At 41.7% G+C, this 1,153,433-nt stretch overlaps 3 protein-coding genes, 1 long non-coding RNA gene and 1 other non-coding gene across 13 annotated transcripts; 2 read left to right on the forward strand and 3 right to left on the reverse strand.

Moving 5' to 3' along the window:
- Positions 1-23,647: 23,647 nt before the first annotated feature.
- Prickle2 (prickle planar cell polarity protein 2) lies at positions 23,648-132,930 on the reverse strand. The gene is made up of 8 exons (XM_052174351.1): positions 132,423-132,930; positions 109,879-110,062; positions 77,162-77,275; positions 73,997-74,134; positions 71,427-71,630; positions 68,037-68,223; positions 61,773-62,648; positions 23,648-29,457 (listed from the first exon to the last, which is right to left on the reverse strand). Exons 2-8 carry the CDS (start codon positions 110,020-110,022, stop codon positions 28,583-28,585), a joined length of 2,538 nt encoding a protein of 845 aa, XP_052030311.1. The 5' UTR covers positions 110,023-110,062; positions 132,423-132,930; the 3' UTR covers positions 23,648-28,582.
- Positions 132,931-217,297: 84,367 nt separating this feature from the next.
- On the forward strand, positions 217,298-217,819 carry LOC127678066 (glyceraldehyde-3-phosphate dehydrogenase-like). The gene has a single exon (XM_052172886.1). It carries the CDS (start codon positions 217,298-217,300, stop codon positions 217,817-217,819), a length of 522 nt encoding a protein of 173 aa, XP_052028846.1.
- A 208,665-nt stretch (positions 217,820-426,484) lies between these two features.
- On the reverse strand, positions 426,485-597,874 carry Adamts9 (ADAM metallopeptidase with thrombospondin type 1 motif 9). Of its 3 annotated transcripts, XM_052174352.1 has the most exons (40): positions 597,266-597,874; positions 596,277-596,680; positions 591,629-591,791; positions 567,765-568,054; positions 565,034-565,117; positions 564,817-564,932; positions 563,731-563,771; positions 563,510-563,615; positions 560,295-560,441; positions 558,580-558,721; positions 556,449-556,553; positions 548,003-548,148; positions 544,326-544,507; positions 544,099-544,235; positions 542,032-542,149; positions 541,672-541,767; positions 535,249-535,415; positions 535,033-535,162; positions 534,264-534,390; positions 527,493-527,703; positions 526,732-526,896; positions 524,362-524,526; positions 517,862-517,981; positions 514,461-514,565; positions 514,129-514,296; positions 512,233-512,496; positions 508,380-508,541; positions 501,792-501,968; positions 477,386-477,553; positions 470,407-470,580; positions 461,215-461,385; positions 452,096-452,290; positions 451,063-451,195; positions 450,353-450,447; positions 450,158-450,252; positions 449,932-450,065; positions 447,595-447,686; positions 441,716-441,820; positions 431,427-431,521; positions 426,485-428,351 (listed from the first exon to the last, which is right to left on the reverse strand). In XM_052174352.1, exons 1-39 carry the CDS (start codon positions 597,378-597,380, stop codon positions 431,432-431,434), a joined length of 5,805 nt encoding a protein of 1,934 aa, XP_052030312.1. In that variant the 5' UTR covers positions 597,381-597,874; the 3' UTR covers positions 426,485-428,351; positions 431,427-431,431. The 3 variants fall into 3 exon arrangements, with proteins under 3 accessions (XP_052030312.1, XP_052030313.1, XP_052030316.1); XM_052174353.1 differs by lacking the exon at positions 470,407-470,580; XM_052174356.1 differs by lacking the exons at positions 470,407-470,580; positions 477,386-477,553.
- On the forward strand, positions 594,627-940,425 carry LOC127678969 (uncharacterized). 7 transcript variants are annotated; one of them, XR_007976661.1, is made up of 7 exons: positions 594,627-595,067; positions 767,071-767,118; positions 769,592-769,633; positions 774,858-774,959; positions 775,674-775,834; positions 860,838-860,932; positions 906,673-913,024. It is a non-coding gene; the product is annotated as an uncharacterized LOC127678969 (long non-coding RNA). The 7 variants fall into 7 exon arrangements; XR_007976660.1 differs by lacking the exons at positions 767,071-767,118; positions 769,592-769,633 and adding an exon at positions 904,726-904,932 and having other exon boundaries at positions 906,673-906,744; positions 906,870-913,024; XR_007976658.1 differs by lacking the exons at positions 767,071-767,118; positions 769,592-769,633 and adding an exon at positions 938,848-940,425 and having other exon boundaries at positions 906,673-907,044.
- Positions 940,426-1,005,429: 65,004 nt separating this feature from the next.
- Positions 1,005,430-1,005,562, reverse strand: LOC127679551 (small nucleolar RNA SNORA17). Its single transcript, XR_007976850.1, has one exon. It is a non-coding gene; the product is annotated as a small nucleolar RNA SNORA17 (small nucleolar RNA).
- Between the last annotated feature and the right edge of the window lie 147,871 nt (positions 1,005,563-1,153,433).

The following is a 1,153,433-nucleotide window of genomic DNA, read 5'->3' on the forward strand; positions in this document are numbered from 1 at the left end:
CAGTCATCCAGCCTAGCCTTCTTCATGACTCCATTCCAGTGAGAGAAGTCTGTTCCAAAACTAAGATGGATGGTACCTGAGGAATAACACTCCAAGCTGTCCTCTAGCGTCCACAAGCATGAATAAACATATGCTCCTGCATACATATGAGCGTGCACACACAAAATAAATAAAGTTATTTGAAAAAGATCCCATGATCCCGTGCAGGAGGCTGTGTGCATATCAGGTTCCTCATATTCATCCAAGCAGGAGGCAGCAGCAGGAAGATGGAAGGAACAGCCTGGAAAGCCATGCCAGGATACAAAGCCAGCCTACAAATAGTAAAAAGGGAGGAAGCGCTTCTTCAAAGGCCAGGGCTGCTGGCAATTCCACAGTAAGAGGGCTGTGTGGATATAAATGGATATTCCCTTATAATAGGGATGTAGATATTGACTGTGGTTGTATCCTGTCTTAACAATGACTAATCTCACCAGGTCTAACTCTGCGGAGAGTGAATCTTGCATCACAAGGTTTAGGCAGTCTCAGGAAGTTCCCACAGCTTTTTATGAACTAAAGTCCAAAGGGCTCTCTGACAGGCTGGAGCATCAGCAAACACAGTGCTGACAGGCTTTGCCCTTTTCCCCCCTTCCCTCTCCTTTGCTAAAAACCATTAGAGTACATTCTTAAAGCTGCCTCATGGTCTATTCTCTTATTTAGCTACTGACTCACTCCTGAAACAAAATATAAAGGTCCAACAATCGAAATTCATTATTTGGGTAACATGTCCAATCAGAATTTAACAACTCACCCTTCCACAGACTCTCCCTGTGGCGGATTGAATATGCTTGGCCCATGGGAGGTAGCACTATTAGGAGGTGTGCCCTTATTGGCATAGGTGTGGCCTTGTTGGAGGAAGTGCATCACTGTGGGGGTGGGCTTTGTAGCTCTGCCCAGTGTAGAAGAGCCAGTCTTCTCCTCTTTGCCTTCAGATCAAGATGTAGAACTCTCAGCTCCTCCAGTTCCTGGATGCTGCCATGCTTCCTGCCATGATGACAATGGACTGAACTTCAGAACCAGTAAGCTAGGCCCAGTTAAATGTTGTTCTTTATAATAGAGTTGCCTTGGTCATGGTGTCTCTTCACAGCAATGGAAACCTTAACCAAGAAAAACCCTTATCTTTCTTAAAAACCCACTCCTGCCAAAAACACCTGCTTGCTGCTGCTGCTGCTGCTGCTGCTGCTGCTTGCTATCTGCCTGATCCAGAGGCAGCCCTACCCCACTATCCCCCATTGCCCTTCTTTGGTAATAAATCTCCCTGTGCTGAGAATCTGGTGTCTGGGTGTGCCCTGTACTGACTCTGAGGGGTCACCTTCCCTTACAAAGTCTTCCTCTAAATCCACACCTATGTTGAAGATTCTACAATGCTGATTGGTTAGAACATCATGATTGGGATCCTGCAGATCAAAAAATGAATTGTTTCAGACTACCTTTAACTTCCTAATATCCATGCATCGCATACATCTATGTCTGACCTACATTCCTTTCAGCTGTCACATAAAACCTTTGGAATATACAGCCCCAAAGTTAATGATGTCATCAGGGAGTCAAAAAGATGGCTCACTGGCTGCTCTTACAAAGGTTTAATTCTCAGCACCCATATAGCAGGTCACCATTGCCTGTAACTCCAGCTCCAGGAGATCTGACACCTTCACACAGACATGCATACAGAAAAAAGTCACTTTAAAAAAAAAAAGACCGTCATCATCTGAACAAGTAGATTTCCCCACTTAGCTGGAACCCATCTACCTGTTACCTCTGGCAATGTATTTGCTAAGTGCTTTGATTTAGACCGTCTCTCTCTTTTTTTTCTGTGAATACAAAGGAGAACATAACCATGTCCACAGTAGGGCAACTCAGGAAACTCTGACTCTGTTCCCAGGCTGTAGTCACTCAGATCTGGCTCAGAATAGATTATCTCTTCTATCAGAGCTGTGTTTTCTGTGGACATATTTTGAGTCAGGATTTTTGAGGATCCCATGTATCCACAAGTGATAAAATTTATTGTGTGACATGGAAAAGTCAGTCCAACCTTGGGTTGTCATGATGGCAAGCCTTTATCTTCCGTGCTTTTTAAGTATGTCTGTGAAATGGAACAGTCCATAGGAATAATGCAAAGATGAACATGCTTGTCCTCAGGAACAGTGAACACAGACTTGGAGAGTTGGGGGAGGGGGAGAGAAAAATGGGCCAAAGAATTGGAGACCTAAAGAAAACCGGGACCCAGACAGCAAGACATATAAACATCACTGGCAGTAAGAGAAGCTACTATAAAGCAGAGTCACCACAGTGAGGAACTGTCTTAGGATACTGACTGTCTTAGGTTAGGTTTCCATTGCTGTGAAGAGACACCATGACCAAGGCAACTCTTATAATGGCAAACATTTAATTTTGCTGGCTTATAGTTTTCAGAGGTTTAGTCCATTATCATAGTAGCAAACAATGCAGTGTGCATTCACAGTGCTGGAGGAGTGGAGAGTTCAACAGCTTGATCAGAAGGCAGCCAGGAGGAGACTCTCTTCCATACTAGGCAGAGCTTGAAAATAGGAGATCTCAAAGTCCACCTCCACAGTGATACACTTCTTCCAACAAGCCCACACCTACTCCAATAAAGCCACACATCCTAATAGTGCCATTCCCCATGGGCCAACCATTCAAATACAGGAGTCTATGGGAGGAGCCATACCCATTCAAACCACCTCACTGACATCATTCTTGATACTCTGTAATTGACTACTTGACTACTTGTAATTGATCTTGAAATCCTGGGCCAAACTAATAGGTTGATTACACTTATTACAATCCCTGAGCACATGGAAATCATATTACAGAATCTATGACTAAAAATTCCAATGTCAGTTTCACTTCCTGTCCAAGGAAGAACATCCCCACACAAGCACCCTTTACCACTATAACTATCAAGACTTCTGTCCAGGCCTTTTCTTAGTTCCTTCAACTGCTGCCTAGCACCATGTCTTATTGGGAACTGTGAGTATCAAACTCTTTTTTTTTTTTCCAAAGGCAGTTGTCTCTATGCCTGCCATTTTACCAGATCTGACTAAAATAAACCTCAAGTACATTTTAAAACAGCTACATAAAATCTTTCTGGATCCTCAGCAGTGTGGGCACTGCTTAATTGTGTTTGCAAGAGCAATGGTCTATGAGAAACATTAATCATCCCATATGATCTTAACTTCTAAAAAGATATTCTATTTTTATGTGCATGATGTTTTCCTGCATGTATGTCTTTGTACCACTTGCACCTCATGATTTTAAATTCATCACCAGCCAATTAGGATAACAGATAATGTGGTTTGATCACTTGCAAAGAGGAAGAAGCCCACATGACCCAACACATTTTATCTTTACTTCAGCTCTATGCGTCAGGTACAGTCATTATTCCCAAGGCTCTGAGATTGATTAGAAGCTTAAGATGACTCAGCTGGTAAGCAAAGGACCTCAGAGGCAGTGTCACCAAAGAGGCTAAGTGAATGTAACACTTACACTTAATTTTGCTGCATGGCCACTTGCTACAATTTTGGCTCATTATGATTGTGACCATTATAGAATCAGAAACATCAGCCAACATTCACCCAGAGGCATATGCACAGATGCATCTTAGGCACAAAGGACTCCTTCCAAGAGAGAAAGGAGCTCCATTTTTTAATGAAAGGTCATAGAAATAGAACAGATGCATGGCCAATACAACAAATGATTGTAAAGATGATAGTGGAATCGTCATAGGCTTTTGGACAGTTGGGATAACATGAGGCTGGGTTGGGGAGGAAGCTGATGAACCTTAAAGGAAAGAGAGGGAAGAATACAGACAGCTAAAATGATACCATCTGTACAAGATTTAAAGGAGGAGAAGAAAGGCAGAAGAAGATGGGAGAGGGCACACATGCAGCTTGGCTGTAGTGAGACTTCTTTGGTTTGAGGAAGGTATGCCATTCAGATGGAAGAGATGATGGAAGATCAATGTGCGGGCTTTGTGTTGTGGGAAATGTAAACATCATGGGAATCGAAGGCAGCAGCAGAGATGGGAGGTCAGAGCAGGATGATGGGGCACTCCTGAGTTTTGCAATGGTGGCTGATTAAGTTACACAAGACTCAAGAGAGAAGAGGGCAATGAGGCGAGACAAGTATTCTTAAGCAAATGACAGGGCCCATATGGCTATGTTACATTCTATAACATCACATTTCTACATCAATTTATAAATCTGCACATACATGTAACTATCTGGGCAAGTAGATAACTGATAGCCATTTGTTCTGAGTTGACCTAAATGTAGCTCAGATAGAAACTGAGAAGGAAGAGGGACTTGGCAGGCACAGATATACGAAGACAATAGCAAAGGTAAATGCTGGAGACAATATCAAGAGATGAACAAACACAATGATTCTCAGAAACAAAGATGATAATTTGACCAGATCCAGGACAACTGTAAACTTTGGAATCACTAATTGTTTGTTCTGATTCCCCATAAAATAAACTAGCTGAAACTATCCCAAGGGAAGGCAGATTTTGAAAGGATCGTCCTCCGGTTTCCTGGATAACCATTTAGAAGGTTCAATTCCTGTCTCACTTAATTAGTTTATACAGTGATGGTCCACACAAATCATCATTTCCCAGCCATCCAAGGGAACCTATGGTAGGTGGGTTTAATATGACTGGTCCTCATGGGCTCACATATTTGAATACTTAGTAGTGATAGAACTGTTTGAGAAGATGTGACTTGGCTGAAGGAGGTATGTCTTGAAGGCAGACTTTTTTTTGAGGCTTCAAAAGCTTCCTTCCATCCCCAGTGTCTATCTGTCTGTCTGTTTGCACCATAGTATGGATGACGATGTGGACTCTCAGCTGCCATGCCTTTGTTTAGCCATCAACTCTAACTCTCTGAAACTATAAGCTCACTTAAATGCTTTCTTTTATATAGGTTGCCTTGGCCATAGTATTTTGTTACAGCAATTGAAAAGTAACTAACACAGAAACTGGTACCAAGAAATAGGTATGACAGACCTGACTATGTTTTTCGGATGAATGTGGAAGACTTTGGATGACAAGATCCATTGAGCCCTGTAAAGAAGCTGAGATCAAGGAGCCATCCTAAAAGGGCTTGGAAGACAGTACGCTGAGAGCAAAGTAGGCTGTAGAGGAACTCATGAGGTTTCAGAGTGGTGCAACTTTGGTAGATACTGGGGAAGAGACAATGCTTGTGATATTGGTGAAGAATGTGGCTGCCTTCTGTGCTTGCCTTGGGAATTTACCTGTGGTTACATTGAAAAGAAATGGGTTGATTTCTTTGGTGGAGGAGATCTGAAGACAGGCTAATATTGACTCTATTACTTGGTTATTAGAAATTAATTTTATGCAGGTCTAAAAAGAAAAAAAGAGCAAGTAGGGCAAAAAGAAATACAGAATGTATGGTTTGAAGAGAAAAGAAAGCATCAGGAAGCTTAACGTTGAAGTGAGGCTTGTACTGAAAGATATAAGAAGATTTGATTACCTGAGATAAAGGGAGGGGTACACCCAGGACAAGGGTGTAATCAACCCAGCTAATCCTGCAAACCATGAACAAAAAAGGCCTAGGGGACTTTCTGTCCCTAGAAAGCAACAACAAACAAAAGCTGCTGCAATGTAAGTCAAGGGCTAGGCTCTGTCCCAAAGCAGGCAGCTGAGCCCAGCAATGCTGTTTGAATGTGGCTCTGGCTTGACAGTCATGGTCATGAGGGCTACTCCATGGGTGGTAGAGTTTTACTCCATGGTTAAAGAGAGCTACTTAGGCGAGGCAATGTGTGGCAGAGCAGGCTCTACATGAAGGCCCTGAGAAGACAAGTAGCCCAGAGAGGCCATTGCATGAACTTGTGAAAGTGAAACCTGCATTGTTGTGGTGACCCCAGGATTTGAGCTGTGCCAGGGCCATAGGTGACTTTCCTGGGGCGGGGGACCAGAAAAGGGGAAATCATTTGAAATGTAAATAAAAAATATATCGAATTAAAAAAAAAGAATAAAAAAAAGCAAAAAAAAAAAAAAAAAAAAGAACTAAAACTACAAAAAAAAAAAAAAAGAAGAAGAAGAAGAAGAGTTGCACACAGGGAGTGGAACTAGCTCAGGAGACTGTATTGTAGGTTGCAAAGCTTGGCACCTACAGCTTTGTCCTTCTGGGTTTTGATCTTGCCTTGGTCAAGTTTTCTCACTACACATGTATCCCTCCATTCTGGAATGGTAATGTATATTCTGGGCCATTTTATGTTGGGAATATGTAGTTTCCTTTTGATTTTATAGGAGGTTGTAGTTAAGAGATTGTCTTGAGTCTCAGAAGAGACTCTGGAGTTTATAATGGTATTGAGGGGCTGGAGATATAGCTCAGTGGTTAAGAGAACTGGCTGCTTTTCCAGAGGTCCTGAGTTTGATTCCCAGCAACCACATGGTGGCTCATAATGGTCTATAATGTGATATGATGCTGTCTTCTGGCATGCAGGTGTGTACATGCAGATAGAGTACTCATAGACATAAAAATAAGTCTTTCAAATGGTGTCAAGATTGTAAAAGTTTGTAATCAGTTGAAAATTTTATTTTCGTGGCCATTAGCAGAAGGTCTCAGTTCCTTCTTGACTGTTGGCCGAAGTTCCTTCCCACACAGAAATTTCCACAAAATTGATCAGGTGTCTTTACAACAGGGAAACTGGCTTTTTTGAGGTGGATTTATTCAAGAGAAAGCAAGGAGGAAGCCCCAGTACCTCTGATGACTTTATACCACAATCTCTAACCATCAATTCTGTCATTAAATTAAACTTTGGCCATGGAAACAGGAATCACCATACATAATAATGCAAAGGGAATGTCAGAGCATGTGGACATAATTAAAACCCGTGCTGCAAAGAGTGTCTTGGACCTCTTAGCACTCTAGGTGAGCCCATCTCATGGGGGAATGGGGTAAAGTTGTTCACAATGTACAGGTTCACCGCTCTGCTGTTCTTGGTTCTCACACAGTTTGGAGACAAGCTGAAAAGCACCAGAAAAATCCTGTCTGTGTTGGCCGGGAATCAAACCCGGGTCAGCTGCTTGGAAGGCAGCTATGCTCACCACTATACCACCAACGTGACATTTGTTCTTGGTTCTCACAAACACTTGGAGAGTCCTGATTCTGTTCTCCAGAGAAGAGGGGATAAGAAAAAGACAAAGAGGGATAGAGACAAGACAGAAGGAAGGAATATTAATATGGGGGCACACCAGTTATTCCTAGCTTGTGGCATCCCTAAATATATCAAAAACAGAGATTAATTGCCCAGTTAATATCCTCTTCCCCTTCCCCCACTCTAATTGTTTCTCTCCAAAACTCTTCTCCTTAGCTATGGGTGAGATAAAAAACCACACAAGCTCCCCCTCCATTCTTCTTTAGTACTAAGGTCCCCTTAAAACAGGACTGATGTTTCTAGGAATCAAATAATCATTTTCTCCTCTGGACTAGAGAGAGAATGGTAACATTTAACTCTGCTTTTAAAGGCTAAGGCAGAAGAGCTAACACACACATGATATAAATAGTTTCTAATCGATACACAGCTATTATTAGAACTGATATTTATCTAGACAGTTTGTATGAGATTGCATTTGCTGTATTTTGCTTTCTATTTCCTCCCATGTCCTCTCTGGCATTTGTGTTTCTTTTTTCTCTTGTTCCTTTGTTTCTTTCTTTGCATCTTCATTTCCTCCCTCCTTCCCTCCTTTCCTCATTCCCTCTTCTCTCTTCCTTCCTTCCTTCCTTCCTTCCTTCCTTCCTTCCTTCCTTCCTTCCTCCCTCCCTCCCTTCCTTCCTTCCTTCCTTCCTTCCTTCCTTCCTTCCTTCCTTCCTTCCTTCCTTCCTTCCTTCCTTCCTTCAAGATAGGGTTTCTTTGTGTAGACCTTGTTGCCCTGGAACTAGCTCTGTAGACCAGGCTTTAACTCACAGAAATTTACCTGACTGCCTATTGGAATTAAAGACATGCACCATCACCACTGCTGTTTTGGTTTTTATACTTTTTATTGGTTCTTTGTGAATTTCATATCATGACCTGCAGTTCCACTCTTCTTCCTTCCCCTCATATCTGCCCTCCACCCTTGCAACCTCATTATAGAAGCTATAGTGCGTCACAGTGTATTCCACAGTATTCCCTTTTGCCCTCACTTCTTTGCTTTCAAATGTTTATTGCAACAAACATTGGTCTGGTAAGAGGTTTCCGGCATCTGCTATGCTATCAATACTGGATCCTCACGGGGCTCCTCTCAGATATCCTGTTGTTGCCTGTGTCATGGAGATCCTGTAGTTTTGGATCTGCAGAACCAGCCCTTTCATGGGCTCCAGCAGTTTATGGACGGGGTAGATATTGGGGTGGGCCAACTCAAAGTCCTGGATCTGAGCCCAAGAAGTGTCTGAGCTAGTCAGCTCACCAACTCTCCTGCACTCACACCACCAGGGCAAGCGATCTTGTCCTGCTCCAGCAGACCCACCCAATGCCACTGTCAGCAAGGGACAGAGCCAGATTCCCCATTCTCATACCCTGGGGGCTGGATCATCTGCACCCCTGCCTCCAGGGTCAGCTCTACTGTGCTGGTGCAGGGTCCACTCTCCTGAGTGCTGTAACTGGTAAAGATCAGAGCTGGGCTCTCCTGCTCTCATGAACCCAAGGACAGGTCTTCTGCCTGCTGCAGGTAGCAAGGAAGAGGGCATCTCTTTCCCTTGTCCATGTCACCACTTGGGAGCTAAGTAGCAGGACAAGCTCTCCCAAGCTCATACCCTTGGGACTGTTTCACTTGCCACACACACAACCAGGGACAGCTCTACTGTACTTCCTGGATGATGTTTGGGGCCCATTCTCCTAAGTGCTGCAGCAGGCTAAAGGTGGGATCAGCTCTCCTGCTGGCATGCCCCCAGGACCAGTTCTCCCACAATTCCTGGGGGAGGGTTGAGGTCAGTTCTGCACAGCCCTCAGACAATAATATGTCTCCAGGCAGCATCCCAGACCAGGGACATCCACCTGGCCCTTGACTGTAACAGATCCCCCACTCCTGCAGGGCCTTGGGCCCCACCATGGTCCCAGGAGGCATCACGGGCTACTCATATCAGGCTGTTCCTTGATACCCTCAAGTATCCAGTTCTGCCTCTGTTGCACCCATGTTCTTCTGTTTCTGTTTCTCTTCCATTTCTCTACCACCCACTTGCTCCTTCAGTGGCACCTGGAGTTTCTGGGGTCATCTCAGAAAGGGTTTCAGGGTGCTATGGCACCAGGCAGTAGTCATCTTGGGCGTGGTCTGTCTCCCCAGGCTTGTACAATGCAGGACTAGGTCCTTGTACAACAGGCTAGCTCCTTGTCCCTGCCCTCATGGTGCCAGACTGGTGGTTATCTTGGGGCTTAGTCCTCACCTGGGTTGCCCTTGTGGCCTCACGAGGCGGGTGGTCTGCCTCAGTCTCACTTCAGCACAGGGCCTGGTGGGGTTTGTTTCAGCTTCTGTTCACTCCTTGCTGGACTGGTGGTCACCTCAGGCTAGCTCCCTGTCCAACCCCACTGGATCAGGTCTGGTGGTCACCTCAGTCTAGCTCCCTGTCCAACCCCACTGGCTCAGGTCTGGTGGTCACCTCAGGCTAGCTCACTGCCCACCCCGCTGGCTCAGGTTTGGTGGTCACCTCAGGCTAGCTCCCTGTCCAACGCCACTGGCTCAGGTCTGGTGGTCACCTCAGGCTAGCTTACTGTCCATCCCCGCTGGCTCAGGTCTGGTGGTCACCTCAGGCTAGCTCCCTGTCCAACCCCACTGGCTCAGGTCTGGTGGTCACCTCAGGCTAGCTCCCTGTCCAACCCCACTGGCTCAGGTCTGGTGGTCACCTCAGGCTAGCTCACTGTCCACCCCTGCTGGCTCAGGTCTGGTGGTCACCTCAGGCTAGCTCACTCTCCACCTCCGCTGGCTCAGGTCTGGTGGTCACCTCACACTCCCTTTTTTTCAGGGAGCATCAGGCTATATTACTCATTCAGATGTTCACAGGTCAGGTCTCCTCTCTACTAACACACAAATAACACAGCAGTCACACGGCAATGCCCTAGGGGCAGGGTTTTTTTTTAAACTTCTTCCTTAATGGTAGCCATTTTGACTGGGTGAAATCAAGTCATCTGATAGGTAAGATGTTGAACTTTTCATTTGTTTACTTGTCACTAGTATTTTATTCTTTGAGAATCATCTGGCCATTTTGTTAGCTTATTTATTGATGTTTTGGTTTTGAAAGTTGTTTATATATTCTATATATCAATCCTCTGCTAGATACACAGCAAGGAAAGATTTTTATCCCTCAGGCTTTTTCTTCATTTCAAGTTTTCCTTTGCTATGTGGAAGCTTTTTAATTTCATGTTATACCATTTGTCACTCTGGTCCTATTTCCTGAGCCACCAGAGACATTTCAGGAATTCATTGAGTATGCCTACATGCTGAAATGTTTTCTCATAAGTGTCCATGTTTCAGGTTTTACATTAGGGTTAAGGATCCAACCTGGACCTGGGATCCATGTGGAACTGATTTGTGGACAGGATGAGAGATAGGAATCTAGTTTCATTTTTCTGTATGTGGATAGTACAGTTTACTCAATACCATTTGTTTTAGGGCCTGTCTATTCTGCAGTGTATGTTTTTGGCATTTTTGTAAAACAACACCACCAGGAGACAGTTGCTATATAACTTTCATTCTGGGTCCTCTATCCTGTTCCCTTGACCTACATGTCTGTTTCTGCTCTGCCACTTGGTAGTGTAGTTTGAATTACAACATTGATCTTTTTGCTCCAGATTGCATTGTCTACCTAGAGTCTAGGTAGGTAGGTAGGTCTTAGAGTCTTTGTGATTTTGTATAAATTTTATATAATTTTATAAAGATATATAAATTGTAATATATAATATATTGTGAATATATTTATAATTGTTTTCCATTTTAATGAATGGTAGCATTGCAAATTTGACTGATAGTGTATGAGATTCTTGTGAACACTTGGAGCAGACACTGGTTTTTATTAACTGTGATAGAAGAAGCTAGCCAGACACTGCTCCTTTTAAGCTTGCCACACTAACAGTGTTTTACTTGGGCTGATTAGTAGCCACTATCTTTTGTTGTCTGAATGGCTTTCAGTGAGGAAATAATGTTTAGAAGTGAAGACACTGCATCTTAATTAATGTGCTAGAGACGTGTTTGGTATCTTCTTGACCTCATGGACTTCCCCAAAGGTGTGGCCAGCCAGCTCCATGTTTATGCCCAACTGCAGTAATTGTGAGCACCGAGAACCATGACTGGCCTCCTAGGTCTTTTAATTTGCACTGAAAAGCTCAGTTTAGACTTTGCATTTCAGAAAAGAAACCAAATGTTATTGCCAGGGGGAGCAGAGCTGATGTCAGTAGTCTTCTCCAGGCAAGGAGAACATTATATTTTCTCTGCCTCTTCTCTTTTCATGCAGATGATTCTTGTATATAATCCTACATGATGGATTTCCACTGTGCAAGGTCAACTTTATGGTTTCATAGGTCAGATAACACTGCTCATAAAGGAAGGTCAGGTCTAATGATAACCTGGTGGACCATTGTCAAAGGTTTGATTTCCACTAATGCCCAACAATAGGCCAAGAGCTATCTCTCAAAATTAAAATAATTGTCTACAGATGGGAAAGTTTTGCTTCTAACCCTAAGGGTCTCTGCTGTGACCTACCTATGCAGACCTACCAGAGCTCCAAACAGCATCCCTGTCTGCCACTGGCACTTCAAGGACCATCAACTCGGCGGGATCATATGGTCCAATTGCAAAGCAGCCTGCACAGCAGCCTGGACCTGTTGAAGAGCCTTCTTTTCCAGACAACATTCACAGTTAGTAGATTTCTGAGTCACTTAGAATATGGCTGGAGTAACACACTCATGTGAGGAATGTGCTGTCTCCAAAATCCAAATAGATTCACTAAACATTGTGCTTCTGTTTTGATGAAGTGAGAGGTCAGGGGCAGTAACTTATCCTTTACCTTGGAAGGATACATCTGCATGTCCCACATGACTGGATTACCAAGAATTTCACGGAGGTAGAAGGCCTTTGGATTTTGGTTGGATTTATTTCCCATCAACATAGTGGGTTGGTGTAATACCTGGTGGAGGAGACAAGTGATTAAAATCCCTTCAAACTAAGTTATAATGTAGGGCTAAAGATTTAATACACCCTTGAGGTAAGATCGTAAGTTATACTGCTGGCATTGCCAGCTGCAAGAAAATTGTTTCTGATAATCCCTAGGGAAAAGTATACGGAAGAAAGCATTTGCCAGAACAATAACTGCATATGAATACCAGAAGATGTATTAATCTGCTTAAGCAAGGACACATTTGGCACAGCTGCTGAAACTGGAGTCACTTCTTGGTTAATTTTGTAGAGAGTCAATTGTCTCTTTCCTTGATCCATCTGTCTTCTACACAGGGCAAACAGTTATAGGGAAATGCGGTGGGACACCCGGTCCCAGACCTTAATGATGGTGCTAATTTCTCCAATTCCTCTAGGGATAAGATACTGGGTTTGGTTCACTCTCTTTCCAATTAAAGGTAACACTCAAAGCATCTATTTGGCGTTTTTAAGAATAATAAACCTTCATTCCACAGCTCAGGGAACCATGTGGGGATTCTGTCAACTTCTAAGTTTATCTATCACAATTACATATTCTAGAATTGGTGAAATAACCACGTGTTCAAGGTTCCATTGGCCCCATTGTGGGTCAGATGCTAGGCTAGCCAATTCCATCAATGTCTTGAACTCCATAAGCCCTCCATTACCTAGAAGAGCTATAGTGCTTTCTGGGGTCTCTTTAGAATCACTGCCAGTTTAGAACCAGTATTCAATGGTTCTAATACTCTTGAATGTTTACCCTGCAATGTAATACCATGTGCAGTTTCCCTAGTAAAAGGCCATAGATCCTTCCTGGGGAGAATAGGAGAAAGGCTGATGGTAAAACTTTTTTTTATATTGTACTTTCCTCAGGAGAACTTGTTTTTCCCTTCATTCAAAGGGTTCTGAATCTGGGAATTGGCTAAATGTGGAAATTGGTTGATGGGCTGTGATTTCCTATTCATTCAACACAGGTTTAAAAAATTGTTCTAGTTGTTTCCTGTATATGTAGATCAAACAGAAAGCAAGTAGGCTTCTTATCCATTTTGTTCCAGGAAACGCCATAATTGATCAGCCAGTCCCAAAGGTTCATATGAGTCACACTGTTTCAAACATCTCTGCCTGTGCAATTGCATCCCATGCTCCTCTCAGTCCTCCTCAAGTTGATAGCCCATTTTTATTATTGTTACACACATATAAATATAATCTGCTGAGTCCATTTAGGTTGCTGTATGTGTTTGTGTCAGTACATTCTTTGTACTGGATGACCAATAAGGAGTTTCATCCCCACGAGAGGCTACCTCACCCTTTCCCAGTCAGTAGTCATTAGTTCTTTGTCTGGGGGTGGGCTCCTTTGTGTTAGCCTGTCTGTTGATATTATCATTGTTCAGGTATTGTTTAGGCAGCCAAATTGTTACAGAATTATGGGCAAATATTTTCTGTTGTTTCTAGGAAGCACAATCTCACAGCAGACTTCCTGGTTTTCTGGTTATTACATTCTCTCCACTCTTTCATCCACAATACTCCCTGAGGCTTAGGACAGGCATTGCTTTGTAGATGTGTTTGTTGGGGTTGGGTTCCACATGATCCATGGGCCTCTGCATTATGATATGGTATAGGCTTCCATAATGGTCTCCATTTGCTGTAAAGAACAGCCTTTCCCCCCCTCAGGGGTAAGAGCTACACTTACTAGTGGGTATGAGTTTTAGAATGCAGTTAATTATTTATTGTGGTCTAGTAAAGGGACTATAGTAGGTTCTCTTTTAAAATCATGACCTCACTTGCCCCATGTAATAGCCTGGAATTATAATACCAGGTACGATTTTCCTCCCATTGAGTGGGCCTTATGTCTAATTGGACACCTATCTGTTGGTTACCAATGAGATATGAATGCCACTGTTGCACATTTAGGGATGCCCTGTCATTCTGGCCATTTTGGTTATAGTGACGTCACAGCTGGCTAGGACTGTTTATTGCTTCTTTCCCTTGGCAGCTTATAAGCACTTTCTGGTACTGTGAGCTACACTGCAGGGATAAGGCTTTTAGGTTAGATCCAATTTGAATCTTCTGATTACTGTGTCTAAAGTGTGCTGTGTCGTCACACATAGGGGCTTCTTTCAACCTCTGGAAGGAAATCAAGGGCAAAAGTAAAAAAGCTTATATTGTTTTGGAAGCCACTTGGACTGCTCTGGGTAACAACTCTTGGTTGGTTTATCATGCCTGGTACTAGGTTTTTGTTAGTCTCTTTTTTCTTGTGCGGAGTCATAGACACTGTTAGTACAAGTGGCATAACTTCAGTATATATATTGAAGAATTGATATACCCTTGAGGTAACACTGTAAGGCATACTGCTGGACTGTAACTTCATGTAGGTTTGGAACCCAGGGTAGAATATGATGGGACAAAGGAGGATGCCTCTGAGTGCCAGCCTTCTGTCTTGGTTTTCTGTGCACAGTGGAGTCAGTAGCCTTTGCCAGATGCCATCATGATGTTCAGCTTCAACAGAGGCCAAGAAGCCATGAAGCCAAGGACTGTGGACTGAAATAAGGTGCCAAAATAAGTGCCTTCCCCATTAACTTTATTTATCATAGGGACACAACATCTGTCTAATATACATATTTTCTGACATAGTTTCTGCTTTGTCTATTATTGCTTATAATTCATTCCCTAAAAAAAAAAAAATCACTGTTTCTAAATTAGAGTACACTACACTCTCCAATTTAAATATCTGTAATGGCTTTCTTGCCATAGGAAAAGACTCCAAATCCTAAAAAATGTTCAAGCTGTTGAAGTGACTTGACCATTCTCCTGTGCTTCTACAAGTCCTCTGCCCCTATGTTCTTAACTGCTACCGACACTGGGATTCTGATCTTCACTGTAACCACACTGGTGCTCCCATCTTCACTGTATCCACACTGGTGCTCCCATCATTACTAGTCCCTTGTCTCATTCTACCATACTACAGTGCTCCACCTTGCTCATACTGGAGTGCTCCTCTTTGTGGCATACTGGTGCTCTTCTCAGCTCCCCCAACATCACCCTCCTTATTCTAGTCACCTAATGTTCTCTTCTGGCTCTGTTCACATTGGTGCTGTCCTCCTGGGCATTCCCTACCTGGTGGGCTCCTAGACTCTCCCCACACTATGCTATCCACATGGGCATCATTTCCCCTATTTGGATGCTGTGAGTGCTCCTCCACGAACAGCTGATTAACTTTGAACTCTCTGTCCCTAACAGATTGATTTCTCTGTGTGTCAGCTGTCATATTACATACCCAGAGAGGCCTCACTTGACATCTCAACCTGAACCTTCCCAATTCCATCTCATTTGGGCTCTCCATTCTTATTTCTGAGTTCCCATAGGATAGAACACTATGCTCTTGTGTGTGTCCCAGAATTCCTGGTGGCCAGTATTCCCATATATACTTATACACCCTTTTTCTGTGCTGGACAATCATCTTAATTCCCAAGAGATGGCAGACACTCTAAGTTGTTATTGGCTGAGTCTGTAAATGGAATGCTTTTCTTTGTCCCTAAGGGACTTGAACTTGGACAAGTCTAAGGGATGTGAGAATCACTCAATGTGTATAATTCTCTCTCTCCAAACCTAGCACAAAGTCATGAACCTACAATTATATTATGTCATACTCAGCAGTCATTTAGTTATGCACAATGGCACACACTTCCCTTCTTAGAATGGTTTCTCCAAGTCTTTCAAGCTCAGCTGTTCTGTGCTGGGAGATAAATGTCAAGTGGCTGTTCCCTCATCATTCAGTGAGTTAGGTTCATAAATCAAACATGAATAATGAAGCATTTATTGGCACAGGGGGAGTATATGAGAAGCTAGCTCTTGTGTTGTAAAACAAAACCAAAGACAATCATAAAACATTGTCTTTTAACTTTCTGCCTCAAAAAAAAAAAAATGAAAATAGAAAGCTCCAGTTCTTCCTTGCTGGGAAGAACTTAAATTTCAAGATGAGAAAGTCAGTCTCAGGGTTGTCCTGTGCAATCCTGAAGGTGCACACCAAAGGTGAGTGTGGTTACATGCTTACTGAAGGGCTGGAGCTGCAGACAGAGGACACAGCAGAGCAGAGGTTTATCAGTTCCTCCGCGTTTCCTTCCTGAGCTGTGTGTAGGGCACTTTTCACACTGGCTCTGATGTGAGTAGAGGGACGGAGAAGCCTGGAGGATCCTTTCACTGCCTGACATTGGCTTTCTTTCTTTTAATCAGAGTGGGATCCTAGAGTTTAAGGGAACACTGTCCTGATGAACTCTAGCAAAGTGCTAGAGAATGGGAAGGCCAGATGCAAGGACCTGATGGCAGATATCAACCCTAGGATGAACCAAGCATGGACATCATGCCTTTCCTTCTTGGTATACTCTGGGATACAGCATTCTGTAGCCTCACATCAGGGGCTAATCAATTTATATCCAGATGCACTGTGAACATGTGCCATCAGTTGAAAGCCCTATCCTAGTTAGAACAAAGCTACTTTCCCCAGTGCCCAAGCACAGGGATGGGTCTGCTATTGTTTGAATAAAATACTGTCATTTTCTTCTCAAGCACAAAATCCAGGCTGAGCAACTATTGTGTGTGCTTGTAAGAAGTGGGGAATAGAAAAGCAGAGGATGGGATCAGCCTCGTCTCTGCGGCATGTGCCACGAATGCTCTTTATTCTCTCTCTCTCTCTCTCTCTCTCTCTCTCTCTCTCTCTCTCTCTCACCTCCCTTCCTCCCTCCTTCTCCTCCCTCCTTTCCTGCCTCCCTTCCTTTTCTACCTTCCTCTCTCCCTCCTTCCTTCCTTTCCTTCTTTGCCCTCTCCTTTGGTTTTCCAAGACAGGATTTCTCTGTGTAACAGCCTTGCCTGTCTTGGAACTCACTTTGTAGACCAGGCTGACTTCAAAGTCACAGAGATCTGCTTGCCTCTGCCTCCCAAGTGCCAGGATTAAAGGTGATACCACTACCACCACCACCCAGCCAGATGCTGTTTCTTAATGCTTTAAAAGTCACTTGTTGTAAAGATCTCTAGATTCAGGTGAGTTTGCTTTCATTCCTGCTCATTGAGCACTTCTAGACATAACAACTCTAATTATCACGTGTTGAAGAATGCCTCAAATACTTTCTTATGCTCTCAGCACAGAACTTACTGTTTGCAACAAATACCCCAAACGCTGAAGGTCTTGTCATCAGTCACCACTGCTATTGGGATGTGGTGGAAACTTGGGTCACAGGTGGCTTGTGAGAAGCAGTTAGATCACTGGAATAGGGGACACTGGAACTCTAGCCTCAACCTGTCTATCTTTGCTTCCCAGCCACCATGAGGTACACAGACCTTCACCATTTGTTTCTGCCATCATCGTCTGTGGTATTGCTGACTCAAAACAGCAGGCTGGAGCAATGACAGACAGAAATGTCAACCACAGGCTAAAATAAATATTTCCTCATTATATAACAAACTGTTTGTTTCAGGCATTCTGTCACAATGATAGAATGCTGACTAACACCCATGTTGTGAAGCTCAGAAGCGCCTGTAAACCCAGTGGCCTCTTCTGGCCTCTGAGAGCATCTGCTCATCTGTATTCTCATGTACCCCTTCCGCCCTCCACACACTAAAAAACAAAAAAACAAACAAACAAAAAAAACGATATCCTGAGATAGCATCAGTCAGCATACACAAAATATAGATGATTCACTGAATTTTACTTTAACAGAATCCATAGACAAATTAGCAATGCTTACTTCTTTAAAGTTTAATCATTAATCACCTGAGGTTATCAAATATTCTCCATTTATTCCTGAGATGAGATTTTTCTCTGCTGCTGTCATCACTGTGGTCAAAAACCCATCAGGGAGAAGCAGAGAGGTGTGTCCTGCTCTGATTTCAGACTTGGAGAACCAGAAAGCTAGAAAGCTAGCCTGTGTGCCCCTTGATTTCTCCCTGCAGCACAGGTCCAGGGTTACAAGTTCCGTGCCCAGGCCTCAGCAGGGGAACCCTCTGGTCTTGGCAAAGCACCACAAAGGCCCCTTCTCTACCAGTTAACATTTTGGATGCATTATTATGCTTGTTCTTTACCTGAAGCAAGAAGCTTCCAATAGCCACCGTGGGTCACAGGCACATGTTTAAAGGGGTGGGGGGGGGGGTGGGAGCAGGAAACAGAAGCAGGACCAGCCTCCATGAAGGCAGCAGCTTAAGGCCTGGTGATCCCCGATGAACTGGCTCCCCAGGGTCCTATTCCTTTCCATACCTCCTGTGTAGTTTGTGCTGTTCAAAGCAGCCTAATGCCCACTCTAAGGGCTTTATGTACAGATGTCAGCCTGCGAGGTTGGAACCTGTTCCCGCTCTGAACTATTGTGTCCCACACTTGGCCTCAATATTAAAAACAAGTCATTTATAAAATACTTTGCATGGCATCAGTTTTTTAAGACTTAAAGAAAAGGAAGGAGAAGGCTGCTCTGGTGAAGTCTGCTGTTACAAAAACATTGGTTTGGAGGCATCTCTGTCCTGGGAAAGGCTGAGTATTCTCAAAAAACGCTCAGTGGCTGCTGGGAAGTCACCCTCCATCCCAGCTCTTGAAGGCTGCCAGCTTGTATTCACAGCTGTGTGGTGACCTTTGCAGTGAGGAGAAGAGAAGTTTCATTTATGTATGACAGCTCTGAGGAGCTTTGCCGCTCTGAGTCATCTCAGACGGCACTATGAGGGGTGGGGGGGGGGCGGGGATAGGAGTCTTTCATTTTCTGGAGTCTTTTGGCAAGTGCCGTGAAACATTCAGTTAGGTTGACTGAAGCATTTCTCTGGGGACAGAGACCCTCTTGCAAATACTCATTCTTTGAACTGGCTGAAGGGGTGATTACAGAAGCAACAGGAAACAGACCCAGACATTGGTTAAACAACCGTGGAAGGAAGCATCCTTCTTTAGCATGAGGTTGGAGGTTCTCAAGATAAGGGTGGAGGCTGGGAGCCACCGACTCAATTCAAAGGGAACTTAGGGAGGAGAGGACTGTCAAGGAGATTCAAACAAGGGGGAAGTGAGACATGTTGGTTAGGAGTCAGGGCTCCAGACATGTGTGGTTTCCTACGTGGGCTCATTGCTCTTCCATAGGTTAATTTATTTTAATAACTTCGATGATCAGATAAAGCAAATTCTAGATTTGGAAAAAGTTATGAAAAAGTAGAGCAGCCCCCAGCGAGACTGGTGATTCATTGGACTTGCTGTTTTGTCCTATCTATCACCTTAGAACAATATCCTCTGTGGGGACTTGATAATTGTCTGATCAGTGAGTATGCCACCTAATGAGCTCATCTCCGAGATTTTCTTCCATAGCCTCTGCTATTCTACGGAGGAGGAAGTCTTCCTTCACCTTTCAAGAGGCACCTAATGGGTGACTTACAAACTCAATTTTTATACAAATGCAATTTTTGTAATCTTTTGCATGGTACCTTCAATTGTTTGATTAGTTCTTTTAAACCCTGGATCCATCAAGCACTTACTTGTAAATTTCCTGGTGAGTAGCAGAAGTGAGACCATCTTGCTGCTTCTAGTCCATAGGTTGTAGTTCTACAGGGCCGAACACACAGCTGGAGGCTCTAATTAAGGGGTAGTTTTTATCCCAATCAAAGCAACTAAGCTAACCAATCAACCCATGTCTCCAAAGCATTGGTCCCATCAGCCTTCAGAACTCCTGATCATCTGATGACATCCTCAGCTGTATCTTCTCATTTCAAAAGGAACTTGAAAGATCAGTTGGTATTGATCTCCACATATTAGTCAAGCAGGATGGGTATATGGCAGTACAAAGTTTCATCTCTATTGTCTTTTTTTTCAGTTTAACATGACAAAAGATTCTTTTTAAAAGTGATTCTTTCTATGTGAAAACACAGTGACTCAGGGATCCATCTGCTTCTAGGCAATGGTTGGAATTTCAATTCATTGGCTTTGGAGGAGAGACAGAGACAGACAGGTAGGCTGAACACTGCCTCACTTTACCAGTCACAGAATACTGCAAGGGGGCGACACCTGGGTACTAGAGTTATGACGCATGGGTGTTTGGTGGGCAAATGTGCTCAGTAGACAAAATCTTCAAATCCCCATTCTATAAGAATGGAGAAACAACAGAGAAAAGCTGATAGGTTGGATTTATAAATAAATGGACCAATTCATTTTCTTAGCCTTTGTCTGATAATTTTGAAATGAAAGGACAATTGCTCCTTTTCTTTTTGCACTGGGGAATTTACTATTGACTTTGATGTGTCTCCATATTTCTTTGACCCCTCTCGACCCCCGCCCAGGTCAATCTTATGGTGCTTATTTTTGGGTAACAAGATCTGTTTTCCATTTGAAAAAGTAATAAAAGATTCTAGATGGCAGGGCAAATGGACAGTTTTACTGTCTACAGAACTTTGGGTGGCAGCATTTTCCAGAGTAACATTTACTCTTTCTAGATCTTTTTGTTATCAATAGAAAGCATCATTATTACTCCCCCAACCCCCAGTGCATGTTTCTGCCATTGGGCTTTATTAAACCATGTGTAGCACACAGCTCATTTCTAATTCAGTACAGAGTCCTATTTCCCACTAAGTGTGCCCTGATTCTGTCCTTGCTTGCTTAGGCACATTTTCCAATAAACAATGACACTGTAATTAGTGCTAGGCCCATGAAGGAAGGATGGTAAAATATGATAATTTATTCCATTTGCTAATATAAATTTATTTCTCAGTAACATTTTCCCAATCCATATGGATTTGATTATTCTTAAATCTTCACTTCTTTAATGATGGCTCTTTCATTATATTATAAATCATCTGATTATAATTCAGGGCCATGAACTCTTGATTTTTGCTTTCTGCATTTGCAGTTGATAGCTCTTGAAACGCCAATGACTTCATTATGGAGTCTAAGGCACTATTACTCCTTTAAATTGGAAAACACTTTTATCTAGCTAGACTTCCTACATACCAATAACAGATTGAAAAAGAAATCCGGAGAACAATACCATTCACAATTAACACACACACACACACACACAGGCACACATACACAAAATAAAAGAAAAGAAAACAATCAACTGTCCTATCAAACAAATACAAACAGAAGTCCAACTTACTTCTAATTCAGTACAGAGTCCTATTACCCACTAAGTGCGGCCTGTTTCTGTCCTTGCTTGCTTAGGCACACTTTCCAGTAAACAATGGCACTGTAATTAGCACCAGGCTCTCCACCCTCACCCCCCAAATGAATGAACTTAACCAAGGAAAAGTAAGATACGTGCAATGAAAAATTTAAGATACTGAAGAAAGAAATTAAAGAGACCAGAAGATGGAAAGACTTCCCATGTTCATTGACTGGAAGGGTGTAGGAACAGTGAGTCAGCACTTTCTGACTAGTGCTATGCAGTGGCCCAAGCATGTGAAGCAGTCACATTTGCTAACCTCAGAACCTGCCTGACTCCCAGAAGCAATTGATTATGGAGCATTTGACTTGTGCTAACCATGTAGAATGAGCAATTATGAACCAACAGGGTATGGACAGGGGGTATAAAGGCTCTCCCAAATTCTGTAATAAACTAATAAACTAATCTATTTTTACTTCTTCTTTATTGATTCTGCTGTGCCTTCTTACTCCCTACCCCCAAGGATCATCCCAAGGGGCTGAGGGTTAGGGCAATGGAAGGGTTAATACTGTGATGACCATCCTTTCAAAAGCAATATATAGACTGCTGGACAGGAAATTACTTGTCTTGTTTATTTTTCAATATAGTTTCTTTTCTACTATTATTTCCATATTCAAGTTCCAGTGTGTACGTAGCAAGCTTACTCTTCTGCTTTCCCCTTCTTGGCTACTGGGACTGCAGGTTTGCTTTGTTTTGTTTATAGACATAGGAAAAATAGTCTAAAAAATTACATGGAGTCACCAAAAAGCAAGGACAGTTCCAAAGAAAGAGAACATTATGGGTGGCAGCACCATAACTGATTTCAGATTATACTACAGAGCCATAGCTATAAAACCAGCATGGCACCAGTACAGAAACAGACATGGTCAATGTCAGAGTTGAGGACATAGTTATAAGTTCACACAACTACAGTTTCCTGATTTTTGAGAAAGGCACACAAAAGTTTATACTAGAAAACGTGCATATTTAAAAAATAGTATGTTAAAATCATAAAATCAGCAAAACTAGATTTTAACATTCAGAAAAATAAAGCTAGATCCTTATCTCTTACCACGGCACAAAACTCAACTCTAAATAGACCAGGGACTCCAAAATAAAACCCCGAAACTTCTAGAGCTACAAACAGGTAGCATGGTTCATCTTAGAGGCAGAGGAAAGTATTTCCCAAATAAGACTCCAGTAGCACAGGAAATAAGACCACAATCAGCAATGGGACCTCATGAACCCAAACAGCTGCTGCACAGCCAAGGGAACTGTGAACAGGCAGCCAGCCCATACAACGGGAGGCAATCTTTATCAGCTGTTCATTGGAATTAGTTTCAACAATATACAAAGAACATGAGAAGGTAAACATTAAAGAATAAAAAAATATTAAAAATGGGCTAAAGTACTGAACAGAAAAATTTCAAAAGATGAAAGTGGCTAGGAAACCTTTTAAAACGTGCCCAACATCCTTAGCCATCAGGCAAATAAAAATTAAAATTACTTTAAGATTCCATCTCAACCGCAGTCAGAATGGCCATCACCAGGAATACAAATGACAACAGATGTTGGTGTGGATGTGGTAAAGGGGAACTCCTATATACTCTCAAGTGGGAGCTCAAGATAGAACTAGGCATCTAGCTTGTAAGTTCACCACATTTGAACCACAGAAATATCTGCTAATAGCTACTAGTGTAGTTACTTTGGGTATCAGTCTGGAGGTTTTCAAAAAGACTAGAAATAGGCCTGCTATGACATATACCACTATACCACCTGTATTATCCAAGGGCATAGACCCAACAACTTTATCTCTTACTGTAGAAATATGTGCACACCCATATTCACTGCCTATTTATAATAGCCAGAGAATGGAATCAATCCAGATGTGCACCATGGATGAACAGATATGAAAAATGTGGTATTATATGCATAGTGGAATAATACTCAGCTAAAGAAAAATGAAACCATGACATTTGAAGGTAAATAGGTAGAACTGGACAAATTATACTGAGTGTTGTGACTCAGGTTCCAAACATCATATGTCTTCTCTAACCAATTTCTAATTGGATTTGAATCTCATGGGAAGGAATTTTATGCCTGGTACTGTATCCTGGCCAAAAGCCCATGACTGGAGAAGTCCCAGTCCCTAGGGTAGGGCCTGCTATAGTTATTTTGATGGATGATCATTTTGTGAAATCAGGCTCAAGCTCTGCTGTAAATATCTCTGCCACATGCTTTTTCTTAGTCTTTTCCCAAAGGCCAAGTCCACTCCCCAAATCTGGAACATGAGCGAGGATTGAGAAGAATGACAACATTCCTTTTATTCAAATTTTATTGGAAGTTTACAAATGTATTACAGAATCAGTAAAACATCATATCCACTTTACAGGGCACGGATCTCAAGCAAAGTGTTCAGAACAGTCTCTGGCAGAACCCACGCCAAAAGCCCATGACAGGCCTTCCTAACAAACAGCTTGACACTTGACAGATAACACAGACTCCAGCCTGCTTCACCTTCTTGGGCTCTCTGAAGTTTGTTTATGCATGTGGAATTAAATAGGATCTGAGCAAAGCAACTCTGCAGGAACAAACGAGTTTAGGGAGAATAGATGCTGGCCTACTTTGCTGAAGACTATAGAAGAGTCATTGGTCTTATGTTGTTATCTCAGGGTCAGGATTAAACCAGAATACTTTATTGAAAACTATGGAAATCAACTAGCTAAACATGAGAAGATCATATTGGTAAGTAACCTTCCAAAATTTAGAAATGTTTGGTTGGTGACCTATTGAATACCCATGGCCAAATGCCTAGACCATGAAGGTTTTCTTAGAAAATGCTCAAGATAGAACTAGACATCTATCTTGTGAGTTTATCACATCTGAACCACAGAAATGTCTGTTAATAGCACATGACCTTTCCAGCCTCCATTTTATTCCTCTGAGGGAGGCTAGTTCTGGAAGCAGGAAATGAATTTATATAACAGCAATAGCTTCCAGTAGTCATGCTCTATAGGGGTCTTGTGTTGACTGGGTTTCTAATATGAGAAAACAGAAAAAGAAATCAATTCTTCCTCCATCCTGACCTTCATGGCTTCTGGATGGTTATAATACATACTCTGGGGTAAACCACTGACAAGAAGGCAAAGGTTTCATTCCTATTTCCCGTTTGTTCAAAGAAATAAAAGGTGTTAATGTGCAACTGTCTTCAAAATCAGTAATGGAAGCCTGTGGAACAGGATCTGCAGAGCCTGAAGGTGCCAGGAACAACTCTATTTGCGTGTGACATTCAGGTCACTGGCTTAATTTTCTACTTTCCTTGGTCATAGGTGGATCTTTGTGAAGCACAGCGTCTGGTCTCTGTTAGGAGTATGAAAGAACACTCTGCTTTGGAATTTAAGTGTCCTACGTCCCTATAATATAGGCTGGGATGATAAAACAGATAGACTCTTAGCTGACCTCTGTAAAGTGAGCAGGAGCTGCCCACATAACTGGCAAAGACCCTGAGCATGAAAAAGTAGGCCAAAGAGAGCCTTGTTTGGCCTAAGAGGTCAGCTTCCTGTAGCTTCCACAGTGTGGGAGGGAGAGGAAATGGAGTCTCCCGATCCTTTGTGATGGATGCTTCCTAAATGTCTAGTGTACTGCTCCTTTCCCAGGGACCCAGGAAAGATCAGCTTATGAATAAGATCTGTCATGAGACAGAGGAGACGGGCCCTAGTCCATTAGCCCTGGTTTGTATTGTAAGGATACCTGGATGAGAATCCACTCTCCTTGCAAAGTGTAGTAATCCACTGTTTATCATCCACTGAGGTGGCAGGTCGAGCATACATAGGAAGTGTTGCACTCATGCCACCATGGGTCATAAGCAGTAGGAACTCCTAGAAGATGTGCAGAGAACACCATCTTCCTACAGCTCTGTAGGAGGAGCATTCTATAGGAAAAGATTGTGACTTTTCCTATTAGAAAACCCAAATCTGTTTAGACAGCTGCTTGGACAGTAAATGAAAGATTGCAGGATGTAGAAAGAGGGTTTCAAACAACCGACACCAGGAATCCTGCTTCAAGCATGCTAAAAACCAGGAAATGAGGTCTGATTTTCCTCACCCCATTTACCTTTGCACAGGGTAGAGAATCTACAACTATACAGGACAGAAGGGCTGGCCTCTGAATGCCATGCTGAATGCTCAAAGCTACCGATCATCAGCATGAACCCTTTCTGCAGGACCAAAGGTGGAATGCACTAGCAAGAGCACTCAGGAAAATGACTTAGACACTCCTTGGCCTGGAGAAGAGAGCTGGCTTGGCTGGTGCTGGATCCAGCAGCAGTATGATATGAACTGAACTCATTAGAGCTGAAGTTCTAAACAAAGTCAGCCCAATAATAGGAGAGATGGAAAAAGTCAGTCAAATCAGCATCAAAGAGAAAAGGGGGGAAAGATGGCTCTTCTGAAAGCTAGTCTACAGAAGATAAAACAATGACCTATGGGGACTGAGTACAGCCCCCCCCTCCCCTCCCCAACTTGGCCAATGGGAGGTAAGAGATACACTGGAGGAATCAGGGAGGACCTTAAATTCTCACCTCAGAAAAGAATGTGCTTGAATTTGGGGAATGAGATTCTGGTTGTTCTATCTCTTAGTTATTACTTCAAGGTAGAGAAATTCTAGTTTACTGTCATGCTGCCCACTACTGGGCAGGATAAGGACCTACCACCATTGCAAGGAACTGGCCTTCCTTCTCTGTAGGGCATCTGGCTGCTTTTAGAAAGAGAAGAAATCTTCAGTGGTTCAATAGAAGGGGATTATCTTGCTGGTGGACAGTTTGACCCTGAAGCCTTTGTCTCATTATATTTTAAGTTTTGGTTAGAGAGATCTTGAATGTTCTCTGGACACCTAGACTTGATGTTACTTAAGCAGCTTCTATATTGCCTTCTTCTTTGGGTTGAGGGTGAGTCAACCTGTATCTGGGAAATGTAATAGGTTCCCTGCTAAGGACAGAGTAAGAAAACAACTTTCATGGGGAAAATTTCATTCATTGGATTTGGGGCCAGAGAGAGGATACGTGGTTTCAACCATTTGCTAAGTGATCTTCTTTCCATCTCTTTTCTTTTCCCAACAATGCCTTTTAATTCTCACCAATCAACAAACTCAAAGCTCCAAATTGGACTCACCCAATGTCTACCAGAAACCTGCCACTCGAGTGGTACGGTACTGCATATTTATCTCTTAAACAGTTTGCCAAGCAGTTTATTAACTTACTATACAAACGTAATAGAGTTAATTCTCCAGAGGCTTGGATAATTAATGAAACATTTAGATATGAAGATAGCATGCGGAAAACAGCCACAATCAACATTTGCATTGCTTCTTTAAAAAAATCAGTGACAATGACAAATGTCGTATTAATACCTATAAAGCAAATTGTTTTAATACACTCTGGATGGAGTGTCATCATCACATCCGTTACAGTCCCCCTCGACCCCAGACCCATTTAGGATGGTGCCTGAGAAGCCACGCTTCACATTCTCTCCATTAAAAAAAAAAACCCTAGAAAATGTTAAGTACTATACTGAAAAGAGACCATGCTCGACGTATCATGGCAAATGGCCACTGAGACACACTGTGCATCCGGGACAGCACATCTCATAAAAGGTGGGTCCCTCCGATGGATTTTTGCCACAATCCACTGAGGAGAGGGAGAAAAATGGACCAAGAGCAAGCGCTTCATTTTTTTTTTTTTTAAAGAAAAACTGAAGCGAGGCAAGAAGTTTTATTTCACTATGTATTTATCTCACCTGCAGTGAAACATCTTCTTTAAGCAAACTCACTCTTGAGCCTTTCAGTCTGACCAACAGTCCTCAAAATTCAAAATGGGAATCTCTCTTGCCACAAGGTCTGGTTTTCCATGCTGTTACCTGTCTCTCAGCAGCTTGACCCTCCAGGGTAAGAAGTCAGCCCCTGTGGTGACTAAACTTGTCAAACTGGATTCTCTCTAAAGCACTGGGGACTAGTCCAGGTGGCTGACACCTCTCTTTCTTTCTACAAAGTTCTCTCTCCCCAACTTTCTTTCATATTCCCCTCTTTCAACACCTATCTGCGTTTTGTCTTCCAGTCTCCCGTGCACCACACCAGTGCACCCAGTGCTCCTCCCTGCGGCATCTTCTGGTCCCTCAGTGCTAAATGCTGAAGCTCACTTGCTATGAGGACAAACAGTTGTCAGGCTAAGGCAGCGGCTCTGTCTGCCTTGGAAGAAAGCAGAAAATACAATCCAGGAAACATGAGCACCAAACAATTCCACACTCAGAACAATGCCATGCTGACACATACACCGCTCACAGTCACTGTGACTCCCCACCCCCCAAGGGACAGATCGACATGAAGCAACTTCAAGGTTCCAAACAAGGATGGCATTTCTCACAGAACTGGACTGACACTAGTTGTTATCTCTAATCAGCAAAAGCGACATTTGCAATTTAAAAAAAAGGAAGCAAACCTACTTACTTTGTAGAGAATAAATTCTACTGAGGGTGGGAGTGGACTCAAAGATGGACCTTTAGATGTTACAGAGCATAGAATGCCTTGGGTAGAATAGTTAAAATTTTCTTTTTCAGCCACAAAAAGCCAAATTGAATATACTCCTTTGAAAACAGTCTCACTGACATGTAACAGATTTGTATAGAAAGAAAACCAAACCAAATCAAAACAAACAACAAAACCCAGGTGGTCCTGGGCCACCATTTACTACCACTCAGAGATATTGGTGGACATGCATGCGAGTCCCCACTGAATCCTACGATATAGAAATTCTGTTGTTATTACAAAATACAAAAATATTTTATCAGAACTCTCATTTACATTGCATTTACAATGAACATGTAAATAACTTAGTCTGGGGTCCTGGCTAATAAAGTATTTACTGGAAAAGGGGTCCTAAAAGGGAGAGAACCAGAAAGAATATAAGTGAGCGGGTTACAGTGTGTCATCTGGTTAATGACTGCTCCACCTTGGAAGGACATGACCTACCCTGGCCTCCACAGCCTGTGTTTCCAAAGTGAAATGTGCAAATTGTATTTAACATGTCCCAAACTGTGACACCAAGTGTATCTACCAAGTCAACCTGCAGCCTTGCCTCCCTCGCCTGAGAGCATTCTCCATCTCCTCCATGAACCATCATCCCCAAGAGCACTTGAGAATTCACAACAGTGCACGCTTCTGAGTTTACATTCTTAGCTCCCATCTCCCCGATTCCCCGACCACGATCATGTTACGAAATGATACAGTTTTTGCTCTTCTGTCTTTTCCTGCTGTGCAACTGTCCTCTGCCACCTAAGGTGGAGGATTTGGGGACACCGTAAGAGCTGTACTTGTGCAGGAGCTCATCACTTGTGACATATCGTAGGCGGGCTGGCTGGGGGATGGGTTCTCCTAGGAAGTAGCCCTCGTTGTCGGACTCTGAAGAGGAGGAGCAGGTGGAGCACCAATCATACTCCGTGAAGTAGGGTCCCCATCGTTCCCCAAAGGCATTCTGCAAAGCCAGGTCCGACACAGTCCTGGGACACTGGCTGTACAGATCTCGCCGGGAACCCTGCCCCAGGCTCTCCTGGAAGCTGCGTTGGCGCATGAACTGGTCATAGTCCTCCCTAGCTCTCAGAGGGGGCCTTTCCTTCAACCGAGCGATGACCTCCCGCTCACTGGCTAGGTGCAGGGCGTTGTCTGAGCGGGAGCGTCTGGACCTCCTGGACCGGTGTGGGCGGAAGCGGCGGTTGTCATCCCTGGAAGTAGTTCTCCTCCGGGTGCGTTCACTCATGGGCTGGATGTGCACACCTTCCTGCCCTGGCAGCTTGCTGCTCGCTATACCGCCATCAAAATCAAAGCTCTGGTGCATCCTTCCATGGGACTGCAGGTCCCTGTACCCCAGGGGGTTGCCGAGCTGGTGAAGGTTCCCCTCCATCTCCTGGTACTGTTGTGCAGACAGCAGGCTGCGGACAGATTCTGCGCTCCTGAATTGCATCGAGGAGTTGAGAGTGCCCATGTTGCTCAGCTTTTCCGAGACATTCATTCCAGAATCTTTGCTGAGGTCAGGCATGGAAAACCGGGATAGGTGCTCCTGGCGCTTGGCACCACCTTCAGCAGACAGACCTGTGGGACAGGGGATAGGAAACAAGAGAGAAGAATACCACTGTAGTTAATACAAATGTACAGGAATTGGGGGAGGTGTCACTACTACTTTCAGTCCGGGGTCTCTTTGGGTGAAATATGGCTGTGAAATATTTCACAAAGGCGCTCATGATGTCTACTTGGTATGGGACTCTCCACACTGAGAAGCTATAAGCTTCACACAGTCAACAGACATGTGCCTTCCTAGCTGCTAATTTCTCCAAAGGCTTGCTAAGGGTTCATTGAGCATCCTATGTACATTTCCTCTGTTTAGAACTTCATATCACCAAATACTTCTGTTGGATGTCCAATTCTAACCATGCTCTATAAGGGACAGATGATAGCTGACTGGCCAGGCCTAAGCTGTTTCTTACTAAAGCCTAGACTCTCGTTCTAAAGTACTGCACTAGATTGCTTCATTGCTGGCCTGATGCAGTTTCCTGCTTGGCTTGTTTCCCTAAATGTCAGGTAGCTGTCATCTCAAATGGCTTGGACACTTAGCGACTCCCTAGATGGAAAAAAAGAGATACTTATTCTCTTGGCTTGGTCAGTGATTGGCTGCTCTAGGATTATAAAGAATTCTCTAGCAGCCAGAAGATGTGAACTGTGCCTGAGACATTCCTTTATCTCCCAAGGAGGCATCTTTGAAAATAAAGCACTGACTTTAATCACTACTTAAGAGCTGGTACCCAAGAAAGGGGTCTCCATTCTGGAAGTGCTTTCACATTGTAAGGGCTGAGACAGAAACCATTCTGAAGATGGTGGGAGATGTGCACTCTGGGAGTTTGCTGTTGCATATAGTACTCTATGGAGATGTTCCTCATCACAAAGGAAAAGTCTGGCCACGTTGTCATTTCTGGACACTGACTGCAATAAGCCACTATTACCATGCCGCCGATTATCTGGGCCTCCCAGTGGGATTCAATATATCCTTCTCCTGACAGACCTATATCAATGTTACAAGCCCTTAACAATATGTGGCAAAATCTAAAGCTAAGTACACATATGTAAACATACATGAATGATTAATAAAACCATTTTGTGGGGGCTTCTGGTATCATACCTCCTGTGCATAATAACCCCAAGTGGAAAGGCCTCAATTTTCCACTGTCATTTCAATTCCATTCCTGGTTATATACCCAATAAAATATACAGGCACATTCAGACAGTGGACCTTTCTTTCTTTCTTTTCTTTCTTTCTTTCTTTCTTTCTTTCTTTCTTTCTTTCTTTCTTTCTTTCTTTCTTTCTTTCTTTCTTTCTTTTTCCTTCTTTCTTTTTTCCTTTCCCTCCCTCCCTCTCTCTCCCTCCCTCTCTCTCTCTCTCTCTCTCTCTCTTTCTTTCTTTCTTTCTTTCTTTCTTTCTTTCTTTCTTTCTTTCTTTCATAGAATGGAGATTTGCTTAAAATCCCATGTTACCAATCTCTCTCCATTACACTTTATTTTGGTGCCTTAAAATCTGCTGACAGGGTTGGTTCCAGATGTTTTTAAATTTTTATTCATTCATTCATTCATTCATTCATTCATTCATTTTTAATTTATTTACATTTCAAGTGTTAGCCCCTTACCCAGTTTCCCCTCCTCCTGGAAACCCCCTATCCCATCCCCCACTTCCCCTGCTTCTATGAGGGTGTTCCTCCACCCACCTACCTACCTGCCCACTTGGAAATAAATTAAGTATCAACCAATGCAAATATGGATAAATATGATTCCGGTTGCCATTACTCACTAAAATTTACCTGGGCTTGTTGGAGAAATGGGTTCAGGATAGAGTAGGAAAGCAAAAAGAGGAGCCCAGAACATCTTGCATAAAAAAGTAAATGTTAAGGATAAAATGTGATGAGAGTCAGTTGGAAGGCCATGGTCCCATTTGGCCCCACAGCACATTCTGGACGGTTTGAACATTAAAATAGTTATGGAAAGAAGTTGCATACAAACCATTGAAACAAATAGGAGTTTGTAACTTCAAACTGATAACAGAAAAAAGACATCAATATGTCGGTAAACTGGGGACTGAGTGGGGTCCTTGTGCCCAGTAGGGCGTTGCTTACTGTCAAGGGCATGGGCGCCGGGAGGGAAGGCTGGCCAGAAGGGTACTGAAAGGTTAACACAGAGCCCCAATTGCCCACCTTTAGGGAATAAACACCCGATGAGAGGGTATGGTAACACAGGAGCCTTTGGCAAACATTTCACTGAGCCATGTAGAATGTTTTAGCCCATTTTTGGTTTTGTCTTCCATACTGTATTTTCCCTTCAAGACGGTACCCTTCATCTTATGGTTCCTTCTGAATGCACCAAAGGCTTGCATCTTCTTTTTTAATTGAAAAATTTTCATATAATATGTTCTGATCAGACTTTCCTCTCCCCCAACTCCTTTCAGATCCTCTCTCTGTCTCCATCCACCCAACTCTATGCTCTTTCTCTTGAAAAAACAGGCAAAGAAAAAACAAAACAAACCAACAACTAACAAGCTCCCCAAAATCTCAAACTTTCTTCCCTTCCCTCCTCTTCCTCTTCCTCTCTTCCTCTTCTCTCTCTCTCTCTCTCTCTCTCTCTCTCTCTCTCTCTCTCTCTCTCTCTTTCTCTCTCTCTCTCTCTCTCTCACTCACACACACACACACACACACACACACACACAAGTGAAACCCAAATATACAAGCAAAAGGCCAGTAAGAAAAAAAATGCAGAAACAAAAAATGTAAAAAGTACGTTTAGCTTGTTTTGTTTAGCTTGTTTTGTGTCAGCACCTACGGCTGGGCAGGAAGGGAGGCTGAGCTGAACGTGCTTCCCTACCTGGTGTGTATGGTACCTGTATAGCAGAATTAGCAACTCTACAATACTGAACTCCAGTGGCACTGACTTGAGATCACCAGTGAAGGATAACTGGACAGTATGCACCTCCAGAGTCTTAAGGGCACACTATATGCAGTATTTTAGCCAAGAAGAAAATGCAGGTCCTTGGTGCATTCAAGAGGAACCATGAGATGAAGGATTCCATTTTAAGAGGACAAGGACAAGAACAGTATAGTACAGAAGACAGAACTAAACACAGGCCGAGAGATTATTCTCTATGGCTCACTTAAATGCTTGCTAAAGGCTCCTGTGTCAAAGGCATAGTTCCCAGCTTGATGCTATTAGAAGGCCACACTGTAAGAGGTGGGGACAGGAGAAGTGAGTCAAATCACGGAGGACACACTCTAGTAGGAGATGCTGGGCCCCAGGGCTCTTCTCTGGCCCCTTCCTTCTCTGCCTCTATGAGAAAGTCACTTGTTTTACCACATGCCTGCTATGGTTGCTACACGGGACTAAGTGAAAGCGAAAGGGCACCTCAGAAACTGTGAACCAAATACACAGTTCTTCCTCATAACTAACTATCGTGGGCATTTCGCCACACTGGTGGAAAGCTGATTAATACAGAGATGAAAGAAACATGGGAATTATATGCAATACTTGATCCTGATCTGAACTTGTCTCTTTGGTGGCGGTGGTGGGGGAATCCAAAATGCTTAAGGAAAGGTATTGGTCTCTTACAATGTTTAAACACGAACAAGAGAAAAAATGTATTTTGGCCATATTTAATGTGGTTATTTGATAGTTGCGATAATGTTGGCAAAGGTCCTTAGTTTTAGAAACCACACAGAAGAAAACGCACATAAAGAGCTAAGGCTGAAGTTATGCTCTGATGGTTCTGAATCCCCCTCCCCCTAAATGAAATCAAAAGAAGGTAGCAAATATTAGCAACAGGTGAGTTCAGTTAAAAAGTATATTACAGGTAGTATTTCTTCTCTTTTGTAACGCAGTATGTGTTGCATGACCACCCCCCCCCCCCACACACACACACATTCACGTCAAGTTTAAGGATAAGCTAAGGCTGCTTATGGCAAAGGAACCAAGGGAAGGAAGCAGGAAAACACTGAGGTTGTTAACTAGACCTGGATGGAGTTTAGAAGAACATCTACAGGGCAAAAATTCAGATGGCATAGTTTGAAAATATGCTTGCTTCATATTACCTAAAAGGTAAAACATACCTCAATAAAGCAGTATAAAAAAAAATCAAGGAACCTTCATGAAAAGCCAAATTTTAATCTTGGAAAATACCTACAGAGAAACATCAGAGGTCTCTCTATCTCCATGAGAGACTGGTCCTTAGATACCAAGGCTGCCCAAGTCTCTATGTAACAGGATGTAGGATATACTTTAAGATACCTCTCTGTTATGCACAATCCCAAATACAATGCCAATTCAAGGTGAGTAGCCGTGATACTGTCCTGGGTAGGAACAAGATAAAAGGCTGTCTGTCCCTGGTTTCATGCAGATGCAGCCATGAGGCCTAGCTGGATTTCCCACGGGTGCTGGCTGGACACACGGTATGGGCCCATATGGAGCCCCAACAGTGTTCTGTACCATACTCTCCCGTAATCTTTAAAACAATTTAATTACTGACAACTGTCAGTACAAGAGGAGCTGGGCTCCAGTGCCTGCTTTTCTCACAGCTTCTGCCTGGTATATAAATCACAAAAACTGACCTACAACCATTTAGTCACTTTCAGAGTCTTGTCTAGCTGAAGATGGAGAGAAGAATCTGACATGCTAAGATGATGGATGGTCTATCTGAACATGAATTCTCCCAAGGAAGAAAAGAGAATCTTCTAAAAGTTACCCAGCAGGCACCATTATCTTTATGGGATTCCCTTTGTAAGTTATTTAGTGGAATGAAGGTCAGCCCCAACAACCTAGGAAATACCACAAATTCTCATGAAGGCTTTTCCCTAACCAGTCAGGCAGTAAAACATTTCTATGATACACAAGGACTGGTTCTTAGTTCCACGTTGAGGTAAAAGTGAGAAAGGTGGTTTCTATTCTATTCTAGAAAGAAATGGGAAAGGGGAGCCTCTTGGGTTGTAGTTCTTTAAGCTCCCAGTCCAAGGTGATCCGTGAGTGAACGTGTGTCATCCTCTCTGCCTCCCACCATTCCCATGAGAAGTACTCTGCCAAGAGATGTTATCCATGTTCAGGCCCAGTGTCCATTAGTAATCCTGTCAGACCAAAGTTACCGTGCTGAGGGACATGACGTGAGATCGCTAGCTTAGCCTGCTGCTCTTGAGAGAAACTGCTCTTGTGACTCACCAACTCATATTTTCCTCTTGGGTCTTCTTGCATGCAAGGGCAGCTCAGAGATGAGCAATGCATGTGTACTTGTTTCCAAAGAGGGCGGTTCTGTGGTTAATTTCTTTATTGGCAAACCCAGAGTTTTAATGCAAACTTCAAGGCCTAGCTCTACTTGGCTCCTAACCTCTCTGTACACATCTTCATCAGGTCAAAGCCTCTCGCTTACTCTACCTCGGCCGTGACTGCACACTGCTTCCTCCTTCCATGAGCATCCCAGCGTGCTCCTGCATTCCCTGGAGAGTCTTCCTCCTTTGCATGGCTGACTTCTTGTTCAAGTCTACACACAGATGGCAGGCAATTCCCCAGCACTGGAGGATCACTCCTTAAAAGGTAGTTTTGCTTCATGACCAGCCAACGACTTTTCCACTTGATTTTTATTTAAGCTGCCCACTCTATGGCAATCTTTTAAGAATCTGTGTATAAAGTTAGAGCTGAAATGGCTCTGTGAGCCAAGTAGCAATCCTGTTCTCTGTATTCTCACAGAACCAGCTGAATCAAGACCACCCGTGGGTGCTCAATGCATATGTTCAGAATAAAGGCAAATGAACCCCTATGCAGCCCACAACTTGGGTAAAGTGGTCGGCTTTGACCTGGTGTGGGCCAGGGATGCAATTCCAATGTATAAGATTGTAAACACCAGGGACAAAACACTGTAATCAAACTTATCGATCTTGTGGTCTCTGGCAAACCACTGTGCAGCTCGGCACTGGGCGTTCCTGATTTGAAGCAGATATGATTTATAATTAGCTCCCTGAACTGTGAAAATGTTTTTGTCTTATTGATCACAGCTCCGAAGGTTGGTTTAAGTTAGTAGTTCTCATCTCCCCAATATGGAATAATATCCCCAGAGCTCATATTCTCATTGAGAAACATTTCCCCCCTTTCAAACAATGCACAGTAAGATAGCTACCTCCTGGCTGGGTAATGTTTAAAACCCTGTGGGCTGTATAATTAAAATGGGCACAATGATAATACCTGGGTACCAAAGTGGCAGTAATGCTCAGAGGGGCAAGAAGGAGCTTTCTATTTAAAATATATTGCAGACTATGAGTTTTTGTATTGTCAATCCTTCTGGTGATGCTAAGCCCCAAAGGGTGGGATACAAGAGAGAAAGCAAGGCCTTAAGAGTCTCCAAGGAAAGAAATCATGCCCCCGAAATTTTATACCCATTAAAACAAACAAACAAATAAAAATAAACACTGGCTAACTGTGGTTTTGTGTAAATGAATGAATCTATGAACCTCAACCTGTGTTCTGACTGACACATTGTAATGTTCACTAGACTATCAGAATAATTTGACTCCCCAGTGATATCCGGGATTTTTTTCCTGATACTATTGACATTCAATTATTTATTTTGTGTAGAAAGACTCATTACTAAAATTTGGAAATTCAGTATGACTGGATCAAACAATAGGGTTCCTCAAATGTCCCTCCACTTTCTTGAAAGACATGCACTTTTCTTGCCACTAGAGCATTGGTCTAATGTGTAAGTATGTATGTATGTGTATGCACAAGTCTGTGTGTGTGTGTATGTGTATGTTTGCATATGTGTATATATGTGTTGCTATATATGCATACATATGTACCTATGTCCAAGTACATATATGGATGAGTGATACATTCTGTAGAAAGTGCTGGCTACGGAGAAGTCTGGCCCCAAATTTAAAGCTAGCATGATGGAGTGTCCTTGTGCTAGAGGACCTGGCTAGAGAATCCACTCATCACCAAGACAAAGCTGTGAGGCCTTTTCCTTTCAAGTAAAACTGTTTTATCAGTAGACAGGGTTTCTTCTTCAAATCATACAGGCTTTGTGAGAGGCATCTGATGGGAATGGATGGGTGAACTGCTTTGCTATATCTTTTCTGCAGGGCTGTGGCTGTAGCTACCCACTGTGCCACACAGGGCCAAAAGTGGGATCCTTTCAGCACCCCCAGGCTTTGCTCCAGCAAAAGGGGGTCAGGATGGAATTTAGCCTGTACAGCCAATATTCTGTAAGCGACATCAGCATTTTCACGTGGGCAACGTCCTCACCCGATACAGAGAGGAGGCGTTCACAGAAACAGGCAGTGGTGAGAAAAATCAATGCTTCAAGGAACGGCCACGGTTGGATGGCAGAGAAATGCAGTCTTTGCTGTGTTCCCCTCCCCCACATGTCTTAGGGGCAGAAGATGCATGCCTAAGAAGAAAACAGACTTAAATTTAAAGGCAGCCTGTGGGCACAACGTTCTGTTCCTTATTTATCACCCTGTCTTGTCCCACTCCCTGAAAAAAAAACCTAGCACAAGACAGAGAATTATGATTGTGCCAGCTTAGAAGACACGCTCACATTTCACATTGCTATGTGGTAGAAGAAACGGGATCTGCTCTGCTTTGTCCTTTAGACATTCACCTCTCAAAATGATGATTTAGCTCCCTTTCAACAAGATTTTCCCTACGTTATTTTTGTCTCTGCTGCTGAAGAAATAGGAATTATTTTAGATAAAAATTCAGACTACATGCAAGAATCAGTGATATGAAAAAAATTAAAATACTTAGAATAAGAATTTGCAAACTTCGTCTGGGTCCCAATTCATCTTCCTGCTTGTTTTTGTAAATAAAATTTTATTAGAATACAATCCTGCTTACTCATTTGTGTATTACCTATGACTATTTCCCAGAATCCAATTGTTCATTACAGTTGGTGAAGACTATATGACCCGTGAAGCCAAAAATATTTACATTTTGGTACTCTGAGAAATGACTGTTATAGAAATTTGCTTGCATCAGTATGTCTCAAACCATGTGAGAAAGGTCTTGAAGTTCAAGATTGATTGGTGTGTGTGTGTGTGTGTGTGTGTGTGTGTGTATGTGCAAGTGCAGTTTGGTCAGGTGTGTGTGTGTGTGTGTGTATGTATGTATGTGTGTGTTAGTGTCTGTATGTGTGTCTGTCTGTCTGTGTGTGTCTGTGTGTGTGTGCCCGAGTGCACTTTGATCAGGTCCCTTAGGGTTCTTTTTCCTACTGAGTCCATTGATTTCATCAATACCCTGAACTTCAAACAGGCAACAGCTGCCGAGGAACTGTCATCTAGGCAGTGGAGTTTAAATACCACCATATGTTTCTTGATGACAGGCCCTGGAATGGTTCAAAATGAGTGTGACAGGGCAGGCTGGGGGAGGGGATGGCGATAACGGGAAATTGGCGGGGTTTTCACACACACACACAGTCCCTGATCCTCAAGATGGGATCTGTAAGACCCCAGCCAGAATTGCAGAATCCCAATCTATGTTCGAACAAGATCCCCTGGTGACTCTCAAGCTCACCCTAGAAAAGAACGATTCAAGAGAATTTCTTTGCAAAGAATATATTTCTACCTTAGGAAGCCAGTCTTCATGCCCTCAGATACTCTAATCAGGGTCTTATAGGCTGAATGCTGTCCACATCTCAGACTGCATAGGCATTATGGGGTAGCCCTGTGAATTTTAGGATGTTTAGCTATATTACTGGCCAGGACTAGCTACTAGCAGTCTTTCCTTCTGAGTATGACAGCTCACAATGGATGCTGAAAGAGGGCAAAATCATCATGAAAACAACTATGGCTCTAAGGGATGCAGTTTGGAAGCCGCCACCTGACCAGAGACTGCAGGAAGTCTCTCCAGTCCACCTATGGTGGCCGCAGGCTATATCCATACAGAAAACGTGATTTCTACTAGGCATAGACACACCGGCCTCCATGTTCCACTAGCTTAGTTTGGAAAGGCTTCAGTATCTGGGAACTGCTACCTTGTTTTCTGTGTAACCCCTGACAAATTCACATATCTCTGCAGAGGGATTCAAGAGTTCCTTATTCTGGGTCCCCAGTTCTTGCGGAATCTTTTTCAGTTCCTAACTGTGGTGACCAGGGCTCATGTTCCAGGTTCCCAGGGCCCAGCGGATCTTGGCAGGTAATGACATGCCCAGCCACCTGCTCCTGTGGCACAGAGAGCTGCAACATCTGGGAGCATTTTCCTTTGTCGGCTCTGCCAAGGCAGCATGGTGGGAGGAAGTGGGTAGGAACCCAGCTTCACAGCTCATGCTTTCTCCAGTCTTTCCTTGTCTCCCTCACCTGGGAGAGGCCATCTGACCATCTTTGGCACACTCTGGAAGACTAAAATGAATTAGCTGGCTTCCTCGCAGCCAGCTGGCACCAACAGCAGGTATGAGGTTTGAGCTGCCATTTAGGAAGCCACCAGAAAAGGAACAGAACCAGTACATTACCAGTACTATCCTAGTCAAAACTGGATTAGACTGGAGGTCTCCTATCTTTTAACCCCTGATGTGTTGTTCATTCCTTTAACTTTCCAATAAAACAGTTGTCTGTTTCAATAAAGATAGTTTTGTATCAACCACACTCCAGGGCAGTCCTCACGCCCAGGAGCAGCTCGCTAACATAAAAGGGGATCCATGGTTTTTATGAGCTTTTTGTTTTGCTTAAGAGAAAAATCACAAGAGCTAGCATGAAATTGGGTAAGTAGGGAGGAAGGGAGAATCTGGGAGAAGATAGGGCAGGGGAAAGAATATGATCAAAAATATTATATGAAAAAATTAAATATAAATAAAACATTTATGAAAAAATATTCAACAAAAAAGATAGTCTTATAAGAACAGAGGTAGAGTTGGGCATGGTGGCATACATGCCTTTAATCCCAGCACGCAGGAGGCAGAGGCAGTCGGATCTCTGAGTTCAAGGCCAGCCTGAGTTCCAGGATAGTCAGGGCTAAAAAACGGAGAAACCCTGTCTTGAAAAGACAACCAACCAACCAACAATAAGATATAAAATAAAAAATGGAGGTGGAGCTTAGAAGTAAACATCTTTTGCAAATAAGTACTGCTAATTTTAATCACACAAAGACATTTTTTGGCAGGACTACTTGGAGGATTCTGGCTGTGTTGTTACAGTGCCTATTGCTAATCGAAAGGGTGGACAAAACTTCCCAGTCAACTGAAGATCTTCTAAGAATCTGCTCTGGGTTTACAGTGACACCTCAGTGCTCTCCAGACATGGTTAACAAGCAGGCCATACTGAAGGTTTGACTCAGGCAACAGCAGACACCGGGAGACGTGAGCTCAGTGGCTTACAGTGATGGAGAGTGGGCGCCGAGGGCTTGGAGATCCATGTAGTTTCCTCCAAGATGTTAACCTAACCCTGATATTGCCAGGCACAGAATATACACAGGTGTGAACAGGAGGCTTTGAGGTGACACCCTACTGGCAAATTACACTGTGAGCAGGAGGCTTTGGGGTAACACCCTGCCAACATATTACATTGCAGGGGACAGGATGTAACCATGACACCAGAGCAATGTAAACAGGACAGGAGACAACCCCCCCCCCCCAAAGGAAACAGCAGGATCCTAAGATAGATGACAACATGCTGTATTAATCCTGACAGTGTGGGCCAAGAACTCCGTGTCAGTGATAATTAGGGCGAGACCTGAAGGATGAGGAGACAGCCAAGTCAAGGGTGAGGAAAGGGTTCCAGGCAGAGGGAACAAGAACACTTTGTGACAGAGAAAGTTTTCTGTGTTTTAAGAAGTGGCAGAAGGAAAATGTACCTGGAGGATTCTGTGTGAGGAAGAGAGAGGCAAGTCGAGGTGGAAGACCTAAACAGGAGCCCAAGGAAGTGCCCTCTGTGTGACTGCAGGTGGGGAGAATAAAGACCTCCGAGGGAGAGAGCAGTGGAGGGCACTGACTTTGGATTTTATCTTTCAGCTCCCTGCCTCCTCAGTTAAGATTTGGGGGTAGTCAGATGGCTCATCAGGTTAAGTGCAATCATAGCTGAGCCTGATCCTTGAGACCAACATGGCGGTAGGAGAGAACCAGCTCCCACAAGCCATCTTCTGACCTCCACACATGTGCTAAGGCACAGACACACCATCAAATGCATGTATGCACACACATGCTCTCTCATAGACACAGTAAGTGTAAAGAAAAACAGTACAGGTGTGTTTTGTGAAATGGTTATAACTATATTCTGGGGGTAAAGTCACCAACTGGGTGAATGCAGATAACTCCAAATACCACTGGTCCATATGCATGCTAAATCTTCTTACTGGTCCTCACCTCGTATTGTTTCTTTGATTACACATGTTATGATATCTCCACATGGGATTTATTTCTCAAGTGGGTAACGAAGAACTGGGATAGCCTGCTCAAGGTCACACAGCAGCTACTCCACAGGTTTCCACCTGCCTGCCTTTTAATTCTGGAACTACGAAAGAGAATGTGACCTAGACACCAGCATTCAGCAAGGGGATGGATAGAGAAGTTGACCTGTGCTAATACCCCATTAGCTCAGAGGCAGCAATCATGAAGTTTATCCTTTGTACTAATGTACAGTTTCATGTGCAAATATTAATCATTAATATCCATGGCAGGGGGGACTCTCATAAATACAATAAAGTCAGTGTGGCCAGATATAAAAGAATACACAGTACGATTCCATTTCTGTATAATTAATCCTAACGTTGACTGTATCTGTGCTGTTAGGTGTTGGAAGGGGTACAGTGGGGTGAGGCACAACACAATTTTTGGGAACTGGGCTACTCTTGACTGTGGACATGTGGACATGGCGGCATGAGTATAATAATTCACTGAGTTTCAATATATCTGCTTGTATAATATCTATGATTATTAAATATCCCTCTTCTCCCAGAAGGTAGGGACTTAATTATAACTATTTTAAATGTGAACTGGAGAACTCTCCCCTCCCAACACATACTCTTTCAGTGGCATCTTTCTGCCACGTGATTTAAATTGGAAGCAGTGCTGGGGATGAAAGCCAGGGTTTCATTAAAGCTAAGAACTTCGCATCCTCTGAACTACAACCCCATTCTCTTTTTGCTCTAAGTTGGCATGTTCCGGGGCCTTTGCCATCAATGGTCGGCTGTCTGGCCAAACTCATATTTATTATACTTGCCTGACTACCCGAATGCCTTCCCCTTTAGGCATATGAATTTCTTGCTTATGTACTGCCATCTAGAAAAGGAGGAAAGATGTCTGGATGAAAGCCATTTACAGACTTAAGAGACAGTGCACAATGTTCCCTTGTTAGCTTTGGATCTTTGGTAACATGACCCTATTTCTCCAGAGCTAGAGACTGCCAGAGCATCACTCATGACTGTATCTATGATGAAGCCATTTTTCTAGACTGGCTAAAAGATGGACTCAGGGATATACTAGACGTGCCTGGGTGGTATATTTTAGAAGAGATTGGTTGATTGAAGGAAGGAGATGGGCCAATTGAAAAAAAGTTTGGATGAGTTAGTGAATGGGATACAGAAGGGAGACAGGAACAGGGGAGTCATGTCTCTGAGTTAGAAAATACAAGCAGTAGAATATAAAAATAAAAATTAAGCAGAGCTCATCCTTTCGAGGGCACATAGCAGATTGTTATGCAGGAGATGCCAGCAATGGTACTACCCCTTGACAGAGTAAGGAACTGAAGAGAGAAGACAATGACCACACTACCCAAGGTGAGGGTGGGGGTCAGTGGTGGGGGTGGGGACTAAACTGGTCTCCCAATCTTCTAAGACAGTCCATTTTATAGCTTCAGCAGGCACACCAATCATCCAGGCACCTTCTTAAAAACATGTCTAGCTCCACTAAGTCTTAGGTGGGATCCAGCATTCTGAATTTCTAACAATCTCCTGGAAGATGCTAACAGAGTTGTTATTAGCCACATAGTTGAAGATGCCACAGTGGGTTTTAATTATTTTTACATTCATGTATATACATATAAATGTGTGTGCACATGCATGTGGGTGCATGCCTGCATGTGTGTGTGCATGTGCCTGTGTGTGTGTGCATGTGTTTGTATTAGAATGTGGAGGTCAGAGGTCAACTTACAAGAGTCGATCTCTCCTTCCACCATGTGGGTTCTAGAGATTAAACTCAGGTTATCAGCAGTTTCCTTTGCCAGCGGAGGCACCTTGATAGCCCCATAGACTGTACTGGAAAATGCAAGAGTATGAGACCAAAGTCAAGGACCACATCTAAGAAGCTGTGTGTTCCGGTGAGCAACCGAGACGCTTTTTTCTGGGTGTATAAAATCCCCAAGGTTCTGGTTAGGGAGCCAGGGAGCCATACAGGGGCAGGCTCTAGAGCAGGGCCTTGCTTTGCCCCATCTCCCTCTTCTCGTTGATGGCTATGAAGCTGTCCCCCACTGAGCCCCCACTTCTGCTGAGTTGAGTGAAGCTAGGACTGGGTTCCTAGAACAACATAAGGATGTCAAACTGGGCCACAGGAACATCTTCCTCTGCTCACATTCTCCAGTTCCCAGCAGCCTGCACCTGTGCTGTTTGCCTGGCTTCCTGGAGTGACTTGGCCTTGGTGGGGTTCAGCTGCTGCACGAGCAGAATAAACAGCTGTTTCCTGGTAGGGGCTACATCTCCAGAGTTCCCTGGGCTCTCAAATCTTTCTTCTCCCCTCTTGAAAACTTTCCCATGGATACAGCTTGTGAGTTAAGGAGGCCTTTGATGGCATCCCCTTTCAGGATTATGTTTGAAAAGAGTTTTTGTGAAAGCAAGAAACACGTGGAACTTTACCAGGCCTCTCAGATACAGGTGCACTTTTTACTTTTCTCGTTTGTGGCATAACACCTGACAAGAATCAGCTTAAAAGAGAAAAGGTTCATTTCAGTTCACAGTTCAAGGGAATACAATCCACCATGGATGTGAAGACATGGCGGTGGGAGAGGGAGGAGTGTGCAGAGGCGCAAGGGGATGGCTGGTTGTACAGTGTACTGGCTGGTTTTGTGTGTCAACTTGACACAGGCTGGAGTTATACAGAGAAAGGAGCTTCAGTTGGGGAAGTGCCTCCATGAGATCCAGCTGTGGGGCATTTTCTCAATTAGTGATCAAGTGGTGAGGGCCCCTTGTGGGTGGTTCCACCTTTGGGCTGGTGCTCTTGGGTTCTATAAGAGAGCAGGCTGAGCAAGCCAGGGGAAGCAAGCCAGTAAGAAACATGGCCTCTGCATCAGCTCCTGCTTCCAACCCTGCTTGAGTTCCAGTCCTGACTTCCTTTAGTGATGAACTGCAACGTGGAAGTATAAGCTCAATAAACCCTTTCCTCCCCAACTTGTTTCTTGGTCATGATGTTTGTGCAGGAATAGAAACCCTGACTAAGACAGTACAGCATCTGCAGTCTGCACATGGGGAGAAAACCTCCTCATCTATTTTGTTAAATGGTGGATCTTGGTTTTGGTCACAAATTGTGTTTCTTAAATCGATGTTCCTTTATGGGAACGCTGAGGGTTTTGCCTGTCTCTGTCATGTGGCCTCCCTGCAGTCCCACCCAGTTACTTGGCTTCCCTTAGATCTTTGCATTTAGACAATTCCACGTGTTGTCTGTTTATTGTTTGCTAGGCTTCCCAGGGTAGTGGAAAAGCAGCTGGCTTGGAAAACAAGTCACTCTACTGCCAAACACCTATGGATGAGTCCCCAAATAAATTCCTCCCCTGCCAAACCTGGCTTGCTCCCCTGAATTTTATTTTATTTTTTAAGTCAGAGTATCTCATGGCTTTTCCTCACTGATAGACAGCAAGTGATTTCTCATGGCTTCTCCTCACTGATAGACAGCAAGTCATTTCTATTAGATGATGTTTCTAGGCTGGGAACCCTACCCTCCTTCAGACCAGTGTGGATTCCTACTGATGGAGCTTTGTAAGGTACAGGATCCCAGTCAAAGGCACTTGGAAGAATCTGTCTTGACAAGAAAGGTGAGTATGGTAGCCACTAGGGAGGGAAGACACAAAAGCATGTAGCAGGTGCCCTGACAGCTGGGAAATGTTTGGGTGAGTCGTTTGTAAGTGGAGGGGGGAACGGATGAGAAAATTTCATCATTTTTCTGTCAGTTCAAACCTATCACTGCATCTCATGTGGGTGTGGTGCCCACCCTTTGCTCCTCCAATGTGTCAATGTATAGCCCGGTGGTCAGCGTCAGCAGTACAGGGGTGCACATCATATGAGGTCCAGGGCCCAGTCCCAAATCTACAATCAGAATTTCTGGGAGTGCCACTTAAGCATATGCAGCTTCCATAAGTTCTCCAGTTGACTCTTATGCCCCTAGCCATTCAAACTACCATTCCTGTACACTATAGGTATGGAAAATCCAGGGTCTCTGAACCAGGTTCTGTACTTTGGGCAACCAAGGATGTCAGAGCTGGGAACACTGCCTGTTAGGTCACTTGGCCTTGCTGGCACCAAGCAAGGTAGGGAGATTCTATAACTGGCAAACCCAAGGGCTGCTGTCCGAGGCAGGATTTCCAGGACAATTCATGCCACCTCTCCTGCCAGATCCTGGCTGGTGAGGACTGATGACTTAATTTCCCTGCTCCTGTAACTAAATGTGGTCCCTGCATCAACCTACCAAGAATGGATTCAGCAGAGTAAGTGGCAACCCGGCTCCCTGGAAACCATTCAGATGGCTGGTACCCGACTAGGGTTTTAGAGACCTGGCAGTGAGAGGGACTTGAGTTGATCTGCCTCCAGCCTGGGCTGTCTGAGCTCTTCTCTGCTGAGTGCAGAGAGTCTGAAAAATACTAGCCCTCTCTGCTAGTGCAGTTCCTTCCCTGAAGCAAGTATTGGTTCCATGTAGCATCCAACTCTGAGCTCCTACTTTTTCAATGATGAACAACTGATACAGTAGCTAGAAGGGTGGCTGGCTTATTATATTCATATGAATTTATAATGCACACGTGTCTTAGCTCAGCAATCCCACTCCTAGGAATTTATAGCAAGGAAACATTTTTGTAAGCATGCAAATACAAGTCAGAAGTATATTTCAACACAAACTGAGGCAGTAAAAACTGGGATTAGGGGTGAAGATCTCAGAGTCCAGCAATATGGGATGGGTTAAACAAATTAGGGACAGGACCTGGAGAGATGGCTCAGAGTCTAAGAGCACTGGCTGCTCTTGTAGAGGACCTGGGTTCTATTCCTAGCATCCACATGGTGGCTAACAACCTTCTATGACTCCATTTCCAGGGGATCTGATGCCCTCTTCTAGAATTTTTGCATATTGCATGCACATTGTACATAAATATACATGCCAGCAAAACATTCATAGGCATAAAAATAGAAATATTTTTTTATTATTTTCTATATTCTTTGTTTACATTCCAAATGATTTTCCCTTTCCTGGCTCCCCCCTTCTCCATAAGTCCCATAAGCCCTCTTCCCTCCGCCTGTTCCCCAATCAACCCCCTCCCACTTCTCTGTCCTGGCAAAAATAAATTTTAAAGAAAAGAACTAGGGGAAATGAAATACTGAACAGCTTCAGATGACTCAGACTCTGTGCATTAATGAAAAAAGATTTAAAAAAATAGAGAGTACTTTGAAGAAACCCACAAATGATGAAATGTTAAGACTGTTTTATTGTTTCTAGTTGTGTACCTGTCAGCAAATGCCTAGAAACAAATGCCAATGGAATAGTAGGCTGGGGAGATTATGGGGCCATTTCAATTTATAAAATGTATATATTTATTAACAGCATTTTTCGTTATTAGGGAAATTAATAAAATTGTAAGTAAAACAGTTGGAGGCCTATCTCTTTCACCTTGACCTACCTCCTAAGAGAACAGGAAGCTCTTTCTCTGGTGTTGACTCTGAATAGAGGACAAGCCTATTTGTTTGGGACTAGGTCTGTCACTTCCAAGATAGCTGCAAACAAGGTTCAGCAAAAGTAAGTCCCCCTTCCTACTCACTCATTCTCCCAACCTTGGGGGGATGCTATTTGGGATTGTTTTTTTACTACTAAACATATCTGGATGCTTCGGGAGGTTTGAGATGTCAGGTAGTTTAGATCTTGCAGGAATCTCAAACCATTCTAATTCCCCCTAGACTTCAACCTCATTGTTCTGAACGATGCTTGAACTAGTTTGCAGAGCTGTGGGATCAATGCCATTGGTGAACCAGTGCATGATGAGGTTCACTGTAGCTGCTAAAGGCTCCTCCTTTTAGTCATGTGCCATGTGATCATGGGCAGATCCCTCAGCCTCTCTAAGTCTCTTTATGTCTCTGTAAAAGAGAGGCTATTCATTTAACAAATAGTTTATGAATGCCAGCAAGGGCCAATTTCATTAACTGCCCACTGTGTGTCTGCTGGGACAGCAGAAGAAAACAACCAACCAAAAAAAACCCCTCAAAACCCAAAAACTCCAAAACAAAAACAAACAAGCAAGCAAGCAAACAAACCCCCAAACAAACTAAACAACAACAACAACAAAAACCCCCGTGTAATTTCTGTTCTCTTAGTCACTTTGTTATTGCTATGACAAAGTACAGACACACTTAAGGGAAGAAGGGTGTGTTTTTCCTCACAGCTTCAGGATGATACAGTCCATCATAGTGGGGAAGACATAGCAGAAGGCCAGGAAGGACATGGTGGCAGGGGCAGGAGGCTGGTATCCACACTCATGAAGCCGAGTGTGAATGGGAGCTGGCTACAAAGCTCTCTAGGAAGTCTCTGCCTCTTAAAAGTTCACCACAATTTTCTACTCCTAACCTCATCTGAATTCAAGAATAGTAGATAAGGTTATTCTTACTTTCCAAAAGAGCAATTAGAGTCTAAGAGAGGCTGAGAAGACCCAGGCGGAGCAACCAGGGTATACTCAAGTCCAGCTAAGCTGAATGAAGGCTTCAGTAACTAGCTGCCTCCTAGGCATGATGGTACCAAGGAGCCATCTTGGAGCTACTCACGCTCTTCCTGAGACCTCAGCGGTCAGCCCGTGGTACCCTCTGTCACTATTCTCTCTGCTTGGTAAGCTGCTCTAGACCACCATTCAGGACAACTTGTTATCTCTCATGTCTTAGTTTCTCTCTGCTTGGTAAGCTGCTCTAGACCACCATTCAGGACAACTTGTTATCTCTCATGTCTTAGTTTATGATTTTAGCTCTACATATCAAACACCCTCAATTGTTCCTCCTCCTCTTCCTTCTTTTAAATCAAGACAGGGGCTCACCATATAGCCCAGGATAGCCCCAAATACAATCTTCCTGTTGCAGTCCTGAGAGCTAGGACTGCAGGCTGTGCCCTCACATTCTGCTCATCCTAGCCAAGTTCCCCTTCAGGCAGTAGGCAGGGATTAAACTGGAAAGAGCGTGGGGGTTGGCAGAGATGATCCTCGTGGTTTAGAGGATTATAAAAGTTCATTTTTCTCCTTTTCTCAGCAACAGGTCTGATGCCATAGGGAGACGAGCTCAGTCCGCTGACAGGGAGGTGGTGGCGGAAGAGAAAAGTAGCAGCACTCGAGGTGCAGAAAGGGTCAGCCTGGTCTGAGACCACCTATGACAGATTTAACAGGGGCATGAGCACACATTTGCCTGACCCACACCCACAATTGCTGTTGATGCGCAACAGACCTGGAATATCTGTGCTGGCATCGAGACACTTCTGAAGGCAGGGTCTACCTGCTGCTATGACAATGCCAAATGTTTGGATTCACAAAGAGAGACGTGAATGACCAAGCTGTCTCCCACCAAAGGTGGGTATACGACATTATGTCAGCAAACTGTCCTGGGCTGTTTAAGTTCACTGAGAGGTAGGAATGACACATTTCAGACCCAAACTTGTCTAGAGTGTCCTCCAAGACCCCTTGTCCAGGGTATGCTGCCCCCCAGCCTATGAGAGGGAAAAGACCAGCAAAACAGTCCAGGAGTGAACATACTGTAAGGAGTGAACAAAGGCGTAAGAACAGGAGAGTGAACAGTTAACAGGAAAGTCTCCTGTTCTTGAACACAGCTGGGAGGCACCTTCCCAAAGCAAAAGACTCAGCTACTGTTTATCCCACAGTGTACAAATGCCTGTGGTGGGGACAGGGCATCAGAAACCTCACCTAGGAGAAGACATCCTGCTCCAGCTGGTACCTTTGGTCCCCAGTGGGTGTCCCCACTTACTTCTGTGACTGAGTAAATAAGTGTCTTATTGGAATAAGTGTTTATCTCAATAAGCATGGCCTTCAGGACTCAAAGCATTGCTACTGTGGATCATTCTCCATGTGAAACAAGAGAACTGCAGGGGTGGGAAAGCCAGAGCTACTTAAAAAAGCCTACTCGGTATTATGATGCCATATTACCTTTTAAAGGAAAATTGACCACTTTTTTTCACAATACAACCGCCCCACAAGAGATAGTTCTGTGAGAATATTGTTATATAGCCCTTGCTAGCCTGGAGCATGCCAGGTAAACCAAGCTGGCATTACACACAGAAATCCACCTACCTCTGCCCCCTGAATGCTGGGATTAAAGGTATGCACTACCTCATCCAGCCTGAGGCAGGGTTTTGAACCTCATCTCTATTGACATTTGGGGCTGGACAGTTCTGGTGGGACTGTTCTGTGTACATATACTGCCTGGCATTGCTACAAAAAATAACTGGGATAATTATACAGTAGGAGTTAACACGGTGTCCCACTTAGAAGCCTTGCCAGCTGTTAGCTCTACTTATGACAGTAGATCTTGGTTGCCTTGGGGATGTACAGAAGCTGTGGACAAGGGAGTGGGAGTGGAAAGAGTCAGAAACTTGGGATGGGGATGTGAGAATCTCATGCTAAGTCGTTAAAAGAGAGACTGTAAAGGCAGAGAAAGCAAGCTGAGTGCTCGCATGCATGCGCACTGCTGCTCTCAAGTCCTTGTCATGGATACAATGTAATCAGTGCCTCAAACTCTTGCTGGTCTGACCTCTCCAATATGACAGGCTATACCTTGAGCCAAAATAAAGACTTCCTCCTTTAAGTCACTTTTATAAGGCTATTCTTTTTTTAAAAAATCATAGAAAGAAGAAACTAAGACAAGCAGAAGGATGCAGAACTTTAAGAGATGGATGAAAGCCTTGTAACTATGGCAACCCTCATATACAGGGAAAATGTCAACTACTGAATCTTTCTTTTTAGAGACAAATAGATAGGTCCAAAGTGCTTGGAGCTGGCTGTCCATAGCCAATACTGGCTTGTTTGTGCAAGAGAAAAAGATAAATAGTGGGACTGTGTGAATCACACTTCTGTTTAGCTTGCTTTTAAAGCTTACTGTTCATCTAAAGGGAAGCTTTTGTTCTAGTTTGATTTATAAATCAGTTGTTTGACTAAGGTGGTATCTGGGATAAAATGAGAATAAAGTGTGTATGAAATCCAGATCTAAGCAGGGCAGAAGGCAGTCCTAAAAAAGGTAAACGTTATCAATACAAATACCCACAGAAGGAGTTCATAGATAGTTTCTTTTTCTTATTCTTGTTTCCACTTTAAATAGAAACTTCTCCCTCACCCAGCATAAGTGCTATTTTTGATCACTGCTTCCGTATGGTCTTAAATATGCTTTCTCAGCCTTCCCTGCAAGTCCTCTGACTTTCCACTTTAATGCACCTGACTAGAGAAAACAGGAGCAGGGCAGAGCTGTCAGAAGAGTAGCGGGAGGCTAAGTCTGAGGTAAGCTTCACAATTCCAAGGTTCCCTCAACCCTGGGCTCCCTTGAGCTCCCAGGACTAGGCAAGCATTCTCCTTGCACATGTTATCTGTAACCATGGGCTCCTTTCCCTCCTCCCTTGCATTTCACAATGCTTGCCTGACCATTCTCTAGGTAGCCGAACCTTAACCATTTCTTCTCTAACCTGGCTCATTTCTTTCTTTGCACTTACACAATCTGCTTCTCTCTGTGTTTGCACATCCCTTAGATAACAAACCAATTCTTTGCTGCACTCTGCCCCAGAGCCACTCTGGTGGATCCCCTTCTCTCTGACTCCCAGGTAAATCTCATCAGTGGGAGAGGATGAGAGAGAAGATCAGAGACCAAGGTTTTAGTGGTCTGGCTCCTTCCTACTAGGCTTCAGGTAATTTTCTTCTTGAGACTAGATTTGCAGTCCAGAGGCTGTATCTAGCTTTTCCTTAATTACCTCCTGAGTGCAGCAGCTGTTTCCTGCTGGGGCCCTGACCCGTACAGAGTGTATATCAGACTTATTCATCAATGTGTAGTTGGCAACTAGCAGGGTGCCTGGCACATGGTAGGCACTCAATAAATATTTGTTGAATAAATGAAAATAGAACAATTCAACACCACACAATTCCATAAGATGCCCTTTCAGTCTAATTTTTTCTCCTTCCAAAAGCATCTTGGGCCAGATTTTGTTTTGGAAAACAGATAGAGCAGAGTTGACAAGGCTGTAGGCTAGTGAGCAGACCCACCAGCAAGGCACACCAGAAAGCTGGTGCCTTAGCATAGATGTGAGGTGCGAGGGAAGATGCTGTGTTGGAGAATGTGGCATCTTAGGCCATTTCTGCAAATGAGATACACAATATTACAGATGGGATTGAGAGCAAATACTGTCTACAAATGAATGTTCCTGAATGGCCCCTAAGCTTAACCGTGGAAGACAATGGTGGTGGGTAGAGCTGAGATTCTTTGAGACCACAAAAGGGGTTAAAATTCTTTTCCAGAAATTCTAGGGTTCAGAAAACAGCTGGAATAAAATGTTCCTTTATGCACTCCATCTGAGACAGCCCGATGGAGGAAGTGTGTCTCTCAGATGCTTAGCTACCAACTTCTGTGAAGAGAAAGAGCATCAGGCTCAGTGAAGTCCTGCTTTTCTCGGGTGCTGAGTGTCTCAGGGATGATGGGGGTGGTGTTACAGGGAGCTGGAGGGCAGGGGCAGCAGGACACGATGCCCTTGTCTCCCTACAGACGGTGCAGCTATTGAAACAGACCCATTCATTGCCTAGGGCCATGATAGGTTCACTTCTAGAGCTGAAAATGATCTCCAAGGAAAAGTCTATTGCTGTGATGTCTCCATTGTTTTCCTGGTTTCCTACCTGTAAGCCAGGCCAGTTTTTCATTCATGGACTCAAAGAACTAATTTCGCTGAGCTGTATCAAATGAGAATTCGATACAAAGTTTAGTAATACTGGTGGGATGATGGTGGTGATGATGGTGGTGGTGGTGGTGGTGGTGGTGGTGGTGGTGGTGGTGGTGGTGGTGGTGGCAGTTGTGATGGGGTGGCGGTGGCTGTGGGGTCATCATTAGGCCTGGGTTCTGGTAGCCTCTTCTAGCTCAGGAAAGACAGGAAAGCAGATCCAGTGGGAAAAGGCTCATCTCTTGAGCTAAAGAGAATTCCAAAACCACCAAACAGTGGGCTGCCTGGTGTGAGAATTCACACAGATCTGGGCCACTGACATCTCCAGATGGGTGAACCTCACACGCACTCACTAATTTTGGCACTTGCCTTCCAGCCTTTCCTGTTACTGTAGTTCCTAAGTTGCATTCAACTTCCCTTCTCTTGTTAAACATACTGAAGCAAGGTGGCAGGAGGTGGGCACCTGGAGTACCTACCAATGAATGTAATAACAGCTCTTCAATATCAACATCGCCAGGTGCCACATGAGCAAGGACAGGCTTCAGATGTGTCACCTCATGCACCCCAGCAGCCTCAGGTGGCAGAGTTTACATTTGGCCAGAAGGCTTGAGGGTATAGAGCATAGAGCTGGAGAGGAGGAGATGTGAAGGAGATGCCTTCTAAGCTCAAGCCAAGTGGAGCAGATGAGGAAGGAAACAGGGCTCTGGCCAGTGGCCATCTGGGAGGCTCCTTCATATAATATCAGGCCGTCTTCCGAGTTAGTCCAGAATGACTTAGAGGAAGGATGAGGATTTTCAGTGCAGTTCCCTAGAGCTAGTCTAGTCTTTTTGTCTTGGCATTTCTTATGGTGCCAGGAAATGCTTTGGGGCAGCAGATGCGGAGCTGGCTGTTGTTCTGCGCATGATACAGTGTCTGGAAGCCTCTCTTGCCTGCACTTACTAAAAGCCAGTAGCACCCAGTAGTGATACTCAAGGTGTCTGCAAGCTTACCCTCTCACCGACAGCCTCTGATCTAGGCTACATTGCTCCTATCAGGTCAGTGCTTGTGGAAGATGGTGCATCTCCAGAAAAGAGAATTTACCCCTCCATCTGGTGAGTAGTGAACAACTTTGTTTCAAAACATGAGGTAGAGAGATGGAAGAAGTCCTGATGTCCGATGTCAGTCTCCAGCGCACACCCACATAAATACATACACAGACACCCCTCCACACACACAGAAATAGAAACAGACTCCTTAAAGCTGGATCTAGGTTTGAATTACATCATAATTCCATTGTTCTGGGAGAAACTTCCTGTAAGGTGAAGGAGAGGAGGACAGACAGGCGAGGCTTGCAACACGCCTACTGGAAGGTCGTGTGCTAATACTGGAATGGGTGCAAGGGATGCTGTGACCATGCTCAGGTCAGGGAACCAGGGAACGGGACAACATTTGAAATGTAAATAAAGAATATATCCAAAAAAAAAAAAAAGGGATGTGCTCAGTCAGATCCCTGCTCCTGCTATGCTTTCTCGGATTGTTAGTTCACCTTCTCACGTGATGTGTTCTATCGCTCTGGAAATGTAAGTCAAAACAAACCCTTCCTTCCATAAGATGCTCTTGGTCATGGTGTTATATCACCTCAGCAGAAAAATAAGCATAACCCCTCATCTCCCCCAGCAATAAAGGGTTAACTTCACTGGGCTGTGATTTGTTCCTTCTGCCCATGGAGGTCAATTTAAGAATTGTTAAGTGATCCAAGTCAGGCCAATGAGATTTTACTCTGGACTTTGGGGCTGGACTACTGAAAAAAAAAAAAAAGCAAGCTCTTATGAGATACTAAGGGATAGGACTGCTGACAGCTACCTTCACCATCTTATTACATAACTTAGCAACCTGGCTTGGGCTATGCACACATCCCTCTCCAAACAGAACACCTAGCAACTTGTTGGCAACTTGGGCTCCCACCTGCATAGAGTCTCATACCTGCTTCAAACACTGGGGACAAGTTACTTCCATAGTGAATGCCTTGATCACATCCCGTTTCTATTTAGACACTTCCGAGAACACAAACTGTGTCCTATGGGCAAGAGACCCATCCAGTCTGATCAAGTTTGGGTGCATGACAGAAAGGGCAATGGGGCCCTCAAGTCAAGGGTCCCCTAACTACCATTTTAGGTTTAGGCATAATGAGCATGCATATGATTAAAATCAGATGCACTTATGGAAAAGGATATGAGGAGTGAGAGAAAATTATAAAATGCAATGCCTTGATCACATCCCGTTTCTATTTAAATACATCCTAGAACACAAACTTGGAACTATGGGCAAGGAACCCATCCAGTCTGTTACTCAAAGTTGAGAACCACCCAAATTATGCCCCTAGAACCCTATAAAGGGAAGCCACAAACAATAATCAGGTACCTTGAGTCCCCTCCCTCATGGGGCCCACTGTCAATCCTGACAAAGTATTTAGTTCTTTTTCTTCTTTTCTCTTCCCCTCCCTTTCCCCTCCCCTTCCTTCTCCCCTACTTTCCCTTCTCTTCTTTCTAGATAACAGCCCCACCTATTCTGGAACTTGCTGTGTAGACCTCACAGAGATCCACCTGCTTCTGCCTCTGCCTCCTGAGTGCTGAGAGCTGGGATTAAAGGTGTGTGCTACACACCTGGGATATTTATTCCTTTCTAATCCATACTGTGGCTTTGCTTTTGAATAGTTACCTTGCCACCTTTTAGTCTGTGTGGACTTTTATTTCACTCTAGAGTAAGGGGCCAAGAACTTGAAAACATATGGTGCAGACTCTGACCACTGCAATACAAACAAGAGTCTATATTCCAGTACACTGACAACCCTAAAGTATTCCCAAGAACATCCCAGACTGGCCCTGGGGTCAATGGACAGTGCTCAAGTGGGTTCTAGGTTTTTAAATGCACAACTCTAAACACCATTTCCTGGGCTTGGGTCCTAGACTGAATAGAAAGGAGAAAGCAAGCTGAGCCCTAATACTCATCTGCTTCTGCTTCCTGACTATAGGTACAATGTGGTCAGCTGTCATGAGGCAGGCCTCAGGTATCATGAGGCCCAGCTGTCATGATGTCCCTGCCGTGCTGGACTAGACTCTGGAACTGTGAGCCAAGATAAAGCCTTCCTCCTTTAAGTTGCTTTTGCCACAATAAGACTGGAAATTAAGAAAAAGAAAGGAGCAGACATTTCCTGAGCATGTCTGAGGTGTGGCCCCTCAAATGGTGCCAACCGGTTAAGGAGCTTTTGCTGAACTATTTAAATAAAGAAACTGAGCTAGAGAACAGACGGCCCAGTTATCCAGACCAGAGGAAACGGTCCACCTCAAGTGCGCTGTGGAACCGGTCTGCATTATAAGGATTAAAAAGCATTTCAGACATTCCTGGGAGAGTGAGCTGTGACCGTGGTGACTTCAGACTCTGACACTGTCGTTGGCAACTTCTCCAGTTTATCAGCAACACTGAAAAAATTATCCTCACCCCCCCCCCCCGCCCCCACCCTGGCTTTCACACTGAACAACTGAACTGCCCATTCTCTGAGTGGGGAGATGAGCCTGTCTAAGGGTACAAATGACACAATGTGCCACAAATGTGCAAAGAAGCCCTTCTGGTCTCTCCCTGGAGCCAGGCCAACCACACAAGCACTCTCTGCTGATGCGGGCACAAGTCAGCAGTTGGGAAGCTGCGAATCTCACTGGGTACTAGTACTTCACAAGTCAACCTTCCTCTGGCTCTAGGACCCATTCCCTGCACCACTACAAACCTCTGCCCATATTTTCTCCTAGCACACTGCCCTGGCCTTCCTCTTATTTTGAACTTTACCCTGCTTATATCATGGACACTAGTCTGGACTGCCTCCTAGACTTCCTCTGAGGTCACACTGGCTCTTTGCTAGTTACATGCTCATTAAACTGCTATGGCCATGTTGCCAAAGTGTAGATCAGATAATGTCACCTTGCTTCCTTCTTGGCATGACATTTTAAGGACTATCCATACCCCTTGGAGGTCTATGCCCTTAAATTAGCCCCAAATGGCTCAGACCAATTCTGTTCTTGCCCTCCTTACCAGGCTTATTACTGTGCTCCATCCAGCCACAAAGCCTTCCTTTAGCTCATACTTTCCATATCCTTCTACCACAGGGCCTTTGCACATGCTGTTCTTCACACTGCTTTCATCCCTTCCCTTATTGTGTCTTTTTTTTTCAGGATGTCCTCCCCGATTGCCCACCCGCACTAATATTCCTCCTCTGTACACCTCTTCAGCCCCGTGCTTACCACCTGCAGCTTTATACTGCTCATTTGAATGGTTACTTTCAACTTTACTAGATTACGGATACAGGCAGAGAAAGTCCAGGATTACTTTAGCTTAGTAGTACATCCTAAGCAGTATGCATAGGCTGTTGTCCCTACTAATGCCAGCGGCCACTGATGTCCCATGGACAGTTGCAGGGTGCTGGGCACTGTTCTAGATCCTTTACAGGAATTAATTCAATTGCCATAGCAATCTGACATTACAACTTAAAGATGAGGACGCTGAAGCAAGACTTGGTGAGCCAGCCTATGACTTCAGCGGACTGTTCATAGCCTGTGCTCTCATTCGGCCATGCTGGATGCATGAGAGGGTCAATGAAGAAGCCACTTTCTCTTTGCCCAGCTCCATGCACCTGGCTGCTCCTCTAGTCTGGCCTCTTGCTCCTCTAATCAGCAGAAGGCCCATTCTCAGCCATATTCTCCTTCATCAGGATCCTTCAACAGGGACCATCTCGTAGCCTATAGATGTCCAGTAGCAATGGCTTCTGACAGAGGTCCCCAGACCCAACTCCATCTCTGCCACACACTTGGGCCCAGTGTAGAACTTAACCCTTGACCCCTAACCTGTAGCTCCGACCTTATTCCATTATCTCCTTTGAGGTTCTTGCCTGGGCGCCAACTCCCTGGACCATTTGTCCTGGTCTCCCTTGTTTTCCTAAGGCTGGCCGATCTTGGCGCGACATCGCTGACCCCTCTCCTTTGGCTTTATCACATGCCTGTGTTCTTATGCTTCATTACCAGAGTCAGACTGACACACACAAAACAGCTTCAGCGGGGAAGGGAGCCTTCAGATAAAACCACTGTGCAAATCTTCTGGCTGAGATCACGGCTCTTCTTGTGAGGACACGTATCCACAGCCTGCCACGCCTGGGTTCAAGTCTTTGCCACTTGTTAGAACTTCGACGAAAGAAACGGAAACTTCTATTTGTCTATGCCTTGAGTGTCAGCAATTGACAACCTCTATGAATATCAGTGTTCTCATCTGTTAAATGGCTGTATGGTGACTTATTTCTGAGGGCTGTGAGCTTTTGGAAATATGATGCATGTAAAGGTGTCATGATCCGCGGTCTGCTCCGACCGCCATTATCACGGTGAGCAGCTTCGGATGCTATTCGGGCAGAGCAGGGTTAAGGAGCTTCACAACGCTCTCACAGTGCTGTTTACACGGTGGTAACTGTGCTTTCCTGAGTCAGTCTGCGGCAGCAGACAGCAGGGACTGTGTTTTCCATGGAGAAGGGCGTGCACACTCCCAGCTCTAAACAATCTGGGCAGTGCCAGGGCCCGGATCAGACGCTGGCAAGTGGCTGAGTTGAGCTTTTATAAAGATCTGTTCTAAAGAACAATGTTGTCCACAAAGGATCATGCTGTCTGCCAGATTAAGCACTGAGCTTGCTCAATAGTGTGAGTTACCGTCCTCAGAAAGAAAAATAAATCCATTATCGTGAACCAAGCTTCAGAGGCATAACCAAAGGGGTTAGTGAATTATACCTGTAACTCAGTCTGTGACTCTAAGGCTTAAAAATACATGGATGGTTTAGATCATTGTCTCCTCAAAAGACTACTAAGTGTTCTGGCAGACTTCAAATGCATGACTGAGCATCAGCAAAGAGAAGACCAGCTCTTTTCATCCTTCAAAGCTAGATCTTCAGTGTGGGACTGTGTAGGGTAGGATCCACGTAAGCTGTGCTACAAGGAAGGCCAGAAGGTGCACATGTAATAAGAGCTACAGTTTTATACCTTGCTGTCATGTCTGATAGTCCCATGGAAAAGTCAAGGGCACAAAACTATGTTCTTTAATGCGCTGTTTTACACATTGCCTCCTGTTCCTTGGGGACATTTCTACACACAGCAAACCCACACACTGGTGGGCAGCAGGAGAGGGGCACAGCTGTGTCATTGTACAATGTGTTTTGGAGGAAAAGGAATAATACAAAATTTCCAGTGACCATTACAGAGGGTCATATGTGTTTCTTGAATGTAATTGCACCTATAATTCAATTTTCACAAAATGCCATAAAGGAAGTATTAATAGTTATTAAATTCCAATTTCTAGGAAAAAATAAGAGTCTTAGAGAGTCTAGGGACTTGTCTTAAAGCCGCAGGACTCCTCAGTAATGAAATGGAGTTAGGCATGGTAGCAGAAGCCTACAATCCCAGCTGCGCAGGAGGAGGCTAAGGCAGGAGGATTATGAACCAAGCCCTGCCTGGGTAATCGGGTGAGACCTTGCCTCAAATAATCAGTGACAAGAAAGAGTGGGTGGGTGGGGGCACGGCTCAGTGGTAAAGTACTTGTGCAGGCCTGAGGCCCTGGGCTCCATTCCCTAGTCACACAGTTAAAAATAAGCGAAAAGAAGATCTGAACCTAGAGACCATCAGAGATGCAGCTCAGTGGGTAGAGCGTGTTCCCAAAGGCCTCCGTTCAGTGCCCAGCACCTCATAAACTGGATGTGAGAGGAAACTCCTGGGATTCCAGCACCAGGAGGAAGGAGAATCATAAGATGGAGTCATTCGCTGCTATATAATGAGCTTAAAGTCAGCCTTGGACACGAGACCTTGTCTAAAATGAATGAATGAATGAATGAATAAAATATTTTAAGGAAATTAATATCGGCACCATAAGTTCCCAACCTACTAATTTAAACTAGTAGTTGAAAATCCATGAAACCAAGGCCTAAGAGCTCCCAGAGACTGGCAGTGAGATTACCTCCCTCCCTGTCCCATCCCCCTTCCACCCCCCCAACCCCCATACCACATTCCTTTCTTCCTGCAGCTAAGGCAATTTAAATTAAAGAAAAAGAAATTTAAATGGCAGCCCCGCTGCTACTGCCCTTGTGAGGGCATCTTGGCTTGACTGAGCTTGGAATTAACTGGAACTCCAGCTGCTGGGCACTCCTGAGAGAGATTTCTTGATCAGATTATCTGAAGAAGGAAGACTCGCTCTCAATCTGGGTAGCACGTTCTGGCGGGAGCTCAGAGGAGAGGACAGGGAAGAAGAAAGCTTGCTTTGTGCCTCCTTGCCTCACTTTCAGTTCAGTTCATCGGTGCTGTCACTGTGACATTCCTCTGCAAGTGTTATGACCAGTTTCTTTGGGAATGTGACATAGACTGAAGACCAGCAGCTGTGCAGGAATCCTCCAGGCCTTCAGCACCAGATCTGGGACTGCTCAGACATCCAGCCTTATGGACTGAACACCTCCTGGATTCTCAGCCTTTCCAGTGTGAGACAGTCATGTTTGGACAACCTGAACTGCATCCTTTAAGCTAGCCTAGAAACTCCCTACATCCTGCCATGTATGTATGTATGTATGTATGTATGTATGTATGTATGTATGTATGTATATCAGTTCTATTCCTGAAGGGAACCGTGACTAATACAGCACTTATATCTTACTTGTAGACCAATGGCCTGTGATGTTACTAATTAACCTTAATCTAATTTTAATAGTTAGACATGGCTACTTGCTACAGTATTAGACAGTGCTGATATCTGGAAACTTTGTTTTCCACCTCCTCACACATAGCTGGATCAGAGTTTCCTTTCCGAAATCAGAGGCAGAGGTATACTCTCCACCACCGATCCTCTGAGAATCACGGGGGTAAACACCCCATCACCTCTCTCTTAGGAGTGGAGACTGCATTCTTTCCTTCTCCACCTCTCCCAGATTCATATTTTTTGATCCCGGATTTCCTCATAATGTCCCCTAATGTGAAACCGGTTTTTGTCACAACAGATAATCCCAGAACGTTTGTTCTAAGACAAACAGCACATATCATAACAGCAAGGAGCTGGGAAAAGACAGGTTCCTGGGCTCCACCTCCGCTGAGCTGTGCTACAGAGGGCCTGGGGAGGAGGCTGAGGAGCACACATGGTTATCACATGTCCCCAGTCCCAGAGGGGGAAGGACACATTCACCTATCGTCCTCTGGAATAATTACAGCACATGGATGCTCGCAGGCAGTCCTCACTGCACTGTTTGCTTATTTCTACAACGTCAGGGAAGATGCTTATTCACCAAAGTCCATTTTTATTCTAGCCAAAACACGGGGGTTAGGGGAACAAGAATAGCTGATCTCTGTCTTTTGGGATAAGTGGGAACACAGTAAAAGAATTTGAGGAGAGATAAAAGGTAAAACTCATTGTATAGATAACCTATCAGGCTTTGGTTTGCCTAGAATAGAGTTTAAAAGGATCCTGCATATTTAAAAAGCTGTTTTTAACTGCTATGAAAGATCTGATTAAGTGGGGCTCGTATAGTGGCAGCAGCAGCTGGATTAAGAAAAAGCATGGCTCTGAAGTCAAGGGTACCTTCTTGTCCCATGTCTAAAACATTTGGGTCAACAGCCAGTCTTGGATGGGAGGGGGCATGCAGACCCTACTCCTCTCTGATTAATCATTGTCTGCTGATGGATTTAGATGGACGGAGAGTTATATCTAGATATGTATCCTGTTATCTAGACGTGTACCTATTAGGTGTGCACCCACCAGGCTCCACCGGATAATTCCATGCTCAGGGCCACTCAGACGATCCTGGTTAATACTCGGTGGGTCTCAAAACAAAACAAAAAGATGCAGACATGGAAAAGGGACTTATAGGGAGGAGAAGCTAGCAGGACTGGGAGGGAGTGAGAAATTGGGGCATGAGAGTCATCAGAATATACTACATCCATGTTTGAAATTGTCAAAGGGAAAATTTAATTAATTTTAAAAAGCTGGATAATTCTCAAACCTTCAGGTTCTGATGTTCCGACTCAGAAATAAGAAGAATAATGCTTCCCTTGTAGTGTTGTGACAAATTAATAGCTAATATTTGTGTTGTGCTCAGAACAATGGCTGACCTGTGGTATGGTTGGCATGTGGTAAGAACTGTGTGTGCTAGCCAAAATATTCATGCTTATGACAACTGGTAGCTGGGGCTGAGCCCATCAGGTGGCACTGGCAGAATATACCACCTATATCCACATCCAAGTATGCCTAACCCATGGCCTAGAAGGCTTCATGAACCCCAGGATAGCTATGAATGTGGTTTGATACATTGGTAGATGTCATTATGTTGCAAGGTCAAAATGTTGCAGACCCCACACACATTTTGGAGGGGGCCCCTCTGGCTCTTTGCTATTAGAGGGGCAGACATTCAGTACATCCTCCAGCATTCTTATCAAGCTGCAGACTAACACGTGCCTCTGCTGCGCTTGACTGAAATACTCCCGACAAGTGACTCACTAGCTGAGTCTTCACAGCACTCTGGCTGCTTTACACACCCCGATTAATGAGACAAGCATAGGGAACATGCAGTTGGCTAGTAAAACCATGGTCATCTTACGCAACTGTCTTATCTCTACAGCCCTGGAAAACTGCTGGAGACAGTATCCTGAGATGGTCTACCTCCCTCCTGTCCATGTTAATCAGTCCGCTTCCTCATCTGTTTATATTTGTCTTACATATTTATTTGTATATTTTTGAGATACTGGGGTTCAAAAAACTCATGGAAACTGGGTTCCTCAAGCAACACCAGGCTGGGGCACTTTCATTCCCAGGTGTGTGGTGAATGTCATCACCACTTTACAATTATTCTTTCCCATGAATGCTGCTGGCCAGCATGATTCCTTACCCATGGCCACACCTTCAATTTATATATCCTTTACCCCCATACACACGTATTACTTCTCTCTAGTAGGCATGGTAGGATGATTCATCTGTCTGAATGTCACCAGAAGAAAATGACTTGCCACATAATCTCCAGAGTCCCAGAGAAGATACCATTCCTCACTCAGCTCCTCCCCTTCTACTGGTAGTCTCTGCCCACCCTTAAACCTCGTCGTATATCACAGGCATCCAGACTTTGGACTCAGGCTTTCTCTATATTCCATCAAAGACAGAAGCTATCTGACACTTGGGTTGACCTTCCTCAGCAGCTAGCTGGAGGAGCCCATTGTATAGAAAAATTCCAAATTATTCAAGACCAGCCTACCTGTTGCATTTGACAGGGCCAGTGATTCCATAGAGCCACGAGGAGTCTGTTCTGTGGGTGTCATGTCCTCTGTGTATTTCAGGGAACTGAGTGGGCGACGGGGCCGGCACTGCTGAGTAGATATGCCACCTTCTTCCTCCTCCTCCTCCTCTTCATACTTGGGAACTGGGATGCTGCCTCTAGTTTCACTAAAGCTTTGGCTGGACATATCGCTGTAGCTCTCCTGGGACATCAGCCTCCCTGGGTAATAGTCCTCACGGCATTCCTGGATAAAGCTGCCGCCATGTCCCTTCACGGCCATTGATGAGCTTCTCTTGGGGTTGCTGAAGTGCTTGGCCCACATGTCAGGCTGGGCTCCTGCTCCCTGCCCTCCTGGACTGTAGGACGTTCTGATGTTGCACTGGCTGAGAAGCTGCAAAGGACTCTGGGATTGGTTCTGCTCCATCTTGTTCCCATAGTGGAAGGGCTCATCCCGGCTCCTCCAAATGGGGTCCCGGTTGAGGCTGGGCGTCTGGCTGGACAGACTAAGGAGATCCATCTGCACTGACAGGGGGTCCACATCAGCTGAGAGCCGGTTAGAACTCACCTGCAGCTGGCTGTGCTGGTTCAGCATGGCTTCCTCTGTCTTGCCCTTGTTCTTGCCGATTTTGGCACTGCGGCGAGACTCCTTGGCTCTGGCATTCTGGAAGGCTGAATCAGATGAGTCAGAGCCATTGGGGTCCTCCCCAGCACTACAGGCCCGTGAGCAGAATATCTGGCCTTGCTTTGGGAGGAATGGCCGCCCCAGAAGAGACTTCTTACAATGAGCACAGCAGAAACAGGTCTCTGTGGCATGCCAGTGTTGACCGTCATAGGTCATTTGACCTTGGTCAATTCCTGAGAAACAAGAGACAGAAAGGAGGCTGAGGAGCTGGCTGAGCACTGCTATACCACATGAAACATCACACCACAAAAGACACTATATGCCAGTCGTTCTTCCACCAGGGCCAGTATAATCAGTGTTCACACCCTATTGCAACATAGTCTACTAGTCAGCAGACTTCCCAATTTCCCTTGCTAGCAGCATGGAGAATCTAGATCAGAACAGCTTAGCCCTGAATTTTGCCAGAGATATATTTTCCCCAAATAGCAACAGAAGTTGAACATCCCTAATCGAAAAATCCAAACTCAAAATGCTTCAAAAGCCAAAACTTTGGTGTCAACAAGATGCTGCAAGCAGAAAATTCTGTATAATAAAACTGCTTTGTACATAAAAAGTATTTAAGATGGCAATAAAAATATCTTGAGATTATATGCATAAGCTCTATAGGAAATATAAATGAGTTTCATGTTGAGACTTAGATCCTATCCCTGGATGTACCTCATTATAGAATGCATGGTTCTAAAAGCTGAACTAATTCTGCTCCCACACATGTTAGCTAAGGGATATTCCATTTATGAGAATACTAATCTGATAAAGCTCTTGGTTGTATGAGGTGAGTTCCTACCATTATTTCTGTTTTCCATTTGAGGAAATGAAGACACAGAAGGTTAATGACTTACCTAAGGTAATATAATTAGGCATCAGAGACCAGATCTGTCCTCAGAAGTCTTACTCTGAACAACTACAACAGTCTTCTCTTTCTTTACTCTACTTGGTATCTGATGAGCTGTCTCAAGAGCCTTCTTGGCCACAGCTGATGGAGCCTTGGCTGCTTCTCTACTTTTTCTAATAGTATTTATATTTCCTTACATGTGCCATCATATGCACATATAGGCCTATTACCTCTTTCATAGAAAGTGGTGTTCCATGGAGACAGGGTCAGAAGTTTTCATGGTATCCCCAGGATCTGTGTAATAGGAGGTTTTCCTACTAATAGTAGGTAGATAGGTGAACTATATCACCACTCACTGTCAATCAAAGGGCAGTTACTGCAGAAGGTTGTTGGATGCTGTAGTGTGAGTATCTGTTTCTCCCTGAAACTATGCTCAGTTCCTAACACCCACCATGCTTGTAAGAAGTAGGATCATTGGAGAGCTACTTAGATTATGAAGGTTCTGCCCATATGAGTGAATTAATATTCTTATGAAAGAGACCCATGGGAGCTTGTTCGTCCCCTCTGCCATTTGGGGACACAGCAAGAGGTCAGCTCTGAGCCTGAAAGTGGATCTTCTTAGACACCCAATATGCCAGGTCCTTTATGGTGGCCTTCACATCCTCTAGAACTGTAAGAAATGTTTCTACTGTTTAGAAAATGTCCAGTCTTTGGTCCTGAATAGACAAAATCAGTGGAAAGGAAAAGTAGTGGGCTTCAACTCTCAGTGGAGAAAATCCTGCTGACTCTCAGTAAGGAAAGACCATGGGTGCATTTGTTAAAGATGCCATCCCATTGGTGAACACCCTTCGCCAAATGTCATCAGGAAAGGAAGAGACACAGTTCCTCCAGAGCAGGACTCTGCTGCACAGAATCCCCATGGTCCTATGTGCTGGGGGATGCCCCCCCCCCCATTTCTTTAGTCTGCTCTTGTTTCTCACTATTTCCTCTGCCCTTTTTTGATGGAAAGAGAATCCTGTCCTGGGGATGCCATCCCTATGCCAAGCATTAGCTTGGGGAATTGAAACCACCTTTGGGACAAAACCTTGGCTAGTAGTCAATAGTATCTCCTAGTTCTGGTGTCTGATCTAGGGATGGCTCATGACCAGCATCAGGGCAATGGGTCACCTAGGGCTTCTGAGAGCAATACAATAGGCCACAGGCAGGCAGTCCCTGCTCCAGGGACAGCCTATTAGACTAAAGACCCATAGGATACCATGGGCAGGAACAGAGCTCATAAGACTGTCAATGCATGATGATAAAGGACTCTTCAGGAAGACAGCACATAAATAAGCATTCACTTTTAGTGGCCAGAATTCTACAGCCTAGATTTCCAAGGTGTGACTTCCAGATACCTGTCTAAGGAAGGGTAAGCGAGAATTTCTGGACCCAAAGTGCTGTAAGAAGCAGCTTATCTTTAGCTGGCTCTGGCTCTGCCCAAGTACAGTCAAGAAAGAGGCAAATTCTTCTCTAATTAGATGTTCTCCAAAGTGGGGAAGGAAGTCTCTCCCCTTAGGCACCAATCCCTAGGGCAGCAAGAGGAGGACTTTGTGAGGACAAGAGCTGTCTCAGGACAACCCCAATTGAGAAGGCCACTGTAAGACTCAACTCTACCCTCATGACCACCAGCATTCCCAAATATATTGAGGACGGAAAGCTGGGGTGGGGGATGGAAATAGACATCTCTAAGACTGGAGCTCCAGCTAATGCTTCTGCCTAGGCCTATGGGAGAAGTAGTGGGCTGTACGGGGATGCAGAAATATGTATAGTGGGGCCAATCCAGCTCCACCACTTCCAGGGTGGGGGTGGGGCTGTAAAACTACTGAAGTCCACCTGTTGCGGTTGAGTCTGAGTTCGGTGCTGTGTGTTCAGTGCGGTGCCAGGCAAGTGGCTTCACTTCTAGACCTTGCTTTCCTCGGGAGAGGCACAGAGATGAACCCATGTTGTTGTGAGTGACTATGTAGAGGGCTTAGTCCCAGGCTATTGAAACTGTCTTTCCTTCAGTTTGATTAGGTCTAAAAGCCTAGTTCCCTCTTTGCAGAAGGCCACTGTCTAGATGCTGTCCAAAGGCAACCCGAGATTGTACAGCCTTCTCTTCCCTCCTCTGCAGTTTTTCTTCTGTATGTCAAGAGTCTGGAGAGATCATTTTGGTATCTTCAGCTGCCTGGGATCATTGACTACAGGCAGTTACTTAGCGTGGTATCCCACAGCTGCATCCTTGGCCGCTCAACACCAGACAATTTGGAAGGGTGAGTCCTCTGCCCTGTCCACCACTATGCTGCAAGGGAATGTGCTCAGAGGTAGCAGAGGAAGGCCACGCTTTCTGGGATAGGGCCTCACAGGACAGGGTATGGAGAGGTGGGAGTGAGGGGGAGGCAAATTACAAAGCAGACCAGCAGGCAGATGAACATTGCCTCTGATAAACATCATCAATGTCAGATGGCGCTCTGAACTGCTCCTGAACTCCAAACATCTGGAAAAGGGCTCTGTGCTCAACATCTAAGCATGCCTTCTTAAAAAATCTCTCCTCTAAGCCCTTTAAGCACTTCTCTAAAGGAGCATGCATCTGCAGCTACCACAGCCTCATCTGTTTATAAGACTGTTTACTCTGCTATGCACAAGCAAGAGTCCTGTTGCCTTGGTAACGACTGCCTGATGTAGGATCGGCTCTGAGCAGCTGCATAAATATGGAATATTTGTATAGTATGGTCAAAAGTGCGGCATAGAAGACTGGGGTACACATGACACACACACACAACAGGATCTGGCTGCCCTAGAGAAATTATGTTTTGCAGAAAAGTAGCCTTTAAAAACTCAGGGACAGCAACTTAACTTTAGCAGCAGACAGACTGCAGGCAGGGAAATATGGATGGATGCCTTTTATGGATTCAAGAGGAAAGGGGGGATGCCAATAAAAGCTGTGGACAGCTGAACGAAGACAGAAGACAGCGAGAGGGGCCATGTGAGGCACACATGAGCTAGTCATAAACTAATTTTTCTCTCTTAAACTTCTAGGAGAAAACTGCAAGTAGCTATTTGTGGCAAGGCTCAGGGCCTCTGTGGAAGGGAAAGGAGGCAGAAAAGCAATCAAGAAAGTGGCGTCGATGCTGTGGGTCAAGCAGCACTGTGGGTAAATCCTGACTAGCAGACTTAAGCCTATGCATTAACAACCTGGGCTCGATACACGGCACTGCTGTTCCTGCTGTGGTCCCACCCACTTCCCTGCCTTACGTGTTCAGTCACAATTCCTAATTCAAAGCACCAAAGAACATCAGCATGTCTGACTGTCACAATCCTGTAAACAGAAAGGTTTCTGGGTCAAGGGACCGTACAGTGAGATGAAGGGAACGTGGAAAAAAGGCTCTTGGCATCACTTAAGTCCAGAAGGCAATGTTAAGTCTACCATTTCTGGGAAATCCTAGGGAGAAGGCTGTTTTTGTTGTTGTTGGTTTTGCTTTTTTGTTTTTTGAGTTTTTTTTTTTTTTTTTTTTTGGATCCTTACAAAAGCCGATTGGAATGAAATGGAGTCATACATGGAGGGTCTCCACGTCTCCTCACGGCAGGTATGCTATTGGCAGCTTTTAAATAGGCTTCTTGGAGTTTTATGACCAGAGAAAGGTCACATTATGACTACAGACATTTGTCCACAGACATTACTTCTTAAACAGTATTACATTCCCAAGATGACAGAAAAGGTACGACAAAGGCCTGTCTGATGAAAGACTGAAGAAATTGGGATGATTCTCATCATCTCCTGTCTGTCACAAACTGGGAGCACACAGCTTGTGAACTGTTCGTGTTTCTTCTCTGCCTTTGGCATAGTTTACTGTTGTTGAGTTTCTAGAAGGCACACTTGCTGGAAGCTAGTGACCACCCTTTTCCCTCCTTCCATTTTCCCTTTTGCCTCTGCCCCCACCCCCTGCGATCCAGCCCTGATCACTCTCCCACCCCCCTTCCCCTTCTCATCCCCACTCCAGCCCTACTTGTTCTGGCCCAAAGGTTTTTTTAATTTGTTTCTCATTACGGGTGGTTGTGAGTCACCATGTGGTTGCTGGGATTTGAACTCATGACCTCAGGAAGAGCAGTCGGTGCTCTTAACTGCTGAGCCAGACCTGCCCTTCTTTACCAAAGGACCCCATACCCCATTCTACCCTCTGCCCATTCCTGGTTTTGTCTAAAAGGTCACTGAGGGATGTGTTTTCTCCCCTAGTTTCCTTTGGGGGCTTCATACTTTTCTCAGAGCACGGAAAAGCATACCACAGAGCCCCACTTGAAGGTAGATCCAGGGCCAAGCCAGGACCGATAAGATTCCATCCAGAGGAACTGACTTGGAAATTGGTATGGCCAATTCCTTCCTCTTTTGCGAATGCAAGTGTTAAGGTATGTAATATGCAAGATGTAATGCATAACTAGAGAACATCTCGATCACCACGTGAAGATTGCTTGCTCCCAAAAGATGCCAATAGAAGGCAAACTAAGCTGACACAGGAGATAAACAAAACAACGGGCTTTGTTTAACCCTTCATCCACCTCCACCTGAAGCAAATACTCTGGCTTTTCTAGTAAAATAAGTAAAGAAATTTCTTTTCACTTACGCTGGGTTTTTATTAATTGTAACCAAAGGGATTCAAACTCTGGCATGTTGAGGCTACCTGAGAAAGATCAAGCTAAGGCCCAAGCACGGCCTTACCTATGTGTTGGGCACAGGTATCACAATATTCCGCATACAGGGACTCAAAGCAGTGGCAGCAGTAGGGTCTTCCCTCCTTCATGATGTAGCGCTGGCCCCCCAGCACCGTCTCACACTCAAAGCAGCAGAAGTGTCTCATGTGCCAGTGTCGTCCCTCAGCCTCTGTGCACTCGTCTGCGAAGATGATCTGGAGACGGGAAGCCATCAGGTCAGTGTGTAAGATACCACGAGCCCACAGTGGAGGAAGTTAAAAAGTCCCAAACTAAAGAGGCAGAAGGCTGGGTGACCCACAAATTGTCAAACGACATTGCATCTATGTAAGCTTATTCCTTATGCATACAAACTCCACGACTTCATCTTCTTGAAGCACAATTAATTTGGTTCTACACGTCAGTGGAGAGCTAATGGTCTACCATAGGGAACATAAAGCAAAATAAAAAATAGCTCATATATACTAGCTTCATTTGGCTGATGCAAAGTGTTTTCTAAAGTGGAAAATGTTGTATGAATCTTTGGAACTCTTCTTTTTCTTCTTGAAACAATAAAATTGGGCAATGCTTGGAATGCATTTTTTATGACAGTAATCCTTGGCTAAGGAAAGTGACTGTTTATTCCAGTGGCCAGTTGGCCAGCTGGTTATGGCCTTCAACATGCCCTAGTGCCTTCATATCTAATATTCTTCCCACCCTGAGACGTATTTTAGGTTTTGACACATCAGAGTTGTTTTCAACTTCAAAGCATGTATTTCAAAAGTTATAATAATCCTATAATAATCAGTTTAGTGTGGTATTGCCCTAAAAACTAACAAACAGATAAACCCTCTGAATTGAGAGATCCAAGAATTGTGTGTGTTGCGTGTGTGTGTGTGTGTGTGTGTGTGTACATGTGTGCACACGAGTTCACATGCATATGTGTATGTGTGTGTATGCATGGTACTTGGTTGTCAAAAGTTGTGCTCAGACTATACTATGGTAGAATAGTCTTCAACAAATACGGGTGGGGTAATTGGAAGTCTTACATAAAAGACTTATCAGTTGAATTCCTACCTCTCAACATTAACAAAAATTAACTGAAAGGGGATCAATGACCTAACAGGAAAAAAAGGAATAAAATTATTTTAAAAAGCTATAGTTATAAATCTTCTTGATCTTGGACAAGGCAACTGTTTCATAGATATGGAAACAACTGCACATAGCATATGTAAATAATAGATCAGATGGAATTCATCAAAATTAAAAATTTCTATGCTTCGAAAGATATCAATAAGAAAGTAAAAATACAGACAGAGCACAAGGAGACCATATTTGTGAACCATGTGCCTAATTAAAAAACTTGTATCCAGATCCTATAAACACCCTCACAAGTAGTAAAAAAAAAATTAATCTAATTGCAAAAAATGAGCAAAGGCTTCCAGATTCATAGTTTCCCTCCCAAAATTAATAAATGAATAGATGAAAATATTTAAAAGGTACCAATATTATTAATAGTTAGAAAATTATGAATTCAGATAGCATTGTGGTATCATTTTATACCTAGTAGGATGGCTATAATAAAAAAGAACACAATTACAGGACTTAAAGAGAACATGTGGGAACTGGAATTGTCTTCTGACAGTGAGAGAGAAAGCAGGCAGCTATTTTAGAAGATAGTTTGAACTTCTCTCAAAAGCAAGGCTTAGAGTTGTCATGAAAAGCATTCAAAATGTAAAATTCCTGTGTACCTAGAAACTTACACATGAATGTTCCTAAGTAGCTTCATCACAGTTAAAAGTAAAAACAAATAACCCTCAGTTACTAATGGCTAAGCCAAATGTTATTACATATTCATAAAACTGTTCACGTAGATTCGTTTAATTGCTCAGCCATGAGAAGGAATGAAGTGCTAATATTTGCTATAACATAAATTAACTATCAAAACATTGTGCTAGGTGGAAGCAGCCAGATACGAAAGGAAATGTTATCTAATACTATTCATATGAGATGGCTAGCACTCTTGAATCCAGAGACAGGGACAAGGCTGGGAGAAAGGGTTGAGAGAAAGAGAATGGTGTCTAGTGGATGTAGGTTACCGACTTTTTGGTTGCGGGACATGACTTGGGATCAGGTAGTTGAGATGCTTGTTTAGCTTCATGAATGTGCCCTTGTGTATGCGAGCCAGAAGGCAAAAAGACTGCCTCGAGTCCCCAGAGTTTGGCCCATATCGTTTTCCAGCAATGGCTGGATTGCTGAGCACTTCAACCTTACCACTGGAATCTACATTAGTAAAGGCTTGCCAGTCTCTAGAAGAGTGGACCCCCCACCCCCCACCCTCCCGCAAGACAGTTTATAAGAGACAAATATCCTTGTCCTGGTGGATCTGACAGACAGATCCACCTGCTGCTTCCAGACCGCTGGCCATAGCTCAGGCAGAAGCACAGAGTGGCTCTGTGAATTGGAGCCCCTTGTCTAAGACTTTCCTCTAAATGGGTCCTATGAGGGGTCAGGGTTAGAACACTCCGCTTTCTCCTCCCAGTTTCTACAGAGAAGGCAGGCAGCTTTCAGCTCCACGGTGCAATGGCTACTTGCTACTTGGGTATGCTTCTAGTGGGGAAAAACTGCCAAGCAGGGGCCTTGCATGCCATTGTGATTTCTTAGGACAAGGCTTTCAAACACCTGTAGCAGCAGGGGTGGAAGGATCCAGATAGAGATCCATTGATGTCTAAAGCTTTTGTGGGAGAAAACCCAAACATTACCACCCACCCTAGCCATTTTTTCCAGAGAATCTTCTAGAAGTGAAGATCTACTTCTGATGTGGACTTTCCAGATTTTCAGCTGAAATCTCGAGTTGCTCAATGTCCTATCTATCTATCTATCTATCTATCTATCTATCTATCTATCTATCTACCTACCTATTTATTGTGTGTATGAATGTGTGTATATGACTATATGTTTAACTGTAAGAGGTCTTGTACCAGTTACCATTTGAGAATTTCAGTGGCTGTCCCATGGGTCCCCCCTTACCCTATTCCTACACAAGAGTCTCTGAATCCATCATGATGAGTATGGTAGGCCGTGATGTCAGATGCCAGATCCACTGTGACTGGGACATGGGTGATGTTTCTTTCTGAAAAGGGTTAACATAAGTGAATAGAGTCACCTATGGTCGCCTCCCTGTGTAGGAAGCTAAAGGCCGTGTGCATACGTATGCTGTGGTGCAGCATAGGGATGGTGGGGAGCGGGGGACACACAGGGACTAGTCTATGGGAGATGTAAGTGTGTGTGTGTGTGTGTGTGTGCATGAGAGAGAGAGAGAGACAGACAGACAGACAGAGACGACACTGAAGGTGTCACCCCCACCTTCCATGAATATACCAGAACAGTTACAATATTCACACATGAGCAGGACTCTAACCTCATCACAGGCTGCACAGCGTGGCTTCAGGCACTCAGCATGGTGCCTGCCACAGTAGATCTTCCCATCTTGGTAAAAGTAGATCAGGTCAACCAGAAGCTCATTGCAGACGGTGCATATAAAGCAGGGTGGATGCCAGCAGATGCCATGGCCAGCACGTGATGCAAACACAGCGATGTCGCCGCCCTTAATCTGCCCTCCGCACTGTGAGGGAAAGCAACAGCAGCAACATCAGCGGTCGCTCTCAGAATCGTGAAAGGGTGGTCTGGCTATTAGCAACAGCTCGCTACGAGGGAGTTAGCTGTGTACTCAAGTCCCTGGCTTTACTTACCTGGCAGGACAGATTCCTCTTGCTCTTTCCAGGAGCCCCTACCCCAGGGCCTACGTAGGACAACTTGAGTAACAGAGACCGGGAAGCATAAGGTGTGAGAGATGAATTCTCAGTATGGTAGTATACAAGGGGATCTGCAGACTTCAAACCAGCTTACAGAGCATGGAAAGAGAAGCCTACGCATCTCCTCCATATCCCAAAGCACATGCGGAGACATGGCCAAGTTAACACCATCAGGGGAGGCTTCAGAGAGGGAGCTTGGCTGGGGCAGGGGCCTGCGTTGCTGGATGGGAGGGAGCTGGGCACATAAAACCCATTTACTTTTAAATAGCTTCTTCCTTTTTCCTATGCCTTTCGGGCTTGCTTTTTAGCTCTCTACTAGCATCTCTTCACATAATCTTGATTTAACGGTGCTATTCTTCAAGCCCAGAGTATACAAAGCAGAAATGACGGATGACTTATGCTTATAGCTGGGGTTAGAGTATGGTTATGTTCTGAGGGTCTTGAAGGAGGAGGAGGAGGAGGAGGAGGAGGAGGAGGAGGAGGAGGAGGAGGATTGGGCTTATAAAGATGCTCTCTGTTCATCATGTTATTAGCCACGAGGTCATGACATGTGTCTAGCAGAATGGCTCACACAGGTGGATGGCTCTACAGATAATGACTGGGGAGTAAAAATGGTGCCTCCAAGCCCTTCTGCCAATGTGGATCTTGTATGACTTGATATGACCCACAGAATAAGGACGCAGACCTGAGGAATGGCTTCCAGTAGCCTGCGTATGTGATACTACAACACAGAAGGCAACAACCCTCTCTTCCATGATTATGAAAGAATATATATACGATTATGTATTCACACACATAATCGTATATAATCCCCTCCCCCAGTCATTTCAAAGGTTAGGTGTGGAAGGCCTTTCTGCTTCAGCACTCCTGACATTATTCTGCAGTCATGAGGAGCCTGATCTGAGAGCGGATGAGGCACTGACTGAGCACAGGGAATCTCGTATCACGAGCATCAACCCCTTACGTCTCAGGAATTAGTCTCAAGGACTCTTCAAGGATGACGACCCACTGACCCCCCACTGGTCAAGCAGTTTCGAGATCCACTACCAGATTCTTTCATTTGCTCCTGTGAAATCTCAAGACGGGGTTCTAAAGACGACCCTGCTCCCCTCAGATAGTCTCCAGCTTCTTCCCCCGAGGCAGCTGGCCTGTCACCCAGAGCCTGAGTTAGAAGGAGCTGCACGAAAACTGGGAAGACTGAGAGAAGGGTAGGAAATGGTGGGCTTCCCTGGAAAGCAGGAATGGGGGGAGGAGGGGTGTGGTTAGCCCGGCAGGTGATGTGCCTGTCACTCTCCTCTACCACACCCTAAGCTTGCTACAGAAGGGTAGGCGAAAGGTGCATCTAGATCCTTCAACTCAGTGATGTCCTGCAGAGATGGCATGCAGTTTCTTAGACCCTCAAACTCAGACTAAGGTTAGGTGCCGTCCCACATATGGTCCCTTTAAAGGTCATCCATGCTGGGATGTTCCTGGACGGGAAACTGACTCATGGTCCGGATAACTCTATTTTAAACGGGCGAAGCCATCACTCTGTGTGGTCCTTCCAATCGTTTATATGACTCTCCATGAACTCTGCCTCCATCTGCCATCCCTGCCCTTTATTCCTCTGGATCCAGCCACAGGCCACGTTACTGTTTCTTGTACACAGGAGCTATCCTCCTGCCTCAAGGCAAGGTATGCACGCTTCTTCCTCTGTATATCTCTGCACAAGACACACCTTTGCTCAAGACACCACCTTCTTAGTGTGGTTTTTGCTGACCATCTTGCTCAAGACTGCATCCACCCTGCCTTCCCACCCGCTTCCCGCCCCTTCCCGCCCCCTTCCTGCCCCTTCCCCTCTTCCCTCCCCCCTTCCCGCCCTCTTCCCTCCCCCCTTCCCGTCCTCTTACCTCCCCCTTTCCACCCCCTCCCCCCTTCCTGCCCCTTCCCTCCCCCTTCCCTCCCCCTTCCCTCCCCCTTCCCGCCCCCTTCCCTGCTGCAGTTTTCCTATTTCACTGATTTGATTTTTGTCTGATATCTTCCCCTGGTGCATCCCTCTTTACACGAGGAAAACTAAGCTTTCATGTCTTATGCTCACTGCTGCATCTTCAAGGCCTAAAAGAGGGCCGAGCACAGAACAGGTATTTAGCGCTGTAACTGTAGAATGAACCTCTTCCCTGCCCCGGTCCATCCTCACCTGCTCACAAATAGCTCCTGTCATGGTGACCGGGAAGGGCCTGACATTGCCTCGGCCCAGGTTCTCACGTTTCCGCTGGTTGCTGAACAGCTTCAGTTCCCTCTTCTCTTCCTCGTCCAGGGAGTTGCAGTATCGCACCTGAACCACAGGGGACAGCACAGAGCAGGCTTCATTGCTCCAGGGAAGTACTGAAATCCCCACCCAGGGCTCACAGAAACTCTGTACTTGTTTTGACCCTTGCTGAGCACTGTGGGGAGTTCGGGCTTGGAGCTAGCCAAGCAGAGCCAGCACCAAGAAGCGTGATAAGCAGGCAGGCTAGGTGTTCGAGAACACAGGCAAGAGTGGCTCAGAGGTGAAGACTTCTGGGAACATCCTCCTTTCCAAACTGTAAGGAGCTGAAGGTTTTGTGTATCTGTGTCTATGAGCATGACCCCTACACCAAAAAATGGCTGCAACCTGGCTGATGACACGCATATATCAACTGGCCTCCGGTCCCCTTTGGGAAGCAAGAATAGACTTTTGCCTGGATTTTTACTAGTGTGACAATATGAGAAAGATACTTTCTTCTTTTTAAAACACAGTGTCAAAGAATTAAGGGAGGGGCAGTGAGGGCATCGCATCCAGAATCTGTCACTCTGTACCATTGTTTATGCCCTTTGGTGATTGTGTCATTGTCCTGAGCTATTGTTTATAGATGCTACTTTTAACTATGACTCACTTTAAGAAACTTGGATGCATTTATTTAAAAGGAAAGCAGACTATGGTTACATACAGGAAAATCAGTCACCCGCAAAGACGGGAAGGCAATGCTAAAAGCAGAGAACAAAACCACATGGTTTCCCCCAGCTGACCACTGCATCTTCAGCAGATGCTAAAACTGACACATTTACTTAAAATGGGAGACCAGAACGGCCTGCAGTGGCATTACATGCTAGGACCAGGCTGAACATTCTGTCTTATCTGATTATAGCATCACAAAGATGAAATATGAGTTAAAAGGAAATAAAACTCTCATTACGGATTTAATGTCATATACTGCCATGCTCAAATCCCACCCCAAGCCATGCTTATGCCTTTCTTTGGGATATGTGGCCCTAAAGCACTTCATGATTTCTTCTGGAGTAATCTAGGTATTAGAAATGGTGGCTGAATTGCTCAATCTTTCATAAAGATTGACAGGAATAGCTTTCAATGAGGACTGTTGTGTGCAAATCTGAAAGTCAGAGCAACTATGTCTGTTCATGTTGTCTACATGAAAAGAGAACCATTAAGTCTTTGCTTTAGAGCCGAACTCTTTCTTCAGAAGAAGCCATGCCACCATGCCAAATGAATCGATTCCATCCATTGGCTTTCATCAGTCACATTCTCCCAACATGGAGTTGTGATCCAAGTGATGTCTATTTCAGGAATGTACAGTTAAGTATAAACAGAACGAACCACTGCAAGTGTGGGGCAGATCATTGTCTTCACTCAAGTGATAGTTAAAAGAAAAAAATCTTCAGAGGAATGTTCCAGAAACCTAACAGCCCAGAAAACATAGTTTCACCAATGATATTTTATGGGCTTGCCTTTAAAAACAGGCACACCCCTCCTGCTTGTAAAAACTTGCATTTTCACCTCCAGATTAGTTAACTGGGCTTCCGGTTACAATGCTTGCTTTCATCTTTAAAGGAGCCAACTTTTGTATTTGTTTTATGAACTATGAAATAAGCAGTAGGAGAGAGAGAGAGATGCAGCTTTCTAGGGAGTCGCCTGAGTTTTTGAGATGTCCTCTCAATTATTCAGATTCATATATTTATTTTTACAGTGTGGAGGATTAAGCCCAGGGCTTTGCACATGTTAGGCAAGGGCTGTGCCATGATCTGCATTCTCAGTTCCTCAGCAGTAGCAGCTCAGACTGTCTCCTTTGGGGACAGCAAGATGGCTCAGTGGGTGGAGGTGCTTGCTGCAAAACATGATGTTCTGAACCTGAGTTTGATCCTTCCACATGGTGGAAGGAGCGAGCCAATTCCCACAGATTGTTTTCTGACTTTTACACACATGCTGTGGTATATGTGTTACACACACACACACACACACACACACACTATAAAAATATAAAAACAAATTATCTCCTTTATGCAAATATGTCACCTGGGACTCAGGCCATGTATGTGATGAGTTGATAGAAACTTGTGTCCAGCTCTCTACAGGGGTAATTTTTTTTCAGTTTAAAATTAATTATACTTTTGTTTTAAATATAGAGCTCACTAGTGCAAATCTGTAAGATTCTTGATTCTTGAAGCCAGATACCTACAAATTAATTTCTAGCTTAGAAGCCTAACTTCCTCCTACACAATCTTCTAGAAGCTTGCTTAGAGACTTCCTCCCTTGGATCAATGTCATTTCGATATTGAGTGCCGCTGGCCACACGGTAGGTTATCTGTAGCCAGCTCTCAGAGAGGGGATATCCGAGAGGTCACTGAGCTGCTGACAGCGTTCTGGGGTATCCTGACTGAAGTGAAAGCCAACCTCAAAAAAAAAAAAAATCAAAAAATAATCAAAATCAAATAAATAAATGGCTGCTTACAGAGATGTGCTTCTGGGATTAGGAAAAAGGAATGCCCATAACACTTTCAAGATAAAGATGGATGACTCTGACGAGGTCAACTTCGGCTTGGTAAAAATCCTAGTGAGAGCTGCCGATCTAGACCTGTGACTTCAGCTGCCCTTGACGTGGAGAACCCGCACGTTCACCTCTTAGGACACAATCCTGAGAATCTGAGAGGCTCACAGTGTTTCATCTGGGCACGAAGTGGCCCTTGGTCATCTTCCCAACTCCCACAGTGGCTGGCAGGACACAGTCAAGTCAGAGAGCACTGGCCTGAACTTTCAAATGTTAGTGCTTCCTGTTTTCCGTACTAGTCAGTCATGCCAGGCTTGGAGTCTAACCCAGTCCAGGATGAGACTGCTTTTTTTGGGGGGGGAGGGGTACGGGAGGGAGGAAGGGAGGGAGGGTGAGGAGCGTTCCCTCAACCAGTTTCTTTAAATTCTAAGGAAGCCTAACTTTAATATCAATTGCTGGAAGTTTTTAGCTGCAATCTTACTGATCACAATGATGAGGAAGAGGGACAATTCACAGAAGCTTCTGGAAACCAACAAAAGCCCCCCCTCCAAGCACCTTACCTCATTGTCGTGGGGCGGCAGCTGGTGCAATAGCTGCTTGATTCGCAATTTCTCTCCGGGGCTGTTGACATAGGGGACTTTCTCTTCTGGGAGGCAGCTATAATACTGGTGCACCTGGGGGACAGAACACACAGAGCGCTTGCCCATTACTCATCCCACGTGCTGCCACCCCTCACCACCCCGAGGAAGGCTCACAGTGAAAAGCCAGCTGCCTCTGTTGCTCCCACCACCTCTCAAGAGAGTCAACTACCGTCTCTCCTATCTCACGCACAGAAGAGTATCCTAAAAGACAGCGCCAAGTGACTTGCCCCTCACTTAGGGCTAGCCCTCTCTGGAGGGGGAAAAGAAAAATCAAAGAAATTCCTTATCAAAGGAGGATTCACAAATGCACCGGTGAAGCCAGAGGGCAAGGCTCTCCCAGCCGACTCCCTGTTTGCTTTACCATTTTCTGTGCCGCTGTCCCATGGGAGGCACCTCTCTAGCCAAGGGATGTGTCAGTGCCTGCCTAAATACTGCTCTCAGACCTTTCTCTGGCACTCTGTGGGTTCCTGGGTGTCTCAGCCTCCACCTACGTCAAAAGCCCTCCAGGTCTGAGCTGTTTTCAATGCAGGCAGCACTGAAAAGAGAGACTCAATGTCAGCTGGAACTCAACTTCAGCAGCACAAGGACCTTTGGTTTCCTAAATGCTGCTTGTTAGAGCTGATGCACTCCTGCAGCCTCTGACGTTCGTTCACTCATTCTTAAACACTGGAGAAAGTACCAAGCATCCAGTGTTGCCTAAGAAAAGAAGGCAGATACTCTACTGAGGCTTTGGACCCCTAGGATGTTGAAGGAGAACCAAAGCAGGCCCAGTTTAATTTTTTTTCTCCTAACAACAGGTAGTAAGCTTCCTTTTTTACTTCTTTGTGAATTAATATATTTATGTATATATGTATATATATATATTACATATTGAAGGAAAAGGGAAGAAGACAAATGGTATAGTTCTATTTTTAATTTAAATATTTGTTACATGTTTCTGTATATGTATGTGTGCTCCTGTGAGCTTATGTGTATCACGGCTTCCAGAGGGTAGAGGGCAGTCGTGTTGGTGAGGTTTTATGGGTTTAACTTCTGCCATCCTGAGAAGCTCAGTCTCACAGCAAACCTTCTGATCCTCTGGTTCTTAGATATTGCTGTGCTCATGGACAGAGACAAAGACCTTCCTACCGAAGTGACACACAGACACCTTTAGAGTGGTAGAAACAGGTACCTCTAGGTAGGATACCCTGAATCCTTGTTGACCTGAGAAGTCTATAATGCTTGCTTGCCTATACACAGTTATGCACCTGTGATGCCTTTCTGTATTTTAACTGATGAAGGAAAAGAACCCATTCTCTAGCAGGTATCATCACTATCAGGTCACATGAAAAATAAACAGGACTAAACACTGACAGGAAAGGGCCTGGGGTGTGGCACTGGCCATTAGTAAGTTCCAGGCTCAGTGAGAGACCCTGTCTTCAAAAGCAAGTTGGAGTTTGACCAAAAAAAGATACCCACAGCTGGCCTCAAGCTTCCATATGCACATATATGTACACACCAACATAAATAGATGTATCCCCTCCCCCACAGAGAGCCACACAGTTGCCAGCCACACAGCCAGACAGGGTGCTAATAATTCAACGTGTGCTATTTTATAGAAGAGGAAAGAAATCCTTATAGGTTTAGACACCATGGAGGATGCTTCCAAGATCTCCCACAGAGCAGCCCTTGTGAAACAACACCGTTATCCACTGAGCTGGAGGCAGAGACTGGGCTCGAATGCTACCACAGGCTCACACTCCATATTGCCCTCTGCGTGCTCCTCGCAGTCCTTTGCATTAGGAGTGGTGGCTATGAACCAACGTCCCAGGAATGCCCGGGTGAAGCCTATAAAAGCCCTGCCTACTTGGATCTCTAGGAGCCTAGTTATGAATGTCAGAGGGACAAGCAGATGACAAGGTTTGAGAGGACAAGGCTTTAAGAAACGTGAAAGCCATCTTTATTTGTAAAATAAGGGGAACCATTCATCACGATGTGCCTATAATCCTCTGAATCTAGTTCTGAAGGTAACCACAGACTTCATGTTGCTGACTAGCTGGTTTTTGGAAGGAAGTCTGAGTTGCTGTAATCCCTCCTTAGAGGTGGCTGGCAGGAAGCCATGTCCTGAATGAATGGAACGGCTCTGAGTTTTATAGGCAGGTCACAGATGGCTAGCACTCCTGAGAAGTGACAGCTCATATCACAAATTAGCTTGAGATTAGTGGCTGGCTATCTGGCCATCTGACAACCACACTATTCTGGGAATGTCTTCTGAGAGTCCTTGTACCATATGCCTCACTGGACTTCAGCTAGATGGAAGGAAGAGGAACCCTGTGTCTGTAGTTCAGCACTTGAGCTTTGCCCCTGGGGAAGAACATGGCTTGAAGATCTTCTAAGTCACAATGCTGCACACCTGTAACCGGTGAACTTGTGAGGCTGAGGAAGGAAGATTGGAAGCTTGAGGTTAGTTTCAGCTGTATAGCGAAACCCTGTCTCAACAGTAAAAGAACAACAAAGAGGAAGGGTGGGAGAGAGAGAGGGTGGGAGAGAGAGGGAGAGAGGGAGGGAGAGAGGGAGGGAGAAGGGAGAGAGACAGAGAGAGGGAGGGAGGGAGAGAGAAGGGAGAGAGGGAGGGAGAGAGGGAAGGAGAGAGACAGAGGGAGGGAGGGAGAGAGAAGGGAGAGAGGGAGGGAGAGAGAGAGGGAGGGAGAGAGAAGGGAGAGAGGGAGGGAGAGAGGGAGGGAGAGAGTAGGGAGAGAGGGAGGGAGAGAGAGGGAGAGAAGGAGGGAGAGGGAGAGAGGGAGGGAGCGGGAGAGAGGGAGGGAGAGAGGGAAGGAGAGAGACGGAGGGAGGGAGAGAGAAGGGAGAAAGAGAGAGGGAGGGAGAGAGAGGGAGGGGAGAGAAAGAGGGAGAGGGAGGGAAAGAGGGAGAGGGAGAGAGAGAGGGAGAGAGAGAGAGAGAGAAAGAGAGAGAGAGAGAGAGAGAGAGAGAGAAGGGAGAGAGAGAGAGAAAAATAAAGAAAAAAGGCAGCTTGTGATTCTTAAGATTCTCACAACCATAATGCACCAGCTAACATGAGATAAATCCCCTGCCATGGTCTGTAACATAGACAGCTGGAGCTCCCTTGACCTTCCTGTCAATCACTGCTCATTATCTTCACGGCAGCCATTCCCAAGAGCCCTTCTTTAGTGGTACATCGAACCAAGCCTGCTGTGATGTTGCTCATATTTGTTCCAGGGCTCTGTACCCTCCACAGCATGGATAGGTATGAGCCGCTAGCTGTGGCTCTGTCATTCCCCTTCTATAAGGTTCAGAAGCAAGTTACCTAAGTGTTCAGGTTCACTGTAAGATCATGAGGACTAAATGAGAGTGGATACATATGACATAAATGCATAATGATGAACTACCCAGTCTGACCTAATCAAGATGGAATATTCTGGATGGTTCACAGTCATAATGGCTGCCAGTTTGACTATATCTGAAATCAACTAAAACTCAAGCAGTTGAGAATGCCCTTGGGAGATTTTCCTGACTGGTCATTTGAGGTAGGAAGGCCTATCCTAAATCTGGGTCATGGCTTCCGATAGCACATCCCATAAAAGGACATGGAAATTCCTTTTATTCCAGCTTTTGATGGGCGCTGGTATTAGAATCTAGTTCTTTGGGATCCCAATGTGGACTGGAAACCAGCAGCTCTCTAAGACTTCCCTGGGACTCCAGCACCAGATGGTGACTGCGGAGACATCCCATCTCATGGACTGCACAACTACTGGATTCTTGGTCTATCAGGAAACAACCACAGCCTATAATTCTAATAAATCTCATCTACACACACACACACACACACACACACACACAATGTGCACAATTCATTCTATCATTTCTGTTCATTTTGAGAACCCTGACTAACACAATGGCCTTTCTTTCATGTTAGGACTTATAGCGATGCTGGTATTGTAAAGACTGAGACAGAATCTGGAAACCACCTGTTTAAGCCTCAGCAAGATAAATAGGCTTCAAGGAATATAGTCCTATTAGAATGAATTGAATCTCTAGGGAGAGACTGTCAAATTATAAAGGCATGTGTTTTCTCCTCAGCTTCTCGATCTCTCTCATCCCGGAATCCTCTGACCTCTGCTCTCTTTGCAAAACCTTCACAGAGCTGAAGGTTCCCCCACAGCACTGCTTCAGTTCAACAGTCTGTCCCAGACTGACTAGCTTTTCTTAACTATAACTTCCTTCAGAGAAGGGTCCTGGGTACCTGTCTTGGGTTGGGTCTACACTGGGAGATGGGATGCAAGGAGTTCCACACAGCCAAAGACTAGAGGTCAAAGGAATTCTAAGGTGAGGTGGGCACTGACAGAGAACTCTGGAGATATTTATTGAGTCTACTTCTACTGGAGGCAGTGATGGCTTTCTGGTAACATAGCTCTTTTCTTTTTCTGGACAATCAACATTACCTGTAGTTCATACCTCATGATCACCACTGAAATGCATCCTTCTCGCCCAGTATCTCAATACGTCTTCACATACAGAATCTACTAAAATACTTTCTTTCAAGATCACCAACACTTTGATGGAGGACTGAATACTTTACCTAGCAAGTTGACTCTTTTCAAAACAAATCAGTTCATCTTAATTAACAATCTACCAAGTTACTGCCTATCTATCTCAAGGCAGGTGACCTGGTGGGCTCTGAGGAGAAAGATGACTTGGCTCTTCATGACTTCTAGTCCTTTCTAAAAGCTTGTTGAGGGCCTATCATATTGGTTTCTCTGTCTCAGGAGGGTTGGGTGCTAGAAGTTCTATTGGGGAAAGGGTGAATGGTGGACATTAGCTAGGGGAAGGGACAGTTCTCGTGAGTCCCCAGTCAATAAAGGCTGCGTATACTCTCCCCTGGTATCCCTGCCATAAAGGCAGAGGACAGCCCCAAACGAGCCTCAGCCAAACCAATGGAAATGAGAAACCATGGAGTCTACTTTTCAAAACTACAAAAATTCAATTTGTCACTACCTCGAGAAAAACCCAAACAAGGTTTGTTTTAGCCCAAACATGTTCACATATTCATTTTATAAGAGAATACACAAACCTAATAGTTTTATCAGTAACGATCATTACCAGGCTATTAATCAATTGGCAGGTCGATAGCATTGCTAATTGTGTTGTGCTTCAAAAGCAACTCTGCTGAATGTGCTAAGGGCTTTGCTCTACTGTGTTCCCAGGGAAGGGTGTCCCATGATTCTGCCTGGGTAAAGTCATACTGGGTTCACTTTGCCTGCACAAAAAACGATGGAAACACAGTAAAGTGGCTTGGAAATTAAGCTGCTAGAGACTTTTATCTAAGACATTACTCGAGGTCTAGGCAGTTTGGCAGCAGCTTTGGTTTGCATTGGATGGATGGTGAGAGTTCACCCAATGTGCAAACTCATTCTACAAAGCAAGGCCTCACCCAGTTGTTGTGAAGACTGGAATTATTTGATGGACTTGTACGTTTGACAACATTTCTGTCTGGGTGGAGATGGGAGCTAGCTAGTGTTGATGACCGCATTTGGGAGAAAACAATCCACTGTAAAAAAGAGTGCTTTAAAAAAAAAAGAAGCAGCTGCTGCCACTGCAGCTGTAAAAAACTGCTTTAGTGCAGCAGGCCGCATTCTGTAGTTGTAGTTTGCACTGGGCTCACCTTGGAGGCTTGTGGAGATACTGATTTCTAACTTGGCAGGTACAGGCCCTGCAATGTGCATTTCTAACCATCCAGGTCATCCTATCGGCCCACTATCCACAACCTCAGAGTTTCACAGCTGTCCCACTGCTTCCTCTCAACAGCCACAACAGGCTTCCTAGTTTCTCCAAGACACCCAGAAACGTCTAAAGAAGGAAGAATTTGTTGAACTCCATCCAGTTATTCAGGTGTCTTCTCCACCTGGGCATATGACTGGGCAGGGAGAGTCCACAGCCCTGGCAGGAACTCAAAGTGCTAATGTTTTGAGGTGGGAAAACTTTTATATCTAGATCTGCTTATGACAGGAACTCGACAAAAGCAAGGCACATGCACTTGCCTGGTCCCAGAATCCCATAGCTCTTCAATGCCTACTCAAAGAAAGGAATCCATGACCTCCTTACTGACTGAGTGGCTCACGGGTCCGAAGTGTTTGTATGTGTAGTAATCCATGAGCACTCTAAGCACCAAGATATGAGAGCTTCATACTCACCAGAGCATGTCATTAAAAAGAAAATTCTGGGACTAGCACGAAAGCTTAGTTGGTCAGGGCTTGTAATCCAAGTATAAGGACCTGCATTTGACCCTCAGAACTCACAGAAAAAGCTGGGTATTGTTTAGTAATCATAGGATGGGGAGTCTGAGATGGGATGGTCCCTGGGGCTCACTGCTGAGCCAGTCTGACAAGCCAGCAAATTCCAGGTAAACTGAGGAGAACTCGTTTTTGAAAAGAAAGTAGATAGAACCTGAAAATGACAGTCAAGGTTGACCTCTAGCCATCTATAAGGACTGCACACATGTGCATGTATACCTGCATATAAACCTGCATACACACACACACATACATACACATGTGCATGTATATCTGCATATAAACCTACACACATATGTTTATACATACCTGTGTGGACACACACACACACACACACACCACATGTGCACTGCACATGCAGGCATGCATGCACAGAACATTGCTTGTGAACACTTGCTTCTTCATCCCCTGATTCTGGTCTTTAGGGATTCACCCATTGCAAAGATGGATGGGAAAAGAACCAAAAGTCCTTCATGTAGCGCATTCTCATTATGTCTGCATTGCTGACTATAGAAATGAAGGAAGGAGAGGCCCCTGGTCCTGGAAAGACTCGATGCAGCAGTGTAGGGGAATACCAGGACAGGGAAGCAGAAGAAGGGGGTTGGTTGGGGAACAGGGGGAGGGAAGAAGGCTTATGGGACTTTTGGGGAGGGGGGAACCAAGAAAGGGGAAATCATTTGAAATGTAAATAAAGAATACATCTAATGAAAAAAGAAATAAAAGAAATGAAGAATATGTTTACTTTTGGTGTTCTCTGTAATACAGCAGCATAGGACTTCCCAATAAATTCAAAATGAACTGTGGTAGGTACAAATGTACTAAACTGTCCTACACAACACCATGGCTTGATGATGTCAGGACGCTGTAGCAGTCACAGCTGCCACACTTGCTTATTTCCCTTTTTCTGAGAGACAATTTTCTGAGAGACAATTTTACTGAGCATACCAGCGCACCTGCCCAGGAACACTATTTCTGTATGCCCTTCCCCTCTGAACTCCACACACCTGTTTGACTGTGGTCCAGCCAACAGAGGGCATGGGTATGACTTCTGTGGCTCTTTCCAGAATGCCACTTGTTCTTTTCATCTTGCTTTCTACATGAAAGATAAGTACACAGAATGGCTGGAGTTCCAGCAGCCACAGTGTACAATAAAGTAAAATTAAGAATGGAATTTGTGGCCTAAAAGTAGTATAGAGAGCTAGGAACCAGAGGCTGAGGCAGGGACAGGTGCGTCTCTGAGCTTGAGACCAGCTTGGTCTATGTAGCAAGCTCCAGGACAGCTAGGACTATGTATCAAGCTCCAGGACCCCATCGAAAAAAACCTAATAATAATAATAATTATAATGATGATAATGATGATGATGATGATGATGATGATGATGATAATAATAATAATAATAATAATAACAATACAATACTGACCATGAACCTGTGAGAAAAATAGCTACCTCATTTATGGTATCTATTAATAGGAGCAACTACAATCCTTTCCTGAGATAGAGGTATTTTTCAACATTAGCATACTTCAGAATCATTGGACACCTTTATTGACCATCATGGCCATTATCACTACTCTGTCTTAGAAAAGGAGCCTGTAAGTCTGACCAAAATCTCACATACTGGGAGACAGACAGGTTTAAGAAGAAAGTAAAAATGACTCTGCAAGCACAGGCAGAAACTCTTAAACTGTAATCTCTGAAATCGCCGATGTGAGCCAGCGCTGTGGAGGCTTAGGGAAATCTAATGCTAGCTCAGGACTCACCAGAACACAGGCCTCTTGCTTCTCATTCCCCAAGAAGCATAGAGCCTTGGCTCATCCTCAGCGTGGGGCAGTGAAATTTGCAGCCCATGAGAGCCCTCGATAGGCAGGCTGTGCAGACACTGGGAAGACAGGGCCAGACTTTGGGGGGATATGGTGAGATTTATGGAAAGAACACATTGGTTCTCAGAAGAGGACCTACAAGACGATTGAGTTCCATTAGAGCTATGGGAACACAGTGCTTCTGAAGGTCCAACAGCTTGTTTTGCTCCTATTTGCCAGAACTTCATCAACCAAGAAGTAGGAGAAAGTGTCATGAAGCGGTGTCTAGGAGAAACTCCCCTCCCCTCCATGTCTCTTCTCCCCTGGAGATGCATATTAGAACTTTAATTGGTTTGCTCAGAACACAACTGGGGAAACAGCGGTGGAAACCCCCATCTCCATCATGCTCAGACTCCCGCAGGACAGGAGTCAAACTTAGCAGAGTGAGCTCATTTGAGATGTTTTCAAAGATGAATATATATCACTCATGCCAGTGTTAAAGTTCAACCTCAAACCCTAACATGTAGGCTCTGGAAACTGAGAACATGCGTGCTGGATATTTACTCCATCATGACTAGTCACCCCTCCCAGACCAGCTTGGCTCCACTACTCTGGCTCCAACTGCTTCTGGACTCACTCTGCTCTGACCTCTGAGCTTCTGTCTGTAATTCCTATACAATGGGAAAACCATCTTGCCTGCATATAACTGGGGTAGATTTCCATGTTCCTGAGACTTTCAGAAACTCTCTCCCTGCAAGTATGAGGGCACAGTTCTCACTGTAACACTATAGCCCTTTCTCCAACACCACTACTGGACTCTTCAGGTCCAAGTCTGTTCAAGATGCCACCTTTACTTCCACCCTGGGGCCTTCCCTCTCCATGGGACACAGCCTTACTTCTACTTTGTGCTCTGGGGTCATGCTAAGAGTCACTTACATTCACTATGTTCTTGGTCAGAATCAGGCTTTCTTATACATTTAGTCTACTACTTCTAAACTGGGTGTCAGTGACTACCCCTGAGAAATGTCTAGATATCTATAAACATTTTTTTTGGCTGTCAAGGGTGGGGGAGGTGCTGGTGGTGGCATCCAGGGGGTGGAGACCAAGGATGCTGCTAAATTTCCTACAATGCTGAGATCATACCTGCAGCAAGGACACTTGTATCACAACGTCAATCCTGGGGGTTAGAGAGATACCTCAGTGGTTAAGAGCACCTGCTGGTCTGGCTTCAGTTCCCAGAACTGTCTGATGTCTTAGAACCACTTATAAACCCAGTTCAAGGAAGTCCAGTATCCTCTTTCTGGCCTCTATGAGTGTTGCAAGCAAGTGGTGCACAGACATGCATGCACACAAAACATCCTCATGTACAATTAAAAAAATAAATCTAAGAAAAAAATCAACAATGGGGCTGAGGAGAGGACTCCATTGGTGAATTACTTGCTGCCCAAGTATAAGAACTTGAGTCTGGATCTCTAGTACTCATGTAAAAACCTGAGCATGGTTGTGTATGTCTATACTCTGTACTGGGAGGCAGAGATAGGAGGATTCGCATGACTCATTGGCTACCCAGACAAGCCAACTGGTAAGCTCCAGTTCAGTGAGAGATCTTGTCTCACAAAACAAAACATAGATGAATAGAAGAAAACATTTGAGTTTGATCTCTGGCCTGCACGCATATACAAAATGTACACTCATCCAGATGCACACACTTTCATAAGCAGGTGTACACACGTACATATACCACATTACAACAGTGATAATAAAAATACCAATAATGACAAAACTACTAAGCCTGTGGCTTTCAAGACTTTTCTGCTGACTGTGAAGCTAACCCCTTGCCCACTGTTTTTCTAGCATCTGAGCTGGAGCCTCTAAGACTCTGTTTCCTCCACAGCCCTGGAAGAAGATCTGGCTGCCTTATGTTGTTGAGTAAATGCATACTCTGTTCAAACCTCATGTGCCTAGCTGTCTGATAAATGGTGAGAGGGGGTTTCAGGAGCACTGGGAGAAGAGCAGCAAGAGTCCCTTCTGTTCATTCAAGTAGTTGTGTTTTTCTCCAGAGATTAATGGCTAAGGTGTGTAGATCCTAGATTAATGATGTTTAGGGTAACTGCCAACACTTCAAGAGAATGAGACAAAAATGTTTATCTTTGAAGCCAGATTTTTTTATGTTAGCCTAATTTTTTCATTTTATGTATACATGAATATTTTACCTGCATGAAGGACTGTGCACCAAGTATGTAACAATGCCCACAGAGACTAGAAAGAAGGTACTTGATTCCCTGAAACTAGAGTTATAGATTATGACCTACCACATGGGTTCAGGGATTAGGACCTAAGTGCACTGGAAGAGAAACTCTGAGCCATCTCTACAGCCCCTAAGTTAGGTTTTGAAGAATAGTAAAGATTTATTTTTATTTAGGTGTATATTTATAAGCTTATGCACACTGTGTGTGTATATAGATACAAACAGGCCAGAAGGAGTCAGAATCCCTGGAGTCAGAGTTATAGGCAGTTTTAAGCTGCCAGACATGGGTGCTGGGAACCAGACTCTGGTCTTCTGCAGGAGGAGTAAGCATTCTTAACTGCTGAGCCCTAGTATTTGAAGAAATTAAAGAAAATAACTGGGCTCCTCCTGGGCAGGTATATGACTGCTGTCCTGCTCCTGTTACCTCTTATATGCTCCTTCTCACCGCAACTCTTGCTATTTTAAAATGTATAATATTAGACTAAATGTTTAGTTAGAAAATACTTTCCAGTTCACTAAGGACATTATCTACCAGTTATTTATTGTCCCAGTGGAAAGGTCATGGTCAAGTCAGTGAAACAGACCCATAATCTAAGTATGTCAGAGCCTTAGGCCAGAAGATGTCAGGTTTGAAGTTTGCCTGGACTAACGAGTGAGTGTAAGACTAACTTGGATAACTCAGTAAAATCCTATCATGAAAATATAAAACAGAAGGGTGAGGCTGGGGGTGTGGGCCAATAGTTGCTGGCCTGGCTAGTACGGCTAAGGCCTTAGTTCAAGTCCCAGGATGGAAAAGAAGAGAAATGAAGTGGCTAAAGGATGGGAAAAACAGTTGAACTACTTTCCAGATAAGCCACATCTTATCGTGACAGTCTTCATCGCAAATTAAATAAAACACTGTCTAGTGAATGTTTACATGGTTGTGTACATGGCCCCCCTTTGACAAATACTTCAATACTGACAAAATTCACATATATGTACACAGAAGAATCCATATGGTGGCTCCCTACAATGGTTAAGTTTCCGGGCTCAAGTTTGTTTGTTTGTTTGTATGCAAATGATGTTTAACTTACCACCATCTGTATATAGCTAGGGGTGTTACTTTATCTCATGGTTCAGAGATCAGAAGCTTCTCTGTGGACTGTTTGTTTTATTATTTTTAGTTGTTGTGTAATTGATTTTTCTCTGTTTTAGTTTGTTTCTATTCTTGTTTTTTTTTCCTTCCTTTGGGTCTTTGTGATAGGGAAGGTGGGGTCTGTGAGTGAACATGAAGTAGGGTGGAAAGGGAGGTGGAGAAGATCGGGGAGAAATCGCTGGAGAGGAGAGAATATGACAGGAATATGTTGTACAAAAAGTTTTAAAATAAAAATTAAAAAGGAACTTCCAATGGCTAGTTTCCTTGGCAAATATTTGGAAACAAAATTTTTAAAAATGGGTAAGCTGAAGAATGAAGGGTTTGCACTGCTAAAGAGTCCTTCAAAGGCTATGACAACAAGTGGCCTGTTATCTAACTGAAACCTGTGGTCCCCACAGATCACATAGACAGACAAGTTCATGCACTGAGCCCCATGTGACCTCTGGACTACAGGCTCATCTTTAGTTCTAAGTCTGTTTCTCAGGACCTACGCCCACCTCCCCAGAAGTCTCCCTCCCTTTCTCTCTGTGGTCTTTTCCTTTCTCCTCTCCAGCTTCCTTCCTAAATCCCCTGATGAAATTTAGAGCAGAAGAACATTTAAAATTATTGTGTATCGCCAGCTGTTTGGTTTCCTAAAGTTAAGGAGGAAGTTGAACATTATATGCCTTCATGAACAAGAACAAGTCCCCAAGCCTTAATGTAACTTCTGTTTCTGAGCCTCACATGATTATCAATCTGTGTTAGGGTAGTCAGTGACTCTCCCTTAAAAGGGAAAAAGTCTCTACTTTGCAGATAGCTACTCAAGAATAATCAAAGTTGATGCTTGCCTAGTGCTTGAGAGAAGGAAATTGCATTGATGTTTAATGTTGATTCTTGATTACGGTAGAGGCTAAGCCTTTAGCTTCAAGGTCATCGGCCCATGTTTCAGAATTTCAGTGCACTCCTCTAAATCCACAGTAAGTGAATGTGATGACTAAAGGTTATCAGAGAATGAAAATACACCGGGAACTACCATGCTGCATACATGTCAAATCAGCTCTCATTATTATTAAACGTGACAACCGTGGAGCTGGGAATTATGCTGGGCGGTTACTGATGGCCTGAGGAGAGTGGTTTATGGTGACTCAGTACCTTGAAGAAGGGATCAAGACACTGAGTTCATCCTTTCTTTTCTGCAGTTACTGTGATAATGACATTTATTCTCAAAACTGCAAAATGGCCGCTGGAGGACCAGCCATAGTCATTTTCATAGTCTAGGTAAGACTTCTAGGAACAGAAAGACACAAACATATGCATTCATTTTACCCACATATTCACCTGCTGAAGGAACGTGGGCTTTTTTTTTTTTTTAACACTTTAATTGCTCTAAATAATGCTTCAGTGTATTTTGCTGTGTAGCTGTTTGACTGTGTGCTTCCAGCTGCTTGGCTATATACCTTGTAGTGGACTTGCTAAATTATGTGGCGTTTCTTTAAATTTTCTAAGGAACAACCAAATTCTGTTAAATTTTCTAAGGAACTGTTCCATGGTGGCTACACTATTTTCCTTTCCACAAAGGTTCCACTTCTTCCTGTGCCAACACTTGTTATGTTCCACTTTCAAAAAAAAAAAAAAGATAGCCATTTTAGTGTCTGCATAAAGTGGAATCACGCTGAGGTTTTGACTTGTGTCACCCTCTCATGGTTGATAATCTTTTCAGTTGTTTATGTGAAGTCTGAATGTCTTTTTCTGGACAAAGTATCTATTTTAATCTTTTCCCTACACTTCCTTCAACATTCTTTTTGTTTGGGGGCTGAAGAGGCTCTTCATATATTCTGAATATTAAAATACTATACACACCCCAGTTTCATTCTCCACTCACAAAGCATCTTTTATGTGGGCAGGCAGAAGCTAGGTGAGGGAGGAGCTATATTGACCCGTGCCTACCTGGTGCTGGTAGTAGAGAGGAGGAAGGTTTGAGATAGATGCTTACAGAGAAATGCTTGCTTCTGCCTGTCTGATTTGCATGGCTTCTTCCACATTTCACTAGTTGTATAATGTCACATGTGCATGTCTAGCTTTAATGGGACCATAATAAAATGCATTCCTCTCCTGTCTATGAAAAATAGGGGGCCGATCTTCAAACATCCACGCACCCTGCCACAGCAAAGACAGACAAGTGGGCTTGTAAGTATAAGGGTATTTTTGGCAAAGTACAGTGGATTCTCTTCGTTCATAGAAGCTGAGCTCTAGAACACTGCAGTAAATGCTGAATGAATGAGTTCCACTCCACCGTTCCCAGGGAGAAAAGGCTGGGAGCGTCTGATCACATCTCATCATTGATCATTCTATTACCTTGGTTCATGGGATTTCTGTTTAAGAACATTTCTTAAAATGTATCATGGATTCACTGACCCACTGCATAAAGTTCACTGAGCCAAAGGCACACATGACTAAAGCATATCTAACATATATATTTTCTCCAAAAAAACAAACAGCAGCCTTCTTGCCCCTGGGAAAATTGGATATATCACAATTCTTCACAGCACTATGAACAACAAAAGCACCAGCAAAAAACACCCAACCAACTAACCAACCAACCAACCAAGCAAAATAACCTACCAAATGTGAAAACGTAGTACCAATTAGGTCATTTGGTTTGATCTCAAGTATAAAGGCCAAATATTACCTTGGTTTTATCTGTTAATGACCATCAAAACACTATGCATGTCGATTTAGGGTTTGCAAAGAAATGTTGATAGGAAGCAAATTTGTGAATATGGGATCACAAACAATGGGGATCAACTAAATTATAAGCTATCCGCCATGCCCTTGAATAAAGGTGGATCCAAGATTTAAATTTATATCTTATTTCAAAGCTCATTCTTATCATCTCTAAGAACACACCTGGATTATACTCTGCTCTGTGTATTTGATGGATTATAAGCAATGTGATCACCTTTCATTCTCTGAGCTTGCAAGTCCATGAATAGGAAACAGTGCGGCTAGAGTTCTAATTATGAAAACTTTGTAGATCATTTTGAATTCTAGAGGTAGTTATCAAGCGTGTGGTTTGGCTATGCATATACTTTGGAAGTATACAGATACATCTTGCTATGAATACCACATAAATCAACTTGGACTTGATAAACCTTTTCCCCTGGAGTCGCTGGGTGAGAAGTTGGAGTGCTTTGGTTCATACCCGACAGAGATCCTGGGGTCTTTGAGGTGACTGATGCAATTCTTCACAGTGATTTTATCCCTTGTGTTATTTCACTTCAATTTTGCATTTATTTATTTTGTGGTAAAATGCACAGAAAAAAGTTACCACTTTCTCTGTTAAAATGAGGTTTGAAGCACTCCATCCTAATACTGTTGTACAACCATCCGCCACCAACACCCATCCCAGAATCGCTCAACTCTCCCCCCACCCCTCCCCTGCCACCGAATAACTCTCCATTTCTCCCTCCCCCTGACAACCACTGTTCTCCACTGCATCTCAACAAATTGGACAATTTGAGAGTGATTTTCATTACATATTGGGACCAAATGTTGTCCTTTGGTAACACTTTTTTTTCGAATTATGGTGAAAAATTAGTAGGGGAAACTACTAATCCACACTGACAGTTAAGCTCTATAAGCAACTTCCCTTCTGTTTTCACTAAGACAAGGAAAGATCATAGGCGCAAGGGCCTATAGCAATAGAAAGGATCTGAGGACTCAGTTGTTCCTGCTGTGTCTCCATGGAAACAAACCACTGGGGACAATGCAATGGGCCAGTTATCTCTTTTGAATATTCTAGTCTTATCTAGGCCATCAACTCTACACTGTGCTGCTCACAGAATTCCCATTACAGCTCAGGAGCTCCTTTTTCTTGCTCAAGAAGTGCAGGAGAGGCAACCTGATGTGAAGTCAACAATCGTACAGAAGGCGCTCTGGATGAACAAGGGCCTCTCAATAGAGAGGCAGCTCTTGGGGAGAGGTCCTCTTCCCAGCAGGCCCCACTTCTCATCTCAAACCTTGCTCCTTCTGTGACAAACTAGGCCCTTGGTGGGACAAACTGCAGCAGCGCCCTCTAGTGGTCATCTTACCGTGGCCACTCCCCTCTCCTTTTCCTGCCTGCAGCACTTGCCTTGACAGCTACTTCATTGCATTGAAAGCTCTCCTAAACCCTGCTTGGACCTGGGTAGGAAATACTAAGAAAGAAAAACAAAGAACTTTAATCATACTTTTTCTTTTACTCTCCTCCTCCTCTTCCTCCGCGTCCTCCTCCTCGTCATCATCATTAAAGGGACCATGAATGGAAAGCCTGAGAACCAGTTCTTATCTGTATCCATTGAAGGGAGCAAAGGATTGGAAAGATGGCTCAGTGGTCAAGAGCACTTGCTATTCTTTCTTTCAGAGGGCCTGACTTTGGTTGCCAGTGTCCACAGTGGGAGGCTCAACACTACCTATAGTTCTAGCTCCAAGGAATCCCACACCCTCTTCTGGCCTCTGTATGCACCCATACATATATGGGGTATATCTACATTCACAGTCTCTCTTTCTGTGTCTGTCTGTCCGTCTGTCTGCCTGAACACAATACACATGTTAAGAAAATCTAGCACTGGGTTTGGTGGTGCACACCTATTATTTTAACACTGGAGAAGCAAAGGCAGAAGAATTGTTAAGATCGAATTCAGCCTGGGCTGCATACTGAAACTGTGACTCAAAGACAGAGGGGAGAGCAGAGAAGAACTTTTCAAAATGGCATTAGGCACAGACTTGGCCAAACATAAACTCACAACCCAGTGAGGCTGTTGAGAAGATTCAGGGTAATTAAGCTGGGAGGAAGCCTCCTCCATGGGACTGCTTTGCAACTGCAGTCAAACATGTGTCTCATAAGGTCGCCATCACTCTGGAAATAAATATTCTGAGTAAGAGGATAATTGGTAAAATAAGTAAGGAAACAAAAGTCATCAGTGAGTATCCCAAGTAAAGATGCTGGGGCCGAAGGGGATTTGGAGTACTTCAAAAGTGACACCTCAGTATGAGTGGTCCCCAAACTGAGGCACCAGAAATGATACCCAAGGCAACAATGATGGTTGGTAGCACTGCTGGGAGATGTTTAGCATTCTGAATGAATAAATTAATGCTGATGTTCAAGGGGCCCAGAAGAGTGAGACCACTCTCTTCTGTTCTCCTGCCATTGGGACCACTGTGTTCATCCCTGTCTTGTCCTTCTGTCATGTTAGGAGGCAGCAAATATATGTACACACACACACACACACACACACACACACACACACCCCTATATATATCCCAGCTGCCAATCAGTGTCAAAATCCTGAAGTTGCCAGACTCTGTGAAAATATAAAAAAGTGTATGTGTCCATAAGTATTTTTTTAAAATTATGAAAATTATTTTTATGTTAAAATAAGTTAAGTGCCCCCCCCAAAAATGAAAAAAGAGAGGCCATTGCTCAGTGGAAGAGAGTTTGCTTCGCATGCCTGAGGCCCTATGTTCCATCTTTGCTACTGCCAAAAAAGAAGAAAAAAAATAAAGTTGTTCCAAAATAAAAGTAACAATCTGTTTAATATCTAATGTAATCATGAACTTTAAAGCATCTCAAAATAGTTTCAAGGGGAGAAAAAGCTGAAATATAAAGAGAAACAAATCTATAACCACCATAAGATGATTCTTCGTGGCCTTGAGAGATCAAAAAGATGAACGTCACAGAGGCTATGAAACAGGCCATGACAGTGGTAATTATTTTTCATGATCTCTTACCACCGTTCTGCTCCGAACAGCAAACACTGCCTTGTTGATTCTTGTTTTACAATGAATAGGAAAAACCTATTCCATATCCTCGCTGTGCAAGCGGCCATTGGAAACTGAAGACTTTCCCTTGACATCACAGGAAGAGTGGCAGTGTGAGCCATCTGCTCCTTACCTCTGACAATCTGACAACGGGGCCTGCTTTGTGCTTTCTTGGAGACTGTCCTGACTGTCGGATGTAAGGCTGGGCTCTGTGGTTTCTGTTCTGTACCACGCTGCTTATGCCCTTGGATTCTACTGTTCCTGCTCTGCCACCTCTGCATGAGAATTTGAGACTTTAATTTTGTTTCCTCAGTTAGGCCTTGTCTAGAAAAACATTTTCACAACTGCTGACCATCTCCCAGCAATAATAATTCTAGAGGTCCCTGAAATGCCAGATATCAGGTTGTTATTTCATTAGGCAAGATTCCTTGTTTCATTTTATAGATTAGAAAGGAAAAGCTAACTTCCTCTGATCATAATGTTCTACAATCAGAGAATATTCTGAGCACAAGAGCAGCAGAACTGGGTGAGGTTTCCAGTGCGGCTAACCCAGAGTCATGCTTTATAGCTGATTTGTTTCAGAAGGACTGCCCAATGACTGTATCTCAGCAGAGCAGTTACTTAGAGCCCATCCATCATCCAGATGAACTACTGACTGGTTACACTCAGTAATGGCATCCAACAAGAGATGGAAATTTCAAAGCCTAGGCTCAAATTTATCTACATTGTTTTACCTCTCCTTAAAACACACCCACACTCACACCAAGAGACAGAGTGGGAGAGAGAGAGATACAGAGAGAGAGATACAGAGAGAGATACAGATGGAGAGAGAGAGAGAGAGAGAGAGAGAGAGAGAGAGAGAGAGAGAGAGAGAGAGAGAGAACGAACTGTGGAAATTAGCTGGTAGACATTGAGGTCCTTCCTCTCACACCTCTCTGTTCAGAGTGTGTAGTACCTACAACAACTTGCAGAAAGAAGGAACATGCAACAGAGACTCTATGTGTTCCAACTGGGTCACTGATTCTGAAAGAAATAATACCCCCCTTGAGAGATACCAGTAAGGATGGAGATGTCTTCTCTTTTTTGTAGGATTCTTTGAAAGTGCTAGAAATGAGTTTTCCAGGGACCCTGAGGTGGTAGGAAAGTCCAAGCTACTACTAGGTTTTCATGTAAGTTTGAGATATAGGGCATCCCAACTACAGCAAGAAAACAGGAACTGCAGTGAAGGCAAATGGAGCCCTGCATCAGTCAGGGAAGCTGAGAAGTGTCATATGTCAAATAATGTACTTCTTCCTGACGTCACCACAGTCCAAGTGAGAATCAGTTCCCCATAGTGCCTTCACCCAGGCACCTTTGTGCAATGCACAGGACTGTGTACCTGTTAGATTGTGTACTTGTTAGCACTGTGTACCCGTTAGAACTGTGTACCTGTTAGACTGTGTACCTGTTAGACTGTGTACCTGTGTGTTAGACTGTGTACCTGTTAGAACTGTGTACCTGTTAGACTGTGTACCTGTTAGAACTGTGTACCTGTTAGACTGTGTACCTGTTAGAACTGTGTACCTGTTAGACTAGACTGTGTACCTATTAGACTAGACTGTGTACCTGTTAGACTGTGTACCTGTTAGACTAGACTGTGTACCTGTTAGAACTGTGTACCTGTTAGAACTGTGTACCTGTTAGACTGTGTACCTGTTAGACTGTGTACCTGTTAGACAGTGTACCTGTTAGACTGTGTACCTGTTAGACTAGACTGTGTACCTGTTAGACTAGACTGTGTACCTGTTAGACTGTGTACCTGTTAGACTAGACTGTGTACCTGTTAGACTGTGTACCTGTTAGAACTGTGTACCTGTTAGACTGTGTACCTGTTAGACTGTGTACCTGTTAGACTGTGTACCTGTTAGAACTGTGTACCTGTTAGACTGTGTACCTGTTAGACTGTGTACCTGTTAGAACTGTGTACCTGTTAGACTGTGTACCTGTTAGACTGTGTACCTGTTAGACTGTGTACCTGTTAGAACTGTGTACCTGTTAGAACTGTGTACCTGTTAGACTGTGTACCTGTTAGAACTGTGTACCTGTTAGACTGTGTACCTGTTAGAACTGGCTCCTTTCAAGCTCCCAGCCTATGGATTTATTCTTTTGCACGTGAAAATTCTGGAATACTCAGCTTTTCTGACCAAGATCTGACTGCTGAGTCTTAATCAATCTTCCTAACTTCCATCCCAAAACAGCTAGAATCATTAGTTACCGAGTGCCAACTACATATTACACATCTCTCTCAGGAATTTAAAGATGATGAAATGAGCAAGTTTGTGGGGCTGAGGTTTTAGTACTGTCCATTTGGATGTTGTTGAGTCCCTGCCTTCATTTCCTCTTTTTATTGTGCATAATTAATATTGAGCAGGTCTTTCTGACAGTAATTGGCTAGAAGTAATTGGCTCAATTACTTCCTGAGGCAAGTCATAGAAACTTAGGAAGGTTTCACTGGTAGGCCTTCCTGTTTGCTGAAGAGCAATTTCACCTCACCTCACCAGGGTATTTGACACATACCAAATTACTCATATTTAAAATATATATATATAGAATTGATTGACATATGTATACCTTCATGTTTGTATTAACATATCCAAGACAGTGAACCTACCTATCACCTCCTGAAGTTTGGTCTTTTTTTCCCTATCTACTTCCCATACCACCCAATCTCCAAGTGGCCATTGGCCTGCTGTCACTGCGTATTTGCATTTTCCAGAGTTTTATGTGAATGGAATCATAATGTTTATACCTTTTTGTCTCAGTCTTTCATTTGACATAATAATATGAAATCCATCCACGTTGTTGTATATATCAAAGTTTTGCTCCCTTTTATTGCAGATAGTAGCATCTCACACAAATTGAACCCATTTGTTAATCCATTCACTTGCTGACAAACATCTGAGTGATTTCCTACTGTTGTAAACAGTAGTCATTTTGAAAGCATCAGTCCCTACAACACTGTCCCTCTGAATCCTTATAACTATGCTAGTTAGGTGATGACAATCTTACTTGCTGAGGATGAGTTAAAAGTCTATGAAGGTAAATTCACATGGCCAACATCAGACAGTAGCACTGCCAGGATCTGAACACAGCACAGACAAGGCAAAGCTATGAGCCTAGGGGGATTCCAGTCCAGCCTGGAAGGGCAGACACTTAATGCTAGAAACCAAACATGATAAGCCCAGAAACTGAAGTCAGTGTGGGTCTTCCTCTATATCTCCTGAGAGGTAGAAATTCACTATGGTACATAAAGCAAAATCATAAGACTGGGAGTGTCCTATTGCACCTGGAAAGGAGCCACCTAGACTAATGATATGTATATAATGTGTAATTAATAAATAACCATGGAAGGAATAAATGGTTAAATGCTTGAGTGGATGAATAAGTGAATAGGGAGAGAGGTAGAAAGATGAGGAAGGAAGGTAGTTATCTGATGATTTGATGGCGGATTCATCTAGCCGTCTCATAGTTACTAAAAATACCTCTTGAGTCCTAAGACCAAGCAGATCACCTTTGAGAATAAGTCAGCTCTCATCCCAGCTCAGTTAGCAGAGAGTGTGAGCACTGTGAAATTACATAGGGAAGTCCAAGTCCTGAGGCCCACACCCACTCCTTAGCATCTATTTGTATTGAGAGCTGCGAACTCCAAGAGCAGGCTCCATCCTGCCCTTTCAAATGCTCTTTGGCTTCCCCTGGCCTCACATTCTGTCCATGAGCTTTGACAAGTCCCTGCTGGTGGAAGCCACGTTGTTGCTGACTTCATCTGGCAGAGGCCCTGAAGCCTGGAAACCCAGGTTCTAGCCTCATCTCTGAAAACTCTGTTGAAGACAAATTCATTAACAGGCTGTTGTGTTAAGTGCTGCACATCCCTGCATATTTCCCATCTTCATCCAATGACATCAGGGCCTCTCTGGAGCCAAGATAAACACACACTGCTCACATGACTAATTTCCTGAGAACTATGGAGGAGATTGTTTGGCAATCCTGTCTCCTTCTTGCCTCCCTTACCCCATACATCTCTGGAACTGCACTGAGAACATTGGGGTGAATGACAGTGAAGCTTAAGCAGGAGCTACAGCTTTGGGGTGGGGACAGAATCTACCAGTTAAGTTGCAGAATCACACAGCTCACTACAGCCATGGAATTTCATCTGGAGCTCAGCGTGTACTGTTGGAGTAATGAAATGAAAACACCATTCTAGAGATGGCTGTCAAGTCTAATGATAGTTTTTACAGAGGTCTAACCCATAGTATTCTTGAGTAGGCTTTCCCCTGCACAAGGGTAGAGACACTGTCTTTATCCATGCCTTCTTTTAGTGAATAGGATAGCGCTAGGAAGATGGTTGTCACTAAGCATGTATGTCCCAGATGACTTGTAGCATACAAATACCCATTTTATTGTCTGCTCTGCTTTCTAAAGTATGAACATATTATATAAGGTTCTACATTTTCTTTGTCACCACTGTAAGCTCAATGCCCAATACCAGGTGCACATTTACAATCAATAACCAGCTGTTGGATGAATAAACAGCTATATTTAATGCTCCCTCATCAATGTTGAGATTCAAAGTCCCTGCTGATGCCCAGATATATGACACTGTACCAGGAACAGGAGAGCCTGGAGTAAGGATGGGATGAGAGATGGCGGAGAGCCAAAGAAAACAAGACATTGACAATGGGGACAAGTCTTGGAAGGGTGGACCGTGCTGCTTCCTGTAATGATGGGAGAACTGTGCTGCTTCCTGTAGTGATGGGAACTCTTCTTAGTCACCAAGGCCAACCCGAGCTTAGGGGAAATTTTCAGCCCACAGAGAGAAAGCTGGTGGATGGTACACTGTTCTGCCCTTTCACTACACCTGATCTCCTGGGTGGAGCACCCAGGGAGAGGCAGAGTGGAGAACGAAAGCCTGGTGGCTTCTGGGATGAGACAGATAAGATTGTAGATCTGGCTCTTGGCTTACTGGCGTCTTATTCTATTTGCTGATTGCCTTTGAATCTCAGCATTTATGAGGTGGCATTAAATACAGTTGTTTGTTCATACAACAGCTGGTTACTGATGGTGAACATGCTCCTGATGTTGGGCTTGGAGCTTATAGTGGTGAAGAAGAAAATGTAGAACCACGTATAATAGGTTCATACTTTAGAAGGCAGAGCAGACAATGAAAGGGGTATTTGTCTGCTACAAGTCCAGCAAGTGGCAGTTACTGTTTAGGGCTCCCATAGCCCACTCTGAGTGTTCTTAGCTGTTCTACTTCCATATGCCACAAAAACATCATGGCACTAGAGGCTGGACATGCAAGGCCGTGAGGCCTCCTAGCCCTTGTGCCTAAGGATACCTTGGCCTCCTTTCCCAAAATTATCCATCAATGTTCTCCTCAACGTTCTCTGCCTTTGTATAAAGTAAGTGCCGATTTCATTTCATTTCTAGGCTTCACTCAAAGGAACACACAAACTAGGTTGGTGTTGCAAAGCAGATAGATGTCTGTGTCGTTCTGCAGCATCTCAACCGCCACTTCCGCAGAGATCAGGCCAAATGATCCAACTTTTCAACACTCAGGACCATATTCATGGCACTGAAATCAGTTCCTAGTCTTACATAGATAGTTTGAATAAGGCACAAGTGAAATGTGGAACACTGTCTGACACTATTATTTACTATTATGGATATTATCACACTTTCTTAAAGACTAACAATCTGGAGTTTTAGTCATGTGTTTGTTTCTTAACTTTCCATTATCATCCTTACAATTACAGTATAGTAGAAATATAATTATCTTTTTACTTGTTTTATCCCCAGAGCCCAAAGGCTGGGGCATGCTCAGTATATAATAAATATCTGCTAAAGAAGTAAATTAATAAATAAAATGCCTGATAGACATTTCTTTTCTACATTATTTTCTAGGATATGCTTCCATTTATCTTTTACACATTCATCATGGAGGAAAGTTGAGTAAAATGGTTCCAATGAGTGCACTGGCCAGTCATTTAAGACAATTGCTACACAGGGTAAAATTAGGGGCCAGACAGATGCCTCCAGCTGACCTGTTGATTTTCCTTTCACCCAGAAAGGTATGTAAAATATTCTTAGTGGGCAGATACCCTGGTAGCCTACTGAGAATGTTCTAGGGACTGGTTCCGGAAGACTTCAAGGGTATGAAGACAAGACTGCAAGATCACAAGCACCAAGAAAGATGCACGGCACCTTTCATTTCTTAAGTGGTTGGTCCTGAAGCTTGAAGTACTGGATGATCCAGAATCAGGTGGCTTGGCCTGGGCCTTTGTCAAGCAGCCCAGGCACAGTGGGGTCAGGAAAAATGATGAGCATTAAGTTGTACAGTCATAGGGGTCAGACATATCACCAGAAAGTAGACAATCCAGGAAAAGAGGCTTTAGGAAGATTAATATATGAAAACATTTAATTTCATTAGTTTCAAATGTTTCTTAAATTTAAACATTTAAGATGACCAGTTTTCTGCTTCTTTTCTTCCAAAACAAAGACTTGATGGGCTTCCCATTCTGAAAGAAGAAGAGAATTCATCCAATTCTCAAACATTAAAAAAAAAAAAAATCCTGACCCTCTAAGCAGATGCAGACACCAGCTCTGTCTCTTTACCTTGGAATGTCTGTCTCGGGGTGTGTGTGTGTGTGTGTGTGTGTGTGTGTGTGTGTATGTGTGTGTGTGGTATGTATGTGTGTGGTGTGTATGTGTATGGTGTGTGTGTGGTGTGTGTGTGTGTGTGGTGTTTATGTGTGCGGTGTAGTATGTGTGTGTGTGTGTGGTGTAGTATGTGTGTGTGGTGTGTGTATGGTGTGGTGTGTGTGTATGTGTTTGCTTTTGCTTTTGTTTTCAGTAAAATTTGGCTAAGTTCTGAGACCTTGCTTTTCTTGCCTTATCATTGCCTTAAATGAGTAGAGGGAAAGAATCCATTCTTGCAGCCCTAGGTGACCTCACCCTGATGGCTTCAACATTCCTCAGACACAGCAGCTGAAGAGCACAGTCTTGTACTGGTAAGACTCGGTAAGACTTGAAGTTTTTCCATTTAAGCTCTTCTGCATCAAGCTAGTGGCACACTCCAGCCTTGGAGAAAGCTGAGAAGAAACTGAAACCCAGGATTCCCATAAAATGCTATGCTCGTTCCCTCTCCTACATCCCCACCTACCCTTGCTCTTTCCTGGACAGTCAAACATTACTTTTGCCCCTGTGAGTCAACTCTGAGCAGTAGTAGTCATTGAGTAGATAGCATCTTTCAGGAAGGGTGGCAAAACTATTTCGTTGAGCAATGTCTATGAGCTTCATAGGTCTTCATTCAGAGCCAGTCCAGTCCTGGAACTGTCAAGTCTGAACATGTTGGTTCCAGGGTCTGGCTATCTTTAAGTTATTTAACTTCTCTAAGCCTTGGCTTACTCACTTCTACAATGGAGACAAAATAAGGTTGTTAAAAATGGTGGAGCTGTGCAAAGGGCTCTAAGTCAGCACACAACAGAGATCTTTACCATGGCACTGCTTATACTTGCTAAGTTATGGGGCCAACCTATTTATCCTACAGCAGAGGAAAAGATAAAGAAAAGAGAGTGTATTTTATATACCCAGTGGATTTCTTTAGCCATAAAAAAGAACAGTTATGTCATTTGCAGGAAAATGGTCGGAACTGGAGATAATAAAATTAAACCAGTCTCCAAAAGAAAACTATTTTATATTTTCTCTCATTTACGGATCCTAGGTTTTATATGGCTACATAAAATCATATGACATAAAGGTAGAAGAAAATAGGTCCAGAAGAGGAAGAACTATCAAGACAAGGGAAGGGCAAGAAGAGAGGGTGGCCGGGACTGCGCTCAACAGTTAATACATACCTGCACAAAAACTTGAAAGATAATAATTTTTTAAATGGTGGTGAGGCTGGAGTGGCAGCTCCATCAGCATAGTGCTTGTTTTGCAAGTGTGAGGACCTGAGTTTGAGCCCCAGAACGTACATGGAAAGGCCTATGATGGTAAGTATAGTGGCAAATGCTTAGAATTGAGCAATGAGAAAGCAGGGGCGGGAGGGGGGGAATCCCTAGGGGTTGCTTCCCAGACAGTCTGGCCTACTTACCAAACTCCAAGCTAGTGAGGGACTGTGTAAAACAAACTAAACCAACCAACTAAACAAACAAACAATACAGTGGCTTACATTTGAGGACATCCAAGGTTATCCTCTGAGCTCCGTTCACATGTACCCACATACATGAACATGCATATATGCACACAGGCACACACACACACACACAAAATGGTGCCAAGCACACAAATCTATACTGAAATCTAGATAACACTGCCATCACCATCATTCTCCTCCTCCTTCTCCTCCTTCTCCTCCTCCTGCTGCTGCTGCTGCTGCTGCTGGAACCTGAGCTCCTGAGAGCTGAACAACTTTCCTGAGGTCAGAAAGTGACAAGTCAGGCATCCAGATGTGTCTGACTGCAGAAGCTAGGATCCCCCACTGGGATGGGCTGCTGCTTTTTCCAGGCCATGGCTTTATAGTGCCAGAGACTGAGACTCAGACACAGATGATGCCTTGGTTGGGAAACAGTGATCTGCTGCCAGCCCTCAGCTTCTCCCCCACTGCTCCAGAACTTGGTCTTGGAGCCAACAATGCTGATTCAGGTCTACACTAGAGCAAAGGCCTTACAGAATGCTACCCTCTCCCGCCCTTGTGCAGCCTAACAAAGTCTAGTGTGACTAAGATGGCTAGAGAATCTGCCGAGAGTGCATATATTCAGAGGAAGCACAGGGGATGAAAACGAGAGATAAATAACAATCTCTCAGAAAAAAAAATGCAACAAGAGTCATCTTTTTGATGTTATGTATCCACGAACACTTTTCCTTTCTGCACAGAACTCCAGTCTGCCTGACTCTTCATAACGTCTTGTTTGGTGCCTACAGGCACTGTGCACTATAGCCTGGGGCTGGGGTCATTTTCTAAAGAGAAAAGCAGGCAAGATCTCTGCCTACACAAGTACTAAAGCCAAGTGAGGCGAGAGAAATATTAAGCAAATCACAATACTAATAAATACCCAACTGTGAGTTCGAGACACATTAAGGGAAACTGCAAGACTTCGTTACAAAGCTTATATCTGGGGACCAGACCTTGAAATCATAGCTGATCAAAAGTGTCTCTGAGGACATTTAATCTGATGATTAATGCATAAGCAAAGATCATGAAAAAGGAAACAAGAGGATTTATAATATCTCAATAGAGGTAATTTCATAAAGGCCAAACCAATCTAACTCACTTCATCTCTGGGAGGTATTGGGTGTTTTATTTTTCATTGGAAGAATGCTTCAAAAGTCAAAAGTAGGCAATTACCTCTGGCATCTGTTTTTCATTCTTGCTTGGATAGTCTGAAGAGAATGTGGAATGATCTGGAAAAAATAACTGACTTTCCACTTTATGCACTGGGACAAAGTTAAGGTCAAGGGAAGATTACTTACTAACGTTGGAGATTAAGGATTTGGCATATTTATATGTAAGACTCTGTTGTGGATACTTGGGCTATCCAAAATGTCAATAAAAAGGACATTCAGGAGATAGCAGGAAGCTATTCAGATTTTCAAGGGGCAGCCAAAGGAAGAAATAATACAAGCAACATTGCCTTGTATACCTAAGGAAGACTACCTGAGAATGTGCAGTTAACAACCTCACAGTATGGTAGTTTGTCAAAATGAACAAAAGCCTTTGAAGATCTCCCATGGGACGCCTCTCTTCCAGGACTGTTCTTATGGGGAAGAGCAGGGACCTTGACGGGACCCACAGAGTTAGCTGCTGCATTCAGTATGGCATTCAGATGAAAATTAACAACCAAGCCATGGTCAAGTCAAGTTGTGAGCTCCTTACATCAATAGTGGCCATTCTCCTGTGTCCTGGGTCATCTGGTTATTTTCAGACTGTTTAATATCAAAAAGTTCTACTCATACATTGTTAGAATCTGTCAGTCCTTTAGAGAATTGACTCCTTCCAAATCCCCAACATATACTTCCAAATGTTTCAGTCTTCTGGTGGTGGTTGACAATTAAGGTTAGACAATGGAAAACCCAATTTACTACAGAAGAGAATTTGCTCTGAAGTAAATGGATACTGAAAAATGTTCACAATATAAGAAAAGAAAGAGCCACGTCAGGGTGTTTTCATCCAAACTCATACAAAACACACTGGCTCTCTCTATACAGACATTTGAACATACCAAAACGTTTGGGATACAATTTTCTCTCTTTGGTGGAAAAGATTTTCATTTGCTGGTTTAGATGTTTCCTGTTTTTTTTTTTTTAAGAAAATATTTGTTTTATTTAGTTTGTGTGTGTGTGTGTGTGTGTGTGTGTGCTGCACATGGCTGTGTGAGTACAGGCATACATGTGTGTGGAAATGGTCACAGAGGACAGAAGGTCACTTTGGACCCCTTGGGGCTGCAGTTATAGGTGCTTGTGAGCAACCAGACACGGGTGCTGGCATCCAAGCTCTGGTCCTTGTAACTGAGAAGCAAGTGTTCCTAACCACGGTGCCATCTTCCCAGCTCCCACTATCTTTCTTTTTTGCCATAACTCCCCCCTATATAAAAGAGGAAGAAAGCTATTTCCAAACTGGCGAAACATAGCACAACAGGCTCCTTGTTTTGACTTAGTGGAGGACAGTCTGAAAAACAGTAAGTGGGTCAGAACTCTAGTACTCTACTAAGCACGTGGGCATATTACAAGATAGCAATTGGTATGTAGGAGCCAAAGCATGATGAGTGTTGAGTGAGCATGTGCTAGGCTAAGGAGAGCTGTCCTCTTTTGTCTTAATTGGAGCAGCTTCCTGGTAAGACACACTCCAAGTATCTCTCTGTCTAGGAATATATGTTCATCTTATTTTGGATGTATGAGTATTTTGCTTACATGTATGTATGTGTACCACATGTGTGCCTGGAGCCTGTAGTGGTCACAAGAGGGGATCGAATCCCCTGGAACTGGGGTTAAGGATGATTGTGAATTGCTATCAGATGCTGGGAATAGAATCTGGGTCCTCTGCAAGAGCAACAGATGCTGTCAGTCATTGCTTTAGTACCCACACTCCAGATTTTAACATGACTTTCATCCAATTGCTATTTAATTCTTCAAAAACGTGTAGCAATGTTGAAGATGTAGCTGGCTGTCACGACTGAGAGATGCTCCTGGTGTCTGTTAAGTGGACATGAGGGGTGCTGCTAGCCATAATACATTGAACTTCTAAAATAAGAATTATCCATCTAAAATGCCGACAGTGAGAAATTTTATTAGCTATTCACTTTATTTGACCTGTTTACGATTTTCTATTATAACACTGTCAAAAAGAATTTAAAGAAGATGTTTACAATTATTTTAACTGAGTTTGAATGAAAACTGGAGCCTTGAAACTTAACTTTCAGTGGCCTCCTAAGGATAGACTGCAGCTCTCTGGTTGGCTACATCAGGATTCTCCAAATGATATCAAACTCCTTAATACTGAGTGAGCTGAAGCAGAGGATTTGAATAATCACCACCAATGAGTTCTGAGTCATTTGGAATCATGAGGTGACAGCCTTTCCAACTTCATCTGTGCCATTTACCACTTCCACACTAGTGTAAGAAGGCTCTGTTTTGAAGCTCACAGATTTTTATGAAACTAAATTTCCATAGTCAAGAATACTTCCCTGGATGTGAGATGAATTTCACATGCGTTCCATTAAATTGAAGGAGTTACTCAAGGGAGAGACTAATAAAGAGCATCACCTGGAGGCATCTGTACCACCAGTTCTACAACTGTGGACAGGAAAGATTCCAAACCAAAATTAAAGAACGGTATTCTCCACCCTAATTAGTCTTTAATATTTTGCCTCTAGCCCTTGGTCCTGCGAAGGGTCGATGCCCCAGGGTAGGGAACTCAAGGGTGGGGAGGTGGGAGTGGATGAGCACCCTCATAGAAGCAGGGGGAGGGGGAAGGGATATGGGGTTTCCAGGGGGGACCTGGAAAGGGGATAACATTTGAAATGTAAATAAAGAAAATATCCAATAAAAATATTTTGTCTCTAGCCAAAAGCATTTTTCATAGTCACCATAATTTCTTTTGATAGAAAAATGGTTTCTCTCAATTCACAGACAACTAAGATGATATTAACAACAGAAATATCATTAAGGGAAGGCATTTCGGGATCACTTTTTTTTTTCTAATTTAAGTGCATACCAGACAGCTCTTCAAAAAGTTTTAAACCCACAGATATCTTTGTAAATATTAGACTCTAAAAAAAAAAAAACAACTCAAAATTTTAAACCTGAAGCCCATTTCTACCATACAACATGGCCTCTTCAAAGACTTTTAAACAGTAGAACTCACATTTTATTGGGCACATATGGAATCCTCCCAATACCCTGATATTCTGTCTCTGGAGGGTGATTTCCCTTTTTAGTTATGCGCATCATAGAGGTCCCAAGAGTACTGGGAATAAAGATGACCTCCGGAGGAGCAACCACCAGCAAGGGGCGCACCCTCTCACTTGGCACGATTCTCATCATTTGTTTAACAATGTTCATCATTTTCTTCCAAAATAACTTTAAAACTTCAGTTTTACATTTCCCCAACACAGCTGAATGAGTCAAGTGGCCAACAGTCATCCACAATTAGAACTGGAGGGTTCGATCAAGATCCTAACTTCTTGGGATGGAGAGATGGCTCAGTGGTTAAGAGCACTGACTGCTCTTATGAAGGTCTTGAGTTCAAATCCCAGCAACCACAAGGTGGCTCACAACCACCCGTAATGAGATCTGATGCCCTCTTCTGGGGCATCTAAAGACAGCTACAGTGTACTTAGATATAATAAAATCTTTAAAAGATCCTAACATGTATAACTGCCTGCTTTCTTCAATCAACATGTGTAGAACGTTTTCCTGCAATCTGAGCATCGCTGAAGACTTTAGTAGCCTTAGAGAATAAATCTACTTAAGCACGAACGTTGGAAGATTCAGGGCCTAATTCGGCAGGAAGCGATGCCGTCTAGGTGAAGAATAATGATGGCAACGATGGACTAAAATGAAGTTGCTGGAAATGAGGTCAGCAGGAAAATGACACACGCTCCCAGATCTACCCAGGCGCACAGACTCATCGCTCAGGGCAGCAGCTTTGTCAATGACATTCCGTCAGCAGCACCCTCTGAACACCTCGATAAATCCAAGACCCCCCTCCTTTAAATATTAATTCTTCAAGAATGCAATCTTTAGAGAGAGTAAAAGAAAGAAACAATTTTAACCCACAAGCTATGAGAAAGCACTTGTTGTTTTGCTACTCTCCCAAGAAGGCACTGCCTTTGAGTCTCACAGAAAGGCTCTTTGTGATTGTTTCTCATCCAAGATATTTTTCTGTGGGTGAAAAGAAAAGAGATGACAAGGCTGAAGTGCGCAGAGTGAAACAACGTGAGGAGATTTGCAGAAACAGGATGCCGGCATCAGATAGTGTCTGAAGAAAACGGCTACTGCTCAACCCCATGCAACTGTATCTTTGCAGGAATAAATTTCTAGATCCTCAAATGTTTCAGCTGGCAATCTAAACTTGTGAGATTGTAGCTCAGTGGTATAATGATTACCCAGAGCACACAAGGCTCTTAGTTCAACCTCTAGCACTACAAAGAAAAAGAAATAGAAATTTACATATGAAAATTCCTACATTTATATGATATTTCTCTGGCTAGACAAACCATACCTATAGGACAGATTTCATATGACAATTTGGTCCAGAAAAATGGATGGGATGGCATTAACCGATTGTCAAGTGAACACAATTTAGAATCACCCGTGAAGAGTCATTATGAGGAACTGTCTGCATTGGCTTGACCAGTGGGCATGCCCCAATTAAGTTAATTGGTGTAGAAGCACCCAGCCCACTGAGGGAGGTACCATTTGCTAGGCAGAGTCCTGGAGAGCATAAGGGCAGAGAAACTAAGATAAGCACACACATATTCATCCATCCATCCATTCATTCATTCATTCTCTCTCTCTCTCTCTCTCTCTCTCTCTCTCTCTCTCTCTCTCTCTCTCTCTCTCTCTCCTCTCTCCCTCCCTCCCTCCTGTCTCTCTCCTCCCTTGACTGTATATGTGATATGACTAGCTGTCTCAAGCTTCTGCTGCAAAGTCTTCTCTGCAATGTGAGCTGGAATTGTGAGCTAAAATAAACCTTTTCTCTCCAGCGCTGCACCCCCACCCCCTGCAGAGTATTTTATCACTGAAACTTGAAATGAAAGTAGGACAATAGACAGAGAAAATGGAAAATGGCTAATCAGGGACTCCATAGAAGAACCACTTCTCTAGTTATTAGTGGATTCTTGGGTCTTAATTACAAAGTACTTTTTCCTGAAAGTGTTATCACACTTAAAGTTTCTGACACATAAAGCCATGCCGTTTGAGCTTCTAAATACTTCAGCCAGACACAGAAGTCTCACGAATTTAATGGTTCAGGGGAAGACAATAGTAGTTAACACTTTTACGATCCGATCCTAGCTGTCTCTTAAAGCCATTGTCAGGGAGATGGGAAGAGGCTCCAGCTTACAGATGTGCTGCTAGGCTGACTTCAGATATGGGGAAAGAGAAAAGACCAAGTACCAAGAATGAAAGACAATGCCTGGTATTCACTGGGGGGAAATGCAAAACAGACAGAAGCAAAGAGGAAAAGATATTCTGATCAGGCCAGTAATATTTACAGCCTGTGAGGAGTGCCAGGAATATCTTAGGGAAAGGCAATGCCTTTATAAAGGAAGGTCAAACTTAATATTTAAACACTGTTGAGAGAAAGGCAAGAACTCATTTGCCTTTATAACAACAATTCTCAACTTTCCTAATGCTCCAACCTTTTAATATAGTTCCTCATGTTGTGGTGCCCCCCAACCATAAAATTATTTTGTGACTACTTCAGAACTGTAATTTTGCTACTGTTATAAATCATTATGCAAATATCTGATATGTGACCCCTGAAGGGGTCGTGACCCACAGGTTGAGAAGCACTGCTTTATAAAGACTAACTGTGATGATTCCTGTTGGTGCCATGATGCTTTTTCTCCCTGCACTCCAAATCATAATGTTTAACACTCATCATTTCTAAGATGTTTCCAGACAATCTACAAACAGTTGACATTGATAATACAGAATGAATTAGTGATGGATTATTCCAGGCTTGGCTCCATTTCCCATCGGGGCCTGGGATATCTTTAACTCATTTATTGCCATGCAACCCTGAGTCAGCAGAGCAACCTTTCCCTTATAAGCTAGGATGCGCAGACACAGGAAAGTCACCATTTAAAGTTAAAGACAGGGGAAGGTTCCCAGGAAGATGGCTACCTGCTCAGGCTTCAGCCCTGGGGGAACCCAGGCATACTCTTCCAAAGCACAGCCCGAGTCGTCATCTGAGGTTGAATTCCTCTGGAAGTCAAACATGAGCTTGCTGATGGTCTTCTCCATCTCCAGCGGCATCACTGTCACCATGTGCTCCTCCTGGGGACACTTGCAGTGCAGGCAGATCTTCCTGTAGACAGCAAACACAGCAGGTCAGAAGGAAGGAAAAAGCCATTTGTTGGTCAAGAGGCTGCCTGCTGGTCACAAGCCTTTGGAGTCTAACCCATAAACACAGTCACCAGCTACAATCTAAAGAACACTGGTTTACAAAAGACACAATATACATGTCATGTGAAAGCCACTTGGGTGACAATCAGTAACTACCAGGTGAGCATGCTGACTCACAAACCCAGCCTTCTTCCAAACACCACACACACACACACACACACACACACACACACACACACACACACAATGTAGACCAACATATATGAACCATGACCACAATTCCCTTCGCTGTAATATCCATTGAGATGTTTCTCTTCTTCACCATTAAAGGTCCATGATTTAGAGTCTTAATTAGAAACTCAAAATGTAACATTGTTTGTAGTTATTTTATATAAGTTCACACGTCTGATTTTTTTTTCTGAGACAGAGAGGGAGTAGGAGAGTGGGGAGAGGGAGTAGTTTCTTTGGTGCTATCTACTTTATTTTGTGAGATAGGGTCTCTAGTCAGCCTAGAGTTCACCAAAAAGCCTAGACTGGTTGCTGGCAAGCCCCAGGGATTGACCTGTTTCAGCCTTCCTCTACCTCACCAGTGCTGAAATGAGAAGCCTGTGCTTCCAGGCCTGGCCTTGTTCCTCCTGACTGAGCTCTCCTTCCAACCGTGAATTATTCCATAGCACCAGTCAAGAATGCAAATTCTTCAACCTGAGCCTCTCCCTCAAGGTTTCCAGCTACTTCCTTATCCTTGTCCCTATCTAAATATTGTAGCAGTGAAAACGGTAAGGTCAAGCAACAGACACATCTTTCTCTCTCTTAACAATAAAATAAACATAATGGAATGGAGGCAGCAAACTTTAACGAGCTATTCTGAGTGTGTGCTGATCTTTTTGTAGCACACTACAAAGGCAATGAAAAAGCCCAGGATTCTAAGCTCCATGTGTGTCTGAATTTTGTGACAACAGCTTTGTTAAGATAATTCACATAGCACAGAACCCACCCTTCCAAAGCATATAATTCACTAGCTCTTAATATAGTCAGAATTTTACAATCACCACTAATTTTAGACACCTCCCCCACCTAAACCCATGAGCATGAACAGTGACTTCTCATGGCCTAAGCTCATATACCCTGACAACCACTAATCTTTCTGTCTCTGTTGGTTTTGGCTATTTTGAACATTTCACATAAAGGAACTGTGTAAAATATAATCTTTTGAAGCTAGCTTCTTTCACATGAAATAATGGTATTGTTTACTCAAGCTGCAGCATGCATCAGTCTCTTGAGTATTTATATTTATTGCTAAGGAATATCCATTGTAGGGATGTATCATATTTGTGCATTTGTCACCTGGTGGATATTTAGACTGTATATTCTCTTGAACAATTCTAATTTCAATGTATAGATTCCAGATTTTATATAGATCTATGCTATCATTCCTCTTAGGCATACACCCAGCAAAGACGCCATGGCTTCACAAGAAAACTTTATCATCTTGAAGAACTGGCAAGCTATATTCAAAATTATCTGAACAAATTTAAGTTCCTACCTTCAGTGAAGGCACATTACACTTTCTCTAATTCTTGCTACAAGTGTTATGGTCTACCTTGTCAACAGTGGCCACCCTAGTGGATGTGGCATGGTATCTGATTGTAGTTGTGATTTGCATTTCCCTAAGTGCCAGGCCAGGAAAGGTGATCATCTTCTTAAGTGATTATTATATTCCTTCTTTAGAACTTGTTGGAAGGAATCTCTAAAGGGAGGGCAGGTTGGGGATCCAAAGGAAGGCCTGGCAAGCCCCAAACACAGTATTCCAGAGGGCACGCTGGATTTCACATGCATAGCTGTTCACTCCAACAACAACAGCAGCAGCAGCAGCAGCAGCAGCAGCAGCAGCAGCAGCAACAACAACAACAACAACAAATCACTCAGGGGAAAAAAAAGCAAAGTCAAGGAGAAAAAGAAGAAAGAAAATAAGCCCAGTAAATCAAATCCACAAGGGCGTTCTGACTTCCCTGCTAGCTGCCAGCCTTCCACTCCTCATTTATAATTAACTGGAGCTCCCCCAGCAAGGCATTTTTATTTGCAAAGAATCTGCAACCTTTGAGTGATTCCCTGACAACTGGAGAAGCTAATTTAATAATCTCCATTTACAAGTTGGAAACCCAAGTCTGAGGTGCTTTGAAAGGCGCAGTGAGACAGAGGTAAAGCCAGGAGGGCTCTCTGGTTCCTCAGTCTTTCACTTCCCTTCTGAAAAATACAGTGGCAGCAAACAGCATTCTCTTTTAACACATCAATTAAATAATTTCATCCAAATGAAGCATAATCAGGGTGTGTGTGTGTGTGTGTGTGTGTGTGTGTGTGAAAATAAGAATATATACATTTGTGAACATAGAACCTGATAGTAAAGCAGGATTCCATTAAACACACACACACACACAGAGAAGAGAGAGAGAGAGAGAGAGAGAGAGAGAGAGAGAGAGAGAGAGAGAGAGAGAGAGAGCGCGAGCATTGGTTTCATTCTGTCAGAGTTGACATTCTACCTGTACATAATTGGATTTGACAATGACAGGTTTCCAAGAAATCATTCCTGATTCAGAGAGTAGAAATGCCATGTTCACCTCCCTTCCCAGCCTTTACCTCCAAATAACCTCTGCAAACGCCTCACCATAGCTGCAGTGATCAATTTGTTTGGCTCTGCAGCATGGAGTCCACAATCCCTCCTTCTTCTATAGGTTGTACAATATTGCCAGGTAAAGGGCATTTCCTGAACAATCTCAGCATAGCCCAGTCATTTCCACCAGTGCATGCATTTGCATGAAGACTGGTGATTTATGCCAATGAACTGACTTGCATGATGTGAAAGAATTCATTATAAATGGGTGACTTGTGAGCACAAAGATTCCACCTCACTTGATAACATGTCTGACCAGTGCAGAATGAGTATAAGCAGCATTAAGTCCTCCTTTCCTCCTTTTCTCCCTCCTTTAGCCATTTTCTTTTTGAAAATTTTTTTTGTTGGTAAAAGAAATTATATGTGGGAAGGCTCATAAATAAAATTGAGCTGTCTACATTGATGCTACAAGAAGAGATGGCAAGCTCAACCTCTCTCATGTTCAACCTCTCCAAACTTCAGGCAAGTCTGTGGTTCTCTCATGTTTGGGGTTTCAAAGACACATATTTCCTGGATCCAGTAAGTATTTCTTAAGATCTGCCAAAACAGGAACTATGGGCTTTATAATCTGAAAGATGAAAAGAAATAAAGCAAAGGTTTCTGATAGAGAACTCACACACACTCACACACACACACACACACACACACACACACACACACACACACACGTTAACTCTGAATCATGAAAGTCTTTATAAATGATGAATCTGGTCATGGGAAACTATTCATTTGGTTGCTAAGACATTGTAACAAGAGAGACTCCTGGAGTGGAAGCCATTTCCCTGTGATGGATTAGACACATCTTAATCAAGTCACCTGACTAGCTAGGCATGTTCCTAAGGATGTTAGTGGATCACCATGAGGTAGTCTTCTGAGTGTACTTGGAGGATGCTCTTTTAGGTAGTCTCTTAGATGGAAAGAAGACTTTTAGATCTGTCTGAAAACGAGTGTGAATTCTAACAACCAACACGATGGTCCAAGAAATACAGGCAACAATCATTTTTGAACTTTTCAAGAGGATTTATGTTAACTCAAAATAATTGCCACGTTGACAGCTCTTACAGCACTCAGCCTGCCTGCCACTCTGCTGGGTATCTCCTGTATAGAAGCATCCCACTGAGAGGCTGGACTATACCATCTACAAGAGCAACATCTCTGCTTGCAACTCTGCCAGCTATTCTCCTGCCATCCCTGAGGTTATGGGTTCCATGCTCTCAAATCCAAGGCCAGATCAGGCCCAGGCTGCCTGCATATGTTTAGGGTCAGGCAGGCTGTTTAAGGCACCTTAGGTCCATTGCAAACCAGATGACACAGGAGGCTCCAACAAGGCCACGTCTCAGGCAGCCAAGGGAAGGAGGGCAAGTAGACCTCTGTTAAAGTCATAACATTACCCAGAGGTATCCACAGCTTTTCCCCAACTGACAGATGTGTCCCTAGGCATTTGAATTTTTCCATGACTATCATACCAAAGGCAAAAGAATCATCCCTTCTCTTCACAGTAATAAAGAGGAAGGCATTTTTCTGCTTCTTATAATTTAAAGCTTCGGCATTCTTCTCCTTAACATACAATTAATGTAGAAAGAAGTCACAAATTACAGATAAATAAAAAGAAGAAAAAATTCTAAATACTCACAATCCCAAAGATAATCACTGCTGAACAGAAACAGCTGCTGGACCATTTTTTCCTTAATACTAAGAAGCTGGAAACCAGACTTCAATCTATATGTTCCCCATGAGCCAAGGGATAAGACTCTGACCTGGACAAGAAGACATGAGACACAGACACAGAAACACACACACACACACACACACACACTACACCCAATTCTTAGCAAATAGACGTACATTATTCAGCGCAGATACCAAAGTTTGTTCTAATCTAGTATCCTGATCCAGGATTCAGACTTTACTTAGAATGGAAGGAAACTGCTAGTGTGGGAACTGCAAGTATAACTATGGGTACCACAGACTAAAGGCTTGGGTGTCTCAGATAAAACACATCCGAAAAACAGATTTCATTAATTGTCAGCTTTCCATTTTCTGGGCAAGAAGAGACAGCTAAAACACGAACAATTTAAGACCTCTGAGATTTGCTCTGAATTGCCTATTTGTGTATCAGTCACACACTCACCAGGGCTGTTGTAACTTAATCATTTCAAACCACTAGTGGAGCTGCTTGGTGGAAAGGAGCCTCGCTTCCTTCAACAGCTCCACCGCCCACCTCTGCATTCGCAGCCACAGCATCAACCTCCACGTGACCCCTCCTATCCGTCTTCAGTGAGTCAGACATTCATTCAGGTTTTCTGACCTTTGGCAATACCCGGTTCCAGGAGGCGATTCATTTGGGGTATTTGGGTAAAAAGATGTTTCTGAGCTATAGGCTGCCCAGAGGAAGTAAACAGATAAATGATGTTGTGCAGACACACTCTGTTGTGCTCGACCGAGTCAATAAGAACGGAAGCAAACCTGCTGCTCCTGAGACAGTCACATGATTTGGAAGTTAGATTCAAAAGTGTAGGCATAAACTCATTAAGTAACCTGGTTAAAGCTTATATACATTAGAACCTGTGTTATCCAGTTCTGAGACCAACGTTTCCCATAATTCAGTTCTCAGTAAAGGCCCACACTTGCCGTCCTCCTCCTTCATCGCTCCTCCTTCATCTCTTCTACTCATTAATCCATCCATATATATCCATCAACTCACCTCCTCACCATCGATCTAACCATGCAGAGTAATAATTGACTGTGTGCTAGGTATTGTTTTAAGTTTCTGGGCATTAGATAAAAGTCTGCCTTCATTATAAGGCAGAGATTCTCTTTACCCTTGTGGAGCTTCAAGCTAAGGGAAGATAGATAACAGGGAAGTAAACGGGGAGAAACTTTCCTTTGTTAGATTGTGATAAATCTAACAAATCATAGCAGAGAGGGGCTGGGGTAGGTGGGGAAAGCCCTCTCCACAGAAGGGACATCTGAGCTGCCCTTAAAAGCCTACTGACGGCCATCAGTTAGAAGGCAACAACTGGGTGGAGTTTTCCCAGCACAGAAAAAGCAGGCGCCTGAAGGCACTGAGGTGGAGGGTGGCTCCTGGAGTTGTTCATAGGAGCCTCCCTCCTCCCTCAGCAGCAACTACATTGACAGCAGTGGCCAAACTGGTTGGACCAACAGCCTGTCCTAAAGCCCAGGCACAGATGTCAGCTTTGAGAGGCATGCTGCTTTGGTGGGCATCTGGAAGTCCTTTCTTCTAATGCACTTCTCCCTGGAATTCCTGGGTTGCTGTCCTGATACCCAGGCGTCAGCACATCCGGCTGTATGCAGCCTTTCTGGCTCCTTCGGCTCCCCCTCCAGTCACAATACTTTGTTTATCTCTTGTTTGGCAAACGTTCAGACTGAATGAAGGACATGAACCCTGACACTTGCCATGTCTGGAAGAAAGATTTCTATCTCTGTGAGAAAGGAAAAAAAGATTTCCTAACGAATACAGAGCTGAAGGGTGGAGACCGTGACAAGGCCAGCTGGGTACTTGGCTGATGCGCGCTGAGTGCCAGAACCCCGCTGCCTGGTTCTGTTCCACTTCCCTTCCTTGCCTGGCTGGTGACTCCTGCCATCTGCACAGAGGTGCCCCTCTCTCCCAGTATAGCCGATGGCAGCACAGAGAAGTTCCCAGTGCCAGGTGTGCCCTCTTAATATGCCAATTCATAACAGAGTCCTGCTGCAGATTACTTTGTAATTCGGGAGGCATGGAAGCACACCACTGCCTCTGAAAAATGGCCCATCCCAGTGACTTTGCTTAGAACTCACTCGTAAAGAGATTTCTTACTGCATCTAGATGCAATGTCTCGGTGATAGATGAGCCATAGTTTAGAATGAGAGCCTCATAAGATCATCCCAAGATGGACCAATAATAAAATAAGAAGACAATGTGGGAAAGGGTCCCATGACACAGAGGAGGGAAGAATAATGACAAGGTAGATTGTTGCACCAGACAACCAAGGTCCTCTGTATTGAACCTTGGCATGAGGGTCTATTTTACATCTTCCTTAGATAAGGCTGCTTGAAGGAGAGACAGGGTTGCTATCTCCCAATTCCTAGCAGTCTTTGGCAGAAGACCACATCTGGGCCCTTAGCATAGGAAAAGATAAGCAGGCAGGGGCAGAACAATGCATCTCCTGTAGCAGTGGGAACCACAGGCTAGAATCTACTGGAGTGGGAGGGTCGATGAATTCAGGCAGTGATAAAATGTTTGTGGCAAGGCAGTTCCATTATGTGAAAGGTCACCCACTGAGCATCTCCTTTGTCCTCTGGGTCATAATGCTGCAAGGTGCAGCAGCAAAGGAATCCCTGTTGGTATACAAAAGAAGATTACATAGAGCCAGTCCAAAACTTCCAGGAAGGCAGCACTTCTGCTATTTAAGAAATTGTTCTTACTCTTAAGAGATATAGGCATATAAAGGATGATGTCTGTAGATGGTTCAGTAGAATTAAGATGTGTGAGATAGGAAGGAGACAGGGAGGAGCAAGGGAGGAGGAAAAGGAGAGGGGGTTAGAGAAGGAGGGAGGAAGCAGGGCCTGTGGACAGGGCTAAAAGAGAGAGGCAAGGGAAAGAGGGGGTGAGGAGGAAATAGAGAGGGGAGGATATGAGACAGGGAGAAGGAAGGAGGGGGAGAGAGAGAAAACGGAGAGGGAGAGCGAGGGAGGAAGAAGCGTGTCTAGACAATATGTAGCACAGATGTGACAAAATGTTAACCGGAAAAATCTAGAACTGCATCTGCAAGCTACCTATCCCATCCCAGTGACTTCCATATGTGGGGTTTTAAAGAAGAAATATCCCTGTTGGCTCAGGTATTTGACTGCTTTGGTCCCTACTGGGTGCTCCTGCTTGGGGACTGTTTCAGAACCTTAGGAGGTGGAGCCTTGCTGGAGTAACTAAGGCACTGCGGTTGGGCTTTGGATCATGGCATCCGGGCATCCCTATGTGAGGCTGCCCTGCTTCCAGTTTGCTCTCTCCACTTTGTGTCTGCTGTTGAAGATGTGAGCTCTCAGCTCCCTGCTCTGGCTGCCTGCTGCCACGCCTCCGCCACCGTATGGACTCTCACTCTGGAGTCATGAGCCAGAATAAACCTTCTATAAGCTGCCTTGGCCATGGTGTTTTATCAGAGCAACAGACAAGTGTTTGATATACCATAACATACTATAGTTTTTAAAAATGGAAAAATCTGAAACCAAGTGGAGAGTTTTCTATCTTTGGTCATGGGTCTTGTGCATCAGGCTTTAAGGGGTTCTGGATTAATGAGATGTCACAGAGGGTTCCCTTGAGGAAGCAGAGTAGAAAGTTTTAGGCAGAAGGAAAAGGAAAGAACATTCCTAACAGTTGGATAAAGGTGGAGGTGGGAGAGAACATGGTGCCACTAAGATACGGAGATGACAAGATGGCAGGTGGTGAGTGACACATACAATCTGTTAGGAATTTTGGCTTTGTTAAAAAAGCATCCACAAGCCATTGTGGAATCTGCCTACCAAGCTCACAGATAGCTAATTCAGCACCATTATGAGTAGACAGAGTGAGCTCTCAGAGGACAAGAGCTTGGCCACGGATGGTGTCTCCATGGCAACACTGCTACTTGCATCACTGCATCCCTATGCAAGGCTGTGGATATCCAGAGACGCTCTGATTTTGTTAGCTGTCAGACTTGCTGCTCTGCTAAGAATAAACTAGGACAGACAGTATCAGTTAGTCCTTTGGACAAACGCCTCCATTCTCTTTGTATGTGTGCTAACTAGAATTTTATAGTATATTTGTTTTGCTTCACTGGATATTTGATATACTTAGGTGTGGACTATGCAAGATATTGATCATGATCCTTGTTAGGGGATTACACATCTTTACTATATTTTTTGTTGTTTCCAATATTATATAAATGATGTTTCTCATGTCTTAATACATAATAAAGAAAATAAATTAGATATTACTAATCTCTTGGGCTGATCAAGTACTCTCAAGCTCTAGACCAAGCTCTATGTATTCAGTTTAGGTAATGTGTAATTTCTCATACCCCTTTTAAGGCCAGTCAGAAGATCAATGCTGTTGTAGTTGAGGACAATATGACCCAGACACCCAATGCTGTGTTTATTGGCCTTTAGGGTTAGAGGTGTCTGGAGTGCTACAATCCTTTTTTTCCCCTGAGCCAAAGGAGAGTCAGTTTGGTTTCATGTCTGGGGACTTCATCTTGACTTTGCTTTTTAAGGAAACATTTAGTGGGTATGTGTTAAAAGTCTCTGCTAAGACCTCTCCTATACTCATTGCTTAATCCTCAAACCACACTAAGAGATGGGAATTATCTTCACTTTATATACGGGACAACCAAGGCTGAAAGTTTCTGGAACTTATCCAAGCCTTCACCCAAGACCTCAAGGGTTCTGCGGGGCCCCTGCAGACAGACTATTGTCGATTCCTTAATCCATGTAAAACAAGCAATGTTTTTCTCTCGGCTCACACAGAGGCCCCCAAATCACTGGCAAGTCATAGGAAATTCTTAAGTGGCTGCTTATTAATAACATTTTCAGTTTATATTAGGCCGCCTTTCATCCAAGGGAACTTGGCCAGCTCCATACACAGAGAACCGCAGAAAGCCAACCATCTCTGGTGGGAATGGGGGCCAGCTGGCAGCCACAGCCTTCAGGGGCTTGGCTTGCAGGGATTCTGGCACCAGTAACACCCTTCAGAACCTGACAGGGGCCCTTTAATATCTATACTGAAGAGCTCAAGGCACAAACTTCCCAGAAATCCATGTTTCTTGGTGACTGAGGCCAAGGGCTCAAGATGACCCCAGTGGATTTGCAAAACAAAAGCATCAAGAAATTGTGAGCTTATAAAAAATACCGATGCTGGATGGAAAGTCTGTCATTCATATTGAATTAGACACAACAGGGAAAGATGATTTTTTTTTTTCCCCAAGGGAGGCCTTAAACACAAACAAAACAACTCTCAGGGTTTCCCACTGGAGGGATAGGAGAAAAGGAAGATAAGACGCTAACTTCCCTGCACCAAGCTGGGCTTTGTGGTTTTGTTCTTGGCCAGAACTCATTTCCTCTTTCTGCAGGAGAGAAAGGAAGGAGTGAAGTCCATAGGATGAAAATAACATTTCCTGGTTTCATGTTTTATTGGAAAGAAGCCTTTGGTGGATTGGATTCACATGGTCTGCAGAAGGAGAGTTTTGAAAATGTGTTCTATTCAGATGTGATGAGGCGCTTAGAGGAGAGATGGATGCTCCTGATTCCTCCTCCTTCAAGGACGGGGGTTGGGGTTGGGGATGAGGTGATGCCCACACTCTTGGAGCACAGCAGATGAGATGAACAGCTCGCTGGGGGTGGGAGATGAATCTCAGTACTTATCCTCCCCTCCCCCGCCCCAGGCCTGGGCTGCCCCAGCAGCCTGCTCTACTCTTTCCCACTTCCTCCCCTTCTGAACTCTGGTTTCCACCGCTGTTCTTACAACGATGCCAGTGACACTCAGCTCTCTAGCTTGAATGGTCCCAGGAGTAATAAAACAAAGGACACGTCCCCTAACTGTGGTTGTCATCGCTGTCATTGTCGTCGTCGTCTTCATTGTCATCGTCATCCCCGCGGACTCTGTCTCAGTCCTCTCTGTCCAGCTGTACTGCACTCCACACAGCCATGGTTGATGCTGCAGCCACATTGGTCTGTATTTGCCCCTTGACCTTGCTGAGGCCAGCTCACCCTTGGACCTTTGCAGCTGCTGGTCTGCCTAGAACATCTTTCCTCGAGTGCCTGGTCACCTGTCTGCTCATCATCACTTGTGACATCATTCAAATATACAGATTCTCCTTTACTTAAAAATGTTCACCTCCTCATTCCCCAGTCTCTTGTTTTTAATTTTTCCTTAGCAGTTGCCACTAGTTGAAATTATTATCATTGATGGTATGTCTCTCAGGTTTTTCTTATGGAATGTAAATTCTGTAAGGTCAAAGATCTTGTAACCAAAACAATCAGCATCTAGTCCCTCCCCTCTCTCTCCTTGTGCTCATGGCCAGCCTCTACTCCTCTACACACACTCTCTCTCTTTCACTCTCTGCCTTTATCTGTCTCTATTACCCCCTCAACTCCCTTCCCCATGCCCTGAATAAACTCTATTCTACCATCATGTGGCTGGTCCCTCAGGAGGAAGGGTGCATCAACATAGGCCCTCAAAGGCACCCCCTTCTCCCACACCTGACTATACACCCACCAAACATATTCCTTCTCTCCTTTTTATAAACACAGCAACTGGAATATAAATAAATAAAATAATCTAAATAAAAAATGGTATATAGTTATGATTTGCAGTAACTTAAAATGTGTACTGTTACGGGGCCACAGTTGTAGTGTGACTCAAGTAGGTAATAAGAAGTAGTATATCACAAAGATCACATCAAAGAAAACTACCTTTGGCCTCTGCTATGAAGTACACAAAAGAATAATGACAGAGAGGACGATCATTACTGTTGGGACAGTATGTCAGCACCCTTTGATCATGCTATGTGCACTATTGAATATTCAATATTTAAAAGTTGAGAGATTATGATGTCCAGAGAGCAGACAGACTAAAAACTTCTGGCCTACCCACTGTAAATGTCCAGGAGCATCGGGAAGTTGTGAAGGAGCCAAATGTATCTGGAAAGGAAAAAGCAAGGGCTGCCTTGGGTGTAGCACCGAGGCTACAGCGCTTAACTAGCCCACCTATAACATGGAAGGAAGTCATGGGTCTCCTTCTAGTCCAAGACAATGGAGCTTTAGATTCCATGTAGTCACGGGCACAGGAGGCGTGTTCTTAATGGGCTGAACACTACCTGGCTTTTAGTCCTCCATTAATCAAGGAGAGTTCCCTGAACTAGACTTTAGCCATGTACCCCTTGGTTGAGTAGTTCTTAAGTGGGAGTGACCTGATGCCTTCAGGAATATGGAGAGAGCTGAGGCTCTTTGCATTTCTTAGAAATGAACACAGACACATTCAATTTTGTACTTAACTTCAAAAAGGTCATCAGTCCTCTCAGTATTGTGGTTTACCTAAGAAAGCTTGGTTTCTTGAATTGCTTAAGTGTGAAAATACCTTCTCTGAAAGAACATAAAGTTGGGTAAGTAAAGAGGTGGGGATCTGGGAGGAGTTGGGGGATGGGAAAGAATATGATAAAATGTCCTACATAAAATTCTCAAATAACACACTTTTTTTTAAATGTATTTCTTTTTGAAATACCATATATCATACATTCCTAATAATATTGCATATTCATTCCTGAATATCCCAATGAAAAAGTATTATATTTGCAGCACTTTAATGGGTATGCTTAAGTCATCTTCTAATTATTGTTTTATATAATTATAAATCAATTTTAAAAAATGGAATTCAGTAATAAAAGGTATTTTTCCATTCAAACTTGGCAATATGGTATAGAACAGAGACAAGTACATATTTATTATTTGATACATACTACTTTCCATTGTATTTTCATGAATTTTTAAATAGAAAAACACAGGCATATATTTTATAAACATTTGTGCACCTTATTTTATTTTTTCAATTGTGGTAAAACATTTTAAAGACTTAGCCTCACAGCCATTTATCAGGGTAAAGCCCAATATGTTCCATGTATTCCCATTGTTGTATAGTCAATCAGTAGTCCTTGCTTTGTGTTACAAAGCAAAACTTTAAATTCCTTAAATTAGAAAAAAGAAAGAAAATACCTTCTCTACTAGTTTAGACTTCCCACAAGGCCTCCAACCTTGCCTTGCATCCTGAAAAGCTATGTCTCACTCTCTGTAACGCTCTTCCAAAAATTTGAATTAACACATGATATGGCAATGACCACTTCATGAGTAAAAGTTGTGAAACAGTTTTAAAGTGCTATAAGGGCATTGTAGGGGCAGGCTAGGCAACCAGCTGATAGACGGAAAGGAAGACAGTGTGGGGCTCCCTGACTGGCTTGACAACCAGCTTTCCACCTCCTAACCTCCCAGAAGGCATTGGTTCCAACAAATGAAGAACCTGATGTCTAGACAGGAGAAACACCTGAGTTGTTTGGGTGGTATTTTCTTTTATTGTGCGTATATTTAGTGTGTGTGTGTCTATGTTCATGTGTGTGCCTACACATATTCTTATGAGCTGTGAAAGTGGAAACACACACTTATTTCACAAGTGAGTGAAGGACAGAGATCAATGCTGGATGTCTTTTTCTATTATTTTTCCACTTTGTTTTTTTGATACAGGATCTCCCAGGGAAATCTGAAATTCATCTATTTAGGGATATAGTTATGTGCCATGATTTCTGGTTGTTACACAGATCTCAGGCTCCAAACTCAGGTCCTCATGTTTATGTGGCAGGAACTATACTGACTAAGCCATCTCCCTATCTCCCCGGATCTGACTGAGCAGTGTTTCCACCCTGCTTCCCAGTGAGACAGGTATTTCACGGGACCCAGCCTGAATAAGACACAGGATGGTGGTCATTCCAACACGTGACAAGTTTCGTGCACCTTCTGAGATAATGGGATGGAGTAAGCATGGAACCCTTCGCTGCTTTTACTACTCAAGTGAGGTTTAAACTAAGTCCTGAAGCAGCTAATTCAAATAAAGAATAAAAGCTGGAGCCTTCTGAATTGAGTGCTTTTCCTTCCTGCAGAGCCCTGGGTATCTATGACAAAGGCAATTTAGCAGCAGCACTGGGGAGCTTTACAGAACTGCAGAACCTGCATTCCCACAATGCCTCAGGCACGTGCAGGTAAATATGGAAGCCTGGTCTCCAGCATATTATAGTCTCCAACATAGGGCTTTTAAAATTCTTGTCATGATTCAAGGCCCATACCTAAACATAGTAAAAGCAATATACAGCAAACCGGTAGCCAGCATCAAACTAAATGGAGAGAAACTTGAAGCAATCCCACTGAAATCAGGGACTAGACAGGGCAGCTTATCTTTTCTCCTTATCTTTTCAATATTGTACTTGAGGTACTACCTCAGGCAATTAGACAATATAAGGAGGTCAAAGGGAAACAAATTGGAAAGGAAGAAGTCAAACTATCATTATTTGCAGATGATATGATAGTCTACCTAAGTGACTCAAAAAACTCCACTAGAGAACTCCTACAGCTGATAAACAACTTCAGCAAAGTGGCAGGTTATAAAATCAACTCAAACAAATCAGTAGCCTTTCTATACTCAAAGGATAAGCAGGCTGAGAAAGAAATTAGGGAAATGACACCCTTCACAATAGCCACAAACAGTATAAAGTACCTTGGGGTGACTCTTACCAAACATGTGAAAGATCTGTATGACAAGAACTTCAAGACTCTGAAGAAGGAAATGGAAGAAGACCTCAAAAAAATAGAAAAATCCCCCATGCTCATGAATCGGCAGGATTAATATAGTTAAAATGGCCATTTTGCCAAAAGCAATATACAGATTCAACGCAATACTCATCAAAATCCCAACTCAGTTCTTCATAGAGTTAGAAAGAGCAATTCTCAAATTCATCTGGAATAAAACCCAGGATAGCTAAAACTATTCTCAACAACAAAAGAAATTCTGGGGGAATCAGTATCCCTGACCTCAAGCAAGACTACTGAGCAATAGTGTTAAAAACTGCATGGTATTGGTACAGTGACAGGCAGGCAGATCAATGGAACAGGATTGAAGATCCAGAAATGAACCCACACACCTATGGCCACTTGATCCTTGACAAAGGAGCTGAAAACATCCAATGGAAAAAAGATAGCCTTTTCAACAAATGGTGCTGGTTCAATTGGAGGTCAGCATGCAGAAGAATGCGAATTGATCCATTCTTATCTCCTTGTACTAAGCTCAACTCCAAATGGATCAAGGACCTCCACATAAAGCCAGACACTCTGAAGCTAATAGAAAAGAAACTGGGGAAGACCCTTGAGGACATCAGTACAGGGGGAAAGTTCCTGAACAGAACACCAATAGCTTATGCTGTAAGATCAAGAATTGACGAATGGGACCTCATAAAATTACAAAGTTTCTGTAAGGCAAAGGACACCATCAAAGGACAAATCGGCCACCAACAAATTAGGAAAAGATCTTCACCAACCCTGCATCAGATAGAGGGCTAATATCCAATATATACAAAGAACTCAAGAAGTTAGACCCCAGAAAACTAAATAACCCTATTAAAAATGGGGTACAGAGCTAAACAAAGGATTTTCACCTGAAGAACTATGGATGGGGAAGAAACATCTTAAAAAATGTTCAACTTCATTAGCCATTAGGGAAATGCAAATCAAAACAACCCTGAGATTTCACCTTACACCAGTCAGAATGGCTAAGATTAAAAATTCAAGAGACAGCAGGTGTTGGAGAGGATGTGGAGAAAGAGGAACACTCCTTCACTGCTGGTGGTGTTGCAAACTGGTACAACCGCTCTGGAAATCAGTCTGGTGGTTCCTCAGAAATCTGGGCACATCACTTCCAAAAAATCCTGCTATACCACTCCTGGGCATATACCCAGAGGATTCCCCAGCATGTAATAAGGATACATGCTCCACTATGTTCATAGCAGCCCTATTTATAATAGCCAGAAGCTGGAAAGAACCCAGGTATCCCTCAACAGAAGAATGGATGCAAAAAATGTGGTATATATAATACAATAGAGTACTATTCAGCCATTAGAAACAATGAATTCATGAAATTCTTAGACAAATGGATGGAGTTGGAAAACATCATACTAAGTGAGGTAAACCAGTCTCAAAAGATCAATCATGGTATGCACTCACTAATAAGTGGATATTAGCCTAGAAAATTGGAATACCCAAAACATAATCCACACATCAAATGAGGTACAAGAAGAACGGAGGAGTGGCCCCTGGTTCTGGAAAGACTCAGTGTAGCAGTATAAGGCAAACCAGAACAGGGAATTAGGAAGGGGTGGGTGGGAGAACAGGGGGAGGGAAGGGGACTTATGTGACTTTCGGGGAGTGGGGGGCCTGAAAAGGGGAAATCATTTGAAATGTAAATAAAAAATATATTGAATAAAAGAAATTCTTGTCATGAACATCCAGTAGAGGAAATGACAGCACAGCCCTTCACTGACACAATCAAATTTACTTAGAGAGTTCACATTCAGGAAGGCCAGGGCTGGGAATGAGTTTACTGATCAGCTGACTCAGAATCCCTTGTTTCAAGAGAGAAGAATGAAAGGAAACCCAGCCCTTGACATCAGACAAAAGGTCTTGAGCAACATCCCCAGACCCTCTCCCCAGAAGCCAAGGAGCATGCACATAGGCAAAGTGCGGCTTGGCAGAATTTCCCAGTCCCTCTCATCTGGCCACCTCCTCCCTTGGCCTTCCTATTCTCCTACCCATTCTCACACTCACATCCTCTAAGCCAATTAAAAACAGTAGGTGTCAAATGAACTACTATATTTAATCTCTTGAATGCTTCTAATCCAATAGTTATGAAACAAGATTATTTTTAACTAAGGGGTCCATAGAGAACATCTAGAAGGAAAGAAATATCTATCAGTCATAGTACCATATAGGTACAAGGAAGCCTTTTAAAAAGGTGGACACACTTCAGCATTGGGATTATGGTTATGTTGAATTCCTCACTGCTTATGAAACCTAGAGAAAGTTCCTTAGCCTCTCAAAGTCTTGTTTGCCCAATTGTTTAACATTCCTTTGTCTCACTTTCTCTGACTTCCCTTCATTTTCAGGCTAACAAGTCTCATGATGGCTCTGTTCTGAGCACAAGATATAGTCAATGGAAAGGATTCTGTTCTTCCAGTTAAGGAGGAAGAATGGATCTAACACATTGTTCAAATTTGCAAAGCCAAGACTGAAAACAAATTCATATTTCCAAAGACCTCCAAATTTAGTAAACCAGAATGATGACTCCTATGAGCCATCTCAGACAACCAAGCCAACATATATGTTCATCACATAAGTAATTAATAAATTAGAGACATGAGAGCTGTCTGAATCAAGTAAATTATGTGAATCATAATTATGTTGAGTAGCAAGTAGGTCCTCATGTCATGATAGTTATTGCTTCTATATACCCTAATACTAGAATACAGACAAGCAAAAGCATGTGCTTCAATGTATACTATAACTATTCTGAAACTGAAAATACATGTTTCTCAGTTGAGTAGTGGAACTTTCATGAATCCGATATCTCCAAGGACTCATAACTGATGAACAGAGGCCCAGAAAATAGTTAGGAAAATGGTACACTGCCTAGGTGAAATGAAATGCTAAGAATTTTTTGTCTTAGTTACTCTTAATCCTGAATGGGGCTGGGCAATATTTATAAGGCTTGATTTTTAAGGAGGAAAACCAAGGAGGAGTTGAGGCCAAAGAAGTTCCTAGTGCAAGAAGAGAGACAAGCCAGGCATCTGTCATCTGAGGCAGGCAGGCTGGGCGATGGCCTGCTAAAGGTCCAACAGAGTTCAGCTCTCACCACATCCTAAGACAGAGGGGACTCCACTTGTCTGTGCATTGGTTACATACTGGTGTGGGAAAGAAGGGGAGGAATAGAAATCTCTGGTGCACCCTTAGCATGTGTGCCACTACTGCGCCAGCGAGCACATCTTGCAGATGGCTTGCTATTTGTAGCTTGTAGCGTTTATAGCCGCATTCCAGAACAGGCCTCTTTCTCAGGAGTAGTTGGCCAATACAAATCAGACTTCAGAGCTTTCTTTTTTCTTTCTTTTTTTCTTTCTTTTTTTCTTTCTTTCTTCCTTCCTTTCTTTTTTCTTTTTTTTTCTTTTTTTTTTTTGAGAGAGAAAAAAATTAAATGGCTAGGGAAATACAGGAGAATCTAGAAAGAACTGGAGGAAAGGAACGATTATGATGAAAATATATTGCATGAAATTCTCAAATAATAAAACATAAAAAAATAAAAGAGAAAAACAGTAACTGTCTAATAGACCTCCTTGCTATATATAGGTCCTCATTATGACTTGGAGCAAGTGTGACTCCAATGACACATCCCCAAGTAGGTCATCCCTCACTTTGCTCATGTCCACACTGACAACCACAACGTCTTTATGTTCTTTCTATACCTCCTTACAGAGTTACATTTCATTTTCCGACTTGGCCTTCATACTTGTTTTTCTCATCCAAATTATCTTATTTTTGCAATATTTTTAAATTTAAATATAAATACATCATTCCTCTCCTCTTCTATCTCTCCTTGGGTTCCTCTCAAATTCATGGTCTCTTTTCCTTAATTATTATAGGGGTGTATGTATGTGTGCATGCATAAATATATAAATACAATCTGATAAGCCACTTTGTGTTGATTGTGTGTGTGTGTGTGCGCACACGTGTGTATGATTTTAGGGTGGTTCACTAGGAATTTGGGTAACCAATTAGGAGGCACCCCCCTGAGAACACCAATTCTCCCTCTCATCGGCTGCTTGAACACTTTGCCTTGGGGCTGGGCCAGGTCAATTCCTCCCTTCCACATTAGCATGTCCTTTGGTGCTACTGATCGGGTGTTATCCAGGCAGCCATGTTGTAGAGGCAGCATGAGTGTCAGCTCTCCATCTGAAAGGAAGCATTGAGCCAACTTGATTCTCACAGACTTGTGCTAGAAGCGCACCCGTTTCCTACCACACAAAGATAGGCTCAAAGCATTCTTGCCAACAAGTTCCTTCAAAAGGTCGATGGTGCTTTAGTGTAAAATATGTGCTGGGCCAAAGAGTCAAGATCTCAGAAGGCTTCCCTCTGGTTTAGGGGCATGGACGAAAAGAGAACCTTTTTTCCTATCCTTCCCCCACTTTTGCTTTCCCCCCTTCCCCACTGCAGTTGCCTTTGGTTTTACATCCTTTTTGGCATTGGTGGTAGTGATGAAACCAGGGCCTCATGAGTGCTGGACAAGAATGCTACCCCTGAGCCACATCCCTGTTCTAGTAGTCTGAAGAGACAGGCAAGAGCCTTTCTTACTCCTGGGGCACTTGGGTTTCTTCCATCTGAAATAACAGAACAAGCAAATGCTTGGTTTTTAGACTCTAATTAATCACGCACTTAAATAATACACCAAGAGAACAGAAAACTTGGCCTCCAAACCCAAGCGACCAAAATGCTGTGGGGTTTTTGTTGTTGTTGTTGCTTTTGTTTTATGAGACAGGGTTTCTCTGTGTAGCCCTGGCTGTTCTCGAACTCAGTTTGTAGACTACCGGCCTTGAGTTCACAGATATTTGTCTGCCTCTGCTTCTGTGCTGGGGTTAAGGCAGTGTGTCATCACTGGCTCAAAAGTTGTATTTAAAAGTTGGGATAAGGACAAAGTATCAAGTGCTTGTCAACTGCATCAATCAAAAACAAAAGCAAGCAAGCAAGCAAGCATACAAACAAAAAACAAACATAAGATTTTGCCAAAGTCTTATGTAAGCCGTTTCTTGGGCTATCATAGTTCATAGGCCCATTGGTTTATGAAGTAACAACATCACAGAGAAACTCAGGGAGGAAAGGCATCAGTGGCCACTACACACAAAAGAAAGCCATCGACCACATGCCATTCAGAATCCTATCTGAGAGACAGCAGGTTTGACTCTGTGTATTTGATGACAGCAGTAAACAGGAAGCACCGGCTTAGAGGACGTCAGAATGAAGCGGCTGGCCTAGGACAGACAAGTGAGCGGATAGGCAAGAGCCTCCCTCACTCCTGGGGCACGTGGGTTTAGAAACCAGAGGTTGTCACTCTCTCTGTCACCTCTGCTAAGCTGTTTTACCTCCTAACATTTCAGTATTTCAGATGAACAAATCTTAAATCTACTGCCCCCTACTGTTCACAGTTTGAGATTGAATGAGAACTAATAAAGTCATGGTCACCAGGAGGAGGGCAAGGCCAGGCCAGGCCAGGGCAGAGGTTATGACCACAGCGTCTCAACACTTGGAGGGATTACCAAGGTTCCCAGAACAAAAGCTAAATTTCACAGGGGTGTCAAGTGATTCTCCCAAGATCATATATGCTTTCAGAAGGCAATGGAGGCAGGCTACTATACATTATACTAATATTATGTTCCATGAAAAGTATACTTTTTTCATGCTTATAGTAAAGAGCACGTCACCCAGGAGGTACAAACTCTCAGTTCTGAGTTTCTGGAAAACAGATTTTATAGCAGACATCTCTCTGGATCTGCTGATTCCTACCCTACTCCACCACCATGTTTTCGTGGTGACAGGGACCAACCAAACACCTGCTAGGCAAGTGCTCTGTCACTGACCAAATCACTAGCCCTAATTTAATAGTTGTCTCACAAAAGCTGACAGTGGGGTTATATTTCTGGAAGGAAGTAAAGGAAGAAGAATGGGAAGGAGAGAAGAAACATAGACCCTGAGAGGGCAGGGAGAAACAACAGGCCAACTATATGTGTCTGCATCAAATCACTGGGAAAGAGGTATCAGGGCAATGGATGAATGGGAACACACACACACACACACACACACACAGAGAGAGAGAGAGAGAGAGAGAGAGAGAGAGAGAGAGAGCATCTAAACAGGCAAGCAGACCTATTATTTTCTGTTTCCCATAGCCCAGAGGCAGAAACCACCCAGATGGTGGCACCAGTTCTGCCCTGAACTTCAGAGGAGTCATCCAGCAGGTGAAACACATATCAGAGGCCTAGCCTGGGCAGAGAAGAGAAACATCAGTGCAGGAAAAGAAGGGAGAGGCCTGCCTTTCACAGACACTGCTGGAGAAGAACAGAGACCCTAAAGGGCCTTGGCTCTAATTTGGACTCCACAGCTCCCTCAGCGTCACCCATCCAGCTTCCCAGATGGGGGGCCTTTTTAAGGGGGCCTAGTCCAACTAGCACTGACTGATTTTCCTTAAACCATCTTTTAGGTGCATACATCACAGTAGTCCTAAGCAATATACTTTACTGTATCGACTCCATCAGTGGGGTGTGCAGTCCCTTTGAAGGGAAGAGTTTGGCTTCAGCACTGAGCAGGGCCACATCTTTTCTGCAGTCTCACCTCCCAACAGTGAACACCTGACCTTTTCAATGGTTTGATTTGTTTTCTGCAACAATGTTCATAATGCTCATGTCAGTGAAGGAACAGGACTAACAGCTAGCATTTGTTGGGCATTTACAGTGTGGCTGACACAGCTCTGGGGGCTTTTTATATGTCACCTCACTAAAGCCCTACGCTATCACCCTACCCACAGATCTCACACCTCTCCCTATTCACAGAAATGGGTACTCCAAGAGATGCCCAAGCCTCTCCAGCTCTCAGGGTCCAGGCCCTGCATGAGCGTCATCTCATTATTTAACCTCTGAGTCCTCTTCCCTCTCCTTCCACTTCTACAAAGCATTGTCTTTCCTGCATTGTCAACTCTCCCCACTACACCCCAACCCACACATAATGCATGGGGGAAGACTTTACAAAAATAACTGCACTGTTCAAAAATGCTCTCTTTGGCCGATTGCTCTGTAACATGTTAAGGAACACAATGTCTGAGGAAGCCAGTTGTGTTTAGATTCTCACATTAGAAAAGAAAAGTCCCAGGGGGGAATGAGCGCTTGATAGGAAGGAAAAAAAAAACCTCTACAAATACCCCAAGAGGCACTAAAACCCCAATTTTCAGAACATGGTGATTTTTATGGAAGTTGTAACTTACTCTTGAGCTCCATCTTGATCATCTGTGGAAATCATCAGCTGTCTCCTAGGGGGCAGAATAGGCCTCTAGCAAGAAAACGAGGCTGCTTCCTATATTAAAGCCTTATTGCGATCAGTTAAAACTGCCTTCAGGAAGAGACACATAGCAAAGTATACTGCAGGCCTCTTATATGTGGTACCCATGTCTCTATATTCAAGTCATACTAAAGCCCTCCCTTACCCATGACTCCACACATGCTCGTAGTGGAGGTAGACCTCTATCATTGGGGAAGTAATCTATAAGTCTAGGTAATTCCCCAGCCACTCTGGAGGATGTCGACACATCTGGCATATATATTTCTAGTCCTACACATCTGGCATATATATTTCTAGATCACAGCACAGTACCAGAGCACACAGCAAACAACAGGGAGATTAAAAATCAGAACTTCATCCCCAAACCTCCATGGCGAATCAACAGTGCTATGATTGGTTCTGTGGAAATCAAAAGCTAGTGAGAGGAACTAACTGTGAAGACAGGCCAGTAGGGAACAAACACAGTCATGTGTCACAGAAGGCTATGCAGTCAGATTCTGAAGCTCTGTCACCATTTGGAAGCCAAAAGGACTAGCTAAAATTAAACCTCACTAATTTGAGAGCCATTTCTTTATCTGGAAGAGTTAGTGAAGTGTCCATGCCTGCCTCAGCATCTCTGATGTTTCAGATACGTGCTGAAATGGGAGCATCTGTGCATGAATGAATGCTACCAGTATTTGCTTTTTAACACCCCTCCTGCTGTTGTTGTTATTTAAGAAGTGGTCACTGCTAGAGAGAAATACTGTTTCTTAAGCACTAAGCTTTGAGGATACCTAATGTATACCTGTGCCATATCACTTTGCATTTGAACTTTCTGAAATGCAAAGGAAAGACAAAAGTGCCAGACCACCAAGCCACCTCCTGGCCTTAGAGATAATATCTTCCTCAATCCAGAGACTACTAAACACATTCCTGCTTGCTTTGGGAATTAACAAAATTTCTTACCCACCTCCTAGAGGATGAGCGGCGAAGCTTTAGAGGAAGACTGACGCCACGGAGTCTTGATCTGGTCAGTTGCCCCAGTTCACTTTGGAGCTGGTATCAGAAAATGCAAGCAGGTCCTCAGGCAGCCCAAACATCTCCTTTACTGAGTCTCTGCAAATCTGAGCCCTTCCGGAGGCAGGCAGCAGGCTCAAACCCAAACCAGTCTGCTTTTGCATTCCCTTGGAGAGAACGCCCTCCCTAGAAGCGGACCCAGCTGGAGATCCACCAAGCCGGAGAGTGTGACTTGTGCCCTTGTTCTAGGCCTGCCTGAGTCCTGGAATTGTCTTCTCAAGAACCCTTAAACTCGCCGACTTCACGATTATCTGAAGGAAGTCACAGACCCCAGTCTCTGCGTCATCAGCTGATCCTGAGCCAGACCTGGGAGACCAGTCAGCTGCTCACAAAGCCCGGGCCACTGAACCAGGAAATGTGCAGCTCATCCAAAAAATAATAATAACTGTCACGGAGCGCCTGGCAGAGCTGGAGAAGTCGCTGTTCGCAGTTCCAATGCCTGCATCCTCCGCATGCTAATGAGGCTGTGATGTCAGCAAGTCAGTCACAGCATCTGGACGTCCCAGTCTGGCCGCCCAGGGTTGAGATTTATTTACATGTAAATTAGCCTCGCCTTCCAAATCAATAATCCCTAAACCAAAGTGTGTGTGTGTGTGTGTGTGTGTGTGTGTGTGTTGGGGGGGGGGGGGCTTTGCTAATGTAAAGGCTCAGCTCTGTAGCTTCCAAAGGAGCAGAGAAGAAAAAAAAATCACATCTCAGAGAGGCTTGAAAGACACATGGCTGTTCGCCCCCACCTTCTTTTTAAAAGCAACATACCAGAGATCTTAGCTGGGCACAGTTATAGTCTGGGTGCCTGGTTCAGATCATAAACTACCAGCCCTACAGCCAGAACTAGATCAATCTCCCTCCTCACTCCCCTTCTCCCCTCTCCCTCCCACCTCTCTGTCTGTCTCTTTCCCCCTCACTCCCCTTCTCCTCCCTCTTTCTCTCCTCTCCTTCTCTTTCTCCCTTCCTCCCTCCTTCCCTCCTACCTTCCCCACTCTCTCCTCTCTCTCTTTGCTGTGCTCTTTTTATCTCTTCAACTGCTGAACTGGGTTTTTTTTCCCTCCTTCAATGTTCATTTCAGGGTGTCAGCTGTTTGCTGTTCTGGATCAAGTCACCTTTGGGATGATCTGAACCCCAGAATAAAATGCATTCAGCTTCCCCTACTAGCTTGGGTTATGTGACTCCTTAACTCTAATTTCAAGTGAGCACAGGAGACAACATTGTCACAAACCTGGCAGGAGAGTCTGAGGACCCTCAGGCACTTAGACAGTACTGTCCTCTTGGGACTTTAGCAAGGGTGGGCCAGAATTTCCACTGCTGGGCCTTAGAAGGAACATCTTTAAATACCTTGAGCTCTCTATCTTCCTGCACCACAAGAAGCTGTTCAATTAATCAGAAGGAAAGCAGGAAAACCAAAACAAAAAACAAACAACAACAACAACAATAACAAAAACTCAGAGTTGAAACACTAGGGTTTAGAAACACTAGGGTTTAGATTCTACCTTTAGTTCCTGGTAGCTAAGTAATCTTAGACAAATAATTTAACCTGTGAGGTCTTCAGACCTAGTGAGTACCATTCTCCCATCAGATTAACATTTATTATGTGTGATCGTGAGGGGGTGAGTGCACATGGGTATGCATGTGGAGATCAGAGAATAGCCTTCCGAGCTGTTCCTCAGGTGTTTTTTGGCCTGACATCAAGTAGACTAGCCTGGCTTGTTGGGGAGTCTTATGGTCCATCTGTCCCTGCCTTCCCAGTGCTTCCAGGATTGCAAGCTGGAGCCTCCAGGCCTGACTTCTCCCATCGGTTCTGGAGCTGGGGTTTAGGTACTCATGCCTGAGGGTAAGCACTTCACCATCTGAGCCATCTCCCAAGCCCCATAGATAAAGGTTTAATAGACATATACTTTATGCCACACAGGCTACAAGGGCTGGGCATTTCCATAGCGTCTGTCTGCACTCACTGAGCTTATGCACCAACGTGCAATAATAATACAAGCACAAACGCAGACTAGTCAACTATATCGACAGTGAACAAAATGCCATTCAATCTAATAAATAATGATAATTTCTGGGCTTTTCAATGAAACAAGAAAAATGTTTAATCCTAGATGTTTAATCCACCAGGGTTGTCATGTTTTTCTGAGTATTGTTCCTCCATTGTCATCTCCTTTTGCTTTAAAGTAATTTTCTTTTCATGTTCCCTGTTAGTCCAGGGAAACAGAAGGTACGAATCATCAGTCTGGACCCTGAGCCTCTGACAATGAAAAACTATGGACAAGTGCTGTATGTGTGTATGTGTGTGTGTGTGTGTGTGTGTGTGTACATGTGAGAGTGAGGGGGCTGTCAGGTGCAGGGGCTGAGGGAGGCCCAGTCCATCATGCACAGAGGTCCCCCGAGGACAAAGCTGCCAGCGCAGCTCCTCGCCTCCACCCCACCTCTGCCAGAGAGCCCACTGTGATGAGACCTGCCCTTTCAGCTGGAGCTTCTGAAGCTTCAAATGAATTTCTTTGTTGGATGTTGAGAAGGTAAATTATGTCTTTTGTTATACATAATTGTATTAATAATGCTTAATCATTTCTTCCAGAAGGTTTTTTTTTTTTTTCTGGTTCACAGAAGACCTTTATGATTAACAATATGGGACCTGGAAAAACTTTTTTACCCAGAGAAATGGAATATGAGACACATTCTGTTTTAGGTCCCCACTGCACAGAATTCAAATGATGTGGAGAGTCTTATGGCCATACCCACCCTCATTATTTTTCAAGAGGGCACTTATTAAAAATAATTTGGAGCCACCAAAGGCCCAGTAGAAGTGGTGACATCCAACTTCAGGGTGGCCATGGACAAGACTTTTCAACTTGCTTATGGCCCAGTTTTGTCAGATGAAGATGAGCTCATCACACTCTGACCATCTCCACATTACTATGTAAGGATCATGTGATTGACAAGTGATTGACATGAGGAAGAAAATTGGAAGGGAGAGACTTGGGACTCATCTTCAGCTGGAACAGATCTGACATAAGGCTATAGCTTTCAGAAGAACTGGCATCGTAGCATGGAATTTGTAATGTGGTATGGAACTGGTAGCATGCTATGGCACCTGGAATGGATGATCTGGTGTCCACTGCTCTGATTTGGAGCCTAAGGCTCTCTTGCTGCTACTGATAAAAATCTGGGTGGGCCTTGCACCTGCTAGGTAAGCCCTGCATCACTGAATAATACTGATGGTCCCTAAGCCCAGGGCTAGGGACTGTAAAATAGAATGCTAACAATACCTAGCTTTATAGAGCTGTTGGGGGAATATCCATCCAACTGGTTGATTTCAATGGTTGAAAGGAAGACTTTAAAAATCAGTCCCACTCCCAAAGGTATACCCTCAAATTTCCACCTAATATAGATAAGCTTCTGACATGCCTAGTTCTATAAACTCTAATTCAAAAACCCTTGACTCCTAAAAATCTAGGTAAGATAGCATAAAACAAAACAAACAAACAAATAAAACCAAACAAACCAAAGCAAAACAACAACAAAAATCTGCAAAACTGATCAATACCAAGAGGGAGACATTTCTGTTTCTGAAACTGTATATTGGGACAAACCAATCAAGACTATCCTTCACACACAGTGAGGTGGATTCTAACCAGCCAGAGTTGAAATGTAAGTTTAAATGCGTCTGAAATACACGACCTGCCAAGCATTGTAGCTACCCAAATGTGTCCCACTCCCAGTGGCAGTGTTTCTTTTTGTGACCATGAGGCTGCCCCAGAACTGGAGCTCACTGCCACAGCCAGCAACACAAGAAAGTACCAAACCACCCATTACTGTCTTTGGAAAAGATTGACTTTCAAAATTCAAAATTAAGTCTTTTGTGTTATTAGGAATTTGAACAATCATCAAATCTCTCCTATGCCAGTATCTACCTGTATATTTCTGGAATGTGTGCTTTTTTTTTTTTTTAGTTAGCCAATTAGATTTATGTATATTATAAACACAATTACAAGATGCCAATACAGTAATTCCAAAGCCAATTAAAAGCGATAAAGCTTTATCCCAATATTTCTAACCTTATAGAAACTTAGCTATTTGTGGCTAGTAAATACCACGCAGGCCCACATCCGAAGCCATCTCTGTTCACCCTCCTTTTCTTCCTGTGACCTGTCTGTCTCCCCAACTCCTAGCCAGAATGTGTGCCTTATCTACTCATTATCTTGTGGTGCTGGGAATCAAACATTACACAAGCCCCTTCCGCTTGTCAGCCGCTGGGGATGCTGTGGTCACCAAGACAGAAAGGGTCCAGCCTTCAGGAGCTTTGTAATGAAGAGTGAAGACAATGAAATAAGCCATTAGAGTGGGATATGATGTGTGTTATAAGAAGACCTACATGGCCCTTAGGAAATCTAGTTACTGTTCAAGGGGCATTCCAAAGCTCAGTGTATGGAGGAAGCAGGATATCTATGAATCAGGAATGCACAGACTGTTAAAGTAATGGTCTATACATAGATTAATTCCTTATGATGTTGTTCTTCATTCCAGAGACAATTCTATTGAGGAGTTTTTGAAAGTTATTTTTTTTTTTTAACATACTCAACAAGACCATGCAAAAACTACTTGGAAAAGTTCAGAGGCCTGGCATACTGATGAGCTGGTACTGTGTGGATTGTGTTCATAAAAACAGAGGACAACTCTACACTGATGAGTAGATTCATGGGCAGAGTAGAGAAGAGCAGGCAATGTGTGTACAAGGCATGCAAACCCATCAAGAATCCATTAAAGGCCAATAAAAAGGATGCAGATGCTGACAAGCATTTAGCCAGGAAGATGGAAAACTGCATATGTGACAATACCATATAGGAAAGGGGAAAGGACAGTGAGACTGTGACTTGAGTTATTCTTCAGGTCAAAGCAATTCTTGCTTTTTTTGGAAATAACTTTTTTATGTCCTAACATTTCCTAAACATGATATGATATTTAGAAGCTATAAATAGAAAAATAATCCTGGTGAAATTGCCAAGGTCAGATTTTAGTAGCTAGGAAGGGTATCTAGGCAGGAGGGAAAGCAATAGCAGGACAGATCGGCATTAATAACAAATAGAGAATTAGAAACCTTGGCAACATGGGTGTGGGATACAGAACAGTACCAGGATAACAATGGCAGGTAATGAAGAGACTGCTCCACACACCAGGAAAGCAAATCATCACTGGACTCCAGTGGGCACTGGTTAGAACCATGTTAGAGAATTACAAAGGAAGGCTATGTGAGCCTTTCTGGTTAGCTGGTTAGCACAGAGAAAAGAAGGTTAGTGGTGACAAAGACCATGACAGCCTAGAAGGTCTGATGAGCAAGGATGTAATGAGCAAGTTTTAATCTCCATCCCCATAGGTATTGAATACCTATGGGATGAATGGAATGAAGGATGAATTTGAACCTATGTAAGGCTTTTGAGCACTGAGATAAGAACTGGTATGGATTACTTACATGCTGGCATTTTCATTTTTTGGAGAAATTAAAAAATATAAAGATGATAGTAGCTGGTTAAGGTCAGGACCTTCCATGAAATCCTAGTTGCTACTAGAGATATTGCAAAGGCTTCAAACCACTCACTAATAAGAATCATTTAACTTTTTTTTAACAAGTATGCACTGTGTGTGTGTGTGTGTGTTTGTGTGTGTGTGTGTGTGTGTGCACATGCACATACACACTCATGTGGATATGTATTTTAAAATAGCCTGTTCTGGAGGTTTTCTGATATTCAGACATCAATGAGGGTGGGGAGGTTAATAAGGAACTGTCATATTAATAGGAACAGACCAGATGATAGCATAATAGACAATGTCAGATTTCTGCAGTTTAACACAGGAAGCATTGATTTCTCAGTCAGGCAAGGCTGATGGGGGAAGAGCGGGGGTGGGGGTAGTGCAGGGAGCATAGGCTTTGTAGATACCTCCCCATCCAAGCTGTGACTCAAAGATTTATCCCAGTTCCCTGTTGTGTCTCTGATTTCAACCTGTAATTTCCAAGTTCCAACAACAGAAGAAATGAGGCATGAATAGGTTTTCATGTGATTCATCTTGAAGATGAATAATATCACTTTGATTGATCAAACTAGTTCTATGACGTCATCTAACTACAAGGAGGCTGAGAAGCTTATGTACTAGAAGAAGAGGAAACACAGACAATAAAAACATCTGTAAGGCATGTCACAGATCAACTTTAACTTTTGCTGTATAAAGACATTTAAAGAACACAATCTATTAAAGCTAGGATGCCATAAGACAGTGGATGTTTAGCATTTGAAAACAACCTGTATTCATTAGATAGTTCCAAATCTATACTTGGGATCAAAGCAGCATGTGCTACAGGCCAGCAGGGAGACAATGAAAATATATATTCTGACTTTTTATTATTACTCAAGCAACAGTCTCCACACCAAGTTACCTTTCAAGAAATACATGTTTGAAGTGTGTAGCATTTCTGTTGTGAAGGCAGAGACAGAAGGCACCCACAGTGACGGAGCTAGCTTCTCAGAAGGAAGTGTTCAGGAGAGGTGTCTTCAATGGCTTCTGATCACTTTTCCAATTGAGATTCATAATGTCTTATGCAAGAGTCTAAAAACATGATTTAGACATAATCTAGCTCTTTTGCCTCCCAGGAACAGGTTTGTGTGCCAACAGCCTATCCTATCCTCAGTTTCTCCACCTACAATACAGAGCAGTCTATCATTCAAGCTTAAGCATAAAGGAGATGGTACACACCTTTGACCCCAGCACTTGGAGGCAGAGGCAGGAAGATCTCTTGAGTTTGAGACCAGCCTCGTCTACAAAGGGAGTTCTAGGACAGCCAGGGCTATACAAGAGAAACACTATCTCAAAAAGCATCCCATATCCCCCCCAAAAAAGAAAGAAAGAAAAAAGGTTATATAAATGTTTTGTAGAGTAGTTTATGTGTCAAACTACATAGTTTTCACTTGGTTTTTCAAAGAAACAAAAGGATTGTTGCTACAACACATGACATTGTTCATGATAGACATAAGGATAAGCTCCTACCTTCACAGGCCTTTACTTTGTCCATGTATGAAAAACTCCTATTATGAATACTCCACAGATCACTGACATTTCTAGATCTTATGAAAAACCATCTGCCACATTTTAAATTTAGAAAAACAATATCCTGTATTTTTCTTATCATCTTAGGAATTGCCACATTTCATATACTTTAATTAGCCTTGGTTCCGATAATGAAATGCATACATTTTTAACATCAGCTTTTATCCAAATTTAATTATAATAATTAAAATATAAGATATAGACAGTGCATACTATACATATCAAAATAAAAGGCTACTAAATCCTATGCTTACTCACACCAAAAAGTTAAAAAGTCAATGGCTTAAACAGGCTTACTGCTTCATGCTTTCATTAACATATCATTAAATTGACATGACGTGCTAATAATTAAATAGGTTTTTAATTAAGGAAAAAAATGTGGCTGCATTTATTCTGGCAGCTTTTTGAATTACTGGTTCCATCAACCAGCTGAGTAGAAATCCAAGCTTCTACTCTGTGTAGAGAATAAGCCACTCACTGTAGAGGATGCTTCCTAACCCCTTCCAAAGGCAGCCACACTCTGGGTGCCAGCTGTGGTATTCCTGCTGGGGTCCAGCTGTGGTTCCACATCCTCAGCTTTCTCTCCCTCAGGGTGTCCAGATGTCTCTGGAGCAACAGGCTGGAAGGATGAAGCAGAGCCCAGAACGGGTGAAGGTCTGCATGATTTCGGTCCAGCTGGGAGTTAGTGCCAAGGAGGTGGGGGTGGGGCAAGAGAGAAAAAGCCTTCTGACCTTAGTGTTAAAGCTCTGTTAGACAAAGGCCTTCTCTGATGATCTTCAATGACACAGCTCTCTCAGCCTCTACACATACCTTTATTCAGAGTGGGCTTGCATACATACTTTGTTCTGGGTGAATCGGGGTTATATATGACCTTAGAGAAGGGGAAGGAGTTTTCAGGGTAAATTAGAATCATTGGTTAGAGTTTAAAATTCTGTGAATACCTTATCTGTATGGAGAGGTATTCCAGGAATCCCAGGTACTTGCTGGGTGGATTCTTATTGGGAAAAGAGGAAGTTTGTAGGTTTGACAAGGACTACTCAACCTTCACCAGATAGAGGGTGTGGGGATTCGGGATCCTCAGACAACATCAGAGGTGGGAAGCCCTGCTGGTAAAGGGAGTCTTCCATTTTGTGCAGAGCCTAGAGAAGCTATCTCATCATGGTAGACTTAGACCTTAATTAGCAGGGTTTCCCCACAGAGACACTTCTCTTGAGAGAACTGTGGTAAAATATAATGTATTCTAGAAGAAAGACTGGAAAAACTATCTGCCTCACAAAGTAGTGAACAGGCAGCAAAGATTTTCCCTGGAAAAATTGTCCTGGGAGAGAAAACATCATAGATGGACAACCTGACATGGTTTTGTACAGGGAACAAGAAGGACCCAGGTGCCAGGTGTTCTATGCACAAGTTGTCACTTAGTCCTCATGTACTAACGTAACTTTTATCATTATGGACCATACAGAGATGCTGAGGTTCTATACTCAAACACAGAATATAGAACAAAGATCCACAACTGAGATCTATTCCTAGGTCATTACAGCGTCCACGGTCCTTCCTTCAATTCAAGCTTCACAGCTTGAATGCAAAGCCCAGGTGTTATTATCATACTCGGAGTAAAATATGTTGAAAATAATTTCTTAAGAAAGCATAGAGCACAGAATGTTCTCTGTCCTTCTAAATGATGGATTGCTTTATTCAAAGAAAGAACACACAGGGTTTACCCCAGAGGCTCTTCCCATTAGAGTTCTTATTCTATGGCATGGTCTTTCATTCTTAGTGGTGGAATACTCCCTTAATAACAATGATCTTGGCTTGAAGGAGAATGGCTTCGTAAGCTTTGATATCTGAATACTTAGTCCCCAGCTGGTGCAATTGTTGGGGAGGATCAGGAGGAGTGCCACTGAGGGCAGGCTTTGAGTTTTCAAAAGCCCATGCTATTCCCAGTTAGCTCTCTCTTTCTGATCCTACTTGTGAATACATAGCTCGCTCTGCTACTGTTCCAGTACTGTGCCTGCTGCCTTGCTCCCTGTCAGACTCCAAACCTCTGGAGCTGTAAGCTTCAATAAACTCTTTGTTCTGTAAGATGCCTTGGTTTTGGTGTTTCCTTACAACAAAAGAAAAGTAACTAAGGCAGCAACAATGATTTAACTAATGTTACTCTAACAACATTCATGTTATTTGGAGCACGTACTATATATATTTTGGGTTTTTTGTTTTTTGTTTTTGTTTTTGTTTTTTTTTTGATTTGGTTTTTTTTTCGAGACAGGGTTTCTCTGTGTAGCCCTGGCTGTCCTGGAACTCATTCTGTAGACCAGGCTGGCCTTGAACTCAGAAATCCGTTTGCCTCTGCCTCCCAAAGTGCTGGGATTACAGGTGTGCGCCACCACCGCCCAGCTGTAGGTGCTATATCTTTGTTGCTGTTTAGTATTCTATCTCAAACACCAGGCACCCTGTGGCCTGACAACTGATGATTACTTGCTGAGAAGTAAGTGTCTGGCAATTTTTCCTGTCTAGAAATTGTAGGGCATTTGGGGTTACTTCTGCAATTACAGCTCCCTGATTACTACACTCTGACAAGTTTTGGGGAGTGAGAAAGGAAAGAGTGGATGCCACAGTCTCCTGTGGCTCGAACTTTTGGTTTCTTTCCCAAGCTCACCCTCAGCTCACTGAGGGCTCCATGCAGGAGAACTCCTGGCTGGCCGCAGTGTGGGGTTTCTACTTGTTCTATTCTCGTTCACTACTTAGATCTGGTCTAAGGTTATAACTTGTGTCTTGATGCTAGTGAATTAAGCCCAAACTGTTCCTATCAACTCTGGACTTACCTATCTACTGCTACATCATATCTTAATGTGGATGCCAGAGGCTTCTCAACTACCATGTTTGTACCGTATCCCCCATAAACATGCTTTAGCTTCTGACACTGAAATATTAGCTAATGGAAACTCCATCATTACAATGGAAAAAGAACAATTCCTTTGAGATTGCATTTAAATATTTCTTCCTCTTACCTTTCAACTTGTAAGTTGCATAAGGGAAAATCTCTATCTTGTAGGCCAAATACAGTTTGATTCATGTCTTCTCACAAATGCTAGAGTACAATCATACCATCCATTTATCTACGTATCCTTTATGTATCTACATTAGATATCTATATCTATATTCATGCTACGATAGACTTGAATAATTCCCAACAAATAGTTTCCAACAAATTCTTGGTGGCTTGCCAAAATTAAGACATTTACTAATCTTGTTTTGAACACTAAATATTTTCCAGCCCTTACCTAATCCCATGGAGGTAGATGTTGGCTCTCCCCAATGTCTTTCTTTTGTGTCTATTGTTATCGCTGTAGTCCGAGCCACTACCGTGTATCTCCTGTATGAAGATCTGGGTTGTCATCAACTCAGCCTTCCTTGTGGATTGCTGTCTCTTTGGTGTATCCACACAATGGCACCTCTGTGTGGGTCTCTTTGGGAGTTTGGACTGTGTCAGACTTCTGCACAAAATCTACCAGCTCGCTCTTGTCTGATGGTGCCCTGCAGATCTAGGCCACACACTTCCCTAATACCCTCTCCTGTAGATCTCAGCCTTTTTATAACCCAAATACTGGGTCTTGAACATGCCAGGCTCATGCCTCCCTCTGAGCTTTTGCATTTGTTCTACCTCTGAAATGCTCTGTCCTGTGAACAGTAGCATGGCTCATTGTCCACTTTTCAAAGCCAGCATCAGCCTGTGAGGCTTTTGCACCCTATGTGAGAATAACCCCCTCCCCTCTGCAGTGTTAGCATTTTGTCTAAGCTCCGCCCACAGTTGCCTGGCAACAGCCAGGTGTGCCTGACTCACTATAAAAGGGGCTTCTTGCCCCTTTCTTCTTGCCTTCTTTCCCCACCCCACTCTGTCCTCTCCTCCCTCTCCCTCTCTAGCCCTCCCCTTTCTTTCTCTCCACTTCTCTCCCCCTCTCTCCACGTGCTCAAGGCCTGGCCTCTACTCCTCTACTCCTCTACTTCTCTACTTTCTCTCTGTCTCTACTACCCCCTCAACTCCCCTCCCCATGCCCTGAATAAACTATTCTATACTACATCTTCATGTGGCTGGTCCCTCAGGGGGAAGGGATGCCTCAGCACTAGCCTGTGGAGGCACCCTCTCCCTCATACCTGACTACACATCCACCAAACATATTCCCTCTCTCCTCTATCTTTTTAAAACACAACACTCATTTCTAATACTTCTAAAACTTTTCTAACTTTTCCCCTTTGACATTTTCTTAAAACCATTTTGTTAGGACATACTTTACACAGAATGCATTTATAGTGAACTAATACATAGTTCTAGTATATTCATAACCTTTATTATGGGTTAATTTTAGAATTTTAACTGACCTACAAAGAAACTCTCTAATAAGTTGCTCCCTCGTGGCCTCTCCATCCTGGATTTAGGCAAACATTAATCTATTTTGTATATGCAAATATTCCTATTCAGCATATTTCATACAAATAAAATTTATCATATGCAAACTTTGTGAATGATTATTCCTTTAGTATAATATTTTTTTAAAAATTAATCTATGTTGTAGCTTATATAGGAACTTTATTCTTATTGTCAAATTCAATGCTGTATGGTATTAAGTTATGGTTTGGAGATGAAGTAGCCCCCTCCCCCAAAAGACATTGTTCCCCATCTGGTGGCACTACTGAGAGGATCATAAGAATTGAGAGGACACTAACCTCAACATGGATGCCATTAATTAAATATAATTCACCCATATTAATTATATATAATTGTTTAATGGTGGGTTTTATTATGACTATATACAATGTTTTGCTTTTATCTATTACGTGGTATAAACTGTATGTGTTCTTGTGTATGGATGTGTGAGTGAGGAACATGTGCATGCACATACATGATGTTATATGTCTTTCTCAATTGCTCTCTATCTAATACTCTGTGAACTCAGACCTCACCATGTCATTTGGCTGGCATGGTTCGCCTAAGGGTCCTGTCTGCGCCTCCCACCAGCAAGGATTGCCACTGGCTGTCCTGCCCACTCATCTTTCACACGTCTTCTGGGGATCTGATTCTAGTCAGAATCACACTCGCACACTAAGTGCATCACCCCAAGGTATCCCAGAGACCTTCTATGACATTTTCCTATTTGTACACAACACGTTTTGCTCATTTGCTTTCACCCTCCCGGTAGTCTCTCTTGTTCCTCTCACTGCTGCTGGTCCCCTCCCCTTCTCACTTGTCCTCTTCTATTTTTAGGGGTTTCTGTTTGTCTGTGACCTAATGATTTTCACTATGGTTATTTTCAGAATCATAGACTCTTACTGAAAACTACACCACTGGGGAAAAAAAAATTGCTTCCTTCCCCAGAAATCATCCGCTGCCTCTACATCTGCAGGGCAAGGAGGTGTTTATGAACCCCAACAGTACTCCATGGCATGATATTCACAGGCCCACTCTCATGCAGGTCTTGTTGAGGTAGCTACAGCTACTATGAGTGTCAGAGGGCCACAGCCATGTCATGCCCGGAAGATGGCATTCAACAACATTCTGCCCCTTCTATTCTTTCTGCCCCCCACCTCACCGCCAGGTTCCCTGGGTCTTTAAGGGGGTGATTCAGTGTCCCACTTGTGGTTGAGCATTGAACAGTTATTTGCAGCACTTTGACCAGTTATAAGCTTCTTAGAATTAAGTGATGTAACAGATCGACCCAACAGACTCCTAACGAGTATTCCACCCAAACAAATCCCAAGAACGTATGTTCTGCTCCTCACATGACACCCTTGGACACAAAACAAATGTTAAGAAATTCAGAAAATTTAAATAAATCCACACATCTTCTGGGGATCTGAATTCTAGTCCTTGGCTATAATGTAATCAAACTTAAAATCAACAGTAAACAAATCTTTAGAAAGTATACAACTCATTGAGATTAAATGCCACATTACTGAATGAGATTCTTTGTCAGCTATGCATTAGAGAGAAGTTAATATCCAGAATATTATCATAAATAACAGAACAAGATCACAAACAATGACAACCACCAAACAATCAAGAAACAATCTAATTTAAAAATGAGCTATTTTTCTAAACAGAGATATCTCAAAAGGAAAAATAATAATGGCTAAGAAATACCTTTTAAAGTGATCAGCATCATTAGAAATCAGGGAAATAAAAATTAAAATGACGTTGAGATTTCATCTTACCGTGGTTAGAATGGGCAAGATCAGAAAATAGCTAATAACAAGTACTGATAAGGATGTGCGGAAGGGGAACCTTCAGATACTGTCAGTGGGACTGCAAACTAGTGCAGTCACTCTAGAAATCAGTGTGGAAAATTCTCAAAAAGCTAAAAGTAGATAAACCACATGAGCTAGCTGTACCACTCATTAGCATATGTCTCTCAAACTCAAGAGCCTACTTGCTCAGCCATATTTATTATGGCTCAACTCACAGTAGCTACACAATATAAACAACTGAAATGTCCTTCAGCTGATGGAATGAATAATGGAGATGCGGCGTGTACACACACACACACACACACACACACACACACACAGGAATTAAACTCATCAGTGAGAAAAATAAGATCAAGAAATTTTCAGGTAAATGGGTGGAACTAGAAAATCTCATACTGAATAAGGCAATCCAGGCCCAGAGAGACAAATGCCACATGTTCTGCCTTCTTTGCAGACCCTAGTGCTTTAGATATGTATGTGCAACCAAACTGAGGTCAAATCAGAAAAATAAAAAGGGACTGTGTGTGTGTATGTTGTTTGTGTGTGTGTGCATGCGTGTATGTGTGCATGTCTGTGTCTATGTGTGTCTGTGTATGTTTGAAGGGGTTCTAGATTTGGGGTTAGTAAGACATAGGTGCTATGAAGGCAGAAATAGAAAAATGGGAGGACTTTAACTGAAGAGAGGCAAACGAAGTCAATACAGAGAGAAAGCAAGGGAGGAGCATAAAGAACCCTATGGATGACTCAAAGAACTCTAGGGAATCATAATAGTTTTTGTTTACTTAGAAATACATGTAATATGTGTTATATATATATATATATATATATATATATATATATAGTACACCACTTGGGATAATAATGCTTTCAGTGGAGGGAAGATGGTTAGAAGATGCTAAGGAAGTTTGGAATTACATTATCTCATGTCTGCTTAAATTTGCACACAAATAAAATATATATGTGTACATATGGCAATAGTTAGATGAATAGATAGTTTAAATAAAATTACAGTACAGGGTGAGTGTACTGTACAATATTCATCCAAGAGCCATAGACTATCAACAAAAACCCCAGTGCCAGTCAGGGGAAACCACCCTTTGAGTGGTTTGTCAGGGAAGTTCAAGAAACCCCCAAAACAATATAGACTGTCATTAGAGCCTTTGGTTGCCTTCCAGTAGGGTAAGACACTACTGTACACAATTTGGACACAGGATTTGGAGGAATCAAGCTAGAACTGACCTCTATTCCCTGTGGATTAGCTCTTATAGTATCCAAAGGTGGTATGCCAGCTTCCATGGGAAGAAATCAATCAATAATCTCAGCTAGCAGTGAAGCTTACAAAGTACAGTGATGACCAGCAGGGCAAGATATCCCCAAGGGTGCAATAGTGGTACTTATATTTTGGGGGAGTAACAAATACAGTTGCCAAACAGACTTACACAATGACAATACCAGTTGACCTGCCAGTGTGAATGAGGGAAATCTCAAAAGATATCATCCCTGGAAGAAAAGCTTTCTTCATAATTCCCTAGGGAATTAATGGTTGCTGAGTGATGGTAACTCAGTCCTCTCCAACAGATTATCCCATCCAAAGTGGTAAGCATGATCCACACTTACATACGAGCAATAATAAATGAATGTATCTGTGTTCAGGGTGTAAAACAATAATAATTAAAGAAGTCATAAATTTGAGAGGGAGTGAGGGACATGATAGGAGTTTTTGGGAGGAAACAGGTGGTGGGAATAATGTAAAAACAGTACTTGTTGGGATTCTGTCTAAGCTCCGCCCCACAGTTACCTGGCAACAGCCCGGTAGGCCTAGCCCACTATAAGAGGGGCTGCTTGCCTCCCCTCTTACTCTCTTACTCTTGCCTCTCTCTCTTTTACCTCTTGCCCTCTTGGACTCTTTTCTCTACCCATTACCATGTGGTCAACACTGGTCTCTACTTCTCTACTCTCCCTCTCTCTGCCATTCTCTGCCACCCTCTTAACTCCCCTCCCCACACCCTAAATAAACTCTATTCTATGTTGTACCATTGTGTGGCTGGTCCCTCACAAGGAAGGGATGCCTTGGCATGGGTCCACCGAGACATCCCCTCACCCCACACCTCACCACACCCCCATAGAACATGTTCTTACACCACTTTATCTTTTTATAATCACAACAGTACTTATGTTGATAATTCTCAAAATTAAACATAGAAACTATTTAGTTGAAATGAATGAACATTTTACACAGTGATGGTTGTGACTGCCACCCCTCCTTCCTTTTATCCTTTGTTAGCTTATTTTTTCAGTGACTGGTTAGGGAGGTTAAATGGAGTTGTTTCTCCTGCAGTGGTAGTTGGCATGAGCACAGTCAGCTTGAGCAACTGCTCTGGTCTGTATTTATTAGTATCACAGTTAGCTGTTAGCTAGTACTCATGGCTAGCTGATTGTTCTATTGTTCTTGACAATACATTTTGCAATAAATTGCCTAAAACTTTGCTCTGATGAAAGAGAAGCTTCTTTGCAAGGGCAGGGTGTTGTCCATCTTTAAAGCTGCCCTGCCCCAAATAAAACAATCGCTCTAGACTTCTGGTTCTTGACTGTATACCTGCAGAGTAAGAGTTCCCATTTCACGAATCTGTGTTAGAACAGAAGAGGAAGGTGAGCGAGTCACAGTTCAAATGCCACAGACTATATCATCTTGCACGATTTAGTAGGTTTTCTTGATTAGACGTTCTACTATCAGACTTCATGCCTTTAGGAAATGTCCCAGAAGCCTTAAATGGTTGCTTTTAAAATATGTATTAATATGCTTTTTCAGCAAGTTGTTTTGTCAATCAAAGGGTCTACCATGTTTTTCACACTGCCACTCTGAAAGCTAAACAATGTTCATGTTAAACTCATGTAACATGTTTTACTCACACAGGATGCTTTATGATCTCACTGTGGAATTAGACTGCTTGTCAGTTCCATTCGGCCTTCTAGTCTAAAAGGCAGGACATGCAGTAGTCCTGGGGCAGGAGAACAGCACAGGCGGATGCTCCAAAGATGAACATGAGAAAGGAGGGTGGGACTGGCAGCCAAGGGGACATGCTTGGAAAATCCTACATTATACAAACTGCGGAGAGGCGAGTACTTTGTTAATGCATAAAAGGCCCCATCTCAGCCTTTCTTCTCTTGGAGCTAGGCCACAGGGGAGACATAGCACACCTCCAGACCACTCTGTTTCTTCCCCTTAATGAACTATCTCCTTTCCTGTAACTACCGATGAGTTTCTGTGAGAACACATACATTCCAGGGCCTGCTCTCTAGGCTCACATCTGCTCCTTTCACAGTCCTTTGATAATAATTGGATAAATGAATGGATGACTAAATGCTCGTGACCTGCTGCCTGGTTTATGGCTGGCCATAAGATCTAATAGCTGATGATGTCTTCATGTGACAAAGTAGCGAAAGAAAAAGGAATATATCAAGAAGAACAGATGAGGAAAGGCAGTTTGCAGCTGAAGCTTGGGAATCTTCCATATCCCAGCATCATCCAAGGAATACGCAGGATAAGAAGCCCCAGATATCCAAGTGGGAAGTAAAAAAAGGTGCCTTAGGGGCCTTTCCTCAGCTCAGGAACCCACTTCTAGTCTTGGGGGTGCTTTTTCCTTTCTTAACAAGATGCTTCTATTTCTCCTCCATCCCTAACTTGAAGACATAATTTTTTTCCCAGATCTCTTCCTGGCAGGGATTTTTACCTACCTGTAAGAGAAACAAGTTGCTTTTCTTTTACACTCTAATAAGATTGTCCTGGAGTTCTGAATCTATTACTAAATCCTTTATTTAATGAGACTAAGAACTTCAAAGGGGAACCTCTGGTTTCCCAGTAACACTCACAATGATGAAAATGGCCAACAACCACATCCCTATTTCCACATAACTTAAAAACAAAACAAAGCAAAACAGCTTCAGGTTTTTTTTTTTGTTATTGTTGTTGAACATATTAACAAAGAGGCTTAGTCAAAACCACCAAACCCACGTCACCAGACCCTTCAGATGCTTCCTTCCTTCCCACTTCCACTTTCTTCTCCCCCAGAGGGGGCAGAACTGCCTGTAGGTGAGGCTCCAGTGGCTGGACCAGGCTTATGTCCTCCACCCCAGTTGCAGATGAGGCCTCCAGTTTGACACTGGTGAGAGCTCTGTCAACAAGTCAGGCCACAGAGCTTCCATGCTGACATCTGCTGCTTGAATGAGGGCACTGATCTTAGCCTCTGCAGCCAGCACCTTGCATAGTCTGAGGGTGGAGGATGCAGGGAGCTCAGAGGCTGAGGCTGAGGCCGTGGTGCAGACTGTCAGGATAGTGCCAGTCACTGAGGAGGTGACCACCTTGCACCACTGAGGCTTTAGCTCCCTTGAAGGAGGGAACACCTTGGCAGAAGCTGAGGCTAGGGACCACATAACTTATTTGTGTTTTGATTATAGCACAGTGAGACTGTCACACCTGTGATTGGTGACTGACGGAGACAAAGAAAAACAAGTAAATCTGTGGCGTCTGTATCTTCTAACCTCCTGCTCTGGAGTCTGCTTTCTCTTTTTTAACCTTAAATATTCCTTTACACCTATTAATAACTTGCTGCAGAAGATAAATAATTTATTTTTGTTTGAAACAAAGTTTTTCGGTATGGAACCAGCTTTTTTTTTTTTTTATTTAATTAGAATCAACAAGTATATGTCTATTCCTGGCCTAGTCTACTGCTTGCTTGCCCCCATCTCCCATTTGTGTATATGTATATGCGTGTGTATGTGTGTGTGTGTGTGTGTGTGTGTGTGTGTGTGTGTGTGTGTGAGAGAGAGAGAGAGAGAGAGAGAGAGAGAGAAGCTAGACAAGTTGATTACTATTTTGCTCTGAAGATTCCTTTTATTTAAACATATAAACAATGGTTGATAACCATAGTATGTTTACAAAGCATCCTGTACAGTATCAGATAGCTACACCAGAAGCTCACAGTGGATATTAGCTACTATAATTACCTGTGAAATGGGTTTTGTATAGACCTATCCACCAACTATAATAGGCCAGGTGCATCTAATAGGAGCAGCTGGAAGGTAGACTTCTCATGATATATTATGTAGATGCCTTAGTTAGAATTTCCATTGCCATGAAGAGACACTATGACCAAAGCAACTCTTATAAAATAAAACATTTAATTGGGGCTAGCTTACAGTCTCAGAGGTTCAGTCCATTATCATCGTGGCAGCAAACATGACAGTGTGCAGGCAGACATGGTGCTGGAGGGACCTAGAGTTCTACATCTTGATCCGAAGGCAGCCAGGAGAAGACTGGCTTAAGGCAGGCAGCCAGAAGAGGCTCTCTCTCTTCTGAACTGAGAAGAGCTTTAGTATAGGAGAAGACCACCCCACAGCGACACAGTTCTTCTAATAAGCCTACACCTTCTCCAATAAGGCCACACCTCCCATGCCACTTGCCATGGGCCAAGGATATTCAAACCATCACATTCAAACCACCACAGCATGCAAACGTTTTCTTCTTAAAATTAAGAAACTAAGACTCCCAGCCTATCTCTTATTTGAACATCATTCCTGGTATATCTATCTCCTACTCTGAGTCTGTGTTCAACACTGTTCTATGCCATGCTAAACTGAGCACTGCAGGAGATTCCTGAAATTCCATCTAATAACATATCTTCCCTCCACACAGGAAGTTGGCGGTATAGGACATTATTTTGAAAAAGATCTTCTAGTTACCACTTTGATCAGTAAATGACCAGGTCAAAACAAAACATAAAAGAGTAATGATAAAATGAAAGCAGCTGCCTGAAACAGTTGAGATAAGCCCTAGGAGGGCTTGGTAACATGTACCACAAATAGACTTCCACCTAGAGAAGCATTAGGACTAATGTATAGCATATAATGTATAAATCGCCAAGATAGCCACAGTCTGTAAGTCCTAAAAGTGTCCCCAGCTGCCAGGGATCTCTGTCACAGGCACTGTGTCAGATGGCAGGTGGTCTGGGGCCAGTTCTGGTTCTGCTCCTTATCCATAGTGTGGAGTGGGAAGCATCCTGTTTTTTCTGTGAGCCCGTTCAATAGTTTCTGCCTTGTGGACCTGACAGGTTATAAGATACGTAAATTGTCAAGCATGCAGTAGCTGCTTAATAAATGTTTATACTGTCTGAGTATAACCACAGCATCTTGTGCCCTTAGATTCAAGAAGCCATCAGTACATACCAATCTTACTATCTACTACGGCATCTGGAGAGTTCCAGACAACAGTGCAAGCTCCACACTGCCTGTTCATCTTTCCAAACCCCACCCCAACCCCTGACACCAAAATACTGCTAAAAGAGCCTACTTATACATCCTGGAGGTCATCAGGGGACAGACTAGGACAGATGTAAGAGCAAGCTGTTTTGGTGAATTATTTAGCACCTTCTCTGAAGGTCCCTGGAGCGAACTTCACAGACAGCTCCACACACAGCAAGGCCTGTGACTCATCACCAAGAGCCATGTCTGTCTTCCCTTACAGGGTACACACAACAAACCCCTGGGGGGGAGGGGCTGGGCTGATTTTTCTCCACTCAAGTCATCACAACGGGGAGACTGCAGTGGGAAGAGCTGTTAAGAGTCTGGCCAAAAAAGGCTACAGAGAGGGAGCTCAGCTAGCTGGGGTAAGAGAAGACATGAAGTAGCAATGGAATATATGAGGGATAAAGTTTACCCCAGGGAAAACAGAAGAGTATCCTGGACAGAACCACTGAGAATCTCAATCTTAGCCACCAGATATTATCCACAGACATCCGCAAGTCCACAGTTCTTTGGGAATCTCCATGTAACTAAGATGATTGCTAGCAATTCAGGCCACATGGAGAAGAGTTATAAGCCTGATTTGTAGGTGACATTTACTGCATATAAAACATTTACCTTAACCCTTCAGGGTTATACCTACAGTCTCATTTATCATAGATAAATAAAAGTCATTATCATAGATAAATAAAAGTCATGACCATCTAAGTAGTTAGTGTGAGCATCTATCTAAATTTTAAATCCATTTCCTCTTACTTCTATTCATTCTTGTTCTTAAAATATCCACTTAGTCTGTTAAATCTGAACTTTTCTTTCCTTATTAGGTTTGGGTTGATCTTGATGCAAGGGACACCTGGTATGGACCACCAAGACACACTCTTGAAGAACAAGTCCCAAAGAACTAATAATGGTCAAGTTCATCGTGCTTTTCATGAATGAAGGATTAACAGCTATAACTCACACTCATAGCTACAATAATGGGAAACACTGAATACAGACAGCCATTTTGCAAGCCAAATGAAGTTGGGTTTGGAAGGAGCCCATGGAATACAATTAAAATTGAGGGAATAAAGGAACTTTGTGGAACACTGGGGACCCATGAATTCTTTGTCTAAAGTCCCTATGTGCACTGAAATGTCTCAATAAGTTTGTCCCAAGAGTTCTGCCGAATTAATTCTTCTTCTCTGGCCAAGCCATCTGCTGTAATGGCCAGGTGCTGGGAGTTCTCCCCAACAGCATAGGACACCTGATCCTGCTCAGCACCACCACCAGGCCCCCCGGCTGAAAATTCCCCTCCTTTGAGACCTTCTGAATCTGCCCTGTAGGTATGGAACTAAGCCACTGAAGTCTGTGCACGTCCTACAGGGATTCTGCACATAGCCACCATTGGCCAAAACGAAGATGGAGAAAGAGTAACCTAAGGCAGAAGGGTAGAGAAGCCTCTAAGGGGCTCAGCATGGCCAGTTGATGCCTTCCACATGAAATCTGACCCACACTTGAGTTTGCTGGGTTTACACTAGAGGTCAGGAAACGGATGCAAGAGTTAAGAAGAAGAAGGTGTGTGTGAGGTTTTGAAGGCCATATGGCCTGGGCCATTCAGGTTGTCACAACGGCTCATCTCTGCTGCTATGGAGTGAGTTATCCTAGCCAAGAATGGTATCTTGGTCACTTTTGTCATTGCTATGATAAACTGTCTCACGGAAGCAACTTAAGGAAAGGTTTATCTTGGCTTACAGTCTGAGGGGATATAGTCCAGCATGGTGGGGAAGAAGCAGCGGTAAGCACACGAGGCAGTTGTTCATGTTACTGCTGTACTCAGGAAGCAGAGAGAGATAAATGCTTATACTCAGCCGTGCCTCTCCTCCTATTCAGGCTAGGGCCCAAACCCATGAAAGGGTTCTAATCACATCTAGGTAAAATGTAAACCTTCCTAATAATATCCTCACACAGAGAGATATTCCTATAGTAATTTTAAATCCAGTCAAAGGGATAATGAAGACCCGCCTACACAAATAGCATGGTAACTATATCCAGATAATATTTTATCAAAGCAGGCTATGGTGGGAGTGAATTTGGCCTGGAACTATAGAGTGTAGAATTCATAGCCAAATAATTATATTTTAATTTTTATATCTAACTTTAAGGAGAGGCATGCTATAGCTGGTGGTGGTGGTGGTGGTGGTGGTGGTGGTGGTGTGTGTCAGAACACAACTTTCAGGAAGACATCTCTCTCCTAAACATGTGGGCTGCAGAGACCAAATTCGGGTCATTAGGCTTGGTGGCAAGAGCCTTTACCCATTAAGCCATCTTGCCATTAAGCCCCTAAACAATGGCTTCTCTTAAATAGTTTTAAAGAGCAATAAATAGAATGACATCATAGTTTCTGGCCCAGGGGAGCTGAGGCCCAAGGGGCAGCTATCATCTGGATTACATGGTCTTCTTTCAGCTGATGATACAGTTCCTGGTTTTCTATAGTTTCAATCTGTTTGTCCCCAAACACCAGAGAAGACAGGAGTTTCATGTGATTCTTCTTGCCCTTCTGTGCTTACTTCAGCGACATGGATGTGTCCACATACAGAAGTGGTTCTGTGCATGTATACACTATATATTCACATCTGTGTATTTTAGATCTTCACCAGCTCTCATGACAGAAACTCCATCATCTAACTTATAACAACTTAATTTCAGGAAGGACTCTGGGAAATCTTCTCCCCAGGACAGCTGCTTTGGTATGATGTTGGCTTCACACTGAGGGCATCTGACAACTTACAGATGCATTAAGGGCTGCCTCTGGGCTTCCCTTGACTAAGCCAGGATCTCCATAGGAAATGACTTGCCATAAAAACCATCCAGGGCAATGTTTTTAGAAATCCATCCTCACAATAGGAACATTAACCCACCATAGGAGAGGAGACCAGAAGTTGACTCCTCAATCAGATTGATTATCTACCTTTCTGAGGACTCATTCATTCGTTTTACTTGAATTATTTACTTGTTCACCTACAGCTTCCCTATGGAGAAAGTAAATAAACTTCCTGGGTACTCACTTTTCTTTTCTGTGTGCCCCTGAGTATGTGATAAATGTATCTAGCTCATCCGCTAATCTATCTGCGGCACAATTATTTCTTAGACTAAAACACCAAGCCTGCAAATTGGCAAGTGAGGAGGGCCTGGTTTGAAATTCAGGGATGCAGCCTCCACATGCTGATCTGTCCTTGTTGTTACTTGACCAAGACAAGAAACTGCTGCCTCTTGTATTCAACTGCAAAAACTTTTCATCTCTCTTTTTATGTCTTTTGTGGGATTCTGATAGGATCAGGGTAATAGCGATATCCTGGAAAAGGAGGTTTGCAGTATTGGCAAAGGCAGGGAGAAAGCCTTGTTTTTGTTTTACCCTGTAGTAGGTGTTTAAGTGTAAATCTACGCAGCCTACAAAAGAGAGGCCGTGGAGAGAAATCCCAGTGTGCATGTGCCTTGGGTCAGGATAGCTGAAGGTTCTTTGGAAAGCCTGAGGATCAGCTATTCTTTCCACAGTAGCTTAGTTTCTGTTTCTAGAATAAGTACCATGTCTAATACTCACTCCAGGATGAAAGGATTTGTCCTACACATCCTGATCCCAGTCCATCACTGGGGGGGCCAAGCCAGGAACCTGAGCAGAGTGGGAACCTGGAGGAGGCAGTGAAGCAGATCTGAGAACACTGCTTACTCGCTTGCTCTCCAGGGTCACTCTCATCTGCCTTTCTTCTATGTCCCAGGAGCACCTGCTCAAGGTGGCATGGCCCACAGTGGGATAGGTCCTTCCTCACTAATCATCAATCAAGAAAGGGTCCCACAGACTACTTAGAGAACAATCTGATTGATAGAGGTACGTTCTTAGTTGAGAGTCCCTCTTCCTAGATGACTCTAGTATGTGGCAATTTGACATACAAAACAACTAACCAACATACCTTCAAATTATCTTTTCTTATTTCTGCAAGCAGTGGCTATGATCAGGGGTCTTTCTTGTAGCTTTCCACCTTGATTCTGCTTGCTTTCCTTCTCTCTCCATTTCTAGATGCCCCAGACAGATAAATAATGTACACCCAATGATAATAACCTTGTCCTTAAGAAGGAAAAGGGTATAGCTTATGTCATGTGTGTGTGTATGTGTGTGTGTGTGTGTATGTGTTGTATATGTGTTGTTTAGGCAGGGTCTCTCTATGTGGCTTAGAACTACTATGCCTAGCTCTGCTTCCAAAGTGCTGGGATTAAAGATGTGTACCACAACAGGCATCTGATGTTCTTAGCAGTCTAGCTGCTTTTCAACTGAAGTTGCAGAAATTAATGAAGGAATATCCAATATTACCCTGCACTCAGGATCCTTTGCATAATGCAAGTCCTCCACCTGACTTCCCCCTTCTCCCTTCCTTCAAAGTGCACTCCTTTTCCCATCCTGTCTATCCCAGAAATGTTCTTTTAAAAGAAAATGTACAATTCTTCAGCTTATCTGTGTGGTATGTTTCAGAAAGACTCATCAAGATTCTTTGATTGGTTACACAAGTTAATTTTCCATTTACATCACAGAGTAACAATTTATTCTACAATAAAACTACCCAACTCTGAGAGTCCCACTTCAGCAGAGGCCTTGGCTAGGGGCCAAGATCCCTGAACTTGTTTACTCTCTTCCTATACTTACAGTCATTACTTTCTAGCAGCCTCTGCCTGCCCCTCTCTCTCTCTCTCTCTCTCTCTCCCCCCCATTTACTTATTTTCTTTCTATTTTTTCTTTTTTCTTTGTGTGTGTGTGTGTGTGTGTGTGTGTGTGTGTGTGTGTGTGTATGTACCTTGGCTGTCATTTCTCATGATATTATCCTCTTTGGTCTTTGAGGCAGGGTCTCTCCCTAACCTGGAACTTGTCCATTCATCTAGGCTGTCTTGGCAGTGAGCCACTAAGGATTTGCCTGTGTCTGCCTCCCCTGTCTCTTCCCAGTGCTGGGATTCCAGTTGTGTGCCACTGACTTCTGGGAGTTGAACTCAGGTTCCATTCAGGTATTGCAAGTGCGTTAGCAACTGAGCTATTTCCCTAGCCCTACAGAGGTTTCACTAAGGAAAGTTTTACCAACTCTGACTTCTGCATTTTAAGCCAGTAAGTAGAAAGTCATACAAGACAATCTGCTGTCCAACAGCACTGATAACAGGGGCATACCAACCTTGTGGAAAAGAAGCATAGTTGGACTGATAGACTTACAAAAGGAAAAAGAGAGACTAAGGAACAGGCTGTAATGCAGAAGTGAGCATTTAGGACAGCTTCACTATCCCAAGCTCAGTAATGAGCATCTCCATTGATACATAAGGCTTAGAAGTGTAAAGAATATTCCAAAAGAAAATATAAAGTGATATAGAATTGTGATGCTTAAATGTCATAATATATGGAAATCAGGCTTGAGCTTTAATGCAAAAATTCAGAAGCAGGGAGCCATTCCTAAGGGTGTCTTTATTATCTGTGATTCATGGTGATATTGAGTTTCAATGAGTGGCTAGATAGGGCCTAGAACCTCCCTACTTTGACATAAATTTGTGTGAGATTTTTTGTTTTTGTTTTTGTTATTGGCACCTATGTTAAATACAGTCAAATATGGCACAATGATGCTTTAGTCAATGATAGATCACATATATGACAGTGATCCCATAATGTTTTACCATCTAGAGACACAAGACCATCTCAGTTTGAATAACTATGCTCTGATATTTTCATAATAACAAAATTACCTAATGATGTGATAATTACTGAGCAGCATGTGTCAGAGTTGCATGGTGTCCAGTATCATTTCTGGCCTCTATTTAACAGGGGCTACTAGTGAATCTTTCCCCAAGCCCCAAACCAATGTCATCTCTAGAAACAGACAATGTCCTTTCAGGAACACAATTGTGCATGTTAATAACCACTGGTCTAGAATCAGTTCAGAGTCCTACTTTAAGGCCTACATAAGACTCTTGGAGGGCCTCAGGGGAGAAAAGCAGAGCAGCGATTTTGGTGTGACATGTATCAGAGTAGAAGTCTCAGCTCAATCCCTTATGGGTCTTTGGAAAAAGAGTTATTTGGCCTTTTGAATCCTTCAGTATAAAATGTGGTCAAATCTGAAAGAACAGAGGAGATACTTAGATGATGCTCTGAACAAAGTATCTGACACACAGTAAGTGGAGTAACAATAGTTCTCACCATGCTGAGTGTGAAAAGGAAATTTAATCATCTCACCTCACCCACAAGTAAACTGAGGCTCATAAGTAGAGTTATTGATCATGAACACAACTGTTTTAGCTAGGGTGTCTATTGCTGTGATAAAATACCATGACCAAAAGCAACTTGGAGAGGAAAGACAGCTTATGAGATAAGGAGTTTACATGGGCTTACACTTTCAGAGGGTTAGAGTTGACAATGACAAAATAAAAGCCTGGTAGCAGGAGCAGCATGGGGTTCACACTGGGAATGGCACCAGTCTTTTGAGGCCTTGGAGCCCATCTCCAGTCACACACTTTCTCCAGCAAGGCCACACCTCTAAATCCTTCCCAAACAGTTCCACCAAGTGGGGGACCAAGCATTCAGATATGAGCCCGTGGGACCTTTCTCATTCAAACCATCACACTTCTCACACTCCACTCCTCCCATATCAAACATCAATCAGGAAAATGCACCCGAGGCTTGCACACAGGACAATCTGGTGTGAGCATTTTTTTTTTTTCAAATTCCCTCTTCCCAAATATCTCTAGCTCTTGTCATGTTGACATAAAATTAGGCAGCACAATGGCACATGCCATTCCTCTAAGAATTATGCATTATTTGCCTTTGCATTCTGTTTTGAATGACTTTCATTCTTTTACCTAAAAGTGTTTTAGAGTGTTCTAAAGTGTTATTTCTACATCATCTATGTTCTTTCCCATCACAATCGGAATATTCCAACCTGTGCAGGCCACATTATGGAAAATGGCATCTTAAATGGAAGCCCTCCCACCTATCTAGTGGGAACAAAACCATAGACAAAGGGGACAGAGAATCCTGTAGCCTTAGCTTGCACAGCATCACACAAGCAACTCTCAGCAGTGCTCTTAGCATTTCGAAAGTTGAACCACTTTGGCCTTGATAGTTGACCTTCATCAACTAGAGCCCTGCAGCACCATGTATTTGATGGAAATAAAAGGCCTGCAGGCAAGAGGAAAATGCAGAATTCTGAACTAATTCAGTGAAAATATTTGTGCCATCACTAGTAATCAAAGCTAGAAATCATGGGATCTCAGTCCCAGTGGGAAAATCCCATACCTAGAGGCTCTGATCTGTATTCCTTTTGCTTTATCATTTTTTTCTGGGAACAGATGAGATGCCCTGGCTGGCAGAACAGAGTCATGTAGTCACTGCTACAGTAATTAGTTTTCCACTTGAAAATGTCAGGATTAATTATCAAGTCACACGTAGAAGCAAGCGAACTCTCCCTAACTAGGGTTGACATTTAATCATGCTGGATTTAGTAGATGCGTGCTGGACGTTCTGAGGTCTACTAATGTGCCTACTAGGTAGTAACAATAAAAGGAAAAATAATGATAAACCTAGGGGAGAAAGGGTGACTGGTATATCGAGCGGGAAGGCAATGGTTAGATCTGATCGATTTCTTGTCTTCAGCAAAGTAAAATTTAGCATAATCTAGGCTTTACTTGATTTTCAGGATATGGGAGAAACATGATCAAGTCCTTGGATCAAGTGGGTCATGGTTTAAAAAAGAAAGAGATAATTGTGTAGATAATCCTCATGGGTGATGGTACAGAGGTTGTGTGTAGACTGAGGACTAAGCCAACTCTGCTGCAGTACTTAAAGAGCATATGTGAATCCTTTAAACCTAAGCTGTTACATTTTGCACTGATTGCTTAATATATACTCTAACACTGCCATCTATCCTGGGTGAGGTGGCGCTAGGTTATTTGGTCTTGTCATTTCAATGGGGTGATTTATAGTACTAAGAGGCTTGAAGCACAATCTAATTTCAAGCCAATTTTCTAAGAGAAAAGTTCCTCACCCAGTAGATAATGTTCTATCTCCCCCTTCATGCACTAAAGCATGCTTTTAAAGAGAAGTTCAACTCTGCTTCCTTAAAATATCCCATCTAGCCAGGCGATGGTGGCACATGCCTTTAATCCCAGCACTTGGGAGGCAGAGGCGGGTAGATTTCTTAGTTCGAGGCCAGCCTGGTCTACAGAGCAAGTTCCAGGATAGCCAGGGCTAGACAGAGAAACCCTGTCTCAAAAAAACAAAAACAAACAAACAAAATCCCATCCAAATGTCTAGTGTGTGACTGGGATCCACAAACAAAATGTTGGATGCCAGGTGAGTACAGACAGAAAACCACCTCTCCTGGTCTCCTGGGTTTCTCAAACTTGGACAAATAGACACTGGGTTCAAAGACATTTTGAATCAGGGCAATGGGAGTGGGCTTCATGCCCTACTACCTTCCTTTTTTATTTTTCATTGTCTCGGAGACTACATCCAGGACCACATATACCAGGCCAGTTCTACCACTTATCCGCACCCCCTGCCCTCTCTGTACTCATTTTTATTTTGAGATGGACTCTAGTAGGTTATCCAGGGTGGCCACGTGCTTGTGATCTTCCTGCATCAACACCTTCATGCAGTTGGGATAGTGAGCCTGAGCCCTCAAGCTCTGCTTCCCCCTTCTTCAAGAGAGAATGTTCAAAACTCATATTCTAGCTGTAGATTGCTTCTGTTAGGAGTCTACTCCCCCAATCACAGGTTTAAAGGAAAAGATCCTGGGAGAGGTAGTGTGTGTTCACACACACTGAGCAACAAGGCTGTGGGTTAGATGATAGCACTAACACTATCCTGACCAATCATCCTCTTACAGAGAGACCTAGGAGTTTCCTTTTCTTATTAATGGATCATTCCCAAGAAAGATTTAAATTCAGGATAAGCAGTGGCTAAGCATTCTTTAGTTTTATTCTTTTATTTAGTTTGAAATTTATACTTGTTCTCAGAGCATCCAGTTGCTAGGAAGGCAGGAATGAGAGGACCAGCGATCAGTAAAAGTTTAAGTTTTCAACTGCTGACAACCCAGTTATTTCTGCAAATAGAGGACTCAGGGTTCTCTCGTTATAACCGATAATTCATTAAAACAATTCTCATTGGTTGGGTTTTTTTTCTGAACATCACAGAACAAAACCTTTTTGGTGTCTACTCTTGTTCTCTAGCAAACATCATTGTCAAGTTGTCATTTCTAAACAGTGCTTCAGAGATCTCGGTTCCTCTACCAAGTCAGCTTTAGGACTGGAAAATACTCCAGGGACCTACTCAGATAACCCTGACCCAACTGACAGCTCTCCTCATGCCTCTCATCCTACCATTAAAATAAGAATAAAAATCTCTTCGCTTCCCCCCTCTTTTTTTTTTTTTTTTTTTTTGATCTTATAGTTTCTCTGACAGATGACGTCTGTGATCTGGTTTCATTAGATTGGTGGTTCTAAAAATTTAAAGAGCAAGGGCTGGAGAGGTGACTCATTAGATAAAGTGCTCGCCTTGGGGGCACAAAGAGTTGAATCCAGTCTCCAGAACACTTGCCAAGTAAGGCGGGCACGGCGGCACATATGCTTATAGCCTTGGTGCAGGTGGAGACAGGCCGATGGATGCATCCAGCTCCCTGGCTGCCAGCCTAGGCTACTGGTAACCTCTAGGCCAATGGCGGAGGACCGCACTGGGGAAACATCTGAAGTTGTCCTCTGGCTTTCACGTGAACACACATATATATGCACACATGCATAAACATGCACACTTTAATGTGTAACAGAGTCATGTGGACAGCTTATCAAACACAGAAGGCTGGGCCTTGGCTGAGTGGTTTGCAGGTAGGTGGAGCCTGAGAAGTTTTATCTCTACCTAGTATGATGGTCTACTCTGAGGGTGCCTGAGTTAGATGTTTAAGCCTGAGTGATGGAGGCATTTCTTCAGTGTTTGATTCATTTCATAGCCAAGTGTTTAGCTTTCCTGTGCTACTCTGGCTAGCTTACTCCTGCCCCCTTCCCAGCTCTCCCCCACCCCGCCTTAATCACATTCGCGTTTCTGGTAGAAAGTTCCTTCATATATTCTCTGACTCCCCAAAGTTCCTGCTGACCAGTACAGCAAAGAATCCTGAAGGAAGAGGGCACATGATCTACTCACTGGATACAGTCAAAGGCTCAGTACTGTGTATATATAGGAAGCTTGAAACCACAGGCCCCATGATTCAAGTTGAAGTGGCTTTGTAAAAATTACATATTTGGGGGCTGAGGAGATATCACAGCTGGTGAAGTGCTTGCCTTGTAAGCATTAGGCTCGGAGTTAGAACCCCAGAACTTACATTTCGAAAGCTAGATGTGATGCATTGCTTGTAATTTCATCAGGGGGAAGGGAGAGAGAGGCAGCTCCTAAAGCGCCCTGGTCAGCCAGCTTACCCTGCTTGGCAAATTCCAGAAAAAGGAGAAACAAAATAAAAAACAAAACAACAACAACAAAAAGGTGGGTGGTGCCTGAGTTAAAGCTTCCATTCCAAGATTGTCCTCTGACCTCCACACACAGGTATGCACATGGACACATATAGCACCTGCAGAGACTTCATGCATATCTAAAAATCACATATTAAATGTCTTGTTACGCAGATGAGCATCCAGAAACCAAAACAAGACATGTGACACATGCAAAGCCACAATGCTAGCAGCTACTAGCAGGGTGTCATCCAGAATCTGTGACTCCTGACTGTTTAGCTTCTGCTGCAGACCCTTCCCTCTGTAAGGCTGGGCTCTGATCACAGTTGGTAATTGTGCCTCTCACTGTGCACACATTTAATGTACACAGAAGATACAAGTGCATTGTCTTCAAGTGACAGTGACGCTGCTCTATTTTTATGTCCCTTCCATGTATTTATAGGCTGCAGATCACCTTTAAGCATTCTGATCTGAAAGGAGTAAGTGACACTCTGAAGTGACTATTATTCCCAGAGGCTCTGGATTTTGCAATCCTTTTGTCTTACATCACATATAACCTCCTGTATCATCCTGAATCAGGCTTTAATTGTAGGTGGATTTTTTTAAAATCCATTGTTTAACTATGCAAAATTTTGCAGCAATTAAGAGCAAGGCAGGAAGTTCTTTTGGTAATCAGATACCCTTTCTAAAGAAGTGAAAGGGTATGAGCAGTAGATTAGAGGTCAGAACTTAACCTGGGCTGTGATCAAGATGAAAAAATAAAATAACCTTCTTCCTTCTAGTTTTTTCAGCAGTAGTTTGAGTTTTAAATGACTTTGTGCATAAAAACCTTCTCTGATGTAGAATGCCATAGGGCTGACAACTTAAAAATGATCCTTACTGGACAAAAGACATGTAAATAAAAATTGGAGTAAGGAGTGTTACTCTTTACAGGTCCTCCCAACACAAGGGGTTGTAAGTCACCCAAAGATCAAAGTGACTGTGGGTCTGGACTCATTTGCACCAGCTTGTCACCAAGTAGGAAATCAGTCACTCCTCATCTAGATGTCTCAAGAAAATGCAGTCTTACCAAGCTCACTCTGTGACAGTCTGAAAAACTAAAAGCCAACTAACTAAAAGTCAGACTTTTGCAGCTAGCATTGCCCTTGCTGAGTCTTCTGCAATAGAAGCTGAACACACATACTCTTCCCCAAGAAGGCAGTTTGTCTCAGCAGAAGAGAACTTACATATACACACATTAATTCACTTAACAGTTAATTTTTGTAGGCCAATCCCATTAACTTCCTGCTAATGATCTACCTTAACAGATTAACTTTCATCTAATCCTCTTTATCATCTTTATGCATTTCAAGGAAAATATGTAATGGTGGCAGTTGATTGGGAAAAAACAATATATGTATATCTATACATACATATAGCATATAAATAAAGCTAGGTATAGATAGAGATACATATATACACACATATAGAACAAATAAATATATACACACACATATATATTATTTGTTAGTCAACTCTAAAGGAAAATTGCTTCCTTTCCCTGGTAAGTTTCCAATCAGAAAGAATCAGGGATTTAATTAACATGCAAACAGCCTATGTACATAAGACACCATTCAGCCCTTTATGAAACTGTAGGCTAATAATTAAAGTCCACCACAAACAGAAAAAGGCTAACCTCCTGAGCTGTCAAGAAAGAACCATAGATCAATCACCATTCACATCAAAGGAGTAAAAGATGAAACTAGCAAGCCAAACACAGCTGGGAAGCCTGGTCCCTTCATGAGCTGAGGCAGCACCTCTTTTGGAGAAGCATGACCACCCCTCTCTGATACCCACCCACGAAGTGTGGCAAGCCTTTCATCCTAATAGACTGTACACAAGTCAGGGTAATGTAGTACCTTGACCATCAGGATAACTTAATTCTTATGGGAAATTACTTTTATTCCACATCAAAGCCATAATTTAAAACTGTGATTTAATGTAAGCCCCTACAGTTTTTAAGCCTTTTCCACCATGATTTACTGTCTCCAACATACTATCTTTGCCCTTTCCAGCAAATAAAATGAATATACTAATAATCCATGGGGGGAAAAAACATCAATTCTGTTAAGTAGTAGATCTTCAAAATAGGAGTCTTCAGTTCATGGATTTTCCAAGAGAAGTTCACTGTACAGCAGCAGTTCTCAACCGTGGGTTAGGACCCCATGGGGAGTCCCATATCATATATTTACATTGTGATTCATGGAACAGTAGCAAAATTAAAGCATAGCAACAAAATAATTTTATGGTTGGGGTTATCACAACATGATGAACTATATATTAAAGGGTCGCAGCTTTAGGAAAGTTGAGAATCACTGTTGTAAAATATTATTACACACACACACACACACACACACACACACACACATACACCACAGTTCCTCCTCAATGCATGCCTCAGTCCCCAACAGTGGACAATTATGTGGTAAATACATAATTGTTACAAGGTTCTATCAGGAAACCTGCATCTGCTCTATCACACACCCAGAGTGTTCTGTGGCCTATGTCTGAGTCTCTTGCATCATTTTTTCTTTTTCTTCTTTTCATGTGGATATGTGTACACACACACATATTCTGTGTTCACCCAAAGAGGATCTCATAAATCTTCCTCCATTTTTTTCTACCTTCATTGAGAGGCGAGGTCTCTTAATGAAATCCAAAAATGGATCATCTATCTAGAGCCACTAGCCAGCTTACTCTGCCTTTCAAGGGTAGAATTATGACTGAGTCATCACATTTACTCAACATTTATATAGATTCTGGAGATTTTAAATCTGGCCCACTTCTTGCAGAAATGCTTAAACTTAGCCACTGGGAACCCTTCTTTTAACTTTCAGGATACTTTCCTACTTGTCTCCAGTCTTGGCATCCCATTTTGCAGGAGACCCTCCAGGCTAGAGACAGTCCTACAGAAAACATGGTGCCTCACCTAACACATCAGTTCCTTCAACACACCATACTGTTCACTAGAAGGCATTACTTGTGTCATATGCCAATGTATATATGGCTTCCACATGGAGCTTCTAGTCAACTCTGGTGGTAACTTGGTAAAAGGGTTCTAGGAGGAGGTTAAAATTTTGCTCAAGAGCTCAAAATTCTTGAGCATTAGAAGTAACTGAACCTAGGATGTTCAACACCCTATTGCTTTCTTTGGCTTACCAAGGCCTGATTTGGCTTTCTACCATAGTGTCACTGGTTGGCAAATGTTACGGAAATTAGGAGCAGAAGCTTCTCATACTGGGTTGGATCAATGGTGCTTCTACCAGAGCTATCGCTATCCCTGTGGAGTGGTATTTGAGTTTCTTAGCCTCGGCATCACTGACAAAGTAGGGGAGTACTGCTCAGGAGAAGGGCTTGGGCATCATAGGACATTCAGCAACACCATTGATTTTACCCACTTGATTCAGGGAGACCACTTCCTTCCTCAAGCTGTAATAATCAAAAACATTTTTAGATATTCCAAGTTTTCCTGGGGACAGGGGAGAGCTATCAAATCACACAGAGGCCAAGTCTACCTTGCCTCAGATGGGCACACAGCAGAAACTAAAAACCCAGAGCTTTCCATACTGCTCCCTCCTCCTTTATTAGTCTACTACCTTGAGCGATATCAACGTAAAGTTGGATAGTATAATTGGAAGAAAGGGGCCTAATATCGAACATTGGAAAAATCAGAGATCGTTGCACTCAGCCTATCAGAGGTGCTGAGGGTCACTTAAGGGTAGGTGGTGAGAACTGGCCTAAAAAAAAGAGTATTGCTGTTAAGACAGGTGGCCCCTTTAAATGCTGTGTAAGAATGCTTATCCAATAGTGTCAGAAACCAGATCCACTACACAGAATTGCTACTCGCATGTCCATACAGTATATTCAGGCTAATCCTGGTCTCACTTGCAATCTAGAGACACCAAAGTGCTATGCCCACAGCATCCCTGCAGCACAGTTAGGAAAGCCCACAAACTCCTAGCACAGAGTGAAGCCAAGTGCCTCTTGAAGCAGCCAGCCCTCACCCCCACTCACCCCCAAGATAGAGTCTCCCTCTTCCCCCACTTCCCTTTTTCTAGGTCCCAGGGTCTTTCATTCTATTCTTGACATACTTGGACACTTGTTACACATGCTGGCCTCCAGGTAAGACACGCCATCCTTACCAACATGCTGTGCTTCCTCCAGATCTATATACGGCATGGTCATCGTGATTGCCCTATTCTTAACAGCACTGAAGAAGTCATCATCTGACATGCCATGCTTACTTTCTGTGATCTGTTAAGCATATCACTTTCTAGGAGTAGGAACCTCATCTTCACTGTTCATATTCATCAGAAACACAATAAAGATCTTCCCATATGCCTGGAAAGATAGTTCAGCCAGCAAAGTGATTGCCATACAAACAGGAGTAGCTAAATCTGTTCTCTACAACCCATGGGGGAGGGGGAAGGATGGGGAAGAAAGCCAGATATGGTGGTCCATGTTTGAAATCCTAGGGGAGACAGACACAGGCAGATCCCTGGGGATTCAGCAAGACTAACCTAATCTGCAAATTCCAGATTAAAGAAACATCTTGTCTTAAAAACAAACAACAGCTACCAAAACAGCTGACCAAACAACCAAATAAAAACAAGATGGAGGTCTCCTGAGGAATAGTACCTAAGGTTCTCTGAACTCACACATACACATACACACACACACACACACACACACACACACACACACACACACACACACACACACACACAAACTTTTGATGAAGGAATAAACAAAACATTCCTGATATGGAACCCAATCTGAAAGTAGCTGGCCATCTCCATGTCCTTAACTCTAAGACTTGCAGGTGATGGCAATTTCAAACATTTAAGATGAATTTAAATTAACTCTGCTAATAGAGTCCTGTCAGTTCCTGCTCTGCCACCATTTCCATAATCTTCCAACCAATTCATTGAGCTCTGAACTGGTTTTTTCATCAGCAGGGGGCAAGTTTTCTGAGCTCCCACCACCCCTGTCACACTGAACCAGTGTGCACAAATGGTGAAGCCTGATGCAAGGGGGCCAGACAGGAATGGGAAGATTTTCATGTGCTAGGAAAGAAGTTGCTGTGATACTTCCCTTGATGCTGCTGATAGGAAGCAGACCGTTTACTATATATTCAAGATAGGAGGGAAGTGTGGATTGACACATCAGGGACAGGGACTTGCTTTTTCACCTGGGGGCAGGGAATCTTTTATGGTGAGCATTCATCCTGTTGTGAAAGTCTCAAGTTTCCTATTTCTGATCTGCTTCAGGGATCTTTCTTTCCTTGGCTGCATAGTAATCCAGTTACATCTGAATACACACTCAAGCCAAATCCGATTCACTTCGTAAATTCTAGGTCATCAAATACTCAACAAATACTATGCTCCGATAATGTGTCATGGTCTGTTCTAGGCACTGGAGACATGTTAGCGTGAGATCCATAGGCCTCGGCCCTGGCTCACCATCTAAGGGCTGGGGTCTCTTGCCACTTTGCACACAGATGTGATTTACAATTTGTCTCATGAGTTTTTTTTTTTTTTTTTTTTTTATGGATGAATTCACAGTTTAATAAAACACAATGGTTGTTTAATAGCAATATGTTTAAGGATGCATTTCAATCAACCCAAAATAGTCCAAAACAATTAACAAGCTGAAATAACCCACACCCTTAGTTTTCCACCTCACATAAGGCTGCCGGGGGAATTAAATGAAGTGTTTCAAATAGGAAACAACAAAATGAAAACGTTGAGACAATCAGCTTGACTACTTGCTCTTCAGCAAATAAAGCCCGTTGCAAACCACTTCCTAACATAACCTGTCTTAGGAAAATTTAAACTCAGTCTCTATCCAATACACCCATCACATGTCCAAGAAGCATACAGCCTCCACATGTATTGGAGGCTAGGCTTGAAAACCAGCAAGCATGAGGATAGAACTTCAGTTGATGCAGTAACAGGGATGGATGCTGCTTACTCCAGTATTGACCCTTCACATCTGTTGACTTGAGAACACTGTTGCTATGGTTTCTTATACACCAGTGACTTGGGCTTTCCCCTCCACTCCATGAAATACTTCCTAGGAGAACCAAGACACAGCAGGTACAACAGTGGAAGTCATTCCAGGACAAGAGCATTCATGAAGGACTCTCTGGGTTTCTTGGCAAGTCATTTCCTTCTTCCACAGTCTTGCTTTGTTCAAGGGTATCTTACTGGATGACATCAAGGACCAATCGACTTTTTCTATATGGGCCAGTAGTGAAAATACTAGGCTTGGTGGGCCATGTGGTTTATTGTGATTATTCTGTTCAGCTCTTGTGGAACAACAATTAAAGACAGCACAAATGTTCACGGAATATGCTTCAACAAAACTTTATCTTTCAAGAAACCAGACATTTTCAGATAGTGTCACTGTCAACAACCTTCTGAATTAGTGGGGCCCCTGGTTCTGAACACCCGTGACTTGATCATTTAACAGGTTACCTTATATCTAGTCATATGGAAACTCCACTGGTTTAAAACTTAAAGTTTATAAAATAGTAGTAAGAGTGATCATTAGATTGTAACTGTATACTAAATAGTACACTGATGGCTTTATGTATAGTCTCTCATTTAATCCTTAGAGCATTAGGATAAATGATGCCATAATTAATGTAGCTCGTAGGTAGTGAGGCCAAGATACCAGCAGTCTAAGTGATCCACTGAACGTTATAGGTCGGTATTGCTGGGAGCAACTGTTGGGTGAGCTCTTGTTGGGAGCCCTTGTTTAAACTGTTAGAGTTGTTCAGACACTTTACCCCACCTCCCACAACCTTCCTCCTCCTCTCTTGCTTCTCTCCCATGAACCTTCCAGAAGTTCACATGAAAAACCTGGTTCTGTGTACCATATAAATTAAAGGTCGGCTTAAAAATAACACAGGAGTTCATGACTCCAGATGAAGAATTACTTTTTAGTACACAATAATTGATTTCTTGACCAGCTTGAGACTTCACAGCAGCTGGAATATGTATGGCATGCCTTATTTGGAGGTGACCATGGGACAACTGTTAGATCTGCTGATGCACTCAGCAGTCTCTGGGGAGGGCAAACACAGCTATTTGAAGAATTCTTTAAACTAAGAGAGGGAGAAAAATCAAGGACTTGTATATCACCAGAGTTTGTCACCATTAATCAAATCATAAGCAAACTTCTCAAGACACAGTGGCCCTAGGAAGAATCAGAGTTGCTTAGAATGTGCAGAGGATCCCTTGGTCTAGCTTACCAGAGTTGTCTTAAGGTAAGAGGCCTATGGGGTCTATCGGTGACTGTGAAGAGTCACACACAAACATCAACACACTCTCCTATGTGATGGGTGATTATTCATACACATTCAGAAAGTGCTTTGGTTGGATGTTCATGATCACACAAATATATGCTTTGTCTCAAAAATGACTCCCTCCCTCACTTGGTACTGGATAGCTACATTCTCTAGAGAGCTCCAGTGTCTGCAGGGAGCACGGCAGAAATGGTAATGCAACAGTTTGATAAATATTTTATGGCTCTTTCCTTGTTCTGCTAGTGTGATTAAGCAAGAGACTCATTACCCCAACCTACTTTGCCTCCTCTTTTATTTACGAGCTTTATTCTTTCACACAAACACATAGCCAGGCTTAGACAAACTGGAGTCATGAATGTGGTGGGAAGAAGCCCAGAAAATTCCACGGAAGGCCTTTAAAACTCCGTGAAAGTCATCTTCTGGCCAGAACTTTGCTTCTGCAACTTGGCATGACATATAAGATAGTGCAGAGCTGAATGAGGAGAGGCCTCTAGACTGTGAACAGCAGTATTGATAGTGATACAGAGAAAAGGGAGAAATAACAAGGTCCTGGGAGCCATTTCACATCTCCTAACTGCCATGCCCACTTCCTGATGATTGTGGTATATTAGAGGAAATATGTGACTAGCCACAATTTATCTCAATGGACTTTTATTCTTCCCTTCCACACAGCCCTTATCATTTTTTTGAGTTGAGCTCAAAATGAGACTAAAATGAGGGTTTCAGCTCAAATGTCACTACCTCTTAGAAGCTTCCCCCATCCTTCTTACCAAGCCAAAAATTAATCACCATAAATCCCATGTTTCTCTATAACACTATTATAGTTTTTATCTCACAGGGTGACTTAAGTATTATAGCCACAAACTGTACAGTTGAAAATGAAGACTTGATTCCAACTGCCTAAGCCTGAGTCCAATTATGAGCTGTGTGGTCTTGAGCAAGTTTCGTAAGTTCTCAACAGAGTATATACTTATCCTCTGATGGAATGATGATGGTACCCCACAGGACTGCTGTGAGATGGTGCAAGATGAACCCAGTGCGACCTGCAAGCACCTAATGCTCTCCCTAAGGGCCAGAAATACATGCATATGCGTATATGTAGAAAGAACACGGGCAGTCCTATCAGCTCTCCTCCAGCTTTCCATTTTAGATAAGATGTGCATTTTCCCAGACAAATTCTACAACACAGTAGTAAGTGGGGTCACTGGGAAAGGTCACATGTCTGGTCACTGTTTCCTTACTCTCAAGTCCCTTCCTTCCATGAAGTTTGGTCTCTGGGTGTCTGCCAGCTTTCTCAGCTTGCATGTCCCAGCATGCTGATATCTGCACTTATCTCCTGATCCCTATGAGTAGCGAAAAGGTCTGGTATGACCCAAGCGCTTTTGTGTTTAGGTAAACTGGGAGGGCCCATTTCAGCATTACCCCTAGCCAGCTCTAGCCGAACTCAGCTCTAGCTTTCCCAGGGCTCTCCATAGAAGGGTGATGGTTCTCAAGCTCCCTCACAGGTTTCTTGGGAAATGTCTTGGAGAGCAGGGCATGCACAAATCAAGCCAACACCTCATTTCTAATAATATGCATGGGTACCTGCCCATTCTCCTTGAGGGCAGGAGAGGGAGAAAGGAGAGAAGACTGAGCTAAAGAGACTTTCATTAAGCATAAGACCTTGGGGAAGATGGTTATCTGGGGTTCATGTTCTAACTGAATTATACATGGCTGAAAACTAGTTTCAGTATTTCCTGCTTACATGCTGGGCCAAAGCTCCAGGACCACCAATGAATGTCTGAAACCATGGATGGTTTTGGTGCTGGTTAGTTGTTGTTTTTGGGTTTTTACCCCCTTATTGTCAACTTGACCCAAATTAAAGCTACTTGGAGACAGGACTCTCAATTGAAAAGATGCCTCTATAAGATTGACCTGTGGGCAAGTCTGTCATGCATTTTCTAGACTGGTGATTGATGTAAGAAGGTCCAGCCCATTGTGGGTTGTGCCACCCCTGGGTTGTGGTTCTGGGGTGCATAAAAAAAAACAAGCTGAGCAAGCCAAGAGAATCAAGCCAGTAAACAACATTCCTCTGTAGCCTCTTCATCAGTTCCTGCCTCTAGGCTTCTCTGCCTTGAGTTCTTGTCCTAACTTCCCTGGATGATGGACTACAAGCTGTAAGATGAAAGAAACCCTTTCCTCTCTAAATTGATTCTTGTCACAGTGTTTTATGACAGCAATAGAAAACCTAAGACAGTACTGATTATGGTTTATTTGGGGTGTGTGTGTGTGTGTGTGTGTGTAACAACCTTGGGAGTCTTTCCTCAAACACTATTTACCTTTCTCGAAGACAGGTTCTCCCAGTTGCCTGGAACACACCAAATAGGATAGGTGACTGGCTGTGGAGCCCAAAGGTTATATCCATCTTTCCCTCCCCAGCACTGGGATTACAAGGATGTGCCATCAGGCCTAGATGCTCTTTTAGTTTTGTTTATTTTTTAAAGGCGATTCTGGAGACAAGCTCAGTTTTCATGCTAGCAAGGCAAGCACTTTACTGACTGGGCTATTTCCCTGTCTTTGAAGCTCATATATTTTTTGAATACAAATGCAGCAACATGCAATCAGGTAACAAAATGGTGACTAAGTGAGCATCGGGCAGGTGTCACATATGGAATGGGCACACAGGACAAAGGAACAAGTCTCCTGCCTGGTAAGATGAAGTAGGTCATGAGTCAGCATAAGAGCTGTCAGAGCAGTCACAGTCTGAAACATATAAACTGTTTAGTTCTGGATTTACCCTTGAATATTTTTAGATCACAGTTGGCCAAGGTAACTTAAACCATGGAAACTGAGACTACAGAGAGGAGGGGGCTGCTGTCATTACCCCAGCATGTCCTCTTGTACTTCAGGACAGGAGCGTTATCCAAGCATAGTAACAGCTGTAACAAACAACTGTATCCTCAGCCTCTTTTAAAATGGTCCTATGTCTGTGTTCCAGCAAAGCAACCGTATCACCATTAGATGGAACTCTGGGAAATTTCCTTCCAAGATGTGGATTCATCTCCCTCGATTTTTCTTCTTGTTGCCTGGACTGCAGATGTGGAGGCAGTGGATGGTCAGACTGTGACTGTGGAGTGACTTTGAAGAAAGAGGCCATATGCTAAGTTGGCAGCCTAGGACAAAACAAATCTGGGTCTCCAGGACAGTGAAGCAGTGTGACCAGACTTTTACAGCTGCTCTCAGGCAATAATGTAAATAAAACTAAGGTCTGTGGGACGAAGCCAGCCCGCCACCTGCTTTTGTGGTTCTTGAGCTTCGAGAGACTTTTATAGATGAACATTTGCCATCCATGACAGGGGACAGTAACTCTATGCCCATTACTCCTTCCTCCTCGACTTCCCAAAAGAATAACACTTACCTCTTTGTATTTTCAATTTAATCAACCAAATTCTGTGGGAATTTGTTTTCTCTTTAAATAAGTACACCCTTGATTTTACCTTTTGATTTAAAAAAAAAAAAAAAACAAGTCTTTTTTTTTTTTTTTATTTGGATCTTAACAAAGCATCCACTGACCCATGGTGTAGAAAAGTCCCTACCACAAGCTGGTTATAAAGAAAATGCTTACTAAGTGACAACTGCTACTATCATCTTACTTCCAGAAGGCAGACTAGCTTCACCATTGATTCTCTTTTGTGAGCTATTATATTCCCACAGAAAAGCATAGCATAATTGTTTATTGATTTGAAGAGAAAACAAATTTCCCAATGTCTCTTCCTTACCTGTCCTAACTGTTTCTCTTCCCCTCTCCCACCTCACTTCTTGGTTATTATGCAAGAAAATCTGACACAAGAACCTACCAGAGATATTTAAAATACATTTTTCCCAATGCCCCCTTCCTCACTCATCTATCACAGATGTGTTTTAAAGGCCACCTAATAAGAAAGTGAGACATCAGTGAGGAGCGTGGGGCACTGAGCCTGGTATTATTTATATCTCTTTGGAGTGTTTTGGTAACTGAGCCCAACATGTAGCATTTTTCCAACTAACTCAACGATTGCCAAACTGACACAAATTAATGGAATGCGGGGCCGAGTCACTCACATATGCTATTAACCAGTTGGTACATCATACCCATGCCTCATTTGTTATTCGATGACCAAGATCAGCTTGAGGATCCAGGAAGTATCTCGATCCCACAATACTAGCCAAGGAATCATAGGTTTCGGTTTGCTGGGCAAAAGAAAAATCCTATGGCTGCGCGTGACTGGCAGCTCCTAAGGCTTTTGGAAAGTGGCACCAGGTTTCTGGCTCATGTCCACAGCATTCTGGCAGCCTGTGCCAACTCCTCCCACAAACTTCTGCCTCTGCCCCAACCTTCAGCTATCGTCTGCACGACAGTCTGGGTTGCTCCAAATCCAGTCTTTGGAATTTGAAATGGGAAGGTAGGAGCTGTTCGTGATGACCATCTTCTTTCTCCTCAAAACAGGCAGAGAAGAAGGGGGTGGCAAATGAAAAGCACCAAATGGGATTCCAGGAGGCAGAGCAGGATCACGCGGCCTGCCCCCATTCTACTTCAAGGTTGTAGAGGGTGCATTTTGAAAAGAGTGGCTGTTTAAAACATTTTTGCACATCAAGAGCACGCAGAGGATAGTAATAATAGGTTAGGAGGGTGGTAGACAGGAAATCCATAGAAAGAGAACAGTCCCTTTCAGTCACCTGGGTGTGTACAGGCCTCAATTCATTATGCTGAAATTTAACCTGAGGTGACAGGACTAGGAGGTGGAAGTGTTTAGATGGTAACTAGGTCCTAAGGACAGCGCTCTCTAGACTGAATGGGTACCCTATGTGAGGGGATCCCCGGTGCCAAGCATGGTGGTTCACATCTGTAATCTCAGCACACCAGAGGCTGAAGCTGTAGGATCTGTTGTGTTCAAGGATAGCTCGGGCTACACTGTCAACTCCAGGCAAGCAAGTGTGCACTACAAAGAGAGAGCCTGACTCACAAAGGAGAGGAAGAAGAAGGGGAACAGAGAAGAAGAAAGAGGGGAGAGGACAAGGTAGGAACAAAGGATGAGAGGGAGGGAGGGAAAGAGAAAGAGTAAATGCTTTCTCAAAAAGCTCTCTATCCATCCTTTAGACAGAGGTAGACAGAAGGTATCATGACAGGGCCAGTGAATTTGCTAGATTCCCCCCAGCTTCCAGAACGCTGAAGGTTCTGTTTTTCTTTCATAAACTATTCAGCTAAGATACTTTTGTTTTTAAAGTTCTCCGGGTGATGCAGTAGCTGGAACAATTGATTATGGGGAAAGTTAACGGTTAAAAGAGCAGAGGGTTGTGCTCTGACATTATACATTCTCTTGAAAGCTAAGTGGCTAAAATGCCCACTTTAGAATGCTCAGTCTAGATAAAACACCAAGACAAAAAGTGATTTTGGGTAGGTTTACTTGGCTTACAATTTCAGGTCACAGACCATCCTCTCAGTAAAGCAAGTCAAGCACTTAAAGCATCACACCTACAGCCCGTGTAGAGAGAGACTGAGCGTGTCCCTGATCCAAGGCTGCAGAACGAGCCCTCTTTACTCTTACATAGCTCAGGGCATGGCTGTGAACTGGAGCTGCCTACTTTGAGGTGGTCTTTACCTCAATTAACAAGTAAGACAAAGCCAACTTGATCTAGATAATTCCTCTCTTTCCAGATGATTCTATGTTGTATCAAATTGGCAGTTAAAATTAACTGGCACCAGCACTGTCTGTAGTGGTATCTAACTAGAAACCAACCAAATTCTTATGCACAAGCAAACATAAAATTGTGGTATATTTTCTTTTCTTTTTTTTTTTACCAGTTTTTATTTTGAGAATTCATATATATTTAATTAATTTATTTATATATTTATTAATATATTTAATGATATACTTAGTACATATATGATAAATTTAAATTATTTTCCCTATCCTATCTCAAATTCCCTCTCAAATTCATAACCTCTTCATTCATTATTATTGTTACATAAACACAGAGATTTATAAATACAATCTGCTGATTCCCTTTAGTGGTGTGTGTGTTTGTGTGTGTTTGTGTGTGGGGATGGGTGGGGGTGGGTGTGTATTTTAGGGATGACCACTTGGGAATGGATGGATAACCTGGGGGAAGCCTGACCACCCCTGTCTTAGCTCAGTTCCTCCAAGTGTGTGGTCAAAAGTGTGTCATGATTTCAGCAATAGATACTACATTCATCAACCTCGCACAACAGCAATAACCTGTATTGTTTTGAGAATCTCTAGGACTCCCCCGACCAATGACTCAAAAGGAAGTTCCCTATGCCTGGTATTGGGGATTTTGTTAGATAGGCTATATGTTTATTTTGGTGGTGGTGGTGAAATAGCATTATCATTTCAAGCGGTATAATTATCTCTATCTTCTATTTATTTATCTATCTATCTATCTGGATAGATGCAGATAAATCATGATATATTTTATAATAGCAATACATGCCAATTAAAATTAATAATTTACAAGTATATACAACAATATGTTTATTTTCTTATAGGTACAACAATAATGAAAACTCACAAACAAAATATTGATCAAAATTGGTAAAGAAGAGTACTTTTATAAAGTACAAAACAGACAAAATCTATGCTAGAAATAATAAATAATATGAAGGACATGGAGGAAGGTCAAAAGTGGACATCTGAGGCACTGAAACATTTTATTTCTTGACTTGTATATGGGTCAAGAAAAAGCACATCTAGGAACATTTGGTGAGCTAAGCAACTATGATATATATGCTGCTTAATATTGACTGTCAACAGGATCTAAAAATCACTCAGACCACCAGCCTCCAGCTACATCTGTGAGGTATTACCTAGATTAGGTTAGCCTGTAGTCCTATCTGGAAAGGGTTATCTAGATTAGGAGGGGTGGGTAGACACACCCTCAATGTGGGTGGTTCCACCTCATGGGTGGGGTTCTAGAATTCATCATAAGAACAAATCTTGGTAAACACTAGCCTTCATCATCCTCTTTCTCCTGACAGAAGATGCAAAGTGACCAGCTTTTTCCAGAACTTGCTGTCATCGTTTCCCCACCAGGATGGACCAAGACCCTGGAACTCTCAAACCAAAATGAACCCCTTTTCTTTCAAGATGCATTTGTACCAGCAACAAGAAGAGTAACTAAGACAATATGTTTATTCTCCTATAGGGACATGCTGTGTATCAGTGCAATGATTTTAAAAATATAATGTGGCCTTCCAGAGATCTAGAATCACAATATATTAGTTCTGAAAAGGCCCTTTGACATTCTTGGGCTAGAGAAGCCCACATGACCTCACCTCATAATAAGGTGAAGAGGAGGAATGCAAAGGGGGCAGCAATGAACAGCCATAGTAAAAACATAGTGTTTGCTGTTGGTGTTGTTTTTGAGATAAGTTCTTACTTGGTAGTCCATGTTACACTTAAGCTTGTAGTGATTATACATCCTCTGCCCCCTAAATGTTGATATTACAGGTTTGGGTCACCATATCCCACTGAATGCATACTTATAACACAGCAGTATTTACTCAACTACCTGTCCTACATTAGTATTTTAGCTCAGACAATACTTTCCTCAAAAGCATGAGGACCTGACTTCAAGCTCCAAAACACATGTGAAAAATCTAGACATGGTAGTATTGGGGAGTCAGAGATAGGTGAGTTCCCCTGCATGACTGACCAGTCAACCTAGACTGGGGAGCTCAAGTCCGGTAAGAAACCTTGTCTCATTAAAACACAAAACAAAACAAAAAAAGAACAGAAACTGAATGGTGCCTAAGGAACCCCACTGGAGGTTGTCCTCTGGCTCCCACACAGGCAGGCACTCACGCATGCATGCGTGTGTATGCACCCTCCACCACACACATCTATGAACTACTGAAGCTTCTGTAGTTAGATCTCAGTTTTTAAATTTGAGAATACTGAGATTCCAGGGGGATACTGGAAAGGGGCCTGACTTGTGATATACGTACTCTATCTGTGACCAGAGGAGTTCATGGCAAAGTGGGACCGTGGTCCAGGTCTCCTGACTTGAATCACTGTGGGAGACTGAAAAATTATCTTTCAAAGATCTGTCTATGTCTTAACCCCTAGAACCTGTAAACATCACCTTATTTGGGAAAAAGTCTTTGGATATAATTAAATAAAGGAATTCCGATAAAGACATGGCTGCAAATTATCCAAATGGCTCCTAAGTGTCATCACAAGTACTTTACATGAGGAAGGCAGAGGGAAGTCTGTCACATGACAGAGAAGTCAGTGTGTGTATTGAATCAGTTATGGGAGTGGTCTGAGCACAAGCCAAGGACTGCCTGAAGTTATAGAGACAAGGGAAAAAAAATCTCTCCCAAAGCCTCTGAAGGGATGTGCATCCCTGCTAGCACCTTGACTTTCAAAGTCCTGTCCCCCCAAACCATGAGAGAATATGTATCTGTAATTTTTCCTGATTGGCCACTGGTAGAACAGCCCTTGGAAAATAATTTTCTCCCCAGTTAACTGCACCTCACCCAGCCCCATCTAAAAACACCCAGGGATCCCAGAAGCTAGAGAAGACAGACACGCAAAGGTGCGCTTTTATGGTGCGCTTCTCAAGGCCTCTCTTCTTCCTTAAAAATGGGATTTAACAATGTCTCTGCCTTCAGTGTTGAGTGACTCAGGACTGCTTTGTGAGGGTCCATGAGCCCTGTGAAGAAGTACTGCAGTAGACCATGCTAAGTGTGCCACAAGGTGGAATGACCCCCATTGGCCTGCGTAATACCCAAGAGGAACAATGGCCTGAGATTGAGGGCCTGGGGTTGGAGCTCATTAATAAAGCATGGGATTAGCATGAGCAAAGCCTCGGGTTTAATCCCCAGCAATCAAAAGAAAAAGATTGAGTTACCATCTGTCAAGTTTGTATTTTTCTATAGCCTTCTTACTGCACAGCAGTTACACAGCAAGAGTCTGACTGGATGATGTCCACACACCCTTCCAATTCTCACATTCCCTCTCTTTAAATTTTTTTATTATATTATTTTATATGTATATTTTGCCTGCATGTGTGTTTATGTACCGTGTGTGTGTGTGTGTGTGTGTGTGTGTGTGTGTGTGTGATGCTCATGAAGGTCATAAGAGTGCTTTGGATCCCTGGTACTAGAATTATAGAGGGTTGGGATGTGGGTGCTGGGAATCAAAGCTGGCCTTCAGCAAGTGCTCTTCACTGCTGAGCCAACTCTCCAGCCCTTTCACATCTCTTATATGTACAATAGTGGTTTCCACTATTTCAGGCATTGCCAACTTTACAACATTATGAAGGGGACCCCTCCTTTCCAAACCACAGCTCTAAACAAGCAAAGCCTCTGGGCCATTCCCATCCCAGTAACATGAGGAGCAGTATAAACAAGTAAAGCTAGCTAGAGGGTTTCCAGAAACGCTGCTGCGTTATTTTCCTCTTTCTCGGTGAAGGGTATACACACTAGTATCTGCTGGCTCTGATGTTTTTCAGTTTTCAGACCTGCAATCCTTTGCAAAGCACTCTAACAGTAGTACTGGCTAAGAGGTGGGAGCAAAGTCTGGGGTCAATACAAACAGGAAGTCTGCACCCCATGCACACAGTTCAACTTTTGTTCTTGGGGAAACTCTTTGTCTAACAGACCCAAACATAGATATATGTTTACTGCAATTTTAGGTTCCCTAGGCATTTGGGAGGGTTGTAGTTGATGTTAAGAACTTTGGAATTCTGAGTAAATTCCCTAAACAGCTGCATCTGACGAAACCTCCTAGACAAGAAAGCTCAAAGGCCCAGGCTTCAAAGAAAGCCATTAGCCAGAGTGCACTTTTTCAAAGGTGATGAAACATACACCCACTGCAAGGACACCTTCCTCCAGGGGTTACAGACCTCCATCCAAGGTGATGATCGCTGACCTCATTTTTCAATTAAAAAAAAAAATTAAAGCTCAGCAATGTTAAGTATGGAAACTTAGCAGGGTCAGGAGACACATTAATTTTTCCATACCTCAGGAAGTGGAGAAAAGACACGAGAAAGAGAAGGGAGTAAATAATAAAAATTTTAATCAGCCAACAATTTTCTTGCAGTTCCTATGTCAGGCAAGGGAACAGTCAAAATCTAGTTGGGGAGTTACTAGAAAGCGGCATGTACTGTCAATGGTCATGGAACACACAGGCTATGACTACTGGATTTAAAGGACTAGTGTTTCAGGCCCTGAGAAGTGCTTTGGAGAAAGGTTAATAAAAGAAAGCAGACAACAAACAGGTGAGCTATGAGAGGTGGAAATCAACCAGCAGCAAGAAAGGGGCTCTCCTGACAGAATGAAATTTGAGGTCTCGGGGGTGATAAACTACAAACTAGGCAACATCATAAGATCTTTCCAAGCCCAGAAGAGCCAGTGTGGGAAGAAAGTGAGTGCTCCCAAGCCCATGAAGCTAGGACCTAGTGTCTTGAGAGAAGTCCTCTAGGAGAGATCATGACAGAGTCTCAGAGAAAGAGCCATGGAAGAGGTTTTGGATTTTTGTCCTCATTGCAATGGGGAGCTGACTGAGGTGTAAACGGGAGTGTTATGGTCTGAGTCAAACCTTGACATCAGTCAGTGTGAAGGAATAAATAATCAGAGTGGGATATTATGAATAAGTGTCTGAAGGCTGGACATACAGATAAATTCTGCTTCCTGGCCTTGCAGCTATGATCAGGTGTGGAGGTGGTGAGCAGTGTTCATTGGGACAAAAATCCTTTCTATCCTCATGGGATTTGTATGCAGCAAAATACATGGCTCATATGTGTAGCATTTGATATATTTTGACAAATGCCCAAATCCATGCAACTCAGACATTAAGACATAATATATCCTCAGCACCCAGGAAGGAATTTCAAACTCCTTTCTATCCAGTTTTCACCCTCTTCCTCTCATCCAGTCTGCCCCAGTTTGGAGTTCTTAGGATAAGAAGTCTTCAGCTGAGGCACCTGGGCTCAGGTACAGGTACCACAGGCTGACATGAAGAACCCCCGGTGATAGGAATAGATCCAGGCTCACAGAGCACTAAGTTTGAGAATCCTAGTGAGTACTTCAAAAACCATCAAAACAGACAGGAAGGTGTATCATCAGCCTTCTGAATTTTTGAGTTCAGTATCTATAAATTTAACAAAGAAACAGATTCAAAGGATTTTTTTTTTAGTTATTACAAATAGGTACATAGAATAGGTACATCCCCAGTTTCCATTATTATCAAAACAGGACAGCAATATAGCCAATTATTTAGTATTTCCACTGCTTTCGATGTTTCAGGTCATCTAGAGATGAGCTAAAGCATCTCCTACAACAGTTCTCAACTAAGGTCACTAGTCCTTTGGGCGTCACATATCAGATATCCTGTCTATTGAATATTCATACTATAATTTGTAACAGTAGCAAAATTACAGTTATGAAGTATTAATGAATATACTCTTATGGTTGGGGGATCTTCCCAACATGAGGAACTGTATTAAAGGTCTGAAGCATCAGGAAGGTTGAGAACCACTTCTCTAGGTGGATGCATGTAGGTTTTATGCAAACACATCACTTTAAGAGATTGAATACTCTCTGATTCTGGCATCCATAGCAGTGTCAGAATGAGTCCCCTACTGATATTAAGAGGCCATGGCACACATCTGTAGCTCAGGAGAGAGAGATCCAGGCTGGAGATATATGAACCTGCTGGATATTACTGTATGACAACATGAAGCCACAGAGGAAATGACATTAGTGAAGGGGCATTCGAAGCAGAGGAGTCACCTCCAGCGCCTGAAGGACTTGAAGAGGGGCAAGAGGAGCAGGTACCCTGGATTCAAAGGAGGTAAAGCAAGTGTGGGCGCTGACATCTACAGAGAAGCAGGAGGGAGAGCTGCATTTGCTCAGATGCTGCTCTCAGGCAGAGGCCCATCCCTCTGTCCCTCAACTAATTTTGGCCTCTCCAAAGTCACTATTATTTCCCACTACAGACAAGCAAGGTGAGGCTCAACGACATGGCCTGTCACGATGCCACTTAGCTTGGTGGGTGGGTTCCCCTTCAGTGAGCTCTGCAGCACACCCGGAAGAGGAGACTGCAAGTGGGGCCAGGGCCATCCTAGCCTGCAAGGTGCAGAGCCAAGGTTAAAGAGATTTCACTACTCCACGGCTTCTCAGGTTTCTGCTGTTGGTATAAACAGTGAGGCCCCAAGAGAGACACAGGGGAGGCCACGCGTGTCAAGAACCCACGAAGCCTTCTCTGTTTTCTGTTGTAGAAGCAATTCATCAAGCAGATGTCCTCTAGATCACAGGAAGAAGACCACAGCCACAAGGCAGCACAGGCACCCCTAAAACTGTGTTGGAACGTACACTCTGTCACTCCTACCCCCAGGACAGAGGGCAATGTGGGCTTTCGATTTCACAGAGGGTTTTTCATGTATCAAAATCTTACAGTGATGAAGCCCTTTGTGTGTCTGCAGGATTCTCCCCCAGAATAGAAGAACATACAGAGATAGAGGAAGAGCAAAGCCTACTCTGGGACCCCACCATGTCATGTTAGCCAAGCAGGAGAGCTCTATACCGCTGGGCGGATAAGAGACCTTCAAGCAGTTGTTATGTCCCGATGGAGAGGAGGTGACATTTGTGTAAAGGCCTGCAGAAGGACAGGGAATGCTAAGATTTCTAAAGTCGGAAGACTAAAAACACACACATGGCCATCCATTCTATCTGAGCTGTCTCCATTCAGCACTTGAAGACTCCAGGAAAGATAGCTATGCATTGAAATATTACCAACTTCACTCTGTATGGTCTCCCTAATTTCTATGTCTCAGAGCAGACTGCAAGATATGGGGCCCCCAAGGACTGCTGTCTACAAAATGTGGTCATCTTAGAGAGGATCCCTCAGCAAAGGGAGGTGGGTATTAGATAGTATCTGAGAATTAAACATCTGAGGCTGTATGAGTGAGTCTGGAGACTCATAGGGCTGAGTGCTTAGAGAGGCAATTTAGTAGACTGGTAACCTAGGGAAGTGATTGGACCTCCCTGAGAAATGCGATTTTAACAGCATGGACCTCTTGGAATTCTTGTTCTTGCAATTGTTTTAAAAATGGTAATGAACAAAGTGATACAGTTTAAGGCTCCACCCTGGACGTGTCTTAAAGAGCAGACTTCCAGGCCATACCATAGACTCGTGGAGGCAGAGAAATCAAAGGACATTCTCATACTCAGGACAGTCAGATGGCACACTAGGGTATTTGGTTTGTGCTTGGAAAGTACACAGCTATCATCCTGTGGATCACTAGTATCATTTATAACAGGCCAGGAGGAGGTCTGTTATAATCCCAGACAGGATTTCCTAGTCTTCAAAATTAGAACTTATCTGAAACCCAACACAACAAATATTTGCTCATGCCTGGAAACTTGAACATAGCCTCAGTTCTTAATAAATAAAGCAGTAGAGATAGGAGGAATAAGAGTTCGAAGTTACCCTGTGGACATAGCAACATTCCATTTCAAAACATAAAGTTAAAAAAAAAAACTAAGAGACTAAGGACAATAACCCAGGTAAATGCAGAATACTCTTGCACCAAGACTACTACTACACCTGCTGGGGAGATGGCTCAGCAGTTCAGAGCACTGAGTGCTCATCCAGAGGTCCTGAGTTCAATTCCCAGAAACTACATGGTGGTTCACAACCATCTATAATAGGATCTGATGTCCTCTTCTGTCATGCAGGTATAAATGCAAATAGAGTACTCATGTGCATAAATAAATAAATCTTTTTTTTAAGTAAAGAAAATAAGCTTCACGGTTATGACGAATGGTGTCCTGTTTACCCTTGGATGGACTGGCAATGCAGGCTCGAAGGTGCTTTGTCAACAGGATGGGCTGGTGAGGGGCACATCGATTTCCACACACAGATCTTACTGCTTAAGGTCAAATGTAAACTGCTTCTCTAAGGCTTTTTCAGCCTCAACTCACAGACTCATAGACACTGATGTATCTGTCCCTTTTGCTGCCCCTGCATCTTTTAAGACAAAAGTGTTTTTTGCCTATCCCACAGCAAGATATAAAACAGCAGTTCTCAACCCTCCTAATGCCATGACCCCTTAATACTGCTCCTCATGTAGTGGTGACCCCAACCATAAAAGTATTTCATTGCTACTTCAAAACTGCAATTTTTCTATTGTTATAAATTGTAATGTAAATTTCTGATGACTGGGGGGGGCACTGAGAAGAGCTGTTATAAAAGAACACAAATCCACTCCAAAATCTTGCATCTTAACCAAATATTAAATATCCTATAAAAATATTCTATCTGCATTTTGAAAATGGAAAATATATCAAAGAAACCCTTTGGAACATTACATTGAAATATGAGTTTCCACAAAATATTATCATATTTAACTAGGATTACCAGTCTGTGATTTAGAAGCAAAAATCACTGTTCCCTCAGCTTCTGCCCATTGGCATAAGAATACCACGCTGTGTTTATGTTCTCCCAGCGTGTCCCATTTTATGATAGAGATAGGAGGGGCTTAATGTGCCTGGGTATTTTTCAAGCATGATTAAGAAAGATGTTTTGGGGAATACAGAAACTCTGAGATTTGTTTTTCCAAATTAGAAAGCACAGATCTCCGCACACATAACCACACAGCCGAGCTGTGCTTCACAGGTGTGCCTGGGGGTCTTTGAATTGCCAGTTCTACTCATGGTTGACGCTCTTCTGGGTAAACCCAACACAGAAGCACTTCACTGCTTTGTAAATAGCCCTACAAAGGCTGTAAACACCACAACCAAGTTGCTGAGCACTGGGTCAAGCCTTTGCACTGCTCTCATTCCTGAAGACGCCTGTGTCCCCGTGGATAACAAACACTGTGTAAAGGAAATATGGCCAAAGGAAGGCAAGAGTCCTTCCTGCTGAAGATGGTGAGAGGCCAGTGGGAAGCAGTCTAGATATTATGGTTTCAGAATAAATTCTGCCTTACAAGACCAGGAAGGAGCCATACAAGACAGCAAGACATGGAATCCCATCATTAGAGAGGCTAGGGGTTAGGGATTGTGAGTTCAAAGTCAGCTTGAGCTAATAGGGGAGGCTGTGGAAGGGGGAGGACTCAGAAAGAAAATGTGAGAGGTGAGAGGTATTTCAGTTTCTTTAATGAAAGTACAATTACAAAAATAAAATAATAAAATAAAATAATTTCTTTAATGAAAGTACAATTACAAAAATAAAATAATAAAATAAAATAAAATAAAAGGCTTATTGATGGAGAAGCTGGAAAGACTTCATGAGGCTAAAGAGATCAAGGAAGAAAGATTGCCTAGTAACAGGGTTTTCTTGTATTACATGCAAAGATGTGTACCATCTGAGGCTGACTCAGGAAAATGCTCAAATCTCCTGGCAATTTCCTGCAGACAGGATGCCTATCATCTCCAGATACATACACACACACACACACACACACACACACACACACACACACACACACACACATACCACATATATAGCGTACAACAAATGGTTTACACTCTAAAAATCTATCTGTCTTCAGAACAAGATTTTATTTTTTCCTCTTGAAAAGCAGCCATGATTTGTTATTCTAACAAAGTGTTCTTTCCTTCAAACAGAAATAAGTCACTCATGAAGGCTGTCCTGATTTCTGCTCTGCATTTCTTGAAACTTTTGTCCAGTTAACAGTTTCTCCTGGCAGATACTGAGAAATCCGTTGAGAGCTGGACAGTCACCAACTAAGCACACAAGCTTGTTTTTATATCCCAGAATCTCCTTCTAGGCCCTGTAGGAAGATGTTTTATGGAGGGATGAGCAGAATTAGCTACACAAATTCTTCACTACTCGGGTCATTGACACCTTTATCTGAATTGCTTAGTGGCTGGGATGATTTGCCAATTGATGATTTGAAAGAAGAAAGGTACAAATCCTCCCCAAGTAGAATTTTTTTCCTGTCTCTATAGACTGGACCAGGTCTATCTCTCTAATTACTCAACTAGCTGCTCAGATAAAAGCACGTGTGTGCAAAGACCGATTCACGCCACCTAAACAATTTCAAATGCAAGCTAGCCTACCAAAGGCTGCTGAAGCCAGAAATAATTTAATATGGGAGGAAATGAAATTTGGCAATCCACGCATCAGACGTTACTACAATTTTGGAAGGCATGCCTTCCAGCTGCTTCCTCTTTAAAAAATAAAAAACATATAAATAAACTCCGACCCTTTGTATTACCTTTGGACGTATTCCTCAGGTACAAGCAAGAAAACAGATCAGAAGTGAGGAGCTGCCTGAATGCATTTTTTAAATCTAACCTACCCAGAGAACCACCAGCTCTCTCCATTAACTTGGCTTCAAATTTCCAGGGTGCAGTTGCCCAAGCCCCGGAGGCTGGAAGCACTGCAGGCTTTATTATTCCCTGACTGAGTCAGCTAACAGGGTGGATGAGATGCTCTGGGAAAACAGGACTAAGCTCCCCATTCTTGCCAGCTGCCTCCAAAACAGAATGAACACACACACACACACACACACACACACCCCTTGCAGACAGCTAGGAAGGACAGGAGGAAGGGGGGCTCTTCCTACCTCCGTTCAGAGAGAATACATGTACAAATCTACAGTTGATTAATGCTGTACAGCCACACCAAGGAGCCAAGAAAAGAATTTTTAAGGTCCTAGCTATACTTTCACTTTTAGGGACTGTAAGCTCCAGACATAAAGGTATGTGGAAAGGCATAAATAATACTGTACAGGTGATTTAAGAATACGTCTGCCTGTTTAACAGAGCAAGTAGTAAGTCGTTAACAGTACATATATTTGAAATTATTTAAAAGAAAAGGAATTGTTAGCAAATAAAATACCATTTAAAAATCAAATACCAAGATTAAGCCCCCTCCCCCAACACACACTAAGTCATGAACGCAGTAATGTTAACCCTTTCTGGGGATCTTATTAATCCCAGTGTTGGTTAATAAAGTGACTATAGGAATATTGGCTGAAGCTCAGTGGTTCCCAGGGTCCCCTGGGCAGAGCACACTACCCAGATTTTGGGTGGAGGACACTTCTTCTCTCCCCTCCCCTCTACTCCTTCTCCAAGTCACTTTCCTATTGCTAGGGTTCTCCTTGTCCAGAGGACCCTGGGGCTAGAGCCTCTGCTCATGCATCCTGTCTTACTCCCCCGTGCTGGGTAGGGTCCACTTACCAGACAGGCTTGCTTAGTCCTCTTGCTGGTCACCACTTCGAATCCACCCCCTGGGAAACTGCAGATAGGCAGAAGAACCACTGGGGACCAGCGTCAGGGGCAGAGGCTAAGGGTCCCCACGGGATGTTGGCTGCCAAGGGTACAGAGCCTGAGAGCGCTCTACAGGGACTGCTGGTGAGAGTGAGGACATTCCCGGGGAAGCAGCTGCTCCAGGAGCAGCCCTGGCTCCTGAAAATTTCCAGCTCCTTGGAGAGAAGGTCTCCAGACTGCTTGTGGGCAGCTTAAAGGGACTGTGGCCCCACCTCCTACAGACGCTCATTGGTGAAACTTCCCAGCTACGGGCCAATCGTAAGCCTGCTCCCAAATTGAGATTTAAATCAAAGGAAACTACTGCTTTAAAATTAGAAAGAACCTAAGAGCACTCAAACACTGTAGTGGAGCCGGACAGGGGCATCAAGGGCCCAGTGTGCTTAGGTGCTGTTGGTAGCAGCAGAGGCCAGCTGGCAGGCAGAGCAAGCGAGATGGAAAGAGGTTCCCCACTCCTCCTGACTCTACAATGTACATGCCTTCCTTTGTGGAAGCAGTGGGGAAGAGTGCTCCCCAGTCTCTGCTCAGTCTGCTTTCTGATCCTCTATACAATTTCACTTTTTTTTTCGTGGCATTGCACTAAGGATAAAAGTTTTATATCCATCGATCAGATGACTCACTCCTTCCCTGTAACACAGTGAGCTTCCAGACAATATTTGTTGATTGAATAAGGAATACATGCCTGCAGTTGGCATGCTGAAACAACTTGGAATTAAGGAGCAAACATCAAAAAACCAGGATTCACATCTGACTCCAGTCCCCCATAGATAACTTGGGCTCGGTTTCCCCTCAGCCATGCACAGTCACTTCCTGTTCCTTGAGAAGTGCAAAGTAGTTCACAACACAGGTATGGAGGGCACCAGTGGGTGCACAGAGAGCTGACTCAAACTGCTGGAGCTGTCCTGACCACAGGGTTTAACTAGAGAATCTAGGGGAGGAGACTAGGTCTGAATGCTGGTTTTACTTCCTAGAAAATGGACACTTGTAAGGTAAAAGGAAATAAGGATCAACTGCTGGCAGGACAGCTATGCTAGATCATGGGATGATCAATGAAAGATGGAGTCCTTGACCACGAGGAACTCACAGTAGAGTAGAATGATGCGGAATGGGGTGGAAAACAGAGAGATAAATAAGAAATCACATTAAAAGATGCACAAGTCAAAGCAGAGAGCCAGGTGGGTTTGCTGTAAAATGAAAGTAACTGAAAACAAGTTATTCCACAATAGGGAACTTGGTGCATAAATCATGCTATATCCATATAATGGGATACTATACAGCTGTGAGAAAAAAAGAAGCAGAGCTAAAAACAACAATGCTAAGGGAACTTCAAATGAACTGTGTCATATATATATATATATGTATATATATATATATACACATATATATATATATACACACAAACATCTATGTGTATATATACATATTTCAGAGAATAAAATGTATACTTGTTGGCATAAACAAACCTTCAAGTTTTATGCATGTAGATGCATATTACATATGCACAAAATTATTCTGGAAATACACATAAGAAAATGGCAAAATTTCTAACAAAGTGTTTCAAAGGCTGAACAGATTCCAGATGGAAAGAAGATTAATATTTTAATACATATTCCTGTGTAAAATGCCATGAACAACAGCTAGAAAAATCCAACTTTTCAACTATTTAGGCATGTTACAGGTATGCCCAGCCTTTTGATATTGCAACAGAACACTGTCACCTACAAAACCCAAACCCTAACCCTAACCTTTGAGCTCTTGTGATGCTCAAGAACCTAATTACAAAGAAAGCGCCCCCACCCCACCCAAATTCGCATCTCTTGGATATGTTTATTCATGACTTTGGGTTGGGTCCAATCATAGTTTTCCTGGGATACATGCCATGGGTCAGATGCTCCTGTCAATTAGATAACAAAAGTTCTTTTAAATTCTTAGCTAATATATAATAAGAACAGGGAAGCACTCATGTAGCAAAATAACCTTGAAGAAGCATGTGAGAAACATCCCAACATGGGCTGTGGATGTGTGGTAGATGGAGGGTGGCTGCCTGCTGGGATGAGGTTTGTCTTGGCTCATTGGGAGCTGTGATGATCAATACTATTAATTTTATAGCATCTAGAACTGATTAGGAAACTAGAAGACCATCTCCTGGGTATCTCTGCGAAGGGCTCTCTAGACTATGTTAGAGTTTGTCCTCGTCTGTGAGGGGCTGCTTGATTAGGTTAGCAGCGGTGAGAAGACAGGTGGGTCTATCCCTGGGCGTAGGTCCTGGACTCCGTTAAGAGGAGAAAGCAGGCTAAGCAGCAGTATTCTCCAGTCCCTGCTTTCTCACTGCAGAGGTGATATGGCCGGGCTCCTGACCCCACCCCTGACCCCACTCCAGGTTCTCCTCTCACTATGAACTGGATCCTCAAACTATAAAGCTAAAACAAACCCTTTCCCTTGAAGTTGCCTTTTTTCAGAGTACCTTATCACAGAAACAGTCAAAACAACTAAGACAGGCCTGGATTTTAATGGCCATGCAGGAAACCCACAAGGTCTTCCAGGGAGGCTAAGGGTTCCACATGCAATGAACATAAAGATGAGAAGACTATTAGCCAGGCTAGTGAAATCCCTGTCTCCAAATAGGTTCTTGGTGAAAGGAGAAATTTTCTAAAATTTCTCTAAAATTAGGAGCCTAAGGCCCATGGCATTTAGGAATTCTGAGTGTGAAAACTGAAAAGGCTGAATCAGGGATTTTTGAAGGAAAACTAACATCAAATCTAGTTTTGCTCATGAAATGCCAAGAAAACCCCACACAAGCAATTTATTTTAAAGTGCCTTTAGGGATCTAATTCTCAAATCCGGGCTATGTGCAGATAAGGGAAGCTTTAGTTCCTACTGGAAAACCCCATAGCATCCAAAGGGCTAACAAAGCCATATGTCAGCTCAGAGTATCAGAGACTCAAGAACCAGGTCATGAAACAATGTGGAAAAGCCTGTAAGAAACTGGGGGAAAAATCACTGAAGACAGAATAGCTCCAAGAATTTTTATAAAAGGCATTTATAAAACTAACAAATCATCACAGCTCAAGAAGCAGGATGTATCTCAGACAAGATAAATAAACAAAGAAAATATTCACATGTATTAATCATTCATATAACTATAGTACATTAATAAACGAGAAGTAGGGAAAAATGAAACTGTTTTATAAGGAAGTGTCAGCGCTGAGCGAAGGGGCTCCGCGGTTGGGAGCCGGGCAATGGCTGCTCTTCCACATGTGGAGCTAGAAGACATTTTCCTGCTCTTTCATCTGCAAACAGATGAAAATGAGCACCAAGTGACAGCAGGTTCTTATACCCGTACTTCAGCTAAGGTATCCAGACACCAGGGCATAGTGGCAGAGATATTCTAGGTAAGATGAATATATTCAGTTACTAAATCAAAACAACAAAGGGACACAGAGAGCAGAGAGCTATGAAACCAGAGCTCCCCACCATTGGAAATAAAAGACATGCAGAAGAAGGTCATCTTGCAAACCTTGCAAGAAAGGCAGCTTAGTGAAGGCTCCTTAAAGAAACCACCAAGCTGGTATCTTAGGGAACACTTCATTGTTAGGCCTGGCTTGGGACTTCAATATGGGCATTTAGTATTTTCTGAGTTTTGCTGAGTCACATGACCTCTCTAAGTTCTACTTACCTTAAAATGGAATCCATAGCACTACTCTTTGAGGTTGTTTGAAACATATATAAAGGAATGAGCAGAGTATCTGGCCTGGACAACCTTCTTTTATTAAATGGACATCTAATATTATTATTATTACATAAACCCCACTGACTGGATAGGAACATAAATTTTCTGTTTGCAAAGATGTATGTATTTTTTCTAACAGCCTGAGAGGACAGCGGCTTCAGCGTATTTTCACGAAACTACTCTGAGAAATGGAAAATGCTTACTGACTAGCAATCTTCTAGAAGCGAGGTTATCATGGCATCAACACCCAAAGTCCTTCCCATAAAACAAACATAAACTAACCTTCAAAGTAAGGGTCAAGGGCAGCATACGTTTGACTTCAAGGAAGTGATTTCCTGCTCTCCCTAAAGCTGAGTGAAAAATATAACTCTATGTCATTCAATCTTCTAATTTCCAACTACTGCCCACAGAGGTAGTGTTCAGAATCAAGACAGGAAAGGATTCGATGCATCCTCCACAGCACTGCCCTGGGAAGTTCTTGAATGGCAAGGACAAAGAGTGGAAAGGAAACTCAGGTGCAGCCAACAGTGCCATGTTGTTTGCCAGGTAAGATCATAAGGCTCTCTGGCCAGTCTGGAGGAATGAACTGAACTAATAATGTTGGTGACATTCAAAGTAGAAAATGTTGGGCCTTTGAAAGATGCACTGAAGGCTGAAGTCATACAAAGAGGGGACAGATTGGCAACAGGCATGGTCTTCCATTTCTTCTTTCATGCAGGATCTAATGGATGTGCACACAACATTATAAAGAGAAAGGATTTGCAGGAAAGGATAGGTAAAAGCAAACGTGAATAAAGTGCAGTGCCTGCCCTCAGAGAGCACGGCACGATGAAATCTAAGATCGTCCTTTTACCTTACCCACTGCCTCCTACACTCTCTGTGCCATCCCATGGCTCGACAACATGTGTAAACCATTCCAATTATATTTCAGGATTTAAACAATACTTGTTTCAAAATGGTAATCATATTTCATCTCTTAGGTAACAATGCCAATCAGCAATGGCTTCCTGAACATTAACAATAAGTTGGAGGGTATATTCTGGTAGAAAAGTGTGCTATGATTGATTAGTGATGCCTGTCATGTTATTGGACAAGGAGTCACAACAACCCCTCTAAAAACTCCCAAATAATCCAGTCATCTCACCCCTCAGATGTGAAAACAGAACTGACCTTTCTTTTTGTAGCATTTTCAATCCAGCAATACTAGCAGAGGTAATCAAGAACATTCACATCTAAAATATGTGATATATATCACACATATACATATATGTGTGGAGATAGAGTGAGCTTGAGATTTTCTGATGGATTTTTAAGACATGAACTCACATCTTTCACAAGTCTATATTCTGTGACAAACACACTAAAAGTAAAACTACCAATTCTGAACCTTCCAGGAACTATGTAATATATCTCCAGTTCCTACACACACACATACACACATACACACACACACACACACACACACACACACACACACGCAATACATACTATATTAATAATCTGAGAATGTCTGAGGATTTAAAGTACATGAAGGAGACGGAATTAAGTGAATATACTTCAGAAACAAAATGAGTATACAACACATCAATTGACATGGTATTTAAGAAAGGACAAAGGTTTTCATCCTGTTATTCCATTAAATGCTATAGATATTATCAGTCAAACAAGGAAAAGAAAAGCTATTGTTTCTTTTCATACAGACACTTTATATCTTCGGAGCTCTGTAACACAATCTACAGTGATAGGGCCTGTCCCTGTCAAGCCATTCCACTCTCAGTCAACACTCATAACCATCACCCACGCAGCCACAAAGAAGCCAGGTTCACTGCTACAAGGGACAGAGTGATACAAATGGCAACCGACCGATAAGCCGTGAGCCTGCCCCCTGCCCCCATCCTGGTCTGGTTCAGATCCAAAGGACAAATTTTAGCATTTGATTAATATGGCAGCTCTTCTGTCATGCCAACTGCAAAATGAACTTTATGGAAAACTAGCTCCTTGAGAAACAGGTTTAATTAATTCAGTTACATAAATGCTAATGGAATATGGGGTGGGGGTGAGGGTGGGGGAGTGGAGAGAGCTGGGGAGCAAAAGCATATACACAGAAAGGTAAGGGTGAAGGGGAACAGAGAGGGATGGTTTAAAGGGAATAAGAGGATGTGGAAAAGAGGCTTTGGAAACTATGGCGTTCAACTTGACACTTCAAAAGCTGTGTTATGGCTTAAGATGACAGGAGTGGACCATGTATATATTTTGATAGGATCCACTGCTGGTGGTATAAACAAATTAAGAGATGACCTATGGGGCCAATGAGATGGCTCAGTAGTTAAAGTCACTTTCCTGACAACCTGAGTTTGATGCCCAGGATCTTCTACAAGTTGTCTCATGACTTCAACATGTACCTGTGTCAAACATGCCACAGTTTATGTGCATATGCACATAGACAGACAGACAGATACACAGAAAGACACACAGATACACACAGAGAGACACACATGCACAGGCAAATGGTATTTTAAGATGGTCTATGGCAAACAACTCTGCAGTCCCTATATTGGTAAAGACTAGACCCACCCTAACCATTTGCATAATGCTGAAAAGATTTCTATAAAATATGATTTTACTATGTATCATGTTCATGATATATATGCTATTCCAACCTTAAATCATTCACAATAAATGGTGACATATCTAGATATTAGACTACTTACTACCCAGTATTTCAGATGTAACCAAAAGGAGAATGTCAAGTGCATCACGCAAAGGTAAAGCAGGCAGACTCAGAAAGCTACCTTCCAGATGTTTCTAATGTATGTATGATAGCCCAGCAAGGACAAAATCACTAGGTCAACCACAAAGCAGATCAGTAGTTCCCAAGAGCTGAGCAAGAAAGGTGATATTAACATGAGGGAAGAAGTAGAACTGATTTATATGTTGATGTAGTGATAGTTACATTTGTCAAAGCTAATGAAATTGTAAAATCTGTGAGTGAATTTCGCTGTATAAAATAAAAGTAAATCAAAAGCTTCCCCCCAAATACAGGACCATTTCCATGTGCCATTTTGGTTTTCATCTTTCTTGTATTGAGTATTTTTGTGTTATCTTACTCATTTTTAAAAGATCTTTGAAAATGACAAAGATGTTATATATATATATATTTTTCTTTATTTACATTTCTAATGTTTTCCCCTTTCCCAATCCACCCTCCCCGCCCCACGCCTTGGAAACCCTCTATCCCATCCCTCCCTGCCTCTATAAAGTCTGCATTTGTAAGGCTCTGGCAGGGCCTCTCAAGAGACAGCTATATGAGGCGCCTCTTTCAGCAAGCATTTCTTGGCATCCACAATAGTGTCAGGGTTTGATAACTGTTTATGGGATGAATCCCCAAGTGGGACAGTCTCTGGATGGCCTTTCCTTCAATCTCTGCTCTAGACGTTGCCCCCATATTTGCTCCTGTGAGTATTTTGTTCCCCTTTCTAAGGACCAAAGCACCCACACTTTGGTCTTCCTTCTTCTTGAGCTTTATGTGGTCCATGAATTGTATCTTGTTTATTCTGCGCTTTTTGGCTAATATCCACTTACCAGTGAGTGCATACCATGTGTGTTCTTTTGTGATTGGGTTACTTCACTCAGGATGACATTTTCTAGTTCCATCCATTTGTCTAAGAATTTCATGAATTCATGATTTTTAATAGCTGAGTTGTACTTCACCGTGTAAGTGTACCACATTTTCTGTATCCACCCCTCTGTTGATATGGATTCTTTCCAGCTTTCGGCTATTATAAATAAGGCTTCTATAAACATAGTGGAGCATGTATCCTTGTTATATGTTGGAGAATCATTTGGGTATATGCCCAGGAGTGGTATAGCTGGGTCCTCAGGTAATACTATGTTCAATTTTCTGAGGAACCATCAGACTGATTTCCAGAGTGGTTATGCCAGCTTGCAATCCCACCAACAATGGAGGAGTGTTACTTTCTCCACATCCTGGCCAGCATCTACTGTCACCTCAGTTTTTGATCTTAGCCATTCTGACTGGTGTGAAGTGGAATCTCAGGTTGTTTTGATTTGCATTTCTCTGATAATTAAAGATTTTGAACATTTTTTTTTAGGTGCTTCTTGGCCATTTGATATTCCTCAGTTGAGAATTCTGTTTAGCTCTATACCCCATTTTTAATAGGGTTATTTGATTCTCTGGTGTCTAACTTCTTGAGTTCTTTGTATATATTGGATATTAGCCCTCTATCAGATGTAGGATTGGTAAAGATCTTTGCCCAATCTGTTGGTTGCCATTTTGTCCTATTGACAGTGTCCTTTGCCTTACAGAAGCTTTGCAATTTTATAAGATTCCATTTGTCAATTCTTGATCTTAGAGCATAAGCCATTGGTGTTCTGTTCAGGTAATTTTCCCCTGGGCCCATGTGCTCAAGGCTCTTCCCCACTTTCTCCTCTATAAGTTTCAGTGTATCTGGTTTCATGTGGAGGTCCTTGATTCACTTGGACTTGAGCTTTGTACAAGGAGATAAGAATGGATCAATTTGTATTTTTCTACATGCTGACTGCCAGTTGGACCAGCATCATTTGATAAAAATGCTGTCTTTTTTTTTCCCTCACTGGATGTTTTTAGTTGCTTTGTCAAGTATCAAATGAGCATAGTTGTGTGGGTTCATTTCTGGGTCTTCAATTCTATTCCATTGATCTTCCTTCCTGTCTCTGTACCAATACCATACAGTTTTTATCACTACTGCTCTGTAATACTGCTTGATCTGAGGGATGGTGATTCCCCCAGAAATTCTTTTATTGTTGAGAATAGTTTTAGATATCCTGGGTTTTTATTATTCCAAATGAATTTGCAAATTGCTCTTTCTAACTCTATGAAGAATTGATTTGGTATTTTGATGGGGATTGAATTGAATCTGTAGATTACTTTAACAGGTGTTTAAGAAATAACACAGTTAATTAGGAATCATGGACGGACAAAGGCTGAGATGGTGCTCCCTCTGCATTCAAAGAGAGATGAAGTTTTAGAATTCTAGCCTCCAGTGAAGTTTACTCTTTGAGATAACTACAAGATTTGAAAGTCCAAAAGAAAGTTCCTTGAGCACTGTATAATGATGTCAGCTAATGAATGGATTAGTATTGTGACACCTATCTCTACTTCTTCACAGCGTGGGAAATCATACTATATAGAGAACCTTCTAGAGGGGAGAAATGGCACTCACTGCATTCTTTGTACTTCACCAAAGCATCCATAAGATGAACACAAACGTTCTATAATGGACTCACACTTCATACTCTAGACCAAAAGTTCCTCAGGGAGCTCACTCAGTTCATCCCACCACAGCAGGGTCCTTCATTTAGCTCTTCTGTGCTGGGAACCGGCAGACACTCCTCTCTCAGATATAGATCCTAGTGTGCAAGTTCATCCCTTCTCTATTCAGCCCTGTTCACAACCCGAGTCTTGTTTTCTATCAATCTATGCCTAGTGACTACTACTTATGGGACATAGGTTCAGAACTTCTGACCAACCCAGGTGCTGCTAGGTGGGATGTAATTATGTTGGAAAGCATCCAAGTATTTCAAAGAAACATACATAGCTATATAAGGCTAAAATAACATGATACGTGAGACTTGCTTTGGCATCCTTAGGAAGGAGGACAAGGACAAGTAGAGGAGAGCATGGTTATATAACAGAACAGGGCCAGAGATGAAGCAAACAGAATTCTGATAATTATTTATCCTGGAATTAGAAACACAGAGCACATTTTAAAAAGCCACCATTTCTAGTATGAAGCTTTTTCCTTTATGTTTTTCTCTAGGACTAAGTCTAGAATTAGTGCTCCTGAATTTACTAGCCTGTCTATGTGCAGCCATTATCATGTGTCAATTAATATGACTCAGGTAATTATAATGTTGAGGGTTATGTCTCAAATACTTAAGTCAAAGAAAAAGGTGATTGTGGGCAATACTGATAGCCTAAATCGTATAAGCTATGGAGGAACAACATTCTTAGGCAGCATGAAAATTATTAGGCTGTAAAAAGGCCATCTTCATTCCTGTGTGATTTATCTCCTTAGCAAATCGTGCCAAGGACACCAGCAGGAGAACCACAAGTTGCCCAGCAGAAGACCAGAGACTCCAGGAAGCAGAATTTACATTAAGAGAATATACTCTGTGTGTGTGTGTGTGTGTGTGTGTGTGTGTGTGTGTGACTCCAGGAAGCAGAATTTACATTAAGAGAATATACTCTGTGTGTGTGTGTGTGTGTGTCTGTCTGTCTGTCTGTCTGTCTGGAGAATTATGACTCAGACTAATTGATTCCCTTGAAAAGGGAAACTTGAAAGTGGTGACTGCCTGTCAGCTATGACACAGTCCATGCCTAGGTCCATAGCAGACACTAAAGATCACAGCACTCTCTTGCAGGCCCTGGAACAAGCCCCTGAACATTTCCTAGTGCACGGTTCTCTGGAAGGAAGCCCTGACCGATCCAATGGCCTGAAAGGAAAATCTTTTTGTTTCTTGTACAACTCAAAGGTCTGAGCCATCTTTCTTCACCTTTGCTTACTGCCAACTTGCCTTTGCCTATAAAGAGTATTTTTAAATGCAGAACATGAAAAAAGAACAAAGAAGAGAGGGAAGAAGTAAAAGAGGAAGCAGGGAGGAGGGGAGGGGAACGGAGGGGAGGGGAATGGAAGGGAGGGAAGGAGAGGGGAGGGAGACAAGAAGTACATACTCTAGTCTCCTCTGCCTATCATTTTCAGAAGCCATCCCATCTTCAGGACTCTTCTTCTTGCATTCTTGGGAGTTCTAAATGCTAAATGCTCTGCCATTCATGCACATGGTAGTCTCCCCACCCCCCACGATTCCCTCAGAGCAGAGAGGAGAGGCACCAGGGTCAGTTTTCTCTTCAGACTCCCAGGTCTCTTCTTTCTCAAGTCTATCTGGGGCCCCTTCTCTTCTTAACACCCCTACTTTGCAAAGTCAACTGCATTTTCCCTCCTCTCCAAGACACAGCTCTACACCACCACCACCCCTGCCCCCTAGTTCTCTCTGTCTGTCTTTAAAAAGAAAGGAAAAGAAAAAAAAGACAAGATTTCTTTGTGTAACCCTGGATGTCCTGGAACTTGCTCTGTAGACCAGGCTTACCTCAAACTCATTGACCCTTCTTCCTCTGCCTCCCCAGTGCTGCGATTAAACATAAGCTCCACCACGCACGCACCACGGCATCTCTTACCCTCTTTACTAGGCACTGTTCTAGGTGTTAGGTGCAGGTCTTTTCTATAAACTAAACATATGGGTTCTCAGCCATACTGACCTCAGTTTCCACAATGGTACAGAAGGACAAGAAGCAAAATGAGTGGCTGAGGAGGGAAAAAGGATGGCGAGGACATGGCTGACCTCAGAGCCTGGCTCCAGCCTAGATCGCTGCCCTATGTTTCATTATCACGTGAACAGAAGATCTGCTGGGTATGCCCACCCTCAAATCTTACAGGCCCAATCTTGTTCTTCCCACTCAAAGCTGGTATTCCATCGTCTTCCCTTAAGTTTCCTTCCTCCATGGAGTAATTTATCCAGAATCCCCAGGCATGCAGACAGACACCAGACACTACTTTTAATTCCTTTTACTTATCTCCACAACAGAATAGTTTCACAATGCCCTGAACACTGTTTATTTCTCCATTCCTGATGTTGTGCCTTGTGCTAAGCACAATCACCTCTTTAGTAGTCTTTGGTACACCAGCCAGTCTAACAGGATTTCCTCAGAAGTCTTGTCTCTTCTCTCTTCAGCCAACCCCAATCCATCTGTTCAGATTGTGGTTTTCATGATCACATTAAGTGGCCCACGTGAATACATCTACTCAAAACTTTTTCTGGTTCCTCAGTGTCACCAGTTCCTAACCTTCATGCTTGTGCTAAGCTGTTCTCTGTGCAGGTCTTCTGGCTTGCTTCTCTTCTCACTATGACTGCCCAAAACACAAAGCAGCCCCCCTAAGTAATACCTGCATACATTCCAACTCTCACCCAGACTGCCTAGAGAATCTCCCTTCACTGTAGAAAGCCCATTAAGCCCTATCTATGGAATAACAGAATTGCCAGCATGCTGCTGGGCACTCAGGCAGTATCCAATAAATATTTCTTGCATAAAGGAATGTCAATTTACAAAGACAATAAAAATATCTAATGAATGGAATCTATGCAACCAAATCAACTTATGATACTGTGGTCAATTTCTTCTTTGAAGTCTCTGAATCCTGCTTCCATGCCTTTAGTGAGCTGAGGCTTTGAAGGAAGAACTTCTATGCCTGGGGCAGATAGCTTCTCTCTAAGCCTCAGTTTCCTCACTGATAAAAAGGAAAATGATAAGTTCTGCTTCATGGTGTTGTTATGACATGAAACCAAGAGAGAATTGGAAGAAGCTGGCAGAGTAAAATATGCAAAGTGTCAGCTCTGCAAATGGTGACTTTGCAAGTTAGGGTGGGAAATGCTGAGAATGAGTGCCATTGTACAGAGGGCGTGGCTCTGGGAGAAAATGGAGGAGCCAGAGCAATGTGAAGCTCCATGCCCAGCATCCTCCCTTCCGGGGGAGATCAAGCACCGTGGACTTGACATCCCGTTTTTATTCTGGGTTCATTTAGCTTTAAGATCACAGTCTTTATTTTAATACACACTGCATTTTAACAAGTAGGTCAAAGCCATTTCATACTTGCAATATGATTACCATAGTAATCGCTGTATTTTATAGCCGGCAAAATGCTCCCAGGGAGACCAACAGGGACAGCTACAGTTTGTAACAAAAATAATAATTTCAGCTCTGCAGAATAAGCTCCTCTTAAAAACTCTCTTGTTGCAAGTATTAATTTTTGAGGCTCCCACAATATTTGGAAACAGCAACACTAATGACTAACTAAAGGCATATGCAACAGCAGTTAATTTCAAGGGCTTTATGTTTAGAACGATGATAACAGTAATACTGACAATAACAATAGTAGCTATGCTTATGTAGTGCTTGAAGGAGAAGGGCTGCAAAATGCTTCGCCCAGGTCCCCTTCTTGCACTTAAGTTCCTCAGTGGTCCCTTCTCATGGTGACTAAATTTGACTCTATGACTTGCTCTGACCAATGGAGCATTGGTAAATGTGCCAGCAAGAGAGGATTGTAAAGACATTCTGCATTTGAGCATTGTTGTCTTGGTACTGAGGCTAAGGTTGTGACTACAGCTATATGTTTGAACTGCCATCACATAACGCAAACCAGCAAAGCCACCCTCAACTATTAATCTCCAGCCAAAGTAGCCCAGGACAGTCTAATCAAAATCATCAACTAACTGTCAGGGTGTTTTGTTATGCAGCACTAGTTAACTGATCCAGTATTAATATTGTGTCTGACATCCTTCAAAGAATTTTACATAAATTAACTTATTTATTCTTGTATAACATTTCTTTGGTAATAATGTTGTCATTTAGCACATAAATGGAGGAATTTAAAAATCACAGAGATCTGGTATTTTTTTGCCCAAAGTCAAATGGCTACATTGTAACAGAACCAGACTTTGAGCCCAGGCAGCCCCTGTTCCAGAGTGCTGATTTTACACTAGATAGCACTGACTCTCTGCTGCATTCTTTTTGTCTTAGGAACATTTACTTTGAAGAGTGGGGTGATGGCTCAGTGGGTAAAATGCTTGTCATGCCTATCTAAGAACCTTAGGTGGGATCCCTGAAACATGTAGAGAGCTGGGCAAAGTAGTGCGCGTGTCCAGTGCTCCCATGGCCAGGTGGGAGGATGGATGAGAGAATCCCTGGAAGCTCATAGGCCAGCTAGCCTGGTACCCACAGTGACGGAGAACAAAGGGATCGTGCCTTAAACAAGGCAGAAAGTAAGGAACTGATACCCAAGGCTGCCCTATTACCTCTACATCCACACCACAGCACATTACTACCTGCACACTCCCCACACCCTTCATTTTCCATAAAGTTATGAAGATATTACATAATATGAACAATTGTTTCAATTGTCAAGTCCACAAAATACTATTTCCCAAAAGAAATCTCATAAAAATACCACTCCAAAAGCACAACAAAATATTCCTAATCATCCATACACCAAATTTCATTTAAAGATTCTATTATAGATCACTTTTAGAATGAGCTTTGAAAAAATAAGATGAAAAATAATCTTCAGCTGTATTTCATTAAGTTAAAAAGTTTATGAAATTCCTTTATTTATCATATATTTCATTTTAATTAACTCACAGAAGCAATTCAAGCTTTCAAAATTCCAAGTATATTATATATAATGTAGAAATCCTTCTCTCCTCCTGTCACCTTTACTTCATGACTGTAACAAACTATCAACAGCCTAAAGTGTATCTTTTTATGATTGCCCTTTAATTATGCAAACATTATTAAAGGCCTATTTAAATACCCTGCTTAAGAAATGAATGTCAGAAAAATATCAGTTGACTAAACTGAACAGCATAGTTCAATATCCTTGTTATTAAAAAGAAAACACTGTAGAAAAGCCTTTAAGTTCATTATAGTCAAATACCTATACTAATTGTATCATAATTCTCAAAAATGACAATTATTCCTTCATTTGTTCCCAATGAACAAAAATTTTAAGTTATGCAACACATTTACGGAAGCTAGTTTTATGGCTCTTTGGGGCCTCAAATAGAATCCTCATTATTCTTTATTTATGTAATTCTTATCTATGGTAAGAGTTTTACAGTATCTTTAAAACCAAGCCCAAATGTTTAAAATGGCCATGCTAGATATAAGTAAATTTTTTAAAACCATGAACAAACAAAACAAGAGCAGAAAGGTCAGCATTTGAGTACAACTGGGGGGACGCCAGGCAGTGTGGCTGCATGGGACAAACTCTCTAAGAAGGATGGATGTTAACAATCATACTACATACACACCATGCGATACCAGCTTCTAATCAAAGGGCAAGATCACAGCACAACCACATATCTCTCACAAAAAGCAAAGATGTCCAATTCTTGATTTTTCCCATTTCAAGTATCCCTACTGGAATCAAAAGATTCCTCCCCTACACTTAAAATTTGTACATACTAGAGAAAAGGTAAACACCAGTACAAGAAACATTAGTTTTCCATTTGCTGTCCTATCTTCCCCCTTCTTTTATGCTATTTTAGATTCAGATTAAGGAATTTGATTAATGTTAATGCCAACACTGGAAGGGCAGGTGACCCTCCCTGACCATTATGTGGATAAGATGGACATAAAGATGGCACAGTAAACTTTCCATTATAGATAACTCTCTATATTTCCTAAAGGGCATTGAAGCCCTATCACAACACAGAGTATTGCCAGTAAGCTATATGTGAACATGCACATATATATTTATACATATATACATATATGATAGTCATACAGATACATGTCACAATACATTATGAGTGTTCTTAAAATTACCAGCCACAGTCTCTAATTTGAATAAGTAAAGGATGATGGCAAAAAGAACCATTGTCATAGGAGCCAGCCCTCACCTTTGGCTGTTACAGGCCATCCAGTTAATGCATACTTACTGTATTGCATGCTGCATACCAGACCAAGGAACAGGTCTTACAGATACGTAAACGAAAGATACAACAGAATGAAGTCCAGAGACTAGACAAGTTAGAAAACATTGCATGGTTGCCAAGGCTTCCTCCTTCTGTCAAGTCTAATAAGAACCCATGTGATGAGATCTTACTGCTTTCGTTCATTCATTAAATGCTCCTGTGTCATAGTGCTAGAAGTCAGGAGGTATTCTATGTCTGATAGGACATGCCTCTTTCTCCATGGGCTTGCCAATCAATAGGCACCCATGAGCAGTGACGCAGTAGAATGATGTCTTAGGGAAAGAGGCTATCCACAGACATTTTTCTTTTCTAACAATGAACTGGGTGTGGTACATACCTATAATTCTAAGACTCAGGGAGGAGGCAAGCTAGGACGGTCATGAGGTTAAAGTCTATCCAGGGCTATATAACAAAAAAAAAAAAAAAAAATCTGTATCAATGACAACAAAAGCAAACAAATACCTGCTACACAAAATGAAAAAATTTTCTACCAATGATTCAAACATTTCCTTTGTATAAAAAGTGATTATTCAAAATTTTGTCAAAATGTTTTAGGAAAGATGGGGTGAGACCTGGGAATCTGAGTTCCTACCTAGACCTTAAATGATACTGAGGTTGCTGCTCTGGGGACTTTTGGAACAGACTGGTCTAAGCCCATGAAATCCTTCTGGTTAACACATAAGCTGCTTGGCTCATCTTCTGTTCTCCAGAAATCTCTACCGGTTGCCAATTTAAAAAGAACAGGACAACACACACACACACACACACACACACACAGAGAGAGAGAGAGAGAGAGAGAGAGAGAGAGAGAGAGAGAGAGAGAGAGAGAGAGAGAGAGACTGACTTAGAGGTCTGTTGAGAAATTTAAAATCAGCCACTCTAGGCCCTAACTAAATTCTATGTAGGTCCAGTCAGGCAGAGGCCCGTGATCTTCACTTGTAACCACTGATCCTTCAAGCAGTTCTTTTCCCTCTTCTACACCCTCCTCCATTTCAGGCACATGTCTGTTACTCTGGACCAGAGACCTTGAAAGAGTCAAGAACCCACTACCACCCAACATTTTCTCTAAGGGATCCTGCTAGCCTGACAGCCATTGATGTCATTTGTTTGCACCAAGAAAGAACCTATAGCCTCACAGGTAAACAGCTTTGGTCTCTGCTACCAAATTCACTTGGTTAGCAAATACCTAAACAGTCAAGAGGGCATTCTGGTCTACCACAGTGAAGAGAGGACAGGACACTCATGCAAAGACGTGAGATGCAGCAAGAGCATGTTTGCGCTTTCACAGGACATTCAATGCCAGTCTCAGTGCAGTTCAGGAAGCACTTTCCCCCCGACAGACGTCAGCACCTGAGAGCATCTGGAATCAGTTCTCACATGAGGATCTTGGCCAGAAGTGGGGGAGGGCTCCACCTGGACAAAATGTGTTCGTCAGCAAATGTCTGCGTGGGCACAAGCAGACAGAACACGTCTTTTCATCGTGCAATATTACTGTGTGCACTGGCACACAGCTATTTTTACATTTGGATGATGTCTTTCTGTGTGGATGACATAGAAATGTTCAACTTCACAGTTCAGGTTTCTAGAATTGCCAAAAGCCCTCACAATATATTCCTGCCATTGGCAGATCAACACACAACAAAACAGATTGATAAATATTTTAGTATCAATTGACCAAAAAAAAAATTACTTCTGTTTCTGATGCCCAATTTGTCTGTCACTTCCTATGGTGAGAAAGGCCTATTATGACTTTTGAGAATGACTGTCTGTAACCAGGTAATGACCCAGTATAACTAGAGTTATAGATCCTGAAGAAAAGAACAACTATTTATGACATCTCTTTGGTCATTTTTTTAATATGGTCATTTTTCTCAGCCTTTCTTAAATTTACATCTATCTTTACCTGCCACTAGTGAATTACGAGACTAGAACTTGGTACTCCTGGACATTAGTCTGAGATAGAGTAAAAAATTAAATACACACATGAAGCGGGGGTTGGTGAATAAACACCTAAGAGCCTTGAGAAGAATGATGGAGCTTAGAAGATATGTGTGCTAATTGCAAACATATGATCATATCAGAGAAAGACACGATAAATTTGGCAGTAATAGAGGAAAACCAACATCCCTACACCCCTGACAGAAAGTTGAAAAGCACTAGACTATCATGCAGTTGTTGTTTGTTGACTTAGGAGTATTTAAAATCTCTAGTTTTGTAATTGTCCACTTTAATCAAAACTGAAATACTGATTAAATGCATTTCAAGTGTAGATAAGGGGATAAGATAGACCACAGCCATTTTAACCCTAGCGTGAACAGAGGTCAAGGCTCTCTCTCTTAATTTCTTTGGAGGATGGCAATCACAGTATCTATAATACCACTAACAGTCTTTATTTCTGGAAGCCCAAAGCATAAATGGCTAAAAACGTTCTTTTATCATAAACTACAAAATAAAAAAGAAAGCCCTGTTGGTATGGGGTTCCTCACTCTGAATTCTACACAAAACACTGATGTCTTGGTGGTAATAGAGTAGAAGTAAACAATGAGATGTTATCCTCTTGAAAATATTTAGCTCACAAAACTATGTATCAACCAAATGAGTTTATATATTAATCAAACAAGTACAGCTAGTGTTCACATAGACTTTAGTCCAACCCCAGACAGCATCTAAAACAGATACTCAAGAGATGCATTTATCAAACAGTCCAAACTGAAGCAATACTATTTATATAAAAAAGTCTGTTAAACTAATTACAGCAATAGAGTCCAAGACATGCTTATATAATTTTCAGGCAAAAACCTAAGTACCCAGCACCCTTCTTTCACAGTCATTATGAGAAGCATCTATGAACAAGTTGGGTCTGAAAGATGAGGACTAGGGGAGCACTGAACAAACAAGAAGCGGTCAGCCACCAAGTCTGGTTCACAGTAAGGTGTGTCTTGAGGGTTTCTCACTGAACCCAAACCGAGGCCATTTATTCTTTTTCTTCCAAATGAAAGCATTGGACTCTGATTTAGACAGTCTCAATCAACTGCAACTGTACTGTTTCCCTCTGTGACTGAGCTGGCCAAAGACTCTACATACATGACATTTAACTGTCATGGTAGCCTTTAGTTAGTTGTAAAGCAGTTAATGACTTGGGCTAACCTTATTGTCACAAAGTCTAAGCTAAAAATGCATATCAATCAAGATACCTAAAATTAACCTGACATCATTCTAACACTGTAAGAGTCATTGTCCAAGGGATAGGAGCCTACCTTCCCTTCTTCCTCCCGCTTCCCCAATCTCGCTTCTTCCTTCCTTAACTCCCTTCTTTCCTGCCCTGCTCTCTCCTCCCCCTCACAGACATGCTGCTTTCCAATAACTGCAAAAGATAAGTTACCAGAAAAGACATTTAGATATCATAAGAAATTAACAAATGCAACTCCCATGTAGCAAGTGGGAGAATTGTTGCAGGTTAACGTCTATGAAACTTTAAGTGATAGGCTACCCACTTTTTAGATTTATGTTGTCAATGGCATACAAATTGTGAAAGTGGTTAGGACAACCCAAAAGCATGAAAGGAAACAATTTGGTCTGTGCCTCACATAGAGATTCCGAAAACACAAACGTTCAACCGGTTTCCAAGGCACCTTCTGAAGGCATTGGAATGGCAAGCACTTCCTTACCAAGTCAGCACATTTCAACTTTGGTTAAGATTTGCAATGAAATATAGAGATATTTAGAAGAAACAAACCCGCAAAAAAAAACCCTTTTATTGTTTGTGCTTTGAAATGTGTAAATATTGGGTAAATTGTTTTAATGTTTAGGAAAATCCATCCTGTTCGAATAACACATTGTTCCCATAATTCTAATTGAAACCATTTAGCTAGTAGTTGCTATAGACTTTTTTTTTTAAATGAAACCAACACATACAGTATTAGGATGCTTTAAATCAACAATGCTTACTTTAGTTATATACTTAATTCATTAAAAATACAAGAATTATTAAAGGGGTTTGGTGGTTTGAGTCCACTTGGCCCAGTGGAAGTGGCACTATAAGGAGGTGTGACCTTGTTACTGTGTGGGTGGGCTTTCAAGTCCTATGCTCAGGTTCTTCCCAGTGTGAAAGAGACTCTCTTTCTGGCTGCTTTTGGATCAAGATGTAGAACTCTCAGCTCCTTCAATACCACGTCTGCAATCTGCCATGCTTCCTACCATGATAATGGCCTGAAACCCTGAAACTGTAAGCCAGCCCCAATTTAATGTGTTATGTATAAGAGCTGTCTTTGTCATGGTGTCTCTTCACAGCAATAAAACCCAAACTAAGACGAAGAAGAAGGAAAAGCTAATTTCTTGGGAAAGGGGGAGGAGGCCAAGTGTGGTCTTAGTTCTATCAGAGCATTGGAAACCTAACTATGGTCAAAACCAGTGTGGGGTGACATTGTCACCTTAAAGTTTAGTCCACCATGAAGAAAAGTCAGGGGAGGAACTCAAAGCAAGAATTGCAGGCAGGACTTGAAGCAGAGACAATGATGAAATACTGCTTACTGGTTTGCTCCTTCTAGAGCTTGCTCAGCCTGCTCTCTTAATCAGCCCAGGATCACCTGTCCAAGGGTGGGACCACCCACAGTGGGCTGGGCCCACCTACATCAATAATTAATCAAGAAAATTCCCAGAAGACTTACCTATATGCCAATCTTACGAGGCATTTTTTTTTTTTCAATTGAGAGTCCTCTTACCAGAAAGCTCTAGCTTGTGCCATCATTGATAAACCAACCTGGAGAAAGGACCTTAAAAATACTTTGAACTCATAAATGCATCTTAAAATATAAGCTGTTTAGTAATTTCCATTTCTAAGTGAGAATCAGAGATTTATAAACATGCCAGAATAGTAAGAACTTGGTGCTGAACTTGAAGTTCTTGGTGAACTTGGTGACAGCCTCTAATGTCTGCTGGTCTATGGAATCCCACGGTCCACAACTCACCAATTTCAGGTACTGGGGGGTTTATATGCTAGTATATGGTGTTTGGTTGGGGTACCCTGTTGTAGGGTAAATCCATTAAAACTCTTTTTTTTACATATTTACATGTTGTAGGGAGCTTCTAAGGCAGTAGGTTTCCTTGTAACTTTCTCAATAGAATTTTAGTTTCCACCATCCCTCCCATTCTCTTCCCTCAGCCTGCCCCTACCCCACTTCAGTTCATTCCTTTTTGTCCCCTTATTTTCCTTCAGCTCTGTACCACGGTGTTCTGTCTCCCTTCCTTGACTCTACCCCTCTCCAGGCCCTTACTAATATCCTGGGCTCTATGGGTATAGGTTATATATCCATATACAGGCTATATAGGCAGTTCAAAGTGGCAGGATACAAATTTAACATAGAAAAGTCATAAGCCTTCCTATATATATCAATATAGTGTATATATTGTTCTATATATTGGACACACTGAGAAAGAAATCAGGAAACAAACACCATTAACACTTAATACAAAATTAGCCAAAATAACCCTACGTTGGAACGAACTGAATCAAGCAGGTCAAAGGCCACTACAGTGATAACTTTAAAATACTCAAGAATCTGAAAAAGATCTGAAAAGATGGGACCCCATACTCATGGATTAAAAGAATTGATACTGTGAATTGACCATCCTACCAAAAGCAGTCTATAGATACAATGCAATCTTCATCAGAACTCCAATGTATCTCATCATAGAAATAGGAAAAAAAAAACCTCCTAAAATTCAGATGGAAACACAAAAGGCTCCAGATAGCCAAAGCAATGCACTAGAGGCATCACCATACTTGACTGTAAGTTCTACTGCAGAGCCACAGCGACAGTGTGATACTGGCATAGAAACAAACACGCACACTGACAGGACAGAACAGAGAACAGACATAAGCCACCTCAGCTAAGGCTGGTGATTCACTTTTAGCAAAGATGCCAAAAACAAACATTGGAGAAAAGGCAGCCTCTCCACCAAATGGTGCTGGGAAAAATAGACATTTACATACGTGTAAGGAATGAAACTAGATCTGTGTCCCTTACCCCATATACAAGTCAACTGAAAAGAGGAATGCTACTTCATGTGTGTGTGTGTGTGTGTGTGTGTGTGTATGTGTGTGTGTGTCTATGTGTGTGTAATATTAGTATATATAATATATATAATACTATATATAATATATAATGTACACTCTAGTATATTAATAAATCAGGATGGCTCAAAAGCTGAAGAATCCCTAGGCCTATTCCTCCACAGTGATTAAACATGTTGGAAAGAAGCTCTGGGAGGGGATGGCTTCTCCTCAGATGAGCCCAGGCTTGCCTCGGAAGCACCTCATTTATTGCCCAACTGTGAGGAAAGGCTGATTTCAAAATCTCTCTTTCCACCAGACATTACCACACAAATCTGAATACTATGTTTAGAATAAACAGTTACTGTATTGTTTCCTCCTAGCTTCCTTTCCTGCAGCAAGGAGGGAAGAGGCCACCGAAACTTGGTGTGCTGACTTATGAAAGGAGGTGGAGGACCTGATTCTGAGAAGGTGCAAGAAGGAAGGAACTCGAGAAAACATGGATGAAGTGAAGAATGAAGGTATTCAGGCCCCACATGGAGCATGTATGGAGTGGTTCTCAACCTTCCTCATGCTTGGTGACCTCACCATAAAGTTATTTTTGTTGCTATAATTACTTATAGGTAAAACTTTATTACTGTTATATAAATATCTGATATGCAGGATATCTGATATGCAACCCCTGTTGGGGTTGGGAACCAGAGGTTGAGAACCTCTGGATTAGCATAATGCATAAGATGCTGTGCAGTCAAGCCTTCACAGGAATTCCCTCCCCCTTAATTTTGTCACAGGGTTGTGAAGAAAAGTACCAAAATAGTATGAGGAACTTAAGGAACAGCAAGTTCAAAGAACTGGAACTTGGATTTTAACTGGACCTTTGGACACGTGAGTCTGGCACACTGTACCGCTCAGTAGTTCATCAGTGATAGTCCCTAGTTCTCCCGGAACTGTCTGCACTACCCACTGCCACTGCCCCATTCCACAGCAATTTGAGACAGCATCTGAACTGGGGGAGGAATCGAACAATGTCCTTTCAAACTACTTGCTGAGGACACCAAAGAGACCTTTTCAAAATGAGGTGTATTCACCTCAATTTTTTGTTGTTTACAGCCCCTCAACAGATTTGTGCTCTTCGTAAAATGGGTCTTCTGTGATCTAAAGAGTCCTTTGCGCTTTGCCCAGCCCAAACTCTGGAGTCTCACCCCATTACTTGTGCCACTGTATGGAAAGTCCATGGTCCCGCCTGCCTCTGGTTTTAGCATACGCTCCTCTACTGCATGGGATGCCACACGTCTCTCACCTTGCCTGCCTTCATTGTGGACCTAAGCCTATGTATTGTTTCTCCCTGGTCTGAAGCCGGTTCCTACATGAAAGGTCACAATGGAGCCATGCTTAATTTCTCTCCTAACCCTCATGAACATGGCCACGAATAACACCAAGAGGGAAGCCATATCATCCACTTGTGATCACTATAGTTCCAAGTCTGGCCCATGCTGGGTGTTCCATAAATGCTTGATTAATACAGTTGAATCATCACTTGTCCAAGAATGGCTGCTTCAAAGATAGGCAGGCTCTATGGATAGCATACACTGAGGGAAGGTGATCACACACACACAAGTTTTGCATATGTACATGCATATTTTTATGTGTACTGATGCACTTGTGTGTGCAGACGCATGTGCCTGTGACAGAGGACAACTGTGGGTAACTTTTCTTAAGTGCTCTCCACCTTGTTTTCTGAGACAGGGTCTTTCACTAGCCCGGAGCTCACCACATCGGTTATACTGGCTAGCCAGTAAGCACCAAAGATCCATTTGTCTCTGTCTTTCTGGCACTGAGATTATGAGCACTTGCTATCACACTTTGATATTATCACATTTAGTGTATTGTTTTTGATTCCATGCACGAGTACTGAGTTTATATAATTTATATACCATCCTTTACCCCTACCAATTCTCCTGTGTATCATTCATTCTTTCTCAAATCTATGACCTGTTTCTTTGTAGTTACTATTGTTACACACACACACACACACACAAACTTGCCGAGTCTATTTAGTGTTGTCCATATGTACATGTGTTTAGGAATGAACTCTTGGTTTTGAATAACCTATGGGGGGGGGCTTATCCCTAACCAGGACTGATTTTTCCCTCTTAGCAGCCATTGATTGCCTGTAGCTCTTCATTTAGGGGTGTGGCCTTGTGAGAGTTCCCTTAATCACATTGGAAAGTTAGGGTGTTAACTGTTACTGTCGCTGTGCCAGCCTTGCTTAGGCAACCATGTTGTTAAGCTTTTACAAGTGCAACTCTCCCAGTCATATACAGAAGACGGCTACCTCCCAGCAGGTAGCTCATAATCTCTCTGATGTTCTCTGAGCCTGAGGTGTGGGTGTTGTGCTATGTGGGGTTGGACACTCACAATCAGTTATCCTCTGTCTTTTGGCTACTTGTGCATTTTTGTAGTGATCTCTGCCTGCTGCAAAAAGAAGCTTCTTTGATGAAGGTAAGAGATGCACTTATCTGTGGCTATCATAGGTATCTGGAGTGTAGTTGGGAATTAGACTAGTTTAGGACAGTGGCTGTAGCAGAGTTTCCTTTAGGGTCCTTGACCTTCCCAGACACTGATAGTGGGCTCAGTACTATTATAATAGTACTAGGTTTACAGAAGAAGGCATAAATTCCTTTAGCTTGAGTGGGCCTTAAGTCAAATTAGACAGCTGTCCATTTTTCCTGAAATCTAAGTGCCACCACTATAGGCTTGGAGATGTCTTGCCATGTCTGGTCATTATTGAGGTTTGCAGGCCTTACTGCTGGATAGGATTACTGGTTGTTTTCCTCCCTTGGCAGCTTTCACAACCCCTTCAGAGAGTATGAGGGCTAGTCCTCAGGGAGGCGGCATCCACATCACTTCCAGCTTGCTTCTCCAAGTCTGGTATTAAACTGTGTGGTGTCTTTCACAATAGCTTCAAGTTCTGGATGGCATCCAAGGGTGACCTCAACAGCCTGCATTGAATCGGGAGTCTCTTGGACTCTTCTGACCAACAGTTCAAAGGGAGGTTTCTCATGCCTGGCACTGGGATATGTGTGGGAAAGTCTATGGTTTGTGGGGAAGGAATACCACTCCAAGTGGTATAATGTTACTTAAACTATTTATATATGTATACACATATACTTTATATATTACATATGCATTTTAGGTAGACATAATGTTTATGAGTTTTCCAATCATCTTTTGTGTTCTTTATCCTTCCTCTGCACTTCCCAGATAAAGTCCCCCTTCCTCGTGTGTTTCCTTTTCCTGCCTTCTGCCTATCCAGATCTCTTTCTACCCCCTCCCTGCCCCCAGCATGACCCCTCTCACTTTTCTTGTTTCTACAAGTACTCAAGGTTATAGGCTCACACCTAAAAAGTCAGAACCTTCCAGAGTCTATGGAAATTAGTGCAGAGGAATTCTCAAAAGCTAAAATAGATCTACCATATAACCTGGCTATGCCTCTGCTGGTATTTGTCCAAGGAATCTAACATCCTACTCAATGGATACTTACTCATCCATATTTATTGCCAATCTAGCCACAACAACTATGAAATGGAAACAACCTAAACGTGGCATACAAGGGAATCTACTCAGCCATAAGGAAAAATGAAAGTATAAATTTTGCATATAAATGGATGAAACTTGAACATATTATACAGACTGATATAATCAAGACCCAGAAAGACAAGTGCCACGACACTCTTTTATTTGTGAATCCTTGATGTCTTGTTTTTACATGGGTTCTGGTGACTAAAATCAGGTCTTTATGCTTGGAAGGCAGCATTGTACTGAATGAGCCCATTCCAGATGCATGATTTATGGAGTTCAATTGACTCAGTTCAAATTCTAACAGTGAAACTTAATAGCTATGAGATTTTTAGATGAAATACCTGAACTCTCTTTAATTTTCTCACTTGCAAAGTAAAAAAAAAAAGCATCTACTCTCAGGGAATCTTTATCTATAAAGAATATAAAATATGACTTACAGATCTAATTTGTTGCTAGGGCCACATTATAAAGGCTTGTCTTTCCCATCACATGCTATATTTGCTGCCAGTGACCCTTAAGGATTTTCTGCTATCTATATCATCATCATCACCATCATTATTATTTTGTTATTGGTTGTGATGGTATTTTTATGCTTAAATAATAGCTGAGGGCCAGGTGTTAGCTCCCCACAAAACTCATCAGAGAGGACTACGACAGCCACATTAGTAGTTGGAAGATACGATTCTTCATTCTATAGATTCTTCCGTAATCTCCAAGGCCTCTTTCAGGACACTTCAGTTAAGTCTTACAAGATCATCGTTTTTTGAAGTTCCTGGTGATAACACAGCTTCCTTCATCAACTATTCACCTCTAGAGCCAAAGGGAAACAAACCTACTACAGTCACCAGAACCCTGGCCAGCAGACTCACAAAAGACTGGACTCCTTTGCACCTCGGTAATAAAAAGCCTCCTCTCTGGAAAGTCAAATTCACCGTGTGGATCTTTGCCATCCACAGTCTTAGGAAATATAAGTTGAAGTTTCATTTAATCTGTTCTTCACTCAGCAGACAGTTCCTAAAAGCATCTCAGGTGCCAGCGACAGAGATTAGCGGCCGCCGTTTGTTCTACGAGCTCCAGTGGCTGCTCATATTTCAATGAACAGCTTTTATTAATCTCTTGGATGTGTACAAGAATTCATCATGTTATTAGAGGGCTGCTCTGGTTCGCTGATAGCATATTTCAGAGAAACACAAATGAGGCTTTTCCCTCTCCATTCATGAGCAGAATCATTCCTAAAGCTCCATTCTGTTTCCAAGCATGACTGCAGGTCAAATTCCATTATGAAAACATCCTAATACTCATGTAGCCCCGGGATTGGCTTGTGATGAGCAGGCCATTGTCTGTTTGAGATCTGGAAGTCCTATTTTTACTCAAAGGTTTTGTTGTGTTGCTATTTGTTGTTGAAATGGGAGTTGACCTATAAGATAGTTAACTGAGAACTACCAAAGGGTCAGTTTTCTTTCCTGAATCCTATTGCCAGAGGATACTGGCCCAGGAAGAGGCTTTCTCCTAATGAGATAATTAGAGCCTCAACATGGTCTGCCTAAGACACACTTTATGCGCTCCTTGTCAGAAGGCAGGGTGAATAAAAAACTATCAAAAGACAGACAGATAAACATTGAGGTAACAGAGAGAATGGCTGTCAAAAAAGGACAATTTTTGTCAACTTTTATGCAAGGAAAAACCTAAAACTTTTGTGTCTGTGTGTAAGTATGAAGATGTGCAGGTGTGTGCATAAAGGTGTGCTTGTGTGGGCCCGAACTTTATGTCTGACATCTCATCACCCTATATCTGGTCTTTTCAGACAGGTCCTCTCCTTGAATCTGATGCTCACCAATTTGGCAAGAATAAGTGGTCAGCAAGGCCGAGGGGCCCTCCTGTCTCTAGCTCCCAATACTGGGATTATAGCAACACTATGCAATGCCACACTCTCGATATGTGTTGTGGATCTGAACTAGGGTCCTCACACTTGTACAGCAAGCACTCTATTGTTAGGCCAACCTGATCCTATATATTCTTTTTTAAACTGTTTATTTTTGGGAGGGGCAGTCATTAGGAACTGAAACCAAGCCTCATGTTAAACATATACTATAAATGTATGTAAATCCATGATTGACTGAGTTTTACCTCTAGCCCTATTGAGGGTGGCAGCTGTTGTAAAGGGCTAGGTATAATGGTCTAATAACACCAGTAATTTTAGTACTTGAAAACAGAAGCAGGAGATTATGAATTCCAGGCCAACCATGGCCACACAAAAGAAAGCAAGAAACTTATCTTTTAAAAATGTCTTATATATTACAGCTTTCACAATGAGATTTTTTTTGGAAGGGGAGGTTGTAAGGGTAGAGAGTAGGTATGAAGAGATGAGGAGAATGAGTGGGATGATGTAAAATTCACAAAGAATCAATAAAAAGTTAAATAACAACAACAATAAGTAAAATGTGTTATAAACACCCAGTTCTACAACTAACTTTCATTGAATAGCCAGAAGAATATGAGTGATAGAAGTCCTTTATGTAACACTTCTTTATAGAGTCTAGTATCCTTATAAAGCTTATTTTAAGAAAGACCATAGTCACAAGAAATAGCTGAAACTCCAGGCTTTCAGTTCAAAGAATGTTTTGGCCATTTAGACTGTTAACTGGTACAGATATCTTATGTTTAAATAAAATAAAACATCTAGTCACTAATGTGCAACATGTCCAGAAGCCATGCATGCCTTACAATTAGCCTCCAATACTTTAAACATAAAGGTTTTTCAACTAAAAGGATATCAAGAGAGGTGGAGAGATGGCTCAGTACTCAGTTTAGAGTACTTTCTGTTCTTCCAAAGGAACGAAGTTCAGTTCCCAGCCCCTAGTAGTGTAGTTTGTAACTCCAGTTCTAAGGGATCTGATGCCCTCTTCTGGCCTCCTCTGGCATCTGCACATAGATGGCATAGTCATTCACACAGACACACAGACACAAATAAATCTAAAATGTATTTTAAAAGATGTTAAAAAGGTAGAGAAATGTTTGTTTTAAAATTATGCTGTTTCTATTTTTCAGACTCTCTATAAATGTTTTTGAAAATAAAGAAGGACCAAGAATAAATTATAAAGGAAATTATCCCCAACACTCACATTACAAAGACAAACAAAAAACTGTTACCTTAATTGTCCAGATGTCTTAGCTATCGAGTTTACTGAAAGGATTGATTTGATCACCTGACTTAGATATATGTCTAATAAACTATCTGGACCACAGTCAGTAGCCATAAATGACAGATGAACTCAATATTCCCCAGGAATAAATCACAAAGTATTGCTACAAAGGGAACTAGAAGAAAAATGGTTCTCTGTTCATGATGTGTGGAGAATTGGTTACAAATGTCCTCAAATGATCTCTATTAAGTAGGAAAGAATAAATCAATCCTTGAGTTATTGTGCACATATATAACTTCCATCCTTGTAACCCTCTCCTCTCATTCTTAACTTGCTCTTCAGAGGACTCATGATGAACTTACTAACATGCAGATTCAGAAATTAACTTTGCCTGGAGAAACATTTTCAGAATGACAGAGCCAATATCTCCAAACACATCCACAACAACAAGGGCACTGACAAAAAACATCAATATACACTTCTTTAGAAATACAGAAACCAGATCAGAGCTGAGGATCACTTATTTCAGAAAAGCAGTGGGATCTCTGCAGGCATCGCAAGCATTGCAAGCAACACGTTTTGAGACAGGTGGACTAGGACTGTTCTTTCCACCTCCTCAGCTCTGTGCAGCCTTGAAAACCTATAGTCTTGCAATAAGGATAACTGGAGTTGGAAGTGGGAGTTGTTGACAAGGTCTAGAAAGAGACAGAACAGGATAGAAAATTAAGAGAAATGCCCCTCTGTAGCTAGGCTGAGGGTTCCCTGGAACACCACCATTAATGGGTCTTGTCAGTTGTCCTGGATCGGAGCTAATTAATGGGAAAAAGTTATAGCCATATGCCTGTTTAAAAGCCATTATCAACCATTGTTTAACAAGGCAGCTATTTGAAACAACAACAAAAAATCATCCAGAGGGAAGCAGGGCTGAGAGGGGAAAAGAGGCTGCAACAAAAGGAGAAAAAAAAATCACTTCAAGTTCTAACAATTTCCTGCTGACCTAGGAATTTACAAGCATGAAGAAAGCTGTGCATGAGTCTGTGAAAAAGCCCAGAATAATGCCCATTTCTCACCAGTAGCTGATGCCAAGTCTCCTGACACGTGACAAACTTTGTGTGTGTTATAAACTCCCTGACTATTTATTAAAGGCTTGCATCCCTCTAGTACACTGACGGGGGGGGGGGGGAAACTCTAACCCCACATATTAATTAACCCCCTGCCTAATATTAGATAAACGGTAGGGTAATGGGACAGACATATCTTTATTTGATGTATATGACAAAGAAATTAGAAATATCATGAGACAACAACTAAGGAAGTCACACCACCAAACTTTAGGGTGGGACACATAGAATTTCCATATATAAACATCATATCATTTCAAATATCCAGAGTACACTCCATATTTTAAGACATGAAAAGTCTAGGAAACTGCCCAAGAGGGAGGGGGGAGGAACATTCCACATAACCTGTATCCAAGAAGCTTGACTTTGGGGATGATGAGACAAAGATTTTAACCTAACACTATATTAAAAGAATGAAAGAAAAGCTCTGCTCATTCCGGTTGCCGAGAGAGACACATCTTCTTGCAGTGCCAGCCCTGCACCTTAGCCACAATGGTGAAGGTCAGAGTGGATGGATATGGCTGTGTTGAGAGCTTGGTTACCAAGAATTCCTTCTTATCTGGCAAAGTGAATATTGTTGCCATCAATGACCCCTCATTGACATCAACTGCGTAGTCTACATATTCTGGTATGATTCTACCTATGCAAGTTCAACAGTACATTCAATGCTGAGAACAGGAAGCTTGTCATCAATGGGAAGCCCATCACCATCTTCCAGAAGCAAGATCCTGCTGACATCAAATGAGGTGATGCTGCTGCTAAGTATGTTGTAGAATCTACTGACATCTACACCACCATGGAAAAGGCTAGTGGGGTTCACTTGAAGGATGGGGCCAAAAGGGTCATCATCTCCACCCCTTCTGCTGATGCCCCTATGATTGTGATGGGAGTGAACCACAAGAAGTATGACAACTCACTCAACATTGTCAGAAATGCTTCCTGCACCACCAACTGCTTACTCTCCCTGGCCAAGGTCATCCATGACAACTTGGGCATCAAAAAAGGTCTCATGGCCATATTCCATGCCATCACTGTGGGTGGCTCCTTTGGAAAGCTGTGGTGCAAAGGCCATAGGGCTGCCCAGAACATCCCTGCATCCACTGGTACTGCCAGGGCTATAAGCAAGGTCATTCCAAGAGCTGAATGGGAAACTCACTGGCATGGCCTTCCATGTTCCTACCGACAAGGTGTCCATCATGGATCTAACCATCTGGAGAAAGTTGCCAAGTGTGATGACATCAACAAGGTGGTGAACCAGGCATCTGAGGGCCCACTAAAGGACATCCTGGGTTACACAAAGGACAAGGTTGTCTCCTGAGACTTTAAAAGTGACTTCTACTCTTCCACTTTTGATGCTGGGGCTGGTATTGCTCTCAATGACAGCTTTGTAAAGTTCATCTCCTGGTATGATGATGAATATGGCTATAGCAACAGGACACTGGACCTCATGGCCTACACGGCCTCCAAGGAGTAAGGATCCCTGGACCACCTACCCCAGCAAGAACATGAGAGTGAGAGAGAGGACCTCAGCTTCTAAGAGTTCCTATCCCAACTCAGCCCCTGACAGAGTGCCTCCTTCACAGTTTCTATTGCAGAACCTCAGAATAATGGGAGGGGCCTAGAGAGACCCTCTTTAATACCATCAAGAAAGTTCACTGTATACACACACACACACACACAGAGAGAGAGAGAGAGAGAGAGAGAGAGAGAGAGAAAGAGAGAGAGAGAGAGAGAGAGAGAGAGAGAGAGAGAGAGAGAGAGAGAATGAAAGAAAATCACATGTAAACAACTGGAGCAAAGGATGAGAGCAATAACAAGAAACAGGATAGCACTAAGAAGATGCACATATAAAAATTCAACATGAAAATGCTTGAATTGCAAAATATAGTAAGAAAGATTAAAAAAATCCTGTCATCAGGTTAAAGAAAACATTTGAGCTGGCAGGAAAATGGATCATAACACTGAGATGTAAACCAGTTCCCCAGACTTACATCTAGCCCAAAAGAAGAAGAAAATTAAGATAAAACGTTGAGAAAAACAAACCACCTTAGAGACCCGTGAGACCTCCTCATGTGTACTATGTTCCTTAATCACAACAGGAATCCCAGAAGAAACCAGGAAGGGGCAGAAAGCCCCCAATGTAAAGAGTGACATTAATTAGTCTATGTATCCAATATTCCCAATAAGATCCAAGTATGATGGGTTAAAAGATATGTGCACCTTGGCACAGCAGAATCCTGGTAAGGGTGCAGAGAAGATGAAAGCAGCAAGAACACAGCTGTGCCTCGATGCAGATGTTCTCAAGACACCGCCAGAGAGACAAACAGTGAAACGCTTTGTTGCCAACCAAGCTTCAGTGTAAGCTGTGCAAAGGGGAATTCCTGAGGGAATACACACACACACACACACACACCACACACACACACACACACACACACACACACACACACACACACACAGAGAGAGAGAGAGAGAGAGAGAGAGAGAGAGAGAGAGAGAGAGAGAGAGAGAGAATGAACGAACAAACTGGTGTGGCCTTCTTACAAAACATGAAAATCAACTAAAGACTAAGCACAGACAACAAAAGAAAACAAGGAATTAAGAGTTCATAGAAATAAAAGCAAAATTCTGTGTGCTTCAAAAGATGCTATCAGGAAAGAGAACAGATAACCCGTAAAATGAGACAAAATATTTATGTCATCTATATAGTAAGAGACCTGCATTCTGAAGACATAAGAACTCTTATAAAAACAAGATAGAATTTAAAATGGCAAAGGATATCAATATGTATTTCTGTAAAGAAGACATACAAATGGCCAACAACACACGAAACAATTCTGACTATCCAGAAAGGTAGTGAGGTGGCTGGGGGAGAGATACATGCAAGCTACAATGATATCTATGTATGAAAAGGTCATAAGGTGACCTATTATTTTGTGGGAAAAGAAGTTGAATATCATTTGTCAGTAGAGAAATAACAACAATGAAGTATCACTGTATGGGATAGCTATGCTTAATAAGGCAAATGTTATTGAGGCTGTAGAAGCAACTGGATCATTATACATCCATGATGAAATTCAAAATTCTATCATCTTTGCAAAGTGCTGGTCAGTTCTTCAAAATATTAAACATACGCACTCACTATGTGACTCAACAAAGCTACATGAAAATGTACAACTAAGAGAAACTAAAGCATATGCTCATTATACTTTTTGTGAACAGACAACAGTATGTACAAAAGAAAAATAGAAGAAATCTAATTGCCACCAGCTAACTTTTTTATATTGATCCAGGTTATAGTATAAATGAACTCTGGTAACATGTGAAAGAAGCCAGTTTTCAAGAAAATGCCACATTTTGTATTATCCATTTACATTCAATATCTAGAACAGAAGAATCCAGACTCAGAGATCAGTGGTTAGGAGAAGCTGGGGACAGAGAGGCACTGGGATGACAATTAAAAGGAACAAGTCTTTTTTTTTTATGATGAAAATATTTTGAAATTAAATTCTAGTATTGGTTTTACAACCTTTTGAACACACTAAAACCATCAAAATATACATATTAAATGGCAATTTTGTAAAATGTGACTTATAGTTCAACTTTTAATAACATTGAAAGGAACCCTGGAGGATAGGGATTACCCGGATTTGGGAAGCAGACTACAGAGAGTAAATTTACCTCAGTTGTGAAACTTACAACTCTCTGTCACAGTACCTAAGAGAAAGAAGAGAACAAAATTCAGCTCCAGTAAAGGAAGGCAAGGACTATGACTCCTTAGCCAAAGAGAGAGATAAATCAATGAGGACATGTGCTAATAAACATGCTGTTATTTGATTTCATTTATTTCAACATTTTCTCCCTAAACTCTTTTTATTTTTCTTCTCCAACTTTAGTCCTATTTTTCTTGGAAAATCCTTTATAATAGGATTCAGAACTGGAGGCCTAGGAACCATCATTCTATGTAAAGGCAGACTTATCCATAACAGACAACTAGAAGCCAAAAAAGGGATGGCAGCTTTTCACAGTAGAGTAAGGGCAAGATCTCCATGGAGACTCTCACTTTTGCTCCTTTGCATTCTGCCAGATAAGTGGTTTTCTCCCATCAGCTCATGTGAACCTTTCTTTTCCACACAACCACTAGACAAAAGCCTAGCTCTTTATGATATCAAAGCAAGCATATGTTGTACAGAGCCATATTGGGGCAGTCTTGCACTTGGTCAGAGTTTGACTTTGGTCAAGGTTAACTTCTCCCAGGATAGCCAGGATCCTGCTCCACCTAGGGTGGAGTGCTCGAAGTAAAGGTTAAGTTCATTGTTCCTCCAGGTCTAGGAATTCCTGAATTAAACAGGTGACCCACCCAGCTGCCGGAGCAGTCAAGACGAGGACCTCCAAGAGAAGCTAGACAACTTCCACCGGAACTCAGCCTGGAGTCTGGGGGGAAGGGTTGCCCAAACTGTTAAAAGGTCTGGCGCCATTAAAGTTTCGGGCTTTGATCAGTGAACATTGTCTTAGCCGCACTTCTTTTCGCCCCTCTTCCCTATTTATTCCTCAGCTTCTGTTCCAGAAACCCACTTCGTAATAGCTGCAGGCAGCTATGGAACCCTACATAATTGGCGCCAGAACGTGGGGCAACCTGGTACGGGAGAATTTCCTGAGGTAACCCTATCCAGCGAAGCTTCGCAGAAAAGGTGATAAGAAATGGTATCCGCACGGTAAGCAACATAGAGGTCAAAGCTAGTGCTAGTGAATATCGTGTCTATCGTTGTGAGTGCAGAAGGGATACGGTTTTTCAAGCAAACTGTGTAGGCCCGGCACAGTGGCTGCTTGGGTTGAAAAGATAGGGAAATATGGGGAAGGAATTTGGTAGGCATTTGCCCAAAGCTCGTAAGAGCTGATTTCGGCGAAAAGAAGGGGGTTTTAAAAAATAGGCATATGTCCACAGCCTCTAAGAGCTGTTTAAAGAGGAAAATGGATGCAATTGCTTAACAAGCACGCTTAACTTTCTGTGTATTTTTCCGTGTTTGTCCCGGTGCACCGACTGTTTGTCTATGTGTATGTTTATGTCCTCTCTGTGTCTTTGTGTGAATGACTGTTTCATGTTAAAAAGAAAAATTGGTAAAGATTTCATCTGCTGGTAACCTCTTGAGCCAGCCACAGTTTGTGTGGGGATTGATTCAAAGCCACGCCGCGACAGCGCAGCTCACTCAAGAGGCAAGCATGGCTGGGGAAAAAGCCGCTCTTAAAAGCCCAGAAACCTCAAGATTTGGGAAGACTTTGGTTTGGCTTGTGAAATTCATGTAGTCGCTTTATACTTGTTTCTAATTGGTTTTAATGGTATAAGGCTTTACATTTCTTGACTAAAGAGTTATAAATTAATTGGTTATTATGTAAAAGGTATAATGTTGTTAACAAAAGTTAGGTTAAAGCTGGTAGTTTAGGGTAGTCGCCATTTTTAAACAACACGTGGCATGACGGTTAAAGCTGGTAGTTTAGGGTAGTCGCCATTTTTAAACAACACGTGGCATGACGGTTAAAGCTGGTAGTTTAGGGTAGTCGCCATTTTTAAACAACACGTGGCATGACGGTTAAAGCTGGTAGTTTAGGGTAGTCGCCATTTTAAACAACACGTGGCATGACGCAATCCAGGAAATACAGGCCTTTAAGATGCTCCTAAATTGGCATGGTGTTTCATGTGAATCTTGGCCTGGAGATTGGACTTAATGAAGATTAAGATTTAAAATAATGTCTCTTTAATAAGTTACACTGTCATACACTTGAACATAAGAACTGGCAGACAAACCTTGTGTTGTAAATATGTGTTTGCCATTGATTTTAAAGAAAATAGATTGTTTTAAAATTGGGATTTGCTTCCAAAATTACAATTGTGCTCTAATATTACAAGAAAACATTGAGTTACAATAAAAATCAGTGTGTCATTGGCTACAGTTTTCAGTTTGCAGGCTCATAATTCTTAACATTTTGTAATTAAGATAATTTTGAGAGTGATAGAGCTATGGGTTTTAGAGGCCCATTGCCACTTTTCCACAAGTTTATAGGCTACAATGGTAGGAGCAAATTTAACCCTCCAAGATTAAAAAGGATATCTCTGTGGAAATGTATTTGATATCAAGTAGGTTTCTTTGACCATGGAATTACAGGTTTCTTTTGTTTAATCCTCAAAACACAGGTTTGGGTCTGGTCTTAGATAAAAGGCTCAGATCTAGTCCTTGCCAAGGACTAAAGGTGGATCCTAGGGCAGATAAATAATAAAAAAAAAATGTGTTTTGTCTCTGTTTCAATACTAGAAGTTAAGATCTTAAAATTTTCAGTGTATAATGTTCATAGAATGTTTGTTACAGGCCCTTGCTCCTATGGACTTTTAGAATTTTTAGGTAAATGGCTTTCAAAGGTTGTTAGGATATATTAATTGGCTTTATCTTATTTACCTCATTTTAAGCTTGCCACAGGAGGTCTTAAACCTCTGTTTTCAAGGTAGGAAACGTTTGTTCCTTGCTTCAAGCAGCAATCAAATTTATTACTAATGGTTGATCTATTACATGGCAAGCATTTTTAGGCAAAATTAATAATTGTTATCCAAAAGATAATTTGTACTATCAGATCACATGTTTATTCCTTTGTTTCTCCCTGCTTCAACACAGATACCTGAATTGGGTGCTATAGCAGCTATTTTTAAGATGTTAAAAGTCAAGCTTTTAATAATAGTAGATATATATAGCTCATGGTTTATAATTGCTTAAAATTGGTCCATTTTTAATACTGCTAATTCTTAATTTCTACAGTTTATGCAAATGTGATTCAAAATTAAGAACAAAGGATATGTTCTCTAAATGACTGTCCTTTAGGTATTTGAAATAATTTTATATTTTGTGCACATCAAATTATAAAGATTTGTTCTTGATGTCCTCAATTTCTACCTCTACCACGTAATGGTGTTAATCCTAGAGGACTTAGTTATTACAGATAAATGATACTCATTTCTAATTTAGAAGATTAAAAAATATGTGCATGTGACTAATGATTCATTTTTAGGCTGTCTAGTTGCAACTGCTCTAACAGAAAAAGCAACTAAAAATGCTACGTTTATTTTATATAATTACATAGTTATTGCCTATGTTATGGTGTATACTTTGTGTTCCAACTTAAATTAATAAAACAATATCTTCTTGGAAGAGAGAAGAGAGGGGAAATCGTGTCCCTGTACATATCATTTATATTATGCTTGCATGTTTTTAAGAAAATTTTAAAATTTGGATGCCAAGAAACTCCTTGCTAAATGTATATGACATCTTGTAATTAGGCATATTGATGTCTAGATGAAATGAAGGAATTCACTTATTAACATATGCCATGATCCTGATTTAATATTGGGGGAGAAGGCATGTCCTCTTTTTTCCACAGAATGCTGCAGAAGATATGCTGACTGTGCTTGCTGAATGCCCAGACCATGGTAACATAAGAGCTATATTGGGTATATGTTCTTGACTTACCTCAATTGTCTAATGTCCCAGGTTAGATAAATTGCCTAGCTTCAAGCTTTTAGACTTTGTGGGACAGAACATGGAGACTGTTAAACTAGCTTAAGAAAAATTAATCTAAAGAAGAGTTAAAATGACTCTTCTCCTTACTGTGTTCAGCTGACTCAACCATAGACTGGTCTAGAAATAATTCCAATATTGAAGATTCCAATTTTGAAGATGGCTAACAATCTTCAGCCAGCTGTGTTAATTTAACATATAGTCTCCACTTTTCCTGAGAAGTAACAGCTTATTTCTTGATACACAAGGCTACCTCTCCCACCTCAGAGGCCAAGCCTTGGGTCCTTAAAGTTGTTAATTTGCAACTGAATTGGATACTTCAGGGACAAGTTAATCCTATTCCACCTTTAACTCTTGACCTTGTTTGTTAAGCAGACTGGCTGTCTACACCCAGGCTCACCTGGATGGAGAGATTGCATGTCTGTTAAAGACACTTGCAGACCCCCCTGGCTTCAAAACTTACACAAGTGGATCTCCAAAGAGGGAGCCACATAGAACTCAGATCTATGTGTGTTTGTTTAAGAACAAACATGGGTACCAGCGAGACGTGCGAGGCAAAGCACTGCATGGGGAGGTGAATTTCTGCTTCTGAGTCCCCAGGAAGTACACCTAATTGCATAGGGGTTAACGTCGAGAGGCTGTCCTTAAAATAATAAGGGAGCCTATTACCCCTCCTCTGAAAAAGACGTTATACAATATTTAAGAGGAATTACGGTCAATGCTTCCCCTCCTGGTTAAGGCCCGCCTTCTTATGAAGGATATTTATCCACTTGTTTTCTACCTCCTCGTGTTCTAATTAATAAAAAAAGGGAGGACATGTACAGAGCCATATTGGGGCAGTCTTGCACTTGGTCAGAGTTTGACTTTGGTCAAGGTTAACTTCTCCCAGGATAGCCAGGATCCTGCTCCACCTAGGGTGGAGTGCTCGAAGTAAAGGTTAAGTTCATTGTTCCTCCAGGTCTAGGAATTCCTGAATTAAACAGGTGACCCACCCAGCTGCCGGAGCAGTCAAGACGAGGACCTCCAAGAGAAGCTAGACAACTTCCACCGGAACTCAGCCTGGAGTCTGGGGGGAAGGTCTGGCGCCATTAAAGTTTCGGGCTTTGATCAGTGAACATTGTCTTAGCCGCACTTCTTTTTGCCCCTCTTCCCTATTTATTCCTCAGCTTCTGTTCCAGAAACCCACTTCGTAATAGCTGCAGGCAGCTATGGAACCCTACAATATGTAACATATGTGGGGACACTGAGGACACATAAACATGAAATGGAATAAATTTTGCTAGATTCAGGATTTCACCAACTGTGTCAAACTCCCTTTTCCTGTTGGGTAGATGGTTCTCTAAGTAAATATCTTAATCCAACTCTAAAATAACCTTGAACTATAGGAAGTATCCCAACCTTGAACTGTAGGAAGCATCCCAATCTTGAGCTATAGGGAGCTTCCCAACCTTGTTTTCCATTATTACCCTCCAGACTTTGCTAAACTTCAGTTTTGTGTTTGCATCAAGTCTTTCTGATCCCTTTATTACATGTAGTTCAAAAGCTTGAGGTAGAATGGTTTCCTTTACATAAACATCCTCTGTTACCTTAGCTTACTACTACTGTGCACTTGGATAAGGACAAGATAAGAAATATTCCTATTCCCAAAGAAGATAACTTCTAAAAAATATTCCTTCTCTCATATAATATACCTCCTCAAGAGGAGCATCTGATGCCTCATTGGTGTTGGGGTTGGTCATGTGACTTTCCCTTGCCTTTAGGATTTTAGCAGATATGGCATATCAGTCTTAAGAGCATGTATAAATACCATGGCTTGCTCTCTTCATTCAATGTCCTGTGGATGTATTCTCTGAAGTAGTTGCTGCCCTTTCATTTTGGGTATAAGATTAAACATTGCAATCTGGGAACCAGAAATGATCAACCAGATTTTGCCTTGGATTCACAGTACAATCTATGACTAGCAACTGAGATGTATCCAGCCTTTGCAGCTCATTCTTAAAGCAAGAATAACCATCTCTTTTGCTTTAGGGAAATGAAATATTACTATTACTACCATGTACTTTAACATATGTAAACATATTCATGATCTCATAAATGTGCCAGTAGATTAGCCTTTAAGGGTTGTGATATACTAACATACTAACAATACACAGACTCAGTGAGGTCAGCCAATAACACATTGGAAAGCACCATCATCTAGGGTGGATAATATATGCACAAATCTCTTAACATACCTTGGTCAACAACCAGCAGTTGTTAATTAGCATCAAGAAGGCTGTCTAGACAATTTTCTATTGCCATAGTTGAATAGTATAGATGGGCTATTTAAAAAGAAAGGTTGATTTGTCTCACGGCTCTGACGGCTGGAAAGAATCTGAAGACTGGAGAAGGCCATAACTATGGATGTTCTTACTGTTAGTGGAGTTCTTTGCAGAATCTCAAGTAGGCCTAGAACACTCAAAGCTGGTATTCTATCATCTTCCCTTAAGTTTCCTTCCTCCATGGAGTAATTTACCCAGAATCCCCAGGCATGCAGATAGACACCAGACACTACTTTTAATTCCTTTTACTTATCTCCACATCAGAATGCCCCGAATACTGTTTATTTCTCCATTCCTGATCTTGTGCCTTGTTCCAAGGCACACGACTCTTTAGTAGTCTTTGGTACCAGCCAGTCTAACAGGATTCCCTCAGAAGTCTTGTCTCTTCTCTCTTTGGCCAGTCTAGCCCAGACCATCAAGCTCAGACCCTCCTCTTCTTATATGGCCATAGTTCTATTGGATTAGGGTCTCATTTAATCCCATTCCTAAATGTACTGTAGAATTCTCTACACTCTTAATACCTCACAATGAGGAGTAAGTTCAGAATACTCACATCCCAGAAAACTCAAAATGAGTTTGTTTGTTTGTTGTTTTTCGAGACAGGGTTTCTCTGTATAGCCCTGGCTGTCCTGAAACTCACTCTGTAGACTAGGCTGGCCTTGAACTCAGAAATCCACTGGCCTCGAACTCAGAAATCCGCCTGCCTCTGCCTCCCAAGTGCTGGGATTAAAGACATGTGCTGCCACCTCCACCGCCGCTGCCACCATGCGGCCTCAAAATGAGTTTCTAATGTTAAAAGCACTGCTGTGTTAAGCACTAACAATGTGGCAGTTAGAAATATGTTCTTGTGGTGAAACTCAAGTTATTTAGGAAGGGTGTAAGTCACGTCAGAAGTCTGAAGACATTTCACACTCTTCCAAGAGTGAAATGTAAGAACCTATCTAGCCTGGTACTCCATACCCTGTATGATGATGCCTATCACTTAATCCCAAACACAAGGCCCAGGCACTGATTTTGGAGCTTTTCAGACTAAAGAGATGTGAACTGGGAAAACCGAGCTATCCCTCTGTGATACTTGTGGGTTGGCCTTAAGTGAACCTTTTACAGGGGGTGTGGTTGGAGCACCTTAAAGTCTAGTTTTTAAACTTGGCTCAACATAGTGTGGCAGGCAGAGCTTTTACATAACTAGCAGGTTTCATCCAGATGAAAACCATGTAGAAATGTCTGGAGGTAGGACAAGCACTAATCTTTTCTGAAGGCTCCCTGATGGCTACAGCACACGGGCAAGGAAGAGCTCTACCACCTGACAGACAGCAAGCCAGGACTGCGCCGGGCACGCAGGGTGGATTTATGAGCTGTTCTGAGCTTGCTCTACTAATGCATATTCATTTAGTAAATGTCTGTATGTGTGGGTGAACTTGGTCTGAGGCCTGCTTTTATTAAAATAAAAGTGAGATTATAGAAGAATGGCTAACACTCCCCAACTCTAACTTCATTAGCAGCTTTACCATGAATCTAAGAGGAATCAAATTGGCCTTGATCTGCTCACAACCAAGGAAGTCTCTCAGATGCTTTATAGGAGGAAAGTGGGGACTAATAGCTCTCCCTAATAAGAGCCTTTGTTTCTCCATGAACCGTTTTTTATATCAGCTTGGATTTGGGGTAATGCTGGTAAGACACAACTCTTTTTCAGTAGGACTCTGTGGCCATCCTTGAATGAAGGTGACTTCTGAATGTAGAACTGGAGGGCATCTGTACCTTCTGTCTCTACTTTTAGGCTGAGTCAAAATTTGGAATAATAATGAGTAACCTGCAGCAGGGGTCCTACTCTCCAACCATCACACAAGCATATGAACCAGGGGAGCAGAGAGAAGAACTGAGGCTGAAGGAAGTTACAAGGGAAATGCCTTGATGCACTCACACTCCATGTGAAAGTAGGAAGAAAGTCTGGAGTCCCAGCCCTGGTCTCTCCTCCCCAGTGTCTGCATAAAGGCTTGATTGCTGAACACAATGCTAATCTTCGCACTAAGCAAACCTCAGAACCCTGGGAAATCGCCTCTGTCATTATCACTTCAGGGCCTGATCCACATTAATAACAGGCATCCATCAGAAAAGGGCCAAGGAGTAAGCAGGCAGTTACAAATAGGACAGGCTGCGTTCACAGCATGGGAGAGGGAGAAGGAGAGATAAGATTAACATTTTCAGTGCTTTTCATCTCGCTTGCCATTCTCACTGGCTGAAGTGGTTTACTGTGTCTTTTCTACACCCCCAGCCTGCTAGCTGCATTCTCCTGAAGAAACTATGGTAGACAAAGGCACTAGGTGAATAGGAAGCACAGAAAAGACTTCCATCTTAGCTTTCTTGAGGGAAGGGAAAAAAAAAACCTTCTGATTATTATTGCACCATGTTCCCTTCTAATTCATATGTCAAAACCCTAAGCTGTAGTGTGACTATATTTGGAGATGGAGATGGTGTATATAAGAAAGTAATAAAGATCAAATTAGGTCGTAAGGGTAGAAGCTTAACCAGACCTCTGTCTTTATAAGAGGAGACAGCAGCTATTTCTCTTTCTGGATGCACAGACCCACAAGGCCATGCAGACTGGGGATAGTAACATGCTTTCCCCTGTAAACATGACAACCTAAGTTAGGTCATCATAGCCCACATAAAATGCCAACTGTGACAGTACATATGTGTAATCCCAGCAGTGGGGAGGCAGAGGCAGGAAAATCCTCGGGGATCAATGGGCAACTAGCCTAGCCTACTGAGTCTCTCCCTGGCTAGGGAGAGACCCTGTTTCAAAAACCAAGATGACTGCATTCTGACAGGTGACACCAGAGGTTGTCTTCTGACTTCTTCTCTCTCTCTCTCTCTCTCTCTCTCTCTCTCTCTCTCACACACACACACACACACACACACACACACACACACACACACACACGGCCACGTGATGACTTAGAGAAGTAGCTGTAATCAAGCCAAGCCAAGGGGCCTAAACCGACAATGTATCTGCTAGTATCTTGACCTTATCAGCAATGTCACAAAATAAATGTCTACTGCTGAAGCCACCATAGCTATAGCACCTTGTCATGGCAGCACACAGTGACTAACACTAAATACTGGGAGTTGATTTCTGCGTAACAGAGACAAACAAGTCTTCATTTTACCAAGTGGTATTCTTTAACCGCGGTGGGGAGATTTTGTTTTGGTTTTTTCTTTAACAGGATTGGAGTGTGTGAAGTATAGAAGCTTTTTACAAAAAGTATTTAGAATTGGTACCAAAAGGTGAATTGTAAATAAAAAGTCCACATTGATTAGTCGGTTAATTCTTTTTGAAGACCACTCAGGACTCCAAGTGAAAACGGAACGCGAGCCAGTGCACGTAAGGCAGTTTCCAGCATGGAATGCAAAAACCTGGAGATAAAAGCTTCCAACTGGTTGTAGAAGAGCCAGTTCCCTCTGGTTTTTGCACTGGAGCAAGTGAACATTAACAGTGTCTGACCAAGAAATTGATCTGTGAGTGTTTGGGTTGGAAAAGGGAGCCTTAAAGGAAACAATTCCCTAGCAAGTCAAAGGGAAATCTTCAAGGAAAGAATAATTCAGAATGAGCTGTTTTTGACTCTTGAAACAAATGGAAAAAAATATCTGAATTCCCAAGGCTTGGGGAACAACTAAGCAGGTTTCACTAAGTATAAGCTACATTTCCCCTATTCTCTTTAAACAAATGCTTCACAGCAGTTAATAATACCAGGTCACAACACAGGAAATGCCTGAAAGATCCTTTGAAAAACCCTTGAAACAGAGACCCTGTGCTGATAATAGCATCTTGGTTAAATCCTGGGGTTTGGGTTTGTTTTCTAAACATTGCCTTTCTTGCACTTTAGGTGCATCAATTACAAACTACAGCATGCAGCCGCTTGGCAGTGTGGGTATCACTGAGTTCTCAGATTCTGACACCTATCAGCCATACAATTCTTTGATATGGTCATCCTTCCAGTTAAAGCCATGGCTGCAGCTGCCACTACTGCCACCATTGCCATTGCTGCTGCCACCACCACCGCCACCACCCATTTGTTTCTCATTCATCAGGGTGGAGCATCTGCTAGTGCCCCGGACAGCAGCTGTGTGTCTGAAGGCAATCCTGAATGAAAGAGCTGGGGTGCCTAAGAACCATCTGGACAGGGAAACATTGACTACAGGGTATCTACAGGGTGGGGTAAGGAGAAGGAAGGGATCCAGCGTGGCATGACTCAACCTCAGCATAGCATTCCCTGGAAAGAATGAAAACTTCTCCGTGCCGTTGTGCAGAGGGTGGGCCAAGGCATACTGGTTACTGTGCATTTAGGTCTCAGGTTCTTAGCAGGGATGAAACACTCACTCAGCAGGATATCACTTGCCTAGAATTTGTGTGGCCCTGGGTTCAGATACTCAGCCAAACATGTGCACATGCATACAGATACATGCACACAGGCACACACATGCACATATGCATACATGCACACAAGTGTACATACACAAAGAGCTGGGGGAGAAGAAAAAAACCCAAGGTTCTTAACTACAAAATGGATATAAAGATAGTTTCTTTTGGGCCACTCATGTCACTTAAGGAAAAACCAGCAGATGAAATTCGACTGCTGACTTTAGTGCTTTCTCTGGCACTCTCTTGGAGAAATTGCTCTACCCTTGTTTTTTTTCCTTGCTCTGATCTCATCAAAAATTCTTGTCAGAAAAGGAATAAGTGGATTGTGCAGAGTAAAGACCCCTGTAGGTCCTCAAGATACCTCCCACAGTGCCATTTCCCAGACCAGTATCATAATAAACTAAACTCAAACACACAGGATTACTCCTCTGCCTTCCACTAAGACATTAAGGTCTCCTGAAACGATGCCACCCCTCACACTGACTGTTGTGCTGGAAAATATGATATGGAGAGTTTGTATACTCTCATATACAAAATATATCAAACATTTTGCAACAGTGTAAATTATACTAACTGTGGGTAGCTAAAACTTAAATCTCTTTCTAGTGAAGTAAGAGACACTGAGAACACAAACTCTGAGATTCTACAAAGTCTACAGGCCCTGGAGAGGAATGATAGCTTTAGATCTGGGTTCTGCTTCTTTCTAAGAGAACTGACCCAACTCTTTATCTCTACTCTGTTCCCTTTCCATAGACTGGGCATTGGGCTGACACCTACTCCTCCTCAGGAGATTGTCAGGATTAGATGACCTAATACATGTAAAAATTTAAAAAAAAAAGTACTCAGAAGGAAAAAATCAAAAACAAAACCCAGTGCCTAACACATAAATCAAGTTGCTGAAACTGTTATAAGCGAAAGCACAGCACGGCAACACTATGCGGATGTATGGTGCTCCCGCTGCTTATTCCCTTATCCTTTTCCTTTTTTTAAAAAATTAGGTATATTCTTTATTTACATTTCAAATGTTGTCCCCTCTCCTAGTTCCCCTCTCCCCTGAAAATCCCATAAGCCATCTCCCCTTCCCCAATCAACCCTCTACCCACCACTTCCCTGTCCGGTATTCCTCTACACTACATCATCAAGTCTTTCCAGGACAAGGGCCTCTCCTCCCTTTGGTGTCTAACAAGACCGCCCTCTGCTGCCTATGTGTCTGGAGCCATGGGTAACTCCATATGTACTCATTGGTTGATGGTTTTGTCCCTGGGAGCTCTGAGAATACTGGGTGACTCATATTGTTGTTCCTCCTGTGGTGCTGCAAACCCCTTCAGTTCCTTGGGTCCTTTCTCTAGCTCCCCCATGGGGGACACTGTGCTCAGTTCAATGGCTGGCTGAGAGTGTCCCCCTTTGTATTTGTCATGCACTAGGAGAGCCCACATGATAGCTATATCCGGCTCTGGCCAGCTAGCACTTGTGAGCATCCACAATAATGTCTGGGTTTTGTAACTGTATATAGGATGCATCCCTGGGTGGGGTCGTCTCTGGATGGTCTTTCCCTCAGACTTTGCTCAACCTCTTGTCTTTGTATCTCCTTCTGTGGGTATTTTTCTTCCCTTTCTACAAAGGACCCAAGGATATCCATACTTTGTTCTTCCTCCTTCTTGGGCATCATTTGATATGTGAATCATGTCTTGGATATTCTCCAGCTCCATCCATTTGTCTATGAATTTCATGAATTCATTGTTTTTAATGGCTGAAGAGTACTCCATTGTGTATATATATACCACATTTTCTGTATTCACTCCTCCGTTGAGGAATTCTTTCTTTGGGTTCTTTCCAGCTTTTGGCTATTACAAAGATTTTTCACCTGAGGAATATTGAATGGCTGAGGAGCACCTAAAAAGATGTTCAACATCCTTAGTCATCAGGGAAATGCAAATCAAAACAACCCTGAGATTTCACCTCATACCGGTCAGAATGGCTAAGATCAAAAACTCAGGAGACAGCAGGTGCTGGAGAGGTTGTAGAGAAAAAGGAACACTCATCCACTGCTGATAGGATTGTAAGCTGGTACAACCACTCTGGAAATCAGTTTGGCAGTTCCTCAGAAAACTGGGCATAATACTACCTGAGGACCCTGCTATACCACTCCTGGGCATATACCCAGAGGATTCCCCAGCATGTAATAAGGACACGTGGTCCACTATGTTCATAGCAGCCCTATTTATAATAGCCATTGCTTATTTTCAAGCATTTCCCTTCAGCAGCTCAGTTCTGAGTACTTACTAACTGTAGCAGATATCTTTCACATCACTGAACAAAAGACCTGGCATAGACAACCTAGGAGAGGGGAGATTTATTTTGGGTCACAGTTTTGTAGATGCTAGTGCACCCTGTTGGAGAGGGCAAGCAGATCACTTCATATTATAGCAGCCAAGAAGCAGGGCAAGGGAGAGAGAAAAGGCTAGCCCAAAATACAACCCCCTCATGGACATTTCCCTCTGTACTACTTCCTCTGAGCAGGCACCAGCATCCTAGTTTTCATTACCTCTCAATAATGTCATCATGTTATAAATCCATCAAGGAATTATCCTGCTCATTATTAACTTAGGGTCCTCCTCAGGATCCAATTTTGTATGGGGATGCTCTCGCAGACACACCCAGAGGTGTGTTTCACTAATTCCCTAGGTGGTTCTCAATCTAATCAAGTTGAAAATTAAGATTCGACATCACATTCTCAGGAAACTCTGTGCATTCACACATGAAAAGAATCTGGCTATGCCCGAAGGGAGCTCTTAATAAGAAGAGACAGTCTTTGTACCAGGCGATGTTGCTTCACTTTCAACTCAGCCTACTGAGCGCTACTCCACTGAACTGTGCATTCTGAAACCATAGTAACTTAAGCAAATGTTTAATAATTTGATCAAGGTCATACAGTTATTTAGAGCATTTCCATCTGTAAGCCCAATATGTGGAACCATGACCTTCTTGGTGTTTATTAGTACTCTGAAGAATTTCCCTGTGTATTTCTACTTGCAGTGACCAAATACCTAGCAAGAAGCAATTTAAGGGGGAAGAGGGTTTAGTCTGGCTTGCAGTTTGAGGAAATACTTCCACAGTGGCCCGGAGAGGTATGTCAGGCATCAAGAGCAGGAAGCATTCATTTATAGTCCGGAAGCAGAGGGAGATGAAATCTAATGCAGAGCTTACATTCCCCTTTTGATTTAGTCCAGACTCCAGCCCGCCTCAATTGACTTAACTTATGTAACCCTTCACAGACAGACCCACAGGGCAATCTGATCTAGACAATCCCTGGTAGACATTCCCTAGGCTTTTTCAAGTTGAAAATCAATATTGATGGCCATTCTGTGACAATGGTTAAGTTCTGAAAACAAAAATTTGAGTCAAAGATGACCTTCAAAAGAACGTGTGCTTAGTCCTCATTCTCTGGAGCCTGAATACACCCATGCAGATGTGCATTTGTGCTTCCCCTCCCTGTACTGAATGCTGGAGGAATAGGAGGGATACAGCCATTCCTGTTATAGTCTAGGGTACAGAACAGTTCTGAAAAGGCAGGTTAAATTTTTTCTTTAAAATCATAGAAATAACCCACATTGTTCATCTTTACAGTGGAACTCTTGTTTGGGGGTTACTGCCTGCTTTCAAACAAAGCCTATGAAATGGCAAATGGTCTTCTTAGGCAATAATAGAGATAACCACTAAATAAGATACAGAAATGTCACACACAATTTGTAGCCTAAATTATAAGTTATTCCCCTTACACAGCCTTGCCGAGAAAATGAAATGTGCCCCAGGGGGATGAATAATCACCAGAGCTAGCCAAAAATATGGCCTTTAGGAACAGAGGCAATAAAGCTTCAATTATTTTTAGCTATTTCTCATTGTTTTGTCTTGGAAGGGTACTGTATTCTCTGTTTTTATCCCTTCTTTTTCTTAAAAGATACATTTTCAGATTAGTCATAGAGGGCTGGCAGGATGCTGGGAAGTTGGAGGTATTTCAGAGTCAGCTTCTAGGGTGAAACTGCAAGGCTTTTCAGGGAAAAAGAGGCCACGTGAGCCTACAAATCCGAATGAGTGGTGGTACTTAAGCAAAGCACAGAGCAGACCTTGAGTAGTGACCTTGCTGCCTGGCAGACTTTCGCTGTGCCATAGGGTGGAATTTCCCTGGGAATGAAGAAAAGTCTAACAAGTGTTCTCTAGACCATACACACACACACGTGGGGACAGAAAGGAAGAATGTGTCTTAAAGGAAAGAGATTTAGTATCTTCATATGTTTTAGCAGAAAATACTATTAAAATGTTTCTTATAAAAGGTAGTCAGTGTAATCTCTTCTATGGTGTTCTGCACGGGCACAAAGAGCTTTCATTCTTTAACACAGACCAGCTAGCATGGGACTAGCTATTAATAGTCCCTCAAAATATTAAAAACAGAATTAAGCTGATCTAAAAGCTCCATTTCTGGGTCAATATCTAGAAGAACTGAAAGCTGGGATTTGACACCTATGGTCACAGATGCATGATTCACAATAGCCCAAAGGTAGAAGTAATCCCTCTGCACAGTGAGGGATGAATAGAGACTGAGATACATACATACTCTTCATCTTTAAAAAAGAAGGCATGCTACATCACAAATGACTGAAAAATATCATGCTAGGTCTAGGCCACTCACAAATGTAAACCAATGGGGCTGGGGAGATAGCTCAGTCTGGAAAATGGTTAATGCATAAGCAAGGACGCCCAAGTTCTAGTCCTAGCCCCTATGTGAAGAAGCAGCAGGAGTCTGTGCACCCAGTGGGCGGAGATAAGAGCATCCCTAGGGCTTGCCAGCCAGTCAGTCTAGCTGACTCAGCAAACTCTCAGTTCAAGAGGGAATCAATCACTCTCAAAAAAAAAAAAAAAGATGGAGAGGAATTGAAGATTCCAGGTATCAATTTCTTATTTCTACACTCACTCAAACACAGGTACAAGAGCCAATGTCTGTTTCTCTGGTTATCTCATCTAAGTCGGTTTATTGGGTGGCTTTGACCCATAGTGTGTTCTGGAAGGAAAGACTTTGGAATTCAGAAGCTGGAGTTCTGAGAGGCCTTGGAGCCTCCACTTTCACTCTGAAAACTGAGCCACCAGGTGAAGAAGTCCAGACTATGTGGCTGACCGGAGAGAGCACAAGATGGATAGACCATGACAGGATGAGAGGCTGCCAAAGACCAGCCTTGGCTTAGACAGGGGTTCTGAGGAAGGGGTGTCTTGGAGCAGTGAAACAAACAACTTGAAGTCAAATTGTGGGTTCAAGATGAAGGCCTACGTTGTATTCAAGAAGGCTTTTTAGATCTCTCCCCCAACCTCACTCTGTGTGTGTGTGTGTGTGTGTGTGTGTGTGTGTGTCTATGTGTGTCTATGTGTGTTCTGCTCAAGACAGCTGTCTTCTGCTATACTAAAAACTCTCTGGATAACTCACCTCTTGCAGATCAAAAGCTCAGTTTTTAATTTACATATCAATTCAGTCATTACCCCAGGTTCCCTTTTGATTATCCCATGAACCAGCATCCCACAACCCTAGCCCCTTTATTATTAGAAAGAGTCCGCAAGTCTAAGCACAGACAATAAGATAGCTGGATGGGACCCCACCCTGAAATTGTCTTTCATAACAAGTTTGGGCCAGGACCTAAACTTAGTCTGTTTCAGGCCGACCTTAAACTCAGAAACCTGCCTTTTTAAATATAAATAATAAAAAAATATCAGCTGGACAGGATCTTGCTCTGTGATCACCACTCCCTAAATCTCTTTAATCCCCTTCCTTAGTATCTTTCTGACAAGCTGGTTCATAGTGCAGCTGTCTCTGTTCCTTTAAATCTTTGAAGCTACTAATACAATTCATACTGCATACTTATATTTTGCATAGTTGAGAAATTATATATTTTTGAATTCGTGTTTACAGCATTCTTCCTTACAGCCTTAAGGGCTGTCCTGAAGGTCACAGCATTCTGCCATTTTGCTGAAACATTAGCCATACCCCACACCTCCAGGACTCCTGCTGTCTCTGATTATCATGGAATCATTAACATGAACCTTGGTAGAGAGGACATTCCTCTGAAGGAGGAACATAAACACACACACACACACATATAGACACACACATTTATATATATGTGTGTGTATATATATATATATATATATATATATATATATATTTATAAATAAAACACAACACACTTTATGCAGCTTTATGCCCTTAACTACCAACACTTATGGAGGTCCATGACCTGCTGGTTCTGTTCCAGGGGCAAGAATCCATGTCATACTGTCCCTTACATGGCTAAGCCAGACTTGGCAAGAGGCCACTGTAGACAGTTCATATGTGGTTAGACCAAAATACTCCAACCAATAGCTGCTTTTATTCTCCAGAACTAACTTAGCCATCTCAACTAATGGTCCTTTATCATGGGAAAGAAAGGTACTTTATTCATCTAAGAAGAGGACCAAATCCATGACTCACTGAACAGGAAGAAAGGAAAACCTGAAAGGAGGGGGAGAGGGAGGGAGGAAGGAAGACAAACATTTGTGGTTCTAAGTCACTCGACTTTGAACAGTGTTTCATAATGCAGATTTCTGAAACATTTGTGCAAATATATGGCCTGGGCTTAGACAATTATCTCCCATCTCATTCTATATCTGCCTAAAACATTAATGAATAAATCCATAAATGTCTATCACTCCCTATTATGTATCTCTCATCGCTTATCATTTGAGAATTACCAAAGCCTGAAAGAAAAAATCAGCCTTTTTTGGGGGGATCTGAGTTTGAATTTTCAAAACTATATAAATCTGGGTAGGGTGGAGAGCTTCTATACACCCCAGCACTCCCATAGCCAGTGAGGCACAGACACAAGAGACTGGATGCTTGTGGAAAGGGCTAGCCTGGAACACATTGGTGAAAACAAGAATAAGACAATGTCTCAAACATAGCAGAAGGCAAGTACTGACATCCTATGTTCTTTGAGGTCTTCACATGTGCCACAGAATGAACACATGTATACGCAAACATATCACGCACATGTGTATCACAAACAGAAAGGGTTAAAAAAAAAGCAAACAAAAACCAAAGGGCTAACTTCAAAGGAGCTCATGTTTTAAAGGATCAGATGAAGAAAAGTGAATGCAGTGAATAATGGGCTGGTCTAGAGTGTCGGTGACACTATTACAGAGGAGTCAGTGTCAGTACACTATATTACACAGGAGAAGGTAAGCTGACCCCTGGGGCTCAGCAGTGCTGGGCGGGAACACATGAGTTCTTCTTGGTAGGTCCCAGACTCTATTCTGTGAAAAGAGAATTCCTCTTTTCTATCCTGTTTGTGTTATCTGACCTTTTCTGATGATGTCTTAGTTTTAATTATATGTAATCACTATGTTAATGGGAATAAATAGAGGGAACTCAGTTTCATTATCTTGATTACGAGGAAAAATGGTATGTTCTCTCACATTGCTATTGATACTTTAAAGAAACCTCATCTGCAAGGAAAACCTTGACCAAAGACTCCAAGATCCACAGTATTCCAGAAATTGCACACCAAATTAAAAAGGAAGGTGTGTGGATATGTGTGTGTGTGTGTGTGTGTATCTATATATATCTATATATCTATATCTATCTATCTATCTCTCTCTCTCTCTATATATATATATATCTGTATCTCAAGGGGTCATTAAGCATTTCAAGAGGATATATATATACACATATATATATGTATATATATGCTTAATGACAAAGAGCTTGTATAAGAAAGAAAAGAAAAGAAAGATAAATAAATAAATAGAAATAGAAATAGAAGCTGTAACTGCTCACATTCTATCAGCTTTTTTTTAAATTTTTTTTATTCGATATAATTTATTTACATTTCAAATGACTTCCCCTTTTCTAGCCCCCCACTCCCCGTCTATCAGCTTTATATTGACCACATTTCTGGTGTGAGGGTCAAGTTTCACCACCTGCAACCTGGTGACCTGCTTCCCAAGTCTATGTCTTCTGATTTATTAATTGGGGATAATTATACTATGCTTGAGTTAAAGAATAAATAGGTGGTATACAAGAAAAGCTTTTAGCCAGTGGCCACAAAATGATAAACATTAGATAAATGTTGCTTATTACTATATGATCTTTTTTTTTAACGACACAAAACCACAAATAACTATTGGCAACATTCACCTGTATAGCTCTAGATCTGTCTATTACTGTTGATTACATTTTATGGGGATCTGCAAATCTTATTAGGAGATTGAAGACCATTTGGGAATCACATTAAAGCTCAGGCCTACAGGTAGATTCCTGGTCCAATCAAATTTTGCTGGTAGATATATAACATTAAAATCATATACAACCCCATGTATAGGATTCATCAAAAGGAATCAGTCTGAAAGTCCAGATCTGATATAGGACAAGATCCCTTCCAGTCTCTCTGAGTACTTAAGGTGCAATGGATCTGCTTTCCTACTTGAATCATTCTGAGACAATCCCACAGCCTCCTTTACTCTCCTCAATCAGAGTACTGCTGATGCTGAGTTAACAATAAGGGTGAACACAAGCAATTTTATGCTTTTAGGGGAAGGACAGGCAAATTGACATTTAAACTCATTCTTATATATGAAGAATATGGAGGTGGAAGATGGAGCTGGACTTGTATCAGAGAAGCATCAAGGCAACATGTTGGTCACCAGACCTTCAGGAAAAAGTAGCATGGGTATGAACAAGGACATGGATTTGTCCAACATCTTGAGGACAGCTCTAATGATACCTAATAAGCAGCAAGGGACAATGGCATCAACCTTTCAAATGGACATAGCACAAGTTTCCCAGGTAACACTACAGGGTGGTGTATTAGGTAGGTACATGAATTAAAGCCCTTATCAAGGCCCTACATGGACCAGTCCTGGAACTTCTGTAAGAGTCAAGACAGCTGTTGAATTATAATCCCCCTGTTGTACCGTCTCAAGTTCATGACTGCCTTACTTCTTATAATTTAGAATCCAGACTGACATAAAAATTTGAAAAAAGAGACTGGAGAGATGACTAAGTAGTTCAGGGCACATCCTACACTTACAAAGGACTCCCAGTTCCCAATACCTATGCCATACAGCTTACAACAATTTGTAACTTCAGGGGCTCTGTAGCCCTCTTCTGATTTCTGTGGGTACACACACGCGGGCACACACACACACACCTACACATAAATCAAACTTAAAAGCCATTCTTACTAGGTGAATGCTGGTCAGAGCATCACTGGACTCTCTCATTTTGTATTAACTGCTTTTGCACTGCTGTGTAAAATGCCCAGCAGAAGCAACTTAAAGGAAAAGCAGTTTCTTTTGACTCACTGTTTCAGAGCACTATAGCTCACGAGTGTGGGGAATGCATGACAGAGCAACTCAGTTTATGGTAGGAGGAGGAAATGTAGAGGCCAGTGCTCTCCAGGAAGTGGAGAGTAAGGTCCAGTGGCAGGAGCCAAGCTCCTACCTTCAAAGCTTTGCTGCTAAAGGTTCCTAAAAAATAGCATCACTAATCAGAGAAAAAGCATTCAGATGATTCAAACCATGGTATAGGCATCCTACAATTAATTCTCACAACCATGTTGTCAAAATGTGTTCTTGCCTCTGTAACTGAGATGAAGAGACGGTTAGGCGAAAGAACAAAATCGACTTCAGGACTTTTTATTTATTATGATAATATATTTCCTTAACTAGTAGGCTATTCTATGCCAATCTCCAGCTCAAGAGGGTCCATCAAGCATCTGCTCTATAATAGGCCAAACACTTTTAGAGGCATTGAGAAGAAGTACAAACTGAAACAAGCAGAATTCATGCCTTACCAGGATCCATATTCTGGTGTTAGATTTGAATTGTGCTTTTTTCTGACTGATTTTCTTTAGTGATTAGTAATTTTATGTGTGTGTATGAGAGAGAAGGAGAGAGAGAGAGAGAGAGACAAGGAGACAGAGAGACTGTGTAAGAGAAAGACAGAGAGATAGATAGAGACAAAGAGTCAGAGAGACTCGTGTGTGTGTGTGTGTGTGTGTGTGTGTGTGTGTGTGTGTGTGTGTTTAGGAATGAATCTCTTTAGAATTACTCCCTATTTTAATCTACTAGAAAAGGGAGTGTTGTGATTGCACAGTGGGCAAACATGTTTGGCAATTGTCATACAAACCTAATGACCATGGCCTGATTTTCAGTTATATAACAGCAGAAAAAGTCTCAAAGAGCACAAGCCTATCTCATAGGGCAAACATGGAGTTACTTCTACAGGCTGCCTTCCCATTATGTAGCCTGCATGCTCGGAACTTTCTCTACAGTGCTGCAGACAGGCATTCCTGAATGGCCAGATTGGCCCTGAGAGATCAATTCTATTTGCCTTCTGTACTGGGTTTCCATTCTTCTATAACAAATGGCCACATATTTATTCCCTGTAACATCACTCATTCATTATCTCATAGCTCAACAAGCCAGAATCCACAGGGCCTGTTCAGGCTCTGTTCAGGGTCTCATAAGACTAAGAGCTAGCTTTGGCAGGCTGGCTGCTTACCAGAAAGCCTCAAGGAACAATATGCCTTTAACCTTCAGTGTATTGTTGGTAAAATTAACTTCTTTGGGGTTTTAGAGACAAGTTTGCATTCACTCAAGAATCAGGAGTCAAGTCTCAGCTCCTTTGGCCTTTGGAGGTGATAGGCAGCTTCCAAATTAGTAATAGTGGGTCAGTTTCTCCTGGGTAACCATGTTGTTAACTCTATCATAGGATTGGCTCAGTACAATCTAGATACTCTTTCTACACTCTACCACATATTTAACAAATCTTGCAACTATCATTAGAGTCTAAAGTCAAAGAAAACCAGTTTATAACTCATATCAAGCTTTGCCTAGACCTGCTGCAAAATATTGACATTACCAGTTTAGATGGGCCAGTCTCACTGAGAGGGTTTTTTCTAAATTTGCATCAGAGGAGGGCTACTCTTAAGGTGACATAAAAGAAATGACCAGAACAAGAATAAAGGATAACTGGAGGAAAGCGATTGTAGGTAAAGGGCCCTGAAATAACTGAGTCCTGGGGAGAGAGCCTCTGCTAACAGCACAGAGGTCAGACAGATGCAGATAGGTAATGTGCAGGAGAACATGAAGTCTCTGTAGGTACAACTGGAGCTCGGGATCTTCCAGGCCCTGCACTGCACGCTAGAGTTGGGACTCTGGCTTTAAGTCAGAATCACGAGAGCCCTAGCAAGACCGTGCTCTGGGTCCACTTGACAGCATCATTCTGGCTCCCATGGTAAACAGACTGTAGACAGGAAGCTAAGGGTGGCAACAGAGACGCATGGGTGGAGTGGTCACAGTAACCCAAACAGAAAACCGCAATGGCTCTGGCAAAGACAAGTGACAGAAAAGCTGCCTTACAGATGGTGCTCAGAGGCTGAATATACTTTGGAAGGGGAACTGAGGATGAAACCTGAGTCTAGAGTCAGTAAGGCCCCATTGTTAATCCTGGCACTGGAGTCAGCAAGCTAGTGTCCTCAGGAAAACCATGGAACATATCCATGCTTTGTCTGCTAAGGAGTAACATGAAAAGGTGTCTTCACCTACACTTGCAATGACACTTACCTACAATTATCATTAAGGAGGAAGGAGAAATGTTCTGGAGTCCTGTAGTACTAAAAACCAGTATTTCCTTCCTAGCTCTTCTGTTGTGTACTCTTGCTGCTCAATCCCAGACCTGCCCCTCCCCCAACTGCCTCCCCCAGCTCCTTCTGGAATCTCTTCTCTCCTGTCTCCTTACCCCTAGTCCCAGTTAGATGTGTAAAACACAGCCCAGATTGGTGTCTCAATGATAAAAGTCTTAGGGACAGAACAGAGTCACATGTTAGATTATAGTCAAGGGTTAAATAAATAAGGGTGCAATAAACTCAACTAAATCCCCAAATAGAAACATTTTGTCTAATGTATATAGAAATAAAAACTAAAACGTTTTCTTAGTGGGCTACCCATTCAGTTGTCAGGGTAGATATGTTTTTGAGAGACAACTCAATAAATAACTGTTCAATGAAATTTTGGGAAGAAGAGGGTCTGTACTGGGGACCCAAACCAGAGCCTTGTGCATACTTAAAAATGCTTGATACCTCTGAATCCAATTCCTAGGCCATTAAATGAATACTAAAACATACTCAAGCCCCTGCTGTGGGGCTTTCACATGGGCTCTTCATCACAGCTTGCCTTGTTCCAACAGAAGCACTGTGTTCAGATAGCAGAAGGCATTGAGACCGGACACCTGCCATGTAAGATGGATGCACTAATGTCAACATTACCATTACCCATCATTTCTTAGTTCGTGCAGTGTAGCCCCTTGGCAGATACGTCTGAACCAGATTTCTCAGGTATATTCTTTCAGGAAGCAATTGAGCACACAGACAATGAAAAACACTGAACATGAAAAGAATGAGTGCAGGGTCCAGTATTCAAGTCATTAATGAATGGTTAACTGTTCTCATTCACGTTTCTGTTAATAAACACGGCTTCTGAGGACTAGAGCCAGAACTTGCCTTCTGAGTTGTGCTTAGACACACAGGGCTGTTCACTCCTCTCTCTCACCCATCCATTCCCTTCTCTCTCATCTAACTCCCCCGTTCTTATTTCTTCCCAGTCCCATAATCTTCCTCCTCCTTCCTCATCAATTTTCCTACACAGATCCAATAGAGAACTTGAGACAGTTCTGCGCTGCTGCCTGAGGTCTGACTTCCCTCCTTCTGGCTAAACGTGCTTATTCCTCCCCCCATACGACCTAAAGAGCAGACTCTCTGCTGACCCCTCCGAGTGACTCACAGCTTTTCAGACGTCTGCCTTCTCCAAAGCCAATGAAGATGTGTGTCATCAGCAAATTCCACCGGCCTGCCAGGGGAGCACTGACATTTACATGCCCACAGCTCCAGGCAGCAGTGACCAAGCTGATGAATTCCTAATGAGGAAGATATTGGCCTTTGGAGATAAATATTTGATGACTGAAAATTTCCAGAATATAGTTAATCGTTTTAGCCAATATTCAGCCATTTTTGTCTTTGTTTGCTCTTTCTTTTTAATTAAATTTTTATACAATATACTTTGATCATGTTTCCCCTGTCCAGCTCCTCCAAGATCCACCCTACCTCCCTACCCATGTGATTTTATGAGCCCTTTTCCTTAGAATACAAGAAACAACAAATAAAACAGGAAGCAAACAGACAAAAATCATAAATACACAGAATAAAAATCAAGACCAATAAGACAAAACCAAAGGACATGAAACAATACCTATGTATTCTTTTTGTGTTATTCAACTACTCCTAAGCATGGGGCGAGCCCTGGAGTGTGGTTGATATACACAGTGTGACTTCATTGGAGGAAACAAATTTTCCCTTTGCCAGTGGGTGTGTCAGTCACAGTTAGCTGCTTGTAAGGGTTGGGTCCAGTGTCCACTTCCCAGCCTCACTGCTGGGACCCCATCTGGTTTGAATCTGTGTAGGCCCTGTGCACATTGCCACAGTCTCTGTGAGTTCATAGATGCATCAGTTCTGTTGTCTCTGGAAGACACTGTTTCTGCGAAGTCATTCATCACCTCCAAGTCTTATGATCTTTCTGTCTCCTCTTCCACACAGATATTTAAGCCCTGAGGGGAAGGCTTTGATGAAGACATCGCATTTAGGACTGAATGTTTCAGAGTTTCTCATTTTCTACACACTGCCCAATGGTTGTTCTGTTATTCCTTATATATGACAAGAAGTTCCTCTGATGTGGATTGAGAAAGGCACTGATCTATGGGCATAGTGGTGTGTCATTAGGGGTCATCTTATTGCTATGTTCCTTTAGCAGAATAATAGTAATAAGGGTTTCCCCCAGGCCCATTCTCAAAAAAACAAAAACAATCTTATGGAAAACACAAACATATTCTCTCTCTCTCTCTCTCTCTCTCTCACACACACACACACACACACACACACACACACAGAGAGAGAGAGAGAGAACTCAGGATAGCTTAAACAATTATGAATAATAAAAGAAGTCCTGGAGGTATTGCTAACCTAGATTTCAAATTTTATTACAGAGCTTTAGTAATAAGAACAGTATGGCACTGGCATAAAAAGACATTTGATTCAGACATAGTTCTATATACCAATGGATACTTAATTTTTTTACCAAGAACCCAAAAATACACACTGGAGAAAAAAACAGCATCTTCAGCAAGAGTGCTGATCAAACTGGATAGATGCATGTAGAAGAATGAAAATATATCCATATCTATCTTCCCTGCACAAAACCCAACTCCCAAAGAAACAAAGGCTTCAACGTAATACCAACAGCAAGTCGGAGATAGGCTTGAACTTCTTGGCCAGGAGAGGACTTTGTAAACAGGACACCAATAGCACAGACACTAAGTCCAATAATTAACAAATGAGACCTCACAAAACTGAACATCTGAATGATGCAAAGGACAGCATCATTTGTGTAAAGCAGCAAGCTAAAAATAGGAAAAGAACTTTTCCAATTATGCATCTGATAGTGGGTAATACCTGTGGCATGAAGTAGAAGCGGGGCTGTTGTTAGAAGGAAAGGGACCAAGAGAAGGTAGGCAAGGAGAATGGGGATCACGAAAAACAAGGTAGCTATGGAAATGCCATAATGAAACCAATTATTTTGCATGAATATTAATTAATAAATCAATATCCAAGATCTCTCAAATTACCAATAAAACTAATGATCCCGTAGAGTGAGGCACTAATATGAGAGTGCCACATAAACTGAAGATCATAGTGCATAAAAGGAGTACAAACACAAAATTTATTTCCTACTGTTAATTACAAAAGAGAAAACCAGGAACCCATGATAGCAGCATGTGTGAGCACCAATGGTGCTAGAGACTCATGGATTCCCTGAGTGCAGTTGCATGCACCTGACGCATTCGTTACCTGGGCACATGCTTCATGAATGGAATGGCCAGAGTTGCTTATTGTCTCTTATAAATCAATTTTATTTGTGGAAGCGGGTTGCTAAGGTATTAATTAATAATATAAGGTGAAAGGGTCTGCTGTATTACCTATGACCTTAGAAAGCCCTGGCTCTATCACAAGGACTTAGTTGTAGATAAGACATCACAAGTTTGGACAGCACTTGGAAACAACACAAAATGTTTACAGTTAGATTTTCTCCAGGTCTTAAACACCAAATATGCAGCTTTTGCCTTCACTGACAAAAACAAATACAACTGAGTTCCTCACCTCCACCTGTGTTCATACACAGGAACAGGCAGTAAAGCAAACGTGAGAGAGTCTAATGGAAGGCTGCTCTAGGAACTTTACTGTTGCTGTGATAAGACATTATGACCAAGGCAAGAAAGAAGGGTGTATTTGGCTTAGGGTTCCAGAAGAGTGAGTCCACAGTGGATGAGCTGGGGTAGCAGACAGCAGGTGGCAGGAGCAACAGCTGAGAGCTCACATCTCAAACTATATCAAACAAAAAGCACAGAGATCTGGGGCTGACTGGAGGCTTTGAAACCTCAAAGCCACACCAAGTAATGCACTTCCTCCAGCAAGGCCATACCTCCTAACCCTCCCAAAACAATGCCAATACACTTAGACCAAGCAATCAAATGCCCCCAAATATGAGCATCACATTCAAACCACCACAAATGTTGTAGGGTATTTCTGGTGTCATTACCTCACTTAAATAATTCAGGTATTTCTTTATAATTATAAAGTCAAGGGGATGCGGCTGTTTTAGCCAGGATTTCTATTGCTGTGATGAAACACCACAAGCAAAAAGCAAGTTGGAAAGGAAAAGGGTTTATTTGGCTTACACTTACAGAGCTCTACTCCATCAATAGAGGAAGTCTGGACAGTAACTCAAGCAGGGTTGGACCCTGGAGGAAGGAACTGATGCAGAGGCCATGAAAAACCAGGTATTGTTTACTGGTTTGCTTCCCCTGGCTTGCTCAGTCTGCTTTCTTATAGAACCCAGGACCATCAGCCAAGGGATGGGATCACCCACAAGGGGCTGGACCCTCCCCCATTTATCATTAGTTAGAAAATGCCCTACAGTTGGATCCCATGGAGGCTTCTTCCTCTCTGATGACTCTATTTTGTGTCAAGTTGACACACAAGCCATCCAATACAGTGGCTCAATCTGTACAATGCTTCCTTAACATACATAAAGTCTTGATCCACAGCATGGTATAAACCAGGTATAATGGTGCACACAATCTCAGCACTTAGGAGGTAGAAGCGAAAGGATCAGAAGTTTGAGTTTATCCGTACCTATAGAAAATGTTTGAGGTCAGCCTGAGCTGCATGAGACCCTTCTTCAAATTTTAAAATAGAGGAAAACTGCTTGGGGAGAACAAAGTATAGACCTACCTTTCTTTACATGGCACCCAATTCATTGGCATCATTTCCACTTGGTAGCCATTTGCTTCCTGTCTTAGGGTTTTACTGTTGTCAATAGACACCATGACCAAGGTGACACTTATAAGGATAACATTTAATTAGGGCTGGCTTACAGTTTCAGAGATTCAGTCCATTATGATCAAGGCAGGAGCATGGCAGCATCCAGACAGGCATGGCTCAGGAAGAGCTGAGAGCTCTACATCTTCATCTGAAGGCCACTAGAAGACTGTCTTCCAGGCAGCTGAGAGACAGGTCTCAAGGCCCACCCCCAAAGGGTCACACGACTCCAACAAAGCCACATGTACTCCAACAAGACTATATCTCCTAATAGTGCCACTCCCTGGGCTAAACGTATTCAAACCACCATACTTCCCCTTAGGCTTGAAGTATAGTTTCCTTAGCTTAGAAGTTGTTCTAAGTCACAACCTTACAGAACTCCAAGTACATAAGTCAAGAAGCATTTGTTATCAGAACACGTAAAGCCCATGTACAACTCAGTAATAAAAGTAGCCTAATTTAAAAATTGACAAAGGTGTTTCTCCTTTGGAGAAACAATAATAGCGAACAAGTATGTGAAAGCCTTCGGTATGATTAGCCACCAGGGGAATGTCAATCAAAACCACAAGCAATGCCACTTTCCATCAGTTGGACTAGCTCTAATCAAAGGACAGAAAGTAATAAGAGCTGATGAAAAATATAGGAAAATCAGACCCTTCCCATGGCAACCAGAGAATGTGAAATGGTGCAGCTGCCCTGGCAAGCTGCTGGGCAGTCCTGCAAAGTTACCAAAGAGTTATCATAGCACCCACTGATTCCACCCCAACCAAGTACTGGGGAGAAGTGAAAATCCACAACCACAGAAGGCCCTGTAGGCCCATGTTCACGGCAGTGTTTATACCAAATGGCAAAAGGTGCCCTACCTATCCCTATGCTGCATGCGTACAGGGGGGATTATTTAATTTCAACCACAAAAATGATGCATTTATTAATCTGTGAAGTCACACAGGGGAAACTGAACATGCTGAGGGAAAGTAGCCAATTATGAAAGTTATGAGCTGTTCATGAACAACCTATGGAGACAGAAGTGAAGCAGTGGTCACGGGGCTTTAAGGGAAGAGAAAAGTGGGTAGCAGCAGCCAACAGGTGTGTAGCATCTCTGTAAGATGAGGAGAATGTTCCCAAATTAGACTTGGGGTTTCACAACCTTGTAAATATGTTTAAAACATAGGACTTATACTGCATGGGTAGATTTTAAGCTATGTGAATTAAAACTTAATAAAAGCATCTTAAATACACACACATATGTGCATTTTTACATACAACAAAACCATTTGCTTATAATGTTTGCTCTGGTTGTTGCTTTTTTTCAGCATGAAATTTCTTCCTATCTGCCATAAAATAGAAATAAGTTGCAATTTTTCAAATCACTACTGTTGATCTCTGGCTTATAGGCATACACACAGACATACAGAGACCACCACTGATACTCATGTAGACACAGGTAGACAGACAGACAGACAGACAGACAGACACACACACACACACACACAGAGAGAGAGAGAGAGAGAGAGAGAGAGAGAGAGAGAGAGAGAACAATTTGCCTTCCCCCAGCATCAGTCAGCACCAAGACACTGAGTTCCTTCCTCCCACACAGGGAACATAAGTGTAAGGTTCTGACTAATCATCCAGTACCACATTGTCTCTGGGCAATGATCACACTTACAGGAGCAGGCTAGAAGCTGCTCTCTGAGGAAGCTGGTTTCAGGCGCATCTGTTTCCTTAGATGAATTGGGAATTGTAAAACGAAGAGAGCATCCATGTGTTCAAAGGGACATACAATGCTTTGTGCACTGTAGAGGAGAAAGAGGGGGAAAGAAATGGGGAAGGTGGAGGCAGCAGGCAGGGAGGAGCAGAGGCCTGGAGGAGCAAAAGGCATATGCATGTTACGTACCCCAGCTCGTCCAGCATCCTGCTACACCCTGAAAGCATCATAACTTTCTGATTCCCCCGCCAAAAATACTCATTCTCTGGGCTTCTGTCCAATTGGTTTGGGCAGAGCTGACCTCTGCTCTAACAGAGCAGGCTTTGAGCCAAATTCTTTGCCTTCCTCAGTGGGTGCGCCTTGTCTCAGTATTTGAATTGTTTGCTAGAAGAAGGGTCTACCCACAAAGAAGAGATGGCTCGGCCACCTGACAAACTGTAGATTTAGACTTACCAGCCTTCACAGCTGTGTCAGGTGTTTCCTTAAAATACATCTCTTGCCAAAAATGGCTGTGGATCTCCTCTTGGCAGTTTTCTGGGAGCCCTAATTCACAATGGGGTGGTGATCCCATGGTAACTACTGGCCTTTAGAGCTTCAAGTGGGAGAAGTACATGTGTTTGCATTCCTTCACTCAACCCTTCCTACTGCAAGCCAGATTCTATGTGAATCCTGTCTTCATCAGCTTAATCCACGTCTAATACACCCTTTCCAATAAGTGACTTGCCCAAAGCCAAACATGTTGGTCAGTGGGAAGTGAACCTATCCTTCTCCCAAACTACAAATGTCCCACCTTCTGGAACACAATGGCTGGGGATGGTCTACCTTTCTCAATGTGAAGGCAGTAAATTTAAAGTTAGTCACCTAAAGACTTAGTTAGGGTTTCTATTCCTGCAGAAAACATCATGACCAAGAAACAAGTTGGGGAGGAATGGATTTATTCAGCTTATACTTCCACATTGCTGTTCACCACCATAGGAAGTCAGGACTGGAACTGAAGCAGGTCAGGAAGCAGGAGCTGATCCAGAGGCCATGGAGGGATGTTACTTACTGGCTTGCTCAGCTTGCCTTCTTATAGAACCCAGGACTACCGGCCCAGAGATGGCACCACCCACAATGGGCTGGGTCCTCCCACTCTTGATCACTAATTGAGAAAATGCCCTATAGCTGGATTTCATGGAGGCATTTCTTCAAAGAAAGTTCCTTTCTTTGTGATAACTCCAGCTTGTATCAAGTTGACACACAAAACCAGCCAGTATAGACTCAAAAGTCACCACCTCCCCTTTCACAGTACTGCCTCTGATTAGGATCTGTCCATAGTTTAGATACCTACTGGGAGGTGGTGCCTGCTACTGCATCATGGGTTCACATTCATTTCATCACCTGCAGAACAAAGTCTCAGCTCAGTGCTCCAAAGCTGGCCTAGCTGATGGTTCACAAGCCTCTAAACTATTTCTCAACTGGTCTTCAACCAGGCCTCTGCTGGCCAGTCTAGACCTAAGCCATCAGCCACCACTCCCCTTAGAGAGGTAAACAGAACCCTCAGGGGATCGCCTGAGCAGAAAAGCAACCACCAATGTCCTTCCTTTTTAGGGCAGTAGGACCTGTTCTAATGTCTATCATTCAAATTTTTCCTTTATCACCTGTTATATTGGGACTTCATGGTAGAGCATGATGTTCTGCTGTGATAACTCTAATCTGAAAACCTTTGGAAAGTTCTCTTCTCTAATTAAAGATTCATGTTCCAGGAGGAATTCAGTCTATCAAAATCCCTTCAGCATCAAGGACTGAATCCTAGCCAAGGAAGAGAGACTAAAGGGTAGCACCTTGTCCAGACTTGGTACCATGCTTGTCACCTGCTCATCTAAGGGTTGAGACTGGGGGGTTTTGTATAAATTTTAATAGATACTTGACTGTATATACTTTGGGGTTACAGCATAACACACACACACACACACACACACACACACGTACAATATATAAGGATATCATATATCCTCAGTACTTACTGATTGTATCCAGAACACTCAAAAATTACGATTTGCTGTGGCCAAGCATGTAGTCCCACTAAGCTATTGAGCATTTGTATGCATAGCAAGAAACCCACAGATTTTCTTCCATTGCCTTCCTTTAACTTGTTCCTCCACTGAGACGCTCTAACCCCCAATGTCTTTCTACAGTCAAGACAGTATATAAGCTTCAATCATCCATCCTTTCTTTTCCTGTAGTTTGAGACTCTCATGCATATACATGTCCTCCATTTGCATGCCTTTTCTTGTGTTCATCTATTTTCAGTTTATTCTAGACTCAACTTGTCAGACCTTAAAAGAACAGTGAGAGTCTGTTGCCTCCCCCAGATCAACAGATCACCTTGAAGATCACAAATTGATCATAGGTTTAACTTGCTTCTTGTTTTATGAAAATATTCCACCTGAACAAAAGTTTTATAGAGTGACTAAACATGAAAATCACTTTTACTCGTTTTAAGTAGAAAGTTAATACATTTAAATGTTATTCAGTTTTACTTGACAGCATCTTAAATATTACCACACTGGAGTTCTTTCCTTTAAGAGACCTGTTAGGGGTTGGGAAGACAATTCAGTGGTTAAGTGCTTGCTGCGTAAGCATACAGACTTTATTTTTGATCAGCTATGTAAAAGGTAGGCTCAGCAGCGCACATTTATAACCCTGGTGCTGGGAGTAAGGGTAGGGTTGGAATGGATGTAGATAAACCCTGAAAATTCACCGGTCGGCCATGTTGACCAGTGTTAAGCTTCAGGATCAGCGAGAAACTGTGTCTCAAAACAATAAGGTGAGACATGATGAAGAAATCAAATGTCAAGCTCTGAACTTCACATGCACACATTTACATACAACCCCTGCACACGCCCACACACATACCACAGACACACATAAATAAGTGAATAAATAAATACATTAACAAATAACCAGTTAGCACAAGCATGGACTTTCCTTTCGAGTTTGCCAGAGACCCAAAATTTATTATTGGGCTTATTATGTACTTTAATCTTTTGCAGAATTTTATAACAGCTAAAACCACCTTCCTTTCCACCTAAAACATTCTCAATACCGCATGAAATATTTTACAAACTACTAAGGTAAATGCTCCACGTGTTGAGAACACAGATGAGCAGGAAACTCTAAAATTTAATACCCGTGTTTGTTTTCTTTTCTGTTGTTACCAGATGTATAGATTAAGACAAATTACCCTTTCTGAATCTCTAGTTTTTTCATCTATAAAGTGAGCATAGTGATATTACTGTTGCTCAGATTCTTACTTCTGAATATGAAAAGAGCCCTTGAACTCATTGGTTGAAGGCTGGGCCCTGAAGCAATGGCCAGAGCTGTGGCTGAGGAAATGGATTGTGTTGTATGAGTGCCAATCTTCAGAGGAGTGGTTATCAACCTTCCTAATGCTGGGGCCCTTTAATACAGTTCCTCATGTTGTTGGGACCCCCAACCACAACATTACTTTTTGTTGCTACCTCATAACTGTAATTTTGCTACTGTTATGAATTGTCATGTAAATACTTTTGCAGATAGAGGTTTCCCTAAGGGGTTATGACCTGAGGCTGAGAAGTTCTGCTTTAAACTAATGGACTGATGTGCTGATGGATCCATAACTTGATGGCATTTTTGAAAGGTGAGAGAAGGTAGGAGATGGGAACCCATTAGAAGAAGTAGGGAGGTGAGGGTGTGCCTTTCACAGTTACTCTTGTGAATGGTTGGCTTCTGCCCCTCCCTCCCATTCTCCTCTCTGGTTGCCATGAGCTGAGAAGCTATCCTCCTCTATATATCTGCCTTGCTACAAGGCCAAAAGTAAGGAAGCCAAATGATTGTGGCCTCTCAAACCATGAGTCCAGTTAGACCTCCATCCCAAGTTGAGTTCTGTCACATTGACAATAAAGATATCCTGGCAACTAAAAGAGGAAAAGGTGTGTTCTGGGCCCAGCTTATCACCTGCTTTGTAGCTGGCACGTCAATGCTGTCACTCTTTAATGTGGAAACAGGTACTGATGCTGGTTCTGTGGATTCGCCTGAGGGATGACAGTCCTGTAGAGGAGGGAAGAGTATAACATCCAAATAGCGACCTAGTGTGGCTTCCATCTCCTGGAGGCAGTGCTGGTTCTGAGAACTGCAACTGTATCAGAAGCTCACGCCCTCTGCTTGGCTTGCTCCTCTGTACAGCATCTCTCATCTGAGCCTCACCATCTCACAAGGAAGTCCTATGGTTCCTTGTCTATGAAAGAGCAGATGGAACCACTGTGAAATGGTGCACATTGTGTGGTAAGGAACTGTGACAAAGCTGAAAGTATGACCCAGGGTCTGCTGTCACAGAAGATTGAGCCTCTGCAAGCAATCAGGGTAGGAAGCAGATGTCACACTTTAGGGAGCACTACATTTATTTGAAAGTGTTCTTAAAACTTGGTTGACGAGACCAAGAGTTTGCATTCTTTCTACTTGAGAATGCTCTAGTCACCTATCCTCATTCTGGTCCAGTGTGGAGAGTTTTTGACTAAACAACAAGAAGCCAGAAGCATGGTCCTTTGTATGATGTGCTCTAGACTCACGGGCTGGCTACTAACTCACGATCTTTATACTGTGATACTTTGGTGCAACTCAAACAAAGAGGAAGAAGTTAACGAGCTCAAATTATCCCCTGGGCATTCAGTTTGTGTTTTTTGCTTTATGGATCCAGGACATTTTTAACACATTTATGTAACTATGTTTATTGAGCACGCTATGGTCAGACTCTATTCTGGGATCTGGGCATACAAAATGAGTTCAAGACATACAAGAAGGACTCTCATCATGGGTGCTGAGAGAGATTCATCGTTGCAGTGAGAGAATGGACAGGTGAAAAGGCTCTGTGCTATACTAAACTCTCAAAAGGAGGCAATAGAGGAGAAGGTTTGATGGTAGTGGGGTATCAACCACCCTGTAGGGGCAAGACCTCGCTCTTAGAGGAGAAGCATATACCACAAAAGCAGAGTAGGGGACAGAGTGCTGCAGAGATGGACCAGCTGGTAAAATACTTCCTATATGTCTTAGGGTTTTACTACTGTAAACAGACAACATGACCAATGCAACTCTTCTAAGGACAACATTTCATTGGGGCTGGCTTACAGGTTCAGAGGTTCAGTCCATTATCATCAAGGTGGGAACATGGCAGCATCTAGGCAGGCACGGTGCAGAAGAAACTGAGAGCTCTACATCTTCCTCTGGAGGCTGCTAGCAGAATCCTGGCCTCTGGGCAACTTGGATGAGGGTCTTAAAGCCGACACCCACAGTGCCATGGCTACTCCAAAAAGACTGCACCTACCCCATCAGGGCCACATCTTCTAATAGTGCCATTCCCTGGGCCAAGCATATACAAATCATCATACCATACACGCATGAAGATCCATATTCAGATCCCAGCACCCTCATAGAAGTCAGGTAATCTAACACCATAGCAGAGAGTAAGGTGAAAGAAAGATGGGCAGATACCCAGAGCTCCCTGGCCAGCTAGTCCAGCTGAATCAGTGGTAAGTTTTATGTTCAGTGAGAGATCCTGTCTTAAAATGACTGGGAGAATGATTGAGGGTGACCCCTGAAATTGACCTTTAGTTTCCACATGCTTGCATGCATACACATGTATACACATTTGAACACATACAAAGACATGCAAAAGGGATAGGGAGTTCAGCTGAGTGCTGCATCTAACACCCCTCAGGCCATGCAGGGCAGAAGGACAGCACTGGATTCCATGACATCATTCTACTTCCCGTGGACTAGTTACTTCATCCCAAGTGTGGAAGGCCAAACCGCCAGTATTCTTCAGTCTGCCTCTGTGGGTGGAAAGCTAGCTTTAATTGTCTAATTGCTACTCTGGCAACGGCTGCCACGGATTCATTTTAGAACGGCACAGGTGTGCTCCGTGCCTGATGTTCTATTTTCAAGGACGAAAGGAAGGAATTAGAGAGCCCGATGTCTTCTGCTTCAAGAGTTAAGATGAAGTTATTTTCTCCCCCCAATCAACTCATGTTATCGCATTTCAATTTTCCAGAGCTTCTTATCATAAATTAAACTGGGTTGCCAAATCCCACAGCAACCAAAATGAAAAGGTAGTTGAGAAAAGGAAAAGGAAAAGGGCTGGGGTTTATTAAAGAAAACTGTTTCCATGTCCTTGAAATAGCCATCACATTTAAAAAAAAAAGCTGGATGACAATAATAAAGAAAAATGATGAGGATAAAAATAAATGCTTTTTGGGTTGGTTTTTCAAGAAAGGGATTCTCTGTGTAGCCTTGGCTGTCCTGGAACTTGTTCTGTAGCGTGGGCTGGCTTCAAACTCATTGAAAAATGTTTTTTGACAATGACAAGAAAAACAAAACTGAAGCTGGGTGTGGTCCTAGCATTTGGAAGACTGAGGCAAGAGGATTGTCACAAGTTCAATACCACCCTAAACTACAGAGTGAGACTCCTTTTGCCAAAATATAAGTGATAATGAAGGAGGAGGAGGAGGAGAATGAGGAGGAGGTGGTGGTGGCCATGACTGTACTTACAAATATCCACTTTAGTCTAAGGTTGGCAAGCAGCCTTGGACCTGTTTTATGTTTTAAAAAACAGATCTAAAACAAAACAAAACAACAACAACAACAAAAAAAAAACCCTGTGCATTTTCTAAAATAGTTACTGATTTGAGCAGCTAATTAATTCAATTTCAATAAGAGACTTTTTTTCTTTTTAAATACTTAAGAAGAAGATGGCTATGCTGACTTTAAATGCATTTGAATTATGTTCATGTCAACACTAAAGAGTTGAGCCGTAGCCAGTGGTAGGTGCTTCTGTAAACTTGGCATGTCGTACAGTGAAAAGGCAAGGCAGGGAGTGCTCACTCACAGAGTGCTAATGAGGCAACTCCATTGCACTTCCTACAGCGTGGTCTATTTCAGACCTCAGCGCACATGCCAAACCTGCTCCTTGGAAACAGCACGAAAGGGGCTGAGCATCTAGAAGCCAGCCGTCATGGCTCCAAGGTGTGCCTCTGGACTTGCATTCCGTTTCCTGGGTGGGAAGGGCAGCACTCCAAGAATTCTGGGTTTAAATACCAGTTGTAGTGGTCAAGCCGAACACTCTCCAAATGGAGACTAGAGGTGAAGATGGGAACCAGCGTGGCTGCCTTCCCCCTGATGCTGAGAAGATGAATAAGAGCCCCCGCCCCCAGGGAAACTGAAGGTCATGATCTAGCAGAGCAGAGTCCTTAGATGTTAGAATCCTCTCCCCCCACCCCACCAGGATGCATGTGACCTACTTGTGCAAAATAAATAAAGGACAATACCATCTCACATCTCCTCTTATCTATTTCTATAAGGATTTTTTTCCTTTGTGAGTTGTTAATTTTCAAAAACTTTGCTCTTTTTTGAAAAAGTGTGTGTAAAAGATTCTTTAGCCAACTCATATCACATATTATGACATGATGTGCTCATTCAAGAAATAGAAAAATAAGACTTAACCCACGGAAAAGAAACAGTGTTCTCCTTGGCACTCTGGCAGTATTGTCTACAAGAAGGATTCACAATTAGTTAAATGGAAGTAGATTTTATTTTCTTTATTTTTGGATGAAGGAACTAAAACTGAAAACAGCATGCTCAAGTTTGAACAAATAATAAGCAGGAGAGGAAAAGTGAGGCTCTGATTCTGTGTCTGATCCCCAAGTTCACCCACTTCCCCAGGGCCATGGAGCTACCTGGCTCACAAGAGTTTTAGAATCTACTGTTTCTAAATACCACCTTGTTTGTATTGTAAAAACATAGTGCTTTTTATAAACAATGTATTCTTTTCTGTTTTGTTTCAAAAGGAGTGTCTTACTATGTTGCTCTGGCTGTCCCAGAACTCATTCTGTAGACCAAGTCCACCTTGAACTCACAGAGAGAGATGTGCCTGCTTCTGCCTTCCAGGTGCTTGGATTAGAGGTGTGTGCCATCACACCTGGCTACAAAAGTATTCTTATCAAAGACACTCAAAAAATGTTTTGGATCTGCATTCATTCTTCAAATTCTAGGTCGTCCTGCATAAGCTCGCCTTACAGAGCAGACACCAGGAGCTTTAAGATGCAGCCTTTCTACCACTTCCATGACGCTCTAAAGCTGCCCAGAAACACGAGTTTTAATTGCTTCTCTCATTATTCTGCTACAGGTGGAGCTCAAGAAAAATGCTACACTTAACAGGTCCTAGAAAATGGTTAAGTAATGGAAAACCAAGAATCTGGTACTTTGGCATACATGTCATGAGCCAGAGTCAATTCCTCCAACTCTGCTGGATTTCCATGTATGGAAAGAAACTGTCTTTCTTGGGTATCTCACTCCCGCTCCATTTGAGACCTACTGCACCTCCTTTATATTCAGAACATCTAGATGAAGGAGACTATTGTGAGCTGTGTGGATACTGTGGCAGCTATCATACACCAAGATTGCCTTGGCAAGGCAGTAACTGTTGCACACTACCAGATAAACACCGCAAGGAGCTGTAGGCCTATTATAGGATTTAGAGGATCCAACTGATATCACAAACCATCCCTGAAGGATAGAGTCACTAGGAATGGCCAGAGAAAGTTTAGTTCTCTCTCTCTCTCTCTCTCTCTCTCTCTCTCTCTCTCTCTCTCTCTCTCTCACACACACACACACACACACACACACAATTTATAAATAAAAGTCCCCTGAAACTGGTGACCTGATTTGCCTTTTTTCCTTTGAGGCTACAGTTGCTAACATCATCTGTGTATTGGAACCAACTATATATAGACTTTAACAGACATATGCTGTATCTTGGATTCTATACCTATTTAAAGGGACAAGGGTGGGACTCCCAGCATGAATCCTTTTCAGAAGTTCCCTCAGGCAAATTCATGACAGAAGTGCAATGACTGCTGTATTTGTTTCTTTTCTTACTGCCTGTGACAAAATACCCAATAAAAGAATGGAAGGAAGGAAGGAAGGACAGTTTTAGAATGGATACAGTCCATTACAGGTGAGAGCATAATGCAGCTGGTCACTTTACTTTCATATCCACAAAACAGAATGTAGAAATCTCAAAAGGCCAGTGCCAGTGGGACTTCCTCTAGCAAGGTTCCATATCCTAAAGATTCTGTCATCCTCTAAGAATGCCAACACCTGAGGACAGGTGGAAAGCGCATGAGCCTGCAGGGGACATGCACATTCAAACCCGAACAGCTGTCCCCGAGCATGAAGCTCACCATACTGGCATTAGGAGGGTCACAGTCTTCCCATTTCTGCAGCCCCAGGACAACTTATGTATAATCCAATGTTTAGTCCTGTAGTAGCCAGAGAAAGTGACAATATTACAGTTTACCTCAAACATTTACACAAAGTGTAAGAAATGAAACTTTGAAGCTACTTAATATTGGGGTTCTCATGGGATATTGATGTCAGGTGGTCATGGCCACATGTCCTTGGTAGCACTAATAGCCCCCAAAGAGAACACAAAATTGTCACAGTTTGGGACATGTGGCAATGGTGACATCCAAGATTAGGTTTTAATGCACTGTGACTTAATATTACTGAATGTATCAGGTTAAGGAGACTTATGGATTTGTAGATAATATCGCTGAATTTTTACAAATGACCTATATAGATTGCTACAAAAATCCATGGAGTAAACTGTAATTATGCAAGCTACAGAATCAAGGAAAGGACTGGGTTGTTGCATGCCCTACTTCTGAGACAGGTTCTGGACAACAATACTATAAAGAAAAAACAGTATCAAGAAATAGTAATGATAATTTGACTTTAAAAATAAAAATTAATCAAGGTAACTGTTTAAAATATGGATTTTACATAGCTTGTTTTAGTGTAAAGGCCAGCAGTTTCCACTTGTCAGTTCAGGTCTGAACACATTTCAGTTTCCATAACATTAACTGTAAACCATTAGCATAAAGGACAAACCTCACTACTTTAGATCTCAAATCAGTACTCTTATAACCAATGCACATGATAATCAATGCTAACATGTTCATTTTCAAAGTCTGCCAGTGAATGGTCCCTGCATATCTATTGCTCAGTTCACTCCAGGATAGCAAAACTGTGTAGGCTGTGCTGCTGCCTCCTTGGCCATGATACAATATTCGACCTTTCCCAAGATTAAGTGACGTGGCCACCAAAACTGGAAATGTAGTAGTCCCCAAACAGAAAGGCAGTTAACTGTGGGAGTGAAATTCAAATAGAATGTAAACAAAATTATACAAGAAAGAGCTGACCACAGAGTCAAGAAAACCCAGTTACACTGTCAGAGGAATTTAATACAGGCTACCTTGTCCAGATAGAAGACAAAATTGGTTTTGACAGAAAGGATGAATTTGTCCCAGCAGAAGTGACTTTTCATAAAGCTCCACATCAAACAATCCTCAGAGGTATTTCAAGGCACTGAAACCACAAGTGCAATGTATTAGAAGCTGATTCCCTAACTCAAGTGGAGTATAACAAATGGCCAAATTATGGAAAACATGCTTACTCTGCACTGCAGTCATATGACAGGAGGAGGAAGATTAGCTCAAACCAATCTTCATAAAATTCTGTAAGAAAATACTATTTTAATTTTCTATGTTTATTTCAATTTGAAGTGCACTAAACAAATATTAACTTTTCCATTTCTCTTATTTCTCTATAAAAGTATAACCAACAATAAGATAAGTTTTTAATGGCTTGTATAATATTTTAAAGGTCACATTACAGTTGAAATTTTTCTCACTGCTTATTAAGAGTGCTTTGCAAACTTCTGACTTTTGTAGTTATGTTCATGGTCTCACCCTGCTGTGCAAAGCAAGTTCTACTTGATTTAAATAATTATACTATATGTGCATAATTTATTGATAAGTTACTATGCACTGATTGGCAGTCTGTGTTCAAATATTTTCTCTTGAGAGGGCACAATTACAAAGGTATTGGTTTAGTGGTTAAGGGCATGCATTACTCTTGTAGAGCTCCTGGGTTCAGTTCACAGCACCCGCACAGTGGTTCACAACCACCTATAACTCCAGTTTGAGGGATCTGATACTCTCTTCTGATCTCTGTGGGTACCAGGCATTCATGTGGAGCACACACACACATGTATGCAGAACACTCACAAACATAAAATAAGTAAATCTTTGGCTGAACATACCAGAGAGCCAGGATCGAACCAAACATGAGTGGGAAAAAAATTAATGAATTGATTCCTCAAGATACTCTGTAATACTCATAGATCAGTACCAAGCCCAGATGTCAGCAGAGAGGTGTCATCCTATCTACATCCTTAGAGTTGTTTGCTAGGTGTTCTCATGGGATTCCCAACAGTGGGAGTGGAGGGTGTCTCTGACTCTTTTGCCTGCTCTTGGGACCCTTCCCTCCTACTGGGTTGCCTCATCTATTCTTGATATGAGGGTTTGTGCCTAGTCTTAGTGTAACGTGTTATGCCATGTTTGGCTCATATTCCTGAGAGGCCTGCTATTTTTTTGAACAGAAAAGGAGGAGGAGTGGATCTTGGAGAAGGTTGGGGGAGGATTAGGGGGTAGGAGGAGTAAGGGAAGGAGGAGGTAGAGGGGAGGGGAAGGGATAGCTGTAGTTGGAAGGAGTGGAGGGAGGAAAGTGTGGTTAGAATATAAACGTGTAAAAGAAAAACAAAAAGAAAAAAGAAAAATGTATAGCTGGACTGGGGAGATGACTCGGGGGCAAAGTACTTACCAGGGGAAACATCAGAGGCTGACTTTAGCCAGATCCCTTGCCACATAAATCCAGACACAGTAGCATGAATCTGTAATCCTAATGTTCCTGTGGCAAGACGGGAAGCAGAGGACAAACTCCAGCAGCTTCTGAGCCTGCTAGCCTGGTATATACAATATTGAACATCAAGAAACCTTGTAAGGATGCCTTCTGAGTGTGTGTGTGTGTGTGTGTGTGTGTGTGTCCCTCTGGGCAGTTGGTCTTCTATTATATAAGAAAGCAAACACATCAATCATTAGTCAAGAACATACCCTCATAGACATGCCTTCAGGCAAAGCTGAGGAAGGCAAGTCCACAGTCGAGGCTACTCTTCCAAGGGAATTCTAGTTTGTCTCAAACTTACAAAAGATAACTAGCACACATACAAACGAACCCTGAAAATTATGCTACGGTTTGAAAGAAGCTAGTGGAAACTGAGTACGTATGATTCAGTTTGTACAAAATATCCAAAACAGTCAAGTCTGTAAAGGTGGCAGGCAGACCAGGGGCTGGAAGGAAGGGCTGGAAAGCAGCAGAGGAGGTGACTATGGATGGATGAAGAATCTCATTCCACCTTTCCACAGATCAAAAAATAAATAAAAAACAAAGCCCCCCTCCCCCAGAGAGTGAGGAAGGTTGAATGATTCTGCTAAAGATCACAGAACTGTCCACAGCGGTGATTTTTAAAGTGTGTTAATTCCTTCTCAAAGGTGTTGGTAAAAACGTAGGTGGGTGTTGAGCACAGCTCCCACAATCTTCCCACTTTGAGGGCATTTATGATGATGATTCAAGCCAAAGTTTAGGGCTCCTTTTTGGCCCAGTCCTACCTCTCTCGTGTCTGCTGCTACAGAGTAAGATATGGCTTCTGCTTTGTTTTGGAGGAATGAATGTGGCAAAAGTCAGCAAGGCAGGGAAGTCACCCCAGGAAGTGTGTGTGTAACAGAGCCGCCATTTCAAGGGTTTGCTTCCATTTCAAAATTCTCCATGGAGTAGTCTCTGCTTTGAGATCCCTCTCTCAGGGAGATGGGAATACTCACAAGAGGTACTATTTTGTGTCTTGGTCTTTAATTTAGTCAAAGGAAGATGGCAGGGAAGAAACTGGCTGTGGGTGTGGGACAACGGCATCTCTGAATTGTTCTCCTTCTCTACAACTAATTAGAGTTTTCATTTTAACTAGCCTGCCTCCATCTGCTGTTCCTTCTTAGATTCACACACTAACAGAACACAAGATTGCATCAGAATCCCAACTTACTGGTTGGGTTCAAACGGCAAAGTACTCAGGGAACTTTGACAGTGAGAGGGGCTTGTCCAATTAAAAATTCAATTAGCTGAGGTGCTATGGGTAATTTACATCTTATTTATTATATCCCTCCTGCATGAGTTAACCCAGGAGTCAAGTGCTTTAGCAAGTGCTAAAAATAACATTTCTATGTACCCTGGGAATTCTGAGGACATCACAATTCACTAGGGAAAGCCAGGCAGAAAGCTACATGTAGGACCCATGTAGCTCTGGAGTGTGAATCAGAGTTCTCAGGGGTAAACATACACACCTGTATTAAGTATTCCAAATGAATTACTGAACTGCATATCTGTAGAGAGTTCAAATGTTAGAGACCAGAACCAAATTTGCCTTTAACGCTTTTTAACTCTGTTAAAAGCTACTCATTGCTCACCCTAATATCCTTGTGACTATTAAACCTTTTAAAATGTATTCTTTTTTAAAAAAATATATATGGGTGTCTGCATATGCATGCACCACATTGGTGTCTAATGCCCATGGAGGCCAGAAGGAGTGCATTATAGCCCCTGAAACTAAAGCTATAGATGGTTATGAACTGCCGTTTGGGTGCTAGGAACTGAACCCAGGTTCTCTGGAAGAGTAGCAAGTGCTCTTAATCACTGAGCCATCTTTCTAGCCATAAACTGCATTAATTCCAAAGCTACGAATGTCAACATACAGCATGCAGTCTCCACGAATTTAACTGGTGAATGCCTTGATTTATGACTTTCTTTGTTCTATAATTAATAATGTCTCATGTAAACACTTCCATAGTGAACATGGAATTTGGGGTCATCTGAATCTCTGTTTCAGGGGCATGGCCACTCACATTTGGCTCCAGAATAAATTCTCTTAGTCCCTTTTAGGTGAGAGCTGTGTTTGTATTGAGAAGGGGGAAAGAAAGCTTTCAAATAGCCAGTTTAACATAAATACATCTGTTCCCTGTGCACTCTCTAAACTTTAAATGTTGCAAGTTCTTTCCAAACTTCTAGTTAAAAGAAAAACATAAGTTTAATAGCTCTGACACTCACCACCTCCCTCAGGCAAAAGACCCAGGCAGACTAGTAAACTCATACACACGTAAACAGACATACAGAGCACCTTGCTCTAATTTCAGTTGTATATAGACTTCTCCTCAAGTAACTACAAATACATTGCTTTGTTCTGTAGCCACTTCAGACCTGCAGCCAGCCCTTCATAGTTACAGTTGGTTTGTGTTTGAGACTTACAAAGATCTCAACGACAGCTGACAATGTGTAAACAGCACAGGATCTGGAGGAGGTCATTCGTTTGAACACCAGAGACACTGTCCATAAACTAGGAAATAAAAGGCCGTAAAATTTTCATCATGCTAAGGTTTCATGGCTCTTGTGAGTTAAATGAAAATATTAGTGAAGGCTTTATAATGAGGCCTACTCGTGTGCGGGTGGGGTGGGGTGGGATGGGGTTGGGTGGGGTGGGGTGGGGGTGTAATTCTTCCTCTCACTTGGTGTTCCAGATGACTTCCTAATTCCTCTGCTTCTGGGTTAACCACCCCCACCCTGCTCTTTCTTCCTAAGAACCAAATGCATCTCAGCCTGTTTCCGGGGCTGTGGCAGAAGGGAGTCCTCCTGTGAGCCTGGGACCACCCACAAACAGTTGGCTCCCTGTGGACAGGAAAACCCATAGGGAACATGCTGCCTGTTTCTGAAAACAGGCAGGTCACTTGAGTTTAGGCAGTCAGCTCTCCCAGCAGCAGTACACAGCCTCTCTTCCAATGGCCACCTTACATGGCCAGAGTTCATGCTACCTAGAATAGCTGTTCCCATGCTTGGCTGAACAGAGTACAACTGCTTATATATATTAATAAACTAAACAGACACCCTGGATATACTCCACAGAAGTCTGAACACAGCAGGACCTAGCCAGGCAGGTCACTGCAAATTTGCATTCAGAAGTTTCCCAAGTGATGTGGATGAAGCCCTGCCAGGACTGAGGACCACTGGTAAAAGAAGGGATTTCTAGAAGGGAGGTGAGGGGGCCATGTGAGGAGCGACACGTTGTTCAACACCAGCAGCCTAGGATTCTTTCTGGGTACCTTTGGAAAGAGGATCTGCATTCTAGGGACCATGAAGTTGGCCAGAATAGAATTTTTTTAAAGTCAAGTCTTAGAAGTGAATAATCTTGGTTTCTGAAACTGGCAGACCCAAATTCTAGTTCTTCCTCTGCTACTTGGGAAGCTGAGGAAGCTCAAACACATCCGAGCTTCAGTTTCCTCCAGTGGCAGGTAAGGATGGTAAAGATGGAACAGGATGGTACCAAGGATAACCACTCTTGCACCAGCTGCTGTTCTAACAATAAAGACATCGATTTTCTGGGATGCTGTATGAAGTCATACTTCATACACTTAGAACACTACTTTATGTCTTTTCTTTGGTCAAAAAGACAATTGTTCCTATTACCTCTTAAGCAGAATTGATAAGTTCTAAGTGGCTTCAACCAACAGCATCCTGGCTACACAGCCTCGCCCACCTTGTCCCAACTTTTATTTGATGGTACCCTGGTAATACAAACCTTTAGGTTTAGGCATAGACAGACTGGTTCAAATAAAACTGTGTGTGTGGAACAAAACACTTTTGTGACAGACCTGAGATATAGTGCTTTAGATTTAATTCATTTTTCCAAATAATTTCTTAACAGGATGATATTAAAAATGTTTAGGGTAAAGAAAGGAGGCAAGGAAAAGCTCAAGGCAGGAGTGTAAATGGTAGTAAAGTCGACACATCCTTCTAAGGGAAGCATCTTCACCTTAGGATCGCAGACATACTGTGAGGACTGCTATAGTCCATGATCTCTAGAAAATCTCACAAATGCATACACATCTACACACATGAATATTCTACTCGTAACTCCAGGGAACTCATGTCACTAAAGGCCATCAGTGAATGCTCCTAGAAATCAGTGGCAAGTTGACCACTATTCCTCTGGACCAGTGGTTCTCAACCTTCCTAATGCTGTAACCCTTTAATAAAGCTCCTCATGTTGTGGCGATTCCTAACCATATAATTATTTTTGTTGCTACTTCATAACTATAATTTTACTACTGATATGAAATGCAATGTAACTGTTTTTTGGAGCAAGATGGTTGCCAAAGGGTTCATGACCCATAGCTTGAATACCACTGCTTTAGATCAAGGGTTGGGAAGTCTACAAAAGGCCAGACAGTAAATTTTATTTTTGGCTTTGTAAGTCATATAGTGTTTGTCATAACTACTCAACTGCTGCAACATATAAGCATAAACAAACCATATGGGATATTTCAATAAAGCTTTATTTAGAAAAAGTAACAGACAGCAGTGAGGGACTTGGTAGACAGCTCAATCAATGAAGTGTTTGCATCATCATATACACAGGAACTGACATTTGAGTACCAGAACCCACGTGAAAACATTCAGGTTTAGTAGTCCACACTTTTAATCCCAGAGCTGGGGAGATAGAAACAGGTACTAACTGGCCAACCAACATAGTCTAAAAACAGGGCAGATGGTTTCTGAGAAACAACATCTGAAATTGACCTTTGACCTCTACACACAAGTGCATGTATGTCTGTTACACACACACACACACACACACACACACACTAGTTTGTTGGATTTGACTCAACACTCATGGGTTGAGGAGTCTTCCTTTGTTTTAGAATGATATCATAGTCTGTAGGACCTGAGTCCCTGAAAGTCCTCTAAGTTCTGGTTTAGCATCTTTATAGAACTAAGACACCCCAGGAAAGGCTTACCTACATCACATCCAACTCTGATTCCTAGATCCTTAGGGTATGATACCCTGTAGACTATTATATGAAGACATGGAGACTACCTCTATGCAAACAAGTCTAACTACTGAACTAACATTTTTATCCTCAGAAGATATGGTGTTAAATTTATTCACACATCTACAAAACTACACTGGAAGGGATAGCTTGGTGTCATAGTTCATTCCTAGTAGGCTTGTTGGTTGTAGGGATACATTGTCTTGCTATGTAGCCTAGGCTGTCCTCAAATTCAAAGCATCCCTCCTGCCCTAGCTTTTTGAATTCTGAGATCACAGGTATATTATGATAGCACCAAGTAGGACTTGAAGTCATTGGAGAAAGAAATCATGAAAACCCAGAGTCAACCTGAGTTGCCCCTAGTGATTACATGAATTCCCTAAGGGAAGAAGTTGTTACAGGTTTAAAATTGCCTTATTAGTTTTGACAAATTTTCTCAGAAAACATCACATCTTTCCATGTAACATGATTAAAACATAATCTGTAGACAGCAGGAGAACCGCCACTCCATTTCCTCCTGAGCTCATGTTTTTTTTAAAGCTTCTTTTAAAAGAACATACACTGCTGTAATCAAATGCTAGCCAGAGAGCTGTGACACAAACCATGGTGAAGAGTTTGCCTCTCATCTCTCACCTGCTAGAACTGCATCGCCAATTGCCCAGGATGTACACCTGGGTTGATAATGAATCACATTTCATGCTCATGATGGCTTTTCTGCTGCCCTTGTTGCTGCTGGCTGCCTTACATGTCCTCAGCGTGGACTTCCTCTCAGCTTGTGTGGGGCTGTGGGGGAGGTCACCTTGCCAACCAAACAGAAAGGCAAAAATCGCTTGACTCAAAAACCATTTGGAATTTTTCAACCAAACTCCACATTCTCTTCATTTCCTGAGGAATCTCTTTTTAATGTAAAATCTCTTCCTGTCGACATGACTGGGGGTGGGGAGGGGAGAAGGCTGCTTTCCCATCTAGAGAAAGCTGTTAGCTAAGACATAATGTAGAGCAGAAGCGTCTGAAGCCAGCAGCCTAGTGTGTGACAGGACAAGCTCTTCAGTTACCATCGTCTCTGTGAGTCTGATATCTTAGTTCCCAGACAGGTATCCTCAAAGCCACAACTGTCAAACTATAAAACTGCCATGATCTCCCAACTGTAAATTCTTGAGTTTATTCAATTAGAAACATTCCAAGGAGCTGAGTGTGGGGTTATTTCTGTGGTACAACAAAAGAATGCAGCACATTGCAAGATACATTAGCCAGGACAACATGAATTGCAATTGTCAGAAACCTTCTCTCCTAAGCAGAACCCATGTCTGTCCTATAAACACTTTCATTGACTTACTGACATTGTCCAAGGAATAGTAGGTAAAGCAAGCCTTTAACTGGATCACTATTTGGTTTTACTAATGAGAAACTGGCCTTTTAATGAAAACAAACCAAAGTGCTGCTCACTATTCTTGGTTTTAGTAGTGAGTATAAGAGGCATTCCCATGTCACTGACCACCTTGGTACCATGGGCTTCATTCAGCATTGAACTCAAGGACAATAGTTCTGCCTTGTGTTCGGTGTACACAGTACAGCTCCTCCTGTACTGTGCAGTCGTGTTTGGTTTGTTCTTTGAGATCTGCCAGAGTTTCCTAATTAGGAAACTGTCTGGAGTACATCAAGAAGTCAGATGTTCCTTTGCTGCAGAGAAAGGGCCAGGCTTACAAACCCACTCTCCCCAGGGGCTGCCAGGATGGTCAGCTGCTGAGTGCACAAGCCGACAACCTCAGGACTCAGAATCTTCCTTGCCAAGCACCAGCACCTCTGACTCCACAGCCCATCTGGGGCTTCAGTGGGCATGAGAATTGCTTGCTCGAGCCATGACCTTGGAAAGTTCAAGGATGCTTCTCTTCTATAGAGCTGATACAGACCACCAGTGTGGGCTTGCACAGGTTATCTCCTGGAAGGACGCTGGGGATGAACAAGATGCACCATCAGCACCTGTGATCTGGACCCTGGTTCCTTGGTCCCAGCATTTCATTGTACTGCCTTCAATCTACTTATTTTCTATTCTCTTCCCAATGCCTCTCCTTTCTTCCCACCCCAGCCTTGTGTTTTTATATGAACTTCTAAGTGCCTTTAAATAAAGCTATGCACGCTTTCTTGATCCTTAATCTTTCACTAAGCAGCATCAGTATTTTCCAGTTACAAACAGTATGCCTGTGCAGTTCTAGAACATATGCTGACAAGTCATTTGGCAAACACTTTCTTTTGTTGCAACAAGCAGCACTGTGGAGGACTGTAGCATTGGCAACCAAATATGTGCACATTCTTAACGAAGAAACAGAGATAAGGAATCCATCTCAGCGCTGGCTATGGGCTCTGGGGATCCAGAGTCCTATTAAAAAGGGGAAACAGTGATCTATTATATAGAAGAGATGTTTGTTAGAATGATTTCCAGATGGCTTGGGGAGGCTCAAGGACAGAGGTTACTGAAGAGCTGTGTAAGGTTCACATGGAGAAAGCTGTTCAGTCACAAACAATTGACTTTGGAAGAACCAGCTCCAGTTTTATCAATGTAATTAACACCTTAAAGAATATTATTACAGAATATAATAATACAGAATATTATAAAACCAGCCAGGACTGCAGGATAAATGACAATAAGAAATGAAGGCTGTTATCAGTTGAGAAAACAGACTGCTTCATTCATTAATTCAACAAAGATAACAGAGAATTTGTATGTGCTAGACACAGTTCTGGGCCCTGGGGATACATCACTGCCTAAGACAAAGATTCTTCTACTTCCATTTAATGCAGGGGATGAAGGCTTACATTTAGAATATATATGTATATGTCAGACAGCAGAATGGGTGACTACTGATTATTTTGAAAATTATATGGTACTTCTAAAGGAAAAAGATAATGGGAAAACCCAGCGTGACGTCTAGAGCCCAGTATGCAGCCCAAACAAGCAAAATAACCAGTTACCAAAATTAAGTTCTTCTTAAATAATCTCAGCTGAAGGCATATTTCCTGTGCCTACAGGAGTCTGAGTATTGCTGGAGCTGTCTCTTACCTCTCTCCACTGACTCCCTGGGGCTTCCAAAGCTCTCCAGGGAGCTGCTCCCTCTGTGAGGTAGGAGGCACTCGCTTGCTTTATACTTCAGGGGTTTCTCTGCACACTTCCACATATTGACTGATTGACACTTGTTCTTGCTTTAGAGGGAACTTAAGGCAGCTATGAGGACATATGAAATATAAGATGGCATAAATTTAAAATAGGAACAAAAGGAGAAGAAAAATGAGGACAGGGACATGAAACAGATCCAAGAACGAGGTTTCATTGCCTACCCAAAAGACGTATGGGCCACGAATTTGGCTCTAATTTTATAGCAGTCAATGTGGAAAAGAGAAAAAAAAGTTATACAATTACAGAACTGTCTCTAAAATGTAAAATCAGTCCAGCATTTCTGGAAAAATTAAAATACTTCTATGTATGCCACTTATCACTCTGCTCCTGCTCCTCTTTGGGGACTCTGTGCTAGGCCCTATCCACAGGAGCTATTTACCAAGTATCTCTGGAAAAGTGAGAAACAAACCCATCTACCCATTCATGTCTCGTTCAAACCATGAGAATTCCTGAACATAAAAGATCCAAAGAGCTCTGAAGCAGGAGTTATGGGTAAGCTGGTGAATGAACCCAAAATGGTTTGTCACGTGATGGTCAGAGAATGTGACAAATCACAAGGAAAAAAGAAATAAAGCAGTCATAAAATGTATCATGTTAGGAATAAACATGACAACGAATCAGAAAGATGCTTCATATGGGTATCTACAGCTAAGGCCTCCTTGAAGAAGTGAGAACAGTTGAAGCCCAAAGTGAGAAGAACTAGATTCCAGCAGAGTCTGAAATTGGCAGAAGTCTTTTGCAAAGTTTCTAAGGAATTAAAAATGTCTATTCCAGTGTGACCAGAGATCGCTGCAACTCAACACAGTTGGCAAGCAGAAGTGGCTTTGGGCAATGGCTGTCGTTTCAGACAGAGCAGGTCTGTGCACACTGATCCCAAGTGGAGAAAGGATTTTAAATAAGGAAATGGCACAGCATGCACATTTGAAGGTAACTCCAGCTACACCTTAGAAGGACAAAGAGTAGGGAAACAGTGATCAGTGAAGATGCTGTGTCTGGAATGAACTAGAAGGCCCAAAGCAGAACACAGCAGGAAGCTGTTAGAAATAAGTTTAAAAAATATTTGGAGTTATCCAGAATTATTAAGTAGTTTAAAAACAGACTAAAGGGAAGAGCCCAGAGTTTTTAGGTCAGGTGGCAGAGAGGACAGTGGTTACAGTAGCAACGACAACAATAAAACAGGTTGTATTTTTGCTAAGCACTGTGTAAAGCACAAGGTTGGAAGGACGTCAGGCTATGTCACTGCCCTTGCCTACCAGGAGAGAACACAGGGCTGGTTTCTGTGCATTCATATTTGTTCATTTTCTCAATGTCTATCTCTGTCTGTCTGTCTGTCTCTCCCTCTGTGTGTGTGTGTGTGTGTGTGTGTGTGTGTGTGTGTGTGTAATAATGCTTATTGGGCACCTCTCAGACTTCCAAGATCCTGGGTCAGCATTCACTATTTCTAGGAACTCCCAGTCTCCTCCTCCACACAAAGGTTTTGCAGTGTGGCCCAGAAACAGAAGACCCATGACCTTGGCTTGCTTTTTCTCTCCAGTAATGAAGTCACAGGGAAGCATACAATGTAAAAGCTGGCAAACTTGGCCTACTACTTTCTGTTATTTTTGCTTTTGCCAAGGTCTTGCTGGTCAAAATTCCACAACTGCCCTTCAGATTCTTTCTTCAGGATATGAGGAGGAAGAGAAAGAGCCTCAGGAAGAGCCAGAGAAGACAAAGGATAAGACTCTCTGAATGTCCCAGGATCATTCCTAGAAATGCAGGTCCGGAGTGAGGCTGGCAGATTATTCAAGGGTGAGAGCACAAGGTTTGGAACGCTTCCCAAAGAAGTCTTGCTCCAGACTGTTCCAGATCAGTGACTTTCTAGGCCTTGACTTCCCCAAGAAAGGCCTTCTATCCCTGGCCTGGCAGCAAACTCCCACTGTTTGCTAGTTTTGCCTGAAAGGTCCTCCTTTTATCTAACTGAAGTCCAAAGAGCTGTTGTGTAAGACCATTTCCTCCTCAACTGTTAGTAGGTTTTCAAAAGAGTTGGGCTTGTTGACAATGAAGTAATCCTTTACACTGAATAGGAGCATCAAAGACTTGCCTATAGCCTTTGAAAAAGAAAGGAATATATCACCTCAGAGAGAGGAGAGAGGGAGACAACAAAGAAAATCTCAACATTCTCATCCCAAAGAGTTACCTCCCATAAAAATATAAATTACTTCATTACAACCTATATGGACCAAAACTAAGAATTCTAATTATGATTAGATTTGTGGAATTTGGGAGTTATGATAAAGGAAAAGAATGGTTAAAAAATATACAAAACTCATAATATTGTCAGAGCTTACTTTTGGTGAGGAAAAGATTTGCTTTATAGATGACAGTCGACCACGGAGGGAAGCCAAAGTGGGTACTGAAGCAGAGGCCATGCAAGAACCCTGCCTTGCTCCTCATGGCTTTCTCAGTCTGCTTTATTATACAACCCTGCCCAGAGACAGCAACACTCATGGAGGGTTTGGCCCTCCATGTCCATCACTAATCAAGAACACGGTCTACACGCTTGACCAATGTGATGGTGGTGATTCTTTAGCCGAGGTTCCTTCTTAGGCAACTCTAGTTCTTGACAAACACTAAGCCAGGACAAGTTTATCAAGCCCTGACAATTAAACACTAAGTCAGGACAAGTATATCAAGCCCTGACAATTATGTCCTTTGCTTTCCTCACCCCATTCACTGAGCCACCACCTGGATTCACTTTCCCTCTTAAACGCAGAGGAGAAGACTAAAGCCGAGACACCATGCCTATAACAATAGCAGTGGCAGCCCAAGACATCACAGCAACACAGTGGTAGTGGTGGTTTTCAGCCAGGAGTGCCCCTCATCCCAGGGGACATTTGGGAACTGCAGAGATAGTTTTGGTCATTGCCCCAGGAAAAGTATGGCTAGAGTCAACTAAAGTCCAAATGATGTTAGACAGCATTCTGTATCACTCAGGACAGGCCTCCAAGTGTCCAAAGCACCCAAGAGGAGAAGTCTCGCCTTAGAAAACTGTCCAATGAATGCTTTCATTTTACCACAGAGAAATAGAAGTAAAAAGGCTTAAGTGAAGGAATGTATTCACAGTTCAATATCCTGTCTAATTATTATCTTCAACCACCTGCAGAGTTTACATTTCCACAAGATACAGCTGATTCTTTTTGATCTGGCATTTCACAGATTTAGTGAGATCTCAAACTAAAAAATGTCAAAGTATAGGTGATTCATTTCTTCTGAGGCCAGACTGAGAATCTCTCCTTCCCTCTAGTCCTTATGGGAGCAGTGCCAGATGGCAGAAGGGACATAGGACTGTGATCCCAGGACTTAGAGACTGGGACAGGGAGCATCCTGAGTTGGAGGTAAGCCTAGGCTACAGCGTGAGACCTGATCTGAAAGGAACAAACCAGTAAACCAAAAAGGAGCAAGTTGGGTCCAACCATGAAAATGTCTACAGAATTACCCCTGGACAGGTCATTCCACGCTGATAAGGCAGAGGTCTACAGTCCAGCTCTACCATGATAGCCTTGAGCAACTTAACCTCACTAGGGCTTCTTTTTACTTCATCTATAAAATGGGCATAGGATGTTTAAATTCTATAGCGCTACCAAGATCAAATAAATAAAATGGCCCAGTTGGAATTAAGAAATTGCTGCTCCTCTTTGCTGTTACTGTTTACTCTTGGTTGATGTCTCTTTGCCTCTGTCTTCTTCACCCTGGGAACAAAAGCCCAGTGTAAATTCATGATGAACAATGGTGAACTGTTTTCCCTCAGATGGGGCACACACTGTTCTTTAATGTCTCTTGTTTGTGGGGACTTGTATTTTCCATCTAGTCTTTCCACCAAGTGCTATAGCTTGAGGAAACCTAAATAAAGAACGTATTTCTAAAGTCACCTGTTGAGATAGATGCCTTCTGGAGAACATTTGGTGTGCTCAGTCTTGGAGAACAAAGGGGGGTTGTGTTAACCTCCACAATCTTAGAATCTCCACAACAGTAGTGTCATGTAAAGGGCGGCTCCTGATGGCAGGGTGCTACTGGTACATGGGTGCCAAGTCTGAGGCTGAACAAAGAGGCTGATATCTGGCATCCTGTGTCCTAAACACCAACTCTGTCTCCTTGAACTTCCTTCTTTGATAACTCCACGTATTCAGCTTAGTCTGCAAATCATCCAAGGACAGGCGTTTGAAGATCCACAGCAAAGGTGGCTGGGAGGGAGCAGCCTGCCTTCAAGTCCCAGATGTGTGTTCTTAAAAACTCGAACAGGCCATGAGCAATGTGACCAGGGAGACTTGTAAGTCAGCTGCTCCCTGGGATGTGCAGCTCTCACAGCTGAAAACCCCAGTTCTGTGGGGGTTTTCCCAAGCCACAAATCCTATCTGTAATCTCCAGAGTGCCCAGGTGATGCCAGGTTTCACGGTCAAGCCAAGAACAGTGTGGAAAGGACAGATTGTTCCTGTATTTCCAGGTGGTACCTAAAGCAGTGGGAGAGGTTGCCCGAGCCACTGGTATGTAAACTTCTTTCTTTTTAGCACAACATTGGCCCTCAACATGGTTACATTGGGTTGTTTCTGCTCCTGTAATTCTTATTGATGCTCTTAATATTTTATAGTTTAAAGTACCTTGTAAAACATGTGCTCAGTGTATAAAACTAAATATAAAAATATAAAAAAACCCTAAAGGCACAGATTTATAACATAAAAAAATCATTTATAATTCTACTACCTAGCATCATCTTTAAGATGTTTAAACATGTGCGAGTATGTATACACATGGTGTAAATATAAATTTCTGTATATATGTTAGTAGAGGTATACTATTTTTTTACTGGAAACACATATGCATATATACATTCATACCACCATATATATTTCTCTATATATATTCTTATTTTTTTCATATGTGGGTGTCTTTGTGTGTACACACAGAATTTTTCCAGAAACATGGCAAAATGGTTTCAAACAGCAGCTTCTACCATAGAGGGCATATTTATTCTTTTCCACATACAGCCATACACACAGTTTCTTTTGGTCCTTAAAATAATTCTGTGACAATTATAGATGAGAAAATTGAGGTCAAGGGGTAAAGCAACCCAGGTAAGGAATAAGCTAGTTCGGTGGTAAAGGATGACCAGACGCATGCTACTGTACCAAAAACTGTCTTTAATTTACTGAGAATCAGAGTCAGCAAGCTTTTCCAGGGAAGAGCCAGCAGGAAAGTATTTTAGGGTCTGTGGGCCTGACTATTTCTGTCTCTGGCTATCCAGCTCCACTGCTGTAGCAGGAGAAAAACAAAGAGGAATGGATGCAGGCATGGATGGATGGATGGGTGTGAGCGAAACCTGAACCGTGGATTTGCTGACAGTGAAGTCTGAGTGTCACATTATTGCTTGTGCCACACTGTACCAGACTGGCTTATTCTAACCATCACAAGTATAAAACACACAAAGTTGGCAGGATTTGGCCTTGGGCCAATGGGTCCTGAACACTGACCCAGAAAGCCGGCATATCTATCATTTTCTAAAATGTATCTTTTGTTTGTTTAATTCTTGAACTTCAGGAACAAATCAGCTAATGTCAGTGGCATTTGCAGGTCCTAGTACACTCACAGTCAAAGACTACAGAGTCTTAAAGGATATGAGAGAGGCTGTGACTGTCAATTTTCACATCAACGTAATCTCTGAAGACAAATCCTTTCCTCCATTTACAGTTGTAAAAATGGAGGACTAAAGAGGTAGGAAACTTGCTGAGGGTGTGCAGTTAATTGTATCTATATCTATATGTCTATATATCTATGTATGTCTATATATCTAGATCCATGTAATGATGTGACTAAAGACAGTCTACCTTCAGAATTTTGGCTCAAATCCCCCTAGTTTCCTTTTTCTGTCCACACAAGACAGATACACAGAATTGAAAGGCAAACATGGAGAGGTTCATGCTGATCAAATCATCAGACCTGATGACAAAATCTGCACCCACTTGCAAGATATTGAGGAATATACTGGAAGATAGGCTCCTTCCTGAAAGTGCAAGTATTTAACCAGTCCAAACAAATGTGTGGAACAAGTAAGATAAATATCAAATGTTTGAGCTGACTTTGCTCCCAGATCATCCCATCTTAAGTTCCAGTACAAAAAAAGATATAACTGTCTCCTGAGAAGCTCTGCCAGTGCCTGACAAATACAGAGGGGGACACTCTAAGCCAACCACTGGACTGAGCACAGGGTCCCCAAGGGAGAAGCTAGAGAAAAAACCCAAGGAGCTGAAAGGTTTTGCAGCCCCATAGGAAGAACAACAGTATTAACAACCAGAGTTCCCAGAGATCCCAGGACTAAACTACCAACCAAAGAGTACACATGAACTGACCCATGGTTCCAGAGGCATATGCAGCAGAGAATGGCTTTGTTGGACATCAAAAGGTGGAAAGACCCTTGGTCCTGAGAAGGCTCGATGCGCCAATATAGGGGAATGCCAGAACAGGGAAGCAGGAGTGGGTGGGTTGGAGAGCAGGGGGAGGGGGATGGGTTTGGGGGTTTTCAGAGGGGAAACCAGGAAAGAGGATAACATTTGAAATGTAAATAAAGAAAATATCTAATAAAAAAAGGAAGACTTTTGACACCATCCAAGGAATCATGTGACACAATTCGAAACTCCATATGTAGGATAGGAAGCTGATGCTGGACCATGGAAGGAGGAAGAGCAGAGGAGAGGAAAGACCACTTGAGGAGGCCCTAGTGATTCCTTACCTGATTGGTTTAGCTTCTGTCACTTCAGTAAAAAAACAAACAAACAAACAAACAAACAAAATATTTTGACCAAACCAGACTTTCCAATACCTGTTGATTTGCTTTGGCCCCAAAGAAACCAACCCCTCATTTGATGGTATAGTCTCAAGGAATGGCTTAAATGGTTTGTGGAAATACTCCTTGAGGGAGGCATTAGGATCTCAAGGCTCAAAGAGGTTAGTTTACTTAAGACACATAGCTAATGAGTAGCAGAGCCAAACCTCAGCCAGATTTTTCTAAGTTCAGATTCTGTCTCTTAAGTATCTTAAGAAGCAAGCCATATGCATGAGTGTGTGTGTGTGTGTGAGTGTGTTTGCACATGGAGCCAAACATCCTAGTTCAGGGCAGCAGTGCTTCTACAGAGAACATTCCCTTTGGTCTGTGTAACAACCTGAGTTTGGTCTGTGTAACAACCTGAGTTTGTGCAGTGCTGATGTGGTGACCGCACAGTACCAAGGGCTCAGGCTTCTTCCCAGTGTCACCCCCTTCTGTTCAGCATCATCACAGGTGAGAGACAGCTTGCTATGTCCACATACACTATCTTAGTTACTTTTCTGTTGCTGTAAAAAAGCATCATGACCAAGGTAATTTACAAAAGAAAGAGTTTATTTTGGCTTACTGGTTCCAGAGATTTGGCATCCATGATAGGAGAATGAAGGCATGGCGGCAGACAGCTGAGAACTTACATATTGGTGTACAGAAGGCAGAGAAAAGCACACTTGAAATGACTCAAGTTTTCTAAAGCCTCAAAGTCCACCCTCAGTAGCACACCTCCTCCAACAAGCTACATCCTCCAATCCTTTCCAACTATGAGCCTATGAGGGGCATTCTCATTCAAATCACCACAGACACATTCCACCTACTGGGGGGGTGGGGAGAGAAGTGATGTGCGGAACCTTGAGTTCCACATAAGGCCTGGCCCCAAAGGAGGGGCCTGATCCACCCAGCTGCAAAGGGCACTGGTCTGTGCAATGGTACCACTTCATCCTCAGTTTCTGAATAGGAGATGGGCAGAAGGGATAGTGGAGGAAAATGGAGCAGGTTGTGTGTACCCAAGAGACTGGGGAGTAAGTCTTCAAGTCCTGCTATGAGAAATCAGAAGAGCACTGGCATTGCTTCCCAGCCCTGTGAGCACTCTTCCATCAGCAGCCAGACTCTTCTCTCAGGGCAGCAAAAGGGAAAGCAGAACAGAAAGGGGAAAAGCCAACACAGAACTGTGGTGGTTTAAATATGCTTGCCCCAGGAAGTGGCACTACTAGGAGGTATGGCCTTGTTGGAGGAAGTATGTCACTGTAGGGGCGGTCTTTGAAACCCTCCTCCTAGCCACCTGGAAGACAGTCAGCTTGTGGCTTCCTTTAAATGGCAATGTACAACTCTCAGCTCCTCCTGCACCATGCCTGCCTGGATGGTGCCAGGCTTCCTGCCTTGATGGTAATGGACTGAACCTCTGAACTTGTAAGATAGCCCCAAATTAAATGTTCTTTATAGGAGTTGCCTTGGTCATGGTGTCTCTTGGCAGCAATGGAAACCTAATTAAGACAAGCATGAAGCCCCAGTGCCTTGCTGGTAATATCACTTGGCATCTACCCTGGCCTGACACAGAAGTGGGGTACAGAGTTCTGGGGTAACCATTCAAAGTAGGTGCTCACTTCTGGATAATCTTAGAGCAGCCAATGCCCAGGCAATCCAACACCCATCCCCAAATGCAGGCTTCACATTCAAACCACTCCCAGAGCTGTATGATTTCCAAATACAATCACGAGGAAATGACTCGTAAACGATGTCTTTTACTAAACATAGTGACCTTCTGTTCTTTCTTCCATCAGAAAGAAAATGCTATCCAAAGCGGGGCACTGGCCTCTCAGACGAAATGAAAATTTCCAAGAAACATTGGAAAGCAGTGAGGTCAGGAATGAGAGGAATTTCAACAAAAGTTTTTGGGGGATTACCATGCAGGGAAAAAGTATAGCTCTAATAAGGGAGGTCATTCATCCCAACATGTCTGGCACTGAGTTTAAGTTCTATATACAGCAATGGAATATTTGCTTGGTTTAAGTTCTATATACAGTAATGAGTTTGTGTAAGCACACAGGCATGTTAATCCTCAAATAACTATTTTACAAAAAGTGAAACAGTTCCAGAGCATGAAAATATGTAAACATGCATAAGTAGCCACCTAAGAGCCAATATCTGAGAGTCAGCCGCCCCATTAAGCGATACTAGCATGTATATAAACACTGCTAAGGCAGGCCAGGCACCTCGAATAGCAAATGCGGAACACAGGGGGACCACTCATTCTGTTATGCATGTCTAAGAAGCTGCACTATATACCCTTTAGGAAAGGGCTGTAACTTGAGTGAGCTCATCATTTTAGGGAATGTTCTGATAAAGCCTCCTGTAAACACAAGGCTTCTCTTGCACAGTGTGTACCTGAGAATGTTTTGTACATTTTCAGACATGGCATTCAGTGGCTCTGGGAGGGAGAGAAGGGTGGAGGAGGGTATTTACATTTGTTGTTTTTGCAAGTTTATTGTCTCTGTGCTCACAGCACAATCAGTCAGAAACTGACTGTCCCATTTTTACAACACCGGAAAGATTAAATTCTTCCTTCTACCCAAGAACTAACAGGAGGAGGCCTGTGAGATTGCAAAGCATACACAACAATTCCTTGTAAAAGGGAAGCAGACGTTAAGCATCACCAGTCTCTAAGTATTATATGCCTAACCTGCCATTGTCCATTTAAAAACACATTTGATTAGTACATTAATTGTACAAATCAATAGGCTTCATGGTATTTCTATACATGCACATAATGTACTTTGACCACAGCCACTCTCTATTGCACTTAACTTATTTTCTCCCCTTCCTTTTATATTCCTAAAAATTACCCTTTCTGATTTCATTTTTTCTCAGTTACATTCAGCACATGAGACAAAGCACACTTGTCTTTGTGATGAGTGCTTTTTTACTTAATATGTTAATCTCTTGTACCATCCATTTTCCTGTATAGGGCATACTTTATTCTTTTAAATAGCTGAATAAAAATTTTCATGTGTTTCTTAAGTACACACACACACACACACACACACACTAACCCTAAAGCAATTCTTTAATTTGGGTATTGTGGTAGCACTACTGTAAACATAGCTGAGCAGGTACCTATGCCTGCAGTGATTCTTGGGAGCATATACCAAGAGTGGTAGTTCTATTTTTAATGCCTTGAAAAGCCTCTAAAATCATTTCCATATAAGATAGACTGATTTACACACCCACCATGAATACAGAAAGGTTCATTTACCCACTCCTTGACATCCTGGCCAACAGTTGTTTTTTACTTTTCCTGCTGACTGAAGTAATGGAAACTCAATGTATTTTGAATTTTTTAATGCATGTGTGTGAGGCATGTGTGAGTGTGGGCCATGAGTGGCACGTCCAAGCCTGGAGGCCGGACAACAACTTTCAGGAGTCAGTTCTCTCCTTTCAGCCATTTTGTTTAATCCAAGCAAGCTGGCTCAGGGGTGATTTGGGTGATCCTCCTGCCTCTGCTTCCTATCTTCCGTAAGGAGTGATAGGATTACAAATGTGTACCACTGGAGTTGGAGAGGTGGCTTAGTGGTTAATATCACTGGCTGGTCTTCCAGAAGACTCAGATTCGATTCAAACACACACATGATGGCTCACAACCATCTGCAACTCCAGTCCTAGAGAATCCAATACCCTCTTTAGCCTTCAAGGGCACTGCATGGGCCTGGTTCACAGACATACATGTAGGCATAACAACCATAAATAAAATAAGTGCACACCATTGCATCTGTCTTTCTCTCTTACCACACTGAAGGCAATGCACTCTTGGGAACAAAAGGATTAGCTAAACCAGATCATCCTAGCCTAGTGTTTTGAATGAAGCCTGCTTCAACACACTTACAGTTCTCTCAGATGCATTCACATTGCCCTCACCTCATGTCATTTCAACAATTTTTTTTTCACACCTACCATCTACTTTTCTACACAGTTATTGGCTCCTTCTTTCAGTCCCAAAGATGCTTGTGGTACCTTCTGATGTGAGGGGTGGGGTATATCTGAATCTCAGTACCTGCTGGTTTGGGCTTTGTTTCCTTGGGGACGTGTTGTGAGCATTTTCTTACAAATTCTGCATTTTCAGCATCTATTACATATGGATTTTGTTGACATTTTCGTAGTACCTGTAGCACCACTTCTGCTTCCAAAGAGCTTTAAAGGTGTTCATAGTTATATCTGTGGGGGAGTAGGGTATGAGTGCAGTGCAGGAACCCCCCTTAGGCCAGATGCCTCACATCACCTGGTTGCCAGAATCACAGGCAATTGTGAGCCTGGTGATGTGGGTGCTTGGGTCTTTTTGAAGAGATCTGGACCACTAGACCATTTCTCTAACCTCTCTTCTGCACCATTTCTTAGTGCCACATGTCAGTTATCAAGTTAGCATTTATAAGACTGTGAAACACTAGCAAAGGAACATGGATGAGAGAAGCTGATAGCACCTTCACCATGAGGACAATGAAGGAGGCCACCCTATCAAGGAGGGCTTAATCACCTGACAGTCATAAGAAAGCTGCTTTCAGAGTTGTCACCCACTTACAGATACACAGAAACAAAATTACCTCTACAACAAACACAGCTCTAATAAATCAGAGCTGATACGTAATCAGCACGTGATCAATATTTATTATTTAAAATAAATGCTGGAAAGAATTTAATGAAATAAGCAGGCATAGAAACTTTATTAACGGGGGAGGACCATTGATAGGAAAATGTTTTACCCTGAAGCAAATACCATTAACATTTTGGCACATTTCTTTCTACATTAAGAAAAATATGTGGAAGAAAACTGTACAACATTCATCTTTAATACAGAATTAGCTTTCCTGGGGTAGAAAAATGGTTCATCAGGCAAAGGCACTTTTCCTCCCACCCAAGCCTGAAGGCCCAAGTTCTATTCCTGAAACTCACAGGATGGAAGGGGAGAACCAACTCTGCAAGTTGTCCTTTGACTTCCACACATTGACTGTGGCACACACATGCAGACACACACACACCACCACCACCACCACCACCACCACCACCACCACCACCACCACCAACAACAACAACAACAACAACTAAATGAAATTGAATAAGCTTTCCCTACATTGCAAACGTTTCTGGGAGCATCACTCTAAAAGCTACATTATTTCAGCATTATGCCCTGCCTATTACAAGAATGTCTCATACCTTAAGGCTACATAGTTATATTGTTTCTAATTTGCAATTATAAAAAATAATATTGGCATAAACACTTTTCTTCCCTTTTCTGATTATTTCCTAAACAAGACTCCTGCAAATGACATTATTTGTTGAATCACAACATGCATGTTTCTTGGCCTGCTGATAACACTGGGTCAGATTTTGAACTAATGTGTGTCCCTAACACTACGGGAGTCAACCACCCAGCCTTTTATCAGAGCACCCTAAGCATCAGAGACATGCAACCAATCTCCTCCATACTCCCAAAACTCTTTTCCTATGGAACAGGCACAATGACTTCCCCCCTCTCTTATGTGAATTTGCACTGCTTGTGTTCTGATGCACTGAACTTTTTGAAATTCCCACTTGCCTTGTGACTTCTCCGCAACTCCCCACTTCCTGGGCTTTGCCCATTTGGAAGGCACTTTCAAAGCAGTTATCATTTATGAAAGCCAATAATGGGTCCTGCTTCTGCGCTCTACTCTTTCTTGTTTTAAATTGTCTTCTCCCTACTGGTCTAGAGCTGGCAAAGGTCATAAATGTCAGCTAATCCTTTCCGATAAGAGACTGTCCTATATGTCCCCGGGGCAGAGCAATGATTGTTGGCACCCTCATCCTACACATGTCACTCCCTGTATCATTTTAACCAGACTTCATAAGCAACACTCAGAGACAAAAGCTGCCTGAGCTCACAAGCGGAGGGCTTGAGCTCAGAGGGGGAGGGCATGTACTCAGATGGGGGAGGGGCACTAGTCCCCACCAGAGAGCCCTCATGAGCACTACCTCCAACAATAGCTTGCAATTAGAAGGGAAATGAGAGATCTGTCAAAGCTGCCACACTCGCCTTCATCTCCCTGAGATACATGGAGACTAGGCCACAGGATGCTGGCTCCTCCATGCTGACAGGCCCACCATGCAGGATACCCAGGGAACTGTCATAGGACAGGGGGCACACCCAGTTCAGAAGAACTTGGTAGCTAAGGGAATGGCTCAGTAAAGGGCCCCTGTCACAGAGTTGGGTATTCAAATCCTTCTGTACTTGGGAATTGAGGGCAGTGCGCACAGAGTACCTGGGATCTACCAAGCTGCAGAAAGGGGGGTGTTCCAGAGACAAAGCAAAAAAGGCTCCAGTGTTTTAAACACAGCAGTTCAATGAGAGACCTGGAGAAGCATTTACAAGAGCTGTCTAGTTACATCTCCTTGCAAGAAAAGTGGTTTCATTATAAATGACAGTCACTGAACATTTCCCACAGGATGGCCCATGTGGCCTACAGGAGCTCTGGGACAACTATGTCAAAGTCACCTTGACTAGAAGGGGCTACTGTGACCAACCTCAGAGACAGCTAACAGTAAACAAACAGGGGATGCTTGTTTGGCCTTTTTATTCATAAGCCCAGCTTCCTGAACAGTGAACGTGCTGTATTTTTCAGCAGTACATCCTAAAGGGACAGACAACTACCAGATCAGGGCCACCAGTATCACCAGTGTCTCTATTGTCCCTCTCTACTGAGGTACTGCTGTGCCTAACAACATACTAAGCACATTTTCTCTTTCCCTTCCTTTCCCTTCCATTCCCTCCCCTCCCCTCCATTCCCTTCCTTCCCTTCCCCTTCCCTCCCTTCCATTCCCTTCCATTCCCTTCCTTTCCCTCCCCTAGTTTCTCCTCCCCCCCTCTCTCCCTTCTTCCCTCCCTCCCTCCTTCCCTCCTTCTTCCTTCCTTCCTTTCTTTTCCTTCCTCTTTCTCTCTCTTTCTCTTCCTTCCTTCCTAATTTTTATTCTTCTCTCATATATTATACCCTGATAGCAGTTTCCTCTCCTCCACCCTCACATCTCTTCTCAGAAAAGAGCAGGCCTCCCAGACTTCAACCAAACATGGTATGACAAAGAACATCAAATCAAGGCTGGACAAGGCAACCCAGTAGGAGGAAAGGTTCCTTAAGCAGGCAAGAGTCCGACCCAGGTCCTCTTCCACTGTTGGGAATTTCATAAGGACACTAGGCTACTCAGCCATAAAATATATGCAGAGGGCCGAGGTCAGAGCCCTACAGGCTCCTGGTCTCTGTGAGCCTACATGAGTTCCAATCCATTGATTCTGTGGGCAGTGCTTTCATGGTGAGTCCCTGATACTTCGGGTTCCTGATCCTTCCCAACCCTCCTCTGCAGGACTCCCCAATCTCCAGCTAATGTTTGCCTGTGGGACTCTGCATCTGCTCCCATCAGTTGCTGGAAGAAGTCTTTCTGGTCTCTCTGATGGCGATTATGCTAGGCTCTGCTTCCAGAACACTCTGCAGACAGGACCAACTGTAGGTTGAAGGCTGTGTGGCTGGGCTGGTGTCCAAATCTCTCCATGTGAGACTTGCCTGGTTTCAGAAGATAGCTGGTTCAGGCCTACTAGGCACATATCTATTGGAGCCTAACATGGGACAAAACCTTCACCTGGCTCCTACACATGGAAGCAGAGCTGACCAAACACAATCTTTCAGCCAAAACAATTAAATGAAGCCTGGGCATGTGGCCTTTACTTCCAACTGGCTTAAGTTTAATGCCCAGTTTTGTGTTTACAAGTTGTATGACAGTGGGTGGATAATAATACTTTCTCTGAGCAAATATATTAACAGAAAATGAGTTCAAATAAGATTATTTTGACAGTACCTAGAGCATGGTAAGAATTGAATAAATTGCTATTACCACCACATCTCTTCATCTCTGAAATCAGTATTTATTTCAACCCAGGCTATCATTCAAAGACTTAATTGTGAGAATTAAATAAAACATGTAAAAATTTTAATAGAATACTTGGCAAATAGTAACTATTCAATAAGAACAACCATTGTTTGTAGTTAATGAAGATTTGGAATTTATAAAGATGTGCATACACTATTCAAATAACTCAGGTCTATTTCTGGCTTTATCATTAACTCTGGGATGTAACCTCATTCTAACTTCCACTAAAGACTGTGGCATTTGTGAGCATATACTTATGCTGTCATATATAATTCAAACATGGCTTCACATGCCTAAAGCAAAGTCCAGGACAGATGTTAGTAAGAGAACAAAAAGCAACAGAAGTACTGATGTCTGAGCCTACAGTATGCTAAGAGAGTCACAGCAGAAGAGGCCAGCTCCCAGTGAAGAGACAAGGTTCAATTCCTTCCATGTTTTCTACCAAGCCCAGCATTACAGAACCATCCCTACAATGGCTCCACAGCTTCTAGAAGCCAGCCCTAGAGGGAGTTACCACAGTGGCTTCTCAGCCTGAGATATCTTCTGTTAAACCTCCAAAAATGGTTACAAAACAAAGTTATGTGGAAAGAACATTTTCAAGATTTTTATTATTATGTCCATCCTCTTATTTCTTTGTTTATGCAGACACAGTTGCAGACATGAGGAAGTCAGAGGACAGTCAGAAAGACCCAGTTGTCTCCTTCCACTGTGTGCATTTGGGGGATTGAATTCAGGTTGTCAGGCCTGGCAGCCAGTGCCTGTTCCTGCTGGGCCATCTCACTGGCCTCATTTCAATTTTTTAATCATGCATGAAGATGGGAGGGGGAAGCTCATCTATGTCTACACTTCATAGATAAAGGCCTGGGAGTAAAACATTCTTGTGCATCCTTCCGTGCAAAGTGTGGTAAAATGGGTTGAATAGCTCATAGCCAAGATAAGTGGGACTGGACGTATTCTGGCTTTCCAATTTTAGAATTGTGATATATACATGGAGATTTCCTTGTGGTGATCCAAGGAAGAAATATATCCAGACTTTATATATCCTGTAAGCATATGGGTTAAAAGGTAATTTTATGTGATTTTATTGTGATAACTTTACTAATTTTGTATATGAAACAAAGTACTACATTGTGGAATCCTCTACTTGTAGAATCTTATTAGTGCCCACAATGTTCTTGGTTTAGAGTATTCTGGATTTTAGATTTTCAGTCAAGGCTGTTCATCTAGTACTATAAAGCAATTGCAAGATGTGACCATGTTGTGACCAACTCTGCGTGGGACTGCTTGTCTGATTAGCTTTATATTCTAGAGTCTACATGACAGAAATTGACAGGAGTTCCCATGGATACTAGGAAATAACAAGGCCGTGGAGTTATAAGGTGAGAGCAGTTGCTGTGCAAGGATGAAGACTGGAATTCAAAGCCTTAGCACACAAGAAACTGAATGTGGCTACACACGTGCCTAGAACCTGGGGCTGTGGGAGGCCCACATAAGAGAATCCCAGAGGCCTGCTGTGGCCAACAGCCTGGTGTCACATTCAGTGAGACGTTCTACTCAAAGAAATAAGGTAGAGCTTATGAAAACACACGGCTGGTTTCAATTGCTATCTTGACACAATTTAGAATTGTACCTAGCAATCTAAATAAACAATGCAAGCTTACGTCTCCAACAATAAGCTCCAGGTATATCCCATACCCTGGTCATTGCTCTGAGGTCACAATGTAGCTTCTCTGCCTTGTATTAGCTATTGAATCCTTCAGAGTTTGATCATTATCAGAAAAACGCAGATCACAGGCAACCCTGCATAATCACTGAGCAGCGTCCTGGCTTGTTTAATCACGAGAGAGACTAAGGAAGTGTCAGTGATGGAGGAGGAGACGGAAAGTAGCTGGGACAAGCATCTCATGGCAGGAGATCCTGGATGGAACCCAGAACCAGAAAAGGGGGCTTCGCTGGAAAAGCTGTGAACATGCGCACAGGGTCTGTCCCTGCAGTACTGCAGAACTATGAAATTCCTAATTTTGCTTGTTGCACAATGATTTCCTAAGATAATTAACAAAAGAAAGAAAGGAGAAGGGGGACAAGAGATCTCAGCTCCTACAATGTCCTATAAATCTAAGTTATTTCAAAAGTTTTTAAGATTAATAAATGTGAAGGAAAGCTTTACTATTTTCTCCACTCCCGCATCGGGCTAATGTGCAGTATGCTTCAGAGATGAAAGAATGGGGTCATGGGTCTCTAAGTAGGGGCTTGGTACCTCCCAGGAGATATAGGTGGGCTGACCCTGCTGTCGACAGGTTACTTTTTAAGGCCCACACTGACGGTCTTTGAGAAAGTTCAATGATTCACCAACAGCCTATAAGTCAATCCATACATCCTGGTAGAGATATCACTGGATTTTGAGTCAAAAAGGCATGTACCAATGCTGAAGTGTTGGTTCTAATAAAATTCAGCTATTCGGTCTTGACTCAAAGTTTGTACAAATTGAGTTGAGCATAGTTTATTCAGTGTGTGTGTGTGTGTGTGTGTGTGAACACACGCACGTTCATTGGTATATGAACCTGTGCACACCAATTCAGAGGCCAGAGAAGGACACCAGGTTGTCAGTTCTATAGCTCTCTCTGCCTTATCCCCTTGTGACATAGTCTTTCACTGAACATAACACCTGTCACATCAGTTGAGCTGGCTGAGCAGTGAGCTCCTGGAATCTGCTCATCTCTCCACCCTACACTGGAGTGAGAGGTGTCTGAAGCCAGGACGGACTTTTACATGATGCTAGTGAGCTAAACTTAAACCTCTAGCAAGCTCTTACCCACTGACTCATACCTCAAGTTGAAATACATGGGTTTTATTTTTTTTTTTGAGGATAACAACCAATAGATGTACAGAAGCCTACTATGAAATAGTTTACATAGTTTACACAGCCTACTATGAAAACTTGCCAGATTTATCAAGAGTCACTATAATATCAACTGGGTCAAGATAACTTTTGTGTCTCAGTTTCAAGTTAGAGCATCCTAGAATCTCATACTACCAGACCTATATGTAATCAAGTATGTGTTTGCCTGAACCTGAACCTGGGGACTGCTTATTTTCAGGTATGGCCAGGATTAGGAGCTATCAGTCCCAAGTTAGCAACCTTTTAAGTTTCAGTCTCACTGCTAAATCCTAAATAAATGCAAACTGGCAATCTACCCCTTTAGTTTCTGACTCTGGGTGACTGGCACTCACCTTTTAGGTATTTACACTTCTCTACGGTGACATAAATACAGTCTCAACATTTTTATAGGCAATTAGATGTGATCAATTCTCTCTTTTTCTTAAGATTTCTAAAAATATAGGAAGAGGGAGGGAACAGTAAGACTGGGCCTTGCTGAAAATCTGTCTTCCTGCTGTAAAGCTATTCTCTACTCCCTCTGCAAAAGGCTTTAACAGTCACTCTGATGCTGATCTAGTGTAGATCATCTTGCTCATTCTGATCCATGTGATTATATCACATTGAAAGAGAACTATGTCTTCCAGCATATTCTTATCCTTCAGTTGCTTCAAGATGCATTCCCAGGTGCAATTTCAGCTCAGTTTCTTGAAGGACCCACCTTTAGTCTTTGAGCTAGGCCAACTGGCATATCTCACTCTAATACAAAGAAGCCATGTCTGGTCAGAGAACTCAGGAGACATGGCATGGTGCCTACAGGAAGGACCTGGAAGGAAGACTCTTTCACTGGGTACGATTTGAATAGAATATTATCCCGGGATATTGAGAGCCTCCTTCAATCACAAGGAAAGGCCTGTCATTCAAGATCACACCAAGGAGCAAAAGAACCAAAAGGGGAAAGAGATGGCAGGAACAAAAGAAAGCAAAGAGACAGAGAGACAGTCTGGGGCAGGTGGACCACTGAACAAACCATTACACTTGGGGATCCATATCTGTAGCCACTGGCTATTTAAGCACATGGCCCAATTTATTTTGATTTTGGTTTGCAACTCACAACCCAAAGGTGACCAGACAGAAACGGGAAATGAACACTAGGCTACCCTTTTGAACAGAAGATGCTGCCAGTATAAATATGAAGACGTTCTGGTGGTAGGAACTGTTTCAGGTTTCCCAGAGAGGTCCAGAGATCTCACACCTCTGTCCTTGAGGTCAAGATGTGCCATCTGCAAAGGTCGCAGCAGGTCTGAGGAGGCATCTGCATGCCAGAGGAGAGGTTTTTCCTTGTGGAACAGCTCATACCACAAGCAGCCCCAGACTGCATCTTGGGGCTGTCTGCCCTTACCTTCCCTATTATGCCCCCTGGGCCTCCTGGCATTTCTTAATCCATCCATAGCAGGTGCTTCATGCTGCCACATTCCAAACTACTTTATAACCACTTAAGTTTCAACTCTGAGATCTCCTCTGTGGGTTTTCCAAGACATCTTCTAATCCAGTTGGTAGCCTTCCCTGTGGCTTTCCAGCACACTGTGTGTGGGTACTATAGGACTAGGGCTAAGGAAAGGAGACCCCAAAGTGTGTTTCTTTGGCATGCTAACTGGAGGAAAATTATCACCTTGGCAATGGGGACTTAGCTTCACCAATCTGCAACTGAGGTGAAAATCAAGCCATCTGTACACCAATGAGGCAAAAAGACAGAAGCCACGAGTCCCACTTTGCTCAGCAGATCTGCATAAAGTTCTGCTTACCACCCCCATGCTATTTTATTAAAGTATAATAAGCCTCAGATGAAAACTGTTGCCATAGGTGAAGCTTGCTGTAACATATGGTTGATCTGACCAAAGGATAACACGTTAAACATATTTTTAAAATCCCACTTCACTGGTAGAATGTTTTTAAAAGAAATCATTTAGCATGTTTCTGGTTTGCTGATGCTTTCCAAATGTTGAGGTATGGATGTGTACACATGCCTTCGGGTCACTTTGTAAGCCCATAAGGAACCGCTCTGCCCACCACAGAATGTGGCTTGCAAGATTTGATTGGATACAATTTGCAAAAACATAAAGAGGTAACCTGTGGTTTTGTCAACATGGTTAAGGGCAGAGTGTTTGAAACTTGAAAGCTGGCTTGGACGTTTGAGCAGGAAAACACAGCTACTCAAATACCCTTAGCTGAGCAACGTTTCCCTTTGCTTAGAAGTGAGTATTCTTATACTCAAGGAATTGTGAGGTGAGCACAAGGCCTGGAAGGAGGGGCTGAGGGATGGAGCTAGCAGCGCAGTGCAGTTGGCAGTGTGCTTAGATAGCAAGCTTGAAGCATGGATTCAATCAATCACAGTACACTACTCTGCATCCAGGAGGAATACTAGCATTTGGTAGATTGAGCCTAGAGCACGAGAAGAAGCTCAAGGTCATCCTCAGCTACCTAGTGAGTTCAAGGCCAGCCTGGAGTACATTAGACTTTGTCTCAAGAAAAACAAAACACGAGGAGGATAGAGGATGGAGGATGGGGCAGATCGGAGCTTCCTCGTGGCTGTGGTCGAAACTGGCCGGGAGTTTGGGTTATGCTTTCCCTGTCAATGACTTGTCCTTGCTGAGATCAGGACAATGTGAAGCTCTCAAGACCTGTTAGCAAATTGGAGTGCTGGTGTACAATGTCACTCAGTCCTCTAGAGGCAGGTGCTCTTGGGGGATGTGGACACCTGTAAGTTCTACTCCAAAGATGGTGTATTCTTCTGGACCATTCTAGTCAAAGGACAAGTATCAGCCACCATTCCTAAAGCAATGGCTCTTTCCATTCAGTGAGGTAGGTGTTTCCCGTTGGGTGGATACCACAATACTATGGTAATCTCAACCTTGTCTGCCCACATCACTGTTACCATTGCTATGTAATGTTGAAGTTAACCAGTATTCTTATTTCTATTAAAAGAAAACTTTAAATTCCTGAGAAAAACCAATAAATTCCGAAGTAAGTGGAAAGTAGCCACTGTTTAAAAAATACAGGAAATGATCTAATTAGGTAAACCACTAGAGATAGAACATATGTATATTAGTGTTTGCTTATGGATGGATAAGGAAGAGGTGCCTACATGATGCTGGCTTAGGATTACAAGATTTCCTCTTGAAGTAATAAAAGTATTTAAAAAATTTCATGACAAATGCACAATTCTCTGAGTATTATCAAAAGTCACCAAATTATACTATCTAAAGGGTGAATTGTGTGGGATGTAAATTACATTTCAGTAAAGCTGTTTTTAAAAAAATCAATCTAATTACTTGACTACTAAAGATAAATAAAAGGAAGTTTGTTTTTTTTTTTAAAAAAAAAAATTAACAAAACCACAATCAAAGTACTTAGACTTTTTCATTTCCCAGATGACAGCTCCCAGGGTTTACCTTCTGTACAAACAAAAAGTCAACAATGAATTCCCATTTGTATGTACCAAGAGATCATTTTTAGGAGTCTGTAATCAAAAAATAAAAAGAGACAATAATAGGAGTGAAGAAATGTTGACCTTCAATGTGGTTGGTGGGAATGTGCAGACACTTTGGAAAATCATTTGGTGGATCTTCAAAAGCCTTAACCTCTGCCCCCAGTGCCTGATCACACAAAAACAAGCATAAATACTACCGCGTGACTCATCATAGCCAGAAAATAAAAGCAACCCAAATGTCCGTCAAAAGTTGAATCAATATGCAAAATCTGGTATATTGAGACAAGGACTAGAGCATTGAAACCTGTTGCAACAACAAGACCATCTTAATAATATAATAATGGTGTAACAGGGATCAGATTCAAAAGGCCATATATGTTATGGTTCCATCTGTAAAACTGATCAGAAAAATCAAGTTTACAAGATCAACTTGATTAGGAGGTATCTAGGCCAGACTAGGGTAGAAGATGTTGGGGCTATGGAAAGTGACCCCTAGTGTGTTTACATTATGGGGATGGTGTAGCTGCAACCTCTGAAGTCTACTGTTGACTCAGTTGAGCAGCTGTGGGATACATTTAAACATGGGGTTTATACCACTGAAGTGGGTCAATTATATATAAATATTTCTGAAACAATCTATAACAGCATTGCTAAAATTTGAAAACAGTAAATCCACACAGTGACGTAGACCTAATTGTTATGGTTTAACGCCCACCCCCCAAAAACCCTTCACATTTTGAAAGGTCTATCTTCAGTGCTAAAGAGTTGGGTCAGGTGACTGTGGAGGTGTGAGGTTCTGAAGATGGAGAGAAAAACTGTCATCATCTCAGCTGTGTGTCTGTTATAAAATACAGAGTTTAGGTTCCTTTTGTTCTCATTTTTATAATTTTTTTCTTTTATCTTCTGTTACAGATGATAAAGGATGTAGATATCAGACATCATCCCCCCTACCCAGGACTGGACACCAGCCACCCCAGTATTGGACTTCCTGACCTCCAGAACTATGAGCCAGCAAAGTTTTGTTCACTAGATTCAGTCTCAGGTATTACGATAAAGAGTTACAAACAGACTAAGACAGTTTTCTTATAAATAAAACATCTCAAATACAGTCAATAAGGTTTGTGTAACTGAGAAAATATATTAGGCATGGCAGGGCTGGACTGTTGAATAATTTAAGGAATTATCAATTCAAGAATCACAGAGTTTCTTAGGAAAGTCAACTACTTGTCTTTTCTCTGGAAAGCACAGGACACCATAATTGTTTATACAAAGTTAAGCCCAATTTCTTCATCTGTATATTAAGAAGACACTATAACTCTTAGGATTCACTTTACTATACCAGCCTCTCACTGGTTAGTGCTCTCAACACATATTTATGGATTCTTAGCATGATGCAGACAATATTCTAAACTGTAAGTACATAGAAGCTAATAACTTAGAAGATATTCCGGTCGGTTTGTGTCTACATTCTAGAAATCTAAGCTTTCTTACCACATAGATTATTAGACTTCATAATAGGATATTATGTTATAACATTCTGGAAGAAAATTCAACATGTAAACAGGATAGCTCAGCGTATGAAGGATAATGGAGAGCTGGTGCTATTAAAGCCAAGAGAGCCGAGAAAGTAGAGTTTTCTCCAAGGAACTCAAGTTTGAAGAGAGACCAATATGCAACAAAGAACATCCCACAGTAAGATCTGAGAGACTGAGGCTGAAGTGTGGTGGCTGTTCTTCCAGAGGACCTAGATTCCCTTCCCAGCACCCACATGGCAGCTCACAACCCCTTTTAACTCCAGTCCTAGGGTATCTGACACCCTCTTTTGGCCTCTGTGGGTACCAAGCAAATATGTGGAACACAGGTAAAACTTCATAAACATTAAAAAAAAAAACCCTGAGTGGCAGTAGATATCAGAAAGAAATAAAACAGGGAAATAATAGTTTATAATAGCATCAAAGCAACAGTAAATCAAAATCAAAACAAAATCTTATGCATACATTTAAACATGGAGGTTAGATAGCTGTACATTAAAAACCACCCACAGCAACTGGGAAAAAAAGATACATAAGGCATCCAAATTGGACTAGAAGGAGTAAATTGCCTCTGTAGGCACTATGACCTTATATGTAGAAAACTTCAACTCTATTAAAATGGAATAAGAATTAAGTAAAGTTGCATTTCTATATATTAAAGCAAACTATCTAAAAAAGAAACCAATAAAATTTCATCTAAAGAATAAACAAAAGTAACCAATTTCATAAAGAACCATGAAAGACCATGAATAGCCAAAAATCATCTGAAACAAAAACAGTAAGGCTGTGGGGAGGGCCACACTACTGGAAATCAAGATATATTACAAAACACAATACTACCTGTAAAAACATACTGATCAATAAAATAACTGACAGTCTAGAAATAAACCCATAAAAATGGTGGTCAATTGATTCTTGATAGAGCTGCCACACACAGGCACATGGGACTCTAACTGCACGTAGAGGGTTATTTTTTCTAGAGATATGTGGTTAGGAGGGATGCATTTGAGAAGGCTTGGGTAGAGTTGGGGAGGTAACTAGGGGGACACAGTGATATTTAATCGAACTCATATATAAAATTCCCAAAACTAAAGAAAAACTGTAAGATTCAAACATAAGACTAGAAAGTGAAATACTTCTAGGGGAAAGCAACATGATATTAATCTAGGGAGTAATTTCTTGACTGTGACTCTTAAATCACAGGCAATAAAAGCAAAAATAGATAAAAAGCATCTGCAAATGAAAAGACACTGCAGGAAAGAACATAGTGAAAAGAATAGAGACAGCTGACAGGGAAAAGCAAACAGTTTGAAAATCACACATCCCACAAGGGGCTAACACCTAGAATGAAGAAGAAACTCAAATTTTCCAACAACTGAAAAATAATCTCATTACAAATACAAAAGGGCCTGACTAGACATTTCCCCAAAGAACAGCAGAATAGACTAGTGGTTATAAATGACCAAGACACACTCAGAAAAGATATTCATCATTAAAGCCACTATATGAGATCAACTTACACTTATTAGGTGATATACAAGATAAGTGTTGAAAGGATGTAGAGAGAAAGGAATTCTTGTGCACTCCTAGTAAAACTGTAAATTAGCACCATTTTGGAAAATAGTGTTGAACATCCTTGGAGGACTCAAATAAATAGAATTACCACATAACCCAGTGATCCTGCAACTGGGTACAGACCTAAAGGAATGGAAACACTTTCCTCAAGAGGTGTCTGCACTCCATGTGTTATGCACCGTTATTCACAACTGCAGTGAAGAGAATGCAGCTAGGTCACTTAAAATGGATTTTAAATGTGACATAAACATGCTTAACCTTTAAAAAGGGCAGAAAAGTCTGTCATTTGTAACAATATGGATAAGCCTACAGTACATTATCCTAAGTGAAACATGGCAGATGCAGAGACACTAATGTCAGACTCATAGGATGACACCTATATGTGCATAATCTGAGCTCTAGGAAGAAGAGAATCGAATAGGGGAAGGGGAAGGGGTGGGGGAGGGGAGCATGGATCAGGAAGGAGGGAATAGAATGAGGGAAAGCAGAGACTGGAGGGAGCGTGTATGAGAAGAGAGATGCTGCCCACAGGGGAGTGTCGGTTATATAGGTACATGTTCTGGTGTTCTACAGCCAAGTAGGCTGACTGTGTGTGGCTAATAACAACATATATTGTGTTTCCAAATAATTAAAAAGAAAAAAGAGCATCTTAAATATCCTCATGGGCACAGGGCACAGCTGTGGGGGCTTATAAATGCAGCATTGAGATGGGCAGATCCCTGGAGGCTTCCAGTCAGCCTGGCTGGGAAGGTAAACTTCCAGTTTGGAAATCGACTGATGAAGACACTTGATGTCCTACTCTGACTTCCATATACTTCTGCACACTCCTATACATGTGTGCCCCCTAAACACAAAGTGGGGAAGGGAGGGCAGGGGAGGGGAAGAGGAGCAAGAGGAAGAAGAGGAAGAGAAAGAGGGAGAATGATGGGCAGGAAGAACAGAGAAAAAGCACACAAGGGTTAACTCCTATACATTTGTGCCCCACTACACAGTTAGGGGAGGAAGAGGGAAGAGAGGAGAAGAGTGAGGAGGAGAGAGAGGGAGAGAGGGAGGAGAGAAGGAGAAGAGGGAGGAGGAGAAGGAGGATGGGCAGGAAGAACAGAGAAAAACCACATAAGGGTGTAAGGAACTCCATCACAAAACAAGCATCTCCCATCATGAGATGTTACATAAATTGTGAAAACTACTTCATTTCTAACATACTCTTTGCCAACATCCTCCAACATACTTATATGTTTATTGTAGTGTTTTCAGTCTCCACAAAGACCTGTCTTTACAGATATTTGTCTGTCCTATAAAGTATAACCCATCCTCCAATCACAAATAGCCTAAAGCATCTCTCAGAAAGTCTGGAATGCATGAAACATTCACAGCTCAACCGAGCATTTTAGGTCAACAAAATGTAAGCAATGTGCCTAACACTAGCATTAGCTTACAGCTGCTATGTTCTATAAATGGAATCCCCTCAAAATATGCTAACTGGAGATGCAAATCTCTAATCTCCAAGGGATCTTACATTCAAAATACATCCATAATGCTTGTTCCTCAATTCTGTTAATTTTCTATCTGCTGACTGTTGAAGATTATCTATTTGGGATCAGGCCAGAAAAATCCATGTAGACTTAGATGAAAATGATAACCATTAAACAGGTAGACAGAAAGTTCAAAGACAGGTGCCACGTCTAGAAGAAGGTGCCACGTTCCCTGAGTCAACCCTAGATTAGTGGTTCTCCTTTCTAATGCTGTGATCCTTTAGTATAGTTCCTCATGATGTGGTGACCCCAACCATAAAATTATTTTCATTGCTACTTCATTACTTCAATTTTGCTACTGACCATTGGAAATACATGTTTTCTGATGTTTGAGACCCATGTATTGAGAACTGCTGCCCTAGATGGTGAGTATGTCTATTTAACTCCGCATGTGCTCTAATCAACCTGTCCATTCTTGGGTATAGGTACCACTCATTCTCCAAACTGCATTGTTATATAATATGACTGATTATACAAATGTTAATAAGATTCCAAACCAGGAAGACCCCAAAGCTAGACTTAGAATAGAAATCATTCTTCTGTTCTTAGATAAGAATGAGAATGTCTACCCAGTGTTGGGGGAAGGAGAGAGGAAGACTTGAAAAATCAGCTCCTTTGGATTTTTAGAGACTAATTGCTCTTGGTAGCTGCTTGTGAGCTTTATTTAGCTTTTTTCTTTTCTTTCCTTCTCTCCTTCAAAGTAGAACACCGTTGTAGATGTGAATGCTATTTCTCCAAGTTTCTTGGTTTTCTTTCCTGGATTAGCTGTCAATACATTCTAATCATCTTGAAAGGGGAGTAAATCCCTTCATCCAAGACCAAATCCATGGCAATATTTTGGAGATCTGGGTGTGCATGGGAAGGGAAGAGAAATGATGACTTTTATCCACTGAACAAAACTCCTTATAATTAGGTTGGTGGTTTCTATGGTAACGAATAGCTGACTCTTTTATTTGAAATAAAAAATAGCAACACTCCAGCTGTCCTTGCTGTCCAGACCCTCCAAAGCAAACGAGAGGTTTGATTTCACATTCGCTCTGACTGCTGACAACTTTAAACCAAGGATTTTACTTGTTGCCAAGTTTTGTTGAGACAGAGTTCCATTCCTTTGAGAAAGCAGGTGTGAAAAACAAAAGCAAAAAACAACCAAAACAAAATACCTTTCCCTCTCCGCAAACAATATGGTGTTTGCTTCTCTCTTCCTAATTATCATTGTTTTTAAAAATCAGCTCCTCCTTGAAGAAAACTATTGGTGGTGGTTCATCTTAGAAACAACACTGGAGGTCTCTGGAACATTCTTCTACACTTACATAACAATGTCTATTGTCACCACAAGCTTTCCCTGCATCATCTCGCAAATTTACAGCAACCTTGGGACAAGTTCTATTATCATGTCCATTTGGCCATAAGGAGAACTATGAGGTGACAGGGACAGTAGACCACACTAATCTATTTGTGTTGTCTTTGCATAAGCTATACTAGAAAATGTCATTTACATATGGAAATCATGCTAGAAATTCTCCCCAGTTAGGACTGTTAAACTTAAATGTTCTGAGTCATTTATAAGAAGGGTCACCTTCCTCCTCCCATCCGTCCATCCCACAAGGCACCAGGATGCCAATAAATTCTTGAAGTCCTATATCCTCTGAGGAAGACCAACCTATCACCAACATATTTGACAGTCAGGAAGGCAGAGCAGTTGTTAATGGTTACATCATCAAAGAGTTAAAGAGCTCAGGGCAGCCTTCCCTGGATGCTGAGGAAACTCAGAAGAGTGACATCTTTCAAGAAGACCATCATAGAAGATGACAAGTAAGCCAAGCCCAGAACCAAATCCAGGTATAACCTGAGTAACAGCAATGAAGGCAGACTTGGAACAGAGTAAAGGCCATATGGAGAACTCAAGGCAAGAGAGTAACAGCACCTCCAGGGAATCTTGGCAATAGGACATGGTGGACGTTGGCCAGCAAGGTCTAGAGAATTCTGTGACATGTAGTGACTTACACGTCTCAATGAAAGAAAGGAAGAAACAGTCAATTCTGGAGCAGTTTTTACAGCTCTTCCACAGCTCTTCTAGAGGTCTAAATTAGGCTTCACTGGTGGAGAACTTTTCTAGAAGTCTGAATTAGTACAAAATGCTATTTGTATGCACACTGCACACAATTTTGAGTATGAGTCACATGAGCCATGGATTATAAGCATAGCCTTGGGTTATCTGCTTACAAGGTACTTCCACCAAGAAGCAAGGAAGCCCTTTAGATTGAACATGAAGCAAAGTATTTTACCGACGGAGCAAAGGAACACATTCTTGTTTATAATCGTTAGTTACTTCATTCAGCTTATTAACCCACTGCTGTGCTGATCATGCTATATACAGCATCTCATTGAATCCTAACATTTGCTTAATATGGGAGGTCCCACAGGACTCATTTTATAAATGAGAAAAGTGAGACTTAGAGTGCCTGGAAACTTCCTAGAATTGACAGGACCAGTAAAGAAGAGAGACAGATTTGAATTTCCATTTTCACTGTCTCAAGGCCCAGCATGCAGTGTACATGATGACATATTAATTAGAATAATTATTTTTAAATGTTGTGTTGATATCAGAGAGGTAGCACAGTCAATAAAGTGCTTGCCATGCAAATATAAGAACACAAATTTGATCCCAGAACCCAAGTAAAATGATGGATGTGGTGCCATGAGCTTAAAATCATAGTGCTAAGAGACAGAAAGATCCCTGGGACTACTGGTCAACCAACAGAGCCAAATTGGTGAGTTCCAAAAAAAAGTGAGAGACTGTCTCAAACAAAGTATGTAGCATCCTGAGGAAATATACCCCAGGCAGACCTCTGGTCTCTGTGCACACACATGTTCAACAACAAGAAAACAGCAACATAAACCTGGTATTGGTTATGAACTAGTTTATATCCACGAGTTAATATAACTTGCTAACTGCTTCTTGACAGCAGAGACTCACAGAGATATAGCTTTGGAAGTGGAGAGGACAGGACCTAGTCAGAAGTAAACTATACCCTACCATGTGCAAAAGAAGGATAAGGGGAAACTGATTAGATTCCTGGCAAATGTTTCCTAGAAACAAACAAACAAACCGATATTCCCAAGACAGTTAAGAAAAGTCTAACATAGCAGCAATGCTATTCCTTTCTATGGAGTTTCCCTTCACTGGATGGTTACCGCTGCTGTTTGGAACACCTTTAATTTCATAAAAACCCATTTGCCAGTTGTTGGCATTAGTTATTGAGCAATTGGAGTCCTTTACAGAAAGCTCTTACCTGTGCTTATATCTACAGCTATAGCCATAGATATTAACCTATCTATACTTACTTATACCTTGGTTTGAAGTTGCAAGCCTGTTATCTTAGCACTTGGAGATAGAAGTGTCAAGGAGTTCAAAGTTAGCCTCAGCTATACAGCAAGATCAAAGCTACCTGGGGGCACATGAGACCCTATCTAAAACAAACCAAACAAAAACCAAAACAAACAAAAAATAGAAAGGAAGAGAGGAAAGGGAGAGAAGGAAGAAAAAACCCACAGGTGAGAGGAAGTGGTAGAAGGGGTCTACCAGTTATATATAATACAGGGGATATGTTTGACTCAGAGAAGCTAAGCCAGGTGCTCCATGCAAAGCCCTGAGAAATCTGTACCTTCATTGTGTGCCCCCAAAAGTCTTCTACCAACAAGTTTGGGAGCTACCAAGTCTTAAGAATTGATCCTCTCAAAATCCATGTTAGATACTATGTGAAAGTCCTAAGAGGTAAGCTCTATGAAGAAGTGACCAAGTCATGAGGATTCTTCCCTCATAAATGGGACAATTGCCTTTATAGAAAACGAGAACTGAAGAGGGACTGACTGCCCTTTCAGACATGTAAACTGCAGCAAGGCAGAGCCCCCTCTGAAGCAGAGAGCAAATCCTCACCAGACAAGGACTCGGTTGGATTCTGCTTCACTTAGATTTTACAGCTTGGAGAAATTTTCAATATAATTTTTTCCTTAAGAAGATTTCATATATTATTTTGGATAGAAAATTAACTACCAATAGATACATTATCAGTTGGAAAAAATACAACTATTAACACAGGGAAACACAGGAGTCATACACAGAGATGGGCATAGGACACTCGAAAGAAGGCTAAACTATTAGAATTTAAACTCCATTAATATGTACAAAAAAGAAAAAAGCTAGGCAATGGACTGGCAACATAAATTATGGCAAAGTAGGAGGAAATACATGGATAAAGAGTTCCTGGTTTATAGATAAAATCTCCTTGAATGATGGTCATTAAAATCCACCCATCTGGGCCATCTGTCTGAACCACCACTCCAATGTCTTTTCCTATGAAAAGTCCTCTCCTAAGCAGATAGGGAAATGACAGACATAAAGGCTAATATCTGCACATACTGTTGACCTGTGAAGGTGGATATAAATTTCTTTTTACAAAAAGAGTCAGCTTTTGAGACACATTCCTGGGTGTGTAGTTTCAGTGAATAACCCACTCAAAATATTCCAAACATCCTAAAGGAAAAAGAAAAAGGAATGGTACATCATCTCAAGTTATACTACAGAGCCATAGTAACAAAGTCAGCCTGGCACTGGAACAAAAACAGATGCATACCGCTGTAGAACAGAGGCCTCAGATATAAACCTACATAGCTATTGCTCTTTGATCTTTAACATAGACAGACAGAAAGGAGTGATGGATAGATGGATGGATGGATGGATGGATGGATGGATGGATGGATGGATACATAGACAGAGACATGGCAGCTTCTTCAACAAATAATGCTGAAAAGAATTGGCTATCCAAATGGAAAGAAAACTATTTAAACAAATCGACCAACAGCCTTAATGGTAGACCTCAAACTGTTAGAGGAAAACATATATAGAACATATAAACATTGGAAAGAGTTTTCTTTAAAAAATCTCCAGTTGATCAGGAAATATAGCCAGTAATTGATAGATGGGATCTTACTGAATTTAAAGTCTTCTGGACAGCAAAGGAAATAGTCAAATGAAGAGAACCTACAGAATACAGAGATCTTTGTAGATGTACACAGCTGATCGGGGAGTAATATTTGAACTACACAATCAATTAAGTGGGCAAACAAAGCAAACACACACTTCTCAAAAGATGAGGCCCAAATATCTGATAAATGCAGAAAAAAAAGTTCAGCACCCCTAACATCAGGGAAATGCAAACTAAGATTTTTTGTTTGGTCTTTTGTATATTTTTCTGTACTTCCTAAGCAGTTCAAAGTAAAAATTCTAACATTTTCTCCTGCTGACTTCAGCTACCTACCTAGCTCTTCTGAAAACTAAGATATTGTGTAGGTGCCATATTACCAGATAACCTTGCTTATGTTTGGGGTTAGAAAACATCCTGAGAACTAAGCTGCTTCTGAAATGAAAAAGGTCCAGCTATGAACTGGGGAGCTAGGACTGGGGTTCTAGGAACATTATAAAGTCTTATAGCTGCATGCTCTGAGCAGTCACCCAGATGTTCTCAACCTTCCTAATGATCTGACCCTTCAGTACAGATCCTTGTGTCCTGGAAATCCCCAACCATAGAATTCTTTCATTGCTACTTCATGACTATAATTTTGCTACTGTTCTGAATTGTAATATAAATATCAGATATGTAGGATATCTGATATTCAACCCCAATATCAGAATGGGGCCCAAAAGGGGCTGTAGCCCACAGGTTGAGAACCACTGCTAGGACACACTGCACCTCAGAGAGCCACATAGATGCCCCTGCTACATCGGTGCCACACACTCATTTTCTAAAAGGAGGCTCAACCTTGCCATAGTGTCTAGTCATCATTCTACAATTTTTTGAGTAAGCTAATACCAAACAGTGTAGCTTATTGTAGGATTATTGAGTCCTAACATTGAATTAAACATAAGGTGATCTATCAGACATTATAGAAGCAAAACAAAAAAATCACTCATTGAAGCATGTGAAATAAAAGTTCCATAAAAGAAACAAAAACCTATAATGAGGCTCTAGGGAGATGGCTCTGGGCTAAGCACAGACATAACAAAATGGATATGAGTGTGAACTCACAGAGACTGTGACAAGACCTGCACAGGTTCAACCAGATAAGATCCCAGCACTGAGAAGGCAAGCAGATACAGTCTCACCCCTCTCCCAGAAGCTGTTTGTAATTGATACCTGCTGCGGAAGGGTTTCTCTACAGTTTTCTCTACAGAAGTATTACTGGGGGGTGTCAACCACACTTCAGTACAGGTACTATGCCCAGGAGTAGGTGACCAACACAGAATAGATTCTATGTTTTTATGTGTATGCTTCTTGGGTTTTTTTGGGGGGGGGTGTCTTACAATAATTTTCATTTTTTAAATTATTTTGTTGGGATTTTTTTTCCCCGTTTTTGTTTTTGTGAGTGAGAAAGAAAGAACATGAAGTTGGGTGGATAGAGTGGTAGGGAGGAGGTTGGCATCTAGGGTACTTGAGGTTTAAGTTCTAGTAAATTAATACAAAAAAATAAGTTGACCATGAAGAAAATGGTAAAAATCTTAAGAAGAAATGGGGTTAATCTGCCAGTCTTGTTTTCCTTTTTTTTCCCTGAAGTCCTAGCTCTGCTCATGTCTGCCATTACTTAAGATTAATTTATCCAAGCACCTGATTTTTATTCTTCTGCAGGAGTTGGGAGTAGGGGGAGAGAAAGAAAGAGATTCCCAACTCCAGATCTTCACACTCTTGGAAAACAGGCAGCTCTTGGTCACTCAGCAGCTGATATCACCCTGAGGGGTGACAAAAGAGGCAAGAGTCCAAGAAAAGTACAGAAACAATTGAATGGAAGGCCAATGGGGAGGGAAACAATGATGTTGTGTATTTCACATGATTACAACAATCCTGAAGGCTCATCTATCATCAGTCAGTCCAAGGACCAGGGAGAGACACCAACTAAGACAAAGCCTCTCTCCAACAACAGCCAACCAGCTCTTGGTCATGCTAAATTTCATATTGTCTCCCTTTCCCATGGGATGCTTACACACAATAGACTGCTCTGAGGGGACCTGCCTCCCCTTCCCTTTTCCTTCATTAACAACAGCAGGGGTCAGATGCTGCAGACAAGGAATCTGCTCCAGACAAAGATGATTTAAATAGCAAATAAATACAGTATGCGGGTGCAATCAAAATCAGCACCACGAAGGCCTCACTCTGGGCCCAGAGCATTTTAAAGCATGAGTAGAATTGTCAACAAAGTATAAAAGAGAAAAGTAAAAATAAAACCTACCACCATCGGGGCACTGCTGAGAAGGAAAATGTTTTATATTCTCCCTAACTGGAACCACACCCTGGACCATCAGTGAGGCAGAAGCTGCTACAGTGGCCTTCTGCACTATCTGAAGTTTCAACAGAGGAATTGGGTTCGTCTGGTACTTTGGGGATTCAGCATGGTCAAAGAGCTGCAGCATATGGGTCCTCAGAGAGAAGATCATGTTCCCCACAGAGCTGTTCCTTCTAATGGTCCACCTCCTACAATTTAGCTGTATTCTCCCACTTGGTGTTCCGAAATACATTCTTTCTACTGGTTCAATTTCTGATGCAACAAAGGAAAAGGAAAAGACAGATGAGGAAGGAGTAAGAAAGGAAGGGAGGGAGGGAAGGAAGGAAGAAAATATTGATAGGGGGGAAAGGAGGGATAAAGAAAGCATCAGAGGAAAAAGAAAGAAAGCATCAGAGGGAGGACAAACCCATACAACCTTAGAGAATGGGTTTCTGCCATATCCTGCCTCGTTCTGTTGGAGGCCTTATTTAGTGCATGATTTATTGGTCCAGGGAATTTTAGGAGGTGGTGTCTGTTCTTCTTTAACTATACAAACAAGAGATTGGACTGATCTAGTGACTTGCCTTCTAGTTGTATCTCACCACAAACACTAAATCAGAAGAGTAATAGCACATATCTTGGAAGGACTACATTCTGAAAAGGGATCTCTCTCTCTCTCTCTCTCTCTCTCTCTCTCTCTCTCTCTCTCTCTCTCTCTCTCTGTGTGTGTGTGTGTGTGTGTGTGTGTGTGTGTGTGTGTGTGTGTGTAGGCCAGAGGAATATGTCAGTTGTTCTACTCTAACATCCTCCTGAGACAGGGCCTCTCATCGAACCTGGAGCTAGGATGACTGACAGCCAACAAGCACCAGGGATCTTCCTGGCTGCCTCTCCCGTCCCTGTGTTGGAGTTATAGGTGCTGTGTGCATGCCTGGTTTTTATGTAGGTTCTGTCTGGGGTTTCAGGGTTAAGTCCTCATGCTATTTCACAAGCATCTATCTACTGAGCCATCTCCCAGCTCTCACAAATTTAGGATCTTTATCCCAGCTGATTAAGAACATTCCAGCCAATGATGGTGACACATCCACTACTCTGTCCCAGGAGTCAACCAACTCTATCAATTCTTTTAAAACTGTTTGTGGTGATTTGAATATGCTTGGCCCAGGGAGTGGCACTATTAGGCAATGTGGCCTTGTTGGAGTAGGTGTGGACTTCTTGGATGAGGTGTGGCCTTGTTGGAAAAAGTGTATCACTGTGGGCATGGGATTTGAGACCCTCTTCCCAGCTCCTGGAAGCCAGTCTTCTCCTGTTTGCCTTCAGAACAAGATGTAGAACTCCTAGCTCTTTCTCCAGCACAATGCCTGCCTGGATGCTGCCATGCTTCCTGCCTTGTTGATAATAGACTGAATCTCTGAACCTATAAGCCAGCCCCAATGAAATGCTGTTCCTTACAAGAGTTGCCTTGGTTTTGGTATATCTTCACAGCAATAGAAACCCTCCCCAGAACAATGTTCTTTGCTGATTTCCAAGCACAAAGAAAAACAACTCAGTTTCTTTTTTTTTTTAAGAGAGAGGGTCTCTGACTATGTGGATCTTGTTGGCCTCAAACACATGGAGATCTACCTGCCTCAGCTTGAGGCAAGGAAGTACATTCTTCCAACATGAGAACCTAAAGTCTATCCCCAAACCCATATTTAAAAAACAGACATGGGAGTATTATTGTAATCCCAGTGCTTGGGGATGGGGTGGGGTGGGGTGGTGGAGTGGTATTTTTGTGGCAGGATTTTCCCTGTCCAATTACATTAAGATATTAATGCAGCAGGGGGCCTGTGATTGGACATGGAAAAGGGAGGCGGAGTGAAGAGTTGCAGGGAGAGAGAATGACTCAGAGGAAGGAAGAGAATAAGCCAAGATGGAGGCAGACGGACAGGAAGATGATCCTGATCCCATGTGGTTTTAAACAGCCATAGGTAGTTATGAATATCATATAGGAATAGAATAATTGGGATAACTTGTCTGATCTAGGTGGGCAGCTTGTATTATTACCAATTGGATCTGAAATTATTGTGTGGGCATCTTGTGAATTGAGAATTTATTGATACATAAATCTGACTTGTTAATTATAAGTATCGAGAGTTTTCTTTCTACAGGGTGTTGTGGCAGCTGACCACTATGTGGATAGTCATTGCTTGGGGCTGGCATGGCAATGAAGGGAATTAAGGATCTCTGGCCTTGCCAGAGAGTTGGTGGGCCAAGAGTAGCTGGATGCAGTGTGGGAACTTGGTGGTTCTTTTTTTAATATTTCCTGCAACAGTATTTACATATAAATAATAAGAAATTTGGGTGATGATATCCTCTAAATATGTAATCATTATGTATAATTCTCAGAGGTCATATACATAGACAGAAAGTCACTTTCTATAATATTGTCATTGTGCCTACATTTTGACTCAACAAGAAGTCAGATATTAGAATTTTCCATCTATAGCATCATGCTGGTGCTGAAGATAATTGAGATACTAGAATATTGTGAATGCCAGATATTTGGATTACCAGTCTTCCTTTTACAATGTAATCATTGAGTTCTCCCACAAGAAAATAAAGATCATAAATTTCAGCCTCCTGAAGCCATTGAGGCAATTGAATCAAAGCACTTAGCATGTTAAACAGTAGGGAGTCACACCAATAAGAGTAAGTACCATTTCTACTGTTTCTGGTTTGTAAATTTCTACCACATTTCATCATAATGTAGAAGTGTGTGTTGGGCTCCTTGTACACTGAACTTGGAGAGGTCTCCAGAGCTTTAGCCAGTCCATTTCCAACTTTCTTTCCCATCTTCTCACTCAGTCCTTTCTTCTTTTCCATCCAGTATCATTGCCCTTGCACAAAGCCTCTGGTTGCCTGTACCTGCTGTCCACACAATCATCCTCATGGGGGAGAGGGGTTTTCATCAGAGGGTTTGGAAACAGAAAGCAAGGAGAAAAAAGTGGAAACACAGGCTCTTCTGGTTCTTCAAGACAAACAGACTAAGCCACATTAAGCATCACAGTGATTGTTCCCTATTTTGCTCAGTGACAGCTTACATAGGGTGCTGATTTGTGGCTAAACAATTATCTGCTTAAAACTTATCCCTTGTTTTGACTAGATTTAAGGCCATATCCATGGGAAAGAATGATACTGAAAATCTGACAAAGAAACCACAGTTGTATAAGCCTCAATGTTGAACCTACTACTATTATTTTGCTAAATGGACACAGCACCAAGCATCCCTTTAAATATGTATTTCTCTACCCATGGAGTAATATGGTTCTCAGCTCTCATTAGAGAATGCTCTTTGTGTCATGGATGACAGCTAACAGGGAAAGTCACATGGTCAGCCACGTAAGTACATCTATATCGCATGCCTTCATCCCAAGCTTGGGGACAATCAGAGGGGCAGAAAGGTTGTAAGAATCAGAGGTCAGGGAAATGATAGTGAAACAGTGTCTTCTGTACAGGACAGGACCACTGCACTCATGAGCTCCCTGTGGCTGTGGATGCCTTCACAGGACTATGCGAGATCAAATCAACTAACCTTCCCAGCATGGAACAGTAAGGGCTCACAAGTCCTGACCCCTAGGTGAGAAGTTATTGACAACCAACTGATGGCTTCTGGGAGAGGGAGAATCAGTTTTCTTAAAGAATATGGCCCTTAACAGTTATCAACCATGCTTCTGTGGATGACCCAATATCCATGAATATGTAAGCCATACAAACTGGAGTGGACAAATGCTCTAGTCTACTTTTATTTCCATGGTGAACACCATGACCACAAGCAATTTGGGGATGAAAGGGTTTATGTGAACTCTTACAAATTAGAGTTCATCATGGAGGAAAGTCAGGGTAGGAACTCAAGGTAGGAAATGATGCAGAGGCTGAGCAGAAATGCTGTTTACTGGCTTTCTTTTCAGGCTAATGTTTAGCTAACATTTCTATACCTCCCAGGACTGCTTGCTCAAGAATGGCATTGCTCACAATGGGCTGTGTCATCTCACATTAATCATTAATCAAGAAAATGTTTCCATGGATGCTCCCAAGGCCAATCTGGAATAGGCATTTTCCGAATTGATGTTCCCTATTCCCTGATCACCCTAGTTTATGGCAAGCCGACAAACAAAGCAAACAAAAACCCTAGCAATCATACTAAGTTATAGATTTATTTTTTTTAAAGTACATGAATTTTAGAAAGGGTAGGGAGTGAGGAGTAGATTTGGGTGATATGACCAAAGGACATTTTATAAATGTATGACATTCTCAAAGAAATAATTAAAATCTAATATTTTTTAAAAGTTTGGACTTTCGAGATGGTTCAGTGTTTTAGAGCATGTATTGTTCTTCCAGAGGACTCAGGTGTGACTGCCAAGCATCCTCATGTTGGTCTTTAACATAAGCTCCCTCCTCCTCTGGACCCTGTGAGCACACATAGGGAACACAGACTCGCATTCAGGCAAAATATCCGTGCACATAAAATAAAATTTAAAAAATTAACCCTGGGCAAAGTTTTAATAGTCCAAGACAATATAGAAATGATTTCCTAAAATTTCTAAGTCCTCTCTTTCTGGAGACACAGATTTCTCTTTGAACTGACTTACACCTCCATAAGAATTTTGCTAAACAATTTGATGTGAAATTCTACCACCTCATACACATTTTTCTTTCAAATGCTAACTCATGTTTCTGGGTTATAATGAGAATAAGTATTCCCTTTTCATGTTCTTGTTTAGGATGTTGGTGATTATCAACTAGATTCAATAGCACCCATTCTGCCCTGATATCCTAAAGCGCCTATTTTAGTATGCTAATAAACAGAAATCAAATACACATATAGATTTACAGTAGTCTGTGTATACACAGAAGGTAAGAACATTCCCACCAAGTTGGAAATAAAAATGGTTATCAAACCAAAACCAGTGGTTCTTAACCTTCTTAACCCTTTAATACAATTCCTCATATTGTAGTGGTCCCCCCATCATACAATTATTTTATTGCTACCTCATAACTTTACTTTTGCTACTGTTATGAATCGTAATATAAATATTTTTGTATATAGAGCTTTGCCAAAGGGGTCACAAGCTACAGTTTGAGAGCCACTGAAGTATGACATTAAACACACAAAAGCAAAACGGACATCTGATGCTGCCAAGATTCTCAGGACAGAGACTGGGATTGCCAAAGAAAACCAATCTCCAAAGGTAGCAATTTGTAAAATAATGTCAGTTAACTTCAGAAAATTCTGTCCAAGCCATGTATGTTACCACAAAATGTTACTCTGGACAAAAACCACTGAACTATCTGTTACAACACTAAACTCAGATGCTGGGTGTAGATCCCCAGAGAGAAGACTACACCATAAGGGTTTGAAGCAGAGTTGGGCCACGTGTAGGAAGACAACCATCCAAGCTGATACGGAACGAAGGCTGGAGAGATGGCTAAGAGATTACAAGCCTTTACTACTCTTCCATAGGACTCAAGTTCAGCCTCCAGCACCCATGTAAAGAAGAGACTCATAAATACCTGTAATTTCAGGATATCTGGCATTATCCTCTGCTCTCTGCAGGCACCCATTAATGCATAGCATTCATACACAGACATATACATAATTTAAAAAAAATATTTAAAAATATTGACCTGGAAGCAAGAGGAATAGCTCTCATAGTATCAGAAGGCATTATGCAAGCTTCCAAGGGATAAAAGCAAGCCATAGTCCTATCCTAATCATGCCCAAAACCCATACCAATGACCAACATGGTATGATATCCTCTAAAGGTACGACAGTGGCACTTACATCTTGTGGACAACAGAAGCTGTCTAATTGGACTTACAGTCAATTACATGGGAGGGAAATCATACTTGGTACTGTAAACTTTAACATCCAAACCATTCATGGCTAGTAAGGACATGGACCCTAGAGGAGGACCTACTACTATTTCCTAAATCAGTATCATTTCTAATTGCATTCTAAATACATACTTATTCTTATACTTTTGGATATATATAGTTTTTACTTCTCATCAAAGAAGCTTCTTCTCTTTTGTGCAGATGGTGACTGCTACAGAGATTCACAACTGGTCAAAATGCAAAGAATATATTTCTGTGGGATATCCAACAACTCCAATTGATATGCATACAATGCTACTCCTCCAAGGCTCAGGGAATATTATAAAAGAGGTAGAGGAAAGAGTATTAAGAGCTAGAGGACCACTGTGTTTGCTGTAAATAGCATCTTCTCTAAAAGTTTAACAGCATGGTCACCTAGCTAGCACAATGACACCAGTTGGCATGGTAACATTGATGGGGAAAATCTTGCAAGTCACTACCTCTAAATAAAGAGATAATAGGCATTCAATGGCTGCCCAGAGAGGGAGAATCAATCTTCTTTAGGGATAAGCTCCCAGATAGATTATCCAATCCTTAGTAGTCAACTCTAAATATATATACATATGAGCAACACTAAATGGGCTTATCAGGTTTTATATATATATATATATATATATATATATATATATATATATACATACACACACACATACATACATACACATATATACATATATATGTGTGTGTGTATGTATGTGTGTATGTATGTATGTATAACAATAATAAATCACAAAGTTGAGAAAAAGAAGGGAGGTGGAAGGTGTTAGAGTTGGGAGAAGGAGGGGTTGAAATGATGTAAACATAGTCCTCATTATGAAATTCCCCAAAAAATAAAAAGGTGAGCAGAACTGTTTTACAATAGGAGAAACATCACTGGCTTCAGAACGTATTGCATTCTTGTTCATTGCCTGTGATGTTTGCCCTGAATAACTGGACACATTCATTACCAAGGCAGGTCTAATGAATTTGAGTGTCACTCAATAAGGGAACCTGGCTGCAGAGTGAAATGGCAAGCCACCCAAAGGCAAGAAAGATTTAGCACAGGACTTAGCACTTAGAGGTCTGGGAACCTTCCCCATGTGTGAGGAAGGTGGGTCACCAGGCTTGACCTGCAAGGGTGACTTTTTGGTAGTCAGCATTAACATCCATACCTGTTGCAACACAGAGATAGGACTTGGTGGCCAATAGCCACCCGTGTCTACCTTCTATAAGATATCCTCACCACACAAAAGGTTTAACTTTGGATCAGAAGGGGTCTCCAAGACTCACTCTCAGGGCTATTGCTAACCCAGGGTGTCAGCACTGGGCATCTGTGCCAGCATTTATTAAACATTTTGAACATTTATACAACCATGAAATGACTACAAATAATTCCCTTTGTTTCTTATCATACACCAATGTAAATTGATCATCAGAACCACCTTGGAGACAAATCTCAGGGCATCACTGTGAGAGAGTTTCTACATTGGATTAATTCTGTCAGTGGCACTAAACCTTGGACTGGGCCCTGGGCTGGATTAGGAGAAAGCATGCTGAAAACAGCATTGACCTCTCTGTTCTTGACTTTGGGTGCAATGCCACCGCAATCTCAACTTCAGTTGTCATAATGTCCCAGCTACAGAGGACTGCACCTTCAGACTGTAAGCCAAAGTGACCTTTTCCTTCCTTATACTTATGTATTTTCTGACACCAACAAGAGAACTAACTACTAAAAAAGGTAATCAGAAGTTCTCTTCCAAGGTTTCTGCTGCCTAACACTCTACAGCAAAAGCAATACATATTGAAGGCCCTATGAATGTGAGCCCCTGAAAGGGAAGAATACATATTTATTTATCCATTCACTTTACAACCCAATATTAGCCTTTTCTCTCCTCCCAGGACCTCTCACACAAGTCCTTCCCCCATTCCACCTTCTCTTTCTGAGAATGGGAAGCACCCCTCTGGGTGTTACTCTCCAACTAACTACCCCCCCCAAACACACACACACACACACACACACACACTGCACATCAAGTCACTATGGGACTAGGTACATCCTCTCCCACTGAGGCAGGGCTCGAGATCCACAGACAGGCAGGCTACAAACTCAGGGACAGCCCCTGCTCCAGTTGTTGGGGAACTTGAATGAAGACCAAGCTGCTCATCTGCTACATATGTGCAGCGGGGGCTAGGTCCAGCCAGTGATCACTCTGGTTGGTGATTCAGTCTCTGGGATCCCCCAAGGGTCCAGGTTAGTTGACTGTTGGTATGAAGTCCCTGTCCTCTTCAGGTCCCTCAATCCTTCTCCCAACTCTTCTGTAAGACTCCCCAAGCTCCATCTAATGTTTGGGTGTGAGTTCCTGCATCTCTTTCCATTGGCTGCTGAATCAACCCTCTCAGAGGGTGATTATGCCAGGTTCCTACCTACAAGCATAACAGAATAGGGGAACACTCCTATACTACAAGTGCAAACTTGTACAACCATTCTGGAAATAGATTTAGTGGTTTTTCAGAAGATTGAGAATAGTTCTACCTCAAGACCCCGCTATACTCAAAAGATGTTCCACCACCCCACAAGGATACTTGCTGAACTATATTCATAGCAGTTTTATTTGTAATAGTTAGAAACTGGAAAAATCTAGATGTCCCCCAACTGAAGAATGGAAAAGTAAAATGTGGTTCATTTACACAATGGAATACTACTCAGCCATGAAAAACAAGGGCATCATAAATTTTGCAGGCAAATGAAAGGAACTAGAAAATATCATGCTGAGTGAGGTAACCCAGACCCCAAAAGACATGCATGGTATGTCCTCACTTCTAAGTGGATATTAGCTATAAGGTAAGATAACCATGCCATAATCAACAGACCCAAAGAAGTAACAAGGAGGGCCCAAGGAAAGATGGTTGAATCTTTCTCAGAAGGGGAAACAAAATAGATATTGGCAGTTGATAAAAGGAGGGAACTGTGTGGAAGAGGGGATAGGGAGGGGAGCAGGGCAGGGGCAGAAGATCATATGTTGGGAGAGAAAGGGAAAGAGAAGGGTGATTGGCCTGTGGTGGTTGGGGGCATCTCTAGGACATGACAGAGACCTGGGATGTGGGGGAGACCCCATAGGATATATGGGGGTGACTCTAGCTGAGACTCTTTGTAGTGGGGGATATGGATCCTGAAGTGGTCACTTCCTGTAGCCAGTCAGGACTCCCAGTGGAGGAGAATAAGGACACCAACTCACCTACAAAAGCTTCAACCCCCAAATCTGTCCTGTCTACAAGATACACAGGGACAAAGATAGAACAAAGACTGAGGAGATGGCCAGCCATGACCGACCCAAATTGAGACTCATCACACTGACAAGAACCAGTCCCTAACACTACCAACAATACTCTGTTATGTTTGTAGACAGGAACCTAGTATAACTGTCCTCTGAGAGGAAGAATACATCTTAATCCCAAACATGCTCCCAGTACCCGGCCCAATCCCTAGTATAGTAGGATTGTTGTGGGGAACTCACAAAACAGCTAAGACCTGCTACCTATGAATTTTAAGAACTGAGTGGCCTCAGTTGTTGTTTTTCTTAAGTAGTCCTGTCCTTTGTAGTACATCACACACATACATACACACACACACACACACACACCACAAACACACATGAAGAGAGAGGAAGAGAGAGAAGAAAGGGGGAGATTGATCAATAGTTCCTTTGTTAATCACATGATTCTCTAAGAAGGACATATCTAGAAATGTTTAGAGGACTTTTTTCTTATTTCTCCATATAGCCAAGTCATATCCCAGAGGAAACCTACACAGCTAAAGAGAGAAAGTGCTCTCTTCCAGAGGACGGTGAGGCTACTTAGAACTTTTTGGGTCTAAACTGGTTGTCAAAGGGGCCTCTTGTAGGATGAAAAGACTCTCCTTCACCGAGATTGTGGAAGGAATAAAAACAGAAGGGATAATTGTTCCCATCAAATAAGAACCCAGCCCTGATTTAATATTACCTTTTGTTATCTTCCTGAGAACTTCCTCAAGTAGAAGGAAGTAGTAGTAGCATTTTTCCATTTCACAGATAAAAAAGTTCTGTTTTTTATTTTTTTTTTTTAAGCAGAAGTAGCTTTAGAATAAATGAGCAGAGCTGGAGAACATCATACTAAGTGAGGTAACCCAGTCTCAAAAGATCAATCATGATATGCACTCACTAATAAGTGGATATTAGCCTGGAAAACTGGAATACCCAAAACATAATCCACACATCAAATGAGGTACAAGAAGAATGGAGGAGTGGCCCCTTGTTCTGGAAAGACTCAGTGAAGCAGTATAGAACAAAATCAGAACAGGGAAGTGGGAAGGGTTGGGTGGGAAAACGGGGAAGGAAGGGGACTGATGGGACTTTCGGGGAGTGGGGGGTCCAGAAAAGGGGAAATCATTTGAAATGTAAATAAATATATCAATAAAAAAAAAGAAAGTAAAAAAAAAAAAAGAATAAATGAGCAGGCAAACAAACAAAGAAGCAAGCAGCAGCATCTAAACCTAGACCTCAGCCCTCTCTAAACTCAGTCAGGATGTTTGATGGACTGATGGAAGATAAAGGAAGATATGGATAAAGGAAGAGGAAGGACAAACAGAAGAAATGAGCACTGGTGCTTGTGAGCCACACACTGTCTATCCAGATCTGGGAGTAGAATCACCAGTGTTCAAGAAGCAAGACTAGACTTTCCCTAGATACCCCCAAGGCGAGGTGTACTTTCCTTACCAAGCTCTTCCAGGTCCCCTCCTGCTGGACCCGAACCTCCCCAGAATTCCATAAAGACCTAAAGCCTATACCACCTAAGCTTCCTTCAATTGTCACCCACCTTAGGTCCTTCTCTGCCCAATCCGTGCTCCTGTGGCCATCTCAGCCTGTCCTGAATGCAGTAGGCTGCTCCAGACAGCTGAGTCCTCACCATGATTCCTGTTGGGACTGGTTTTCTCATGAGTTGTTTCTATCAAAATATTTCCAAGTGGATTCTCTTTGGGAGGAGCATGTGTCTTTAAGTATAATGTTTATTATCAAGTTACCCATTCCATTGGCATCAGCAGACCCACCAACAATTTAGTGTCAGCTCTGTATATACTACTCCAGCTATTATACTAAATGCCTTGGGGCTGATTAAATGATCCTCATTCCAATCCTATGAAACAGGGACTACACATATTGCTTCTTATGGAAAAACAAGATTGAAGAGATTATATAACATGTCTAGCATTACACACACCTCTTTTTCTTTTGATAGTCTTCAAAGTACACACATACACGTAAGACAAAGCAGCAACTTGTCAATATTTAATGACCTTTTTCTTTACTTTCCTCCCTCCCTCCCTCCCTCCCTCCCTCCCTCCCTCCCTCCCTCCCTCTCTCCCTCTCTCCTGTGAGTTTTAAGTATATTCTAAATGCTTCACAAGTAAAAGAAAAAGTCCTATGTGCTGCCCATGGAGGAATCATAATCAAGTGGAAGATGCCCACACATCAGACAGATATTAAGTAGAGAATGAAGTGTTCAATACATAACTATGGGCTCATGCATCCAGAAGACGGCAGACCCGGGGGTTCTCCAGTAGCTTCCCTCTCAATGTCCCCATCACTGAAGCCTCTCAGAAACAAGCCTTTACAACACTCAAAGCAAAGGTGACTGATTTATCCCTCCTCACAATCCTGTACCCCTAGCAACAAAGTGCACTGTGAGTCTGCATCAGTACCAGAGAGATTCTGAATGCATCCAAGAAATTGTGCTTGGCAGCAATGTGAGGACCTAGGCTCTTACTGTCCTGAGCAGTTATCAGTGGGACTCTGCACAGAAATCCAATATCCTTCCTTATTTTCACAGATGATTGTTCATGACGTTTACAAGCAGCTTCAAATGAGTACACAGGTTTTATTTCCCTACAGACTTTAAATAACGATGTCCTGCCACAGGCTGAAAATCTGGTTGGCACGACCGAGGACATGTCAGCTTGAAGCTACAATACCTTTGAGGTATCGAACATATTTGGGAAATAAAAATCTTAAAAGGAAAAAAAAGATGTTTTCCCTGTGGAAATTTTGACTACTAGAATATACACTTCCTCCCAAGCCTGAGTGTATCAGTTACCTATTACAACGAAAATACTGGATATAAGATCTGTGAGTTATTCCTCTGAGTCTGTCTACAGGGCTTTCCTTAGCAGCTAGGTTGGCAGACCTAAAGCACTGGGATCTATCCTGCTCCCCTCCATGTCTGCGAGCAGACAGCTAACAGCCAGATACTTTCTTCTCATGGCAATGGTGAAGTGGAAGATGGCAGCAGATCACGTCTACAACCCCAGTCTTTGTCTGCCTTAGGTTGACATCTTACTGGTCTAGCATGTCCGTGGCCTGCCACCATGTTCCCTGACATGATAGCCATAGGCTCACCCTCTGAAACCATAAGCAAGCCGGCAATTGAATGTCCTCATAAAACAGTACAAGAGTTGGGTTGGGCATGGAGTCTTTTCACAGCAATAGAAAAGTAACTAAAACATTAGTTGGAACCAAAAGGTGGTGGCCAATGGGGGCCATTTTATTCAAGCCACAGCAAGCTCCAAGGAGTAATGTAGAAAGAAAAACAGCCCAGCACTTGGTGCCAGACAGCCTTCTTTGCTTTTCCACAAAATGGAACAATTATCAGTTATATTTAAAGTAATAAACGTAATGCACACTGATCTAAAAACATATGCCTATAAGTTGAAGTGCATTTTCTTTTTGTTCTCCATAGAACACTTTTCTATGCAGAAACCAGGCTGTTGCTTGGTAATATCCACTGTACCGCATATTGTGGATCAAACCATTTCCCAAGTCATTTGTTGATTTGGGGATCCGCTGGTATAATCTTTGGTTTGGTGAAGTTCTCATTAGCAAATTATGCTCCTGTCTAAATGATGGCTGACAAGGGAAACACATTCTGCTCTTCATCCCTAGTCGCCCAGCCCCGGCCCCAGCCCCAGCCCCGGCCACAGCCCCAGGCACTTTGTTGTACTGAGAACAAATCCAGATGTCAGCGTGCATCTTGGCCAGTAAGCAGGTGTCTGCTCCTTCCATATGACCTAGAAGTAGAGACCCAACCTTGGCCTCAGCTGACAGTGTCACCTCCGACCCTTCCTGTTTCCCTGAAGTCCACCTGGCACTGTAGACTAGCCAATGCTATGCCTTATCTGTGTCCATATGGCTGTCACCTCACCTCTCAGACCCTTGTCACCACCTCACTGTTTCAGTGTTGTAGGTCAGCACCTTAAACACAGCACAGCTATGCTTGGGTCTTGTGACCAAACTCCAACCCCAAGAAATACTTATTTTTATACCTTCCAGGGATTCCTGAGCTATTTAAATTAATTAATTCATGAGAAGCTGTCTTTCAAAACAAACAGTAAATACTTCTTAAAATAGGTTTTGGGGACACCTTTTAAAACTACTGAATTATACTTGGTAAAGCAAAGAAAGTGGAAACATCGTTCCTTCATTCTCTCCTGCTTTCTGCTCACTTATTTCAGACAAACAAACAAACAAACAAACACCCCCAACAACCTGCAAATCATACTTGAAAAAGGAAAATTAATTTTAAAAAGGGTAGCTGTCAATCATACAACTATGATTAGGCAGAACCCAAGTAGTTATCAGGAGAGGGTCCAAAACAGTGTTCCATGGCTACCACAGGCCTTATAAACATTTAGGAAGGGCAGCAACCCCAATGGGAAGGGCTATGCTATAAAGATATGACAGTACCAAGGCAACCACTCTGTTGAGCATGTTTCAACAGAACAAATAGTCTAACAGTCAGATCCTACCAGAGCCAGCCTCCCTGCTTCACAAGCTTGTGTAACAAAGAGACCCTAAAGTACTCCGTTGGTCAGGGTTGTCTTTGAAAGACAAGCCTGACAAGAGATAAATATACAAGACAGACATAAGCAGACAGAGGAAGGAAGGCATAGGGACTAATGATAAGAGAGAGATCAGCTCCCACAGCCACATAGGCTGAGACCCTACAGTGTATGCTAATGTGCAAAACACCCGAGGGAGTGCATTGTCCCCACTGTAAGGCCACCAAGCCCAAAGGGCCAGTGCTGAGCATGAAGCAGGGAGGCTGGCTAACTCCCTCACACTGTGGGGAGGGTCAGTTCAGCTTGCTGGGTGAAACTCACCTCTATTTTGAAGAACAATCTACTTTACTGAAGCCCAGTGACTTAAATGTTCATCTCACCCTAGAACGCCATCACAGAAAAAGCTAGAATACTGTAAGATCAACTATCAGTGCGCCTTGTGGCTGGCACAGCCAAGTTGTCACACAAAATGATCCATCACAAACAGCCCAGTGGATTTTAAAATTCTGGAGACGTTTACTCAGACGGAATTTCTAGATAGTATGTGACAAGTTCACTGAGAGCAGGTGTGTGCTAGGAGGAATAGGGAAACCAAGGGGAGAACCATTAACAGACAATGAGTCATCGGATCAGCAGCCCCTGGTACTGCTCCATCTGCAGCCTCCCCAAGTGAGGTTAGCCAGCAGGGAGGAGGGTTATGTGGGAAAGCAATCAAGACAACAGGACTAATAGCTTGTGCACACCTAGTACGTGTATACCTATGCAAAATTGTGACTAGGGTGGATGTCTGTCTCGGACATTTTCCCTCGTTTATAATTCCTTTGGGGGTTTTTCTTCTGTGAATCCTCTGAAGGCTGCAGAGCCTCAGGCTGTAGCAGCAGGCTCTCAGTCCCAGCCCTACCTCCATTTTCTCCTTAAGTGATCTCATTCACAGATTTAAATACCATCAATATGCCTGTGCTTCCCAAATTTATGTTTCCCAGCCCAGATCTCCCCTAGCAAACAGCGATTTCATATGGTACAGCTTAATATAGCAACCAGCAGGAAAAAAAAATTCTCACTCCTACCATCAGCTAGCTAACTCTCTCCTCCCTCCCTTTCTCTCTCTCTCTCTCTCTCTCTCTCTCTCTCTCTCTCTCTCTCTCTCTCTCTCTCTCTCTGATGCCTTCTGGTCACATGATTTGTAAGCCCAGAAAACTCATTAACTGCACCCACTGCCATTTATAACCTCTGTGAACTAGCTGCAAGGTGACTGCTCTCTTTTTTTCTGTTGCTGTGTCAAAAAGACATTGTGATGCAAAGCCACCTAGGGCAAGGGAAGATGCATCTGACTCAAGCTTACAGGTCCCAGCCCATCATTAAGAGAAGCCAGTATAGAAACTCAAGCACTAGCTGGAGACAGACACCATGGAGGGACAGACACACCTTGCTGCTCTGCTGCGCTGTACCTAGCTGTCCTTCCTGTACAGCCCAAGCCACTGTCTAGGGATGGTTCTGCCCACAGTGGTCCGGTCCTTCCCACATAAATCAATAATCAAGACAATCTCTACAGACAGTCTATGGGCCAGCCTGATGTAGACAATTCCTTGACTGCAGCTTTCCTCTCAGGTGACTTCAGAGGCTAACCAGGATAGTGACCAGGTGTGCCTGCATTTACTTCAGAGGCCTTTAGATGGCCTTTTCACTCCAGCATCTGTTCAACTTTCGTCAGGTAGCGCCTGGGACCTAGTGCTGGATTAGAGACCTATGATCCAATCTGAGACACTAGCTAGAAACACTCAGAATAATTCTGTTGGCTGACTGATGCCTCAGAGAATAAAACTTCCATTTGGTAAAAAATGTCCACCTAGGTTGGCATAACTGGCTGTTGCCAGGTAACTGTGGGGTGGAGTTTAGACAGAAATCTAACAAAGGTTGCTGTGCAAGCATGAAGACAAGAGTTTGATCCCCCAAACCCATAGAATAAAATACAAAAGCTGAGTGTGTAACACGTACTTGTGATCCCAGGGACAGAGACAGGCAGATCCTTGGGCTCACTGCCAGGCAGCCGGTCCTTATCCGTAAGCTCCAGGTTCCAAAGAGACACACTCCAAGGAAACCGAGGTACACCACTCCTGAGTTTGTTTTCTGTATTCTGGGGATAAGCAGAAGCATACAGGAGCAGGCCAGGCTTGCAGAACCAGGACTGTAGCTCCTATTGCAACATTCCTAAGGAGCAGAAGGAGGTTACTGCTAAAACTGAACCAGGCTCTCAGCACAGTACTAATGGATAAGCTGACCCAGCTTCAGCCTTCTAAGGAGGCATTGGCTCAGCTGGGGTGTGGGGAGGAAAGTGTGGGGGGGGGGCTAGAAAAGAGTAACAAAGCTCTTTGTCAACAGCAGCATCTCCACCCCCACCCAGGCACACCCATTTTCCTGGGAAATCTGTCTTCCAAGCTTCTGTCTTCAATGGAGAGGAAATAAGGGTTCCAGGAGCAATTTATCTGATGCTCCCTGTTTTAAAACACATGTGCGACATAAAGCCGGGAGAACCACACAGCAAACCTGCCAGCTTCAGGGTCTCCATCTCCCCATGTGTGAGTGGCAATAGTAAGCAGATATGCTTGATGAGGGATCTGCGCTCACTTAAAGAATGCATGAAACAGCTCGGGAGAACGCCTGGCAGGCAGGAGAGAGCCAACACACACGTTTGGGATTCATACCCTTCTCCCAGGCTTGCCTTCTCATGAGGGGACCGAGAAAATCTGACAGACCTGAACTGGCGGTGCCATGTGCCAATGTCCTTCCTATTCTGCATACAGAACAAAGCAAATGGGGGTTGCTTCTCTAAAATTAACCCTTTTCTATCTCTGAGCTAGGGAAATTAGACCTAACAGTTACAGCAGGGAACAAGAAGTGAACGAGGGGACAGATCTTCACTTCAAGAACAAATGGCCTTCTTTAAACAAAAGATGGGCTGAGGGGCAGCCAGGGATTTGCCTCTCTTATGAAGCCAGGCTAATTACTTTTCTGTAGGTTTTTCAATTAAATAAGCTCAAGGGCCAAGGACACCTTGCCATGTGTGGGAGACTGCCCTCTGCTGTAGATTTTTGTTACTGCAGTAGGGCTGGGTGTTGGAATTTTCAGGTCCAGGAATCCTAGAACTTTTGCCAGTAGAGGATGCTGACCTATTGAACTCTGCCCTCTGCCCTCCAAACAGAAAAAGAACCACATAGTGTTTGTAACCAAAGGAAAAAGTGTTTGGGGAGGATCCCAGACCAGAGGATGTTGTTGAGAACAGAAGTACTCACACCCCTGATGACTCAGCCTTAAGGTCAGGGAAAGGCTCTCAGGAACAAGGGCAAGGCAACTGTGGAAGCATCCCTAAGACTCATGTTCATAGCAAGTTGTTACACAATACCAGGTGGTGACCCTGAGGAATCAGCAAAAGGAAGAAAGCTCACATGGTCAGAGTAGACTCATGGTGCACAGCCACTATCTCTGGACAGAAGTCTGGATAAGGCCTGACAGAGAGAAAGTTCATGACGCTGGCTTGTTGAATATGCCAGATGGGGGCACACACATAGCATGGCATTGTGTGGAGATCAGAGGACAGCTTTGTAGGGTAAGTTCTTGCCTATGCTTCCATGGGTTCTAATGACCCAACTCAGGTTTCCAAGCAAGCACCTTTACCTGATGAGCCATCTTCCCTTGCTGTATTGCTTATTACTTCTTCTAACTAATTTTCTGTAATATTGTAATTTTCACTGGCAATTATTACAAATGTTCTATGGATATTCTCACATGAGCGAAAAGCCCAGATAGTCTATAGTTGCAAGAAACGTGGAGCTGCCAACTTCTGCTGGAAGCAGCCTAAGCTGATCAAATGAACCTTACCTCTACAACTTAATAACTTTCTTTTATTTGGAGATGATGGTTGCAAGACAGGGTTTCTCCATGTAGCCCTGGCTGTCCTAGTACTCTCTCTTTCTCTGTAGATCAGGTTGGCTTTGAACTCAGAGATCTGTCTACCTCTGCCTCTCATGTGTGGCACCATGCCTGGCTAACAAATTAAAAACTTTAAAATTAGTGCAAGGCATAACTTCATGAGCCTGTTTTCTTATCTACAAAATGGGATTCCAACATACCTTGGGGGAGGTGTATAGACTAGAACTCACATCTGTATCAGTTAGTTATGGAAGATGTTCATATTGGCCTGTGTTGACTTGTTGGCTAGTATTCAGCCTAAGGGGTTTTTCATGAGGGTAGGAAGCTTAATGTTCTATGAGCTTTACTTGAGGAATGGGGATGCCTCATGGGGCAGAGACAGGGGCTCAAGTTTCACCTGGCTCTGTTATATCACAGCTCTGTTAGACAAACCCTTTCACGTCCACAAAATAGTAATTGTAAAATAACAACAACAAAACACTCTTAGATAATAGTAATAGGCAAAACATTTTTTAAAACATGCAAATAAAGTGCACACCACAGTGATAAATATATTCAAAGGGCACTCCTGTCTAATGGTAACAAAGGAAATTGAGCTATTCTATAGGTTAAAAAAATATGAGATTCAATGGGATCCATTTATTAGGAACTAATAATCAAAATGAAATTTCAATTTAAAGGGGCTGTTTCAAGAGAATGGGAAGCTTAATGTCCTATTATCACTAATATTATGATTAATATTATGATTAATCTTTTAGTCTAGTGAGGTCATGTTCATGAAATCGTAGCCTGAAATCATGAAAGCAAGACCTGAGTGAATGCAAGATTCAAAAGTATCCTCAAATTATGTTAGGAAAGAATGGGTAAACAGAGGCAGAAGAAATCTAGCTTCCAGAGAGAGAACACAGCTCAAAAAATAAATAAAAAACCAAAACAATAAAAAAAAAAACCCACTCTCTAAAAATGAAGAGCACAGTCTCACTGAAGTTATTAAATGGCTTATAATCAAGCCTGACTTCATTCTTGTGCTGAAATGTATTAAACATAAGGGTCAGCTTTCAAACAATGGCTCAGCTTTATTATTCTTGCATAGCTCTGGGCTGATGTTGCAGGCTCTCCAACTGGGCATCAGCAGAGGTGGGATTCCAATAATCTCTACAGCATAGCTCTGGGATCTGTATGCAGGAACGGCTCCAGGATGTCACAATTAGTTCCATGTGTGAGAAAATGTGAGATATAATACATTCATGCATTGCCCTGAAAGATATCTTGTTTTTTTTTTCCTATTGTTATGTAGTTTTAAATAGAACCTTTATATCCCAGCTGTGGGACTCAGATTCCCAAGGATAAACAAAAGGGTTAGAAACAAAATATGTAGATAAAATGTGTCTATCAGGACTCTGGTCATGAATAGCCCAAAATCAGAGGATACATCTGAATATGGATATAGGAAACTTTTGAAAGGAAATCAGTTAACATTCATTAAACAAATACCATCTTTTCTTACTTACTGTTATTTGGTCAGGCTAAGGGAAATAGCAAAAAGGAAGCAATCGGCTGTTAGGAAAACTTCTTCATATTACACGAAGGTTGGTAAGGCCTCTTTGTTGAGATGGACTCAAGTTCAAGAAATTAAGTACCAATCATAGCATCTAATAGCAGCTTTTAGCCAATGTTAGGATCTATGCTAAAGCCTTCATATGCAGTTAGCTTTCCATGTCTGGGAGTTCTGTTTGAGATAGTTATTTCACAAGGCTACTATAGAGATTAACTGATGAGTACCACAGTCTATGGTTGATATTCACAGGCTGCTGGTTCAAAGACCATGTGGACTGAAAATTCTGAGGATATGTAAGTCCTTAATGTAAATTAGCATAGTATTTGCATATAACCTGTACAGATGCTCCTGTATACTTTGAGGCATGTCCAGCTACAGCTTGAAGGGCTACATGTGCTTCAGGATAGCTAACCATATGGCTTGACACAAAATTGTAAAATTAACATTATGAATTTTTATGATTTTATTTTGTAACTTAATTATGCAGTTCTCATCATGAACTTTGTAGACTGTCATGCCACAATGTCAAAAGATTAAGCACACACACATCTTACTCACTTGTTTTTTTTTTTATTTGATATAATTTATTTACATTTCAAATGATTTCCCCCTTTCTAGCCCCCCCCCATTCCCCGAAAGTCCCGTAAGCCCCCTTCTCTTCCCCTGTCCTCCCTCCCACCCCTTCCCAGTTCCCCGTTCTGGTTTTGCCAAATACTGTTTCACTGAGTCTTTCCAGAACCAGGGACCACTCCTGCTTTCTTCTTGTATCTCATTTGATGTGTGGATTATGTTTTGGGTATTCCAGTTTTCTAGGTTAATAACCACTTATTAGTGAGTGCATACCATGATTCACCTTTTGAGTCTGGGTTACCTCACTTAGTATGATGTTCTCTAGCTCCATCTATTTGCCTAAGAATTTCATGAATTCATTGTTTCTAATGGCTGAATAGTACTCCATTGTGTAGATATACCACATTTTTTGTATCCACTCTTCTGTTGAGGGATACCTGGGTTCTTTCCAGCATCTGGCAATTATAAATAGGGCTGCTATGAACATAGTAGAGCATGTATCCTTATTACATGGTGGGGAATCCTCTGGGTATATGCCCAGGAGTGGTATAGCAGGATCTTCTGGAAGTGAGGTGCCCATCTTACTCACTTGTAAATCACTTTTACCAGTTGAATACAAGAGGTATGCCACATGGTGTCTTTAGCCTAAGATACTTTATGAAAGAGAAGAGAAGAGAAGAGAAGAGAAGAGAAGAGAAGAGAAGAGAAGAGAAGAGGAGTTTATGTTAAGTAACATTTTGAGTAAAATCTTCTATTTTTCAAGCATTGACCAACAGGGTATGTGAGGGCAGAAAGCCTTCCAGGAAGGAATTTTTCAAACTATCAAGGGCAGATACACACTGAAAAAAATTAATGAGCCCAATTACACTGTAAAGGTGCAGAGGTGGCTGTTATTTAAATGTTAATGACTTAAGAGGAAAAACATTTTTCTCAAGGCCAACTTAAAGAATCTCCAAGTATATGGTGCCAGCGTGGGGGCTGTAAGCAACCAAGTGTGGGGGTGGGACTGAAGTGGGCCTCAGAGTGGCTATGGCATAACAGCAAGTTAAGATGCCCCATGCCACACTATTGGGGATGGCTTTTGGAGAAAGAATTACTTTCCAGCTAATTGTTTTCATGGAGAGCAGAAACTAAAACAGTTCCTGTCTCTCCATCTGACCATGAACCGTGGGCCTCCTGGAGAAGCGCTGGGGGAGACCTCTCACCACAGCCACACCAAGGATGGTTCTCCCAGTCAGACCCCACTGTCTTCCCTCAAATTAACTTCACAAAAATGTAATGAGATCCAGGAGCTGACTGGATTTTGGACTGGATATTATGCTAGGTTGTTGGACCACAGGTCATCTTACTTTACTTTGATAAGCACACTCCCACCAAACACACAGATGTCAATCAGATTTTTAAAAAACAAAACAAAAACAAAAACACCTGGAAGGTGAAACCCAACTATTCAGTACAAATCTCTATCAGCAAGAAGATTTTGACTGATTGCCAGGTCCCAGAGGACCTTGTTTGAGAATATAAACCCAAACAAACAATGACAGAAGATAAGTCCAGCTCAACAATAGTTGCTCATTATTTTTATAAGGGAGTTCTGGAGGTGACAGGGTACCACCATGTTGGCAGGAGGCTGCTCTGTACAGAAAGTCTTCCTCATTCTCTAGCACACACAGAGATGATGGGGATGTAACCTGGCTATCTGGTAACCCAGAGAAGAGCTGAATATAAAAAGTGCCCTCAGCTGGTTGAACTCAGGCAGTGCATACACAATGTATTTTTCAAACATTGGAAATGAGAAAGCTTCAGCTTCTTTTGAAATTCCTATCTCCAGCTTTCCTCCCAAGTCTCTCCAAAGGCAAACACTACTCCCCTGCCTCCCTGCCTATTAACTTCTACAGTGGCTTCTGATTCAGTCACGGCTGGGTTTCATTAGAGTCATCACAAGAAACCCTGGCCAGCTCAGCTTGGCCCTGGACCTATCCTCAGTTGGAGTACTGGGCTAGAAACTGCACCCAAAGCCCTGATCTTAATGACAGAATTTCCTAGTGGGGAATTATATGTTCCTGGAAATATTTTGAGAATCTCTTTAATTATACCTGATTCCAACCTGTGAATCATGGTCCACATGCATCTTAGACACCTATGACTGTAGCCCAGAACATATCTGTGGATGACAGTATCGTGGCACACTGTCAAAAGAATAGGCATGTCTATAAATCACCAAGAGATGTCTTATCACCCAGAGCATGTGAGAATGAAGTAGAAGAGAAACTAATGAAAAGCTACTTTTAATGTCCCATTAAAAAAAAATCAATCTTCACATACTTCAAAGATGTATGCTGTTCTTGAGTTGTCACACACCTTGATAAGTGACAAAGGTTTGGAAAAGAAACCTGAGATTGTATCCTCTCCATAGCTCTCCTCTTGAGTTTAACTGTGTACAGAGGAAGGTGTGTGAGCAGTCCTTTTTCTTCTCCCCAAATAATTTTGGGATAAAGGCAGAAGTCAAAGGCACACGCTCAGCTCCATGTGCTCTGATGAAAAGAGTTGACCAGGAACCCTTGTTTCTCATTAACTGACAGAGCTAACGGGGCACTGTGGAGTACAGGGGTGGGAGTTAGTCTGAAGGTTTCCCATGGTTACAGCTACCATGGAAATCATTTTCTTCTCTGGGGCTTTCAAAGATCTGGAGCCTGGCTTCAATCACAGTTTAAAGGAGAACAAAGGTAGAACATGGACAGGGATTGCTTTTTTGTTGTTTTTTTTATTTGAAGATTTAAAAGATTCCCAACTGGGGTGCTTGGAGGATGGGCACAGGCACCAAAGGCAGCAGCAATGTCAAAAGACTTCATATCTAAGTGGCCCAGCAGGGAGCAAGATGAACTCTCATGGCCTTGAGGGAAGCTCACCCTCTCTGGACCCGGGAAGGAATAGATTGATCTTTTCAAAGTGCCAATCGAATCTTGTCACGTCACTCCTGTATAAAATTGTTCAGTGGCTCCCCACTGTTCTTAGGATAAAATCATTAATCTCCATGACAGTGTGGCCTGGACACTTCTGTTCTGGCTCATCTGTCTGAGTTTGCCTTGTTTCCTACATATTAAGTAGACTGGCCTGAAGTCCATTAAATGTGTGAAGCTGCTTTCTGTTTAGGGGACTTGACATAAGGACCAGAGACACTCTTTCACTTGTCCTCTATGGATACATCCTCTGCTTCTCAAATTTGATGGCATCTTCTCTGGGAATGCCAAGGTGTGTCTTCCCCACAGGGCACCTTCTATTTGGTGTTTCATACTTTGTGAGCACAAAGAAGCAACATCTAACCTTCGTGACAGCCTGTGCTTCATCCTGCAGTTCTGAGGCCTTCTGGCACATGTGTTCAGTAAAAGTTCAGTCAATAATGATTTAAGGGTGTGCCGTGAGGAGATCCACCCATCTGTACCTGCCTAGGATATCATATCCATGTCCAGTTTTCAGTAGTCTCATAATAAAAGCCTCATGATAGGTAAGACTCAGGTTTTAGAGTCTGTATACAAGGTCAGATTAAGGACGGAAGTAATTCTTGACATGGGGAAATTTTCCCTACAGGTGACATATAGCAATATCTACATATCATATACTATTGATTGTCATGCGGGATGTCTAACAACAGAAACCCATGCTGTTACTAACTGTTCTATAATGTCCAGAAAAGCCCCCAGAGCTCAAAATATTAGTAGTGCTGAAGTTCAGAAACCCTGCTGCCCAGGATCATGGTCCATTAGAAAAGAGTTTTGTGAAGATGCATGCCCTCTTAGAGAATAACCTCCTATAGTTTACACTAGCCATTTTCTTCCAGTGATAACACAGACATTGATGCTTCTACTAAACACTACAGAGAGTCACTGGCTTGAACTGAAGGATTACAGTGCATCAAAAGGTGTGTGTTCTTAGGTGCTCTATGCCTCCATAGAGTCCTGAGTAGTCTGCACTACCAGAGGCTTTCAAAAACTAAGTCCAACAAGAGTCAGGAAATCCTTTTCTCTCTACTATGATGAAGATTCTAGGTGTTCCTAAGGCTCATGCGTTTATGGATTAGTTTGCAATGCAGCCATATTCAAAGGTGAGGTTTTGGGAAGGTGACTGGATCATGAATGTTCTGACCTCATCAATGGGCTAAGTTTTTAGGGGTAGTAAAAACTTTACGAAGTAGGGCCTTAAGGAAAGCCTATGAGGAATCAAGTCATTGGAGGGATGCTCTTGAAGGGTACAGTTTGTCCCCTCCCCAGCCTTTGCTTTTTCTTTTTGCTTCCAGTCACCATGAAGTGAGACTCTGGTTCCACCACACACACCCTGCCGTGATGCTCCTCTACCTTGGCAATGCAGCCAGCCAATCATGAGCCTAAATCTCTGAACATACATGAGTCAAAGTAAATCTTTCCTCCTTCATATCAATTTTCTCATGGACTTGTCATGAGTGATAGAAGCTCTGGGCTTGATCCCCAGTAGCACATGAAACAGGTGTGATGGTGCATGTTGTTGATCCCAGCATGTAGGAGATAGAAGAAGGATAAGAAGACAAAGGTAACCTTTGGCTGAGGCTAGTATGAGTAACATGGGACCTTGCCTCAAAATTAAATGCAAAAAACAAGCAAACTCACTCACTGAGTAAGAAATCCCTGTTATGTTCACACTGGGGACAGACAACCAAAGTAGAGGAGCTGGTAATGCCTGTATTTATATTACTACAGCCTCTTGTCTTTCCAGAGAACCTCACCATGACACCATCAACAAGACCAACTTTTCACAATGAAATTCTCTTCCTTCCAGTTTCCCACTTTCATTTATTAGAAATGTACAAATTTGGATATGTCATTTCCCATATAAAATGAACCTGTTCATTCGTGAAGCAAGAAGCCACTGGGGAGAGAAGAAAGCAGTATCTGAGAAAGTTTGGAGGGAGGAGAGGGAAGGGAGAAATGCTATAACTAAATTATAATCTCAAAACTTTGAAAAAGAGAAAAGAAGAAAATGAACCTGTTAAAATCCAAATCCTGTGGCTGGGGCTAGGTGTGTGTGTGTGTGTGTGTGTGTGTGTGTGTGCACTTTACCACAAATGGGGAAGAACTAATATCAACTTGGAAAATGAAGTGGTATAAGAGAATGATGTAACAAAATATTGGGAACTACATATAAGCCTGTGTTTGAATGGTCAGATAATAAGAATATGTTCCCATTAGCATTTGTAGCACCTGGTAAGTATCTTCATCTCCCCGAGCCTCAACTTTCCTGTATAATGGCTATGACAGTGCCAGCCTGGAGTGGTGGCAGGGGAAGAGCAAATGCAACACTGGAAGTTAAGTACTTATATCAGGTTAGGGGGTGCCCAGGTTCTGGCAAAGATGTTTCCCATGCTCCATGTTCCACCAAGAGCTCTGAGATCATCACTCTCTGGATGATCAGACAGGACTTTCACACAGTAAAACATGGCTGCCATGTTTCTCAACACAAGATTTCCACAGTCCGACAGAGAACGCGGTTAGTCCAATTACCCAGGTCATTGAGGCTGATATATTTATCCTTTCTGCTGTATGTTTCCATTGTGGGCTCCTTAGGTACTTGATGGTAGTTTTGACAGTATATTTGTGTCAGGGGCAGCATTTGGAGGCCACCTGATATTCCCTCCCTAATGGAAGCATTCAGCAAACTATTGTTTAGGGATACAGATTTTCTATCTCCTAATTGTTGCTCACAGGCCACTAGGATGAAGTCAAAATTCCAAATGTTTCCTGAAGGTCCAGTGGGGTTGACCACGCAGAGGACCATGAATAGTGCAGCTTCCAACAAGGCAATGACAAACGGCTTTCCACGACACGGTTAATGTTGCTCCCACGGCCACCTCTGGAAATACCAGCCAGCTCTTGGTACTAGATGTGCACTTGGGAATTACACCAATCCATCTCTGCTGATCTCCTCTGTGATAACTTCATAACTATTTATGGGCAGCTTCAAAAGCTAAGAAATGCTAAACAAACACGGAGACAATTTGGCAAAATGTTAAACATTTGTCCTGACTGACCTTACATGAGTTTGCTTGGGCAATTCTGTGGCCATGTAAATTATCAGTGGAAACCAGATTCTGTGATAACATCTATTTAAAAAAAAAATCATCCTGGGCTAGACTGAGGAAGCACATGAACCAACACAAGGCTATTTTTAGAAGGCTGGCACTTGAGAAGAGATAAAGATTTAAAAGAAGAAGAAGAATATGATTACAAGATGAGAAAAATAAAACCTGTATCACCTTTCTTCACAAACTATTCTAACCTTTTCTACCCTAGCCTGAGAAATCTGGACAGCCTGGGAATCAAGAACAAAAATCAAATTACAAATATCAGCTGATATTTCAGAGCCAGTGAGGGTGCTGTGCCTTTAAATTTCTCAAGCAGACCCATTTCATTTTCCAGAGGCAATCTTCCATAATAGTTGAAAGTAGATAGACTACCACAAAAATTTCCCCAGATGAGGTTGAAATGGTTTCCTAAGAGATCACATTCTTTTTTTCTTTTAATTGTTAATAGTGAGGACTGGTGTGAACACCAAGACAAGAAAAAATAATCCACACCCTTTAAGGAAGAAGAAAAGCAGACCTCTTCACAGAACCTGTGTCCACTGTGGCAGAAAACGAAAATTGAAATTGAATGCTTCGTTAGAGGAAAGAGTCAATGGATAAAAGAGGCTCCAGTCCCATCAGGTACCACCATTAAGCAGAATCTCTGTGTGATTAGATGCTCTAGCCCCAAGGACTAGCCATTACTGGCTAACATTAAAGACACATGTTCAATAATGAGATTGAACAAACACTGCCGAGCAAGCAGGCCTGACAATAGCAGAAGATAACATTAATTAAATACCTCTATTGGGTCACTATAGTAATTCATAGTCCAGAAAGAATTTAATACATGCCAGGCACTTGTATAAACATTAATATATTAGTTCATTTAATCCTCACAAAACCATGAACTTCACAAAACTCCTCCCTCCGGGCTAAACCTTTTTAAAGTTATTTTGAGAATGGTTTCATCATTTTCAAGTAGGAACCTAGCCAAACAGTTTTCATCTTCATCTTCATCTTCCTCCCTCCTTCCTCCTTCCTCCTACTATTTAGATGACCATGTTAATTGTTTTTGTGGGTAAATGTGGGGCATGTGTCATTGTTTCTATAAACAGCTGAGCGCAGAAAAAGATGTGCACCCAAACCCGAGTCCAGCTAAAGTACCAAGAAAGTCATGACACAAATGTGTGCTCCCAAGAGCCTCCAAAAGATTCACACACATGCCAGGGACGAAAGCTCCACTTGTAGATGAAGCCACATTGTTTCCTCTGCACGGGTCCAAGTATGCACAGGTGTGCATGCGTATGTGGTGGACAGAGGACAATCTCCCCTGTCACTCTGCAAGAGTGTTCTGTTTTTTGAGAGAGGATCCCTCAAAAGACCTAGAGTTTCACCATGGAGGTTGGGTTAGCTGGCCCATGAGCTCAGCATACATACCTGGTTTTGCCTCCTACCTCACCATTGCTGGTATTACAAGCAAGCACTACTGTACCCTTTTCTTATGTGGGTTCTGGGTTGGGGGAGCAGCCCTCCACACTTGGGAGGCAAGCACTTTACCAGCAGACCAGCTCTCCAATCCCCTCATGCTGTTTAATATAGACACCTACTGCTCAGTTTGGGGGGAGAGTTCAAATTGTCTCCTTTATGATTTGTATAAATCTATGTGTCCTGTTTCAATGTGGTGACACAAATGTATGGATATGTATAAATCTATGTGTCCTGTTTCAATGTGGTGACACAGCATTTGGATACCCACACTCCAATCCAAATACCATTTCTTATTCTGCAGGCCCCCTCGGTTTCAGCCCTTACCCCCTTCAGCCTCCCATTGCTGTGCCCTCATTTGTGAGGTTCCCTTTGTACTCCATACTGCCCCTCCTTTGCCCTGCCATAGGCTCACATTTCCTACAATCCTTCACCCTAGCAATAGGCATGCACCATTTCAGATGCCAAACCACCCAGCTCAGCCCCTTGCCCTTCTTATCTCAAATCCAACTTGACACAAACTCAGATGGATAGTCAGATGCCCCAGGTCTGCACTGCCAGCCTTCTGCTGTGCCACTACCAGTCTTGCTATTCCATGTCTTTGCTGTACTGTACCCACCACCCTCTTGTTCCCGAAAGCCTGCGCTATACCCATACCTTTCTCCCTGGCTCATGCTGTGTCCAGTACCCCATTGCTTCCCCAGACCCATGCTGTGCCACCATCCCATTGCCCCCCCCCAGGCATGCCCATGCTACTGCCACTCACCCTTGCTCCCCCAAGCCCATGCTGCCTTCCTAAAATTTCTACCTTTCCTCCCCTGCCCCTGCCAAATTTTTCCCTCCATTACATACATTATCTTCTCCACTCATTTCCTGTCCAAGTTATGCCATGTTGGCTTTTATAAGCCAATTTTAAGGAGAACATTAAGTTATAGATCACTAATATTGATAGTCAGTGCTTAAGTGACTGTTCTGTGTCGAATGCTGTTCTCAGCACTATGGGTGTGACTCACTTTACCTTCACAGCAACCCCTAAGTAATCACAGTTCCAGTCCAGATTTACAGACAAGGAAATGGCCATCTATGATGCTTAACACAGGGTGGATAAGTCAGGTGCATGCCCACATACGAGGGCTCCCAAAAAGAACCACGGCACAGAAGTATCTCTCAGCAACAAGGAAGGTTCTTAGATGACGAAAGTCATGACAGACTTTTCATGAAGACAGGAAAATTTGGTCCCAGTACCCTGGAGGGAAAGCCAGGGCTGCCAGGTCTTGTCTCTTTGGCAGTGGACTTCAGCAAATCTAGCTCTGTCCTCACTTTCCAAGCTTGGGTTGGGAGGAAGGGAGGGAAAGGGTCCAATGCCCATTGGAAAAGGGAGGAAGGCAGAGCAATGCGATGCTTGCTCCGTGAGATGTCAGGGACTATAAAGAGCAGACGCAGGAAAAGCAGGGCTGCCAAGGTCCTGCAAAAAGTTCTTGTTCTTCTCTGAACATTCCTGTTCTGTCGGGATGCCTGATGCAACAGCTGCGTGCTGATGTTCTTCCTAGGACAAACTCTTCCTTCCTTCCTCTCATCTAAGCGGCCGTAACTCTGGGTTTCATGCCCCGCCAGTCTGGGAACATTAATGCACTCCATATCAACGAAAAATGAGCAAAACAAAATGTTCAAAGTATAAAGAAATGAAATTACATTAAAACTGTGATTAAAATGTTTTTAAGCTTTAATGGCATAATTTACATTTCTATCCTAGATTAATATATAGTATACACACACACACAATTTATATATATACTTTGTAACAGTTTAAAGTATTTATTAGGTAGACAGCACATATATCTGCCATACAGATGTATACATGGAATGGAATACACACACACACACACACACACACACACACTTTATACAACACCATACATACACAATACATTATGTGTGTCTCATATAATTTAGTGTATATGGTATTAATGTTTTTATTGAAATGATACACAAAGGCCTAGCAACAAGTCAAATGGTTATAGTCATTTCCAAGCAGTGATTAGGTAATTCAAAAACATCTGCAATTTTATTGGCAACAAAGCCACAGGTATTCCTAATGCAATGACCATGATTCATTATTAATTGAGGAAAATGCCAAAGTTCAAATAGAGGTTACTAAGAACAAAGACAAATTTCTCCTACCCAAGTCTAGGGGGAATTCTGAACCCTATGAGTAGGCTTGAAGTTGAAGTATTCTGGAAAAATACGTCAAGAAATCTCAGGGCTGAAAAAGGACTAGAGGCTTCTGGTGGGTGCCACCCTGAAGGGCACATCGCAGCAGCCCGCCAGCTCTCCTCACACTGACAAACAGAGGTACTGCCTCTCAGCTGCAGTCTTGGAAGAGGTCTGCACACAATGCGAGCAAAGGCCAAATAGCGTCCCCCAGGCCTCACCCCTTCCTGCTCAGAGACAGCTGAGGGTCTGGAGTTCCTCACAACATCCTCTCACTTCCTGCTTCATTTTTAACAAATCACCAAAGTCGTTCATACTCTCATTATATCCTCAATTGTGCAGTTTTAATTCTTCCATTTTTACTTTTTACTTTTTAGTAACTAAGAATGTATTGAAACAAAGAGGTCTGTAAGATTGTCAAACTTAATATCATATTATATATATGATATATATCATATATATCATATATATATATGATAGACACACAATAGTCTAAATAATAGTACCTTTTACACACCTTATGCAATTTACTCTGTATTTTAAATGGCATTGATGCTTTCCACATTAATATTGTATCCTTTTCATTTTGGAAACATCTGGCCATCATAGGGCAATGTCTTAGTACACATAAATATTTCTTCACTACAAAATTTTATGTTTACATCCTTTTGACATTTCTCTCTCCTCAATAATTTCTTATTTCATTTTTAATACCATGAGGCACTATATCATGAGCAAATAAAAGTAGCATCTTATTAAAAGATAGCTGAGTCCAAACCACACACATAGCATAATAATGTAATAAAATAACACGACCTGCATATATACTGTAAAATCATTAGACTTTTAAGTTTCCAGGAAAATCCTAGTGAAAACATAAGACAATCAAACATTTTGTTTATGTTCTGTAAAATCAGAATGCTCAGCCATAGCTATGCTTTTGAATCAATAGAAGATAGAACAATACTGAAGACAAATAGCAAAATATCATCAATTGATGTTGTTTACAACATCCAGCAGAGATCATCTAAGGCAGCTCTGTTAAAACTGTGAAGCTGGAATTACTGATTAAGAATTTCTGGGCACAATCTCCTCCATGGATTCCATTAGTTGTACCTACTATGGGTATCTTTATAATAGTGACCTACCTCTGTTAGAAATAGCATACCCTTTAGCCTATCCTCTTTTTAAAAGTAATTTTTATTGTTTAAAACAATTTTTAAATTTAAATATATTTTGATTATATTCTTCCTTTCCCCCAAATCCTTCCAGATTCCTATAACTTGAAGGTTTTTCTATCCCAGTACAACAGCAAAGCCAAGAAAACAAAATAAAACCACAACCATGCCCAAATAAACTCCATACTGTAACCAAATAAAAGCACACACAAAATTGTGTTCATTATAGGTTGGTCAACTTCTCCTGAACACAGGGCCTATGTAAAGATACACTGCTTGCTCTTTTAGGCTGTTCTGCTGTTCTCCTTTCTCTCTGTCCAGAGTCAAGGAGCCAGACCAACTCGGGACAGGTGATTTTGAAGACTATGTTGAGAAAAACATGCTTGCATCTGAAGTAGGAAGGCCAAATCCCATCCTCAGAGTGAGCTTCTTTCTCAGGGAGCTCAAACAGCACAGGACAGGTTGTCAATTTAAGTAGACACAAAAGATAAGTGGTTCTCTGTAACACTGAGGAAGGTTGCAAATTATCTATATATGATATTAAATTTTCAGAGGTCAAAGTTCAAGACACCAATGCTGCTGCCGGGATGAATACTCTCATCAGGCACAACTTGAGGCATTAGGAGTCTATTTACTTCCACATCACTGAGGGAAGCCCAGGCAGGAGCTCAAGGCAGGAACCTGCAGGAAAGAAGTGAGGTAGAAGCCATGGAGGAATGCTGCTAACTGGCTTGCTCTCCATTCCTCACTCAGCCTGGTTTTTGTTGTTGCTGTTTTTTTTGTTTTTGTTTTTATACAAGCCAAGACTACCTGCCCAGTGGTGGCACCATGCACAGTGGTCTGATTCTCCCTTATTGATTCATTGATCAAAGAAAAAAAAATGCACCACAGACTTGCCCATATGTCAATCTGAAGGAGACATTTTCTCAAATTGAGGGTCTCCCTTTTCAGATGACTCTAGTTTGTGTCAAGTTGACAAAAAATAAACCACCAACTAACCAGTGCAAATGACCTTGATCCCTTGTCAACTTGACACAGAAACACATCGTAAACTATAAGTCTTCCTTTCTGGTTATCCATATCTCATATTAATATCACAACATAAAATACAATTCAACTTTTAAAAGTCTAAGTCTTTTAAGATTTTTGATAACTTATAAATCAAAATTATTTTAACTATAGGTTCCTGGAAATTTTTTTTTTTAAAAATCACATAGTTCCTATTTCAAAGAAAAGACCCTAGACACAGTTATAGTCAGATCAAAGCCCAAGAATATAAATAGCTCAGCACTCAACATCTGGAGACTCTCTCTCAAACTTCTGGGCTTCACGTGGGGCGTCCCGTTTCTCTGGCCCTGCCATCAGCTGCATACACAGCTTGTCTCATAGCTGCAGGTCAGCTCAACCGCACACTGGCCACTCTCTTTGGTGGTCCTTCCCCAGTACTGGTGACTCCAATCTGCTAGGGTCTCCAATGCAACTAAGGCTTCATTTTCATCAACAGCTTCTCACGGTGCCAGGCTGCAGCTGCTCTCTATCACACCACCTTTCATGCCTTCAAAACCAGTCCCATGAGGGAAGACTTTGACACATTACCAAGCTCAAGTACCAGCTTGAGCTGCAATCTTACTCCCTTCTGGAGCATGGTGTTATATGCTGATCCTAAGGAAATACTTCCCACAAGATTTTGCCTCAAGGACTTTTGGACTCTTAGTAATCACTGATGATTTTTGAGCTCCAGGTAACCAGTATCAATTGTCCAAGTAAGACAAAGGTTTCCTCTCAGTGGTGCTGGCCTCTTGTTAATCACACTTAGGAAATGGGCTGAAACTGGGTAATAGACATAACCCATTTTTACCATGAAAATCTAGAGACCCAATTTTAAAACTAAAGGAATTGTCTGAAGATCAGTCTTCATTTTGGAGAAGGTATTAAACCAGGAGTCCCTCTGGCATTCCTGGCAGAACCAAGGGAAGTTCTGGAACTGCCACTTTGGGGGCTCCTGCTCTCAGAGGCCTGCCTAGTTTCTGTCTCCTGTTCTTATCATCCTCAACTACTACAGAAACTTCCATTTAGGGATAGGAGTGTTGAACTGTCAATGTTGAGATGAGGGGAGTTGTCAGGTGCAGCAGCTATGGTACCCCTCTCTCCAATGTTATTTATCTAGGGACGCCCAAAAGTATATCAAGAGTTTAATTTGTATAACAGCCAGTTAGGAAAGTCCCTGTCTGGAGCATGAAAACAGATTTGAGAGTAAAAGCAACACTTTCTAGCATTACAAGCCCTAGGCAACATACATGGAGCAGGTAGAACAAGGGAGAAATTTTAAAAGGCTGAGTTAAAGTCCATGAGATCTCTTCGTAGGCCCATAAAAGCATCTATGTGTTGGTATCTTTTTCTGGTTTTGTTGTTTATTTTTGTTTAAGGCTTGACTCACAGTTTACTTTCAGAGACTTTGATAGTTTTTAAAAGAGCTAGAATCACAGTCCAAGGTTCTTCTTGGATAGCTTCTAGAGAGAGAAAGAGAAGAAATTTAATTATTGTATGATTTTCAAGTTAGAACAATATTGGGCTTCTGCCTTTGTACTGTAGGTACAACAGTAGTGGTAAAATTGAATCAAGATCAATTTCTTATAACTTGGCAGTATTTTTCTTAGTAAGAAAATAAAGAAATTTATTAAGATAAATAGTTGTCTTAATAAAATTTCATATGAATTTCAGTCTAAGTCTGGAGAGTGTGGTACGCTGGAGTGCTTTCTAGAAAGCATACCGATATTAATTAGCCTCCAGTGGGTATACTTTCCTGTTGAGTGCTTAAGGCCACCCATGTAGCCAAATTCACAATCTTTCCTTTTTATTGTCAGGAGCAGTTGAAATTCTGCTTCTTTGGAGTTGTGGGGGCAGGAGAGGTCTTCCCGGTGGACCTTCATGGTGATTTCACATTTACTGATCCACAGCTGGACAAAGAAGAGGTTGTAGTTGCTTTGTCTTTCTGCCTGTCTGAAACCAGACATTTTCTTAATGATCCTGAGTGCTAAAAAGACAATCCTTTTCCTTATCGCTTAGCTCTAACTCTGACTTTTATTGTTTGTAAATGTAAGAGTCGAACTAAATTATATGTAAGAAAAAAAAGTTAACGCACCTTTTCACACAGTTTAATTGAGAGAGGCTTGACATGGTCAAGTTTTCTCAGTATAAATTTATAGATGATTATTAGAGAATCCCTGGGCTCTGGGCACAGTTTCAACTCTACAACTCCAATCTGCCAGCCTCTTCAGCAACACCCCCCTACTTCTCCATATATGGCATATGGATTACAATCCTAAAACAGAAAAAGGATCTGAGAACTTTGCACATGCTGAGGACGATGTACCGTGGTTACCTTTCCTATATCCCTGTTCCCTGATGGGAAGCTGTCCAGGTTTCACATTCCCATATCACAGATGAAGAAACCAGAGTGCATGCTAAGTGACTTGCCTGAGATTACAAGGCCAGACAATAAGCAAATTGAGCCTGCTATGAGAGAGCCTCTTATAGACCTCATGGGCTCTACCCCTTCTGCTAGGAATATTAAACACCCATCACTTTCCCCACATCTTCAATTTGATGAAATGATGTATGGAGAAGACTCTTCTAATTGTAAGGGATTTTTAAAAATAGGGCCTACACCTTGTAGGTAGCACCTTGCCTCTATTTTCCTTGAGTGTGTGTCATCTCAATCCTGGACGCCTGGCACTTGGCTGCACTATACAGCTCGGCACACATAGCTCTTAGGCAATGTGCAGCTGTGAGTCTGAAAGAGTATAATCCCCAGAAGCACACACACAGAACAAAAGTGCCCATAAACTAATCTGAATGGACACCAGCACAGCCTTGACTCTGACAAAACCCTTCCAGGCTGCCCATCTGGACTCACTTAACTTTATTTGTATTTTCAATGTATCGCTGGTCAGATCATAGGTTAACTTACACCCAAAGTCTCCCCACTGACCTCATTTATCTTTAGAGACAAATATGTATGTAACTCTTGCATATTTACCATCTATGTGTTTATTTGCTTCATCTGGACATCCTTTGTGGTGGCCCATGTTAGAATGCTCTATTCCACCAGTCTAGCTTAGCTTCTATGGCTCTTTGAAGACGGTTTCAAATATCATCATCATGAGATGACACTGAAGCCAGAGGCCCCATGAAGCAAGTCTCCATCCATTTTTCCACATCTTTATCCAACTCAGTGAAGCAGAATTCACTGGTTCTGGTAACCAGAGAGAGGACTTCACTCAGAGCCACTTATTTATTTTGCCAGCTAGATTCTAAGCATCTACTATGTCTAGATGTGGTCTTATACTTGGGGAATAGAGTAAGGAATCCAAGGGTCGTGGGTGTAGCCCTCCCTTCAGCTTAGTCTTAGGGCAAGGAGAATAAAGCACAAGAAGGGTTCTCAGAAGGTGAAATTTAACTCCAAACCTGGAAGGTAAATATGAGAAACTCTTAGTTAGGGTTTTATTTCTGTGAAGAGACACCATGACCACAGAAACTCTTATAAAGGAAAACATCTAATTGGTGCTAGCATACAGTTTCAGAGGTTTAGTCCCTTCTTGTCATGATGCAAAACATGTCAGAGTGCAGACAAACATGGTGCTGGAGACAGAGCTGAGAGTTCTACATTTTAATCTGAAGACAGCAGAAGAAGACTTTCCCACTAGCTGTGGCTTGAGCACATAGGAGACCTCAAAGCCTGCCTCCATAGAGAAATACTTCCTCCAACAAGGACCCACCCACTCCAATAAGGACACACCCACTCCAACAAGGCCACACCCACTCCAACAAGGCCATACCTCCTAGTAGCACCACTTCCTATGGGCAAAGTATACAAACACATGAGTTTATGGCAGCTATTCCTATTCAAACTACCACACATGCGCACATAAAAAAGGTAGGGAAAGACAATCCAGAAGGAGGAAACCATATGTAAAAAGAGACCAAAAAGATGTGACAAGATTAAATACAGAGAAAGATAAGGAGCAAATAGAATCTTATCTGCTAATGGGAGCACAAATGGATAATTGTCTTTGGAAAAGAATGTATCTTTATCTAGCAAAGCTGCAGGCTCATATTCCATGACATCACAGACTTACTGCAGGCTACACATGATGCTCCTGTGTATGTGTCCCCAAAGAACACATAAAGAAACAAACTATCAGAGAAACAAATTTTCGACAAATGCATTCATCAAAGCAAAAATCATGAAAACATAATTGAAGATAGTAGTACCTTGATGGCAGATGATAATATAAACAGACAATATAATGAGATGGCTCATTTCCCTAACGCTGAGGGGGAGACTCACATGGATCTGCTGTCTATTGTCTGTGTGCTATACATATTTTATCAATAGTTTGCATCTGTTCAATATTTCATGGAACTACTTCTTTGTATTTGACTATCATGTGGAGAAAGGATTAAGGGGAGAAGGGGAGAAGGCAGATTCGAGAACAAAGGTTCCCAGGCAATAATCTATGCTTGTAGGGGCTGGAAAGGAAGCACCTCCAGGCTTGAGAACCTATGACTTGTTTTCTGTTTGGGATGGTTTTTGCTTTGTTTTGTTTTGTTTTGTTTGTTGTTTGCTGTTTGGGAATGTTGTGTTTGTTTATGTGTTTGAGATAGGTCCCACTATATAGCCCTGGCTGGCCTGCAAGTCACAACGCAGACCAGGTTGGACTCAAACCTTTCTCTACTGACTGGCAGAATTAAAGGTATGCGATACCCAGACCTGGTCTTAAACTTGTGACTTTCAAACTAGGTTCAAACTTTATTGTGAAGTAGCAGCTCTGGAAGGGTTAATGGAAAAGATGAAGGACAGAGGTCTTATTTCTAATCCATCTAACCCTCTGACTTCCACAAATGTGTAAATCCAAATCCAGTGATGGAAGGGATAAAAGGGGGAGAGGCAGAATAGACCAGTACCCAAATCCTAGTTGCTTGACTCCTCCCACCAAATGTTATGACCAAACAACTCATTCTCTGATCCACCTAAATTCTATAAGCATGCGTATTATCTACAGACAACTGTCCACACATTGGTCCATGTCTTAATTCAAACTGTAAGTTGCGTTCTCACAGATACTATTAGGATAATATTCAACAGAAGTTATTTGTAGTTAGTTTTTTTAATGGAATTTTAAAGTTTACTGAAGTAAGGTTCTTTTCAGACATCTAGAATTAGATAGCATTCTTCCTCATACAACTTGACAGTTTTATCCATGTTTGAAATAACAGGTTTTTTCCCCTTTTAGTAATAGCCATTAAGTGAAAATGTATATGCTCCTTAAACCAATCACTTACTTGTAGGAATTGGTCCTACTGACATTTTTCACTCATTGCAGCAGTGGTAATCAAAATGAATGTAGTATCATTTGAAATTTGTAGATGCTTAAAACCTCCACAATGACCATTGCCAGAGAACTGGCAAAAATGTAATATTGCTGTAATGATATATAATACAGTCTGGAAATTTTAATTAAATATTATTTATGTTTATAGATGTGAAAACAGTTACCTACTGTTAAATAGTTTAAGGTTTCACATTTTTTGGATCAAAAAACAAAGCATATATACATACATAGACATAGAAACACACGTCACATTGACCTTAGTACAGCTATATATGTATAACTTATGTACATTATGAAAAATATGTAATTACATTCAAACTTATCTGCAATTTTTTGTCATATTCTATGGCATATAAGGCTAGGGTAAGCACACAAAAATGTCTTTAATCAATTCTATGTCTCTTATAAGCTAATAGTCTAGCTTAAATTTTTCATTTTCTTATTTTATGTGTATGGGTGTTTTGACTGCATGTATGTCTGTGCACTGTGTATGTGCCTGGTGCTGCTGGTGGTCAGAAGAAAACCTCCTGGAACTTGAGTTGCAAACAGTTTGAGCAGCCATGTGGGTGATAGGAATTGAACCCTCTTAGAGAGGGTTTTTACCCGGAGTCATCTCTCCAGTCCTGTTTTCTCAAGCTTTTACTACAAATTTGACACCCTTCTTGAAGAAAGCTGGCTTATAATAACCACCAGGAAGAGAAACCTTAAAGATTTTCAAACAAAAAAATTATCTTGGGTCACAAGCAATAAGGCTGACTTCCCAGCAAGGAGATTTTCTGGGTGATGATTATTGAATTAAGAGGTTAAAAGGCGCATGCCCTGTCGCACGCACACAAGGCGACGGAGTTTTGCCCCTCACATATGCTCATACGGTAGCTCTCAGGCATTCTTCTCTGCATACGTGTAACACGAAGTTGATCCTTCTGCTTAGCTGGCTAGTAACTCAATAGGGGCTATCAGAGGAATCCATAGTGTTCCTTCATTCTATACCCTTTAATCCTAAAATAAGCAGTCCTAAATACATTCTAAGACGCCATATGCACTTCCTCAGATGATGGAAGTCCGTGATACAAGATGACATTCCGAAGGTGGTTCAGGTTATTCTTGATAGATAAGGACCCATATTCATGGAAAAACTGAATATGAAAGAAAATAAGTCATCTTCTAATACTCACTATATCCAAATTTATTAAATTTCTTCTAGCAACTTATGAAAGCCAAGGTTTCTGATGATATAATTCCGACACAAGAATTATCTGCAAGAGCACATTTGTCCTCAGCCAAGGTTAGGTTTCCAAATTATGTATTTGTGTGTGTGCCTGTGAGTGTGTGTGTGTGCATGTGCGCACGCGTGCATGTGTGTGTGTATGTGTGTGTACACGTGTGCGCGCGTGCGCACACACACACACATGCACACATGTGCCTGTTATAATAATAACCAAAAGAAAATGTGCTATCAATTTGAGGGGTGGCGTGGGAGGCTAAAGCGATTGTCTCTGGGGGGGGGGCTAAAGGAGGGTAAAAAAAGGAGTGTAATTCTATCTCAGTTAAAATATATTTTTGAATGTATAAAAAAATAAAATAAGAAAAAAATGGTTGATTTTAAATTTCCAAATACTACAGACACATAGCAGATACAGCTAGAAAAGACAGTTCCGGGCTGCAGAGACAGATCAGTGGATAAGAGTTTTCAACTGTTTTTCCTGTAGATCTGGGTTCAACTCCCAACTAGCACATGGCAGCTCACAACTCTCAGTAACACCAGTTTCTGGAAGATCTGACACCTTCTTCTGACCTCTGTGGGCACTGCATACATGTAGTACAGAAACATGCATGCAGGCAAAACATACGCAGAAAGTAAAAGTAAATAAAAATGTTCTTAAAAAGAAAAGTCAGTTATGGCCACTCTGTTGAAGCAATGGAATTTAATTCTTAACCCTCAGGCAGTATCTGCTATGAGGGAGTCTTTGTCTAACATAATCAGCATCTGCAGTTAGTTTGTTAATTTTTAAGAATCCAGCTGGAATGAAATTTAGCTATAAACAAGTAAAACCAAAAATCATAGTGACTTCAACAAAATGGAAATTCATTTCTCCCCCAAGTAAATATAGGCTAGAGATATGCAGTCTAAGGTTAATATGGCGTCTTTCTGGCCCTCCAAAACAGGCTGCACACTTTTCTGCTCTCCAGCACTGGGCTTCCACTTAAGCTTCAACTATCTCACCCAAGTTTTGGTGGGCAGGAGGAACCAAGGAGAGAAGAGGGTCGCTTGCTTTCCCTGGAGCCCAAGGAAGCCTTAACTGTAGCGTTCACGTCTACCTCTCCGGCTAGAACCTAACTAAAGCAAGTCCTAGGAGAAATAAATGAGGGCTAGGAAATGCTCTCAGGTCGCTCGGCAGGCAGCAACTGGAGGTCAGGTTTCTTTCTTGGCTTGATTTTTTTGTTTGTTTTTCTCTTGAAAAACAAACAAGGATATAAATGAAGGATATAATCCTAGAATAGAATTATGAAAGCAGGGATAACTAGCAATGATTGTCACATTAAGGAACAACAATAACACACACATACAACACACACACACACACACACACACACAAAAGCACATGTCTTCAACCTTTACCTTTTTGTTGAAATACATATCTATAGGCTCATTTTAATCAGGGATCTTACACATGGCTTTTACAGATTAGAAATATAGATAGCTTCTTGGATAAAACATACCTAAAATGCAAATTCTTTAAAATTTCTGTTCAGGGTTTGTTTTGTTCTTTTTAAAGGGTAGTGTCTGAATTTAAAGTCTTCCTTGCTAATCTTTTATGTTTCCAAAATGTTAATTTCACTCTTTTTTAACATTCTTTTTTAGTTATTCCCAAGTTCTCAGTTTCACAGGAAGAGCCAGTTTCGTTCTCCTCATGCCCCCTGGGTTTCCAGGGGTGCCTGGGGGCACGGCAGCAGGCAGCTGGAGGACACTTGGCTTTGGAACGAGACATGACACAGTCCTACAATATTCAGTGGGGGCTTTCAAAGAGATCGCTGGAAAGAGACTTCTGAACGTGGTGCTTGTATGGTATGTTCATAACTATAGGACCCTTTCTAATTCTAAAATCTCTTTCCAGTTATAGATTTGGAAGACCATGGCCCAGAGAAATTAGGTTTGCAAATCTCAGAAGTATAGTATGCATCCTTGCATAAGCATTTGCTTCTTTCAACTCTTTCCCACACTTCATCCTGAATAGAGACTGCCATCATCATTTAGAAAGTACTTTCCATTGTGGCGGTACTTTCTCACCCACTCCTTGATGCTTAATGTTCCTGGCCCCAGCCTACTAAATGCCAGGCGCCCCATTCCCAAACAGCATAGGGGCACAAGCTATGAAAACATTCAAGAGAAGAGGGGGGTTAGGGGCTGAAATTTTCTTCTAGATCAGTGGGAAAACTGTTCTCCAGAAAGAACAAGCAGGCAGGCCTGTGGGTAGGAGAGGGCCAAGCTACACAAACAAACCCAGGCAGTGCAGATATGTGCAAACATCTGAGGCAGAAGGTACCTAGTGCCTTGGCAGTGCGGCTCCAAGGCAGGGAAGTAAAGAAGGAAGATACAATGTCTACATTAGATATACCTTTTACTTACAAGTTTGTAAGAGTTGATTCCCAATAAAGGTGTGGCTTTTAAAGCTTTAGATTCATCTCTTTTTACGCTGAGCCAGAGGGAAAGCTGGGTGTTTTCCCTAGTAATGTTGATCAAATCAATTGGATCATTTCTCCACTGTCTGGAAAAGCCACTGACTTCTCCAATGGCTTGGGTCTAGTTTTCAAGATGCTATGCTCTGTCACAGGGCTCTCTCTGCTCCTGTCCAGGTCCATACTATTTAGATTTCTAAGACTGTCCATTTTACTACCCATTTATGTTTGGTCATTGTCATAGAGATACCATACTTTGGTTTGCTCAAGTCTGCATCTGACCCAAGATCCTAACCAAGACCATGCTATGCTCCATAAATTGTGGTTGTAGCAGAATTTTCCCTGCCTAATCCCTTTAAATAGTACTACAACAAGAAACTTGTGATTGGACAGGGAAAAGGGAGGCAGAGTGAAGAATTTCAGAGATGGGGACGGGGGAGAAGGAGAGGAGAAGAAAGGAAGATGGAAGAAAAATAAGATGGTCCAGATTCCACGCATTGGGCAGTGGTGGCACACGCCTTTAATCCCAGCACTTGGGAGGCAGAGGCAGGTATATTTCTGAGTTTGAGGCCAGCCTGGCCTACAGAGTGAATTCCAGGGCAGCCAGGGCTATACAGAGAAACCCTGTCTCAAAAAACAAAAACAACAAACAAACAAACAAACCAGATCCCACATGACTTTAAATAGCCACAGGTAGCTATGATATCATATAGGGATGGAATGATTGGGATAACTTGTCTAATCAAGGTAAGCAGTTGTAATATTATCAATTGGCTCTGAAATTATTGTGTGGGAATCTTATAAATTAAGAATTTATTAAATCTGACTGATTAATTATAAGCTTCTAGAGTTTTGATTTTACTGGGTTACTGGGAATTGTGACAGCTAACTGCGAGGAGGGTGGTCATTGCATGGGACTGGTGTGGCAAGGACCTGCCAAGGGAACTTGGTGAGTTGGGTGGAGAAATCTTGGGAGCTCCAGGCCAGAGAGTCTGCTGAGATGAGACCACCGTGCTGGAGGTGGCCCACCAGTGCCCAGCACAGCACTGGCCGTTATTAACATAGCTGTTCTTTTTTTAATATTTCCTTCAACAAGTGATAGGAAAGGAAATGGTGAAAAAAACCTCCTGCTCAAGAAAAACTTAAGGCCAAGTATGAAACAGTGTACAGAGCCATATTGGGGCAGTCATGCACTTGGTCAGAGTTTGACTTTGGTCAAGGTTAACTTCTCCCAGATAGCCAGGATCCTGCTCCACCTAGGACCCAGTGCTCGAAGTAAAGGTTAAGTTCATTGTTCCTCCAGATCTAGGAATTCCTGAATTAAGCAGGTGACCCACCCAGCTGCCGGAGCAGTCAAGACGAGGACCTCCAAGAGAAGCTAGACAACTTCCACCGGAACTCAGCCCAGAGTCTGGGGGGAAGGGTTTGCCCAAACTGTTAAAAGGTCTGGCGCCATTAAAGTTTCTGGCTTTGATCAGTGAATATTGTCTTAGCCATACTTCTTTTCGCCCCTCTTCCCTATTTATTCCTCAGCTTCTGTTCCAGAAACCCACTTCGTAATAGCTGCAGGCAGCTATGGAACCCTACAAAACAGGTCTGTCATCCCTGAACTCAGGAGGCCAGATAACCACATAAAGAGACTCTGGGGAGAGGGGTGGTGATGAGAAGGGATGGAGGAAGGGAGGGGAAACTACTTCTAGTTTAATTACCTTGCCATCCCCGATACCTTTAACAGGCAGTTGAAATCTATGAAAAAAACCAAAAACAAGCTATTGTGTAGCTGGAGAGAACTGATGTTTAAATTATTTAAGCAGTGTGTGTGTGTGTGTGTGTGCGCGCGCGCACGTGCGTGTGCGTGTGCGTGTGCGTGTGCGTGTGTGTGTGTGTGTGTGTGTGTGTGTGTGTGTGTGTGTTATGTTCTTCTGGTGTCCTTGGCATGGCTATCAAATCCTGGGAGGCTGACCTAGATTTGAGATGCATGACATTTCCAACCACAATCTCAGACCAACAGCTCCTGAGAACTTGCCTATTCTAAGTCTTAAGTAAAACTAAGTAAATGAACAGCATGGGATTGATGGGCAGCCCCCAGGATATCCTAGTGGGTTAAAGACTACATATATACATCCAGAGCCTAGGGGGAACACAGATTAAGGGTTCAGACTGTACTCAGAACCAAAAGACATACATCAGAGTGGGTATCAACTTGCTCTATACCCAAGGCCTGCAGCATTTCAGTTTCTGCAGGAAATAATAGTATCTGGCCTGTAAGTGGTTTCAAGGATTACTTAAGAGCTTTAGTGGTGCATACCTGTGAGCTCGCATTTGGGAAGCAATTTGGAGGACTGTGAGTTCAAGGCCAGCCTAGGCTACATTTATCACTATGTAAGACTTCAAGGAATGTGATTTCTATAATACTCCTGGTGCACTGTAAATGATCAATTAATGATAACCATATGATAATGATCACAACAAAGAAGAAACAACCATTCATTTTTAGTTTACTTTAGATGAGCTATTCTAGTAAGTCTAGATGCATTCACAGGGTTGAAATGGAACAACTGGGAAAGAGCATTAATCATCATCATCACCTTCTCTTCCTCCTCCTCTTCTTCCTCTTCCTCCTCCCTCCTCTTACTCCTTCCTCTTCCTCCTCCTCCTTTTGCTTCTCTTTATGAAGTGGGGTTTGTAGGGACTGATCTGGCTCCAGCAGGATTTGTAAGAATGTTATTCATTTCTAGAATTTCTAAAAAGTCTTCCTTTTCTGAGACAAGACTATTTTCTCCTGCCTTTGAATGTGATTCCATTATACAACCTCAATTAAGAGGCCAAAAGGTCAAATGTTCCTTCCACAAATAACTCTCTGCCCACTACTAGTTCATTTCCTATGCATTTCCCTGGCAAGGCTATAAAAAACATTAAAAGAAGATGGATGGATTCTAGGGTGACACAGGGTAGGTCAAACGATCCAGGCCTCATCAATATGGGCTGCAAATTCCATCGCAGAAGTCCATCTACTAGTAGCAGCTTCAACAATCCTTCCCTGTCCCAAGCCCCCAATTGTGCCTTAAAAAAGGTCAAGTGGTTTCCTCACAAAATTATCCTAAAGTCAGGGCCCAGATTTTCTATTTGCAACCACATGATTTTGCAAATGACACATTTAGAAAGCCATTTACTGGAGGCTGGAGGGATGGCTCAGCAGTTAAGAGCACTGGCTACTATTACCAAGGACCTGAGTTTGGTACACAGCACCCACATGGTGGCTAATAACTCTCTTTAACTACAGTTCCATGGATCCAATGCCATGGTTTGATTTCATTGTACTAGACACAAACATGTGTGCATATATATATATAGGCAAAAGATCCATATACTGAAATCATCTTTTTTTTTAAGAAAGCCATTATTGGACAGGATACTTAAGAAAGGGAATCACATAGTTTTTTTCATGGCTTACTAATTGTGGCATCAATACAGAGGCCCCTAAAAGATAGGTGAACTTGATTGGGGGAACGGGGTGGTATGCCCTTATTTAAAATACATAATACCATATATATATGGTATTTGTAGGTGTAATTATGAATCTTGAGATGAGATCATTCTGGATTAATCCAAAATAAATCCTTAGATGACACATCAGGCAAGAAGAAAACCATGTGATGATGGAGTGGTAAATCCACAAGCCAGGAACACTAAGAGTGATTAGTGACCAGAAGCTAGGAGAGGCAGCAACCAGATTTTCCCATGAATCTTCAGGGAGATCACACTCCACTCATACCTGATTCTGGACTTTTTCTAACTTCAGAAGTCTCAGGAGTTTCTGCTGCTTTAAGGCAGTCATTTCAGAATTCGTTTCCTTCAGCTCTAGGGAAGTCATACGACTATGTGAAACTAAACACAAAGGAAATAGATGAGCTATTCTAGGAAGTCTAGATGCATTCTCGGGGTTGAAATGGGACTAGAAGAAAATCATACTTTACTACTAGGTCTACACATTTCTGGCTGATGGAGTTACACTATTTCTTTTCTTATTTATAAATCACCTTTTCTAAATCTTCAAAATTGCCCAAACTACACACTCCATACATAAAGTAAGAGATGACTCTACCTTAAAATGTTATTATCTACTATATTTTAAAAAAACATTTAAATACCATATTGGTTACTTTCCTTGTCACTGTGACAACATCTGACAGAAGCCATTTAAAGAGTTTGCTTTGCTCAGTTTACAGGGGGTGGTCCCTGGTGGCAGAGAAGGGTCTGTTCTATTTGTAGCAGTAGGGGCTTGTGGTGGTGCTTGTTCATATCTTGATAGATCAAGAATAAGAGAGAACCAAACCTAGGGCCAAGTTTTCTCAAGCCTCATACCTAGACCCTACATCTAAGGGTTCTAAACATCCTCAAATAGCCCAGTAGGGAGGCTCATTTAAACACCTGAGTCTATGGGAAATATTTTCTCATCTAAACCATAAATATAACCCCAAATCACAGGAAACATCAATTTTGTTCCTCCACCCCCAGAACCCACAAATCATCACCATGTCTTTTTCTAGGTCTACTAGTATTACAAGCCCAAGAGAAGTTCATTCACAGCCTCCCATGTTCAGATTCATAAAGATTAAAAGGAGCCTAGCATGGAGATTTCTAAACAACTCTACAAGTTGTTGGAGGAGCTTCAAAAGCCAAGTAATCCAAGATACAAATGAGAAAGAAAAGCTCTGGGTATCTGATTCTAAAGCAAAAGGCTTTGAAAATTATGTCATCAAGGCAATGTTACAGAGCCATTGAAAAAGAGAAAACACTTGCATTATTTTAATAAACTTCCCTGAGGCCTAACTCCTCAACATTTGAAGTTGGAACATGCAATCCTACGCCATATGTACACACAAAGAGTCATTTCCTAAGCATAGGCAAGCCAGTTCTGTACCATCTCATACTCTAATAACACAAAATCCCATAATGGCCACATTAAAGGCTTTCACTGTCCACATGTTATTGCATTGGTTTTGCCAGTGAGATACCTAGACTTCCAAAGTGTCAGGATACACATTCAAGATCCAGAATCCAAAGACTTAAAATGGTTACATGACACATTGATATGCTTGCTTCAATCTGGTCACAGAAGACTGTGAACTCTCTCCCTTGACTGGTCTCTTTTGTGGGGATTTCCTTCAGGAAACATGCAAATAGTTATGACCTTTCTTGATGTTTATGCATATGGTTTAGGGAGGGAGGGAGGGAGAAAAAGGGGAGAGGAGAAGGAGAGGGAAGGAGAAGAGAGGGAGAGGGAGGGAGAGGAGAGGGAGAAGGAGGGAGAAGAGAGGGAGAAGGAAAGCCAAAGAACAACCCACAGTGCTGGTCCTTGTCTTCCACCTGGTTTGGGGCAGGGTCTCTTGTTCACAGCTCTGTGAAAACTCACCCAAAAACTCTCCTGTCTCTACCTCTCATCTCACCATAGGTATGCTGGGATTACAGGTCCTAGCTACTACCTCCATCTTTTACCTGGGTTCTGGGGAATCTTCATATTTGTATTGCCAGCCCTTTATGCACTGAGCCATCATCTCCTTAGACCAGGATGATCTTCCTAAAGACTTCCTTCTCAGACTTCCAGTCTGCGCAGCTAAACCTCAAGCTATTAACAAGCTGGATGAAGCCCCACCTTTAACACACACAGATCTGGTCAAGCTACAATTCCTCTTCTACGGAGCTTGGAATCCTGAAGGCATCTTTCAGAGGCCTGAACACACACAATCACCATCTCCTCCAGTTTGATAGGAGTTTCATGTGAGCAGCCCCAGCCTCAACTACACCAGCTAGTCCAGGGTTTTTCAGACAGGTTCATTTACAGACAGAAAGCAGATTCCATTCCAGGATACTGAAAACAGAAGACTACATACTTCACAGTACAGTTTCATATTTAGACCCCGAAAACCAAAACATTATAACTAAACAAGTCTTGGTTGAACAACTTAGTATCTTGAGCCTGAAAGACCTGTGACCTAGAGTGAATTAGACTTTGCTATCTGTTGCTGCCTCCCTCCCATTACCTTATGTTTGAAAAATGGAGGGTCAAAGATCCATCTCAGAAAACTGCTTCAAGTACAATATGAAGTGATGCATGTAAGACACCAGGCACACAAATTTTCCATAACATTGGTCCCTTCCCCATGTCAGCTCCCAGGCATTGAGGACTTTGTTGCCTAGATGTCTTGGTTTGCACGGCTGCCCCTGCCAAGGAGTGACTTAATGTTCCTAGCATCCTTCTAGCCATCCGTGGTCATGGCTCTCTATTAAATCTGTAGCCACAAAATCAGCTGTGTTCTGACAGCAGCCATCGGTGTGTACAAGCAAGGCAGAGTACGTATGAGAGTAGAGGGGACAGTGGGGACTGTGCCCGCCAGACACACAGGTTCCATCTAAAAGGAAAGAACTGTAGGAAACGAGTTGTCATATATTTTTGGTTATCCCAAGAAAGCAAAAATTTGTATTTTTGCCCATATCAAATGTCAACTAATTCAAGATTTAAATCCTGTATAATGCTAACAAGACATAAATACAGATCTTGCTTTAAAAGGTTTCAGGACCTGATCTCAGGTTCAGACACTGAATCAACATTCTCCCTCTTTATGCCACATAACAGGGATCTTTGGATTAAGGACTAGTGCTCACATAAATGGAAGTGCTTAGAAAGGCCAGAGAGCCACCCCCCTCATTGAGCAGGCCAGGGAGAAACAGACTGTGTGTTCTACAATGTGTAGTTCTCATCTTGAACCCGAGTTTCCATAGTACAGCTGTCGAGACAGGATAATCCCAAGAGGCCCCTAGAGGATGAGTTTGAAAGTTACTTTCCTCTTAGCCTTTGCAAACTGTTTTTATGAACACCATGTGCACACTTCACTTGGGTGGAGGTTACACGTGTATAGGGTCCAGTTCTACCAAGGCCATTTCATGTAATGTGTATATGCCCCTGCCCCCACCTCAGGGCGAGTCCACAGGCAACAAGGATCAAAATCCACCCTTCCACGAGATCTCATTCTGTTAATATCACTTCAGCTCCCTCTTGGGAACTCTACACTGTCTCTCTCATTATAAGAGGAGAGTCATCATCATCCCACTGAGACTGATAGATAGGCTTCACCTCTCTAGGAAGTGGCTTTTTAAAATCTACCTGATATTCTGCTATTTCTGGGGCCTTGAACCCAGAACGTCTCTCTCTTCATACAGCTCTGTTTCCACGGAACATTCTTGCAACACATACGCCATCAGAGGCATGTGTGTTTCAACCCATAAATCCTACAACCATCTCACCAGACGAACCGTATTACCTCCATTTCACTCAGCTCAAAACCGTGCTCAGAAAGGCTATATCCCTTGCTCGGTGCGGCTGTTCAGACTCGGAAGCAGGACCAGGGCAGTTTTTCAGGGGATTGTTGGTCCTTGCTACAAAAGCATGAGAACCTGGGTTACATCCACAGAATCCAAGTAAAAAGATGGGTGTGGTGGTACACACTTCGGCAGTCTATGCTGGGGAGACTGAAGAAGGGGATGCCCTGGGATTCACTACACACCCAGCCTGGTGAAATCAGCAAGCCCCAGGTCCCAGTGAAAAACCTAAAGTGATGCCTCCTGTGGAATGACATCCAAGTTAAGCCCTGGCCTACACACACACACACACACACACACACACACAATTCAGACAGCATTCAGACAGACAGCATTCCAACAGGCATGCTTCCCCTTTAACTACTCCTCCATAGTGCTCCAAGGTAAATCTTTATGAGCCTCAAAGAAACAGTCGTGACACTGACTGGAAAGAGTCTTCAGCTGCCCCCAGAGACTGTACCTATTGCTGTCCTATATGTAGGTAGATAGAAAACCTTTGATCTCAAGAAGCTAGGGGATCTGGGAATGATTCCCAGTAGGCAATGCTCCCTCTCTCCGCAGGGAAATCTCTCTGGGGTACTCATTAACAGCAAGGTGAAAGGGTAACCTTTGAGCCTGCAGAACCAAAAGACAATAAAATAGCAAATTTATTCAGATCCCCTCCCTCCTGCTGATGGAAACCCTGGAAATATCGGGGTGAGTGACGCTGCTCAACAGAGTGTGAGCATCACATGCAGGATTAAAGGCAAATTAAAATATATGGCGGAAAGTGGGTGACTGACACCGATGTTCTGTTTTCTCACTACTCGTCAGACACAAACTGTCACTTGGGGCAATTAAGCAAGGATTAATTACCAGGTTGCCATACAAGCTGAGATGTCTCAACATCACAGCCCAAGAAGCATACATTCTTGGGTTCTTAAGGAGTTGGAGTGGAAATTGGCAGGACAATTTGACAAGTGTTTTTTTGTCTGTTTTTAAATTTTTCACATCCATATCCTCTAACCTAGCAGTTCCAGTTATGTGACAGAAATATAGAACTGGGCAAACACATGGGCATAGAACGGTGACAGTGTAAGAGTATTCAGTAAGAAACAGCAAAAAATAACCGACAACAACAAAAACCAACAAAAAAACAAAACAAAAAAAAAAAAACCCAACAATGCATGATGAAAGTTAAGAAATGTATTAGATTTTTATGTCCTATATAAACTAATGTGGAAAAGATCTACAGATTACTTCAAAGTATGGAAAAATGCAAGCTCTAAATGACAATATGAAGAATATATCTTTTCTATATAAATGTTAATAAAAATGACATGACTGAATCTGAGAAATAGATACTAAGCCATAATTAATATGAATCTCTCTATTTCCAAATAAGAGATGGCAAATATATTGAGATGGACTACAGTTGTTTTTATGGGAAACCCCTATTAAAGGACTCAATTTCTATCATATATCTAACCAAATCACATTATACAACCAGCACCCTTCTTAGTACTGTCTGGAAGAAGATCCTGCATATAAGTGTCTAAGCCTTTCTCTGTTTCTGTCTCTGTCTCTTTGTCATTCACACACACACACACACACACACACACACACACACACTTGCATGTACACACACTTTTCCTTTTCTTATCAAATATATTGATTGAGACAGCACAATGGGTGGGAAACTATTTCATAGCCAAATAACAATTCACTAAAAACCGAGCCAGCATCACCCCAAATTATGGCTGTAGTTAGCAGCCCAGAGTCGCCAAGGCAACTAAGAAAGGATGCTTTTCAAGGCACAGGCCTGGCTGCCCTCTGAGGGCAATGCCTTTGGAGCAACCATGGTCCAGCCAAAGCATGTGCCTGGAAAAACCTCCCTTATCCAGAGACTAACTGTTCTACATAATTATAATACCCTCACCAGGTCTAGCCCTGCTGTGGGCTGCCCCTGTCAGCTGCTCATGAAAATGGGACTCCAGGAGGCTGTTGTAAAAGTCTACCTCTTCCTGCTCCAATTGAACCTACATGTATACATAAAGTTGCAATGTTAAAGAGATTACAAGGGGGCTTAGAAGCCCCTGGAGGGTCATTGATCTGGTCTTGCAAACACTGTTGACAGCCTTTAGAAAGAGCTTTGGTCTGTGCCCTGCTTCTCTGGCTGCTTTTATTTTTACCTCTGTTCTCAACTAGGTTGGCAGGAAATGTTTCCTTATGGCTGTGACTCTAGAGGTTTTCAGACTCCTTGTTTCTAAACTAAGCATGCATATACTCTAAATAGTAAGTAATCCAGTCTAGAGGCCAGCACCCATTTTCTAGAGCATCAGATACTAAATAGTTTAGGCTATGCAATCTATGATCTCACCAACTACTCGACCCCACTGCTATCACAATAAACTAAACAAACAAATATGATAAAATGTCAACAAATGAGACAGGCTTTGTTCAGTAATTTCATACATAAACACAGAAATTTGAACTTCAGATTACTTCTCTAAATCGTGAATTATCATTCTTTAAATTTTCTCTGTGCTCTTTAAAATTATAAAATCCATTTTGATTTGCCACCATATAAAAGACCTGAAGCTTCGATTTGGCCAAGAGGTCAGAATTTGTGAGTCACAGTCTTGATATTTTCAGTGCACAGTGTGATTCCTGGAGCTGCTCAAGCAGCATTTTGGAACCTCTCAGGAGGACAGACTCTGGGGTTCTATCTAAAACAAAGGAAACCAGAACCTGAGTTTGAACAAAAATCTCCAAGCAATTTATAAGCAGGTAAATTCTGAGAGGCCCAACTCCATAAGAAGAATGCTTATAGTCAGATTTGGATGAGTATTGACTGGCTGGCTGTGAAAAGCCAGGCATTCTGCTTGAGTTCTCTGGCACTCCCACTAAAAAAAGGGGAACATTCACATCCAAGAGTTGGCCACATCTGACAGACAGGAAACAAAGCACTTGTCTGGTTGTCACTGTTTTCCACAGTATTCGAGCAGCTTAGTGTTTCAAAAACTTGAGTGGCAGAGAAAGAACACTCACTTGGGATTTCTAGTACTGGACAGGTAACTTGAATACTCAAATAGCAACTAACCAGAATTTGGGGAACTGAGGTAGGTCAGACCCAGTCCCATGTAAAGGGAAACTACTCTCAAGCACCAGTCACTGTCAAGGAAGGACACTGGCCTGACAGCATCAAATAGTTGGATTTGTTTTTTCTAGAAAAGCCAGAAAGTTGAATTTAACATAGGGGGAGGCTTGCTTGTTTAATGTGCCATGTAGAGGAAACAGATCCCACTAACTGTTGGATGACTTGAGCCTTTGGTTGAGGCTACTGCTCTATACTAAGTCACAAGAGACAAGTCTCTGGTGATAAGCATAACTCTCAGTGGCCCAATGGCCTTAGTTAAGTGATAAACAACTGGGAGCTTTGATTTCCTTATCAATAAAACAACCATATCTAGCTCACAAGGTTTGGTAAGTTTATATGTTATTATATTCAGGAGCCTGACACTGATCAGTCAGTCTGCCCTGTTACTGTATATGTTCCATTTTCTTACTGGTGTTCCATGATGGGCATCTGATACTCTTGTCATTAGTAACCGAACATTCAGAGACCAAACCACTGTGCAAATCTCCCTGCCCCCACCACAGACTAGATGCAAACATGAAAGCTTGATTGGCCCCCAGTAGCCCTCTTATAGCAGATGCACTAAGTACCAAGTCATAGTCCATGAAGCTGCCTTCATCTTCCTCCTTGGCATCAACCTCTCTATAGCCTGAAAACTCTGGAGTTTCCAGTGGCTTCACACAAAGTGAAAAAATTGTGGGTCCTGTTTTCCAAGACACATAACCCCTCCTTTTTATTAGAAATCCTAAAAGTATCCACATTTGCTGCCTAAAGGAAAACAGAACAATAAAATGGGAGTGTGCCAACACTCAGCAAAGTCCTTGTGATAAATAAAATACAGTCATTTTAAGAAGACCCACACTTTTACAAAAGCCTTTTATCCCTCATGGCAAGATCCAAAGTGAGGAGAATAATTTTGCCATTCATTCCGCAAGGTATATTAACTCAGTGCCTCTCGATGAGAATGTACATGATGCAAGTCAGCCAGGTGCCTTGCTCCAGTTCAAGACAGCCTTAGAGGGTCAAGGGATTCAGACTACTTCCCTAACAAGCTTCCAGGAGCTGGAAAGTTGGTTTCCTTACCAGCTCCAATCAGCAAGATCCTCCTCCCTTTCTTCATTTAGATCTCCACCCAAACGGGTCATCTCCTCAGAGACTCCGAATGAACCACCTTATCTAGGATTTAATTATTTGTGGAATGGGGCCTGGAATCCTGATCGTCTGTCTCTTGCTGAGTTGCCACCAACAACAAAACACCTGGCATACAACAGCCATTCAAATATTTGTGCTGTAGAGTCTTCCAATTAGACAGGAAAGGGAGCCTAAGTCCTTTTTCCAAGGTCATAGAGCTAGTCAAAGAGCAGATGCCAGCTACATTTTGGGTGTACTTCAAAGCTCCGGGTCTGAGTACTGTGCCAGAAGAAAGCAGTTTTCTTTCTCTGGGCTTCCTTCCTAGAACTTACAGCCCTGTGTGCTAGGAGGCATACCTTACTTCTGTCTTACTCTGAAGAGATGCCTGTGTGGACATTGGGATGGAGGAAGATCAGTCTGGATACACACAGACCAGTTTAGTGGCTGGGTCCCAAGGGAAGCTCTTAGGGGTTTTTGCTGTAATGGTTAATCATCATTGTCAGGTTGCTCGGACTTGGAATCATCAAGGAAATGTATCTCTAGGTTTGTCTATGAGACTATTTCCAGAAAAGTATAACTGTGAAGGAAAGATCTATGCTAAATATGGAAGACACCCTCCCAGAGGCCAGAGGCCAAGCATTCATCTCTCTCTGCATCCTGACTATGGCTACAATGTGGATTGGAGATTCTGCCCTCACATATATCCCATCGTGATAGACTACTATTGTTGGAATTAATGCTCTAAGAAGCCCACATAAAAGACACACAATCCAGATGTTTATTCCAAAAACAAATACCTAGATTGGGAAGATCTAGGGCTATTATAACTTCTTCCCCAGCTATAAAATCTCTTGTTGTTGTTTCTCCTAGACACATGGTCCTGGTCTACAGTGGCTTCGTCTATTCCACCGTCTTCTTCTCTTCCCCCACACCTGCAACCTCCTCTTGACCCTCCAGTCCCACCTTCCTCCCTCCATTGTCCAGTCACAGGCGCTAGCCTTTTATTGGCCAGTTAAATTGGGAAGAAGGTCTACATGGCAACACTTGAGTGTGTGAGCATCTGCTCATTAGGAACAACCACACCTTGAGGAACCAGTTTTAGCATTAGGACACAGGCAGCATCAGCCTGAACCGCTGCAGACTACCCCCAAACTACAATCAACATAAACTGTTCCTTCCTTAACTTACTTTGGTCATACAGCTTGCCACAGCAGTGTGACTTGGAATCTTGGAAAAGATGTGTGTTCTCCTTGAGTCAGAACAAAAGCAAGCTTCTGGTGCCTGACACTCCAGCCTTTCCTCATCCCCAGGCACTGGTGTCAACCAAAGGGCTTAAGGCTCCCCAGCAAAAGAAGGTAACAGGACCATTTAAAAGGAGACCACAAAGATTACTAGAACCCCACAAATGATCAGGCAGAAGGTCACCCAAGCTGCTTCCTGTCCAGTGATGGGAGGAAACACCATAAAAACCCTATTCATGACACAAAGGGAAGCCTTTTTGCTGGTGCTCGTGGGGAAATTACTTCCATGTGAAAAATCCCTCAGTTTGATGAAAAAGTCTCTTTTCCTTCATGGGCTGAAAATAAAACCCTTGTTTTCCCATCAAAAAATCAGCTGGGTTAAAATGATGTAAAGTTCTAAGAAGCTATGATCATGAAGGTCAAAGCAACCCTGGTCACCCGGCATCCTCAAATAAGTGAGCTGAATTTCCTCATGAGCAGCCCTTGGAAGGAAGCTGGGACCAACAAAATTAGTGCACATATACTCTGGGCCTGGAAATAAACAATACTTTCAACACCACACTTAAACCTAGGTAAGTGTCCTTGTCACTCCCGACTAACAGCAGAGAAATTGGGGCTCTTGGGGACTGGGCATTCAGAGGTCACAGGGTTATATACCCTCACTGGGCCACTTGCCAACTGGCCTCTCTGGGCAGAAGGAGATCCATAGGCAAAGGAAGACAGAGAGACTGCAAACCACGCACCCTGCTCATCATGTCCATGACACTGTCAGGGGGACCAAGCGAAGCCATGGGCTATTCTGTCACACTGAATTTAGTGTACAGAAACGTTTCAATATCCACACCCGTGTGTAAGCCACCTTCAAACCTGAGACACCCGAGGGTCTGCTCAGAGCATCTCACCTTGACGACAGCACTGACACTATTGACAGCCGCCCACATCTCCAATCACATATTTATAATGTCGCTGCCTGGACTCTGCCACACTAGTCATTAAATGCTTGAAAGCCCCCAAGTCTGTGCTCATTGCCCTGAGACAAAAGCAGAGAGCCTGCCAGGCTCCTCTGAGGTGGGAACAAAAGCACTTCATCTCTGAAGAAACCAGCTGGGGGTTTCCTTAACATGAAATGCCCAGCATGTGTTATTGTTGTAGAAACTAGAGATGTGCAAAGGTGGTAGGGGTGGGGGTTATGGGGTAGGGGGTCACAGATAACTTTTCTCTGTTGTATCCAAAACAGTCTTCTTCAAAGGACCCTGTTGAGTAGTCGGAAAGATGCTTTAATCCAAGAATGATACTGGACAACTGTCCATTGTACCCACTTTTTCCTTTTCAGAAAGATGACTGGGAGAGAACTCACCTTTATATTGCCAAGTGGAGTCTGTAAACCCACACCCCAACTTTCCTCAATCACTGCCCTACCAGTCAGATGCAGTGGGAGGGTACCCGGATCCCTCCACACCCAAACGAAATCATTGCAAGCCAGCTGAGGCTGCCTGAAAATCAACATTCAAGGCACATTAATAAGAAACATCTGGCCCCGGGAAGAGGGTTGACACAGCACAGGCAGGCAGTGGTGGATTTGTGGTTGGGACCCAGAGTTACAAGGACTGAAATGAAAGCACAATTGGAAAACACCAGTTAGTCTAGGCAATCCTCCACCCACTGCACCATGGTGCCTGGCAACACCGCTGTGCTCCAGGTTTGAATTGTTTGGGGCTGAGTTACCTAGAGACTTCCCACTTAAAGCTCTGGCATCAGGAAAACGCATCTCCTGCATCCTCCAGTGTCTGGCCACCACTTCCACCTTCAATATTTGTAGCAGATGTAGCTGGGCTCTTAAAGGAACAGTGTTTGCATTCTTTCCATGTGACTTACAGGATAGACTTAAAGGGGGGGGGGGAGTGTATTTATTTTCTTCCCTAGTGTTGTGTGTTTGAGACCATCCTACCTCCATTTATGCAAGGCGAACCCTGGACACTGGTCACCACAGGCGTTACATGGTTGGCCTCTCTCAATCCGACCCAGTCCGGTCAACTTCAAAACAAAAAGACAACACAAGCGTGTCTGCCACCAGGGCTCCCCTCAAAGCCCCACTTGTATCCTAAGCAGGAAGGCCTGCCCCTCCCACCCCGCCTCTGTGATTGGACTCAACTGTTTTCTGAGGCTGGGGACTTGGGGCCAGATTCTCCCACCTGGAGTAGGACATGCGATCCCAGGTGGGCTGTCTATATAGAGAGCATGGGCACCAAATCACCAAGAAATGGCTTGGTTGGGGCTTTGTCTCCCCCAGACACCTTGGTCACCGGTTTCTAAGAAACAAAAGCAAGACCTTTTCCTTTCCTGGAGTTGCGGGACCACCTGGTGGCTGCCCTGAACTAAGCCAGGGCTCCTAGGAAGAGGGTAGCTGGGACGCCCAAAAGCCAGTCCCAGGTCCTGTCTCAGTGCTGGGGTTCCCATATTCCTTAAGAGAAGGGGAAAAGAAAAAGATTCACCCCCGGTGCCCTGAACTATGGCATTTAGGGTCCAGGTCCCTGGTGGCACTGTCGCCTGGCCTGGGGTAGGGCCCAGCCCCTCGCGCGCCCGCGGGGCCAGCTTACCTGGGGCCACAGGTGCGCGGCCGCGGGGCGGAGAGGGGCTGGGCCCGGGCGCTGGCTGCCGGCGGTGGGGACCGGGCAGGCGGCTCCGCTCGGGTGGAGGACACTCACCGAGCGGCGGGACAGTCTTTTCCGCGAGCTCCGGCTGAACATGGCCGGGCGCTTCCCGCACACAGCGCAGTCAGTTCAATGTGTCCGCTGCGCTGCAGCCGCCGGGAGGGCGGGTGGCCTGGGCCGGCGCGGTCGTCAGCCTGGCGGTCTCCGCCTAGCTGTCCCGCCTGGTTCGGGAGAGCACGTTTCCCCTCCTCCCTTCCCTCTGCAGCTCGCTCCCCGCCTGCTGGTCCCTCCCCTCTCGGCGAGCTCCCCGCCCTCCCCCAGCCAGTCCCATCCTCTCTAGAACCAGCTGAGGCCACTTTCTCTTTTCTCCTGCTTCCTTGCCCTCTGGGGAGAACTCTTTGGCTGGCCCAACCCCTAAAAGCTCTTCTGCTCACTCTGGTCCCTGAAGTTAGGGGGCAGGGGACACTTCACAGATGTCGGGTGGAGATGCAAAGATGAGAGATTTTTCACGTTACATTTAAACATTTAAACTCTTCTTCCACTGTGTATTAATGATTTCTCAAAATCTGTTAAACTTGTATGTCTTATCAATATATGTGTCTAATATAAATGTATGCATATAAATGTATGCATATACACATCTCTATATAAATGCATATATATGTAGATAGATAGATAGATAGATAGATAGTTAGATAGATGTTAGATAGATAGATAGACAGACAGACAGATAGATACCGGTTGGAGTGTCTCACTCTGTAGCCCTGGCTGGTCTTTGTAGAACACACTGGCCTTTAGCTCACAAATATTGGCCTGCCTCTGGCATCCGAGTACTGGGATTAATGCCATGTACCACCATTACCTGCCTTTTTATCAATCCTTTTTAAAACGGTGTAACAGAAGCCTGTATCTTATAGCATGGTTGAAGGATGAGTCAGGAAATGCAGTGGTTGTGATGGACACAAACTCAGGGCTGATGGAAGATTAGGGATCGAAAACAAACAAGGATCCCGTTCTAAGAGACAAGGCTATGGTGCCCACTAGTCATTGATACTTCCGCTCAAATAGCACTTCCCCTGAACTCTCTCCACCACCCACTATGCCATCTCTTACACATTCGTGACATACAAAGCATGTGTTGACATCTGTTCTCAACCAAACCTAAACGACAGAAGGGCCTTGCACTTGTGTGGGCTAACACACTCTGTATACTCCTGTAAGTCAAAAGAAGGCAATTTTTGTCATCACTGAAAAGAAGACGGTCATCTTCTGGCTTAGCATTTTATATATGGAACATTGAAGCTGGATGAAGAGAAGCCATCTCCAACTGAGATAACCCAGTGGGGGGGGAGGGGACAAGATACCTATCTATCAAAGTCAAAAGAATACCCAGATGCAACTCAGGCACCCCCTTCTTCATCAGAACAAGCTGTTCACCTTCACCATGAAGACAACAAAGTTTAGTTTGGTTCTAAGGAGAGGCATGTAAGTCCTCTCAATAGCAAAATTTACAGACAATAAATTCAGTAATTAAGACAAGTATTTATGTACCACGATCAAAGAATCAAAATCAGTATCAGATATGTACGCCGAATCTTGCCTGGCCTCACTTACCTCACCCTCCTCCTGGCCCTTATTAAAAATGCCCTGAGCCCCAGAGGTCTATGGTGAGAATTCAGTTGGTGCTTGCTCTGCAAGTGTGAAGCCTGCCTTTGAGTCTCAGAGCCCACATTCCAAAACAGAAGGAAAACAAACAGTGAGGAATGGTGGAATACCCTTGGAAACTCAGAGGGGGTGCGGAGGGAGGGGTGGGGGGAGGGGGGACAGGGTGAGCTTTGGGGCTCACTGCTTCGGGGCTCACTGTTCGGCTAGCCTACTCGGTGAGCTTCAGACCAATGAAAGGCCCCCATCTCAAAACCAAACCAAACCAAACCCTAACAACAACAACGTGGATAACCCCTGAGAGAGCCGAGCACCTGTGCACACTTGAACATGCACACGGTGTACACGCAAAATGTTCTGCAATTCAGACACTAAAGACTGATTATCTTCTATTTCATTGACGTAAGTGGTTAACCATCCACTATGGTCTACGACTGGTGGTCGTAGAGAATGAGCCTTGGCGTATGGAGTGATGCTGTCTTCTGAATATAACAGAACCACTGCACTCATGAATGCATAGTAGCTGAAACTGTCTGTGTAAGGTCAAACCATCAACATTCCAACCAATGTGCAGAAGGGAGGCTGCCTGATCTCTCCACCCCTAACTGGGGAGCTACTGACATTTGGTGGCATCCAGGGGAGAGAGAAAATCAATTTTCTTTAAGATCTACCATGATCCAGTGAATGGCCACATACCTATGAATGGTATATGGGGAACACAGCGGAGGAGGAGGTTGGAGCATGACATGAGCAGGATTGAAATACAAGCATGCACATATTAAATTCTCAAAGAATTCATAAAAATACATTTTATCGACTAATTATAAGACAGTAGCTTCAGCTTTTTTTGGCGGGGGTGTGGGGGTCAGAATAGGATAGTAATAGAAACTTCTCAGGGCAGGATGCTCACTGGACCCTCTCAGAGGAGTTACTGCACACTCATGCCTGCCCTGTAGGAAAAGGTCATGAAGAACAGCATTGATGCTATAATTACGAATGGTGTCTACGGCTATTTTAATTGTAAAACTTTTAGGGCAACACAGTAAGAGCATCGGTGCTGTGTAAGTTTCCAGGAGATGGACGGCAGATGTGCAGAGGAAATGAAACCTGCTATTTATTCCCCCAAAAGGAGCTACAGGAGCTACTGGCAGGTGCCCTGTCCCAGGTCTTGCTCCAAGATAGATGTGTCTGGTAAAGAATGAGCAGTAATGGCATCCTTGAGAATATGAGTCTATGAAACACTAGTTGTTTAGACAAAGAGGAGGTGCAAGAATGATGCGAGTGAACTTTAATGAGTTATCTGAATAAGCCACATTGTTACCTAGTAGTTTTCTTGAGATTAAAACCTTCCATTGCACTCCGGATGTGCTGACCCCTGCGATTTCCCCAAATGCAGGAAACTCACTGCATAATTTGTGGTAGTGAGGGACTGCGTTTGCGCTCTCTCCTGAAAAAAAAGAAAAAAAGAAAAGAAAAAAAAACTTTCCATCTTGGACAGAATTAACATTAAGACGTTAAAAAGGAGGTAAAACACAGGCTGGTCTAAATGGAGGTAATGCACGGTAACTTTCAGGGACAATAAGGAAGTAAACAGCTCAAAGACTTTAGGAAGTCCCTGAAACTTACCAAATTCACTAGGATCCTCCTCACCAGGTATATATAAACAGCAAAGACTGCTGGGAAATGTCCTTAGACAAGCTGAGCTGCCTGAAAACTAATCTCATCAAGAAAGGACACTCTCTAGCCTGTTGAAATGCCTGCAGGCTATGCACTGTGGTCTAGGTTTCCAAAACTTATGAGTTGTCACCCACGGAGAGGTGGGCTTCTGATGATGGAGCTTTCTTTGGGTCATTTCTGTTTCTGGAAGTAACCCCTCACCTATATTCCTCTAACTATCTCCAATAGAACTCACTTGTTCACCAAATTGGACTTTGGTGGTATCTATCCTTTGGTCTGTCATTAGCTTCCAATGACTCTGGGGAGTAGACAATTATTTACGACTCCCCAGGGATAGTATCACACAATGCAGGAGTGCTTTCTCAGTGCATATTTTTATGAGAGCACCTTATCATGGACCTGGTCCCTACTGATACATTCCGGCCAGACAGGTGTAAATATCCTGCAGCTTATAAGACCTTCCCTATATACTCATTGGTTACTTTCTCTTGATTAGGAAAATGAAGTTTAGGAAGGAAGGAAGGAAGGAAGGAAGGAAGGAAAGAAGGAAGGAAGGCAAACCCTTGCCATCAGCTGGATGCGAACAGCAGGCAACTTTGTCCTGGTATACCTTTGCATTTGTGGTATCTGATCTATGTTCCCTCCTAGTCTCTCCAGGCAATGTGATTACTAACAGAGCATGAAGAAATCTTCATACACACTCAGCAGCATGGGGGTCTTTGCTGAAACATGAAGTGGAAAGCCAAAACCAAGGCAGAGTAGCTTTGATTAGGAAAGGCACATACCACACCTTAGGATGAACTGATGTGAGATTTTAAAGTGTTTTGTTTTTTGCCTTTCTGCTTCTGAAATATAGTTCCTGTAATGAACATATGTTCATTCTATAAGCAGAAACATAAAAGGATCTAAAATTGAGAAATATGTCCTTGTTGCTTGAGAGGATTTTTTTTTTTTTTTTTTTTAACATCAGACCTGCACCAGGTATAGCAAACACTGTGTGTCTCCCCTCACCTTAGCCTATATAAGTCCCTAAATTATTTAGTTTGGCTTTTCTATTTTTTCTCTTATATAAATCTGTGGCTTTTTAAGTCAAGTGAAGCTTCTCTCCTGCTGTTCTGGCATACCTGCAGAAGACCTCAAAGATGTGTCCATAAAGAGAGAGCTTCCTATAACAAGAACGAAGAAGAGCATGTGTGAGTGAGGCCTCACCAGGGGGACATTTATTTGTGGAATGTACTAGTGTCAAATGTGGATTCTGTAAAAGGGGTAAAATCACCTGAACAGCAGTCAGCATTTACAAGTACCATCAGGATGTCCTTGGAATCAGGAGTCTACAAGTGCTATTTTGCAAAAGAGGTTTTCAGGCTTAGAGTGCTGGGGAAATTGAGGAGGGTGACCAGGGATACTTAGAGAGGAAATTTCTCATAGTGATAGAATGTACAGATTTTTCTCTTTTTTCCCAAACAGCTTTTTTTCTGTACTGTGCAAATTTTCCCATCTGAGCCTAGACCACACACACACAAAGACACACAAACACACACACACAAACACACACACCATTATATACATATGGATATATATATTTATATATGTAAGTATGTGTATATATGTGTATACACACACATATACATTTTTATTATGGACACACACATATATACACCATTATATATATATATATATATATATATATATATATATATATATATATATATATATACACACACACATTTGTGTGTGTGTGTATATACATCATTTATATATGTAGAACTATATATACATATATGTATATAATTAGAAAACAAATTAAATAGGAAAGAAAAGAACAGAGTACTTAGGCTAAGTACTTCACATATCATTAAATAATCTGGAATTTACAAATATACTCTAATGCATTGAGAAAAAGTAAGAACCCGGGCGGTGGTGGCACACAACTGTAATCCCAGCACTTGGGAGGCAGAGGCAGGCAGATTTCTGAGTTCGAGGCCAGCCTGGTCTACAAAGTGAATTCAGGACAACCAGAGCTACACAGAGAAACCCTGTCTCAAAAACAAAACAAAAGAAAACAACAACAACAACAAAAAAAAAAAACAAAAAAAAAGCAAAGAAAGAAAGAAAGAAAGAAAAAAGTAAGAAGAACTAACCAATATATATATATTTCTCGTTGAGAAACCTTAGCACTTTTAGAGACACAGCCCCAATCCAACCTAAATGCTAAATGTTAAAAAAAAAAAAAAAGTATAAAAATGTGGCTAAAGGAATAGGGAATAGTCCAGAGTTGTCTCTGAGACAAAAAAGTCACCATTTATCTGAATGTCTAATCACAGAAGATTTACAAAACAACAGGAAATACTAAAGAACTAAGAATAGGGTATCTTATTCTTTGAATGACATTTTTCTTACATTGCAAATGTAGAATCTAAAACACTTTTCCTGAATATTATTTTATTTGAAAAACAGTTTACAAAATAGTAATTAAAACACATATGGAAGATATGGAGTACCCACTATTCTAGAAAGTAACATGCATGCATTTGTAAATAAAAAATAGATGATAGATAGATAGATTGGTCAATAGATAGATAACAGAAAGAAAAGACCAGAAATGACAATAAACAGTATTCCTAGTTTAAGTAGTTTGGCTTTCAAGTTTACTGTGTGACTATTACTCTTTACTGTCTACTTGACTAGATTTAGAATCTATGTAGATGGCTGGAGTGATAGCTCAGGTGTTAAGAGCTAGGTTCAGAATAAAAAATATAGTCACTGTAGAAACACACCTGTGAGGGCTTCTTTGAGTGTTTCCAGAAAGGCTTACAGAGAAGAGAGGACCCACCCTGAATGTGAACAGAATCCCATGGGCTGGAGCCCTGGACTATAGAATGGGGGTATGAGCTGGGCACCAGCACTCCTCTCTCTCTGCTTCCTGCCTGCAGATCATGTGAGCAGCTGCCTGGTGCTCCTACCACTGTGTCTTCCCCACCGTGATGGACTGTACCCAGCATAAATCCTTCTGCCATAAGTTGCTTTGCTCCTGTATTTTCTCACAGTCATCAGAAACTTAATTAACACAACTTATAATTTTTCTACAATTAGTTTACATTTCTTTTTATAATGAGTAAAGTTGAAAATATTAAATTAATTCTTAGTTTCTTTGATTTTTGAATGCTGTAGTGGCCAAGGTATCTTTGGGTATAAAATAGTGGAAGTTTTTTTTTTGTTTGTTTTGTTTTTTGTTTTTTGTTTTTTTTTTTTTACTTATATGTGTATTTTCAACCAAAATGATTTTATACCAAAGTTTTATTTTATACCAAATTATATTTTATACCAGAAATATATTTTACACCAAAATTAAGGTTCCCTTTTAACTTGAAAGCACACATTTTAAATACACATATATAATTGTCTTATGAGACAAACTTTTGATGAAGATATTTGAGATATTTACTTTGCAATTTGCTATACTTTTGGGTTACCATTCTTATTAATATTAAAGAATTTTTGTAATAACAGAAAACTATGTCTTTTGTTCTCTTCTGGCTTTATAATGTATGTGCATTTGCTAAAATCTCTCTAAAAAGCACATTGGTTCAAAGTTAACCTTTTAATCATATCTTCTTACTTATGTCAGCCTACTGAAGTAGAGCAGATTCCTCAGCATCTGTATCAGAACTGGGAGCCTCAGGTAAGGTCAGAGGGGAATGCAAGAAAGATCGTGACTTGCTTAGTACCAGTTGTGGTGAGCTGCAGTGTTTCGATCCTTTAGTATCTCAAGGAATAAATTCATATGAAAGTCTCCCAAGGATTGTTCAGCCCCCACATATCATCTGATATGAGGTCTGGATGCATCCAGAAAAGGATAGTGCCTTCTAATTCACCCAGAAGTGTGCTTAAGGAACGAGCATGCATTAGGGAGGACAGCAGGCCAGGGCAGGATGGAGAGTAGACATTCACGGTCTCCCCATGACTACTTTTGCTTCCTGATAAGCCCTAACCTTATTCCAGCTCTTCACCCATGTTGTGCTGTTTCTCGCAATGCCCAAGTTGTCATAACTGGATTGCTCACATAACTGGGAAGGAGGAGCTGTGAAAAGGAAGAAGAAAACTTCCATGCACAGCCTTGCCATGATCTTTCTAATCCATCCCTTCCTGAGAGGCATAAAGAAATAAAGGCCAGTTTCCTTTCCAGGACCAGGGTCCTCTCCTTCCTTCTTCTTGGGCATCATTTGAAAAGCAAGATTTGGATTTAAAAATCACAGCTCATGATGCTGGTATGTCTTCTCAATCCTAGTTAAAAAGTAAATCTCCTCATCTCACATCCCACCTCCCAGAATTCTGTCGAAACAAAGTTCACAAAGTTCAGGACTGGAGAAATGGTTCAACGGGTAAGAACACTTGCTGCTCTTTCATGGACCCAGGTTTGGTTCACAGTACCCATGAGGCAACCAACAATCATCCATATGTGTATGTGTGTGTGTGTGTGTGTGTGTGTGTGCTTGCATATATATTTATATATGTATATATGTGTATTCTATGCAAGCAAAAACAGTCACTACATAAAATAAAAGCAATAAATCTTTAAAAAAGAACTCAGAATTAGAGAGTGGTTCTCTAGCTTTCTGTGCTTCTGATGGTAAAATTGAAGGTTTAATTGAATTTAATCCCAGTTAATGGATCAAAAGCTTCCAAACAAACCCCAAAGTAGGTCAGCTGCAGGGACGTGACCATTACAACATAAACATCAACTGTTATTCTCCATTCCCTTTGACAAGTATACCCAAGCAGCTTAGAAAGTGTCTCCTAGGAAGATCTTGGAGAAGTTATAAAGAACTCATAAGCCCAGCGCATATCCAAGGTCAATTAATCCTGGATTTTGGGTGAGAGTCATGACCCAGCTGTCAACACTTTAAGAATTTCCCAGGTAAGGGTTGGAAGGAGGAAAGGGAAGGGGAAAATAACAGGATTGTATTATAATAGAAAAAATAATTATTTAAAAAAAACTCTCCAGCTGATTCCCTCAAACAAGCGTTACAAGAGAGCTTTGCCCATGGTTTAACAAATCTTCCCCTGGCCAGTTACTTTAGCTGAAGTATCTGCCAGGGTCGTTTTTCTTTCCAGAAGCTGTATCCAGCTCTACTGTCATCAGAATGACCTGGTCAACACCCAGTGACGGTTACCATGGTATCTAAGGAGGCAGAGTCTGGTCTCTATAAGACTTTGTATTTAACATACTTGGATACACTCCTGGAACCAAGTAGCTGAAAGGAACAACTTGAGGGACTTGGTTCACAGTTCTTGGACATGGAGGGTCTTGGTCCATCATAGTGAGAAAAACTTGGTCCATCAGTCTATGGCTGCAGGAACGTGTGGAAGAGGCTGGGCACTGGGAAGCAGGCCAAGGAGCAGAGGAAGCAAGGCATGTGGATCTGTGATCTGGGTTGGCCAGCCAGGTCCCACTTTCCAAAGACCTGTAACCTCCTAAAATATCATCGGTGCCTGAGAAATAAACATTCAAAGCATGAGACTATGGGGGACATTTCAAGTTTAAACTGGAAAGAGACAGGCAAGTGTGCAATGCTTAGAAGAGATGATGCTCTTAAAGGAACAGAGGGAGGGGTGAGCGCTTTGGGAACCAGGAGAAAGAAGACTCAGTTAATTGGCTGTCTGAATTAGGGTTACTACAGATGCAATGAAACATTATGACCAAGGCAACCTGGGGAGGAAAAGGTTTATTTCACTTAGTTTATCATCAAAAGCAGTGAGGTCAGGTCAGAAACCTGAAGGCAGGAGCTGATGCAAAGGTCATGAAGGAAAGGCTTGCTTCCCATGGCTTACTCGGCCTGCTTTCTTATAGAGCCCAGAACTACCAGTCCTCCCACAATGGGCTGGGCCCACCCATCAATCACTAATTAAGAAAATGCCTTACAGCTGAGGCATATGGGGCATTTTCTTAATTGGGGAGCCCTCCTCACTGTTATCTCTAGCTTATGTCAAGTTGACATAAAATCAGACAGCACACTAGCTATGTGATTCAAGGGGAGATGTATCTATTGGGAATTGTTCGAGTAAGTGTTGTTTGGTTCCTCGGTCAGCCTCATTCTGGTATATGGCTATAACATTTGCAGATGCTTGCCATGGCCTGAGCTTAGAGCATCCTAGAAGGTGAGCTGTGTATCTGGGCTGGGAAGGTCACTGTTGAACTGTCGTCTGCCAACAAGGAGGCAGTCTGTCCTTGAACTTCCAGACCATAAACCCAACTTGTGACAAAATCCGTGACATTCCTCAGTTGCAATTTGTTGGAACACCTGTGCTGAACTGTCTGCCACTCTGAAGCAGAGATCTAGTCTCTTGATTCACTAGGCTTGGAAGAACGTGACTCAAACCCTCAGTTCCTAAGGTATGGACTCTAAAAATAATCCTGCTTGAAGTGTCCCTGAATCCTTGTTGCCTGTTTTTGTGACATAGGTTTGTCGTTATTCCCCATCAGAGGAAGAAAAGCAGAGAAGAATGAAACGCTTTCTTCCATGTAGTGGACATGTGGCAGATTCAGGATTTTGATGGAGAGATGTTTGATTCCAATGTTGATTTTCTTCCTGAGAAATCAGACGTTGGATCACTTTAACCAGAAGCGGGTCGGTACACACAGTAGGTAAGCAGTTAGTATGATACCAACTCGTCTTGCTTTGGACTGAGACTTGAAGAACTCTTTCTGAGTTACTGTGAGAGGGAGAGAGAAAGCAGAGCCCCCAGAGGTCTTGCACAGTGACAAGCTAATGCCTGTCTTTGGAAGTGACTGAGAGAAATGTTATGCTAATGTTCACTACCCCTATGGGAACTGCCCCCAAAGATTCCCAGAATAGAGCAGCTTATATATCCTAATTAAAATCATTCCCCAGTCTCAACAAGGACGGAGTATGACTAAATCCACAACCTAATGAAATAAGCAAGTCCAATTTTAATAAATATTATAAATTTCATCTCTCCTATTCAAGCTTGACTTCTCAACAGACAAGTCAGTTTAAAGGTCCAGGGCTAGGCATCTGTAATTTCAGTTGAATTGGGGATTCAGTGGTTTTTTGTTTTACACTAACAATCTTATCAAATTAATCTGATTGTTTAAGATAGCAATCAATTGGCTTCTCGGACCTGTAATTAACTAGCAGCTCCCCCACCCCACCCCTCAAAAAACCTACTTCGACATGGTATCTGGATCTGACCTTTCCCTGATTCTTTCCAGCTGGGGAAGTCGCCTCTTCAGCCCAGCAGTTCTCAGACCTGACTGCACACTAGAATCAGCTGGGGAGCTGTTTTATTTAATATGTCACAGCTGGCCCCATCCAAATGAATTAAACCAGTACCCTGAGCTGAGACCAGACAATGATAGTTTTTAAAGTTCTCCAGGTGACTTCGAGCCCAACCAAGGTTGAAAATCTTTCTTTTCCTGTGCTTGTTTGACTCATCAGCCCAGACACTGCTTCTCTGCACTATCCCACATTATCCTCTTACAATGCTTCCCACCCCTACTCCCCAGGGTAGACTGTGCTCCCCCCTTTATGTAGCTGAACAGAAGAGAGAAACAGATCAGAGTGAGGCTTTTAATTCCTTGCCCCTCAACTGTGATATCAGAGACCTGGCAGCCTTAAAGTCACCCATGTGCTCCCTGGTCTCATTTAGTCTAATCACCCAGAATCTATGTTTAACAGAAGCTCTGCAGTTTAAGAAGCACTGTTCTAATGAAGGTTTAAATCTCATCTTCAACACAGGGACACACAGAAGCACTTCCTTGAGTCACAAGGATTGGAACTATATGGTATAAACCCTGTTTCCCCACAGTATATATAGATTCTACAAAATACTGCTTTAAATGTTTCTCTTCATTATTATCATTCCCTCTCTCTTCCCCCCCCCTCTTTCTTTCTTTCTCTCTCCATAACACACACACACACACACACACACACACACACACCTGTATTTGGATGTTTGAGACAGGGTCTCACTGTGTATCATCAACTCCTGAAATGTGCTACATAGCCCAGGCTGGTCTCAAACTCACAGATATCAGCCTGCATCTGTCTCCCATGTGCTGAGATTAAAGGTATGAACCTCCACTATCAGCCTGCTTAAGTGTTTCTGCATGCTTGATAGCAATTTTGTGAGGCAGGTTTATTATTATTCTCTGTTGAAAGAAAGTAAGGCTGAGAAAAGCGAAGTGACTTGTCTGTGCTAGTTTACTTCAGGATTTGAGGGAGATCTGATGCACACAGTAGGCGTGCAGCTGGCGTGATATCAACTCTTCTTGCTTTGGACTGAAACTTCAAGGACTTTTCTGAGTTACTGTGAGAGGGGATGGGAGGGTGAGGGAAATGAGAGGGGGTCCCCAGAGGTCTCGCTCCAGTGGCAAGCTAAACATCTCACTTTGGAAATGACCAAGAAAAATATCATGCTAAATGCTCATGGCCCCTGCGGGAACGGCCCCAGGAGTGCTGTCTGGCTGCTCAGTGGTTTCTGGACATGAACTCACTTCCTCTCCAGCATAGACGCTCATCTCCTGAGTATGAAACTTCTGGTTTTGTTTTCATGTGCTCTTCTTCCACACCATAGATAAATCATCAAACCAGATGCCCCCTCTCTGTCATGTATGGGGTTGTTTAAAAAAAAAAATTATAGAACTTGATTTTGAAAAATCCGAACCTTCATTGGTCCCTCACAGTTGGGGTCAGTAGGCCAACTGCTCAGTGTCCATTTTGCCATTTAACTGAGATAATCAGTGTCATGAACTAAGTTGGAAATGAGACCCAAATGGTGGCTCCTGGCATTCCTTGGGCTTGTAAAATGGATGAGTAGACTGGATTGTTATTTTTTCATAAAAGTGGTTGTAAGGATTTAGGCCTGTATAGTTAGGGCAGGCTTTTCCAGGATAACTAAATTCTACAGAACTACCAAAAGAATGGGGTGGTTTTATGTCTGTAACAATGAAACAGGTGGAGAAGGGGCAGGAGGTGGTGGAGTGAGGGTGGGAGGAAATGAGGAGATGGGAGGCCACGCTCAGCTCTACCCAGACATTTGGGTCTGTGACTTACTCGTGGCTGTGTCTGCATTAACCAGGACCTCAGTGTCCAATATGATAGCCACTGGTCACACGTGACTATTCAGTTACATGAACTAAAAGTAAAAGTTTGCTTTCTCAATCATATTAGCCACATGTAACTAAATGATACTAGACAATGCAGAATAGAGGCTTTCCATTATTCCAGAAAATTCTGTTAGAGTGCTTGCTCTGAACACTACTCTCCATGGGATAATATGAACCTGACAAGAAAGAGGCAAGAAAGAGGAGACAGTGGAAGGTTATTGAAGAATATCAAACTTAGTTCACTGCTAATGCTATTTTCAAAAACTTGAGCCATAGCTTGTGTTACTAGAGGAGAAGTATGCAATTTGTGTTTAGGAAATATAGGCATGGGCTTGGCATCACTACCACAGTGGCCTGAGCAGAAGTGTGATGATGTTTCAGACTCCCCCTCCCATCCCCCACCACATTCCTAATAGTACTAGCCAAGCTTCTAAGGGACAGTAACTCATCCTAGTCTGTGGTGTTGCATGTATTGCTGGGAACTGACCACAATGCTTTGGGTCTGTTATGCAAGAACTGTACCACTGACCGACATCCAAAATCCTCTTACCTCATTTTTAATTGAGCATCCTGGATGTCACCTTTTGCTAGAAAAACAAAGAATCCAAATATTAATAAAGGTTAGCCATCAGGTACAGAGGAATGCCTAATAAATGGTTGACAACTTTACTTGATGAAAAAAACCAGATTAGACTTTTCATCACTTGTGCTGGGGGTGGGGGCCGTCGTGTAGAAAAGCTATTTTGCTTGTATGTTCAAGCCAAGCGATGACAAGACATCTTTGTAAAGGGTCAGATTAGGAAATATTTTAGGTTGTGTGGGTCATACAGCTCAATATCAGGACTCCGCCATCACTGTAAAGTGTGCCTACACTTCATTGAAGCTTTATAGAACAGGTGGAGGTTGAATTTGCTCCTGGGCACAACTGCTCTAAGCTGTTCCCCAGATCTCTTCCCTGATTCATCTTGGTAATCAAATTGACTGGAGTAAGAGCTGTCTAGGGGATTGGTAAAGATCGCTCCTGCCTGTGTCTGAGGGCTGTTCTGCAGAGGACAGACATATGGAATAACCACTGAGGGGATGAGACCTTCCTGGAATGTGGACAGCACCGTCCATTACAGAGGTGACCTGAATGGAGTAAAATGGATGGAGAGAACCCCGGCCTGCTGGATGCATTCTTCTAGGAACATCTAGAGCTGCTGCCATAGCATTTGTTTTCCTGCATCCTTTCCATGGGGATGCATTCTGGAAAGTCTCCATGGAGCATTCAGACCGTCAGCCTTGAGTAAGGACTCTATCACTGGCCCTCTTTTTCTGAGACTTTTATCCTGGACTAAGAAACTGCTGGGCTCTCTGTCTCACTGGTGTGCACATCCCTTTATCACAGGACTCTCTAATCGTCAGTCTTGTAGTCCAATCCAGTAAATCCCCGATACACATGTGTAAATACATATTTACACACATATTATTGGTTGTGTTCCTCTAGAGAACCCTAACAATACACCTCCCTGGCAAAAATTACACACCTCTTCTTATTCCCTACAGAAAAGAGTGGTAAGTGTAGAAATGGAAATATTGGAGGTACATATAGAATTAGATTTTTCACTGGGCAAAAACACTCTACTTGAGTTAATTAAATTTAATTCTCATGACACTTTGAGTTTGATTTTATGGTTCTTGCCTTCCAGAAGGGGAAACTGAGGTGATGTGGAGTGATGAGGTGTCACACAGCAGACGGAGCTGGGATCAAAGGCCAGCTTTAGTTTATGAGCAGAACCGGATCCAGAGTGCAGTGGTATATATTTCATTCTGAGTCAGTGGCGCACAAAACGCCACTGTTTAATATTCCCTAACATGGTAATCAGGGAGGAACTCAGCCGAAGCTATTCCCAGAGGGTGGAAACAAGAGCAGGGGCTGAAAGAGAAGTTACACAGACAGTAGCTCGAAGTAGATGGGTTTCATCTGAAACACCTGTGTGCCAAAATGACTCAAGGAGGACGTGCGCTGTGTAGCAGCCAGTGGGCTCTAGGAGCAGACAGAGAAGTCAATATTAGGATGAGCAGGAAGGCTTATTAATTTGCCCTGCAGTCACTTTTAGCCCTCTCTTGTCTTATTCAATAAAGGGAAATCTGTCTTGGACATCAACTTCACTTCTCGTTAGTTTCTGTCTCTTAAAACACACACACACACACACACACACACACAAGATCAGGATGCCACATATAAAAAAACAGGCCCCACTGGAATAGAAGAACAGGGCCCAGGTTTTGTTTGTTAAGTATTTTGTGGATTTTCTTTTGTTGTAGGAAGTGTGGGTGTTAGGAATGAGAGAGAAGGAGCCTGGATGAAGAAGCAGCAGTGGGGGAAAGATTGATCCCTGTGTTGCTGAGAGCGCATGCAGGAGAGAGAGAATGACACAAACAGGCCTGTGGGGTACTCTTAGAGCCAGCTGGGGTGAGGGCAGTGGCTGAGATGCTCTGGGAGTCTCAGGAAGGAAAGGTAAATGACCTTGAGAAATTCTATAAAGGTTACAAGTTGGATGCTGCACATTCTTCTGAAGCTGGATGTCAAGTTTCCATCGCAATTATTTCTGTTCCTGAAGAGATGACTCAACACAGACATTAGGTCATACTGGGGATATAGCAGCAATGTGACGCCATGTATTCAAGCCTAAGGTCTAATGCCTTCTTCTGATTCCATGAGCTTCTACATATATACATTATGGCACCTTCCAATACACATTGGTAGTTGGTAAACTAAATAAATAAAACTTTAGGGTGTCTCTGAGAACAGAGAGAGGAAGCCAACAGGCACCATTCTTCCATGGTCTGAGCTTCAGTTTCAATTCCAGGTTCCTTCCTTGAGTTCCAACCTTAGCTTCCCTCCATAATGGAGTGTAAGCTATAAGATGCTGTACACTCTTTCCACCAAAAATTGCTCTTGGTCACAGGAACATGACCCCAAATTAGGACAACACATACTCAGTAACTGCCTATTGGGATGTTAAGGGGAGAAAGCACAGGATTCCAACCCAGGTCCCTTCTAGTTCTGTAAAGTCGTGGAGCTCTGACCTTTACAATAGCTCTGCAGGGGACGCTGAGGTTTTATGAACTCAAGATGCCTAGCACCGGAGACTGGAGCCCTGACGGCACACTCCTCATGAGCCTCTCCTTTGTAGAATAATACATTGTCGAGTCATTTAACCAATCAAAGCCTTCTCTAAAAAGAGTGTGTGCCTAAAGGACACCTCAAAAAAAGAGAAAGAAAAAATAAACTCACCATGGAGCAACATCTTGCCTCTTTTTGGGTCACCTTGGATGATATTTTGGACACACTAAACTAGTCCATTTGTTTATTTTTATCCCTCTTTTTCCAGCTCTATTCAATAATACCTGTTCTCCAAGTTCACTCTCTAACCCTTTTAATGGGAACTGAGAGCCATAGAAAAAGAAAAAAGAGAAGAGGGTGTTAGACCCTGCCACCACGGACACACATACACATTTTGAAAATTGTATATTTGTGTGTGTGTGTGTGTGTGTGTTTGCAAATGTAAAAGTGTGGGTGGTCAATCTATTGTGTTGGTTTTGGTCTTTCACCTTGCTTAAGACAGGGTCTTGCCAATGTATACACCAGGCTAATTGCACAGGGATTGTCTGTGTTGGTGTTCTATCTCACTATAAAAGCACTGACAGTACCAGCATGTCCTATTGTGTCTGGCTTTATGTGATGTGGTGGTTTGAATGAGAATGCCCCCCCCCATAAACTCATATATTTGAATGTTTGGTTCCCAGTCGGTGGACTCTAAGGAAAGGCGTTGGGATGTGGCCTTGCTAGAAGAGATGTGTCATTGTGGGTGGGCTTTGAGGTTTCAAAAGTCCATGCCAGGCCCAGTCTTGCTTTCTCTGCTTCCAAATTGCAGACCTCAGCTACTGCTCTGGTATCATGCTTGCCTGCCTGCCATAATTATTATGGACTAAGCCTCTAAAATTATAAGCAAGTCCCTAATTAAATGCTTTCTTTTATAAGTTGCCTTGGTGGTGGTGTCTCTTCACAGCAATCAGACAGTCAGACACATGGGTTTCAGTGGACTTGAAGTCAGGTCTTCAAGCTTTGGCATCTAGTTTTCCCATGGAGGCCTCTCTCTAGCCCACTGCCATCCCAACGAGAGTAAAGCAGTTCTTGTGACAGACACTAAAGTAAAGGATTCTATACAGATTTTTATTTCAATTTTCCCTTTATTGCAAGAGTTTAAAACAAAGAAAAAACAGAAGAAAAAATTTAAAGTATGTAACTTCACCGAGAAATCAGTAATTTAAAATATTTTGGAGTATATTATTTAGATGAATACCTAAGTATGAAGATAAACATACACATAATAAGCTTCCTAAAAGCTTAGAACAAAACAATGTATGTTTCCTTGTAAAATGCTTTTTTTCTTCATCTATCGTGCATATTTTCTCATACCATCAATATTTTTCTACAGCAATTTCCAAAATGCATAAAATCCTATTATACCCAAACCCTTGAGATTACTTTCAGTGTCTGATGTGATGGATAATGCCACTTGTTTACATGTGTGTTATTTTAAGTCAAAGCAGGTGGATAGAAGCAAGGATCCTAAATAAAACAGGTCCTTGCTAAACGTAAGCCCCCATTTCATGTGTTCTAACGTGTGAGTGCCGAGTGGGAAACCACTGCATTCCTCAGCACATGCTGTGGTTGCTGAGGGCTGGCTCAGCCTTTATGGGTATCAGGAGATAAATACATACCCTCAGGTTCTCTGGCATCCTGTCCCATACTCTGTCTCCAGGATGCCAGAGCCCTCTCTCAGCCACCCCAATACTAACAATGATAGTACAGTGAAATCAATGAAAAAGAAAATGGAGGGCTTTTGTTGTGGATTGAATTGTGTCTTCCAATTCATATCTTAAAGTCCTAGTCCACAGTATCTCAGGATGTCATGGCTTGAGTGTGAAATGTCCCACCTGGGCTCATGTGCCTGAACATTCGGTCCCCACTTGTTTGCGCTGTTTTTGAGAAGCCGTGGAACCTGCGGGAAGTGGGGCCTTACTAGAGGACGTGGGGTGATGGATGGTCATATGACTTTATTGGCTGGTGCTCTTTCCCGATGGACCCTTCTCTGTTTCCTGATGCACAGTTTTAGGCAACCACATGCTCCTGTCACCAAAGCTATCAGCAGATCCAGCTGCCTGCCATGCCTTGCCCACCATGGCAGGCTGTACCCTCAAATCATTTCGCTTTACCTTGCCCCTGTTGAGTATTTTGTCATGACTGCATAATAAAGTAATACGTCTTTATTTGATAATATGATCTTTGAAGAGGTAAGCTAAACTGAAGTCTTGGGGTGACCCTAAACTACTAGGATTGGTATCCTTCTATGAAGAAGAGAGACGCAGACACAGGGTATATAAAACCTCAGTCAGCATCCCCTGCAGAAAGGTCAGGGCGCCCCAGCATCACGGAACTAAAAGGGTTGGGAAGAACCCTTTCTACACATCTCATGCTTTCTTGCCTTAACATTGTCCTAATAGGCGGCTACTTACCATGTGTTGTCTGAGTTTGGTTTCCTATTCCTGTGGTAAACATTGGTAATCAAAATCAACTTTTGGTGAAAAGGATCTAATCTTACAGCTTTTACACTCCATCATTGTGGGAAGCTACGGCAGCAACTCAAAGTAGGAACCTGGAGCAGAGGCTGGAGCACAGACCATGGAGGGCTGCTACTAGAGGCTCACGTTCTCGTTTGCTCAAATGCCTTTAAATTATTTTATTTTTATTTGTAAAGAAACTAGGTATTCCTGTTAGCCAGCAGCCTATACAAGCTTATGTCTATTTCTCATGAATTGTCATCAACTATATAACTTCTTCTCAAAATAGTTGCACATACACACACACACACACATACACACACATGCATGCACACGCACATGTGCACTGTATGCATGTGTTTCTTTCTTTTTGTTTATTTTTATGTGCATTGGTGTTTTGACTGCATGTGTATGAGGGTGTGAGATCTTGGAGTTACAGATAGTTATAAGTCACCATGTGGGTCCTGGGAATTGAACCTGGATCCTCTGGAAAAGCAGTCACTGCTCTTAAACTCTGAACCATCTCTCCAGACCTATGTGTGTGTTTCTTGAGTTACCTGTGGCATCATGATTTCAACACTGTTGCTTTTACAAAATTAACCTTAACCTTGGACACATGCCTTTGGTGTCTTGTTCAACAAAACCGATATAAGCATCCTGGGGTCCCATAAAGCCTAGAAAGGAGGATAAAACTACAATCCTCTTATTGTGACTTCTAATTTTACATATTAGGTCATACAACCAATTTATGGTCCCAAACTCTAGCTTGGGAAAGTAACTCAGAAACCACCTAGTGTAGGCCAGAAAGGTCAACATGCTTTTAACCCCAACCCTTGGGAGAGAGAAGCAGCTGGATCTCTGAGACTTCAAACCCGGCATGGTCTACATAGTGAATTCCCAGCCAGCCACAGCTACATAGTGGCACCCTGTCTCACTCCCCTCAAAACACCACACACACACACACACACACACACCTAGTCAGTCTTCATAAAAACCTTCACTATTGTTAGACATGTGAGATAAAACATTTTCATTATTGTATTTACTTTTGCTAAAAAATAACACAACAAAAACAACAACAACAAGAACCTTGAACATCTAACTATCAAGTTGGTTTTCTTTCTTTCCCTTTTTGCAGTCTCCAAGTATTATTAGACCACCCCGAGGCATTCCTGAAACAGGTTTACCTCCACCCAGCCCAGTGAACCTCAGCCTTGTCTTAGATCAGTTGCTAGGTAACTGAGGAAGATTTATGCACATCTATTGTTAATTTTGAAGACAGTTTTCAGCTCTGCCATAAACAGCACTGGAAGCAGACACCACACTTTCACTGAGACACTTCTCTATATTTCCCTGAGGTGGGGTATTCCAGGGCACCTCTCCAAAGGTCCAAAATATGCTGGTAACAAAAGATTATGTGGGTGAATTTACAGCTGTCTGCAAAACAGTTCAGCACACTTGAGACTATCCCTTGTGCTTGACCTGTATGAAATTTAATATTGTGTTTTCTCTCCCTTGTTCTTCCACCAGAATAGAAATAAAATTCAGTCCTTTTTTATTATTCCAGAAGCATTTTCAAAATTATTTCTTAAGTCAGTGGCTTCATTACCATCTTAAAAGCATTTTTAAGGATAAACACCCTTAATATTATTGTAGACCACATGTGTGCTTTTTATTGTCATTCCCTAGGTAAAGTAATAAGAAGGCCACGTACAATCATTTTCTCCCTTTGCTTTCCTGCCTTCAGTCCTTGTCATCTATCCATCTGCCCTTATTCTCTCTCAAATTAATCATGTCACCTATTTCTTGAATTACACACACACACACACACCTGCTCAGTCTGAATAACATTACTTGTATGTATGATTTCAGCACTGACTGCTCTATTTTATAATCAGTTGGTGTGATGTTTCTTGGGGAGGACTTTTTTTCCTACACTAGTATCCCTTAGCTACCTATAGATCTTTGTGTAGGGTCAGGGTCCCTTGAGATTTCCCTTCCACATTAGCAGTGGAAGTCCATTGGTGTCATCCTTGTTCCGGTCTTCTTTAGGCAGCCATGTTGGTGAGACTTCAAGAGTGTAACTTCTCTGACATTTCTAGGAGATAAAATCTCATAGCAAACTTACTATTCCTCAGGCACTCACATTCTTTCTGCCCTCTCTTCCACTGCAACCCCTGCATCTTAGGTGCAAGGATTATGTTGTAGATGTATCAGTTAGGCCTAGGCACCATGTGGTCACTTCTTTCTGTATTTGGATTGGTCTATGCTTATTTCAAGGAGATGTTTACATGATTTTGTAGTAAGAGCTATCCTTATCTATGAGTATAACTATTTAGAATGTAGTTAGGAATTATGCTTGTTCAAGAAAGTGATGAGAGTAGGTTCATCAACACCCATGACTCCATGAGCCCCGGGGCTTTGGCTGGGTTTCTAGTACCAGGTATGACTTCCGTCGTGTTGACTAAACCTTACATTCACCCGAAGAGCTGTTGGTTACCACAAAGGTATGTGTGTCCCTTTTGCATCCTTAGGATAGCATGTCACTCTGGCACTAGTTTAGTTCACAGGTGTTGTAGCTGGGGATGACTACTGGCTGCTTCAGTCACTTGGAAGCTAACATGGCACCCTCTGATATCAGGAAAACTAATCTTCAAGGAAGCAGCTTTTAGGCCAAATCTAGCTTAGATAGGCGGCACAGTTTTGTTTTGTTTCTTTTTTTATAATGGGCTCCCAAATTCAACTTTTACAGGGTGACCATAATTATACTGACCCTATAAATACAAAGAGTAAGCCCTGCTGCTCTGGGCTCCCAGGAGCATCGGGGTAACTAGATTGTCACTGTGATTCTGCACAAAGCCTTGTTCCTGGCATCTTTCCTTCTAGCTTAGATGGCTTCCTGACTTCAGTAGTCTGACAGCTGGTAGCCTGGCTTGGCCTCTTCCTAGTTCATCTTCCACAGTGACCTCTCTCCAGATAGGTCATTCTGAACTGGAAAACTGCACCTGCCATTCCAATGCTTCAGCTCAGCCACTGGTGACAGTGATGTGCTGCATCCAGGTTCTCATTCTGAGGCCTCTGCTGCTTCTCCAGCTCCATCCCAGGTCAGTCTTGCCTCCTACCTTGCAACCCCGTGGAACTGTCTTCCCCATAATGTCTTGCCTTCTCTGTTTTGTCTAATATCTAGGTATTTATTCACAGCCTCTTCTGCTTCAGATGCTTCTACTGCGCAGTTAGTTCAGCAATGACTGTCCAATAGCAAAGCCTTCTTTGACTCCTTTCCTATGTCACCTCTATCACATCAGGTGCCTCTTCTCTGTGCTCCCAGAACAGCCAATGGCTGTCTCTAGGCATGCCTGCAAATTTGCTTTGTAATTATCTGTTTATTTTTCTGTCTCCTTCACTAAATGCTTGCACTTTTGCCAAATCAATGTCTATGCATCTCTCCATTCCCATTAGTGTTCCAGTTCCTAGCACACTGCCTACCACCTCATGGGCACTCATTTGCTGAAGGAAGTAATAGACAAAGGGGGCATGATCGCAAGAGGGGGATCAATAGCTCCATCAGTTTAATTCACAAATGAAGCAACCCAGACCCCAAGAGAGTCGATAATCCTAGAAATCCTTTTTAGTAAGAAGAAGAGGCAGAACTTTTAGCAGGGTAAGTATCCTTTCAGGTGACTGAGCTCATCCTTCCTGGAGTGGAGAGTTGCAGCTTGCTTGTACGCCTGCTGAGAAGGTGTTGAGATTGTCTGTTTAGGCATTCCCCCCCCCCCCCCCCCCCCCCCCGCTTGTTCAGTCATCCTGAGAGACTGCTCATTCCTTCTTGGGTGATTCTGAAACCAGTTTTCTGTGATTTACTTTTGTCTTCTGTTGTTAGACATTTCCTCTTGTTGGAGAAGAAACCTTAGACATCCTACTCCCTGGATAAATCACCCTCAAATTGCTCCTGCCTCCTTCAATCACTAGTAAAAATGCAAAACTAACCAGATTCTTGGCTAGAATATCATACTTTCCGTGCACTATCTAATCCAAACCTCCCAAGGCACAAGTTAAGAAACACATCCACGATTACACATGGAGGAATCCACAGATCGGCCTTAGATATCAAGGAGTCTAATTCCAAGTTCACGGCCTTAACCACCTCACAGTCTTCCTGCCTGTCTGAATCTGTCTGTTATTCAAGCTCATTAAAGACTCAACGATTCTGCGCCCACCTCCCCCCCACCCCCCATCTCTTCCTCCTGCAATGCCAGCTTCGTAGAGACCTAGCAGATAGCATCCTCTGAGGATTATTTTTAAAAATGAATTCCTTTCTCAGCTCTCCTCCCTCCCAAGCCCCATATGATGAACAAAAGTTGCCAGGTTGCGGGCTCCACACATGGTATGTTATTCACGGGCTGCTCTGCTGAGATGAGCCAACTCATTAGTTTCAAAGCTTCAGATTAATCTTACATTTCTGTTCCTGAAGGTGAAAGGTCATTTTTTATCTCCTTAGCTTTATCCACCACCCAGGAGGAAATTGGATCTTTAAGCATGAGGGACCTTTCTCCCCACGAAACAGCTGTTGGTGCTTCTCTTCTATGTTTTGAGTAAGAAACCGATACAGAGAACTGAAATTGTGTTTTGAAAAACCAGAAGAGCATCTTTTAATTAAGTAGGAGAAATCTTGTAAATTGTGGGGCAGAAAAATGAGTAAGAGGCTAGTGTAAGTAGTGTTGAGAGCGCTAGAAACAAAACAAATGCTCTTGGCAGGATGAAGTTGGTAAGATTTAGAAGGCGAAAGCCTCCCTCCCCTCCCCCAGTTCAGAGCTTTGCACTCGCCCTCTGATGCCGCCTAGTGGTGAAATCTAATATGGCACCAGCCCGAGAGAAGAAATGATTATTCAAGCACTACTTCCCAAAACACGGGTAGATTTGGGCCTTAGAGACAGCAGCTGGATGGTTAGCACTAGAAATCATACATACGATTGCTAGCAGAAGGTAGACTCTTGTAAGGGGCTCTGCTGCTGTGGAAATGGTTCATGTCTCAGTGGCTTTCTAGACCATGTGAGAAGACAGCCTTAGAGAACAGCCCATGATTCCCAGGTTGCGCTGCCCCAGTTAGATCGCCATTTCTCCTGGGAAGCCATGGCTGAGTCAGAGTCGCATTGAGGAGGGAAGAAAGCTGCATTGAACTCTGCTTGCTTGGGCTCACAGCAGCTATTGTCTGGCACTTAAGGCTGTAATCAGAGTGAACACACTGGCCACTGTTTATTTTCCCCACCGGGCTTTCTCCCAACATTTTCTCCCATCTCCACAGGGAGATTTGGCATTTAAAGAGAGCATGGGGGAGGGGAGAGTATGGCAAAAGGGTTGGGTGAGTCCAAAGAATAAAGAAAGCAAAGCCTCTTTATAGCTGTAGAAGTTTATACGTGGCCAATGCCCTAGAGGAAGTACACGTTGCATTGGAGCATTGAGATAGATACTGTCAGATGAGGCATAAAGTAACCTTCTCGAAACACAGTGTCCACCAAAAATGCCCCATGATGGGGCTGAGATGTCTCAGTCGGTAAATGGCTTCCTGCACAAGCATGAGGACCTGAGTTCAGATCCCCAACACCCATGTCAAAAGCCAGATATGATAGCACGTGCTTATAATTCCAGTGCTAGGGGACAGAGATAGGAGGACCCTGGGGCTTGCTGGCCAGTCAGGCTGGCTGAACTGATAAGCTCTAGATTCAGTGTGAGACCCTGTCTCAGAAAATAAGATAAAGATGGAGGAGGATACCAGAAGTCAACCCCCAGCCTCCAGAAGTGCACCCCACCCCGCCCATGCCACACATAAATAAAATAATAATAATGCCCACCACTATCTTAGAACTGAGTAGCACTCCTTAAAGATACCAACTACGAAATAAAGCAAGGACAAAGATGGGGATAGGAAAGTGGAATTTGGAGGAAGAAAGCAAACACGGCTACAGCAGCTTTACCACTGTATTCAGAAGGGGGCTTCATGACCCCAGGAAGCAGGGCAGGAGTCATGTTCATCACTTGTCATGCTACCAATTCAGGTCTGTTCTCCTTAAAGGACAAACATAGAGGGATATCAGTATACCACAGACTTGAGACCCCTGTGTCCACTCAAATCTTGGGACTGGCAAAGCAAGGATTGGGCTAATTGAGAGCCAACCATGGACTCAGCAGCTGGTCATTACTTTTCTCCTCTGGGTTCAAGGAAGGATGTTGCATTGCCAAGCAGAGGCCATTAGGAGCCAAATCCACCTTGGGAGGGAGAGCAGTCAAGGCATAGACTTCCTGATTTTGATTACTGCGAATCTGTACTGTAGTCACTTCATGGCCTTGCGGTGATTCGCTCCTAGCTCTTATTCATACCCTCTCTAGCTACATGGAGATGAGAAACATCTGAGTCCTACCCCCTACTATAGACTTACTATAGACATCTATTCTGGGATGGTGAAGGAGAATAAGTCACTTTGTCTTCTCAGTATCCTTTGTTTCTTTCATTGCCAACACCATGATTTCTTCTTCACATTCAGCCCTATGGCTTTGTACAGGATCCTTTTACTTCTTTACTATCTGGGCAATAGCAGGGGGTTCATATCTGCCCAACTGAAACTGGACTATCCACAGGAAAGTCTCTTTTGACCATAGTTGATAGCAGATGGTGTGTTTATCAACTGTGATCTAATAATGACACATAACATATCTTCTCATACACCAATAGCGTATGCTCTAAGATCAAAAATTGACAAATGGGACCTCATAAAATTACAAAGTTTCTGTATGGCAAAGGACACCATCAAAAGGACAAATCAGCAACCAACAAATTGGGAAAAGATCTTCACCAATCCTACATCAGATAGAGGATTAATATCCAATATATATATAAAGAACTCAAGAAGTTAGACTCCAGGTCCCTGGTTCTGGAAAGACTCAGTGAAACAGTATTTGGCAAAACCAGAACGGGGAACTGGGAAGGGGTGGGAGGGAGGACAGGGGAAGAGAAGGGGGCTTACGGGACTTTTGGGGAGGGGGGGCTAGAAAAGGGGAAATCATTTGAAATGTAAATAAATTATATCGAATAAAAAAAAAAAGAAAAAGAAAAAAAAAAAAAAAGAAGTTAGACTCCAGGAAACCAAACAACTCTATTAAAAAATGGGGTACAGAGTTAAACAAAGAATTCTCACCTGAAGAACTTTGGATGGTGGAGAAGCATCTTAAAAAATGCTCAACTTCATTAGTCATTAGGGAAATGCAAATCAAAACAACCCTGAGATTTCACCTTACACCAGTCAGAATGGCTAAGATTAAAAATTCAGGAGACAGCAGGTGTTGGCGAGGATGTGGAGAAAGAGGAACACTCCTCCACTGCTGGTGGGGTTGCAAATTGGTACAACCACTCTGGAAATCAGTCTGGCGGTTCCTCCGAAAACTGGGCACCTCACTTCCAGAAGATCCTGCTATACCACTCCTGGGCATATACCCAGAGGATTCCCCACCATGTAATAAGGATACATGCTCTACTATGTTCATAGCAGCCCTATTTATAATTGCCTGATGCTGGAAAGAACCCAGGTATCCCTCAACAGAAGAGTGGATGCAAAAAATGTGGTATATCTACACAATGGAGTACTATTCAGCCATTAGAAACAATGAATTCATGAAATTCTTAGGCAAATGGATGGAGCTAGAGAACATCATACTAAGTGAGGTAACTCAGACTCAAAAGGTGAATCATGGTATGCACTCACTAATAAGTGGATATTAACCTAGAAAATTGGAATACCCAAAACATAATCCACACATCAAATGAGGTACAAGAAGAACGGAGGAGTGGCCCCTGGTTCTGGAAAGACTCAGTGAAGCAGTATTCATCAAAACCAGAACTGGGAAGTGGGAAGGGGTGGGTGGGAGGACAGGGGGAGAGAAGGGGGCTTACGGGACTTTCAGTTAGTGGGGGGCTAGAAAAGGGGAAATCATTTGAAATGTAAATAAAAAATATATCAAATAAAAGAAAAAAGAAAAAAAAAGAAAAAAACAAAAAAATATCTTCTCATAATTCAATGTCATAGGACAGTATTTGCTATCACATTTACACATCTCCACGTATTCAGAGCTTCTGGATGTATACTTGTGGTTATGTGGGGTAGCTCTCTTCTCACAGTCTTTGCTTTCTCTGCACTATTAGGCAAGCTGTGATGTATGCTCATGACAATTGCAAGCATACAAGCAAGCAACAAGAAGAAGCATAAGATTTCTCTTAAGACCTAGGCTAAGAACGAGTACCTTGTGATTTAGAACTACATTCCTTCAGCTTACCTAGATCATCAAGCTCCCCACAACACGGGTAAGATGCCAAATGTCCTCTACCTCTGGTGAAAAGAAATGGCAAGGTCATAGGGAGAAAGCAAGCATTCAGGAAGGGTGACAGCTGAATTCAGTCATGCAGTCAACCAGGTTTATCTGGTTAGCTCCTTTGCCACCTGGTTAGGAAAGGATGCAAATAAATCCAACAGGAAAAACAAACAAACGACAACAACAAACAAACAAACAAACAAACAGCAGAGGTGAGCAATATAGACAGAGACCAGCCAATATTGTATGGGCCTTTAAATTCTACTGTCTTGACTTTGCAATTATAGTTGTCAAGGTGACCTCAATTGGATTTCTGTCATTAGCTACAAAGAGAAACCAGATCCACTTGTATCAGTCAGGAAGCAAGGTAAGTCTACAGTGTCAAGTTCACAGAATCCTGGCAGTGTCCAAAGAGAAGGCAGGGCAGAAAGTGGGTTCTGAGGTTGAGCCCTGCAAGTTGCCAGGAGAACGGGCCAAGAGTAATGGAGTATAGGGTTTGAACAGGCTGCCCTTAGAAGACCAAGCAGTGTGAAGGGAATAATGCTTGACAGTGTGTCATCAGTGTACTCCTGACAGAAGAGAGTGAACAAATGCTGGAGTGGTCCACGTGGACGGCAGCAGCATTGTCAAGCCCCAATTCAAACCATACGTTCTGGGAAAATGCCAAGGGAGTTCTAGGATCATAGATATTGAGAGAAGCCCTTGATCTTGTGATCCTGCAAAAAGAACAAAGGAATTAAGAGAGGCCCATGAGGAAGAGTGCCCAGGATGCTGCTATTTGAATAGCTTCAGCAGCAACATTCCTGACATGCATTATCACGGACTAAGAATACACTGTCTTAGGCATAGGCCAAGCACCAGGCCAAGGCTTTGCCTTGTATTAAAACATCTAAATTTCTATCAATACACTGGATATTTTAATTTTCATTTTGCAAATAAATAAATGGAGCTGAAGAGGACCTATCCCTTTATTGTTTGTTCTTGGAATGAACTGCTAGCTGTCCTGCTTCCAATTCCCAGTAGTAAGCTATAGACTGTGATTCTCTCTAATGTACAATGCTATGGTTTTTCTTACCATGGAATCCAGTAGGGACCTTTTAATTACCACTTCCTTCCTCTGAACTTTTTATAAATAGCACCCTGTCTTTTGAAATCAGGGTCCAGCTTCAGATTGCATAGGAAAAAATACCCTCCGTGTTAAAAAACAGAAAATCAAAACAATAACAACAACAAAACCACCCTTTCTATAGTCTCATCATGGAAGGCACTTGTATGGCACCCACACCCACTTCTCCAGACAGGAACACTGTATTTCCCATAGGAAAACCCCTCCCATACCATCAGTTTCTGTGACTGAAGTGCTACTAAATTGCACAGAGCAGATTCTTTGTACTGCTCCTCATCCCAGACATAGTCTTGGCTACCAACCAGTACATTCCAAGCCCCGAGAGAGGCACAGGACTTACCTAGAGTCTACTAGCTCTCTGTCCTGCGATCACTTCTCTGATCATTCTCTGCCTTAGTATCTTCTCTGTTTTTGTAAAATGGGGTGATGATGATAGCCCTTAATTTTTAGAGCTGTTGAGAAGAAGAACAATAAACGTCAAAAACTTTTGGCCATAATGCAATAAAGCATAACCAACAGCAAAATAATCTCTAGTAAGAACATAACTCATGGAGATTAAACATGCTATTAAATAATGAATGGGTCAAAAAAGAAATCAAGAATGAAACAAAAGACTTCCTGGAAGTAAATAAAGTGAAAATTCATTACAATAAAATCTTTGGGGGTACTTCAAAAATAGTTCTACAAGGGAAACTTAGAGCTCTAAGTGCTTACACAGAAAACTCAGAAGGAGCACAAATGAACAGCTTATGATGTCACTCTAGGATCTGGAAAAACAAGAACAAACCAAACCCAAATTCAGTAAATGGCAAGAAATATTTAAAAAGTCAGAGCAGAAATTAACAAAACAGAATCAAAGAAAACAGCACAAATAATCAATGAATCTCAAAGATGACATTTTGAGAAGATAAACTAGATAACCAAAGAGAGAAAGAGAGGATACAAATTAACAGAATCAACTAGGCAAAAAAGTCAGAATATTATAGGGCAAAACTTTAAAAACCTATACTTCATTAGGTCAGAAAGTCTAAAAGGAATACATTTTTAGATTCATCCAAACCACTAAAGTTAAGCCAAGAAGAGACTGACAACCTAAACAGTTGTCAGATTGTTTGGATCTCCTATAACAATAAGGAGATCCAAACAATGATAAAGCAAAGCAAAGCAAAGCAAAACAAAACAAAACAAAACAAAATAAAAACTTCCAACTAAGAAAAGACTGGGCCCAGGTGGATTCACAGCAGACTTCTACAAGATTTTCAAAGAATATCTAGTGACCAATACTTTTTAAAATAGTCAAAAGAACAGATATGGGATGATTCCTCTAAAACTCCTGAGAGAGGATTAATATCCATAACATATAAAGCTCAAAACACAAAGAGTCACCAAAGCAAGCAATCCAAATAAAATGTGGGCTATAGATCTGAACAGAGATTTCTCCAACTAAAGACAAAAATGATTAAGAAATATCTCAAAATCTTTAGTAACTAGAGAAATGCAAATTAAAGCAAAGACGAGACTTCATCTTACTGCAGAAAAAAACAACTGACAACAAATGCTAATATAATGTGGAAGGGGGAGGGTTCTAACTCTGTTGGGGGGGGGATGGTGAGCAACCACTATGGAAATTAGTGTGTAGAATTCCCAAAAGGCTAACAAAGTTTTTCTTTTCTTTCTTTCTTCTTTTTTTTCCCAGCAGTCATTAAAAAACAAACAAACAAACAAACAAAAAAACAGTAGTCAAAATACAGAAATCAACTGACCATAAGATGATTGCCCCAATAAATACATAAATATACTTGGAACACAGCTCATACACTTATGGCTTGGGGGGGCACCACTGAAAGGGGTGTGAAAAGATTGTAAGAGCCTGAGGACCAGGAAAGCCTCTCTCTCTCTCTCTCTCTCTCTCTCTCTCTCTCTCTCTCTCTCTCTTTCTCTCCCTCTCTCACTTTCTTCTTTCCTTAAAAAAAAAAAAAAACCCAAAAAGGACAGTGAGTGGGGGTTGGGGTGTGGAGAGGGTGGTTCTAGGAGTTGAGGGGATTGTGTGTGTTAAATCTGATTAAAATACGATGTATAAAATCATCAAAGAATTAATTTTAAAAAAAGAATGCAATTTATCACCACGGTGCCAAGGAACAGCCTTGGCTTGGAGAGGGGTTCTGAGGAAGGGGTGTTTGAGAGGGGTTCTGAGGAAGGGGCATTTGAGAGGGGTTCTGAGGAAGGGGCATTTGAGAGGGGTTCTGAGGAAGGGGCATTTGAGAGGGGTTCTGAGGAAGGGGCGTTTGAGAGGGGCAAAACAAACAACTCAAAGTCAAACCATGGATTACAAGCTGAAGGCCTATGTTCTGCTCATACAGCTTTCCAGCCTCTCTCTCTCAAAGGCGAAAAGCCCAGTCTTTTATTTACCTATCAATTCAGTCATTACCCCCAGGCTCCCTCCCTTTTGATTAGCCCATGAATCAGCATCCCTTTACCCCAGCCCTAGATTCTTAGAAGAGGCAGCAAGCACTTTTCTTTTTAATGTTGCAAAAGAATTCAGAGATATGTCTGCCTTTGTTAAACACAGACTATAAGATAATTGGGCGGGACCTCACTCTGAAATTATCATTCCTACCTTTCCCAGGCTGACCTTGAACTCAGGACTCTGCCTTTGTAAGCACAAACAATAAATGTAGCTAGATGGGATCTTACCTTGATCACAATTTCCTAAATCTCTCCGTCCTTAGTATTTTTCTGTCAAGTTTTCATAGTACAGTTGCCTCTGTTCTTTTATGCAATTCATATTGCATCCTTATATTTTGCATAGTTGAGAAATTATGTATTTTTTTAAAGATTTATTTATTTATTATATGTAACTACACTATAGCTGTCTTCAGACATTCCAGGAGAGGGCGTCAGATCTTGTTACAGATGGTTGTGGCCACTATGTGGTTGCTGGGATTTGAACTCAGGACCTTCGGAAAAGCAGGCCGTGCTCTTAACCACTGAGCCATCTCTCCAGCATCCAAAATTATGTAATTTTGAACTCATGTTTTCAGCGTTCTTTCCCACAGTCTTAAGAGCAGTCCTGAAGGTTTCAGCATTTACCATATACTCTTGACTCCTGGACCCATGCTGTTTTTAATTATTATGGAGTCATTAACCTTGGCGGGGGAGAACATTTCCTGAGGGAAGAACATGAAAGAATATATATATATATATATATATATATATATGTATATATATATTTTTTTATACAAACAAGCCTTATGTCCATGGCAACCATTGATACCCTTGGAGACCCTGCTTATTCTGTTCCTGGAGCAGGAATCATATTATACCATCGCTGTCACAGGCAAGCCAGACTCGGCAACCATGATCTATCTTTTTAGCTGTAGGTTTGGAGGAATATCAAGATGGAGAAATTCTCTGTCTTTATTCTTCTAATTTTTAATACAATTGTCAACTGAAAAATAGGGAGAACATTTGATATATCCTCAGGGAGAGAGGGAAGGGAGGGTCCATCATTGCTCAGGCCTTGATACATGGTATGGTAGGCCAAAGGGACTGCTTTGGAAACACTTCATATTCTCTCCTACCCTCCCTTCCCAGCAGTGTGAGTGGCCATGGGGTGTGGACCTACCTGTATCAATAGGTGGAAAGAAGATCTGATACATCTACACAAAGATTTTTGTCTCAGTTGTTGAAGGGTCTGCCTGGATGAATCTAGACTTTCCAGGACTGAACCAATGAGTCTCTGGTTGGCAAGATGGGTTTCAGGTGGGGCTAGGGTGGGAACAGCATAAGAAGGAACACAGAAGTTTTTCAGACCTTGTCTATTCTCACAGTTCTCTCATCTCTGAACCCACAAGTCATACAGACTGGTGGACAAGGACAGGAGAAAGAAAAAAAGAACCTTCATGCCTCCCTCCTTTCCTCTCTTTCTTTCCTCATCCTTTAGAAGAACAAGACTTCAGTCCTCCATGGAAATAGGTAGGAATCTCAGTTCAGCATCTCCCTAATCACAGACTGGGACCAGTTTTGTAAGTCCTACATCCCCTAGAGAAAAAAAAATCTACTTTATGTAATGAATATTCTGTATAAACCTGTCAAATATTGGCAGTTTCACATCACTCTGTCTAACAGTGCTCATCCTATGGACTTCTGCAGAGATTCAGTGAGAAGGCATAGGTGGAGCCCTTGGTGCCCTGTCTGACAGGGAGGTAACACCTCATGTACTTGAGCTTGACTTCAGTGTTGAGGAAGACAATGGGCAAGAAACAGAAGCACAAATGAAAGATAATAAGACCTTGTGTTTCCAATGACAGTCTTCGGAGTGGACATCCAGATCTGCTTATTCCTTTGAAGCTTGCCCTTCTCTCCTTTAGGTGTTAGTGCCTCCACCAACAAGGCGAAGCCTGAAGCAGACCAGGGAACGTCAGGACTCCCTGGTTCTCACCTCTCGTGAGGTCCCTGAAGGTCTGAAGTTCTGATCACTGGAGAAGGAACAGATCCGGGAAAAGCAGGAAGGGGCTATTTTAAACTTGCCACTCATATTTTTAAACATCTTGACGTCAATAAAATGCTTTCCAATTCAGTGACAACTGGGGCATTTGTTTTGATCGTGGGTTTCTCACCCACCAGCCAGTTATTTTGGTTCCAACAGAGGAGCATTTGTTTTTTTGAAAAGCAGCAGTTTGGTGCATGATTTATTCTCCTGTTTTCCTAAGCCTCCAGGATGTGTCCTCTGGGTTATCAGGTTCTTCCTCCTGGCCAAGGCCCTGTGAGACACTACCCTCTGGCCCATCTTCCCTTTTCTCCACACGGTGGACTCATACAGAGTACTTAACTTCAGTGTGACTGTCCCATTCCTGATACTCTGAACTCCCTGACCCTTTGTTAACATGTCCTCATTGGCACTGGTGATTTTTCTCATAGTACAGATCACACGCAGTCTTACTATTCTCTGTCCACCTCTGTAGAACATCTGTCATCTCCATGGGCCTCTAGGCTCCAAGATGATATACACTGTCAGCTATATTTTCTAGTGTCCTCCAGACCCAGTCTGATGCATGATATGTGGAGGTCAGTGCTAAAAAAATATAATTCATCACTGTATAAGTCATACAATTAACTTTATAAACATTAGTTGGTAACAGAAGCTTAGCTACATAGAATGTGACCTGTAAAATATCCATTAATAAGAAATAAATGTTTGTCAAATGTCTATAATATACAATTATCTCATTAGCACCTTTGAATTTGGTGCTGAGGACAAGGAAAGGTTTGTCTTCTGAGGATCTGAAATGCTGACATAATTGGCCCTGAAAATTAATAATGTCTACTCCTCGTTTAGATTTCAGGAAGTGCCAAATACTATTGCAGGTGTCTTGCTCAGGTCACTTTTTCAGTTAATCATTAGCAGACACAGAGCTCCTGCTGCCCGAAGGGTGGTTTGCCAGCCCACCCAGTGTGTCTAATCTGCCTCTTCCCTTCCTAATTTCTTCTTGCTTGTTCTGAAAAGCTACTGAATACATGGTAGCACAAGGTAAGCCTTGGATAATAGTGGTGCTAATAGCCTACTGTGTCCTGTGACGGTGGATGGGTGAAAGCACCCTGTAATCCTTCTCAGTACAATCTCCATCAGTATTAAGCAGTCAGGTTGGGATGCTAAGATATTCAAAGCAGGAAGTCCATGAATAGGGGTGAGCAGATGAGTTTGCCAAGAAGAATACAAGTACAAGAATCCGACTAGGGAAGGGCAGAGTTAAATAAAACAGCCATTGAACACCCCCAGCCCCAAAAGTTTCATTATACCTGCAAGAAGTAATAAAATGATAGGCTTTTAAGGTGAGTTTTTAGAACTGTAATGATTACATACACCTATAACCCAAGCACTGTAGGTTCAGGCAGAGGATGAGTAGCTAATCTTCTGGGCTACACAGTAATACCTTTCTTCAATAAACCAAACACAAGCAGAAATATAAAGATGCTAATCATCAGTGCTATTCTAGGTCTTCCCCTTCTCCAGCCATGGAGTGCTGTATCTCACAGTAACCACCAATGTTGCTATGGCCACAGAATTTGCTTTAGATACTGAAAAGTCCACAGAAGAGGAACATGGTGCTAAGGCCTGGTACACCAGCAGAGGACTAGCCCATTGGTGCAGCAAAGTAGTCATGTAAGAAACAGGAGGAAACTTCTAGTCAGGCAGCTTGACACTTCCTGAGGAGGAGGTTTAACCTAAAGACCTTGAAGCAGCCCAGGACTCCCCAGCTCCTGCCACACCCACATATATTAGGCAAGTAGTAAGTGAACAGGAAACAAACTTTGCTGAATTAGTGGATGGAAGAAAGAAAGGGTGTACAGTAGGAGGGGAGGAGGGACAAGGGAAGAAGGGAGGAGTGAGATAGGGATGCTGCTACTGTTTGTTTAAATGAAGGAGGTCCTGTCCTCTGGCCCTCTTAGCTGCTTCATTTCCTCCTATGAGTGTGTTTCTTGATATGTAAAATGTATGCTCTATGAAATCTTTCCAGTTTAAATTGTATTTCTATATTCTTAGTGGGAAATTTCTTCTTAACGTTTTTTATTAAGCAACACTAGAATGGAAATAAAACTAAAATATATATATATTTTAGCCACATTACATTGTTTCCCTTTTTGGTGTATATGTAGTATATGTGTATTTACATGTTCATGCATGTGTACATATGTTCATGTGTGTGGGACCACAGGTTGACACTGAGTGTCTTTTTCAATCATTCTCCTCCATTCATTTTTTGAGGCAGAGTATCTCACTCAACTTAGAGGTTACTCACTTGGCTACCTAACTAGCTAGCCTGTAAGCTCTGGGTTCCTCCTGTCTCTGCCTCTGCTGTTCTGGGATTATAAAGTCCATTCAGTTTCTTGGCACTGGGAATCCAAGATCAGTTTCCCATGCTTGCATAGAGACACTTCGCTAAGCTATCTTATAGTTCCCACTTTATGTAATTTTTCAATTGTATGTCATATGAAGAACTGGCTCTGGCAATTTCCTACTCCCAGGGGAAAATAAACAATATACTTAGCAGGTCTTTGGTCTTAGGGATCTTCCAGAACATGAAGCCAGAGAAAACAAGACCATAGGAAACAGCCAGAAAATCAGACTTGAAGAGAAACACATGTGATTTATTTTTTACATGTACATATATGTGTAGAATTGCAAATTAAAATGTCTAGAAAACTACGGCATGCTTCTCCAGAGAGCTCCAAGGAGGAAGAGGAGGAAGAGAAGGAGAAAGAGAAGAAGGAGAGGGAAGAGGAGAAGAAGGAAGAGGAGAGATTAGCTAGATGACTTTGTTGAGGGTTAGATCTAGGTTTAGATCCTAACAGTGATGTCACAGAATTTAAGAGATAAGGGCGTGAACTTCATTATCAGCTGAACTGAAGAGTGGCTTTCTGGAGCCAGAGGATTCATTTTTACATTGATATCAACATGAAGATGTCAACATGATATCTTTTTTTGTTAAAGAAAGCATCTGGCTGTGTTTTCCCAACTGCTATTAAAGCAAAATTAGATGAGAAGACAAATGTGCACAGATTACTATTTTAAGAAACTGTTGAGAAAATAAAAATATGAAAAAATATGAAATCAATGGAACATAGGGAAAATGTGCTCAGCTGTGGGTGTTATTGTAACTGCATCTTTAACCCTTTGTCAGTGGTTTGTGTGAACACACACACACACACACATACACACACACACACTCCTTCCTGATAGCTTTCTTAAAATTATCAGGTGCTTAGAAATAGCAAATTGTATTACCAACTCTTCATAAATCCATCACAGGTCACAAACCTTCCCAAATGTCCAAGGTAACTTGTTGTAACTGATGATGAAATCCAATACAAAGCCACAAGCACTCAGTGTTCACTTGTGCTGTTTCCTCCCTCCTGCATCTGCTAGAATTTGGTGTCGAATCTCCCTCTTGCTATGCCTAGTTGTGGTAAGAAGAGAGCTTTGTGTCTCTTGATGCTTCCTTCTGTGGCACTGCAAATAGCTAGTACTTGACAGGAGATCCTAAAAATAATAATGCAATTTAAAACTCCCTTCTGTTGCCCTCCACCGGTAAGAATGGGTGAAAGGGCAAACTGACGTATAAGCAGCGGGTAAGAGTTTGCTCTCTGGTTATATTGGGAATGGAAGGATTTCTTTAATGATCAGAACTCACAAGCTTGCTTCAGAACCATGGGTAATGTGGATGGACGGGAGGACAGAGACCACGTAGAAAGGCAAAAATGTGAGTCCTTGGCAACCTAGTTAAGACACTGGAAGGAGAAAATAGCATCTTGAGATGTTGCTTAATTGTTGTGACACCCCGAATCACTAGCTCTATCTGCCAGATGTGAAAATTTAAAGTACACAAGGCTAGATCACAACACCGGTAGGTAGATGACCTGTGACTTAAGCCAAGGCAGTCCAGCTCCGGAGTTTATATGTGTAACTGGTCAGGAGAAAGGACAGCGGGGAAGACAGAAGGGAGGGCAAGGACATGAGAAGAGAGCAGGAGGATGAGTAGCTGTTTTATGTAAAAAGACAAGAACTGAGACATTCGGATGGGAGATTTAGCAACCTCTCAACCCCAAATGCAAAAGGAAAAATAGCAGTAGGAAGGTTCACAGAACTACCAAAACCAGCAAGAAAGCAAAGGCTGAGTCTATCAACACGCCAGAGCAAGGTGTACCAGAGAGGGGCCTGAGAAGGCTGGGTGAGCCACTCAAGCTAAGCTAACTAGAGGTAGATAAAATACGCATTTAGAAGAGTCACGTGCCAGGAAAACTTAGATACTGAGAGAAGCAAGAATTCAAGGGTAGAGGCAGCAAAGAGCCCTGCATGCTCAAAGGATGAGGTAAGAGAAGAGAGTTGCGGTCAGCACCTGTGAGACAAGTATGATGACAGTTGCAGTCTGAAGCAGCAAAGACCTTAGTCTGGGGACACTGCCTGACTAAGTGGGATCTCAAAAGTGAGGGTCAAGGAATTCTTATCCGCTTGCTGTTCTTCCCTGAGTCCCCTCACACTGCATTGGCTGAGCATCACCATAGGCCAAGGAGGGGTCTGAAGTGGAATATTTTAAGATGCCAAGGCCAGAATATAAGAGTAGAACCATTCTCCCATCCTTGAGACAAGGTTGAAGTAGTTCATAAGGGCTGGAGAAGGGAGGGGGGGGGAGAGGCTGCAGGATGGTCCTGATGTTCATAAGCTACGTGACTGTTATATTATATAGCCAGCCAGCCACTAGGTCATTTTAAGAAGGAGCCAACTAAGCCTGGCAGAAGGTTCCTGTGCCCTGCAAAACCTCAAACTGTGTCTTAGTGTTCTATGCTGTGAAGCGACACTGCGATCGTGGTGACTCTTATAAAAGAAAGCATTTAGCTGATGCTGACTTACAGGTTCAGAGGTTTACTTCATTATCGCCACGGCAAGAAGCATGGTGACATGCAGTCAGACATGGTTCTGGAGAAATAGTTGAGAGTTCCACATCTGGATCAGCAGGCAGCAGGAAGAGAGAGACTCTGAGCCTGGCTTGAGCATTTGAAACCTCATAGTCTATCCCAAGTGACATTCTTCCTCTAATGAAACCACACCCACTCAAACAAGGCCACCCCTCCTAATAGTGCCACTCCCTGTGAGCCTCATGGTGGTTTTCATTCAAACCACCACAGACTTTGATGCTCATCTCACTCCATGGCTGCTTGGTTGCTGGAATTCTAGGGAAAAAGAACCCAACAATTTGGCGATGATGAGGACATTAAGGTGAGGGGACTTCTTACTAGTCAGTCTGTAGATGTTTTTGCTTCTAGCACAGGGTGGCGTCATAGAGGCTAAGGGCTCTAGTTTCATCTGGACCCTATGTAGCCCAAAGGGACCTTTGTGGCACTGTTGGCAAAGTGCTGTGTCAAGGCAAAGAGTCTTAAAAGACGGAAGGACATTTGGGCAGAGAGTTCTCTACCTTTCTGTAATGAGGGAAAGCAAAGCAACTAAAAGAAACCAAACACAGGAAGCAAATCCAACTCCTTTGCTTGAGCCGTTCACCATCAGCCATCACTCTTTCTCCAATTACTGTGATCAGGGCTACATGAGGTCAGTAGCCAGGGCACCCACAGAGAATGTAAGTACTGGGGAGGTGAGAAATGGCACAAGGGTCGAACTGGCCACCCAGAGAAGCAGGATGTGGCGAGCCAGCAGCACGAGTGTCTCTGGAAGACTGTGGCTGTGTAGTAATTGGGCCAGGGTCAGATGAGGGGCAAGCTAGCAGCTCAGGGTATCTGTCTGCAAGGAACGCTGCTCATGGTTTAGAATAGTCTGAGAATAATGTGCCTGCTAATTCAGGTTTCCTTATACAACTGGAGGCAAACTGAACCTGAGAGTGTCAGAGAACTGCCCCTCAGGGAGACATGAATAACAATGGCCCCGGTGCAACCTGACCTTTGCAGGGTGGTTTTCTGCCTGTGGACTCTAGATCCCACCAATGGCCACCAATTAAAGGCAAAGTCCAAATACCTATAAGGGGCAACTCTGAAACTGAGACCGACACAGTGGAACACTGAGGGGCCAATTATTTTATTATTCATACTTGGAACCTTTAAGAATTTTCTGTGACACCGTCTTATCTATAAAATTGTAAACACAAAATGAAGTGTGACAGGTAAATGGTAGGCTTTCTTTAGGCAAAAAATGGGTGAGGGGGAATTTGTATGGAATACACACACACACACACACACACACACACACACACACACACACACATTGTGGCTTTGTTTTGCCTTACCATTACAAGGTGAAGAAATATTTAAAGAACTCTGCTTGAAGCAGTGGGGGTGGGGATGGGGACAAATAAGACTGCCCGTCACATCTAGTCCCCTCCATGTGCTGAGCTCTGTTGGGGGGCGGTGTCCCTTAGGAAAGTCTAGCCCTGACCCCCCTTCACAAAACCTGCCAAGCACAAAACCTATAATGCTTATAGATTTTCCTTTCTCTTATGTTTATTTCTTCCAAACTCAAATGCACCAAACCCTTGCTATAAATCAGGCTATAAATGGTGAGCACAGTCTATTTTATTTTACACCCAAAGGGTTCCCAGGAATATGTAGATTTTTGAACTTAGATACATCATAGAGCTTCACTGTTAACAGTGTGACCACTAGCCAAATGTGGTTATTTAGATTTAAACTCATTGTAACTGAAATTTTAAATTCAGTTCTTCAGTTTCACAACCTAGGTACCAAGTGCTCTAAAGCCACCGGTGCCCAGGGCTTGTCTAGTGAACAGCGCACAGAGAACACTCGACGTTATGGAAGGTGCTTACAGAAAACACAGCATCAGGGTCCACAAATGGTATCTGCCTACTGTGAAATCATTTATCTCAGAAAGGTGGCTTTTCAGTGAGGTTGTCTCCTGAGCCAGGCAAGGTTCCCCATTAATTCCATAGGATCATCTCACCACAGGCTCAACACCTCGTACGTGACCTCATTTGAGACGTGTGGAAACTTCAGAGAGGCTAAGTAACTCACCTTCATGTAGCAAATGTGTGATGTAAAGCTAAGGGAGCCAGACTCCACAGCCTTTCCTTATATAAGCTGGTGATGCTACCTTTCACGGTAATCTCCCCAAGAGAAAGAAAACACTACCATGGACAAGGAACTACTAGGGAGCTGGCATTTGTGGCTGACACACGTTTAGAGTCAGATAGGCTGGAGCACAAATCAGTTTGTCTCTGCCTGGGTGACACAGGCAGTGTCACTTCTAACTCTGAGTGTGTGTAACACGGGGGCACCTAATGAGGAGTAAATGAGAAAACATCCAATGCACTTATGCAGAATCTAACATGCAGAAACTGCTCAGTAAAGCGCAAGTGATTCTGATTTCCCTTTTCTACCTGGTAAACCCCAAACTGCAAGATCTGCCTTGCACCAGGCAAAGCACATTTCTGAGACTTGCTCGCCGCCTGCTGGTCATTTCCCCACCTGAGTCCTTTCACAGAGGCGCTGTGAAAGAGTCAGGTGGAGGAAGCAGGAGAGACTGGGACCTTGAAGCCTCGGGAGGAACTTAGATGGTCTAACCTTGGAACAGTAGTCACAGCCATTACTGACAGGTAGGGGAAGAAAGGGAACTAGTTTGGTCTCTATTTTCTGTATGGTCCTAACAGCCATGGTCCCAAGGTGTCTAGGGGCTGGCTTGTCCACAAACATGAGATAGCATTACTTAATCTCCCATCTGATGCTGTTCCTAAGTGCCACTTCCTGCCCCCATCAACATAAAAGGCATGTTGAATTTTCCACTAAAATATGTTTACAGTGGTCCATGCACTTTCTGTTGTCTGACACCATCTTAGTACAAGCTCCCATCACTGCTCCCCGGGCTGGGGCGTTGCACACTTCCCTGGCCTGTTGTCTTCAGAAGGCAGTAGAGCAATGGTTCCAGCTTCTGTGGGATCACCGTGGGAATTTTCCAAGAATTAACAGAACTAATCCTCAAAGATGTCTTGAAGAGGTCAAGCAGAGGGAAGAGTCCTAATATTCATGGTTCCTTACGCTTCTAAGATGATTCTTCTGTATAGATGGCTAGATAATTGCTCAACTTCTAGACCAGACCAGAAGCTCTGGAAGCCCCACAGACTACTGAGGCTCACCTATAGTTTCTGATTTAGTGATCATGAGAGTTCCCGTTCCCCACAAACTCCCAAGTGCTGCTGTTGTTGGCCTGAGGACCACACTAAAAACCTGCAGTAGTAGCTAAACCTGTGGTTCAGTGGTATAGTACTTGCTTAGGACACACAAAGCCCTGGGTCCTATCCCCAACACCACAATAAGTAAAAGTAAAATCAAAATCTTTAAAATTCACATTTTGTGCCTCATGGTCTACCAGGCAGTATATGGCCCAGCTGGTCTGATGGTTTTTCACCTCCTCTGCTCCAGCCCCACCCTGGTCTCCTGCCTGCCCCTGTCCACCTAGAGATCTTGACACTAGTTACTCTCTTGGCCGGATGAATCCATCTATAGTTTTGCTGACTGGATACCCCTGGGTTTGTGAGATTCATCAAAGGCCACATCCTCTGGGACACCTTCCCTGACTGCCCTATTCAATGTGTGTCGTCCCTTTCTCTTTCCCATTATTTCTTTTCTCACTAGCCTTATTTCCTTTACTGAAATTATTTTACAAGTCTGTTCACATAGAACACATTCTCCGATTGCTAGATTTCTAGGCTTCTGAGTACAGGGATTTCATCTTGATAACCCCATCGGTGCCCAATAAATGACTGCAGGGTGAAATCATTAATAGAGCCACTGACCAGAAAGTGGGACATTTAGGCACAAGGGCTTATTACTGTGCTCTCATCTTTTAACATTGTGTCACACTGTGTCCACAGGAGGACCTGGAAAGAGAAGTGATGGTATCTTCAACAGTCGTCAAGACAGGCAAAGAAGCTTGGCTGAGGCCACACTCCTGGAGAGGCAGAACTGGTCATGGATGCTGGCTAGATGCTTCCACGCTTGCCACCACACAGAGAAAGAAAGAAGAAAAACCAAAAAAGATGAGACCTCTTCCTGGGGAGATTTTAAACTCTACATTCTTAACCAAAACAAAAATGGCAAAAGGAGCCAAAATCAAAGGCCTCTTGCCTTTCTCTCTGGCTCTCTGGCTCTCCCAGAATCAGAAGAGAACGATGACTTGGTGACAGGTGTGCCTGAACACTTCGCATTTTTACAAAGCTTGCTCAGAGCCTTTAGTAGCACAGCACAGACAGGAAGTGGTGGAGGCAGAACCAGAACACTTCCTGCCCAGTCTGTACTGGAGTGATAGCCCAGCATCAGCACACAGCACTCTTTCTCAGCAAGCTCCTGACATCCACAGGGGGATTAATCTAGAGCCTTCTATAAAAATTAAAATCCAAGTGTGGACTGTTTGCACATATTTTCTGTATTTGCTCCCAGATAGTTTGACTTATCTCTGGATTACCCAGAGTTCCTAATTGAAAATCAATGCTGTGCAAACAGCTCCTGTCTTGTGCTCCTTAGAAAATGATGTCATTAATAGGAAGTGTAATGTTCAGCACTAACACAACCATAAGCCTAACTCTGCTTTTGATTGACGGTTGATTGAATCCACAGGTAGGGAACCTCTAGATACAGAAGACTCACTGTATTTCATTCAGCTTTCTTTTGTGGAGCCACCTCATTGGTGTAAGAGCTGAGGTAACACTGGATATGATATCAATGGTGAATATCTACCTCCCCAAACTCAAATCCTTAACCAAAAAAAATTACGTCCCACTTCAATAAATGATCTTCACGCTAGATTGTCTCTTTTGAGTATCATTTCAAAGACACAATCACCTTCTCTCTTGAGATTTCTCTCTCTGGAACAGGTGGCCTCTGGTAAGGGAAGGGGAAAAGGAAAGATAAGAAAGTTGTAATGGACCAAACCTAGAATCAGGGTACAGCGTCTCTCCAACATGTTGTGTCAGAGATACAACACCTGGCTACACTTAGCTGCAAGGGAACCTGGGAAATGTAGTCTTATGGTCAAGGTTACTGAACTGTCAGCAGTTTCTACCTTATTTCCTGAGACTTCCACCCTGGTTCAGGTCCTCTTGCACTGCAGTTTCCAAAATTATAGAGATGACTTCAAAGGCAACTGACCATAGGAGAGGTGTCCTTGATCTCCTGTTCCTATTACAGAACAATTCACTTGTCTGGGGTCCTCTGAGAGGAGGCTAGAGGAGGGAGAAAAGACAGGAAGGAAGATGAGAATGAAAATTTGTTTTCCTAAGTCCAATTCTAGCTAAAAAGACAAGTGTGGAGAGGTCCTCAAATTTTGACCCTGAGTTCAGTTCCAGATCTTTCAAAATTTCATTGCTCAAGTGAAGCCTTATTGAACATTCATTGTTTTATAGGAAGTGTCCTAGCTTCCAGGAATGCTAGATAAATGAATCAATCAATGAATGGATATAACATCAGCTTGACTCTTCCTTTGATTGAGACTTTGGAAACAATTGTAATAAAAGGTCACACAATTATATAGATAACAGAATACTCAATATTATAAATTATAAATATATAATATTCAGACTGTCTTCCAACACATAAATTCTCATTTAATCTTCACAATAATCATATGACATAACTCGGGGCTCCATTTTACAGAGTCAGAAACTGAGACCTTAAAAAAATGAAATGATTATCTCCAAATTGCTGTTTCTGAGATACAGGCAGGATTCTTGATTGCATAATACTGTTCCTGTTGTTAAGCTGCAGGGTCTTTTGTTTGTCAGTTGGCTGGTTTTTGTTGTTCATGGTGGTGTTTTATTGTTGTTGTTGTTGTTGTTTTATTTTATAAAGTATCTGTTTATTTGAGGCAGGGTAGCATGTATCCTGTGAGCTCACCACCTTGCCAAGGATGACCTTCCTGCCGCTACATCTTAGGTGCTGGAATGATAGGGGTGGAACAAGCTAGGACTGAATCCGGGTCTTGTGTATACTCGACATCTAAGCTCATCCCCAAATTCTTTGAAGATTATATTCAGAAAAGGGGAAGGAGAAATTCAGTGACCTTCAGGGTCACCACTCTACAGTCCTCCATGGTCCCCACTCCACAGTCCTCCATGGTCCCCCTCCAAAGTCCTCCATAGTTCCCACTTTACAGTCCTCCATGGTTCCCATTCCACAGTCCTCTGTCGTTCCCACTCCACAGTCCTCCATGGTCCCCACTCCACAGTCCTCCATGGTCCCACTCCAAAGTCCTCCATGGTTCCCACTTTACAGTCCTCCGTGGTTCCCACTCCACAGTCCTCCATGGTTCCCACCTCACAGTCCGCCATGGTTTCCACTCCACAATCCTCCATGCTTCCCACCTCACAGTCCTTTGTGGTCCCCACTGCACAAGGAAAAGCCTGAATGTCTCATAGGGCCTAGATTATTGTCTCACGCCCTCACTTCCTTCTGGGGCATCGGCTTCCTTTGTGTTCTTCAAATGCCACCTGAGGTGTTTTGTCCATCTGTCCCCTTGATGAGACATCTTGGCCTCCAGTCTGTGATAACTGTCACCTGCTCCTTCAGGTCTCAAGTTACATATTTCCAAGTTAAAATAATTCCCCACCTCACACCGATCAACTCCCTCTTCTTCCTTATTTCTTGAGTCTCTTGTTTGCTTGCTTCATTATAGCATAAATGACATCTTGGGAGTTTCATTCAATGATCTGAGAGAACAAATGCACTACAGGAGTGGACTCTGGTACCTGATGGCCTCCTTGCTTTGTGTCTTTCACTGGAAAAGAAACTCCATGGGGGAAGATTTATGTTTTTGTCAAGACTGTCTCACCAGATATTTGTGAGATATCCCAGTAAGAACACTTGTCTTAAAAGCCTGGAAATCTGAGTTCAATTCCTGGAACCCACTTAAAGGTGAAAGAAGAGAGTTGATTCCTAAAAGTTGTCCTCTGACTTCCACATGTGCATTGCACACATACACCAATATACATTGATCACACACACACACACACACACACACACACACACCACCACCACCACCACCACCACCATATCCAACAACATTAAAAGACTTCTCACCAGACTGTCTCTTCACAAATACTTACCATTCCTCCACTGTGTGTAGGAGGCTTAGTTAAACACATTCAGTAAAAAGAAAGTCTGTTTCCTTTGAGGGTGCAGATGAATATTGAGGTTCAAGTGCTAAGAACTCTTTAGCTGTGTGTGTGTGTGTGTGTGTGTGTGTGTGACTGTGTTCATGAGTGTATGTGACTTGGTATTGATGTGTGCTCATGAGTGTGTGTGTGTATGATTATGTTCATGAGTGTGTGTGTGTGTGTGTGTGTGTACATATGTATACTCACATGTGGAGGCTAGAGGACAACCTTGGGTGGTGTTCCTCAGGAGCACCTTTTTAAGACAGGCTTTCACTAAGACTAGCCTAGGCTAGTTTGGCTGCCTAGTGAACCTCTGCCTCCCCAGCACCTGGGTTGCAAGCTTCTACCACCATGCCTGGCTTTGGTGCCAGTGTTGGGGATCAAACTCAGTTGCTTGAGCTTAAGTGGTAAGTGCAGCACTGACTCACTGAGCTACCTCTCCACTTGGGGAAACTGACACACACCTAGTGCCTTTTTACTTTTCCTTGTTAGCAGCTTTATAGCCTGTCTAGAAGAGGGTGAGGTATAAGTGACTAAAGGAAGCCAAGATGACATATGACCCACTTGCCAGGGATAGAAACCCACTCCAAGCAGTGCCACACATGTCTGAGCTGGAGCCAGGCAGTTTCCAACAGCCTGCAGCCTGAAGCCCTATCCTCTTGGGATATCTTAACTCTAGACCTGTCCCATGACGTAGGTGACTAGGAGATACTTACTAGTATCTCTGCCCTCCACCCATGATGTACCTGTGGAGAAGTGCCCTAGCCCTAGCTGCTCAGACCCAAATGTCTCCAAACATTGTCAACTGTCCCCAGGAGCTGAACTGTCTCATCTGTAGCTGAAGATCTGTGAAATAGAGCAAGGATTTACTCCCCTGATTCTGTGGTTCGAATCTTACCTCTGCTATATAACACTCTGCTATATAACACAGTCCAAGTTTCTCATTTCCTTTGATTGGGCTTACGGTTCAATCAGCAAAGTAGAGAAAGCCATGGTCACTTCACTACACAGAGCAAACTAACAAATGTTATTTTGTGCTCATCACAGTGTTGGTTTCAGCCATAGGATGGATCTTTTTCTCCATTCCTCCAAGACACCAGTCTCTTTCCTACCCCTAAGATCCTCTGTATGCAACCTCCAACAAAGCTACTTCAGGGGCCTTTTCAAAAGAAAGACAAGCCACATCCTTGACACAGTGGCAACTTAAATGGTTGAGACAGACAGACTTGCTCTGTCTAGTGGGATAGAATATGTTCATTGCCAAGGGACTAGTAAGTACTGTAAGTCATCCCTAGCTCTATTGTCCAGTCACAGCCTACCTCAGAGCCTCTGTCTCCTGGGCTGTTTTCAGAGTGGTGGTTCCTGAATGGGTATCAGGTATGCTAGTTTGCAAGACATATACATAATCTAAGGGCAACTGTGTAGTAAGAGCAGATAGTAGGGGGATAATAGTAGGGATACTTTTTTGTGATGTACATTTCTTACCCATGGCAGAGGTGCAGAATTGACAGACAAGAGACCCATAATGCTGCATGAGAGTGCTCCTGAAATTGTCTCCTTTGTACACTTAGGAAATGGATTAGCCCTTTCCCCAGGTAGTGCAGTAGAACTGACTTTCAAGAAATGGTCCTTCACTTAGTGCATTCAATAAGTGGACACATTTTAAATTCTGGAGCGACACAATTATCACTCCCCATAAATTAGTTTATAATAAAATGCTCAGTTTCAATATCTTTTCAAGTGAACTATTCTTATTAACCTCATGCATCCATTTCATTAAAAAAAAAAAGTGAACCATGCCTAACCATTAGAACACATCCTAGACAATGGAATTAGCAATGAGTGGTTATAACATTTCAGAGTCAGCAGGGGCCAGTGACTGTGGAAATATTTACATTTGCAACAGGAATCTAAGGCTAAGGTTGGAACAACCCTCACAACCCATGTCACCCAGGGTTCAAGAACTGCATCTTTAAGAGGACTCCAGGGCTCTTGGGATCAGGCCAGAACTTTGCAAGCAACATTGGGGGGGGGGATGTTTTGTCTACTTTCTTATTTCTTACTGGGTTATGAAGATAAACAAAGGTAACCTTTCCAAACCCTGTTCTGCATACAGACATGCTTCTCCAGGTGGGCACTCGCCATTAACTCTAATTCTAATCAGTATAAGCAGTATTGGGTTTTGGATGTAATAGACTTTGAGGATATCACTTTCAGATACAATTCTGGTCCTCAGCTGCTGCAGCAAAGATATCTTTCTATCATTATTGAGTTATTTAATAGGATCGAGGCCTCTGAAGCTTCACAACGTAAGCTAACCCAAGACCTATATGTTTTCAGAATATAAAAATAAACATAACTATTTTGCCTGTCAATATTTTACTGTTTAGTTACATAGAAATTAACTTTAAAATTCTTTCCTACCAATTTGAGCCACAGAAGTCAGCTGGGCCTGACAAGAACACAGACTGTCTTAGGGGACAGCAGAGCTAACGGGCCCCGAGCAGGCTGTGCTGTGGCCGAGACAACCTGAGTCCCAACCCTGACCATATCACTTACTGATCACCACTTTGTGCAAGTTGCTTTACGTTGCTGAATGGGAGCCTGCATAGTTAGCGCCCAGAACTGAGGGGATTAAATAGAATAATAGACATGGAAAACCATGAGCGCTTAACAGGGCCCTGTCTTTTTATATGCTACTCCCTAAAGCTGGGAGACATGGTAAACTTTCACCAACGATCTTTGACTCAGTCAGTAGTAGTCAATATGGAGTCACCAGTAACGTGTATGCCTAAGCAATGGCTCTTTAAATACTTCCCAGCTAAGGGAATATGGAAACGGCAGTATCTTTTCTTCTGTGTAAGCACTGACTGGAGGATAGTGGAGCATCCCCAAGAAGATCATACATTCTGTCTCCCAGGACTTGTTAATATGACTTTACTTGGAAAAGGGGTCCGTGGAGATACAATTAATTTACAGATCCAGAGATGGCAACCATCCTGTGCCACTCAGGTGGGAAATCCAATGAGAAGTGTCCCCATGAGAGACAGAGAAGAATGCAGGGAGAGAAAAAGTCTTGTGCACTTGGAGGTCAAAACTGAGATGCTGAAGCAGCAGAAATGCTGTCAGCCACTGTAATCCCTTTGAACCTCGCCAGACATGGGGCCCTGCTTGCATCTTGATTCTGGCTTGTGGCCTCTGGGTCTAGGAGAGAGAGTGTTGGCACTTACTAAGACTCCCTGGAAAAGAATATAGCAGCATGTGAGAAGCACCCCCATGAAGCCAGAAGTTGGCAGGTAGAAGAACTCACATCAGGACTCCATACTGAGTCCTTAGCCTGTCTCATGCTCAAAGCATGGGATCCAACAGGCTTAGACTGAGCTGGACATGTTAACCTTTGAAATCTCACCTCAGACGTAGTTAAACATTCTAGAAACCCACTCAGAAGGCACCGTCTATTTGTCTTAGTAGAATGGACCATCCCAGCTCCAGCTTCATGTGTCTGAGAGTGCCATGGTGTCTCCACTGAGTGCCTCCTACCCAACAAGTCTCCAGCTCAGAAACGAGCCACGTCATGCATCCAGGTGTGGTGGTTCTCTCTGTTCCCTCCACTCGCTAATCACTGTGTTGCTATGAAAACATTGCACGGTTTCCATGGCAATCACAGACCACCCGCTTTCTGAACTGGCTTTTTCTAGGAAGTTCATCCAACCTGTTTTCTACATCTATCTTGGCCCTGGCCTCCTGTTCTTTAACAGGCAGAGAAGGTTTCTACAGCTGAAGTCAAATAAATGTCTTCTTGCTTACTTCGAAAAGACCTGATTGCTTAAGCAATGGACAAATGGCCCTGTTCTAACGTCGCCCCTCCTACTCTCCCCTCTCGTAAGAGTATGTTCCTTCCAAAATGCCAAGCACAGACTGCTGCCTTGAACTCTACTCTCTCAGGCAAGGATGTCCATGTGCCCGTGTCCATCTATCTCAGCCTGTGGTCCCATGGCTACCCTTGGTCACCTATAAAATGGCAGCCTTCTCATTACCCACAACCCCCTTGTTCTTATTTATCTTCAGTTCACAATGAACATCTTATCAAGAGGATTATCTTGGGCATCAAGCTTTAAGATTGCACATCTTCCAGGAAGACAGTCACAATTTAGTCATACATCTGTAGCTATCCTGGGACTGTGAACTTATTTTTAAAATTCCAGATTCTGGTTAAGTGCATGCACCTTTTAGGCACATAGGACGGGATGAACTTAATTGTGAATAAAAAAAGAACCAATGCATGCCTATCAGAGTAAGAAGACACAATGAAGGTGCTTACTTTCAAAACCCAGAAGATTTTTTTTCCTGTTTCTCAATCATGGGTTTAATTCACGGATCACCACATCATGAAACTCATTCTCAAAACCTGGTGATTTTGTGGGACAGCAGAACTGAGGCTGTCCCCAACCCATCATTCTAGCTTTTGAAAGCTAGAGAGTTAGAGGCACAAAGACACAGACATGAAGCTCAGCAGACTTGAAGTGGCCTCTCACACTGGAAGGGGTTGCTACCACCGTGCCACCATTTCAACCCTGGGGAAATCTATGAGGTATATATACATATGCGTGTGTGTGTGTGCGCGCGTGTGTGTGTGTGTTTGTATGTGTGCATACATATATATCTCAAGATAATCAAATTCTTGCAATACAGGTTAAATATATTTTATGCAAGAATACATTTTATATGCTCATATTTAATAATTCTATTAGAATGTATGGGTGGGCCCAATAGAACCCACTCAATTTGTATAATTGAGCAATAACTGATCTTGACTCAAGATTTTTAATTTGAAATCTAATTAAGCTGATATGTTAGAGTATTCAAGACACTTTAAGGATCACTGTATCAATTAGCTTAATTTAGTAGATTTATAAAGATTAAACCCAGGAAGGTTTATCAATAACACAAGCAAGCTACTGAAAATGAAACCGAATAGAGGGTTTTAAAATGTGGCTTTAAAATGTCGGCAGGTTCTTCCAATTTTCCTAAATGGTGAGAAATTTCCCCAAATCACAGTAATTAGCTTTTCAAAAGTAAAGCCCAGATCCCAGCACCCCCTACACACACACACACACACACACACACACCCCACATCACGTCTGGCCATAATAGATGAAGTCTAACTTCCAGGCCCTGCCCCTGTGCATCTCTAAAGATGCTGCCCAGGAGAGATGTTCACCGTCTCCTGGCACTTGCCCACTGTTCTCTACTCCATTAATTTCCATCTGCCCCACAAGGCCTCTACCTTGTGAGCAGGTGACAGGGGACAGCTCTGATTCTTTCAAGATCCTCTCGAGACTGCACCCCTCCTCCAGTAGAGGCCTGCCTTGTTCTTTGAACCTGTTTGCCAGTGTTAGAATTAAGAATTAGAATTAAGGTTCAAAATGAAACCAAACATGATTTTGAAGAGTTTGAAAGACAGTAAGACTTACAGATAGACACATGAGTTGAATTCAAACCTTCTTGCTTCTCTTTTCATTTCTTTTCTTTTTCTTTTAGGATTTTCAAGACAGGATTTCTCTGTGTAGAACTCACTTTGTAGATCAGGCTGGCCTCAGTCCACCCACCTCTACTGGGATTAAAGATGCCACACCTAAACATAACCTTGTGTTTCTTAACAAGAAGACATTAATCAGCAATTAGTTTTAAAACAAAACAAAACAAAAAACCCACACTTCAGTGTTGTCTTTTCTGTGCACCAAATCTGCTGAGGACTTCACACACTTTATCTCGTTTATTCTAGACTCTAAGCTCTACAAGACTGGCTCTCCCCAGCTCCTGACTCTGTGTGTGTGTTCTAACACACACATAAAGGCATTTGGTAGCTGCTCAGGAAAATTCTGCTGAGTGAAGGCAGAAGGTTTGCCCTGGCCCTCTCTGATTCTCTGTCTCAGCGCTTCCCAAGCAGCATCTCAGCACTTCCCAAGCAGACTAAAGCAGACTAGCAAGAGGGAAGATATGGAGTCCTACATAAAGAAGGGTTTGGGGATATGTTAGGACCTCTTCCACAAAAGCAGCAGCCATGGCGGTCTGTCTTAAACACATACCCGAGGAACACAGCAAATCCTTTATGCTTTGAAAGTAAACAGGGAGATCAACCTGCTTGCCTGACAAGATGACAGGAGAAACAGCACATCCTCTAAGTGGAAACAAATCTGTTTGTTTACGTGTCCCCAGAGAACAGAAGAGGAAGGGGGCAGACCTGCCAGGAAACACCGGCCTCTGCAGGAGCTCCAGCATTGTTTACATGCCAATTTCAATGTTTATAAGCAGTTCAAATCTGGAGGGAAGGAAGCAAGCCAGCAGATACGCCTTAGGTAAATACTTCGAACCGAAGCTGCTTCCTGGGTTGGGCCCTGAAGCTTAACAAAGGCAGAGGCTCGATCCAGGCTCACTCAAGGGTGGAGGGGAAGAAGAGACAGAAGGGTTCAGATAATCTCGTCTCTGACTTTAAGAAGCATGTAAAGGAAATGAAATCATGCTAGATGTCCATCAGCAGGTTGACGGATAATGAAAATGTGGCACATATACACAATAAAATTTTATTCAGCTATAAAAACAAAATTATTAAACATCTGGGAAAATGGACAGAACTGGGGGCAGGGAACCTTGAGGTAACCTAGATTCAAAAAGACAAATGATGCATGTCCTCTCTCTTAGCTTTTATTTAAATATGTGTATCTTCAGGGCCAATCAAATGTGGGCAAGGCCAGGAAGCCAGAATGGGGCCTGGGAATTGGGAAAAAAGAGGGTTAAAGGGGGGGAGGAGGATTGGGCAATGAAACACAGGACAAAATTAAAAATGGAGTAATGAGGTTGAAGGGATACAGTGGCAGAGCTGAGTGGGGGTGAGGGTGAGTGGGGGAGAGGTGAGAGTGTGGACCACAGGGAGATGTTGAAGTGCAAGGGGCATAATTGACTGACCAAAGCTAATTATGTATGAAAATGCATAAAGAAATTCATTACTTTTTACACTAATTTAAAACTAAGGAAAAAATTAAATAAGTAGAAAGACCATAATAAGCTTCAGTACAAAAAAAATGCATGTGAACCCCCTGGAGGTTGGTAAATGCAGCTCCTGTTTGGTAAGTCTGGCCAGGTGCCTCAGATTCTAGGAGTCTCACAAGTGCCCACTGGACACTGAGAAGACAAGACGCCTTCTCTGGTGTGAAACCATTACTGAGCCCTTCCAAAGAGAAGGAGAAGGAGAATTCAATTAAAAATTCCCCAGAAGCATCTGCCAGTGCTTCATTTTCGTTCTACAGTAGATGTCTTCTGATCTGCATCTTGTGAACTAAAATATTCACGGAAAAAAAAAATCACGTTAAGGATTCTAACGGGTATTGATTATAACCAGTGATGGAGAGAGCTGCATGCTCCGGTCTCTGCTCTCCTTCACAGCCTTTTATTTCCCATCGCTGTGTCTCACCCAACATCCTGTGGCTATCAGGTGAAATTCTCTTGGGACTGTGCAAACAAACCCCCAGAGTCCACCAACCCAAAGGCTAAGAGTAGGGCCAATGGTGGGGACACCTTTGCTTAGCTTTAGTCCACCTACCTGATGTTCCCACCAAATTTTTTTTCTAGGGGCAGGCCTTGATATTTTACTTTCTTTGTTGTGTTCCTGGGCCATAGTCAAGCATATCTGGCTTCAGAATAAACTACGTTTTATTCCCTTTGAGGAGAGAGTTCTGCGTGAGACTTTGCACCAATAGTTTCAGTGTAAGCCATCTAGGAAAATGATACTGCTTGGACTCATTTCCGTGCTCAACAAACCCGGATAGAGGCTCTAATAAGTTGTTGAGCTTTGTTACAAATTTTGGAGTGTGGAGATGAGGAATCGTGGTAATGGCCTTCTTTTGAATGGTTCATATGTCCATGTGGAAAGACAGACAATAAACTCAGACAGACAGACACACATGCAGTGCTTGCGCGCGCACAAACACTCACACAAACACACAATGAAACTTCTTCATCTTGACTGTGATAAATCTCAAAGAAATATAAAACAATGTAATGGGTTTGGGAAGGAAAGTCCTTGGGAAGAGGTGAAAAGCAGCGAGACACATAAGATCTAGCTCCATTTGCAGCATGAGGTGTACTGTACTCAGAGCTCATCAAAGAGCCACAGAGGAGAAGGAGGTCCGGGATCCCATCTCCCATGGCTGGCGACCGCTGCCTGCATCTCTGAACTCTGAGAGGTCGGAAGTTGCTGGCAGTTTGACCCCCATCAGAAAAGCCCCAGAACATTCATTAGAGTTTTCCAGGCTGTGGTGTCTTAATACTTGATAGTGTTCTATGCTACTGATCTCTGGGAGTTGGAAGCCCAGCCTTGTTTATATAGTGAGTTCCAAGACAATCAGGGTTACCCAGAGAAACCCCTTGTCAAAAAAAAAAAAAGTTTATATCCTGAGCCAATAGGATAGGGAACCTGGGGAAGGCGCTATGCTAGAAGATTGTAATTCTCTGGAGTACCAGACTATGGGAAAAAGAAGGTGGGACTTAATCACAATCGAGGACTTTATAGACCACTGTCTTGCACCAAATCCTCATGCCTGCCATTTTCCTTTTTCTCTATGCTGGGGTCCCTTGTGTACCGAAGGGTTCATAGAGAACTATTTTGCTTTCATGAGAGACTCCTCAACTTAGTACAGATGGGTGCCCTGTTCACACAGTACAACAAGCCGTCAGTGCAAAGGTACTAAGCTGAGAAAGAGCTTGACAGGTTCAAAGGACAATAACTGAGCATACTTGAGGCTTAGTGACACATGGCTAAAGAATTAGCCAGAGGCTGGATTGTAGTGAGGGGCTTTAAATGTGGCCTAGGGATGTGTGTGTGTGTGTGTGTGTGTGTGTGTGTGTGTGTGTGTTGGAAGAGAACATGTGTATGTTAGGAGTGCATATGTGTGTATTAGGGATGCACATATGTGTGGGATACAGGTACCTCTGTATGTGGAGGCCAGAGGACAGCTTCTGATGTTTTCCTCAGGTGTTATCCACCTTGTTTTGTGATACAGGGTCTCTCACTGGCCTGGCACTCACCAGGTAGGCTGGCTTAGCCGGCCAGGGAGACCCAGGGATCCACCTCCTGAGGCTACAATTACAAGCCCTACAAGAGTCAGGAGGATTTATAGGAATTACACAGTTTCTGTGGGATTAAACTTAGGTCTTCATTACCCTCCCCCCCCCACACACACACCCCAGCTTCATACTTTCAAGGCAAGGACTTTAATAATTGAGCTATCAACCCAGTCTGATCCATTTTAAAGCTTCCAGCAGTAATGCAAACAGTCATTCTGCATCTCCTAGACCTGGAGGGAAATGATAGCACTTAGGAAATAGCTTTGCTGAATGCTGAGATTCAGTATCTATATAATAAATACAGGAAGGAGTTAGAGGAACAAGTTTAAGAGTGTCCATGGAAGTACTCAGACAATCCATAAGATGTTGGGGACCACAGTCTTCTTTCCAGTAAGTCAATAAATAGTGTGCATGTATAAAGGCAGTTGGTGGTTTTGGTTGAAAGAGTTAAGAGACACAGGAGACAACTTTATCCAATATGTGGACTTCAGTTGGATCATGGATGTGACAAAACATCTCTAAGAGATGTTGAATTAATTAATTCTTAAAATCCTGAATGAAAATCACACACTCAGACTTTCTATTTTAATTTGCCTTATGTAGCACAATAGCTGGGCCACTTCCTAACCTCCATGAGGTTAATCCACCTCCCTGAGTCACTCCAAATATGGAGTTTAATAAGTAATCCTGAGTCATTACTTAGTAAACTTCATATTCTATCTAGGCTGCTCTGGGCTGCGCTCTCCCTGCTCCTTCACATGGCAGCCGAGCCTCTCTGCTCTGCACTCTGCTCTGGAGTGGAACTCCTTCTCCTTCTCCTCCCCATCCTGAGCCCAGGAATCCTAAAAGTCCCACCTCTGTCTGTCCTCCCCAGCTATTGGCCGTTGGCTTCTTTATTTACCAGTCAGAACCCACTGGGGGCAGGTTCCCAGAAGCTACATTCAGACACTCTCTGTAAGCAGTTTTGGGGACACGAATTAACATCAGAATACAAGCAGCATTAGGTCAAATTCACTACAAAGAGATGTTTAGGGGACAACTGGAAATGCCTTAAGATGAAAACAGGGTCTAAGGTGGCAATGAGGGATTGCTTTAATTACATTAGATGTCATGATTGTATTAATTACACCAGATGTCATGATTGCTTTGTGGTTGATGAGGTCAAGGTTCTTACTCTTCAAAGATGAATGCTGAACAGTTTGGGATTGAAAGCTCATGATGCTAGAAATTTCTAATGAGCTGCTTCTAATGTCTAGAATTCAGCAAGGAGCTAGGAGGTCACCTCCAAGATTAATTTATTTTAAACACACACACATAGACACACACACACACAGAAAGAGAGAGAGAGAGAGAGAGAGAGGGAGAGGGGGAGGGGAGGGGGAGGGGAAGAGGAGGGGAAGGAGAGGGGAAGGGGGAAGGGGAGAGGGGAGAGGAGGGGAAGGAGAGGGGAAGGGGGAAGGGGAGAGGGGAGGGGAGGGGGAAGGGGAGAGGGAAGGGGAGGGGGAGGGGAAGGGGAAGGGGAGAGGGAAGGGGAGGGGGAGGGGAAGAGGAGGGGAAGGGGAGAGGGAAGGGGAGAGGAGGGGAAGGGAAGAGGGGAGGGGAGGGGGAAGGGGAAGGGGAGAGGGGAGGGGAGGGGGAGAGGAGGGGGAGAGGAGCATCCAGGTAGCCAACTGTCCACAAGGAAACAAATCATACCCAAGCACTGTGGACGAGTGCTTGGAAGTGGCCCCTCTGCAGCCAGCCGAGACATTACTGCAAGTCCCATCACCACCTACCTTCGGCTCAGCTGAGCCACACATGGTTGCCAATCCAGATACTGCTAGAAAATAAATGCGTGTTGTTTGGGTTTCTTATGATTGCTTTAAATTAAACTGGTACATAACTGGGCAGATGGCAGCTGCTATGTCTTGGCCTAACTTGTTAAGCATCCATAAGCAATGGGTACACCATTTTGTAGTTTACAGCATTTTATATAACTAATCCTCTGTTAAGGAACATCCAAGTTATTGTTCTGCATCAACAATGATGCTCTGTATCCCTGTTTTAAGGGGGTGTTTTTAAATCGTACTTAAACCTTTGGGGTTATAAGATTTCCCAAACTAACTCCAGACGATTCACCAGTTTATACCTCTGTCAATGCTGCTTTCTTGAAAGTGTAATCAGCTATGAAAAGTAAAAATAAAGGTGTTGGGGAGAACACTCTATCAACTACTGAGCAGTAACAGATGTTCCTCTTTTGATTACTGATACTTTATCATATGAGAGATATGAGTTCATGGGAGCAACATCTTGGCCATGTCCAGAGGACACCATTTCAAACAGTCAGCCATACAGGCACTAACCATAAAGGCTATTAATGCAATGCTAGAATCCAGCTTCTGCTCAGATCACCCCTTACAGATACCAACAGGCAGCCTATTACAACACTCTCTGTGAACGCCTAGCTAGCAGACTTACTGGCACTGTAGCATCTCACCTGGGTAGGCCGTATCCCCCTCCCCTTTCCCTATTTTCTGTCAGGGAACCAGAGGGCCTGGCTGCAGGTTCTCGATATGAAACTTCCCTTGTCTGTTCAATGGGCTTGGATTCTCTTCAGGGACACACACCGCACCATGTCTTCTGAGATCCAAACTCTCCTTGAAGCCTTTGCCATACCATTGTCCCTTGTCTATCTGTCTGTCCATGGTGCGAATCACTGTCCTAATAAACACTATCTCAGCATCCTCTGGAATAGCCCATCCCATCCAAAACCTAACATAGTGAGATTAGCTCCAGTGAACCCCAGGGAATCTCCTGACTCCATCTCCCCAGCATTGAGCTGACAAGGATGTACTCACTGCATCTTATTTCTTCTCTCCCCCCCCCCCCCCACTCCCAGTGTTCTAGAGGTGGAACTCATCCTCGGGCTTGTAAGACAAACACTTCAGTGAATGAACTTTCTTTCCAGATTAAACAACAAACAAAAAGATAAAACTAGGCAGCCCTTCTCTGTCAATAAGAGTAATGCCTTGGATCTTGCAAATGTGAGCAGAGCTTGTTTTTTTGTTTTTTTCCCCCTCCCTATCATCTATCTTTGGATCTTTGGCCTCAGTTCTGAATGTTTTCTTTCATTTGTATGGGATTTTAGGCTTTTTTCATGTTCTTAAACTGATTGTGTTTTCCACCATTTCTAAAAAGAGGCCTCTCCTCAAAGATGAGGATGAAGATGATGGCAAATGGAAGTAATAAAAGCGAAGTTAAGAGGATTTATTTCCTGTCCTGTGTGCCATCTCTATTCTAAGGAAGAGTATATTATTCTATTAATCCTTGGCTCACTCTGGTCTGCACTGGACTCTTCTGACAGATAAGGAAACTGAGGCCTAAAGGGAAAAGACTTGCTCTGCTGTTCAAGGCTTGCACCCTTGATTGCTACCTCTGTCTATACACACCCATACTTCTTCCTAAATACCCACCATACCCACATCCACGCACATCTCCTCCCACACACCCATTCACACACATCCAACCCCTCCCACCCATCCATGCACACCCACACCCCCTCACGCACCCCACATCTCCTTACTCCCCTCCCCACTGACAAATACTGTTCTTGACCATAAACTCTCTAAGGTTTTATGGCAACACAGAGCACCTTCGTCTTGTGGCAACAAAGCCAATTCCATTTCTTGGGCACCAAGGGTGAGTATAATGTGTTTTCATTACCAAGGAAACTGTTGAGTCCACAGAAAAATGGAGCCTCGAAATGATTAGCACATACAAAAAGGCAGAAATGGAAATGCTTACCAGGAACTAGCTCCTCTTGGAGCCATGATTGAGTCAAGCCCAGAAGTGTGTCTTTTAGAACGGCTTACATCCTGTACCAATTAAGTGTTTGGGGAAGCTGACAATGGCTTCCTGGTGTGGGAAATCTCTTTGAAAGTGTTGGGTGGTAGTTAAAGCCATTAGTCCCACTTGGGCTTCAAGGACAACTACAAAGAAAATATTTTGTAAATTGTACAAGAAGCATGGATTTGCTAACCCCTGGGTTAGCCTAAACCAGCCAAGCAATTGCTTTAACACTGTACTTCCTAAGTTGAATAATACCTATGGGGAGCCAGAAAACAACCCTCACCTCAGAAAGACAAGTGAGGCTAGTTAACAGCCACAGGGGTCTTCACAGCAGCCGGCTGCTGAGGGAAGAGCTGGACTCTTTCCTTGGACAAGAAGTGTTCATTTCCCTCCCATCACTGAAGGGCGCAAATGAGCCTGCACTTTTGCTGGACCTTTCTGTTCCAAAAGGCAGTCTGGAAGGACACCAGGAAGGCGTTTCTAATGACTTCTAAACTGCATTAAAAGTGGAGCCAGAAAGAGCAAGTTGGGCAGCAGATCTAGCTAACTAACTAGAAAATTATTTGATCTTTAATCTCGGAGGAGCCTGGAGTTTTTAACTGTTTGTTTCTACTGCAGAACAGTCTGGAGGTACAAGGAATGTTCTTGGAGGACCAATTGTGTCTTCTTCCATGGGATCACATGAAGCACAGGTTGTTTTATTCACTCTGTTTCCTGTGAGGAGGCTGCTGGTGTGCAGGCCAGCATGCCAGGACTCAGGGTCTGGCTCCAGCCTCCTCCTGACTTTGGAGCTCTCTCTTACACTGACCAAATTGGATAGCAAGTTTGAGTCAGCTCAACTCTCCCATCTTTAAAATGGGAATAAAAATAGCAGATCTAGCTGAGAAGTACGAAAAGGATTTCATAAGCATATAATCGGTGTTTAGCATAGCTTTTAGAATTTGAGATTTGGAGTTCATGGCATCCTCTGGAAACAGAATCAACCCTGGTCTTTCATATGCTGTGTGGGTCACTGCCAGGATCTCCACAGGGGGAGAAGCAGCAATGTTCAGATACACAAACAATGTCATACGTACCTAGAGCCATGTCTCTCTCTCTCCTGGAAAGGAGCTGTATCTGCAAATGCCAAAGAAGTCATTAGATGAATGTTCAGGTCCAGAGCCTAAGTACAATTTACCTTGAGCTATCTTTAGGCCCTTAAATAGCCATCCCTTGCCCACCTTGGTGTCATGCCTGACATCCTAGGACTAACAAATAAAAACCTCTTGGAATGCCTTAATAAAACCAGAGTTTATAGTTACTATAAACCAGAATACTAAGACTTATTGGGCAGCATCTGAGGCCAACGGGTGAGATATCTTAGATTTGTTGTAGCTGCCTAAGGTGTCCATAAATGCATTTGAGAAGCGCATTGATTTGTGACTTTCTTTGTTCTGTTTCTATAAAAAGTTCACTAAACGGCTCCCAACTTGTAACATGAAATTTGGGGTAACCTAAATCTGTGTTCCTAGGCTGTGGTCACTAATAATCAACTCCAAATAAACTATCTCTTCTTTTTTATTTTTTATTCGATATATTCTTATTTACATTTCAAGTGATTTTCCCTTTCCTGGATCCCCCCTCCCCAAAAGTCCCATAAGCCCTCTTCCCTCCCTCTATTCCCCAATCCGCCCCTTCCTGCTTCCCTGTCCTGGTATTCCCCTACACTGCTGCACTGAACCTTTCCAGGACCAGGAGCCACTCCTTCCTTCTTCTTGGGCATCATTTAGTATGTGAGTTGTGTCTTGGGTATTCCAAGCTTTTAGGCTAATATCCACTTATCAGTGAGTGCATACCATGAGTGTTCTTTTGAGACTGGTTACCTAGGTTAGGATGATGTTCTCCAGTTCCATCCATTTGTCTAAGAATTTCATGAATTCATTGTTTCTAGTGGCTGAATAGTACTCCATTGTGTAAATATACCACAATATTTGTATCCATTCCTCCATTGAGGGACAGCTGGGTTCTTTCCAGCTTCTGGCTATTATAAATGGGGCTGCTATGCACATAGTGGAGCATGTATCCTTATTACATGCTGGGGAATCTTCTGGGTATATGCCCAGGAGTGGTATAGCAGGGTCCTCTGGAAGTATCATTCCCAGTTTTCTGAGGAACCGCCAGACTGACTCTCAGAATGGTAGTACCAGCTTGCAACCCCACCAGCAGTGGAGGAGTGTTCCTCTTTCTCCACATCCATGCCAGCACCTGTTTTCTCCTGAGTTTTTGATCTTTGCCATTCTGACTAGTGTAAGGTGAAATCTCAGGGTTGTTTTGATTTGCATTTCCCTGATGACTAAGGATGGTGAACATTTCTTTAGGTGCTTCTTAGCCATTTGATATTTTCAGGTGAAAATTCTTTGTTTAGTTCTGTACCCCATTTTTTAAGGGGGATATTTGGCTCTCTGGAGTCTACCTCAGAATAAACTATCTCTTATCTCCCTTTGAAGTGACAGTTGTATTTTTGTTGTTGTTGTTGATTATATGTACACACACACACACACACACACACACCATATACATTTCTCCATTGCTCTGTATAGCAGTGACCGACGGAAGGGGGAGGGATCAACTGTCAGCTGGACCTGGCATTTGGGAATCTGAGTGTCAAGAGGATGGTCAGCTGGAGCAACAGTGTGAAGGCGATGTCTCTAAGAGTTGCATCTCTGAAGAGAAAGGCTTCCCCTGCAGAAGTTATGCTGCAGCTGCTAGGAAAGTTTCCCCAGTGCAAGTGTAACAGCTCTGCTCTGGGGGGCGGTGGTGGAGGGATGGAAGGGAATTTTCCCCAGCAAAACTTTTACTGCTCTGCCCTGGCAGGGTGAGGTTTCCCCAGGGAAAGTCTTACAGCTCTGTTTGGAGAGGAATTGAGGCAATCAGGAGCCAAGTAATACCACAAAATCACACCACACAACAAACCTCAACCAAGAGTTTTATTGGGAGGGAAAACCTAGGAGGGTGGCTGTCTCTTCTAGAGGAGAAACAGTGGGAAAATTGGGCGGAATGCAGGGTTTGCACAGTGTTTCTTGCTGGTGTGGGGATGGGGGTGGGGCTTTCCAGGTGGCCTGGGATTGAAGGAGTTACATGGCCTGATCTTTGGAGGAAGCTCATGTATTGGTAGGATTTATTTTTCTTGTAGGGTGGGACTTGGCCACTCTCCAGCCTTGTTAGAAAATATTAGAAAAGGACCTTTGGCACTGTTAGGGAAGTCTGAGGGCACAGCCAGGCCACTGACACTCCTGAGGCGGCTGCTGACCTCTTTGTAAACCTTGCCTTTTCAATGCCTACAAAGTTGACAAAGGGAGCCCAGGGCAGGGAAAGCCTTCCCTGCTGCTCCAGTTGGTGTGAATAGCCAACCATGGTGAGCCTTGATTATGAAAGCCGACTTTGATCTTTTTCTCTAAATGTCTTCAGCTGATTAGATAAAACCCAATGGAGGGTCTCCTGCTTTACTCTGTTTTGTTTTAAATGTTAATCCATATATTCAAAAGTACTTTCATAGCAAAATGGAGACTGCTGTTTGACCCCCAAACTGGATTCTATAGCCTATTCAAAATTAACCCCAAAATTAACCACCACAAACTCTACTGTCATGTTGGATTTGTTGGCTTGACACAAGCCAGAGTCACCTGGGATGGGGGAGTTTTACTTTTGGAAATTACCTCCATCAACCAGACTAGCATTTTGGACTTGTCTGTGGGCCATTTTCTTTATCAATGTTGTGTGAGGAGCTGTAACTCCTGGGCAGGTGGTCCTGGGTACTCTAAAAATGAGAGCTGAGCGAGCCAGTAAACAACATACTTTCATGGTCTCTATTTCAGGCCCTGACATGACTTCCTGCCTTGGCTCCCCTTCATGATGCAATGTAACCTACAAGCCAAGTAAGTGCTCTCCTCCTCAGGTTGGTTTTGGTCAGTGTCTTGCACAGCAACAGGGGACAAACAAAGGATGGCTCCTGCTCTTCTTTCTTTCTGTTCTGATGACAAATACCACAATCAAAAGCTACTCAAGAGAAGAAAGGTTTCACTGCATCCTGCACTTTGGGTCATAGTCCATGTCTGAGGAAACTCACGGCAGGAACCATGAAGTAACACTACCTCTGGCTTTCCTCCCTGGCTCTCTCCCTAGATCATACTTTGCTAATTTTTTATACAACCCAGGACCAGCTGCCTAAGGAATGGTGTCACTCACAGAGGGTGGCCTTCTATACCAATTAATAACCAAGATAATTACTACAGACATGTCCACACAGCAACCTGATCTAGACAATCCCTAAAATGAGGCTTCTTCTCTCAGGCAGCAGAGAACATCATACTAAGTGAGGTAACCCAGACTCAAAAGATCAATCATGCTATGCACTCACTAATAAGTGGATATTAACCTAGAAAACTGGAATACCCAAAACATAATCCACACATCAAATGAGGTACAAGAAGAAAGGAGGAGTGGCCCCTTGTTCTGGAAAGACTCAGTGAAGCAGTATAAGGCAAAACCAGAACGGGGAAGTGGGAAGGGGTGGGTGGGAGGACAGGGGGAGAGAAGGGGACTTATGGGACTTTCAGGGAGTGGGGGGCTAGAAAAGGGGAAATCATTTGAAATGTAAATAAAAAATATATCGAATAAAAAAAAAAAGATCAACCGGGAAGCTGTAGTTGGAATGTTTGCGCTGCTGCTGCTGCTGCTGCTACTACTACTGTCAAGTTCATGTATAGAGATCTTTACCTCCAAAGAGATGCTACTAGCAGTTGGGATTCTTGGGAAGTGATTAGATCATGGGGGCAGAGCCCCTATGAATAGTATTAATGACCCTGTAAAAGGAAGAGAGGCCCCACACCATTCTGTTGTCTGGGATTAGAATGAAGAGAATCTTCTGTCATCTTAATCTCCAACTTTCTAGTCTCCAGAACTAATGAATATATTTCTGTAATTTTATAGCCACCAAGTCTATGGTGTTTGTTTTGCTACATTTCACACAGGGTGATACATAATCCATAAACATAATTTTAGTTATTCCTAAGGTACAGTTACTATATTCCTTGCTTTATATGCCATTTTTAGGATCTTTCTGGTCCTAAGGTCCTCTGATTTATAACCTTCATTCATATTCTTGGAAAACATCCAGGAGAACTCTACTATATTGTGTACAAAGAATATCCTAAGAGGGATATATTCAGGAAAATTCAGCTTTTTTGTTTGTTTGTTTTTTGTTTTTGTTTTAACTCTTGGCCCCTGTGGTGAAGTTAAAATCGGAGTCAAGAGTGTCCACATGATAATCTTCTCATGATCAAATAAGGGATGACATATAGACATCATTTGTTAATTCATACCTTTTCTAATAATCAAGGAGTTAAAGTCATACTGAGAATTTACTACATGCCATGCTATCTTCTAAATGCTTTAAATGTATTCGTATATTGACCCTGTGTAAGAGTCATATTCTAGGCTCCACAGGTAAAGATTAGAAGAAATATCACAAGTTATATCATCTGCACATTCCATTGTAAACAAAGACACAAGATCAGAGTGACAGGATGAAAGATCTCACACTGCACAGTTCACTGTGCACTGCACAGTGTGTAAATACAGACGCCTTGAGAAGTGGTTCTCTGGAGTGTGCGTAAGGCTTCTGGGGGAGTCTGTCAGTTAGGACTATTCTTAAGCCCTGTCTTAGTCAGGGTTTCTATTCCTGCACAAACATCATGACCAAGAAGCAAGTTAGGGAGGAAAGGGTTTATTGAGCTTACACTTCCACGTTGCAGTTCACCACTAAAGGAAGTCAGGATTGGAACTCAAGCAGGTCAAGAAGCAGGACCTGATGCAGAGGCCATGGAGGGATGTTTCTTACTGGCTTGCTTCCCCTGGCTTGCTCAGCCTGCTCTCTTATAGAACCCAAGGGCACCAGCCCAAAGGTGGTGCCACCCACAAGGCGCCCTCCCCACTTGATCACTAATTGAGAAAATGCCCCGCAGCTGGATCTCATGGAGGCACTTCCCTAACTGAAGCTCCTTTCTCTGATAACTCCAGCCTGTGTCAAGTTGACACACAAAACTAGCCAGTACACGCCCCTTCGCAAGTAACCCTGGGTGTGTTCAGGAAACCCCAAAGATCCTTTTGAGATCTTGTGGTTTGCTTTGCTTATGATGGGGCCCAGGAGATTCCAAGATGTGCAGCTGCTGTTATGAGGCCAAGAAGTGAGTGATGTTTGTCTTGCAGGTCACCCAGAATGATGAGAGCTCTGCTGCTACATGTTCCCATGGGAGTTTCCATACTTAATAACTGCCCCTGTCATAAAGGCTCTCCAAGCCTTGATATTAGGACAGATAAAAAACAAATGACATCTAACATATACTGGATTACCCCTTAAGGGGTTCATGGTAGGTTGGCTATGTTGTAATAGAAGGCCCCATACTTATGCATATATGACAGAACACATTTGGCACACTTCAGGATATAGATTTTCTAAGTAAGATGCTAGTCACGCAGGAAATATGACAACAATCATTAAGCAGAACTTCATAAAATTAAAAATCCTTCTTTACTGCAAGGGAGATTTCTAATTAACTGAAAATGCGAACTGAAGAATGGGAAAAATCTACCATGTACACATCTGGCAAAGGATTAGTGTCTCTAATATTCAAGAATCTAAAAATGGAAACAACCCAACAAAAGAGTGGGCTACGGGGCTAGGTGTGGGGCACATGCCCTAACCTTAGCACTCAGCTGGCAGAGGCAGGGGTATCTACATGAGTTTGAGGTCAGCCTGAGCTACAAATTGAGTTCCTGGACTGTCAGGGGTAGGTACATAATGAGACCCATTTAAAAAGGTAGATATATATAACTGGACAGAAAATTCTCAAAAGAAATAAAAATGGCTAAGAAATATTTTTAAGGGTATTCACCATCTTTAGTTATTAGGGAAATGCAAATTAAAATGACTTTGAGATTTCATCTTGCCCTCTTCCCCTGTCAGAATGGCTCAGTCAAGAAAACAAAAGGCAACCACAAGTACTGAAGAGGATGGGTCATTATGGAGACCCCTCATGAACTGTTGGTAGGAGTGCAAATTGGTACAGTTACCAACAGGTGGAAATCAGTGTGGTGGTTCCTCAGAAAACTAAAACTAGATCTACCACCATTTGACACAATTCTACCTTTCCTGGGAACATACCTAAAGGATTGCTTATCATGAAAACACACGGTCATCCATGTTCATAGCTGCTCTATTCACAATAGGTAGGACATACAGATGCCCATTCCCTGATGAAAATGTGGTACAATGGCATTTTATTCAGCTGTAAAGAAAAATGAAAATATAAATGGAGGTAGACACCATTATAATGAGTGAAGCAACCCAGACCTAGAAGACAATTGTCATGTATTCTTCTTTATGTGCAGATCCTAGCATCGAATCTTTAGAATCATGCAATTACCTCATTTAATTTGAGGTACTGATAGAATCAAGGAAACTCGAAAGGGACAGTTATCAGGGAGGTAGGAGAAAGCTCTCAAGGGAGCTGAGAGAGAAGGGAGATGTGGAATGATGAGGAGGGGAGCTTACTGAGAAAAGGGATTACAGGGTAGAGCAGAGAAGTGGGCTGGGGTCGGTGTGGCTAACTCTAAGGGTATTTGAAAAGCCTCATGGAAATCTAATAGTTTATAAGTCTCACAAACATATATTCATATACAAAAATTTAATTGGGGTTACACTACATAAGGAATTATGTTCAACCTAGAAGCATAATTGTTAAATAAAAAGCCTAGTACTAGGTGTAGGATACTGCCACTTTCTTGTTTTTCAGAGGTGTCACAGAGACCCCTAAAACAACACAGGCATTTTAGAGTTTATGATTGCCCACCAGAACTTGATCTTAGGGGGCTATTGCTGAAGACATCATAACACACTGGTCACAGGTTATGGAAGAAATACTTAACTGGGTGAAGAGGAATCTCACAGAATGGAAGAGAACCTGCCAGATATATATTTGACAAAGGATTAATATCCAGAATATATAAAGAACCCTCCCAAAATAATCAAAAAACAACCAAAAAAAAAAAAAACCCACAAAACAAAACAAAAACCTCAAACCAATGATGATCTATTTAAAACAATGGGCATAGAACCTGAACAGAGTTCTCAAAAAGAACAACAAAAGTTCTTTGTTTTTAGCAATTAGGAAAATGAAAATTAAAACAGCTTTGAGGTTTTATATTATCCCCATCAGCATGGCAACTAGCAACAAACACTGGTGTGGCTGTGGGGAAAGGGGAGCCCTCATTCACTGTTTTTGGGATTGCAAACTGGTACAAACACTATGGAAATCGGTGTGGAGAATTCTGGAGGAAAAAACCCTAAGTATAAATTTACAATATGACCCCGCCTATTCCACGTCTTGGCATATGCCCAGGGACTCAGCCTTCGGACACTCGCTGCGCCCTGCTCACTGCTGTTCTAGTCACAGTAGTGAGGAAATGGAAACTACCTACATGTCCTCAACCAACAGGCAGACGAATGGAAGGCAGTGCACATGTAGTAGGGAAGATCATTCAGCTGTAAAGAGAAGAGAAATGAAAAACTTTGCAGGTAAATGGAAGGAACTAGACAATATCTTGTTGAATGAGGTGACCCAGAGAAATATCACTCTATCTTCAGAGGCTTCTAGTTCCAAAAGCTCAGATGGAGGATAGATCCTGTGGTAACAGCAGAAACCAGGAAAGTTAGAGAGAGAGAGAGAGAGAGAGAGAGAGAGAGAGAGAGAGAGAGAGAGAGAGGATAGGGGAGCAACAGAAAGGGGAATAGCAGGTAACAATTGATCAGGGAAATGAAAAAAATGGGGGATCTAGTTGGGGGAGGAGAGGGAGATAACCACAGGAGAAGGAGGGCAGACAGTAAGTCTGTCTGAAAGGCCATGGGACCTTTATTAACCATCTACCTAAATTATCTACCTAAATAAGTACTATACTACACAAATGCTTATGCATAAACATGTATATATATATATACATATATATATTTTTTACATGAGAAGCCCTCTTTTGAATCATTGATAAGGGTTGTTCAAGAGACTCCCCAAACATTACAAACTATTACAGGCTATTGCCCATGGTTGCCCCATAGAAGTGGAAGGTGATTCCCTAAAGGTGAAGACACCATGCTCAGGGGTCTTCAGACACAAGGTTCAGAGGCTCCTGGGCTGGAGCTGACCTGAACCTCCTTTCTGAGGACTAGCTTGGTACCAGAAGGCACTGCACAAGCTTCCAAAGGATGGAAGCAATCAGCGGTGCTAACCAGCTACGATGCCTGTAAACCATAACAACTGGCCTGGTGCAATGACCCTAAGGATGCAGTAGTGGTGTGCATACCTTGGTGTTTAGCAAGAGCTCTCTAAGTGATCTTGAGACCTGCTTAACAAGGGAGAACCATGCCTAGAACCCAGGGCTAGGGAAGCCATGAATTTTGGAGGAGAACCTACAGCTATCACTTCACTAATTCAACATAATCCTTATTATATTCTAGATATTTGTCCTTATATCCAAACATAAATGTAGTCCTCATTCATCGAGGAAACTCCTCTTGGCAACATATCGATGCCTTTGCAGATAATCACAAACAACCCAAATGCACAGTTGTGGAGTCCTGCCCCAGCAGATACTTCTACAAAACAATTCCCACACATAAGATTCAGGGGAAGTTATAGAAGAGAGATGGAAAGACTGTAAGAGTCAGTGGGTCAGAGAGCTGATATTGTCTCCTAGGAGTGTCAAAAGCTACACCCATAAAAGTCTCATTAGCACGATGACCTAGACATGAGCTAAATAAGGACAAGACAGACAAGGCAAAGTGGATGGGGAAAGGCCACAGAACCTCAGCCTTAGTTGGTTATCCAGTGCCAAAGGATCAGCCCTGAAAACACACATACAAGTGACATTATACAGACTGAGCAAGTTATATTTAAATATGTAACAACAATTAATAATTTAAAAAAGAGGCCGTGAACTTGAGAGACAGCAAGGAGGGATATATGGGAGGGCTTGGAGGCTGGAAAGAGATGGGGAATATGATGTAATTATATTATAACCTCAATACACATATATCATATACATTGAAGTTATAATTATGTGTATATAATATTTTATGTACATGTATACATATATAATATGTAATGTGAGGTATATTAATATATATATGTGTGTGTGTGTGTGTGTATGTCTTAATCAGGGTTTCTTTGCCTGCACAAAGCATCATGACCAAGATGCAAGTTGGGGGAGGAAAGGGCTTATTCGGCTTAAACTTTCCACATTGCTGTTGATCACCAAAGGAAGTCAGGACTGGAACTCAAGTAGGTCAGGAAGCAGGAGCTGACACAGAGGCCATGAAGGGATGTTTCTTACTGGCTTGCTTCCTCTGGCTTGCTCAGCTTGCTTTCTTATAAAACTCAAGACTATTAGCCCGGGGATGGCACCACCCACAAGGAGCCCTCCCACCTTGATCACTAATTGAGAAAATGCCTTATAGCTGGATCTCATGGAGGCACTTCCTCAACTGAAGCTCCTTTCTCTGTGATAACTCCAGCTTGTGTCAAGATGACATACGAAACCTGCCAGTCCAATATGTATATATGCATATTGTGGTTATAACATACAATATTACATACATATATACAATATTATATGTAAACATATATATGTATGTCGATATATATATAATTCCTAGAGACATTCATATTTAAACTTTAATCAAGAGTCCAGAAGCCAAGAGAAGCATCTACGGTTTGGATGTGGTCACAATATTTATTTATAATATGTTTCACATGTATTAACAATAGAAAATGACACTTGTTCATACACCAAGTGCTCTGGTGTTTCTGTGGAGTTGGAGAATACTGTCAGGGTTTTCCTAATCTCTTTGGTCTTGGAAAAGTTGGGCAGGCTTTCTCAAGTAAAATGTCTTGTGACCACTGCCTCAGCATGCTCATTCCTGAAAGAAGTAACAAAGGTGGAGTCATCGAAGACCAGAAAGACCTGGGAATCTTAGACACCAGTTTTTTTTCACACAAATGCTGAAGACCACAGGAAACCCGGCAGGGTATTAGGCTCCCAGCCTCAAGGGAAGTCATATCATTGGCCAAAGTTTTCAGGTAGAGAGTGGTCGATCTGTCGTTCTCCGAGTATGCCGAGGGGTGCTGAAGGCCATGAATATGCTGAGGGGTTAAGGCCATGCTCTTGTGGTAGATCCTTTGTCTTGCTGCTCATAAACTTTGAGGATATCGTGACAAAACAGCAGGAGAGCCCCCCTTTCCCAGTGTCACTCTGTAATGAAGCTATTGGTGGAACCTCCCAATGACTGGAAGGAGTCCAAGGCACCATGGAGCAGAGTAGAGCGTATTACCAACAATAACGGTAAGATAAGAGTCTAGCTACTATAAAAAAGACAGGTCTAAAAAGACGTGTAAATAGTGGGTCTTACTCTAGCAGGTGATTTTATCCATTGGGGATTATCTATCTCTTGCTCCCTTTTGTTAAATGTTTACAGTTTTGACTCTGACAATTACTTTAAAAACATATAATATTAGCACCAAGGCAGCACAATTCTTCCCAGAGATCACATGAAACGGAATAGTGACTGTGATGAACAGTTGGTACAACCTGTGATGTTTCTAACTTACTTATTGGCTAATGAAATGTTCCCACAATTGCCAAAAATACCCTTGTTCAACTCACGTAGCACCTTGATGTCAGCTAGGTTGTTAAAAAAATAATTACAAAAATTTTTCAAAATGTAACAGTAAAACACATTTCCAGGTAAAAAGTAAACAACAGTGTACCGTGATAACGAAGAGTCACTTTGTCATATACTACATATAACGTAGAGTACGTAAAATGCAGCGGTCTGACTGCGACGGGGAGCATCATGCAAGGCAGTCACAATAAAATCATTTTACGTACAAAAATATTACATCACAATAAATAATTTCAAACATAAATATTAAACTTTACATCATTAGGGTGTTCCGCAGGTTGAGTATCCCTCATTGAAATGCTTGGTGACCATCAGGGTGTATTTCAGACATTTCGAAGACTTCGTGATATTTTCATACTTAAAGTGAGATCTCTTTGGGATGGGGCTCATCTAAACTTGGTATTAATTTATACTTCTTTCTTTTAAACAGAGTTGTAGTTTACTTGGAGATTTTAGTATAGGTTTTAAGCAGTAGGGTACTCAGGAAGAGAACAACATGTGCCCAAGAATGTGGGTTGTGTGTCTTGTTTGTGTTTCCTATGTACCTTTACATGCATGGCAGAAATATAATTTTGTATGGTACTTATAAAGATTTGTGTATGAAGCAAAGTTTCATGGCATGAAATTTCCCATTTGAGATCTTGTGCTGGCACTCAAAAGGTTTCAGAATTTGGAGCATTTCAAAGTTTAAATTTTTAAATAAGGGATGCTCAACCTGTATATATATATAAAATATATATATTTATATATATGCATATATACACACATATACACACACATTCACACACACATACACACACGCAGACAGATCCATACACATGCACACAGATGCACCCAAATTTAAGGTGGAGGTATTGAATTACTATCCTTCATCCATCTCACATGGCTTCCTCTTCAGAGCCCCTGAAATAAACAAACCAGAAATTATAAATCTTCCATATCAAAAGTTGAGAGTCAAGAGTAGGTAAACTAGGCTCTACCATGTGCAGAATTATGAAGTGTCACTTAGGATATTCTCTAGGTTAGAAAGTGAACTCTTTTATCTATCTATCTATCTATCTATCTATCTATCTATCTATCTATCTATCGATTGTCTGTCTGTCTGTCTGTCTGTCTGTCTATCTTCTACCTACTATAAACAACACAGCAGTGGGCTGGGCTGGGGAGGTAGCGCAGTGGCAGAGTGCCTGTCTAGCAGGGTGAAGTCCTGGGTTTGAACTCCAGTACCAGAGGGGAAAAAGAGAACAGGCATGTGAGCTCCAGAAGAGAGCCCTCTAGAAGGCAAGAACCAACTGCAGTGAGTTGGTCTCGGATCCACGCCCCAGCACACACACACAAAAACACATGGACCTGATTTAAAAAGAATAATTACAAAAGAATGAAAGAGGAAAGAGTCCTGTGTCTAGAAATTTCATCTGGGATAACATTCGAATATTAGTACATTTCCTTCTAGTCTTCTTACATACTTGTAAATTTCATATGTATGTACTCATGTGTGTTTTATGACACATAACAGACACAAGAAAAGAAGACATAGAATGCATATGAAAATGGGGTCTCTGAAGTCTATCTGCTGAGTTTTGCTTACAGCCACCCCATCTTCTCTTTTTGGATCTCAAGTCTTTCTTCAACCTCCATGATTGTGATTATGATTGTGATTGTGACTGTGAGTATGTGTGTTTGGCGAATGAGGTGTGTATGTGTATGGTGTGTGGTGTGGTGTTTTATGTGTATGTATGTGGTATGTGTATATGGTACATGTGAGTATATGGTGTGTGGTGTGTATGTGTGTGGTGTGTATGTGTGTGGTGTGTATGTATGTGGTGTATATGTGTGTGGTATATATGATATGGTGTGTATGTGGTATGTATGAGCATGATGTGGTGTGTGTATGTATGATATGGTGTGTATATGTGTGTATGTATGATGTGGTGTGTATGTGGTATATGTATGTGTGTGGTATGTATGTATGTGGTGTATGTGTATGATGTGGTGTGTATGTGGTGTGTGTGTGTGTATGATGTGGTGGGTGTGTGGTGTATGAGTGTGTGGTATGTATGTGTGTGTGTATGTGTGTGTGTCTGTGTGTGGTGTATGTTTTATTCCCTAGCCCAGGCTGTTTTGCAACTCACTCACAATTGCTTTGTTCATTGCTCTGGTTCTAAGGGGCAAACCCAGCCTTGTTCATGTTGGGAAAGTGCCTTACTTCTGAGCTATTGTCCCAAGTCAAGCCTCTCCTTGCTCTTTTAGAAGTGACCCTCTTCCAAAGGCAGCTGTCAGTCATCTGACTCTGTAGGCCCAAGATCTCAGGCCATAAGACACTGACTGCTTCAGAACTGACCATGTGATCCAATCAGCGGTGAGGAGAGGTTTTTTGCTTTATTTTGTGTATGGGTGCTTTGCCTGACTGTATATTTGTGTGTCATATGTCTGCCTGGTACCCGGGTGGCCAGAAGGAAGTATCAAATCCTTGGAAGTGGAGTTACAGATGGTTCTGATCTGCCATATGGGAGGTGGGAATTGAACCTAGATCCTCTAGAAAAACAGCCAGTGGTACTCTTATATACTGAGCCATTGTACTTTCCAGCACGGATGCAGAAGGCATTTAGTTGATTCAGGAGTTATAATGATGATGTCATCGCAGTGAGGCCTATGTATGGGAAAGATGTCACGTTAAGTGAGAAGCACCATGAGGGCTCATTGCTGATCAGTGGAGCACACTACTGTGGGCGGTGCCTGAACACAGCACAGCGTGTGCAGGTCCCAGTTCTTTAACACATTGTCTTTGCCTTTTGCAACACAAATAATACTAATTTAAGATGGCGGTTTCACCTACATGTGGTAGCATGCAACTGTGTGTAAGTGAAATCCCAGCACTTGGGAGACAGAGGCATCAGAGTCGCACGTGTGACGTTAGCTTGGGCTAATAAGCAAGAGCCTGTTCAAAAAAATATTAAAAGAATACTTTTCAATACCAATGTTTACTTAAGCAGTTGTTAAATAGTAACTTCTGTGTCAGATCATGAATGAGCTATCGGGGGAACTGACTGGGCCACTGGACAGTATAGGGAAGGCATTAGAAGGTCACACAGGTCGATTGAACTTCTGTGCTTTGCAGCTGAAGGCACCAGGATAATCAAAAGTGACCGGTTTAATCTTTTCTCCAGCAGAGGGAGCACTTGCTGGTATGCTAATGAGTCTCCTATGGATTTTGATAGAATTAAAGATTTTGGTTTCTTCTGTGCAGAGAGGGTCTAAGCTCTGCATTTATAATAAGATCTCAGATGACACTGAGCTGCTGGCCCCGCTGTGAGTGGCACATCAGTGACACTATAGTGATTGAGAGTATAGTTCTTGGTGTAAGGTATCACTAGGGTCTGAGAAAGCTTCTCAATGGTTGTGGCCTCAGCTTCCTCTATGGCAAAATACTACTTCATGACCTCCTTGTGAGGAGACAGAGAAAAGGATTCCCATAAGTTGCTCAGTGCAGCGGAAGCTCACCACCACCAGCACTACTGTAATTATTATATCCCTGGTATTATTATATATAACATACTATATATTTTATTTTCATGAAAGTAAAAATTATTATATATATGTGTGCCAGGATATATTTTATATCCTGAGGTATTGTATGCCTCAGTCCCTTACTTCACAGTTTACAATATTCAAAGCATAGATTTCTGGATCTACCAGAGACCTTAGGAAGTAAAAGTCTCAGAGGAGAAACACGGAAAGCAGCATTTTCAGCAGGCAGTGAAAAGAAACTTAATGTATGCAGTGAGGACCTTGGGTTGAGGGGTGAGGGAGAGATGACTCTTCAGACACCGAGAGACAAACAAGAATGTAAAGGACAGAATATTATCGGGGCAGCTTCACGATGCTTGGCGATAGCTCTGTCAGGGGAGGGGCCGTTTACCCACATCTGTTTATCATTAGGCTATAGATTAAAATGAAAGAGGTGAGCAGGGAACTTACCTTAGTTATGAAACTCGCACCTCCAGGCCAGTGCCTGAGGACGGAGTACACTTCCCACAGTAACCGCCGCATTTCCCTACGACCCGGGTACCATCCTGCGAAAACAGGTATCATCTTAGATGACTTGTGAAGTTACTGTTTCGGGGCTTGCAATGGTTTTTAGGGAGAGTAATTCTTGTACTATAGTGTATTGAAATGAAACTCAAAACACTCATAATGTTCTAATTGCATAGGTCAGGCTCACAGGGTCAAATACAGACCACCATCTGTTTCCGGATGACCTAAAAGCAAGAGTAGCATTTGCAATGTAGTTTGTCTGAGACGAAGCAAGGGGCTTGCTATATATCCAGGCTCGTTCAACCTCCTGGGTATGGGATTATAGGTATACATCTCCATGGCTGGTTAGTTTATTATAAGTATATATCTCCAGGCTTGGTTAGTTTATTATAGGTATAAATCTCCATACCTGGTTTGTTTTGCCTTTCTACAGAGTTGAGAAAAGCTATGAGGAGTGTATCTTGACACCTAAAAATTGTATAAGATTCAAATTTTGGCATAACCAGCATCACTCATGTACCTCAAGCTTATAGCTGCTTTCGTGGTGTCCTAAGAGGGATGAGCAGTTTCTAGCTTCAAGCTACTGCTCAGTACACTGTGGCTCCCAGTAACACACCTCCAGCTCAGCTGGGTTGTGAGGTGCATTGCTAGGTCATACCATCTTCATTATTTTCTTACTCCAATTGTGATGGTAAATCTTCATCGTCACCTTGTCTGGATTTAGAATCATCTAGAAATGTACTTCTGTTTATGTCTCAGAGGAGGGAACACCCACTCCAACTACAGGCTCAGAGCTCAGGCTGAGTCAGAGCGGGGAAGAGTCAGGGAAACGTGAGCTCCCCATTCATCTTTGTTTTCTGGCTGTGGATATAATGTGACTGCCGCCTTGCCTCTTGCTCCCGTCACCACGATGGACGCTGCACCTTCAGACAGCCAGAATAAGCCCTTCTTTTTTTCAGTTGGCTTTATTGGGCATTTCGTGACAGCATGGGACAGAGTTACTAATGCAGGAGTCCATTGGACTGTGATACATCAAGAAAAAGATGAGGGCAGGGGGCTTTAAATGTCCTGCTTTTTAAGATACTGGGGCATGTGGGGTGTTCTGTGACCAAGTTTAGACAACAAATTATTGTGTTTATCACTCAACAGCATTATGAGTGTGCTTAAGTAAAAAATAAATAAACAGACACCTACATCCCCACAGTAAGCACTTGTCACAATATTTCCAACTTAGGAGAAAGCCTCCATCAAAATGTAGAAAATTTAAGATAGAACATCAACACAGCGTAGTTTGCTCACAAAATCAAAAAGTAGGAATAGGTATATTCCATGTGCCCCAATTCTTATCAAAATAAGAAAAATAATTTACCCGCTGAGTTAACTATATTTATTTTAACAGCAAGAATGGAAGAAGCATGTGCAGGGGAAACAAACCAGCGTAAGGAAATCAGCTCTTGAAGGGAAGAAGGGGCTCTTGAAAGTGACTGAGAATGGGAGTCAGGCCGTTAGCCAGTGAGGAGCAAGGCAGATTATTTTGTGTAGTTTTTCTTTGGCTTCTGATGAGTCAAAAGATTCTGCTGTTTATTCAAGGAGACACTACTCACTAGGATAAATGTGTGTGTACTGTCTCTGAGGAGCAGACTTGGATAGACAGATCTCCAAGATGTGGAGAATGAACCACAGCAGAGGGATAGAGAGACTCCCCGGAGTTGACACCACAAAGTACCCAACAGAAGCAACTCAAAAGAGGAGGCAGAGTTTATTTAGAGCCCCAGTTTGATAGGACAGCCTGTCATGTGGGGATACACGTGGCAGCAGGGAAGTAAGGCCTGGGGCCAGGGGGCCCTGGGACCAGGAAAAGGCCTGGAGCAAGAGTCAGGCTGAAGCGTGTACAAACCCCTGAAATCATCCCGAGATCTGCAGTAGTAGGATTGCTTCCCCACCCCCACCCCTGTACCACCTCTTCGCCCCTGCCTTGGACCAGCATGTCCTGATGCACACAGCCCTGTGTCTCCTGCCCTTGCCTCAGCAGAGGTCACATAGCCAGGAAGGGGAGGGGTGGTGGGTGGTGGTGAAGCTCCCTTTCCCCTTATAAGGTTGTGTCCACCAGCACCTGGAATTCTTTCCTATGTAAATGAGGCATTCCCAGCCTCCTGGCCCCAGCCCATTCATCCTGATAGCCCAGACCCACCCCTCAAAAGTTTAAGTAGTCTTTGTTTCCCCCCCCCCCATAAACTGAACCAGTTCTTGGAAGCTGTCCCTGGGTGTGTGTGTGTGTGTGTGTGTGTGTGTGTGTGTGCTTTACCTGTGCACTCACACCCAGCCATGTCAGCCAAGCTTCCCTCCCTCCAGGCCAGCCTAGTGTGAGTGTAGAGGGGTGAGGCAGTACGGCATTCACAGTCAGGAAGCAGGGGTGGGGGGGAGAAGGGGGTAGGAGGAGAGAGGGAGGGAGGGAGAACGAGCACTGGTCCCCAGCTCACGGTCTTCCTTTCCTCCAGTTTTAGGACTAGTTTTGGTGAGACCTAGAGTCCAAACACTTGACTTATTCTATTGTAATGGTCAAGAGTTGAACAGCAGCCAATATTTTGAATAAGCTTTTTGAGGTCAGAGATGAGAATAAAATCTGTTCCCGGTCACTACAAGTGAACCCTCAGTGGCTTTGAACATTAGCTTTGCTACCAATAAGAAACTTAGCCTATGACGGAGGGAGGCGATCCTAATGGGTAACACTTGTCCTATGTTTAAGTAATACGGTTTAAATACCAAGCAGTGTTAAGCCTTTTAAACCCTCTTCCCGGGCCATCACAAGTTAAGACAAGTAGATAAATCTCTATTCCATGCACACAGTGATTGTGTTTCCTAAGCACAAACTGCAGACCCAAAAGTGTGACCTGGACTTTGCTGTGTGGAGGACATAACTTTCATATTTCAAAATCTATTTAACCAGGCCGTTTAACAAGATGCTTCTGTCTAACTTTCAGTTGTAAATGATGAATGGAAGATCAGGTATCGGGGTGCAGGAGAGATGGCTTAGCAGTTACAGGTGCTCCCTGTGCTCCATCGCCCACAGCAGCAGCCCACACTGGCCTGTAACTGCAGCTTCACGGAATCCGAGATGGTCTAGCCTCCTTGAGCTCCTGCACACATCTGGCAAGTAAAGTCCATGCAGGCGGGTGCACACTCATAAACAAAACTCTAAGCTCTGCAGACAAGCAAGCACCAGAAGAAAACTCCAGTAGTCTTACAAATGCCTGACAGACACGAGCATGCGTAATTAAAATTGTAGAGTTGTGAAGAGGTAACTGCTTGGCAATGACTGTCTACGTAAAAAGGCATTCAGCAACACAAAAGGTAAGATCTCCTTCCCATCAGCATTAATAGACAAATGTTTATCATAAATTTTGATACTAGAAAACACTAGTGAAACAAAATATTTTCCTTCTCCAATATTCCATTAATCCCTTGGTAGATTTGTGTTAAAAATGTTACTCAGTCATTTCTATCTTTAGGATTCAACTAGTAACATTTAAGAAAAAAATTTAGTTCTCTCTCTCTCTCTCTCTCTCTCTCTCTCTCTGTGTGTGTGTGTGTGTGTGTGTATGCACACTCAAGTGCACAGGCCAGTAGAGGCATCAGATCATCCTGGGACTGGAATTAGAGATGGTGGCACACCATCATGTGGATTCTAGGAATGAACCTGGAATAGCTGCTTTTAACCACTGAGCCATCTCTCCAGCCCAGGTAATAATATTTTTTGTGGATATCTGTACTCTCTCGATATGTACATACATATATTACATGTATATATAACTAATCCTGCCATTTGGCAAGCAAAAAAAAAATCCAAAAAACATAAAACAAACAAACAAACAAAAAAACCAAAAAAACCAAAACGAAACAAAAACCCCACACCAAATCTTTTCTATCTGTCCCTTTCCCTGAAAAGGGTTGCTGATTCCTGGCCCCAGTCGATGCTGGGCTGCCCTGGTCTAAGACCCACACAGTCCATGCCGGGCCGCCCTGGCACAGTTGTCTTCTGCCAGTCTTTTCCACACCTGCATTTCTTTGGTCTCTGGGAACTGGACTCGGCACAGTTGTAATGATAACTCTCTGTCCTTACAAAGCCATCCCATCAGGACGTCCATAATAGCCTCTCTTCATCAAATGAGAAAAGGCCTCAGCAGCCATAAGTTGAAAACAAAATAAAGTTGATACTGGCTTTACAGTAGTTGCACTATTTCTAAAAAGCTCTGCTAATTTAGGCAAAACAGATCAAGTGGGGCTACCCTTTAACTACCTGTGATGGCACTGTCCTCAGAGGATGTTGAAGATGGTCCTAGCATGTCAGCATCCTGTCAGCTGCTAGACTGCGAAACAAAACAAGACTGACCAGAAGAGAAGCACGGCTGCTGTGGAGACAGCCAGAAGCCCTCGCCGGTGTGTAACGAAACTCTGGCTTTTATTTCCTTATTACAGTTGAATTCTCTTTTAAATAGTTTGTTAACATTAGCTCCAGCTATTGCATGCAAATGAAGTGAATGACTTGCTGCCCTGTTAGGCATAGTGCGTATTCCTGGTGTTCACTAAGCCTTTAGTTTTTCTCAGTGGATAGGATTCAGGGAGCCTGGTGCCTGTGATTTAGGGAGGGACCTATCTTTGGTGGAAGCACGCTCATTTGCCTGTCTTTTGTGGAAAGGGAAAGAGGCAAGAATGTGTTAAGAAAATCCATAGAGATAGTAATAGTTAGAGACACAGTTTTAGGACCAAACCTAAAGTGAAATGTTAGGGTTAAGATGGCATGCAAAACTGACTTTTTCTGAAACTTCATACAAAACATGTAACATATAATTTTCCCCAATACAATCCTCAGACAACTATATACATATATAATGCATGTATAAGCATACATAGATGTATAAACACTGTCCAGTTTCCATAGAAACGGTCCATAGGGTTAAGATGACAAGCAGAATTGACTTTTTCTGAAACTTCATACAAACATGTAACATATAACCTTCCCCAGTACAGTCCTCAGACAACTATGCATATGCATAAATGTATGTATAAGCATACATAGATGTGTAAACACTGTCCGCTTTCCATAGAAATGTGCAGACTAAAGTGTACATGCATAGAAAATATGAACCTATGGAATTCCACGTTGTAGGTCTGGGTACTTACTGGGTTTTCACAAGTTGGAGAGCAGTCCATGCACACATATGAGATCCCACTGTAGTGTGTGCACACACGTGCAAACACCGGATTCTACTCTACTGTGTACACACATGCACACACATGAGATCCCACTGTAGTGTGTAACTCATGTGCAGACATGAGATTCTACTGTATTGTGTACACATGAGACTCTACTGTAGTGTATACACACATGTGCAAACATGTATGTTCATTTCTTAACTCAGTTGTAAAATCGGAGGTAGGAAAGGCCTGTTTGTTCCACATAACATTCATTGTTTTATAAAGTAATTAATTTATTTACAATCCTTTGCATAGCACAAGGAATCCCTGGTAGAGAGCAGGCTCTCTGTGCCTTAAAATTCCCCAGGCACATACAGAAGACAGGACAGAAGACCCCTTGAGCACCAACCCCAACCAGCCAGAAGTGGGCTTTCTTTGAGCTGCCTGGCCCTGGAGACCTATTCAAGATCTTTCCACTGAAAAAGCACCAGGCAGGCAGCTCTGAGGATGGTGAGCAGGGCCACAGCAGAACTCTGAACAGGCCTGGAGAGTCCTTTCATACCACAAGCACAGTTGGCACTGAAGGGACCAGAATGCTCCTGGTAACTGAGCTCAGAACTTGGAATTTTCCCTCACACCTCAGCTCCTAGGCACAGTCTCGCCTCTGTCCACTTAGTGCTTATGCAGAGCGCTAAGCTGAGACAGTAAGAACTCATCAGACCCTCCAATCAATCACTGATCTGCAGCAGCGCCCCCAGGTTTTTGCCTCCAGCCTGCAGTTCCCTTTACCCGCAGCAGGCAGCCTCAGCTTGCTTCTGCAAGTTCACAGTAAGGCTGCAAAGATGTCACAACATCACCAGCTGTTGCTTATGCACCTGTCTGCCCTGGTTTCACAAGCTCCCAAGGTGACAACGTTGATGACCACCCGCACTGTGTGGGTAGAGGAGGCCTCTTCTCTCAGCAGCTATGGAGGGCCAATGGTGGGCTACTGCAGGACGCCCATCCTGGAGCCCATCCTGGAGGAATATCAGGCATGTAGTGTCAGCCTACATCTTCAATCTGACTCCCTCAGATTGGTCCTCATTCTCACTTGCTGTCCTGCTAAGCTAGGATGGACCCTGAGTCAGTGTGTAAGTTTCCCAGCAAAAGAACAGCTTGGGAAGGCCTGCACATATCAGGGTTTCTTGTTGCACTGTTTGTTTATTCATGATACATAGAAATTTCCAGAAAAAAATGCTAAGTTTTAAAACACATGCCGCTCTGAATCTGATGAAGCCGCTCACTATCTCGCGCAACGCCCCTCCCTCACCCTGGCACGTGTCCATCTCGTCTATGACATACAGGCACCTGCTCCTTAGTAACTCAGAGCATCTCTGCTATCGTACCAATTGCTATCGTACCCAACACTGCTTCATAGCGCTTGCCCTCTTTGTCACATAGGCACCGCGTGTAACACCATCATGAGAGGAGGCGAGTACAAGGCGTTTTTATAGCACATACTCACACTTCCTTGTTTATAGTATATTGCTATAATTCCTTTGATTTTTTTTTAAAATCAGAAGTGGCTGTCAATCTCTTATTGTGACTTATTCATAAATCGAGTCATCACAGGAATGAGCAGACAGAGGAAAGGCAGTATAGTTAGAGTTTGGTATCACCTGAGATCTCAGGCATCTCCTGAGGGCCTTCAAAACACAAGAGGGAACCTCTGCGTTTGAATGACAATCATAATTTGTCTTAGGGAAAGACGGGTGTCAGGGTTCTTTGTACTGCATCCTAGGGAGTGCGTGGAAACTGTCCCCTGGAGTGAGGTGGCATCTCTGGCTTCTGGTCGGTCGCACCACATACAGATCCAGATTGAGCCTACGATATCTTCTTATAGTTTTGTTCAGGGAGGATGTGTAATTCCCAAGCAGGTTTGGAGAAGTGAGGTTTTCAGTGAGGGGCGACATCGCCTGGGAGTGGAATAGCCCATAATCCCCAGAGCGCCCCACGTAGAACTGCTTATGTGGATATATTATAGGCGTGAGTGTGAAAAGCAAGTTGCTTAACTTAGGAAAACGATTTTCAAACCATAGTGACTGATTAGGAGTAGGACATCAGCCTGGAAAACATTAGAGATGAACATTTCTGGCTTCTTATAGAGACTATGGACACTTGAGGGCTCTGCATGTATCTCAGTGACAGAGCGAGTACCAAGCCCTGCGTTTGTGCCCAGTGCCAAGAATGGAAGTGTGTGGGGAGGACCAAGAGGCCGGGACATGGTTTATTAAGCCCTGCAGGTGACACTGCAACGTGCCCCTCTTCTGGAGGATTCTGCTTCAAACCAAGTCACATGGCTTTCTTTCCAGTGGCTTTTACTGTAGTCACTAATGAAGTAATGTTTCAATGATTTTAAATTTTTGTTTTGAGTTTTAACCGTATCCCATTTAATATTCATACCTACATAATGAGTTCTGATCACATCTACCCCGGTCCCTCCCTCCGGTTCCTGCCTTACCCCCCCACCCCCCCAACCACATATTCCCTCCTCTACTTTCTAAAACCCACTGAGTCCATGGGCAGCCGTCTGTGTGTGTGAGGATATGGGGTGATGCATTGGAACATAGGTGGTCTCAGGCTGTATCCCTGCAGGAAACTGACCCCCGATCCCCAGCGGCCATCAGCTGCCATAGCACCTCGGGTGGCTCCCGGGAGCCCCTCCTCTCTCCATGCTACACCTGGGGATGGTCTGACTTTGTGCAGTCTTGTGCGTGTAGCCACAGCCATTGCGAGTTCAGAGTGCAACTCTGACACTTTTGCTGCCGCTGCTCTGTGACTCTTACAATGTTCCCACCTCCTCCTCTGAGATGATCCCTGAGTCTCAGAGGTAGGAGGCGTTCTTCACGGAGAGAACACCATCTGTATTTCCTCCCAACCATAACAGTCCTGGAGCTCCATTTTCGTAGGGGAGGCTGCTCTGAAGCTCTGACTCTGGTCCGCCAGAGCTGGGAAGGCTCGAGTCCTCGCTTCTACCTACCTACACGTGTGTGCTTGTACCACACACACAGAGAGACACAGAGACACACAGAGACACATACACACAAAGACACATACACACATGTGCACACAGACACACACACACACACACACACACACACACACACACACACACACACACACGGAGATTGGGTGGGGGCAATCCATGCTTCTCTGGCAGCTCAGGCAGAATTCTCAGAGGGTGGGGAACGGCACTGCAGTGCTAAACATGTCCATAAGATGGCACTCCAGCCTTTAGTTATTTTTAGCCTCTGGTTGAAATTTCATTTATGATTGACATAGTCTAGCAAAATTGTAACATATGTGTGTATGTATGTATGTATGTATGTATGCATGTATGTATGTATTTGTGTATCAACACAATATATATAGCTTACAAAGATGATTTCATTCAACCGCATCTAAAACAGTTAAAATTTTCAAATCTGGTCATTGAGACGCAATGCACCTATCAAAACATGAACACAATAAAAATACACTAATTTTATTTCCTATAAAAAACCTATAGGACTGGGGTTAGGGTGGGGAGTAGTAGGGGAAGATATCTCGATGTCAGGGCTCAGCCAAAGATTACAGCTGTCTCTATTCCATTTGGTAGGAGGACAATACTTATGATTAAGTCATAGCAATCAGGTAGCCATTGAATCAGATTTATGATCCCTGGTTAGCTTTGTGGCAAGATACCTGAGATACAAGCAGGACTCCGGAAGTTTAAAACGGAGCCAGGAAACGCACTGTCCTGAGATGCCGTGTGGTGTGGGTCCTCCCCTATGCGGGGGGGGGGGGGGGGGGCTTCGGGTCAGTGCAGGCTGAACTGCTGCTTCATCTTCTGCCTCTAACCGAGGCACCCCATGTGGGGGTGTTGCCAAACTCAGCAAGTGAACGCCCAATTGCTCATCAGATATGGATTTCAGATAAGCAACCTATTACCATTCGTGTCATTATCTGTAGTACTGGTCAACAGGAAACAGGGTCTAGCTATGTAGTCCAAGTTTGCCTTAAACTGAAGGCTATCCTACTCTGCTTCCCCAGTGCTGAAGTTACAGCGGTGCACCCCATACTTGGGAACAGACTGTTTAGAAATACGTAAATATCCTATATGAGTGTAAAGAAATAGTAAAAAATCATTTCGCAGTTGGCCTGACATTCTAGCCTGCACTTCTAACCAGGCAGCTGCACCCATCCGCCACACTGCCTGGATTGCCTTTCTTCCCCTCTGTCTTCTCAGCTCGCGTGCGCACGTCCTGAACAGGAACTGGGAAACTCGCTGTATCTCCAGGAGACTAGATGCTGCACTAGCCTGAGAACTCAGTGGAAGGGCTTTAAGGAGGAGTTTCTGTCCTGTCGTCCTTCAGAATCACCACGGAGACACAGCCCCAGAGCAAACCACGTGGGGCTTGCTTAACTACACAACTGGACCCAGAAGACCCAGGTCCAAGTGCCTGCCTCCCAGCATGCTCCGGGGTGGCAGACATGCTAAATGCTCTGGGTTCAGGGTGGCCCCCAAAAAAGTGGATCACCATATTCCTAACTTCCCAGAAAATATTACCCTATACCTCTTCCTATTGGAATTGCAATTGTTTCTGGGCAGAACAAACCAAACCAAAACATCATCTTTCGAGGTTCACATAGGTGAGTTGCATTTGATTAGTTAAGATATTTGAGCTGTGTGTATCCTAGAGCCCTGCCCCCACCCACCCCCTTTTGATTCAGTAGTCTTTTGATTCAGTAGTCTTTTGATTCAGTAGTCTTTCTAGGTACTTGGGTGGCTTTGCATTTTATTAGGTGGGACAAGCTTCAACCAGGTGAAGTGAATCTCCTGCTTCACCCACTTTTAAATTTCTTCCCATATTTGTGTCCTAAATTTTCTCTTTGTCACTTTGGAAAAAAAAAAGTTTGGTGAACGGAAAGCACACTGGCTCTGCTCTGTCAGTACACAGCCACCATATTCATTAGAGGAAAACAAGAACTATCCCCCAAGTAACACGCAGCCTTACCGGAGACTTCTTGATGTCCGAAACGGCATAATTCCCTTGTGATGTCCATCTGGCAGACTCGGTTAAAGACAGCCCGGTCCCATAAAGGTTGATGCTAAACCGCCCCTGGAACACAGAGCCAACACAAAAGACGTTCAGCCCATGTGACATACCAACCAAGGCAGAGCTGACACAGTCAAAGGCACTTTGGTAAGCCAAAGGGTGTTAATTAATTTTGATGGCCGCTAATCGTTGAAGGTATTTTGTTGTTCCATTGTCAGAGCGAGGCGCTTTACATTCATGATTTCTAGGGAGGGATTTTGTTTACAGACGGTGAAACCCAGGATCACAGGCGATTAACTCCCTCCTGAACACAGAAAGCACTCAGGTCATCTTTACTGACTTCTAAATCCTCTCTCAAAGCTTCCTCCAGCCGGCCTCCGTAGCACAGTAACCCTGATGTTGCTCACAATTATCAGATTCCTTCACGACTAAAATGCCACGGTGTAATTTTTCTAACAAGATCTAGCTGCCAAAGTTTCCCCCCCTTCGTCCAGTTCCCTGGGGGGAAGAGCAAGCACACTTTGTACCGAGCACCGCTGGGTGTGAGTTCAAAGCAGAGGCGCGTTTTCAAACGCAGCCAGAAGAGGGCGCGCTTGGCTCGCTTAATGATAAGAGTCCACGCCCAGCCCATCTAGGCCCATTAGCCACTAGGGCCCCTCCAGCCTTAGCTCAGGAACAGAATTCCCAAAGGCCGCAGGGGTGTGTGGTCTGGGCCTTTGATATTGATATTTATCTCTAAGGAGTCAGTGCAGTAGAGACGTCCTGAACCAGTCTCTCCTCTCTTTCAAAACCAGATCCTACACTGGTGGTTTCTGAGCTGAGAATGTTCTGTGACCCTGAATGTGCTCTCAGGATTACTTTCTCCCAGAACCAGAACTGAGAACCCACAACTTTGACAAAAGTGAAAACAAAGAGATAATGGAGAACTGCCACTCAGAGCCAAACCCTAGTATGAGAGTTGACTCCTTCCGTAGTGATTAGGTGAGAGAGAGAGAGAGAGAGAGAGAGAGAGAGAGAGAGAGTTTTCAGCCTTTCAGAACCTCAGTTGGTTCAATTTTAAAATGGAAGGTAAAGTACAAACTTCCCTCATTTACTGTAGGAATGAAGAATAAATAAAATTAGACACTGTATAAACTGGGTGTGGTAGCCCCTGCTATGATATCAGTGCTCAGGAGACTGAGACAGGAGGATGGCAATCAGATCCAGGCCACCTGCATTACCTAGGGAAACAATGCCTTAAACAACACTTAGGAGAAATAAATAAGTAAATAAAATCTCATGTTGTTGATACTTAGTAGAAATATTGGTGTCTGTAACAAAAAAACAAGTATCATTTCTGTGTTTTCTAAATATCTGGTCCTGCATTTTCTAATTGCTTCATAATAAATCCTTGCTTTCTTTGTCTGGGGTTTAATGGTAATTATTTAGGGGAGGGGCTCAGTATTACTTACGCTATGTACATTAGCTATTAGTAGTAACCTGTCCCGGACAGTTGATAGGTTTTTCCATTACATAGCACACCTTAGGTTTTCAGATGAAACTTCTGAGAAGAGATGTGCCCTGAGGTTTCTTCTCCCTGCCAGTTTCCTAAACAGGAAACAGTAAGACTTCCAAATCCTTCAGGAGCTAAGGCACTACAAATATGACATGGGAAAGAGGGTTTCTGCTCACAGAGTGACGAGTCAGTGGTCCCAGTAGGGGTAGTGAGTCTTCCAAAGAAATGTGGCAGTGTCTACAGACAGTTTGAGGCACCCCAGCCAGTGGCAGGGGTATATGCAACAGGTAGGCACCGAGAACTCCATGGGACAGCTCCCCTTCTCCCTCAGAGCTATCCAGGCCTGGTCCTCCAGGTCCAAACTGCTGCAAGTGTTAATGTTGGGAGAGGTGCGGGGGTTGTGTAAAAGATGGATCCACTCCACAGCAGCCTCTCCTGCATCTGCTTCAGGGACATGAGACAGGTGGCTTACTTCCCCAGCTCCCCCCCCCCCCCCAAAATGGGTAAGACCAAACTTTTGAAAAGGAGGCTATGGGATGGATGTTCTCCCTATACTGTACCTAGCTCTTTACCTGGCAGAGAATAATTTAAGTGACCATACTGTATAGGTGTTAGTGGTCCTTATGTCGAGTGGCCTCAATACAAGGTGTTTGAGAATGACTGGATTGGGATTTCCAGACCAGCCTCCTCTCAGAGTTTTTTGTTACTGGCCTTTCCTTTCTTACTAGTTTTTTTTCTATTAATTTATTTATTCATTCATTTTACATCCGGATTGCTGCTCCCCCTTCTGGTCTTCCTCTGACACAGTCCCGACTCCCCACGTCCGTCCCCTCCTCCCTCCTATCAAAACAGTTTGGAGAGAAAATCTCATTCTGTGGCCCAGGCTTTCTGGAATTCAGTGTCTTCCTGCTTTAGCCTCTGGAGTGCAAGAGTGCAGTGAGCACCCGACCACGCCCAGATCCCACTGGCCACGCCTCTAGCTCTTGGTCACTGTTACTCAGAGGAGCAGGAGCCACACACAGTGTTCCACATCACAGGGCGACCCAGAGCTGCTTGCTTGCTTTCTCTCTCCCACCTGTGGTCACTCCACCTCGCTGCATGGCAGAGGACACACCTGGTCTGCCTTGGCACTGAAGTTCCCGGAAGGTAGATGTTGTGAACAGGCTGGCATGGAAGTTCCAATCCAGTCACTCTAAAAACTAAGTATCTGAGAGGAAAAAACAACAAAAACAAAAACCAAAACCCTGACACTCCTTCTCTCTCTCCTGTGGGACATATTTGCACCCATAGTCTTGTCTTTGGTGTTTAAGAAGCATACAGTTTGTAACTACTGCCTCTTGGTTTTGGGGTAGAGATGGGGAATGAAGGTATACACTGAGGGTCTGCAGAAAAAGGTACTTAGACCAACAGGGATCCTATTCCTGTTCAATAGGAGTGAGTGTGCCAGAACTCAGCCTGTTAACAGAGTGAGAAAGACATCTACCGTAGTGGAGACAGAGTCAGACATCTTGCAATCAAATCTATCCTGTCCTGAGACAGCGTTGTTTGGAAAAGTTAGAATTTCATCTCAAGGGGAAGGAAAAGTCAGATTCAGTCCTAATGTCTTAAGGGTATTAAGCACAATGTCTGAAATGCAGAAAAATCCCAATAAAGGTGAGTAATTAATTTCAGGGTCAATGGAAGAAATTCTGAGTTTACCGCAATCGAAATAAAAAAAAACCATATTCTAGCCATCTGTTGGGGTGATGGTTCAGGGAATTTGCTCTTACTGAAAAATGTTTTTAAAGCAAAGACAGAGGATGAAGAGGAAGAAACAGAGGTTCAAATGTGGCATCCTTCTGCTTCCATTTCAAGGCAGCCATGAAGCTATAGACTACTGCACACACATCAGGCTACCCATAAACCATTCCTAGGAAAATTGAGCTGGAAAAAAAAAACAAACCTCATGTTTTTCATAAGTACAGTCAGTGCTCAATAAATTTTTAAGGAGCCCAACAGAGTCTGAAGTATTATCTGAGGGAAAAATATAAACCCTCTCTCCCTGGCATAGATGTTTCCTACTTAGCAATTGCTTCTTATCAGAATTTAGTAAATGAGTTCATGTCTCTGAGTTATTAAAATAAATGAAAACAAATTACCCTTCATTTACTGAAGAATTAACTTCCCAAAGGATATGCACATAGAAATGAGGAAATCCTGAGACAGTTGAAAAAGGCAGGGCAGGGTCAGCCTCTCAGGCTCTGAAATACAAGCCATGCTGACAGGATGCTTGGGACTAGCCACACTCTGAAGAACCTGCACAGCAAACATTTGGAGTTCCTTGGTGATGGGGAAAAACCCTTCAACCCTGTGTCTTTGCTGCTTTTCTCTCTCCCAGGGGGCGCCTCTGCATGCCTCTAAAATGCTCACCCATGCAGGCCTAAAGCTTGAGGTCACAAAACACTTTGAGAACACTTCTTCCTTAGAAGAAAGTTCACATGAGTTTGTATGAATCTGTGGTTGGTATCAAATCCATCCACCCTTCAGAGACAAGGCCTGGGAGTTTGAATGTACTCTCCCATCCCAATGCCCAGGCTTCTGAATGCTCATACATGGAGAATTTCCAGCCCAGCCTAACAACAGTTTGGCAAAGAAGACCTCATAGGAACCAGTAGAAGCAGTGGGCAGGGTTTTCTGTCTGTAGAAGATTCTTCAGGTTTATCCTTTGCTCCAAGTGCTGAAGCTTCTTGCAAAGACCACTGGTCATTTTGCAAGATTAGTCCAGGCTCACTAACACCGCACTCTCCCGAAGGCTGAACCTTGGAAGAGGCAAGAAAGTCAATGGCTGTAGAATGGGCAGAAGGGGCTGAAGATGCCAAACTTGCATTTCTGATATGCACATCACAAATTTTATACATCTGCAGTAGAGCTAGCAGTTGGAATCAAGACACTGATAGAGCCCCAAGCCTCAGTGTAAGGAGCTTCTAGAATATCATGACTGTTTATGTTTCGTTCTCCTCATGGGTGATGGGTTCCTTGGGCTTGAACATTGTGAATCTCCGGCAACAGAGCTGTGACTTGGCTCAGAGTAAGTGTAAACTTGCTGAAATTGTTCTAGAAGCACAACATTAACAGAGTCAAAGGAAACCCACGAACACTTTACAAAACTCGAGATGGACTAGTTCCAATATTTATTTAAAACCATAAAACACACACTGAATTTTTTTCTTTAAAAAAAAAAAAAGAAAAACTCTTTCTGGACTTTTTCTCTCCCAATACACATTTTTCAAAGCGCACCAGAAAGGGAGGGGTTGGAATAATGTAAATGCACTACTCATATGAAATTCTCAAAAAATTAAATTAAGAAAAATAGGTAGGTGGTATAGCTTAGCTATACAACAGGAATTTAGCATGTATGAGGTCTTGGGTTCAATTCTAAACACTACAACATCTCTCTCTCTCTCTCTCTCTCTCTCTCTCTCTCTCTCTCTCTCTCTCTCTCTCTCTCACACACACACACACAAACACAACCTGAAAAATAACCTAAAATACATAGATAGTATCATGCTACATGCTATACTTCTGATATTGATTTCTCAATCATAACCCCATGTGTTTTTCTATATTTTATAATATTCAGAATTTGTAATGAAAAACTGTTAGCCCAAGGCTCATTTGTAATATTTTTCTCCTGTTTGTTTGTTTGGGTAGGTGTTGGGGTTGAATCTATGGTCTTGTGTATGTAAGCTCTTTTGAGGTAGGGTCTAACTCAGTAGGCAGTTTGGAATTCATTTTAGCTGAGGTAGGCTCCAAACTTCCAATCCTTTTACTTCATCCTCTCAAATACCTGAGATTTCCAGCCTATATCACCAGTCTTGGTTCTATATTGATTTTTTTAACAGTCAGTTCTATCAATTTCTTCTCATTTAGTGCCATACGTTTGGTGACAGTTTAAATCAGTTATGGGGAGAATATGTCATAGAAATGAGAAAAGGCTACAATGCCTGAATTTTGCTAATGAAGAGTCCATCATTAAGCATTATCCAACATTCTACTAACTGCAGTATTCATTTATTGGGCCATAATTTATTGAATCAAGTCACTGCCTCCAACATCTGATTTGTTCTTAAGTCTTGACCATTATATGTGATGCATCTTGTTGAATGCAGGGTTATGCCTACAACTACGAACATTTCTTAGGTGTCAAATTTCTGGGCCACACTCCAAAAGTATTAGCGAGGCCCTGGATACAGTGCAGCTAAACTGTCCCGTGATCAACTGTTCTAATTCTATCTACAGGAACAATGGGCAGAGTGGCCTCGGAAGCAGGGTGTGTAAAGAGGGGTACAGCTTGAGGACATACCTGTGGACATTTGGCAGCACTGTAGCAGTCCCCAGCGGTGGCAAAAGGAACGGGATGTCCTTCACTTGTCCTTGCAAACTCTAAGTCAGTGGCTGTGGGATGGGGAGAGGGTTAAAGGGAGAGGAAGAAAGGAAGCAGGAGAGAAGTAGGAGGGGCCGGGTATTAATAAAGAGATGGACGAGGAAAGAAGGAGATGAAGAAGAAGAAAGAGAAGAAGGAAAAGGAGAAGGAAAAGAAGAAAGAGAAGGAAAAGAAGAAAGAGAAGAAGAGAAGAAGAAAGAAGGAGGAAGGAGGTAGAGAAAGAAATAACTTGAATTATTAGCAAGCAAATGGATCCAGATGTGCTCTGGTGTTTTCCCTATTACAATTGTGATTCTGAGAGCTTTCCCTGGGCTTTATCAGCACTGACTGTCTGTCTCCGCAGAGTATGGGAGCCAAAAAGAGGTTTAACGTGACCTTAGAATTGATTCCTACATAAATAGGAATCACTTAAGCGCAGTGTAATTGAGCACGGGTGAACCTCCTGTTACCCTCCATCCCCAGCTTAAGGACAGGGCAAGAAGCCAGGGAAGTATTTCCAGCCACTTAGCGGCCATACCCAAAGTTTCTCCTGTCCTCCTGTGGCCTAGGGATTGTCCTTGCCAGAATGTAGAACAATTAGAACGCGCATCTTGAAATTATTAATGGCAATTTCTCAAGTTTGGAACTAGCATATAGTTTAAAAGGAAAAAAGAAGCCACAAAACCAATGGCGACCCGCAGCTGTTTTTAACCCTGTTACTGCTCCTCCCAGCTCCGCAGGCACGGAAGGATCAACCACAAGCTGTAGAAGGCTTCAGACAGTGCCTCTGGGGATGGGAAGGGCTTTGCTTTGTTAGGTTTTTTTTGTTTTGTTTTTATTGTTCTGCTCCGTCAGAAACAGCTCCAGTCCTAACACTTTCTGCAGCAAGTCCTGCTTCTGTTGGAAAAAGATCTGGGATGACATTCTCAAGCAAAGACACCTTGGGCTCCTTCAGGAGCTCTTCACTGGGGTCTTTCTCTTTGTAAAGTTGTCATTAGTAAATATTAATTATAGATAATGGTGGGTTATGGCATCTTTGTCCACATGTATGCACACACATGATATCTTTTGAACATATTCACCCCATTACCTTCTCCCCTCCCCCTCCTATGACTACTCAACTTCTTTCCTTCCCAAGCATGCCACCATCACCTTCTAAGTGTGGGACCCAATAAGTTTCATTACAGTCACTTACAAGAACATAGGTGAGGGGTTATTTAAGGGCAACTTATCCGTGGCTACACCACTAAAGAAAATGTGTCTCCCTCCCTTAGCGACTTAACTACCTATAGGTCCTCAGTTGGGTAGGATTAAAGGCAATGGGGGCAGAGTCATAAGCCCCCATCCCCCAATGATCTACAAGTGGTGGGACATTTTTCTTAACAAAGAAACTGCAGATCTACACTGCATCTAGCCCTAATCTGTATAACTGACAGCAAATTAAAAAAAAAAAAAAAACCTTGGTATAAATCACATTTAGTCTAACTCAAGAGGGAGCCAGAGTAATATTATGGGTGCAGTGTTAATGAGAAAAAAAATTAATTCTTCATTATTTCTGTTCTTCCAATATTCAAGAGAATGTGTTTAGATATTTTAGCTATCTTTACAAGCAGCAATGATTAATGTGGCCAGCAGAACCAGAATTCTGGCCAGAGTATGAAATCAGACCGTGCACAGTTTTGTTAGGAAAGGAAATTCTGGATCCATTTTTCTTCCATGAATCAACAATCAGATAAAATTAGTTTTCTGCCTCTCTCTCTCTCTGTGTGTGTGTGTGTGTGTGTGTGTGTGTGTGCTTTGTGTTGGGAAGAGCCATCTGGAGGCAAACGTGTCTTACAAATGACTTTGCTATAGGGTTTCCTAGCTACTGTTTCTTCTGCTCTAGAAACTTCTTTCTGCTCTCTTGCTCTCTCTGTGTAGATACCCAGTGTCTAACCCCTTCAGAACCTTAAGGTCTTGATCTCAAGGCCATGCTTACTAGGATGCCTCCCTAGTTGCTGAAATGTCCATGAGCAAATAAATATGTATCTATTTCCTTTCACCATTCAATGCAAACCTGATGAAGACCTGACCTATGGCAGCCATACTATAAGCCCTGGAATTCCTTGCTGAACACGAAGGACAAAGGCTTGGCCTGTTAAGCAAATGGTGGGATTGTCACTGCTGGACTGTGATCACCCTATGTGACTTCCCTTCTGTACCTACCTACTCAAGGGACCTGTGCCCCATGAGTGGCGAGGAGGTGTTCACAGCTGTGGGATACCTCCCTGAACTTACTTATAATCTGCATGCTGGTCAGGTCGATTCGGATTTTCTGGAAACTGGAAAAGCCAGCAGCTGTGTAATCCTTCCGGCAATGACAGTCCTCTCTCCGGCTCCCATTATAGGGACATTCTGTTGGGTTGTGCAATCTAAGCCATGGAGACAGCATTCTGGTAAGGATGGGATGGGTTTCTCCAGAAACCTCCAGGCATGTAAGCTCTCTTGGGACAGAGCCTCCTACCTGTGTCCGTAAACTTCGGAGAAGTTCTCTGAGTCACCATGGGCCAGTGTCACATACTCCTTGGGATATTCAGAATGCATCCCTGCACAGAATACCTACAAGATACACAAGGAAGCATCCAGCAGAGGTGCTCAGAAGGAGTGATGAGATTACCGTGGAAACATTCTGCAAACAATGACTGACTTCAACACTCACCTTTAGTGGCTTCCCTCTGACAGCCAGGAAATATTCCCCATCCATGCTGGCGCTGTTGAGTTTCTTTACCTCCTTGCAGTTCTGGGGTAACTCACCTAGGAAACACAAGTCATAAAAATGGACGGAATGATATCGGATGTTCGGTATCTACTAACAGAATACATCACACTGTCTGCACTAACTACCCAAGAGGTAGATGTGTGTGTGTGTGTGTGTGAGAGAGAGAGAGAGAGAGAGAGAGAGAGAGAGAGAGAGAGAGGGAGAAAGCTTGGTTGTAAGAAGAAGGTCAAGGAGAGAGAGACAGCTCAGTCATTAACTTTGCCAGGCAAACATGAAGACTTGGGTTTGGTACCCCAGGAACCACACAGAGAAGTCCGGGGTGTGGATGTGCTTTGTGTAATTTCAGGGCTTGGGAGTGGAGACAGAAGGGCATGAAGGTCCACTGGCAAGTCAGTTTGGTGAATCAGTGAGTTCCAGGTGCAGTGAGCAACTTTGTCTCCATAGGAAGGTGAAGAGTGATTAAGGAAGACATTCCAGATCAACCTTTGTCTTCTAACAACTTGAGCACACAAGTGCGGGCTTCCTCCCTCCCCCACAAACACATCCCATAGACACAGAACATGAGCATTGCTATGTCTCTAAAAAGGATGGGCTGACAGAGACGTTTGTCCTTCGTGACCGACAAAGAAGGCTCGAGTTGAGTGACTTACAGTTATAGACATTGCGGCAGGTTTTTCTTTCTTCTGGCTTTGTATCCGCGGGGCATAAGTGGCTGGGTTGGTCTTCGTTAGTTAAACACTGCACGGATCTATGCATGACTCCAATGCCGCAGGACACCGAGCACTGGAGGGAAGAGGAGAGTCAGTGGGTGGCTCTGGAACCTGAGAGGTATGAGCATCTGGTGACAGGAAGCTCTAGTCCTGGGCTGTGTAACAAGCAACCCGCATGTACTGATTTCTTACTAAGACTGGCTGTTGTGTCAAGCATCAAATATATGTTCTTAAGCATTATATATCCATATAGATTTACATATATATGAAACATACATATAATACATCTCTCTATATAATAAACATTTCTATATAAAACATTGATACACATACTATAGTTATACATATACTCTCCCCCATTTAAACTGCATAGTAACCTCATGAGATAATACCCATTACTTGTTTTACAGTCAGAAGACTTGGGCTCAGATTAAGGAATGTGTTCAAGGTCCTCATGAACTTGGGATTCAAATCCTTATGATTTTTGTCAGTCACACTTTTGTCTGAGAGCTTCATAGCCCAAAGCCAGAAGACTGTGGCAATGGGGTTTCCAAATATACTCAATTTAGACTTCTGCTTTGTGTCCTGAGTAAACAAAGTTCTCTCTATAGAAACAGACTAGAGCATAGCATCTTCAACAGTGGAAGCAACAGAAATTTTCTCTTGTAAGATGTCAGATAGTAAAAATGTAGAAAAAAAATAGGAAAATGTAACATAAAACCAGTCACAATAATCTAAATTCTTTTGATATATTAGCTCATTTCATCTTCATCGCTGTCCAGTATATAATTGAAAAACTGGACAACAAACCTTGGTGACTTGCAGTTTCCTTGGATGAAGCAAGGTGAACTTTTAGCTATTTGGATTTAGATAACCAGTTCTCTTTTTATCAGCCATGCCAAATTGTAAGCAGGCAGGAGGGTTCAGAGAAGGTTTGATATTTCAGAGTTGACAACCCAAGCCCCCTACTTACACTGCCCCAGTTACCAACTCTCCAGGTGGCCGAGACAGGACAGTCCCTCAGGTAGCAGGGATGGACGCTGGGCGGCTGTGTGCCTGGACAGTTCACTGTTGATTGGTAGCTGTATTCATAATTCTCCTTGCCAGTATAAATCTCACTGCAGGAGACCAGCCTTTGCCTGTAGCCCTTTCCACATGTCACTGAGCACTGAGAAGAGAGGGATCGAGAGGGAATGTTCCAGAGATTTCCTCCACAGTCCAGAAGGCCTCCATTCTCCATACCAAGTTTGCCCTTCTGTGGAAGCTGCAGAATTCTGCTCTCTCTTACCTATCTGCTCATCCCAGGCTACAGCAAACTCCACAGGACACTTCTCAAACTAGGGCTTCACTGGGCAGGCATTTCAAAACTCTTCTTTCTATGGGTCTCTCAGAGAAGGAAAAGATACCTATCTGCCACCAAACGTCCCCTTTCTAGCCCTCTAAGACCACATCTGAAACCCACCGAGGGAAAAGGAGCCTGCAGTGGGCCTGTGTGTGCGTCACACTCTCAGAGGCTCTCCATTCAGTCCCCTGCTCTCTGTGGGGCTCTGGACTGCACATCCATCTCCGCCTCCCCCAGTTTCTCTTTCCTCCTTAGCCACCAAATAGTGTTTGGCCACCAACCACCTATCTCTCTGCTTTCTCTTCTTCTAAATCATGTCATCACATGACTCTTATTTTAAGTATATGGCAAAAGACGCAACAAGAAGATAATGACAAGCCAGTATCCCAGATGAAAACAGACACAAAAATTATCAGTAAAATACTTGCAAACCAAGTTCTTGAACATATCAAAAAATACCACTTATCAGGATCAAGTTTGGCTTTAGTCCAGAGACACAGAGATGGTTTAACATATGCAAACCTGTAAATGCAATATGTCACATAAATGGACTCAAAGACAGAAACCAGGTGATTCTCTCAGTAGATATAGAAAAGGCCATCAACATGAGTTCATTCATAATAAAAGCCACAAAGAGTCTACGAGTTGAGGGAACACACCACAACTCAATTGACCTTCGGCCAAACTCATTCATCAGAGAAACTCAAAGTGTTTCTTCTAAGATGAGGAACAAGAGAAGGCTGTCCAGTCTCTCCACATGGTAGAATGCTTGAAGCTGGAGTTAAGAGTAATAATATAAAAGAGAGAGATAGAAAAAGAAGTAAAGACATCCCTATCTAGAGACAAGATGGTTCTACACATTAAATACTCCAAAGACTCTACCAGAAAATGCTGTAGGCTGGTAAGATCATATAGCAAAATGGCAGGATACAAGATAAACATATAAAAATCGGTAGCCTTCTTGTGTATCAGTGACAAACATGAAAATGAAGACCAGGAAAACAATCCCATTTACATCATCCTCAAGAAATAAACCAACCCCCCCAAAAAAGCTAAAGAAGGCACTAGAATATCTCCACTGTGGAACTTAAAATGACTGAAGAAACAAACAGAAGAGGTTGTCAGAAGATGGAAAGACTCTCGTGGATTGGATTAATATTATGAAAATAGCCATCCTACCCAAAGCAATCTACAGATGCAGTATAGTCCCCATCCAAACTCTAATGTTATTCCTTGAGGAAATAAAGATAAAAGCTCATGAGCCAAAGAAATCCTTGGAGAAAAGAATAATGCTGGAGGAGCCATCATGTCTGACTTCACGTCATAGTAGAGAGTCACAACAATAAAGTCAAGATGGCGCTGCCATAACAACAGACAGGTAGACCAATGGCTAGAGCAGAGCAGTGGTTCTCAATCTTCCTGATGCTGTGAGATTTTAACACAGTTCCTCATGCTGTGGTGACACCCTACTATAAAATGATTTTGTTGCTACTACATAACTGTAATTTTGCTGCTGTTATGAATCTGATATGCAGGTTATCTGATATGTGACCCCTAATGGGTCGAAACCCACAGATACCACTGGGATAGAGTATCTATGTATAAAGCACACAGCTATAGCCTCAAGATCTTTGACATAGATGCCAAAGTACACATAAGCAAGATAGCAACCTGTACAGAAGACAGTTCTGAGAAAACTGGATTTCTATAGGTTAGGTGAGTGAAACTAGACCCCTATTACTCCCTTTGCACAAAATCAAATCCAAGTATCTCAATGACCTTAATATAAGACTCTAAACTCTGCAACCAATATATGAAAAATTAGGAAAAAACATTCCCAAGTATAGACATAGGTAAAGACTTTCTGACCAGGAGTCTAATCACTAAATAAGTCCAATAATCAGACCTCATAGAATTAAAACATTGTACAGAAAAGGAAACAGTTAATTGAGGGACAGCCTATAAGGTGGGAGAAATGTTCATCAGCTATACATTGACAAAAGATTACTATAAAGACTAAAAAATTAAAAAGACTCAAACCACCCAATTAAAATGGCCTCTGGATCTGAAGATATAATTTTCAAAATAAAGAGTATTGTCAGGGCAGTGGTGCCACACACTCTTAATCCCAGCAATCAAGAGGCAGAGGTAGGTGGATCTCTGAGTTCAAGGCCAGCCTAATCTACAAAGTAAATTGTAGGACAACCACTTTGCAGAGAAACCCTGTCTTGAAAAACCAACTAACCAACCAAGAAACCAAGCAAGCTAGCAAGCAAGCAACCAACCAACCAAGTAAGCAAACAAATAAATAAACAAACAAACAAACAAGATAATAGCCAGTAAATGTTTGTTCAGCATCATTTGCTACCAGGGAAATGCATATTAAAAGTTTCTGAGATTCCATCTCTCCCTGTCAGAATTCTTACTATTATGTAAACAAATACTGGCAAGGGTAAATGGAAACAACTTTCTCATTGTGGGAGGTAAATTGATGTACCTACTATAGAAATCAATACAAAAGTTTCCCTAAAACCAAAATCTAGAACAACCAGATATGCTGTTCTGGAAATAGACCCAAAGAACTCTGTATCCTACTACTCAGCTATTTGCATAATTATTGCAGCTCTATGTACAATAGGTAGGAATGGGGTCAACTTAGACGTTCATCAACTGAAGAATGGATAAGGAAGATGTGGAGCAGGAGCAAGGGCTGGAGATATAGCTTCTTCTTCTTCTTCTTTTTTTTTTTTTTAAAGATTTGTTTATTTATTTTATGTATGTGAGTACACTGTAGTAGTCTTCAGGCACACCAGAAAAGAACATCAGATCCCATTACAAATGGTTGTGAGTCACCATGTGGTTGCTAGGAATTGACTGAGGACCTTTAGAAGAGCAGTCTGTGCTCTTAACCATTGAGCCATCTTTCCAGCTCTGAGAGATGGTTTCTTGATTAGACTCATGCTCTCACAGAGGACCTGAATTTGATTCCCTCACAATCATCTCTGTAACTCCAGTTTTGTCATAGCTGACATCCTCTTTTGGCCTCATTGAGAACTACACTCAATGTAGTTGAGTATTAAAATATAGGACACATATACAATGAAACTTAATCCAGCCATTCATAAACATGAAATTATTAAATCTGCAGGAACTTGGATGAAGTTGGAAACTGTTAAGTAAGATAGCCCAGACTCAAAAAGACAACATTGTGTCTTCTCTTTCATTAGCAGGTCCCAGCTGCTAATTTTTAGATATGTATGCTTATGTGGGAGTCAGTATGTGTAGAGCCGGGGAAACTAGAAAGAGACCACGGTGGGGGGTGGGGTAGGGTGGTTGAGAGTGGAGCAGGGGAGGGTACTAGAACTCTTGAAAGCAGCAGGAGGGATACTGGGGGGGGGTGGCTTTAAGGGGAAAGGGTGGGCAGGGTAGGGTTTTGGGAGAGAGGATGGTGAAGGATCAGTGAAAGCCACATATATATGAAGAATGTGCAAGCAAGCACTTGGTAAGCCAACTAAAAAGTAACACTAAAAATACGGTCTAAAAACAGTATCCTGAATAGGTGGGTAAAGCTGACCTTGCAAACCACAGAAGACAAATGAAAATGAAATCTCAGTGATGGGGTGGGCTACTTCCCTGTGAGTTTTTGGTTAGGGAGATTTCCAAGACCCACCCTGCCAAAAATAAAACAATACAGGCAATTGTGGCTGAGGTTGGTTACCACATAGCTATTGACTAAAGACACCATACACTTTGACTGCAGGCTCCAGGGGAAGCAAGCTTGGGCTTGAGGTGGAAGCTTCCTTCCCATTTCCACCCTGATGGAATGTGCTCTGCAGGTGAGGAACATTGTCAGTAACAGTTTTACTCAGACACTGCCAGCTTGCCACTTGGGCATTGGTAGATGTGATCCACTGTCAAGTGCCTTCTAAATAATTACATTTAGGTCCCTGGTTTAGTGCTGCTGTCAGCTCTGGTGAGAGATGCTTCTTCTTGCAGTAATTACAGAGACTCACGACTGGGCAAAGCTAGAGATAAGACTGTTGGGTGCTCAGCCACAAATAAGACGTCCTCTGACCTCTTCCACGGCTCAGGGAAGACTGTGGAGGAAAGGACAGAGTGGAAGGAAGGTGAGGGCCAGAGGATGAGGAGAGTTTCTTGGAACCTGCTGGCCATGGTATGGCTGTGGCACTCTTGAGTGCACAGAAGCTGTGATGATTGTCTTAGAGGTGCATGGGATTGAGCCAATCAGCCTCTGGTGATGGAGGGGAGGAGGAGCTCACAAGTCCCACCCCTCTCTGAGGAGCTGTACAAAATTAATGGCTGGTGGGACAGAGAAACATTTTCTTCAGTGGTGGAGCCCACCATTTACTTCTGCAAATAACTTCTCACCCACGTTCCTATAAGCAACACTAATGAAACTCTAAACACACACACACACACACACACACACACACACACTCTCAGTAGAAGAGGGACTAACAGAGGAGGGATGGAGATCAGTGGAGATAGGAGAGGGCAAGAGAGGGTCATTGGATGAAATGTTCATAGTGATGCCCATTATAATATATAATTAACATATGCTAATAGAAATAATAAAATAAAACTAAGTTACAGCCCATGACATTCAGATGACACTTCTAGGCAGTGGCATTGAACAAGTGCCATCCTTTGTAATGGTGCTACACAAATGCAGAGTGGGGTCAATCTTCTCTATACCTTGTCCACAGACCTTGGTATCTGTAGGACATGAGAGGAGCTCCTGGAAATAGCATGTTACATGCATGTTATGTTTTTCAGGGGGGAGGGACCAATTTTCATTAATCCTTAAGGATATTTAAAAGTCATCATGTCTGCCTGGCATCTCTTGCCCTGTTGCTTTAAGCCACTCCATGTTCTTTTCCTTTAACCTTTCTGGGTGGGCCTTGAAGAAATCCTAGCAACAAGCTAGTAGAAAGTCAGCCAGAGGCATGCTGAGCATTCCGGAGCCCTCCCTCCCAGCGGGCTGGAGACCTGGAAATGGGCCATCCTTATTTCTTCCTTCTTTGGCTGCTGCTGCTTACATGCTGGAAGACCCAGCTGACTCCTGGCCAGGACACTTCAGGCTACCCCAGTGTCTCAGTGTAGAGCAATGTCGACAAGCTCTGCCTAGCCGAGCTGTGGGTGTTCTAGAGGGTTTGACCTCATGCTTTCATGGTCTGGGTCTGTATGCACTTCCCTGAGGCTGGATACCAGAGAATGCAGATGCTGGGACCCCAACCCCTATAAAGCTAAAGCAAAAGCAAAAGCAGCATGCCCAATAGTTAGACATTGTAAGGAGATACACTGATGAACTTGATCCACAAACATGGTCCGAGGCCTCCAGACCCCTGAAAAGCATCCAGAACAACTCGACACTCTGGGCCAGTTGACAGCAGTGATAGGAAACCGTTGATGGCTTCCAGATCCTCCTGCACTGCTAGGCCAGGGTTTTGAAGCTGTGTGGTAAGTAGACTCCACATGCTGTGGCCTTATGTGTGAAGCTCATCATGGGTAACTTTTCATTGTCTAACTTGACTGCAGCAACAGTTCGCCAGGACTGTCTTTCAGGCCTTACACGTTCCTTACAGCTTCCCTTCATATGTCTGTTATAGGCCTGGCACACTCAGGTGGGATGAATGCTAATCAAAACACAGAGAATTCTCCCAAAGCAAAGGTCCTAGAGTTGGGAGAATGGCTTGCAGTGGCTCTAGCACCTTTTAGAAGTTCTAGCACCTTCTTGCAGTTTCTAGAAGGTGTTCTGGGCCCAGCTTCTCCCTGCCCTTGCAGCCCCTGGTCCTGTCCTGTGCTTGTCCCCAAATCTGTTTCCAATCATTGGCTATAAAAATATTTAGGTTTATTTTCAATCCATAGCATACTTGAAACTTCCTATGGAAGTGTGGAAAGTTATATTCCAAAAGATGTTCTTCAGAGCCTGAGGAGACATCCCAGTGAGTCATGTGCTTGCTGTGTAACTAAAAGGAGTTAAGGTTAGTCCCCAGAACCCAGGCAGAAGAAGCCAGAAGTGGTGGCATGCACTGTGGAGGCAGAGATCCAAGGGCCCTTGAGGCTTCCTGGCCAGCCAGCCTAACCTACTGGGTAACTTCTAGTGTAATAAGAGACCCAGTATCCAAAACTGGTGGCAGAGAGGAATAACCTTTGAGGCTGTCCTCTGGTCTCCACATATGCTTAGACCCACACACATACATGATCATGTGCACCCAGTACATGCACACAAAGCCATGCTCTCTCTCGTCTGAAGATGACCGAGGTTGCATCAAAGCTACAGACAGGTAGACCAAAAGTCTCTCAGCATAATAAAACCAAGAGGAATATGCCAATCTTGACTGAGTGGGAAGGGATAACAGCTACATCCAAAAGGAACCAGAGCCAAGAAGAGGCATCTGAGAGGAGGCAGAAGGCTGGAAAGGCACAGAGACAAAGAGACCTGTGGTTGGGCAGAAGGAAGGTGTGAGGGAGAGCTCTCCCCATCCTGAGAGCCAGGGGAGGTGAGTCTTTTGAAATAGCCAGAAGTTAGAGCCCATGTCTGACGAGGAGCCTAAGAACAAAGGGACAGGAAGAGAGGAGGTGTATCCAGAGAGCATTTCCAAACTTCCCTTGCTGGGATCTGAATGGTTGGAAGCTTTGCTTCAAGCCAGTCAACAAATTTTTTGAACACTCATCTGGATTCAACTGTTTCTGGCCAGCAATTGTATAAATGCATATCCTAATGCTCTATCTTCTCTCTCTCTCTCTCTCTCTCTCTCTCTCTCTCTCTGTGTGTGTGTGTGTGTGCGTGTGTGTATATATGTGTGTGCAGGTATGTGCATACTGATCATGGGTACAAATGATAGTTCCATGCTAGATTCTATCACTGCCCCATAGTTTTTTTTTTGTTGTTTTTTGTTTTTTTTTTTGCCCCATAGTTTTTGAAAGGTTTCTCACTGAACCTTGACCTCACTGATTGTCCAGTCTGGATGGCCAGTAGGATCCAGGAAGAGCTCTCTGTTGCTGCCTGCAAGTTCCGGAATTGCAGATATGTGTTGGCATGCCTGGTTTTTTACATGGGTCTTGGGCATTTAAACTTAGGTTCTCATGCTTGCACAGCAAGCACTGTATCCATGAAGACATCTCCCTTCACTGTTTAAGGCCCTTCTTGCTATCTGGAGACACCTGAAATATGGCACAGCAGGGCTGTTCACTATGGAACTCTAGACCTCAGATACATAAGTATGTGTTTTGGTCAGGTCAAGTGCACTGTCCATCACTTTGTAAAGATCATGGCCTCCACCTACCAGGTACCAGAAATATCCCTCTGTCACAGCTGTGACAACCAGACACGTCTCCTAACGCTGATAAATAAATGTCTTCCAAGAGGACAAAAATCAGCACCATAGAGTACAGGATGGGGGCACATGGTTGGAAAAGACTCTTTGGACCAATTTGAGCACAGACGCAGTTCCACACACAGCAATTCTATCATCTAGAGACAAATACTCATGTCATTTTGGGGAGAACTTTCTGGTCTATATGGAGAGACCCTATGTGAACATGTATGTTACCTACTATCGCTGTCCCTTCTACTGAGAATCAGGGTGCTTCCACTTTAAATCTGTCTTCTTTTGGGCAATTGTAATGCATTTGAAGTTTAGATCTTTCAGTACTTTGAAAATACCATGAAGTTTGAAGATTAGATAATCGTACTGTTATTGGTATCACTTTATTAATAACTAAATGTGTCTACGTAGGCATTGCTCTCAGGAGCCCATAGGGAAAAAGAAGGCTTGAGAGTCATTAGATATCACAGACCCTTCTTTGGTTTTGCTGGAACCAAGTTGCGTAAATGGACAACCCCCACCTGGCTTGCAGGAAACATTTGGTTTTGCCTATACAATATCTTCAAATAAAAATGTTCAGGCCTCCTTTCCAAGGTAAGAGACTACATATAAAAATCCAGACTTCTGTCCTATTTTTGAGAATTCCAGTTGGGGAATGGTGGATGCATGTTTGTATATAACTATTACCATCACCAAAGAAGAGTGTCTGGTCATAAGGGCCAGCCTACCACAGTCCCTACCTCTTCTTAGCATCTCCCTGACCCTCAATTATTATTTTTACTTTTTTTTTAGTATGTATATATGTCTGTTTGTATATGATCTATGTTTGTTTAGGTGTGCATTGAAGTTCCTTTGTGTGAATGTGGTGTGCACATGCCACAGGGTGTGTGTTGGTCAGGGGACAACTTTAGGTGTTGGTTCTTACCTTCTGCCTTGCTTAGAGACAGGGTCTCTATCTTGTTCTTCCTTTGTATACAACAGGCTATATGGACCATAGATTTCTAAGCATTCTCCTTTGTCCACTTCCCATCTCCTAGGTGCTGAGGTTACATATGCTCAAGTCATGATGCCCAGCTTCTATTCGGGCTCTGGGGATTTGAACTCAGGTCCTCATGCTTGCACTGCAAAGACTTTCATTCACTTAGCTTTCTCCCTAGCCCCGAGATACAACCTTCTGCTGGCACCTAAAGGTATCCTATGAATTATCAGCCCCCATCACAATTCCCTGTTTATCTCTATTAAAAGAAAATCAAGGCGACTCACAGAATGCAGAACTCAAAGAACTTGGGATTGGGTGAGAACCCATGATTTTCAGAAGTAGACCTGGAAGGTAGGTTTCCTGTCCCAATACTCTGCTGCTCCTACACTGAAGGCATCACAGATTCCCCAGGACAGTACCTCAGACCATTCTCCTGTGATCCACACGTACTCGCAGGGCTGTAGGCTGCAGCTCTCACGGTCTGGAGGCCGCTGGTCTGAGTCACAGTGTGCACTGTGCACCTCACTTTGGTCCTCTGCTACACATACCACATGCCGGTACCGGGAGCCTTCACCACACGTCTTGGTACACTGCAAGAGACAAATGGGGTGGGCTGAGACGGAGCCTCACACATCTTCGAGTCCTTATTCTTGCAGTTATTTGATGACTTAGCTGGACAGCTGTTAAAGTGAGATCTCCAGGTGTTGACTGTTTCTATCTAGGCACCTGACAACTTTGTCTCTGGCATAGGAATGATTTTCCCACACATGTCTGTCTGAATGAGGAAATGAAAGGGTGAATGAACACCAAGTTGGATGAGACCCTCAAGGCCCTTTTTAAAAAAAAAAAATTCAACACTCACTCAAACACTGAATCCACAGACAGGGATGCAGCACAGCTGTGGAGCACTTGCTTAGCCTGTGTAAGACTCTGGGAGCACTTGTTATTACTGAAGAAAAAAAATAGGAAGTAAATGAGGAGGGGGAGAGAGAAATCGAGAAAGGATGAAGAGAAAGATATGAAGAACGGAAGGAGAAAGAGACTTAGAGAAGGAAGTAAGTTGGAGGGGGAGTCAGAGGGAAGAAAACACCAGACATGCGGCATATGCCTTTAGCTCCAGTGCTTAGGAGGCAAAGGTAGGCAGATTGCTGAGTTTGAAGCTAGTCTGGTTTATATAGCAAGTTCCAGACAGCCAAAGCTACACAGAGAAACCCTGTCTTAAAAAGAAGGAGGAGGAGGAGGAAGTGGGGGAGGAGGAAAAGAAAGGAAGGAAAAGAGAAGGAGAGGAGAGGGAAGGGGAGGAGAAGGGAGAGGAGAGGAGAGAAGAGGGGAGGGGAGGGGACTGAAGCCTGACTTCTGGCAGGTGGCCAGCTCTCAGCTTTAATTTCCCAGCAAATAATCACCCAGTTCCAATTGAAAGTAGGTCCTGATGGACAGGGGTGGAACAGTTCCAGCCTAAGTCACTTGCCCTGCCACACCTGATTACTTCCATGACCCAGCAAAGGAAAACAGAACATGTGCAATGTTTCCTTCCAACAGAAAACTCCAATTGGAAGGTAGACTTCTGTCATCTTCTTGGTCACCAAAGCCTGTGCAAAGCTTTGCTGTCATTTGGCATTCTAAGCCGGGACTACTTCAGAAAGCTGCAGGGGAGAGGCTGATGTCTCTGCGGGGAGAGTTGCTGAGTCTTTTGCCTGGAGATTGGGTATCTGTTAAAGGCTTACAGAACATCAGCAAGCTTTGGGTGTGTTACCAGCATTCTTCCCTTCAGAAATCCTCATTTAAGCTCTGCTGGGAGAACACAGAATCCTCTTTTTATGCATGATGGTAGTGTCTTATTTACTCTTTCTATTGCTGTGATGAAACACCATCTCCTAAAGCATTTCCTTTCTTGCAGAGGAAAGGGTATCTTTTGCTAACACTTCCACATCACTATTCATCAGGACAGGAACTCATTCAGGGCAGGAACCTGGAGGCAGGAGCTGATGCAGTAGACCATGGAGGGGTGCTGTGTACTAGCTGACATCCCATGGCTTGCTCAGTCTGTTTTCTTACAGAACTCAGGACCACCAGCTCACAATTGGCTGAGCCCTCTCTCATCAATCACTAATTAAGAAAATGCCCACAGCCTAATATAAAGGGTGCATTTTCTCAACTGAGGTTCCTTCCTCTCAAATGACTCTAGCCATGTCAAGTTGACAGAAAATAGCCAGCACAGGCAGGAATTCTCTTTTATCTGCTTTGCCTCAAAGGCATTTGAGTTTGAGAAACAGCTTCACTCTGAAATGTCTTCCCCAATGTACCTTATATCTATTATATGTGTGCATGATTTAAAAGGGGGGGGCACAATACAGAGCTAGGAGGTTTCTCAGTGGTAAGCACACTCGGTATGCAAGCACGAAGACCTGAACTTGCATTCTCAGAACCTAGGTAATCCCAGCACCCCTGTGAAGGAAGTGGGGTATGGGACAGGAAGATCTGGGAGCTGGAGGGTCATCTAACTGAGCATACACAGCAGAGGACAACTCAGGGTTCTCTCACAAAAGATAATGTTTGTCTTCTGACCACCTCAAATGTGTGTGACTCCCAAATACTCTCATTCATACACAGGCACACACGTATGCACACACATACACATACATCAGTAATGGAAAAAGAAAGAACCACTTCTTAAACCTGCCATTTAACCACCTTATAACGTCAGTTTGATGACCCTGAATGCAAGGCTGTGCAACCCTTGCTGCAATCCAGTTGACAGAACATTTTCCTCACTCCAATCTGTCTTCCTGAAGCAGTCATTCATCTCTCCTCCCTCTCCCAGAGCCTAGCAACTATAGCTACGCCTGCTGTCTCTATGGATTTGTTTATTCTGGGGGCTTCACATTCAGAGGCCCACCTGGTATGTGTCCTTTTCTGTGAGGCTTCTCTCGCTTAGCACAGTGTCTCCTACAGTCTTCCGAGATGGAGTATGTCCTCAGTACTTCATCGCTCTTCAGTCCATTGTGTGGATATGCTACACTTCATTCATTCCCTCATCTGCTAATGAGCATGTGGTGATTTCCCTTCAAACTACTGTGATTCTAATATGGACATTCAGACAACAGTTTGAACACCTAATTTCAATTCAAGAGAGTCTGTTTCTAGCAGTGCCGTTGTAGAGCATATGACAGCAACCTCTGTCTCACGAGTCATTGTCCTCTTAGGAAGCAAAGCATACATATCGGTCATCTCAGTAGCTTTATTATTATTGCATCCTTAGAAGTCTAGATGCTTGGAAGCAAACTTTCATAGCTGGCATGTCACCAATTTGTTTCTAGAGGCACAAATATGACCTGAAGTCACAGTATGATGAGAAGACTCTAAAGCTAGTAGGAAGCAGTCAAACCTGGTTCCCTGGTTCAAACTTTAGGACTTTGGAGGTTTTGGTTTTCCTTGAAGTAAGCTGGCAACTTTTAGGGAGTTATAATGTTTTGCTGAACATTAAGAACTGCACAGTCCTCTGAAGAAGGAACCTTTACCCACAAGAAAAAATTTTTTCTCAGAAAAGTAGGACTTAGGAACATCAAAATCACAGCTAAACCTGAACTAAATCTGGCCATGTCCAAGTACATTCTCACTAATCCGTGAGGCTTGAATCAGTGTCAATAAGTAACAGCTCCCAGCAGAAACATCAGGTTCCCCAACAGTTTCTGCTCATTATCTTCCCATCCAGAAGCATAGTTAGCTCTTATAAAAACTGCTTAAACAGGGGCAGGGAAATGCACTGGGAAAACTTACCCAGAACAAAACTTTCTGGGAAATTAAAAATTAAACCAGGTAAATAATTGACTTCTTTCATGCTCTGAAAACCAGGTGACACAGTTCCCCCACCCCCTGGAAACTTAAGACTAAGCAAAGTAAGTGGGGAAGGTCAATCTAGCCCATGCTGCTGGGTGCTTTAGCTTTGGTAAATGCTATGGCCCCTGTCCTCAGTAATCTACAGCACAGTATGATGTAAATCTGATGTAAATCTGAAGTCACAGTATGATGAGAAGACTCTAAAGCTAGTAGGAAGCAGTCAAACCTGGTTCCCTGGTTCAAACTTTAGGACTTTGGAGGTTTTGATTTTCCTTGAAGTAAGCTGGCAACTTTTAGGGAGTTATAATGTTTTGCTGAACATTAAGAACTGCACATCCTGTCTCAGAATATCATCTAGACTCTTCTAAGAAAATAGAACTCTTGAGCCACCTCATTTCAATTTGCTGAAAGTTTTCTGGGTTTTCATTAATACTTTTCTGAATTAACAATGCAACAATCAAATAAACGGCTAGGTAACAGCATCGACCTCTGTGTATCTCAGCATGTGTTAGATGCAGAAAGGAAACAGTCCCAGCGCCAGGTTAAACAGGCTAGCACATCCATTGTCCTGCAGGGTGCATGCCTTTCCAGGTGCTAAAACTAATGGGAAATAACTTTTAAAAGACCTAAAATAAATCCCTGAGGTTCTATTTTCTTTCAACATGTTGATTGGCTTTAGGTTGATGGTCTAAATAGGATTTTTCAACGCAATCCTTAAACATTATAATAAAGGTTTTATTTTCCATATTGAAACACATATCTTGTCACAATTTCCTGACCATGGGGAAAAGAAAAAACACTGGACATTCACAGGTTCTACGTTTTAAAGGTTGTTTTCCCCAAGGAAGACAGAATTTGTCATTTCTGGTAACAGATTACCGTTGTTGGGGAGCATCTGGGCAGATGAATCTCAGACCCAGATGGGGAAGGGAACACTGAGTTGCCTTTTCTGGGTTTTTATGTCCCAAGGAAAGGTAAGGACAGATGGATTCATCTACTGTGCCAAAAGGAAAACAAAAAAGCAGCCATTTGTATGGAAAAGGGAGGCAGAGACACTACTGTGGAGGTATTCTTTAACTCTTTAAGTCATTCCTCTGACTCACATTTGCAAAGGGCACGAGTCTGTGTTGTGAGTTAGAAGACGGGCTTGATGATTTCTAACTCTGTTCCTACCCTTGCCTGACAGCCAGGGAGCCAGACACTCTCAGCTTGGGGTCTCACATGTCCCTTAGGTAGCCACTGAGGCTTAATCCTAAGCGTCCCTTGTATAATCATCTAAGTTGTCATGGATTCCAGAATAGATAATGTTACTAGATAGGAAGAGGAAGGAATTGGCGTCCTAATGACCCTGAAAGGTGTGTGTGTGTGTGTGTCAGCTGATGAAAAGGGATGAAGGAACAAGTGAGTTGCCAGGGCCAGAGGAAGGACCATCTCAAGAGTTAGTACGGATGGAGGTGAGCAGCTCCAGCCTGTGGAGGGGGAGGATTACAGCGGGTGGGGTTTGTACCTCTGCCTTCTCACCTTACCCTTTCTCAGGACGGCAGGCCTGAAACCAAGGTCTTCCTGTGGCACCAAGCACTCTGAGTTCTGCACTGAGTCACTACTTGCTCAGCTCCTTTCTGGACAGGCTCTCCCTGTGTAGCTCTAGCTGGCTCCCACTTGACCCCCTCCTGCCTTTTCATTGCTGGGGTTGTGGGCACATTTCACCTTGACACTTAGACTCAGGCAAAGGCTGTTAGGCAATAGGATTTGAGGTTTGGAGATTTAAAAACAAAACCCAACAACAACAGCAACAACAACAACAAAACCCCCAACCCCCAAACGCTCCAAATGTCCAGCGCCTGGTACCTTTCAGGTGACTGACACATGCTGTTGAATAAGTGAAGGAGAGGATGGGTAATAAAGGGTTAAGGTCTAACTCTAAACACACCAAGCCCTCTGCACTACTCCCTGCTGTAAACACCATGAAAATCTTATCACTCAACTGAACAAAGAATTGCTGCTCATTCCAATTGTTCTATTCTAAGGAGATGAACTTGGGAATCACTCTATAGCTGAGTACAAGAAATGCTCTTAAACTTGAAATATGTTCTAAAGGGGCCTCAATTCCTGTTCTGGGCCAAACAGCAACAGACCGGGCAGTTCTACAAAGTCACAGCATGTTCATGGCCCTGTGACAAGGAAACACAGCAGCTGCTCGTCCAGAAAGAACATTTGCTAACTGATCCAGAAGACACTGGAATGTCTTTATTCTTCAGTTTAAGAAGCAGGCATTGCCCATTCCCCCACCCCTGTACCCCCACCATCTTTTGTCTCTCCATTCATAAATTCAACTATTCAAAAGTATCTTATGTGCTGTAAGTGCTATGCTAGATGCTAGATGCTGGGGAAATCCTGGAAAATGAAGTCCCTGTCTTAAACAGCTGCCAGTCTTTCTCACTGGCAGAGCCACAGGCATCTCTCTGAGCAGATTGCCTGGTGCTAACACCAGGGCCTTCCTACCATCCTTATGTCAGAGTTACCCAACTGCACAGAGAATCCTGGTTTTAGCACTTCAACCCAGGAAAGTGAGTAATATATCAAAACCAACTCTCCAAGAGGAGGCTTGTACCACCATGAAGGAACTGAAATAATTCAGGGGAGAGCCATTCTGATGGGACCAAGGACACAATCTCTCACAGCCTGTGTTCTAGAGTCCAGGACCTTGGGCCTCAAATTCTTGCCTTACATTCGAGAGGTCTGATGGATTAGCCTATCTTAGCCTCTTGCTTCTTCACAATAAATGGGATAAAACAAGATTACATCAAAGAGTTAAGAAGTAGTTCAAGAGGTCACTTCTTGTAAAAATACTCATCAAAAACCTTGTTCATTGCTTAGTAAATATGATGTTCTATTAGGCTTGGTATCACCAGTATGGAACCTCTGAACTGGACAATTCTGAGGGAAGCTCCTCACACTGTACGCCATAGGAAAAGCTCTCCCTGGGATTGGGCGGCTTGCAATCTTTGCAGCTATAGGAAATATCCCCGATAATCATCTCAGGGGGAACATGTGAAGGTTGTGTTTAATACAGATTCCCTGGTTGTTTCTTAATAGGATAAGGGTGTCATTTGCTTTTGGGTCTAGTAGGAAATGCTCCTTGATAACAAACTAACACTTAAGGTGTCACCCATCTTAAGTGATGTGTCTCTAGAACTTAAGCTTGTGCAGGGATGAGATCAGGTCAAGTGGCAGCTGAGAGGTTGTGAGAAGAGACCAGAGGAAGACAGGAAGAGAGGTGATGTGGGCGAGGCTGGTAGGAGCTCCATTGTGAAGTGAGCACCACCTTACTGTGTAATGAAAATATCTTTGGTCTTATAAGTAACCCTGTTGCAGGCAAATATGACTGAGATGCAGCATTCTGCTGTGGTTATTTAAGATGGCTCCCTTGAAGCCTTAGTGCTGTGAGAACATCTCCAGGAGGCTCCCACTGTGTCTTGCCCTGGGAAACACAAAGGGTTTGACTATTTTTCTTCTGCTGCCTTGACCTTTCCTATACCAATCTGGTTCCTCTTCAAACTCTCCTCCTTGGGAGAAAGCACATTAGCAGAAGGATAAATGCTAGAACCTGTTTCTTTTTTTTTTCTTTCTTTTTTCTTCTAATCATTTACAGAGCCCATTTTCTCCATGACTATGGCTAAACTCTCATGACTTATATATAGTAAATTTATGCTAAATTTACTATATATAAGCCTCATCAGTCCATCTCTTCAATTTATTGTCTTCTTCTTCCTCCTCCTCCTCCTCTTCTTCCTTCTCCTTTAAAATAGGGTCTCATTATGTAGCCTTGGTTGTCCTGGAACTTATTCAGGTCTTTCTGCCTCCTGAGTGCTGGGACTAAAGGCATTTGCCATCATACTAAGTCTTTCTATCTGGAGCTTGATAGAAACATTTGAGGAAGGATTTCCAAAGGCCTACCTGCAGAGCCACACAAAGACAAAAGCTTCAGCTTCGAGGCACATTTCCTGTGTGGTTTTCTACCTTATGGGATTCAGAAGGAATTGGGAATGGAGCCTGTGACGCTCATGATTGGCTCTCGAACTCTCACACCCTGGCTACAGCCTAAGCAGTTGGCTTTGCCTCATCTAGTACTTTCTCACTTCTTGATCTTTGGGACAGAGACACAGAGTTGAGTATGGCGTAAAGATCGTGGTGGAGAAAATGGACAGGGATGAGTCTGAAGTAGGAATCCCAAAGATAGTCCCAAGTCTCAGTGAGTCCAGGAGATGAGGTAGCCTTTTCTTTATCTGACACAGCCAGTCCTGAGGCTGCAATGGATGACAGATTAGTGTCCTTTCCAAGTTCCTTGAAACATCTCTACAAAGCTACTACCATTCCCATCCTACAGATGGCAAGCCAAGACTCAGAGATGTAAGAGTTCTTGCTCCGAGTCATGTGGCTATTGATGGCACAGCTGAGATAGGGACCACAGCGATATTATTCTAAGCATACAAGTTCCTGATAACTTATCTGGCTCAAGTTCAAATAATCTTCAACTTAACTGTGTTAGGTATTGTCCAAGATACTATCTGACAGAAGCAAGAAAAAGAAAATGAGCAACATGACCAATCAGATGGAGAAGGAAACATTCCTAAAGAAATGACCCACTATAGTAAAGAATGGATCCATCACCAGGAAGGGACCAGGGAGAGCAGGACTGGGAAGCCAATCCCAGGGGCTCAAAATACAGTAGAAAATAATAAAGATGAGAGAGATCAAACAGGGTCACATGTGGCTTCCTCTAGCTGCTAGATGGGGCACTCTTGGACACCTGGCAAAGTCTGTCTGAACCTTAGTTTTACCACCTAAAAAAGGGCATAGTAATCATTCTCACCTCATCTAGGTGTCCAAAAGATAAAACAAGAGAATGGACAAAAAGCTCCCAGTACAGTGCCAAGTGCACAACAATCACCCTCAAACCTCTCTGCCTTGGGTTGCAAACCAGTCTCAGGGCAGGCGGGTCCTTCATCTCCCTCTTCAGCAGTGTGCATATTTTATGTCATTCCAGGGTCAGCAGATCTGATTTTACTTCCTAATTCTGCCCCACTCTTTCTATAACCCAGCATTCTGTTCTGTTACCTCCCCTTGAGGTCTTATACCACCTCTACCCTCCTCCCTGCAGCAACTAGACTTTTCAGCACAGACACTTAAATGTCTGCTAAAGTCAAGCATTAACTTACGGAGTAGAAGAAAAATAAGTCCAACCTATTTCTGTATTAACTCAACAGTTCATGCAGATTCTACCAGTGGTTGAAACCACTGGAAATTCCACCCTAATTAGTGAGTGTTTCACACGAGAGCCCATTCTCTGTCCCTGACAATCAATGGCACAGGAAGAGGAAAAATACAGAGTAAGCTTTACCTCAAGTACTTGCAGGTTTGGCTATCCAAATTAACACAGGATAACCAAATCCAAACACATATTAAAATATCCCGCCCACCATCTCCCCTCCTGTGAAGTGAAAGTTGCCTCCATGCTTATACTCCCAGCCAGAGGCATGTCAAAGCTTCTTTTTCCTTTCCATTTCAGTGAACCCAAGTCTGGACTATTCAAGAACACAGGGAGAAATGCAAACGAGAATTGCCTAGAGGCTGACAGCAAACTGTTTGGGAAGGAGCCAGCAATGCCACTGTGTGCCATGGCTTTGCTGGCTCCATAGGGTGCGGATCTGATGCTGACAAGGGGGTGGAGCAACACGCAGGCCGGTGTGCACTTACTTCATGGCTCTACTTACTTGTTGCCACTGCTCTGCCCTCCAAGTGTAGAGAGGACATGGAGAGGCTTGGCAGACACGCTCCGACTCTGGTCTGCTGGAGGAGCTGCACTCACTCTCTCTGGCTGTTTTGTGTGTCCCGATCTGACAGCCCACATGTCTCTGCTGCACGCCTTGGCCACAGGACACAGAGCACTGAGAAGACACAGGACGTAAGTAGGCACTCGGGCTCCTTCTGGAGGGCGGGAAGGGGTGGGTCACAGAGGAGGGCAATGCTTTCTTAATCCAATGATTTTCACAGCAGTCAGAATGCTTTCTCATTTCCAAGGAGGGGGACACCAAGGCAAGGTCTAAAAGCTGGAAACTCTGGCTTCCAGTGCTGGGCAGGAGCAGGAGCCCCAAGTGGAGAGGAACCAAAGCTCTCAGGGGATGACAGGGTGAGAGATTGTGAGGAAACAGCACAATCCAGAAATAATGGTGCCACATTAAAACAGACAAAAGAAACACTGTGCATAATTTCCATCCTGGAAGATTGATGGCTCTCGAAAATTGGGAGATAGAGTTCTATAGCCTAACCCACAGAGAGCCAACTACTGACAATTAAGACCATATAAGCAGAAGGGTTTTCTCCTGCCCCTTTATTTTTCTAGTTTCTATTCCTGGAGACAGAACATTGTCTTTCTTGTTGTTTGTTTGTTTAAATCACGGAATTCACTTAACTATCTATGCCTCCTTATAATCTCAAATGAATAGATGAAGAATAAAAGCTAATAAGGAAAAATAATTTCCTCGGGCTTAATGTTTTTCAGTCCTTGAAATATCCCATTAATCACGATGAAACATTTTGTTGACCGAGTTGCAAAACACCAATTAACTTTCCCCTAAATTAATTTTTTAATGGTTTCCTCATTGCTGGTTGCATAATCTCACTTATGGGCAAGCCAAGAATTATTGTCTTTATTAAGGTTTTGGCAGTCAGAAAGCAAAGGCAACCTTTGATTAGAAAGAACTGCATAATACTGTACTTGGTTATTAAAGGTTATTAGCAATTTGGGGGATGGACATAAATCAGTCTCTATTAATTCGCCTGGTGTTGAGAAACAAAGTTATCAGACATTCACGCCAAGCAGCCAAGAGGAGGTCTTCTTCTAAAACAGAACCAGACTCTTTATGCTACAATTGTGTGCTTGTCCAATTTATTCCTAGGAAGATTCAAGGTGCTCTGTGAAAGATGGAAATTCTGTCAAGATGTATGTATACCCAAGTGCATGATTCTACAGCTTAGGCTCCCTCTTAGAAGGCAGCTTGGAAAATCCTATTGTTTCAGAGAAATCTATGCTGGGGAAGAGGCTCATAGCTCACATCAAAGGGAGCGGAAGACAATGCTTCAGCCCAACATGGCTGCCATTGTTTGAGTTTAATTGGATTAATTGAATTGAATGAGTTTGTGACCCACAAGAAACCAGACTTTAAAGTCATTATGTTCTGGGAAGGATGAGGGGAGGAATCTTAAATACTGCGAATGGCTTTGTCTCCAAACAACAGCCACTTAATGCTCACAGGGGCTACAGGGGTGAGTTACAACACTGGCTGCACTGGAAAAGAACCAGAGTAGAGTTGCCCAGCAAATGATAGAAATATTCAAATGTCATTAATAACAACCAAAGAGTTCTGGCTATTTGGATTTGGGCTCTTAAATCCAAGAATAAACTTCTAGAACAATATGCAACAGAAATACAAAGAGAATAATAATGTGAACACACTGGAATTTGATACAAAGCTGGTAAGTTAAAAACGAAATCACGTAACATTTTCACAACAAAGAAAAATGGGAAAGACCTTTAGAGTGTCTAGTACTAATTAGGCTGTAAAGTAAATGAAACCCCTTTGTGTTTGTGAGTGTGGGGGGTGAAGTACATATCTATAGGCATGCATATGGTGGCCAGTATTCAATATTAGGTTTCTTCCCCAATCATTCTCTTTTTTTGAGAGATAGGGTCTCTCACTGAACACAGAAGTCACAGATTCAGCTACACTGGCTAGCCAGCAAGCACCAGAGACTTTCCAGGTTTTGCCTTCCTTAGAAGTGGGACTACAAGGATGTGTTGTCAGATTTTGACCGGGGTGCCAGGAATCTAATCTCCATCCTCACACTGGCAAAGCATGTACTTTCCTGCTGAGCTATTTCCCTAGACCCCCCAACCTCTTTTTGACATTACCACTACAAAAAAGAAGTACCTCATGGGCAGTGAAGGTAAGGAACTAAGAGTGGTGTCTACAATTTAAACAATCACTTCTTGTTTCATAATTCTGCATAAGACAAATTGAAGACACAGGAAACTTTTATTGTACAATATGTTGTTCAGGCTTCTGATTATTATAACATCGAAGGCAACTTTGAATGAATGTTTTTATTAATTAAAAACAATTACCATAACTTAAATGAAGAGTGAAGTGTAAAGCCTGCTTTTTCTGGATAGTGCATTTGTGGTAATCTCTGCTCAGAACAAGGCACACTACAACTGAATTTCATTTTCCTGCATTGGTTTGTGGAAGACAACAATTTATGTGCAGAGCCAACCAGCTTTGCTTGATGAATTCTGAGAGACTTATACAGAATCCCTTAGAAAAACCCAGCATCAGAAAGGTCCCAACACCATCCTGGATCTAGTTATATTCAGGGAATTATTTAGTTCCAAGACAGAGGACATCTGCACTCCCTTTATTAATGCACCCCTTCCATCATCTTGTGGGGCCAGTCAGTTTGAAAAGCTGTGAAAGGGGCTGGGAATCCTTTAGCTCCCTGATGTGCAAGGCTAGAATGTAGAACTACACTGGCTTAAGTGGAGTCTGACACTCAATTTACATAAATTAAAAAAATAAAATTGGTGAAGTTTCTCATGTTTGGGGAATCAATATATATCTAGAAAATTAGAAAGGATTTTTGTCATAGAATTTCTTCTAGAATTATGTTGAGCTTATGGTGGTGCCATTATTTTAAAGTGGGAATTAATTGAAAATAGCCATTTTAAATTATATAAATCTAAATTATATAGTCATTATATAAATTTTTATAAATAATAATATCAATAAAATATCTATAAATAATAATATCAATAAAATATCTATAAATAATAACATCACCTGCTAGGCATTCACTAAGTGCACCCCATTTGCTGAATTCTATACAAAAGTCTCAGCCAAGTGCTTCTTTGTTGTAGGGATGTCATAAGCACTATAGAAGTTTGGATGTGTTCTTCCTTTGTCTCCACGACCCCAGCTATGGGTTCCTCGGCACAAGATATGACAACTCCATCTCCAGACATTGCTAATTGTCTCATGGGATACAAAATTACCTCACAGTTGAGTGATTAGTTGTGTGCTAAGCATCTTCTATAAAATAATTTTTTGTTTTCTAACAAACCTTTCCAATAGACACTCCATAACTACAGTGAAGAACAAAGACAATTACCTAAGCTCAGGGAAAGACAAAGCACAAAATCTGAATCAAAATCAAATTTGGCAAGGCTATGTGGCAAAGTCATTATGGATTAGATTAAAACTTGACTCCCAGTTTTCAAACATGGTACTACTGTGAGGCAATGTTTTATACTATGCCAGCAAAAGTTGGAGTGAGAAGTTTATTTTCAAACCATGCACCATCAATGTTCATCAAATAAAACCCAAATAACCAGGAGACCAGAAAGTACTAAAGCAACTGTTTGTCATCACCACTCCTAGGACCATCCCCTTAAGGTCTCAAAGGGCACAAGCTACACATTTCCCACTCTCTCCAGAAAACACTTGACAAGCCTCTTGCAGCAAGCACCACCACAATCAGTGGCTTTCCTTCAACACCAAGAACGACGGGGAAATCCAGAGGGCAATTGGCCAGTTTCATTTCTATGTTTGCAACAGAGATCACTTAAAAACGAAATCTTTTGAATCTGAGACATCATGGCTTTACAAATTCTATTACATGTTACATCAGTAAGGAAGTAAAGTCAATGGTTTGTAAGGCCTGTCCTGACCCCGCCCATGGGTTGTAAATTGAGACAATGGGCAGTGTGCCTCAGGAGTGAGGAATGAACTGATGGACAGAACTAAGAACCAATGAGTAAAGAAGTATCTTTTCAACCCAATGTGGGTTTTTTTTTTTCTGATCATTTTAGGGGCGGAGGCTTTCTAGAAGATCAGCATAATCCTAGCTAACTGTACCTTACAAGGCTTTGGGCCCAGGAGACTATGGAGCCTTCATAGCATCGGGCTAAATGAAGAACCCAGTGGTGATTTTTGTCTTAAAATTTCATCAGCATCCCTTAGCTCTTGAAGAACCCAGTGGTGATTTTTGTCTTAAAATTTCATCGGCATCCCTTAGCTCTTGATCAAAATCATCCAAACAAATTGAACATGAATGTTTGAGGGAAAAAGAAATCCTTTAAGACTTTACTGAGGATTTTTTTTTAAAAGTGAATTTCCTTTACAGCTTCAAGATTTCAAAGGATCCAGAAATGAAACATCCACGTTACATCACAAAACACTCCATTTTGGGGAGAGATTATTAAGGATGGCAGAATCATATGACAACATTCAATGCATCCTAGTATCATCAGACATGTTGACAAGACAAAAAAAATCATACTAATTATTTTTTATATCTGGAAGATGACTGGAATATAGCAGACAATAGAGAGGTCAGATATAAAATTTAAATATTATTGCAAGTGAGCATTTATTTCTTTTGCTCACTCTCATGGCCTTAGGAATATTCTTGTTTACCACCAGCTACTTAGTGAGCTGATGGTCCTCAAGTCCGCAGACCTTCTTTCTCCATCAAGTGATTTTCATGTCTTGCCTCCTTTCACAATTTATCCCTGCCAATAAATTCTGAGTAACTTGTTTTTGAACAGGTGTGCTTTTTTTCCCCCCCTACGGAGTTGTTTTGATAATAATCTATGTTTGCAAAACAGAAAGAAAGAAACAAACAAAACAGGCTTTAGACCTAACATCCTAGCTTTATAAGCAATTTTAGGCTTCTCCTGGATATTGTAATAAAACTCAGCTCATGTCTCCCAATAAAGAGCAAACGACTCTTTTATGCATCTCTTCAGTGGATAAATTGGTCTTTAAGACGTTTACATGCTTTGAGCTTAATATTCTTGGGGGGGATTAAATAATCTATTAGATAAATAGATAAGAAAAGGCCAAGGACCATGGCGAAGAGTAACAGAGCATGAAAGTCTACAAGAGGACAACCTAATTAGTGTGGCATCTTAAATAATGTTAGCTGCAGGCTTTGCATGAACTGAATAGCTCCAAAAACAAAAGGACTGGAAGTTAAGAGGTGATAATGGTCACTTAGAAACCATTAGAGAAGATGACAAGTCTGACAGAGTGCCTTGAACACAATCCCGACAGAAGCCAGGGGAAGGCAGAGCACACATTCTTTGATTGCCAAATTAAAGCCATCAGAGCAAATCCCAGATGTTTCTTTATGACACAAGGCCCAAGAGGGACAGGCCATTGTGCTGGGGAATGATGCCCTGCTCCATACTCTTCTGTAAAGTAAAACAGGGGTGCCGGGGACAGCAATGTCAGCCGGGACATCTAAGCAGCATTCTGATTCTAGAGGGATTTTCCTCTGGAATATTAAAGTGGAAAATCCTCAGCTCTCCTGGTGTGAACATGGCTGTGTCCAGAGCTGGAAGAATCTTCCGGAGGCCATGAACCCTAAGCCTTGTTTTCACTGGTCCTTGGGAGACATTGGCATGGCTCACCACAGCCTGGGAGAAGGAGAAGACAGGCTACCTCCTGCTGAATCTGATCTTCAGCATTAAGAACAGAATGTTTTAAAAAGAAATCGAACCTCACTACTTTCAAGCAAGCACCTTAAACCACGGCGAGAGAACCATACAAGCAGTAGGGTTCCGGGAGACCGACTCTAAGGACATAACGAATGACTTCAGTTGGTCAAGCTTCTAAAGTTGCTTTTGCAGGTTCAACAAGAGACTGCAATTGGTGTCCTGGGGATCCTCTTCTCTTCCCCATCTAAAGCATACATCACCCACATCCAAACAAAATATTACTTGAGACTCAACTTCAGATTCGACTCCCCCGGCTCCTTCCCACCAGCAAAGCACTTGGCATTCATCACTACATTAAATCCCCCTAAGAACCGCATGAACTAGGCCCAGGAAGGTCAAACAAACCATCCCGTGTTCCACAGCTACCAAATGGCAGACAGCTCTCCTTCAGGTTCCCCATCTCAGTTGTGAAGAAGCAAATGGGCAGAGAGATATTAGCCAGCATTTCATATTGACAATTGTTAGGGTTTGAAGGCGAAATGTCTCACAGGTTCATCCTAATTTGCAGATGGTAGCACTGTGGGGGGCGGAGTTATAACTAGTGGAGATAGGTCATTGGGGGTTGCCTTTGAGGGTTATGGATTGGTCCTGCTTGCATTTAGCTCTGTCTCTCACCTTCCTGACCTGCAAGATTTGAACAGCTGTGCCCCAGATTGCTGGCCTACAGCTCACGCTGCGCCAGGTGCCAAGCCTTCCCTGCTGTAGACCAAACCAGTATCCCCTGAGTTGGAAATTCAAAATATCCTCCTTTGCCCTAAGTCATCTCTGTTAGGTACTCTTTGTGATAGGAATTTCCAAGGTAAAGTGAGCCTCAGTTTCCTTCAGGTGACAACAGCTCTTCCCAGTGCACTCTAAGCTAAGCCTTTGTAAGTGCGAATGATGAAGTAAGGCCAGCAGCCACATACAAAAAGCTACTCTGTATTAGACATCCGCTGCCTATCCCCATATGAGACTCAGCCTCACAACTGCACCAACGCTCTGGTGACTGAGGTCACTTGTCCGAGGCCACCCAGCCTGCCTGGTGAAGAGTCCTCCTGTTTGTAAAATGAGAACAGTGCAGAGAGACAGAGAGAACATGCTGGTGTGAGGCCCGAGGCTGGAGAGAAGGAAGCAGTGGGGAGAGAAGCGTTGCTCACCTGACTCCATGCGCCAGCCTTCCATCTGGGACACCGTCCTCCTCGGCACCTTCTGTGCCCATGTGGTTTAGGAAGGTGCTTACAGTTATCACTCTCTAAATGGCTTCCATCTTTTGCCAAGCAGTAAACATTTCGATGTTTATGCCCTCGACCACAAGAGACAGAACACTGCAATATAAAGCAACGGCAAGGTTGTTGTTGTTGTTGTTGTTGTTGTTTTAATCACAGTGACTTTGATTTTTAAAAAAAAAAAAGGAAGAAAGAAAGAAAATGTGTAATGTGAGGATAAGATCAAGTCTTATGAGGGTTACCATTACCCAGTGCTATTCTGGAGAATAACTCAAAGCTTTGCAGGGAAGAAAGGTGGTAATAGAAAAAAAAAAAGCTCATGCATTATAGCATTAATGACAGCAGCCCTGTGGTGTGTTGCTTTATACAGATGCATGGGAAGATCCTGACAGTTTAACCTGAAAACTGCTTCTTGATTCTGAAATTACTACCGCCTTTGCACTGAGAGAAGTCCTGCTGCCAAACAGTAAAATGCATCTTCATTGAAATATCCCCCGATTCACTGACTGGTATAAAGGACATTTTCATATGACTGTGCTCAACTTTTTCAAGACCGTATTTAAGGAAACTCTCCATCTATCTCTTTAAAGGAAAAAGCTCTCATTTTCCCAGCCCATTGGAAAGAGGTGAAAGAGGCAAGGAAAAAAAAAAAATCTGAAAAGGTTAGCTGGTGGGTGAGTCTGTGCCAACTTCAGGAGGGAGGCATTACCTTTCAACTTTGATCTGTGGGTTCACTGGACTGTTTTAAATGTGACCCTGTCTGACCACATCTAGGAAACCTGACTTTGATTTCAGATTAGGTTTCTCAGAAAGGTTTAGGAATCAAAGTGCCCATGGAGTCTGGACAAGAACTTGATGTGACAGCTTCCTGTAGAACAGGCAAGAGGCTGGCCCCAACCGACGCACTGAGACATTCAACATCCGCAGCTTCATTAGCAATTATGAGTCTTTACACGACCATCATAAACTGATGGCTCAGATCTTTAGACATTTTATTTCCCAATATAATTGTCTTGTTTTCTAGAGGGGAGTAAATTTAAGAATGGAGAATAAAAGGCAAAGTCTCAATGAAAATAAATTTCACATTACATTTCTCTTGATTTCACATCTCTTATCCCCACCCCCTCCAGTAACTTTGTTATTTTTTGGTGTAAATTACCAACATGTCCCTGTATGTCTAATAGACAAACATCTCTGTGTAAAACAAGGAGCCCAATACTAATTTTATCATTATTACCAGACATCCTCAAAGTTATACCATTCATAAATGTGCCAAAAATGTTTTTCTGTTAAAAAACAAACCATTATAAAATTTTCAACTGGAGCTGGTAGAGAATTTAAAATATGCATGTTAGAACATTTGGCTTTAACTTTTTACTTTAAGATGTGAAATATTCATGAATATATGATTTGGAGTAGCCATTATGGAAATCTTAATATTTTACAGTTTGAAAGGAGGAAGCCTAGTTGGAATGTCTATATTTAAACAAAAACTGCAACAATTAACCTACAGTGTTTGGGTACATGTAGAATACTGAATATAGTTTTCTAAGGTTTTTTGTTATAAAGTTCTTTAGACCTTTAGTCTCTGAGAATAGCTAATGACTTGCACAAAGATAATCTCTATTGTAAGCGATCAATTGATCATTTTAAAAGTGTTACTTCAATAAGAAAATATGAAGTCATAATTACAATTCAGGATAAGTTCATTTGCTTAATGAACAGAACGCCTATTGTGTATGTGCCATGTGATAGAAATTATAGGACACACTGGAGACACAGTGATAATAAAATTGACATAACCCTTGACCTCAGAGAGCAGAGAGACCAGTCATGGAAATTAATATCGCTCAAGTGATGACAAAAATAAATACACTGCCTATGGGGATTCACTGAAGAACAAATAGCTGGAGTGATTCTAATAGGGCTCCCTGAGGTGGTCCACGCGGCCACACCAGGCAAGCCTGAAGGTCATAAAAATGAGACTGAATTATATTTGGCACATGATGGAAAATCTTAGAGGAGACTTAATTCGGGCTAAGAAATAGTCTAATTTTTGTTTTGAAAATTCTATGCTGACTATGGAGCCAAGTACTAGGTATGAATACAGGGTCAGTGGAAATAAAAGAAACCACAAAGGAAGCTGCCATATTTGTGTTGGCAAGAGCCACGGTGGTGGTGGCTCAGATGACTATATAGAATAGAAGTTCTTAACCTGTGGGTCATGATCCTTTTGTGGCTTGACTGACCCTTTTGCAGGGGTCACATATCATATATTTACATTAGGATTCACAGCAGTACCAAAATTACAGTAATGAAGTAGCAACCAAAATAATGTTATCGTTGGGATCATCACAACACGAGGAACTGTATGAAAGGGTCACAGCATTAGGATGGTTGGGAACCACTGGTATAGAAGGTTTGGGTGGCCAAAGTTGATAGGTTAGGACTGTATCTGGTTTTTTTTTTTTTTTTTTTTTTTTTTTTAATACAAATGATAGTTCCTTTATGGGTTAACTGTAGCATAAAGAGAAGAGGGCAAAAGATGACATTCAGATTTCTGGTTTGGGCAGCTGAACAGATGGTGATAATATTTGCTACCATTTTAGAGATGGTATACACTGGGAGGAAAAATACCACTGAGAGTCAAGGGTGTTTTTGTTTGGAGGAAATGAGTCTGATAGAAAGCATATGAATAGTAGGTAGTAACATTTGCTTGACTAGAGTTTTTTTTTAAAAAACTAGTTTTTTAATGCTCATCAAATAAACATGGGTGAAATTAGTGCGAGTACATCCTTACGAATAGCCATTTCAGTGTGCAAGCTGTACAAACAAGCTTTTCCTCCATGTGAAGCGGGAAAAGAGAGTTCATGAGAGTTAATAATCTGCCAGGGTCATTAGAAGACAGGGTCTGAACGTTGGTAATGATCGATAGAGTCGGGATTAGAAAAGCCTCAATGTTCTTACATTCACTATGTGTCAGACACTGCCCTAAGAGGTTATCATCCCGAAAGCTTGTATAGTTTAGCTATCCCAACCTCCCAATACACTTTGATAATAGAGGTAAGTACTGTTACTTGAGATAAGTCATGCTATCTGCAACCACAATGCCTTGAATTGTGTTTCACATATGCTGCTGCAATACAAGTAAGATATACTTCTCCTGGGAACAATGACAATGCAGTGAAAAAAAAAACAATTGAGAATTTTGCTGTCAATGACTCATGCAAGGTTTGCCACTATCATCATTGCCAATGAGCCAGTGATATTTAGAACAAACTAAGTTCTAAATATAATGATGACTTCAATATATAGATTAGCTGCCCCCATTCATCTCCATGCACATTTGCTTTGGATGGGGCTTGAATAGATGTGGTGAAAGAAAAAAAATGCTACTTTGGCATGATTCACCCACCACACATGTTAGTTGCATGGAATTATTAAGATCTCAAAGTGATTTGGAAATCCTCACGGAATCTCATCTGACAGCAAAACACTCTTCATTCATTGTTTTCTAAATTACCATGGAAGAAAATCAGCTGTTCGGAGAAATACTCAAATCTACCAGGCTCACTAATGGGGCTAGTACGACTTCATAAAGAAGTTGTCACTCTGATAATCAAATAAACACAGGTTCCAGCTCTTACATTCCGAGGGAAAGTTCTGTCTGATCATTTTCACCTTTTCCCGAGCAAAAGATGGCATTTACATCCTGCGTCACCAACACACAGTAGTTTATACTTAGTACGTCATCTAGTACTTGTTATTTATTGGCTACGTATTTCAAAGTTCTTGCTCCTGGGAACATTTAATTCCTTACATTTGCAGCCGAAATAGCCTCCTAGCTTGCCAGGAATACTGGCTTTTTCTCTTGGGAAATGACTCAACGTTGTTAAGAGACCAATTCTTTCTTACCCCAACCCCCACCCCAATTTTGAGCAAGACTCCAAACAGCATTATCACTGCTTGATACTTAGAAACACCAAGGCCAGCCAGTCCGAATGCCTGAGATTTCAGGCTTTTGTTTCTGGGAGGCCACTCAAAGGGCATGCTGGAAGCTGGGCTGTGGTCAGAAGTGCTGGCGTTTTCCACTCACTAACGTCTAAAAATGTGAGATCCCTGCATTTCAACTCAGCTGGTGGGAATGAAACTCAAGATGAAGGCAGTGCATTCTTAGTTTCTCCCCAAAGTCTTAGGCTCTCTAGAGAAGTAGCTCTCTGCATGAGGATGGATATGGGTCTGGTGGCCCTGGTCTTGGAGGATCCTGGCACTTGTCTTTTCACTTGTGCTAAAGGTCATGTTTCCTTTTAACCATCAAGAAGTCTGCAAACAACCCTGGTGTACATGTCTGATGGAGAAGGATTCAATAGCGAGAGTGAATGAGTGCTCTGGACTGTGGCACTGCTGAGGATATGGACATCTCTGTAATGATGGAGTTCTGTATAGACTTGGCAAGTTCATCACAAAGAACTCTTAAAAAAGAAGAGGGGAATGTGGAGGTAAGAAGAGGAGGGTGGGGGTCAGGTGTGCTCATGGAATATGGCTAGTAGGAAGCACCTGGGTGGGGCTTGAAGCTTCTAGCTCTGGAAGACTGTGGACCAGGACTGGTTGAACTGTACCAGATGTCTGAAAGATGTGAGTTAGTGGGTGGTTCAAGATTTTAGCCCTTGTCTAGTGTCTGCCTAGATGAATCTCAACAGATGAGGTTGCGCCTATGTGAAATGTGTACTGAGAGATCCTGACCAACTAGCATATATCTCTAAACTCAGGATTGATTACTTGCAGGTAGAAAATAAGAAGGATTGAAAGACCAAGAGAATGTCATGTACCACGGCCTATTAGCAAAAACATGAGATTCTTCTGATTGTGGCAGTCAGATGGCTAACATCATACTGAGGTAGGTGGATAGAGTTCTGTTTAGAAACTGCATTATTCTCAAAGTCTTTCTCTTCTGATTCTATAGAATTTGCAAATAATATCTAAATCATCACATTAAAATAAGAAGCTTTTCTTAAATCTCCTTTCATTTTGCCTTTAACAAAATAAAAGTTAAATGTCACCCAGAAAATATGCCATTAGAGAGGATGCAAGGCCATTTGCAAGGCTCAGGCATGTCTTTGCCAGTACAGGGACACATGAAATGAACAGGGCGTACGTGTCACAACACTGGGGAAGGCAAAAGGACAACTGCTTACAGCTTTTGTTCTACTATGAAGCACAACATAAATACCAGGCTAGAGATGTTGGGGGTCACAGTTTCAAATACTGATGAATGGTGAGCCTAGAGAACCATGTGGAAGATGGTAGCTCCAGTTAACGTATATTTATTTGTTTCTCTGTACACTATACCTGGTCAGAACTTATTTATGAAATAAGCCACATAAGCTATAGCCATCATAGAATAGCACCATAAGCTACACCTTAAGCTTTATATTTATAAAGAGCCCCTCAGAATCTCTCGTTTCTAGTGCTGAACTAAACTTATATAAATGAAGATTCAAAAAAGGCTACCCAAAGATAACCTTTGACCATAATTACTAACCACTAGATTAGGCATCTCTTAATTAGTTGTTAATATGAACAAGACACTGGGTTAAAATACATTAGCTTCTCTCCTTTAATTCCAAAGAAACATGTGGCTTGTGTATAATTAGGAGCCCTTTATATAAAGGAAGAAGCTGAGAGCCTAAGAGTGACATCACTTACCTAGGGTGACAAAACTGGGAAACAGCAGAGTTAGGTTTTAAGTACATCTCCATGATCAGCATGTTAATCCTTAGACTAGATAAGGAGCTGGGTAAGCCGGGTAACGTTCACCTCTACCTACCTATGAGAATACCTAGAAGCAAGGGCCACAGAAAAATGCCTTGTAAGACTCTTTCAGAGTCCTCTAATCATTCAGCCTCCTAAGAGGAAGAGAGGCTAGGCAATGCTAATAGTTCTGATATCAATACCTTTTTACAGCATCTTCCACACTTTGGAAAGGGAAGGCATTGTAAGGAATAGATACAATCACATAAATAAAAGCTCACATTGCCTCTTAGCTGAAAACACACCCAGCTTCTCTCTTTGCCATTATTGAGGTATATTAACCCTGTGGGGCCTGCCTAATGTCCTGCAGTGAATTACCATTTTTATTGACTGATGAATGGATCTTGGCATAATTATAGAGAGAAGGCTGGAGACTATAAGTGATGGGCTATCAATTCACAGAGGGTCAATTTCTCAAATATTTGAATTGTGAGCTATCACAAGGATTATCCAGTCTACCTATTAATTTCAGGCTAAAGGCTTGAGAAGATACTACATGACATGCTTAAGGTCATGCACAAAGAAAGCCACACATATAGTTTTGATCACCAGGGGAGGAAATCATTTGGCAGCAGTTACACTGGAGGTTCTAAGGGTTCTACATGCTGTCCAGAGTCATGGATAACCCAGGCATCCACTCTTGGCTTTACCAGTTGGGCATGTCATCTATAGCTAGCCTAAAGGGCAGAAAAGAGTGAATTCAAGCAGATATTATGCTCTTCTGACTTTTGAGGGACTTCTAGTAAGAGAAGGCCCATGAAGCCAGTAAAGAGAGTCCAAGAGATAGATGTTCATGGGAGATAAAAAGAGAAGAAGAGCTGTTTGCAAGTGATTCACTTTGCTTCAACATGCAACCGAGGGTTTGAATCATAACTTCTATCTTAACACTGTACTGCTGGGGACACATAACTTCTCTTGGCTTAGATGTGTTCTCTGTTAAGATAAGACAATCTGAGCAATGCAGTTATGTGGCAACTCAAGGAGATATTTTGGACAGACAACATAAAAATAACATGGATTTTCTATCACTACAATGGTTTTCTATCCAATGGTGTCTTCTAGCACGTCTCCAAATCTAACCCTCAAAGAGGTAGCATTTTTAAAGAAAATATTTGTCAACTTATGTACCCTAAGATGAACATTCTAGGAACGACTGACTGGTGAAGATAGGGCTTTGGCAACATTCCAGTGCATGCCAGTGAAGCTTTTCTTTTCTAAAGAGTGCAGAGAAAACTGCAGAGCAGACATGTGTGCTGAAGTCACTTTTACTAACACCCTCTGCTCTTCTCTAGATTATCCTCTATTTAATATGGACTTTTTTCACCGAAGTAAGAAAAGATGGGCACCATACTTGAGTGCCATGCATCTTTTCTGCTCAACACTCTTGCTTATCCTTCTCACCTCCATCAACACGTCTGCTCTTTCCTGGATTTCAGGATGTGACTACTTCAAGTATCCTAGGTATATAATTAGCATCAGAAACAACTACCACTAAATACATACTCACTCCCTTCTATGCTCTGCTCACATGCAAGTAGTCACATCCCCTGGTCAAGAACCAAACTATGGAACAGGAAAAGAGAATTTCAGTAGGAAATAAGAGCTGTGATTTCAGGGGGTAAAGCCAGTGTCAATGAGCTTGCTTGATGGCTATTTATGTCTAGGACCACCCTGACATTTATTAGTATGAAAAGGATCCCAGAAAGCATGAGGTTGCCAGGCAACAGTTCAGAAGAAAGCTGATGTGGTGGTCACAATCATCTCAGCTGGATGGGGCACTGGGCCATCTCTCTGTTCTTAGCCTCATTCTACCCCACTGCTCTGGGCATGCTAAATGCTAAAAGATCTAAGGAAAGGAACTATGATTCATATGTCAACTACTGGGCTATACTTCAAAACATCTGCCAGTATTGAAGCCAAGTGCTGGTGCCTTCAGCCCAACAAGCCCCCACTAAGAACTATGAGACACGGGGCTCTCTAGATTCTCTCTCTCACCCTTACTGTATAAATAGTTCATGCTACAGGGAGAAATGTATTTTAGAACTAATAACACCAGTACATGAACTCAGACAATCTGTGAAAATTCAAACAGGTATACATATGATTCTGCAAGAATGTGATTGTTACAGTTTTTCTCCTCATCAAGAGAGACACAAAAACCATGAAAATCTGCAAATTTGGTATCTGATGAATTCCATGCTGGCTAAATAATGCTTAGGCAGTATGAGGCATATCCCATCGTCAGGTCTGATTCTTCTTAATGTACCTTGTGACTGCCCAAGGCCACTGCTCCCTTCTGTGGCTCTTCTGTCCTTCTAAAGGTTACCCACTAGGCTATTTATAAACTGTTGGTGTTTTTCAGGAAAGGGATGAGGATGGTGTAAGGACCCATTCTGCCTGCCATAAAAGTGTTTATGAAAGTAGCTGGAAGAAGAGGGTAGTGGGTGAGACACAGGCTCCAAAATCCCTAATTTTCATGTTACAGAGGTAAGTAAAGAAGTGTTTGAAAAATGGACTTGGAAAATGGCTCAGTGGTTAAAACTCTTGTGTTACAAACATGAGAACTGGTATTTGAATCCCTAGCATGCTTGTAAATGTTAGTTGGGCATGGTGGCCCACCTATAATTGTAGAGCTCAGAAAGAGGAGACAGAGGTCCCCTAAGGCAAGCTGGCTAGCCAATACTTGCTGTATTGGAAAATTCTGGGTTCAACTATGAGACTCCCAACTCAATGAAGAAGGTAGAGGACAATGGCAAGAGACTTGGGGCTCTGCACATGCCCACATCTGTGCAGGAACATGTGCATGCACACATACTCATGCATATTTGAATATGCACACCCATGCTCCTGTATACCCCGCCCCCCCCACACACACATGCCTGGAAGGAGGAAAACTAAGAAATGTCTAAGTTAGTATATATGCTATAATATATAATATATATATAAGCTATAATGTTGGTGGGAACGGTAACCAAAATGTCTTGAAACTCTGGTGGCATCAAGGCAATCTGAAGATGTTTGTCAGTTAGTAGCTGTAAAGCCTCGGCGGTCCAACTTGGTGTGACCTATGTTAGTATCCAAGGTCTGGGAAGCTTCAGTCACAACTAGGAATGCTTCTGTAGGAAAGCAATTCATCAATTTGTCTCTAGACTCTAGTGTGTGCCTGCTGAACCTCTCAGGCCAAGTACCAATCAGTCATCTAAAGGACATAGAAGCAGTGTGCCTTTCCTTGTCTACTCTAATACACACTGCTTTCTTGGTCTGTCTGGCCCTTTCTCCATAACCTTGGTGTAATGGGAGCATCTTTATTTATACAAAACAGCTGTAAAATAGAGCACATTGGAGTCCACAGATGCAACCAACCTTGGATCAAAAATATCTTGGGGGGTGGAATTGTGCCTGCACATAACATGTAGAGACTTTTTTTTTTCTTATTGTTCTCTAAATAGCACAGAAATATTTGTAGAGCATTTACATTTATTTATAGTATTAAGGAAGACATGCATAGGTTGTATAAAAATGGTACACTATTTCTTACAAAGGAACTGAACTTCTCCATCTACAAAGCCTGGAGACTCCAGTAAGGGAATGGGGGGCTTCTGGAACTGCCCCCCAACCCAAGATACTAAGGGAAAACTGAAAAATCCCCTACATTTTAGGAAGCTGTCTAGGTAAGCAAGCAGCATTCGTATTGGGTTCTAATACTAATCCACTATGCTATTTGAGTCTGTTTGCAGATACCCCGTGTCTGAACAGATGGGCAAAAGGTCATTGAATCAGATGCTCATCCAACTTCACATTGCTCTACTGAGAGATCAACTTGCTCTCCAATCCCTTTCAACATGCTTCATTCAAATCCTTCATCTCTTTTCTTATCTTCTCCTTCTGCCCACATTTCAGTTAAATAAAAAAAAAAAGGTTCAAAAAATGCCACTGAGAAAAGACGAGAGGAGAAGCAATGAAAACAGACATTTCACAAAATAAATGGCGGGACTAAGGCAAGGACTAGACCTATGTTTAATGTTTTTTGTTTTGTTTTACAAATTTAAATTATTCCTGAACGGTGCTAAGATTTATTGAAGATGGTATCCAGAGACTAAGGAAGAATAATACGGTTTGGTAAGTGCCATACTTCCCTCTGTTGTCTAACTAAAGACACTCAAAACACTGCCACATCTACTTGCATTGGTGTTCAGCAGGGATGTGAAATTACAGCCGGTGTGTATCCCAGATGACTAGGTTCCCAACAGAAGCTCTCTTTTCTCTCCACACATCTGTTCCTCCTATAGGCAGTTCTATTTTAAACAACAGGAATGCTGTCCTTCCGTTTTCCTAGTCCATAAAACCTGAAGTCATTTGACTTCATTGTTTCCATTGCATCCTATATCCCAACTCTCAGCTAATCCTTTAGCTCTACCTCAAGAATTTCTCAGGAACCCCGGCACCTCATCATCTTTCCTGTAAGCACAGTTCTCCAAGCTACTGTTGCCCTCATTGTAGTTTTCACAATGTCTTCCTAGAAAGGGGGTACCCCTGCTTCCTTCCCTGAATTCAGAAGCCAGAGTCACCCTTTTAAAATAAACTTGTGTTCCTGTTCAACCCACCCCATCCTACCCTAGGGGCTTCTTATCTCTCTCAGTGATCTAACCCTTGCCTCTCTCTGCCCACACCACAATTTGTCTCCGTGACTCTCGTTCCCTCTGTAGCTCCTGTATCCTGTCTCCTCCTCTATTTCAGTTTCCCCTGCCTAAATGCAGCACACCCCTGCCTCCAGAAACATCCTGTTTCTGGATGCTACTTGTTTGCCATTTACATTACCCCTTATCTTTGTTCAGAAGAAGATTGTCAGATACTTCCTCAAATCTCCTTATAACCCATGTTTCCATTCACTCTTCCATGGCAAGTACTATTTCCCCCCCAAGAATATAGTTTTACCTACACATTTTTATCACCTTCTTTCAAAAATCACTATTCCCTTCTTTATTTTGTTGTTATTAATAGGCTTCCCTTACTCCCAAGAATACACACTTCATAAGCTTTGGGGGAGGGAAGGGGGAAAGAGAGAGAGAGAGAGAGAGAGAGAGAGAGAGAGAGAGAGAGAGAGAGAGAGAGAGAGAGAATGTGCATGCACGTGTGTTCTGTTCAATCCCTAGAGACTAAAACCATGTCTGATGTATGGAAAATGTACAAATAATTATATAACACACCAATGAGTACATGCTATAGTATTGCTAACAGCCATTTATCCCACAAGAACAGTGAAGCAACAAGTCCACGTTTCCCATAATGCTCAGCTTATTTTAAGGACAAATAAATGACGAATTTTCTCTCCAATCTTCTATGTCCATTAACCCCAACTGACTAGTTACCCTTGTACTTTAATGCTAATTCACAATTATATAGCTGGATACTGTATAAAAGACAGCTAAGAGAAAGCTCATCTGAGATTGGAACATCAAACAAACAGTAAAAGGCAGAAACTCGAAATACTCTGCTAGACAGACACGGAAAGTTCAGCTCTAGCTGAACATGGTGGCACATGCCTATGATCCCAGTGTTCAGAAAGCGCAGACAGGATGAGCATTGCAAGTTCAAGGGCTACATAATGAGACCCTGTATCAAACAACAATGGTACTCAAGAAGAAAGTCAGAAAGACAGAAAGGAAGAAAGAAAGGAAGGAGGGAAGGAAGGAGGAAAAGAATTAAGAAAGAGTTCATCTCTAACTGCTGATGGCTGATCACCACGCATGCTCACTGTTCCATACCTTCTACACAGAAGTGCCACTTTTGATTGACTTTTGTTTTCCAGGTAGAAATGTATATAATGCAAAGATATCTGATGAACAAGTCTATGGGTAGACGTTCATTGGCAGAGAGCTCTTCCAGTATGTATGAAATCCCATACTTGATACACAACATCACATAAAAGTATTGTGGTAATGGAACTTTTGGTCCCATTGAGAGAGCTCAAGGCCTGTCTGGGATATATAAGATTATCTCCCTGAGGAGGAGAGGAAAAAGGGAGAGGAGGATGAGGAAGAAGAGAAGGAAGAAAGCCAGTCTGTCAGGCAAGGAAGCCTATCAGGGCCAGGTAATTTCTATTTCCATTCTGACTAAAAACCTATGTGAAAAAAATCTGCAAACTCCCACATGGGAGTCATACTATCATCCCAAGACAGTATGTCCCTGTTTAACACTGACCTTTTAAAAAGCACCTTTTCATTGTGAACAGATATAAGCTTATGCGAGACTAGGAAGCCAACGGGGAGCCCAAGATTTTGTAATTGAATTGTGTGGTGTGAATCTGAGGTTTGTGTCTAGCAGCTCCTGATAAGCTGCCAGTAGTGTGCCTAGCTATTGTGCCTAACATCTCCAGATGTTAGGATCCGGCCATGTCCAGAAAGACAGGCCTTCTTAGTTCACAGGACCTGTCCTGACAGACATTGGAAACCCCACCCTACAGGTGTTGCTAACAGCCAGGGGAAACCCAGAGCCATTTCAAACTCAGAGAGTGCTAAGTGTCTAAATCCAATTTCCAAGGTGCCTAGATAGCTTCAAAAAAAAAAAATCCAGTTCAAACAATACAAATGTTCAGCTCCTACAACTGGTGAGAAGTATGAAGAAAAGCAGGTCCTGGCTAAAATATTCTTGGAGAACATTCAGATCTCAAGGACTCAGACGCAAGCAATTTTCAGAAGCAGAGGTAGGGCAGAACCATTTCGTCTGAGCAAGTGGTGCTGTTCTAATGGAACTTTCAAAAGATTGGAGTCAGCTCAAAACTCTATCAGATATGCATCCAAAGCTTTCTAACAAAAAACAAACAAACAAACAAACAAACAAACAAAAACCTTCCTTAACTGTCTGATGCCCAGTCTCCCTACCTGCACAATGGAGATAAGGAGATGCATTCTGCAGGATTACATGAGGATTGTCAGCAGTGAGTATAACACACATGATCTGGACCATGGCCCATAGCACAGAGCCAAAAAAAATTGCATGTCTTAGCTATTATTTCTCCATCCCAGTCAAAACCATCTAGCCAACTATAGATGGGTACTGAGTGTGTCAAGTCCAGAAGTGTAAGACAGCCAATGAGCCACCAACTGAAGACTGTTCAGAACTGTACTTAAGTCAAGCTTGTATTTTTTTAGGGAAAATCTGCACATGTTAGATCCTTAACCTAGAATTATTGGCAAGGTTATGTGTATTAAGGTCAAAATTCTAATGTTTAAAACTATTTAAACCTTTAGCTTCCTATGTAGCTGAGGATAGCCTTAAGCCCTTGATCCTCCTGTGTTTACCTCATGATTGTTGAGGTTATAGGAATGTGCCACTCTGGCCAGTTCATATATATCAGGATTGGAGCCCAGGGCTCTATACAAGCTAGGCATTTTACCCACTAAGCTGCTTTAGCTTTAATTTAAAAAGCCTTTGAGATAGTTAGTCTGTTAATAACTTAAGGTTCAATTTAATTATAGAAAATAGTACCCATTATCTCATGGAGAGCCAAGTGCAAATGTCCCACTTTCGGTAAGGTTTTCTGCAGTCTTCCATCACCTAGTTTAAATCTGGGCAGGGGGAGTTGGGGGAGGTCCATTGCTTCATTACACACTAAATGCTAAGTCCCACTATATGATTTCTTAGACTAATGACAGTCTCTCGGGTTTATTTCATTTGCTTTTCCCTACTTACCAAGTAGATGGCATCACAGCTCCAGCACCACTTGGGCAGGGTTTTCATACACAGACTTTGGGCCCCATGTGGCTGAGAACAGAGGTGAATTGTGGCCCAACACTAAAGTGCAAATTAAACTTAAAACATAGGGGAATTGTGCATGAGTGTGTATGTGTGTGTGTGTGTGTATGTGTGATTACTTTCATGAAAATTTTAGATTTTTGTCTATGTGTATGTATGTTTTTGTAAATTTGTGCCACCTCTTTGCAGGTAACCATGGAGACTACATGGGTGTTGAATCGCCCAAGGCTGGAGTTACAGGAAGTTGTGAGTTGCCTGATTTGAGTGCTGGGAACAAAACTCAGGTTCTCTGAAGGCAGCAAGTGCTCTTTACCACAGAGCTGGCTCTCCACTCCCTCTGATATTTTTGTAATACATTTGTACAATTATTAAGTATGAGGTATGCAGTTAACAATGTCAAGATACAGTGTTGAACTGTAGGCCTTTGAGAGTCTAGAATTTTAGTCATGTTTATTAGTTCATTAAAAGAAAAGATATAAGATTGATATTTTTCCTTTTGGGTCCAAGAGATATATCGTCTACAATGTTCTCTGCCTGCATGACCTCAGACCTTCCATTCTGAGAATATTTGTCAGTATTTGTGTCATGAAGCTTGTAACTGATAGACAGATAAACAATTTGCCATCGGCTAAGGTAGTGATGATTTGCAAAGAGAAAAAAAATGTTGGTCTGGAGGACTGGAACTCAGACACTTTCTTTCCCAGAAAGTCACGTACAGGAGAGCCAAATCAATACACCTGGGAGAGCTGGTACCATGAATAGTTTCCTCCAATGTGTTAAAAAAGAAAAAAACAAACCAACAAAGAAATAACCAATGTCCCAAGGTCACAATTTAGTGAAAACTACACAAAACAACCTTTCTCTCCCCAGAGAAGAGAAAGAGAATAATTGTAAAACTTCAAAGACTTTCTTGGCCTAAAAGTAAAGATTTGGTATCAAATATATTTTGGAAATGTTGAGGGTCACTGACCCTATGCTCATAAAAATATGAAAAGCCAAATTCTTCAGGGCGGAAATCAATAAACTTAAAGGGCATCTTATTTCTCCATCCTCACCCCGCCTGTCATTCGGTGATGTCTGAAGACATTTTCAATTATCACAATGTAAGGGTATGCTATAGGCACTGGGTGAGTAGAGGCCAAGGAAGCTGGGAAGCCTGCTACAATGCCCAGAAGGATGCTACACAGAATGGAGTTCTATGGTCCCAAGTGTCATGTTTCAGAAAGTGTGATTCATACTTGTTTGTGATATAGAGATTGTACTATGATCTTAGTTTCTAATCAGAACTGTGCTTCCCATTTCCCAGACAAATGCTCACCAGAATTCATTTTACTTTTGAATAAACTTCCCAATCAGAACCTACATATTCAAATGTGACACTCAGGCCCACCAGTTGTTAGTGGCTGTTGGACTCTTACATAGGGGCAGAGTTCTACCACTGATGAAACATCTCATTCACAAGAATCAAATAGGAACTATATCCAATGTCCTGAGACAATGAGAACTATTCCTATCTACACCATCGCTATTTTGTTTATAAAGGTCATCAATCAAGCCAGAATGTCGATGTAAAATTCATCTCACCATACTGGGCCACATCAGTACACATTTTCATTACCCCACCCCCACCCAGTGCTCCCCACCTCTGGGATAAGTGACACTCCTTGTTGGTTTTTGAATTCACAGTCTGGCTAGACAATCTACTTTCTGGAGCCTACTGCTTTCAGCTTATCTTTGTAGACCTTGTTGGGAGTTGACAGATACGGAAGGCATCCTAGAATCTCAGAATTGTATTTAACAGCAATGTCACACCCTTTCAATGGGAATGACTCCATTTAAACTAGACCTTTCAACTTTAGCATCTTTTGAGATACTGGGTGAGGTAAAATTCTGTTGGGCTATCCTGTCTTTGCTGACTAATAGCATCCTCCTTTTTAACTGATGCCTGGAGATCCTCCACTCACAGAAGTTACTACCGGAAGTATCTCCAGACTGATTAAAGGTTCATTGAGGGATAAAATTGCCCACAAGTGAGAATTACTAATTTATCCTAAGGTTCTAGGAAAGTCCTTCAAGTTCCTGGAACTGTCTTGATTTGAATGGACATTGAGGGGGCGGGGCACACAACCTTCCTGATAAATGGAAGTTGTAGACTCATGTGGATTTCACTTTTGCAAAGTTAGGGAAAGTTGGGAGCCTTGCTCTATAAAAAATGTGCTATGTGGGACATGATATCCCTTGCACCACATTTCACAGGATTTCAATTACAGCAACAAGCTCTAGGGGACAGTGCTCCTCCCTGACACCAGCTGGTCACTGGCCACATCAGGGGTTCTTAGATAGGTCAGAGCTGATTCAAAGACAACCGTGAAGAAGGGGACATGGCTTCATCAGTGTCCTGCATACAGAGCTGCAGAAATAGGTAAGCTGGCTGGGCGAGGGGTTTGGACTAAGTTCAAAGAAAACAAACAGCACACAGTTTTGGAAAAATTCTTTTGTTTTCCAAGTGTAGACTTTGGGCAGGGGTTGGTTAAAGGCAGGGTCGTGTTATTTATTAGAATTTGAGAGCAGGGACTGTATTGAAAGGAAGCTGGGATTTCCTTGGGGAAGGGAGGCATAAAAGGCACAATTTTCAGACACCCAGAGGCCTTTTATTTAAATTACACAGGGCAGTGGGAACCGTGCAGACAGAGAGAGAACAGGAAAGAGAAAACTAAGATAGGCAGATTCTATCCTGGGTGGGAGGGGGCAATAGCCCCCATCACTGTCATTGCAGGGCCAAAGTGGGATTACAAATAGCTCCCTGAAGCTTATCCAAAAATTCAAAGGTTTGAAATAAACCCAGATCTGCTCTTTTCTCTCCTGTGAAGGAAAATGCAATCTAAACATATTTATTTAAATAAGTGTTTAAGGATAACATTTTTGTAAAATTTCAAATATATATATAAAATGCATGATCCCTGTTACCTCGTCATCTAGAGTGCCCAACCACCAATATTAACACCCCCTTGTCTCTTCCTTTAGAGCCTTACAACGTCCAGGGTCAGCTTCCCCTTGCCTAGACACAGGCCAGGATCATTTCATCTTCCTGATCAATCAAGACATCAGGTCAATTCTGAATGACTGGTTTTGATTCTTTTTTATTTGGTTCATTTATTTAGGTCTGAGATGTTTTGGAAGTGGCTTAGGGGTGGAAATTACTTGAATCTTGGTTCTAAAGCTTAGATGATCTGAGGAGTGTAAGACTGGTAAGTACTTGGTCATAGTCCACCTTCAGAAAGAGAATTGGTAGCTTCATCGGGTCAATTTGCAGGGAATGCTTTTGCGTGTATTTCAACCCTTTGTGTGTGTGCGTTTGCTCGAATGCATGCACGCGCAGGGGTGTGGTGGGGTCTTTAGTTTGAGGCATGACTGAATGGACCCATCCAGGTTTTCTTAACTCTACAGAGGATGATGAGGTTTGCAAAGGCCAAGGACAACAATGAAGGTGAAGAAGGAGAGATCACCACAGCTCTGAAGTCTTCTGAAGTGTCTTTGAAATGGAGTCCTGCAAAGCTAATCTGCCCAGTGTCACCTACTGGGTTCAGTGAATATGAAAAGCTGTCTCCCTAAAGCTTTCCCTTCAAAGAGACAATGATCTCTTGCAATTCCAGATTCTACCAGGTGGCTACCTGGTGCTCTCCATTTTCCCCCTCTCCCTAAGGGCATTATTCAGGTCTTGCCCTTCCAACCCACTGCACACGTAAACATCTCTCTCCTTAAGTGAACTGACCGCCACTATGAACTTGAACTCTGAGACAAGGAAGGAGAGGAGTTTGTTTTAACAGCTGCTTTTACAATGAAAAGCTGGAGTTAGTCTTCCAGGACAGCTGGTTCTGATAGTCTGTCTTTACACTATCTTGCTTTTCTCTCATGCCCAGCTGTGGCCTGCTGACATTTTGTAAAACAAAGCACAAAACACCAGAAGGGCTTGTTGGGGGATATCCTACACAGGGACCTCTCAGCACTGACACAGGAGTTGTCTTCAAGTTTACTTTGTTAAATTTGCTTTTTGGCTAGTTTGTAACTATATTTGTTACTATAATTGTTAAATATATACTGCTTCCAGATTGTCCATCTGGTAGTCACCAGCTACAGGAAGTTGCGTAAAATTTAGGGTGACTATGGTTAATAGGTTTATAAGTTAATACCCTTAAAAATGTAACTTCCTGCCTCTGATTTATATTATAAGTGTTTAGGGTTTTGTTTTGAGTGGTATGGGCATAGAGTTTCAGGGCTGGTCCCTGCTAGTGATGTCTTACAAATGAGCTGTATATACCCCTAACTGTTTTTTAATCCTTTGAAAAAAACTTTTGGGATAGACTGTGGCAAAGCTGCCCAGGCTGATGTATTTGGTAGAGCAGACCAAGGCTTGGATTCTACTTCCTCAAAAGGCCTAGTTGCAGGGATTATAGGTCTGTGCCACTAGGCCCACTTTATGTGACTAGTGTTGATGACATGTTACTAGTGACTTCCATATTGGAAAATAGGAGAACAGACTATTTCCCTCATTGTAGAATGTTGTCGGGCTGTGGATCAAGGCATAATGGTTTCACAGAGGAGCCATGGGCTGCAGATCTAGACAGGAATGGTGGATGTGCGTTATCTTGCTTACTACCAACTGCACACATGTATTTCAGCTGCCAATTTCTATTTTATAAACTTCTAGAAAAGGAAGTTTGGTTTTAAGGCTGTTCACAACAATAATCCCACTTCAAGGGGGACGGTAAGACACAGAGAAGACAGTGCTCGATCCACACATTCCAGGACTTTTTATTGGCCTCCATTAAATAACTAAGGGGAAATGTGCCCTTAGATCACAGTTCCAACAAGGAGGAGGCAGAAAGCCCTGTCCTCCATAGACTGTGGGCCTCAGACCAAATAACCACATTTGGGGTAAAATGTGTGTAGATTCTAGGACAGGGCTTTAAAAACAAACAAACAAACAAAGAAATGAACAAATAAAGACATTTTTGAAGTTTCTGTTCCCACAGTGTTGGGTGTCTATTTAAAAATGATTGGACAACTTCACATGTACTCCGATTGGTGATTTTTATTTATTGAGTGAACATCATCGGGAACGGTGAGGCTGTGGGTTCTAGTAGCAGATTGTCCTTTGAGTTTTAACTGGTGGAGCTGCCAGCAAAGGGTGTGTCCGATCTTTGATTACATGAGTTTGGCTTTCTCCATTTTATGCTAAAATTTCCCTTTGTCATTTCCTATGCACAGCTCTGATTTGCTCCTTGCTGTGTCTGTTGTAACTATAACAGGACCCAGCCCGAAGTAGGCACCTTGGAAGTATTTGCTGGGAAATGAATGGCTTTTATTTGGAAGGGAACAAGGTCATGTTCTTTACTCCTTCACGTTCCTTGGAGATTTGTCAGTATTGTTCAGGTTGGATAAGCCCTTGCTAATGCCCAGGATTCCCCTCCCAGCCAATTACTCTTGGGTGCAACCCCTGCTGCCCCCTCCACATTCCAGGGTTTTCATCCCTTTCCTCATAGAGAGACAACTCCTGTGTCAGGCAACTCCCCTGAGAGTGGAACACCTCTCTTCCTATCTGTGCTCAACCTCCCATCCTCAGACCTAAATACATAGAATAGAAAATTGCTAAGCCACCCTGACCTGGCTGACAGAAGATGTGATGAAATAGCTCGCAAAAGATGTGATGTAGGCACAGTCACCATAAACATAAAACAAATCTAGTCGGTTGTTTTCTCTTCAATAAGTAAATGCAGACACACATTCTGATGGCTCTGAACACTCCAGACAGGGGCGTTTTATAGTCTTAATCTATACTGAATTTAGTGAAAATGTGATTTCATAGGTCACAGTATTTTGATTAAAAAAAAAAATCCAAAAAAATGTATCCAGCTCAGGTTGAGCAAGACAGAGGTTCAAGGCCAGCCTAGGCGATAGCAAGATGTTGCCTCAAAACAAATAGGTAGTATGTATATTTCATTTTTAAAAGTGCTAGCAATATGCTTATTTTAGTAAAAATATCACTTACATTTTTATATTTAACAATTGTTTTTTCAAAGTTGAGATCTTACGTGATCATCCAACTCTGGCCAAAAATGTATCTTTAACATGAATGAGAGGGTTGTTTTGGCATTGCCTACCTTAAGGCTGTCACATGACCTTTCTGTAACTGCTGGTTATAGGAAATTGCCAATAGCACCAATAATTTAGGATTTTCTTTTGTCCAGTTTAAATGTACCACATCAGAATCAGCTCAGTATTGTTCAGGTTGGATGATAATTTGAATTTTAGGCATCTCCTACCAAAAGTCTCATAATTCATTGAACATAACCTGCTTTATGTCTCTCAATAGAGTAGGCACATGAGAGGTCTTGTCACTAAAGCAGATTATAGCAGCATGCGATGTGGTGTAACAGTAGTCCCCCTCATAGGATAGCAAAAAGGCTGGCATCAACACAGAATCCTCAACAAGGTGCTAAGGCTATCATCACCTACTTTGCAATGCTATTTCATGTCACATCTTTATAAACATCTATCTCATACAAGGATCTCCTCTCCCTTATTTTGGATATGTGCTGTGTAAGAACTATATACGAAAGGATAAAACGGAAGGTGGGATGAGGCATTATCACCTGGATATACATTTTTGCAAAGGGATGGCTGTCTTGGACCTTCCACCTTCATTGCTATTATATTTATTTTTCTTTAATAATAAATACTTTCTGAAGCAGATTGAAGGTAAGCAAACAAAAGAAGTGCCAAACGGATGCCTTCTTTTGCAGCTGTCTGGGCAGAGACCCAGGTGTAATCCTGTGTGTACACATTAGTGGTTTGTCTCAGAATCATCTCTTCTAATCATCTTTTTTTTTTTTTTTTTTTTTTTGTCTTCTGGGTATGTTATACCATTAGTTTCAAATTCAGTAAACAGAGCATTCCAGTTTCATAGTTGAAACTCAATAAATCAGGACAACATTATTAGAAAAGAGAGAGCTACCCAACATGGTGTTAAAGCCTCACGAATTTTTGTTTATCAAATTCATCATCACTTCTGATTCAGAATTCTTTTAAAGTAACCTTTCCAAATGAACACTTTAGCCTAGTCAATGACATGAAGTTTAATACAAGGCTGCTCAGAGTTTGGGGGTGGGTGGCAGGACAGAGTTTACAAAATTGATATATATGCATATTTTTAATCAAAAGAAACATACATTCATTTCTAATTCATATTGCCTATTTGCCTTCATAGTCAGCTCACACATACCAGTTTTCAAACATTGCTTATGAAATTAAATAACATGAAAAAATAAATATACTTTATTATATAAACACATAGACATCTGTACCACTCAAAATATTCAGAAATATGTAGATGTGGCTGCTTAAAATTATTTTTAGCAAGATGATTGTGATATTTATAATCTTTTCTTTCTAGTGATATAATGAATGAGGTTGTAAAACACTGATGTCAAACATCTTCTCTTTCTACCTATAGTAACTGCACATTGTGATATGAAAATGAGGTAGATACAAATACTAAACAAAAGCTGAAAAAAAAAGCATAGCTTCCTTGCAAGCTCATAAACTCTCATCATTCAGGTCGGTAAGCACAGGCCTCAAAGGTTCAGAGAATTCTTATTGAGTTGTCATGGAAACACCCTACTACAAAGAAGAACCATCTCCAGAATGATCAGCAAACAGAAATATGGGGCATTGCAAGAATTAAATGTCACCAAACTGTCCTGGGAATGTGGCAATTTTTAGTGACACCACTTCCTTCTTCTAGATGGATTAGCTCAGTCTAGAATGCTCCTGACTTGTAAGCCATTTCTTACTTCACCTTGACAATAGAGAGTTCTCTTTCCAGCTTGTCCCATTTGTCATGGGACAAGTGTATTTGCTACTCAGTGTACTCTAGGACTGGCTTAATAGTTCAACAGAGCTGAAGAACACTGTTTCCCAAATAAAATACCAAGAATCCAAGTACGTTATTTTTAAACCTCCAGAAAAGACATTTTTTTTTTGCAGGATATTTTTCTCATTCATGTTATTTTTTTTCTTTTTGTTTATTTTTGTTTTTGAGACAGGGGTGTTACTCTGTAGCTCTGGCTGGCTAGGAACTTACTATGGTCTCAAACTAGAGGTGATACCCCTGACTGAGACTTGCAACCAGTGTTATAACCTCGATTCATAGATCTGAGCCAGAACCTGTGGTCTCTCTGAAAGGGTTGTTTGAATCTTAAATTCAAAGAAGCTTCCTTGTAAAGACTCTGAAACTCGTAGCCACAAAGACCTGGGGTTTCTTTCTCAAAGACTGCTCCTGCTCAGGCAGCGCTGACATACGCTGTCTCCACTTGACCTTGGCTGTGTCACAGAGCAGTAGTTACTTTGTGATATGACAGTGTCTATGTGTAGGAGCCCTCAGGAGCAAAAGCGCCCTGCTGGACCAGTCATTACCACTCTGGCCTCTTGCCAGTCTAAGTTGCTTTCTGTTGGAAGCAAGACGTTAGCACCTGAAAAGCATTTTTTTTCTTTCTGTAGTCTTGTTAACTTGAATGTAGTTACAGTGGTAAAGCACCATAAAAAGACTTTATGGCTAGAAACAGGAGTCACTGAGGTATGCCGAAATGTAAATTCTTAAGACATTATACCAGAGCATCCATGTAAAAAACATAAAATCAAAATCCTACAGTAAGAGTCTGAACAACTGCTCTCACACATACATAAAATTAATATATTTAAATTATCTATCTACTTAATCAAAGCATTTTTGATTTAATTCTTCAAAAAAAAAATCACAGTTTAAAAGCCTTGTAAAAGTGGCCTCTCTCTTAAGACAGTAGAATTGAAATCTAAGTCAAACAAATAATAGTCTTATGGGATTACATAGACAGTGAAACTAGCTTTAAAATGCATAATCTGCATAGGCCAGAGCACAAAAATTTAATCACCTTTCTTCCTCTCTTATAGTTTAGATGACTGCATGCAACCCCAAGAAGAACAGAAATATTGAATATACTCTTCAGTTCAAACAATCAGCAGCTTATACTTAAAATTTTAAGCTATTAAATTACCAATAGCTTAGTGAATGTTCAAAGAGAAGAGAAACCAGCCTATACAATGTATGTACATACACATATACACATACATGTGTATATTCATACATATATTCATATATATACAAACAGATATATCCCCAACACTATATTCTATAACTCACTGTGAATATATATTTCCATTTTTCTAAACAATTTATTTAAAAAGATACGGGATAAATCTAAGGATTAAAATCTAGAGAAGGAAAACAGATTTCTGTTCTTCATCAAACCACAAGACTTGGTTTGTAAGGTTCTCACAGGGGCCTAACCAGTGACTTTAGCACTAGTGACATACTACCTTTGAGAGTGTAAATGAACTTGGAAGAATTAGCTCCGGCTGAGTGAACATGCCACGGGCTTGAGAAGGAACATTTCACAGACAGTAGTATGTGGCAGTGACAGAGAGGAGTTGAGGCTTTCAAAGGACATCCTGCCTGTCTTAAGTTTACCTCAAGCTCCTTCAAAGCATACATCTGGAAAGGGTGCCAGTGTTATAGACAAAATATCCTTAGAGAATCATAGATGGGGCATTGTAACTTTTCTTAAACTCTGGAGTAAAATTCCACAGCCCAGCTAAGGAGCACAGTCTGGCTCCTGCTTCGACTTCTAGCTCAGTCAGAGCCTTGCAATTAGGTTACAGAACCAATCTCCAAAGATGCAGCCACAGATGCTGAAACCCTCGACTTGGAGAAGCATCACTGGGTGTCAATCACACTGCTTCAGTTAATCTGCTCTTTACTTGGCACTAGGAATGAGTAAGAGCTTCCCAGGACCCCACTGAATAAAAAGGGCTTCTGGAAATGACTTTATATAATGGCTGATTTCAGCTTCACTGCAATTAATGTGCTTATAGAATATTTACTGTACTTAGACACATCAGACCTACTGGCTCCATAATTTTTGCCACAGCTTAGCCAAGGTATTGTGTTGACACAGTTAATCCCTCTGTTTGCTTAGAACCATCCCAGAAGTTTGTATAGTATTTTCAGTGGCAAACCTGCTTTACCATGCTAGCTACTGGCTAGGAGCAAAGTAAAAACTGGTCTCAGATGGACTTTCTGTCTGGGGGCAGGGAAGAGACTCCAGATACCTTGGAAGATATTGGGCCACTGATTATTACACTGGATAATAATAATAATAATAATAATAATAATAATAATAATAAATCTCCTGTATTTCCAAAATGACTGGTCTATTGGTGGGTATAGACTTCCTGTTAATTGTGCTAAGGTATATCCAAGTTCCACAAAAGCAAATGACAATCATTGAAAAACAAATTACCTGGCCCTCAACAAGTAGGAACCTTACTCCAATAGGCAGAGCTACCACAACTTAGAAAGCGAAGATTGGCTGCTTCTAGCTGTTTCTCTAAATCATTAGCAATATGTACACACACAGCTCTTGTAGGCAAAGGAAGCTACTTCTTGGTGCCATTCCTGCATGAGGTATATGGTTTCTATAAAGTCACTTTGGCAGTGTCATCCAGTGTCAATTCTACTGTGCTATACCAGGGAGAATGTAAAAGGACGCTCACAGCACAGTATCTAGTGTGCCTTCATCGGCATGACAGTTCTCAGCTATGAAGGCATGCCCCAGAATACTCCTAACAATCGTCTCAGAGCTTGGGGAACAAACAGGAAGCATTAGGGCCGTACCGAGCTCCACGGGCCAGTACTCCACGCAGCATCTTGTGGGCAAGCATGTGTGTTACACTGCTCACGGTCAGGAGGCTTGTCCAGGACTTCACAACTCAAATCTGGGAAGCGGTCACCATTGGCCCGCTGACAGACCACCAGTCTTGTCCGCATGCCTCCACCACACATCTTGGTACACTGGAACAGGGACAAAGAATGCTACAGTTATTTTGTGTGAACAGCACATGACAGATTCTATTTCCACATAGGAAACTTTCTTGGCTACACTTTATTATAGCATTGGGGCAGCCTAAGTCTGACAGGCAGAGTCAAGGCAAATAGCCAACGATGATAGACCCAAAGGACGATGGTTCCTCCTGTGAACATTAGGTATCCCTCAGTGAGGGCTTCCTTTCCATCTGTAATAAGGACTTTTATATATTTCATTTCATCAGGTGGAGAACACAGATACTTGCTCATATCTAATAAACTGAAGGTCGGGAAGTCAATCTCGGTCCATTAACCAGTAACTAAGATAACATTCTTTGAGGTATACAAAACCCAGGAAATAAATAAGTAACTAGAAACTACTCAATATCAAATAAAACAATAATGGCTTGGCCAGTTTTATTTTATTTGCTGGCAGTTGATAATTTCTTTCTTTGGTTTTTGTTTAGAGACAGAGTTTCACTGCATAGTCCAGGCTGGTCTAGAACTCACTATAATTGAGACTGGCCCCTTGCCTCAGCCTCCTGTGTGCTGAGATTATAGACATGAGCAACAAGGCCAAAGCTCAAATTTTAATTTTAAATGTTGCTGGGAATTTAATCCCAGGACTGAGTTTAGCACAAACCCACATGTTCCAGTAGCTTCTATGAAAATGTTATGGATGAGCCTTTGCTGATACTCTTATTTCAATTCTGATGCTCAACTGTTTAACTCTATTTCAAACCTCAGGATGAGCACAGTCCTCTCCCGCCTCCCCTCTCCCATAAACGATCAGCATGGCAGAATACTAGCTGAAGTTCCCACTGCTGGCAGGATTCACAGTTGTGAGACAGGAACAAGTTGTATTTCTTGGACAGCACTGCTGTGCTCATATCCAGGAACACAGACATTCAGTTTCCCTGCTGCGTCAAGGCCAGCTCTCCCACAACATTTGGAAGGGTCAGCCCATGATAACGAAAGCATGGCAGCAAAGGCGTAGACTCACCTGGCTTGGATCCAACTACAGAAGCCTAATTATGGATCCCACAGGACAGAACTGCACAGTGTTGGGAAGACTCACATCAAACCTTTCCCCCTCCCCCTCTCCCTCCCTCCCTCCTTCAGCAGCACTACCCAGAATGACATCAGAGAGAGGCAACAAAAATCCCCAGAACAAACTGCCTGTGACTTCTAGGTTATGTGTATGAACTGATGAGACACAATAAGACTGTGGACTAGTACAACCATCATCTCCTATGTCTTTTTCCTTTCTCCTAGTGCTGGGGTCTCCCAGGTGCTAATTTTCAGGCTTTAATTGGCAGACAGAAAAAACTCAATGAACTTTAAGTATGTGCTTTTCTTACAGATTCAACAATAGAGAAAGATTTTGATCAACATAAATATGTATATTAGTCCCACTATAAAATATAACAGGAGCTCAAAACTCCCAACAATACTACTAACCGATGCATATCACTCTTACTATTAATAAAGTAAATTATTATTACATTATTACAGTATCACTTGATTGATTGAAGTCTATATGTTTAGCATTTAATAGATGCTGTCTCATATAACAGTCATAAGTATTATACAGGTGGTACTATTACTATTCCAGGTTATAGATAATGATGTAAAAATTAGGCTAAGTAACTACTTGTTAATATCACATAACTGATAGAGTTCATAGTTAGGTCCAGACAGATTCTGTACATCCCAAACCAGGGTCTATCTGGATAAGACTGTCTGGTCCTTCCCTCCATGAACCCTCCTCAACTCCCCAGCTGTAAACAAAGTTCTACAACCAGTGCCCTGGAAAAGTCTGGCACCCCAGCTTGTGTGGCCTTCAACCTCCAGGCATATAAAGAAAGAAATCATGGACACACCCCCATTCACAATAGGCTCAGAGAAAATAAAATATCTAGGCATAACTTAATCAAGGAGGTAAAAGGCCTCTACAATGAAAACTTTAAGTCTCTGAAGGAAAAGGTAGAGAAAACCATTGGAAAATGGAAAGACATACCAAGACCATGCTCATGGATTGACAGAATTAGTATTGCCAAAATGATCATTTTGTCAAAAGTTATTTACAGATTCCATACAATCCCAATCAAAATCACAGAAATTAAAAACCACCACCATCACCAACAAAAGTATGTTACTAAAGAGAGCCTGAGTAGCAAAACAGTCCTGAGCATAAAGAACCATGCAGAGGAGATTATCATTCTAGACCTCAAGACATATGCAGAGCCATGGTAATGGAAACAATATGGTGCTTGCCTTAGTTAGGTTTTTCTATGGTTAGGTGATAAAACACCATGACCCAGAGCAACAAGGGTGAATTTCATCTTATGCTTCCAGGTAATAACTCATCACTGAGAAAAGTCAGGCCAGGAACTCAAGGAGGGCAAGAACCTGGAGGCAGGAACTGAGGTACAAGCCATGGCTTGCTCTCAATGGCTTACTCAACTTGCTTTCTTATATAGACCGGAACCACCTGCCCAGGAATGGTACCACTTACAATGGTCTGGGCCTTCCGACATCAATTATTGAATAAGAGAAAGCCTCTCACACTTGCCTACCAGCCAGGTTTTCTTTAAGACACGTTCTCAATTGTGGTTTTCTTTTGGCAGATAACCCTAGCTTGTGTTAAATTGACAAGAAAAACACAGCGAGGACCAAACTGCTGGTGCAAAAAGAGACATATAGACCAATGGAACAAAACTCAATGCCCAAATATGGGCATACTTCATTATAGTCATCTAATATCCGCCAAAGATTCCAAACACATAGACTGGAGAAAAGAAAGCATCCTCAACACACTGAATTGGGGACACTAGATGTCCATGTGAAGAAAAATTAAATTAGACATAAATCTACCACCTGGCACAAAAACTAAGTCCAAATGGATCAAAGAGCTCTTTGCAAAATCCCAAACACAGAAATGACTAGAAGAAACATGGCAATAGCATAGGAGAGAGGTGTTGGGAGGGACTTTCTGAACAGGACCCAATTTGCCCAGGTATTGAGGGCAACAACTGGCAAGTGAGACTTCACCACACTAAAAAGCTTCTTCACAACAAAGGAAACAATCAGTAAAGTGAAGAGGAGGCTCACAGAGTAGGCAAGAATCCTTGCCAGCTATATAATATGACAGAGAAGAAATAGCCATAGGACATAAAGAACTTCACATGAAGAAGGAAGGAGAGGACCCTGGTCCTAGAAAGGCTGGATCCAGCAGTGTAGGGGAGTACCAGGACAGAGAAATGGGAGTGGGGGTGATTGGGGAATGGGTGGAGAGAAGAGGGCTTATAGGACATATGGGGAGGGGGGGACCGGGAAAGGGGAAAGCATTTGGAATGTAAACAAAGAATACAGAAAAAAAAGAACTTAAAGTTCTAAGAAGAGCTAAAGTACAATGGCTCATTAAAAAAAAAAAAACCAACTAGGCTTGTGATATGAACAGAGTTCTTTAAAAAAGAAAAAAGGAAATGGCTAGGGCATATCTTGAAAATGTTCATTATAGGAAATATTTCAAAAATGTTCATTATCCATAATGTTCATTATCCATAACAACCAGAGAAATGAAAATCAAAACAATGTTGAGATAGCATTTTACCCCAGTCAGAATGGCAAAGGCCAACCAGACAATCACCAACAAACGCTGGAGGAATTTGAGGGAAGCCCTCATTCCCTGGTGATAGGACTGCAAAGTGGTCCAGCCATTATGTAAACCAGCATGGGAAAGACTTAAAAAAGCTAAAAATAAATCTACTACATGACCCGGCTATAGTACTCCTGGGCATGTACCCAAAGGATTGGACACTTTACTCTGCAGATATTCGCTCAGCCATGGTGGCTGCAGCTCTCTTTGTGATAGCTAGGAAAGAGAAACAACCCAAGTGTCCTTCAACTGACAGTACATGAAATGAAAATATGGCACCTATTCAACATGAAATATCATGCAGCTGGAGAGGAACATGAAATTGTGAAATTTTCAGATATATAGAACAGAACTAGAAAAGAACATATTAATGAAGCAACCCAGACCCTGAGAGACAAATGTCACTTGTTTTCTGTCTGAGTTTCCTAAAAAGACAGTAAGGTACAGGGGACCAGTAGAGAGAGGTGTAGTAGTGTATTATTTGAAAGGAAAGATGGGGAAATGGGGAGCTTTGTAATTAGAGAGGGGAGAGGGAGATAAAGAAGTGGAGAGGAGGGCAAGATAGTAAAGATGTATGGAAAAGTCACAGGAATCATTATCTTATCTACTTAACATTACATATAATATTGACAAATCTGTATATACATATACATATATAGTTACATATATTGTCTGGGCTGAAAAGCCATTTTTTGTAAGGTAGGGAGGGACATGGTTTCTCTGTATAATAGTCCTGGCTGTCCTGGACTCACTTTGTAGATCAGGCTTGCCTCAAACTCACAGAGATCTACCTGTCTCTGCCTCCCAAGTGCTGGCCTGAGACGCTGTCTTTTGAGTTGTTGGTCAGAGTTACCTAAGAGACTAGAAAACACAGGTTACTGCTGGTTGCACTTGCTACCTCCCTGACCTGGAAGGTAAACTCCTGTTGCTGAAGATACCATGTATTTCACAAACAGGATCCAGAGCTGGTTCTGACCTCAAAGCCTCCACTACAAAGTCTATCTTTCATGGTACCAGAAGGTACCATGCAAGCTTCCATGTAACAAATATTCCTACCCAGATATAATGCCTATGTATTAAAACAGCATCCAGCATGACAATATCCCTGAGGGCGTGGTAGTGGCATGTACGCCTTGGTGGTAACCAATAGCTGTTTACTTGAATTCAACAAGAGGGAAATCATGCATGGTACTGGAAACACAGCCAACTATCTGAGGCTAATGAATTTGTGGTCTTGGAGGAGAAGCAATAGCCACCACTTTACCGAAACTGCACATTTCCCAAATTCATTCTAATATTTATCTTTATACTCACCATCAAACAAATATTTCTTTGCAACCACTACAGAAAAAAAAAAACAACTGTTCAAAATGCTGAGAACAGTGGCTATATGGTGCCTAGCTCCAAATAGACTATAATACAACTCATACACATATGCACACACACACACACACACACACATCCCAGCTATTAACACAATTCATGCACCTCAGGCTAAGGATCAGAGTAGAGAGCTGTGAAAAGACTGTAGCAGCTAGAACAGGATGCTTTCTATGAGATTTCATGTCTTAGAAATGCCAGAGAAGCTAAGCTACACTTACGAAATCTCATCAACCTAGCTGCCTAAACAAGACCTTAAACAAGGATGGCATCAATAGATTTGCTACCATGCAAGGGAAATCTCACTGGATTCCAACCCTAGACAAAAAACTATAGGCAACTAATAAATATTAAAAGTGAGAGAGTCTTCCCTAGGAAGAGCACCCAAACTGGTTATCCAATAGCAAGTGGTCATCCCTGGAATCATATACACAGAAGTAACAATATATGGAACAAACAAGTTGTATGTACATATTTAGGGTTACTATTATTATTTGTTTTGTTTTGTTTTTCAAGAAAGGGTCTCTTTGTGTAACTGTGGCTGCCCTAGAACTCACTCTGGCTTTGAATTCAGAGATAAACCTACCTCTGCCTCCCAAGTGCTGCAGTAAAAGGCATGATCCACCACTGCTTGGGGATTATATATGTGTATATATAACATATATAAAACAGCAATTAAAGAAACAAAGACCATGATTTTGAGAGAGAACAAAGGAGTGCAAGGGAAGGGCTGGAGTGAGGAGGAATGGGAAGTGGGAAAATGGGTTAATTATATCTTAGAAAAAGAGAGGATCACAGGAAGTGGACCTGTTTTTATGCATTCCAAACACTGTGTTAGCCTTTATCAGGAAAAGTGGAAAATTCTGCAAAGCTAACAGTCAAAGAGGTCTTGATTGGAGCATGGAGAACATACAGTTCGTCATTCATTTAGTGTCATCTGTGGTAAGAATAACACCCTTTCTGGTTTTGTAAAGAATTTGAAACCTTGGAAGGCATTCTGCTAGGGAAACGAGTGCGCCCAAAACTATAAGAATAATGGCAAGACTCCCATGGCCACATTTTAACATGTGATTTCCAATCCTTATAAGCATTCATTATTATTTTTTTAACTATTAGAAGTTAATTAATAAACAACTTAGATTTATGCACAATCTTTCCTCATTACCCACCCCTTATATATTCACGCTTTCTCTCGTTAGTAGTAAGTGCATTTAAATTGCAGGATGGAACCAACGAAGATCTTCTAGGGAACCCCAGATAAAGAAATTTCCCCTAGATCTGGTTCTGAAAAATGAAACCTTAAACCATAGAATCTAGGCAACAAAGGACAGACAGACGGACAAACGGCTTGCTCTTACCTCTCCCCAGCTGCCGTACGCCCACTGGGGACACGGGCCAGATTCACAGGCTCTTTGCTCGTCAGGTTTGATCCTCTCTACACAGTCATTGGCTGTGTATCCGTTCTCATCTTGACACACCACAACTCGCCTCTGGGAGCCTCCAGCGCAGGTACTAGAACACTAAGCAGAGAGCAGCAGATTTATCGTCAGCACCAGCTGCCTCCTACCTGCACATAAATCAGCTAGACAAGAGTTCATAGACAGTCTTCATAGACAGTGGAGAAAGTTAGGAGAGACTGGGTACTTCCCCAAGGTTGGGTTGTTCACTTTGTACACATATGCGAATGCCCAGACGGCAGAGGGGGGCTTCCCTCCACATTCTCCACGTTGGCTGTCAGCAGGGGTTGGATGCAGTGAGTGATTATGTTTACAGTTCTCTGTGCAGCTCTGTTCATTGTCCACCCGTGTCTGTTGTCCTCATTTCTGAGAGGGGCAGAAGTATCACAGTCTGTGGACATTTTTTCAAATGTCAAGAGCTTCTAGAACCAATGTTTGAGTCGCTCTCAACACAACTCATATTTATTAAATATGAGTTCACTCATATTTAATAAATTGCCAATTGTGGAAATTGAACTTGCCTGTGAACTCCTTCAGGGGCTTCGTAATGGTGCCACAGAATGTCATTTAAATATTAGACAGCAGGTGATTTTCTCCCTTGCCCTGAACCTGTTTACTTCAGTGGCCGATGGTAGAAAAGTGTAGTTTACTTGCTTTTTACTTCCTCAATGAACTCAATTGAATTCCACCTTGACAAGTCTCCCATTTCAGTGGAATGTTCTTTAGCGGCCGTTGTTGTTTGCATTTCGGTGGTTTCCCACACACATTTCTCACAGCTCTCCTATGACCCTACTACAGTTGGAGTGTTTCTCTTTCCAGAAATTCCTTACCTCTTTAACCTAGTGTGTTTTCTAGCACCCTCCACTCTGATGACCAGGAAAGGCTGGAATGCTTATACTCAATAAGTCTTCAAAATCACACAATTTTCTCCAACTAACAAGCTGAGTAAAGTTGTAGGTTCCAATTTTGGAAGAAAGTTTCTTACTGTGTAGCTGAGGCTAGTCTAAAACCCATGTGCGATTCTCCTGCCTTGGCCTCTAGAGTGCTGGGATTGCAAGCATGGGGGCCACCAAATCCGTCCCACCACCCACCGGTTCTCAAAGCCAGTGTCATTTTAAATTATCCTCTGACTGTGCTTCAGTTAGCCTGCGCCATATCAAGTTGTGAAGAAAAAAATTGCTGCTGAGTGCATTTGACCACAGCTCAGTTTCTGTGCTCGGAAAAGAACAGTTGATCACCTATCCTGGTCAATTTATAGGTGATTTAAAAAGTTAAAAACTTTTCAAGCATCCTGTGGCTATATGACACAATCTTGGGTAAAGGATCTTGCCTCTAAAGCTGATGCCCTCAGTTTGATTCCTAGGACTCATTTGGTGGAAAGAGAAAATTGACTCTGGGGAGTTGTCCTTTGATCTCCTCTCATGTGCACACGAAAGAAAAAGAAAAGGAAAAAGAAGGTAAAAATACACCCTATGCAGAACTGACACTTTTCAGTCACGGAGTGGGGCAATAGACCGGTGGTGTCTGAGAACCATTTAAGTGTATTTTGTTTTAAAATTTTTACTTTTTTTCCCTGAAGGTTCTGGGAAACTTACTCTGAGCCTACTTGTTTTTTCGTTTGTTCCAGTTTCAAGCTAATATATAATAAAGACACAGAGAGCAATTATCTTAAGTAGCTTTGAAGAGCAGAATGTAAAAACACTGGGAAAGGCCTGTATGTTATAAATGGACTTATAATATCCCTTGAGCTTTCCACTGGATACAGTTTTATAACATCCCTTTATGTCACCTTTATGTCTTGTTACCCTACCACAAGGAACACTCAGTGTCACAGGCTGTGCTCACCCAGTCACCATATTAAATGCAAAGATTCCCGAGCAAATTTCACTCCCCAGAGAGAGATGAGGCATAACAACTTAAGACACACACACAAAAAAATACAAAATAAAGATTACACTTACACTGTCCAGCTGAAGCCTCACTTAGAAAAAGAGGAAAATAAAAATAAACACAAGAGAAAACCAAAAGCATCATAAGGAAAATAATATTCTTTCCTGATCTAATCCTTCTAGATTGGGGCCTCTGCCTCAGGGTAGAATCATTTAAGAGGGAACAAACTCACCTTCCCTATAAATGGATTCAAATAAAAATAGTACTAAACAACAAAACAAAACCCCTTCCCAAGCCAAACATCATCAACCGAAAAAACCAAACCAAAAAAAAAAAAAAAAAAAGAAAAAATCCAACAACAACAATAACAACAACAACAAAAACCCTTTTATAGTACCATCAAAATATACATGTGGGACTTCTGAATCTTTTTTTTTTTTCCAAGCCAGGAAAAACCATGATCACTGATCACTGGTCAGTTTTTCAGAACTGAAAACCTGAAAACTTTCCTAAGTAGGGGAGACTTGCAGGAAATGGAGAGGAGGAGGAGGAGGAGGAGCAAGAGGAGAAGGAGGAGGAGGAGGAGGAGGAGGAGGAAGAGGAGGAGGAGGAGGTGAGCAGGTGGAGCTGTTGAGTTAGAAAGCCAGCAGTCACACTCAGGAGTCTGTCTACACAGACTCCAATCAGCACCAAGGTCTGATTTCCACTGCATTTGCACTCACCGTGGGGGAGCGGCAGACTTCTAATCCTTTCAGCCCAGAAATAATTTAACACAATTAGCGGTACTAGAGGGAAACTATACACACACACACACACACACAAAAAAAAAAAAAAAAAAAAAAAAAAAAAAAAAACACCAAGGCTCCCAGGGATTGGCATGCCCACTCTAATTACTCCGCCTGCAGAGGTTGTTGTCATCCTTCCCTTGGGAATGCCATGACGTGTTTCAGCATTCTACAACGTATTTTTTTTAAAAAAAAAAAATCATCCAGCATAACAGTTTAAAGCCATCCGGATGCAATTTCTTTTGTTTTGACATTAAATATTTTTCATGGCCTTGGTGGTTTGGAAGGCCAGTAATGACAAACGTGATGAAGATAACTCAGCAGTTGCCTGGCTTCATCTAGAAGCAGGTGAGGCACAAAGTCCTTTACATAATCACCTCATTTAACCCATGAAATGACAGAAAGGACTTAACCTTGTCATCTTTTTGTAGACAAAGAAACTGAAGTTTACCTAGGAAAGGATATCTGCCTCCAGCATGCCTTTAATCCCAGCATTTGGGAGGCAGAGGCAGGCCGATTTCTGAGTTCGAGGCAAGCCTGATCTACAGAGTGAGTTCCAAGACAGGGCTACACAGAGAAACCCTGAAAAAACAAACAAACAAACAAACAAAAGAACTTCCCTTCGGCCTAGGGGATGGCTCCTCAGGTGAACTCGCTTGCTGCCAAGCCTCATAACCTGACTTCAATCCTTGGGCCCACACAATGGAAGGAGAGCATCCCTTGCAGCTAGCCATGGCCTGATCCTCACAGTGGCAGGCACATACATGTACAAATAGACATTTAAGAAGAAAAGAAAAAAGAATGCCTCTTCAGAAAAGTCTCTCTGCTCTCTCTCCTCCAGCTATACTCTGCCTGGCCTTCATGGTTCAACCATGACACCTCATCACCCAGGATTGAAACCCCCTCCTCCAAAGGGGCTCTTCCCTGGGACTGCAACTAACCCATTGGTATTCACCACACTTGATTGCAAATGCGTGTCCATAATCTTTCAAAGGAAAACTGCTTCAGATCCAGTTCTGGTCTGCTTCCTGCCATTATGCTACTCAAGTCGGAGAGAAGGAAGCAGAGCGGGTACTCACTGCTCCCCAGGGGCCGGTTCTCCACTGGTTTCCGCCAAGCACGTGGGTGCGGCTAGGGCTGTCACTCCCACTCCGGGGACGGAAGTCCTCATTTTGAAATGGGTGAGCCAAGCCAGTCCATTGAGGGCATGGTGACATGGAGCAGTCCTGGTCAGTCTCTGGGATATAATCTGGGTCACACTCACTCCGATCAATCACATGGTCGCTGTAGTTGACACACACCACTTGTCGGGTTGCCTTACCTTGCCCACAAGTCACGGAACACTATGTTGAATATTTGGGAAGAAAGAGGGGAACTGTCATTTGGGAGTCAGAGTTATGTTTTTGAGTTTATGTTTCTTCAGGTGGCTGAATATTTTCCCAGGTACCCAGCTAAAAGTCTTAGAATCAGCCTTGATTGCTTTCTTCTGTTTCCATCTGATCTCTCTTGCCAGGATTAATGTCATAGTTATCAGCTGGTCTCTTCTGATTAGGACTTGACACATCTACCTATGTGTTGCTTAGCAGCGACAAAACGCCACCCATTACAATTGGTGCCGTAACTCAATGCACCCATCTGGTGACTTCCCAGCTCATTTAAAACAATATCCAAATTCCCTGTTGATTTGTGAGGCTTTTGAGTACAGAGCCTCTGGCTACTGCCTTGGCTACTCTTTTATTCTTGATAGACTGTAATTAAAGATTCTTTTCTCTTCTCACTTTATGCATTAAAGTAGGTTGAGATACTTGTTGAGTATCTATTTTCTGCTAAGCATCCAATGTATATAATCTCGACCACACTAACAATGTCATAAAATAGGTATTCACCCTGGTCATTTTTAAAAATTAGTTTTATTTACTTATTCAATTTTGTGTGTGTGTGTGTGTGTGTGTGCATGTGCAGACCTGAGGAGAATGGCCGGTGTTATCTTTCTATAATTCATTGTCTGACTTCCTTGGGACAGTGCCTCACTAAACCATAGACTCTCAGTTTTCAGGTAACCTAGCTGGCCAGCAAATTCTGGGGATCCCTTGGAATCTGTTCATCTCTGCTCCCTGGCACTGAGTTACCAGCATGTCCTCCATGCCCAGTCTCTATGTGGGTGCCAGGAATATAACCTCAGGTCCTGTTGGCACCGAGAGAGCTCTTACCCACTGGACCATATCCTAGGCCCATTCTTCTTTTAAGAGAAGAAGAAAAAAATGTGGCTCAAAGAGTTTAAATTGCTCTGAACCAAGCAATCAATAAATGACTAGGTCTGAATTTCTGGTAGCGCTGAGTCCCTGTCTCACACATATAGTTTGAAATGTCCTGTGATACTAATCTTATTTCCCCACAGCCTTCCTGTTTACCTAACCTAAGCTACTTCCTGGGTTGTGGGAGTGTTGAAAGGCGGGCATCAGAAGTTGCCTGAAGAAAAGGTTCATCTGATTTTATAAAAATCCACACAGTCGGTGCCTGTGTCCCTAGAAGGCCAGACAGGGCCCACAGTGCTGTGAGGAGGTCCCATGGCATTCCTGGAAGGGAACCAAGGGACACACCTGTCTTTGAGAGATCACAGGATGCATGAGCCATCAGACTCAAAATCAGAGAACCCCCCAGACCGCTTCCTCATAGTGCCACTATTGGGCTTCATATAAGTCAGTTATATACTGATATGCCTCAGCAGACTGAGATCTGCAATCAATCAGTCCAGCAGGACGGGTACTGATTCACATACTACTTATAAATGTGCACTCCTTGGACATTCGACTAAGATTTCTTTCATACTTAGCTAGATACATATATGTGAAATAGAATAATTGGAGTCTCATGTACAACTCTGAAATATTATCTGTTCATAATATGGATCGTCCAATTCCTTATCACCATACCCATCTTCCAATCCCACCCAATCCCACAAAATCCTCGCTTACAGAGCTCCAGTCTAGAGCCTTCCACTGTCCACAGGGTGTCACAGAACACTCTTCCTTGGCCACTGGTTTAGGCAAGGCAGCACAGGCACTCTCATCAGCCACAGAACCGTCCTCATCTCGGCAGCTGACATATCTCATCCGGGTACCTTTCCCACAAGTGGCGGAGCACTGCGTGTGGGAGTGAAAGGACAGACATGTCATTTGAGATGGCTTCCTAGTGTTTCTTATTAAGCCCAGTTTCGTATCAGTTCTTAACCCCCTTACTATAGTCATCTCAGAGAACATCTGTCTCCTCTGCACACCTCCCCACTTTCCCCCAGTCCATTTCTTACTGGAGTCCAAGACCCAAATCGCCACTGGGTTCTGGGTATACTGTGTGTATTTCTCCTTGGTTCCAGGGCCAGTATGGAAGGGTGACAAGATGCTAATTCACAGTCCTAGACATGAAAGGAAGAAACATTATGTTTCCAGGCAGCACATGTTCATAGAGACACAGTCATGGTAAGAGCGCGTCACACCAAGAAGTCTAAATACTCTTATTTCTACCTGTTTCTACAAGCCCCTGACTTAGTCCCAGCTGCTTCAGTTTCAAAGAGAGATAGGATCTGAATCCTTTTCTGGATGCCTTAACCCAGAGCAGGGGCTCCTTAAGGATCAGCAAAGCCCTGCTTAGTCACCTCACCTGTTTATAGGAAAGGAGGGAAACAGTGTGAATGGGGTGTGTATGTCTGGAAAGAGCAGGATAACATTTAAAAAGTATTAACTGTTAATGTTTAAATATTCTCAAGGCTAAATTGTGTTCTCACATTTCAGGTAGTTTCCTAATCAAAATTTGCTAATCCTAAACTTGTTTTCCCAGGGGGCACCTAAAGATAACACGGGGGGGGGGGGGGGGGGGGCCTGAAGGCCAACCTTTGATAAAAAAGGAATTTTCTGTAGGCCAACGGTAGGAATTCGCATAATGCCCCTCAGTCACTGGGTGAACATTGCTGTAGTGAACTCAGTCATTTGTGGGTGGATACAAATCTCTTATTTACAGAGTGGAAAACAAAAGAGCGCACCTGTTTATAATCACTGCTAGCCTCAGGAGCTGCCCACAGCTCCTGGCTTTGATACATAGTTATCAAAGGCCCAGCAGTCAGCTGACTCAGGGCAGAAATGCTGGGGCCTCAGACTGAAGGTCACTCACTAAGGCTTGGTCGCCCTCAAACCTTATATGCGGCATAACTTTACATATGGTGTGAAAATCCGACTACCTAGCTCCATGGCTTTTTCCTTTGCCTGTGCACCAAAGAGAGTCCCAGGGGACTTTTGCAAAAAGTAAACAATTTGCCCATAGGCTTTGACTGTGGGAGCCTATAGATAAATGAACACTATAGAATGAGAAAAATCCCATTGAAATTGCTAATTCCCATTACATCACCTGATGTAAAGACTGACATTTTCTTGGGACTAACTACTCTTTGTGTGTGTGTGTGTGTGTGAGAGAGAGAGAGAGAGAGAGAGAGAGAGAGAGAAAGAGAGAGAGAGTAGACCCGTGTTCATGTTGAGTGTCTTTCTTAGTCATTTAGAACCTTAATTTTAGAGCCAGGGTCTCTCACACAATGTGAAGCCCACTGATTGGCTAAGTTTACTAGCCCATGAGTTCCAAGGGGATACACCTATTTCTCCTTCCTACCGCAGGGTTACAGACATACCCCGCACCCAGCTTTAATGCAGGTAATGGGGAAGTGAATTCAAGTTCTCATGTGTAGAAAAAAATTTTCCCAACTGAGAGAATTCCTTGTCCCTGAACCCCCCATATCATTTTGAACATTTTAATAAAATTATAAAAGTAAAGTTTATACAGGTATACTACTTATTAGGTTAATTGACAAGCAGCACTAATATGATGAACATCATTATATTCACCGTTTGTGATTCTTTATCCATAAACGGCATGTCATAAAATGTACCCGACTGAGGGTGCCCAGCTTGGAGGCAGTCCATTGGCTGCACAAGGCCTTTTCTTAAAACATGGCTTCCAAATACAGACTTGGCTTAAATCTATCTTTAGTAGTTATCAAATCTATTATGCAAACTCAAACCTTCTCTTGATGTTAATGGTAACAAGATCACTCAAAGAACAGTGAGCTTGTGAAGAACCATATCCTCATGAGAGGAAAAACTGTGTGTGTGTGTGTGTGTGTGTATGTGTGTGTATGTATGTATGTGTATATGTATGTGTGTATATGTGTGTCTGTGTATGTGTGCATGTGTGTATATGTGTGTCTGTGTATGTATGTGTTTGTATGTGTGTATGTATATGTGTATGTATGTGGGTATATGTGCATGTCTGTGTGTGTCTGTGTCTGTACATGAGTATATGTGTGTGTCTGTGTATGTGTGTATATGTGTGTATGTATGTGTATGTATTTGTGTGTCTGTGTATGTGTGTATGTTTATGTGTGTGTGTTTGTGTGTGTGTGTACCTACAAGCAGACATTGAAATCAGATATTTGTATTTCTGTGCACACTTAGAAATTTTACTGAGTTACATGATATATAGCAAAAACATTTACCAGTGACATTAAAACCTACAATGACCTCAGATTTCATATAGCCAATTGATTCTAATAATAGATTTCTATTTATTTTTTTGTTCAACTTTTGAACCTACTGACAAAGGATGACTCTAATTGCTGAAAAAGATAGTTGAGGTGTGTTCCTGAATTATATATAGTGTGTGGATGTTTAGGAGGTGAGGTGTGGGTGGGGACGTAGCTGAGTGGGTAGACTCCTTGCTAGCATGCATGAAATCCTAAATGCAATACTCAGGACTGCTTAAACCAGAGCGACACATGTCGGGAAGCTCATGTCTCAAGAAGTAGACAGGAAAAGTATCAGAAATTCAAAATTGTTCTTGGCTACAAAGAGAAAAGTCAGCCTGGGCTGCCTGAGACCTTATGCTATTGAAGAAAAATTCTTTACAGAATCAGATAATAATTTTCAAATATTCACCTTCAGATGTTATTCATAGTGAAATGACTACAAATTGTTTAAGTCTCTCTGTCACTTCCTGAAGTCAGAAACAATGGACATGACAGTAAATGAAGCTGTAGGTTATAGCACCTGCTGGCATCTGTGGCTTGCTGTCTCATCACGCCAGGTGCCAAGCTACGCACTTGACCTTGTTAACAGAGCAAGGCTATGCTGCCAGGGATACATACAGGTGTCAGGGGCCTCATGAGCACAGGTGACTGCGATACATAGTAACTCTCTAAGTGGTGAGGATTTATCAGCTGTCTTGTCCCCAGTACTTTGCAGTTTTAAGAGCAGCCTCTGGCTCCCAAGACCCTGTGAAGTTTGCTGTTGGGTCTTAAGAGTTGCTCCAAACTAGCTTGAGCAGCACACACTTCTTGCGATTACGCCTGAACTTCTGGAGGAATCTTCGAATAAACTATGTAAGATTTCCAAGTACAAGATAAAACCAACTAATATTTGCCGTTTGAGAAGAATGAAATGCTTATCTACAGATACTTAAAACAACTTAAAAAAAAAAAGACAAAACCAGTAAAGCAGAGGTTAGATTCTAAATGGAAAAGAAAATAAGAAGTAATTACCAGATAATGTACTACCCCAGCTGTTCTGTTGATGGATTTCTCTATGGAAATGTTTCAGTTTTGTCTGAACCAGTGAGATTTTGGCCCCTTACTGCCCAAAGCCAATACCCGAGTTGAAACAGGAGACTCACCTGGGTGTCGGTTGGCCTAGTTGCTGCATTACAGTCATTGTCATCGACCACTGACATGTAAGTCCCCATGACACACTTCACTGCCCTTAACTGATATCCCTGTCCACAAGTGACGCTGCACTGGGGGAATAAAATAAAACAAAATGTCACCAAACCCTTTCTTTCATATATGCACCCCATACTATTCTGCAAGAGTATAGTCCTCCTGACACAGTGGACCTCAGGGCTGGCACCCAGAGATTAGGTAAAACTATGTAATCCTGCTTTGCACAATTTACACTGTTCGGTTACTATAATGACATTTAGAATTCTCTCTGTCTGCTACTGGGGTTCGGCTTGTAAGGGTTCAGCTTCTTGATCATCAGCTCCAGGAGGAAGAGGAGCATGTCTCCCCAGCTGCCAGGCCTTTCACACGACCTGCTAGAGTGTCCTGGTTAACACAGGTATTGCATAGACTTCTGTGAGCTTCAACTTCTGGGAAATAATTCCCAGCAAATAATTGAAAGCTGTATCACTATTTCTGCATAGGACGCCTTTTGCAGAGTTATTTGTAAGAAAGACAAAATATTGGAAGCCACCTACATATACAATAGCCAAAAGTTAGTTAAATATAATCACAGCATACAAGTAGTACAGAGATCAGTACAGTGGCTGCAAGGTACTCTGTCAGAGTTACAGGCCAAGGGAAGGGATGGGGGTGGAGGTGTGGGTGAGAGTGTTATGGGTAAGACAGCAGAAGATGTTGAAAGAATTCATCCCTAACACTGAAAGAGTCACTAATCCAGCAACAAGGGATATAAGTCAACTGCTAAGTGGAATTTTAATGATAATAACTAAAATCTGCAGTAAGTAGACAAGCACTAAATGAAGAAAGAAGCTAAAAAATTGATAACAAAGGATCATGACAGTTCTTACCCTTCCAAACACACTGTACATTCATCTCAATGTACATGAAACATTGTTTCAAGATAGGCCACCCATGAGGCCACACAAACAAGCATCAGTACATCGATAAGATAACATGGGATGTATCTTCTCTGACCACAAGGAAATGAGGCAGTCGCAAAAGCAAACCTGGAAAGTTTACCAATGTGTGGGAACTGATAAATTCCCTGGATGAATTAAGCAAGTAGTATGTCAGAGAATAAATTGCCGAGATATTAGAAAATACTCTGGGGAGAAAGATGAAAGAAGCAGGAAAGAACTGGAGAGACATGGCGAAAGCAGGGCTCATGAAGAAATGGATCGCAGCAAATGGCTACATATAAATGAATTAGAATGATTTCAAAACAGTAGCCTTACTAGAAATAGGAGCTTCTGTTCAAGTTGTGGCGGGTAACCTATAGCACTGGCAATAGCCTGTAATACTGGGGTGGTGGTGGTGGTGATGGTGGTGGTGTCTACAGGACACTTTGGCCAATGCCACAAAAAGATGTAATCCATCCTTGGTACTGAGGGTTTTAAATTTGGTAGCATTTGGGATATCATATTGTCCCCTATTATGCGGTGATTTTGTTTAAGTTCAGTTGTCTTCAATGACATGACACTGGGTATACCAATCACACTCTGAGTCATTGTTCTTTCTCAGGAGTAGATGACCAACACAAATCAGACTCTATGGTTTTTAGTGGCTCGTAGACCACTAAAATAAAAGAATATGAACATGGGTGGGTAGGAAAATGGGGAAGATTTGTGAGGAGTTGAGGGACAGGAAAGAACATGAGAAAAATGTGGTATATAAAATTCTCAAAGAATAAGTTAAAAGAAATAAAAATAACCTAAATTTTTATTTTAAGGAACAAAAAGGAAGAACAAGCTAAACCCCAAAGAAGAAGAAAGTAAGTAATAAATACCACAATAGACTTGAACAAGTTACAGGATAAAACAAAAACCCAGAGGACAGGAGGTGTGGTTTGGTGGGCAAGCACATGACTGGCAAACATGAGGGCCTGGGTTCAAACCCCAGTACCAGAAGAGAGAGAAGAAAGAACTGTATGAATATAGCTACACAAAGAGATTGGCTCAATAATAAAAATTCCCAATAAAGTCCAAGTGACTTTAAAGCCCAATGCTACTAAATATTAAAGAAATGTTAACATCAGTTCTTTTCTAACACTCCCAAAATATTGAGGAGGGATCATTTTCCACAAGGTCAGAACCTAAATATGGAAGAACCAAATATCTCATCTCTTATTAAAAATACTGCAAAGAGCATTCTAGGTAAGAGTATTGAAACAATTTTCAGTTATTTCCTGAGATTTTTATTCCATAGGGCCAGTGATAACAATATCAAAAGTGTGTGTGTGTGTGTGTGTGTGTGTGTGTTGGGAGGTTATGGACAAATATCTCTTGTAAATAAAGATACAAAACCTTTCAAGAAAATACTAGCAATTAAACTCTGTAACATGTAGGATTTAGCACAGGAATGCAAGGCTGGTTTGTGATTTAAAAAAAATCAATTAATGAAATGTATCGTATAAGTAGATAAAACAAAAAGAAAAAAACGAAAAAGACCTATGATCATGTCAACTGAAACAAAAGCATCACTTGGCAAAATTAAAAAAAAAAAAAACCTTTCATGCAAATGTACCCAAAAAACAAGTGAGGGGGCTTTCCTCAATGTGGTAAAATGCCCTTCCCTGCACATGCTTCCTACACATTGGGGAAGGATTTCCCCCACCACCACCCCCAGGTCAGGAACCTGAAAAGGATGTCTTGCAACCTTCACTATTCTGAGCACACTTGAGGTCTAGCTGGAGACAAAGCAGGGGGAGGTAAAAGTCAGATTGGAAAGTGAAGCCAAGTCCAGCCTTTCTGCAGGCGGTATCACAACACAGATAGCCCAAAGGCTGCAGAGAAACCACCATAGCCAACACTCAAATCCAGCAGTTTCTAGACACCAGATGAAATAAAAATAACAAAAAAGATGATTGATGATGATGATTAATTAGATATATGTTTCTATAGATCATCAAAAGTAACCCAAAGTGAAATTAAGAAAATAAGTGCATTTATTACAATACCTGAAAGAATAAAACCATCAGAAAAAATGTAACCATAAATGTGAAAGACTTCTACCATTAAAATCTCTAAAGGAATGAAGAAATTAAAAGTCTTAAATAAACTGAAAGATATTTATTTACTATAAAGTAAAGCTATAGAATTTCAATAGTCCCCAAACAGATCTAGAATCCATTGAAACCCAATACAAACTGGTTCATGCAAAAGGATGAAAAACGGGAGGAGACTCCAAGCACCAACAAATATAGAAGAAGAAGGATACAGTTGGAGGACTCATATTTTCCCATCTCAAAATTCTTGAAAGGAAGTGAAATGGTCTCATGCTGCCACCAGGACAAGTAGTCAGACTAGGGGGGCAAAGTTTCAAGTCCAGGAGCAAATATTGAATATTGAAACAATTTTCAGTTATTTCCTGAGATTTTTTTGGATCTCAGGATGCCAATACTCTTGACGGAGAAAGAAAGTCTCTTCAACAAGTAGTACAGGGACAGCTGTTTACCCACGTGTGTGAAGCCAGACTCCCATCTCATTCATATATATATAAAACAATGTATCAGTTGCCTAAAACCAATAGCTCCCAGGTATTTTTAACTCTAAAAATAAAAAGGGCATTCATGCTATTGGATTTGCCAATGGTTTGTTCACTATGATACTGTGAGCAAAGACAACAGAAGAACAAATAGATTACACCCTGCCTGAATGAAAAACATCCGTCCATCAAAGGACATGATTAGCAGAATTTTAAAAAACAACAAATGAGAGAGAAGAGACGATTTGTAAATGATATAATATCTGATTTTTTTTTTTATGAATCAGTACCCAGGCCATGTATGGAACTCAAATAACATCAGCAGCCTCCTGACCTTTAAACGACTGGGTGAGAATAGGACAGGGAATGGTACTGGGTAGATGGTGGGAAAGGGTAGGTTTTAAAGTGGTTGATAGATTTGCTTGATTCCTTTTTTTTTTTTTTTTTTGGAAGGGGAGGGAGACAGAGTTCCATGTAGCTCAGGCTGGCCTCACACTGAGGCTTTTACTCTGAGCTTCTGATCCTTCTGCCTCCATCTCCTGATTACTGAAATGATTAGGATGTGCCAGCAATCCTAGTGTGTGCACCATGCCAGCTGCTAGGGATGAGCCTAGGACTCGGTTCATACTAGAAGAGCACTCGGCCTACAGAGTCAGAGCTCAGATCAGATAGCGCACTTTCTAATCTTTTTAAATGGACACAAGGTTTGACTAGACATTTTGTTAAAGAAGATATTCAAATGGTGACAAGCACATGGCCGATTGATCAACATTTTTTTCTATTAGGGAAATATGAGCAGAAACCATAGTGAGATAGCACTTTACACTCAGTAGGAGGGTTACAATTTCAAAAGGAAGATAGTAACTGTTGATAATGATATGAAAGAAATTGTATATTGCTTATATATTGCTAGGAGGGATGAAAAATGGTACAGCCTCCGGGGGAAAGCCACTTGGAAGTTAAAAACCTAAACACAGAGTTACTATAGGAGCCAGCAATTATATCCCTGGGTAACAGATTGCAAATAAGTGTCATTGGGCACTAAAATAAATACTTGTTGATTTATGCCAGCAAAATTCATAGTCTTCAAAGTGTGGGGAGAACCCAAATATACATTTTTAGAAACTCATCCACGCAATGGGATAGGATTCTGAAGTTGACAGGAAGCTGAATCTGACATGTTGCTATGCAGATGTGTGTGAATGTGTGAGAAGCTCCGTGTAGTGTGAATGAAGCCAGACACAGAGTTTGTGCATTACACACAGCAAGTCCTGCTTATGCAAATCCACAGACCCCAAATGCAAACTTGGGGTTGGGGGAAGTTGCTAGAGGCTAAGAAGGAGATGGAAAATAATTGCTGAATGCATATAGGGTTTCTCTTGGGGTGCTGGAAATAGTTTGAAAATAGATGGAGGTCATAAAAGATGGATACAGTGAATAACACCAATTTGTTTAAGACAGTCAACCAAAAAATACAGGCAGAATACAATTCCAATGCAAGGTTTAAAAATGTTTTTTTTTTTAAATGCTGTGCTCAGTCAGCAGTATGTTTGATTTTTTTCCTTGTTAATACATACATTGGAAATTTTTATGAGTATTTTTGATTCTTTAACAATATCTTAAAAATAAGTATTTGCCTAAGTTGCACAATCAGTTAGAGAAAGACCAGATCCCTTGTAAGAGGAATGGGCAAAGAATGGATGAGAAACTGGTCTGTCAGTTGTAGTAGATGTGCAGTCACTTCCTGACGGTGAGCCCATGGTGTGTTAACAGCCTCTCATTAGCCAGGAAATGCTATAGATATTTGGACAAATAAGAAGCACTGTTTGAGAGGATAAAAGGGTTTTCTTTGTTATGATTTGCCACTAGACTGAGGCATCCTCTGAAGCAGAAGATTCTAGCAGAAAAGTGTCAGTATGGGGGTCTGAAAATGGCTGAGTGGGTAACGGGTGCTTACTTCCAAAATGAAGACTGGAGTTGAGTCCTTAGAACCCACATGGTGGAGGGAGGACCCAGCTCTCTAAGTTGTCCTTTAGCCTCTGCGTGCACATGACGGCACACGCACTCTCTCTCACCCCTCCCCAGTAAGTGTTAGAAAATGCAATAAGACAAACTTTAAAGACACTATCAGTAAGGATGAGGCCCGAGACGTGGTTATAAAGCTGCCTGTGTATTCCATGCAAGTTTGGAAATGGAGACAGAGGCTAAGGAACTGGAGTGGCTGTGGCTGGTCAGGGCGCAGGGAGTCATTCTTCAACAGATTGCATAAGTGACAGCAGACAGCTGTTCCACTTCTACTGGGAACTTGGAGTGCTGCTTAAATAGTACACAGCACTCTCTTGCTTCTATATTAGGAAAGACTAGATTCCAAGAGCAAACTGGGCCCAGGGGACGTGCACTCTCTCCTTTTGAAATGGTAGATGTGGAACCCATTACATACTAGAAGAGTAGGAAAAGATTCTCAACCCAATGATTGTGATGCTGAACCCCTTTGATGTGACTGCATTTGAAGAATCCCACTTATTTATGAGAGGTGAGTTTTGGATTCTTCTCGTTGGCAGCCAAAATATCCCTTCCAAAGCACAGCCCTCTGGTCCAAATCAGCTGGCAGGCAGGATCTCATACCCACCGAAGCTCACTCCGGGGAGGATTACATCTGCCAGATGGCACGTCTGTTGTGAATTTGTTTAAATACTTGTGTGCAGTTTAGAACAGGGTGAAAACCTGCACGTGGAGTTGTAACTGGAGTAATCAGCTCCAGCAGGGCAAGGTAACCCTGGAAGCATTGCAGGGCGGCAAGCTACAGTCCCATGTGCAGGATCTGGAGCCGCTTAAGTACAGTGCAGGCCAAGTCACACAGCAGCGCAGTGGTAAAGCCCCGCCACTGGAATGCCCCTCTCCAGATAAGGGGGGGAAAGAATGCAGTTAAGAATCTTATCATTCAAAATACCTGTCCCCAGGGTCCCGCCTGCCAGGCTGCACACTCTGGCTGCTGACACGTCTGCATGGGCTCCGGCTTGGCCTCAGGGTCACACATTCTATCGCTTAATCGATCTTCGCCAAACTGACACCAGACCTGGCGGTGCTTATGCCCTTTCCCACAGGTGACCAAGCACTGGAATGAAAAGCAGAGGCCATCAGGGTTGCTTGTGATCAATGTGCTGGAGCCTGTGGGGGCTGTTCTCTAATGAGAGCAGGTGGCCTCTCCCGACTCCCGGCCCCTCCCCACTGCCGAGTAGCAAGGAGCAAACACACCCACTGCTCCTGGCTTCCTTTCATCCCGTTCTCTTTCTCCTTTCTCCTTGCCCTCTTTCTTTTTATCCTGGCACAGCTTCCGGAAGCCCAGGCTGGCCTCCAATTCACCATGTAGCTGAGGGGCACTGAACATTCTGATCCTCTGGCCTCTACTGGCCGACTCCTGGCATTGTGGGTGGGCGTGCCCGCTAAGTCTGGGTTATATGCTGTTGGGGTTCCAGCCTAGGGCTTTGTGCATGTGAGGCAAGTGCTCCTCCAGTCGAGCTACATGCTCAGCCCCCTCTTTCTGCGTTCTTATGATTATGAAATTCTCACACATACATATCATTATGCTCCACCCATATTTGCTCCCACTAGCTGCACCCCCGTTCCTTCTACTCTTTCCCTCATCTCCTTCTTTTCCTTTACCCGAATCATTTTCTCTTATTCCCTTTGTATTTGAGATCTTATGGCCAGATTCAAACACAGAAAACCATGCTCTGAGAAACAAACAGTAGTCAGGATTTTCCATCACAGAAGTTCAGTGTGAAGAATTAAAAGCCCTTATCAACTTGTACACCTCTATAACCAAGTCACAGTGTCTCTGTGCCTCAATATTTACATCTATAAAATGGGGATAACAATAATTCTGGCTCTGAGAAACTTAAGTGTCTAGCAAGTACAGTATTCATGTATGACATTCTCACAAAAGAAAAAAAAGTTAAATATAATCATCATTATTGGAAAAATTAAAAAATGCCTAAAGAGCACAAAAGACAAAGTAAAATAATGGAAGGTTTCTTCAATTCTCTATTCTTTCCTTTCTAGTCTTTTTATCCAAGGGTACTGAATATTAACTAAGTGTTGGAACAATCAAGTTGTATGTTCAGTATTTATTCAAACACCTGTTTAGTCATGGCTTGCTATAAAAGTTCCCTCTTCTTTATTTTTTATTTTTTAGGCTAGGGTTTCATGTGTCTTAGGCTAAGCCTTAAATTTACTACAGTACATACAGCCGAGGGTGGTCTGGATTCCTGATCTCCTAAGATCACCCAAGCCACCGCATCTGGCTTCATGAATAACTGGACATTAAAGTATTAGCTATCCAAGTAAAATGTGAACCTGCTATCTTCAATCATATTTAAAAAACAACAACAACAAGGATTTAGTGCGTAGCCTACTGGGGAAGCACCAAGTTTGTTGATCATGTGTTCACAAGTCAGACATAGGTAAGAACACATGCTGATACTTGGCCATTCCAACAGCATTTGGGGTATTCTGTTCAGATTTGATGCCTGAGCAGTTAATATTACACTCACATGGGGGGAGATGAGTGTGTGTATGTGTATGTGTGTGTGTGTGTGTGTGTGTGTGTGTGTGTGTGTGTGTGTTGGGGCTGTAGCAACTTTGCTTCCCCACATTTCTGACTTGTCCAGTTAATAAGGGACATCTACTTTTCCACTACTTGCATCTGTTGAAGGAGGTGACGTGAGGGAGCCCTCTTGCTGAGAGTCTCACTGGGCTGTAACAATATTGGTCTACATTAAAAGAGAAAATGCATACTGTATCCAAAGATCCAGATATGGGGCACAAATGGGATTGCCTTGGGCTTCATAAAGCAAAAGAAGCCAGTATTCTGGAACACTGAACCGGGGCTCCCCCTAATGAAGTGCTCCCATGTGACTGGATGTGTAAGCCAGGTGGTCTAATCTCTTATTTCAAAGACAAGGAAGATGGAAATCCTCTTTGTTGGATTCATGTCTAAACTATTTTAACCTCACACCTAATTAAGCCTCAATTTCCAGCCAAGGATTTATAGCTCAAAGAGGGGGAAAGGGAGAAGCACTCTGTCAGTTAGCAGTAGAAGCTACTGGGCTGGGAGAGCCAGCCAAACCCCTAGGGACTCCCAGGTCCTAGGCAGACTAAAGGGTTTCTACCATAATGTAAATGGAGAATCAAAGTCATGGCTTCCTCAGGGTAGAAACTGTGAGGTGGAAGAAACACACAGCAGTCTACACCTCCAACAGACTCTGGGGAATCCAGGATCATCTGAGTTGAGCTAGGAACCAAAGCTTCCTTTTCTCACCTCTGACCAGTCTCCTGTTTTCCAGTGAGGACAGGAGAACTCATTGCATCTCTGTACTACGACTTTGTCCTGGTGTGTGCATTTGCTGTCATCCAGGACGTCATTGCGGGCGTTGACACAAATTGCTCTTCTTCTCTGGGTACCACCATCGCAGCTTTTAGAACACTACGATCATTTAAGAATAAAAAAATAAAAGAAAATAGGGCATTTCTGAATTCTTTACAAAAAATGCTTAAAATCATGGCTATGCTGTTTCTTTCAACCCTTAAGAAATAAATCCGAGAATGGATGGAGAGAAGAAGGCTTATGGGACATATGGGGAGGGGGGAACTGGGAAAGGGGAAATCATTTGGAATGTAAACAACGAATATAGAAAATTTTTTAAAAAAAGGAAAAAAAGAAATAAATCTCCTACTATAGCCAATTCTAATTGTTATTTAGAGATTTTATTTTTAATGCTAATTATTAGGTTTATACTGAGGTCAATATTATCTCACTGGCAAATTGGGCCCAAAAAATAAAAGGGGGTGTTGGCTGATTAGTTGTACCAATAACAGTTTTCTGCATATTATATTCAAGTGAGACATTACAAATTAACCCCAGGAGCCTTCCTTTCAGAGCTTGACTTAGAAGGCATTGTAAATCAATCGTAGATCTCTTCTCTGTGCAGTTTAAATGGGTTTCTTAACACAATCCCAGAAGGAGCTATGATCAGCTCATGAGACTTGGTATTCGAGACTCTCAGATGAGAGCCAACTTACTTCGGTCCAGGCTGAATAGCGCCATCCACCTGTGCTGCACTCTCCTGAGCATTTCTCCTGGTTGCTTGGTCTGGGTTGACTGCTGCAAAAACTGTCATCAACCTTCTCCGTCTTTCCATCCACCCTGCTGTATTTGGCACAGTGGATGTCTAAAGTACGGTAGCCCAAACCACACTGGGCACTGCAGTCGCTCTTGCTGGCAATGTGCCATCTGAAGGTAAATAATGGTGGGAAACCAACATTTGGGTTAGATACGAGTGTCACGTCCGACTAGGAGGAAAGCCGAGTTCTTTCCTTCTTAATTCAAATAGGACGACAGCCCAGAGTCACAGCCAGTTACAATTCAAGGTCAAGCCAAAGTATCCATGTAATTTTCATGGCCGCCAATGTACATGGAAGTCACAGAACCATAGCCAGCAATGCTACCTCTGTGAAGGATCTCCCAGTACAGTTAGTCTGAAATTCAAGCAGCAGAAAGAAAAACAAACAAACAAAACAAACAAGCAACCTGGAACTCGGCAAAGCAAGTACAGCAATTTTTATATGAAGTATTTCACTTGGCTCCTTAGGTCTGCTCTTGGAAAACTCATCCATGGAATGCTCCGTTTCTGTTTGTCTGTGCTTGCAAGTACTCAGTGACTATTCTGATAATAATAATTCAGGAGCAAATAATATGGGGTATAATTAAAAATTTCAAGTGTATTTACTATACACTATGCACATTATTATTATTGTTGTTGTTGTTATTTTGGAATAAAGACTAAATTTGGGGGTGTTGGCCATCAGCTTAGCTTTAGGATCAATGAGAAAACCTGCCTCAAAGGAATAAAGCAGAGAGTGATGGAACAGGACACCTGAACACCTCAGCTTCTGGGAAGCAGGTACAGACTCTTGCACACCACACTTCACACACACACACACACACACACACACACACACACAAACATACACACACAAACATACACACACAAGGCTGGAAATTTCTTAAAGACAGCAGACATGTGTGTGTGTGTCAGTGTGTGACTGTGTGTGTGTGAACATGTGTGTCAGTGTGTTTGTGTTTTTCTGAATGAACCTGTATATCTGTATGTGTGCAAGTGTGTACACGTGCATGGGTACAAGTGGAAGCCACTGAAGGTATTGTTTCTCTGGTACTGTCTGCTTGTTGTTTTAATCACTGTGTGTGTGTGTGTGTGTGTACCAAGTATGGAAGTCAGAGTACAGTTCTCACCTTCCACCATGTAGTTCCTGGGATCAAACTCAGGTTGAAGTTTGGGGCATATGCATTTACCCTCAACTATTTTACTAGTCTTACCTTATTTTCTGAGGCAGGCTCTGTCACCGAGACCTGGGAATCTCAGATTTTGGTACGCTGGTTGGCCAAGAGCCTTCCTCTGCCCCCTTAGGTTCCCCTATATCCTCCACTTTGAGATTACACAGCCACACCATTGCACTCGACATTTTAAATGTGGGTTCAGGGCCCCATGCTTGCAGAAGCCCTTTACAACTGAACTGTCTCCCAAACCCTCATTATACACTTTTAAAATTAGATTTGAATCCATAAGACTTTGCCACCTTTTCATCCCTGATATTCATAATGAAGCTTTCTAACACACAGTTGGTACACAGGATATACTATTGGCTACTCTTATTTTCTATAACACAACAGGAACAGAGTCTGAAGTGCTTGAATTTAAAACATAAATAAAAAATGTTTAATTCAAAATTTTAAGTCAGTGATCTTGAAATGCATTTGGAAATCTAGAAAAAGATAATTTCCTTCTAACCTCCAGGGGATTTTATTTCCCATTGTTAGTTCCCTTCATCTCAGCAACTGGGTGGTGTGCCACTTCTCAATGTCCCAACAGTTCCCTCAACACACCTGTCTAGGGGAGGAACTGGAAAAGAAGAGGAACTCAAGCCAATGCGCTTATCAGGGAATTTCTAAGTAGTGTCCAAAAGTAGGTCAGAGTTGACCACTGGCAAGGAAAGTGGGCTGTGATTTTCCATTACACTGAAATAGCGTCAGGGAGATTTTATTCTAACACAGTAAAAGAGGGCTTATAAACTCATGCTTTATCTCATCCTGTCACAAGCCAGTTGGGGCAAACTGTCACTTCCTACAGGAAGTGAGGCAAAAAAAGTCAACTTGTTCAACAGAGGCATCTGGAACTTTCATCGGCACTTTGATTCTTGGCTACCTTCTCATGCCTCTGTGGTCACTTCCCTGTGGGAAGGCTATTTACCATCTGGGGAAAGGTGGGAGATGTCTTGACACGAAAGCACTTTGCAGTTCAGCTGCCAAAGTCACTTCCCTGTCATCCCATAATACCCAGGGGCCATGCAGAGATCCCCAAGAAGAATCTATAAAAACAATCGAACTCTAAATGATATCTAGTTTTCTCTATATTCTTTCTGTATGGTGTGCTCATAGTTCATTTTATGGGAAATAAAATGCTACTACTATATTTGACTATTATATTTCAGGAAAGTATTTTCTAGTCAGGTGTTTATGTGTATCTCAGCACTCAGGAGGCGGGAGCTTGGGGGCTGCAGGCTTAAAGCCAGCTTGAGCTACATAGGGCACTCCTGCCTCAGAAATCTGAGGGCTAGGGATATACTTCAATGGTAGAACCCTTGCCCAGTAGGCAAAAAGTGCTGTGTTCAGCCACCAACAATGAAAACATGAACTAAAACCTGTGTTTCAGTATGTTAACAGTGAGAATTGAGAAAAATGTGTTTCACGTGTGTAGGCATGGCTATGGAGAGTTGGATCAAATGATTTTGAGAACTACCGGAAGAAATGGATTTCTCCACTTTAGATCTCTGGAACTTCACAGAATTCACCAGCGCCATGATCCTCCACATGAGGAAGATGATGTTTGGAGGGCTTCTCAAACACAGTTTGCTTCACCCGACTAGCAATCCCATGAACATGTCTAGGAGAATCTACTTTGGAGTTTGACCAACCAGTAGCCATTCCCTCTCTGTTTGCTCAGTTGCGCTCACAGCTGATTGGCCAGATTTCAGCATGCATTTTGATTAGACGGATTGTCAGATGGGCAAAAGGGACAGTGCCTCTTCCTTAAGCTTGGTTTGTGTCTCCCCATATTTTAGCAGGGAACTTTAATTTTCCCAATAGTCAGTAAATAGCCAGTAGTGAACCAGTAGTGAGAGATGCTTCTGAGTGCTGACTGAAAGCCACAGTCTTTAGCTGACTTCTAGGAACAAGCATACGCTTGCCACTTTGTGTAGCTCTAACGCTAACCGTGGACTCTTTCTGCCCTCCACTTCTGACTCCTCCCCGATCTGATCTGCTCCCTCTATAAGAAGACAGGGATGAAGTCCCCTCTCCTCCTCATCTGCAGTCAGAACTGCTTTGGTCATTCAGTTCTGTGCTTCTGGCTCTTGTCCCCACTTGGCCTCTGCAGAGTTTCAAAAAAAAAAAAGTTTTAAAAAGTTGACTCTAAATGGGGAATTTAGAGAGTATCAGCGTAAAAAAAATCAGGCTGAAGCTTTATCTGGTATTATGACAAGAATATAAACAAAAGTCAGAGTATGTGCTATTTAATCAGCAATGTTGGCTATGAATGGAAGCTCTCACACTTATTAGCAGAGAGAGCCTGAGTTGATCACTAGGTGGGGGATCAAGTGGAACAAGGTGGGGAGAGCAGTGTTTAACACCTGTGGAGGACAAACAATAAATTAACCATCATCATCATTATTATTGTTATTGTTATGACTATGCCATCCTTGGCATTGAGTCTCCAGGAAACGTCTATTTTTTGCCTCCTTCTCTTAATTTTTCTGCATTGTCAAGAGCAGACCCCAGGCCTCATCCATGCTTGTCCAGGCTGCATCCCAGGCCTTTGTTTTTTGAGAGACAGGGTCTTACAGTGTAGCTTAGGCTGGCTTCAAACTTTCAATCTTCTTGTCCCTACTTTCCTACTTCCCTCACAGAGTTTCAGCTCACTTTAAAAATCAGCCGATGAGGAGGCAGAACCCTTGTGATAGTCTGTGCAGCCTAACGTAACACTCTTCTGAGCTAAGTCTACCTTGTCCTGCACTGGCTTTTAAGATCTGTGAGAGCATTATGCTTAATGGTGTCTACTGCAGGAGAAACCAGAACCATCACATCCTGAATTGTGACTTGTCTCGAGATTTCTCAGAGACACAAATATTTGGTTCTTGAAGTAATAGTACAAACATTATCTCCTCTTTAAAAAGGATATTTGCTGAATACTCTTGGAATAGGATTGTTGGATATCATTTGCTTGCTTTCACACATTCTGTTTCTTGAAATGCTTTGTACAGACTCATTTTCTTTGCCACCATAAGAGGACGAGGTTTAATGTTCAAGGTAGCAGACCTACAGAAACTGCATTTATCATTCAGGATGTGACTAGCCCCAGTCTGAGTCAGACAGTAGAGTCCCAGTGTGGACAAATGGATGAGGCATGACACACACTGGTAAAGATTAATGGCTCCAATATGGGATTGCAGAATGGGGTGTAATTCTATAGCATTAACAAAGTACAAATGGAAGCAGCTGTGTTCCAGAGCTGACATACACAGCCTCTCCCATTGGATGGGCCACATTTACGCCTCAGCTGTTATGGTAACCAGTGTGATCTAAGCAATCTGCATAGCAACAGTCAGGTTTAATATTGTTATATATAAAAGAATGATAAAATCTATGCTGTGGTTGCAGTGATTTGAATAAGAATGGCCCCTATCGGCCCATCTATTTGAATGTCTTCAGCGAGCAGCACTATTTGAGAAGGATTAGGAGGTGTGGTCTTGTTGCAGCAAGTGTGGCCTTTTTGGAAGAAGTATGTCACTGGGCTGTTCAAAAGGTCAGCCCCACCACCACACACGTATACCTAAGGATCAGAATATAGCTTTTAGCTACATGTCTACCTGCAGCCATGATCCCTACTATGAGGTTAATGGACTAAGCCTCTGAGACTGTATAAAAGCCCCCAATTATATGCTTTTTTTTATAAGAGTTGCCTTGGTGGACTAAGACATCAGTAGTATAAATTTTATAGACAATTAATTGCATAATAGAATCAAAAATCCCATCCTATTACTATAGGAATATTATATATAGCTGTTAAAAAATAGTTCTCAGCTTAGTGAGACCCTATCTTAAAATGCAGAGAGAAAGCTGGGGTTAACTTAATGGCAGAATACTTGCCTAATATGTATAATTCTCCTGGTTCCATGCCTACTTCTGTGAAAGCAATAGCAACAACAAACACAACAGACAAACACAAACCCAGATCTTAGGGATGACTTACTCTACCATAATTAATTGAAGAATGGTAGAAGATGTAGCGAAGACTGGATTCATGCTGATCTGAGAATGCAGTCTTCCTCAGCTTGTTAACCTTGCATCTCAAGGAAGTTGTGCAAGAATTCAATGACTCTTCACTTAACTTCCTTGAAATGACTCCTTAATTCTAACTTAACTAGTGCGACTCAATTGACTGAAGCAAATAGGTTTATATGGACACTATATAAAATAAAGTAGTCCTGCCAAATGTTTCCTTTCGTTTTTTTAAAAAACTTTTTAACATCTTACTTTTACAGTGACTTTTGTCCATAGGTTTTGACAAGCCACTGAGTAACCCAGTCAGTGACAACAGCCTCAGAAAAGGAATGGCAGGGCAGAAAGAGCCTGGTTTTGCAGTTAGAGCCTCAGGTCAGGACTAGAAGATGTCACTACTGCCCCTCTGACTCCTAGGACAGGACACTATTAATTGATCATGAAACTTCCTTCTCTTAGACACACAAGAGGACCTTATGATCTGTATTCCTATAGCAGGCATCTAACACTATGAAGACCTGGCATGGTAATGTGGAACTTCAAACTGCTTCTGTCTTCACTCTGCTCCTTGTGAATGGAGAGACCTTATCACATTCTTGTACTAGTCTATGCTAATATTCTCCCAAAGTAGTTCCAGACTTGGCATGCAGATTGTACAATACAGCACTCCTGCTGTTGGATATTTATACACAGTCACCCTCTCAGGCAATAGAAACACTGTAGAATTTTCCACTCCCTCAATATTTATTCCATCAGATGCCATACCTTTCTTAAACACAGAATTGTGTGAATACCTGGTCAGTCATATTTGGATTTTCTTTTCATTCCTTCCATGCCTCTACATTAATGCATAGTATTCTCTCTCTCTCTCTCTCTCTCTCTCTCTCTCTCTCTGTGTGTGTGTGTGTGTGTGTGTATGTGTGTGTGTGTATGTGTCTGTCTCTCTGCCTCTATTTCTCTCACTGTCTCTCTTCAACTCTCTGCCTCTCTGTTTTTCTGTCTCTCTCTCTTTCTGTCTCTCTGTCTGATTTGTGTATGTGTTTATGTGTTTATTTGTTTGATATATGTGGACACTGAAACTTTTGTGCACATTAAGAATTCCTCACAGTGTCTGCTCTGGATGGAAAGGGAACACCATGAGGATTCTTACATAAGGTCTGACTCAGTGGTAAGGCCAAAACCTAATTACTGAGTTGTAAAGATCAAGTTGTTTTTGGACAAGTGCTCTGCTCTGCTAACTATTTTTAATTCTTAGGAGAACAAGAAATCCAGAGTTCTAGATCTCGGCTAAATGGTTTCAGAACTGGCTGGAGTTTAGAAAACATGGGAAGGCTAGGAAAAGACCTGCAACTCTTGTCTCCATCGCATCCCCGCTCCCCAAATTCCCCTCAAGCCCACTTGACTCCGGAAGAAAGATACAAGGAAAACAGAGGCCGCACCTCAAGTCACAGTCTGTGCCGCACGCTTCAGTGACAGGTCCTGGCTGGGGCAGCCGGTCACATCTTTGATCAGAAACGGTAAGCTGATCAGACTCCCTGGTGCAAACAAGTTTTCGTCTCCGCTCCCCTAAGCAAAGAGTAGGCACATTATGCTGAGGAAATAACCTGTTCTAAATTACTGAGATCAAGGACTGACTCTCCTGCACTTAGTATCAAAGGCTAGTTAGTAAGTGTTGTCAGTCGTGTTGGGTGTATGATCTCTGCCACACTTAGCTCTACCAGGACAGGACAAAACCAGCTGCCCATAGATGGATTGGTAACAAATTGGTGTATCCCGGCTCTAATAAAACTATATTAATAAAAAGAGGGTAGGGGCTGGATTTGATCCTGTTGCTATAGTTTGCTGACTCTAATTTAACAAAAGGATACAAAAGTAATAAAAAATCATGACCAGTAAAGTCACTGTAGAAAATTAAAGTGGCAGTATTGACTCTGCATGGCTTCACACATATATTCAAACTTAGAAGAAAATGCAGCATGACCCGATATGACCTGAATCTTATAAAGTTCAACTTGACAACTGAAACAACCAGAAAGGTCCGAGGAAAAGAGGTGAGAAGATGCATGCAGTTAGAAAGGTTTGCAAATTGTATGTACACGGCTGTTTTAAAAAAAAAAATCAGTAAATCAGTAAAGAAATGAAACAGAGCCCGTCATGCTTCCCGCCGTCCTCAAACCCACTGAGGCGTGGCAACTCTTGAGCAGATACCTTGGCAGGGTTTGCTGCATGCTTGCCATGGCCCGTGACTGTTCCAGTAAAATTGTTGAGGTTTGTCCTCAATTGGAATATTGAATGAGTACCGCACATCTGGATTATACAACTTTCCCACGGACAACACCTGCAATGTGTGGAGAGATTAGGGAGAAGTCTGCTGGCCTGCAGTGCCAAGAGGAAAGAGGCACTGGCCACCAGCTGAGTGTTTACCTGAAGGAGAAGTTCTTCCTCAATACGGTCCGTACAGTTCAGTCTTTCCACCACATTGTCGGATCCGCTGTACTCAATTACGGCGCTCCCCACACGGACCTCCCTTTTGGACATGGAGACAACAAAGTCTCCATTAAGCAGGAATTCACCTTTACTGTTTGATAAAGCTGTAGAATGGAGAAGAGAATTGGGTGAGGTGCTGCCAGTGACCAGGTGTTTTGAAGATGGATAGATAGATAGATAGATAGATAGATAAAGAACACCCTGATTGGCAGGGGTTGGCAGAAGAGAAGACTTCAGGCTTGTCAGTCAGGCCATGATCCCACAGTCTTGGTTTCCATATGCTAGCTATGTGACCTTGGGCCATTAATCCTTCTTGGTCTCAGTTTCTTTACTTATAAATGGAGATAAAGAAAACCACCTACCTATGATGGGTTCTATGTAAACTAAGAGAAATATGATATAGAAATTCTCAGTAGCCTGAAGATAATCACACAACAGCAACAGTTGAAGGATTAAAGTCAGAGGCTGAGTTATTAAGATGTGATACACACATATGCCACTGTGTGTATCAGACAACAGCTGAAAAACCTTATATTTTCGTGAGCCAAACTCACTGTTTCTCACTCTGGTCTCAAACTTGCAGCATTGCCCCAGCCTCTGCCTCCTGAGTGGTTGAGTTCAAAGCAGTAGCCACTATGCCTAGCATAACCAGAAATTCTCTCTAAAATGACTGCATTTCGGTTTGCCATCGAACTGACTCCTAAGAGTGTAATACCTTCAACCACCTGATTTGACTGGACAACTTATGTGAAAATATCTCTGTGAATCACTTTGCTTTCCCTTAAAACAGCCAGTGCATGATCTAAATTAAAATGTAATTTGGTTAGATATAAGATAGGAGAGAGATTCATTTTCTAAAGACGAAAATCTCAGTGAGGGGTAGCAAGGTGTCTCAGCAGGTACAGACACCTGCTGCCAAGCCTTACAAACCGAGTTCAATCCCCAGGACCCACATGGAAGGAGAGAACTTTTTCCCTCAAGTTGTCCTCTGACCTTCATATACATACAGCGGCACATTCATGACACTTCGATTAAGTAAATAAAATGCTTAAAACATATGTATTTTTTTAAACCTGATGAGATCATTTTTCTTTAGCACTTACCATGCAATTTTGACTTCATCTTAAGCCTGTCTTCTATACCTGCATCCCATCCCCACATGGCCAGCCATTCTACTCGTAACACGCAGATTGCAATGCACTGCTCATCACACCTCTGAGAGGCTGCTCTGTTACACATGTCACACATTTATAGATATGGATGTACGGATGAGAAAAGCATCACTTACTAATCAGTAACTTAATTTACCAAGGCCAGACAGCTTCTATTCTGTCTCCATGGCTTGTGAGACACTAAAATTGTCCAAGAAGAGGGCCAGCAAACATTTGTCAAGTAGGCAAATCCACTCCCTCATTCACTCTTTCTCTCATTTACAGAGAGAACTGAGATATGCATAGGCTAAGCTCTTTAACAGATTGGTGTGTTTTGCTAAACGGCAGGAACCTTTTTGTACAGTTAAAGCCACTTCACAGCTCACCTCTATAAACCCTAAGATCCCCACCTCAGTAGGCCAGTGAAAGAGGCTGTTAAGAGTGACTGAAGCCGACACCCCTCTGAGGCAAACAGAATACTTCTACCCTGAAACTTATTTCTCTAGCTGGTGTGAACCTCAGAAAACCACTTATCACTCACTCTTAGCTCCAGAAGCTGGAGATCTGCTGGCCCGAGTGGGAGGCAGGGTTTGCAATGGGTCACAGAGGAATGTGGAACCCCAGGGTGGTTCCAAAGCAGGTCACTTGTACATGATATCATGATGTGCTGTCAACACCACCATAAATCACATGATAGCTACTCCAAATGGGAGAATGAAGTGCCACATGCCAGAGTTATCAATTGAACATAAATCTGGCTTTGTTTTCAAAGAACATGGTCTCTTCTGTGTTAATCCCAGTCTCTTCCCATGGCTTCAGCCGCCTCTCTTGCTTCTAACAGAACTGGAGGAGAAGGCCACTCCTCACTGCCCATTTCTTATGCCAGTTAGTGGCGAGTGCACAATGAGACAAGACCTCAAATGATGTAAAACCCTTCTTAAGATTTGTTCCTATAAATGGTATGCCCACAGACTTGTGTAAAAGTATCAATAAACTGAAACTCTGACTTTCTCTTGTACTGCATGGATGAGTGATTTCCCACAGCCAGAATTAATCCAGGGCTAAGCATCCCAGAGACAAATAAGTATCACAAAAATGGTTACATCTCCTGAAGAGAGGTACAAGGTAGGGGCTGTACAACATGGTTTTAACCCAACAAGAGGGATCTCCTTAGAAGGTGACCTTTGACTGGTAGGCTTTCTGCTTCAGTACCTCCAGAAACAAACCATTTCCCAAAATCCAGAGTCCCCTGCTCCACTTCCTGCTAATGAGATTAGGGAAGCTAATTTCCTGAGTTGCTGTCCCTTCTGCCATCAGAACTAGGGTGCTGCAGAGGTTCCACTAAGAAAAGAATTCCTCCTCAAAACACACAGGGAGAGTGTGAGACTTGACCAATCTTCATGCAGCCATTGGGAATAAAGACGAAGGTTGCTTAGCAACAGAACGCAATGACAGAGCTCAGCAAAACAGGGTGGTAGGCTGTAAAGTACCTAAAGGGATCAGCTAAGAGTACCTTGCTTCAAGCTAAGGGTAAATATGCACACACTCCAGCCTGGGTGACACCAGATCCTCCTTACGAACCAGAGCTTTTTAAGAAACCATTGTGAGGCTCGCTCAGAGGTCTGCTTTCACACTCAGTGGGCTGTGACTTGCCATCAATGCTTGCACACTCCACATTTGCTTTCAGAGAGGCTTCCCTTGGGTGGAGCAGTGCCTTCTCCACACTGCCCGTTCCTGATGACCAGTCCCCTTTAACTTTCTTTTCATTCTTTCACGGGGAGATTAAGAAATGCCCAGGAAGAAGAAAAGATTGTCAGTAGACTATGCTTGAGTTCAGCCACCTCACGCGTGCTTATTCCAGTCAACAGAAAAGAGGCGGACAGTGCTCAGCCAGAGGTTATTTTCTCAAGGAAAATAGAAGAAAACCTTCTTCCTTTGAAACAGAGGGACAGAATGATTCAACATGGTTTTCGGTTATCAAGAAATTAATTTATAAGGGATACGTTATGCCACGCTCTTTAACTTAATTGGGATGAACTCAGAACATAAAACTACTACAAGCTCAGATTTATAACTCAGTATGTGTGTGGGGGGGGAATGCCTGACATATTTCGAGCAGTTGTAGAATAAGAAATGTGGGATTCCCCAAAAGTAACTTGAAGGTGGTTTCCAGAAGCCTGTTAATTATCTTATTTTAATTCATGCATGTGTGAGTACATGTGTGTGTTCCTGTGCATATTCATGTTTGTATGCCTGTCTGTGTCACAGAACTTAGGGCCCAACAAATATTTAATTGTAAACACATGGTTCATAATTGAGCTACAACCCAGTCCTGGGTTGTGAAGCTTCTTGTGAAGCTACCACTCAATTTAATCCTTGGTGTTAAAAAGCAGATGCAGCTGTTTAGTGATTAATTACAAATTTGGCTTTGTAGTCTTTTGAAAAAGATGAACCTTTATCTCCAAGAGAATTCAATTTTCTATGAAGCACTAGCAATGGCTGTTTAGCAATCCAGCAAGTGTTTACTCAGAGCTTCTCATATGCACATTGTATCAGGAGCTAAAGACGCAGGCAACAGCCCTGACCTTAAGTTGCTGGGATTGTGTGGATGAATAAGTAACAAGTCCTATCTCCATGATAGTAACTGCCTCCTTCCTGTTGCTTAGGTCCAAACATGAGAATTTTTCACTCAGTTGACTCTAACACAGCTCTGCCCTTTGTCTTTCTCCCTCTTTTTTCCCTCCCCACTCCTCCTTTCCCTTTCTTTCTTTTTATGAGTGGGTTTCATGTAGCCCAGGCTAGCCTTAAATTCACTATGTAATTGAAGTAACCTTGAACTTCTTATCCCCCTGACTGTGTCTCCTGAGTGCTGGGACTACAGTGCCTGCCATCATGTTCTGTTCATAGACGGCAAGGGTCTAAACCCAGCACTAACAGTCCCTGACCCTTCTTTCCCCGTCCTATACCACACTCAATCCATCAACAAATCAAGAGAACTCCACAGGGAAGACGGATACGGTGCCCTACCACTCAGCATCATCTCCTTGCTCCTCACTGAGGCCAACCTCCCAGCATTCCTCTTCAGAGCTTCTTTCTCTTTATTCTTTATTTTTCCTTTTTAATTTTTGAGACGACATCTTCCTATGTAGTTCAGAATGGCCTCAAATTCATAACCATCCTGCCTCAGTCTTCTCTGTGCTGGATTTAACGTCCATACCACCATGTTAAGCTTCTCTTGGATCCTTGATCTAATTTCCTAACCAGAGATGATCAAGATAACGGCCCAACATTCCTTTGAAAATGTCCAGCAGCAGCAGCAGCAGCAGCAGCAGCAGCAGCAGCAGCTCAAAACCATCAAGAGCTTCCTGTGCCCCTCAGAGTTTACAACGTGGTCCTTACAATAGTTACATGGTTCAACATGATATCTTCAGAAAACCATTTAGCCCTTAGATTCTACCCTTGCATATGGCCAACAGGCACACAGAGTTGCTCTTTACATAGCTCGACTTCAAAGACTTTTCAAGAAGGGACAATGAGTCAGAACTATGGCTGCACAACCTTTAAGGGCAGGAATATAAACACCCCACCCCCACCAACACCCCACCCCCACCCCGCCCCACCCAAATCAGTAGGTGTGTGGGTGTCACTAAAGGCTTGTAAGCCCATGGTTGCCAGACACAGAGAGATCATTTGCTGGCCCTCAGGCTAGCCAAGGTAGAGTCCTGATAAGAATAAAAGAGACAGAGCAGGGTAGGTGATATGATCTGTGCTCCTGCACACACACACACATTCCACACACACATACCCAAAGACTTTATTTACAAAGACTCCCTCTGTCAACAACAACTTTCTTTTATGGTCTGTCCCTATGCTGTAAATGTTTTGTTTCCACCTTATCCTTGGAATCTGCTTTCTGTGTGCTGCTTGGATTTTTCTCATACCTTTTATCACCTTCTTCCAGTATGGACCATACTTATTAGGTTTCTGCTTATTGTCTTTTGCGACCCATGAAAAGAAGGCTTTAAGAAGATAGAGTTTCGTGATTTGAGTCTGTTTTGTGGTGTTGAAAGTAATTCTGGTGCAAGTGAATTCGGGACAGTGACACAGCAGAAAAGACCGCAGCAGAGTCCCACATAAGTTAGCCTGGCCAGCTTGCCTGCCTATGAATGCATGAGCTCCTACAGACGTTTCAAACCACAGATGTAAGTTATCATTTGATTCAACAAATGTTCATCAACCAGTTCAACATGCCCAAATACTTGGAGTAGGCCTTTATAGGCTCCACTCAGAAGGGCAAACAGAATTCCTACCAGCACATTCTAGGAGAAACAGTAAATCAATTTTCTTTTTTTAAACAAGGACTTCTTAGCAAGACAGCTTTGATTTCTTCTACAGTCAAGTGGCAGCTACGGCCTAGGCCTGAGGCCTGAGGAGCCTAGTTGTACAAGGCGACCTGCCAAATCCCTTTCTGTCTGTCCCTCCACTCTTCCCCACACCCTTCTTTTGCATGGCAGTGGGCAAATTTTGGAATTACTTAAGGTGATTTGAAGAGCCAGAAGTTGACGATGTCTGGGTCAGAAGGCTATTAAGAAATCAACAGAGGTCTTTGGTGTGCTGTGGTTTAAAAATGAGGAATATATATGAACTGCTTATGCAGTTAATTATGAGAAAAGATATAAAATGATTGTGCGGTTAGATGTAAGGAATATATGTGAAAGGAAAAAAATTGAAAACCCTGTAACATAGCAAAGTAGGCTGACTTCTGTAATGATGGCTTAAGGAACGCATGCCATGATAGACTCTTTTGGGAAGGAGAAATGGAGATACTTACCAGGCATAATAAAATACCAAATAGACCGAAAAGGAGCCTGCTCCTGGTTAGAGCTGATAACATAAAAATTCAATCAAATAATGCTTCTAAGAAAACATTTGCAAGTCAGTTACCCAGGAGCTATGCGTTTTTAAAGGGCTCCATGACATCTATACCAAAGTCAGAGGGTATTTATAAGATCTGGAGCAAATCCCTTGCTATTGAATATCACAACAACATAATCCTTGAGTCAATATTCTGAGGGGGTATTGAGGAGAAAAAATAAAATGGTGGATTTCAAGATCATTTTCTTTATGGGAGGAAGCTCACAGTGTGAGATGGAGGAAGCAGCGAGTCGGAGACTCAGAGTTCCTGTGACTGTGGAGACTGTGCTCTTACCTAGGTAGTTGTCATCCTCAGACTTCCCTGAGAAGCTATGCTGTCGCACATCAATGCTGGTAGCACCAGCTGGAATTCGGACAACAGTATTGTAACCTACAATGAATTTGGCAGAAAATCAGTATTCTGCTGAACACTACACATTCTCTAAGGATGGATAAAATAAAAGGCAGGTAACAAAGAAGAAAGACAATTACCACTACGAGATGCCTTATAGCAAGATTAATAATATACCACAGCAAGGCTGACTCTGCCCTTCACAGTAATACTTTTCTGTATTACATGAAGTTAACAATTTATGTTTAAACATTTCCTTTTCCCTTTCCCCCACTCCCCTGATTCTTAGGAGTAGATTCTTACCATAATGGACTGTGTTAAATGTTCCTGCCACTGTTTTGCATGAAGAATTATCGCCACCACAAATCCCACATTTATCTTTCCGGGCCTTCGAGTTTAAAATATGATCACATCCAGCTTGCTTTTTAAAAGAAAACAATTGAAATACGTGGTAAGTACTACAGAGATCATAAAGTGGCAAGTCGCGCATTCCTGTCAGTGATATGAGCCCACAAATGACAAAGCAGCCATCAGCTTAAGACTTCCAAAGGTTGGGAACTCAAATTACCCATAGTTCACGATTTAAGATGAGGTCATTGGACTCACAGTCACCTAATAGCCTGGATGCTGTTGACATAGTGAACCCCTAGACTTGTGGGTTGTGACCCCTTTGGGGTCTACAAACCTTTTCATAGAGATCACCTAAGACTAACGAAAATATCGATATTTACATTATGGTTTCTAGCCATAGTTAAACTACAGTTATGAAGTAGCAACAAAAAAATGAATTTATATTTGGGAGTCACCACATGAGGAACTGTATTTAAAAGTCCCATCATTAGGAAAGGTGAGAAGCACTGCACTAGGCGCTCCTCTCTAGTGAATCAGAGCCAGTATTTCAACCAGTTTCCCAGGTGCTTCATGTACATATTAAAGTCTGAGGCATAATGGTCTGTGCATAAGCAGAGTAAATGAGAAAAACTGCCCAGCAACGAAAGCTAAAAGAGAGCAGCAATGCTGGTGTCACACCAGAGGACTCCACACAGCCTAAGGGACAAGTCTCATCACTCCCAACCCCTGCTGATGTTTAGAATTCCAGCATTGAGATGTTCCAAATTATCAGGAAAGATTGGGAGTCTGTTTTGCTGTGCAATCTGCAAGGTTGAAATACTTTCTCTGCATACCTGGCCAAGTATGACATTGCAACCTGTTTCCTTAGCAAAGCAATGAAGAGGTGTGTGCTGAGCTCTAGGGAGGAAGTTGGCCAATCCCGGGAGGAGCCTGGCAACTGCCAAGTCTACAGGAGAAGAGAGCCTTCTCCTTTCTTGTTCCTCAGTGCGCACTTGTCTTTGAGAAGCTCGATGCATCACAGTTGAGTGGAATGACAAGAGAGCCCGCACAGTCAGTGCAAGCTGAGGGGCAGGTAAACCTCGAAGGTACACTCTCTTTCTAAATATTTAGTTTTATGTATGCAAATGTTTTGCCTGCGTATGTATGTGAACCACATGCATGCCTGTTGCCTTTAGAGGTCGGAAGAAACTCTTGGAACTGGATTTAGGGGATGGTTGTCAAGTGGCATGCAAATGCTGGAAACCTTACCCAAGTCCTGTACAAGAACAGCTAGTGTTCTTAAGCATGGAACCATCTCTCTGGCCCCTTAGGTGATCTTTCAATCAATCCTAATCCACTAGTGACTCTAGTTGACTCATGGGCCACCTACAGTGACCATTTTCATCTGTGGAGAGCTTGGCTGAGCTAGCAATGATTTCTGATTTAGAGAAAACGTAAAGTCACGGCTCTGAGAGATCAGTTAGATTAGGCACATTGTCTGGGAATTTCTCACCTCACTTTCCAATACTAATGGGCAGGCGTGGTTTGAGTGAAGCAATTGTAGTTAAAATGACAGAGACATGTGGGAGAGGCTAGCTTCTCTTCTTTCCATTGTTCTGGAATATCGGCAATTCAATCAAGCTTCTGTTAGGAAGCTCTTGGGGTTTAGCCTTAAGCACTCAGTTATTGTGTGTGTGTGTGTGTGTATGTGTAAGGAAGTTCTTGGGTTTAACCTTAAGCACTCAGTTATGGGAAAGGTGTGTGTATGTAAGTTGGTATAATAAATATTCAGGGAGAACTCTTGTATAGATCCTCACAGAGACTGAAAACATCAAGAAAATTCTAGAATAGTGGTTCCCAAATTTTGGTTTAACATGCATCAGAAACATGATGAAGACAGAATGGCATCTGTGGACTATACCTTGAGATACACTGCCTAAGAGTTAGTCACAAATAAAAGCAGCTGTCATTTGATTAAGGAAGCCACAAATCAATTTGGTAATGGGACAGTTCGATGAAGAAAATGTCACACGGACTCACCCGGCAAAGGCCTTGGACACAGATGTCATTTGTATCCTGGCCACAGGGGGTTCCGTCAATCACTCTGTCCCGGAGCTGGTAGTAGGCTGTATTTCCTGCCACTCTGCAGAACAACTTGCATCGGTCCTTCATCAAAACTAGAGAGGAAGATTGGGATGCAATGTGCCTTCCATGCCTTGATGGAACGCCAGCCTGTCAGCCACACCCTCCAGCCCCGCGGCACTCACTTCCACTGTACTTAGGGACCCAGCGAACGCTGGGCAGCAGACCATTGATGTTGAAGTGCTTGCCATCAAAGTAAGCACACTGCTCCTCGCGGAAGTCTCCCTTCTGCTTCAGGCAGGGCTCGGTGTTGCAGGATTTGAACTTCATTCTCCTCCCTACACAGTACTTCCCACCATTTTTTGGCCTGAGAAAAATGGAAAACAACAGACACAATGTATTGGAAACTGTATCTTTACTCATTGCAACTTCGCTTATGGTTTTCTGGGTCTTAAGGAAGCAACTGTGAGTTAGCAAATGACAAAAGAAGAAATGGCTTGAGCACTTTAAAGCAAGAACCTACCTGAAGCTGTTAGGCCGGTCATGTTAGTTTGTAACATTTGTGTCCCATGTCACTGCCCATGGAGCAACAAGGCTATTCTGCCCTTGCATCCCATAGAGAGTTCCCTGCCCTATCCATCCTGTTAGGGTCTGATCCTGTCCTTCTCATCATGCACTTATCTGTGGACTCAAAGCACTCTCTTGGGCGGCTTCTACCTCAATTCTCTGGGCTGCTCCTGAAGGCCTCTGCATCCTGACTGTGTTAGTGCTGGATTCACCATAGTGATAATCTCCAGAGACCTCTTGGTCAACCCTGGGCCTCATCTACTCAGGCCACAGAGTCCCCAAGTCTTCCAGATTGATTCAGCTCATTTTCAAGAAGATGCTGACCATTAATTCTGTGAAAAGAATCCAGTGGTTTACCTCTGCAGAACAGCTGACTGTGGCAACCCTGTATGTCCCAGGCCCTTTGTCCATGAGACCAATTGGCTTCCTCACCTTCCTCACCTGCAGAAAGTCCTCCTCCCCCAGTAAGGACATGGTTCCTGATTCAAGTTTGCATTTTGTTAGCCTTTACCTCCTCTGGGTCTAGCTTTGCTTAATTGTCAACGTAAGTCAATCAGTCAAACACTGCCTCGGCACTTACAACTGTGAAATGGGATGTGGCTATTTTATGTCTGGGTTTGATAGTTATTTTCTTCGAGACTAGGTTTCATGTATACCAGGCTATGCAGCTAAGGATGACCTTGAACTCCCAATTCTCCTACCCCATAGCTCCAGAATGGTAGAGTTACCATGTATGCATCACCATACCTAGATTTTGTAAACCTGCTTTGAGGATAGCATAAACAAAAAGCCTGATCATATGACATTGACTTTGTTTTCTTCCCCAAATGATTGTAGTCCTTCAACTGTAAGAATTTTGTAGGAAAAGGTAGTGCTGCCACTAGATTGCTTCCTGTCGGTCCTCTATACCTTGACCTCCCTCCCAGGAGACCATGGGAACACACCCTGTTCCACTGCTTGCCACTTTGCCCTTCTCCATCTTCTCTCCAAGAACTCCTCTTTAGGTTTGGTTTATAAACTAGATCTGTATACATGCCATATGCTCACCTTTGACCCACTTCATAGGAGGAGGAGGAGGAGAAAGCAGACTTAACTTTGTGTTGCTCAAGTAGGTACACTCTGGTGACACGCCATAGTGCAAATTTACTCTCGGCATGAAACTCTGCACATGTCTTTTCCAGATGTGACCCAGAGTATAAGTTACACAACTTCCCCACCCCCAGCGATCAGCAGCTGGCCAAATTCATCACAGAGGTAGGGGAGGCCTCAGAACCCAGCCGCAAGGGCCTGAACAGCTCAGGACACACAGTTATCTCAGAACACCATGAAGCTCTAAGAGAATGTTTACAGTTTTTCTGTCTCAGTGAATTTCTCAGAGTGATCTTAACTATAAGAAATGCATTTTGAAGCAGGGAAACAAACAAGCAAAAAAGCAAGCAAACAGGTTTTGTTCTGTTTTTCAAGCATGTGTTTTAGGGGCTGGGAGACATATTGATCATGACTATAACAGGGTGGGAAGGCTGTAGGTGGTAAGGTTGGTTCTGGCTTCCCGTCTTGCCCTCTCCTTCTAGTGCCCTGAGCTCCAGTTTCTCCCTTCTTTAACACATGTCTTCAATATGCACTCTGCATATCAAACTCAGTCTGTAACTTTGTTTTTTGTGTAAAAGCAGATTATAAGTTCCTCCTTACCTCTGCATATGGCTTTAATGAATGTAAATGTGCCCTTTTGAACTGTATGTCTCCTAGAAAATGTGGTTTCTATCTGATTTGTGTGTACCGTATAATATGGAAATTTATAACCACAAACCTTTCAGAATGGAAAAAAATTAATTTCATAATTAAAAAATTTGTTTAGCTATTACTATTTTTTTTCCATGTAGGCAAATACTGAAACTATAGGAAACTCAGCTTTGAAAATACCATTAGCTGTATCTCCCAGCTAAAAAGGTCTTTTAAGGTTACTTTGTGCCAAGTAGAAATTGAAAGGACTTCAGGAAGCTCGGAGATTAATTATCACTCTGTACAGGCTGCTTAGGTCATTCCTTCAATGTTACACAACCCAACCTGTTAAATTTGGGCTTATACACCTTCAGGGTTAGGAAGGAGTTTTTGTAAATACTTTTGCAGATACATCCTACTCTTTTTTTTTTTTTTTTTTGGCTTTTTTTTTTTTTTTTTTTTTTTGAGACAGGGTTTCTCTGTGTATCCCTGGCCGTCCTGGAACTCACTCTGTAGACCAGGCTGGCCTTGAACTCAGAAATCCACCTACCTCTGCCTCCCAAGTGCTGGGATTAAAGAAGGTAGGCTGATTTCTATGCTTCCAGGCTATCAGCAGAATCTGATGGCTAAGCAGGGAGAATTTCTACTCCAGAGTTAGATGAGAAGTTAGAGGTTTCAATTGACCTTTAATGATCCTTTCTGATGGGGTATGCTACGGGAATGATGCCTGTATTGCTTCATTAGTTAATGGATCTTCCATAATAGCCAGTTCTCAACATTTTGAAAATAATTCATTCTAATCAATGCTTCGAAACTGGGGGTTGACAATTACTCAAACTTTTGGGTTCTTGTCGCCAAATCTGACACTCTGAATTTGATCCCTGATGTAAGAATAGAACAGACTTCCTCAGGTCATTCTCTGACCCCTACATATGTGCCATGGCATCCGTGTGTGAGCATGCACAAGCACAAAATATACATATGTAAAGGAATGTAAGCCTTTGTGTTGCTAAAAGCAAATCAGAAGCACCAAGAAAGAATTGTCTGGCTTTGTAAATGAGGCTTTTGTTCTGATTTGTTTCTTTTTCCTATTTTCCTTTTTCCAGCTTGTTTCTCTTTTTTCTATTTCCAATTTCCTTGTTTCTTATCAATTGATTCTAGATAGGTTCTTTTTCCTGACATCAGGAATCCCTGAGCCAAAATGGTGAGCAAAACAACAAGAGAAGGACCCTCAAGTCTGATGGTGTCACTTCTTGTCCCAGTTAATGCTGGATGCACCAACTTGTGATCTCTCCGCTCACTCTGAGCATGCTATCCCAAACTCTAGGGCACAATGACATAGCCTAAGTGCAAATCAATTGTTTGTCAGACAAACTTAACAAATAACAGCAAATCTAGAAAGGAAAAAAAAAATACCATGGAATTAAAGTGCCTTGTGTACCTTGGGTACCTTGGGTCTCCCAGCCCCGGAAGTCCACCAGCTCTCTCTCCTAGGCCCCCAGCTGAAGAATTCCTTTTGAGTACTTTTCCATCACTCTGTAAGAGAGGGATGGCAGCAATCCCTTCTGGAACTTACTCTGGCCTGTTGCACTCTCTGATGGCTGTTTTGATGCCTCCTCCACATGTTCTTGAGCAGGTCCCAAAGTGACTCCAACTTCCCCAGGATCCATCAATGGCAGGGCCCTCCATTTCTTTGGGAACACAAAATCCAAACTTGCAGTGCTGCATTTAATAAGGGGAACAGTGAGGGAAAGCTTGGTGCTGTGAGCCACCATAGGACCGACTGTCCACAGAAACACATCACACTTTCAAGTCCCCCCCCCCCCCATGTGTTGGTTTGAAACACCGCAAATTCACTGTTTCTATGAGTAATTGATACTGCAGGCATTTTAATATCATGTTCATTGATTTTTAGCTGGTGTTTGCATTTAGAGCTTGCTCTAAAAATTACAAGTGAGTGAGTGGCTGGCTCTATGGTGAATGGGCAGCTCTAAAGGCCAGCTTTAAACTGCTCAATTAGTCTGTGTACATGGGAAAAGAAGGAATGGAAATGGGGCACAGACTGCAGAGAGGGGCCAATAATGAATTAGAGAATTTGCAGAATCTACTAGCAAGGCTTCAAGACTCCACAATCTCGCTAAAATCGAACACTTTATTAATAGCCCTAATTTGAAAACCCCAATTCTGATTACAGTGGGGGAGGGGGGCTAGCTATTCAATTCTTCTAAACCCACTCCCACAAAAGCACTTAGGATCAGATTCAAGCAAAGAGACTGATTACAGAGAGTCCTAAACTTTATTACATTTTTTTTCTCTTGTCCTGGTAGTTTCAGACTCTCCAGCCTGGAGCAGGAAGAGGCCTGTGATGTTAAAAATAATGATAATAATAAAAACACAATAAACTCCCCAGCAAGACAAGGGGTGGAGGATCCCACCTCACCTCCCAGCTTTTGTTCATGTGAGACATAAAGCCCAGGCAACTGAGCTGGGGACAAAAGAAGCCACAGCCACAGGGGGGTGATTCCTGTGGCTCAAGCCCTGGACAGTCATGGTGTCTCTGTGGGGGAGGGGGAAGGGAGACATGAGGGGTGGAGGAAGGAGACCTCTGTGGTTTGCAGAGGCAAACAAGAAACGTGTAAAGGACACAGAGGGAGGATCCCCCACCCCCCACCCCAGGAAAGAAAGGTGTGGTGGGGAATGGAAGAGTACAGTCTTGGGCTATCCCTGCCTCTTCCTCTGTGATCATCTTTTCAAGGCATCTGAAGAAGGGCTATCTGACACAGTGCTGGAAACCTGGCTCAGATCTTCAGTAAGAACAATATATCCTCTATATCAATGAGCCACTTCTCCAGCCGTGAGGTGATTTTTTTTTCTTCTGTTGTTTTGAAGACAGTCCTTACTAGCCTGAAACTCATATGTAGATCAGGCTGCCCTTGAACTCCCAGAGATCCACTTGCCACTGCCTCTGGAGTTCTAGTATTAAAAATATGTACTATAATGTCCAGACCGCAAAATTTTTTATCCTCTTTTCTCTAGATCCTGCTTTGCACATAAGTAGCATCACAGATCACAATGACCCTTCAAATGCTCAGGAGGACACATGTGGTTGGTGGCTGTCCTGGGTTGTATGAGAAAGTGAGTTAAGCAAGCTCTGGGGAGCAAGCCAATAAGGAGCACTCCTCCATGGTCTCTGCTTCAATTCCTGGCTCCAGCCTTCCTTGGCTTCTCTCAGTGAAGGTGTGTGGTCTGAACATGCTCCACCATGTTCATAGCAGCCCTATTTATAATAGCCAGAAGCTGGAAAGAACCCAGATGTTCCTCAACGAAGGAATGGATACAAAAAATGTGGTATATATACACAATGGAGTACTATTCAGCCATTAGAAACCACGAATTCATGAAATTCTTATACAGATGGATGGAGCTGGAGAACATCATATTAAGTGAGGTAACCCTGTCTCAAAAGAAGACTCATGGTATGCACTCACTGATAAATGGATATTAGCCTAGAAGCTTGAAATACCAAGACATAATCCACATATCAAATGATGTTCAAGAAGAAGGAAGGAGAGGCCCCTGGTCCTGGAAAGGCTCAGTGCAGCAGTGTAGGAAGTGGGAAGTGCAGCACAGGGAAGTGGGAAGGGGTGGATTGGGGAACAGGGGGAGGGAAGAGGGCTTATGGGACTTTCGGGGAGTGGTGATCCAGGAAATGGAAAATCATTTGAAATGTAAATAAAGAATATATCGAATAAAAAAACCAAACATGAACTAAATAAACCCTTCATCCTCCAAGTCACTTTTGCCATGGTGTTTTATAATGACAACAGTCATCTAAGACAAGAATCAAGCATTAAATGGCTAGAGAATTAAGTTAGATCATATCAGACTTGTATGTATGCATGTGCGCACACACACACACATGTGCTAGTTTGCATCTCTGTGTGAGCACCAAGTGGCATGCATATGTGCCCATGTATGCATGTACAGAAGCCATAAGAAGTGGATGCCTTCCTGTTGCACTCTCTACAACATCTCTTTTTGAGATGTTGTCTCTCATTCAACCTGGAGCCAGGCTGATTCCCAGGAAGCCCTGCTGATCCCCCTGTCTTTTCCTGTAATGCTGGGGTTGCAGGCCTAAGGCAATGCATAGCTATTGACACGAGTTCTGGAGCTTCACCTCTAGTTCTCAAATTTGCACAGCAAGCACTGCTGCCCACTGAGTCATCTGCCCCAGCCTTTCTTAGATTCATAAGCTATTTTCCATACATGCAAATTTCTTTTTTTTAAAGATTTATTTATTTATATGAGTGCATTATAGCTCTCTTCAGATGCATCAGAAGAGGACATCAGATCCTATTACAGATGGTTGTGAGCCATCATGTGGCTGCTGGGAATTGAACTCAGGATCTCTGGAAGAGCAGTCAGTGCTCCTGACCACTGAGCCATCTCTCCAGCCCCATACATGCAAATTTCTAAGATTGGGGGATGTGGAGGTCAAGTATGTTCTAGGAAGTCTTGAAACAAGAGAGTTCCAAACTTCAGGCTCACACACAGGATTGAAATGAAAATGATCACAGGCTTAAGCAGTGAACAGAGAAAATAAGGAGACATTATTAGTGAGCCATTCATCAAAATAACATTGTAGTAGAAGTCTAGCTCAAAAGATTACTGCTGAAACAGCAGCGCAGAAAGAAAGGAAGGGAGCAGGGGAAGGGCCTGGACAAAGAGAGAGAGGATGAGCTGGAGAAAAGGAATACACTGTCAGATCCAAGCAACCAACAGGAAACAAACAAACAAAACAATCACAACTTCTATGCCAACATAAACATCTCCTTTGACATCTGCAAAATGTATACAGATTTTGAATAGTATAAAGAATATGTGTATATATTTCTATCTCTGTGTCTACTTATCTATATCTATCTATCTCTGCCTCTATCTTTAATAAGAGCCATTATACCTGGCCAAAGTTCTAAAACACAATAGTGTAACTTATTTTCTCTGCACAGCCATTTTTCTAAAACTGCTTGACACTGGTCTGACCCTGTATAGGCTTGAACACCATTCTTAGCTGAATTCATTAACCACTGAAGACAGGGTCTTCTGGAAGGTTGCCCAAGTTCACCTCCCCCCTACACACACACACACACACACACACACACACACACACACTCCATCAGAACCTCTGAACTGCTTTCTCTTCTGATTGGCTGCAAAAATAGAAGCTGAGAACCTGGCACAGCAGACCCCCTCTCAGGCTTTCTGTGGTCCCAAATTTGTGGGACCCCCTGAACTTGCATGGAGCTTGGGGCTCCCTTCATGATGATTTCACTAAATACAAGGCAATTCATTATTTTCTTGGAAGTGGTCCTTTGTTGTAATTTTCTCAGCAGTAACAAGTATCAGAAATAGATACAGTGGGTAGGTGCACCGGAAGACAGATGAAGGACCACAATATAACTCCCCATGATTTTGCTGAGTTCAGTCAATCTGAGTGATTTGAGCTGACTCTACCCTAATCAAGGAAGCAGGTTGTCAGGTAAGAGTCATGCTTATTGTTATTTACTGTTAACTGGTAGCAGCCCCTGGGCTACTGTGTTTAGAAGGACTTAGAAATCATGTCTTGATTGTGTAAGAATTAGTGTCATATTCAATTTTTAAGAACTGCTGTGGAAACCTGAGAAGTACATTCCCACAAAACCTGTGATCCTGCGCCAACGGACACATTAGGTTTTATTTTATCCCCTTATTTATTTTATATGTACTGGTGATTTGTCTTTATATCCTATATACCACATGCATAAGAGTTATAGATAGTAGTGAGCTGCCATATGGGTGCTGGGTCTTCTGGAAGAGCAGTCAGTGCTCTCAACAACTAAGCCATCTCTTCACGTAGACATACTAAGGTAAGTGCTCCTCAAGAAATTCAAAATTGGCACTAAGTAGTTTTTTATCCCCAGTGGACCTCCATTATCCCACCACCTCTCTGTCCACCTTCATCAGACTTGTGGATCTGAAACCATACAGCCAAAGGATATCCATCCGAAGCCATGGAGGTTAACCCCCCCTCTCAATTCCCACTACAATAGGAAACATCCAGGACCAAAGCCATCCGGATAGCTAAAAGACCTCAAAAGAACACAATCAACAATATGGCACCTTTAGAGCACAGCTACCCTACTACAGCAAGCCCTGGATATCCTAATACAAGCCAAGCACAAGAAAATGATCTTAAATCCAATCTTATAAAGATGATAAAGGTCTTTAAAGAGGAAACTAATAAATTCCTTAAAGAAATACAGGAAAATACAATTAAATAGGCGAAGAAAATAAATAAAACAGTTCAAGACCTGAAAATGGAAATAGAAGCAATAAGGAAAACATAAACTAAGAGAATCTTGGAGATGGAAAACCTAGAAAAGACAACAGGAACTACAGACAACAGAATGATTAGCAACAGAATATGAGAGATAGAAGACAATGATCACCAACAGAATATAAGATATAGAAGAAAGAATCTCAGGCATAGAAGATACGATAGAAGAAATTGGTATATCAGTCAAAGAAAATATTAAATCTAAAAAATTTCTGCCACAAATCATCCAGGAAATGTGGGATACCATGAAAAGACCTAAGAATAATAGAAATAGGTGAAGAGTCGCAGCTCCAAGGGCCAGAAAATATTTTCAACAAAATCCTAAAACTTTCCCAATCTAAGAAAGAGATACATGTAAGAAGCTTATAGAACACAAATCAGACTAGACCAGAAAAACAAAAACAAAAACCCTACTGCCACACACTAATCAAAACACCAAATCTACAGAACAAAGAAAGAATATTAAAAGTTGTGAGGGAGAAAGACCAGGTAACATACAAAAGCAGACCTATCAGAGATTCTAAAAGCTAGAAGGGCCTGGACAGACAACTTGCAACCCCTAAAAAAACACTAGACTACTATACCTAGCAAAACACTGAATCATCATAGATGAAGAAAACAAGATATTTCAAGACAAATCTAAATGCAAATAATCTCTCTCTCTCTCTCTTTCTCTCTCTCTTTCACACACACACACACACACACACACACACACACACACACACACACACACACTACAAACATAAAAATAACAGGAATTAACAATCACTTGTCATTAATATATCTCAACATCAATGGACTCAGTTCCCAAATAAAAAGACACAGGCTAACAGGCTAACAGAATGAATGTGAAAACAGAAAATTGGGTGGGTTGATGAGCAGGGGGAGGAGGGGGAAACCAGGAAAGGAGATAACATTTGAAATGTAAATAAAGAAAATATCTAATTAAAAAAAAAGAAGTTCAAGTAATAAAAATGAATGGAGAAAATTAAAAAAAAAGAAGGGGGAATAAAATAGTTGTAGGAGGGAGGTGGGGAGGGGAACAGGGGGTGGAGTGGGTCTCAGGATTAGGTGTGGGGAGTGACAAAAAAGATGGCCAGATGGCCATGAAAATGAATGGAAATCTACAACTGACAGGGGTGGAGATGTGAGGGCATCTTATGGACATGACAGAGACCTGGGATAAGGGAGGCTCCCAAGAATCAATGGGGGTAAGCTTAGCTGTGACTCACAGCATTGGGGATATGGAGCCTAAAGAGGCCATCTCCTGTAGCCAGGCAGGAACCCGAGTAGAGCGATAGGGACAACCCACCCACAAACCTTTTGACCCAAAATTTATCCTGTTCACAAGAAATGCAGGGACAGGGGATGAGACAGAGACCAAAGGAATGGCTAACCAATAACTAGCCCAACTTGAGACCCATCCCATGGGCAAGCACCAATCTCTGACACTATTAATGACATTCTGTTATGCTAGCAGACAGGAGTCTAGCATTGCTGGCCTCTGAGAGGCTCTACCCAGCAGATGACTCAGAGGGATTCAGAGACCCGCAGCCACACAGTGGATGGAACTCAAGGATTCCTATGGAAGAGTTGGGGGAATGGATTGTGGACCCCAAAGGATTTAGGAACTTGACAGCAGGAACAAGAGAACAACTAATCCTGGACCTTTGGGGCTCTTAGAGACTGAACCACCAACCAAAGGGCATACAAGTGCTGGATCTAGCCACCCCCAGCATATGTGCAGCTTGGTCTTCAGGTGGGTCCTAAACAACTGGAGTGGGGGCTATCCCAAAAGCTGTTGCCTGCATGTGAGATATGTTCTTTTAGCTGGGCTGCCTTGTCTGGTCTCAGTGGGAGGAGGATGTGACCAGCCCTGAAGAAACTTGATGTGCCAGGGTAGAGGTATATGAGGGAGAGGCTTCACCCTCTCAGAGGAGAAGGGGAGGAGGTAGGGCAGAAGGATTGTGGGAGGGGTTTACCAGAAGAAGGGGCAGTGAGTGGGATGTAAAGTGAATAAAAAAAGAATAAATTAAAAAAATAAATTCATTTTTTGAGCAAAAATATCCTTCCTATCTATCTATCTATCTATCTATCTATCTATCATCTATCTTCTATCTATCTATCTATCTATCTATCTATCTATCTATCTATCTATCTATCTGCTATCTATTTACCTATCTTCTATCTATCTATCTATCTATCTATCTATCTATCTATCTATCTATCATCTATCTATCTATCTACTATCTATTTACCTATCTTCTATCTATCTATCTATCTATCTATCTATCTATCTATCTATCTATCTATCTTTTTAGATGATGAAAGTTCCAGAAGCTAACATGTCTATTGTTTCTTGCTAAGCTCTTACTCTGGAAAGCTGCCCTTTGAGTTAATGTTTTAGGACCCAGCCTTGGGGAAGACAGAGGATGAGTGAGCTGACTTTATCCTCAACTTAATTCAAAACCATCTTTAGAAATACGATTTGACCAGATGCTTTCCACATCCTGTTTCCTTTCACTATAGCCACCTTGAGAAACGAGTCATAAAACAGAGACCTCATGTTCCATCCGTGAAAAGGGATATCACTCAGAGGGGTGAGTTCAGGGTCTGTCAAGCAATCCACGGTCCCCACCCCACCCCCCAGAAGCAAGAGGCAGAGCTGTGGGAGGGAGGGTTCACCCAGGAAGGGATTGGGGCAGCTCTTCCCCAGATGACTTGACTGATCTTGGGAAATTCTTGTTTTGTTTTGTTCTGTTTTGTTTTGCTTTGTTTTATTTTCAGTTCCCTATGTGCAAAATCAGTTGTGGGAGAATAAAATTCTCTTTGATTTCTTAGTTCTTCTTCCAAGGAAACATCCTGGATATCATTAAATATACAACGTAAAAGTAGAGGCACAAGAACTCAGATATTCAAAACTGTTCAAAGGGAACAGTAAAGTAAAATAAAATAAAAATAAATGGACAGACAGAGAAAAGGTAAGAAATGCTAAGAAAGACAAGAATTTTGGGAACAGCCCCCACAGATTGCATCCAGGGTGTGAGACACAAGCCACGTGGGCCTAGAGCTAAGACTTTCTTTCATCAGATGGATGGGTGGGATGAGGAATTGGAGGAACCACTGCCATTGTCCATAGGTACACCCCAAGTGCGGGAGGTCAGAACAATCATAGACCTAAAGGCAGGGAACCCTGCTATCATTGGCCCTCACAAGCAGTAAGTTTTTATTTAGATATTAATGAACTGGTAGGAATCATTAAAACCAAAACCAGCTCATGAGTATCTGGGTTAAGATATGTCCCAGGCAACACCATGGCACTATATAAAAGAAAAACAACACACTTGGTAAGAAGCCTGGGAAAACAGAATGCAGACACTAGGCTTACAGGGTCATGGCATTTCTTTGATTCTAATATGCTCAACCATAATAGCTTTCCAATGCCATTCACAGAAGAGGAAAAAAAATCACCACACACTAAATGGTTTGTGTGTTAAAACTGTTTCACAGCACTCAATTGTAAGCTGTGCCTTCATCCTCAAAAGAATACATATGCTGGAACACACCATAATATAGTATTTGCCACCATACCAAACAGGCTCCATCCACTGTCTCAGGAGGAGTGGCCACACAGGATGTTACTTGCCTTTCCAGGCTCACACTCGGTTCCATCTGCCCAGGGCGTGTGCTGAGTCCTGCAGCCTTTGTGGGCTCCATCCACATTATTGCACCAGAGCCGTCTGCACTGCATCTGCTCCACGCAGGGAAAAAGGAGACATGGCGTAAGCATGCAGGGCAAGAAGCCCTTTCTTCTTTTCTTTTTCTTTATTTTTAAATTAGATACTTGCTTTATTTATGTTTCAAACGTTATCCCTTTTCCTCATTTCCCCTCCGAAAACTCCCTGTCCCATGCCCCCTCCCCCTGCTAGGTATCCCCTACCCCCCACTTTCCTGACCTGGCATTCCCTTATACTGGGGCATCAAGCCTTCATAGGACCAATGGCCTCTCCCTCTCACTGATGTCTGAAAAGGCCATCCTCTGCTACATATGTAGCTGGAGCCATGGGTCCCTCCATGTGTACTCTTTGGTTGGTGGTTTAGTCCCTGGGAACTCTGGGGGGTACTGGTTGGTACATATTATTGTTCTTCTTATGGGGCTGCAAACCTCTTCAGCTCCTTGGGTTCTTGCAAGAATCTCTTTCAACTCACACTTTGCTGGAGGTAAAAGTTGGCTTGCAAAGGGATTTTTTTTTCTTGGTATGAAATACTTATCATTATTACATATTCCAAAATGCAGCTACCCAAGACACATTTCTGTTCTGGCGAGAGATATAGTACTATAAAAGGGGGACTGCCAGAAGTAGCCTGAGATGAGGATCCTTTGTCAGTTTTCTCTCCCATGTAAATGATGAGGAGAATGAGGGTCAGAGGGATGAGGGCTCACTGGGATCCTGTAAGCATCTGTGACTCTGGGGAGCAAGCCAATAAGCAGCACTCCTCCATGGTCTCTGCTTCAATTCCTGGCTCCAGCCTTCCTTGGTTTCTCTCAGTGAAGGTGAGTGATCTGAACATGCTCCACTATGTTCATAGCAGCCCTATTTGTAGTAGCCAGAAGCTGGAAAGAACCCAGATGTTCCTCAACAGAGGAATGGATACAAAAAATGTGGTATATATACACAATGGAGTACTAGTCAGCCATTAGAAACAATGAATTCATGAAATTCTTAGACAAATGGATGGAGCTGGAGAATATCATCCTAAGTGAGGTAACCCAGTCTCAAAAGATCAATTATGGAATGCACTCACTGATAAGCAGATATTAGCTTAGAAACTTGGAATACCCAAGACATAATCCACATATCAAATGATGTCCAAGAAGAATGGAGGAGTGGCCCTGGTTCTGGAAAGACTCAGTGCAGCAGGATAGGGCAATACCAGAACAGGGAAGTGGGAAGGGGTGGATGAGGGAACAGGGGGAGGGAAGAGGGCTTATGGGACTTTTGGGGAGTGGGGAGCCAGGAAAGGGAAAATCATTTGAAATGCCCTCAGGATGGTTTTCTATCATTCTGCCTCAACATTATCATGCCCAACCTAATGGCTTTATTTCTGTATGAGTGACAGAGAAATAGACATCATTTTAGATGGAGTTATGTGAACTTTTAAATCATTTTCACAGAATCCCTCTATTTCCCAACCCACCAACATTACTGAAGGCCCTCTTTGGCAAAACTAACATACATTCCCACAGATACAGTCTGAGGCGCCCAAGAACAAAACACATGTCCTCTTATCTACACAGATCTTTACCTCATACATCAAAATACCACCCTGCCACCCAGCCAGCTAGATGATGATCAGAAGTGACCGAGCTGGTCAGAGAAAACACCTTTGACACGTTATGTCAGGAAGCCAGGATTGGCTCATGAATTCCTTGTACAGATATGGAGGAGTCCCTAACTGAGGTAACTTTTACAAGTCGAAGAGCATACAAGGAGAGCAATGAGCTGACCTTCTCAACCTGGGGCTCTCGTTCCCACTCTCTGCAAGTCACAATGCCATTTTTCCTTTGCGATGTCGCAGGAATGCAATGAGAAACCCAGGTTAAACTGTTGAGCCCACCACAGCCTCAGAAACTCTGCACAGTCATAACCACTGATAGCAAGTTTATTCTGAACCTTCAGAATTAACTGATTCAGAGTGAGAATCATGTGGGAAAAGGTGACCATAAACAAGTCCGGAATCAACAGCTAAGGGCAGAGACTACTGGGAGCACTTACCATATATGGGCACACTTGAGAGCCTGGCCCAAAAATCAGTTCGCATTGTTTATTCACGTTGTAGAGAAGGCCAGGCAGTTGGGAAGGCAAAGGATATGTCCTGGATTCAGGTTCATTCAACAAGCACTCTCCATATCCAGTGCTATGGGAATCAGAGACATACAGCTGGTGAGACAGGTTCTAGAGGGTTGCAGAGACAGGCGAAGGCCACTCCTGCACCTAATGGCAGCAAGGACTGGTCCTTTCGGCCTTTATTCTCTTCATCCATGGTTAGGTCAAGGGTAAGTCTAGAATAGAAAACTGTTTATCTGTAGAAAGATATTCTACATATTTGATACGACCTGGGGATATAGCATCTGAAGGAGCACTAATCTCCTGCAGGGGTCATTTTGTTTTTCAATCCTTCCCAATAGACAATAAGCATCTTAAGGCCACAATTATGTCTGATTATCTTTGCGCTGGGCCTGGTCTATAGCACAAGGTATTTAATAAGTTTGCTGAACAATAAGTAAGGGCTCAATGACTCATAGCAAGATAGAATCTCAAGCCACCTGCTTAGAAGGAAAACATCAGCCCTCCAGTTCATCCAGGTTTCTGCAAAGGTCTTTCCTGGAAAATCTGCACCAGCTAAGTTCTGATTAAGAAAACCCTCTCCATCTGTGGTTGCAGAAATATAAACCAGTGACCCAAGGCAAATTGCTTAACCTTCTGCACTTCTGGGAAAGAAGACCACTAAGTCGGTGATGTGTGCGCATTGTACACAGTTATGTAACATAACTGGGCCTTTAAGGAACCTTAAAAAAAAGAAAGGACATAAGGAAGGGAAGGGGAAGGGGGAGGGGAGGGAGAAGGGAGGGGGAGGGAGGGAAAAGGAGAGGGAGAGGGAGGGAGGGGGAGGATGAGGAGAAGAAGGGGAGGGAAAGGGAGAGGGGGAAGGGGGGGAGGGGAGGGAGGAGGGGAGGGGGAGGGAGAGGGGGAAGGGGAAGGAGAGGGAGAGAGGGGAAGGAGAGGGAGAGAGGGGAGGGAGAGGGAGAGAGGAGAGGGAGAGGAGAGGGAGAGAGAGAGGGAGAGGGAGAGGGAGAGGGAATGCCCGTATTTCTACCACATACTCTCTTCTGGCAACCCCTCATTACCCCATTCTTTCCCAAACCTCGATTACTAGGTTAGCAGTACATAAATATTTGGGCCCTTCATCATCAGAGCACTCTCCAAAGGCCTGAATAAATTTCAAAGCATTTACACAAACACAGAAATATTTGCATAGTCCCTTTACTAACCCTGCTCTAGGCTCAGATCAGTTTGTAATCTTCCAAACATTGGCAAGGCTATGAACTAACAGATGTTATAGAGTAAATTTTCTTTTCCTCCTCCAAGGAATGTTATCAAGAACAACAAGACAAAAAGAAATGCCAGATTCTGTGTTTTCTTTCCCTTCATGGGTTACTTCATACAGGAACGGACACTAGAGCAGCCTTTCTCAGCCTTCCTAATGCTGACTCTTACAGTTCCTCACATACTGGTGACACCCCTCCCAACCATAAAATTATCCTGTTGTTGCTTCATAACTGTAATTTTTCTATTGTTATAAGTCATAATCTAAATGTCTGATATGCAGGATATCTGATATGCAACCCCTGATATGCAAAAGGGTTGCTATCCACAGGCTGAGAATGGATGCACTAGAGACTGTTACTAAAAGAGAGCTTAGGTCTTACTCTAAGAACTCGGTGATGTATTTCCGACTGCACTTTGACCACATCCAGGGGTTGGTATAGAAGTTCAGTGTTGGTGCCATGACATGCTGGGGGCTCTTAACACCTTCTTCTTTGCATTTATTGCTGTCATCGTGAGGCATATTAAACCTAAAGTCAACAAAGCAATGGTGAGAATGTCATAACACACCAATGGTTCATGCTGGCATCATTGCTTAACAAAATCTAAGAAGAAAGTATGACTAATGACCTGTTGAGCTGTGGATAAGAATCTGAATGAGCAGAATAAATTATAAGACAATTTTAGATGGAGCATAGAACACCAGAGGATTTTTTATCAAATTTGATATAAATGCCTTTAGTGAATGCAGAAAGGCATGCACAGGCCATTTGATGGGTGTAAGTATGCATTTTGGAATTGCAGAGGCTCTGAATGTACAGTAGTTGGTGCTAGACTACACTAGTTGGAAATGCTAGTAGACAGCTAAAGGGAAATCCATAGAACAAGATTTTGGCAGGATGTTGCCGATATAAAGAATAAATTGGTGTTAAAAATGGAAGCCAAGCACTTTGTAATAGAGGATCCCTGTGGGCCTTACATCTCCTATTTTTTTTTTTTTTTTTTTTGGTCAGGGTGACTAGTGATATAGCTGTGTTTATCAAGTAAAGTAGCATTATGAAGGTATATAAAATGTGTGCATAAACTTATAGGGAATGACACAGAGACCACAGGCATATATGCCCAGCCAGCTGAAGGTAGAAATGGCAAAGGCATTCACATGCCAATGTCAGCTCATAGGAACTGGCTTCCTGAAAAGCAAGGAATAAAAAGATTCTTAAACTCTTTCTCTTTCTGCCTGAGGGGAGGCTGTGGAGCACCGCCAGTGTCCTCTTGGGCTGTGGCAGCGTCCTTCACACATACTTTCCATTCTTGGCTTCATCAGAGGAAGTGGGGGGTGGGAATGATAGCATTTCCTCAACGTGCAACCCCCCCCCCCCCATGACCCATATGGCCTTCCAGCCCAGGCAATTATCCACCAGTTGACAAGGTCAGGGGGTCATCTTTTCTCTCTGGGAAAGGCTGCTGTCAATCAGAACATGGAGCATGTGGTTAATTTAGCACCGAGAGAGGAATTCCCTTCCCCAGTTCATGCTGAACTCAGGAAGTGTAGGTGAGATGGAAACAGAGTGTAGACCTGTTTCATATAAAAGAAAAATCGGGACTAAAGCCTGTGTGTGTGTTCCACTAATTCTTTTGTGTTCTATTTCTTTTTTCTTAAAAAAAAATGTGGGTTTTTGAGTTTTCCAGTAGAGATGGAATTTATTAGATGAATTGACTAAAAGGTTTTAATATTGCACAACCCTTTTTCTTCAAAGAAGCTACATAGCTTGCAGGTGCTAGCTACGTAGTCCAGACAACACTGGTTCTAGCACACCTCAAGCAAGGAAGGCACACAACCCTACCTTGCTCCTCTGTGGTGGACAGGAGCTGCCCTCTACTCCCAAGTCAACATAACCAGGTAAAATGGAGTCTATGTATTTCCTCATACAAATAAACAGAAGCTTGTTTTTTTTTTTTTTTTAAACAAGCACATTTGCTCACTGCTGGGGATATAATAACTAATTTTTGAATATTTACTGACCGTTAATAACCGAGACTGTTCACTGCCATTCTATACTGGAATGTGTGTTCATTGTTTTGGATGTTCCATTTCATCACTCATTTGATGCAGGGAACAGTACGATTCACCCACTGAACCCATGAATCATACACCCACAGGTTCCCTTCACTGTGGATGGAAAGTATTTAGGGGGAAAAACAAACTTGCTTCTGTACTGAATGGGCATGGGCTTTTCCCTCCGACTCAATGTAACATAACAGCTATTTGTGCTGTATTAGGTATTATGAGTCATCTAAATATCATTTAAAGTATATAGCAAAATACACACAGGTGATGCCAAAATCCAATGCCTCTTCATCAAAAGGGCTTGAGTACCTGTGGAGTTTGGTATTTATGACAGGTATGGAAAGCAGCTTCCTACAGACACCTAAGGATGAGTATACAATTCCCTACTCTTTGTAGATAAGCAAGTAAGGGAGAGAGTTTTCACAGCTTGGTCAGTTCAGGTTCATATTGTTACTCACATGGGGAACCTAGAAATAGAAGTCATCCTGAGGATTCTTCGCATTTCATGACTGTCTTGGGAATCAGAAGGACGAGGGAGATGCTGACTAAATCTGTGCGGCCTGCCTACACTAAAAGCGTTGACTACATTCTAAACATTAAATCTCTACTAGTGTTTCCTTGGGAGAAAACAGCAAAGATGTGTTCTTACACAGGGTAGAAAGTCACTTGATAAATTAGACTTGTGAGTGTGTGCATGTATGTGTGTGTATGCGAGAGCATACACCTTGCTCCATCCATAGCACAATATGGACAAGAGGTCTTTGAAAAGCACTGGACCTGAAAAGCTTTCCTCATTGATAATGTTAGCTTTATACAAAGCTTAAATCTGACCAAAAAAAGAGAGCATACAGCTAGACTGCACTAGGGATGCTCTTGAAAAAGTCATTTTAAAGATATCAATGATATATACTTCAATTATTTTAGAGATACACTAATGTGGTCCCAAATTAGAACAATTTCAGGTATATTTACACTGATTTCCCTGTCTTCTCTCTGTTTTCTCTCTCTCTCTCTCTCTCTGAAAAACAAACAACGAAAGTTATCTCATAATGGCTGTGTTCTGATTATAATCTGGAAATGAACCTTTCTCTGCTTCCTTGTTCATTTTCTTCTCTGAAGGAGCTGTATTGCTGTTCTAAATAATACCTGTCTGAGTTTTAGCCATGTGTAACAGGCATCGGGAATGGTCTGGATTTGCCGAAAATGCTAAGGCAAACTTTCAGACATATATGTTGAATCAAGAAAGTTCCCCAAGCTCATTCATCCTTTACTCTATGAGAAGAAATCAAAATGCATCTTTCTTTGAGTCCCCAATAGTAGGAGAGAAATTATTAAGTCTTTGCACATCAGACATAAACAGTTCAACCAAAGGCACATGGAACTGGGCCTGAAGACAGTAGATTGCTTTGACTCAATTTCTCACAAAGGTTCAGTTCTTTCCATCCTGCCAAATCTACTCTGAAGTCTTGTTAAGAAAACACTCACTGTTAAAAAACGAAGTTCTAGGAGATAGTAACTAGAATGACTTACACGTGGCCCAGCTCGTGAGCTATTGTGAAAGCTGTGCTCAATCCACTGTCTTCGCTAATGGAACAGCTTCGGTAGGGGTCACAAATGGTTCCCAATTCAGCAAGACCTGTGAGGAGGGAGGGGGAGAAACCAACGTGGATTTACTTTCAAAAGCAATTCTGATTCAAAAGAGAAACATGAAGGAAATCAGTTTAGCCATGGGGACATGCATGAGGACTCACCTAAGGTGTCACATTTGTCGGGAGCTCTGCAGATATCCTCCCTAGGAGCAAAACAGACCTAGGCTTTGACAATGTCAGAGTAAAGACCAACAGTAGAGAATCCCCCAGAGACTTCTAGTTCCTTTTAGGGAGGAGTTTAGCACAAGGCTAGCTAGCAATTGCAGGGTTTTGCAACCCCCCAAACATTGCAAATCATGGATTTAAGAGTTAAAGGTTACATGGAGAAGTCTATTGCTGTCCAGGGTATCCACAGCACAGTTAGATGTCCTCCAACTGGCCCCAGAAAGGCTCTCCTCAATACCCTATAGCATGGGATTATAAAGCACTCACTGATTTGCACTTAAGTTCATTTAAGAGGAATGATAGGATGGGAGTTGTGGTTTAGCTGTAAAGTCTACTACATACAAGGGCTGGGCAAAGCCCTGGGTTTAATCCCCAGTAATGGGAGTTATGGGACAATGGGAGTCTTTATAACTGTCAGAGGTGGTAAGAGAAACCATGATCAGAGAAACCAATAAGCCAGCGCCTCTCTGTTGCCTTGTACATTTCAAAAACACCCTTTCAGAGTAGCTTACCATATAAAAATTGAGAGGCGTTTGTATTTCTAAAAATTCCTTCTTTGTGGCTTCTTACAGAAAGAAAAATCCTATCAGCTGGCAACACTAGCCTGAGGTCCTACACAGCAGCGACAAGCTGGGTATTATCAGCTTTCCCTGCTCTAGAAGGGCATTTGCTTGAGGCATGCCTTACAGACTGGGTCCTCGTGTGGCATGTGCCTGATAGACAGTCTAGGCCAGAGTGGTGCCTCTTTCACCCCCAGGGCACATGCTGCAGTGTTTGGTGACCCTGCTGCTGGTCCTAATTGAGAGGAGAGAGTGCTACTTGTGTGTGGAAAACAGAGGCGAGGGATGTGGCCAAAAGTACTGCAATGCTCCAGGCAGCCAGAGCAGCAAAGAGTTGGCTGCTATAAATAGCCCATAGTGACTAGGCTAAGAACCGACCCTGGCAGGGCTGGCTACCAGCAATGCAGGATCCCTCCCATTGCTGACACCAAGGATCCGAGAATCCAGCAATCGACCCATTTACCTTGTGACCAGAACGGCCGTGTCATGCTGAATCCCACCCAAGTGCTTCTTGGAATGCTGCCACTGGCAAAAGTTCTTTAATGTTGTCTGGGCATTGAAATTTATGTAAGGTCCTTCCTAAACACAGAGAAGAAGTGCTCTTGGTCTATGCAACAACACCAATTAGATATGCCATTTCCGATACAGATAGAAAAAAAGAGAAAAATAAACTTTATTACCTGTTCATTATGAATCACAACTAAGTTCACAATAACAATATTAATTAAATTTCCAATACTTGAGTCTTTATAGATAGAAGCTACCTGCAACCGAGATAAATTTTTCAAAGTTAATGGTGGGCTCTCTGAGTAAGCAATAAGCAATTCACTTCTTATGAATTGGTTCATGTGGTTCTGAACGTTCACTGTACAAATATTGACTTACAGCCTCGTTGAAAAATTCATAGATGGCAGGATTCTTTTTTTTTTTTTTAGATAAAAATGAACTCTAGCAAATTGAAATTCTGAGGTATTTTCCCTTGAAGCTGCATCACTGTATGACTTAACAGTTATCTGTCCCAAAGGATTCCGTATTAATTTTCCATTGCCTTGTGAAGACCTGGTTTCCCACATAAATGCTGATACACATTCCTCATGCCCATTGTCCATTTATATGATCAAGCAGTGTAAACTGGTTTCACACTGTCATCATCATCATCATCATCATCATCATCAATTTATGTCAGCTATGTTAGACTAGATTCTGGCAGAAAACTGGATTCACACTTAGTTCCCACAGCAAAACTCTGGCTAGGAGCTACAACCATCTCTTTGAAACAAGAGAGGTCACAGGGTTCAGACAGATAAAGTAACTAGCCTAAGGCTAGACAGCAGCAAGCTGCAGAGCCAGAAGTTACAATCTGGGTCATCTGACCCAAAAGCCAGGTCTGTAGTCAAAATCCTCTGACAACCTGAAACGGTGGGATGGGTGTGCAGCTGGGGCTTTCGAGACCTGTTGAGGTTTTTGCTCTATCTTCTGGGTATGAGAGGGCGGGGCCTCTGAGGGACAGAACTGAGGAAAGGCAGGAGGAGGGGAAGATGGCCAACAGCAGTGAGCAAGAAGCAGGGCAGGATGTGGGGAGGGAAGAGGACAGCCTGAAGCAATCTTCATTCCCTAGGTGACTTCTCACCTGGGAAACTCCTTCTAAGTTTTTCAGGTAAAGAAGGGTTAATCCATCAAAGGAAACCGAGTGACATCGGATCTCTATGCACAACTGTGTAAGATTAATTAAAAAAAAAAACAACCCAGGTATAGGGAGTACATGAGAATGTTAACTTTCTGCTTGAATGAAAGATGTGAAGTCACTTCTCTGTACCTCGGAGAGTTTGGCTCCAGAATTGCTGAGGACGGCAAACATGCAAACGCTCACACTGCCTCTGTACAACGGTGTATTAGTTACCCGCACAGAGCCTATGGACAGCCATGGCCTGTCAGTCATCTCTAGGTTGTAAACAGTTGTTTTTTGTTTGTTTTGTTTTTCTAGACAGGGTTTCTCTGTGTAACCCTGGCTGTCCTAGAACTCACTCTGTAGACCAGGCTGGCCTTGAACTTTTTTTACTGCCCTGCATGTAAAAAGCTGTTATGTTGTCTTGATTAAAGAGTGAAAAGAAATTCTATGTGTGTTTAACATTGGTGCAAGATTTTTTTTCTGATGTGTGCTAGTGCAAATGCATATAATGAAGAGTGTGTGTGTGTGTGTGTGTGTGCATTTGAGTGCACAGCTGTGTATGCACGGGGGAGTATTTTTCCTCAGGAGCTATCGACCTTGTTTGTTGAGACAAAATCTCTCACTAGCTGGGAGCCTGTCAAGTAGGCTAGTTTGGCTAGATAGCGAGCTCTAGCTGTCTCTGCCTTCCCAGTGCTGGGATTACATGAGCACACAACCTGTGTGCTTTTTGAAATGTGTGCTAGGGATTGAATTCAAGTCCTTATGTTTGAGAGGGAAGCGCTCTGCCAGCCGTGCTATCACTGCAGCTTTTCCGACGATTTTGGATACATTGTTAGTTGAACCAGCAGGAACTAGATTTTGAAAGTTTAGTGGGGAAAACACTTACATAAACTCTTTCACCATCATTACTGATTTGATAGTATATGGATGCAAAAACAAATTAAATTAATTTTATTTGTTTTGTTACTGTCTTTAAAATGTACTAATAGAATATTCAAAATTCACAATATGAATGGGATTATATTGGACTGTGCTGGTCAGAAGCAGTGGGAACTTTAACAATGTTTGCTCCTGGGAAGGTGCAGGGAACATGTGTGAACCTAAAAGGACGTTCGGTGTCAGGTTCTATTTGATTTTCGAATCATAGAGATTTACTGTGTTTCCAATGTAATGCAGGAACAGAAAAATTCAGAGATTCCTGGGCTTCTCCCCTGGCCAACCTGACTATAATCCCTAGTAAGATGCTAGACTGGGCAGATATGTTTTTAAAAAGCATCATGGATGACTGAGATTCCAAACCAACATTGCACAGTACCACCAGGCTGTGCAAAGCTCCTTAAGTAGACAGAAAGCCTGCAGCTCCAGAAAACAAACACAAGCTGAAGGTCACACAGAGCCTCTGAGGCCCTTGCTAGCCGAGCCTGACCGCGGGCACAGACACAACGCCATCCAGAGTCAGTGTTCCTATCTATAAAATGAGGATGATAATTCAACCTAAGCCAAACAATGCTTTTCAGGTAGTAAGTGCAATAGTCAGAGGAGAACCAACACTCAGTTCTGATATCCACTACCATTATTATAAAAAGGCAGCCAGTGAATAACCACACACTCTAGTCAGTCATTCCCTTGAATGGCTGAAATGCTGGCCCCAATTGATGCTACAAGCAGAATGGAAAAGAGAACATGGCCTCCAACAGCACACTGAGTCAGGTCATGAATCCCCTTCGCTTTGGTATACTTACAATTGACATTAAGGTTAAAATATAATGTTGAAGGTTTGATCCATGGTATAAAACCATCCTGTGGTCAGCCACTACCATCACTTCTACAAACCGTGGATAGGACAGAAAGCGTTTGGTTCTTTTGTGGTTCCGTCTGTCCCTTGTGCCATTTGTCCTGTTGCTATGACCAGAGAGCACCTTTGTTGCCAAGCCATTCTTTAACAGTGCCACATCATCAGCCAGGCTATTCCTCTTCCTCCGTTTTCGCATTCTGGCTTTCTGCTTGTCTTTACTGTGACTATTTTTGAGCTCTGTAAGAAATCAGGTGACATTTGTTACACGTCAGTCTCTACTAACACTAAAAACTGTACATGGTTTAAAATGATGCCGTTAGGTACTAGGGAGATGGCTCAGTTAGTAAACTGTTAGCTGTCCAGACACCAGGACCTGACTCTGGGTCTCTAGCATTGATATAGAAAACCAGGATGGTTCTGAGACCTGAAATTCCATGACTGGGATGGCAGACAGGTGAACCCCTGAAATTCACTGGTAAGCCAGTATAGCCAAATTGGTGAGCTTCAGGTCCAATGAGAGATATTTTCTCAAAAATAATATGTAGAACAACTATGGAAGACACCCAACATTAACTTCTAGCTTCCACAAGTATACACAGACACATACACACATGTGCATGTCTACCTGGATGCACATATACATGCACCCACATGCATACACACAAATAAGTAAATAAATGCCTTTATACTCAAATGACATACAAAATAAACTATAAACTATGAACTCTATAAATAGAACCCAAGCCATACTGTCACTGAAACGACCATTGTGTGTCTGACTGAAATGACTACATCTGGAACTAGCTTCCCTGGGAAGCTTCAACAGATGCATACTGACTAACCTAGACTATCAGGCCAGGGTTAAGGGAACCCAGCATATGTCTCCTTCCATTGGGTAACAAAAGCCTTGTAATTCCTTTTAAATGATTTTTGTTTGTTCATTTGTCTTTTTGAAATCCAATGATAGACGGCAGAGAAAGCTCTGAGAGGTAACAGGCTAACAGAGAATGTAAAAGACACTAGAAAACAGAATAAAATGTCCTATTCCTTTACCAGGTCTCCATCATAGTGAAATAGAAGAATTACTGCTATTTGATGTCTCTGGACTGGCAATTAATTTATTTCAGTGATAGGGAAGGAAGCAGATTCAGGGCAGATTGTGGGCTAGGAGCTGGGACTACACTTTATGCCAGGGCAGCTTGATGCATCTTCAGGGCTCCTGGGTTCCGGATTTTCTGCACAGCAGCCCTGTAAGGACCTGTAAGCTATTCGGGAAAGGGACTCTTCTGTCCTGCCCAGGCCTAGGTGTGTGCATACACCCGTGGAAGCCAGGCTTAAACTGCTTCTGAAGAACTTCATAACAAGCTCAAACTTTGAAATGCATCATTCAATTTCCATATCACCAACACAGAACAAACAGAAAACATGAAAGAGCCCACCAAAACACACTTTGAATAAAACTTGATTTAATCAGTTGCCTTGCTTATTGCTCATAAATGTGCACTCATGTTATAATAAAGAAGCAGAATTGCATGACTAAGAAGTGTGCTTCTGTGCCTAGGACCTGAGAAATGATTGCTTTCATCCATACCAAAGATAGGAATCGAAAGGATACACTCTAAGTGGTTTCATATTTGACTGGCCTGAGTACTTGACAATTATAACCACTTGCTTAAAGAATTATCCCTGGGACATGCATTGGGCCAAAGTAAATATTTTGATTATTAAAATGGTGAAAAAGTTTCAAACTGTCAAACAGGTCCTGTGCTGTATAATTCAACTACAGAGAATACAAGCTAACTCGAAACCTGGGACACGAGAGCCTGCACCATTAGACATGTCCTCCTGGTTTCTCTTTCATGTATAATGTCGGTACATCAATGCCATATGGGCTAGGCTGTCATCCAAGCTTCATATCACCAGATGAACACAGAACAGATACTAATTAGCATCTTACGTAGGTCAGGCATTGCCATTTTTGTGACTCTTAGGCTTGCACATAATCTCATATAATTTTCAAACCCAGAAAATGACCTTTCTTTTTATAGATAAAGAAATTAGTATCAAGAAGCCAAGCAGCCTGCCAAAGTTACGTAGCAGTGACCACCGGTAGAAGGACTCAGGCACATACCTGACCAGCATCCTAAACTGTGCTGGTCCTTAGGCAGCATTCTTCAATAGCGGAAGATTAACCATACCAAAGGGAATCTGAACAGGTAACAAAACAGCAGTGGACAATTTTTAAGAGAGATTGACTTTTGCATTAGGTGAATGAGACATGTTGAAATGTAAAATTACTCCATACATTGAGACAATAATTCATCTATTTTGTAGGCAATACTCCTTGCTTAATGATCTCTGTGAATGTTCTTTTGAGGAGGGTGTAAGGATAGGACACATGCGCACATGAATGTAGACAAGAGCAGAGAACCTCATATATAGTTCCTAAGATATTTCCACCTAGTTTTGAAACATAGTCTTTCCCTGGTAGCTGGTGCTCACCCAAAAGACAAGACGGGCTGGCCAATGATTTGCCTGTCTCCATCTTTCCACTGCTGGAATCACAAGTGTACACCCCTACACCCAGACTTTTCTTTGTTTTGTGGATTCTAGGCACTGAGGTCGGGTCCCTGTGTTTATTGAAAAGGCCAGATTTCTAATTTGAACTTTCATTTTTCTGTTACACAGCTGAAAGTTCATCACAGTGCCTTCTAATAATAGATGTCAGTCACTAAAGACTACATGTTACACTACTGTAGACATATGAAATGCTCAGACTCTGAACACATGTAGAGCTATAAAGCAAAGGAGCAGTTGGTTCAGGCTGGGAGGTAGTGAGAACAGGAAGAGGGGAGTGCCCGAGGAGGAGGGAGAGCGTTTAGTCTCAGTGTGCTAAAGCAGACGGGAGGGTTTCCTGTGTGTCTATAACCCAAGACATTGATGATGGTCACACTCACTGATACATTCATGGAGTGATTCCTATGCTCAGAGAACTGTGACTCAGCAACATTGTTTCCGAAAGACAGTTCCAACAACCTATGCTTTCTTCTATGCTTCAGTGTTTCAGGTTTCACACTGGGGTCTTTGATTAATTTAGAGTCAATTTTGGTGCAAGGTGAGAGATACGGGTCTGATTTCATTCTTCCTCATGTGGACATTCAGCTTCCCTAAAACTATTTGTTGAAGATGCTGTCTTTCTCACAGTGTATATTCCGGCATCTTTGTCAAATATTAGATACCCATAGCTACATGCACTTACTCACAGGACTGCCATTTGGTTTCATTGATCTATTTTATTTTGGCCAGTACCACTCTGTTTTTATTACGATAGCTCTGTAATATATCAGAAATCTGGAGCTATAATCCCGCCAGCATTGTGCTTTTTTTGCTCAAGATTACTTTTGCTATCAGGGTTTTGTGGGTCCATTTGAATCTGGAATTTTTTCTACTTCCATAAAGAATGTTATGGGGATTTTTTTTTATAAAGATTGCATTACATTTGCAAATGACTTTCAGTAGAATGGTCACCCTCATAATTTTAATTCTGCTAACCCAGGAGCATGGGATCACTTTCTGACCCCCCAGTATCTTCCTCCATCTCTTTCTGCAGAGACTTGGAGTCTTTTGCCTTGGTTAGGTTTATTTCACAGCTTTTGAAGCTGTTGTGAATGGGACTGTTTTTATAATCTTCTGTTCAGGGTGTTTCTTGCTAACGTATAGAAAGGCTACTGATTTTATAAGCTGATTTCACATTCTGCCACTCGGCTGAAACTTTTGGAAGGGCTTTCAGAACAGGATTCTTTTTCCCAGGAACTAAGGCCAATCATTGACAGATAGTTCCTTATAATACTAAAAAGGTTCTGTACAGAACTAGTCAACTGAGTGAAGAGAAAGGCCTACTATCTTTGTCCACTATGCATCTAATTCTTGATTAATATCTAGAATATAGAAAGAACTAAAATAAAATAGAGTCAAGAATACAAATGAGCCAATTAAAAAGTGGGCTAGAGATCTGAACAGATTTTTCTCAAAAGAAGAAATGACAATGGCTAAGAAATATCTCAGAAAGCGTTAAGATCGTTGCCAATTAGGAGACTGATATTAAAACTACTCTGAGACTTCATCTTAGGTCAGGGAGAATGGCTAAACTCAACAAAATGACAACAACAAATGCTGGTAAGGCTATGGGGACAGGGGGCATTCATAGTGGGAGGATTGCAAACTGTCCAGTTACTATGGGCATCAGTGTAGACAATTCTCAAAAACATATCTATAAATAGATAAAATATTCTCAAAAATGTATCTATAAATATATCTATAAATAGATCTACTATGTGGACCAGCTAGACTGCTGGTTGGTGAATGCCCAAGGGACTCCAGACTCTATTCCACAGACACTTGCTTAGCCAAGGTCATAGCTAGTCTACTCAATGATAGTCAGGAAATGTAAACAGCCTAATGTCCTTCGCCTGATGAACAGATAATCAAACTGTGTAACATATTCAGCCGCAAAGACAAATGAAATTTGCAGGTAAATAGAATTAGAAAATATTATACTGAATAAAAGCTAGGCATGATGGCACACATTTTTAATCTGAGAACTCAGGAGACAGAGGCAGGCAAATCTGGGTTCAAGGCCAGGCTGGCCTATAGAATGAGTTCCAGAATAGCCAGAAGTACACAGAGAAACTGTCTTGAAAACCAAAACCAACCAAACAACCAAACAAAATCATATACTGAATGAGGCACCCCAGATACAGAAAGATAAATGCCACGTCTTTTCACATGGATCTCAGTTCCAAATCTTTAGATGTAAATAAATGTGTGCTTGGAGTAATTGCAGATGCCAGGAAGGTCAAAAGGAACCACCGGGGTGGGGTGGGGTGGAGAAGCAGCAGGAGAGGGAGTAGGTGACACAGAGAAGGGAATAGCTACATGTAGGCACCATGAAGGGGGGAGTGGGAAACAGGGCAGGGAGTGAAAGTTACCTGGGAGTGTGTGTGTGTGTGTGTGTGTGTGTGTGTGTGTGTAGCAATTATAATTAAAGAATAAGAGGTCACAAGTTTGAGGAGAGGGACTTGGAAGGAATTGGAGGAAGGAGAGGAAGCAGATTAATACAGTACACATGAAATTCTCAAAAAAAAAAAAAAAAGTAGCTACAACCAAACTGTAGCACGCTATTTTAAGCATTCAGGAGAAAAACATTTACTCTTCTCAGAAAGAACTTAGGAATGGGAATCCCTGATCTCCAGGCCCCACATGGTAGGAGGGGAGAACTGACTTTGGAAATGTGTGCTCTGACTCACAGGCACACCGTAGCCCACTCATCCCACAAGCACACCAGCACACACTAGCCTACTCCTCCCAAATACAAATAAATAAGAAGTGAAATAAAAATTAAACCAAATTGCAGAAACCAAATTACTTCCTCATAACAAAATGAACACATACATTCTCACATGTGATACTCCTCAGCCTTTCTCCCACTTCACTTTTTCCTCCTCAGGAGTTAGAACCTAATCTATTGATTTAATTAGCCCAACTAACTTTTAGCACACTGGTCATCTTAGCAAGCTATTTAAAATGTTGCATTAGAGCCAAGCATGGTGATGCATACCTTTAATCCCAGAATTCAAGAGGTAGAGGTAAGAGAATCTCAGGAGAATATCTATGAGTTCTAGTCTAGCCTGATCTAAATGGTGAGCTCCAGGACAGTCAGGATTATACAGAGAGATCCATCTCAAAAAATCAACAACAACAACAAACAACAACAGTGATGATGACTTAGCATTAGAAATGGTACACATACACACACACACAGAGAGAGAGAGAGACAGACAGACAGACAGACAGACAGAGAGAGAGAGAGAGAGAGAGAGAGAGAGAGAGATACCAAGCCAATGCACCTACTTATTCTCTAGCCTCAAAACAGAAGGGTAATTCTGAGCCAAGGAGAACCCTGTTAGGATTAAAAACAAGGTTCACACTGCTCTTCAGTGGTCTTCCAGCATGACAGAATCAAGGGTTGTGTTTCAGTAAATTATACTGCCACTTGGCTTATGCATTATAAACATGGACTAATTAATTTTATTTTCATGCAAAGTGTGGTATAAATGGCCAAGTATTGGCGAAATTCCTTCCTCATAAGTAGCTTCATATCTATCATTAATTTTTGATAACATTTTCATTTAGATTTACATACCACTAAATTCATCCCTTTGAAATGTATAATGGGTGTGAGCATATGCTCTTGCAGGTGCCCATTACCTCATTTATAATATATAAATACTCTACCACTGAGTTTCTCCCTCCTTTAGCCCAATTCAGTATGTTTTAATCTATTCATAGAATTGAGCCATTACTGCTGTTGTCTACTTTGAGAATAATTTCACTGTCTCCAAGAGACACCCTATACCTGTCAGCAGTCACTCCCCCAGTGTTCCCTGTTCCTAGGCCCTACCAACTAAGAAGCTGTGTTTTGACATCTATGGGTCTACCTCTTCAGGCACAGCATATAAACTGATTCATACATTGGGTAGCATTTTGTACCTGGATTGTTTAACCTCATTTAATGTTTTCATGTTGAGGCATACATCTGTATTCTGTTGCTTTTTATTGCCAAATGGCCCAAGGAATATACCAACATGCTTGTCTATTTGACATCTGGGTGGATGGCCAGCAAATCAATTGAAGGAAGCTGGTATTTGGGTGGGTGTATTTTGTTTTCACATATATATGTGTGTGAATATACATATACATACATATACAGGAGTAGAATTTCTAGGTCACATGACAACTCTACATTTTACATTTTGAACAGCTGTAAAATTGTTTGCAAAATGCTTAATGTTCTTCTCTAATCCTAAAAATTTAAAAAAGTTGTATCATTGTTCTAAATGTGGATATACGTATATATATACATATACATCTATGTATACATATATATATATAGCAGTAGAACTTCTAGGTCACGCGATATCTACATTTTACATTTTTTACAGCTATAAAATTGTTTTCCAAGTGCCACCTTGCCTCCTGAGGTTTGAATAAAAGCCTCAAAAACAAGGAACTGTTTTATATGTCTTCCTTTCTTTAAGCAGTCTTGGGGAATTATGCTCATTTACTTTGTCCAGTAGCTCATAAGAAACCTGACCTCATTGAAACCCTGCAGTAGTGTATTGGTTCTTCTAAGAATCAAGGGCATGTCTGAGAAATTGTAATATTTAGCAATACAAATCTCATATGTGCATGTAAACAGAGTCTTTGCTAGGTGTGGCCGTGCATACCTATAATCTCAGTATTTTGAAAATAGAGAAAGGAGGCTTTGGAGTTTGAAGCCAGCTTGAGCTATATGAGACCGTGTTTTATAAAACAAAACAAAATGAAATGTGTGTGTATGTGTGTTTGCGTGTGCATGTGTACATGTCACTCACTCTCTCTCTCTCACACACACAGACAGACAGAGACAGAGAGACTTTCTCCCAGTCAGTTGTCTTTCCTGTGACTACAGCCTAGGTACTCCAGTTCCTAAGGGCAATTACTAAAGCTAAGTTAGTGCTGGCATTTGCAATCATTTTGGCTTTGATGCCATCAAAAGGAAAGTGCTAACACTTCTCTGACACCAGACACCCCGGGCTCTAAGAACCCACACAGTGCTAGGAGGCGTCACAGAAGCCCCACTCGACCTTGGGCACATCCCTGTCTATCTCTCTGTTCTCCCACTTACAGACCAAGGAAAAACAGTGTCTGTTTACGGCTCCTTTGAGGGATAATGGGCGTTTATGAAAGCAACAAGCTAACTCCTGCCTGGTGCACAGGAAGGAGTAAATAAATCCTGTCATTATTCCTGTTTGCTATTTTTAAACCAGTCATAAAAGTATAATACAAGTTTTAGATTTTAAAAGGAACCATTTAAGGTAGAGTGAGTAAGTGCACTTAAAAATAATGTTCTGGCTTGGGATAATGAGTTCAACAATGTTTGTCCTCACAGGCAGGGCAAATGAGCAGGGCACGCCACATCTCGGTCCTGACATCATCGTACCTTACTGTGGAATAAGTAAGAGGGGTGTGACCAGAGGAACTGGGGGCGGCCTTCCATCTCCCACACGAGCAGGAAAAAACCAAAACAAGCCAAAATAAAACTCCTGCTTCCACTTCAAGGGTGTTTGAGAATTAAATAAGAAAGTACTTATAAGAAACATTTCTTATAAGTTGGAAGTTTAAGACATTGTCTCGAGTACCTATTTCATGCCTAAGTAAGTTAAAAAGGACAAAAGTAACCACACAGCAATTTTATAACTGAGTTCAACTCTTAAAAATCTAATATTGTAAACATTTAGGATGTATCATTATGAAAAAAATTTTTACAATAAAATGTTGGTGATATTTGCGCATACATTGTTGAAAGTATTTTAAGTAAGTTTCATTTTACAGTGTGAGGTAATGCTCATTGCACTACTAAAGAATTGAAGTTATTTTAGAGAAACCACACACACACACACACACACACACACTTGAGCATGGACACACACAGACACACACACATACATGCACACGAGCATGGGCACACACAGACACACACACACATACACACACGTGAACATGGACACACACAGACACACATACATACATGCACAGACACACAGACACACACACACACACACACACACACACACACACACACACCCTCGTTACTGAATGGCTACTCACCAAAGTGTTTCTGCCAGCTGGGGCCGAGTGGCGCCAGTCCAAACACTAATGCTACGAGTTGGGAGGTTAATGACTGCTGTGCACTTTCGCATGCTTATCAAAGTTTAACCGAGTGTTCTTAGCGCACAGAGCGACCTTGTGACTTACTTCATGGTCTTGGTGGGCTGAGGAATCACATGGCAAGGACCAAAGGGAGGCCTCAAGTGCAAAGCCCCACTCCCTTCTGTTCCACTGGGGCTTGGCGGAGGGAAGGAAGGCTGGCAGTCATCATTTTTTTCCCCATCAGACACTGGCGTCAGGTCTGGGCTCCTGCTCTAGCCCACCGGCTGCTCTTCCCTGAACAATTTCCTGCCTCAGTTTCCTCATTAGTAAAATAAAGATAACAGTAGTAAACATACAAACGGGGACTTGTGGATATTGAAGGAGATGGTCCATCAAATACACTTAGAGCAGGGCCCTGGAAAGCAGTAAATACCTCCACTAACACTGGGACATAATGGGTGCTATCATGCTGATACAGAAGAGACCTCTTCTTTTTTCCATTAATTAATTAATGTATTCACTTTACATCCCAATAGCAGCCTTTCCCTTCTCCTAGAAACAAGAAAATCACTGCCCTGAGTCACTACAACAAACACCATCATGTCTTACCTGACCTGGGGGCTGAGGGCACAGCACAGAGTTGACTAGCCTCTGTCATCTTAGTTCTAGTTGGAGCTAGGATCCCCTCTGTTGGGGTCACGTTCAGAGATACATAATGAAGCCTTCAAACAGAGACTAAAAATTCCAAGAGAGGAAGTTCTATTGGGTCAGAGGAATAAGAAGCAAGAAACAACAAAGCAACATGGCAAGGGGAAAAGGGAAGAAAGCAAAAGCCCTGAAACCCTCATGGATAGTTCCCGAGAGTGCCACACTTGTAGAATGCAGGTGCAGAGAGAGTTAAGCGAGGCCAGGATGTTACAGGGGCGGAAAGCTCCAGTGTGTGAGTGGGAACCAACAGGGTTTAATCATTCTTCAAGGGCCCTCAGTGTGCTGACTTCAAAAATAATAATGGGTCCTGAGATACTCTCAGGATTATGTTCCCAGTTTTTGTAACCAACTATAAGCTGTGTTAAAAATCAAAAACAACAACAACAAAAAACCCCCAGAAAACCAGAAACAAGAAAAAAAAAGCATTATGTTCCCCTCTGTCAAGCGACAGATGCATGGACCAGGAAACTGATGGGTACAAAACACAACAGCATGAGAGACTTTGGGGTAGAGTTTGGGGCAGAAGACCTATTTTCGGCTGTCTAGACCTTAATGAATGTTGTTTCTGTGAGAGTGGCTTATGGACATTCATGTCGTAAGATATTTCCAAAAACAAGTTAATTAGGTTAAACATTGCATACGATATTCACATCCGGAACTTTCTCCACACATATAAGCATTGCGAAAGCTCAGAGACATCTTTCATGAAGGAAAACAATTTAGATCTGTCTAATCACTCTGTGTGTGTGTGTGTGTGTGTATGGGATCTTTGCCCAATTAAGAGAAGGGGTGAGGACTAAACGCCCCTGGGAAATACAACAGGACAGAGGGACTGTATAGGAGAGCTTTCTTTACAAGGAGAGAAGTGTGTGTCCTGGGAAAAGAGTTTAGTGAATCAGCAATGGCGGCCCTGTGCTTGGATGCTCCTGGCTGCTCCGTGTGGGTTTTGTCTGTGTGTTATTGTCCTAGTCACTTTACAGTGATGAACTCCATCATTCCTCACAGAGACCACTTATGATAGGGACTGTTCATTTTAGTTCATATGTAGAAAACTGAAGGGTCGTTGAAATAATTCAAAAAGATATTTCCAGAACATCTACTTAGAAATCATAGGGGGGATACTTGACAGTACAGGCAGAGGCAAGAACTTTCTGAGAAAGACTCCAATAGTTCAGAAACTAACCCCAAAAACTGACAAGTGGAATCACATGAAATTTAAACATTTCTGCACAGCAAAGAAGAGTACACAGCAGAGAGAAGAGACAGTTAAAAGAACACACATACGGGGACACACACACACACACATATGCATGTACACACATGCAAACACATGCATGCTACCCCCACAGGAGTGACACAGGAAAGAGAGAGAGAGAGAGAGAGAGAGAGAGAGAGAGAGAGAGAGAGAGAGAGAGAGAGAGAAAACTAAGTGTGATTATAAGACATGAAACTGGACCACAAGAGGGCTGTGTGGTGGTTTAAATGAACAATGTCCTTCATTCTCTGCAAGCTCCAGTATTTGAATTCTTGGTCCCCAGATGGTGGGGGTGTGCACCTCACCATGCATTCATATGTATATCCATAAATAAATCAATCTTAATAATATAGTCTACTTTACACACTACACCCAGAGCATATCCAGAATATTGCCATTTTAATGTGCAGCCTTAGTCATGTCCATGATCAGTCGGGGATCATGGAGGACAGAGACTTCCAGGCAGTTTGCAAAGTAAATGCAGGAGCAGTGGGATTCGGGAGTTCAGATGTGGGGTTAGCATTCAAAGGGACTGTGTTCAAAAGCCAGCCTCACATCTGCTCTGTGTGATCTTGCAACCACGCTACTTTCTCCTTACCTATGAACTGGAAACACCAGTCACTCTGTTCTGGGACTTTAGCCAGTCTTAAGTGGCTGAAGATGTACTGGATGTTGAAACAGGATCTGTACCTGACAACTGCTCTAGAGGAATAGCTGCAGTCACTTTCCATAGAAGAGGACTGCCTTGGGGCTGCAGGAACCAGGCAGCTCCTGAACTTGGTGCCTTCTGACACTTCAGTGCAGTTCGTGGGTGGCCTTGGATGCCTGTGGGGGAACCAGGTTTCCTTCCCAGAACTGAGATTAAAGAGCTCGTGGGACTGGAGTGCTTTAAAAACTCGGACCACTTCCCAGAGAGCATTCCTTGTGAATGTGATTGGTACAATAGGAGCCGCCCAGGGATGCCTTTGTATAAGGAGGCTCACAGCAGCAACTCCTTCCCATCCCAGGGTGCCTGTTTCACTGGGAATGCAAGGGAATAGTTTGGAAGTAACTTCCTGTGTTTTGATGACAATCAGAACTGTATAGTCATAGGTCACTTTCCCCAGGGCCCTGGCCTGGTCTAGAGTTCTGCTTTTCTTTTTTCTCCCCTCCCCCCCGCCCCCGCCCCGTGTGTGTGTGTATGTGTGTGTGTGTGTGTGTGTATCTCTGTGTATGTATTATGTGTGTTTGTGTGCATTCACAAGTGCATACAGCTGCACATATACATATATTTGTGCATGTGTTGAGGGCAGAGGGCAGAGGGCAGCACCCCTCTTCTTGAATACTATCAGTAAGGGGCCATCTTCAACCTTGTCTTCTCACTGAGTCTGGAGCCCACTAATTTGTCCCTGTCTCCCAATTCTGGGGTCACAGATACAGCTACTGAGTCTGGCCTTTTAGGGTGAGTGCTGGGAATTGGAGCTCAGGTGGACACACTTGTGCGGCAAGCACTCACTGGCCAAGCCATCCCTCTAACACCCGGCCCCTATTTTGTTATTCTTGAGTTATATTTCATATATATTCAGCTCTTGCTTGGACAATTTAATCTTTTAAATGAACTAAAGGGTAGAAAAAATTCCTCTGTGTGTTTGAAGCAGCTTCTCGAACAATCTCACAAGTTTATTTTAACTCTCCTCACACTTACATCCAAACTCCAGTTTGCTCATGACTTTAAACATTTCCTTTCTGGGCACCACCCAGAGGCAGCTTTCCCTTGTGTTGTATCCCAGAAAGGACACAGGCCTGACAGCTGGGACCTATCTTGAGGATCTAAAGCTGACATTCATTTTACCTATGGTATCCTGACCTTGATCCTCTCAGTACAGAAATAGGAAGTGGCTATTTCATTATAGTGATGAAAACTAGACTCACAGAGAAGATATGAATGAAATCAACCATCAGCATGGTAGGATAGAATAATTACAAAGACGAGACCAACACAAAAGAGATGGTTTTTAGCTAATATGAAATTATACTGAAGAAGATAGTGATTTTTTTTTATTTTTGTTTTTGACCTTCTAACACACATGATAGGTTTTTTTTTTTTTTAAATCACTTCCATTTGTATCTAACATGACATCAGATGTGAGGGTTAGCAGTTAGCTTGAGTGAGAGACAGTGATGTATATGGGAAGAACCTGTAGAACCCAGAGTAGGAACTTTCAAGAGTAATGGAGTTATATGTTCAGTTTTCCTCCTGCCCAAACGGCCTGTGGTTGGGTGGGGCTTACTTCCACTGCCAAGTCCTCTGCACAGGTCTGCCTCATCGCTTCCCTGGCTTCTTTGATCTTCCTACGCGCACACCTGTTCATAGGTACGGAACAGCATCCTTGGGTCTGCAGCTGATGTCACCCGCATTCCTAGCACACAGCACAGTGGATGAACACTGGCACCATACTTCTGGATCCCAATAGGAAATAAAAATCCCAGCATACCCATCCTGTACTAGAAACTGGTTTGACTAACAAACCCTAAATAAGCCCCCCTCCTGTTCCGTTCCTCTCCGCCTATTCTTGACAAGGCCCTGACTGTTGCTGCCATGGAAGTCCATGAAAATGTGGACACTGAAGGGAGAAACTGCCCATGAAGCACGTGTCTACAGGTCATGGAACTTCTGCAGGAGACAAGCCTCAGCCCAGGAGACACTATTCACCGAGGTCATGTCTGATACAGGTCCTGGATCATGAACTCTCAAACTTTAATAGTGAGGAGGAAAAAGCATTCCTGTTTTTAAAGAGTAGACAAAATGTATAAGTAGTTACTTCATCAAAGATATACAAATGGCGAACAAGTCCAAGCACAGATGCTCAGTGTCAGTAGTCATGAAGAATGAAAATTAAAACTCTAGAGAGACTCTGTTCCAGCTTACTAGACTAGCAAAAAATAAAAATAAAAATACACAAAATAGCAAGTCCTTGTTAAGGACCCAGAAAACAGACTTTCATACCCTACTGCAAAACGACAGAGCGTAGTAAATTGGTAATTTCTTACATACACATTTATCACAGAAGCCAGCCTCCTCAAGGCATTCATACAATAGAAATGAAAACTATATTCATACAGAGATCTGTATCAAGTATTTAGAATGGCTTCATTTGCAACAGGAAAAACAGTGTTCAACAATTGCATAATGGATGAGAGTTACATCCATCAAATGGGACAGTGCGCCACAGTGAAAGAATGGCTGGCTGGGAAGATGAATAGTAAAGGCAGCAGTGCGGGTGACTCTCAACTGCAATGAACTTGCTGATCCTGTTTATAGGGTATTACTTGGAAAAGAGAGCCTAATATTATGATATCATAATATTTGCCCAAACTTGCACAACTATATGCTGAGAAGATGACTCTTCCGGCAGGTGAGTTTTACTTTAAAATTAAATGGAAGCACAGACACTGGGAACCCAAAAGGAAAATAAAAAGATCTTTAAGAGTCAGAGCATAAAACATTCTAAGCCTATGCTGAAATCAGGTTGAACCCTCTCCAGACACAAGCTGCATTTTCAACGTTCTCTTCTAATATCACAGAGAATAGGTGACAGATGAAAAAGGAAGTCACATCCCAACTCAGCTTTACCAGGGTTTGTTCGCTCCTGAAATCCACCAGCACTACACACCCGACTCAGCATTTCCCTTCCTCCCTCTCTGTGGCACTTTCTATTTATTGGGGATTTGCATTCACACAGAACACTCACAAAGACATCTGGTCCAAACATTATAAAGAGACATGGGAAAATTTACCTGCAAATGATTCACCCAGAACAGCCACAATATCAACTATGCAATGGTCTGATTACCCTAAAGAACCAAAACTTGGAGGATACAAAGTTATGGAATATAAATCCTTGTAGGATAAATAGACTTTCATTAAGCCAATTGTCTAATCACCTCATATAAAGAAATCCAAGAGATAATACAAGGTCTTACTTTGGAAATAGCCCATCCTGGATAAGAGCTGAAAGGAAGGATCCTCATATCAACCCCAAAGAGCTCCTGCTCCCACCAGCAGAAGCCCTCAGGGTCCTTTTACAGAAAGATATGCATCCACACCCCCTTCCAGTGGCTCCTAGGAGCATGAACACATTAGCAAGCAGCTGCATTACTGGACCTTAGCAGCAGAAAGTGATTTCTAAAGTATAGCAGGAACTTACAAGATCCTGATGGATAGGAGACAGGAAATACCTGACCCTGGCAGCAGTAAGGAAATTGTACCTCCCAGCTCTCTCTGGGTTCAGAAACTCAGAATGCTCTAAGTAAGGCACAGAAGAGTCCTTCTGACATCAGCGTGAAAAGACACCTCCTCAGGTCTAAGCCTATCTTGTCATTTTACATTTCCATCTTCAAACTTGTTCTTTTGGGAAATCCTGGGTGAGGGACCACACTGAGCAGCATAGAAGAGAGTGGGAAGAAGTGCTATGAATAGAGACTGTTTCTATTGGGAGGAAAATTCCAAGAGACAGCAAGATAAGCAAAGCATACACACACACACACACACACTAAAACAAAGCAAAGCAAAGCAAAGCAAAACAAAACAAAACAACAACAACAACAACAGCAACAAAAACCAGCCCAATGCTAGGAGATGGCTCAGTAAAAGTCTTACCATGCAATTGAGAAGACATAGTTCAGATCCCTAACACCCATGCAGATTCTGGATGGGCATGGAGGCCTCTCTGTAATCCCAGAATTTGGGAGGTAGAGATCCCCAGGGCAAGCTTGTTAGCTAGATTAGATGAACAGAGTTGGTGAGCTCCAGGTATAGTAAGCAATCCTGCCTTTATAAACTAAGTGGAGAGTTATTGATGAAGACACCTGACACAAACCTCTGGGTTGTCTGCATAAGAGCACCCATGCACACATGAACCCACATAGGTGAACATGTACACATATGTACATGCAAAATACACCCACCGCCACCACGACCAACAACAACAACAACAACAACAAAAATGCTCAACCACACTGCCTTTTGTGATTCACCAAATCCCTACAAAACTATCAGAGGTTCTGTGTTATGCCTGCTCTGTGGTCAAGGGCTAGCTCCATCTTCAAATCACTGTAGCAGCAAACTGACCAGGATGAAGCACAGACTAGAACAGATAGATAGAAAGCAACCAGACAACCAGACAACCAGACAAACCAGACAACCAGACAACCAGACAACCAGACAAACCAGACAACCAGACAACCAAACAAACTGGGCCAGGTTAAGCAAATCTAAAACTACATGGCAATTTTAACATCAGCAACAATAACAACACAAATCTTTTGAAGATGCAACCACTCCACACAATGCGCAGACTTTGGGGAGATCGCAGTCTAACCAAACAGAAAGGAATTGGGAGACAAGAAGGAATGGCTCAATGTAGGTGCTAATTCAGGAGCTGTGGAGGAATCGGTGCTAATTTTGCTTTCTACAGAAAATGTATTTCAGCTACTTAGAAAATTTCCCTTAGTTGTCCAGACAGATAATTAGCAATGAAAAGTCATGAATCCTGAGTTTACTTTAAAATCTTCCAGGAAAAAGCAAACCAGCAGGAAGTAGGTAGGAAGTCCTTGGTCTCAATTAAATATAGATGGTGTATTCATTTTGCTATCACCTCTATTTTATGTACACTTGAATATGTTCATAATAAAATGTGTTTTTTAAAACAAACAAACAAACAAACAAGAAGATAGTGCTAGATGTGTTGGGACACACCTATAATCTTAGCACTTTGGAAGTGAAGGGTCAAGTTGGAGTCCAGCCTAGGTGAGATAGTGATACTGTGAGAACAAACAAAAGAAGACATCATTCATTCCCACATCCGAAGTCCTCACTCATCAATCATTCATTCCTACATTCGAAGTCTGCACCCTAGGACTTAAGCTGAGTTCTACAAAACAATCTGAGGATGCCCCTGCATTGGAAGTTGCCTGTTCTTATTTCACAAGGTGAGAGATAGAGATGAAGGGGGCGGCAGAAAATGTGTACTTAAAGGAGAGTGGGGTTGGCTTCAGCCTAAGAAACTGATTAGCCCACCATGGGCCACCATTAACCCAGGTACTGACCAGCAGCTGCCTTGAGGTTGTTCAAAGAAAGTCCCCTGAGGGATTCCTGAACATCACCTTTTACTGTGCTGGGGATGCTAATGTAATCAGTAGATTGATGCTAACTTATTACTGGGATCCCAGAAGTTAATCTGTAACAAACAGACACTCCAACAAGGGCATACTAGAGTCACAAAGCCACTGGGTATCATTACAGTCTCAGTGAGAGGTTGGTGCATAATCAAGCCAGACTCCAGGTAGGCCAATTGATAATCTGTCCAGGAACTGTAATTCCTGTGAATGCGGTTGAATCCACAAAGTCTTCTAACTAGACCAGAGCCAAGGCTTGGGGGGGAAAGGCTACACTTAACGAGTTATTGTGACCTTGGATCCCTCTACTCTATGAACTCCTGAGTTTCCATTTTCTCACCAAGGAATGGAAGGTGTTTGAAGAATTGAAATATATAATCCAGAGGAGTAGTTCCCAAGGTCCCACCCCACCTGGGAGTTGATACTCAGTTAATGGTTGGTAGAGTTGAGGGAGAAACATTTACTTCAATGGAGGACCCACTGATAAGGTGCTCATTCTCCTGTAAAGCACCCTTCACTTGCCCTCTGGAAGCAACACTAATAAAACTCACTGGGTCATTACAAAACAGAGTTGGGGGGCATGCAAGCAGAGGATGGGAAAAGGAAGGGGATCAGTGGAAGAGGGAGGGGGCGACAGAGGGGGAGATGGATATAGTTGTATCACAGGCCATATATATAATTAACATATAGTAATAAAAAATGGAAGACAAGAAAAACCTCCTATAATCTATATAAAGACTCAGAACCATATAGGATGCATGCTCAACACAAGCCATAAGGAATCTGCTTGAAAAGTGGATCTTAGGTGCAAGCCAATAAATGATGCTCTGAAAATTTAAATCAGAAAGGATTTGCCACTTGGCTAAGATGGCACCCATCTGCAATCTCAGCCGTGAGAGGCTGAGGAAGGAAGGAGAATGAGAAGCTCAGGGTGAAGCTAAACTATGTAGAAACAATGTATCTCACCAAAGTGGGGGCAAAAAAGAATTTTCTAGAAGGCAACTTTTATTTGTGTTTTCAGTGAAGTCTGGCCCCTAGTATAGAACAAACTAAACTTGTTTGTTTCTGGTGGAGCCGTACGCCCATTTTTTACCATTTAATGTGACTTTGGTAAGCTGCTCAACTCCTCTGAGCTGTGTTTTTATCTCAGTATCTCAGTTGTTGAATAGGGATGATATGCATTTTTTTTTTTTTTTTTTTTTTGGTTTTTCAAGACAGGGTTTTTCTGTGTAGCTCTGGCTGTTCTGGAACTCACTTAAAAAAAAGTTACGACTTCTTATGATGGTAATGAGTGTATTGATATGATAGTATGTGGCAAAGCAATTTCAGGTACATACAAGAGCCCCATATGACTGCCTGTTGCAGGCATCAGGCGTTGCAGAACTGTTTCCACAAAGGAGCAGGCTGCTTATTGTAGGAAAGAACTAGAAACAAGTGCCCTGAAGGAGGGAGACAGATGTGTACAATACTGTGCTGACACAAGAAGATGCCTGATGCACTGTGTTGATTCCCAGTCTTCACATTTTAGGTTAAGCTTTTTGTTTTGGACAATGTACCCTGAGGTTCATGTGGCCAGTAGACTGTAGGTTGGACATACTTGCTAAATTCTGTGAAAAGTATAGCAAAAGAATAAACAAAACAAAAACGTGTAAACTGAAAAAGCAAAGACTGCCTATGTCCTTTAAAACAAGAAATAATTACTTCTCATACCTTGGTGCATCTGCTAAAGATTTGTTTTACTTGCACATTATATTATAATTATATTATAATGTATTATTATAAAATGATGTCAATTATAAATATATAGCTATTGGTAAACTACTGTTAATACGGCCTACTGTCCTGTGTCCCAGGATATAGCACAAAAAAAATCATAAGCACAGATAAACTTTGTCATTTTTAAAAGCTGGGACTTTTTTTGTGTGTGTAGGTCATCACCTGCTTCTTTGCTCAGTACTTTCCAGTGTGGTAAATCTACATCCTCATTCACAATGGCTGCACAGGAATCCTTCTTGGGTCAGCACAGTATTGTATTCATCTGTCTTCCTCCTGCAGGGTATTTGTTTCTAGTTCTTTCCTACAATAAGCAACATTAAAACAGTTCTGCAATGCTCTCACACAACTGTCCAACTGTTTCTTTAGATGTGGTATTGATGAACCAAGAAGCACCTAATTCTAAATGTTCTAATGGTGGTGGGGAAGCTGGCCTTGGTGCGATGGAGGCTAAAGGAGAAACGGTAGTAAAAGAAGAGTACCTTGCAGGTTCAGGCAAATGGCTCCTCATCCTTTTGTGAAAGGTTCTGGGTCAAACAGAAACAGAACTTGGGGATGGGAAGTTGGCAATATGTTAGCTGAGTTTTGTTCCTGAACCCATGATAAAAAGTCCGCTCGGTGTGCTGGCTTGTAATTCTAGCACTGGGAAGACAGAGCTGCAGGATTCCTGAGTCTTCTTGTCAGTCAGTCTAGCCATGTTGACAAGCTCCAGGTTTACTGAGAGATCCCATGTCATAAGGAAAGCAATGGAGGAAAGCACCTATGTTAGCCTCTAGCTTTCTCATGCACTTGTACACAACTGCACATAACCCAAACATGTACATAAACAAAGAGAGAGACAGAGGCAGAGAAACAGGACTTGTGCTTTTACCTGGAAGCAAGCAATGTAAATAACAATAGCCCTTCTGAGGGCTCCTCCAGCCTGCCACTGGGGTCCCTCTGGTGAAGAACAGGTGGACGGAGAGATCAGAAAACCTGTCTCTGATCCCTCAAAGGCACCGGAGGATGCCTACTACACCCTACTCCCCATTGTGAATCTCAATGAATTCACAAACAGAATGAAAAGACAAAACATGTAGATATATCCAAGTAGTCAAAGTCTATATTCAATGGCCTCAAAACAGAGATGAGTCAGAAAGGGCAGACACTAGGCCAAGGGCTTTCCATCAACAAAATACTACACTGGGTGAAGAGGAAATAAGAGACCAGAAGTGCTCTCAGTCTCACCACTGGTGGTCACAACGGCTCTGGGCAAATTCCATAATCCTTTAACAATATGCTTACCAAAAACCTCCAGGTGATTACACCTGGGTTTGGTGTTTCCAGTCCCCCTTCCCTGACCACAATGTTATCTTCTCTACTTTCATGACCTTTCTCGTTCTTGCTTTTTTTCATTTTTATCTTCCATCCTATGAATACATACTATCTGCTAAACCCTGTCCTGGGACCTTCATTATTTCATGCTCAGTCTGAATACACCTTAGCAAATTCACGTTATTTTTGTTTGGCATTCTATAATATGATTCAGCTCATATGAAATAGATGGTTTCTAGTTTTCTCATCAGGATGTGGAAGAGCTACTCAATAAGTACTTGATGGCTCAATAAATAAATGCATACAAAGCTATACCTTCTCTTGTAAGTCCTTGGTGCCCAGCACATGAGACTCCTTCACACAATTTTAATACACTCTCTCAGACTCTGTTCTGAGAATGAGACCGACATCAAGAATCAGAAATGAACAAGGCTTACATCCCATCTGTGTGCAGAAGAACAAGAGGCAGAGTAGCCTGCCCTGCTGAGAACCCCAGAATCCAGCAAGTAAAAGGTGACACCCAGCTCTGTCTAGGGCTTCCAGAGGCCCTTCCCAGACTTGGGCAAGAAAAAGTTCCACCACGTGTTGAAAGGGCAGGATTATTGCTCCTTCAAATAAGCATCTAAGTCCACACCACACACTCTGATTTCCTCTTCCACCTACAACTAGAGTATTAAACTAGACTTTACTACTGAAGATTCTGGTTCAAATACTCTACTGCCCTACCAGAAAAGACCAGAAGGAATTGGCGCAAGAAAATGAAGTGCTGAAGGTACAAACTACACGTGTCAGAGAGTAGACATCTGCCTTCCATTCAGCTTAGCAGTGACACTCAAATTTACCTGAATATCCCAGTTGCCTGGACAATTATTAAGACTGTCAATATGACTCCACCCCATTTGCTTGGGAGACACGGATTGGTTTCTTTATTTTAAGGGAATCTGCATTCATATTCCTCAGAGGGAAGGTGACCAATCCCTGTTCAGGGCTGGAAGGAGAAATCACTGTAGCTAAGTGGACAGACATTAGTAGGCATCTTCTTTCCTCTCTGCCAAGAGCTATGGCTTCCCACCAGCATGCTCTGTTCCCTCCTTAGGTGAAGGCTACCTGTTGTCCAAGACCTACCTGTCAGTGCCACTAAGGGTGCTGGTGAATTGTGCCACATTACAAAGGTTTTTCCAAAATGTACTGAGGCTCCTGCATTCAAAGAGATACAGAAGCAACTGGGACAGAAAAGCCAAAGATTCAAAGTCCAACAGCAACCTTTGGCAGAGTCAATCAAAACTGCCAGGCTTTCTGGGGGTGTTGACACATATCCTAATCCCAGTGCTCTGCGGGTAGAGAGACAGGTGGATCTCTGTGAGTTCAAGGCCAGCCTGATCTACATTAGTGAATTTCAAGTAGCCAAGGCTATACAGAAGCCTCTGTCTTAAAACAAAGAACCCCAAACTACCAGGCTTCTGATTCATCACATAGGGTGAAGGAAGTATTCAGCAGATAGGTCCCTGGCAAATTAATAGCAGAAAGTGAACCAACCCTTGGTCTTGGTGATTTGAAAGGAAGGCTGCATCCTCTGACCCCAGGAACTCACCAACTAGAGCCTAAGTGAGCTTTTCTGGGCAGATGAGCCATTTTCCATTGATCATCCTTAATTTCCTACCGTTAATTTCTTTCTTTCTCTCTCTTTTTAAACAAGATCTGAAAATGTGTCCTCTAACCCAGAAAGATCAGAAGTCTATTAACTTGTGTCATGTAATTCATTAAAACAAAACCACACGAAAACTTGACCATTTTCTAGTATGGTGTTAAGGCATTCCCTCCCCTGCTTCCCTTGCCCACGTGTGGAGCTAAAATGGGTGGGAGAGGAGGCAAACCCTTGCAGGCTTTACTCTGGACTGTCAGTGAGGTCCTGGGCAGGCTACTTCATCCACTGATGAGAGCATCAGTTTCCTTACCAGATAGGAGGCAGAAGAGAGTGAGTCCTGCCTCGTTGAGTTTGTAGTAGAGATGGAGGGGGAAAGTAGGTCCTATGCTTTGTATTGTGACTATCCAGAAAAAGGCAAGGGTGTCCTAGTTACCTTTTAAAAAGCTATTCTGCAGTCATGTTAGGGAAAAGAGCATTATGGCATGGAAAAGAACATTAGCGCATGGATCACGTGTTCATGGTATTAAACACAAGTATCATGTCCATGTCTTTTTAACACATTAATAGACAAAAGGGGAAAATCATGTATTTTCCTTCTATGTGTAAAATAAGCTTATAACATATATAAACACATATAAAACATGTTAATAACATAGATTAAACATGTATAAACATGTTTATAGCATATTTAAACATATATAACACATGTTTAAAATATGTGCTTGCTCATATAGATTTGAGAAATTAAAATAAACCTGGCTTACCATAGTCAAAAAATAAGATGAGTCTTAACTATTAAAGTAGCTGACAGCTGGCAGGCTTGAGCGCATGAGACCATTGTTTCTCAGGATAGCTAACCAATGTCAATTTTTGGCTTATCTTTTTGCCTCTTTTGGTTTTAGACAACATCTCAATATATTGACCAGGTGGTCTTGGAAGTCACAAAGTAGCCCGGGCTAGCCTTGAACTCATGATCCTCCAGATCATGCGCCATATGGCTTCTTCTGTCCTTCCGAGAGACTAACTAAAGTGATTTCAGCTGTACCCCACCTTCCTCTCATGACAAGACCACAGCGATGGCTCCAGTGAGTCCGGAGACCTATACTGCCATTGACTGCTTTCAGGTCATCAGCAGCTGTTCTTATCTTTCAGGATTTACTTTAGAAATAATTCCTGCAGTGGGGATGCAGCGGGCAGACAGCATCACTCTGAGCAATCCTGCCACAGACAGAAGATGAAGCTGACAGCTCCTTGGGGAGCATTTAAAGCCTCTCCGAGGCAGTCTTGGTCTTGTATGGAGCTGCCAGAACCCTTGGGACAGCTGCCCACTTGGTTGAGGCAGCTTTTATGAAGCAAGAAATGGTTCCACAAGCAAGAAGTCAGTAGACTTTTAAAAACCACTGTAAGAAACACCCTAATACACAAACAACCAACAGTAAGGCTGCGGCCCAGTGGTCGGCTGTAGACAGGTGAAAACCAGCCAGGCCTAGGACTCTAAGAAATGCTGCCACACCACAGACTGAAGCCCACAGACAAGCACCCATTTCTTCAGGGCTCAGGAAAACACATTCCTAATGATGGACCCACCTATCAGCCCCCAAATCCATGACAATCTGCCCAGAACGGAGTGACGTCCAGCCCTGGACCTAGAGTGTAAGGATGGGACTTGAACCTGCTAAGAAGCTTGCAGATCCGTTCTTGGATTTCCTAAAACCACAGGATATTAGTCAAATAAATCGATAAATACATAGCAGGTGTTGTGAGTTCCAGTATAAGATAAAAAACAAACAAAGGAAAACCCTACACAGCATGATAAGATACAAATGTGGTGCAAAACCAAAAGTGAAACCAAATGAATAGAAGAGATGAAGAAAACACCTGATTGCTCACTGGAGTCACAGGTTCTGACTCCAGGTTGTTCTTAAGCATCAACAACTTCAACAGAATTGGTGGCTGTTCCCACAGATGGACTGGAATCATTGCTTTCTGAGTTCAAATCCTGACTGTGAATTCATAGCTGTGCAACCTTGAATAAGTCACTAAACCTCTCTGTAGTTTCCATCTATACAAGGGGCTATACCTACCTTACTGGGGGATTGGCTAAGCCATAATGTACAGGGTGGTGTCCTGCAAACGTCAGAAAGGACACCTGCCTCCTTGCAACAAGGCAGTGAATGATGTCAAGTGTATTTAACCAACAAGCAAATACCTGAGGTGTCACAGGCATGTTTTCCTGTGGAGGGTTCCCTCTGAGGGGTGCTGCGCCTATAAATAATGTGCGGTTTGTTTTGTTCCTCTTCGTCCTCTTGCTCATCCGTGGACAGCAGTGGTTCAATAAAATAATCTCCATCATGAGACCGGAACGTGCCCATCTGTGAAGAGAGAAGAGAGGTTGATTTACCACAACTCAGAAGGAACAAAAACAACCCAAAGAGTGAAGTAACTCCAGAGAGGAGCCAGGCAGTTTGTTGGCTCCTCTCTCCAGGGGCTGTGGAAACTCTTCTGAGGTAGCCTGGGGCAGTCCTGGCTCCACTCCTCTCTCTGCTGTGGTGGGAGCTAATTCTCAACCTGATCTCACCTGCTTTCCATAGCTAGCTTTTCCTTGGTGCTTAAGTTTCAAATCCCTTAATGCTGCGGGCAGCTAAAAGAGATCCTGTGGAGAGTTCAGGCTGCCTGGAAAGTCAGACACCAGTGTAGCGCTGAGGGACAAGCCAAAACCTTCTCTAAAGGTAGTGAGGCTTGTAATCTTGACACATGGACTCTTCCTGTTCCCTTAAGGCAGAGTGCAAGCCTGAAAACCAGTGAAGTCACAGGCCACCACTTGTACGCCCAGCACCACACCTCCTGGAGCAGCTTCCTTAGTGGTCAGTTGGAGGTGAGGTTCTGAAAGGGCAGCTGAGAAGGTTAAATGGGATAATACCAGTCATTCATTCGTTTAGGCAAGTTCGAGAACTTTCTCAGGCTCTGAACTGACCAGTGGGTTTTGTTGTGGCTCATTCATTGGTCTTAGGCATTTGCTCTTACCAAGCACTATAAATGAACACCATGCAAAAGGCCATTCTCCTGGTCCCTCCCCTCTTTGTATATCTATAAGGTTTGCAAATGTTTCACAATGCCTCAAGTTATGTTGTATGAACATCGAATGTGCCAAGTGTCAGAGGAAACACAAAACTGTTGTCTCTTCACACACTGAAAATAACCAGAAGCCTTCTCTCATTTCCTGGACACAAGAAACAAGATCACCCCTGAACACTAGTGTGGGTACCTGCACCAGTATCCTCCAGAACCCATTAGAGGGTCACACGGGCCTGTGCCTCCTATCTGCTGAACTGCACCAAAATCTCTGGGGCCAGCTGAAGAATCAGAATTTTAATGCACTTTCCTCCCAGGGGTCTACTCCAAGAAAATGCACACAAAATGCCAAGCTTTCCCGAAGCAAGGAGGATCAAAGCAGCCTGGGAGGAAAACTTTTTTTTTTTCTGATGAGATGCCGAGTGAGACGCTATATTTCCAGATTCAGAATTCCTAGGCGTGATGTCTAGAACCTGACTCAGAACATGACTCATGATCGTGAACTCAAGAATATAGACTCAGGCAGAAGTCAGTTTTAATATAGTCTGTGACAGATTGCTGGGTCACCAGAGAAGCAGCAGGTTAGCACGTTCCCGCTCACCAAGGCACCTCTGTCAGCAGTCAGTATGCAACTGTGGCATCTCATAGGCACAGGGCTTATGCGAGGCCTGTGGGAGGCAGTAAAAGGAGCCTGGGTGACACAGCCATGAAATGATTTGCCTTTCAGTGGTACAGAGCAGGTTGGTGGCAGTGCTGACACCTGGACCCAGAATCTTGATTTTACTTCAGTGAATGGAAAAACAAATCCAGTCATTCTCTTAAAGAGTCTAATTCCAACTTGGTCACCTCTCATCGTGAGGCCTGGGACAGGATGGTAGAGCTAAAGGCTCAGATATTCTCACAAGCAAAACAGGTAGCTTTGAGGAGTGGGCCATTGTACCACAGAGCGTCAAGCAAAACTCAATAAATGGTAACAAGATGGAGACAGGTCAGTTTTGTTGTTGGTTCAGAAATAATCACTGGGACCCAACTTGTTTCGTGTTGACTTAGGTGACCATGTTTTTAAATACATGTATTACATACACATATATACTATGTATCGTCTAATATAGTACAGGAGAGGGAGAGATAGATTCTGGTGCATATGTATATATATGTGCATATGTATATATATACATATGTATATGTGCATATATATATATATATCACAGGAAATTAGCAGAGAATTTGGAGAAAGTATAAAGCCAATCACTTGAGACAGAATTTCAGAAGAGAGAACTAAGATGAAATTGGACACTAGGCTATGTGTGAGAGGATGTATCGTCGGGATCTTATTATCAGCTGTGGAGTTTGATATTGTTCACTAGGATATAAGGATGTGTGTAGGCTACGTGAACGAAGGGTGGCAATGAGATTTTGAAGCCCACTTATTGACCTGTGACTGGTGTGTGGCAGGAGCTGAGAAAGAGAAATCAGCGGGGAGAGAAGCAGGGAGATGGAAGAATTTCTCACACAGTGGTCCTCAAGACAGGAAGGGAAAAAAACCCAAAACAAAACTGAGGTCCAGGCATTCCCTCAGCGCTGTATGAGAAGGAATTCAGAAACACTGCAAACAGGAGTGGTGGGCTACAGCGGTGTGGGTGTGGGGTGTACAGTGTCGATCACACCGGTGAGGGCAGATTTCCTGGAGCCCTTCCTAGGCAAAGTGAGGAACATTCTTATGCAGGGACAGCTACAGAAATGATAAAGAGGACTCTTGAGAGAAAATAATTCTACGAGACAAAGCAGGCAGGAAGTTCTGAGCTAGATTAGTGACTAAAGACATAAAAACCTGGATCGCTTTAAACTGTGTGTGTGTGTGTGTGTGTGTGTGTGTGTGTGTAGGCCCCCTCCCCCCAGACATGCTGCAAGTTACATGTCATGTTAATGGGGATAGTATACCCCATACAGACTTTTCAGGAGCCCCGGTTCTCAGTTCTCAAGGAGACCACGTGCACTGTGTTACCATGTAAAACCACCAATGGAAATTAAAGACCTACGCAGAAAAATATTTATACAACTGCTTGGGCTACTCGGATTCCACCGGTGTGTGGGCGGGGAAAGAGGAGGAGTAAAGACTGTTTACCAAGGAAACACACAGGCAGCCCTGTCTAAGACACCAGGAATTGGGGGTCCCTAGCTTTAAGTCGTGGCATGCGCTGATTGTTTGGGATCGGCCTCAAGACTTCAGCCTTGGCCTACCTAGGCGATAACCTCTCAGACTGGAGCCATTCTCAGTGTCCAGGCCCAGGTTTGAGGCTGTGATGACTCAACTCCGCGTCCCCTCCCCTTGCTAAACTGCGGTCTCCGCCTACCCCCAATCAATCTCAAGGAAGTACTTTGGGCGGCAGGATTCCCAGCACTTAGCTGGTGGGTAAAGGGGCTCATGCCCTTCCCCACATCCCACCTTCCCTCCTCCCAGTCTTCGGGAGTGTGGAGCTTCTGCCGGGATCCGGTAGTCGAAGAAGGATATAACCTCCAGACCTGGTATTTAAGACGCAAGAACCAGCCAGCAAATGTGGCAGCCGAGCACGCGAGTGAGTATTCAAGCCCCCATTTAGAAAGACGAGAAGGAGGGTGTGTGTGTCAAGGGGAGAGAGTAAATGCGCCAAGGGCACAGACTTTTAATAGCCAATTGTGCGTAATGCGCGGTGCAGTGAGCTGGGAGAGCCAGCCGCGGGAAAGTTTCTGCGTCATACGCGCGTGGTAGGAACGCACGTCGCTTGGGAAAGTGAAGGACCACCCTAGTTGGGTCCAGAATTGTACAAGACTCTCAAATGTCGTAGGAATTGGGGACTGATACCTTGTTAGTCCCAATGGAGGGTAATGGAGGGGTCAGAAGGAAGAGGTGGCAGTACCAACTTGGATCTTGTATTAAATGCCTAGTTGACAGCGCCGGTGGTGTCCGAACACCCCAACCTTCCTAGAGAAACGTGCGCTATACATTTCCATTCCTACATTTTGAAACAGCCACAGGTTCTAGAATAGGGCTCTTCTTAAGCTACCTCTCCAGGCTCTCTCCCACTACTCTAGCGCCTCCAGTCACCACGCCAGCAGGGTGCAGAGTCGGACTGCAGTGCACCACCCCTCCCCCCCTTCCAACCCTAAACACCGCCTTAGAGACAGGCTCCGCCCTCACTCTCGGCTCTCAGAGTATTTGGCCCACCCTTCCTTTCCCGGGACAGGATCAGCTTCCCTGTCAATCTGGTTCAGTTTCAAAATTCCTTGCACGTGATAAAAGAGAGGAAAGAACGCGGGGACACTAGGCTGTGTAGCCGCGTCTACAACTTGACATATCCCAGCACTCCGGTAGGGGTGTCCAGGGATTGTCAGTTTACATCCCTAACTCAGGACGCGCCAATGAGGAGTTGAGTCCGCCCTGCGCTCAGCTGTACGGCCCCAGAGCGGCCAAGTTTGCTACAAGAAACCACAACCCCAGCAACTTTCTCTGAGTTTGTAAACCGACATGCAAGCTACTCTGCAGAGTTGGGCTGCGTACAGCAAACCCAATCCATCCAATCTAAGACAGCTCCAAATGATACACGACCCTCGGGGACAGACGTGTATACTCCTCTCGAGTGTAGGAGCACGCACTACGCTGGTAGACCCCCAGTTCCAGGGACCTAAACCAGTGTTGAGATTTAACGCCAGAGCATAGACTCGGTAGGTTCAGACTAGGGTGCAATTAAGTCTTAAAAAAGCAGACGAGGAGGCGGGGAGGAGGGAAGGGGCACGCGCCCACTTACCATTCCGGAGCACAGACTGATGACCGCAGTGTGCTCGGACTTGGTATTGACATGGCCTTTGTAGAAACAGTGCCTAAGTTCCATTTCCTCCTCGGAATACAGCTTGGTCTGGTTCACCCCTGGCTCTCCAAGGAGGGTGACAGTGAACAGTGGAGCGATAAATCCGGTATGGGCGGTGAGATTAAATAGAAACTGCTGGCCGAAGGCTGAGAGGCGGTAATGCTCCTGGGAAGAGGTAGAGGAAGACGACGAGGAGGAGGCGAAGGCAGGCCAGGGGTCAGAGGCAGAGTTAATGCTTCGTCGCCTTCTTTTGAAGTGCACGTTCGTGGGAAAGGGTTCCCCGAGGGGGTTCACTCGGATGGGAGACGCGATCTCATATTCGCTCAGACTCTCTAATAATTTCACTGCAGGGAGAAACAGAGGCAAATGAGCTAATCATTCATTCCCCCCGAAAGTTTTAATTTAAAAAGAAGATGGGGGGCTTTGTCCTAATTTATTTTGCAGCCACTTTTCTTTCACGCTCTACCACTGGATAAATATTTGTTGCGTGCCTACTGTAATAGTAACAGCCAGAACTAGGTGAGGGGGCTGAGACTACAGCATTAGAAGTCAGACAATGAACAAATCTAAAAACAGAAAATAATTACAGATTCTGATAAAAATTCTGAATAATACAAAATGTGCTCTCTCTGGCGATCCAAGTTATTAAATAGAATTGGTTTTGGATAGCGGATAAGGAGGGTAAAAAAATCAGGTAAAAAGGGGCTGGGGGTGGCCTTAAAATTCTTGCAGTGCTTCCCTCCCTAATAGTTAGTTGGCTAAGGATGACCCAGAGAAGGGAGAGGCTCCAAAAGCAGAGGTAATTCTTTCTAGGAAAAGGAGAGAGAGGCCTCTGCTGCGGGGTGCCCGCCCCAGAGTGTGTTCAAGGAGGTGGCGATGGAGTGTGTGGGGGCGTGAGGGGGGAGCTTGAGGGTCCAGAGCCACGTTACCTTGCCTCGGGTGCAGCCTGTCCTTGCGCACGGCCGCCGCGGAGTCAGGGCTCCTCATCTCAACCAGGTCCGGCACCAGGAGCGTTAGCAGTGTGGCCCAGGATACTAACTGCATGGTGCTCCTCACCCCTCCCCCCGCTTCTCCCACCCCCTCCCTCCTGCCGGCTTTGGTGGCTGGCGGCGACGCGAGGCAGCAGCCGTGGAGAGCGCGCGGAACCCCGGCGCCCTGCCGCCAACTTTTTGACTTCAGGAGTCGCTGAGATCCTGCAGAGAGGGTCCCGTCTGCGCTCCGCTGAGCAACGCTGCCGCCTGCCGTGAGCTGTGGCGCTCGGGCCGCAGGAGGAGGAGAAGGAGGCGGAGGACTAGGGCTCGGCGGCTCGGCCGCATAATGTCCAGCCTGCGGGCAGGAGAAGGCGCGGAACGTGCGCTCCGAGGCGCGCCGGGCGCCCTTTGCTGGCTGAGTTAGCCGAGCCGCTTCTTGAATGGGGGGCCAGGGGGCGGGGGCCCCCGCGGCCGCTCAAATACCCTAGGTGCACGCCTCCAGGAGGAGGAGAGGGGAGGAGAATACGGGGCAGGCGGCCCGCCTCCTAGCAGTTCCCGTTCCTTCCTCGGCCGCGGGTGCCAGGACTCACCGCTTTAGGCCCCTCCAGCTGCCGGAGGCGGAGGCCAGAGGCGCCGGCAGCGCCGGAGCAATCGGTGGCTGTCCGCGTCACCTCCCTGAGGTGGGGTTTTCAGAGACTCCCCGCGAAGGAGGGAGAGCAGAGAAAGTTCTCTCTCTGCGGTGGCGCTCAGCCACCCACCCTGTCTCTCCTTTCCTACTTTGGTTTCCCGTTGGCAATCTCTCCCTCCCAGCCAGGTCTTGGTGAAGGTCTCTTTGGGCTCCTGTCCCTCTTCTCAGATGCTCTCTTCCTTCACCGCTTTCCCCGTTTCTGCCTGTCCCCTTCATTCTTTCCATTACCACAGCTGGCATTCCTTACAAGAGAAAGTAGCCTTACACCATCTCGATCCTACACTTGATCACTATGAACCAGATTTGTCACCTGAGCTCCACTCTCTATTCAATAACCCCAAGTCAAGAGTTTTAAAGTCAGGGATTTATCTCAGTCCCCGGCAGTTCCCTGAAAGTTACGCAACTATTTAAACCCAGGTCTTCCTGTGACTTCTGTCCCTATGGCTAGAACGTCTACAGGTTTGTGTAGGTTCCTTTTCCCCAAAAACTTAAGACGACGCTTACAATGCAGTTAGAGGGAGTGGGGACTTGGAAGCCCCCAACTCTGCCCGACATTTGAGGGCAAGGGAGTAGGGAAGGATTGTGAAGCTGTAGGTCCCGGGTAGGCACTCCAGGGACCTCTCAGTCACTTCCGTTTGCTTTCAGCGGTAGAGAGGATGCGAACAGGGAAGTGGCTCCAAGCAGATACTTCAAGTTATCTGTCATCTCCCTCCGGTTGAAGATGAATATTTGGAAGTCAGAACTCTAGAAAAGAAGAAAGGAATGGAGGGAGAAGGGGCGGAAGTAAAGAGGATACATTGTTAAATCCTGGATAGTTCAAAAGCACCTTCCCCTTAGCTCTCGGGAAGAGAGGATGGCTCATTCAAAGGGGAAGGAACGGACATTTTCAGTAACTGATATGACTAATAAATGTATAATTGCCCAAATTTCCTAGAACTGGAGTTCCCTGATGCTTGGTCTGCCACTCAGAACTGAGAATATCAAAGTGCCAGTAGTAGCCAGCAAACAGTGTGCTGGGAGTGCCACCCATCCTGGGGACAATGACGTTCTGATGATAGCGGAAAATGACTTGGCAGGGCTGCCATTTCCTAAAGATGTTGCTAATCCGATTGGTTAGGCGGCTCTGCCACTGTGAGAGGGCCAGGCATCCGGTATCCCGGTGTGGTGTGCGCTTGAAATCTTGCTACTGAGGAGGCTGAAACAGGAGATTAGAGAAATCTAGACCAGCCTAAACTACACAGGAGACCCAGTCTCGAGGTAAAAATAAAATAGTAAACAAAACCTTGAAGATTTCAACCTTGAATCTTCCAAATCACTCATAAAAGTGAGTTTCTTCTAGCATACCATCTTCCTTTTCATTAGGTGCTAAGGATCCCTCCTAATTATTGTGCCTGGAAGTTGCTGGAGGTTGAGCATGGGAATCAGTCACAGGAACTGACTGCAGTGGAAACGTCTACCACAGTTGCTCACAAGCCTAGCCCTTCTAAAAGCATCCTCTACCAGGCCAATTCCTCAATCTTAATCCAAACACCTCTTGATCAAGAGATGCTAACTGCACAGACATTACCACACCAGGGACTGAAGAGACAACATGGGTTGGATGTGTACAACTGCTTGTAACTTGTTTCAGGAGATACCACAGGCTCTTCTAGCCAATCCCCCAAACCTCTGCATGCATATACAGATATATGTAATTAAAAGTTAAAATGTTTTAAGAGTTACTACAAGAAGGGACACATTTTCTCCTGTGTTTTTTACTTTATGTCTAAAACATTAAGATCGGATTCTGTTTGCCGCTGATGGGGGTGGGGGTGGGGGAGGGGGGAGGACCAAAGCACATGCTGTGACCTCCTGAGGTGCTGAGGATCATAGGCTGATGGATATTGCACCATCATGAAAGTGCTTATCTGTGCATCAATGTTTCAGCCAGCCTCAGAATGCACACCTATAAGGAGATCTTATAAGAGAGAAACTTGTTTCAAATCATGAGAAAAGCAGATAAATTAGCTTGCTGTTTCAGGTGTTAATCTTAAATAATAATTCTTTCATTGCAAATCTGCCATGTACCAGACCTTGAGCTAATACACAACATCTAACTCCATTTTTCTAATAGCCTTACACGGCAGGTGGTGTTAACTGTTTTGCAGACTGAAATGCCAAGCTTAAAGAAGATGAAGTACTTTGACAAAAATACTTGGCTAGTAAGTGATCTGATTCGAATTGTTTGGGAAGTTTAGTCTAACTTCGTGACTGTATGTAAGCTGATGTGATGGTGTTTGGGCCTCATATCCTACCTAGTACTAGGGAGGCAGAAACAGGCAGATGTCTGAATTTGAGAGCACCTTGGTCTGTACAGTGAGTTCTAGGCCAGTTAGAGCTGTCTATACAGTGAGACCCTACCTCAAAAATCAGACGATAAACCCATAATTATTATATAACAAGTAAATAATTAATTAGAAATGTAGCTAGGCTTGGAGAAAGTGACCAGTGTTGTCCAGAATATTGTTCTTTAATATCCTATTCCTCCCTATCTCCTCCCTTCCCCCCATCTTCTTTCCCCTCTCCTCTCTTCTCTCCAGTTCTGGAGATTAAATCACTAAACTCAAACCTAGTACATTCTTTGTCACGCTATACCACTGGCTTAAATACCTGGTCCAGAAAGGGCTCAGCTGAGCTGCTCAGGCTCATCTTGAACTCCCGCTGTAGCCCAGGCAGGTCTCAGGATTTGAACTTGCCATCGTCTTGTGTCTCCTTCAAGAGCAGCTGAAGTTAGAGGCCTGAGCTGCCACTTTGGTTCTAACTTCTCTCTAATGCTGAGTGACAATCATCATCTGATATTTTCATAGCTTCTCCGTATTTTCATAGCTTCTCCATAGAATGTAGCCCAGTCCTGCACATAACGTTGCTCAAAAGTACTGAACAAACGAATAATTCAACACACCCTTCACCTTCAACATGCACATGTACACACTGGGGAAAGAGTGCCGGAGGTTGATTATATGAAGTGGTATTAAAATTGCCCAAGTGTGAGAGAGAAATACAGATTTTAAGCACCCCACCCCACTACCCAATGTACACGAAAGTGTTCTCTGAAAGATCCAGTGCTTTCTGAAGTCATTTTGAGTTCACAGAGAGATTTGTTGTTAGCCAGTTTTTCTCGCTGAGTTTTTACTGGAATTGAATGTTACTGTGGGTTAAAGTGGAGGCCTTCTTTGGCCGATTCCACATGAAAATTGGGTCCCCAAGGAGTGTTGCTGGCAGTGGATAGCCAGAAGATGGAAATAAGGGAGATCATACCATAAATTATTCCATGTGCTGAAACAAATTCTAGTGAAGGAACAGGAAAGAGAGAGGAAGCAAAGATCTTGCTGAAAGAGAATGCTCACACCCAAAAGATACAAAGGAACCAGGAACCAGAAAGACGAGTCTACCGAAGGGCCAGCAGCAGGAAATGTGAAAAAGATAAACCCCAGGAATTGCGCTGCACTGGGTTGTGGTGAATGAGGTCCCCAATGAGGAATGGATGCTGGCTGAAATATGCAATTCCATGTATCACCTGCTGGGAGTCAGAATTTTATTTTAAAATAAAATTCCCCTATTTTTATTTTTATGCGTATGTGTAGGTATGTCTGTGTACCAACTGTATGCAATACTTGTGGTGGCCAGAAGAGGGCATTAGATCCTCGTGACTGGAGTTACAGAGGATGCCAGCTGCCATGTTGGTGCTATGACTGGAACCTGGGTCCTCCCCAAGAGCAGCTGGTCCTCTTAGGCAGTGAGCCCATCTCTCTAGCCCTGGGCACCACTTAACTGCAGGATGGAAATGGAAAGAAACTATATCATCTTTGCTTGCCATGTGATTAAATGACCTTCTGGTGTCACAGCTACCGACTTCAAGAAAACTGCCATGCTAAGAATGTACCTTCCTGTATAATGAACAGTAACAACATTAGATTCTGGGTAGCCTGGAACTCACTCTGGAGGTCAGGCTGGCCTGGTAGCTCAAGTTCACTCTACATCTTCCTTTGTGCTTTTTATTTGGACCTTAGAGCATCCTGACTATTGAGTTTTCATTATGTTCATCTTATAAAGAGGATCAGACAGCAAGGGAAGCGCACTGCGCATCACCGAGTACAGAGCAGGCGCGTGCACTGAATTCAGCTCAGCTCCAAAGCCTGCGATTTCCATGATTCGGCGCAGCCTAGTGACATGCAGACCCCTGTCTGATGGTTCACCGTCTTTTAACCTTTATATCTGACGTGATAAGCACGATGTGTAAGAACATTCTTTTTTTTTTATTCGATATATTTTTTATTTACATTTCAAATGATTTCCCCTTTTCTAGCCCCCACTCCCCGAAAGCCCCATAAGCCCCTTTCTCTCCCCCTGTCTTCCCACCCACCCCTTCCCACTTCCCCATTCTGGTTTTGCCCTATACTTCTTCACTGAGTCTAAAATTTATTATATGTGAGTACACTGTAACTGTCTTCAGATACCCCAGAAGGGGGCATCAGATCCCATTACGGGTGGTTGTGAGCCACCAAGTGTTTGCTGGGATTTGAACTCAGGACCTTTGGAAGAGCCGTCAGTGCTCTTAACCACTGAGCCATCTCTCTAGCCCTAAGAACATTCTTTTTTATTCTGAGGCCGAATTTAAAGTTTTGAAAAGCTTCTCCTGAGACTGCCCCCAAATTTCTTGGTCTGGTTTGTGAGTTGGCTCCTTAAAACACTCATCAGTTCTATAGCACAGCTTCCACCTTTCACCTGTTTAATCCCATCACCTGGTGCTCCTTGTTTGCTAGTCATTCTAACCTCGGGTCCATAATCCCTTAGATGGTCCTACAGTGGTTTCCTTTACTGTGCACAGGTGCACATGGTCTTCCTCTGCCTCCTCTGCTGTCTTGGGGAATGAGCCCACCAGGCCCCAGGTTTAACCACAAATGGCATTCAGCAATGCTAGACTTTAAGATTAGATCCAAACCATGCTAGAGCTAGATTAGATGACAATGGGATTTGTGCCCATCTGAGTTCTCTTATTTCCTAAAAGTGTGCATTGGATAGAGACGTTACTGGAAATGTATTCTCCTAGAAGCTGGCAATTGTCAGAGTATTTATAGCTGTACATGTGCATGGCCCGAGTCCAGAACTTCTCCTGGCCCAGTTGAGATATAAGTGGTTGTTGTTGCGGGAACCAACATAAACGTCAAATGTATCTTCTCCAATGTATTGTCATGGTACAAAGGTTCTTCTGTATTTGTTAAATGTGTTAACCATTGCCACCAATTTGGTTCTTGTTTTAAAGGGAACTGTTTCACTTAATTTACAAAAATCACTCAGTTATAAATATGTACTCATACAGATTTTATATCATTTTATACAAATGAGTAAATTTCCGTTGTGTATGATGTCACCATTCTGGGGAAAGCAAGTACTGATTTAATAAAAATCATAAGAATTTCAACATTTATTTATTTATTTGTTTATTTGGAAATGGAAACGTTCAGGGCTCTTCTCCGCTGCTGGCTGCTTCTAGGACATGATTCAGCACTCCTTGTCTGTTCAGCACAGCACACAAGAGTTAGCCCTCTTCTGTGGACACTTCAAATAGCTTTACCTAACCAAAAGGTGGAGGCACAATGGTCACCAGACTCAGAGGGGGTCAAGAAATGATTTCACTGAACTGGCTCCAAGCCAAGGACTCTACACTTTGCAATCAGTAGTGACCCTGGAACTGACCTGCTGTTTAGGAGGGGCCGGTCTTGAATTCTGACCAAGAGGGAGCTAGAGGCTAAGAACATCTTTGTCGGGTAATCTCATGACCATCAGGATCATCATTTAGGAGCCTTCTTCACTTCCTATCTGTGCACTTATGTGTCACTGATTTGAATATTTCTCATACATACTCTTGCTGTTGGTTCGATTATCCTGTGGCATTTTGTGTGTGTGTGTGTGTCTGTGTGTGTCTGTGTCTGTCTGTCTGTCTATGTATATACACATGTGAATACAGGTGTGTGTGTGTGTGTTTGTGTGTGTGTGTGTGTGTGTGTGTTTGTTGTTTTGTAAAATAAAAGCCACTTATTGACCTGAATTTATGGATTTGGCTAGACTGTCTGGCCCATGAGCCCCAGGGATTTACCTGTCTCCACCTCCCCAGTACCAGGGTTGTACAATCACTGCCATGCTCAATTTTTAACATGGACTTTAGGGATTGAACTCAGGTCCTTGTGCTTGTGATGCAAGTAAAGTAATTTACTTACCTAGCTATTCCTTCATTTGAATTTTTAAAAAAGAACAAGAGATTTTTTTAAAATATCTTTTTATATTTAGCTTAAATAAGCAATGCATATAAATAGCATTTCTTTCTCTCTCAGGCATTTTATTCTTTATTTTATTTTTTAACCAGAACACTTTTATCATTTGTTTGTTTGCTTTTTTGTTTATTTATTATGTGTGTGTCTCTTTGTCTGTGTGTCTGCGTGTCTGTGTATGACTGTGTGTGTGTGTCTGTGTGTGTGTGTGTGCATGCTCATGCCCTCATCCCCTGTAGGTCATAGCATAGGCAGGGAGGTCAGAGTACTACTCATTTTCTTTCTTATTGTCGTTGCTGTTATTTTTCTTTTATTGAAAATTGATTTGTTTCATATAATATCCCCTGATTGCAGTCTCCACTCCCTCTTTTACCAGCTCCTTCCCACTTTCCCTCTTATTGGGATCCACCCCCTTTCTGTGTCTCATTTTAAAAAAAGTAACCTAAGGGATTATAATATAATGTAATAATATAATATACTAGGATAAAATATAGTAACAAAAACCCCTAGCACAGCAGAATAGGACCAAACAAGCAAACAGAAGGAAAAGTGCACAAAGAACAGAGATAGATGCAGAACCAACTCATTTTCACACTCAAGAATCCTATAAAAACATAAACTTGAAAGCCATAGTATATATGCAAAGGACCTGAGAGAGAGAGAGAGGGGGAGAGAGAGAGAGAGAGAGAGAAAGAGAGAGAGAGAGAGAGAGAGAGAGAGAGAATACTTTTTATAAACTTATATTTGTTCCCAGGAATAAAGCTGCAGGAGGAAGTTTTTGTGACGATGGCTGACCAAGGCCCTGATCTATGAGTATAGCCGAACGCCATTAGGAGTAATTTTTTTTGTTATACTACTTTAGTAGAACAATGAATTTCCCATAGCTCCCTGGGCTGTCTAGGCTCAGGTTCTTGGCAACCAAGGAGTGTAGCCTATGGGTTCCATTGTGTGGAGAGAGCCTTAACCCAAATCAGATAGTGGTTGGTTCCTCCCACAACGTTTGTGCCACTATTACATTAGTTTGTCTTGTAGGCAGGACACACTGTAGACTGAAGGGTTTGTAGCTGGTTTTGTGCTTACCTTTCTCCTTTGATAGCATGCAGCTTACCTTCCAGTACTGAGCATACTAGCCTATAGGCATGAAGGCTTGTTGTAGGCACCAGCTCGATATCATGTTCAATGAATTGTGTAGGTGTTGCCTTTGGTGGAGAGCAACCTATAGTACTTTATTGGCCAACAACTCAACTAGATGTAACTGAAAGCTTCATTTACTAATAGATGTCCAGTTGGGTCTCTGTCTTTCCCCTTATTTGGCAATTTCATTTAGATCGCCTTTATATACATTTTTTTAGGAAGTGTCTACTGTATTAGGGTTCCATACTACCCCATAATGATCCTTAATTTCAGTTGTCTTTACCCATATGTTCTCCTTCATATTCTTCTTCCTTCCCCCTCCCTGACTTACCCTTTCATTCCTCCCCACTTCATCTATCTATAACTATCTATTGTAATTTCCTTTCCTAGGGAGATCTATCCATCTTTCCTAGTCCCTTACTCAATACTTGACTTCTGTGGTTCTATGAATTGTAGCTTGCTTATCATTGACTTAGTGGCTACTATCCACATATAAGTGAATACATGACATATTTGTCTTTATGGGTCTGGGTCACTTCACTTTAAGTTTTTGTTTGTTTGATTGCTTTTCAGTTCTATTTATTTACCTATAAATTTCATGATTTAATTGTTTTTAGTGGCTGAGTAATATCTCATTGTGTAAATGCTCCACATTTTCTTTATCAGTTCATCTGTTGAGGGACATCTTGGTTGTCTTCAGTTTCTGGCTTTTATGAAGTTCAGCAATGAGCAAGTTTGAGCAAAAATCTGTGCTGTGGTAGGGTGAATGTCCAAGAGTTGTATAGCTGGCGGCTCTCAAGGTAGATTGACTCCAGTCTTCCTTGAGAAACTGCCACAGACTTCCACACTGCACATTTACTCCCTCCAGCAATGGATGAATGTACCTCTTGCTCAACATCCTTGCCAGCATGAGTACAATTTGTCTTATTGATCTTGGCCATTCTGACTGGTATAAGGTGGAATATCAAAATAGTTTTGATTTGCATCTCTGTGATGGCTAAGGATATTGAACATTTCTTTAAGAGCTTCTTAGTGATTTGAGTTTCCTCTTTTGATTTAGTGTTGTGGAAGTTGGTTCTTTCCTTCCACGTAGACTCTGGGGGTAGAACCCAGATTGACGGGCTTAATGGAAGGGCCCTTTACTAGATATGCCATCTCACTGGCCCCACAGTTCTTGAAACAGCCAAAATGTTATTTCCCTGTGAACATTGAAAGAAATTCCTGTTTTTATATGGTAAATCAATTTTTTACACATGCAAAATATGTATTTTTTTAAAAGCTAATAATGGTGTCAGATGATGTTTAACAGGTTTTTCTGTCCTAATTACATTTAGGATAAAGCTTACTTCCAGGACCAATGAAGATTACCACATGCAATCTTTCTGACAAACCAGGAAACTTAGCGGAGGAAGCAATGCAGCCACGGAAAAGTCAGACAACTTGCCTCAAGTGCACAGCTAGTATAACTGAAGAGGATTCAAGGCCACACAGTCTGATGTCAAGGCCTGGGTTCTTCCACTAGTGTACCGCAGTGCCTTTCAGCCTCTCATATGTGTTTATATTTTATCAAGCTTAGTTGAAGATAAATTGCAAAGCTTAGGAACACTGTTCCAAAGAGTGGAAATGTGAATGTTAGAATTCAAATTTAAGGCAATGGGAATCAAGGAAACTACTGGGAATGTAGGGAGTCAGTCAGGACTGTGTGATGCTGGGTGCCAGACCAAGTGGGTGGGATCAGGTAGACTGCCTTCTCTGAAGGTTAGAAGACTTAGAAGGTTAGGTTGGGAGCACTGGTCTTCATTGGCTTTGCTGTCACAACCATTCCTAAAAGCTCTGGTTGTCTCCAGTTCTGTCCAGGGTCTCTATACTATGCTGTGGTTCTTCTGAATAAATAGCACCTGCCTGGGGTTGTAAAAGTGGAGCTGGATTTGTGTTCCTTGCTGTAAATTAATTTGGAGCCTCTTCAAAGAATCTTTCAAACAGCTCTTCATACCTCATTACCATGGACAGTGGGAACTGGGTGGGGCTTTGGAAGAATTTCCATAGGAATGTGCAGATTTTTGAAATGTACAGAACAGTGGATGCATCACGTTACAACAAGACCTGATAATGAGCTTAAGTGGCGTCGGATCAATGCCACTTGTCCATGGTATATTCACCACGCATGCCCTCTGTATTAGCAGGTACCAATAACAGGATAAGTTGCTTCCTGAAATGTAAGCCTAGCAATTAGTGCCTTGTCAAGTCCCATCAGATGCTGGAAAAAAATAACTCGTTTTGCAGATTTTCCTCCTACTTAAAACGCGTGTGACTTGTGCACATCCGTAGCATTCACAGTAACATAACCGTACAAGCTGCAGCTGCTATTGGGCTGAGAGCAAAAGGCACAGCTATGGACGCTTGGAGCCCAGGGGGATGACTTTCCTTGGGACACCCCACTGGGGCAGTGGGACATTCCTGTATTCTGGTCACAGTACAGAACAGTAATTTACCTATGTAAACATTCAAAGTTAGTATTCCTTAGATTATTTAGCTTCTTATTTCTGAACATAAACCTGGACTTAGGTACTTATAGTTCCTCTGTGATACCATTTTGAACCAAATGAAGATTGTGGTAGGGAAACCCTCTCAACCCAGCATGGCTGTCCTGTTGTGAATGGAAAGGATCTGCCCAGAGACACTCAATAAATGAAACATTAGGTAGTTGTTTAACAGACATGAAAAAACCCTTATGTTCAGGACTTAAACATGCTCAAAATGCTTGACCCAGCAACTGAATCACAGTGGCATTTATTTAATTGGGTCCTCTCATCATAAAAATGAAGAAGAATATTAACTAATTCTAGTTATGTTAGATAGACTAAAACACACAGTTGAATGCCCCAAATTATAAATACACATCCAAATAGAACCAGTTGTTCTTCCTGCGCAGTTCTATAAAAATCTCACATAGATTCTATTACATTCATTTCTTTATTATTCCCATAACAATAGTATTAATTTTTTGTCATTCTGTTCAAGGGTAATCCTCCTATATTCATCTCTGGAATGCTAGGATGATAGGCATAGACCACTATGCAAATTTATGTGGTGTTAGAGACAGAACCAATGCATACACACACACCATGCCCCATGTACACACATGTACATATCCACACCCTGAAACATATACATACATATACACTCCCACCTCTATCATACATATGTACACGTACACACATACATATATACAACACATATACACATGCATGTACATGCATATATACACATACATGCACACATACATACATGCACTCATACATACACACATAAACACACATGCTTCACAATGCAGAAACTGTATTTGATACTTTAAATGTATATTTCATCTGAAACAAATGCACCAGAAATTAAACATAAAACATAAATTAACACTGCTCTTAAAAAAAAAAAAAACAGGAAGGAATATTGTTCTTGTAACTGAAGCACCAAAAGGCCCTCTGATTTATGACTCAAAAATCCAGAAACTATAAAAGAAAACCATGAAATGCTCAACTTCATTGAGAATGAGACAAATACAAATTGTGTCTCACAAGAGTCGGAGCAAGCAATGTGTAACAAATGGACCAGAAGAGCTGACAGTTCCCAGAGATGGGGAGTCTCTGTCAAGGCATCAGCTTAGAACCTGTGACATCTTATTGCATCATCGCTCACATGGGGGATGGGTGAGGAAAAGACAGATGGGAACAGAGAGAAGCCCTAGTCCCCTTTCAGGCAATAATGCCATTAATTCATTTCGTTTACACTCAAGACCTGATTGTCTCTCCCTGGGTCCTACCTCCTAGAGGGTTAAACTTCCAACAAATGCTTTTGGAGCAAACACATTCAAGAATAAACAGTTAAGAAACAAGTCAAATGACAAAATGTAGGAAGAAACACAACACAAGGAAATTTTTTTCTATTTATATGAAGATACTTGATTTTGCTTATAAAATTCTTTTCAAATTGAAAGTCTCTCAATTTCAGCCTTTTAGTTACCAGGCATGTCACTCCTACAGTTTGATAAGATTTGGGTATTCCTAGACATCTTTGTTGGGTATGAGAATTGTCCTAATTCCTTAGAAGGCAACTTGATAACACCCATCAGAGCTGGAAACTCTTACACTCTTTGACCTAGCTTTCCCACTTTATGTGCGTCATGTGTTTATGTGCAGAAAATGCCATGTGCAAGTTCTTCAGAGCAGAAAAATCTCTCAACTTGATCAAAAAGGCTGGAGTAGGATAAACAGATCATTTCTAATGACAAAAAACTACAAAGAAAATATAAATTAATAGAAGACTAATTGAATAATTTAAGATGTATGAAGACAGCATATTGCTTAATCTTTAGCCTAAAGTAGACATTTTATTTATCCCACTTCTCTCTGTGTGTTTATGTGAATGTGACATATATATGTGCATTATATGAGCACTACCTATGTGTGCCTGTGTGTGTGCCAGTGTGTGTGTCTGTGTGTATATGCCTGTGAGTATGTGCCTGTGTGTGTGCGCCTATATGCATGTGCCTGTGTGTGTATGCTTGTATGTGTGTGTCAGTGTTTCTGTGTGTGTGCCTGTGTGTGTGCCTGTGCCTGTGAGTGTATGTCTGTGTGTGTACCTGTGCATGTCTGTGTATGTGAGTGTCTGTGCCTATGTGTGCCTGTGTATGCCTGTGTGTGTATGTGTGTGTGTGTGTGTGTGGTAGAGACAGATGTTGAATGTTCTGCTTCTATCACTCTCCACCTCTTTGCTTTCAGACAATGTCTCACTGAACCTGGAGCTGGGCAGCAAGCCACCATGCCCCAGAGATCCTCTTGCATCTACCCTCTACTGTATTTTCATATGAATTCTAGGATTTGCATACTCGTTCTTATGCTTTGACAGCCCATACATTGGCAGCCTCATTTCACTTCTGTAGAGATAACGTGCTTACATGCAGGACTCATATCAAGGATGTGTGTAGCAACACTACTTATAAGGTGAACAATGGGAGGCTACATGTCCTCAGCTGAGAAATGACAAATTTCTATTAAACAGTACTCAAATGGTGGAATACTATACTTTAGATCAAAAGAGTGAATTTTCAACTGGCCAGATATTACTGAAGAAAAATTATGATCATTTATATGAAAAGCAGGCCCCTCAAAGCTTATGCACAAAGACACATAAAAAGGTCTAGAAGAAAATACTCCAAATTCTCATCTGGAAGAAGGGGGAAGAAGCAACGTTGTAGATGATGCTTGGTTAAAGGCAACTCAAATTTATTTGCAATGTCCTTAAGTTTTTAAGCATTTGGATAAATACATGTATTCGATAATTTTACTGCTGTATAAATTTAAACTTTTAAAAATCCATTGAAAATGGCAGCATACACTATGGATTTCTGACTTGTGTGAGAGACCAAAGCAGGGATATACATAGTCTCTTCTCTATCCTGGATTAGTTCATTCATGAAGCATATTTCCCAGTTTATTTTTTCAGCTGAGGAAAGATCAGACACTGAATGAATGAATGAATGAATGACAAGCCTTCCTTGGCCATTACCTTTCCTTGAAGCTTCTTTAAAGCAGAATTGCGTGGATTCAGCTGCCTCCTGCTAGAGTCTTACCTGGTAGGTATGTTAGAGCTATTCAGTGTTATGGTGGAATGCAACTCTGAAATGTGGCTAAGACTTTTATTTTGCAGAGTTCTGGTCTTATACAACAGGTAGTGGTGCTGGGAGAATCTGTGGGTCCAATTTTAGAAAATCACCTCAGCCAACTTCAGCGCAACAACACCCTTGATTCTGTAAACAAATGGACTCCGCGAAGTGACCTACGTTGACAAACCTTCTTAGACTCCCATCAAAGAAATACATTTTAAATCTTCAGAGGTTCGTTTTTTGGGGATTAGAAGAAAACAATCTCTCTACGTGTGTGTTCTAGAAGAGTGGGGACCTTATCAGTGGGATTGCCATTGTGTTCCAGCGCTCGCATCATGCCAGCACAGAGCAACAGTAAATATTTGTGGAATGAGCAAAGCCACACAAAAGAAAGATAGAAGTGAAATCATAGATAAATCCTACTTCTTGTTGAGAAACAGGACAGAGTAAGGCACACCATGCACCTCTAGTTACTTAAGGATGAGTACAGGCAGTGGGAACTGATAGAGAGGAACTGATAGTAGGATTGTTGAGGTTAGTGTGCAGAGAGAGGGATTCATCTGGGGTCTGGGGTCTGATCACATCTCATTACTTGATCTGTGGAAACTTCTTAAATGCACTTGCTTTGTCAAAAATTCATTGATACCACTGGGATCAATGCCCTTGCTATCTGAGCGTTCTTCAAAAGCTTCCCTTTAAGTAAATGAAATCAATTTATAACGTGTAAATATGAAGTCATGGTTAAGTAGGAGTTTTTATTCTGACTTTGTGAACAGGAAGTGTTAAGTACTCCTGCCGGGCTTGCTCCTCAGCCCTTCCTGAATTCAGACACCTCTCTAGAAGGTGATTCAATTCCGTGTAAGACAGCAAATGTGGGGTAGAAGGGACTCTGCTGCCTTTGGGGTTTTAGCACTTAGTTCCTTTCTGCTGTTAATCTTCCAAAAATCTCAGATCCCTAGATGGGCAAAGCTGTGGAAGAGGGAGGGAGAAGGAAGGAAGAAGTTCCTGGTTAGGAACTTCCCAATCGCACAGCCCAGGGAAACTGCAGCATTTCTTACGTTCTCACAACCATTGCATTTATCAGCTTTTCTTCCGTCTTTAACCCCCTCAGCTGAAAGAGTGTTCAAATCCTTAAAAATAGTAAGCCAGTTTTGAGTTAGACACACATCTTTGTCCTTGGACAAAGCAGTCTGTTTACAGGATGGCTCTCAGGGGGTCAAAGGTTAAAGGCAACGTGAACATTCATCAAAAAAGGATTGGTCTGGTGCATTGACACCCAACAATGTAGAATATGCATGTATAAAGGAAGAGTAAACTGTGTAGGTTCAAAGTACAGGATACAGAAGGTGTTTTTGGATTACTAGTAATTATGAATGTATCTTTTTTTTCAAAGAAATGCAGAAGGCTATGAAAATATTGGTCACTCCCAAAGGAGCATACCATATGTGAACAGAAGAGGGCTGTTTCCCTGTGTGCTCTATAGTTCTTTGGATATTTAAACCATGTTACATATTGTCTAAATAAAAATATGTTTAAAAAGGCAAAGTGACGCTTTGGTGGACTGCCATTTTGCCACAAATGCCACAAATTTGAGCACAATGGCCGCTCAAAGGCCAAAGGGTGTAACCTAACAGGAAGGAAATTTGCCTATATCAGAAACTTCTAGATTTCTTAATCCACAGGCAAGCACATGTGTCTAAGTTAAATCACCAGCTTACTATTTAAAAGGATTTTACTATTTGTTAGGATGCTAATATCTTCTTAATGAAAATTGAGAAGTGAAAGAGAAAAAGGAGGAAACTAGTGTCAGAGTGAAGGAAAACTCACATATCTTGGAGTGATGCCGTGATGTTCATGAAGGAACAGCAGTCAGGCCATCACAGACATCGGGAGGAAACATAAGAAACAGACACATTTAATGACAGAAGAGTCCATACTTTGCACATATAGCAGGCTATTATTTGATACAAGTGTGTGCATGCATGTCATCATATATGTATGCATACCTACATCCAAAATTTAATAGGTTGATATGAAGTGATCAAATGAATGATTATGTTACAATTTGCATATTCATGTGAATTTTTCAGAAGAAGCTGAATCAAGCTTATATCAGATACTAGAAACTGTTTGACAAAAAAATAGTTAATGAGAAGAAATTTTAAATGGGCCACAAGTAAACCTTGTAAGCAGAATGTAAATAGAATCCAGGAAACCCAAATATAAGCTACCCAAGACCGCACTTTGATGATCTTGAGGACATGACAGATCGTGAGATTTCTGAGCAGGGCAGTGCCCAGCTGCAGAGTGCTCAGACCCTAGGTGATCCTGTGACAGATATGTGTTTTCATGGCACTGTCTCCTTGTTTATCAGTTACATTGGGCATCGTGAATGTCTCTCAAATGGGCTAACTGTGAAAAAATAAAAACAAGTACATCTGTATCCAATCAAAAAAGCACACACATCACACACACACACACACACACACATATTTTACATCACTCTAAAGTTACATCAAGAGGGCTGGATAGAGCTCAGCAGTTAAGAGCACTGGCTGCTCTTCCAGAGGACCTGGGTTCAATTCCCAACACACACATGGCAGCTCACAAACATCTTTAACTTTGGTTCTCGAGGATCTGACACCTCCACACTGATAGAAACTTGGGCAAAAGAGCAATGCACATGACATGAAAATAAATAAAAACTTTAAAAAGTTACATCTAGAACCAGGCCATGATAAACAGTCCAGCCCTTTGGGAGGCTGAAGCAAGGGAATAACTTGGGCTCAGGGATTTGCGGATAATGTGGGTAGCATACCAATATCTGTTCTTGTAAGCAGACATATTTACATACATTTAAAATAGAATTCATTCTAATAAAATTATCCCAACAGTATCATAGCTCCATCTTTATTTTGCTGTTGAGATAAATTTCATACTATATTAACCATTTTAAAGTGAAAGAATGTTTCAGTAATCTTAAAAAATTCATAATCTACAACTATCACATCTAATTCCAGAATATTTTCATTACCCCAGAAATGATGTTGTGTCCATTAAGCAATTGTTTTCTCCTCCCCACGCCCCTTTCCTTGGGCCCTGGCAGCTTCTGGTCTCTACCCTGTCTCTACAGCACTTGTTCTAGACACTTTCCAGAAATGGACTCACATGTGACCACTCACTTGTGTCCAGCTCTTTTGAGTGCACTGTGTTGTCAAGGTTTATCTAAACTGTAGCATGCATCAGTATCCTTCTTATGGATGAGGGAGGACAGGATGTGTGGGCACAAGGCACAAGTGTGTGTAGGCACACATGCATGTGGGTGCTACAGGCTACTAACAGGCTCACTACCGTTCTTTTCAAGACAGTCTCTTGCTGGGACTTAAGACTTGACAATTCTGCGAGGCTGACTGGCCATGGGCTCCAGGGACTCTTTACCTCTCAGTGTGGGGGTTACACATCAGTGCTACCACACCCAGTTTATGGCGTAGTCCTGGGGACCAAACTCAGGTCTTCATTCTTATGCAGCCCGCGCTTTATTGAGCCATAGCACTAGAGTTTTATTTTTATCGGTGTCTAGGAACTAAAATGCTGGGTAATGTGGTAATTCTGCTCTTAACTTTTAAGGAATTGCCAATGTATTAAACATTTTCCATTCAAACAAGAATGGAAGCCCCAGTGTAGGGGAATGTTGGGATAATAGTAATTGTGGATAATAAAATGGTACATGGGAATCCATTACTGACATCTCAGGTAATAGGAGAACTCCATGGCCATCCCAGTGTATTGATTTGTATGTGACCCATCTTCAGGCTTTGAAAAAGATAATCCTGAGTTTTTATTACTTAACACACACGAGTCTCACCCACAGATAGGATAATAAAAGAATCCATTTATCCAGGAGGGCTCTGGTGAAGACTGAGTGGGATAAAAACCAGTGTGCGATGGTGAACAGTTCAATATGGTTTTCCTAAAGCTTTCCAGGGTTAGCCCCTTAGCTCACCCTCCCAGCCTATATCCAAGCTTTGGGAGCTCCAGACAAGCCAGGGTGGATGGTAACCCAAGAGTCAGGAACTCAGAACACTCTCTAGAACATAGTGGCTAATCTTCTTTCTTTTCTTTCTTTTTTTTTTAAGATTTATTTATTTTTATTTATATGAGCACACTGTAGCTGTCTTCAGACACACACCAGAAGAGTACAATGGATCCTATTACAGATGGCTGTGAGCTACCATGTGGTTGCTGGGATTTGAACTCAGGACCTCTGGAGGAGCAGTCAGTGCTCTTAACTGCAGAGCCATCTCTCCAGCCCAGCTAATCTCATTTCAAAGATGAAAAGTGGGAAATAAAATAGTTGACATGATGTAAGGGGCACAGGCATCATTCAGAAAAAAACCTTCATGATCATAGTGTTAAAGTATAAAATTTATCCACAAGGCCTAGGCAGCCACATGCTGTGTTTTAATTTTAGCCGTTCCTTCAATTCTTTAGTCAATCAATCCAGCCTCATAGAATTACAGCATAGAGGAGAACACGGGCGACTCATACATTTCAAATTGTGAAAGCTGGTCTTAGTGATTTATACTGTCAGGTTGATGAGTTGATTTTCTAGAGATTTCCATGAACTCATCCATTCAAAAAATGACAGTGATGTTTTCTTGCAAGGTGCATACTGTGTGGTCAGTATAGCTACCAGCCATAGAGGAGGGGTAGCTGAAATAACCAAGTCTGGTCTGATCGAACAATCTTTCTTCTCTAACAATGAAATAACCTTAAGATGAAAGTAATAAGGCATTTTTTCCCCTTTGCTTTGTCCCAAGGAATGGTCCACAACAGGCCAGCTCCTGACCAAGCAGGTGGCCCGCTCTCAGCAACAACACACAAAAAGACTCAGAGTTGTCAATTTCTAGTAATGGCCATTCAAAAGAAAGGTAAAAAACAGTCTTTCTGTGTTTCCATTAGAATTTTGAGTTATCTTTTATTTTCATTTTGGCAGAGAAAGAAAATTCAGAATCAGTCACTTCATCTCAAATACAATAATCGTCTGGTATTGTATTTACCATAACATGTCATAGAGAAAGCGGATATTTCTGCTGGGAGCTGGGGCCCTTGCAGGGAGACGGACTTTCTTCAGCAGCCCTGTGTAATAAGCTCAAGAGAGCTCCATGCTGAGCTAAAACGGCAGCCTTCCACCCCCACCTGCGCAGCAAACTGAACAGGAGGCAACCTTTAGGAAAACAGGATTAGATTTCACAAAAAGATATGGGAAGGGATACAAAACCTCTCCTCTGGGTCTCCAGCAAAACTCAAAGAACAAAGGAGCTAGCAGCGGCCATGTCTTCAAAGAAGAGCCCTCCTAGAAGTCTCTGCTGGGCCTCCATTTCTTTCCAATGGAGAAGTTTCGGGGGCTCATTTTAAACAAAATCTATTCAGAGTTAGGTGCTTTACTTCACGTTATGTTTTTTTTTTTCTTAAGGATACCTTTCAGGGCAGATTTCAAGCTGTTTAGATTTAGTAGGAAAGACTGTAATCAGGTACAAAGAAGAAAGAAGGGTTTATTTTTGGTCTGAGGCCCAAGTGGGACAGACCTGCCCATGGCCAGCGCTGGACAATGTTCCTGAGGCTCAGGTGTCAGGAGGCTGGTTGACACGAATGCCCTCAAGGCTATGTTAGAGTTGGTTTTCAGGAGCATATTATTTTCACCACACACTCCCCTTTTCCTTCTTTCTTGACACTGCAGTGTAAGCTAGGCTATTTCTTAAAGGAATGTAGTGCAAAAGTTATGGTTCTTGTTCTCCTAAAATGTTGCCCAAGATTTGAAAACCTGCCCAAAGCAGTAGTGACCTGATACTTCAAATGGGGAAAATAACCTCGATTGTTTTTCCCTTGGCATTGGAAGCTGGGGAGTGTCAGAGAGATGGCACATCTGTTTTCCTTTTCTTTCTTTTCCTTCTGAACAGGAGTTTGCCTGCTAATCATCCTAGCAGGAGTGGGAAAGTAGCAGCAAGCATGGGGGTGGGGGCGGGGCGGGGCAGGGCAGGGCAGGGCGGGGCAGGGCGGGGTGGGGTCTCTTCATTGAGAACCATGCATGTGTGTGTGTGTGTGTGTGTGTGTGTACTCCTGAGATCACAGAGTGTGACAATATTTGGAGACACGGCCTTCTAAGAAGTGATTAAGGTAAAATAAGGACACGAAGGCTGTCCTCCTCTGTGATCACCAAAGTTTATAGGAAGAGACCATTAAGAAACAAACATAGCAAGGCCAGACTTTATGGGTCACAAGGCAGCTGCCTACAAGCCCAAGATATCAAACCAATGCCGATGGCACCTTTATTCTGGACTTGTAGCCTCCAGTACTGGGAGGAAAAGAAACCTCTTCTGAATTAGACCATCCCTTCTGTTATAGCTGTCCTACCAAGTGTGTTTGCCAATTTCCACCACAGATGTATGATCACTGCAGATCAGGGGAGGGGAACCGCAGTTTGTTCTCTGTCTTTCTTTTGCTGATTTAATTATCTTTTTGACCTTTTTTTCTCCATCTTCCAAACTCTTCCATAACTCCTTTCACTCTCTTTAAAATTTATGATCTCTTATTCATATATTAATATATACCTATACATGCAAATATGTGCATGTATATGCATACATAAAATGCAACCTAATAGAGTTCGTTTACTGTTGCATGTGTGGTTTCTTTGTTCTTCGTTTTTTGTTTGTTTGTTTGTTCATTTGTTTTATGATACTGACCATTTGGGGTTGAGTAATCATTTAGGGTGCTCATCTCTAGAAAAGACTAATTCTTCCTCTCTCCATAACTTTTAATTGCCTGTAGTTCTTTATCTGGTGTGTGTGTGGGTAGGGGGTGTCCCATGTGATTTCCTTCATCCATGTTGGCATGTCAAGTCAACTAGTGTTGTCATTGTTCTGGCTAAAGCAGCTAAATGTCATGGGCATAATTTCCCTGTCATATCTAGAAGACTCAACCTTGGAACAGACTTCCTGGTCCTCTGATCCTCTGGCCCTTATAATCTTTAACTTCCACAATGTTTCCTGAACCTTATAAGAGTTGTCATACAGTGAGTCTCCTAATAGTGGGAACAGGGGCTGTTTCTGACTCTATTGTCTGTCTCTGGGACCCTTTCCCCCTACTGGGCTGCCTCGTCTAGACTCAATAGGACAAGATGAAAGATGTGATATGCCTAGTCTTACTGCAACTTGATATGGCAATGTTGGTTGATATCCATGGAAGGCCTTCTGTTTTTTGAAGAGACAGGAAGGATGGAGGGCAAGGAAGAACTGGAAGGAGAGGAGGGAGGGGAAACTGAGGTTGGGATATAAAGTAAATAAATAGATTAATTAATTAAAATAAAAAAATTTGTTTTGGATTTGGTTTTTCCGAGACAGGGTTTCTCTGTATAGCCCTGGCTGTCCTGGAACTCACTCTGTAGACCAGGCTGGGCTTGAACTCAGAAATCCTCCTGCCTCTGCGTCCCAGAGTGCTGGGATTACAGGCATGTGCTACCACCACCCGGCTAATAAAAATGTTTTTAAAAATAGTTATTGAACAGCCAGACTTGCTGGTGTATGTCTTTAACTTCAGAACTCTGGAGGCAGAGGCAAGTGGCTCTCTGAGTTTGAGGTCAGTCTGAGTTACAGAGCAAGTTCCATTATAGCCAGGGCCACAAAGAGAAACCCTATCTTGAAAAACTAAAAAATAAACCAAGAGTTACTGTAGCTTTATCAGTTGGGCTGGCCACGCCAAGTTAGTTGTTCTCTGCACTTGTAGTTTCTATGATTTCTGTCTGCTCTGGAAAGAAACTTCTTTAATGAAGGTAAGAGTGAGCTAGGTATTTAGAATGCAACAAGAAATGAGACTGCTTTAGGAAAGTGGTGTTAGTAGGTTCTCCTCTGAGATCCATGACCTCATTAAACACAGCTTGCTGATTAGGTTATTAGTATCAGGCATGATTTCTTTCCTGTTCAGTGAGCCTTAGGTCCAGTTAGATAGCTGTTGGTTACCGCCAAGATGCCAATGCCAGTATTACACTTTAGGGAAATCTCCCCATTTCGATCACTGTTATGGATCACAGGTGTCACAGCTGGGTAGGGTTATTGATAGCTTTCCCCCCTCAATAGCTTACACAGTACCTTCTAGAATTCTGAAAGCTCACCTTCAGAGAAGAGGCTCTTGAGTCAGATCCAGCTCCATTTCTCCAAGTCCTTTGTCCAGAATGAGTTATACCTTCAGTAATAGAGATTTATTTTCAACTTTTGAAAGGCAATCAATAGCAACAGCAATAGTCTATATTGTTTTGGGGAGTCTCTTGGACTCCCCTGACCAACCACACCAAAGGAGGATCAAAATAAGAGGGCACAGACCTAAACAGAGTTCCCAAAAAATGAAATACAAATGACTGAAAAATACTTAAAAATGTTCCACACCCTTAGCCATCAAGGAAGTACAAATTAAAACTCCTTTTATATTTCCGTTTTCTCTAATTAGGATTGCTAAGGCCCAATAAAATAAATGACCATAAATGCTAGCATGAATGTGCGGTGAGAATTTACTCATCTACTGCTGGTGAGAATGCAAACAGGCGGGAGGACTCTGCAGATCAGAGTGAGAGTCGCTCAGAGAATTTCAAGCCGTTCTACCACAGCGTCCGGCTTCCCCACTCTCAGGCATATTCCCAAAGCATCTCGTGTCCTACTCTAGAGAAACTCACTGGCCCATGTTCATCACTGTTCTTCTCACAATAGCCAAGTAGATGTCCATTAACCAGAAAATGTGGTATACTTGCTCAGTAGAATATTATTTAGCAATTAAGAAAAATGAAACCTGTAGGTAAATGCATGAATTCGGAGACAATCTTCCCAAGTGAGGTAACTCAGACTAAAGAGAGAAAAATCACGTTTTCTTTCATGTGTGGACAATGACTTTGAATGATCAGTTATGGAAGGTTCCTTTAAAATACTCAAGGGGGGCAGGGGCTGATTTTGGGAGGTAAAGTGAAAAAATAAATAAACTAATGAAAAAATACTCACAAAAGTCAGGAAGTTAGGAAGGGCCCTGACTAAAGACTTTCAAGGAAGGGGGAGAGAATGCTCTAGTATAGAGGACTAAAGGGGGACAATGGAACTGGATGAGACTATGTTAAACTGGGGTGGGAGAAAAGAGTGTAAGATAGAAGGAGGAGGACAGGGAGGGATGCACAAAGCTAAACACCTTTCAAAAGACATGAAAACTTTTACTGAATAAGCTTTCACATGTACATGTGTGTGCATGTACACACACATACATACACACACAGAGAAACAGAGAGATTGGTTTAAATGGAGTTAGCTTAAAAATAGCAACAACGCCCTTACTATATACCAAATAATAAAAAAAGTACAGCACTAGGAATGGTTGACCTGTTTTGTAGTTGTTGACCAACAAGGCCCCACAGACCCCAAGTATTATGTGGTGTGGCCATTGGTTGCTCTCTGTTATCCCCCAGAACCCGATGGTAAAACCGTACTGCTGAAGAGACAACATTCTTGAGTCATAAAATATGAAGAAATCAATCTGGTGCAGATCTAAAATCTTTATTCCTCTGCCTAGCTTCCCTAGTTCTAGAAGCTATTGGAGGAGAGAAGTAGCTACTGTCCTACTCAACTGTGAATCCTGCTAGCTACAACAATGAACAGCTGTCAGAAGTACCCACTGATACTATAGTGGCATGCACATCATGGGGGTAAACAGCCAATTTTTGTTTGGGTTTAAGTTTCACTCCACAAACTGAAACCTGTAACAAGCACTATTATTGAACCAAGAACCTCTGGCTAGACAAGCTTGTGAAGGGAAGAAACAAATACTATTATGCTGCTAAAAACACATAGCATTAAAGCAACTTTTGGCCAACTTGTTATAGTCAGTCACAGATCAGTGCATCTCTCAACCTTCATCTATGAGGCTTCCATTGTTAGTAGATGGTGATGAATACAGGGCCCACAACTGACTGTGGTGTGTAAAGAGAGGCCCCTCACTCCAGATCCCCTACCATGGCTCAGAGATGTTAAAGAAGGAGAGGAGAAAGTGTAAGCGCTAGAGGTGATGAGTGATTAAAGGGAAACGGGGTCTTCTGGATGCATCAGGGCAGTGTACATGTAAACTGTGACTGTGATAGCGTAACATCTGTCAAGCCCAAGACAGACAAATGCCAGCATGGAGCAGAGGGTTGGACACACAGTCCCAGTCCCGCTCCAGCCTTGGAGCTATTGGCAATTGTTAGCTGCTGGGAGAGGGGAGAGGAGACATTTTTTCAAAGAGAGGAGCTCCTGGTAAGTTGCGCATGTTCCAATGGAAGACCACTCATCCAAGGATACTTCGAAAGCACAAACTGGTCTCACAGGGTTTAGAAAGAACGAAAGAAAGAAAAAGAAAGAAAGAAAGAAAGAAAGAAAGAAAGAAAGAAAGAAAGAAAGAAAGAAAGAAAGAAAGAAAGAAAGAAAGAAAGAAAAAAGGAAAAGGGTCACTAAGCTGGTGGTTGGGTAGGGAAGATGAGGTAGACCGTGGAAGAGCTGGGGGATGGGAAGTGAATACGATCGAAACCCACCGTACAAAATTCTTAAAGAACCAATAAAGCAAGGTGACAATACTTTATCAGAAAACATTTTTTGGTGTTGACTGTAACCATTATGCATTATTACAATTGTGCTAGTACATATAATGCATAACAACTGAAAATTTAATATGATTGCAAGTATATTTTTAAAAAGCCTTAGCGCACACACACACACACACACACACATACACACACAAATACACACATACATGTATACATATATATACATGCCCACAATATTTAATGCCCACAATATTTAAATATGTGTGTATACACACACATTCACACACATATATTCTCTCAGCACAAAAGAGGATGTATATATACATAGCCAAAATATTCATATGTAAAATAAGATCTCAAAAATCTTAACATAGAAAAATACATGTAAGAAAATACTGAACTGTGATTATTTCATGAGAATCTGACTATGACCTCTCCCCAAGCTTATATTTATTTTTTCTAATATCCATGTGTTAATTTTATGAGTAAAGAATATGCATTTACTGCTTTCAGAATTAAAGAAGATTATATACTTAGTGTGAAGATGCCTGAGTTCCCTGTATGGTAGTGGCTAATGAGTTTAGCACTGCAGATAAACCCCAGTAGAGATCTGAGCCCAAAATATAAGGTTAATTCTTTCCTTATCCATGGACCTTATTAATTTCTATTGATCCAACAGAGTACACATGTCCCAGAAACTGCCAATGTTTTTGAATTGAAACGGTGAGTGATACAAAGCAAGGAGTCATAGAATTTTAAGATGTGGGCCCTGGACTAGGAGAAAGGTTAACATAGTGGAAGACTTATATATTTGTTTATTAGCACATTATCAGTTGTATATTTGGTGGAATTATAGATGTCATGAAACTTTCTGAATTTCCTCACGAATGGGATAGATAGATAGATAAATAGATAGATAGATAGATAGATAGATAGAAACTGAAAAGCAAGTTAGAGAAGTTACTGCCTTGAAATGTGTATTACGAGGCATTCTGCCAGCTTTGACAGTATTTGGGGCTAGTGAAGTAGAAAAAGTCTTTTCCCCACTCAAACTGCTCATGCAAGGTGGCAGACACATGGGAGGGGGTATGTAGCTGCCCACACTGCCCAGCACAAACAGCTTGCCAACCCTGGCTGTTCCTGGGCCACCCGGAACACCACTGAAGCTTTGCTCTCTACTCAACTCCCTGACCCTCCTCCTTCCCTGGAGGGAAAAAAAAATCCCGAAGCCACTTTTAGAACAGCTAAGGAAATTGTGTAATGAGGGGCAGGAAAAGCTGTTGACTCTAAGGAAGGGATTTTCAATACAGTCTAGCCAACTGCAGAATTTAGAAATTCTTTTTTTTTTCTCTGAAGACACCAAAAGGCCTTGGACTTAACAAACAAAATATGCATCCCAGGACACAGTCTGAGGCTGTATTTACTGTCTATGGTTGGATGAGCACTTTCTGTTGTGTTAAGGAAAGGTCTAGCTTGTCAGCAGTCTTTCTCACCTGGCACAATCCTGCCAGGCTCTTGGTAGAATGCTGGGGATAAGTAACTGAAGAGAAATCTCCCATAGACCATCCGAGCTGTGTGAGTACCAGGAGTGATTTGCATCCCTGGCCTGAACTGAGCAGCTCCTTCCCCACTTGAACTAAATACTTAATTTTCTCTTTTACTGTGAGTTGACCTGAAACTCTGGGCTCAGGCCAAATTACAAATAGACCCTACCAAGAATTGGCTGTGTTGATGAATTCCTAACTGGAGTCCCATTTTCCTAAGGTCTAGCTGACTCTCAAAAACACAAGAGGACCTGAGCAGTGACAATATGAGCTTTCATACTCATGCTATTTAAGATTCTCCCTCCCACCCCAGACCAAATAAGCAAAACTGTTCCCAGACATCCATCAAGAGCACTGAGGACTGACGTCTGTATCATATAACTCTGAACCTGGCTGTTGGCTTTCTCTAGGCTCTGACTTGAGTTAGTGACCATCTGCTAATTTTAAAGACACTGTGTCATTTGGCTGGGAAAATAGAAAGCCAGATGGCTTTATACAAATGTTAAATGGCAGAAGGCAGTCTAAGATTATTCCATTGTTTTTAGAAAGTGTACATACATTTCTTAGGTTATGTTCTATTTGAGGCAAAGTGTTGCTATTATCCAAACTAGAGATGCGAAAGAAGACAAATAATTTCAGGATGTTTCCAAAGTTAAAAACAATGAAAGCCATTTGAGCAATAATAATACAGTTTGGAGGATTTTTATGGCAGAGTGGTTAGGATGGCCACCTCACTGATACTATGTGTTATTAGGAAACATGTGTTTACTGTTAGCTTCCAGGAGTGTTTTCTTACTTGAAAGGAAAGCTTTTTTGAATACTAGGATGAGATTCTTTGGTCCTAATGTGGAAACTTAACCATACATCAAAAGGATTCAATGAAAGGATGTTGATGTTCTCTTGATAAAATTGATAAAAATGATGTGGAAAAATCTCCAGATGATACCTACTGCACTGTAGTTGCCCAGTAGATGTAATAATGTTAACGAATATGCATGAGCTCTGGACTCTGAAAGATCTGTTCTCTCCATTTGGCTCTCTTGCAGACAGCTCAAATTTGACATAGTCAAAACTGAGTTGAGTTAATTCTGTGTTGCTAATCTGGCATCTCTCAGTCTTCTTGGTCACAGTAAAGGACACCCCACCACTGATTAAGTCAAAGAGCTATAGAGTCGTTGCACCGGCTAATTTCATGTCATCTTGACACAAGCTATAGTCATCTGAGAGGAGGGAACCTTGATTAAGGGAATGCCTCCATAAGATCCAGCTGTAGAGCATTTTCTTAACATTGCTAATAGATGGGAGTGGGCCCAACCCATTATGAGTGGTGCCACCTCTGGGGCGGCTGTCCTGGGTTCTATAGGAAAGAAAGCTGAGCATGCCGTGAAGAGCAAGCCAATAAGCAACACTACTCCGTGGACTCTGAATTGGCTTGTCTCCAGGTGCCTGCCCTGATTTCCTTCAGTGGTAGACTACGATGTGAAGCATAAGCCAAATAAACCCCTTCCTCCTCAACTTACTTACCATTCATTGTGTTTACTCACATCAATCGTACCCCTAAGACAGCCATGCTGAACTCCTCCATCTCCCTAGTCCTTCCACAAACACTAAACACTTTTCTTCCTCAGTTCAAATAAAATGACTGTATCTGCTTGTGTTTGTCAGGACCTCCAGTCTATAGCATGGGGTTTTCCAGCTGTACTAGCGACATTTGGCCAGATGGGTTCCTGTCATTGTTGTGGAGGCTTTCCTTGGCACTGTAGCACCTTTAGTAAGCAGCTCCCTGTTCTCTCTGCTTTTGCTATCACTGGGGTCCATAACCCAAACATCCCTTTAGACATCACCAGTGTTGCCCTAGAGGAACTCTCATGGAGCTAGAAAACCTCCAATCCAATGCAAAGAATCAACCCCTCTTCCCACTCCTACAAAGACTTTTAATAGTCTCTTTCCAGTAGCAGTAAGACCTTTCTTTTTTCTGTCAGAGCAGGCAAGATGTTCATCATAGTACAGCAGCCTGCAATTAGGGCCCAGCCTAAATTCCTTGCCTACCTCCCTTCACACACGAGATACACATATTGAACCTGGGTTTGTCTTCATTAAGGCAGAGCTGCCTCACATACCTAGGCTTGTTCCTCTCTTACAAGGCTCCAGCCACAGTGGATTGTTTTCCATGGTTTCTAAGGACAGGTGCACATTTTCACTTGGAGCACTCCTCACTTTAGGAGAATGATTGCCAGCTAGGGCCTCCCAGTTATTTCCACCTTAGGTCCTAGGTTGTTGCTAGGAGCTGGGAGCTTTTAATCACTTGCTATGACTCTCATATTGCATAATAAACTCCTTGAAGGGTCTGTTTCATTCTCTACTCTGGCTTGGCATCTACCATAATGTATTGCACAGAATAGTCAATCAAATTCAAGGGACAAATGATGACTAAGAAATGCAAAGGTAGTCTTAGCTGGAAATTGCTTTCTCTATTCTTCACACTAGGGGGTGCCAAGTGAAATGAACTATGTACATAAGTATCTATGTCAATGTCTGTATCTTTTTTAAAAACAGTATTTTGAGGTGTGGTTATTCTTTTCCTCTGATTCCATTTTAACATTGTAGCACAACAAATCCTTTGCTTTACTTCATGGAAGCTTTCCTATTCAGAGAGTTGTGATATGATGTACATGAGACATGATATATATCCAAAGAGTGCTTATCAGAACTAGTGCTATGTGAATCAAAGTGAAGACCTTGGAGATTTTGGAACAATACACTATCATCATCTTGACTGCTTTTCCTTTGAGGGACTCTTTGCCTACTATTGGGTCTTAGTGGAAGCTTAACACTAGACAATAGGTCACCAACTTATTACTCTTCCTGAGTTTCCCCTCATGAGCTGGGTATTATCTGACTCACTAAGTCATAAAGTAGGACATACATAGCAGCGATCAACATCAAATGGAAGTGGTACTTATGTGATTGGACACAGAAGATCCTGAAGGCACAAGCAAGTTACATAAAGAAGTTGCTCAAATGCCTATAGTTTCTACTCCCATTACAAAGTCTTCTCTGAGCATGCACATCTAGCTTCATGGAGTATGCCTTATGATGAACTGACTAAAGAAGAGAAGACTAGGGCTTGGTTTACTGATGGTTCTTCTCTTATGAAGGTATCAGTCCATGATTTGTGGACTGATAGCAATGGATTAGCAGGATAGTCAGTGGCTTGGAAAGAACTCAATTGGAGAATTGATGAGAAAGACATGTAGGGAAGTAGAGTGTGGATGGATCTCTGCAAATGTGTGAAGGATGAGAAGATACTTGTGTCTTGTGCAAATGCTCATTGAAAGGTGACACTAGCAGAGGAGGAATTCAGCAACTGAGTGGCTAAGATAACTTGCTCTGTGGGCAGTAAGCCTCTTTCCCCAGCCATCCCTGTTGTTGCCAAATGGGCCCATGAATTAAGTGGCCACAGTGGCAGAGATGGAGGTTATGCATGGATCCAACAATACATGGACTTCTACTCACCTGAGGCTGACGTGGTTACATCTGCAATGGCATGTCAGGTCTGCCAGCATCAGAGACCAACAATGAGCTCTGATATGCTACCATTTCCCTGGGGGACCAGCCAGCAACCTGCTGGCAGGCTGACTACTTCTTCCATGGGAAGGGCAATGCTTTGTCTTTACAGGAGTGTATATGCATTCTGTTTTAGATCTTTTCTTGCATGAAATGCTTCTACTAAAACTACCATCTGTGAACTTACAGAATACTTTGTCTACCATCATGGTATTCTACACAGTCCTGCTTCTGATCAAGGAACTTATTCATAGCCATAGAAGTGCAACAGCAGGTCCACATTTATGCAGTCCACTGGCTTTACCATGCTCCCCACCATCTAGATGTGACTGGCTTAACAGAACGCTGTTTTCTTTTGGAAGACACAGTTACAGCAACAATTAGGTGGAGGTATTCTGGAGGGCTGTGGCAGGTTTCTCTTTAAGGTGATACATGTTTTGGGTCAGCATCCAATACAGTTTCTCTTCTATGCATGATCAAGGAATCAGAGTTGAAAATAGAAATGGTTTCATTCACTATCACCCATGGAAAAAATTTTCATTCCTGTTCCTGAAATCTTAAGTTCTGCTGGCCTAGAATACCAGCAGCTCTCTAGGAATCTTCTGGGATGCCTGCAGCAGATTGGGACTGCTGAGATATCCTGTCTCCTGGACTAAACAACTACTGTTTTCTTGGCTTTTCCATTGAAAGACCCATTGTTGAATTACAAGAACCAAAGCCTGCAAATTGCTCTAGTAAATCCTCTTTTAATTACATATGTATGTACATATATATGCAATAGAAACATAAAATACATGTATATTAATCTCGTTAGTTCTGTTCCTTTAGAGAACCTGGACTAATATACTCCCCTTTTCCTTAAATAACTCTTCCTGCGCCTTCCAGGACCTTCATTATTCACACTGAAACATTAACTTCCAACCTTAGTGAAACATAATCATGTTCAAAATAAAACCACTAAGATATGAGAGTTAAAGAGCTCAACTAAAAGTATTAGATGAATTTTAGTTTTCTCAACCTTTAGCGTTCTAACTCCCAAATAACAATGTAATAAGGTAAGGTACATGTCTAAAACTTCAGGCTCTGTTTCATCTAAATTTATTAAATAAAGGATTTGAAACTGCTACAGCTAAGTATTGTGTGACACATTTCACCAGGTTGGAACAGCTACAACTTGAGTGTATGGCCTTGCCAAGGCAGAAGCCAACTCTCTTAGACAGTAGTGTCAAATGCTAGCATGTTGCTTCGGTTCTCAGTCTATTTTGAACTGTGCATTATTCAAAGCTTCCACTTCATTGAGAATACTGAAATTCTACCAGCTAATGCCATTAAAAACCAAACTATGCAAAAAATATAGTGTTTTGAAAGTATCTATTTCCCATGTATGGAGTAATGGATATTTTCTGCACTGTAGAGAAACTAGAGTTACAAAGGAAAGTAACTTACTATTTGCTATCTTAACTTTAGAATTTCAAATCACTTTGACTGTTCACTATGGTGCTTGCATTTTGGGAGCTCATTAGATGGTCACAATGAAATGGAGTATTTATTCTTAAGTCCCAGAAATGGGAGTTGCTTTCCACCTTCTTAAGCTTTTGCTAAGAGAACCATCGCAATTCAAAGGAAACTATTTCAAATGAACATTCACTGGGGAGTTTTAGAAAGGGCTAGAATAATAAAAATATCTCTTGTAGCCAGTTCTATAATGGAGCCAATGAAAATAACCCAGGGACTGTTTTGGGACTGTGTTCATTCTTCATATTGGACTAGTTAAGCTTAGTTGGGTATGAGATGACATTGGTGAGGCCAAGGTCTTATCTCTGTCTGGACCAGTTAGCTTTGTGAAAGCAAGTTAACCATCTCAGATGAATTAGTTTTGTTTCCTCAGATGGCCTGGCTTAGGAAATCTGGAGGAATAATTCCACATTGTTTGGGGTTTGGGATTATTATATTTTAATATAATTTGTGTGACATCACAGTTGAAGGTATGAGTTGGGAGTGAGAAAAACACACACTGAACATATCAACATTATAGTCATCAGCATCCCATCTTAGATGCCTGCTGTACAGTTACTATTTCATACCATCACCGTCATCACTGACATCATTATGATTACTGCTGTCCTGTTCATATTATAGGGCAGGTATTGGCTTCGTTATTGCATGAATGAGTTCAATCTTCCGAACCATTTCTTGAAGAAAGATTACTTTACCCTATCTTAGAGTTAACAAAATGATAGATCTATGATACTGTTAGGTCTCTTGTAACTAATCTTACTCACTGTACGATTCCTGGTTCACCATGCTGTTGTGAGCAGCCTCTGCTACACACTCCCACCACCATAACTTGAGTGATCTTGATATTCCTTCTCTACAGTGACAGAGTAAACCGCTTTGTAATTATTAATCAAAATATATTTCTTCTCAAGTAATTTCTCACATTCATTTTGTCATAGCTATAAAAAATAGTGTCCAACTATGATTTAGAAAGTCTTGGTTTCAAAGTTAGGTCTCTGACTCCCAAGCTCATGATCTCAGCAAAGACATGCAGATGTCAATATCAGCTTCTGCTCTCTGATGACCTGTACAAAAGTTAGGCTATCTTTTTCTAACAAGAACTCTATTATAGGAAAATATACAGCTCACCTGAGGGAAAACTTTTGGTGATTCAATTCTCTTGAAGTAGACTTTTTCATGTAGCTGACAGCTGACTCCTACTCTCTTAGAGATTACTTAATAGAACTTTATGCTTAGGTCCCCCAAAGAGTACACAGGGTTCAATCTGTGCCTGGGTACAAATGAAATGAAAGACCACTTCTTAGACACCTAAAATATTGCAAGAGTATGGATACATTTTGAACTCTTAAAAGAAAAAAAACAAAACAGTAAGTTTTTTCTTATTGCAAAATTTGATTTTAAATATGTTTTACATTGAAATAGATTCATGCTCTTTCCTCCCTCCAGCTCCTCCCAGCTGCCCTTCCTTGAATTCCTTCCTAACTCTCACGATGATAGCTTCTTTTTCTTTGATTATTACTGGTATGTATGCATGTGTGTATGTGTCTATACAAATATATAAATACTACTTGCTGAATCTGTTTTTGTTGTTTGTGTGTGTTTGTTTGTTGTGGGTTTAAAGCTGTCTACTTTGCACTGAAAAACCAATAAGGAGGCTCATGATGGGAGGGGCTAATTCTTCTTCAAGCAGTCAATAGTTTCTTGCAGTTCTTTGTCTAGGAGTGGGGCCCCTTGATATTTTCCCCTTCTGAATTGGCATGCCCTTTGATAGTGACATTGCTCATGTCTTGCTTATGCAGCCTTTTCTGGGATAAACTGTTTCCTAGCAGACATCCTGATGTTCTGACTCTTACAGTCTTTCTACCTCCCTTCTGAGGTGTTCCTGAGCCATAGATACAGGAGCTGTGATGTGAATGTTCCACTGGGACTGCTCTCCATGGTCTGCACATCTCAGCTGTTGTTTTCTCTGATGGTCTCAATTTGCTGCAGAGAGAGGCTCCTTCTCTGTGGGTATAAGGACAAGATTTCAAATACAGTATAAAGTTATGCTGCTCTAGAAAAGCGGTGGTAGGATGTCCTTCTGTTCTGGTAATTGTCACAGTTCACAGATGTCACAGCTGGATAGGATTCTTTAATTGATTCCCTCCCTTGGCAGACTGCACAGTATTTTCTGGAACCATGAAAGCTAGACTGCAGGAAAAAGACATAAAACAGAACATTTTAAAAGAGCTTTCTGAGAATGTGCATGTTGTTGTTTATTCTTATTATAGTTTATATTAGTGTGTGTGTGTGTGTGTGTGTGTGTGTGTGTAGGCATGTATATGCCAGAAGACACATGTGGAGGTCAGAGGACCATTGGAAGGAGCCAGTTCTCTTCTTCCACCATGTGGATCCAGGAATATAATTCATCTTGGCAGACTCAGTGGCAAGCACCTTTTCCCTTTGAGCCATCTCCTGGGCCTTTGTCTGTTTTTATTCATAAAAAGGGGGAGGGGGTTTATTTTAGAGACAAGTGAAGTCTTGATATTAGCAGCATTTGATAATGTTGAGTATTTATTCCCTTAAAAAATTTCTAATCAACACTAAACCAATAAAGACTTTGTTCACATGTATGTAAATTTTCTGCAGCTCTTGCAGCTTATTACAGAAGTTACTATATTAAATTTTATAATAACAATTTATTAGGTTGATATGGCTTCATCTAGCCAAAGTAGGCTTTGAACTTGCTGTGTAGCAGAGGCTAATTTAGAAATTCTGATCCTTTTCTTTTCATTTTTAAGTAATGGAACTTCCAGCTTGTTCGACCACAACCTGTTTGGTATCCTATCTTAAACCCACACAGTGTTTCTTTTCTATATGTTTTGTTTTTATATAGTAAGAACTTGCCACATGACACTGACTTTCTAATGGGAATTGTTGAATTAAAATAAGTATAGATAATTCTCAAAAAGCTAAAATTAGATCTATTAAATAGATCTACTATTTGCTATGCTGTTCCTTGACATGGACACAAGGGCTCAGGATCCGAGTCCACGATCCTTGCTCTGTCACTTCGTTGTCACTATAGTCACAATAGTTAGGGAACAGAAACAAATGTCATTCACTCAGTGGATGGATAGTGAAAATGTGGTTCACACACACGCACACACACAACTCAGCTGTAAAGAAAAATGAACTTTGTAGGTAAGTGGATGAACGGAGAAGATAGAGCAAGTGCTTGGGCAACTCAGACTCAGGAAGACAGATACCACTGTTCTCTCTTGTTTGTGGGTGCTACCTCTGAATCTCCAGATGTGAGTGCGTCACCTGGAGTAACAGAAGCATCCAGGAATGTAAAGAGGGAACGTGGATGAAGGGTGCAGGAGCTCTAGAGGGGACACAGGTGCTATAAATAAGGGAATGGAAGAAACCTAGCATGGAGCTTTAGTTGGGGAGGGCGTAGAGGTAAACACTGAGGGGAAGGGAGGAGAGATAAAGAATATTAAGGGTAATTTTTAAAGCCATGCAAAATTAGAATTTTATACTTACTTAAAAATACATTTATTGGATGTGTGTGCATAGTATACATAATGTTTAAAGAAGTCACGCCACCTGGGTAATAATATTCCCCTCAAAAGTTATAGACTATTCAACAATGGGAAACCTCTCTTTGATTCGTTCCTGGAGTCCATGACATTCTCACTTTACTGGCTGTGGCTTTGTCCTTTGTTTGATCAGGTTGCTGAAGATACTACACAGTTTGGACTCAGGACTTGGAGGAATTGTTGGAAATGAGCTGGAAGCCTCATCTCTGGAGTGTAGCTCCTAGAGTATTGGAGATTGCTATGCAAGCTGCCAAAGTAGGAAGGCAATAAATAGTCACACTCAGCTGTAAAGCTTATAAACCACAACCACCCCTAAGAGTGTAGTAGTGCCACCTTTATCTTTAAGGTAACCAATAGCTCTCAAGTTGTATGTAAAGCCCATTCACTAGGAGGGAAATTAGGCCTATTATTGTAAACCTAGCTAACTATCCATGGCTGGTGAGATCATGGGCCCTTGAGGATAACCTAATAACACCATTTTGTTAAACTAGTGTAAATCTAATTTTAAATTAAATCTAATTTGAAAATATAATTTCTAATTCATTATAAATATTTATTCTTATACCCATAGATAAATGTAGTTCTCACTGATCATCAAGGAAGTTCTTGTTTGCAGCAGAGACCATTACAGAAATTTACAACTGGTCAAAATGCAGATAATAAATAATGTCAGGTGCCCAACCTAAATTGATACATTTAAAATACAAACTCCTACCCCTTGGCCAAAATGGTATGAGTCATAAGACCAGGAGATCTGTTGAGAGATAGTGTCTTCTATCTATGTCAAGCAATCTGCACCCATGAAATCTCAACAAGATGGTTTATTAAAATTGAAGGGAAAGAAGTTATGGATTTAAGAGAAAGTGGAGGGCTCTTGGAAGGAGGTAGAAGAGAAAAGAGAGGCATGGGAATGATGTAAATACAGTGCTCATGTATAAAATTCTCAAAAAAGTTGAACTATTTTTTAAAAAAAATTATGAGTTTCACAGACATCTGCCCTGATTATTCTTGTATCCACAGCATCAAGAACATTTACAGGAATTATGGGAAAGGCTCATTAATAAGTTGATTAAAAATGAATTAAGACTCAATCTTACTTTATAATCTTTTACTGAATCTTCTCCACTGTATTAGGTATATAAAATATATACAAATGTATTCAAGAATTTCATAGTTGCCTTTGGTTGAGTGACTTGACTATTTGCTGCCAGGATTTCTGGCAATGGGTGTGTTCTGAGTCTTCCATCCCACTTCACTCTGTAAAGATGGTACCCATGGAATGGAACTAGTCATCTTTAATACCTTAAAGCTCCAATCAAAGGAACCAACCCCTTTAGGATCAAAACTGTGACCTCAACCTCCTTAGTCATCCAAAAAGAGCCATCTTGTAATATAAGGGGTAGTTGAGGAACAAGTGAATCCCATCGGGCCAGAAAGAGTTATTAAGATGCTATACTCATCCAAAGCTTCCTTCCCAGCATCCCATTCAATTAAGTTCTACTTCCTAAAGTGAGGTCTGAGCTGCCATGTGTTAGTCTAGAGAATTGATAGCTTAAGTTTCCCTTAAAACCAACCAACCAACCAACCAACAAACAAACACCTTATGTGAGTCTTGGAGGAAGAGATTTCCACATAGAATGACCTTTAAGAGCTCAGCAAATAATGAAATAAGATGGGAGTGTCCCTATCGTGTCCAGGAATGTCACTCTGTAGCCTAGTGTAGTGGAACTCTCAGCACCCGCTGTCAGGAGACCCAGCTAGAGTAACTAGCTTTGCTCAAAGGAGCAGCAGCCTCCACCACCCCCAGGCTCAGCCGCCACCTGGTTAATCTTGTGATGTAAAATAATTGTGTTTCAAGGGTTATTTGACCCATTCCTTGTTCACAGAGTTCCAAAGATAGGTGTCTGGCATACTGACTGTATCAAGGTTTTGCTTAATGTCCCTTAGATCATTGACAAAACAGGAAGTTATTAATTATATTGCTTTACATTCTTACATTCTTGTTTTGTCATTGGACCATACTGCTCATAGTGTATTAAAAGTTAATGTGTGTTGTTGGTTTGAGTTTGGGAGTTAAATTCTATTCCCTGGCTTTGACAGAAGAAACTTACATTGCATTGTTTCTGATATAAAAACAATAATTGACCTAGTTAATGAAAATAATTAGGAACAAAGCATAAATATTTGAACTGAAACATCTTTATAGAGTCTTTAATGAATTTAGAAGCCTACAATGGACAGCCAAGTCCAGGGCTCCCCTTGAGACAAAATTTACATACAAATTTACTGTTTTTACATGTGATTTATTTGGAAGGGCTTCCAAGAATCCTTGGGCAACAGGGATGCATAGGATGTACATACATGAAGTCAAGGTACTCATACACATAAAGGAAGATATATATATATTATGAGGCAGGGGAAATATATGTTTTTAAAAGGTCTCTAGCGTAATCAGATTCATGAGATATAAGATACTTTACCAGGGCTTGGGGAAAGAGCAATGATGATTTGTAATGTGCTTGATGGTTTATGGATGATTGGAATGACTGCACCAGGCAGTGCTGAACTGTTCCTTAAGAATGCGTAAGGGATTGGAACCTCCCATTGAGCTGGATTCCACTTTGGGTCTGTCTTTGGAACTTCTTTTCCTCAGGCTCCTCTTCATTTCCATTCCTGCAGTTCTTTCAGACAGGAACAATTATGGGTCAGATTTTTGACTGTAGGATGGCAACCCCTCCCTTATTTGATGCCTCGTCTTCCTGCTGGAAGTGGCCTCTACAAGTTTTCTCTCCCTACTGTCTGGCATTTCATATAAGGTTCCTCCCTTTGAGTCCTGAGAATCTCTCACCTCCCAGGTCCCTGGCCCTCAGGGCTTCAGTCTATTTCCCTCACCCAATACCAGATCAGTTCCCCTCTTCTCCTACACCCCGTCCACTTTCCCTCCCAGTTCCCTTTCTCCCTCCCCACTTGTGATTGCTCTCTTCCTCCCAAATGGGACTAAGGAGTCCTCACTTGTGTCTTTCATTCTGTTGACCTTTTTGAGTTCTGTGGACTGTATCTTGTGTACTCTGTACCTTTTGGCTAATTACTAAGGCTATGGAGTGCTCACAAAAAATGGACCTAGTATGACTGCACTCCAGAAGACCCAACAAGCAGCCAAAAGAGTCAGATACAGATATTCACACCCAACCAATGGACAGAAGCTGCTGACCTCTATGGTTGAATTAGGGAAAGGCTGGAAGAAGCTGAGGAGGAATGTGACCCTGTAGGAGGACCAGCAGTCTCAATTAACGTTGATCCCAGAGACTTCTCAAATAATGGACCACCAACCAGGCAGCATAAACCAGATGATATGAGGCCCTCAACACATGTACAGCAGAGGACTGCTGGGTCTGGGTTCAATCCTGAATGGTGCACCTAATCCTCAAAAGACTGGAAGTCCCAGAGAGTTTAGAGGTCAGGTGGGGTGGGGGGGGTGGGGGGGTGGAGACATCCTCGTGGACACAGGGGGTGGGGAGGAGGTATGGGATGTGGAACAGTCAGAGGGTTGGGGAGAATAAAATCTGGAGTGTAAATAAATAAATAAATATAAAGAATGCATAAGGGACTATATTTATGCTATGTGTATTTTATTACAAATAAAAGTTGTTTAAATCTAAAGATTCTGATGCTGATGGTTAGAGTTTTAATAAAAATTGTACCATTAGTGGAAATAACTCAGTGCCATTTTTTTGGTGTACCAACATTGATTTCCTCTTGTCCATTTCTTCTCTTCTATAAATATTAATTGAATTTATTTGCCAACACTAGTTGAAGGTCTTCGGAGGTGAGGAGAGAAGGAACAGAGTTCTGATGTTCATGGATTTTACATTTTTCCCTGGGGACAAGTGGATAATTAACAAACACATCAACAGTAGATACAAATGTTGGGTTCAACCAGGGCATCACAAAGAAATGTCAAAGAGCAGTGAGCACCACTTCCTGATTGCTATGGATTATAGTAATATATTGATATAGATTGGTAGAGCAATCTATTGATATAGACAATGGATAATATGTCTATTATCCCCTGCACAACTCATGTTGAAATTAGATTCCCAATGTGATCTTGTTGAAAGCTTGAAGAGGCACTTTGGTTCATGAGGGAGTTGTCCTTCTGGCTGGATTGATCTAGCTCCCAGGAGAGTGGGTCAGTTTTGCAGAGTGTGGTTTTCTTAAACAGGGTCACACCATGTGATTTGTCTCTTCGTCATCGAGTGATTGCCCTTCTGTCTTTTACAACAACTTGTAGTACCTATCAGAAGGTTCCCAGATTCCAACCATGCTCTTGAACTTCCAAACTCATGAGCTATGTGGCTTTGTTCTTCACAAAGAGGCAAGACTCAGGTGTTCTGTTATAGTAACAGAGGAACCAGGCTAAGAGGCTAATAGAAGTCACCTTTCAGAATGGCTAATCAAGAAGAGGGTGAAAGAAGGAAGGAAGTGAGCCTGAAAACATCCAAAGGAGCAGCTGTTTCTGGGAAGTACAGATTGTAAGTGTAAAGGCCTCAGATAGGCACGTGCCTGATGCATCAGGAAGATGTGTAGGCCTCCCTGGAGGTACAGGAAGAGCAAATGGAGGAAATAGTGTGGACACAGGAGATGCAGCTGAAGGCCAGGGAAGTTAGAGCCCATGGGTCATTTTACACTGATGCAGTGGAGCTCTAGAAAAGTTGATTTAAGGGCATTGGAGTCATTCTGTCTTTCTAATCACTTGAAATCTCTCTTGACCATGTAGAGCCGTGAGTGAAATAAACCTGGCTCAGTCTTACTTTGGTTTGTTCTGTTGAGACACAAAATTGGTGATACATACTGTACTATACACTAAAAGGCACTTTATTATCTCTGTCCCTACTTTGGGAATATTATCTGTAGGCCCTGGAGAACGTCCAAAAAGAGGTGTCAGGGGAAAATATCATGATGATTAATCATGTGTGTCAACTTCACTGGGCCAGTGGATGCCCGAAGTGTGGGTCAGTTTTTATTTTTGGATGTCTCTGTGGGTGTTTCTGTAAGAGATGAGCTTTAATATTAACATCAACAGATTGAGTAAAGAGCAATTTCACAAAACCAGAAACGTCTCATATAGTGCTCTGAGAGGCTGACGCGAAGATCTGAACTAAGAGATTGAGTGGTACTGGGGAGCAGCAGCCCGACTCTTACCCTGCCACCTGTCTCTTCAGGCCTTTAGCTTTGGATGAAGGCCCATGGTTGCTTCAGCCTTCACACTGAATAGTGCCACTGGCTCTTCCTTACAATTCAGAGAATGTGTGCTCTGCAGGCAGTTCCAAATGCTTTTCTAAGCTAATCTTAGCACAGTCTGCTAAGAGTTGTAATTGGCACAATCAAACAAGCCTAACATTCCACATTTAAACATGTTTTAAAGGCTATGTATATTAGACTCAAGAGATGATAATATTTTCTGTGACGTGTTTTTGGATATGTATACTATATTGTGTGTGTGGTGTGTATGTGTTAATGTAGGTGTGCACATGCCTTCATGCAGATGGTACTTCTGAAAGCCAGAGATAGATGCTAGTGTCTTTCCTTGATTTTTTTTTTCCCATTGTGAATGGTTTTGACTCAGGGATTCTCACAAAAACAAAAACAAAACAAAGCAAAAACCCAGAATCTCATTGATTCAGCTAGGCTGGCTAGCCAATGAGAGTCAGGGACTTACCAGTCTGTCTCTCCCAGTCCAGAGGCTATGGGTAGTGTGACTAGCTGTTCGTGTGGGTTCTGGGATTCAAATTCAGGCCCTATGTTTACATGGCAGACACTACTCTACTGTCTCAGCCATCTCCCCAGTCCTGTCAAGTGTTTTTAATATTTTGCAGATCCCAGACAGCGGCTTCCAGGTTTTTAGGCATGCCGTGTACGGCTTTGTGTTAAAGACTTGGCGTTTTGTTTTTGAACCCAGTGTGCTTCTGGATCTTTGTTTGTCATTGATTCTTGCTTATGGACATTGAGTAGTTGTTTTCCCAGCATTTTAAGCATTTTCTTTGTCCTAGCTACATCCATTAAATCCCAGTTTTCAGGGTTGGAGAGACAGCTGAGCAGTTAAGAGAACTTGCTATTCTTTCAGAGAATGTGGGTTCTGTTCACAGCACCCAGACCCAGCTTAAAACTGCCCTTAACACCAAACCCAGGGATGTGGTGTTCTCTTCTGGCCTTTGTAGGCACCAGTGTTGCACACAGCATATACACACATACATTCAGAATAAACACACATATAAAATAAAAATAAATGAATCTTTGAAAAGGATTCCAATCTTAGTGGGGCTCAGCAGAGATTTCAAGAGTAAGTAAGAGTCAGGATAATGCTGAGCATGGTCATCCTTGGGTTGCATTCAGCCTGGAAAGTCTTCAGTTCTGAGGAGCTCTGAGTAGCCAGCAGAAGTGCCTGGGCCAGGAGCTTTGCACACTGCCATAAGCCAGTTTTCCCTCCCTTTGATTACCTTGCTATGATAAGGATAGTATTTTGAAGACAGATTTTAATCTTCTGTTCTGAAATTTCTCTTAAGAGACTCTTGAGTACTTCGAGGGAAAACCAGTACAGTGAAGAGGATTTTTTTCGTACCTCAGCATGCACCACCATGCTCACAGCCCGAGGATGAACTTTGCAGAACTCAGGCTTTTTTATCAGGATGGTTCTTGCTTCTTGGTGAGAATTTAACAAAGTCCAGTTCAGCATAAATGCCTCAGGTCCCCATATCTTTCTTTTGAAACACTTCTGCCTGTTGATCCTGCCTTGTTTAAAACAATATATTAATTGTCCCTGGGTATCAAAGACCTCTGTTGTGTAAAATTTATAGCATTTAAGCACATTTTCTGAATTTTTAATAATACAGGCCTAAATTCTGCATATCCTATGCAATATATGTGCTCTGTACATAGCTTTTATGCTACCTTATTTAAAGAATGATAAAAGAATCTGCATCTGATCAGTATAGATGTAGCCATTGCAAAGCCAACTACATCCCTTGCAGCCACAACAATGCAGTGATTTTTTCCTAAGTATTTTCTATGTAGATGAGGAAGCACTGTGTTCACAGAAGGCTCACTGAAATTGGCGGCAAATAAACTCCAGTTTGATAATAATATTTATTTGCTTGTTTAGTGCACGTTTGTGTATGTGTGCAGATAGACATGTGTGTAGATGTGCATGCATGCAGAGGACTATCTTGAAGTAGCTTGGGTACCTCAGTTTCCAACACCTTGTCTTTGGAGATAGAGTCTCTCTTTAGCTTGGAACTTGCCAAGCCAGCTAGACTTGTGGGCCATAAACACCTAGAGATTCTTTTGTCTCTGCCTGCCCAGAGCTGGGCCCACCACCACACGTCTCTTTTCTTTATATAGATTCTGAGGGTTTAAAGGCAAGCACCTTACGACTGAGCTATCACCTCAGACCACCAATATTATTTTACAGAATGAGCATTCCAACCTGGGGGCCTTGGTTATCATTAGTGTTCATGTTAATACCACATGGTACCACATACCAAGGGCACTGGAAGTTACAAACCAGTAACTTCTTGGAGATGCAGAAGTTCTGCTGGGTCACTGTTTACTATCCATTTCAGACACACAGTTAAAAAAGGACATGGGTCCTTTAACATAATTTTTACTTTAAAAATAGAATATGGAAAACGTGACTATGTTCTTCGGTGGTTCAGTATGTACTAATCACATCTGCAAAGCCTTGGGTTGGATGATCACTAACATTTAACTTTTGCAGGCAATGGTTTCTGAACCCTTTTCTTTCTGCCCAGCCCTCCTGTTTCTTGTTTGTCTGGTGGTGCTTGTGTTTATTTTGCATCTACAGGATGGTCCGAAGGGGACAGTGAGTGGACAGGGATAAAGCTATTTGCAAAGTGGCTGTTTCCATGCAAATAGGAAGGCTTTGAATGTTAATTTGTTGCTGGATATACTGCATCCTGCTGCTTGGCAATCATTTCTAGGTTGTGATGGATTTTGCAATTGGCTTGTGGTTAATTTACTGCTGTGGTCTTCAGGTATGGGTCTTCATAACTCACCAAAGCCCTTCTGCTTAAGGCTTGTAACCAGCCTGACATAGCTTTAGGGGGTGAAACATATTGGAAGGAAGTTAGGTCTCAGGAAGTATGACCTTAAAGAAGCTATTGAAATTCTCCTGATTTTTTTCTCCACTTCCTGACAATAAGATGAGCAGCCTCCTCTACCTGTTCCCTGTCACGATGCTCTGCTTCATAGCAAACCCAAAGGAACAAGGAAGAGTAACCATGAATTAAAGTCTACAAAACCACAGGCCAAGAGAATTCTTTACATCAATGGAAAGTGGACCAACACATCTATTAGCTTCCTAGTACTTCTCAGATTCTTTAGAATTTTCTTTGGACAAAAAAATGAAACCACAAATGAGGTCTATTCTCAACAAGTTTATCTCCTCACTATGACCTGCTAGTCAGGGATTGATTGCTCTAACTATAGGTATGAGAATATATAGACCTGGAAACTCATATCCAGGGTGGTGAGAAATTCCCAGATATCAGATATCAACTGACCAAGATCATGCTGTTTAATCATCAGTGAACTTTAGACATATGAAAATGTGTCTAAATGAAAATAAAAAGATTAATCTTCACTGGGCAGTAGTGGTTCATGCTTTTAATCCCAGCATTCAGGAGGCAGAGGCAGGGGAATCTTTGAGTTCGAGGCTAGCCTGGTCTACAGAATGAGTTCCAGGATTGCCAGGACAACACAGAGAAACTCTGTCTCAAAAAACCAAAATAATTAAATTAATGATGATGATGATAATAATAATAATAAGTTAATCTTCCCTGTTGTACCAAGTAAGTTAAATATAAAAAGTCAATAAACCCCAATGGAAAAGTAAATGTCTAAGTGGACAGGATATATAAGGTATAGGTCAGCAGGGAACATTCACTAAATCAATATAGGTTCAGACATTTTCAGTGTAGCAAACTGCAAATCTTTTCCATGTTCTCTTACTTGACAACAACAAAGCCTCACTATTGTAAGGAAATAGAACTGTGCTTGGTCTGGGTAACCTTGTTTCTGCCCAGTTCGTTCTTTGTAACAGAAATGTTCATAGACACAAATGCTCTAGATAAAATTCATAACATCTTTCTTTTATTAAGCCTCACGCTAGTGGCCGAGTGCAGATGGAAGGACAGGTGTATTATGTGACATCTGGGGATCTTCACTCACTCTATGATAATAGGAGTTGCTAGCTTTATCTTGGGTGGAATCTGCAATCTGGAAAAGTTCCCTTCACCAATCATGATATTGCTGTCAAAAGCCTTGCATCTTTCTGAATGTCTGTCTAGGGTTACTATTGCTGTGATGAAACACCATGATCAAAAACAAGTTGGGGATAGAAGGATTTATTTGGCTTCCACATCACAGCTCATCAATGAAGGAAGTCAGGCCAGGAATCTGGAGACAGGAGCTGATGCAGAGAGCATGGCAGGATGGTTCTTACTGGCTTATTCCCCATGGCTTTTTTAGCCCACTCTCTTATACTACCCAGAACTATCAGCTCAGAGGGCGCCCCATAATGGGATCCTCTCTACCAGCAGCCAGAACTGGAGACATGGCTCCATAGGTGAAGCCCTTGATATGGAAGATCTGGGTTCAGATTCTCCTACACCCATGTAAACCCAAAATGAAACAGTGCACACCAGAAATCCCAGAAATCCCATGGCAATCTGGGAAGCAGAGAACCTTGAAGGGCTGCCTAGTCACCCACAGTGACAAGCAATATGTTCTGTCTCCAACAAGGTGAAAGGTGAGGACAAAGACTTGAGATTGTCCCTGGATTTGACACACATACCCAGACACACTCATACCCCACTAATACTCATACATATTCACATACTTACAAACATATAACACACACAGATTTTTTTTTTTTTTTTAAGAAACCGGTGCCTGTTGTTACAGCTCGAGATTACAGGCATGAAAAACAAAGAAAGAAAGAAACACCAAAACTATAACAACAGCAAAAAACAAAGAACTTTGGTTTTTGAAAATTTAAAAATATTTATTATGACACTAATGAAAGCAGATATCCACTTTAGGAGTGATCAGGTACCAGACTTTGGGCTGTATCTGTGTGAATCTATCACTCAATCTTTAGAAGTCTTATGGAGTGGGTCCTTGAACTGCTTGCTGTGAGATCACCGTTCACAGTCATGCCTTTAGGATATGGCGAGCCTCAGATTTGAACCCCATTCTTTTCTTTTTTGAGTCCATGGTGCTTAGACTGTGCCTGCCTCCCTGCACTGTTCCTTACATACTTTTTTTTTTTATTTGAAATGAAGGGAAGAACCATGAGGCTCCTTTTAAATCCCAGAACTCACTAGGCTTGAGTGCATGCTCTGTGATAGGAATGTGAGAGTTTGTTCCTTAGATATGTCTAACACTGCCAGAAGGTGAGAGGAGCTTGCTGTGGGAACAGAGGAGAAACTGAGGCTGCGAGAGGGTGAGACTGGGTGACCTAAATCCAGCACATTCTATTCCTACCATAAACATCCTCAGAATATCTGGAAACCCTCGCATGCAAGGATAAATTGCTAAGAATTTATGCCCCATGACCAGAAAGACTGTGGCACAAACCGTTTTAATTGTGTTGACCCAATAAAACATGAGAACGAAACTATTTTCCCCTGGAAAGAGAAATGCCAGCCTTTCAACCAGGGCAGCTTTTCAAGATTCTCCAAGTGCTACATGGAGCCTGAGATTTTCTAATAGGAAACGTCTCCGACACTGACATCCTACCGCAGGACAAGACGACGGCACTAGTAAAAAGGGGGTTTCCCCAACATCGTCTCATGTAGCCATTGAGATGTTCTTGGGTTCTAAAATAATCACATCCACTCAAAGTCCTCTGAGTTAATTTCAGCTTTGTTGTTATTCCTGGCCTGGCCCGGATCCAGAGTACAGCTCTTAACATCTTAGGCTGCCTCACCTTGGGGCTGAGGGTGTTCTGCATGGATATGAGGGTCCATTGAGTCCCTGGAGCACATCATGGTGTCTAGTTTTTCCTTCAGAGACCCCTGAATGTTTTGAGGGTAAGTCATGACTAAGGAGAACTATGGAGAACCTTTAAATAAGAACAGGGAAAGTCAAAGCACACAGAATGTGTGCCCTGAGGAGGAAGCTTGTTTTTAAGTTTTTCACAAGGCTGTATGTTGTATTTATTGACTGTCACGGGGAGGGCAGCATTCAGAGTGAACAGATTTCTCTATGACAGGAGAGAAGGCAAGCTTCCTCCCCAAATGAAGTCATACTCACTCTGCTCTGCTGTGGGAAGTGATGCTTTTCTAATTGTCTGCCTCACTTCCTTGACACTTTTCCTCCTTCAGATCAGGAGTGGTTTCCTGGGGTCAGGCACGCAGCAGGCTCCAGCCCAGCGTGTTAACCAGGAACTCAGGAGCCATGGCGTCCTTCAGACGGGACTTGTGGCTCAGGATGGAATCTTCTGCTTTGGGACGTGACAGTAGGGTGGAGAGGGGACACAATAAATCCATCTGCACGGTGGCTCTGCATTTAATGGTATCTGCTGCCTTTTATTGGATAATAATCTGTGTCTTCAGGAAGAGCTTGACCTGTCACGTATGTACGCTTGCTCAGCCATCAGAGATTTTGTACAGAGGAAGTGGGTTAGCTAAAAGCACCATCATTACCAAGAGCAGCACTGGGTATTAGATTAGCGGCACCTCAAATATGTCCTCATATTTGACTTCCTATAAGTGGTCGAATAGCCTCTGTTTTACTGATAAGAAAATTGGGAAAAATCTATCTAGGATTTCCAATATTTTGGTTTATATCCTTCCTTAAAGCAGATCTCAAGACCAGGTGTCTTAGTCAGGGTTTTTATTCCTGCACAAACATCATGACCAAGAAGCAAGTTGGGGAGGAAAGGGTTGATTGAATTTACACTTCCACATTGCAGTTCATCACTAAAGCAAGTCAGGACTGGAACTCAAGCAGCTCAGGAAGCAGGAGCTGATGCAGAGGCCATGGAGGGATGTTTCTTACTGGCTTGCTTCCATTTTCTTCCTCAGCCTGCTCTGTTATAGAACCCAAGAATACCAGCCCAGGGATGGTACCACCCACAAGGGGCCTTCCCCCCTTGATCACTAACTGAGAAAATGCCCCACAGTTGGATCTCATGGAGGCACTTCCCCAACTGAAACTCCTTTCTCTGTGATAACTCCAGCCTGTGTCAAGTTGACACAAAACCAGCCAGTACACCAGGATTTCAGGAAGTGTGTGATTGAGAACCAGTGAGAGAACTGACAGACTGTAGGGGAGCTAGAGAACAGTAGGGGACATAGATCTCAGAATTCTCTCTACTACTATGTGTAATGCATTTTTATGTCATTTTTTGCCAGGCACTAGCTAAGAGTGGATGGGTGGCGAGGGTGTGCTGATCTTTTTATAGCTTGGCTAGAGCTTTTTCAGAGCTTCAAAGCAATCTTCAGGGAGGTACAACAGGAGGGAAAGTGAGAAGGAAGGAGGTGAAGAGATGGGGAAGGAAGGAGAGAGGGAGGAAGGGGAGAGGAAGGAAGAGAGGGAGGGGGAGAGGGGGAGAGGGAGAGGAGGGGAGGGGGGAGGGGAAGGGAGAGGGTGAGAGGGAGAGAAGTTAAGAGTACGGTGCTTTGCACATTTAGAAGTAGAGATAAGTGGCAGACCCTGAGTTCCTCTTGCTGAAAGACAACACATTCTGAAATCTGATAACTTAAGCCAGTAAGACATTCAGAAGGCACCTAAGATGCACAGTTTTTCTGATCGCAACAACTTAGTTGGACACATGACCACCAAAGGCACCTTCTTTTCCCTTCTGCTTTTTGCCACCAACCGATTCCTCACTCACTGAGGATTAAGGTCCTTTTCCAGACCATGACATACCCCATGCAGCCATGCTAGGACTGCTCTAATACAATGCTATTGAGGGACTGGCTTCAGTGATTGTGAATGTCTTCTGAGTGCTCTCTGCTTGTCTTGTGGGCGGTCTTCTTTCCTCTCTCTGTATGTTTACTCTTGTATCTTTGGCCCTCCCTGCAAGGTTACTGCTCCCATTGGATTAGGGCTCCATCCTTATTACCTGCTTTAATTACATCTACTTCCTTAAAGGTCTGTCCCAATATATTCACATTCAGGTTCCAGAGGACATCATTAACTTTACAACATCTGACCTTCTCTAGCCAAGCCTCTTGATTCTTCTCATTCTTCAGAGCAGTGGGCAAGTCCAACACTCCCTAAGCCTTCTTGTCTGGAGGTAATGATTTTTAAAAAACCCCACCATGTTGCACATCTCCTTATACTTCACATGGTACCTTAAAGTAAATAGCCAATTTTAGGAATTTTCTAGAAGGGAGGAGAGCCAGAGGAGGCTTGGCTCAGCCAATCTGTTGTTATTCTGCCTAGGGAATCGGGGCTAGGACTCATGCATTCATAATTCTCCATATTACCAATGTAAACTCCAAAAAGGTTGGTCCATTTTATGCTTGTACTTGGTTGCCAGCCCTGCTTCCTGTGTCAAAGCCTGATAATTGCTAAGAAACTACTTCTTCCTTTACTAGTTTGTGATAACAGCAATAATAACAACTCCAAATCAATATTTCCACATCCCTAACTACAGTGCACAGACCATTCTGAAAATAGTTATTTCTAATATCCTTATGTATATATTTATACTAAGCCATGGACTTCCTATGTTTCTCTCTTGAACAATTTTGTGGAAATTTGAGCATTTTAAAGACTACTTCATTGACCTTCCTTTATTCTCTTTCTCCCTTGCTCCTGTAGAGCAAATCTGTCCCACTAAAGCCTCCTCCCTAGCCTGTGCACATGTTTAAAAGATTAACCTGAAGTGTGTGTTTCTGTGTGTGTGTATGTATGTATGTTTGTATGTATGTGTATATTCACATTCAGGTTCCAGAGGACATCATTAAGTTTACAAAATCTGACCTTCTCTAGCCAAGCCTCCTGATTCTTCTCATTCTTCAGAGCAGTGGGCAAGTCCAACACTCCCTAAGCCTTGTCAAACCCCCACCATTTTGCACATCTCCTTATACTTCACAGGGTACCTTAAAGTAAATAGCCAATTTCAGGAATTTTCTAGAAGGGAGGAGAGCCCTTCTCTCACAAGATATATATATATATATATATATATATATATATATATATATATATGGGGGGGGGCATGTGACCAAATCATCATAAACTGAATTCTTGTTTTATGCACCGATTTGGAAATGTAACAGATCAAGTTTTGGGTTTCTATTTTATTTTTCTTTTGTCTTTAGGCCTTCAGTGGCCAAAGATTAGAATATTTCAAATTTGTTTCCAAGTGTTATTTTCTTGTGAGATTTAACATAAGATTTGAGATATAAAGGATACAGAGAAATGATAAAGCAATGAAAATTATTAATAAATATGAGAGGGAAAGCCAAAGAAGGTGGCATTATTAAATCTAAATGACAAAGCTAAAGAACAGTGTCATAATTACCATCAACCCTCTGAGTGTTTTCTTAACAATAACCTGTATAAAATTGTATACATGGGGATTTGTGATCTTTGAGGGGAAACAAGGACTACTGAACATTTCTCATGTCTCTACTCTATTGTGACAACCTGAGAAACCAGGTTGGATGCTGCTTTTTCATAACTGTCCCTCTTTTTAGGAGAATAAAAACCTTGATTTTTAGGGATTTTACTCCCTGTTTCTGAACCTCAGAGGAAGCATCACGCTTTGTGGTTGTCAAAGGTTCCCTTTGGTACACATGAGCTGAGGTATCCGAAATATTCCTCAAGCGCAGTGGTAGGGATCCTAAGACTTTCAGTGCTTGAGACACTGGGATGTCGCAGACACAAATTACTTTATCTTCCCTTCATTTAATACTTTGAACTACCTACAGGCCAACTAACCCAGAGTCTGACATTTAAATGATCTAACTCTCCTGCCCAAGAATGATGGTGGTATGCAGATCCAAACCCTGGGCTTTCTTCTTCCCAACCCTACACACGAGCAGAACTGTGCTCTGGTTCCTTTGACTTTGCTTTCTTTAGATCTGTGTTGGTAGTCTCATTTTAGAACTGTGTGGTCAGCCTAGAAGTATGACCAGCTTTTAAAAAAATCTTCCTAGGAGTTATATCAATAAACATGGCATTGAGAATTGGCCACCATAACCAAATAACAGCCAAATAAAAATTAACAACATACCATGCATTCCAACAACCCCAGCACATGTTTTCAGGGGCTGAGGCCAGCTCTGCTTTGCCAGTAGGTGTATGGATAGTGATGGGGCTTACATTCAGGAGGCTTACTTCAAAGAAGCAAAACTGGCCAAGACCAACCCCAAAATCATGGAGTATGGATTTGACACACCAAGCTACCTGTATATAGATGGCTGATTACAGCTCTTCAAGTTGCATGAAAGTCAAAAGTTTCCCTCATCTGTGAGTACAATTTGGACTTTTTAGAGACTTATGTATATTAATTAAAATAAAGGGGGCACACGATGTGTAAAAATATGTTACAAATAGTTAGACATTATTCTTTAGTCACAATACAATTTGTTCCCGGGAAGAGGACATTAGCTCCTATGGTTATTTGAGTAAGAAGTCTTACTATAGATGTGGGTACTTGAACACTCAGCCCATGTTTAGTGTCACTGTTGTGGCTTGTGGTTCAGTCTTGCTGGAGGAAGTATGTCACAGAGGATGGGCTTGGAGAGGTCACAGCCTGGACCCACTTCCAGTTTGATCTTCTTGCTTTGTGCTTGCAGTTGAGAATATGATCTCTCTGCTTCCTGCTCGAGCCACCTGCTGCCATGCTTTTCCCACAGTTATGGACTCCCCCTCTGGAACCACAAGACAGAATAAACTCTCTTATCCGCTAGCTGATTTCAGTCACTACGGTATGTTATCACAGCAGCAGAAGAGTAACTAATGCAGTTCCCAAAAACTGTCCGGAAAATGTGTCCCCATGCAAGTAAACACTGTTAAAAGAAAGAAAGAAGGTCAGAAGTATTGTTCAGAAGGCTGGTGGGAGGCAGAGGTCTGAGAGTGGGATGGTGCTTTTAGTAACACCCCCAGTATATTGTGATATCTTGATCCTGTCCCAAACCCAGAAGATTAGGATTTGTATGCTCATATTGGGAAGTGAGAGAAGATGTGTCTTCTTGGATCAGGAGTTGGGTGGTCCTGTCTCTCCTTCCAGACATAGATTAACAATGACTTAATTCTAGAAATATTGTCAGCAAGTAAAATAAATAGACTAATGACTGTGGGCAAATTGTATGGTAATGTGTCTAAGCATTGTTTCCAGTCTGACCCTTAAGTATACATTAAATCAATCTAGATGGATGAGTCATCCTGCTCTTAATTAATCTTTTCAGACATTTATAGAGAAAAGGCAAAGTCTTTACATAGACCTTGTAAATGTGTTTAAGCTTAGAATGGATTTTTATTTATGTGCACAGTGCAAGCAGCAGTTACTCCTAAACGATGGCTTGTTTTGAATGTTCTCAGACCTTCAAAATGTTTTATTTCCATCCTTGTGGAAGGAATCAGGGGTGAGCTGAAAGAAAAACACATGAAGGCCATTTTCCATGGCACGAACTGGCTAGCCTTCTGGACTATGCATGTTTGTAGTTTATGGTATCATAAGCAAAGAAGTCGGACAAAATGGGTGAGGTGTACTCTCCTCAGGAGGTCAGCAGTAGAAAAGGGATTCTCAATTGTTATGAACCTGCCTCCAGATTCCTTTGCCACCAAAATGATCAGTCTCACAAAAGCACTTCAGTGAAACCTAAGGTTGGCTTTTATATCAGTTCCCAAGCCTGTGCCCAAGGGCATGCATTGTTTGGGTTTTTTGCTATCGCTGGCATTGCTGAGGAGGCACCATCTGCTGTTAAACTGGGAATACAGATCGGGAACTGTTTGCTATGGTGATGGTTGTAAATTAGAATCAGTTCTTCTAGGATAGTAGGTGGTATGTGTGTGTGTGTGTGTGTGTGTGTGTGTGTACGTGCACGCGCTGTAGATAATGTTACTAAGTCTTCTTGCTCATTAGACTTGTGTGTCTAAGAATGAATTGTTTTTACTACTTTTGTTTTCGTAGTCTTACTCTCCCTCTCTCTCTCTCTCTCTCTCTCTCTCTCTCTCTCTCTGTGTGTGTGTGTGTACACATGTATGTACATTCACATATGTGGAGGTCAGAGGTAATTGTTTCTCAGGAACCATCTACTTCAGGTTTTTTTGTTTGTTTTACTTTGTTTTGTTTTGTTTTGTTTTGTCTCCAGAAACACTCTATAGGTTTATTAGATAAGTAGTAAATTCTCATTCCGGCAGACATCATAGACACTAAAGGGAATGTGGTAAGGGGATGAGCGTGGTAGGTTTAGAGAAGAAATAAATCCTCTTGTGGAAGCAGCATTGTTGACAAGAGTATGAAGAAGGGTGCTGGGACAGCTATGTAGCCAGGGCTAGGTAAGAGTGGGTCTCACGATAAGCTATTGGGGAACTCTAAGCCAAGAATAGATGTGTTCTCATTGAGAATTCAGAGATCTTTGTCCTAGAATATGGCCTGCATGTGAACTGGCAGCATATCACCATCACTAAGCTCAAAAGGAAGGCAGGATGCCCGCTGACGAAATTGTACATCCATGTAGCCATTACTGAAGACAGAATAGAGGCTCTTCCATTGCAATCCAGCTCTCTTACTTCTTAGTGGACATTTAGAGGAGATGAAACAAGGATATCAATGAGATGTATACATCCAGGGTTTACTGTAACACTCCTAGTATCTAACAGACACAATCGGCAAATGAATGAAGAAAACATGGTGTAGATGTATCAGGGCTTATCATTTAGTCTTTAAAACAGAGAGAAGCCCCATTATTGGTGGCAAAAGTTACAGAACTATAGACTGTTATAGGCCATGGCACCAAATACTGCATGTTTCTCAACCATATGTAGAGGCAAGGAAAGTTGATCTCAAAGAGGAGAAAGAAGAGGTCACTAAGAGATTTAAGAGGGATGAGGAGGAAGAGGGGGTGGATTGAGGAAGGTTAGACAGGGACTACTAAAATTCAATGCAATAGAAATAAATGAGATATAACAGGGTGTTGTTTTTATATACAACAGGATAAATATTTGTCTATAACTTATGATAAAATTTCCAAAGACAACACGATTTCCCAGGCTGCAAAAAGAAACAAATGCTTAAAGAAGTAGAAATGCCAAATGTTCTAATTGGCTCATTACCTATTTTGTGTATGCACTGAATTTTTACCCTCTCCCCTGTAGGCATATCCAAGTATTAAGTGTCAATGCATGTTTTTAAATGACAGTGTTTGGAGGTCTTCCCAGGTTGTCTGAAGCAGTATCTGACTTTTCAGTGTGGCCAAGTGGAGAGCTGTTTTAGTAGAACATTAACCTGAAGAACATAGAGGGTCACTCGATAAGATTCCCATTCTTGCCCCTCATGGGCATAGGTTGTAAATTGGACTAGCAGATTTTATAGTGCCAACTCAAATTTATTTACATATCCTACATCTCATTGGATTATTTAATATAATTCTTTATTTTTATATTTAGTTTTATTTAATAACCCAGTAACTCCCATTTGTGCTGTGTCTTTCTGGGTATGAGGTAATCCCTTGGAGTGTAGTTGACTATCAGGAGCCAGCCTTTTAAAAATCCCTTTCGCAGGAAGCTATCAGTTGTTCCCAGCACCTCAGTTAGGGCTTGGGCATCATGATCCTCTTCCTACTCCATGCTAGAATATAACTGGATTGATATTTTGAGGGTGGCCACAGCTGCTGAGAGTTCAGAAGGGCAGTGGTTCTGACATGTTCACTAGACAGTTTTACTCTTAACCTCCTGACCTCTGGATCTTACAGTCTTTCAACCTCCATTTTTCCAAAACAGTCCCTGAGCTTAGGGGAGGGGATTGACATAGACATCACATTTGGCTTAACCCTCCACAGTTGGTTATTTGAACTTCAACCATGTCTTAGTTAAGGTTACTATTGGTGGGATGAAACACCATGACCAAAAAGCAAGTTGACAAGGCAAGGGTTTACTTGGCTTATACTTGCACTGTTCATCACTGAAAGAAGTCAGTACAAGAACTCCAACAGGCCAGGAACCTGGAGGCAGGAGCTGATGCAGAGGCAACAAGAGTGCTGCTTACTGGTTTGTTTGCCATGGCTTGCTCAGCTTGCTTTCTTAGAGAACCCAGGACCACCAGCCCAGAGATCACACTACCTACAGTGGACCAGCCTTCCTCCATCAATAATGAATTAAGAAAATGCCTCACAGTTGGATCTTATGGAGGCATTTTCTCTACTAAGTTTCCCTCCTTTCAGATGACTCTCGTTTATGTGTCAAGTTGACATAAGTGCAGCACAGAGCAGTTATGATTTTTTGTGTTCATCATTGTCTATTATACAAAGATACTTCTCACGATATCTGACAGCTGTGCTGTATCAATGGGTAGGGAGATGTTAATTTAGAGGGCAGATTGATACTATGCTTATTTAGCAGAAATAATAGCAATAGGTCCACTCCTGGAGCCTGTAGGCACCCAACCATGATTTGCAATATCACACACATGTTTCTTCTTGTGAAGGACACTTTAAATTCAATTAGAAAGCATTGGTTGCCTCCTATAACTTTGCACTGTGGATATGTCTTGTCATGCCAGTAATTATTCTAAGTGACAGGATTCATATCTGGGTAAGGCTATTGATGACTCCCCCTGTTCCTAGGAGCATAGTACCTTCTGGTACTATGAGAGCTATACAGCAGAGAGAAAGATACTTTCTGATCAGTATCAAGTTGATTTCTCTGTGTTTTGAGACTACTGTGTATGGTGTCTTCAGAAATAGAATCTTACCATCAAGTTCTTGTGGGTAATCATAAACAATGTTAATAGTCTGTATTGTTTTGGGAAAAGTCTCTAGGGCATCTCTGACCAACAACTTGAGAGGAACATTCCTACGTCTAGCAATGGGATTTTTATTTGACACACTATGGCTTCTGGGATGTATATAATCCCCTGTGTAGGAAAACTCCAAATCTTTTATATGAAGCTTATAAAAGAATAGGTTTCTCTACGGCTTTTTCAAAGATCCTTAGTGTTAGTTATGTCCCCCCTCTCCTCTTTCCTACCCTTACTTCTCTGGTTCCTGGGTAGATAACTTCCTTATATTTTGCAGCTCAACTGTCCATTTTGTTATACTTTGTGAGGGGGCTGAAGGAGGTAGAGTTGTATGTGTGTGTATGTGTGTGTTCTATTATTTTTCTCATTATATAGCACTCCTTAACTGTCAATAAATAATCACTGTTTGTATAGCATTTCCAGATAGCACATGCATAAATGACCTGTATCTTAAAGGGAATCTACTTGATCCCCTTGTAAAGCTGGTATAAGTTTGACATTCATATCTGTAGCCTAGGCATTACTGTTAGAGCTTACTGAATGCTATTGGCATGTGCATCTGTCACAAGAATACCTGATTTAAGTTATTTATCAAACTACTGACAATGGCTTATAAAATTTTATTCTTCTCTCATGCCCGTATCAGGAAATGACAAGATATCTAAACAAGTAAAAGTGCTTTCAATACTGGCCCAAAGATTTTAGGTGGATTCCTGGAAACCATGCTGGAAGAACAGAAGCAACTCCTGAAAGTCATTTTCTGGCCTCCAGCTTTATGTCATAGCATAGGATCACACACACACACACACACACACACACACACACACACACACACACACGCCAAATACATATCATCGTCATCGTTATCATCAACAATAACATTTAGATGTGGTCAGTTTGGTGCTGTGAATGCAGATTCTAGACTACACGGACCTTGTGAACCCCAGCTCACTGTGTCTCTTTTCAGTGTATAGATTCTCATTCCCAAGGTTACCATGGGCCAAGATGATCATTTCACCTTCAGCCACTACAAGGAAATTTCAAGCATTGGGGAAAAAAAGATAAAAAACATAGCACAAAGGAGCTGTGGCATCAGACATTCAAGCCATGTTTGTAGGTTGACATGTGAACTGTCTTTCTTTTATAGGTTGTTGGGAAGAATTTACACACACAGCCCCTACTATCTGCCTCCTCCCAACTCTGAGAGCTACAGTCTTTGTTTTTGTTGTTCTGATCTTCCTTCCTACCAAAGGGAAAACAAAACAGTAGAAACAACCAGCAGTTCCTGATATATTCGGGTCAAGGGAATGTGATTAGACGCTCATCTAAATGGAATAATACCTCCCACTATATTTTATCTCAGCTGACTCATCTGTACCATCATCCTATCATGGTGTCTTGTAATTCTTTCCACTTTTCTTTTTTTTTTTTTAAAGAAATGTCTGATTTAGTAAGAATGCATTTTTACATTCAAAGTTGAATAGAAGCAGATAAACCTCACCCACTTGAAATGGGGTAAAAGAAAATTCCCTACACTGAGAGAAATCTGCAAATAGTTCTATTAATATGTGTATCCTTTCTTGAGCTGGGTTTTTGTACATCAAAGGAATTGGAGGTAAGGCCCGTTTCATTGTGAATGTTCCTCACTCAGCAGCCAGGTCCTATTATCACTACCAAAGGGGTGGAAAAGGATGCAGACTAGAGGTTCAGAGAGACTTGGCCTTAATTTCATAACTGGAATCTAGTTGGGATGCTTCACATATTCACTGTGGCCATAGAAGGACAATCTGGGGACCCAGCTGGGGTACAGTTAAGGTATTTGATACTTTCAAACTAGTGACTTGAGGTCACAACTCTCTCACTTCAGTCTACCCTAGAACATGGAGAGGTTGATACTAGATTAATGGAGGCTTATTTGCAATTTGATGGGCAGTCCCATATAAAGCTTTGAGTACAGAATTTGGTCCAATTGTGGGTCCTTTAAAATGTTCGAGATTGTAGATTCTGCTCAGATTACAGAGGGAAAAAGAACTCGAAGTCACTTAACATATATTCTAAAGTGCTTTCTAGAAGATATTCTTGAATCATGCTTATGGTATTACTTAAATAACTACCGTTTGTTTTCCATTGATTCAAGAAGTGTTTCACACCTACCATGTGCATGGGCCTACTGAGTGGTAGTTGAAGAGGAGACAGGAAAGTGTCCATTGACCTAGGGGAGCTTACAGCATGTGAGAAAAAAACTTGAACAGGTAATTTTATGCCAGTGAGAAAAATAATGCAAACTATGAAGTTTTATTAACCTAAGAGGATGGGCTTGGGAGCATGGCTCAGTCAGTGAAGTGCTTTCTACAAAAGCATGAAGACCTAGATTTAGATCCCCAACACATAAATATCTGGTTGTAATGGTGTACATCTATAATCCCAGGAGGAGACAGGATCTCTGAGGCACACTGGCCAGCCAAAGTTCAGGAAGAGACCCTGTGTTAAAGTGGAGAGGAATTGAGGAGACAGTCAGCATCTACTCTGGTCTTTACACGGCTGATCCATTTATACTCAGTGGCACACAGGAGTATACATGTGTTATGTACACACATATGTACTACACATACACACACACAAACATGGGGGAGAACAAAAAATCAGTGGAAGGAGACAGTTATCATCAACAGTATCATGTCTGTGATTGTTCCTTTACACATGAATTGTAAGTCATACCTTTTAGTTACTATTGTCTTGGAAGATAAAGAAGAATTCTTACATTAAGTGTATATTCTAATTCCTGTTTTAGACTCAGAAACATACATGTGTAAGGAACACTGGAAGCTTCTTCCAATTGAGGGGAATAGTTAACACAGGAAGCAAAGCACTCGGTTCATGGCAGGTGACAGCTCTGGACCAGCTGCAGCCTGTGCCTGAGTACCAGAGGGAAGATGAGGAGTGTCAGAGTTTTAGCTTGGGGCTCTGTTTGGGGGGCTTCCTTTACATGCAAATGAATGTGTGGGCTCTCTTTCACCTTCCCTAAAGCACTTGTTGGTGTGCAAAGTTGGCTAGGCCATTGAGGAAACCCTATGGATTCTGCCAATGGGTTGGAAATGGTGTGAGCCTCACATGTCTTCACATGGGCAGAGTCCAGTGAGGAGAGCAAGGCTTGTATTTGTCTTTCTCCAAAAGTAAGTCATTCCATTCCATTTCAGTTTATAGCTCCTGTGGCCCACAGAGTAAAGCCCACCATAGCCTAGCACGCCTGTGTGAGCTACAACTCAAGAGCAACATCCTCCTCAAGCTGGCGGGCCACGCCTGCTGTTATTTGAGTACCCAAGTACCATCCTTGCTCTTTATGTTCCGACCACTGGCCTTCATCATCAGTTTATTAGATGTGGTATATGTCAATTTATTAGATGTGGTATATGTCAGTTTATTAGATGTGGTATATATCTATCTGCTGTTTGAATTCTCCAGCATGCCTCAAAGGGTCCTTCCTTCCAGTCTTTACCTTATTTCCATTCTACAAGACAAATGTTACAGCCTTCTGAGTCCTGGCCCAAGAGGTGGGAGTTACTTTTAACACACTGAGGTCTCCACTGTAGAGTGTTCTACCGCTGGACCTATACGTAGTGATTTCTGTCAGGTTCCTTCTTGATTTGTTTCTTTTGTTTTGAAAATTCTGGAGTTGTCTTTATCTCTGGTCTCTTCAGCAAGTTCCTTCCTCTTCCCTTTTTTTCCTTTCTTCCTCCCTTTAGCCTTATTCAGAGGTTCTTGTAAATAGTGCACTGTCTAAGACTTGAGACAAGATGCTGAAGGATGAAAAGGATAATACCAGCACCTGCTGTTTATGGTGCTGTGTGTCAGCCTTGTCCAAAGCATCATCCATGGAAATAAACTGTGTCTTGCCTCCAATGCTGTTAACAAGGAGCTAAATTCAGATTAGTGCAAACCTCTAGCTTGTACCTCTGATATCTTCAGTAGGAAAGTACCTGTTCTCACTGGACAGCCTGAGTTTCCTGATCAGTCATTATGGTAAGGAAAAGAACTCTGGTCCACGTGAAGTTCAGCTACAGCCTGTCTGTGAAACCAACATGGAGCCAGTCTGACTCTTTGGCCACCACTTAAGCGTGATGAGGTTGGGGTGGGGGGTGGGGTGGTGAATCAAGATTCAGAAGAACAAAAGAACCATGCCCACCACAGTCTCATTCTCAGGCAATTAAACCCAGAAACTATGTTTGCTCCTCCCTCTGCCTGGCTTTGAGATCTTGTCCTTCGAGCAAACACTTTAGTGTCTTTTACTTTCTTCTTGGCTTCAGTGCACACAGGGCAGAAAGGCCTACACTGTACTTAATCCTAGTGCCTGTCCCTGATGCCACAGAGTAAATAAAAGTAGCATTCAGCTGTTTGGTTGAACTGGGGTTAGCGTCCATATCTAGAAAGACTTTCCTTTTAGGATGACTGACTGTTGGCTTCATGGGTTCCTCAAGGGTCCAAGCCACTTGGCAGCATGGAGACCTGGACTTTGGATTGCTTCCTCTGACAGCTTCCTCCAAGGACAGCCCATCTTATACCACACTAATCCTGTAAGGATTCGCAGGGCAAGGCCTTGGATGTGCATCACGTGTACCCAGATGGCTGCTTAATGTGTACACATTGGGAGTGTCACCTCATTGCTTTTAAATAGGAGGTCAGAAAGGGGGTCTAGGAATTTGCATTTCTGAGAAGTCCCTAGACACTGTTGCTGCTGGCACCAAATCTGAGAAGCTCTGAGCTGCCATGGCCTTGTTGTGGTAACAAGATCAGTTTGTTATGGTTTACCTGTGAAATGTCCTCCACAGGCTCAATGCGTAAACAATTGATCCTCAGGTGATGATGTGATTTGGGGGAGGTTGTGAACCTTTAGGAAGTGGAATCAAGTTAGAGGAAGTGGGCCATTAGTGGGTCAAAAGGACACACCTTAAAGGTAAAACCTGACCCTGCTTCCTGTCTAAGCCTTTTCTGTTATTACGTGACACATGTTCACTGCTACTAGTAGAAGCTCATGTAACCAACATGCCTTCCTTGCCCACAATGGACTACTCTCTCTGGAAGTTTCTAAACACCTGGTATCAATTCAACACAGGGGGAGTTTTCCCACTCTATTTAGTGTCTACAAACCTAAGAGACCCCCTTCCTTAAGTGTACTTGTATTACAGTATCAGTAAAGGCCTATTAAGAAAAAACTATCATATTTCATTTTGGTTGAGACAATGGTATCTCTGGCCGGGGTGGAGACTTAAGGGTGGATAATCAGTTGGCTAAGGGACCACCCCTCAACAAGGCAGATCCACCTTAAGTCATACTTAAGAGATAAGAGGAACAATTGCCTGTTTTATGAGATAATGTACTTTCTTTCCAGAATCCACCCCCCACCAGTGCAGTCAGTACAGTAACGGTGAAATTGTAACTTTCTAACCCTGAGTCTTAACCCTGTTCCCCCTTCTCTTTTGTCTTTTGGATGCTGGCCAGAGTGTCAGTATGATTTTTCTGGCACTTTCTCTACCCTCCCACCCTCAGCTTTATCGCCAGTCATCTGCTTGTCCAGCACACGGTTAACCACAGACCTAATGTAAATGGCGCGACTTTCTCTTGTCCTCGGTTCAATCTTACCCTTCCAGGCAGCTGCCTAGATTTATAGCTTGCCTGCTTTGAGAATTTTCTTTTGAATTAGAATAAAATTCTCTCCAGCTTCCTTTCAAATCTGCCTTTTAAATTCTTTTATCAATGAGACTGAGAATTCTATGAGGAGGACACCGATATCCCTGGTAACCTGGGCATTAGTATCTGATAAGGCCTCATCCTTTGTTGAGTACTTAGCCAGTTAACCAATGTCCAAAGATCATTTTAAGGACTGACCAGAATCTCTGGAGAATCTTAAGAACCATTCTGGCAACATTAGATAGAGTCTTCTTGCCAGATAATTTCTAATGGGATTAAGAAGATAGCTTAATTGGTAAAGTGATCCCTTTACAAGCATGAAGACCCCAGGTTGAGCTCAGGAGGTGGGGGAAAGTCGAGCAGAGCCACACTCAGTTGTGATTGCAATGCTGGAGAGGTAGAGACACAAGGATTCCCAGAGTTCCTGGCCAGCGAGAAAGAGCATCTCCAAACACAAGGTAGCTAGCACCTGAGGAACAATATCTAAATCTGATCTTTAGCTTTCACATGTAGGAACACACATGTGCACACACCCACCCCCCCCTACACACACACACAATTGCAAATGGTCCTTCTATCCTTATGGTAGTCAGACTTCCGCAAGCCCTGAGAGATGGAAACGCTTATTGCTTTACCCTAGAGAGGGGGTGTGCTGAGGAGACCCAACGTGGTAATAACTTGGTCTGTGCCAGTGAGGCCCTCCTCCAGGCTCCCAGCGGCTAGTTGTACTACTAGGGGAAGAGCAAGTAGAAAGGAAATGATAGCCACTCCTTCTGCGGGGATTTCAAAAGCACCTCTTTCTGCCCTTTGGACTCTTAAACTTTTGGACACCGAGCTTGCTCTTAATCTAAAGAAAACAGCAAATGGATTGCAAGGCCTGAATACCTATTAATCAGAGAAGAAAAAAAAAATCCCAACTCCATACATACATTATCAGGGAAAAGTTACACTATCCATTATTCTGATGGGTCCTAGAGGGAGGTTACGGATGAGATCAGCCCCAAACACAGGCAGAGTTCATTGGCAAGTGCCTGTGAACAGTGGGGGTGGGGTGCGGTGCGATCTTTTTTTAGCCTCACTAAGGATAAAAGCATATGTGACAAAGGAGTTGTCTATTTAAAAGTGTAACCCCAAACATAATCTTACAAAGGGGAGAGAAGGAAGAAAACCAGAAACGGAGAGAAGAGATGATGAAGGATGCATGTTGCATTAGTCTCTCTGTCCAAGAAATCCGCCATCTCACCCCATTTCCGGTTCTAACGCTGACGGCCGTGGGAGTCATGCCCAATCTCCTGACCTAGGGTTGTTCTTCTGCAGTGAAAGACACAACCCCCCATTTGTCTGCTTACCTTGATAAGAGGCAAATTTTGTGTTTATTTCCAGATAACTAGAGAAAGCTTTGCTTGAAATGAGCTAAAACTGTAGTTTGGCTGGAAGTGTTTATAAAAAGCCGAGACGGGCTGACAGGAGTCCACTGGTTTCTTGTCCTTTGTTTCTCTTTCAGTGTTTAGATTTTTTTTTCTACAACCTGCTCTGCAGTTTTGTGTGGCTTTGGATTTGAGTTCATGTCTTTTGTATTTATTGTTTTAGAATCACTGGCATCAATAAGTCTTCCTGTTACAATAGATTTCCAGTAAATGGCAAAGTCCCTTAAATCTGTCTGCAGTCTTAGGTCAGATTGGCCAAAAGCCTCACGTGGGTGGGCATCCACAGAAGGCCTTGACTGTCATGTTTATTTGCTTACTTCGGAGGTTGGAGACGGCCCTTTGTCCTGACATTTATGATGATCAGCAGTTGAAAGCTGGTGCGAGCTAAGTGGTTGGGCTGGAAGGAAGCTGGCTGGAACCAAACCCCAGTCAAGGTCAGAGTGGAATGCAGTTATTGCCGCATTAGCATTAGCATCATCGATAGTATTCTCCAAATTATTTTTTTAATGGGCCAATTTACCTCCAAGTCTGTAACCAAGGCCCAGATCTCTGTCTTCTCTTCAGTAGCCATTAGAACTCAGTAAGGCGGAGTCCAGCCCTTTGAGCTCTAAATCTGATCTTGAGCTTTTCCAACAGTTACTTTATCCCCCTCCCCTCCCCTCCCCTATGCTGGAAATGCCCATTCGACTCTGATTCAGAGTGTAAACTTCAATCACTTCTATGGCACACGCTGCTCATAGCGCTCCTTTCCATGAGCGAAGTAATTCAAAGCCGGTCTCAGGGTCGTTGCTTATCTTATACAAGTGGTTCTAGCACACCTAGATAAAACATCAAATACGAAAAGCTATGTTGGGGATAAGGGCATGGATTGGTGGGAAAGTGCCTGGGTCGGAAACCCCAGCATCCACATAAGCTGAGGTTGGATGTGCATACCTGCCTGTTACTCTGGCAGCCTAGCACAAAGGCAAGCTTCCCATTGATTTTACAGTTTTTCTACAGAGCAGAGAGCAACAGGGAAGACACCACACCGGAGGTGCTGCCTCTCTGGCCTCTGCATCACTTTCACAGAAGGACACACCTCCAACACACACACACACACACACCACCACCACCACCACCACCACCACACCACCACCACTACTCACCACTACCATCACACCACACTATACACAACTTGTATATAAAAGTACCTTAAAATTGTTCTGGAAAAATGTTTCATGCTTGTACAGCAAACACTCAGGGAACCATCTCCTCGGCAAACGGAGACTTCTAAAGCACCGTCCAATACCTCAGAGTTCTAGAAGTCAGGAGTCTGGGTGGCCTCAGTAAGCTTCTTGCCTTAGGACATTACAGAACTGAAACAAGGTTTCAGACCACCCTGACATTTTGGAAAAGTCTGCTTTAAGACCACTCTGGTTACTGACAAATTTCCATTCCTTGACAGTCTGCAGTGGAGCTTACTCTCACTTTGCTGGATATTTTTTTCTTTTTTTCTGATACGTTTTTGATGCCTTCCCTCACAAAGATATCTTGGTCTTTATCTACTTGTTCCTGGGAAATCCTGCTGCTACTGTGTTTTCCATGTGACTCCCTGCAGTGTCACTTCAAAGTCAACAATGTCAGGTCCCCTTTGCACTGAACCTCCTTGTACTTTTGTGGTGTTAGAGGGGTTTGTCTCACTCTCTGGATTGAGGCTGGTCTCAACTGTAGCATCTGTGTAGCATTCTCCTGCTTTGGCCTTGTAGCTGGGCCCACCGGCATGTGGCCTCTACCTCACACTGTAGTCTCACAGATTTCCCCACCACCTCCAGGAAACACTCTGCTTTCTCTCCAGTGCCAGTGACTGAGCTAGACCTCCACATAGTCTGCTGTAAAGTCTACTCATTAGTGACCTTAATGTCACCTACAAAATCAAATTTACCACAGACCCATGTAAGTTACACTGGAAGGCAAAGCCCAAGGGGCCACCTTAGAAATTGCCTCTTGTACCCTGTTCCCCAGCCTAAAGGGAAACAATGGTTAACCCATCAGCTGGCTTGAGCAGCTCCTCTGCTTGTAGAAGATGGGAGGATTTGAAAAGATGGGCGTGGCAGAGACAAGATTTAAGGCGAAGCGTGGACAGGACTCTTCCCATGGCCATGTGCGCTTTCTTGGCAGGCAAGCCCGCAGACCACACATGGCATCGTCTGCTACAGGAAGCCTTACAGGCATGAAGGGGCATGCAGATGAAAGGGCATCCAGAAGTCTAACTGAAGAGGCTGTGTTACAGATTGAGAAGAGCCTGCCTCCTCTGTCCAACCACTTTTCCTTCAACCTCAGTTTATTGTTTGCTGTCCTCTAAGAAGACTGCTGCTCATCTGGAAAGATCTACTTAGTTCTGGCAGAAGATTCACTCTTTCTTTAACAAATCAGTAAGTCCATTAATGTTCCGTAAGAGTCAATTTTACTCCAGGCCCTGAATTAGGCATAATATATCACACCTGTCCTTTGAGAGTCTCGAACTAGCTGTAGATATTCCTGTCCTTTTACTAGATGGTAAAAATGTTGCTTCTGTGTTTTCCATGTGACTCCCTGCAATGTCACTTCAAAGCCAACAATGTCAGGTCCTGAACCTCCTTGAACTTCTGTGGTGTTACAGGGGTTTGTCTCACTCTCTGGACTGAGGCTGGTCTCAACTGTAGCATCTTTATAGGGTTCTCCTGCTACAGTTGAGACTGAGGCAAGAGAGAGCAAAATGAAAAGGAGGAGCAAAAATGAGGTGGGAATGACATTGAGAAACCTGAGTGGTGGCTGTGGCCAAAGGAGAGCCTTTCATTCCCAAGGTGTGCTCCACTAGAATGTTCTATGATGATGTGTGTAAATCCACGACGTCCAATAAGGAAGCCAGGGACCAGGTATAGCTGTGGAATGGGACTGACCAGGGTGAGGCAAAATGGGTTACGTTTCATCTAATTCTAGTTTTCAATATTAACAGCCGCATGTAATTCCTGTATTATACAGCTCGGAAAAATACCTACCTGAAACCATTCGTTCTTCTTGTATGTGTATGTATGTGTTCCTGCATATGTGTTTACATGTGCATGGAGGGTGCAGGCCCATGTCAAGTACCTGGATCCTTTTCATTCTCCATGTTGGTCTCTTGCTGAGCCTTGAATCCACCAATCTGCCTTCTCAGGGGGCTCCACACATCTCAGCCTTCCCAGGATGGGGATTATAGAGAGGCACCATTCTACCTGGCTTGTTTAAGTGGGTTCTGGGGATTAAAATCAGGTCTGAAAGTTTGCATGGCAGGCTCTCAGCTGACTGAGCATCCCCTCCACCCTCCCAGGTGTTCTTTCTGCGGGGGTTGCTTTTCATCCTTCTATGGTCTTCTATTCTTCAGCTTCTAAAGGTGTTTAATATCTGAATCATCTCCTCATGTGATTTAATTCTCTCTGATTAATTTCTAGCATCAACATTAAGATAATGTAAACCAAACAATTTTTAGAGGTAGATTCATAGAGCAAAATTATATGAAATTTATTATTATTATATATACATATATGAACCACCAACAAATATACATATATAATGTTTATATTTTTACTTTTGATTATGTGTATATGTGTGGCTTTGTGCAAACATGAATATAAGCATCTGTAGAGTTCAGAAGAAGGTGTTGGATCCTCTGGAGGTGGACAGTTGTGATCCTCTGACATGGATGCTAGGAATCAAACTCTGGTCCTCTGCAAGAGCAATATATGATCCTAAGCCCTGCCCTGAACCGCCTTTCCATCTCTGTAAACAATTTTAAAACAAGCTGAGTAAGGGTAGTGAGAAACTTAAGGAGCAGTAGATAATTAGTTGAATGATGTTGTTTTAATCTGGTGTCTGGGTGATCCAAGCAAACACATTTTCTACCATTTGAGGAATTCTGCCAACACGAGCCTTCCTCCCCTCTGAGGAAACATGGCAAATATACTTTAGTATCATCCTGTGTAGACGGTTGCTTTAGTGCACCTTTCTGATCTTATCCTCAAACTCACGATTAATGGATTTCTGCTATGATCTCCGCTGCAAAGAAAATTGTCTGTCATTTGAGTGTCATCTCAGCCCTAGCTCACTAACATTCTTCTTAATAATACTCTAGAATAACTTAGAGCTGTTTTTTTTCTGAATAATGATTTAGTTTTTCCCCATTTTGTGAAAATGTACCCATTTTGTTCCTAGCTTCTACCAAGCCTGACTCTTAATTAACTATGGAAGTCTATCTTACAGGGTTTTCACCATTTACCCATCTCAATAGCATTCAAAAATGATTTTTATTTTACATGTATGTGTATTTTATCTGTATGTATGTGTAGGCATGTACATTGCATCATGCCTTGTTCTCACAGGGGCTAGAAGAAGGTGTTAGATTCCCTGGAATTGGACTTATAGACATCATACAGCTACTGGGGACTGAACCTATGCCCTCTGGAAGAGCAATATGTGCTTTCAACCTCTGAGCCATATCTCAGGCTCATCCCCATAGCATTTGGATGCCAAAGACATCAGCAGTAGAGTTCCAGTTCCTCTAGCCAACACTTTCTTGGCTGGTTCTTTTGTTAAATAGGTTTACAGTGTTGGGAAATAGGCCTGAGATTTTTTCTGGACAATAGCACGGACTGTATATTGAGTCTGTTACTTTGGACTCTAGCCATCATCTCAGGGAGAACGTCCTTTGGGCACGGCATCACAATCAGCTTAATAAGCAGGTCAAATGAACAACAGTTGAATGTAACAGGGACTCGTAAAGAACTGTGGCTTACTAATGACATTGAAATGTAACTTACCTTTTTTTTTTTTAAAAAAGTTTTTAAAGCATGCACCATAGAATCCTAGATAATATTCAATGTAGGTATATGGAACAAAGATAATCGTGCTTATATCCTTTGTCTTTCCAAATCCATTTTCTATCATCTATTGTCTAGAATATTTGCAAATCTATTGAAGGAAAGTAGTAATAGGGTTTGAGATTGGCAGATGCTTTGCAACTGGTTTGGCATCCTGAGGGTGGAACAATCTATAACCATATGAAGATGGCGGCATGGATTTATTTATAAGCACTGGTCCTAAAATCTCCTCAAGATAAACCATAAAGAAGAGCAAGCTCTAGGCAGTGCACTAGGCTTGCTTTTACTTATGTATTCAGAAGACTTACTTTTACCAAGAGAATCTCAGCTATCCTCAGATCCTCAGATGTGCTTATGTGTGCTTTGGAAGGATCCTCATGAAGCCATGAAAAGGCAGTTGCTTGAAGGACCTAATGTCTTTGGGTTTTTTGTTTGTTGGTTTTTTTTTTTTTTTTTTTTTTTGTATTTTATTTGCACTGTGATTTTGTTTTCAAATGGGGAGCACCTTTTAATTTGTCTAGTAAAATGACTTTTAAAGAACAATAAATAAAAGAGCAGACGTTTAGAGCCAGAGGCAAGAGAGTCATCACAAGTTCAAGGCAAACCTGCTGTACATAGTGAGCTTTGGACAGCTAGGGTAACATGGGGTGATGCTCTCAAAACACAAGTAAACAGAACACTCACAGAAACCTGTAGACAACAAAGGAGCACATAAGAATAACCTCTGGGCTCTCTTCTCAGAATATTTAAAGACTGTTTTGGCATATACCGTTCTACCTGATTTTTTTACTTATATATGTCATATAATATATAATGCTGTATAATCACCATTTCATGACTTTTTTCAAACAAAAAAAAAAACCTCAGACAAATATGCACACTTTTATCATTTTACTTTGTTGGAATAAATTTTATTAACCATAAATGCATAGAGCAAGTGAAATCCACCTATCTTTAGTAAAATAAGCTTTTTAAAAAGGGCATCTATCTCAGGTCCACATGCTTTGTGGCATTCCCCTCGTGGCTGGGGATGCACAGCACTAACCCTTTCTGAGCAGTGGTTTCTGACTTCCTAAGGATGGGGTGGTTTTTGTTTTTGTTTTTGTTTTTGTTTTTTTTTTGGCCAAGTGAGCCCTAACCAGGCCATTCCTGGAATTCCATACACAACTGTCACTTCCAGAAGACTGCTGTTTTGAATGTTGCCAACGTTGAACTGGTACAAATAGCATTGAAATAAGTGAAGATTTTAAAAAGCCAAGTCCACACATGCATCCTAATTATGGCACTTTCTTACCACAAGAACCCAGAAATACAAATTCAGAGAAGAGGAACATGAACAATTTATAGTGACTAATTGGCTCAGTCGGTAAAGCATTTATTGCACAATCATAAGGACCCTAGAATCCCCACAATGGTACAACATACATCTATAATCCTAGCACTTCTGCACTGAGGCAAGAGAAAGGGACAAGAATCCCTGGAGCCTTGCTAGCCAGCCAGTCTCCTATGCATGTGTCCTAGTTACCTTCCCTGCTTCTGTGATAAAACACTGACCAAAAGCTGCTTGGGGTTGGGGTAGGAAAGGATTTATTTGGTTTACACTTCCACATCACTGAGAGAAGTCAGGGCAGGAACTCAAGGCAGAACAGAGGCAAGACCCATGCAGGAAGCTGCTTACTGGCTTGAAGCTAGCTTTCTGATGCTATCCTTATCTTATCCCTGCCCAGGGATGATACTGCTCACAGTGTTCTGGCCCCTCCCACATCAATCATGAAGCAGCTGATGTCCCTACAGGCCAATCTGATAGATGCAGTTCCTCAGTTTAGTTCTTTCTTCCTAAGTGACTCTATTGTGTCAAGTTGAGAAAAACTTACCAGCATAATGCAGACAAAAACAATAAGAGAATCTGTCTCAAACATGGTAAAACCTATACTGTTCTGTCTCTATCTGTCTGTCTTTCCATCTGTGTAGGAGTGCCCATTCATATGAATGTGTGTAAGTGTGGGTGCATATGTGTGCTGTGGAACTTGTGTGACTAGAAGACAAAATGGAGTGTGTCTAATTTGAAAGTGGTATCTATAAGAAAATTGGTTGTTACCCCCATGTGTATTTACCCCATGGTAGTATCAAGAGGAACTGTGAGCAGACCCAGTGGTAAAATTCTTTTCTCAGAATGGGGAATCCCACATTCCCTGGCTTTTTCCAGAAGTTGGTGGGAGTGTTTATGCATTGTGTTATCCTGAATTCCTTGAGCCACAGGGTCCAAAAGCAGATTTAAATTTAAGTAAAAATCAGTGATTATGACCCCCAAACCCAGAAAGTTTCAGAGTGGGTGCTGTGTCATGTCAGGATGGATCAGAGGCCCAAACAACCACATTAGAACCCCAGCTTACCGAACACCTGCCTTTAACCCCAGCCCTGGATCCAAAGTTCAAGATCATCTTTGGCTACAGAGCGAGTTCAAGGCCAACCTAGGCTTTAAGGAAGCCTGAGTTATGTGGATACTTGTTTCCAAAGGGCAAAATCAAACACACAACAAAGGAAAGCAACAACCACAGCCTTGACCATCCTTCATCCTGAATCTATTGACCGAGTGGCTGCCAGTTGATTCTTCCACAAGATTGCACATGCAAGCTTTACACTACCATGCAGTTTCCCCAGAAGCAAGCGAGGTAAGTTGGCAGGGCTCTAAGGCAGTCTCTCAGGCCAGGGAGGTGGATACACAGGACTGATCATGCATTCTCCCCTGGGACATAGCTCACACAGACCCTGAAGGAGAGAGAGGGGGAGATTTTTATAGAAGTACAAAGAAGATAGGAACTGAGTTACATTTTTTTAATTTTTATTTTTAAAAGGAAGAACAAAAGTTCCCTGTGCTTTTGCCAATCTCACTTTCCCTCCCTTCTGCCTCCATGAGCAGTTGCAGGATATAGATTTTTGTTTTCTTTTGTGGGGAGTATGGTGAATTAGGAAATCCTAGAGTACACTTGGTTTTAAACTATAGAGGGGACAGAAGGTATTTCCTCACCTTATGAAGGGATACCCAGGATATCCAGGTTTGCCTGGGCGTTATAGCTAGTCATCATGGCTTTGGAGATACAGCCAGGAAGGCTTGCCTAGGAGCAGCTAGGCTGGCTGAGTGCTGAGTAGAAGGCAGTACATAGACATCTGGCTAATCTCTTAGAGTGTGCAGACCATGGTCTGCCCCAGTGTAGATGCTCCAGGAATGACTTGCTTTGGCCAGATCTACCAAGCACTTGGGGATGGAAGGAGGACCAGTTAGTAAGAACAACTGGAGAATTGGGGCCTGAAACTTTGTAAAGAACAAATTTGGAGTGGGGAGGATGAAGAGGTGGCTCTGTGGCTAAGAACATTTCCTGTTACTGAAGAGGGACCTGAGTTTTGTTGCCAGCACCCACATCATAGCTGACAACCATGCTCAAGCCTACATCCAGGCCATCTGCTATGTCCTCTGACACAGAACACATACAAACATGCAGACAGACCATTTAGGTACATACATTTTTTTTTTAAAAAAAGAAGAATATTTCCATGCTTTTTTTTTTAACCTCTGAGAGAGCTGACTAGGGTAAAGTTTTTGCTAACTCCATCGGTCATTCCAATCCAAATACAATTTTAGTGTTTTCAAAACATCTTACGGTAGACTTGGTACATACCTGTAACCACAGTGTAAGAAAGTGGAGTGGAGGCAGGAGGATCAGGAATTCATGATCATTTTCAGCTATATAACAAGCTCTGGGTAAACCTCAGCTATGTATGTATGATTCAGTCTCTACTAACAAGAAAAGAAAATGTTTATGGTCTATTTTATGAAGAAAAGACAGTTTATAGATGCATGAATTCAGTCCCAGGAAACTTATGTCTGTGTAAATTGGTCGGTGGATTGCCAGAGCACTGTGTTCTTCACCCATGACTCCTCTTGGACATCATGCATGGTATAGGCTGCCTGGGAGTATAGATATTAAAGACTCATGCTCCTAAAATGCTTATTGGCTCTCATTAGGGTTTTGACAGACAGATAGAGACTAGAGAAACATAAGTTATTGTTGGTAAAATCCAGCTCATCACTTATATCTGTTAGTAAAGTTTCACTCAAACATAGATGTGCTCACTTTGCCTCCAGTCAGTATTGAGATGTTACAAAGCAAAGCCCCGCTTTTGTATCAATGCAAAGATCATCATATCTGGACTTTTCTTGAAAGATCCCCAATCCCTGATGCTGACCCTAGCACCTACTCTAGAACAAACGGATGGTGGTGATAGTGGGGAACACATCCCCAAAGGAGGCAAAATTAAGGCCAAAACACAAGGGAATCATAGGCATTAGCTAAGTAAGGCTGAGGAGTAGAAGAAGCCAAGGCAGTAGGTCTCCTTGTGCTCACACAGGGAACAAAGAGTCCATGAAGAGATGGTAAGACTGAAGGGAAGGCTGGGCTACTTAGCAATGAGGACAGAGTCACTTCAACATGCCCACACGTCTGGGGATCCCTCAGCATTCCATATAGACCGAGGCTGTTCCAGTTTGTCTCTTTGATAGTCCACTCTGTAGTAAAGTGCTAGATGGCTCTAACTAGAAGCACTTTCTTTTCCTTTAGCTCTCTCCTCTTCTACTTCTGAAAATAGTTCGCCTCTTGGAAGCAGGCCAATATAAACATCCAGAGTGATGGAGCATGGCCCTGGTGGCCTGGGCTTCCCATGTGACCTCAGGCTTCCTCTGTGCTGTGTTGGCCTGGCAGTGGAAGAGGGGAGCCACTCATGGGAGACTGATGGGCTGAGTGACAGTGACTGTCCTCTAATGCTGAGGTGTAGGCTGCCTGGCTTCCTGAGCCCAGTGTGGGAGCTGGGAAGGGGGAGGCGCAGGAGGTGATCTCTCCACTTGGCACTTACAGCCCCCTCAGCCTCCAGCAGAGAATTTGAGTGGCAGTAATTGGATAAACAGTTTAATTTATTGGTAACAGAACAACTGAGTCTAGCACAAAAACTCGTATCGCCATTTTCTCAAAGTAACTTTCCTTTCTATGCATTCTGATGTAGCAAGGCCACCGGGGATGTGGCAGAATAGACAGGGTTGATTTTGCCTAGAAAGAGGGTCAGGCTGTCAGAAGAAATTTTTATAATCATGCTGTGAAAGGCACACAGAAAAGTACAGAGACATCAAATCTGTGGAAGAGGGCATCAAGGGGAAGACAAAAGGAAGAAAGTGGGTACCTTGTGTTTATTTGAGGGTGAGGTATGCTTTGATGCACTGTTTAATAGCTCTCCCATATCTTCAGTTTGGGCTTAGAAACTTCTTAAATATATTTGGGGCTTGTCGCCTATTCTTTACTTAAAGGAACAAAACAATTTTGAGACAGGGATATTTTTGGTTTCTTTACACATAAAATTACTGACTTGAAAAATTGCTGAAACTACTTCCAAACTTAAAATTCATGAAAATCGATTCTTGGAGTCTTTCAATTTTCTCAGCTTCCTGGAGAGAAATCTTACAGGAGTTTCTAAGTCCACACAGGTCAGAGCAGCTAACTCCACTCGGTGCACATAGGTAGGCGGAACCTTCCTCCCACATCTGCTCGCTCCTGTTCTTGTAAGAAGGCCTGCTACCTAACTATGTGGTTCTGATAAACCATGGAAAATGTTCAATAATAATTGAACTGTCGGGCAGTATGGATTTGAACCCTTTCCCAAAGACAGAAGACAGTTTGAATCCCAAGAAAATGGACATTCAGAGTAGAGAGGGAAGCAAAGATTTTCTACTCTAGTCAAGTCTTTCCATAGCTACAAACAGATGGGCAGTCGAAGCCATACTCTGGTGTATTCATTAAACCTATATGCACAGCTCTGGTGGGAGAATCAGTAGCTTGGAAAATGGAAAGAGGTAAAGAATTCCTGAACAATGCCCAATGATGCTCTCTATCTCTGACATCTGCGAGCAAGGGGACGGGCAACTGTATACAGTAAAGCCCTTCAGAGATGACTGTAACCCAGCCCCAGGACCTCTTGCCTCCCCATGTAGACTTCATATGAGAAAACAGTGCACAAAACACAGTTTTACCCCATGTAGACTTCACGTGATAAAACTGCGCTTCGTGCACTTTTCTCATTCTGTAGTTGGAAGCATAGCAAACAGTTCAAGAAGAATAGCAAACTTGCTGGAGAAATCATATGCCCATGTGAGCCGGCTTTGGCTGTGGATTGAAGCTCAAACTCCATCCTTCCTGCCTCTTTCTTCTAATCTTGTTATACACTGTCTACATCCTTTCAAAATTCATTTCTTGAAACCTAATCTCCAGTATGGTAGTATAAGAATTGGGGCCTTTTCAGAAGCCAGCTCTAAGGATGATCCAGGACCCTCCAGCCCCTCTGCCATGTAAGGACATGTAGAAAGGACTAGAGTAAGGACCGCTTGTGAGGGACTAGTGTTCTTCACACACCAAACCTGCTGACACTTCGATTTTGATTTCCCAATATCCACAGCTAAAATTCATAACTTTCTAGCATTTATGGATTACCTAGTTTATGATATTTTTGTTACACTAGTTCAGCCTTCTTTCTTTTGGTATTTTTATATATCTCATAGAGATCTGAGGTGCCTTGATGGAGGCATCTAGCCATATCTTGTTGTATGGGCTCTTGAAATAATGGCTTAATTGTTAAACAGGCTCCAGATCTGAGAGTGAAGGTGAAGTGGGCAGGATTGAGCTGTATCCTCCACATCCCATTTAGGTCTGTGGTTCTCAACCTATGGCTTATGACCCCTTTGGGGAGGTTGAATGACACTTTCACAGGGGTTGTATATCAGATATCCCTCACATCAGATATCTTCATTACAATTTATAACAATATCAAAATCACAGTTATAAACTAGCAAAAAATTAAGTTTATGCTTGGGGGTCCCCACAATTAAAGGGTCACAGCCTTAGGAAGGTTCAGAAGCACTTCTCTGGCTGAACCTTGAACCAGTGGTTTTCCTTTTCTGTTCTACTTCTGTCATCTGCAGCATCATGAGAGCAAATGTTCCTAGCTTCCCAGTGCCGTTCAGTTGAGTCAGTCAGATCGCCTCCAGAACTTGCTAGGCCTCATCAAGCCTCAGAATTAAAACTCTATCCCACAAACCGGATATCTTTCTCAAAGTAACAATAACAGTTAATGTTACAATTAAGGCAGGTAAGAGCCACACAGGAGCAGAAAGAGATAAAAACCAAATAATTCATAGGATGAGATTGGAAAAGAAATAGAGAAGTTGATTAAGGCTGAGATTTTCATTGAGTAAATGTTTGCCAAGTGTCAACCATCTACTGCAGACATAATAGCAGTGAGTAAGGGACAATAGAAGATGCATGTATGTTTAATATTCATAAGAACAAAACTCTTAGGAAGGAGAATGAGGAAAAGATGTTAAAGAAAAATAAGTCTGGGAAGTTGCAAGTAGAAGCGTAGGCATTTAAATGATGTACAAAGTGTCATTCAAGCCTTTGCTGTCAGAGTTGTATTGCGGGTGTGTATGTGCTGTTGGATGTATCCATGTCTAGTAAATGCTTCTCAGTGTCCATGGCGGCCACTAAAGCCTTTGCCATCACCGAATATGCATGAGATGAGTGCACATTCTCTTTTTAACCTCCACACGTAAGAGAGACATAGAGAGAGACAGAGACAGGGAGACAGAGAGACAGAGATAGATGTGGGAGGAGGCATGCACACCACTGTGTGTGAGGTCAGTGGAGGACAACAGTAGGTGTCAGTCCTTTCCTTCCTCCTGGTACAAGTCAGGGGCTGTTCATTCACTGTTGTGTTTGCCAAGCTAGCTGATTCGCTGCCTCCCATGTCTGTGTAAGAGTGCTGGCATTACGGAAGCAGCCAGCTTTAAGTGGGTTCTGGATGCTTCAAGACCTTACGTGTATACAGCAAGCAGCTTACTAACTGAATCTTCCATCTTCCTGGGCCTCTGAATCTCTCTTTCCTAAGAGTTACTGTATTGTCTGCGCATGCCAGAAATGGCTTTGATTATTTAGTTTGGATATGTGTGCTGATTAGATTTCATTTGCACTTTGTGAGGACATAGCACTTCTTTAGCTCACAATTCAACCAAAGAACCTCAAATGGCATTTGCATACAGCACCAAGCAGTCCTGTGCTTACAAACACAGATGCAGAAAAATGATGAAACCAACAACTATTTACCTCTGCTTCCCAGCACACGACCGCTACATGATTTTGATGGGGACCAAACAGAGGGATTTCAACAACACACCAGGAGGTGCAGCTGTGTTTCTAAGAGCTGCATAGCACTGAATAATTCAGAGTTTACATTAAGTACCTCTTAGTATTAACAAGGTACAGAATAAACTGTTTACTGATGATGCCTGGGTTTGCAGATAGGATAACCACTTTTTAGCAACTCATGTTTTATGCCAGCAGGGCAAGCAATCACAGCCAACATGCCTGAGATCTGTGACCTGTTCATCTTTCTAAGGGAACAGATACACATGAGCATCAGAATTTGGTTAGAATTTGGATCAGAAACAAGCTGAGGGTACGACTTCCAGTAGAGAGGAGAGATTCTTCATCCCCAGTATACAAACACTAATGATATATTTTTTTCAACTTCTTTATCAGGAAGTTAAGTGAAATTTGTTGTTTCCAGATTAACATTTGGTATGACTAATATATAGCTTCTATATTCTTTTTTTTTTTTTTTTTTTATGTTTAGAAAAATGTAAGTGTATTTTTTTTTTGCATTTTTTTTTTTATTATTCGATATAATTTATTTACATTTCAAATGATTTCCCCTTTTCTAGCCCCCCCACTCCCCGAAAGTCCCGCAAGCCCCCTTCTCTTCCCCTGTCCTCCCACCCACCCCTTCCCACTTCCCCGTTCTGGTTTTGCTGAATACTGTTTCACTGAGTCTTTCCAGAACCAGGGGCCACTCCTCCTTTCTTCTTGTACCTCATTTGATGTGTGGATTATGTTTTGGGTATTCCAGTTTTCTAGGTTAATATCCACTTATTAGTGAGTGCATACCATGATTCACCTTTTGAGTCTGGGTTACCTCACTTAGTATGATATTCTCTAGCTCCATCCATTTGCCTAAGAATTTCATGAATTCATTGTTTCTAATGGCTGAATAGTACTCCATTGTGTAGATATACCACATTTTTTGCATCCACTCTTCTGTTGAGGGATACCTGGGTTCTTTCCAGCATCTGGCAATTACAAATAGGGCTGCTATGAACATAGTAGAACATGTGTCCTTATTACATGGTGGGGAGTCTTCTGGGTATATGCCCAGGAGTGGTATAGCAGGATCTTCTGGAAGTAAGGTGCCCAGTTTTCGGAGGAACCGCCAGACTGATTTCCAGAGTGGTTGTACCAATTTGCAACCCCACCAGCAGTGGAGGAGTGTTCCTCTTTCTCCACACCCTCTCCAACACCTGCTGTCTCCTGAATTTTTAATCTTAGCCATTCTGACTGGTGTAAGATGAAATCTTAGGGTTGTTTTGATTTGCATTTCCCTAATGACTAGTGAAGTTGAGCATTTTTTAAGATGCTTCTCCGCCATCCGAAGTTCTTCAGGTGAGAATTCTTTGTTTAACTCTGTACCCCATTTTTTAATAGGGTTGTTTGGTTTTCTGGAGTCTAACTTCTTGAGTTCTTTATATATATTGGATATTAGCCCTCTATCTGATGTAGGATTGGTGAAGATCTTTTCCCAATTTGTTGGTTGCCGATTTGTCCTCTTGATGGTGTCCTTTGCCTTACAGAAACTTTGTAATTTTATGAGGTCCCATTTGTCAATTCTTGCTCTTAGAGCATACGCTATTGGTGTTCTGTTCAGAAACTTTCTCCCTGTACCGATGTCCTCAAGGGTCTTCCCCAGTTTTTTTTCTATTAGCTTCAGAGTGTCTGGCTTTATGTGGAGGTCCTTGATCCATTTGGATTTGAGCTTAGTACAAGGAGACAAGGATGGATCAATTCGCATTCTTCTGCATGCTGACCTCCAGTTGAACCAGCACCATTTGTTGAAAAGGCTATCTTTTTTCCATTGGATGTTTTCAGCCTCTTTGTCGAGGATCAAGTGGCCATAGGTGTGTGGGTTCATTTCTGGATCTTCAATCCTGTTCCATTGATCCTCCTGTCTGTCACTGTACCAATACCATGCAGTTTTTAACACTATTGCTCTGTAGTATTGCTTGAGGTCAGGGATACTGATTCCCCCAGATTTCCTTTTGTTGCTGAGAATAGTTTTAGCTATCCTGGGTTTTTTGTTGTTCCAGATGAATTTGATAATTGCTCTTTCTAGCTCTGTGAAGAATTGAGTTGGGATTTTGATGGGTATTGCATTGAATCTGTATAGTGCTTTAGGCAAAATGGCCATTTTAACTATATTGATTCTGCCGATCCATGAGCATGGGAGGTTTTCCCATTTTTTGAGGTCTTCTTCCATTTCCTTCTTCAGAGTCTTGAAGTTCTTGTCATACAGATCTTTCACATGTTTGGTAAGAGTCACCCCAAGATACTTTATACTGTTTGTGGCTATTATGAAGGGGGTCATTTCCCTAATTTCTTTCTCAGCCTGCTTATCCTTTGAGTATAGGAAGGCCACTGATTTGCTTGAGTTGACTTTATAACCTGCCACTTTGCTGAAGTTGTTTATCAGCTGTAGGAGCTCTCTAGTGGAGTTCTTTGGGTCACTTAGGTAGACGATCATGTCGTCTGCAAATAATGATAGTTTGACTTCTTCCTTTCCAATTTGTATCCCTTTGACCTCCTTATGTTGTCGAATTGCCCGAGCTAGTACCTCAAGTACAATATTGAAAAGATAAGGAGAAAGGGGGCAGCCTTGTCTGGTCCCTGATTTCAGTGGGATTGCTTCAAGTTTCTCTCCATTTAGTTTGATGCTGGCTACCGGTTTGCTGTATATTGCTTTTACTGTGTTTAGGTATGGGCCTTGAATTCCTGTTCTCTCCAAGACTTTAAGCATGAAGGGATGCTGAATTTTGTCAAATGCTTTTTCAGCATCCAATGAAATGACCATGTGGTTTTGTTCTTTGAGTTTGTTTATGTAGTGGATTGTATTGATGGATTTCCGTATATTGAACCAACCCTGCATTCCTGGGATAAAGCCTACTTGATCATGGTGGATGATCGTTTTGATGTGTTCTTGGATTCGGTTGGCAAGAATTTTATTGAGTATTTTTGCATCGATGTTCATAAGGGAAATTGGTCTGAAGTTCTCTTTCTTTGTTGGATCTTTGTGTGGCTTTGGTATCAGCGTAATTGTGGCTTCGTAGAAGGAATTGGGTAGTGTTCCTTCTGTTTCTATTTTGTGGAATAGTTTGAAGAGTATTGGTGTTAACTCTTCTTTGAAGGTCTGGTAGAATTCTGCACTGAAGCCATCTGGTCCTGTGCTTTTTTTGGTTGGAAGACTTTCTATGACTCCTTCTATTTCTTTAGGCATTATGGGACTGTTTAGATGGTCTAGTTGGTCCTGATTTAATTTTGGTATTTGGTATCTGTCAAGGAAATTGTCCATTTCCTCCAGATTCTCCAGTTGTGTTGAGTATAGGCTCTTGTAGTAGGATCTGATGATTTTTTGGATTTCCTCAGTTTCCGTTGTTATATCTCCCTTTTCATTTCTAAGTTTGTTAATTTGGATACTTTCTCTGTGTCCTTTGGTCATTCTGGCTAAGGGTTTATCTATCTTGTTGATTTTCTCAAAGAACCAGCTCCTGGTATTGTTGATTTTTTGTATGGTTCTCTTTGTTTCTACTTGGTTGATTTCGGCCCTGAGTTTGATGATTTCCTGCCTTCTACTCCTCCTGGGCGAAATAGCTTCTTTTTGTTCCAGGGCTTTCAGGTGTGTCATTAAGCTGGTAATGTATGCTCTCTCCATTTTCTTTTTGGAGGCACTCAGGGCTATGAGTTTTCCTCTTAGCACTGCTTTCATTGTGTCCCATAGATTTGGGTATGTTGTGTTTTCATTTTCATTGTGTTCTAAAAAGTCTTTAATTTCTTTCTTTATTTCTTCCTTGACCAAGGTATCATTGAGTAGAGTATTGTTCAGTTTCCACGTGTATGTGGGCTTTCTGTTGTTTCTGTTGCTATTGAAGAGCACTTTTACTCCATAGTGATCAGATAGGAGGCATGGGATTAGTTCGATCTTCTTATATTTGTTGAGGTCTGTCTTGTGACCAATTATATGGTCGATTTTGGAGAAGGTACCATGAGGTGCTGAGAAAAAGGTATATTCTTTTGTTTTAGGATAGAATGTTCTATATATATCTGTTAAATCTAATTGGTCCAAAGCTTCAATTAGTTTCATTGTGTCCCTGTTTAGTTTCTGTTTTCCTGATCGGTCCATTGAGGAAAGTGCAGTGTTGAAGTCACCCACAATTATTGTGTTAGGTGCAATGTGTGCTTTTAGTTTTAATAAAGTTTCTTTTACGAAAGAGGGTGCCCTTGCATTTGGGGCATAGATGTTCAGGATTGTCAGTTCTTCTTTTTGTATTTTTCCTTTGACCAGCAAGAAGTGTCCCTCAGGGTCTCTTTTGATGACTTTGGGTTGAAAGTCAATTTTATCTGATATTAAAATGGCTACTCCAGCTTGTTTCCTGAGACCATTTGCTTGTAAAATTGTCTTCCAGCCTTTTACTCTAAGGTAGTGTTTGTCTTTGACCCTGAGGTGTGTTTCCTGTAAGCAGCAAAATGTAGGGTCCTGTTTACGTATCCATTCAGTTAGTCTGTGTCTTTTTATTGGGGCATTAAGTCCATTGATGTTAAGAGATATTAAGGAATAGTGATTGTTACTTCCTATCATTTTTGACGTTATTTTTTAAATTTGAATGCTTAACTTCTTTTGGGTTTGATGAAAGGTTACTATCTTGCTTTTTCCAGGGTGAAGTTTCCCTCCTTGTATTGGTGTTGTCCTCCTATTATCCTTTTTAGGGCCGGGTTTGTAGCTTCTATATTCAATGGACGCTTAGGGAAGGGCTGGTGATATAGAGTGGGCTCTGTGGCTGGGAAACAGGCCCCGCTGGCCACACTCTAATACTGAAGGCATCAGTTAGAATTCCAGTTTCTAGTGTAGGAACAAAACTGGGTCATCCACAACTGGGCATACTGGTTGAGGAATGGTCTATTCTATAGATCCATGTTCAGAAAAGGGCAATCTGTGCTGATCTTCTTTGAACTCTGTCCTCCGGACTAGGGGGAGCCACTAACACAGCTATGGCTAGTGAGCCACTCCTGGGCTTTTCTTTCCCCTTTTCTCTTTTGAGTGAGCAGGCTAGAGACTCTAGAATGCCAAGTCTCATAATCTATGGGTGGCATGTACTTATCACTGAAAACTGCCATAAATCTGTCAGATTCTTCTTGCTGGTGGACTGCTAAAAAAATGCTAGAGCGTTTGATTCTGGCCTGGCTCTATGGAAGATGCCAGTCTTGGCAGGGCTGCATTTGTTCATTTTTGTCTTAAGTCAGGAAACTGTGTGAGGCTAGGGTGGGGGAGGGGTACATAAGACAAGGGGTGCAGTAAGCCTGATCCCAACAAAGCACGAACAAAAGGCAGGCTATATTTTGCCAAACATGACTTTCAGGGAAAGATCTCTTCTGACCTGCAAGTTACAACAGAGGTGAGATGGCAAATATAGAGGCGTGCTTTGGTGTTTCAAAGCCAGTGAACCTGGAACATCCGATCTTACTGCTGAATTTGGAAAGGAAAAAGAAACACACCTTTCCAGAATCAGGATAACTGAAGGAAGAGATAAAAAGAACCCGATGAAGATGGTTTCAGAACTGCATTGAAGCAGCCCAGAGAAAGCTGAGGTGAAACACGTGTATGTATAAACATGCATGCATGTATGGACACATTTCTGTTTAAGACCTAGACTCCAATCTTCAGTCTGCTACCAGCAGGCTGTGTGGCCTTGGCTAAGGTATAGATAGCCTCTCTTAACTTGAGTTTTGCGTTGGCATCAGTCAACTTCATAGGGCTACTGTGATGCTACCACTAAGCACTGCCTGTGCTCTGCCTGCTGTTGTGTACTAGTTATTCATCTATAAGCAATAGTTTCAAAAGTCATGAAAATGTTTTACTCTAACAGGTGACAAAATGAGCTTTCTATTCCCAATGACAACTCCGTAATGGGTTGTAGCTGGAGTGTTGACAATGGCTGCTGAGACTGACTGGTCTAGGTGAGAAAGGTCAGCAGGACTGGATACTGATTTTTCACTACTGACACGTGATAGGGAGTATGCCAAAACAACTCAAGTAGAAAGGCCTCTTAGCTTGAGGTGACTAGATGTTCCTGCCGCCTGCGAGCTATGAGCTAGATAAGTCAAGATCGTTCTCTAATTGCTCTGTGCCTCATTTCTCCCAACATTAAACAAATAAGCAAAACTGTATGATTGCTAACGTTTCTTTAAATGTGGACACGTGAATCTGCGAAGTCCTGCTCACTGTTTCACAAGTTTAGAACATTAATACACGTACCAATGGAAACACTGACTCCATCCACACATGGAAAACTGTCCTGTAGTTAACATACTCAAGAGTATGGCAGATTAAATAAGAGGGGGCCAGTGAATGGCTCAGTGCTAAAGACTCCTGCTGTGCAAACCTGGAGACCTGAGTTCAATTCTCACATCTGACATAAAAGTGGGTAGAGAACTCACTTCACAGAGTTGTTCTCTGGCTCCCCCATGTCTCACATACAATGATTACAAGCAAAATAACAGTAAGAATAGCTTGGGTATAATAAAATAACAACAACAGCAACAACAACAACAACAACAACAACAATAATAGCAGCTTGGTTGCCGCAGTGGGAGCACAGTACTGGGTTGGGGTGTGGGTAGGATAAACTTGTATATAATCAGCCCTCGATAAGCCCGGGCTCCTCATCTTTATTTCCAACCAACTGCAGATCAAAAAGAATCACAAGAAATAGTTGTACCTGGAGTGAACACGTTCAGGCGTTTGCCATTATTCCTTTGGCAATACAACATTTTCATAGAATTTATATTGTAGTCACTATTATAAGTAATGTACTGATGACTGGTTGTATAGAAGAGGATGTGCATATGTCATATGAAGACTCTGTGGCATTTTGTATAAGAAATTTGACTATTTCATAAGAGTTTATTATCTGTTGCTGTCCTGAAGACATTTCTTCTTGTATTCCAAAGGATTATTATTCAGAGATGTTTCAGATAAAGTTAGTAATAAACTGATCCATTAATCTTTTATTTTGTATCACAGTGTAATCCAGGCTTGCCTTAGGATCCCAACCCTCCTGCCCTCCCCTCTGATTAAAGATGTAACCAGCATCATTCTTGGCAGATTGCCTAGCATCCTTATTTCTACCCTCAAACCATAATTTGAGAGGATCAAAAGTAGGGAAATTACAGAGAGGGAGAGTGGGATTATATGGCCAGATCAGCAAATAGATATGGCAACGGATACTACTGTAGGGAAAGGGGCGGTTCTCCCTTCTCACCTAGGGTTAGGAAGTTCCAACCAATTTGGTTGAACTCTAGTTGACCGGTTGTTTTTGTGCTGTGTGATCAAAACAGTTTTACTATTTTTAAGTGGTTCAGATAGGGACATGGGGAACCAAAATACATTTTATAAAATGCAAAAAGTAACTTGGATTCAAGCTACAGTGTCCTTGTCTGCAATATTACTGGCCACAGTGTTCACAAATTCTCTGTGCCTACACTGGATCTACAGAGGCACAGCAAACATGTAGTTCTTCAGCATAAGTATGCTGTGGTAATTGAAAGTTTTAAATTGAGAATTTCAACTTAAATAACTTTGCATGCTAGTGTCAAAAGTCCGGTTTTAGATCATAAGTTGGTAATCTATTAGTACACAGGAAAGGGAGGAAAATGGTGTATTTGGCAGACCTAATTTATAGATTCTGATGGTAAGATTGCAAAGGTGGACCATGTGTGACTCTAAAAACCTGCAATTCTTATCATTTGGAGCTGAGAGAAGACATTTGCTAACCCTGGTCTACCCACAAGGCTTGTGGAGAGGGCCATCATGGGCCCTCAGAGAACTTTGAAATATGTTTCCTATGTTTGGAAGGCAAGGAGTCCTGGAGTCTGAGTGGCTCAAGATCTGAGAGTCTTCTATTGTACCTGTGTACGACACATGCCTGCATTTTTAGAATTCCTAAGCAACTGACTATACTAAGACTTTGTGAGGATCTATGTAGGATGGGGGCAGGAGAAGGAGCATGGGTTAGGTATTATAGATTATCTGAGGTGTGCAGATTCAGTGGAGGCAGCTCCGGTGGAGGGAGGGAAGCTTGGGTTGTGGTGGCTGGAGTACAGCATCCCGGAGTGAAGCATGGGTGGAGGGGAGGAGGGCTAGGGAGCACTGTGAGTACTGTCTGAGGCACTGTAGCAGGAAGCATCCAACTTGGAGCAGCTGATGCTCTGCTTCTCTGCCAGCCCTGGAGGTGTGCAGCTAATTAAGAGAACTTTCTGTCCTACTGTGGTAGAGCAGTGAACATAGGGAAGGCGAGGAGTATGAGCAGCAGTGGGGAAGGCAATGTGCTATATCCTTTTTTCCCCAGTAGTCTGCAAATTATCTTCACACACGTAAATTTGTAGAAATTTTGAGAAAAAAGAGCCCTGTTCATCCAGTATAGCATCCACACACCTTGTTAAGTGGCTTTCCTTTCCAGAGAGCAAATCCTTATTATTAATTCTGTATTTCTACCCTTCTATGATACTGGTGTGAATATTCCCATTTCACAAGGAAACAAAACAAAACAAACCACATAGGCTACTAAATCAGGGACCATAGTTTTCAAGCAAGAATTTAGTCGACTCTATTTCCATATACAGTCTGTAATTCTGTGTGTGTCTTTGTGGCTGTTTTATCATGGGAGTGATATCTCGATACTGTATTTGTGTTGGGAACACATGAAGGTGGTGTTCTCCAGGTGTCATTCATCTGCATGTGATCTTAGGAAATGAGGGTTTACAGGGGAAATACATACCGCCATGAAGTCAACCAGCAGGGCATTCAAACTATATCTGAACTTGTAGGGGTGGGGACATGGCTCAGTCAGTAAAGAGCTTGACATGTGAGATTAAGAGTGGGAGTCCAGACCTTTCTGGCCCACATGAAAGCTAGGTGTGGCAATTCACAGGTGTGATTCTGGGCAGCACGGACACAGATGAGTCCCTAGAACCTTCTAGCCACTCAGCTCTGTCAAATTGGTAAACTCAGGCATAGGTAGGCATCTTAGGTATAAAACAGTTTAAGTCCTCCGGCCTCTACATGCTTTTTATTCACATATACACATGTACATGCATGAAAATGTATACACACATATACTATATAAACAGTGCCTCCACACATATGTGCACACACACACACATACACAAACACACACACATACATGGTCTATTGTTAACTTGATATTACGGTAGTATCTTACAGTAAAAAGCAAGACAGAGCAATGGGGAAATTTGGAGTTGTTCAAACAATTTTGCACATACTATACTATTTAACAGTTTAATAGTTAATATAACTATTTAACTAATTTATCCTTATAAATAGTTTTCAGAGACAGGAGAAAACCTTATTGTCCCTCCCTTTCAGACACGCTGTGGTTGATAAAAAGTAGCATTCAAAGAGAATTTGTTGAATGGACTGAGCCCCTATATGAAGAATATAAGATACTAATGATAAGGCCTTCATTATGTGATGAGATTAACAGCTTTGGCTCCTCCATCTCTGCACTCATTATTTCCCAATATAATGTCTAATTCATTATCTCACGTATAATGGAGGTATGTAGATATTAGCAGAATTATTTGCTATTCTGTGATAGAATATTCACATTCTAAGCAAAAATTGTACTTTGACATTTTGAACTAAGTGTAGTTGAGATTTTTTTTTAACTAAATGAGTAGAATTGTGGTAAAAAATAATGGGGATCGAAATCTCTACATTCCCTGTATTTCTGTGAAGACTGTTTCCATTTCCTCTGAGGCTTTCATTGGCTATGTAGCTTTGTATAAGACATTGTCTTTGTTCTAAACTGGCCACATAAAACTGCCTTCTAACTTAAAGCACTGACAAGAGCTTATATAGATCCAAATCCCACACCTAGCCTAGAAGAGGCATTTGAGAAATGGTTATCATTTTATTTAAAGTGAACAGCTTTTCCCTGATAACTAAGGATGCTGAGGGATTCATCCTATAAACAGTCACCAAACCCCGACACTACTACAAGAAGCATGTACCAAATGGAGCATGCCGTGGCTATCTCCAGAGGGGCCCTGCCAGAACCTTACAAATACAGAGGTAGAAACTAGCAACCAACTATTGGACTGGGCTTGGGGTCCCCAATGGAGGATCTGGAGGATGGTCCAGAGGAGCTGAAGGGGTTTATAGCCCCATGGGAAGAACAATGACTTCAGACACCCAGACGCCCCAAGACTCCCAGGGACTGAACCATCAACCAAGGGGTACACATGGTTCCAGCCAAAAATGTGGCAGAGGAATGCCTTGTTGGGCATCAGTGGGGGAGTGGTCTTTGGTCAGGTAAAGGCTCAATAGAGACCCCAACAAAGGGAAATGGAAGGGGGGTGAGAGGAGAGGTGGGAGTGTGTCGGGTAGAGGGGCATATACATGGAGGCAGGGGTGGGAGGAGGGGTAGGGAATCTTTGGGGAGGGGGGAATTGGGAAAGGTTTTACCATTGGCAATGTAAATGAAGAAGATACTCAATAAAAAAAAAGAAAAAAGTGAACAGCTGATGGTTTGATTTCTTTAGTTCACTGTGATTTCTTCAGATGACAGTAGGATACTTAGTTTTTAGGGAAAGAATTGGGTTCCATTGTTCTGTTCAGATGAAAGGATGACAGACTCAGGTTATATGTAGACCCCTTAAATGGTTGGGGAGCCATTGTCACAAACAACAGACAACTCATGAAATGACCCAAATCAGTACCTGGAAGACTACAAGAGTTACATTTTGATTTCTATTTTCGACCTAGAATTTGTAGATTTATTTAAGAAATTCCTACTGAAGAGACTCCCAAAACATTATAGGCTCTTGTTGGCCTTGGTTGCCTCCAAAGATTGAAGAAGTTCCTATTGCTAAAGACACCAGTGGCTTTAGACTTAGGACTCTAAGGAAAAGAGCTGTGTCTGACCCAGAGCCTCCTCTCATCTAAGATACCTATGGACTGCACCAATGACTTGCATAGCATGGCAACTCTAAGAGTATAATAGTGGCCCTCTTATTTGGTGCTAACCAGCGGCTCTCTAATTGGACTTAAGGGTGCTGAGAAATAGGGAAACTATGGCTGGTACTGAAAGGCCTGCGAAATACATGAGGCTAGCGAAGCCATGGGCCATTCTTTAAAACGTCAACGATATTAAATGTGTGATATAAATGAACATTCATTTGTCCGAGTCCAAATTTAGGAAGATTTTGCTATTCCCACTTGAAAGCACTGATTCCTTTTGCAGGGTGAAGGGTCTGGCTGGTTAGAAACTGAGATCGAGGAAGGCATTTTTAAAGGCTCTGTCATCACATTTGCTACCAAATAAATTGAGTTCAGCAAATAAATTAGATCCAACTCGAAAGCATGAAAATTTCCCCGCATCGATTAATTAATCATGGATTCACTGTCTGAGGTGAAAGCAAATGGATAGAAAACTACAGCTTAGCAGGTGGAAACACAACTTTAAAAAGCTACAGATGAGCATCTATCTCCCTGGAGGTGCCATTCCCTCAGCAAATAGGATTCTGTTTAACATTCAACATTCCTTAGTGTCATCAGGTTCTTTGTAAATTTCCTATGAGAATAAATTGGCAGTCTGTGTCCTATTTTCTCTGCTTGCCCATCATTCTCAAAGGAGTGTGTATGTCCCTGGGTGATTGCACGCTTACCCCTGTGCGAGCATTTCATTTCCCTTTCTGTTAAGCTTCCGGACCACTCCATCTGCCTTTCCGCAAGGAGTGTACTTCTTTTTATTCTAGTCCTACTCTGCACACTTTTACCCAGCGCATGGTTAGGTAGGCAAAGAATGTCTTTGAATTGAACCAAATGCTTACACATTTCCTGCTACGAAAGCCCAGCTTTGGCAGTGCTGGGGTTAAATCGAAATAAATGTGAAGGGAGAGAATTTAGCAGTACCATTTCACGTGTGGATGGTCTGGGAGATAAACCTCCCACTGCTTGGAAGTATTTGAACTTCTCTGAGTAGAAAGCCCAATTAGAATTCTCCACACTAATATTATTTGGTCACAGATCCCTTTATTTCCTTTAATGTCACATTCCTCTTGGAGTGTTTCATGCCATAAAACACATGGTCCAGGAGCCTGTGGTGAATTGAATATCCTCCAGTCTCCCTTTGCTCTGACTTGTCCTATCCTCTCCAGTTGTTTTGTGGTCACACGTCTCTAGCATGAACTGAAGCATCCCTCAGTTATGAAACACTTCCATCCTGCAGGCTGCAGGGCAGACATTTGCCACCGGTCCAAACAGAGCGAGCTCTCCTCAGAATGTTCAGAACAGTCCAGCAGCTGCTCTGGGGTGATCCCTATCACCAATATTTAAAAAACAGCCAATATTTAAAATGGTACAAACCATTCCCCGGGAGCCTGGAAGTTGCAGAAGACCTCACATGCCCCTTCTGGGTGTTTCTAGTTCTTCACTCCCATTCGTTGCGGGTCAGAAATGCTATTCCTTTTCAAAAGCTGGCCTGGGAAATCACTTGGCTAGGATCCCGATGGCCTGATGCTGCATACTTGGCTGGCGTGGACTTCCTGCTCTGCTGATGATACCACGCAGCAGGAGCAGAAAATGAGGCTGGGTAATTCAGTCACCCTGGTCTTGGGCAATTTTCATAATTCATTAAGAATGTAAAATAATATTGCTTTGCATCTATCTTCCTCCCCACATCCCCATTCATTCATCTGTCCACATATGGATTACTGCTTATGGACCACTAGAGCCAGCTTTCACACTGCAGTTGGGTTTGCGGCCCCTGGAGCCTCGCCGCAAACAATTCATTCGTAGGGCATGGATCATCAGACGCTAACATTCACTGACCTTCCATTATATTCCGCAAATAATCACCCCGGAAATTTCATAACGATTTTTATGAAGCCTTACTGTGTGTTTTCTGGGCATGAAGGACTCAGGTTCAGAAATCATCGTGGAGAAGTTACATAATGTCTAACAAATGTGTAGAAAAAGAAGGTCTGGAGTAAATGAGGACCATCCGTATGAGTCTCATGGAGGCACATTTTCCCTCCTTTATAGGGTGTTATAAATGCAGAGTTAATGTTTTGATTTAATTGGTGAAATAAAAAAAAACATTTAAAATTGCATACTTGGGACAAGCAAATTTTAATGACTCTTGCCAGGGATCTGTATGTGAAGATCGGATGCTTTATTGACTATTAATGGAGAAAGTGGAGAAGTCGGCTCTTCTAGAAATTTTAAAAGTCTGAGAGTTTGGGTGATGTGCATAGGTTTATTCAAAGGCATGCGGATTGCGAAAGGCTCAATCCTGTATCTCCTCTGAATGAATGAGCTTGGTAACGGTGCAATTCCTGCTGATTTAAAGGCACATTGGCCCAGTAAAAGCTACAGATTGGACTTTTACTTCTGTTTCCTCTATGTAGATCATAGTCACTGAACAATGACTTGGTATTTTCATTGTTGTTGTTATTGTTTACATTTTTCTCTTATGAGATTCTGGTTCAATAAAGCTGAGAAGTGCACAGAATATGTACTCTCTGTGATTCTCATGGGGGACTAGAATATCTATGGGCCTACAAGCACTGCAAGACCAAACATGAAGTTAAAAAGAGACATTTAGACTGAATCAGAAGAAAATGCTTCTCTTTTATCCCCATGCTTGGTTATCTAGGAATCTGTATCCAAAATTTATGACTAAATATGGAAAATTAGAGCTACCTGCAAGCTTAGAGGGCATTGGGAACTACTTATGACAATTGCTACATTGATGAGTAGAACATTTAGTCTCAAATGGAACATAGCCCAGGATACAAACAGAAACTGTGGCTCAATAGGCATGTCTTGGCTTTCTTTCTACTCTACATGCCGTATGCCAATCGAGTGGGGCTGGTCAATAGGCTGGATTGACTAAGAAAGCAATTTGTTCCATTTGCTTATTATCTTTTGACTGGATGGTATCGCCTGCCATTTTGCATATGGTTTCCTTCTCAATGTGCCTTGATTTGCCAGGTGATACTTTAAGCTATGGCTTCAATCTTACATGGAATTGTGTAAAGCTTTTGTTTAAGAGATTTGATTTTTAAGATATATTTTCTGTTTTGGAAAATAACAATATCCAGTCATAGCACTCTGACCTCTGGCCTGTTGGCATGTGGCTAATGCTAGTACAATCAGAGACATGGCCTAAGGATTATTTGGCTCCAAGTCTTTCATTCAGATTGAGGTTCTGAAAGTAGAAGAACAATGCTAACTCTTGTGAACTCTACTTTGTGAAAAACTACACAAAAATAGGATAAATTAACACTCAGGGGTTAAGAATCTAAGATCAAAATTTGCTTTGCCTTTTCCTGTGTGATCCCAGGGAATACGGGAATGAATGCGTTATATATTAAAAGTGAGTACATACTAGATCTTAAATACTTTAAGAAGGGGCTAAGGCTATGGCTGCAGCTCAGTGCTAGGTGGCTTATTTAGCACTCTAAGTTTGACTCCCAGCAGCACAAAATTGCTTGATTACTTACTTAATTCATTAATTTAAAATGACTCAATAAGATTCTGCTTGTATTTGACTCGGTGTATTTTGAATAAGTATCTTGTTCTGTGTTTTGTTAGTGTAACTTTTGTCAAAATAAATCCATATGTTCATAATGGCTTGTACTACAGCTGGGATTTGTGTACCACAATATATCTTAACATTCTCAAAATGTATTTGTTGATGGATTAACCCCCAATGTGACGGTATTAGGATGCATCTTTGAAAAATAATTAGGTTTGGATGAGGTTGTAAAGGTAAGACATCACCAAGGGAGCAGTGCCCTTAAAGGGAGAGACATTAAAAGTTTGCCTATATTTCTTATTCCTGACATATGAAGGCACATTGAGAAGGAAACCATATGCAAACCAGGAACATGCTTAAGTGGGTATTAAATCAGTCCTTGATCTTGGATTTCCTAGAGTTCAGAACCGTGAGTAATCAATTCTTTTTTAGTTGTCTCTACACTAGTATTATATTTTTTCCTCCTCCAACAGATGTCATGTACAACATCTTTTAAAAGTCAATGGCCATAGGTGTGTGGATTCATTTCTGGGTCTTCAATTCTGTTCCATTGGTCCACTTGCCTGTAGCTGTGCCAGTACCATGCAGTTTTTAACACTATTGCTCTTTAGTATTGCTTGAGGTCTGGGATACTGATTACCCCAGAAGTTCTTTTACTGTTGAGAATAGTTTTAGCTATCCTGGTTTTTTTTGTTATTCCAGACGAATTTGAGAATTGCTTTTTCTAACTCTGTGAAGAACTGAGTTGGGATTTTGATGGGGATTGCGTTGAATTTTTATATTGCTTTTGGCAAGATGGCCATTTTAACTATATTAATCCTGCCAATCCAAGAGCATGGAAGATTTTTCTATTTTCTGAGGTCTTCTTTGATTTCCTTCTTTAGAGACCTGAAGTTCTTCTCATATAGATCTTTTATTTGTTTGGTTGGAGTCACACCAAGATACTTTATATTGTTTGTGGCTATTGTGAAGGGTGTCATTTCCCTAACTTCTTTCTCAGCCTGCTTATCCTTTGAGTATAGGAAGGCAACTGATTTGCTTGAGTTGATTTTATAACCACCCACTTTGCTGAAATTGTTTATCAGCTGTAGGAGTTCTCTGGTGGAGGTTTTCGGGTCACTTAAGTAGAATATCATGTCATGTGCAAATAGTGATAATTTGACTTCTTCCTTTCCAATTATCCCTTTGACCTCCTTATGTTGTCTAATTGCTCTAGCTAGAACTTCAAGTACTATATTGAAAAGACATGGAGAGAGGGGAAGCCTTATCTAGTCCCTGATTTTTGTGTGATTGCTTCAAGTTTCTCTCCACTTAGTTTGATGTTGGCTAACCGGTTTGCTGTATTTTGCTTGAACTATGTTTATGTATGGGCCTTGAATTCCTGTTCTTTCCAAGACTTTTAGCATGAAAGGATGCTGAATTTTGTCAAATGCTTTTTCAGCATCTAATGAAATGATGGTGTTGTTTTTTTTCCTTGAGTTTGTTTATGTAGTGGATTGCATTGATGGATTTCCTTATATTGAACCATCCCTGCATTCCTGGAATGAAGCCTATTTGATCATGGTGGATGATCATTTTGATGTGTTCTTGGATTCGGTGGGCAAGAATTTTATGGTCACTTGATCTTTGACAAAGGAGTGGAAAACATCCAATGGAAAAAAGATAGCCTTTTCACCAAATGGTGCTGGTTCAACTGGAGGTCAGCATGCAGAAGACTGCGAATTGATCCATTCTTATCTCCGTGTACTAAGCTCAACTCCACATGGACCAAGGGCCTCCACGTAAAACCAGACACACTGAAAAGTTCCTGAACAGAACACCAATAGCGTATGCTCTAAGATCAAGAATTGACAAATGGTACCTTATAAAATTACAAAGTTTCTGTAAGGCAAAGGACACTGTTAAAAAAACAAAACAGTAACCATCAAATTGGGAAAGGATATTCACCAACCCTACATCTGATAGAGGGCTAATATCAAATATATACAAAGAACTCAAGAAGTTAGACCCCAGGGAACCAAATAACCCTATTAAAAATGGGGTACAGATCTAAACAAAGAATTTTCACCTGAAGAAATTCGGATGGCCGAGAGGCACCTTAAGAAGTGCTCAACATCATTAGGGAAATACAAATCAAAACAACCCTGAGATTTCACCTTATACCAGTCAGAATGGCTAAGGTCAAAAACTCAGGAGACAGCAGGTGTTGGCAAGGATGTGGAGAAAGAGGAACACTCCTCCACTGCTGGTGGGGCTGTAAGATGGTACAACCACTTTGGACATCAGTCTCGCAGTTCCTCAGAAAACTGAACATGACACTCCCGGAGGACCCTGCTATACCACTCCTGGTACAACCACTTTGGAAATCAGTCTGGCGGTTCCTCAGAAAACTGGACATGACACTTCCGGAGGACCCTACTATACCTCTCCTGGGCATGTACCCAAAGGATTCCCCGGCATGCAATAAAGACAAATGCTCCACTATGTTAATAGCAGCCTTGTTTATAATAGCCAGAAGCTGGAAAGAACCCAGATGTCCCTCAAAGGAGGAATGGATACAGAAAATGTGGTATATTTACACAATGGAATACTACTCAGCAATTAGAAACAATGAATTCACAAAATTTTTAGGCAAATGGTTTGATCTGGAAAATATCATCCTAAGTGAGGTAACTCAATCACAAAAGAATACACATGGAATGCAATCTCTGATAAGTGGATATTAATTAGCCCAGAAGCCCTGAATACCCAAGGCACAAATCGCATAGCAAATGACTCCCATGAAGAAGTATGGAGAGGGTCCTGATCCTGGAAAGGATTGATCTAGCATTGGAGGGGAATATAAGGACAGAGAAAAAGGAGGGAGGTGATTGGAGAATGGATGGAGAGAAGAAGGTTTATGGGACATATGGGGAGGGGGGATCTGGGAAAGGGGAAATCATTTGGAATGTAAACAAAGATTATAGAAAATAAAAATATTTAAAAAAAGAAATGCTCAACATCATTAGTCATTAAGAAAATGCAAATCAAAACAACCCTGAGATTTCACCTCACACCAGTCAGAATGGCTAAGGTTAAAAACTCAGGAGACAGCAGGTGTTGGCACCTGTGTGGAGAAAGAGGAACACTCCTCCATTGCTGGTGGGATTGCAAGATGGTACAACCACTTTGGACATCAGTCTCGCAGTTCCTCAGAAAACTGAACATGACACTCCCGGAGGACCCTGCTATACCACTCCTGGGTATATACCCAAAGAATTTCCCGGCATGCAATAAGGACACATGCTCCACTATGTTCATAGCAGCCTTATTTATTTTATTTTATTTTTTTTTTTTGAGTATTTTTTTTATTTGATATAATTTATTTACATTTCAAATGATTTCCCCTTTTCTAGCCCCCCCCCCCACTCCCCGAAAGTCCCGTAAGCCCCCTTCTCTTCCCCTGTCCTCCCTCCCACCCCTTCCCAATTCCCCGTTCTGGTTTTGCCAAATACTGTTTCACTGAGTCTTTCCAGAACCAGGGACCACTCCTGCTTTCTTCTTGTATCTCATTTGATGTGTGGATTATGTTTTGGGTATTCCAGTTTTCTAGGTTAATAACCACTTATTAGTGAGTGCATACCATGATTCACCTTTTGAGTCTGGGTTACCTCACTTAGTATGATGTTCTCTAGCTCCATCCATTTGCCTAAGAATTTCATGAATTCATTGTTTCTAATGGCTGAATAGTACTCCATTGTGTAGATATACCACATTTTTTGTATCCACTCTTCTGTTGAGGGATACCTGGGTTCTTTCCAGCATCTGGCAATTATAAATAGGGCTGCTATGAACATAGTAGAGCATGTATCCTTATTACATGGTGGGGAATCCTCTGGGTATATGCCCAGGAGTGGTATAGCAGGATCTTCTGGAAGTGAGGTGCCCAGTTTTCGGAGGAACCGCCAGACTGCTTTCCAGAGTGGTTGTACCAATTTGCAACCCCACCAGCAGTGGAGGAGTGTTCCTCTTTCTCCGCACCCTCTCCAACACCTGCTGTCTCCTGAATTTTTAATCTTAGCCATTCTGACTGGTGTAAGATGAAATCTTAGGGTTGTTTTGATTTGCATTTCCCTAATGACTAATGAAGTGGAGCATTTTTTAAGATGCTTCTCCGCCATCCGAAGTTCTTCAGGTGAGAATTCTTTGTTTAACTCTGTACCCCATTTTTTAATAGGGTTGTTTGGTTTTCTGGAGTCTAACTTCTTGAGTTCTTTATATATATTGGATATTAGCCCTCTATCTGATGTAGGATTGGTGAAGATCTTTTCCCAATTTGTTGGTTGCCGATCTGTCCTCTTGATGGTGTCCTTTGCCTTACAGAAACTCTGTAACCTTATGAGGTCCCATTTGTCAATTCTTGCTCTTAGAGCATACGCTATTGGTGTTCTGTTCAGAAACTTTCTCCCTGTACCGATGTCCTCAAGGGTCTTCCCCAGTTTCTTTTCTATTAGCTTCAGAGTGTCTGGCTTTATGTGGAGGTCCTTGATCCATTTGGATTTGAGCTTAGTACAAGGAGACAAGGATGGATCAATTCGCATTCTTCTGCATGCTGACCTCCAGTTGAACCAGCACCATTTGTTGAAAAGGCTATCTTTTTTCCATTGGATGTTTTCAGCCTCTTTGTCGAGGATCAAGTGGCCATAGGTGTGTGGGTTCATTTCTGGATCTTCAATCCTGTTCCATTGATCCTCCTGCCTGTCACTGTACCAATACCATGCAGTTTTTAACACTATTGCTCTGTAGTATTGCTTGAGGTCAGGGATACTGATTCCCCCAGATTTTCTTTTGTTGCTGAGAATAGTTTTAGCTATCCTGGGTTTTTTGTTGTTCCAGATGAATTTGATAATTGCTCTTTCTAACTCTGTGAAGAATTGAGTTGGGATTTTGATGGGTATTGCATTGAATCTGTATAGTGCTTTAGGCAAAATGGCCATTTTAACTATATTGATTCTACCGATCCATGAGCATGGGAGGTTTTCCCATTTTTTGAGGTCTTCTTCCATTTCCTTCTTCAGAGTCTTGAAGTTCTTGCCATACAGATCTTTCGCATGTTTGGTAAGAGTCACCCCAAGATACTTTATACTGTTTGTGGCTATTGTGAAGGGGGTCATTTCCCTAATTTCTTTCTCAGCCTGTTTATCCTTTGAGTATAGGAAGGCCACTGATTTGCTTGAGTTGATTTTGTAACCTGCCACTTTGCTGAAGTTGTTTATCAGCTGTAGGAGCTCTCTAGTGGAGTTCTTTGGGTCACTTAGGTAGACGATCATGTCGTCTGCAAATAATGATAGTTTGACTTCCTCCTTTCCAATTTGTATCCCTTTGACCTCCTTATGTTGTCGAATTGCCCGAGCTAGTACCTCAAGTACAATATTGAAAAGATAAGGAGAAAGGGGGCAGCCTTGTCTGGTCCCTGATTTCAGTGGGATTGCTTCAAGTTTCTCTCCGTTTAGTTTGATGCTGGCTACCGGTTTGCTGTATATTGCTTTTACTATGTTTAGGTATGGGCCTTGAATTCCTGTTCTCTCCAAGACTTTAAGCATGAAAGGATGCTGAATTTTGTCAAATGCTTTTTCAGCATCCAATGAAATGACCATGTGGTTTTGTTCTTTGAGTTTGTTTATGTAGTGGATTGTATTGATGGATTTCCGTATATTGAACCAACCCTGCATTCCCGGGATAAAGCCTACTTGATCATGGTGGATGATCGTTTTGATGTGTTCTTGGATTCGGTTGGCAAGAATTTTGTTGAGTATTTTTGCATCGATGTTCATAAGGGAAATTGGTCTGAAGTTCTCTTTCTTTGTTGGATCTTTGTGTGGCTTTGGTATCAGCGTAATTGTGGCTTCGTAGAAGGAATTGGGTAGTGTTCCTTCTGTTTCTATTTTGTGGAATAGTTTGAAGAGTATTGGTGTTAACTCTTCTTTGAAGGTCTGGTAGAATTCTGCACTGAAACCATCTGGTCCTGTGCTTTTTTTGGTTGGAAGACTTTCTATGACTCCTTCTATTTCTTTAGGCTTTATGGGACTGTTTAGATGGTCTAGTTGGTCCTGATTTAATTTTGGTATTTGGTATCTGTCAAGGAAATTGTCCATTTCCTCCAGATTCTCCAGTTGTGTTGAGTACAGGCTCTTGTAGTAGGATCTGATGATTTTTTGGATTTCCTCAGTTTCCGTTGTTATGTCTCCCTTTTCATTTCTAAGTTTGTTAATTTGGATACTTTCTCTGTGCCCTTTGGTCAGTCTGGCTAAGGGTTTATCTATCTTGTTGATTTTCTCAAAGAACCAGCTCCTAGTTTTGTTGATTTTTTGTATGGTTCTCTTTGTTTCTACTTGATTGATTTCGGCCCTGAGTTTGATGATTTCCTGCCTTCTACTCCTCCTGGGTGAAATAGCTTCTTTTTGTTCTAGGGCTTTCAGGTGTGTCATTAAGTTGGTAATGTATGCTCTCTCCATTTTCTTTTTGGAGGCACTCAGGGCTATGAGTTTTCCTCTTAGCACTGCTTTCATTGTGTCCCATAGATTTGGGTATGTTGTGTTTTCATTTTCATTGTGTTCTAAAAAGTCTTTAATTTCTTTCTTTATTTCTTCCTTGACCAAGGTGTCATTGAGTAGAGTATTGTTCAATTTCCACGTGTATGTGGGTTTTCTGTTGTTTCTGTTGCTATTGAAGACCACTTTTATTCCATAGTGATCAGATAGGAGGCATGGGATTAGTTCTATCTTTTTATATTTGTTGAGGTCTGTCTTGTGACCAATTATATGGTCGATTTTGGAGAAGGTACCATGAGGTGCTGAAAAAAAGGTATATTCTTTTGTTTTAGGATAGAATGTTCTATATATATCAGTTAAGTCTAATTGGTCCAAAGCTTCAATTAGTTTCATTGTGTCCTTGTTTAGTTTCTGTTTTCCTGATCGGTCCATTGAGGAAAGTGCAGTGTTGAAGTCACCCACAATTATTGTGTTAGGTGTAATGTGTGCTTTGAGTTTTAATAGAGTTTCTTTTATGAAAGAGGGTGCCCTTGCATTTGGAGCATAGATGTTCAGGATTGAGAGTTCTTCTTGTTGTATTTTTCCTTTGACCAGCAAGAAGTGTCCCTCAGAGTCTCTTTTGATGACTTTGGGTTGAAAGTCAATTTTATCTGATATTAAAATGGCTACTCCAGCTTGTTTCCTGAGACCATTTGCTTGTAAAATTGTCTTCCAGCCTTTTACTCTAAGGTAGTGTTTGTCTTTGACCCTGAGGTGTGTTTCCTGTAAGCAGCAAAATGTAGGGTCCTGTTTACGTATCCAGTCAGTTAGTCTGTGTCTTTTTATTGGGGCATTGAGTCCATTGATGTTAAGAGATATTAAGGAATAGTGATTGTTACTTCCTATCATTTTTGACGTTATTTTTTAAATTTGATTGCTTAACTTCTTTTGGGTTTGATGAAAGGTTACTATCTTGCTTTTTTCAGGGTGGAGTTTCCCTCCTTGTATTGGTGTTGTCCTCCTATTATCCTTTTTAGGGCTGGGTTTGTGGATAGATATTGGGTGAACTTGGTTTTGTCGTGAAATATCTTAGTTTCTCCATCTATGGTGATTGAGAGTTTTGCTGGATATAGTAGTTTTGGTTGGCATTTGTGTTCTCTTAGAGTCTGCATGAGATCTGCCCAGGACCTTCTAGCCTTCATAGTCTCAGGTGAAAAGTCTGCTGTGATTCTGATAGGTCTTCCTTTATATGTTACTTGGCCTTTTTCTCTTACTGCCTTTAGTATTCTTTCTTTGTTTAGAACATTTGGTGTTTTTATTATTATGTGACGGGAAGTATTTCTGTTCTGGTCCAGTCTGTTTGGAGTTCTGTAGGCTTCTTGTATATTCATGGGCATCTCTCTCTTTAGGTTAGGGAAGTTTTCTTCCATAATTTTATTGAAGATATTTGCTGGCCCTTTAAGTTGTAAATCTTCACTCTCATCTATGCCTATAATCCTTAGGTTTGGTCTTCTCATTGTGTCCTGGATTTCCTGGATATTTTGGGTTACAAGCTTTTTGCACTTTGCATTTTCTTTAACTGTTGAGTCCATGGTTTCTATGGAATCTTCAGCATCTGAGATTCTTTCTTCTATCTCTTGTATTCTGTTGTTGATATTTGCATCTCTGTCCCCTGATTTCTTCCCAAGGCTTTCTATCTCCAAAGTTGTCTCCCTTTGAGTTTTCTTAGTTGTTTCTACTTCTGATTTTAGATCCTGGATGGTTTTGCTTAGCTCCTTCCCTTGCATGTTTGTGTTTTCCTGTAATTCTTTAAGAGATTTTTGTGTTTCCTCTTTCATGAGCTCAGCCTGTTGACCAAAGTTCTCCTGTATTTCTTTAAGAGATTTTTGTGTTTCGTCTTTCATGACCTCAGCCTGTTGAGCAAAGTTCTCCTGTATTTCTTTAAGTGTTTTTTGCATTTCCTCCTTGTTGGCTTTTGTATTCTCCTGGATTTCTTTCAATGATTTTTGTGTTTCCCTTGCAAGGGCTTCTAACTTTTGATCCATTTTCTCCTCAATGCCCTTCATGTGTTCCTGTACCAGCATCATGACCAGTGATTTTAAATCCAAATCTTGTTTTACTGGTGTGATGGGGTATCCAGGACTTGCTGGTAGAGGAGAATTTGGTTCAGATGTTGCCATATTGCCTTGATTTCTGTTAGTGACGTTTCTGCGTTTGCCTTTTGCCATCTAGCTCTCACTGGTGTTACTTGGTCTTGTCAGTGCTGGACTCACCAGTGCAAGCTGCCCCTTCCCCGTTGGCCTCTGGTGCACAGCTTACACTCTGCACTGCCTATAGACAGGGTGCTGTTGTCCAGGCTGTTCAGATCCCGAAGCAGGCACCTGAAGGCTCCCGCTGGGGCCCGCAGGATTTATTGGAGCACACCGACTTCTCCCAGCTGGCCGCCCGGAAGCCCCCACTAGCCTCTTGAGGGACCTGGAGATGTGGCGGCCACCCAGGCTGATCTGAAGCGGAGAGAGTTGAGCTGGGGGCTTCTGCCTGAGGCCTTGCCCCAGATTGTGTCTGTGGACCAGGTGGAACCCGTGTGCACCCCCAGGGAGCTCCGAAGGTGAATGTTGCTGTGACCTCCCCTGTGCTCCGCTCACTCCGCTGGGTAGCCGATTTCCCCAACCGGGCTGGCGCACACTAGGTTAGCCTTGTCGCCTGGGCCCTGAGTCCAGGCAAACGCCTGGGAGGCCAAGGTCCGAGCAAAGTTCCCCTAGGGCTATGTCTGTTATTTGGGTCCGCCAGGTGACCCGGATGGCGGGCGTGCGCGTCCACGCTCCGCGAAAGCACCGGGAGAGTCTGTTGTGCTAATAACCTCCTGGGCTGGTTGACACACAGATGGCCCACCAAGCCGCCCAGTTCTTGGGGTCAGTCCTGTGCCTTTTGGGGCCTAGACCCCCGTTTTGTTAGCCTCAGGTTACGCTTGTTAGCAGTCTCTGCCCTCCCGAGCACTCTGGCTCCTGTAGGCAAAATGGCGGCGCGTGCGCCGGCCGGGGCAAAAAAAAAAAACTCCTGGCTGGGTTGGCGCCCCGATGGCCACTCGAACAGCCCAGGGCCTGGGTGCAGGCCAACGCCCGTCTGGCTCCGACCCCTGCGGTGTTGGGCCTAGGATTATGTTTGTGTACCTCAGTCTGACGGATCTCTGGAGCCCGGGATCAAGATGGCGGTGAGTCTCTCCTGACTGGCGGGCAGCCGAGTTCTGAAGTGGCTTCCGTGCAGCGAAAGGCTCCGCAGAACCGCAGTTGCTTGCCGCCCGGCTGGTCAGCGAAGGTCAGTGGTCGTGGGCGCAGGGCCTAACTGGACCCTGTGTCGCCTTGGTTCCACCGCTGATGGCCCTTCAGCTGGAGCAGCCACTGCTACCGCCGCCGCCGCCGCCGCCTCCTCTTTTCAGCAGCCTTATTTATAATAGCCAGAAGCTGGAAAAAACTCAGATGTCCCTCAATGGAGGAATGGATACAGAAAATGTGGTTTATTTACACAAAGGAATACTACTCAGCAATTAAAAACAATGAATTCATGAAATTTGTTGTAGGCAAATGGTTGGAAATGGAAAAATATCATCCTAAGTGAGGTAACTCAATCACAAAAGAATATACGTGAAATGCAATCACTGATAAGTGGATATTAATTAGCTCAGAAGCTCTGAATACCCAAGACATAAGTAGCATATCAAATGACTCCCATGAAGAAGTAAAGTGAGGGCCCTGATCCTGGAAAGGCCTGATCTAGCATTGTAGGGGAGTACCAGGACAGAGAAAAAGAAGGGAGTTGATTGGAGAATGGGTAGAGAGAAGGCTTATGGGACATATGGGGAGAGGGGAACAGGGAAAGGGGAAAACATTGGGAATATAAACAAAGAATTTAGAAAATAATAGTAATAAAAAAATTAAAAAAATCTTTTCTCTCTTTGCACATCTCTCATTTAGATGATAAAGAACTGGATATTAAGTGTCTAGTTGTAAATAACAATGATAGTACAACTACTCCCAGATGGTTTAAGAAAATACTACTAAATCTATAAAACCACAGGAATTAATGAATATCTTTCAAGAATAATTCTGAATGTTAATGGTTTTAATTACTCAATAAAAAACAGGATTCATCATGCCTCCAAGATTGTATTAGGAAACGGGATTGATCATGCCTTCAAAAACATACCTCATGATCAAAAGTAGACACCATTTTAGAGTAAAAGGATGGAAGAAAGTTATTCCAAGATAATTAAACTAGGAAACAAACAGGCACATGTATTTTTGATAACCAGTAAAGTACACCCTAAGCCCAAAATAGGGTAAATCAAAAGATAACTGTATTAATTACTTTTCTATTGTTGTGAAGAGGCAACATGGCCAAGAAGTAGCTAAGACAGCCACTTCATAGTCATCAATGTAATACTTCATAAAGAACACTTACAACTCTGAACATATACATTAAGTATAGGCATAGTCAGTTTGATCAAACAAATACTACTAAATATAAACCTACAGATTAAATCCAATGCGGTGACAGTGGGTGACTTCAGTTGTCTACACTGAAAAACAAAGCAGAAAAAGACTGGAGTTAAAGACATAATAAATCAAATGAAATTAACACACTTCTACAGAGCATTCTACCCAAACACTATGACTACACTTCTCAGCATATCACAGATTTTTATTCAAAATTAACCTCATATTAGGATACAAAGTGAGTCTCAACAAATATAGGAGAATAAAAACAAAATACTGTATTCTCTTTGGCCACTAAAATAAAGGTAGAAATCAATAGTAATACAAACTGCAAAAAGTATACAAACTCATGTAGATTAAAATACACATTACTGAATGATATATGGATCACAGAAGAAATCAGGTAGGAAATTACAAACTTCACAGAGTTAAATAACAGTGTAGATACAACTTAACAAACTCTGTTGGACCTAATGAAGGCAATCCCAAGAGAAAAGCTTATTTGACTAAATGCCTGCATCAAAAATCTTTAGAGGTCTCAAATAAATAAATCAGTGATAAAAACTAAGGCTTAGAGCATTAAATAAGCAAGACCAAACACAACCTAAAAACAGTGGATGAGAAGAAATAAGCAAAATCAGCGCAGAAATTAATGAAACAGAAACAAACCAACAAAATAATGTAAATAAGTAATGAAATAAAGAACCTGCCTTTGAAAAGACAAGCAAGATTAACAAATGCTTAGCCCAATCAACCAAAAGTAAGAGAGAGCAGGCTCAGATTAATAAAATTAGAGATGGAAGGATAGTCATTATAACAGATACCAATGACATTTTAAAAAATCACAATTATATATCTTAAAAATGTATACTCCATTAAATTGGAAAACTTAAAAGAAATGGTTGAATTTTTAAATATATATGACATAACCAAAATTAAACCAAGATGAAAGAAATAATTTAAACAGATCTATAACCAGCAATGAGATTGAGGCAGTAACAAAATTCTCATGACTAAAAATATGTCTAAGACTGAATAGAGTCCTCAAAGAATTTTGCTATGCCTTTGAAGAATAATGAACACCAAATTATTCCATAAAATAAAAAAGAAGGAAAACTTTTCCTATTGTTTTCTATTATGGAGCCAATATCACCCTGATACCAAAACCAGCTCAAGACATCACAAAATAGGGCAAATTACAGAATAATCTTTCTGATGAAAAAAAAAAAAGACAGGTGCAAAAATTCTTAATAAAATACTCACCAGTTGCATTACATAGCTCATTCCCCACAATCAAGTTGACTTTATCAACTTGATGGTATTAAAACACATAAATCAATAAATGTTACAGTCATGTCAATAGACAGAGGAAAAAGCCTTTGACAATATCCAATGTTTCTCCATGATAAAAGCCATAGGCTAGGGGAAAAGGGAATATAACAAAAGCTATCTATGACAAGACTATATCCAACATAGTAATAAATGAAGAAAACCATGAGAGAATTTCCATTGAAATAAGGAATAAGACAACTGTGTCCACTCTCTGGACTTCTATTTTATACAGTGATTGAAATCTTTTCAGCAATAGGTCTTTGGGGGCAAGCTTGATCTTCTTTGGCAGCAGTTCAGTCCTATAGCAAACACCAAATATGACTCAGCAGCCTCAGACCAGTCCTCTAAGCAGACAGATACTACACCCAAACCAGCAGCTCCAGTCCAGTCCTCTAGGCATGCAAACGCCAGGCATGAACAAGCAGTTATTGTTTAACCCTGATGAAACCCCACTGAAGTGGCAAGCTTCTGCAGGAAACTCACTAGTTCTTAGTTGAGTTTCTCTCAATGGCAGTGTTACCACAAATTGAGCTCAACAATGTAATGCTAAATAGGTCCACTTCCTCCATATCCTAATAGCTTTTCTCTTCCCCTCCCTCTGGTGGGTGGCAGGCAAGAGGAAGTGGTTGAATGTGTATCAACAGAAAGTTGCAAAAAATTTATGCCTACAACTGAGAGAGAAATTAGGGAAAAGATCCCATTCATAACACATATCACATACATGCACACATTCATACATATGCATGTGGGAATAAACATAACCAAGGAAATGAAATACCTTGACATTGAGACTTTTAAGACACTAAAGAAAGAAACCTAGGAAGATGAAAGACAGTTCATGGATTTGGAGATAGAGTATTGTGAATCAACCATCTTATCAAAAGCAATCTATATAGATTAAATGCAGCCCCAATCAGAATTCCAATGCCATCCTTCACAGACATAGAAAACACAATCCAAAATTTTATAGTAAAGCACAAAGACTTAGGAGAGCCAAAGCAATCCTTAACAAAAGGTAGAAGGTATTACGAAACTGATTTTAGATTATACTACAGAGCTATTGTAAGAAAAACAGCATGGCGCCAGTGCAAAAACAAACACAGATCAATGGAATAATATTGAAAATTCAGATATAAGTCCATGAAACTACAGCTACCTGATTTTGATGCTAGAAATTTACATTGGAGAAAAGACACCATCTTCAACAAATTATATTGGAAATGCTGTATTTCAACATGCAGAAAAATGAAACTAGATCTTATGCCTCACCCTACACAGAACCCAACTCCAAATGGACTAAAAGCCTCAACATAGAAGGGAAAAATTGGGGAACACACTTCAGCTTATAGACACAGGTAAGTGCTTTTTAAATTAGACTCTGGTAGAAAATCACATAAGATCAGCAACTGACACACAGGGTCACTTGAAGTCTTCTGGACTTAGAAGGAAACTGTCGAGTGAGTGAGGTGGTAGCCCCAGAATGAGGAACCACCTTTGCCAGAGTTTATCTAACAGAGGATTTGTGTTCAAGTTATACAAAGAACTAAAGCAACTAAATATTAAGAAGACAAATACCACAATTTAAAAATGGACTATAGAACTGTCTTAGGGTTATACTCCTGTGAACAGACACTATGACCAAGGCAAGTCTTACTTTTTATTAGATATTTGCTTTCTTTACATTTTAAATGTTATCCCCTTTCCTTGTTACCCCTCCAAAAACTCCCATCCCACCCCATCCCCTGCTTATCAGCCCTCCCTCCCACTTTCCTGACCTGGCATCCCCTTCACTGGAGCATCGATCCTTCACAAGACCAATGGCCTCTTCTCTCACTGATGTCTGAAAAGGCCATCCTCTGCGCCATGGGTCCCATGTGTACTCTTTGGTTCATGGTTTAGTCCCTGGGAGCTCTGGGGGTACTGGTTGGTACATATTATTGTTCTTCCTATGGGGATGCACACCTCTTCACCTCCTTGGGTTCTTTCTCTAGCCCCTCTATTGGGGACCCTTTGCTCAGTCCATTGGTTGGCTGTGAGCCATGGATATTTTGATCCCCTTTCTAAGAAGGACCAAAGTATCCACACTTTGGTCTTCCTTCTTCTTGAGCTTCATGTGGTCTGTGAATTATATCTTAGGTTATCCGAGCTTTTGGGCTAATATCCACTTATCAGCGAGTGCAGATCATTTATGTTCTTTCGTGATTGTATTACCTCAGTCAGGATGATATTTTCTAGTTCCATCCATTTGCCTAAGAATTTCCATTGTTTTTAATACATGAGTAGTACTCCATTGTGTAAATGTACCACATTTTCTGTATCCATTCCTCTGTTGAGGGACATCTGGGTTCTTTCCAGCTTCTGGCTATTATAAATAAGGCTGCTATGAACATAGTGGACCAGGGTAAGTCATAAGGACAACATTTAATTGGGGCTGGCTTATAGGTTCATACGTTCAGTCCATTATCATCAAGGTGGGAGTATAGAGACATTTAGGCAGACATAGTGTAGCAGAGCTAAGAGTTCTACACCTTCATCTGAAGGCTGCTAGCAGAAGACTCTCTTCTGGGCAGCTAGGATGAGGGTCCACACCCACAGTGACCATGAGTAAGATTTGATGACTCAGCTTCTAGATAGAGATGTTTAAAATGTCTTTAAGAGCTCAGAGATGTGGAAGAAGTCAAGGAAAATATAAGTAAACAGCACAGTAAGAGAAAAATCAGGATGGGAGGTACAACTGAAACGAAAATTCCATTGTAGAGTTTCAGAAGAAGATTTGGGCAGATGGAAGACTTCACCAGTGCAGTTGAAGATAGAGCAATACCAGCAAACAGACCCAGTGGTGGGAGAATTAAGAAAATGACAAATCAACTAAAGCCTGAAAACCAGGCAGTGGAAGGCAAAAATCAATGAAGAACATAACTGCAAAATGAAAGACGTCTCTAACCACTATTGGTAATTATCTTAACTGCAAATGGACTGGGATTCCTAATCAAAAGACAACAATTGGTAGAAAGCATGTAATAGGGATGTGTTGTACCTGTGAGAGACTTACATCAAAGAAGATACATGTAAAGGATATATGTATGAAGGAAGATATAGGTGTGAAGGAGGATATAAATATGAAGGAAGAGATTCTGTGCAAATAATTCCCCAAAGAGGAAAATAGATATCCCCAAAGAGGAAAATATGAGAAAAAGTAGATGTTTTCCTAAGACATACTCATGTGGTGTTTTTGCTAAGACAGACAGACTCATGTGGCATTTTGCATGGGAGGACACAAGATGTTTGAAGAAAGTATAAATAGAGCTGGGAGGTGGTGGTGCACGCCTTTAATCCCAGCACTCGGGAGTCAGAGGCAGGCAGATTTCTGAATTCAAGACCAGCCTGGTCTACAGAGTGAGTTCCAGGACAGCCAGGACTATACAGAGAAACCCTGTCATGGGGAAAAAAAAGAAAAGAAAAGAAAAGAAAAGAAAAGAAAGTATAAATAGGACTTAATGGACAGTGTGTGCTTACACAGCTATCGTTGCCACTCTTCATTGATCTTGTATCTTCATCTTTGCTGATCTTCTCTTCATTGAGAGAAGCATGGAAAAGAAGTTCTTCTGGCATCCCTGATAGTCCTTATTGCTCCCACCATATCCTGCTGATTAGGCAGAGGCCTGGCTGTTTCTGCTGGATCATGCTACTGCTGCTGGTTTGTGTTTGCTATCCTGATACCTACTGACCCTGACTTGGTCCTGATACTACTGACTTCTAAACAGCTCCGCATTCCTTTGTCCTATTTACCATCTTTTCTCCTCTACCTTTGGAGAGTGTTTTTAAAAACCTAAGATTACAAGATTTGAAGCAAGGCCTGAGAAAGATAGATACTTTATGTTAAGGAAAATTTAGCATATGAATGTATGCACCCATTATAAGCATTAATGTAAAAGTTTACTATGGCTCTCAGACTATATGAAGGAAACTCAGTTAAGGGAGAAAGATGGCAGTAAGGTCTTCCTATTCAGTCCATGTTTACTGCAGACTCCTTCTTCAGGCTTTCAAGAGGTAGGATTTTGGGTGTATACTATTATTTAATAGAGTTTTGAAAATAGATAGAACAGAAAGTATTTTCTCTAACTATGACAGGACAATGCACCATTATTTAATAAAGTTTTGAAAATAGAACACAAATAATTTTCTCTCACTATGGCAGACAATGTTAGAAACTACTTATTGAAAAAATACTAGAAACATTAAACAATTTGTGGCAATTAAACTATATACTCTTAAATGACCAGTAGACAAAAGGAAGAACCATTTTAAAAAAGTGAACACCTAGAAATGAATGAACAGGAATGGCTATATCACTCTGAAGGTGTGCAGTCTTGCATGGATCTTAGAAGCTAAGAAGGAAGGGTCAGGCCTGGTTAGTACTTCAATATGATACTGCTTGTGAATAAAGGGTGTTGTAGGCTTTTAAACAAACAAAAGACAAAACAAGAAAAAAAAGAAAACAAATTGTCTTAGTCAGGGCTCATATTCCTGCACAAAAACATCATGACCGAGAATCAAGTTGGGTTGGAAGGGGTTTATTCAGCTTACACTTCCACATTGCAGTTGGTCACCAAAGGAAATCAGGACAGGAACTCACACAGGGCAGGAACTTGGAGGCAAGAGTTGATGCTGAGGCCATGGAGGGCTGCTGCTTACTGGATTACTTCCCCTGGCTTGCTCAGCTTGCTTTTTTTTTTTTAAAAGACCCAGGGCCAGCAGCCCAGAGATGGCACCACTGACAATGGACCCTCTCACACTTGATCACTAATTGACAAAATGCCTTACAGCTGGATCTCGTGGAGGTATTTCCTCAAGTGAGGCTCGTTTCTCTGTGATAACCCCAGCTTGTGTCAAGTTGACACACAAAACCAGCCAGTATACAAACAAACAAAAACAAAAACAAAACCCCCAAGCCAAAAATCACAACCAAACAAGCAAAAGCCCATTAAGGGGGGTGGCATACACCTTTAATCCTAGCACTTGGGAGGCAGATGTAGGCAGATCTCTATGCATTTAAGACCAGCATGGTCTACATAGGGAGTTCCAGGCCAGCCAGACCTACAAATAGAGACTCTGTCCCCAAAACATTACAAAACAAAACAAAAAACCGTATATACCACTGTTGCAGAACTGAATGAATATGAAACTACAATATACTATATAACTTTTGGATGTAGTAGAAGCATCAAGGAGGAAATTTATAGTTATAAATACTTAAATTAAGAAATAAGAAAGACCTCAAATCAATGATCTAATTTAACAACTTAAATTAGGAAAAGAACAGACTCAAAGCTATCAGATGGAAGGAAATAATAAAGATTAGAACAAAGATAAGACAGAGAACAAGAAAACAACAGAAAAAAAAAATCATTGAAGCCAAAGGTGATGGTTTGAGAAGGTCAACAAGCCTGGTGAGCGGTTAGCTCCATGAAGTTAGAGAAGACTTAAAGGACATCAATTAGAACGAAAACCAAAGACATTGCTGGTGATTCCGTGGGAAGGCAAAGGGCTACCCAAAAACCAGATAACCCACATCAAAAGAAAAAATCCTTAGAAATATAAAACCTACCAGATTGCGAGGAAATATAAAGAACAGAATCTAAAACTGAACAGATCTCTTTACTAGATAGGAGTTCCCAAAATTCTGAATCAAAGGCTCCCTTTGTGAATGACACTAAACTTTGAAAGAAGAACCTATACCAATCCTCTTCTATCTTCGTAAGACAAACAAACAAAACTGAAAAGGAAGCAATGTGTCTAGACATGCCCTGTGAGGCCATTACCTTGACATCAAAGCTAGAGAAAGATACCCCATAATAAAAGTATAGTTCATTATTCCTTTAAAACACCAATCCAGAAATTCTTAGGAAAATACTAGCAAGGTGAAGGCAGCAATATATTAAATGTCTGTACACTATGGCTGAGTAGGATTAAATTATAGAGTGCAAAGATGTACCAATATATGGTTCATCACATTGGCAGAGGGAAGGAAAAGACATTGTGGTCATCTCAGTTGATGGAGAAAGCATTTAAATCCTTTAAACTTAGCACCTTGTTATGATACCACTCACCAGAGAGGATACAGGGAATGGATGTTCCCATAATGAGTGGTATGCATGGAAACCTTGTGGGCAACATCATATCCAGTGGACAAACACAAATTTTTCTAAAATTAGGTAAGGGAAAAACACGTATCCCTAGTAAGGAGGGAGAAGTAAAATTATATCTGTTTGTAGATGACATGATTTTTCTAGAAATGGTTAAGGGGTCTATGAAAAAATAAAAACAACAAATTCACTAGAACTAATAAATTAGTTCAATAAAGGAGCTGGATAAAGAGTCATTAGGAGTACTATTCCACTGTGTAACTATCACATATTCTTTACCCATTCTTCAAATGAGGGACATCTGGCTTGTTTCTAGTTTCTGGAATTACAAATAATGCTGTTGTGAACATAGCTGAACAAGTGTCCTTGTGGTATGGTAGAGGATATTTTGGGTATATGCCCAGGAGTAGGATAGCTAGGTCTTGAGGTAGAGCTATTTTCAGTTTTATGAGAAACTACCATATTGATTTCCAAAGTTGTTATACAAGTTTGTACTCTCATTAGCAATGGAGGAGTGTTCCCCTTGCTCCACATCCTGGCCAGCATGTACTGTCACTTGAGTTGTTTGTCTTAGCTTTCTGATAGGTGTAAGATGGAATCTCAGAGCAGTTTTGATTTGCATTTCCCTTGTGACTAAGGACATTAAACATTTCTTTATTGCCTCTCACCTTTTAGAGATTCCTCTGTTAATTTTTTTTTGTTGTTTTTGTTTGTTTGTTTTTGAGACAGGGTTTCTCTGTGTAGTCCTGGTTGTCCTGGAACTCACTTTGTAGATCAGGCTGGCCTCGAACTCAGAATCTGCCTGCCTCTGCCTCCCAAGTGCTGGGATTAAAAGCATGTGCCACCACCAACTCCATTTTTAAATTGAGTTTTTTGGTTTGTTGGTGTTTAATTTCTTGAGTTCTTTCATATATTTTATACATTTTATATATTTTAGATATAAGCCCTCTGTTGGATGTAGGGTTGGTGAAGATCTTTTTCCATTCTGTAGGCTGCCATTTTGTAAGTAAAATATTTAATAATTAATGCAACCAAAGACATGAAGGACAAATAATGAAAATTACTATAACAAATAAATCAAGATTAAATATTAAAGTGTTTTCATATTCCTGGATTAAAAAACTTAATATTGATGTGTTTTTCTTTTTATGCATTTCTTTAATTTATTTTTTTTTACTAAATTCAGAAACAATTATGAGAAAATGCCAAGCAATAATAAAGAAATAGTATTATATAAATCAAACATATTCCTTTTTAAAAATTTTTTATTGAGTATCTTCTTCATTTACATTGCCAATGGTAAAACTTTTCCCAATTTCCCCCCTCCCAAAAGCCCCCCTCCCCAAAGATTTCCTATCCCTCCTCTCACCCCTTGCCTCCATATATATGCCCCTCTACCTGATACACTCCCACCTCCCCCCATCCCCCTCACCCCACCCGTCCATTTCCCTTTGTTGGGGTCTCTATTGAGCCTTTACCTGACCAAAGACCACTCCTCCCACTGATGTCCAACAAGGCATTCCTCTGCCACATTTTTGGCTAGAACCATGTGTACCCCTTGGTTGATGGTTCAGTTCCTGGGAGTCTTGGGGTGTCTCGGTGTCCGAAGTCATTGTTCTTCCCATGGGGCTATAAATCCCTTCAGCTCCTCCGGACCACCCTCCAGATCCTCCATTGGGGATCCCAAGCCCAGTCCAATAGTTGGTTGCTAGTTTCTGCCTCTGTATTTGTAGGGCTCTGGCAGGGCACCTCTGGAAACAGCCATGGCATGCTCCTTTTGGTACATGTTTCTTGTCGTAGTGTCAGGGTTTGGTGACTCTTTATAGGATGAATCCCCAGGTAGGGCAGTCTCTGTGTGGCCTTTACTTCAGACTCTACTCCACACATTGCCTCCCTTATTGCTCCTATGAGTATTATGTTCCCTTTCTCAGAGGATCCAAAGCACCCTCACTTAAGTCCTTTTTCTTGAGCTTCCTGAGCTGGGTGAATTGTAAATTGTTTATTTTGAGCTTTTGGACTAGCATCCACTGGTGAGTTCTTTTGTGACTGGGTTACCTCACTCAGGATAACACTTTCTAGTTCCATCCATTTGCCTAAGAATTTCATGAATTCATTGTTTTTAATAGCCGAAGAGTACTCCATTGTGTATATATACTACAGTTTCTGTATCCATTCCTCTGTTGAGGGACATCTGGGTTCTTTCCAGCTTCTGGCTATTATAAATAAGGCAGCTATGAACATAGTGGAGCATGTGTCCTTATTACATGTAGGAGCATCTTCTGGGTATATGCCCAGGAGTGGTATAGCTGGGTCCACAAGTAGTCTAATTTTCTGAGGAATCGCCAAACTGATTTCCAGAGTGGTTTTACCAGCTTGCAATCCCACCAACAATGGAGAAGTGTTCCTCTTTCACCACATCCTCTCCAGCATCTGCTGTCCCAGAGTTTTTCATCTTAGCCATTCTGACTGGTGAAAGGTGGAATCTCAGTGTTGTTTTGATTTGCACATCCCTGATAACTAAGGATGCTGAACATTTCTTTAGGTGCTTTAGAGCCATTTAAGTTTCCTCAGTTGAGAATTCCCTGTTTAGCTCTGTACCCCATTTTTTTAATAGGGTTATTCGATTCTTTGGAGACTAACTTCTTGAGTTCTTTGTATATGCTGGACATTAGCCCTCTATCAGATATAGGGTTAGTAAAGATCTTTTCTCAATTTGTTCAATGAAATTGGGAGACACATCATAGCAAAATTTATGGGACACAATGAAAGCAGTGCTAAGAGGAAAACTCATAGCTCTGTGTGCCTCCAAAAAGAGAATGGAGAGAGCTTACACTAATAGCTTGACAGTGCACTTGAAGGCTCTAGAACAAAAGGAAGCAAATAACCCCAAGAGGAGTAGACAGCAGGAAATGATCAAACTTAGAGTAGTCAACCTGCTCTTAGAAATCAACCAAGCAGAAACAAAAAGAGCTATACAAAGAATCAACAAAACAAGGAGCTGGTTCTTTGAAAAAATCAACAAGATAGATGAACCCTTAGCCAGACTAACCAGGGGGCATGAAGACAGTATCCAAATTAATAAAATCAGAAATGAAAAGGGAGACATAACAGCAGAAACTGTTTTTCTATATATCTTCTATTTTATCAGAAATATTTTCCATGTAAATCTTCAATTTTATTATAAAAATTTTTTACTTTCTTGTTCAATAAAAGAACATGCTTTTCAGAAAACTCAATATTGTTAGAATGTCCACACTAACTGGTATCTATTAACAGTCTCTACAACTCTTATCAAAATCCTCTTGAGATTTCTGATAAGAATAGGAAAATATCCTTAAAACTCATATGGACCCTTAAAATGTTGAATATTGCTGATGGTCAACATGATCTTGAAAAAGGACAAAACTGGGGGAAATCCATCTTCTGATGTCAAAACTTATGATCACTGTAAAGTAACTGATACAGGTACAAAATATTCAATATAATATAGACCAAATAGATACAATGGTGGATTCAGAAATAACTCATTCATGGACTAGAGAGATGGTTCAGTTTGTAATCATTTGCCTTGGAAGCATGAAGAATTGAGTTCAGTTACCCAAAACCTCCTGAACAAAGACTAGAAGTAATGGCCCATGTTTGTAATCCCAGCACTGGGAGGTTGGAGACAGGCATTTCCCTGAGGTTCATTAGCTAGTCAGCTAACTACTTGGTTATCTGAAGGCCAGTGAGAAACACTGTCTAAAAAATTAGAAAGAAGTGGATTATACCTGTGGAAGTATACATAAAGTTGTCCTCTGGCCTTCATATGTCTTCACACACACACACACACACACACACACACACACACACACACACGCACATGCATATTACCTCTTACAAATGATTTTGACAGATGCACCAAGACTATCTTTTTTTTTAAAGGTAGTAGAAAAACTGTTTGTCCATATGAAATTTGATATTTTTCTATAGAAAAAAATGAACTGATAATGGATCAAATTTCTAAATATAGAATCAATGCAACTCTGAGAAGAAAACTTCATGTGGTTGGATTTATTTTCTAGATATGGTACAGAATGTAGAGGCAATGATAGAAAAATTTGAGAAAGTGGACTACATTAAAAATTTTATTCATCAAAGGTATTATTCACTGTATAAAAAGTACCACCCATAGAATGTGAGAGAATATTTATATATTTTAAGTCATATATCTGAATAGGGAATTCCTAAAAAGAGTATTCCTAAAATAAAAGAGTATTCCTAAAATTCAGCAGCAATAAAAGAAATCTTTTTTCAAAACTGCAAAATTAGGGTTGGCAATATGGCCCAACATGTAGAGATGAATGCTGCCAAATCCTCAAGTCTAACATGATCAAAGGAGAGAACCAACTCTCATATGTTGTCCTATGACCTCCATGTGTACCCTGTGGTATGCACTCCAGCACACTGACAGACTAAGTACATGTAAAGATGGGCAAAGGAATCAACTAGACACTCCACTCCTAAGAAGAGATGCAGATGGCTCATATGCACATGAAATGATGTTCAGTGTTATGAATCATCAGGGAAACACAAGTCTAAATCACCATGCTATTTCTCCTCATTAATCATTAGAATAGCAATGCAAAAAAAAACCTAAATCAACAAGAATAAGTGCATAATATGGAACAATTAACAAAGCAGGCAAAAGCGTTGAATTTGTGTATCATGAAAGACACTATCAAATGACCTGTGCATGTCTGCTTAAGTCATTATCCCCACTAGCATTAATCATCAGGCACTTGGATGTTAACAGTAGTCAGAATCAAGTCCATGGTGCCAGAACAGCTTATGCACAAGTACTGTGGTAGGAGCACAAAGCACATAAGCACTTCTGACAGTCTTCCAACAGCAGCTATTCAAACAGGCACATACCTACTGCAAGGCCCAGCTTTATCCAACACAAATGTGCCGTCCATATTTGTGTGTCATATCAGAAACATTGCATGAAAGGAATGCTGAGATAAATCCAAGGATAAATTGAGTATATTTATGCCACACATTTTATAGAGGCATTGTTTCCAATAGTGAAAATTTAAAGACACTGAAATATTCAGAAGCAAGGAGATAAATAAACTCTGACATAGGCACACAGTAGAAAACCTCAAAGGTTAATAATAAATAGACTAGTATTTCCTGTATAAGAACATTAAATGCTAAAAAAAACTTACAAGAACACATGTGGTGCTATCATAAGCATGCTAATAAACAGTTTGGAAAGTCATAATTACATAAAAAACTATAAGGTTAAGGGGAAGAATGAGCCTAAATTCAGAAGAGAAATTTTAAAAAATAGTCTTTTTTTTTTTTTTTTGATGTTAGCAATTAGACCTAGGGTACTGCACAACAAAGCAAGTGTTCTGTAACAGCCTTAAAGCCTGAGCTTACAAGTAGTTTTGTATCAAGAAAAGCTCCATAAATCTGCAATTTATTTTTCTGTTCATTATTCCAGGGTTGAGGACAGTATCGAACTCCTGGTCATCTCCAAAATATCTGAGTAAATTAAGCAAAAGGAGAAGAGGGTTGATACAGGCTGTTGCAGTAGGGTTGTTGTTGTTCAGTTACCAGTCATGATGTGCACACACACAATGTGTATCTAATGCCTTCCCTTATGCTGTATATATGAAATGTTATAGTCTAATGGATTATGGAATATAGGCCATTTCAAGGTTTAAAGTTCACCATTGAGCTTTCACAGTGAAAAAACATGACCAAGTGAGGCAGGTGGATCTCTGAGTTCAAAGTCAGCCTGGTCTATAAATCGGTTCCAGGACAGCCAGGGCAGTTATACAGATAAACCCTGTCTTGAAAAACAAAACAAAATAAACAAAAAAAAAGAGAAATGATAGTCAGACTGATAAACAACAGCAACATCCAACAGTATGACTGACTCTCAACAACAAGGAGTTACATGAGAATGTCTCCAATATAATACACCAGCACAACAACCACAGTATGAACAGAATTTAAGAAACAAAAAGATATTTAAGCCATTTAAAAAGGAAGAGAATACTGGTCATTGTATGAGTGTACAAAATGTACAAATGTAATTTGTACAAAAATAACAGACCAGACAGATTACATGCATAGATAGGTCTTCTGAAGATGTTTTATGGTTGTTTTGGTTTGGCTTTGTGGTGCCGGGAATTTACCCAGTACACCCAGGATTCAAGTATGCTCTCTATCACTGAACTGCATCCCAACCATTACTATGCGATTCTAGCTTTCATTTTGCACAGATAATCTGAAGATACCAACTGAGAGAGAAATGATTCAAAATAGCCCACTCAATAAGCAATCATAACCCTACATGGGAACAAAGACTCTCCATCTAATTAATTCTAATTCTAAAACTAATCTGTAATTCTTACTAAAAGGAAATGAACTTTTTTTCATTAAACATGTATTACCATTTAAAAGTTTTATAGTTAGCATCTGTGCCCAGCTTCCTGTCAGCCTTTCAGACATGGAGGCTGTGTCTAGTGTGGAAACGCCTTCCCTCGCCTACAACAGAGAATAAGAGCCTATTACAGCTCTCAAGAAATGGGTGGTTGTATAGGATAATTCCAAGGAAGAAAGCTGTCCTGGGGTAGGAGACAGGAAACTAGCCTGGGAGTAAAGACAGCAAGCCATATTCAGGATGCAAACCCTAGCTATGAACTTGAAAAGGGAGGGTATTTTACACATGTATAAGAGTCTGAGAGTGGGCTGGTGGAATTGTTGAAATTAGTTTTACTTGACTGAAGAAGAGGAAAGGGACATGGGGGCTCAGACAATTAACAAGGCCCCTCCTGCAGGGCCTGTTAGCTGTACAATGGACTTGGGGCTTTATCTGAAGAGCTACAGGAAGCCATTGAAGAGATTAAGCCAGAGAGTGATATGATTAGACTTTTCACTTAACAAGCAGCAGGGCGAACGGCAGAAAGGATAAGGTAGCTCACGTAAGAGGCTGATGCAATTGTTTAGGTGGGCCATGGTCCTGACTGGAAATATGGGCAGTTGGGGTGGGACAGCAGACAGATTGCAGAGCTAGCAATCAAGTAGAATTAGTAACACTTGAAGGTTAATTAGGCAGAAGGACTGAAGGAGTACAAATGCAGAGGATTTCCTGTGGAGGAAGGAGATGGTGATGTCAGACACCAAGACTTGGGCTGATGGGACAAAACACAAATGTATATTCTTTTTAGTCTCCCTTTTATTATTGGGTTATAATGTAATTACATTAATTCCCCTTTTATTCATCAAGATCCTCCCATATACCCTTCATGCTCTTTTGCAAATTCATGGCCTCATTTTTCATTATTTGTTGTTATATACATATATATGTATATAACTACATATGTATATGCAGAGACATATGTATATATACATGTATGTGTATTCCTCAATTCAACCTGCTCAGTCTGAATGGTGTTCCTTGTATGCATATTTTCAGAGCTGACCATTTGGAATTGGATAACCAATTGTGATCTCTGCCCATGACCTATGTCTCCTACTCTCAGCATTCCTTAGTTGACTACAGTTCTTTTTGTAGAGTTGGGACCTCATGGGCTGCCCTGGCCCCAATCCATTTGGGTATGTCTATTGGGGTTGTCCTTGTTTAACTCACGTTTAGGTAGTCAGGTCATTTTGGTGAGACTCCGTGACTGTAGCTCCTGTCATTTTTAGGAGACACAATCTCACAGCAAAGTCTCTACTCCTCTGGCTTTTACAGCCTAGCCATTCCCTCTTCCACAATGTTCCCTGAGTCTTAGGAGTGGTAGCCATTTTGTAGATGTATCCAAATGAATATTCTTATTCAGTATAACCCATTTGCTTAGATGGTGGTTTGCAGTCTTAGACTATTATTCAGCTAAGTCTAGGTTCTCGAGCTCAGGAAATGTCAGAGGTCCCTTTCTTATTTACAAACACCGAGACTACATTGTTAAATGAGGCTGAATACCCACTTCATGTGTGAGATGTATTAAAATGGAAGGTTCTAAACCTACATCCTAATAATAAAAGATACTCTCAGGGCTGGAGAGACACCTGAGTTGGGAAAGTGCTTGTCCCAATCCCCAGAGCTCATATGAAAGGCCAAGATAAGGAGGTTTGTATTTTGTTATCCCATCTCTGGAAAAGCAGGGACATGGAGACTCTCTGGGGGAATTTCTGGTCAGCTAAGGCAATGTCTATGCACTCATGCATGCATAAATTCACTTACATACACATGCATACACATACATACAGCTACCTAGTTTTATGTTATAAAAACCTTTCAGATCCCTTACCCATATGTTATAAAGTTTACAAGCAGCACAGCTAACATTACAAGCATTACTCCTGATTAGAAAATAAGCTCACAGTTCCTCAGCAATTTCAGTTGGCCCTCTATGTCAGACTCAACAAACTGATGGGGCGAGGTGAAGGACTTGTGGAGAGGGTGACTAGGAAGGGGGCAACATTTGAAATGTAAATAAATAAAATAATTAATAAAAAAATCCTAAAGTTGAATTGTTATTGCACTGAGTATGTACTGGCTTTTTCTGCTGTCTTCATTCCATAAATAATAAAATTAAAACAAAATATAACAAGCGTTTGAATTGTATAAAGTGTTGTTCTGAAAGGGTACAGAAGGGTTTGTATCGTTTATATAAACATCATCCCATTTTACACACGGACCCAAATACCCTAGGATTTCGGTATTCATACAGGTGAAACTAACTCTCCTAAAATATTGAGAGATGGCTCTGGTTTCTTATTTGTAAAGCAAAATAATTACTCAAGCATGGCTTCAAAGGCAACAGCTGAACAATACGATCTTTTGCATTTGATAAAACAGAGGAAAAATGCATACTGCATATATTCTTTTCTTTCAGACATAAGTATGTGAAGGGAGTAACATTAATTTCCTGTAGACTGATGGCTAAGAGACAATGTTCTGATTGTTGGGACGACACAAAACAAATAAACAAGATAAACAACAACATGAAGACAAAAACAAGACAAACAAAAATACAGAAAGAAAGAATGTATGACCTACTATAAGTTGTGTAAGGCAACAAGTATTGTGGTCATTTTATAGATAATCTCCCAGAAACGTAAAAAGCAAAATGGCTGTTTGAATGATCTACGCCAAGCTGCAAAGCATACTGGCCCCTCCCCTTCATATCAGTGTCTGACATTTTTACAAATACTCAGCCTTGGGGAGAAGATTAAAAGGTCATGTTGGTGGTACTTTACAGACTCACAGTGAGAGACGGGAGGCAACGGAAAGTGATTTATCACTTCCTGTGTGTGTTTTATTACACAGCACATGCTAAGGAGCGTTAGTAGTATTTGCTGACTCTAATGCATGTGTTTGTGTGGATGGTCATACAAGAGACAGCAGAATGAAGTTTCATATTAGAAATAGTAAAGTCAAATCTTGGCTTTGCTACGTCAGAATCAGAGTGACATTGAAAAATTTTCTGAACATTGTAAACCTCACCTCCTTCAATGGGACAATGTAAGTCTGTTATCATAAGCAATCAGCAAGGAAATATAGTGTAAGTCCAGGATCATAGGTAAAGTCTTAAGTTTTATATTAGGCCTGAATGCCCAATATTACCAAAACATTGTAACTGAGTCCTTTCACTTATAATTGTTGGTTCTTAACATGATTTATAGAAATGGCATGATACCATACTTCACCGATTCTAACATGTACTTTTATTTATTTTATCTATTTTTTGTGAAGCACATGCACAAATATTATATTTTCACAATTTCCACCCTTCCTTTTCTCCTCTCCATTCCTCCTGTGCCCCTCCAAGAACTTCACATTAATTATTGTTGTTTTACACATATGTGGGTGTACCTTGTTTCTCATTAGAAAATAAACAGGTAGGTATCTAAGGAGTTAAAATAAAATAAAATAAAATAAAATCAGAATAGGATAGAAGAAGCAAGAAAAAGAGCCAAAGAAAAAAGCAGAAGAAATGTATAAATGCAGAGACCTACACTGACACATGCTCGGGGAATCCCATATGAACCCGAAACAGGAAGCTGTAATATGTAGGCAAAGAACTCATAAGCTAGGAAAAACAAAACCCAAACAATAATATTCCTGACTTAGCATTAAGTGAAAAAGTGCCTCCAAAGACGCTGTTGAGTTAGTTTAGTTTTGACCATCTACTGCTGGGCACAGAAACTACTCTCAAGAGTGGCATTTCTCCAGTGAGACTCTCTTGTAGAAAACTGAGTTTTCATTTGCAAGTAGCTATCAATTGGAGATTACTTCTGAGTTAGGGAGATGGGACCGTGTCCACTTCTCTCTAGGTCTGTAGGGCCTGATGTGGTACAGACTCGTGCAGGATTTCATCTCATAGCCTGGGCCATAACTCTAATCAGATATTGCTTAGTTACTCCTGCAAGCTTTGTGCCGCTCACTGTTGCTCCAGGATATCTTCCAAGCAGGTCACCATTGAAGCCTGAAGGTTTTGTAACTGGCTTAGTGTTTATCTTTTCCCTTTGGTAGTATGTACAGTGCCTTCCAGTACCATGAATATTAGTCCATGGTGGTGATGGTTCTAGGTAGGCACTGTCTAGACTTCTCTGCATTCCATGAATTATGTGGGTGTTGCCTTAAGCAATAGAGGCTTATTGTCAGTTTGTGGGAGTCACCAATAGCTTTGGCTGTGTTGTTTGGGGTTTCCCATGGGACCCCTTTGGCCAACAACTCAATTAGATATAACCCATTCCTGGTACTGAAAGCTTCATTTGGTGACAGGAGTTATCTAGTTGGGGCTCAGTCTCCCTCACTATTTGAGATTTTATTTAGATGGCCTACATATATGCATATAATATAGGAAGTGTCCACTGTATTAGATTTTCATACTATACCTCAAAAGGCCCTTGGTTTTAGCTGACCTCATCATATTCCCTCCCTAAAGTCTCTCTTCCCTCACACTTCTGGTTTGATCCTCCCATTTCTGTCTACCTGTCATCCATAACTATGTATTCTATTTTCTCAAGCTAGGAAGATTCACTCTCCCCACTAGTTCTTGCTCTTTACTTAAACTCTGTGGATTGTAGCTTGGTTATCGATGACTTAACAGCTGATATCTACTTATAAATTAGCACATGTGATATTTTTCTTTCTGGGCTTGAGTTACCTCACTCAGTGTGATCTTTCTCCTAATTTTAATCATTTACCTTCAAAGTTCAATTTTTTAATAGCTGAATTATATTCTCTTGTATAAGTGTTCCACCTTTTCTTTATCCATTCACCTGTCGACAGACATTTGAGATGTTTCTAATTTTTGGCTATTATGAATTGAGCAACACTGAATTTATGTTGAGCAAGCATCTCTGTAGTAGGGTGGAGTGTCCTTTAGGTATATGCTCAGGAGTGATACAGCTTGGTCTTGAGGTAGATCAATTTAAGTCTTCCTGAGGAACTGCCATGCTGATTTCCACAGTGGCTGTACAAGTTTGTACTCCACCAGCAATGGATGAGTGTTCCCCTTACTCCACATCCTAGTCAGCATGATCATGGGCCAGTGTACCATAGGCTTTCCATGGAGATCTCCGGATGTGAGAGTTCCAGCAAAGGGGAGTGAGTTCGAGCAGGGATAGGAGTTCTTCGCTCCTGCCACTTCTGCTGCTGCAGTTGGCTCCGCCTCTGTCTCCTGTCTCCACTGTGCCATCTTGGTTACTCCAAGTTGCCCTGTGCTGACTTGGGCCAGGCTGGGCTGGGGCTGTGCCTACAAGAGGACAAGAAGCCAACTAGCTAATGAGGAGTGTGGTGGCGCTTCAGGCAGCGCTTTGGGAGAGTGGACCTCTTCCCAAGTGTTACAGCTCTTATGACAGAAGCTCTCGGGTGACTGAGTATTTCTCTCACACCTTTAATCTGGATAGGATTCTTATATACAGTTTTGTGGTGGTTCAGTGTCTGACAGCTGGTACTTCTTATTGGCTTGGTCTGAGAGTTTAGGGAAACTTTATTTGCATGTGGGAAAGCTTGGTACTGTTCCTATGTGACTGATCACCACACACTTCTGCCATTGGTGGGGGGGAGGGGGTGATGGTTTCTGTGGAAGGCTGTAGCTGTGACAGGAACTAAGGGCCCAAGGGATGTGGCTGCCAAACACTTGCGGTGCCTTTGCAGGTGACAGATACCTGCTGGGCCTCCTGGTTCTAAGCCAGAGCTCCACTGGGGACCAGGTTGTCTGTGGACAGCTCACTGCCCCACACATGGTCTGTCTTTTATTTTATTGATCTTGGCCATTATGATTGATAATGATAAGAAAGTTGAACATTTCTTTAAGTGCTTCTCAGTCATTTGAGTTTCCTCCTTTGAGAACTCTCTGTTTAGATTTGTACCCTGTCTTTTAGTTGGGTTGGTTTCTCAATGCCCAGTTTTTTGAGGTCTTTATATCTTTTGGATATTTAACACTCAACTGAAAATGTAGTCAGTAAAAACCTTTTCCCATTCTATAGGCTGCTGCTTTGTCTCAATGATAGTGTCTTTTGCCATACAGAAAGAAGGTTTTCAGTTTCATAAGGCTCTGTTTATTAATTGTTGTTTGTAGTGTCTGTATTATCAGTATTCTGGCCAGAAAGTCTTTTCCTCTACCAATGAGTTCCAGAACACTGCTCACTTTCTGCTCTATCAGAGTCAGTGTATCTTGCTTATGTTGAGGTCTTTGAGCTATTGGGAGATGTGCAGGATGATGAGAACAGATCAATTTGGATTCTTCTACATGTAGCCATCCAATTTAGATTGCACCATTTGTTGAAAATGCCATATTTTATCCAGTGTGCATTTCTGGCTACTTATTAAAAAACAGGTGTCCATAGGTGTGTAGACTTATTTATGGGTCTTCAGTTTAGTGTTTCTGGCTTTGAGCCATATCATACTGTTTTTATTACTACAGCTCTATAGTACAATGTAAAATTGGGTATATTCTATTGCATGTTCTGTAAATATTCTAAAATGTTCTGTAAATATCTGTTAGGACCATTTGTCCTATAAGTCAGCTTCAGTATGTCTCTATTTAGTTTTTATCCAAATGTCCTCTCTATTTGTGAGAGTGGGGTACTGAAGTCACCCATTATTAGTGGGGAAGGGTCAGTATATGGTTTAATCTGCAGTAGTGTTTCTTTTATGAACTTGGGTATCCTTATACTTGATGAATAGTTGTCGAGAATTTCAATATCCTCTTGTTGGATTTTTCCATTTAATAGTTTGCAGTGACTTTCCTTATCTCTTACTATTCGTTTTGGTTTGAAATCCATTTTGTCAGATATTTATATGACTATATTTAAATAAATCACTGAGTGGTAGTGGCACATACCTTTAATCCTGGCACTTGGGAGGCAGAAGCAGGTCAGTCTCTGAGTTCAAAGCCTCACTGGTCTACAAAGTGAGTTCCAGCACAGCCAGGTTTACACAGAGAAACCATTTCTCAAAAAAAAAAAGCCATAAAAAAATAGCAAAAACAAAACCACACTGGCTGGTCTTTAGGTCCGCTTACTTAGAATATCTTTTTCCATTTTTTATTCTGACCTGCTAGCTCTACCTTTAATATTAAGGTGTCTTATAGATGGAACAAATGGTATATATATTTATGTACTTACATATGTGTATATATTTGTTCAATATCAACAATTACATGCAAAATGTTATGAATTTGAGTTTGGATTATGAGAGGGCTTAGAGGAAGAAAAATGATCAAGTTTATTTTGATTAATAATTTAAAACTTATTTTCAATTAAAAAATCTATGCTTGTGAAATACCTAAGACATTGTGAAATACCTAAGACATCAAGCATTAATATTGTTGTTGATTTGAAATATAAAAAATTAATAGTCACTGATTCGATAGTGGTCTGACTTAAGAATAACCTAAGTGGCCCATTTAGAAATATTCAGTGGGAAGCCTGGGGAATTGAAAAGGCAAATGGGCATCTTCTTTCACAATCTTGTAAACAATGAATCTCCATCAAAGAAATTAGACTATAATATTAACAATTACAGAAAGCACCACTGTCACCAACAATTTAACAAACACAACAAGAAGCATAAGGCTTAAAAGCAATTATACTAGCCTCAAGACACATAACAGATGGCCTTATATGCAGGGAGGTAGTGAAGAACACTTATGGGCAAATATCAGTAAAGTTTTTCCCCACTTGCTAATAGTTATCAACATCAATACTTATTTTAGATTCCCATCTCTTCCTTTGGGGTATCTGCTTCAGGGTAATCATAATGCTTACATAGAACATCTTGTAGATAAAACTGCTGCTTTTAAGCTAATATCAATTTACTGTCTTGCAATATGATTGTATTTTTAATCAGAGTTCAGAATATACTTTACAAAGGTGTTCAAGAAAGAGTAGAATATTTCCTAGGTGTTTAATAAAACATTCTTTCTGTGAATAACAGTGATTTAGAATAGTCCCAAGTTATTCAATGATAAGAGTTACACTATCTTCATAATAATTATTTGCACACACACACACACAGAGAAATATATTTCACTCAATCTAAATCATAAATCCTAGCATAAAACATAATTAAATTTATTTTTACACTAGCAAAGTAAATCTTAATTATTACCTTTAATCAAATTGTCAAATTAATAGGGTAAATTTATTTTCCTTTCCTTTTTTTTAAAGTTATTTAAGAATTTCATACAATGCATTTGATGGTATTCACCCCTCCCCTACTCCTACCATATCTTTTGTTTCTTCTCTACACATCCACCTTTGTATCTAAACAAAACACACACACACACACACACACACACACACACACACAAACACACACAAACATGCCACCAAATATGATTTTTCCTGCTCAGGGCTGGAACTTCAAAACCAAACACTCTCTCTCTCTCTCTCTCTCTCTCTCTCTCTCTCTCTTTCTCTCTCTCTTCTTTCTTCTCTCTTTCACCCTCTCTCCCTCCTCTCTTTTCTCTCTTCCTCCCTCCCTCTCTCTTTTCTTTCTCTTCATCCCCCTCTCTCTATCCCTCTCTCTCTTTCTCCCTCTCTCTCTCCCTCTCCCCCAACAACTATAACTGTCCTTGGACAACACAAACAATCACTCCTTGTCCAAGAAGATCTCATTACCACCTCAACTAATTCCATGTTGAGATTCTGGCTCGCTTCACCTTGTGCAAATTTTTGTAATGTCACAACCACTGTGAGTTCTCATCGTGCAAATATACTGTTATGTTAGGAAACACTCTTTCTCTGTAGTTATTGGGTATCTCTGGCTCTCACAATCATTCAACCCCTTCTTTATCAATGATTTCTGAACCATGGAGGAAGGAGGAGTGAAATAGACATCTCATGTAGGGTTGATAATGCCTAAATCTCTTATTCTCTGCATCCTGACCAATTTCAGATATTTGAGTTAATCATCTCAGACTTATAAAAGATGCATCTCTGATAAAGGTTAGCAGATACAACTACTCGACGTGAATAACAAATCATTATGAGTCAGCATAATACTATGTCTATTTAGCAAGGTGATAGTAGTAGGCTTTCCCTTAGAGCCTTTGACTTATGTCATCACATATTCTTGGTTCCAGTAACTGTGCCAGCTATAGGTTCCTTAAATGCAATCTGGAAGTGGATGGTTGCTCCAGTAACATTTGTGCCACTATTACACCAGTCGGGTTGTCTTACCCAGCTGGTCATTTGTAGTGCTTAGGAATCACAGCTGGATTATTAATTTTCTCTTCTGGTTACATGTGCAATATCTTATAGCCCTATGAAAGATTGTCAGTAGGAATAAAGCTTTCACATGAACACCACCTTGTTTTCTCTTGTTCTATGGCTGAGATTGTGAAGTCTTACTGTCAAGTTCTGGAGGGCAACCAAGAGCACCAACAATATCTTGTAACCTTTGGAGGCCTGTATGACCTCACTTGCCCATGACTACAAAAGAGGCTTTTCTCACCTCTGACCCTGGCCTTTTATTTGTTATTCTATGGTGTCTACTAGTATGATTAGCTGACCCATTATAGAGAAACTCCATTTGAATTATTTTTATAAATGTGCAATTATGTATATTAGGACATTTTTATAGAAGTAAGTTTTCATATAACATTCTCAAAATGTCTTCAGGGTTCCTTACCCTTCCCTAGATTCTGTACTTTACCTTCCTCTCATCCCACTGTCCATTTACCCACTTGCCTACCCATTAGTCTCCTTTCTACCTCTTTGTTCTATCTCTCCGCCATTGAAACAACCCATATCCTTTTCCTAATTGTCTGAACTCTATGGAGATTACACATGAAACACATATCTGAAGGGTTAAAACTAACATCCCCAAATGAGAAGTAAACATGACACTTGTCTTTCAGGGTTATCTCAGAATTATTGATTCTAGCTCCATTCATTTACCTTCTAACTTCATAACTTTATTTTTCTTTATTTTTTATTTTTTATTATTTGAAATAATATTCAATTTATAAATATATCACATTTTCATTATCCACTCAGCTGATGGACACTTAATCTGTTTTGAATTTCTGGCTGTTAGGAATGGAGCATCAATGACTATGGTTGAGCAAGAATCCCTGCAGTAAGATGTGGAGTTCTTTGTGTATATGCCTAAGAGTGCTATGGCTAAATCTTGAGATAGATTCATTTCCAGCTTCCTGAGGGAACTACCACACTGATTTCCACAGTTGTTGGGCCAGTTTGCACTCCCACCAACAATGAACAAATGCTTCCCTTTCTCTGAATACTTAACCAGCACATGCTTTCTGTCATTTCTTTTTATTGATGTTGGCCATTCTGACTGGTATAAAATGAAATCTCAAAGTAGTTTAAATTTTTATTTTCCTATGACTAGGGTTATTGAACATTTCTTTAAGTATGTTTTATCTCTTGGTGCTTTTCATCTTTTGAGAACTCACTGTCTAGTTCCATGCCTCATTTTGAAGTGTTTTGTTTTCATGATGTTAAGTTGTTTTATTTCTTTATATATTCTAGATAGTAACGATTAGATAGTCTTGTTTACTTAAAGCTTTCAAGTTTATTACTAAGTTATTAAGATTATTTATTTATTTAAATGGAGGTAATATAGACTCCTTGGAGCTATAAATGCTCCTCTTAGAATGGTTCTCATTAGCCTCTTAAAAAATGCTCAACTTCGTACTAGCTCGGGCAATTCGACAACATAAGGAGGTCAAAGGGATACAAATTGGAAAGGAAGAAGTCAGACTATCATTATTTGCAGACGACATGATTGTCTACCTAAGTGACCCAAAGAACTCCACTAGAGAGCTCCTACAGCTGATAAACAACTTCAGCAAAGTGGCAGGTTATAAAATCAACTCAAGCAAATCAGTGGCCTTCCTATACTCAAAGGATAAGCAGGCTGAGAAAGAAATTAAGGAAATGACCCCCTTCACAATAGCCTTAAACAGTATAAAGTATCTTGGGGTGACTCTTACCAAACATGTGAAAGATCTGTATGACAAGAACTTCAAGACTCTGAAGAAGGAAATGGAAGAAGACCTCTAAAAATGGGAAAACCTCCCATGCTCATGGATCGGTAGAATCAATATAGTTAAAATGGCCATTTTGCCTAAAGCACTATACAGATTCAATGCAATACCCATCAAAATCCCAACTCAATTCTTCACAGAGTTAGAAAGAGCAATTATCAAATTCATCTGGAACAACAAAAAACCCAGGATAGCTAAAACTATTCTCAGCAACAAAAGAAAATCTGGGGGAATCAGTATCCCTGACCTCAAGCAATACTACAGAGCAATAGTGTTTAAAACTGCATGGTATTGGTACAGTGACAGACAGGAGGATCAATGGAACAGGATTGAAGATCCAGAAATGAACCCACACACCTATGGCCACTTGATCCTCGACAAAGAGGCTGAAAACATCCAATGGAAAAAAGATAGCCTTTTCAACAAATGGTGCTGGTTCAACTGGAGGTCAGCATGCAGAAGAATGCGAATTGATCCATCCTTGTCTCCTTGTACTAAGCTCAAATCCAAATGGATCAAGGACCTCCACATAAAGCCAGACACTCTGAAGCTAATAGAAAAGAAACTGGGGAAGACCCTTGAGGACATCGGTACAGGGAGAAAGTTTCTGAACAGAACACCAATAGCGTATGCTCTAAGAGCAAGAATTGACAAATGGGACCTCATAAGGTTACAGAGTTTCTGTAAGGCAAAGGACACCATCAAGAGGACAGATCGGCAACCAACAAATTGGGAAAAGATCTTCACCAATCCTACATCAGATAGAGGGCTAATATCCAATATATATAAAGAACTCAAGAAGTTAGACTCCAGAAAACCAAACAACCCTATTAAAAAATGGGGTACAGAGTTAAACAAAGAATTCTCACCTGAAGAACTTCGGATGGCGGAGAAGCATCTTAAAAAATGCTCAACTTCATTAGTCATTAGGGAAATGCAAATCAAAACAACACTAAGATTTCATCTTACACCAGTCAGAATGGCTAAGATTAAAAATTCAGGAGACAGCAGGTGTTGGAGAGGGTGTGGAGAAAGAGGAACACTCCTCCAGTGCTGGTGGGGTTGCAAATTGGTACAACCACTCTGGAAATCAGTCTGGCGGTTCCTCCGAAAACTGGGCACCTCACTTCCAGAAGATCCTGCTATACCACTCCTGGGCATATACCCAGAAGACTCCCCACCATGTAATAAGGATACATGTTCTACTATGTTCATAGCAGCCCTATTTATAATTTCCAGATGTTGGAAAGAACCCAGGTATCCCTCAACAGAAGAGTGGATGCAAAAAATGTGGTATATCTACACAATGGAGTACTATTCAGCCATTAGAAACAATGAATTCATGAAATTCTTAGGCAAATGGATGGAGCTAGAGAATATCATACTCAGTGAGGTAACCCAGACTCAAAAGGTGAATCATGGTATGCACTCACTAATAAGTGGATATTAACCTAGAAAACTGGAATACCCAAAACATAATCCACACATCAAATGAGGTACAAGAAGAAAGGAGGAGTGGCCCCTGGTTCTGGAAAGACTCAGTGAAACAGTATTCAGCAAAACCAGAACGGGGAAGTGGGAAGGGGTGGGTGGGAGGACAGGGGAAGAGAAGGGGGCTTATGGGACTTTCGGGGAGTGGGGGGGCTAGAAAAGGGGAAATCATTTGAAATGTAAATAAATTATATCGAATAAAAAAAATGTAAAATCAAAAAAAAAAATTAAAAAAAATGCTCAACTTCATTAGTCATTAGGGAAATGCAAATCAAAACAACCCTAAGATTTCATCTTACACCAGTCAGAATGGCTAAGATTATAAATTCAGAAGACAGCAGGTGTTGGAGAGGGTGTGGAGAAAGAGGAACACTCCTCCACTGCTGGTGGGGTTGCAAATTGGTACAACCACTCTGGAAATCAGTCTGGCGGTTCCTCCGAAAACTGGGCACCTCACTTCCAGAAGATCCTGCTATACCACTCCTGGGCATATACCCAGAGGATTCCCCACCATGTAATAAGGATACATGCTCTACTATGTTCATAGCAGCCCTATTTATAATTGCCAGATGCTGGAAAGAACCCAGGTATTCCTCAACAGAAGAGTGGATGCAAAAAATGTGGTATATCTACACAATGGAGTACTATTCAGCCATTAGAAACAATGAATTCATGAAATTCTTAGGCAAATGGATGGAGCTAGAGAACATCATACTAAGTGAGGTAACCCAGACTCAAAAGGTGAATCATGGTATGCACTCACTAATAAGTGGTTATTAACCTAGAAAACTGGAATACCCAAAACATAATCCACACATCAAATGAGATACAAGAAGAAGGGAGGAGTGGTCCCTGGTTCTGGAAAGACTCAGTGAAACAGTATTCGGCAAAACCAGAACGGGGAACTGGGAAGGGGTGGGAGGGAGGACAGGGGAAGAGAAGGGGGCTTACGGGACTTTCGGAGAGGGGGGGGCTAGAAAAGGGGAAATCATTTGAAATGTAAATAAATTATATCGAATAAAAAAAATGTAAAATCAAAAAAAAAAATTAAAAAAAATGCTCAACTTCATTAGTCATTAGGGAAATGCAAATCAAAACAACCCTAAGATTTCATCTTACACCAGTCAGAATGGCTAAGATTATAAATTCAGAAGACAGCAGGTGTTGGAGAGGGTGTGGAGAAAGAGGAACACTCCTCCACTGCTGGTGGGGTTGCAAATTGGTACAACCACTCTGGAAATCAGTCTGGCGGTTCCTCCGAAAACTGGGCACCTCACTTCCAGAAGATCCTGCTATACCACTCCTGGGCATATACCCAGAGGATTCCCCACCATGTAATAAGGATACATGCTCTACTATGTTCATAGCAGCCCTATTTATAATTGCCAGATGCTGGAAAGAACCCAGGTATTCCTCAACAGAAGAGTGGATGCAAAAAATGTGGTATATCTACACAATGGAGTACTATTCAGCCATTAGAAACAATGAATTCATGAAATTCTTAGGCAAATGGATGGAGCTAGAGAACATCATACTAAGTGAGGTAACCCAGACTCAAAAGGTGAATCATGGTATGCACTCACTAATAAGTGGTTATTAACCTAGAAAACTGGAATACCCAAAACATAATCCACACATCAAATGAGATACAAGAAGAAGGGAGGAGTGGTCCCTGGTTCTGGAAAGACTCAGTGAAACAGTATTCGGCAAAACCAGAACGGGGAACTGGGAAGGGGTGGGAGGGAGGACAGGGGAAGAGAAGGGGGCTTACGGGACTTTCGGAGAGGGGGGGGCTAGAAAAGGGGAAATCATTTGAAATGTAAATAAATTATATCGAATAAAAAAAAAAAGAATGGTTCTCATTGTATCCCATAGATTTTTAATTTCTTTCTTGATTTCTCCCTGACCCAGTAGTGTGTTGCTTACGTCCCAAGAGTTTGTGTATTTTCTGCCATTTCTATGTTGTATTCAGCTTTATTCCTTCAAAGTAAGGCTGAATGCAGTGTTATTTCAACTATTCATCTGTGTGTCTTTGTCTCTTTTGAGCTGTGAACTTTTTACTTTTCTGTTGCTGTGACAAAACACCATGATAAAAGTAACTTATACAAAGAAAAGTTTATTTGGACGTGTGGTTTCAGACAGATAAGAATCTGTCCTGGCTGGGAAGCTTAAGTCGTGACAGTGGGAGTAGCAAGCTGAAGCTCATATCTGGGATTCCAAGCACCAACCAGGGAGAGCAAGCTGAGATTAACATAGGTCTTTAAATGCTCAACACCTACCCTGGTGACATAATTCCTTCAAAACACCTTCTAAACAGTCTTAAACATCACTATCAACTGGGGACCAAGATTTAAATTCCTGATATGGATGTTTTTTTCACTCAAGCCATTCAAGTTGTTTGGCCATATTTATAATTACTCTTTTGAATTATTTTCCTGTACATTCTCCCATGTTATTTTTATTATTGACCATCACTATAGGATTGGTATTTTAAGGAGATGTCATTTTATTTCTTTTAATGATGCTTTTATTTCTGTGTTGGGATTTGTACATCTGGGGTTAGTTCATCACAATTTTCATTTTTTTTCTTCAATTCACCTTCTTTTAGGAGAGGTGTTTGTAGCATTCAGGATGAAGCTGATTCATAGCAGAGTTGCCATCTTGGTTTTCTCTGTTTGTCTGATATTTGAAGATACAACATCTATCCGGGTCTTCTGTTTCTTTCTCGGCTACAAATTGATGACTTCATTAGGTTAGTCAAGGAACCTGGAACAAATTTCCTCCTGCAGTGTGGGCTGATCTTGTGGGTTAAGGCTGAGTGGAGCAACTGGAGGGTTCTAGTCAGACAGCTGGTAGGCTTCTGGAACTGTGAATCATTCATGATGGCTGAAGGTTACCTGGTTGGGTTCTGGCAAGTCCCAAAGGTAGGGAGAGGGGCTGAGAGGAGATAGCTGTCCATAGTAAGCAGCCTTAGGACTCAGGAAACCCTGGGTCCCTACCAGATGTGGTGGCTACACTGTCCCCAGTAGCAAGCCACAATTTACTTTTCAAGAAACTACCCATCACTTTTACTCACTACCATTTCTTTCAGAAGATTCTCCTATATTGATTCTCAAACTTGAAATTCTTTGAAAGGAAAACTAACCATGCGTCTCTAGTCTCTCGTATTGACTTATTAAAACAGCATGTGGATGTCTAATGCAAAGTTAGATATGAATAATTATACAAATCAAATGGAATCAGACTCTAAATAAAAGCAAAGCAGAACCAAAGATTAGAACTGCTCGTATTCATTAAATGTAGATACCAACATTCTTCTGCTTAAACATAGTAGCTGCTTGCTTCGTGCACATAGTCATGACCAACACTTTTTAAGAGAGCTCTTCTGAAACCCTAAGTTTCAGGTAATGATCTTCTATCTGCTCACGTTTTGTTGTTCTGAACTGCTGGGAAGCTTGTATCGAACTTGAAATGTATTTTGATCTCTATCCTCTGTTTCTAGCTTATAAGAAACATAGTAGACCTAGATGTGAATCAATCACCCATATGATATCTGTTGCTCTGTAACAAATAGCCCAAAACTCTGGCTTAAAATAGAAGTGATCATTTGTTGTCTCCCTTTGTTTTGTTGGGTCAGAAATCTAGAGGTGTGTTTGGGATCTGTTATTTGGATGGTTTTTTAAGTGAAGCTTCCATAACCTCAAGACTTTGTCAGTCACATGCTTGATGTGGGCAGCTGGGGCTCTTCTAGAAAACACTAAGCATCTCTGCCTTTGACTTTTATATAGTGATGGCCTCAGGGAGGGCCTGCTTTCAAGGGGAGGGAATTTAAGCTTCCGTATTTTGAGGTGAAAGGCATGAGGCAATTTGTAATGTATTTTGAAGTTTCCATAACATCTAACAATAATCACACTGAATGTTTGGATGTCCTCTATATTATTCATTACAGACTATGTCTTAGGGTTTTTACTGTTGTGATAGAACACTATAACCAAAAGCAACCTGGGGAAAAGGGCTTTGTCTTACACTTTCAGGTAATAGTCCATCACTGAGAAAAGTCAAGGCAGGAACTTAAGCAGGGTAGAAATCTGGAGGCAATCATCCCAACTCCATGATTCATGGCATGGCTGGATACTCCATAAAGAAAGTGGGAAGGTGAGAGGGGAAGATGTATTTTACCTCCTATAGACAATCAGATAGCCTGACATCTTTCTGTCTGTGCTGAGGGTGTCTTCTTGGAAGGAGATGAAACTGCCTTCTTAGATAAAGCCCTTGAATCCTGAACATTAACGCTTGTCTTCCTCTCACCTGGCCCACATGTCTTGGGCACAGTCTACTTCTTTCCTTGGAATAACCAGTTTAATAACCAAGATAGGATGTACAAATTCACCATAATGTCCCCAGTATCTGTGCTGTGTATCATGTTAATGAAGAGTTCCCATTAAAATACTTACGTGAAAGTGCAGAAGCTTGACTCACTCTGGTGGCTGCTGGCTCCTGGGATGCAGAGGGATCCTGTAAGACTGCATACTTACTCTTTGATTTCTGAATGGTGGGATTATCTGTGACACTTGAGGAGAGAGGCAGGCACTTTGAGGACAGTGGATGTTTGCTTAGTGATCAGGGAACTGCTTTAAAGAAAGAATTACTGTTGAGTCTATACTGATGGTGCCCACTGAACCAGTGGATATGTGGAGCAAGATATGTATACTCCAAAGCAAGAGGTGTGAACTGGCAAAGATGCTCAGAGCATGGTTCTCTAACTTGATGGAAATCACCTCTCTCCCTCCACCCAAGTTCTCTCATCAGGTTAACGGATTTGTCACAATTTTAAAGCTAATGATAGATGCAGTTTCAAAGTTTGCTACCCAGAGGGCAATGTTATGAAAGCTTGGCTCATGCTACTTGGTTGGAGTCCTAATCAGAAATCAGGGATCAGATTTTCTAAATTTTCTGGGTAAATTCCTTATACTGTAAAGCAAGAATGATAGCAGCACCTGTCACAAAACATTGTGAAGGATGGTGAAAAGAAGACCCAGGAGAGCAGCAGTACATGGTACACACTACCTTCTCTAAGGCTAAGTGATGAGCATGGAGAAGGCCTATGTTTCTCCCTCCATTTCGTTTGCCCACAAGTTACTGTTATTTCTGAACCCAAGCTTCCCTCACTCTTGAGTTACACTCCTACTCTTCAGTGAAGCATGGAGGGTTAGAAGAGGCCGCAGTGCTGGGCCATGTCCTCAGGAAGTGAGCCAGGTACTTCCCATGGCTGTGTCACATGCAAGCTTCTTCTCAGCACAAGAAATTCCACGTTCGTGGTATCTACAGTAGAGTGTTCAGTGATGTGGATATGATATGTGCCTTCTGTTGGAACTTGGTAGCAGCACTCACCACACTCCATTTCATATGTCCATCTTGAGGAGCAACAGGGACCAAGAAAGGGGGGTGAAGCTCTGGATAGAACCACTGTAATTCCAAGTTTTCTGTTGATTTCTAACCAGAATGACAGGATTCTATGGAATAACAACGTAGACTTAAATATAAGGAAGAAGAGTAGATATTCCTATTATAATGGACAACTGAATTTCTGGATATTTGATGGTCTCTTTCATAGAAGGATCCAATGAATACATTGACTTCTGACTTAATCGCTTACTATTGTTCAACCACTTCCACAAAAGCTGTTCTCGTTAGAATTCTACCACAATTTTCTTCTGTGTATTGGTTTTATTTTGAAAGAATTTTACCCCACCTCCATATTCCAGCTGCAATGGAAACTAAATCTATTGGTACTTGTGTGTGGGCATGTGTGCCTGTGTGTGTGTGTGTGTGTGTGTGTGTGTGTGTGTGCATATGTAGGTAGGTAGGTAGACTCAGGCTGATGTTAAGAGTCTTGCTTAATCAGTCTCCATTTTACTCACTGAAGCAGAGTTTGTCCACTGTACCCAGAGCTTGCTCTTTCAGGTAGTCAGCTAGCCAGCTGGCCCTGGGATTCCTTGTCTGTGTCTCTCAAGCAGTAGGATTACAGGCAGGCTGCTGCAGCTCCCTAGGATTTATGCAGATGCTGGAGAACTGGACTCCTCGCCTCTCCTGAGCCATCTCCTAGCCCCTCCATTAACTTTCCTATGTTAATGACAGAAAGAACACTACAAACCATCCAGTGAGTTTCCAGGAGGGGATTTTCATGGATCCAGCATGAATTGTGTGTTGTTCTCTGAAGAGTGGGAACAGCACCCTGATTGGCTGGCCAAACACAATCCCCTTAGGTGAAATAGAAGTATTGAATTCAACCTTCACATTTTAAGAGGAGGCTTGGTGGCTTCAAAGTCAAATTGGAGCACTGCTCCCCAAAGAAGACAAAGGAAAAAGTCAGAGCTGATGGATCCCGTTCCAAGCAAGGGTTCGGAGCAAAGGATGTTAGCACACACATGCCTGCAAAAGTGTGAGCCAAGAAATGTTAATGCAGCAGCTGGGTAAACCTGATGTCTATGTGAAGGATCTCTCTCTCTCTCTCTCTCTCTCTCTCTCTCTCTCTCTCTGTGTGTGTGTGTGTGTGTGTGTGTGTGTGTGTGTGTGTTTTCTTACAGTCAAGACCTCAAGGTTCATTTACCTGCCCAGTCTCTCTCTGGTTAGTGTCCTGCCCTCTCTGCCTGGTGCCACACTGGCTGCTGAGGTCAAGGTAGCAGCAAGACCTTCAAGGCACCCGGGCCTGAAGTCATTCTAAAAGCTGAACTGTGAGGACTCAGCCATGATCTAGTTACATCCAGTTGGGATTTTCATTTTATCCTTCTCCTCCAATAAGACTAGGACCTGCTCATATCCCTCTGCATCCTGAGAGTGTGCCTTCTATTGGAAGGCGTGTTATGAAATAAATGTATCATTGGAGATGCAGGTAAGAAATCTGAAGCAGATGACCTCATCTAACCCACATCAGCCTCCATGCTGGGCTCTTGCCACCCCACCCCTCTGCCACCACAGGTGTAAGGACAAAAGGCCCATTGTCCTTAGAAGCCTATAGGATAAATGCAGAGGGAACTTGTCTTTGCTGGTTAATCTGCCTTGATAAAGAGTATTGTTTTATCTCGTGCCATCTCTAGGGTTTCAAGGGGTGAATTCTAATCAGGACAAAGTCTGCTTTGTCTTTTCCAATCCACTGAGACGATTAAATTGACCTTTCATATACTCTGTGGTTGTCACAAGTGCCAAGGTGTTAGGGTTCCTTGAGAATATTCCCCTTTCCTCCCACAAGGGGCATACCATCTATAGAGATGCTGTGGGGCTGAGGGGCAGTGCGCTTCTCTTCGGTTTTAGTTTTCATTTTTAAAAGTAAGAATGTACTCTCTTGAGCAAATTCATGTTTACATGAAAAATGAAAACCAAGTACAAAGAACTGTCTTCTTTTTCCCAACAGCTTCTTCCAGTTTTCCCTGGTGATGCCATTTGCATTGATGGTATAATTTCCCTGGTGATACCATTTTCATTAATGATATATTTCCCAGGTGATATCATTTACATTGATGGTATGTTTGTTAAGCCAGTGATGAGGTGGGTGTTAATACTTCATCTTCTTATGCTAACTATATTAGATTATATAACAAGTGCACAGCTTACATTTGGTTCATTCTGCATTGTACATGGTGTGGGTTTGGTCAGCATTATGACATGTACCTACCATTGTACAATGTACTATAAAGAAGTTTCACTAACATAAAATTCTTGTGTGTTCTACCAGCTCACTCCTCACTGCCACCCGCCCCCACTCTCCCCAGGCAAGCGTTTGCACCTTCACCCTGTCTAGAATGCCCTAGGGTTGGCATCATCCCCACTGTCATTCAGACAAGCATCTGTTGATGAGCATTAGGATAAGTTTGCGTTGGGATACATTTCTTCCCTGTTTGTGTGCCTTGATAGCTCATTTCCTTTTAACTGCTCGAGAGTTTCTTGATGTTCTGGGGATTGAACACAGTGGCTTTCTTACGATGGCCAAGGCCAAGTGCTGCGCCATGGAACAATATCCAGACCTTGTTGTCAAATAGCTTCTACCTTGCTTTAAAAGCTTTTCACATAACAAGTAATATTCTTGGCCCTGTTCACATGCCCCCTTTCATTATTTCCTATGAGATAACCTAAATTTAAGAAAGGGCCTTATTGTGTATGTGTTATTTCAAAAATTAAAATGACTAAAGAAAAATTTCAAGTGATTCTTTTGTAAGGCAGAGAAGCAGGGAACGAACTGTGATATGTCAACTATGATCTGACTAGATTGAGTTGGTGTGGGCTGCAGGAGCCTGGGTACTCATGACAGTTGTATCCAGACAAATTTATAGTCATATAATTAGTGTTTCTCTTGAAATAAATGATCTCCTAGTTTTTTCCCCCAGCAACATTGGAGGTCCCACTTACAGCAAGTCCTAACATTCACAAATTCACTATTAATATATGGATTAAACATTTTTCTCTTTATTTACAGTTCTGGAACAGAGCATACCTAATCTGTCCAGGAAAATAATATGCAAGAGGTGCTCCCATTCAGCTGTCCTATGACATGGAGGCTGGGATGGGAGCTCACTGTGTACAGGTGATAGAGTGCTAGGGTCTGAGCTGAATGCCTTTGTCATATTCTGGAGAGAGAGGCCTTCTTAAACATCCATTTCTCCTCAAGACTCAGTGTAGTCATCCATAAACCACAACTAATGATAGTTTCCACCTTCTAAGACTGTTCTGGAGGACAAAGGAGGAAAACCCACAGAGCGTGTCAACTACAGAGCAACAACAAAAACCTCCTTGCAAACAGTGGTAAGCTATTGAATGTCTTTGGCCCGTGGAGAAAGCAGAAGCTAAGTCCATTTAGGGGCTCATTAAATTAGTCCTGACTGTCCATGGATACAAGAGCAGGGTTAATCCTGTCACAGATGTATTCCTAGACACAGCTAAATCTGTCCAAGTAGTCAGCTTCACTGAGGTGAAAGGTCAGGGGCCATGTGGAATGTTACAGAATTGAGCACACTATTTCTCCTTTTTTTTGGCTCTACTTTTGCTATGACAGGGTTGGTGATAATAATTTTTAGCCTCTGCTCTGCCTACCTTAAAAGTTCCATTTCCCAAGCAAGTATCTGCACTGGAGAGGTCATCAGTAGACAACATGATTCCTAAGTAGTTGTTTGCATCGTGTGTGTGTGTGTGTGTGTGTGTGTGTGTGTGTCTCGCATGTGTGTCGAGTATGTGTGTGTTGTATGTGTGTATATATCATGTGTGTGTTGTATGTGTATGTGTGTGTCCTGTGTGTGTGTGTGTGTATGTCCTGTGTCTGTGTGTGTGCTCGACGATACCCAGTTTTTATCAACAGTTAACTTTAGGAACACAGAAGGATTCAGGATCACTCCTTGTCTCCTCCCATGCCTCTTTTTCCTCTTATTCAATTTTGTAAGCTCACAGTGATATAAGACATTTTAAGCCCCAGATTCTGTATTATGGGAAGGGAGTCAGGAGTTGCTGTGTCTGTGTATCTGTCAGCGAGCTTTTGACCCTCTGGGTTTCAGCTGCGGATCACGTTCCTTGTGCTATTGCTCTCTGCCTCTGTATCAGTGCTGTCCTGATCTTGGCAGCCTGTACAGAGTGATGACCGGGAGGCAGCTAGACTCTTTGGTCTGTGTTCTTGTGTTAGAGCTCTACTTGTGTTTCTGGATTACAGTTTTATACTTTAAAAGGATGGAGGAGGAGGAAATCTAGATCTCGTAAAACTCAGGCCACTTTGAATATCATTTTATCATGATTTTGATGTGCTTTAATTTTGCAGAGTAAGCTTCCTTTGCCAAAGGTAGACTACTAACCCAGCTGCAGCCTGTTCCTTACATCTCTGTGTATCCATCAAAAATGGATAGGAATCCTGGAGAGTATGCTTGAAGTGATTATGGGAGGAGAGGCCCAGGAAGACGGGAAACAACAAGCTGATGTTGGGGAGATGTTTTCTAAAGTGACACCAGGCAGGCACAAACCACCTGAGCATAGACCTGATGAGAGAGGATTTGGAACCAGCTTGCACTTTTAACTGTCCATCTCAACAAACCAATCCAACCCTCAACTCTTTGTGTAGCAAATAAGATAAGCATTCTGGAAATTTTGATTTGTTAAAATAAACAAAGCCTGGCTAATTCAGGAAGAGCTTTATGAAATTGTGTGTGTTGAAACCGTCATTTAAGCAAGGATTTTGCAGTATGGCTTCTGATTCTTTCTCCAGGACTTTGGGCATCTGGGTCAAAAGTGCATCATTAATGCAGTCTTCATTGCTATTGAAAATGGATTCCGTTTACATCAGTCCTATTTACAGCAGTTTTCCCGGGACACAAATAAAACAAGGCTCTCCCGCCCACTGGTTTGCAAGCTGTACAAAGTACAGTCTTCTATTGTGACATGTATCCTGGCAGTTCGCCACTGTCTGCCCTACCCTACTGCAGGGTCAGAATCCCCCCTGTATCCCATAAAATCACTGAACTCTTGGGAAGGTACTGAGAGCCTGGAAGAAGCCTTCAGTATCTCTCTTGAGATGAGTAAATTATATGGAAGGCTATGGGTATTTTATGATCTGTTACAGATGGATAATTCAAGGTGCAGCTTGTCTTTTTTTTTTTTTCCTTAAAGCAAGAAAAGCTTAGCAGTGAAACTCATTTTCCACAACTCCCAAATGGTTTCACAATAAATCTGTGAACTTAATCAGCTTCTTCTGTTGAGGCAACCTCCCCTAATTGTGTTCTTGTGTGAAATAGACATGATGACAAAAATACTCCATCTCTGCAAAAAAAAAGTGTGGATCACCATAACCTGGGGAATAAAAGTCTCAGTGCAGGGTGAAGAGGAGCCAAGATCGAGTTGTCTCTGGTAGTGTTTCTCTCCTCGAGAGGCTCTCCTATCCTGATCAACAGTAAGGCAGTGAATATCCTGAACTAAATGTCTCTGGGATATAATGGTGTAGTAACTAAGGGGAATGCCGACTAGATTTCTAGAAATTCCCAGACTTGCAGAGCCACAAGACATTATAACACAAATGAACACCGAAACGAAACCCAGAACCCGAACGTCTTGCTTTCATCTCTTTTCCTGGTCTCTAGGAGCCAGTGCCTGCCCTTCTTTCTCTTTCCTCCATGCCAAGAATGGTGGGTGCTGAGGGGACATGCCGGGAATGTTAGCACAGATGATGACTGTCAACTAGCAAAGCAATCCAGTGAACAGAAGACAAGGACTCTGTGCGCACGGCTTCCTGTTCCTCAGTTCTTGGGCAGCGGTGACCTTCAGAGCTGCAGGGGTTTGTGGGAGCCGGTGGGTGTGGTCTGAGAGGGAGAGTCTACAATTGGAAGCTGACCTTTCGGAGTCTAGATTTTTTCCGTCCTGGAAAATAAGAACTAAGCATTGAAATTGAATTAGAAGTGGAAGGATTTCCCAAGGCTCGCATCTGTCCCAGCTGCATCCACATAGCCTGCAGTGGCCTTGCTCCTGTCATTCCCAGCTAAGATTCCTGCCTGTCCCCTCCTTACTCCTGGCTGGGTGCTGAGGTCAGCAGAAGCACCTTTGAGACAAACACACAAACTTAGCTGTAGTCAGCAGACCCAGCCTCAAAATTGGAGGAGGAATTGTGAAAACATCATTTCCCTGCAAATCGGACACCCTCCTCACTCCCACAACAAAAGAACTAGTGTTTCTAAATGTTCATGCCTCAGGCCCTCACCCGCCTGTGAATAGGGGCACTGAGGGGACAGAAACACCATAAAATCCTAGGTTCCCTCCGCTCAGCCTCAAGCTGTGGTTTCCTATTTCCTCCCACTGGACAGCTTTGGTATTAATTGCTCCCAAAACCAACAGTAAAATTTCACTACCTCTCCTTGCAGGCAAAGAAACCCTCAGGTCTTCTGGGAATTTTGGAGCAGTGCTTGCTGACCCCAGGCACCTCCCTCCTGTATACTCACAAGCCGTAGGGGGTTCCAGACAGGTCTTTGGTTTAGAGTACAGACTCTCAGCAAAGAGAAGTCTAAAGCTGCACATGAGAATTCACTAGAAATGCAAATTTTCAGTTCATCGGAAGCCCCAGGACTTGGCTGCCTCCTTAGTTGGCTGAAGGAAAAAAAAAAAACCAAACCTGTAAGTGATTTCAGTTCAACTAAATCATGAGGATTAGCAATCTAGGCTAGGCATTTATTTTGTCAGAATACTGCAGACTTTTATTGTTGTCTGTGTGGTCTTTGGCCGTACTTCCTTTAGTTTCTGTCTGGCAGGATCCTAGTCAGTCTTTAAGTCATTCTGAAAGGACCCTCTATATGTAAGTCTCCGTTGTCCTCCCAACCTAAGGAATACAATGTCCTCTGATGTGTGTTATGACATTTGGGGCATCTTACTAATATATTTTGTTAAAACTCTCAAGTTCCTCCCTTCTGTTCCTGGCTCAGAAATAAGAACATGCTTGCATCAGCAAATGCTTTGTGTAGACAACTGTGGGACTCTCGTTTGGTTTCTGGTGATGGCAAAATAAGATTTTAAAGTTGACTAAAAAAATAAAATTTTAGATCATGACCCAGGCTTAATAATCTCACCTCTGACATGTACTGGCCTTGTGGCCACAGGTAGGTGATTTGACCACTTTAATTGTTGTATGCAATGAGGACATGCTGGTCATGTTTACCCCAGTGTGACTGGATGACTGAAGGAACAGTCAGTGCCTAGCACGGTAGCTGACCAGTGCAGACATGTGAAAGTTGGTTGTTACTAGTAATGTTACTTTTCATCTTCAACCTTGCTAGCACACTGTTAGCAGTGTTCGTTGTGCCTGGAATAGAGAACAGAGGCAAAAGCATCTGTGAAAAATCTTTGGAAAGGTCAAGGGGCTTTGTGGACTTACCTCTTATATTTCTTGAAGTGTAGGCAAATTTGAAGAAGTAGGCACTTACTGTGGGAAAATTTGACTTTTCATAATATGTTTTGTAAAACACACTGAAAAGGTGTTGATGTCTTCCAAATTGCTTTCCTTAACTGCCCAGGATCCACAGTGTCTTGGTGGCATCATTTAAAGTCCTGACTGTGTCATTTAAAATGACCTCAAGAATCAAAGCTTTGACAGTAAGCCAGAGTCATCTTCTTGTTGAAGTCATGAAGACCAAGGGGAAGTACAGGGTGGTAGAAAACATTTTTCAGTAGAAGAACCAATAGTTTAAAAAAAATAACCCTTAAATATAATAAGATTGAAAAACAGACAAACCTGAAATAAGTTTTCTGATTTAAAAATGCCCCATTTAACCTTATAACCTTGGAAATGTAGTGAGATGGGTAGCCATGCGCTCTGTAAGTCACCTTGGTGGGTAAGTTACAGCTCAGACTATTTGCCCTTTTTCTTTTCCTCTTGATCATCTCTGATCTCCTTCTACCACTTTAAGTCAGCCTTTGTTTTGTCTCTCTGGGTGTGTAAGCATGCCAGCCTGTGCACATTGTGTGGGCATAAGTCAACAAAGGCTGTCCTCCTCAATCCCTGTTTTATTTTGAGCTCACTGACTTGGCTAGACTGGCTGGCCAGCAAGCCTCAGGGATCTGCCTTCTGTTATTAAAGGTGTGCCCTGCCACTCCCGGTTCTGTATGTGGTTTTAGGGGTTGGACCAAGTCATTAGTCATTATACCTACATAGCATAAGTATATAGTGTATATACTTAAATAAATATACAATAACTATGCAAGATATATGATATATATATATACTTACATAGCATAAGTATATAGAGTGCATATACTTAAATATATATATATATGTATATATATATATATATATATAAACTATGTAAGATATAAGGTATATCTTACATAGTTTGCTACCAACTGATCCATCTCTGTCTTAGTGCTGCTCATCATTCTAGGCCCAAGGAGAAGACAATAAAACCAGAAAGGAAAAGAGAGAGTTGCCAATCAACACATCTCAAAATTTGCTTCTTTCTCACATACACTCTAATCTTTACAAAATATAACAAGGGATATTGTACACATATTTTTATGACACAGAAACAAAGTTCTTATAATAAAATACAATCTTGCAACCAGAGCTAGTAGTATTAAAGCCAGGATTCATGTTTGAAATTGTGCTCTTTGGTGTGTATAGAAGATGAAGGGGAAACCCCTTGGCTCATCTGGTTAGAATACACTGTCAGAATAGCTTGGATTTCAGTTAGGATCTCCATCTTTTAGTGTAACCCTGGTGTTTTCTTCTCAGTCTGCCCATGCCTGAGATACCAGGGGAACCTAAATGAAGACTTTGAAGACTTGGCAGCATAAGACTACAAACCACCCAAGGGCTGATTCTGAAAACCCAGCAGCTCTTAGAGCAGGCAACTCTCATATGTGTCTGTAGGAGGGAAGAAGGAGAGAGTCAGAGGGAGAGAGGAAGAGAGGGAGAGGGGGGGCTGAGAAGGAGAGAGGGGAGAGAGAGGGAGAGAGGGAGAAAGGGTGAGACCCAGCAAGTATCAGCTCTTGGAAGAGCCAGGAGCCAGTGTTGGGCAGCACTGTGCTGATTACCAGTCAGTCCTGCCCCATTGGCTTCATCCAGGCCAATGTACCTTGAGAAGACCCCAGGGCTGAAACATGGCTTGGCATCTGGCTAGGCCTGTGCCTTCCTTGGGGAGCAGGGAGCACTACAGCAAGGGGGATGCCAAAGCCAGGCCCCCACAATGTGGAGAGATTGAGCATGGGGAAATGGAGTCTTCATCAAGTCTCCAGGAAGCTTTAACATGTACGTGTGGCATTAAGTCCTAAAGCCAATAACCTTCTTCTTACAGAGAGAGCTAGGTGCCTGCAGGGGCTGCACAGGCAGCAGGAAGTTGTTTGCTTGTTTGTTTTTTAAAATTTTCTTTTGTGTTGTTCGAGGTCTGCTTTGGTGCTAGTAAGGAAGAGGTTTTATTGTGTTCTCTTCTCTCTGAACTTGCCATACACAAGCAGGCATTCAGATTTGACAACACTAAAGTATGGTTGGGTGATGTTTACCCAGGAGTGGGAACATGTGGTATGACTTCAGACTCCAGAGAATATTTTGGAATATCAAGTCTTATAATATATGTTATAATATATAATAATGTACATGTGTATATATACATACATATATATATAAAATTTATACACACACGCATATATATATACATATATATGTATACACACACACACACACACACACACACACACACACACACACATATATAAAATAAGTGAAGAGTGGAGATGATACAACAGATTGGTCGGGGCTGGGAAATGGCCACGTTGGTAGTAATGTTGTATTTGGAGTGGGATGGATGTGGAATTGCAGGAGGGAGGGCTGCTGCATGAGGAATCAGGAAGTCCGCCTTCTGCTTTCTTCTTTCCTTTTCTTTCTCACTACGGACCCCCATCTTTCCTCTGTCTTCTTGCCAGAGTCTTCTTTTCTCTCTACCAAATTGGTGAGGAAGAAGAAAAGCAGGAGTTAGTGCTTCTAACACAAAAGTTACCTCAGGACTTTGCTAAAAATATAAGCTTTCAACTTTGTAGGTCTGAAGTCAGGGCTGAAATCTGTATTTCAGTGCGCCCTGGTGGGTTACTGGTTCCGATCCACACACAGACCACACCTGAGCCACAAGTGCTAGAGGAAGTTCAGATAAAGTTATAATGGAGTAAAGCTATGCTTTGCCAAGCTAGTAAATTGGCTATTTCATTCATTCTTTCAATAAGTACTTATTGAAACCTGCTTTGTGCCAGGCCCAGAGCCAGCAGCAGGCATATAATAGGAAGCAAAAGAGATTCTACGTCTGTCTTCATTGAATTTGGAGCCTAGTGTGCATGGCAAACCTTAATCTATATGTATAGCAAGGTATGGCACTGCTGTTACTATGTCTAATGAAGAAAGGGTATAGGGATTAGTGAGGTCTGAAGATGGGCAGTCTTCGCTGGATAGCCATAAAAGGTGGGACTTAGATGACAACTTTCAGGAAGTGGTGCTCTGTTGCCATGTGTGAGCCCCTGAGATTGATCTGAGGTCATCAGGCTTGGCAGCCAGTGCCTTTACCCACTGAGTCACATCATTATAAGAGCAAGCAGCTAGCCATTAGTTGAACACTTATTTGGGGGTACATATATTACTAAGCATATAGCTGTGTATTATCATCTCATTTAATTCTCATAACAACCTCCCAGGATGCTATTATTATCCAAGTTAGAAATTACACTAAAAGACTGCTTAGAGAATTTGTGCGAGGCCTTATGGCTGGTACAGGGCACATTTAGAATCCAAGCATAGAGCATACACAGTCTCCCCAACTTCCCTCAACTGATGCCATAATCATCCAACATGTTCACCAGTAAGATCCCTGATCAACCAAAATAATCAGCTCCTTTGCTCTTGACTGCTATTGTTGCCACACCGAGGTCTACTATACTCACCTGTATGATGCAGCAGAGAAAACCAGAATTAGTCTCTAATATTTGCACTGGCTTAGACATTATCCTGAGTGATATGATGATTTTGCAAAACCAGAGTGATATATCATCTATCATAAACAAACACACACACACACAAATACACATACACACATATAAACACACACACACACACACACACATACACACACACACCTTTATTTTTTGGAGGGGGACTGCAGCCTAGAGAAAGTAAATGGCACACTTTGTGTAAGGTAAGATTGTTTAGTACAGTGAATCTGTCCCCAGTGTCTGCTCTGTGATGCCTGAGGCCTTTGCAAGGGGCAAGTGGTCAACAACTCCAACAACTCTCACAATAGCGCTGAGACGCTATTCATCTTTTTTATTGTGTTGGCATTTGCAGCCATGAGTCAGGAGTCAGGGTGAATAAAGCTGTCTGTACCTCAGCAACATGTTTAACTTTTTTATTAGTGATGTTAATCATAGACAAGAAGTAGGTTTTTCCCTAGATAGATGAGGACTTTATATAAACACAGTCGTGCAAAGTTTCAGAAGACAAAAACATGACCACACCTGGAAGCAAATGCCTAGAAATAACATGGACAATTGTAAAGGCCTTTGGGACAGCGGCATGCAATCATCAGTGATATGATTTGAATTCTTATATAAAAATATAGGATTTTAGAAAAATCTGGGACTATAGCAGCAATCTTGTCTGCTTTTCACCTCTTAAGGCATACGTAAGAGCTGTGGTGACATTAAAAGTGGCTTCTAAAAACTATTTTTGGAAGACTGGTGAGACTCAGTGAACCAGTGTCTTCCAAAATTCTGCGGCATAACATTAAAGGAGCCTCCGTCCACAGAAGAGCTGGTGATCAGGCAGGGGAGACACAGCTTCTATTGTAACAGACCATGAAAAGTTCACTGCTCCAGTTTCAGATTCCACATTGCAACTAACCTTTATGAAAATATCACTCGTCAGGTACCGCGTGCTGTTAAAGCACAGCTACAATGACTTAGAAAGCTATTAAACTAACGGCCCTTTCCAATTATGCATCTACGGAGTTGGATTTTCTTCACAGACTTCAGTCAAAACAACCCATCACGGCAGATTGGAAACAGAAGCAGATAGGATAGATCATCAAGCTGCTTTCTATTAAAGCAGATACTGCAGGCAAATGGACACTACTCACTTTACCAAGCACATTAGTCAGGGTTCTGTAAAGGAACAGAACGGATAGGGAGAATATATGTAATTTATTAGAATGGCTGACAGGCTGTGGTCTGGGTAGTCCTGCAATGCCTGCCTCTCATCAGAAAGGCCAAAGATCTGGTAGCTGGTTAGTCCATGAGACTGTATCATCAGTCCTAACCTACTTCTGGAGTTCTGGGGAGTGCCCAGAGAGCTGCTGGTCTTTAGTCCACATTGGCATCCTGAAGAAGTAGGTTCCAACACTGATGAGAGAATGTCTCAGCGACAGGATAGATGAGCCCGGCAGAGTGAGAGCAATCAGGCAAAAAGCCAAAGCTCTTAGGTGAGCCACCCCCAAAAGGCGTGGTTCAGATACAGATGGCTCTTCCGACTTCATGTGATCCCAATTTAATGTGGATCTTCCAACCTCAGATGATCCAATCCAGAAAAACATTTACAGGTATGCTCAGCTGCTTGGCTTTTGATTGATCCAGATGTAGTGAAGTTGATAACCGGGTTTATCATCTATCAAACCAAGTTTTTGATTTTTTGAAAAATATTAGTTTTTTTCAAAATATGTTATGATAGTGAGATTTTATTATTTAAAACAATTTAATAAAGGTCTTACAGAAAAGCTCCAATTTTGAATACAATAAATACCAATCATATATTTATTATACAGAAGCAAAACAATTGTGGGTCTGCATTGATTTTTAGGTATGTAAGAGAGTCTTGAGCCCAAACATTTGAAGATCTTTATGTGTGATCTGGACTCTGGAACCATATTTTCCTGGGAGACCTACACAATGATCTGTTAAGAGACTTTTAGACACTGAGCAGTGTCCCACATTCTCTGCTTTGGCTGTTTTTCTGTGTGAAGGGAACAGCAATAATAGTTCTATCCTAATGGTGCTTGTGAATACTGTGGTGGCTCTTGTCCAATTCTTCAATGAATGATCTTTTCACTAGGTGCATTTCCAGGAACTTCATGCTTCTTATTTCTGAGACTTTAAAGGGGGCTTTTACCATTTTAGCCATTGCCCACTTCTGTAAATATCATCCTGAGGATTAAAACAATTCATAGGGCAGCGTTCCAGCTAGACAAGACCAGGCTAGAAAGTGCTACCTATTCTCTTAGTGGAGGTTGCTTGCACTGTGGGCAGAGGAAGGAATGACTGGGAAAGATGACGTACAGAGAAGAGGAAAGGGGGGTATATGCATGAATCCTAGGATGGCTGTGAAATTCACCCACCCCATACCCCAAAAGAAAGGCAATTTTGAAGTCAGAGGGAGAAGAGGTATGTGACCATCCAGACAAGGCAGTTCCAGGCACAGGACATCTCAAAGACAAAGACACAAGAGATTGACTTTGGTGTTTTAGGAACAGGGAGGATGCCAGAACGTGGCAGAGAGTGCAAGGCAGGAGTAGAAAATGTGAGCAGTGAGGCACAGGTAGCAGACCATCCAGGGTCTTATTGGCTCAGCAGAGTCTTCTGAGAAGGCAGCTCAAGCGGTCCGCATCAGTAGAGTAGCAATAGAGGACATGATGTGCCTTTAGAGTCTGGGTCTATTTGCAAGTAAAGCTAATAGTGATTGATTGGGAATAAGATGTGTTGTTTAGAGAGTGGAGTCCTAGAATGCTCTGCAGTTGGACTAAGTGGAGTCTCTGAGTTCAGTAATTGAGACGGGAACACGGAGGACTGGGCAGGCTTCGACAAGCACTTGGGAAGCAGGCCAGCCTTGGGCTTGGAAATGATAATTTGGGGATAATCTTCTTACTAGGCATTCGCATTTCTTTTGGATATACTCGGTTAGGAGCCAATCAACAAATGCAGTTGATATGTTGTCAGATACAGCTGGGGAAAAAAATAAAGATGGCTGCATTCTTAGAAGAAGAAGAAGAAGAAGAAGAAGAAGAAGAAGAAGAAGAAGAAGAAGAAAAAACCTGAAAATTTCCATTTCAGAATGTTTTTTTATGTCATTCTGGTACAGTTCCAGAACTGAACGCCCCATGCCAGGTGCGGCCTTATTAAAGTTTCAGAAGAAAAGACTATCTGTTCTGAGACACAATGCCTGGGCTTGTGGAGCTAAAAATAGCCTAGTTCTCATTCCCCAGGGTACTCGAACTTCTAATTGCTGTCCACTGTGTGTCCATGTAGATATGAGAAGGTCTTAGGGCTCATCTGTCTGATCTCACTCTACTCACAGATTTAATTTCATTTTTCATAGCTTCTATTCTCTTCTTTTAGAATATAACTTTATGTCATTCATCTCTCTCAGTGATGCTGTTTGTATCTGGCGGCCTTATACATCATTATCCTTATAAATACAAGCAACCTTTCCGAATTTAGTATCATCTGCAGATGTCATTAACGTGACATCTGTAACTTTATCTAGGCATTTTACAAAAGGACATTAAATAATTTGTGGATCATCTTACAATTCAAGAAAGTGAAAGGTCATTTTTTTTTAAAGACTAAAAACAATTCCCATTGTTTTATATGGTTTATCTGCTCAGCTGCAAAGGACCAAAGATAGTTTTTTTGTTTTTTTGTTTTTGGTTTTTTTTTGTCGATGCCAATTCATTTGTGTGTTAGAGGTGATGATACTCCCTTGTACCACATAATTTTGAAACAACCATCAGGAAATGTAGATTTCATAACCTGAAATCTGCTATCTCCCACAAATGCCAATGAACAGCAATAATGGGAGAAGAAAAATCCACAAATGTGTTTTGACACAGTCACCATGCCAGTTTCTTCTTACTGAGCCAAGCTGGGGAATTCCAACTCTGCAGAGGCCATGAAGATATGGGATTGTCAAACCACCTGCTGTGTGTGCTTGTGCAGGACACTGGCTTCATTGATTATCTGAACACTTGTCTCCATGTCAGGGATGGTGCAAGCATGTTATCTCGACTTGGCAGTCTTTATGGTGTAAATGCTGTTATGAAGTCATGGGATGGGACTTAGGAATAAATCACCCAGCTCAGCAGCAGACTGAAGACTGAGAAGGAATTCTCTGTGAGCCATGGAGCAGTCCATGTACCTCATCTCAGCTCTGCACAGGACGGCTTTATTTTCCTCTTCTTGGTGCTGAGGGAAATGTCTTTGGTGGTTTGGGAAATGACTATTGACCTTCACACCTGGGTAATTTCTCGTCTTAAGAAAGTTTTGACTAATGTATGAGGTTTTGTCTAGGTGGGGGGAGAGGGAGGAGATGAATCAGACATTACCTTGGCTTAACTCAGTCCCTAGATGAAGTACATATTGTCCTAGTAACTTGGGTGATTAAGTCAGGGTAGTCCTAGGCAGTTTGAGATCAGCCTGGGCAACATTGACATAAAATCATTATTTGTATAAAGACATAAGGATTCGGCTGTGTAATAATGTGAAGAGAGCAGTAAGCGCTCATGCAAGACTTGAATTAGCCTGGGAAGAGATGACAAGGCCTGGTCACGGTGTCCAGCTCTGCTGTATTCATCTGCTGATTTTCTCTGCTTATTTCACATGGTGAGGAGAGATGCCCCACCAGAGCTCCCGAGGCCACATGTCGGGGTTCCACTCACATGGATTGACTGAGTCTGCACTCTAGAAAACAATGGCCTGGCCCACTTCAGACACTCACCCCCATTCCCATTGGTTGTGCAATCTACAGGCATAGCTTCTGTTGGTCTTTTCTGTGAATTGGTGAAAATTAGCAAATATTTCACTGTAGGCTGGCCCTATAAACCAAGACGTGTCATATATTCTAATCAGAAGAAAAGTCCAAAACCAAACATGTTTATGTAAGAGTCAATAACAAGACTCTAGAAGGGGGAATACCAATTGTATTAGTCCTATGCAGTTAGTATCTCATCCATCTTTATCCCATACACATGACAAACAGACCACGGGAGCAGTTTAGCAGATGGTTTGGACACCATCAGCAGGTTTATCACCAGTTTTCAACGCCTTTCAAACACCAGTCATGGCTCTGGCTGCCACATGCATTTCTTTAACCAACCACACTGTATCTCCCTGCAGTTGTGTCATGCACTGATGGAGGACATGGAGTTCAAAGTCTTCAATAGACGCATGTCAAGTCCTACCTCAGAAGTTGGGAAGAAACAATTGTGGACTTGACTTTGGTTTTAGGACCTTATCGTGTGAGCGAGTGTGAAATGACTCCATTCAGTTTGCTACAGAAATGCTCTCTAAGGATTTGCAGTAGTCAGATGCTCTTCTGGGTAGCTGGAATTAGAAATGTTTTCTTGCAAGTATCTGAAAACTGAGATGTGCTGGCTCATGGGCTTGAAGAAGTAGAGGTCAAGCGACTGTCACTAGGATTTGGTCTTTTAAAATCTTTTCACCTCAATTCCCTCTGCATTTGTTTCACTTCTGCAAAGCTTTTAGCAAGGTAGTCTAAACTCTACATTATACAGTTTACCGCATGGGAAAAAGCAGGCTTTCATGCCCCAACTACTTTTTTCATTCATTCATTCATTCATTCATTCATTTTTCACTTTATAACCCAATATCACCTCCCCTCCCAGTCCCTCCTTCCAGATCCTCCTCCTTTCCTCTCCCCTTTTCCTCTGAGAAGGGGCTGCACCCCTGTGTATCCCCTACTGGCACATCGAGTCACTGTAGGACTAGAGCCATGTCCAGCCCATGCTCACTCTTTGGTTGGTGGTTCAGGCTCTCAGAGCCCCCAAGGTTCCAGGCTAGTTGACTCTAGTCTAACTATTTCTACTGCACATCTTGTAAAAGTCCACAGATAATGCTTAATTAGTGTTGACTGAATCACCAGCCAACCCCTAGGCTTGGGATGAAGTTCACATTGACCAGGCCTCTGTCACATTCCCAATCATGGATTTGGAATAGACACATCTCTAAGATAACCACAGTAATGGAATATGGAGGGTGCAGCCTTTCCCAAAGAAATTTCAGATACTGACACCCAAATATGGAAGAATTGCAGCTGGAAAGACATTTTAGCCACTGTTCTGATTGCTGTGACCAAATACCTGACAAAAGAAACTATCTAAAGAAGGAAGGTTTTAATTTAGTTTACAGTTTGAGAGGACACATTCCACCATGGCAGAGACATCTTGATGGTAGCAGGAACTTGCAGTAGCCACACTCAGGAAGCAGAGGGAAATGAATGCTAGTGTTTGGCTAGCATTTTCCTTTTCATGCAGTCTAGGACTCCAGTTCCTTAGAACAGTGCTACCACATTTAGGGTTAATATTCTAACCTCAGTTAACCTAGTCTTAAAGTCTCTCAAAGACATACTAGGAGATTTGTCTTCTGTGATTTTATTTATAATATTTTTTATTCTCTGAAATTACATCATTCCCCCTTTGTTTCTTCACTCAGACATCTCCTGTCCACCCCCTGGCCCTTCCTCATATTCATGACCTCTTTTTCTTTAGTTGTTCTTATGTATATTCATGTATATTAGTATATTCTTAAATACATAAATACAATCTTCTCAGTCTGTATGATGTTGTCTGATCTTGGTATTAGACAACCAATTGAGGGGCTTTGCCCTAGAGGAAGGCTGTTTTCCCCCTTTCAGCATTCCACACATATTATTATACCAAACATAATATTTTAGTTGATTATTTGGGAATTTCACATTATGCACCCCGTTCACACTCACTTTCTAGTTCTCTCTGGTCTGCTCCCCACACTTGTGACCTTTCCCCAGAAGAAGAAGAAGAAGAAGAAGAAGAAGAAGAAGAAGAAGAAGAAGAAGAAGAAGAAGAAGAAGAAGAAGAAGAAGAAGAAGAAGAAGAAAGAAGAAAGAAGAAAGAAGAGGAAGAGGAAGAGGAAGAGCAAGAGGAAGAGCAAGAACAAGAGCCATAAGAAGAAGAGGAGGAGGATGGAGGAGGATGGAGGAGAATGGAGGAGGAGGACGAGGATGGAGGAGGATGGAGGAGGAGAAAACAGGTCCAATTTGCCTATCTACCCACTGGAGCATGGTGAAATTCCCAGTGGCCTGACCCTTAAGGAAAACTTCGTGCTTCCCCACCCACATCCCTGCCTGAAGCCATAAGTTGTGGAGAGATATACTTTATCATCTTTACTACAATTTTAAAGACTTTTGTAATGGCTTTCTGTCTAGGCTCTTGCTTTTGGGGGAAGTAGGGTTGTCACAGAAGCCTTCTATGCCCCCTTTTTTCAGCTGTGAATCTGCAGTCATCAATACCACTGAAAAGGTAGTTGCCTCTAGTTATCTTTCTATGATTAAAACCGCCCCCCTGCCCTGAGGAGTGGTCTTTGGTCAGGTAAAGGCTCAATAGAGGCCACAACAAAGGCCACAACAAAGGGAAACGGATGGGGGGGGAGTTGGGGGGAGGTGAGAATGTGTCAGGTAGAGAGGGGCATATACATGGAGGCAGGGGTGGGAGGAGAGGTAGGGAATTGTTGGGGAGGGGGGCTTTTGGGAGGGGGAAAATTGGGAAAGGTTTTACCATTGGCAATGTAAATTAATAAGATACTCAATAAAAACAAGATAAAACAAAGCAAAACAAAACAAAAACCACCCCCCCCTTCCATGTTAGCATGCCCGTTGGTGTCATTGTTATTTAGGTCTTGCTTATACAGCTACGTTGGTCAGACTTCAGGGGTGTAGCCTCTCTGACATTTCTAGTAGACACAATCAAAGCAAGCTTCCTGTTTGTCTGCCTCTTAAAGTCTTTCTGCCCCCTCTTCCATAATGATCTCCAAGCCCTAGGTGTAGGAATCATGTTTTGATGTATCAGCTGAGACTGGGCACCAACTTGTTCTCTGCACTTTGATCCACTGTGGTTTTCTGTAATCTGTTGCAAAGAGAAACTGCTTTGATGCGGGATGAGAGCTGTACTTATCTGTAGAAATAAGGATAAATATTTATTATGTAGTTAGGGCGTGTTAGTTTAGTAGTTGTAGCTTCTCTCCAAGATCCATGACTTCATTCTCCACAGGTAGTTGTTAGGTTTCCAGTACTAGGCATTATTTCCCTCTTGTTGACTGGGTATGTTCCCTCTACTTCTCTAGGACTTCTTTTTTTTTATCATCAAGGCATATTGACATTTGTCAAAGGCTTTTTCTGAGTCTATTGAGATTATCATATGATTTTTGTCTGTAAGTCCATTTATGCTGAAACATACTTGCATCACTGAGATAAACCAAACTTGGTTACAGTGGATAATCATTTTGATGTATTTTGGTAATTAGTTCACAAGAATTTTATTGAGCATATTTAGATGTATATTCAATAGTGATATTGGTCTGTACTTTTTCTGTTGTTGTTATTGTTGTTGTTGTTCTTGTTGTGTCTATACCCTGTTTGGGTATTAACATGATCCGTTTTCAAAGAAGGATTCTGGGTTTGGGAGTGCACCTTCTGTTTTGGTTTGGTTGTTTGTTTTGCAGTTCAAGAATTGGCTAGAAATACTTATAATGTCTGATAGGATTTTCCTGTGAATGCATGTAGGACTGGGGTTTTTTTATTTGGTAGGCTTTTTTCTATTGATTCAGTATCCTCATTCATTGTGAGTCTGTTCAGGTTGTTGATTTCTTCTTGATTTAATTCTGGTGGTTTGGATGAATCTAGAAATTCGTGCATTTCTTTTAAGTTTTCCAACATAACAGAGTGCAGACTTTTAAATTACTCCTTTTTAGTATTCTGATTTTCCTTGGAACCTGTTGGAAGGTTTCCCAATTCATTTTTGAATTTGGGTCCTTTCTTTTCTTTTCTTTCTTCCTTCCTTCCTTCCTTCCTTCCTTCCTTCCTTCCTTCCTTCCTTCCTTCCTTCCTTCCTTCCTTCCTTTCTTTCTTTCTTTCTTTCTTTCTTTCTTTCTTTCTTTCTTTCTTTCTTTCTTTCTTTCTTTTGATTAGTTGAAACAAAGGTCTGCTGATCTTGTTTATCTTCTCAAAGAACCAGCTCTTCTGATTCTTTGTGTTGCTTTCTTTTGTTGTTTTCTTTGTTTTTATTTCATCAATTTTGACTCTGATTTTTATTATTTCTTGCTGTGTAATGAGTTTGAGTTTAATTTGTTCTTGTTTATCCAAATCTTTGAATTATATGATCAGCTCATCTATTTGTGCTTTATCTTTTTAATGTAGGTACCTTGGGCTTTAAATTTCTTTGGTAAAACTATTTCTCGTGATTTTAGATCCTGTCAAGTTGACAACCAACTTCACAGAAGGTAAATTCTTCAGATGTCATATGCTTGAAATGAAGAACAGACACAGCACTTGCTATGGTTAAAGCTTTAGGATCATAGATGTTCCATAGGAGCTATTCCTTGGGGTGAGGGGGAAAGAAAAAAAGAAGTCATTAGTTTGGAGATATTTAGCAATCAACAAGTGGGATTTTGGTTTTGTTGTTTTTTTTTTTTAAGAAAAAATCCATGTATTGTATCTTGATGGATATGAATATTTTAAATGATAAATATGGAAGGAAGGAGATTAAAGTCTGACATGCTAGGCCAAGGAAGGAAAGTGACTAAGTGATTGCATTTTGGAAGCTGTTGGGCCATTGTTTACTAAAGACATGTTACTTGACAATGTAGAATAACATTTCTCTAAGATCTTTTCCTGTTGTGGTCTACTGAATATCCATATATATGAGCCCCCAACTCCCTAATTAATATGTAATATGTAGTAGGTTTATTGATAGATAATAGGTATATTATATGTGTGTGAACATATTATGTGCAATTGTGACATCATCAGTGTTTCTAAACTCTGTCCTAGGTATGAATCACAGGTCAGCCACCTTTATGATCTTAGCAATATAAATGGAGCTTTCTAACCTGCATGTTTTTAGGGTGATATAGTTAGCAGGTGTTGCTTCTGTAAGGATTGGCTGAGATTACATGTTCAAATCACCAGGAGTGCCATCTAGGATATAATAGTCACTCAGTTGTTTTCACTACTTCACTTTCCATCTCCTCCTCTGTTCCTAACAAAAGAACATGAGATTTATTTGTTGTAATGCATGCGTTAACTTGTTGCCCTGACATTCAAAGCTAGCTCTGAGTAGTTGTATATAAATATTAGGAACTGTCCTGGCTGTCTTTCTCAGTCCCTAAGATCCATTTTCCATCCTTTTCTAATTCTAGGGCCACAGATGGCTAAATTTTATGAACAACAATGCTTGCCTCTCATGTTCTTTGCCTAACAGAGAAATGATACCAAGAAAGGTGAATTTGGAGTTTTTATTCCAAACCTTCTTTTCTGCAGAGTGGTCACACCTCCTGTTAGAGACTCGCTCCAGCCCCTCCTAGCTTATCCTTCTGTTACTTTCTCTCCGTCCTAATAACCATGTCTTCCTCTTACCCCTCCAGGTTTAGAAGTTCCATGATTGTCACCAGACTTGCAAATGATGTTATCCCATGTGCCTCTTTTTACTTGGCCCACACCTCTATTAATCATGTTTTCTTTAATCTCTGCTCTAATAATTATTTCTTGACAAGACTTCTGGGATCCCAACCAATGGAATGGTGGCACCTATATTACTCTGATTTGATTTACGTTCTCAAGCACTCTTAATAATCAGCAGCAATAAACAATGTGACTCTGGTTCTCGAGGAGAATGTGATCTTCATTCTGTCTCTATCTCTTGGGAATGTCTTCTTACCTTATTGGTAGATGCCATGTTGTCTTTTTAGTTCTGTGATGAGATACCCAGCAGACAGATACAGAAAGTTCATCATAACATGAATTTTTCAGTAACAAGTTAATTGGATAAGTTTTAGAAAGCTTGTTTTCTGTGTTCACCATATGGCAACTGCTGACAAACATAAAAGTCAGTCCACTCTCAGATGATGAAACTCAATTGCTACTGGAAGCCAATGCCTAGCAATGTGTACCCCAAGTGACCGCAAAGTTCAACATGCATTAAGAATTCTACTCTTAGTCATAATTGATTTAGATAAACACTCAGCAATGATTATTCTTTTGTCATATTGTTTTCTTCAAATTGTGCCTAATTCTATAGCTAAGGGTCAGCCTATTAATAAGCACAGATATAGCCATGACCTTTGCAGTACTGGTACATACACATTTAAAACTTAAATGTGTAGAGATGTGTTTTGTTAAAGATAAAAAATAAACAGCAGATACAGCCAAGCCAAGATGAGGCAGTGGATCTGAACCCATGCTTGGGAGGAATGAGACAGTCTATTGCTATATGTGCTACCTGTGGCATAACTCCTCCAGAGGGAGTATATCTTAGATTGGGACAGAAAATCACATGGAGACCTACTTGTATTAAAGAGTTAAAAACTACTAAGAGAGAAAGAATTAGTTTTCCCCAGAGATGAATTCCTGAAAGGTTATCTTATCCCAAGTGGTCAGTCCCTTTAAACATATACTTACAAGTGACACTAAACAGACCCAGCAGGTTGCATGTGTGTGTGTGTGTGTGTGTGTGTGTGTGTGTACATATATATATAACAATAAATAATAAAAAAAGAAGCAATAAATTTTAAAGGGAACTGGGGTTTTTGAGGGGTTGGTAGGAGAAGGGAGAGGGAAATGGTAAAGTTAGAGTTTATAATGAATAGAGAAAAAAAGGAGGGAGGTGATTGGAGAATGGATGGAGAGAAGAAGGTTTATGGGACATATGGGGAAGGGGGATCCGGGAAAGGGGAAATCATTTGGAATGTAAACAAAGAATATAGAAAATAAAAATATTAAAAAATCATATTCACAACTGAAATACAAACATTAAACAAAAAAATAATAAACAAACAAACCATCCTCTGGAAAAATCAAAGCTAGTAACAGTAGCATAATAGCATATACATTTCTTTGCAAAAGATACACAACAAATGATATTCCTTACATACATTCCTTATAAGATAAGGGAGTATCTAAAAAACATCTACATTTTTTTTTTGGTAAGAATCCTTTCTAAATACATACAAAAAATAAAATAAATATACTCTGATCAACCCTGAAACATTAATACTAGAAAATCTGGGTTTGGATGAAAAGTTATATGAAGTTCCTGGGATAGTTTGTCTTTTAAATAATTTGTACAGTGGTTGTATCATGTGCCCTGGGTTTTTTAAAATTACAAAATGCAGTTTCTTCATTCCATAGGTATATTACAGTACCCTGGTACAGTACCCTGTAAGTACTGTAACAAAGTGCCCTGTGGCTCATAGCATTAGAAACTGATTCATTCATAGTGTTGGAGTTCAAAAGCCTGGACAGTGTCTCCCAGGCAAAATCAAGATGCTCACAGGGCCCTCTCTACTGCTCTACAGAGAACACTCATCTTCTTACCCCTCTCTGCTTCCCTAGGCTGCTGTTCTCAGATTTGGGGCCACATCACACCAGACTTCAAAGCTAGTGCCAGCAAGCCTCTCTTTACCCACATTTATTCTTGGTCACCCATTGTCCACATCTTGCAAGATTATATATGCTTACATTTATGGCCCAGTCTAATACTCTCACATCACCTCTTGACCTCAGGATACTTAATTTCTTCATGCCATCAAAATACTTTTGCAATTCAAGGTACATTTACTGATCCCAGGAATTAGACTGGTAATACTGTTGGGATTTTTCAGCCCACTATCATAGGGACTGTAGAAGGGTGAACATGAAGGACTTAGATGGAGAGAACCAGAGTCAAATCCTTGCTCTGCCACTATTTATCTAGCTCTTGCCAAGAAGCTATAGCCTTATCCTCACATCTATAGCAAAAGTGTTATTTTTAAGGAAGGAGATTCTTAAGTTTCCTTCCATTTTGAAAATTACATAGGCATAGTTGGGATCAATCAGCTGGTCTCTCATCCTCTTAACAGTGGAGAGGGATTCCAGTATTCAGTGGATACAAACTTTACAACACCTAGAAAATGACAGATAATGAAACAATCAGAATGGCCTTTGACTTTGCAGCCTATGACCATCTAGCTCATTGTGGTGGTTTGAATAGTTTTGACCCCCATAGATTCATGTGTTTGAATGCTTGGCCCATAGTCAGTGGCACTATTAAGAGGAGTGGGCTTGTTGAAGTAGACTTGGCCTTGTTGGAGAAAGTGTGTCACTATGGAGGTAGGCTTTAAGTCTCATATATAAACTCAAGCTATACCCAGTGCAAAAGATAGTCTTCTCCTGGCTGCCTTCAGATCAAGGTGTAGACTCTATGTTCCTCCTCTAGCACCATGTCTGTCTGTATCCTGCAATGCTTCCAACCATGATAAGAGTGGACTGAACCTCTGAAACTATAAGCCAGTCCCAATTAAATGTTTTCCTTTTTAAGAATTGCCTTGGTCATGCCTTGGTGTCTCTTCACAGCAATAAAACCCTAACTAAGTCAACAATGTTCTTTTTTTTTTTTTCTGAATTAGAGACACTGTGTGTACTCACACAGTAGATGTAGAAGTCAAAAATCTTTTGACTACAAATTCTGAAATTCCAAGACTTGGTTCCATGAGCCTCAAATTCTAGAGAAATATATTTTCTGTTGTACATTTACAGATGGTCATTCTGGCTGAGAAATCAGACATCCATGGTTTCTTCAGGTCTGACCACGGCAAAGTAACTAGAATATATAGTTCTTCAGGTCTCCAAGTTTGAATTGCTTGCTAAAGCTTGCCCTAAAAGAGTCTGAAGAGTCTGTCATTTATGAATCTATGTAACAGATACTGATCTAAGGCCAATAATAAGAATGGTATGTCTTATATGCATTGAATATATGCTCTGCACAGACACAGGACTAACTGTATACTTTATTCTCTTCACACACACACACACACACACACACAGCCAACCAATTGCACACTCAAGTCAAGTGCTCTACCACTGAGCTACATCTCTAACCCTTGAAACTACTCCTTATTCAATATTTCTTCACTGCATATCTGTTTGGTATGAGGTATGTGATTGATGCTGAGGATTCAAAGATTGACTTAAAGAAGATTGTTGAGCAGTTAGTCGATAAGATATCAGCTCAGTTCATACTGTCCATATGCAGTTCAGTTCCCTAGCACTGCATACACTGTATGTGTGGCTATACCTACCTGTAATGCCTGCACTTGAAAGTGGAGGCAGAAAAATCAGACTCTAAGTCCATTCCCAACTCCATGAGAATCTGCCTCAAAAGAAAAGGAAAAAGAAAAAAGAGAATTACATTAAATTTACCCCACCCAAAGGAGGATGCAATGTTGTTATAGTTGTTCGCAAAGACAAGAAAAATCACCTGAAGAGAAAGTACATGAAGAGTCCCAGAACACAGATGATGTAGAAGTCTGCCGTCTGGCTTTGATCAGGGATAGTTGACATTGAAGACCAGCTGCTAACCATGAAAAGGCCAAGCTCCAGATATGCTTTCGCCATCACTGTTGAAGCTTACCATGCCTGTCTTTTCAGAGGACAATCTTCCCGGGCTTATTTTTGTACCATGTCTATTTGGGTCCAATGTTTAGTTTTACTGTCTCCTTGGGTGTTTCCACTGTGTGGGAATTCTGCAGAGAGATCTCGGGCTGTTCCTGGAGTCTAGGACACAGACTTGTCATTCTATTCCATTAAGAGTTTGATTCGAGGCCCACTTTTGAAAGTGCAGGCTCAGTAACTTCCTGAAATGGACAAGAACCTTTATTTACATTCAAAAATGTCTACTATCATGAACCAAAGTGCAAAGCAATGTCCATGCCTGTACCCAAAACTCTTCTCCACTTCAAAGTAGACAGCTATACTGTGATTATTCCTGGATAAGAAACCATTTCCCTTGAAGGTAGTCTGAAATCATTGGATGGTGAGAGTGGATGGGACTGCTGCACTGATAGAAATCTGTTTAAATCTCTGCTTCTAATTTTTTTTCAACTGGGCAATTTGTAAACAATAAACTACTTGTATATGATTTTAAATTAAACTTCACACACTATTAACCATGGCATTAGAAAACACAGCTACTTTCTCATATGTTAATATAGTTACACTAAGAGTGAACTCACTTTTAACTTTTCCTCCCCTAAAAGTACAGCACTTTTTCATATATAAATAATACTTTTTATGTGGGAAAAGCCAATATTCATCATATATTTTATAGTTCCTGTACATAAACACAAGCAAGAATGTTGGCTTTCCATCCACTTTAAGTCCTAAAAACAAAGCTTGATTTTAAATCATTTTCCCTCATTTGTATGTAATGAAACAATGCAAATCATCCATTAAAATCTAGACATTTTATTTTTTTATGTTTTTATTGTTTGAATTAGTGGCAAGATCGTAAAAGGGATTTTTTTTTCTTTTTGGAATGAGCAGTCAATCTCAGGGAGCATTACCTCATGTTGCTAGCTTGCAGACTAGTTAGCAAATCAACAACATCATGGATTCATGTGCTCACTATTGGCTACCGACAATGAGGACCATGACCCAGTAAGTGGCACATTCAGATGGCAACAACATCTACATAGTGTTTGTACCAGGGGAGTGCTGTTTCATCTCAAATTATTGTTTTCCCATTTACTGTCATAATCAGTCACAGTGGAAGATTCCCAAAACATTATTTCCATTCTGCCACAAACTGACCCCAGCCCTATTTTTAAAAACCCTAAGTAAATACTAGAAATCTCTGTCCTCTCTAAGCGATCAATCAAAGGGACAGGTCTTGTTCTTCGAAGGGAAAAGCAGCTGCTTTGTTTCTAATTTGGGGAAAGTACTAGAAATGATATTCCTAAATAAATATATGTTACAAGCCACTGATAACAATTTGAGTATTTGTGGCAATTAGAGAAACTAATGTATCCACATTGAATTTCCCCTAGAAACTGAAAGCTATTCATTGTAAATCTTTTCCAGGATAACTATTTTTAATAAGCTCTGCTGAGAAAGTTCAGTCCCTTTGTGTGTGTGTGTGTGTGTGTTCTTGTGGTGTGTGGGGTGCACATGCCTGTGTATGAACATGAGAGTGACCTGTGAGGGCTAATCTCGGGTGTGATTCTTTTGTACTGCCCACATTTATGTTGAGGTAGGGCCTCTCACTGGTCCTGCACTCAGCGGAAGGGCGGGGAGCCTAAGGGATCTGTTCCTTTCTCATCACCCCCCCCCCCCACATCAGGCTTACAGCTACACTTTCTTACTCTCAGCTTTTAGACTCAGCAAATCATGCTCGAAAGGCTCTACTGATTGAGGTCTCTCCTCAGTCTGGGTGTTTGCATCTTCGCTTCCTCTGGCCCCAGAAAGCGTACTCAGGAGACATCGCCTTATGAAGAGACCACATTCAGCAAAATGTCTTCCCAAAGTGGTGCTGGGCTTCTTGCACTCCTGGTTTCAAACCTGCATGGATACAGGAGAGGCTTCCAGCTCCTCAGTGAGATGAAAAGGCACCGCTATTTCAAAATAATGGGGAAACCAAGGTGTGAATCATTGTGGCCTAAATGCAAGCAAAGATTTGCATGACATAGAACTCAGTGCCCTCATGAGTATTGACATCTTTTCCTGTCTATGTGTCTCCTGATGGAATAAAAGTACATCTGGAAGACCGTGTTCTCATACTGTAGCAATGCTTAAATGCCTGCAGTCACCCGGGATACAGGCACAGTAAAGTAAGGCTTTCTCTGGAAGACTGCCCAAACCTGCATACTGTCTTTGTCTATCCCTCAGCAGTCCTTCCACACATCACGTCTTCTTTCCCTCTCCCTCTCTTCCTTTCCCTCTCCCTCTATCCCTCTCCCTCTCCCTCCCCCTCTTCCTCTCCCTCTTCTTCTCCCTCTCTCCCTCTCCCTTTCCCCCTCCCCCTCTTCTTCCCCCCTCTCCCTCTCCCTTTCCCCCTCCCCCTCTTCTTCCCCCTCTCTCCCTCTCCCTTTTCCCCTCCCCCTCTTCTTCCCCCTCTCTCCCTCTCCCTTTCCCTCTCTCCCTCTCCCTGTCCTTCTCTTTTCCTCTCCTTCTCCTTCTCCCTCTCTCTCTCCCTCCCTCTCCCTCTCACTCCTTCCCTTTCTGTCTCACTCTCCCTCTCTCCCTCTCTCCCTCTCCCTCTCTCCCTCTTTCCTCCTCTCTCTCCCTCTCCTCCTCCCCTTCCCCCTCTCCTTCTCCCTCTCCCTCTCTCTTTCCCTCTCCCTCTCTCTCTCCTTCCCTCTCTGTCTCCCATGCCATCCCTCTGTCCCTCTATCTCATTTGTCCAGGTTCTAAACACTCTCGGGTTCTGTTTATCTTACAGATTTGTGATTGGATTAAGCAAACCAGAGGTTAAAACTCCTTTTATACCATAAAGCAGGGGAAAATGGAAGGAGGAACTTGGCATGAGGGGAACATTGGTTCAAGCTGAGTCCATCTGTCTTGAATAATTTAGACCACAGTAGAATAGAGAAGAGGAAAGTGCTGAGATTCTTTCCCACTTGGAGAGTCTCTGATCTTACACATGGTCCTCCAGACAAATAACTCAAAAGCAATTGTGTGTGAGCATGTCCATTTCCTCAGCTGTGATGCTCAAGTTGCCCATGCTAAGGCAATTTCTCAATGTTGAAGACCCAAGAGTGGCTGACTAGTGCCTTTGAGAATCTAAATCTCTAATGTCTAACATTCTGCTCACACAGCTAGCATTACATATTTTGGATATATAGCGATATAGAGAGATAGAGAGATAGAGATAGACAGACAGAAAGATAGATATGTATGTATATACATATACATATATATATATTATTGTAACATGTACTCTTAAGATTATCTGGGTACTAATTCAGACTATGAGAAATGAATAATTGGGGAATATATAAAGCTAGTACTCATTCTGACATTACATCAATGGAGGAAAAGATTTTTTTTTGAAATATCCAATTCATTTTTGGCTGGCCACTTTTCAACATCAGGAATGAGGACTTCCCTAAATGTAAACAAATGTTAGTCATCCTTCCTTTCCTCTGTTGAAGATGGTAATTCCAAGTGTTGGAGCCTTGTCTTCTAGTCCTTGACCAACACTACAAAGTCAGTTACGTCTTTGTTGCTATCCATTCTTGCCAACTTGTTAGAGTTATGCAGCCCCCAACCAGAAATCATGAATCATGGTTGCCTCTCAGTATGGTGCTACCCAGGTAAAGAGCCAGAGCATCTTTCTTGAGAGATGATCAAGCTTGAATTAGTGTGAGATGCTGCCAGTGGTGGTGAGATCTTAGAGCATCTGACGCTGAAGGGCCACAATGTCACATGAACTTTACAGAAGAGCCACCCAGCTGACCGGACACCAGAATGATGGATTAAAGTGGGCTCTCAAAGCATTGGATATAGTAATAATCAAAAGTCCAATTAGAAAGAATGCAAACTTAGAGACTCTTGGGTGACCGTGTAATGTTCCTGTAGTTGCCTCCTTCTACCTGAGGTTTAAAGACATGGATGGAGAAAGAAAGTAATGGTAGAGTCTAAGAAACACAGAGGTCTCCTGCCTCGCTTTGGTCTTTTTAGACCGGCTTAGTTCTTTGGAAGTTTATATTGGGCGGAGTAAGGTGATGAGAAGAATAGGAAAAACCAGGGAAATAAAACACCTTTGCACTATTTGCTGCAGAGGCTGATGGAGAGATCAAATCTTTGGTCTGTTCCCTCACGTGACACCAAAGGAATTCAGGGAAAGAAAGCCTCCAGGTCTTTGGGGTACACCCTTGAATGCTATCACAGGCAGCCCTTCTTGTACTTGGTCTAACACTAACTGCTGTCCCAGAACAAACATTAAAGAGTGACTTTTCGCAACAAGTTTCAAAGTATCATTTCCAGCTGGAGCACAAATGTAAACAGTTTTCCTTCTGTGATGCAAAGCCTTTCCTCTGGATTTCAATTTTTATTTGTTTGGATTTCTTTGTTTGTTTATTTTGTTTTTGTTTTTTTGAGACAAGGTTTCTCTGTGTGCCCTGGCTGTCTTAGAATTGACTCTGTCTATACACCAGGCTGGCCTTGAATGCAGAGATCCAACTGCCTCTGCCTCCTGAATGCTGGGATTAAAGGCATGTATCATCAACACCCAGCTGGATTTCAAATTTTAATGTGACGTTTGCAGAGGTTTCTGTTTCTGTTTTATATGGTTTTCCCCCCTTTTGTTTGTTTATATATAGGCTTGCTATATAGCCTAGGCTGGCCTGTTACACACGAGGCATATTGCTCAGCTTTCCCAAATGTGAGGGACTACCATCACAGCCAGCCCCTTTTTAAAAAGTCCTAAAAAATGTAGCTTCAGCTCAAGTATGAATGCATGGCAAAAAATAACAAAAAAATAACAAGCAGCATCTTACAGCTCTTACGTTCTGATGTGTTTTCCAATGTAAATTAAGGAAACATATCTAGGATACAGAGAGAGAAAGCAAGAGAGAGGGTTGGAGGGAGGGAGAGGGAAAAGGAGAGGGAGAGAGAGAGAAAATGAATCTGTCTTCATTCCCATTTAATAACTGGCTCTGTACTCCTCCAAGAAAAATAGAGCAAGCAGATTCCTCTCTTTCTTTTGCTCTATCCGTTATGTGATAAAGGGTGCTTCAGAATTAAATGGCTCCTGTTTGTTAGGGTCAACAGCTGTACATCTGTCCTATTCAAAAGAGCATTCCTTAAGGCATACAGATAGACAAACAGCCTGGATAAAGGACAGAGCCAAGATTCCCAAGGGCTCCCTTGGCTGGCTGTGCAACTGAATGACAGCTGACAAGGATTTCAATAATGTCCACTCAGCTCAGCCACAATGCCTTGTGTCCCATACATAATTAAAAGTGTTAATTTTGTATTCTTTATCAGAGCATATTCTTTCCACATGCCTTCAGTGACCTGGTCATATCTACAAGAGATTAGGCAAATCTCATATGTCACTATGTTTACTTAAGTTACTGCACCCTGGGCAACTTCCCTGGCGATATCCTCCCCTAACCTAGGAGAGTCCAAAATCTATTCAGATGGGCTGCGTGTGGTCACTTTAGTAGCATCCCTTTCTTTTTTCAGGATGACAGCCAGTAAGCCTCTGAGCTATTTCCAGACAGAACCTGTATATGGTTTTAATCACTTTCTGTCAGTTACAAAGGTTCAACCCATCTACTCATGAGAGAAATGAGATGTGGCTTGGAACTGACTTAAGACATCAAGGTGCGACTGACAGTTTACACTCTAAGAATGGAGGGCTGGAATGTGGGAAGGCTGCTGGGAATGATGGCTACTTCTTTTTTATCACACATGGGATAAATATACAATTGTGAATCTGCAACTAGAGCTTGGACAGACTCCACAGATCAAACCTCAGGCATAAACCAGTTCCTAGTGACCCTGTTGAGAGAATGTGTTCTGTATTCTTGAAGTGCAAAAGTAACTGTTTATCATATACCTACCTCACATCTTACTTAGATCTGGTACCCAGGAAACAGCAGCAAGTAAGTTTTCTCTGGCCAACATGTTATTAAAGTTGTATGGGTGAGAGTCAGGGACATCGCCTCTCATTAGACTGCTGGTCAGAAAGGAGTTTCTGCCCCAGACAGTAAGACTAGAACCCACAATTCTATCCCATGATTCTTTGTGAAACTTCAGAATTCTTCTAAAGGCTTTACCTAAAGACTTTCTTTGCCTTTAACATCAGCTATCAATGTGGCTCTAATGTACAGTTGCTATTAAAGCATCTTCTCCATCTCTATAGCCCTGTCATGACTATCACAGTTCTCTCTCTCTCTCTCTCTCTCTCTCTCTCTCTCTCTCTCTCTCTCTCTCTCTCTCTCTGTGTGTGTGTGTGTGTGTGATAGACAGTGGTTGTACTAACAGCATACAATCAGCTTCACACCAATCAGATAATTATAAGAGTTCAGAAGAAGAAAATTAGAGGCTAGAGATTGTTGTTTATTCTAAATTCCCAAGACTTTCTAAAACTTCTTGTAGGGTGGCTTTAAAAAAAAATACGATGAATCAAAACCCTGGCTTAAGTCAGGTCAGAGAGACACCTTGGCTCCTTGGAGCACCTCTCTTGGAGAGCATAGAAGTTGGGCAGAGGGTCAAAGGCTACTTGGACTTGAGCTGAAATCATGTGGTTCTCCTTGAAGCTTCCAAGTCAGAGGCGCCAGTAGAGCTGTCTGCAATTATTTCTGACCAGAGTCTCCCTCTGGGCCTTGGTCCTGGTTCTTTGTGGCTGGACACACACCAATCTTGGCTCCACATGAATAATCTAGGGAGGTGGCCTACAGCCAGAAGCTACCCCAGTGCCCCAGATCCCATCCTCAGTTCTTGGGAAGACAGGGAGAACACAGATTTTATAATGACCCACCATGCCATCCCTTAAGACAGGGAGGAAAAGAGCCCAAGAGAAAGAGATGAGCACGTGTCTGCTGCAAAGCTCAGAAGGCTTAGAAGAATCGTGAAAATATGTTCATTATTGGTACTAAACTGGAGATGAATCAAATCTAACTAGACCTGCATAAGTCCAATCAAACCATTAACTAAGTTGAACTGGCCACCTCCCCAGAGTGATTCTCATAAGCATTACTCAACATAAATGTGCCTCCCATAGCTCAAGAGATTTTCATACCCATTTCCCAATACCAAGTAGAACCAACATAGGTCAGTGTGAACAATATGCTGGGGTCCACCCAACTGATGTGCAGGTTTCTACTAGGAGAAAGAGAGTATCAAGTGTGCACAGAATAGACAGGATGTAAATTTGAGCACCTTTGGTAGATAATCTGGGATTCTGAGTATCTGAGGGGGAGCTGTAGAGGTGGGTGGAAGGAGCTACACTCAACAAACTTTCCTTGCCCCTCCTTTTTCCCTTCTTTCCTTATCTCTTTGGCTCAATCGTTGAGTTGAAAAAAAAAATGAGATGCTAAAAATAAAACTCAGAGCTTCGTGTATGCTTACAAGTGCCTACACTCCAGCACTGAATTAATATTTATATATACTCTTGAATATTAAAAGTTGTATCTGCATATCAAATTTAGCCAATCCACAGGACCTCAAGCACTTGGAAGTTTTTCACAAATACCTGTGTGTGAGTACACATACACATACACAGGCATACACACACACACACACACACACACACACACACATACACGCACACGCTCAAACAGTAGTTAAACAATGTAAGTTGCAGAAGGAGGCTGTTTTCCAATGTGTCCTTTTCCTCTCTACTCCTTGTGCCACAAACGCAGATGCACTGCTGTAATCTCAAGAGTTTAGCTAGAGGAGTGGCTCTTAACTTTTCTGATGCTGAACACTTTAATACAGTTACTCATGCTATGGTGCCACTGACCATAAATTATTTTTGTTGCAACTTCCTAACTATAATTTTTCTATTATTGTGAATAGTAGTGTAAGTACTTTTGGAGATAGAGGTTTACCAGTGGGGTCTTGACTCACAGGTTGAGAACCACTGTCATAAAAGGAGCATTCAGAAAGCTTAAGAGACAGGTACTTGCCTACTGCATTTGAACTGTTTAGTATCTTAATGGCTAGTATGGCTTCATTAACTGAACACCCTGGAATGAGCAGCAAATTTTGAATTTCTACCAAGAACTCTCTTCATTAGACTTTCTTATAGCTTTGAAGATTTGATTGCTCATGATGAAGTTCCCCAGGAACTGCTGTGGGGGCTGGATAGGGACCATTGTGCTTACACAAGCTGCTTGCTATCTGCGATTGGCCAGGGCTCCTCATCTGCTTGCTTGGCAGGTGATAAACCAACAAAAAATAGCTCCAGAGATAGAAACCTACAAAGATGATGATCTTGCTTTCTGTTTCCACTGTTTATTTTAGACAAGTCCATGAATCAGCTGCATAGAACAGCTTGCACTTTTAATCCCAGCAATTGCAAGGCTGGGGCAGGTGTATTGTTGTGAGTTAGAAGCCAGCCTTGTATATTGAACCATCCCAAGATATACAAAGAACTCAAGAAGGTAGACTCCAGAGAGCCAAATATCCCCTATAAAAATGGGGTACAGAGCTAAACAAAGAAATTTCACCTGAGGAATATCAAATGGCTGAGAAGCACCTAAAGAAATGTTCAACATCCTTAGTCATCAGGGAATGCAAATCAAAACAACCCTAAGACTTCACCTCACACCAGTCATAATGGCTAAGATCAAAAACTCAGGAGAAAACAGGTGCTGGCATGGATGTGGAGAAAGAGGAACACTCCTCCACTGCTGGTGGGGTTGCAAGTTGGTACTACCACTCTGGAAATAAGTCTGGTAGTTCCTCAGAAAACTGGGAATGATACTTCCAGAGGACCCCACTATACCACTCCTGGGCATATACCCAGAGGATTCCCCATCATGTAATAAGGATATATGCTCCACTATGTTCATAGCAGTGCTATTTATAATAGCCAGAAGCTGGAAAGAACCCAGATGTCCCTCAACAGAGGAGTGGATACAGAAAATGTGGTATATATACACAATGGAGTACTATTCAGCCATTAGAAACAATGAATTCATGAAATTCTTAGACAAATGGATGAAACTGGAGAACATCATCCTAAGTGAGGTAACCCAGTCTCAAAAGAACACTCATGGTATGCACTCACTGATAAATGGATATTAGCCTAGAAGCTTGGAATACCCAAGACACATTTCATATATCAAATGATGCCCAAGAAGAAGGAAGGAGTGGCTCCTGGTCCTGAAAGGCTCAGTACAGCAGTGTAGGGGAATACAAGGACAGGGAAGTAGGAAGAGGTGGTTTGGGGAACAGGGAGAGGGAAGAGGGTTTATGGGACTTTTGGGGATTGGGGATCCAGGAAAGGGCAAATCACTTGAAATGTAAATAAAGAATATATCAAATAAAAAAAAAAGAAGCCAGCCTTACCTCTATGAGACCCTTTGTCTCAAACAACATTAGCAAGATAAATGAACAAGGCATGAGTCATTTAAATTATTTTCACCAGTAAGAGGTTAACAGGACATTCAGAAAAGGCTATGCAGTAAGCAAACACAAGGTCCTGGTCATGTGTATTATAACTCTAAGAGCGTAAAAATGAGCACACAGTACAGTATGGTGCCTAAGAGAATTGTTTTTGAAGCTAGCTGACTGGAAGTGAATCCTAAAGCAACTTGATAGCTCTGGGATTGTTGAGCAAAGTATCCAATTACAAACTGCACATGATGATGTCATTTGAGCACAGGTATTGTAAATGTGAAGTAGGATGATCCATCCATATGTTGTTGTTAGAACAAAGCAAATACAGAACTTACGGTTCTGATCTCCTATGTGGTCAACCTTTAGTATAAGCAGAATTCTGTCTGCGCAGTATGTGAAGAAGGAGTTCATTGGTGATATTTCTTTTCCATAGATAAAGTGTGTTGAGGCAGTGAGAATCCTAAAGGATAGCTTCAGCATGGCTGGCAATGATATTGACATTGGGAGACAGTTAAATTGTATTAAAAGAATATATATGTGCAGGTTTGGGGGATCAAATTAACATAATATGAGCAGCATTAGACCAAACCCACAACAAAACCGTGTGACACCTACTGAACCTCTGAGGTGTTCCTCAGGCATTTTCACATCAGTGGAGTCTCAAGAGCAGCAAAATAACCCAGTTTCCCTCACATTGGCAGGGAGTGTCTGTATTTGGCACCACTTCCCTTGTGCTACTTAATAGACAAACTCTTTTAGACCTAACATAAGCCAATGAGCCACACTCTGCATCTATTTTTTTTCAGATGGGGGAAATTAAAGTTGTCAGAGGCCAAGCTCTTTAAGCTAGTCAGCACTCGAGGCCTGGGTTTCTCACTGCAAAGGCTCAGGGACCACAGTAGTGTGGCACTTGCTCCTTAGCCATTTCAAGCTCTAGAGAAGCATCATTCATTGGAAATGTGAGCCATCTGAGAGAGCCATATATAGAAGTTTCTAATTGTGGCAAAATACATATACCGTAAACTTTACCGCTGTATCTGTGTTGGCCCAGTCCAATACCATTCAGTATGTTCTTGTTGGGTGGCCCTGGCCACATTTCCAGAGCCTGTTCATTTCTGTAGCCATTCAACAGTACCTTTCCTTTGCTCTTCCCCTTCTCCTCAGTCATCATTTTCTCTCTGTATAAGTTTACCTGCTGTTGGTGCTGCATATAAGCAGAGTGCAACGGTATTTTTTTTTTTTTTTTTTTTTTTTTTTTTTTTTTTTTTTTGGTTTTTCGAGACAGGGTTTCTCTGTGTAGCCCTGGCTGTCCTCGAACTCAGAAATCCGCCTGCCTCTGCCTCCCAAGTGCTGGGATTACAGGTGTGTGCCACCACGCCCGGCTGCAACGGTATTTACTAAGTTGTATTTGACTTGTTCTCTTTCCTGTGGTATGTTTTAAAAGATCATCCACGGTGTAGTGGAGGGAATTTATTCCGCCTTGAGGCTTGTGTTCTGTTGCCTGCGTCTTCATTTCAGTCACTCACGCATCTGTCAAGGAGCATTTGGCTATGTCAAGGATGGAGTGTTAAGTGTTTCAGTGGACACATTGGAAAAGCCAGTTAAAAGAGCGACGTTTGTTTTATTACCATTCTTGTGCTATTGGCTAAACTTTGGATTTATGATAATACGAGATATGTTTAGCCTGATATGTCCAAATTGCTGTGCTCTCACTATGTGATCACAATACAGATGATTAATGATGCATTTTACATCTTTTATTTACTACTTCGTCTTTGAAATCCAGTGTGTATTTCATTCTGAAGCATTTTAGTGCATGGCCACATTTTACTTCTGCCTGACTGCCTTTCAGGGAATTTACAGGCATGTGAAGCTGAGTGCTCCACACAGGACAATGCTGTTCTCCATAAGAGTTAAATGATCTTGCCTTCCCCCATGATGTTATTTTGAGTCCCCAACCTTAGCTACATAACTTTTTTATTTACTTCAAATGGTATTTAAATGCTCCTTTTCAATCATTCACAATTACTGTGCTTCTTTGTAACAAAGACTATTGGGAAAATATTACTTAATCACAATTAGAAAAACACACCTGTGCAAATGAGACAAGGGATGATACAAGGTGCTACCCTCTCAGCTCAGAGTGAGGATGTCTCAGTGGCTGATGTCTCTTTTGATTTAATTGTTGTTTCCTCTCTCTCTCTCTCTCTCTCTCTCTCTCTCTCTCTCTCTCTCTCTCTCTCTCTCTCTCTCTCTCTCTCCCCTTCCTTCCTTCCTTTCTTTTCTTTCTTTTTTCTTTTTTCTTTTTTCTTTTTCCTTCCTTCCTTCCTTCCTTCCTTCCTTCCTTCCTTCCTTCCTTCCTTCCTTCCTTCCTTTCTTTCTTTCTTTCTTTCTTTCTTTCTTTCTTTCTTTCTTTCTTTCTTTCCTTCTTTCTTTCTTTCCAACAGAGTTTTAGCTAATATTCTGCCTCAGCCTCCTGATTGCCAGAATTACAGGTATGCACCATCAAGTTCAGTTTGATTTACTATGTTTTTTAATGTAACTAATATTGTGTTAAAAATAATTTTGTTAAGCATTCAAGTAATTGCCTTTATAGAAAAGAGTTTTCTTTTCTTTCTTTCTTTTTTTTTTTAAGAAACCTTGCTGAACCTTAGAGGTAATTGAGGAAGGATAGGCAGAATCAGGAAGGAAGGAAGGAAGGAAGGAAGGAAGGAAGGAAGGAAGGAAGGAAGGAAGGAAGGAAGGAAGAAAGGGCAGAAGGAAGGAATGAAGAAAAAATCTTTCAGAGACCGTCTCCTCTATACCAGTCCCTGCTAGCAATGTCATGTACTACACTGGGCTGTGTAACATTATCAATCGTGGACTGTTGTCCTAAAAAAAAAACTGTCAATTTTATGGGTTTAACATAGCATGCTCTTTCATTAGCATATCTGGAATTATCAAAGTTTTCATGAGAAGGCAGACTCTGTAGAGGACCTTAACTCTGCATATTACATTGGCACACAGGAAGGTGAGACCAGTAGAAAGAAGGAGGTGTCCCAACAGCAGCAGCAATGATTACAGATGCCAGTGCTTCTTAAGTGTGTAGAATGTGACAGGCACTGTGTTCCGCACACATCCTCACTTCATTCTTACTGCAACCTTGATGATGTTGCTTTCCCAAAACTGAAATTAAAATGCCCAGCTTCAAAGCACTAAATACAACAACAGAGGTCACATAGTTCCAACTCTAAAGCACCCAATAATCATCCTGCTTTGTCAAGAACTGAGCAGTTTCTAGGGAACAGGGCTTGTGTTTTTCAACCAATAGTTGTGGCCACATTAGGGGCAAGTTGAGCGACCCAGAGCCAGAATTCTATGGCAACTGGCAGCCCTTCCCCATCGGTCTGAAGAAGTCTATTCTTTAAGCATAAAGGACACATGAGAGGGCTGGTCACCTTCCAGCTTTTCAAGCCTTCTCCTTACTGACCTGGCCAACAAGAATACTTGTTGGGTGTGAATGGTCAGAACAAACACAATTAAGTACAATTGAAGGTGGGGATAAGTGTATATTAGGTAGAAAAGTCTTCAGAGAACTTTTTAATGTCTACATGAGGGGTTTTCAGGGGTTTCTAACCTGAGTAAAAGGCGAGGGGCATCCATGAACTTGAATGGGAAGATTGCATCTATCACGATTTATACTCATATTTACCCGAAATTATACTTCCCTCCATTATGAAAGTAGAGGGTAAACCATAGCAGCATTAGCTTTACATCTATTCTCTTCATACAAAATTTATATGTTGTAGATATTTATAGCATAGCACTGTTTGTTGTAGTATTTCAAACTGTCAATTAAATGTGTCACCACTATAAAATTACTGTAATTATCAGACTAATACTAGCCCTCAACTGAATATATTAATGAAATGCATGTGCTACTCATCTGTTTGGGGGAGAAAGTATTTTTGCTAACGTGGATTTTAATGAAATTAGCTTTCTTTGCAATTTTGCCTCCTTGTTTTATTATACCAAAATACTATTTTTAAGAAGAAATCTATATCCTATAAGAGATCACAATATCACACTTCAAATCAAGGAGTGACACACACTCAATCTTTGGTTCCCAGTGACATTGCCCTACACATTTGTTCTATACTCATCCAACAATGTCTGCCCAGGGTGAACCTCCTTCATTCCCATTAAAGATTCTCACTGAGATCACTGAGAGGTGTTGGGCCAGTCAACAGAACTGTGGAAGGACCCATTCAGTACCTAGGAGGGGAGGACAAGGTTCCAAGAACTCTCCCCTCAGTCCAGTCCAGCATTCCTTTCTGGGCATTTTTTTTTCTCCTTTGCTAAGCAGTTGTGAGAGTCCTTTTGTGGATTAGTTTGCTGAACAATTGCTTTGGCTCAGTTAGCCTCTGATTGTCCTGGCTTTTGTGAGTCAAAAAGCCTTAATCTCCTTTGAATGCAATTTAATTCCCTAGAGATCTGAGTCTTTAGTGCTCCCAGTTTATAAAGTGAGGGTTTAGAGCATTTCCAGGGGAGATGACATGGTGCTCCTTTCAAGCTGGGTCAATCTACCAAGGAAATAATTAGATAAACGCAAACTCCAATCCAGAGTGGAGAAGGAAAAGAATTTCTCCACAAATTACTTTTAGAACATTTAAGTGGAGTTGAATTAGGATGTTAAGGGCCAGAGAGCTCTCAGGAGGTCATATCATCTAGTCCTCTGTTGCCAGGCAAGAGCACAGATGGGAAAGTCAAGCTTTCATTTCAAAGGCCTAAGAGTGAGAAGCAAACATTTTACCTAGGCACCAATGCAGGTCTTGCAAGATGGGCTAGAGGACCTTGTGGAATTCAAGGGATATTCAGTAAAAAAATGCAATATAATTCATTAATCAGTCTTTAAAGGTTTATTTATTTTTATTTTATATGTGTGTCTTGATGTCCTGTCTGCCTGTGAATGCCTTGTGCTCACTGAAGCCAGAAGAGAGAATCAGATCCCTGGAACTGGAATTAGAGATGGTGAGCTGCAGTGTGAGTGCTGGGAATTGAACCTGGGTCCTCTGAAAGAATAGCCAGTGCTTTAAACCTCTGAGCCATCTCTTCAGTCTCAGTCACTAAACAGGTCTATAATCAAACACTTATTTATTAAAGCCCTACTATGTGTCAAAGACTATCTTAGGCGTTAAAGAGAGATCTGTCAATTTATATTCCAGTGAGTAAAGGAAAGAATAAGTAATGAGATAGTTGAAGGATTTGTTAGACATCAATAAATTCATTAAAAATGGAAAACATTGGATCAGCAATGAATAATAGATTGCATTTGTTATATGTATGTAAAGATAAGTGGATGGATGAATGGATAAATAGATGAATAGATAGGTAGATAGATGGATGGATAGATAGATAGATAGATAGATAGATTTCAAAAGAGGATTTAAATCAGGAAGGGAAACTAACTGAAGAGAGGGCCAGAATGAGGTAGAGAGAGAGGGCAGATGTGAACAAGATAGATTGTATATGTCTATGCAATTTTCAAAGAATAAGACATTGTTTCATTTAAAAAGTAGCAGTATGTGCCAAGTCAGGTGTTTCTATAAATGAATAAGCATGGGAGCTTTCTACATGCTAAGAGCTTAGAATGTAACCTTCCATGATATTTTTCATAAATAATGTATGTAATGTAGAGATATAATGCATATGACATTTTTGTTAGTCCCTTGTATACAGTGGGATTGTTTAGGTATAATAGATACAAACAGACTTTGCTTGACCTAGGCCAAATAGGATTTAGGGATGGTAGTTGTGACAGAGTGCTCTTTGAAGAATCACATTCAGTCAAGAACATCTCTGCCTCAGTCTTATCTGCCCAGGTCTAGGCAGGGTGGGAGGGATAAAAGAAAACTTCAGAAGGAAAAATGAGAATATTAAAGCAAAGGGGGAAAGACAAATGCATCTGAATTAAGAGCCTGTACTAGGTCAGCAGGATGGATTTATTTAGGAAGAAGGCATTGAAGAAGGGTTGTTACAGATCTCAGTGGCCAGCCATGACCCACTAAAGTGACAGGGTTGACTGCGTTGATTCTGAATTAACATCTCATATGCACAGTTCTGAACCACACACATTTGCTAAAGATGAACCACAAATATGAAGTACACATGGTCTAGTGGTTGTGTCATGACCTTTTCCATGTAGAGCTGTGTAAGCATATTCAATGGTGGCCACACAGAACCATCACCTATGCACCATCTCTCAGAAATTTATCCTTGTTACCAAGCAATTACATTGTGCTTTCTCTAACAAGTTACTAATTTGTTTGCAAATGGACAGACTGGGTACACACAAAAATAGTAAAATCTGTATGAGAAATGTGTAAGTAGATTCTGGGACTGTAGGTAATCTCTGAGTAGAAAGTTGTTATCTTATGGGTAGTTCCCTGATAGTAGGTAGAAACCAAAGCACGTACACACAGGCAATTTCAGAGCCTTCTTAGGCAGAACAAATCACGGTGCACTTGGCTTTCTTTTATCATCCCCAGTGTTGCTATGGTTAGGGTCTGTCCATCTACTTATATAGTCTAGCAATGACACAAGACCTTATTAACTACAGAGCAAAACCTGGTCCCATTCAAGCTAAAATCATAATCTATTAAAATTTGCTGCAGTGAGCCTAAGAGCATGATTACCAGCTCACTGTAATTTTCAAAAGCCTTCTCATGTGAGACATAAGAATTAAGCACCTGGTCATTCTGCTTGAGTGGCTCAAATACTTGATTTGTCCCCCTGAGCCTCTGCTAGTATGAAGGCTGTGTCTGTTACCCACATGGACTCGTCTGTATATTCCATTTCTGATCTCAGTACAGTGTTTCTCTTCTCATGGAATTTCTTCTGGGACAGAAATCCCCTAGGCTTCAAGGAATCATGCTTGCTTTGGATGTCACCATGATGCAGGTGTGTGGAGATTTAGAGGCAGAGTCTGAATATGAGATAAAAAATGGATTCAAATATGATAGGCCAGAGAGACTTACTTTTTATAACCAAATGAGTTAGTGATATATTTGGACATATGGGATTCACATTATGTCTAGTTTTCTTCAGTATTCTTGGTGGGAAAACTGTAACAAGAGAAATAATTTTCTATTCCCTCATGGTTTTGCTTACGCAGGGGAGAATTACCAGTCAACATTTGGTCCTCACATCAATGCTCTTCTTAGGCTAAGTAGCTGCCTGGCTTCAAGTTACTCAGCAGGAACTTGAGTGGAGTATTGGGATACTTAAGAGTTGCTCAAATATAGGCTCTTGCTTATTGTAGCTTTTACCATACTTAGGAGACAATATTCTAACAATTTTATTGGAAGGGAAAAAAAAACTCCCAGCAAGATACATCACCTGTCTGTTACAGAATTGGGACCCACATATCCTCAACTGACTTCAGAGACAAAATTGGATTCTGAGATGGCATACTCCCCTATTTGATAGAGCATGGTATAGTTAGTTCCGTGGTTCTCAACCTTCTTAATTCTAGAAACCTTTAATACAGTTCCTTGTGTTTTAGTGCCCCTCAACCAGAAAATTATTTCCATTGCTACTTCATAACTGTAATTTTGCTACTTGGTATGAATTGTAATGTAGATCTCTGTGTTTTCCAATGGTGTTAGGGAACACCTGTGAATGGATAATTCAACCCCTCCAAGGGGTCACGACCCACAGGTTGACAACAAGCGATGTCATTGCTTATGTCAAGTATTCTGACTGCTTCATGTATTAACTCATCTAAAGATCTCATAACCATACTCAGATGAACAGCTTTGTTGTTCTGATTGTGTAGCTAGGAAGATGAAGGCATACAGTTGTTAAACACCCATTTAATGATGAAACTAAAAGTGTCATTGGGTTCCAAGCTGTCTAGCTTCAAGGTGTGACTTTTCCCCTTCCACAGAAAACATTACTTTCATCTGTGTTTTATTGTGATGTGTTTGAAATAAAAGATAATTAGACTAAAACTTAAAAAATTTTAATTACATTTCTAGCTTCCCTTTCCTTTTTCTAAACACCCCTGTACATCATGTTTTGTTCTCTTCAAATTTATGACCTCCTTTTTTGTTTGTTTTGTTTGTTTGCTTTAGAATTAATATGAACATTTTAATAATGTGTACCATGGACCTCCTGAGTGCTGGGGCCAAAGGCATACATCACTACCACCTGGCTTTTATAACATATATGACCAATCTATTATTTACACTGAGAACATATTATACAAAATGCAACCAAATAAATCAAAGATTTTTCATTATAAAAAAAGGTAACTAGACACTGTGGCTTTAGAGGTACCTCAGGTGTGCAGAGTTTTGGTAACTCATTTGTTACAAACTTGATGTCTGTGGCTGAGTCTATCTTGCAGTGATGAAGTCTTCTACAACCACACATTGGAAAGGTGGGTGGAGTGATCTGTGCTCTCGAAGTCAGCTCCATTAGTTGGATATGACATTACTCAGTTGTAATTCCTAGGATTGAGGCCATCTTAGGTTATACAATGAGTTTTGGGGCAGCTTGGGTTATAGATATAGGAAGAACTCGCCTTAAAATAACAAAATGAAACAAAACCTAAATGCCCACATCCTTGCAGGTATCCAGAGACTGGACTTTGTTGGTACAGTGAGGAAACAAAGGACAGCCACACAGTCAGAACAGCCAGGATCGGATAGACTGGGCCCTCTGATAGAGAAGCTATGCAGTGTGTTTATTATATATATCTGGACAGGGAAGGGGAGTTAGTGCATACAGCTGATTTAAGGAGGCAGGGTTATGGCATACAACTCAACCAATGAGACAAGGTCAGCAGCTCATACAGTAGGAGCAGCCTCTGTGGGGAAGCAGTCTTCAGGACATAAATATCTGTTGCAGGGATAAAGCTATGTTGGACATTTTCTGCACACTGTTAACATCCACATTTGAACCAGGAAGTAAGGCTTTGCCATTTCCTGGAGCCTAGCCCATTGAAAGCTTTGCCATTTCCCTTGGGACTGAGGCTTTGAGGTCTTTGACACGGCTGTGTCAACAGGACATATTCACTACAGACTTCAATCACTACATCAAATAGTTACTTTACCTATACAGAATGAAATATTGATTTTAAATTCATAGATTTACACAAATATACTGAGGGTGATTTCATTCTTTTTCAGAACTGTGTTATATTTTTCACAAAAGTGACAAGTAATTTGAAGGTCATAGAAGAATAATTACATTTAGAAAACACTGATTGTAATCCAAAACCTAAATTTTCCTGGCATCATAGAGGCTGGGCCAGATTGTGAGTTCAAAGCTATCCCAGGCCTTATCACAAGACTCCAAGAAAGTGGATGAGGGTACATGAGAAGCAGGAGGGAGTCTTGCATTTTACAATTGGAGTATTTAGAGTCCAGGTTGCTTAAAGTGAACGATGGCTTCTTTCTCTGACACCTAATACGCAGTAGGCTTTATTCCAAACACTGTGGTGGGGCTCAAGTCTAATGACAGCTTATAAGGTAAGTATTGTTTCCCACTTTGCAGAGAAGGAAACTGAGGTTTCAAGACAGCACAATTTGTGCTGAGATCAAACATCTGGTAAGAGGTAGATTTGAGACTCAGATGCCAGTCTTCACAATTCCAAGTTTACTATTAGCTGGGTCCAAGTCATGTATAGGGTCAGCAGGTTAATAGGTCAGCAGGATAATAGGTTAATCACAAAGTGGGCCCATACCCACATTTCTTTCAAGTTCAGTCAGTTTCCTGTTGTCTTTGACTATTAAGATTCCATGAAACGTGGACACCATAGAGAGTATTAAGGTTGAAATTTATCCAAATAAACGATTATTTAAGTTTCCAGTTATTAATATACCTTTCACGGTAACAAGTATTCTTGACTTGAATGTGATAATGTCGTTGGACCACAAGATTAAATTTAATGGTACTGTTATAATGTTTTCAAAACAGCGTGATGTAATGTGTTGGATAAGCCAAACATAAATTAACTTCTCCAAGAATTCTCCTTCTTGGTCTCCGTGTACTCAGCCCACATCTTGTTTTGTATTTTTAAATTTCACTAGACACCGACAGAACTTCAATAACAAACAATAGCCTTTAGGTAAGCCTTTCATCATGGAGAGAACATCATAGCTTTCTTTGTGCCATGCCTTGACTAACTGCCATCTTTTGGTGGTGATAAAAATGCAGCATGTTAACAGCAGTCTTCTCTGTCTTCCAGGGGAAGGTGGTAGCTGCGGAAGAAGTAGCCGTTTTTTTATTTGGAGGCTATGAAACTTGGGATTCTACTGAGAAGCAGATGGAGATGGGAAGCCACAAAAACGTAAGTGACATTGTCCACCTAGTGTCCCCACATTTCCTTCATCCATCATCTGAGCGGAGCACAATGAAAATTTATAGACTTGAAACTGCCATTGCAATGTTTTGTCCCTAAGGCCTTAGAAAAAAACAGAGCCCAGTCTCATGCCCACAACTATCTGTCTGTAAATTCCTGTGGGTTGGGGGCATATGGGTGTGGGATCTGGAGGTCAAGGGATAATAATGGGTTTTGGTCTTCCACTTGGACTTTATTTGTGACAGGTCCCACTGTTGCATACAGTAGGCCATACTTCAAACTTCCACCTCCCTGCTTCCTGTGAGAGCACATGGATTACACACACACATGTATTATTACTGTGTTTAGCTTTGGTGTGGCATCTGGGGATATAAACAGAGGTCCACACACCTGTGTGGCAAGTGATTTACACACCAAAACTGTCTCCCAAGCTCCTTCCCATAAATTCTTACATTCCTTCCCAGCTGGCACAGGAGATTTGGCAATGGCAGAACCAGTCCTTGGAGCATAGACAACCCCAAGGCTGATCCTCTGCTCGTTACTTCAGTTTCCTAAACACTTTTAACAATTAAAGAATTGAGTTAATTACTGATGAGGCACCTGGCCCATAGTTTACACAAGTCCTGCTTGTGTTGGGTGTGTTCTTCTGGCTAAGTGGCAAGTTGAGTATATTCTGAGGTACCATTTTGCTTTTCTTTCCAGAAAGACTTTGGACTATGGACCAGTACCTGGCAGCACGGACACACCCAGCAGCCTAGACTTGGGGTATGAGCAATCATTGCTCTTTTTAAGGCTCCTTACTCAGGCCATCTACTTTGTTTCCCCACTGAACTGTATTGCAGTAAAGGCTTCATCAGCTGGAGGTAGGAAGTAGGAATCTCATAATAAACAGTTTTCTGCAATCACACAGACATGTCGGAGCTCAAAGCAAATGGTTTATTTCAACCTTTGGAATGGGTCTGCCAATGTCTAATCATTAAGGAAATGACGTTAACATCCACATGTCACCCCCCCAGCGTGGTCTCTAGCTGCCTCACTGTGGTTCAAAAGATCTGCATAATGTGCTTCCCCTGGTCTTCAGCTCCCCAAAACATCACCATCACCCCATGCCCCAAGGCCTTGGTCATGTGTAGGAATTACCTTGGTGGGGTCCTTATTGCTGCTGTCATAGCTAAAGTGTCACATCTAGAGAAACTTCCTCTCTGTAAAGAATGATCTGCTATGTAACCTTGTGGTTTCTCATCTTTAGAACCGATTGATGTGTGAACAACTGTTTGGCTCTCCTGGGACCAGCCCCATCGCTAAAAGGCGTGCTCTCAGAAAATAAGATAGTCAATGGTCAGCTCTAGAACAGTGCCAGGCATGGAGTAGGGACTCAACAAATTCAGCAAAGGCCTGAACATTCTTATTAGTGAGGCCAGTCAATACAAGCTCCCCGTCTTTTTCCCCTGCAGTCCTGTGTGTGTATGTGTGTGTGTGTATGTCCACCATTTTCGTCTCTGACAACAGAATTATATCCTAAGTTAATAAGGGGAGAAAGACTACATGGGGATTTATTATTAGCTGGATTGAGTTGCAACTAAATTCTGAAATTTCCATTAATTATTAAAGGATCCCCTTTCTGGTCTCACACTGGCTGGCATGGGCGTGGTCCCATCCCCCACCACCTGAACCCCCACACACTCCTCCAACTCTTTCCCAGCAGCTTTCTTTGGTTCCCATTGCTTTTCACTAATCTTGCTCTAGTATTCCTCAGCACAAAGGAGGTGCCAATATACCATAACCTAAGAACATACACTAAAGTCCTCAGCGCAACCCCATCACAATTTAGGAAACATTTAATGTCTTTGTACCTACTCACACTGCTAGCTACCTCCTTCTCCCTCCTTTTTCTTAAACTTCCTTCTCTTGAACTCTGCTTTCTGGGATTGTCAGAAATTCTTGTTTCTGGGCCTTGGCACCTGCTCCTTGTGATGCCTCCCTTTCCTCCCTCCCCCTGTTCTCCATGTCACTAGCATATATTTACTTCAGCTTTGAAGTGGTAATGCTTTCCTACAACAAACTTCCAGAAGAGGTGTGGGGCCTCCAACAGCCAGCAGGGTTCCCACAATGCCCAGCTTCTTAGTTTGCTTCCCCATGAAGTTTGCATTTGCCTGGAGTCCTTTCATAGTTCTACTCCCGGGTGCAGGGCTTTGTTGTCACTCCAGAGTGTTGATTTTAACATGTATGTGTGCGCCCCAGAAGCCTGAAGGAAGTTTTGGGTCCCTGGAACTGGAGTTCCTGGTGGTTGTTCTGATGTGGGTGCTGGGAACTGAACCCGAGTCTTCAGCAAGGGCAGCAAGTGCTCTTAGCTATTGAGCTACCCAGTTCTCCAGTTCCAGTCATTAGTGAATTTAAATATCCATAAAAGGATTTTTTTTTTTAAAAAGGAAAGCTTACTTTGCATGACTTTCAAAGATATTTGGAGGCAACTCCCCAGCTAACTGTCCCTGTGTTCATTCTACTGTCATCCACTCTGTCTGGCTTTGTCCCACAATCACCAAGAAGCAGCAGTAGGGTAACCTGCTGAGGAGTCTCCACTCAGAGACCCTGCCCTTTGCAGTGTAAAGTGAGAAGCTGAGTTTTAGAGGCCACATCAGCTATGGTGGTTCCTCTCAGCAGAGCAAAGTCTCAAAGAGGAAGGAAGTCTCAGCCAGGGCTCAAACTGCAAGATTCAGTGCTTTATGCTTTTGGCATGGTCCTAGAGACAAATACATCATCACGAAGGTATGTAATCTGGTCTGGAAACTCGAGCCAGATAGGCTGACATGGAGAGAAACGTGCACACACGAACACACATAACTATGGGCGCTCTGATTTGTAAAAACCACATTAATGGATGGCAGCTTCCTACCTCTCAAGTGATTTATAAATTAAAATAATTGCTTCTTTGAACTGTTCTGATATTAATTGACCTATCACTAATGGAAGAACAGTCTCCAAACCATCCAAACATTACCTAAACATTCTTATTTCCTTTATTCTGGAAATTCAAAAACCCACAAAAATAGACTCTCTGTTCTGGTGCCAAGGGTCATAAAGGAAAACCCATCATTTTTGATGACTTTGCAATTCTTATTCTATTTCTTCATCAAATTAGCTCTAAGAGCAATGGCCAGTATTCTGAATTTGACGTCTTCCCACCCCCTTCCCTTTAGATGTCCCCGCCTTGAGCACATGGATCCAGTTCTAGTACAGATTTTGATAATGAGAGAAGGGCAATTCATTATTTTTTATTAATTTAGCTTTGAATCCATACCCCAAGTCACCTCAGACTGGGGGTGCCTGGCATTTCCTTTCAAGGTAAATGAGAGAGAACTGAACTTGCTGTGGTCCAGATCTGCACAAGTAGAGAAGAGCTTACTTGGGGACACTGAACAGTGGGGACCATGACCTATCTTGAAAAGGCAAAAAAACATAGTGTTAAAGATAGGGACTCAGAGCAGGGGCTCTAAACCAGGGACCTCTGACCCCTGAAGGAATTAGTTGTCTGGAGACATTTGATTGTTACAGCTTGGGGAGGAAGAAAAACTGTTCCTGCCATCAAGTGGCTGTTGAGTGATCTTGAAGGAACTCATCACCTCCTAAGACCCCAGACTCTATGTCAATAGGACCCAAACTAAGAATCCAGCCCTTCAGTCTGGAAGTTCTGGTGCTGTTTGTTTGCTTTTTATTTATTTATTTATTTTATTTGAGTACACCGTGGCTCTCCTCAGACACATCAGAAGAGGGCATAGGACATTACAGATGGTGGTTGCTGGGAATTGAACTCAGAACCTCTGGAAGAGCAGTCAGCGCTCTTCACGGCTGAGCTATCTCTCTATACCAGAAGTTGTGTTTCATAGTGCCTCTTTGTGGTTGTATGGCCATGGTAGATTTACATTTGTTGTATGTGGATATGCATGTTTAGGTGCTTAAGCATGTATGCATGTAGAGGCCAAGGAACGGTGTGTGATGTGCTATCTACTTTTATTTATTTATTTATTTATTTATTTATTTATTTATTTAATTTTAAGGACAGCCTCTCACTGGCATGGAACACAGCAGGCAGGCTAGGCTGACTGACCAGTGATCTCCATCCCATCTATCTTTGCTTCCTCAGCTCAGGGATTGCGTACACAACCAGAATTCTTGGCATGTTTCTTGATCCTCTGAATTTCAAGTTTTATTTTTATAAAATGAAGAAAAGAGTAAGATATCTAATCTCATTAATGCTTAATCAAGGAAGTTGTAAAGGTTTAAATATATGTTCTATTTTTATTTTTCTCCTAGTGTGTTTCAAGTAGAAGTTTTCAAGATTTGAGTGTAAACTGTAAGCTTAACGTGTTTTAAATTGACAGGTATTTGTCCATATTTATGGAGTGCAGCATAGCAAGTTAAGACATAACATATAATGAGTGATGATCAAATTGGGGTATTTAGCATTTCCATTTCATTTACCATTCTATGCTCTGGGAAGCATCAAAGTATTTTCGTTATTTTGAAGTATTATCATGAATATTGTAGGCAACAATTAGGCCATTTCAGCATGAACCACAGGGGGAAAAATCCTCCTGTTTATTGAATATTGATATATTTCTGTGTATTGAAGCCTATTACATAGCCTCTTTGTGAGCACACTCCCACTGTCCTTCATGACCTGCAGTCTACTCTGTCTTATGAAGTCAATTGTTTTAAACCTCCATGATAGTTGATAACATGCCGTATTTATCTTTCTGTGCCTGGATAGTTCATTGAAGAAAGTCTCTTCCAATGATATCCATTTTGACACAGATGACAAAAATTCATTCTTATCTATGACTATTACCTCGTTGTGGTGTGCATGTACATGAGTGTGGGGGAGTGGCAGGGAGATTCTCTTTATTCATCTATCAGTAGAGCCCCTGGTAGACATGTCTTAATTATTGTGGCTATTTCAAGTGCAGATATGTCAGCGGTATGCTGAGCACATTTTCTTTGGGTGTATGCTGAGCGTATGGTTATTTTGACCTTAGTTGTTTGAGAGACCTCTGTAACATTTTGCACATTGGCTATAGTAACCTACATTTCCACCAACAGTACATAAGCATCCCCTTTGTCCAGATCCTTAACAGCATTTCTTAAGAAGTGTCACACTAGCATGAGTAAGATTCCCAGCATTTATATTTTGGTTCCAAAACCCACGTTAATTTTTATCTTTTACTATATTTGTAGATAGTCATAATTTTTCAGTTCTACCTATGAAATAGAAGTATTTGCTAAAAACTAGGTGTTTGTTTGACATGACTAAGTGATAAAAATTTCAAAATGCTAAAGATAATTCTGTTTTGGTGTAGTACTATGAAATGATCAATTATCAGTACAGACATCTTCCAACATCTCAGCACACCCATGGTCAGAAATCTAATAATACTTGCTTTAACTGAACAGCAAGAAAACCTCCCAAAGGTTTCAGTTAGTGAGAACACACTTCTCCAAAAATCCCAGGGCAGAACAAAATAGACCATTCCATCAGTGGCCGTGTTTTTTTTATGTGAACATCAGCAATCTGACTGCTGGGTGAAACTTAGCATTTACTTGGACAAAAAAATATCAATTTGGATGGATAGCCTATTTTACTTGAAATTGTTCTTTTAAAGTAAGTCCCTTGGCATCACCTAAAACTAATCTGCGTGTATTTTCTATACACTCTGGATATTAGTGTCAGTGATTTGATGAGGAAAAAAGTCACAGACTTGAGTGAAGAACATAGTGTTTTGGTGATTCTGCAGGTATTGTTAACACAGTAAGTATGTGTTCTTAGTGAGATGCGTGCTCGGGACATAGTCCTGTAAATATCCTAGAGACCAGAGCTTAGGGTAGACTCTGCACTTTCATAAGGCTGAGCCTTGCCTCCTTGATGACTCGTGTGTATGTGTGTGTGTGTGTTTGTGTGTGTGTGTGAGAGAGAGAGAAAGAGAGAGAGAGAGAGACAGAGAGACAGAGAGACAGAGAGACAGAGACAGAGAGAGACAGAGAAAGAGAGACTTGACATCTGGCTGAGCTATTCCTCCTTGATGACTATGTGTGTGTGAGTGTGTGTGTGTGTGTGGTGTGTGTGACCATGTGATATGTGTATATGTGTGCATATATGTATATATATGTGTGTGTGTGTGTGTGTGTGTGTGTTTATGTGTGCAGGACTTGACATCTGATTGAACCATGCCTCCTTGATGCATGTGTATGTGTGCATGTGTATATGTGTGTGTACTTCTCTGTGTATGTGTGTTGGGGGCATTCTTTGGCCGCCTGCCCACCTTTCCTAGCACATTACTGCCTCAGGTAAGATTGGGCAAGCAGGTTCATTCTCGAAAATTCATTAAGCAGATAGAACATACTGATTGTGAACTTGGTGTTTCTTGGGAGGATTGTTCCACAATTGTTAGTTATATTATTATAGTGATGGCTATGTCATTTTTCTAGGCAGAATGGGCTGGTATTCTACATTCACTGGGGAATGTAGAAAGCACTGGCACCCACAGGCTAAATAAAACCATTTATTCCTCAGCATAGATTGTATAACCATATACAGCAAGCTGTTGCGAAAACATCCCAGGATTCCTGTTGTTTGGGGAGAAAACAGAAAGAGATGAGACACAGGAATACCACAAAAAAACCTTCTCACGGCCAGTTGGCCACTCACTCACAGAGCTATCGAGGCTTCTCTATCTACACTACATTGTTTACATATTTTCCTTTGACTCAGGGTGGGGGCGGGAGAGTGTTAGGAAACAAATTCTTTAGTACTCACCCCTCCCACTCTGAGCAGCTTTCTACATAGCCAGCTCATCACAAAATCCTTAATGGTGATGAAGAAAATACTCAAGAAACATGGTAAAATTTCAAAAGAGTGATTTAAAAATTTCCCAGTCATTATTCATGTTTTAATATAAAAGCAATGCATGTTTCTTATAGAAACTACAGAGCAAACAGTGAAATACAAGGTATGCATCTGTCTTCAACATCCAGAGATGAGGACCTTCCTTGCTACCGACACAGAAAGCGTTGCTTGCCTCCTGAGTGTGCTCACCCCACTGAACATGCTCTCAGAATGGCCTGTTGTCATTATAGAATGGACTGAGCAAACTTCTTTTGTAATGAGACAAACTGCACATTAGACTTTGTAGGCTGTGTGAAGTCTGTTATAACTAGTTTGTTCTGGTTCATTCTTTCATGGTACCACGACAGCAGCTGCCAACAGTGAATGCACATGGAGAGCTAACTTGGTTCTCCCAGTAGTGGCCTCCTTTTCTTTTTGTACCTCTAGTTTGCTGATCCCTACTAATAGGGCACTAATTTAGTAGAGGGTTCCCCCTCCTATCTCTAGGCTCCTGTAATAAGGACTCTGAAACCCAGATTATATTTACAAATATTTTGGCTACAAGTTTTGGCTGTTCTCTGACTAGCTCATATATTCTGCCACGTGGCTGGTTACTTCTGTTCAGTTCTCATTCTTCAGACCTCCTCTACATTCTGGTGTCTTACTCTGGAATCCTTCATGCCTGCCAGATGTCCCACCTTCTATTCTACCCTTTCCTATAGGCCATAGGTTTTGTTATTGACAGGTGATGCAACCATACAGTATACAAGAGATTCTCCCCATACACTATTGCTAAAATATTGTTTTAAATGCCTTTACATTAGTGTCACCAATAGTGTGTTACATGTGTAGTCATGTATATGTGTGCACGCGCTCACACACACACACACACACACACACACACATGTCCAAAGGTTTGAGAACAATCAGGTGTCCTCCTCTATCAGTGCAGAAAGCAGGCATGATGTTTGTACTTATAGCCTCAGCACCCAGGAAGCAGAGTTTGTATGATCAGAAGTTCACCATCATCTTCAGCTACATTGTGAGTTCAAAGCTAGTATGTGATACAAGAGACTCAAAACAATCCTGTTCCTGCCCAGGTAAATAAAAACAAGGCTGAGAGTAGGAGGCAGGATTGGGTTTTGCCCTGCTGGTAATCAAAACCGTACTCTCATGAATGGTAGGCAAATTCTTCACCTCTGAGCTGTATCATTTTATTTTTAAGCCCTTGTTTTATTCTTGAGTCATTTCCCCTTTTAATAAATGGCATTGCTAACAAGCATGGATCAGTTTCTGATGCACTGAAGTCTCGGGTCAGAAACAGAGGTCCCGTGTGGGAAGACTTAGAGAATGCCACCGTAGCCAAATGGACATGTAGTTATCTGAAGCTGCTAATCCAGCTCTTAGCACCACAATCTAGACCTTTCCTCTGGATGTCACATTTTTCCTCCCCTGATTATTGCATTTAATTCACTATCATACTCTAATACTTCAGCTGTCATTCAAGAGGTCCCACTGGAGAAAATGCAATATTGAAAGTGCATTCTGGCTTCCAACGCAGCTTTTAGCTCCTTCCCCCTGCAAATCAAAAGTGAGGTCTCTGTACAGTTAAAAAGTCAAAATGGGATGTCATCATTGTCACCTAGAGGTTGAAGTTCAAGACTGTGAAAAGAACTGGGAATTGAAATGAAGAGGGAAATAGGTTTTCCTTTGGAATACTTGTAATATCAAAATAATTGGGGCTCTGATATACGAAGGCATTTATATCCATATGGAATTTTTCAGTTTTTAGGAAATACTGTCTGTTAAATATGGCTGACTAGAGCAGATAACTCTGTGTTAATGACCAATAGTTTATTTATCCAATGAAGAGTCATTATGCTTTATGTTTCTAATCAACACTGTTAATAATAGTACTGTCTAGGTGCTCCAGTAGCCCTGGAGATGGAGAGAGCACAGCCCATGCAACCATATCCACTAGGCCTCAATCAATACCATTGAAATGTATTCAGCAATGGTATTAGTACTGACCACACCTCCGTGCTGTGCATGGAGGCCTGGAGTCAGAAACAGAAGGTCACTGTCTGGCAAAACTACAGAGGCCCACAGCATCGCCAAGATTCGATGTCCACAGACACATTCTAGGCATGATGTCTCTCTTGACGTCAGACAGAAGAATTAGTAGCTAGGAAAAAAAAGATGCAGGAAGAGAATGGAGTGTGGAATTCTAGCAAGGGAACTGTTGTTCAAAGCAGGCAGAGGAGGTGTAGCATTCAGGCTATAGTCTGAAGAATCAGTATGTTTATGATGGGACACCCAGCATAGGAGAGGAGTGCTCAGAAGAGAATGTAATCCACATCACAAAGGAACACAAGGCCAAGTAAGAAACCATGCTTCAGAAATGGAAGCCAAGCCAGAGACCTAGGGATACAAAGAAAGTAGGGCTCAGTGCACTGCAGATGTGCCTCTCACTCTAAAACAAAGGCTGACAGTGGATGTCCTATCTAGGACAGCCATGACTTTCTAACAAGGTTCCACAATTTGTATTGTGAAAGCAGCTTATGAATAGACTACAATATATGGGGCTGATAATATGGAGGGGAGAGGCTGTGTCACAGTGCAAGTGACAGGCATTAATGACTTGCTATCGGGCATGTCCACATGCTGAAGAGCTGACCAGATCAAAGTGGTCTTCAAGTGCAATGGCCTAACCTAATCTCACATTGCTAGTTTGCAGTCAGCACCTCTGAGCTATTTCTACCTTTGAATGCTCTCAGACAATACTAATTGCCATCTATTGTGAGGGGCTCCATGAAAGGCAAAATTATTTGCTGTTAACATCAAAGGCTATTGCAATCAAATCTTAGACTTGCCTATTAAGGCATTGTGTAGCCAATAAAATAGTCATTGCCCTTTTATATAGCAAAAGCCCACTTGACAACCTCAAATTTAATTCCTCCTTTACCTTCTGTAACATGCAGTGCCTCCCCTAATGGGGTAATAACAGTGCATGTGATTGACCCTAGACAATGCCTGCTAGGTCACAATTATTTTAGCTACTTTTTATTATTGCTATTACACATACTTCTATTATGTTAGGGTCATAGAATGAGAATTAATTACTTCCTTGTTCCTCAATATTGGGTACCACAATTTGAGAAACTAGATACTAGATCCTAAGCAATAGAGATGAAAATTTCTACTTCTCTTATCAAAGTGGTTGAATGTATTGACATAGCTTAGCTTTGTGCTCACATCTGCCAAATTCAATGATTGGTACACATAGCACAGCAACCCTGGCTATCTACAAATGTCAATTTTTCCAATGCTTTTGTCAGAGACAATGAAGCTTTGAGTGGGGCCTGGGCCCTGGCTATGAGTTGGATGTGTTCTTCTATGGAAGAATTTAGTAGAATATTCTCATTCCTTTTGGAAGTTATGGAGCAGTGACACGGAGAGCATTAAGTATGTGAGAAGACTTGGCAGGACAAGTCTCTCTGTATTGCAGTGACTCAGTTTTCCCATGTATAAAATGGGGGTGATAATTACCTAATTATTACCTAATAGATTAGATATGAAGGTTGGGTAAATGGTAACATTTGTGACTGATGCATAGACACTGATGCATATCTCTGTTTGCCATTATCATTACTTGGAGAATCCTGTTGCCCTGGTATCTTTCTAGTAAAGCCTCTCCCCAAAAAGAAGAGCAAGCACGAGGGATGGACCCGGCAGCTCTCGGGCGCTTATGCTTCCTGGGATAGAGTTTGTACCAAATGTCAAACAGAGGAAGGAAACTTTGTCCTACCCATTATGTCATCTACCGCCATCAGCTCCGTCCCTCCCCTCAGTCTCTATCTCCTGGCCAGAGGGAATTGGCCATAGTATCACAGGCCCTTTCCTGACAGGAGCCTGCTCACTGTACTCTACATCCAGTTGGCGTCTAATGAATGCTTGCTGAGTTTGGAGAACAGTACTCTTGTAAGAGATATCATTCCCCGCTGAGTGAATGACAGGAACTAGTGCGTAGTAGCAGATCTAAACTCTAACTGGGAAGCAGGAGGTCAGGTATATTTGTTTTTCTTTTGTTTGTCTGAACTTCCAGCCTTTGGGATCTGGTTTTCAGGATCCCCTGAAGCTGCAGGAAAACAGCAGAAACTAATATTAACTCCCCAGTCACCAGTCAGCACTGCCTGCACACATCCCATTCTTTCTTTCTCTTTTCTTTTTTGTTTTAATCAGAATTTCTGGGTTTCTCTGCCCAAAGCAGACAGAATGGAGAATGACTGGATGATAAGATGAATATGCTGATACCCTTGCTCTCTCACTTATATTCCCATATGTTAGGTTTAAGTAAATGTATCAGTTACTAAGTGAGATTTGGGATAGCATTTAGACAGCCTGTTAGGAGGCAGGAAACAATGATTGCTGAATAGGTACAGAGAAAACACTCACCAAGTACCCGAGTAAAGCACCATCCTGAATTTTAACTGAATTTATTTAATAGAAGAAATTTGTTTAATTTCATATGCTTCTCTCTCTCTCTCCCTCCCCCCCTCTCTCTCTTATAAATTATCCACTCCCTCCAATTGAAATATCTACTGGGATACGTGTGTGTGTGTGTGTGTGTGTGTGTGTGTGTGTGTGTGTGTGTAGTCTCATAGTCTGTGGAAGCACTGGACTAAATCTGACCCACAGTTCTTATGAATAAAGTTTTATTAGAACATTGCCAACCCCTTTGCTCCTGTGTTATGTCCAGCAGCTTTGCATGCTGGGACTGAATAGTCAGACACCATGGGTCCCTCAAAACCTAATACCACCTGGCCTGGGATGAATGTGTTTGCTGACGTGTGCCCAAACATGGGCTGACACAACTGAAGTGCTTAACAAGCAGGATAAATGCATGAACATACGAGGATAAAGAGTGGAGGGCATGATGTGTTAAAGGGATGACACTGTGCTTGGAATGGATTGCCTAAATCCTGTCAAGTTTTCTTGATACTGTTTTAAGGGCTAGGGATCCGGCTCAGTGGGTAAAGTGCTTGCTGGCCTATGAGGACCTGAATTCAAATTCCCACCACCCATGGAAAGCTAGATGTGAAGGTGTTTATTACCCCAGTACTGGTGAATCGGAGACAAGAGGATCCCAGGGGCTTCTAGCTTAGCCAAACAGGGAAGCATCAGGTTTAGTGTGAGACCGCTTCTCAAAATATAATTTGGAGAGTGATAGAAAAATATAGCAGATGCTGAACTCTGGCCTTCATATGCCCACGCAGGGCCAAGTGTACCCATGAGCAAACATACACCTCACATGCTCCACATGTGTACACATGTGCATAGCACAGATACTCACTCATACACACATGCACACACACATGCATACATACACACACTAGTACACACATGCAATCATGCACACATACATTATATCTTAAAAGCAAAATCAAATTAAAAAGCAATATTGGTTCCATCTCTGTACATCATCAAGAATATACTTTTGAAGTTTTTCAGGCAAAAATAAGTTACAATTCTAGATTGCTGAGTGATGAGCTCATGTTTTCATTTTTAGTTCAAAGCAGAGCTCACTCATTACCAATCATCTCCCTAATTGTGAATTAACAATGGAGAGAGGTGGCCTGTGGGAATTAACTTGAGAAACTCTTTCACAGACGACAACATGGGTTGCTCAAACATGAATGAAGCAGCAGCCACTGCAGTAATGTAAATATTATTTACCAAACTGGTCGTTCATCAAAATTAAATTGTGTAGGGCCCCATGAGACTTGGTTATCTATGCCAGACACAACATAAATCTGATAACCCGTACAGTTTCCAGACTAGCCCCGTACTCACCAGCAGAGCTCTTCTGAAATGAAACTTTTGAAATGAGATTTCTTTTGTTTAAAACTCAGTCTATTAGCCAAGCAAAGAACAAGCAAGCCTATATACTTTTAGAAGATCAAAAAAAAAAAACAGGGGAGATGTTTTATTTGTTTCCGCATGAAGGTGAAATATCTCACTCGCCAGCTCCACCGCCTCCATGTTGTTGTGAAGGCCGTTGGATCGCTGGATCTTTGGATTGTCCCTACCTGCCATCTCCTTGCTTGCTACAGGTCCCCTCCCAGGTAGTGGCACAGGCCAGAGGAGAGAAGCAATCTAATCTCCAGAATAAAGGTTGTATTTTTCAAAGACATCTTGCATACTTCACTGCACAAACAGTTCTTAGAGGTCTGGGACATTAGGTTTTCACAGGCAAGATATTCATCTTTAATGCATATGGCCATAGGTTAAAAAGTAGTGTTCAGCTTGTGTACATTGGCCAGAGCAATGTTATTCAAGACCTCCTCTTAGTTCCTGGTTGCAAAGAACTTTTCCCCCTACTGTGTTCTATATTTCTCTTTGCATTTCAAAGCTCCAGAATCAAATGCAATTAAGGTTTTTCATTCTAGTTGGAGAATGTTTGCGATTTATATACATTTGTAGTATCCTTAATGAATAGTGCCATTTTCCTAAACGAGCCCAGAAAAGTGGTTCTCCTCCTCTTCCTTCTCTTTCTCCTCTTGTTCCTCTTTCTCCTTCTCTTCCTCCTACACTTTCCCCTCCTCCACCTTCTTCTTTTGCCAGAAATTGATTTAAAATAAGTAGAAGATAAAAGGAGAGGAGAGAGAGTGTGTGAGCAAAGAATGAGAGAAGGGGGAGAAAGTAGTTGGGGGAGAAGGGAGAGAGGAAAGCCTGGCTGTCTTAGACTCCTTCAAGATGGCGGCCTCAGCCTTCTGGTCAACAAGTACTCTTAACTAATTAGCATGGCTAAGTTAAGTAGCCTTGAGTAATGATAATGGAACTGGCCTTTTGGATTTAGAAGAGAAAACAGAAAAGGCTCTGGAGCCTAGGGTTATTATACAGCTCTGTGTGAAGAGGTGCTTGGTAACCAGCCCGAGTACAGAGGTGAAATGTCTCGGACTAAAGAAGATGACATGACAGCCCCAATAAGATCATGATGTTTATAAGCACACAAGCAACAAAATGACCATGAGAGCCAGAATACCAAAATACAGCAAATGTTCTGCCCCAGAATTGGAGCAGGGATGATATTTGTGAGTCTACTTCATTAAAGACATATTTTCTCATGCCTACAACATATCTGTCTACATGACTACAAATGTAGGATACTGATTAAGCCCCTTTTCTCCATATCTACAGCTACAGGAAGTCCAGCAGCCATAGGCTGTGCTTTTATTAGGCTGAGTATATCCAGATGATTTTAATAAAGTTTTAAAAGGACATTAGTTTCCTGCTATTTCAATGAAAACCACTTGCAAGAAGAATTTAAAGCAGTAGATCTCTGTCTTGTCAAAACATGCCCTCTTTATGCAAATATACCCCTCTTTATAATAGCCAAGGACGCACAAATATAACCATTGACTCCATGTGATATGGGGAAATACATCACCATTCTAACAGTATAAGAATGAAGAGACGGACCTGGGGAGATAGTTCATTGGGTAAGAACGTGGATGTGCAAGCATGAGGATCTGAGTTAGGCTTCCCAGTACTCACATAAAAGGTCAGACATGGCTGTTTGTGCCTATAAGTCTACTGCTTGCAGGTAGTGGGACAGAGACAGTCTTTCTGGAGCTCACTGGTTGCCAGACTAGCCAAAAACATGAGCTCCAGATTCTTAGACAGACCCTCTCTTTAAGGAAACAAAGCAGAGATTAATAGAGGAAGACATTCAGTGCTGTCCCTCTGGCCTCTGTGTGCACACAAGCACACATATATATGAATATAAAACACACACACACACACATAAAAGAGAAAGAAAGAGTGAAGAAATGTTGAGTAAATTGAATGACAAAGTATTTTGCCCTGTTTCCTCTTTTGGGGACTAAGGTTCCCGAGAGCCCTGATGCTGAAAGTTCAGGCTCCAGGTCAGAAGAGTCAGTCTGTGGGGCTTATCCTCAGCCAGATTGCCTTGTGCTAGGTCATGTCCCATGGGAGGTTGCCCAGCATATGTATATGAGTGGGGGTGGGGAGAAAAGGTGCACAAGAGCAGTTCCCTAATGCCAGCTCTAAAGCTTCCATTGTAAAGAGCTGTGGCCCTTCCTGTGGCTGTGTCACAGGTTAACATTCACCTTCTGCATGTTTCTACTTCTTGTAACTGCCTCAAAAGAATACTGAACCAGCTCTCAAGCACATCTCTACCTCAGAGCCAGTTTCCCAAGGAATCCAATCGAAGAGTCTTCCTCTGTCTCACCATTTTACTTTTGACTTTTTTTTTCATTGTGGGTATGCACAAGCCATACAAAAGCCAAAAAGAGAATGCATTAGACTTATTGGCATGCCGACATTTTAATATTTATCTATTTCCAAAAATATGTTCTTTTAATGCATTTTAACATGTAGATACTGCAGTTTATCTAGCAAAGATCTGGAGATCAAGTTGTTGCCATGAATACACTTGGCCTGGAGGCTGGATCTCAATTGTCCAAGTAGATGCTAGGTGAGCATGGCAGCCCTCAGCTTTCAGAAGTCACAGACAGGCCATTTCTGAAACATGCCCACTAGCTGGGATAGCTAAATTTGTGTTCTCTGGGTTCAAGTGAGAGATTGCATTAATATATAAGGTAAAAATTGACCAAGGAAGACACCTTCTGACCTTTCATGCATTTGCATGTATGCATACACTTAGTCATATGTGAACCTCCACACATACATGCACACACACACACACACACACACACACACACACACATGCACATACTCATGTGGAAAAACCCCATTCACCATAGTAACATGATAACAAAATTTTCTATAGTTTCATTTAAAAAAAAAACAACCAACCTAATGTGTGTCTTTCTTCAACTGTCTTACAGGTATAATTTTTTTATAACACACATTGATTTTAGAATTATTATTTCAATTTTGAGACTCATGTTGTGGTCACTGTTACTTCCCACCAAGATTCGTTCCACGATCGTGTAATGGGATTTTACTGAGATTCCTCTTTTGAGACAGAGGCCCCTGTTATCCCTGCTGCTGAGAGACTGGGTTCTTGCTAAACTTGCTTCCTCTCTTCTTGTGTCCTTCTTAAGATCCCGTTCCACAGCTGTGTTGTCAGATGAGTTCCCTGGGGTCCTCTCGGTAGCTAACAATCCCTACCACAGTCCTGTCACACAGCTCAGCACAAGGCACACGAGGCCCTGGGTCTGATCCTTGGCACTGCGTACACAGGTTTTGGTGTATTTGCACATGCTTGTAAACCCAGCACTTGGCAGGTGTTGGCATGAGAATCAGAAGCATCCTTATTCATAGAAAGCTTGAAGCTAGCCTAGATTACATGAGACCCTGTCTCAAAGAAAAGCAAAATAGATATAAAAAATTACTACCATAAAAATGTTCAGAGTCTCTAGACATAGGATTACCACTCCTCAAGACTTTGACTATAGAATACTGACTTATTTCTTTAAAAAAAATTAAAATAAAAACTTAATCCTTTCTTTGATGTTCATAGTGCACATTTTAAGAATGGGGATCTAGACCTAGTAGGAGAAACAAAAAGTACTTAGGGCACTGGCAGCTCTGTGCTCACATGTACAGAGAAGTAGATGGTAGAGATAGGACTTTTCATTGAGAGCTAAAGATAGGGAAGTTGAATGGAAATCATTTATCATCAAGCTCTGAAGACATTTTTCCAAAGAAAAACAAGGACCTGTTGGAAAGTGCGCGCTTGTGTGTGTGGTTCATGACTATGTGAGATTAGGCAAGATTCACATATGTATAAGTCAGGAGGTCAGAAATTGATGCTAGGTATCTTTGTCTATTGCTTGATATTTCATTTTTTGTGAGAGGGTCTCTTACTGAACCTGGAGTTCACTGATTTAACCCAGAGACCTGCCTACCTTTGTCTGCCCAGTGCTGGAACTAGTCATGTAGCACAGCACACAGCTTTCTGCATGAGTCCTGGGGAATCCAAACCTAGACCCTCATGCTTCTGTAGCAAGCACTTTACTGGGTGATCAAGTATGAAGTCATTAAGAACAAGATCCATTCTGCACAGAGAAAATGTCACTCCAGAGAAAAAGAGAGAAGAGAATGGTTTGGCTTCAGAGCAAAGATTACGACTATGGGAGTCAGTGTTGCTGTAACACTTATAAAAGTTGTTGTAAAGTTGTTGTAAAGATTATAATTTTTTAAAATTTCTCAGACTGGGCAATTAAGTCAACATAAGTGATCATGTGAGTAAGTCAGGAACAGAATAAAATAAGATCTTTAATATACACTACACATATATATCCAGGGAATGAGTCATGAAGCACTTTTAAACTCAAGAGTCTGTGCAGCTGTGTCTACTGGGTAGCACTGTGACATATATTCATACATGCTGAAGTTAAAAAAAAAAAAAAAAAAAAAAAAAAAAACACTTGACCACTGTGACTCCAAACCTGAGGAAGCCTGACAAATACCAACTACATGTTGCCATGGGAACCAGGTAGTAGATATCACCAATGGAGTACATAGATCCCTTTCTCCTCCTAAGAAATAAGACTCAAGTGAGCAGGCCCCATTGCTCAATGTAAAAACCTACCAACAATGCACATTAGAAGAAGACATAGCTACAGACAACCCAGTGACAGAATGCTTCAGAGCGATGCTTGGGTTCAATGTATTTCCAGTTGGTCAGTGGCATTCCGGGACCCTCACTGTGTTGTTAGGTATTTGTGGTCTCCTCAGCTTCCTGTGGTTCAGTCACTTTTTAATGCTTAGCATTTACCATGGGAGAGTTGGGACCAGCCATCTGTGTGGAGAACTTCAAAGATGTGTTTTTCTTTACATTCTATTACAATGAAGTCAATGCAAATTGTTTCGTGTGTGTTCAAAACTATTTTGCTTGGTTTCGGAGGGGGATAATAAGGAGTGGGTGAGGTCTAGCTGCGGTTCATAATATGATGTTGGTCTGGCTTAGGAAAAAACAAATCCAACAGATGTTAGTGTTGATGCACTGTTGTGTTGTGGGAAGAATCTACACTTTGTTATTTTTCAAATTCTATTTGGATACAGATTTCTCATAGTAGGGAAAACACTCCATTTCCATTTAGTCATAATTTAACATTGGCAACTCAGTTTTTTTCTTTCCTTTTCAGGAGCAGCACAAGTACTTTCTTGAACTTGAAGCTGACCTGATCTTTATTTAATGTTCTTTCAGAGATGAACTGAAAGGCACCGTTCCTCATGGAGACGGCTCTCAGCCAGAGTTCAGATTGAATAAGAGTTCAGAGTTCAGCGGGAGTCTTAGAGCAAATGGAAGGAACAGAGCTTAAGGGCAACAGGGCTTAGCCTGCCCATGAACTCCATGGAACTCTTACCATTATGCAGTACCACCCCCTTAGCTGCTTGGCAATAACTTTGCCAAGATGGCAGCTATACCAGTGACCACACCAGGCATATCCAGCAACATATGTTTTGTTACTTGCAAGTAAACTTTAAAATATGATGTCATAGAATTAGACATTTTCTTTGTCAATTGAGTTTAATATAATAAGGATATTCCCCAAACTGGTCCTTATTTGGGCTTCACATGGCTATAGTGAAAAGGAGAAAATATCTCCTTATTGGATACATGTAGAAAACTTCCATTAAAGTTATAATTACTGAAAGTATGTAAATTATATCAAGAGGATTTCCCCCCCCCCAAAAAAAGTACACTCTAATTGGAATCCTCAATACCACTGAAATTTTGAACCATACAACTGTCTGTTTGGAATTGTCTGGATGGGCTTAATTATGATTATAGATTTTTAGCAGCTTCCTTGACTTCTCCCTACCAGATGCTAGCAACTACCCCAAATGTGGTAACCAAAATGGTGCCCAGAGCTTTAAATGTAGCTCAGTTGCCTGAAAGTATATTTCTTTTAGCATAAAACCCTGGGTTCAACTAGAAAGACTGAACAAATTGGGTATGGTTGCTCATGAATGTGATTCCAGCAGTTGGGAGGGAGAGGCAGCATATCTCTGAGTTCAAGGTCAATCTGGTCTATAGAGTAAGTTCCAGGAGAGCCACATCTCAAACAACACAGAAGGTCAACCTGGGTAATGTGTTGGAACTTTGGCTATGGATCAGTCTGTACTATGCTTACATAGTGTGCACAATGTCTAACATGTATAAAGTTTCAGTTTCTATCTCCAGTACCACAGAAATCAATCATAAAGAATACACCCGTAATCCCAGCTCTCAGGAAGTGGCCACAGGAAGTTCACTAATTTAAGGCCATCCTGGCCTACATGAGATCCTGTCTTAAAAATAAGAAAAGAAACTGGAGAACTGACTTAGAGATTAGGAGCACTGGCCACTCTTGCAGAGGACTCAGGTTAGGTTCTCAGCACCCAAGTTAGGAGACTCACAACCACCTGTAACTCCAATTCCAGGGGACCCAATACCTTCTTCTGGCCTCTACAGATGTCTTCATGTATATGGTACACATATATACACTCTGTCACACACGTATACATAAAATAAAGAAATATATCAGCAGCAGCAACAACAACAACAACAACAACTAAATGATAGCTAGCTTTTGTCAAAGATCTTTTGGTGAGGGCGGTAAAGCAGGCCCCAATTGCAAAACACTAATTTGGACAAATCTGGAAGTTTAAATTTTAAGGATGCTTATTAAAGAATGAAGTAGATGTTGGTCGTTCTTGGAGTGATAAAGTCTGGGAACATGCTTTCTTAGGTAATGCTATATCACCTTCAAGTTAGTGTCTGCATGCTGTTTCAGTAAACAAAAGCTGAGTTCTGACATCCTCAAATCACTACAAATAAACGTTTCCTTCTTCCAGAACTCTCTCCTAGGAGAGATAGGCACAGGAAATACTGATAAGCTCTTCCTTCTCTCCATTAGAGTCTCTCCTCACAGCAGTTGCTAGTATGCCATTCTGCCTTCATCTCCAAACTTGACCCTAGCCACTGACCTCTACTGACTTCCCAGCCTCCTCTCCTTAACCAAACCTTAGTATCTAGTCTTGGTTCTTTCCCATGTGGCTCTCTGGTCTTTCTAGTTTGGATCCAGCTAACTTCTTCCTGTTGAGAAAACTTACCCATCACCTAGCCCACACAGCAACAGGCACAGAGCCCAAGTCAATAGGAAATCTTGGAATGTTTAGAGATGAAAGACTCTATCAACCCTTAGGAAACACTGACTATTCTTTTGTTCAGTCATTGTGTGTGCATGTGTGTGTGTGTGTGTGTGTGTGTGTGTATGCATGTTGCGTTTTTCAAAGGACCAAAGGCAATTTGAATGCTTGTAAAAAATCTGCTGTTATTTAGGTAGGTTCTCATGACACAAGGCACTATGCAGTGATTCAGGGTGAAAAGGCAGGTTTTTATTTCCTAGGGATAGAGGAAATCAGATGGCCTAACTTTGGCTTTCACATCCTTTTTCCCTATTGACTCATGAGGTAACTTCTAGATACTTTATTTTAATGACATCATCGTCACTTTTCTGCCGCAGTGTCGGCATCTTATGAGAATGTGACATTTGCTCTCACCACAGATAAGGCCATAGGTGCTGCTTGACTAATTGGGGGAAATTGAATCTCTAGGGAGTTATGTAACTTGTGAACATCATATAGGCGATACTTTCCTATTTGTAATGGCAAGAAAATTTCCCCTGTTCAAGAATCCCTGGCCCCACCTCGTCATTTGCCACCTGGTGTGGCCTGATAAGGGAATACCTGGTTGACATTCCCACTCATCTTTCAACAAATATGTGTGGAAAACTGGAGGATGGCTGGCCCAGTGGACCACTGGAAACACTGTGCCTCTGACTTTTTAATTACAAGAACCTGTCTAGTCTTCCTTATCCACATCAGCCATGCCTTTCTAGGTTGTAAATGTTTAAAGGTCCTACTAGTATTAGGAACTGGTATCACATAATGAATCTCGGGTCATACCCATATCTAGTAGGTGGTTTCCCAGATGATTAAAGCATGATGACCCCAAGGCTTTGGAAAGTGGTCCATGGAAACCTGAGAATTTCATATTCCAGTGACTCTTTTTAATTTTTTTCTTCTAATGGTTTTATATTTATTTATATGTAGTTTATGAATATGAGCATTTTGCCTTCAGGTATGCCCATATAGAACACATATGCCTGTTGCCCACAGAAGTGAGAAAAGAGCATTGACTCCCCCAGAGCTGGGGATACAATCAATTACAGATAGCTGTGAACCATGATGTAAGTGTGAGGAATTGAACCTGGCTTCAGTGCAAAAACAACTGGTTCTAACCACTGAGCCATCCCTCCAGCCCCTGCATTTCTTCTTAAACCTAAACACACACCTAAATCTCCATGAGAGCTGATGAAATGTAGACTCCTCCCCCTAAGGTTTTGGATTCTGTAATTTGGTATTGGGACCCAATACGTTGCATTTCTAACGAGTTATTTAGTGGCTTGGGGCCCTCAGTCTGTGTGGCACTGCTACAGCCAGATAAATTGAGGAACTAGTCAGTTAAATGAGTCAGGACAATTTTCTGATATGTTTTCTCTGTCTTGGAGATGCTAATGTTTATTGTTAATATATTATTACTTAATTGTTAATCGTTAATGCTAATGTAATTGGCTATTCAAGCTCTTCAATCAGCACAAGCCATGCTTTAGAAAAGTTTTATTATAGAGAAGTGTTCCACAAAATGAACTTGGAGAACCAATAGTCTTCATTTTTTGTTTTGTTTTTGTCTTCCTTCTTTTTTGATTAGATATATTCTTTATTTACTTTTTAAATATTGTCCCCTTTCCTGGTCCCCCCCCCTCCAAAAATCCCATAAATCATCTCCTCTCCCCCTGTTCCCCAATCAACCCTCTCCCACTTCCCTGTCCTGGTATTCCTCTACCCTGCAGCATAGAGCCTTTCCAGGACCAAGGGCCTCTCCTCTTCTTGATGTCCAAAGACGCCATCCTCTGCTGCCTATGCGTCTGGAGCCATAGTGGTACATGGGTAACTCCATGTGTACTCTTTGGTTGATGGTTTTATCCCTGGGAGTTCTGGGAGTACTGGGTGGCTATATTGTTGTTCCGTCTATGGCGCTGCAAATCCTTTCAGCTCCTTGGGTCCTTTCTCTAGCTCCTCCATTGGGGACCCTGAGCTCAGTTCAATAGCTGGCTGAGAGTGTCCCCCTCTGTATTTGTCATGCACTAGCAGAGCCTCCCAGGTGACAGCTATATCAGGCTCCAGTCAGCACCAGCAAGCCCTTGTAGGCATTGATAATGTCTGGGTTTTGTAACTGTATATGGGATGGATCCCTAGGTGGGGTAGTCTTTGGATGGTCCTTCTCCTCGGACTCTGCTCCACAGTGTCTGTATCTCCTTCTGTGGCTATTTTGGGGAACCATTAGTCTTTAAGTGGTAATTTTGAATTAGCAAAAGGAGGAAGAGGAGGAGGAGGAGAATGAGAAGGAAAAGTAAGAGAAGGAGGAGAAGGAGAAGGAGGAGGAGGAAGAGGAGGAGGAGGAGGAGGAGGAGGAGGAGGAGGAGGAGGAGGAGGAGGAGGAGGAGGAGAGAAAGCTGAGTAAAAAGCAAATGACCTTGTTGGTGGGGAGAAGTGTGCCCACTTCAGGTGTCTGACATGTCAGTGCAGCTGCTCAGTCTTTTGGCAAATGGATAGCACATTTCTCTAAGAGATTAATATGGGCTGAAAATAAATTCTGTGTTGTTGAAATTCATATGCATATACCAGGAAAAGGCACAAAAATATAGCTTCTACGACATTTGAATTACCATTTCATTCCCCTTATTGAAATACAAGCCAAGACTCAAACACTGATGAAACAGAGATCTGACATTTTACTCTGAGATGCTGGGTATCAGCCTAGACAAAGAGCCTGTTAACTGTGAGAGACAAAGAGTCCTTTTATAAGGTAATACATTCATCTGGGAGAAATATTAAGTAAAGTTTCAAAGGATGGAGTTCTCCAGCATTTTTACCTACAACATTCACTGAGTGACAGTGGGTTAAACCACACTCGGAAACACATGAGTGGAGGTGAGAGGCATTTCTTTTTTTTTTTTTTAATTTTTTTTATTCGATATAATTTATTTACATTTCAAATGATTTCCCCTTTTCTAGCCCCCCCACTCCTCAAAAGTCCCGTAAGCCCCCTTCTCTTCCCCTGTCCTCCCTCCCACCCCTTCCCACTTCCCCGTTCTGGTTTTGCCGAATACTGTTTCACTGAGTCTTTCTAGAACAAGGGGCCACTCCTCCTTTCTTCTTGTATCTCATTTGATGTGTGGATTATGTTTTGGGTATTCCAGTTTTCTAGGTTAATAACCACTTATTAGTGAGTGCATACCATGATTCACCTTTTGAGTCTGGGTTACCTCACTTAGTATGATGTTCTCTAGCTCCATCCATTTGCCTAAGAATTTCATGAATTCATTGTTTCTAATGGCTGAATAGTACTCCATTGTGTAGATATACCACATTTTTTGCATCCACTCTTCTGTTGAGGGATACCTGGGTTCTTTCCAGCTTCTGGCAATTATAAATAGGGCTGCTATGAACATAGTAGAGCATGTATCCTTATTACATGGTGGGGAATCCTCTGGATATGCCCAGGAGTGGTATAGCAGGATCTTCTGGAAGTGAGGTGCCCAGTTTTCGGAGGAACCGCCAGACTGATTTCCAGAGTGGTTGTACCAATTTACAACCCCACCAGCAGTGGAGGAGTGTTCCTCTTTCTCCACACCCGTGAGAGGCATTTCTTAAAAACTGATTGGGATCCACATTAAAAACCCAGCTTTTGCCTCCAGTGATGGGAATTTATACCAGGAAATGAAAACCAAAATGGCTGCTGGAATTTGGACACATATCTTTTGCCCTGATACAACATAAGATGTTTTGCCAAGCTAAACATAAGATGCCTATTTTGTCACACTCCTTGTGGGTAGGAGATAGGAAATGGCAGGATGGATATATTCTTTGCAATTAAAGATCATTATAATAAGAAGCACTATAATAAGAAGCCTGAAAAGAATGAAAAAATATGCCCAATAATTCACTGTTACAACTGAGGATAACCAATTAAAAGAGATGTAGAATCAATATTGGAATAGATGGTTTTAGAAATACTGCTTAGAGTCAATATTTGTGATTTACTTTAGCTAATGGGGGAAAAGGAGGGAGGGAGGGAGGGAGGAAGGGAGAGAGAGAGAGAGAGAGAGAGAGAGAGAGAGAGAGAGAGAGAGAGAGAGAGAGAGAGAGAGAGAGAGAGAATGTTTGAATGAAGAGGCTTGTAGAAATCCAGAACAGTATATGGAAAAGATCACAACAGGGTGGGAGGTAGATTGGTTGCTGCCAGATGAGGACAGATCTACTGCACAGAAGTGCTCAAGAATCCACAGTATGACATGTGAGTGTGCAAATGTGTATATACATCTGGTGGGAACAGGAACCACAGGATTAGTTAGACTTGTTCTTCTGGTTTGGACCATCCCACTGCCCATGACCCATCCTTTATCCCCAGTGCTGCACTTCCTGCCATGTTTACACAACTTGGCAGAGTCTAGGATTACATGTAGCAGCATCAGACAGCACACTGATAACTCTTGTTTTCCCATAGGGCTTCCTTTATCTGTCTGCCCCCCCTGCGGTTAGGAGCTCTGCCTTGATGTGCCTGCTAAGTCCAACTCTGCACAAACATCTTCCACAATGAGCTGTTGCTCAATCTCTTCTACTCTTTGAGTAGACTGATCTACTCTCTTAAGAGATGGTACAGAGAGAGCAAAAGAACCAGAGACTAACATTGGGGACCACAGAGCTTTGATGGCCTAAAATCTTGTTATGAGCTATATGAAGAGATTATTTTATATCAGTGGTTCTTTGGGGTAGTTATTAAACATGAAAATATTACTGGATAGATTATCCATCAAAGTAAAATGATTTGTTTAGCTGGGGTTAAAAAGGAAGAATGGTCATAAGATATAGATATCTAAAGATGACTTGAGGGAGATATTTTAGAAAGTGAGTGTCAAAAAGTTTATTTTCATATTATTTTTCTACTGCTAAAACATAAAAGTCATTCAGAGGGACTTCAAAATGTTGGGGTTAATTATCAAATTCGCTGGAGTGACTCAGTAAAGTTGACAGAGAGTTGGCAGGGAATTTTAGGGGATACAGGACAATGCACATAGAGAAAGAGCAGACTGCCCACTTTCTGAGCAACTTTTCTCTTGTAATTTCCAGTACCACAGCTGAGGACACGCCCTCTAAGATGTCCACATTCCTGCACTGGGAACTCCCCTCTATCATAGTGATGGTTTAATCATGGGAGTGTGTGTGTGTGTGTGTGTGTGTGTGTGTGTTGCCTCCCAAACGTCCTCCCCAGTACTTTGTGCTTTAAGTAGCATGGAGTTAATCAAGACAGGCTGAACTTGCAAGCAGAGGGAGGCACAAACCTGCTTTTCTTTACCCTTTTTGAAGACAGCCTGATTGTGTAATCATACCCACAAGAGTCTGGCTTGTATTGTTAGAGGAATTATCTCCTCATTAAAAATAAATCTTAATAGACCTAATTTGAAGGCTGCTTTTGTCTGTAACTTGATCAAGAGGGTAATGAATGTGTTCCAGGTTTTTAAGCAGAAGGACAGTAGAAAAAGTCAGAAATGTTCAACAGGACAGATTACAGCCACAGTAGGGGCTTTGATATGCTAATGAGCTCTGGGACAATCAAATACAATGTGCATTGTGCATTGAGTGTTGCTTAACCCTGCCCTTGGGGCATCAGGAAAACCTTAGTCTCAGAGAGGGTTCATTTTCAGAGGACAGCTGCTCTTTATGGGCCTCAGCTTCCCCCAGCTGTAAAATGGAATAATAGTCTCTATACCAATTATAGACATTAGCCACTAATTGTCATAGTGCAGTGGTTATAGGTGTTAAGTGTGACAGTGGGGATAAAGCACTCCCAACAGCTTTTGGGTGTCTGGTCTAGTGGCGGGTTAAGGACAGCACTTACTATAAGGTATAGCTATTACTATTCTTGAGATTATTTTTGGCTTTTCTACTCTGTTGAACAAAAAAAAAAAACAATCATATAATCCATAGACTGTGGAAGCTGGAACCATTTTTAGAGGTTTGTGTCTAGTCTGCTCCCATGTTTGTCTACATTATTTAAGACCTTGGTTGTGCCCCACCGTGGTGGTACATACCTTTAATCCCAGCACTCTGGAGACAGGGTGATCTCTGAGTTCAAGGCCAGCCCAGGCTACAGAGTGGTTTCCAGGACAACCAGGGCTACACAGAGAAACCCTGTCTCAAAAAAACAAAAACAAAGTTAAAACAAAACAAAGCAAAAAACAAACAAAACCCCACAAACAAAAAGCAAAACAAAAACAAAAAACCCAAGATATTTGTTATGTAAGAGAGGGATTCCTTTAGCTCTAAGTTTGGCGAAATGTTAAATTAAATAAAATCAATCTTTTAATGTGGTAGCTGGCTATATCCATCTCAAATGGGGCATATTATAGTCTCTCTGTGATGGGTGGATCTGAACCCTTCCACACATATTCTTATTTTTGGTTTGGTTTGGTTTTCTGTTGTTGTTTTGTTTCATTTTGTTTTTTTTTTTTTTGAAACAGGTTTCTCTCCTTAGCTTAAAACTTGATCTGAGCACCATTTTGAAGGCCTTGCATGCTGTGGCAAGCAAGGCCTGAATGGTAGTAATAGGTATGTGGGAGTAAATAGAAAGGTGATACTCTCTTCTGGTTCTAGACTTCTCATCTGCTTCCTGGTCCTTAGCCAGAACGTGAACAAGGCTCACCCACAGGCTTCTACCACCACAGAGCTGAATCCTACCTCCCCCCACTAGGGTGGATTATAATTTGACATTTCATGCCAAAATAAAACTTTCTCCGCTTAAGCTGTTGCTGTCAGGTATTTTGGTCAGAGATGCAAGCATAACAACTCTAATAATATACAATCCATAAATGATTTATCATTGTTCCTAGCTCATAATAGCAGCTCACAATTTGATGGTGATCCCAGACAACACACATCCCCAATGGTCTGACCACAGGATCTATCTGTTGTAGGATGTCTCCTGATCTCTTGGGAACACTGGTTCTAGAAAACTGGCTGAGAACTCGCTGATGGTCACAGAGGAAAGTGAAACTGGCCAAGCCTTAGTCAAGCTAGAGCCCTATCTTTGGTCTGAGTCTCCCAGTGCCTTCCCCAGGAGGCTTTGCATAAAGCCCACAGCTTGCCCTGGCCTGGGTTTCTGAAGGAAAAGACCTGGAATAACACAGGGATGGGCGAAACACAGGGTTGAGAACATAGGCATATACACCCACCAGGGCACCTGCCTTCTCTGAATGGTCTCATGCATTCAGGGTACCTGGGAACCACAGGGTCTCTCTTCTAGAGTCTCCCCTTCCTCTTCTATGTCCTACTTGCTCTGTGAGCTGCTCAGACTGTAAGTGAAGAGTGTATGTGAAGAACATGCATTAGTTATCAACCACACAACATTCCCGGCCTCAGCAAGGGTTCCAAAAAACGAGTCATTGACAGTGTTTTGAGGGATAGCATATGTCATAGATAATAAAGGAGATTCCATGACAACAGCTTGTTTGCTAGGATCTTCCTCTTAAAGGACTTTAAAAAACTTTTTCTTTAGCAAACAAAGCAAAAACAAACAAGCAAAACACCTCCCTCCCCCCCCCTCAAAAAAAAAAACAAAAAAACCTGACTAGAAATGGGACAATAGACCTTAACAGATACTTTTCAGAAGACTAGTCAAATGGCCAACAGTATAGGAAAAGGGGCTCCTTTTAAAAACTCAAGTGGGTAATACAAATCAGTGGGTAACTCACACTGGCATGGAAACACACTCTTACAAGGATGGTTAACATAACAAGTACTGTGAGATGTGGGGAAAATGGAACCCCGTCTACTGCCGGCGAGAGTATAAATTAGTGATGGTGGAAAAGAATATGGCATCTTCTCAAAACAACAACAACAACAAAAAAGCAGTACTGTTTTGAAACTTGAGTCACCTCACTCTACATGAGAAACAAAGGCAGAAGAAATGTAGTGAGACAGCTGCACCTCCAGGCCCAGTGCCGGACTAGACACAGAAGTCAAGAAAGGCAGAGAAACTCAATTGCCTCCTCCCTGATGGATTAAAAAAAAAATCCATCTACACAGAGGGATAGTATCCATCCATAAAAAGGAAGAAATTGAGGCTTTTGCGCCATAGCTGTAATTGGAGATGATCGTATTAAATGAAATGCTCCAGGCCCAGGAAGACAAATAGCATGTGACTTCCTCACTCACATAGAATCCAGGAAACGTTGATCTCACAGGTGTCCGGAGCAGAATGATAGCGGCTAGAGGCTAGGGGGAATGTGAACTGATGATCTAGAACTGAGTCACTTCTCGGGAATAGCAGGAAGTTCTGACGCGGCTACACAGTGGGCTGACTGCAGATAACAGCTCATGTCACACAGCACGAGCGAGCTACGAGGAAAGGATCTGAAGGGTGAGCCATGACGTTTTCAAGAGAGAAAAGATTGAAGACGTGGTTAAACATCGTGTAAGGTACACCTGAATCAAGCATCTCGATATTTCATGAATATGTACGTGTTCATGTTTAAAATTTTAAAAAGCATCAGTGAGAAGCTTGTCAGCAGAAGCATCTTGAGAATGCTGTACAGTGAGCAACGCTGTGCAGCTTTTGGTTAATATCGCATCCGCCCGAAAGTAAGTCACCATATTCCTCTTTACAATGAGAGCATGAAAGACAGATCTGGTCACAGTGCTGAGGGCAAGGGACGGCTGGGCATTCAGTCATAATGGGACACCTCCATCATGCCTCAAAGGCTCGTAAGAAAGATGGTAGAAAGACTGTAAGAAGAGGAAGGTGGAGGGGCGTGCCGTGGAATCCTGCCGTCCATCTGTGGTATGACAAACAATGGTGGACACAGACACAAGACTGGGCCCGCACCACTGCCTCTTACACAGAGGGGCACCTAATGGACTCACCCCTTCATGAGGAGGACTGACTTGTGTTACCCGTTGATGGTTGCTACAGGAAGGAGTGTCATCTTCTTAGATGGCATAACCACTGGGGGATTGATTGAGAAGAGGGAAAGGGGTGTGGCTTGGTAGCAGGATAATGGGGTGTTGAATACAGTCGCACACATTGTGTGTATATGAAACTAAGGGGTTTTTTTTGCTGCTAGCATGGAGGAATTATGGTTTAGGTTTGGGGACTTTGGATATTACTCCAGAAATTTCTGAGGTAATTAATCACTGCAGGGATGTCTAAACAGTGCTCACCCATCAGGCAGCGAGCCATGACAGACCCAGAGCCAAGGACCAACACTAAGAAAAAATGAGATACTTTTTGGACATTTTTACAGTAGTTTGAACAGTAAATGTTACTTGTGGGATCCAGATTGTCAGTGGAGTTCATAAGCATAAATCTCTGCATCATTTCAGTTTTCCAGCAGTTTACTTTATTATACTTTATAGAAACAGTCCAGAATGAAGGAGTTTTAAGACAAAATAAAATACGAACTCATTTTAAATAATTTCTAAAAGAATGACCCTCAGAACCCAGGGAGCTAAGGAGGTTTGCAGCACCATAGGAGGAACATCAGTTTGAGCCACCCAGTACTCCCAGAGCTCCCAGGGACAAAACCAGCAACCAAAAAGCACACATGGAGGGACCCATGTCTCCAGCTGCATATGCATCAGAGGATAGCCTTGTTGGACATCAAAGGGAGGGGAGGCCCTTGGTCCTAAGAAGGCTTGATGCTGCAGTATAGGGGAATGCCAGGACAGGGAAGGGAAGCACGAGTGGGTGGATTAGTGAGCAGTGGAAAGGGCGATGGATTAGGGGGTTTTTTTTGGGGGGGACCAGGAGAGGGGACAACATTTGAAATGTAAATAAAGAATATATCTAATAAAACAATAAAAAAGAATGATCCTCAGACATTTGTTCCTAGGCACCAGTGTTGCTTGGGAACTTGCTTAAAAAAAAATTGGGCCTCACAATCACAGCACTGTGGATTCTGAGGTAAGGGCCAACAGTCTATTTCAAAAAGACCTTTAGGCTATCCTTTTATATTTTTTTAAGGTTTATTTAGTGTATATGGGTACTCTGTCTTCATGTACACCAGAAGAAGGCACCCCATTACAGATAGTTGTGAGTTACCATGTATTTGCTGGGAATTGGATGTCAGACCTCTCAAAGAGCAGCCAGTGCTCCTAACCACTGAGTCATCTCTCCAGCCCCAGGCTATTCTTATGAATATTAACTCAGACGCATTGACATGGTCTCCAGAATAGTGTCTCAACCTCCAAACTGAGTAAGCTTCGCACGCCAGCCCTGGAACAGGGCAAGAATATACTACCTCTTCTCTAAAATCAAGGCTTGGTGAGATCAGGTTGAGCTGTGTCCCGTTACAGAGGGCCGCCCCATAGGCACACATGAGAAAGCAGAAGCTGAAGGGTGGCTTTCACCCTTGGTGAAATCTCTCCTCCTTTCCTGAAACCCACTCCTGTGAAGAAAGAGAACACAAAGGTGGGTTAAGGAGTCCAAAGCCAGATCTCTAAGCATGAGCCAAAGATAGCCAGGCACGGCTGTCAGCCTAGAGCTGGACTGCGGTTAATGATATAGCTTGTCATCTTGACAGGATCTTTCTGACTGAGGATGCCGTGTGACCCAGTGGCCGAAGCTCTACTTTCTAGCCATGATGGGCTGTAACTCCTGGAAGACAACCTGGGATAACCCCTTCCTCACATAGTTTGTCTTCATCAGATACCTTGTCCCAGAAATCAGAATAACTAACGCATACGCCACTGCTCTCGACCTACTCTGAGTACCTTGGCATGGTGGTTATTTGCATATTAAGTAACTACCTATCACCTAATCCCAGATTTTTCCTTCTGGTATCTTTCAAATTCCATTCATAGGATTATTAGGATTATTTCTTCCTTATCTCCATGGATGGATCAATAAGTCTTTCATATGTCCTAAGTTTTTTTTTTCTTTGTGTTAGGAAGCACCTTTTACAAATTAATTCTGATACCATTAGCATGGAATTGAATCTTTGAGAAATTAGTCTCCAGTGGGCACCAATTAGGCTTGAGATCGATGCTTGTGCATAACTTGGTTTCTTCTATCTGCAGTATTTCTGTAGACTTCACCGTGATTGTCTCCTTCATTGACTGAGGAGATCTCTTGCTGTATTAACAGCACCATGTAGTTTTAAACTGTAAATGCTGATACAGGCAACTTAAATACAGTATGATATGGTCTCTAACATTCACTGCAGTAGTTAATGAATCCTGCCACTTTTTTTTAGTGACTTAACTATGTATTTATTTTACTGCATATTTATTTGACTGGGGTTATGCTCAGGGATCAAGATGGGTCAACACTGTTCATGTTCTCTGCTATCAATGTGGTCCATGAATTTCAACCTTTGTTTCAGAATCCAAAATCCTACGGAGCAGGAGAGATGGCTCAGCAGTTAAGAGCATTTGCTGCTCTTGCAGAGGACCAGGGTTTAGTCCTCGGCACCTGCATGGCAGCTCACAAAAGCCTATAACTCCCATTCGAGATGAGATCTGAGGCCTTCTTTTGACTCCTATAGGCTGCTGCACACACATGGTGCACATACAAACCACTCACACACACACACTCAGACACACAAACACACACCCATAAATAGATAATCTTTTTAATACTAAGAAGATATGTTTTAAGTATACATATATACATATATATACACATACACACACATATATGTATACATATATATTCTTATTTATTTCTCAACAAGCATTTTCAAGAAAAAATAGGAAATGAAAAATCTTATTAAATCAGATATTATTCCATATTTGCTTTATAGGAATAATATGCTATATAATTTGGATGTGGAATTCATTCTTCACTCCCCTTCACTATTTCAAATGGCTAAGTTCAAGTTTCCCCTCACATTAGGTCTTAGTTTTAAGGAAGAACCAAGAGGCATCCACTTGTGAATCTTTTAGTTGAATTTGTTTAATATCAATAAGGTACCGTGAGAAACATGAGCTTCTGGGTATATATTCACACATATTTTTACTTATATTCACATGATTGCTTTTCCCCAATTTATAAATTAATGCACACTTATTAAAAGTTCAACAAAATGAGTGAAGGGAAATGTTGGCTATGCTTTGTTGGCAAATCTTTGGATCTAATTGCTCAGAGATCAATTAGATTGGCCTCTGCAACCAGGAGCTATGGTTGGTGGGTTTTGGCCCCAATTACTGGCACAACTGTTACTTTCCAAGAGCTTTTGCTTGAGTTTCCTTGAACCCTTAAAAGAGGAACAGTAGTTAATAGTCAGAAAATAGCTTTGTTTCCCAGTTTTCTCTCGTAAATAATGCTCAAACTTGTTCTTTGGCTCTGAAGGAGTCAAATGCAAGAGGGTGTTTTTTTGTTTTTTTTTTTTTTTAGTATTTATTTATTTATTTTTATTATTATTATTTTTTTATTGTTATTTTTTTATTCGATATAATTTATTTACATTTCAAATGATTTCCCCTTTTCTACCCCCCCCCCCCACTCCCCGAAAGTCCCGTAAGCCCCCTTCTCTTCCCCTGTCCTCCCTCCCACCCCTTCCCAGTTCCCCGTTCTGGTTTTGCCAAATACTGTTTCACTGAGTCTTTCCAGAACCAGGGACCACTCCTGCTTTCTTCTTGTATCTCATTTGATGTGTGGATTATGTTTTGGGTATTCCAGTTTTCTAGGTTAATAACCACTTATTAGTGAGTGCATACCATGATTCACCTTTTGAGTCTGGGTTACCTCACTTAGTATGATGTTCTCTAGCTCCATCCATTTGCCTAAGAATTTCATGAATTCATTGTTTCTAATGGCTGAATAGTACTCCATTGTGTAGATATACCACATTTTTTGCATCCACTCTTCTGTTGAGGGATACCTGGGTACTTTCCAGCATCTGGCAATTATAAATAGGGCTGCTATGAACATAGTAGAGCATGTATCCTTATTACATGGTGGGGAATCCTCTGGGTATATGCCCAGGAGTGGTATAGCAGGATCTTCTGGAAGTGAGGTGCCCAGTTTTCGGAGGAACTGCCAGACTGCTTTCCAGAGTGGTTGTACCAATTTGCAACCCCACCAGCAGTGGAGGAGTGTTCCTCTTTCTCCGCACCAAGAGGGTGGTTTTATTAACGGAACATGAGATTTAAATATTTATGTTTTGTGTACATGGATTCATTGTGTATGAGGTATATGCACACATGCTTACTTGTATGGACACATATGTGTGTTTAAAGGTGCATGTTTCACATGGTGTGGACATGTAAGAGGCCAGAGTTGGATGCCAGCTGTCTTCTTGTCATCTTGACCTTATGTATTGAGGCAGGATTTCTCACTTCAATCCAGAGCCCTTGAATTTGTCCAATCTAGCTGGCTATCTTGCTCTGAGGGTCTCCTGTCTCTTTGCATTCTGTGTGTTGGGATTTCAGCCTGACACTTACATGGGTATAGGGCTCTGAACTCTGGTCTCCGGACTTGTGCAGCTAATGCTTTGATTCTCAGGCCATCTTCCCAGGCAATTTTATCTCCACTATTACTGAGATTCATATAGCTCAGCCTGGCCTTGAACTCCTGATCCTCCTGCCACCATCTTCTACATGCTAGGAGAGTGGGCATGGTCCCCAACACCTGATCAAAAGTATGTGTTTTAATGTTCTATTTAACAGCATATACCATGAAACTTACAAAAACAAACAAACAAACAAACAAAACCACAAAGTTTTTGGGGATATAAAGTGGAAGTGAATGTATTGAAAGGATCTGGAGCTGTGAAGGTAGAGAGGTTTATTGTGACTGGGCCCCGATAGCTACTCATTTCAGAAACTGAGAGCAAAGGGTTGAAAAACCAAACTCAAAACCCAAACTGAGAGGTGAGAGGTGGGTGGGAACAGCTGTGCCTGTTGTGCTTAGCACGTGAACACAGATAGATGCACAGCACCCTGGATCTTACCTGGATCTCACCTCCCCTGAGAGACACTGCCTTGAAGGTCACTGTTCCCACTGTACCTGGGTATGGCTTTCTCATCCTTTGGGTACAGCTCACTAGGGTGCTACTATCAGTCTATCAAGGGTGACTCATTAGACTGATTTTCTGTTCGTAGTATTAGTCACTTATTTATCATTTATTGAACATGAAACTGTGCCAGCCATGTTAAAGTCATTCAGAAGCAAAATAGGAAATTTGCACTCTAATAAAATGGCTCCTTTTGGCCCTCTACATAGTAAATGCCAACCTTCCATAGTGAATCCTCTAGGTCTTCTAAGAATGGAATGGACAAGGCCTCATTGAGAGAGGAAAGACCAGAAAGAAAACTTAAACCCTCCAAGTTGGTGCACACCATGTGAAGAAAATAAAGCATTAGAAATTTGGTTAAGTTGACCCTTGGTTTTCTCTTCTGGATGCAGAAGACTATCTTGACTGTTCTTGCTGACTAACAGCAAGGCCCACCTCTAACCATGTTTCTTACTGATGAAGCTTCAGCACATCTGGGAAAAGATCAACCTTATCATGATATGGCTTCCTTTTTTAATTTGCTTGATTCAGAAAACCCTGTTTGTGGTGGAAGTCTTCAAAAAGCCTTCAAAATGCAGCCAAGCTGCTCATCCTTGGCTTTTGCAGGGCCCCTGAGTCATGGGGCCTTCTTAGGCTTTCTTTTCCTTTTTCTTCTTTTTTCTTTCTTTTTTATCTTCCCTCTCTGGACTCCGCTTATGAATCAGAACACTTTGTACCATATATATATATATATATATATATATATATATATATATATATATATATATAGTCATACTATATGGAACTATTTGGTGAAGAACATTCTAGTGTCAGTTAACATGGCCAAGCAGTTCAGGGCAGCTGTGATTCTCCCCCAAATAATGAGGACATTTGTTCCACCTCAGTTCACTTCCTGCACAGGGTCTATTAAAAACACACTCACTGTGGAGAGATTCCCTCTCAGTGTGTTACAAAGATGGGGGGGGGGAGTACCGAGGACTCTGTGTTGAGAGGGGTACTGAGAGAAGAGGGCACCACCTCATCCCAGGAAATCCCAGTGTCTTTCAGATTTGCTGATCAAATCCTGGCTAGAACACAGTATCAGAGCCCATTCTCAGAGGAGCTGAATGAAGCCACACCACATGAGGGGAAATGGTTGAGTCCATCATTTGCTCACATCTTGTGTGCAGCTGTGAACAGCTGTGCCGATGCCAATGTAGCTGTGACCACATCACCAAGAGAGAGATAGAGGGTCATTCATTCAGAAAGGCTTCAAGAGAGGCTCACGGGTGTGTTCCAAGGGAGATGTTTCCATTTTCCTTCTTTCTAAAGTTCATGCTGATGTAGGCAACTAGGTCTTATAATTATTTTGTAATTAAAGACTTTCTCTGCCCAGGAACAGTGCCATAGGGATATATTCATGAGGGTGCTTACAAACAGACATGAAACAGGAAAAAGCATTCTGTAGCTGCCAAAGAGGATGAATCTCTGGGTGACTCTGTGACCCACCATTCATTTCCTTATGAATAAGCCTTGGTAGTTCCTTCTGCAGAGGGAGGACACAGAATATATCAAAGAGGAACAGCCTTAGCAGTCTGTTTTAATGTCCTTACTTGCATTCTTACTGAAAAAAAAGTCATTCTCTACCCACTGACAATGTAGAATGTAGAATTCCATCAGGAGACCAGGACAGGGGTCTATACTCCTGACAGGGACAAAAGAAACAGCTGAAGTGGCACTTGGATAATGGTTTTAAACAGACTTCAATTTGCTGTGTGAAGGGATAATTGTACGTATGGGACACACACACACACACACACATACACACACACACACACACACACACACACCTGAAAACTGGATGAGAAAATACCAGCATAGGCCAGCTGTAGAGGCTGCTGAGGTTCAGAGCTTCAGAGAGGAGCTGTGGTGATGATTTAGTGGATAAAATACTTGTTGCATAGGCCTGAGGAACTGAGTTTGAATCCACAGAAGACACCTAAGAGCTGGACACACAGTGTAAGTGTCTGTAAACTCAGCATGCCTATAGGAAGATGGAGGGCGCAGAAAGGAAAATCCCAGAAGCTTAGCCTATCATGTCTTCTGCAGCATAGTGGTCTCATGGAAGTGGGACTCCATGAGTTAATCAGTATTCCAGTAAAAAAGATGGGGGATATTGTCTACGTACTTCTTGCTTGGAAGGGAACTAAATGCCAGTGTTTCTGCATTTTAAAAACAGGGACATATCTTCTCTTTCAATGGAAAGACATCTAAAAATTTGTAGTCCGGTTTTAAAATCATCATATGTGGTTTGCATTTATAAAATGCTTTTGATGTGCTGAGTACTATAATTCCTCAGGGAAAATATTCAAATTGTTTTCCAACAGTACAATGTGTAGTCTGTTTTCACCTCAATTAGATGAGAAACTAGAGGTTTATGAAGGATGTGTAACTTGTCCAAAACCGCCAAGAAGCAACCATGCTGGGGAGCAAAATCAGATTTGTAAGATTTATAACCTTAAGCTGAAGCCAGTCACCTTAGTATTCTTAATTTAGTCCCATCCCCTGCTCCAATATGAATAGTATAATCATTATAAAAGCTAAATGCTTCTAAAAATGCTATCTCAGCAACCATATATCCCAAGGTCCTCAAACAGGGGCTTTGTTGAACATCATTAAGCTTAGTACCTATTGCACCCTCTTTCCAGAAGTAGAATTCCCCGATCTTACATCTAAGTGAGGTTTAGACCCGACATTTGCCTGCTTCACACAACTGCTTGAATAACTTTCCCTAAGTGACTCATCCTTAGAGGACCTATCTCTGGATTTTGAAGTTGAGATAATTATGATTCAAAAAAAAAATTAAGACCTGCTTCTAAATCAAACTTATCACAGATCTAGGGGGAAATAGAGGTTGGGAATATTCATTCCTAGAATGTGGAAAATTATCTCTTGGCAGTGGTTTATAACTTACATTAGTAAGAAAAAGAACTGGCAGTGTTTCAGTGCAAGTCAATTTGGTTTATGTTTATTCCTTCATCCAAATAATGTTCAATAAACACATACTGTGCAGCAAGCACCATGCTGGCATATGAAGATGCCCCAATGAGGAGGTTAGCACTACTGCCGCTTCAGGTACATTATAGCAAAGGTTAGGCATAGAGACACTAGGCAGTAATTATACAAACATGCCATAATGATTCTTGAAGGTTATGAAGAAAATTACTGGGAAAAAATAAGGCAGACCAGTGTGAAGAGAAGCCTGGTTTCTATACATGCTCATTGGAATGTTACATACATGATGGTTGGAATGGGCTTTTCTAGATAGTTGACAAGGGATATGAAATGCAGAAGGAAAACGAGGAACAAAAACCATAAATCTTTCTTCGGACTCATTTGTCAGTCCTGTGCTCTTTTCTTTTGAGTTTAGACACTGTTCCAGTGGAAACTCAACTCAAAGATCCCGAGAACATAAATGCAAAGAGAATCTAACTGGTCTTATTTCAATATTAACTTTTCAAAGCTTGTCATCCACTGACTCCTTTCTCACAGACACCTTGAGATTGAAAGACTGAGTCTACTCCCCAGCAGCAGGGAGGTCTAAATCCAGCCCCCAGCAACAGCCTCAAAGAACCATCACTAGAGAGCCTGCCAAGTCCCCTGGGCCCACACAAGGTCCTAAAGGACCACTTCTCTTGTCTCTCAGAACCACTGTAAAGCTACAGAAGTGGAGTAGATCTCCAGGACACTGAAAAAACATCAAAAGATACTCTTCCCCAATGTGCACGTTGGATCTCACTTGTTATAGCAACAGTACTGAGGTTTACGGAGGCCTGCAGTTGGTGGTGGGAGTAGGGAGCCTTGCTCACACTTACATCTTGATGTATTATTCCTGTTTTGTTGTTCCTGGCTCTAGAGAAGTGGGTCTCCTTTATTTGGGGACCTGGTATGTCTGTCAGCTGCAAGAGGTGACACATGGGATTAAACAGGATTAGGTACCTAATCATTTATTCATCTGTGAAATTTCTAAACTTGTAGTTATTATGTAAAACCATCCTTTTGGAAATAGCTTCAGCGATGTGTGTGCATATGCTAAACATATGCAAACATTTAGCCATATTCACATACAGGTTGAACATCCGTAATCTGAACATCTAACATTAAGGAAAAAAAGCTTCACCATCTGAAAAATTTTCAATGCCAACAAAATTACACGAGGGGAAGATTTAATAACTGACTTCATATGGGTCAATGAAACTGTTTCATGTACAAAATTATTAAAATGTGCCGGGCAGTGGTGGTGCACGCCTTTAATCCTAGCACTTGGGAGGCAGAGGCAGGTGGATTTCTGAGTTCGAGGCCAGCCTGGTCTACAGAGTGAGTTCCAGGACTGCCAAGGCTATACAGAGAAACCCTATCTCAAAAACAAAAACAAAAAATTATTAAAATGCTGTATGAAATTACCTCCAGAGAATGTATGTATGTATACACACACACACACACACACACACACACACATATACACACACACATAAAAACACAAATGATGAATTTTGAGTTGAAACTCATATTCCAGACATAAGATATCTTATTACAAGTTGTCCAAAATCAGAAAAAAGTTCAAAGTCCAAAAAAAGTCTGTTTCTAAGCTTTTGAATAAAGATCATCTTAAACTGTATAGATTTCACATCTAGAGCCTAGCAAAGCAGCTACTAGCCTAATCCTTATGTACTTCTTTTATTCAGCTCTTATCCTAGCACTGTGAAAGTATTACTATCATGGTGTGTAGCAAATAAGGAAGGACTTACTAGTATACAAGTTAGATCCAAAGTGTCTGACTGAATGACCACTGGACAATGCGTAGTATTAATGAATAGATGGAAGTGACATTTAGTTCATCCTAGCCCTGTTGATTAGCACTTCAAGTTATTTGTGGAACATATCCATCATCGCAAGAGTTTTGTTGGACAGTACTGGAGGCCCTAGGTCAAGCTAGCTCATCAGTGATCCTGAGTCCTTTTATGTACACAGTGGTGATCCTGTACTCTAGAGAATGCTGAGCAACCAGCAGTCCCTGGTCACAGTAGGACCATTCCCAAATGGGAGCAGCCAGAAACATTTCCAGACAATACCCAATGATTGTTGGGGAAGGAAAAAGAATCTCCCCTAGTTGAGAATGAATGCCCTGGTCTCAGTCTAGCGGTTGTGACCTGACAGAGGATTTGTGCAAGTAGCTTTAAGTACTTAAAGCAGATTTCCTCATTGGAAAAATATAGCACATATTTTCTTGGTGTTTTGTGTTAAAAACTCTAGGTAGGTAATTTGCCAGAGAGTGAAAGCACTGTAAAGGTCAGGACTCAACCCTTTGTCTCTAGCTGAAGAATTCTGGTTTGGATGATATGGCGAGAGGAAGCTTTGAGAGGACAAACTCTGTTGTCTCCTTACTTTCTCCGTGACTTTAGGCCTCCATGTCTAAATAAGTCAAGGGCTGGGAAATGACAAGTTTGATTAATTGTTTAGATATCAAACTCTGGGAATTCGTAAAAGATTCTACATGAAAAAGTCACACGGAAACCTAGTGCTAGAAAAGCTTCCTAAAAAAATACATAGGCATATATACATACATATGTGTGCATATATACATACATATGTGTGCATATATATACATGTGTGTGTGTGTCATATATATATATATATATATATATATATATATATATATATATATATATATATATGACATCTAGAACTAGCTCTTTCTACTCCAGGGCCTGCTTTCTATACATGCACAATATGGGGCATCAGCTGCTGCCTGAGAGTCTTCTCTGTTCTAGTCATCAGCTCTGTCATGAACGCATCATTCTTTACACTAAACTACATAGTTTCTTTTTAATAGAAGGCAATTAACCAAAAGTTTCTCGACAAACATTATTTTTTCTAGGTTTCTTGTTCATCATAGACAATCTTGATTAATTATTTTGAAAAAGTAAGCTGCCTATGAATTAATCAAACCATCCTAATACCAATAAGCCCAAGCTAAGAATGATTTTTAAAATGGTCTCAAAGGAAGCACTCACTAAATTAGTGCTATTGGAGGAAAAGACAATTGGGAATTAATAAAATACCTTAATTAAAATATGAGTTAAAAAAAAGAAAGTCATTATCTTTTTGATATTTGATGCATTGATTAATTAAACTCCAACATGGGAAGGATATAATGACATCAACTGGGCAAAAATAGAACCACATAGTGGAGTCATTGGCTCTGGTCTGGCAAATAGACAAGGCCATTAATTATCCACTTACATGTGGGTCAAGGTGTTACTTTACTTTGGAAAAGAGCTATTGTTACTGTGAACTGGTGAACCCTCTTTGGCAATCTCTTTATGCTATATATTTGGGGCTAAGTCTTTATAACTAGCACAGAGATGAACACCTTAATATCTGCTTACAATTACTAAATTGTTGGGATTAGAAGACATGAAGATATTAGATAGTTGCTATAGTTTAGACATGTTAGAGGACTTGTTCTCAGTGTGTTAGTACTGAGGTAATGAAATATTTAATGCAAGGTACTGTAAGGCATAGTGTGAGGTGGATTACTAGGGGCTCTACCCCTGGGAAGGCTGAATGCTAATTTTGAAGAGTTAGTTCTCCACAGAGTGGGCTATATGTCTGGCCTCTTCTGTCCCTCAGCCATATTGTGGTAGCCCAGTGGATGCTCTTCAGAAGTTGAACATGTGGGGCCAACTAATCTTGCGTTGTCAACTCCCAAAACTTTGAGCAAAATAAATCTTGTTCCTTGAAATAGCCAGGATCACGTATTTGTTGGTACAGAATATATAAATGGACTGCTGCAGTAGTCAAGAACATGAGCAGTGATTAATCAAGAACATGAGCAGTGACTAAACGAAGATCAGCTGAGTGTGGCTTCTTCAAGTCAAGCAAACCACATTTTTTAAGACACATTTATATCTCATCTCATACTTCAAAATATGGGAAACTAAAATAATTATAATTTGATATGTGGTATTTACTCACGTTGGGTTTAGTAAAGCACTTGGTGCTGTGTCCAAAGTGTTTCTAAATCAACCAAAATAACATCTGTCAAGCAAAGGCTTTAACAAACTGCAAATAATCTTGTAGAAAGGAAAAGTACCTTAGAAATTCAAATGTATCAGATATCGATTCCTATTGCAAATTGTCTTCCTCATTTTACATACAAAGCACAGATTACATTGTATATGCAGATGTATGTATGTATATATATATATATACATATTAAAATCTCACTGGGGTAAAACGGGTAGGGAAGAATGGCTTCACAAGTTTCTTGTGAATTGATAAGAACTGATGTAGGACCAAACAAGGAGAGAATGCTCAGTCAAGGGAGGGGCAAGGACTATCACTCAGCCTGAAATGCAGAGGAAGCAAGGAAGTTGGTAACTGCAAGTGAATCTTCTCAACACATGTTGGACTGGAGTTTTACCTTAGTCTAATGCTAGTTTTTACTTTCTTTCCTACTTTCTGGAGTTTCCTCACAAGTAATTGGCTCATGGAAGGCTCCTTTCTGGTTTTGTACATTGGAGCTGCTGGGGGAGGCTGAGGCTTGTGTTAAGTTGACCATCCAGAAGTAAAGTGTTCATGTAGGATACAGACCGCCCTTTCTACTCCTGAAAAGAGATGCAGCCTGAGCAGAAGACAAAAGAACTAGAAAATCAGTGGGGATGTGTGCATCAGGCAAGGCTAAGCACAAACATTTGCACCCTAAGGTGCCCTGTGAGGGGCTGGTCATGACACTGACTCTGGTGGTTTGAATGAAGATGGCTCCCACAGGCTCATAGGGAGGGGCACTATCAGGTGTCTCCTTCCTGGAGGAAGGGTAGCCTTGTTGCAGGAAATGTGTCACTGCAGATGGGCTTTGAGCTTTCAGATGTTCAAAGTAGGTCCAGTCTCTCTCTCTCTCTCTCTCTCTCTCTCTCTCTCTCTCTCTCTCTCTCTCTCTGGCTCTCTCTTGCTCTCTCTCTTGCTCCCCCTCTCACTCTCTCTCGCTCTCTCACTCTCTAGCTCTTGCTCTCTCTCGCTCTCTCGCTCTCTCCCTCTCTCCCTCTCTCCCTCTCTCCCTCTCTCCCTCTCTCTCTCTCTCCCTCTCTTGCTCTCCCTCTCCCTGCTGCCTCTCAATCCAAATGCAGAACTCTTAGCTCCAGCATCATGTCTGCCTGCATGCTACCATGGTGATAATGGACTAAACCTCTGAACCTGTAAGCCAGCCCCAATTAAATGTTTTCCCATATAAGAGTTGCCCATAGTCATGGTGTCTCTTCACAGCAATAAAAACCTAAGTAAGATATTTACAGTTTGTTGTGGCTTCCTTTTTATTTTATTTTATTTTTTTATTTTATTTGAATCTGGTTCTCCTTTAGCTCAGGCTAGCTTCTAACCCAGTACATAGCTAAGAAAGACTTTCTGACCCCCCCTGACTTCAGAATGCTGGGATTTCAGGCATGTGCCATTGGTCTAACTTATTCATTACTGGGAACTGAACTCAGGGTTTTGTACATGCTAGGCTAGCACTCTACCTACTCAGCTATAGTCCCAGCCCTCATTTTCTCACTTTTAAAATAAAGGATTGGTAAAAAGGAATATTCTAGGCTGATCCCATCCTAAACAATATGGCATACCAGCTCTAATCCACCAACTACTTCTTCATCAAGTACATACATACACCTATTAGAATCACATAGTTTTGATCAAGGTTTTGAATGTCCTGATGAATTATAATCTGCACTAGATCAGTAAGAATTAAGCTGTTGACCAGTGATTGATACCCTTTGGTGAGTTGTATCATCAGATAATCAGAAAAGTAGACCCAACCCCTAGGGCTTCTAAAGGATTGGCAATAGGAGTGAGGGGTGAAGCCCTTGGGTGTTCTCCATGACTAGAAGAAACCATAGACATACTTAGCCGAAAGCAAAATTTTACATGACGTCAGTCCATTATGTGGAACCACATGAAAATCTGATTTTTGTAGGTCAAAAATGGTTGATGGTAGCAACATTACAGGATCGATGCTAACGTTTAGCTGGCATGTCAGCTACCTTTAATGGAAAGGCAGTATCTCTATTTATTTATTACAATTATAAAATGATTGGCATTAATGATTTTTTTCACCATTTTTTCCCATCTGAAGCATAAACAAATTTTAAACTGTAAACAAAATGATGCACATCTACTTTGTATGATGTCCTCAAAAACACAGAAGTACTTTGTTGTTGTTTTTTTTTTTTTTTTTTTTTTTTTGGTTTGGTTTTCTTTTTTCTTTTTTTCTTTTGAGACAGGGTTTCTCTGTGTATCCCTGGCTGTCCTGGAACTCACTTTGTAGACCAGGCTGGCCTTGAACTCAGAAATCCGCCTGTCTCTGCCTCCCAAGTGCTGGGATTAAAGACGTGCGCCACCACCAGTTGTAGCACTGAGATGTGGCTAACACGGGTTTTCAGGCTTTATTGTACCCTTTTTATTTCCCTGTAGAGTTTTCAACAATCCCTGGTGGAACTGGTCCACGATGAGATGAATGTCTATCTTAATGATCAAAAGGAGGTGCAGGGGCAGAAGCAACAGGAGTGGGCTCCATCCCTCTTCCAGAGTCACCTGGTCACCTGGTCACCTGGTCACCTGGTCACCTGGTCACCTCAGTGCCTGAGTCTGGGCTAGGATTCCAAGGGAACCTGCAAAGTGAATAAGTTAGACATGGAAGTTGTTGAGAGAGAGAGAGAGAGAGAGAGAGAGAGAGAGAGAGAGAGAGAGAGATTGAGAGAGAGAGATTGAGAGAGGGGGGAAGGGGAGGATATGGGATAGGAGGGAGGAGGAGGAGGATTAGAAGTGGATGGAAGAGAAAGGAGAAGATAAAGAGCACTTGGAGGACTGAGAAGTGGAAGAGCTGAGTGAGCCAAGGGAAGAAACCAGAGAGAAGTCTGGGAGGAAGGAAGGAGGGAAGGAAGGAAGGAGGGAAGGAAGGAGGGAGGGAAAGAAGGAAGGAAGGAGGGAGGAAGGAAGGAGGGAAGAAGGAAAGGAAGGAGGGAGGAAGGAAGGAGGGAAGAAGGGAAGGAAGGAGGGAGGAAGGAAGGAGGGAAGAAGGGAAGGAAGGAGGGAGGAAGGAAGGAGGGAAGAAGGGAAGGAAGGAGGGAGGGAAGGCCAGCCAGTGATGCTTTTCCCTCTCACAGCCTCTCTAGTCATTTTGGGGACTCATGCATCTGTTAATTCTAATCCTTCTGGAAAGGAACACAAACAGGACATGTCCTGAAAATGTTGTTTGACATGTGGATTAGGCAATGTTGACAAACAGAGCGGTCTGTCAGATACTTCCTCAAACCCCTGACACCTGGAGAAATGGGCCCCGCACTCATCTCAGGCCCTGCTCCCATCCCCCCAGTATCTGTGTCTCATCTCCTGGAATATGTAGACATGTCACACTTTTTTGAAAGAACAACAGAAAAAGAGGACTCCTGTGTCACTTCCCAGGCCACTTCCTTCTTTACACACCACTACAATAAACAATTCCCAGGACAACCAGCTATCTTAATGATCCCAGTAAACAACTACAGTAAATAAGTAAACAATGTCTCCAGATCCGTTCTCAGGCCCCTTCTCCTAGAGCCACTCTCCTCTCTCCAGAAGCAATGTTGAAGGCCGACGATAAGGATATTACTTGCACACATGCCAGATCACTGGCAGTGTGTGTTTTCAAACTGCCAAAAAAAACGTGAAAAGGAAGTGTGTTGAATTTAGCTTCCTCAGAATTGCATTCAACTGGATGGCAGGCTTCAGTGTGGCTTGTAAACCTGCATTCTCCCTGGCATCTGCAGTCAGAGCAGAGACACAGCTGTGAAAAGCATCATCCAGCCAAAACGTGATTTCAAAAAGGTCATTTGATCACATGATTTATTTATATTGTTTCTCCATGGTACAAAGTGTTCTGATTCATATGCGGAGTCCAGAGAGGGAGGATAAAAAGGAAAAAGGAAAAGAAGGAAAAGAAAACCTAAGGCCCCATGACTCAGGGGCCCTGCAGAGGCCAAGGATGAATGGCATGGCTGCATTTTGAAGGCTTTTTGAAGCCTTCCACCACAAACAGGGTTTTCTGAATCAAGCAAATTAAAAAAGGAAGCCATATCATGATAAGATTGATCTTTTCCCAGATGCGCTTAAGCTTCATCAGTAAGAAACATGGTTAGAGGTGGGCCTTGCTGTTAGTCAGCAAGAACAGTCAAGATAGTCTTCTTCATCCAGAAGAGAAAACCAAGGGTCAACTTAACCAAATTTCTAATGCTTTATTTTCTTCACATGGCGTGCACCAACTTGGAGGGTTTAAGTTTTGTTTCTGGTCTTTCCTCTCTCAATGAGGCCTTGTCCATCCCATTCTTAGAAGACCTAGAGGACTCACTATGGAAGGTTGGGTGTCTTTTTAAGTGGGAACAGATGGCAGAGTTTGTTTACATTCCCTTGGCTCTCTCTTTGCTTCCTAAATACAGGACTGGAGGTTTTAATACCACGTTTATAATGTTGACAGGTAGAATTTATTGGATAAATATTTCTTTGACCATATATATTATTTAACCTCTCTCTGATATGAAGTCCAAGCTAAATGTTCCAAAGTTGTTTTGTTTGACTTTCTGCTAAATCCCTATTCCAGGACATTTTCTCTTAGCTGGTCTTAGAGATGGAAGTCAGATGTTTGAAACCGTCTTCTGAACATTACCCATGCTCAAAGAAAAGAAGAGTCAAATCTATTGAGAGAGAAAAGAATGTGACATTGCTTGCCGTGGTGTTGTTCAATCCAACCAGTGCTAAGCATCTTTTCTTTTTCACCTCCTCCTTCCGCACTTCCTCCTCTTCCTCCTCATGCTTCTTCTTCTTGCCTTAACAAACATTTCAGCACCACCTTGTTAATTGCAAGTTATGGAATAATGTAGATTCTCTCACAAAGTCTTCTCAAGTGGCTCACTGGGAAAGGAGTGAAGCACAGATCATATTCTGTGATGATATCTGCAGATATGTTTGACTGATTTGTTTCTTGGTTGCTAACCTCTGACATTTCCACAATATTTGACTGGAGAATGACTTATGACTTCAAGCTTCTGAATCTGCAGCAGTTATTCCTTCAGTTTCCAGGGACCCAGTTATTTCTCTGTAGTTTCCCTTAAAGAAACATTGTTTAAACTAAGACAGCATTTTCTCCTGGAATTACAAAATAATTAAAATTCAAGTATCAATACTATGTGAAACAATTCTATGATATGCTGAGTTTTATGTCTCTCCAACAGTGTGTCATTCGTGACAGGGGTGGTTTTGGAAGGGTGTGTCTCTGATCATAGGCATATGACATTAGCCTTTCTGGAAAAACACCGGACTTTGATGATGAGAAGTGATCTCAGTTAATTCCATTTTGCTTCTCTTTGCTCTGGGTCAGAAAAGAGAATCCTAAATCGTGAAAGGTCTCATTCAGAATTAGGAAGACCATCTGAATCATTAGAATAGAAATAAGAATGTAGGGCCAAAAGTGTAGACAAATCACCCAAAATTTAGAATAAGGCAAAGAGAATATACTGTGAGGCTCTTCAAATTCATGTCAAGGTTTCTAACGTAGAGCCTCAACACATATACAAAAAGCAGTGTAATAGTCTCTCATTTGAACTGTGTGCTTGCATACTTTGTAAAAATAAATGAGAGTGCCAAAACACAGGTCAGAACCAGGGAGCTGTGAGCTGGCTATTGCCTCAGCATCGCCAACGTTAACTGAGCTGCTCTCTGTCATTCAGTAACTAAGTCATGCTGGATCAAGTCCAAAGCCAATGTCTTCCTTTTATGGATAGTGAGGCTTCTCAGATACGGTCTGAACATTCTTTGTCAATTAATTAGAATCCTATAACACGGCATGCCACTAACTAATGGATGTGTAAAATAATAACTTGGTACATATGCCCATCCTTTTAAAGTCTAGAAATAAATTCCCACTAGTTTCAACTCCTTAACTTTAAAGACAGGATATTATCATCTTCATTATATAATTTCTTTACAGTCTAAAGCTCAAAGCTTACATTGGAACTCAAGACTTTGTTGAGTTGGGCAATGGGATTCAATACACCTAGAGTGTGGTCTGTGGGTAGTTCTTGTACTTGCTAGGCGAGTGATTTTTCCATAAAGTAAGTTTTCTCAGGGGAACACAGGACTAACTCTGTGTGATGAGCATTAAAGAGCGCTTTTGTTGACAGCTCTAACACTTTGGCTGGGTCACAGTAATTACTCAATAAACTGTTACAACTCAGGAACTATGCTCCTGAACAAGAGCAGTAAACTCATTGTTTAGCTCCATTGTCTTGGCTTGGGGGGCGGGGAATGATAGCCATTCTGGTTTTATGGTATATATCTCCAGAAGTCTTCCTTTTCAAGAGAGTGGGGCTTAAAAATATTGAAGAGAAGAAATTTCAAGGCTGTTTGAAAGCAGTCAGAACTCCTGCTTTAACTTTCTTTCCTTCTCTGGGACTTCTTGTGACTTCCACCAAAGTTTACTTAACCTTCCAGGAAAGTCATCAACTTATTTGAGTCATGTGAAAAGGAGGATTAAAGAAACCAGCCGGCCAGGCCTGGAAAATGGATTCCAAACTCCAGATCCTTGGGCTTCGGGTCCCATTCAGAGACAGCAAATCTGAGGCAGAAAAACAAGGAGCTAAGCTTCCAGGCAAGCCAAGGCAAACATAATCATTGGGATCCCATGCTGAAGAGACATGGAAAAGAGACACAGGCAGCTCTGTGCAAACAAGTGAGAGAAGGCTGAGAAGCCAGCAAGTAGGAGCCCTGCAGTCAATAAGGACAAAGCCCTGTAAGAGCTGGGAGCACAGACCAGGGGCACATTCCTAAAACACAATTACCTGGTCTATTCTAAGTGAGGTATGCCAGGTCCTCTAGAAGGTGTGTTCTTTCCACCACCCCATTGGCCTCCTCTTCTTTTGCAAAACAACCCAGCCACATAAATAGTGCTGTCCCACCCACAACCCCTTTGCCACAAAGAATATATACTTTTCTTCCCTCGTGTTGTATTAGATGAGCCTATTCCCTGTGAAGAGCCTTTTAGGAATTTTGCTGGTAAAGGGCTACACAGAGAAACTCTATCTCAAAACAAAAAAATAAATCCAGTGACCTCCTAGGATTGCCTTAGCTGAAACCCACCCCGAGCATAAATAACACTGAAAGTCCAGCCTTGGAGAACAGCTCATCTCCTAATGTCCTTGATGGAGGAACTGGATGAGAACTGTTAATCATAACATTTACCCTCCACCTCCTGGGGACACCATGTCAGTTCCCTCTGTCCCCAGCTGGACCTGCATCCACCCTGACTCAGTGGTGCCCCAGGATGGCATCCTCTTTCCCCAGAGAGCCCCCAGAGTGATTTGAAAGCTGGACGCAAGCCCCTCCCCCCACCCTCTGTGGTCAGCCATCTATAAACAGACCAGTCTCTTCCCACCTTTATTTTTCATCAAAGAAAAAATACATAGATTGACAGAAGGAAATATAGGAGGAAAAAATAAGCCTTATTTTAAAAATACCCCTGACCACCTCTGTTTCTCTGCTGTGGTTATTAATCACTGACTATAGCCAACTTGGGGAGGAAAGGGTCTGTCTGGCTTACAGCTTAGAGTCTACAATCCGAGGAAGCCAGGAAAAGAACCTGGAGGTAGGAACTGAAGCGGAGATCATGGACAAATGTTGCTTTCTGGCTTGCTTTGCTTGGCTTATGCTCAGCCCACATTCTTATATAACCCAGGCCTATTTGCCCACCAGTGGCAAGGGCCCACCCTGGGCTGGGTCCTCCTACATCAATTAGCAATCAAGAAAATCCCCCACAGACATGCCCACAGGCCAGGCCTGTGGAGGCAGTTCCCCATCTAGGTTCCCTCTTCCCAGATGTGTTTAGGTTTGTGTCAAGTTGACAAAACTAATTATGACAATCTCCAGGCTTGAAAATTAAGCAAACATATTCCCTGAGCTCTTTCAAAGTCACACTAACTGTTCTAACTAGTTCATATAAAGGTCATTTGATGTTCAGTGGAGGATTTCACTATACAATAAAGTGGTCACTAGTCCCATATGGCTCTTCAGAATTAAACGCTAATCAAACAAAATTAAATGAAATTAAAACTTTAGCTCCCAGCTCACTCACACACAAAGCTCGGGGAATGTATGAAGCTAGCCAATGGCTATCATAATAGTCAGATAAGACCTAATATTTCCTTAATCGAATAAAATTTGTTCAGACAATTTCTCTAAGGGGAAGTAAAGGTTCCCTAAATTTGACTGTTAATCAGAGCCCAGACTCCACAAAGATGCATGGCTGCCTGATCTTAGCCTCGAAAATGATTTTTATTCAGGAAATGGACAAGCCTATAAGATGCAGTTAGTTGACCTGAAATCAATCAATTTTGGATCAAAATTCACAGTTTTGTTCTGAAATTTTAAAAAATTTTCATTTATTTACTCTGTGATAATTTCAAATATATAAAATTATATATATGAGGTACAGGTTAATCTGTATATAATAAATATTAAACTGTATCTCTTTTTTCCCAACAAGTCCCCCCTTATTTATTTTTCAGTAGCCTATTGGGATTAATTGGGGTTGTGTAGAGTGTATGGGTGTACATGGGTGTAGAGTCATGTTTACTAGGGAATGGACAACTTACCAATAGATACATCACTGAAGAACAATGATTCTCTTTCCTGCAAAAGCCATCAACAGCTAATAGCTCCTCAGCTAGGGATGGGGCTTCATGAGCCCCAGCCTTCCCAATGTCTAGCATTTTTAACAGACTAAATATGTATAATCTGTCCATTGGATTTTTTTTAAACTGTATTGGTGATCCTCCTGTGTCCCTTGTTGTGGGGTTAAATATTAGATGTGTGTTTACTATATATTGAAGGGTATTATGTTTTTCACACTTTACAAACTATACCATGACAAAGAAATTAAATAGCTATACTCAGTAGGGATTTGATTTAAACAGTGCTAGCATTAGATACTGGGCAGATTATCCTACCAGCAAAACACTCAGCTTTTTTAACAAGTCAATATTAGCAATAGACCTTGAAGACTGGGTCAGAGTCCAGGAATCTATAACCAGGACAACGTAAGATGTCAGAGATGGCACAGAAAATAATGAGAATGACGAAAACTTTTCTCTTTTTATTACATAATATTTACAGCTTGATTTTTTTAAGTCATGAAGAACTACATAACTAATACTAAAACCAAACTTACACTTATAGATACGCAATCTTATATTATTGTTTTGAAGGCTTTGGTAACATGCAGGTGGAGGTTCAAGTCAATACTCTACCACCTATGAGCTGTGCAATCTTAGGCTGTCTATCTAATATCTTTGAACAGCAGTTTTCCCATCTACATAATGGTAATGAGAACAATTAGATATAAGGATGTTGCAATGATTATATATTAGATTGGGCTAGTGAATGCTAACTGTGTCACTTGTCACATTAGAGAGCCACCAAGACCATGGAAGAAAGGCGATATTTATTGCCTCCAATCTGATCTTGCAAGCCTACATTTTTTCTTGTTGGTTTATCTCATTCTGATTTGAACACACTTTTTTTTAAAATTCTTCTTACAGAGAAATGCCACCTTTGTCCTGACTTTTCTGTTTTTGATAAGCTCAGTGTGTCATTAGAAATGTTCATCGTCTGTGACAGATGTCACACCATTTGTTCAGTGTCCCTGAAAACTAACATAACATAAAAAGCTTTTCAAACTTGGTTGGCATAGGACAGAAGTAGATCAGATAAGATCCACATAACACAGGAAACATATGCACACCACTGCCCCAGCACCAGGACTGCAAGCATGCTCCACCCACTACCCCCCAAGCTTGCTTTGTAAAGATCAGAGAAAGACATGGGTTCCAAGAGAAAATGCAAGATTCTGGGTGCAGATATGAGAAGGAATTCTTTTCACTCCCTAGCTCTATTCCCTCCACATAAACAAGAATGTCAAAAACTGAACAGCCTAGAGAGTACCCTAGGAGCCTGAACCTCTCTTCCACCAGTCTCTCAGGGACACTGGCCCCCAGGAATCAACCTCTTTCTGTTGAGCATCACATAGCAGGAAGTTATATGAAGAGATTGTGTAAGACTCTGGCAAGCCTTAACTTACCATAGACCTCTGAGTGAACAACGTGGAGATGGGAATCAATGCAAAAGCAAGAAGAAATTTATTTAATCCAGCATGCTGGGGTCGTCCTGCACATGGGGAGAGAAGGACCACGTGCATCCCACCTAGTGGGCCTTCATACAGTCCTCAGGGCAGCCACCATTAGGCACAATGTGATTGGCAGAGCAGTGTGACTTTTAAACTGATTGATTTTTAGGGAATAAGGTAGGTGGGCAATGGTCTCAAAATAACTCTGGGCCTCCCCTACCTGAAGGAACCTCTCTGTGGTTTGAGGAATGTAATTTAGCCCCTTCCTTCTGAAGGGGAGGAGATCTGGTGGAATTTTCCAAAGTTTTGAGCTGACCTCCTTAATTGTTACTTATGTTTCTGGATCTTAAGCAAGGAATTAGGAGAGGAGAAGGATGCCATGACTCTTATGATAGAAGTGTGAACTCAGTAGTCTAATGAAAGCCAAGAGGATACAGGCACTCAAATAGTTCTAGATGTGCTTCTCTCCATCGTTTGAGTAGTTTCTCCCTACTGGGGGCAACTCTCATATTTACATGATAAGTTACTGTACTGGCTGGTTTTGTGTGTCAACTTGACACAGGCTGGAGTTATCACAGAGAAAGGAGCTTCAGTTGGGGAAGTGCCTCCATGAGATCCAGCTGTGGGGCATTTTCTCAATTAGTGATCAAGGGGGGAGGGCCCCTTGTGGGTGGTACCATCTCTGGGCTGGTATTCTTGGGTTCTATAAGAGAGCAGGCTGAGCAAGCCAGGGGAAGCAAGCCAGTAAGGAACATCTCTCCATGGCCTCTGCATCAGCTCCTGCTTCCAACCCTGCTTGAGTTCCAGTCCTGACTTCCTTTTGTGATGAACAACAATGCAGAAGTGTAAGCTGAATAAACCCTTTCCTCCCCAACTTGCTTCTTGGTCATGATGTTTGTGCAGGAATAGAACCCTGACTAAGACAGCTACTCTCCTGGCAAATCACATCTTCCATGTATGTCTGGGTGGTCATGTTAGTCTGGCAAAGGACACTAGCTTACATTGAATGATTCTTTTTTTTTTTTTATTCGATATATTTTTTATTTACATTTCAAATGATTTCCCCTTTCCTGGCTCCCCACTCCCTGAAAGTCCCATAAGCCCTCTTCCCTCCCCTTGTTCCCCCATCCACCCCTTCCCCCTTCCCTGTTCTGGTATTGCCCTCCACTGCTGCACTAAGTGTATGAACTTCTAGTCATGTCCAGGAGTACAAAATTCTTTCGATGGTTAACTTTGATCGAATGGCCATCCTTGGCATTAATTAAGCACATATGAAACACAAGAACTTATCGTGAGAATGAAGAAGAAGGCACTAGGTATGTAGTCAAAAGCTCAAAAGTATATAGTTCCCAAGAGAATTGACATGCATGCCCTCATAGAATCTTGGGCTCAAATGTTGACAGTAATATTAAACACCGTATCCCAAAGGTGCACAAAAATCTGAATCTATTATCCAATGAAAAAGTAAACAAATTACAATCATACTGTAAGATGCTGCTTACCCATAGAGAGTGGAAGACTATATTTATAACATAAATAATACTAAAGATAACATGCTGTATGAAAGAAGCCTGCTATGAAAGTTTGCATAATCCCGCTTACATGAAATTCTAAAGTAGGCAAATCCACAGGGACCAGAAGTTAGTAGTTATGGGCTTTCAGTTGGGAGTGATGACAGCAATCTGGAATTTCATAGTGGCAATGGTTGCTCAATTTCAAACATCCTAAAATCCATAGAAATTGTAATGAAAAGGGATGAAGTTTATGGCATGTTATGTCTCAGCAAAAGAAAAACTCATCATTACTTCAACACTAACTTATTTGCAGGGCCAAATGGTACTTGGCTGTCACTGCCACTAGAAACAGCAGGAGTTAATGACAAATTCATAGTTACTAGTAAACAAGGTGTCCCCTTTTACCCGGTGCCCTTAATAGAAAATATTTTATAAAGGTAGAGTAATAAGTAAGGTGAATAGACCCATATGAAATTATCATACAGAAGCCCACCATTTTGAATAGTTAATATACACAATTAAAAAGTATAAAAGTAGCATTTAATATTTCTATTTAAGAATTCTTTCCTTTGGAGATTCCCAAGCTTTGGCTCTAAGTACTCTGTCAGTGGTTCCTGCCCCATAGTCCATAACTTTAGTCCACTTGTTTAGTTTCCAGTTCTGAGATTGTACCTTACCGGGCTTAGCATAGGACATCAGAAAACAGGAAAAGTTAAGTCCATGGGGATGGAGATGGATCCATCCACTCTAGAGCCACAGGAGGAGACCATTCCTAGTAAGTACTCTTAAGACTTTCTCGGGAAAAGCCAGCAGAGTCTCTTTTCAGAATCCTGGCATTTAACCAATTATACTGAAAGTTGCTCAGTAAGGGAGGTATGGGAGTGGCTTAGGAAACAGTGGCTTAGGAAATTGCCCAGAAACTGACAAGCTCAGCATTCCTGAAGATACCTTGGGCTGAAGATGCAGGGATGCGTATACTGGTAAAGGATTACAGGATGTGTGGGAGCAGAAAAGCCTACAATGTTTTCCTTTCCTTATGCTTTTCTGGCTAATGTCTGGCTCTAGTAAACCCAACTTGAAGTTAGTTAATCCCAGAGCATCAAGAATGCATTTTACAAGTGTGGGTCCCCTAAGGCAGAGAGAGGTTTCCAGAGAAAGAAGGAAAAGGAAGAGTCAAAAATTTAAAATACAGAATCTAAACTACTGAGACTGCTGTTGCCTCTTTGCTGTTGAGGGTTGAAATCCTCCGTAGTCTTCTGTACCTAGATTCAGTGACCTCTTTCCCTTCAATAGCAAATGCTGCCCTTAGGACTGCAGCCTAAATAAGTCAGAGGACATGCAAAGACAACGTGTGCTACTTAATTTCAAAGAAGCAACTCTTTGAACAGCATTAAAATCTGTTTCTCATAGAAGGCAAATTAGTTCATTTCAAATGTGCTCTGTGAATATCAACAGACCACCCAAATGTTTACTTATTTTAAGCTGTCCTCCTATTGGGTTTTAGGAGTGGGGAAGTGGGGGGACCCAGTTGCTTTGAGGAAAAAGGAGGGTGGTTTCGTGCATATAAAATGTCGACATAAGGCCCAGCTCCATATTAAAATATTAATGACTCATTCTGTAAAGGAGAAAAATGTAGCTACCATAGAAATCCCCCAGGGAAACATTTGTTTCCACAAACCTACAACTAAGGCCAATCAAATATCCAGAGCACCACTTACTCAACCTTTCTTCCTGCACACAACAGAACACTGTGGGAAAAATAAAGCAAGCAAGGTCTCTATTGTTGAACTGTATCTCATGGCTCACAGGTCAGCACACATGAGGGCTGCTGGGTCAGAAATTCAGATACACAATTCTAGAGCAGAACAGAAAACATCCTCTAGCTCTTTAATGAAGTGCAAACACTGGAAATGATCTGGGACTGAAAGTCTGTGGAGCAGGCGCCCCTGAGGTGGTATCTAACTGTGGCTGGATTTCTGAGGCCTCCTTCTTCCATCCCCAGTGACTTTCTGGAAATAGAACAATCATTGTCCAAAGTCAACTCACAGTGGTCTATCAGAAGTAAAGTCTATTGTTTTGCCAACTGGAATGTTTTGGATTGTAAAGAGCAGAGAGAAAGACATATCCTGGGGACCCGAGGGGATGAATATTCAGAGAACATGTTTTTATTTGCTAGAAAACCACCACCTGGTCCATCTGATACAAGCCACACCAGGGATCTGAACTGCTGTATTTATAAAACTGCCCTCGCACTTTCTCAGACTCTATGGATTTAGAGCTGTGGCCTTAAGGAATGGTAGCTTTGGTTTGAATAAACTGGAGGATTTCTGTGTAGCTGTTTTGAGAGGGTGTGGCTCTGGTAAGACTTTGAGTAGTCACAAGAGTCCCTGGGAAGACTCTGTCACTAAAGCTGAGCAGGCCAGCTCTTCGCTGCCTGCTTCCCAAGCTCTGAGATTCCACAACAGGCTCATGAGGCTGATCCCTCATCTCCTTTGCTCTCTAAGACTTACCTATTAAGTATAAGTGTCTTTGAGGAAAGATAATCTTGCAATTTTTGACACCCTTAGCAGTTCACGAGACAGTAGAAGTTGCAAGGGCATTTCTATAGCTTGAAAAGAGCATATTGTAAACTGGTTCAGACACTACGTGAATCCGTACAGCGGGTCGCCCCCACCCCCCCCCCCCAAAAAAAAAACTAAAAATACACCTACCATATATCCAACTCTTTTGTTCAAGGGCATATACACAACAAAATCTAAAGATACTTGCACAGAAATGCTTAGGGCAGCCCTAGTCATAACAGCCAAGATGTAGAACCAGTCTAGATGCCTATCAGCATATGAGTAGATTTTTTAAAATGTGAAGAGGACCTGGGGGGATATGGGAAGGAGATCAAAAGAGAACACTCATAACAAAAAGGAAAACGATATTATGGATCTCTAATATGCCAAATCTCGAGTTACAGTGCATATTTCCATATGTGTGTGTTTAAGTGTGTGCGTGACATGCAAGCAACGGGGGCACTATTTGAGTGGAGGAAAGGGCCTAGGCAGAAGGGGAGGTAGTGCAAAGTGTACTAAACAAAGCAAAGTACACGGATACACGTTCAAGGGAATGCCACAAGAAACTCACTACTTCCTGCACTTACTAAAAATAGGGTTTAAAACCTTAAAAATGCATTATTGGAAGGGTACCAACATATGTAGGGGGTGTGCAGCTTGGTCTTCATGTGGGTCCCGAACAACTGGAGCAGAAGCTATCCTAAAAGCTGTTACCTGTGCATTGGATATGGTCTAGATAGGTTGCACAGGGGGGAGGGGAAGGGACCTACCCAAGGGGGTCCTCTACCTTCTCATAGGAGGAGGGAAGGGAGAACTGGAAGAGAGATAGATTGTGGGAGGAGATGACAGGGAGGAAGGGCAATGAGGGATGTAAAGTAAATGGAAAGCAAGAGAGAAAAGAAAAGAAAAGAAAGTGCCAAAACTATTCAAATATACTTGATTTTCTAAAGGGTTATCAGCGCAGCCTGAAGCTTCTTTCAGAGGAGGCAGGTTTAAATTTCTGGAAACCCCACTTAAGCTCTGCGGCTTTTGGCAAGGCTCATCCTCAGTTCTGACATCAGGTCAAATGAGACTTGTATGACAGACAAATGTATATATTTATATATACATTTGCAAGCATGGTACTTAAGATGTAGGTGTTCAGTAAGAGGGGCGTGAGGATGATAAGAACAAGTCTAACTTCCTGCAGACAGATAAACAAGAAAGAGCATCTGAATGGGTGCAAAGGAGGGAAAGATAAGGAAGGGGCAGATGGTGGAACGTTTCCATGGCAGTCTGCTCTCTCTTTCACTGTTCATGTCCCATGCTGAGAAGAAGGAGGTTGGATGAAGAAAGCTTCAGCCTTTTGGATAGAGCTGGTTGACGAGGGAGGAGCTGAGAGATGCCTGGGAAACTCTAAACAGATGCAGCTGTCCGATTCTCCAGGTCTGTCCCTGAGAGAATATTGACTCAGCTCTAAGGAAAGCATTTTGTTTGGCAGATAATGACTTTAAATTTTTATGCCTCTGAATGTTGACACTTCCTTTCTCCAGCTAACTACTTTGTAACTAATAACACAGCCTTATAGACAGTACTGGTTAGGTCGTCTCACATGACTGAAATTTAACCTGAGCAGGGCTTGTCTCACACAATGCGCCATCACATCATGTAACAATGGGATGAGACAATAGGAATGGAAAGAGAGTTTGAGAGGGAACAAAAAAGTAGTGGACTGGGGGGAATGGGTGTGTGTTTTCATACAGTGACATACAATGGCATTCCTTATTTGGAGCCAATGGTTTACAGAGAAAGAAACTTGATGTGAATTTTTTAAGTTATTAAATTCATCTCAGAGGAACAATGTGCTTTTAGATTGGGTGGATAGCTCCAGGCAGCTCTCTGTCCAGCAATCCTAACCTAACTGGTGAGTGCCAGGCCACTGAGAAGCCTTGACTCAAAAGTATACAATATGAAGGTGGGTGGCTTTTGAGGGAGGACATCTGAGGGATGACTCTGGCTTCCAAATGCACCCCTAGACATACAAGTGCACACACACACACACACACACACACACACACACACACACACAGAGTTTACATGCTTCAGCTCCAAGAAGGAAGACAAAGTGGTAGTCTACTTCTTACCAGATTCTTGGGGAAGCTCTTTTAAGATCCGCCTTCAAGACTAGGGATAAAGTACTTACCATGTGAGTATGATTTTGGATCCTCAGAACTTACCTAAAAAGCTAAGCATCTATAATTCCCTTACATTGTGTGTGTGTGTGTGTGTGTGTGTGTGTGTGTGTGTTGGGGAGTGGGGGTGGGGTGAGGCGTTTCCTGGCTAGCCAGTCTAGTCAATTTGTGAGCTCCAGATTCACTAAGAGACCCTGTTTCAAAAAGTAAGGTAAAACATAATAGAGGAAGACCCAGGGTTGATTTCTGGTCCTCCAGATATTCTCACACACACAGGCAGACACTCCACCCTCAGTAAATAAAAGTATTGAAATGCAAACAGCAAGCAAATCAGATCCATTAGAGACCCCTCCCAACCCCAGTTCAAGTGCAGGTATTCCTATCCCTCTCTTACCTATTAGATTATCTCAAGTATTGTAGAAATTCTTTTAGGCTTGTCTAGTACTTCTGTCTCCAAGGCTAGATCAACTTCTCCATCTCTAGCTCCTACATGCACTGTATGTACAAAACCCAGCAATTTTCCAGCCAAAAGCTTTTGTCTTTTTGTTTGTTTGTTTGTTTTTGTTTTTTTTATTTTTTCCGAAAGCTTTTGCCTTATCTCCAGCTTTTGAGTTAGTAAAATTTTCCATCTTTCCTTCCAGTCAGAATCATGTAAATACAAAACTGAGTGCAGCATTTTCTTAGAAGTAAGATGTTGTTTACAAATGAGAATTCGTTTTAGCTCTTTAACTGAAGGGGATGGAAACCTCATAGGAAGACCAACCGTGTCTAACCTGGACTCCTGGGAACTCCCAGAGATTAAACTACCAACCCAAGGGCATACATGGGCTGGTCGAGGCCCTGGGCACATATGTCTGCCTCAGTGGGAGAGGATACACCTGATCCTGTAGACTTGATGCCTTAGGGAAGGGGAGTAGCTGGGGGAGGGGCACCCTCCCAGAGATGGAAGGGGAGGGGAGATGCAGAGAAGAACACTGAGAGGAGGATGGGGGGGCAACATTTGGTACATTAATTAATTAATTAATTAATACATTAATTAATACGTTAATTAATTAATTAATTAATTAATTAAAAAGAATTTTAGTCCTTTATTCTAGATTCATTACCAATAGCACCCAAGTACCTTTAAGGCTGTTGCAAATTTAGTGATAAAATATGGGATTAAGAATTATGTTGCTTTAACAAAAAGAACTTAAAATTCAGTAGCTTTGCGTATAGGAAGATCTCAGTATCTCTTGTTTTTGTTATGAGACAGGTTCTCATATCTCTCAGCACAGCCTTGAACTCAATATTTAACTAAAGATGCCTCTGATCATGAGATCACCCTGCTTTCACCTCTCAGTGCTGGGATACAGCGGTATCCCAGCACTCCTGGTTTATATGGTGCTGCAGGTCATTTGTAAGCCCCTCTTACACTAGGTGAGCACTCCAGGACTAAGCTACATTCAAGTGTGCAGATTTCTGTCATTGCTACTAGTCAAAGTTCTTCCACATCATTATCCCTCCCTCTCTCTGAATGACTGGATTCATCTAAGTGGGTTGTGTGTTTTCTTTTGCAGTGTGGGAGTGGGTCAGACCTGGTTACTTGAACATGCTGGGCATGTTCATGGACACTCTCAAAGCCTCTTGTCAGTCCACTCTAGTCCAGTTTATAGTTTTGGTTTAGCTCACATAAGCAGGGAAAGAAGTTTGAGGAAGAGCATGCTACGAGGTGAGGACCTGTATCCCTGTATCAGCCCCCATTTCTTTTGGCAAGCCTCCTACAGAGACATACCTCATGTTTTCCTCCAAGTCCCTCAAAGCAGGGCAGGGGCAAAGACAATCTTTGCTGCTGTTCTATTATGGACATAGCACCAAAAGGCAGAAGTCAGTAAAAGTTAGTGTGGCTGAGAAATGAGCAAGTGATTGGTTATATGATTGAGTGGGCCTGCTCTTGGTATTGAATATGAGCAGTTCTTGTGTGTCAGCTTTTGGGAAGCCAGGTAAAGTCTTGTGGAGGATTTTGCCACCAGTTCCCATTTTCTAATTATAAAATGTCCACAGGCACTACATCCAAGATCTTTTGTGTGGTTTATCTTGTTGTCTTTCTTCTTCATCCCTAAACACGGTGATGGAGAATATAGTCCTACAAGTTTGGACCACTGTGGACCATTGTGCAACCACCACAGTGATCAAACAAGGAACAGGTCCTCATTTCCAAGTTTCCCTTCTGCTTATTTGTAGTAAATTTTGACCTCCATCCGTTTCAACCTTTGGTAACGTTTGCTCTCTCTTATATGCTTATGAGTTGCCTTTTTCAGAATACCATATGTAGAGAATTGTACTTTTAATTCTAGCTACTAGATGGCTGGGACTTTAAAATGTCCACAAAGGCCTGGGTGAAGCACCTGGGTGATTTTTCCCACACCTGATAAATTTAGCCTGATGGGGACATTTCATCATCAAACCATAGTACCTCCCGGTCAACTGAAGAATTCCCTTGACTTCAGCAGGCATTCACTAAGTATATCATCCCTGGATTATAAAAGGAGAGTATAGCACGCATACCGGCAGGACGCCTGTTCTTCTTTAGTCCCTCCGTGATACACCCACTCTCCTTTGGGAGCAAGAAAAATTATGAAGTTGCCTTCATGGAGGTCTGTTCGGGAACCTTAACATGATTTTTTAATGATCAGCCGATCCCCTGAGCCCTGGGAATCAAGGGACTTTACCACTAATGAGCCCCCATCGGATAAGCAGTATTTGGCCTCTGAGCTGCCAAAGTGTAGACAGACCAGAGAAGTCAGCCTTATCTCTCGGTATCTGGCCAACTCTGTGGAGGTCCTGGATTGTGTCCCTTGCTGGGAGGCTCCAGCATAGGTTTTCTCTAAAGAAAGCTAAAGTTCACGTGGCCTCAGGTCCCAGGGGAGAAAGAAGGAAAAGATGAGCAGTTGTTCAAGATGCACCTTGGGAAGCTGGACTGAGGCGGCACCCTAGGAAGGTAAAAAGCAGAGTGAGGTCGCCCCTGTCCTGACCTTTGCCTTCTAGCAAAGGTACTTGCCATGACAGAGAACTTGAAAATACCGTGAGTAAGAAGAAGAGTCTAAAATTACCCCATCCTGTCATCAAAAGAGTAGCAGTTAGCATATCAGACCTAAGGTTTTGTGTATTGGGGGAATGAAAAAAGCGTGATTGTTCACACACACACACACACACACACACCACAACACACACACACACAAGGATCCTTGTGATCAGCCTAGCCACATAATTAAGCACTAGGAGCATTTTTGCATGTTAGTAAGTGATTGCTTGCCAATTCATCTCAAAGACCTGTATTTGGTTTGGAAACAGATTTAAAAAGTTATCAGAGCTGGGCATGGTGGTGGCATATGCCTTCAATCCCAGCACTCAGGATGCAGAGGTAGGTGGATCTCTGTGAATCCAAGGCCAGCCTGGTCTACAAAGTGAGTCCAGGACAGCCAAGGTTGGTTACATTGAGAAACCCTATATCAGAAAAACAAAACAATGACAACAAAAAGCAAGCAAACAAACAAACAACAGCAACAACAAAGTTATCAGAATAAGTTATGTTCAATTTGTCTTATTTTTATTTTGTTTGTTTGTTTATTTATTGTGGAAAAGTATTATCCCAGGTGCTTATGAGCATGGACTTAAGTGTGGGTTTGAAGTTCAAGTCTGACTTCTGTCATCATATTGGCTACTTGCCTAGGCAAGTGACTTTAAAAGGTTGCATCATTAAATAAGAACAGTAGCTAATTCATGGGTCTTTTAAAAGGATGTTTTGGAGTGATCCATGTGGCACCTCATGCATAGGAAACTCTCTGCACATGTTATATATAAGCCACAGCAAAAAATAATTGTCTAAAGAAAGTATAAAACTTCAGACCTATGTTCTAGAGATAACAGATGTTAATTGTAAGGACACATTTGTGTTTCAGTAACTAATACGTGACAGGTACCTTCTTGTAACAAACAATGTATATTTCTCAATAGTATGTCAAATATGCTAATGGCCACATGTTCCAGTGATACAAATATGCTAGGATACAGTTCTGACAGAGAAGAAAATCACACAAGGCACCACAGAACACAATGCCTGGGGCTTCTGCCCAGTCAAATCCTCCCTGTGCACATTGGATGACACCGGTGTGGAATATTCTTGCCACAAGCTTGGACTCTACAATGTCAGGAAGGACCTGAGAACCGAGTTCCGATTGATTTCCAAGCTGGAGCTGACCTTGATTGTCCCAGGATGTCACCCTTCACCTGAGCACTCTGCTCTTGGCATGGACAAGAAACACAATTGGAAACAGTTGAATTCCTCGGGTGGCTCCTGCTGAGTAAGCAGGCCAGGGACCCCACTGCAGAGTTCATGGTGGTTTTGGCAGAGCAGGAGTCCCTCTGAGGTTCCAGCCTCCTGGGGGCCAGATGAGGGGCGGGCTTGTTTACACAGCATCTCAGACCAAACAGCTGGGGGAACTGCAACCATTTAATTTTGCCCTGCTGACTTGAAGAGGAATTTGGTTCTACCACACAAGGGAGAGGCTTCCTCAGCTCATTCCTGGCTTTCTGTGTCTCTTCCTTTCCCCCCTTTTGTGTTTTAAAAGTTTCCTTTCTCTCCCCACTGCTGTCTCTTTATTACCCCTCCCCTCTTCCTTTTTCAACTTTTCCCTCTTTTCTTCCAAAACAAAGTACTATGGGAGGATGCTTAAGACAGAAAGAAATCCTTTATTTTTAGAGCCAGGAGGATTTTTATTCCAAAAGATCTGTTAGTAAAATAAATGGGATTAATCTCTCTTATTCAGGCAAAAACATGATCCTCACACTGGCCTTAGAGATGCTGTTTATGGAAAAGGAGGATTGGAGTTCCTCAGGGAGTCTGGCCCAGCTACACCAATTGTAAAGTCCACCCATGTCCCAGCAAAGGAGAGGAAGTGCAGTCCAGCACAAGGTGGCCAATTCTGAGGAGACTTTATCCACATACTTCCTGGGACAAAACAAAACAAAACAAACAAACAAGCAAACAAAAAAAAAAAAAACCACAGCCCAATTCTTATTAGGAAGGCAGTAGAGAGCCCGGGGAGTCAAAATACCCCAATTCAGCTGTTGAGATGTTGTGTCTTCAAGAATATGACTCTGCCTCCAGAAGCCCCCAAAGCTCTCCCTTTGGAAGTGAGACTAGCCCAGGTGGGTGGACATCTGTTTGGGTTGTGTGCCCCAGGTGTTTAGCATAGAGAAGTAACCAATGGAGGCAGTTTGGAGCCTTTGATAGGAATTATTCATAGTTCAGCTAGCTGTGGAACCAGTCACTGAATCACTATCTCAGCCTTGCTTTCATAAGGAAAAAATACACATCTGTGTATCAAATGAGCTTGCGAGAATGAAAGTGCATACTGTCTGGAATATTTTATTGATCTATCAAAAGTAAACCATTGAATGAGAAAGCAGCTTAGGGTAGAGGAGTGACTGGAGCCCTGCAGGCTCCTGGCCATTTCTGCCAAACCTCTTTCCTACAGTCTCCTAGAATATGAGCAAATAATTAGACATTGTATCCTACGATCATCTCCTCCTAGTCTTTAGAATCCACATTTTTCTCATTTTTGAGAACTGGAGTAGCATATTCTTGTCTCCAATACCCTGGCCTCCATCCCAGTCTCTGATTTCTTTAAGCACACTGACAGTGGTTTTGTAATCACATCTGCAAGTCTTTTCTGTATTCTAGAATTTAATCCAACTTGAACTCATTAAGTATCTAGTTCCTCTGCTATTATCTCTTGTGCAATTTTTGTCTATAATTCCCCTTTCTAAAAACTCTTCTTAAAAAAAAAAAAAACTAAAAGGTACACCAACATATATGCAACGTATGTTCATGGCTGCACATATCAAAACTATGGTTAGATAAAATAAAGTTGTTTTAAAAACCTGTTCTTCTTGCTTCTTGATTTGAGGTAATGTCTTTGATTTTTTTTTTTTTAATGTGGCGGCAGATACGTATGCCGTTGGATGAATGAAGCATGAGATCAGCTGTCACTGTCACATAGTGCAGGACTTGTCTAGCATGAACAAGACCCTGGACTTGATGTCCAGCATCACAAGTAACTGGGGGTGGGGCTCACTGCTGTAATCCCTGTACTTGGGAGGTAGAGGAAAGGGGATCAGCAGCTCCGGGTCATCCTAGGCTACATGGTACGTTCAGGTCCAGCCTGGATGCATGCGATCCTGTCTCAACAAACAACAAGGTTATTGGTGTTTGTTTGTTTTGCCTTTTGCTTGATTTTTTTTTTTAAAAAGACCAGCAAGTTGGCTCAGTGTCTAAAAGTTACTTGCCATGCTAACCTGGTTACCAGGAAAGAGAGAACCAGCCATTGACAATTGCCCTCTAACCTCCATGTGAATGCTGTGGTGTGCACACAACCTCACTGACATGGTCACCTCATATAGATACACTAATAGTAAATTAAAAAACAACACCCTATGAGCACATTTCTATATAATTAGTTCCCATCCTATTTTGTCTTATTTGTAACAGTAGCATACAGTTTCTATATATCTATTATATATATATATATATATATATATATATATATATATATATATATATGAGATGATTTTTGTCTCACTTGGCTCCTTTGGGTAAGAACTTTTGACTCTTCTGAATTATGAATGATATGCACTACCTTGGGAGAGTTCATGGATATTTAAGATATAGCTGCTTGAATCCTTAAGAGAAGAATCCTTAAGGGAAGAAGTTCCAGAAGAAGAAAAGGTAGTTTAGGGCCCTGACCAGATGCCTCTTCTTTAGGTAGAGGGCAGACATCAAGGAGATAGTTCCATTTTCAGGGCCTCAGTTTTCTTCCTTAGAGTTTTTGTCTATTAAAGACCTGGGGGTGAGGAGTGATGGACAATGACTCCCAGAAGCAGCCCTTGGGAGGGTTAAATGGGACATAGGTCGTGAGGGGTATAGCATAGTGGGTTGGCTCAGTAAACGGTAGCTATTGCTGCCAGCATTGTTTTTGTTATGCCTTGGTGTTGTGGTTGATAAAAATAGAGAGAGAAGGAATATGTTTGGTGGGGGTGCAGTAAAGTGGTATAGAGTAGAATTTATTCAGGGCATGGGGAGGGGAGTTAGGAGAAAAGCAGAGAGAGAGAGAGAGAGAGAGAGAGAGAGAGAGAGAGAGAGAGAGAGAGAGAGAGAGAGAAGGATGGAGAGGGAGGAGGAGATGTCAGCCATGAGCACATGGAGAGAGGGGGAGGGGAATGGGGAGGTAGGAGGAGCAGGAGCAAGAGGACAGAGCAAGAGCGAGAGAGATAAGAGGGGGCAAGCAGCCCCTTTTATAGTGAGTCAGGCACACATGGCTGTTGCCAGGTAACTGTGGGGTGGAGCCTAGATTAAATGTCAACACTTAGTATAGTTCAGGGTCTACAGACTTTGAAAATAAGGATCTCGTTATCCATCAATGATCTTAAATTGTGAATCTGCATTTTGAGCTTTATGCGCAGCTGGTAGGCTACTGTAGCACACCATAAATTATGTTAGCTTGAGGACCTGTGCAAAGTACTTGTGGAATATTTAGAATCAGCTCTGCTATAGTGCACACATATTCCTAAAACTTGTCAGATTCTTCAGAGCCGTGTGATAAATACCACAGAGATTATGGGAAGCAGAATTGGGGCAACCATTTCCCGCCACGTAGAAAAATCTTATATGGTTTTGACCCTTATCCCTAGAAGATATTTACAATATCTATAATCATCTTTTAGTTGCTAAGGCGTGGTGGGGGAGATCAGAGTTTGGCATTCCTAGTGGATAAAGGCCAAGACAGACTGTTACTAAATGCCGTGTGATGCACAGGCTCCCTATTGACCCCTAGCAAAGATTTACCCTGCCAGAATCTCAGTAGGGCTAAGGCTGAGAAACCTGGGATTTATGAGCAACACTCAAAAATTTGTTAGAGATACATTACAGAAAGGAAAACAAAATGATACAAATCTGATTAAATACTAGCACAATTTAGCTCACTTTAAATGTTTTGTAGATTATGTAAGTACAATAATGCACACTGCAGTCAGCTCTGCAAATGACCTGGCATTTGCCCGTGGAAGTGAGTGTCCACAGCGTGCTGCTTGCGAGCTACTGGGAAGTGATAGAAGGGACTTCTCTGAACCCCAGGTGTAGTACAGGTGCACGTGGGTGTGGTCTAGTATCCTGGGAGCTGTAGTGGATGGATAGGTGGATGGATGGATGGGTGGGTGGGTGTGGGGTCCCAGTGTGTGTTGAGCGTGTTCCCATGAAGTTCAGGTCTTTGGGCACTGCTTTTTGCATCCATCTGAGCCTCTCAAGGGTGAAATTGTAAGTGAACATGAAATTCCGCTTATGTTCAAAAGATTCCTTACCATCCTGACAGTGCTGGAGCACACACACGTGTTTACAGAACAAGCTGGATAACAGAACGGAGCTTGCACAGCTAATTCCACAGAGCTGACTTCACACAATCTGAGAGACGTTTTAACTAAGGCAACTGAACAAAGAAATGTTTCAGAGAAAAACCTCGGGGCTGTTCCTATCCACCTGCCCCATGTGGCATTGTATAGCATCAAATTTTTCTATGACCTGGCAAGTGCCCCGGGCTATTTATATATATCAAAGTCTATTTAAAATCCTGAACAATGCTGAAATGTTTAAAGGCAAAACTCTATGATGTATACCAGTTGTTACAAAACAATCTGTGTTGGGGCTGTGGAAGAAAAGGGCTAAGAGGAAGCCAGGCTGGCCATGTTCAATGATACGATGGGTGAAGAGGTGAAGTTTGCTTACCGTCTTCACCAAACCATTGCACAATGGAGAGGGAAAGAAAGATGGCTGGTATAATAATTGTGTAGCAGTAGGGGGCTTGCAAGCGGGCTCAGTTTTAAAGGGCAGTGCTGGTTTTAAACATCGCTTTGTATCTTGCTAGTGTTCTGCTGTAAGCATGAGAAGCACTGAAGGCTCGCACAGCCAGCTCACTTCAGTGACTCTTGAGGACAGTACATGGGTAACGGGGCCAAGTGTCAAAGGGAAAAAAATGTGCGTACAAGTCATGGTCAGTGACCGGGAGAAATACCCAACTAGTGTTTTACTGAACTGAGATGATAAAGTCCTGATGGGGACGCAATGCTCTGAGCCAAGGAGGGCGTGAAAACCATGTGAAACCCCGAGGAAGCACAGAGTTTGGCAAAGAGCTCTGGTGGGCGTTAAACCTTGACCTTACTGACAGGCCTGATTTTACCGAGCGTCCTTGGGCAAGTTAATCTAATCATTCTGAGAAATTTTGTTTTCTTTCCAGATTGTGAAAATTGGATTCTTTTTGTAATGAAAGGAGAGGGAAAAAAATCAGATACCTAAAGAAATAAACTAGGATAACGAAACCAAAGACACCGGAAAAACTCCTGAGCAATTTTGGAGGCCGTGGCAGAAAAGTCAAGACGCTCACCATCTCCGTCCCCCATGGACATAAGAATTCACAAAATTCACAGATGCCCCAACAGCAGGCCAGAGCACAGGGTTAAGTGCTTAGGGTAGAAGCTGTTCCCACCATCTGCATCCGATTCACTACAAGGGATGGAGGCAGGGTCTGTAGTTCTGTCTTCCCAGCGCCACTCTCTCTCCTCCTCTGTTTCTTCTCATCTGTTCCTCCAGCCTGAAGTACTGTTTACTTTGCTCTCCAGATTACACCTCACTCCTCACGGCCTCCAGCTCCCAGGATGCCTTTCACAGCCTGAGGCTTCTATGGGAGCTCCCTGTCTGAGCGCACCCTAACTCTTATCAGTGTTGCTATTCTGGTCACTCTCTTCAAATGCTTATCTCTGATGCCCGTACACGTTTCCTTCTGCGTCTACAGGGGATTTGCTCTAGCAACCCTCATGGATATGACAGTTGGCAGATGCACAGGTATATAAACTGTGCAAATCTTCCCGCCCACTTTCAACCATCTCTAGATTACTTCTCATACCCAATATAATATAAATGGACATAGTTATACCATTTCAGTTAGAGAAATGACAACCCAACAATAACCAAGACCTTGTGTGTTCAGTACAGATGTAAGTTTCTTTTTCGATTCGCTGAATCTAAGGCTATGAGCTTACACATAGTGAGCATTGTATCTACTGTGTGTGTGTGTGTGTGTGTGTGTGAGAGAGAGAGAGAGAGAGAGAGAGAGAGAGAGAGAGAGGTGGGGGGGGTAGAGATTTAACCAGAGTATAAACTACCTGACGGGGATTGCTTATCAAATTTCCTAGTACATGGTCCCAGCCTCACAGAGAAAACTGATAGACACGTGACTTTAAAGTAAGCATTCATAAAATGTTGAGTGCTTAAATATACTGTCCATACTCCCTCCTCTACTATTTTAAAGCTAGAAGTCTGTGTTCCTCTTGTTTGGAGCACCTTTCCAACTGGGGATCTCTAGCGATCTCCTGTTCATGTTGGGACTCTTTAAGGCTCTTAGGGAAGTCTGCTACCCCTCTTCCCCTCTCCCTCCTCCCTGGACAGCCTCAGCCTCTGTGAGACATCTGACACATCATTTCACAAGGCACAGAGTGTGACCGAGCTCTCCCGTGGGCAGCACACACCATGGGGAAGATGGAAAGTGTACTAGGATAAGGCACACAGGCGAACAGGTCTTTATATTTATTTGCCTGTGTTTTACTGTATATGTCTTTAATGTGTACATGTAATAGTGAAGTCATGTAGCTACCTATAATTTCCCAGCACATTTTGCTTAGGTAAAACTATACTTAATAAAGAAAGGATAGCCTGAAGAAAATTAGTGGGAAAATGGTCTATTTATTGATTTTACAAAAAACCCTAGGAAGGTAGGGTGCAATCATCCAGCCAGCATGGGAGGAGGTGGATATAGTGTGAGGCAGACATCCTCAAATCCATTCCCCATGGATGGCAGTTCTCAGAGGGTAAGGATGAGGCCAAAGTAAGCTCTGTAGATTTCAGAAATTTCCCATGTTGAGGGACAGTTGACTGAACTGGAATAGATGACAAACCATAGAAGCCTGCCCCAGAATTAGCCTTGCCATCCTCAAAGCACTCTAGTGTCTTGTCTTAGGACAAAAGGAAAGCAAGAAGATAGGAAGGAATTGTCCAGATATCCAGCACATCCTCAAGAGGTTACATAGAGTACCAGAAGAGCTTGTCCTCAGGTAATTCTCAGATACCTTTGTTTGGTTACATCTTCTGCCTGGGTTTTCTAGTCATCAGGAATGCCTGCTGGGAGGTATGTAGGGCTCTCCATGCTCTTAACATAGTTAACCAGCAACTCTCAGTGATGCATCAGTGAGGATTAACTAGTCTCATGCCCCAAGTGCTTGCAAACTCTCCTGATAAATGGTCAGTACCTGACTCATAGAGGTTACTGAAAAAAAAAAAACAGTACCACAGCTGTGTAGAGGGAAAACTTAGTCAACCAGCACCTGTGAGGAAAGAGAGCGAGTAGTGCTGGAGTGGGCGGTCCACCTGCATCTTCCTTGGGGAGCCACTGAAATTTCAGAATTCTGAAGGTCTTTGTGTGAAAGGTGAAGGGTGTCGTGGAGGGAGGGAGCCCTGACTGGGAGGGGAACAAAGAGAGGAAAAGGGAAAGGCAGGGTGCTTCCACTTTTCAAGGTAACTTAGCTGAATGAATCCAAAATTGAATTTGGCTCTAATGGCTAGTGATTCATTTGGAGAGGAATCACAAAGGACCTCTTTCCCCCCCAGTTTCCGCTTTATAGAGTTCCCAGGCTAAAAGGGCAGCCCGGTTTTGAGTCACTGGTTTTAGGAAACCCAGAAATGATAACATGAACCAGATCTGACTGTGCTCCTGTGGGAGATTAACCCTGTGTTTATAAGAATTTCTTAAAAGTCATTTATCTGCAATCAAATCTGGATTCCTGTAAGTGCACTGCTGACCCCAGAGGCTGGCTTTGCACTGCTGCACCATGACTTCCTACTTTGAACGCCCACCTGAATCAAGCAACAAGTCAAAACTATGATCAATTTGGTTTCCCACTGATGACCAGGTACACCAAAGATAAGATCACCTTCTTTAGGAGGTATGTTAGCTATCTTTTTTTCTCCTTCTGTGTGTGTTTGTGTGTGTGTGTTCACTCATGCACAGTTGTGTTCCATGGAAACCCAGGGTGATGTATGGATTCTTACTTGATTTCTCTCTCATCTTATTTATGAAGGTATTGACAGTTTGAATGAGAATATCTCCCATAGGCTCAAATGTTTGACTACTTGGTCCCCACTTGGTGGCTCTTTGGAAAGAGCTTTGGGAGCTTAAAAACCCCGTGGCATTACCAGTTTTCTCCCTCTATTGTGTGCTTGAGGTTCAGGATGGGAGCTCTCAGCCTCCAAGCTGGCTGCCATGCCTGTGCTCCACCACCATGAACTCTTATTCCTCTAAAACCATAAACTCAAATAAACTCTCCTGTCTGTACATTGCCTTGGTCATGATCTTTTATCACAGCAACAGGAGAGTAACGTATTACAAGCAGCTTTCTTGGTCAAACCCACAGCTAGCTGAAAGGTTAGTCTTGCTAAACATCTTACTCTAGGGATCCTGGCTCTGCCTTTTGAGGCTGGATTGCAGAAAGGCCACCACACCTATCCCATATGCAGATATGTTCTTCGGGGCCTGCCCGATTGGCCTTCTGCTCATACAGGAAGCACTTTAATCATGAACCATCTCCCCAGTTCAAATATCTCCAATACACATAGCTCACTGGGGTACACAATGGAGTACTATTCAGCCATTAGAAACAACGAATTCATGAAATTCTTAGACAAATGGATGGAGCTGGAGAACATCATACTAAGTGAGGCAACCCAGTCTCAAAAGATCAATCATGGTATGCGCTTACTGTTAAGTGGATATTAGCCTAGAAACTTGGAAAACCCAAGACATAATCCACATATTAAATGATGTCCAAGAAGAACAGAGGAGTGGCCCCAGGTTCTGGAAAAACTCAGTGCAGCAGTATAGGGGAATTCCAGAACAGGGAAGTGGGATGGGGTGGATGGGGGAATAGGGGGAGGGAAGAGGGCTTATGGGACTTTCAGGGAGTGGGGAACTAGAAAATGGGAAATCATTTGAAATCATTTAAATAAAAAATATAAATAATAAATAAATGAAGAGATATTGAATACAAAAAAAAAAAAGAAAGTAACTTGCTACTTTTAAGTGACCTAGGCATTCTAAGCACCTTTCATGCATCTTTTCCGTCATTTGTCCCTCAGTCCATGAGATAAGTAAAATGTACTCACTGGAAGATTAATAAAATTACATCCTAGAGAGGTGAGCCCGTGAGTCCACAAACACCCAGTCAACCAAGGGTGGAGCCAAGACAAGAACATCTGGTTTTCTCTCTATTCCAAGTATGTGTTTCCACTCTATCCTCTTTCTAGAAACACAGGAGAAAGCAGACTTAGGGAAAGCAAAGAGGAGAAGGTGGCACAAATAAATTAGGATTTGCCCCAACATCCATCATATAGGACATAGCTCTTGTTATGAAGTAACTGAACAAACTCAAATTGTTCAGCCATTTCTGAGTCGAGCAACACTGTGAGTCTCCCTGGGGATGTGCCTACAGTTCCCCCACTTAGCACCCTACCTCCTGGGTGTCTTCCAACTTTCGCCCACACTCACATGGCACTATTTCTTGTTCCCTTGTTAACGCTTGGAATAGAAATCAGTGACTTCAGAGTCTTTCTTTCATTATTTTTTCTTTCCTCTTTAATTCCCTGTGTTTGTGAGTAGCAAGCATGGAGCACTCAGTGATTGCTCATTTCCAAGAGATTCGGAGAGTCTGAAAAGAAGGTTTTACCATGGCTGTAGCTTCTCTTTTGTCATTTCCAATTCCAGGAGCATCTCTCCTCTCTCTGTGAAATAATTGAACTGCCAGAGCTGTATAGATGGAAAGAGAACAAAGGAGCTGATGTCACCAAAAGGAGCGAAAGATGAAAGGCGGTGAGGACCGCCTAACCTCTTGTGCCTGGGAGCTTCGAGAGTCTCAGCCATACCCAGACGCTGCAGCCAGGAAGTGCCATTTGAAAGACTCCTGCTATTCTGTTGCTTTTATTTTCTGAGTACTGCTTTCAGAGTTTCATGAGAATCCATGGGGCATCATGTTTCCAGAAACAGCCTCTTTATTCACAAACTGTTTCAAATGGATCGCTCAACTTAGACATGATAAAAATGAAGCACGGGGGCTTCACGTTTCCTCATTAACAGACAGGAGAGTGACTGGCTGTTCTGAGAGCCGAGGCCCTGATAGTACCCCTAAGGCATCTCGATCATGATCATCCTCAGCGTCCCCCTGAGGTTGATGGAGGACCTATTCACTTCCTAATGTGCCGCCACTCCTGTACTTCTGGCTTGTTTTATCCCCTGGCCACACATCAGAGCTAATGACTGTCCTTTGGTGATGTTGTCCAGACCCCCTTAAGCCCACACTCTGCAGCATTCTTCTAGTGGCTGGGGAAACTGGAGCTGGGCTGGCTTATAAAAAAAAAATGCTTCCTCCCTCAATATCCCATCACCTCCACATATTCTTCATGGGAGGTTTTGCATTCCTGGGATCCCCCCAGCACTCCAGGCATAGTCTTGAGCCTGTGGCTTATGTCTGAGTGGAGCTGGCTGAATTAAGCATTGTTCCCATTCCAGAAGGTGAAACCAAGACCTGGAGATTAAAATCACTGGCCTAATGTCACAAAGGTAATTCACTGTAAGTGGCCAGGCTGTCATCAGATGGAATGCAGGGTTTTAATAAGGAGTGTTTTAGTGGTCATTGTAGATACATTGTGTGCTGGTCAGCATTCTAGGACAGTTGCCTAATACATCAGCAGTAGACAAAAGGGGGCCAAGAAAGGGAATGGTAGGAGGGGAGAACAACGTGAAAGACAACGGCAGGGACTTACAGAGTCATAGGCTGTGTGTGGCCACTGAAGCCCTTTAACTTTGCCTTGAGTAACTGTACTTGAATTCTGATGAGTTATGTTCATACTGTTACTCTCTGTGAGGTGCCTTAAGGCAACAGGATTAAGTCTTTTTATCCAACTGTTTCTGTTTTGCTTTTTAAATGTCTCAAATGTGTAAATATGCTTCACTGTATAGCTTCACAGCAGGGCAGAAATCAGACAAACTTTCTGTCACTGGCACTTGGAACACCTGGCACTGTCCTGTCCTGTAGGTACCAGCAGCATCACTAGCTTCTGCCACTAGGTCTACATGCTCTGCGCCAAGCCCAGTCACAGCAATTTGAAACGACTCCTTGATGTATGTCCCTCAGATAGTAAACCCATTCTAGTCAAGAACTGCAAACCTAGATCAAAGCTTTTACTAAGGCAGTGAGCACAGCAAGTGCTTAGTAAGTTGACCATTGTTTTGTCCACTATCTGGTCTGCCTTTCCATATATCTTCTTTTGTCCCTTTAAAAATAACCCAGTAGCCTGTGTTTCATCATTTACTTTGAAAACCATCCCTGGTCAGATGCAGATGTGTACCTGTAGCACAAGACACTTTGCAGACTGAGGCAGAATGATCATGTGAGCCCAGGAAATGGAGACCTAGTCCAGAAACAGAACAAGAATCAACACAAACAAACAAAAACAAGGAAGCATTAAGCAAAGCCAGTAGTTCCTCTAATGAGAAAACTAGACAAAGGAATTTATACTGAGGGTATTTTCATATTAATCTGAGTTCACTGTCTAAAGCATGAACATCACCTCTAATGGGCAAAGTTGAAGCACCGTATACAAATAGTTCTTAAAAACTGCCTTGAGCTGGAGAGATGCCTCAGCACTTAAGAGCACTGATTGCTCTTCCAGAGGTCCTGAGTTCAAATCCCAGCAACCACATGGTAGCTTATAACCATCTGTAATGGGATCCAATGCCCTCTTCTGGTGTGTTTGAAGATAGCTACAGAGCACTTATATATAATATCTTTGGAAAAAAACCTGCCTACTTATAAGGCATGAAAGTTTCTAAAGTATATTCTCTGGAATCTAAAGAATGTAATTACAGTTGTAAAGAATCTCAATATCTTATAATAGAGTTGTGTGGTTAAATAAGTTTGAAAAAATAATGTTGTTCAAAATTAAACCAATTGTTTTTCCTTCCTTCCTTCCTTCCTTCCTTCCTTCCTTCCTTCCTTCCTTCCTTCCTTCCTTCCTTCCTTCCTTCCTTTCTTTCTTTCTTTCTTTCTTTCTTTCTTTCTTTCTTTCTTTCTTTCTTTCTTTCTTTCTTTCTTTCTTTCTTTCCTTTACTTCTTGCGCCTTCTTAGAATCTTTACAATGCTAATATATATCATCAATATTCATGAAGACATATGGTTTGCAGCTTTCATAATCTTATTTTTGTAACATGTGTTTTTATAGTTTAAGGTCAGCAAACTATAATCTACAGGCCATATCTGGTTTACCACCTACTTTGTAAACAGAATGTTATTGGAACACTACCAGTACACCCATTTTACACACTGTCTATTGCTTTAAGTTGAGTCATTGTGATAGACACAAGACAACCTTGAAAATCTAAATTCTCTGCTGTTTAGCTTTCCAAAAGTCAAGATAGTTGATACTATTTCTGGCCGAATGGTTTATGGCATATACACTGGGAAACATTAGCTTGCAGAACTTCAATGTTGGAAAAATTTTTTTATAGTTTATCTATGCACTTGAGATTCTGTGATGTCAAGAACTCAAGAACTACACTGAGAGTTTGTTACACATGCAGATGTGTCGGGAATCTGGTTCTGACCTGTTGAATCAGAATATCTACTTGAAGGGCTGGGGTTAGGGAGTTTAGTGATAGAGTAAATCTCTAGTATGTGCAAGGCCTGTGACTTGATTCTTAGCACCATAAGAATTTATTCAGTGGAAAAGCCAAGGAGCTTGTACTTGGTGGAAGCACCTGTCTGATTATATATACAGCTGATGTAATGCAAAGGACAAAGTTACCACAAAAACTTGATACGTTTAAGTTTTCTTAGTCCTAGAATTCTTCAAAAAGCCTTCTCTGGGTAGAGTTTTATGCATCTTTTAAAGTGCCTTGGAGGTCCCTTTATCTGTGCATTCTTCATGTTTCTATAGCTTATTGCTATTTATGGACATTTTACTAAGCTCTCTTTCATCCAGGCTAAGTAAATTACCCTAAGTAATGAACTCAGGTATCCTGAGTACTTAGGGGAAGTTATCTCAACTCAGGCTTCCATTTTCTCATTTATAGAAAGTGGTAAGAGCATCAACATGGGCATAATAAACTATTACAAATAAGGCATCAAAAGCCTGGGTTCCAGAAGTGCTTGGTCAGGTTAGTAAGGAACCAGACATGGTGGCACAAACCTGTAATCCCAGCACCTGGGAGGCTGAGAAAAGAAAATTGACTTCCTGGTCAAGGCCGATTTGGGATACATAGTGAATTCCAGGCCAGCTTGGGGTATGAATAATATTCTGCTTAAACAAATTAAAATTAATTAATTAGTTAATTAATTAACAGAGACAAAAAGGACAGGAAATAGAAAAGATGTCAGCAAGGAAATTAGTGAATCTATAACCCACAGGGTGGTCAACTTTTCCAGGGAAAGAGCCTTGTAAGTTATCATCCTTTGATTTCCCTGGTGACCATTATACAATAAAGTCCTGAAAATAAAAGATTTATGGAAGGAATGATGAAAGACCAAAGGGGGAAGATAAAACGGTGGTCAAGGGTGGTGAGACAGAAAGATCATCTGCATCTCTCCAAATTCTTTTACCACCTGTTGCTTCCTGTGTGGTCTCCAGGAAAGGGTCAGCTTCCTTCTGCTGCAGTTTTCTCCCTGATCATACAAAGCCCTTCCTAGGATGGTTGTAGATATTACATAAGACACTGTACGCAAAGCACTCGACACTTTGAAAAAGAAGTTCAATCAAGGCTCTTTCTCCACTACTGGTAATTGCTAGTGTTCGCACAGCGTGGTCCATCCGTTGCTGGAATAAAGCTCCTGAAGAAAATACGTCTCTTTGTTTATGGAGAAGTCTGATTTCTGTTTTTACTACTACTTATCCTCTTATCCTTAGATCCCTTAGGAAACACAAAGCCGAGGGAACAGCTCAAAATTTGGGATTAGACTAACAACACATGGGGATGCACCATGGAGTTATGCACACAGTAAATCCCTTAGATAGAGTTGTGCACAGCTCACACATTCCCCCCCCCCCCCAGTGCAGCAGACACCTCTCTCTCTCTCTCTCTCTCTCTCTCTCTCTCTCTCTCTCTCTCTCTCTCCACCCCCCTCTGGCTGTTTGTAGCATGCTAGGAGCAGACTTAATTAAATCCCTAAACAAGGAAATGGCAGACTCCAAAGGAGATAGAGGAATGTCTGTGTCCAAACCAAACAAAGGAGAAACCATAAATACCAAGGCTTTGAGACATCAACACTGATACTGAAAAGGTTCTTCCTGCCCCTAAACCTGGCTCTGTAATCCCTTGGAGATTTGCCTTGGGTATTCCCCACTGAGTTGAGACTCTAGGCTGAATGTAAGCACCTGGTTCATATATCTGCTTCTAAAGGGGTCCAAAAGTCTGAATGTGACTTTACTCTCTATACTCTGAACTGAGCACAGTTTAGGACCTGAGGCAAAAGTACACAAACACACACACATACACACTATGCTCACTCTACTAGAGTAGCATAGGAGGGAGACAGACATCAATCAAATTAAGGGGTACAATACTATGAAGCAAAGCCCTAGAGTGTTCTGAGATTGCATTGTAAGTCACCTGCCTAGAAGGGCAGGGACCGCTTCTAATGGAGTCAACAAAGCTAATGATGGCAGGAGAAAGCTCAACCTATTTTACAATCCTGAGACAAGAGGGAACAAGGAGCATCACAGGAAATGAAAAAAGTCCTGAGAGGGTAGTATAATACAAATCCAGCTCCCACAAAGACAGCTACAGGAGAAGTATGTCGGATTTTAAAGTGTAGGCCCTGGTAAGGGGCCAAACTCCAGTGGAAAGGCACACATTCAAGACTATATGGATGGCCCAAATTGCATTGGATAGATCGGAAAAAGAAAAGAGAGGACAAGGCAGGTACGTAGGAGGGGTAGGTATGGGAGGGGTTGGGGGATCAGGATGAATAAGATCAAAATACATTATATGAAATAATCAAAGATCTAATAAAATAAGAGAGAAAAGGAACATTAACATAATGAAACTCATTTTTGCAGACCAAAAAGTTTAATTTTAAACTGTAAAAACCCTAAAAACCTTTATGGTACTCATTAATAATTTTTGCTACAATGATACCCAACGTGACAGAATAAATATATAGTTATGTATGAAAAAGATAAAATGGAGAAGGAGGAGGTGGTTAGACCATGGTGATATGAAGCTGTCATATCACAGACTGTTGCTATGTACCAGCAAAGAAACATAAGAACACGGCGGCGATGCAGCTTGCATTTGAGAAAGACCAGAAGAGATTAGACTGTGGAGAGAACATGGGAAGCCAGTGCAGACCATCTGGCAAGATGTGAGGCTGGGATGTTCCAGGGTGATAAACTGTGAAAGTGACCACACCCTGCTGAGGATCCCTTGTAGATCCCAGACAAGAGAGCAAACGCTTGATCTGGAACCTGGAAATGCAAAACTCCATTCTTCTAAAATAGGAGTTGACAGTGCTGCAAAGAGAAATCAAGCTGCGCAGGCCGACTTGGCGACACTAATAACATTGATATATCTGTGCAGTCATGTTTTGAACTTTGCTCAGCAAGGATGTGTGATAGCACTTGGCATTTTTCACTAGCATCAAGAGCAGAAGGGAGACAGTGGCCACCGCTAATTCCAGCACTAAGGAAACAGAGACAAGAGCCTCCTGAGGCAAGCTGAAGCTAATCTAACTGGAGTCAATGAGTTTGGGTACACCAGGAGACCATGCCTCAATATTCAAAGTGAAGGTAACTAAGAAAAACAGCTCTAACCATCTTCAGGCCTCCACATGCACATACAGATACATGCAAAACACTTACACATGCACCATTCCACACCATATCACACATACCATATAGTCACATGCTTACTTCACACATGCATATACCTAGATGCACATCACACACCGTACACACTGCACACATGGACACAAAAAGAAGAGAGGGTTCAAATATCATTCTAACCAACTTCCCAGAAAGTGACTACCAATAATGACATCAAGGCTGACCCGTATTCTTCACAAGGATGTGGAGGGGAGCCGATTGCCTTAGAGGGATAATAACTATCAGTTTAGAAGACAATGGGGGGGGGGAAGATTAATTGGGAATTGTGTCTATAATTGCCTAGAATTAAGGGGATGTGTGTATTAGCTCTTATCTTCATTAACAAAATATTCTGCAATTGTTCATTCTCTGTAGAGGAGACAGGAGGAAGGTGAAAGGTATTCTCATCTCATTTTGTGATGAGAATATTGAGCTGTAGTTCCTGTTACCAGCAACAGAAAGGATCATTATTAGGAGGGTGTGGTGAATTTAGACTGGGGAGTAGCAACCTCCCAGGAATTGGAAAACAGAGTCATGTATTTTCAACTTTTGGATTACAGCTTCAAAAAGAGATAAACTTTATGGTGTGAAACAGTAATATGTATCTTATTTTACATTCTACTTGGTTAAGCTTTATGCTAAAACATATTTCTGGTCATGATTCATGGAAATGATTTCCTGACTCCAAGATCATAACCTACAGTTTGAAAATCACAAGGTTCAATAGTTCTCATGCAAGTCCTTGGGGAAGCCTTGGAGGCCTCTCATGTCTGGAGGCTGTTCCCACACTTCAGTTCCTTGGCTCCTGATGTGTTCAGGCCCTGCTGCACCCCTCCCCTTTCCTCCTTAGACACACTTACTGGTGATGCCTCCTTCCTTCACAGATTCTGAACTACATTTACTGTTTCACTTCCTAGTGACTTGACTTAAGTGGATATACTTTTATATTTGCTATGGCAGGGAGGTAGAGGCAGGTGGAGATGAAAATTAGCATCTATCTAAATCAATGAATGTTGGTTGAGTGGCAGGTTTTGTGCCTTGAACTCCACAAAGCTTGAAGTAAAGAGATTGTTTCCAGACTCTCAACGCCTTGCAGGCTTAGCAGAAGCTCAGAGTGCACAGGCACTGCACCTGTTCGTTGGGGTGAAGTCTCCATGCATCTGAATTGTGACTTAACAGGACCCAGCCTTTGTCCTCATCAGAAGAGACTTTCTTAGTGATAGAATGAGACTATTTACCCAAAGATGGGCAGAAGCAGATCCCCTCACCAATCTAAAGCAGCATGCCTGACTCAAAGTACACTGTGGCATATGACACGGGTACAGTTCTCAGGTACTTAGTTCTGGCAGGCCGTAACTAGCAGACATCTATCCTGTTTCTGCAAGGCTGTCTGGGGTTCCCAGAGGTACTGAAATAGCTGAGAAACCAGTCCACTGTTGAGGTCACAGTGAGGCAGCTTGTTAGAGCCATACTATCATACTCAGATTAGACCCTATTGCTATATAGTTGATTATAAATGAATGTGTTTCTTCATTGCTCTGAGCTTTTCTTCCAATACTAGAAAAGGAAATTATTAATGCCTACATACCAGGACTTCCTGACACTATGAATGAAAGAACACCCAGTACAGTCTTAGGAACATTATAAGCTGGTAAATAATATGAGCCAAGGTTATTATTTTTAACACTCAATTCACATGGTGGGGTGGGGAGGCAGATACCTAAAACAGTTTTTTCTCCAACAAGCTGAAGACTGGTTCCTAAAGGGAAAAAAAAAGTTAGAGAATTGGGGCCTGACAACTTCTAGAGCAGTCTCAGATTTTTATCCTCAGGGCTTTGGGTTATGCTAATGAATAGACACTCCATAGGTGTGGGAGGTCACCTACTAGGTCTGCAAACATTGTAAGCCAGCTCATGGCTTTGAAGAGCGAGATCTCTTCCATCAGCTGTCAAGCCCATAGGGACCCTCTAGTCTGTCTCCTTTTTATTCATTCTGGGTGGCAAACATGGGCAGCAGAGGCCTTAGGAATTCACACACCTTTCCTCATTCTAAGACATTGTTTTATAAATATGTATATGTGTGTATATATACATATACAATTAAATATAGCATATGTGTAAATTGGGTATATCAAAGTATTATTTTGTTATTGGAATATTTTAGGTACAATGGACTACATTGTCTCTATGTTTTCCAATTACATTGAAAGAAAGAACTAAATAGACACAGTGAGCTCTATACAGAGACACATTATTGAATTCATAAATGAACACATTTTAAGGACCAATGAGGAAGCTCAGTCAGTAAAAGCATTTGCCATGAAATGTCATGGCCACGTTCTGTCCCCAAAGCCCACAGAGTAGAAAAAGAGAACTGACTCTTGAGAGTTGACCCATAACTTTCACACATGTGTCATGACACATTTGCATCTACTCTAACATCCACACATCATACATATAGACACACACACACACACACATACACACACACACACACACACACACACGAGTAATAACAATAAAGGTAAAAAGAAAAAACCTTAAATCTTTTTAAAATTTACTTATTTATTTTAATGTTCTAACTTATTCTTTGAGAATTTCATGCAAATAATTTTTATCATATTCATTCCTCTCCCCAACTCTCCTCCACAAATCTCTTATACTTGTCTGCTTATTTAACATCATGTGTTCTCTCTCTCTCTCTCTCTCTCTCTCTCTCTCTCTCTCTCTCTCTCTCTCTGAATAGAAAAAAAAAACCATGGAGTCCATTTTGAGTCGTGAGTCTCCTCTCCCCTGGTCTACCTCTCCTGAGCTTTGATCTGGACTGTCGTTGATATTATATCACTCCATTGAAAAAAACTGATTTTCCCTCTCCTGGCAGTCCACCACCTCAGAATCACGATTTTCCTGCCTGAGCCTTGAATAGAGGGGTATCACATTGATATCCCATTTAGGACTGAGCCTTCCAAGGTCTCTTATTCTCTGCACATTGACCAACGTCGAGTTTCTGTGTTAATTACTGTTTACTGCAAGAAGCTTCTCTGATGGGGGTTGATTGATACACTGATTTAGAGGAATAGCAGTATGTCATTAGGAGCCCTTTTATTGCTATGTTCATATACTAGTAGATTTTTCCCTAGGGATTCTGACCTATCTATCTATTGACATCATTGTCACTGTTAACACTGGCTCCTATCTCATGGAATGAACCTTACTCTCCTACATGAATGCTGCTATGCTATTGCCCTATCCTTTTTTTCTTTTCTTTTTTTTTTTTTTTTGAGACAGGGTTTCTCTGTATAGCCCTGGCTGTCCTGGAACTCACTCTGTAGACCAGGCTGGCCTCGAACTCAGAAATCTGCCTGCCTCTGCCTCCCAAAGTGCTGGGATTACAGGCGTGCACCACCACCTCCCGGCTGCTATTGCCCTATCTTGCAGGAAGGTTGTTATTTTAGTTCACAGGGTTCATAGCTGGGTGGTCTAGTGATTACTTTTCTCCTTTGGTAGCATTCACAATGCCTTCCAGCACTATGAACCAGGAAGAGTGAACTTTCCAGGTGAGTGCCAATTATATTTCTCCATGTTCTCTGCCATAAGCATGTGGTGTCTTTAGCAGTAAGATCCTACTGTCAAGTGTGGGAAGGTAACCAATAGCTCTGGCAACAGCCTGTGACACTTGCTGGCAGGGCGTCTTTGGAATCCCATTGGTCAACAAGTTAAAGAGATGTAAGCCATTCCTGGAACTAAGGATTTTACTTGGTAGCATATAGTATTTAGTTGGGGCATTGTCTTCTCATTGGTAATTCTATTTAAACTCCTTTTGTATATGTATGGGCTTTAGGGAATTTCTACAATAGTCGTTTTTTCCTATGTCCCTGCCCTCCCCACCCTATTTCATTCTCCCATTCTAATTTCTTTCTTCTCTCTTTATAACACTAGATTCTATTTCCTCATCCTTGTGAGATCCCTCCGCTCTCCTGATCCTTTATTAGCTAAATACTATGAATATTCTAAATGAAACAGTAAAAGCATAAAACTAGCATCCACATATGAAAAGAAGCAGCATTCGTCTCTCTGAGTCTGCATTACTTCACTAGGGATGATTGTTTCTAGCTCCATCCATACATGAAAATTTCATAATTTTATTTTTCATAACAGTTGAATAATATTCTATTGTGTAAATGTACTACCTTTTCATTATCCATTCATCAGTTAATGAAAAACTAGTCTGTTTCCAATTTCTGCTTATTTCAAATAGGTCAGCAATGAACATGGATGAATGGATATATCATATTTGTGTTGGGGTATACACCCAGGAATGGTGTAGGTGGAGCATGGATGGATAGATGAATTGTATAGATAAATCTATTTTCAGCTTATTTTTTGTTTTATAAACAACAAGGCATCTGAAGTCAGTTTTTGTATAGAAGTTCTAATGATCACACAATGTCCCAAGTTTCCTTTTATGACAGACAAAAGCTTTTAAATTAAGCAATGAAGAGTGTATTACAGAGAAGTATGTCTAATCCCAGTGGGTAAACTAATTTCATAATTAAGTTCCTATTGTCCACTTTACCAAAAAGGAAATGATATACACTTCTAAATTATAGTGCCAGTCATGATTTAGGAAACAGTATCCTCACAAACATAGAGCTGATAATGTCCTGATAAGAGTGGAGTAAATTCCTCCAAACAGTCATGCAATAATTTAATGGCTAAAAAAAACCCATCTCAATGTAAGATTTACTGGCACTGGTAACATGGACATTTGCCTAGTAAGATGTGCTTCCCTGAATGACTTTGGTCAGCTGATTGTTCATTTTTATAGTCATGACTTACAAGTGACTGTGTGTCCGCATTTTGCTAGATAATCACATGTTAGGAATATAAAAGTCATCTTAGGTATGCTCTGAGACAATCAAATTTCAGTTATGAAAATCTGGATGTACCGGATGTAGTGAATCTGCGCAAACACATTGTTAAGCCCTTAAAACAACAAACTTCAAGAAATTTTCGGGTTTGAGAAATGTTAAAACTATACATGCACTGTATGGAGTATACAGGCATGGAGCATGGGCTTTGGAATCAGAGGCACTGAATTTTGAGTCTTTGAATTTAATGTAACCCTGACTTCATGATAATTTGTGGTGTGTGTGTGTGTGTGTGTATGTGTGTGTGTGTGTGTGTGTGTGTGTGTAGTGTTTGTGTAGGGGCTGTAGGTATGTATGTATATACCTATACATGTAGAGGGCTAGAGGGCAGAGGACAACCTCGAGTGCTCCTCTAGAGTTACAGTCCATTTTGTTGAGATAGGATGTCTCATTGACTTAGAGTTCAGTGAGTAAGATAAGCTACTTGTGAAGAATCTGCGTGCTTTGCTTCCTTAGTGCCCGGATTACAAGTACCATGTGTCACCACACCTGGGCAGAGATTGGACTCGGAGTGACAAGCACTTCACAGGCTGAGCTATCTCTACAGCTGTCAAATTTAACTTTTAGAAGACAATAAAAGTATGTTAAAGAACTGTATCCAAGTATCTAAGATTTAATCTTCTCAAACCTTGCTAGAATAAAGTATGAGGTAAGGGCTCAGGGTCTATATGTGACAGACAAATACTCTTGATTTCCAAAAAGCTTACTCCCTTCAGCAAGCCCAACAGAAGCTGCACATTCTATACTGGGAAAATTTATTTGCTATTTTTAAATTACTGAAGATCAATGATTAGTCTACTGTGTCTTAAATAAGTTGTGTCCCGGATATTACCCACCTGCCCATATCACTTAACACAAAAACCTACTTAATAATAGTTCACTTACGTGCAGGTGGGCATCTTTCAGAAATTATGGGACACAAAAACACCAAACACAACATCCAAAATCTCAGTTGTGTCATGTGGCTGCCTGAGAGAAGTGACTCACTGTCCAGAATCAAAGAAAAGGATTAAAGTCCTGTAAGTGATCAAAACGAGTACATCAAAGTGAGGTTTTTACTGAGCATGTGAAGCTTTGACACCATCATAAAGCTCAAAAAAGAGTTACTCAGATCATTCTAAGTTGGGAGCTATTTGTTTAGTTATGTAACACAGGGCTATCTGCTTGATATGGAAAATGAATTATTTCTAACTGATTGATATGTATGGCAAATCCATGGTTCTCTTACCTATTATCTTTAAGAGGAATGCTTGTTAGTAACAATCCAGTGTTAGATATATGAAGTTTGGCTTTTCATAACTCTTATAACCTTAATGAAATAATCGTTACCCTCTTACTATGGTCAGTTCTTCTGTATTTTGACCAGTTGTATCTTTATGTAATGATTTCTGTCTGCTACATTTCTTTGATGCTGCACTGTACTTATACCCTGTGGGTATAAATATTTAGAATAGAATTGTAAGTTATAGTTTCTTAGAAAGTGGTAGCAGTGGTTCTCCTCCAGGGTTCATGTCTTCACCAGCCAAGGGTAGTGGCTAGATTTATAGTGCTAGTCAGGGATTCCATCCTACTGAGCAATCATTAGAAGATACTACCCAGGGATATAAGTAGCACTATTACAACTTGAGGGAGAATCATGTCATTCTGGTATTTAGGTTTTGTGGAAGTCACAGATGAGTAAGACTTTTCTCCCTTGGCAGTAGTAGCTCCTTCTGCTACTATGTGTGTTAATCCTCAGTGGAGTAACCCCAGGTCAGTTCCATCTCCAAGTTCTCCTTCCAATGTGTGTGGTGTCTTCAGCAATAGTGTCTTCAATTTCTGGGAGGCAACTGAGGACCATGACAAAAGAGGGAGTTGTGGCTTTGATGAGATAAAAAGTGAGGCCTTTTTCTGAATTTCAAATAGGGTTAAATCTGTGATTCAAGTAAGCAGAAAATAAAGTGGCAACATCATGATTCCAAAGTGGTTTAGGAAGTCCTAGATCACCATAGCAATGATAGATATCATTTGTTAAGCACCTCTTGAGAGCCAAGGCCATTGCCAAGTATTTGCATGTAATCCATACAATAATCATTCCTGTGTTACCTTGGTGACCAATGAGGTTCAGAAATACTTAGTAACTTGTACAAAGCAAAGGTAGCTAGGACCAATTTAAACCCATAGATGAGTGTGATAATACACTCCTGTATCTCCAGTTAATCAGAAGCCTGGTGCAGGAGAATTTTCTTGAGCCCCATGAGTTCAACATGTGTATGGATGACATAGCTGAGCCTACCTAGCTCTACCAGCAGGCTCAACCAAGGAAACAAACAATCAAACAAACCTAGGACAGCTTTCAATATGATCCCTGTTGAAGTAAATTCAAATGTAAACAAGGCCTGAAGACTGTTTAAGTACACAAAGCATGTTAGGTTCAAACTTGCTTAACTTTGTTGTTGGCTCTATTGTTGTTTTTGTTGGATTGATCCTAGAGCTTTGAACCTTCTAAGCATGAGCTCTGCTGTGGAGTTACACTCCTGGCAACAACCTTGCTTACTTGCTCAACAATAAGTAAAACTTCACTTGATCTATTTCTTACAAACGCTTATAAGAAAAACAGAAACAAAACTTAGACTCAACCAATGAGAAGTGACAAACTCAAAATTATATTAAGTAGGGACTTCCCAATGAGGTAGACCAATTACAACGGCAATATAACTGTAACCAAAGATTCTTTGTTTTACTTCTGTGTCCAGCAGAAGATTAACTTGACATTACCTTCTAGGAACTTCTGAGCCACTTCTGATCTGGAGTTGTCCAATTCAAGAATCACTGCTCCAATGAACTTCATTGTGCCTTACTTTGTCTCTTTACCATTTTTTGATTCACCCCAAGAATATGAACTAGTGTAGGGTGGAAATGCTCATTCTTCTTGGATGTCTTTCCTGTCTTGCCTTTCTTAATAGATCTGTGCATGGTACTAGACCCTTTAAGTTTCCTGATTTTTATATCCAGCAGAAATTATGAAAAAAATCACAGCTGTCTTCTCAACAGCATGCCAAAGCAATCAGTCTCAACACAATTAACAAGATATTGTTCGACATGTCTGTTGCAACACCTTGTTTATGGCCCTACAAATAGCAAATGGATACCATATTTTAATTACTTGCCTCTGTTTTGATTTTCACAATATATTTTGAGACTTCAGTGAGAAGACCATGTATCATCTTAAGTTATGTATCCTGTGCATAGCAAACTATATAACTGAGGTTATTAGAATATGCTTAGACCAGGGAGTGGAACTATTAGGAAGTGTGGTCTTGTTGGAGTAGGTGTGGCCTTATTATATCACTATGGGGTGGGCTTGGAGACCCTCATCCTTTCTGCCTAGAAGCTAGTTTTTTTCTTGTTTCTGTCTACCTTTAGATGAAGATGTAGAAGTCTCAGCTCCTTCAGAGCTATGTCTGCCAGGATGCTGCCAGGCTCCCTCCTTGATGATAATGGACTGAACCTCTGAACCTGTAAGTCACTCCCAGTTAAATGTTGTGCCTTATAAGAGTTGCCTTGGTCATGGTGCCTGCTCAGAGAGATAAAACCCTAAGACATTAACACAATGAGCAGCAGTGAGAAGTTTTGTTAAGTTGAACAAAACTATGTATTTTCATTTAAAACCCAAATGAAACAAAGATTGTTGCTTGATAATAGAAATAGGTAATATTCATTGGGAACTAACTTTGTGCCAGGTGCAAAGCTAAGCAGTTTGCTTACAGTGATTTAGCCAAAATAATAAATTCCATGAGATAAAGATATTCCTAATTTACAGTGATGATGCTGAAACTCTGGGGCAGTTCAAATTATATGTACAAGGTCACAGGGCCCAACACAACTATTCTGACTCATGAAACTACATCTTGAACCACTACAATGGTTGTTCATAAAAATGCATGTAAGAGGATGGCAAGATGATGCAGTGGGTAAAAGAGCCTTGAAACCAAGCAATCTTTCCTGCAGAAGAAAAGTTAGTCCCCTGACTGCCACATTCATGGACACATGTATGTATCCCTGCTCATAATAATGAATACACAGAAAATATGAATATTAATGAACAAATAGAAAAAATTAAAGAAAAAGATTCATAAAATATACTTGTAATTTCATAGTACATTTATATGAATATTACCATACCACTTCCCAATATTGAGTTTTAAGAACTATGCCAGGTAATGTTTGAATTTTATTTCAAAACATTCTCAGGAAATCATTAACTATACCTCATTGTTCTTCTTTGAAAACATGACACATATGTATATACACTCATACACACATGCTCACAAATGAATGACAATGACATTAGTGTCTTAGACAAATCTCCTTCAGTTTCCAATTCAGTTCCCACTGCAGTTGCTTCAGGCACTATCCAGTGTGACAGTACTGAAATGAGTAACACTACCAGAGCACTCACAGCCTAGTGAAAGACTGTGGTCACGTGATCACAATGGGATGGATGGTCATCTAGAGAGTCAAATGACTCTCCCGCCTATGTGAATGAGATTTGCCTGAGACAATATTGAACAGGGAAAAAGAATCACTTGGAAAGAAATGGAGAAGGTGGTATTTCAAGAGAAGCACAGAAAAGATGATTCTTTTGAGTAAAAACTGGGCCTAAGAGACGTGATTGCTGATGTTAAAGGCCTCAGCCTGCACCTTCCAGCTCCTTCCTCTCTCTCTCAAGACTGCCTCTTCCAAATAGAATACCAGCAAGTCTGGGAAGATCAGCATTCCGGGCTGAGCCAGAGCACTGCACAGTCTGTTGTAAATATGCTTCTACACCAACACATGGAAATGTTCTTCTATTTATTTATTGTTTTAATGCAGTGATTGATTGTGGCCGTTGCAGGGAATTGTGAGGTTCTAAGGATTTCGGCACACCTTATACAACCTTAGGGTCCGCCCTCTGAAATCAGTGAGATGCCTCATTAGCATATTCTTTCAGAAATAAGACCTTCACATAACCTCCTCCAATTTCCTATAGAAGGCATCCAAATGTCCTTGAGTGACGGATGGTCTAACAATTTGCAAAAACGTGCTCCTTACACTCTGAGGTCAGTCAGCCCTGTTTTACTTAAAAGTTTATACTCACACAAGTACCATCTGGAGCCCACATCCTCTTGTCTTGAGCTTCAAATAAATCCTGATTTACCTCGGAAATGTTTGCCAAGAGTCTGCCTGCTACAGAAGTGGCTAATTTCTTCTCTCTGAACATGCCTGTGCAGTATATGAAACATTGTAGACGTGTAATAAATGATCGTCCCCTGAGATACTCTAGGATGCTACAAAAAGTGCTGATTGGGAAGCAAAGGCTGGGGAAGCCTCAGTTTTCTGAGAAGAGAGACGACTGACTCTGGCAAGAGGCAGGTTTGTTTTGTTTGGTTTGGTTTTTTCTTTTTTTCTTTCTTCTTTCTGGCTGGAGCCTAATCCACATGGAAGCCCCCCCATGTAGCATCAGCACTGGGACTCTAGGCCACTGCAGTTGCTTCAACAAACACTTTCCAGCTCATGGGATTTATCAGTTTGGGACACATTGTGATCTGAGGAAGTATCTGTATAGAAAAATAATCAGAACAAAACAAACAAACAAACAGCATCAAAGAGAGAACAGGTGGGGAGTCCTGATGCTGCTTAGAGGATACTGCACTTGCCATGCAACCATGAGATACTGATTCATGTCCCTAGACTGCATATAAAGCTGACACACCAACACATGACTGCAATCCCAGAATGCTTATGGCGGGTTGGGAGGCTGAAACGGGAGAATCCGCAGAAGCCTGTGGACCAGCTAGGCCAGCCTAGATGATGGTAATGACAGTCTGTCTCAAACAAGGCGGAAGGTAAGGAGCCACATCTGAAGTTCTACCATCTCCCTTCATAGTTTGTGGTGCATGTCCACATACACACACGGGGAAGGAGGAGGGGAGGGGGAGGATGTTTGAAGAGAAACAGTCAAATCCTGAAAAGCAATAATTTGGTTCTTCATGAAGCCTGGGCCATGCTTTTGGTGAACCCCCCACAGCCAGTCCTATGTCCATGGCACCACCGTCTTGCAACAGGCAAATAAGAGCCTTAGTGAAAATGCCTTCTTTCTGTGTCAAAACCCAGTGTACATAAATGATTTCCCTGATAATTCTAAGGTGTTACCCAAGTCCAGTTCTGATTCTAATGTATACAGAAAAATGCCTTAAGCCTTTGAGTCTGAGTGAAGAAATGAAGCTCGTGTAACTGCTGCTATTGCTGCTGCTGCTGCTGCTGTGTGTGTGTGTGTGTGTGTGTGTGTGTGTGTTTGTCTGTGTGTGCGCACACGCACATACATGCACTGTGGCTGTGCGTGGCTGCTCTCATGCACGCATACACACACTCTGAGCAGTGAGCTTGCCAGGACCGGAAGTGGACCACGCCTATACTTCATATTGAGTTCACTTAAAAGCAGGAAGTACCCCTTCCTTTTAGAAGGGAGCGTCAACACTGGCTGGACTCTTTGTCGAGTTTGATTCATAGTCTTTTAAGTCAATTCCTGGTAGGGCGTGAGTCCTATGTACACACATGGTTTTCTTTTCCAGAACCAGGGAAATGAGTAACTGCTAAGTGTTGGGCCAGGAAGAACACCTAGAACTTTAGCAGGTTTTTTACCTTTGTGGGGAATAGTTATAAATATGACATTAAGTCACCTAGAATTTTGTTATATAGCAATAACATATTTGCCACTTTGTTTCATTAAAAACCCTACCTATTTCAAAAAATAGAATCATCATAAATATAAGCCTATAGAATCCCCTTTTTTACTAAAAAATACTATAACCATTTTTCTTGCATGATTAATTTCTAGATATTTTCAAAATCATTATATACAGAGACCACTTAGAAATTCATAGAATCCGTATGAGAGACAGTCAGTAAAATCAACCTGGAACTTGCATCAGTACTGTTCACAGCACCAAAAAGACCCAGCTTGGTTTTCCCCTCAAGAAAGTGAACTGGTTTCTGAGCAAAATTAAAGTGCCAAAGTTGACCGAGAACCTGCTTCATATCAAGACATTGTGAAGTGCTTTACAGATGTTAATTCTGAGTAATCCTTACAAACCCCATGCAGCTGTTGTTCCTACTCCTTCCCATTTATAGAACAGGATCAATCTGGGAGCTGAGTTGGCAAAGCAAGTACAGGACCTTGACCTTTGACCTAGCCCAAGCCCATCCTCACTGATGCATCCTTCCCTTCTCCTGACTTTTAAACCTGGTCCCCTAAAGTCTTCCTTCTTCCTACACTCAGGCTTGGGGCTGCCTACAGGCAGTCACCCCTCCTGGCCTTCCAGGTCTCTGTGAAACAGCCCTGTTTCCTGGCTAGTGCTCCTGACCTTCCTCTCACAAGGAAACACACTTTATTGCTTCTCAGAGTGGAGATTGATGGCTTTTGCAGCTCACGTCTATGTTGCCTCTATCTAAGTTTATTTTGCTGACTGAGACTCCATGAGGCCCAGGAGCTTTCCATCTCACAATCAGTAGTGTAAAGGGTTGACTGGGGAGCACCACACCATTCTTAATATTTTAACCAGCCACGGGCCAGCTGCTGTCAGCTAATTTCTAATCCTGTGGCGTTAAAATCTGCAAAGATAAAGAACAAAGGATGCGAGCAGCTTCTCAGCTACGCTGTGAGATTTGTTTGGAAAAGAACTGGACTCTTAAGATTCTGCCCTCTTAAGCCACTTCTGGACCAAAAGCTTTAGCCTACCCAAGCCCACTTGGGTAAGACAAGAGAACATGTAGACTGCTTCTACATTCCAATTGCAACACCATGAAACTTCAAGCTCAGAGGGCCGGCACCAAATAAAGGGTGCAGGAATGGAATAAATGGTTTGTTTTATTATTATTTTTATTGTTGTTATCATTATTTTATTTTAATAATATCTCATGATTAGTCCAAGCTGGCCTTGAATTTAAGATCCTCTTGCCACAGCCTCTGGAGTTCTAGGATTCCAGACACGTACTTCTGTACTTCTGAATTTCCTTGGCTGGGATTAGTGATTGCTAAATTGTCTTGTTCTGAGGCACACCAATTACACATACTTCCTTTAGGAAGGGTAATATCCCTTCAGATTCCACGGTTAAAGGAAATGCTGCCCCAAGCCCTGCCTTGGAATTTTACAATGCATATTAGCCCATTTGAGAAGCCAAAGGTGGAAGAAGAGAGGGTCTGGGGGGGATGGGCTCAGCCCATCTATCTAAGTTTATTTTGCATATTTAGCTGTAGAGGGCTGTCTTAGATTAGACTTCACCAAAAGCAGATCTGGAGATAAGGATTCAATGCAAACAGTTTTATTTAGAAGGTGGATGTCTAAGTATTAGCAGGGGAGACGGGAAACTAGGCTGGAAATAGAAACCAACTCAACTTACATTAAGGAGCTAATTTAAATTTTTGGACGACCAGTACTCTGGACAGCTTTGAAGAATGTGCTTCACAGATGTCTTAAGGATTGAGGAGTTGGTTACTTAAAATGCTCAACAGCCACAGTAAATGAAATTCCTTCTTCTGGGGAAAGGAACAAACTCTTTGTATAGTCTTTCCAACTTACCTAGCACAAGACAGAGAGAGGACATGACCTCAGTGATGATGGTGACAGGGTGCTTGCTGAGTGTAGTTCAGGCAAAGCTGATTGGCAGGCCTGTGACATAACAATGTAGGAGGCATGCTTACCCCACTCTCTTTTTCTATTTCAGGCAGGAATCACAGGAAAGCCTAGTAGAAGTAGTATTTGAGAAACAGAAATTGGAAAACAGAATGCCCAATGCATTCGAGCCCTTCAATGAATTCTAAAAAGCTCTGATTTAGCTTGACACACAGAGACAACATTTTTCTATAGCTGGTAAAACTCCAAAAGGAATTCCCAGAAATGCCACCAAATACCAAGCACATAAATTTCAGGCTCAGCAGAAATAGCCTTGGAAAATCATAATGTGTAGGGTGCTGCCACACCAAGAGCTTCAAAATTCCAAATGTTGTCAGGTTCTAACTTTGTCAGTAAAACAGTGAAGTCATTTTTCCTCAGCAATGGGCAGGAGATGATGACCACAGGATGTTACTTAGAAAGGAAGATAGATGTAGGCATAAAGACTATTAAGACCCTTTCTTAATGAAGCTACTTCTACTAAAATCAGATCGTATCAGCCTTATATAGAAAAACAACTGTACATCCGTTGTAAGCATCACAAAGACTATAGAAAGGATAATGACGAGAGAGGAACTGGGGGAGAAAGAGGTCAGGCTGAGTGATCCAGAATGACACCTTAGAGGAAGGAAAATATTAGCCGACTCTACTTTGACAGGATGGCACAGGAGAAATGGCACCTTGGGAGCAGGAACTGGGTGTGCAAATACCACATGATGAGAACACGACTGGAGTAGTTCAGGAACACAAGAGAGGTAGGAATTAGCATAAGAGGCAGGGTGTGATTAGAAAGGTTAGACAAGAAAGGCTACCATCAGAACTCTCTCTCTCTCTCTCTCTCTGTGTGTGTGTGTGTGTGTGTGTGTGTGTGTGTGTGGTGCATGTGCATATGTGTGCAGGTGCATGTACATGTAGAGGCCAACCTCAGATGTCATTCCTTAGGTGCATCCACATTCTTTTTTAGACAGGGTCTTTTAGTATCTAGACTGGCTAGATAGGGATGCCAAGGGGTTCACCTTGGCAGAACTGGGGTGGATGACAAGTGGCCATCACCATGATCTGCTTCTTTAATAGAAGTGGAAATTTAATATATTATTTTTGATTCTCTTTTGTTCTAAGGAAGCATCTTCCCAAACCAGCAAATCATACTTGCTGAGCAACTTACGCTGTTCCATGCATGGCTGAGCAACCTCCAGAAGGAAATTCCCTCAAGTGTTTCTGGAAGACCAGGCCAGGAGGGCTTATCCGGTTCTTTGACATTTCTTCCCAAGATCTTGAGCCATCTCACAAATTGAAACCAGTCCTTAAAAACCACATGTCAACCATCTCTTCAAAGACTCTCTAGTCCTAGTTTCAGAAGGCAATAGCTTCAGGAAACAAAACACATCCTTAATATGACCTTTTCTTGTTGGAAGGATCTGGGCTTGGTCTTCTATACTGATGTATAGTCTCAACCCTGGCAAGGCAAACACTCTGTGTACTGTCAGTGCCTGGAGCCAGGAATCCCATGATACAGCTACAAAATATCGCTTTGTGCCACAGGAAAGGCTGTGATAGATCAGCTTTAAGAATGCATTATCTGTGAGCGTCAAAGAGTGTTGATTATATAGTATCTAGCAAGGTCAGATGCAAGAGCAGAGAAGAAAGAGCCCCACCTTTGGGCTGATATCATGGCAGAGGTACCTGTTCTCCATGGAACTGTTAATCAGGGGTCGGAATCAATCTTAGTTCTCTGTCTATGTTCTCTATGGCTATTGCACACCTGCTCTATGCTCCTTAGGAAGGAGTAATTCACAGGTCCTGGTGCCAGTTATAATGACCCCTGGAAGGGGAAAGACACATTTGACCACCTAATAATTCCAGGCACAATGAAATCAGTGTCAGAAGATACATTCATATTGAGAACTACAGGAGCATGGAAAGAGAAGTCAATCATACTCACAGACTCCTTTGATTGACAGCACCTAACTGGCTATGCAGATGCATATAGTCCTCTGCTTCCTTGGTCTCACAGATTAGTAGACCCACGTGCGTGTCTCATAGGAGGTATGTGAGGGACTTGCAGCACAGCATGGCAAAGTTGGCAAAGGACTGTTTCCTCATCTGCACAGGTGAGCATAAATTGGGACTGCCTGGAGCTATTTTTGCTTTAAGAGTAGTTATATATGGCAACACCAGATGTAGCCAGAGTAGCCACTGTTGATGTCATGAGCTGCCAGCCATCTACTTAGAAGGCAGCTGTAGGCATTAAAATGTAGGACTCTGAAGGTATTAGACTCTTCCCTGCTTCAAAATATCTTTCAAAATAAAACCTTAAGATCTTATCACAAAATAATACAGGATGGTTAGAAGTTATTCTGAAATATAAGTCTCAAAAAAGGATGGTTAAAATCCCATGCAGAGTATATGGTTTCTCTTGGATTACATACCTTACCTGAAAATGACAGTTCTCTAGATTGTTCTGCAATCCCACTAGATCTACTTTGACTGGATGGAGCTGACTCTAACTTAGGATGGGAGAGGGAATATGAAAACCCTGGGTGACAAACCCTGGGATTATTTGCACGGGACTTCTGTTCAAGTTACTGAAAGATGCTCTCATTTCCTGGGCTCTGGAGGGCAGGATTAGTAAGTGTGGATAACAGAGACAGGAGCAAATACCAGTTCTCTAGGAATGGGGTAGGGTGTGAGCTGCCCAGAGACACTTTAAAGCCCCAGTACTTGCCCTATCTGGAGCTATTAACAGCCCCTTCTGTGCGTAATCCAGTGGGACCCTTCTTGTTTTCACTTTCACTGGGTTCAGCTGAGATTCTGTGCTTACAAGTGGATCATTTTGACTAGCCACTCAAAAGGAAGCATTGCAGTCTTCTTCTTCTTCTTCTTCTTCTTCTTCTTCTTCTTCTTCTTCTTCTTCTTCTTCTTCTTCTTCTTCTTCTTCTTCTTCTTCTTCTTCTTCCTCCTCCTCCTTCTCCTCCTCCTCCTTCTCCTCCTCCTCTTCTTCCTCTTTCTCCTCTCTCCCTCCCTCCTTTCCTTCCTCCATCCATCCTTCCTTCTCCTCTTCCTCCTCTTTTTCTTCTTCTCCTCCTCTTCTTCCTCTTTTTCCTCTTCTTCCTCTTCTTCTGTCTCCCTCCCTCTCTTTTCCATCCATCCTTTTTTCTTCTTCCTCCTCCTCCTTTTCCTCTTCCTCCTCCTCTTCTTTTTCTTCTTCTCCTCCGCCTCCTCTTCTCCTCCCTCCCTTACTCCATCCATCCATTCTTCTTATCCATCCTCTTCTTCCTCCTCTTCCTTCTTCCTCTTCCTCCTCCTTTTCTTTTTTCTTCTTCCTCCTTCCTCACTCCCTCTCTCCTTGTCCTCCTTCTCCTTCCTCCTCCTCATTTTCTCCTCCTGCCCCCTTTTCTGACACTCTCTTTGCTTAGTTTTTGAATAAATAATTGTATTGATCTACACATTTAAATGCTTTCTTTCCTTGCTGATCTTACATATACTGTGGGTTCTGAGCCTCTAGTCCTTGAGCAGAAGCATGAGGTTTCTGCCTTTCACTAATCCCCCTGCCTCGAGTCTTCTTTCTCAGTAGCAGGTACTCCAAAGGGATGGAAACTCTCATGGCACCCACCCATTGTCATGTCCTCCCACACTGTCCTGTACCAGTGGGCTGCAGACCATCAACTTTCATAGAGACTTTGGCCTGAGGTCAGTTTGGATGCCTGCCTGGTCTTTCAAAGCACTTTCCGTCTACTGTCTCCAAATGCAGCATTTTCCATAAACATGTTCTCTCTCTCTCTCTCTCTCTCTCTCTCTCTCTCTCTCTCTCTCTTTAAGTAGAAAGATAATCAAAGATGTGCAGATGGTCTATTAGTGATAATTGAGAGACACACAGCACAAGGCTTCAACTGGCTTTCAAATGACCATTTGGAGTGCACCTGAAATTTTAAGCTATTGTAATAGCATAGGGGCAATGGTAGTTCTGAATCTTAAAGACTTTAGCGGTAAAGTGGCCTTTGCATTACCGTTAGCATGGTGAAATAGCGCAGGCTACAGAACATTTGCTACCAATTATAGCACTAGCTCACTGTGCTTATAGAGCAAAAATAACAGTGAGACTTGCTTTTCTGATCTCTCACCAGGATTTGTGGACTATTTGTTTTAATTATCTTATAGATAAATATGGATAAAAAAATCCAACATAGATGGGATTTTCTATAACAAAGAACACCTCAGTTGTCTTTGGATGTGAATGCTGATCTTAATTTAATAAAAACTAAATCAGCCCATGCTGAAAGTTCTAGTGCATGGATACATTTACAAGGAAGGAAGTGCCATGGGTCACAAGATTAACATGGGCTTTGGAGCCAAGCTTGTGGGCCATACCCACTCCTCCTTATTGTGCAAGGTGACTTGGCCTAAGTAGCCTCATCTTCCTGGATTCTAAATTCCTCCCTCTGCCAATGATACAAAAATGCCAACCCTGTCCCTACAGAAACAGAGGAGAAGAACAAAGGAGATAATATGCCTGGAAATATTTGGGTTTTCTTATAAATATAATGAACTTCAGATAATGTTCCACGTAATTTATAGACGACTACTAATACACCAATAAGTGTCATGTTTTAACCACTTCTCCCACTTAATAATGTCACAGATCTCAGCTACTCATGGTCAGTCCATTTTGAGTTGTTATTTGAAAGACCTGGGTCCAGGTGATGTCCAAGAATGGCAGTTGATAATGGTTCAGCTTCCTGAGGTCCTGAGGTACAGGATGAGAGATAAAGACCTGGCTTCCTCCTTCATGGAGTTTTCCAGTTTGACCAGTACTGTTTGTTGCAGGTTATGTCTTTTCTACACTGTGTGTTCTTTGTTTATTTGCAAAAAATAGGGTTGCTTTAGGAGCATGGCCTTCTATGCGTGTCCTCAATGACATTCCACTGATCAATGAGCCTGTTTTTACGCCAATACCATGCTGACTCTATCTCTGAACTACAATTTGAAATCTAAGGTAATGATCCCTCCAGCAATTATTAGCTAAGGAGTGTTTTGGGTACCTGTTTGGTTTCAGTCCCTGAGACAAGGGGCTGAGTTGTGTATTTTACATATCAAAGTAGACCTGGCCTCCAGGGTTTCCCAGCATCTCTCAGGCCCTGCCTGGCATACCCTGCCCCAACCCTGCACTTTCCAGGCTTGGCTTCCCTTCTCTCAGAGGCCCTTCCATATAAAATCCAGCCATTCTGCTTTCCTCTCTCTTTCCTGCTCTCCCTCCTCTCTTTTTCTATTCTTGTCTCTGTCACACTCTTTCTCTCTTTCCCTTCCCATGGCTACATCCCTGGCCTCAGTCCTTGGGCTAGTCTCCCCACACCTGTCTCCCCATGGTGACTTTCTTAGCATCCATCCTTGAGGTCAGTGAACTCACCAGAGAGCAGCTTTCCAATAAACCTGCATTTCATATTATCTAATGTGGCTTGAATTGGCCCATTTCACCCACGGAGAAATTACTTATTGCTATCCTTGGTATTTTGTGTTTTCATTTGACATTTAAGATAAGTTTTTCAATTTCTCTGAAGATATGCATTGAAATTTTGATGAGAATTGCATTGTATCTACAGATCATTTTGTGTAAGATGATCATTTTTACAATATTCTATAAATCCATAAGTCTTTCTATCATTTGCTGTCTTAAGGTTTTTCTATTCACTGTCAAAAAGCTTTTATAATATGTTTTTCACTTAATGAAATTTTCTTCCATATTATACATATATAGATACATATATTTGTATATATTACTTTTATGTATCTTATACATTTTAATGTATTCTGTAAATATGTGTATTTTTCATTATTTTATTTATATATTCATTATATATTGTTGCATAATATGTGATATTATGTATCATTATAATATGTATATTTATATTTTCTCACTCAATTCTAGAAAATTTTAAACTTCCTTGATTTTTTTCTTTACTCCGTTAACATTTGGTAGTATGTTGCTTAGTTTCCGTGAGTTTGTGTACTCTTTGTAGTTGCTATTGTTGTTGATAACTAGCTTTATGCCATTGTGTTCAGACAGAATGCAGGATATGATTTCAATTTTCCTATATTTGTTTAGACTTGCTTTATATCCTAATATGTGGTTAATTTTAGAGAAAGTTCCAGGCTCTCCTGCTGAGAATATCCTGTATTCTTTAGTGCTTGGGTGGAAATTTCTGTAGATATCTGTTAGATCTACTTGATTTATGGTGTAATTTAGCCCCAGAGTTTCTCTCTTTAGTTTTTTTCCATATGGCCTTTTCATTGGTAAGAAAAAAAATAGTGAGGTCACTACTATCAATATGTTGTGTTTAACCTGTGGTCTCAGATATAATAAATAGTATTTCTTTTATAAATCTGGGTGCATTTGTGTTTGCAACATATATGTTTAGGATAGAAACGTAATGTTGGGAGATTTCTCTTTACTGAGCATGAAGTGACTCTCTATATCTCTTTGGACTAGCTGTTATTTGTTGGATGTTAGAAGAGCTACTCCTGCTTGTTTCTTAGATTAATGGACTACCTTTCTCTCTCTTTTTTACTGTGAGGCAGTATAAGTTTTTGATGGTGAGATGTGTTTGTTGGAGGCAACAAAAAGATAGATTCTGTTTTCTAATCAATCTGTTAGTTTGTATGTAATTCTTTATTGGGGAAAATGATACAGTTAACATTGGAGAGTTATTATTGAATAATGTGTATTAATTCTTGTTATTTTGCTGTGGTGAGATTCAGATCTCATTTTATAATGAATTCATTGTGGAACTTCTTTTTAAAAATATGTATTTACTTTTATTTTATGTATATATACCACACCAGTTTTGGGTGAGTGGGGTGGAGACAGGCAGATAGATCTCCGCAGCTTTCTGCCTAGCCAATCTAGTGGGACTCTAATTTTAGTGAAACATTATCTCAAAAAATAAGGAGGAAAACAATTGAATAAGCACTGGTATGATAGCTTGATGCCACCTTAACTCAAGCTAAAGTCATCTAGGAGGAGGGGAGTTGGATTAAGAAAATACCTCCATATAATCAACTTGTAGACAAACCTTTAAGGAATTTTTATCAGTGATGGATGGAGGAAGACTCAGCCCATTAAAGATGATGCCATCCCTGGTGGTCCTGGGTTCTATGACAAAGTAGGCTGAGCAGGTCAGGATGAACAACCTAGCAAGCAGCACTCCTCCGCAGGCCTCTGCATCAGTTCCTCCATCCAGGTTCTTATCCTGTGTGAGTTCCTGTTCTCACTGCTTTTGATGATGAACTGTTATATGGAACTGTGTGTGTCTGTGTGTGTGTGTGTGTGTGTGTGTGTGTGTGATGTGCCTACCTGGTGTCCTTGAAATTCAGTAGAGGGCATCAGAACCATGGAAATGGAGTTATGCACATTTGTAGACCACCATGTAGGTGCTAGAAACTATTAACCTCTTCATAGTGAAATATTTCTCTAGTAACCTCTGTATACTTGGCTTAATGGTCATAAATTCCTCAAATCTGTTTTTATCTTGGAAAGATTTCCTTTTTCTTTTATGACCTGTAGTTTTGCATAGAGAAGTCTAGTCTGATATTTGTGGCCCCTAGTTAACTTGTAGACCGTCCATGTAAGCTCTCTGGCTTTCTAGTCTCTATTGAAAACTCAGTTGTTATTCTGATGAGCCTTTATATGTAACTTGCTCTTTCTTTATCTTTCAGTATCCTTTCTTTGTTCTATATATTTAGGGTTTGCGCTTTTGTATAATGAGAGGAGTTTCATTTTTTATTTTATTTATTGTTCTATGTGCCTCTTGCATATGTTTTTTTAATTAAAGAGAAAACTGAACTTCAGAACCATTAAATTATTTTCCCAAACATACAACAAAAACAACGAGGCAAAGCATCACACTTTAGACTCTAGTAATATATGAGCCATATTATTGAAAATGGAGGTTTTGTGTATGTATGTGTAGTATGAGCATGTGCTTATGTATAAGTGTGCACCTGTGTGTGTGTGTGTGTGTGTGTGTGTGTGTGTACATGAAGAGGTCAGAGGTCAATGTCAGGTATTTCTTTTTCCAGTTTCTTTCCATCTTAGATTTTGACACAGGTTTCTTCTTGAACTTGCAGTTCATCAATTGCACTAATCTGGGTGGTCAGTGAGCTTCAGGATCCATCTCTACCCTATGCATCCCTAACTCTGGAATTACACTATTATATCTGCCCTTCGTAATTCACGTTTTAAAATTAAGGAAACAATGCTGGGGAGATTGTGCAGCAGGTGAGAACACTTGTTGCTTTTCCAGAGGGTCTGGGTGTGATTTCCAGAACGCATACGACAGCTCACAACTGCTTATAATTCCAGTCTCTGGGAATCTGATGCCTTCTTTGGGCCACTGAAAGCAAAAGGCGTGCATGTGGTACACAGATACATTTGCAGGTAAAAACTCATACACATAAGTAAAATAAGTATTATTTTAAAGTTAGTAAAATTAAGAAACTATAGAACCTAATTAAATTTTTGTTAATAACAAGACAGCCATACAGTAAAGCTTATGGCAGTCACGCAGTCAGTGTGAAAAAAAGGCAGCATGAGAAATGGACTTCAGACCCAGTATTTAAAATATATTTTAAATGCTAAAAGTTGCACACATCTGCTTTATTTTTGGCTCAAGTGTATTTCTCTAGTAATAAAGATTTCACTCATTTGGACAGTTTGAACTTGCCAATTTTTATTGCATAGATATCTTAATAATCTCTCATTGCAAAAAAAAATTAGTCAACAAGAAAGTGTGGAAAAACTGAGTATATAGAAGTAAGTCAATTAACCCCCTATCCTGTCCCCCTACCCCCTGCTTACCAGCCCCCCTCCAACTTTCCTGACCTGGCATTACCTACACTGGGACATCGAGCCTTCACAGGACCAATGGCCTCTCCTCTCATTGATGTCTGAGAAGGCCATTCTCTGCTACTTATGTAGCTGGAACCATGGATCCCTCCATATGTACTCTTTGGTTGATGGTTTATCCCCTGTGGTACTGGTTGGTATTTATAATAGCCAGAAGCTGGAAAGAACCCAGATGTCCCTCAACAGAGGAATGGATACAGAAAATGTGGTACATTTACACAATGGAGTACTACTTAGTTATTAAAAACAATGCATTTATGAAATTCTTAGGCAAATGGAAGGAACTAGAAAATATCATCCTAAGTGAGGTAACTCAATCACAAAAAAAAAACACACCTGGTATGCACTCACTGATAAGTGGATATTAGCCCAAAAGCTTGGAATACCCAAGATGCAATTCACAGACCACATGAAGCTCAAGAAGAAGGAAGACCAAAGTGTGGATACTTTGGTCCTTCTTAGAAGGGGGATCAAAATACTCATGGCTTACAACCAATTAATGGACTGAGCACAGGGTCCCCAGTGGTGGATCCAGAGAAAGGACCCAAGGAGCTGAAGGGGTTTGCAGCCCCATAGGAGGAGCCCAGTCTGAAAAGGACTCCTCATTTTGTCCTTATGGCACACACTGTAACATGATGTTTCAGACATTACAAGTCAAACTTAGAAGTGTTTCCCTTTGATTCTGGGAATGACTGCAGAATCCTTCTGTTTCCATATTGTAGAGAGCCAATACTAGTCTATTGCAGTTCACCTTCTGAATCAAGTCTATTTTTTCCTCCAGTGTCAACTCCTGCTTAGTAAGCCTGTTTTAACAGCTTCTCTGACAACATTGCATAGTTACCATAACAACACTGCTTAGTTACTTGTGCACGATATGTAATTAATGTTACTTTATGAGGACTGCTTGGTAAGTTCCAGAAACAGATTTCATCAGAGACTTGGTGCTTCACAAGTTGCAGAGCAATTTGTTTTGTAAAACGTCCCAGAGTCCTCTGCCACCAGGCCAACAGTTCCTCAAATCATGATGGTCTTTTGCATCCCAGAAAAGGAAATCTACATACTACCTCATGCCAAAAACAAGGCAAGAGGCCTACCTCCTATCTGAGGGCTTAAGTCTATCCTCAGAAAAAGTGCTTTTCCTGCATAATGACTGTGTCATATATGGGAGTGAACAGAGTTGTGACCCACTGTGGATTTAGAGACTCATGCTGGCTTCTCAGTTTGTAAACCAAGAGCAGTTGCTTCATCTCTTCAAGCTCCTAAATCTCTTCCCATCCCCCTTCTAGTTCCATGCCAGAGAGCAAGTAGGTTCTCTTCTTTCTCAAGAACAAAACTTAAAGCCATGAGAACAAGCCCCAAGCATTGCTGGGGCATTCATCAGGAGACCATGAATGAACTGAAGTCAGGTATGAGTAGTGTAAATCAGAGTAAGAAAGCAAAAGAAGGGACCATTGCCCTTCAGGTGTATTTATTTCTATGAGATAAGACCCAGCAACATTTATGAATAAGATTCCCAAACTGTACAAAGCCCTTAATGCTACTACCCTCAGACAATTTAAGAGGACAAAATATACCTTGAGAGAAAGGACTCAAAGGCCATTGTAGAGCAGAACCATAATCAGCAAGAGTAGGTGGTTGGAGGGTCCTGGGCAGAAGAATACCCATTAGACAAACAGTGCCAACTAACCTGGACCTCTGGGAGCTCCCAGAGACTAACCCAACAAAAGAGCATGCACTGGCTGATCTGAGCCCCCCTGCACATATCTAGCAGAGAACTGTCTGCCTTGTCTGGCCCCAGTAGGAAAGGATGTACCTGTAGAGACTTGATGCTTCAGAGAAGGGGGATTCCTGGGGGACACCCTTTCAGAGGTGAAGGAGATAGAGGATGGAATGGAGAACTCTGGTGGGGGAACCAGAAGGGAGGGCAACATTTGGGATGTAAATGAATGAAATCATTAATATTTTAAAAAAGAATGTCAAGTTTAGAACAGAAAAATGTGAGTACAGCACAGTTAAGTCACGGGGAATTGGGAATGGCTCCAAAGAGACACAGTCTAGGGAATGAGAGGGATGGTGGCTGAGTTTTGCTGTACAGCTGCTGAAGACTGAAGCCCAACTCAACTCTTACTAGTTATATGGCACCAGACAAGGCACTTAACTTCTCTGAGATCCTACTGGCTTAGTTAGGGTTTTACTGCTGTGAGCAGACACCATGACCAAGGCAAGTGTTATAAAAGACAACATTCAATTGGGACTGGCTTACAGGTTCAGAGGTTCAATCCATTATCATCAAGGCAGGAGCATGGCAGCATCCAAGCAGACATGGTACAGAAGGAACTGAGAATTCTACATCTTCATCTGAAGGCTGCTAGCAGAATATTGGCTCCCAGGCAACTAGGACAAGGGTATTAAAGTGACACACCTACTCCAACAAGGCCACACCTCCCAACAGTGCCACTCCCTGGGCCAAGCATATAAACCATCACCCCCACTATTATCTATAGAGAAGAAACAGTAATAGTAGTCCTTACAGGATACTGTTTTAGAGAATCAAGGAAGAAAATCGTGTATCTGAATAACTCAGAAAATGTAATTTACTGCTGTTAAATAAGTATATATTGTTGAGATTTTTTTTAAAGTTACAAAATACTATTAAATGATCTTGTTAATAAAAACAAAATGTTCCTTACGCATATGTGTTTAGTTATACAAAGGATACACAAACATAAAAACTTTGAAAGATATAGAGACAAAACTATTCATCATAGGGTACAGAAGTGGCTTTTATCTGCCTTATGTACTTGTGTATCATTTGAGATTTATTATCTTCATAATAATATTTTATTTTAAAAAAGGAAATTGAAAAGCATAAAAGGAACAAATCAAACCACTCTAACCTTGATGCATAGGGTATAATGTTCAGTCTAACCCAGGCTAGCTATTACAAAGGATCAGATGACCCTAACCAAAGCCAAATTAAATGCAGAAAACAACCACAAACAAACAAAAACCCCACCCAAACAACAACAACAATAAAGCAAGCAAACAGAAAACAACTTGGCAAAATAGAAAATGGAAACAAAAAGAGGGAAAAGTGCTCTGTGGCAGGAGATGAGGTCATGTGACACAGGAGCGCACACACACACACACACACACACACACACACACACACACACACACACACTCTTTATGCCAAGAGCAGATACAGCCTGTCTTCTGCCTTTCTAATAGGACACAGTTCTCAGAACGTCTTCCATGAGGTGATATTTACTCCTCTGTCCATCACCATGCTTGACCTTCACTTAAGGAGTCTGAAGCCAGAAAAGAAGAACACACACACACACACACACACTCTTTATGCCAAGAGCAGATACAGCCTGTCTTCTGCCTTTCTAATAGGACACAGTTCTCAGAATGTCTTCCATGAGGTGATATTTACTCCTCTGCCCATCACCATGCTTGGCCTTCACTTAAGGAGTCTGAAGCCAGAAAAGAAATTCTCATGCAAGGAAAGGTCAGAGCATACTTGCTAAGTGGTAAGGGACTTAAGAAGGAGAGACAACTAACGTTAAGGATGTTGAAATAACCCGCATAGAGACCAAAAATTTCATAAGCTTCATAACACATACTACAGTTTAATTGAAGTTCTCCTATACGGAGGGATACGGCTCCCAGAAACCATCTGTTATAAAGCAGAAAGCCCAGTTGCAGGTGTGGGATACAAAGGCACCATTGACTGAAGTATTCTGGGAACTAAAAATTAATTATGAAAAATATAAAGACCAGCTTGCTGGTAAGATTGAGGTTGTTGGAACTATTGTTTGACCCCCAAACTGATTTTAATTGAAAAGAATTCATTGCATTAGTCAAGTTGTGGAGAGCATTCAGAGTTTGAGTTTTCAATCAATTTTAGACAAATGAAAATAAGTTCTATCTTTGTTAGCATTATTACTGTTTATACCACCCAAGGACTGGGGGTAGACTCCAAAGCCTTGAACCTGCTGGGCAATCATTCACCTCCTGAGATCATTTCTCAGTTCCCACAAATGCCTCCCCATTTTTCCTGGTCCTGAGTGTTTAACCCAAGGCCTTAAACCTGCTAGGCAATTGCTGACCCATTGAGGCATATTTACATGTTTATTTCTGGAAGATTTCTAGAGAGGCTATTGACAAAGTATAAAGTATTGAAAACTATATCTAATATTTTGATTTCTTCCTGAAGCCATGAGCTGGAGGAACATATCCCTGCCTGGTAATGAGGGCCTCAGCTTCTCTCTACATGGACCTCTCCATAGAACCAGTTCGTCTCCGTTATCAACTTGAAAGGCTCTAGAATCATCTAGAACAGTGTTTCTCAAACTATGGGTCATGATCCCTAGTCTCATCAGAAGACGTGAATATTTACATTACTATTCACAAGAGTAGTAAAATTATAGTATGAAGTAGTAACAAAAACTAATTTTCATGGTTGGAGGTCACCACAACACGAGGAACTATGTTATAGAAACTATGTTATTAGGAAGGTTGAGAACCACTGGTCTAGGAGATAATCCACAAGGCAAGCTTGTGATGGCTCCTTTAGATGAGGTTATCTGAGGTGGACGCCTCTCTCACTTTGGATGCCACCATTCCATGGGCTGGGATGATGGACTGAGAAAAAGGGTGAAAAGAGCTAAGCGGTCATCACTTGTTGCTTCCCAATTGTGTACATAGTGTGACCAGCTGCCTCAGGCTCCTGCTACAATGACCTCATGATGACAGAGACAGTACCCTCCAACTGGGAGTCAAAAGAAACTCTGTATTGAGTTGTTTGGTTGGGTATTTTGTCACAACAGTGAGATAAAAGGTCAGCTCCAATACCTCCTATATTTTCTAGTATGACAACTGGATATGGCCAAAATATATTCTCTAAAATCGGACTTCCTAAACATTTCTGCTCAAGGTCCCTTTATACATGAGAACTTTCTATATTATCCTCTCTCTCTCTCTCTCTCTCTCTCTCTCTCTCTCTCTCTCTCTCTCTCTCTCTGTGTGTGTGTGTGTGTATGTGATATGTATATTAAACATCTGATGATAATAACTATTACTTAAAGATAATTGTTTTATATACATATAATTTCCATGAATGTTTGGTAGTATAAGGTATAGAGCCTCAGCAGTTTTCAGAGTTGATCAGTGTTGATTTTGGGATTATCTACACTGAGCAGGTTTCTCATAACTATGCCTTACAAAGTAGCAGAAGCATATTTAAGAACACTTTAGAAATTGTTGAAAATTCTATCCTAATCCCAAGACAAAATTCACTGAATGTTTTCGATTGTTTATTTGTTTTGAATAATACTCATGTCAGCAACTTGACCAGTGTTATTCAAAAGCAAAAATTCAAATGTAACACAATCCAAAGATAGATTCATTTGATACATGCTGGGGAATGACATTGGGAACAGGTTAAAAAATCTTTGTTTTAAAAAATTAAACCATTATATTTCCATAAGGACAGTTCAGAACAAAGTAACTTAAGAAAGAAAAGATTTGTTTTGTCCTACAATTTGAGAGATTTCATATGAAGAGGCAGAGAGAGAGAGAGAGAGAGACAGACAGACAGACAGACAGACACACACACACACACACACACACACACACACATACCCACAGAGAGAGAAAAGAGAGACAGACAGGCAGGCAGGCAGGCAGGCAAGCAGATAGACTGAGGGACAGACGGACAGAGACAGACAGTGGGACACAGAGGCAGAATCACAGGAAAGAGACCGACAGACAGAGATAGAGATAGAGACAGAGAAAGATTGAATGAGTATATGCTTGCATGAGTTGGCTCTCTCTCTCTCTCTCTCTCTCTCTCTCTCTCTCTCTCTCTCTGTGTGTGTGTGTGTGTGTGTGTGTGTGTGTGTGTGTGTGTGTTTAGTTTTTAATAGCCCTAAATCTTGGGATGGAACATCTCTCAACTCCAATTCCCCACATTCATGGCAGGTCTTCTTCCTTTAATTTCCTCTAGACACACTCAGGCACACCCCAGAAACACACTTTACTAATCTAGACACACTCAGGCACACCCCAGAAACATACTTTACTAATCTAGACACACTCAGGCACACCCCAGAAACACACTTTACTAATCTCCAAGGCACCCATGAATCCCATCAGATAGATAATCAAGATTAACCAATGAAGTGGCCTAACCTTGGAACCGAATAGTAATCTTGGAAGTGAGCAGAGATCATTCCTAACTCAGCACTCGTGGGGGGAGGCAAACACACAGAAAATGGCTCAGAGGAGGGTCACGGAGCCATCAGAAACACCTACGTATAATGACAGTTTCCTGAGTCTGTGTTAGAAGCAGTGTCAAAGCAGCAAGATACACTTAAAGAGGTTATCAACGTGCATTATGAGAAGGAAGCTTGAACTTCCAGAGATAGCCCTGGTCTGGAGACAGAAGTTGGACTCTTTAACTTCTAAGGTTTCTGTAGGTTCTAAGTGACAATCATCTTCCATTTCTGACCTGCACCAAGATGAAACAGAGTATCAGTTACATGAGTTCATTAATATCAACAGAGTCTTTACTAAGTGTGAACTCTTGACACTGAAGCCACACTTACCACACAGTAACTGTCCCGACACAGACCAGATCTGATGAATTACAATGTTTTTGTAAAAAAAATGAGAGGATGTCATGAGAACTGAACTAGCCAGGCAGTATCTAGGACATGACATTAAACTGAGGAAGGGCTGAGGAGGATCTGCAGGGGAAGGGAGTGGGTGGGGAGGTGTCGGCCTCAGAACGGCGTGTCCAAAGGCTGGGATACAGTGAAGGCAGAGGACTCTGAATCCTGAATTCCTTGCCCAATATTTTGGGATTTACTAATAATCTGGTTCCCTTGGCTTGGTGCTTAATTGTGGAGATAAAAGTATTAGTCATTTAATGCTGAATTATTTCCTCTTTCACCTCAGGATAAAAACCAAATGTCTTGCTTTCTGGATACTCAAATCACCAAAGCAACATTGTAGGACACATAGTAGAAAAGTACTCATATATCACAGTATAAGAAAAATAGCAGAATTACAACAGAAAAAATAAAAACTAATGGTTTTACCACTAAAAGCTCTAGGTGATTTTAATTCCTAAGATTAAACAGAGGTGGGTATTCTGATCCCATAGCTACTGGAGTTTTGCCTAGGCAAATAATTACAACCCCCACATTGGTTACCTGTATGAATGATTAACTTGTTTTTTTGTTCTTTATTCTGTATAACTTCAAGCATAAAAATCATAAATGCACACAAACAAAGCCATGGCATGTCCCTTTAAAATAAACCTGGCAATGTTTTAGCTAGAAGTCACCAACTGTTCCAAAAATTGTACTCTGTGCTCTGCCGATAAAGAAGCCCTCCGTGTGTGTTTTCTTCCCTCCCTGGGCTACAACGGTGAATCACCATTACCTGCAAAGCTAGACATGTAGGTTGGTGTCTGGGCCAGAAAGCAAGGCCCCAGTTGGCTGGGATTTAAATAAGAAGGGGAAAAATGTTGAATCCACAGATTTAATTAAACATGAAAGCTTTCAGGAAGGAAAATAGGTTTCCCCAACTACCACTCACCCTTTTAGGAACATCTCTATAGATCTCCCTCCATTCCCAAGACACTGCATATATTAGAGAAGTAACTTCCAGTGATTTGCAAAAAGTATCAGTATGACCCACATCACAAAAACTGCATCCTGTGTCATGAGGATTAATATAAGGAGAACTCCCAAGGTTTGTATTTTTGGTTTTTTTGTTTTTTGTTTTTTGTTTTGATATTAGCACACTACTGAAGAAGAGTCTTAACATACTGATGCAATGTCAGCTTCCTGTGCCTGCCCACCTGGCTGCAACTTTGGTGGTGCACAGTGAATGGGGAGGGACCGGAAAGGTCAGCTCAGGGGGGAGGGGTCCAAAAACATGAGGACTGGGTGCAGTACACACTAGCCATGTCAACAACTTTTCTTCCCTGCCCCTTTCTCCACGTGAGAGCTTCCCAGGCAAAATAAAAAACATTTCTTATTTTCCTGATGCTTCAGATATGTATAGCAAAGGGCCACTGCTTGCACCCCTGTGGCTTACACAGGACCCTAGAATCCTGAATGAAAAGTCTCATGTCTTTGTGCTAATGGAACTGAGTATCCAGAAAGAGAACAAGACAGGAAAACTCCACGATTTACCTGCCTTTCCAGAAATAAAGGAAGGTAGCACACATGTCAAAACATTTCTTTATAAAGTGAATATAGATACATACATGCATTTCAAATGTGCACTGTGCTTCCAGAGCACAGGTGGGATTATCCATCACTCCAAGATCTATTCAGTGTCTGCAGTTTCACCTGCTCCTGAAGCCCAGTATTCTCCACTCTAGTGAAATGTGTCCACATGTGGTGCTTGTGGGAAAGAGTCTATGTGTTCATGGATACTGGCAGTAGTGGCAGGAAGGAGAAGGAGACACTTTAAAGCACAAGGCTGGAATCCAACCCCAAAGGAAGAGGAAACACATTTTCTGTGTAGGAGCCAAAATGTTTCTCTTTTCTTTTGTCTTTTCTTTTCTCTTCATCTCTTCACTTTTCTTTTCTTTTCTTTCATTCTTTCTTTTTTGAGAGAGAGAAAGAGAAAAAGAGAGAGTGGGGGTGGATTTTGACAGTGAGTGGGAGAGCTTTCCAGTTCTCTGCAGGGCATGTTCAGATAATATTAGTGAGATGTGACTGTTTGTCTGGTAGACCAGAACTGTTTTTAATTCTATGTTCTGCATTGTGAGGACTCAATAAATTATTAGCAGCAATATTCCAGAAGTTGACATCATTATGGCTTGGATATAAACTTATCTTGACAGTCTCATGTTGTGAGGTATTTGTGAGGTATTTCCATACAGTGGTGCTGTTTTGGGAGGCTCTGGAACCCTCAGGTGGTGGGGCCTGGCTGGCAGGAGAGGATTAGGAAGGTGCTTTTGTGCAGGTTGGAGTCTGGCCCCTAGTTTTAGCCACACTTTTTTCTGATCTACTGTGTGACAAGTCTGTGCCACACACCCTACAGCCATGCCTTCCCCATCACAGTGGCCTGAGACCCTCTGAAGTCATCACTGAGAGCAAACTCTCCCCCTGCCAAGTTGTTTCTGTCTGGCATTTGAGTGACAACCATGCAAAAGGAAGTGCTGCAGAGGCCGAACACACTCAGTGCTGAGGCATCTGCATGTGCAGGTTTCTCTCCTGAACAGACATAATGCTTAAAAACAATGCTTTTAAAGCAGTGGTTCTCAGTGTTGACCTTTAATACAGTTTCTCATGTTGTGATGACCCCCAATCATAAAATTAATTTTTTGCTACTTCATAACTCTAATTTTGCTTCTGTTATGAATTGTAATGTCTTATGATGGTCTTAGTCAACCCCTGTGAGAGGGTTGTTTGACCTCATCCCCTGAAGGTATCACAACCCACAGATTGGGAACCTCTGTTTTAAAGAAAGTTTTATGTCTGAGGTTCATTTACTCTCATAACACACACACACACACACACACTCACACTCACACACACACACACACACACACACACACACCAAAGAAACAACACTGACGTTTTCCTGCTGGTCAGAAGCATTAGTGCCAGTGTCACAGTCTTTACTTTTAGCCAAGATGTCCATAATGTTCTCAAGATTGATCCCCTGGGGAAAAGAAAGTGAGCAACATGAACCTGTCACTCTGTCTGCTAAGCATTTCTCCTTTAATTCAAAAATAGCCCCTTTGCTTTGGAAATGCCTGTTCCCTGGCTTTAATTATTTGTTTTAATGTGGGTTCACCATTGATTTAACCAACCTTTTGTTTACATGATTGAGCACAAAACACCACCTCGGTCAATCACTATATCCCTCCTGTGATTGGTACCAGGGATCTCCACAGGATCAACACAAGCTAATGAATAAGAGTGCTGTTTGGAGTTCATACTCAAGACATCCCTGTAATCTGCCTTCAAAGTTGCCTCTAGCTATATTCACAGGAGGAAAGGGATAAGAAAAAGTGGAACCAACACTCAAAGTAGAGGAAAAACTGAGAAAGAAAGGGTGAGACTTTGGAGCCTCATCTCTGATATTCATTCAGCATTTTTTACGGGGTAGCTTGTGTTAGGTTTCTGGTCCTTCCTGATTTACTTAGGTTGTATCTACAGTAAGAAGCATCTTGCATAGTGGTTTGTATAGAGTAGCTAGCTACCTGATGAATGTGGAAAGTTAAAGGGAAAGCAGTTCCATTTTTTTTTAAAGAAATGAACTTTTGAAACCAGTAGAAGAGATTCTAAATTATTGGTTCCAGTAATGCCCAGAGAGACACTTTGTCAAGTGTACTGGCATTTCACTTCTTACTAGTACAATGATGAAATGGATAATTCAGCACTGTCCCCTAGAAGTACAACTGAAATCTTCTAATAGCTATGGTTTTTAGAGGAAGAAGAAGCTGCCAAAATTAATTACAATATTCTAATTTATTTAACCTAATGCATAAAATTATCATTATACTGCAATCAATGTAAAGAACATTAGTAGCACAGTTTAACAACCTCATCCTCATTGTCACACAGGTGGACCATGCCTAATGAAAACTTGGAAATCTGAAATACTACAACACCAAAAGGTTTGCAGAGGTCAAACACACTCAGTGTTGAGGCATCTGCATGTGCAGGTTTCTCTCCTTAACAGACATAATGGATAAAAACAATGCTTTTAAAGCAGTGGTTCTCAGTGTTGACCTTTAATACCTTTGACCTTTGAAGATCATGTTAGTTCAGAAGATGTTCAGATTTTCGGATTAGGTGTGCTTAATCGGTAAAGTCTATGCAAATGTACCTAAACCTGAAAAAACCTGGAAATCTGAGCACCTCTGGTCCCAAGCAATTTGCACAAGGGATACCTAACTGGGCTTAAGTCTTTCAACTCTAGTATGGATTTCCAACTCTAGTATGTATTTCGTAGTTACAGAATATTTCAGTTTGACTAGTCGCAGTTCAAGTGCTCAGTAGTAATACATGACTAACATATTGGATGACATAGCTATATTTTAAAAATTCCAGTCTTGATACCTCTACTAACTAGTGCTTCGATTCTGAATATAGACACAATCATGTTGTGTTAAGAAGAAGATGTAATAGGTTACAGAAGAGCACTAAGTAATAATTATTAGGAGGATGGGGAGGAGTGGGCCATATGGCTTATCAGGAAGGGCCTCTTTGAGGAAGGGATCAGCTATTTACCCAGGAGCTAAAAAATAAGAGGGTACAACCACATTACAACCTGAGGCTAGAAGAGCCATGTTGTTTTCCAGAATGAATCTGGTGACAGGAGACCCTGGTATGTAACCCATCACGTCATCTTCTGAGATCAATGCTGTGAAGTGCTGGCAACAGCTGTTCGGTGTGCTGCATATTTTCTCAAATAGTTCCTGCATCTGTTCCTCCTGCCTTGAGAGAAGTCAAGAAGAGAAAACAAATGTTATTGGCAGAAGGTGGGGAAGGCCTAGGTGACAACTAAAAAAAAAAAAAAAAAAAAAAAAAAAAAAAAAAAAAAAGCAAGGTGATTTCAGGCAACTCTGACCTTAGAATATGTAGGTTTAGGTGCCATGGAGTAACCCCAACTGATCTTGCTCATGAATGTAGAAGTGGATGGGGGTTCAGGACAGTATTGAGCTTGTGAGGTCCTGTAGAGACACAGGCTGAGCAGTGTGCATTTTGCTGCTGCCAAATTTTCCAGACTTAAGGCTGGGCCCACTGCTGGCTGCCTCCTTGCTCTCCCTTGCCTGTTTCTCTTTGAAAGCAAATTGCTCTGCAGGCTATTTAAGGCATGTCTCAGACAGCTGCTGGCTTGGCAGCTTCTAGAAGAGTGTAAGGTTTGCCTGGCAGGTAAGAAACCACAAAGGTTAGCTCCTTTTTCACTTTAGAGGAAGAAGTTTTGGGCATTTGGGAGCTTGTGCTCAACACATCCTCTTCAAATCAGTTCCACAGAACAGTTAATATATATCCTTGAACCCACACAGCACTGAAGTGGCATTTCCTTATCCCTTGATAGTTCTGCTCTGAGCTGAATGGGGACAGTTACGTCTAGAGAGCGTGGCCAGTGACAACCTATGAACCCCTGACAGGCAACAAACTCAAGCAAGGAAAGAACTTGACTCTATAATGGTGAAGACCCTGACTTCACACTCCTATACAGATTTTCCACACCATTTCCAAGTCGGCTGGAAGGATGACAGCTAATAATGAAAAAAAAAGACTCAAGTTTATAGAGTGTACCTTGGGTTCAGAATCCAGAGAAAGGGAAAGAAGAATTTGGAGGGGCCCTGCAGATTCAGCTGCTAAATTCATTAATAAATGTCTTTGGAAGAGCATTTTTTTATTCGCTATATTTTTTATTTACATTTCAAATGATTTCCCCTTTTCTGCCCCCCCCCCAACTCCCCGAAAGTCCCATAAGCCCCCTTCCCTCCCCCTGTTCTCCTACCAACCCCTTCCCACTTCCCTGTTCTGGTTTTGCCCTATACTGCTTTACTGAGTCTTTCCAGAACCAGGGGCCACTCCTCCGTTCTTCTGTTGAGGGATACCTGGGTTCTTTCCAGCTTCTGGCTATTATCAATAGGGCTGCTGTGAACATAGTGGAGCATGTATCCTTATTACATGCTGGGGAATCCTCTGGGTATATGCCCAGGAGTGAGTGGTATAGCAGGATCTTCCAGAAGTGATGTGCCCAGTTTTCTGAGGAACCGCCAGACTGATTTCCAGAGTGGTTGTACAATTTGCAACCCCACCAGCAGTGGAGGAGTGTTCCTCTTTCAAATGTGTAGCCCAGGCTGGCCTTGAACTCGCGATCCTCCTGCCTCTGCCTCCTTCAGCAAATCCTACCAGCGTGTGCCACCACAACTGGCTGGGAGAGCATTTAGAAATGCAAATTTGTAAAATCCAAACAAGAATTTGAGCACAACACAGAAAGCAAATCCAAATTGTATTATTAACTCTCAGAAAGTCACACTTCTGCCTGAAGCAGTAACTGGAGGTTAACTTCAAGAATATCTCCTGAGGGGCCCTGGCAACCTTTGTTCGCCAACTCCTCCCAGAATATTCCTGTGATTTCTTTGTGAATCACAGCACCAGCTAACTTGTCAAGCTTTCTCCTGTATTACCATCCTTGACTATTTCAGTTCTCCTGGCCATATGTTATGTGTGAGTACTTGCCATTCAGTTCTTCTCGTGGTGTCTGACAACATATGAGAGTAACATCTTCACTCTCCATGTTGTGTAATAAACTAGTTACCATCTTAGCAGCTTAAAACAAGACAATTTCTGGTCTAACATTTTCTGAGGGTCAGAAAGCCAGGCACAGCTTACCTGAATCAGTTGTACTGAGATGTCTCTCAAGCTACAATGAATCAAGCTAGCTATGATTCCTCCAGCTAAGGCCAAGGAGATTTCTTGAGGGTGGTTGGACTGCTCAGTTCCTTATCCTGAAGACCTCTCTACAGGGAGCTTCATCAGAGTGAATATGGAGAGGTGGGGGTGTTAGCAAGTTGAGGGCAGGGAAGCAGTGTCTGCAGGATGGGCATTTCAGTCTTCTGTAGCATATTCACGGAAGACTCATCACTTTATCTATATTCTTTTTTGTTAAAAGGAAGTATTCAGTACAGTTGACCTTCACGAGGAGAGGGTTATTCAAGGGTATGGACACCAGCATGTGAAGTCCATTGAGCACAGTCTTAGAAGTTATCCCACACAGAAATCATGTGTGGTGCCAGTGAGCACCATTTCTACTACCTCCCAATGCCACAGCAAGGAATGGCCATGGTGAATTTCACATTCACCTGTACTCTCACCCCTTACACTCACTTCGGAGGATGGAATACTTACTACAACCACACAGAGAAGAAACTGACAGTCCCTCATATAATCTGTATATTCACCCTTTTCCCCACAAAGCAGCTGGGGTGGGTCCTGAAACTCAGACCTGATCATGGCACCTGCTCAAAATCTTCCAGTGACTCATGATGTGCTTCACAGGCCTTATCCCAATAGGGAGGCTGTGGGTACCAGCCTAGCTTTCCCTTTCAAGTCTCATTCTTTTCACATTGCTTATCTTTGACTATGTGTTTTTGACCATGCGTATGCTCTGGGTGTTCTTCCAGGAAGCCATTTTCTCTTCCCATCTTCCTTTCAGATACTGTCCTTGTCGCCTCATCATGCCCAGAAAAATGGACTTTCCTCTCATCTACAGAGCTCATGGGGAGTAGAAAATGCTAACAGTTTATCAATGTTCCAGTTAGGGTTATCATCGTTGCCATGAAACACCATGACAAAAGCAAGTTGCGGAGGAAAGGGTTTATTTGATTTAAGCTTTCACATCACTGTTCATCACTGAAAGAAGTCCAGACATGACCTCAAGCAGGGAAGGAATCTGGAGGCAGGAGTTCATGCAGAGTCCATGGCAGGATGCTGCTTACTGGCTTGCTCCCTCTGATTTGCTTAGCTTGCTTTCTTAAGAATCCAGGACCACTAGCCTATGGATGGCACTGCCCACAGTGGACTGGTCCCTTTCCCCATCAATCACTAATTAACAAAATGCCTTACAGGCCTGCCTACAGTCCAATATTCTTTTCTTTTTTCTTTTCTTATCTTTTCTTTCTTTCTTCCTTCCTTCCTTTTTTCTTTTTTTCTTTTTTTTCTTTTTTGATTTTTTTGAGACAAAGTTTCTCTGTGTAACCCTGGTTGTCCTGGAACTCACTATGTAGACAAAGCTGGCCTTAAACTCACAGAGATTCATTTCTGCCTCCCCAGTGCTGGTATTAAAGGCATTCATGACTACTGCTTGCCTTTGGAAGCATTTTCTTAAGGTTCCTTCCTCTTAGGTGACTTTAACTTCTGTCATGTTGACATAAAATCTCAACACAATAACTCTGCCCTGAGTTACTTGCATTGCGTCTGATGTCAGCCAATATGATGACTGATAATAACATTTTGGGAGATGTTCCCTAGGCAAAGGGACCCTGGATCTCTCTAGGTAACACATTTGCTTCCTAGCACTTGCTCTTGGCCTCTTCCTTACCTAAGGGACGCCCGCCTTGAGAACAGAAAGTGATGACATCACGTCTTTGGGTTATTTTGTTTCCAGGGCTCCAAAATGGATCGAGATGTATTTATACAAAGGAATGAATGGTGTGGTTTTCAAATGAGGGAGCTCTATAAAAAAGATAGCCCATCATTTCTGCAAACAACACAAGTCATCACTGATAAACATGCAGGATGCTCGGTGTTTTACATGGAGCCATCATGCATGTCACATTGACAACATTGTAAATACACAGAATTATTCTTATTTCACAGATGAGGGGACGTAAACTCAGGGAGGCACTGGTACTTAATCACAAGGAGATTCGTAATGAGTAAACTAAATTGGACCAAACTAAAGATAAAAAGTGCTGCTACTTTTTAAGCTCTTAAGCTTTTAGTATGTGCCAAACTCTTGACCGTGGTTTTCTCGTTTCCCCTTCCTAGAAATCATCAAATCAGTACAATTATCTTTGAATAAAAATTTTAAAAAACCCAAAAAACAAAAGACAACCAAAAACCGATATGTAAGGAATTGAAGAATATTGCCCCAGATTATGTAACTAGAAAGAGGCAAGCATTCATATTCTCTTCTAGTACATATCTTTGTGTGGTGACATTTTAATAGAGAATTCAATTTTCAAGTATGAACTATTTTAGGATATATGTTAGAACCCTAAAACAATAATAGTGGTGAAGGCTAGCCTTTTCTTTTTTTATTATTTTCCTAAAAAATGACACTAGCATAAATATTTAGAAGGCTTGAAATCATCACATTAAGACAAGCAATGAAATGTCTTACCGAGAACTTTAACTCTACTTGACAGAGAAATCAAGGCTAATTTAAAGTCAGCCATGAAAATGTTACTCATGTGCATGCTGGTCCACAAAGGGAGACGTGCCTATATACAAGAACTCGGGAGCACTTTTATTTCCCGCTGTCTTGAAGGCAATTACTAAACCAGAACCGGGGATTTTATTTCTCCTGTCTGGCTTTTCACCGGCATTATGTAGCTGATGGCAGTGACATTAAATACTTTGAATATCATGGCCTTCTAGGGTGGACACACAGCCCCCATACTCCATAGTTTTCTTTTCCCTACAGTATATTTTATCTCCCTCCTTAATTCCACATGGTGATCTGAACACAGGCCTAGTTAGTATACACATCTGTACAATGTCATTACACAAAACCTCTCAGGGTCCTCTATTTCACCAATGCAAGCTACTGTATTGAATAGGAAGCATGGGGAAAAAATGTCACTCAGGGACCAGAATGTCTGAAAGTTGTGTACTTGCACAAGGGAAGACCACAGTAAATAATAACCAAAAGTGAAACTCCCCCCAAAAACCCAACCAAGAATAATAACCAAAAATGGGCCAAGAGATAATTCTACCAGTTCCTCTGAGTCATTGAGGGAAAAATGAATAGAAAGACTTTCAACATCTTCATCAGTCCAGAGGTTGGTAAGTTTTATTTATTTATTTTTTGTTTCATTTGTTTATTTTTTGTTTTGGGGGGATTTGGGTTTTTGTTTCTTTGTTTGTTTGTTTTTGTTTTTGTTTTTGTTTTGGTCAGGCTCTTACTCGGCATCCCTAGGCAATCTTGAACTCACTATGTGGATCAGACTGGATGTAAGGGCTGTGCTGCCATGCCCAGTCCAGTCCAATGCAGGACGCTGAAGTTCCCATATGCCTGTGTTTCCCAGGAACCATCACAGACAAGTAGGTTCAGGCACGTCAAGGCCAGAGCTTAGAAAGCTGTGTGACCAAGCCCCTGAAGGATTATGGAAGCAAGATGGACAGAAGTCACCAGTTCCTCTGGCTCTACCAACCATCTGCTATAAAACAACCCAGCCCCTTGAAGTCTCATGCCCAAAATGATACTGCATGTCTGGTAACTGGTAGCAGGTTTGGCCCAGAGGATGACAACAAGATTTTCCATTTCTCTCAAGAGGTTTGCTTTTTACCTAGTCTCTTACATGTCTAAACCTACTATTTCATTTGATTCAACCAAAACACATATTCCCTACTGTGCATGTCTATGAACGACCTTTCCACACATTAAATTCATGATGATGATGATGATGATGATGTTGGGTAGAAGTGATACTATTTATAGCTATTTTTGGAACATATAGCATTTATATTATCTTTAAGCTGGCAACTCCGTAAGATATATCTCCATTTTTTACATGTGAAAACTGAGTTATATCTTTAAGTGTCGGTAGGAGCAAGATGCAAATCCAGAGCCTAGAACCCCCTACCCAAGTTCTTCATTCCCCACTAGCTGAGGCATTTTCAGTAAGTCACTGAGCTTCTTTAGGTCTTTACTTCTGCAAAGATGTGTGTGTGTGTGTGTGTGTGTGTGTGTGTGTGTGAGGGTAGGGGGATAAGCAAGTCACAAGGCCATTGTTTAAATATAATAAACTGATTTATGTTTGAAATAAAACACGGGGCTATGAAATATCATTATAGTCATTTTATAAGCCATAGTTTCCCAAAATATGTCTTGGAAAATGTTTGACCACTCTCAATAAACAGGTCTCAAGTAATTTCAGCATCAGTGATTCTTGGTGCTCATTAGCATAGGAAAGACTACCAGTCCACTGTCAGTTAAGCACTGCTCCACTTTACCAGGAGCTAGAGGATGGTATTAGCTAGAATTATTTTTTAAATCACTTAGTTTTTACTTTGCATCCAGCTAAGAAGGAAAGGGGGCCTTTCCGCCTGATTTGGGGTGGAATTACTTGGGTAATCGTCCTCCACCCCTCCTGCTTGGAAAAGTCTCCCTCTGCAAGAATATAGCATTAAGTTCTTGCTTTGATTCTGGCTGCTAATCCCATGGCTCGGCTTGACATTGTCTCTTAGCAACCTCCTGTCCTTTCCCCCCTTTCCCTCCAGTGTCTCTAACAACACTTCCTCTCTCTGGTTTTCCTTCAGCTGGCCTGCAGCTTTCAGGCCCCTTAAGCCTAGTGTACACAGAAAGCAGGAGCCAAAGGCCCGTGCACATATTTATGTTAATAATGCTGAGGGGAGGAACAGGCTGTTCTGGAAGCTGCTTTCCAACTGTCACATAAATCATTCAGGGAAAAAAGGGGGGTTACGATTTTCACAAAGACACTGCCAAATGGAGCAGCAGGTCTTGGCAATACGTCAGCCCCAGCCCCCAGCCCCAGTCACCCCCCTCCTACCGGGCTGAGCTTTCTGTAATGTCTCCTACATCCTCCACTGTCCCATAATGTCTCCAGTCCTCAGGGGTTGGCTGATTTCATAGCTGCAGAAGATTTCCAAGTCAGAAGGGACCTTTGAGATCATCTACTCATTCAATCAAAAGGAAACTTCCAGTAAGTGCCAATTCCCGGGCCTTTTCTCTGGAGATTCAGGGCCAGTTGTTCAGACTGGAGATATGAGCGTCATTTAATAAGGGTTGGGAAGTGCCAGCGTAGTCACAGCTTCCTAGGGACCCTGAGGTCCAGAGAGCCTTGCTAGGCTGCTAGTGACAGGGAGAGCCTTGATTTACAGCAGGATTTTCTTCCACAGTGAAGTGCTATAACTGAGTCCTAGAGTGGAGAGCATCAGAAAGACCCAGACAATGTTTTCATCAGTGCCGTGCATCCAGTCACTTGTGAAGCCCACACAAATGTGCTCTCCCTTTTCTTAGTCCACTGAACCAGATGGACCAGAACCTGCTCAAGGGACCCCAGCACACATTGCATAGACTTAGAGAAAACCCTTTTGAGCAACACTAAAATATATTTTTTATTCGAGTCTAATTACATCAGCTACAGCAGGCCAGAAAGAACACCAGGTCTAGAGTTAGAACTGGATCCATAAATCTGGATCCCAATGAAGTACAATATGTTAGGGTTCAGAAATCATTTGTTCCCTTAAAATTCCAGCCCCCCCCCAGCTGGGCGGTGGTGGCACACACCTTTAATCCCAGCACTTGGGAGGCAGAGGCAAATGGATTTTTGAGTTCAAGGCCAGCCTGGTCTACAAAGTGAGTTCCAGGATAGCCAGGGCTACACAGAGAAACCCTGTCTTGAAAAAAAAAACAAGAACAAAAACAAAAAACAAAAAGAAAAAAAGTTCCATGTCCCCAAGTGAAAAGTGTTGGAAAATTTAAGAGATGGAGGCATGATAGGTAGTTAGATTATGGGGGCTCAGTTATTTGTGGTGAATGTCAGTGTGTGTGTGTGTGTGTGTGTGTGTGTGTGTGTGTGTGTGTGTGTGAGGGTAGGGGGATAAGCAAGTCACAAGGCGCGTACATGTATGTATAATTTTTTTGTACGTGTACCCATGCATGCATCCATGTGGGTATGTTAAGAGGTCAATGTTGTGTATTTTTTTTCTATTGACATCTCTCTATCTTTTGGGATAACTGACCCTCTACGTCACTGATTCAGCTAGACCAGGTGACCAGAAAACCTTAGGGATGCTCTGGTCTGTACCTGCAGTGCTGGAATTGCAGGCACAGCTTTTTATGTCAATGTTGTGGATATGGATTAGGCCTTTGTGTTTCTGAGCAAGTGATTTCCCAGCTGAGCCTTCTCCCCAGGTGTAGGTCCATTCCTGAAAGCATGGGTGCTCATTCATCTGTAGTTAGGCTGAGTCCCAAGGTACTGGGCTGGCTTCTACAAACACATCAGGCTCCTGAGATGGCTCAGCTGCTTCCTTTCTTGCCATGCTTCCCTCTGTCCTCCATGAGTGTCACTCAGCTCTTTTATTTGCTCTCCCATGTGATGTCATATGCCAACATGTGACAGCATTTGGTGCCCTCATCAGACATGTCTCCGATCTTGAACTTTCCTACTTCCAGAACTGAAATCTCTTCTACACAAAGTATTCAGCTGTGGGTTGATTTTGGCTTGCTTGTTTGCTTTTGTTGTTGTTGTTGTTGTTGTTTTGTTTCAGACCTCAACTCTGTAATTAAGCCATACAACTGTTCCGAGTTCCTATTTCTTCATCTGCAAAATAAGACTACACATACTTCACTTAACTTGAAATATCATAATTCAAATGTTATTTCTGCTTTGAAGTCTTTGCTAAGTTTTCAGACTAGAACATGACCTACCTAGATGGGAACAGAAAAATACCTTGTATACCTGGCTTATAGTATTGATCACAATTCATCAATCAAGCAATTGAGAATTACCAAGTCCTTATAAATGAACTGACAACTAATTATGACTTGAGTATATAGATTCAATGTAAATGATTGCATCCTTACCTCCATCATCAATATTGAAGTTTCATAACATAGGATACACAGATGTCCTGGTCAATGCTGAATCCACAGTGCCTGACTAAGGCCAATGCAGGTTAAACAAGCAAATGGCTAAGTAAATAGCCAGATAAATGACTAATATAGAAAGTACCTGACACACAAACAAATGTGAGTTCTAATTATTCTCAGAAAGGTTAAGCTTCTTCCCCAGAGACTTGAGGAGGCTTCAGGCTTCATTTTTATCTTTTTTAAAAAATGTATTTATTTATTTTAAATTTCATGTGCATTAGTGTTTTGCCTGCATGCATGTCTATATAAGGATGTTGGATTTGGATTCCCTAGAACTGGAGTTACAGACAGTTGTGAACTGCCATGTGGGTGGTAAGAATTGAACCCAGATTCTCTGGAAGAGCATCTGGTGCTCTTAACTGCTGAGTCATCTCTCCACATCTCCAGACTTCATTTTTAATGCACTCCAATAATCCATCTTAAAGTTTTCATGTGAGTGGAAGGAACATAGGAAAAGGTGACAACCGCCTTCTTCATTAGCCAGAAACCCATATGGCTCTTGCACACCCCCAGCCTCTGGGATACAATAGTGCATAAGCACACACACACACACACACACACACACACATACACACACACACACAGATGATGATGATGCCTGCTGGCATGAAAAGCCTTGGTCTATATTTGAGAAACTATGGGATTATCAGGTTCTTAAACCAGTGACAATGATTCTCATTTCCATCACAAGACAGGCTCATAGGAACATGACAGGTCTATGGGCAGCCACACTGACAAAAATCTCAGCACCACTCAAACTGTTGGCCAAACCTATGACAGTCTCTGGGCTTCCCACTGACCACCAAATGACAGGCCAGAGAAGTTTGGAAGGCTTATTTGTGTATGTTCTAGCTTAAAAATCAAGAAACTGTTCAACATGTATTTTAATTGTTCTGGTTAGTAGTTATCATGTTCCAGAGATTGGCCCAGTGCTCTATAGGAATTATCTCCCTTCACTCTCTCATTGGTGGCAATCATTGCCATCACTAGTTGATGCTAGTTAGTTTTCTTTGAGTGGGAAAATAACTTTCCCACCATTCAGTCTCAGACCTCATGGAACTCCTTTTTGGTAGTAACTCCGAGATACTGAAGGTCACAGTCCTTGGCCATGGTAATGATGTTGTTCATCTTCATATCCCTGAAGCAGGGGAAAGGGGCACAGGTACATTCTAATGCTGCCTCCTGAAGCAGTTGTCCCTGTGGATACAATGAAGATGATCTTGGAAAAAGGAAATGACCCTGCCTCTTCATAGTGGTTACCATACCAGACATGTACCTCCCTCAGATGCAGACATTTGCAGGAATATTTCTTGTCACTATATGTGTCTTTATTGTCTCTCAGGGGATCTTGAAGCCTACAGATGTTCTTGTGGTATGGATGGAGATTCTTCTTGATATTTTCTCCCAGATCTTTTTCTTACTTTGAAAGATGGTAGACTGCTGTTGGTAGGCATGCTTGGTCTGTGGTGCTCTGTGTCTAGCCTGAAAACAAAAGAGCATCATTAGTATCTTATGGAGGAGAAAACAGGCTGCTAGGGATTTCGCAAATATTACATTCATGGTGCCAGGAAACACCAGTCTTGGACCTATACTTAAATGCTTACTTCAGTCTTTTTTAGTTCAACCAGTGGATATTGATTAGCACCCACCATGAGTCATGTTTTCAAGTAATGCGTTCATGTCACTATGTGACAGAATGGACACAAAGAATCTAAGTCAATTGTGTGACCCACTAGACATAAAGGTCCCATGGGACAGAAGCAAGGTAGCATACAAGGGTGGAGAGTGACTTACAGTCCAAATAGGACAATTAGGACAAGAGTCAATGGTGACGTCCCCTTTGAGGGAAGAAGGAAAGAATTTTAAGAGGTCTAAACTATCCTGTGGTCACAATGACATCTCAAATGGATGAATGAAAAAAAAAAAAAACCCTACTGCAGATTAAGTACCTACTCTATGTCAGGAGCTACGGTGAGTACTTTTTAAGTAGTTTGACTTGGAATTATTATTACAATAGTTCTAGAACATCATCCATTTCTCAGATGAGGAAGTTGAGTCTCAACAAGGATGACAGACTGTTCAAGATTACAGTTACTAAGTGATGTATATCTGGGTTGTATACACACGTCCAACTCAGCTCTGTTCTTCAGACTTCCACCATTCTGCCCTTTCTTCCAGCAAGCTGCCTTTCCCCACATCTGGCTGCCCTTTTACCATGCTTACCTCCTGCCTCTACTGAACTTCCCTACCTCATTCATCCTTCCTTCCTGGATTGATGAGGGCCATAAAGTGAGGAAGAACTGTGGGGCAGTGTCCCTGACTCAAGCAAGAGTCACCTTATCACTCCCTGAGAGACCGGATGCTTGCTTCTCTCCCCACACTTGATCATCCTCTCACAATATAAATATGGTGCTTGATAATGGTTCATTCTTGAGTGGGGCAGACAACAGATCTGGAGAAACAGTTCCCAGGTACCTGAGAGAACACTTAAAAGGAGGAAATATATTTTGGTTTACAGTTTCAAATGTTACATCTACATTCAGCAGGCTCCATTGTTTATGGGCTATGGTGAGATGGAAGGTCACACTAGAAGAGCATATGAAGGCACAGCGATTTACCTCCTGTGTGCCCAAAGCGCCCACCGACGAGACATAGCCACCAAGAACACACTCCTGTGACTTGCTTCCTCCAAGTTGCCCCCACCTTCTAAGTTTCTAGCATTCCTAATGATATCACATTACAAATCCAAAAATAGGTGTGGACTAATTGATGAATGTAGAGTCTTTGTGGTTCAATCAACTTTCAGTAGCACCAGAAACTGGAGAGGGAGAATTTTATAATAAGCCTTTTGGAGGGTGGGAGGGAGGGGGTCACCTGAAATCTAAAGTGGAACAGTTCCTAAAGTTCATTGTTCTCTCCATCCCCCAAGAGGAATTCTTTCTTGATAATGAACAATAGGATAAGATAATCCAGCACTGGAGGCAGGAAGTTTATCATCTTTCTAGGTACCCAAGAAGAACTAACTGTTCCCAAACTTGATGGAGTATTGCTTTTGATTTGGCAAGTATGGTTTTCATCAATGTCTGACCTCACCTACTAATGCTGCAATCCTTTTCCCCCATGGGCTCTCAGAGCAGCATGCTCTAGGAGGACTTTGCCTGTCAAATGTAAGTATACTCAGATGGCAAGGATGCCCTCTCTCCCTATAGCCTCATAAGAACATTAATGAAAACATGCCAAAGGACATGCATTATGACTCCTGCAAGCTTGAATATAGTCACTAGATAGCAAGCTTATCAAACTGGACCAGCACAGATGGGAAATGACTGGTATGAGAGAGCTTAGAGATATTAGGAACACCACAGACATGCCCTGGAGATATTTCCTGGATGAGAAAGGAAATATTGTAGAGGAAAATCTGCACATCTGTCTATGGAGTTCCACAGCCTTGTTTGCCTTTCAACTCCAGCAAGTCCAAGGCAGAAAGTACTTCTTTCCATGCACTGGACACACATCCATTTACATGAAGAGCAGTGAGGAGGAGTGTTTCAAAGCATTTCTACATACTGAAAGCACGGTTGCTGGGCATTAACTTGCTTATCTTATTCCAGTACTGAAACAGCCCAGGCTTTGGAGAACAAATGAGGACACGGAGGAAGCAAGTCCAGAGCCAGAGCCGGAGTTTGTGTGTGATGCGAGCGTGATGCATGACTCATGTCCAGGTGTCTTGAGTGAAGCTTTCTGTATATTTTCTCCCAGACAAGGAAGAATGTCTGCCAACAGGATTACTTGAAAGTTCGCCATGATCTCTCTCTCTCTCTGTCTCTCTGTCTCTGTTTCTATCTCTCTGTCTCTGTCTCTCTGTTTCTCTCTCTCTCTCTCTCTCTCTCTCTCTCTCTCTCTCTCTATCTCTCTCTCTCTCTCTCTGTCTCTCTCTCATACTCCTCTATTCTTGTCTCTGTCTCCCTGTTCCCCTTCCTCTGTATTCTTGTCTTAATTTGAATTTAAGTCTACTCCAAGGTGCAATGTGAACCTCATTAGAAGGTGGCCACTTTAGGACATGTTACTACAGATCCCCAGGAGAGACATAATAATGAGACCTTAGTGTGCTCTAGTGCCTGCCAGTGTATACTATCCTCATTAGGAGACGTGCACAGGAAAGTATCTGATGAGGTGACCCAGGTTCCCAGTCCTTTGGAACCTTTCTTGGTAAGATTCTACACTTATCATACTTAGCTCTATTGCAGCATAATGTCTGTGTCCTAGCAAATGGGGCCCTATAGGGAAGAGATGATGTATTCCCTCTTAGAAGCCGTCTACTTGGTCCAGTGCACAGTGTCAGGCTTTAGATAAGGCCTACAAATAGGAAGGTAAACTTCAGAAAGGATAAAGTAATGATGTCATCATAGCAATGATTCAAATGCCATATGTGACAGTTAATAATGCTAATTTGACAGGATCTGAAATCAGAGGAGATCAACTTCTAGGGATACCTTTGAGCAAGCTTCGAGATTAGGTAAGTGTGTAGGGAGTCCCAGCCATATGAAAAGGGAGAGGGACTGAGCAGCAGCATCTACTGCTTTCTTCTGCCTGGGTGTGCATGCCTCAGACTCCTGCCGTGATACCTTCCCACCATGATGAGCTTGGTGTGTCCTCAAACTGTGAGTCAAAAATAAAGCTATCCTACTTTAAGCTGTTTGTCGTGTATTTTATCACAACTAGAAAAGTAATGAGCCATACTGATGATGGTTGCTTTTGCTTTGAAAGGAGATTCCTGTAAGGGCCACATTGAAACGTCATCAGTATTTCCACAGAAGGGACAGCCTACTTTGGAGTCATTAGGATGATGAGAAGAATTCATCTTTTCAGTATTTCTCAAGTGACATCTAGGCAGAGCTCTTGGCAGGAATACAGCCCCATTGCCACAATCAAGAGTGTCTTGTCTTGACCTCAAAAACAAGGACTGTGGGAAAGGTGAAAGGAACGGCTTTCAGGGAGGGGCTTTCTGGGAATCTCCAGTTATTCCATCACAAATGTGACCCGGGCAAAGAGCAGACACCAAAGCTTAGAAAGTGCGGTTCTGCAGAGGGAATAAAAATATAAACCAAAGGGTAATTCTGCAGACCCTTTCTTTAATCTTAGACATAAAATGGGAGAGGGACATAGCAAAGGTCTGTCCTGCCTGCAGTGTGTGTACTACCTCTTGCCTGGTCACAATCCTTTCCAGCAGTGAGGAAAAATGGGAATCCTGGAGACATTTGTCGTTAGATTGTATAGAAGACTTCCAAGCTGTATGTGCCCCCCCCCTTTAGACATATTTGTTATAAATTAAACAGAATCAATGAACAAGCACAATTCTGTCTTTGGGGGAAATGCATGTAGCTAATTCTTTCCCTGAGCACTAATGGGAGAAGTGAGGCTGTGCCAACTGCTGCATTTGCCAAGCATCCTCTTGCCATGCCAATCTTAACAGCCTGTGATTGCAGAAGCAACAGTGCTGGACACTGGGCCATTCCAGGTAGGAAGGAGGTAACTGCTGCCCGTGCTCACAGCCAACAGCGGCTGTTTGAATAGGCACTTCCTTTCTGAGGGGAGTTGGTTCGTAATTTTCCTTTTGCCGCTACTGGAAGTCCTTGAATGGCAATATCACAGCTTGTACCCATTCAGAACAGGAAAGTTTGACATCAGCACATGATCTTAACACAACAGGAAGACAAGTACAGTCCTGTATGTCAGCTTCTATATAAGAACCAGAAAAAATTTTCTATGATGTAGCTCATGATGTAATCATTGTACTAGAGGTTGGTCTTTAGCCAGGGAGCCTTTCTCTAGTTATTTTTGAGCTTCACTGACTTTTTCAAGGCAAGGACCCCAAGGGAAAGCAAGACCTTAAGTCCCTGTAGAGACATGCTGTTTTAATTTCATTTAAACTCAAAGAAATGGCTTTGTAGAAAGTATGACAGCTTCCTGCAAGGAAGTGTGATGTAGGGGTGCAATCCTGACTGCTTGAGAGATCTCGATCCTCTGGGAAGAACCGATCGATCTTACAGGAAGGCTCTTTTAGGAACTGAGAATAGACAGGCACAAAATCTGATAGGGTCTTAGCCTGAGTTCTTTTTAACTGATCTGAGACAAAAGACCAGTTCTGTTGTTTAATTTCACTTGGCTTGGATTGTTTTCTCTAAACTTTTCATTAGCCTTTTTTTTTTAATCTATAAAAGTAAATGGCTAAAAGGGGAGTAGGGAGACAGCAAAATGTGAGCTCCTATTTTGTTTATTATGATTAGGTCAAGTGCTCTCTAATTTCAGGATTCTTTTCTTCAGTATGGGTGTTGGTTAAACAGATAATGTTTATAAGACTGTGTTGAGCTGAAAATAATGTTTGCATGTCCCCAGGTAATCCAATGGCAGGCTGGAGAAGCATTCAGTGGCAACAGTCTCACTCTCATATACACAAACATTTTGTACTATAAAGAGAATGAAAACAATGGTCAAAATAGAGACAAGGAGCAGAGGATGGATATTGTTGCAATGACAGAGATCAAGATGAAAAAGTAGATCAGGAGGAAGAGAAAGAATCTCAGAAATCTATATTTCACTGATAAAGCATTTGTATGTATGTGTGTAATATGTCATTTAGTGAGAATGGATAGTAATGATCCTCATTAAAGGATAATAAGTAATTAAACTGATTAATTTTTGTGTAAAAATGGGACACAGAAAGCATGATTCATTGTACCTAAGGGCTCTACAAGCCTATAATATATCAGACATAAAGGTTCTCATTTAGGTCAGCCTGGGGACACTGGGCAAATAAAATATCATTCCTCCCACTACACCTCTCTACACACATACACCAACACACACATACACACAGACACAAACACAACACACATATAATACATACACATACACATACACACACCAACCCACACACATACACACACATATGCCAATACACCCACATGCACACCCATACATACATTCATACACACACACACACATATACCCACATACACATGCACACATTCACACACACACTTACACACACACACACACACACACACACACACACACACACACCTTCTCTCCAAACTGCAGATTGGAAAACAAACTTCTATAAAAAAAATCTAGTTTTCTTTTTCACTAAATAGTAAAGCTCATATTCATAAGACATCACAATTAATGATTCTTGAAAGCAAATTTAGAATTAAATTTGACAATTACAAACTACATTAGACAATTGTAATAAAACATTAGGTAGGTTGTGAAATGTTTCTTTAAAGTTATAGGATTCAGTTCTCAGCAAAGAGAGCCAAGCATTCCTTTCTTAATCTAGTGTTTTGGAAAGGAGACAAATTGTTGGGTAGGTAAAGACAAAAGACTGGAAATCTACAGGCATTTCAGTTTCTAGTCTAAGACAGATGTTGGGTGATATCACCCAGTGTGTAAATAGCTGTGCATGGAGGGAATTAGCAGATGAAAAGGTAGAACACTTGATATGGGTATGTAAACGTGCTTTCTCTGTCTCTTTGCATTCTCCTTATAGACAGGCACACCTAAAAGTAAAGTTACATAGGATGACATTTATAAACTGTAAAGACACAGGAAAGGGTTCAAGACAGCGAAACTGGTGGAGGCAGATAAACACTTCAAGATTCTGATCATGTTGCTGCCCAAATTCAGTCTCTAAGGAAACAGCTAGAAGGACTATTCAACTCTCAGTTTCCTTGCAAGGAAGAAAGAGCTGGCCATGGGCAAAGGAAATGCCAAGAAAAAAATGCCAATTTGTGTCATGCTAACATCTCTCTCAAGGCTGAGCCTGGACTTGGAGAATATGAACCACTGGCTGTGGGGAACAGCTGGCTCTGAGGGTTTGAAATTTGGGTTTTTATAACTGAGGGAAATCTGAGTAGAGATCAACACAGACACACACTCATTAGCAACATACCGACATCAGAGAGTCAGCTGCAGTAAGCGGCAGAGTGAACCTCTGTGTGGCTCCCAAGGTGAACCTAGAGAAATGAGACACCTAAAAACATGTTTGGAAATGATTTTGTTAGAGACAGACAGCAACTACTAGAGGGAAAGAAGAAAGGAAATGCAAGAGGCACTTTAAAGTGAGATACTGTAAGTGAGAAGTTTTTTTTGGGGGGGGGGTGGGGTCACAAATAAAGGAGGATGTCCTGTAACACAGTAACTGTCCTGTTTCAGACCAAATAACCAGCAAAGGCTACCTTTCTCCCAGGTGGCAGGGCAACATGCTTTAGGATAACCACTAATGTCTCCTACAGCCTTAATATGCTCCTTTCTGCATTTATAATTTTCATAGAGGCAGCTTCCTGCAAAGTAAGTAATGAGTGTAAGACGATGCTCTTTGGGGAGTTGTAAAGACAGTCTAAGAACAAGTCATCTCAGAGTAACAAACTTCACAGCCGGAGATAATTTCCATTGCATAATGTACAGAGCCTAGAGCTTTTCTCTCTCTCTCTTCCCTCCCCCCCCCCCACATCTATCCAGTTGTGTCATTATTTTACTTACCTCATCAGGGAAATCATTGTTTAAAAACTGAATATAAATGATGAAATATTTCTTGATTTTATCTTTTGCAGAAGACTATCTTTCTTCCCTCACTTCCCGTCATAGAAGAGTTTGGCCCAAATGGGTGATGAATCCTCCAAGTCATCTGACAGTCCCAGAGGGAGGACTGAGAGTAAAAATAACTAGCTGATTACCAATAGGGAGCAAATTGGCCACTTGAGACCTCAGTGGCTAGAATGACAAATGAGAGAAAATGAAAATCCTCATCAGGGGACCAGACTTTCTGATTAGTCCAAGCCTCTCTCTCCCTGCTGTGGGATGATTTACATCTGATTGGACATCATTTTGTATTGGGGCAGTCATTTCTAAAAGGGTGTGTGGAAGACTTTGAAGTACTTAATTACAACCAGGAGGCATTTAGGGCTGAACAGCAAAATGGAAGATACTCTTTGTCTTAGACTCCTGGAATGTTCATTTATACAAAGAGCCTGGTTGGTTTGTTCTGAGTACTCTAGTCCTATTTCTCTGAAAGGCAATCGTCTAATGTTTCCTCTGCATTGGAAGAAAATAGAAGTGAGAGGAATATTCTTAGCTGTAGTATCCATATTCAAGGCAAGATGTGTTTTCAGCATGCATAGGGGCTTACTGTTAATAGTCAATTACTAAAATGTCCGATAATTTGGGCTCTTTGAAGAATGCTCTTTTCTTTTCCTTTTTCTTCTTCCTTTCCTTTTTCTTTTTTCTTTTTCACCAGTCTTCATTTAAACTGGTCCATCAAGAGGTGGAGCAGAGTCAATAATGAACCACGAACCTGCGTGGAGGTTGCATGAAAGGAAAAGGAGAATCAACCACTAACACCCACGTGGCCGTAGCCCCAGCTTTAAGAATCAGAAAGAGGTCTTCTTCCATTTCCTTCTTCAGAGTCTTGAAGTTCTTGTCATACAGATCTTTCACATGTTTGGTAAGAGTCACCCCAAGGTACTTTATACTGTTTGTGGCTATTGTGAGGGGGGTCATTTCCCTAATTTCTTTCTCAGCCTGCTTATCCTTTGAGTATAGGAAGGCTACTGATTTGCTTGAGTTGATTTTATAACCTGCCACTTTGCTGAAGTTGTTTATCAGCTGTAGGAGCTCTCTAGTGGAGTTTTTTGGGTCACTTAGGTAGACTATCATATCATCTGCAAATAATGATAGTTTGACTTCTTCCTTTCCAATTTGTATCCCTTTGACCTCCTTATGTTGTCTAATTGCCCGAGCTAGTACCTCAAGTACAATATTGAAAAGATAAGGAGAAAGGGGGCAGCCCTGTCTAGTCCCTGATTTTAGAGGGATTGCTTCAAGTTTCTCTCCATTTAGTTTGATGTTGGCTACCGGTTTGCTGTATATTGCTTTTACTATGTTTAGGTACGGGCCTTGAATTCCTGTTCTTTCCAAGACTTTAACATGAAAGGATGCTGGATTTTGTCAAATGCTTTTTCAGCATCCAATGAAATGACCATGTGGTTTTTTTCTTTGAGCTTGTTTATGTAGTGGATTGCATTGATGGATTTCCGTATATTGAACCAATCCTGCATCCCTGGGATAAAGCCTACTTGATCATGGTGGATGATCATTTTGATGTGTTCTTGGATTTGGTTGGCAAGAATTTTATTGAGTATTTTTGCATCGATGTTCATAAGGGAAATTGGTCTGAAGTTCTCTTTCTTTGTTGGATCTTTGTGTGGTTTTAGAAAGAGGATAAGTGGGTGGGGAGTTTAATATATGCAATCAAACTAGAATCCAGGGAGAAGTGATCCTGCTTCAGAAAAATAGATAAAACTATGGTAATTTATAAAGGGGACCCACTTGATTGAATGGCAGTACTAGTAGTTTTTAGTTTTTAGTGTGTGGGGGGTGGTGGGGCACAGTGGTATACAGGATGCTATATATGTGCGGAGGGCAGAGGAGGCCATCACTCCCTATCTTTCTACTTCAAAACAAGGTCTCTCAACAAACCTGGAGCTACACTGGTGGCTAGCAAATCCCAGCGATCCTCTTGGCATCGCTCCCCTCAGGCCTGGGGTTGCAGTCACATGTAGCTATTTCATCCCCTTTATGTGAGTGCCATGGAGCCGGACGCAGGTTCTCATTCTTATAAATAGAACCGTTATTACCCATTGGTCCATCGTTCCCTCCCAGTAAAACTGATGTAAAAAAAAATAGTGTGGAATAGACATATCTGTCTTGAGGAAAGTCATATGGAGCTCACAACTGTCAAGATGAAAATGGATTTAAATGTTGTGTGTATACATGAGCTTTCAGTACTGAGAAGGGAAATAGGCTTGATCATAAAAATGCCAGGGAAATAGTGTTCGGGTACAACTAGGACCACTTGAAAGCTATCCACTTCACAGAAGGCACCAGCAAACAATATTCCATGAGACTTTCCCAACAGGAAACCAATAGGGAAGAGTTTTACTGGGTGAAGAAACCTAAACCACAGCAGAACCTGAATGTGATTTCTTTAGGTAGTTGTGGGACACCTACCAGTCCTTGTAAAAGGTAGTAATGAAGAATTTGAAAAGGAACCAAGGTCAGAGTTACAGCAACATGGGCATGCAACTTTGTGGTCTTGGGTCTGTTTCCCCTCCCCGGAACAGGCAAAAGTAGGCTTATGAACGAGAATAATTAATGGAAGTTTTTATTTTTGTGTATTTTTCAGGGACGAGAAGCTACAACATTACTTCTACAGATTTTCAAAGGAGGCCACGTTCCAAGATGAGATAAATAACCAGTGAGTTATGTTCCTTTCAGTTTAGAAGAGATAATTCTGAGATTCCAAGGATGCTTTCCAAACCAGGAATGACAACCGGAATATTTGACACTATTGTGCTATTTACTAATGTTGCCGCCTTACAGGAAGCCAATGGCTATTCTATTTGACTGAATGAGAAGAAAAGGAAGTCATTTCCTGTCAACCCTGCTTTGAATTCCTGGACAGTTTAAGAAGCACCACTGATCTGATCATTGGCACCGAGGAGGAAATGCCCATCCACTGAAGACATGCAGGGCTCATCCCAGTTTGACATGGGCAGTGAGTGGTTCCTTACATATCCCTTTCTGTAAACTACCCTCTCACACACATGCCTGCTTCCTTCTTTAAGCAGCCACATTGGTGGTGCCTCTGTTGTAAGAATGACTAGATAGTGGTAAGGAAAGCATTTGGGAAGGTGAATCTGTTTTTTCTTTTCTGGTGCTCTCTCAAAACAGGAGATGTTTTTGTTGAGTAGATGCAGTCAGTGGTTTCTTGGATTTGGGGAGTTAAAAATCATGCTGCACAGGCCTATTGACTCATCAGTGTGAGTAGTTTGAGGTAGTGTTGTTGTGATTGAGAGGCATCAACTCGCCACTGTAAAGCTTTAACATGAAGCCAAGCAGGTTTTAATGACACAGGACTCTTAATGAATGAAGTTTTAAGGGATAGAATTTTCACAATGAAATAAGAAAAATCTCAAGAAAAAGGTTAGGCTCTAGTAAAAACAAGCTGTGTCATAAGAGTGGTTTTCTATATTCAACATTACCCTTCACATATGCTCAGAAAAATATGTTATGCTCAAACTAGTTCATAGTCTTCAGAAATAGGAATGGATGTTATACTTCAATGTAATATTAATATATTACATATAAAAGTAAACACTTTTGGTGATAAAAATGTTGACTATAAATGTCAGCAAGCTTATTTTGTCTTTCAGTTTAAAAAAATTATTTGTATTCTGTGTACATTGGTATTTGCCTGAATGTGTGTCTGTGTGAGGGTGTCAGAGTCTCTGGAACTGGAGGTATAGACAGTTGTGAGTTGCCATTGGGAGGTTGGTCCTTTGAAAGAAGAGCCAAATGTTCTTAACTACCAAGCCATCTCTCTAGTTCAAATTTCCTTTCTTAATAGTACCAGCTATGTTTAATTAAAAAAAAAACCTAAAGATGTTTTTGAAATATGTAAAGATGTGATGGATTATAGCAGTGAAAATTTAGTTTCTCCTTCCCTCTAGTCTCCCCCCACCTTTATAATTGCTTCTGAGAAGTCTTGCTGCTCCTTGCTTTCCACATCATAAACACCAAACTCATAGAGGATAAAGGGGCTGGGGGATGTTTAGTTGGCAAAGTACTTGCAGCATAAGCCTGAGGCCCTGAGTTTGAGTCCCAGAACCTACCTAAAAATGGCATGAATTTGTAATCCAGGGCTGAACGGGGAGACAGCGAGCTCCTGGGGCTGCTAGCCTTCCAGTCTCATTTATTAGGTGAATCAATAAAGTCATGTCTCAAATCAAGGTGTCTGGTTTCTGAAGACTTATACCTGTGGTTGAGCTCTGGCTTCCACACATGCACATGTACCTATACATTCATGTGCATTCACATAAACATGTATGTGTATGAGCATAAACTCACTGCTTACTTTAATAGTCCAATTAGTTCTCTTAATGTCCTACTGAGAGCATTGTTGATAGTGACAGTCCTTTTCATGAACATCAAGTTATCTGAGCATTCTCTATATCAAATCAGCAGAACAGCAGGACATATGTGTCTATAATCTCTTTCTTCTATTGACAGTAATTAAAAAAAGAAGAGTAGCCAACAGCCCTCAGGATTAACTTCAACTGAACGTCAGAATTCTTACTGTGCCCAGTTACTAAGAATTGAAGAGGAAAATAAGATATGTGACATGAAACTCGAGCCCAGTTCAACAGCATGACATATTGGAGTTTATATATAATGGAATGTGTAGCTCACCCTCCCATGCTCCCATGACAGTGGGCAGAGACTGACAAGTCTCCTTACACTGTCCCATGTTCCATTCACTCTTCATTTGCAAACTCTATGAGGCACTCTGCACTGACCCATGGTAGGCTTTCCAAGCCGTCTAATCCTTTTCCTTATCGCTGCTTATGTTCCAAGAAGATCTGGCTCTGGGTGTATTTACTGAGATAATGATTTACTATTCTAAACAATTACTTTTTACCATTGCTAGAAACAATTCTGTATATAAGAGCCTTTTTATTCCTCCTCCTCTTCCTCCTCCTTAAATAAAGGAATTTGCCTCCACTGTGGTAGACTAGCACTGGGTCAGATGCTTACTGCAGATGATGCCAGGGAGGAAGCATGGAAACCATTATGAAGGATATAAGCTATAAACTCAGTTTATCTCTATTGAATTCTCAGGGACCTCTAAGAATGAAAGGATCTGTTTGTTAATGGCTTTTCCAAATAAAAGCCACCCAAGGGCATTGATGTCATGCATCACTAGCAGCCTTGAAATGTCCGGGCAATCAGGAATCACTGGCATTTCCATGGCATGAGAATGCCTGTGCATTCGCTTTCACGTAAACAGTAGGGGCTCCTAACATCTGAGATTTGCAACGGGTCTTCTTTAACATCTAATCCACAATGTGGTAGAGGCTTTGGACTCTCCCTGATTGCTTCTCTCTACCTATGGAGCAAGTTCTTACTGAAGGGGCATTAATTTTTAAAAGTCCCCTAGAATCTCCTCAGGTCTCTATGTCCTTGACAGAGTGGCTGTGGTCTTCAATACAATGCATCAACTCCTGAAAGTAGGGTGCTTTTCTTATTCATCCCTTAGAAGTTGTATCTTCCTAAGAGTCTGACTTTTCTTTTGAAAGATAAGGAAATTAAAATCCAGTAAAGCTAGCCAGCCATTCACAAAGGAATAGATAACTGAAGAACACCCTGAGTTCTTTCACTGATTCAGAATCTTAATATTCTAACAAGATCCCGGGCAGCTTGTGCCTCTACAATCTCAAGGTCCCGAAAACAGTGATATAGACGGTGACGACTATTCTTGTTTGTCAACTTGAATACAACTGGAATTAACTGAAACTTCCAAATGGGGGACACCTGTTTTTGAAGTGGGAAGATCCACTTCTAATCTGGATCTTTGAGATGGGAAGACTTACCTTTAGTCCAGATCTTTCGAGGTGGGAAGATCCACCTCTAACCACATGGAAGAAGGAAGCTTTTGCTCTTTGCCTGCTTACTCTTGCCTCAGTAGCAAGTTCATTCCTTCACTGGTATTAGAGTCTGATTCTTTAGGACTCCAGCATACATCGAAGAGCAGCTGAAGCATTCAGCCTTGTGGACTGAGCATCTACTGGATTCTTAGACCTTTCATCACAGACAGCTATTGTTGTACTAGTTGGAGCACAGCCTGGAAGCTGGTCTAATAAATCCCCTTTCTGTATATAGTGAGATTCATTCTGTAAGTTGTTACTCTTAGAGAACCTTGACTAATACAAAGACCTAAGAGCATGATGGGACCTAGGAGGAGAGGCAGGAACAGGGAACAGAGAGAAGGGAGAAAGACAAGACCAAAAGAGGCAGAAAAAGAAAGAAGGGTTTAGATTCAGCTCTGTTCTATTATTCCTCTGGCTTGGGAAGTCACTGTTACTATCATTTCGTCATTTGTCAAACACAGCATGGTCAGTGAGGAGCAGATGGCTCACTGCCTGCAACCTTGTGCCTTGGTCTAAAGGGTTCAATGTGTGCATTTTCTACCATGGCCTAGAAAAATGATGTAGTATGGGTTTTCTTTTTTACAAACCTTTCTTTGCTCTTTGCCCTACTTCTTAATTTGAGAATTTCCAGAGTCCCACCCCACACTTTCTGCCCCCCTGTACCCCAGTCTTCTTCCTGGGTGGTCTCCCCCTTCTCTAGCTCCTATTTCAAAGTCCCATTTGTCTGATATGAGCGCAGCCTCTCAGGGTTACTGTTTGCTTGGTTCATCTTTTCCCTTCTTATTGCTTTCACCCTACTAGAATCTTTGTATCTAAAGTGTGTTTTCTTTATGTAGAGTATAGTTGGGTCTTGTTTCATGTTTTATACAGTCTGATAGTTCCTGCCTTTTGACAAGATCAATTATTTGTAATTAAGGTTCAATTTACTTCTGCCTCTTTGCTTTTGAGTTTCCATGCTTCAAATGTTGTTCATAGATTTTTTTATATTTCCTTTGCTGCCTTCCTTTATAAGAACTAGATATTTTATAGTGTAGAGTGTCCATTTTTTGATTTTAAAAATATATTTTTATTATTTCTTTGCAAATGTCATACATAAATACAATATTTTTAAAATTATATTTACTCTCACTTCTACCCCTAACTCTTCCTGAATCTATTCTCACTCTCCATCCCTTCTCAACTTTATGTCTTTCTTTTTTAAAATATTAGAGAGTCCAGTTTATACTATATACTCATAGATATAGAGACATACACTAGTGCATGGTTAATATAGTAGGGGCCACATCGTTAAACAATATGGACTCCTTCTTCCCCAGAAGTCACCAACTGTCAATAGCTGCTCATTGAGGGGTGGGAACACCTGACACCCTTCCTCCCAAGTTGGAATGTTGAATGGCTTGATCTTGTCCTGGTCTTGTGCAGACAACCACAGCTGCTGAGAGTTTGTGAGTGCACTGGTCTTGTCATATCCAGAAGACACTGCTTCCCTCTAGGCCTCCCCAGCCTCTTGCCCTTACAATCCTTCTGCTCCCACTTCCAAAATTATCCTAAGTTTTGGAGGAATGGGTGTGATACAGTGTCCCACTTAAGACTGAACACTCCACAGATTCCGGTTCTCTACACTTTTACTGATTGTGAGTTTCTGTATGAATTGATGCTTACTACATAAAGAAACTTCTATGGGATGTAGTAGCTTCACTAATCAAGGGGTATAGAGATATCAGTTCACTACAGTGCCCATTTAGAAAAATAATAGTAATAAGTTCACCCATGGAGCTTGTCAGCTCCTTAAGCATCGGTTCTGGCCAGATGGATAATATCAGGCTTGAACACATTTCCTCCTGTAGAGCAGTCCTTAAATCCAGTCATAATATTTGTGCCACTGTTGCACTATCAACACAGCTTGTCACACTGCTGTTACTGTAGTAGTTCACAGCTGAGTAAGATTATTGTCTCAGCAGCCTGCAGTGCAGAGCTCCTTCCAGGAGAGATCTCAGCAGCAGAGAGAAAGCTTCCAGGTCAGTACCAAGTTCATTCCTCCATGTTCTGTGACAAAACGATGTAGTTTCTTCAGCAATGGGCTCTTAATATCAAGTTCTGGTAGGCCACCAAGAGGAATGCCAATGACCTCTAATGTTTGAGGATTCCCCAAAGACACCCCTGACATTACCTTGCACTTCAGCTTTAAAATACTTATTTATTAATTCTTTGTGAGTTTCATATGAAAATATTAAACTTATTATATAAGCACTCTCTCATATTTTTTAATCTTATTCCTTTATGTACTGCCATTTATGTTACAAACCTCACATGAATTCTAGCTACTACTTTACATGTGGTACATATTATATAGGATCTAGACTCACATAAGTTCATGTTTGCAAAGTATTAGATTGATCTTCAGATTCACTTAGTCTGATTTACTCCATTTCTCCCTGAAGATTTCAGTTGCTCACTAGTATCTTTCCTTTACCTGAGAGCTGTGTCATTTTTGTTTATGTCCTTTATGTTCCTCTTTTCAGATTTATGACATTTCAGCATCCTGTAAACCCAATAGTGTGGTATGTACATATACATTGTTTTATTATGCTGTTCTTACCAGGAGTACATACCCTATACTTTTGTCTTTATCATGTTGTAACTGAGGTGAAATTCATATAATGCTAAACTTATTAAAGTGGAGAATTCCATGGCTTTTACTGCACTCATCACGTTGTATAACCCTCACATTCTTTAGTTTCTTTGGTTTGAATTTTTTATGACTTTAGAGAAATTTCACAAGCCCTCTTCCTCTTCCCGTTGCAAACAGTCTTTCAACCTCAGTGGTGTATCTATTCTAGATGATTTACTTAAAAAATTTATGCATTATATGATTTATATCTGTTTTTTACTAGAGCACTTTCAAGGTTCGTCCATAAGTACTCCATCCCTTTTTGTGGTTATATAATATTTCACTTTGTGTATATAACAAAATGTGCTTATCTGTCTACATGTTGATAGATACAAGCATTGGTCTCTTGCCTCTGAGCTATGATTAGTAACTGCTGTTATAAACTTCTTGGATAAATTTCTATGCAAGCAAATGTTTTCATTTCCCTTGGATGTAGAAATGGCATGAAAATGCTGGGTCATATTCTGTTTTTGACTTAAAAACAGTATTTTCTATTATTTGAAAGCTTCATATATTTATACAATGTACATGAACCATGTCCATCCACCACTGCCTCCCTCCAACTCCCCCTAGTCCTTTCCATCCCATTTCTTTCCCAACTTCATGTCCTTTTTAAAATTTTTTCTTTAATTAATAATCCCCTAAATCTAATCAGTGTCCATATGAATGTGTGTGTCTATTTACTGGGGTACAAACAACCTGACAATAGCCATATAGTCAAAGAAGAGTGACTCTCCATCCTACAGTAGCTATATAGACTGCCAATCACTCCTCTGATATGGGTGGGGCCTCAGGAACTCCTCCTCCAACCAGGATGGAAGTTGAATTGGTTTAATCATGTTCAGGTCTTATGCAGGCAGTCACAACTGCTTTGACTTGATGCATGCATGGTCATATCCAGAGAAAGCATTTTATAGCTCTTTCTATCTGCTTACTTCTCTTCTTCTCCTCCTCCTCCTCCTCTTCCTCCTTTTCCTTCTCCTGCTCCTTCTGTGAAGTTTCTAGAGTTTTTAGCAATTTATGATTGATCCATTTGTAACTGAGTGCTTAGAAGTATTTATAATAGGCATTTTGGCTAGTTATGAGTCCCTGTATTAACCACTACTCACTGAAAACAGAAGCTTCTGTGATCAAAATTGAGAGCTACACAAATCTACACATATTAACACAAATACTCCGAAGGCAGTTTCACAGCATGAACATTTAACAAACAACAGTATGTTCCCTCCATTGTCTATGATCTTCCCATTCATGGGCTTTTGACCATGTTTATAGTACTGGGTATGAAATCCACCCTACAGAGCATGCTTCATAGCCAAGAAAAAGCAGATAGTTAACCATTTACCCATCATGCTACTCTTACACCAGCGGACACATCATACCAGCAGGTTGATACTGTATACATCTATGGAATGGTCCAGAGCTGTGTAAGACCTCTGATGACCTTTTTTTCCCCTGGCGGCCTACACTGTGCCTTCTGGAACAATGTACATTAGTAAATAGGATGCATTCTTTCTGGTTAATTTTAAATTGGTTTCCTTATGTCCTGCATCCAAAGTGAGCGGTGTCGTCAGCAATAGGCTCTTACCATCTAGTGTCATCTGCAGGAACAATGGCAAGATCAGGTATTGCTTGGGGTGCTTGTGTGGCCTTTCTGACCCATAGAGAGGTACACTGTGTCTGGCACTAAGACTTTTATTAATAATCCACATCCTCTGAGAGCAGCACTGTCCACCGTGCTAGGTACCTCTGTTCAAACTCTTCCCTCAACAGATCCCCAAAATTAACACACACAAATTACTTCCTATGTACCAGCGAGAAGCACACTGGAAAACATATCAGGAAAATAATCTCATTTACAATAGCCACACCATCCATAAGCTAAACGAAAATAACTCAGAGGAATAAACATAACTAAGGAAATGAAAGACCCTTGCAATGAAAATATCGAGTCACTAAAGAAGGAAATTGAAGAAGACGCTAGAAGATGGCTCATTGATTAGAAAAATTAGTGTTGTGGAAGTGGCCATCCTACTAAAAACAATCTGAAGATTCATCATAATACCAGTCAAAATTCTGGGGCCATTCTTCACATAGAAAAACAATCTTGAAGATTATGTGACAGCACAAAAAAATGAAGGACAGCTAAAGCAATCTCAAACAAAAAGAACATTCTGGGAGAAAAAACACAATATTAAAAAGAACATCACACACACGCACACACACACACCAAACAAACAAACAAACAAACAGACAAACAAGAAGACAAAAGTAGACACATAGTTCAGTGAAATAGAATAGAGGACCCGGATACTACTCCACACAAATGCAACTACTTGATTCTTGATGGAGATGCCAAAATATATGTTGAAGAAAAGATAGTGTATTCAACAAATAATGCTGGGAAAACTGGATTTCATACAGAAAATACATAGAAAATTACACTGAATCCTTATCTCTCACCCTGCAGAACTCAACTACTGTTCATTCAAAGATCTCAACATAAGACCTGATACCCTGTTCTGTTCAGGAACTTTCTCCCTGTACTGATGTCCTCAAGGGTCTTCCCCAGTTTCTTTTCTATTACCTTCAGAGTGTCTGGCTTTATGTGGAGGTCCTTGATCCATTTGGAGTTGAGCTTAGTACAAGGAGACAAGGATGGATCAATTCGCATTCTTCTGCATGCTGACCTCCAGTTGAACCAGCACCATTTGTTGAAAAGGCTATCTTTTTTCCATTGGATGTTTTCCACCCCTTTGTCGAGGATCAAGTGGCCATAGGTGTGTGGGTTCATTTCTGGATCTTCAGTCCTGTTCCATTGATCTGCCTGCCAGTCACTGTACCAATACCATGCAGTTTTTAACACTATTGCTCTGTAGTATTGCTTGAGGTCAGGGATACTGATTCCCCCAGAATTTCTTTTGTTGTTGAGAATAGTTTTAGCTATCCTGGCTTTTTTGTTATTCCAGATGAATTTGAGAATTGCTCTTTCTAACTCTATGAAGAACTGAGTTGGGATTTTGATGGGTATTGCATTGAATCTGTATATTGCTTTTGGCAAAATGGCCATTTTAACTATATTAATCCTGCCGATCCATGAGCATGGAAGGTTTTCCCATTTTTTGAGGTCTTCTTCCATTTCCTTCTTCAGAGTCTTGAAGTTCTTGTCATACAGATCTTTCACATGTTTGGTAAGAGTCACCCTAAGGTACTTTATACTGTTTGTGGCTGTTGTGAAGGGGGTCGTTTCCCTAATTTCTTTCTCAGCCTGTTTATCCTTTGAGTATAGGAAGGCTACTGATTTGCTTGAGTTGATTTTATAACCTGCCACTTTGCTGAAGTTGTTTATCAACTGTAGGAGTTCTCTAGTGGAGTTTTTTGGGTCACTGCTCTAAGATCAAGAATTGATAAATGGGACCTCATAAAATTACAAAGTTTCTGTAAGGCAAAGGACACCATCAAAAGGGCAAATCGGCAACCAACAAATTGCGAAAAGATCTTCACCAACCCTACATCAGATAGAGGGCTAATATTCAATATATATAAAGAACTCAAGAAGTTAGACTCCAGAAAACCAAATAACCCTATTAAAAAATGGAGTACAGAGTTAAACAAAGAATTTTCACCTGAAGAACTTCGGATGGCAGAGCAGCATCTTAAAAAATGCTCAACTTCATTAGTCATTAGAGAAATGCAAATCAAAACAACCCTGAGATTTCACCTTACACCAGTCAGAATGACTAAGATTAAAAATTCAGGAGACAACAGATGTTGGCGAGGATGTGGAGAAAGAGGAACACTCCTCCACTGCTGGTAGGGTTGCAAATTGGTACAACCACTCTGGAAATAAGTCTGGCGATTCCTCTGAAAACTGGGCACCTCACTTCCAGAAGATCCTGCTATACCACTCCTGGGCATATACCCAGAGGATTCCCCACCATGTAATAAGGATATATGTTCTACTATGTTCATAGCAGCCCTATTTATAATTGCCAGAAGCTAGAAAGAACCCAGGTATCCCTCAACAGAAGAGTGGATGCAAAAAATGTGGTATATCTACACAATGGAGTACTATTCAGCCATTAGAAACAATGAATTCATGAAATTCTTAGGCAAATGGATGGAGCTGGAGAACATCATACTAAGTGAGGTAACCCAGACTCAAAAGATGAATCATGGTATGCACTCACTGATAAGTGGGTGTTAACCTAGAAAACTGGAATACCCAAAACATAATCCATACATCAAATGAGGTACAAGAAGAAAGGAGGAGTGGCCCCTTGTTCTGGAAAGACTCAGTGAAGCAGTATAGGGCAAAACCAGACCAGGGAAGTGGGAAGGGGTGGGTGGAAAAACAGGGGGAGAGAAGGGGGCTGATGGGACTTTCGGGAAGTGGGGTCTAGAAAAGGGGAAATCATTTGAAATGTAAATAAAAAATATATCGAATAAAAAAAAAGAAAGAAAGAAAGAAAAAGACCTGATACCCTGAACTTGCCAGAGGATAAAATAGGGAGATGCTTCAACTCACAGGGGCAAGCATGGACTTCCTGAATAGGACTCCCACAGCACAGGAGGTAAAACCAATGATCCACAAATGGGGTCTCATGAAGTTTAGAAAGCTTCTGCACATTCTCCTCAAGTCTTATCTCAACAGATGAAAATCCTACTGGCACAATTCGTTTAGTCAAACACTTTTCAGCTGAATGCCCCTCCCCAACTCTCCCGCAAGTCTCTTTGGCTCTGTATCTCCAACACACCCAGAAGCTGTTCACTTCTTTCCATTTCCATGTTACTGACTGAGTCTGAAGTCTTCCTTCTCCTCCAGTGTAGTTCTTCTAGTTCATCCCTACTTCTCTCTCAGTGTGGGCCTCACATAGCCTGAGGCAGAACGTTCAGACACCTTTCTCTGGTGCAGGCTTTCTAGCATTGCCTTCCTCCCCAGCAAACTACTCCACACTGTTCCTGTCTTAGGGCTGCAACATTTTCCTTTGCAGTAAACACTGTTCCTCTGCTCAGGATTCTTCCCATCCCTCCTTCCTCTGCAATGCTACATCTCTCCTTCTCCTGTCTCAGTGCCAATGCTCCCTCCTTCAAGCTGTCCCTATAGTATTCTTTTATTCAGCCCATTCATTTCCTCTACATTTATTGACATAGTTTATCATGGTCAGGTTTTTTTAAATATAGTCTTACCAAATGGCTCAGGCTGATCTAAAACTTATATAGTCTAAGATTGTCTCAAATGCATGGCTATTCCACTATCTCAGCCTCCTGAATGCTACAATTCCAATCATGTTCCCTATGCCTGCCTTAATATACAATTATCAATTTTTTTAATGATTGGGTTTATGGAATTCTCTCCGGATGATAAACAAGGCAGTAGGAACCACAGTGGTTTTCAATATTACTCTGTAAAAAACACCAACAAGTGATAAGACTTTCTGCCCACAGTGAATCCATTCAGAAACTGTGCTAAGGCTTGTATGAATATCTATGTGTACACACACACACAAATGCATAAAATATATTCACATGAATATAGTCACACACACACACACACACACACACACACACACACACACATATATATATATATATATATATATATATATATATATGTAAACAGGCACATTAGACAAATACATCAATTTAATCTTTAACAACTCCCAGGACTGCACAAAATTCTCTTGACTTAAGAGCTGAAAACTGGGCACCTCACTTCCAGAAGATCCTGCTATACCACTCCTGGGCATATCCCCACCATGTAATAAGGATACATGCTCTACTATGTTCATAGCAGCCCTATTTATAATTGCCAGATGCTGGAAAGAACCCAGGTATCCCTCAACAGAAGAGTGGATGCAAAAAATGTGGTATATCTATACAATGGAGTACTATTCAGCCATTAGAAACAATGAATTCATGAAATTCTTAGGCAAATGGATGGAGTTAGAGAACATCATACTAAGTGAGGTAACCCAGACTCAAAAGGTGAATCATGGTATGCACTCACTAATAAGCGGTTATTAACCTAGAAAACTGGAATACCCAAAACATAATCCACACATCAAATGAGATACAAGAAGAAAGCAGGAGTGGTCCCTGGTTCTGGAAAGACTCAGTGAAACAGTATTTGCCAAAACCAGAACGGGGAACTGGGAAGGGGTGGGAGGGAGGACAGGGGAAGAGAAGGGGGCTTACGGGACTTTCGGGGAGTGGGGGGGGCTAGAAAAGGGGAAATCATTTGAAATGTAAATGAATTATATCGAATAAAAAAAAATAACAATAAAAAAAAAGAGCTGATAAAAGTAAACTCCAGAGTGGATAAGTGCCTTGCCCATTGCCCACACTGTCACAGTGACTTGCTGTGAATGCCTGGACTGTCCTGCTGGAGAGCTTATGCTTTGAAACCCTCCTCTGTGCAGTGCCAGGAACAAAGATATTGGTCAGTTAACGCTTCTGGAATCAAAAACAAACAGAGGAGGAGTGCTGTCCCAGATCTGTTCTGAGAACACGGAAATGCTCTGTTTGTGCTGCTCTTCTGCACTGACCCTAGTCCCCAGTGGTTATGCAGTACTTGACCCGTGGCACTTAGTAGATCTCACAGACTAGATTTTTCATTTCTTCTCATTTTAATTAATAAGCTTAAATAACATCTGGCTAGTGACTGCCATAGTAGACAGGGAAGTCTAAGCCATTTGAAATCCCATTGCTTTTGATTCCTTGATGGTCACATACAACTTCAATGCAGTTCCAAAGACAGAACTACACATCTATTTCCATCCCCCATACCCCACTTTTTATCTCATGCTCTCTACCTCAAGTTTTCTAAAGAGTCTTCCTCCTGGCACATCATTGTAGCCAATGGATCAAGTTTTCTCTCCTTTGTATGGTTCCAACAGAGCCAACTTCTTTCCCCTTCAACAGTTCCCTAAACAGTCCTCTGTAGGGGTTTATATGGTCAATGAACATCTGATGTTTCTTAAGGAAAGAGTGCTTGTTAAGGTCCTTAGGGCAGGAGAGAAACAAAGCCAGTGATCAAGGTCCCTGTCTAATGAAGAAGTGAAGATGTTAGTATGTAACCTAATTCAAAGAAGGGCCTTGGTCAAAGGGTTGGTGTGATGGGAAGACAGAGGACCTGTTGTCTGAAGCTGCATGGCTCCAAACTAGGCTGCAGGAGCATGCAGTTAGCCAACACCGATCTCACTTGCACCTCACCCAGAAGATAGACAAAATCAAGCCCTAGATAAATTGACACAAAGCTACATTGTCTAGATGAAGAACACTATATTTCTTTATAGAAGAGTCACATCTTTCTGTGATGTGACACAGGAGCTTAGGATGTGGCACAGTTGGTAAAATGCCTGCCACCCAAGTATGGGAACCTGAGTCTCTGTCTTGCAAATGCTATTTAAAATGCTGGGCTTGGTGGTTTGGGGCTTGGTTTGGAATCCCAGCTCTGAGGATGTAGAGACAGATGGATGCCTGGGTCTTGCTGGCAGGCCAGTCTAGCCAATTGGTAAGCTCTAGATTAAATGAGAAACTCTTAAAAATAAAGTAGAGAATGCGATTGAAGAAGAAAATTGATGTTGATGTCTAGCCTCCACATGAACATGTACCCACCCATTCACCCACATAAAATGGAGCAATGAAGATATAGAAGATAAAAATCAGACAGGTGAGGAGGCTGACTCAGTATGTAAAGTACTTGCTGAGCAAGCATGAGGACTGACATGTGTATACTGTTAGCACCCACATCCAAGTCCTCATGGGTGGATGTGGAGCCCGGTTTAGAAGTTCAGTACTTAGAAGGGGTTCCTTGGATCAAGCTAGCTAGCAAAAGCAGCCATATCATGAGCCTCAAGTTCAATTGAAAGACCCTGCCTCAGTGAAAAAAAGTGGAGAGTTATAAAGCTTCAGGTCACTAAATGCACACATCTGCACAGGCACCCCAACACTTGTGCACTCACACATATTTGCATACACACCATGTGATTTAAATATGGTTGGTGTGGGAGGGACACTATTAGGAGGTGTGGTCTTGTTGGAGTGGGCGTGGCCTTATTGGAGGAAGTATGTCACTGTGAAATGCTCCTCCTAGCTGTCTGAAAGAGTCTTCTGGTTGCCTTCAGAACAAGATGTAGAACTCTTAGCTTCTCCAGCACCATACCTGCCTGGACACTGCCATGCTTCTCACCATGATGATAATGGACTGAACCTCAGAACCTGTAAGCCAGCCCCAATTAAATGTTGTCCTTTATAAGAGTTGCCTTGGCCATGGGTGTTTCTTCACAGCAATGAAAATCCTAGTTAAGGCAGAAGTTGGTACCAGGGACTGAAGTATTGATTGCTATGATAGTCCTGACCATGTTTTTGTTTGGAAGATGTGGATTGTGGGTCTTTGTATTTGGGAAGCAGTGGAATGCTTTAAGGGGGATTAATGGCCTATCTTAGTAGGAATATGGAAAAAACTGGTGCTGAGGGTGATTTGAATTGTGCAGACCTGGCCCAAGAGGTTTCTATGTAGAGGAATTTCAGTATGACTGTTTTCATGGTATTTTGGTGAAGAATGTGGCTGCTTTTTGCCCTTGTCTGAAGAGTCTACATTGACAAAGGAAGTCTGAAAAAGAAACCCAACAGAGACTTTGTTCTCTGTTTAGTTTCACGGTGAACATTTTGATCAAGTATAGTAAGCTTAGAGAGCAAAAGAACAAAATGTATGCTTCAAAGAATAAAAGGGTACCAGGAAGGGCAATGGAGCTAAATCCTGTGTTTGAGAAGATAAACATACTAAGGGAGTAGTGACTTTGGGGCAAGATCCCACCCAGATAAGATAATTGTGCATTTACAATTGAACAAGAAATAGTTATATCTAGGTGTTATTACCTGATTATTATTTTCTTCTATTTCTTTTAATCTGGAAGACTGAAGTACAGTCTAGATTAGAGGGCATACTTGTGATCCAAGTCTTGAGACTAGAAGACATAGGCTTTTGTTCTGGATGGTGAAAAATAGGGGCTATGAAAAACTTGGGCCCAGGTATGGCGGTCCATACCTTTAATCCCAGGAGACTAAGGCAAGGCAGATCTCTGAGTCCAAGACCAGCCTGGGACAGAGCAAATTCTAGGTGAAGAAATACTTAAGTCTAGGCATGGTGAGAGATGCTTTTTAATCTCAGTATTCAGAAGACAGAGCCATGTAAATCTCTGAGTTCAAGGTCAATCTACAGAGCAAGTTTCAGGATAGCCAAACTTAGGTAGTGAAGGAGTTGGAAAATAGAAAGCTGATAATAATCTAATAGAACAAGGGGGCCATGTTCCAGATATACATATACACATACACATACACATATACACCTCCTTTGATGTTGGGGATAGATGATCTGCTTTTTGATTTTGATTTTATGAGAGATTACAGTTAAGTGATTGGATGATCTCATAAGAGACATTGAATATTGGACTTTTAACATTGTTGGAACTGTTATAGATTTTTGAAGTTGGAGTAATACATTTTGTATCATGCTATAGCTAGATACAGTCCCCATAGACTTACATGTTTGAACAAGCCTATGAGGGCCAGGGAATGGAATGTGGTGGTTTGAATATACTTGGCCCAGGGAATGTCACAATTAGGAAGGGTGTCCCTGTTAGAGTAGGTGTGACCTTGGAAATAGTGTGCCACAGTGGGGGTGGGTTTTGAGACCTTCTTCCTAGTTGCCTGGAAGATAGTCTTCTCCTGTTTACCTTTGGACCAAGATGTAGAACCCTAAGCTCCTCTAATTCCATTCCTGCTTGTGTAGGAATATTTCTCACCATGCTGATAATAAACTGAACCTCCTCAGAACCTCCAACCAGTCCCAATTAAATGGTTTCCTTTATAAGAATTGCCTTGGTCATGGTGTCTCTTCACGGCAATGAAAACCCTAAGACCTGCCACATACAGATAATCACCAAGAAAAGCTCAAACTGAGGGTATGAGTGCTTGCCTAGCACAAGTACAGCCCTATGTTCAACATCCCTATTCCCAAGCAACATAGCAATAGCAACAACAGCAGACATGCACGGAAGTCCAAATTCCAGAGGCCAGGAAAAAGCAGCAGTGGATGTGGATCAGTCCTTGTGAGCTCAGTGCTCATATTGTGGACAGTGGCCACTTACTGGGGCAGTAAAAAAGCCTTTGTTTCCTCCCACCATTCACATAGTTGGAATCTCACTTGCATTGTATGTAGGCTAGAGCAAAATGATGCTGTTTGTTTGGATTTTGCTTTTTCTGTGGAATATCTACTAGGAGCAATGTACTTTTGTGTGTCAAACATTAGAAAGGACCCATTTCCTCTTCTCCAGTGGATTTGGGCAGGAATCAACTGTTCCATGGATTCCCAACTGCTCTTCCCTTCCTGGCTGAGTACCAAGTGTGTGAATGCCACAGAGAAGCAGTGTTTTCCCCACAAAGAACTTTCTTTCCCAGCATGTGTCTCACAGCACCATGCCTCTAAAAGTGAGGTTTACCCTGGGTCATTCATAAGACAGGAAGCCATGGACAAGCACAGAAGCACCCAGCTGATTCCAACAGCCCAGTGATTTAACATCATTACCTGTAAAGAGGTGTAGTAATGGGTTTTTGGGGGGTTTTTTTTTGTTTTGTTTGTTTGTTTGTTTTTTACTTTCCTAGACTTCTTCAAATTTATTCACACATTTCAATAAATCAGGTCATTAGACACAAAATCAAATGAGATTTCATTGTGATAGCTAAGATGTTCCTTACAGATTAAATAATAAATCAGAAAGTTGGAAAATAGACCAAATTAAAAAGAAAAAAGAAAGAAAATCTAAACAAATGATCCCCATGCATCCTAGACAGATGGAAATCTCTCTTCAAGTAATTAACTCCCTGCATGCGAGTTATCTTCTCTGCCTCCTAAAGCATATTCTAAGATTGCCAGTTCTGTGATGAGAGCCTTCAGCCTACTTGGCCAAACAACGTAGTTATTTTCATAAATATTTTTTTTCTTCAGACAGGCTCCTCATGATTCAAGCTTGTTTCCAGATAAGAAGTCTTGGTGCAAGCAATTCTGAGATCAAAGCCTTTCCTCATGCACATTCATATCTTAGCTGATAAACACAAAAGAGACAAGCTCAGAGAGCCCCACTCGGTGTTCAGAACCTTACCTAACCTCTCATAATATGTTCACCTTGCCTTTGACTGGCTGGGGGAGGGCAGCTGAATATAGAACTGCATTCATGAAGTACAGGAGTTTCATCTTAAACCCCAGGAGACATAAGGCGGCTGGGTTTTCCCCAGTCACATACTGTGTTCATGGAAGGGAGAAGAGTCATCATGAATCACTATGTTTCACTATAGAGAAAAAGGGCATTTATAATTTCCCTTTTGCAAATTAACCAAGTCTGTGTTAACCATTACAACAGTGACATCAAGCATATTTGAGAAAAGACATCAGAGGACCTTTTGGCTACCATATGGCACCTCTGAGGAGCTGATCCTACCTCCATCACTTCTCCACGGTAATCTTCCACCCTCCTATATCCAGGTTCCAGCAGCAAAATAAAAGCCCTCCACCAGCCTCGGGACGGGACCATTGCACATGACTGTGTGCTTGCCACAGAACTCTGCTCTTACAGACTTGAAACTCTTGATCCTTCCTATGGAGAAGCCCCACAGTTTAATCTTTCTGTGAGATTCACCAACTGCAGTGACATTTCTGTAGCTTGTAAATCATAACTAAGATGGAGCTTTGAAAGTTAATTCAGGCCAACTGCTGACTAGTTTAAAGGAAACTCCTGGAAGCAAGCAGTAGAATACGTTATCCAGTCCCACATTCCAATTTTCTTTTAAAATCACATCTTATTCTAACTCTTCTGGGAGGGGGGATATAAACTCTCCAGATTTCAATCTATTGACTTCCTTGGTTAGAGTTTCAAACCTCATGAGTGATAGGCATGAATTCCTCAGTCTCCTACTTATTTCCTGCTTCTACTTGAATGACTCCACAAATCTAGCTGGGTCCATGGCATCGGGAAGCTGGTTCCTATTCTCACAGTTATATTAGTTATGTGGTTGATGATGCTTTAGACATGTCACACTGCAGTACTCTGTCACACAACCTCGTGGTTGGCTAAGCCAGCTGTCGAGTCTTCCTGCTCAGCTCTCCCAGTGAAGCTAAGAAGATGGGTACTCACTTCCTTCCCCTCCTCCTTTGAAGGTCTACGTCATGGTGTGACACAATTATAAGCAAGCTGATGTGAAGTCTTCTAGGAAACTTTGGATAAAATTGTTCCCTTCACTGATAAAAAGAGAGTTCCGTCATAAGAAAGATAGTTCTTCAGCCAGCCTTCTGTTGCCCACTTTCTACCTTGACGTCATTTGGAGCAACAGCGGCCATGTTGTGATAATGAAGACAATGAGTGCATGGGAAATTATCAACTAACAAACACAGTACACATAAAGGAGCTCGGGAGACCAGGGAACAGCGGAGCCAATCCTGGAAATGACCTGATTGTGCACCATTTCAGTATCTGTTAGGTGACAGTTTTTAAAATTTGCAATTGAAAGTGTTCTTAAATATATGGTCTTCTAAATATCATATTACTTTGGGGTAGCACCTGCCTCCCAGAAGCAGCTGCTGGAAGATCCCTTCACTGGCTAGCACAAGTGCATCTAACAACCCCCACTCCCAATGTGGTTCCAGCTTCCTTCTACTTCAGAAGGCCTCACACTTCTTTACATGCCTCTTGCCAGAATATGCAATTAGAATAAATGCCTGCCTGCATCTTAGGTCCAGCACAGACCTGTTGGGAAAGACGTAGGATGCATGAAGAACAGCACCGTTATTGTCCTCAGCAACACACATCTTACTCTAGTTCTTTTCCTCTTTCAATTGAATTTAAATATAAAACACCATCATGGGAAGTTTTAGCTCTCTCTCTCTCTCTCTCTCTCTCTCTCTCTCTCTCTCTCTCTCTCTCTGTGTGTGTGTGTGTGTGTGTGTATGTGGGGGGGGGTGAGTGTGGGGGGGTGCAGGAAATAACATTGTTTGGTTATTAGTGCCTGGTAGATTAGGAGCTAGAGAAATAGTTCAGTCAGTAAAGTTCTTATTTAATAAACATGAGGAGCTGAGTTCAGATTGCTACATACCACACAAAAAGGCATGACAGGTGGCACACACTTGTAATGTCAGGGCTGGGGAGGTAAAGACAGACAGATCCCTGAGGCTCTCTGGCTAGCTAGCCTACTTAAATTGAATTCCTGGCCACTGAGATACTCTTCCCCCAACCCTGAAAAGGTAGCTGGTGTCTAAGGAATAACAACTGAGGCTGACCTCTGTCCTTTACACCCATGCTCACATGCGTGCACATGCAATTTATACATGAAACTAACATGCATGCATATACACACATATACACATAAACTCACATGCATGCACATGTACACATATGCACACAAACTAACATGCATGCATATGCACGCATATACACACAAACTCGCATGCACATGCAATTTATACATGAAACTAACATGCATGCATATATACACATATACATACAAACTCACATGCATGCACATGTACACATATGCACACAAACTAACATGCATGCACATGCACACATATGCACACAAACTAACATGCATGTACATGCATGCATATACACACAAACTAATTGGATCCCAAGAGGGTGTGAGTTGACTCAGCTAGAAGATGACAGGATCTAGTTGGTTGTCATAGCACAAAACATCAAAGGCAAAGGCTGCAGCTTGGTGGGCTCAATTCAGAGGTTTACCATTGACTTTATATATTCTTATCAGTAAGTTACCTCTACCTTGTCCCTTACTCTAAAGGAGGGGTAGTTTTTAACTCAGGAAGCTGTGCATGGGTCAGAGAATAGAACCTGTAAACACTTGATAAAAAACATATCAGAAAGCAGCCACAGGTTTTAGGAATCATTGCTTTTCGTCTCTGTTTGGTACTATCTGGAAGCTTATTGTTTTTCAAAATTTTTCAGTATCACACACATCTAATTTCTGGCACTGCAAAGGCCTTCAATACTTAATGAAAAAATTAAAAATAGCTTCTAGATAGCCAAAATATCTCATATTTCTAATGAGTTAGAACCCTAGGCCCAGATATCAATAGCCTGAAGGTTCTGTGCAGTGCTGTTCATACAAAGAAGTGGAAATAATAATAGTATTTTCCCTTCCAAGAATTAGAGTTGGTGAATGGATTCTACTTGTTGTCTGAGAGATAGCAAATGATGCATAATTTTGGCACTTCTGAAAAATTAAAGGCATGGTGGTACATGCCTTTAATTGCAGAACTTAGGAGGCAGAGGCAGGTCTCTGTGAGTTCAAGGCCAGCCTCATCTACAGAGTAAATTCCAGAACTGCCAAGAGAAACCCTGTCTTAAAAAACAAGAGAAACAGGCAGAGAAACCCTGTCTTAAAAAACAAAACAAAACAAACAAACAAACAAAAACGCAAAAAGAAAAAAAGCTTTTATTATATATACATATATGTGTGTGTATATATATATGTCTCTATGTGCATATGCATAAGTATATGGGTGCCTGCAGAGACCAAAATTGGACATTAGATCACATGGCACTGAAGTTACAGGCTTTTCTGAGCTGCTTGGGTATTGGGAACTGAAAATGCTCTTAATTTCTGAATCATCTATTCAGCCTCCAATGTTGTTTCTTTACAACCAGGCCTCCAGGAGGGCTAATTCACTGTATGAAATAAACATATACAGTGTATTGAAGTGTTCCTGTTTTGTTTCCCAGACCCTTTCTAAGTCCTCAGATGCTCAGCTAAATACTGGATAAATGGAACTCTTCCTTTTGCCTTACCATGAGCATTAATATGCTAAGATGTTTTGTTTTGTTTTTTTTAAAAAAATCACATACCATGTCTATTCTCACCAAATAAAAGTAAACTGTTCCACTTAAGGACAAGGATTCTCATTTGAAAATGCCTAAGAAATTAGTTCTCTAAATGCATTTTACAGATAGGCCATGGGTAGATCATTCTGGGAACTCTGGCTAAGATAAGCTTTCTGCCATTCTTCTGTCACTGGTGATGCTACATAGATGATGCACAGAGGCAGGCATCTCCATGTTTCCTAGGAAACCCCAGAAGCAGCACTTCCCAGCAGCTGCAAGCATCACCCTTCTTTCTCCACCTGTGAAAGGACTTCAGGACTGATAGACCTTCATGGGGACTGAAGAAGCAAATGGAAGCCCGTGTGTCAGGAAGATCTCCAGAAATATTCACACACATGGAGAAAGTCAGCAGCCAGAACACAGACCTCTCAGGGTTTCAAATCTCTGCTAGAGGAGTATCATCAGTGGGCAAGAGACATATCTCTTGAGGATAGATCACTGTGGAGTGGGAGGGAAATTTACCCTAGGAAAACTAGCCATAAAGAGGCAATGGGAAATTCTGACTCTCAGGGAAGGGCTAAGAGGAGACTTTCTGTTGCCTTCCTCAGGCACCATGTCATCCTCTCTGGGTGTTATATTTTCTCTTTACTCTGACAGAACACCCAACTCAAGCAACTCAAAAAAGGGGAAATTTATTTTGGCTCATGAACTCAATGGTTTTATTGAGGGGCAGTGGGGAAGCCCGTGCTTTGATTTGTTCACATCTTGGCAAATCAGGAAGCAGAGATGGGACTGAAAACAAGGAATGGCCTCTAACCTTCAAAGCTTCTTCTTATTTGCCCATATTTGCCTGATACGTCCTAGATTGTAACAGTTCTATAACTACCCAGGACGATGGCACCTGTTGGGACCGAGTATTCAAATGCACGAGCCTGTAAGGAGCATTTCACCTTCAAATCATAAGGCATACCAAGCTCAGTATCTCTGATGGTGGGAAGTGGGATGTGCCTTCCGGCTCATGTGGTTCTCACAGCTCTTTGACTGATAGAAAGGTGCAAGAAATGATCCAGGCTGAGCCAGAGATTTTGATGAAATAGTTTAACAAATTACTTCTTTCTTGTATGGATGCTAAGTTGGCAGGATATACCAAGGTCTGCTGGGGACATTTTAAAGATGAATCAGCCCAAGAGAGTAAGACTAACATAGTGAGCAGGAAGCAAGAAGGAAAGGAGAGAGGCATAACGAGGTCATTGTTGGAGAATCTGCAGCCAGCCAGCATGCCATGAATCCTCAGGACTTTTCAGTTACAAATCTGGTAAATTCCCTTCTGTGTAAGCTGGTTTGAATCAGTTTCTATCACTTACACCTAAAAAACAAAACAAATCCCAACTCTGACTCATAACTAAGGAACAGAGAAAGCCATGACAACTTATAATATCTACTACTTTTGCCTGAGCACACCAAGGCTCTTTAATGTGATATCTGTGTTGGTCTAAGCTCCTCATGCTTCCTCAAGTACTTCCCCACAAGCTCAGCGTATCTGGTTAGACAAACAGAATTTTACTCGCACAACAAGGGATTGAGTGTTTGAAAATCATGACTATCCCCCAAACCTGGAACACTTGAGAAAACACACTTCCTGGTAGTAATGATCACACAAACTTGGCTACCCAAGAGAACTCTTGAAGCATGCCTTTCAAAGTCACATTCTTCCGTTTTGTAATCAGGCTAAAAATAACCTGCCTACAACGTCTGGCTGATGATTGAAACACATTGCCCCAGAAACCCTTGTACCAATTATCTGTAGCACACTCTAAGCTGGACTGCCAGTATTTGGACCTTGCAGAAAGATTCCCGTGGAGAATTCAGCTTACACATCCTGCCCTTTCCCACCCCTTGACGGTCAATATATGTAACCCATCCCAGTAACTCCAGCATCTCAATAAGTTTATGATCTTGCAGTGATGACATCATATACCTTATAGAAAAGTTTATCTGGAAGCTGTGCAAAAGCAAGTTTCTTCACTCCTGTCCTGTTACATAAACCCAGCACAAGAGAGGTTCAGAGCTAATCCACTTGCAACTCTTTAAAGGGACTGGCAGTGTGGGTTGTATTGGCACTCAGAGGCAATCATTTGTCTCGCTTTTGTTATTCACAGGGCTTCTACTTCTCATGGCTTCTCATGTTTTGGTGTCTCAAATTCATTCATGAGAAAATGGAAGCTCAAAGCTGTTGAGCAAAATTATTAAGATTTTTGCCTTAATAAATGGCGAGTCGGAGCCAGATTCCAATTCATTTCCTCTATTACCCACAGGCCACTATTATTAATGCCAACTGTGTTTCTACTCTTTGTATGCAAGTATGTTTGTATGCATGTGTACATGTGTGTACATAGTCATGAAGAGGCCAGAGGACAACCCAAGATGTCTTTTTTTTTTTTCAGCCATCCACCTCTCACCAGCCAGGAATATGTAAAGTTGACTAGACTCATTGACCAGCAAGTCCCAGGGTCCATCAGTTTCCACCTTCCCAGTCCTGGGATTACAAGTACACATGACCAGACCGAGCTTGATTTACAAGATCCTAAGGATCGAATGCAGATCCTTATGCTTGCAAGACAAGCTCTTCACCAAACTGAGCCATTTCCCAGTCCTTCTTCAGCTCACAGAGAGCTCTGACACTTCTGGGCTATCTGTGTTCCTTTCTTTAGCTTGATAATATTAATAAGAAGCTTATAAATAATTATTTAAGCACAGACCCAGTAGACCCAGCATAAAGATGAAACAGTCCTGTTTCCCTAATACTTGACCAGTATGAGACACTGTGCTAGGCTTTGGCAGTACAGCAGAATCCCACAGGGACAGAGTCTGTGGTCCCAGACACAGAAGCAGGGACAAGGAGGCCTGTGGTGTCCCAGGAGACTTTAGAGTGTGGCCAGTCCAGGGAAGGGAACTTGGCACAATTGTCTGTGCACTGGGGCCTTAGCTATCTCACCAGGAGAAGGAAAGATGGGTTTATTATCTGCAAGCTCTTTGGCTGCCCCAAAGGGTTTTATTTTTGTTTTGAGTTGTCTTCCTGAGTTCTGTTTTTAAAAATATTGGGAAAGTTTTTTGTTTTGTTTTATTTATTTTATTTTTTAAGATTACAATATAATTAAATCATTTCCCCATTCTGGTTCTTCCTTGCACACTCCCACTCTTTACACACACATAACTCTCTTTACTCCTCTTTTCAAATGAACGGCCTGTTTTTCATTACTTGTTGTTAGATACACACACACACACACACACACACACATACACCTTAGTGTTTTGGCACTCATAGACAATCATTTGTCTTGCTTTTATATATATGTGTGTGTGTGTGTGTGTGTGTGTGTGATATACATATATATATATATATATATATATATATATATTCCCAAATGCATAAGCATAGCCTGTTCAGTCTGTACAATGCTACAAGTATGTATATGTTTTCAGGGCTGACCTTTCGAATCAATAAGTATGCTTGTCCCTAGGGAATATTATTTCTCCTATTCTCCGAATTCCTTGATTACCTGTGGTTCTTTGCGTAGGGTTGAGGACTCCTGAGTTACCCCTCCCACCTCCACCTTCATATGCATCTTAATAGTTGTTGCCCTTGTTCAGCTGTGTTAGGCAGTCATGTTAATGAGACTTTATGGGTGTAGCTTCTGATATTCCTAGGAGACACAAACTCACAGCAGACTCCCTGTTCCTTTGGTTCTTAGACTCTTTCTAACCTCTCTGTCACAATGATCCCTGAGCCTTATGTGCAGGAATTGTTTTGTAGATGTATCCACTGGGATCGAGCTTCAGGACTTTACATTTTTACTGGTTGTAGTTTTCTGTAATGGTTTCTGTTTCAAAAAGAAGCTTCCTTGAGGGGTGGGTGATAACTACACTTATCTGTGTATATAAGGACAAATATTTAGAATGTAGTTAAGGAACAGCTCTGTCCAAGAGACTCCCAAAACATTACAGACTTACTATTGCCCTTGCTCTTGCTTGGTCCCTAAAGATAGAAGGTATGACACTGTCTTACTTATTTTCCTATTGCTATGACAAAAACACCATAACCACCAAAACACCATAAAAGAATGCATTTAATTTGGGGGCTCAGAGCCCATGACCACCATGGTAAGGAGCATGGCAGCAGGCAGACAGGCATGGTGCTGGAGCAGTTACTGAGAGTTTACTTATTTTCCACAAGCAGAAGGCAAAGAAGGCTAACGGAGAATGACATGGACTTTTAAACCTCAGAATCCATCCCCGGCCACAAACCTCCTCCAACAAGGTCACACTTCTTAAACCTTCTCACACAGTTCCAGCACTGACCAAGAATTCACATCTATGAGCCTATGGAGATGATTTTATTTAGATTCCTACATTCCACCACCTGACCCACCTATGTCACGGCTACCTCATTATGCAAAAATACATTGTAGTCCAACTTCAAAAGTCCCAATCATTTTTCACAGTCTCAACAAAGTGTAAAAGTTCAAAGTCTCTTCTGAGACTCAAGACTCTTAATTGTAACCACCTGTAAAAAGCAAAAAGCAAATTATATACTTCCAGCCTGTAATGACACAAAATATACGTTACCATTCCATAAAGGAGGAAAGGGGGCATAGTGAGGAAATACCGGTGCAAAGCAAGAGTGAGATCCAACAGGAAAAACTCTAAATCCCATAGCTCTGTGTTGACTGCTAAAGGACGTGGATGGGTCTTTCCTTATGGCTTTGCTGACCACAACATGCTTCTCTCTTAGGCTAGTTCCACTCCCTGTCTGTAGCTGTCCTGAGAGCCACCTATGGCTTCTCCAACAGTTTTGGATCTCTAACACAATCTAAGTTTTACTTTTACAATCAAAGCTTTAGGCAATAGTTCCTCTGAGCCTGTCTGCAGGGACTCCTCGGTCACAGTGGCTTTTCTTAACCACAAGGACTCCAAAACTCCCTTACTCAGGTGTCCTTCCTGACATTAAACCAGAGAACCATGAAGTCAAGGCTGTTATATTCCCTGACCTGTTTGGAATAGAACCTGGCCCCCTCCATGAATTATATTTGCATAAGTTTTGATTTGTGTTGCTTTAGTAAGAGATAACCTTAGGCAGTTTCTTTTCACAAGTTGGAAGTTTAACTGGGTGGGGTCTTGCCCTGAGACTACCACTCCCTTTATCTCACTCAATGTCAAGCCTCTCATCGCCTTCAGCACAAGCCTTCGTGCCAACATTAAGTGTCCCATTTTCCTTTTAAACTGTACATTTATGTTTCTTTTTTCCCTGGTCTCTCTTTTTCATTGTAGAATGACAAAGTCATTATTAGGAGGCTATCTTGAAATCTCCTCTACCAGAGAAATTAGTCCAAAACTCTTCATTTTAATTTTAGGCAGATTCTGTTTGTTTGTTTTGTTTTTCAAGACAGGATTTCTCTGTGTAGCCCCGGCTATCCTGGAACTCACTTTGTAGACCAGGCTGGTCTCAAACTCAGAAATCTGCATGCCTCTACTTCCTAGGTGTTTGGATTAAAGGAGTGCTCCACCACTACCCAGCTTTTTTTTTTTTTTAAGAGCAGACACATTTGTTGCCTAAGTATCATAATGATCTCTAGCCCCCATTATTAATAATATTTCCTTTGGAAACCTCTTAGGCTGGACTTCCAAAACCCACATTGCTCTCAGCACAATCATCATCTAAGCTCCTACCATGATGACCAATTAAGCCGTGATTCCAGAGTTAACTGCTTTCCTAGCCCCAAATCCCAAGGCCTTCCATACTCTTCCCAAATAGAGCAGTGAAAGGCCTGTCATAGCAATCACCTACTCCTTGGTACAAATTTCTGTCTCAGTTACTTTCCTGCAGCTGTGACAAAGCACTGTGACCAAGGTAGTTTATAGAAGAAAGAGTTTATTGGGAAGGTATAGTTTTAGAAAGTGAATTCATGACCATCATGGTTGGGGAACTTGGCAGTAGCGAGGCAGGCAGGGTGCTAGAGCAATAGCTGAAAGCTACACCTTGATCCACAGGAAGAAGGCAGAGAGTGAAAGATACATGAAAGTGATGTGGGCCCTTGAAATCTCAAAGCCCCACCCCCATCCCATGATGGCCACAACCCCGTGGAGGCCAGGAAATGGAATATGGTGGTCCGAATGAGAATGACTCCTCTAGACTTATGTGTTTAAATGCTTAGTCTTCAGTTGGTAGAACTGTCTGGGAAGGATTAGGCCTTGTTGGAGGAGGTAGGTCACTGGGAGTGAGCTTTAAGGTTTTAAGATTTATTTACTTACTTATTATATGTAAGTCCACTGTAGCTGTCTTCAGACATCCCAGAAGAGGGCATCAGATCTCATTATGAATGGTTGTGAGCCACCATGTCGTTGCTGGAATTTGAACTTAGGACCTCTGGAAGAGCAGTCGGTGCTCTTAACCGCTGAGCCATCTCTCCAGCCCGGCTTTAAGGTTTTAAAATGCAGACTCATTCTTACTTTGCTTTTTCCTCTTCCTCTTGGCTGTTTCCTCAATATGTGAGCCTTAACTGTGGCTGCCCTTGACAGATAGTAAGAAATGCAGATCTGGGACCATATCTCAGATCTATCAAAGTGAAACTGGCATGATACCAAAGCTCCCGGCGAGGCTTCTGAACACCGAAATGCCTTCAGAAGGGATCCAGTCCAGCATCACAGGCAATGATGAGGCCAAAAACCGCACACTCCTGCCATGCCTGTCACGCATTAATTCAAACTTCTCTCTAACAGGTTTTCTCAGCTAGGCGAGATCTGTCACCACCCCCCACAAAGCAGTATCTAGGATAATGCTTTCCAAAGCACTAGGCTTCGGTCCCCCAGGGCCTCCAGGGGCTAGGGATTGGGTAAGGCTACCTGGCAGAGCTGAGCCTCCAGGCTATAAACCCACTTCAAACAGAGCCCCTATGCTTTGATCAGTTTTAGAAATTGGGATTTTAGTTAGATTTCCTTCGAAATGAAGATTTCTGTGCTTTTCTTTTCCTTCTCAGCCAACCTCAGTTGTTCTGCATTGTCCGTCAGCATTATTAGCATGGCCATCAAAGCATTCAATCATAAGCTTAAGGACTGAACCTGCTTCTATTTTCTATACACTTCCCTTGGGGTACAGATGCGACCTTTAAAATGTCAAAACCTTCTGTTCTCAAGAGGACTGCTAAGTTACTTTCCTGTCCTATTTTAACATGTAATATCCAAGAAAGACACTAATGTGGAAAATTCTGAATTTGGCTTATATACCCTCCCTGGTTTGCCCTCCAGTGAATGTTCTGTGTCCTTTTTTCCTTACAAAACAAAACAGTCCCACCAATCAATGGGAATTTGATGCTTAAGGTCAACACTAGCAGTCCAGTTATATACCTAGACTAAGAATTTGGGGGACATCTTTTGTGATTAGCATTGCCTTGTTAGTTTACTGTTATAGTCTCTTAGGATGTGCTTCATAAGGAAGCTACACGAGAATCAGGAAGAGTTGCATCCAGTTTTAGGAATAGGTAGTGATGTCTGAGCTGAGATGAACCAGAGTACATCACAGGGGAGCTGCTGGGAAGCTGTTGACTAGACACCTTTGTACTACCTCATTTCCAGGAAGAAGACTTTCAAAAGTCATGACTTTATAGAGGCAACAGTATGACATTAAAAAAAAAGTATTACAGACAAATAGATGCTTTTAAAAATGGAAGTCAAGTGTGACTGCTGTATGTAGACATGTAGACACAGTCTTTTTGAGAAGATGATAGCTGTTTTAGGTTCATCCTTGACTCGGAGCCAGAGGTGCCTGGAAAGGTTTGTGGGAAGACCAAAAGCAAATGTTGGCCTGGAGAGATGGCTCAGGGGGTAAGATGAATACTATGAAAATATAAGGGCTGGAGTTCATATCCCTAATACCTATGTAAAAACTAGGTAAGTATGGTAGCCCACCTGTAACCCAGGATGTAGGAGGCTGAGGCAGGGGAACATCAGAATAAGACAGATATCTAGACCAGATGAATTGGTGAGCTCTAGGTGGAACTGAGCACCACTGTCTCAATATACAAGATGGATAGTGAGATAAGAAGACATTGAATACCAGTGTCTGACCTTTGCAGCATTGGTATAAATACACCACATACTTTGTACACATGAACACGCATACATGAATACAACATCAACATCATACTCTCTCTCTCTCTCTCTCTCTCTCTCTCTCTCTCTCTCTCCTTCCCTCCCTCCCACCCCCTCTCTCTCCAAAAATAAAGAAGAAGGAGAAAAGAAGGAGGGAGACTTGCGTATTCAAAACCTCAGGGTAGCTAGAGAAAAGTGAAGCAGAGACATCAAGGAAGGAAATGAAGCCCTGGCATGAGTCAGCGACCATATTGGGTAGAGCTTTATAAGTCATGAAAAAAGATATGGAAAGAGATAACTTTTCAAATAAGCTTTACCCTGGGAAAATGTCTGCACAAAAGACCATGGCATTCCCATAATTAGTGGCCCATATTCGAAAACAGTACTTTCCAATTTTATATTTAACTTTAGTTTTATAGAGGGGAGGCAGAATTGATAGTTTTCCTTGGGGACCCTTAAGAATTGCCTTGGAAGGGGGTGGAGTTGTATGGAGTGTATGATCCACACTAACCTTCAGCTCGAATCCCAAGCATCTCTATTCTATGAATACAGCACCTCAAACACAATCCAATCAAAACCCAGCTTGTCTATGTCTATAAACAAGTTAGATTTTTCTTGTACATTTTCTATGTCAGCAGGTATCAAGTGGCACCAAATTGGTATAGGCTACCTGTCTAGTCAGTAACCATTATACCTCTGAATGAACAGGTGATAAATGAATAAGGTTCTGGAACCAAATGAGAAGGGAAAGAAGAAGGTAGGAGAAGTTGGAAAGTTATGTGCTAGGGAAACAGGGTCAGCCTTTAAGCTGACCTGTATATTGGAATCACCTGGGGGTTGTGCAAGAAAGTACAGAGTCTCCAAAAATCCTGATGTGATTTTTTTTTTTGGATGCAGTCTAGATGTCCAGATTAGTCAAAGGTTTCCCTGATGATTTTGTTTTAACCATCACAGTTGAAAGTGACCATTCAGGAGGTACTGAAACCAAAGCAACCTTTCCTGGGCCTCTTGCAGTTTCTTTAAGTGTGTAAAAGTGTGCATATGTGCATTTGTATGTGTGTGTATGTGCACTGTGGCAGTTAATGGACAACACTGGTATTATTTCTCAGGTATTGTCCATGTTCTTAAGAGGCTATCTCTCACTAGCCTGGAACTTGCCACCAAGGCTTGTCTGGCTTGTCACAAGGTAGCACGGATTCACTTGTCTCAGTCTTATCTTCACACCCTCAGCCCCTACCAGTGGTAAATTTCTTTATTCAATGAATTTAGTCAAATTCTAGAGCCATCAGTCAATGCTCCTCACAAAAGATGTCCCCAAATTCTTGATCTAAAGAGAGCTGATTACTGACACTAACCTTAAGCATCAGATTCCCATGGGCTATGGAAAGATTGAGGTCTTCAACAAAATGTACAGGGACCACTGGGGACTAGTGTGGCCCAAGAATCTTCCCTCTTGCCCCCTGAACCTATGAATGGGCAGAGACCTTCCTTGCCTTCTCCGGACAAAATTTCAGATTAGACATGAGTTAGTTTTGTTCAACAACTTCATTCACTAGACACTCCCAAATTCATTTCTCCTATTTCTATTTATTAGGCTCAAAGAGTCCCATGACAACAGACCATAGGCTTTTAGTTCAAACAAAGAAATATCAAAACATGTACACTGACCTGAGCATGCGAGGTAGTGAAGTCATGGAGGCAGCTCTCCACTCTGCTCTAACCTTTCTACCTCAGACTTGAGCAACATGTAATCTCTCTTTGTTGATCTGTCAAATAATTATGGTAGTGTAGTCTCTGCCTCCAAGAGATTTAATAAAAGTTAAACAAGAGGAAAACATGTTGCTTCCTATTAAGTCTGCCAATAGTTGCTTAAGGAAAACCTTTATTAAGAGTTCTTTCGGTTATTGTGTGGATAGGAAGAATCATAGGTGTTAGAGGCTTTCCCAGGAGTTAGTCAGGTGGCAGTAAATCCCATCTGAGAGCTTCTCTACGAGAATGCCTGGTACCTGTACTGAGATGGCTGGAGTGAATAGTGGTTAGTTAGATCTTTCTACTCCTTGTAGCTAATGTGGGCTTTCCCAAGCCCCAAAGCATGGGATGCTCTGGGTTGCTGAACTTCTCACTTAAAAGCTAGTCTCACCCTAAGAGAAAGGAAATTTAAGTCTCTTAAGGCCTGGACCTACAAATAGATTCAACATCACTCTCTGCTTATCTTTCTGTTCAAAACAGTTCCAGTGCCCTGCTGACAGAGGACAAAGAGCGTCTTAGTTAGGGTGTCTATTGCTGCAATAAAACCATGATGAAAAGCTGAGTTGGGGAGGAGGGGGTTTATTTGTATTATACCTCCATATCACCGTTGACCATTGTGGTGGTTTGAACGGAAATGGCCCCCACAGGCTCCTATATTTGAATGCTCGGTTATTGAGCAGTGGCATTACTGACAGGAATTAGGAGGTGTGGCCTTGTTGGAGGAGGTGTGGCCTTGTTGTAAGAAGTACATCACTAGGGGTGGGTTAGATGCTACCTCTCTAGCACCAGGTATGCCTGAATCCCACCATGTTCCCTGCCATGCTAACAATAGACTAAACCTCTAAAACATGTAAGTAAACCCTAGTTAAATTCCCTTGAAGAGTTCCTGTAGACAATAAAACACTGACTAAGGTACTCATGAAAGAGCATCAGGGCAGAAACTCAGAGTAGCATCCTAGAAGCAGGAATTGATGCAGAGGCCATGGTGGGGTGTTGTTTACTGGAACAATGTTGCTAAGGCTGCTTTCTTGCTTTCCTATAGAATCCAGGACCACCAGCCCAGGGATGGCACCATCCACAAAGTGCTGGGCTCTCTCCCCAGTCAATCACTAATTAAAAAAAAAATATCCTACAGGTTTCCCTACAGCTTGGTCTTCTGGAAGCATTTTTATTAAATGAACTTCCCTCCTCTCAGATGAGTTTATCAAATTGACATAAAACTGTCTAGCACAGAGCTAGTCATCTTGCAAACAGAGGAATGAATGATGCTCCAGCTTGGTGTGTGTTTAGTCCACCGTCATATGCAAAGCACAGTGTCCAACACATGTTAAATTATAATATCTTAAATAGCATCTATTATGGCAATAATCAAATGGAATCCTGATAACCTCATGATGATATTCTGATCTTTTCAGGAAATTAATGGACGTTATGATCAGCAAATGACCGTGTGAAAGAAAAGAGAGAGACCATAGTAATCACTGAAAAGAAGCATCTCCTTCCCCGTGGGAGGCATTGAGTCACTCGGTGTTTGTTGAGCCGCATAAGGAAGCTGCTGTCACAATCCTTCCAGTGAAGCTATTGTGATGGTGTATAGAAGAGGGGGCTTTCTGGGACATTCATTTCATTGCCAGTGATGGGTGTGACAAATGCCTTTGTGTGAAGGTGGCACCAACCACAAGGAGCAGGATGACTCACGGGGTGAAATCATAGATTCTATGGTGCTGCCAGGCTGAGAGCACTGGGGCTGGCTTAATGGGATTGAAAGAAAGATCAAGGAATTCGAATGTACGTATGGCGAGGAGAGAATACAGTGCATCAACTACTAGCATACATGGGCGATACTGAATTCTTTTCAAGGCAAAGGTATCTCACCATTTAAAAACTGTGTTACAGCAGGAAAATTACAAATGAGCCAATAATGCACTAGACTTAAAATGAACTCATTATTACTTGGGTATAACAAAGTTAGTAAAGTCCTTGCTGCTTATAATGAAGGTCTGTGTTTGATCACCAGAATCCGTACAAAAATGTAGGGTGTGGTGATGTACACTTGTAGCTCCAGCATTGGGGAGACAGAGACAAGCAGATCCCCGATGGTTTCTACATGCATGTACATAAATGTGCATTCACACAAACATGTACTCACATAAACACACCACACATACAGATGATAATTCCTCATAATCAAGTTGAGTTTATTGCAGTTATCTAAGGAACAGATGGACAGTTGAGAATAAAACTGTTTATAATTTATTTAATATTAGCCACACTAATACATGATGCTTCCTATATAAATGCTTCAAAAATAAAAATCTGGCACCATAACTTTACTTGACACCCTCTCTATGGACTCTGGGCGGGCCTATTAACTTACTTTAATTAATTGAATATGGTAAAATAGATGTGCCAATGCCTATAACATCCGCCAAATTCAAGTCAGTGAAATAATCAATGTGCAGGATAGTTTTGTCTACTTGATACAAACTAGAATAATCCTTGAAGAGAGAATCTCAATTGAGAAAATATTTCCATCAGATTTCCTATAGGCAAGTCTGTGAGGGTATTTTCTTATTAATTATTGATGAAGGAGGGGGTCACTGGGGACAGTACCATCCCTGAGAAGTGAATACAAAAAACAAATTGAGAGTGTCACCAGGAACAAGCCAATGAGCATTATTCGTCCATGGTCTCTGCTTCAGTTCCTACTTCCAAGTTCCTGCCCTGCTTGAGTTCCTACCTTGACTTCCCTCAGTGGTGAACTGTGATCTGGAAGAATAAGACAAATAACCTTTTCTCCCAAGTTGTTTTTAGTCATGCTGTTTAGCACAGTTATAGGAAGAAAACCAATGAATGCAATGAATGAAATGACCAAAAGTAAGGGGCATAAACATTAGAAAAGGAAAAAAAGAATCTCCATTTTAAAATGATGACTTTATGTTCATAAAATCTAAAATATTTTTTATTTTGTTTTGATTTACCTACTTATATAAACTTACTGGGTATAAAATCAGTCTATAAATCCAACTGTCCCATGATAAACTAGAAATTAAAAATGAAAATTTAAGAAGATAGCAAGAAAAATATGTAAGGATAAATCTAACACAAGAGGTAAAGATGTTTGAATAACTTACAAAAATCTGATTGACAGTTATTAAGATTACTAAAATGCTCGTGGATTAGAGGCTGTCATAATGTTTAAAATACAACTTCTCTTCCAATGAAATCCTAGCCTCTAATTTTTAGTTAGCTGGTTTCAATATATGTAGAGACTTACAAAGGGCAAATAAGATACCAAGGTGAGAAAATGTGCCTTACCAGACATCACCATTAATGAAGAATTAACTGTGGGGACAAAATAGGCCAATGATCAGTGGAATAAATTCAATTCAGAAGCTGTATTACTTTATATACTATATTACCTTATATACTATATATATCATCCTGTATAGTTATGGATGCTTACTATAGGACTGAGGTAATGACATCTGGGTAGAGAAAGCACAGATGTTATGAATATTACCATAAAAACGAGGCATCCTTACACACGCAGAACATTCAAAATCTGCAAATCCAAAGTCCATTTGCCATGTTTCAAAATCCGAAGCTTTCTGGAAGTTCTATATGACGGGACATATTCCAGACAGAAGCAAGGTAGCATGTATGCATTTTGACCGTGGCTTGTGAGACGAGGCATGTTAAAAAGCACACATAACATGAGGCATGTTAAAGTGCCCAGGTAACATCACTGGGTCTTGTGTGTTGCATCACTGGGATGTACAGTACTTGGCAAGTTTGGAAGAAAGGTTGAATTTGGCCTGTTGGTTCAGAGGGTCGTAGTCTGTCATAGCAGGGAATGCACGGCAGAGTTTATGGTAGCTGGAGTGTGTGGTAGATACTCCTGATGCTATGGCCAAGCAGGGAAGTTCCAGAAGTAGGAGCTAGGGTGCACCCTTTAAAGGCCCACACCTAGTAACCTGCTTCAACAAGTCAGCCCCTGCTGAAGGATCCACACACTTCTAAGTTGCCACTTACTAAGGAAGATACATTTAAAACACCAGCCCTTGAGAGACACTTCAGAGTCAAACGAAAGCATTCCATGTTTTTGATTTTTAAAGGAAATAAAAACACAGAACAAACCTGAGGGTGTGCGTATAAAGATTTTGTTATAGGGATATTAACTTTAACCTTGTCTTTTTGTGGGAGGAAAACCCCAAGGCACTAGGCCACTGCCTGCCACATTACCACAGAGTGTGAATCAACTATATCACAACACACAGAGCCACAGAGCAGAACCCAGATCCTCGATTTGATAGAACCAAAGAGCATTCCTCTGCCTCTAAACCAGTCAAGATGCATAAGCAAGTGGGAGATGTTTACAATACATTATGCACAGATGTTTTCCATGTTTTAAAGTAACTAAGGAACACTTACCCGTGGCGGATTCTATTTACATGATAGTGTCATTGGTGGCTCTGCGTTTTATTTTGTTTTGATCATTTGTAGATTAATTCGGAGCAATGGGTATGGATTACTTTTGAAAGAAATGGAAAGAAGACAGACGATTTAATTGGAAACAATAGTGACAAAAGAGCCTAGAGATTTAAAAGTGGGACATGGAGCAGAGTTTAAAGTCATATTGGGAAAGCACCTGGAGTCCTCCCAATACCCACAAGCCCATCTGAGTATGGCTTTTCCCTACCAGTGGCCACCCACTGGCTGTGTTTGTCTTCAGCATTTGCAGCTCTGGTATTGAAAATCAGACCCAGCTGTGGGCTTGGAGGTACATGAGAAGTGACACAGGGGCAAAGGTGAGGGGCTTCCCCCCAAACAAACTGCCCTTCACACAGTAGGTCGGCCTAACCTACTTGGTGAGTTCCTAGGCAGTGAGAAACCTTGTCTCAAAAAAAAAATCAAGGTGAAGAGCATCTGAGTGAGGAACAGTAATTAAGGATATTGCTTTCTCACTTCTACAAATGTGCACATGCACACGCATGCCTGGGTGCTGTGCATGTGTACACACACACACACACACACACACAAGCACATTCAGAGACAGGCAGACACACATGTGTGTGTGCATGCACACACACACACACAGGGAGAGAGAGAGAGAGAGAGAGAGAGAGAGAGAGAGAGAGAGAGAGAGAGAGAGAGAGGAAGGAGAGGGAGAAGGAGAGAGAGAGACTAGAGACTAGCTTGACCCTAGCTGAAAGGAAGTGAAAAATTCTCCAGCCATCTCAGAGAACAGACTGCTCCTCCCTCCAACCTCCTCTCTCTGGGTTTCTTTTGCCTCTAACAGAGACCAAGTCAGGAAAAATGAAATATACTTGACATGTGCTAGCAAAGAGGTGGCCATTCCCATAACAAAGGATTGGTCCTCTGGGGGCGTGGGCAGTAGGCCAGAAGACACCAGCCTCAGTGCCTGAGCCTGCCTTCACAGTATGTATCTGGCACAGGCAGCAAGCCAGCAATGGCCAGCAGCAGAAAGAAGGTACTTTCCGCAGGTGAAGTGGGGCCACCTTTGGCACACCTGTTAACTCCTTGGGTAGAATTACCCAATTGGTAAGCTGTCATCTATGCTGTCTATGCTGTCTATGCTATCTATGCTGTCTATGCTGTCTATGCTGTCTATGCTGTCTGTCTATGCTGTCTATACTGTCTGTCTATGCTGTCTATGCTGTCTATGCTGTCTGTCTATGCTGTCTATGCTGTCTGTCCTGTCTGTCTATGCTGTCTATACTGTCTGTCTATGCTGTCTATGCTGTCTATGCTGTCTATGTTGTCTATGCTGTCTGTCTATGCTGTCATCTATGCTGTCTATGCTGTCTGTCTATGCTGTCTATGCTGTCTATGTTGTTTATGCTGTCTATGCTGTCTATCCATGCGATGGATCCTCTTCACTCTAGAGAGAATGACTTCACCTCTAAGCCAGCACTTCTAAAAACAATGCGTGTCACATATTTACAGAATTAACAGGTACTTTATGGCAGATAAGGAAAGTAAGGCAATATAAAATAAAGGTGGAAAGTGGGAAGGGGTAACTATTATAGTGTGGGAAGGGCTGTGTAACTGTTAGAGCATGTGAAACAGGCAGGTGCTATTATACCTTCTATGTGTGGTATGACTCGCAGAATATTGGCATCTCAGGGACTACCACAATTAATCCTCGAAATAAGCAAAGCCTGAAGAGAGGAGAGGGTAGCTGAGTGGGGAGGGAGCTGGGGAGTTGACACAGGAAATTTCAATGGAGGCTTGTAATTAGAAAGAGCGATGCTGGAAAGCTGGTGGGCTGACCCACAGAATGAATCTGGAGAGAGCTACTTAAATAAAATGTGTGTTGCTTCGGAACTGAGTAATACAAAGTTTTCCTTCCATAGAGTAAAATAGGACGGAGTTATGGCACACACTCTGATGGGATACTGTCACCCGAGGAACACAGCTTGCAGTAAATTGTTCCCATGAAATTTTCTTGCTGTTTGCAATATATGTTTGTCCTGGTAAACATCTTGGAAGGTGTGACACAAAACAAACAAAGAAACAAACAAACCCCCAAACCATCTCATTTGATAGTATGGGAAGCCCACATGGGCTTTGTCCTGACGATGGGCAAGCCTGGTAAAGCTTTGAAACAAAGAGAGTACAGGGGCTTTAATCAGACTGGCTGAATTCCCGGGCCCCTCAAAATGGCCTTACAGAACTGTGGGGTATTCTGAGGTGGTGGCTGTCAGTGTTTGGACAGAGAAAAATTGTTAAATGTTCCTTCCTTTTCTGTGTATTTTCTTTACTGGATGAAAGAAAATAAATGGATTTAAAGAAATACACAGAAATCTGTAGAAAACCTTAAATATGGCATCTCTATGACTTTGCAAAATAAACAAAGATGTATTTATGTGCACTTTCACATTCTTATTAATATGGACCTGGAAGTCTATACTTATTTTCTCTATGTAAAATGAAGAACTCTTCTGTCTAAGGGACTGTCCTGTGGATTAGATTGTAGTAAGGACTAAGCTGATTAAAAGCACAGGGTAAGGGACTGCTTCGCCTCTCTCACGTTTGTCCCAGGTATCCTTCCATAGCACAGCAACGTAAACTTCAGCCAGAAGAATGGAATTCAGGGACACCATGCCAAAAGAAATAGAGCTTTGTTTCCTGAACCCACTTGCACTTGGAAGGTTTCTTTCCTCACAAGAAACTCAAGTCAAAGGATATAAAAGTGGCTTTTCGTTTGGGGTTAGAACCCAAAACAGAAAGACAATGGAGAAAAATGTCAGCTCAGCTTTTCTAGACTGGAAATGATGCATGAGTTTTTCTGTTTCTCCAAGCTTTCAGAACAGGTATGGCATAGTGCTTAATTCAGTCCCCTAGTGAATTACCCTTTCTCTGTGGCATATTAACTCCGCGATGTAAGATGTCTCCAGGTGAGGAAGGGAAAAGACTTGAAACACAGAAAAGCTTCCAAGATTGGTAAATAGAATGATGTTGTCTGTACCCCACTAATTTTTCTTGCCGTCCCCGAGAGGTCCTGTGGGCTGTAGCAATGCATCATTGAGATAGTCCCTTCAGATGGCTCATGGAAAACTAACAAAAATTGATGTTCTTATCTGAGGTTTTCTTGTGTGATTTGTCTAACTTCTTACATTCATTATGGGCTTGCCCTTCTTTAATAAAATGGTCAGATATTGCCTTCAGATGTTCCAGAAAACTTTTTGGCTGGCTGGAAAAAAAATTAGGAGTCAACAAGTTCATTGCAAGGACATCCGAACTGTCCGTTTGAATGAACGTACTCTGGCAGGCAGCTAGAGGTAAGTAGGCATTCTATCCCCAAGCTGAACAGCAGGAATAGCTTTCTAAAGAGTACATCCTAACTTTTACCAACAGAGGCTATGTGTGAGGCTCATCTTCCAAAGCCCAGGAATAAGGACAGGAGTGGACAACTGGCTCCCGCCCTTTCCTGGAATTTAGCCTCTAGCAGGAAGACAGACATCAAGTTAGAATTCAGTGATGAGCCCTTGAAGAGCATATGGAGAGAATTAACCATGCTAACCTAGGCATGCAGAAGCTGCCCCCACCCTGTGAAGAAGTGGAGGCTGCTAAGAGATGCTCAAGACACTCCCACGCCAAGAAGAGGCAGGCACTATAGATCACCAGAGATGTCAGAGAAAGGCAATTCCATTCTGTGGTTCATACTTCAGTCTCCGTGCATGTTGCCTTAGTTTCTAGGCCTGCTCTCTGCACATTCAAAACTGTCTTCACTTCTCTTGTGATGCTTTGGTAAAAAAAATATAAAAATGAGAACTACTGTTCATTGAACGTGTACCAAATCCACCAGATCCTTACACAACCTTACCTTCTGTCCAGACTTGAAAACAATGGGATCGGCTCACTTAGCTGGCTAGTCAGTGAGCTAACATCGGAATGTTCAGAATGAGATAGACGTCCAAATGCCAGAGTCCCAGCACTTCACTGAGGTTTCTTCTATTCCGATCTATAAAATATTTCATCAAGATGACCAGCAGAAGGATATTTCAATTAAAAACACTGCCCAAGAGTAGTAAAGCAATTATGAATTAATTAATCATTGGTCCACCCCCCACCCCCCAGCTGTTTTAAGTTGGACTCTCAGAGGATACTGGGCTGGGAACTTGAATTTTAACAAGCAACTCAAGTGCGTGCGTGTATATGAGACTTTCTGAACTTACTAACTTCCAGGCACTGGTGAGAAAGACTAAGGAGCGGCCAGAAATGGACCACTGCTAATTCGGGCTCAGTGTCTCAGCCATACCCTCAGGCTCTTCACCTGACCTTCGGATGAAACCCTGAGCGGCAAAGTGCTTATGATTTCCAAACTGCAGATCATTTAGCCTCTCACTTGGGCAAACGCTCTAGGCAGGGCTCGGGAGAGTTGCTGGCTCGAGCTTCAGCCAAGCTGTGAAAAGTGAGGCTTTTCCAGAGGAAGTAAGATAAGGCAGAACTTAGAAAAACAAACATCCTGAGGCCGGTGTGCCAAGGGCCACTGGCAAAATCTATAGTCCAACGCTAAGCGAGTTAAACAAACACATTACCCGGCCATCCAGGAAACCTGAAGCAGCTGCTGGAAGTAGGATGTGTGTTTTCAACCAGGGGAGAAATATCCTGAGGAGTGATGATACAGAATGAGGCACAGAGTACGCGGAGTCACAGCAAAGTGCATCGCCAGCAGCCAGTGTACCTGCGATGTGCAGGCAGTGTTCCAGTCCTGTGGTTCAGAGCCAGTTTAGGCCAGGAAGGCGAATTGTGTCCTACTGATGGAGCTGTTAGCGGCTGGGCCAAAGCAACCCTAACAAGCTAGGCTCATGCTAACACTTTGGAATGTTAAAGTAGCATAGTACTGACTGCCCACCCATTACTTCATGTGAAATAACGACTCCGATTCAAAATAGGGATGAACACAGTGCTCTCCAAACAGTGTCCCAGATCTTTACTGATAGGGATTTGTACTTTGGAGGAAATGCAAAATATCAATGTTTGGAAAAAAAAAAAGAAAGAAAAGAAAAAGATTTGAATTTGATGAGCTGTATTGGTGTCCTACACAACCTTACCTCATAAAATAATGCCCAGTAGAGTGCTTAGCAATTCCTCAGCACAGAAGACACATTGGCCCAGAAGAATTTGCTGTTATTTGAATAATAACAGCATAGATTCCCACTTGTTACTTTGGTTTCCAGAGGATGCTAAGACAGCATGGTGGCACATACCTATAATTCTGCAACTGGATGTAGAAGGATCATGAATTCCAGGCCAATATGGCCTATGTAGTGAGATCTTGTCTCACTAGAGAAACAGGGAGGGAAGTAGAAATGGATAGACAGATGGATGGATGGATGGATGGATGGATGATGGATTGATAAATAGATGAATGGATGGATGGGTGGGTGGGTGGGTGGATGGATGGGTACTTTAGACCTTTCCCCTGGGAACTCAGTTTTTGGTAATATTTTGGCATTGCTGGACCTGGCTGTCCAGCAGTTGGAGCAGGTTTCTCCCAGCCTTCCATGTGGGCTCACCTCAGTCTGAGGCATTCTCTGACATGGTCTCCCCTAGAGCTCTCTGTTTCTCCCACTCATTCCCTTTCACATGATGACATTTAATTAGCCATCATTTTTTGCTTGCTTTTAATTAAGGAACCACTGTTTGCACTCTTCTTGGAATCATTCACTGAATGCCATCTAGACTCTTGACATTTATTTAGGAAATAGCATTTTTGCAGAGTTTTTATAGCATGAATATTAGATGATGAGGATAATTCAAAACCCTCCACAGAAACAGGCTCATACTCCCCTACTGCATTTTATAGAACAGGAAGTCAGCCTCAAAATCTCAGCTGCACTTTGGATTTATAGTAGCAGCAACAATTTGGGAAATTTTGGAGTATTTTTAGCTAGCCACCCAAACTTTGGCAATGTCTTGTGAAGTGCTATATACCTTCTCAACAAAAATAACTGTAGGCAAGAGGATGGGGATGGACTCCATGTAGAACACTTGTGTAGCACAGGCCAGGTACTGGATTTGATTCCTAGTGTCACCAAAAATAACTGTCCTTAGGAAGTGACTGCCTTTACTACCAGTACTTTTTAAACATTATAGTTATCAAGGAATACTCAATTATTCTCTTAAGTAACAATTTTAAGATCTAGTAGTGGGTTCCTGCAAGATATTATCTATGGGTTTGCAAGTGAGAAAAGAAAAATAAGGTAAGAGGTGGGGGGTTGGGGGTGGGGTGGGGGAAGGGCGTAAAGAGGGAGAGAAAAGACTGGAAAGATGGAAGGAGGAGAGAAGTGGGGAGGAAGGGGAAAGGGAGGAGGAAGGGAGGGCGGTGGCCACCTCTTTTCTTATTTCTTTTGTTCCATTCAGATAATTTCTTCTTTCTAGTCTACACACCCAGTCTCTTGTTCTTAATAAAAAGGTTGTTTCTTGGTAGGAAAAAACCTCCTATTCCCCATAATACCTAGGGAGATGGGTTTGTTTAAGAGATCTCACAGCAAAACTTACCTGATTCATTCTTCTTTCCAGGGTATCTCTTAAAATCAGCACAAGTCAAGGACATAGGTTTTAGAGTCTGTTGTTTGGCTCTAAGTTGTCCTGCCCCAATTTTCTATCATCTGAGGGCAACAGTGAACCTCTTAAAGATGTAAGCTAACCAGGTATATGCAGAGACCCAGGGCTCGCATGGCTCTCAGGTCTCCATAGTGGGCCAAAGAGAACCTTGAGAAGGGAGAAAGTACAGCACTGAGCACAAGGAATACCAGCTGGAATGACTGTGGGAAGACTCAAACCTTCTAAAATTACATAGGCATGCTCTCATCTAAATGTATCACATGCATTTAATGAGTATTAATGTAAGATAATTGGCATATGATCTAATCTTAGCATGACCTCATATTTCTGGTCTCAGAAGCAACCAATTGGGAGAAAGCGTCTACCCAGCACACGCCCATTCTTGTCACCTGAGTTCTTCCCTCTTGCATCTAGCACCTAGGGGCTAGTTTTCTGTACTCTTCATGCAGGTATTATTTTCAAGCAAACATATAAATGCCACACACACCTATGCTACATTCTGAGCCCTGGAGCCTCTACTGCCTGAGCTCTCTGATGATATCAACCATATTAATATTAAAGTGTAGGGACAGTATTATATTGGTAAAATAAGATGAATCTGCAGCACAGAAAATTTAAAATATGAAAAAGCTTATCTTTGACCAGGGAGCTCTTGGGCTCCTTGGGATGGGAATTATATTAAGACTCTGGCTTTAAATTGAATTGGAATCCCAGCACTGCTATAGACAGGGCACAAACAAGTCATTCCACCTTCCAGAGCTTCAGTTTTTCCCTTTATGTCGAGATAATGGGAACTTTTCCACAATTACTTTTAGGGAGCATAAGGTAATATTCTTCTGAGATCTGGGCTAAAGACTGAAAATGTGATGACTATATACAAACACTTAGGGATCAGGTACTGGAGTAAACATAATGCCCGAGCCCACACACCCACTTCAAGAATTGTAAGATGGTAACAATGTGCATGTGGCCTGCATGCCTGGTCCTCAGACCCCCAGCCATGGCTGTCAGCCACTTCATCCTGTTCAATGCCTTACAAAACTAGGCTCATAGAACTTACCAGAAACTTTGCCTTTGTCAGTTTGAATATAGACATTGCTAGAGACATGGTCAAAAGCATGTGGCCTGACAGTCAGAAATGTGTGTGAGCTGAATAGAGTTTCCTGACATGAAGTAGTGGTGGTGATTTCAGTCTATATTGGCACACAGTATTCCAGAAGATAATGCCAATATGGACAGATTTTATTGTAACCTGTATGCATCCATGAAAATCCTGGCTTCTCTAGATATAGTTGTTGCTGGAGATGTTAAAGTCAATCAGTATTGGCAGAGTAACCTTGCAGAGAGCTGTATCCAAAAACCCTGCTGAGTGCCAGCCCTATGTAAACTGGAGGACTGTGGCAATGCTTCAGTGATGCAGAGCTCCAAAAGCAAGGTTCTCAGGAACCAGATGCCACACTCACACAATATGATAAAACATTTCAGATTACTTCAGGAACAGTACAGCAAAGGAACCCTCATCAGACTCCAGCCCAACTGTATGCACTGAAGCCAGAGATCCCCATTGCAGTTCTCAATGGTGCCCCAGGATTCAGAAACAAATGTGGTGCTTGGGATGCCAGGCCACTAGTGAAGGAACTCAGGAGAAGTGTTAAACATTGGAGCTGTGGTTTCCTTCCAGTAAGTCAACCTGGTAGGTGCTGTTGGTGGAATCCCATTCAGAGAAGTCTATATGGTGTAAGACATCTACCCAACCCCCGTGTCTGTATCTACTGCATACTCAAGAGTAAGAGGGGCCATAGGATGTCTTCATTTGATAATTTTTTTTGTATAACCTGACATTTGTTATGACCCAACTGCAAAGATCATTTATTGGGAGTGTTGGTCTTGTTGCCCTATGGATATGGGAAAAAAATACTTGAAGATATTAAAAAGGAAAGGAAAGGAAAGATAAGGAAAGGAATGGAGAGAAGGAAAGTGGGCCAGACAGATGACTCAGTGGTTAAGAGCACTGGTTGCTCTTTCAGAGCTCTTGAGTTCAATTCCCAGCAACCACATGGTGGCTCACAACCATCTGTAATGGGATCCACTGCCCTCTTCTTATGTGTCTGAAGATAGTGGCAGTGCCAATGTACTTACCTATGTAAAATAAACAAACCTCTGGAAGGAAGAAAGAAAGAAAAAGAATGAAAGAAAGAAAAAATAAAAACTATTTTGTTCGTCAGATGGTCCACTCTTACAGACCAAATGGAAAAGACATTAGAACATTCTTCGGCCTTCATCTAACCCAGAAGAGAAATAATGTTGCCAACCGGTCATTATTTAGTAAAGTTGTTATGCAGAATGACGACTTGTTGGGGGTGTGCCCTCAGAGGCCTCACAGTAACCACCACTGCTTTTAAGTATGCTCACTCTAACTCTGTGTGCTATGCCAAGTCAGGCAGTTATTCTCAGTCAGCCTTGCAGACTGTCAGCGACCCTGACACCATCCAAGAGTGTTTTCCACAGAGTTTAAAGCCATAGTGAAGGAAGCAGAAGTCTCCAACGCCATTGATCAGAGTGTGACTTGCACCATTGGTGAGGCTGAGGTAGTCAGATCTAAAAAAGTTGTAGCTTACATTCTTACATTCTGCTCCTTCCTGTTCTACTACTGACCAGGGTGTGATTGAGGTTTGCAATCAACTGGGATCCAGCTTGGCCTGTGTGGATCTTCAGTACATCCACGATCTTCATTTACAAAGCTTCAAATTTTGTAGTGAATATCACCTGTGGCGTTTTGAAAGTGCCTCTGAAAACATAAATCATTTGTGTCTTTTTAAAAAATGGAAGTAGATGTATATGTTTTCATCTCAGTTCTGCCTCTTGGGTTATCTGATGCTGCCTTGGAATAATGATGTACAAGGGTGTTTTGAATCCCTAAAGCGAATTAATGTAAGCATCTAAAATGCTTAGTTAATTCAAGCTATTTAAAATGATTAGCATGGTATACAGCATGCAATCAATAAATTGCATGATGCTTATTTTTCAAGTATAAGCATTTTAAAAATAATCTTATTGTTATATTCTGGTTATTTTAAAATATTTCACTGCGATAAACTGTAATAAAGCATATTAGGCCTCTCTTTTTCAGTGCATGCTCAGTGTCATAAGGACATTATTGTAGAACCCTTACTAGCATTCATGTGTACAGCATTCTAATTATCTCAAACTAAAATTCTGTACCCATCACAAATAGCCTGTGCTTGCCAGCTTTCTCCTCGAGAGCTTCTATTTCTAGGAATTTGTCCATTCTAGGCCCTTTATAAAAGCAGAGTCATGCAATGACAGTCCTTCGTGCCTAGCTTCTGTTGTATGGAAAGATTTATTCTGGGTGTTTCCTTTTGGGTTGTCTACCTTGCTTTGGGATCTGCATCGAGGCAGGACATTATAGCGTAAGTGCTTGGTGAGGACACTGCTCACCTGAGTACAGCTTAGGAGGGAGAAGATAGATGAAGAGGTACAGATCCCAGCACTCCCTTCTAAGAGTCAAGGATTTTCCCTAGTGACCTAATTTCTTCACATCAGACTCTAATTCTTAACAGTTCTAGGGCCTTCTAATAGTATCACAGACTGGCAAGCAAGCCTTACATACACAGCTCTGTGGTGGAACATTCAAAGAGCTAGTGATATTTTGGATCCAATCACTGTTGGGTCTGGGTTGTCGCATGCACTTTGGAGAATTTAGCCACATCTCTGGTCTCTACCTACATTTCCTTCCCTACCTTCGACAATCAAAAACTGTCTAGACATTGCATTCACACTCTGAAAGTCCCAGTGAAGCACTGTCCTCTAGAGCATGTGTGCCTTCACACACTGTAAAAGGGTCAGCATGGAGGACAGAGAGTTCTAGATTATCTTTTCATGTTGTTTCTTCCTTACAGTGGGAATATATTTTCATCATTCTGGGAAAGACAACCAAAAGTTCAGTAGAGTGGCATGTGTTCTGCTGCTCGTGTCTAGATTAGCCACGCATGACTGAAGCAGCATGGAGCGCCATGCCAATGCTGAGAGCTACAAAGGGACAAAAGCAGATCCAAATGACAGTGGGCTTTAATGCCACTGCCCCAAAAATTTAATGATTTTTGTCAAACTTTTCATAAAATTATATAACACACACACATATACACACAAATCTTAGGATTTTTGCTTCTCAGTTAGATAGCAAAAAGTTGCAACAGATAAACCTGTTGAATAGCAATTTCTTTGTTGTTCTTTCTAGGAGACAGAAAACATCAGAGAGAGGGAAAGGGAGAGGGAGAGGGAGGGAGAGGGAGAGAGAGAGAGAGAGAGAGAGAGAGAGAGAGAGAGAGAGAGAGAGTGTTCAGAGCACAGTGTCTGATGAGAACAGTATCAAAGTTATTTGATGTTGTTGCTTATTAAACAGGATGCCTAGATCTAGCCCAGTGAGATGGTCCAATGACCTGAGCCAGACCAGACCCCTCCAGGACCCAATGGTGAGACTGACTCATGAAAACTGTCCTCTGATCTATACACATTTGAGGTGGGTGGAGCTGGGAGGGGAGGGAGGGATAGAGGGCAGGAGGGAATAGAGGAGGAGGGAGAAGGGAGAGATGCAATTTAAAAGATTAAAGATGTTCAAATCCTTAGGAGTTACTCATTTCAGTGATCTGTGGAATATGGACTCTGCCATAAGCAGTACTTTGATCACACCCTTCCCTAAGAGGCTGCCAAGAACGCTGATGCTTAATTAAACCTTCAAATTGCATTTGTTTTGAGGCAGATCTCTCTATAAAGCCATGGCTGGCCTGGAGCTCTGTTATGTAGACCAGGCTGGTTTCAGACTCAGAGATCTGCCTGTCTTTCTCTGCTGTGCAAAAGGGGTGAGCCACAGCATCAAATTAGAAATTTGGATTTGAAGACGGCAGCACACACGTGGAGCAAAGTGTGCACGCACATCATTAGACCAGAGCGGATGAGGAAGTGATGAGCCAATGATGTATAGATTCCTTTGCTTGCGTTATTTCCATCTTTCTTCTGAGTTCTAGCTGCTGTCTCTCCCACCCCCATTCTGCTTCCCTTAGCCTAATGCTGGGAGTTCAATTCAAACAGCATTAAGCTTATGACAGATGCTCAGTCAATGACTTATATTAAATGCAAGACCCAAGCCACAGCTAAGGGAAATGAATTAGACAAACTTACTTTGTATGTGTATGTATGCATGCATGTGCAAGTACATGTGTGGGTGCACATATACATGTGTGCACATGCATGTGGAGACCAGAGGACAGCTTTGTGTATTGTTTCTCTATCATTAATCATCTCCACCACCTTGTTTCATTTTCTGGGAAAGGATTTATCATTGGCTTGGAGCTAACTTAACTGTCCAGTGAACAGTCTGTCTTTGCTTCACCAGTGCTGGAATTATCAGGCTGCCATATTTGTATTCTGGAGATACAATTTCTTTAAATAAGTTATTTCTACAGCTCTAAAAAAAACTTATTGAAGTTATTATTTACCTTGTAAGAAAATAATATTGGGACTTTTAAATTTTCCATTTGTTTTGAGAATTTCTTTTTCTTTTAAAGATTTATTTGTGTCATATATATAAGTATACTGTAGCTGTCTTCAAACACATCAGAAGAGGATGTCAGATCCCATTACAGATGGTTATGAGCTACCATGTGGTTTCTGGGAACTGAACTCATGACCTCTGGAAGATCAGTCAGTGCTCTTAACCACTAAACCATGTCTCCAGCCAGAGAATTTCTTACATGAGTACTGTATTCCCTTCCTTCTTTCCCCCTTACACCTCCCATTCACCTCCCAATTAATTCCCTCTCAAATCCATGACCTCTTCCTTTGTGCTTACAATGGTCACATATGTGTTCATGTATAGGGTGTATATGTATGCATATGTGTATGTATATGTATCCATGTACAACAATCTCACTCCATCAGGTAGTAACCATATGATCACTTGGGATTGAGATTGGATATCAGGGAGCCTATCCCTGGAGAAAACTGATTCTCCTTTTGTCAGTAGCCATTGATTCCTCATAGCTCTTCATCCAGGTTTGGGACCATGTGAATTTTCCCCGGTCTGTGTTAGCATGTCATTATGTGGTAGTATCATTATACAGCTCTTGTTTAGGCAGCCATATTGTTAAGACTTCATGGATTCAGTGTCCCTGTCCTGTCTAGAGGACACTGTCTCCTAAAAGGCATCCTAGTCTTTTGGCCCTTACATTTATTCTTCCTCTGCTTCAACAAATTGCCTTGAAACTTGGATCGTAGATGTGTCAATTGGGGTTGGGCACCCATAGTCACTTGTTAGCTGCATTTTGACCAGTTATACCTTTCTGTAGTCATCTCTCTTGCAAAAAAGAAAGCTTCTTTCATAAGAGTTCAGAGCCACACTTATTAGTGGTAAGTATTTAGAATACAGCTAGAAATTAAACTATTCTAGGATAAGGGCAATAACACGTCCTCCTCTAGAGACTATGACCTCTTTAGCCATGGAGAGATGCTCATGTTTATAGTATCAGGTATCAATTCCCTCCTGTTCAATGGACCTTAAATACAATTAACCAGAAGTTAGCATGCGTACATACACATTTACATGTATCCATGAGTGTGTACATATATAGAGATAGATACATGGTATGTGTATTTTAATGTAAGCTTTAAAAATAACATATTTCCTCATGAAATAGCCTTTGTGTTATTTATCCCTCTTCCCCTCCCTAGTTAAAGTCCTCCCCATTTTCCCCATCCTTCTTCATGGTTCCTGTGTTCTACAATCCCTCTCTGGAGCTCTCTCTTCCCTGTTCAGCCCATGGTCCCTCTCTCCTTTCTCAACTTTGGGGATTATTTCTAGTTAAATATCCAAATCCAAAGAATAGGAGCTAGAATCCACAAATAAAAACTGACAAGTATTGTTTTCTTTCTGGGTCTGGGTTACCTTAATATTTTAAAGAAGCAACTGGCTTCACCTGAAATTTACAGCCATGGGTCTCAAATTAGTGTTCAGTAGCACTTGTCAAGACCACAGAGCATTTTGAGACTTCCAGTGTCCTACTCTCTCCAAAACAGCTAATCCATGGATAAACCTAGGCAATATCAACAATATCTATGGTGGACATAAAGTACTTAGAAGATAAGTCATCTCAACTGTCTTAGTTAGGGTTTCACTGCTGTTGAACAGACACCAGGACAAAGACAACTCTTATATGGACAACATTTAATTGGGGCTGGCTTACAGATTCAAAGGTTCAGTCCATTATCATCAGCGTAGGAGCATGGCAGCATGTAGGCAAGCTTGGTGCAGGAGGAGTTAAAAGTTCTGCATCATTATCTGAAGGTACTAGGAGAAACCTGGCTCCCATATAACTGTTAGGAGGAAAGACTCGTTGTACAGTGGCACACTTCCTCCAACAAGGTCACAGCTCGTGCCACTCCCTGGGCCAAGCATATTCAAACCACCACACTAAGGAAGCTTCTACCAGTGTTTCCATGTGGTGTATGATATCTACATGCAGTGAAACACATGAAAGCCTATTAAAAATCTCCAACAAAACCTTTCCATGAAGGGTCTGTAACACTTTTAACACAGCCACCAAGCAACAGACATCATGCCTCTTGCCCCCTCTTTCATGTATTCTACGAACATAAACACAGAATAATCAGAAGCATATCACACACTATACTACCTACCTTCTCCATTAAACAATATCTGGTCCAAGGCCAAGAGCATCTTCTAACACCGCTGTCAGAGGATCTCACTATCACGATGACCTTCAGCATCACATGCAAACACTGGCCAAACCCCAGATATTCAAATATTTTGCACATTGGTATAATCACAGGCAGAGATGCTTTGGATTCTTGTGGCCTTGAACAATTCACAAACTTTAAAAATTTCCTTCCAGTCTGCCTGTAATTTTACCAAGCATATTTAATGGAACCCATGCTGTATGGATTCAAACACTGCACATTTATTTCAGTTCGGACGGAGTTCCAGGAGAGTTCAGCCAATGATAAAAGGACAGATGAATAAATACATTCTGCTTTTGTTTCTCGACCTTCTTGCCTTTTAAAGAATGCTTGTCCCCAGCTTTCTCCTTGGCTCTTTCTCTTTGATCTCTTCCTCTAAATGGAGTACATGCTTACAGTTAGAATACAGTTTCTGAAAAGCAAGTCAGACTGTGTTGCCTCTTTCTTCAATCTCTCCAGTGATATTCCATTGTCTGGAACCATCTAATCCATGTTACCCTCGATAATATCCTGAATGATTTTTGTAGGACTCTCTAGCCACAAACTCCAAGAGGCCACAGCCCTTCTTTGTCTTCCTTTCTCATGAGAAGTGAGTGGCATCCAAGCCCAGTCACATGGGCCTGGAGAGCCTTGTCTGCACAGGTTGTCTCTCTCACTCACGAGTGGCGCAGTCTGCTTACTATCTTATTTACACTGGTCTTGGCTTATAGACTTGCTTATGAATTGAGCTCACAAGTGCATTTCAAGATCTCCCTATCCCACTACAGAGCAAATGTCTAACTCTTTCACAAAATCAACTTAATAACTGTTGCTTTAAGGAATAAATACTTATCATTTCCAAAAGAGGATAACAGCTTGGATGCCTGCCATCAAATTTAAGTCCACCGACTAACAGTGATAGGTCCATTTAACACCCTACGTTTTCTTCTGTGCCCTCTTGTCCCCTTACCAAGCTTGAAACAGGAATTCTGAATTTTCTGAACTAACAAAGCAAAGGCAACCCCAAAAAAGGTTTGCCTATGTTTCATTCCCATGTGTATTTATTCCTGTATATGTTAAGAGCAAAACTAATCTTAATTCACTTAGACTTGGTAAAAAAAAAAAAAACTATTTATTTCACCAAATTATCCTCATTTAACAAGAAAATCAAAACCTCCTTTCACTGACATGGGAAGTCAAAGTTTGTCAAGATAACATGAACTTGTACCCAGAGAGGTTTGAATTCTCCTGCAACCTCAAAAACCACAAAAATGGGAGAAATTTGAGATGTCAAATATGTTCTTGCGCCTTGTATATCAGCCTAAGAATTTTTTTTTGTGTGTTGTATGTTACCCATCTAATCCTCACCATAGTTCTTGGAACAGACACATGGCCTAGCACGGAGGTTACAAGGGCAGTTTCCACAGCAACCTTTTTTGGCCTTTTGCATTTCTAGTGTAACCTTTGAAAATAGCTGCCCCAAGTTCCATCTTGTCTGAGACCCGTACAGCCCTCCTCTGTATGATGTTCAGTGTGAAGGAGGACAAAGGAATGTCAGAGAGAAACCCTGAGCAGGATATTATGTGACCAAGTGATGGCAGCTGCTTTGACAACAGATGCCCAGACACATATTTTTTGGCTGGTTATGTTTTAGTCACTGTTGAAAAACTTTTAAACAACTTATAGATCTTATATATTAAAATTTTATGAGTATTCATTTATACTTAATGATTTTATATATTTTTCAAAGCTAGGAGAAAAGGCTCAGTTTTCCTGCATGTGTTACTACCTGTGGAAATATAGCATGGGCATTCATAAGAAATTTATATTTATGATCATTTTAGCCCCATAAAAGTGAGGTATAGTATAATTCTATTAAATAATCTAATAATAATAATATAGCATGGGCATTCATAAGAAATTTATATTCATGATCGTGTTAGCCCCATAAAGGGAGGTACAGTATAACTTGATTAAATAATCTATCTGACAGCCTTGGATTTTGAATATCTGTTATTAGTACTATAGCTTAACTAATCAGAGAGTTAGCCCTAAGCCTCAGTATTTAACCTCACTATTTTATTAATATTTTAAATTGACTTGACCTTTGCTTATTCATCTGGTAAACATGGCTAAACAATAGACCATGACATATCAGAAGGCTCAAATAAGTTCAAATAGGAAAAGTGCTTGGCACTGTACTTTGCATATGCCATGTGTGTAAAATATAAGAGAGGAGTGTTCTACTACACTTTGAGAGAAAATACAAGTTGGTATAATTCCTTTGGAAAACTGTACAAAAATACATATTGAATTTTAAAATTGGTACATCTCAAGACCCAAACTTCTCTGAATTTACATAGAGTATTCATATAGAGAATATACGTAAAGAATATGCACTGTAGAATATAATAATGTAGTGTTAATACACACTGTAACCAAGGAAGCAACATAAAATATTCAGGAAAGTGTGATTTGTAATGTACAGGGAGCAATGAGTTGTTTAACTTTTAAGGGGAAAGTAGAAGTTGCCTAGAATATGCAACTCAGAAATAAATAAGTAAATAAGGCTAATTTCTATAAGAAATAACCTTCAATAATTCAAGAGAGTCAGAACCTGTCCTGGTTTCTCAGTGGTCCACCTTCCTTTCACCTTCTACCTCTGCTATCACCCAGTCTTTCGAAACTTCCTCTTCTGCATCCTTTCAGTGAAACTGCTGAATATCACATAAAAAAGAATGCTAGAGCCTTCATTAGTATTTATTTGACAAGGCCAGAAAATGTCACCCATCTCTTTTCTCCACTATCCACTGAACAGAACTCGGCAACTTGGCCACAACCAATCATAATGTAGTCTATATACAGGTTCAGGAAGAAAGAAAAACAGAAAACCACCAAATTCTGATACAATATTTCAATATTAAAAAGATATATCTGAGCCAGGCAGTGATGGTGGACACCCTTAATCCTAGCACTTGGGAGGCAGAAACAGGCAGATTTCTGAGTTTGAGGCCAGAGTGAGTTCCAGGACATCCAGGGCTATACAGAGAAACCCTGTCTCAAAAAAAGATATATCTGTGTTTCTTAGTAAATAGGCCTTCAAAGGCTCTGTACTGGGTGACCCAAAGGTAGATCTCTTAGAAAGTGGACTACAATTTGAAATTGTTCAGAGTATATATTGGGAATATTCTTAAGGTCAACATCTGAAGAGGCAGGATTAGACAGAGGGTTAGGAGCTGTGATACAGAGTCAACAGTAACTCAGTCACCCCACAGAGTGCTAAGAAGGTCTTTTTGAGCTGTGATTCTTTGCATTATCCAGGTAAGGTATGCATAGGATGGGAATGAACTTGAAGAGGCAGTACATGGAATCAAGTGAAACTGGGTCAGTCCTTGGATGTGCTTGACTCCAGGAGGAGGAGGCAACGCTGGGTGTCTCACTGCACAACTGAAAACATCTGTTGGCAACACTTCCAGCTAAAGCAATGAGTTGGTCACTGTGGCTGGATCTGTATATGGCTGGGCTTCATAAGAAGGCAATTACTACTGTACACAAAAAGAACATAGTCATTTTCCCAGACTAAATTTCTATGCAAACATAAAAACTGCATCAAAACTGGACATTTTGGTGTAACAAGTAGGGTTTAAGATAGCAGAGTTCCTGTTGGAAAAAAAAAACTGCTCTAAATTTTAGAATAAAGATCAAAGAAAATGCCAACCATATCTATATTTTTTAATGTTTTTAGAACAAAACCAATTTTTTCACACATATATATGGTGTTAATAAATTGTATTTAAGACATGTTTGTTGTATATGCATGTATGATCAGAATACTAATCAGAATGTCCATTTCCACTTTATACACATAAAAATAACTTGTAGTTTTTCAAGATTTTGGCTAGCTTTTCTTTCTTTCTTTTTTCTTCCTTTCTTCCTTTCTTCCTTTCTTCCTTTCTTCCTTTCTTCCTTTCTTCCTTTCTTCCTTTCTTCCTTCCTTCCTTCCTTCCTTCCTTCCTTTCTTTCTTTCTTTCTTTCTTTCTTTCTTTCTTTCTTTCTTTCTTTCTTTCTTTCTTTCTTTCTTTCTTTCTTTCTTTCTTTCTTTCTTTCTTTCTTTCTTTCTTTCTTCTTCCTCCTCCTTCCCCTCCTCCTCCTGTTTTTAGCTACTTCATGGCTTCCTAACTTCTCCATCAAAGGGTGAAGGGGGCTGGCTAAGGGATACTGGGCGTGGGGAGGAGAGGAAGGGAACTAGAGCCAGCAAGTCTCAGTCCATGTAGCAACTCTGCTGAAGAAGTTTAGCCGAGGGAAATGTTGAAAAGAAGTTACCATGATTAGCTTCCCTCGTTAAGCCATGCACACTCCAGGCTCCTCTTGTTAGGCGGACTCATGGGAATAGCACATAATTGCATTTGCAGTGAGAGTGACTAAAACATGCCTGCCTTCCTAGACTGTGTGCCTAATTAGACTATTTTTTTTTATTTCAAATAGCAATTTAATAGGACACTTTGATTAAAGAGACATTTTCCCGTGTATTTTCACCGGCTGCCCATCTGCACATTTTTCTAGATATCATAGTTAATCTGCACAGACCAAAACACCACCCTTGAGTGTGAGAGAGAATTTTATCATTTATTTTCATGTAGTTTACCTGGGATAGCTGGATGGACAAGAGGCAGTGCAGATAATAATTTAATATTGAAATAAATATTTGTTGACTAAATGAAATTAAGTATCTTTGTAATGCTACTGTTAGCACTCTCAGATATTCTTTGGAATGGTTGATCTTCTAAGTTTAAACTGAGCAATCATATCTGACCCAAGGATGAATGGTGTGTGTGTGTGTGTGTGTGTGTGTGTGTGTTTTCAGGTTAAAGTGATAGTGAATTAAAGAATGACTGTGATATAGTAAATCCACAATAAAATGGAGTTAACCTTGTCTCATTTACTCTCTAGCAAGATCCACTCTGTTTTTCTCCTTCTCTAAGGAAAAAAAAAACACATATTGTAAAATAAGAATGCTTCAAAGATAACTTGAAGCCATCTGGGAATTCTAAAGGCTGAAAATTCCATGAGTTCATTGTAGTCCTCACTAATTCCGCTCACTGTAAGTCAGAAAGGAGGACCAAGAGTATGCCCAAACATGTTTTTGAGAATTTCTTCCATCATTCCTTGCAACCTCTCTGGGGGTGGCTGTGCCTGTGAAAAACATTGAAAATCTCAGAAAGAGAGTCACCTTTCAGGACTGGAGTGTCAGAAGAGTCTTTTTCTTATATAAGAAGGGCTTAAGGGACAAGTTTCAGTGTCTGTATGAAATTGAGTAGAGATAGAGACATTAATAACTGATGTAGATGATGGACCATGACTTTGGGCAAGTAACTTATTAAGAGATTTAATTTTAAAAAAAAAGGCAAAAAATGAACATAAAGCTCAATGGGAGAGATCCCATCCTATATGAACTGTCTACCACTAATAGCGTTGTGCTATAGAAAGACTGGGAGTTGTGATGTCACAATGGATAATGGGTACTTTGTTGTAAAAAAAAATGATCTCTTTATACATTACAACCACCGCCTAAAAGTATAAGTGGCTTCAGTAGGAAGTTTTAAGTAAATTGGGATCTTTCTGGTGGGTTAGACCAAGATGATTATAAAATTATTTGTAGAGAACTTTTTACACTTATGGGTGTTCAGGTAACCAGGAGCTATCTTTGGTGGTCATTTTTGGGCCATTAGATAAATAATACTGGACCCAGGATCAAAGAAATGGGTTCTATTTACCTCTAGAATACAAACTTCAAGAAATCAAGGATTTGTGCAAGTGTGTGTGTGTGTTTGTGTGTGTGTGTGTGTGTGTGTGTGTGTGTTATTTGCTGTTTCAATATAAGCTCTGAGGAAATGCTCAGCACTTAATGAACCTCAATGGAAATCTTATCTTACCTGGGCATTCCCTAAGCACATGCTAGGTGAAATGTTAATGGCTCCAGAAGTACAGATAGAAAGCAACATTCAGTGCCTATGAGGGCTATTCTAGCATGACCAAGTATACAAAGACAGTCCCAAGGAGCACAAGAATACACCATTTACCCAAGCATATCTATTTCTTTTGTAAAGAGTACTTTGTTGATTTTAATGTTTGCTGGAAAACCAGAATTACTTTCTTGATTCCAATCAGGGGAACACTGAAGAATGTACTTTTCAAATAAGTTTTCTTATGAGTCGGTGAACTAAGATATTTCAATTAGAGCTCACATGGAGCACATATATTAATATATCATTAACAAAAAGCATTTGTTTTTTAAGGAACAGCATCCCCATTAGTTTTCCTCCAGCCTGATCATGCCTAGTACTTTCCAAGGTACTAGCTTAGCTCTGAAGTGGCATATCATTTTTATATAATATTTTATTAAGTATTATGAGTAGAAATGATTTAAGGTCTCTGAAGGAGTTATAGAAGCGCTACATGTTCTATACCTTTGCCATGACTACTTATAAGGAACTAGTGCCTTGGGAAGTAGGCCATGTTGATAGTGATAGTAATACTATATTGATAAACTATTAAGCACAGTATGCTAAAAGGATATCTATCTTCCATTCAGCACTTTGGGTTCAAGCCTTGAGACAGGCATATGAAATGATAGTCTTCTCAACCCGACTTTTTACAGTTATCTATATAAAAATAGTTAAATATATAAAAACTATATTCCATATAGTTGTATGGAATTGGTATATTCACTTCTGCTATCAAATCTTTATTTTTTTATTATATATATATATATATATATATATATATATATATATTTTTTTTTGGTTTTTTGAGACAGGGTTTCTCTGTATAGCCCTGGCTGTCCTGAAACTCACTCTGTAGACCAGGCTGGCCTGGAACTCAGAAATCCGCCTGCCTCTGCCTCCCAAGTGCTGGGATTACAGGCGTGCGCCATCACCGCCCAGCTATATTTTTATTTTCTATAATCTTTGTTTACATTCCAAATGATTTCCACTTTCCCAGTTCCCCCCTCCCCATATGTCCCATAAACCTTCTTCTCTCCACCCATTCTCCAATCACCTCTCTCCTTTTTCTCTGTCCTGGTACTCCCCTCCAATGCTAGATCAAGCCTTTCCAGGATCGGGACCCTCTCCCGGGGGCTCTTTTAGCACCATATATCCCCTTTTGTGCTTTCAAAAGGCAACTTGTCTTGTTTCTGACCAAAGACACAAACTTATATTGAAAAAAAAATCCCACCATGATAAACAATTTAAAAATGCACAAGAAGCCTGCAACAGCAATTTGATATCGCAGAAAGTCAATCCCAAATGGAACAAAAATGGCAAAATCTGTTCTTTCCAATCACTGATGCTATAAAAATGAAGCATGCGTTGAAAACTATCAGCTTGACTCTTACCTCTTACCATACACAGCATATACTACAAACAAATCATAAAACCCAAAACTATAAAACTTTATGAACTTGAGCAGGAAAGACATCTGAGGACCCATACTAGTAAAAATAGATTTACTGGCTGGTTAAAGTGCATTCTTGATAAACACAAGGGCAGGAGTTCAGAAGCCAAGAACCCATGTATCTGGAGAGTGGCTCAGAGGACAAAAGTGCTGACTGGTCTTACAGAGGGTCTGGGTTCAGTTCCCAGCACCCACATGGACACTCCCAGGAGTCCATGTAAATGTTAGGTAGGTATAGCAGCCGCCAATAATTCCAGCCTCAGACAGTTGTGAAGGGGAATCCCCAGAGAAGGCTGGTTATGGAAAATAACCATATGAGGCAGGCTTGGAGTTGCACTGAGAGAGCCTAATGTTCAACATCATTAGCTATGAAAAAAATATGACTTAAAACTACCTGGATTGTTTTCATTTTCCCTTCATATATTTAATGCTATTTATTATATAGGCAATCTACTGATTGTTTTGTGCTAATATTGTATCCTGCTATTTTTGCTGAGTGTGTTTATCAGCTGAAGGAGTTTGCTGGTGAAGTCTTTAGGGTTTTTTACTTATATAAAAATAACAATTTATTTATACAGAGGATATAGAACCATATCCACTGCAAATAAGGATATATTGATTTCTTCTTAACTTGTATTCCTCTGTTTCCTTCAGTTGCCTTCTTTCTGCAGCTATGACTACAAATTCTGTATGGAAAAGAAGAGAAATGATTGGAGATCTTTTGAACATCCATGATTTTATTGGAAGTTTTTTTGAGGTTTTGTTTCAGTTTAGCATTATCCAGATTATGGGATGTTTGTACATTGTCTTTATTATGTTGAGATATGTCCTCTAGATTTCTATTATCTCCTGGACTTTTATCATAAAGAGGTTGTGAATTTTGCCAAAGACCTTTTCTGCATCTAATGAGGTGATCATGTGGTTTCTGCCCTTCAGTTTATCTATGTGATGGATCACATTTGCTGGTTTACATATGTTGAATCAGCCCTATGTCTCTGGGATAAAGCCAACTTGTTCAGATGCATGACTTCTTTTTCTTTGTCTTTTGTTCCTTCCTTCCTTCCTTCCTTCCTTCCTTCCTTCCTTCCTTCCTTCCTTCCTTCCTTCGTTCATTCTTTTCTTTCTTTCTTTCTTCCTTCCTTCCTTCCTTTCTTTCTTTCTTTCTTTCTTTCTTTCTTTCTTTCTTTCTTTCTTTCTTTCTTTCTTTCTTTCTTTCTTTCTTTCTTTCTTTCTTTCTTATAGGGACTCTATGTCTGGGTTTGGTATCAGGGTAATACTGGTTTTATAAAAATATATTTAAGCACTCCTATTTTACAGACAATATTGAAGTGTTAGCATTAGTGTTTTGAAAGTCTAGGAGAATTCTGTACTGAATCCATTTGGTCTTAGCCTCATTTTAATAGTGGGAGTTTTAAATAATGCCACTAAATCAATGGTTGCAGTGGTTTGTTTAAATTATCAAATTCTTATTGATTTAATTTTGATAAGTACATATGTGTGAAAATCTATCTACTTCTTTTAGGTATTCCAGTTTAGTTGAATATAGATTTTTTTTTAAGGATGTCCTTTTGATATCTTAATTTCCTTAGCTTCTGTGGTATTTTCTTCTCTGATTTTATTCATTTAGATCTTCTTTCTGTTTCAAAAGTTGGATAGAAGTCTGCTGATTGCATTCTATGTGTATTCTTTTGTGATTGGGTTACCTCACTTAGGATGGTATTTTCCAGTTCCAACCATTTGCCTAAAATTTTCATGAATTCATTGTTTTTAATTGCTGAGTAGTATTCCATTGTGTAAATATACCACATTTTCTGTATCTATTTCTCCATTGAGGGACATCTGGGTTCTTTCCAGCTTCTGTCTATTATAAATAAGGCTGCTATGAACATAGTGGAGCATGTGTCCTCACTGCATGCCGGGGAATCCTCTGGGTATATGCCCAGGAGTGGTATAGCAGGGTCCTCCAGAAGTGTCATGTCCAGTTTTCTGAGGAACTGCCAGACTGATTTCCAGAGTGATTGTACTATCTTACAATCCCACCAGCAGTGGAGAAGTGTTCCTCTTTCTCTGCATCCTCACCAATACCTGCTGTCTCCTGAGTTTTTAACCTTAGCCATTCTGACTAGTGTGAGGTGAAATCTCACTGTTGTTTTGATTTGTATTTCCCATGTTGAACATTTCTTAAGGTGCTTCTCAGCCATTTGAATTTTTTCAGGTGAAAATTCTTTGTTTAGCTCTGTACCCCATTTTAGCCCAGAAGTTCTGAATACTCAAGACAAAATTAGCATATCAAATGATTCCCATGAAGAAGGAAGGAGAGGGCCCTGGTCCTGGAAAGGCTTGATCCAGCACTGTAGGGGAGTACCAGGACAGAGAAATGGGAAGGGGGTGATTGGGGAATGGGTGGAGAGAAGAGGGCTTATGGGACATATGGGGAGGAAGGAACCAGGAAAGGGGAAAGCATTTAGAATGTAAACAAAGAATATACAAAATAATTTTAAAAAAGTCTGCTGATATTCTTAATCTTTTCAAAGAGCCATTTTTTTTTGTTTGATTGATTTTTTTGTATTGTTTTCCCACATCTACTTTATTAATTTCAGTCCTGGTTTTAATTATTTGTCTTCATTGATGATTTTTTTGGATGTTGTCTGATTTTGTCTTTTCCAAAGCCTCTAGGTTAGCTCTTTTGCACTTGTTAGTCAGTAGGTCCCTTAGCCCTGCAAACATTACAGCCTGTTACCAATGCTCTTGGTTACTTTCCTGAACTTGACCATAAGACCCTAGTGCTGAAGACATCACATACTTGAGTCACAGACCAGAGAGAAATCAAGCTGGCCCCAACCTGGAAGCCTCATCTTTCCTTGCTAGCTTTTATAGCACTGGCAGTTGAGAAGACAAAGTACTCATCAGTTGTATCTCAGTCTGTGAATCCTGTAAACTACAAATAAAGACTGGCCCGGCAAGATATGTCCAATGGTGCAATGATGGCATAAGTGTCATGAGAATAACCAAACACTTTCTAATTGCATTGATGGCCCACTCCTAAAGAGAGAACTCATGCCTGGCTCTATTAATGGAGCCAAGTACTCAAGGATAAGTAGATAATATGCTTTAGGGAAGCGCCAACTACTATTATTCTGCTAAATGGACACAGTATTAAATGACTCCTAATGTGTAGTCATTATACTGATAGATTAGCATTCATCAAGGAAGCCCCTTTGGCAGTAGATAGTTATTAACAGAGACCCATAACTGGTTAGCATGAAGAGAATAAGAGATTTCAGAGTAGTCAGCACTAAACATGAACTTCTATATTAGACCTACTTCTCAGAGTTCATCATAGCAGAGGGGACAGAAGAATCATGAATAAGAGGCACTATATGACTGGAGTTACACAGTGTTTCCTGAACACAACAGGGCGGTTGTATGTGTTCAGAATTGACAGTAGCTATGAGTGCATGCATAAGATCTATACAAGGGCAAGTCAGACACAATCCTGCCATTGGTGTGAGGAGCTATGGGCAATTGACAGCGGCTAGAAGACAGTTTTCTTCAGGGATGAGGCCCTGAAGAAGCTACTCATTTTCCAGTAAATGGCTCTACACAGATGCACATATTATCAATACTAAGTAGATTCTGTGGGGTTTTTTGTTTCCTTTTTTTTTTTTTTTTTTTTTAGAAAACACATGAAATTGAGAGGGAACAATGGTAACGGTGGACATAGCAAAGGAACTGGAGGGAAGAAATGGGTGTATCCTCAATAGTACTCCATTGTGTATATATACCACAGCTTCTGTATCCATTCCTCTGTTGAGGGGCATATGGGTTCTTTTCAGCTTCTGGCTATTATAAATAAGGCAGCTATGAACATAATGGAGCATGTGTCCTTATTACATGTAGGAGCACCTTCTGGGTATATGCTCTTTAGATTTTGATTTCAGAGTAGTCAGCACTAAACATGAACATCTATATTAGACCTACTTCTCAGAGTTCATCATAGCAGAGGGGACAGAAGAATCATGAATAAGAGGCACTATATGACTGGAGTTACACAGTGTTTCCTGAACACAACAGGGCGGTTGTATGTGTTCAGAATTGACAGTAGCTATGAGTGCATGCATAAGATCAAAACCTTATATGCATGTGTGAAATTCTCAATCTATAAAAAGACTGATGCAACAATTATGGACATGGAGATTCCTCAAAAAACTGAAAACAGAACTGCTATATGGTCCAGTTTTACTACTCTGTGGTATATACCCTAAGGATTCCACGTCAACATATACAAGAGATACTTATATATTCATGTTTATTAACAATAGCTAAGATATAGAACTAATAATACATATGCTCATAGAAAGTGAACTGATTAAAATATATGTGCACATAATGCAATTTATTCAGTATAAAAAAGAACAGAATTGTGTCATTTAAAAGAAAATGAATGAAACTGGAGATCAACATGTTACTGAATAAGTTAGACTCAGAGAGAAAAATATCACATTTTATCAAATATACAAAGTCTAGGTTGAAATCAAAATCTAAAGAGCATATACCCAGAAGGTGCTCCTACATGTAATAAGGACACATGCTCCATTATGTTCATAGCTGCCTTATTTATAATAGCCAGAAGCTGGAAAGAACCCATATGCCCCTCAACAGAGGAATGGATACAGAAGCTGTGGTATATATACACAATGGAGTACTATTCAGCTATTAAAAACAATGAATTCATGAAATTCTTAGGCAAATGGATGGAACTAGAAAGTGTCATCCTGAGCGAGGTAACCCAGTCACAAAAGATTGCACATGGTATGCACTCACTAATAAGCGGATGCTAGTTCAAAAACTCAAAATAAACAATTTACAATTCACCCAGCACAGGAAGCTCAAGAAGAAGGACTTAAGTAAGGGTGCTATGGTTCCTCTGAGAAAGGGAACATAATACTCACAGGAGCAATAAGGGAGGCAATGTGTGGAGCAGAGTCTGAAGTAAAGGCCACCAACCAAGGGGTACACATGGTTCCAGCCAAAAATGTGGCAGAGGAATGCCTTGTTGGGCATCAGTGGGAGGAGTGGTCTTTGGTCAGGTAAAGGCTCAATAAAGGCCCCAACAAAGGGAAATAGATGGGGCGGTTGAGGTGGGAAGTGGGGGGGAGGTGGGAGTGTGTCAGTAGAGGGGCATATACATGGAGGCAGGGGGTGGGAGGAAGGGTAGGAAATCTTTGGGGAGGGGGGCTTTTGGGAGGGGGGAAATTAGTAAAGGTTTTACCACTGGCAATGTAAATGAAGAAGATACTCAATTAAAAAAAGGGGGGGGGGAAGAGGGGAGGGAGCCAGAGAGGGAAATGTGGAAAGAAAAAATAATGCCTGCTGTCTCTTAAGTACAGAATCTAGATTTAAATGAACACACACACACACATGGAGACTGAAGTAGGGCACTTGAGGGGAGAAAGTGGACCAGTAAAGAGATGAGCAAAGTATTATATTAATGTATTAAAACATTCATAATGGAATCCATTGTTTTGAACACTATCTTAAAAAAAATAAAAACCTCATTGAGATGTACCTTAAGATAAATACATTGTATCTTATGTAAATTAGGTTTTAATGAAATGGTTTTATACATGTATATATTCATACACATGTAGGGGAAAGTTATGATTGCTTTCTGCGTGTATGTGTGTGTGTGTGTGTGTGTGTGTATCTTTAGTATTGTATTTAGTTAGTCAGTTAGTTAATTACTTAGTTTGAGGCAGGATCTTACTATGTCACCTTGGCTGGACTAGAACTCTCTATAGCCAGGATGATTCAAATTCACAGAGCTCCATCTGCCCCTGCCTCCTGTGTACTGGGATTAAAGGCCTGTGTGTGCCACCATGCTGGTATCCTACCTCTCTTTAACGTTTCTTTTGTTGATAGTCTACTGTTTCCTTTTCTAGCCCCCTGTAAGCTTTCTGTTTTCATACTATATGACAAAGAGAGATCAAATGACAACCTCTAGATGTAATAACCTCAGCTGTATAAGATATAAACTACATATATTTCATGAATCAATGCTACAGCTGAGAAAAGTATACGCCATCCTAGGGGAAACCCCAAGGATCTGCAGTCTTCCAGTTCATATTAATACCATAATGTATACATTAATTACTTGTCACATACACAAACCTTTAATACCTCTCCTATTCTGAACACAAGTGTGTTCCTGAATGTAGACATCACTGAAGGGAGGCAGGAAGACACTGGAGTGAAACTCAGCAAATCTCACTGATTTTGATTTTTTGAAAGCAGTTTGTGTTGAAGACTAAGATTGTTAAAAAAAAAAAAAAAAAAAAAAAAAAAAAAAAAAAAAAAACACCTGACTTAAGATTCAGAAGCCAAAGGTGTGTTCACTTAGCAGTTGTCACCAGGAAGGATTTAGGTCTTTGTAGAATGAGAGTGAAACAGATGCTGACACATTAAACAGCCTGAAACTAAACGTTCATTGCAAGCCACCAACACTAAGAAATAAAAGAATCATGCCAGATGCAGTTTACAGCATCACTGGGGATGAAGTTAGCAACCTTTAGCAAGGAGACTCTGAATCAATAGCTGCCTGAGAGTTTGCAGCTGCACAGACTTAAGTGGGAATTGACCAGGAAGTCATGTATGAGGTACAGGCAGAATACTTAGACCAGATCGAGGGGGAAAAAATTAAGATTCATTAGAAAGCTTCCCAAAAGGAGAATTAGAGTAATAACTTTTTCGATTTCCTAAGAAAAGTTAACCACTATTTATGAAAGTGGCACCAATGTCATGAATCTTGCATTGACAAACACGTGGGCAGGACATCGGGGTGTTTAAACTATGGCTTTTGAAGAGCAGAATGAAGGCACACCTTAGAAATTCAATGCCGGCACTTGCTTTCATCCTCTCTCCATCTATTTCTCCACTCAGATGTTTCTGGGTTACTGTTGTTGTGCTTTTCACACATATAGCCTCCCCAATTGGACCATGGTATATTGATGTACAAAGTTAATCAACAGACTAGTTAAGGGATAGTACCTCAGGGAGAAAGCCCATTAGAGCTCCACTCCAGTATAATGAGTCATTAACACCCCCGGGAATATACAGTGGATAAAAGAAACAAGGCAAGCTCATTGCTTGGTGAATTCAATATGACCTAAGGGGAATCTTAGAGTAAATTTATGTTTTGAATGTGTAAGAAGCTTAATCATTAGGAGAATGCCTTTTCTATTTCAAAGAGAATCATCTCAGCCCATCTCTGTAGTCAATACTGATCAGTTTGCTTAAATAAAAAGGAAATAAAAGGGATCATGCTAAATCAAGTGATATCTTTTCTTATCTCTAAGTTCTGTGTTTAGAGCTCCATTCATAGCCTTCCCTGATCAGTACTAGAGCTCCTATCTCAGCTTAAGAGTCCATCTTTGCTTCCAGGCCTTCTTAACTGTTTAGATTGTTGTGTTTCATACTTGTTTAACATACTGAAAGTGAGCAACAGGGTCACCAAACACAGAAGACACTGTTAAAGTGCGAACGCAAGCAGGTTTAAAGCAACTTAGGCACACAGCTCTGAAGAGAATACTGTGTCTACCAATATTCCATCCTACTGCTACAACACAGGTATTTGAAACCTGTTGGTAAAGAAATACTGACTTTTTACAACCATTTTCTATTTATTCCCCTTTCCTAGCCTTGCAAATGTATCAACCCGAAGTCAGAGAACATGGCTTGTAAATTTTCAAGCTAGTGACTATTTAATTTTAGACTCAAGGTCCAACACCCATTGAACTGTCCTGTATGAATAATTCAGAGACATCACAATGAAGAATTTCTCACTTTTTATTGTCTTATTCAACAAGCCACAAATATAAACCACAAGATTATCCAAAATATGTATGACTTTCATAAAAATAACACCATGTTCAATAGTGACTTTTGTGACTCAACAAAACTTGATTAAGGGATGAATGTGATGGTACATCTCTCCCAGGAATAATAAGAACTACAACTATAACCAACTTTTTATGGCTCTTTCTCTGTTCAAATCACATTCAACTCACTAAATTCTCTGAATAATACTGTTCATTGTCTTCACTCAGCATGGAGAAACTGAGGGAGGAAAAATAATGAACTTTGACCTTTAAAAAAAACAAAGGACAGCAAAATCTCACAACCTCCATACATGCAACTAGAGTGAGTCAAAGGAGAAGAAGGAAGAGGAGGTGGAGGTGGAGGAGGAAGAGGAGGAGGAAAAGAAGAGTTGAAAGTCCTCAAAGCATGACTTTGTGGATATCCTTCAACTAAAAAGATCCATTAGATTGAAAGCAAAGACTACATGAACAGATGGATAGGAAAACAATGTTTTTCAATGTCCAACCACAGGGCTGAAAAAAAACCAATCTTTCTGATGGTTTGTCTACATGAGTTTGTGACACAGGAGAAAAGAAGATTCGTAAAGAGGATGGGGCACCATAAGAGAGATCATGGAGTTTTAGAATCACTTCACGGTGGCACCTCATACTGCTGAAAGGTGTTCGTCACCAAAGAGCAACTTGAAACACAGACTTAGCCTCCTGAATAGTGAGCAAGCCAAAGGTGATGGATTTTCTAGTTAGGTGCATTTTTTCCAACAGGTGCTAAGCCTGGCACTGTCGATGTGGTATGGCGTGGAATTAGGGTTAGGACCAAGTCTTTCTCACAGGCCTGGAACCTGAGCCTCCCATTGGGTCCCACATCACATGGCCCTCAAAGGTGAAGTCAAGATTCACAGCCCTGGCTTGTCAGATGACAAAGTTCTCAGTATTTTTCACTGTTCAAGTACCACCATAGAAGTCCCCAATGAGTTTCCATTGTCAATCTGCTGATATAGACATTTAGGCCTCAGGAAACTACTCTTTAATAGTTTGCCTTATATTTTCACCTTCATCCTTTAACATTTTAGTTTTTCCAAGCAAACTGGAATCTAGGAACAGCAGCTTAACTCAGTTTTCCCAGCAAACAATGTAGGGCTGGGGGTGGAGGTGGGGTGGGGGAAGTGGAGGGAGTGGGAAAAAAACTTGACCTTGTTCTTGGGATCAGAGCTGCTTACAGACCTGTCCAAAACATTCCCCAAAGGGAAACGCAATTAAAAAAGAAAAAAAGAAAAAAGAAAAAAAAATTCAGTTCAGGTTCTACCGCCTAATCATTGTCTTATCGCCGAATATTGCATATTTACACAGGTGCTCCTCTGCCTTAATTGTTTGGAAGCAGTCCCTAGAAGCAAAGTGAAGTGACTCACTTCAGAGATGCAGTCCAGCTGGGGTCTGACAGGTAAAGAATTACCACTAATGAAAGCCCAAATGAAGTCAGGTTCTTCAAAGTCAGCTGGGGGAGACAGGAACAAGGGTTATTAATGAACTGTTAGGAATAACGGGAGAAATGAGAGCTGTACACTTGAGTCTTACATGAAAACAGGGAAGTCAGGAGTCACCAGGGCTCACTGTGGCCCAGCTGCCCTATGTATCACAGCTCGAGGCCCCTGCCTGGCATCCCGTATGCTCCCTGCAGGCTGATTAGCTGGGACATCTGAGGGGCTCTCCCTGGGTCTGTAAATCTCACCTGGGTCTTGAGTTATGTCCTTCTCTGGTTCTCTGAGGATACAATTTGCTGGATTTCAATTTCCTGTATTCAGACAGACATGAAGAGATAGCATTATTTACATTGACTCTATCAGTAAAACATGGTTGAAATGATAAAGGGTCTATACGTTTATACCTGGAAAGCAAAATACTTGCCCAGAGTACTTCTGAAGCAAGCACACATAGCTGGGAGCCTAGCCATCCCTTAGGAGCCAGTAGATTTTACCAGAAATTCCCATGGGGTTATTATGAATGACAACTTCCCACAGGCCAGTGACCCTCCATGATGGACTCAAGAGCTCAAGACACATCTGTTTAAAAGTCAGCCTGTGCCAGCTTGTGGCCTTTTTTTGTAAGTCATTTTTCAATTTCCTGGTAATGAATAAAACAGGTCTGATAATTTTCAATAATATACTCAGGACATGTGGGGTGAAAGGCTATAACTTTCAAGCACTTGACACGGATATCTCGTTCAGTCAGCAAAGAAAGCAATGCCTGCAAACGCCTTCTGTGCTTTGGGACTAGTCAGAGAAGGCGTGTCAGCCACAACAAGGCCATATTTTGACTGGTTTTCATCAATTTGACTCACATAGTCTCTCTGTCTCTCTCTCTGTCTCTCTCTCTGTCTCTCTATGTCTCTCTCCTCTCTCTCTCTCCTTCACTCTCTCCCTCCCTCCCTCCTTTTAAAAAGCATTTGGCTCCAGGAAGAAAAAAGAAAGGAAAAAAAATAATTCTTTCATTGCAATTCAAAGTATTTTCTTATTGTCTCCCATAAAATATGAGTTAGAGAGTTTACCTTATAGTTTGGCTTCTGGCTAAGCTAAGTGAGCAACAGCCCAAGAGATCAGGGAAAAATATTAAATAACTGGCTGGATCCTTCTCCCTTTGTTCTCTTCATTAGACTGAAAGAATGTGGCAACCCTTCTTTGTCCTGAGCAGAAGTGCCATGGGGTCTGCGAAAAACATCCGTTCTTTATGGTTGGTGTGAACACCCTATCAATCCAGAAGGAACCTGTCCATGTGAGGAGGAGGAGGAGGCCCTGGCCGACTGAGTTCTTTTAAGATCAGTCCATGTGCTGACTCAGGGAAACTCCAGCAACACACTGAAAACATTTGCAGGCCTGGAAAAGAACTGGTTTAATAATTCAAGGTGCTTTTAAGTTACACAAAATGGATAAAAACAAATAAACTTCCACTTCCCCTAGTGATGTTACACAGTAAGAGACTTGAAATGGAAGAAACAGAGCATCCAGTCTCATGTGCCTCCAGTTTTGGGCAGCTCTTTACCATCGGACAAAGAACTCAGTAAACTCCAGCAGAGGGACAGGAACGTGGTTTCCATGACTTCAAAATATTTAGGTGAAAAGTGAAATTGCCACGAACCCGTATTTCTTTTTATTTAAGTGCCTGAACTTCCGAGAAGAGTTTCAGGTGTTTCTGAGATACACCCCATTCTTTTGTGATCCTGACTGACACTTTGCCTTGATAATTCTTTCCTAAGAAGCTCATCCTATGCATCACAGGAGGCTTGGCAGCACAATTGGTCTCTACTAACTAGATACCAGCTAGGCCTCCCATGGTGAGAAAATGTCTCCTCACACTGTTTAAATGCAGTGTTGTCAACAGTTAAGGTCCCAGTTTTCCTTGATTTATCTAATTCCAAATATACTCTATGGGCTGCATGGGCTGCATGCTACCATTAGCCTGTTTCTTCCTACTTTGTGTATAATGGAAATGTGGAGGCTTGCACATGTGTTTAGCTCAGTGGGAAGGCCCTTGCTTAAGTTGGTATTCTCAACTTTACAAGAAAAAGGAGGAAGAAAGGGAAGGAAAGAGAGGTGGAGAGACTGGGAGACAGACAGAAGCTTTTGAATACATTGATACCTGAAGACAAGTCATAGTCTGGTAAGTGGCAAAGGGTACAGAGTACATTCTGTGTGTTTTCACAAATACTAATTTCCCTGAGTTTGGTGTGGACAGTGCTAGTTTTACAAGCTCCAAAACTCCAGAAATCAAAGCTTGATTTGAGGGGTTACAAAATGACTTCCATTTTCCTCTCAGTTAAACAACAATTCTTGGAAGGCAGCTTGAAGCTGTTGACCACTCCTGGTCATACGTAACTGCTTTCAAGTGCTTCTCACTGTTGCTTGTTTCAGCTATAAGGGTGTTCAACTAGGCCCAAAGATCCAGCCAGACCCATTGTAAAGCAGTGTGCCCTAACCCTCATTAACCCAGTTTCACTCAGAGTGGAAGAGAATCTGAGAGGAAGAAACACAGAGTTCACTTCCTATTGGGCCTAGGTTTTTGGAAATTAACTTACTTTCACTTTTGATTTTTTTACTTCAAAGGATAATCAAAGCCATCTTGCAAGGTGGTTCAAAGGAAAAGATAGTGCACACAAAGCCCATGACCTAGAACCTGCTAGGTAATACACTCTTTATTCATTTCTTATATGGCAGGCATTATCATTTAGTAGTGATAAATATATCGCAGGATGATAGTGAAGTTCACAAGCCAAGATATTCATCAAATTCAGGGGCAGCTTGTAATGATCGGTATCAACATTGGCAAGCAGCAGGAGGGAAGATAGGCCAGGTTAAGCTGGGGTCAGTCCTGAAAGATTTGTCTCTACATTGAAGGTGTCAGTGTAGACTCTGAGACAATGCTCTGCTGAAGGATCGTTGATGACAGTTGATGACAGTGTGTAAGGAGAACATCCCCTTACCACCAGGAACACTCTACAACCCTCTCCCTGCACACAGGTAAGATAGAGCGCTCCATGTCATAGTGTTTATTTAGTCTTAAGATAAATTTTAGTAATCATAGCACAGATATTTTTTAAACAGGGAACCTTTCCAGTTACTAAATCCCTTTACACCCCACCCCACTTTGTATCTGAGATGCATTGTTACTTCTTCTTTTCTGGAGCCTTTCTTTCTTTTCTCTATTAAGTAGAGGTTACTTGAACCCAAATATTGTAGCTGTCAGTCAGATAACCAAGATGGTCGCTGAGTGGATAAAGCTGATGTCTGAGCAAGATGCTTGACATTTCATTAGCAAGTCAGAGGAATGGACAATCTAACTCTTACAAGTTACTTATGGAATTTTCCACTTGACATCCTTGGACAACAGTGGACCATAACTGGAACCACAGAAAGTAAACTCATGGATAAAGAAAAACTGGTATCGGTTTAGTTTATATCTTTTAGCATTAAACACAGTCTTTATCCTCTAGACCACAAAGCATAATTGGGGATACATGTATAAAAATAATTTCAGTCAGCCTGAAAAGAATTATATTCAGTACAAGATGAGAATCTGGAGATGTTAGTAGTCCAGGTTTGGGAAATCAGAGAAAAATCCAGGGAAGGGAGGGTGAAACCTCATGTCTAAGCCTGAAAGAGATTCCCTGGGGAAAGTAATGAGAAGACAATGCCTGAGCTCACCTGTCAGAGGCAGGGATCCCATTATTCCACAAACAGCTAAGGATATCTGGAAAGTGGGGTGCAAAGCTGGTAGAGGAGAGGGGAGGAACAGAGAGAGGGAGAACTCTACTATGAAGACTAGGAAATCCCAAATTGAATACTTTATCCCTCTAAAACACATATGTAAAAAACAAATCCAAGCTCTGTTATCTGTACAGACAAAGCGATTGCCAACGACAGTGTGGTAGGATGAATATTGACATTAGAGTCTGAGAGACAAGAAGACAGTAAACTATGGTTCTGTCTGAGCACTGCCCACAGCTGTGCTGTTCTTTTGTGCCTTGTTGTTCCATCTGTCAAGTGATAAGGATTGATTGGCTGTAGGATCTTCCAGGCCTCTTCCTGTCTTCTCAGAGTCCCAGTCTCTCACAGTTCATTGTCTGGAGGCTAAAAGCCAAAAGAGAACTGAAATATGGGTATTGTAGGTCAAAGGTGTAGACAACTGTGGTTCAAATACCCATAAACCTCATGCAGGTGTCTCTCAGACGAAACATGGAGAAGCCAGCTAATAGAAGAGTAAATGCTTCTGTTTACAAAAGAGCCTTGGGAATGACCTCTCCTTCAGGAGCTGGCCAGAGTACAGTTAAACAAAGGAGCTCTGAGCAGTCAATTAAACCATCCCAACATAGAGGTCAAATTAGAATAAATCATCTTATGAAATCAAAGTGGACAGAATGTCACTCTGTACTGCTATGTGCCAGAAATTTGTATTCCTTGGCTCCTTGGATGGTCACACCAGTTGTTAGGACCAGGTGCATATCCAGTTGTAGCATCAGAGGACATAACACTGATAGTGACCTTTATAACATTTGTAGAGGGAGGAGCATACATCACCAATAATGTGAGAGTCTGGGCACATTCTCTAGCTTCCTGTCCCCTGGTCACTGATGCTTTGTACTGAACAGGTTTTCCCTCTACTCTGGTGCTACTTCTCCAGCATCATGTCATTTTAAAGGGGAAAATGTCTATCAATGCTTTGCTGTACCATACAACTAAAAATAATCTACTTATTTGAGAATGTGTTCATGAGAAGCAATTTCCTGTCTCCTTTTTACCTTCTAGATACTGTATGGAAACCTTTGCAAGAAACAACCCATCACATTTTAAGGAAGTTGCTCCTTAAAACCAAAGTGATTTCTTGCCAATAAAACCATGACTGATGCTTAAGGTCAAAGATGCTCAAACAATAAAATCAACGTAAGCTAGTGTACAAGACTACGAAGCAAGAATCTGCCGTCCATTTCAGTTCCAGTGCAATGAGTTTCCTTTGGTTAAAGGGGTTCCATCGGAAATATATTCAGGAATATCCAGTAAGAAAAACCTGAGTTGCCAGTGTAGCTCCCATGAAGAAAGCTTGAGTCTTTAATGTAACAATACAGTCTACTTGGGGGGAAATGAATTTTCCCAAATTGTTATTCCTGTACTCTGTCTAGCTGTGTGTATTTGGCAAGCCGCGATATTTTCAGAGCTTTTGTGTCTTCATCAGGAAGGAGAAAGATGAGTGGGACTTAGACTGTATAGTGTAAGAATGAGGGAAACTGTGCAACTGGACCAGGACATGAATTTATCAAGAGAATGAATTCTACAGATAGAGCTCACAGTTATCAAGGGACCCTCAGGGAACTGGTTTCCTTCAGTTCATTCACAACCATCATCATTCAGAGAGCTATTAACAAGTGAAATGCTAAACCTGCTTTTCTATGCATCTCTTCCAGACTCAGCCCCAAATAGGCTCCCCTATTAACAACCTCCCCTGCAATGTACTACAGTAATAAGAATTGTTTTAATGTAGAAGAATTTCAAGTTTATTTCTGCTAATAATTCTATAAAGCAATGCTTTGATAATCTTGTATGTAGAGGGTAACAAATAAGCGACATTCTTATTCTTTCCATTGTGGGCATAAATAATTTTGAAGTTTGGGCTTGACATCCTCGTTAATCAATATCAATGCCATGATTCATGCTGGGAGCACAAAGCCAGCCTGGGCTTAGCCGCTGCTCACAGGATAACAGGGAAGACAGACAAATCACAAGACTGAGAAGGAGATGTAAGGCCTGAGGAAAGGCAAATGCAGAGTGCTAGAGGATCATGGGAAGATGCAGTAGCAATGACCTGCAGATCTGGGAAAGGCAACAGTCACAGACCTGAGCTGCAGGAAAACAACACAAAAGAAGGTGATGGACAAAGAAAGCACACGCTCCAGGCTTCAAGACAAGAGAACATAGTGAATTCCACGAAGGCAAGACTTTGTGTTGGTTCCTGTTAGTCAAGGATTTGCTTCAGTCAGGGTTGACTACCTCCTAAGTCACTGTCATCTTACAGACCCCTAAGGATTTGTAGAATCCCAGCTTAGCTAATAAAGGGTCAGACAAATCTGGAGCTAAATTAGCAAAACTTGTTATTTTTGAGACACAATCCACTTCTACAAAAGGAAAAGCACTTGGAGCCATTGACCATGTGAATGACTCTATGCTAACCAATAGAGTGGCTCAGGACAGACACTAAACCACAACTACTAGCCATTTCAGAGCAGAACTTTGTAAACTACCTGGAAGCACTGATCTAATTGCTGTATTTAAAATGTGGATGTATGGATACTTATATATTTATAAAATACTTACATATTTATAATGCTGCCTACATTATTTGGTAATTATGGGACAGACAGAAAAGGCACTTCCTTAAATTTGTATTTAACCTTCATAATCACCATAGATAGTAATTTGCATTGTATAAAATACTGCTTCCATTTTCTACAAAAGAAAAGAAAAAAGGTTCTTGACCTCCAATACATTTTGACATTATGATTTCAATGAAGTTAAAGTTTTATTTCCTTAAAACATTTTATGTCCCAGTCTGACAAGACACGTGAAAATTATTGAACGGTCTTTTCAAATGTATTCAGCCATTAATTCCTTTTTTGTTGTATTCGGACAAAACTCTCATTCAAACATTGTCAAATTGTAAAGTAAAAACTATTAATTTCATTTTATAGCCAAGAACAGTGGGGCTTTTTTCATATTTTTTATTTTTTTATTTTTTTGGCTAAAATTACTTACTTACCTGGTATTACCCAATTTGCAAGCAGGAAGTATGGTTGTTTGAAACTGGATATTTCTAACTTCCAAACTGTTACCAGCCTGGCAGAAATGAAGATATTCTGGAAGACACTTAGTGTCTCTCAAGTTGTTGATACAATGGACCAAAGACATGAGGATTTCTCCAGGAAACTCATGCTGGGAAAAGGTGACAGTCAGAGGGGGAGCTCAGTTCTAACAACCTGTCAGGCCACCAGACACTAACACCCAGATAATGATGGGTCAATGGTGGGCGGGGTCACACTTTCATTGGGAATACTAAGATGTGCATATCGTTGACCCTTTGATTTAAACTTTGATCTCTCTTCAGGAGCCCAAAGACTTGTAGAGTTTCCCCAAATCTCTTTATCCCACTTCTCAACAGGGCCACAGTGAGTAAATCTCCTTTTCCTGCTTTCCACTTTTAGTTTGACTCTTTTAATTGGCTTATTGAGGACAGGGGGCCAGACCTGGCTTGATGCAAAGGCTTCTATGCCCACATTTGATAACACCACCACAGCATGATTATTTTCAATAGCCCCCAATACTCTTGGGAAATGTTCAGGCTTCAAAAGTACAGGTTAGGACCAGGAAATTGCTCAACAAGTAAAGGTGCTGGGTAAGCGGGAGGGGGGTGCAGTGACTTAGGCTCAGTCCCTGGAACCCAGATAGAGACAAGAGAACTGGCCCCACATATACCACGTGGTATGCACACACCCCTTCTTCAAACACACCCCTTCTTCTCATGCATACAGAGAGTTATAAATTAATATGAATAAATATGCATATAAATGAAGAAAAGCCATGGGCTGTTAGGTTAAAAAGCCTCCTCACTTAAAAACCCAAGAAAATTGTGAATGATCATAACAGGGTTACAAGTCTTAACACAACAGCAGTCACCCTACTCACCTGAAAAAGGAAGCAACCTCTGTGGCACCTCAGCTCCCTACCATCTGTGGCATACAATTCACTTCCTAAGTCTAAGACACAGCTTGGGGGCTTCTTGTCACTTCTTATGTCCTGAGTCAGTTCTTTTGTGGCTCAGAGTTTAAGCCCTTGTTTTGTGTCCCAAGTATTCCCCTCTCTCTATTTCAGTAGTTAAGGCTAGTGGCATCTTACACCTGGATGTTCCTTCAACAGAGGCAACAGCAGTCTACCACTATGGAGAAGACTAAAGTAAATAACCCATTCAGCCCAAATCTAATCATTCCTCCACAAAACTCAGAGAAGGTGAAAGCACTCCCCCATCCTCTTCCCTGGGCGTTGTGGGAACAGGTGAGACTGATTACTTCAGCAGGCCATATGTTTGAAGGTCAAACAACACCTGGGTAGTCCTTTGAAATAAAGTAATTGAGCCGATTTCAAGGCAGACTTGCTGAAAGATTCTCTGGATCCCCCTGGTAAGGTAAGCCCTGGTTTGGAAAGTTCTGGATTCCCCCCTGCCCCACAACTTCATCTTCACCAAAGTGATGAACATTTGATGATATTTAAAAAAAAAAATTATAACATGTAGCACACTAAGAAAAAAGATTGCTTTGAAACTACTGTGAAAAGGATGTTTGGCTCCAGGTGTTCACAGTGGTAAAGAAATCAGGCAGAGAACAAAATAAAATAAAATAAAATAAAATAACAAATTAAAAAAAATCATTCTCAGCCCCTAAGCATGCATGGAAGTTGGCAACAAGTTAGAAATGTGAGGCTAGTTTTGAGCTGACCTTATACTTTTGTTCTCCTGTGAGCTGGTTTGCCTGAAAACTTTGTCTATAGGAAAACACAGAATCACCTCACTTAGAGGTTAATGTTGTTTAAATCGAGAGAAAAACCTCAACCGCTTGATTTCTATCACATACCACCACATACCTTAGTTGGTTGGCTTGGTGTGAACTGAACCCTGCTGACTTTTATCTGACTGCCAGTGGTGGGCTATGGGGTGGTAAAATATCATCTGCTTTCCTTTGAGCCTTCTGTTTCTCAAATATAGAATTCATACTTCTCTGCATTATTTACCTGCATAAAGTGCTCCCCCAAGGGACCTGCTAGTATCTTTTTTTCCACTTGATTGTCAACTCCAAGAGGACCTGTGCTTGAATGCTCCAGGGTTTGTATGCTCAGAACATATCACAGTATGACCAGATGTCCCTAATTACTGAATGAGTGAGTGGCAGCAGTAAACAAGGAGAAGACTAAAATGAATTTTCTAAAGTAGGTGCATTAGAAATTTTTAATGGGTAAATTACATAAATATTTTCACCTTATACTTTTAAAATGCATACTCTTGTCACAAATTGCATTGGTTCCAACTCAATCTTTACGATTATGTGAATTTATGCAAAGTAGAATAAGTAGTGATAATAACCATGGAATCTTAATAAAGATGAAGCAGGGATCATGTTTATAAAAGACATATGTTCCTGGCTCTGTGCCAGGCTTTGTTCACGTATCACCTCATATACATCTCAACTAGTCTAATACTGGGACTCAGATATTAGTTTCCCTTCGTAGTATCTGATACTGGTGTGTTCATTCATCCAACATATCTATGTCTATGTGCTGTCTAGATGTATCTAATCTGATATGGCTTGGATATATAATCAATTTAAGTGGAGGAAATTTTGATTTGGGCTCATGTCACAGTAGCCAGGAAGCAGAGGAAAAGACACACAAGAAGCAAACAGGGGAAGATATAGCCCCCAAGTACAGACCCTTAAGTGGCCTGCTTTCTCCAATTAGAATTAACCTATATTTCACCACCTCTCAATAACACCATCATGTTATGAATTCATCAGACAGCCCACACATCAAGTAAAATGCTAATGGAAACACATGCACAAATGCACGCACACACACACCCCACACACACCCCTACACACCTACATGTACACTTTGCTTATCTCCTATGTGACTCTCAGTCCACTCATAATAAGAATAATAAAGCATAACAAGACTCAAAATTTTCCATTTCAAAAAAATACTGCTGGATGATATTGATAGAGTCCACGGCTACTCTTTTAAGAACCACTGTGTAAAATAATGAAGATTTATAAGGATGAGGGTGATATGAGCCAGTTTCTATTATCAGAGAAGATTGTGGGGAGGTGAAGATGGATGCAGTAGATAGTCAGAGATGATCTTCATTCTTCAGGAAAGCTCAGATGGTGACTAGGACTATGGCGATAGCAATAAAGATAGGGATGGATTCCAGAGAGATTTAGAGGATCAGTTCCATAGGAGCTGGTCATGAATATGGGGCTAAGGGGATGGGGTTACTTGACTTCTTCTTAAGCAAGTAGAGAAATTCATGCTGCTGCTCACCCAGAGAACCTGAAAGAGGGTCAGACCTGAAGGAGGAGGTCATGAGCCCATACTTGGATCATCTCAGCATCAGGTACATGAAAAGCTTTCAAAAGTTGGTAAGAAGGTAATTGCTCTCTAGCCAGGAATTAGGAGGCAAGATCAAGGCAAGATAAAAGGCAAGGGAGATAATAAGTGATTGGAAGTCATAGATGAGATCACCAGGGAGACCACTTAGAATAAGAGGAGAGGAAGGCAAAGGAACTCCAACAGGAAATAGCTAGGTTGGAGGAGATGAACCTACAAAGAACAGGCTTTGATTGGACAGAAAACAGACAGCACACTGCCAGGAGCCAAGGGAAGGGAAGAGACAGTGGCCATGTGCATGTACTTACTGTTCAAGGTATAATTGAGTATCGAAAAGGTTGTGAGTAGGAGAGAACTGACGTTTGTGCAGAGGGAGTGCTTCATAACCAGCCTTTACTAGTGTTATCCTATGCCTGCTCCCTCTCCAGCTATGACCCCAAACATACCATTTCCCCTCCTCAGTCACTGCCAAATCAATCTGGGGCTCTCTCTCTCTTTTTCCTTTTATCTCCCACTTAATCTTTCTACTATTTCAAATTGACTTCTCGCTTCATTTCATTCTTATTAAATATCGTGTCTATTTTTATTTGTTGAATCAATCAACAAAATGGTTGCAAAATTAATCTTCTTGTCACAGAAAGATCATATTTCTCTTTTCATTGTAATGAGCTAAAAAAATGCAAGACCCTAGTTCTTATTCTCGTTCTTCTGTTTCTGATTGATGGATTACCCTTAAGGAATGGAAAATCATGGGAGCCTTTGTTCATGAGGCCAATGGAAGGAAAAGGCAGTTTTCAGTTCAACATCCACAACTCTCACTTATGTGAGAGTTCTGTTTGAACATCTACGTAGAAAAAGAAAAAGTCATGCTCAAATTTCTTTCTACTCAATAGCAACTCAGAGCTTAAGACTCAGAGCTGCTTGGATTTAAGTGCAAAGCCTTGTTTTCCAACTTTCCACCTGCGCAACCTAAGATAAAACCCTCAATTTCTCTGAGACTAATTATTTTTTTAGTTATGGTTGAAGTAAGAATAAAGGTACATTCTCTCAGACTGGAGAAGTGGCTCAGTTAAGAGCACTGGCTGCTCTTCCATAAGACCTGGGTTCACTTTCCAGAACCACATGGTAGCTCACAACTGTCTGTGACTCATACAGACATACATGCAGGCAAAACACCAATATACATACAATAAAAATAAACCATAAAAGATACATTCTCAGAATATAGTCATGAAGTATTATCTATTCAGCATAGTGCCTGGGTGATGTTAATTGGTTTATTATAACAATCCCTGTACCCAAACACCAAAGAGAAGGATTTGGCCTGGGAGCATAGCTTAATGGTAGTTTGTAGAGCATTGATAAGATGCCAGGCTCAATCTAATGAAGTAGTGGGGGAAAGGAATGAGAGAAGGGAAGAAGGGAGAGAGTTAGAGAGGGTGGGGCGCAGAGGGGCAGAGGCAGGGAGAATATATCAGAATACCAGAAATCATTTCTAAAAAGTTATCCTTAAATCTCAAGCACTTATTTGGATATCTCTACACTAGCCACTCTAAAGAGCATCTCAACACATTTTACTTTTAAATGTGTTCAACATTGTGGTGATTTGAATATGTTTGGCTCAGGGAGTAGCACTATTAGAAGGTGTGGGATTATTGGAGTAGGTGTGGCCTTGTTGGAGGAAGTTGTCACTGAGGGGTTGGGCTTTGAGAGACCTTCCTCCTAGCTGTCTGAAATCCAGTCATCTGTTTGCCTTCAAGATGTAGAACTTTCAATTCCACCAGCGTCATGCCTGCCTGAGGCTGCCATGCTTTCCACCATGATGATAATGGATTGAACCTCTGAAAGTGTAAACCAGCCCCAATTAAATGTTTGCCTTTATAAGAGTGACCTTGGTCATGGTGTCTCTTTACAGCAGTGGAAGCCCTAACTAAGACAAGCATGCATTGTACCTTCTTTGTTTGGTCAACATCATATTTTTAACACACAAAAAAAAAAGTTCACTGGATTTTCTTCTTATAACTTGATTCTATCATGGTTTTACTACAGTTGAAAGAAAAGCAGGTAACAATGTAAGTTAGAAAATAAGGGAGAGATGCAAAGAGAGATGTAGTTAGTTTTGTTTAAGATCATTTGTAGACGAGCCACCCAAAATGGTGGGAAAGCCTGGTTCATCAGTTCCCTCATGAAAATCACAGAACAGACAATGAACTTGTATTGTGCCAACAGATAATTTCCAAGTACTTAGCAAAAGACCAAGAGCTAAGATCAAAACCAATTGATTCCAAACTGCCATCCTGCCAGGTTCAGCCTTGACTCATAGTTTAAAGTAGAAAAAAGTAGACAAGTTGAAAATCTAGAAGAAAAGGTGCTACCCATGTGTAGACTCTGCAACTTGGTGTGTGTCGTAAACTGGATGATAACCTCACAAGCTTTTTGCACAGTATTTGTCTGACTCCTGTTGGTGGGTTAACAGCATCAGAAGCATCATTAAGAAAGTTGTATATGCTCAATGTATACCTGTTTGTTTTTTAAAATCCTGCCACAAATCTCATTGGAAGGAGTCTTATCATAGCCTGCTGAAGCTAGAATAGAGAGGGAAATGCATCCCAATCATGTTTCATAACTTGGAGATCCAAATACTCAAGCCTGCATTTAAAGTCAACTTTTGGCTTTCAAGAGGATAGAAAAAAAACATATTCTGAAGTTTAAAAATACTTCATCCTTATTTATCCAAGCCTACTGACTCTTTGAAGGTCACAACAATCTCAATAAATCAAGACTGAAACTACCTTTCTTTCCCTAGCATCTTTTGTTTGTCTTGTTTATTCTGCAAAGTAGTACAGATAGCCAGGCAATTTTCTTTCTCCAAAACTAATCTTCACCTCCATATCTCCAAGTATAGGGGATCCCACATAATTGACCTTCTAGAACTTTCAGTAAATTAATCACTCTGAATTCTGAAGCCCAGCAAAAAGGCACTTAGTCTGACCCAAGATCAACAGCTGTCTTTGGCAGCAAGAGAATGCTTTCCCTCCCTGTCAGACATACCTCTGAGAAGAGCAACACGGAAACAGCAGGACTGTTATTAACTCTGAGGTCAGCTAACACTGGTGGTGTGGAGACCTGAGGAAAAAGGACATGCCTTCCTCAGAAGATGTTTCCTAGCCTACTGCTTATTGTTTTACTGAGCCCATTGTGTTTGCAAGGACACTTTTATGTACCTAAGGAACTCTGGCTCTTTCGTAGCTCCTAAGGAATGTTCATTGTGACACACACACATACAACCTTGATTAGCCAAGCACTGGATTCTGGCACCATTAACTGGATGGGGGCCTTCTTTCTGCAGCCCTGGGGATTGAACTCACATCTTTGTGCATGCTAAGCAAGCACCACATCACTGAGCTATACCTTCAGTAGGGGGTTACTTCTAAATATGTATCATCTAACCATTATATCCTAAGGGTATAGATACACTTTGTGGTTCTAAAGGTAGTAGGCTATAAAGTTCTATCCATTCATCATGACTTGCTGCATCTTAATTAATTAATTTTGAGTGTGTATGCGTTTCTGTAGCTGCATGTTTATATGTGTGTGCATACAGGTAGAGGTTAGAGGTCAGTTTCTGAAGTCATTCTTCATGTTCTGTCCACCTTTTCTTTTTGAGGCAGGGTTTCTCATTAACCTGGAACTCACCAAGTAGACTAGAGTAGCAGGCCAGTGCGCCCCAGGGATCCTCCTGTCTGCCACCTCCTTGCTGGGATTAAGGGTACACACCACAAACCTGACTTTATAGATAGATGGTTCTGAAGGCTGAGTTTAAACCCTTGTGCTAGAAAGACAAGCACTTTACCAGTTGAACTGTCTTTGCAGCTGTGTCTCTAAACCATAACAATTCTCAGTTTAAAATTATATACATGAAATAACATCTAAAAAAAATAAATTTAGATATAGTTAAGGCTGGTGAATTTGCCCAGCAGGTAAGGGTTCTAGTTACTGAGTCTGGCTGGCTGAGTTCGTATCTACAAGGTAGAAAGAGAGGACCTACTTCTGTAAGTTGTACTCTGACCTTCGCGTATGCACATGGAAGGTGGATACTACCCTCCCCCACCTCAATTACACATGCCCACTCATGTGCTCATGTATGACACTATTGTTTATAAAATTCTATACATGTTTTGGAGCACGTATTAAATAGCAGCCTCTATTCAAAAGGTCATATGTCTTATTACTATCATTATTCCCATAGATTTATTTATATGATGCTATTATTAGCATTTTACTGATTTATAACATGTTTATATAACTTTCTGAAAATAGTTGCACATTTTATTTTCAGACTAGCTTTTGTATGGCCCAGACTAGTCTCAAACTCATCTTGTAGCCAAGGATGGCCCTTAACTAATATTCCTCCTGCCTCTCTCTCCTGGACACTGGGGATATAGGCATTTGCCACACACGCCAGGCTTAATGGGTATACTTTTTAAGGCTGGGTGATGGATATAGGAATGTTAGTTATTGGCAAAATGTCTGAAAATGCCAAGTTGCCATTGATGATTTACAGAAGCTTCCTGGAGTTAGTAGTAAGCAAAGTTGTGTTTTCCAACCCAAACATATTAAACTGCAAGACTCGAGTTCTGAAACAACCATAAAGTCAAAATATTGTTCTGTTGACAGATACAGCCAACATCTAACCAATGCCAAACCCAAGACAAAATGGGTCAGTATATCTGATATGCTCAACCATAGCCACCATCTCAAATTGCTTTTGGCTCTACATTCCTGAGGGTGATATAGAACAGAGAGTATTTTCTAGGTGTAAATCTCTGAATATTGTCTCAGACCCATCCAAAATACATCAGCACCAGGAATAAATTGTATTGATTCATCAACTTCACCCTCCTTTTATGGAATAAACAACCTTTCTTAATGGTTATTGCAGGCCCCAGAATAGCAAACATGGCAGGAGGCTGGTGCAATCCCAACTTAAAATAAGCACCATATTTTCTGCAACCTGGTCATTAATGATAGAAAGAAACACATTTCCTATAATAATGAAGGGATCTTTGAGACTAGACCTGCATGATGCTTTCTCCAGCTACATAATAGCAAGACACAGCTCACGATTCCATAGTCAATCCCTGTTGATTTTCTCATTTCATTCTCTTGTTTCTAAAGCTAACACATAAAGATTTATTTGTTGTCTTCCAAAATCTTTTGCTATTTTATTTTAGGTGCCCATATGTGTATGTAGATGTGTGGTAAACAGAGGTTGACATCCAGTGTCCCCTCAATCTTTCTCCACCTTACTTTTTAGAGAAAGGGTCTCACTGAACCTGCAGCTCATTGGTTGGCTAGACAGGCTGAGCAGCAATTCCCAGAGTTCCCCCTTGTCTTTGTGGTCTCAGTAATCTGATTATAGTACTTATTGTCACTCCCAGCTTTGAACCAAAACCAAAAAACAACAAAAAGAAAAAAAGAAAAAGAAAACCAAAATATGGGCTCTAAAGGTTCAAACTCATGCCTTCATGCTTGCGTAGCAAGCACTTTACTTACAGACCCAACTTCCCAGCCCCCAAAATATTTATTTTCTAAGCAAAAACAGTATGCTTATTTTCTGGCAGCATCTTACAAAGCCCTCGGACACATGCTGTGGTCCTCTAAACACGGAGAAACCAATGTTTGTCACTGCCTGACTCGGATCCTCTAGCAACATCTGTGCCTCAAAGACAAGAAGTTTCATCCCCCTGTCTCCTCCTTTTGCTATGCTCTTGAGAAAACAGGAGATCTCTATCTCTTGACAAAGCTCAGCTTAGTGAAATCTAGTCTTGCTCACAGGATAGCTTCTGGAACAACACAAAGCTCTGGAAAAGATCAGCCATCTGGTGGGGATTGGGTAGAAGTAGTAGGAAACCTTGCTTAGTTTGTGAAAAGAAGAAACGGACATTTCTCATAGAGCTTAAGCACATAGAGCACTCAAAGGGAAAGGCCACAGAGTGGGTGCATATCATGAAAGCTGAGTGATATAATTCTCCTTTGGGGAGTCCCTTCAGGTGTTGAGGTTTCTGAATATGAGGGAAAGATTTTGATGCACAGAAGATGCTGACAAAGGAACCACAGAACAGCTATTTCTTGGCCAGATTTGTTTTTCTCTAAGCTTTCCTATTAGATAGAAATAGTTTAAATACTATAAAATATTCCAAAGCCTATCCTTTTAAATAGATGGCTAAAACTGAATGTATTTGAATACCTCCTTTTAAAGAGTTTAAAATGGATGCATGTGAACACATCTATAGCCTTGGAGTAGAGAGATCTAGAGCTGAACTAAAAGCTTCTGTACTCTGAATTTATCTTAGTCCCTGTTAGCAGTAAGGCTAAGCAAACATCTCTGTATAAATCCTAATCTTCATGAACTAAACCAGGATCTGTTATGATGCTCATGCTCCACATGCCCTTTCTATTACAAATATGTGATAGCATTGCTAAAATTTTTAAAATCTACTATCATGACGACTTCACAAACTGAAGAAAAAAATGATGGAAATTAATTCATAATAAAAATTAAAACATTACATTTCACTGGTTATGGTGGCATGCATCATTAATTCCAGCACTCAGGAGGCAGAGGGAGGTAGATCTATAGGAGATCTAGGCTAGTCAGGTCTCCATACCAAGCTCCAGGTCAACCAAGGCTATATAGTAAGGCCCTATCTCAAAATACAATACAATACAATACAATACAATACAATACAATACAATACAATACAATACAATACAATACAATACAATAAAACAAAATAAAACAAAATAAAACAAAATAAAACAAAATAAAATAAAACAAAATAAATACACTATGTCTTAGGTCTGATTATATACCATGAGCCACAGTGATGTGGATTCCCACCTTCATCAAATGCTGTGGATTTCAGAGGAGTTCGAACATACACAGAATATTGCCTAGTCATCCACCTTCCATTTACGATTGTGCAATGGAACTAATTAAGCATACATGTGTATGAAGAATTTCTATGAGTATGGTGGTTAAAAACTGAAACAGATATACAGACTCAAATTTTTATGACTACTGCTGTCACTGGTGTCAGGATTGTCTGAGTGGTGAACAAAGCATTTGAAAACTAAAGATAATCAATACTAACCTATTCTTTGTAATGTATCCCATTAAAGTATATCTATCTCTTAGAGAGAGAGAGAGAGAGAGAGAGAGAGAGAGAGAGAGAGAGAGAGAGAGAGAGATCACATTGTTTAGACTCTACATAAAATAATCACAAGCTAGTTTAAACCAAAGATCTGGTATAACATTGAAAAGCCATCTAGGACTCAGGAAACATCTCATTTATGACTCTCTAATTATAATGATGATATTATAACCATATGTATCCTAAAGAGCCTCTGGTGGCTGTGTTCCAATTGTTCATTTAAACACCAATCTGATGCTCTTCAGTGCTTTCCCATCTGTGTGAACTGAGGTTTCTACAAGGATGCCCTGTTATCTACTCCTTCCTAGATGTACTCTTCATGCCTTTCAGGGCTCAGGAGAATTGGTCCCTTGCCTTTGCTGTGGTCTGCCCCTAGCTTTGCAAGCTGAACCAGATAATATTTCTACTTCTAAATTTCTACTCTCTCCAGCATTTGCATTAATGGTTTAAAAGTTGCACATGAACCTCCCCAGAATCACCTGTCAGATACTTGCAAATCCTTTCAGCACTTCTATAGACTTGGTGGAGATGCATTTAAGGACTACGAAGGGTAAATAAAGGCAAATGCTTAGGGAGTATGTTATATGCTTTGTAAACTTATGAGGATGGAAATACTGGGCAAGACAGACTGAAATTGAACTCTAAACCACCAATGTACCCCAATGTGAATTCATACATGTTCCTCTTCACAGTGACTAGTAATTTTGCTCAGCCCCAATTTGACCATATTGGAATAATTCACAGAAGTAAATCCATCTACTTTTGATAAAGCATTGGTTGGTTTCCAAATCACGGTGTATACATACTACCTAAGTCAGAACCAACTGAAGTACTGGTGCATCAACAAAATAAAATTTAAAAAAAAAACAATTTATGCTGAGTGTTATCCCTTCAAATACCCGCCACTTGACAAACACTTCTCTATTACAATACTCCTCAAATTTATCAACCAACTAGTCATTCTGTCTATTTGCATCACTGCAAAATCCTTGAACCATGTTTTCCAAAAAGGAATTTTCCCTTTCCATATTCAGTGGAAAATAGAGTTAAATATGCTAAGACCACCTCTAGCTTCACCCTTATAACCCTACATTCCATAAATGGCATGAACATCAGGCAGGCCACTCAAAGTGGAACAGTGGTGGTAATGGATAGTGTCATTGCTTGACCCCTAGCAAGCTTCTACACTGGCCCTTGTCCTTAGTCATCAGTATTTTATCTCAGTTATACAGCATTTTGCTGGAAAAGATCTAAAATTTCCCCCAATATAGTTACACTGTATACACACACACACACACACACACACACAGTCAACAGTGATCACAATATGCATATTTCCTACTATATCTGTAACTTAGCTGGTCAACCACCATTATTCATAAGGAGTTGAACCTCTTATAGTTCCAACAACTATATTAATGAAATATTTAATCCATCAGACAAGAGACTGGGTATTTCCCAAACACTTTTTCATTTAATCCTCCTGGGGATTTGATGGAACCAGGCATCTCCTGCCTCCTTTGTGGGAATGACTCTTGCCATTCCCACAAAAGAATGCTAAAGCTTAGAGAAATGTTTTTACCTTTATAAAAAGATTAGCCAAGGGTCTGGTCACGTTCTGTCTGACTCAAAAGTGTGTGTATCCTAACCCTGATGCCCTCTGGCCTTACTTGGGTTAGAAGGCAATGTGGGTCCAAAAGAAGACAATCGCCAGAGACTTGGAGTTCTGGAACACACAGGATGAAATGAAGGGCTACTGGGAACTGTTGAATTGATGGGCTCTTAGGCAGGAACAAATGCTGGTGGTACCAGAAATGTGGGGTTGGATTATTCTTGGAAAGAGAGTGTATATGGCAACTGTGAATTACTATTTGGGGATAAAGGCTGAGTAAGAGGTAACACTGGTGTATACAGCTGGGAAAGGAATCCCATGAGTAAGTTATCAACAGAACATATGACCAAGGGGCTTATGGGAGAATCAGCTAAAAACAAATGCCAGAGACACCCACACAGCCACCTGCACCAATAGCTCATGAACTTCATGCAACTAACTCTGATGTAACTCGTGAAAGCCAGTTTCTTTTGTTCTCCACCTCAGTCAATCAAAGCCAGTGAGTTGGGCCCTGGCCACCTTACATTTATTCTAGGCCAGCTATCGAGAGATACTCAAAGAGAAGGCAGATGAAAGATACAATTATCTATCTTTGGGCTTTCACAGCAAGCTGGGAGCTAACAGTGATAATTAGTAGGGGAAGTTCTTGAATGTATGCTCAGTTTGAAGGGTCATGAAGTGAAATGTAGCTAAAGGGAGATTATATAATCCAACTCAGTACCCTGAACAGAAAGAGCTGGATTCCGGACTATGGCTAATACATATCTCCCTGTAGGTAGACTGAGTAGCACTGACATTCTCATCCTTCTTTTCCTTTGATTCTCAAGGGCTATCCATGCCTTCTCTACTTCTTGCCTTCATACTGTGAAGAAATGGCCTGCACGCTTACAACACAGGCCTGCTTGAGAAACAAGAGCAGGTAACTCTGAAATGTACCAGGACTGTGTGAGAACATGAGTCTGTCAGGCCTCATATGACAAGGTCCACTGCTCACTCAACACAGAAAGGATTCATATCCTCCAGTAAAAATCATCAATAAAATATAACATAACCTGGAAAGTGAAACACTCAAAGAAATTTATCAGATCTATATGTCAGCCCTAGAGCTAAAGCTTTCACACAGAAGTATCATGTATAATGTGGCCATGATCATTACACCTCTCAGAGGTGTACACTACAGTCATCCCCATGTATAGATGGGATAACTGAAATACAATGGTAAGCACCCCAGCCATTCTATTCAAACATGGTTGGTATGCTAGGAAACAGCTGTGATTTTTCTCCAGTTTGCTTAATGGAGAACCAAACCTGGATGAGGCAGACTACCTTGGACTGTTGGCTGTTTCTGAGAATGGTCCCATATACAGGATCTTGTAACTTTACAACAGTGCAAAAGCAGTGAACTTTCAGGAGAAACCATGCTCCTTAGTTTTGAATTTTGACATTTTCCAAGCCAGTGTTACATGGTGGGAATGCCTATGATGCTGGGCTATGGCAGGGAGCCACAGTCCCAAGTCAGCCCCTCAAGCACCAGGAGAAAGAACTTGTCTGCTGCAGCATACTCTGTTGTATGGTGCTCAGTTCGCTTCAAGTGGTTTAAATGCATTTCAGCTCATGTCATCTTCAACTTCTGATGGGTTGGTCAGGGAATGTAACAGCACTCTAAGGCAAAGAACATATGTACAGGAAGCATAACTGTGTCCAATGCCTACTACCCACCAGCATTCACCAGGGATGTTCTGAACCACACTTTCTACATCCAGTACTGTAAATCTCCTGTCCATCCCCCACACCCCCACCCCCGACTTTGATGGAACTCATGAGCATCAACCTTTCCATGAAAATTCTACACGTAAGCACACAAGTAAATGTCAGGTCATTCCATATGTGTGTTAAAGCACAACTATTTGTAACTTGGACAAGGTCACATACTAGGTAACAAACAACCTAGGTGGAATTTCAGTATGAACTGTCAAGGAACCCAGATTAGCTTCTGAACCTCCATATTTTTTTTTCTGCTTTGGCATATATGATCTCTTAATCTTCACAGCAGCCATAAGAGGCTCTTTGTTATTTCTTTTTTACAGTTGAAAAAAAACTCAAGATTTAGAAACTTGACAAAGTAAATCTTGGATGATGTTAACCATAAGAGGCAACTTTGAAGTTCACACGCAGGCCTGTTTTCTCTGAAGAGAAGACACAGGCCAGGATTCCAGCAGGCTCTGGGAGAGTCTTAGAGGTCATCTACAGCGGTAACACCGCAGGTCAATACAAGCCTGCATCCCCATGGTCCTCCCCTATAACTTGTAGGACAGTCTGCACTCTTCACTAATGCCTTTACTTTGTCTTGTGCACTCATCTTTCATCAACCAATTTTGAACAAGTGTGATATTTCTAACATTTAGCTCAAAACTTCTCTACACAATCTATGCCCCTTCACACTAGGGATGTTGTCTAACTTTTATCTGTACATGTGTGCTGTATGCATGTGCATCTGTGTATGTGTGTGAAAGAGAGAGAGAGAGACAGAGACAGAGACAGAGAGTGTGTGTGTATGTGTGAACACAAGTGTGTTTGTATAGGTGAAGCTAAAAGATAAAGATAAATTTTGGCATCATCCTTTAAGAACAATGCATCTTTTTTTTTTTTAAGCACAAGGTCTCTCATTGGTCCAGCACTTACCAAGTAGACTAGGCTGGCTGTTGGGCAAGCTCTAGGAGTCTTCCTGCTGCCTCCCCAGTTTTGGGACTACAAATACATGTCACCATGTCTGGATTTCTTCCCCCTGGATTCTGCAAATCATACTCAAGTCCTCCTGCTTGAAGGCAAGTATTCTGCAGTCTGAGCCCTTTCTCTAGCCTGATGTTCCCTTACTAGAAGCATATATTCTCTTCCGCCCTCAGTGTTCACCTCTACCATGATCTTTTCCCACATCTTCTTTATTTTCCTAATGTTATGGTGATCTCAGGAAGACTACAAATACAGCTCCTGTTTTTTCTTTCTATGTGACTTCAGCATTCAGAGCCATACCTGACACATACTAGGTGCCTAACTAATGCTTGATTGGTTACCACTGACTTTTGACTTGGCACAGGATACAAAGGAAGCAGAGAATGCAGAGAGCATCTTTAGTTTAGATAGGCTTCTCTCAAACAAAGTTTTAACAGTAATTGAAATCCTTGAGCTAGGAGGTCAGGTCCCTGCAGTGTGCACACAGGAGGATTGTAAAGGAAAAGTAGTTGACAGATGGGAAACTGATCCACGACAGTGTCTATAAACGGATCATGAAATTATCAGGTTGCTTGGTCTTTTATTTGTTTCTGGATGGAGTCCCAGGCAGGGAAGATAACCTTCGCCTTAGAACAATGTGGCGCATCATATGTAAATGTAATGAGATGATGAATTATTCTAGTGTCATTATGCCCATGATTTATGGAGGGATATTATCTGCTAAAAGCCCAGGCTAAAAGAATATTGATTTCAATTTACTGAGACAGCCATTTAAAACTTGTTTTTTTGAAGACAAAATGATTGTTCAGAAGATCAACTTCAAAAAGGCCAGTTTCAGACCATTTGGGAGGGAGGGGTGGGAGGAAACCATGGGGTGAGTTGGGCCAGATGAGATGCCCATTCTCTGTGTTCTGTAATACCCTGTGGGTCTCCTTTTCAGCATTTAGCTGCTCACACAGGACTTAATACCAGATTCACTGCTAGAAACTTTTGTGGATTCAGAGCCAACTTTTATTTCATGCTGGCAAATAATTTTCTGACCTTTAATCCTGTTACTCAATTTATTTTGAAATCCAGAAGAAGTAGATCGATACTACTTGGTGGTAAGGGTAACACTGAGAGAGAGGATGACCCTTTCCTCCAAAGGGAAGAAAAAAATTCTATTACACTAAGGACATTATGATTCTCCCAGAATATGGCAGATTGGGCATGTTGGGATTACACAAAAGGGAAAATGGCAGTGGGTAATAACATGGCACATTTTGATCTCTGCTAGTTGAACAAAACAGTCTGTCTCTCCTATACACTAGAGCATGTTTTTTTTTTCTGCCACATAAGAGAATAAACTGAAATCTATACAAGTTAAACATTGCGTTTAAAACCATATTCATTTGATCCTCCCAATATATTTAAAAGACCACTATTATTATCTTCATTTATCAATAAGGAAGTTGAGGAATAGTAATAATTAACACACAATCACAATAACGTGGATGGAGGAATTGTCAGAAGGCTTCACCCCTAAAGGAAATCTACAAATAATTAGTGGCTGCTGAGAGACAGAGAATCAGTCTTCGTTAGGCAAGAGCTCTCTGATAGGATGGCAAATCTCAGGAGATTTGCCCTGAATACCCATGAGCAACACTAAATGATCTAGGCAGTTGTATTTATAAATGTATATAGATGTACACGTAAATATGTATGTGCAACAATTATAATTTAAAAGGAAGAGGCCATGATTTTAAGGAGTGGGGGTGGGGAGGTGAGAGGATTGAAGGGAGGATGAGGAGAGAGAGAATGATGTAAATACAGTATCCATATCTGAAAATCTCAAAATTAAAATTTTATAGTTGTAAAACATTATTATGTTTGGCCATGAACTTGCTCTCCAGTCCAGGCAGCCTTTAAACTTAACAATCCTTCTACTTAGGCCTCTCAAGTATCTGACGTTACAGGCCAGCACCACTGAGCCTGTTCTTATCGTGATTCAGTAGATTAATTTAAAATAAATCTTTATTCATCTGCTTTATGCCATGAGGATAATTTCCAGAGACTTTGCCTTAAAAACTAATCACAATCAGTTATGTTTATTCTACAGGAGAAAGGACCCACAGAGCTCCTATGCTATCATTCCAGAGGTCATCTCCAGCACACCCTAAGTTGGATTTTGAATGGCTATAGTACAAACTGACCAGCTGGCTAATTTTCCTACTGTTTCCAAATGAGTTGCATCTTACATTATTTCCAAAGTCTATTCTAGAATGGCCATGCACTAGCTAACTATACACACAGACTTCATTTTATTTCCCAATAACATAAGCCACCGATTTGTATATTACATTTTCATAACTTTGTTTTCTCCTCTCTAGAATGTGAGCCATGTGAAAGCATGAATTTGTATGAATTGTTCAACAATGCATACCCAGAGCACATAATAGTTCTTGGTTCTTCTTGGTAAATGCTCAATAAATGTCAAATGCGTGCTGGTGAGCTCTTTGTCGTTTGAAGCAGGCGTTTCTCAATATTATCCTCCTCTTGGGAGTTCCTGATAACATTCAAAAACAGGCAGTGCATTTCTCTCAGGCTCACTTGCAGCTATTTAAGGCCATGTGGCCACATTAAACAAATGAATTAAAATAGAAGTGTTATGCTGAACATTCAGTGAACTCTAGACTTGCTTTCTATGGTTTCTGTAGCAAATTATCCCAAATGTGGTGGTTTAAAACAATGTATTATTATTCTCTTATATTTTGAGAACTCAAGAATTCAAAATTGGTTTCAAGGAGGGCTGTGGTTACTCTGGATGTTTGAGTTAGAAATAATTTTCCTTCCTTTCATTTCTAACGCTTCATTATTTCATACTTTTCTCTCTTTTCAAAGCCAACAGTGTAGGATCTTATTCACCTATCACCTTTGACTTTGGTGTCTGCCATGGTGACTCTACCACCACTTCTCTCTTACAAGGACTCTTCTGGTTAAAGAACAAACTCACTTAAATGGCTTTAATGTAAGTATGTCTGCAGAGTAGTTTTCCCAAGTTCATGTGCCCTAATGATTAGGACATAGATGTTTTGGGAGTGGATCTATACAGTCTTTTGTAGATCCTATCTGAATTCATCATGTATATGAGGGAACTCAAGATTCTATTTAGACCATGAGAAAAAAGGAAAACACAGAAAGAAATAGGAAACCAATCAGACCTACAACTTTGCCTGGCTAGTACAGTATGGCAAGAGTTGGGTTGTTTCACTTCCTAGGTGTCAAAGGACTTGCACTTCTCTTTAACACTAATAGGGAAACACATCTAGCAAGGTCTGTCGGAAAAAAAAAAATCTGTGGTCCAGACATTACTGAAGTAGAAATTTAAGGGTTTTTTTTGAAAATCAGTTGGATGGTGTTTTGCTGGGGCAAACACTTGAAGGAGTGTTTTTTGTGAAGTGGACACAGGTAAAAGACTAAGGCTGACTCGTGAAGAAATATTTAACTGAAGCAGAAACAGGAGAAAGGATGTTGTATTAAAGGACATGTGATGAAGGACTCTTTGCTAACAATGCACATGTATTGGTCCACCTTACATTGTGTAGTTGAGCTGCATTTGTTGGAACTCCATAGAGAGAAATGCATTAAATAAACTTCTGGTGGAGTGCTGCAGTTTCTTGCTTCTTCTGCAGACTTGGACTGATTGGCAGAGTGGTGTCAGCTGAGATAGGTACACATGCTGAGGCAAGACCCTTGGAGGACACGTGATGTTTGGAGGGCATAAATAGGACTCAACCGTGACAGAGGCTGAGCTTGGATTGCTTATAGAGCTAGCTGTGGGTCTCGCATCTTCAACGATCTTCACTTCGCTGAGAAAGACACAGCTGAGAACTTCTACAGATGCTTCTCCTGGTCCCTCCTGCTGACTCAAGCCTAGGCTGTGGCCTGGCTGTCTCTGCTAAGTAGTGCCACTACTGCTGATTTGTGTTAGCTAACCTGATTACTGAACTGGGCTCCTGGCTTATCTGTGAAGTGTTTGTGAGTGGATCAAGCTGCCACTGTTTACCTGTGAACTGAACTGCCTATTTCCAGACAACACAGACAGGAGTTGCTCCAAAGCATCTTTCTAAACAGGTCCACTTCCCCCATATTCTTTCTTTCCCACTATCTCTGGTGGATGGTGGACTAAAGGGGAGGTTAAAGCATTTAAGAACCATCATTAAAAACAGGATTTGAAAAAACTGAAGTCATACATTACAATGTCTCAAAGCAAAACTGGACAGCTAGCAGATGTGTGAGCATGGCTGTCTTTGACCATCCAATCCAAGTCAACCTTCTGCTGCCCACAGACATCGAGTCTAGCCAACTCAAGAGCATCTATTCCTGGCTCAGATCATCACAAAAACCCAACTGATCCACAGATCCTAAGTCATAATAAATTACTACTCTAAGCTTGCTGAATATGTTATAGTGCATGGTATGCTCAATGTGTTACACTAAAGCTGCTTAAAACATGCTATAAACACAACAAATAAACAATCCAAACTATCTACAACTCAATTGTGAGGTTTTCTGTTTGCTTCATTTCAGTGCAACATACATAAACCAGTGGTATGCAAAATAATCTTAAAATAACACAAACTTTAATAAACATTTAGTAAAAACACATTCAGATCAATGTATATTAACATACACTGGTTTTCTTTCTGAACAGAAGTCATATAATATTTTTACACAAAATTTCTAAATCAAAAAAGCATCCAACTTAGAAATATGAAATAATCGTGATATTAGTTAAGCAGCACCAGGAAAATGCTGTGGAACTTGAAAATTAATATACAAGGTTCAAAGAAATACTGTAGCATCACAGGTGAGTGGCAGTTGCCTGTGGTGTTCAACCCTTAAGCAAGGAATGGAACACAAGCATGAGGCAACCCTTGGAAAACAGTACCCTGAAGGAATTTATGTTCTGAGTCTGAGGCAACAGGACTAACGGTAGGCATACTGCAGAGATGAAGAAAGAGTTTTGTCCAATAAAAAGTTGTGTTCCATTCTGCAGCCTAGCAGGCATCTGTATGGGGCATGTATGTATGCAGACACACATCTCTGAGTGTTAGATGCTCTTATCTGAGGATCTCATTACCCGTCATGGGCTTTAATTAAATGCCACAATACCCCTGATGAAACAGCTATTATTTTAGATGGGTAATTGAGACACTTAATCAAGGCTCCTTAAACAGATGAGGCAATATGCCTAAGGACAGACAGGAAGTGCTTATCTAAGCTGCAAACAGAAGCCCAAAGCCTTTCCCCTTGGTTCTGACTCTTACCACCTCACCACACAGCCCCAGGGAGAAGAAAATTACCTCCTTTAACTTATTTCTTAATGTGAAATTGTCTCTCCCTAGACTCTCCTGGTTGTGATGTTAAGAAGCTGTTTGCTTGCCTTTCCCAGCCTCTTTCCTGTCATGAATAAGTGAGTTCCTGTTCTTCCCACAGAGAAGATCCCAACAAAGGCCTTTTCAGAAGGAACTACCTGTGACACTGAGGGAAATACCTAGAGTCTTTGCAGTTGGAGAATATTTGAATCCTTATCTTAAAAAGCTTTGTCAATGTAAGCAGGCTAGAAACCTTGTGCATTCCCTGCCAGGGGTAATGATTCATGGCCAAACATAATCTTTGGCTCATTTAGACTTTCAGGAACCATGGGTTCAAATTCTACCAGGTTTGCCTGGGCCTTTATTCTTCCACTTTAGTTAAATGGAGCAAAAGAGTTTACCCTGTAGAACTTCTTGGCTAAGATTCGTGGAAACCAAACGTCTAATTTCAACATGCTGAGTTGTTGCTACTTTGAGGAAAGTTGCTGAGTTTACCTTGGAACCCTAGATCAAAGCTGAATACTGCTAGTTAAGCACCTCTTTAAAAGAACTCATAATATTTGCTTTTGGAAACTTCAGCCAGGATTTTTAATCGCAGCTGTGCATGAATGTTCTCTAGATTCTTAGATTAGTCTTGTATTATGTATGCATCCTGCACTGAAGCACACACACAAACATGTACACAAAAAATTCACATATATACACACATACCCACAAATGCATACAAACCCAAACACATACATACAAACACATAAGCAAACATACACATACACAAGCATGCTCCAAAAATCTATAAACATATACACAAATACATCCACATATATTATACATACACATACATATATAGACAAACAGATTTACATACATGCACATACACTAATACACACATGCGCAAACATATACATACATACGTACAAACATATACACAAATGTATTCCCATACATATACAAAAATACACATATAACTATACACACAAATGCATATATATAAGCAAACATACACATGCATATGCACAAACACATTCACATACATATGCATATATAAAAACACCACAGATAAACAAATACACATGCACACATACACAAACATGAACACAAATATATTCACACACAGTTATGTATAAACACAAACACAATCATATATATACACATACAAATGTACATATACAAATATATAAGCAAACACACACACACACACACACACAGGCACACACACACACAATACCACTTAGGACTGGATAACTTATCAGAGGTTCATCCCTGGAGTAAACTGGCTCTCTTTCCCTCAGTAAACATTGATTGCCCATAGATCTTCATTTAGGGGTGTGGCCTAAGAAACTTCCCTCAATTACATAGGCATGTTGATTTGTTCGATCATTTTACAGGTTGAGATTTGGTGGGCGCAGCATCCCCATCATGTCTAGAAGACACAGTCTCAAAACAAGTGTCCTGATCCTCTGGCTCCTACAATCATTTCACCCCTTCTTCTGCAATGTTCCCCAAGTCTTAGGTATAAAGGTGTGTTTTAGATATACATAATTATAGCCATATGGTATTTGACAGAGAAATCAAAATATATATATACTGGAGGAAAGACAACATATTCAACAATGATGGTGGGAAAACTAGATGTCCACATGTAGAAATAAAGGTGAACATATATTTATCATAACCTACATACTTTTTTTTTGGCACAAAACTGACTCCAAATAGATCAAAGGCCTGAAAGAGAAACCTGAAACTGCTAGAAAACAACACAGGCAGAACCTACCTGTAGGTGCAGGAAGGACTTTCTGAACAGGACTTCATTCACTCGGGACTGAGGCCAACAATTGACAAGCAAAACCTCCTAAAACTAAGAAGTTTCTATTCAGCAAAGAAAACATTCAGCTGAGTGAAGAAGAATCCCATGGTGTAGGGGAAACTCTTTGACAACTGTACATTCAATAGAGGATTAATCCAGAATATGCAGAGAACTCAAAAACAAAATAAAAGAAAAAAAGACAAAGAAAAACAAACAGCAACATTCAAACAACCCAATTCAGAAAGGGGCAAAGGATCTGAACAAAGAGTTCTCCAAAGAAGAAATTAAGATTCCTAAGAGATGTATTTTAAAAGTGCTTAAGATCCTTATCAATCAGAGGATTGCAAATTAAAACAGCCCTGAGATTTCATCTCGCCCCAGTCAGAAGGGCTAAGATCAAGGAAATGGCTGACAGCAAGTGCTGGTTAGGATGTGGAGACAAGGAAATCACATTCCCTGCTGGTGTAATTGAAGACTGCTGTAGCCACTATGGAAATCAGTGCAGGGGATTATCAAAAAGCTAAAAACAGGCCTACTATATGACCCGGCTATACCACTCCTTGACATATACCCAAAGGACTCAGCAACCTACTCCATAGATATGTGTTCGGCCTTGGTTATTTCCTTTTTATTCACAACAACCTAAATGTCCTTTATCTGGTGAATAGTTAATGAAAATGTGCTGCACATACATAATGGGCATGGGTATGGGGTGGGGGTGGGGATACCCATTCTAGATAAATGGATAGTAAAACATAGATGCGCTATGGAGGTAGGAGAATAAAAATAGGGGCATCTCTCTCAGGGGGAGGGGTGGTAATTCAGAAGGAAGGGAAAGAAAGAGATGAAGAACATCAGAGACATTTGGAAAACCATAGAGAAATGTTCATTATTTTACATGCTCACATAAGAAATGTGTATGTGTGTGTGCATGTGTGTGTTTAGTTTTAATAAAGTTATAGCACTTGGGGTGATAACACTTCACCCAGAAGGTATGAACTATAGAACCAAAACCCAAGTGCCAGGCATGGGAAATCTCCCTTTGACTTTTTGGTTAGAGGAGATTAAGAGACTCCCAAAACAATATAGGGTAGTGCTTTCACCCTTGGTTGCCTTCCAGAACTCGAAGGCAAGACTCTGTTGCTAAAGATACCACACACCTTGGGCACAGGCCTTTGAGGAATTGAGCTGGAATTGAGCTAAAAGCCTCCTCCTTGAGGGCCTGCTACCATAGCATTGAAAGGTGTGTGCAAGCCTCCATAGGAGAAAGGCAACGATAGTTCTATGTAGCTGTAAAGTCTATGGGCTACAATGACTAGCCTGGAAAAATAGCCCCAAGAGTACAATGGTGGCCCCTATGTCTTTGGTAAACTACTAGCTATCTAATTAAACGCAAATCCCACTCAGTTGGAGGGAATGGATGCCTTCTACTGTAACCCCAGCCAATTATTCATAGCTAGAGAGGTCCTAGAACCTAGAAGACAACTTACCACAACCATTTTCCTAAATCAGTATAGTTTCTAACTATGTGTTTCTTTGTTTTGTGTATTTAGTTTTGTTTTTAATGTTTTGGTTTGTTATGAGACAGGGTTTCTTTGTGTAGCCCTGGCTGTCCTGGATCTCGTTCTTAGAGATCAGGCTGGCCTCTCACTCAGAGATACTCTCTTGCCTCTGCCTCAGGTGCTGGGATTAAAGGCATGTACCACTACAACCCAGCTACTATATTCTAAATAATTATCCTTATATTTTCAGATAAGTGTATGCTTTACCCCCAACAAAGAGGTTCCTTTTTGTAGTAAGGGAGACTGCTATACAGCCTGTCAAACCTGCAGAAAATAAGTGACTCTAGGATTTCCCTCTAGACTTGCTGAAGAACACTCTAGAATCTAGATTCTTAGCACAGAATTCCATCTTTCTTCTCAATATGTCTTTTTAAAAAAAAAAAAACACAAACTTTTTCTTGACTCTCAGTAAGTTTCATATCATGCACCCCAATCCCACTCATCTTCCCCTCGTCTCATACCTATCCTCCACCCTTACAATCCCTTCCGACAGAGAAAAAGAAAATTGTTGTGGAAGCTGTAGTGTGTCATAGTGTGTCTACAATACACCCTTTCGCCCACACTTCTTTGTTTGCAAACGTTCATTGCAAATGACTTGTTAGTCTGGTATGAGGCCTCTGGCTTCTGCTACTCTATCAACACTGGAACCTCACTGGAACTCCTCTCAGATATCTTGTCATTCCTGTGTCATGAAGATCCTATAGTTTTGGATCTATAGGACCCACACCTTAATGCACTCCTACAGTTCATCGATGGGGTAGATGTAGGGATGGATCAATTCAAAGTCCTGGATCAGGGCCTGATTGGTATCTGAGCTGGTCAGTCTGCTGGCTCTCCAACTCTCATGCCCTCCCGGAAGGCTCACCCAAAGTCCCTGAAACCACAGTCAGCTCTACTGGGCTGCCTGCCCAGGCAAGGCATAGGGCCCCCTCTCTTCTGTGTTGTACCTGTTGAGGGACAGGCTCCTGTCCCTCAGTTATCCCACTCTCTTGACCCCAGGGCCAGCTCTCCTGCCTGCCACAGGTGATGAGGGATGAGGGAGGAGAAGAAGGCATCTTTCCCTTGCCTACACTGCCACATTATCGAAAAGTTTTGGGGCCAGCTTCCCCATGCTCTATGGTGCTGCCCAGGTGAGGTGCAGGGCCTGCAGCTTCGGCTCTCCTGGCCCCTTTGGAAGGCCTGTTCTCTCACCTGCTTCATGGGGAGAGGGCAAAAGGGAGGAGAGGGCAAAAGAGAGGAGAGGGGCTCTCTCTCTAATGCTACCACACAGCAGACGAGAGGTGGGCCAGCTCTCCTCTGTTCCCGCCCTCACAGCCAGTTTTCAGCTTCACTGGGGCTCTGCTGTGCTACCCAGGCAAGGTGCAGAGCCCACTCTCCCAAGGGCTGCAGCTGATGACCAGCTCTCTTGCTCTCATGCCCCTAGGGCCAACTCTCCCAGGATGCCCAGGTGAGAGGTAGAGCCAGCTCTGAACAGATCTCAGAAATCAACATGCCCTCAGGTGGCAGCCCAGGCCAGCTAGGTCCCCCTGGCCTTTGGTGGTGACATGGCTGCTGCAGGGCCATGGACCCAGATATGGCCCCGGTGGCAGCAGAGGCCAGCACCCCACCATGGTCCCAGGTAGCGTCACCAGCTACTCACTTCAGCTCGCTCCTCACTACCGTTGAGGGTTGTCTGTCATGGGTTCATTCCCTACCCGTTCCCCAGAGCATGGTTCCAGGCGAGGTTCTTCTAGTCTCTAGCTTGTTCCCTGCCCAGGGAATATATTAGGGCTCATGGGCTCATGTGGCACTGGATTGTCTCTGGCTCTTTTTTTTTTTTTTCTTTCTTTTTTTCTTTTTCAGAGAGTGTTAGGCCAGAATGCAGGTTCAGAGGTCACAGGTCAGAACACTGAGTGTAGACATAACCTCTCTCCTTTCTGCCACCTACTGACACACATGAGACACAGCAGCCATACCTGCAATGCCTCTAAGGCCAGAGTCTCACTCATTTCAATACATTTTTTCCTAGGGAAAAAAAATTAATTTTACATAAATCCTAAGATTGGTCAGCATCAATTACACATAATTATCCTTTCAGTATTTAATTCAGAAGTCTATATTTAATAAAAATTCTTCTTATTCTTTTTATTGTTAAAATTAATTTGTGTGTGTGTGTGTGTGTGTGTGTGTGTGTGTGTGTGTGTGACATGTATGGTGACTAGAGATCAACTTTCTACTTATGGCATGGTCTCTTAACCTTAGAACGTCAGTTCCAGCTGGTCCACAAACTCCCAGGGAGTCTTTTGCCTCAGCCTTCCATTTTCCTTTGAGTGTGCTGAGATTACAGATGCAAGCTACAGCATCCAGCTTTACTTGTGTTCTCTGTACGCCAACACAGCCATCATACTTCCTTAGCAAGCCCTTTATCCCTTGAGACCTCTTCCTAGCCTCATCAATAGCATTCTCTGCACTTTTCCCCTTGTTTCTTAGTCATGTGAAAGGGTTGTTCTCTTGTCCACTTAACTTATCTTTTCAAGCAAGAGGAACTAGCTTTTCTTTACCATCTGATACGTTTTCTATTAAGGTTTAGTGTTCATCAGACTTGTTTTCCTGCTATTTTTCTGGTCAAATAGATTCTTGGACTTACTACTTTTCCATTTGGAGCATATATACAGTTAAGAACACAAAGCACGTTTCTGTCTTAGTGCATCATATGCTCTGATTAAATATAAGAGTGAACTTTAGTTGTCCTCCAATTTCTAACTTCATCTTCTTTTTGTTAAAAAATAATCCATAGTTTGGTTGAACATGTGAATCCCAATACAATATAGTAGTTCTCAGCATCTCTTGTCCTTACTATGGTCTAATGTTGAGAATCCAGTTACCATCAATACCAGGAGCTTTGTACCAGGACTTTATGAAGACTGATTCCCTTTGTAGGTAGTAATGTGATATTGAAACAGCAGAGTGGTGATCCAGATGCGGATTCAATGCTGAGATGAGCTGCCAAGCCAGCAATGGATGGATACTGGTGGATCTCATCACTCCAGCAAAAGAGCCTAGGCGTTAGAGATATCATTGAGAGCCACTTTTCAGCAAGTTTTAGAGAAAGCTTTGGGAAGGTCAAGGAAAAGTAGATACTGGAAAACTATTGATATTATCTTCTACAGCTAGGTACTAGCACCAAAGGATGCCACAATGTGACCTTGAGTAACACAGATATGCGAACAAGTCATACATGCTCCTTTTAGTTTTTGTCCTCCAAGGGAATGAGCCTGTCCACTCTCCCATCCCCTCCTGGCCATGGAAGGTGACATGGTAGAAGACAGAAGTTATTCTTACCTATGTGATAAAAGAAACACATCAAAGGTGGCAGGAAAACAAGCTAAATTACTCTGAGAAAGACTTCTTGGTTAGAATCTTCTTAAAGAACTTCCCTTGACCATCCCCAGCTGAGAAACATGGACTTCTTGAAATGTAGGGGACAGTTTTCATAGAATTCTTGCCAAAAGATGTTTAGAAAACACAAGCTATAGTGAGAGATGTGTGGGTAACTGTGCTTGCCTATACGGTTTTAGAAAGTGTTTTATTATAGGAGTTTAAGAGGGTGCTTGTAATATTTTATCTTACTTTCACAAAAGCAGTGTTGCTAGAGAAACAATACAGATTTGAAAAACTTGGAAATATCAAAACAGAAGATTTTCAAGATTGGCAGCAGCTACATCAAAGTCTATTTGACAAATTGTGGTTGTACAAGAGGAAGCAGCTCTAAGGATTTGTTCTGATGAGGGCTTCAGAAGAGGTCTGGGGGTACTGACAGCATGCCACAGCCTTTACAAGCTCCCCTGTACCCAGAGACATCCTGTCTGGCTCTTCCTGGCTTGGAAGCCTTAAGGAAGACTTAAGGAAGCCTTTGTGTCTATAACCCTGGAAGATATTCCGAAGTTTTAATGATATTGTAACTACAAAGTGCTTCTGTGCAGCAGACACATTGTAAGTATCCAATTAGTGCTGGCTTTTATTTCTAGTACTTTCCAACACTTGCATCATTCTAGAACCTTCCCTTTGCCATTTCTCTCAAGTTACATAGCTTCCCTCATTTGATTATTTCTCAGCATAGAAAAGAGTGACCTGAATTCTTGCCCCTGAATTCTTGCCCCTGAATTCTAACATAGTCAGAAGTTCCCTTAAGTTCAAGAATCCAATTTCTATTTTTTTTCTTAAACATGAATCAATGTTTTTCTGAGTTTAAGGTTCATAATTCCATAAAACAGGTTTATGGTTAATGACAAGAACCTGTGCTGTGACAGTTGTTGTTTTTAATGTCTGTTTCTATGGCAAACTGCGTCAAATGATGACATATTCACACAAATATCCTGATGTCATTGAGAAGGCAAGGGACATCTTTGCTTATTAATTCTTGAAGCCAAGTGCCTTGTGCACCTCTCAATCACTACGAGACCAGGGTGGCTATTATTCCTGCCGCATCCCCTTAGCACTGCTCTCGTCTGCAGGGTTAGAATTTGCATACTTCTGCTTAATTCTTATGCACAGCTGTGGAGATACTTCACCTTTCATCTTGGTTTACACCATTCATCTGGAATTTCTTAAAACCAAACTATTCATAATAATGGTCTTGACAGAACTTCAGGGGGTGGGTATGTTTGAGTTCAACATTTTAGCAGCACCCTTCACTTAAATAAAAAACATTTCAGAGCTCTGGAAGACGTGAGCACTTCTGACTGAAACATATAATATCATCCACATGGACTAATGATTGCAGAACACATTTTTTATTGCATTATAAATCTGCCAGAAACAACAACCAAAGTTCATCAATATTTTCCTTACTTTTTGTTGGTTAAAAAAATAAACATTGTTTTTGCCTCTCTTGTCTCCCAAATAAAACCAGAGTATTCAATGTTGTCATAAATGTTTTCTGTCAGTGATGTTTTTCAGATAGGTTGTTGAAAGTTGTGGGTTAAATAAGAGGAAATCACAAAACAACACAAGGCATCTTCAGGGATCACGATTGGCTGATATAACAAGGAAATGACTATGGAATATAGAATATAGTAATAAATCACTTATTACAAAATGACTTTATACTGAAATCAAAAGAGGTCTGTCCATAGCCCTTTTTGAAATGGAGAAAGGGTAGTGTAATAACAGTTCCAGGTGCTGCGATATTCCTAACCTTGGCTTTGCTTATAACATCATACATTTTCTTTAGCAAAGCTCTCAATGTCTTAGTACACGAGCATCCTGATTGTAAGTGTCAGAATCTTATCCAAATGGCAAATAGAATACTGGTGATGGAAAAGGTCCACTTGCTATGTAGCACAAGAAAAATGTCCAGCACTTCAGGTGTTTTTGTTCAATAGTAACTAGATCCAAGGTCTTAAGTGGCATCACCGTATGCCCATTTTCATATCACTCAAGAGTGGTCCGTACTATTCTTTGTTAGGCTTGCTATGTCCTGAAGAAGGAAAATCATAGCACAACCAGTTGATGTTTAGGAGAAGTCCATCTGCACAAATCTGGGAAGGAATTTCATGACTGGGCTAGCTATGGTGGGAAAGTTCATTGTAAATGCGGGTGAATTCCTCAGAGTAGGATCCCTGTGTGAATGAAGAGAGAGAGGCAGCAGAGCCCCAGTATTCATCTCTCTCTCTGCTTCCTGACTGTGGATCACTGTCCCCAATAGTCCCACCTTCCCACCTGTGATAAACTATATCCCCCAAACTGTAAGTCAAGGCAAATCTGTCTTCCCCTAACTCACTTTCATCATATATTTGATCCCAGCAATGAAAAAAATAACTAATATAGTTTCCAAAGATGCACACCTGATGACTCTAAGGTTTTAGTCAGTCAACTGAAAGAACAGTACAAAAATATTTCCATTAAGGGTATAAGATTTGATACAGCGGGAGAAAAACACAAATGAGTTCTGGTAAAATAGAGAGATATTCATTCATTATCCAGCTGTTTTCTCCTATGGAAAGCTTATCTCTGCCCTCCCTTCCTCTCTTCTTCTTAGGCTGCATTGTTGACACAGTGGTGGGCCATCTTGGATATCACCAACTATGGGAACAATCTTAGGATGACAAAGTCACAAGACAGAAGGAGCCTGGGTCCTCTATAACCTGTCTGAGCTTCCAGTTTGATAGAAAAATTAAAATTACCTTGCTTAGCCACAGTTTGGGGGAGTTTCTTATTCTAGTTAATCTCCATATTAACAAAATTACCATTTTTTTTGTCAACAGAGTTCAATCATAGAAAATATAATTTATCAACAGTTTGGAACTATAACCTAAAATAAGCATTATATTTGTTCCCAGCCTATGAATGGATGAACACTGAAGCGATCCCGTGCCTTAGCAATGAAACTCCACTAGTAGAAATGTCAGCTAGAGTTCCCCACTGGTCTTACCAAACCTTCGCCAGACTGCACTCGAGTCTAAGGTGCTTCTATCAGTCTTTCCATTCCTCTCCCTCTGGTCAGATTTCTTTCATGCTTAAAGCCCCCCCCCCCCCCAGATCTGCTCTCTGTGCCTCTTTTCTGTCACAGGTGCTTTCTTTAATCACAAGTCTGTCATCTTTCCTAATCTATTTAATCCATCAATCAATCTATCTATCTATCTATCTATCTATCTATCTATCTATCTATTTATCTATCTATCTAACTTTTCTTAAAAGTGAAGAAAATGAAGTATTCTTGTAAGGCAAGGAAAGATGACAACCATCTTATCTGGTAGTAAATCTATCCTATGGATAGATTTTCTAAATCTCTAAGACAGCTTCCCATGAAGTCCAGGAAGAAGATGTGGCCATATTGTTCTTTGCTTTCTCCAAATTATTTCTTGGTTATTTTAAAACCATCTTTTGTCTCTTGGAAGTTAGAAAGAAAATAAAGTTTACTCTCAAGATTTGGAAAACTACATTTTACTGAAACTTCAGACAAATAGATGCCAAGTAAATGTCTCTCGTTTATCTAAACAATATGGATAGAGTATGCTTGAAGTCTTAGCAAAAGAAGAAGATGAAGTATTCTTGTTTGAAGATGGTGGGTGAATATATAAAAGACTTAGACTCCACCAGAAAAATCGTATAGTTAATAAACTCATTCACCACATAGCACACACAAAAATCAGCATTCTGATTTTTCATACTTATTCACTAGTGCTGAGTGAAAACTTGTGCACCCTTATGGAATTCAGTGTAGGGGTTCCTCAAAAAAAACTATAAATGTATCTATTGTATAATAAAGCTATAGCATTTTTGAGTACATATTCAAAGGACTCGATATCCTACTACAGAGATATTTGCTCATCCATGTTCATTGCTCTTCATAATAGCCAGGAAATGAAACAGCCTCGGATAGCCATCAACCGATGATGGAAATGAAAATATGGTACATTTATACCATGGAATGCTATCCAACTGTTAAGAAAAATGAATTTTGTAGGTAATTGGATGAAGCTGGAGACAATCGTCCTGTATAAGATTAGGGGGTAAATGGAGGTGATTAATAGAAAGGGAAATAGGATGGGGAATGGGAGATCAGGGTAGAGGAGAGAGTAGGTGGATGGTAACCAACATTAAAGACCCTTTGCAAACATTATATGGAAGCCTATTACTGTATTAACTTCCTAATATATGCACATATGCACATAAAATAGAGTCTAAATGGAGTTACATTGAACAGGTAAACATGTTCCTACTAAACTGGCAAATAAAAAGCCACTGCTAGGAATGGATGTCTTCCTTGGGAGTTACTGACCAATGGTGTTCCACAAAAATTAAATTATAGGATATGGCCATTGCTCCTTATTGCCCTCCAGAAATTGACACTGAGACTTTATTACTGAAGTTACCACATTCTTGAATCATAGAATATTGAGATATCAAGTTGGTTCTGACCTAGAAGCTTCATCTCTCCTGACTAGCTTTCATAACGCTGGGAACTGCTATGCACACTACAAGGGAGGAACATAGTTATGTATCGATGGAACATAGAACTGTATCGATGATACAGTTGTGAATGCTGTAAGCTAAAATAATGACCTACCTGACAAGGTCAGCCCATTTGTACCATAGTGATACAAATGTAGAGATAATAAAGTATTTTCTGGTCCTTTTGAAACATGCTTTTATAAGATGAAAACCATACTTGTTACTGTTATCAAGGTCAATAAGTTATGTATAGAGATAGGTTCTAGACTTTAGAAGAGACCCTACTACTAATCTTGTGGTAAATAGAAGTGATATTAAACATACTCCTAATGGCTCATTGTTATACCCATATATTAAAAAGCTACCTCCCAACTCTCATCAGAGATGCTTCTTATTATAGTAAATGGAGCGTAACACTGAGATCCACAATGTTCAGGGGGTAGAGCATAAGAGACTGCAGAGTTCTCAGCCCTAAATGAAAAATCTATATCAAAATCTGCCTTTCCTAAGCTCAGAGATCATCATGGAAAAGAGAACAGAAATGTCACAAGAGCTATAGGCTGTGGATAACTACAGAGAAAGTGTTTTCTGGACACTAGCAGTAGCACACACAAACTCACAATAGTTGTGACAGCATGCACAAAATCTATGAAAGATAAAGCCAGACATAATCCCAACACAGAGAGGGGAGGGGAGCACCAAGTGCCCACCCCTACCTAAGGAGCTTTGTATAGCAATGTATATGTGTGTGTATGATATATGTGTGTGTGTGTGTGTGTGTGTGTGTGTGTATTTGCTGGTAGCTGCTATGCACACTACATATATACATATATATGCATGCACACATATATGTGTATCTATATTTTAGTGGGTAAAGAATGAGAGGTAAAAGTGCAAGGAGTTGAAGGAGAGGGATGAAAATGATCAAAACGCATTGCATGAACTTCTTAAATAACTAATAGGAATACTCTTTTAATAAAGAAAGTGAATAAAATCCACAGAATTATTGGAAAATAATTGTATTTGATTGAGGTTAGAATCTGGGATATTAGAAACAGTCTCTTCCAGTGTAACCTTTAGGAGACAACCTGATGGTTAAAAACAAGAAAAATTTTAAATAGACATTTGGGCAGAGAAGACAAATGCATGGCCAAAGGCTGATAAGTATATGGAAAGATGGCCAACATTGTTAGCCATCACAGAATTCAGGTAAGACACCAGTGAGAGAGGATTCAGATCCACTAAAGTGAGTACAGTCAAAGGACTGATCCTAAGCAGTGTCTGCAAGGATACAGAGAAACTGGAAGTCACATGCACACTATTGATGGGAATGTACGATTTCCTAACAGTTTGGAAAATAGTCTGGCAATGAATATAAAGAATAAACTGGATGGGGAGGTGGCTCAGTGGGTAAGAGTGCTTGCTGTGCAAGCATGAGGGCCTGAGTTCAAGTTCCCAACCCTATGCAAAAAGCAAGGGGTGGTCATACACTCCTATAACCCCAGTGCTGGGTGTGGAAGAATAGAAGTAGGATGGTTCCTAAGGCTTATTGGCTACCTTTATAGCTCCAGGCTCAGTAAGAGACCTTGTTTCAAAAGAATAAGGTAGAGAGAGTGATAAAGAAGACACTAGCTGTCCTCTTCTGACCTCTGCAAGTACACACACACAGACAGGTATATGCACCACACACATATTAACCATACTTATACATACAAAATACACATACATGTACATGTACACATACACGCATACACACAATTTAAATTTTTTGAATAATTAAACATAGATTCCCCATATGACTTACAAATTCCCTTACTGGTTACACACTCAAGAAGGATGAAAATGCATGTCAAAAAGAATCAAACACTGAAACATGTTTTGACATGGAGGAACATTTGGAACCGGATGTTAAGTGAAAATAGCCAGTCACAAAGGCTGTGCGTGTATGATTTAGCGAATATGAAATGTCCTCTATAGCTAAGTGCACACAACAGAAAGGAGACTGATGGCTGCCTGGGATGCTTCTTCAGGGGTGAACAAAGTGTTAGGAAATTAGATAGACGAGTGAGTTGTGAAACTTTGTAAATGAAAGACGAAGATCAAACCTTACACTTTGAAAGGGCAGATAGTACAGTAAGTGAGTGTCTCGACTTTTGAGTCCTCGCACTTGCCAGTGGCTCTCAACCTTCGGTGCTCCTATCAGCATCCTAATAAATGAACTAGAGCAAGCTCTCCACTTCACCTTAGCACAGGATACCCTGAGACACTGATACTGCTGGAATAAAAGTTATTTATGAAAAAAACAAGTCTTGAGCCTTTCTCATCAAACACAGAGGAAAGTTTGGAAGAAATTGAACTTACAAGTACCTCTTTACTCTTTTTTGTAATTTTTTTCTCATATAAGCATCTCCACTCTCCACATCCACATGACATATCTCCCTTCTTAATTGCAGGCTGCATCTAGACACAGACAATAGATGCTAATCAGTGATAATTGATCCTTCAAGCTTTAGCGTCTATCCCTTTGTGCTTGATCCCTCCTCATACTATGAGCTCATCATGTCTTGGAAGTTTCCAGTGAATCTGAGGCATTTGATAAGTGGCCAGCATGGACAGAAACTTGTTTCAAGCCATTGTTCTGGAGCCATTTGCACTATAGGTAAAAATGGCCAATAGTCTGAGAGTTGAGAAAGCCATGTAGGCACCAGACACTCACTGTCTCTTTCATATGTCTCTCTCTTAATTAAGTCTTAGCAGAACCAAAAAGTGCCACTGTCATTAAAAAGCAAACAAACTCACTCAATCCCAAACCCAATTCCTTGATCCTCACAGCTTTAATCCTACAGAGGTTCTCAAATTAACTGTATTTACCACATACAAATTAACAAACAATTTAATGGTAACCAACTGTGTTAGGAAAAAAGTCTAATGTTATTCTTTATTGTATATTAAAGGTGAAACTCTATTCTCAGAAAACTCCCTCTCCTACTGAAATCCTTTCTATCTGGAAATATACTACCCTTCTTGGGCAAGCCTGTTCTAGGAAGAGGAGCCTTTTGGTATGCAAGTCAACTACACTACAACTAATTTCTACCAGATCTGTTCTCCCAGGAGATAGTATTCTTCTGCTTGGCTGTACCAGGCAAGAAACAGTCCTGAGACTAATTGTCTCTATAGCTTAGAACCAGCCAAGCTATCCAAACTAATTCTAAGTCCTTCATTCCTACACTGCTTCATCATGGGTTATGGAATGCTGTCCTCCAGCCATGACCATGCCTCGGAACAGCCCTGATTACCAGCAGGAGAACATCAAGATCTGCTGATGTTCCCTCAGGCCTCCTGCACCTCTCTCTCAGACTGGTGGAATTCTGTCCCAGTTGCACATGGCTTGGGAAAGTACTAGAGTACATAGAGGGAGAAGGTTAACTAAGGTGGGCAACCCCATCTGTACAGCTATGTGGAAGTAGTCTTAAGACTTTGAGATCTACATTATTCCGCAATGACCCTTCCCCCCCCCGCCCCCCCACCCCCCCCCCGCCTTGTTCTACAAACCAGTTTCAGGCACATTCAACAGCTGTGTGAGGCCATTGGTTTTGTGAAGGCTCTGTTCCCCAGAATGCAAGTCAAGAAATTGGGGGGAAGGGGTGAGCAGAAGAATGGGGGATGGGATAGGGAGTTTTCGGTGGGGTAATGTGGAAAGGGGTTAACATTTGAAATGTAAATAAAGCAAATAAAAATAAATAAACAAAAAATAAAAATATCAATTTATAAACCAAAAAAAAAAAAGCAAAACCAAAAAACTAAAAAACCAAAAACATCTGTGTGTTACTGGGGCTTTGAGGAGAGTGCCATTTGGGAGAAAAAGACAGACAGAAATGATGGGGATTCCAGTTGCTAATAAGCAAAGAAAGAAAATCCTTGAAAGAAAGGAGGAAACCACACAGGACAGAATAGAAGAGGAAGCCCCATTCCTTGGTAGAGAATGGGACTTACATGCAGAAAAAGTGAATATAGCATTTACTTCCAATTTTCCACCAAGTCAAGCTTCCTGGCTTTATTTTCCATTTCAAAAGCCCTTGTTCTACAAAACAAAAATTTAGGAGTGAAAATACTCCATTATTTCCCCTTCAACAAACCTTCCCTTCATACCTGAGTAGGAACATAAACAGAACTTTGTCTCTCCCCAGCAGTATTACATTAGCCATGGAAACACGCCCACATAAAAGAATTATTAATCCTCAAAAAAGCCAAGGCAGCATTTAATGAAATCCGAAATGTATTTTCACAGATGGCTGTGCTATGGTGTGTTTGATTGGAAAAATATTAAACAAAGAAATATTCCATTTCTCTTTTGTTTTCTGAAATCAATTATTACATGAAAAGGTAGATAGGAAGAGCACAGTTAACAAAGACTAAAGAGTTGTCATCACCTTCAAAATATTCTGGAAAGTAAGTGAAGGCCACTAGCCAATAACATGGAAGCAAAACAGAGAGATAAAAAAAAATCCATATTGCCCATGATCACATACCCCACGTCACAGTTGGAAGGAACAAAAGATAAATGGCCCGGGTATTGATTATTCTTACAGGAATATGACAACCACCCAGAGAAGAGAAACAGAATGTCTCTCTCTTCACATAAAAAGCAAATTGCATATGAAAAAAATCACTACTCTCAAAGTAAGAGTCAATGAAAAAAATATGTCTGGCTTTGACAGGGCAAATTCCAGGCACTGCGTATTTTCACAGAAGTTGGTCCTAAAGGAAAGATTTGAGAGTTACGAAAACCTATGGGTCTTTTCACAGATTGTCATGATTTCCCTATAATGACAAGCAAGGCTTACATGGTCTACCTCACCCTAACTGATCCTGCAAGGTGAGGCTATGTTTGTTTCTTTCTGAAAGTAATGCCACAAACTGGGGAGATGGCTCAGGAGGTGAAATGCTTGCTGCACAGGCGGGAGCACCTTCCTTTGCACCCCCAGAACCCCCATGAAGTTTGCTACCTACTTATAATCCCAGCTCTGGGGAAGCAGATCTTTGGAGCTCACTGGCCAGTAAACCTAACCTAATTTTCAACCTTTGAGCCAAATGAAAGGTCCTGTCTCAAAACACAAGGTAGATAGCTTCTCTGCAGGACCTGAGGATGACCACTGGCTATCACATTCATATACGTACATGTGACACCCACACGAACATAAACACCCTCCCTCCACACATATACAAAAACCTACCGGCACTGCAGACGTCACATAATAATGACACTGCAGTGTACAATCACAGTAATATGCAATGAATATATCATGCATTACAAGATGTGTGAGAATGCAGTTGACTAAATGACAGGGTGAACCACTAGGTGGTTCATTATGTCCCTCGCAATGCTCATTATTTAGAAAGCAGAGAATATCTACTCTTCCATCTACATTCTCAGAAATGTAGATGGAAACTAATGTGTTCTTTTTTTTTTTTTTTTTTAATTTCAGCCAAAGGGAAAACTTCTCTAAGAATCAAATGATTAATACTTTGGAACTTTTGAGTGTTTCCCTCCACTTTTCACCTTTCCTCCACTCTCTGTTCAGAACATTGTCAGAGTTTCCAAACAACGTGTTCTGTATCTTATTATAATTTCAGAATGGCCATCGCTGGGCAGGAAAACTGCTTCAACAATCACATCTGAGCCATGAGAATGAGCACGCCCACACATTTGGATGTTATCATTCTGTTCCATTTGTCTTATCATTCTTGCCCTTCGGCTGGCACCATGAACCCCGGAAAGTCAAAGACGCCATTGCGTTAGTCCCTTATCCTTGACCTCAAGGTACCTCCATCTTTATTCTCTGTCCCCTCATGCCCTTTGGAGATAATTGCCCATGTTTCAGTGCCTATATTAAATATGTTCCAACCTGTTCTCCAAATGTGAACTGTTTGGGATTAAAATAGTTTCTTAGGAGCATTTTCAGCCTTTCCTTGAACTCCTGCCAAATCTACAGCTCTCCACAGAAAGGAAAATGCTGAACATTCAAAGCAAAGTGAGGATTACTCAGAAAGAGATAATAAATAGCATATTACTGCTTGTGGCATGAGGGGAAAAACTCAATTTGTTTGTATCTTAATGGTTTAACCATGACAACAGAGTAGAGCCTTAGTAAAGGTACTAAGAGCACAGGCCCGCTGCCAAGTGGGAAAAGACTGTAGCATGGCTTTGCCGTGGAAATCATATCACAAAGCAGGCAGGAGCTGTGCAGCCACACTAAGAAAGTCCGCTCAAGTAGCTGGACAATGCATGGCAAACAATGAAAATGTTAAGAGCACAATAAATGCTGCAGTAAGGCCAGATGAGGATAACATCAACACTGAGAGCAGAACTGGAGTCTGTTAATATGCTAATGAAGGTGGAAGAGAAACTCCTTTCGGACCCTTGTTGTTACAGGTTTGGATGCAAAGAGGACTGCCTGCCATTGGGAAGAAAAGAAGCACATAGGTAAAATAACAGGCATTGCCACCACCACTTGCGTAAGAACACCCTAAAGGCTGGAGTATTATTAGCACTTTATCATCCTGTATTACACATGAAAACATCAGGGCCCAAGAAGATTTAAGCAATTTCCTAGCGATTATATAGCCAAGAGAGTGAAGATTTTAATCAACAGCATAGCTTCCTATGTAGTCCTACTTTTGTTACTCCATATTAGGCTATTAATGTATCAACATGCATGTGTGTGTGTGTGTGTGTGTGTGTGTTATAGTCATCAGTGGTATTTCATGAAGAATAAGCAAGAAAATTTGCCACTGTTTTAGGGTTTATAGTTTAGCTAGGGAAATAGATATGGAAAGGGTAAGACTACATACAGAGTTATAGAGGGCAGTAGTCCAAAATGGCGGTAGAAAGCTAACTCTCCTCGTGATGGTCCCATCTGTACTTTCTGATTTGGTTGGCCCCAAGAACTTGCTACTAGAGGATGCAGAGAGCACTTGGAGAATGGCTGCTCTTGGAGTTATGTGGCTTGAGGAACAGCTTATGTTGCACTGTGCAACCCTTAGACAAACCCTTGAGCTTAGAAGAAGAATCCTTGACCCATAAAGATGTAGCTTGATGCCTACCAGGAAGTATCTCTTGCTCTTTAAAATATCAATAGAGTCCCAAAGACTGGCAACATAATCATTCCATTGACTAGTAATGAGAGCCATTCCTAGACAGGATCTGATGGAATGAGACATTGGGCTGGATAAATTTTGGTAACAGAGGGATGAAAGGAAAAGCCAAACTGTAAGGCCAAAGTGAGATGTCCAGAGTACATCACGGAGGAGCTCAAAGGCAATGGTCAAGATGCTGACATTTCGATAGCTAGAATGCTAATAGGAAAGAAACCACGAGGAGGGGGTTTTCACACGTCAATCCTAGAGTTATGCTTCATTCTTATAGCTGCTGATGTGTCTCAATGAATTGACATTATGATTAAACTAGCCATAGTTTCCTTGGTCTGGTTCCTATATAATCAAGAAAAAGAAAATCCTAAATGTTTTTTGCCTGTAAAAGACATTCTTATCTATTAGAAATATATATGGTGAGATTATAAAAATACATGGAAAAGCCAAATTGTATAAAAGTCATATGTGGATATAATGTGTTGCCTAACATGAGGATATATATGTTCTAGAACCTTAACCATTAGGTAATGTTGTCTTTATGCAAACATCCCAGAGTAAAAGACACTTGCATAGTATAACCTACCACATGGTTTGTTGATGGTATATGTATATGTTATAGCCTATCTCTCCTAGCATCATAACAAGGATGACAATTAAGACGACATTAAGGGAAGTGCCAAAAATGTAATCAAGACATAATAAATACAAGATAGAAGAGGTGGTATAGACAGAGCATGGCATACTGTTTTACAGCATTTGTTTTTCAATAAGTAAAAATTGCACTCTAAAATAATGACTAAAATATAGATGATAAATATATTAGCCAATGATATAGCCCTTCATTATCATTATGAGGAAATTTGGCTATTCATAATCATATGAGCTATGCTTATATATGACTGGCACTCAGTAGGTCTGCAAACTCATGAATGATGCTCGGTGCCATAATGTTATGATGCCGTGATGTCACTAGGTGACAAGAATGTTTTAGCTCTGTCATAACCTTAAGTGGCCAGCATAATGTATGGGAGACATCATAAAAACATCACTGTATGTTACATAACTTTACACATACACATAACTGTTTCTTTTACTGGCTAAAGGTTACAGAACAAAGAGCTTAGTGTGCCAGGTTATAAACATCAATGCTACAGCAGGATCAAGCTCTGGCATTCTGCTGGTCTTCCTTCTAGACCAAGGGTAGTAGAATGGATGGTGACAATAGGTGCCATTTTGCTGTGCTCCAGAAATAGTCCTGCACTGAAATCAAGACAGAACATAAGAAGCTAGCTAGAGCTCAATCCAACAAGAGGGGGGAGAGCTTAGGGAAGGGGGTCACCTTAGACTTGGCCATCTCTGTCAGCTGTCTGGTTTTGTCAGATGCCGGATTTATAAGGTGACCATCCACAGGCAGGGTCTCATCTCCTGGCATCGTTAGTTTGTTTGGCCTATTTTGCTGCTTGTTGACCTGCTTCGGAGCTGAACTAGTCTGACTGAAATGGAGACCTTAGTCTCCTTCTGTGTGCAGCCTTGACAGCTTCTCTAGAACATTTCTGCCTGGCTTTTATGACAACTTAAAATTACAAGCCAATTCCTTGGAAAGAATTGGCATTCTGACTCCTACCACAAAGTTCTTTTTCAATTCCAGCATTTTCTTCCTATTTACTGTGACTCTTTGTTTTTCCTCGATTCATTAATGAAAGCGTGGCTTTTTTTCCACAGGGATTCTAATTGCCCCTGCGTGAGTGATGTAATGATGCACGCGATTGAGGAAGCTAGCTTTCTCTGTGAAAGTTAAGAATTACTTTTTTGTGCTAGTCACAGCATGGTCCCTATAGCTGGGTAGGCTGGAAGACCCTTGGGCAGAAAAAAAAAATGACTCTGGTCTAAATTGAGCAGTGTCTTGATTTTAGTACTACAGGTATATATATCATCATCAGACTGGAATTAGCTCAGAGAATATATTAAATTTTGGTGTAGAGGTATGGAGGGGCATATATATATATATATATAAGATGGCTTGCTAAGAAAATGTGAAATGCCCCAAGGCATGCTCATTTTCATTCTGTAATGAACAGGAAATCTTCTGGAGCAAAAGCAGAATTAATGATCGAAAAACAACTGGAGATACTGAAACGGAAATCAATTCTACTTACCTGACTCTTAAAAACAGGCAGAAGGGCAAGGCACGGGGAAAGACAGCACCTGAGGGAAAGGGCATCCGACACTGAGAATCTGGGACCAGGTCTTTGCGGTCCAGTCTCAAGCAGCAGTGGAAGAGCTTGAGAGAGGCATCCTTATGAATTAGGGGTAACTGCAGTGATGGCTACTGGGGGCCTGTGAAGCCTGAAGTGTGGACACTCCCTAAGGAGACGTCGCAGCACTGCTGCTTTGAAGGGCAGGTGGCTGCAAGTTTGCCCTGCAGTTGCTATGAGAAAGCTTCGGGTTGGAGAGTGCACATTTATTACAAACCAAAATTTCAGCTTATATCAATCACTTTAATGCAGCTTTTTTGAAAAAGCTATTATTATTATTATTATCAAATATATGTTAGAAAATCTTTTTATTATTTTAAAAATAATATCCTATGACCTTATCCATTTTTCGTTTTCTTTTGTTTTTGACCATTTTCTACAAACATGCTACAAAATTTTGCTTTGGAACAAACTTCAGTTTACTTTCTATGACAGAGCTGTCCCACTGTTCTTTGAAACTTTTACAATTATAAGGGAAGAATATGAAAATCAAAATTGTGTGTGTGTGTTTGTGTGTGTGTGTGTGCATGTGCATGCATGTGCTTTTGCATGTATATGTGTATATGTATGTGTGTGTATGTGTGCGTGCATACATGTGTGTACGTGTATGTATGTGTGTGTGTGCCTAAGACTATTGTTACCTCCTTCCATGCTACTTTTAAGCTGTTTGATTGATTCCTAAGAGGCAAGAAAGTCCATGCATGTCTTATTTTGTGGAGTTCCTTTATCTGCATGAGTGACTATGGGAATTGAGGTCACAATGTCTCTTTCACAAGTGAATTTGCTGGGGGCATTTGTACTAAACAGAAAAGTCGTTTCACAAACTTTGGGGAGAGGTGGTGCAGGATGGGATGGAAAACAGTGTTTGTGTCCAATCCTGTTTCGGAATCAGCTCTTAACCACAAGGGCTGTTAACAATTTCTAAGTTCACAGTATTCCTTTGTTTCAAGCTTGAGGTATTGCATAGCAGTTTCCTCTGAGAAATTCAATTATCCAGGAAAACTTCTTAAGCAGGAAGGTAAGGAATCCAAAGTAGCTTTAGGAAGTCCCTAAAACTGAACAGATTCTCTAGTCCCCTTCCTACTAGAGTAAGCAATGAAAGCTGAGAGTCTGTCTCAGAGGATATGAAGCCCCACTGCAAAGGTAACTCTCAGACAAGCCAGGCTGCAACAAGGACTCTGAGACCAGGCTGTCTGACTGGAAAAAAAACCCAGCTGGGCTTCCTGGAAGAGATTTAGAGCAACTGAGGCACCTGGAAATGATATTCTCCACCATGGTGAGCTGCCTCCAGGCTGTGCAGTGTGTACTTAGCAGCATGGGTAATCTGTCACCCATGCTGGGTCAGCCTTTGGTAATGCAGCTGTCTTTGAGTCATAAAAGTAACCCCTCACCCATATTCCCAATAAGACTCATGAATCTATGTTGCACTTTGGTTGTACTCGTACTTTGGTCTGGGTGAGTAGATGGTGTGTGTTCTGTCTCCCTAGGGAAAGTTTTGTCACACAACAGGCACATAAGAAAGGCATGAATTCCAGGATACTGAAAGGTGCTTTTCTGGATTGGAGGGTCCCTGTACAAATGGTTTCTTTGGAGACCTTGAGTAAGACATCTGCCAGGGATTCTCTAAAGAGAAAAGAAAAGCAATTGTATCCACTACATTCTCAGCACAAGTCCTTAGCTGACCATCTTTGTGTTTGAAATATGTCAGTTAGTACCTTTCCAATGAGCTCTTGCTAATTTACTAACGAAAAGAAGCCCCAGGCTCCCCCTTGAGTTCTCCCCTTAGCATTCACCCTGCCCCACCTTGTCTACTTTCTGCTCAGCACAAAGCACAAGCTTCAATAGGATAGGGATTGAGACCATGTCTCACTGCTGAATCTCCATCTGAAACATCCCCAAGAGGCTCATATTTAAATGCTCTGTCCCCAACCTTGGGCACTAAGTTGAAGACTGTCAGAGCCTTTATGAGGTGGGGCCCAGCTATGAGAAGTAAGTCATAGTGGTGGGCCTTTGACAGATAGAGCAACCCCTGCCTCCAGCCTACATCCTATCTGCCATCATGTGAACAGCTATGGTGCAAGTTTCCACCCATAGCTGGGGCCACTGCAGCTAACATACTTTGTCTGAACTACTCGACCGAAATCTCTCCAAAACTGTGAGTCAAAAGTAAAGTGGGTCTCCTTGTTTCAGTTGTAGGGATTTGGACCACAGTAACAAAACTGTAAGTAACACAGGCAGGTGTTAGATGCTCACCAAGTCAGTTTGAAATGACTGACTGTAACATCTATGTGGGAAAGTGTCTATTTGCTTCCTCTGCAGATCCTGACTTAGGAACCTAGGCTGGAACCTTAGCTTTGCCTCTCTAAGCTGATGGCCGCAGGTAATTGTCTTAGTTAAGGTTTCTACCAGCTGTGATAAAACACCGTGACCAGAAGCAACTTGGGAAGGAAAGGGTTTATTTTCCTGATGCTTCCACAATACAGTAGGGAAGCCAGGGTAGGAATCACAGAGGGAAGCCAGGGTAGAAATCACAGAGGGAAGCCAGGGTAGAAATCACAGAGGGAAGCCAGGGTAGGAGCTCAGACAGGACACGAACCCGGAGGCAGGGGCTGATGCAGAGGCCCATGGAAGGGTGCTGCTTACTGACTTGTTCCTCCTGGCTTGCTCAGCCTGCATTCTCATAGAACTGAGGACCACCAGCTCAGGGGTGGCACCACATATAAGGAGCAGACTCCCCCCCCCCATCAATCACTAGTTAAGAAATTGCCCTTTAGGCTTGCCCACAGGCAAATCTTATGGAAGCAATTCTTAAATTGAGAGTCCTTCTTCCCTAAGGACTCTAACTTGTATTGAACTGGCACAAAACTAGCCTGGGCATGGAGAGAAGAGAGTGCCATTCAGAACCTCAGATCCCTTACCCTTAAAAGGACACAGCAGCTAATAGTTTCTGCCACAGAAAGGTGTTGCAATGATAGCAAAAGGACGTTCTAAGACACCCATTGGCATGGTTTTCAGCACACTGTAGGCATACAAAAACTGTTGGCCGCTAGTACCGCTGTTGTAAGACAAACCAACACAGAATGTACTTCAGTAGCTGCAGCAGAGTCCTACCCTTACACACTTCATTTCCCATCTGTTCTAGCACTCTGACACAGGCCTGGGAAGAAAGTGACTGGTGAAGTCACTACCAGTGCCTTTTGTCTGTGTTCTGTGGAACCCTTTCTTAGGAACTAGAAGGGAGGAGACCTTAGATTCAAACCCAGGGAGTTTGTGCCCAGTGCTTATGCACAATGGCTGTCTGGGTGGCCATTAGGTTTTCTTTGTCACAGTATGCGCAGCACAGGGCACAAGCTTAATTCAGAAAGGCGGCTCAAAAACCCTTGCCACATATGCCAATAGAGGCAACATGTGTTGAAAACAAACTTTCAGAATAAGATTCAAATTGACTTAGTTTTTAAAATTAAACAAGATATCCCAAATCCTTTTATTTGATAATTAGTGTCTTTTAAGGCTAATAAGAATGTGCGAAAAGTTCTAATAATCAGTATAGTTGCTCTACAGCAACAGGAAAAAAAAAAAAAAAAAAACCAACCCAGGCTTTGTCCTGTGAAATACCTGCTGCTTTGTGTCTGTCTCCAGCTTTGTAAGGTTTACTTGGTTGTGTTTTTGTTTATTTGTCTGTGGTTGTGTGTTTTGTTTGTTTGTTTGGGTTTAGTCGTAGTTTTGAGCAGTATCTCATAATATAGCCCTGGCTGATCTGCAACTTGTTATGTAGAGCAGGGTGTCCTCAAACTCACAGAGATCCTTCTGCCTCTCTGCCTCTGCCTCTGCCTCTGCCTCTGCCTCTGCCTCTGCCTCTGCCTCTGCCTCTGCCTCTGCCTCTGCCTCTGCCTCTGCCTCTGCCTCTGCCTCTGCCTCTGCCTCTGCCTTTGCCTCTCCAGTGCTGGGATTAAAAGTGTTGGCCCCACCCTGGACTCCTTTCTTCTTGTTCTTAGTAGACACTAAGAACTGTAAACACACCAAAGCTCCAATGGAGTTCAGTGGTAAAGGTTTTTCCCTGCCTGTGGTGCTTGGGCCTCGGCACCACAACTAGACAGGAAAGAAAAGACAAATACTAAGGATTATCGTTTTTAGGTGTTTTAATGAAAATGCAGGTGCTGGCACCTTTTGAACCATTCCCATATATTCCCTGTGGATGTGAACTTAAAGATTTTTTAGAGTATATTACTTTGAGACACATCCTCTAATTCAAAAAACCCTGACTATTAGTTCAGACTCAAGGGAAAGGAACCCTGGGGCTTCAGTTATGTTTTCCTAAACAAAGTCAGGAGGTAAACCACAGCATCTGCCCACAGACCTAAACATTGAGAAAGCTAGCTGAACCAACTCATGTGTAAACAGCAAGAGATTAATACCTAGCTTTGGAAACTGACTTGAATGAGTTCTGTGAGAAAATTGTTCCCAGAAATAAGTAAAAGAAAACTAACAAGAAATTATCCTGTTTCTACTTCATTCTTCTTGCAGCCTAAACCAAAGCACACAAGGCAAACGCAGCCCGGGGGTGGGGGGAGTGTCCAAAAGGACAGGGATGTCTCTAAAGTATCAGGATAGACAGACATCACCTGGAGCAGGAAGGGAAGTGCTTCCTGGAAATGGAGGCGCATGCTGATTGACAGACAGGAACACAGGGAGAAGCAGCTGGACACCTGCAGGAAGGGAACACAGCCCCTGCAGCAAATCACAGGGTAGGAGGTAGGAAGGGAACAGGGAAGCTGCAAGTTCCAGGGCAGCTGCCAATCCCTGCAGTAGCCCACTCTGACAAAACATGAGTGGCCCCACTGCCATCTGTTTCATTGTACATTCCTCTGCAAATATAGAAACAGCTGTTTCCTTTGGATGCAATTATCTTTGTCCCAAAGCTTTTGAAATGACCCCCTGTAGACCTCACCAGACACCCAAATGTATTACATGACAGAAACGCAGTTTATCTAGGGTTTTGAGTCTACAACCAGAGGACTCGGGTTGGTGGAAGAAAGCACTAGTTCTCAGAATGAACACCAGTACTTACTTGACCTTGGAGCCCAACTTCCTGGCTTTGGCTTGTTAGGAGTGAAGGGGGGGGGGGGCATGAGCTCACTGATTGGACAGGAATCGGTCTCTCTTTAAAGAATTTAGTTTGAAGATAATTAGAACTTACAGTCAAAGGATAGGGATAAAGTCAGCAGATTGAAATGGTAGTTGTTGATTGAATGCCATTTCAACTACAAGACTGGATGAGGAAACTTAGGACACCCAGTTGAGAGAAAACACTAAAAGAGAAAGACCATGGTGATGAGTGAATGAGTGAGTGAGTGAGTGAGTGAGTGAGTGAGTGAATGAATGAATGAATGAGTGATAGACTTAATGTTTGACCACAGAAACATAACAGTATTATCCATGCCTATTAACATTCCAGCTTAGTCTCCATGGAGGCTCAGTATTCTATATCCTAATATCCTATATGCTGATATTAATGAACATATGTCCAGGGCATTGTGTATGTACTATTTTATTTCATCCTCAAACAATGCTACAAGGTGAGAATATTATCATTCCTGTTTTACAAATGGTAAAATCAAGGCTCGGATGCTTAAGTAATCACCTACCCAAGTCTCGTAGCAAATTATAAGATTCAAGCTTAGTTCTGTTCAAATCTGATGTTTGTATTCTGAAATGCAACTGCATGCTGCCTGGGTTATTTTAAAATAAACCTCCTCTTTAGCGGAATAATCTTGAGAGTATATTTCTTTTATTCTATAATTCATCCACCTGTGATGAAAAGAAGTAAGAATTTTAAGATACTGCCTGCGAAGAAAATCTTCACTAAATAAAGAGTTTATGACCTAGAGATAATGCTGACTGAAGATTCCCATTACATTTGGGTATACAGATTAAAATTGTAATGCATTTTTCTCCTTATTTCTCCTTTCCTAGATTTTTATATTTAAAAAGTTGATTACTGTAAAATGTAATCCTTGTTGAAAACAGTTTTCTATATTTCTTTTCAATGTTCATAATTTAATATGCATTTTTCTAAACAGACTAACAAAAAAGATAAACACAAGTGTGAAATGAAACTGGGGATGGTGAATGCTTATGATTACGACCATGTCAATTTCAGAGAACCTTCGATTCACTGAATCCCTTGCATGTGCATCTTCAAAGCTGTCCAGATACATTAGTTGAGCCCACGATGAGGATGGTCACCCTCTGCTCTGTACTGTACTTCTGCATGTATACTCAACCGGATATAAATAAAGGCCAAAACATTCACTTAAAAGCAATACAAGGTCCCCCTTTTTGAATGAATTGTTTTTAAAAATATTCTTTTTCACTCTTCTTCTTTGGCTACTTTGGGTTTATATTTCAAAGAAGTAATAAAAAATATAGAGGATTTTTGAGAGCATTAGATTTTGGCTCAGATTGGTGAATGGCTACCTAAGTGACCTTGAGCCAAGCACTTAGTCAGTGATATTAAACACCATTTATTTACATCACAGGGTAAAGGAGGCAGTAATGGGATTGCAACTAGGGTAGAAGGTCATCACGGAGTGTGTAGATGTTTGTGGAATTTATTAGATGATTATTATAAACCATTTCAAGACAAGGCTCCTTTAAGAATGATCTGTGGACTATGGGTGGTATGGAAGGGTCAAGGCTTACTTGGCAGAACACTTACTTGCAAATTCAAAGACCCGAGTTCAATCCCCAACCCCCCCCAACACACACACACAAAATTTCATCTTAGCACATATAATCTCAGCACTGGAACACTGGAGGCAAGGGGATCCCTGTGACTAGCTTTTCAGCCAATATGACCTATGTTGACTATCTCCAACCAATGAGACACTTTGGGTCAAAGGAGGTGGAAGGTACTCCTACAGATGACACCTCTTACAGATGACACCTGGATTGTCCTGTCATCTCCACATGCAAGCACATGCACATATGGACTTGTCTCCACATCTTCACACAGCCCATTTGCTTTGCATCTTTGAGTCACACGAGAGGAAGTGGGAGCATGACATCATGAGTTCAGCTGATGTCAGAACAGATGCTATCTACAAGCTCTCTCAGAAACTTCCACTTCATGCTCCTCCCTGGGCCGTGGAATCGTCTCAGTCAGGAAGGGGAGGCATAGCAAATAGGATGTTTTCTCACAGCAGCTGAGGCCAACAGATATGACCAGACACTGCCTGGGAGCAAGGAGTGGGGATTTTTGCTGTAGGGTCATTGGGACAAGGAGCTTCCTTGTCCCAGTCTCACTGTCTTTAATTTTGTTTACAACATCAGAGATAAGCATTTTATAACCTCTTTAATATGTAAACATATTTCTATGAAAAATGTTGGGAAAGTCTGACTTTTAAACAAATGAGACTTTCAGTACAGAATACGTAGGGACAGGTTAGATAGTATTTATCCAAAAGACTTGGGACTGGAGGCATTACAGAGGTAAGATTCTTTACAGATTTTGAAATATTTACAGGTATGTGATGAGATATCTTGGGGAAAATAGGACCCAGTTCTAAATATGAAATTAATTTATTTCATATAAACTTCATATGCACAGCCTACAGGTAATTCTATGCAATGTTTTAAAATAATAATATGCAAGAAGCATTTTTAAAATGTGGAATTTTCCACTTGTGAAGGCAGTCTTATATGATTTTTAATAAACTGTATGCATGGAAAAAAAGTTCCAGAGCATTGCATTTTCCACCTGCAGGACAAGCAGCAAAGGTCAATAAGTTTTGGATTTTCAGTTATTGCCAAGACCTGATTTTCAGATTAGGGGAATTCAAGCTATTTTCAATCTTCTTCCTTTTGCAGGTAAAGAACACATTTCTAGGGAAGGGTGCCTAGCATGAGACTATTTGTGATCTCTCTAAAGGAATGATCTGTGTCTCACTAAATGAAACATCACAAAGTAAAGATGTTTCACACCAAATTGAGGAGTTTTCTAAAATAAGATGTCACATTCAAAGAGAGGACTGAGATTATCCTTAAGCTAGCACCACCATGTGAGTGGTGGGGATGAAGGTCAAATATGATCTTGGGGAGAATGAGGGACACCATGAGACCCAGGGAGCGCTCTGTTGTGTCCACAAGACATTTGCAGCAATCTGCACTGAAAAGTTGCAGACTGAGAATATAAAGGAAGCTCAAAACATCACAGGCGGTGAATGCTGGAGGAAGGATTAAAATATGTCTTACAGAGAGATGAAGCCACAGAATGTACTGTCCAAGAAAGGCCAAGGTGATCTGAGGTACACAGGGGTTTCCTGGAAGTGATTGTTTATAAGGGCATGGGTTGTTGCTCATGGACCTTAATTTGATTCCCAGAATCCAAACAAACAAACACATAAATAAATAAATAAATAAATAAATAAATAAATAAATAAATATTATCCGGGGATACAGGGCTGACTATATTATATATTAAAATCAAGTGATACGTTGGCTACGTGTTAAGCCTGAGCTCACTAGGATGTCAGAGTCCTATGTTTTTGTTCTAACACTGCTGTTTACTGAGTGAGAGATCCTGTTTACTTTGTTTGACCTCTCTGCCGAGTGCTTCAGCACACACCATTTTAGGGACAGTACTTAGGCCTACAGGGGTTTACTGAGTCACCACAGGTCACAGAGTTAGGAACCAAACCAACTGTCTGACCTTAAACAGGCTCAAAAGCTCCATCACAGCACCAGAGTCATGAGATTCACTGCCGAGTCCCTGTCACCAGCTTCCTCCATATGAGCAATGGTGGATAGAGCCACACAAGTTGTACTGTTGTCATCTGTGACCTGTGACTGTGCCCAGCTTTGCAATACCTTTGAGCCATTCTCGTTTCCCAACAGATGCCTGCTTTGGTCTCACAATGGAAGGTTTGTAAAAACGTGTTCTTCCTTTTACCAATAACTCCCTTGCTTTGCAGAATGTTTCTTTCCTTGGCCACAGAAAGAAGATATCTGATTTTAATTACTCTCTTTAACATTTCCAGCTCAAGGGGATACAGGTAAAAACAAGAAAAGGAATCAGCTGAAAAGACGAAGTTTCTTGGCTGCAAATTAAAACCAATTCCAAGCACTCAATATCTGAAAAACGTGCATGTGATTCCTGGGAGGGACTTGGAAAAGAGCTGGTCCCCTTCACTCATCCATCAGCTGTCAGGCTTTGCACATGGGGGGTTAAAGACACACACTGTTCTTGTTACACAGGACGTGTTCTTGGGCATATATTCATAGCTATTTATGGTTACAAAGTGCTTCAAAATCAGTTGCAAGTTTTATCTATGAAATCCAACATTTATGTATGTTTCAGGAATGATATAAAGTAATCTTCTGCGAGATGATATGTGTGTAAATTAAAAGCATCTTGTACGTGCATGATATTGTTATTACGCATGTATGATCATGAGTAAGGCATGGCCTGTCAGGCTCTCTCTCAGGATTGTGCTGGAGAAATGGGCTACGCCAGTGTGAGAGTTCCATTCAACCCAACTAACTTCAGATGCAACCCAAGCACATGCTATTTCCCTATCTCCTGTTTTCTTCTTCAGGGTGTTGACATATTTCACATAAGTAAGTGGTTTCATAAGGTTCCCTGGAAATACAACAAGTCTCCTTAGCCCAGAACCCAGAACTAGCTGTCTGCACTGCAGCTGCCAAGGACAAGAAATGCGGGACATAACGCTTAGTTGTCTGTGTAATCGTTTCCATTCAGACCCCTTATTTGGGCCTTTCAGATACTTAACTGTGTCAGTACTGGTTTTGTTATGGTTGTTAGGTTGTTTCTGTGTCCCTGATGATAACAGTTGTTTTGCTGGTAGAAGCATAGATAAGAGTTCAGAAGAGAACATTAAATATTTTTAAAATCTTTTATTGTTTGCATGCATACAAGTGGTTTGCTTGCATTCTCATCCTGTGCACCATGTGCATGCAATACTCTCAGGGACCAAAAGAGGGCATCAGATCAAACTGGAGTTTCAGATGCTTGCGAACACATATTTGGTTGCTGGGAATTAAACCCAGGTCCACTGGAAGAACAACTAATGGTCTTAAATTCTGAAACATCTCTCCAGCTCCTATTTAAAGTTTCTTTTTTAAATATATCCTCATCAAAAGTATAAGAAATATGGCAACTGTATAAAGGACCACCTCAATTTTTATATCTTCTCCCTGTGTCTCTGTCTCTCTGTCTCTCTCTGTCTCTGTCTCTGTCTCTGTCTCTCTCTCTCTCTCTCTCTCTCTCTCTCTCTCTCTCTCTCTCTCTCTCTCTCTCTGTGTGTGTGTGTGTGTGGTGTGTGTGTGTGTGTAGACGCATCACTTCTCCAGAAGTCACACACCTTGCTTTTTGAGGCTTTTTGTCTCTAACTGGGACCTGATTGGCTAGCAAGCCCCAAGGATTCATCCATCTCTACCTTACCAGTGCTAATTTTTACAAATAGGGACTGCCATGTGATTCTTTTCCATGGGCATTAGGGATCTAAACTCAGGTTCTCATGTTTGCAAATTCTTTAGTGATAGCTATATCACCAGCCCAACTTTTATGCCTTAAAAATACTTTGACAATGTGACAATGCTCTCCAGTACATTATATATATATATATATATATATATATATATATATATATATATATATATATATATCCTTAATTAGCTTCTCTGCTTCCAAATACAGCATTGCTCCCAAAACATGTAAGATGGCATTTAAATTACTTCTGTCATACAAAAGATAAAAGCAAAAACATAGGCTAAGCTGTAATTCTCTATGCTTTGATCTATGTTCACTATGTCAAACTTTCAGTTCCCTTCACTCAACTTGCCTGTAGATGCTAGAGTTGTTTGTATCTAGATTGTCCTATATAATACCTGTGGAAATTACATGGGTAAATAAATATCCTTGGAAAACCTCATTGAGTTCTTTATAGTCTTTATATTTTAGTTTAGAAAACTTGGTCCAAAGTCTACGCCTGTATTAGATCTTAACAGTTCCTCACAAATGCATGCTTGGAACAGTTGATTTCCTGGCTGGTGGTGCTGTCTGAGGAAGCTTTATCATTGTTAAGAACTGGAGCATGGCTTGTAGCAGTAGGTCAGTGGGGTTGGTCTTCTGAAAGTTATCACCTGGCTCTTGGCTCTGTGCCTGTTCTCTCTGCCTCTGGCCCACCACCATGTGAACAGTCACCATCTCACCTGCCTGCTGTGGATAGGCCTGTTCAACTTGTCTTCCTCACTGTGGTGGACTGAAATTCATTGAAGAGACTGAGTCAAAGGAATTATTTCTTCCCTTAATTGTTTCTGACCAGTACTCTGGCCATAATTATGCAAAAATAACCAGTAGAGTGTTCAGTCCTTATTCTTCCATAAAGAGACATTGCTGCAAGGCATAACAAACATGGACTAGGGTCTATTTGGAAATGTGTGGCTGCTCTGTTGTTGCATCCAGAGCTCAGGAAGCTGAGATCTCCAGAGATAAGTTATCCTCACTCTAATCCTACATTGTCTTTCCAGCCAGCCAGCTTATTGCATTCACCCCAGCCAATGAAAGTCAGGATCATACCAAAGAAGGTATTTCTTAACCAAGGAAATTGTCATTTATATCTCACATGCAACCTGTGGGTAAGGGATGTTTCTTTCATTCTCATCAATTATGAAAAACAATAGTATTTGATCAACACTAGGAAACATTGACAAATCAAGAATCAGTCCAACTCATTTATTCATCTCATGTTTATTGCATGCTTGTTAGCTGCCAGACTCCCTATCTCTGTTCAATTCTGTCTCTGTGTCCCTCCCTCTCCCCCACTCTGTGTTTGTGTATGTGTGTGTACCTGTGTGTGTCTGTGTGTGCAGTCTATCTTCTTAGGAGCACACTACAACTGCAGTTTCAATGAAGCAGCACATAAGCTTAGCATAGAAGAAACTATAGGGCACCACAGGAGCATCCAGACTCCCTTCCAGCTAGACAGAGGCAAAGGCAACTGGACAGGAAGACCTTTCAGGAAGACATGAAACCTTATTATTGGAAATAGCCTGTGACAGCAGCAGAATTCCCCATCACCATCCACTTTTCCTCAATATATTCTTCTCCTTATGAATGCACCTTCAAGGTTTTGTAGCACCACTCAGTTTGTTAGAGTAGAAAGAATCTGAAAGTCAACAAAGGGGTACAAAATTGTTTAAAATTGCTGAGGAAAACAATCTTTTATTTCTATGCTCTAGTAGTAAATTCAGACACAAACACAAACACACATACACACACACACACACTCGGCTTTATGCTTGAAAAGCATAATTTAATCAATAGTTGATTGAAAATCTGCTTTATCCTTGATTAATCACCCTCCTCCATCCGAAATTCATATGCAAATGTGACATATTCAACATCTAAATATCCTAATCCCCCTTCTGTCTCTGTCATGGTTGCAGTTACTTTTATCTGATTCACCACATGTGACCACTAAGGTGCCCTCCTGACTCACTTATCCATCTGATATTGTGCCCCACACCCTTCTGATATTGGGACCCTTAAACTGGGAAAAATTACTTAAGATTTCCATGTTTTTTTATTTTCTCATCTCTGTGACAAAACACCTGGCAAAAAGGAGGGGCTTCTTAGGCCCACAGTTTGAGGATGTGGTTGGTTATGAGGAGACACATGACAATAAGAGTGAAGCGGTTGGTCATGCACTTTGTGGAGCAGAAATGAATGCTGAGGTTGGGTTGACAGTTTCCTCATCCCCTTTGTATTCAAACCCAGGATCTGAGTCTGTGGATTGGCACTACCCACGTTTGCGGTAGGTCTTGCCTTCTCAGCTAAACTATCTCTTCACACACAAAATTGATCACTAATTGAGAAAATGTCTTAGAGCTGGATCTTATAGAGGCATTTCCTCAGCAGGGTCGCCTTTCTCTGTGATAACTCCAGTTTGTGTCAAGTTGACACACAAAACCAGCCAGTACAGCTGACCCCTTGTCAACTTGACACATAAACACATCACTAGTAATCTATAACTCTTTCTTTCTTATCCAACCCAAGACCTATAACTTTAAAAATCCCACAGTCTTTACAAATTCAAACACATTAAAATTTCAGTCCTTTTTAAATGGCCAATCTCTTAAAAGTCTTCCAAAGTCTTATGAAATTCAGTCTCTTAACTGTGGGCTCCGGTCCTTCCTGAAGCCTGTTACCTAAGTACTTCCAAATCCTATCATGTTGTCACTAAAGATGCCAGATATATGAGTTTCAGGTACTACCCATTGATATTTACTATTAGAAATTAAAGCAGAGATATTTTTATGTTTCTCAAAAAATAATATGTAGTAACTCTAGAATTCATAATATGCATTTAATTAATTAATCTACCTTCAAATAATACCTAATGCTTGACAAATCATGCAAGAAACTTATGACAATATTCCATTTCCTCCTTTCAATAATACTTTACATTTTTATTTATGCATATGTCTTAAATAGACAATATGTTGCTATTTGACACAGACAACACATTTTCTTGTAGAACAATTTAAAGCAAGAAGAAAATAATTTTATATTTGTGCTTACTGAAATTCCTGATTTCCTTATTTTTTTTACAGATATCTGACTTTTATTAGGTATTTTCTTCTTCATATAAAACATCGTTCGGTTTTCTTTTTTTTTTAATGTAGGATGTTAATGACTTCTCTCAATTCTGTTTGTCAGAAAAAAATCTTTCTGTTACATTTTTGAAAAGTTTTTGCTGGGTACAGAATTTTGAGTTGGCAAATTAGGTTATTTGTTTCTTTTTTGGCTGTCTTAGGTTTGGTAATTTAAAGATGTTACTCAGTGTTCTGACCTGTGGTATAATAATGAGAACTCTTACCTTTGCTCACTTGCGGATGATGTTTCTTTTTTTCTTTTACTCCTGCCAATTTTTCCCAAAAATTTGAACATGATAATCATAAGGCTTAATTCTTAATCCTTTCCTGGTACCCCTTCTATTTATAATTTGACATGTCAGCAATTTTAGAAAAATCTCAGACATAGATTTCAAATATTTTTTCTTGTGTGTATCCTTTATTTCTTCTTCTAGAAATCTCCCTGTGTGATATGAGAAATCATTTGATATTGTACTACAATTCTTGGATGCTATTTGGTTTGGGGGGGTTGTTTGTTTGTTTGGTGTTTTTTTGTTTTGGTTTGCATTTGTTTGTTTGTTTTCTCCTTCTAATAATGTTTCAGATAGGGTAATTTCTCCAATTCCTTTTTCACTGTATTAAGACTACTGATAAGTTTGTCAATGACTTTTAAATTTTTTTTAATTTTAAAATCCCCAGCTGAATCCCCATTGTTTCATATCACCCCTATTTTTATGCTGAATTTCATCATTGATATCACATGTTGAGAATTTCGCATTAAACTTAAATATATTGTCCAAACCTTCTCCCTGATTGTGTTGTCTGCATTCTCAGAAGTTATTGCTTCCCTCCTCACCACAAGGACAATTACTCTGGACACTCAACTGCCCCACATCACTCTCATCAGTACCTGGAGAGGTTAGAGGAGGAGAGCCTAAGAGTTAACACCATGTCCACCTCCTACTCTTCATGTGCGTCTTAGTAACCCTCCACCGTGAGATTATTCATTACAATTGTAATTGAAGTTTCTGGCAGCTTGAAATTGCTCAAGGTCCATCTCCTCTTGCAGGTCCTCATCTCCCCTCAGATTTCAGATTCACTGGTCACCATGAGAAATCAGCAATTTGATAGATTTAATTAAAATGTATAGATTTTCTGGAAAGCTGTGTCCATCAGAGTGGGGTATAAACAAGAAAAAGAAAACTGAGTATTGTTGTAGAAATCATTTGAAAGGGTGGGCTGGCTGGAAGGTTTTTTTTTTTTAATTTTTTTATTCGATATAATTTATTTACATTTCAAATGATTTCCCCTTTTCTAGCCCCCCACTCCCCGAAAGTCCCGTAAGCCCCCTTCTCTTCCCCTGTCCTCCCACCCACCCCTTCCCACTTCCCCGTTCTGGTTTTGCCGAATACTGCTTTACTGAGTATTTTTAGAACCAGGGGCCACTCCTCCTTTCTTCTTGTACCTCATTTGATGTGTGGATTATGTTTTGGGTATTCCAGTTTTCTAGGTTAATATCCACTTATTAGTGAGTGCATACCATGATTCACCTTTTGAGTCTGGATTACCTCACTTAGTATGATGTTCTCTAGCTCCATCCATTTGCCTAAGAATTTCATGAATTCATTGTTTCTAATGGCTGAATAGTACTCCGTTGTGTAGATATACCACATTTTTTGCATCCACTCTTCTGTTGAGGGATACCTGGGTTCTTTCCAGCATCTGGCAATTATAAATAGGGCTGCTATGAACATAGTAGAGCATGTATCCTTATTACATGGTGGGGAATCCTCTGGGTATATGCCCAGGAGTGGTATAGCAGGTTCTTCTGGAAGTGAGGTGCCCATTTTTCGGAGGAACTGCCAGACTGATTTCCAGAGTGGTTGTACCAATTTGCAACCCAGCAGTGGAGGAGTGTTCCTCTTTCTCCACACCCTCTCCAACACCTGCTGTCTCCTGAATTTTTATCTTAGCCATTCTGACTGGTGTAAGATGAAATCTCAGGGTTGTTTTGATTTGCATTTCCCTAATGACTAATGAAGTTGAACATTTTTTAAGATGCTTGGTACAGTGACAGGCAGGCAAATCAATGGAACAGGATTGAAGATCCAGAAATGAACCCACACACCTATGGCCACTTGATCCTCGACAAAGGGGCTGAAAACATCCAATGGAAAAAAGATAGCCTTTTCAACAAATGGTGCTGGTTCAACTGGAGGTCAGCATGCAGAAGAATGCGAATTGATCCATCCTTGTCTCCTTGTACTAAGCTCAAATCCAAATGGATCAAGGACCTCCACATAAAGCCAGACACTCTGAAGCTAATAGAAAAGAAACTGGGGAAGACCCTTGAGGACATCGGTACAGGGAGAAAATTTCTGAACAGAACACCAATAGCGTATGCTCTAAGATCAAGAATTGACAAATGGGACCTCATAAAATTACAAAATTTCTGTATGGCAAAGGACACCATCAAAAGGACAAATCGGAAACCAACAAATTGGGAAAAGATCTTCATCAATCCTACATCAGATAGAGGGCTAATATCCAATATATATAAAGAACTTAAGAAGTTAGACTCCAGAAAACCAAACAACCCTATTAAAAAATGGGGTACAGAGTTAAACAGGGAATTCTCACCTGAAGAACTTCGGATGGCGGAGAAGAATATTAAAAAATGCTCAACTTCATTAGTCATTAGGGAAATGCAAATCAAAACAACCCTGAGATTTCACCTTACACCAGTCAGAATGGCTAAGATTAAAAATTCAGGTGACAGCAGGTGTTGGAGAGGATGTGGAGAAAGAGGAACACTCCTCCACTGCTGGTGGGGTTGCAAACTGGTACAACCACTCTGGAAATCAGTCTGGCGGTTCCTCCAAAAACTGGGCACCTCACTTCCAGAAGATCCTGCTATACCACTCCTGGGCATATATCCAGAGGATTCCCCACCATGTAATAAGGATACATGCTCTACTATGTTCATAGCAGCCCTATTTATAATTGCCAGATGCTGGAAAGAACCCAGGTATCCCTCAACAGAAGAGTGGATGCAAAAAATGTGGCATATCTAAACAATGGAGTACTATTCAGCCATTAGAAACAATGAATTCATGAAATTCTTAGGCAAATGGATGGGGCTAGAAAACATCATACTAAGTGAGGTAACCCAGACTCAAAAGGTGACTCATGGTATGCACTCACTAATAAGTGGATATTAACCTAGAAAACTGGAATACCCCAAACATAATCCACACATCAAATGAGGTACAAGAAGAAAGGAGGAGTGGCCCCTTGTTCTAGAAAGACTCAGTGAAGAAGTATAGGGCAAAACCAGAATGGGGAAGTGGGAAAGGGTGGGTGGGAGGACAGGGGGAGAAAAGAGGGCTTATGGGACTTTCGGGGAGTGGGGGGCTAGAAAAGGGGAAATCATTTGAAATGTAAATAAAAAATATATCGAATAAAAAAAAAGACAAAAAAAAAAAAAAGATGCTTCTCTGCCGTCCAAAGTTCTTCAGGTGAGAATTCTTTGTTTAACTCTGTACCCCATTTTTTAATAGGGTTGTTCGGTTTTCTGGAGTCTAACTTCTTGAGTTCTTTATATATATTGGATATTAGCCCTCTATCTGATGTAGGATTGGTGAAGATCTTTTCCCAATTTGTTGGTTGCCGATTTGTCCTCTTGATGGTGTCCTTTGCCTTATAGAAACTTTGTAATTTTATGAGGTCCCATTTGTCAATTCTTGATCTTAGAGCATATGCTATTGGTGTTCTGTTCAGAAACTTTCTCCCTGTACCGATGTCCTCAAGGGTCTTCCCCAGTTTCTTTTCTATTAGCTTCAGAGTGTCTGGCTTTATGTGGAGGTCCTTGATCCATTTGGATTTAAGCTTAGTACAAGGAGACAAGGATGGATCAATTCGCATTCTTCTGCATGCTGACCTCCAGTTGAACCAGCACCATTTGTTGAAAAGGCTATCTTTTTTCCATTGGATGTTTTCAGCCCCTTTGTCGAGGATCAAGTGGCCATAGGTGTGTGGGTTCATTTCTGGATCTTCAATCCTGTTCCATTGATCCTCCTGCCTGTCACTGTACCAATACCATGCAGTTTTTTAACACTATTGCTCTGTAGTCTTGCTTGAGGTCAGGGATACTGATTCCCCCAGATTTTCTTTTGTTGCTGAGAATAGTTTTATCTATCCTGGGTTTTTTGTTGTTCCAGATGAATTTGATAATTGCTCTTTCTAACTCTGTGAAGAATTGAGTTGGGATTTTGATGGGTATTGCATTGAATCTGTAGAATGCTTTAGGCAAAATGGCCATTTTAACTATATTGATTCTACCGATCCATGAGCATGGGAGGTTTTCCCATTTTTTGAGGTCTTCTTCCATTTCCTTCTTCAGAGTCTTGAAGTTCTTGTCATACAGATCTTTCACATGTTTGGTAAGAGTCACCCCAAGATACTTTATACTGTTTGTGGCTATTCTGAAGGGGGTCATTTCCCTAATTTCTTTCTCAGCCTGCTTATCCTTTGAGTATAGGAAGTCCACTGATTTGCTTGAGTTGATTTTATAACCTGCCACTTTGCTGAAGTTGTTTATCAGCTGTAGGAGCTCTCTAGTGGAGTTTTTTGGGTCACTTAGGTAGACTATCATGTCGTCTGCAAATAATGATAGTTTGACTTCTTCCTTTCCAATTTGTATCCCTTTGACCTCCTTATGTTGTCGAATTGCCCAAGCTAGTACCTCAAGTACAATATTGAAAAGATAAGGAGAAAGAGGGCAGCCTTGTCTGGTCCCTGATTTCAGTGGGATTGCTTCAAGTTTCTCTCCGTTTAGTTTGATGCTGGCTACCGGTTTGCTGTATATTGCTTTTTACTATGTTTAGGTATGGGCCTTGAATTCCTGTTCTCTCCAAGACTTTAAGCATGAAAGGATGCTGAATTTTGTCAAATGCCTTTTCAGCATCCAATGAAATGACCATGTGGTTTTGTTCTTTGAGTTTGTTTATGTAGTGGATTGCATTGATGGATTTCCGTATATCGAACCAACCCTGCATTCCCGGGATAAAGCCTACTTGATCATGGTGGATGATCGTTTTGATGTGTTCTTGGATTCGGTTGGCAAGAATTTTATTGAGTATTTTTGCATCGATGTTCATAAGGGAAATTGGTCTGAAGTTCTCTTTCTTTGTTGGATCATTCCGTGGCTTTGGTATCAGCATAATTGTGGCTTCGCAGAAGGAATTGGGCAGTGTTCCTTCTGTTTCTATTTTGTGGAATAGTTTGAAGAGTATTGGTGTTAACTCTTCTTTGAAGGTCTGATAGAATTCTGCACTGAAACCATCTGGTCCTGTGCTTTTTTTGGTTGGAAGACTTTCTATGACTCCTTCTATTTCTTTAGGCATTATGGGACTGTTTAGATGGTCTAGTTAGTCCTGATTTAATTTTGGTATTTGGTATCTGTCAAGGAAATTGTCCATTTCCTCCAGATTCTCCAGTTGTGTTGAGTACAGTCTTTTGTAGTAGGATCTGATGATTTTTTGGATTTCCTCAGTTTCCGTTGTTATATCTCCCTTTTCATTTCTAAGTTTGTTAATTTGGATACTTTCTCTGTGCCCTTTGGTCAGTCTGGCTAAGGGTTTATCTATCTTGTTGATTTTCTCAAAGAACCAGCTCCTGGTTTTGTTGATTTTTTGTATGGTTCTCTTTGTTTCTACTTGATTGATTTCGGCCCTGAGTTTGATGATTTCCTGCCTTCTACTCCTCCTGGGTGAAATAGCTTCTTTTTGTTCCAGGGCTTTCAGGTGTGTCATTAAGCTGGTAATGTATGCTCTCTCCATTTTCTTTTTGGAGGCACTCAGGGCTATGAGTTTTCCTCTTAGCACTGCTTTCATTGTGTCCCATAGATTTGGGTATGTTGTGTTTTCATTTTCATTATGTTCTAAAAAGTCTTTAATTTCTTTCTTTATTTCTTCCTTGACCAAGGTATCATTGAGTAGAATATTGTTTAGTTTACACGTGTATGTGGGTTTTCTGTTGTTTTTGTTGCTATTGAAGACCACTTTTACTCCATAGTGATCTGATAGGAGGCAGGGGATTAGTTCGATCTTCTTATATTTGTTGAGGTCTGTCTTGTGACCAATTATATGGTCGATTTTGGAGAAGGTACCATGAGGTGCTGAGAAAAAGGTATATTCTTTTGTTTTAGGATAGGATGTTCTATATATATCTGTTAAATCTAATTGGTCCAAAGCTTCAATTAGTTTCATTGTGTCCCTGTTTAGTTTCTGTTTTCCTGATCAGTCCATTGAGGAAAGTGCAGTGTTGAAGTCACCCACAATTATTGTGTTAGGTGCAATGTGTGCTTTGAGTTTTAATAAAGTTTCTTTTACGAAAGAGGGTGCCCTTGCATTTGGAGCATAGATGTTCAGGATTGAGATTTCTTCTTGTTGTATTTTTCCTTCGACCAGCAAGAAGTGTCCCTCGGAGTCTCTTTTGATGACTTTGGGTTGAAAGTCAATTTTATCTGATATTAAAATGGCTACTCCAGCTTGTTTCCTGAGACCATTTGCTTGTAAAATTGTCTTCCAGCCTTTTACTCTAAGGTAGTGTTTGTCTTTGACCCTGAGGTGTGTTTCCTGTAAGCAGCAAAATGTAGGGTCCTGTTTGCGTATCCAGTCAGTTAGTCTGTGTCTTTTTATTGTGGCATTAAGTCCATTCATGTTAAGAGATATTAAGGAATAGTGATTGTTACTTCCTATCATTTTTGACATTATTTTTTAAATTTGATTGCTTAACTTCCTTTGGGTTTGATGAAAGGTTACTATCTTGCTTTTTCCAGGGTGAAGTTTCCCTCCTTGTATTGGTGTTTTCCTCCTATTATCCTTTGTAGGGCTGGGCTTGTGGATAGATATTGGGTAAACTTGGTTTTGTCATGAAATATCTTAGTTTCTCCATCTACGGTGATTGAGAGTTTTGCTGGATATAGTAGTTTTGGTTGGCATTTGTGTTCTCTTAGGGTCTGCATGAGATCTGCCCAGGACCTTCTAGCCTTCATAGTCTCAGGTGAAAAGTCTGCTGTGATTCTGATAGGTCTTCCTTTATATGTTACTTGGCCTTTTTCTCTTACTGCCTTTAATATTCTTTCTTTGTTTAGAACATTTGGTGTTTTGATTATTATGTGACGGGAAGTATTTCTGTTCTGGTCCAGTCTGTTTGGAGTTCTGTAGGCTTCTTGTATATTCATGGGCATCTCTCTCTTTAGGTTAGGGAAGTTTTCTTCCATAATTTTATTGAAGATATTTGCTGGCCCTTTAAGTTGTAAATCTTCACTCTCATCTATGCCTATAATCCTTAGGTTTGGTCTTCTCATTGTGTCTTGGATTTCCTGGATATTTTGGGTTACAAGCTTTTTGCATTTTGCATTTTCTTTAACTGTTGAGTCCATGGTTTCTATGGAATCTTCAGCATCTGAGAGTCTTTCTTCTATCTCTTGTATTCTGTTGTTGATATTTGCATCTCTGTCCCCTGATTTCTTCCCAAGGCTTTCTATCTCCAAAGTTGTCTCCCTTTGAGTTTTCTTAGTTGTTTCTACTTCTGATTTTAGATCCTAGATGGTTTTGCTTAGCTCCTTCACTTGCTTGTTTGTGCTTTCCTGTAATTCTTTAAGAGATTTTTGTGTTTCCTCTTTCATGACCTCAGCCTGTTGACCAAAGTTCTCCTGTATTTCTTTAAGTGTTTTTTGTGTTTCCTCATTGTTGGCTTTTGTATTCTCCTGGATTTCTTTCAATGATTTTTGTGTTTCCCTTGCAAGGGCTTCTAACTTTTGATCCATTTTCTCCTGAATTTCTTTAAGTATGTCCTTCATGTGTTCCTGTACCAGCATCATGACCAGTGATTTTAAATCCAAATCTTGTTTTACTGGTGTGATGGGGTATCCAGGACATGTTGGTAGAGGAGAATTGGGTTCAGATGTTGCCATATTGCCTTGATTTCTGTTAGTGACGTTCCTGCGTTTGCCTTTTGCCATCTAGTTCTCACTGGTATTAGTTTGTCTTGTCAGTGCTGGACTCACCAGTGCAAGCTGCCCCTTCCCAGTTGGCCTCTGGTGCACAGCTTACCTCCTGCACTGCCTGTAGACAGGGTGCTGCTGCCCAGGCTGTTCAGATCCCGAAGCAGGTACCCGAAGGCTCCCGCTGGGGCCTGCTGGATTCACCAGAGCACACCGACTTCTCCCAGCTGGCCGCCCGGAAGCCCCTCTAGCCTCTTGCAGGACCTGGAGATGTGGTGCCGCCGCCCAGGTTGATCTCAGTCTGTCTGATATCTCTGGAGTCTGAAACCAAGATGGAGGTGAGCCTCTCCTGACTGGCGGGAGGCCGAGTTCTGAAGTGGCTTCTGTGCAGCGAAAAGCGCGGCAAAACTGCAGCTGCTTGCAGCCCGGCTGGTCAGCGAAGGTCAGTGGTCGTGGGCGCAGGGGCTAACTGGACCCTGTGTCGCCTTGGTTCCACTGCTGATGGCCCTCCAGCTGGACCAGCCACTGCTGCACTGCTGCACTGCTGCCGCCGCTGCCACCGCTGCCCTCTGGCTGGAAGGTTTTAATGACTTGATAAATAGCCTCTGATTCTCAGTACTCTGTAAGATCTAAGCTGCGGACGCCCCCCCCCCCCCAAGGTTCTAACATCACCTACAAACACCACCTCACATTTCTCACAACACCAGCCATGCTGGTTGCTCATTTCTGCCCATATGCTATTTTATGGGAGGCATTAGATTTGGGGCTCCATTTCCTCATTGGATGTTCTTTTTAGATCTTTGAAAGACTGTCTCCTTGTTCTTCTCCACATCTTCACCGGAAAAGCTTGTCCATGATCATGTTGGTTGAAAACCCACACATACTTTCTAAAACCTTGTCTGGCATACTACTTAATTTACCAACACAACTCCTATACCCAAGGCTTGCATATCAAGGCAGAAGGGGGGACAGAAAGATTTTAAGAACCATAGGAACTGGAAGTTTGCTGAGAGATTGTATCTCCTAGAAATGTCAGAGAAGTTACACTCATGAAGTATCACCAACATGACTGCCTCGACATTACCAGAACCAGGACTATGCCAAAAGGTATATGCATGTGGAAGGGAGAGCTCTCACAGGGGCCTAAACCTTAACAACCAACTATAGGCTCTTAAATGCCAATGACCACGGTACTAGTCTTCTCTAGGGAAGAGTGCACCGATTAATTATCAAATACCAGATGGTAATCTCTGAAAACCAACAAGTAACAGACTGACCAGATTGTGTTTAAACATATATATTATCTTAATATATTTAAAGTATATATTCATGCATATATTTAAAGAAAGCAAGGCCATGAATTTGAAAGAGATCAAATGGAGGTACACAGAAGATGTTGAAAAAAACTTATAATAAAAAAGCATTTGTATCTCTAATGTATTTACTTGCTTTTTTTTCTACCTTCTGCCCATCTCTCTGCTGGTGTGCTATAATAGCATATAGGGTGTACAGAACAACTCATGTGGTACACATTGCTTCTCACAATGTATGTAACCAAAGGCCAAGCTATATGAGTGTTTGTCAAGCTAACATGGCATGGCTGCCCCCTCGTTGGGTTGTTTCATTGAACAGGAATGAATAGCTACTATATTCAAGTTCTCTTTGTACTAAGTTGACTTTTAATCTGAGCCCAGTTGAACTCACTTCAGACACAGATGCAGTCATCACAGACGTTGAAGCGAGACTGAGAATGCATAATATGATTTCAACACATGATAAAGCAAGGCTGTTTCAACAGCGTGGGAGGTGCAATTCCCTGAACAAGGAACACGGGCTTCCCAGATCATATGGCCTGGCAAACCACTGTTTTCTTTTTAATATTTGCCTCCCCATCCTTAGGCAATCAAATATCAAGCCATTGGAAATCCCCTAGTATTCAGTTTGGGGTGAGTTGGATTCCTCAGATGATTCTATAACATATAAAGTTGTCAGGAGTTAACACAGACTAGAGAACTGAGCCAAAACTCATAAATTTATACTTGCTTAGTATTATAGTGTTTTTTTTCTTTCTCATCAAAACCATGAGAAATGAAAATAAAAACTATATCACTTTCCAAATTTCAAACTGTCGGCATTAAATTGGATGCTTGTAATTAGGACCTTATACATTGAAACTTTTTTTAAACATAATTACTAAATTATTCTAATATAATTGATGACTTTTCTTGTTCTATATGATTTTAAATGTATGTTACTAAGTAGTTGAACCTTGGGTTCATACAGAAAAATCAAACAAACAAGCAAACAAGGTCCGTGATCAGACATGATGTGCTTGGCTCCAGTAGAGAGAAATAACACATGACAATGGAAACAAAATGCTGTGGGGCTCCAAGCTAGGTCAGACTATGTGACTGCATGTGCCTGAATGTGTGTGTGCTTACTTATCCATTATGCACTATTGACTCCATGCCATGTGACAAGAACTGTGCTCAGCAAATAATGGGGAGCAAAACAAATACAACTGCTTCTGTATAGAACTTGGAATACAAGAATAAAAGTAAAGATTTAAGTTGATCTACAAATACCCATGCTATATGAGCTGGAAAATGCTAATAGAATAGTGAGTAATTTCTTAGGAAACCCCTGAAGAGGAGTTAACAATAATAGAGATAAAAATGTCACAACTCAGAAACAAAGACAGTAGTTTAAAAAAAGAAGTGGGCATTAGTGTCAGCTGGTGTCTGAGGGCCAGAGAAATGATGACTTAAAACAGCTGGACTGCTAAACACCGAAGAGGCCACAGGGTCCAAATACAATCATTTCCTTTGGTGTGATAGAATCGGATCCAAGATCAAAGCAAATTGGGGAATAGTGGGATTATTTGAATCAGAGTAATAGACTAAACACATATGTTATTCACCTTCCCAAAACTTAATAAGGAGAAAATTAGGAGTAGTTTTATAGTCTATAAGCCTGTAGTCATGGGGAAATGAGAAAGACAATAATATGTTTTGGTAGTTTAAAAGCAGATGACTGAATAGGAGCTGCCTCAGCAAACTCAGGAAGGCTGAAGCTGTGAGAGATAGGTCATAGGCCGTAGGGGAGAACATACCACTACTGTCCTGCTAAGTGGATCTAGTATTAAACTGAGTTCTAATAATCTATTATTAAACCCATAGATTATACACCTTCCAACCCTTACCAGAGAAGCCTCTATTTGCAGTAGATGACCATTAACAAAGAAACTCACAAGGCATAGAGAATAAGAAACCATGGATGGCTCCATCTTAAATGTGGCATCCATCCCACCAAGGCTCAGGTGTTATCATGGAAAAGAAGGACAAAAACAAGTTCAGAGCCAGAAGTAGTAGATGACCTCAAGGAAATGGCGTTTTCTGGACAAAGCAGGGCAACTGTACATATGAATTCACAGTTTGTGACAACGTAAATAAGACATGTGCAAGCTTAAGTCACACCAATTCCCAACATGGGAAGGTGAGGAGGGCATAAAGTCCCACCCCAGCTGAGTAGGTATTGCAATTGACAGCTTCTGGGAGGAGAGTTTGTTTTCTTTAAAAGTAAAATAGTGAGAATTAGACTTGATAGGTTTAAAAACAAAAACAAAATAAAAGGACACAAAGTTGGATGGGTAGATCTGGGAGGTTATGAGAGGTGATCAAAATATATTGTATGAAATTCCCGAAGAGGTAATTTTAAAATTTAAAAATACAACCCTTGAGGACAAAGGTTCTACAAATTTTTAGAAACAAACAAATAAACAGCAAACACATAGGTCATATATAAACAATGAGAAAACAGAACAGCATATGACTTTTTGACATAGCCCTGAAAGCAAGGATGATTTTCAGCCTAGAATTTCAAGTCCAGCTAGATAATCAGGCAAATGTGAAGTTAGAAGGATCACATTTAGATAATGTGCATTGTCAGAAAACATCAACAAGAAAAAAAACCAAAACCTGTTCTTCAATTGCTAAGGAAAATTAGCAAATTACATAAAAGAAAATCAGTCTCAGGAGAGAAACAAAGGTCAAAGGAAAGAGTCCCAGGTAGCAGGGAGTAGCTCATGGTAATAGCCTAACATCACAGATAGAATGCTAATCCAGATTTGATCAGCCACCTGAGATACACAGATTCTAAGAGTTTGGTCCCCAAGATATGTGATGCTGGTGGAGTGGGTAGAGTATCCAAGTGTGCTTGGATACTGACAGCATCATGTTAACAGGACCTATCTCTCTAATCTCCCTCTGTAATATGGAGGGCATTTTCTCATATAGAACAATCCTGCTTTAATGTAATACTCCAAGAAAGTCACAGTTGACTTAGAGAAAAATATAGAGCAGCCCAAATCACTCGCTCCTACATCAGCTGGTGTCAGAACCTGATCCAAGTGTCCCAATTTGGGAGGCCCTGTCTTCTTTGCTGTTTACTTTACCAATTTGATTCATGTAAATTTTCTGAAACTATAAAGCCAGGGAAAGACCTAGAAATGTTGTTCTCCCTTTGTTTCCTTGAGATTTTTTTCTAACATAGCCAAAGTTGTTTTCTCTTAGTTTTTCAAAATCAAGCTATTAGTTAATACATAAAAATATAGAAGCTGGGTAGTAGTAGTACCTTTAAGCTCAGTACTTGGAGGATGAAGGCAAGCAGATCTCTGTGAGTTTAAGGCTAGTCTGGTCCACACAAGTTCCAGGACAGCCAAGGCGACACAGAAAAATCCTGTCTCAAAAACCACACACACACACACACACACAGAGAGAGAGAGAGAGAGAGAGAGAGAGAGAGAGAATGTAGGCAGAGTGATTAACAGATGGGAAATAGTTAAGAGCAGGAGAGAGTTTTGACTTAGAGAAAAGTAGACAATATAATGTTAAGAGGTTAGAATTGTTACTGGATATTCATACTATTTTGATTCTTTAAGCTGTATAAATACCTTTCATTCTTTGTCATGTGTATAAGACATTAGATGGGACATTGGATGGGTCATTGGAGGGCAGTTAGGTGGTTTATGTCATTTTGGTTTTTTATACAGGATCTCCTTCTGTATCTTGGGGTGGTCTCTAATTCCTTAGGTAGCCCAGAATAGGCTTGAATTCACAAGGATCCTCCTACTTCTGCCTCCTGAGTGATGAGATTAGAGTTATAAATATCACTCTGTTCAGCTTGTATTCCCTTTAATGCGCAAGATACATTTGAAATGTTTTCAAGTATTTTTAATCTCAATAAAAAATGAAAAATTAATAACTAAAGTAATTATGGTTTTCTCACAAAAGAAGCAAAGAAACATCAAGAAGAGATGTTCAGTGGAGAATAGAAAATGATGATGTGATGTTGCTGTATGAATAATATCTATACTAAAGGAGAATTAGGAGATAGTAGAAAGAACAGAAGCATAAATCACTCAAAGTCCAATTTTAACTCCTGTGCCCACTGCTCCCCAATACCCTTTACTAATACTCAAACTCATTCCAAATGTCTCAATAGCTGGTGTAACAGGCAATTGTGTATATATATATATATATATATATATATATATATATATATATATATATATTCTGGACTCTAGAATCGGGTCATTAACTGTGAAAAATGCTAATTAGGTTAGCCTTTGAACAATTTTAATCAGGAGTTCACAGTCAAGTATCTTCACAGCCAGGCATTTCAAATACTCTGAAAGTTACACCCGAGGATTCTCGAATTAGTGTGATAGATGTTGGAAATAACTCATTCACTGGTGAAGTGAATGGTATTTAAGGTATTAAAATGGCAGGAAAGAGCTTTTAACTTTACAGAGATGAGGGGTGAGAACCCAGTGAGGCGAGGGGAGCCTACCAGTTCAGCTGCAGAGAGGGCATCCATTCAGGTGAGACCCACATCAGGGATGCTTCTGCTCCTTGGTCCAAGGATGCAGTTAATTCTGTCTCATCTGATGACCATGCTTGTCTCCAGGTATCCTTGCCAAAGTGTCAGGTGGTGAACCAAAACAACAGAGGGCAGGATTAGCCACTGAGAGGATCTCCGCGAGACCTATCAGCAAGTGTTTATAAGTGTAGTTGAGATTTATAAAGAAAGAGACAAACACCTCCCACCCAAGAATTCTTGCCAGATACTACTACGACGACCTTTATCTGATCTTGACAAAAGTGAAGGGAAAAACTGGTTTAAGTCCATTTGCAACACTTCTCAGCCTACTTGCTAGATGAACCATGCTTGGACTCGGCTTTCAGATTCAATCCTTTCTTGTATTACACCCTGATCAAAATTTCCTGCCTCATCTTGTCTATGAACCTTACTTACCATTTCATTAAAGCTATTAAAATATTTAGAGAATGCATAATGTAAGCCCTACTTAACAAGTAAAATCTAAGCTCCCAGATGAGACTCCTGCTACTCAATATTTTTATACTAATAGTTATTCATTATAAGGATCTCAAGATCAATCTCTCTCGTTTTCTCTCTCCTCCCACTTAAAATGTGCTAGTCAATTCCTTATATGTTTAATATGAATTAACTTGTCCAGTTTAGCTGGTGCTGTTGATATCCACATATGGCAGAAGAAGCAACTAAATGAGACAAAGGTAGAGTAAGTTATCCAGAGTCACATAGCTGTCATTCAAACTGAGCCAACCAGACTCTAAAAAGACTTTCAACTTTCAGAACATAAAAATTTTTGGTTTACATCACTAAGTTGATCATTGCTTTTAATAGCAATAGGAAACTAGCTTAATGACATCTGCTCAAACCACTGGCATCCTTCTGGTGTAAAATGGACACAGAGAAGGAAAGATGTGTGTGTGTATATACTCACACACACACACATATATATGCTTGTTGAAATTATCACAATGATTGAGAAGGAACTAGGGATGTAGAAATACAAAAGTACATTTACCATGAGGAAAAATTATTATGAAGTTCAAGGGAGTTAAAAGACACCGATTTAAAAGTACAGGTTCTTGTTCTGAAACAGGGTTGGCTCAGAGCATCCTGGGGAGTTGAGTGGATCTTTCCATGTCTTTGGATCTCCACACCATCCAATTACTCACGGCCTTAAACATCACAAAAGATGTCACATTCCCCTAACCTCACAGAGCAGAATTATTATTAACTGTGTTAAAGAAGAAAGAAGCTTAAACTAAGCCAGGTCATCTAAGACTTTTTTGTTATAAGAATAGCATTCTAAGTATGTTCTTTTCTTTATCGTTTTATTTTTCATTTATTTGGAACAAACAATAATGTGTCCCAGGATTTTCTATGAGACAGCCAAAATACATCATCATGAATAATGCTAAGATGCAGATTCATGAAGACATGCTTCCGGTTGACTTTAAGGACCACCACGTACTATAGCCTGGAGGTTTTCTCCCTTCTTTTTAATGGATTCTTTTTAGTGACTTGTCATTCCTCACACAGATTGAGTACACAAACCACAGTGGCGTCAATCATATTTCTGGAAGCTGTGCATTTGTATAACCTCATTTTGTCCTCAAAGTGCACAGAGTGAGAACTTCAGACATCATTTTCTCTGCTGAAAACTAATACACATCTGTATAATTCCCAGATATGACCAGATCAGAGTATTACAGTCACTGATAGAGTGTGTTTATGTGTAATGTTCCTCTAACAATACAGTTACTGTAGAGTATAACAGGAGATTGTCCTGCAGGGACTGGAGGAGGTAGAGATGCAACAAGAGAGAGGAAATGAAGGACACAGCTGTGGAGTGGGGGACGTTTGATGCTATTTGTCCTTGTGCCCACAACTGACAAAACTATTTAATGTTGTGTTGGCTGTGCAACTCCAGCTAGAATTTAGTTAAGATTGTGACAAGGGATATAAAAATTTACAGGAGAGAAGTAAACAAAAAAACTGAAATGAGCCAATAATTAGAGCCCCACCGACACAATGAAAGCAGTGCTAAGAGGAAAACTCATAGCCCTGAGTGCCTCCAAAAAGAAAATGGAGAGAGCATACATTACCAACTTAATGACACACCTGAAAGCCCTAGAACAAAAAGAAGCTATCTCACCCAGGAGGAGTAGAAGGCAGGAAATCATCAAACTCAGGGCCGAAATCAATCAAGTAGAAACAAAGAGAACCATACAAAAAATCAACAAAACCAGGAGCTGGTTCTTTGAGAAAATCAACAAGATAGATAAACCCTTAGCCAGACTGACCAAAGGGCACAGAGAAAGTATCCAAATTAACAAACTTAGAAATGAAAAGGGAGACATAACAACGGAAACTGAGGAAATCCAAAAAATCATCAGATCCTACTACAAGAGCCTGTACTCAACACAACTGGAGAATCTGGAGGAAATGGACAATTTCCTTGACAGATACCAAATACCAAAATTAAATCAGGACCAACTAGACCATCTAAACAGTCCCATAAAGCCTAAAGAAATAGAAGGAGTCATAGAAAGTCTTCCAACCAAAAAAAGCACAGGACCAGATGGTTTCAGTGCAGAATTCTACCAGACCTTCAAAGAAGAGTTAACACCAATACTCTTCAAACTATTCCACAAAATAGAAACAGAAGGAACACTACCCAATTCCTTCTACGAAGCCACAATTACGCTGATACCAAAGCCACACAAAGATCCAACAAAGAAAGAGAACTTCAGACCAATTTCCCTTATGAACATCGATGCAAAAATACTCAACAAAATTCTTGCCAACCGAATCCAAGAACACATCAAAACGATCATCCACCATGATCAAGTAGGCTTTATCCCGGGAATGCAGGGTTGGTTCAATATACGGAAATCCATCAATACAATCCACTACATAAACAAACTCAAAGAACAAAACCACATGGTCATTTCATTGGATGCTGAAAAAGCATTTGACAAAATTCAGCATCCTTTCATGCTTAAAGTCTTGGAGAGAACAGGAATTCAAGGCCCATACCTAAACATAGTAAAAGCAATATACAGCAAACCGGTAGCCAGCATCAAACTAAACGGAGAGAAACTTGAAGCAATCCCACTGAAATCAGGGACCAGACAAGGCTGCCCCCTTTCTCCTTATCTTTTCAATATTGTACTTGAGGTACTAGCTCGGGCAATTCGACAACATAAGGAGGTCAAAGGGATACAAATTGGAAAGGAGGAAGTCAAACTATCATTATTTGCAGACGACATGATCGTCTACCTAAGTGACCCAAAGAACTCCACTAGAGAGCTCCTACAGCTGATAAACAACTTCAGCAAAGTGGCAGGTTACAAAATCAACTCAAGCAAATCAGTGGCCTTCCTATACTCAAAGGATAAGCAGGCTGAGAAAGAAATTAGGGAAATGACCCCCTTCACAATAGCCACAAACAGTATAAAGTATCTTGGGGTGACTCTTACCAAACATGCGAAAGATCTGTATGGCAAGAACTTCAAGACTCTGAAGAAGGAAATGGAAGAAGACCTCAAAAAATGGGAAAACCTCCCATGCTCATGGATCGGTAGAATCAATATAGTTAAAATGGCCATTTTGCCTAAAGCACTATACAGATTCAATGCAATACCCATCAAAATCCCAACTCAATTCTTCACAGAGTTAGAAAGAGCAATTATCAAATTCATCTGGAACAACAAAAAACCCAGGATAGCTAAAACTATTCTCAGCAACAAAAGAAAATCTGGGGGAATCAGTATCCCTGACCTCAAGCAATACTACAGAGCAATAGTGTTAAAAACTGCATGGTATTGGTACAGTGACAGGCAGGAGGATCAATGGAACAGGATTGAAGATCCAGAAATGAACCCACACACCTATGGCCACTTGATCCTCGACAAAGAGGCTGAAAACATCCAATGGAAAAAAGATAGCCTTTTCAACAAATGGTGCTGGTTCAACTGGAGGTCAGCATGCAGAAGAATGCGAATTGATCCATCCTTGTCTCCTTGTACTAAGCTCAAATCCAAATGGATCAAGGACCTCCACATAAAGCCAGACACTCTGAAGCTAATAGAAAAGAAACTGGGGAAGACCCTTGAGGACATCGGTACAGGGAGAAAGTTTCTGAACAGAACACCAATAGCGTATGCTCTAAGAGCAAGAATTGACAAATGGGACCTCATAAGGTTACAGAGTTTCTGTAAGGCAAAGGACACCATCAAGAGGACAGATCGGCAACCAACAAATTGGGAAAAGATCTTCACCAATCCTACATCAGATAGAGGGCTAATATCCAATATATATAAAGAACTCAAGAAGTTAGACTCCAGAAAACCGAACAACCCTATTAAAAAATGGGGTACAGAGTTAAACAAAGAATTCTCACCTGAAGAACTTCGGATGGCGGAGAAGCATCTTAAAAAATGCTCCACTTCATTAGTCATTAGGGAAATGCAAATCAAAACAACCCTAAGATTTCATCTTACACCAGTCAGAATGGCTAAGATTAAAAATTCAGGAGACAGCAGGTGTTGGAGAGGGTGCGGAGAAAGAGGAACACTCCTCCACTGCTGGTGGGGTTGCAAATTGGTACAACCACTCTGGAAAGCAGTCTGGCGGTTCCTCCGAAAACTGGGCACCTCACTTCCAGAAGATCCTGCTATACCACTCCTGGGCATATACCCAGAGGATTCCCCACCATGTAATAAGGATACATGCTCTACTATGTTCATAGCAGCCCTATTTATAATTGCCAGATGCTGGAAAGAACCCAGGTATCCCTCAACAGAAGAGTGGATACAAAAAATGTGGTATATCTACACAATGGAGTACTATTCAGCCATTAGAAACAATGAATTCATGAAATTCTTAGGCAAATGGATGGAGCTAGAGAACATCATACTAAGTGAGGTAACCCAGACTCAAAAGGTGAATCATGGTATGCACTCACTAATAAGTGGTTATTAACCTAGAAAACTGGAATACCCAAAACATAATCCACACATCAAATGAGATACAAGAAGAAAGCAGGAGTGGTCCCTGGTTCTGGAAAGACTCAGTGAAACAGTATTTGGCAAAACCAGAACGGGGAACTGGGAAGGGGTGGGAGGGAGGACAGGGGAAGAGAAGGGGGCTTACGGGACTTTCGGGGAGTGGGGGGGGGCTAGAAAAGGGGAAATCATTTGAAATGTAAATAAATTATATCAAATAAAAAAAAAAAGACAAAAAAAAAAAAAAAAAAAAAATTAGAGCCCCACCAAAGCCTGCACTGCCAATCTCTTTGCAGGTGACAGAGTTTGAGCATAATATAAACCGCTAAGAGTCAAGCCATGTAAAGACATCAAATGAAGTAACACAACAAACTATAAGCAACTCTTTCCTCATCAAAAATGGAATTACGTTGTTGGTTATGGAAAAGAACAAAGGCATTCCTCTTTTATTGAAAATCTTAAAAGGAGACAATGAGATGGAATATGTGTATTTGACAGGAAGGTCTAGTTGGGTGACTATACCCCCTCCAAAGACAAAATAACAGAGCTTTCATTACGTGAATATAAACTGACACTTAAAGAGAAAGTAGTCTGGGAAGGAAAAGGAAAAGGAAAAGGAAAAGGAAGAGAAAGGGGAGGTAGAAAAATAAAAAGCAAGTGAGCTACTTTTGTAGAGATAGAAGAAGGAAAGTAGGGAGCAGAATGAGAAAACAAGAGCAAAGGAAATGTAAAAGACACAAAGGAAGGACTCCTTTCTGCCCACATGGGAGCCGTCAGTACCATGTCAGTACCATGTCCACTGCACTGCCTCCACAGCCACCGTACTCCTCCCCCCCCATACACCGCCCCCCCCCCCCCCCCCGCCTCCACAGTGCTGCTTCCACCTTCTCTCCTTTCCATTTCCTGTGATGAGAGGGCTCTGTAGCTTTAGTTCCTGTCTCACGCAGAAAGAATACAATGCTGTCATATGACAGTATCAAATTACCCTCCTTGCCAAAAATCATATGGTAGGTGATTAACATACCAATATCCATCATGTCTGTCAGGGGTATCTTGCACCAAGTTCCAGTCACCTCTACCTTAATAGAGTGCTTTAGACAAAGTATCACAAGTGACCATAGATTCCTTTAACCTCACAGAGCAGAACTGGACAGAAGTGAATACACATCTTTTCAGCTCTGCTGATGTGAATACACATCAGTTTCCTTGTGTGAAGTCACAGCACTGTAAGATCTGAGAACCTAGTTCATCTCAGTCAGAATGCCAGGCATAAAAAACAAGCAAGCAAACAAACACAAAAGACAAAGGGAATTGTGACAGCTGATCTTGGTTGTCAGCTTGGCAATATCTGGAATCAACTAAAACCATAAGCAACTGGGCATACCTGTGAGAAATTTTCTTGATTGGATCATTTAAGGCAAGGAGACTCATCCTAAATCTGGGCCACACCTTTTGGTGGCAGCCCACATAAAAAGATATTAAAGAAGGAAGCATTTCCTTTTTGCCTGCTTGCCATCACTCTCACTGGCAAGTTCATCTATCTTGCTGCTGAGGCATTCCTTTGCTAGTATTAGAACTTACTTCTGGACTCCAAGGACTTCCCTAGGGTTCCAGCACCAGATTAGGACTGTTGAGACATTCAGTCTCAGGGACTAATCAATTACCAGATCCTTGGCCTTTCCTTTGAGAGATAAACATTGCACAAACAAACAGGTGTGTGTGTGTGTGTGTGTGTGTGTGTGTGTGTGTGTGTTTGAGTTCATTGTATTAGTTCTAATCTTTAAGAAAATTCTTCAATAATTTTTCCTTCTCTTCCACAAGATTCCCCAAGCTCTGTCTAATGTTTAGCTGTGGGTCTCTACATCTGTTTCCATCAGCTACTTGGTAAAGCCTCTCAGAGGATAGTTAAGACAGGCACCTGTCTGCAAGTATAGCAGAATATCATTAATAGTTGTCAGGGGTTGGCTCTCTCCAATGGGATGGATCTCAAGTTGGGCCTATCATTGGTGGTTGACCATTCCCCTCAATTTCTGCTCCATCTTTATCCCTGCATATTTGTAGGCAGGACAAATTTTCAGTTGAAGGTTTTGTGTGTGTGTGTTGGTGGTGCCCCTATACCTTCATTGGAAGTTTTGTCTGGTTACAGGAGGTGGCCATTTCAGGTTCTATATCTCCTGCTAATACAAGTCTTAGCTAAAAAGAACTGAAGGAGCCAGAGAAGTCAAGGACACCACAAGAAAATCTACAGAACCAACTAACCTGGGCCCATGGGAGCTCACAGAGACTGAACACCAATCAAAGAACATGTATGGCACAGACCTAGGCTCCCTATTCATATATAACTGATGTACAGCTTGGTCTTCATGTAGGTCCCCTAACAACTGGAACAGGGGCTGTGTCTAACAGTTGCCTGCCTTTGGGTCCCTCTCCGCTAACTGGGCTGCCTTGTCTAGCCACAATAGAAGATGTTCCTAGTCCTACTGCAACTTGGTATGCCATAGCAGGTTGATATCCATAGGAGGCCTCCCCTTCTCTGAGGAGAAAGAGAGGCAGGAGGGGGAGAGAAGGGAACGGACTGGAAAGAGGGGGAGCTGAAATCAGGATATAAAGTAAATTAATTAATGAATTAAAAAAAAAGAAAATTCTAACATAGAAACCCTATACACTGATGGTGGTAATATAAACTTAGTCTAGTCATATGCTGGTTCCTCAAAATTCTAAAAAACACACCTACTACATGGCCCAGTTGGAACCACTCCTTTGTCTGTCTGTCTGTCTGTTTGTTTGTTTGTTTGTTTGTTTGTTTTCTGAAAGATCCAAAGTTAAGATCACAGAGATGCTTGAATACCAGTGTTCGCTGCAGTGCTGTTCACAATTCTAAGTTAGGAAACAAGCATGCGTGTCTGCAATAAGAGGAATGGCTAAAGAACATGTAGCTTATTTGCACAATTCCACCACGAAGAGAGAAGTTATTTCATCTGCAGGAAAACTGGAGACAGCCATATTAAATTAAATCAATCTCAGAAAGACAAACACCATGCTCTCTTCCATTTGAGGGTCCTAAATTTTAGAGATTTATAAAATCATATATGCATAAATGACACAAAAGTAAAAATAAAACTGTCTGGAGGAACACAGAGGACAATGGGAAGGAGAATCAGAGAGAAAGACACAGGGTATGAATGAGGTATGTTCAAATATATTATGTATTTACATACAATGGCTATATGTATAATTAAAGTTAAGAATCTAAAAAGATAAAAGTAAGCGTTTCTTCTTGTAACTAGATTATCTCAGTGGCTTACTATAGTACTGGGTGCTTACCAGCAGTGTCATTTTGTACTGTCCCACATCTAAACATACAGATAATTATTGTAAATTCCTGTGAACATAAGAACACAGGCACACACATAGTATTATCAGAGTATTTTAACAGCTGAAGATAAACATGGCAATTTTAGTTGTAAGATACAACTTCCTTACTTTAGTTGTTAGCTATCAACAAGGATTGATAGCTACAACAATGAAGTAAATAAAAGTAGCCTCAGACATCAGAATTATAGATGTAGGTCCTAATTTACAGTTGTTCTTCCTTTCAAAACTAATCACATGTAGCATGTTAGTAGCTAAGCACAATGAAGAGATGTTTTGTTCATGGCCTATTGACTGCACAGAATGTGCTAATAACATTTCTGCTGCTGTGATAAAATACCCAACAAAAATCACCTTAGGGGAGAAAGAGTGTATCTGACTTACACTTGTAGGTTACAACCCCAATATTCCAGGGAGTCCAGGCAGAAACTTGAAACAGCTGGTCCCATCCACAGTCATGAGCAGACAATGCAGACCTACTTATTCGACTCACCTTTTGGGTCTCACACAGTTCAGGGCACAGGCCAGGGAATGGTGTGTTTACAGTGAGTCTCTATTCCCACATGACTCCAGGCTTCATGAAGCCCACAGTTAGAATTAATTATCATCTATAGATAGGCAAACCAATGAATGCACTCTAACTTACTATCCATTTAAAGGCCCCAGATGGCAAAGTTAGCACCCATATTATTGGGTGATAGCAGCTCCTTGGGCTTTTAAACAAAGGATGAAAACTCACAAAGAACTTGTCTTCAACATTTGAATCAGCCCAGAAATAATAAATGTTCCTATACATGTATATAGCATATGAGTGACAGCTAGTGCCATAGCTCACTTAATATGAAAGGATACTGGAAATGGAAAAAGTACATGGGTGTACAACTAGCAGCTAATGTGTCTGACACAGTTTATATAAGATCTAAATGAAAACCATTGAGTGGGTACCTTTGAAGACGACAGAGAAATTAAAGGGAAACTAGATCATTCTACGTTTTATGTTATAGGCCTCCAGATTTTTATATTTTACAAATAAAAGGCAGGTGCTACAATTATCAAAAAGAATTTTTTTAAAAAATGGCTGAGTTCTTCTGAAGTAACTCAGTTTAAATAACACTGGTAAGTAAATGTTTAAAAAGGAATGGAAAAATCCTTGCCCTGGTTAGCTCAATGTCCAGAACGGGCACTATTTCCAGGGATTGGTCAGGGCTCTGTATGATTTAGTGGCTGTGGTTTAATCAATGGCTGCAGTGATGGAGGGGAGAGCTTGCCGATTAAGTTCACAGATGAAGCTGTGTTAACTAAAGCTTTAGGAGCTGTGATTAAGATCCAAACAGGCATGTCAGGAGTGAATTATGGCCAAGCGTGTGGTAGGATGTTCTTGGGAGTGAAGAATGGACCTCTGAAGATAGTAAGGGTCAGACAAAAGCACTTCAGTGCCTCTGGTTTCACATAAATCACATGCCAGATGCATGCGTGTCTGGAATAAATGGGGCTATTTCCAGAAATATGGCACCTTGAACATTTCCAGTGTTAAGACAGGCATGGAGAGAAAAGACACATTTAGAATGTGCTGTGTTTGAGATCATAAAAAAATAAATAAATAAAATGGAAGGAACTACATATCTGGTCATACTTAGAGAGAGAGAGAGAGAGAGAGAGAGAGAGAGAGAGAGAGAGGAAAGGAAACAGGTATCAGGTATCGTCACTATGTTCAAGAAGTATGTGTAACTTTGTTTTGACAATAGGCCTTATCTCTGGGCATCAACTGTAGCTGTTCTAAGCTCCAGATCTTCTCTGTGTGGTCCAGGCATCTACAGTAACAGATTCCTGGGAGCCTCCAAGTAACACACAGCCTGGGCTGTATCCCAAGCTGAACTAGAATCTGCATGTTAACAAGACCCCCCTCGAGGTGGTTCACACGTGTCCAAGGATGGACAGTGCCTCCCCAGCCTCCTCACATCACAAAGGAGGAAGGTCCTTATTTGCAGTCTTCTTAATTTTGATTTAGCCTAGCAGTTGCTAAGCAAGAAACCTGACAGTAAGATGAGAGGCTAAACAGACAAGCATCCTGAAAAGGTTAGCCAGGAGAAGACACACAGAGAAAATGTCAGCACTGAGACTTGGAGGGGAAGTTCAAGAAAATGAAGACAGGAGAGATGCCATAGGTTACAAATCGCTGTGGAGCAACACTGCCAGGCACACTTGCAAAAGGATCATTGTCCAGTGTCTCCATCCACCTTTCTCTGACGAAGAAAAGGCTTAAATTTCCTATTTACCATCTATGAAGGTTACTGCTGAAAGTTCTTTTAATGTGAAATCAGATGCGATGGATCTTTATATTGGCTACACATTTGCAGTTCTCTTACTCTCTTAGGTTGCAGAGTGAAATGTTAAGACAGACAACCTCTATCATCTCAGAATGCAAGGTTATCTTCCTGTATCATTTTCGAATTAGAAGAATCTTTCATTATCTCGCCGTGTTTCTGCTTTCACAAGTCTCTGTGCTTAATGACTTAATGACATTATCTGGAGGGGGAGCCACACACCACTTTGATGTAGTTACACAGAAAAGGATGCGCTTGGCATCTTCAGGGCTGACGTCAGTCCTGTGTTTCTAGGACACTGGTGAAAAGCAATGCAAGGAAGATAATTTCCAACAGGTGGATTTAGACCAGCAGTCAGAAGACTTCAGCACTCAGGTTGGGTTGAACGACTTGCTTGACTATCAACCAGCACCGCTCTCTGTTCACAGCAAAGTAGATCAATTTTAACTGTACAAAAAGGAATCGCATAGCACCCTGTAAGATATGATAACTGTAGAACTTCAGCTGCTCTGTGTAATCTCTACATATTAAAACATTACAAGACCAAAAAAATGAGTCATGAAAAGAATGACTTTTGGAGCTCAAGCAATGTGGATGTATGAAAATAACTCTCATAGCATATAAAAATAAATTTTAGATCAGGAAAACAATAAATTTTTTTAAAGAAACCCTACTTGCCTCCTTTGCTCTTTTTTTGCTGCATATTTGATTTGAACTCAAGGATAACAGTTTAGAAATAACAACAAAAATATTTTTATTTGCCATAACCACAGCCTTTGGTGTCCCATTGACTGGATGCTTCCCTGTTTGACTTGGATATATTACCATGTAGTTAATTTTAGAGCAATTTCAGATTTTAAAATGCCTGTTCTCACCAAACTTGCCTGGTAAGAGAATTTTAAATCACACACACACACACACACACACACATACACACACACACACACACTGTTTTGACCAAGTTTAATACATTTCTTGTCAATGTGTATGTGCATGTGTTCATGCTGCATGTGTGTGTGTGTGCTGTATTTTTTAAAATGTTATCTATAATTGCTGGTATGGTTATCACTGAAGTCTTCCACATAAGAGAGGGGTAGGAATTTGCTGATTTCAATACGCTTTTGAAATAGTTGATCAAAGCTGTCCTGCTTCAAGTGATTCACAGGCTGTGTAGGAGCAGTGAAGGTGGGAAGCCATGTCAGGTTGAGGGTTACTGTCAAAGTTCTCCTAAGTGGGCTGTCCTAGACCTGGGTACTGCATCCTTTTGTCTGCCTTTCGGTTCTTGGTTCCTGCTCCACTGTCAGCATGTTTTTCTGGCTTGGAGTGTCGGTCTCTAAACTCTAATTACAGTTAATGCACTAATCCCAAGCGCTGATCCCTCAGCTGCCAAATCCACTGAAGAAATTGGCCAAACACCAGGACTGGGGAGTCTAAAGGGAAATAAAATGCTGAGAGGGGCAGGTTGCTGTCTACTTTCTGCTTAAATGGTTTTACGTGACTCTTGGGATTAAGGTCAAAATTCTTAGGACAAATTTCCTAGTCCTTTACCAACAGGTGGCTCCCCAACTCCCTCGCTCCTGAAGTCCTCTTCCTTGCTTTACTGTCCCACCAATCTTGTCTTGTCACCATAGGTCTCATGGTTTGGCCCAAACTATGTGTGTTGTTTTATAAAAAGATAAGGAGAGAAGGAATATGTTTGGTGGATGTGCAGTAAGGTGTGGGGGAGGGGTGCCTCTGCAGGCCCGTGCTAAGGCATCCCTTCCAGCCACAGGATGGTATAGCATAGAATAGAGTTTATTCAGGGCATGGGGGAGGGGAGCTGAGAGAGAGAGAGAGGGAGAGAGAGAGAGAGAGAGAGAGAGAGAGAGAGAGAGAGAGAGAGAGAAGAGGCCAACCATAAGCACACAGAGTTAGGGCGGGGGAATGGGGAGAAAGGGGAAAGAGGATAAGGGATAAAAGGGCAGGAGAGCAAGAGAGAGAAGGGGGCAAGCATCCTCTTTTATGAGTCAGGCACACCTGGCTGTTGCCAGGTAACTGTGGGGTGGAGCCTAGATTAAATGCCAACAGTGTGGATTTACTCACCACCATTCTAACTCAACCCTCCAAGTCGGAGGGTCAGTGTCCTTGCCTCCAAGAAGCTTACCCTAAACAATGCAGCTAGAGAGTTTGCTCCCTCCATTATGAGCCCATGGAAGCCCTAGCTTCCATGAGAACATACCTCACAATTTCAGTAACGTTGCAATTTCACAATCACTCTTTACTACTGCTTCTCCTTGGCCTTGAGTACCATATTCCAAGTTCTGGGCATCTGGCACACATAGACTCAGTGAGTGTTTGTTAGCCAAATGCATAACTAAGATGGAGAAGAGCTAGGCTACATAAGCTACCTTTAGGACTTTGCCTGTTAGAGCCTCTTCGACCGACAGAGCTAGTTTCCGATTCTAAATTGGTGTGTCGCCCCCCCCCCCCCCATTATATGATCTCCAAGTGGAAAACTCATGTCAGGTATGAAAGTTTCTCAAAGCTAAGTGACTTAGAGAAGAACAAGAAAGATGGAGAAACAGAAGATGATAACAAAGGAAGGTTGCAGTAGAAAGGGAAAGAGGGGAAAGGGTAGCCATTTGGGAGAAAAGGAAAAGAGATGCTGAAGAGGCGTGCTTTCTGAGGACTTGAAAGTACTCCGGTCTGGATGATTTTGCGGGCATTCTTAAGTCAGAATGATGAAACCCAAGAGAAAACCCCTGATTAAAACCTTCCTTTGGAAGAAGAAAAGGCTTATGTAATTTTTCTGGAGTGAGTATCAAAAACCATGGCATGCTAATGGCGTTATAAATAGTACTGATTATAAATTGTTTTTACAAAGGCGAACAGAGCACAAGAATTCGTGCTGGCAATTCTCAAGCTAGTAATAATTTTGATTTCAAACTAATTATCTTGGGGAGAGGAATGGAGGACTGCAGAGGACATTAAAACCGTTAGAAACCAGTGTACTACCACTGCCCTAACAACCCCGTGATGTCACTTGCTTTGAACAATATGAAGACCAGCTGCAAGTAATAGGGAATGAGGGCTAATGACCAACCATTCGCATGCAAACCCTCAGCCCGCTGAGGAGGACTTCTTGGGCAGCCCCAGATTGTTAAGCTAAATTATTAGCTTATTTTAATTGCAAGTGTGAAAAGACGGCATTATGCAGGGTGGCACTCAGCCAAGGGCTTCTAAGTTGAGAGAACTTCAACTCAGGGACTTGCACAGTGCCAAAGCTTTGAAGTATACTTTGCAGATAAGATGACGGTGAATCCTCTCTAGTTTCAGAAGCTACGTTCAAAATATACTTAACTATATTCAGAAAATATCCATATTAGAAACATTTGAATTATGCTTGGCCCTCTTTTTCTTATATGTCATTTATTGAATATGATATTTTTTCCAATGTCCCTTTCTGAAAGATGAATATCAATAATGTTTCAACCTCCTGACTTGCATTGTTGTTTTTTTTAATTCCTGGATTCCGCACTGCGTTGACAATCTTAAAATGTGAACTCTCTCCTTAGCAAATGCTTCATTCACTTTCGAGAGAGGAAGTTGGAACAGTCTGCCTTGACAGAATCTCCAAGTCAAGCCCAGTAAGTTTTCTGACATAATTAAAATATTTTGCCAAAACAGGCAAAAGCCAAACTCTGTGAAACAGCAGACGATTTCAATGAACTGGAGTCAGGCAGGAATCTGAACGTGAGCACACTGAACCCTGGCTCACAAAAAACAATTCCGCAAAGAGGAGCTGGCTCATAAATCAACCTGGAGTCTCCTCCCTTCCTCTGCCTCTGCCTCGCATGCAGTCTGGCACCTAATCCCCTTGCTTTCCTTCTGATACACTTCATATCAGCACATTTCTAAGATTCAAACTCCTGCAGTGATTCCTGCCCTTGATTTCTTTAACGCCATCTTACAGGCCCTCCTGTGACACACTCGATAGTCACAGCTTGTTCTGTCTGGTCCAGGGTTCAGAACAGGAATGCAAGAGGACTAAAATGACAGCAGGCAAGACCTCCCCCATTCCTCCTGCAGGGTTTTTTTTTTTTTTTAAACCCAAGCTCAGAAGTGAAGAGAACAATAGCTAATTGTCTAGTAAACAAGTGGACAATGGAAATTAATAAACATAAACCAGAAATGAATTACAGCTGCTGGCCACTCATGACCTGCCTGTGGAGACTCCTCCAGGGGAAGGCAGGAGTACTGCCCACTCCTGTCCCGGACTGCAGCCAGCTCTGTGCTAGCATGTTAGCAAAGTGCATTTTGTGATCATTAATCTTGGTCCTCCTACTTTCTGTGAAATAAATAAATCTAAATGTTTTCTAGAGAAATGAGAAATGGTAAACGATTCTCTCAAATTTCTTTCAATGAAAAAAATTTAAATCCAAAAGAGTAGAAACCAAATGGCAACCGCCACTCTGCTCTTTGTAAGAGGAATAACGGTGGAACCATGATGGACTCTCTATTCTTCTACCTTCCTTACCATTGAGCCAAGGGAAGCCACTGTTGCCCCATCGAGACCTGAGATGCCTGTGGTCGCTTCCACCTGGGCTCTTAACCACCCTTTCTCCTTTCTAGCCTTGCCTTTCACTCTGACATGGATATCTCTCTCTGATCTGCAAAACCTCCTTGCAGGAGTCTAAATGGAAATCTGTTTTGATCTACAGCCCAGTCGAAGGTGAGATCTGTATTTCAGCTTCCAGTGTAGGCTGCCTCCCTGTTGACATTAATCTTCTGACTTTGCCATGTCTAGACAATAGAGGTTGGGGAGTGTTAATCTTCAAATTCACCAGACACCAGGTCATCAATCTGCCTGTGGGGCAGAGAGACTCCTGGTGTTTTCTATTTGCTCCTGAGGAGACTCTGGGTTCTGTTTGATCCTCCATTGTCTTTTCTCTGAAAGATTGAATTACCCTTAATGTTGACACGTCCTTCCTCCAGAGCAGCTCATACCCCACAAAGCTGAAGAGGACAAAAACACCCTTGGCTGCTCCACAATGCTACCTCGGTTTAGGATTCTTTCTCAGCAGAAAAAAAGCAAGAAAGGTGCTTCCCCTTTAGGGTCATACTCCCTGGTGCATGATCCCAAGGTTTTTCCTAATTGCAGTATTTATGGGCACTTCAAAAAAGGGTTTAGGACAGAAGTTCTGAAATGAAGTTACAAAAAATTGACTACAACCAATGAGTTGAATAGCTATAATACATTTTTCTTTTTATTTTTTATTGGATTTTTTACTTACATTTCAATTGTTATCCCCTTTCCTGGTTTCCCCTCTGTAAACTCCCTATCCCATCCCTCCTTCCCTTACTTCTGTGAGGGTGCTCCTCCACCCACCAATTCCTGCCTAACTGCCCTAGCTTTCTTCTGTACTGGAATCTTCCCCCGAACCAAGGGCCTCCCCTCCTATTGACGTCAGATAAGGCCCCTTCAGCTCCTTTAGATCTTCCCCTAACTTCTCCATTGGGGTCCCTGTGCTCAGTCCGATGGTCCGATGGTTGGCTGTTAGCATCCACATCTGTATTGGTGAGGATCTGGCAGAGCCTCTCAGGAGACAGCTGTATCAGGCTCCTGTCAGTAAGCACTTCTTGGCATCCACAATACTTCTGAGTTTGGTGTCTGCATGTGAAATGGATCCCCAGATGGGGCAGTCTCTGGATGGTCTTTCTTTCAGTCTCTGCTCCACTCTTTGTCCTTGTATTTCCTTTAGATAGGAGTAATTCTGGGTTAAAATTTTGGAGATGGGTGGATGGCCCCATCCCTCAACCAGGAGGCCAGGATATGGTCTTGACAGGTTCTCCCTCTCCTTTGTGGGGTATTTCAGCTAATGTCATCCCTGTGGCGTCCTGGGAGGCTCTTGCTTTCCTGGCATCTAGAACTTTCTGGTTGCTACCCCAAGTTCCCCATAGTATATTTTCTTAGATAGGGATATTAACAAACCTGAAATGCTTCTTGTATAAAAGTGGCACTTGGGGCATTTCTTCTTGCATAATTAGGGCATCATTATATCTTATCTCTATCTACTGCTGATGAATGATTTCCCTGGGAGAATGATTCAGAATTTTTGTTTGACTTTCATTTTCCTTATATCAACTGGGCTGTTGATGTGTATGGCCACAGACTGAAAGGCCATTCTCTGCATGTCTTTCTGTATGTCTGTCTTGCTTCTCCTTCTCTGCTTGGCCCTCTCCTTATCTGTCTTTGACAGTGCTCCCACCCATCTCTTTCAGAAATTATAGTCTTATCAATACATCCCTTAGCCATTTATAGTGGTTCTGGATTTAGAGACAGCAATCTCAGGAAGAACCAACTGATTCCTCAACTGCCTTCCATTCTGATAGCTTCACATCAGTAGGTGATCCCATGAAGAGAGTCTTTCTTTCACATATTGAGGTTGAGTGAGCTCTCATGCTCAGATACTAAAGTCGCTTCATATGAATACCTTAATGGGAGCAGAAATAAAGGCTTTGTGCTCTAGTCAAGAATAAGTTGGTAGTGGCTTGCTGGAGCTTTGGATTGAGTGGAATTCTGAGACAATATCCATTTGAAGCAGGAAAGAGTGCCTACGTCATCAGGTGCTAAGTCTGTGGAAATGAGAAGTTGAGCTGGGTCACAAGCTGCTTTTCACAACCCATTGCCTGTTTCTCCTAGAACTGCCTACCCTGAGCTATCATTCTTCAGACACTCTTACGCAAAGGCTTTGCTTTTCATTTATGTTCAAGGTGTTACTGAATCAGGAAGCAAGCCCTTGGACACCCTTTCAACCTTAGCTTACCTGCACTGTAACTCACTGTGGTGCTCTGTGTTCTAGGTTTATTTGTACGTAATTCATTTTTACAGTGAGCCTAATAAGAATTGTCATGATTTAAAGTACCACATTTACATTTGAACTTAATTTAGGGAATTTACAAATCAGGAAGGATAAACTTTACCAAATACGTATGTACACGCAGTTTGGTAGATTGCTAGATCATATCAAAATAGCTAGTCCCATCCTATAGTATATTAACCCAGAACCTATATACTAATTTTCTTTGTGCCCAAGAAAGCCTGGAAAATCAGGATTAAAGTCCTACAGAAAATGAGATATAACCTACACATATAATAGAATCTTGTATATATACAGAAAATATTTGGGTTTCAATTTTACCATGGTGTGATTTTTTTTCCACTGAAAGCAAACCTGCAGTTCCAAGTTAAATATTCAAGCAGCTTTGAGCTCTCCTAAAAACTGGTAACCAAGAAATAGCTTAAGAAATAAACCTCCTACACAAAAGCAGCATGGAAGAAGAAAGCATCTTGCGTGGCTAGCACACATGTGTAGTCGGTGCTGCGGGATCATGAAGCAGTTGAGTTAATAATGCCCCGAAGCCTATAGAACTGTCTTTGCAGTGGTTCTCTGAACGTGCCAGGCCTCCACTGACTCATCACTACATTTGCCAGTGAATGAATCTTCTTTTCTTGAAACATTTTTTTTTGAATCGGGAATTGCTGGCACTGTCACTCTCTGAAAAGAGAGGCTATATCTACCCAATCCAGACTTCTCTGATTATAAAATTGAAGAATCTTTTTAGACCACAATGTCATTTTCTCTCTAGGAATCTAAATATTATCAGTCATTTATTTTGCAAGGTTTCTTTCATTGTACCACCCTGGGTCAAACTCACAGATCAAAGAGTCTAACAGCACGCAATATCAATAAGCAATGAACAAGCATCTTAGATAAAATAAGGAAGAGAGAAAGTTATTCATCACAAAGCACTGTACCTTTCAATTTTCGCATGTTTAACACAAGCTAAAGAGAAGAAGGAAGCAAGCAGATGCTTTTACCTGAGAAAGAAGCCAAGGCTTCAAATAATTTAGATTTTTCAAAGCATCCCCAACTGTATCCACACACATCTTCCATATGCCCTAGAGAACATAGCCCTCATGGAGACCTTTGCAAGTTCCACAAAACCAAATGGTTATTTTGAAAGTTCCTTTTTTGTATATATTGGATATTAGCCCTCTCTGGGATATAAGGTTGGTGAAGATCTTTTCCCAATTTGTTGGTTGCCAATTTGTCCTTTTGCTGGTGTCCTTCGCCTTACAGAAACTCTGTAATTTTATGAGATCACATTTGTCAATTCTTGATCTTAGAGCATAAGCTATTGGTGTTCTGTTCAGGGATTTTACCCCTGTGCCCATGTCCTCAAGGGTCTTCCCCAGTTTCTTTTTTTATTAGTTTCAGTGTGTCTGGCTTTATGTGGAGGTCTTTGATCCACTTGGAGTTGAGCTTGGTACAAGGAGATAAGAATGGATCAATTCTTGCTCTTAGAGCATACGCTATTGGTGTTCTGTTCAGAAACTTTCTCCCTGTACCGATGTCCTCAAGGGTCTTCCCCAGTTTCTTTTCTATTAGCTTCAGAGTGTCTGGCTTTATGTGGAGGTCCTTGATCCATTTGGATTTGAGCTTAGTACAAGGAGACAAGGATGGATCAATTTGCATTCTTCTGCATGCTGACCTCCAGTTGAACCAGCACCATTTGTTGAAAAGGCTATCTTTTTTCCATTGGATGTTTTCAGCCTCTTTGTCGAGGATCAAGTGGCCATAGGTGTGTGGGTTCATTTCTGGATCTTCAATCCTGTTCCATTGAACTTCCTGTCTGTCACTGTACCAATACCATGCAGTTTTTAACACTATTGCTCTGTAGTATTGCTTGAGGTCAGGGATACTGATTCCCCCAGATTTTCTTTTGTTGCTGAGAATAGTTTTAGCTATCCTGGGTTTTTTGTTGTTCCAGATGAATTTGATAATTGCTCTTTCTAACTCTGTGAAGAATTGAGTTGGGATTTTGATGGGTATTGCATTGAATCTGTATAGTGCTTTAGGCAAAATGGCCATTTTAACTATATTGATTCTACCGATCCATGAGCATGGGAGGTTTTCCCATTTTTTGAGGTCTTCTTCCATTTCCTTCTTCAGAGTCTTGAAGTTCTTGTCATACAGATCTTTCACATGTTTGGTAAAAGTTTTTGTAAGGCAAAGGACACCATCAAGAGGACAAATCGGCAACCAACAAATTGGGAAAAGATCTTCACCAATCCTACATCAGATAGAGGGCTAATATCCAATATATATAAAGAACTCAAGAAGTTAGACTCCAGAAAACCAAACAACCCTATTAAAAAATGGGGTACAGAGTTAAACAAAGAATTCTCACCTGAAGAACTTCGGATGGCGGAGAAGCATCTTAAAAAATGCTCAACTTCATTAGTCATTAGGGAAATGCAAATCAAAACAACCCTAAGATTTCATCTTACACCAGTCAGAATGGCTAAGATTAAAAATTCAGGAGACAGCAGGTGTTGGAGAGGGTGTGGAGAAAGAGGAACACTCCTCCACTGCTGGTGGGGTTGCAAATTGGTACAACCACTCTGGAAATCAGTCTGGCGGTTCCTCCGAAAACTGGGCACCTCACTTCCAGAAGATCCTGCTATACCACTCCTGGGCATATACCCAGAAGACTCCCCACCATGTAATAAGGATACATGTTCTACTATGTTCATAGCAGCCCTATTTATAATTGCCAGATGCTGGAAAGAACCCAGGTATCCCTCAACAGAAGAGTGGATGCAAAAAATGTGGTATATCTACACAATGGAGTACTATTCAGCCATTAGAAACAACGAATTCATGAAATTCTTAGGCAAATGGATAGAGCTAGAGAATATCATACTCAGTGAGGTAACCCAGACTCAAAAGGTGAATCATGGTATGCACTCACTAATAAGTGGATATTAACCTAGAAAACTGGAATACCCAAAACATAATCCACACATCAAATGAGGTACAAGAAGAAAGGAGGAGTGGCCCCTGGTTCTGGAAAGACTCAGTGAAACAGTATTCAGCAAAACCAGAACGGGGAAGTGGGAAGGGGTGGATGGGAGGACAGAGGAAGAGAAGGGGGCTTATGGGACTTTCGGGGAGTGGGGGGGCTAGAAAAGGGGAAATCATTTGAAATGTAAATAAATTATATCGAATAAAAAAAATTAAAAAAAAAAAAGAATGGATCAATTCACATTCTTCTGCATGCTGACCTCCAGTTGAGCCAGCACCATTTGTTGAAAAGGCTATCTTTTTTCCACTGGATGGCTTTAGCTCCTTTGTCAAAGATCAAGTGACCATAGTTGTGTGGGTTCATTTCTGGGTCTTCAATCCTATTCCATTCCTGCCTGTCACTGTACCAATACCATGCAGTTCTTAATACTATTGCTCTGTAGTACTGCTTGAGGTCTGGGATACTGATTCCCCCTGAGGTTCTTTTGCCATTGGGAATAGTTTTATCTATCCTGGGTTTTTTGTTATTCCAGATGAATTTGAGAATTGCTCTTTCTAACTCTATGAAGAACTAAGTTGGGATTTTGATGGGGATTGCATTGAATGTATATATTGCTTTAGGCAAGATGGCCATTTTTACTATATTAATCTTGCCAATCCACGAGCATGGAAGATTTTTCCATTTTCTGAGGTCTTCTTCGATTCCCTTCTTCAGAGACCTGAAGTTGTTGTCATACAGATCTTTTACTTGTTCGGTTAGTCACACCAAGATACTTTATATTGTTTATGGCCATTGTGAAGGTTGTCATTTCCCTAATTTCTTTCTCAGCCTGTTTATCCTTTGAGTATAGGAAGGCTACTGATTTGCTTGAGTTGATTTTATATCCGGCCACCTTGCTGAAGTTGTTTATCAACTGTAGGAGTTCTCTAGTGGAGTTTTTTGGGTCGCTTAAGTATACTATCATATCATCTGCAAGTAGTGATAGTTTGACTTCTTCCTTCCAATTTGTATCCCTTTGATCTCCTTATGTTGTTTAATTGCTCTAGTTATTTTTAAAAATTTTTATGTATACATGTTTAGCCTGTGTATATATTTTTGTGTCAAGTATATGATTTCAGAGGCCAGAAAAGTGAATCAGATACCCTGGAACTGGTGTTATAGCCTTCACGTATGCTCTGAGAATCCTCTGAGTCAACTCCCCAGTCTCTGGATGTCCCTTTTGGAAATGATCTTATTGTTCTCTGTCCTGCTTCATAACTAGGTAGGCTTATACCACCACTATTGATCAGACCCTGAGATATCAAATCCTAAATTCCTTCCTCTCTGTTTTTAATGGGATTCTCTGAAAATTCTATTCTAATGGTCACACCTCAGAATTCTGCCAATTTCATGGCCAGCAAAAATGGTACCACCCAGAAAAATAGTGAAAGCCCATCATAAAAGGAAAACAGCTTAGCGACTCTGCAGATACTCCAAGTCTTCTCTTTAGGCATATGCTAAAGGGGTTTTGTTGCTGTTGTTGTTTTGTTTTATTTTGTTTTACTCCCTTTGAAGTTAGTCTCAGTCTCCAAAAGATCTCATTCTTCTGATACCTGGTCTAGAGACCATCTTTACAACATCCCTAAATGGTGACCATCCTTCCTATACTTTTATGTTGAATTCTATCTCCCACTAGGGAGACAGGTATCGAAACTTCCCCTTATTTTACCTATGCAATAGAGACCATAGAAAGTTCTGGACAGGCTTTTCTATTGTGCTGAGAGGGTTTGAGTAAGTTCCTTTTATTGAGTTTTACTTGGTTTAATACTTCCAAAAAGAAAGAGGATAAATCACTCTGAGTTCTTCTTATGCTATGGAATGGAAATCAGTTTTAATTTCTCCTCTGGCAAATCGGAGATTTAGGAGGAAAAAAAAAAGCCACCAGTCCAAGCACTCCAAAATGTCAGCATCAGGCTCCTTTTTTTCTGCAGACTTGAGACAGGATGGCATAATCCAAAGGGGTGTCACCAACGTTTTGCTTTCCTATAGTACTTCAGAAGTGTCACTGTACATCCTGTACATGCTAGCTTACTTGATCTTTGCTGCAAGGGGAGGGCGAATTCCCTGATATTAACAGCAGTTTAAAGATGATGTGTCAGAGGCTGAGAGAAAAGCAATTTGTCTAAAACTCACAGATACCAAGTCTCAGATCAAAGAAAAGGATTCAGGCGTTTGGTCTACAAAAGCTTCATTCCATTTTACCACTCATATTTAAGAAGAGACACCTTCTATCCTTTGGAATTTTTTTTCTTGAAGAAGATACTTTGTATAATTAGCTCACAAGTATATACTGGCTAAAAATAATAAATAGCAAAACCTAGCTACCATATGTTTCAGTGCTGAAATGGTAAGATAAAAAGTCTTGTGAATAATGTTAGGATCCATGCCTCACAGAAAGACAATTTGGAAGGATCATTTGGAGTTTAAGATTGTCACGTGCATAAAGAAGTCCCTGTATCAGGCTTTTAGATGTCATCAAATCTCAGCAGAGAAGGTGCATAGCACATTACCTTTCCATAATCACAAGATGGCGCCATGCAGTCCCAGGCTTTACATATGGAACAAATGCACTTTATCAGGAAATAGACCATTTCCTTCTGAATTCAAGAATGAACTGGAACCTTCTGGAAAAATTCTAAGAAATCCCACAGACAATGTTATCATTTTTTATGCCAATTATGGTTTGAATTGTCAATCTCCCCAATGGGCCCAATGTTCTGAGCACCTGTTCCTCAAGACTGTGATGTTCTTTTGGAGGCTATGGAAACTTAAGAGATGGAGCTAGCTAGTTGAAATAGGTCAGGAGACATGGGTCTTTGGAGATTATATCTGTCATTGGTTTCAGTTTGTGCTTTCTGCTTTCTCTTTGATATCATGTGACCAAGCTACCATCTCATACTCCCACCTGTCATACTTTCCCTACCATGATGGACTGAAACAACAAATCAAAATAAAGCTTTTCTCCATTGAGTTATTTCTATGGTACTTTGGTCATAGTGATGCAAATTTCATCAATACCACATCAGCAGCAAACTGCAGGGCTCTTTAATTGACCTAATCAGTGCTATTATAAATGAAGAAATGGAAGACACACATACCAAAAGCTGGGATCACGTGGGCCTTGCACTCTAATGGGCTGCATACCAGCAGCCCAGATATGCAGTGCATTTATTATATAATGCTGAATGAGGAAGTGTGCTAACTCATCTTCGTAGGGAAATAGGGGGGTCTCAGACTCCAGTCATCCAGGAGGAAGAAGAAACTGTAGTTGAAACTTTCTGCACACAATGTCAACACCCATGCTCAGACTAGAAGGAGGCCTTGCTCTTCCCCAGGATCTGAGACACTGGGGCTCTTAACATGGCTGTGCGTATAATATGACTGCTTTTCATTCAGAGTAACACAAGTCTCCACACATTGCCTTAACCTAAAATAAGAGATTGGAAAAGGAAGTTCCTCAATTGGCTCAAGGTAATCAAAATTAATTCTTTGAGTGTAGAGAAGAATCCCTTTTGTAAAGCAAATAGATTTCTGTTGAAAAGGAAAGGCTGTAGATATTTACCCATGACCCCCTGGGTGGAACGTGCAGAATGCAAACAACACTGTCTGCTGCTCCCTAAACACTACTAAGAAATCCTTCTTCTGATAATCCTTCTTCTGATAATCCTTTACGTGCTTCTTTTATGCTTCATGCTTTCCAGATGGTGCATCTCTCCTGAAAGATATTGCATTACATCTTTGTTGTTTGCACAGAACTTTTGTTCATATCCCCTTTCTCAGAGGCTGCCAAACCAAAGCATCTAAGATGTGCAGACTGCTCATTCAATGGCAAATCATTATCAGTAATAAACTTGCAAGTTGCATCCTACTATTTACTAGGTGTTAGGAATTAGGCTAAATGCATCCCATGTGTAGAGTTCCTTAACTGTCACCGTGCCCTTACTCTGTTTTAACAGATAAAGAAGATAACTGCAAAGAAATTAAAGGACTTGCCTCCTAAGGCTACTTAGATAACAGTGGCAGAGCATGCTTATAACGCCATGCATTCTCTATTCTATCATCCACAACTTTAAGCTCTGTTTTATATATTTTTTTAATGTCTAACTGTATGACTGATCAGCCAGCTTCCACATTCACAAGTGTTGTATGACCCTACTTCTAGGGAGACATGAAAAATATATCTTCTCACCCTAGATTGGGAACTGACTACAGACCAGTGTACAGATAGCACCAAAGAAAACCAATGAGTTTTATTGCAAATGAGTTTTATTCCAAAGAAACTTGGAAAACCAATGAGTTTTATTGGCTCACTTACAGGAATATGGACCAGGGCTTACTTACAGGAGTAGACAGTAGCATCATCAAAGCCCACCCCAGTGTAAGTTATAACTCACAAAATCTAGAAACCTGGAGCACACTGTGGTTCGGTTGGTCTGTTCCTCTTCCAGGCAACACCTGCTTCCCCCAGGTTGCTGGACTTGTCCTCCTACAGCTCTCAGCAGTCTTCACTCTTTATATGCGTGGTGGTGGGGGGGGGGGCGGATCTAGTAAATTTGGTTGGTTTCAGGGACTTCCTGAAGCTATTTTGAGTTGTTTACTTCTTGTCTTCATGATATTTCCTGCTGGGTGGAATGTTTCAATGTTCCAAGACAACTTCTATACAACAATAATTACCCATCCTTCTGCCCTGGCACTGGGACCATCACCACCATAGCTACTGTTTACCAAATGGGCAAATCCAAGGGTTAACTTAGAACTAAGGGAAGACTCTTCTGACTCTCAGTGTTCTTAAAAGTATACCATGAAACCTCTTATCTAGTACATGAAGCATTTTTCCATGAAGTTCCAATGTTCTTAACATCATGATCTCAGTCATCTCCTCTAGGCTCCCTAGTAAATATTAGATAATGATATAACTTGATAGAAGATGAAAACTCAGTAAGAGACAAATGTGATACAGAGCAACAAAACAAGTCAGAGGCAATGGGCAGGTTCTGTTGCCCTACTAAGTGTCCAGATGAGCCTGAGTTATAAGACTCTTTCTTTTTGACACAGGGTCTAGGGTCTCATAATGTTGCTCAGGCTGTCCTCACATGCATGATTTTCCTGTCTCAGCCTCCTGAGTGGCAGCATTACAGATGTGGCATACCCAGATCAGAAATCTTTGAAATAATCTCAGCTTACTCAAAGTCAAGCATCTTATTCACTATATTGACAGAACACAATTGCTTATGCCTCTCTTGTTCCCCAATCAATCAGAAGAGCAATGCTGCCTGTCACTCCCACTGAATGAAAGCCACAGTTATCACCAAAGAACTGACACTTCCTCCCCAAGAAGCCATCAACTGCCAATAGCTCCTTGGTCAGAGCATAGCCTGGTGAGGCCCTGCCTTATCCATCCTGGAATTTGACTGCCTTGACCTTATATAGGTCTTGCATAATTAGTCACAGCTACTATGAGTTCAAATTCACAATGAGCCAGTCATGGCCAGACAAAGTTATTTTGCAGCAGTCCTCTACAACTTCTAGGTCTTAAAATCTTTCTGTACGTGCTACAATGGATAGCCCTCATACTTATGTTCATACCAACAATACAACACACATGCATGTGTTTGACTATATATATCCTTAAAGGACAAGTGAAGTTTTTTTTAAAAAATGATACTCAGGGAAGACAAAAACAAAGTCAAGAAAAAAGCCTGTCCTATATACACTAAACACTCTGGCCCTACAACCAAAGTCATAATTTCTGAATACTAAGAAAAAGAAGCATGAGTGCTATGTGGGAAAGGCCCCAAGTAAATCACTGCCTTCTTGCCTAAACATCTATTAAATGCTTTCCAAAAGGTTAATCAGCTCTAACAGGGGATAATGCCACTGTGCTAGCCTCAAATTTGTGATTCCCAAATGGAGGTTGGCTAGAGAAACCACGAAGTCTGTCATTTAGCAAAACACAAGCACACTCACCTCTGGCCCTGGGTCAAAGGCAGGGCAACTTCCACTGCATCTGCAGGTTAGGGGAAAACTAGTGGGTGTTATAAGTGTGGAGAAGCAAGCTTACAGAGTTGATGCCTTTGACATTTCTTTATGAGATGGCTCTTCTGGTATTTGCATGTTAGATGCTTGGGTGAAGTTATACTCAAGCACACAATGACCACATAAATATTTTCTATCTCCATGTCCTGTCCTAAAATAAGGAGAAAATCTTCCCTCTTGCACTGATTGCCACACCTTTCCTGGGGATCTCTCTAAAGTCCATCACATGATCCCCTAGAATATCTCTTTTGGAGAAAGACTGTCTTAAAGCATTCACATGAGGGAGCTGTGCAACACTTCTTTTTTCACAATGCTCATTTCCAACAGTCTGTCTCGTGTGTGTGCGTGTGTGTGTGTGTGTGTGTGTGTGTGTGTGTGTGTTATCACCTACTTTTTCCACAGTAGGATATAACTCAGGAGAACTGAGACCTTGTCTACTATACTGGGTAAGAGGAGGTTCTCCATTAGTCATAGAAAACCCAAAGTAACATTGATGTCAACAGATTAAGGGCCTGTTTCACTCTCATATAGAAGCAGTCCAGGCATAAATGGCCCTGGGCTGATAGGATGGCTCCCAGATTACCAAGATGCTGTACCTCTGTCTAATGTCTCTGCAATCCTCAAGGCTTTTACCTCTGGATGTAGTCAGAATTTTTCTTTCCAAACTAGCAGGAAACAAAGCAAGGGCCCCATCCTCTAACTACTTCATCTTGTGTCTCGCTGGCCTAACCTTGCCATGCTTGTCTGCTGCGAGCAAGTGCTGAAAATGTATTATTCTTTATAGACCAAACCAACAACCAAGGGGTTCACTGTTAAAGGCAAGAAAATCGATGTCAGAGTGTAATTAGTCTCAGAAGCTTCTGTCATATCGGCTTCTTACTACCTAGTCAAGGCTTGGCACATAATCAGCCTCCCAAATATCTGATAAATGGAAATGAGTGAAGGCACGGCTTTTCTTTTCTTAAGTCTTGAAAGCCTTCTCAGTGCCTACAGCACAAAGACAGGCTTTCTTAGCCTGGATGGCAAAGCAGCTCATGACTTAGATCTCCTCTGCTTCCCCAGAGTTGTTCCATTCTCCTCCTCTTGCATTTCCTTCAGTTTCTTGACTGTTCCTGGACCTCGCAAAGTCCTCTTCAAGGCAGTATAAATGCCATCTCCTTTGATGGAGCTGTTCTTCCCTGTACTTTTCATAGAGGCTCCTCTTACCTTGCACCTTTTCTGTCCACAATTCCTTTAAAATGTACCCAGGACATAGAAGATATGCAACAATGGATAGGGAGAAGGCTCAGTAACAACTTGCCTTATAAACACAAGGACCCAATTTGATACCCCAGAAGTCACATAAAAAATGTCAAGTGTGATTTTAGATGCTTGTATTCTCACTCAAGAGATAGAGACATGGATGCCAAGGTTTTTGTTTTTGTTATTTTCAGCCATCCAGCTTAGCAGTAACTCAGTGGGCCCCATAACAATGAGAGACATTGTATCAAAAAAAAAAAAAGAAAAGTAAAGGTAGCTGCTTATAATCCCAGCACCCAGGAGGCAGAGGCATATGGAACTCTATGAGTTCAAGGCTAGCCTGGTTTATATAGCAAGTTCCAGGCCATCGAGGTCTACATAATAAGATCCCGTCTCTAGGAAAAAAGATCAGTAGCGCCTAAGGAATTTCAGCTGACATTGATGTGTCTGGCCTCCACATTTTTGCCCACTTGCATGCATGAACACACACACACACACACACACACACACACAGGCATACACACAGGCACACATACATGAACATAAACATATACACGCAAATATTTTTTTAAATAAAATAAAAAGATGATCAATAATAATTACTGGCTAGATTCAAACATGGATTTTTCTAAAGAAGAGTTCCATCATCCTCCAAAGCTCTATATTAGATTTTGCCATCACATCTTAGATTTTCCCTCTACTGTACTTTCTAAATAACTTACTTAGAAGCAATTTTTGGATATCTGTCACCCTCAATAGATGAAGGTTCTAGAAGGAAAAGATTTGATTAGCCTCATTCTTTGTTGCAAGCCCAAAGCTTAGCAAAGTATAGGGGACATGGTAAACATTTCATAAGTATTAACTGCCCATGACAGAATGGGTACTTTGTGTAGGTTATAATATGAATCTTCAGGTAAATCAATGCAAAGAATCATATCATGGAACTAATGTTTAAAGGTAATGTGTGAGCAGAGATGCAAATTCAGGAAAATCTATTTGATAATATTTGGTTGAGTTGAGAAGATACTTAAGGATCATATGCTTCATGCTAAAGGAGTAAAACTATTGAAATGTTCAACATCCTTAGTCAACAGGAAAATGCAAATCAAAACAACCCTGAGATTCCACCTCACACCAGTCAGAATGACTAAGATCAAGAACTCGGGTGACAGCAGATGCTGGTGAAGATGTGGAGAAAGAGGAACACTCCTCTGTTGCTGGTGGGATTGCAAGTTGGTACAACCACTCTGGAAATCAATCTGGTAGTTACTCAGAAATTTGGACATAGTACTACCTGAGGACCCAGCTATACCACTACTGGGCATATACCGAAAAGATGCTCCAAAATATAACAAGGAGATATGCTCCACTATGTTCATAGCAGCCCTATTTATAATAGCCAGAAGCTGAAAAGAACCCAGACGTCATTCAACAGAGAAATGGATACAGAAAATGTGTAACATTTACACAATGGAATACTACTCAGCTATTAAAACAATGACTTCATGAAATTCTTAAGCAAATGGATGGAACTAGAAAATATCATCCTGAGTGAGGTAACCCAACCACAAAAGAACACACATGGTATGCACTCACTGATAAGTGGATATTAGCCCAAAAGCTTGGAATACCCAAGATATAATTCACAAACCATATGAAGCTCAAGAAGAAGGAAGACCAACATGTGGATTCTTCAGTCCTTCTTAGAAGGGGGAACAAAATACTCATGGGAGGAGAAACAGAGACAAAGTGTGGAACAGAGTCTGAAGGAAAGGCTATCCAGAGACTGCCCCACTTGGGGATCCATCCTATATACAGTCACCAAACCCAGGCACTATTGTGGATGCCAAGAAGTACATGCTGACAGGAGCCTGATATAGCGATCTCCTTAGAGACTCTGCCAGAGCCTGACAAGTACAGAGGTGGATGCTTGCAGTCAAACATTGGACTGAGCACAGGGTCCCCAATGGAGGAGCTAGAGAAAGGACCAAAGGAGCTAAAGGGGTTTACAGCCCCATAAGAGGAACTACAATATGAATCAACCAGAATCCCCAGAGCTCCCAGGGATGAAACCACCAACCAAAAAGTACACATGGAACAACCCATGGCTCCATCCACATAGGTAGCAAAGGATGGCCTTGTTGGACATCAATGGGAAAAGAGGCCCTTGGTCCTAGGAAGGCTTGATTCCCCAGTGTAGGAAAATGCCAGGAAGGGGAAGCAGGAGTGGGTGGATTGATGGGGGGGGTGGGTATGGGATAGAGGGTTTTTGGAGGGGAAACTAGTAAAGGGGATAACACTTAAAATGTAAATAAAAAATATCTAATAAAAATTCAAAAAGAAAAAAGGAGTAAAACTATTGATCCTCAGGGACCTCAGTGAATAATGAGGATTATAAATTACTAATAACCTTGCAGTATCATCTCCTTTGATGATGGAGTCTCTACAATCAACGCAGGAATTAGCAAGGCATATAGTTGTCTTGTTGGAGACTACTTTTTTCAAATGTATTCAAATCTACTACAGACATGTGACCAAATCTGACCAATGGGAAGTAAGTAGTAACAATGAAAGTGACTTATAGATTATGGCTTTATAAAGGTTGCTTACCTTTTCCTGTCTTTGCTATAACTGGAGGACAGCAATGGTTCCAATAACTTTCTTGGGCCCCGAGATGGACACACTACAGTTCAGATGTCAAAATTACTCTGGACTGTTCTGTGGGAGAGAAATAAAATATTGATACAATTTATACCACTCTACTTCAGGGACTATCTCTCTTATTACAACATAACATATTCAAATCAAGTAGGTTAAAAAATTCAATATAGTAATTGTGTGTACCAACAACAGAAGTATAAAGGAGCCTCCTCTCATGAAAAGATGAAAATCGGGCATGATAAATTACCTGTCACTAAGAAAGCACATGGTAAGTCAACAATCCACCTTTAAGTGACCCTTTTGTTCACCCCTCTAGAGTGTTGAGTCTTTAACTGCTTCCTATACAGGATGTCACATGTCTCTAACAGTGTTGGTGAAGCTGTTCAGTTATTCTTCCTCCGTGCTTTGCCTTCCTGCCTAGATTAATTTCACTCACTGGCTGTTCATGAAGGAATAATGATTGAGGGAAGGTGTCTTAGTGTGCTTGCTTAAATTCATTTATGTCAGATGAGCAAACAATAGCTGTGCGTGAAGGTGGTCTAGAAGATAGTGTTGAGCTGAGACTGGTGTAGGGCATGAAAATCTTTGGAAGGACATGTTGTCAGAGTTTTGCATGAAAGAAAAGAGAGTCTGTTCATATCTGTAACATTCCATAGACTTCCTGATGTGTAGCTGGCTGGATCTGTTGAGGTGCCTGGTTCCTTCTTTCTTGGATGATGGGATTGTCATGCTCAATCTCAGAAACCAAGGTCATCGGCATATCCTATGTCCACTTGTTTATTGCATATGTAAGGCAGGACTATCTGAAAATACTGGATGAAATTCATTTACACTGTCTGTAACAACCACTTCAGAGTCTCTTCAAGTAGTTCATTTTAAAAATAATAAATTTATTTCTGCAAACATCTTTTTAAATGTTTGATTTTTTTAGGTGAAGATCACAACTAACTGGTGGATGCTTTTAATTTCTTACTTTTACATATCTACTTGGCTTATAATGATAATTGTGCCATTAAAGTCACACCTTGCTCCGAATACTCATTGCAAACTCACAGAGAACCCCAGAGCTATAACTCTTTATACTTTCCTCTAGATAGCTCATTAAGTTGCTGTCAGAAAAAGAAAGTCCATTGTGTGTACCACCTACATTAAACGCACAATTAGGAAGGATCATCTGAAGTAGAATGTCTTCAGAAAATACCATCCCAGGATTGCACCCACCCTTATCCCATGTGCCATGCTTTCATCAGAAGGAGGCCATTCTAGCCCTTAGTATAGGTGAATAATGCTCTTTAACAAAACAATAACAACAAAAACCAACTAAGCAAAAACATCATTAGTCCCCTTCTGTGCACTGGAATGTTCTGATTTTATTATTTTGAGACCCAGAAGAGAAGCATAGGCTTTGAACGCTAAGAGGTCATGTGAAGAGACAAAGGGGGGTGGAAATCAGGCAACAATTGGATGTCCCATCTACCCCAACTGAGTTCCAGGCTATGAAGCAAGTCACCTTGGATACTCCTGTAGCTCCAATCTAGCCTTCCCATGGGTTCCCTTTATAGTCTCTTGCCCAGCAGTCCACATAGAACAGAGCTCTTGCACACATCTAGATCTACACATGCCAAGCTTTAGCTGATTTTTTAGAACTGTGAGCAACTAAATCATTGTGGAAATTTTAAGCTACTACATTGGGATCTGGTTGAGTTCATAGCCATAGATAAAAGTAAACTGTAAGGAAAGTGAAGCACAGAAATTTTGTAGAAAAGCCAGGATTTAAACTTAGGCAGCCCAGCACCAGACACCATACCTTTAATCACTATTCCACATTTCCTGTCTGGACATAAACAAGGAGCAAAGCAGAATGAGAAGGCAAATCAAAAGCCACATTCTAAAAGGTAGGTACAAATAAAGAAAGGGAGAAGAGAATAAACAAAATGAAGGCCAAGGCCAAGAAGGCCATGAAATCAAGAAAGCATATAGGAAGCGACATAATTGTCAACCTTTATTTTTGCCCTGTAATTGCTACCTGAGACAGTAGGAGATACCTCTACTTATACCTATGAACATAGGTCTGTGTACTGCTTCTCAGGCAAGGCAGAAGCTTAGTCTGAACTCTGAGTCATGTGTTTTAAATCACAACTTTCTCATTTCAGCTTGACTGTGGTTTTGAACACATTGTTCAGCTCTTCTAGGCCTCGGTCCATCTCTTAGAATCCAGGAAGAACACACATCTGGAAGCCGTGTGGCACATGGGCACAGTTTTCATCTACCTCACATTCTAATAGATGACTAACTCAGATAATACACTCTTTTCTCTTGAGATAGGCCCTCATAGCGGCTGAGTCTGGTCTTTAACTCTTTATGCACCTGATCCTGACCTTGAACGTCTGATCTTTTGATCTCTGTGTCTCCAGTGCTAGGATTACAGTTGCATCATCACACCTGAGTAATGCAGTGCTTTACCCCAGGCTTTATAATCAATAAAGACATAGGAGGGGTAAACTGAGGTTAAAAAAAAAAAAAACCTTCTAGCTCAGTGAGGTAACTTTATTTTCTTAACTATATGCAAAATATCTATGTACAAGCCTGACCCTACAATACAGTTCTAGCTCTTTAGAAATCTCTTTCTATCTGTGTCATTCTTTGGAGCTAGTCTGCCTTTCTCTTGAGTACTTCCAGACCCAAGAGGTCTCCTTAGCTCTCTTCCCTAGAATACTGTTTTACCTGTGTTCTGCCAGCTGCTTTCTCTATCAAAGGCCTAACTGCTTATAAAAGAAATCTCTAGCTCATCCCCTGTAGAGAGCCTTATTGGGGTGCCATGCCACCTGGCAGGAACTTGACAGGAACCAAGGTGAAGTTCCTCTCCCAGCCTTTGAGCTGGAACTCCCGTGTTAAGCCATAATCCCCCTCCACCTAGGGTAGAGTGCTCAGACCAAGATGAAGCCCATTGTCTTCAAGGACCTACTCCTGAGAAACAGTAGCCACCTGTGGAGCAACCAAACCAGTCCTGTGCAGAATATCCAGCCTGGGGGGGGGGGAGGTTTTCCTCCACCTATATATTTGGAGTCCTCCATTAAACCTTGGGATCTTGAATAGCAACTGTTGTCTTGGTCTCAATCTCTTTTTGCTGCCTTCCCATACATCCCCAGCTTCCCTTCCAGGTAACCCATTTGATGTAACTGCAGGCAGTTACATTAGCTTACACCCTTGGTAGGCTAATCCATGTCACAATCATGGTGGGGAACTCAAAGACAAATCAGTAGGGACTGAACCATTTCACCTTTACAGTGGGGAGGCTCAAGGCCTTCTAGCTGACTTTGCCTTGGGTCATAGAGCAAAGACCACAAGACCTATCCCAAGCAACTTGCTTTAAAATTGGCAGGAATCTTCCATTCTTTAGCATCCTTATCTGCAGAGGATTTTAGAGGCATACCTAAACTGTATCTCTTCAGGACACATCTAATTGCATCAGACAAATGCATTATCTATTTAAGCTGTTATATTTTGCTAGCAATTAGGCTTTCTATGTACAATAAACAAATATCCTATAGCATGCATGCCACTTGAGAACTCTACCAAGTTACCTCCCCTGTCCCCAAAGTTTCTTGGTTAAATCTCAGTGAATAGAAGTTATTATCTTGGGGAAAAACCCTCCCAGCATCCTGTGTTTGGTCTGGTTCCATGTCTTTCCCAGTCTCTCTCTAAATCATCCTGTCATTCAGCCACCACATGCCTGTCCTTCCTCCCACAGGGCTGTAGACTCCTCAGATTCACACTGCTCAGCTGCCATACTAGTTTGGCCAAAAAGTTCAGTAAACTGTCTTCAGCTCCTAACAGACTGCCATATCTGAACCCTCCCCTGGCCATTTTCCAACCCAGGAAACTCATTTTATGCCCCTTGCCATGGGAAACAGTAAATAAATCACCTCTTGATCAAGGCAAAAGCACTCTCAAAAGGCATTTTCCTTTTCTTTCTTCCCTGTCATCAATCTTTGTAGCCATCCAGATTATTTTTTTCTAATGACATCTAAGCTCTCCACTCCCATGGGTGTTGATACAGTCTGCATGCTGTGCCTTGTTATATATCCCAGTCTTCCCTCTCTTCCCATTAAGTCGAACTCATGGGCCAATAGAGTGGGATACCAACAAGCCAACAGCTTGATGGCTGCCAGACGCTCCTCCAGGCACTCATTACTTCAACTGGGTCTAGAGTAAGGAGCCCACTCCCACCTGCAGATGCACACCCTTTCCCTTGCCTTTTACTTTCCTGGCTGTGTACCTGCTCCTTGCAGTGGCTGTGATGGATTAGCTTTTACCTTAATTTATTCCAGCACACACACAGAAAGCTCAAAGATCCAAATGCCCTTGATTAATGGACCACTCTGTTCTACCAGAGCCTTCATTTTTCACTCTTCATCAGTCTTACAAAGACTGCTCCACAATGCGCATATATCAGCAGCTTCCTGGACCACCAGAGGGTGCTGCCCTTTCCCAGGATTCCCTGGGACTCAGCTTGGAGCTCCCTATTTCAGCTGGGGTGTCTTCAAAATAATGTTTCACTGGAAGTTCTGACACACTGAATTTTCACTTCCTCTGGAAGGTGTCATGAGAAACTTGACTTCTAGAACATCCTCTAAGAAAACCAGGTCTGAGGGTAATGCCTCTACTCCTTGCAGAGAGAAATGGTTTTGAAAGCATAAATAATCAGAGGCTTCCATCAAGAAATACTAGTAGCATTTCTGGAAGGTCTCCATATATACAGAAAGGGCATTTTCCTCAGAAAAAGAGGGAGGAGGATGGAGTCCTTTGACATTTATTTACTCACTCTCTGAAAACTCAGGAAACATCAGATGGAAGTACAATTCAAGACTCTCCTCAAAATTCATTTTCCCTCACACACACACAAGAGAAAGAGAGAGAGAGAGAGAGAGAGAGAGAGAGAGAGACAGCGACAGAGAGACAGAGACAGAGACAGAGACAGAGACAGAGAGAGAGACAGAGAGAGACACAGAGACAGAGAGACAGAGACAGACAGGGAGAAAGACAGAGACAAAGAGACAGAGACAGAGAGACAGATATGGAGACACAGAGACAGTCAGAGACAGAGAACTACTTGTCTGGACATGCTATGGGAGCTAATGGGGAGGCTCTGTCACTGAACGTATCTGCAAAAATATGAAAATTATATTTTTATCTCAAAGCCATTTTTCCATCCATTATCACAACATGCATATAAGAATTACAAATTAGGGCCAGTAGCTGGGGCTGAGGCAGTCCTTGTTTCCTAACTGCAGGAGTTAGTATAAAATAGGGTCTCTTTTTTCTTTGGCTCTAGAAAAAGATTGCACAGAAGGTGCTGGGAGCAGAGGGACAGCCAGGCAGCTGCTAGCCTACTGGTACAGGGACCAAAGCACCTGTGTGACACCGTGTCAACCACTCAGGAGTGAGGAGCTCCACCGTGAAGGGGAACTGGGAGAACAGCTGGTCTGCATCTGTCTTTTTATCCTAGCCTGCCATACTCCATGAGATACATTTTTCTGCCTTGGGACCATTATTCATATTAATACTTTATTTTAATTGTTAATTTGATTTTATGTTTAGGAGTGTTTTGCCTGCATGTATGTCTATGCAGTACATATGTGCCCACAGAAATGTATTAGTACAGTGTGGTCTATTTAAAGCAGTATATACTAAGGGACAGGAAATCTTCTTATCTATATTTCTAAGTATAAACTGACAAACTATGTATGAAGTTATTTGCATGAAGTGGATACAAAACACATTCCCTCATCTTGTGAACAGATCAAAATGAGGCCAATATAACCAATTAGAAACACTGTAAAGCTAACCAATATACAAATTGATTCCTAAAACAAAAACAGCCATTTTCATCAATTGTAGGCTGAATTTACAATTAAGTGAAATCTAAATGATAAAAGAGAAAATAGGATCATCATAGAAGCACAGTCATTCACTAGGTTGCTTCAATTTTTTGCTTTAAATATTCAGCCCTCTGCATGTACTTCAAACACCCACCATCTAATTCTCTATAATGTATTACTTCAAACTATCAAATACTTTATATTAAAGCAGTTGCTGACTTATGTACCTATTCATTCAACACACATTTTTTGAATGTTTGTTGTCTGCTGAACCCTGATAGGCATAGTAGTGTGGCCTATGGAAGACATAGGCACAAGCTCCATCCTCAGGGAACTTGCAGTCTAGTAGAGAAACAAGAAAGTTTTCATTAAGAATCATGGATGGGAATTGTAGTGGATGAGGATGCTACCGCATAGGTTCAGATATATGGATACTTGGTCTCCAGCTCTTGGTGCTATTTAGGGAGGCTTAGGAGGTATGGGGCTCTACCAGAGGAAGAATGTCACTGACTCAGAACAGGCTTTGGGGTTGTAAAGCCTCATACTATTCACAGTTCTCTCTCTCTCTCTCTCTCTCTCTCTCTCTCTCTCTCTCTCTCTCTCTCTCTCTCTCTCTTCCTCCCTCTCCCCCTTTCTCTCACTGTGTGTGTGTGTGCGCGCGCGCGCGCGCGCACACGCACGCACACTTTGTGCTTGCAGTCTGAAGAGTTGTAGCTTCACTTTTCTCCTCTGCTTATGATGCCTCCATACTTTCCTTCCATGACAGACTCATCCCTCTGGAGTCATGAGCAATATAAACCCTTCCTTCTTATATGTTGCCTTGGGGGTTTATTACAGCAGTACAAAAGTACCTAAAACAGGTATATAACTGAAGATAATAGTCAACACTGATCAAAGAGGTTGTGCCATATGAAAGTAGGTAAGGACAGGACCTTGTAGACCCCAAGGCTAGTCAAGAGTACCTGGAATATGTGAAATCAGACTAAGAGCTTGAAGATAAGCCAGACAGGCTCAAGGGTGTAATACTTTTTTATATGCAGTTCCTACAAAAGAGGCTTCCCAATAGGAGTGTTCAGAGATTGGGTATTAAAAGCTTGCCTCCACAGATGCCTTAACCCACTCATGGATTCAGTTCCTGAACAGATTCTTTGGGAGTGGAAACTGTACAAGCTGGGGAAATGCTTGAAGGAAGTAGGCTACTAAGACCATGTCCTGGAAAGATGTATCTTGTCCCAGGCCTATGTCACTCTTTAACTGTTTGCCTTGAAGTCACTGGCTTTTCCCCACCGTGCACTCATATAGCACAAGGCTTCTTCTCCCTTACTTATCTCAGACCAGATGTCCATAAATCAGGAGAACCGTGAATGCAAACCTCTTAAGCCAAGAGCCAACATATGACCTTCCTTTCTGGAGCTGTTTCTATTGGGTTTCTTTGTCATAGCAATGATTTGTGTCACATAAACAGGAAGTGTGTGGAAGATAGCGATGAGAGCATTCAAAGCTGGGGAGATGGGCTGCACATAACGGTACTGGGAAAGAACAGTTTGAGAAACTGAAAGATTCAGTCTCTCAGAGAGAGAGAGCATAGGATATTTTTGAAGAGATTCCTGAAAAATGAGGTTCTAAAGACAAGTAGAGATCATAGAGTAAAGGGTAAGTACCAGAGACCCTGGGCAGCCCTGGCTTATCCAGCATCTCAGTCGGATGGGAACATGACGCCTAAGCAGAAACTACCAACATCTCTCTTTTACATGTCCCCTAATAAAGGAACACTTTTATTGGTTGTGCATAGTTGCTCTAAAGTGAACTCTATATTTCTCAACCCCCCCTTCCAAGTAGCCATGACCTCAACCCTAAGTACTTACAGTTATCAGGAAAAAAAAGTGTACAACTTTTAGAAAATTTTCTCAAAGGAAACTGGAGTTCCTTTTGTACGAATCTTTCTTTTTACTGCTGGATAGAAAGTAATCATAATGGTTGGAACCAAGCAGCCATCTTGGGCCACCAAATGTGCCTCTGTGTGTGTGTGTGTGTATGTGTGTGTGTATGTGTGTGTGTATATGTGTGTGTGTGTATGTGTGTGTATGTGTGTGTATGTGTGTGTATATGTGTGTGTATATGTGTGTGTATGTGTGTGTATGTGTGTGTATATGTGTGCGTGTGTGTGTGTGTGTGTGTGTGTGTGTGTGTGTATGTGTGTGTATGTGTGTGTGTGTGTGTGTGTATACAGGTAATAGCAGAATGGAAAGGACCAGACTATCATGCTGCCCCTGGATGGATGGCTTTCTCTTCTGAAATGTAAGAAAGAAGCTGTGAACCATCCTTAAACCACTGCTACATGTGGGCTCTTCTTTTATTCTTGTCAAAATGTAGCTTAACCTGTGACTGACTATTAAATTAGTTATTAAGTTATACTCTTCTATTAGACTCTATTTTTTTTGAAATTGACATAATCATAATTGAAAGTAAGTTTCACCCTGAGAACTCCAGGCTCAGAGAAAAGTATATTCTGTAAATTGAAAGAAGAACCCATGTTTTTACAGTAACTGCAATAGCACTTTTTAAATGCCCATTAAAAGACAACTACTTTAAAATACATTTGTCAAATCAATGGATATGTCTAAACAAATTGGTTTCTAAGGAAACCAGCAACACATAACTTATAGTATGAGGAAGCAAATAAACCCCCAGCCACCTGGGCAGGTCCGTATGGAACTCAGCAGCTAATGAGGACAGCAGATGACACCAGCTCCTGTTTCTACAGATTATGTACAATTTAGGATTTTAGCTGTAGATATCATTTAGAAATACCTAATCTGCCGATAAGAACAGAGACAGTCTTCTCTATTTGCCCTCTGGTGTCCTGGGTACAGGGTATCCTATACGTAAAGAACAGGACAAGTCCAACCTCACTGCATCAGGCCTCCAGTAGAAGACTGAAACACGGCAGGCTGAAGAAGACACACAGCCAGTCACGAATGGACCCCTGAGCATGAGCTGTTCGGAATAATAATGCATTAGGCACTTGAGAACCAAGGCTTCTGATCTCAGGTTAGATTATCTGCTTTGACAAACACCTCGCTCCCTAACTTCTGAGCAGGGATTATGTCAAGTTGTTGACATTGGGCATCCAACAAAGGTAGAATGTTTCTTCAATGTTTCCAAAGCAATAGCCAAGTCTGGAAAGAGTGAGAACAATTGGGGATTAAACATTTCTCACTGGTCTTTGGTTTAATTCTGGGTCCATCACTGGGCAGAAGTGCTGGGAGGACAGGATTAGGCAGAACAATGGCTCAGGGGAACAGACTTTCACTCCTTATCTTCAATAATGGACTATACCAAGACTCAGACCAGCTTGGGTCTACCTAATTTGTACACTGTGTGGTCACAGCATTGCATCCCTCTCTACATAGTATATGGTCCTTCCTTTGCCCTTCTTTCCTCCAAGAGCAGCTATTTTGCATCACTAGCTGTGCTCAGAAGGACTGAGGAATGTGAAGGGGCCAAGTCAAGTGACTTCTGCTGCCACTTCTCCTGAACTTACAGGAAGGATTATACCCCTCAACTGCTGTGGGGATAAGAAGTGTAAAAGAGAAAGCCCTGGAGTTAATCAGTGGGCTCAGCCTGTGGAGGGACTGGCTTTGCCCTGGCCAGGCTCTGCATTCTTGATTGCTTAGTAAGACCTGCCAGAAGACAGGGAGAGAGAAGACACCAGACCCAGTTTTTGTCATTCCCTGGTTCAAAGTTAGGAAAACAAAAGAATGGAGGGAGTCATATACTGGTGATTCTACCTAGGCCTCCTGGTTCTCAGTCTAGGTTTATGTTTACTTTGCTTCCAGAAAAATCTCAGTGTAAAATTCCCTGAAAAATCTGGAAACAGCTTTTGTTTTGAGCTAAATACAATACAATCCTAAATACAATATGCTTGGGTTTTAATCCCAGACATGAAAGTGTAAACCATTCCAAATGTAGTCAGTTAAACTAACACAGGAAGAAGGTTGCTCTGGTCTGACACGATGTGCCATGTGAAGATGGGGCACATGGAGGATACACATGCATTATGTTAGTAACATGGGAAGGGAGTGATTCATTAGCAAGCTGAGGAAGTCATACAGTGAGCAGGTCAAAGGAGAGATGCTAGGAAGGTGTCCCTGCTCTAGCGCTTGTGGAAGCATGGCTTGGGGACACTCTGACCTTTTAGACCTCTATGAGCCATAATTGAGTCTATAACTTTCAGTGTTCTAAGCTCCTCAGTTTGGTCTAGTTTATGGCAGGCTCTTCTGAGAATTTACATGGGTTTCATGTACACCATACAAGAAGAAGTATAATAATTCACTATCTTCCAGAAAAAATATAACCACACATAAGGGATCTGGGACCTCAGGTTGCAACTACAACTCCATTTATGATCTTCTATATGAGTTTATTTTAGCATCGATAAAAGAGAGGTGAGATCACCACTTCCTTGCAGTTGGAGGTGAAACTAAATGAGATCATGCATCTTAAAGCATACAGAACATAATAGAGAGAAAAGTATTATTAATTTTTCAAGTTGACTTAAACACCAAGAGAAATAAAAGAATAACTCACAAACTTTACAGATAGACGTCTTAATCAACTTTCAATGACTCCCAAGTATCACCTGTTGCCACGTGGGATAACTTATGAAATCAAATGAAACTTGAGTTTCTATGATACACATGCTGCATTTTCAATTACTAAAGAGCCACATGTGGCCAGGGCTGCAATATCTGATGGTGTGGAATGGGGCATTTCCAGGAGTATGTTTCCACTCTCACTGCTTTGAGCCTTGGATAGAGACTTTCCAGCACAACAAAGACTCCAAGTGTGTACTGGTTTCTTTTCAGCTCACAAAGGACTTCCACCACCACATCCATAAATGGACATCTGAAAAGTCCCTTTATCAGCAGTAAACATAAAAGTCAGTTCTTATCATAGCTTCAAACAAAATGTTTAGCTACCAAGAACTTTTCAACCACAGTGAAGATACCAGAAGCCAAGAGTTGGGGTACATATTAATCACGTGGATAACAGGGAATGGATAACCTCAAACGTTATCCATAAAAATGGAAAAGATTCTCAAATGAAGAAATAAGAATTGATGCAAACATATGTCAACCAAGCCCTCAATTCACTGCAGATTAAGAGAGGCCATTCTAATATAGCGTGTTGGCGACGACGCAAATAACATTTATGAGTTTCAGCACCTGGGATGGATTAGAAACCACATGGGAGGCCAACATGCAGCCAAAGCAAGTAAAACACAGCAGCGAGTGACAGAACAGAACCAAAATGGCAATGGAGTTTACATGGGTCCAGTTAGATGGCATTGAAAGTGCTTAGTTCACCATAATTGGTCCACTGAGAAGGCATTATGTAATAACCAGTTCAACAGGCAATCACAATGCATGCCTCCAGTGTTGATAGATGTTCTACAAAGGGAAGAATATAATGAACAAGCTACTCATGCTTCAGTCAAGAAGCAGAAATCACAATTTAAGAAAAAGCAAATCAAAATTAAGAAATAAGGTTGTTTCCCAAGGGAAAAATATCAGGGCAAGAAAACAAAACAAAACAAAACAAAAACAGAAAAACAAAAAAAAATTTAGTCCAGTAGATAGAAAATTCATGTGTGTGTGTGTGTGTGTGTGTGTGTGTGTGTGTCTGTCTGTTGGTGGTTTTAATGAGAGTGGCTCCATAGGCCTATATATTTGAATACTTGGTCTCTGGTTAGTGGATCTATTGGAGAAAATTGGGAGGCATAGCCTTGATGAAGGACATGAGTTAATGAGGCCATGCTTTGAGATTTCAAGCTTCATGCTGTGGGTTAAGATATGAGACTTCAGATACCACTCCAGCATCATGTCTACTGCCATGCTCCTTGCCATGACGGCCATGGACTCTCATCCTCTTATTTTGCAAGCCTCAAATTAACACTTTCTCCTATTTTACCTTGGTCATGTTATTTTATCACAGCAATTACAAAGTAACCAACACCCAGATAACCAACACACATACACATACGCATACGCATACGCATACACATACACACACATATACTACACATACACATATGCATGCATACGCATATGCATACACATATACCAAGATAGCAATTTTCAAAAAACCAAGCACAGTGATTAAAGTTGAAGCCAGTGGAAAGCAATGCTATTAACATAATGGAGCTAAAGATGTTAAAATATCTTCATAGAAATTCTAATGATACTAAATGGCCCAATAACCCATTAATCAACAAGGCAAAGCTTCCACTGTGCACCTATTGCATGATCAAATGGAAAGTATGCACAGTTGGGTTATGTGCAAAATAAAGCCAACCTTGAGTGTGTGTGTGTGTGTGTGTGTGAGAGAGAGAGAGAGAGAGGGGGGGGGGAGAGAGAGAGAGGGAGAGGGAGAGAGAGAGAGAGAGAGAGAGAGAGAGAGAGAGAGAGAGAGAGAGAGAGAGAGAAAGTTATCACTCTTCAAGGTTCTAAGATGTTTCCATTCCATGTTGGTATTCATGGGAGTGGAGCATGAGTTTCTTGTTTACTTGTGCAATATGCACAAATGTATTAATGTAGTCAAGATGAGTGGCTGGAGTCCTAGCAGTAGACCAGGGCACTGTAATGTGAATCTATGGGGTGAATCAGCAGGCAAGTAAGGGCATAGAGCATGCTCTCCTGGTTGTCTGCTCCTGTGGAGAAGGCCACATGTAGCATCGGAAGGTCATGTGGCCTGGGCTGTCTGTGAGATCTACACCCCTTCTCTGGAAAGAATCTCAGTTTTTCAAGAAAATTATGTCCTTCAAAATACTGACAGTGGTGGCCTTTCTGCCAAAGTAAGAATTGGAATTTCATCTTAGCATCAGACAGAAGAAAAGCCCTTGAAAGCTAAGCAACAGGAAACAAAGGGGGATGATGAGAGGATGGGAAAATTCTTGAAGGCTTCAAGTTTCTCTGAGCTGTTGGCTATTCAATTTACCATGATCTCACCAAGACTACATACAGTGAGCTTAATAACACTTAAAGTGGATGTCATTCCCCACATGAATGTCTAGACTGCAATGCTGACACTTTCATTCGAGCCCCACTTGCCAAACTGTGCAGAGCAAGTCCCCTAATCTAGACAGAGTGACACAATCCCAGTGCTTCGGAGACAAGACAGTAGGATTATGAGTGTAGACTATCCAGATTAGCTAGTGAATTCAAGGATAGTCTGCATTACATAATGAAATGAAACCATGTCTTAACAAACAAAACAAAAATATTGCCAACAAAAAGAAGGCAAGGCCTTTTGTCCAAGTGTGAATAAGAGATGTGTTAGCCCCATACCCTGGTTCCTTCTGCATAAGGAACGAACATGCATCCCTCCAGCTTTGAGGACTTACGCTCCATTTGCTCTAAGAGAGGAGGAACACATGAGTCACTGAATCTAGAATGGGCCTGTGGCTTGGCCCAGGCATTGCCCTTGGTAGGGCATGAAGATTGAAAAGCCAAGGAGTACCTAGTTGCAGCACTTGGTGAAACACACACACACACACACACACACACACACATACACACACACGTCCTACTTATCCTTCTTCTGAGGACAATGGGATTTGGGCTCATTCTTCTGTGATTTACTTTCAACCATCCCACACCCTACAACCCACAGGTGACTGTAGCTTTCTGCCCTCATTTAAAAGCTTCTTTTTGCAGCAGATAGAGACTATCACAGAAATTCACAAAAGGTAAGCATGCAGAGAACAAAACGCAGCTCCAGTTGACTTCTCTATGACACAACACTACACTGAAGGCTCAGGGGACATTGTAGAAGAGGAGGTGAAAAGACTGTAAGAGTGGGAGACCCAGAATATGTGCTGTGAGTATCTTCTATATGTGACAGAGAGCTGCACCCATGATACCTTAACAATTTGGGTACCTGGATAAGGCCTGCATAACGCAACATCAGCTGAGATCAATCTTAATGTTGATAGAGAAAATCTCACAAGATTCTACCCCAAGGTGAGGGATTGTAGTCAATTAATTAATTCCTTCTAAGAGAAGGAATGTGTCTTCTGCAGTGATGAGCCCTGATAGGTTATCCAGTCCTAAAAGGTCAGCCCTTTTACATATGAGCAACTCTAAATGGACTCAGCAGATAACATTTATACACACATATGTGTGTGTTATTATTATAATGGTAATTAAGAAGGACTTGTGAAGTTGAGGAGTAGAAGGGATACAGAAAGATTGGAAGGGGAGAAGATAGGTTAGAAATTATGTAAATACAATGCTCATGTGTGACATTCTCAAAAGATAGTAAAACCAAATGCAAAAAACGTAAAATAAATGTTTTGTTTTTATCCTTTTAAACTCAGAAGCATTAGCTCTGGAAAGAATTTATCCAAGTTCCTGGATCAGTTTGAGACAGAGACAAGATCCTAAGTTTATTCTACCTACCCACACCTATATCAGTGTTCAAAATTAGGGTATTCAAGTCAAAGACCTAGAATGATAGAAAAAGACATCTTCACGGACCTAATAATGCTATTTTCCAGCACCCTACCACATCTACAGGAAATCCACTCTGCCAAGAGCTTCCCAAGCAGTTTATATTTGTTCCACTTCCAACTCTGAGAGCTTAAACAATGCCATACAAGTGTCTTACCAATTCATGTAACAAGGTAAATTCAGTTGTCTCCAGCATGGCTAGATCTAAAACAGAGTATCTTGGTATCTCTGACTAGGTTCTCTGACATTAGTTCTCCAATGTTCTCTCCATTTGGTGCTAAAAGTAGACCCTGACAATGCTAAGCATATTTACTGACATGTAAGATCGTGGGGGACAGGTACAGTTCTTGCCTGGTAATTCCACCAAAAGTCCCTAGAAAAGTTTGACTTGCCTAATTTAAGAGAAACGTCCATTCCTAGGTCAGTCATTAAGATGAAAGGAAATGTGAGCCTGAATTGATCTTGAATCTCAAGACCATTTCTAGAATCTGAAAGGAAGCGTATGTAAAATAATGGTGAGTGGGAAGAACATGTGGTTCTCCAAAGAAAGGGAACAGGGCATAGTTGATGAGCAAATACCAGACATATTCTAGACGGGTCTTTTGAGGAGTGACTGATAATGGATAGATAGAAGTGGGACTGTTTTTGTAAAAGGGAATCCTCAAAACCATAGCAATGGCTTTCCCTACAGTGAGTGTTCAGGCATTACTCACAGAAGGAACTAAAACAAGACCTGGGAAAACAGCGCTGCTTCAGTCAGTTAGAACTGATGTGAAATCGCTGATTAGTTCCCTTTCACTGGACATCAGAGGCATCCGAAACCACTCCCCAAACTAAATCCTAAGCTGATAAATAAAAACCATAAAGCCTAAGCACTTATACTTATCTGTAGCTCAGATAACATCAGGAAGAAATAGCGTCAAGACATAGATCACCAATTCATATCCTCCTTTAGGACAAATAAAAGCACTTAAGAATTTCAAACTGATAAGAATTTAAGAGGGATTCTTGGGGTTCTGTGATTAAAATGGTAAGAATTTCCTAATATCAAATTTTAAGGGCCTTTAATAGGCAGAGTGGCAAATGTTGTATCAGAATTAATAGTTAATTTTTAAAGAGCAATACTATATTTTCAGAGCAATTAAAAAAATTCACATCTGCCTATGCCTTCTCTGGCCTGTGGGCATGGGAAATAAGGTCAAAAGCATATTTCAGAGCTGCAGACATCTCCCTCTTGCTAGAGTTTCCAAAGTAGCTCTCAAGTTTCTTCAAAGGTCTGTTTCACAAACCAGAGCTAAAATGTAATGAGGAAAGGCTGAAAGAAAAGCCCTATCCTGGGGACTTCAGGTGGCTTTGGAGAAGTATGTTAATGACCAAGTTGACATCAACATCTGTTAGCACCTTTCATAATGCCCCCTGGAAAATCCACTTAACTCTTGGCATCTGCTAGAAAGGGATTCTCAAGGTCCAGCAACTGATAGATGCCCTACACATAAGCCATGGGGTCCTCTGATGGAGTAAAACCTAAGGAAAATAAGCCAAAGTGAAGTTCTTCATCTTGCCTTGTCCTTCCCTCAGGGAAAACAATGACTTAATCCACACTGGCTAAACCTCAATAGAGTGAACCGAGGATGAGGACGTTGGGTCAATTCAGGACAAAAAAAAAAAAAAGTGGCATCTGTTAGTGTTTGGGAATGGTGGATTCCTGGGCGCTTTTATAAACAATGCCAGCATTGAAATAGGGCTGGTCCCTCTTTCCCTCTAGATATAAACATTATGCTTCAAACCTTAATAATAGGAACCAAACCTTTTGCCACACTTCACAGGGCAACATATCCACTATATTTGTTTGCTACAGAGAGTCCATAAATGCACAAGTATCCTTACAAAGACAGCGTCCTACAAGAGATTAAAAAGTACGTGTGCTAATTGGCATGTTGGATAGCCAGCAGCTGAACATTATGTATTTGCAAACCCAGTAAGCTTGGCAGAATCATTCTTCTCACTTGGCTTACTCCTTCTGCACAGTAAAGTCCAAGCAATCCAACAGTGTGTAAATATTTTTCTGTTATCCATAATAAAAGACTATCTGTGAGTATCTTTGTAAAACAACAACAAAAAAAACTACACAAAGAATATTGTGGAAGATTACAGAGGCAGTATGTGTGACTTCACACCCCTTAGCTTGCTCTTTCTGCTCACATGCACTATATACATACTGTTTACTGTATATAGTATATATGCTAGAGTAATAGTAGGACTCAGAATTAGTAAAGGAAGTTCAACATGAGCAAAAGTGCATAAGCAGAAGATAAATAAGTATCCCCTAGCAGTTGGAAGAAGGGGATTAGAAAAGAAAGGGAGGCAAATTTCACCAGGCAAGGGTGTCTTATTAGGGAAGGGTCACTGGGTAGGTAACCTTTGGCCTTTGAGAGTCAAGTAAGAACACACCAGGTGGAAAGTGGTGTTGAGTGGAAAGACAGAACAAAGAACAGGGAGCACATTCCAGGCTGAAGAAGACAAGTGGACTTCATCTCAAATCCCGGCTCTAATTGATGGGGAGTGGCGCTGTAAGTACCCCGATGACAACAGTCATGGTTATAGCAGAGAGCTTCAGCATCCCAATCACCAGCCGCCCTGTAACTCACTCACTCAACCTTCATTTGACTGCGGCTTCCATGGACAGTTCACACACATGCTGCCAGCTCCCCAGTTTCAAGCCTGTGAAGCTTTCTGTTTCTCTGGCAGAGATTTGCATTCTACAGAAACCCAAGGGCAAGGTGGCTAGCAAGTATAGAGGAACTGAGGATACCATAGATGTTAAATGAATGACAAATGGGAGACAGTGCGCAAAGACACAACATTTCCCTTCACTTAGTAAGATGGTTCTCATTTGCATCCTAAAGAATCCCCAGTGGTCTGCCAGGGGAGTGGGCCCAGTTGCCCACACCATAGCTAACTCCCCAGCATGCCCTTTACTGAGCTCTGTCCTCTCAAACATGCATCTCCCTTCCTCACTGAAGGCTCCTGAGACCACCTTTCAAACATTCACAGCAGTCACCTATTGGTACAGAATTACCTAAAGTTACTCTAAAACAGAAAAAAAAAATATATATATCTCCCATAGTCCCTAAAGTCAGGATATACATCAATGATACATTATAAGGTCTGGCTCAGAAGGTTCCAGTCAATTGAAGATGCAGTGGATTTGGTGGATCTAGGATGGCTCACTCAGATAACTCCCAACCTGGTGCTGCTGCTGACAGCAGGCCCCACCCTGTGGACTTCTCCTTGAGATTGGATGAAAGTCTTCAGGACATGGCCTTGGCTGCTTCCAGATAAAATAACCCAAGATTGCAAGAAATTACTCATGATGGATATTAAGACTCAACTTCAAAACCATACACCAGCACTTAGTCATATCTTATTGTTCAGAAGGCCAGTCTCATGCAATGTGAGGGAAAATAACACCAGGGGAGGATACACATAGGAAGCTGGAAAGTGCGGGGAACTCTTAGTAGCAGGCTAGCATACTTTACCTGTGGGTTTCTCAGGAAGCTTAGTCTTAGTATGTTGCTGATTGACATGACAATACTCCGCAGCGTCCGTACAGATCTAGCAGCCTGATCTGTATTTAGCCTCTTAAACTTCAGATTGAGGTCTCAAACTGTATTTTTCTTTCTGAGTTAGTTCTCCTAAAATTAAGACAAATCCAATTTCCTACTTATTTGTTTCCCTTCTGAGGACTCTTCCATTGGACAGAAATGGGATAGTATCTTTCCATCTTATTTAGAAGTAAGAATAAAATAAAAAAAAAAAAAGAACAATCTTCAGATCTTCATTTGTTTATGACAGTGCTCAGTTACCTCTATCACCAATATATGTTCAAAATTCTAAAATTTGGGTCCTTTTAATTGGTAATTTATGTACATTCTTTAGCAAAAACTCAGTCACTGTGAGACATCTAGAGACAATCTCAATTATTTTTCCGAATTACCGTAATCATATCTACATGGGAATTTTACTTTATAAATCGGATATAAACAAAGAGGTTCTAACCCCAAATTCTTTAAGATGTAGAAATGATGCCAGATAGTTCAGTTTGTGGATGACTATTCAAACCCTTCCCCTTTGTCTTGTTGTGATGAATCAAACATAAATATAATATATTCAATGTGTGAAGCCCAAAGAGGTTCACCAGGGAGGAAGAGTTATGCTTGATCTATAGCTCAAGTTCTTCCTAAAAAATGACTTGTCAGTCTATAAATGAGCAGTTCACACCATGTGTTCTTGGGGAACATTTAAATTATCATCCACTTTCACAATTATACTTCATCATGTGTTGCCACATTACTTATATCTTTCTCATATAAGCATGTGATACTTAAGTCAGTAAGCAAAGAGTAAAATATAAATATGCATATGAATATATACATTAGAATCTTGAGGTTCAAACAAGAGATTTCTTATGTATTCTCTTCCTTTTAATGCATCTTATTATTTCTAACAGCAAGGAAATCAGCTCATCAGGATTCTTTCTGTAATATATTCCCCTGAAGCCAAAGGTATGGAAATGTGTTAACATTAGTAATAAAATCAAATGTGAACATTAAGTAAAGATATTTGCCTGAAAAGAAATAGACCTAGGCAACCACAACAAAAATATGTGGTTGACTACCTGAGAACTAAACCATTTCACCTCTCTAGTTGTTCAGAATCTTTTATTGACATTGAGCTAGGAATTAGATGTTCTCTTTCAAGAAGTCACCAATTTCCCTTTAAGACACTCTCCAGTGTAAGAAAGGTATTGCTTAAACCCTGAGAGCTTTATTTAGGATGCCAGGGAGACAGATCTTAATTAATTTAATCACAGTGAAATTTCACAATCTAAAATAATTAGCAGTACTCAGCAGACAAGCTATTATCTGTTGAAAGTAATCAGTAGAGAGTGCCAGGCTGGACAGTTAAGGATCTAAGAAGGGCCTTTTACTGTTGATGAAGTATAAAGCATGCAGGCCTGTGTTGATCTGCATCTCTGTGTTTCTGCATCTCTGCCAACCCAAGCTCTGTAGATAACACCAGAACGTTTTGGCTGTACTAATGAGTGAATGCCATCTCCATATGGTGTTTGGGGAGAAACCTGCTTGGTTGATGCAATCTGTAACAGGGATGTATAGTGATTATGTCTTATGTATTAAGATTGCCATATCACAAAATGCTTTGGCCCTTTTAAAAAATGTCAGTTAGAAAATATTGACTCTGCTGAGTCATCCTTCCACAAAAGTACTGAGAGAACTGACCAAGAACAAGTAAAACATGCTTTTATCTTTCTCCATTGAAAAACAGCTTTGGGGAGGTGAAATTCACATAGCAGAAGAGGTATCTTTTTAATGCATATGGTTCAGTGCTTTAGTGCATTTTACCAAGTACCAATCACCATCAATTCCAGAATGTGTGTGTGTGTGTGTGTGTGTGTGTGTGTGTGTGTGTACACATGCATGTGTATGTGCTTGTTTTTGTATGTGTATATGCATATGTATGTATGTGTGTGCATGTGTGAGCAAGCCTATATATGTGCGTACAGAGGCTAGACCAGAAAGAACATTGCATGTCCTGCTCTATAACTCTCCACCTTAACTCCCTTGAGTGAAGTCAGTAAATCCAGAGCTAGGTTGGTGGACAATTCCCAAAGATCCCTAAATGCCACCACATGACACTGAGGTTACAGTCATGAATATATCCAAGCACAGCTTCTTAAAAATATGGGTTCTTCTACTCTGGGGCATTAAACCTTCACAGGACCAACGGCCTCTTCTCCCACTGATGCCTGACAAGGCCATCCTCTGTTACATATGCAGCTGGAGCCATGTGTACTCTTTGGTTGGTGGTTTAGTCCCTGGGAGCTCTGGGGGGGTCTGGTTGGTTGATATTGTTGTTCTTCCTATGGGGTTGCAAACCCCATCAGTTCCTTCAGTCCTTTCTCTAATGTCTCCATTGGGGACCCTGTGCTTAGTCCAATGCTTGGCTGCAAGCATCAACCTCCATATTTGTCAGGCTCTGGCAGAGTTTCTCAGGACACAGCTATAACAGGCTCCTGTCACCATGCACTTCTTGTCATCTACAATAGTGTCTGGGTTTGGTGACTGTATATAGGATTGATTCCCAAGTGGGGCAGTCTCTAGATGGCCTTTCCTTCAGTCTCTGCTCCACACTTTGTCTCTGTAAACTGATCCCGTGAATATTTCGTTCCCCCTTCTAAGAAGGACTAAAGCATCCACACTTTGGTCTTCCTTCTTCTTGAACTTTATGTGGTATGTGAATTGTACCTTGGGTATTCTGAGCTTTTGGGCTAATATCCACTTATTAGTGAGTGCATACCATGTGTGTTCTTTTATGATTGGGTTACCTCACTCAGGATAATATTTTCTACTTCCATCCATTTGCCTAAGAATTTCATAATGTCATTGTTTTTAATAGCTGAGTAGTACTGCATTGTGTAAATGTACCACATTTTCTACAGGAGTGGGTGGGTGGGTGGGGGAACACCCTCATAGAAGCAGGGGAATGGGGGATGGGATAGGAGTTTCCTGAGGATGGGAAACCAGGAAAGGGGATAACATTTGAAATGTAAAAAAAAGAAAATATCCAATAAAAAAAGAAATAAAAAGGCAAGTGGAAAAAAATTTGGGTTCCTAATTCAGATACCCAGTGCTTACATTAATGAGGACTTTTAAATCACCTCTAAAGGAATCCCCATATCCATCATTCCATTTTACCTTCTACCTCATTACTGGCAACAGTTAACCTACCTCTGTTTCCACATTCACCTACCTTGGATAATTTATACAGATAGAATGCTACAATGAGTAGTTTGTCCTGAAGGACTTCTTTCCTGTTCCATAATATTTCAAGGTCATCATATAAGGCATAGTTTTACTTGATCACTTTACGACCAAATACTACTTCATTATGTACATATGGTTTAGTATGTTCCTCCATCCATTTAATGAAGAATAGTTGAGCCATTCCCATCTTTCGATCTCCATGACTAATTTCCCAAACATTCATTTAAAAAAATTTTGTATATGAATGTATATTTCCAATTTCTGGGCCATATGATACCTCTACCTTGAAGAAATATCAAGATTCTCTTCCAAGTGTCTACATCAGGGGTTCACACCCTTTCTAATTCTGGGGCCCTTTAATACAGTTCCTCAGGCTTTGGTGACTTCCAACCATAAAGTCATTTTATTTCTAGTTCATAACTGTAATTTCACTACTGATATTAATCACAGTGTGACTATCTAATATGCAACCCCTAATGGAGTCACAATCTACAGGTTGAGAACTGCTGGTCTACTTCATTTTGTATTGCTACTAACAATATGTGAGAGTTCATTTCTCTTTGCATCCTTCCAAATACTCGCTATTGACTTTTTTATTCTAACCAACATGCTGGGTGTCAACCAATAACTTAGGTAGTTTCAACACATGCTTCTCTGATGTCTACTTGTATTGGGTATGTTTTTATATGTTTTCTTTTGATATTTGTGTGCCTGTTTTGGAAGGAAAATCTATAAAAACTCTTTGTCAAGTTTCTTTTCACAATCGACTTATGAAAATTATTTAATAATTTGGGAATTATATCTTTATTAAATATGTTGTTTGAAAATATAATGTCCTGTTATTTGTTTTTTAACTTTATTAATGGTATCCTTTAATGTAAATGTTTTTAATTTTGTTGGTGGCCAACATGTGTGTGTGTGTGTGTGTGTGTGTGTATTTTGTAACTTATCATAATCTAATTTCTAAGAAAGTACATCAATCTAATTTCATAAAAGTGAATGTTAGTTCTGACATTATATATATGCTCCTCTGTGAGTTCACATTATTAGTGACATGAGACATAAGTGACATGAGATCAGGGCACAACTTCTTTCTTTCTACATGTCCGTTCATATCTGCATGATTTTTTAAGAACCATTTTTAAAGACCCTGAAATGTCTGGACACTCTTGTCAAAAATCAATTAATCAAAAATGCCATGCTTTTTCTCTAGATACTCAATTCTATGCACTATGTTTGTCTGTACCTATGCTTATGCATGCTTAAGGCAGAACTGTACTGTCTAGATCACAGAGGATGAAGAAGATATCAAATAAGAATGTATGAATTCTCCAACTTTGTTCTTTTCAAGACAGTTTTAACTTCTCTTGGTCCTTTGCATTTCCATCTGAATCTTAGGATTACCTTTTTCATTTATTTAAAGAAAAGCACCTTAGATTTAAAATATAGTTCCTTTAACCTGTAGAGCAACTTAAGGAATAACTGTTATCTTAACATTAATTCTTCCAATTCAGTAGACATGGAATACATTTCTACTTCTTAAGGTTGTCGTTAACTTCAATCAATGATGATTTTAGCATTCAACAACAAGGATCTTTTCTTTTTTGTTTGTTGGTTTGTTTGCTGTTGAGTTCATTTTGTGTTGGCCATCTACCACTGGCCATTGGGCCATTTAAGAATGGTTTGTTTGCCCAGTGAGATTCTCTTGACTGTAGCTGGTCTTTGGCTACTTTGTGGATTCTTCTTTCTTCCACCTTTACCACCCCTAACCACTTTTTTCACCTTTCAACTCCCTAACACTAGATAGAATAGGAAGAAAATGGGGCAACATTATCATTAGACTACTTTCTGCTCACTAGGTGCAGCAAATTCCTTGGGGCAAGTTTGGTCTTCACCACAACTAAGAACCAGCAGCAACTACACAACAACCAACAACCTACTCCTGCTCTTGGGGCCCTCTGGAAAGTCCTCAGAATTCCAAATGTCACACAATCACAGAAATGGTCTGCCGCTGGCAAAATCATGCTCCTACTAGAGCACAAATCAAATTATAGTCAGCTGCTGTGGATAGTCTGAAGCCTTCCCATATCTCACACCTGGGACTACTATGAAAATATATTCTCTTCTGTCTTTTTCAAAGAAACTAAAGTTGTCACTACAATTCACAAAATTTATTTTTGCATTTTTGAGTGGCTATCAATTGGAGATAGCTTCTGGGTTGGGGATAGGGCTTATGTCCAATCCTCTCAATGCTGAGACACATTGTAGAAACTCCTGTGCATACTGGCCCAATTTCTGTGAGTTCATATGTGCTTCAGTAGTGCTGTTTAGAAGGCCTTGTTTTCCTGGTGCTCTCCATTCCCTCTAGCTTTTATAGTCTTTCTGCCTCCTCTTCCACAAGGTTACCTGAATGCTGAAGGAAAATATTTGATGGAAACATCCCATTTATGAGTGAGTCTTCCAAAGTTTCTCACTCTCTGCACATTGTCTGGCTGTGGGTCTTTGTATTTGTTTCCATCTATTGCAGAAGGAAGCATCTCTGATGGTGGTTGAGCAAGGCACTGATCTAGAAGTCATTTTATTGCTATGTTCCTTTAGGATAACAGTAGTATTTTGTTTTCCCCTGGCTCCCCAGCCTATATAGTCCTAGGTCCTTGGCCACTTGAGCAGTGTTAGGAGGGGTTTCATATCATGGAATGGGCCTTAAATAAAATTAGATGTTGATTGGTTACTCTCACAATCTTTATGCTACTATTGCACTAGAAAATCTTGTAGGTGGTTCATCATTGTTGATCAAAGAGTTTGTAGCTGGATTGATGTTTATTTTTCTCTCTTGGTAAAGTACAAAACACCTTCCAGTACTATAGGAGTGAAGGCTCTATGTAGGCACCAGCTCAACTTCTCTGTGTTCAATGAATTATAGGGCAATAGGGCATTACTGTCAGGTCATGGAACCAAGCAATAGCTTCATCAATAGCCTGAGTTGCTTGAGTATCCCCTCAAAGGGATCCTTTTGGCCAACAGCTCAATTAAAAGCAACCCATTCCCAGTTTTGGAAGTTTGATTTGGTGATTAAAGATTTCTAATTGGGACTCCATCTCCCCCATTATTTAGCAATTTCATTTAGATGGCCATTATATATGTACATATTTTAAGAGTCTTCTACTCTATTAAATTCCATATGACCTTCCAAATGGCCCTTATGTTTAGCTGCCCATTCTTGTATTGTCTCCTTGCATCTCTCATCTCTCTACCATTCCATAATCCTCCTGTTCCAGTACTTCCACAGTTCTTATGTTAAATTTGTGTCTTAAAGTGTCATTCTCCTTGATTCACTTACATATTGAGTAGCTTCCTTAATTTCATTTTCAGTGTATATAAAACACTTAATATTTTATCCTGCAACTTATTTGAACTCGTTAGTAACTGTATTACTTTTATAGTACTGTGACCATAAAGCCTAAGGAAAACAAAAAGACATCTTTTGATTCACAATTCCAAAGACATCTTTTGATTCACAATTCACAATTCCTCAGTACATAACCTAGAAGATTAGTTCATGACTGTGGCACTGTGTGATAGATAGAGGGTGTTCATGCTATGGTAAAACAGAAAGAAGAGAGCAGGATGGTAACTACATACCAAGGACAACCTTCAAACACTTATCCTTAGGGACCTGATTCTACCAAGTAGACACAAGATACTAAAAGCTCCATTACTTCCCAAACTAGTGTCACAAGCTGGAAACCAAATTTTCAAACATAGGAGCTTAGGGAGGTATTTCAGATTCTAACTATAACCTTGACTAAAATTGTTTTCTGTCTTTATTAGCATTTCAGGAGCCTTTTAGAATCCAGAACTGAATCAGAGCCATTTAATGATCCTATGATGAGTCTATAATGATCCTATTTCACAATTTTTAAGATTTTGGGGAAAGGGTGTTTGTTTTGATTAGTTTGTTGGTGGTGGTGGTTACTTTTTGTCTTTGTTTTCTGTTTTGGTCTGGTTTAGGGTCAGCTGCTTGTTAATTTCAGTTGATACTTGTGCTTCCGAGTGCTGTGATATTAAATAACTACTGATAATTGTATTTTTAAAAAGTTTTTGTTTTAGTTAGATGGATTTTTTAAAAGATGTATTTATTTTATTTTATATGAATGAATATACATATATTTACACATACACATTACATATACACATACACACATATACACACATACATATATGCATACACATATACATATCATGAATGCTTGGTGCCTGCAGAGCTCATGAGGGGGTGTTAAATACACTAGAAGTGGAGTTATGGATGGTTGTAAGCTGCATTGTGGATGCTGGGAATCAAACCTGGGTCCTCTCCATGAGCAATAAGTTCTCTTAACATCAGACCCATCTCTCTAGCCCCTGAGTTTTTATTTTTAAAGACTAAAGACTTTGAAAACTCTCTCTACGGGATGAATTCTATATCAGACCAAATCAAAAGAACCCTAAGCACTTGAGCATGCAGTTCCTCCTGAGGCTTCCAGACAGGCCAAACAATGAAACTGTTCTGGGGACTGACATTATTAAGACTCCAAACCCATCCATTTCTCATTCCCAGTGTCTGGTGCCTACTCATTTTTACAGATACCACAGTTTCAATGATGGTTCCTTTCACCTTGGTGGGTGACATGAGGACACATTTTTAAATGCTCCAGAATCTTGCTGTCCTTAGCCGAAATCTTTCCTGTTAATCTCTACTTAATTTCCCAAATTCTTGAAATGATAATTTTTTAACCTATGCATGTGTATTTGGTGGGTGTGGCTGAGTTTGCTTCTATGCAAGTGCATGTGTATACAAGTGTACATGGAGACCACAGATTGACAACAGGTATCCTTCTGGATGCCCTCTACTGATCTTACTGTTCTTCTGTAGTCTAGCTAGCAAGCTGTATCAAGGATCCCTTGTCTCTACTTCCCAGTTCCTATATTATATGCAACCTGCATGGCTTTTCCTTGAGTCCTGGGGATGTGGACTCTGGACCTCATGCTCATAAAGCAAACATCTCACCCTCTAGCCTACTCTCTGGCCCCCAAAAGGTGACTTTTGTTACGGTTATTCTCATTTCTTCTTTCAAGGACTAGATACTTAGAAACCTTTAGTTTGTTCCTAAAGGGGTTGGTCCAGCATCTTCTTTCTGAGGTTTCCTACTCCAGTGTTCTGAAATAGCAAGATCAAAGATGAGATGGGAGGCAGTATGAAAGGAACTCTATGAGCAATGGGCAGGTGAATACAGTCTCAGTCCAAAAAAAATTGTGTTTGAAATCTATTTCTAGTTCATAACATGTTGCTTCATTGTTCTTTTCTTTTCCTTTGCTTACTATTATGCACCAGATGGGATTGGAAATGAGAATTTCACTGTATTACACATGTAACTTCATACCTACATAGCTCTTCACAGTGTTTATGACAAGAGTGAAGAGGGAAGGTTCTCTATGTTTGCTAGCTTTCTATGTCCAAAGGATGTCTAAGTAGTGTCACCAAAGAGCGGCATACTGTGGCAGCTTCCAGAGAGGAGGCAAAGCAGTGAGAAAAATCAAACTTCTTCAGACTCGTCCAAAAACCTTAACCCTTTGGTATGATAACAGCATTGCACACATACATTGTATATATTTATGGTTACATAACTGCAAAACTACAGTCTGAATATTTTTATGCATCAAGCTTTTTGTCATTGTTAGTACAAACCTCAATATGCAACTTTCAAGGTTATGTGGAATATAAACATTTATAGAAAGCGCTGTATGAAATAGCAGCATTTTAATATGATTATTATATTTCACCATTCATTACACAACAGCTGATTGCCCCTGGGAAATCCATCCTTATAATTTCCAAATATGATTGGTGGTATTAGCAAAAGGATGCAGAAAAATTTCCCCCTGGGTATGACCAAAGAATGGCACTTGATCCATTTGTATTTATAACCCAGTTACTCAGACTAACAGCTGCTTCAGACTGGGGAGGAATAAAATCCTCAACCCAGTGTGATATTTGAGATGGAGTACGGATGTAACACGTCTCTTTGTTTTTTTGATTCAACTAATGACTGCATGTTATGAGAGTAACAAAATCCTCAACACAGGGCGATATCTGAGATGGAGTATTAATGTACTATGTTCTTTGTTTTTGACTCAGCTAATAGCTAAATGTTATTTGAATGCCTTACCTAAGGTAGTTCATTGTTAGTATTTATACTGATATCAGCCTGGAGTTTTGAAAACAAATTTTTACAATAGAAACTAAAAAATATACATACCCAGATAGCAAGGCCTGAGAAAACAAAAACATCATAGTCACTCCATAGATAGCATCAAATCTGTAACTGATAGAAAAAATTTCTCTTTTGTAGCATGTAGTAATTCCCAAGATTTGAGCAAAAAAAAGTATTTCTCCACGCTGTTAAAATTCTAATTATCCATCTCAGTGTGAAGAATCTGGCAGTTCTCTGCTGTCCTTTTGTGTGAACTAACATATTAGATGCTTAGGTTGTGATCTTGCAGCAATCCTGCTTCAAGTTGAGCCCTTTCATCTTTCAGATGGCTTTGGGCATCTTTCTCTGTGTCAGGAACACAGCCATCCATTTCACAAATGAGGCCAAATGATGACATTACTTGCCCTTCCTTTCACAAGTATCCTTCCTTCCCATGCCAAAGTAGGGGAGGTTTCAATGGCATCTGAGGCTGACAAACTGTGTCTGTAAATTTTCCTCACACGACAGAATCAATACATGCTTTCAAAAAAGCCAAAGGGTCCCCCTGTAAACTAATAAGCTGTATACAGCAAGGAAAAGAGTTGTTGGAGGATTTCAGTCTGTGACCACTGCCTTATTATCCCTCCACAGTCTGTCTTCCTGCCCAGACACTGAATTCTAACAAGAGACAATTTTCTTCAGAAACAAGGAAGGTAATTCTTAGCCACTGTGACCTTGAATAAATTTCTTAAGCCTTATTGGCTGAAATCTTCATATATGCAAATAGGAATAACAACACCTCTCCAGTAAGTGGTAGAATAAAAATACTAAACTCACCCAGTACCCGGCTCCTACTCAGTGTCTGTATTAGTTACTTTTCTTCTTGTGTTGACAAGAAAGCAACCTGACAAGAAGAAACTTCAAAGAAGGACATTTGTCTTACAGTTGCAGAGGATACTGTTCATCGTGGCAGGGGATGCATGGTGGCAGGAAGTGGTGGTCATGTGTATCCACCAGGAAGCATAAAACGATGAAGACCAACGCTCAGCTCACTTCCTCCCATTTGCTCTGCTTGGGCCCAGCCCCATCCTGTGGTTTTGTTCTGTCTTCAATTAGGGTGAATCTTCCCACATCAATTAGACCAATAACAAGATAATCCTTCACAGATTAACCCAGAGATTTGTTTCCTTGGTGATTCTAAATCTCATGAAATTGGTAATCAAGATTAACCATTGAAGTGCCAAATAACGGGTAGTTTTAAAGATGTCCTAGTATGCCTCCCATTGCTGAGATAAATACCTTACTTGACCAAAAGCAACTTGGGGAGGAAACAGTTTTATTTGGTTTAAATTTTCAGGTCACAATTCATCTAGCTTGTGCTCAACTGTCTTTCAAATATAGCCCAGGACCTCCTGCCTAAGGCTAGTGCTACCTACAGTGGCTGGGCACTCCCACATAAAGAAGCAATCAAGGCAATGCCCTACAGATCTGCCCACAGGCCAATCTAACAAATGCAGTTCTTCAGTTGGGGTTCTTTTCCCTAAGTGTGTTGGGTTGACCACCAAGATCCACCATCACATATGGTAACCCCAGTGATAATGTTGATGGTGACCCATGAGAGAATGATATCACAATTTACCTCAGAATCCGACTGCTTCTCTGATACTCTCCTTTCTCTCTTACATCATTAAATCCCTTTCACTCAAGGTTGGATCCCTCCCAGTTGGAAACAAAGCATCAGTTTAGTAAGTATAAATGTATACCGTATGAAAAGAATGAAGTGAGTGAGCTACTCACCAGCATGGCCAGAGATGACTATGTGCTCAGTCTTATCCAAATCAACTCAGTGGACAGAGAGAAGGAAAGAATGAGATCAAGTTTTAAAAAAAAAAAAGTAGAACAGTTAGTCATCTGGTGCCTACCTATAATCCCAGCACTCTGAAGGCTAAGGCAGGAGGGTAGCAAGCCTGAAGCCAATCTGGGATATGCAGTATGACTCTGTCTCCAAATGAAAATGAAAGTGGTAGTGAGAGTGGGGCTATAGCTCTGCTGTAGGAAGTTACCTAGCATAAAGAAGTGTGGGATTTGATCCTCGACACTGCAAGCAACAGTAATATGAAAAGATACAGGAGAGAAGAACTAACAACTCAATTCCCAGTCTACTTGGAGAGATGGCCTTGTAGACTTAATTTGCGGAAACATTACAATGAGCACCTCTCTTGCACCACCTGAGCCATGAAGCCGTTTCCTGGATCTAGGTGGTCAGACTCCTAGATACACAGCGTGAATAGCTCCATCCTCCTTTCACTTCTTAATTTAGTAGATTGATTGCAATGGACTACCTGTCAGTTAATTACTTCTTTGCTAGAGTTATCCTGCTTAGTAGGTAATAAAACTCTCTTGGAAACCAAAGTATTGAATTCGGACTCACTGAGGAGTGTGTGTGTGTGTGTGCGCGCGTGTGTGTTGAACAAAAGCAAAATATAAACTTCTAAAACTAAATTCCAAGTTCTTTGTGATCAGAGCCTGATTTTTACTTATGTTTTATTTCAAAGACACGGGTACTGTTGATTTGTGTGGCTTGCTTTCTGAGCAGTTAATATAGGAACTAGTCTGGGAGAGGAAAAAACATACAAGATTGCCTCACACAAGTCACAATATGGAGTCACCCCCAGTCCTCATTTTAGAGAGCCACGCTCAGTGTGAAAGTCTGTTACTTTATCCATGAGTAGTTCTATGAAAACAAGAACTATAAAATTAGAAAGCTTAAACCCTTATACAAAATTCTCATATGTTTGAAAATGCACGAATATATCCAATTAGTTGTAAAATTCTTCTACCATTTACCCTGAAGTCCTGCATGTTATCTACATGTTATAGTCTATACATAATTGTATGGCTGTGAAGGACAGGAATGTTACTGGAAACATGCGTGCACTAGAACAGCACTTGTGCAGTTGGCTTGGTTACATCTTAAACTATTTCCTGAATAGGTAAGCCTATTTTAACCTTCTTAAATACTGTATAGGATTGCGCTACACCTGCGGTTCTCAACCAGTGGGTTTTGATTCCTTTGGAATGGAAATGTTTTCCCATTTCCCATAATTAATTTGAAAACTGTTCCGTCTTCGTGTCAACTTGCCTAAGAAGACATATATTTTATTCATAATGATGAATGCTGGCAGTAAATATTGAGTGGACATAATTCTGAAATACATTACAGTCAAGTCTTGTATGTACATGAGAGAGAATGAAGCAAGAAAAGAAAAAATGGCAACCAGGGAGGACGAAGGAAAAAAGACAGGTCAGCGGCTGTGCTTGTTGGGATCTTTCACTTTGTTGACCATCTTGAGTGTTGGTTTTCTTTATTCTTTAGACAAGTACAAGTGAAATGAGCCATTAGGAAGACCTCACCACACAAGTTACAATATGACAAGCCGCTCTCATAGCTGTCACAGAGCTGTGGGGCATAAGCAAGTGTGCTAAGATAGCACAGTGCAAGTGGCTGACACTTACCCTTTCAATGTTTCTGGGGGACATTCTGCTCACTCCAAGAGGGTTTTCTTTTTAATCGATTCACTGTAAAAAGTCAGTTTCTACATTCGTGTTTTGAGGACTGCGATAGTTTGGACCATGTTTGAATGCTTCTTCCCCTTTCTGTGTCTGTCCCCTTCGGATCAGGATATAAAGTTCTCAGCTACTGCTTCAGGGCCTTGCTTGTCTGTTTCCCACCATGATGATCATGGACTACACTGTAAACAAGCCCCAAATTAAATGCTTTCTTTTGTAAGGAAAAAAGATTACATTATGCCAGCTGTTCTCAACTGGTGGGTAGCAACCCCTTTGGGAATAGACCATCTCACAGGGGTCTACTGAGACCATCAGAAAATATAGATATTTACATGTAGTAGCAAACTATCCTGTTATGAAGTAGCAACAAGACTAATTTATGGCTGGGGGAGGGGGTCACTGCAATCTAAGGAACTATATCAAAGGGTCGAAGCACTGGGCAGGTTAAGAGCTGCTACTCTACAGCATGCTCTTAACTTGCCATGTATTAGGAAATTTAGTTTCAAATTTTGATTTTTTAGCTCACAAAAATAGGGCAGTAGTGAGGAAATTTAACAAATACATTTCGTATGTGGATTCAAATGACAGGGTGCATGAGAGAATACTTTAAAGAAATTAACTTTCTCCCCCCCGCTCCCATTAGATTGTATTTTTCCCACCCAAATGATTCAGAACTAAATTTGTCTGTGTCTGTCTGTCTGTCTGTCTGTCTGTCTGATACACACTCTTTCAGTCTCACTCTTTTTATCTCCGACTCAGAAATGTAAAGAGGCAAAAATAATGACATTTCCTCTCAATCTGTCAGAAAGTTTGCAGAGCTACCTCTCAAGGTGTGATTTAATATCATCAATAACAGGATACAGTTTAACCTGTCAGAGCCCTTAGAGTTTCAGGGAAAAAAAAAACCTTAGAAATTGATGAATGTGAACAGCAACAAAGAGGTGACTCTCGGAGGGAGACGGGGCGAGGTGTTAATTGCCTAAAGAGAGACAGCAAGCCCAGATGAGAAGAAATGCCTCCTTTCTGACAGACATGATGGAAAAAAAGAGAACAATCTGACTTCAAAGACACTAAGAAAACACTAACCGCTCATCAGAATTTGTAGGATAAAACTGACAGTTTGCCCTGAAAGTTGATCTCCGGGTGTGGGCTTAAGTCACTGACTCAAGAGAGCTCACCTTGTTTACAGTAATGCTTGTGGCTTTATGAAATTTGCTACAAGTCTGTTTACAACTCCCAGCATTTAAAAGCAAAGTCTCTCCCTTGCCCAACTTGAGATGTAATTGCAGCTGTCCGTGACTCCTTTAACTCAAAAGCTGCACATCATGTCAACAAAACATGGTAATAAAACCCGGCAGACTTCACTACAAAGCCAATGCAAGTGTGGACGGTGTGGTCACCTGTCTCTAAGGACGAAGTATGAAACTGAGGAAGGGAAAACTGGATCATGAGGACAACCATTTTACCGTCTTCCAGTGCTCCACTACCAGCCAGACCCATCTGTCTAACACATGCCTTATTTTCATTGCATGCATCCATCTTTATTTTATAATGAAACAAACTTCCTAGCTGTGAAAGATTTATTATGTTTGTGTGTGTGTGTGTGTGTGTGTGTGTGTGTGTGTGAGAGAGAGAGAGAGAGAGAGAGAGAGAGAGAGAGAGAGAGAGTATGTGTCTGTGTGTGTGTGATGGGGGAGATAGAGGGGTGGATTATGTGGGGGTGGGGGCATGGGTGTACTATTTGTGTGTTTGTGAATGTAAATGTGCAATCTACCACAGAACACGTGTGGAGGTCAGAGAGCGGTCTTAGACACTGACTCTTATCTCCCACCTTGTTTGAGGCAGGGTCTCTTATGGTCTCCACTGTGTAGCTTAGCTACCTGGCCTGTGAGTTTCCAGGGATTCTCCTGTCTCCCTCTCTCATCCCGTACCCAACGTGCTGAGATTATAGATGCTTGCTTTGGAATCCACATGGATTCTGGACATCCTCGTGTTTATCCAGCAAGAATGGCATTCACTGAGCCATCTTCCCAAGTCAGAAAGACTTTTAGATCAGTAGATCATATCAGTGTCAAAGTTTTCCAAAAGAGATAAGGAAAGCATGGTGAGGGTTGAAGTTTAAAAGCCCAGTGGTATAGCACTTAAATTACTTGAGGTCCTTGAGCTGAAAAGAGAAGAGTGACAGACAGACAGACAGACAGACAGACAGGCAGGCAGACGTGTGGAAGGAAAATTTATATACCATATGTCATGACCTTTGAAACAGCACAATATGCAGCCTTTGTTTTCAAAAGGAAACTTCTTTCCAAGGGACAAAGTAACTCCAACTACTCTGGGAAGTTGGGCAGTGCATACGTTTCCTATAACCACTGAGAAAGTTCTAAAGAATGATACATTCCTACAGCTTAGGGCATATGGATTTACAGAAACTACCTCTGAAACTGCGTTGGTTTTATACCTCTGAAATTATTCATACCAATGCATTCCATATGGATGTGACAGTAAGGTACTATAGCACACAAACAGAAAGCAAAGTCTCTCTGATCTCCTAATAGTCAATATTTACATTCTCCGTATTGTAAAGCCATAAGTATTCTCTGAGATTCTAAGATTTTTCAATGTTTTGGTACAATACCCATGTATATGAGATCATCAGTACAGAGAAAGGGTGTGCTTTCTACAAATTGAACAAAATTCTTATTTAAACAACAATGGCAAAAAATGTTAACATCATTAAAGGATTCTACACAGTATCTGTTTGGTACAGTTTAGGCACTTCTGACCCCAAAATATTATATATCAGGAGGTTTGTTCTCATTGTGGCGTTCTGTGGAACTTTCTGTGGTGATACCTGAGAGAAATTCTTTATTCAATTAGATGTGTGTCATTTGAAGAGCACTGCACCTCAGTTTTTATCTCTGGATTCTGACTTTAGCCAAGTGAGCTCTTGTTCCCATGAAATCAGCAAACTGTGACATAGGGAAGAGGTTCCTCATTAGAGCTGAGCTTATGCCAAGGACACATGAAAATTTTTGAATTAAGTAATCTTTTGTTTATAAAATTAGCCTGCCTTGGATTATTTATTATAATACAATATTGAAGAAAGCTCTAGGGTCGATGTTTTCCATTCCTTGTCTGGCTTCCATTCATTATCTTTTATATACTGATTTTCCTGTGGACATGTCCATTCTACAGTGTAAAGGAAGATGGTAAACCTCATCTCCATTGCTCCACAAGTGACATGATTCAAGATGGCCAATCACAACTCCAAATCTATGGATCTAGGCTGACTAGCTCATAGATAAACAAAAGAGCTTGAATCAGTCTAGTTTCCAACTGGTGAGTTCCAGTGCCAGAATTCTATTTCGAAAGAGAGATGCTGTTTCTGTGGGCACAACTTTCAATGAATTTTAATTTTAATTCAGAACACACAGCCTCCCAAGCAAGTCCTTCTTAATTGTGCCTTTCTCGATTTGTAGAAACATTTGGAAAATAAAATCAGCCTCAAACTCAATATTTCAGTTTCCCTTCCCCACCCCTGCTTCAATCATTTCTACTTGGTCCTGGTTGCTAGACTCTTATTTCCTATAGATATGTGCCATGTCTCATTCTTCTATAAAGCATAGGATCCAAGGACCAATCAGAGAATAGAAAAGAAAAAGTGTGAAAGATCAGAATCAAGGCACTGTGGAGAATTCAGTGGACAGTTCCTGACCTGTTCCTCACAAAAACAACAAATAGCAAAATAAAAACAATCATGCTTAAAGGGCAGCCAGTCTAGTGATTCTTCTCTTCCATCTTGAAAGATGGACAGGGTGACTTGGGCAATGCAATCTATTTCTAATGTAAGATTTGTGTGCCTTTCACAGGGCTGAATACTTACCTTGAATTGACAAGTTTGAGAGAAATGGAGACAAGGTGCAGAGGCACACAGGGAGAGAGAGAAGCTTATCTATGAGCCCTCAGAACAGAAATGCTCAAGATAGAGTTTGGCTTTCTAAGCCTATTAATTAGACATCTACATGACATAACTAGGGTCCATTTTCCTCCGTCTCCACTCTACCTTCCACTCTGTTCATGTGACTGGGACCACAAAAAAAAATCAAGGCTCTAATATAACCAGGTGAAGAGAAAGTGTATGTGAAGTTTTATTGTGCCTCATTGGATTCCATTGAACAATTCATTTGTCATTTTGTCACAGAGTTGCTTTCTGATTACAATGACCGATCACCCTGGTTTGGTGACATCATTTCACAAACATATGTGGCTTTATAATCTATTTCTCCAAAAGCAACTAATTAAATCATGATTACAAGAAGCATGAAGAACTATCTTGTGTTTTCCTCCAGTCCAATAAGAAAGGTCATGAGCTGCCTCTCCTAGGCTATAAAGAAAAGTCTCCAAGAAAGCAGAGAAAACAGCAGCCTCTCAAGTATGCTACAGTCTCCACTACAAAGCACATGTAGTTCAATGCCCTTTAGGGTCCTCATGTCATTTCGATCTATTCTTCTTCTTCTTTTTTTTGGTTTCCTTAATGATTACTATTATTTTTATTGTTTGTATTGGGGGACATCATTGACAATATTTTCGTTTTGATCATTTCTTCTATGTGTACAAGAAGAAAGATAATTTTGGGCAAGTTTCTCCTTATAGGCTGGGCAAACATGAAATTATCCAAAGTTCAAAGTGCCAACCTCATCACGGCCCAGTAAAATAGAGCCAGCACATTATAGAATAGCATAAATGTAGATTGAGCAGGCTGTGACTCTTATCTAACACTACCTTAATTTTGAACACCAGCTATCCAGACACTGTGATTTCACATCTTGGTTCAGTCAGTTATCAATATTGCCTCAGACAAGTCATTCAACTTCTCTTTGCCATATTCTCTTTGACTATAAAATGCAAAAGACATGATTTTATCATCCTTCTTCCACAACATTTTGCATACTTTCCTGCAAATAACTTATGATTAGTGCTATGCCCTCATTACCCAGCAGCCACTGAGGATAACATGACAGAACCCACCAAGCATCAGGATAGAATATATTCCTTGTCACAGCACGTCATGATTGTAGTTCACAGGGTTTATAGCAGGTAAGACTGTTGAAGTTTTCCCCCAGCAGCCTGCATAGTGCCTTCTAGTGTTATGTAAACCGATCAGCAGGGAAAAAGCTTCCTGGTCAATACCAACTTAATATTTCTGTTCTGTGACCAAAGTATGTAGTGTCTTTAGCAATAGGGTCTTACTCTCAAGTTCCAGTGGGCAACTGTCTTAGTAAGGGTTTCTATTTGCTATGAAGAGACACCATGACCATGGCAACTCTTATAAAGGAAAACATTTCATTGGGGCTGGCATGTAGTTCAGAGGTTCAGTCCATTATCATCATGGCAGGTAGCATAGGGGCATGAAGGCAGACATGGTACTGGAGTGGTAACTGAGAGTTCCACACTGGATCAGCAGGCAGCAGGAAGAGAGAGTAAGCCACTGTACTTGCCTTGAGTTTCTGAAACTACAAAGTCCACCCCTAATGACACACTTCCTCCAACAAGACCATACCTGTTTCAACAAAGCTACACATCCAAATAATGCCACACCCTATGAACATATGGTACCATTTTCATTCAAACTACCACAAGAACTAAGAACAATGCCAGTAGCCTGCATTGTTTGTGGACTCTCCAGGATATCCTGTGACCAACAACTTGATGGGAGGCATCCCATGCCTGGCACTGAGCATTTTGTTTGGTCATCTATAGCTCCTGGAAGGAGCACCCACCTATGCATAGGATAGCTCCAATTAGATTCATATTAAGCTTACACACTACTACGTTTCCACATGACTTTTTCAAGTACCTTTAGTGTTAGTTATCCTTCCTCTGACACCCTCCTCCACCCTACCTTCCCAGCTTCTCGTACACACTCATTGGTACAACAGAGGCATGATGTTAGAGAGTGCTAACCAACTTCTAATTGGACTTAAGGCCTGATCCACAGAAGGAAGCACATGCCTGCTACTATAAACCTAATCAAGAGCCAACCCATGGCTGAGAAGTCCTTAAGTGAACCTACCTCTGTTATTTTGCTAAATGAACTTATTGATAAACTGCTCTGTAAATAGTTGGCTCTATAGCCATAGTTCAGTGCGACTCCCAGAGTTCATCAGCAAAGCGTCTCTGTGCAGTAGATGGTGGTTAATACAGAAATTCACAACTGGTCCAAGGGTAGGAGATATGTGTTTATACCTTACGGTGCTTAGCCACAAATGGGACATCCATACACATCCCTTCCTGATGCCTTAGGGACCATTATGGAAAAGGGACAGAAAGATTGTAAGAGCCAGAGATCAGAGCAAACTGCAACAACCAATTGGCCTCTGGACATGACCGGATCAATGTACTCATGAACTCACAGAGCTGCTGGTTGCTTGCATGAGACCTTCACAAGATCAGGCCAGTTCTGGCATCAAGTGGGGGTGGGCTCATGAGCCCTCTCTAGTTGAGGAGGTACTGATAGTTGATGGTGTCTGAGAGAGTTGATTTTCTTAAGGGTGTGACCTCTAATAGGTTGTCCATACTTCAATGGATGGTCCCACGCCCATGAATATATGGTTAGCACAAATTGGACTTTGTGGTGTATTTTTTTAAGAGATATAAATCTGGTCAGGGGCTAGAAAATGGATCTGAGAAGAGAGGAGAGATGATCAAAATATATTGATGATCAAAATAAATTGTATGAAGTTATTAAATTCCCAAAGAATTAATAAAAATACTATTTTTTGCTTGAAAAACTCAGGATGCCCTCATTCTTAAAATCTTTATACCATTTTGTCCTATTGACAGTGTCCTTTGCCTTACAGAATCTTATGAGGCCCCATGTGTCAATTCTTGATCTTAGAGCATATGCTTTTGGTGTTCTGTTCAGGACATTTTCCCCTGTGCCCATGTCCTCAAGCATCTTCCCCAGTTTCTTTTCTATTAGTTTCAGTGTGTCTAGTTTTATGTGGTGATCCACTTGGACTTGAGCATAGTACAAGGAGATAAGAATGGGTCGATTTGCATTCTTCGGCCTGCTAGCTGCCATTTGAACCAGCATGACTTGTTGAAAAGGCTATCTTTTTTCCACTGGATGGTTTAGCTCCTTTGTCAAAGATCAAGTGACCATAGGTGTGTAGGTTCATTTCTGGGTCTTCAGTTCTATTTCATTGATCTACTTGTTTGTCACTGTACCAATATCATGCATCTTTAACACTATTGCTCTGTAGTACTGCTTGAGGTCTGGGATGCTGATTCCCCCAGAAGTTCTTTTACTGTTGAGAATAGTTTTAGCTATCCTGTGGTTTTTGTTATTCCAGATGAATGTGAGAATTACTCTTTCTAACTCTATGAAGAATTGACTTTGGATTTTGATGGGGATTGCATTGAATCTGTATATTGCTGTGGGCCAGATGGCCATTTTTACTATATTAATTCTGCCAATCCACAAGCATGGGAGATCTTTCCATCTTTTGAGGTCTTCTTCGATTTCTTCCTTTAGAGGCTTGAAGTTCTTGTCATGGACAAAACAGCAAGCAACAAATTGGGAAAAGATCTTCACTAACCCTACATCAGTCAGAGGGCTAATATTCAATATATACAAAGAATTCAAGAAGTTAGACTCCAAAGAGACAAATAACCTTATTAAAAAATGGGGTACAGAGCTAAACAAAGAATTTTCACCTGAGGAATATTGAATGGCTGAGAAGCACCTAAAGAAATGTTCAACATCCTCAGTCATCAGGAAAATGTAAATCAAAACAATCCTGAGATTTCACCTCATACCAGTCAGAATGGCTAAGATCAAGAACTCAGGAGACAGCAGGTGCTGGCGAGGATGTGGAGAAAGAGGAACACTCCTCCTCTGCTGGTGGGGCTGCAAGCTGATACAACCACTCTGGAAATCAGTCAGGTGGTTCCTCAGAAAACTGGGCATGATGCTACTGGAGGACCCCACTATACCACTCTTGGGCATATACCCAGAGGATTCCCCAGCATGTAATAAGGGCACATGCTTCACTATGTTCATAGCAGCCCTATTTCCAGCCAGAAGCTGGAAAGAACCCAAATGTCCCTCAACGGAGCAATGGATAGAGAAAATGTGGTATAATTACACAATGGAATACTACTCAGCTATTAAAAACAATGAATTCATGAAATTCTTAGGCAAATGAGCAGAACTGGAAAATATCATCCTAAGTGAGGTAACCCAATCACAAAAGAAGATGCATGGTATGCACTCTATTAGCCCAGAAGTTTGAAATACCCAAGACATAATTCACATATTAAATGATGCCCAAGAAGAAGGAAGAAAAAAGTATGGATACTCTGGTCCTTCTTAGAAGGGGGAACAAAATACCCACAGAAGGAAATGCAGACAAAGGGTGGAGCAGAGTCTGGGGGAAAGACCATCCAGAGACTACCCCACCTAGTGATCCATCCCATATACAGTTACAAAACCCAGACACTATTATTGATGCCCACAAGCACTTGCTGTCTGGAGTTGGCTGTAGCTGTAGTAGGCTCTGCTAGTGCATGAGAAACACAGAGGGGGACACTCTTAGCCAGCCATTGAACTGAGCAGACGGTCCCTAATGGGGGAGCTAGAGAAAGGACCCAAGGAGCTAAAGGGGGAACAACTATATGAGCTACCTAGTACTCCCAGAGCTCCCAGGGACAAAAACATCAAACAGATAGTACACATGGTGTTACCCATGGCTCCAGATGCATAGGCAGCAGAGGATGACCTTATTGAACTTCAAAGGGAGGAGAGGCCCCTTGTCCTGGAAAGGCTCAATGAAGCAGTGTAGGGGAATGCCAGGACAGGGAAGTGGGAAGGGGTTGATTGGAGAACAGGGGGAGGGGAGATGACCTATGAGGCTTTCGGGGGTGGGGGCAGAAAAGGAGAAATCATTTGAAATATAAATAAATAATATGTCTAATAAAAAATTAAAAATTAAAAAAATCTTTATACATTTCATTGTGTAAATGAACCACATTTTCTGTATCCATTCTTCTGTTGTGACATCTAGTTTGTTTCTAGCTTCTGGCTATGACATATAAGGCCACTATTAACACAGGGGAACACAGGCCTTTGTGGCATGGTAGGGCATCTTTTGGGCATATTCCCAAGAGTGCCATTGCTTGGTCTTCAGGTAGATCTATTTCCTATTTTCTGAGGAACCTCCAGATTGATTTCCAGAGTAGTTGTACCAGTTTGCAATCCCGCCAGCAATGGAGGAGTCTTCCTCTTTCTCCATCATGTGTTGTCACTTAAAGTTTTGATCTTAGCCATTCTGATTGGTGTAAGGTGAAATCTCAGGGTCGTTTTGATTTGCATTTCTCTGATCACTAAGGACTTTGAACATTTTAGGTGCTTCTTAGCCATTTGAAATTCCTTAGTTGTAAAATCTCGGTTTAGTTCTATACCCCATTTTTTGATTGGGTTGTTTGGGTTTTTTTTGGTGATTAACTTCTTGAGTTCTTTATAAATTTTGGATATTAGCCCTCTATCAGATGTGGGGTTAGTGAAGTTTTTTTCCCAATCTGTAGGTTGCCGATTTGTCTTATTACCTGTGTCCTTTACCTATATAGAAGCTTTCCAGTTTCATGAGGTCCCACTTATCAGTTCTTGATCTTAGAGCATGGGCTATTGGAGTTCTGTTTAGGAAATTTCCCCCTGTGCCAATGAGTTCAAGACTCTTTCCAATTTTCTCTTCTATTAGATTCAGTGCACCCAGTTTTAAATTGAGGTCCTTGATTCACTTGGACTTGAACTTTGTGCAAAGTGACAAATATGGGCCTATTTTCATTCTTCTTCATACAGACAGCAAGTTAGACCAGCACCATTTATTGAAGATGCTTTCTTTTTTCCATTGTATATTTTTGGGTTCTTTGTCAAAGATCAAATGTCTGTAAGTGTGTGGTTCCATTTCTAGGTCTTCAGTTCTATTCCACTGATCAATGTGTCTGTCTCTGTACCAATGCCATGCAAGTTTTTAACACTATTGTTCTGTAGTAAAGCTTGAGGTAAGGGATGGTGATTCCCCCCCCCCCAGTCATACTTTTATTGTTAAGAATTGTTATTGCTATCCTGTTTTTGTTTTTGTTTTTTGCCTTTTCAGATGAATTTGAGAATTGCTCTTACCATGTCTTTGAAGAATTGTGTTGGGATTTTGATGGGGGATTGCATTGAATATACAGATTGTCTTTGGTAGGATGGCCATTTTTACTATGTTAATTCTGCCAATCCATGGGCATGGGAGATCTCTCCATTTTCTAAGATCTTCTATTTCTTTCTTGAGAGTCTTGAAGTTTTGCAGGCAAATGGATGGAACTAGAAAATATCATCCTAAGTGAGGTAACTCAGACCCAAAAGGACATGCATGGTATGTTCTCACTAATAAGTGGATATTAGCCACAGAACTCAAAAAGGTCAACAAACTGAAGTGCACAAGTGAGGATGCCTCAGTCCCACTTGGGATGGAGAAGAAGGCAATCACAAGTGGAGAAATAGGGAGGGATCTGGGAGTGAGTGAAAGGGGTGGAAGGCTGAGGGGGAGTGGGGAACCTGATCTGGTACTGGGTGAAGGAAAAGGAATGAAGCCCCAGGAGCTAGCAAAAAAAAAAAAAAAAAAAAAAAAAAAAAGGGAAACAGGCAACCTCAGGAGATAGGAGGGGGGATCCTCCAGAATGAACCAGAGACCTGGGAGGTAAGAGACTCTCGGGACTCAAAGGGAGGGACCTTAGATGAAATACCCGACAGTAGGGGGAGGGAACTTATAGAGCCCACCTCCAAGAGGAAGACAGGGCACCAAATGAGGGAGAGGGGGACAATCCCACAGTCACAACTCTGACCCATAATTGTTCCTGTCTGAAAGAATTGCAAGTATGGAAATGGAAAGGAGCCTGAAGAAAAGAAGGTCCAGTGACAGGCCCAAAGTGGGATCTAGCTCAAGGGGAGATCCCAAGGCCTGACACTATTACTGAGGCTATGGAGCGCTTACAAAAAGGGATCTAGCCTGACAGCACTCTGGAAGACCGAACAAGCAGCTGAAGGAGTCAGATGCAGATATTTGCACCCAACCAATGGACAGAAGCAGCTGACACCTGTTGTTGAACGAGGGAAGGCCGAAAGAAGCTGAGGAGAAGGGCGACCCTGTAGGAGGTCCAGCAGTCTCAATTAATTTGGACCCATGAGATCCCTCAAACACTAGACCACCAAACAGACAGCATACACCAGCTGACATGAAGTCTCCAGCACACATACAGTAGAGGACTTCTAGGTCTGTGTTCATTCAGAGATGATGCACCTAACCCTCAAGAGACTGGAGGCCCCAGGGAGTTTAGAGGTCAGGTGGGGTGGCAGGTAGGGACATCCACGTGGAGACAAGGGGTAGGGAGGAAGTATGGGTTATGGAACAGTCAGAGGGTGGATGGTATTGAGGGGGCAGAATATGGAGTATTAAATTGGTTAATTAATTAATTAATTAATTTTTTTAAAATCCCATTTTTTTAAATAAGGAAATACAAAGCGAAGTTCTCCATCCAGCCCAGACGCTAGTCAATGCGTTACCATGGGCAATCAGAGTCATGGACTCACCTAGCCACCTACATGATGAGGGAGCTAAAGTAACCATCCCCAAGTTTCCCTCGAGCTTTATTCTAAGAATACTTCCAAATCCGACAAGTACTTTAACATCAGGCTTGAAGTAACTGCCGTCATGGAAAACCTAAGAGTCCTTTGTTAAATAAAAGAACTGCCAGGATAATATCAAAATACAATCCACTTGTATAAACGTGGCTAAAAAGAAAAATTAAGGGAGAGACTTCTTAGCAAGGCTTTAGAATGACTCTGAGATAATATCCTGAGAGGATATAGCTCCTCATTACTATCCTTCGGTCCAAACAGCCAAAGAATGAGGCATAAGGAAAATGTTTCCCTCTGGTCCTTGCTGTGGGTACTTCTCCTCAGTCTTGTTTTCCTGTATTGGTTAACTAGTAACAGTTTTCTTGGCCTAGCAGTCAGCCAGCATGAGATTTATAAAACAGATTCCAAAGCAACCTTTGCTTTGCTGGACGCTGAGAATTAGGCTTTCTGTACCTTATAACATTCTGAGGGAATCTTAACCCAACACTTAACTGATATAGAATACTATGTCTGTGTAAGGCAGAGTAGTCCTCAGCCTACCACAGAGGCAGATCCTTGGCATGCCAGGAAATATATGCTTTCTGTTCAGGAACAAATCACTGCCCAGAACTCTCCACAGAAGCAAATGTCATCCTGTCATTATTTTCTCCCTGACCTGTGCTTGAGGCACAAATGCATTTCCCAGCAGTATCAAGCACTGTTCTATGCAAGCTCCCTCCTGCAGCCACCCTATCATTGATAGGAATGAGGGAGGGGACTCCCAGCACCACCATGCAGTGCCCTCTTTTGTGTACCTAATTGCCCATGTAAAAAGCAAGAAGGTAATTACTGGGCAAAATCCACACAGGAATGTAAGTGGGTATATTATCTCATAGTCTAAAGAAATAGTGCGGGAGTGAAAATAGCTTTTGAGCACATACAATTCGTCAGCTTGCAGGTGTCAAATTAAATCCAAATAAGAGCTGTGGAGAACACAGGCTTCTATTCCCATGTTATGAAGCCAATTGCCCAATACCTCCCCTGGCACATTAGTTAGCTTTTCATCACGGTATTCAAAATAAGCCACATGAAAAATTAAGGGAAGAAGAATTTACTTTGACTCACAGTTTCACAGGGATCAAAGGACAATCCTTTGGACCTCCACACATAGGAGCATGATCATATGTACATGTGGTAGAGGTGTTGCTTTGCCTCATTTTGGACAGAAAAACAGAAAGAGGGAGACAGTAAGGGGCCACAGACAAGATACCCCAAGAACCTGCCCCAGTGATATACTTCCTCCAACTGGGCCTGTCTTCTAAAGATCCCAGAACTTCCCCCCAATAGCTCCACTGACTGGGAACTAAATGTTCAACAACTAAGCTCTTGTGAAACTAAGCATTTCATCCACAGATATTACAGTCCCATAGCTACTCCTGAGCTGAAATCCAGGTCCAGGTTTGCTTATTTTTCAAGCCTGTGTTTCTTTCCTTACTCCTGGGATACCCACATACTGTTTGATGTAACGGAGAACACATGCATCGTTTCCTAGTTTTTACACCAGTGAAATTTCCAGCATGATGGGTGGGGCTCTCCCTATAAGCGTTTCATACGTAAGTTTTTCTTTAAGAGGAACCTGGAATTTTAAAGCATCTTGCTTTCTTGAAAAGACAGATCACTGGAAGTGAAGTGCCCAGTTGGGGAGTGGGGGGTCCAGAAAAGGGGAAATCATTTGAAATGTAAATAAAAATATATCAATAAATTAAAAAAAGAAAGAAAGAAAAAAAGAAGAAAGACAGATCACAAGTCACATTACAAACAAAATAGCTCCCCCTAGAGTTTTCACTCGGTGAACATCCGGACTTCAGGAAGACAGGGTTGGAAGAAAAGCCCCTGATCAGAAGATGTTTCAGAAGGAAGAGCTAGCTGTGTGTTGCCTTTTATTGGATAATGATTGTCAGTCCATCCTCTAAGGGAGGTTTTGCTACTACTGTTCAGGACAGCCCTTTAACACTTTGCAAACTTTCTTTAGTGTCCCCAACCATTACGGGGAATGAGGGGTGAGTGTTGAGGAGATCCCCGTGTTGAATCTTGTGCGTTGGATTTGACCTACTCTAGACGTGCTTTCTGGACGCAGAATTCCCTTTAGATTTCCAGCGCGTATCTGGCAAATGAAGCCACTGTCAGCCATCCAAGAACTGAGATGCCTTGGTGACATCACTAGGCTCTGTGCCTCTTGCCTCCCCTCGCAAAGCTGTGCGTCAGCATCACCTCAGGGACACTGGGCCAACGTGTGCTCCCATGGGTCTCCAGCAAGGGAACACACTTCATGATGCAAAGGCTGGCGGGAACTTCTTGTAGTGATGGATGGTCAGTGGGCCTGGGACATCAAGAATGTAAACAACCTAATGGCCTTTTGCTTTCATTATCCCTTCCAACAGCGAGCTCTCCGTGCTGTTCTCTGATCTGAATGCTCTCCAAAAGCATTCTCCAAGGAATCCAGGGAGACGGAAAGCTTTTCATACTGCTCATGAAAAACGGCTCTTTAGTGGATGAAATAAATGACATGGGTAATAATCAGACCTTCCCTTTTACTTATAGTATGGACGAAAGGATGAGATGATGTGGCAAATTTTAAAGCGTACAGAAATTGTGAGATCATGGGGACAGTTTCACACAATGTATTTTGAGCATACTTCCTCTCAAACCCCATGTCCTCCCTTTTCACCCTTCCACTTCTTTAATCCTCTTTCCCCTATAGATACTTTATCATCTATATTTATGTCATGTATGTACACGTATGTGATATGCATTATATATATGCATATACACATACACAAATAATCTAGGAACCATAAATGTGAGGCAGCATGTAATGCTTCTATATCTGAGGCTGACTTAGTTCACTTAATACGGTTATTTACAGTTGCATCTATATTCCTCCCCAAAATATAACTTCACTCTTCTCTATGGTTCGCCATAAAGATCCTTTGTACATTACCACAGTTCCTTCCTTCACTCCTCTGTTGCTGGATGCCTGTGCTGTCTCTATTACTAAGCTATTGTGAACAGAGCTGCAGTAAATGCTATATGTACATCTGTGATAGGTTGATTCTACGTTGTTCAGATAAATACCCAGAAGTAGTATAGCTAGGTCAGACTCTAGTTCTTATTTTTCTGTGAAGAGCAATACTGAGTGCTATCATGGTTGGATGAATTTATACTCACACCAGTAGTGTGCAAGTATTCATGGTTGTTTGCATCCTCACCAGTACTTGTTATTAGTTTTCCTAGTCACTACTAATTTGACTAGGCTTAGAAGTTTCTCAATATAGTGTTTCTTGCTATTTCTCTTATGGTTAGTGAAACTGAACATTTTTTCTATATCCTTTGGTCATTGTGCTTCATCTTTTAGTACCTGTCTATTTCTTTGGCTCATCTGTTAAGCAGTTGGTCGCTGGCTGCTGGCTGCTGGCTGCTGGCTGGAAATATCCTGACAATGAAAATCAAAACTGCTGGGTGGTGGTGGCGCACACCTGTAATCCCAGCACTCTGGGAGACAGAGGCAGGCAGATCTCTGAGTTCGAGGCCAGCCTGGTCTACAGAGTGAGTTCCAGGGCAGCCAGGGCTATACAGAGAAACTCTGTCTCGGAAAAAAGAAAGAAAGAAAGAAAGAAAGAAAGAAAGAAAGAAAGGAAGGAAGGAAGGAAGGAAGGAAGGAAGGAAGGAAGAAAAAAGAAAGAAAGAAAGAAAGAAAGAAAGAAAGGAAGGAAGGAAGGAAGGAAGGAAGGAAGGAAGGAAGGAAGGAAGGAAGGAAGGAGAAAGAAAGAAAGGAAGGAGAAAGAAAGAAAGAAAGAAAGAAAGAAAGAAAGAAAGAAAGAAAGAAAGAAAGAAAGAAAGAAAGAAAGGGAGGGAGGGAGGGAGGAAGGAAGGAAGGAAGGAAGGAAGGAAGGAAGGAAGGAAGGAAAAAGAAAGAAAGAAAGAAAGAAAGAAAGAAAGAAAGAAAGAAAGAAAATCAAAACTGCTCCCTAATTTGATGCCCTTAATTAGCAACATTGACACCCCTTTCCTCCCCCTCTAGCCTTTTTTTATTTCCTACCTAGTATTGGGGGATTGGAAGGAATAAGGATAGAGAAGGGTAGTAGAAATAGAAACCCATAAAATAGGCAAAAGTCCAGTTACAAACATACAATGGAATTTGATACAACTGTAAAGAGTACCAAAATCATGGTTCACGTGGAACTGGATACAAATGAACCTCAATATATCAAGTGCAATCAGCCAGATTTAGAAAGACAAATAGTGTGTGTGTGGTGTGGGGGGGGGGGTAGTCAGGTAATGAAACTAGAAAGGGGAGTCATAAAAATGCGGTCAGTAGGGCAACAGATTACATATCATCTACAAAGAGAAGAGAATTGACTGGGGACAAACACTAACCCATCAGAGAGGAGGGAAAGACATATGAGAAAATACAGGGAAAGGAGGGAATGAGAAGAGTATGTGACAGTACTTCACTGAAACCATTGCTGTGAACACTAACCTAAAAAAAAAAATCAATAAATGAAAGTTTGGAAAAACCAACCAATTGATACATATAAAAGTGTGTGTGTGTGTGTGTGTGTGTGTGTGTACACGTACAGTAAATATGAAGTACACATTTTCTTAGAACAGATGAAGATCATGATGATGAAGAAGAGCAGGAATCTTGAACTCTAGAGGCAGCAACTTGTGTAAGCAATTAGCAGACTTTTTTCCTATTCAAATTTTAAGAGTATGATCCTAACCCCAGGAAGCTTACACTGAGGATGGGAGGGAAAGTGAGTACAATCCTGACTCTAATCTCTTCTGTGGGAAAGTAGCACAAAGCTATCAGCCGCCTTCTGACTTAAAGGTTGCCATTGCAGACAGTATAATTTGGAGTCTGGTGGGTGCCTTTCCGTTAATAACGCTTTCTCTTGTAATTAAAGCCTTTCATCTTGGTCATGCAGATGTCAACTGCAATGTAGAGAATGAAACCTATATCCATATCACTTCAAAGTTCATGTTCGTGACACTTGACAGTACAGTTTCTCCCAAACAGTAACAGAAGTTGCCGCGTAGCTTTTGACAGTGAAAAGTAATCAAACATTAATAATGACACTCAGAGCTCCAAGAAGAGTGAGGTATTAAAGTGTGCACATGGTTCCCAGGAAAGTTGCCTTTTGATCCACAAATTGTCTCTCAGCTCAACGGCTGAACATGATAATTAACATCTGCAGAATTATTTGTGGATTTTAAAGCATTTCAGTTTATTTTTTTGAATATACTCTCTAACCTCATGAGCAATGTGTGACAGAAATGATTAACTGTGGCTTCTAAACAAAGGGACTAAGGAAGTAAGTGACGTGGACAAAGATTGGTTTCTTCAGAGGTCTCCTGATTCTCCTGTTGCTGTTCCTACTCCCTTGGGATGGCTGAACAGACTATAGTTCTGTTCATCTTTCACATTTTATTTACAGTCAGTTCTCTCCCATGCATCTTCATTCAAGGTGTGGCTGTCCATCCACTCGGACACATACATATTTATGTGTGCATCTATACATCTACACACGCACACACACATACACACACACACAAAAAAAAAACTTGTTTGTATATATTACAAGTTTAAGTTGCCTGTTTACACTAATATTCTAAGCTTTCTTGACCAGCTAGCTGTAAATAAAGAGCAATGGAGGGAATTATAAGGCAAGAGATATGCAGCGGAAGTTTAGCAGATTGAATTTATGGGTCAAGATTACCTTACTAGATTAGTTCAATCAAATAGTTGAGCACACATTATTAACTCTATTCTATTAATACTATCAGTGGAGTGTCCTCTTAAAAGGTTCTGTCATGCCCAATCTGCCCATTTGGTATCATTCTTTTTATTAATTCTTTAGAATGTAATATGTTGCATTTTAGGAAGAACAGAGAAACACCTCTTGAACGTTTTAACACTACCTGCCAAAAGTTAAGAACAGGGAGTCATGAAAGTTTGTAAAGTCTAGAAATTTTTAAAATGCTCATTTTTGGGATAGAATGACATAATGCAAATTTAGTGGTCGTTAGTAAACAGGTCAGGATAAGACACATCCTCCTAGGAAGCAGAAAAAAAAAAGATATGTTGAATCTGTAGAAGATGTAAACCTACTAGTCAAATAAATTAAATATTTGCTTGCTTTTATGAACATATGTATAAGCATATGAAACAATGTCTAGCATAAAATATTCTGCTTAGAAATATCTTTTACTGAAAGTTCTTAGCTAAACACTGTAATTACTCTTGAGGTTTACTAGAGCTATGCATAGATGTGTTCAGTTTAGCCCATGAAAATGTATTGAATTCCTAAATGTACTTATTAATAAATGTAATCCTTTATGTGAAATTAAAAAAAGTGTTGCTTTTTATCATACGCATTCCTCCCCACAGCTGCTCCCATATCTAAGCCCAACCACTATTGTGTCCTCTTTCATTTTTTAAATATAAATCTATGAGTCTACCTAAGTGCTGCGTCTGTAGGCTTGAGTGTGTGGAGAGTCATTGGAGTAGTCAACATCTCAGGAGCCACACACTTAAACAACAACTAATTCTCCCTCTCCTGGCAGTTATCACTAGCCAATAGCTTCTCAGCTACACTTCAGGCCCACCTCTCCATCCATGCTAAGTTTTTGTATGGCTTGAGTGTTCCCAGATATTGTGTATGTGCTGTCACAACTACTGTGGGTTTGTACATGCAACTCCCCTGTCATGTCTTAAAAACTAGTGTTTGCCTGTAGTCACTCACTATCTTTGGCTCTTCCAATCCCCCACCCCAAATCCCACATGAAGATCCCTGAGCCCTGGGGGAAGAGGTGATCTCTTCAGGGCTGAGCACTCTACAGTATCTGATACTTGATGAGTTGTTAGTCTCTGTTTAATCACCATTTACTGGGGAACAAAGAAAGAAGAGTCACTGATGAGGGTTGATACGTACACTAATCTATAGCTATCAGTGTGAGTCATTAGGAATTGGCTTAATACTATGAGCCTTTATCCAGGTAATATTAATAGGTCCTCCCAAAAGGGCCTATGACCTGTCTAGTCACAGGTCATCTTGTGGAGCAAACCTTAAATCCAATCAGAAAATGCTGGTTATTCCCAAGACAATTGTGCCACTATTACATCGGTCTTGCCAGTCTGATCATGGTTGTAGTTTGCAGGTTTCACAACTGGATAAGATTAATGACTTTCCTCCCCCTGTAGCAATCATAATACCTTCCAATACTATGAAACCTAGGCAATAAGTTTGATGCTTAACAATACAGCTTGATTTCTCTATGTTTTGTAACCTGAGTATCTGGAATCTTCAGTAATAGTTTTATTGTCATATTCTTGAGTGCTGGGGCAATGGCAAATAACCTGTGATACATAAGGGTCAATGGGTTCTCACCGGGCCACAACATCCACAGGTGACCCTGTAGTAGCAAGTATTATGTTTGTTACCCTGTGGTTTCTACTACAGAAAATTGTTGCTACATTACGGGTAATTCCACTTAAGCCCTTTATAAAGGTACATGATATATTTTAGGAAAATTCTTCAGTAATAGACTTTCATGTGACTTTTTCAGAACATCTTTAGTATAGTAATCTTTCCTGTATTCCTTCCTCTTCCTTGCCCTGGAGCCTCTGCCCCACTTAACCCTTCCATGCCATCATTTACCTTTCCTTCTTCATCTCACTGTGCTTCATCTCCCTACCTTGAAAGCCCACTCCACGGCTTCTTATTAATTTTCTAGTCTCTGCAGGTATTAAAAATTAAACACATACCTAAAAGTTCAAAGCTAACAACCCTGAATGAAAGAAAACATGCAGAAATTGTCTTTCTGACCCTGGGTTCCCTCAACCACTGTGATTTTTCCAGTTCCATATGTTCACCTGAGAATTTCATAATCTCATTTTTCTTAACAACTGGATAATAATTCTGTTGTATAAATGTATCACACATTCATTATCCATTCATTTATTTATAGATACATAGGTGGTTTCCATTTCTTGGGCATTGTGCAAAGGGTGGCAAGGACACAGATGAACAGGTATCACTACAGTGGGATGTAGAGTCTTCAGGCTAGATCAGTGATTCTCAACTTGTGGGTTGTAACCCCTTTGGGGGTTGAACCATTCTTTTACAGGGGTCGTCTAACACCATTGGAAATACAGATACTTACAGCATGACTCAAAACAGTAGCAAAATTTTAATTGTAAAGTAGCAACAGAGATAAATTTGTGGTTGGAGGTCACTACAACATGAGGAACTATATTGAAAAGTCACAGATTAGAAAAGTTAGGAACCATTGGGCTAGATGCTCAAGAGTGGTATAGCTGGGTCATGTGGTAGATATAGTCCTAGCATTTTAAGGAACTTCCACACTGATTTTCATGGTAGATGGACCAGTTTGTACACCTATCAGCAGTGAATAAGTGGTCCCTTTCCTTACATCTATGCCAGGATTTGTCATCATTTCAAGTCATACTATAGCGCTAAAGTAATAAAAATGTTTGACAATGGAGTAGAATTGAGAATCCACATGCCTAACCACCCCCCTTCGAAGTGGTCAACCATTTCATGGCCAGATAGAAAGATCACCTTACAACAATCATTAGTGTGTCTGTACTCCATGATGAGATAAACAAAGATCACGGAAGAACTCCTATTTATTATAGCCTTGAAGGAAATAAAGTCTTAGAGTAAACTTAACCAAGCAGCAAAAGACCTCTACAATGGAAAATTTAAGTTCTAAAGAAAGAAATCATAGAAGGCATTAGAAAAATGGAAAGACCTTCCATGTTCAAGAATGGTAGATTTAACATTGTGGAAAATGACCAGTCTACAGTCACCTGATTTTTAACAAAGAAGCCAGCAATATATATATCAGATGAAAACAACATTTAACAAATGGTGTCTGTCAAATGGGATAGGTTCTCTAGAAGAATGAAATGAGATCCTCATGTCTAACCCTGCACAAGACAACTTCACATAGACCAATAACCTCAACATAAGACCTAAAGACCCTGAATCTAGAAAAGCAGAAGGGACAGAATAAGTTTCAATTTATAGAAATATAAAATAGGAAGGAACTATCTGAACACACCCCTATTAACTCAGGCATTAAGGTCAAAAAGTTAATAAATAGGACCAATATACCATCTTTTAAGTGAAGAATCAGCCTGTAGATGGGGAATGTTTGTATCATCTACACAGCTGACTAAGAGTACCTAGAATACACAAAGTACTTTTCTTTTCAAAAAAAGAAAAACTAAACATCATGAAAATAAAACAGCATGTTGGGCAAGCAATCTCCATTCACTTGGCTACACATATCCTTTGTCACAGAAACTGAATAGTATTTCTGTGGTATGTCCTTGTAATCCCAGTGCTAGTGAGTCAGACACAGGTGGATCCCAGGAGGTCACGCTGGCCAGCCACCCTAGCAAGAAAAGAATGTCAGTCAGCATTTTCCAAGTCCCATTAGCACATATGGTGCTCCTCAAGTGCTTACTCACTCAGAGGTTGGGCTAATACGAGATCTGATGTAGCGCATGCAATCCTGGAACACCAAGAGAAAAGTCATTTACTAAGCATGCAAGTGTCAAGATTTAAGGTTAGTGGTTCACAGTCCTGCAGCTATGGTATAGAAAATGTCATGACCAGAAATGGGAGTCAGCTGTCACATCCCACCCCAGCCACCCCTTATTAATCCACGCCCATACCTCACATGCCTACGAGTAATCCAAAGAGGAAGCATATTTCTAATCAATATGGAGTCTATATTATATCACTCTTGTAGGGTGGGTACAGAGGGTAGGAAGAGAAGGAAATGACAATCTATGACCTGAGACAACTATGCAAGCACTTGGTTTTAACAGGAGTGAGGAAATAGAGAATAAGGAGCAACTACAGCTACAGTACTTCTTATTTGGGTTTTTGTTTCCCAGCCTTGCTCTGCCATCAATATGTTTTTGTTTTTCTCTCAAGAATGAAAATGTGTTCTACTTCAAAGCATGCCATCTAAGTTCCTGCCTTTCATAAAGACACGAAGGAGGCCATGACATGTACAGGTTGAACTGACTTAATTTCTGAAAGAAAAATTCAGGAAATGTTTTTGAAGAGAAACTATAGACACCCCAGTGCTCCTTCCTGTCCCTACTCCCACAGAGTGAGGACTTGTGCGGAACTGAATGTGGGTAGACTCCTCACTAACCACCAGAGTGACACCCATAGTTGTATACCATGCCAGATGACCATGAAGAAACATCGCATTTTCTCTGAATGTACACCTTTTGAATGTACAATTAAAAAAACTTGGGAAAGTGCTTGAAGTATATAAATAATTTTTATAAAAAAGCAATACAGTGTCTTATTTAGGGTTTTACTGCTTTGAACAGATACTGTGACCAAGGTAACAATATAAGGACAACATTTAATTGGGGCAAGCTTACAGGTTCAGAGATTCAGTCCATTATCATCAAGACCGGAATATGGCAGCATCCAGGCTGGCATGATACAGGAAGACCTAAGAGCTCTACATCTTGTTCCAAAGGCAGAGAACACTGGCTCCCAGGTAGCTAGGATGAGGGTCTTAAGAACCACACCTACAGTGAAACATCTACTTCAACAAGGCCACACCTCCTAATAGTGCCATGCCTTCGGCCAAGCATATACAAACCATCACATATGTATGTCTTACCCAAATAAAGTGTGTATGTGTGTGTGTATACTCTCCCCACACACAGAGATATATACACACATACATACATACATGTGCATACACAACAAACAAGCAGTTCTTAGTAAAGTCACCATTCTTAGAGCCCAGCTCCTCTTGTCTTATACACACAAGGAAAGAAGAAATTAACTTAGTTTACCCACTGTAAGGCTTCCCACTCTCCCTTTCACATCATTGGGGTTTCTAGTTGTTGTTGCTGTTTGTTTGTTTGTTTTAGACACTCCAGAAGAGGGCATCAGATCTCATTACCGGTGGTTGTGAGCCACCATGTGGTTGCTGGGATTTGAACTCAGGACCTTTGGAAGAGCAGTCAGTGCTCTTAATCATCAAGCTATCTCTCCAGCCCCCCATTGGGATTTCTAGAAGGATCTGCTCTAAGTAAGTGGAAATCATGGGAAAGCTTACACCATTGGCAAGGCCTTTATCTGGACATCTTTCTATCTCAAGTAACCAGAACATATGGATTTAACCAGCCTTCTTGGTTATAAATGCATAAAATTACATCATTTTTTTTCAGTAATTTATTTTATTTTATTTTTTTAAAGAGCAACAAGCATTTATTTACATTCTTTTTTATTGATATATTTTTATATACATTTCAAATGATTTCCCCTTTTCTGGGTCCCCACTCACCGCAAGTCCCATAAGCCCTCTTCCGTCCCCCCGTTCTTCCATCCACCCCTTCCCATTTCCCTGTTCTGGAATTCCCCTATACTCTTGCACTGAGTCTTTCCAGAATCAGGGGCCACTACTCCATTCTTTATGGACATCATTTAATTTGTGGATTATGTCTTGGGTATTCAAAGTTTCTAGGCTAATATCCACTTATCAGTGAGTGCATACCATGATTGATCTTTTGAGACTGGGTTACCTCACTTAGTATGATGTTCTCCAGCTCCATCCATTTGTCTAAGAATTTCATGAATTCATTGTTTCTAATGGCTGAATAGTATTCCATTGTGTAAATATACCACATTTTTTGTATCCATTCCTCCGTTGAAGGACACCTAGGTTCTTTCCAGCTTCTGGCTACTACAAATAGGGCTGCTATGAACATAGTGGAGCATGTGTCCTTATTGCATGCTGAAGAATCCTCTGGATATATGCCCAGCAGTGGTATAACAGGGTCCTCAGGAAGTGACATGCCCAGCTTTCTGAGGAACCGCCATACTGATTTCCAAAGTGGTTGCACCACCTTGCAATCCCACCAGCAGTGGGGGAGTGTTCCTCTTTCTTCATATCCTCGCCAACACCTGCTGTCTCCTGAGTTTTTGACCTTAGCCATTCTGACTGGTGTGAGGTGAAATCTCAGGGTTGTTTTGATTTGCATTTCCCTAATGATTAATGATGTTGAACATTTCTTAAGGTGTTTCTCAGCTCTCCGAAGTTCTTCATGTGAAAATTCTTTGTTTAGCTCCGTACCCCACTTTTTAATGGGGTTATTTGGTTCTCTGGGTTCTACTTTCTTGAGTTCTTTGTATATATTAGATATTAGCCCTCTGTCGGATTTAGGGTTGGTAAAGATCCTTTCCCAGTCTTTTGGTTGATGTTTTGTCCTTTTGACGGTGTCCTTTGCCTTACAGAAACTTTGTAGTTTTATGAGGTCCCATTTGTCAATTCTTGATCTTAGAGAATAAGCTATTGGTGTTCTATTCAGGAACTTTTCCCCTGTGCCCATGTCCTCCAGGGTCTTCCCCAGTTTCTTTTCGATTAGTTTCAGTGTGTCAGGTTTTATGTGGAGGTCCTTGATCCATTTGGAGTTGAGCTTGGTACAAGGAGATAAGAATGGATCGATGCGCATTCTTCTGCAGGCTGACCTCCAATTGAATCAGCTCAATGATACCTTGGTCAAGGAAGAAATAAAGAAAGAAATCAAAGATTTCTTAGAATTTAATGAAAATGAAGGCACAACATATACAAATCTATGGGACACAATGAAAGCAGTGCTAAGAGGAAAACTCATAGCTTTGAGTGCCTCCAAAAAGAAATTCGAGAGAGCATACACTAGAAGATTAACGGAACAACTGAAAGCCCTGGAACAAGCAGAAGCTAATTCACCCAGAAGGAGAAGAAGACGGGAAATCATCAAACTCAGGGCTGAAATCAATCAAGTAGAAACCAAGAGAACCATACAAAGAATCAACAAGACCAAAAGCTGGTTCTTTGAAAAAATCAACAAGATAGATAAACCCTTAGCCAGACTGACCAAAGGGCATAGAGAAAGTATCCAAATTAACAAAATTAGAAATGAAAACAGAGATATTACAACAGAAAGCGAGGAAATTCAAAAAATCATCAGATCCTACTACAAAAACCTGTACTCAACACAACTGAAGAATCTGGATGAAATGGACATTTTCTTAGACAGATGCCAATTACCAAAATTAAACCAGGATCAAATAGACCATCTAAACAGACCCATAACCCCTAAAGAAATAGAAAGGGTCATAGATAGCCTTCCGACCAAAAAAAGCACAGGACCAGATGGCTTCAGTGCAGAATTCTATCAGACCTTCAAAGAAGACTTAACACCAATACTCTTCAAACTTTTCCACCAAATAGAAACAGAAGGAACACTACCCAACTCCTTCTTCTAAGCCACTATTGCGCTGATACCAAAACCACACAAAGATCCAACTAAAAAAGAGAATTTCAGGCCAATTTCCCTTATGAATATCGATGCAAAAATGCTAAATAAAATTCTTGCCCACCGATTCCAAGAACACATCAAAACGATCATCCACCATGATCAAGTAGGCTTCATCCCAGGGATGCAGGGATGGTTCAATATAAGGAAATCCATAAATGCTATCCACTACATAAACAAACTCAAAGAAAAAAAACACATGGTCATTTCATTAGATACTGAAAAAGCATTTGACAAAATTCAGCATCCTTTCATGCTAAAAGTCTTGGAAAGGACAGGAATCCAAGGCCCATATCTAAACATAGTAAAAGCAATATACAGCAAACCGGTAGCCAACATCAAATTAAATGGAGAGAAACTTGAAGCAATCCCACTAAAATCAGGGACTAGACAAGGCTGTCCCCTCTCTCCATATCTTTTCAATATAGTTCTTGAAGTCCTAGCTAGAGCAATTAGGCAACATAAGGAAATCAAAGGGATACAAATTGGAAAGGAAGAAGTCAAACTATCACTATTTGCAGATGATATGATCGTATACTTAGGTGACCCCAAAAACTCTACTACAGAACTCCTACAGCTGATAAACAACTTCAGCAAAGTGGCTGGCTACAAAATCAACGCAAGCAAATCAGTAGCCTTTATATATTCAAAGGATAAGCAGACTGAGAAAGAAATTAGGGAAATGACCCCCTTCACAATAGCTACAAACAGCATAAAGTATCTTGGGGTGACTCTAACCAAACAAGTGAAAGACCTATATGACAAGAACTTCAGATCTCTGAAGAAGGAAATTGAAGAAGATCTCAGAAAATGGAAAAATCTTCCATGCTCATGAATTGGCAGGATTAATATAGTTAAAATGGCCATCTTGCCAAAGGCAATCTACAGATTCAATGCTATCCCCATAAAAATCCCAACCCAGTTTTTCATAGAGCTAGAAAGAGCAATTCTCAAATTCATCTGGAATAACAAAAAACCCAGGATAGCTAAAACTATTCTCAACAGTAAAAGAACTTCCCAGGGATTTAGTATCCCAGACTTTAAACTCTACTACAGAGCAATAGTGATAAAAACTGCATAGTATTGGTACAATATCAGGCAAGCGGATCAATGGAATAGGATTGAAGACCCAGAAATGAACCAACACACCTATGGTCACTTGGTCTTCAACAAAGGAGCTGAAAGCATCCAGTGGAAAAAAGATAGTCTTTTCAATAAATTACATCTTTAATGAGTTGACCCAAACTGGTGTGGTAGATTTCTTTAAGAACAAGAACACCCAGGAGAAAGTTAGCCTCAAAAGACCTAATAACTTAAAAAATAAGGTAACACTTTACTCTCATCCCACCCCTGTCAAAGCTCATATTATTCCTAGTCTTTTCTTTTCCTGTGGACTGTGTTCTTTCTATTGCCATATTTCTATTGCTATTGACTATAATAGGAACCCCATATTTATTTCACTATGAAGCTATTCCTATTTTGCAGCATAACGATGGAACATGGTTAATGTTCTCAAGTTCACAGGATCAAAAAAAATCACCAAGAGGACAAGGCTCTAGGCATGTGCATGAGGGAGTTTATAAATGGTATTGAGAAGGGAAAACCTACCCTAAATGTGACCACCATTCTGTAGGATGGAGTTTTGAACAAGTTTGTCTATGGGGAATGTCTGTAAGAATGCTATCTTGATTACATTGATTGAGGTAGGAAGCCCTGCCCACTGTGGGTGACACCATTCTCTGGCCAGGGGATTTTGGATTGTACAAGCATGGGGAAAGGGAGCTGAGCACTGTCATGCATTTATTGGCTAATTGTTCTCTGCTTTTGATTGTGGATGTCAGTGGCCAGCTCCATCAAATGCCTGTCACTGTGCCTTTCTCACCACAGTAAACTACAACTTATAATTTGGAGCCAATATAAGCCCTTTCCTTTTAAGTTGCTTTTGTCAGAGTATTCTTTCATAGCAACAAGAAGACAAGCTGACACATGGTCCTATTGGAAATCTTGGAACCCATCAAGTCAGAATAGCAGCATGGAACTCATGATTGGTTTTTTTTTTTTCTCTCAAAATGTACCAGGCATACTCACCAGTGTTTCTGGAAACTTCTCCATGTTCTTTGTCATCTCTGGTCCTCTTTGCCTCCATTTTGCACACAATACACACAAGGAAAGAAGAAATTAATTTAGTTTGCCCACTATAAGGCTTCCCGCTCTCCCTTTCACACCATTGGGGTTTCTAGAAGGATCTGCTCTAAGTAAGTAGAAATCATGGGAAAGCTTACACCATTGTCTAAGGACCTTTGTCTTCAGATTCAGTTTTTAATCCCCTGTCTAGCCCCATGTGGTCTGGTGGTATGTTCCAACATTTGCTCACAATTTCCATTATATTGTCATACCAGAGAGCAGCCTCACTCTATTCAGCTCAACTCCATGAACCCAAGCTCAAGGTTTAGCTTCTGAAGCCACATACTTGGAGCTTAGAAGATGGCCCACTGGGTGAGAGTTCTTGTTCCTTTGCAATGTGACATAAAATTCTAGCTCTGTCCCCTCTGAAACCTAATCCTTGCATAAATGCATTATACTTGTCTGTATAATGTAACAAAAATCTGTATCTATTTTCTCAGTATCTTCCCTGCTGTATTGGTAAATTCTTTTGCATATAATAATCAGCCAATAAATGAATAGAAAAGTAAATGATTGTATGTAGCATATGGGATTTTGGTATAGGGGACCAAGAGAAAGAAAAAAAAACCCCATAACTTCAGTGTATGGAAGTAAGGCAGGGCTAGGGAAATGGCTCAGTGGTTACAATATAGCTATGCAAGTATAGGACCTTAGTTTGGATGCAACAGCATCTATGTAAAAGGATGTTGGGTATGGCACATGCCTGTGTTCCAGTGCTGTGGAAATAGAGACAGGGGTATCCCTAGAGCTTGCTGGCCATCCAGTCTAACTAAATCAGTGAACTCCAGATTCAGTAAGAGACCCTGTTTCAAATGCTAAGATAGAGAGCAATTGAGGAATATGCCTAACATTGACCTCTGGCCTTCACACGCATACATATCTACCTGCACACACACTAATATGTACACACAAATGTATATGTATACACTAACAAAATACAAGATAATACTCATCTTATTAATTCAAATTTACCTAACTAAAATGCTAATTTTAATCCTGTGGAGTGCTGAATATTTTTCTCTCCTAGCCCTCCCCGTGAGTGCACAGGATAATATCTAAAACACATAATTGTCAAAACTAGAGTTCAAGTTGGAGGAGACAGAGCTACTAGATTGAATGAGTTGACATCAGGAATGCTGCTGAACATTCTACAACACTCATTCCCAACAAAAAATTATGTGGCTCAAAATTTCAATAGTGGTCCCACTAAGAAGCCTTGCTCAGAGGCCAAACAAGAGCTTTATGGCCAGAGTCTGTTAGAAAAGTGAGCAGCCTAAAAAGATTACACATAGAACTCAAGGTTTTTCAAATGCTTATAGTCCCCTGATTTGCTTTCACCAAAGAGTGGTCTTCATTATTGCTATTACCCTACTCTGTAATCACCCAGAATGCCTTGCTCATGTTATGAGTTCAGCCAGTTGGTGAACTCAATTGCTCAAATGCTTCCCCCTCTTAGTGATGCTTTTGTCTATATTACAGGGTAGGAACCAAATCTAATTCCCTAGTCATAGGACAAATATTTACCACAAACAATAGCATTCCAACAGCTTGAAATCCTGACTGCCAAGGTGGCTGCTGTAAAAGAAATTGTAAGTATAAACGCTCAGCTGGCATTTAAAGAGCCAATTGCTCATAAACCAGACAGCATATGCACAAATTACCGTTTTCTTCACTTGACAACTGCTGTTTTTATCTTGACACATCCACTTAAAAATTATTTCTGACAAGAGTCTTAACAGCTTTAAATGAGTCTAATTAAAGGTAATACATTTTTGCTAGAAAAGTGTTTGAAATTATACAGTATTGCACAGTTCACTTCTTAAATCAAGTTCCTGAGTGCATTAGTAAATGCCAAAAACACCTTCTACTGACATATGGCCTCCTCTCAGAGAAAAGCATGTCTCATATTCTTCTGGAACTTTATAATTGCAAAGTTCTAGGTACCAATAAATACTTCAGTTTGTCTGTGGTATATGAGCAGCATGTCCTCAAATATGACTGGGTGCATACGGTTAGGCCCTCTGCCAGGGCTCACAGTGATTCCTCATGTTAGTCAGTTCCCTGCCTAAGCTCCTTCTTTTGAATGTTCCAGACCTAGTGACAATCATTTTCAGTGAAGAACATAACACAGGTGACATAACGTGCTGTCCATGCGGAAGTCCCAGGAGTCTGGTTTTTATCTTGTTAGCTTCTCTTTTGTTCTTTCTCTTCTCCTCTACCACAATGTTGCATCCATGTTGCCATCCACCCAGTTGGAGAGGTCACCCTAATGAGAATTCAAAGGGCCCATGAGAAGCTAAACATGCCTCTTGTGACCCACAAGGCATGAAGCCTAATAACATCCACATCAAAGAATCTGGAAGGAAATGTGTCTCAGTCCAACCTTGAGATGAGCATGGCCCTGAGAAAGACTGGAAGCTGGAGGACCAGCCTTATAGAGTTTGTGAAATCCTAAGTATCTAATCATTTTGAAATGGGGGGGTCAAATAATTGAGAACAATAAATAAAGAATAGACACTGACATCTTCCCCCAAATGTTAAACTCTTCATAAAGACTTGTGTCCTCCATCCCTCAATGAACCTGTCTCTCATTCCACTACATCCTTAAACTGGATCCACATCTGCTTACCCACACACCAGTATTTCTCCCTGACATCTTTATTTTTCAAAAGCATGTGTCTTTACACGCATTTCATCTTTCCCCGGACCCAAGCAAATGAAACAAGAAACATAATCTCAGCCATCTGGATCCAGAGCATTGGTGTCAAAATTCTCTTCTTCGTTGCCTTCATTGACAGCCCCACACATGGCCACATTTCCCTTAACCTAGACCCTGTTCTCCCACAGAGCTTCTCGCATTCCTCCCTTGCTTCTTATTGCTTCCTTATGCCAGAACTGTTGGAATTGTCTTTAAACTTTTGCCTGTCCAGTTTCCTTTGTACACACAAAGACTGATTATACCTCCCAGAACACCACTTTTCTCATTTTACATGGATTTTTTTCTAAAGACCTAGAGAATGTTCATTCATATTTAGAGAAATCCCCTTTGACCGTGACATCCAATCTGACATTGCACCTGGCGTGCCACTTTCTATCCCTTTTGTGATGGGGGGAGGGGGGCTATGAGAACTTGACTTCCAAGGTTGAGCGTTTCCAATTCTTAAAGGAAAAAAATAAAACAGAACAGCCAATTTGACAAAATAAATCTATTGTGGCTGCTGTTGCAGCTCAGGTCCAGTAAATAGGCTGGGAGATGGAGATTATTAGCCTGAGAGAAGATCATTACAGAATCCTTCAAGATTGGCAGTGGTGGGGGTTGGGTGGCCAGAGGGGGGAATGTTAGAAGATGCAGTTACAGTAAAGGTCTCAGCCTTAGTCAAAATAGCATCTTTATCCAAAACAGACTAAAACTGGAAATTCTCTGAGCATCCATCAGTAAAATAAATTGTGGTATATTCAGCCAAGGAATACTATGAAGTTAGATGCTTTTAAAAAAAAATCAATGTATTGTTAAGCTTAATGATGTGGGTGACTTTCACAGATATAAGAATGAACAAAAGAAATCAAATAGCAAAAAATAATTAGTATGTAAATCTACCTGAAGTTTGAGAATTACAAAACTAATATGTGATCAGAGCAGCCGGCCCAGCAACTTCTGGATGATCTTTTAGTCAATAGGGTTTATTGAGTGGAGAAAATAAATCTTCAGAGGTATATTTAAGCTATTGCACATCTTTATTTTGGTCATAACTATATTCACATGCACGTAGGTAAACACCAAACTTTACATTGAACATTATGTACCATAAATATATGTATGTATACTCTCTTGTACAAAGCAACATTTCTCAAATTAACATGTCTGTATTCCTTGGTCACCCACATAAAGCTAAAACCAACTTTAAGGAACAGTTTTCACAGCTATATAGCTGCACATTCCTTTACCCATGAATTATAAGTTGTGTGCCAATGCCACAAGAAGATACCAGTATGTTGAAATTAATAATCTCTAGGCATGTGTCCTGTGGTATGGTGGAGCATCTTTTGAATATATGACCAGGAGCAGTATAGCTGAGTCTTCAGGTAGAACTATTTCCAGTTTTCTGAGGAACTGCCACCAATAGCATATGCTCGAAGATCAAGAATTGACAAATGGGACCTCATAAAATTACAAAGTTTCTGTAAGGCAAAGGACACCATCAAAAGGACAAATCGGCAACCAACAAATTGGGAAAAGATCTTCACCAATCCTACAGGAACATGCTGGTGAGGGTGTAGAGAAAGAGGAACACTCCTCCATTGCTGGTGGGATTGCGAGCTGGTACAACCACTCGGGATGTGAAAGGCTCCCAGGACTTAATGGGGGTGACCTTAGCCAAAATGCCGATCAGTTGGAAGATGGAGCCTGAAGAGACCACCTCCAGTAGATAGACAGGGTCCCTAGTGGTGGTATGGGTCACTAATAGATCTTCAAATATTTTTTACCCAGAATTGTTCCTGTCTAAAAGAAATATAGGGACAAAAATGAAGCAGAGACTGAAGGAAAGACCATCCAGTGACTGACCCAACTTGGAATCCATCTCATGGGCGGGCACCAAATCCTGACACTATTACTGATGTTATGATGTACTTGCAAATAGAAGCCTAGCACGGCTGAACTCTGAGAGGCTCTACTAGCAGCTGACTGAGACAGATGCAGATACTTACAGTCAGCCATTGAACTGAGGTCTATGGAAAAGTTAGGGGAAGGATTGAAGGAGCTGAAGGAGATAGCAACACTTAAGAAGACCAACAGTGTCAACTAACCTAGACCCCTGGGAGTTTCCAGAGACTAAGCCACCAACCAAAGAACTGGACTGAGTCCCCCAGCACATATATAGCAGAGCACTGCCTTGTTTGGCCTCAGTGGGAGAGGATGCCCCAGGGAAGGAGGATACCCTGGGGTGGGGGTGGGGAACACCCTCTCAGAGGTGAAGGGACGAAGGGATGGGGTGAAGAACTCTGGGAGGCAGGACTGGGAGGGGGTCAATATTTGGGACATAAATAAATAAAATAATTAATTAAAAAATAATCTCTGGGCACTTGGATTGCATGTAATTTTCTTTCTTTTTTTTTTCAAGTGCCTTTCTAAAATGAACATTGATTGCATTTGTATAAGGACAGGAGTGATTGTTTTATTTAAATGTGTTGTGATTCACTGAAGAGTGGGCTCTAAAAGAAAGGCATACTGAAGCAGGCCTATAAATGCTATAATCTTTTAGATCATGCCACACAGCTGAGGAAAAGAACATACCTTTCTCAGAACCAACATGAAAGAGAAGAATATAAAAAGTCTATGGGGGAGAAGTTGCCACTTTAAAATTAAGCTGAAAATAACCCAAGCTGGAGTGCTGATATATTCAAAATGAGCATGCCCAGTGGGAAAGAACTGAGCCCAACTGTTGACAACCCATCAGAGATTTCTGGCAAGCAGCGGGCAGTAACAAGAGGCCTGTGCCTGCAACATGGCTCTGAGTTTAGACAAGGTCAAAAGAAAGCTCATTCAGCTCTCAGTGGCAGGCTCTTCCCAAGGTCACCGATGCAGTGCAGGGAATCAGCTGGAGTGAAGAAAGGCAGCAAAGTCTCTCAGTAGCTTTCAAATGCCTGAGCAACTGAAACGTCAGCCATATTGTCTAGGAATTCCCAAGGCAAGCCTCGATGACAGGTAAGTGGAAACAGGTGTGTGTGTGTGTGTGTGTGTGTGTGTGTGTGTGTGTGTGTGTGTGTGTGTCCAGGTCTACATGCTTCTGGTGTTTACTTGAGACAGATGAAGGTGATCAAGCTCCTCCCAGCATCCCTGTGGAGAAACATCACGTTCTCTGCCAGCACAATTCAAGATTACAACTCCCGTGGGAAGCAGAAGATGCTCAACACTTATTCCTATCTCTGAACACAGAGAAAATCAAGAGGTTTTTTGTTTGTTTATTTGTTTCTTCTCTTTTTTTAATAGGAGAAAAAAGATTATCTCTCTTAAAAAGACCATCAAAGACCTACATAAGGAAACGTGCTTAGGGGCTGGAAGTACAGCTCTGGGTCAGGGCACTTGCCAAGCATAAGTGAGATTCTAGGTTCAAAATCCAAAATCATTTTTTTAAAGGCAGTTTAACTTATTTAACATGTAGCATAAAAAAAAATAATAACAATAACTTAAGGAAAATAAACAGAACCATGTGTTGGCTAGGAAAAATGTTATCAACAATTATGAAAGCAAAAATCACCTGTGATTGAAATACTAGTCATAGCTGCAGAGTCATGGGCAGCTTCTTCCTCCACACACCAGCCTCTTCTGTATAAAGAAAGGAAAATATGATCTGTGGATCATCGTGAGATATAAGTGTGAGCACTTTGCACAGAGTGCTAGGTCTGGCAACAAGCACACAGTGTTACATGTCATGTGACATAGTCTCCTGCCATAGCTCCCCTCAATTGCCAGGTTTCATGCCTGTATTATTTAATTATTTTAATTCAAACACTGAGTCAGTGTTGATTATTTTTAACAAAACATACATGACAAGGATTAGGCTAAAGCGACTGGAACAATAAAGTCAGAGTAGCAGAGCTGATGGAGTACACAGAAAACCTAGAAACAAGGACACTTATTTAAGATAAAATAATATGAAACCAGCTTGCCTGATTTCCCCTACAGTATAGCCATCAAAATCCTAACTGGTGACTTCTGGTACTTGTCTGAGTATGAATATAAGAGAAGATGCATCCTTCAGACGTAAAATGTCACAGAAAATGACAGAGTCCGTATTCTATAAGGTCATCTGTAATGCACAAAATTGGTAATGAAAGACACAGCCACTCACCATTCCTCACTTAGAAGCTGGTAATGATTCCAAACAATGAATCTGTGCAGAATTCTCATGTGTCTCGTAACAGACTTTCCATTTTCTGCTCAGGCATTTGCTAGAAATCCAGACCCAATCAAAGGGTGGACTGCGCCATCAGTCTATCCACTCCAACCCCAGTGCCAGTGTTTGCACATATGCACGTCACATGCCTTGCTCTGTCACTCTTGGGCATGCTTTTTTCCCCTTTTATTTAATTAAAGATATTTGCCAATTTGCTAAGTGTATACTGTGTTTTCATCATTTCTAACTTCCACACCCAGCACCTCCGCCCACACCTCTCAACTCCTTCTCAGATCTGACCTCTAACTTAATTAAATATTAGTGTGTGAGAGAGAGACAGACAGACAGACAGAGAGAGAGAGAGAGAGAGAGAGAGAGAGAGAGAGCGTAAATACCACCCGCTGAATCCATTTAAATGTTGCTCCTTTATGTATGTAAGGCTGAACACTCGGGACTGGATAACATATCAAGAGACTTGTCCCTGAGGACATTATCTTTCGTTTATTAATTGCTGGTAGTTCTTCATTTAAGGTTAGGGATGTAATATTTCTACCATCTATAATGAGCCAGTTTGGTTTAGGTGACAATATTTCTGAGATTTCATGAGTGCAGCTTCCCTATCATATAGGGAAGACACTATCTGACAGAACTGGTTCTAGCTCACCTCTCTTCTGCAATTTTCCCTGAGCTGTAGGCATAGGGAGTTGTATTATAGAGGTAGCAAATGAGGCTGTACACCCCATGGGCAACTGTTCTCTGTATTTTGATCAGTGGTAGCTCTTATAATACTCTCCTGCTGCTGTAGAAAGAAACTTCTTTGATAAGGGATGAGAACTACACTTATCTGTGGATATAAGGATGAGTACTCAGAATGCAACTGGAAATTATACAGGCTTAGGAATGTAGCACTAATAGGTTCTCCTCTGGGGTCCCTGACCCCATTAGCTGTGGGTAGTTAGCTACGTTTACAGTACCACATGTGAATTTTCTTCTGAGTGTCTCTTAAGTCAAATTCACCCTTGTGGATATCTTCCCTTGATATTTCTCTCTCTCTCTCTCTCTCTCTCTCTCTCTCTCTCTCTCTCTCTCATCGGATTTACAACTGGGTGCACATATTGATCATTTCCCTCCACTGGCAGCCTGCATGCCACCTTCCAGTCCTGTAAGAGCTAGTACTCAGGAAGGAATCCTCCAAGCCATATCCACCTCCCTTCTCCCAGGTCCTGTGTCCTAAGTATGTGGTATCTTCAGCATAGGGTCATACTTTCAAGCACTGTAGGCAAACAAGGCAACAGCAATATTCTATATTATTTGGGAAGTCTCTTTGATACCCCTGCCCATCAACTCAAGTGGGAGTTTTCCATGCCTGGCACTGGGGTTTTGCTTAGATGTAGTCTATGTCTCAGGGATTGGGAGTAGCATTATCAGCCCAAGTGATATCATTTAAACTTTCTATATATCTTTCTATATAGATAGATACAGATATACAATAACTTTATAAAAATAATGTTTCCCTATGACATTACAAATATCTTCAGTGCTATTTATCCCTCTTCTCTCCCCCCTCTCAGTATGCCTCCCCTCTCCCCATTTCTCATGAAAGCCCCTTCATTTTCCCCTCCTTTGTACCTGTCTCTCCAGACCTCCTTCTCTACCATCTGCCCCCCACGGCAGCTTTTTCTTTTCCTGGATTCGGTGGTTGCTCCAGGGTATATATACTCACTACAAAGTCAGAGCTAGGATCCACAGATGAGGAAGAACAACTGGGATTTGTCTTTTCAGGTCTGTGTTACCTCACTCAGTATAATATTTTCAAATTTCATCCATTTTTCTATAAATATCATGATTTCATTTTTCTTTGTAGCTGAAAATAATTCTATTGCATATATGTACATTTTTATTTATTTAACATATTTGTGATTATATTATTATGTAAATATAAATTATTGTATAATTTAGTATTAATCATATATTTACTATCATTCATGAGTCTGGTGAGGCAGGGTCTTTCATCAAATTAGGGTTCACTAAGTGACCAGAATGGTTGACCAGAGAGTACAATCAATGGCCTTGTCACTGCCCCTCCACACTGGAATTACAGGCACATGTAGCTGTGCCCAGCTTTTCGCACACGTGCCAGGAATCCAAACCCAGGTCTTCCTGCTTACCTAGTAAGCACTTTACCTACTGTGCCATCTCTAAAACACAAGTTATGGTTCATTGTTTGCATGTATGTTTATGTGTGTACATGTATGTGCAGGTACATATTCATTTGTCTGCTTATGCATGTGAAAACAGGGAGGAAAATGTCAATTATTCTTCATGCACACTCCATCTTGACTTTTGAGATAGGATCTCTCACTGGCCTAGAACTTTCCAAGTAGGTGGTTTGGCCAGTCAGCAAGCCCCAAGCATTCACCTGCCTCCATCTCCCAGCTCTGGAATTTGAAGCATTTATCACTGCAAACTTGGGTCTCCATGCTTGAATAGCAAGCACTTTACGTACTGATCCTTCATCACAGTCCTTCAAGTCATTTTTAGAAATTAATTATTGGTGTATTGATTCATTTTCATTTATGTTCACTTTGGAAATTTTAAAAGATAAATGGAAAAGGAGAAATATACTTTTTAAAAAGATAAAAAGAAAAGTTCTGTTCTCTAATCTCTCTCAGTCTTCAACTGTTAACATTCACAGTTTGTTCAGTTTTCTTTTTATATATTCAATTCTAACTAATGTCAAAGTATATACAACTTTTATAACTTCTTACATCTAATCATTAACTTTAGGGGGGAAAGTGGTTATATTTTTCTCCTGACCATTTTTCATGGGAAAAAATTTTTGTCATTAGATATTCTTCTAAGACATCATTGCACATACTGCAAAATATTGCTTTGTACCAAAGTATTTAAGCATTCCCCCATCGCTAGCTATAAAATTTTTCAAATATTACTATTTTCCATCTTTCTATGTATTCCCAAGTTTTCCTTATGAAAAATTTCTAGAAGTAGGATATCTACAATCCAAAAAGAATTAATATTATCACATTTTACTCTGTTCAACAGGTTTAATTGAAATTACATATCTAAATTCTGGCTGGGTATGTGTGATGAGACATTTCTTTGATTCTCAGAGAATAGGGTTTCAATCAAGCTTATTATGAGGTATCCAGTCTTTTCTGGGTAGCAACAAGAAGTCTCTTTGATGTACATCCTGACTGAAAGAGAGAGAGAAAGAAAGAAAGAAAGAAAAAAAGAAAGAAAGAAAAGAAAAGAAAAGAAAAGAAAGAAAAAAGGTGCTCCTGTTGCCTTTAAGTTGGCATTTGAGAATGTATAAACACAAAGGCCACAGGATTTGTGGGCAGTGGCTGGAGGTGACATCCTTAGATGGTGTCTCTCCACTTGAAACTCAGTACTGTGGTGACTCTCAATTTAATACTTAGATGGTCAGCTACAGTGAAGATCCTTTGACTCACCTTTTATCCCTCTCTACTTTCCCTTCTGGTTTTTTGGACTATATTACCTTCTTTATTGCCAAAATATAGAGGAAAATAAATAGAAACCCTTGAAATCCCCAAACTACAAATCATTTACACACTAGAACATAAGTCAGATTTCATCCAGTGCCTTCCACTTGGAATCTGATGAACCTTAAGGCTTTATAGTAACAGGGTCAGCCCCAAAAGCTGGAGTCCATGTGCATATGTGTCATTGTTTGGTATCTCTCAAGCCGTAGCCACTCTAAACACTGAGTCATTGAACCTGCCAAGCATCTTCTGATATCAATCCATGCGTGAACTCTTTCCTTTGCAGGCAAAGCTTTCGGGTTCTTCTGTCTATCCAGATCAGGATTCAGATACAATTTATTCATAGGCCTTCTTCCCTACCATCTCATCCTATAGTATATTTCATTCATCCTTACATCACCTCATTTAAGTCTTTATAGGACACTTACTGTTCTCAGATCTTACATAACAGCTAAATCATTAGATTATCTCATTCCTTGCTATATACCTAGAATCCAAGGCTTAGTGTGCATAGGTATTCAAAACATTGTTGCTATATCCTGCTGGTAGTTGTCAGCAAAACCTAAGTTGCAGAAAGAGAGAGGAAATTCTGTGGTGAAAATAGGATGGACCTCTGCAGGAGTAATGCATGTTTCATAGCAACTGCAGGAGTGATGCATGTTACACACACTCAACTGCAGGAATAATGCATGTTATACTGCCACTGCAGGAGTGATGCATGTTACACAGCAACTTCAGGAGAAATGCATGTTACACAATCAACTACAGGAGAAATGCATGTTACACAGCAACTTCACGATTAATGCATGTTACACAGCCAACTACAGGAGAAATGCATGTTACACAGCTAACTGCAGGAGCAATGCATGTTATACTGCCACTGCAGGAGTAATGCATGTTACACAGCCACTGCAGGAGAAATGCATGTTACACAGCAACTGCAGGAATGATGCATGTTATACTGCCACTGCAGGAGTAATGCATGTTACACAGCCACTGCAGGAGAAATGCATGTTACACAGCCACTGCAGGAGAAATGCATGTTACACAGACAACCTAAGACAGCAAGTATGAAGGGATCTAGAGAGACTGGGTGGGGAGGAGAGGTCTAGCGGCTTTTTCTTTTGTTACCAAAAAGAAATGGGGACAGAGCTGGGTGGTGGTGGCGCACACCTGTAATCCCAGCACTCTGGGAGGCAGAGGCAGGTGGCTAGCCTGGTCTACAGAGTAAGTTCCAGGACAGCCAAGGCTATACAGAGAAACTCTGTCTCAGAAAAAAAAAGAAAAAGAAAGAAATGGGGACAGAGAAAACTAGAAACTGGAAAGAAAGAAAAGGAAGGATGAAGGATAGTAGAGGAAAGAGAGGCAGAATAGAGAGAAAGATAATATGTGGATTCAGGTTGAGTCTTTGAGATATATGCTAAGATCTTTCAAGGACAAAAGGCATAGGTGCTGGGCTCAAACAAGACAAGAGCCATATACTATAGGGCCAGGCAGCCAAGTCTCCAGGAGGAATATATATGAGCTTGCAGAGTTAGAGAAGGGAATTGTGCAAATAGAAAGAGAAGGAAAAGAAAGAGCAGAGCCTGAATGGCATTGAAGAGAAATTAAAGCACATACCAATTTCAACAGCATGGCAAACAGATCTGTGGCTGTTGTGAAGGAATAGAGAGAGCTATGGGGACATCTGGATAGGCCTGTTTCTGGTTTCCTGCCTTGACCTCCTTCAATGTTAGACTGTGACATGGAAGTGTAAGCAAATCAACCCTTTCCTCCACAACTTGCTTTTGGTGTTTTGACACATCAGTATGAACTCTAAGACACTAGCAGATCTAGAAATGAGGGTGGAACAAAAGCAAAGATCTTTAGTACAGTTAGTTCAATGAGTCTGCGTCTCCAAAGTGTGCTTTCTGCCGCTGTGATGTCTCGGGCAGCGTAACTCACACCTGGGTGCTGTTCATTCAGCACTCAGTAAAGCAAGTTGGCAACAGACCTGCTATCGTCATACAGATGCAGGTTGCAGGTTGCATCTGTCTCCACTGAAGAATTTATCTAGATTCTCTCAGCACTGTGTGCTCCAGGCAGATAAAAGCATGAGTAAGTCAGAGCCAGTATCTCTATAAGCCCTGTGGACATGGTGACCTTGCCCACAGCAGCTGAAAAAGAGTCAGGCGATGATGACACAAGCCTTTTATCCCAGTCCTCAGAAAGCTGAGGCAGGTGGTTCTCTGAATTCAAGGCCAATCTGGTTCACAGAGTAAGTCAAAGACAGCCAGGTCTACACAGAGAAACCCTGTCTCAAAAGAACAAAACTAATCAAATAAACTAACTAGCAGACAAACAAACAAAACCAACCAACCATAAAAGTCCTTCTGAACTGTGCTGTAAAGTTAACAATTCTATGGAGTTTGAGCTCATTATTACTCTATCTAAAGAGGTTAATAGTTTTTTAAAATAAATAAAAGTGAAGTAGAAGCGAATAAATAAAGAAATTCTTCATGTTAAGTTACTGGAACTGGAAATCACCCACTTGATGGCTTCTGACATTCTCCATGGAAAACAATGTTCTTCCTGCTTGTTTGCTTTTTATTTACTTATTTAATTAATTATTTGTAATTATGTATGGGTGGTATGTGCTTTGAGTGCCAGTGCCTATGAATATGGCTTCTGATCTCATGGGGCTGGAATTCCAGGTTGTAAGCCATTGAACATGGGTGCTGGGAACTGAACTCAGGGCCTCTGCAAGAAGAGTGTGTGCTCTTGAACACTAAGCCATTTCTTCAGCCCTACCCCTGTTTTTCTAAATGCATGAGCATAGAAAAAGAAGGAGCAGAAGGAGGAGGAGGAGGAAGAGGAGGAGGAGGAAGAAGAGGAGGAGGAGGAAGAAGAGGAGGAGGAGGAGGAAAATTTCTATGTAAGACTTAATGACCTGTTTCTTCCTAAACTTTTATTCTTCAGATTTGTCTGCAGTAGCTCAACCCAATTCTTAATTATTTAAAGATACTCAGTAGAGTGCTCAATCTTATCCAGAAGTCATTCCCATCTGTCCACTGTTTGTCACAACCACAAGGTCATGGGAAGCCCTCTGTACTGTTCCCCCACCTCTCCATGTGCTCCCCAATAACTGACACTCTCCCAGCAACTCAGGCATACCAGATCCTGTCCTCACTGAACACAAGAGCAAATAGAAGGACAATGAACCACATAACCACATCTTCTAGCAGGGATTCAGGCTAGAAGAAACTTCTCACAATCCTGTGTTCATAACTTCCACCAAGACAGGACACTTCCATCTCACAAGTAAAGACACTGAGGCCAGGGTAAGGAGTGATGTACATGAGGTTATGTGGGTGGTCGAGGGTCTGTCATCCTGGCTTTGGTTTTCTAAACTCCATGTACTGTGCTAGTGACATTGTACTGTGTTTCCTTTGTCTCCTCCCTACCCCAACACACCAAACACAGAAACACTCACACACATACACACACATGCTAATCTACACATGCACATACACACTCCCATCAGCACCTGCACACATACACATTACATGTGTATGCACGCTCATCTATACATGCACACACATACATATTCACGAATGCACACATATTAATTCATAAAGCCAGATGTTTGAGTATACCAAAACAAATTTAATACCTACTTATATTTTACTGTCATCAGACACGGGGAAGCAATTGCTTGGCTCTGAGAGCAGAAGTGCACAAGTGAAAGATTAGTTCCTCTCCAAGAGGAAAGATACCATACTCTCCCCAGAGCCACCGAAGAAGGAACTACCTATCTCAAGTCATGCTCACAGCTCAAATGACCAGGAAAGCATTCACTGACATAAGAAATCAGTGATCCGAATTTAAAGAAGTGCCTCAGACTAATATACAGCTCAATGTATCTACAAAATGAGGATGTTTTAAATGCTCCACACTTCCGCCTTTCAGCTCATTAAACCAGAGAGCACTCTGTGATGCCTCTTTGCTCATAGTTTGTAGAAGGAATATACACCATGATGAAAGAGTTCTCTGAAGAGGCAGGGCTCAAGGACTAGAAAATGAAAAGGAAATGAAACAGGAGGACAGGAGGAAGATGTGGGGGGGGGGGAGGAAGAAACGGGGATGAGAAGAAGGAAGAGGAGGAGAATGGGGATGGTGGGGAAGAGGAGGAGGACAAAGAGGAGGAGAAAAAGGAGAAGAGAAAGAATCATAGAAATCGTCAAAACAAAATATTTGCCAGAATAGGAGCTAGGAAAGGCACATGGTACCACAGTGTTCCCTGGAAGCATCTTATTTCTCTGCCTCATCTGGGACAAGAATGACAGCATGTGCTCTGGAGAAGGCTGTAAAAAGAGAAAGCAGTCTGATGGGCAACATGGGAAAGTTGGTCCCCATATGGTCCACTTTCTACAAGCCTTGCCACATAGTAGGTTCAGGAGCTAAGGGGTGGTCTAGGAAAGCTATCCCAGGCCAAGAAGTCAAGCCCAAAGTGAATGATGAATTAGGATTTGAGTCAGAATTATGAAAACGAATGTCTTCCCAAAGACAACACTCCTCACTCCCAGCCGCCGGAAGCCACTTTCTGGCTTCCTCTGATAGTCTTGCTTCTTTGCACCATGCCTCTTCCAATTGGGTTTCTCTTGTCTCTGTTGAGCTCTGAGCAATGGAGCTATGAGGTAGAAACAATTTTTAAAAGAAGCCACAAGTACTTATCTGCGAGGACTTATGCTCACCTGACTCCCCTCTCGGTGTCCGGCCAGCCCCTGACAGCCATGAAGCAGAAAAAGAACTCTTATCTACCTCATAGTTTTCCTTCTTTAAATCATAAAATTGTTAATGTCCTCCACTTGGAACATTTTATTTCTCGTTGCTAAGTAATAATTAATCTTAACTTAAATCATCGTTCCCAAGGAAACTCTCCTTGGGGGTGCGACCTTCATCCTGTGCTCATCCGCCAGACCTCAGTTGTGGTCTCAAAATATTTACAAAACAGAAGTAATAAAGTAATTATAATCCAGCATCACGTTCTCCCCTCGTTACTTCCCCGTTGAGTTGAGATGGTCTAATGTTCACTGCCATTGGAATTCTGGCATTCAGCTCGGCCTGGCACTTGGGGAAACAGGGTTGCTCCTTTTATCTGTCACTTCTGAAAACATTTGCACTGCATTATGTTCTTGAGTTGTAGTTTGGTGCAGACAGAGTTTGAAATGAAACACAGGCAAACAGAGGGCAGTGTCATCCCCGGATGACCAAGACGCAGCATGTGGTCACTCCTATTTAATAATCTATCTCACAGATGTCCTCCTGTCACTCAGCCAGAAAGCAATCTAGGGATCATTCTTGACATCTGCTCTGGCTGCCCTCACCCTCAAGTCCAATCTATTACTAGGACTATCAATTTTATTGTCAACCTCCTGGCTCTGCTACCTCACTCTCCCCATCCCAAGTCCCCATTTTGATCCAAAGCCACCATCTTCCTTCTCACTAACACCTTTGCTTCCTCTTGCCTCCAGATACCCATTTTTCCTTACCACTCAAAAATGTCCTTGTGAAATGTCTACCCTGTTAGAGCGCTGCCTTCTCAAGCCCTTCAGTGGTTTCTCATGAACGTTAGCCTTAATTAATCTATAGGCCCTCAAAGAGAGGTACACTGTATACTTCATCTAATATATGT

This window comes from Apodemus sylvaticus, chromosome 2 (assembly GCF_947179515.1).
Source record: "Apodemus sylvaticus chromosome 2, mApoSyl1.1, whole genome shotgun sequence".
Classification (NCBI taxonomy): Eukaryota; Metazoa; Chordata; class Mammalia; order Rodentia; family Muridae; genus Apodemus; species Apodemus sylvaticus.

Bases quoted from the DNA above. Each gene is read 5' to 3' on its own strand.
- LOC127678066 (XM_052172886.1), top strand. From the start codon at position 217,298: ATGGAAAAGGCTAGTGGGGTTCACTTGAAGGATGGGGCCAAAAGGGTC.
- Adamts9 (XM_052174352.1), bottom strand. From the start codon at position 597,380: ATGCAGTTAGTATCCTGGGCCACACTGCTAACGCTCCTGGTGCCGGAC. The intron at 565,118-567,764 runs GTAAGTATACCA...TCTCGGTTGCAG, and splicing joins TTTTAACCTTAATGTCAATT to GTAGCTTCTATCTATAAAGA. The intron at 558,722-560,294 runs GTAAGACCTAAG...TGATTCCCATAG, and splicing joins TACATCACCGAGTTCTTAGA to CACTGGATATGGAGAGTGCT.
- Prickle2 (XM_052174351.1), bottom strand. From the start codon at position 110,022: ATGGTGACAGTGATGCCGCTGGAGATGGAGAAGACCATCAGCAAGCTC. The intron at 74,135-77,161 runs GTAAGGTGCTTG...CCTGTGGTTCAG, and splicing joins TGCCGCCCCACGACAATGAG to GTGCGATACTGCAACTCCCT. The intron at 71,631-73,996 runs GTGAGGATGGAC...TTTCCCTCACAG, and splicing joins CAGGAGCTATTTGTGAGCAG to TGCGGAGGGCAGATTAAGGG.